At 40.4% G+C, this 1153433-nt stretch overlaps 4 protein-coding genes, 1 non-coding gene and 2 pseudogenes across 10 annotated transcripts; 2 read left to right on the forward strand and 5 right to left on the reverse strand.

Moving 5' to 3' along the window:
• The first annotated feature begins 22792 nt into the window (after positions 1-22792).
• On the forward strand, positions 22793-26708 carry LOC122675242. Its single transcript, XM_043873666.1, is given in 5 exon segments — positions 22793-25187; positions 25190-25333; positions 25336-25425; positions 25428-25975; positions 25977-26708. Coding segments are annotated over 5 exon segments (3909 nt in total).
• Positions 26709-88780: 62072 nt separating this feature from the next.
• MRPL3 (mitochondrial ribosomal protein L3) lies at positions 88781-138933 on the reverse strand. The gene is made up of 10 exons (XM_043874309.1): positions 138672-138933; positions 137470-137654; positions 136369-136460; positions 134408-134506; positions 121554-121653; positions 119902-119962; positions 105657-105765; positions 103579-103656; positions 101333-101410; positions 88781-90449 (listed from the first exon to the last, which is right to left on the reverse strand). Exons 1-10 carry the CDS (start codon positions 138761-138763, stop codon positions 90297-90299), a joined length of 1047 nt encoding a protein of 348 aa, XP_043730244.1. The 5' UTR covers positions 138764-138933; the 3' UTR covers positions 88781-90296.
• Positions 114151-114680, forward strand: LOC122675832 (annotated as a pseudogene).
• Positions 138934-170846: 31913 nt separating the features above from the next.
• On the reverse strand, positions 170847-827398 carry CPNE4 (copine 4). 6 transcript variants are annotated; one of them, XM_043875006.1, is made up of 16 exons: positions 827278-827398; positions 670415-670595; positions 395832-396011; positions 349229-349300; positions 346447-346521; positions 326894-326977; positions 323896-323985; positions 223745-223843; positions 212086-212172; positions 208220-208279; positions 194632-194765; positions 187497-187551; positions 184451-184502; positions 181918-182051; positions 176239-176475; positions 170847-171456 (listed from the first exon to the last, which is right to left on the reverse strand). In XM_043875006.1, the coding sequence occupies exons 1-16, from the start codon at positions 827328-827330 to the stop codon at positions 171322-171324; spliced, it is 1728 nt and encodes a 575-aa protein (XP_043730941.1). In that variant the 5' UTR covers positions 827331-827398; the 3' UTR covers positions 170847-171321. The 6 variants fall into 6 exon arrangements, with proteins under 6 accessions (XP_043730941.1, XP_043730943.1, XP_043730942.1 ...); XM_043875008.1 differs by lacking the exon at positions 827278-827398 and adding an exon at positions 824464-824808; XM_043875007.1 differs by lacking the exon at positions 827278-827398 and adding an exon at positions 806191-806431.
• Positions 444207-444924, reverse strand: LOC122675858 (60S ribosomal protein L14-like). Its single transcript, XM_043875012.1, has one exon. It carries the CDS (start codon positions 444754-444756, stop codon positions 444262-444264), a length of 495 nt encoding a protein of 164 aa, XP_043730947.1. The 5' UTR covers positions 444757-444924; the 3' UTR covers positions 444207-444261.
• LOC122675833 lies at positions 617874-630326 on the reverse strand (annotated as a pseudogene).
• A 271972-nt stretch (positions 827399-1099370) lies between the features above and the next one.
• TRNAC-GCA lies at positions 1099371-1099442 on the reverse strand. The gene has a single exon. It is a non-coding gene; the product is annotated as a tRNA-Cys (tRNA).
• Between the last annotated feature and the right edge of the window lie 53991 nt (positions 1099443-1153433).

Below are 1153433 nucleotides of genomic sequence, written 5' to 3' on the forward strand. Positions count from 1 at the left end.
TGTTATTCCAGGTGTTTCTTGACTTCCTACTTTTGCATTCCAGTCCCCTATAATGAAAAGGATGTCTTTTTTGGGTGTTAGTTCTAAAAGGTCTTGTAGGTCTTCATAGACCCGTTCAACTTCAGCTTCTTCAGCATTACTGGTTGGGGTATAGGCTTGAATTACCGTGATATTGAATGGTTTGCCTTGGAAACGAGTCCAAGGGATGCTCAAGAGTCTCCTCCAACACCACAGTTCAAAAGCATCAATTCTTTGGTGCTCAGCTTTCTTTATAGTCCAACTCTCACATCCATACATGACTACCCTACCCTGAGTACAGTCAACTATTTCTATAAATTGCCCACATGTTATCTCTAACATTTTGTTATAAAAAGTTTCAAGCATAAATAAAAATTTAAAGAATTGTACAGAAGGTAGCCAAATACCCACTATTTAGATTTTACTACTGAGATTTTCCTTTATTTGTTCTATGACATTTGCAGTCATCTATCCTTCCCTTTATCTAGCCATCATTTCATCATATTTTGTGATATAATTAGAAGTAATGTGCAGATGCCAGCATGCTCTACCCTAAATGGTTCAGAACACATAGTAGTAGCAGGTAACGGTTCAATATTCTTTTTTTTTTTTAAGAGAAGCTTATGTACTATGAAATGTGTCAGTCTTTTCTTTTTCTTTTTTTTAAACCAGTTTTTAAAAAAAACTGAAGTAAACTTACAATGTTGTGTTGGTTTCAGGTATACCCTTTAAGAGTGCTGTCTCTATTCAACCCAGGCCTTTGGGGCTGCTGAAGTTAAACCTGGGAGATGGTGAAGGACAGGGAGACCCGGTGTGCTGCAGTCCATGGAGTTGCAAAGAGTTGGACATGACTGAGCAAATGAACAACTGGGGGCTGGTCTTCCTGCTGCAGAACCCCTGGGCTGGGGACAGCTCAGAACTTTCCTTCCTCTGGAACAACCTACTCACTATATTGATTCTCGCTTGTGGATCCCGCACCTGGGGGTACAGGACTTGATGGTATCTTGAGTGTACCCCCTTCCCTATCTTGTCGTGGTTCCTTTCTTGTGTTTTACTGTAGAAAATCTTCCCTGGTAAGTTCTGATCTTTTTCATTGATGTCCTGTGAATAATTGTGATTTTCATATACTCACGAGAAGAGGTAAGCTCAGTTCTTTTTACTCCACCAGTTTGGCTGATCTCTCCTGAATTATGTTTTGAATAATTTGGGAGGTGGCTGAGAATCCATTCTGGTTCCTAGAGTTGAGGTTAGAGGTTTCTCTGGGCTGCCTCATTTCTCCCTTATCTTTGGGTCAGAGAAGTAGTAGAAACTGGTGGCATGTCTATTTCCCAGGGACTGGAACCTGTTCCTTCATCTCCCACATAAAGGTCCCATAGCCCTTTCATCTTCAAATTTCCTTCAGATGGGTGTCTGGAACCATGGTGAAGGAAAGCGTCAGGTAGTGTGTTGGCCTGTGGTCCCCTGTTCACATGTGACAGTGAGGGTTTTTAAGTCGCTGCCGATGCCTGTGGCAACAAGACCCTGACTGAGGAGTGGAGGGAAGGAGAAACAGCGTTTGCACCTAATGAATGGTGTGGGAGCTGGGGTAGGTGATGTGGTGCTGTTCCCCAGAAGGAAGTAATCTCCAACATTTCCAGCTGGATGGTAACTCCTCTTGGAGAAGGCCAGGAAGGAAGACAGGAACTGGGCTTCACTGGGGAAAGGGTAGAGTGCCCTCCAGAGCTCTGCTCTGCCAAGAAGCCTCAGACACCCGCTGCTGCCATGAGGGGAGCCAGCTCTGTCTCCCAGCTGCGATGTGCCACCAACCCCATCCAGGAGGAGATTGAAATGCCTACAAAGTAGGTTTGATCACCCCCATTTTAGAAGTGAAGCGGCAGAGACAAATAATGGTGAAGAGACCAGCACAAGTTTCACTGTTGTAAAAAGTGGAAGAGCTAAGGCTCCAGCCAGGTTTCTGGCCCCAACTCCAGGGCTCTCACATCTGTAATTCAGCTTGGAGGCTTGGAAAGCTCTTCCACTTTAGTATTTGCAGGGCCTTGGACAAGGCGCTTGAGATTATAGTACAGATGATGTGGAAGTGTCTGCCACAGTACTAGCAGTAACAGGAGCTCAATAAATGTGCTAGGTGTGGTGGATGGGAGTGGGGGAGGTTAAAACAAGAATAACACTGGGTCTTGGCCCTGAGGAGGTTTATAGTTATGAGCAGTTAGGCTCATGACCTGGTTTTGAAGCCTGACTTACTATGAAGCTATTTTACTTTGGGAAAGTTGCTATTCTCTCTGTGCCTTGGTTTCCTCATCTGCAAACTGGGCCTAATTGCAGTGTCTTCTTCCATAGGTTATTGTGGAGATTAAATGAGTGAATGTATGTTTGTTCTGCTTTGGTCAGTGCCTGATACACAGAAGGTTTGTGATACAGGGTAGTTGTCAGTACTATTTTATAAATATGTAAATATGTAAACAAAAGATTTAGGTAACAAGTCAACAAAAACAATAGAAGGAAAAGCACAAGAGAAAAACGGGAACTTTTCAAGTATGTTCTAAGGAGAGAATTTGCTACTATGTTTGGAATCATCTGCAGGTGCAATTCATGACCAGATGGGATGGCAAATGATCTTGTTCTTAGCTGATCACAAAGCAGAATCCAGAGGATGATGCCAAATCTTTCTTTAAAAAGAACAAAACAAACAAACAAACAAACAACAACAACAACAAAATGCCCTGTTGTTCTTGGTTCATTCTAAGCATCTTCTGCAAGGTCAAGTCATCTGAACTTTCATGGATCATCTGGAGAAAGTCTTCGGTATAGAGAGCATTGTATTCTTTTATGGTTCATACTGTAACTAATCAGTGTGAAGCTAGTGACTTTAAGCAACACAGATTTACCAACTTATAGTTCCAGAGGTCAGAAGTCTAAAATCAAGGATGCATTCCTTTTGGAGGCTTAAAGGAGACTCTATTTTTTTTTTTTTGCATTTACCAGCTTCTACGGGCTGCCTCCATTCTTTGACTCACAGTCCCTCCTTTCATCTTCAAAGCCAGCACTGTAGCATCTTCCCTCCTCTCTGACCTCCTGCCTACCTCTTATGAAGATTCTGATGATTATACTGGCCCATCAGGATAATCCAGGATAATCTTCCTATCTCAAGGTCCTTATCTTAATCACACCTACCTTATTATATATATATATACAGTAACATATTCACCAGGTTCTGGTGAATCCCCAGGCTCTTGGAATTAACATGGGACATCTTTCAAAGGCCTATCACAAGTGTCTCTAAGCCAAACACATCTTTCTCTTGTTAACATGGGTGACCATGCTTAGAATAACCAGCAGGATCTATTATGTAAATTCTTCAACCCACCCTGTGTAAAGAGAGAAAAAATGCCAATGGTAAAGGGGAAGTAGGAATCCTGTCCTAGTAATTACCAGTATAAAACTTGCTCTGTGAATTCTGGTGAGAGCAGTAAGTAAGGGCAGTCTTTTTTATTGGGAACAAAATTTTTTAAATATCTTGAGAAAGGAGCCAGTCCAATGAAATTTTTATTTACCTGTCAAAACACTTTTATAGAACTTGGTGTATAGCTAGGCACTGCTCTAAGTGCTTCAGATATGACCATGCAATCTGCTAACAACTTCATGATAATCGAAGAACATTCTATTAAAATGACCCTCATTCTATAGATGAGGAAACTGAGACACAGCCAAGGTTTAAGGGTGAGCCCAAGTTCACAGTGCTAGAAGTAGTAGCTCCTCATAAAGTGTTATTGCATGATTGTGAACATCAGAGCCCCTGTTTCCAATGACCTTGAACACTCACCACTCAGGGCTTTATGTGTCCTTGAACCCACATTCTGAGTGTACCATCTGGGTGGCTTTTTGTGTAGATGGTACAGCACAAACATGGTGAGAAGTAGTTTTCACCTACTGGAATATTGTTGTCTCACTTCTGAGAGGGCTTCCCCCAGATAATGCTAGTGGTAAAGAATCCACCTACCAATGCAGGAAACACAAGAGATGTGGGTTCATTCCCTGGTCAGGAAGATCCCTTTGAGGAGGGCTTGGCTACACATTCCAGTATTCTTGCCTAGAGAACCCCATGGACAGAGGAGGGCTGGGCTATTGTCAGGTGGGCTACAGACAGATGGGCTATGGTCCACAAGGTCACAAAGATTCAGACACAACTGAAGCAACTTAGTACGCACCCTTGCACTCCCATCATATAGCCACCTCCCTGACAGAAGCTGAATTAACAAGATAGAGGACTTATTAGTACAGACTCCCTTCAGCCAGGGCTCTGGCCCAGGCTCATGATCTAGGATGTGTCAACCTGATGCAATTGACAGGACTTTTACTCGGGAACCAAAGGTGAAACAGAGCAGGACCCTGTGCTCCTCCCCTCACCCTTCTATGTCCTCTGCCTGCCTTATATCTATGGAAAGACTTCAGCCAAAGAAAAAGTTTAACCAGAGAAGTGAGAACATGCAAAAACAAAGGAAGACAAAATAATAATTAGGCACAATCAAGGACCTTTAATTCTTTCTCAAGGGCTATAGATTATCAGTTCAGTTCAGCTCAGTTGCTCAGTAGTGTCTGACTCTTTGAGATCTCATGGACTGCAGCACACCAGGCTTTCCCATCCATCACCAACTCCCGGAGCTTGCTCAAACTCATGTGCATCAAGTCAGTGATGCCATTCAACCATTTTATCCTCCCTTGTCCCCTTCTCCTCCTGCCTTCAATCTTTCCCAACATCAGAGTCTTTTCCAAGGAGTTAGTTATTCCCATCTCATGGCCAAAGTATTGGAGCTTCAGCATCAGTCCTTCCAATGAATATTTAAGACTGATTTCCTTTAGGATTGACTGGTTTGATTGCCTTGCAGTCCAAGGGACACTCAAGAGTCTTCTCCAACATCACAGTTCAAAAGCATCAGTTCTTTGGCGCTCAGCTTTCTTTATAGTCCAACTCTCACATCCACACATGACTACTGGAAAAACCATAGCTTTGACTATATGGATCTTTTTTGGTAAAGTAATGTCTCTGCTTTTTAATATGCTGTTTAGTTTGGTAATAGTTTTTCTATAGATTTTGAACCATATCCTGTGAGCTGCCTTATAGATACTGAAACTCCCAGGTAGAAGTTAACTATATGATGACCAGACTGTAGCCATGACATAAGCTGCCATTATTATGAGAACTGGCCTTGAGAAAATGGGAACAAACTTACTCTGGAATTTAAGATTAACTGTACCTAAAACAATCAAGGTGATGCTGGTCAGACTGCTGATGACCAATTTCAAGATAACAGTTAGAGCTGACTGTGCTCTTTCTGCCTGTAGCCCCCGCCCTCAGCCTAGAAAAGCTCTTATCCAGTGACTGTCAGGGGCAGAGGAGGGTGGTCAGCCTTTGGAAAGGCACTGTTCCCCCTCCCCCACATTGCCAGCATCCAAATAAAGCAAACTTTCCCTTCCACCAACATTGCTGTTTCAGGGCTTTTTAACAGTGAGCAGCTGAACCCTACTTTTGGTTACAAAGGGGAGCAATGGCCCCAACAGCTTAGGTTGGTATCAGAACAGCAGTGAGGGATCAGTTCCTGGGCTTGACACCTGGTCATCCAGACATCTCAACATTTTTGCAAGCCAACAAGTATCCAATTAGTACATCCTTTAGCCAGAGTCTCCTACCACTTGCAACAAAGCCCTTGGTAATACTGATGTGAAGAACTGACTCATTGGAAAAGGCCCTGATGCTGGGAACGATTGAAGGCAGGAGGAGGAGGAGATGACAGAGGATGAGATTGTTGGATGGCATCACTGACTTGATGCACATGAGTTTGAACAAGCTCTGGGAGTTGGTGGTGGACAGGGAAGCCTGGTGTGCTGTAGTCCATGGGGTTGCAAAGAGTTGGACACAACTGAGTGACTGAACTGGATACTTACATTTGCAAATACTTAACAAATATTATGTACCAGGAGTTGGTCTTAAAACCTCCTCATGTACAGACTGACTTCATGCTCACAGTAATCCCATAAGGTAGGTGCTATGATTATGCCCATTTTACTGGTGAGGAGACTGAGGCATAGTAAAGAAAGTAATTTGAGGCTAAGTCATTTGCCCCAAATGATAAGCAATGAAGTCACAAAGCTAGGATTTGAACCAAGCTGTGTGAATCTAAATCTGAACTCTTAATCACCACACATGCTGCTTCTCTACTGGTTTTTAATTTTATTTATTTATTTATTTATTTATTTTATTGATTACATAATAGTTTCATCATAGAACCATTCATACACTATAGAAGAGTAGAAAAAAGAAAATAGGACTTCCCTGGTGGTCCAATTGTTAAGAATCTGCCTGCCAATGCAGGGGACACAGGTTTGCTGGTCCAGGAAGGTTACACATGCTGTGGGGCAATGAACCTAAATGCCACAACTACTGAAGCCTTTATGCCCTAGAGCCTGTATTCCACAAGAGAAGCCACGACAATCAGAATCCTGCACACTGCAACTGTTGAAAGCCCTCATGCAGTGTCAAGGACCCAGCACAACTGAAAATAACTAAGTTTCTTAAAAAAGCAGCTGTATTGTTGATGGTAAACCACTGTCTATAAATGTATTAACTTCTTAAATTTAATTAAAATTAAATATATTAAAAATCTGGTTCCTTGGTCACACTTACCACATTTCACAGGTTCAGTAGCCATAGACATCTCCTGGCTACTGGTTTGGATGACAGAGCACAAATAGAAAATGTTTTCATCATCACAGAAAGTTCTAATTGGTAGCCCTGAGTAACTTGGCCTTTTTTCCCACAGTTCTCTGGGACAGTGAACATGCAATTTTATATAAAAGGAATGTTTTACATGCTGTTTTTGTTATCCTCTTGTCTATAGCTCATTTTCTAGCTTTGACATCTCCCCTGTCTCACTGGGATAAACCAGGTGTGTAGGAGCCCTTCTTGGCCTTCCTCTGTGCTCTCACCCTCATGGGAAGTTTCATAGCACATGTAGAAAGGTTTGTGGTTGGTAAACACTAGCTTTTTTTCTGTTAATAAAACATTGTGAAAATACTTCTGAGTCAATCAATCCAGATCTAACTTATTCTTGTTTGTGGCCTTGTGGAATTTCACTGTTCAGATGTAAGACAATATTTTGAGGTGCCTTCAGCTTCTTTCCTCGGAGAAGGCAACGGCACCCCACTGCAGTACTCTTGCCTGGAAAATCCCATGGACAGAGGAGCCTGTTAGGCTGCAGTCCGTGGGGTCGCTACAAGTCGGACACGACTGAGCAACTTCACTTTCACTTTTCACTTTCAAGCCTTGGAGGAGGAAATGGCAACCCACTCCAGTGTTCTTGCCTGGAGAATCCCAGGGACGGGGGAGCCTGGTGGGCTGCCGTCTATGGGGTCGCACAGAGTCCGACACGACTGAAGTGACTTAGCAGCAGCAGCAGCAGCAGCTTCTTTCCCAGGGGTAGGGTGATTGGATTGAAAAGCATTTTTATGTTTAATTTTCATAGATATTACCAGATTCCAGCCCAAAGGTGAGACTGATCCCCATTTTCTCCAGTAATGAGTGAGTATATTCTGCCTTCCCCCAGTGTCCCCAGACACTCCACATTCTGATCCAGCATTAGGTGCTATTGATAGCTTATGGTGAACAGATTCAAATTCGTGATCTTCGAAGAAGTTTTAGCTTCGGGACCAGGGTCCAGGATTGCTCACTAAAGAGCTTTTGTATCATTTCAGTTCAGTTCAGTTCACTCGCTCAGTTGTGTCGGACTCTTTGAGACCCCATGAACCGCAGCACGCCAAGCCTCCATGTCCCGGAACCTACCTAAACTCATGTCCATTGAGTCAGTGATGCCATTCAACCATCTCATCCTCTGTCATCCCCTTCTCCTCCTGCCCTCAATCTTTCCCAGCATCAAGGTCTTTTTGAATGAGTCAGCTCTCTGCATCAGGTAGCCAAAATATTGGAGTTTCAGCTTCAACTTCAGTCTTTCCAATGAACACCCAGGCAGGATCTCCTTTAGGATGGACTGGTTAGATCTCCTTGCAGTCCAAGGGACTCTCAAGAGTCTTCTCCAACACCACGGTTCAAAAGCATCAATTCCTTAGCGCTCAGCTTTCTTTATAGTCCAACTCTCACATCCATACATGACTACTGGAAAAACCATAGCCTTGATGAGACAGACCTTTGTTGGCAAAATAATGTCTCTGCTTTTTAATATGCTATCTAGGTTGGTCATAACTTTCCTTCCAAGGAGTAAGCATCTTTTAATTTCATTTCATGGCTGCAATCACCATCTGCAGTGATTTGGGAGCCCCAAAAAATAAAGTCAGCCATGGTTTCCACTGTTTCCCCATCTATTTGCCATGAAGTGATGGGACCGGATGCCATGATCTTAGTTCTCTGAATGTTGAGCTTTAAGCCAACTTTTTCACACTCCTCTTTCAACAAGAGGTTCTTTAGTTCTTCACTTTCTGCCATAATGGTGGTGTCATCTACATATCTGAGGTTTTGATATTTCTCCCAGAAATCTTGATTCCAGCTTGAGCTTCATCCAGCCCAGCGTTTCTCATGAGGTACTCTGCATATAAGTTAAATAAGCAGGGTGACAGTATACAGCCTTCACATACTCCTTTTCCTATTTGGAACCAGTCTGTTGTTTCATGTCCAGTTCTAACTGTTGCTTCCTGACCTGTATACAGATTTCTCAAGAGGCAGGTCAGGTGGTCTGGTATTCCCATCTCTTTCAGAATTTTCCACAGTTTATTGTGATCCATACAGTCAAAGGCTTTGGCATAATCAATAAAGCAGAAATAGATATTTTTCTGGAACTCTCTTGCTTTTTCGATGATCCAGTGGATGTTGGCAATTTGATCTCTGGTTCCTCTGCCTTTTCTAAAACAAGCTTGAACATCTGGAAGTTCACAGTTCACATATTGCTGAAGCCTAGCTTGGAGAATTTTGAGCATTAGTTTACTAGTGTGTGAGATGAGTGCAATTGTGCAGTAGTTTGAGCATTCTTTGGCATTTCCTTTCTTTGGGATTGGAATGAAAACTGACGTTTTCCAGTCCTGTGGCCACTGCTGAGTTTTCCAAATTTTCTGGCATATTGAGTGCACCACTTTCACAGCATCATCTTTTAGGATTTGAAATAGCTCAACTGGGATTCCATTACCTCTACTAGCTTTGTTCATAGTGATGCTTCCTAAGGCCCACTTGACTTCGCATTCCAGGACGTCTGGCTCTAGATGAGTGATCACACCACTGTGATTAACTGGGTCATGAAGATCTTTTTTGTACAGTTCTTCTGTGTTTTCTTGCCACCTCTTCTTAATGTCTTCTGCTTCTGTCAGGTCCATGCCATTTCTGTCCTTTATTGAGCGCATCTTTGCATGAAATGTTCCCTTGGTATCTCTAATTTTCTTGAAGAGATCTCTAGGCTTTCCCATTCTATTGTCTTCCTCTATTTCTTTGCATTGATCGCTGAGGAAGGTTTTCTTATCTCTCCTTACTATTCTTTGGAACTGTTCATTGAAATGGATATATCTTTCCCTTTCTCCTTTGCTTTTGGCTTCTCTTCTTTTCTCAGCTATTTGTGAGGCCTCCTCAGACAGCCATTTTGCTTTTTTGCATATCTTTTTCTTGGCGATGTTGTTGATCCTTGTCTCCTGTACAATGTCACAAACTTCTGTCCACAGTTTCATCAGACACTCTGTCTATCAGATCTAGTCCCTTAAATCTATTTCCTACTTCCACTGTATAATCATAAGGGATTTGATTTGGGTCATACCTAAATCGTTTAGTGGTTTTCCCCACTTTCTTCAATTTAAGTCTGAATTTGGCAATAAGGAGTTCATGATCTGAGCCACAGTCCACTCCCGGTCTTGTTTTTGCTGACTGTATAGAACTTCTTCATCTTTGGCTGCAAAGAATATAATCAATCTGATTTCGGTGTTGGCCATCTGGTGATGTCCATGTGTAGAGTCTTCTCTCGTGTTGTTGGAAGAGGGTGTTTGCTGTGACCAGTGTGTTCCCTTGGCAAAACTCTAGTAGCCTTTGCCCTGTATTCTAAGGCCAAATTTGCCTGTTACTCCAGGTGTTTCTTGACTTCCTACTTTTGCATTCCAGTCCTCTCTAATGAAAAGAACATCTTTTTAGGGTGTTAGTTCTAAAAGGTCTTGTAGGTCTTTGTAAAACTGTTCAACTTCAGCTTCTTCATCATTACTGGTCGGGGCATAGCCTTGGATTACCATGATATTGTATGGTTTGCCTTGACAATGAACAGAGATCATTCTGTCATTTTTGAGATTGCATCCAAGTACTACATTTTGGACTCTTTTGTTGACTATGATGGCTACTCCATTTCTTCTAAGGGATTCCTGCCCACAGTAGTAGACATAATGGTCATCTGACTTAAATTCACCCATTCTGCTTTTGTGTAGCAGAGTTTTATTAAACTGAGAAGGGACAGAAAAAGGTTCTGACCTAGACATCAGAAGGGAGCCGGAGAATTCCCCCCCCACCGCCCCCCGCCCCGTTAGTTTTATCAAGGTGTTTTATGTCTGTTAGAAAGCCATCAATCAGATAAGAGAGATATCTCAACGCTGACGGAGTTTCACCATGCCCCTCTCCCACAATATGCATTTTTGAGACTTGATGGCACAAGGTATTTCATCCTCCCGCCATAAAACAATTAACATGAATACTGGTTTGTTGAGTTATTATTAACCCAAGGTTTGAGAAACGAAAAAACGTTAGGTGGAACCATTTTGAAGAAAGACAAATTCCAAAGCAAATACATGGTTTCATTAACATAGCTTAAGAAAAACATTTCCGTAGAGAAACCTCCTTTTAATTTTGTATGGAGAAGAAAAAAAAAAATCTGACACTTGTAGTTTGTTTCCTCCTGCCAATTAAGGGAGAGATAAAAAATGTCTGATGCTTGCAGCCTATTTCCTCTGTTTGGAGACCCCTGGCCTTCCTGCCTGTTACCCTTTCACTATCGCCCCTCTGGACTTTTTTCAGAATTATGATTAAAAGTGGTTCCTCTCAACAGTGGCAAACTGACTCCTGTGAGAGTTGTTGCCAAGGTACAGGCAATGAAAGATTGAAAACAGGGTCAGTTTGCTGTTAGCAATCACCACATGTAGGCCATTATAACAATGTTAGTGCTAATATACTCCTCTCTCAAAAATCTCTTGTTGCTGTTGATGGGAACATAAACTGGTGCAGCCACCATGCAAAACAGTATGGAGGTTCCTCAAAAAAGTAAAAGTAGAGTTGCAATACACTCCAGCAATCCCGTTCCTGGGCATATATCCAGAAAAAATGATAGCTCAAAAAGATAAATGTACCCCTATGCTCATAGCACTATTCATTATAACCAAGATATGGGAAGAACCTAAGTGTCCACGGACAGATGAATGGATAAAGAAGATGTGGTGCCAGGACTTTCCTGGTAGTCCAGTGGTTGAGACTCTGCCTTCCAATGCAGGGGACCCAGGTTCCATTCCTAGTCAGGTAACTAAGATCCCACATGCCGCAGGGCAACTAAGCCCATGTGACACAACTACTGAGCCCACATGCTCTACAGCCTGCGCTCCACAACTGAAGAAAACCACACACTGCAACAACGACCCAGCACAGCCAAAAAAGAAAAAAGATGTGGTACATATACACAATGGAATAGTACTCAGCCATAAAAAAGATGGATATAATGCCATTTACAGCAAGACGAATGGACCTAGAGATGATCATGCTAAGTGAAGTAAGTCAGAAAGAGGAAGACAAATACCATATCAAATACCATATGATATCACTTATTTGTGAAATGTAAAATATGACACAAATGAATTTATGTACAAAACAGAAACAGACTCTCAGACATAGAGAACAGACTGGTTGCTAAGAGGGAGCTGGTTGGGGAAATGAGGAATTGGGAGTTTGGGATTAGCAGATGCAAACTATTATATATAGAATGAATAAACAACTAAGTTCTACTGTATGGCACAGGGAACTATATTCAATATCCTGTGGTAAATCATACTGGAAAAGAAAATGAAAGAATTTATATGTATAACTGAACCACTTTGCAGTATAGTGGAAATTAACACAGCATTGTAAATCAACACTTCGATAAAATAAATGTTAAAAATATTTTTTTGACCTACATTCTAAACTATTGCTGTGGGTACTGTTGAGTTTTAATAATACACGTAAACATCATATCCCAGCTACACAATTGGCCTCAAATGCACATGAATTCAGCCACACGTATTTGTTTCAAAGGTGAATTGTTCTCAATAATCTTAGTGCAATTCAGTTGTGGCTTGTGCCTTCAGCCCCTGCAGTACCACACATTGAAGAGTTCAGTTCAGTTCAGTTACTCAGTTTTGTCTGACTCTTTGTGACCCCATGAACTGCAGCATGACAGGCTTCCCTATCCATCACCAACTCCAAGAGTTGGACTCATGTGGACTCATGTCCATTGAGTCAGTGATGCCATCCAACCACCTCATCCTCTGTCATCCCCTTCTCTTTCCACTTTCAATCTTTCCCAGCATCAGGGTCTTTTCCAATGAGTCAGTTCTTCACATCAGGTGGCCAACGTATTGGAGTTTCAGCTCCAGCATCAGTCCTTCCAATAAATATTCAGAACTGATTTCCTTTAGGATTGACTCCTTGACTCCTTGCAGTTCAAGGGACTCTCAAGAGTCTGCTCCAACACCACAGTTCAAAAGCATCAATCCTCTGGTGCTCAGCCTTCTTTGGTCCAACTCTCACATCCATACATGATTACTGGAAAAACCATAGCTTTGACTAGACGGACCTTTGTCGACAAAATAATGTCTCTGCTTTTTAATATGCTGTCTAGGTTGGTCATAGCTTTTCTTTCAAGGAGCAAGTGTCTTTTAATTTCATGGTTGCAGTCACCATCTTCAGTGATTTTGGAGCCTAAGAAAATAAAGTCTTTCACTGTTTCCATTGTTTCTCCATCCGTTTGCCATGAAGTGATGGGACTGGGTGCCATGATCTTTGTTTTCTTAATGTTGATTTTTAAGCCAACTTTTTCACTCTCCTCTTTCACTTTCATCAAGAGGTTCTTTAGTTTCTCTTTGCTTTCTGCCTTAAGGGTGGTGTCATCTGCATATCTGAGGTTATTAGTATTTCTCCCAGCAATCTTGATTCCAGCTTGTGCTTCATCTAGCCCAACATTTCACATGATGTGCAGGGTGACAATATACAGCCTTGACGTACTCCTTTCCTGAATTGGAACCAGTCTGTTGTTCCATGTCCAGTTCTAACTGTTGCTTCTTGATCTGCATATAGAGGCAGGTAAGGTGGTCTGGTATTCCCATCTCTTTAAGAATTTTCCACAGTTTGTTGTGATCTACACAGTCAAAAGCTTTGGTGTAGTCAATGAAACAGACGTAGATGTTTTTCTGAAACTCTCTTGCTTTTTCAATGATCCAACGAAAGTTAAAGAGTACACAACAATTTTTTCAAATAGAATGAGGTTTGAATTACATATTCTGAAGCACCAAGCTTTAATATTGTTCTTCAAGGGTCAGGGCACAGAAACTATGCAGAAGGCTAGGGACAATGCAACAACAATGCAAGTAAGGAAATAAACAATCCGTGGAAAATAGAGTCAAATTTTGAAGAAGAATGTCAGGAAACATGACGAAAGTGCTGGTCTTTTGTTGCCAAAAGAAATCAGAAGGACAGTTTTTGAACACCTGGATCATTTTTACCAGCAACAAGACACTCATTCTAAAGAAATGGATCAAATAATGTCAGTGTTTGCTCTTTAGTCATTTTCTCTAAATGCAGTATGAGAGGAAAATCTTCAGAGATCTTACTAAATGTAATAGAATTGTGGGCTTCCCAGGTGGTGCTAGAGGTAAAGAACCTGCCTGACAATGCAGGAGACCTAAGAGATGCAGTTTCAATCCTTGAGTCGGGAAGATCCCTTGGAGGAGGGCATGGCAACTCACTCCAATATTCTTGCCTGGGAAATCCCATGGACAGAGGAGCCTGGCTGGCTACAGTCTATAGGCTCACAAAGAGTTGGACCCGACTGAAGCGATTTAGCACTCATGCACACACACAATAGAAACTTACTGATAGCTTATGGTGAATGCTGTTGGATTCCTGATCTTCAAAGGAGAGAATTTTGCTTTGGGACCAAAGACATAGCTTCAGTCACTCAGAGCTTTGTGGGGCAAAAGTTTTATTACAGTGAAAAAGGGACAGAGAAAGCTTCTAACACAGACATCAGAAGTGGGCAGAGAGTGCCCCCCTCACGAGTTTGGGTGGGGCTTTATATATTTTTCCAATTGTGTGAAAGTTGATCAGTCATATAGGACTGTTTGTGATCCCATGATCTATACAGTCCATGGAATTCTTCACAACAGAACACTGGAGTAGACAGCTGTTCTCTTCTCTAGGGGACCTTCCCAACCCAGGGATTAAACCAGGTCTCCCACATTGCAGGCTGGTTCTTTACTAACTCAGCCGCCAAGGAAGTCCACTTTTTCAGTTGGTTACAAACAACAGATCAAATGAATATCTCAAATTTGTAAAGGTCTTACCAGGCCCACTCCCACAACACACATCTTAAAATAACAGGATTAGTCAGAAGGTTTTTGTTAAGAAGGGGAAACATATCCTTGAGCAAGATACATTGTTGTTGAAAAATTATTAGTACAGAGCTTAAGGAAAAACATACTCTTGAGCAAGATGTGTTGTTTTGTTGTGTTATCATTAAAGTTAAGTCACTCAGCCCTGTCCGACTCTTTGCGACCCCGTGGACTGTAGCCCACCAGGCTCCTCCGTCCATGAGATTCTCCAGGCAAGAATACTGGAGTGGGTTGCCATTTCCTTCTCCAGGGGATCTTCCCGACCCAGGGATCGAACCCAGGTCTCCCACATTGCAGGCAGACGCTTTAACCTCTGAGCCACCACTCTGGGCTTAAAGAAAGTTAGTCTTAGGCAAAATAGATTGTTGCCATAACTCAGAGCTTAAGAAAAAAAGTCTTGGGTGATTAAGATGAAGGAATGTAGAGAAAAAAAAAAAATGTTTGCCCCTTCCTCCTCCTCAAGGGCCCTGGTCTTCTTATCAATCTACCTAAGAATGAGCTCTCTCACTTATGATGAATCTTCTGGTGAAACTCTTTCAAGGGAAATGTTTCAGCTACAGAGACATATGAAAACCACTGAGACAATCCTGAAGAAATAAAGATGTGGAGAATGCTGCAGTTTCTGAAATTCATTGTAAATTAAGGTTTTTATGAGTCAGTCAAATTTATCTTTAAGACTTTTCTTAATGATTTGAATAACTTACTTCAGGTGAAAGAAAACTTTCAGAATTAAAATGAATAAACCTGGGACTTCCCTGGCAGTCCAGTGGTTAAGACTTCACCTCCTAGTGCAGTAAGTGTGGGTTTGATCCTTGGTTGAGCGCTAAGACCTCACATGTGTAGTAGCCAAAAAACCAAAACATAAATAAACCAGAGCAATGTCGTAACAAATTCAAAAAAAGGCTTTACCAAAGGTTCACATAAAAAAATCTTTAAAAAAAATTAATATAAAAAAAATTAATAAAAACTGTCTTCTGTGAACTGTAAATGAAGAGATTGGTACACAAATCTGGATATTCTATTTAACATGAAGATGCAAATTTTGACCAACTCATTGACATTTTCAAAAGTTAGGGTTTAAGCACAAGAACTATAATGTTATTTCACCATTGAGATGGAGAAGGTAATTTTTTCTTTTTCAAAAATTGTACCAATGTATTTTAAAACATGATCTTTTATCTTTTGTAATATAATCCTTCATTAGTTTAAAATGTATTTACTGACATAATTATGCATGTGCAATTCAACAAAATAAACATTTACTGTTAGAAACATTCTGCATTTCCCTTCTGATCATTATCATCATCAGTTTCATTTCATAGTTATCACTGAAAATCCTTTTGCTATAGAGAGGAGGTAGGATGTTACAAAATGAATCAAAAGATAGAAAATATTTTCAAACAGCTAGAATTGGCCTTGAATTATATCCTGATACACTGAGCTTTATAATTGTTCCTTGAAGGCTGGTGCACAGAAAACATGCAGCCAGTGGGCACTTGTTGGTGGGATTAGTTCAAGGGTGGCCACAGATGCCAAGCAGCAGAGGCCAGCCATCAAAGCAGCCATAACTGATTGACTGACCCATTTTGTTATAGCCATGCTTTCTGGGAAAAAACTCACTCAGAAGGACAATGCAGATAGTGGAGTGCAGTTTATTACACCGGTGGGCCCAAGGCAGAGTCTCCTCTTAGCCAAGGACCCCGACCAGCATTTTTGAAAATCTTTTATACCCCATGTGTACTTGTCCAAACCCACCAGCCCAAATCCTTTGAGGCTTACATAAACTAAGGAAGGGTAGATACAATCACAATAACCCCATCATTCACGTGTTATGTGTTCAAACAGTTAATAATCAATAAGCCTGTGGTTACATTCCAACCAGTTAATAATTGATAAGCCTGTGGTTACATTCCGATAGATACTGTCCGGAGGCAGGGGTGATTAGTGTCTGTTTTCTCTTAACCTGGATGTGATCTTCAAGATTCCCCTGCCCAGAGGGGGTCTTATCCTTCCACTGTCATTCCCACAGGCACTAAGCACAGAGTTCAGAGTCCACTGGAGAGGTGGCCGCGCACGACCAGCACGGACAGGCCTGAGATGGAGTCCAGGCCCTATGAATTCCTTCTTCAATTTGCAGCTTTGCTGCACCACCTCAAGTCCTTGAATCCACTTGGCTTATCTTTGAAATAAACCCATTTCACATGCATTTCCCTAACTGCAGTTAAATTGAGCGGTTTTTCATGTTTATTGGACATCTAACAACCTTCTTCTGTAAATTCCTCATCACCTGGGATGGTGATGCTCAAGCTGTTTGGGTCAGGGACCCCTTTGAGAACATGATGAAGCTTTTGCATCCTTTTTTGAGAAAAATACACACACGTTAACTTGGTCAGACCTTCACATTCAACTTCAGGGGGCTCAGAAACCTCCTCTTTCTCATTTTACAGATATAGAAACTCAGGCCCAAGATCTCAGACTAATTGGGAGCAAATTCCATGCCCTGGGAGGCTCAGTTTTCTCCTCTGCAGAATGGGAAAACTCTCACTTACCCTAATAGGACTAATGCTAAGAATGGATTAATGTCTAAACATACTAGTCTAGAAGTTTCAAGATTACTGCAAGGGTACTGCAAGGGTTGACCTCGTTTTTTCTTTTCTTCTCCCCCACCCCCTGCCTTGGAGGGTTTTTTTTTTTTTTTTCTTCCCGTTTAGTATGAATTAGTCCCAATGTTTAAAAATGAGTGTTCTCACACTTAAAATAAATCCATCTTAGAAAACTGTAAACTGTAGCAGTACTGTCATGAGTGAGTGAGGGGCTGGGCTGGAGAAGCAGCATGCCCTTGCTCACAAAGCAATAGCACAGGTTGCGGTTTATCCTTTGCAAGAGGATTGGCATCACTCATTCACTTTACCTACCAGGCTGGGTGGTCCCTTGGACTGGGAACTCTTGCCCTGGGCATGTTCCCCTGCACATACCTTTGGTTAGGTTTCAGTCAAATTAGTCACACAAAGGTGATAAGGCTTGATACAGATTGAGGTGATGCTATCTTTCTCTGGGAAATTGTCATTCTAATGGGATTTAGCAGCAGGACTGTCCTAATCCTACCACTCCTTGGCCATGAAAAATTCCAGTAATGATGTGAGAACTTTCTTGCACTCTTGGCCAGGGACTAAAGCCCCTTCACATTCAGTTTGTTCCTCTCCACCACCACTTTCTGAGATGCTGAAAGCTGGATCAAGAGTTCAGTTTTGGAGAAATGTATTGGAGTTGAAGGGCTTCCCTCATAGCTCGGTCAGTAAAGAATTTGCCTGCAATGCAGGAGACCCGGAATCGATTCCTGGGTCGGAAAGATGCCTTAGAGAAGGAAATGGCAACCCATTCCAGTATTCTTGCTTAGAGAATCCCAGGGACAGGGGAGCCTGGTGGGCTGCCATCTATAGGGTTGCATAGAGTCGGACAGGACTGAAGCGACTTAGCAGCATCAGCCACAGCAAGTTTGAGAACTACTGTTCTTGAGTATCACTGCAAATCTGAAGAAGCCTCAAAGAACACTAGAATCCAGGGAGGTAAGAAGGATGCTTGAAAGGGGGTCAGAGGCAGAGGAAAATGGTGAAGGATGAGCAGCTCCGTGTGTAAATCTGTAAGCAGCTAGGATAGGGGATCCCAAGGAAGGCGAACCAGGCATTACTTTCTTGATGTAACAGAGGCCATTTTGGTATCCAAGAATTTTGGGATCTGAGCCTGACTTCAAAGCTTGCCCCTGAAAGGATTTCAGTAATTAGTGATCTTAAGGGAACAAAAGAACAAAAGAACTGTTATCAGGCAAAAGGGGTAACAAGAGCAAAGGAAATAAATTAGGTGTAAAGTTTCCCAGTTCTGTTTCAAAGATAAAAATTTGTTTGAAGCTTAACCACCCAGATCAACTGGACCTAAGAGATGATGTTGTTGATCTTTCCTGACCCTCCTCACTGTAATCAATTATCGCTTAGATTCTGTTGACCTTTGCCCTAACTTTGTGCTGATTCTCTTCTGCCCAAGCCTCTTCATGAATGTGCGTACACCACCCAAACCCCTTCAGTTCAGTTCAGTTCAGCCGCTGAGTCAAGTCTGACTCTTTGCGACCCCATGAACCGCAGCATGCCAGGCCTCCCTCTCCATCACCAACTCTTAGAGTCCACCCAAACCCATGTCCATCATGTCGGTGATGCCATCCAACCATCTCATCCTCTGTCGTCCCCTTCTCCTCCTGCCCTCAATCTTTCCCAGCATCAGGGTCTTTTCAAATGAGTCAGCTTTCAGCATCAGGTGGCCAAAGTATTAGAGTTTCAGCTTCAACGTCAGTTCCTACAATGAACAACCAGGACTGATCTACTTTAGGATGGACTGGTTGGATCTCCTTGCAATCCAAGGGACTCTCAAGACTCTTCTCCAATACCACAGTTCAAAAGCATCAATTCTGTGGTGCTCAGCTTTCTTTATAGTCCAACTCTCACATCCATACATGATTACTGGAAAAACCATAGTCCTGACGAGACAGAACTTTGTTGGCAAAGTATTGTCTGCATTTTAATATGCTGTCTAGTTTGGTCATAACTTTCCTTCCAAGAAGAAAGCGTCTTTTAATTTCATGGCTGCAATCACCATCCACACTTATTTTGGAGCCCAGAAAAATAAAGTCAGCCACTGTTTCCACTGTTTCCCCATCTATTTGCCATGAAGTGATGGGACTAGGCCATGATCTTAGTTTTCTGAATGTTGAGCTTTAAGCCAACTGTTTCACTCTCCTCTTTCACTTTCAACAAGAGGCTATTTAGTTCTTCATTTTCTGCCATAAGGGTGGTATCATCTGCATATTTGAGGTTATTGATATTCTTCCTGGCAATCTTGATTCCAGCTTGTGCTTCATCCAGCCCAGCGTTCCTCATGATGTATTCTGCATATAAGTTAAATAAGCAAGGCGACAATATACAGCCTTGACATACTCTTTTTCCTATTTGGAACCAGTCTTTTGTTCCATGTCCAGTTCTAACTACTTTTTCCTGGCCTGCATACAGGTTTCTCAAGAGGCAGGTCAGGTGGTCTGGGAGTCCCATCTCTTTCAGAATTTTCCACAGTTTATTGTGATCCACACAGTTGAAGGCTTTGGCATAGTCAATAAAGCAGAAATAGTTATTTTTATGGAACTCTTGCTTTTTCAATGATCCAGCAGATGTTGGCAATTTGATCTCTGGTTCCTCTGCCTTTTCTAAAACCAGCTTGAACATCTGGAAGTTCATGGTTCATGTATTGATGAAGCCTGGCTTGGAGAATTTTGAGCATTAGTTTACTAGTGTGTGAGATGAGTGCAATTGTGCAGTAGTTTGAGCATTCTTTGGCATTGCCTTTCTTTGGGATTGGAATGAAAACTGACGTTTTCCAGTCCTGTGGCCACTGCTGAGTCTTCCAAATTTGCTGGCATATTGGGTGCACCACTTTCACAGCATCATCTTTTAGGATTTGAAAGAGCTCAACTGGAATTCCATCACCTCTTCTAGCTTTGTTCTTAGTGATGCTCCCTAAGGCCCACTTGACTTCACATTCCAGGATGTCTGGCTCTAGGTGTGTGATCACACCATCATGATTATCTGGGTCGTGAAGATCTTTTTTGTACAGTTCTTCTGTGTATTCTTGTCACCTCTTCTTAATGTCTTCTGCTTCTGTCAGGTCCATACCATTTCTATCCTTTATTGAGCCCATCTTTGCATGAAATATTCCTTTGATATCTCTAATTTTCTTGAAGAGATCTCTAGTCTTTCCCATTCTATTGTCCTCCTCTATTTCTTTGCATTGATCGCTGAGGAAGACTTTGTTATCTCTCCTTACTATTCTTTGGAACTCTGCATTCAAATGGGTATATCTCTCCTTTTCTTCTTTGCTTTTCACTTCTTTTCTTTTTACAGCTATTTGTAAGCCCTCCTCAGACAACCATGTTGCTTTTTTGCATTTCTTTTTCTTGGGGGTGGTCTTGATCCCTATTTCCTGTACAATGTCACGAACCTGCGTCCATAGTTCATCAGGCACTCTGTCTATCAGATCTAGTCCCTTAAATCTATTTCTCACTTCCACTGTATAGTCATAAAGGATTTGATTTAGGTCATACCTGAATGGTCTAGTGGTTTTCCCCACTTTCTTCAATTTAAGTCTGAATTTGGCAATAAGGAGTTCATGATCTGAACCACAGTCTGCTCCTGGTCTTGTTTTTACTGACTGTATAGAGCTTCTCCATCTTTGGCTGCAAAGGATATAATTAATCTGATTTTGGTGTTGACCATCTGGTGATGTCCATGTGTAGAGTCTTCTCTTGTGTTGTTGGAAGAGGGTGTTTTCTATGACCAGTGCATTGTCTTGGCAGAACTCTTTAGCCTTTGCAGTGCTTCATTCTGTACTCCAAGGCCAAATTTGCCTGTTACTCCGGGTGTTTCTTGACTTCCTACTTTTGCATTCCAGTCCCCTGTAATGAAAAGGACATCTTTTATGGATAGTAGTTCTGAAGGTCTTGTAGGTCTTCATAGAACCGTTCAGCTTCTTCAGCGTTACTGGTCAGGGCATGGACTTGCATTACCGTGATATTGAATGGTTTGCCTTGGAAACAAACAGAGATCATTCTGTTGTTTTTGAGATTGCATTCAAGTACTGAATTTCAGGCTCTTTTGTTGACTATATGGGCTACTCCATTTCTTCTAAGGGATTCCTGCCTACAGTAGTAGATATAATGGTCATCTGAGTTAAATTCACCTATTCCAATCCATCTTAGTTTGCTGATTCCTAGAATGTCCATGTTCACTCTTGCCATCACTTGTTTCACCAATTCCAATTTGCCTTGATTCATGGACCTGACATTCCAGGTTCCTATGTGTGAAATGTGAAACCCAAACGACTCCATTTTAGTATAGCACCACCATTTTGAGTAAAACCCCCTCCCGAGGAGAGAAAACGAAATTTAAAGGAAAGAAACTCAACGAGCCAATCAGGGGAGGACAGGAAAGTCCCTCACCCCCCTTACTCTAACCCACCAATCAGTAGCCAACAAGACATCCTTAGTTGAAGAATTAACCAATCCCCTTAAGCTTCCCTTCCCGCTTCCCCTGCTATACAGTATAAAAATGATTCGCCGCTTTCACTGGGGGCTCCTTCTCCGTTGTGTGAAGAGAGTCCCTGCTCGAGCTTGTAATAAAGTTCCTCACTGTTTTTGCATCGATCCGCGGCTCCTGTGGTGTTTGGTGGGATTCCACGATCCGGGTACAACATTTTCGGGGCTAGTCCGGGATCCCCCGGACCCTCCAGGACCCACGCTTCGTAGGACGAATGGCCGGTAAGCAGTAGCAGCAGCTGCATCTGTATCTGTAAGGGGCCCCGCTCTGTAGCTGGACTTAAACCTAGGCGGAGGCACCGATACGGTCTCCAGCAGGGAGCAGGAAGAGACGTCTTCCAGCTCCCACTCAGTAGTCCCATATATATATATATATACATCTGATATACATCTGATGTACTCTGTACCGTTTGTTCTCGGAATTGCGCGCTCTGTTACTTGTCTGGTGTGTCGTCTTGTTTGTTCATTGTGTGACTGACTGACGATGGGACAGGCCCAATCTGGATGCTCTCCGCTTACCTTAATAACTGACCATTTCAAAGAAGTTAGAGCTCCAGCTCATAATCTGAGTGTAGAAATTAAAAAATCTCAGATGGTTATCTTTTGCAGTGCCGAATGGCCCAGCTTTAACGTAGGCTGGCCTCCTGAAGGGACTTTCGACTTAAGGACTGTCCAGAGAGCCCGAGAAATCATCCTCAGACCTCGAAGCAGACATCCAGACCATGTCCCATATATCCTGGCTTGGGAAGATTTAATAGTCAACCCAACCCCTTGGATCCAACCCTTTTTACCTCCACAGGCAGCAGCAGCCACGGAGATCCTAGTGGCTGAAGAAAAAAAGCCTCCGGTTGCCCCCTCTGCCCCTGTTTTACAGGAAGATTCGACTTTTCTTGATCTCCTTATCACGCCTCCACCATATTCTCTCCCTCCTCCTATTCAGCCCAAACCCCACTTCCTTGACCTTCTCCAGAAGTGGCTGGGGGAGGACCTGCAATGAACATCCGAAATCGTAGGGCCGCCTCCCCCGGGGGGCCTGCCGACTCTACTTCAGCAGCTATTCTTCCTCTCAGGGCTCTGGGTCCCCCTGATGCCGATGGAAATCAGCCCCTTCAATATTGGCCCTTTTCTACTAGTGATTTATACAACTGGAGGACCCAGAATGCCCCATTTTCAGAGAGACCTAAAGAGCTTATTAATTTGTTAGAAACTGTTCTGTTTACTCATCAACCTACGTGGGACAATTGTCAGCAGCTACTCCAGATATTATTCACCACAGAAGAAAGAGAAAGGATCCAGCTAGAGGCACGGAAACTGGTGCCAGGAGATAATGGGCAACCCACGGCTAACCCTGCGACGATTAACTCTCCCTTCCCTTTGTCTAGGCCACAGTGGGACTATAACACGGCGGAAGGTAAGGAGTGGCTCTGGGTCTACCGCCAGACTCTGTTGGGGGGTCTCAAAGCGGCCGCTCACAGGCCCACTAATTTGGCTAAGGTAGGCAATGTACAGCAAGGGAGAGAAGAGAGTCCTGCGGTGTTCCTGGAGAGACTGATGGACGCATTCCGTCAGTACACTTCCATGGACCCTGAGGCAGAGGATACTACTAGGTCAGCCTTAATGATGCATTTTATTAATCAGCCAGCCCCAGATATAAGGAAGAAGTTACAGAAGATAGATAGATTAGGTGAAAGATCTATTCAAGATCTGATGGCAGTAGCAGAGAAAGTTTATAATGACCAAGAGACACCTGAAGAGAAGCAGACTAGAGCTGCCGACCGGCAGACCCGAAATATGGCTCGCATTCTCCTGGCCGCCACCAGCGCCCAGCCGAATGAATGAGCGAAGAGACTGAGACAACTGGCAGAAAGTAAGCCGAAACCTAACCCCCAGGGAAAACCAAAGTTAGGACGGAACCAGTTTGCATATTGTAAAAAAGAAGGATATTGGGTTAAGGATTGCCCTAAAAAGTTCAAACAAGGAACCTACGTTTTGGCTCTGGGGGACCTGAGCAACTAGGGGAGACGGGGCCCAGAACCCCTCCCCGAGCCCAGGGTAACCTTAAAAGTGGAAGGGACCCCAATTGAGTTTTTAGTGGACACTGGGGCAGAACATTCTGTCCTGCTTGACCCATGGGGAAAACTCTCTTCAAAGACTTCATGGGTGCAGGGGGCCACTGGTATGAAAAAATATTCATGGACTACCCGAAGAAACCTAGATCTGAGCACGGGCCGGGTATCCCACTCTTTCATGGTCATACCAGACTGCCCCTACCCACTGCTTGGCCGAGACTTGCTAACCAAAATAGGAGCCCAGATCCATTTCTCACCTGAGGGGGTGAATGTTACGGACCTGGCCGGTAGGCCGGTACAAGTTCTAACCATGCAAATAGAAGATGAGTACAGATTACACCAAGGCCCCTTCGAAGTAGCCCCTGAGGCTGATATGCAACAGTGACTTAATGAATACCCACAAGCCTGGGCAGAAACCAGAGGTCCAGGCTTAGCCAAACATCGGCCCCCAATCTATATTGAATTAAAACCAGGAGCAGAAGCCGTCAGAGTCAAGCAATATCAGATGCCACAAGAGGCACAAAGGTGTATTCACCCTCACATACGCAGGCTGTTGGCTCGGGGCATCTTACGCCCATGCGAATCCAACTGGAATACCCCCCTTCTCCCAGTCAGAAAGCTGGGGTCCAATGAATACAGGCCAGTGCAGGATTTGAGACAAGTTAACCAACGGGTGATGGACATCCACCCCACAGTACCAAACCCCTATACTCTTTTGAGCTCTTTAAACCCCAATCACCAGTGGTATATGGTACTGGACTTAAAAGATGCTTTTTTTAGCCTCCCCCTGGCACCCAAAAGCCAGAATATTTTCGCCTTCGAATGGTCAGATCAAGAGGAAGGCATTCATGGGCAACTAACTTGGACGAGACTACCACAAGGATTCAAGAACTCGCCCACGATCTTCGATGAAGCATTACATGAGGACCTGGGTGAGTACTGTATCCAACACCCACGGGTTACCTTGCTACAGTATGTGGACGACCTTTTGTTGGCTACAGAATCCCAACAAACCTGTCTGGAAGCAACCAGAGACTTGTTGTATACTTTAGGTGAGCTGGGATATCGGGCCTCCGCAAAGAAAGCACAAATTGGCAGACAAGAGGTTCATTACCTGGGATACATATTAAAAGAAGGACAGCGGTGGCTGTCCAAAGCTAGAAAAGAGACTGTGTTAAAGATCCCTAAGGCCCAGAGTCAACGCGGAATTAGAGAATTTCTGGGGTCCGCTGGATTCTGTAGATTATGGATCCCAGGTTTTGCTGAAATGGCAAAACCACTATACCAGGCAACAAAAGAGACTATACCATTTGCCTGGACAGAGAAATGGATAAAGCCTTCCAGGACATTAAGGCAGCCCTCCTGTCAGCCCCTGCCCTAGGTCTACCTGACGTCACTAAGCCCTTCCTTCTCTATGTAGATGAGAACAGAGAGGTAGCCAAAGGGGTGTTACTCCAGAAACTGGGACAAGACCAGTGGCATATCTTTCAAAAAAACTGGACCCAGTGGCTAGTGGATGGTCCCCCTGCTTGCGTATGGTGGCTGCTGTGGCCTTGTTAGAAAAGACGCTGGCAAATTAACCCTGGGACAAGAACTGCAAATAACAACCCCACATGCCATAGAGGGTATATTGAGACAACCTCCAGATAGATGGATCAGTAACGCTAGACTGACCCATTACCAGGGACTACTACTAAACCCTACGAAGATCATTTTTCAGCTGCCGACTACCTTGAACCCAGCCTCACTCCTGCCGGATCCAGACCTGGACGCTCCACTACATGACTGTGCTGACATCCTGATTCAGGGGCGAAAAAAATGCAGGATCTCGTCAGAACTGCAGATTGTCATCAAAGACTACTGGGCGAAAATAGAGAAAATTGCCTCAGACTGTAAGGCTTGCCTGCTAACAAACCCAACAAAGACTTCAGGAGCAACTAAAGGAGCCAGAGAAAGGGGAACACGCCCTGGAGCCTACTGGGAAGTAGACTTTACTGAGGTAAAACAGGGACAATATGGATATAGATACCTGCTAGTCTTCATTGATACTTTTTCTGGATGGGTAGAGGCCTACCCAACAAAACAGAAGACAGCCCAGGTAGTAACAAAAAAAAATCTTAGAAGAGATCCTGCCACGGTTCGGATTCCCTGCACAGGTAGGTTCCGATAACGGTCCCACCTTTGTCTCCAAGGTAAGTCAGGGACTGGCGGCGGTTCTGGGGACAAATTGGAAATTACATTGTACCTATCAACCCCAGAGTTCAGGGCAAGTAGAAAGAATGAACAGAATTTTAAAAGAGACCTTGACCAAATTAACCCTAGAGACTGGCGGGGACTGGGTGGCTCTCCTCCCCTTTGCCTTGTTCCGGGTGCGGAACTCACCTTACATGTTGGGGTTAACCCCCTTTGAAATTATGTTCGGGAGACCTCCCCCTATTGTACCTAGTTTAAAGACTGACTTAATAGCTGACTTACCTGTTGATGCTCTATTTTCCTCCCTTCGACTCCTCCAACGGGTGCACAAGGACATTTGGAAATGGCTAGAAGCCCTATACCTCACCAAGCCACCGCCTGAACCGCATCGTTTTCGGCCAGGAGATTGGGTCTATGTGCGGAGACACCACTCAAGCACCCTCGAACTATGCTGGAAAGGACCCTACTCTGTCATCCTAGTCACACCAACGGCCCTCAAGGTAGATGGTATCTCAACATGGGTCCACTTCTCGCATGTGGGGCCTGCTGATCCTTTCACAGACCTCCACGAGGTTCTGCCACAATGGAGAGTCTCCAAACATCCGGACAATCCACTCGAGCTAAAACTCCGGAAACGCCCCAAATAAGCATCTCCCTCTTAAGGTACTTTTTACTCTGGGCAGCCTTCCAGGGGATTACCTCAGCCAATCCTCATCATCCGGTTAACATGACCTGGATGGTCTACAACCCTGAGACTGGAGAAATACTTAATTTGAGTTCCAGCGTAGCCCCCAAAGGGACATGGTGGCCCGTATTGACCTTTGATTTGTGCGTCCTGGCGGCCGAAAATAACGGCTTCCATGGTCCCAGCCAACTGACCAACTTTTTTGCTCATGGCTCCTACGGCTTATTCACCTGTAACTGTGAGGGTAAGGGCCCACAGTATTTAGAACAAGTGCCTGTCTATGTCTGCCCAGGGGGAGGAAGGGATCGGAACCAAATTGAAAAATGTGAGGGAGTTGACTCTTTTTATTGCGCCGCTTGGGAATGCAAAACCTCAGGAACGATCCCTTGGCCCATCAATCCTGGCAACGACCTTATTCAGATAAAATTACCCCAGAATACCCCAAAATGCAGGTCTCGGGGAATATCGTCTAAACCTGGACAATGTTTTCCATTACAGATTAAGTTCACAGATAAAGGGAAAAAGTTTACCAGGTGGAATGTAGGCCGAGCTTGGGGCCTACGTCTTTATAAGACTGGGTTTGACAATGGAGTCCGATTTGAACTTAAATGAAAGATGGGACCACTCTACTTGACCCCCAAGGTAGCTTTGGGACCAAACCAGGTGATAGCCCCCAAACCTTCCTCCCAGGTGGTAACCCCAAAACCTCCCTCCCAGAACCAAAGTCGGGATACTGGGCCTACTCCACACACTCCTCCCATAGCCGACATGTCTCCACCTACAGACCCCCTTATAAAGATGATCTCTTCAGCATATCTTACCCTTCATGCCTCTCATCCGGACTTAACAAATGGTTGCTGGCTCTGCTATGATATAAGGCCTCCTTAATATGAGGCAGTTGCTTTTTCTTCAGGATTCAATGTGGCTGCCTGTAGCCTGTAGATGGCATCTCAGCCTGTAGATGGCAGCAACAACCTGGTACGGGCCTCCTGACAGTAGGCTCCATTACGGGTATAGGCACCTGCATAGGGGCCATTCCTGAGACTTATCAACACCTATGCAATCACACAGTCCCTATGACCAATCTCATTAATTCCACCCACCAGTGGATCATCCCACCAGAAAATGGATGGTGGGCTTGCTCTGCTGGACTAACCCCATGTGCCCATCAGGAGGCACTAAAAACCTCTCAAGATTTCTGTGTCCTAGTCCATCTAATCCCCGGGCTAAACTATTATTCAGAAGAAGAACTGCAACCAAGGTTAGAGACACCAGATCAGTATAGGGTAAAAAGAGAACCAGTCACTGCCCTAACTTTAGCTGTCCTGTTGGGATTGGGGGCTATAGGAACTGGAAGTGGAATTGCAGCCTTAACACTCCAAAATAAGCAGTATAACCAACTGAGGGCTGCCATAGATGAAGATATTGAACAGCTTGAAAAATCCATTTCCCACCTCCAAGAATCCTTAAGTTCTCTGGCTGAGGTAGTGTTACAAAATAGAAGAGGTTTAGATTTACTATTCTTACAACAAGGAGGACTATGTGCAGCCCTAGGAGAAGAATGCTGTTTTTATATTGACCATTCAGGAGTAGTACAGAAATCTCTACAGAAAGTTAGAGAAGGCCTAAGTAGGTGAAAGCAAGAGAGAGAAAATGAACAATCATGGTTCGAGTCTTGGTTTAATACTTCCCCTTGGTTGACCACCCTGATTTCTTCTCTATTAGGACCCCTCATTCTACTGTTATTAATCTTAGCAGTAGGTCCCTGTATATTAAATAGAATTATGTCCTTTGTAAAAGATAGATTTAATACCATCCACCTAATGTTACTCAGATCTCAATATTCGACTGTCTCCACAGATGATATAGTTGACTCTGTAGAAGACCCATGATTGGGCCTTTCATAGGAACTAGAAGAGGGGGAAATGTGAAATGTGAAACCCAAACGACTCCATTTTAGGATAGCACCACCATTTTGAGTAAAACTCCCTCCCGAGGAGAGAAAACAAAATTTAAAGAGAAAGAAACTCAATGAGCCAATCAGGGGAGGACAGGAAAGTCCCTCCCTTACTCTAACCCACCAATCAGTAGCTAACAAGACATCCTTAGTTGAGGAATTAACCAATCCCTTCCTGCTTCCCCTGCTATACAGTATAAAAATGATTCGCCGCTTTCACTGGGGGCTCCTTTGCCGTTGTGTGAACAGAGTCCCTGCTTGAACTTGTAATAAAGTTCCTCACTGTTTTTGCATCGATCTGCGGCTCCTGTGGTGTTTGGTGGGATTCCGAGATCCGGGTACAACACTACGCAATATTGCTCTTTACAGCATCGAATCATGCTTCTATCACCAGTCCCATCCAGAACTGGGTGTTGTTTTTGCTTTGGCTCCATCCCTTCATTCTTTCTGCAGTTATTTCTCCACTGATCTTTGGTAGTGTATTGGGCACCTACTGACCTGGGGAGTTCATCTTTCAACATCCTATCTTTTTGCCTTTTCATACTGTTCATAGGGTTCTCAAGGCAAGAATACTGAAGTGGTTTGCCATTCCCTTCTCCAGGGAACACATTCTGTCAGACCTCTCAACCATGACCTGTCTGTTTTGGGTGGCCCCACACGGCATGGCTCAGTTTCACTGAGTTAGAGAAAGCTGTGGTCCATGTGATCAGATTGGCTAGTTGTCTGTGATTGTGGTTTCAGTCTGCCTGCCCTCTGATGCCCCCTCTCAGTGCCTACCGTCTTACTTGGGTTTCTCTTACCTTGGACATGGGGTATCTCTTCACGGCCACTCCACCAAAGCACAGCTGCTGCTCCATACCTTGGAAGTGGGGTAGCTCCTCATGGCCGCTGCCCCACCCTTCAAAGCCCTTCATAAATATGCAAATACCTTTAGCTTAAAACTTCCCTAAGTTTGCTGTTCAGGGTGACACTACTTTGGGAAAGATTTCAGGTGATCTCTTTACTTGCTACAAATAATACATCCTTCTTTCTTCTGCTGTTTGGCCTGGCTGTGTCTTTTGGCTCAACACTCACCAAGAGGTGAACTCAGTTTGGGGGTAATAAATCCACAGATTACAGCATTTCTCCAAGTATAACTCCCCAACTGAATGGGGAGTTAGCCTCTTCCAAACACAAGTCCATGTGCCTAATGCTCAGTGAGGCCAAACAAACCAAAACACCAGAGGTTTGAACAGAACAAGGTTTATTGCAGGGCCACACAAGGATGTGTGACTCATGTCCCCCCAAACCCCAAAGTCCTTGAAGGGTTTCAGCAAGGCCTTTTCAAGGCCAAGTGAGAAAGCAGGGTTCTAGGGTATGTGATCAGCTCCTGCATGATTCTTTGATTGGTTGACTTTGAGATAACAGAGCAGTTAACATTATCAATCCATAGGTGCCGGTAGGTCTGGAGCCTCCATTAATATTTATTTTTATTTATTTTATTTGTTTGGCTGTACTAGGTCTAAGTTGTGACATGTGGGATATTTTAGTTGTGGCATGTGAAATCTGGTTCTCTGACCAGGGATCAAAGCCAGATCCCCTGCATTGGGAGCACAGAGTCTTGGCCAATGGACCATCAGGGAAGTCCCCACTAATTTTTTCCTTTTGTTAGGGAAAGCACACTGACTGAAGCCTCCCACCCTGACCAGGTGCCATAGTAATCATTTGTGTGAGTTATTTTATGACAGGAGGTCCTGGTAAGGAACATGGAACTAACAAGCCACCACCAATCGAAGAGTTTGGGAAAGGTCAACAGGAGACGCCATGTGCCCTTCCACCTCCCAGAATCTCTCTCATTGATATCAATCTTGGCCGAGCAATGTGTACACCACCAGGAAGGACCTTGAGTCATAATGACTGGCCAAAGATAACCCAAAAACTAATCCCATCACCATAAAACCCAAGACTTCAAGCCATGCAGCAGAGCAGCCCTCCTGAGTTCCCTTACCCTACTGCTTTCTGCCCAGGAGCCCCTTTCCCAATAAAGGGGTACTTTGTCAGCATGCATGTCTCCTTGGACAATTCATTTCTGAGTGTTAGGTAAGAGCCTACTTTCAGGCCTGGGAAAGAAATCCCCCTTCCTGCAGCACTTTTGGTGGTGGTTTTTAGGATCTGTAAAACTCAGGATATATGCATGAGATACTGTTATCTGGGCACTTTGGAAAAGAGCTATGGCACAGGATGTGGCAAAGGGGTGTGTTCAGGGAAGGCCCTGAAGGGTCCTGCTTGGTTACAAGCCTTGTTCCACCGGTATTGGAGACAATTGTAGTTAAATTTTATCACCACCTGAAATTTCTCATGACTCAATGTGTTCCCAAAACCATGTTTGATCTGGTCCTCTTCCATCCCAGAGATGAACAGTGACCTGTTTGTGATTGGTTTTCAAGTATCTCCTGCATAGAGACATGAGCCTCCCCACCTTCTTTCCTCATTTACATGCAGAGTATCTTTTAATGAAGATGATTCAGGTTTCCAGCATTTGGCCTCCTCCCTCCCCTCCCCTCTGCTTCCCCACACTGTAAGCTGCAATGCTAAATAACACCCAAAGGGAGCACATTAAATGCACAGAGAAGTAATGACATGAAGGCAGCAGAAGTCCCAACCAATCTCATTTTGCTTGTAATTGACACATTATACAATCTTAAAAAACAAAACTGCAGATATCTAACTGCCTTTATAGCCAAACACTGATGAGTCCAGACTCCTGAGACCCTTCAATATATTCCAAAGCCATATCACCTAAATCTAGGACTGCAATAGAACTCAATAGTGCTAGAATATAATCAGAAAAAAATTTGGCTTCTGAAAGAGCAATGTTAAGAGAGAGGAGCCTGTCTTAATCTGTAGGAAATACATTGAATCACTTGGTTCGGAATTTCTGCAGGATTGCAGCCTGGGCTTTTGGTGCCCTAAAGGCTGCTTACTGGGAAGGCTTGTGACTTTGCTTGAGCATTTCTGTCTGGAGGAGGGAGCCATGTGCAGAGCAGCTGCAAGTGTCAGGAGACAACGTCCACAGAAGCAACACTCAACTCAAGTAACAGATGGGGACTCAGTCAATAAATACCCACCACGTTTTCACCTCTTGGTTGGGACAGCTCTGAAGGCAGTCTTCTTCTCTTCCTCAGGATAGCCAGTAGACGCGATCTCCAGTTGTTATGGAATCAGATCCCACAGATTCTCTTGCTCCTCGCTCTTTACAAAATCAATACTTACAGATGATAGTAGAGAGGAAAGTTACCTTTAATCAGAAACCTGGCTATCTGGGGAGATGGTGGACACAGGGTCCACCAAAACCATCTCTGAAGATTCTGCTCAGCCATGAAAGCTTCTAAAGAGAGACTAGGAAGTAATCTCAGTTACTCATTGAGATGGAGGGAGAGACATCACCATCCCCCACTGGTACAGGCTTAATGACTTCTCCTGATCTTTCCTCAGATGTTATTTCACTCACTTTCTTCATGAGAATATTGACAGGGAAGCTGAGGAAGAGATCTTGTCATCTGTTAATTACTTATTCTTTCTACTTTTTTGATCTACAGAAAGAGCCAATAAGTTAGGCAAAGTATTGTGTGATCAAAATATTTGAAAAGTATGCTAGAGCCAGAGTTGAGTAGATGGGGGTGTCTGACTTAAGATTAGCGAAGAGAAAAGGGGCCTCCTACAGAGAACTCTTTCCTATAGAGTTTTTTTTCCTTTTTCTGCCAAAAGTTGCTTACAAATCCCCACTTCTCAGAAAATCATTTTGTTTCTATGGAAAAATGGGTGAAAATCTTTTCTGTAACTTCATGCTGACATAGATTACCATATTCTTAGACTGGAAAATGTCAATGTGAAAGTGAAAGCCGATTCTTTGCCACCCCATGGACTGTAAAGTCCATGAAATTCTCCAGACAAGAGTACTGGGGTGGATAGCCTTTCCCTTTTTCAGGGGATCTTCCCAACCCAGGGATCGAACCCAGGTCTCCTGTACTGCAGACAAATTCTTTACCAGCTGAGCCACCAGGGAAGCCCAAGAATACTGGAATGTGTAGTCTATCTCTTCTCCAGTGGATCTTCCTAATCCAGGAATTGAACCAGGGTTTCCTGCACTGCAGCTGGATTCTTTACCAGCTGAGCTACCGCCTGCAGCATCTCTTTGCTGACAGTTGCCCACTTACATATACAGGCAGAAGAGGCTACATTATTTTGGTGCCCACAAAGATATAGATTATTATGAGTAACAGTGTTAACCCCATTCTCCTAAGGCTAGTTCTTGGAATTGTACTAGCCATGGATTCTGTACTTCTCAAGATGGAGCAGCTTAAGTCATAGCTATAGTCTGGTCATCATGCAGTTAGCTTTTCCCCTCTGGTGGGCAGTTACAGGATCTGTAAGACAACACAGGAATATTCATCAGACCCTTAGTCTGTGACTCTAACGTCCTAATTACTAGCTGGTTGAACCTGCTCTTTTGTGACTTTTTTTATTTTTATTTGTTTTTATTTTACTTTTTTCCATTTACTTTTATTTGTTGGAGGCTAATTACTTTACAATATTGTAGTGGTTTTTGCCATACATTGACATGAATCAGCCATGGATTTACATGTGTTCCCTATCCCGATCCCCCCTCCCGCCTCCCTCTCCATCCATCCCTCTGGGTCTTCCCAGTGCACCAGCCCTGAGTACCCGTCTCATGCATCCAACCTGGGCTGGTGATCTGTTTCACCCTTAATAGTATACTTTTTCAATGCTGTTCTCTCTGAACATCCCACCCTCACCTTCTCCCACAAAGTCTAAAAGTCTGTTCTGTACATCTGTGTCTCTTTTTCTGTCTTGCATATAGGGTTATCATTACCATCTTTCTAAATTCCATATATATGTGTTAGTATACAGTATTGGTCTTTATCTTTCTGGCTTACTTCACTCTGTATAACGGGCTCCAGTTTCATCCATCTCATTAGAACTGATTCAAATGAATTCTTTTTAATGGCTGAGTAATATTCCATTGTGTATATGTACCACAGCTTTCTTATCCATTCATCTGCTGATGGGCATCTAGGTTGCTTCCATATCCTGGCTATTATAAACAGTACTGTGATGAACATTGGGGTTCACGTGTCTCTTTCAGATCTGGTTTCCTCAGTGTGTATGCCCAGGAGTGGGATTGCTGGGTCATATGGCAGTTCTATTTCCAGGTTTTTAAGGAATCTCCACACTGTTCTCCATAGTGGCTGTACTAATTTGCATTCCCACCAACAGTGTAAGAGGGTTCCCTTTTCTCCATACCCTCTCCAGCATTTATTGCTCTTAGACTTTTGGATAGCAGCCTTTCTGACTGGCATGAGATGGTACCTCATTGTGGTTTTGATTTCTCTGATAATGAGTGATGTTGAGCATCTTTTCATGTGTTTGTTAGCCATCTGTATGTCTTCTTTGGAGAAATGTCTGTTTAGATCTTTGGCCCATTTTTTGATTGGGTCATTTATTTTTCTGGAATTGAGCTGCAGGAGTTGCTTGTATATTTTTGAGATTAATCCTTTGTCTGTTGCTTCATTTGTTATTACTTTCTCCCATTCTGAAGGCTGTCTTTTCACCTTGCTTATAGTTTCCTTTGTTGTGCAAAAGCTTTTAAGTTTCATTAGGTCCCATTTGTTTATTTTTGCTTTTATTTCCAATATTCTGGGAGGTGCGTCATAGAGGATCCTGCTGTGATTTATGTCGGAGAGTGTTTTGCCTATGTTCTCCTCTAGGAGTATTATAGTTTCTGGTCTTACATTTAGATCTCTTAACACACAGAAATCCCTTGCATTCCTATACACTAACAATGAGAAAACAGAAAGAGAAATTAAGGAAACAACACCATTCACCATTGCAACAAAAAGAATAAAATACTTTGGAGTGTATCGACCTAAAGAAACAAAAGACCTATACATAGAAAACTATAAAACACTGATGAAAGAAATCAAAGAGGACACAAATAGATGGAGAAATACACCGTGTCCATGGATTGGAAGAATCAATATTGTGAAAATGAGTATACTACCCAAAGCAATCTATAGATTCAATGCAATCCCTATCAAGCTACCAACGGTATTTTTCACAGAACTAGAACAAATAATTTCACAATTTGTATGGAAATACAAAAAACCTCGAATAGCCAAAGTAATCTTGAGAAAGAAGAATGGAACTGGAGGAATCAACCTGCCTGACTTCAGGCTCTACTACAAAGCCACAGTCATCAAGACAGTATGGTACTGCACAAAGACAGAAATATAGATCAATGGAACAAAATAGAAAGCCCAGAGATAAATCCACGAACCTTTGGACACCTTTGACAAAGGAGGCAAGGATATACAATGGAAGACACCCTCTTTAACAAGTGGTGCTGGGAAAACTGGTCAACCACTTGTAAAAGAATGAAACTAGAACACTTTCTAACACCATGCACAAAAATAAACTCAAAATGGATTAAAGATCTAAATGTAAGACCAGAAACTATAAAACTCTTTTGTGACTTAAAGAGGCATGGGAGACTTCAGCTTTTCGAGAAACATGGAGAGGTCTTTGTACTTTGGGGGATGGGGTGTGGGGTTCTGTTTTGGATCCACAGTTATTACCATGGGAACTGGCTTCATGACATACCCTCTGTCACACTGCTGTCTTACTCCTTTGCTGGAGTTTTCTCAGATCATTTCTCAAACTACTGATCCCTGAATCCCTGTCTTGGGCTCTACTCCTGGGGAAAGCCAAATGAGAAATACTTTAGGTGGGATACCCAATAAAGGAAAGGGACAACAGCTTTTACTCTTAACATCAGAAAGTAAGCCATTATATGCAGGTAAATGATATTAATGAATTTAATCACCCATTTGTCACCAAACATTAATTAGGTACCTACTGTCTTCCTGAAGTCAAGGATAGATATAGAGAGGTTGAAATATGATTGTAAGAGGCCTGGGATACCAACCTAATGCATTTGAACCTTCTTGCATCAAGAGGAGGCAACTATTGAAGAGTTTTAAACATGGGGGTCATATAGCCCAAGCTAGACAATGGAAAGCTTAATCTGGCTCCATGGTATGGACTGGAGCTTAAGATTGGGCAAAGGAGACACATTAAAAAACCGCTGGAATATTTTCAATGCATGTGTGATGCAGAAACCTGGCCTCTGTGCAACCAGCATCAAATTGAATCTCAAAGATACAGTTTTGGATGACGTAGAAATGAATAGTTTTATTGTTTTGCCAGGCAAAGGGGGCTGCAGCAGGCTAATGCCCTCAAAACTGTGTGTCCCAACCGGGGGTGGAATAAGCGGATTGTGAGGAGTCTTGTAGTAAGAGGGAGAGGGGCTGATAAGGATCAGGGTGCATGCAGGGCCTTCACTCCTTCAATCTAGAGATCATCTGGCATCAGGTGGTCTTGTGAAGGGTTCAATGGTTCTCAAGGTTATTGAATGGTGACCTTGTCTCTGGAATAAAGAATATTTCACCAAGTAGTTAGCATCTTCCATTTTGGTGAGGGTTTTAGTTCTGCTCAAAGATATTGTTATGTATACCCCTTGAGGAGGAACCAGGACCCTGCCCCAAGCTCACACTATTTTTAAACTTTTCTTACTCCTCCTCCTTTGCTTCTGCATCTGCTCTCTTCCCTGTTTGTAACTCAGGGAAGTTCAAGGAGGCTGAATGAAACCTATTTCCTACAAACAAGAAATGGGACACAGAAAGGATTTGTATCCAGGAGAACCACAGGATCTGCTTCATTTCAACATGAGCTACTATGCTCATTTTAATTGTTTAAAAAGCTCTATTCTCTCTGCCTAGGATTGTGAGTAGATGTGTTTATAGGAAAATTAAATCATAAGTCATATTTTGAGTAGAGAGAATAGAGCTTCCATGTAGAGCTCTGCAGCAGCCCCCAGAACCTGCGCATGTAGGATCTTACAAGTCTTTGCTATTCACACAGACCTAGGAAGGAACAAGAACTCCAGCAAGTTTTAGGACTGGTCCCACATGCTGAATATGCTTCCAGGTGGTAGCTTAAATAGCAGTGAGCAAGGAGTGTTGAAAGGAGAGACTTGGGAACTGGTCATTTGAAGAGACAGGTCAAAGATCCTTAGCCATTTTCCAGCAATTTCACAACCTCTACTGAAGGAAGTCAGTGTATATTTGCAACCTGATCTGTGCTTGGGAAAAAGAAACGAGTGATAAACCGTCAAAGGAATTGTGGTTTGAATTCTCTCTGGATGTACATTTATTTCTTTTATCTGGGATGCATCTGTACACACCTTGTTGTGAAACAGCATAATTAACCACTGGGTTTCAGAGAGAGAGAGGTGATCATCTGCACTTTTTTCCAGCTCATTTTCAGCCCAAATTTTAGCTTGAAAATGCTTTTTCTTCTCCCTTTGGCAGCAGCTTTCAAAAGTGGATTTTGCTGGAAGCTTTCTATTTTCATCACTCTGATTGCTTTATTTATGTTGCAAATCACTGATTTTGTGTTTGAGAAATTGCCATGTTTGGGGCAGCAAAGCTTTTAGTTAATGGATTGATGAGTTTTAAATTTGTTTATAATTTTTTTTTTAAATACAGACTCTTAAAGTTCCACTCATCATGCCTTACATTCAGGATAGTAATAAACAGTAACCTCTTGCCATTGACTTCAACACTTGGTATTGGAACTGTGTAACTCAGGTGGGACTTGAACCTAACCAAAGTCCAGCTTGAAACTTGAAACTCATGCTGTTTTAATTTGATCACTTGCCTGGTGTCTGGATTTGCTGAGGCTCAGGTGCTTTGTGAAAAGAAATAGAGGAAAACAATAGAATGGGAAAGACTAGAGATCTCTTCAAGAAAATTAGAGATACCAAGGGAACATTTCACGCAAAGATGGGCTCAATAAAGGACAGAAATGGTATGGACCTAACAGAAACAGAAGATATTAAGAAGAGGTGGCAAGAATACACAGAAGAGCTATACAAAAAAGATCTTCGTGACCCAGATAATCACAATGGTGTGATCACTCACCTAGAGCTAGACATCCTGGAATGTGAAGTCAAGTGGGCCTTAGGAAGCATCACTACGAACAAAGTTAGTGGAGGTGATGGAATTCCAGTTGAGCTCTTTCAAATCCTAAAAGATGATGCTGTGAAAGTACTGCACTCAATATGCCAGCAAATTTGTAAAACTCAGCAGTGGCCACAGGACTGGAAAAGGTCAGTTTTTATTTCAATCCCAAAGAAGGGCAATGCCAAAGAATGCTCAAACTACTGTACAATTGCACTTATCTCACATGCTAGCAAAATAAGGCTCAAAATTCTCCAAGCCAGGCTTCAGCAATACGTGAACAATGAACTTCCAGATGTTCAAGCTGGTTTTAGAGAAGGCAGAGGAAACAGAGATCAAATTGCCAACATCTGCTGGATCATCGAAAAAGGAAGAGAGTTCCAGAAAAATATCTATTTCTGCTTTATTGACTATGCCAAAGCCGTTGACTGTGTGGATCACAACAAACTATGGAAAATTCTGAAAGAGAGGGGTATACCAGACCGCCTGATCTGCCTCTTGAGAAAGCTGTAAGCAGATCAGAAAGCAACAGTTAGAACTGGACATGGAACAACAGACTGGTTCCAAATAGGAAAAGGATTATGTCAAGGCTGTATGTTGTCACCCTGCTTATTTAACTTATATGCGGAGTACATCATGAGAAACGCTGGGCTGGATGAAGCACAAGCTGGAATCAAGATTTCTGGGAGAAATATCAATAACCTCTGATATGCAGATGACACCACCCTTATGGCAGAAAGTGAAGAAAAATTAAAGAGCCTCTTGTTGAAAGTGAAAGAGGAGAGTGAAAAAGTTGGCTTAAAGCTCAACATTCAGAAAACTAAGATCATGGCATCCAGTCCCATCACTTCATGGCAAATAGAAGGGGATACAGTGGAAACAATGGCAGGCTTTATTTTTTGGGCTCCCAAATCACTTCAGATGGTGACTGCAGCCATGAAATTAAAAGACGCTTACTCCTTGGAAGGAAAGTTATGACCAACCTAGACAGCATATTAAAAAGCAGAGACATTACTTTGGCAACAAAGGTCCATTTAGCCAAGGCTATGGTTTTTCCAGTGGTCATGTATGGATGTGAGAGCTTTACCATAAAGAAAGCTGAGTGTCGAAGAATTGATGCTTTTGAACTGTGGTGTTGGAGAAGACTCTTGAGACTCCCTTGGAATACAAAGAGATCCAACCAGTCCATCTTAAAGGAAATCAGCCCTGAATATTCATTGGAAAGATTGATGTTGAATTTGAAACTTCACCTGATGGGAAGGACTGACTCATTTGCAAAGACCCTGATGCTGGGAAAGATTGAAGGTGGGTGGAGAAGGTGATGACAGAGGATGAGATGGTTGGATGGCATCACTGACTCGATGGACATGGGTTTGAGTAATCTCTGGGAGTTGGTGATGGACAGGGATGCCTGGCATGCTGCAGCCCATGGGGGTCACAAAGAGTCAGACAAAACTGAGCGACTGAACTGAACTGAGGTGCTTTGTTTCTCTTCACAGAAAGAATTCAGTGAGAGATAAAGTGTCAGGTAAAAAGTGGATTTATGCTTCCCTCATAGCTCAGTTGGTAAAGAATCTGCCTGCAATGCAGGAGACCCGGGTTTGATTTCTGGATTGGAAAGATCCCCTGGAGAAGGAAGTGGCAACCCACTCCAGTATGCTTGCCTGGAGAATCCTGTGGACAGAGGAGCCTGGCAGGCTACAGTCCATGTGGTCACAAGAGTTGGACATGACTTAGTGACTAAAGAGAGTGACACTCCACAGACAGATTGTAATCGTACTTAATGGCTTGCCTGAAAGACACTGTAAGAAGACACCTCTGCTTGACTGTAAACTAAAGCGTTTTTAGTTTGTCCCTGCCCACCTGTGAAGAGAAGAAATTAACACACCTCTTCGGAGAAGGAAATGGCATTCCATTCTGGTATTCTTGCCTGGAGAATTCCATGGACAGAGGAGCCTGGCAGGCTACAGTCCATGGGGTCGCAAAGAGTTGGACACGACTGAGTGACTAAGCACATACACCCAACACAGCCCTTCCAAAGGCTTGCTATTCCCTTGCAGATGTTTTGCAAGACTGAAGACCCTTTCACTTTACTTCCCCACTGCTTCTCCCTCTCTATTCTGCTTTTTGACTTTAGTTCCTCACTGCTTCTTTATGATCTATAAAAGAGCGTGGCATCCAGACCTCAATAAGATGGTTATTTTGAGGTGCTAGCCTGCCATCTCCTCGGTCACCTCGCTTTCCGAATAAAGGCATTTCCCTTGCCTCAACACCTCGTTGCTGGGATTCATTGGCCCGTCGTGCAGTGAGCAGAGTGAGCTTGGACTCAGTAAAAAGTGGGATGAGATGGTTGGATGGCATCACTGACTCAATGGACATGAGTTGGAGCAAACTCCGGGAGATGGTGAAGGACAGGAAAACCTAGCATGCTGTAGTCCATGGGGTCCCAAAGAGTGAGACATGACTGAGCGACTGGACAACAACAACAAAAAGTGGGAGGATTATTTCGATTATTTTGGGGTGGAGATTTCCAGGAATTGGGTAACCACCCATTTCTGACCTTTATGCTTGGCCTCAGAACTGTCGTGGCATCTGATGGCGTGTCACTTAGTTTGCTGATGTGCTATGATGAGCGTATATTGAGGTTCAAGGTCTAGTGGAAACTGACTTGTCTCTCTTGGACTCACTTGGTTCTAATGAGCTTATGTGTGTCCTTGAGGTTTGTCATTCTTTTAAAGTTTGTGCCCTGCTCTCTTCCCTCCTGTTTTAAACTGAAGACCAGACTTATCTAATCTTCTCTCATGAACATCTTGGTACCTGTTTTCTCAAGCAGGGTGGATAAATCAGTCTTCTCCCTCAACCAAACTCTGAGTACCTTGTTTCCCAATATCTGATCTTGTTGAATGGGATGGAATAAAGTAGTCATGGAAATCCTATGCTGGTTTGTCTGTGCCTTGACTTGATTATGTCAAACGAAATATTTCCTGCCATATCAGTGGGCAAGAAATGTCACAGTCATCAGTGATTTCTGCCCTCCAAATGTGAATGGGGGCTCCCAAAAGGGAACATAATACTTGTGATCTAGCAGCTGCTGCCACTCCCACGGTGATTGCTGAGGAACACAGGGGGATGCAAGAAGCAGCCATCTGCCACAGCTGCCACCCCTTACAGTGAACAATGACTTTTTTGTTGCTCAGTCATGTCCCACTCTTTGCAACTCCACGGACTTTAGTATGCCAGGCTCCTATGTCCATGGAATTCTTCAGGCAAGAATAGCCATTCCTTTCTCCAGGGGATCTTCCCAACCCAGGGATGAAACCTGGCTCTCCTGCATTGCAGGCAGGTTCTTTACCATCTGAACCACCAGGGAAGCCCATAAACAATCAAGAAACAGGATTTGGCCCCAGATAACTGAGATGCATATGAAAGGAATGAATTTAGTAAGCCCAGAGGCTTGCATCTTCCCATACATCTTTCTCATTCAGTGACTCAGTCTTGTCCTCCTCTTTGTGATCCCATGGACTGTAGCAAGCCAGACTTCCCTGTCCTTCACCATCTCCCAGAACTTGCTTAAACTTATGTCTATTGAGTCAGCGATGCCATCCAAACATCTTGTTCTGTCGTCCCCTTCTCCTCCTGCCTTCAATCTTTCCCAGCATCAAGGACTTTTCTAATGAGTTGGCTTTTTGTATCAGGTGGCCAAAGTGTTGGAGCTTCCACTTCAGCATTAGTCCTTCCAATGAATATTCAGGATTGATTTCTTTTATGATTGACTGGTTTGATCTCCTTGCAGTTCAAGGGACTCTCAAGAGTCTGCTCCAACACCACAGTTAAAAAGCATCAATCCTCTGGTGCTCAGCCTTCTTTATGGTCCAACTCTCACATCCATGCATGACTACTGGAAAAACCATAGCTCTAACTAGATGGACATTTGTCAGTAAAGTAACGTCTCTGATTTTTAATATACTGTCTAGGTTGGTCATAGCTTTTCTTCCAAGGAGCAAGTGTCTTTTAATTTCATGGCTGCAGTCACCATCTGCAGTGATTCTGGAGCCCAAGAAAATAAAGTCTCTCACTGTTTCCATTGTTTCCCCATCGATTTGCCATGAAGTGATGGGACCAGATGCCACAATCTTCTTTTTTTTTTTTTTTCAATCTTCGTTTTTTGAATGTTGAGTTTTAAGCCAGCTTTTTCACTTTCCTCTTGCACTTTCATCAAGAGGCTCTTTAGTTCTTTGCTTTCTGCCATAAGGGTGGTGTCATCTGCATATCTGAGGTTATTGATATTTCTCCCAGCAATGTTGATTCCAGCTTGTGCTTCATCCAGCCCAGCATTTTGCATGATGTACTCTGCATATAAGTTAAATAAGCAGGGTGACAATATACAGCCTTGATGTACTCCTTTCCCAATTTTGAACCAGTCTGTTGTTCCACGTCCAGTTCTAACTGTTGCTCCTTGACCTGCATACAGGTTTTGCAGGAGGCAGGTAAGGTGGTATGGTATTCCTGTCTCTTTAAGTATTTTCCACAGTTTGTTGTGGTCTCCACACAGTCAAAGGCTTTAGTGTAGTCAATGAAGCAAAGGTAGATATTTTTCTGGAATTCTCTTGCCTTTTCTATGATCCAGTGGATGTTGGCAATTTGATCTCAGGTTCCTCTGCCTTTTCTAAATCCAGCTTGAACATCTGGAAGTTCTCAGAGTAATCAGTCACCTAGAGCCAGGTATCCTGGAGTGCAAAGTCAAGTGGACCTTAGGAAGCAGCACTACGAACAACGCTAGAGGAGGTGATGGAATTCCAGCTGAGCTATTTCAAATCCTAAAATATTATGCTGTTAAAGTGCTGCATTCAATATGCCAGGAAATTTGGAAAACTCAGTGGTGGTCACAGGATTGGAAAAAGTCAGTTTTTGTTCTAACCGAAAAGAAAGGAAATGCCAACGAATGTTCAACCTTTCCATACATAGAAGAATACTAAGTTTCTTAGCTTGATATCTGGTTTTCCTTACTACTTAATAATAATCTTTGATGTTCAGATTGCCTGCCCTGTTTGCTGTAAACTTCTGAATAGCCTAATTCCTTATCCTGCCTCCTCGGAGAAGTTTTCTCAGAGCTACTGAGATGCTGCATCCTGGGCTCAGAGTTCTTAAAATTTGCACCAAATAAAATAACCTCTATTTACAGGTTGTGACTAATATTTTTTAGTCAACAGTTATGTCACCATATCTTGATCTTTCTTGGTTCTAATTCTAATTAATGATTTAAGAAATTTGTGTTACATGTAGATGTCTGTTGACAGATGAATGGATAAAGAAGTTGTGGTACAAACACAATGGAATATTACTCAGCCATAAAAGGAAAGCATTTGAGTCAGTTCTAATGAGGTGGATGAACCTAGAGCCTACTATGCAGAGTGACGTAAGCAGAATGAGAAAGATAAATATATACTAATGCATATATATGGAATCTAGAAATATGGTACTGAAAAATTTATTTGCAGGGCAACAATGGAGAAACAGACATAGAGAACAGCCTTCTGGACATGGGGAGAGGGGAGGAGAGGGTGAGATGTATGGAGAGAGTAACATGGAAACTTACGTTATCATATGTAAAATAGATAACCAACAGGAATATGCTGTATGTCTCAGGAAACGCAAACAGGGGCTCTGTGTCAACCTAGAAGGGTGGGATGGGGAAGGAGATGGGAGGGAGGTTCAAGAAGGAGGGGATATATGTATACCTAAGGCTGATTCATGCTGAGGTTTGAGAAAAAACAGCAAAATTCTGTAAAGCAATTATCCTTCAATTAAAAAATAAATTAATTAAAAAAAAGAAAGTTGGGTTACATGAATACTTTGTAAAGTTTCTTTGTTTGGTATTGTTTTCTTTCATGCAACAGAGTTCTTCAAGTGAAATTTTACTTGGAATTTTGATGTATAAAATCATTTATTGGTTTTTTATTACTGCTAAACATATCTCCCCAATACTTTAGCGACCTAAAGCAAGTAATAATTTATGATGCCTCACAGTGTTACAGAACCAAACCAAAACATGGAAATGTTTGAGTTTGGAACAGAGTAATGATTATTGTAGGGTTATGCAAGGAGACAGGTGACTCATGTTCAAAAATCACAAACTCCTAGATAGTTTTTGGGAAAAAGATTTTATAGGCAAATATGTGGTGAGAGTTGCAGAATGTTTGATTGGCTGGTGGTGAGGTAACAGGGTGGTTCTCCAGGAATCTTGTGCTGAGTCTAAAGTTACCATCCTCCACCTGGGTGGGGGCCTTAATTCTGTAGAAGAACTCAAAGATACTATTATGTATATCCCTCAAGGAGGAACCAAGATTTTTGCCCCAAAGCTGCACTATTGTTTCTTGACTGCTCCACCCTAGTTTCTGTATCTCCTCCTTTCCCTGATCAGCAGCTGTTATCAGTTCAGTCAGTTCAGTCACTCAGTGTGACTGACTATTTGCGACCCAATGGACTGCAGCACGCCAGGCCTCCCTGTCCATCACCAACTCCCAGAGCTTACTCAAACTCATGCCCATTGAGTCGGTGATGCCATCCAACCATCTCATCCACTGTTGTCCTCTTCTCCTCCTGCCTTCAATCTTTTCCAGCATCAGGGTTTTTCAAATGAGTCAGTTCTTCACATCAGGTAGCCAAAGTATTGGAGTTTCAGCTTCAACATCAGTGCTTCCACTGAATATTCAGGACTGATTTCCTTTAGGATTGACTGGTTGGATGTCCTTGCAGTCCAAGGGACTCTCAAGAGTCTTCTCCAACACACAGTTCAAAAGCATCAATTCTTCGGTGCTCAGCTTTCTTTATGGTAAAGCTCTTACATCCATACATGACAACTGGAGAAACCATAGCCTTGACTAGATGGACCTTTGTTGGCAGAGTAATGTCTCTGCTTTTTAATATGCTGTCTAGGTTGGTCATAACTTTTCTGTTTTAGCCTGTCTTTTGGAATTCAGGGACGGTCAAGGAGGCTGAATGAACACTATTTTCTACAAACAAGAAATTGATGCTGAGCAGGGCCCTGTGGGACTCCAGGGCTCAGAAGCTTCCCGCCACCGCCCCCCCCCCCACCCCGCCCATTCCTCACAAGCATGGAGGATTCCAGCCTCCATGACCTTCTCTGTGTTCCAAAGGGCAGAACAGTTGCTAATCAAGGGAGAAGCAGCAACGAAACCAACCGAGGCAGAGGCTCATCAACACTAGGGGATAGACTACCTAGGATCCTTGCTGTTGTTCAGTTGCTTGGTCATGTCTGACTCTTTGCGACTCCATGGACTGAAGCGTGCAAGGCGTCCCTGTCCTTCAGTATTTCCCAGAGTCTCTTCAAACTCATGCCCATTAAGTCGGTGATGCCATCCAACCATCTCATCCTCTGTTGTCCCTTTCTCCTCCTGTCTTCAATCTTTCCCAGCACCAGGGGCTTTCCCAATGAGGTAACTGTTCACATCAGGTGACTAAAGTATTGGAACTTCAGTTTCAGTCCTTCCAATGAATATTCAGGGTTGAAACCTAGGATTCTGTGTACACTCTAACTTGTCAGCAACCCCGCCCTTTTGCAACTGCAGAAGAAAGTATAGAGGACTATTCCTGCCTTGATTCTTATCACACACACCTGCCTAACTATATAACCTTCCCCTACTTACCAGGGATGGAGTGACACAGTTCTCAAGGTGCTAGCCTACTGTGTTCCCACTTTGCCTGGCAAAGTAATAAAAACAGTCTTTTTTTCTCCTCCAGAACTCTGTCTTGATATTTCTGTTTGTCACTGATGCACAGAGAGCCAAGATTTTGGCAGTGGAACTGGGTAAACAGAAAGGATTTGTACCAGAGAGGGCCCCACAGGGTCCTGGTTGGTTTTAACTCCCATGGGTGAAGAATTTGGGACCAAATTGGCTGAATGGTTTAGCGTGGTATTTCTTATGAGGTCAAAATCAGTTGTTAACCAAATGCTGCTGGGGCAGCATTTCTAAGGTGTATTACTCATATAGCTGGCAAGGACATGCTGGCTCTTGAGGCCACAGAGGTTGGGGTGGGGGGTGGGGGGGCTGTTGGTGGTGGTGAAAGTGAAAGTGAAAATTGCTCAATCGTGTCTGACTCTTTGTGACTCCATTGACTATTCAATCTATGGAATTCTCCTGGCCAGAATACTGGAGTGGGTAGCCTTTCCCTTCTCTAGGGGATCTTCCCAACCCAGGGATCAAATCCAGGTCTCCCGCATTGCAGGCAGATTCTTTACCAGCTATCAGGGAAGCCCATTGGTGGTGGTGTCAACTTAAAAAAAACGCACAATATGAGAGTTGTGAGTTAAGTTTTATTTGGGGCAAAATGGGTGTACAGTCGTAGCCCAGGGGACAGCACCTAAGATAGCTGTGAGAAACTGCAACATGAGGGAAAGGGGCAGGGCACAACTTTTGAAAAATGACATAGCCGAAGGAGACAACATAAACTGATTAGAATCAAATGGAACCAAGATGGCAGACAAGAGTAGACCTTGATCCTCAATCAGCAAGTGAAATGACATACTCAGAGGTGCATGTTCCATGACAGTTCCAAGGCACTGCTAAAAGACCAAGGAGTGGGCAGTGGCCCAAATTCTGGAAATTTCCACTCCTTCCCCAAAATAGTTGGAATAATTGTCCCACTCACTAGTATATGAAATTATCCAGCCTACAAAAACTAACCACGCTGCATTTTGCGTCTGCACTCGCCCTCTGCAATGGCCCACACTCTGTGGAGTATGCTTCTCTCTGAATCTGAATAAATCTACTTCTTACCTATCACTTTGTCTCTCACTGAATTCTTTCTGTGATGAGACAGCAAGAACTTGAGCTTCCTTAGATCCTGAAACCAGGTACCATGGGTTTTGGCTGAGTTTGAGACCCAGCCATGTGGGTTTGAGTCCCAAGCAGGGTTTCAGCTGGATTTGAGTCCCAAGCAGGGTTTCAGCTGAATTTGAGTCCCAGTCACATGGGTTCAAGTCCCAAGCAGGGTTTTGGCTGAGTCAGAGCCCAAGCCATGTCGGTTCAAGTTTCAAGCAGGGTTTTGGCTGGGTTTGAGTACCAGCACATGGGTTCAATTCCCAATCTGTGGTAAACGGTTTCAAAATTGCACCAAAATGGTAGGGAGGGAAGGTCAATAGATGTGATTGTGGTGAAGGGGAAGTTCTTGCGATCAAGTACTTATCTAACAAAAGTAAGTGAAAGTTGCTCAGTCATGTCTGACTCTTTGCGACCCCATGGTTATAGAGTCCATGGAATTCTCCAGGCCAGAATACTGGAGTGGGTAGCCTTTCCCTTCTCCAGGGGATCTTCACAACCCAGGGATCGAACCCAGGTGTCCTGCATTGCAGGCGGATTCTTTACCAGCTGAGCCACATAAGGAGCTGATGTACCCATAAAGAGATTTAGTGCTTTTCTAGATATGAGGAGATACAAGGCCTGGACTCATAAAATCAGTTCCTGAAAATATTTAACTATCTAAGACTTTTTTTCTTAGGGGAAACACACTGACTGAAAACACCTACCCTGGTTAGGCACCATAGTAACCATTTGCATGAGTTTTGGATGCATATGAGTTACTAGGATGACAAGAGGTCTTAGTAAGGAACAAGGAACTAATAAGCTACCACTAATCAGAAGAGTTCAGAAAAAGTCAAAGAGAGACACCACATGTATGACTACCTCCCAGAATCCTTTTTGATGGCATCCATCTAGGCTGAGCAATGCATGCAACACAAGAAAGGACTCTGGGTCAGAATGATTGGCCAAAGACCACCTGGAAACTAATCCCATTACCATAAAACCCGAGACTGCAAGTCATGTGGCAGAGCAGTTCTCCCAGGTTCCCTTACCCTACTGCTCTCTGCCTGGGTGCCCTTTCCAATAAAATCTCTTGTTTTGTCAGCTCATGTGTCTCCTCAGGCAATTCATTTCTGAGTCCACTCTTGGGCCCTAGAACGGGTCCCCTTTCCTGCAACAGTTCCACCAGTTTTCCTGGAGCACAAAGTGCCTTATTCTTGCTCTCCACATGAACTCCCTTCAGGGTGTGTTGTAGGTCAACAGTCGCATCAGCACAAGATTCGGTCCCTGCAGAGGCAGATGGCAAATGCCCTTGGCAAATGCCAGTTTGCAGTTGACAGGGGAGTAGAGTGGGGAAACGGCTCAGCTTTTCTTCACAAGAGCCTCTCCAGAGGGCTGGTTGAGTGTTTTCACAGAGCAGCAGCTCCCTTCCCCCAAGACAGGTTTCTGCCCTTTAAGCTACAGTAGAATTTTTCTTCCATTCTTCCTGCATATATATGGATCTTTGTGCCCTGGAGGCAGGAAGCTCTGCTGCCCCTCAGCCAGCAGTGTCAGACTTTTGTTTTGTAGGAAACTCTGGTTCAAGGAAGAGACTGGAGCCTTTTACCTGCTCCCACTCCCAGTTATTGTAAGACAATGAGGCCAGTTCAATGAGGCCAGTGATCTGCACCCCATCTCATTCTCTCTTGATTTCCTCCAGAAGGTCAAGAGACTGGGAGCAGAGATGGGCTCTGCTCTAGGCTTCATACATCATCCTGAGCAAACCCTTTGTCGTTTTCAGCTTTTCTCTCTTGGAAAATCAAGGGCCACAGGTTGGGGTTGGGAGTGGGACATGAAGGGGACAGGGCACAACCTCTAAAAGAATAACACAGCCCAAGGAGAGGACATGAACTCAGTTCAGTTCAGTCACTCAGTCATGTCCAACTCTTTGCAACCCCATGGACTGCAGCATGCCAAGCTTCTCTGTCCATCACCAACTCCCAGAGCTTACTCAAACTCATGTCCATTGAGTTGGTGATGTCATCCGACCTTTTCATCCTCTGTTGTCCCCTTCTCCTCCCACTTTCAATCTTTCCCAGAATCAAGGTCTTTTCCAATGAGTCAGTTCTTCTCATTAAGTGGCCAAAGTGTTGGAGTTTCAGCTTCAACATCAGTCCTTCCAATGAATATTCAACACTGATTTCCCCTAGGATTGACTACTTAAATCTCCTTGCAGTCCAAGGGACTCTCAAGAGTCTTCTCCAACGCCACAGTTCAAAAGCACCCATTCTTTGACACTCAGCTTTCTTTATAGTCCAACTCTCACATCCATATATGATTACTGGAAAAACCATAGCTTTGACTAGATGGACCTTTGTTGGCAAAGTAATGCCTCTGCTTTTTAATATGCTGTCTAGGTTGGTCGTAACTTTCCTTCCAAGGAGTAAGCGTCTTTAGTTTCATGGCTGCAGTCACCACGTGCAGTGATTTTAGAGCCCAGAAAAATAAAGTCTCTCACTGTTTCCAGTGTTTCCTCATCTATTTGCCATGAAGTGATGGGACCAGATGCCATGATCTTCAGTTTTTGAATGTTGAGTTTTAAGCCAGCTTTTTCACTCTCCTCTTTCACTTTCATCAAGAGGCTCTTTAGTTTCTTCACTTTCTGCCATAAGGGTGGTGTCATCTGGATATCTGGGGTTATTGATATTTCTCCCGGAAATCTTGATTCCTGCTTGTGTTTCATCCAGCCCGGCATTTCACATGATGTACTCTGCATATAAGTTAAATAAGCAAGGTGACAAAATACAGCTTTGACATACTCCTTTCCTGATTTGGAACCAGTCTGTTGTTTCATGTCCAGTTCTAACTGTTGCTTCCTGACCTGCATACAGGTTTCTCAGGAGGCAGATCAGGTGGTCTGGTATTCCCATCTCTTTCAGAATTTTCCGCAGTTTATTGTGATCCACACAGTCAAAGGCTTTGGCATAGTCAATAAAGCAGAAATAGATGTTATTCTGGAACTCTCCTGCTTTTTTGATGATCCAACAGATGTTGGCAATTTGATCCCTGGTTCCTCTGCCTTTTCTAAAACCAGCTTGAACATCTGGAATTTCACAGTTCACATACTGTTGAAGCCTGGAGTGAAGAATTTTGAGCATTACTTTGCTAGAATGTGAGATGAGTGCAATTGTGTAGTAGTTTGAGCATTCTTTGGCATTGCCTTTCCTTGGGATTGGAATGCAAACTGACCTTTTCCAGTCCTGTGGCCACTGCTGAGTTTTACAAATTTGCTGGCATATTGAGTGCAGTACTTTCACAGCATCATCTTTTAGGACTTGAAATAGCTCAACTGGAATTCCATCACCTCCACTAGATTTGTGGATGCTAAGCTCCACTAGCATGTCGTGATGCTTCCTAAGGCCCACTTGACTTTGCATTCCAGGATGTCTGGCTCTAGGTGAGTGATCACACCATTGTGGTTATCTGGGTCATGAAGATCTTTTTTGTATAGTTCTTCTGTGTATTCTTGCCACCTCTTCTTAATATCTTCTGCTTCTGTTAGGTCCATACAGTTTCTGTCTTTCATTGTGCCCATCTTTGCATGAAATGTTCCCTTGGTATCTCTAATTTTCTTGAAGAGATCTCTAGTCTTTCCCATTCTATTATTTTCCTCTATTTCTTTGCATTGATCACCGAGGAAGGCTTCCTTATCTCTCCTTGCTATTCTTTGGAACTCTGCATTCAAATTGGTATATCTTTCCTTTTCTCCCATTTTGCCTTTTTGCATTTCTTTTTCTTGGGGATGGTCTTGATCACTGCCTCTTGTACAATAGCATGAACCTCCATCCATAGTTCTTCAGGCACTCTGTCTATCAGATCTAACCCCTTGAATCTCTTCGTCACCTCTACGGTATAATCATAAGGGATTTGATTTAGGTCATACCTGAATGGTCTAGTGGTTTTGCCTACTTTCTTCAATTGAAGTCTGAATTTGGCAATAAGGGGTTTATGATCTGAGCCACAGTCAGCTCCCAGTCTTGCTTTTGTTGACTGTATAGAGCTTCTCCATCTTTGGCTGCAAAGAATATAATCAATCTGATTTCGGTGTTGGCCATCTGGTGATGTCCATGTGTACAGTCTTCTCTTGTGTCGTTGGAAGAGGGTTTAAACCTCTGGTTTAAGATGGACATAAACTGATTATAATCAAATAAGTCCAAGATGATGGATGAATCAACTTCCCCTTGACCCTGAGCCTCAGCACATACTTGTTGTAACACATCAGCACTCTAAATAACACACCTATAGATGCCATGACTATAAAGGTAAAACTGGGTGGTGGCCCAATTCCTGGAAATCTCCACCCCCTCCTCAAAATAGCTGGAATAATCTACCCACTCTTTAATGTATAAAATTATCTACCCCTATAAAAACTGACAAGCCCATACCTTAGAGCCTCTTACCTTCTAAGATGGCCCACACTTTATGAAGTGTGTATCGCCCTGAATACATCTTTCACTTTACTGTGGCTCCTTCTCAAATTCTTTCCTGCAAAAAGCCAAAAACCCACACTTGGTGGCCTGTCCCAGGGACTTGGACATACTTTCTTCCCTGCAACAGGAGGATGGGCTTCTTGATCCCATCCCACACACTGTTTTGTTAGGAAGCTGTTTTGTTAGTAAGGTTCACAGCCTGTACTTAAAGCTCAACATTCATAAACTAAGATCATGGCATCCAGTCCCATTACTTCATGGCAAATAGATGGGAAAAAATGGAAACAGTGACAGATTTTATTTTCTTAGGCTCCAAAATCACTGCAAATGGTGACTGCAGCCATGAAATTAACAGACGCTTGCTCCTTGGAAGAAAAGCTATGATAAACCTAGACAGTATATCAACAAGCAGAGACATTACTTTACCAACAAAGGTCTGTCTAGTCAAAACTATGGTTTTTCCAGTAGTCATGTATGGATGTGAGAGTTGGACCACAAAGAAGGCTGAGGGCCGAAGCATAGATGCTTTTGAATTGTGGTGTTAGAGAAGACTCTTGGACTGCAAGGAGATCAAACCAGTCAATCCTAAAAGAAATCAATCCTGAATATTCATTGGAAGGGCTAATGCTGAAATGGAAGCTCCAATACTTTGGCCACCTGATGCGAAGAGCCAACTCATTAGAAAAGTCCTTGATGCTGGGAAAGATTGAAAGCAGGAGGAAAAGGGGACAACAGGATGAGATCGTTGGATGGCATCACCGAGTCAATGGATATGAGTTTGAGCAAACTCTGGGAAATAGTGAAGGACAGGGAAGCCTGGCAAGCTGCAGTCTATGGGGTTGTAAAGAATCGGACATGACTGAGTGACTGAACAGCAGCCTGTGCAATTCATGGTGTATGCTTGCAAACACTGACTTTCCTTCATGTCAAATGGTGACCCTCTATTGCCTTTTCAAGTTGACTTGGGGGAAAGAGTAAGTGGCGGGGAAGACTTTGGGTTTTCCATAGAAAATATAAACTGCTATCTGCTGAGCACCAGCTCTGCTCCAGGCATGTCAGGTTCACAATCTTATCCTTAGAGCCCCACTGTGAGCACAGGATTGAGTGGGAGGCAAACTTCCCTTCTTCCTTTCTAGATCATTTGGCTGGTCTAACAATTAAATTGACATAAGTCAGACTGAGAGTGGGGGGAAAGAAATTTAGTTTACTATGTGTAGAAGTTCCATAAAAATATGAGGCTCAAAGAAGTGACCAAAGCAGGAGGCTTTTGTACATTTTAGACAAAGAAATAATATATTGGTGAAGAATTGACAAGACAAGGGGTTTGGGCTTGGGGCAGTGAACTGGTGAAGAAGTAACAGGTTTGTTCATACAGACTACAGGGCCCTGTATTCCCTACTTGTGGTGATGAGGGTGCCTTCTGCCTTCCTGGCACTGGGAGGGTACATTTGACGTGGAAGATTCAGAGTGTCTTTTACTGGCTGCCTCTCAAATGTCTTTAATTCAGAATTATCAATATGCCCAAATGGCATGTTTTGAGGTGAGATATTCTGAACTCCCACAGCCACTATTTCTATTGGCGAGGAAACAGGCATCAAGAGTTGCTGCTTTCACAATGCCTCCCATCTCACAGGCGCTGGGCCAGGTATGCACCCCAGGCTGTCCAGTCTTCCTGCTCCAGGCTGCTGCCTCCTAGCCTGGGAAGGCCGAATCCAGGCGGGATTAGCTTTGTGCGTGCTGTGGAAGTGGCATGGGCCCTGCCACAGCTGCTTTTCCTTCTTGCCTCTCCGGGTCACTGTATACGTTGGGGGAAGAGGCAGGTAGAACAGGGGTGTCCGGTTTGATGAAGGGGATGGCCAGGAGAGGGTCAGGTCTTTGTCCCCTTACCCACCTGCTTTCTGCCGCACAGAAGAACTTAGCAGGCTCTCTTCTGGGTGGTGTGTGAGGGCTTCCCACAGGGCCTTTGAGGGAAGTGGTCTGGCAGGTGGATAGCTGATAAGTCCCCGTGTATTTCTCCCTCCAGGTGGCTCCTCTGCAGAGGTGTTCATTGGCAGGCAAGGCCTAGTCCTATTAATGGCAGGAGCATTTACTTTTACAGTGGCTGGAGAAGGGAAAATGTTAGGTCCTGGCAGGGCCCACTCATATGCATGATTCCCTTAAGCCCTCAGCAGCCCTCTTTCTGCAGTTCCCCCTCCTCAGCTCTTGAACGTTTAGCCCAAGGGGAGGGGAAGGCAGGGTCAACTCCAGTTCCAGAGAATCCTCCTTGCCCCTACACGCACATACACATAACACACACGCACACACACACATGTGGAATCACACTTGCACTCTCTTTCTCTCAGGTAACTTGGGATGGGGCACCATCTCTCTTTCCAATTAGGATTCTTGAAGGGACCTGTTCAGAGGACATCTCGGCTCTGCCGTTGCAGAAGCAGCAGACGCTGAGCTGGAGGCATCCAGCCAGTTTCCAATCAGTCTGACCTAGCATCCCCTGGATGTGTCAAGTCCAAGATCTTGGTCTCCTTAGCATCTGGGAGAGACTCTTGGAAGCATGTGTTTCTCCTACTTATCACTTATTCTGATTTCCTGTTTTTGCTCACTTCTGGATCCCACTCTGTCTCTTGTGGCCATTCCTACTTTTGGATGTGCTCAACCCCCCAAACACCAGCACCTGCCTCCTTTCCCTGCTGCCTCCCAAACCACCCACACCACCATGAAATCTCTGCCACCAACAGTTTGCAGATCACTGTGGGGCTGGGCACCTGGGTCAGACCAGCAGGTCAGTCAACACCAGATACCAGGGATCTCTGTTCTTAGAAGTCCCCCAGCACAGCGGCTGCCTGGGATCTGCCCCTCACTGTCCCTTCTGGCTCCCACTGTCCTGTCCAGTTTGACCTGCACTCTGTCCCTCCTCCCCCTTCTCTGTATTTCCAGCCCCTTCACTCCCTCCCTCTGGGGTACCCAGGGGAGCTTCGCTTGAGAGCAGTTGCACTCTTCAGTCATGCCCTAGTTTGACCCAGGGCATGTGTTGAGGATTATCTTCTCCAAGCCAAAATCAATAAATATAAATAATAGAAGCAGATACCAATCTGTATCTGCATCCTCCCTGAGGCTTTCCCTGCCTAGTATTAAACTAACGATCATCATTTCAGTCCCTGCTACTTTGGGAAGGGTTTGATATGGGGTCAGAGCCAGGGGCATGGGGGCTGTGCAGCAAAGTCGTCAGCCTCTGAGGCTTGTCCAGGATGTGCACACGCTGAGCTTCTTGCTCCTCACACAGAACACTTTGCTTCTGACACTTCTGGTCCCCAAGTGTCTGGGCATTTTTCCTTCACCAAGTAATTCTCTGCAACCTGCTGAGTGTTCCACAATTCAGTTCAAGCCTGACACTAACTGGAGTTAGCACAGACCCCGCAGGTTAGGGGCTAAGTTCCACATGACTGTCCCCTGAATGTTAGATGCCAGTCACAAGCAGTAGGTCCCCAGGTGACACACAACTTCTATCCAACTTGCTTACAAATTGGATGCTTGCACAGTCCCTTCCCTGGATTCCGTAATTGGCTAGAACAGCTCACAGAACCAATTAAGCACCCAAACCTAACTTTGTCTTGTCAATTCCTTTCAAATTTACTGTTTCTTTGTCTAAAAAGTATAAAAGCTGTCTGCTTTGGCCATTTTGTAGGTACCATTTCTATGAGACCTTCCTGTTCACCATTTAAACTGTTTCTTTTCCTCCTGTTAATCTGTCCTGTGTTAATTTCATTATTAGTCCAGCTGCAAGAACCCATGAGAGGTAGGGTGGGGGGAAGTTCTTCCTCCCTGACAGGTGTGCAAATAGCCCAGTACCTGGATGTGTTTGCTAACCCAGAAGCTCCCCATATGTACTATTCAGATTTTTTTTTTTTAAATTTTTTTATTAGTTGGAGGCTAATTACTTCACAACATTTCAGTGGGTTTTGTCATACATTGATATGAATCAGCCATAGATTTACACTTATTCCCCATCCCGATCCCCCCTCCCATCTCCCTCTCCACCCGACTCCTCTGGGTCTTCCCAGTGCACCAGGCCGGAGCACCTGTCTCATGCATCCCACCTGGGCTGGTGATCTGTTTCACCATAGATAGTATACATGCTGTTCTTTTGAAACATCCCACCCTCACCTTCTCCCACAGAGTTCAAAAGTCTGCTCTGTATTTCTGTGTCTCTTTTTCTGTTTTGCATATAGGGCTATCGTTACCATCTTTCTAAATTCTATATATATGTGTTAGTATGCTGTAATGTTCTTTATCTTTCTGGCTTACTTCACTCTGTATAAGGGGCTCCAGTTTCATCCATCTCATTAGGACTGGTTCAAATGAATTCTTTTTGACGGCTGAGTAAAATTCCATGGTGTATATGTACCACAGCTTCCTTATCCATTCATCTGCTGATGGGCATCTAGGTTGCTTCCATGTCCTGGCTATTATAAACAGTGCTGCGATGAACATTGGGGTGCATGTGTCTCTTTCAGATCTGGTTTCCTCAGTGTGTATGCCCAGAAGTGGTATTACAAGCAATAAATGCTGGAGAGGCTGTGGAGAAAAGGGAACCCTCTTACACTATTCAGATTTTTATGAAACCTCATCACATAGTAAAGTAATGCTCAAAATTCTCCAAGCCAGGCTTCAATAATGCATGAACTGTGAACTTCCAGATGTTCAAGCTGGTTTTCAAAAAGGCAGAAGAACCAGAGATCAAATTGCCAACATCTGTTGGATCATCAAAAAAGCAGGAGAGTTCCAGAAAAACATCTATTTCTGCTTTATTGACTATGCCAAAGCCTTTGACTGTGTGGATCACAATGAACTGTGGAAAATTCTGAAAAAGATGGGAATACCAGACCACCCGATCTGCCTCTTGAGAAATCTGTATGCAGGTCAGGAAGCAACATTTAGAACTGGACGTGGAACAACAGACTGATTTCAAATAGGAAAAGGAGTATGTCAAGACTGTATTTTGCCACCTGCTTATTTAACTTATATGTGGAGTACATCATGAGAAATGCTGGGCTGGATGAAGCACAAGCTGGAATCAAGATTTCTGGGAGAAATATCAATAACCTCAGGTATGCAGATGACACCACCCTTATGGCAGAAAGTGAAGAAGAACTAAAGAGCCTCTTGATGAAAGTGAAACAGGAGAGTGAAAAAGTTGGCTTAAAGCTCAACATTCAGAAAACTAAGACCATGGCATCTGGTCCCATCACTTCATGGTAAATAGATGGGAAAACAGTGGAAATAGTCACAGACTTTATTTTGGGGGCTCCCAAATCACTGCAGATGGTGACTGCACCCATGAAATTAAAAGACCCTTGCTCCTTGCAAGAAAAAATTATGACCAACCTAGACAGCATATTAAAATGCAGAGACATTAGTTTGGCAACAAAGGTCCATCTAGTCAAGGCTATGGTTTTTCCAATAGTCATGTATGGATGTGAGAGTTGGACTATAAAGAAAGCTGAACGTCGAAGAATTGATGCTTTTGAACTGTGGTGTTGGAGAAGACTCCTGAGACTCCTTTGGACTGCAAGGAGATCCAACCAGTCCATCCTAAAGGAAATCAGTCCTGAATATTCATTGGAAGCACTGATGTTGACGCTGAAACTCCAATGCTTTGGTCACCTGATGCGAAGAATTGACTCATCTGAAAAGACCCTGATTCTGGGAAAGATTGAGGGTGGGAGAAGGGGATGACAGAGGATAAGATGGTTGGATGGCATCACCGACTCAATGGACATGAGTGTGCGTAAGCTCCGGGAGTTGGTGATGGACAGGGATGCCTGGCGTGCTGCAGTCCATGAGGTCGCAAAGAGTCAGACATGACTGAGCAACTGAACTGAACTGAACATCACATAGCCATGATCAATTAGGAATTCTGATTTCAGCTCCTCATCACTCTTTGGAGAATGAAGAGCGGGGCTGAAAGTTCCAAGCCTCTAGTCATGTTTTGGTCTTCCCTGTGATCAGCCCTCATCCAAGAGCCCACACAGAGTCACCTGATTTAAACAGAAGATGTTCTTTCCTCACAGGAGATTCCAGGGGATTTAGAAACTCAGTATCAGGAACAAGGGTCAAAAAGACTAAATATTAGAACTAAAGATTCTCCCAGCCACCCTATCTACAAGGATTTTAGGAACTCTGTGTTAGAATCTTGAAGCAGAGACCAGTACATGTATTTCTTATTATTTTGCACTCTGGACACAGAGAGACCCAGATTTGAATCTCGGCTGCATGACTTATGGGCTTTGGGACCTTGGGCAAGTTACTCAGTCTCTCTGAACCTCAAGTTTTGCATCTGTAAAATGGAGATATTAATGGCAACCAGCTTGTAAGTTTCCCAGGAAGGTTAAATGGGAAAATACACATAAATCCTAGTGTTTGTTGTTTCATGTGCCCTTGTTAAGGAGCTCTTTTATGGGAATCACTGTGTGAAGTTGAAAGGACAGGAGGCTTTTGCCAAAGGAAGAGTTATAATAATGTTATTACCCTATGCCCTTCTTTTTGCCAGGCACTGCACATGCATTTGCTTAGTTAATCCACACAATAACCATCTAAAAACCACAAAATGCAAGTGGTGTGTTGCAGGGTCATGCAAGAAGAAGGTAGCTCACGATCCCCAAACCCAGAACTCCCTGTAGGGTTTCAACAAAGTATTTCTTAAGGCAAGGAAAGGGAGGGACCTGATCAGTTGTTACTAACTTCTTGGTACTGGAATCCTTTGTTCTTATATCATGTAGGTCAGGTCATGATGTTCCTGTAAACCTCCAACAAATGTTATTCTTTTTTCTGCAACTCTTACTTCTGACTCTTAAAGGTCACAGCTCTGAGAATAGGCTCTCCTCTATATTTCAGGCTATAGACAACATTCTTTTACAAAAGGTGCAGAGCAGTGTGACTAAGCACAGGCAACACAGCACAAAGTTTAAAGTAACAGGAATGCATCTAAATCTCACTCCTGGGCATACACCCAGACAAAACCATAATTCAAAAGATACATGCATCCTGATGTTCATAGCAGCACTATTCACAATAGCCAAGATGTGGAAAGAAGCTAAATGTTCATCAACAGATGAATGGATAAAGAAGATGTGAGATTTTATATATATAAAATGGAATACTACTCAGCCATAAAAAGAATGAAATAATGCCATTTGTAGCAACATGGATGGATCTAGAGATTATCCTGCTAAGTGAAGTATGTCAGAAAGACAAAGACGAATATCATGATATCATTTATTTGTGGAACATAAAAGAATCACAAATGTCCACTGATTTGTGGATGCCAAGGGGAGGGGTGGAGGGGGAGGGAAGGATTAGGAATTCAGGGTTAGCAGATGCAAACCAGTGTTTCTGATCCAACAAATGTTACCCCAGGATGGAGGTCAGTACTAAAGGAGGTGTGTCAGGACCAGTTTTGGCTAGTATCAGAGATCACTCTAACCTCACAAGACAAATGAGGGACTGGATTTTTCTCTCACACGAAGGATACCTGGCTATCACCATCTCTATAGTACACTTCATGATGTGACCAGGGAAACTCCTCTTTGTTTTTAGTGCCTAGTCCCCATTCTCAAAGTGCCTTTAATTCTAAGACAGTTGCTGAAGCTCCAGTCATTACATCCACATTCAGAGAGAAAGTAAAGGAAGCAGGGAGAAGTAAAAAATTCACCCCCTGATAGAGGTGACTTTGAAGGACTATCTTAAAAGCATCACTAGCAGGTTTGTAAAAAAAAAGTAAACATAGAATTGCCAAATGATCAAGTAATTCCACTTCTCGGTATAGATCCAGAATAATGGAAAGAGGGATCTGAACACATATTTGTACACTAATATTCATAATAGAATTGTTCACAATAACTAAAAGGTAGAAACAATCCAAATATATATCAACAGACGAATCAATGAAAAAAAATGTGGTATATACACATGCTATGTGTAACCTTCCTTTATGGATCTCAATCTTGTCACAGAGAAGGGGCTTGTGTAACTCAATGAAGCTGTGCAGGGTCACCTAAGATGGACAGGTCATAGTGAAGAGCTCTGACAAATTGTGGTCCCTTGGAAATGGAAATGGCAACCCCCTCCAGTATTCTTGTTGTAAGAACTCCATGAACAGTATGAAAAGGCAAAAAGATATGACACCAGAAGATGAGCGCCACCCCCCGCCCCAGCTTTGCAGCCAAGATGGAGAAGCTTTATACCATCAACAAAAATAAGACCTGGAGCTGACTGTGGCTCAGATCATGAGCTCCTTATTAAAAAAATTGGAGTTTAAATTGAAGAAAGTAGGGAAAACCACTAGGTCATTCAGATACAACCTAAATCAAATCCCTCATGATGTTACTGTGGAGGTGATGAATAGATTCAAGGGATTAGATCTGGTAGACAGAGTGCCTAAAAATCTATGGACAGAAGTTTGTAACACTGTACAAGAGGCAATGACCAAAACCAAATCCAAAGGAAGGGAAGTGCAAGAAGGCAAAGTGGTTGTCTGAGAAGGCTTTACAAATAACTGAGGAAAGGAGAGAAGTGAAAGGCAAGGGAGAAAGGGAAAGATATATCCAACCAAATGCAGATCTCCAGAGAATAGCAAGGAGAGATAAGGAGACCTTCATAAATTAATAATGCAAAGAAATAGAGGAAATCAACAGACCAGGAAAGACTACAGATCTTTCAAGAAAATTGGAGATATCAAGGGAATATTTCATGCAAGGATGGGCATGATAAAAGAAATAGTAAGGACCTAACAGAAGCAGAAGATATTAAGAAGAGGTGACAAGAATACACAGAAGAACTATACAAGAAAGATCTTAATGACCTGGATAATCATGATGGTGTGGTCACTCACCTAGAGCCAGTCATGCTGGAGTGTGAAGTCAAGTAGACCTTAGGAAGAATTACAATGAACAAAGCTAGTGGAGGTGATGGAATTCCAGCTGAACAATTTCAAATCATAAAAGATGATGCTGTGAAAGTGCTGCACACATATGTCAGCAAATTTGGAAAACTCAGCAGTGATCACAGGACTGGAAAAGGTCAGTTTTCATTCCAATCCCAAAGAAAGGCAATGACAACAAATGTTCCAACTACCACACAATTGTGTTCATTTCATATGCTAAAAATGTTTTGCTCAGAATCCTTCAAGCTAGGCCTCAGCAGTATGTGAATTGAGAAATTCCAAATGTACAAGCTGGATTTTGAAGAGGCAGAGAAACCAGAGGTCAAAAGGCCAACATTCATTGGATCATAGAGAAAGTAGGGAATTCTAGAAAAACATCTGCTTCTGCTTCATTGACTACACTGAAGCCTTTGACTGTGTGGATCACAAAAAATCTGTGGAAAATTCTTTTTTGTTTTTCCATTTATTTTTATTAGTAGTTGGAGGCTAATTACTTTACAATATTGTAGTGGTTTTTGCCATACATTGACATGAATCAGCCATGGATTTACATGTGGGAAAATTCTTAAATAGATGGAAATACCAGATCACCTTACCTGCCTCCTGAGAAACCTGTATGCAAGACAAGAAGCAACAGTTAGAACTGGACATGAAACAACAGACTGGTTCAAAATCAGGAAAGAAGTACATCAAGGCTGTATATTGCCACCTTCCTTATTGAACATATTCAGAGTACATCCTATCACTTCATGGCAAATAGATGGGGAAACAATGGGAACAGTCACAGACTTTATTTTTGGGGGCTCCAAAATCACTGTAGATGGTGACCACAGCCATGAAATTAAAAGACACTTGCTCTTTGGAAGAAAAGCTATGACAAACCTAGACAGCATATTAAAAAGCAGAGACATTACTTTACTGACAAAGTTGTCCATCTAGTCAAAGCTATGGTTTTTCCAGTAGTCATGTATGGATGTGGGAGTTGGACCATAAAGAAAGCTGAGTGCCAAAAAATTGATGCTTTTGAACTGTGGTGTTGGAGAAGACTCTTGAGAGTCCTTTGGACTGCAAGGAGATCGAACCAGTCACTCCTAGGGGAAATCAGTCCTGAATATTCATTTCAATGACTGATAGTGAAGCTGAAACTCCAATACTTTGGCCAACTGATGTGAAGAACTGACTCATTGGGAAAGACTCTGATGCTGGGAAAGATTGAAAGCAGGAGGAGAAGGGCATGACAGAGGATGAGATTGTTGGATGACATCACCAACTCGATGGACATAAGTTTGAGCAAGCTCTGGGAATTGGTGAAGGACAGGGTAACCTGGCATGCTGAAGTCCATGAGGCTGCAAAGAGTAGGACACGACTGAGCAACTGAACAGAACTGAGAGTACATCATGTGAAATGCTTGGCTGGATGAACAAGCAGGATTCAAGATTGCCAGGAGATATATCAAAAACCTCAGATATGCAGATGATACCACCCTAATGGCAGAAAGTGAAGAGGAACTAAAGAGCCTCTTGATGAAGGTGGAAGAGGAGAGTGAAAAAGCTGGCTTAAAATTCAGTGTTTAAGAAACTAAGATCATGGCATTCAGTCCCATTATTTCATGGCAAATAGAAGGGGAAAATGTGGAAACAGTAAGAGACTTTATTTTCTTGGGCTCCAAAATCATTGCTGCCATGAAATTAAAAGATGCTTGCTCTTTGCAAGGAAAGCTGTTGCAAACCTAGACAGCATATTCAAAAGCAGGGACATCATTTTGTTAACAATGGTCCATTTAGTCAAAGCTATGGTTTTTCCAGTTGTCATGTACAGATGTGAGAGTTGGACCATAAGGAAGGCTGAGCCCACAGAATTGGTGCTTTTGAACTGTGGTGCTGGAGAAGACTTGAGAGTTCCTTGGACTGCAAAGAGATCAAACCAGTCAATGCTAAGGGAAATCAACCCCGAATATTCATTGGAAGGACTGATGCTGAAGCTGAAGCTCCAGCACTTCAGCCACCTGATGTGAAGAGCCATCTCACTGGAAAGACCATGATGCTGAGAAAGACTGAAGTCAGGAGGAGAAGGGAGAATGAGGATGGCATCACCAACTCAATGGACGTGGGTTTGAGCAAACTTCGGAAGATGGTGAAGGATAGGGAAGTCTGGTGTGCTATAGTCCACGAGGTTTCAAAGTGTCAGACATGACTTAGAGGCTGAACAACAACATTGCATATAGTTCCCTGTATGTACAACTTCCCTGGTGGCTCAGATGGTAAAGAGTTCATCTGCAATGCAGGAGACCTGAGTTCGATCCCTGGGTCAGGAAGATTACCTGGAGAAGGAAATGGCAACCCACTCCAGTATTCTTGCCTGGGCAATCCCATGGACAAAGGAGTCTGGAAGGCTACAGCCCATGGGGTTGCAAAGAGTCTGACATGACTGAGTGACTAACACATTCATTCACATGTACAACAGGTACTTGCTGTTTATCCATTCTATATATAGTAGTTTGCATCTGCTACCTCCAAACTTTCAAGCTCTCCAGCCCCCATCCTGGTCTATTTTCCCTGTCTGTGACTTCATTTCATAAATAAGTTCATTTGTGTCATATTTTAGATTCTACATATGAGTGATATCATATGGTTATTTGTCTTTGTCTGACCTACTTCACTTAGTATCATAATCCCTAGGTCCCTCCATGCTGCTGCAAATAGCATTATTTCATTTTTTATGGCTGAATAATATTCCATTGTATATATGTACCATACCTTCTTTGTCCATTCATCTGTCAATGGACATTTAGGCAGTTTCTATGTCCTGGCTATTGTAATAGTGCTGTTATGAACATATGGGTATATGTATCTTTTCAAATTAGAATTTTCACCAGATATATGCCCAGGAGTGGGACTGCAGGATCATATGCCAACTCTATTTTTAGTTTTTTTTTTTTTAACGGAAAGAATTTTTTAAAAGGTGTCTAATTGAATCTTGTTATTCATGGTCATGATGTTCTATAAAGCTGCGAGGACACTGGATTCATGAACCTTGAACCACCCCCCACCCTCCACCCACCGCTGGTAGAAATACAGGATTAGAGTTCTGGTCTTCTGATCATAGTGTTTTTGTCAACCGATTGATACATACTTTGTTTACTGTGTGTTTCTGTTTAAAGACACCTTTTAATATATTTGGTTGATTCATAAGGGTTGAACTCATGGCCAACAGCACTAGAACTTACGCTGGCATGAAGCTTACCTAACACATTCATTTTCTCTGTAAGCTTCATTACAGCCTTCTGCATTTGGGATCCTAGACAGCACTTTAGCACTAGGCTCAGAAAACAGCAAAATCACCAACACATAGTGCAAACATGTACAAATATAGCACTAAATAGAACTCAAAAAGACCCTTGTTTACAGGAGGACCTGAAGCAAGGAGGTAGTTTCACTTTGTGCGACCTCAGCTGGGAATGTGTAGCAGAGTCTCAAGGTTTTCACTCCTTCCTGGGTGTCTGTAAATGACCCCAGGCCCATGAGTATTGACTGTCAGGTTACAGAGGAAGTTTGGTGTGTAGGTGAATTCACAAATCCAAGAACAACGAGAATCAACTGTATAAAGTCAGTGTTTTCACTTTTGCCACTTGCATTTAACATTACTAACGAATACCATTTATCCAAATTGAGCTTAATTTTACTTTGGCAGTCTATACCAACTTTCAGTCCCCTTCTCCTTGTCCCTTCTCCCTACAATGTCTGTGACTGGACTGCAGGCGAGTATTGCAAAAGATGATGTGGGCTACAAGGAACATAAAAATAGGGAGAAGTGACAGGTAACTGTCTCAGAGTGGGTGGCCAGGTGCAAGCCCTCAGAATTTGAGAATCTAGTCCTCTCTGATTGTAGTTTTCTAAAATCAAAGAACAATGCTCTGGAAGAGGGAAATACTCTGAAATCCCATCAGTGTATAGGTGCATTAGAGAGATGGGTGTGTGATTTTTTCCCCTTCTGGTCCCTATTTTACAAATTTTCTGTAAGATGCTTATATATTTTAATTTTGAAAAGTAACTATTAAGAGAAAGAAGCATCGGTTTAAGAGATCCCAGATTCTTTTGGGCACAGCATAGCTCACAGTCCCCCAAAGTGATTATTTTTTGCCATTCACACTAGCCTGGGAAGGAGTAGGTCTGAAAAGCTAGAAACATTTTTATTCATGGAAAGTTTTTAGTTCCTCAGTTCCTACTGGACAACACTGCGTTTAGGTGAACTAAAGAAAGGAAGCAGTTTTCTGCCCACAGTTTCAGCCGCTGGTGCTTCCAGCCCCTTTTAAGCCAACAGCCCTCATTAGCATCAGCTTATCCTGTGCCTTCCTCTCCTGCCACAGAGCTCTTCATTTTCCAAACTGAGCACTGGGAGTTTGCACAGGCCATGACATTTCAAGAAAGGTCACCTCCCTGAAGGCATTCCCTTAAACTTTTTCTATTCCAAAAAAAATTTTTTTTTCTCCCCCAAAAGAAGCTGACTTGTAGCTGAGGACTTCTGGTTCATCTGAAGTAATGGACTTTCTGCCTCTTGTTGGGTAGAAACCTTCATTGCCTAGGGACAGGTTAAGAACAGAAACAAACACTTCAGCTGGAAACCCTTTGCTGCTCCGCACACATTTCTTTGTCTTTTTGTGTCTGATGCCCATTCTCGGCTCCAGGCAGGCTGCTCCCCAGCTTGCTGACAGAGTTGGGGCTGCCTCTAGAGGAAGCCACAGCTGAGGTAGGAGATGGGGAGGTGGGACCTCCCTGCACTGGTTTCCTAGGGTGGCCGTGACAAACTATCACAATCTCGGTGGCTCAGAGAGAAATATATTCTCTCCAGTTTAGGGGGCAGAGGTTTATATTAAGGTGTCAGCCTGTTGGGCTTCCTCTGGGGTCTCCAGGTGTGAATCCATTCCTGCCTCTTCCAGCCTCTGGGGGCTGTGGGTCTTCCTTGTTGTGTGACTGCACTCCTGTAACCCCCTCCTCCATCCTCACTCTGCTTCTCTTCTGCCTGTCTTCTCTCTGCCTCCTTCCTGGGAGGATACATGTGATTGCATTTAGGCTTCACTCCCATTATCCAGAACAATCTCCCCATCTCGAAATCCTGAACTTCATCACTTCTTAAAGTTCTGCTTTGCCAGATAAGGTTTAACTTTCACAGCTTCCAGGGATTAGAACAGTATATCTTTGGGGGCCTGTTTTCAGTCTACCATGCTCTGTAAGAAAGAATGCCTTCCTACTGCCATATATGGGCATAGCCACTAGATGCTTTGTGACTGTGGTTTGAGAAGAATTTTTTTTTTTTTTATTAACACTGGGGTGTCTTTGGGAAAGAGGCAGGTGACTGGGGAATTTGAAAGGAGAAGCCTCTAGAGTGGCCCAAATTAAGAGAAGAGATATTCTAAGTCCCAGATTAGCTGGGAGTAGAGGATGGCACATGGGATGAGGCAGAGGGCTTGTGGACTGAGGGGGGCGATTCCAGGCTGGCTAGTGCTATGGGGGTAGCAACAACAGTGGGCTCTCCAGAGACCAGATGCTATGAGACTCTCTACCCCTGTGAACAACAGCAGCACTAAGCAAGTTGCTAGTGCTTTTTTTTTTTTTTTAATTAAATGAACTTCTTTCTAAAATATAAAGGGTTTATGTAAAAGGGCTTATGAATGGGATGGTTAGGATTTTGGAGGATGAGGGGTAAAAGGTCACACTTCCAAAAGGAATTTTTTCTTTCTATGAAAGTGTTATTTTCTTCCACTGGAAGCCAGTGTTTCTGAAAATGGCCCCTCACTCCTGATCCCCTTTCCTCCCTGTATTCTCCCTTGGAAACTTTCTCTTCTATCTCAAACCCCTCTTCCCTTCCCTCGAGGTTGAACAACTCAAATCACTCTGGGGAAATTGCCTGCCTGGTATGTCCCACAGCCTGAAAGCTCATGGAAGTATCAGTAGTCATCCTGCCAGTGAGCCTAAGGTGAGGCAACTCAATTGATGCTGTGAGCTTCTCCAGTCTCCCAGTGGCAGAGGCCAGGCCTGGGGAAGGTGAAAAACCTGGCTTTGCATCTGTAAGATCCACGCATCTGAGGTCAGGCCAGAAGAGTGGGAAGTGGTGGTCCAAGAAGAGGATATGAGGAATCAGATATTAGGACATTCATTCCACAATTAGATCCTGAGTGGCTGGGAGATGTATGTGCTAGGAGAATTCTGTGATTGTATACCCAAGTAATCTCACCTAGAGGTGGGGAGGAAAAGCCCAAGGCTGATGTTTGGAAAGCCAGGATAGGGAACATCGGTCACCTTATGATTTGGACGATGATCACAATTTGTCTGTGTTCAGACATGATTGTAGGGTGGTCTTGTTTTCCTCTCTATTCATCAACGTCACAGAATGGCCTCGTCTGATGTTGATGGTCTGTGTAAGTATTAAGCTCCACTAGAGGACCACAGCCCAGCAGAGAGCACCAAGCCAGCTCCCAGATGTCAAGGACAACTTTTCTTTTTTTCACCTTACACAACTGACCAGGCATGAAGGGCAAGAAAACCCCATCTTTCATTAAATTGGCTCTGTTGGTATAACATCCAGGAGAAACAAAAAAGGCAGGGTTATCAAGTTCCCCATCTTCCAGCAGCAGACACACAATGTTTTTTGAAGACTAATTAAAATTTCATGTCAAAATCATTAAATGCAAGAGCAGTAAACATAGTTGAATTTCAGTTAGGTACAGTCTAGAAACACATAGCCCAGAGTTTGACCTACTTTAAAAGTATGATAATCTTTGGGGGAATTCTTTCATGGACGCTAAATAATTTACATTGAAATTCCATTACATTTGCTGTGATGTTTTAAAAATGACAACATTTTCGTTTTTCATGACCTTGAATATATTGTATTTTCTTTTCCCCATGTTATACTTGTCTTAGTAAAAAAAAAAAGAAAGCCTCTGGAATAAATATATGCTTCCCAAATTCATACTATTCAGGAGAAAATCAAATAATAAAATATTGATGCTGCAAGGAAGCTACCAGGGCCTGACCATCACAAGGGTGCAAGTTAGAGGGGAAGAGCAGAGGCTGACTGTGGGTCAGGCAGATGACAAGACCCTGCCCCTCAGTCCTGAGAAAGTCAGCTCTGGGGGGGCAGAAACATCTTCTATCTGGTTTCCTGCTGGATTCCCCAGAGCCAAGCATGATGTTGATGAATCATAGATGCTCAATAAATAAACAAAGGTACTTTTCTGAATGAATAGAGATACAAAACATATTTCTGGAAAGTCAGTGCTTTGGAGGTGTTCAGTTCAGTCGCTCAGTCATGTCTGATCCTTTGCGACCCCATGGACTGTAGCACGCCAGGCCTCCCTGTCCATCACCAACTTCTGGAGTTTACTCAAACTCATGTCCATTGAGTTGGTGATGACATCCAACCATCTCATCCTCTGTCATTCCTTTCTTCCACCTTCAGTCTTTCCTAACATCAGGGTCTTTTCAAATGAGTCAGCTCTTCGCATCAGGTGGCCAAAGTATTGGAGTTTCAGCTTCAGCATCAGTCCTTCCAATGAATATTCAGGACTGAGTTCCTTTAGGATGGACTGGTTGGATTTCTTTCTGTTCAAGGGACTCTCAAGAGTCTTCCCCAACACCACAGTTGAAAAGCATCAATTTTCGGTGCTCAGTTTTCTTTATAGTCCAACTCTAACATTCATACATGACTACTGGAAAAACCATAGCTCTAACTAGATGGACCTTTTTTGGCAAAGTAATGTCTCTGCTTTTTAATAAGCTATCTACGTTGGTCATAGCTTTTCTGCCAAGGAGCAAGCGTCTTTTAATTTCATGGCTGCAGTCACCATCTGCAGTGATTCTGGAGCCCAAGAAAATAAAGTCTGCCACTGTTTCCATTGTTTCCCCATCTATTTGCCATGAAGTGATGGGACTGGATGCCTTGATCTTCGTTTTCTGAATGTTGAGTTTTAAGCCAGCTTTTTCACTCTCCTCTTTCACTTTCATCAAGAGGCTCTTTAGTTCTTCGCTTTCTGCCATAAGAGTGGTGTCATCTGCATATCTGAGGTTACTGATATTTCTCCCAGCAATCTTGATTCCAACTTGCGCTTCGTCCAGTCTGGCATTTCACATGATGTACTCTGCATATAAATTAAATAAACAGGGTGACAATACACAGCCTTGATGTACTCCTTTCCCTATTTGCATTCAGTCCACTGTTCCATGTCTAGTTCTAACTGTTGCTTCCTGGACTGCATACAGATTTCTCAGGAGGCAGGTCAGGTGCTCCAGTATTCCCATCTTTTGAAGAATTTTCCACAGTTTGTTGTGATACACACAGTCAAAGGCTTTAGTGTAGTCAATGAAGCAGATGTTTTTCTGGAATTCTCTGGCTTTTTATATGATCCAACTGGTGCTGGCAATTTGATCTCTGGTTCCTCTGCCTTTTCTAAAACCAGCTAGAACATCTGGAAGTTCATGGTTCATGTACTGTTGAAGCCTGGCTTGTAGAATTTTGAGCATTACTTTGCTGGCATGTGAAGTGAGTGCAATTGTGCAGTAGTTTGAGCATTTTTTGGCATTGCCTTTCTTTGGGATTGAAATGAAAACTGACATTTTCCAGTCCTGTGGCCACTGCTGAGTTTTCAAAATTACTGGCATGTTAAGTGCAGTACTTTAACAGTACTTTAACATCATTTATGATTTGAAATAGTTCAGCTGGAATTCCATCACCTCCTCTAGCGTTGTTCGTAGTGCTGCTTCCTAAGGCCCACTTGACTTTGCTCTCCACGATATGTGGCTCTAGGTGAATGATCACACCATTGTTATCTGGGTCATGAAGATCTTTTTTGAACAGTTCTTCTGTGTATTCTTGCCACCTTCTCTTAATATCTTCTGCTTCTGTTAGGTCCATATCGTTTCTGTCATTTATTGTGCCCATCTTTGCATGTAATGTTCCCTTGGTATCTCTAATTTTCCTGAAGAGTTCTCTAATCTTTCCCATTCTGTTATTTTCCTCTATTTCTTCACAATGATCACTTAGGAAGGCTTTCTTATCTCTCTTTGCTATTCTTTGGAACTCTGCTTTCAAATGGATATATCTTTCCTATTCTCCTTTGCCTTTAACCTCTCTTCTTTTCTCAGCTATTTGTAAGGTCTCCTCAGACAACTATTTTGCCATTTTGCATTTCTTTTTCTTGGAGATGGTTTTGATCACTGCCTTCTGTACAGTGTTAACCTCCGAACCACCATAATTCTTCAGGCACTCTCTATCAGATCTAATCCCTTAATCTATTTGTCACTTCCACTGTATAATCATAGGTGATTTGGGAGAGAGTGTAAAGGCTTCCCAATGGTAACGAATCTGCCTGTCAATACAAGAGATACAAGAGACTCAGGTTGGATTCTTGGGTCAGAAAGATCCCCTGGAGAAGAGAATGGCTACCCACTCCAGGATTCTTGCCTGAAGAATTCCATGGACAGAGGACCTGGTGGGCTAAAGTCCATGGGGTCACAAAGAGTGGCAAATGACTTAGCAGCTAAACAGCAGCAAAAGCATAGGGGGAAAGAATCTAGAAAAGAATATACAAATACATAAATACATAGGTGTGTATAATCGTATAATTGGCTGTACACCTGAAATTAGCATTGTAAATCAACTATACTAAAATAAAACAAAAAATAAAGCCCATGTTCCAGTTTTACCAATTGCCCCAGGAATGTTCTCCCTTGAACCCTTCCCACCTCTGCCTCCTCCTATATAGGATCTAGTTCAGGATCAGGTATTATATTTGGTTGTCATGTCTCTAATATCTTTTAACCTAGTATCTACACCCAGTCTTTTTTTTGTTTTAATGCACTTGACATTTTTTGAAAGCATTCAGTCTCTTTTTCCTTTGGGAGGAATTGCCTGACATTCCTAAATGATTAAATTCAAATTATACATTCCAGCTGGGATATGGCAGAAGTGACATTTTGTCTCAATGTATTATACCTGGTTTCACAATATTCATTTGGCCCTCAGTGGTGCTATTAATTTTGATCACCTGGTAATTACTGTATAGTTAGCACTTTCCCCTTTTAATTAATAAGCAATCCATGGGGGGGCACTTTGTTTTTCTCAATTAAATGTAAAAAAAATAAACAACAAAGTTGGATTTACAGTAGGACCTTGTTATTTATCCATTCTACACATAACAGTTTCCATCTGTTAACTCCTAACTCCCAATTCCTTCCCCGCCACCCTAACAACCACAAGTCTGTTCTGTATGTCTGTGAGTCTGTTTTTGTTTTGAAGTTCATTTGTGTCAAATTTTGGATTCCACATATAAGTGATATCCTATGGTATTTGTCTTACTCTGTTTGACTTGAAAAGTGAAAATCGCTCAGTCGTGTCCAACTCTTTGCAACCCCACTGACTGCATATACAATCCATGGAATTCTCCAGGCCAGAATACTGGAATGGGTATCCTTTCCCTTCTCCAGGGGATCTTCCCAACCCAGAGATTGAACCCAGGTCTCTCACATTGCAGGTGGATTCTTTACCAGCTGAGCCACAAGCGAAGCCCAAGAACACTGGAGTGGGTAGCCTATCCCTTCTTCAGCGGATCTTCCCAACTGAGGAATTGAGCCGAGATCTCCTGCATTGCAGGCAGATTCTTTACTAATTGAGCTATCAGGGAAGCTTATTTCACTTAATATGATAATCTCCAGGCCCATCCATGTTGTTGCCTGGGGGACCAGTTACTCTTGTGTTCCATAGAGGAGATTTTGAGCACATGTAACTTGGTACAGTCTTCCTATTCTACATCTTTGATTCAGTCATTTCCCTGTCAGTAATTTACTTAAGAACAATTAATGATGTCCACAAAGGTTTAGCTATAAGGATGCCCATCATAGGCCTGTTTCCAACTGAAAAAACAAAAGCCCTCAAACTTTAAGACACTGAAAGATGAATTATCTACTGATAAAATACTATGAAACAGCTTTCACAGCATAATCTTATATATTACACAAATGTACACATACATAGGCACAGAAGTTCTAGAAGATGTTAACAGTCTTAGTAACACTACAAGGTGGGATCATGAAGTGTTTTTCTCTTTAAAAAAATTTTTTTTGTAATAAAATATTTTATACTACAGTCTATTTTTAAGTTTTAAATATAGTTACTCCTTTTCTTTTGTGTGCTCTTATGCGGTCAAACAGGAGATGGCAAGAGTGAACATCAACATCTTAGGAATCAGTGAACTAAGATGGATGGGAATAGGTGAATTTAATTCAGATGACCATTATGTATACTATTGTGGGCAAGAATTCCTTGAAGAAATGGAATAGCCCTCATAGTCAACAAAAGAGTCCAAAATGCAGTAGTTGGATGTAACCTCAAAAATGACAGAATGATCTCGGTTTCTTTCCAAGGCAAATCATTCAATATCACAGTAATCCAAGTCTATGCCCCAACAACTGATGCTGAAGAAACTGAAGTTGACTGGATCTATGAAGACCTGCAACACCTTCTAGAACTAACACCAAAAAAAAGATGTTCTTTTCATCATAGTGGATTGGAATGCAAAAGTACGAAGTCAAGAGATAACAGGCAAGTTTGGCCTTGGAGTACAAAATAAAGCAGGGCAAAGTCTAACAAACAGTTTTGTCAAATGAACATGCTGGTCATAACAAACATCCTTTTCCGACAACCCAAGAGACGACTCTACACATGAACATCACAAGATGGTCAATGCCAAAATCAGATTAATTATGTTCTTTGCATCCAAAGATGGAGAAGCTCTACATTGTCAGTTAAAACAATTTGAAACTGATTGTGAGCAACTTGTTGAAAAATTCAGGCTTAAATTGAAGACAGTGGGGAAAACCACTAGGCTATTCAGTTATGACTAAATCAAATCACTTATGATTATACAGTGGAGGTGATGAACAGATTCAAGGTATTGGATTTGGTAGACAGAGTGCCTGAAAAACTATGGACAGAGGTTCATAACACTGTACATGAGTCAGTGACCAAAATCATCCCAAAGAAAAAGAAATGCAAAATGGCAAAGTGGTTGTATGAGGAGGCTTTCCAAATAGCTGAGGAAAGAAGAGAAGCAAAAGGCAAGGGAGAAAAGGAAAGATATATCCATCTGAATGCAGAGTTCCAGAGAATAGCAAGGAGAGATAAGCAAGTCTTCTGAAGTGAACAATGCAAAGAAATAGAGGAAAACAACAGGATGGGAAAGACTAATGATCTCGTCAAGAAAACTGGAGATATCAAGGGAGTATTTCCTGAAAGGATGGGCACAATAAAGGAAAGAAATGGTAAAGACTTAGCAGAAGCAGAAGAAATTAAGAAGAGGTGGCAAGAATACACAGAAGAACTATATAAAAAGATCTTCATGACCCAGATAACCACGATGATGTGATCACTCACCTAGAACCAGACATCCTGAAATGTGAAGTCAAATGGACCTTAGTAAGCATTACTATGAACAAAGCTAATGGAAGTGATAGAATCATAGCTGAGCTATTTAAAATCCTAAAAGGTGATGCTGTTAAAGTGCTGCACTCAATAGGTCAGCAAATTTGGAAATGTCAGCAGTGGCCACTGGAAAAGGTTAGTTTTCATTCCAATCCCAAAGAAGGGCAATGTCAACGAATGTTCCAACTACTGTACCATTGTGTTCTTTTCACATGCTAGCAAGGTTATGTTCAGAATCTTTCAAGCTAGGCTTCAGTAGTATGTGAACCAAGAACTTCTTATGTACAAGCTTGATTTAAAAGGCAGAGGAACCAGAGATCAAATTGCCAACATTCTTTGGGTCACAGAGAAAGCGAGGGAATTCCAGAAAAACATCTACTTCTGCTTCATGGACTATCTGAACACTTTGATGGTGTGGATCACAACAAACTGTGAAAAAATTTTTTCTTAAAGAGATGGAAATACCAGATCACCTTACCTATCTCCTAAGAAACCTATATGCAGATCAAGAAGCAACAATTAGAACTGGACATGGAACAATTGACTGGTTCAAAGTTGGGAAAGGAGTATGACAAGACTGGATATTGTCACCCTGCTTATTACACTTCTATGCAGAGTACATCATGTGAAGTGCTGGACTGAATGAATCACAAGCTGGAATCAAGATTGTCAGGAAAAATATCAATAACCTCAGATATGTAGATGATACCACTCTAATGGCAGAAAGTGAAAAGGAACTAAGGAGCCTCTTGATAAAGATGAAAAAGGAAAGTGAGAAATCCGGCTTAAAACTCAAAATTAAAAAAAAAAACAACAAAAAAAAACACACCTAAGATCATGGCATCCAGTCCCATTACTTCATGGCAAATAGAAGGAGAAAAAGTGGAAGCAGTGACAAATTTTATTTTCTTGGGCTCCAAAATCACTGTGGACTGTGACTGCCACCATGAAATTAAAAGACACTTGTTCTTTGGAAGGAAAGCTATGACAGACCTAGACAATGTATTAAAAAGCAACAGCACTACTTTGGTGACAAAGGTCTGTGTAGTCAAAGGTATGGTTTTTCCCATAGTCATGTATGGATGTGAGAGCTGGACCATAAAGAAGGCTGAGCACTGAAAAATTGATGCTTTTGAATTGTGGTGCTGGAGAAGACTCTTGAGAGTCCCTTGGAATGTAAGGAGATCCAATAAATCAATCTTAAAGGAAATCATCCTTGAATATTCATTGGAAGGACTGATGTTGAAACTAAAGCGCCAATACTTTGGCCACCAAAAGGGAAGAGCTGACTCATTAGAAAAGATCCTGATGCTGGGAAAAATTGAGGGCAAGAGGAGAAGGAAGCAACAGAAGATGTGACGGTTGGATGACATCACTGACTCAAAGGACATGAGTTGGAGCCAACTCCTGGAGATAGTTAAGGACAGGGAAGCCTGACATGCTGCAGTCCATGAGGTCACAAAGAGTCAGACAGGACTGAGTGACTGAATAACAACAACAAAATCCAACTGGATGATTGACCTATATTGATTTTTTCCCCTAATTTTTATTTATACAGTCAGTGGGTTCTCTCAACTTCTCTATAATTTCAATAAGAATAAGAAATACCCGTATCTCAAGGTAGAATCAACACACCAAGAGCTTAGGAGGTAACAAAGAAGAACCACTCCCCTCACCATTGTCAGACAAATACACACAGAGACAAGCAAATAAGAAATGATGGAGCTTCCCTGGTGGTCCAGTGGCTAAGAGTCTGCCTGCCAATGCAGAAGACATGAGTTCTATCCCTGTTCTGGGAGGATCCATATGCTGAGGGGCAGCTGAGCCCATGCACCACAACTCCTGAAACCCACTCACTCTAGAACCTGTGCTCTGCAATGAGAGAAGCCACCACAAAGAGAAATCCTCGTACCCCAACTAGAGAGTAACTGCCGTTCCCTGTAACTAGGGAAAGCCCACTTGCAACAATTAAGCCTCAGGGCACCCATAAATAAATATTTTGTAAAAAAGGAAATGGTGGGGGGTCTTCCCTGGTGGCCCAGTGGTTAACAATAAACCTTCAATATAAGGGACATGGGTTCCATTCCTGGTTGGGGAACTATGATCCCACATGTCTCAGGACAACTAAGTATGAGCACTGCAACTAAGACGTGAAGCAGTCAAAAATAAAATAAAGAAAGAAATGTTAAAAAAAAAAAAAAGTAGGATCCATGCCTGGGAGCATCACAGTCCTTTTAGGACACTTTTCTGATTGATAGTGAAATAGAAGGGTCACTAGATGATTCCTCAAATTTGGTCTGATTTTGACCTTCTGTGCCTCATAAGTAGGTCAACCTAACTTATTCAACATTCAGAAAACTAAGATCATGGCATCTGTTCCCATCACTTCATGCCAAATAGATGGGGAAACAGTGGAAACAGTGCCAGAACTTTATTTTGGGGGGTTCCAAAATCACTGCAGATGGTGACTGCAGCCATGAAATTAGAAGATGCTTACTCCTTGGAAGGAAAGTTATGACCAACCTAGATAGCATATTAAAAAGCAGAGACATTACTTTGGCAACAAAGGTCCATCTAGTCAAGGCTATAGTTTTTCCAGTGGTCATGTACGGATGTGAGAGTTGGACTGTGAAGAAAGCTGAGTGCTGAAAAATTGATGTTTTTGAACTGTGGTGTTGGAGAAGACTCTTGAGAGTCCCTTGGACTGCAAGGAGATCCAACCAGTCCATCCTAAAGGAGATCAGTCCTGGGTGTTCATTGGAAGGACTGATGCTGAAGCTGAAACTCCAATACTTTGGCCACCTGATGCGAAGACTTGACTCATTTGAAAAGACCCTGATGCTGGGAGGGATTGGGGGCAGGAGGAGAAGGGGACGACAGAGGATGAGATGGCTGGATGGCGTCACTGACTCAATAGACATGAGTTTGAGTCAACTCTGGGAGTTGGTGATGGACAGGGAGGCCTGGCGTGCTGTGATTCATGGGGTCACAAAGAGTCAGACACGACTGAGCGACTGAACTGAACTTAACTGAACTTATTCCATAAACAGGTTTGACTAATCCATACATTCTTCATAGGCCACCCAGACATGAAAAGGCAGAGGCCAAGGGCACCTATCTGTCCTGTCCAGTGTCCTACCCCCCTCATTAGATGGAGATAAAATTGGGACGACACCCTTAAAAAGCTGCAAGTGTTCTCTATTCAATGACATTTTGAATCAATGCTCATTTTTAAAGAAGTTGGTTCAGCAGTTTTAGCTGGTATGACCGCTGGTATTCTGGAACTTCAGGGTTTTATAAAGTTTTACTACCTGAAGCTATTCTGCAGGTCTAATCAATATCTGTTAGCCAGGCTGAAGACCTTTGCTCAGGTGAAAACAGTAATTTTGGAGTTGATCAAGAGGGTACTGTAACTATTTTGACTTATGACATGGAGTGTTACATTACCACGTATTCACCACCATCTGCATCTGACCCCTCAGATGCATATTCAGCCCTCTTGCTCTTTGATGGGAAGCTCAGGTAGCCCTGCCATGAGATCTCAGTTGTAAATATGAGTGGTGTCAACCAGAGCTCCAGTCTAGCGGTAGGTGATCCCACACACAAGGCCTTCTTACACTCACTCCCACACAGGTCTCATCAGGCCTGGCTCTTGCGAACCAGTCTTCTTTCCACTCTCTTCCCATCTCAGGTGATGGGAGAAGAGGTGAGAAGTGGCGAATTTAAGAGACATGACACCTACCTTTTCTTCTGCACACTTGGGAGAAATTGCCTTCCAGAAAAGTTGTCTAAACTGTGTCAACAGGTATGGCCAGGGGAAAGGAACTCCCTCTCTCCACGGCTGCAGAGAAGGCTTTTCCATCAGAATGATTACAAAGCCAGGGACCTGCCCAGAATGCAGAGCCAGGAATCCACAGGGGAGTGGCCTTCAGCTCTCGGCCCAGCTTGGCCATTCACTGGATATTTGATTTGGAGATAGCACGTAGTCTCTGAGTCACAAATCCTCATCTATAAGTAGAGGTGGTAACAACAGACTCGCAGGGTGGTTGAGGATTAAATGAGAGGCTGTGTGAAAAACAGCTGATTGGTGAGTTCAGTAACTGCCATGTGGTTATTATCTTCGAGTCCTGAGGGAGAGAAAGCCTGATGAGGCCTGAGAGAGGGACTCACTGATCAGTCAGTCAGCTTCATCCCCACCCAAAACCTTCCACTTCCACATCTATTCCAATTTGCATCCAAAGAAACTAACTTCATAAAGTTCTCTCTGTTTCCATTTTTCCTCTCAGTAGTTTTTCCTAAACCTCTGATACTTGCTGCAAGTTCAGGACAAGTGAAACAAACACAATTGCAAATATTACAAAAACAGTAACAAAACTTTGAAAACTTCAGATGAGCTAAAATTGAGCTTGTTTCACTCATGACCTTACCATGGAGACACTGAAGCAACATATTTCTAAGGCAACTTAGAGCAATTTTTAATACATGTTTGCATATGAGGCTAGGTCACAGCTCATAATAGAGGAAACCAAATGTGTCAGTCTTTTAGGGAGATCTTCTGACTAAAAGAGTCAGGAGTCAGGAGATAATCCTGACTTTCAGGTTGTCACAGGAAAGTCAGGGGCCTGATTCTGGTACAAGGTCTGCCATCACTTGATTGCTGAGACCCTGACCTCGCCCCAGGCCCATCATTCCTTAGTGATCAAACAGGCTGATTACATCTTATTTTTTGGCTGCGAGGCATGTGAGAGCTTAGTTCCCTGACCAGCGACTGACCCCTTGTTTCCTGCAGTGGAAGCAGAGTCTTAACCACTGGACCCCTGGGGAAGTCCCATACTGACTACACCTAATATGTGTATAGTTTTAAGCATATTCCTGGGGGGCACTCTCACAAGGACGTAAAAACACTTTATAATATAAAGTAGTACTGTGTACATATACACGTCACTATTACTACATTTTTGTGGCATGCTGGATCTTCAGTTGCAGTATGTGGGCTCTGGTTCTCTGACCAGGGATTAAACCCAGTTCCCCTGCATTGGGAGAATGGAATCTTAGCCACTGGACCACCAGGAAAGTCCCTATTATTACATTTTAATAAAATTTTCTCCACCGTGACTTGCTCTAGGGAGCTTCCCCAATAACTGGCAGAGGTGTCCTACATGACTTGCCTGTCTGTGCATTGTGCCAGGGGTTCTGAATCTCCACTGTGCATTGTATTACCCAAGACTTAAGAAACACTGGCATCTGGCGACCAGCCCCAGAGATTCTGAGGACACTGGGTTTTAGAAGCTCCCTGTGTGGTTCTAAGGTGCAGCCAACATTGACAAGCAATGTGTCAGGTGAAGGTAAAACTTGCCTTTGTAAACCATAGTAAGCATTTCTTTTGTTTGACATTGTTTGGATGAGCCTCATCATAAAAACACATCTTGATGGTTCCTGGGGAACAGATTCTTGAACCTCTCTTTTTATGAGAAATGGCATTAAAAACTATGTATTTATTTGGCTGCATAGGGTTTCATTGCATCACATGGGCTCTCTAGTTGTGGTTCAGGGGCTTAGCTGCCCCATAACAAGTGGGATCTTAGTTCCCCCATCAGGGATCAAACCCGTGTCCTCGGCACTGGAAGGTGGATTCTTAACCACTGAATGACCAGGGAAGTCCTAGGAAGTGGCATTTAACAAAGAACTTTGGTTCATTAACTCACAATATTATTCCCATGGTAAGGGCATCCTCACGGTTACGGACTAGAGAAAAGGAACCATGTACATGGGGAGGAGATGCTGCTTGTTCTAATTTTACAGTCAGAAAAGGTCTACAGTTTTTATAGATCTTTTCCTTATTTACTTCCTTTTCATCAGTTCTTTGTCCTTTGCCTACTTCCTCTGCTTTGACTCATGTTTTCCTAAATATCCACATCCTCTGTGCATACTATAACTCATTTCTTCCTTAAGATGACATTTTAGCATCAGGCTGGCTGTTATTGGCAGCTGGTAAAACTCTCTGTTGGAGGAGGGGAAGGGCCCCCTCCTCACAATCCCCAGTACTCCTTTATAAGGTGAAACATCACATTCAATGTTTTTTGCAGTTAACAGATAAAAATGGACAATCAACAGTTCTGATGTCATCTTTGCTTCATCATCTCAACACACCATTTTAGATAAGGACCTCTTTGTTGGATACCCAAGAAAATCATTTATTATTACTCATTCTGATGAGTGGATTAATACAGACATCCATGTATTTTTGTCGGGACTTTTGTGATGCAGTGTTTAGTTCCTTCTCAAATAAAGCAGACTCAATGCAGTGGCAGAATTTGATGGACATCTTATCCTTTTTCTTTAAAAATAACAACAAACTTTCTAAATGTCTTGACACATACTTGATGTTCATAAAAAATCTGTTTTAGGAGAAGCAAGATCACAACTGTCACTTTCACTCTTTCTGTCAAATGTCAAGAAAGAACAATTAGGCAACTCCCATGCTAGGCAAGTGGAGTTAAAGTCATTTATTTACTTTTAGGGTGTTGTGAGTTGCATTCATTGAGATTAATTTGGCTCATCTAACTTGAGCAGGCTACCTCATTAATCTAAAAACAATGAAAAACAATGCATGACAGGGACTGCTGTAAGTTCTTTGAAAGCAAAATTTAAAAGCAGGAAAGCAAATGATGGGGTGGAGGCTGGCAATCATGCACAACTAGGACTTTGGCTGTTTTCCAAAAGGAATGATGACACTTCTGTTGGGTCCCCTCACTTCAGGGGAGCCTGGGCAGTTGCTAGAGGCAGAATGTGTATAGTGGCTGTCTTGTACCATATGCTTTGAGGGATCACTGTTGTTTTGGGGGACTAGTTCCTATTAGTCCTCAGGAGTTATGACTGAAAACTGGCAGATGTGGCTCTATAGCAGATACAGCAGTAACACTGGAAGCTGAAAGGGAAAGGTCTCACATTACAGAAGAGTCAACTTGATAGAAAATCTCTGAAAGCAGGGGAAACTTCATTCATCATCAGTCAAGTAAACTTTTCTGTGAAGAACTAGTTCCTGTACAGAAGACAGGAAGCCAACAAGTGACATGTGATTACAAAGCTCCCAACTAAAGATGTCTGCCTAAGGGGGCTTCACAGCACAAGACTCACTTCTGTCTGACTGTGTTTACCTGCTTTAGAGATAGCACTTCAGCAACACCAGTATCAGTAATGTTCCCCCCCTCATCACAAAAGTGCTTCATTATGAAACAAATTATAGAAACCAGATTACCACAAGCCCATTCTCCTGCCATACCTCCTGCAAGAGTGTGGGGACGGGACTTCCAAAGCAGTGACTTTCAGCCAAAACTCACACTTATGGGCATTAAAAAAATTTTTTTTTATTGAAATATAGCTGATTTACAATGTTCTGTTAATTTCTTCAGTACAGGAACATAATTCACGTATATATACTCTTCTCCACTATGGTTTATCACAGGATATTGTTCCTTGTGCTATATAGGACCTTGTTGTCTACGTATTCTATATACAATAGTTTGCATCTGATAATCCCAAACTCCCAATCCATCCCTCCCCTGCCTCTCCTCCCCCTTGGCAACCACAGGTCTGTTTTCTATGTCTCTTCCTGTTTTGTAAATAAGTTTGTGTCACATTTTAGATTCCACACATAAGTGATATTGTATGGTCTTTGTCTTTCTCTTTCTGACTTATTTTGCTTGGTATTATAATCTCTAGTTGCATCCAGTTCAGTTCAGTCACTCAGTCGTGTCCGACTCTTTGTAACCTCATGCACTGCAGCACGCCAGGCTACCCTGTCTTTCACTATCTCCCAGAGCTTGCTCAAACTCATGTCCATTGAGTTGGTGATGCCATCCAACCATCTCATCCTCTGTCATCCCCTTCTCGTCCTGCCTTCAATCTTTCCCAGCATCAGTGTTTTGTCCAATGAGTCAATTCTTCAAATCAGGTGGGGAGCTTCAGTTTCAGCATCAGTCCTTTCGATGAATATTCAGGATTGATTTCCTTTGGGATTGGCTGGTTTGATCTCCTTGCAATCCAGGGGACTCTCAAGAGTCTTCTCCAACACCACAGTTCAAAAGCATCAATTCTTCGGTGCTCAGCTTTCTTTATGGTCCAACTCTCAAATCCATACATAACTACTAGAAAACCATAGCTTTGACTACACAGACCTTTGTTGGTAAAGTAATGTCTCTGCTTTTTAATATGCTATCTAGGTTTGTCATAGCTTTTCTTCCAAGGAGCGAGCGTCTTTTAATTTCATGGCTGCAGTTGCATCCATGTTGCTGCAAATGGCATTATTTCATTCTTTTTTATGGCTGAACAGTATTCTCTCTGTGTGTGTGTGTATCTTCTTTATCCATTCCTCTGTCAATGGACATTTAGGTTTTCTTATCTTAGCTATTGTGAATAATGCTAAAGTAGGTTGTGTTTTGACCAACTGGCCTTCCTGAGCCTTTCAGAATTTATAGAAGGTCCAGTATTTACCAATTTTATAACTAATAGCTAGTACCAACTAAGGAAGAAATGTCTGATCTGAAAGAAGTTTGGTTACAGAAAGTTCCCTCATTTCAAGACAAAATCTAAAACAGTAGATCAAGTCCAAGCCCACTTGAACTCCATGTCTTCCCACCTACCCAGCAGCCAACACAGCTCATGAGCTGGTCACTGTTACTGCATGGGCTCCAAACAGAAAGGCAAGTGAATGGCCTGCGTGGTCTGTGTCCAGACCATGTACTGCTTATCTATAGCAGGCAGAGTTCTGCTTTCCTCAAGTTGAATATTGGATGAAAAAAGCTGGAGCTGGAAACGGTGACCCAAGTTTCTTAGCAGATTATATCTGTTTTCCTTAGTGTCTGTTGGACCAGGCAGACATGGGCTTTTGTATTCCATAAGGGTAGAGAAGGCATCCTCCTCTACCACCTGGCTCAGTAGAACTCATGTCACTTCTAGGCAACTGAAATATTCTGCAGGAATGGGGCCTGATCTTCTTCAAAGATAGGTACCTGTACAAGGTGCTGGTGGTGGAGAGTGGGGTGGAGTGGATGCTCTGCTCTCTGTTTGGCTGTAAGTGGCAGGGCTCACATTTGTGATCCTAAGAGGTGATCAGAAAATTTCTCCTTCAAACTCAAATGCTGACATACAGTCCATCTGCAGTTGTAGTGGGGAAGAACCTTTGTATTTGACTATGAGTTAATCACCAAAGGCATGTTGCCTATAGTTTATATTTTACATAACGGCCCCTCTTTGGGAACCCTGACTCCCAGGAAATGAGCATTAAGGTAAAACACCTTTGTTTGGAGTACACTTTTGGAGGGACAAAGAGTTGTTAGACTTCTTCGCGATTTGTGAACTGGTTTATATGTTTCTTTGAATGCTAGTATTTGTATATGTCATTTGTGTTTTGTCTTGAATTTCTGTCTTAAAAAAGAGGAATATTTCAACTATTACTTAGAGAAAGTCCTCTCAGGTGGATTTTGGATAAGTGATCTTAATTTCTGATTACGTAAATTAACCCATGAATGAGAAGATGATATTTTATTGTAAAAATATGTGGCCAGAGTACCTGTTAGGAGCTCCACGATGGGTTTAGGTAGGGTTATCTTGGAATCCTGTGCACCATGCTCTGCTAACCTTGCTGGGTTAATTACATCATTTATGGTCTCCAATGTCATTGTACATGTAAAACCCCAAGACCAAACTTGAGGGTTGTCTATCTTCTGGGTTCTTTGTTTCATTTTGTTTGCTAAAGTTTCTCCATTTACAGCTGAGTCAATTTTGTGATGTTTAAAAATTGTACTGATGTCAAATGAAAGAAAGAAACAGAAGATTCCACTTCATTCCTATAATCACCAAAAGCCTCAACTCAGAATCAGCCCTGTTGGTGGAGGCCAAGGCAAAAAGGCATCCTGTTAAAGGTTAGCGGTGATCAATAGATATTTATGGTTTTATGGTGGCTATTCCGTGAAGAAGCAGATAAGACTGATGATCACATCCTGGGCCATAAATCTAGCCTTAGTAAATTTTAAAAAACTGAAATCATTTCAAGAATCTTTTCTGATCACAATACAGTAAGATTAGATGTAAACTACAGGAAAAAAAAAAAACAAACTATTAAAAACATGAACATATGGAGACTAAACAACACACTTCTGAATAATCAACAGATCATGGAAGAAATCAAAAGGAAATGGAAATATGCATAAAAACAAATGAAAATGGAAACACAACAATCTGAAACCAATGGAATTCAGTAAAAGCAATACTAAGAGCAATACAAAGTTCATAGCAATAGAAGCCTACCTCAAGAAACAAGAGAAACATCAAATAAACAACCTAACTCTACACCTAACGCAACTAGAAAAAGAAGAAAAGAAAAATCCCAAAGTTAGTAGAAGGAATGAAATCATAAAAATGAGAGTAGAAATAAATGAAAAGACATGAAAGAGACTATAGCAAAAATCAACAAAACTAAAAGCTGGTTCTTTGAGAAGATAAATAAAATAGACAAACCATTAGCCAGACTCATCAAAAAAAGGTGGGGGGGAGAAGAATCAAATCAATAAAATTAGAAATGAAAATGAAGAAATCACAACAGACAACACAGAAATACAAAAGATCATAAGAGACCACTATGAGCAATTATATGCCCCCAAAATGGACAATTTGGAAGAAATGGACAAAGTTCACTTCTAGAACTGAACCAGGAAAAGTAGAAAATCTTAACAGACTCATCTCAAGGATGGAAATCGAAACTGAATAAAAAATCTTCCAACAAACAAAAGCCCAGGACCAGAAGGCTTCACAGGTGAAATCTACCAAAAATTTAGAGAAGCGCTGACACATATCCTACTCAAACTCTTCCAGGAAACTGCAGAGGAAGGTAAACTTCCAAACTCATTCTATGAGGCCACCGTCACCCTGATATCAAAGCCAGACAAAGATGCCACAAAAAAGAGAAACCTACAGGCCAATATCACTGATGAACATATGTGCAAAAATCCTCAACAAAATTCTAGCAAACACAACCCAACAACACATTAAAAAGATCATACATACATCATGACCAAGTGGGCTTTATCCGAGATGCAAGGATTCTTCAATATCCTCAATTCAATCAATGTGATACACCATATTAACAAATTGAAGGATAAAAACCATATGATTATCTCAATAGATGCAGAGAAAGCCTTTGACAAAATTCAACACTGATTTACGATAAAAACTTTCCAGAAAGCAGGCAAAGAAGGAACATACCACAACATAATAGAAGCCATATACGACAAACCCATAGCAAACATTATCCTCAGTGGCGAAAAATTGAAAGCATTTCCCCTAAAATTAGGAATAAGACAAGGGTGCCCACTTTCACCATACTATCCAACATAGTTTTGGAAGTCCTAGCCACAGCAATCAGAGAAGAAAACGAAATAAAAGGAATCCAGATTGGAAAAGAAGTAAACTCTCACTGTTTGCAGATGACCTGATCCTCTACATAGAAAACCCTAAAGACTCTACCAGAAAATTACTAGAGCTAATCAATGAAAATAGTAAAGTTGCAGGATATAAAATTAATACACAGAACTCCCTTGCATTTCTATATACTAACAATGAAAAAACAGAAAGAAATTAAGGAAACAATGCCATTCACCATTGCAATGTAAAGAATAAAATACTTAGGAAAAAATTTACCTAAAGAAATGAAAGACCTACATGTAGAAAACTATAAAACACTGATGAAAGAAATCAAAGATGACACAAATAGATGGAGACATATACCATGTTCATGGATTGGAAGAATCAATATAGTGAAAATGAGTTTACTACTCAAAGCAATCTATAGATTCAATGCAATCCCTACAGAGTCACCAATGGCATTTTTCACAGAACTTGAACAAATAATTTCACAATTTGTATGGAAACACAAAAAAACTTTCGATAGCAAAATCAATCTTGAGAAAGAAGAATGGAACTGGAGGAATCAACCTTCCTGACTTCAGACTATACCACAAAGCTACAGTTATCAAGATGGTATGGTACAGGCACAAAGACAGAAATATTTATCAATGGAACATAGAAAGCTCAGAGATATATCCACGCACCTATGGACGCCTTATCTTTGACAAAGGAGGCAAAAATATACAATGGAGAAAAGGCAATCTCTTTAACAAGTGGTGCTGGGAAAACTGGTCAACCACCTGTAAAACAATGAAACTAGAACACTTTCTAACATACATAAAAATAAACTCAAAATGGTCTAAAGATTTAAATGTAAGACCAGAAACTATAAACCTCTTACAGGAAAACAGGCAGAACATTCTCCGACATAAATCACAGCAAGATCCTCTATGACCCACTTTCCAGAGTAATGGAAATAAAAACAAAAACAAACAAGCGGGACCTAATTAAACTTTTTTGCACAACAAAGTAAACTGTAATTAAGGTGAAAGGCAGCCTTCAGAATGGGAGAACATAATAGCAAATGAAACAACTGACAAAGAATTAATATCCAAAATATACAAACAGCTCATGCAGCTCAATACCAGAAAAATAAACTAATCAATCAAAAAGTGGGCCAAAAAACTAAACAGACATTTCTCCAAAGAGATATACAGATGGCTAACAAACAATGAGAAGATGCTCAACATCACTCATTATCAGAGAAATGCAAATCAAAACCACAATGAGGTACCATCTCATGCCAGTCAGAATGGCTGCTATCAAAAAGTAAACAAACAATAACTGCTGGAAAGGGTGTGGAGAAAAGGAAACCCTCTTACACTGTTGGTGGGAATGCAAACTAGTACAGCCACTATGGAGAACAGTGCGGAGATTCCTTAAAAAACTGGAAATAGAACTGCCATAAGACCCAGCAATCCCACTGCTGGGCATACACACCAAGGAAACCAGAATTGAAATAGACAGATGTACCCCAACGTTCATTGCAGCACTGTTTACAATAGCTAGGACGTGGAAGCAACCTAGATGCCCATCAGCACACGAATGGATAAGGAAGTAGTGGCACATAAACACAATGGAATATTATTCAGCTATAAAAAAGAACACATTTGAGTCAGTTCTAATAAGGTGGATAAAACTGGAGCCTATTACATAGAGTGAAGTATATCAGAAACAGAAACACCAATACAGCATATTATACATATATATGGAATTTAGAAAGATGGTGATGACCCTATATGCAAGACAGCAAGAGACATAGATGGAAAGAATAGACTTTTGGACTCTGTGGGAGAAGAGGAGGGTGGGATGATTTGCGAATAGCACTGAGACATGTATATTACCATATATAAAATAGATGACCAGTGCAAACTGTTGCATGAATAGGGCACTCAAAGCTGGTGCTCTGGGACAACCCAGAGTGATGGGGTAGAGACGGAGGTAGGAAGGGGGCTCAGGAATGGGGGGACACATGTACACCCATGGCTGATTCATGTTGATGAATGGCAAAAAAAATCACAATATTGTAAAGCAATTAGCCTCCAATTAAAGTAAATTAAACAAAAAAACAAACAAACAATAAAACTAGGATCACAGCATCTGTTCCTATCACTTCCTGGCAAATAGAAGGGAAAAAGTAGAAGTAGTGATAGATTTTACTTTTTGGGGCTCCCAAATCACTGCAGACGTTGATTGCAGCCATGATATTCAGACACTTGTTCCTTGGAAAGATCGCTATAGAAACCTAGATTAAATATTAAAAAGCAGAGACATCACTTTGCTGACAAAGTTACATATAGTTAATGCTATGGTATTCCCAGTAATCATGTACAGATGCGAGAATTTGTCCATAAAGAAGGCTGAGTGCTGAAGAATTTATGCTTTTGAATTGTGGTGCTCGAGAAAACTCTTGAGAGTTCCTTGCACTACAAAGAGATCAAACCAGTCAATCCTAAAGGACATCAACCCTGAATATTCATTGGAAGGACTGTTGCTAAAGGTGAAGTTCCCAAACTTTGGTCACCTGATGTGAAGAGCTAACTCATTAGAAAAGACCTTGATGCTGCAAAAGATTAAGGGCAGGAGAAGACAGGGACGACAGAGGAAACGATGTTTAGATAGCATCACTGACTCAATGGCTATGAATTTGGGAGAATGAATGAATCTGGGAGACAGTGGAGGACAGATGTACCTGGCATGCTGCAGTCCATGGGGTCACAAAGAGTCAGACATGACTTAGCAACTGAACAATGACAACAAGGCTTGCTGCGGATCAGTTGCCTCAGAAACAGGATTAAATTAAGTCCCTTTGAAATACTGTATGGTGGTTTTTTCTAAGCATCTACCTGGATGGGATAAATCTATAAATGAAAGACCTAGAAGTTGACAATTATATTAAAACTTTGCACATTATACTAAACATTCCTCATGAATTTGCCTCCAACAGGTCTGCCTACTCAACTGAAGTAAATGGTATTTTCATTATGGCTGGAAAGGAGTCAATGTACTTGTTTTATTTTATAGCATAGGCATTTAGTATATATGTATTGAGAACTGGAACCCAAGTCCATCCCTATGTACAACCCTATGTTCAATTACAAATTAGAAGCAAAGAGCTAAGAGTTTCCATCAGGTCTAAATAGTTGTAGATAATAAAGGAAAGATGATTTTACTACTAAAGATTCTAAAGAATATTCATTGCCCCTGTTCAGCAGGAAGTAGACACAACTGTCTTTATCCCTTTTCTCATGGGAATGGATGCTGATTAGGGAATTTTAATGGGTAAGAAACTGTATTCTGTTACAAGTTAATCACTAACTAACTAATGCTGCCTATAAGGTTAAATTATACATAATGGCCCATCTCTTGGAACCCTGCCTTGCAGTAAGCTAAAATACCTCTGTTTAGCTCAGAGGAAACACTGTAACCAGGCCCACCTGTGAATGACTGAAGGAAGGAAGAAATTAAAACATCCTCTCAAGAGTCTGACCAGAACCTGGGGGTTTTTGACTTTACTCCCTATCCTTTTAGTATAGAAGAAACTTGAATTCTAATTCAGGCAACACTGCTTTTTTGGGACATGAGCCCAGCATCTTCTTGGTCTGCTGGCTTTCCTTGCCCCAACAACTCATCTCCTGATTTGCTGGCCTGTTGTGGGGTGAGCAGTACAAGGTTGGACTGGGTAACACAGACTCTGGTGAAAGATGATGATGGGTCTGGGGGCAGGTTCTCTGATATAGAGGATTTCCTGACTTCTTCAAAAGGCCACATATTCTGCCCTTCTTCTGTCATCTGGCTGCTTTCAGATGATATGATTCGTTTCCTGCACTGTGTAAAGTATCCTTTCTGAGTAGTGATTTCCTCCATCAATGGCTTCTGGGAAATTAAACAGTTTTTCATTCAGAAGAGCCTGGGGACTCCTGATACAAACCTCAGCAAATACCTTATTCAGAAACAAGATTTTATGTTCTCCAGCAATAACAGTTCATTTGTCTTGTAGGTTAACAACTACTTCCCATCATTTCATCAGCAACCTTGATACATCTATAAGTTTACTAAAATCTTTCCATCAAATGCAGTTAAAGGAGTGAACTGATGTACACAATATTCTGAGTTTCAAAATTAAATAGATATAAATAATCCCTGAACAAACAATGGGGCAAACCTAATGAATGGGTACCATTTTAAGTTTTGGTTATTCTTGAATTTATGCATTCATTCCAATTTTACAATCAGTTTGAACAGTTCTATGGTAAGTCATATTGAAATTTAAAAAACACGATTAAGCTAAATTCTTTACAATATTACTTCTTCCCGTTCATAACTTAAGTAATAGAGAGGACCATCACAGTTTTCTTTCATGTTCTTCAATTACATTTTCAGTTCTCCAGTAAGACCTTAGAATACGTTAGGCTTCTTTCCTCAGTAACTTTTAAAAAAATTGCTGCTGTGGATGGTATTCACTTCCATACCATAGAATTTCCTAATATTGCTATTATATGTTTGTATACAGTGTGTTAGTCACTCAGTTATTTATACTTTGTGACCCATGGACTACAGCCCATTAGGCTCCTCTGTTCATGTATGTTGATGCTATATTTAGTCACCAGAACTGTCTTCATTGGTTCTGACAGCTTATCAGTTGACTGTCCTAAATCTTCTAGGTAGATCATATTTCTTACAAATGAGATTTATTCCCATTTCCCTGTATCTGTATCACTACTCTTTCTTGTTTTACTGCATTGGCTAAGAACTCCAAAACCATTGTTGTCTAGAAGTAGTAAAGGATAGCCTTATTTGATCTCTGACAAGAATGTGTCTAATATTTTACCCTGGAATATGTTTATTTTTAACAAGTTCAGAAATTTCTAGTTTGATAAATTATTTTTAATAAAAAATAATGTGCTAAACAAGATTTACTGCAGTTTAAAATGACTCCTCTTGAGGACCTCGTAATTAAAGAGAAACATGAAACGAATCAATGTTATTTGTTTTCAGCCTGCTCAACTGTATTATATTGGCACCATTCCTTCTCAACCCCCCACCTATACTAATTTATATCATCCTACATGTTTTCCCCTTACTTTACTATTTTAATGCATGGCTCTGTCAACTACCACAAATCTTTAATAAAAAAAAGATGAAGTATAAATGAAAACTTTAAGAGAGATGTGACTTCAGCTGGATTTAAAATTAAGAATAAGAAACGCAATGTGGACCTGAAAATACTGGTAGGTCTTTGTGTGATTTCCTGATAACTAATGAATTTATTATTAAAAGGTGTAACACTGTGGTTAGTAAGTCTCTTGGGTGGCTATGTGCATCAAGTCTTAGAAGACACCTGAAGTTTAAAAAGTTAAAATTCTGTGTATCCTCAGGAATCTAGTCCAGAGGAAATCCAGTAGTTAAGTAAGGCCTGCTTCTAGTTACATTGGCCTAGAGCACGGCTCAGAGGTAAAGAATCTGCTTGCCAATTCAAGAGATGCAAGAGACTCGGGTTTGATCTCTGGGTTGGGAATATCCCCTGGAACAGGAAATGGTAACCCACTCCAGTATCCTTGCCTGGAAAATTCCATAGACAGAGGAGCCTGGCAGGCTACGTCCATGAAGTTGCAAAGAGTCAGACATGACTGAACAACTGAACATGAGCATGATACTAACATTGTTAGGCTTAATTATCTGTCATAAGTAGCCATTAGTAAATATTTTCATTTCATACAATGAAGAGAAACCTAGGAGCTATTAACATTTTGAGTAACAGGTGGTTAATAAGTTTGTTGAATGCACACCCAGGTTGTTTCAAATTCCTTTTGGAAGGCATCAAGGAAAAATGATTACAAGACTTCCCTGGTGATTGAGTGCAGAACCTTAACCACTGTATGCTGTGAGACACAGCCAAAAAAAAAGTTATAGTTGAGTGATCAAGCTAAAAAATAACTATACCTCCCAACACAATTGTAATATATAAGACCCATAATTTGTGATTTTATTATGTGTCAGGCCTTTAACTATGATATAAATATTTCTATAGTTTAGATAAAGGTCTGAATTCCCCTGCTTTTGAGGCTCAAGAAATGGTTTTCTTTTTTCTTTAATCTAGGTTAAGTTATCTAGTCTCCGTATGACTTGACACCATTCGACAACCACCCTTTCACAGAGACAGACAAATCTTTAGTAGAAGTTAAATTTATAAACATTTAAGATAATTTGAGAAATACACAGCTTAAAAGATAACCAGTGTGGTATGTTGTAACTAAGGAAAAAAACCCCATAATTCCTGGTTATATTACTGTTCTGGCTCATCAGAATTCACAGCATCTGTGGGGTTCTCTCATGGTGAATGAGGTCAAGAAAACGTAATAGAAGGTGCTCCAGGCTGACACACTTCTTCATCATACAAATCTTCTGGTAGCTCCTTTTCGTCCTCATCAGGGAAATATGTTGGAAATGGTAGATTTTTACAGAAATCCTTATATGCAGGCAGTATAGAATCTTTGATCTGGGGGGTGGGGGAAGCAAAGATCTTATTAATAAGTTATTTAAAGATGGTCTGGTTTACTTATTCATAATCCTAGAATATCTGTTCTCTCATTTTGTTTTTCTTTGTTTTTTGTTTCTACATTTTCTAATGTGAATAATATAGCTGTTATACACTGAGTTCCTCTTACTTTATATATATGTATATGTATATTTATTCCAATAAACTTAACTAATCCAATGACACAGAAACATAGACTTCCTCAAGTTAATCAACTACTTCATGAGAATCCCATGGATAGAGGAGGCTGGTGGGCTACAATCCATAGAATTGCAGAGTCGGACACAACTGAAGTGACTGAGCACAAATGCACACAAGTGCTGAGAACCATCTTATGGGAGAAAAATGAACTGAACCAACTTTTTGCCAACCAACATTATTATTATTCTATATTCTACCATAGAATTTTTTGAGCTCAGATTAAAGAAAATAAAATTTATCCAGTACTTTTGTTAGTCTTAATTCTAAAAAATAACCCCAAAGTCTAACACATAATCCCAAATAACAAGTTTTATTAAGGAAATTAGCATATATTTAACAAGTAGTGTTCTCTCTGAGTAGCTAAGGATAGAGTAGTATTTAACAAAAACAATAATAAACCCATAGTCTCTAAATTAGCTCTATTAACTAATCTTTATATTCTAAAAATATTCTAGTTACATTTGTGAATTCACAAACTGAGGAATAGTACAGATATTGATATGATCTAAAATGTGGTTACATTTTTGGAAAATATTATTGGATTCTTTAAAGCTTCTGACTCATTCCACAACCTCCATTCAGAGATAAATAAAAATTACATGTTAATTATACACACAGATTAAAATAAGACATTTTGGCAATAAGAAATGAATAATTTGGTTGACGTTAGTACACAGCTGCTAGGAATAGCAAAGTACAGGGAAACATCTATATTCATTTCTCTTATTAAAATTGTTAGAAATTATCAGTCAGTTGCCCAAAAGGAAACACTTGTTTTAATTTTTTTTCCAATTCACCAGTCCTGGGTTCAACTTTAACTTGGAAAAAAAAAGTTATTCTTACCAGTTAAACTGTCTCAGAATTTATAAAAGAAAACCAAGCAAATACACAATAAAGCGAACAACAAAACTTTCTGTGGCAACTTACTGCAAGATATTGAGTATACTTCCTTTTGCCATACAGTAGGTCCTTGTTGGTTATCTGTTTTGATATTTAGTAGTCTACATCTGCTAGCTCCAAACTACTAATTTATCCCTCTCCTACTCGTTTCCCCTTTGGTAACCACAAGTTTGTGTTCTATGTTTGTGAGTCTATTTCTGTTTTTGTAAATAAGTTCATTTATATAATATTTTTAGATGCCACATATAAGTGACATATGATATTTCTCTTTGTTTGACTTAGTATGGTAATCTCTAGGTTCATCCATGTTGCTGCAAATGGCATTTTCTTTTTTAATAGCTGAGTAATATTCCACTGTGGGCTTCCCAGGTGGTACAGTGGTAAAGAATTCTCCTGTCAATGCAGGAGACACAGATTTGATCCCAGGACTGGGAAGATCCCCTGGAGTAGGAAATGGCAACCCACTCCAGTATTCTTGCCTGGAAAACGCCATGGACAGAGGAGCCTGGTGGGTTATAGTCCACGGGGTTGCAAAGAGTTGGACATGACCGAGTAACTGAGTGCATGCACACACACACACAAATTTTCCACTGTATAAATGTACCACGGATTCTTTATATCTTTTTCTATGTACATTTAGGTTGTTTCCATGTCTTGGCTACTGTAAATAGGGTTGTGATGAACAATGGCAAGCATGTACCTCTTTGAATTATCATTTTCTCTGGTTATACATCCAGCAGTCAGACTGCTGGGCTATATGGTAACTCAAATTTTTAGTTTAAGGAATTTCCATACTGTTTCCTATAGTAGCTGCACCAATTTACATTCCCACCAACAGTGTAGGAGGGTTCCCTTATCTCCATACCAACTCCAGCATTTATTACTGACAGACATTTTAATGGTGGTCATTCTGACTGGTATGAGGTGATTTTCTTACTGTAGTTTTGATTTGCATTTCCCTACTAATTAACAATGTTGAGCTTTTTTTTTTTTCATATGCCTTTTAGCTAACTGTATGTCTTCTTTGGAGAAATGCCTACTTAGATCTTTTGCCTGTTATTTGATTGGGCTGTTCGTTTTTTTGAAGTTGAGCTGTATGAACTGTTTATATATTTTGGAAATTATTCTCTGTTGGTAGCATCATTTGCTAATATTTTCTTCCATTCTCCAGGTTGTTTTTTCACTTTGTTTATGGCTTCCTTTGTTGTGAAAAGCTTTTAAGTTTCATTAGGTTCCATTTGTTTATTTTTGTATCTCCATTACTCTATGAGATGGATCAAAAAAGATATTGCTGTGATTTATGTCAGAGAGTTTTGCCTCTTTTCCTCTAAAAGTTTATAGCATCCCATATTATTTTTAGATCTTTAATCCAATTCATTTCTGTAAATGGTGTTAGAGAATGCTCTAATCTTATTCATGCAATTGTCCAGTTCTACCAGCACTACTTATTGAAAAGACTATCTTTCTCCATTGTATATTATTGTCTCTTTTATGTAGGTTAGCTGACCATAGGTGTGTGCCTTTATTTTGGGGCTTTCTGTCCTACTCTGTTGATCTATACGTGTCTTTGTGCCAGTACCAAACTGTTTGGATTACTGTAACTTTGTAGTATAAAGTCAGGTAACCTGATTCCCTCAGCTCTGTACTTTTTTCTTAAGATTGAATTTGCCTATACTGGATTTTGTGTTTCCATACAAAATTTAAAATTTCTTTTCTAGTTCTGTGAAAAATGTCATTGTAGATTTCATAGGAATACACTGAGTCTATAGATTGCCTTGGACAGTATGATCATTTTAATAATGTTGATACCTCCAATCCAAGAACACGGTGTATCTTTTCATCTGTTTGTGTCTTCTTCAATTTTCTTCATCAGCATCTCAATTTTCTGAGTATAGGTATTTTGCCTCCTTAAGTAGGTTTGTTCCTAAGTATTTTATTCTTTTTGATGTGATGATAAATGGGATTATTTCTATAATTTTATCATTTGATTTTTGTTATTAGTGTGAAGAAGTACAACAGACTTCTGTGTATTAATTTTGTATCTTGCAATTTTACTAAATTCATTGACGAGATCTAGTAGTTTTCTGATAGCATCTTCAGGATTTTCTATGTACAGTCTCATTTCATCTGCAAACAGTGACAATTTTATTACATCTTTTGCAATCTGGATTCTTTTTCTTCTGATTGCTGTGGCCAGAAGTTCCAAAACTATGTTGAATAGAAGTGGCAAGACTGGGTACTTGTCTTCTGCCTGATCTTAGAGGAAATGCTTTCAGCTTTTTGCTGTTGATTATGATGCTAGCTGTGGGTTTGTCATATGTGGCCTTTATTATGTTGAGGCAGGTTCCCTCAATGGCTGCTTTCTGGAGAGTTTTTACCATAAATGGATGTTGAATTTTATCAAAAGCTTTTTCTGCATGTATTGAGATGACCATATTGTTTTTATTCTTCAACTTGTTAATGTGCTGTATGATACTAATTGATTTGCAGATACTGAAAAATCATTGCGATAAATCCCACTTGATTGTGGTGTATGATCCTTTTAATGTATTTTTGGATTCAGCTGGCTAGATTTTTTTTTTTTTTAATTTTATGTGGGAGCTTTACACCTATGATCATCAGTGATATTGGCCTGTAATTTTCTTTTTTTGTAATTATCTTTGACTTTGGTATCAGGGTGATGGTGCATGTGTGCTAAGTTGTTTCACTCATCTCAGACTCTGTATGACCCTATGGACTTGTAGCCTGCCAGGCTCCTCTGTCTATGGAATTCTCCAGTCAAGAGTACTGGAGTGGGTTGCCATGTCCTTCTCCAGGGGATCTTCCCAACCCAGGGACTGAACCTGCGTCTCATGTCTCCTGCACTGGCAGGTTGGTTCTTTACCACTAGCACCACCTGGGAAGCCCAGGGTGATGGTAGCTTCAAAGAATGAGTTCAGAAGTGCTCCTTCCTCTGCAATTTTCTGAAACTCCTTCAGAAGGATAGGTGTTAACTCTTCTTTAAATGTTTGATAGAATTTTTCTGTGAAGTTATCTGGTTCTGGACTTCTGTCTGTTCAGTTTTAAAATTACTGCTTCAATTTCAATACTGGTAATTGGTCTGTTCATATTTTCTGTTTCTTCCTTGCTTAGTCTTGGGAGACTGCACCTTCTTAAGAATTTGTCCATTTCTTCCAGGTTCTCCATTTTATGGTTACATACTTGCTTGTGGTGGTGGTGGTTTAGTCACTAATTCGTGTCCAACTCTTGCGACCCCATGGACGCACACCAGGCTCCCTGTCCATGGGATTCTGCAGGCCAGAATACTCCAGTGGGTTGCCATTTACTTCTGTAATACTTGCTTGTAGCAGCCTCTTATGATCTTTTGTATTTCTGTGGTATAGGCTTTAACTTTTGCTTTTTCATTTCTGAGTTGGGTCCTTCTCCATTTTTTTTTTCCATAGTGAATCTAGCTAAAAGTTTATCAATTTTATCTTTTTAAGAATCAGCTTTTAGTTTCATTGATCTTTTCTACCTTTTTTGTTTTTAGTGTCTATTTCATTTATCTCTGCTCTGACCGTCATGATTTCTTACTTTCTACTAACTTTGGATTTCAATTTTTTTTCTTTCTCTAGTTGCTTTAGGTGTAAAGCTATGTCGATATTTTTCCTATTTCCTACAGCAAGTTTGTACCGCTACAGATTTCCTTCTTAGAACTGCTTTTGTTCAATAGGTTTTCAATTATTGTGATTTCATTTTCATTTTTCTCTAGGTATTTTTTTATTTCTTCAGTGACCCATTGGTCGTTTAGTAGCGTACTATTTAGCTTTCACGTGTTTCTGTTTTTTTATTTTTTTCTTGTGGTTGTTTTCTTTTTCATTGTCTGTACCAAACAGCTTGTGGGATATTAGTTCCATGGCCAAGGAATGAATCCACATCCTCAGCAGAGAAAGTACTGAGTCCTATCCACTGGGTCACTAGGGAATTCCCTGGTTGCTTTCTAATCTCATAGCATTGTGATCAGAAAAGATGCTTGATGCAATTTCTTAAAGTTTTCTTAACTTTACCAAGGCTTGCTTTGTGACCCAACACATGACCAAGCCTGAAGAATGTTACATGTGCCCTTGACACGTATATTTCCACCTGGTCTAGTATGTCATTTAAGGCCTGTGTTTCCTTAGTGATTTTTCTGTCTGGATGATCTGTCCATTGATGTAAGTGGGGCATTAAAGTTCCCCACTAGTATTACTGTAAATTTCCACTTTTATGTCTATTAATATCTGTCTTACTTGTTGCGGTGATCCTATGTTGGGAGTGTATATACTCGTGATTGTTACATGTTCTTTGTTTGACGATTATGTAATGTCCTTCTTGTCTCTTTCAACATTTATTTTTAAAAGTGGTCTTATATGAATATTGCTACTCCAGCTTTCTTTTAATTTCCATTTACATGGATTGACTTTTTCCATCCTACTGCTTTCAGTTTGTATGTCTCTAGAACTGAAGTGGGTCTCCTCTAGACAACACATTTACATGTCTAGTTTCTGTATCCATTTAGCCAGTCTACGCCTTCTGATTAGAGCAATTAACCCCCTTCAGTTCAGTTCAGTCGCTCAGTTGTGTCTGACTCTTTGTGACCTCATGGACTGCAGCACACCAGGCATCACTGTCCATCACCAACTCCTGGAGCTTACACAAACTCATGTCCATTGAGTCGGTGATGTCAACAACAATCTCATCCTCTGTCATCCCCTTCCCCTCCTGTCTTCAATCTTTCCCAGCATCAGGGTCTTTTCGCATCAGGTGGCCAAAGTATTGGAGTTTCAGCTTCAATGTCAGTCCTTCCAATGAATATTCAGGACTGATTTTTTTTAGAATGGACTGGTTGGATCTCCTTGCAGTTCAAGGGACTCTCAAGAGTCTTCTCCAACACCACAGTTCAAAAGCATCAATTTTTCGGTGCTCAGCTTTCTTTATGGTCCAACTCTCATATCCACATGTGACTACTGGAAAAACCATAGCTTTGACTAGACCTTTGTTGGCAAAGTAATGTCTCTGCTTTTTAATATGCTGTCTAGGTTGGTCATAGCTTTTCTTCCAAGAAGCAAGTATCTTTTAATTTCATGGCTGCAGTCACCATCTGCAGTGATTTGGGAGCCCCCAAAATAAAGTCTCTCACTGTTTCCCTTGGTTCCCCATCTATTTGCCATGAAGTAATGGGACCAGATGCCATGATCTTAGTTTTCTGAATGTTGAGCTTTAAGCCAACTTTTTCACTCTCTTCTTTTACTTTCATCAAGAGGCTCTTTAGTTCTTCACTTTCTGCTATAAGTGTGGTGTCATCTGCATATCTGAGGTTATTGATATTTCTCCCAGCAATCCTGATTAGAGAACTTCCTTTAGGATTTGCTATAAAGCTGGTTTGATGCTGAAATGAAATCTGTATCTTTTGCTTGTTGGTAAAACTTCTGAGTTCTCCATTAAATTTGAATGAGAGTCTTGCTGGCTATTCTTGGTTGTAGATTTTTTCATCACTTTAACTATATCATGCCATTCTTTTCTGGCCTGCAGAATTTCTGTTCAAAAATTAGCAGACAGTCTTATGGGAGTTCCCTTGTATGTTATAGTGTTTCCCTTGTAGCTGTTAATATTTTATCTATCTTTAATTATTGTCAATTTGATTCTTATGTGTCCTGGTGTGTCCCCTCTTTTGGTTAATCCTATATGAGACTTTCTTCACCTCCTGGACTTGGGTGATTGTTTCCTTTCCCAGGTTATAGAAAATTTCAGCTATTATCTCTTCAAATATTTTCTCATGCCCTTTCACTCTTCTATGATCCCTATAATAAGAATGTTAGTGTGCCTGATGTTGGATCAAAGGTCTCTTCAATTGTCCTCATTATTCACCTCTGTTTGCTGGTTTTCTATTTTCTGATTCTGTTAAAAACTTTTAACTTCTTGCTCTGCATATCCATTCTTTTTCTAAGTTCTTGGATCATCTTTTAATCATTACTTTGAACTCCTTGAACACAATGCCTAAACTTCACTTCACTTAGTTGTTCTTCAGGGGTTTTATCTTGTTCCTCCATCTGAAACATACTCCTCTGTTGCCTCATTTGTCTAAATTTCTACTTGTATTTTTATGTGTGTGGTAGGTTAGTTAGGTTTCTCAGTCTTGGAGAAGTGACCCTCTATATGCGATGCCCTGTGTATACCAGCAGTACACTCCTAGCTTTATCATCGAAGGCTCAGGGACCAGTTGGTCCCAGCGGGTGGTCTGATTTGTTTGCAGACTCAGTTCCATAGGCTGTGTGATTTAGTTTTCTTGTTACTGGTATCTGTCCCCTGCCGAATGGGGCTGCTCTATAAACTTGTGCAGGCTTCTTGGAGGGAGAGGGGTTGGTGTCTGCTCACTGATGGGTAGAGCTGGTTCTTGGCCCTCTGGTAGGTAGGTCTGTGTCAAGAGGTGTGTCCAAGGGTGGCTATGGGCTCAGGAAGTCTTTAGACAGCCTGTTTGTTGATGGATGCAGCTATGTCTTTGCCCACTTGGTTGCTTGGCCCCCAGGTGTCCTGGCATTGGAGCCTACAGGCTGTTGGGTGGGGCCAGGTCTTTGTACTAAAGACCCAAGCAAGACATCAGCCTCCAATGAGAGTTCATGATGAATATTCCCTAATAATCTGCCACTGGTTTTCACATCCCCAGGTTGAACCACAGCTGCCTGACAACTTCCAGGAAATCCTCCAAGACCACCACGTAGGTCTGACCCAGGCTCCTATGAAATCACTGCTTTTGCCATGGTTCCAGGTGCATATAAGATTTTGCATGTTCCCTTTAAGAATAAGGTCTCTGCTTCCCCCAGTTCTGTGGAGCTCCTGCTATCAAGCTCTGCTGGCCTTCAAAGCCAAATGCTCTCTCTGGGAGCTTCTCTTTCTGAAGGCCTGACAGGGGAGGCCTGACATTAGGTTCAGAACTCACTCCTGTGGGAGAACTTCTGTGATATACTCATTCTCCAGTTTGTGGGTAGCCAGGTGGTAAGGATTTGATTATATCACAAGTGCACTCTCTACCATCTCATTGTGGTTTCTTCTTTATATCATCAGATGTAGAGTATCTTTTTTGGGAGGTTCCAGCCTTTTTTTTTTTAACTGATGGTTGGTCAGCAGTTAGCTGTGATTTTGGTATGCTCATAAGAGGTGAACTCAAGGTCCCTCTACTCCACTATCTTTTGCCAAAGTTGCTGGTACATGTTTTTGTGTACTGAATCTTACCACTGGCTTTATTATTTCCCTGCCTTCAGGACTCTCTCTTCCATTCTTTTATATTTATGTATAATGGCAAACCAGTTCAAATCCTTTTTAGGAAAGCTGGAGATAGAATACACACACGAAACAGGCAAAAATAAACAGGAAAATAAACTCACATTATAAATCAGGATATAGGGACAAGCACACATGCATAGTAAGTATATTATATTGTAAAAAACTGTTCTTTAGGCTCTCTTAATACATTTAGTGAATTCCAACAACAAAAAGCTTACATTAATTAAACAGGTTTCATTATCCCTAAGATACTTACTAACTTTAGAATGAAAAAAAAAAAAGTTACTGGCAGCCTAGTACTCTGTATTCTGATGGAGCCAAAAGCTCCAGTGGAGTGAGTGGATTAATGAGGCTGCCAGTCCAGCAAGAAGAGCCTCAACCCCCAAGGACAAGGGGCTTATTCACCTGCTATGGAATCATTGGGAAGAATGGACAAAGTGGGGTGAATATTTTCAGAAGATTTACCAAACTTTTGACCTTTAAAGCACAAGCCCACAAAACACTCCCCTAAACCCACACTTTAACATTTGGGATGGACATTTAAGGTTATAAAAGACAGTTAAAGGATAGTATATTTCAAAGACTTTTTTCAAGATCAGTTCTGTTATCAAAATCTGTTTGTTGGAAATATATTCACTCATGTGTCAATACTTCAAAGTGGCCAGACATTTCTCTGATGGTACAGTTTCTCAAAATGTATTTGGATTCCTGTTTTGGAATTGCCTTCAGTGTACTTTCTGAACATCTTTAGAGGTAGCAAGCCACCAGTCATTAAGTGGATTGAGTTTTTGGAGGCAATCTTTGTTGAAGTGGATGGAAAATCTAAGTAGTAAGTGTTGTTGATTCCAAATTGTTTATAACAACCAGATCTGGACCCTGCACATATGGTATTTCAAGGTAGTTGACCTATTCATCCTTGTTGGTGTCAAGGACAATACTGAGGTAAACCTGACCAGCTCTTAGCTGGAAGCTAGCCTAGAACTGTATGCAGCAAATGGAGAGAAAAGGAGGATTTGGTAATGTTTAAAATTTCATCTGCTATCCAGTATAATTTATTATGAAAAATGATCATTTTCCTTTTTTCTCTTTTATTAGGTTGTGATATTTAAAATGATGTACTAAAATCTGGAGATAGAAATGCATTGAATTCTGAGGCCAAAATGTTAGGAGAAGCACAATGACAATCTGCTGGCTTCCAGTACCAGTATGACTTGGGTGACCTGGAGCTTGGAAGCACTTAAACCTAAAAACCTGAAAACCAAAAAAAAAAAAAAAACAACAAAAAAAAAACCCAAACAAACAAAAAGCAAAAACCCGCCCAAATCTTGCAATAATCAATCAAATGCATTTTTTTTTCCTTAAAAAAAAAAAATGAGAATTCAATCAAAGAAGTGAAGAGTTCCAGAAAAGTGAAAGTGTTAGTCACTTAGTCGTGCCCAGCTCTTTGTGACCTTATGGACTGCAGCCTGCCAGGCTCCTCCGTCCACGGGATTCTCTAGGCAAGAATACTGGAGTGGGTTGCCATGCCCTCCTCCAGGGATCTTTCCAACCCAGGGATTGAACACAAGGTGCCTGCATTGCAGGTGGATTCTTTACCATCTGAGCCGCCTGAGAAGCCAGAAAGTGAATTTTAATTACTGTAAGACTGAAACAAATTTGGTACCTTATGCTAGTAATGCAACCTACTTGACCTGACTGGAAAAATCTGGGATTTAAGTTTCAGCCTATTTTGTTGTTCTTGTTAGAAAATTAATGAAGAGCCTATTTCTGGGAACTACAGATACACTTCTACTACAAGTTGATTTTTCAGAATGGATGATTCAAAATTCAAAAGTGATCTCTCATTTTGTATTATGTTGACTTAAATTTCAGGTTGAATATTTATTTTGTTTTTATTTGATGGAAAAAAAAAGTCTCTAAGAGCTTAAGAACTTTTTTCAAGTCTATCTAGTATGATATGTTTTCTTCTCTTCATGTTTGAACACAAAAATGCGTTTTCAAGGAAAAGACAGAGCAATGCTAGTGATAATAATAAATCTCTCAAAATGTCCACTTCAAACCATCTTTTTTGTTGACTATCATTTAACTTTCACCTCACATAATTCCAGTTCCCATGTCAAAGTACTCTTAAAAAATGAAAAAGTTTTTGGAAGGACAGAGATACATTGGTATTTTTTATAAGTAGTTTTGCTAATAACCTTTTTGTATTTCTAAAGAGCCTCTTAATAGACCTACCCTTTGTGTGGGTCTATGGTTTTAGAGACATAACCTATAGGTTATTTTATGCAATTTTCTCACTCAGGTGCTACTACTTAAGTAGAAAAATTAGCAAAGAACACGTGGGGCAACAGCTACTTATTTTCAAGTCACACATGGGTAAGAAGAGAACTTATGGCACACATCCACATCTCTGAACAAGAGAAAATAAGGACAGTTATACATACCTTTACTAAGCAGTTTCTGTGTCCAGGTACAGAACCATTGACATAGATTATATTGTGCTTTGTGTTTATTCGCCACACCTAAAGTAGAAATAAAATCAAACTTTAAGAGTTGAAAGTATGAGAATATACTTGCATTAATACAAACAAAAGCTGAGGCTATAAGTAGCCTGGAGTCAGAATCATGTTAGCAACTCAAAATATTCAATAAGAATAAAAATTTCAAATCCTATGGATGACTTGTGTTATAATACCACAACACATGTCTCATATAAGTGGTAGAAAACTCTCATTTTAAATATAAATGTGACTGAGCAATCAAGACTACTAGGATATCTCAATATTCTGCTGGCACCATTAAGAGTAACAAGTGGAAATTCAAGTTTATTTTTAGTTAATATGAGTTTGCAACTAGAAACTGGGGAGACATCATCTCTCTGGGTCTAATTTTTTAAAAAAGTGTGCTGAGCCGATGGCCTTCAAACAGATCTTTACACAGGGAAAACATTTACACAAGTGAGAATAGTCAAGAAATAGTACTGAGAAAGGGGTTGGGGGAAAATCCAGTTTGACCCACACCTCATGGGTAAATGTTAAATACTAGGGAAACTGAAATCTCTCCTGTCCCACACATGCATACACAAAAAGAAAATACACACAGTAGATACAAATAGATGTCTGTGTAAAAAGAAGAGTGAAAAAGTTGACTTAAAACTCAACACTAAGAAAATGAAGATCAAGGCATCCGGTCCCATCACTTCATGGCAAATACATGAGGAAACAATGGAAATAGTGAGAGACTATTTTCTTGGGCTCCAAAATTACTGCAGATGGTGACTGCAGCCATGAAATTAAAAGATGCTAGCTCCTTGGAAGAAAAGCTATGACCAACCTACACAGCATATTAAAAAGCAGATTTGTTGACAAAGGTCGATCTAGTCCAAGATATGGTTTTTCTAATAGTATGTATGGATGTGAGAGTTGGACTATAAAGAAAGCTGAGCACTGAAGAATTGATGCTTTTGACCTGTGGTGTTGGAGAAGACTTTTCAGAGTCTCTTGGACTGCAAGGAGATCTAACCAGTCCATCCTAAAGGAAATCAGTCCTGAATATTCATTGGAAGGACTGATGCTGAAGCTGAAACTCCAATATTTTGGCCACCTGATGTGAAGAACTGACTCACTGGAAAAGACCTTGATGCTGGGAAAGAGTGAAGGTGGGAAGAGAAGGGGACAACAGAGGATGAGATGGTTGGATGGCATCACCAACTTGATAGACATAAGTTTGAGTAAGCTCTGGGAGCTGGTGATAGACAGGGAAGCCTGGCATGCTGCAGTTCATGGGGTCACAAAGAGTTGGACACGACTGAGAGACTGAACTGAACTGGCACATATAAAAGTACCAGAAGAAGAAAAATAATCTTATATTTAATTATATGAAATTTAAAAAACTTCTGCTGGTTAAAGTTTATAAATAACATATATGTAGAAGAAGAATGAAAGAATGTGCACCAAAATGTTACCAATGATTATCTTCGGAGGTGTTTCTTTTGAATGGCTTATTTTCTTCTTTGTACTTTCTATGTGTTTCATACATATACACAGATTAGTTGTTTTAACAAAAATATAATTATATGGCACCTATTATCTACAAATCATTTTCACTTAGATATTACATATATTCCTCAAGTTCAAAGAGAGTGAATTTAACTCCCCCCTTTTAAATATATAATTACTTTACAACAATGGATGCAGAGCACAATGCTTTTTTAGTACTTTTTCCCCTAACTTGATTGTCTCTATTGTCTCCCTCTCTTTTCCTCACCCATATCCACCCACACATTTGACATTTAATCAAAAATAATCTGGTATATAACCATCTACTCTGTGTTTACATGGCATGGCAACATATATGTAGGGAGCTTATGTTTATTATAAGAGTATTACATATAATGTTCTGAATATTTATTTTTTCACATAACACCTTGTGGAAATCTTCCAGGTCAAATAATAGATAATTAACTTTTTTTTTTTAATGAGTGCATTTTCCATGGCTTGGATGTTAAATGAATATATTTGATAGCAACTCCAACGCATGCACACACACACACACGCACACACACAGCTCATGTAGCCCCACCCCTCGATAACTGTAAAACCATACACTGACACATGTTAAAATACATATACTGTTACATTTGCATTTAGGCATTAATTTATTCCTAAAAATAGTCACTCCAGAAACTTACTTTTAGTCCAAATGCTGTCCTATCCACATTCCCCAATTGTCCAGGCATTTTAGTTCCAGGCCAGACTCTGGCAACATCCTAAAGAAGAGAACCCAAATTAGCACTTTCCAAGTAGTGCCTCTCAATTTCAAACAGTACCAATCAAACCAAAATGCAAATAAGAAATAAGTCATAAAAATATTCCACGCCCTCTCCCCCATTTTGCTAGGTCCCAGTAAAAAAACTAAACATGGATTTAGTCACATTTACCCCTAGAAAATTCCCTTTCTAAATTAGATTAGAACAATAAAAACAGAGACTGAGAACATCTTTAGGAGAAAACTTCAGTAACAAGACAGCAGCAAACAAGGTGTTAAGAAGGACATACAAACACATCTCACTATCATTCAAAGAAAAAATGTGGACTGCCTGGCCTGTTTTCATGAATCTTCTGTAACTGACTTGAACTCCATCCATCCACTGCAGCTGGAATGGTCCTACTCTCCCAGCCCTGCTTTTGATGTTACTATCTTTCTGCAGAGTGACTGAAGGACAGACTCAGTCATCTCCAACAGTGAGAAACTTGGCTTCCATCATCAATATATTTATTCATCTGGTCAATCCTATAGTTCACAGAAAATTATCTCAGAATGGCTAATTAACACTACTTCAAAAAACATAATTAGAACTCAATACTTGCACAAAGAACATTTTAAATTTAGTTTCTGGGTATACAGCCAACAACTGTGTTCACAAGTTACTTGAGTTAGTCCACTCCAGTCCTCCACTTTAGTGAGAGTCTGTTACTCATCTGAAATGGGTTCATTTTCTAATTATATTCCATTATGGATCCCTCCACCCCTGTTTTTATTTTACTTTGAATATGTAAAACATTAACATGGTTCCAAAGTAAAAAGTGTAATAAAAAAATACATCTTCAGCGTCACTCCTGCCACTACTGAGTTCTTCAACACTGTTCTAACTCATAATTAGTAGATAATCAATCCCATTAGTTTCTGGTTTATCTTTTCTGTCCTTCTTTTTGCAAAAATAAGCAGGTAACGTGTGCATTTGTTATATCCTGGAAATCATGTCATTGTTTCACAATGACCTTGCTGTTTGTTTTTCAGCAGCATAGTATTCCACTATACCTGGGAGTTCAGATGAGTTCATCCAAACTCCCAGGTATGGACATTTATGCTTATAAATTAAAAATAATGTTACAGTGACTAATTTTGTACAACTGCATCTTTATATTTTTGGGAGAATATCTTCAGGGTAAATTCTGAGAAGTAGGATTGCTGTGTCAAAAGCAAATACATGGGTAGTTTGTTAGATATCACCACATTTCCCCCCATAAAGAATACACTCTTTTATATTTCCATCAGCAATGGATGAGAGAACATCCTTGTCAAGAGAGTGGAAAAAATTAAACAGCTTGACAGCACAATCTGCTAGGTGAGAAATTAACTCAAGAGTGTTTTTAAACTGCATCTCTCTTATAAGAAGTAGAATACATTGCATCCTTATAAGAAGTAGAATTGACCTTGCATCCTCTGATGCTCCAAAGAGTAACATTCCTGCAGGTTCTTTAGGCTATACCTTTGGGAGGTGTTCACTAGGGCTGAATTAGTAGTAGGAAACTCCTTCTCTCCTTCCTATGCCCCTATTGTCTATTTCTCATTTCTTTCTCTACTACTTTCCCCTTTATCATTATATTGTCCTTGACAACTTTTACCAATGGTCTCTTTTAAGGCAGAAACAAACCTGTTAAGGAACCAGTGAGGCCAGATGGAAGAGCACTGATTCCTGATCACTTTAGCAGACTTCAGAGTATAGCATGGGAGGCAGAGATGGGAAAGAAAGTAGGCAGACAGTACTGAAAACATTGGCTGTAAGTACATAGGATATAACCAGATAATTCACATCTGGCTTTGGAAAATAATAAAGGCCAGAACCCATGGAAGTGTGACTTTTACTAGGACCCACCTGAAATAATATTCAAATTATGTGACTTGATCCCAAAGACAGACCAAAGCACCATATACACAAAAGCTGAATGTTCACCACTAAAAAGAGGATCACTAAGTTATACTTACACCAGTTGAAATAGCTCCAGGCCTCCTGTGGGTTTTTGTTTGACCATGAGTAGCCGGCTGGCCTTTAAATCCCCATCTTTTCATGACACCTTGAAAACCTTTACCAATACTGAGCAAGATAAATGGGTTACAATTTACATAATGAAGAGAGGTAAAATATCCCCAACCGCATACTTTGACAGTATTTTAGAGTTTCAGCAAAGTTCCTTATCTAAATAACTAGAAAAAGCCATATAAGCAAAATTGCAAAAGAACATGCCTTTATCTTTCTCCTGATTGCACCACTTCCTGGAGTCTCATTCTATATAAAGACTGTAAGACAACAGCAAGTTAAGCAGAAGTTCTATCATCCTAATCCTATGTAACAACACAGTAAAAGTGGGACATTTTAGAAGTTCATTGCAAGAGATGCAGCAGGCAACCATTAGGATCCCCACCTCCTATAAAGCAACTGTACTCCAATAAAAATTAAAAAAGCAAAACAAAACAAAAAAATCCTCGACCTCCCAGTATGCATGCCCCTGTATGATCAATCACCTCCCCTTGAGTCTGTGTAGACCAGCAACTCACCTCTGAGCAATAAACTATGGCAGAAGTGATAAACATCACTTCTGACTCTACATTACAAAGAGACTGGCTTCATCTCTGTGCTCTCGGCTCTGAAAGAAGCCAGGTGCCATAACATAAGCTATCCTATTGAGAGTCATGCAGCACAGATTTCTGTAGCCAACAACTGTGGGCCTGATGCTCACCAGTGGCCACATTAATGAGCTTGTAGGCAATTCTCCCCAAGCTGAACTTGGAGATGACTGCAGTCTTGAGTGAGAGACCCTGAGCCAGAGACACCCAGCTAAGCTGTACTGGGAGTCATGATCACAGAAACTGTGAGGTAATAAATGCTTATTGTTTCAGGCAATTGTGTTTTAAAACTCCAGGCAGGAATATACAATAGAACATGAAAGAAAATATTAATAATGCCCTAAATGCTCAGCAAGATGAGAAGTTGGATCTTGGCTTCAAGGTCTGAATCAGAAGCCAATGGAGAAATAAAATCAGACACTAACAATTTCTTAAAAGTCTAATATTTCAATTTTTAAACAAAACCATTCTATTTTCAAATTCTGCTAACTAGAGAAACATCATGCAATGTAGACAGAAACAATATTAAGTTTCAAAAAGTATTAAAGTTTGTCTCTGATTGTCAAATATATCAGGACGAATGATACAAAGAAATGCCTAGAATGAGCTGTAAGACTCTATCAGGTATATTTTATAGACCCTTAAGATAAAAACAATTTCTCTACCTTTCATTAGATATTAATAATATGTCAACCTTTTTAAATGTTATGTTCCCTTAATTTAACAAAGCTATCACTAAATAAATAATCATCACAGAGTAACAAATTGAAGTAAATAAGCTCACCTGACTAAGACGACTTGTTTTAGACAAATGAAGATGATATCAACATAAAAACAATACAAATATGTATAGGATATAACAGCTGAATATTATCAAATCACAGGTCAAAGCTATTTGTATATGAATAATTTAAATGTAGCTTTTTTACACATTAATCAACTAACACATCACTTATGGTATACACTGACCAGCATACTTTGTTTTATTGGGCTCCACAGATACTGTGGATTTTACAATTTGAAAGGCTTGTGGCAACCTTGTGTGATGGTTTCTTTTTAAAAAGCCATGAAGTATTTTTAAATTAAGGTACATACATTGTTTTTATAGACATAATGCTATTGCACACTTAACAGACTATAATACAGTGTAAACATAACTTCTACATGCACTAAGAAACGAAAAAATCTGTTTGACTTGCTTTACCACAGTGGTCTGGAACTGAACTGTAATATATCCAAGGCGTGCCTGTACATAATTCTTTTTGGCCTCAAGAACTCAAAATAATGCTTACCACTGATCCAAGAGGTAAAGTAGAAATTTAATAAATTTTAATATTCACTGAAAGTCACCATAAACTTTGGAAGATTAGCATCTAGAAAGTAAATAAGATATTTTACTGCAGTTTTGCTTCAGAAACTTAACACTGAATTTTAGAATGTATTTGAAAAATAAATGCTTTGCAATTTAAAAATAGAAAAGTACCTAAAAAGCCACTTGAACTTATGATACTGTTCAGCAAATAACACTTTAAAGAAAAAAAGGGAAGGGAGTGGCAATGCCAAATCTACAGTGAGCACGGTTTCAAAACACTAACAGTGGTCATTCTTGGTAGAAAGTTTGTTGGTATCTTCTGAGTTCTCAAACTGATTCAGCCCCTGCTTACAGAGAGAGCATGCAAGTGTGCACTGGTTAAAAAAAAAAAAAAAAAAAAACATTCTGGGTAAATTTCAGAAGATAATTTAGCTCATTTTACCAGCAGATGATTACAAAATCAAAGTGGTATCCTGAAAGTGTTAATTACTGTCAGCTAATTACAGACTGTTTTTCAATCTAGTTCTAGAACACATCATGTTGTTATACTGTGTACAATGGGAGCCTCTTCAATAAATAACCTTTAAACAAAAGGATAAGACACACATGATGTGACAGATCACTGGCTGAATTGAGACCGTAGAGAACAAAAGGCACCTGTTGCTCCAGGGTGGGGGGTGGGGGTGCAGAACAGGTGTCTATTCCTTTGTTTCTCTCAGTTGTCACCCAACTGGAGAACAAAAACAAAACAAAAGCAGGAAATGAAGGAATATACACTTAGTATACCCATGCACAGTTCCAACATAGGATTTTCACAGGTCGCATAAAATAAAACCTTCATCTCACTAAAAGGGATACAAAATACATAATATGCTTTCATCTCACCCACCCCTTTTTTGCTGCCATTTTTAATGACAGCGGAATAAATGAAATAAAGGAAAATTCAAATCAGCTAAGAACACAACGTTAAGGTCCAAATCTAGTGAAACAGATATGAAAATTAGGAAAACAAAAAGTGTACTTATTTCAGCATTCATACTTGCGAAAACAAAATGTAAAAAAATCTCAGAGATACGATTTAAATTTAGACTTTATTGTCCTTGTTTCTTGGTGTTTTTCCTCACTATACTTTAAGTTCATGAAGTACAGGGATTGTGCAGCATCTAAAAGTAGTGCCCTACCTACCAGAACTCAGAGTAACTCTGTTACTGGCTTTAACTGTGTCTGGAAGAAATAATTATTTCCTTGATTTGGTTCTATAGTTTTCAAATGCTGTATATAACAGGCTTTTCAATAAAAGTTTAAGAAGACTGTATTAAGAAAAGGGGAGGAAGGGCGTGAAGGTATGACTATTAAGAACTTTGCAGAAGACAATGCATAATTTAGTGTTTCTAACTGTATTTCATAAATCTCCAGAGATTACTAACTATGAATTTCATTTCCCTGTCACACTCTGACAAACATCTAAATGTCTACCAGCAGATATAAAGATTTAATACACATCTATGAAATATTTCCCTACTTAGTGGGTTCAGTTCAGTTCAGTTCAGTCACTCAGTTGTGTCTGACTCTTTGCGACCCCATGAATTGCAGCACGCCAGGCCTCCCTGTCCATCACCAACTCCCGAAGTCTACCCAAACCCATGTCCATCGAGTCAGTGATGCCATCCAGCCATCTCATCCTCTATCATCCCCTTCTCCTCCTGCCCCCAATCCTTCCCAGCATTAGGGTCTTTTCCAATGAGTCAACTCTTTGCATGTGGTGGCCAAAGTACTGGAGTTTCAGCTTCAACATCAGTCCTTCCAATGAACACCCAGGACTGATCTCCTTTAGGATGGACTGGTTGGATCTCCTTGCAGTCCAAGGGACTCTCAAGAGTCTTCTCCAACACCACAGTTCAAAAGCATCAATTCTTCGGTGCTCAGCTTTCTTCACTGTCCAACTCTCACATCCATACATGACCACTGGAAAAACCATAGCCTTGACTAGATGGACCTTTGGTAACTACCTTTGATTGCATGGTTCTGGATACACTTGTATATGAGGATAAAATAAAAGATCTATAGGTGAGGAGTACTCTCAAGTCCATCCATTCTGCGTCCTCTGAGGAATTTTGAAGGAATTTCACCAAGTCTTGCCCTGGCCACTGAAGACCCATGTAAATGTCTGAAGTCAGTTTCCGCAGCATTCTTGTCTAATCCTATTCAATCAGAGATGTAAAACAGCTCCTGAGCACACAGGTGTCATCATGGAATGTTTCAGGTGCTCTGTGTTTCATCACACACAAGGTAAAAGCTAGCATGGAAGATCTGTTTGGCTGTTACTCTCCAGGATGATTTTGAGACAGCATGACCTGAACAGGAGGTATTCTGTTTCTGTCGAAAAACTATAAAGCTCCCATCAATATCTGGGAATATTTTTATCAACAACTGACTGCTAAGTGTGCCCTGCTTACAGCTTTCTGACATTAAATCTAGATCATTCATTAGTTGTTGTTTAAGTTGCTAAGTTCCAACTCATTGGCAACCCTATGGATTGTATCCTGCCAGGCTCCTCTGTCCATGGGATCCTCCAGGCAAGAATACTAGAGTGGGTTGCCACTCATTCTCCAGGGGATCTTCCCGACATAAGGATCGAACCTGCGTCTCCTGCATTGCAGGCAGAGTCTTTACCATTTGAGCCACCAGGGAAGTCCCTCATTCAGTAGGACAAAGAGCCAAATGTGCAGTGATTCTTTTCAGCCCTTTTATAGAAGGGAACATTTTCTGGCTGTCCTAATTAAACCCAGACACCATGTTTGCTGTCCTAAGTTCAGTCTGTTCTTCTCCAAACAGAAAACTCAAATAATTCAAGTAACATCATGAAAAGACAAAACAGTTTTCTGAGTATTACTTCTTCATTAATATAGAAAACAGTGAATTATGCCACTTGGGAAATTGAGGGATTATTTTTTGGAAACAGATTTATATAACTGAAAGGAACTTAGAAATATGTAGAATCTAAAAATAAAAACCCTGATACAAATGAACTTATTTAAAAAACAGAAATAGACTAACAGATACAGAACACAAACTTATGGTTACTAAAAGGGAAAAGGGTAGGAGAGGGATATATTGGGAGTTTGAGATTAGCAGACACAAACTACTATGTATACAACAGATAATCAACAAAGTCCCATCATACAGCACTGGGAACTATATTCAGTATCTTGTGATAAAACCATAATGAAAAAGAATATGAAAAAGGATGTATATACATAATGCAATCACTTTGCTGTACACCTAAAACTAACATAATATTGTCAATTGACTGTACTTTAAAAAAAAGCTAAATAAAAAATTAAAAAAAAAAAAAAAACCAAACCCACATTTAAAAAAAAAAAGAAGAAACTTAGAAACCATTTAATCCTAAACCTTTATGTTAAAGATAATGAAATGTATCCAGAGAAGTTAAGTCACTTGCCCAGGGTTAAATCCCTGGTAAATGAAAGCATCTGGTTATGCTTTCAACCCAGGTCACACTGCCTCCTGATAAACAGAGTAAAGCAAAAATAAAGCAGCATATCAGAGAAGCATGGAGCTATTTCAAGGGCATCCTCATTACACTGTAAATTCTAAATGTGGCAGGTATTATGTATTCTTAAAATTACCTAGAGTGCTTTGTAAGGTTACTACTTGGCTATACAAAACAGTTTAAGAGGCAATAACTTGATGTATCAGAAAACACCACAATTGAATTCTAAATAACTTAATGTAGTTAATTCATTTTAAAAGATATTTCCTACTGAGGAAAACATAGATTTTTCCTTTAGAATTTTGAAACCAAAACAAAATATTTGAAACAAATGAAAAAACAGTAACAGTGACAGCAGCCAATACTTTCGAGCATTTACTACATCCCAGATCTTGAGCTAAGAGCCTTATGTGCATTATTTCATTCAATCTTAACACTAGGAGGCTATGAGGCAGGTGGTATGATTAGTCTCATGTTAAAGATGAGGCTCTTGATGAAAGTCAAAGAGGTGAGTGAAAAAGCTGGCTTAAAACTCAACATTCAAAAAAACAGATCATGGCATCCAGTCCCATCACTTCACGGCAAACACGACAGGGAAAAAATGCAAACAGTGAGAGACTTTATTTTCTTGGGCTCCAAAATCACTGCAGATGGTGATTGCAGTCATGAAATTAAAAGATGCTTGCTGCTTGGAAGGAAAGCTATGACCAATCTAGACAGCATATGAAAACAGGAGAATTATCACGTTGCCAATAAAGGTCCATATAGTCAAAGCTATGGTTTCTCCAGCAGTCATGTATGGATGTGAGAGTTGGACCATAAAGAAGGCTGAGTGCTGAAGAATTGATGCTTTCTAACTGTGATGCTAGAGAAGACTCTTGAGAGTCCTGTGGACAGCAAGGAGATCAAATCAGTCAATCCTAAATGAAATCAATCCTGAATATTCATTGGAAGGACTGATGCTGAAGCTCCAATACTTTGGCCACCTGATGCGAAGAGCCAACTCATTGGAAAGGACCCTGATGCTGGGAAAGACTGAAGGCAAGAGAAGGGGGAGACAGAGGATGAGATGGTTGGATGGCATCACTGATTCAATGGACATGAGTTTGAGCAAACTCCAGGAGACAATGAAGGACAGGGAAGCCTGGTGTGCTGCAGTCCGTGGGGTGGCAAAGAGTCGGACATAACTAAGCAACTGAACAACAACAAAGATGAGGTGACAGAGAGGTTAAGAAAGCTGTCTAGGTCACAGAGCTGCTGAGAAGCAGAGCCATGCTTTGACCACGCTCCCTAGACCACCTCACTTTGACTGAGAAAATAGTTTTTTCACAGAGACTATTTCCCTCTATAGTTTATTCATTTAGAAATTTTTCACTAGTATGCTTAAAATTTTACTGCTTTGAATAACCAGTAGGTAAAGTAACTTATTAAAATGTGCAGGGCTGGAGAACAATTGTTCCCTGAAGGCAGCATGTATCTTGTTTTCCCTTGAGTTTCTGAAGGGTGTGGAAGCACCCTTCTCTGAACAGTATGTAGGACTGAGCACACAGCTCAAAAGAGTCTCCATTTTGTTAGAACCTACCTAGCTTTTCAATCACCTGAAGGCTCTGCTGAACAATATTTCTGTATATATTTTGATGTTTTAATGAAAGAACCCAAATTAACTCTTCCTTACTCCTTTCATTTTTACTACCAGTGACAACATTATCAAAGTAAGTACCCTATCTGTTTCTCCTGGCAGCTGCTTCTCTTTGGGCTTCCCAGGTGGCTCAGTGGTAAAGAATCTGCCTGCCAATGCAGGAGACACAAGAGATGTGGGTTCGATCCCTGGGTCAGGAAGATCCCTTGGAGAAGGAAATGGCAACCCATTCCAGTATTCTTGCCTGGGAAATCCCATGGACAGAGGAGCCTGGTGGGCTACAGTCCACTGCGTCACAAAGAATCAAACATGACTGAGCATACATACATATTTTTCTACTTTGAGCCAAAGGGTAGTGAGGATTTAAAGGACACTGATAACTTCAAAAATTCTAAGACTATGTCAGAAATTGCTATTTACATAATAAGATTATGCCTGAAAACATATGGGCTGTTTTCATTAGCCCAGACTCATAGACAGATTTTTAGGTGATCTTAACATACAGAAAGAAAAAAATATTTTAAGTAACTGAATGACCTGTTTTCTAATTTCAATCTGAGATTTGAGAAATTATTTCAGGCATGCCACTGTCATGAATTCAAAGTTCAGTAAGACACCTGACAGGAAAGTGTCCCATGCCCACCAGTATGGGCTCATCACTATCACCAGTGTCTTCCAAGTTCTTTAAGAGAGAGCTAACATTTTTCTCCTAAACAATGCAGAATGTGTATTTACAGTTTTCTTTTTGTTTTTCTTACTTTCATTCTTTCCTGAGTTTTCTCCTTTAAAAAAAAAAAAAGAAAAACTCAAAAGTTAAAATAAGCACTGCTAGAATTCAACAGAAAACAATGGACTAAACATCGTATGTTAAGGGTAGAATCAACAGTCATATTTTATCTTAGTGACTCTTTCTACATTATCTAGAGATGTTTCCTCCTCAAAATTGAGAGAGAAAGAAAAGGGAAAACATTGAGCCTCCAAACCCATCATCTGTTAGAACTTACAGTGGAATACAATCGCCATTACAGAACAAGAATATAGTCTTTAAAAGGGTCCTAGTACACCAGGTAGTACCACTACCTAGTGGCAGTCATAGTAGTGTGGGGAATGCATCATTATATATGTTAGACTTTAATTAGAATAAATTACATAAAACTGATACTTATTGTCTATTTATAGAATAATGAAAACTGAAAAATTATTCTGATAGAATAGTTTTACATATTAGGTGTTAAGGATCTTTCCCACATAATCTAAATAGAATTTGTATTCTCAGACTCTAGATAAAAAACTATTTCTGGTTTAAAAATACAGCACAGGTAAACACAATGTTTTTTTTCAACGTAAGCAGATTTTCCAACATAATCATTAAGAGAGGAACATTTTAAAAATGCAGGGAAGCCTGTTGTGGACTGTGGGCCCCGGGTCAATAAAGGTCCTCAAGATAGCTGGATGGCAACTTGTTCTAAAAGCCATTGACTGGGTAGCTTTCAGGGAGATTATCTCCCAAAGGCCACTGCTAATTCCTTGAAATTCTGGAATGAGACCCTCACCTCCAGGTTGGCTAACCTGCCTGAGAAACCACCTGCCATTGACTGGGCTTATAAGGCCAATGTGGCAAAGGCTGGCTTGAAAGATGACTTTGAGAAGAAGTTAATGCCCCGAAGGTTCCTTTGCCAGAGGATAAATACACTGCCCAGGTAGACAATGAAGAAAAAGATCTGAAAAGCTGTGCTGAGTTTCTGTCTCTCTCAAAGACCAGAATTGAGGACTATGAGAAAGAGCTGGAGAAGATGAGGAACATAATAACACTTGATCAGATGACCACTGAGGACATTCTTCAATGAAGTTTTCCCAGAAACCATATTAGACAAGAAAAAGTACTCCTATTAGCCTCACAAGCCAAATGAGAATTTATAAATTTCAGTCTGGGAGAAAGCTCTGGCCCCTGAATTATAAACTCTGGACCTTAAAGATAATTACATAGTGAAAAGACAATTTACGGAAGTCTTCAAGAAGAGACTCCTAGCCATAAAAAGGAATCCATTTGAGCCAGTTCTAATAAGGCAGATGAACCTAGAGCCTATTATGCAGAATGAAGTAAGTCAGAAAGAGAAAAACAAATATCGCATATTAAGGCATATATATGGAATGTAGAAAGATGGTACTGATGAACCTATTTGCAGAGCAGCAATGGAGATGCAGACATAGAGAACAGACTTGGGGACAAAGTGGGCGAAGGAGATGGTGGGACAAATGGAGAGAGTAGCATGAAAACATATACATTTACCATATGTAAAACAGATAGCCAGTGGAAATTTGCTATATGATGCATGGAACTTGAGCTGGGGCTTTGTGACAACCTAGAGGGGTGAGACAGAGGTTCAAAAGGGAAGGGACATATGTATGCCTATGGCTGATTCACGTTGATGCATGGCAGAAACCAACGCAATACTGTGAAGCAATTATCTTCCAATTAAAAATAAATAATTTTTTTTTAAATGTAAAAAAAGAGGGGGTTGCTAGCGTTGGTTACTGGTCACTTAAAAGACAATGTCTGTGGACAATTTTGTTCTTCAAGTAGATAGATTCTATTAACACTATATTTTCTTAAATTACTATTTTTCTATTTTAAATTTTTCTTAAGTTATTTCTAACATATATTTAATCCAGTAATTAAAACTGAAAATATATGGTAAAAAATTTGAAATACTCAAAATATAAGTATAGACTTAACAATTAAATGTAATTATTACAACATGAGAAAAGTAAATTTCAATTAGAAACAAGTCTCAAATTAATCTCTAATGGAAAGGAGATGATAAGCCAGTTACTAAAGAAACCAGTTTTCAGTTTCATGCTAACTAAAATGTAGGTGATACACAGGCTTACTATTACTGCAATGTTATTTGAAATCAGATTGATTAGACCTGCGTACTTTAAAACAGATGTCCATATGTTATCATTTGAGTTCAGTTCAGTTCAGTTGCTCAGTTGTGTCCGACCCCATGGAATGCAGCACACCAGGCTTCCCTGTCCATCACCCTGGAGCTTGCTCAAACACATGTCCATAGAGTTGGTGATGCCATCCAACCATCTCATCCTCTGTCACCCCCTCCTTCTGCCTTCAATCTTTCCCAGCATCAGCGTCTTTCCCAATGGGTCAGCTCTTCACATCAGGTAGCCAAAGTACTGGAACTTCAGCTTCAGCATCAGTCCTTCCACTGAATATTCAGGACTGATTTCCTTTAGGACGGATTGGTTGGATCTCCTTGCAGTCCAAGGGACCCTCAAGAATCTTCTCCAACACCACATTTCAAAAATCAATTCTTTCATGCTCAGCTTTCTTTATGATCCAACTCTCACACCCATACATGACTACTGGAAAAACCACAGCTTTGACTAGATGGACCTTTGTGGGCAAAGAAATGTTCCTGCTTTTTAATATGTTGTCTAGGTTGGTCATAGCTTTTATTCCAACGAGCAAGCATCTTTTAATTTCATGGCTGCAGTCACCATCTGCAGTGATTTTGGAGCCCAAAAAAATAAAGTCTGCCACTGTTTCCATTGTTTCCCCATCTAATCGCCATGTAGTGATGGGACTGGATGCCATGATCTTTGTTTTTTGAATGCTGAGTTTTAAGCCAACTTGTTTACTCTCCTCTTTCACTTTCATCAAGAGGTTCTTTAGTTCTTCTTCACTTTCTACCATAAGGATGGTGTCATCTGCATATCTGAGGTTATTGGTATTTCTCCTGGCAATCCTGATTCCAGCTTGTGCTTCATCCAGCTCAGCATTTCACACGATTTACTCTGCATATAATTTAAATAAGCAGGGTGACAATATTCAGCCTTGACATACTCCTTTCCCAACTTGGAACCAGTCTGTTGTTCCATGTCTGGTTCTAGCTGCTGCTTCTTGACCTGCATACAGATTTCTCAGGACTAATTTGAGTAGAGCTGAGAAAAGGCAGGCGCTGGGACTCCGTGCTGGGTAAAGGAGCACAGAAAAGCAAGTTCACTGATGAGTTCCTGTTCTCCAGTCCGGTGGTTCTCAGTGTGGCCCCGGGACTAGCAGCATCCACACAACCTGGGAACTTGCTGGAAATGCAAATTCTCAGGTACTTCCCCAGATCTAATGAATCTGAAGACTGGCAGGAGACAGAAGATTGTGTAACAAGCCTTCTTGGAGATGCTGAAGCCCACTCAAGCGTGGAAACTGCTGCTCCAGGCTATGAACCCTTGTCCCTCATCTGACCCAGCTATGTCAGTGCAACACTTTTTCTCCAGTGTGTACATCTGTAACATCATTAATAATCAAGATGATGGAACCCAGAAGTTTCAAAATATTAAAACAGGGGCTGCAAAAGGAGGACAAAGTACAAAAAAGGAAGACAAAGTTGACTGCCACAACTTGGAGCCTATGTCCAAAAGATAATGGTTCCGTTTACAGTCAACAAGGAAAAAACATTCTCACTGGCTGTAAAGGACTAAAACTCCAAGCTGGGGGAACTGTTCAAAAAGAGAGAAGCATCATGGAAGCAGATAGAAGAATTCAAAGAGGAGAAAGAAAAGCAAGCAGATTCATGTGTGCGTGCATGTACACAGGTACACACACATATGGGGAAAGTCAATGGCAGTGACAGCTGCCACCAGGACTGTGTGTAGCTTAGATGCAAGCCTGCTCAGGAGAGATCCAAAACACCTTCACATGAGGAGGACACAGTTCTGTAAATCTGAAAGCACTTACAAGCACCCTGAGGCCATAATAACATGCCAGCTATGAAAACTACAGCTATCAGCAGCATTTAGTGAAAGATCAGTCTGTTTCATTTTGATATCAGGTAACACCCCCAAAAGGTACACACTCTAGAGTACCGTGCACACATTACACAGTCAGACAGAAGGCAGTACAACAGCCACACAACAAACGTAGGTCCCCCTTCTCCACAGTTTAAAGCCCCAGGCTAGTTCCTCTCTCAGTTCTCATCAGCTGTTTAGTCCTGAGGCTGAAACGCACATGGCTGTACACACTCTTGTCTTCTAGATACATGCTCTTAAAACAAAAAACCAACACACTCTCACAAGAAGGCTGAAGTTTTAAAAACAGCTTCTGAGAAGCTAAGGAATGGGGGGAGGGGAGGGAGGCTCGAGACGGGAGTGATATATGTGTAACTCTGGCTGATTTGCACTGTTGTACGGGAGAAACCAACACGACACGGTAAAGCAATTTTCCTTCAATTAAAAAATTAAAAAAAAAAAAAGAAGTCAAAGAAACCCAACACCACCATATGAAATAAAAGCATCTACTGAACACAGACACTAAAAAGGCCGGGCTCCAATCCAAGCTAGTCACAAACACTGCCATAAGGCATCTGCTAACAAAGGAAACTGATTTTGTGGGGCTTCCTGAATATCTCATTTATCCTACAAAATATGTAGTGGAAAGCATACATTATTAACTGTAAGTTAACAAATTACCATGAAGTATTTTATTATATGTAATAATTTAGTAATTTAAAAAGTAAAACCATATGATTCATAACACATGTCTCCCTATCTACCCAAACCAAAGATTTATAGTTCCAATATTTTGACTTCTTCACAAGGGTACGCAGGACAAACGTTACCGTGAGACCAGTAATTTCAGAGGCCCCAACAAGTAGGAATGAGTTCACAACAATCAGGAAGAAGGGAGAAGAGGACGGTTCACAGTCTCTTTAAAGCGTTACTCTCCTCTCCAGGCCAAACCCCCTCCATTTCTAAATAGCTAATCAAAACCTAAGGTCCCTAGGACCTGTGTGCCATGGCCCATATTTGAAAGTAGGCAATAATAATGAGGAAGTGAAGAAGTATCTGACTGCATTTAGGAAACTGACACTAGATTTATCTGGTTTCCGTGGACACAAGCAGCAGCTCTGGCTCAGTCACTACGATCTAAGATTATCCCAGAGCACCTCGAGGCTATTTTCATTTTCAAACGGTTCTCAGTCAGCATATCCCTGGAACACAGGCTGCATACCTTATGAAATGACAAAAGGAAAACCAAGACACATAAAGCAGTGAAACTGTCGTCAATGTTTAATAGAACAAGAAATAAGAGTGAATGAGAGCTTGGGAATTCCCTGGCAGTCTAGTAGTTAGGACTACACGCTTTCACTACCATGGATTGGGGGTTCAATCCCTGTAGGGGAACTTAAGATCTCCCAAGCCTTACGGCATGGCCAAACAAAAGAATGGACGAGAGCTGATATCTGGAGTTAAGCTTAGCCTAGATCATGTGGATTGTAAGAAATGATACTGAAAAGGGCCTGGTGACTTTATTCCATAGTGAGTTAACATCAACTCCTTTTTTTAAATGTTTAACTGGACAATAACTGCTTTACAATGTTGTAAAGCATTCACATTCACACAATGTGAACTAGCCGAAGTACAGATATATCCCTTCCACTTGAGCCTCCCCTGTCCTTCCCATTCCACTCCTCTAGGTTGTCACAACTGATTTTTAAAAAACTACTTCTATAAATTCTAAAGTTTCCTGGAGATTATGTAGCCAGTGCTGAACTTAAAGTATGATACAAAGTCAGCATTTCTTATTAGAGTGACAAATAAGTGTTCATTTCTACCAAATCTGAACTCTTCTTTATGTATGACAAAATATTTTGTCCCTTCTAGTGCCAAAAGATGATGTCATGCTACTGAAGAGGCCTAAGGTGTGATTCTGTTTTCTTCTCCCAGTTTCTATTGGGATTTTAACACAGTTCCAAAAATGCTCTACAGTACAAGATGTTTGTAATTTAACTACTTCCTGTATCTTTTACCAACATAATATATGCAGCATTTTGTCTTCAAATAGATGTGGGCCCAGCCCACAAGGAACTTGAATAATGTAACCTTTCTCTTAGTCCCATCTCAAGAAGCACACATCTCAATTTAAAATGTAAACTCTTCAGGCACAACTAATTCAGTGCAATTTAAAAACTGGTACCATCAGTTACATTAAAGATTAGAATTATGAATGAGAATAATGATTACTTATCTTTTATTCACTGACTTTGAAAGACTGCACTTCTTTCACTCACTCTGCTGTTTTTTAATGTACAAGGAAAACAAAACGAAAAAACCTGTTATGTGGACCTACGTTTTGGCTGTGACATCCACATATTGTCCTGGGCGAAAGTGAGCAGCATAAAGAGGAGTGCCTTTATGAAAAGAAAACAAAAAATCAATATGAAATTTGTCAGCTCAGAAACAACTTCATTAAACAAACTAGACAGGAAGCTTTCTAGCTACCAGATTTCAAAATGTCAGGATAGTCTCTTCTGCAATTTTAATGATTAGAAACATCAACAATAAAATAATAAAATTGCTCAATAAATGCATTCTAATGGACAGTACGGAGGCGGAAGCATGGGGCACATGGTGCTCGAGTGGTCAGCAAGCCACAGCCACTGATGTGCTCGTGCATTCAGAGGCCACCACGATACTGGGTGAAGCAGGCAACTCCTGTGACAGTATTGTTCCTGCTGGTAAATACATGAGGTTCTTTGTTTTTTTCTTGTGAGTAACAATATATTAAGATATATTTCCCGTTTCTAATAAGAAAAATAAAAATAAGAGAATGACTAAAAAAACGTAGGATATCAAAGGCTTTTCTTTTTTTCCTATTGGAGGTAAGTTATCCAAAAATAGGAATCAACATTAACATCACTCAGTAAGACTTCAAAAAAAAAAAAAAAACTGCAACCAATGTAGTAGACAATATAATCAAAAGCTAATTTGTGTTTGTTTTAAAACAAGGAGTAAAGTGCTGCAGGGTTTCAGAGGATAGGGTCCTTTAAGTAGGACCCAACGTGGATTTATATGGGCAGAGAAAAACCTTGAATTAAGAAAAAATAGAGAGATTGAAAATGATCAAATTTCTATGAGGCTGAATCACCTAAATTGATATTTGGCCATTTTTCATCCACAGAAAAACCCAGTATCATACAGTTTGAGCTATAGCAAAAGTTAACGCAGACTTCATGTTTATACTAGTTAACTCCATTTACTTTACCTCAAAGATGAAAAATTTGCACTTAAAAAAACAATCTTCAATTCTAGCTTTATCAAGGTTGACTCTATCACCCCAATTAACAAGGCCTACTGCAACTGTATTCTACCTCAAGAAATTCAGTTTAGGTAGTAAAATATCAAATCTTAAAACATCCTTCCACAGTCCACTTCTCAAGAACCCAAGTTCAAGATATTAGGAAGCTTTTCTAAAGTTCAAAGACATCAAAATGCCGTTAACTAATATAATCATATTGCCAAATGTGACTTTTTGATATTCCATGGAGTAGGTAAAATACTTTGGAATTTTTAAGTAAGAATCTTTACATCAAGGTGCCATGGTCAGTCACTTTTCTGTTTCTGGCTATATTTTCTTATTCTATCGCAGTGAGAATCTATTCCTCACTTAATAAAATACCAGCCTACAAACAGTGAACTTCACATTTTAAAAGTTCACTTACTTACTTGGAGAGGCTTTTCCAAATGTGAAACACTCTGTACATTAAAAACAAAAGCGTTCCTCCTCCTTTCATGGAAAACAAAGAGTTCTCTACAGTTCCTTCCACTTAAAAAAGAAAAAGACCTGTTTGTCCCTAGTGATTAAATCAGACACGGTTTTATATTTAAAAATAAATGTTTGGGACTTTGTATTGTGAACTCAGCTTTATTAAAAGGGCTGACATTAAACAAATCACATATTTGGGTATTTTTACCTCCCTCCTCTCCCCGATCTCAGATTACCTGGCTTAATAACAGCATTATCTGTTACATTAAACATTTTAACTTTCTGCTTTGGTGGCAATCCAAGTTCCTGGTAAAATTCCAATATAGATGTAGATTTCTAGAGGAAAAACAGCACATATAAACAACACATTAAATATGTGGAATTTAATGCATAGAAAATTTAATAAAAAGGTGGAATTTAATGCACAGAAATCTAAATTAAGTTACTAACAGCCCAGAAAACAAATCAGAGTGCACTCTGCTTCGCTAATGAACAAAGAGTACCACATTCCCCTTATTTAAGGGAGGTGAGAGTTTCATCCATTGCACTCTTCCCTTCTCCTCCCCGCTTTGAGCTTATAATGTTGCTTCTCACTTCACTGAAAAAAGAAAACTGAGAGACCTTCCGCAAGCTTTTCTCACCAAGCTGATCAAACTGCCTGCATCAACCTTACACATTGTCATCCTCCCACCCCTCTCCAGGTGCCAAGAGGCACAAAGGGAGCTCTCAGAGAACACCAATGCCAGGGCCTTAGCTTGGAGCCTGTAACTTCACTGGTCTGGGGGGCAGCCAGGCAGCAGTGTGTTTTCAGCATTCCCTATGTTTCTGATGTGAATCTGGGGCTGGGAACCACAATGACAGATGAACTGTCAATGCTCTCATAAAGCCAAATCCTCCACTGTGGACTAATTCTTAAGCCCTCTCACCATCAGTGGCTTTACTCCTGAAATCATTCCCATCACCTTCTGAATCAATAATTTCCTCCTTTCCACTGGAACTTTCCTATCAGCATACAAAGAATCACAATAACTCATATTAAAACAAAAACTTTTCTTCAGCCACAAACACTCCTCCCTTTCTCAGACCCACTTTCACCAAGGGCTTCTAGCCCCTGTGAAACATGCTGGTTAAAATCACCAGACACTGGTAAACGTGAGGAAAAATGGGCACAGGCAGTCACTCTCTCCTTGGAAGGCCTCCACTTGACTTCCAGCTACTACCCTCTGGTTTTTGGACAAGTTAATGACCCACTTCTCCAATATCCATCCCAAATTCTATTCTGAACTACAGATTCTTCTGCCCTACTGCCAAGGCAACATTTCACTTTGATATCATAGAACAACTCAAGTTCAACACATCTTAAACTTGAACTCAACATGTGCCCTACCCTATGAGGTCTGCTTACTTCTTCTGAGTCTCAACAGCAGCTCTGTACTTCTCTTTAGACCAAAAATTCTGTGGTCACCTACAACTCCTCTCTTTTGCACATCTCATGTCCATCAAACAGCCATTCCTGTAGCTTCTATTTAAACACACAGGCCACATCAGCCACTTCTCACCCCCATCCCAGCCAGTTGTATATTGTCTGGATTATTTCAGTAGTCTCCTATTAATTCTCCAACTTCCATAATCCTGACTGACTCCCTGGTCTATTTTCCATTCACAGACTGGCACAATCCTAAATTCAAGCTACATCAATCTCCCCAATGGTGTGCATCTTATGCAGAATCAAGTCCTAAGTCCTCACCATGGTTTACAAGGTTCTAACACCACCTGCTCTCCCAACCTGCCCTGCCTCAGGGACAATGTGCTCCTTACCAGTCTAAGAACTCACTAAACAGCCACCTCAGGTCCTCCACACCTACTGGCCCTCTGCCTACAAGGCCATTCTGCCAGATTTGTTTTCCCCTTTCCTTTTCTTCTTCAAAGTCTTAAACTGCCTATCCTATTTACAGCTGTGGAAAATGTCTGCCTCACTATTTTAAAAAAGGGCAAGAAGGAAACATTTTCTATGCTTTTCCAGGATTTCAGTCTTCTCCCCCAGTAGGCTATGGATTCTATATGAATTCTATATGTTATGCAAATTTAACATGCCTGTTCTTTTAAGTTTGTACCACTTCTATCCACTGTAGACGGGAGATTTACTTTTTTTTAATTTAGGAGTACACTTTTGTTAAGGAAAATTTCAAACATATGCATGAATGCTGACATTCAGAGTCAATAATTATCAAAATTTGGCCCATTTGTTTCTATTTTTTCTTCCAGTTTTATTGAGACATAACTGACATACCATACTGTGTAAGTTTAAGGTGTACAGAATAATGATTTGACTTACATACATCACAGAATGATTATCACAATGAGTTTAGTGACCATCCATCACCTCATGTAGATAAAAAATTAAAGGAAAACAAATTTTTTCTTTTTGATGAAAACTGTTAGAAGATTAGCTTACACATGTAATGCACCATAGCGTTAATTATATTTATCATATTGTACATTTTAACCCTGGTATTTATTTACCTTATAACTGAAAACTTGTATCTTTTGACCGACTTCATCCAATTCCCCTTCCCACTATCACCTGCCTCTGGTAACCACAAATCTGAAAACTTTTTCTATGAATTTGTTTGTTAAAGTATAATTGAGCTATAACACTACTAGTTCCTGGTATAAAACAAAGTGATGCAATATTCCTATACATTACATAAGGATCAGTATGATAAGCCTAGTTACCATCTGTCACATACAAAGATATTACATAATTACTGACTGTCTTCCCCACACTGTACATTTCATACCCATGACTCATTTATTTTGCAACTGGAAGTCTGTACCTCTTAACCTCCCTCACTTTATGTCTCTCCTCATGCCTCTGCCAGATTTTGGTATGATATGCTCCCCCATTTTATTCAGGTCTCCACCCAAATATCAATCTACCTTTCCTAATTATTTTACCTAAAATAGATGGCACCATTTTCTGTCTCTTGCAATACCCTGAACTCACTTTATTAATCTTCAAAGCACTTCCCTCCATCTGTCATAATATATATTTCTGAGTTGTTTATTTTCTGTACAATAGCTTCTGACTCACACCCAACTGCACCAACATGTACGCTTCCAGAGAGCAGACACTAATGGCTGTTCCATCCCAGCTCCTGGTAGGTCCTGCTGTCTGCTCTTCCCTCCACTCTCACTTTTTTGTGTGTGCTATTGTGAATACTCTTGAATAGAAGATTTTATGGACAACTTATTTCCTTAACATAATGTCCTATCTTTTTAAATTAACACGCTTGACATAGATTGCTGTAAGACTTACCCAAAAAGTTGTACCACTTTACACTTCCTGATGTGAAGAGCCTCTTTCATGAGAATATAATCAACAGTATTTATCTTCCTGCTGTTCCCTCTCCCTCAGCTTCACCTCTGATCCTACACAAAGCACTTGCAAGGCCCTGATGAGCCACAGTACTCTATATATGCTTAGCTGTGCCTGCCTGTCCCAGTCTCTTGGTCCATAATCTCCTCCCACTATGTACTACTTTCTGTTAAATACATGCCCAGAAAAGCTTACTGCAAGTCTGTTAAATACATGTCCAGTCCCAGCTCCAGTGATAAGTCACTCTTATCTGAAAAACATGTATTTGAATATGCAGCAAACTTAAGGTACTTGCTAATTTCAGTTTGAAATATGAACTGTGCCCCTTTATAACTCACCGTGTCACTGCCCTTAGGTGACATGAAATCGGGGGGCACTGGCCTGAGGGCAGAGAACTGTGGTTTCGGATCAGTCCCCACGCCACCCCCCTCCCCAGCCTGAGAATCCCCCTGGAGCCCCACAGTGACACCATGTAACAAATACTGAGCAGTTCTGCTCTGGATGTCCACAGAAGACTGTTTTCTACCTCACAGGCCCCTCAGAAGCTGTCCTTTCTTCCAACAGTGATAATATACATTCATTCCTGTTACTCTCTATGGTTTCACTTCCCATATGCTGAAATCTAAGACTGATATTCAACATCACCAAGGACCATGCTTTCCATCTTCAATCATACTCAATTCTTCTATGAAAGCAAACATCAAAGTTTTCATTTAAAAATATAGCTCCTTGAAAGAGAAATAAAAGGAATCCAGACAGGAAAGGAAGAAGTAAAACTATCACTGTTGGCAGATGACATAATACTATATATGGAAAATTTTTTTAAAACTTTTAGAAAAAATGAATTCAGTAAAGAGGCAGCAAACAAAATTAATATATAGAAATCTGTTGTTTTTCTATATACTAACAATGAACAGAAAGAGAAATTAAGAAAACAAATTCCATATGCAATTGTACCCAAAAAAACACAAAAAACTAGGAATAAATATATACTTGGACAACTAAAAGACACTGATGAAAGAAACTGAAGATGACACAAAGAAATGGAAAGATATACTATGCTAATGGACTGAAAGAATACTGTTAAGATAATCATACTACCCCAGGAGCAGTGGCGCGCTGTGCAGTGCCAGAGCAGCCAAGAGGAGATACCCCACATCCGAGGTCAGGAGAGCCGGCCCAGAGGAGATACCCCACGTCCAAGGTAAGGAGCAAGGGCGGCACTTTGCTGGAGCAGCCATGAAGAGATACTCCACATCCAAGGTAAGAGAAACCCCAGTAAGACAGTAGGTGCTGAGAGAGGGCGTCAGAGGGCAGACAGACTGAAACCACAATCACAGAAAACTGGCCAATCTGATCACATGGACCACAGCCTTGTCTAACTCAATGAAACGAAGCCACTCCATGTAGGGCCATCCAAGATGGATGGGTCACAGCGGAGAATTCTGACAAAATGTGGTCCACTGGAGAAGGGAATGGCAAACCACTTCAGTATTCTTGCCTTGAGAATCCCATGAGCAGTATGAAAAGGCAAAAAGATAGGACACTGAAAGATGAACTCCCCAGGTCAGTAGGTGCCCAATATGCTACGGTGATCAGTGGAGAAAGAACTCCAGAAAGAATGAAGGGATGGAGCCAAAGCAAAAAGAACACCCAGTTGTGGATGGGACTGGTGATAGAAGCAAGGTCCAATGATGTAAAGAGCAATATTGTATAGGAACCTGGAATGTTAGGTCCATGAATTAGGGCAAATTGGAAGTGGTCAAACAGGAGATGGCAAGAGTGAAAGTCAACATTCTAGGAATCAGCAAACTAAAATGGACTGGAATAGGAGAATTTAACTCAGATGACCATTATATCCACTACCATGGGCAGGAATCCCTGAGAAGAAATGAAGTAGCCATCATAGTCAACAAGAGTCCGAAATGCAGTAGTTGGATGCAATCTCAAAACGACAGAATGATCTCTGTTCGTTTCCAAGGCAAACCATTCAATATCATGGTAATCCAAGTCTATGCCCAACCAGCAATGATGAAGAAGCTGAAGTTGAAAGGTTCTATGAGGACCTACAAGACCTTTTAGAACTAACACCCTAAAAAGATGTCCTTTTCATTATAGGGGACTGGAATGCAAAAGTAGGAAGTCAAGAAACACCTGGAGTAACAGGCAAATTTGGCCTTGGAGTACAGAATGAAGCAGGGCAAAGGCTAACAGAGTTTTGCCAAGAGAACACACTGGTCATAGCAAACACCCTCTTGCAACAACATAACAAAAGACTCTACACATGAACATCACCAGATGGCCAACACTGAAATTAGAGTCATTATATTCTTTCAGCCAAAGATGGAAAAGCTCTATACAGTCAGCAAAAACAAGATCGGGAGCTGACTGTGGCTCAGATCATGAGCTCCTTATTGCCAAATTCAGACTTAAATTGAAGAAAGTGGGGAAAAGCTCTAGACCATTCAGGTTATGACCTAAATCAAATCCCTTATGACTCTAGAGTGGAAGTGAGAAATAGATTTAAGGGACTAGATCTGACAGAGTGCCTGATGAACTATGGACGGAGGTCCATGACATTGTACAGGAGACAGGAAGCAAGACCATCCCCAAGAAAAGGAACTGAAGAAAAGCAAAATGGCTGTCTGAGGAGGCCTTACAAATAGCTGTGACAAGAAGAGGAAGCGAAAAGCAAAGGAGAAAAGGAAAGATATATGCATTTGAATACAGAGTTCCAAAGAACAGCCAGGAGAGATAAGAAAGCCTTCCTCAGAGATCAGTGCAAAGAAATATAGGAAAACAATAGAATGGGAAAGACTAGAGATCTCTTCAAGAAAATTAGAGATACCAAGGGATCATTTCATGCAAAGATGGGCTCAATAAAAGACAGAAATGGTAGGGACCTAACAGAAGCAGAAGGTATTAAGAAGAAGTGACAAGAATACACAGAAGAACTGTACAAAAAAGATCTCCACTACCTGGATAATCATGATGGTGTGATCATTCACCTAGAGCTAGACATCCTGGAATGTGAAGTCAAATGGGCCATAGGAAGCATCACTACAAACAAAGCTAGAGGAGGTGATGGAATTCCAGTTGAGCTATTTCAAATCCTAAAATATGATGCTGTGAAAGTGCTGTACTCAATATGCCAGCAAATTTGGAAAACTCAGCAGTGGCCACCAGACTGGAAAAGGTCAGTTTTCATTCCAATCCCAAAGAAAGACAATGCCAAAGAATGCTCAAACTATCGCACAATTGCACTCATCTCACACACTAGCAAAGTAATGCTCAAAATTCTCCAAGCCAGGCTTCAGCAATACGTGAACCATGAACTTCCAGATGTTCAAGCTGGTTTTAGAAAAGGCAGAGGAACCAGAGATCAAATTGCCAACATCCACTGGATCATTGAAAAAGCAAGAGAGTTCCAGAAAAACACCTATTTCTGCTTTATTGACTATGCCAAAGCTTTTGACTGTATGGATCACAATAAACTGTGGAAAATTCTGAAAGAGATGGGAACACCAGACCATCTGACCTGCCTCTTGAGAAATCTGTATGCAGGTCAGGAAGCAACAGGTAGAACTGGACATGGAACAACAGACTGGTTCCAAATAGGAAAAGGAGTACGTCAAGGCTGTATATTGTCACCCTGCTTATTTAACTTATACGCAGAGTGCATCATGAGAAACGCTCAGCTGGAGGAAGCACAAGCTGGAATCAAGATTTCTGGGAGAAATATCAATAACCTCAGATATGCAGATGACACCACCCTTATGGCAGAAAGTGAAGAACTAAAGAGCCTCCTGATGAAAGTGAAAGAGGAGAGTGAAAAAGTTGGCTTAAAGCTCAACATTCAGAAAACTAAGATCAAGGCATCTGGTCCCATCATTTCATGGGAAATAGATGGGGAAACAATGGAAAAGTGAGAGAGTTTATTTTTGGGGGCTCCAAAATCACTGCAGATGGTGACTGCAGCCATGAAAATAAAAGATGCTTACTCCTTGGAAGGAAAGTTATGACCAACCTAGACAGCATATTAAAATGCAGAGACATTACTTTGCCAATAAAGGTCCGTCTAGTCAAAGCTATGGTTTTTCCAGTGGTCATGCACGGATGTGAGAGTTGCACTGTGAAGAAACCTGAGTGCCAAAGAATTGATGCTTTTCAACTGTGGTGTTGGAGAAGACTCTTAGGTGTCCCTTGAACTGCAAGGAGATCCAACCAGTCCATCCTAAAGGAGATCAGTCCTGGGTGTTCATGGAAGGACTGATGCTGAAGCTGAAACTCCAATACTTTGGCCACCTCATACGAGGAGTTGACTCATTGGAAAAGACCCTGATGCTGGGAGGGATTACGGGCAGGAGGAGAAGGGGACGACAGAGGATGAGATGGCTGGATGGCATTACCGACTCGATGGGCATGAGTTTGAGTAAACTCCGGGAGTTGGTGATGGACAGGGAGGCCTGGCGTGCTGCAATTCATGGGGTTGCAAAGAGTAGGACACGAGTGAGCCACTGAACTGAACTGCACACACACACACACACACACACACACAGACAGACAAAATGGAATATTACTCAGCCATGAAAAAAAGAAAATCTTGCCATTTGCAACAACATGTATGGGTCTAGAGGATATTATGTGAAGTGAAGTAAGTCAGATGGAGAAAGACAAATACCATATGATTTCACTTATATGCAGAATCTAAAAAACAAATGAATGGAAGATAACAAAACAGAAACAGACTAATAGATACAGAGAACAAACAGGTGGTTGCCAGATGGGAGGGGTTGGGGGGATGAATGAAATAGTGAGGGCAATTAAGAGGTAAACTTCCAGTTACAAAATAAATGAGTGTTGAGGATGAAATGTATAGCACAGAGGATATAGTCAACAATATTGTAATAACTTTGAATGGCAACAGATGGTAACTATACTGATCATGGGAATCATTTTGTAATGCACAGAAATTCTGAATCAGTATGTTGCAGATCTGTAACTATAAGTGTTTTAGATCAATTTAACTTCAGTAAAACATCTAAAAATGTGGATACTTAAAATTATTTCTGTGATGTATCAGATTCAGATTTATTAAATTTTAGAACAGAATTTCAATTTTATATTTGACCTTCACATATTCTACTTGGCAATTTAAAAAACATATTTTATTAATATCAGTTTTTAAGTATTCCAGGAGGCTAATGAGAAAAATCTTGTTTTTTAGTAATACAAAATGGACAAGACAAACATCCTGACTAAGTAACTCTAGACTGAGACATAAGGAGGAGAAAGGTAATACATACTTCCTGATTATCTTCCAATTTCACTAAAGTTAAATCATTTTTTCTTTTAAATAAAAATATCATAAAACTAATCAGGCATCTGTCCTGAGAAAAACCAAATGTTCAAGCTGAGCTGAAGTCAACAGTAGTGTTACAGAGGGCTTTTTCCCTAACTTCCAAATACATGATTTCAAAAGGCAATTTAAAGACTGAGAGCAGTGTCACACTTGGATAATCCCATCCACATGGCTGCACTTTTTTCTCCCTCTTCAATTATCCTTCTCACAATGAAAATGCTTCTCTGCCCCAAATATGAATTGATTTAATCAACCTGTAAGGCCACTTAAACTTCTTTATTCAAAAACATTATGTACCACATCAGTTTTTATTTATAATATGGTACACAAATAGCAAAAGCCAAGTAGCCTAATTTCTTGGAGGCATAAATTCTTTACAGATTAAGAAAAATAACATTCTAGCCTTAGTAGAAATAAAACTGATTTAATCAACTCATTTTAAAATGCTAAACTATTTAATATTCATAGATCTCTCTCTCTCTCTCAGATCCTCTAAAATCAATGTACTTGCAGTTTCACTGAGGGTTACAATGTGCAAATGAAAGTCTGAAGTTTGTATACATTGATTTTCAAAAATCTGTCTTTCTGAACCAAAATGCTTTACTTCTAAAGAATTCTAGAACTTCATTTTCACATCCTATTCTGACAAAAGGTCATTCAAAGACAAACTTGTTTCTTAATATTGCAATACATGACCTCTAGACCTAGAAAATTAATATCTTGAAGAATAAATGGGCCTCTGAAGAACTTCCTATACCACAGTAGTGAATAGTTTAAAAAATTCATGTCAGTTATGTGTTTAAAATTCACTACAGTATAAGAATCGGCATCCAAATCAGCATCCTGCTGTGCTATACATTCCCTGGTGAGATAAAATTTAAGGTATGAAGACCAGTCTCTAGTACAAAAGCAGAAATAAAAGTATTAACATTTCTCTGATAGTTTAGTTATTAAGATTTTATCAACAAGACTGTCTTCATCATTAAGGAAAATAAATAAATTGAGCTGGCAAGTAGGAGGGGAACTTTTGTTTTTTGTTAAAAACTAAAGTATTTGAGAATCAGTGTGAAACTTCTAGAACTGGGAAGGAATTCAGAGACCATCAAGTCCAATTGCTTGTTTTGGTGGGTAAGAAAATGGATGTTCTCAAAGGTGGCATGAAAGAGCTAATAGCAGCCACAGAAACAGAACTCAGCTCTTCTGATGCCATGCCCACTCATTTCCCACTATCTCACAGTCCTGAGGAGGTAATGTTCACAAATCTGCTACTACAGAATGGATTACCCCAACATGACACCTGATTTACAAATATGGAGGCTACAGAGCCAGAAACTTACAAAATTGGTAATGAAATAAAGATGACAGTGTTAGCCTTAACAAAAACACAGAAATATAATCAATTAGAAAACAGTGGTATCTAGCAAACTAAAGAATTGTTCATATGATTCACAGGAGGTCTGGCAAATATTTACACTTAAAAATTCAAACATTTGACATTTTTTTAAAAAGTTTCCAAAAATATCATATTGTACTTTTAACTACATTATCTGAACCCCATAATTATTAGTCAATAAACTGTCAAGAGTAGCAGATATTACTATGAAGTCTTAATGAAAAATAAGCTAACCATACTACCATAATATGCAAAAATAAGTCCTCTAATACTTATGAGATAGGCCTATTAAACCATAGGACTTCAACCATTGCCAATTTACTGATCAGTATATCTCATGTGGTGCTAGTGGTAAAGTATCCGCCTGCCAATGCAAGAGACCTAAGAGATTCTATCCCTGGGTCCGGGAGATCTCATGGAGGAGTCATGACAACCCACGCCCAGTATTCTTGCCTGAGAATCTCCATGGACAGAGGACCCTGACGGGCTGTAGTCCATGGGGTCACAAACAGTCGAACACGACTGAAGTGACTTAGCACACATACCCCACTACGTATAGGACAGTTCCACCTGCTTTTTCTGTAAACTCTTTATATCTTTCCTCCAAAGCAATCCGTTCCTTGTCTCTGTCCCAGGTCACAGCATCAGCACTGACCTGCCGGGTCCTGTCCCACCAGCTCATCCTAACCTGGTTTTATAATGCTTGCCTCTCCCAAGTCCAAAGCAACTGCTCCAGGGCAAAAGACTTTTATGAACTCTCCTAGAGGGCTCACCCCTTAAATGTCCTCCCAGCACAGGGGATTTTCTAATTTAGTTAACCATGATAACAATATGACTACAGTTCAGTTCAGTCGCTCAGTCGTGTCCAACTCTTTGCAACCCCGTGGACTGCAGCACACCAGGCCTCCCTGTCCATCACCAACTCCTGAAGTTTACTCAAAGTCATGTTCATTGAGTTGGGATGCCATCCAACCACCTTATCTTCTGTCATCCCCTTCCCCTCCTGTCTTCAATCTTTCCCAGCATCAGAGTCTTTTCCAATGAGTTGGCTCTTTGCATCAGGTGGCCATATACTGTTGCTTCAGCTTTAGCATCAGTCCTTCCAATGAGTATTCAGGGTTGATTTCCCTTAAGATTGACTGGTTTGATCTCCTTGCTGTCCAAGGGACTCTCAGGAGTCTTCTCCAGACCACAGTTTGAAGGCATCAATTCTTTGGTGCTCTGTCTTCTTTACGGTCCAGCTCTCACAACCGCACGTGACCATTGAAAAGACTATAGCCTTTATATACTAATCTTTGTCAGCACAGTAATGTTTTGGCTTTTCAGCACACTGCCTAGATTTGTCATAGCTCTCCCGCCAAGAAGCAAACATCTTCTGATTTGGCTGTAGTCACCATCCACAGTGATTTTAGAGCCCAGGAAGAGGAAATCTGTCACTACTTCCACTTTTTCCCCTTTTATTTACCATGAAGTAATGGGGCTGATGCCAAGATCTTAGTGTGTTTTTTCCCTAATGTTTAGTTTAAGCCTGCTCTTTCACTCTCCTCCTTCACCCTCATCAAGAGGCTCTTTAGTTCCTTTTCACTTTCTGCAATTAGAGTGGTACCATCTGCGTATCTGAGGTTGTTGATGTTTCTCCTGCCTGTCTTGATTCCAGCTTGTAACTCATCCAGTCCAGCATTTCTCATGCTGTGCTCAGTGTATGAGTTAAATAAACAAGATGACAGCAGACAGCCCTGTCGCACTCCTTTCTCAATCCTGAGCCAATCAGTTGTTCCATACAGGATTCTAACTGTTGCTCCTGACCCGCATACAGGTTTCTCAGGAGATAGGTAAGATGGTCTAGTATTCCCATCTCTTTAAGAGCTTTCCACAGTTTGTTATGATCCACAGTCAAAGGCTTTAGCGAAGTTAATGAAACAGAGATGTTTTTCTGGAATTCCCTTGCTTTCTCTATGATCCAGCAAATGTTAGCAATTTGATCTCTGGTTCCCCTGCCTTTTCTAAACCCAGCCTGGACATCTGGAAGTTCTTGGTTCGCATAATGCTAAAGCCTGGCATGCAAGATTTTAAGCATGACCTTACTAGCATGAGAGATGAGTGGAACTGTCAGATGGTTAGAACATTCTTTTTTACTTTAGTACTAAAGTACTAAACATGCTTTAGTCCCATCCCTTCTTGGGAATTGGGGTGAGGACTGACCTTTTCCAGTCCTGTGGCCACTGCTAGGTCTTCCAGATTTGCTGACATATTCAGTGCAACACTCTGATGGCATCATCCTTTAGGGTTTTGAATAGCTCTACTGTAATTCCATTGCATCCACTAGCTTTATTCACAGCAGTGCTTCCTAAGGCCCACTTGACTTCACACTCCAGAATGCCTAGCTCTGGGTAACATGAACTAGTTATTCAGTTCTTAAGATCTTTTTTGTACAGTCCTTTTTTGTACAGTCTTTCTGTGTGTTCTTTCCATCTCTTCTTGATCTCTTCAGCATCTACTAGATCTCTACCACTTCTGTCCTTTATTGTGCCCATCTTTGGGTGAAATGTTCCCTTGGTATTTCCAATTTTCCAGAAGAGATCTCGTCTTTCTCCTTCTGTTGTTTTCCTCTATTTTTATACACTGTTCATTGAAGTAGGCCTTCTTGTCTCTCCTTGGCTTCTCTGTCTATGGAATTCTCCAGGCAAGAATATTGGAGTGGGTTGCCATTCCCTTCTCCAGGGGATCTTCCCAATCCAGGGACTGAATCCAGGTCTCCCGGATCGCAGGCAGATTCTTTACCGTCTGAGCCATCAAGGAAGCCCCTCTATCAGACTGTCTTCCCCCAAATCCACAGTTTACCTACAGGACAAGTTTATGACTATGGGATAGCCTCAAAACTTAATTCAGAATTTCAAAGAATTCAGATCTAAAGCTAATGAAATGCAGTATTCTAGAAATGAAAATGCATCCTTACATGGAAACGTGACACAGTTTTTCCTCCTACAGTCAGGGCTGCCATTTTTCCATTATGATTTTCCTTTGGAGTATATTTAAGGACATGACAGTCTTGTACCTAGAAAACAAAAACACACACACAAAATCAATGTGCTGGAATACATGTTAATATTACATACCAGCCACATTGAGTCCCCAGGACAGTTAGGAATTCTCTAAAGTTTCTGATCTCATCATCTCTCTAAAACCAATCAAAATCTAAAAAAACTATTAACCACAGTACACAACATGCATGAAACACAAATATAAAACAAAATGGAGTATTTACAAAGAAATTATGTGTATAACCACTACCCATATCAAAAATCCCCCAAACCTCTGTGTCTCTTCCCAATCCCCACCTCACACCCATTCCTCCCTGTCCTTTTTACCCCTTGGGCAGTGGTTCTTAAAGTGTGGTCCCTAGACAAGCAGCATCAGCATTACCTGGGAACTCAGGCCCCTGTGAGAACCCACTACAACAGAACCTGTGTTTTCTGAGCCTCCCAGGTGATTCTGAGGTACAGAAAAGTTTGAGATGCACTGCCCCTCAAATAAATAACCATCCCTCTTGACACTGTGATAATAATTCATTTAACTTTTCATTATAATTACTGCCTTTGAAAGCACTGCTTAATCCTATAGTTTAGGGCTATCTGTTGAAACTTCATGTAAGTCAGACCACATAGACTTCTCCAGATTTTCCTGCTTTTGCTCAAGATTCTATTGGTAAGGTTCACCCACACTGCTTTTTGAAGCTCCATTCTGTACATTTTCACTGCCACCCAGCACTTTATCATGTAAATATACCATGATTTCTTTATCCATCCTACCACGATGGAAACATGAGTTATTTCTATTTTCGGAGTATTAAGAGTAATGCTGCTATATCTCATCTGTTTGAGTTTTCTAGTAACACTCAGGAGTGAAACTGGAAGACCATAGGTTCACCTACCTCAACTTTCCCTAATGCTAAGCTATTTCCTGAAGTAGTTGTTCCAATTTACAATCCTACCCATCATTCCTTAAAGTTCCCAAAGTTCTGTAGAGTTCTAGAAACTATTGATATAATTCTTTCCTTGATCATTCGGAGTCAGTAAAAACTTATTAAGGGCTTGCAGGCCACCTATGCCGGACAGTACTGGAAGCACTTCCATGTATGGGCTCTCACTTTAATCTCCATCACTTGCCTAATCACTTGTCCAAGGCTTAACTCCAAAGATGAAGTGAGCAGTTCAAAGTGATCTGGAGAATGATGGTCTCAACTTACCAGTGATTTTTGTAATAATGATAAAGACAGCAACAGCTAATGCTGGATGGACATTGAACATTGTTTTTAAGTGCCTGACATTTATCATCTTGTGCAAGCCTCACAGTAACCCTTTGGGGGAGGTCATTGTGATTTCTCTTGAAGAATAAAATCCTATCTTTTACAGATGAGACAGTGCTTCAAAAAACACAGCTAGGAAATGGCATAACCAAGATATGAGATATTCAGGTTCCAGGGACTACATTCTTAACCATTAACCTTATTTCAGACAACAAAATGCTGCTTCTCCAGGTAAGTGTTACACTCTGAGGTAGTAAAGAGATGAAAATTACAACTTGGAATTGAAAGAACTGCATAAATGAAAATAAGACGGGACTGAGACTTTTTTCTGACTGTGAGTTAAACTAGTAGATCTGTAAGAAGTTAGGTTACACATTTTTTTTTTTATTGCTCCAGTTATCCCAACACCAGTATCAAGAAAGCCACCACTCAGGCATGAGTGAGAACATTCACTGACATCCTCAGAAGTAAACCTCTTTCACAGAATTTATGCTCCATTCTACCTCTTCTTCACATGTTTCAGGACACAAATATTGTTTATTGTGCAACAGGTTTGCACAAAAAGATAGCACACACAACAGATTTGTTATTATCTTCTATTTCTTTCTCACCTGAAGTAATGTGACCACATGCTTCTTACCATCTTTGGTCCATAAAGGCATCATGCCTAACTTCAGTGCAATAAGGCCCACTCTAGAGGAACCTGGCAATTAAAGACAAATCAGTATTCACACAGTTTTTTCCAACATTTGTCAACTTGATACTACAGGATTTCCTAAATTTTGGTTTCATATAACAAGTAGGCAGATAACAAACATGCTGATATATCCATAGAGTAAAATATAACTGTTCCTTTCAGATATAAGTGCCTTCAACCATGCCTGACATAGTATTACTCAATAAACCTCTGTAAAATAAAAAATATAAGACAACTATACAAAATAAAGAAAACAGTTAAAGTGATATATTCTAGTATTTAGAATAGTGGTAATTAATAGAGGGCATGATGAATCCACCTTTATGCTTTGCTTTCCTAGTATCAATTCATATCCAACCTCATTAATCAGGAAATATCTACTACTCAAACTCTAAGAAGTTAGCTGGAGTTACAGAGATGACATAAGTGGTTTTGTGGCTAAAAAATGTTAGCATCAACCATGACACTCAGTCTGTTGTATAAATTGATGAAGTTGCTCCACTAAGATGTCTAGTCATTAAACAATTTGACAGCCACAATAACCCCCAATCAAAGACAACACCCTCAACAGGAAAGGTCTTATGCTTTTTGGTCTGGCCACAGATGGATATAGCACTCTGTCTGGCACTAAGAGCTGATTCTGGGGTTATGCTTGGCAGGCATTGAGTGCTAGAACACCTCAAATGCAAATCTCTGAGTGATACATTTTAGTTCACCACACTCTTCCAGCTTTTCTTTTCTATTTTTTATCTGAAGAAAATAAGAAAACATTTGCAGAATGATTCTCTTTTCACCTACTATGCAATTTCTTGAGGAAGTTTTGATGATCATCAGATATTCACTAACAATAGACTGGATGCTGGAAATATACTTGCAAACCAAACCACAATGAAACAGACTCAGTTATGTCATGAAAAACAGAAATGATAAATTTATCCAGAAGTCCCTATGACTTTAAATGTGCCAGTCAGACAGTAATCAGGCAATGAGAACACAACATACACAAAATAACCACCTGGTTCCCAAGGATGTATAGGCCACGGCTCATCTTTCAGAGGACAGAGTTTACTTGCTAATTGGGCTTTATTTTCATCAGAGACCAATCGCTTAACAAAGGAAACATTCTCTTCAGAAAGATGCTCATCCCACCAAGTACCACTCTTGCCATGGAGACTTCTAACCAAAATCCAGATGTCTGTTCTGTAAAAATAAAATTAGAGAACAAAGCACAATTCAAAAGTTTCCCCATTTAATGTACAGGAGGTTATATGAGCTGGAAAGTATAGTCAGGGCCTTAGGAAAAGGTTTGCATCCTGTTCCAGTTTTTTTTCACTGACATTCCTCATGAAAATACTAGGGCTCATATTTTAACTGTTAATACATATCCTGGAGGAAAAGTTCTCCCTTTCTCCTCTGGGATAAACAGATTTCCAACAGGGTAGTCCTATGTAGACAAAAGAAGTCACAGGCCCATTTGAACATGTACCTTAACAGTTTACATCCAGTGGCGGTGACAGAATGTGGGCTTACTGATATTTTTCTGATAAACTCACCTCTTATCTGTAATGACATGGCCTAGGCTCAGAATGGTGAAAAAATGGAGTGTGCAAATTCTAAAAATCCTTAAAAGACCTGAACTCTACTAGTTGAACACCCCAAGAAAGACTTGAGGGGACGGAGGTCAGGAAAGAGGTGTATAATTCTCGAGAGGAGGGTCAGAAAAGAAGTAAAGCTTTTTGAGGTCTATCTCTTTTGTAGACAGGAAGATGTATCCAGGCTAGAGTCTCAATTCTGCACTTATTAGTTAAGTGACCTTGGGCAAAGCGCTTGTCTCTAAGACTCTTCATCTGTAAAACTGAATAATGATAGGACGGAATAATGGTGGTATCTGTAAAACGGATGGTAACAGCTCTCATGAGGCTACATGAGCCAAAGCGCCTAATGTTTCTAACAGAACATTTATTATAGAGTAAACGCTCACTAACTGGAAGATAGTATCATTGCTGTTGGTACTGCTTGCTGCCAGTCGCTGGCTCATCAGCATTAAAAATAAAAAACCTACCCCTTCAACCCTTCAAAGGGCACGTCCTTTGAGTAGTGATTCTTAACTCTTCAGGCCTGGACGGAGCTCCCTCCTACCCTGGGCCGGGCCAGGCTACAGTCCGTGACCGCGAGTGCAATGATAATCCCCCACGCTCGTCTCTCCCCAGCACCCACCTGTTTCCCGAGCCCAGGGCAGTGCCCAGGCCACCCGTGCCGCGGTCCAGCACCCGGGCGCCGGCCCAAGCCAGCAGCCTCCAACTGGGCATGGTGAGGCCGGGAGAACGCAGCCCCTTCACCCTCGGGCGCCCTGCCGCTCAGCTTGGCTTTCACGGCGCCCCAGCGACCGTGTTCCAGTCCTGTGAACTGGGACAGTTCCCAGTCCAGAGCTGTCCCGCAGCTTCTCACACTGCCTTCCCGGACGAAAAAGAACTGCCGGAGCCATTTCCGGTCCGCTCGCAAAGCGCGCCGGTGCCGGGATCGGCTCCAAGAACTAGAGTTCCGCCTCCGAAATAGTCCTAACTTTGGCTCTGAGTTGGGGGGAGGGTGGGATCTGGCTCTCCATGGGGTGGAAAAAAAACTGAATTTAAACTTTAGGAGAATGAGGCAAACTAGGGACAGGCTTCTTAAGGAAGCGAAGTCACTTCTAAGTAGTGCCCCTTGTGGGGCGGCTCATTGTACTAAGCAGCTCTTGATATTCTTATATTGGGTTATGTTCAAAACATCCCTGAACGAAGGTCGTTACTTTTATATTACAAATGAAGGAATACAGACAGTGTTGGTCCAAAACAGATGGAAGAATTGGTACTGAAACAGGACTGACATGTGCTAGTAGAATATGGCCAAGTTGATATGGTATCACTTCCAGGGGTGGATCATAAAATGTATTTGCTAGTGTGTCTTGGGCTCTTGGACGGCTCTCTATGAGGGAAGCCAGCAGTCTTGTCCTGCAGGCACTCAACCATCCCTATGGAGGGGCCCATGTGAAAAGGAACCATCTTGCCAACTAGGAATTAACCACTTAGGAAGGGATTCCTCTGGTTCCAGGCAACATTTCCAATGACTGCAGTCATGAAAGACCGGGTCTGAACCACTCAGCCAAGAAACTCCTGGGTTCCTGACCAGGAGAAACTCCTGGAGAGAGTAAATGATTACCAAATTATTTTGCACAAGCATTTATTCCTAATATACTTTCAGTACAAATAAACCCTTGTCCTGGGTTCCAGAGTCAGCCTAATCACCATATGTGATCTTGAGTATTCATTCTATTACTTTGTTTCCTTCTTTATCAGATGAGTGCTTGTAGAAATTCAGAAATAAAAAGATGTAAGCTATTTCAAGACCCTCTTTTATCTGAAATATGACTATGCTGGCTTAAAAAGTCCAGGCCATGGTCAATTCCTGATAACTACTTGAACTGTTCTGTAAAGATAAAAGAAAACAAAGAATGGTCTCAAAATCTTTGTTTGCTTATGCTAGCCTGGCTTCCCAGTTATTTGAGAATAGCCCTTTACTGAACAAGCATGTCTTGAGGTATGCTGTATGCAAGAAGCTGGGAATAAAAAGACTTGCCTACAACTGCCAATGGCTAGCATTTCTTGAGCATATAATATGGGGTGAGTATTGTGGAAGCCCTGGAAATCTCAGTCAGAGACTACCAGGAACACACTTGATTTCATGAGTTTAAGTCACTAGCTTCCTGCAGCGAGAGAGAGCATACACCTACAAATGGGTTGTAATATTTGGACTTACACTGGGTGGCATGAAGGAAACAGACTTCTTTTGAAATGGATACTATTCAGCAAAAGTTCAGCATTTGGGCATCACAGTAATTTTGTTGGAGGTAGGAAGGACAACGTGAAACTAGGGATAATGATGGTGAGGGAGCAGATCTGTTTTGAGGATAAGATGTTTTAGAGGAAAGAACTGTTTTGTAACTGGAGTGTGGCCTTGGGTGTGGTCTGTTAGAAGTATTTTGTTGACATTCCATTATAAATTAAACACAAGTCTGATTCCTAACAGAATTCATGTTCACTCTTCAGTGTATTTCCTCATTTGATCTTTATAATAACCCCATATGATAATACTATAATTATCTCCATTTTACAGTTTAGAAGATAAACACAGAGAGACTACATGACTTAAGTTTATTTGACTAGTTAGGGCCAAGATTTAAATCTCAGCAGTGTGATCACAGAGCCTGTGTTCCTAGCCATTCTGTTTCCTTGATTCTCTAAGACAAGTATGTTATTACCCTTGCATTGGAATTCCTATATTGCTGAGAGGAAAATTGGTAAGTAATCATATCACACATGGCAGTCTGTGAGGCCTGAGGAGGCAGCCAGTCAGTCTAACCTTTGCTTCTAGTGCCAAAACTCTCCTAGCCCATGATGGCAACCTTGAGCGAAGAAATCCTTAGCAGACAACATTGCTAAGCCAAATCAAAGCAAAGCATGCTCTGTCTGCTGTCACATATTTCCTGATTGATAGCTGGGTCTGGCAAGTATTAATTTCATCACTGCAGTATACTGCTAATTGACAAGAACCAATCTAGTTCTTGAGGGACCTAGCCAGGGCTTCTCCAGGGCACTGATCTCCAGCTTCCCAGCATTTCTGACATCATCCTTCAGAGAGTACCATGGGCCCTTGGACCCTGATATCATTTTGCCTCTCTGGGACTTCAGTTTCTCACTGGGAAAAAAGATAACCCTGTTATCTTCTTTTAGCGCTTTGCTGTCATTGTTCAGTCACTAAGTCATGTCTGACTCCTAGTGACTTAAGGCCAGACTCCTCTGTCCTCCACTATCTCCCAGAGTTTGCTTCAAGTCTATTGAGTTGGTGATGCTATCTAACCATCTTATCCTCTGCCACCCCTTCTCCTTTTGTCTTCAATCTTTCCCGACATTAGGGTCTTTTCCAATGAGTCGGCTCTACCATTAGGTGGCCAAAGTATTGGAGCTTCAGCTTCAACATCAGTCCTTCCAGTCAATATACAGGGTTGATTTCCTTTAGGATTGACTGGTTTGATCCCCTTGTATTTTAAGGGACTCTCAGGAGTCTTCTCCAGCACTACAGTTCAGAAGCATTGGTTCTTTAGTGCTTACTCTTCCTTATGGTCCAACTCCCACATCTGTACATGACTACTGGAAAAACCATAGCTTTGACTATCCCAACCTTTGTTGGCAAAGTGATGTTTCTGTTTTTTTAATACACTGTTTGGGTTTGTCAAGCTTTCTTTCCAAGGAACAAGCATCTTTTAATTTCATGGCTACAGTCACTGTCTGCAGTTATTTTGGAGCCCAAGAAAAGAAAATCTGTCACTGCTTCCACTTTTTCCTTTTCTATTTGCCATGAAGTGGTGGGACCATGTGCCATAAACTTAGTTTTTCTATTATTTTTTTTCATGTATAATTTTATTTTTTATTTTATAATAAATTTATTCATTTTAATTGGAGTCTAATTACTTTACAATATTATAGTAGTTTTGCCATACATTGACATGGATCAGCCACGGGTGTACATGTATTCCCCATCCTGAAGCCCCCCTCCCACCTCCCTCCCCATCTCATCCCTCTGGGTCATCCCAGTGCACCAGCCCCCAGCACCCTGTCTTATGCATCAAACCTGGACTGGCGATCCATTTCACATATGATAATATGCATGTTTCAATGCCATTCTCCCAAATCATCTCACCCTCACCCTCTCCCACAGAGTCCAAAAGACTGTTCTATACCTCTGTGTCTCTTTTGCTGTCTCGCCTATAGGGTTATGGTTATCTAATTTCTAGTTTTATTAATTTTGAGTTTTAAACCAGCTTTTTCACTCTCCTCTTTCACCCTCATCAAGAGGCTCTTTAGTTCCTCTTCACTTTCTGCATTACAGAGGTATCATCTGTGTATCTGAGGTTGTTGATGTTTCTCCTGGCAATCTTAATTCTTGCTTGTGATTCATCCAGTCCAGCATTTCACATAGAAGTGAAATAATCAGCCTTCTCATATATGTTTCCCAATTTTGAACCATTCTGTTGTCCCACATCCAGTTCTAACCATTGTTTCTTGACCTGCATACAGTTTCTCAGGAGACGAGTAAGGGATCTGGTACTCCCATCTCTTTAAGAACTTTCCACAGTTTGTTGTGATCCACACAGTCAAAGGCTTTAGCATAGTCAGTGAAGTAAGTGTTTTTCTGAAATTCCCTTGCTTTCTCTGTGATCCAACTGATGTTGGCATTTGATCTTTGGTTCCTCTACTGCTTCGAAACCCAGCTTGTACATCTGGAAGTTCTTGGTTCATGTAATGCTGAAGGCTAGCTTGAAGGATTTTGAGCCTAACCTTGTTAGCATGTGAATTCAGTGCAAGTGTGTGATGGTTTGAACATTCTTTGGCATTACCTTTCTTTGGAGTTGGAATGAAAACTGGTATTTTCCAGTCCTGTGGCCCCTGCTGAGTTTTCCAAATTTGCTGCCATATTGAGTGCAGCACTTCCACAGCATGATCTTTCAGAATTTTAAATAGCTCATCTGGAATTCTGTTACTTCCACTGGCTTTGAGTGTAGTAATAATTCCTAAGGTCCACTGGACTTCACACTCCAGGATTTCTGGCTCTAGGTGAATGAGCACACCATCACGGTTATCCAGATCATAAAGGCTTTTGGGGTATACTTCTGTGTATTCTTGCAACCTCTTCTTAATCTCTTCTTCTGGTTTAGGTCTTTACCATGTCTGTCCTTTATCGAGCCCATCTTTGCATGAAGTGTTCCCTTTTATCTCCAATTTTCTTGAAGAGATCTCTAGTCTTTCCCATTCTGTTGTTTTTCTCTATTTATTAGCATTGTTCATTGAAAAAGGCCTTCTCATCTCTCCTTACTATTCTCTGGAGCTCTGCATTCAGTTCAGCTATGTCTTTCTCTTTCTCTAAATCATCACAAACTTTTTGGCATAGAACAATTTCTCTTACTTTTTGCATGCTTTCTGTTGGTCAGGAATTCAGAAAGGGCATAGTGAGGACAACTTTTTTCTGCTTCATTATGTTTGGGAGCTCTGCTGAGATGATGGAAGACTGGGGGTAATGTCAGCTATGCGGCTGAAGTACTTTGAAGGTTTCTTCACTTCACGTCTGGTGTTTGATGCTACGTGTCAGTCAGGACCTCTACTAGGCTGTTCTCTGGAACATCTGTAGGTGGTCCTGTCATGTGGCTGCTTGGGGTTCCTCATAACATGAGCATTGGATCCCAAGAACAATCATCCCAAGAGAACCAGATGTAATCTGTGTTACCTTTTATGACCTAACCTTAGAAATCACGTCACTACTTCACTTCAGACACATACTGGCCCAGATTTGAAGAAGATAGATCCATGCCTCAATGTGAGCATTGAGTTGAATTGTTGAAGAGCACAAGAGATGGAAGACATGGTTACTGCCATCTTTAGAAAGCACTGTTGCTCACAAACACTATGTGCATCCACGTGAAAGGATAGAATGGCACCTAGGCAATTGCAGGGATTGATCAATTGCTGGTCAGTTGTTGATTGACCAATACCATGACAGGTGTCCTCTGTGAAAAAGCTTCAAATTATGTCTGACTACACATAATCTGGCTGGAAAGAGAATAAGATTCATTCAAGATTTTCTCCTGCTTCCTAGGGCAACTTCTTGGTAAATATCTAGTGTTTCCTCTATTTGGGGAGAAGGCAATGGCACCCCACTCCAGTACTCTTGCCTGGAAAATCCCTTGGACGGAGGAGCCTGGTAGGCTGCAGTCCATGGGGTCATGAAGAGTCGGATATGACTGAGTGACTTCACTTTCACTTTTCACTTTCATGCATTGGAGAAGGAAATGGCAACCCACTCCAGTGTCCTTGCCTGGAGAATCCCAGGGACAGGGGAGCCTGGTGGGCTGCTGTCTATGGGGTCGCACAGAGTCAGACACAACTGAAGCGACTTAGCAGCAGCAGCAGCAGCCTCTATTTGGAGAGACAAAGGCCAGGCTTGACGGACTATGAGCATTCAGGAAGACTTGAATATGACTCAGCATGAACAGCACATTCTGGGATGCAAGAGGAGACTGACCATTGAACAGGTTGAGCTACTGACCCTTGAATGCCCACAGCCATGCCTGTGCCTCCTAGTGGCAAGGACTGTGCAGCAGAGATGGATCCAGGAGGAGTGACTGGCTGCAGGGGTGGGGAGGACACTGCCAAGGGGCTCAGGGGTCAGGCAGTGACAGCATTTCCTACCTCTGTGGTATTTAGACTCCAACCAGGCCTAGCAGGATTGTCATGGCAACTCGCCTGTCTGCACCGCTGAGCTGAGACAGGATTCTCTTAGTAACTGAGGAGCCCAGGAGATGATGCTTAAAATAATCTTTTATGCCCAGGCAGAAATGCCTTTGCAGTTTTGTTAACCATGAAGCATCGTGGGGCATGACTTTCACTCCCACTTTATTTCAAAATGGAACAAAATGGCTTTTTAAAGCAGGAATTTCCACTAAGAGCCAAATGCTGTCTTTGCTCTGCAAAACATACATCCTGCTGAAACCAACGAGCATCACACCCTAGTTTCTGAGAGGAGCTGCTGGTCACTATTATATAAATTACCTTCAAATAGGCCAGGCCATCTCTGGCTGATGTCAATGGTCTTCATCTCATCTCTTTTCTATTTCCTATTGCAGTCCCAGCTAGTCTCTCAGTAGGGCAAATAGTTAGCTTGGCAAGAGTTTAACACTTTGGCTGTTTAGCCTGACAGTTTCTTGCATCTGATGCCCTCCTGCTCACACCACTTCTCCATTTTTCCTCATCTCCAAAGACTGCCTCCCCACTGAAGACTCCCTTATCATCACTAGCCCTGCCTGTTAATTCTTCTCTCTTAGCATTTTATGTATTACATTCTTATACAATATTGTTCTCTTTTATTACAAGTAGTGAGTAGCCTTAAATTTACAACCCATTGCAAACTCTTTCAAGGCAGGGTAATATATTTCCTCAGTTCTCCCAGAAATCTTACATTTATAATAAGAGCTCCAGGGGAGTTCCCTGGCAGTTCAGTCATTAAGACTCCATACTTTCACTGCCAAGGGTGCAGGTTCCATTCCTGGTTGGTGAACTAAGATCCTGCAAGCCACGTGGCACCTTGCCATATCATTAAAAAAGGAAAAAAAATATATAATAAGAGCTCCAGAAACACTTGAAAATTTTAGTGGTGATGGTGGCACAACTTTGTGAATATACAAAAAACCACTGAGGTATACAGTTTGAAAGGGAGGATTTGAAGTATGTGAGTTATGCCTCAGTAACAAATACTTGAATCTGATGTGAAAAATCAAAAGTAGTCAGAACCAGCACCCCAACAGAAGTAGACACAACTCCAGAACAATAGCTTGGGTGAAAGGGCCTGAACTTGGGTGACCAAATGACCAACAAAAGGAAAAGAGTCAGTCTTGCTCACCAACATGCTTCTTTTGTCTCCTCCACCAACATCAGGGACAAAGGATTTGGTCTACTCATATAATACCTAAGAGCAGACTTGTTTTTACAAATGGGAAAGTCTGGGTTCAGATCCTGTGTCTCTACTATTTCCATGCACCTGGAGGAATCGCTTAGTTTCTTTGAGTTTCCTCATCTATAAAATCAGGAGAAAAAAAAAAAAAACGCTCTCTAGGCAACAATACAGGGGAAATGATGCATGCAAAATGCTTAACACAGTAGTGGGCATATAGTAATAAACAAAAGAAAAAAGTCAACTACTCTTACTATTAATAATATTTACATTTACTTTCTGTTAGATACTGCAATAATAATGAAAAGTCTTGCCTTATCCTTTTCAAACTTTCTCATTAATATTTTCTTCATGAACAAATTCATCTTGATCCAATCAGACAAGATTCCTAACAGATGTTAGATCTCTTTGTCCTTGATTTGCATGTAGTGTCCTTTATCGCCATGTTTGCTGATCTCCTTCCAATACTACAGAAATACAACATATGAAAGGATAGTGTTTTCATTGTTTAAAAACATCACCATTATCATAGTCATCATCATTTTATTATTATCAGCAGCAGCAGCACCACCACCATTATCAGCCTTATCACCATCATCACCACCTTCTTTATCATCTTTGTTATAATCACCACCATCTTCAACATCATCTTTATCATCATCATCACACTACCATCAAGGAGCCTGGGCTCCTTTTTGGACAAGGTGTAGTATGCTAAGCCTATTCCTCTCTCTTTCTTCCATTTCTTTATTTACTCTTGGAATCCACAATCTCTAGTCTAGGAGCAGTGCAGAGAATGCCAGATGTGGGTTGGCAAACCTTGCCTTAAAGTTTCCTTCAAATGCATCAGTCACTATGGGAGCAGTAATTTGTACGACAGAATATGAGTTTTCTGGAAAACAAACCACTTATATGGTAGCAATACTAATGGTAGTAATGAAAAGGCTCATAGTAATTTTTTGAATCACTTATATAGTGTTGGGTGTAATGTTAAATGTTTTGCAAATATTATTTCATTTAATTCCTGCAATAATCTATGGAGAAAGTACTGTGACTGTAGAGGTTAGATAAATTGTCCAAGATGGACAACAGGACAAACATGGACAAACATCCATAGGAAAGCCATGTACCTAGCCCAGTCAGCTTTAAAACCAGGTGTCCTAACTCCTGTTCTATTTCACCAGTTTATATGTTGCTGTGCCCTTGGGTTTGCTGTTTTAGGTGACTGAAAACAGAAGTTATGCCAGTAGAAAAGCGGGGAGGGATGATCTTTAAAATGAAATATCAGCTAGATTGGAACTAATGTAAAATGTCATTCTGAGTAGGCAAGGTTTCTGCAAAAGGGAGTTTGAGATTTGGTCACAAACAAAATAAAATATATCAGAAATTGATTCTTGGGGAAATTGACTTTGCCACCAAAACTTGGCTCTTCCTTCCATGAACAGAGGGGAGCATTCTGTCACTGGAAAGTTGGCGGTCTCAGGTAGCAGAAAGATGCCAGTCCTGATGGATGCTTTCTTGGACTTCAAAAGAGTGGCTTTTCTTGAGAAGGAAAAAGAGGCTAGGCCATGGACAAGGAGCCATTCTCCCTGAAACTTCTCCCAGTTTCCCCCCTTGAACTTCTAACAAATTTAGAATGTCCTTCCTGCTTTCAAGGATGTGAGAAAGATTTTAAACTCTTCATTGTTTCTGAATTATCTTATTCCATATCCTGAAATGAGAAGTGTAATGGGCCATCATATAATAAACACCAAGAGAAATAGTAAGAGGTGGTAGATATAGAATGTTAAGAAGGAACATGGTGGGCTCCTGTAGGCAGAGGACAGGAAGACTTTCCTTTTGTTCTTTCCCTGCAGTGACAACTTGCATGATTTGATCCATTCCAGAAACAAGTTGTATATCCTCTGTTTCTTTTCTGTCTCACACAAGGACGAGGTCTTAAAATTTAGATACTTCTCATCCTTGCAAGGGTTCAGCAGCCAGAAAGAAGTGAAGGGAATGGGTTCCCTTCATGGCTAGTGAGAGAAGGAATAGCCATGTAGCACCATCTCCCTCCCCTGCTTCCCTGCCGGCTTTACTCTCTGCCCAAAGCTGAGTTCCATCTCTGGTTGTGAGCAACAGAAGTCCGACTTCAACTAGACTAGGTGAAAGGATAACTAAGGGCTTTGGTCGTTGAGAATTCAATTCCAGGGGCAAGGTTGGATCCAGAGCCTGGCTGAAGTCATTCCTTTCCCCTTTTCACCTCTTCCTTCTGCACTGGACTGGTTCCCATGAGGCAGTGAGGATGCTTCCACACCTGCAGGATCATGTCCTTACAGAGCAGCAACATCAAGGCACAGTTACTCTCTCCTGGGAGCTCCAGCCAAAGTCCTGGGTTTGGAATTTTTGGCCTGGCTCAGGTTGCATGTTTATCCTTGAGTCAGTCACTGTGAGAAGGACCATCAAATGCTATAGTTTTGTGCTTACTTGAATAAGTTTTTAGCCACCTTTTTGTCTTTCAGGCTACACATCTGGCCCATTATGCTATAAATACTTACTTAAGATACTGCTTATTAGATGCCATGTATCAAGATCAATATTTTAAAGATATTATTTCCTTGAGTCTTCACAATGACTCTTAGAGACAGTATCATTTCCACTTTGGAGATGAGAAATCTGAGGATCAGAGAATATAACTAAATTTATATTCTCCACAAAACATATTTGGGCCTGACACCAAAACTCTTGCTCATAACCATCAGAAGTCAGCCTTCTTCAAAAGGATTGGACCAGCTTCTTAACTCCTCTCTCTAGAATGACGCATATTCTAGAATAAATTGAGACCTGAAGGATGGCACCTTAGTTCAGTTTGGTCGCTCAGTCATGTCCAGTTCTTTGCGACCCCATGAACCGCAGCATGCCAGGCCTCTCTGTCCATCACCAACTCCCGGAGCCTACCCAAACCCATGTCCATCGAGTCAGTGATGCCATCCAACCACCTCATCCTCTGTCATCCCCTTCTCCTCCTGCCCTCAATCTTCCCCAGCATCAGGATCTTTTCAAATGAATTAACTCTTTGCATCAGGTGGCCAAAGGATTGGAGTTTCAGCTTCAACATCAGTCCTTCCAATGAACACCCAGGACTGATCTCCTTTAGGATGGACTGGTTGGATCTCCTTGCAGTCCAAGAGACTCTCAAGAGTCTTCCCCAACACTACAGTTCAAAAGCATCAATTCTTCTGCACTCAGCTTTCTTTATAGTCCAACTCTCACATCCACACATGAGATACATACATACACATCCATACATACTCTGCTTTTTAATATGCTGTCTAGGTCGGTCATAACTTTCCTTCCAAGAAGTAAGCGTCTTTTAATTTCATGGCTGCAATCACCATCTGCAGTGATTTTGGAGACCAGAAAAATAAAGTCAGCCACTGTTTCCACTGTTTTCCTATCTATTTGCCATGAAGTGATGGGACGGGATGCCATGATCTTAGTTTTCTGAGTGTTGAGCTTTAAGCCAACTTTTTCACTCTCCTCTTTCACTTTCATCAAGAGGCTCTTTAGTTCTTCTTCACTTTTTGCCATAAGTTCATTCTGATCCTGAAGTTACTAAATAAAGTGTTGGGGGAGTGTGTAATTTCCTTGGCTCTATCTTGCCACAGCAAAAATTTGAAACAGCGGACCAGTGTTACAGTTTGCTTACAGCTCAGTTTTATTTGGCAAGCAAAGGAAAATGCATCTTCGAGGCATGAGGGCAGGCTGACTCAAAAGAGCAGAAGGGCTCAATTTTGGCTCCTCTTATATGTCTCTTCTCCTCCCCCTGAGCCTTCCCTATGTAGATTAGACTAGCCAGGAGGGCTGTTTGTTTCACCTGAGGTTCTTACTCCAGTCCTTGGACCTTCCTTTATTCCATTTTTATGGGCTTCTCTTTTCTTTGTCTTTTATCCACCACCATTTTGGACTCTTTTTCCTATTCTAACTATCTAACATTCCCCTCTCAAGAGATGGAAGGCCCAATTCTTTGGGAGTAGGGGCATTAAGGTTTCTCTGGCTACTTCCTGCTGAGCTGAGATGGTGAGGGGAATTTGGCCTCCCCTTCTTGCTAGTCTCAAGCCTCAGAGTCTTTATAGTGGTGTCCATCTAAGGGTGAATGATATTTTCTGTGGTTGGGTGTAGTTTCATATATCCTTGTTGAACTGGCATTACATGTTGTAGCTTGTTGACCTAGGCAGAGACAAAACGGGTTAGACAATTGATAATATATGGAGTAATCATAAGCAGCATCAATATGGTGATAACAGGGATTAGTAGGGGCATTAGCCAACTCCAAATTCCCCCCTTGCTAGGAGAAGGAGCCCCCAAAGAAAGATTGTAGCCATCCTGAGAACTCTCCAGCTCATTCTTTGAGATCCTGTAGGATCTGAATGCTTTTCTTGAGGACTGTGAGGCTTTCTTTAACTTAGCTGGAGGTATTTATCCAGAAACAACATGTCTCACTCAAGATGCCCCAAGTCCCTCCTTGTTCAGGGGTCGGGAGATCTATCTCCTGTCTATTTTGGAGTACAACCCCTACCAAGCTATGTTGGCTTTTTAGAGCTATTCTGAGAAATCTTATCCCCAGAAAGTTAATTTTGGGGGTGTTCATTAGAATGGTGCTCATTTGTAGTCCTGAATAGGTATCTGAGATCTCCCAGGGGCTCACAGATGTATTGAATGTCCTCTTCTGCTTTCTTCCACAGCTTGACTCATGAGTAGGGAATCCAGGAGTCATGTTCTGGTACCTTGGCTGTTGTGGAGATAGAAAGTATTACAGGGTAGGAGCCCTTCCATGTGAGCTGGGATTGAGCCTTTCGGGACCCATCTTTCCAGACTTTAATTAAGACTTGAGTCCCTGGAGCATATAGTGGTAGCTCTTTAGAAACTTTGGGTCCTGGTTGACACCCCACAAGTGTATATCCTTTTGGAATTGCCCAATGGCCATGGTATAAGACTTGGGGGGGGGGGGGGGGGGTTCTGAGCCTCTGGGTCTAAGAAGAGGTCATTGACATAAACAAAAGGTCTCCCATATAGCATTTCATAAGGACTAAAGCCAACCTGTTTCTTAGGGGCAATATGGGTGCAGAGGAGAGCTATTGGTAAAGCCTCCTTTCATCCCAGGGAGGTCTCCTGGGTTATCTTTGGCTTTATCTACTTTTCTTGAAGACTGAGGCCTCCAGGCACAATGGAGGTAATAAGTAATGCCCAATGCTTTAGAGACCCCTTGGGTGACCCTAGAAGTAAATAATGTCCCATTGTCATTTTGTAATGACCTGGGTAGACCAAATGTCAGAATGAATTCATGGAGCTGTTTTTTTACCACTCTCTCAGCCTTCTCAGTCTGGATGGGAAAGCCTTCAACCCATCCTGTGAATGTATTTGTCATAACTAGTAGGTCTTTATACCCTTGAGAAACTGGCATCTGGGTGAAGTCCATCTGCCAAACCTCTCCTGAGTAGATCCCACACTGTTGGACACGCTGGACAAGCTGGAGTCTTCAAGTTCCTTAGGGGTTGTTTAATTGGCAAGTGGGACAGGAGGAGACCACTTGCCTTATATTCTTTTGGAGGCCTGTTCCTCTGAAAGTCCTTTCCGGTAATCTTTGGAGGGTCTTCTCCCCTAAATGAGTGGTGGCATGTAAGGAGTTAACCAACTTCCACTGGAGGTTCCCAGGCAGAAAAAGGAGTCCCTCCTTTTGGAACCACCCCATATGATCCTCTTGAAAGTCCTCACTCTTAGCTTTAAGAGTCTCACCTTCAGTATATGAAGCAGTTTCTGGCGAATTAGTCTGTGGAACTAAGGTAGCAACCCCTATTAGGTCATGGTCCTGTAATGTTTCTCTCTTAGTTGCCTGATCAGCTGCGTGGTTCCCTCATGCCACTTCCGAGCTCCCTTTTTGGTGTCCTTTACAATGGGAGACTGAAACCTCAGTGGGCAGATGGACTGCCTCCAAGAGCCTAAGAATTTGATCACCATTTTTGATCGGGGACCCTCGGGTGGTCAAGTGTCCTCTTTCTTTCCAAATAGCTGCATGTGCATGTAGCACCAGAAAGGCATATTTGGATTCAGTGTAAATGGCTGCTCTTTTTCCTTTTCCCATCTCTAAAGCTTAAGTCAGGGTTAGGAGCTCAGCCAACTGGGCTGAAGTGCCTGGTGTCAAAGGCTTAGCCTCTATGGTCCTGAAATTGGAGACTACTGCATATCTGGCTCTTCTTTTTCCATCTAAGACAAAGCTGCTTCCATCAGAGTACCAAATTTCCTTAGAATTGGTCAGAGGATCTTCTGACAACTCCTCTTGGGGTTTTGTCCAATGGTCCAAAGTTTCTTGGCAAGAGTGAAAGGGGAGAGAGCCCTTGGGTAGGTAGGAGGGTAGCTGGGTTAAGAATCTCACAAGGGGATATAGTCAGGCCTGGATTTTTCATCAGCACTACTTGATATCTGAGGATCCTTTGATCAGACTTCCATAAATGGCTTCTCGCATTCAAGAGTCGTTTCACTTGGTGGCTGGCAAAAATAGTTAGTTTGCCCCCAAAAGAGAGTTTTAAAGCATCTTCTATCAGGACTGCAGTAGCTGCAAGATTTCAAAGGCAGGGGAAAATCTCTTCCCAATAAGGGAGCAGGAACTCAGGGACCACCAGAAACTGGTGAGAAAATATTTGTCCATCCGAGCAACAAAGTGCTCAGGTGAATCTTTTTCTAATTATTTTTCCTGTAGCAACCAAAATGATACAGGTTTGGGAGGAGAAGGCTCTGGAGCAGGAGGTCAGGACAGAGTAGGTAGCCCTTATGTCAAACAAGAAATTCTCAGACCTACCTGCCACATTCAGTTGCACCCTTGGCTCCAGTCCCATGATGGCTATCCAGGCGGGCTAGCTGGAGTGGGCCACTTCAGTTCTGTTGAACCATCATGAGTGAAGGCTTGGAGCTTGACCTTGAGGCTCTTGAGTCCTGAGGGCAGAGTGCCTTCCAATGTTCCAATTGATGGCATTTGTAGCAAGCCATTTTAGGAGAGTTACCATGGTTTTGACACTCCTTGGCCCAATGTCCCACCTGTCTAGATTAGGCATTTTCCTCAAGCCTTGTCCTCCAAGGAAGCCATAGGGCTTCCTTGGAAGGTGGCCAGCATCTGGGCATGCCTTGTCTCTTTGCTTTTCTCCTTTTCCTGGGCATTGGCCTCCCTCTATTATTCTGTTATAAAAGGTATTGGTGGCTGTCTGGACCATCTCATCTTAAGAGGCAGCAGGATCCTGTTGCTGTAGCTATTGTAACTTTATCCTGAAGTCTGGGGTACATTGGGATAGGAATTTGTCCTTTAAAATCACCTGTCCCTCGTAAGAGTCTAAGTCCAGTTTAGTAAACTTATGGAGGTCCTCTTTTAGACTTTCCAGAAAGGCAGTGGGGTTCTCATTGGACTCCTGAGTTATTGCTAAGAACAGTCACAGTCCCACAACTAATAGGCTTCCTTCTATTTCCATGGGTGGACTTTCTTAAGGGTGAGTCTTTCTGAAGCTTATCCTTCCCAGTACTGTTGCAACCTGAGAGCCGGGTGTCCCCAGGTCAGGGTGCAGATCCCCAGGCAGGCTGAGGCATTACAGCCTCCTGGAGATTGAATCCCCTGGCAGGTCAAGGCATGTCGGCCTCCTGAGAATTGGGTCCCTGGGTAGGTCAAGGCATGACAACCTCCTGGGACCCCTGTACTGGTGGATCCCCAAGCAGGTTTAGGCATGACAACCTCCCAAGGACCCGATCCTAGGCAGGTCGAAGCAAGTTGAGTTCCTGGGATCCCGGGCTGGTGGATCCCTGAGCAGGCTGAGGTGTGACAATCTTCCAGGAACCAGATCCCTAGCCAGGTTGAGGCAGATTGACCTCCTAGGACCCCAGACTGGAGCTGGGCATCCCCAGGCTCTCCAGCATGACTAGTGCTGGGTAGGATTAAGGCATTGTAATCTTACATCATTGCTGGCTTGTCCACCGTGGATGGGAATAGATACCATGATGTAAAGCAATGCAAGCCTGTGTCCTGAGACTGGGAACCTGGCTAAACAGCCATAAACCTTATTATTTTAAGGCTCTGAAGGAATGCAAGTCACTGATTTCTTCCCCTAGTCCTCCACAAAAGCAGTTTAGGGTGTTTCCAATGGTAAACATTTCATTGTCATGGACTCCCTTTAAGTAATAACAGAAGTAATGACAAAGGAGTGGGATATCTGATCCTGTTTGGGGCATTAAGAGTATTTTAATAATAAGTGGGGTGGAGTGAAGTTGCCTACAAGGAGGCAGGGTCCTAGTTGTAGGAGTTAGTAAGTGGCTTGAGGACAAATTGATAAGAGGCAACAGACCAGATGTTCCATAAAAGTGGAGTGGAGATTTGATCCAGGGGTATGTGTGTAACTTTAGGAGAAGAATGGTAAGGGTTTGGGCCCAAATGGCTTGCAAGGCTAACTCCCAAGGTGGCAGACACTATCCCCAGAAGCCCAATTGCCCCTGAGGGGATGCCACCAACAGATGGACTTCTAGCAGGGATGGTCTGCCTGTCACCTGCTGTAGCAGGTTCACTGAGAGATGCTGTTGTTGCACATGTTGTAGGAAACATGGAAGATGAAGGCCTGAACACCTAGAGAGATTGGATATTATACAGTATTTCCCTCCCAAGGGCCAGATATTTTCTGGTTGTCCCTCCAAAAGATTGTAGAGGCAGCACTGTGGGCCTCCACGGGGCTCAGGAAAGGAGCATAAAACAGGAACAAAGGGGTCAGGGCACAGCTTTTGAAAGAATGAGATAGCCCAAGGGCATAACATAAACTGATTAAAATCAAATGGGTCCAAAATGACAGACAAGTCAAATTCAACTAAACCTTGCTTCTCAATCTGCAAGCTAAATGACACACCCAGAAGCACCATGATAGTTCCAAGGCACTATCAAAAGACCAAGGAGTGGGTGGTTCCCCAATTGTTGGAATGATCTTCCCACTCATTAGCATATGAAATCACCCAGCTCAGGAAAACACCACATTTCATGGCCACCGAATACACCCTCTGTGATGGCATATACTCTGTGGACTGTGCTTCTCTGTGAATCCGAACAAATCTACCTCTTACCTATCGCTGTTCCTCTCACTGAATTTTTTTTGCAATGAGACATCAAAAACCTGAACTTCATTAGGTCCTGAAACTAGGCACTGTGGGTTTAGGCCAGGCTCAAGTCCCAGTTGAATATGACTAAATGACTAAGCATAGCAGAGTCACTGCCACGTGGGTTTGAGTCCCAATCCTAGGTAAACAATTTCAAACACAACTTTCAGAAATGGGAAGATTATGAGCTGCCCAATACTTTGGAAGCAGTGGAATAGATGGAGAGAGGAGCCGAAGGACAAGAGGAAAAAGCAGTGGGAAAAACATGTTGAGGAATCCCCTTCATAACCTGTTGGAAAATCTGCTTAATGCCTGACCTGTGCCCAGAATTTTCATTCACCTGATCCTTGGCACAAAGGAGGTTAAAGACAGAAGAACCCTCACCCACTTGGGCAACAGCTACTAGGTCATAGCAGATAGTGGAGCCTTCAGGACACACTGGGGTGTAGCCCCTGCCAGAGTTCTTCAATTGCACACACTGCTGCTCACCTGTTCACAGGGGGTTCAAGGAAATAAGAAACAAGAGATTGTAAAGGAATTAAGATTTTGTTAGCCATATGTCCTTCCAGCCATAGGAGCAAGGACCTCCTACCTTAACCAGAGGTCTTCTGGAATCAGAGACTGAACTGCATGAGCCCTCTGCTGAGTTTGTTTTGGCTGGCCCTGTTTCCAGCATGCTGGGCTTCTTGTCATTTCCACTGCATTGCATTTTTTTGCATTCAGCTTCTACTTCATCAGCTTTCACTGAGTTGGGCTTCTGCTGTGCTTGGCCTCCGCCTTATGGGGGCCAACCGGAGGTTGTTTCAGTCAGGTGAAATCCAAGAAACGGCACCAGATATATCGGCGGAGTATGTAATTTTCTTGGTTCTGTCTCACCGCAATAAAAATTTGAAACGGTGAACCAGTGTTACAGCTCTGTTACAGCTCAGTTTTATTTGGCAAGCAAAGGAAAATACATCCTTGAAGTCTGAGGGTGGGCCAATCCAAAAGAAGAGAGGGGCTCAGTTTTGGCTCCTCTTTTAATGTTTTTTCTCCTCTCCCTGAACCTGCCCTATGTAAACTGGGCCAGCCAGCATGGCTGTTTGTTTCACCTGAGGTTCTCACTCTAGTCCTCAGACCTTCCTTTGTTCCACTTTTTGTGTGCCTCTCCCTTCTTTGTCTTTTATCCACCTCCATTTTGGACTCCTTTTTTCCTATTCTAACTACCTAACAAAAAAAACTTAAACTGAACATGATGTTAATTTTTGGACTGTGGCTATATTTGATGACATTTTTAATCACTTCCAATTCATCTGATTTGTATTCAACTTTAAATTAATTAGTTTAGATTATGAAATTATTTTCTCAGGCTAATTCAGTCCCTGTGGGTGTACATATTTTTCATATCCTGCACTCCAGTCCACCTGAGTTTGACTTTGGTGGCTTTCTGTAATGCAGGAATTGCAGTCTCAGTGGGTCCCAGTTGCCAAAGATTTACCTGTGGATTGTTAATGTATGCAGAAGGTCCTCTTTAGCATTTTATGTCACTTAGAAAAATCATTCAATATGCAAGAGGGAAGAAAAGATCTTTCTTTTGAAGTATGCCATGCCTTTTAATCATCTGTGAAAGAAATTCCTTTCTTAGAAGTCTCATGTGGCCATCAGGATGGGGTGATAATGGGGGAAGTCCTGTCTGTTTGTATTAGAGGGAACTCAGCCAACCTTCAGCTCTGCTTTAAATTTTACAAAGTGAAAGCTAATGACTACATGTGCATATGTGTACGTAGATGTATAAAAGAAAAAAGCACTCCATATACTATAAGAAAACAATGTATGCTTGAATCTGTTTTATTTTTCTTTCAGAAATTTTTGGGCAAGACTAAAGAAATTGTTCATGCCATCTGAACTTGAAGCTGTGTTTACGTTCTGGGGAAAGGTTTTTCATTCCATCAACACAACTGCAACTTTAGGACCCTTTTATGTTCTCAGGAGTCACAGAAACAGGCAGGAATGAAATGGCAGACTGGTATTCCTTTGTGAATCCACCCTGGGCTATTAAAATTAGAAATCACTAATTTTAATTTTAACTTTTAATTTTAATTTTAACTAAAGTTTCACCAAAATGGAACCACGTTTGAAACAGCAGTGTTCTTGGGTAAACTGCAGAATTATATTATCTGCCCTGAAGACCTCAAAAGATCAAGGTCCCAAGCAGTTACAAATCTCAATATTTATTCCTGATGTTCTGCTTACATGTAGGGCTTCCCAAGTGGCACTAGTGGTAAAGAATCTGCCTCCCAATGCAGGAGACTCAAGAAATGTGGGTTCGATCCCTGTGTTGGGAGGAGACCCAGGAGTAGGAAATGGCAACCCACTTCAGTATGCTTGCCTGGAAAATTTCAGCCACAGAAGATATTGGCAAACTACAGTCCATGGGGCCTAAGAGAATCAGACAAGACTAAGCAACTAAACAGTAGCTTACTTGTAAGTAGCAGAAGCACATCACAATGTGAAGAAGGCTTAGATGCATTTTGACTATGAAGAAGAAAGAAGAATGGGATTGTGGGGATGAATGTGTGCTATTATGGGCAAATGTGAAATTCTTGTAAATATTTTATGGTGTTTCTTTTTCTCTTCAGAGTTATTGGATGAATGATTTATCTTGTAATCCATGAGTTCTAAGAGCAAACAGTGCATTCCCCTTAAAAATGTATCTCCATCATATTAAAAATGTTCTTTGTTCAGTACAAACATTGAGGAAAGCTTTGCTGAGTGCTGTTCTCTTCTTGGCTATATTTTGGAAAATTAAGCATGACTGTGTCCATGGTGGTGATGGTGGTGGTTATTGCACCAGAATCTGATATGGGCTTGGCAGTTGTGTTTCTCAAAAGACTGTGGGGAGGTCTGTCACTGACCAGAAGGGCACCTCCTCTTACTGGTTTAGCCCTGCACACTCTGATATTGTATCTGTGCTGACATTAGGACCCAAGGGCTCTGCTCTCTGGGAGAAACTCAGGTCCTAGTTGGAGAGAGTTTTGACAGAGGTATGCCCAGATGAAAAGGGAACTGGTAGGAAGAATACTTAGCTACGACTTGGTTTGGGAGGGCTTCTGAGAGGAGTTGTCACCTTAGCTGAGAACTGAAAGATAAGCAGAAGCCAACTGAGTGAAGAGAAGAGTGGGGGAAGCTTCAACAAATGGCGTGTGAAGAGGTGATTAGGTAGCAGAGAGATGGTTGAGGTAGGTGGGGAAAGTGGATCAGATGGAAATGTCAGGTACATATTATGTTCAAGGTCACTTTAAAGTGAGCTATTTTATTCTGAAGTTGGTGGGGAGCAACTGGAGGTTTTAAGCAGGGTGGTGAGAGGCTTAGATTATAATCATCACTCTGGAAGGGTATGGAGGACAGGTCTGAGGGAGACAATGTAAATGAGGAAAAGCAGTTAAGAGGCTCTTTTATATTCCAGACAAGACATGATGAAGACTCAAACTGAGTCAGGGCAGTGACTATGAAAAGAAGGATTAAAATGATGCTGACAATTAAAATAGCAAGTGTTACAATATGGTACATACTTGCCATAGGCCAGGTGTCATGGGTGTTGTGCTGTGCAACTCAGATTTCCCCTTCAAGGTTGAAGGATTTGACTCCAAACCACCTCTCATCTTGAGGCAGCTCACGTCACTGTCTGGTCTATAAGGGAGTATAAAGACCTGGCCGTCTTGCCCCAACTCGAGGTAACTTGGAAAGACTATCCCAGCTTCAAATCCACCTGTTGCAACCCAACATTTCCTCTGCCCAGGATCACTTACTTTTCTCTCCTTCCACAGGTCTTACTTCCAAGGATTTTCTCTTAACAGCACTCAATAACCTACCTGCACACTAATCTTATTCTTTGAGTTCACTTCTTGGGAAACATGCAATAGGATTCTAAGTGCTTACACACAGTATCTCACACCCTACGGAAACGTGTCAAGGTAGAAATTATTCTCCCCATTCCACAGATGGGAAAGTTGAGGCTCAGAGATATCAACCAACTCTCCAGTACCATGGAACAAAGCACTGTATCCAAATTGGGGAAGGAGTACATCAAGGCTGTATATTGTCACCCTACTATTTAACTTATATGTAGAGTACATCATGAGAAACGCTGGGCTGGATGATACACAAGCTGGAATCAAGATTGCCAGGAGAAATATCAATAACTTCAGATACACAGATGATACCACCCTTATGGCAGAAAGGGAAGAGGAACTAAAGAGCCTCTTGATGAGGGTGAAAGAGGAGAACGAAAAAGCTGTCATAAAACTCAACATTCAGAAAACGAAGATCATGGCGTCTGGTCCCATCATTTCACGGCAAATAGATGGGGAAACAATGGAAACAGTGACAGACTTTATTTTCTTGTGCTCCAAAATCATTGTGAATGGTGACTGCAACCATGAAATTAAAAGAGGCTTGCTCCTTGGAAGAAAAGTTATGGCAAACTTGGACAGCATATTAAAAACTGGAGAGATTACTTTGTAGACCAAGGTCCATATAGTCAAAGCTATGGTTCTTCCACTAGTCACATATGGATGTGACAGTTGGACCATAAAACAGGCTGAGTACCAAAGAATGGATGCTTTTGAACTGTGGTGTTGGAGAAGACTCTTGGACTGCAAGGAAATCAAACCAGTCAGTTCTAAAGGATACTCATAGGAAGGACTGATGCTGAAGCTGAAACTCCAATATTTTGGCCACCTGATGCAAAGATTGCATCAGAAGCACGGCGGCTGTGATGGCGCAGAAGCGCTGCCGAGAGGAGCTAACCCATGTCCAAGGTCGGGGGCAGTGGCCGAGAGGAGCTACCCCACGCCCAAGGTAAGGAGCAGCGGCTGTGCTTTGTTGGAGCAGCCATGAAGAGATACCCCACGTCCAAGGTAAGAGAAACACAAGTAAGATGGTAGGCACTGAGAGAGGGCATCAGAGGGCAGACAGATTGAAACCACAATCACAAACAACTAGCCAATCTAATCACACAGGCCACAGCCTTGTTTAACTCAATGAAACAGCCATGCCGTGTGGGGCAACCCAAGACAGACACCACATGGTGGAGAGGTCTGACAGAATATGGTCCACTGGAGGAGGGAATGGTAAACCACTTCAGTATTCTTGCCTTGAGAACTGGATGAACAGTATGAAAAGGCAAAAGGATAGGACACTGAAAGATGAACTCCCCAGGTCGGTAGGTGCCCAATATGCTACTGGAGATCAGTGGAGAAATAAATCCAGAAAGAATGAAGGGATGCAGCCAAAGCAAAAACAACACCCAGTTGTGGATGGGACTGGTGATAGAAGCGAGGTCCAATGCTGTAAAGAGCAATATTGTATAGGAACCTGGAATGTTAGGTCCATGAATCAAGGCAAATTGGAAGTGGTCAAACAGGAGATGGCAAGAGTGAATGTGGCCATTCTAGGAATCAGCTAACTAATATGGACTGGAATGGGTGAATTTAACTCAGATGACCATTATATCTACTACTGTGGGCAGGAATCCCTTAGAAGAAATGGAGTAGCCATCATAGTCATCAAAAGAGTCGAAAATGCAGTACTTGTATGCAATCTCAAAAACGAGAGAATGATCTCTGTTCGTTTCCAAGGCAAACCATTCAATATCATGGTAATCCAAGTCTATGCCCTGACCCGTGATGCTGAAGAAGCTGAAGTTGAACAGTTCTATGAAGACATACAGATGTCCTTTTCATTATAGGGGACTGGAATGCAAAAGTAAGAAGTCAAGAAACACCTGGAGTAACAGGCAAATTTGGCCTTGGAGTACAGAATGAAGCAGGGCAAAGGCTAACAGAGTTCTTCCAAGAGAATGCACTGGTCATAGCAAACACCCTCTTCCAAAAACACAAGAGAAGATTCTACACATGGACATCACCAGATGGTTGACTCCAAAATCAGATTCATTATATTGCTTGGAACCAAAGATGGAGAATCTCTAATCTGTCAGCAAAAACAAGACCGGGAGCTGACTGTGGCTCAGATCGTGAACTCTTTATTGCCAAATTCAGACTGAAATTGAAGAAAGTGGAGAAAACCACTAGACCATTCAGGTATGACCTAAGTCAAATCCCTTATGACTCTAGAGTGGAAGTGAGAAATAGATTTAAGGGACTAGATCTGATAGACAGAGTGCCTGATGAGCTATGGACAGAGGTTTGTGACATTGTACAGGAGACAGGAATCAAGACAACCCCAAGAAAAAGAACTGCAAAAAAGCAAAATGGCTGTCTGAGGAGGCCTTACAAATAACTGTGAAAAGGAGAAAAGGAAAGATATACCCAGTATATCTTGAATGAACAGTATCAAAGAATATCAAGGAGAGATAAGAAAGTCTTCCTCAGTGATCAATGCAAAGAAATAGAGGAAAACAATAGAATGGGAAAGACTAGAGATCTCTTCAAGAAAATTAGAGATACCAAGGGAATATTTAATGCAAAGATGGGCTCAATAAAGGACAGAATGGTAGGGACCTAAGAGAAGCAGAAGATATTAAGAAGAGGTGGCAATAATACACAGAAGAACTGTACAAAAAAGATCTTCACGACCCAGATAATCACGATGGTGTGATCACTCACCTAGAGCCAGACACCTTGGGATGTGAAGTCAAGTGGGCCTTAGGAAGCATCACTATGAAGAGGTGATGGAATTCCTAGTAGAGGTGATGGAATTCCAGTTAAGCTATTTAAAGTCCTGAAAGATGATGCTGTTAAAGGGCTGTACTCAATATGCCAGCAAATTTGGAAAACTCAGCAGTGGCCACAGGACTGGAAAAGGTCAGTTTTCATTCCAATCCCAAAGAAAGGCAATGCCAAAGAATGCTCAAACTACCACACAATTGTACTCATCTACCATGCTAGTAAAGTAATGCTCAAAATTCTCCAAGCCAGGCTTCAGCAATACATGAACTGTGAACTTCCAGATGTTCAGGCTGGTTTTAGAAAAGGCAGAGGAACCAGAGATCAAATTGCCAACAACCACTGGATCATTGAAAAAGCAAGAGAGTTCCAGAAAAACATCTATTTCTGCTTTATTGACTATGCCAAAGCTTTTGACTGTATGGATCACAATAAACTGTGGAAAATTCTGAAAGAGATGGGAATCCCAGACCACCTGACTTGCCTCTTGAGAAACCTGTATGTAGGCCAGGAAGCTACAATTAGAACTGGACATGGAACAACAGACTGATTCCAAATAGGAAAAGGAGAACGTCAAGGCTGTATATTGTCACCCTGCTTATTTAACTTATATGCAGAGTACATCATGAGAAATGCTGGGCTGGATGAAGCACAAGCTGGAATCAAGATTTCTGGGAGAAATATCAATAACCTCAGATATGCAGATGACACCACCCTTATGACAGAAAGTGAAGAAGAACTAAAGAGCCTGTTGGTGAAAGTGAAAGAGGAGAGTGAAAATGTTGGGTTAAAGCTCAATGTTCAGAAAACTAAGATCTTGGCATCTGGTCCCATCACTTCATGACAAATAGATGGGGAAATAGTGGAAACAGTGGCTGACTTTATTTTTTTGGGCTCCAAAATCACTGCAGATGGTGATTGCAGCCATGAAATTAAAAGATGCTTGCTCCTTGGAAGGAAAGTTATGACCAACCTAGACAGCATATTAAAAAGAAGAGACATTACTTTGTCAACAAAGGTCTGTCTAGTCAAGGCTATGGTTTTTCCAGTGGTCATGTGTGGGTGTTGGAGTTGGACTAGAAAGAAAGCTGAGCACTGAAGAATTGATATTTTTGAACTGTGGTGTTGGAGAAGACTCTTGAGGGTTCCTTGGACTGCAAGGAGATCCAACTAGTCCATCCTAAAGGAGATCAATCCTGGGTGTTCATTGGAAGGACTGATGTTGAAGATGAAACTCCAATACTTTGGCCACCTGATGCGAAGAGTTGACTCATTGGAAAAGACCCTGATGCTGGGAAAGATTGAGGGCAGGAGGAGAAGGGGACGACAGAGGATGAGATGGTTGGATGGTATCACCAATCTTTGGACTTGGGTTTGGGTGGACCGTGGGAGTTGGTTATGGACAAGGAGGCCTGGCGTGTTGAGGTTCATGGGATTGCAAAGAATCGGACATGACTGAGCGACTGAACTGAACTGAACTGATGCAAAGAGATGACTCATTGGAAAAGACCCTGATGCTGGGAAAGATTGAAGGCAGGAGGAAAAGGGGACGACAGAGGATGAGATGGTTGGATGGCATCACTGACTCAATGGACATGAGTTTGATCAAACTCTAGGAGATAGTGAAGGACAGGGAGGCCTGGTGTGCTCCAGTCCACGGAGTCACAAAGAGTCGGACACTACTGAGCAACTGAAGAAGAATAAGACACTCTCAATATATGTGAAATAAGCAAGGTGGCAACATACAGTCTTGTCATTCTCCTTTCCTAATTTTGAACCAGTCACCTGTTCCATGTCTGGTTCTAACTGTTGCTTCTTTACCTGCATATAGGTTTCTCAGGAGACAAGTATGGTGATCTGGTATTCTCATCTCTTTAGAAATATTCCAGTTTGTTTTGATTGACACAGTCAAAGGGTTTATTGTAGTCAATGAGGCAGAAGTAGGTGTTTTTCTGGAATTTCCTTGTTTTCTCTATGATCCAATGAACATTGACAATTTGATCTCTGTTTCCTCTCCCACTTCGACACCTAGCTTGTACATCTGGATGTTCCCCGGTTCACATATTGCTGACGCCTAGCTTGAAAGATTTTGAGCCTAACATTGCTAGTGTGTTGTATGGTAGTTTGAACATTCTTTAGTATTATCCTTCTTTAGGACTGGGGTGAAAACTGGCCTTTTCCAGTCCTGTGGCCACTGTTGAGTTTTCCAAATTTGCTGGCATACTGAATGCAGCACTTTAACAGCATGATCTTTTACATCTTTAAATAGCTCAGCTGGAATCCCATCATCTCCACTAGCTTTGTTCCTAGTAGGGCTTCCTAATGCTCACTTGATAGCACATTCCAGGATGTCTGGCTCTAGGTAAGTGACCACACCATCGTGGTTATCCGAGTCATTAAGACCTGTTTTGTAGAATTCTTCTGTGTATTCTTGCCACCTCTTCTTAACCTCTTCTGCTTCTGTTAGGTCTTTACTATATCTGTCCTTTGTTGTGCTCATCTTTCTATGAAAATTAGAATTTTTTTTCAGAACTGATTTGAAGGTCTGTCTCATGCTGGGGGCAGGGAGGAGGAGGATCATGAGAATGGTTGGTCAGCCTCATGTTTCCTCTCACACGTGTCCCCACCTATCTCCTTCCACTACTCTTCTCCTTTTAATATTTGAGAGGATCTTCATGAGAAAGTCCTTAAATCTTGTGTGTTTTAATGTTAAGTCATGTACGGTATGTCTAGCAGGATCCAAAGCCCTAGAATAAGCAGTTCTGGGTTGGGAGCTCCTCTGGACACAGAGATCATGTATTTCTTCTGCTTCCTTTATTCCTAACTGCTCCCTTCTACATGCCCATCCCCACCCCCAAACTTAGTACAGTTTTGTATTTAACAAGTGATGGAAAGCCTGAAGCAAGATGTTTAAACAGACTCAGAGGAAGCTCTCCTGGGCAGCAATGTGGAATCAATGTATATTTTTACCATCACTCCTTGTCCTTGTCTGGATTCTCTTTCTTTTTCCTGGGAGCCTTTTTACAGTTCTTGAAAACCCAACGTTTCCTTATAGAATCATCTGGCAATATCCTGCGCTCCCTCTGGGATAGGCAGAATGGCCCCCCAAAGATGTCCAGGCCTTACTCTTTAGAAGCTTTAAACATGTTGTATCCATGACATCAGGGACTTTGCAGGTGTTATTAAGGTTATAGATTTTCGGATAGTGAATCCTGTATTATCTGGTGGTTCAATGTGATCACATGAACCTTAAAGGCAGAGAAATTTCTTTTACTGGAGTCAGAGGGATGCTGCAGAACAAGTGAGGGAGTGTCAATGTTTCAGAGGAGTTTGACACACCAATGCAAGGCTGGAGGGCCACATGGGAACAGATAAGGGGGATCAGGGGCCTTTAGGAGTAAAGACCACTCCCCCCCCGCCCCCACCTCCCAGCTGACAGCTAGTGAGGAAATGGGACTTCAACCTGAATGAGCCAGGAAGCAGATTTTTTTCTCTGGGCATTCAGTGAGGAATGCAGTCCCGCTGACATCTTGATTTCAGCCTTAGAAGGCTGAGAGAACCCAGCCGATTCTGCCTGGACTATTTTTCTTTTCTTTAATTTTTTATTTTATATGAGAATATAACTAATTAACAATGTTGTTTCATGTGGACAGCAAAGGGACTCAGCCATACATAGACATGTGTTCATTCTCCTTCAAACTCCCTTCCCATCCAGGCTGCCATATAACATTGAACAGTTTCCTGGCTACACTGTATAGCCAAGTCCTGTTGGTTCTGTTGGTTATCCATTTAAAATATAACAGTGTACGCATGTCCATCCCTGACTCCCTAACTATCCCTTTCCCTATCCTTCCCCCTGGCAACCATATGGTTATTCTCTAAGTCTGTGAATCTATTTCTGTTTTGTAAATAAGTTCATTTGTATCATCACTTTTTAGATTCTGCATGTAAGCGATGTCCTATTTTTCCCTCTCTGAGTTACTTTACTCAGTAAGGCAATCTCTAGGTCCATCCATGTAGCTCCAAATGACATGATTTCTTTCTCTTTAATGGCTGAGTACTATTCTAGTGTGCATATGTACCACATCTTTATTCATTCCTCTAGAGCAAGCACTTCTTAAAGTGTGATTCCTGAAGGTCCCTTAGACTCTCTCAGAAAGTCTGTGAAGGGAAGATGATTTTCACAGTAACACTAAGATGGTATTTGCCTTTTTCACGTTGTTGACATTTGCACCAGTAGTGCAAAAGCATCGATGGGGAAAACCACTGGTGTCTTGGATCATGTCAAGGTAGCATCACTTTACCAGTGGTCATTCTGGTTTTGCCAGCACAACCTTGAAGGAAAGAACATGAAGTTTCACATAAGGATGCTCTTAAGGAGCAGAAAAATTCTTAGTGTTATTAAATGGATATAAGTTTGAGCAAACTCTGAGAGACAGTGAAGGATAGGGAAGCCTGGCATGCTGCAGTCAATGGGGTCGCAGAGTCAGACATAACTGAGCTACTGAACAAAACAAAACAAATTAAATCTTGACCCTTAAATCCATGTCTTCTCCATATGCTGGGTGATGAAAGCACCAGAAAGTGCCTTGAAGAAAGGCACTTGTGCCTTTTCTTTCATGGAACATCATTTTTATTTAACAAAAGACTGATACAGAAATGAGAGTTACTCAGACATGGGTATTCAGGAGATATTTTCTTGAAAATGAATCAAGTGAGCCTGCCACTTCAAGAAAAACAACTGACAGTATTTAGTTTCTGATGACAGTATTTGAGCTTTCAAGCAAAGAATAGAATTTTGGAAAACCTGAGTCTGCTGCTGGAATTTGACTGATCCTCAATACTCAGACTGTCTGATGAGATCAACTGTGATATTACACAGCAAAAGAGTGTGATTTTTTTTTTTTAGACTGTAAAATAAAGTGTGTAAGGATTTACAGCACGTGAATAACAGTAGGTCATTATTTTCCAAATGACCAATGTTACAGAATCATGCATGGGTAAAGGAACCATGGAAAATGCCAGAAGTGTTTATTGATATGCTTCCATATTCCAAATTGCAACTAACCTTTAAGAAACTTGTTGAGTTTTGTTGTGGTAAAAAGAAGAATAGCACAATTATCTTAAAAATATTCCTCCCCTTACCAACTACAAAGCCACATGAGGCTAGATTTGCTTCATTGTACTTTAGCCAAGACCTCATTTCACAACAGGTTGAATGCAGAGGCAGAAATAAGAATCCAGCGGTCTTTTGTTAAGCAAGAGACACAATGCATCTTGTCTCACTGACCATTTTTTGGTTTTGAAAATATAGATTTTTTTCTAAAAATATTTTATGTTAATATATAATGGGTTCATTATTGATATAAATGAATTAATCAATTAATTATAATTTCTGTTTCAACTTCAAATAGTGCAAATATTAATAGACATAAACCACAGAAATAAAATCTTTTTGGAGTCCTCAGAAATTTTAGAGTGGACAGTATCTACTGAGGCTTGTTGGAGGACAGGCCACACATGGATGTAACTCAATAGTTCCAAATTTGCACTCCAGAGCCAATGTAAAACCAGAGTACTTTTCATTTGATTTTAGCCCTTTTACTATGTAAGACAATTGTTGAATTTTGAATGAGTTTTCTCTATTTACAAATTGGCAGTTTTTATGTGAAATATTACATTTTTCAGTTGTCTTGAAAAACTGAATGGCCTGGCTTTACTGGGTCCACATCCTGCCTAGCCCCTGCAGTTGGGTGGAGTAGCCTTCCTCTGCATGCATGCCTTCAGTGTCCCTTCATTCATACCACATCCCAGTCTTTACATTCCTCCCTTTAAACCCGCTCCTCCTCAGCTGTCCACATGGTTTCTCAGCTCCTAGAAACATCTGTGTTTGAAATATCTCATTTACGTGGTATCCTCAGTAGCAAGAAGCTGGGAAGAGCTGGGTGTGTCTCGAGACTCTTCCACTGCTCCTTGGGGAATGTTATATATCACAAGATGCCAAGAGCCCATGAAAAGAAGATAAGATCACCAGATGAGACAGGGATTTTTGAAATGGAGGCAAAAGTCATATTTTAAGATTCATTTTCTCAAATATCTTTATAACCTGCTGCTGAATATGGCAAGTGGAAGGGTAAGGTATCAGGAGAGTAGCTGAAATGGGGGTTTAAAAATGAGTTTGTGCTCAAGAGCCAGAGTGTTTGTGTTCAAATCCTGGTTATAAACCTTTTGATAGTTGTGTGACCTTGGATGAGTTATCCAAACTCTGTGTGTTTAGTTTCAATAAATAAATAAATGAAATAAATGAAATAAATGAAAAACGAGACTCATTATCTATCTCATTGGGTTGTTGGAAGAATTAAATGAGGCAGTATGTGACAGGCACTTAGAATAGTGGCTGGCACAAAAGAGGCTTTCAATGATTGTTAGCTGTTATTTTCATTATTCTTTTGAGCTGGGCTCGAGCCCGGCTATGAAAGGGAAAGTTGGCTGCCTTAGGTTCTGCCAGAAAACCTGGACTTTGTCCTTTCCACCCTATCTCCCAGATCCCAGGTATGCTGACATGAATGCAGTGGATCCCAAGAGATATTTGAGAATGACATGGTGACTCATCTTGATTGACAGGCACACTCAATTTATACCTGTTAAATCTACAGTGGATTTGGCAGAAGTACCTAAATAGACATTTCTCCAAAGAAGACATACAGATGGCCAACAGGTACATGAAAAGACATTCAACATCACTAATTATTAAAGAAATGCAAATCAAAATTACAATGAGCTGTCACTTCAACCAGTCAAAATGGACATCAGCAAAATAATCCACAAACAGTAAGTGCTAGAGAGGGTAAGGAGAAAAGGGAACCCTCCTGCACTGTTGGTAGAAATGTAAATTGGTGCAGCCACTATGGAGAACAGTATGGAGGTTCCTCAAAAAATTAAAAATAGAGCTACCATTTATCAGTTGCCTTATGTTTAGTCGCTCAGTCATGTCTGACTCTTTGCGACCCATTGGACTGTAGCCCTTCAGGGTCCTCTGTTCATGAAATTCTCCAGACAAGAATACTGGAGTTGTTGTCATTTCCTTCTCCAGGGGATCTTCCCGACCCAGAGACTGAACCTGCATCTCCTGTGTCTCCTGCATTGCAGGCAGATTCTTTACCTGCTGAATATGATTCAGCAATCCAACTCCTGGGCATGTATCCAGAGAAACCATAAATCAAAAAGATATATACACCACAATTTCACTGCAGGACTATTTACAATAGCCAAGTCATGGAAACAGCCTAACTGTCCATCGACGGCTGAATGGATAAAGAAGACATGGCACATCCACATGCAACGAAATAATGCCATTTGCAGCAACATGGATGAACCTAGAGATTATCATACCAAGTGAAGTAAGCCAGACAGAGAGAACTACCACATGATACTGCTTATATGTGGAATATAAAAAATGATACAAATGAGCTTATTTACAAGACAGAAACAGACTCACAGACATGGAAAGCAAACTTATGATTACCAAAGGAGAAAAGGAGGAATGGAGAGATAAATTAGGAGTTTGGGACTAGAATATGCACACTCCTATATAGAAAATAGATAGTAAGCAAGGACCTACTCTATGGCACAGAGGAACTATACTCAATATCTTGTAATAATATATAATGGGAAAAAATCTAAAAAGGCATATATATATATATATAAAGCTAAATAACTTTGCTGTATGCCTGAAACTAACACAATACTGTAAATCAACTATACTTCAATAAAATTTAAAACAATTAAAAAAATCTATAGTGGATTTGATGTTGCTCATGAGGCATATTAATAAGTCCATTCATTTGTTCTTTCATGCATTTACCCAGTTGGTTAGTATTCTATTTATTCTTTAAGCATCAATCTATTGAATTTATTTTTTTTTTTATTCATTAAACATATTGCTTACTATGTTCCTGGCACATAGACATGGAAGCTCATGTCCTTGTTTTGGGTTAGAAACAACCACCAGCTATTTCTGGTGAACAGGGTCTAAGTATTTTAATTCCTTGTCTGTTACAAACAACGATCCACATGTTTCTGTGGGACTGTTGAAAGATTTATTCCTAACCTGAGACCAAGTAACATACTTGAAATAAATCACTGTTCAGAAAAGGCCTTGAAAAGATAAACAAGACTATAACTCTTAGAAAAAATTCTGTAAGTACCCAATTTATTCATAAAATAATACACTTTCAATATTTATGATTTTTTTCAGTCATATATTTACCATCATTCCCAAATATGCTTTTGGCCGACATATATTTGTAAGGTTAAGATCTATATTTATAATACTGGAGATCATACAAGGCATTTGATTTGCACGTTAAATACTGCCCCCCTTAACAAACAACAAACAGATCTATTGTGCTTTGTCATTTACCTTCCTGTATCTTTGAACAAAAGTAGGCTTCACCTAGGGCATTTTATACTTGCAAAAAGCTTGCCAATTTCTCTATAAGACGATTATACAAGTGAAACATTCATTCTTAGGTTCAAGGGTGGCCAGGTTATATCAAAACAAAACACCTATACCCAAAAGAGTCCCAAGCATTTGTGTTGATGATTCAATTTGCTCTCAGGAGTGATTAGAAGGACAAAGAAGCCCAAGACTAAGCTTAAAGATCAGTCTGGTGGGCCACCTCTCTGAGGAGCCACACCACATGGCCATTTTCTGTGGACAAGTCTCCACTGTCACGGGTCTATTGAAGACTCTTTGAGGTCACACCTAAGGATTGACATAAACACGGGGCCTGCATTGGCATCACTTGGGATTCTGTTACAGCTGCTTGGACCTTGGGCTCACACAGACCTATTGCATTACAGTCTAAATTTTCACAAGATCCTCTGGTGAACTGTATACACAAGGAAGTCTAAGAAGTGCTGGACTGGGTGCCCCAGCCCCACTTTAAGAAGATCACCTCTAGCTGGATAAACCTCTTCTTCAGGGGAGACACCATTCCCAGCAGGGAGGAATTATAGATGACAACTGCAAAAACAGTATGGGTTTTTTTTTTTTTTTTATTTTAAACATGCAAAATACAGTCCATGCATCTGCCATTTTAAAAAGTCTCTCATCCTGTAGCAGATAAAACCAAATATGTTTTGGCTATCAACATTCAAGAAATGTTTCAAAATGCTTTACAGTGTAAAGATAATAAGAAATTTAGCAAAATTTCAACAAACCTGTATAAAAAACAGATACAGATAACTTTTTATTTCAAGGCAACATGCTGTAATGTAAAGAGTAAGTTATAATTATCTGTGTTTCTTTGTAAAAAGTCTTTAACAATACAAGGGATTAACAGATCCAGGCCTCAGGGCTACACATGCAAAAAAAATTGTCAGTTAGTTAAAAATCACCAAACGTGCTATTTTTAAATGTGTATTTGTGTGTCTTTTTAAGTACAGGAGTAATAGAAGTATTAAATATTAGCAGGAATAGTATCTGAGAACTCAGTAAAAGTGTGTACAGTTCATGGAGCCAGTGTCCGGGAAGATTCATACATTTCTGATGAACATTTTGGCTTAATCCCTTTGCCATTGTAATAGTCCACGACTTGGTTTGGGACTTCAGCCAACACGCTCTTTGCCAGGGCAGCTGGAGATGCCTGCAGGGAAGAAGAAATCAGCATGACTCTGGCACCTGGTTGAACTAATCTGACCCAAATCAGCCTAAAACACTTGAATCCTGCTCTGAACAGCAGGTTTCATTCACTCATTCATTTATTCATCATTCATTCTATACTTGTCAGCATCTACTCCAAGCAAGAGTTGTCAGATTGTTGGAAAGTGAGCTTTTAATTTCATAACTGTGATTTTTTCATATCTGTCTCAAAATAAGGAACTATTCACATCTGAGGATGGGTGAACATTGGATGGTAGGAAGAACAGCCTTGCAGTTTTGTGTTTGAATTACATTCAAATCCAGACACCTATTTATGTTCCAGGCACTCTGGGAGTGTTCATAGTGTCTGTGGTTCTTGCCATTAGGGAAGTTGCAGTCGTGTGAAGGATTTCCTTGGTGGCTTGCTGCTGCTGCTAAGTCGCAGCAGTTGTGTCCAACTTTGTGCGACCCCATAGACGGCAGCCCACCAGGCTCCTCCATCCCTGGGATTCTCCAGGCAAGAACACTGGAGTGGGTTGCCATTGCCTTCTCCCTCCTTGGTGGCTTAGACGTTAAAGAATCTGATAGCGATGTAGGAGATGCAGGTTTTATCCCTGAGTTCGGGAAGATCCTCTGGGGGAGGAAATAGCAACCCACTCCAGTATTCTTGCTTGGAGAATCCCATGGACAGAGGAGTCTGGTAGGTTACAGTCCATGGGGTAACAAAGAGACACAACTGAGTGACTAACACACATGTGCACACACACACACACACACACACACGAGTCATGTGAGGGGAGCCTGGTGGGGCCAAAATGAACCCTCCCATGAGGCAGAACACAATCCATGCCACAGAGCAGCAGATCACATCACATGTGAACTTATTAGAAATTAAGATCCTTAAACTCATCCCAGAGCTAATGAATCAGAATCTGAGTTTTAACTCAATGCCTAGGTGACTCCTATGCATATTGAAATTTGAGAAGCACTGCCCTAGGGAGTCACAAACACTGTGTGACCAGAGCACAGAAAATCAGGAGAGTAAGTCATCTAAGAGATCACAGCAGGCTTCCAAGAGGAGATAGCATTTAAGTTGGGTATGTTTTGAAACAGGGAGAAGGAGAGGACTGGCGTTTGATCATTCTAGGGACAGTGAGTCATCTGATGGGGCTCTGAAGGAAGTGTGTATTAGGGATGCAGGATTGGCTGTGCTTTCGGCTGGAAAATGAGCTCGTGTCTGAGTGATGGAATGTCTTGAATACTGCGCTAGTTTATGTAGCCTTTCTTCTATCAACATTATAGACTTTAAGCCTTGGGGCAGAGGAAGGTGGAGGCTGACATTCTGCATGGACTCTGGACTCATGCAGAGCTGGGCCTGACCTCTGACCCTGGCACTCATTATTAACTGCCCAGCCCCTGGGCAAGTAAGATTGCCTGAATCTCCTCGTTAGCAGTTACTGCAGAGGTTGAGAACTTGAGGCAGAGTGAAACGTTTGAAGTCCCTCAGGAAAAATCCTGAAGGAAAGAGGGCTGGCCTAAATGCCAGGTGACGAGGTTTCTAGCTCTTGCCTTCCTTGTCACTCAGCCTTTCAACTTTGCTAAGCCCTGATGTTTTGAGACAAGAAAGGAAAGAATAGGAATTCATTCTACCTCAAATATTCTAGGTGGCTCAAAATGCAAGAGATCTTAAAAATTTCAAAAACAATCTGAAAATACTGTGCTTCTAAAGTGACTGCTCACATTTTGAAGATATCAGTATGCTGGCCATTGGCATCCATTAATACTCTTTTATTTTATAAATAACTGCTCAGGTGTTAGTTAGATCATGGCCAACTTGTACACTGGGGAAAACACAAGAGTCATTTCCTCCCTTTTCTCTCTGGTTGTTGCTCACACAAAGGTTAGAAAGATAAAGACTTGATTTCCCAGTCTTCCTGGCATGTAGGGATGCCACGTGACCCAATTTCACTATTTGAGACCCAAGTGAAGTTTCCTGGGGGCTGTTTCTTGGAAAGCTCTTCAATAGACATCATCAGTTCTATAACTCTTTCCCCTTCCTTTTTACCTTGAACTAGAATGTGATTTCTAGAGCTTTGGCAACCATTTTATCATTATGAGGGAATAGCAAAAAGAATCTCTAAGTGGTACTGACACTACTGAATAACTGAAAAAACTAGCCAGTAGCCACTAGCCCCTAATATTTAGTTACATGAGAAAAGTATATTTGTACTTACATAATCAATTTTGGCACTATTTCTATTTTGCTATACTAGATATGTTTGATTATTTTTCATGTGGGGACTATTCCTCTGGAAGAGGACTATTCCTCTTAAAAGCATAGGATGCTTACAAGCCTCTCTGGCCTCTGCCTGTTGGATGCAAGTAGCTGTCAAAAATGTCTCTAGCCATTGCCAAGTTTTTCTGGGGAGAAAAATCATCCTTGGTTAAGAACAACTCATGTGATCCACTGTGATATGGGTTTGCTGTTATTTTAAGACAAAAATATTCCTGACCAGTGTGTCAAATAGAACTTGCTTGGGTGATAAAAGTATTCTGTATCTATGCTGTCCAATGTGGTAGTCACCAGACACATGGTGTCTCTGAGCCCCTGCGATATGGCTAGTATGACTGAAAAACCAATTTTTAAATTTTAATGAATTTAAATTTAAATAACCACATGTGGCCCTTTGCTACCGTGTTGGATGGCACAGCTCCCAGTGATTCTCCTGCCCTTTGCACATCTGTGCTGGTGGTTCTGGTGAGCAAAAACTGCTTAGAGGTCCTTAGGTTGGGAAAAGGAAGAAAATATGAAAGTATATCTGGCAACAACAGTAATAACAGCTGCATTTATTAACCTCCTACATGCACCAGGCACTGTGCTGAGCTTTAAACAGGCCCTTCCTCTAGTCTTCCAAAGTGTGTGTCATTTACCCCATTTTACAAATGAAAGTCTGCGACACAGAGAGGTTAAGTAAATTGCCTTGAGTCACAACAGCCCACAGCCTCTGCCTGTCTGAAGGTCTGAGTTACTTTGCAGAGCAGAAAAAGAGGCAATTCATGGGTTCCTGGCTATATGAAATGATATCAGCACCTCATCTTGTGCTTTATTTATGGTTTATTGAATTCAGAGTAGGTTAGTTGGATAATGAAATGGTTCTCAGAATCTAATTTGAAATTCAGGAAGATAAGGTGGGTGTTGAGCTCCTGGTGCTCTGCTCTGCCGTCCACAGGAAGCTAGGGCCCTGGGGCAGAGGGACGGCCAGCACACCCCCTTCCTGGCCCCATGAGGCACTTCCTTATTGCAGGTGTCCCTCTTCCCCTCCCGCCACCCCACCAAGGTCTGCCTCCTTCATGTCCCAACTCCACCAAGGTCTGCCTCCTTCCTGTCCCAACTCCACCAAGGTCTGCCTCCTCATGTCCCAACTCCGGCCACGTCTCTGAAGTTTTGTAGTGACAGGGTAGCCCTCCTCAACCACCCACGGATCACTTAGGTGGACACCTGTGTTCCAACTGGGCAATTCTCCAGTCAGTTCCTGGAGGAGGTTGGGCCCATGGCTCCTTATCTCCCTGTGGTCCCAGTGCAAGCGCGCAGCAGGCAGTCTGTAAGTGTGTGAGGGAGAGCAGGGGCTGGAGCAAAGGCTGCAGCCCTACATGGCAATGAGGCATGTTTGTGTGTGCGTGTGTGTGTGTGTGTGTGTGAGTGTGTGTCTGCAGCGGGTAGGCAGAGAGTGGTTTGGGGAAACTCCTGAACCCCTCATCATTCAGGCAATATTGCGGGTGGTGGTCACTCCTGTGGTACTTCTGTCAGCTGACAAGATGGGGCAGGACACTATGGTCTGGAAAAACACTTTCTCCCACCTTGGCATCACCCTAGCAACTAGCTTCATTGATGGACACAACTGTAGGGGCTTCAGCTCCAGCACACCCCGACTTGACAGAGATGCCCCTCCTTGCTTTCCTGTGCAGACACTTTGGGGGCTTGAAACCTCCCCTTGGGCAAGTTGAAGATAGGCTATGGTAGCAAAGGGACCCTTCCCCCAGGCTTACTGCCCACATTTGTGGCAGCTTTCACAAGGGGCGTGGAATGAAAGAACACAGGGGACTCTATAACCCAGCAGGGCTCTTCAGGGCCACCACCAACCCAGAGGGAAACTTCGTGTGAGTCAGAAAAAAAACATTTCTTTTTAAACCCATTAGTCATGAGCCAGTTTTGAGTCTACCTTGGCAAACCAATTCCAGCATTTTCCCCGACTGATCACAATCAACTGTTTAATATTATCCTTTAAACTAACTTTGTCATCTTGCTGGTTCTTTCACTACTGAATTAAATAAATCTTTGATTCTGCTTACTATATATTTATAGAGGATTTAGGATTCTATCATTTTGAAAACATACTTTGCCAAGGCAAACACAGGTCTCTGCCAGGGCACATGGCTTGACAGGGAGAACTGAGGCTGCATTTCAGCTCCTCTTTACTACTTCATCCGGGTACCCTTGAGCAGGAAACAACCTGTCCAACTGTATATGCCAGCCTTGGGAACACTGAAGACCTTAAATTATGTAGACGAGGCCAGGTTCCAATGAAAGTTTGGCTACATAGTTAGCATGACTCCTCATCCATATAACTCACGGCATACATCCTTCTCCAATGAGTCAAGCTTTACGTGTTCTAGCTGGGAGTTGGCCTGGCCCAGGCAGGTACGGCTGGCATTGCTTCACTACCAACACTGGTAGAAAAATGGGGTGTTTCTGCTCTCCCAAGGGAAGCCCCCAAAATATGCGTACGTGTTTGAAGTTCCTGAAGGGCACGAACTGGACGATGTCACGGAGGACAGGCTCTCCCTTGGGGGATCTCAGAATCCCATCATCACCGTCCAGCATCTGCATGTCGCTGAAGTCTGCGTTGCCTACTCCCACGATGATGACTGACATGGGGAGGTGGGAGGCATGGACGATGGCCTCCCGCGTGTCGGCCATGTCTGTGATGACCCCATCAGTCAGGATCAGCAGGATGAAGTATTGCTGCCATAAGTCGGACATCAGGAGACAATAGGGACAGAGAGGCGGGGGAGACAAGGACAAAGCCAGTTACACACTCAGGTGGCTCCAGTGCACACTGACCGCAGCAAAAGTGATGACTAACTTTTCCTGAATGCCTGAGTTTACAGCCCTAAACACCAACGACTTAGGATGAATGGAGCTTAAAGGCCAGCTCAGTAATTGCAAGTAAATCCAAATAATCACCTTAGTGATGTTTATAAAGCACAGCATATAGACAGAATAGTAGAGGAGTCAGGGGGCTGGTTTCAAAGCCTCGTTCTCTGAAATGGTGGGAATTTTCTCCTGAATCCTCTGGGTCTCACCCTTTTCATCTCTCAAGTGAGTGGTGGAGCTGGATCATTCATAGGGTCCTCTTCAGCTTGGAGATTTGCAAGTCTAAAGTGGAGCTGCCTAATTTAGCCAACAGCTCCTTGTGACTACTGAGGGCTTGAAATGCCATGAAAGCAATGGAGAAACAGAATTTTAAATTTTATCTCATTCAAATAAATTTAAATTTAACTTAAAAAAATGGATACCTGATTGATTTACTGGAAATCTTTTTAAGTATATTTGCACAACTATAAATATGTGAATCTAGGGGACATATGTATACCTATGTCTGATTCTTGTTGATGTTTGACAGAAAACAACAAAATTCTGTAAAGCAATTATCCTTGGATTAAAAAATAAATTTAAAAATATGTGAATCTACTTTTTCAATTATCAATTTATTGAATCTATATAAGGATCAAGTATTTTTGATGACAATTTAGCATCCAAATTGAGATGATATAAGGATAAAATACACACTAGATTTTGAAGACTTAGTACAAAAAATAACTTAAAATACTTTATTAATAATTTTTATATGGAGTACCTCTTAAGATGATGGTTTTAGTTATGCTGGGTTAAATAAAATATGTTACTAAAATGAATTCCCCTGTTTCTGTTCAGCTTTAAACTGTGACTACTGGAGAATTAAAAATTTCTGCACACCTCCCACTCTATTTCTAGAGGGTGGCACCGCACTAAAGCCCTAGGAGAGGTGAGGATTGTGGGCTCTCCTTCTTTAGGTCGTGTGCCCTGGACTGGTGAGTGGTCTGCGGGTGGCTGCCCTTCCCCGAGGATGGGGGCGGAAGGCTCTTACTGCTCTGTTATGGCTGAACAGGCTTGTGGGAGTCTCATCTGAGACAGAGACGGGGCAGGAGGCTCCATACTCATCAGCACACGGAGGGCTAGGGAAGGGCAATGGGGTCTGAAGAGGGAAAGTTCAGGAAGGACCTCACTGTCCTTAGTTGTTAGAGGCATCATGACAGCCTCTCGGATGAGAGGGGATTCAGAAATGAGGTTACTGAGATGCTGCTCACACCAAACTCTAAAGAACTTTTAATGCAACCTTCACAATATGCTCATCTACAGGGAATAAGTGTGGGATGGTGAAATCACTTCAAGTTGCCACATTTCAAAGGAGAAAGACTAGATAGAAAATCACATGTTGAACACATCTGGTTTTGAGAATCACACTTAAAAGGTTGCATATAGGGCTGGCAGTGCTAGAGAGTTCCCATTTTTCTCTGTGAGTCTGAAAAAAATATTTTTAAACAAAACAACCCAGTCAAAATACAACTGGAGAGAAGAGAAATTCATACTATGATGAAGACAGACATGTGTCCTTAATGCTTTTCATATAGTTTAATATAGAGGCAAATTCTGTTCCATGTCTGCTAATTACCCACCCCTAGTTCTAACTGAACAATTTTTAAATTCATTTGAGTTATCAATTTTCATCCATACTGATGCTTTTGGAGTCTTATACATTCACAGAGAAAGTGGCCTGGGAGTTTGGAGGAAGGTTTTAATCAGGGAAAGTGATGGAGGAGCTAGGGAGGTGCAGGGAGAAGGGGCCAAAGGAGGCAACTTGGTGGCTTAGGGATGGACGGATATGATGTAGGAAATACCAGACCATAAATGACTCTTTGCAGGGTGCGCCTTGGAGGCTATAACAGGCACCAAATCTGGCTGGAGACTCCTCCTGATCCCTGAGCAGGTGGCCTTGTGAGTGAATCACACTTCTGCACCCCCACCATTCACTCCTCACCCTCCCCTAACTCCTGTCTGATCTGATCTTCATGGTTCAGGGCATGGATCTCCCCTACCTGTCCCCACAACACCTCCAGGAGCAAACAACCTGACAACCACACCACCATATCGAGGCATTTAGAGTTGTCACTGTCTAGATCGGGCGTTGGGAAAATATTTTCTGTAAACGGGCTATAATAAATACTTTAGGCTATGTGGGCCATAATCATGTCCATGGTAATGACCTAACTCTGCCAGTTAGAATGAAAATAGCCATAGATATTACTTAACAGGAATGTGCATGGCTGTGTTCCAATAAAACTTTACTGAGGGACACAAGTTTGGATGTCATATAACTTTTGCATGCCATGAAATATGATTCTCCTTTTGATTTTTTTTCAACCATTTAAAACTGTAGAAGCCATTCTAGCTAACTGAAAAACAGATTGCAGAATGTTGCTGGCTTTTCATTTAGAGCAGGGATTCCTTTTTTTCCCCCTAGTATTATTTATTCATTCTTTATTTCTCTCTCATTTGCCTTGATTTCATTTTTAAAAATTTTTTTTTAACTGAAGGATAATTGCTATACAGGTTTTTTTTTGTTTGTTTGTTTCTGCCAAACATCAGGATGAAGCAGCCATAGGTATACATATGTAACAACCTAGAGAGGTGGGATGGTGAGGGAGATGGGAGGGAGGTTTAAGAGGTAGAGCAGGGATTCTTAACTTGGGCTGGCAGACTGTTGAATTGAAATAATTTCAGGCCATCTGCATAGTTGGGGTAAATTAAAGTTCTATTTTCACTTACCTTTAACTAAAAATGCATCATTTTTCAATTCTGAGTATAATCAGCAAATAAAATTGGTTTTAACTGTACTTATGACTGAGTCACCAATAGAAATCACAAAATATGTTCCTGTTATAATAGAGTGTATCATTTACATTCAATATTACTTAGAAATAACAGAATTATTAGGCCAGCCACTAATTCTCATAATTTAAATTTATTGCTATACTTATGATGCTTCTATGTCACATTTAAAAATATTTAGTTAACTGCATTTCAACATAATTGGTTTATTTTATAACATATAAAGTAATGTCCATTTAAAGGCCGTTCTGAGGAGGGAGTCCATGGGCTTCACCAGCTGCTAATGGTGTCCATGGATCAAAAAGGGTTAAGAAGCTCTGGTCTGAAGAGACTGTCAAGATTCTAGACCTGATCCTTCCAGGTTTAATCTAGCTAAAGGTAATAGGCTGCAGACTGCTGGATCGAAACCCTGATGGAAATTCCCAGTAAAGCTTGCAGTAACAGTTGCTTCCAAAGTCAGGCTAGGAAAATGCTCATGGGTGAAACATTATAGTCTGAATGTACTTGAGGTCCTGTTTAAATAAGGAGGGGATTTTTTTCCTTTCTAGAAGAGTTTCATAAAACTGGGGAGAAAATCCTATAGCCACAGACTTCCTGACACCACTTGCCTACAAGGTTCAAGGTTAGGACACTTAGCAATCAGTGATAACAAGGGGCCCTGGACCACACTCTGTTAATAAGATAACAGAAACTCTGGGGGAAAGCATCAGTGTTCCTGGAATACAGGAATGAGTTATTTGAGAAGATGTGGATTAGATCCTTCCAGTACTGTTTTCTGATCTGTCCTTTCAGAGCAGATCCACCTGATCCTGGAGGAGTAAGTGAAGCCAAAAACCTCATTCTGGTTTCTATTAATCCAGAATGCGCACTTATGTCAGATTCTCTTTACTCCTGTGAGTGTTGGTACCCTAGAGAGGCTGAGATAACTCAGTTCTCAAACTGGGCTCCATGGAGCCCTAGGGATGCCTTGGATCCTCTTAAGAAAAAAGCAGCTAAGGAGAATAGACAAGTGTGGACCCCACCCCTTAGCCCAGATTCAGTCAGAACAGTCTGTTTTCTTAAAATCTATATGTTTGGTTTCTAAACAAGATATTATTTGAAGAACTTGAGGTTCTGGTGATTTAAAAGGGGCTAAAATAAAAGAAATACTGATCGTGTCCAGCCCTATCCCTAAACCTTGCGTCTGTGAGGATTCAAAATTTCTCCAAGGCCTCTTGGGTTTGGTAAGACGGAGTTGCTATTGACTTTGACAAGTGTGGTCTTCAGAGTGATGTCAGGAGCAAAGTTTGGATGGTATGGGTAGAGGCACCAGTGGAAAGAGAGATGAAGATGGTGAGTATGGGCAGTTCTTTCAATGAATTTTGCTCAAAAAGAGTAAAATAAGGGACAGTAACTGAAGGGTAGAGTGGTGTCAAGGGAGAGCTTTGAACTTAAGAGATATTACAACATGTTTTATTTGCTAATAGGAGTGAGTCTTCAGTAGAAAGAGAAATAGATGATAAGGAGAGATGTTCCTTATGCAAATCCAGTGGTGTGGAACCCAGGATAAAATCATAAAGAAAATTTCAGACATCATTAATATTCTGCTAAATCTGAAAAAGACTTCATAAAACCATAAAAAGGGACATAATGATGGTAATGAAAAAAGATACATAGAAAAATTATTATATTATGGTAATATATGTAACTCTAATGTAATTGGGTGGCACTTCCCAGGTGGTGCTAGTATTAAAGAACCTGCCTGCCCGTGCAGGAGATGTAAGAGACACAAGTTTGATCCCTGGGTTGGGAAGATCCCTTGGAGAAGGGCATGGCAATCCATTCCAATATTCTTGTTTGGAGAATCCCATGGACAGACAGTCTGGCAGGCTACAGTCCATGAGGTCACAAAGAGTCGGACACAACTGAAGTGACTTAGCATGCACACCACGTATTAGGAAAAAAACCAAACTCTGGCCTTTCAGCTTTGGTTTGCATTTTTCTTAAGAAAACCACCAATAGGACCTCAAACAAATCTTCCCCATGATGTTGTGTGTTACTTCACTTGACTACTAGGTGGAAAAATAACCCATCATTTTATTTCACTTCCATCTGTAGTCTGGATATCCTGGAAGGTAAGCTTAGTTTTGGACAGTTTTTTTTTCTTTCCCAGGAACCGAAGGTGAGTTGAGCATTGTGACGTAGACCTACACTCCAGAGAGTACAGAGGCTTCCCTTGTTCGGTGCCTCCTGCGTTCAGGTAATGTTGAAGACATTTGAGTTGTGTCATCCCTAAACCTCATGTTAATCCAGCAGAGACGAGCATGATTATCCCCATTTTTCAGATGAGGAGACTGAGGACTGGGTTAAATCATTTATTCAAACTTATGCAGGTAAAAGCGCAAATTCATTGTCAGAGTGGGGTGGGTGCCATGGCCAGTATCCAGGGGAGGAAGGGTAGGTACCCACTAGCGGGTAGACCACCCGTCTCCTTACCGATGCCTCCTTGGTATTGGTCTCCTCTGATGCTGACTTGGCCACCTTCTGGATGATGGGAGCGATGTTGGTGGGCCCGTAGAGCTGGAGTTTGGGAAGGCAACTCTGATAGGCTTCCACAACTCCTTGAATCCCTGAGGTAAAATCGGCAAAGATCAATAGCTAAATAGTCTTCTAAATATATTTAAATTCAAACACACACACACACACACACACACACACACTCACACACGAAGCATTAACTTCCCTCAAAGAGTCCTTATCAATAGCACATTTATGTCCTTAAGATAAAAAAGAAAACATCACAACTGGGCTGGTGTTACTGCCTCCATTCCACTAAAATCATTCTCTTTATGCATTTTAGTTATTTTTTGAAATTGGTTTGGGAAGAATTTATTAATGAATGATTGTGTTTCCTACAGAATATGACCAAGTTTTTTTAATGACAAAAAGAATATTCTAGACCCAGTTAAAAAATGTCAGTTACAAACCTATGTATTCCCAAAACTTTTCTACACTTTCAAAAATAAGGGGTTCATGCTGGGGATATTTTGCAACCCTACGACTTAAAACTCAGAGAGAAATTTTTCAGTCAGAACTCATCCTCTTAAAAGGTTCACATCAAAAGCGATCATTTTTACAGGTGAAGAAACTGAGGCTCAGAGAGGTTTGTTGCAGACTCAGGATTCACACCAGGTGTGTCTGGCTCTAAGGGCCATGCTCAAGGCTTTAACATTTCTCCAGTTTTTGGAGCACCCTGTTGACTGTAGTACACCCACCCCAGGCCACCTATGTGAGTAACGTGTACATGCAGCCGTTTCTCCAGAGGCTAAAGTCTTTGTGGGCAGGAATTGCACCTTCCTCTCTCATAAGCTCAAGGCATGTCAGGCACATAGTAGCTGCTCCCTAAATGTGTGATGGATGAGGAAAATGACTGTTACTGTTATCTGTTGGGGACTGTAATACAGACAAGTGACACTCATCACCATAGGCACCCCTCATTTAAGGGGGCTTCCACCCAAACATCATGACAGGTAGGCTTTGTTTGTGGAGCTTCTCCCAGCCTGAGTCTTGACTGCACAGTGAAGGTTCTAATCACGATCCCACAGTGACACAGTCCCGTTACCAGTGATTTTTGTTCAAAGGGTCCTGTCCATACCTGTGCCTCTGTTCCCTCTTCCTTCCCCTGTTTCATCTCATCCTCCTAAAGCCCTCTGTACCCTAAAACAGCACACTGGTCTAGTTTCAGGCCAGAGAGACTCACAAAGTCCCTCCTGTGATTGTTTTCTGTCCATATCTTTCTAACCAGCTTTTGGGCATCTTGGATGTAGCTGTATTCTGTTTTACCTTTATACACACGCATGTAACAAATGTGTATGAAAATGACTGAAAGTGTTCCATTCTCTTTAGTCTGCCATTCTAAAGACAGATACCAAATCAATATACACAGCCTGGTTTTGAAGTTAAGTGATACTGAATAGAAGTTCTTTATCTTTTTTGGCCCTTGAGTTTTTGCTTAAGATAAGCAAGTTTGAATTCTCTTTCAAAGGTAGCAGGCAGATAAATTCTAACATGTGAAACAGGTTAACATGGGATATGTCCTTCACTCTGCTTTGATGAAAAATCACTCTTACAGTTGAAGAGCAGGGATGGTTCCAGATGAAGGAAGCTTAAATTGTAATAAACTTGGCATGAAGGATGGTGAAAGGGAATAAGAGCCAAATGGAGATCTGGTCTCAGAGGTTGTTCTGTGCAGATCTGGGGATACTGATGTCATGTTCTTGGACAGTTAGTGCCAGATTTGTGAAAGAAACTGCAGAAAGCTCGACATCCCCCACAGGATCTGAATTAACTCTGTTCTGGGTTCCTCCTTGACAGGAAGGAGGAGAGACATGAACATTTCCACCAGCCCACTGTAAAAATGTCTTACCATTTTCATAGCAACAGGTGTGCTTGGCTCTATTTATCATTTAGAAACCAGGAAAAATGATTCTAGGATACAATTTATCATCATAGTCATCATCATTATTTTGTGGAATGTGTTGGAGACTCTCCAGCTGGAAATAACAGAATAGGGATCAAAGCCTTTGAGGAGCTCTTTCTGGCACAAAACCATTGAAACGACTCCATTACCAATATGGTAAGATTGTCATATGATGCCCATACTTCCCCCTGTTCTTATTACTACAGAGGAAGCTGTGAAAAATAAATACTTGATGACAACTTGGAAAGCAGAAAGGGGGTTACCTCATCACTGCCCATCAGGTGACCCTTCCCTCAAGTTTTTTTTTTTTTTTTTTGGCCCGAGGAATCCAGAATTGGGATTGATATTCTTGCTCTAAGCTCAAGACCTCTTCTGCATTCTGTCTTTTCCAGCTCTTATACGTCTGCTCTGTTGTTATTTGGGTCCAGGGAGCCTAATTCTCTGCTGTGGGCAATCATCACTGACATACTGCATCAGGAGAAACTAAGATGGGAAAAGGGGGAAGGGAAGGGCTGTGGGACCCTGGCTTCGTTTCACATCATGATTTACCTGCACATTCCGGGTTGTCTTCATTAAAGTTGATGGCAAAGTCATGAGAGACCTGGACACCAATTAAAATTTACAAAAGGAAGACAGGAGAATGACAACATTAATCCAGTCAGGAGGCACTGGGGTTAGAGTCTGCAAACAGACGCTCATTACATTCATTTTGTGTCAAGCAGCAGGAACCACTTTAAGCCTTTACAGAATCTCTCTGAGATGGAGGGTGGATTCTAAGCTCCCTGTGGAGCTGAGGTGACAGGGAGATTTTCTAGAACCAGATAAATGCTGGCAGGGGAGGGACAATAAGGTATATGAAAAAAAAAAAAATACAAGGAAAGATTTCAGAAAAATGTTAACTCCAAATAGCTTCAAGAGAGAAGTGGCCTCAGAACAGAGGCTAGATTTGGCTGAATTCTATTTGGACCAAATGATTAAAAAATGATAACTCAATAACCCAAGCTGTCTGCTGGAGATGGCTATGCTTACAAAGGCTCCAGCTAAGCTGTTGACATTTACGACTCATTCTAACATAATATATAGAACTGCTGGGCCAGAGGATTTTCACATACATACAGGTAAAAATAGACTCTAGCTTTTGGAAAAGTAATAAAGTAACATAATTTGGAAACTTCCAACACAGATTCCTCTACCTGGTGGGACCTACGTACAATACAAGGTCAAATAATACGTGGCTTATTTTTTTCTTTCTAAAACTTGAGGTGTGCCCTGGCATCTAGACATTTTTATTGGGTCACATGGAATTTTACTGAGGTTTCCATTTCAAAGGCTATTTCCCAAAGCACTGACTCTCTGGGGCCTAGAAAATAGGTCATTGTGGTAAAAATCCCTTTTTTCCCAGTGCGGGTCAGCGCTGATGCTATTGGTGCCTTACCCACATTCCCTTGCCCTTGGCTCTTCCAGGTAACTCAATCAACTGTCAGTCATCTTACCTGGTTTATTTACCTTAAGTTTTTCTTGGACTTCCAGAGCTGGCATGGCTTACCCAAGTGACAGGCAAAAAGTGATGGGGAATTAATGTCCCCTAAGAGTAATGTCCCTAGAGAGTAGCTCTTCATCATGGGCTGACAGGAGGCTGTGAATCAGTATCCCAGTCCTCTAATCCCTTGGGGTCTGTGTGTACTCAGCACTGTCTCCCAGGATTTGGCTTTGTCTGTCCATGCTGGTAATGACTTGTTAGTAAACCCTGTATTGACTTCTTCCCATTTCCCCTCTGTCTACTGAGGCTCTCTACACCTCTCAAGTAAACTGCTTGGATCCTAATCCTTGCTGCAAGGTCCCTGGAGAGTGCAAACTAAGACAGAGGTGATTGTGACTCAGTTTCAATGCAAACTGAGATTTTATCCTGAAGAAGTGAGTCATGGTAACCTTATATAAATTCTCTGGGGGCACCTGAGTTGCTGAGACCATCAGGGCCTGTCTGGGGCAGATGGGAGATGAGGCATGGAGATGAGGCATGGAAAAGGGGTATCTGAATGGCTTTCAGGGAATAGAGTGAGGATGCATGAGGGATGCCTGGTAGGGTAGCAGGAAGAAGAAGTTAGCTGTCACGCAAAGTGGATCAGGATGGGGATCAGGACTTTAGCTAACAGCTAGAAGAAGAAGTTGCTTTAGGAGGGGGACCAGGAGGATGTCAGAGATGAGGACAGGAAGGCCTGGAGCCAGGTATGCTGCGCATCTCTATCCTCAGCCCCACTGGGTCAAGGCTACCTAGGGGGATTGGGGAGTATGCTTATGCATCTCAGGGCAGCTGGACTGGTGGTTGTCCAGGTTCAATTCCAGGCTAGAGGCTTAGCAGTTCTGTAAGGAAGGTGGGCACCCACCTGCCCACATCCTGGAACTGATACCCCATCTGAAGGGGACTGCATCTCCTGGGCTCTGGTTAATTCTTTTATGTATGATCTTTTAATTTTAGTATTGCCAGGCCTTTCAGTTTTTCCAGAGAAGCCGGAAATCTGACATTTTCATGAAATTGTCTAATTCTTTAAAAAAACACCAAAACTATGTGTCAGAATATATTTGTGGCCTGATTAACATCTATAAGCCAACAGTTGACAACACTTGATCTATATTCTTCCCCAACCATGTGCTCCATTTCCAACAAATGCTTCCAGAACTCTGTAGCATGGCCAGCAGGGAGAACAGTGTGGGCCATAGGCAAACAAGAAGGAGGACAGGTCATGGAGACAGGCTGTTCCACCACTGCTCACTCCAGCAGGAAAAGGAAGGTGGACTCCTTTTTTCATGAAAGGCCTTCGGTCTGACTGCTATGGGGTGGGAGCAAAAGTTGGCATCTGCATCTTGATGTGCAGCTCAGATTAGGTCAGTAAAAGAGAAATTGATGACTGGACAGTATTGCTTGCATTTATCTGGGACCTCAGAGGCCTCCTAAGGAACAGAAGGCCCTTCTCCTTCCCAAGATTCTCCCACGCGGGCCATCTGGTATACTATGGGAGAGTGCCTCAGCCCCACTGCAGCACAAATCTCTCCATATACAGTCTTTACCTTCTTTGTGTCATGAGAAATCGGCATCAAGGTCCAATAGGATTCCAGTGTTTTTACAGTAGCCTTTCAGCTCCAAATTCTTTGAACCCAAGTAGCTCTTTCCTCAGGATTTCTATGTTTCTCCCACACAAGACTGGTACTTATGAACTTGGGGTGAGGGAGTCTATAGACTTCACTGTCATGGACTTTCACTGTCAGAATGGTCAATAGGGTCTTTCTCCAGGGGAAAGCTGAATAGATGGGCTCTGAGCCATTGAAGATCAACTTCCAAGTGTTTCCACAGTCTCTGACTTGTCTGTATGAAGCTAAACCATGGAAGTTTTCATTTGGAATTGACTCTGAGACAGCCCATCAAGACCCCCAGGTGCAGGGGTAACATCTACACATCAGCTCAAGGAGGTAACCTCACTGGTTGTGAAGATCATTTCTGACTATGGGCCTTTACATAATTATGCTAAAGGTTGAAACTGTGAGACTCCTGTGAGGGAAACCCATGCCATCCTTTGTTTATAGTAAAACACCCACTCACCGTGTACTCTGGGGGTATCCTGGCACCGAACCCAAAGGCTGGGAACATCTTGTCACTGAAATTAAAAAAAGAAGTTGCTGCATTTTTTCATCTAATGAGAAAGAAAAACATAACCCTGCATTGCCTCCCTGGAACAGGTCACTATGCCAAATGCTAACTCATGCTTTTTGATAGCCTGCAGTAACAGGGCACAGCAATAGAGTGGAAAACTGAAATAAAGAAATAATCCCCAAAGCTCATCACTTTACTGCTTTTCTATATTATAAGTGAGAAGTGAGTAGGAGAAGAACGAACAATGATTGGCACTACAATACACCAGATATGATGTTAGGCCATGTCTATACTTAGTTAATTTTCATACAACATTTGAAGGTACACCTACTTTTTATTCCTATTTTATTGATGAATAAACTGAGTCTCAGAAAGTCTAACAAAGTGAACTAAGGTGTTTACTAGCAAGCACTGTCTAATTCCAAAGCCTATGAATTTTCTATTATACCATCAAAACTTAACGAATATGTACAGCATTAAATGTGGTTTCCTCTTGTGCTTTCTGTAACTGGGCCCCTGATCAGACCACAAACAAAACACTTCTTAAGTGAATTTTGTGCTGTCAGGGGACTGTTGCAGTGGAGCTCAGGAATATTGCTCTTTGAAGAGGGCATGTCCTTCTCAGGACACCTACTTTTTATTTTCTCTCCCATTAAAGGCTCATTTGAGATTTGTTCTTGGAACAATTCCTCCATTTCTCAATTCTTGCAGAGTCAGTCAGGGAGAAGAAGAAATTCAGATAAGGGCTCACTGTCCCTGGAATGTCTCTGGAAGCAAAAGGGGAGCCCCAGGCTGAGAAGTCAAAGGATCAAAGTCAGACTGTCACTCATCACCATCTACTGATTTAGATAGAGGTCACTGGTAGCCAAAGATGGCTTTGATAGAACTTCACCAAAATACATTCAATTTGACCAAATTTGGAGCAGGTGTTGGGAGATTCAGGGAAATCAGAATTCTTTGAAATAAGAGGCTAAGTTTGTCAGAAAATTACCAGTTCCTCCTTTCCCTTTCTGTTATATAGATATGGACTTTGCATACATCTAGAAGGTATCTAGGGCTTCCCTGGAGGCTCAGATGGTAAAGCGTCTGCCCGCAGTGTGGGAGACCTGGGTTCAATCCCTGGATTGGGAAGGTCCCTTGAAGAAGGAAATGGCAACCCACTCCAGTACTCTTGCCTGGAAAATTCCTTGGACCGAGGAGCCTGGTAGGCTATAGTCCATGGTGTCGCAAAGAGTCGGACACGACTGAGCGACTTCACTTTCACTTTCAGAAGGTATTAGGGTATTAATGATGATAAACAGAAAATCATAGAAAGCTTATAAACGATTAGACACAGGTCTGAAAGACTTCTGGGCCGTGGAAATATTGAAATGCTTTGTTTCAGAGATTCCTTCTTAGCTATGATAAGGGTGATGAATGTGAGGGAGTTTTTAGAGGTACTTTCTAGTTAGGTCTGGAAGAAAGCTGTTCTGGGTGGAGGATGGGTCCAGCTTCTTCCAACTCAGATGGCTCAGAAGTCAAAGCAGAGAAAGTTAGGAAGCTCCACACCTTTTATTTTCTTTGATGAGTTTAAGAGAGGTGAGATCTAGTATTCTGTTTCTAATCAGCAAACCAGTGTTTCAGATTTTATACCTTCAAGCCACCCTTGGGGATTTGAAGTTTACTGAGCATGAGGCACTGTTACACAATTGAGTTTCAACAGCAGGAAGGTAGGGAAAATGTCTCACCTACAAGGGGAATAATTAATGAGTCATGAGGGTGTCCATTCTCTGAAGTTAACCACCACACAGACTCTAATAAGCATACTAAAGAAATAAAAAAATCAAGCCTAAGGACAATAGATTTAAGCATTCACTTTCCCTGATTAAAAATAAAACTAAACAGAGAAAGGGAAGGCAAGGTGAGCACACAGGCAGTAAAGGCTTGCCAACACATCAGAGAACTTAAAACGAGACCTACCAGCACTTATAAAGGGGCCGTTTAGAAACTACTGAGATGACTGGTGGAACCTCCCAACCTGGAAACTTCAAGGCAGATTGAATTTTCTGAAGGTAGTATTTCTTACTATTGGAATAAAATAGTATAAAATACGATCAAAGAGCCCAGGATTTTCAGTGGCAATGAGCTTGCGGTCTTGAACTTAGGGAAAGACCTTGGTCAGATGATCTGCCAATGGGAGATGCATTTTTATCTTCCCAGGTAAGGAAGAGGGGGCTAAAGCAAGAGATGATTCAAAGGAAAGACTGTGTCCATAAGGAAATGGAGATGAACTCAGTAAAACTGCATTTTAGAACAGCTAGACATTAAATAAAGGCTGTTCTCTAAAGCGGTGGTCTTCAAGTTGGGGTATGTGGAGGTGCAAAGCCCTTCTATAGAAATAAGAGCATGGCTGCTTTTAAAGGAAATCAATATTCAGCTCCTTTACCTCTCCATGTATTCTTTGCTGAAATTGATCTTCTGGGAACGTCTGTGATTGAAATACCTGCTCTTCATCCACACCTCCCCTTTCCCAGTTGCCCTCTGCTCACCCACTCAGAATCTCAGGCACTGTGTGCACTGCTCCCCTTTGTAGAAGCTCCACAGCAGAATACAAAGGGACATTTCCTGATGAGAATGACTTGCTAGCAAACAAATCCTTTTGTGTGTCAGGTAGTTGCCAGTTTTTACTTAAAAGAATTGTTGGAAGAGCTGGTAGACCATTAAAAACATCTTTTAATGATAGATATGTAATTTTTTATATAAAACTTTGAATTGAAAGAAATGCATAACACTGCTAGGCAAACTCTTTTCATTACCATGGACTTATAAAAACAACTTTCTTGGTATTTACACTGATAAAACAAAAAATCGAATTAGAATTGATGCTGGACTTTTCCATTCTGGTCAGAGGGGGCAGTTACCCACAGATATGTAAACTAACTGGGGAAAAAACCTAGTATCTGTTTCATTAAGATTTAAAAAAAGTTTTTATAGGCAATAATCAGTTATTGAAATTTCCCAAATATTTATGATCAATTAGGCAACAATAATGATTATAATAAAAACTAAACCAGAAGATATTTTTAAATGCTTCAAATCTTTTCATTACAGTAAATTTTAGAAATTAGAAATTTAAAAATTTATATTCAAATTTTAATTAAAGAAATAATACAGTGATCAATTAAGGACTTTCAAAGCAAATTTTAAAGATACATTGGGATGAAATCCTATGGGAGAAGGGAATGAAAATATGACCTCATGAAAAAGAAGAAACAGAATTCTCAACTCAAACTGATGAACTTGTTCATGCAGTTTTTAAATGGATGATGGTGGGTATCAAGCGGTGTTTAGTTCTGCTGTATGCATTCAACAGAGTTACGTAAGAGTTTTATTTTTAAATGTCCATATTTACATTATATTAGAATTTTCATTCTTTGTCACTATTTAAACTCATGATGGAAAATGTTAGATTTCAATGTAATAGGGTGTGAAGATTATATATTTAAACATTTTTTTTAGGGGTATGTGAGCCAAAAATTTTAAAGGTCATTGGTCCAAAACGACTTTTAGGTCTGACACTATTGTTCTTTTCCCTTTGTGTCAGTTGCTGTTTTAAGTAAAGAGTATAAGCCTCTATCACTTAATAAGCCTCTATTATTTATTAAGAATGTACAAAAGGCAGAACTTTTATATCTAATTCTTACAACTACTCTGCAGGGGAAGTTAGCTGAATCTTTCATTTGCTGTCAGGGAAACAAGGCCCAAGGAGTTACCTCAGGATGTGCACCAGACTAATTAAACCTGGGGATAGGGCCCAGGCACCAGCCTGCCTTAAGGCTTCCCTAGTGGTTCCAAAGCGGAGCCAAGAGAACAATGGATTGGTGTCTGCAGAGTGAAAAAGGCAGCACTGTGATGTGACTTCCGACTTCTAACCCAATCCTCTGCATTCCAGCCTGTTTCAGTTCTAACTGTCCCTCGCAGCACCCTACCCAGCACTCTTTGGAAGAGACGCTTGTCAGAGACTCACATCTCTGCCGAGCCCTAGGAATCGATGCCTCCCTGGCCTTGAGCAGCCTAAAGAGACCACGTTGCTTGTAGGAGCTGGGGGGAGGGCTACAACCGACTGGGAACAGGTGAGCTTGTTTGTGAGACACACACTTGGGGAGCTGGAGGAGACAGAAGGCAGGGGTCTCTCTCTCAGAAGCACAGAGAAAATGGGCTCGCAGAGCTGCCTTCCAGGCTTAGGACCTGAGCCTCCCCTCAAGACTGCCCTGAGAACACTGAGCTTCACGCGTCTCTCAAGCTGTTCAGCTTCATGGATCAGCTCGCCATGACCCATGAGCAGTGAATGCACAAGGCAGGAAGAAAACTCTTGGCTGTCAGAGGCTGAGAGGAATTTCAAGGTTCCTGGGGATTAAATGCCTCTGTGTCGCTGCAGGTGGGCAAATGCAGCCTTCTGTCAGTTTTTACTCAACTGTTTCTTTTTGAGCAGCAACCTCTCTGACTTTGATGCAAGAATAAATTAATTCCAAAGCCCCTACTTGCAATGTCCTGACTGTCTGTCTATTGTCTTTCCACCCACACAGAGAAGCGAGGGAAACTTGTCAGTTTTCATGAAGTGATTAGTGTGCTGATTTCAATGCTGAGGTGCTTTCTTTACATGAAAAATAAAAATGCTTCACTGAGTTGAAGAAATCTGATTTTCTTGGCCAGTTGGGACCAACAACTTTGGTATTTTCCTTTAAAATTTTTTAAAAAATTAATTTATTTGAATTGGAGAATAATTACAATATTTTGATGGTTTTTGCCACATATAACATGAATTAGTTTTTTCAAAGAATCATCTAAGATGATTCTTTATGTAACCCGAAAGTGTCATCTCTTACTTTTATCTGTACTTTTGAGGAAATACAAAAATCCTCCCCAGGTTTGTCTGGCTCATATTATAAAGGGATAATAGCTCCAAAAGATGTGTGGGCCCCTCTGACTATCTTATCTGCATTTGGAGTTTGAGGTAATCAGGAAACAGAAGCTCTGTAGCCTGTCCAATAAGTCTGCTGCAGAACCACAGCAAGGGCTCTGGGTGTTGGCATCTTAATTTCTGGCCAAGCCACCAATTTGCTCTTTGGAATTCACTACTAGGCTGCCTTGTGTCTGCAGAGTCAGTCAAGGTCAACCTTACTGACTCAACTAAGTGTCTGTTGTGTTGTATTAAGTGCTTTTACCTACTTTACTTTATGAGCATTTTAATATTTAAAAGTTGTTAAGAATCCCAAAGAAGTTCTAACTATCCTTCTCTTAAATGGACACATTATGACACTAGATAACATTTTGTGTATTTGGGGGATGGGGAGGGTAGAGAGAAAGATAAAGAAAGAAAGGAGGGAATTACTGTGGTGGTATTTTGGGGGCTATTTGGAGGAGTTTCCAACAGTGGGAATTGCAATCTGTCTGTTTTTTTCCCTCTTGGTAAAAATCTCCATATGACTTGAGCCTTTCTAAGAATCCTTCCTGAATTGGGGCCTGAAGAAATCAGAGCTGAAATTCAAGTTGCCCTCACAGACAATACTTCAAGGTTAAGTACAAGTATCATTTCAACAGGGTAATTTAAAATGCTATTACTGCTCTCTGTTCCAAACGTGGAGGGGAAGTGTTGGCAAGGGCCTCAGGTTTAGCACTATCTGATATGACTGCATCTGTTAGTTCATCCCCAGCTAGCTTCGTACACATCTGAGTTACTGGTGACGACCAATCCGAATCCAGAGACTCTCCAGTGGGAAGGACACTCATGCACCTTCTGGTCACTAGGTTGTGTCACTCCCTAAGTGCCTGGGTACCAGGTTTTTAATATGGTTATCACCAATTATGAGACTAGAAAGAATAGAAATCAGGCTATTTCATGAAATCTCTCTGAAAGTGGAGGACAGAGTCACTTTTTTTATTTTCCTGGTCAATTAGTTACAGCTTGGGCTTCCCTGGTGGCTCAGCTGGTAAAGAATCTGCCTGCAATGCAGGAGACCTGGGTTCAATTCCTGGGTTGGGAAGATCCCTGGAGAAGGGAAAGGCTACCCACTCCAGTATTCTGGCCTGGAGAATTCCATGGACGGTATAGTCCATGGGGTCGCAAAGAGTTGGACATGACTGAGCAACTTTTACGTCACTTAGTTGCTGCTTATTACTAACTAGTCCTGTTTTACAATCACATCAGGCTGCCAACTGAGATTTACCCATAATATATTTACACTGGTTCTGTTTCAAAGAGCCGTCTTAATCAAACATGTGAACAACTTCACCTCAATCTAGAAATACTGGAAAGGCAAAATAAATTCAGTTCAATGTAGTTTATGTAAATCACTTCTTACAAGGAATTCTCTTGGTGGGCAAGGTCAATGTTTGCCATCAAGCAAAAATAAATATAATACTGATCTGAACTCAAAATTGTGTTTTCTATACAGGCATACAAACACATATAAACACTGTCGTGGGCACACACACACCCTCTGCTAAAGTTACCAATAGCTCCTGAGGTCAGTGAAATCCCATGATTCCGAGCTTATGCTGTGGAAGGAGCTGGCTCTGGGTTTAAATCCTGCCCTTGGCTGTAGGTCAGGGTACACACCACTTCCCCTCCCTGCACAGTTTTCCTCTTCTGTTAAACAACACCCATGATAGAAGGGTTAGTATGAGGACCATAAAGAATAGTGCCCAATAAACCGGTGCTTCTCAAATCCCAAATTGCACACAAATCATCTGGGAATCATGTTACAGTGCAAGTGCTGACTTAGATGTTCAAGTGGAGCTTGATGTTCTGCAACATTATGTTGCTAGTCAATTTACCCAACTTTGCAAGTTTATGTATATAGTAAGGCACATAATGAAACTTCGCAAAAGAGAAACCAAAATCTCTATCCAGTGGTCCTGCCAGTAAGAGAAGAAAGGATTTTTTGGTGGCCAATGTGAGCTTGGCATGAACTCAGTTCCTCCAGAGGTGAAGAGCCAGGCTTTATTTTGTCCCCTCATGAGCCTCAGCATAACTTCATTTCCATTATTCTGCCCAGGATCAGCTAGGGGCCACAAGAACCCCCAGAGATGGGAAGTCTCATACCTGTCATAGTCTTGGCAAATCTCTCCCACTGCCACCAAGGCCTTCAGGTACTCATTGGGCTGGTAGGGGTGGATGTAGTGCAGGGAACAGCTGTTCCTGGGGTCCCCATTTGAGGCCGTGAAATCTATAGCTACCTGGAAGAGAAGATAGGAGAGTGGGTGGATTTAAAGTGAACATATTTCATTTAACCTTGACAGTGATGCAGCCTGAGGGAGGGGGAAAGTGGTATGTTACACATCCTGCTGACAAGCAGAGTTAGAGAAGAAATTCATTAGCTTTAAAAACTAGTTGTTCAAATGTTGGAGAGGATGTGGAGAGAAGGGCACCCTCCTATACTCTTGGTGGGAATGTAAATTGGTGCGGCCACTATGGAAAACAGTATAGAGGTTCTTATGGAGGTTCCTCAGGATACTAAAAATAGAGTTACCATATGATCTAGCAATCCCACTCCTGAGCGTATCTCCAGACAAAACTCTATTTCAAAAAGATACATGCACCCTCTATGTTCATAGCAGTGGTATTCACAATAGCCATGACAGAGAATCAACCTAAACGTCCATCCACAGATAAAAGGATAAAGAAGATATGGTACATATATACAGCAGAATACTAATTGACCATAAAAAGAATGAAATAATGCATTTGTAGCAACATGGATGCAACTAGAGATTCTCATACTAAGCAAAAAGTAAGTCAGAAAGAGAAAGACAAATATGATATCACTTACATGTAGAATCTAAAATATGACATAGATGAGCTTGTATACAAACAGAAACATACTCAGAGGCATGGGGAACAGACTTGTGGTTACCAAGGGGGAGAGGGTGTGGGGGAGGATGGAGTGGGAGTTTGGGGTTAGCAGCTGTAAACTAAAGGGAGTCAACCCTGAATGTTCACTGGAAGGACGGATGCTGAAGCTGAAGCTCCAACACTGATGTGAAGAGCCAACTCATTGGAAAAGACACTGATGATGGGAAAGATTGAGTGCAGCAGAAGGGGGCAACAGGATGAGACAGTTGGATGGCATCACTGACTCAATGGACATGAGTTTGAACAACCTCCAGGAGATAGTGAAGGACAGAGAAGTCTGGTGTGCTAGAGTCCATGGGGTCGTAAAGATGACTTTATGACTCAACAACAACAAACTGTAAACTATTATATATAGACTGGATAAACAGCAAGGTCCTACTGTATATTGCAGATGACTGTATTCAGTATCCTATGATAAACTGTAATGGAAAATAATATTTTAAAAAAGTGTATATATATGCATAACTGAATTACTTTACTATAGAGCAGAAATTAAAACAGCATTGTAAATCAACTATACTTCAATAAAAACATTAAAATAAAATAATTTTTAAAAAGAAAAGAAAAAACAGTGGGATAATAGGTGACTGAGGATGATTGGGAGTGACCTAAAAGGACCAGTGAAATCCAATATCTTCTGAGATAGACTTCATCCTGAAGGTGAAAGCCAAGCCAGTGAAAAGAGAGAGGAAGACAACATGAACTGTGGTGAAAAGTTACTTGGGGGTGGGGAGTCTACGTGCATTTTGCAATCAAAGGGCATTCTAGGTCACACCTATGGGGCACCAACCAGACAAAGGTCCAGATACATTCAGACAATCCCTGGAAAACTTCTCCAAGGAAGACACTCGAAAGGTACCCAAGAGACAGGGTTTGGAGAAATCAAGCATCTCAGGCCTCCTGGATTTGCTAAGCTTCAACACACACCTACCACTCTTGACTTCTGTCCTGACAAGACACACTTAAGAGATAATGGCACCTCACAGGTGCACATAGTGTTTAAAAAGTAAAAATAGTGCTGGGAAGGCTAGAAGTAAAGCATCTTTTTCTTTCCTACTGTGGAAAGCACTTTAGAACTGTAGAAAATTCTAGAGACTGCAAGGATGTTGCAGAGATAAACTTGATTCTCAGATAGCGCTAGTGGTAAAGAACCTGCCTGCCAATGCAGGAAACATAAGAGATGTGGGTTCGATCCCTGGGTCAGGAAGATCATCTGGAGAAGGAAATGGCAACTCACTCCAGTATTCCTGTCTGGAATATCCCATGGACAGAGGAGCCTGGTGGGCTATAGTCCATAGGGTCACAGAGCCAGACATGACTGAAGTGACAACACACACACACACAAACTTGATTCTGCTCTGATTTATCAGCATCACTGCAAATATTGCAAATCACTGACATTCCAATCTACCTGTGTTTTTAAATACTGCAGTTGTCCCATGTGTGTTGACTACCTGATTGTCAAGGGTGTCTCATGATGACAAAAACATGCTGGTATCCTGATGTAAAATCAGAGAATGAAATCAGATAAATCAGATAATATAAAGAATAGAGGGGAAAACCTCCATAAAGAAAAATGGCAATTCAAGAAACATAATTGAACATCTAATCCTCCTAAGCACGGGCGAGATGCTCCAAGCATGTAGGCACCAAGAGGCAGCATTTGAGCCCAGGTGTATCACCTGGATGAGTCCCTGTGGTGTGGGAAGAAGTGTGTGTAATATCTGGATGAGCGTTAAAAATTTTGGCAACAACTATATTAAATTTTGAAAAAAATCATAGGGCTGGGATTAGGGTAAGACAAGAGAGGTGACTAGGGCATAAACTCAGGAAGGCACTCATCTGAGCTGATCCTACACTTGCCCAAACTGAGTGATGCCTGCTTAAATTTTGCATCCTAGGTGGCTTCCTCTCTTTCTTCACTCTGGTCCCAGTGCTCTACATCTTTTCATTTCTATCAACTCTTCATCCTTAGGTTTGGAATAATTCCCTTATGCTTAATAAACTAGGGGGAGGCAGAGATGGTGGTGAGAAGAGGATTGTGATGGAATATATTAAGCATGGAATAGAAATAGGATATTCATTGATTCTGAAGTTGGATGGCAGTTAGGGAAGGGAGTGGTCAGATCTCCTTAGGGATGAAGGAGATTATGAAGTGGGGTAACTTGAAGTTCAAGGTTAGTAGGCAGTATTGAGTTGCCTGTTCCTGGTGGTGCTGTAGAGAAAAACATGCCCAATGGAAATTGCTTTTTATTTTTATGCAGGCCTCTGGGGTTTGCATTCTTTCTGTGGGGATGGCCCCCTTATTTATGACAACCACAGAGGCTATTCAAGCTCAGGAGATGCTGATGAAACTTTGGGGAAGTGTATTAACCTAAAAATTATCTGACAAAAAAAAGAAATAAAATAATGATCCCTATTACATGCTGCTTTCTATAGTTCCCTCTGCTCATAAAAATATTTTATCATTTGTCGTTGTTGTTCAGTCACTCAGTTGTGTCCAATTCTTTGCAACCCCATGAACTCCAGTATGGCAGGCTTCCCTGTCCTTTATCAACTCCTAGAGCTTGCTCAAACTCATGTCCATGAGTCAGTGATGCCATCCAACCATCTCATCCTTTGTCGTCCCCTTCTCTTCCTGCCTTCAATCTTTCCCAGCATCAGGGTCTTTTCTAATGAGTCAGCTCTTCACATCAGGTGACCAAAATATTGGAGTTTCAGCTTCAGCATCAGTCCTTCCGATGAATATTCAGGGTTGATTTCCTTTAGGATTGACTGGTTGATCTCCTTGCAGTCCAAGGGACTCTCAGGAGTTTTCTCCAGCACCACAGTTCAAAAGCATCAGTTCTTCGGTGCTCAGCTTTCTTTATAGACCAACTCTCACATCCAAACATGACTACTGGAAAAACCATAGCTTTGACTAGACAGACCTTTGTCGGCAAAGTCATGTCTCTGCTTTTTAACATGCTATCTAGGTTGGTCATAGCTTTTCTTCCAAGGAGCAAGCATCTTTTAATTTCATGGCTGTAGTCAACACCTGCAGTGATTTTGAAGTCCCCAAAAATACAGACTTTCACTGTTTCCATTTTTTTCCCTATTTGCCATGAAGTGATGGGGCCGGATGCCATGATATTAGTTTTTTGAATGTTGAGTTTTAAGCCAGCTTTTTCACTCTCCTCTTTCACCTTCATCATGAGGCTCTTTAGTTCCTCTTTGCTTTCTGCCATGAGGGTGGTGTCATCTGCATATCTGAGGTTATTGATATTTCTCCTAGGAATCTTGATTCCAGCTTGTGCTTCTTCCAGCCCAGCATTTTGCATGATGTACTCTGCATGGAAGTTAAATAAGCCAGGTGACAATATACAGCCCTGATGTACTCTTTTCCTAACTTGGAACCAGTTTTTGGTTTCCTAATTTGCAATCTGTTTTTCCATGTCCGGTTCTAACAGCTGCTTCTTGACCTTCATACAAGTTTCTCAGGAGGCAGGTAAGGTGGCCTGGTATTCCCATCTCCCGAAGAATTTTCCACAGTTTGTTGTGATCCATACAGTCAGTGGTTTAGTCAATGAAGCAGAAGTAGATATTTTTCTGGAATTCTCTTGCTTTTTCAATGGTCCAGCAGATGTTGGCAATTTGATCTCTGGTTCCTCTGCCTTTTCTAAATCCAGCTTGAACATCTGGAAGTTCTCAGTTCACATACTCTTGAAGCCTAGCTTGGAGAATTTTGAGCATTACTTTACTAGTGTGTGAGATGAGTGCAATTGTGTAATAGTTTTTGGCATTACCTTTCTCTGGGATTGGAATGAAAACTGACCTTTTCCAGTCCTGTGGCCACTGCTGAGTTTTCCAAATTTGCTGGTATAATGAGCGCAGCACTATCACAGCATCATCTTTTAGGATTTGAAATAGCTCAACTGGAATTCCATCGCCTCCACTAGCTTTGTTTGTAGTGATGCTTCCTAAGGCCCACTTGACTTCACACTTCCTCCAAGATGTCTGGCTCTAGATGAGTGATCACACCATCATGGTTATCTGGGTCATTAAGATCTTTTTGTATAGTTCTCGGCTACCTCGTGTCACTTTATCATTTGACTTGACAGTAAATAGACAGTCTCAGGTACAACACAGCTCAAAGATTTTTTTCTTCCCCCCGCCTGGCAAGTGATGGTTCCTAAAGTTGCCCTGATGAGGCTGGAGATAAGAATTTTGTCTTCAGGAGGTGGTCTTCTACCACGAATTCTCTGTGCTCTTTAAGTTAGCATGAGTGCAAAGAGAACAGCGAGAAAGGTTAGATTTATTTTAAAAAGCAACAGGGAGGCTGTGAAAGATGGGACTAAGTTGAGAAATAAAAGCAAGAAAATGACTGAAAAATGCCAGTTTGTGGAGGAGGCTCTTGATTCCTGGCTTCCTGAATGTGGCAGGCTTGCAGAGCTACTGTTTTCATCTTCTACTGTGAAGCATTTAGGGAAGCCTGCGGTTTTGGTGTGCACGCCTATCTTCCCAGTGGGCAGCCCCAGAGCAGGCCTCCTTTGTCTCCCCTTCTGTCCAGGAGGCCTCGCTGTTCATTAAGCAGAGCCATGGAGCAGTTTTGCAAAATCTTGTAAAGTATGAGAGCAAAGTGCTTACTTTCTCTATGCTGCCAAGTCCCCAGTGTGAGGAACTGCTTCCGAAAAAGGCTGGATGCTAACGATGTTATCCTTCCTTGGATATTTTTAGCTTCTTACCTGAATTGAGCCCATGCCTCAGATCCCTTCCCTGCTTCTGACAATTGGGCCATTTGAGACCCACCTGGATGTTTTTTTGGGGAAAGCTGCTCTGAACCCATCTCTGGTTAGTTGTCTTATCTCTCTGAAACCTTTGTTATATCATCTGCTATAGGGCAGCTGTTCGTTTTTCTTTTTAAGTCTGTATATAGTTTGGGCCTATACAATGAACCTTATAGGTGGTGATACTGTTCAGTTTGGGCCATTTCTTAAATAACACATATAATTCTTGTGCTTTTCTGCTTCCTCAAAACTCCATAGCAGAAAAGAAATAGGAACCAAGACAAGATGAGAAAGAACCTGGATATTGTCTGGTTCACTTCCTGGAATGTGCAAAACATTCTCCTCTTCAACCCAGGACTCAGTCTCACGTCTCAGAGGTCTTCACAAGAGTCTCTCACTATTTAGCTTGGCATTTAAAATCAGGATTTAAAACTAAACTGAGACACAGTGTGGGCATAGGATATACTAAGTGTATTAAGGTCAGAAAAGATGACATGAGAGGACCTTTAACAGGTGATCTTTTCTTAGGTTTGAAGGCTAATCTTCAAGCTTAGCCACATTTAGCTTATTATATCATATTATTAAAAAATAGATAATGAAATCAGAGATAATGAAAAGTGATACTTGCCCCTTTTAAGATTTTTTTTGATGTGGGCCATTTTTAAAGCCTTTATTGAATTTGTAACAATATTGTTTCTGTTTTATGCTTTGGTTCCCTGGCCGCAGGGCATGTGGCATCTAAGCTTCCTGACCAGGGATTGAACCCCTACCCCCTGCATTGGAAGGCAAAGTCCCAACCACTGGACCACCAGGGAAGTCCTAGCAATACCCCTTTTAATTTAAAAATATTACAAATAATAAAAAGGATCATCTGAATATAATAAGAGAAAAATGACCACTCAGGATTCTACTAGTTCAGTAAGTCATATTTTTCCTTTTTAGTCTTACAATATACATAAATACAAAATATTTTAAAATTTTATATGTAAAAAATATATATAATACATAAAGACATTTAACATAGTTGTAATCATAGGGTGGCTTTGCTTTATATTCTTTTTTTCTTCACTTAATATTATGACATTAACATATCCCCATGTGATTACAAATCATTATAATTATCACTTAAAATGGCTTTATCATAGTCCACCTAAATGAGCTACTATGATTTATATAGCCGTTACATCATTGTTGGATGTTGGTGTTGCTTACAACCTGATTCAGTGAAAATCCATTTTACAGTGAACGTTTTTTGCTTCTGGAAAGGCAGTAACTTCAACATTTAACTCTTCTACCATTGTCTTCCCAGATATCTTACGGAGCCTGGGCTCATCTGTGCTGTTTACAGCTGTGGACTGTAGGTGAAATTCTAGTGTCTGGTTTCCTTTTGGCTGCTGTGCTTTGTGCCGAATGCGGGGAACCCAGTCTCTCTCCCTCAATCTCTGCTCTACCTCTGCCCGGCTCTTCCAAGGCCACGACATGACTGTTGCTCCAGAGTCCTTATGACTCAAGAATTCACACAAGGAACAAAGGTTCCTCATGGGTGCCCTTGACATCCTGTAGCTGTGTGTGGGATGGAGTGTGTGCACTTTCCAGTGAGAGGATATAGACCTTGTGTCAGATTTCAAGTGGTCCATGGGACTGAAAAAGAGGAAGAATCATTGACGGGGGCTCTTTTTAGCATCCTTTATCTGCTTCCCTCCCTGGGATCTTTTCTGCTTATTTCATTACTTGAAATTCCCCTCTTCTCATCCTCAGGTTGGCACCTACTTTCCGCCTCTTGTCTTTCCTTCACCATCGGCTGTCTTGAACGAGTAGCTATACCCACTGTGTTCAGGTCCTCACTGTCTGTTACACCCCAACACCTGGGCCTCCTATTTCATTCTGCTGAAGTTGCTCTTCTGAAGATGACTTGTGCTTACTCATCACATGGCCCAGTCACTGATTTTCATTCTTCACCTTATCTTTTCTTTAGCATATGCAATTATTGTCCTTGATCCTATAAGGCTTTCTCCTGATCATCTGAGTTATCGCCTTCTCTGGGACCTTTTCCTCTGGTGTATCTTATCTTACTGTTGGCTCCTCTTTCCCCTGTTGCTGAATGCAATTTTCCATAACATTCTGTTACGAGGCCCCCTATCTTTCTGTCTTCTTCTCTTTAGCTGTCTCCTCCAGACCTATATATGTGCAGCTTCCACCTTTCTCCTGAAACCAACACCCATATTTATAAATGCCATCTCACTGGGATGCCTGAAAACACCCCCACCACATCTGCGGGGAAGTTCATTCTGCTGTCTGGCAGCTAATCTTGATTTCCATATTTCTGTGAATGGGGCTGACATGCTTTGTCTTCAGGCACAAAACATTTGAGTCATGCTGGACTCACTTCCTCTGTTCTGCCCATCTCCACACAAGGAAGGCCTCTTCTCATTTCTTATTCCTCTGCAATGTTCCTTTCATTTTGCCAGATGGCTTCAATGAAGTGACTGGGCAGATAATAAATACTTAGAGACCAAATTAAGTAAGGCAGGTCAATTGTTATTAATAGTTTGCATTACAGTTGATCATTTACATTAGCTGGCAATGCTTGAGTAATAAGAAATTATTGACTTAATTTTAGAGAAAATGACAATGAGGTGGTTCTTATGCTTTCTTTAACAGAAACCTCAAAATAGAACACCTAGCACCTTCTCCTGCATCCCTGGCCTGGAGCCCTCCAGGCAGAAGGGCTTTGTTTTAGGCACTGCTTATGGTCTGGCCCCTTCTCCTTGGCATTTATCTGCACCTGCTGTCCCTCTTCAGAGGTCTTGCTCCTCACTCACTGCAGACTTCCTGCAGGTCCCTCTGTGGACCCTCGAGGGCTGGGAAGTGGAGGCTGGGGAAGTGGTGGTGATAACCGCTGAGGTGGTCCCTCCAAGTTGGGGAAGGTCAGCAAAAGTGAGAAGGATGGGGCATCTGGTGATCCAGTGGTTTAGTATCTGCCTGCCAAGGCAGGGGATGCAGGTTTGATCCCTGCTCCAGGAAGATTCCGCATGCAACTAAGCCTGTTCTCCAGAGCCTGCTAGCCACAACTACTGAAGCCACAACAATGAGAAATCTGTGCACTGCAATGAAGAGTAACCCCTAGAGTTGCCACAACTAGAGAAAGCCCACATGTAGCAACAAAGACCCAGTGCAGCCAAAATAAATAGAGTTAAAAAATAAAAAGTTAATTGGCAAGTAACTAGTTTTAAAAAACAGGTTTCTTATTACTCAAGCACTTTTTTTAAAAGTGAGAAGGATGGGAGAGCAACGACAGAAGGATAATCCCTTGGGTCAGGGGGACCACACGACCTCCCCTCTCCTCTGTGAGCCAGGGTGTAGAGCTGGAAACCCTCTGGGCTCAAACTTCCAGTTTTCACTGGGGCTGATTCTTTGCAGCCCAACTCCAAGGGCAAAGCAAGTCCCTGAAGGTTGACTAAAGAGTTGTTCAAAAGCATGGGATCTATAGAACCTAAAACAGACCCAAATCAATAGAGCTTTCACTTGAAAATCTATAAATAGTTTCCTGAAACCAGCCCTTTGCCTAAGGTCATGGGACACTGTCTCCTCTGTGACATTGCTGGCTTCTCCACCTCCAAGAGCCCAGGACAGACATGGGTCTGGGTGTTTGCCCACAATGTACATGGTTGCTACCTTCTAAACATGCCAGTGTATATGGGGGTAGGATGCTCCATGGGTGTGCCTTTAGAGAACCTTAAATTTTAAAGAAATGACCATAATCTATAATTAACTCCTATAAGTATTCAGTGGCAAATGAACAATGGCCTGAGTTTAGGCAGGACATAGGTAGACCCCTCTGAGGTTACAGCAAACGCCCAGCCTCTGTCTAGGGAGAGGCCTTATCTCGTTCCATTGGAGAACCTCCCTCTAATCCTTTGGGTTCCACTACCTCTAGTCTTTAGTGCGGGGCAGTCCAAGATGGACTGGTCATGGTGGAGAGGTCTGACAGAATGCATTCCACTGGAGAAGGGAATGGCAAATCATTTCAGTATTCTTGCATTGAGAGCCCCATGAACAGTATGAAAGGGCAAAAAGATAGGACACTGAAAGATGAACTCCCCAGGTCAGTAGGTGCCCAATATGCTACTGGAGATCATTGGAGAAATAACTTAAAGAATGAAGGGATGGAGCCAAGGCAAAAACAACACCTGGTTGTGGATGGGACTGGTGATAGAAGTACGATTCGATGCTGTAAGGAGCAATATTGCATAGGAACCTGGAATGTTAGGTCCATGAATCAAGGCAAATTGGAAGTGGTCAAACAGGAGATGGCAAGACTGAATGTGGAAGTTCTAGGAATCAGTGAACTAAGATGGACTGGAATGGGTGACTTTAACTCAGATGACCATTATATCTACTACTGAGGACAGGAATCCCTTAGAAGAAATGGAGTAGCCATCATAGTCAACAAAAGAGTCCAAAATGCAGTACTTGATTGCAACCTCAAAAATGACAGAATGATCTCTGTTCGTTTCCAAGGCAAACCATTCAATATCACGGTAATCCAAGTCTATGCCCCAACCAGTAATGTTGAAGAAGCTGAAGTTGAATGGTTCTATGAAGACCTACAAGACCTTTTAGAACTAACACCCTAAAAAGATATCTTTTTCATTATAGGGGACTGGAATACAGAAGTAGGAAGTCAGAAAACACCTGAAGTAACAGGCAAATTTGGCCTTGGAGTACAGAATGAAGCAGGGCAAAGGCTAACAGAGTTTTGCCAAGAGAACACACTGGTCATAGCAAACACCCTCTTCCAACAACATAAGAGAAGATTCTACACATGGACATCACCAGATGGTCAACACCGAAATCAGATTGATTATATTCTTTGCAGCCAAAGATGGAGAAGCTCTACACAGTCAGCAAAAACAAGACCAGGAGCAGACTGTGGCTCAGATCATGAACTCCTTATTGCCAAATTCAGACTGAAATTGAAGAAAGTAGGGAAAACCACTAGACCATTCAGGTATGATGTAAATCAAATCCTTTATGATTATACAGTGGAAGTGAGAAATAGATTTAAGGGGCTAGATCTGATAGACAGAGTGCCTGATGAACTATGGATGGAGATTCATGATATTGTACAGGAGGCAGGGATCAAGACCATCCCCAGGAAAAAGAAACACAAAAAAGCAAAATGGCTGTCTGAGGAGGCCTTACAAATAGCTGTGAAAAGAAGAGAAGTGAAAAGCAAAGGAGAAAAGGAAAGATACCCATTTGAATGCAAAGTTCCAAAGAATAGCAAGGAGAGATAAGAAAGCCTTCTTCAGTGATGAATGCAAAGAAATAGAGGAAAACAATAGAATGGGAAAGACTAGAGATCTCTTTAAGAAGATTAGAGATACCAAGAGAACATTTCATACAAAGATGGGCTCCATAAAGGACAGAAATGGTATGGACCTGACAGAAGCAGAAGATATTAAGAAGAGGTGGCAAGAATACACAGAAGAACTGTACAAAAAAGATCTTCATGACCCAGTTAATCACAGTGGTGTGATCACTCACCTAGAGCCAGACATCCTGGAATGTGAAGTCAGGTGGGTCTTAGGAAGCATCACTATGAACAAAGCTAGTGGAGGTGATGGAATTCCAGTTGAGCTGTTTCAAATCCTAAAATATGATGCTGTGAAAGTGCTGAACTCAATATGCCAGCAAATTTGGAAAACTCAGTAGGGGCCACAGGATTGGAAAAGGTCAATTTTAATTCCATTCCCAAAGAAAGGCAAAGCCAAAGAATGCTCAAACTACCATGCAATTGTACTCATCTCACACGCTAGTAAAGTAATGCCCAAAGTTCTCCAAGCTAGGCTTCAGCAATACATGAACCATGAACTTCCAGATGTTCAAGCTGGTTTTAGAAAAGGCAGAGGAACCAGAGATCAAATTGCCAACATCCGTTGGATCTTCAAAAAAGCAAGAGAGTTCCATAAAAACATGTATTTCTGCTTTATTGATTATGCCAAAGCCTTTGACTGTATGGATCACCATATACTGTGAAAATTCTGAAAGAGATGGGAATACCAGACCATCTGACCTGCCTCATAAAAAAACTGTGTGCAGGTCAGGAAGCAACAGTAAGAACTGGACATGGAACAACAGACTGGTTCCAAATAGGAAACGGAGTACATCAAGGCTGTATATTGTCACCCTGCTTATTTAACTTATATGCAGAGTACATCATGAGAAAAGCTGGGCTGGAAGAAGCACAAGCTAGAATCAAGATTTCTGGGAGAAATATCAATAACCTCAGATATGCAGATGACACCACCCTTATGGCAGAAAGTGAAGAAGAACTAAAGAGCCTCTTGATGAAAGTGAAAGAGGAGAGTACAAATGTTGGCTTAAAGCTCAACATTCAGAAAACTAAGATCTTGGCATCTGGTCCCATCACTTCATGGCAAATAGATGAGGAAACACTGGAAACAGAGAGAGATTGTATTTTTTGGGGTACCAAAATCACTGCAGATTGTGATTGCAGCCATGAAATTAAAAGACACTTGCTCCTTGGAAGGAAAGTTATGACCAACCTAGACAGCATATTAAAAAGCAGAGACCTTACTTTGCCGACAATGGTCCATCTAGTCAAGGCTATGGTTTTTCCAGTAGTCATGTATGGATGTGAAAGTTGGACTATAAAGAAAGCTGAGGGCCGAAGAATTGATGCTTTTGAACTGTGGTGTTGGAGAAGACTCTTGGCCTGCAAGGAGATCCAACCAGTCCATCCTAAAGGGGATCAGTCCTGGGTGTTCATTGGAAGGTTTGATGTTGAAGCTGAAACTCCAATACTATGGCCACCTGATGCGAAGAGCTGACTTATTGGAAAAGACCCTGATGCTGGGAAAGTTTGAGGGCAGGAGGAGAAGGGGACGACAGAGGATGAGATGGTTGGATGGCATCTCCGACTCAATGGACATGAGTCTGGGTGGGCTCCGGGAGTTGGTGTTGGATAGGGAGGCCTGCGTGCTGCAGATTATGGAGTCGCAAAGAGTCGGACACGACTGAGAGACTGAACTGAACTGACCTTTAGTCTCAGGAGCACATTGGTCCAGTTGACTCTCTTGGGCTCAAACCATTCTCTTTTTCTTCCTCACATGATTGAGCCCATCTAGGGAGCTAAATAGGGCTGAATTTCACAAGTAAACTTCTGTAAGATGGGGCACAGATACTGCACAACTTGTTTATATCCACGTGACCTTCCCACAGGTGTTAACAGATCTATTTCTTGTCATCTGGGTATTCTCTCTTTGCAGGTCATGTCTGCTGGAAACTAGGAGGATTTTGAATACGTAGCCACTGAGAGCAAATTGTGCCAGGGCAGGTGGACTTACAATCTTGGCCCACCCAGACACTTAACAAAGACCCAGCCCACCACCAAATACATTATTAGGAGTATACAAATCCCATGGGCTCACAGAGAAGATCCTTAGTCCAGTCATTAATTCTATTTCTCAACATTGACAGACTGGTTCTCCAGTCTTTTGGAATTCATTTTTTCATTGCCCAGTGAATCATCTGGATGGCTTACTCTTGGCACTGACCATTGGGCTTGACATGTAAGCTTTTGTTCTGTCTACATGAACACAACCAAGATGTCAGCCATGGTTCAGTGGGACGTTTTAGCACGGTTCACTCCGCCCCCAATCCTTTTCACCCAGTGATGGAATCTGGCAACCCACCCACTGCCTCCTGCCTCCTGCAGTTACTGAAAGAATGGAAAGCATAATAGACTGGTTCCCCAAACCCCCTGAGGTTAAATGGCATGCATTTCCTGATAGGATGCTAAAAAAATAGTCATGGGGAAAACAGAAGTGTGACCTCATTGCAAAGACATGTTACTGTATGATATTTCAGCGGTGAGACCTGAGCAAAGCCAGCCCAGGGTCTTAACAGACTGTGGGTCCTTGTGCCCCACACCCAGCACTGACCCCCAACCTCGCTCCCTGAGTAAGAACAAACAGACAACTCACTGTAAACTGGATTTGGCAGCCACCCATGATGTAGTCCAAGAAAGAATGCATCTTGTGGATCTGCACGGGAGGAGAGGAAGCTCTATTAGAACAGTGTGATCCAAGTACTTACACATTAGAGGCCTAAACAGGGGGTTTGCTGACCTAGAGGGAAGAGCAGAGAAAGGCCTGCGGGAAAAGATGAGTCAGCTGATTATCTTTCATGAGAGGAGAGAAAGAAAACAGATGGGCCTGTGAGGGCTGCAACCATCCATCCTCTTTCTCACTCTTCTTGTGTTTACATGATTTTAATCAGCCTCTGCCTCTGGGGTGCGACTGGTACTGTGTTTTCATGGGTCACCACTGGTTTGAAATACATGAAGTCTCATGCTTAGCTTCAGTCTTGCTGCCCGTGTCTAAGTCCCAGTTCTGGTAACTTTCCTAACACCACAGTGAAAAAGACAAACAGCTTCAAGGTCACAATTGTCCAAGAAGCTCTCCACTGTAAGCTTCCAGTGAGTGAGATTCCTCCCTTGCCATGAAGAACAAGGATTTATATTTACTGAGCACTAAGTGTATGCCAAGCTCTTAACATACATGATCTCATTTAATTCTTAGAACGAGCCTGTGAAGGTGATTCTGTGATTATTATTGTGTCCATTTTATCCACGAGGAAACTGAGGCTAAGATCACCTATCTAGATGGTGGAGGTGGGATGCAAATGCATCCTTTTAACCTCTGGGCTGGAAGTCCATAGTCTTCCTGCTTCCTGCCCCACCCCTAGCTTCTGTGTTCTCACACACTTTACTGATTTCTAGTCTTCATTTCTGCTAAATTATGATTCTGCTGCTTGAGTCTTGGTGACATTTATCTACGCAGTTATTTGACAAGGATTTATTGAGCCTCCACCGTGCCCTGGATGCTAAGGATACAGGGAGAAGAGAAACAGGCACAGTACCTGCAGTTATAGAGCTCACGATCTGGATTGTTTTACTGGTGCAACCAGTAATCAGCTGATTTTTGAACCTCACTTTCACTTCTCATATTCCATCTGAGGCTCAGGGCAGCTTCTCAAAGACTGACCCACAAAACCCCGTGGTGGCATTTCCAGGAACCACCTCCAGGTGGCACACATCTATCAGCAGACTTGTCTCAGGGCTGATGTTTCCTGGGCCCTCAGAGCAGTGCCTGCTCCCGGCTTCCTTATGGGGATGCTTTGCCTGATAGTTGAGATGCTGTGTTGTACTTAGTCACTCAGTCGTGTCTGACTTTTTGCGACCCCATGGACTGTAGCCTGCCAGGCTCCTCTGTCCATGGGGATTCTCCAGGCAAGAATACTGGAGTGGGTTGCCATGCCCTCCTGCAGGGGATCTTCCCAACCCAGGGATCAAACCCAGATCTCCCCCAATGCAGGCAGATTCTTTACTGTCTGAGCCACCACGGAAGCCCAAGAATACTGGAGTGGGTGGCCCTACTACTATATCCCTACCAGTACCATGTCCTCTGAGTGCCAGACTCTTAGATAGAAACAGTTATATGCACAGTCACCTTACAGACAGGAACAGTTGAACTGACTCATCTGGATCGTCTTTTCTCCTGCTTCTATGGGCACAGGAGTGTTCTGAATGCACCAAGATTTGGTCTGTATAGGTAGGTAGGTAAGATGACCAGAGACAACTGCCTTTGAAAGAAGAGTTTATTATTCACAGCTCCCCAAAGGACTGAAGGCATGTCCTGCCACACAAGGCGGCCACATGGGATAGCACTGGGTTAGTCAGGAGGCAGGAGGCGTGCAGGGGAAGCACAGACCAAAGTCATTATGGTGGTTTTTGTCGGGAGGAATGAGTGAGGCAAGGTAAGCAGTTAAGCAGGTTTAGGACTGAATAATGAGTGATTCTGGAGGCTCTGGGCAATGGGGATGGTCTCTAATTGGCTGAAGCTGGCTCTGGGGTGACACAGGGCAGGGGCAATATTGGCTTGGTGTGTGAGAGCTCAGGAAAGGGGGTGGCTAGGGATACAAGCTCTGGATTGCTCTGTCTGCATGTCAAAGATGGGCTCATAGGCACGCTGATTGCTATCTAGAGGAATTAGCTAAACCTAAGAGGGGCAGTTCCTCTCAGTATGCAAGTCCCCAAGATATCAAAGCATCATAAAATACAGGAAACATTATCAAAACAATGACCCCAGACGGCTAATCGTAAGCATTTTTATCGTCTAGTTCCAGTGATTAGTTCACAAGGTAGGCCTCTGACTTAAGCTACACCCATCAGTCTTTTCCCCGACTCTTCCGTTATGTGAGAATGGGCTTCTACAGCTCCTGGCAGCCAGGAATGCCAACTCTGAGAAAAGGAACCTGATATATTTAGAGACAGACTGGATGGCATGGAAGTCTTGCATCATGGAGTCAGACAGACAGAGATTAAAATCTCAGCTCTTGCCATGTGTGTGACAACGAACTAGTTACCATCACATTCGAAGGTAGAAATCTCAGAGTTGTGGTAAGAATAACAGAAGGTATTGTAGTTATTTTTACCATAGGAAGTACTCAACTGGTGGCAAAATTATTCTCAGAGGGGATTTTCCGCAAAGTTAGAGCCCCTCTGGGAGAAATTTTTAGGTGCTTTACTCATCCCCCATGTCTTGTTTTCATGGTATTGCTTCAGCATGGAGGAGGTGCCACATACAAAGCATTGAGTGGTAAGTACTAGCGATTATCACTTTGTGTGATAAGCACAGAGTAGGTGATTTAGAATGTGTCCAAAAGTGACACTTTAGAAAGTGTCAGCAGAAAGGAAAGTGTCTTCCAGAGACAGAGGTGGCACGCAGAATATGCATAAGGAAGATAAATCTTTAAGTCTGAGTATGCCTGTGGTTACGGAAGAGGAAATGGAGAGCGAAAGTTTTAGTGAAACAGAGTTCACAGCACCCAAGAGGAGAAGAAAACACAGAACAAAAAAGCCTGGTGTAGAGTACTTAATATTGAGCTCTCTGACAAGAAAAGATTTATATTGGTGTGTTTTGAACAGGAAGACTGCCAGTATTAAAACTAGTTCTTCTGGGAAGCTGTAGATGTTTGTTTGAAATGGCAATACTTTAATGTAGTTATGGAATAAAAGTACAAAAAAAAATAAGTGTAAAAATTTACTCTAAAACTTAATATTAGTGTTTTCTTTTGTGAAATATGCATAGTGAAGATAAAATTTGAATTTAGAATGTAATAGAAATAATCCTGTTATTGGCAGATTATTGCTATTTTCCATAACTTTTTATGGTATTACATTGTCTTGGTACAGTTCTGGTAATATTAACTATTCTATTTAAAATCTTTTTTTGTTAAAAACTTAGTGCTCATTACTTGTAAATGGGGGCTTCCATTTAGCAGCTGGTAAAGAATCTGCCTGCAATGCAGGAGGACCCTGGTTCGATTCCTGGGTTGGAACGATCCTCTGAAGAAGGGGACAGCTACCCACTCCAGTATTCTGGCCTGGAGAATTCCATGGACTGTATAGTCCATGGGATTGCAAAGAGTTGGACTCAACTGAACGACTTTCACTCACTCACTCAGGTGCTTTAGAAATGTTGGTTGCCCCCATCTGGGGACCTCCCTCTGGTGCTGTCCTGGGCAGAGAAGAACCTGACTTGTGACCAGGACTCTGTTATTTTTGGGCAGGACTGTCTCTGTTGAGGTGATGGAGGCATTGGCCTACCAGAGCTCCAAAGCCACCCAAACGTATACTGCATGCCCACTAATACCTTGAATTTCTGATTTTTTTATTTTAAAAAGATCATATCTTCTTGACACTCTCTCTTTCTGTGCAGACCACCTGGGCCTTCCTCCCAGACAGCCTTAGTTTCATACTCCTGGAAGACAGGGGCTATGTTTATACCTTGCACTGATTCAAAATCACAATGCCCGAGTTCTTATAATTCTTCTTCTTGGCTTTGTACTTGGGGTTGATACACTCCCACTGCACCTGCAATAAGAAAGGTTATTCTATGATTGCCAGCTCAGGAAGAAGGAGAGTCATTAATGAGGAGGCCCCTGGCTGCTGTTGCAGGTGGTCTGAGGGCTGACACCTGCTCTTTAGCTGATCCCCTTGCATCTGGAGGGGAAGAAAGGAGAAGTGGTGAGAGGAAGACTCTGATATCGTCTGCCTGGTTTGAAACCCAGCTCCTCACTTTCCAGCTGTGTGACCTTTGACAAATGACTCAATTCCCTCACGCCTTGCATATTGCCTCTGTAAAATGGAGCCCATAATTATAGCTATCTCACAGGGTTACTGTGAGGATTGAATGAGTAGCCCCTATAATACATTTAGAACAGTGCCTGACACTTATAAATGCTTGCTGTGAATGGGGTCAAATCAAAAAGCAGAGGGAAGGAGAGTTCTTGGGACACATAGCTGAGTAACGCAAATGCTGAGTCTTAGTGTCTGGGAATAGACTTAAGAGGCAGGAAAACTGAGGAACGTTGAATACTGGTTATAGGAAGCTGATGGGGATAATAAGTTTGCTTAACTTTGCAGAGGACTAAAATGATGGATTGATACATGTCACAATGGTGGCACTTTCTCCAGAGGGGCTTCTGTGAGGGATAGAATCAGAACTGAGGAGGCAGTTGGGAGTTAATGGGTGAACAGAGCTCAACCTTTCTACATAAGACTTCACGGGACAAAGCTAACTGCATTTTGACCACTGACAAAGTCAAACATCCAAGAGTCACCAAATTGCTCCTGCCCACTGTCCTACAGGAGTCATCCTTGGATTTCCACTCAGAAGACAAATTTTCACCCCCTGACAATTGGAAGTGTCTGAAAACAAAGACATTTCTGAGGCAGATGTTAGTGGATAGGCTAATACAGCACTGTCCACAATGACCCATTCTTCCCAGCGCACAATGACTCTGAACTTCGTCAGGTGACTTGTTCTGACTGATGGGACATTAACAAAAGTGATACGAGCAAAGGTTTCACAAGTGCCTATGCACTGGGGCTTGCCCGCTCCTGCTGATTGGATGTTTTCACCACCATGTGAAATTAGCCTAGGCTGGTGTCCCAGAGGACGAAAGGGCACGTTGAGAAACATCTCAGCTACCCCAGCTGCAGAGGCACAAATGCAGAAGTGAGCCCCCTTGGCATTGTTTGGAGCCGAGAGGCGCTTCCCAGAGGAACTCAGCCCAGATTGCTGACCTCTTGTCCTGCCTATAGCTGTGGCTTCCTGAAATATCTCCCTGCCTCACTCTCATCTCATTATAACTGATTCTCTATACAATAGCCAGAGTAATCTTGAAAAAAATTAATGTCATTCTCCAGTCTTTTCATTCTCCAGCCTAGACTCCTTCATAGCATTGCCCAATAAAACTTTCTACAATAATGAGAAGATTCCACATCTGTACCAACCAATGTGAAAGACACTAGCCACATGAGCACTTGATATGTGTGTGTATGTGTGTGTGTGAGTGAGAGAGAGAGAATTGAAATTTAACTGAATTTAACTTAAAACTTATTAAAACCGAGATAGGTGTATATAGGTAGTGGCTGCTAAATTGGAGAGTCTTCAGTGTGCTCTCAACACATTTATAGGAAAATAAAAACTCTTTTCTCCAAGCTATCAGAACCTTCTTTTCTTGGCCTCTGCCTCTGTCCTTGATCACATCTCATGCATGGCTCCCTCACCCTCTCTGTTACAGATAAACTGGTCTCTTTACAGATCCTTAAACACACCAAACTCTTTTCTGACTCAGTAATTTGCAAAGTCCCCTCTACCTGAAATGCTATTTCTTTGCTTTTTACATGGTTGACATTTCATTTTTAAGGGCCCTCATGTTCAGTTTCATTTTTTTTCAGGTGATCTCTTTTACGTTACATCTTTATAACTAAAATGGCTCAGTTTTTTAATAACATTTGTCACAATGTATAATTACAGTTTTTGTTTTGTTGTTGTTCAGTCATTAAGTCATGTTTGACACTTTACAACTCCATGGACTGTAGTACTCTGGGCTCCTCTGTCCTCCACTACGTCCTGGAGTTTGCATAGACTCCCGTCCGTTGAGTTGTTGATGTTATCTAACTACCTCATCCTCTGCTACCCCTTCTCTTTTGCCTTCAATGTTTCCCAGCATCAGGGTATTTTCCAATGAGTCTGCTCTTTGCATCAGGTGGCCAAAGTATTGGAGCTTCAGCTTCAGCATCAGTCTTTCCAATGAATATTCAGGGTTGATTTCCTTTTTCAGGATTGACTGGTTTGATCTTGTAGTGCAAGAAACTCTCAAGGGTCTTTTCAGCACCAAAATTCCAAACTATCAATTCTTCCAGACTCAGACACTTCTTTACTGTTCAAGTCTCAGATCCACACATGACTACTGACAAAACCAAAGCATTACCTATATTGACCTTTGTCAGCAAAGTGATACCTCTGCCTTTTAATATGCTACGTTTGTCACAGCTTTCCTTACAAGGAGCAAGGGTCTTTTAATTCCATGGCTGCAATAACCTCCACAGTGACTTTTGGAAGCCAAGGAAAGAAAATCTGCCACTGCTTCCACTTTCCCCCCTTCTATTTGCCATGAAGTGATGGAACTGCATGCCATGATATTAGTTTTTGAAATGTTGCATTTCAAGCCAGCTTTTTCATTCTCCTCTTTCACCTTCATCAAGAGGCTCTTTAATTCCTCTTCACTTTCTGCCACTAGAATGGTATCATCTGCATACTGAGGTTGTTGATATTTCTCTCGGCAATCTTGATTACAGTTTGTGATTCATCTAGTCCAGCATTCACATAATGTACTCTGCATATATTAATAAACGAAAGAAGTAGGGTAACAATATACAGCCTTGAAGTACTCCGTTCCCATTTTTGAACCAGTCAATTGTTCCATGTCCAGTTCAAACTGTTGCTTCTTGACCCACACACAGGTTTCTCAGGAGACAGCTAAGGTGGTCTGGTACTTCCATCTCTTTAAGAATTTACTACATTTTGTTGTGATTTGCACAGTCAAAGGATTTAGTGTAGTCAATGAAGCAGAAGTAGGTGTTTTTCTGGAACACCCTTGCCTTCCCTATGATCTAATGAATGGCCTCAATTTGATCTCCGGTATCTCTGCCTCTTGGAAACCCAAATCATACATCTGGAAGATCTTGGTTGACATACTGCTGAAGCCTAGCTTGAAGGATTTTGAGCATAACCTTGTTAGCACATGAAGTGAATGCAATATACAGTAGTGTGAACATTCTTTGGCATTGCCCTTTGGGATTGGAATGAAAACTGACCTTTCCCAGTCCCGTGGCCACTGCTGTGCAGTGTTGCTGTGCGTAGCCTCTCAGTCGTGTCTACTCTTTACCACCCCAGTAGCCTGCCAGGCTCCTTTGTCCATGTGGATTCTCCAGGCAAGAGTACTGGAGTGGGTTGCCATGCCCTTCTCCAGGGGATCTTCCAACCCTGGGATCAAACCCAGGTCTCCCGCATTGCAGGTAGATTCTTTACCAGCTGAGCCACAAGGAAGTCTGAGAATACTGGAGAGGGTAGCCTATCCCTTCTCCAGGGCAATTTTCCGATCCAGGAAACAAACTGGGGTCTCCTGCACTGCAGGCAGATTCTTTACCGGTGGCCACTGCTGAGTTTTCCAAATTTGCTGACATATTGAGTGCAGCACTTTAACAGCATCATCTTTTAGGATTTTAAATAGCTCAGATGGAATTTCATCACCTCCACTAGCTTTGTTTGTAGTAATGTCTTCTTGACTTCATACTCTAGGATGTCCAGCTCAGGAAGAGGGAGCACACCATCATTGTTTTCTGGGTCATTAAGACCTTAATTGTACAGTTTTTCTGTTTATTCTTGCCACCTCTTCTTAATCTCTCCTGTGTCTTTAGGTCCTTGCTGTTTCTGTCCTTTATTATACCCATCCCTGCATGAAAATTTCCCTTGATATCTCCACTTTTCTTGAAGAGGTTTTTAGTCTTTCCCATTCTATTGTTTCCCCCTATTTCTTTTATTGTTCATTTAAGAAGCCCTTCTTATCTTTCCTTGCTATTCTCTGCAACTCTGCATTCAGTTTGGTATATCTATTCCTCTCTCCCTTGCTTTTTGCTTTTCTTCTTTCCTCAGGTATTTGTAAAGCCTCCTCAGACAACCACTTTGCCCTTGTGCATTTCTTTTTCTTTGGGATGGTTTTGGTCACTGACTCCTGTACAGTGTTACAAACTTCTGTCCCCAGTTCTTCAAGCACTCTGCCTACCAGATCTAATCCCTTGAATCTATTTGTCACCTCCATTGTAAAATCATAAGGGATTTGAGTTAGGTCATATCTGAATGGCCTAGTGGTTTTCCCTACTTTCTTCAATTTAAGCCTGAATTTTACAATAAGCATTTTATGATCTGAGCCACAGTTAGCACCAAGATCTTGTTTTTACTGACTGTATAGAGATTCTCCACCTTTGGCTGCAAAGAACATAGTCAATCTGATTTTGATTTTGACCATCTGATGATGTCCATTTGTAGAGACATCTCTAGTGTTGTTGGCAAAGGGTATATGCTATGATCAGCCTGTTCCCTTGACAAAACTGTTAGCCTTTGCCCTGCTTTATTTTGTACCCTAAGGCCAAACCTGCATGTTAATCTGGGTATCTCTTGACTTCCTACTTTTGCATTCCAATCCCTTATGATGAAAAGGACACCTTTTTTGAGTGTTAGTTCTAGAAGTTGTTGTAGGTCTTCATAGAACTGGTCAACTTCAGCTCGGCATCAGTTGTTGGGGTATAGATATGGATTACTGTGATGTTGAATGGTTTGCTTGAAAAAAAACCAAGATCATTCTGTTGTTTTTGAGATTGCACCCAAGTACTGCATTTTAGACTCTCTTATTGGGCTTCCATGGTAGCTCAGTTGGTAAAGAATCTGCCTGCAGTGCAGGAGACCCTGACTTGAATCCTGGGTTGGGAAGGTTGCCTGGAGAAGGGATAGGCTACCCACTCCAGTATTCTTCAGCTTCCCTGGTAGCTCAGACGGTAAAGAATCCTCCTGCAATGTGGGAGATCTGGGTTCGATCCCTGGGTTGGGAAGATCCCCTGGAGGAGGTCATGACAACCCACTCCCGTATTCTTGTCTGGAGAATCCCCATGGACAGAGGAGCCTGGCAGGCTGCAGTCCCTGGGGTCACAAAAATTCAGACATGACTGAGCAACTAAGCACACAGTACATTGACTGTGAGGGCTACTCTTTCTTCTAAAGGATTGTTGCCCACAGTAGGTGATATAATGGTCATGTGAATTAAACTCACCCATTCCCATCCATTTTAGTTCATTTAGTTCTGAGATGTCAGTGTTCAATCTTGCTGTCTCCTGCTTGACCACATCCAGTTCATGGACCTAACATTTCAGGTGCCTATGCAGCATTATTCTTTACTGCATTGGATTTTACTTTGACCTAGTGGTGACACACCCACAAATGAGTGTTGTTTCTGCTTTGGCCCAGCCTCTTCATTCTTTCTGGAGCTATTTCTCCACTCTTCCCCATAGCATACCTACTGACCTGGGCGGGGCGGGGGGGAGGGGGGTCAGGGTGGGGCTCATCTTCACGTGTAATATATTTTTGCCTTTTCATACTATTCATGGGTTTCTCAAAGCAAGAACACTAACGTGATTTGCCATTCCCTTCTCCAGTGAACCACATTTTGTCAGAATTCTCCACTATGACCTGTCCATCTTGGGTGGCTCTGGATGGCCTGGCTCATAGCTTCACTGAGTTACACAAGGCTGTGATCCATGTGATCGTTTTGGTTAGCTTTCTGTGATTTTTGCTTTCATTCCAAAGGCAGTGGTATTGTAGTTCTTGCTTATTCTGTCTGCCTTCTGATGGATGAGGATAAAAGGCAAGCTTCCTGATGGGAGAGATTGACTGTGGGGAAAACTGGGTCTTACTCTGGTAGAAGAGACAAATAGATTCAAGGGGCTAGATATGGGAGACAGAGTGCCTAAAGAACTATGGATAGTGTTTCATAACATTGTAGAGGAGGTGGTGACCAAAACCATCTCAAAGAAAAAGAAATGCCAAGAAGGCAAAATGGTTGTCTGAGGAGGCCTTATAAATAGCTGAGAAAAGAAGAGAAACACAAGGCAAAGGAGAAAGGGAAAGATATACCCAACTGAATGCATAGTTCTAGAGAATAGCAAGGAGGCATTAGAAAACTTCTTAAGTGAATAATGCAAAGAAACAGAGGAAAATAATAGAATGGGAAAGACTAGTGATCTCTTCAAGCAAATTGGAGATACCAAGGGAACATTTCTTGTAAGGATGGGGCACAATAAAGGACAGAAATGGCAAGGAATTAACAGAAGCAGAAGAGATTAAAAGAGATTCTGGCAAGAATACACAGAAGAACTACACACACACACAAAAAAAAGCCTTAATGACCTGAATAACCACGGTGGTGTGGAAACTCACCTGGACCAGGCATCTTGGAGTGTGAAGTCAAGTAGGCCTTAGGAAGCATTACTACAAACAAAGCTAGTGAAGGTGATGGAATTCCAGTTGAGTTATTTAAAATCCTAAAAAATGATGCTGTTAAAGTACTGCACTCATTATGAAAGCAAATTTAGAAAACTCAGCAATGGCCACAGGGCTGGAAAAATTCAGTTTTCATTCCAATCTTAAAGAAAGCAATGCCAAAAAATGTTCAAACTACTGTATAATTGCACTTATCTCACATCCTCAAGATAATGCTCAAAATCCTTCAAATTAGGCTTCAACACTACGTGAAGTGAGAACTTCCAGATATACAAGCTGGAATAGAAAAGGCAGAGGAACCAGAGATCAAATTGCCAAAATCCATTGGATCACAGAAAAAGAATTACAGAAAAAATCTACTTCTGCTTCATTGACTAGGTGAAAGCTTTTGTGTGGATCACAACAAACTGTGGAAAATTCTTCAAGAAATGGAAATACTATACCACCTTTACCTGTCTCCTGAGAAACTGGAAGTTAAGAATGTCAAGAAGTCACAGTTCAAACTAGACATCAAACAATGTACTGGGGTCCAGATTGGGAAAGGAGTATATCAAGGCTGTATATTGTCACCCTGCTTATTTAACTTATATATAGAGTACATCATGCAAAAATGCTGGGCTAGATGAAGCACAAGCTGGAATGAAGATTCCCAGGAGAAATATCAACAACCTCAGATATGCAGATGATACCACTCTAATGGCATAAAGCAAAGAGGAATTAAAGGGCCTCTTGATGAGGGTGAAAGAGGAGAGTGAAAAGCTGGCTCAAAACTCAATATTGAAAAGACTAATTCATGGCATCCAGTCATCACTTCATGGGTAATAGAAGGGGAAAAGTGTAGAACCACTGGCAGATTTCCTTTTCCTAGGCTCCAAAATCAGTGCATACCATGACTGCGGCCATGAAATTAAATGATGCTTGCTCCTTTGAAGAAAAGATATGACAAACCTAGTTCAGTTCAGTTCAGTTGATCAGTAATGTCTGACTCTTTGCGACCCCACGGACTGCAGCACGCCAAGCTTCCCTATCCATTACCAACTCCTGGAGCTTGCTCAAACTCATGTCCATTGAGTCGGTGATGCCATCCAACCATCTCATCCTATGTCGTCCCCTTCTCCTCCCGTCTTCAGTCTTTTCCAGCATCAGGGTCTTTTCCAATGAGTCAGTTCTTCACATCAGGTGGCCAAAGTATTGGAGATTCATCTTCAGCATCAGTCCTTACAATGAATATTCAGAACTGATTTTCTTTAGGATGGACTGGTTGGATCTCACTGCAGTCAAAGGGACTCTCAAGAGTCTTCTCCAATACCACAGTTCAAACCTAGACAGCGTATTAAAAAAGGAGAGACATCACTTTGCCAACAAGGGTCCGCATAGTCAAAGCTATGGTTTTTCCAGTAGTCACGTACAGATTCACATCTCATGAGTTGGACCGTAGAGAAGGGGCTGAGTGCTGAAAAATTGATGCTTTCAAATTGTGGTGTTGGAAAAGATTTCTGAAAGTCCCTTGGGCAGCAAGGAGATCAAACCAGTCAATCCTGAGGGAAATCAACCCTGAATATTCATTTGAAGGACTGATACTGAAGCTGAATCTCCAGTACATTAGCCACCTGATGCAAAGAGTCAACTCATTGGAAAACACTCTGATACTGGGAAAGATTGAGGTCAGGAGGAAAAGGGAATGACAGAAGATGATATGGTTTGATGGCATCACTGACTAAGTGGACATGAGCTTGAGCAAACTCAGGGAGATAGTGAAAGACTGGGAAGCCTGGCATGCTGCAGTCCTTGGGGCTGCAGAGATTTGGACACATCTTAATGCCTGAACAAGAACATATGATCCATTTCCTTCATGTCAATGTATGACAAAACCCACTGCAATGTTGTGAAGTAATTAGCCTTCAACTAATAAAAATAAATGAAAAAAAAAAAAAAAAAGAACATATGATCCATTTCCTCAGAGGCACTTAAAGACTCTTTCTTGTTTGTTTTAAAGCATCAGACTTCAGTATGCTTCAATTTTGATGTATGCTACAATCTTACTTTTAATATGTTCCCAGCATTCTAAAGATGTAATATTTCCCATGTTTATTGGTTTGTTTATTTCTCTTTGGAAAGGAGAACAAGGCAAACCTTGGTATAACTCTTTAAAACTCCAGAGGGTGATGTGGATAACTGTCATTAATTTATTAACTCAAAGGGGCCTTGTCTTGTGTATTCAAAGAACCAACAACATCTCTGGATAAATTCCTAGTTATTTGGGGAGTCACTTTATTTATAGTTTACTGTTGATTTTAATTATAGTCCTGAAACTGAGAAAGTCTGCTCATGGGTGAAGGCCTCTGTGCATCTGAAAAATTTCTTGCAATGCTGGGTGTACAATAGTATATAGAGTGGGTTGTGGAAGCTATGTGGAAAACTGCCCTTGATGTCTCAGGCCAATGAAAGGTATTCAACAAATGGTCTGATTCTGATTAAGACTCTGATCCTAAAGGATATTAATTTATGTCCATCCAGGCTGGCTATATCTTGACTTAATATCTAAAAGGAGAGACTTGAACAATGAGTTGGGACATTTTCCCTGAGCAGTAATTCTAAGCAGACCAGGCACAGAGTCTTATCTCTTACAGAAAAAGTCTTTCTTTGCTATCATTCTTTTCTGGTCTATGGGTCTCATGGTCCCAGAGTAAGGATGGCAGGTATCTTGGTTTGAGTTCTTCCAGAAGCTAATGCTGAAGCAAAGATTTAAGTTCAAGTAGCTGAGCTATTTAAAATCCTAAAAGATGATGCTGTTAAAGTGTTGTACTCAATATGCCAGCAAATTTGGAAAAACTCAGCAGTGGCTACAGGACTGGAAAAGGTCAGCTTTCATTCCAATCCCAAAGAAGGTCAATGTCAAAGAATGTTCAAACTACCATAAAATTGTGCTGATTTGACATGCTAACAAAGTTATGCTCAAAATTCTTCAAGCTAGGCTTCAGCAGTATGTAAACTGATAATTTCCAGATATACAATCTAGGTTTTGAAGAAGTAGAGGAACCAGAGATCAAATTGCCAACATTCATTGGATCATGGGGAAAGCAAAGGAGTTCCCAAAAAACAGTTACTTCTGTTTCATTGACTGTGCTAAAACCTTTGTGTGAATCACAACAAACTATGGAAGTTCTTAAAGAGATAGGAGAACCAGACCACCTTACCTGTCTCCTGAGAAACCTGTGTGTGGGTCAAGAAGCACAGTTCGAACTGGACATGGAACAATGGGCTGGTTCAGAACTGGGAAGGGAGTATGACAAGGCTGTATATTGTCACCCTGCTTATTTCACTTACATGCAGAGTACATCATGTGAAATGCTGGGCTAGATGAATTACAAGCTGTAATCAAGATTGCCAGGAGAAATATCAACAACCTAAGATATGCAGATGATACCACTCTAGTGACCAAAAGTGAAGAGGAACTAAAGAGCCTCTTGATGAAGGTGAAAGAGGAGAGTGAAAAAGCTGGTTTAGAACTCAACGTTCAAAAATGAAGATCATGGCATCTGGTCTCATCACTTCATGGCAAATAGAAGGGGGAAAAGTAGAGACAGTGACAGATTTTATTTTCTTGGTCTCCAAAATCACTGTGGATGGTGACTGTACCCATGAAATTAAAAGATGCTTGCTCCTTGTAAGGAAAGTTATGACAAACCTAGACTGTGTATTAGAAAGCAGAAACATCACTTTGCCAACAAAGGTCAATATAGTTAAAACTATGGTTTATCCACGGAGAAGGCAATGGCACCCCACTCCAGTATTCTTGCCTGGAAAATCCCCTGGACGGAGGAGCCTGGTAGGCTGCAGTCCATGGGGTCGCTAAGAGTCACATATGACTTAGCAACTGCACAACAACAACAAGAACAACAATTCATCTAGTCCGTATTTCCAGGAAACAATAGTACAAGAGTGGGGAACTGGGAGAGGGAAGCAGTCAAAAAGGAGTGTGTGATCAAGTCAGGGATGCCAATGTCAGCCAGGGCCACTCCCTGCTGGTGAGCTGTGGGCAGCTGCTCAGAGCACACCTCAGAGTTCTGCTGCCTGAAGGGCAATAGAGATGGGGTGTTATATCCTGCTTACCACTAGCTATTTTTTGAGGGCAGCTGTCTGAAATATGTACATCTTCCCCAACACAGTCAGCATGCTGTTGGCAGGTGCAGAGCAGGATTCAGCAGCCAGAAAAAGCTCTCAAGCAAAGAGACTCAGGTTCTGTGGCTGAAGTTGGGCAGGTGAACCCTGAACAGGTCACAGCAGAAGTTACATGGTCAGGGTCCGGACGACAGCAACCAAATAATAGATGCGTGTATGTATCTATCAAAGTACAGGTGCCTGAAAGATACACAGAAAAGGGGCAGGCTTCTGCATGATGCAGTGAAATCCCTATGTGCCCCTGTGGTATGTGGTAGTGTTCAGATTTATGTCTTGGTATCAAGAGCGTAAGAATGAAATGGTGAGACGAGATAAAAATCTGGTGCCCAAAATTCAAACTTGAAGGAATCAGTTTGTCCAAAGCATTAAATGTGTAATTAACGCTATCAGGTTATGGAAATGTAGAGCTGGAAAGAGTACTGCTACTAGATAATAACAATAGTGCGTATTTTGTAAGTGCCAGACACACTGCCAAGTGCGAATCATGAATTATCTCATTTAGTCTTCACAGGTAGGTACCATTATCACCTTAATTTTTTTAAGTGAGAAAGCTGAGGCACAGAGAGACTAAGTCACTTGTCCAGGGCTACACAGCTAAAGAAAATTTGAACCATCCTCATTCGACTTCTCCACTTTGCCAGTGGAGGAATGGTATCACACTGGCAGGGTCCTGTCCAAAGTCACACTAATTGCTGCAGGCTGGGCTGGCACTAGAACCTGGGTTTTGGATCCCTCCATGCTCCCTCCTGGCCTCATTTAATTATACACTAATATTTCACCTCTAGCTGCTCTGTCTGGGTGCTAACGAGGCATCGTGACAGGCGAGTCTTGGAGAAATACCACAGGGTGCTCACCACGTACCTGTTTGCCTTCCATTGCTCCTCTCATTTCCTTGAAGGTTGAAGTGAATTCTCCAATGAAGTCATGTTTGCCATTGGAGTCCCAGTCCCACACTATGCACTGCAATAGAAAAGAAGTATTTTTTTTTTTTTTAAACTTAAGAATGTGTCCACAGCAGCTGAAGACAATGAAAACTTTCTGGGTCAAAAGTCTAAGATTGCAGCCTGTGGGATGATGTATGCCTTTGGTTTCCACTGGCTTTACTTAGCATTTTTGCCATGATCTCCAGAAGCCCTGTTCTGCAACAGTGACTAATAATTTGCCCATTTTTCAGATAAGGCCAGTAAGACCAAAAGGAGATAAGTGACTTGCCAAAGGTACCACGCAGTGAATGAAAAGTCTGGGATTTGAAAGTAGGTATCCTGACTCCAACTCTAATGCTTTTCCCACAGCAGACCCTCTGTGGTTTGCAGATGGAACCAGGTTGCCTGAGTTCATGCCTGTAGCTTCCACAGTGACAGCAATGATTTGATCATATGAATCACATTTTCTTTTTCTTTTTTTTTTCTGCAGGCAAAAGAGCAATGCTAACAAAAATGAGTAAGAGAGCCAAAAAGTGAAATCATTAATTATACCCAAGCAAAAAATGGGTGAAAAACAAAGAGGTGAGTTACATTGGTTAAAAAGCAGGCATCCACCACAGTTAAGACACGACCTTCCAACAGGAGGGCTCCATCTAATAGTGCTAATGCTACCTTCTGGGCTCCCAAGTAACACTTTGCAGAGTAATGCAGGTTAAATCAGTAGCCACCCCTTTGCTTGGTCACATGCTCTTAGATAAAGAGGGAGTCCCCATATTTTCTAGTGTGGAGGTTGGACTAGGGTCTCAAGCACTTCAAATATCACTTCTACATCTTAAACCAGGGATTTGCAATCAGGAACCCCAGACCTCAGATAAGCTCAAGGGAGTAAATGAGACATTTACCTCAGAGGTTTTCCCTGGAATATTGGGGTACATGGGGCATCCTGGCTTTTTCATGGGATGAAGAACATGCTGGTCAGTCCTTCCTGGCAAACTTGATGTGTAAATCTATTTTCTGATTCTGTGGGATACTGCACAGACCTAAAATGAAATACTGCCCCAAACAAAACATAATCTCCCCCTAAACTTATTCCTGGGCTTCCCTTGTGGCTCAGCTGGTAAAGAATCTGCGTGTAACGCAGGAGACCTGGATTCAACCCCTGGGTCGGGAAGATCTCCTGGAGAAGGGAAAGGCTACCCACTCCAGTATTCTGGCCTGGAGAATTCCATGGACTGTATAGACCTTGAGGTCGCAAAGAGTCAGACACCACTGAGCAGCTTTCACTTTCTTTCTTTTCTTTCAAATTTATTCCTACTCATTTATTTTCTGTCACAGTGGATTTATCAACTTCCATCCAGTGGGTAACATCACTCAGGAAGCACTCTGTGAACAGCACACTGTCAAACACTTGTCCACTGATCTCAGCTACTCACCACAGGGGTTTTTTTTCTCTCTCTGTCAGCTCCTGCCCACTGACCCTGGCACTCACACAGTCATTGCCTGGAGCCAGAAGCAAAGGAAAGCTTGTCCAGCTTGGACACAGAAAGAGAAGGAAGTGTGTTCCTGGGGCTCTTTCTTTTAGGCTCTTAACTTTGCCCAGGAGTGAACTCAGCCCTGGGACACCTGAGTCTGATGGTCAGATACCCAGTCTTCTGTCTTGGGGAGAAGCAGATAAAAATGCAAAGGGGTCAAAACCAGTAAGTGAAGAGAAGAGAAAGCAGACTATTCTACACTCCCTTGTGTCTTACTGTGTTTCTTTTTAACTCTTCCCTAGGATATAGGAAAAGCAGGAGAGTAGGATTGACATATGTAAACACTACCATGTGTAAAATAGCTAGCTAGTGGGAAGCTGCTGTGTATATAGCACAGGGACCTCAGCTTTGTGTTCTGTGATGACCTAGGTGGGTGGGATAGGGAGGGCAGAGGTCCAAGAGGATGGAGATATATGTATACTTATGGCTGATTTCACTTTGTTGTATAGCAGAAACTGACACGTCATTGTAAAGCAATTATCTGAGAGAATAGCTTTGAAACATGTATATTATCAAGTGTGAAACAGATCGCCAGTCCAGGTTGGATGCATGAGACAAGTGCTCAGGGCAGGTGCACTGGGATGACCCAGAGGGATGGGATGGGGAGGGAGGTGGGAGGGGGGTTCAGGATGGGGAACACATGTAAATCCATGGCTGATTCATATCAATGTATGGCAAAAACCACTACAATATTGTAAAGTAATTAGCCTCCAACAAATATAAATAAATGAAACAAAAACAAACAAACAAAGAAGAATATAGGCAAAGCAGGAGAGAATGTATATAATACTTTGGTTTGTCACTGAACCTGAAGCAGAACTATCACTTCTTCTCTGCCCTGTCTTAGGTTTCCAATCATGCTTCTGTTAGTTACTGCCCTTCTTCCATCTGCTGCCATGACGTTCAAGACGTTTGCTCTCTTTAGGGGCAGAACCCCCCTGGGGTGGAGGATGAGTCAGGCCCAGCAGGGCTCCAGGCCCCGCCTCATTGGGTGGGCACGACTGCTTACATAGGCTCTGCTTCTTCAATCAGTGTCATTTCTCATCAGGGCAGTTGCAGAATTCTGTTTTGACCTTTTTCAGAAGGGATCCCAGAGGAAGGAAGACACAGTGAGGCATAAACATAAAAACACTATTTTCCTCTCTCTCCCTGCCATGAAGCTGGCTTATATGACAGCTCTGATGCAACTGACAGAAGAATGCATCTTGGTGAAGAGTAAACAGATCAACTGCTCTGCAGAAAAGTTGAGACAGAGGCAGGGTTCTTGGTATAAATCAATAAGGAAGCCTTGACAGACTGGTGAGAGAGTAGCAGCTCAAAACTATCTACAAGCCAGGAGGCCTTCTCGAGTTCTTAAGCTCACAGTGGAGTTTATCATCTTAAAATGTCTAAGCTTGATAGATGGTCTTATCAACGCCCTTGTTTACAGAGACGGAAATTAATGAAAGAGAAGGGAAGTGACTCCTACAAGTTCATCCAGTACAGGATGGAGATGAAGTCCAGGTTTCCTACCTACCTAATTTCCACCCAGCCACAAAACATCAAATTATAATAATTACAACACATACAGTGCTTACTATGTGCCAGAAACTGTTCTGAATACTTTACCCAGATTCACGTATTACCCAGAACAATTTTCATTATGCCCATTTTACAGATGAGGAAACCAAGGCACAGATAGGTGAAGCAAGTTTTCTAAACTACATATCTAACAATAGGTAATCTTTGAATGAACAGAAGTTAAACTTTAGAGTTTGCTCTAGCTGATCATTTCATATGAACCCAAGTAATTCGCTTTTTTTTTTTTTTTAATTTTTTTATTAGTTGGAGGCTAATTACTTCACAACATTTCAGTGGGTTTTGTCATACATTGATATGAATCAGCCATAGATTTACACTTATTCCCCATCCCGATCCCCCCTCCCACCTCCCTCTTCACCCGACTCCTCTGGGTCTTCCCAGTGCACCAGGCCCGAGCACTTGTCTCATGCATCCCACCTGGGCTGGTGATCTGTTTCACCATAGATAGTATACATGCTGTTCTTTTGAAACATCCCACCCTCACATTCTCCCACAGAGTTCAAAAGTCTGTTCTGTATTTCTGTGTCTCTTTTTCTGTTTTGCATATAGGGTTATCATTACCATCTTTCTAAATTCCATATATATGTGTTAGTATGCTGTAATGTTCTTTATCTTTCTGGCTTACTTCACTCTGTATAATGGGCTCCAGTTTCATCCATCTCATTAGGACTGATTCAAATGAATTCTTTTTGACAGCTGAGTAATATTCCATGGTGTATATGTACCACAGCTTCCTTATCCATTCATCTGCTGATGGGCATCTAGGTTGCTTCCATGTCCTGGCTATTATAAACAGTGCTGCAATGAACATTGGGGTGCACGTGTCTCTTTCAGATCTGGTTTCCTCAGTGTGTATGCCCAAAAGTGGGATTGCTGGGTCATATGGCAGTTCTATTTCCAGTTTTTTAAGGAATCTCCACACTGTTTTCCATAGTGGCTGTACTAGTTTGCATTCCCACCAACAGTGTAAGAGGGTTCCCTTTTCTCCACACCCTCTCCAGCATTTATTGCTTGTAGTCTTTTGGATAGCAGCCATCCTGACTGGCGTGTAATGGTACCTCATTGTGGTTTTGATTTGCATTTCTCTAATAATGAGTGATGTTGAGCACCTTTTCATGTGTTTGTTAGCCATCTGTATGTCTTCTTTGGAGAAATGTCTGTTTAGTTCTTTGGCCCATTTTTTGATTGGGTCATTTATTTTTCTGGAATTGAGCTTCAGGAGTTGCTTGTATATTTTTGAGATTAATCCTTTGTCTGTTTCTTCATTTGCTATTATTTTCTCCCAATCTGAGGGCTGTCTTTTCACCTTACTTATAGTTTCCTTTGTAGTGCAAAAGCTTTTAAGTTTCATTAGATCCCATTTGTTTAGTTTTGCTTTTATTTCCAATATTCTGGGAGGTGGGTCATAGAGGATCTTGCTGTGATTTATGTCAGAGAGTGTTTTGCCTATGTTCTCCTCTAGGAGTTTTATAGTTTCTGGTCTTACATTTAGATCTTTAATCCATTTTGAGTTTATTTTTGTGTATGGTGTTAGAAAGTGTTCTAGTTTCATTCTTTTACAAGTGGTTGACCAGTTTTCCCAGCACCACTTGTTAAAGAGGTTGTCTTTTTTCCATTGTATATCCTTGCCTCCTTTGTCAAAGATAAGGTGTCCATAGGTTCGTGGATTTATCTCTGGGCTAAGTAATTCGCTTTTATGGTCTCTAATCCTGTACATTAATCTTGAAGTGACAATATTATTGTTATCATTTACAGATATCAGTCACAGGGTTCAGTTCAGTTCACTTCAGTCACTCAGTCATGTCTGATTCTTGTGACCCCATGGACTGAGCAGGTCAGGCTTCCCTGTCCGTCACTAACTCCCGAAGCTTGCTCAAACTCACATGCATCAAGTTGGTGATGCCATCCAACCATCTCATCCTCTGTTGTCCCCTTCTCCTCCTGCCTTCAATCTTTCCCAGCATCAGGGTCTTTTCAAGGAGTCAGTTCTTTGCATCAATGGCCAAAGGATTGGAGTTTCAGCTTCAGCATCAGTCCTTCCAAAGAATATTCAGGACTGATTTCCTTTAGGATGGACTATTTGGATCTCTTTGCAGTCCAAGGGACTCTCAAGAGTTTTCTTCAACACCACAGTTCAAAAGCATCAATTCTTCAGTGCTCAGCTTTCTTTATAGCCCAACTCTCACATCCATACAGGACCATTGGAAAAACCATAGCTTTAACTAGATGGACCTTTGTCGGCAAAGTAATGTTTCCACTTTTTAACATGTTGACTAGGTTGGTCATAGCTTTTTTTTCAAGGAGCAAGCCCCTTTTAATTTTACGGCTGCAGTCACCATCTGCAGTCATTTTGGAGCCTTCAAAAATAAAATCTCTCACTGTTTCCACTGTTTCCCCATCTATTTGCCATGAAGTAATGGGACCAGATGCCATGATTTTAGTTTTTTGAATGCTGAGTCTTAAGCCAACTTTTCCACTGTTCTCTTTCACTTTCATCAAGAGGCTTTTTAGGTCCTCTTCACTTTATGCCATAAGGGTGATGTCATGTGCGTATCTGAGGTTATTGGTATTTCTCCCCAAAATCTTGATTCCAGTTTGTGCTTCACCAAGTCTGACATTTCACATGATGTACTCTGCATATAAGCTAAATAAGCAGGGTGACAATATACAGCCTTGATGTACTCCTTTCCCAATTTGGAACCAGTCTGTTATTCCATGTCTGGTTCTAACTGTTCCTTCTTGACATACATACAGATTCCTCAGAAGGCCTGTAAGGTGGTCTGGTATTTCCATCTCTTGAAGAATTTTCCACAGTTTTTTTTGTGATCTACACAGTCAAAGGCTTTGGCGTAATCAATAAAACAAAAGGTTTTGTTTTTTTGTATTCTCTTGCTTTTTTGATGGTCCAACGAATGTTGGCAATTTGACCTCTGATTCCTCTGTCTTTTCTAAATCCACGTTTAACATCTGGAAGTTCACAGTTCATCTTGTGTTGAAGCCTAGCTTGGAGAATTTTGAGCATTACTTTGCCAGCCTGTGAGATAAGTGCAATTGTGCAGTAGTTTGAACATTCTTCAGCATTGCCTTTCTTGGGATTGGAATGAAAACTGACCTTTTCCAGTCCTGTGGCCACTGCTGAGTTTTCCAGATTTGCTGACATATTAAGTGCAGCACTTTACCAGCATCATCTTTTAGGATTTGAAATAACTCAACTGGAATTCCATCACATCCACTAGCTTTTTTTGTAGTGATGCTTCCTAAAGTCCACTTGACTTTGCATTCCAGGATGTCTGGCTCTAGGTGAGTGATCACACCATCGCGGTTATCTGGGTCATGATCTTTTTTGTATAGTTCTTCTGTGTATTCTTGGCACCTTTTCTTAATATCTTTTGCTTCTGCTAGGTCCATACCATTTCTGTCCTTTATTGTACCAATCTTTGCATGAAGTATTCCTTTTGTATCTCTAATTTTCTTGAAGAGATCTCTAGTCTTTCCCAGTCTATTGTTTTCCTCTATTTCTTCGCATTGATCACTTACGAAGGCTTTCTTAACTATCCTTGCTATTCTTTGGAACTCTGCATTCAAATGGGTATATCTTTCCTTTTTTCCTTTGCCTTTAGCTTCTCTTCTTTTCTCAGCTATTTGTAAGGCCTCCTCAGACAACCATTTTGGCTTTTTCCATCTTTTTCCATTTCTTTTTTCTTGGGGATGGTCTTGATTACTACCTCCTATACAATGTCATCAACCTCCATCCATAGTTCTTCAGGCACTGTCTATCAGATATAATTCCTTGAATCTATTTGTCACTTCCACTGTATAATTATAAGGGATTTGATTTACATCATATCTGAATGATTTAGTGGTTTTCCCTACTTCCTTCAAGTTAAGTCTGAATTTTACAATAAAGAGTTCATGATCTCAGCCACAGTCAGCTCCTGGTCTTTTTTTTTTGCTGACTGTATAGAGCTTCTCCATCTTTGGCTGCAAAGAATATAATCAAACTGATTTCAGTATTGACCATCTGGTGAGGTCCTTGTGTAGAGTCTTCTCTTGTAATGTTGGAAGAGGGTGTTTGCTATGACCAGTGTGTTCTCTTGGTAAAACTCGGTTAGGCTTTGCCCTGCTTCATTTTTTATCCCAAGGCCAAATTTGCCTTTTACTCCAGGTATCTCTTGACTTCCTATTTTTGCATTCCAGCCCTTTATGATGAAAAGGACATCTTTTGGGGGTGTTAATTCTAAAAGGTCTTGTAGGTCTTCATAAAACTGTCAGCATTACTGATGGGCATAGACTTGGATTACTGCAATATTGAATGACTTGCCTTGGAAATGAACAGAGATCATTCTGTTCCTGTTGGGAGAGCTTCCCTTTGGGAGAGACTGACTGTAGGGGATAGAGTCTTGTTCTGATGGGCAGGGCCATGCTCAGTAAATCTTTAATCCAATTTTCTGTTGATGGGTGGGACTGTGTTCCCTCCCTGTTGTTTGACCTGAGACAAAACTATGGTGGAAGTTACTATGATAATGGTGACCTCCTTCAAAAGGTTCCATGCATGCGCTGCCACACTCAGTGCCCCACCCTGCAGCAGACCACCACCTACCCACGCCAGAGACTCCTGGACCCTCACAGGCAAGTCTGGCTCAATCTCTTGTAGGGTCACTGCTCCTTCCTCCTGGGTCCTGGTGTGCACAAGGTTTTGTTTGTGCCCTCCAAGAGTCTGTTTCCCCAGTCCTGTATAAGTTCTGTAATCAAATCCCACTGACCTCTAAAGTCAAATTCGCTAGGGGTTCTCAGTCCCTTTGCCAGATCCCTGGGTTGGGAAATCTGTTGTGAGTCTTAGAACTTTCTTAACAGTGAGAGAATTTCTTTCATATAATTGTTCTGCAGTTTGTGGGACATCTGCTTGGTGGCTCTGTGGTGGGGTTAATGGTGACTTCCTCCAAGAGGGCTTATGCCACAGGGTGTGTGACCAGGTCTCCTGCACCCAGAGCCCTTGCCGCTGTGTTAAGCCACTGCTGACCTGTAGTTCCACAGGAGACACTCAAACACATTTCTGGCTCAGTCTTTGTGGGGTCTCTGGGTCCTGGTCACACAAGGTTTTGTTTGAGCCCTCTGAGCATCTCTGGTGCATATGGGGTTTGATTTTCAATGTGATTTCACCCCTCCTTCCATCTTGCTGGCACTTCTCCTTTGCCCTTGGATGTGGGGTATCTTTTTTTGGTGGGATCCAACAGTCTCCTGTTGATGGTTGTTCAGCAGTGAGTTTTAATTTTGGAGTTCTCACAGGAGAAGATGAGTGCATGTCCTACTCCGCCATCTTAGACTCCACATTGGTCACAGGTTTAGAGAGATTAAAGACTTGACTAGACATATAGAAAGTGAAAAGATGGATTTTATTTCTTGTTCTTGTCCAGTTGCTCTGACATGGACTTTCAGCATTATGTTGAAACGAAGGGGCAAGAGCAAGCATTCTTGTCTCATTTCTAATCTTGGAGAAAAAGCTTTAACATTTTCACAGTTGAGTAAGATATTAGCTGTGGGCTTGTCATATGCAGCCTTTATTATGTTGAAGTAATCTCTAATTTTTTGAGCATTTTTACCATGAAAAGTTGTTGAATTTTGTTGACACAGAATTCCTAAAGCAGTCTTGAGAGAAAGAATGAGGCTGAAGATGTCACTTTCTGATTTCAAAATATATTACAAAGCCATAGGAATTAAAACATCATGGTACTCCCATAAAGACAGATCTGTAGGCCAATGGAACAGAATAGATAGCCCAGAAATAGCCATGCATGTATGGTCAGCTGATATTTGATAAGGTGTCATAAATACACAGTGGGGAAAATGTAGTCCCTTTAACAGGTGATTTTTTGAAAATTGAATATCCCCATACCAAAAAAATGAAATTGAATCCCTACCTTACATCATACATAAAAATCAACTCAAAATGGATTGAAGGCTTAATCATGAGACTTGAAACTGTAAAACTCCTAGGGAAAAAAAAAAAAAAAAAAACAGGGGAAAATATTCTTGACGTTTGCCTAGGCAATGATTTCTTGGCTATGATACCAAAAGCACATGCAACAAAAGCAAAAATAGACAAGTGGGACTACATCAAACTCCTACAGGAACTATAAAAATCTTCTGCATAGCAAAGGAAACCATCAATAAAGTGAAAAGTCATCCTACAGAATGGGAGAAGATATTTTCAAACTGTATATCTAATAAGGGATTAATTTCCAAAATATATAAGGAAATCCTACAACTCATTACCAAAAAATTCCCCAATAACCTGATTTAAAAATTGTCAAAGAACTTGAATATGTTTCTCCAAAGAAGATACACATATGGCCAACAGGTAGATGAAAATATGCTCATAGTCATTAACTATTAGGAAATGCAAATCAAAATGACAATGAGATACAACCTCATATTTATTAGGATAACAGTTATGCAAAAGATAACAATTGTTGACAAAGATATGGAAAAATTCAAGCCATTGTAACTGTTGGTGGGAATATAAAACAATGCAGCATCGAAGGAAAAGAGTACAGTGGTAGTTCCTTAAAAAATCAAAAATAGAACCACTATGTGATCCAACAATCTCATTTTTGTGTATATATTCAAAGAACTGAAGTCAAGATCTCAAAGAGATACCTTCGTTCCCATGCTACCTTCAGCAGCATTATTCATGACAGCTAAGATAGGAAAACAACCCATGTATGGCTAAAGAAAATGTGGTATACCTGTACAATAGAATATTATTTAGCCTTAGAGATTGACTCAAGATGGCAGAATAGAAGGATGTGCACTCATCTTCTCCTGTGAAAGCACCAAAATTGCAACTTTTGAACAACTATTGACAGAAGGATGCTGGAATCCACCAGAAAAGATACCCCTTGTCCAAAGACAAAGGAGAAACTGCAGTGAGATGGTAGGAGGGGGTGCAATCATGGTAAAATCAAATCCCAAGCATGCTGAGTAGGTGACCTACAAACTGTAAAACAATAATACCAAAAAAGTTCTCCCACTGTTGTGAGGGTTCTGAGCCCCACCTCAGGCTTCCCAGCCTAGAGATCTGGCAAAGGGATTAGGAGTCCCCAGAGAATCTGACTTTGAAGGCCAGTGGGATTTGATTACAGACCTTTCAAAGGACCAAGGGAAACAGAGATTCCACTTTTGGGGGGCAAAAACAAAATCTTATGTGCACCAGGTCCCAGGGGAAAGGAGTAGTGAACCCACAGGAGACTAAACCAGACCTACTTTCTAGGGTTGTAGAGTCTCCTGTGGAGGCATGCATCAGTGGTGGCTCACTGTGGGGATGGGGGCACTGGCAGCAGCAGCAGCTCTGGGAGGTGCCCCTTGGCATAAACCCACTTAGAGGTCACCATTAACTCTACCATAGAGCCTGTAGACCTCAGGGTTGGGTCACCTCAGGCAAAACAACTAACAGGGAAGGAGTACAGCCCCACCCATCAGCAGACAGTCAGATTGAATTTTACTGAGCATGGCCCTACCCACCAGAGCAAGACCCAATTTTCCCACCACTAGTTCCTCCCATCAGGAAGCTTACACAAGGCCCTAAGCCTCATCCACCAAAGGACAGATAGAAGAAGCAAGAATTATAATTTTCCTTTTACCAGAAGAAAGCCACATCACAGAAATTTAATCAAAATGAAAAAGCAACAGATTATTTCCAAGATGAAGGGATAAGATAAAGCATCAGAAAAACAACTAAATGAAGTAAAGATAGGCAACCTTCCAGAAAAGAAAATCAGAAAAATGATAGTGAAGATGATCCAGAATCTTGGAAAAAGAATAGAGAAGATGCAAGGAGTGTTTATCAAAGACCTAGAAGAACCAAAGAACAAACAGACAGATGAACAATACACTGGAAGGAATCAGTAGCAAAATAATTGAGGCAGAAGAATGAATATGTTACTTGGAAGACAGAATGGTAGAAATCACTGCCACAAAACAGAATATAGAAAAAGGAATGAAAGAAAAAAGACTGTAGACAGTCTAAGAGACCTCTGGGACAACATTAAATACACCAATATCTGCATTATAGGGGTCCCAGGAGGAGAAGAGAGGGAGAAAAGACCTGAGAAAATATTTGAAGAGATAATAGTTGAAAACTTCCCTAACATGGGAGAGGAAATAGTCAACAAATCCCAGGAAATGCAGAGTGTCCCAGGCAGGATAAACCCAAGGAGGAATATACCAAGACACATTGTAATCAAATTGCCAAAATTAAAGACAGAGATAAAATATTAAAAACAAGGCAAAATGACAAAATAACATACAAGGGAACTCCCACAAGGTTATCAGCTGATTTCTCAGTAGAAACTCTACAAGCCAGAAGGGAATAGCATGATATACTTAAAGGGATGAAAGGGAAGAACCTACAACCAAGAATACTTTACCCAGCAAGACTCTTATTCTGATTTGACAAGAGAAATCAAAGGCTTTACAGACAAGCCAAAGTTAAGAGAATTTGGCAACACCAAACCAGCTTTATCACCAATTGTGATAGAACTTCTCTAGGAAGGAAACACAAGAGAAGGAAATGATCTACAAAAGTAAACCCTGAACAGTTAAGAAAATAGTAGTAGGACCTTACATATTGATAATTACCTTAAATGTAAATGGATTAAATGCACCAACCAAAATACCTAGACTGGCCAAGTGGAAGAAAACATGAACATGTATGCATTTCTACTTATCATATCACTCTACTTAACCCCATAAATTGTATGTAATTATTTTATATTGTTGGAGAAGGAAATGCAACCCATTCCAGTGTCCTTGCCTGGAAAATCCCATGGACAGAGTAGCCTGGAAGGCTGCAGTCCAGGGGGTCACAAGAGTTAGACACGACTTAGCAACTAAACATTGCCACCATTTTATACTGTTAGGTTAATCATGCTTCCATTATGGCTTGGAATTGTAATTATCTTTTATTTTTTGTCATATTATTGATTGTGATAACTGATAAGCATCTTTTAATACTGTGATTTTGTAACTATCATGATTGGTCAACAGAAAATAATAGACTTCTATATCAATAAAACTATCATTTAATAGAAAAACCTGTAATCACTTTTAAAAATCCAGATGCACATTAGAATTATCTTGGAATTTTTTGAAAAATGCAAGTGCCCAGGTATTTTTTTTTTCTCCAAAGCTCCAGATGTGATTCTAATGAGCATGGTGTTTTTTTTTTCTAATATTGATATTAGCTTCTCATTTATATGCTTTCTTCTCTGCAATCACCCTCTGTGTCTTTTTAGTCTTTTAAATTTATTGAGGCTTTCAATAGCTAAGTCAAGATCTTTCTTGGTAAATGTCACATTGCACTTGAAAATATGTGGGTTATTCTCAAGTATCTTATGATATTGATTTCTAACATAATTCCACAGTAATAGAACAGATTCTGTATAATTTCAATACCTTTAAACCATGAAATTTTTGCACCTTGTTTTATGTCCCTGGATGTGTTCCTGTGTCTCCTGGTTTATAGTCTATAAGAACTTGAGTAGAATTTGTATCCTGTTGTTGTGTGAAAATTATATAACTCTTATGTTCAACTGGTTCTTAGTGCTTTTCAGATCTACTATATCCTTCTATTTTTCTGTATTGAGTCTATTAATTTTTGAGAGTTTGATATTGAAACTTCAGCTAAAAATCTTAATTTTATCTACTTAAAAATAATTATATAGTGGAGCTATATGTAACTTTCTTCTATATTTTCCAAGTCTCTTGTAAATGTGTTACCATAGTTTTGTAATTAAAAAAAAATTTTAAAGAGTATTATTCAGCCTTAAAGAAGAAAATCTTGCCATTTGTAACGTGGATGGGCATTATGTTAACTGAAATAGCCAGTTACTGATGGATGATAGTGTCTGATTCCACTTTTATGAGGCATATATAACAGTCAAACTCATAGAAGCAGATAATACAGTAGAGGCTGCTGAGGGGTGGGCGAAATTGGGTGCTGTTGTAGTGTGTACAAAGTTTTAGTCACTCAAGTTAATTAGCCCTAGAGACCTGCTGTACAGCACTGTGCCTATAGCTTATAACATTAGTGCTGTGCACTTCAAAACTTGTTAAGAGTGTAGATCTCATGTCACATGTTTATATCACAAAACAAGCCAAAAAGACATAAAGAAACATTGGGATGTGTAGGATCTGTCTGTTACCTTGATTCTGGTGATGGTTTCACAGGTCCAAATTCATAAAATCATATGCATTAAATATGTATAATTCTTTATATGTCAATTAAATAAAGCTGTCAAAGAATCTCAAATAGAGATTTTCCTCAACAATCTGGGTGGGTCTGATATAATCAGTTGAAAGCCTAAAGAGCAGAATGAGGCTTCCCTGAGGGAGGAGAAATTTTGCCTTGGGATCATAATTTAACTTTAGTTCCACTGGAGGGTTCCAGTCTGACCTTCCTGAGGGGCTGCTCTAGGGATTTCAGACTTGTGCAGCTAGCCCCCCACAACAGCATAAGCCAGTTCCTTGCAATAAATCTATTAATGTCTATCATCCACTGGTTCTGTTTCTCTGGTTAATCTGACCTACGCACTTCCCCTCACCTTCTGCCTTGACATTCATAACTTCATGTGAGTTTTCAGTGACAATTGGTCTTCTTGCACTGATATGCCAATATCTATTGAACCCTTAACTTTGTCCTGGGCATTGTTCTAAGCTCTGATACTTAATCTTCACAGTAACACCATTAGTGGGACACTATTATTGTCATCTCCACTTTACAGATAGGAAGCTTAGACACACAGAGAGAAATGATCTACTGTTATGGAATATTTTGGTGTTTAAACTAAAACTGGCTTTGAGATCAAAGCTCTTGGGATCTAAATATGATTCATTTCCTGGAAGGCCAGGACAAGCTAGCTACCCAAACTGTGTTTATGAAACTACATAACAGCAGCTCATCACTGCAGAGTCCTTATAGTAAAATAGAATCTATTCTTCTTCCCTTGCTTTTTAAATTTTTACATATGTTTAACATTGTAACCCGTCATTTGTCCAGGTAAAGTAGGGTTCACTGTTGACTTTCTCTAGGCTCCTTGGTTATATCATCCCCAAAGCTTCCAGTGCAATCTGTTTATATCTGCTTTGACATGTCTCTGGCTACATGGTCACCACTGGTCTATATCCACGACTTGAAGGAAACTTCTGAGTACTGAGCTTTCTATCAGAGTTTAGTTAAGTTCTTGGTCACAAGCAAGAACTCAGACAAATCTGTGATGAGTTCATGAAAAAGGTCTTTCTCCTTAAGTTAAGTGGATGGCAGTTCTCAAATCGGTCCAGTTGCCACACTGCAAAGGGAAGGTATCAAAATCAACTGGTTAATTTTTATTAAAAGAGATGATTAAACTAGGTAATATGTTTTGAAATAGTTATTTATTTTGGCTATGCTGAGCCTTTGCTGTTATGTGCAGTCTTTAGTTATGGTGAGTGGGGGCTACTCTCTAGTTGTGGTGGGCAGACTTATTGTGGTGGCTTTGGTAGTTGTGGCATGTGGGCTGTAGAGGGTGGGCTCAGTAGTTGTGGCACAGGTTTAGTTGCCCTGAGGCAAGTGGGATCTTCCCAGACCAGAGATCAAACTTGTGTTCCCTGCATTGCCAGGAGGATTCTTAACCACTGGACCAGCAGGGAAGTCCTTTATTCCTTTCACAATTTTCTGTTCCCAAGTCTGAGATGATCATATTAAAGTTATAAAATTATTAATTATCTGATTAATGTAACACTACAGCCTTTATTGTATTTGCAAGGTATCTTTACACCCCTTGAACAACTAAAATGCAATTATTAATCTTCTCATGGTGATCCTCACAAGAGCATCATGAGATGGCAGGTTCATTTTCACAGGTGATGTTGCTAAAATGCAATAAGGCAACTAAAAGTGGCTTATTCCCAAGAATTGAATTAGCCTGTGGACCTGGGTTTATTTCTCCATACCCAGAGTCCTTTTCATTACACTACAAAGCTTCATAATATACTCATGCCAGGTGCCTTTTCAATGGCAGGCTTTTCTTCTTCCTTTTTTCTTTCTTTCTTTTTAAATTTTTTAAAATTTATTTTAATTGGAGACTAATTACTTTACAATATTGTAGTGGTTTTTGCCATACATTGACATGAATCAGCCATGGGTGTACATGTGTTCCCCATCTTGAAACCCCCTCCCACCTCCCTCCCCATCCTATCCCTCTGGGTCATCCCAGTGCACCAGCCCTGAGCATCCTGTCTCACGGATCGAACCTGGACTGATGATCTGTTTCACATATGATAATATACATGTTTCAATGCTATTCTCTCAGATCATCCTACCCTCGCCTTCTCCCACAGAGTCCAAAAGACTGTTCTATACATCTGTGTCTCTTTTGCTGTCTCACATATAGGGTTATCGGTACTATGTTTCCAAATTCCATATATATGTGTTAGTATCCTGTGTTGGTATTTTTCTTTCTGACTTACTTTGCTCTGTATAACAGGCTCCACTTTCACCACCTTGTTAGAACTGACTCAGATGTGTTCTTTTTAATGGCTGAGTAATATTCCATTGTACATATGTACTATAGCTTTCTTATCCATTCGTCTGCTAAGACATCTAGGTTGCTTCCATGTCCTGGATATTATAAACAGTGCTGTGATAAACATTGGAGTAAACGTGTCTCTTTTAATTCTGGTTTCCTCGGTGTGTATGCCCAGCAGTGGGATTGCCGGATCATATGGCAGTTCTATTTCCAGGTTTTTAAGAAATCTCCACACTGTTCTCCATAGTGGCTGTACTAGTTTGCATTCCCATCAACAGTGTAAGAGGGTTCCCTTTTCTCCACACCCTCTCCAGCATTTATTGCTTGTAGATTTTTTGGATAGCAGCCATTCTGACTGGCGTGAGTTGGTATCTCATTGTGGTTTTGATTTGCATTTCTCTGATAATGAGTGATGTTGAGCATCTTTTCATGTGTTTTTTAGCCATCTGTATGTCTTTGGAGAAATGTCTGTTTAGTTCTTTGGCCCATTTTTTGGATTGGGTTGTTTATTTTTCTGGAATTGAGCTGCAGGAGTTGCTTGTATATTTTTGAGATTAATTCTTTGTCAGTTGCTTCATTTGCTATTATTTTCTCCCATTCTGAAGGCTGTCTTTTCACCTTGCTTATAGTTTCCTTCGTTGTGCAAAAGCTTCTAAGTTTAATTAGGTCCCATTTGTTTATTTTTGCTTTCATTCCCATTACTCTGGGAGGTGGGTCATAGAGGATCTTGCTGTGATATATGTCGGAGAGTGTTTTGCCTATGTTTTCCTCTAGGAGTTTTATAGTTTCTGGTCTTATGTTTAGATCTTTAATCCATTTTGAGATTATTTTTGCGTATGATGTTAGAAAGAGTTCTAGTTTCATTCTTTTACAAGTCGTTGACCAGTTTTCCCAGCACCACTTGTTAAAGAGATTATCTTTTCTCCATCACATATTCTTGCCTTCTTTGTCGAAAATAAAGTGTCCATAGGTGCATGGATTCATCTCTGGGCTTTCTATTTTGTTCCATTGATCTATATTTCTGTCTTTGTGCCAGTACCATACTGTCTTGATGACTGTGGATTTGTAGTAGAGCCTGAAGTCAGGCAGGTTGATTCCTCCAGTTCCATTCTTCTTTCTCAAGATTACTTTGGCTATTCGAGGTTTTTTGTATTTCCATACAAATTGTGAAATTATTTGTTCTAGTTCTGTGAAAAATACCGTTGGTAGCTTGATAAGGAGTGCGCCGAATCTATAGATTGCTTTGGGTAATACACTTGTTTTCACTATATTGATTCTTCCAATCCATGAACACGGTATATTCCTCCATCTATTTGTGTCCTCTTTGATTTCTTTCATCAGTGTTTTATAGTTTTCTATATCTAGGTCTTTCGTTTCTTTAGGTAGATATACTCCTAAGTATTTTATTCTTTTTGTTGCAATGGTGAATGGTATTGTTTCCTTAATTTCTCTTTCTGTTTTCTCATTGTTAGTGTATAGGAATGCAAGGGATTTCTGTGTGTTAATTTTATATCCCACAACTTTACTATATTCATTGATTAGCTCTAGTAATTTTCTGGTGGAGTCTTTAGGGTTTTCTATGTAGAAGATCATGTCATCTGCAAACAGTGAGAGTTTTACTTCTTCTTTTCCTATCTGGATTCCTTTTATTTCTTTTTCTGCTCTGATTGCTGTGGCCAACACTTCCAAAACTATGTTGAATAGTAGTGGTGAGAGTGGGCACCCTTGTCTTGTACCTGACTTTAAGGGAAATGTTTTCAATTTTTCACCATTGAGGATAATGTTTGCTGTGGGTTTGTCATATATAGCTTTTATTATGTTGAGGTATTTTCCTTCTATTTCAGCTTTCTGGAGAGTTTTTATCATAAATGGATGCTGAATTTTGTCAAAGGCTTTCTCTGCATCTATTGAGATAATCATATGGTTTTTATCTTTCAATTTGTTAATGTGGTGTATTACTTTGATTGATTTGTGGATATTAAAGAATTCTTGCATTCCTGGGATAAAGCCCACTTGGTCATGGTGTATGATTTTTTTAATATGTTGTTGGATTCTGTTTGCTAGAATTTTGTTAAGGATTTTTGCATCTATGTTCCTCAGTGATATTGGCCTGTAGTTTTCTTTTTTTGTGGCATCTTTGTCTGGTTTTGGAGTTAGGGTGATGGTGGCCTCATAGAATGAGTTTGGAAGTTGGCCTTCTGCAATTTTCTGGAAGAGTTTGAGTAAGATAGGTGTTAGCTTGTCTCTAAATTTTTGGTAGAATTCAGCTGTGAAGCCATCTGGTGTTGGGCTTTTGTTTACTGGTTAACCACTTGTAAAAGAATGAAACTAGAACACTTTCTAACACCATACACAAAAATAAACTCAAAATGGATTAAAGATCTAAATGTAAGACCAGAAACTATAAAACTCCTAGAGGAGAACATAGACAAAACATTCTCCAACATGAATCACAGCAGGATCCTCTATGACCCACCTCCCAAAATATTGGAAATAAAAGCAAAAATAAACAAATGGGACCTAATGAAACTTAAAAGATTTTGCACAACAAAGGAACCTATAAGCAAGGTGAAAAGACAGCCCTCAGATTGGGAGAAAGTAATAGCAAATGAAGCAATGGACAAAGGATTAGTGTAAAAAATATACAAGCAACTCCTGCAATTCAATTCCAGAAAAAAAAACTAATGACCCAATCAAAAAACGGGCCAAAGATCTAAACAGACATATCTCCAAAGAAGACATACAGATGGCTAACAAACACGTGAAAAGATGCTCAACATCACTCATTATCAGAGAAATGCAAATCAAAACCACAATGAGGTACCATTACACGTCAGTCAGGATGGCTGCTATCCAAAAGTCTACAAGCAGTAAATGCTGGAGAGGGTGTGGAGAAAAGGGAACCCTCTTACACTGTTGGTGGGAATGCAAACGTACAGCCATTATGGAGAATAATGTGGAGATTCCTTAAAAAAACTGGAAATAGAACTGCTGTATGACCCAGCAATCCCACTCCTGAGCATATACACTGAGGAAACCAGATCTGAAAGAGACATGTGCACCCCAATGTTCATCACAGGACTGTTTACAATTGCCAGGACATGGAAGCAACCTAGATGCCCATTAGCAGACGAATGGATAAGGAAGCTATGGTGCATATACACCATGGAATATTATTCAGCCATTAAAAAGAATTCATTTGAATCAGTTTAATGAGATGGATGAAACTGGAGCCCATTATACAGAGTGAAGTAAGCCAGAAAGATAAATACCAATACAGTATACTAACACATATATGTGGGTTTTAAAAAGATGGTAACGATAACCCTATATGCAAAACAGAAAAAGAGACACAGATGTACAGAACAGACTTTGGAACTCTGTGGGAGAAGGTGAGGGTGGGATGTTCTGAGAGAATAGCATTGAACCAAGTATATTATCAAGGGTGAAGCAGACCACCAGCCCAGGTTGGATGCATGAGACAAGTGCTCAGGGCAGGTGCACTGGGAAGACCCAGAGGAATCAGGTGGAGAGGGAGGTGGGAGGGGGGATCGGGATGGGGAACACATGTAAATCCATGGCTGATTCATGTCAATATATGGCAAAAACCTCTACAATATTGTAAAGTAATTAGCCTCTAACTAATAAAAATAAATGAAAATAAATAAATAAATAGAGACCATCAAAATTAAATGCTAACAGAATCAGTAATATAGGAATCAGACTGTGTTTTCATATTACTTAGTCCAGACCAGTCTCCTAACTGCAACTTTTTGGAAATCAGCCAATGCTCTGTCATTTTAAGAAGTTTTAGGCAAATATACACAACCGTATTTCAGGATAGTATGACTAAGGGTTTGGGAGAATTTCAATCATCGTTTAGTACTTGGAATGTCTTCTTTTTTGTTAAAATTCAATGACAACCCTTAACACAAAAGTGGTTTAATGATTTACACAGGACTGTAAACATCTATGAAAAAGAGTATTAAATGTCTGTTTATTTGGTGGTTGTGACATGGACACAGACAGACATAGGTGAGGTGTGTCCATGAGAAGAGGGTCCACACTCCTTTGATTATTTTATTATTACTTGATTGTTTTTACTCACTGCAGACTTGGCAGTAACTTTCTAACATCAACTCAGTTACTAGGATGGGAGTTAAAGTAGTTTCTCCATTTGTAATGTGAACACTCTGATTTGGATCTCTGAGTTTGGCTGGACAGGCTGCATAGGGAGTTAAGAAAGAAATCTTACCAATAGAGCAGGAATGAAGCCTAACCCTGGGAGATGGGCACATGCAGCATCTGGATGGAGGAAAGAGTCTCTCAAATGAACATAATGTAGGGAAAGCCACAGGAATGCGGCAGGGCTGGGGACTCAGCCATCTGCATCTCTGGGAGTCACCTTTGCTGGGTTGGTGGGCAGGACTAGTGGACGTCTGTCTATCTGAGAGCCTGAGTATCTTCTGGGGACTCAACCTAAGGGGAAGAGACAGTAGGACAACAAGATGGGCCCAGGAACAAAGAACTGTTTTTTCAAGGAGTGGGCAAGGCTGCACAGAATCTGGTGACCATCGCTCAGAATTTTCCATAAGTTTAACCCCAAAGATTCATGTCTGAGTTCTAGGGAGGGAGTTGTAAGTAGAAAGGTAGCCTGAGCAGTTTTCACAAAATAGCAGGGTCATATGTAGGTCAGGAGAAGAGAGGGAGTTAGATGCAGAAAGAGGCCCAGATTTGAGCATGCTGAGGGCTCAGTGTATCTACATGCAGGGGATGTGCTGCTGGGGGCTGAGGGCAGGGGGATGGCAGGGCAGCCACTGCAGGGTGGTCTGGCAGCTTAGAGAGCACAGTCTGGGTCTCCACACACTCAGGCACCTAGGTACCAAGGCAGGAGCAGTAGCAGTGGAGAGAAAATGTTGCTGAAATCTTAGGTATCCATGGAAGATGATACCCTTTGGTCTGGGGGCTAATACTTCCCATGAGCTTCTGACACAGTGAGAGTGGAGAAGGGCCCTCAGTGGGCTTCAGGGGAGGCAGAAGCAGGAGGTGACACACAGGAAGAGGCATGGCCCAAGCCAGAGGTAGCAGAAATGACATGTGGGTGAATATGTGCAAGAACCAGCTTGAGAAATTCAAGAAATAGTTGAAGGGTGGCCTTCAAAGGGAAGGGGAGGTCAGAGATCCTGCTTTAGTTGATGGAGCAAGACAAAGAAAAATGTAGTCTCTACCACCAGTCTTTATTTTCAAATCCATACTAAATATTGGATACATCAACTTGTCTTAACTCAGATGCAGACCCTTACATGAGTCTGTGCACAGTCATCCACTACCTGTTTTCCCTGCCCAGCCTGCCCTCACTTGCTGACTCCACCTCAAGAGGAAATACAGAGTGTCTGGGACATGCAGTCCAGCAGCAGTGGGGAGTTGCGCTGTGTCCATCCTGGGGGTACACCACCTTCCCTGTCAGCGCCCTGTATCCAGACTGATGGGGATCCCTCTAATCCTGAAAATGAACTCAGGTATTCAGTTGGAGAAGCAGTCCAAAGCACAAGTTTCCCTGCAGACTTGAGTCAGAGCCATGTACCTCAACCTGCTCCTTACGTCTTGATCTTCAGGTTCCAGACTCCACTGCTGTAGACTTCATTGCTTTTTCTTCTAAATATGCTCTTGATTTATATTTTGCATTTGCCTCACCACCTTTCCAAAATGGGGCACAGTTTCCTTTTCTAAATTATAGAGTTGTTGGTTAAAAACGTACATGCCTCCAAGGGAGGAAATACCTTGATCTTGGGAGGAATCTTCTAGTGGAATCATTCAGAATTTGATTCAAATCTCCTCTCTTTCCCTAGACAACTGTGTAATCATCCCCAGGTCATGCAGTCTCCCTCCCCCTGCCATCAGTTTACTCATCTCTAAGGTAGGGATGAGAACTCCTCTCCACTTGCTAGGTTGTCATGAGGGCTTATTAGACATTTACATGTTATTTATTTATCACCTATCATAGACATTTACATGTTATTTATTTATCACCTACCATGGATCTTCACAACCCAGATAATCACAATGGTGTGATAACTCACCTAGGGCCAGACATCCTAGAATGTCAAGTCAAGTGGGCTTTAGGAAGCATCACTACGAGCAAAGCTAGTGAGGTGATGGAATTCCAGTTGAGCTATTTCAAGTCCTGAAAGATGATGCTGTGAAAGTGCTGCAGTCAGTATGCCAGCAAATATGGAAATCTCAGCAGCAGCCACAGGACTGGAAAAGGTCAGTTTTCATTCCAATCCCAAAGAAAGACAATGCCAAAGAATGTTCAAACTACCACACAATTGCACTCATCTCACACGCTAGTAAAGTAATGCTGAAAATTCTCCAAGCCAGCCTTCAGCAATATGTGAACCATGAACTTCCAGATGTTCAAGCTGGATTTAGAAAAGGCAGAGGAATCAGAGATCAAATTGCCAACATCTGCTGGACCATCGAAAAAGCAAGAGAGTTTCAGAAAAACATCTATTTCTGCTTTATTGACTATGCCAAAGCCTTTAACTATGTGGATCACAATAAATTGTGGAAAATTCTGAAAGAGATAGGCATATCAGACCACCTGACCTGCCTCTTGAGAAACCTGTATGCAGGTCAGGAAGCAACAGTTAGAACTGGACATGGAACAACAGACTGGTTCCAAATAGGAAAAGGAGTACGTCAAGGCTGTATATAGTCACCCTGCTTACTTAACTTATATGCAGAGTACTTTATGAGAAATGCTGGGCTGGTGGAATCACAAGCTGGAATCAAGATTGCTGGGAGAAATATCAATAACTTCAGATATGCAGATGACACCACCTTAATGGTAGAAAGTGAAGAAGAACTAAAGAGCCTCTTGATGCAAGTGAAAGAGGAGAGTGGAAAAGTTGGCTTAAAGGTCAACATTCAGAAAACTGAGATCAAGGCATCCAGTCCCATCACTTCATGGCAGATAGATGGGGAAACAGTGGAAACAGTGGCTGACTTTATTTTCCTGGGCTCCAAAATTACTGCAGATGGTGATTGCAGCCATGAAATTAAAAGATGCTTGCTCCTTGGAAGGAAAGTTATGACCAACCTAGAGAGCATATTAAAAAGCAGAGACATTACTTTGCCAACAAAGGTCCATCTAGTCAAAGCTATGGTTTTTCCAGTGGTCATGTATGGATGTGAGAGTTGGACTGGAAAGAAAGCTTAGCAACAAAGAATTGATGCTTTGAACTGTGGTGCTGGGGAAGACTCTTGAGAGTCCCTTGGACTGCAAGGAGATCCAACCAGTTCATCCTAAAGGAGATCAGTCCTGGGTGTTCATTGGAAGGACTGATGTTGATGCTGAAACTCCAATACTTTGGCTACCTGATGCGAGGAGCTGACTCATTGGAAAAGACCCTGATACTGGGAAAGATTGAGAGCATGAGGAGAAGGGGACGACAGAGGATGAGATGGTTGGATGGCATCATAGACTCAATGGACATGGGTTTGGGTGGACTCCGGGAGTTGGTGATGGACAGGGAGACCTGGTGTGCTGTGATTCATGGGGTCTCAAAGAGTCGGACACGACTGAGCGACTGAACTGAACTGAACCATGGACTAGTAATCACGCTGGCAATGGGGAAAAGAAATGAGGGACTTAGCTCCTGTTCTTAAGATGCTGATGATGTTGTGCAGGAGATGGATGTGCAAATAGAGCAGAAATGGCTAAACTGGAGGGTTGCACCAAGTCTGGGAGTCTTCACTGAGGACAGGCAAGTCAGAGAACAAATCAGAAAAAGCCCCCAGAGAACAGCATATGGAAGCATGAGGGGTCTTGATCTCATCCACTCAGAAAGACAAATAACTAAAATCAGACGTTTCCGTGAGGCAGGGACAGATACAGCAGGGGAGCATCTGCTTGATGGGACCACTGGAGGATGCAGAGGTACTTTCTTCTTCCTCTTGTTCACACTCAAGCCTGCATGCAACAGGAATGTAACCTAATTGAGTCTCTCCCCTCCCCTCAAATTACATGTCCCAGCAAAAGGACAAGCCTATCAGAATGCATCTCTGCAGGTCCTTGTACTATGCTATGATGAATGTCCCAAGATGTGGGTCCTGTTATGGCCTGTGATGCTAATATCTGTGAGATATTGGGCAGATCATTCCATCTTCCTGGGTTTCAGTTCTCATTGTTGGAATGACTATCTTGTATTGGAGGAAGAGTGATATAATTTTTATGCCTATGGTTTTAATATGTCTCAGTCAGTTCAGTTCAGTTGCTCAGTTGTGACCCCATGGACTGCAGTATGCCAGGCTTCCCTGTCCATCACTAACTCCCAGAGTTTACTCAAACTCATGTCCATCGAGTTGGTGATGCCATCCAACTATCTCATCCTCTGTTATCCTCTTCTCCTCCTGCCTTCAATCTTTCCCAGCATCAGGGTCTTTTCAAGGAGTCAGTTCTTCGCATCAGGTGGCCAAAGTATTGGAATTTCAGCTTCAGCATGAATCCTTCCAATGAATATTCAGGACTGATTTCCTTTCAGATGGACAGGTTGGATCTCCTTGCTGTTCAAGGGACTCTCAAGAGTCTTCTCCAACACCACATTTCAAAAGCATCAATTCTTCGGCACTCAGCTTTCTTTCTAGTCCAACTCTCACATCCATAAATGACTACTGGAAAAACCATAGCTTTGACTAAATGGACCTTTGTTGGCAAAGTAACATCTCTGCTTTTTAATATGCTGTCTAGGCTGGTCATAGCTTTTCTTCCAAGGAGCAAGAGTCTTTTAAGTTCATGGCTGCAGTCATTATCTGCAGTGATTTTGGAGCTCAAGAAAATAAAGTGTCTCACTGTTTCCATTGTTTCCCCATCTATTTGCCATGAAGAGATGGGACCGGATACCATGATCTTAGTTTTCTGAACATTGAGCTTTAAGCCAGCTTCTTCACTCTCCTCTTTCACTTTCATCAAGAGGCTCTTTAGTTCTTTTTAGCTTTCTGCCATAAAGGTAATGTCATCTGCATATCTGAGGTTATTGATACTTCTCCTGGCAATCTTGATTCCAGCCTGTGCTCCACCCAGCCTGGCATTTTGCATGATGTACTCTGCATATAATTTAAATAAGCAGGGTGACAATACACAACCTTGACGTACTGCTTTCCCGATTTGAAACCAGTCTGTTGTTTCATGTACAGCTCTAACTTGCTTCCTGACCTGCAACAGTCAAGAGTCAACTCTTTAATATGTCTAAGGAGAGCTTATTAATTTTCAGATTTCTGGGATTTACCTTCAGAGATTCTGATTCAGTTTTCTGGAGGAGGGCCCAAAGAACCTGATTTAGAAGCAAGCAATTTGTCAGTTTGGATGTATGTAGTCTCTGGACACATTGAGAAAACACTGGACAGAAAATTCAGGAGTCCATGGCTTGTGACAATGGTGGCAATAATTACAATTATATCTTTATAAAAGACCCTGATACTGGGAAAGGTTGAAGGCAGAAGGATAAGAGGATGACAGAGGATAAGATGGTTGGATGGTATCACGGATTTAATGGACATGAACTTGGGCAAACTCCAGGAGATGGTGAGGGACAGGGAAGCCTGGCATGCTACAGTCCATGGGGTCGCAAAAAGTCAGACACAACTTGTTGACTGAACAACAACATTCTGGCTTACACTCTGTGTTCTTCAAATCAGTAAGAAACCTGATCACAGATGGAAAGCAATATTCAAGGGCCATCCTCATTCCTTAAGGGTCATTCAATGCATCACCACTCTAAATAGGCAGCGAAAAACCCTGAAATGTTACACTCACGAGAGCTGGACTGAGAAATGCCCAGGAGGAAGGGTCATGCACCTGTCTGTTTATCTTGCTAGTGCATACATCTCTTCTCTTCTGGACTGCAGCCAAGCCTGGAGACATTCCACAGTGAGGTGTGCCACCCTTGGAAGCTTTCATTGGAAATGTATCACTTTGGGAGATTTGATTAGTTCAGATAAGCTTCAGGGGCCTCCAAATGCTTGTCCAAACCATTTTAACTTCACACCTCACAAGTCTTTAGGAAGATTGAAAGCCCTAGAGTTGTGTGGGTGGAGTGAAGAGGCCAGCTCTGATAGCGACTTGTGTCCCAAGCTTTTGTCAGGAGCTCCAACTCCATGATTGGTTACTTTGTGTTGGCTCAACCTGTTCTATACTTCTACCAAATTTACAGGTGTTAGATCTTTCTGAGAAGCTGATAGTCAATCAGAGGACTGATGAGTAGTTGAACTCAGGAAACTTCCTTGGGTGAACTGCAAATGTGAATATAATCCCTACTCAAAAAACAGATATTTGATAATACCAGACAGTCCAGTGGGCTGTTGCAGTAGGATGCATACTCTTCTGAACATCTGATGAAGCACTTCTGTCCTCAAGGAATTCTGAAATTGCAAGTGTCTCTCCTTTCTCTCTTTGGTCCCTCTGCCTCTTATATCCATATCTCCATCCTCTATGTATTTCCTGAGACCTATGTTGGATGAATTTGATGTATTCTATAATAGGAGGCAGAAAAGTGAAAAAATAGGTTTTATTTTTCCTACCTGATGGTTTCCTTTCATTCATTATCAAACCTTTATTGACTACTTCCAATGTGTCAGGAAATGAACTAGATGTAGTCCATGGAGCAACACATGGGACAGATAGATGAACTGGTCTCTTCCTATATAAAGTTCACAGTCTAGCATGGAAGGAACCATGCGAAATGTCCATCAACAGATGAATGGATAAAAAAAGTGTGGTACATTTTTCAATGGAATATTACTCAGCCATAAAAAGGAAAAAAATTGGGTTATTTGTAGTGATGTGGATGAATCTAGAGTCTGTTGTACAGAGTGAAGTAAGACAGAAAGAGAAAAACAAATATCATATATATGAAGAGAAATGGCACAGATAAACCTATTTGCAGGACAGGAATAGAGACGCAGATATAGAGAACAGATGAGTGAACACAGGGCTGGATGGAGAGGGTGGGACAAATCAAGAGAGTAACATTGACATATATACACTATCATGTGATAGTGTATAGAGAGCCAGTGGGAATCTTCTATATAGACAAGGAGCTCAGCTCAGTGTTCTGTAGTGATCTAGAGGAATGGGATGAAGGGAGTGGGAGGAAGAGTGAAGAGGGAGGGGATATATGTATACATACAGCAGATTCACTTCATTGTATAGTAGCAACCAACACTATATTGTAAAAAAAAAATTATACTCCAATTAAAAAAAAAATCTCACAGTCCAGTGGTACAAGCAGACATTAATCACAGATAGAAAAAAATGTAAAATTAAAGTGGGTATATCATTGGGTCTCAGTAAGAGTTGGTTAGATAAATGAATGTGTAATGACACCAACATGCAAAGGAGATCTTTTATTTAAGGACCTTGGAGAACTTCACAAATGCTAAGCCATAATTCCCTCCAAATATTTTGGAGGATCAGTGGGATCTGGTACAAAATCACTTTCATTTAGAATTCAGATTAGGTACATAACCCATAGCCTCAACCTGAACCTCAGAGTTTTAAGACAGGAAAGCCATCCTAGGACTCCAAGTTCAGATATAGCATCCACAATATGTGCTGTGTTAGATTCTATAGCCCTGTTCAAAAAGCCCAGACTGTAGTTGCATAATGAGCCTTGAGTAAGTGCTCTCTGTGCAATGTAGGTTTTAAGTCCTGTAGGTCAGAGGTCACAACTCCCCCATTTCCTTGTAAAGTACCAGCTATAGGTGATGCCTAATGGATACATGCTTATTGCCCTGTTAGTTAATCTGTTTTTTTTTTTTTTTTAAATACAATTGGTGTTTGAGTTATTTCTAAGTACCAGGCACTCACTGGCCAAGTCCTCTAAGTAGATCTATCTAATGCTCATAACAAACCTGTTAGGCAAGAGTTGATAACAACATTTGAAGAAAACTGAAGCCCAGTGACATAAGGTAATTTTCCAGAGGTCACTCAGCTAGAAAGTGATAAAAGTTGAGGTTTGAACCCTGATCTCTTGGGAAAGAGCTCATGCTTTTTCATATACCACACTGCATTTTTACTCATCATTAAATGGATATTTATTATCTGTTGTGTTTTCTGTAACTTTCTGGGGACATTACAGTTGAGACAGGATGCCATTTCACTATTTTTATGAAGTCTATCCACTCCAGCATTTATCAAGTCCCAGAAAATCCTATAGAATTCCTTAGCTGCAGGCAAGTCTGAGATGTAAACTACTCTTAAAAAAATTTTTTTTTCATTTATTTATATTAGTTGGAGACTAATTACTTTACAATATTGTAGTGGTTTTTGCCATACATTGATATGAATCAGCCATGGATTTACATGTGTTCCCCATCCTGAAACCCCCTCCCACCTTCCTCCTCATCCCATCCCTCTGGGTCATCCTAGTGCACCAGCCCTGAGCACTTGTCTCATGCATCAAACCTGGACTATCTGATGTAAACTATTCTAAACAGGGGAATGACATAATCAGATTAGCAGTGCAGAGAGATTATTGTGACTGCCAAGTGGAGTAAGAATAAAAGGAGTGGGGGCTAGAAGTCCAGAGATGGCCTGCAGTAAATGTATGGCGTGGGAGCAGAGGTATTATAGAAGTGGCAGCTATGGGTCTCAGTCTCTAAGTAGAGGTTGGGGTTGAGCAAGAAGAAAAAGAAGAAATTGATATTACATGCAAGCTGCTGGTCTGAGTGATCCAATGTACCATTCACCTGAGTGCCAGTCACTGGCAGGCCCAAGGGGTGGTTTAGTATTTGGCTATGTAGAATGTAGACTCCCACGTTCCTGACCTCTAATAAACACCATGAATCTCTGTACTCAAGACAGGTAATCATTGTTTCTTCTAGAAAAATGCCTGTGTCTCTATTTCTAAATGAGCCATGCTGCTTATGGTTTATTGATTGCTCTAATTTAATGCCTGGAGGCAACCTCCTATTGGTCCCTGAGGAGGAAAAGGCACTTGAAGACCAGAAAAGAACAGATGACTCCATTCATATGGCTTAATCAGTCTGGAAACCACAAGCTGGCAGCATGGGGCTCACTGACAGCCAGGAGCGAGTCTTGGCTCAGCCAGGCAACTTCATTACTGTTTGCTTCCCACATAAGCTCATTTACTCACTTCTCTTGTTTAATTATTGCCCTTGGAACCATCACAGTGAAGTGAAAGTCACTCAGTCGTGTCTGACTGTTTGCGACTCCATGAACTATAGAATCCATGGGATTCTCCAGGCCAGAATACTGGAGTGGGTAGCCCTTCCTTTCTCCAGGGGATCTTCCCAGCCAAGGAATCAAACTCAGGGCTCCCACATTGCAGACGAATTCTTTACCAGCTGAGCCTCGAGGGAAACCCTTGGGACCATCATAGATGTTCAAGATTTGGAGGTTTTAAAACAAGGGGACATCCCACCCTAGCCTTCTCCCACAGAGTCCAAAACCTGTTCTGTACATCTGTGTCTCTTTTTCTGTTTTGCATATAGGGTTATATTATCAAGGGTGAAACAGATCACCAGCCCAGGTTGGATGCATGAGACAAGTGCTCCAGGCTGGTGCACTGGGAAGACCCAGAGGGATGGGGTGGGGAGGCAGGCGGGAGGGGGGATTGGGATGGGGAACACATGTAAATCCATGGCTGATTCATGTCAATGTATGGCAAAAACAACTACAATATTGTAAAGTAATTAGCCTCCAACTAATAAAAATAAGTGAAAAAGAAAATAAAACAAGGGGACAAAATTTAGACCGTAAAATCATGGAGAAGGGAGCCGTTCCTAACCAATCCCAAGAAATGATTTATGGAAAACAGTTTTGTGGCTGCCACATCCAAGCCAATTCTGGGAGTTTGAATTCAACTGAAAATGGAAACAGTGGCAAATTTTATATTCTTGGGCTCCAAAATCACTGTGGACAGTGACTGCAGTCATGAAATAAAAAGTTGCTTTCTCCTTGGAAGGAAAGTTATGATAAAAATAGTGTATTAAAAAGCAGAGACATCACTTTGCTGACAAAGGTACATATAGTCAAAGCTATGGTTTCTCCAGTAGTCACACATGGATGTTAGAATTGGACCATAAAGGCTGAGTGCTGAAGAACTGACGCTTTTGAACTGTGGTGCTGGAGAAGACTCTTGAGAGTCCCTTGGATAGCAAGGAGATCCAACCAGTCAATCCTAAAGGAAATCAACCCTGAACATTCATTGGAAGGACTGGTACTGAAGCTGAAGCTCCAATTCTTTGGCCACCTGATGCGAAAAGCCAAATCATTGTAAAAGACCCTGATGCTGGGAAAGACTGAGGGCAGGAGGAGAAGGGGGCAACAGAGGATGAGATGGTTGGATGGCATCACTGACTCAATGGACATGAAATTAAGCAAACTTTGGGAAATGGTGAAGGACAGGGAAGACTGGTGTGCTGCAGTCTAGGGGTTTTCAAAGAGTTAGACATGATTTAGTGAATGAACAACACCAATCTATCCATGCTGCTGCTGCTGCTAAGTCGCTTCAGTCGTGTCCAACTCTGTGCAACCCCATAGACGGCAGCCCAGCAGGCTCCACTGTCCCTGGGATTCTCCAGGCAAGAACACTGGAGTGGGTTGCCATTTCCTTCTCCAATGCATGAAAGTGAAAAGTGAAAGTGAAGTCACTCAGTCGTGTCTGACTCTTCATGACCCCATGGACTGCAGCCTACCAGGCTCCTCCGTACATGGGATTTTCCAGGCAAGAGTACTGGAATGGGTTGCCATTGCCTTCTCTATAGACAGTATAAAATATCTCAGGCATCCCAGTCAGATTCACAAATATTGGTCCAGATTCTCCTGCCTTATCACTACCACAGACTGGCCCGTGCTATGTCCCTGTGTTTATAATGTTTCTTTGGCTTCTCTGGGCATCCTAATTTATCCTTTGGGCCCCCATGCATGCTCATCTCTTCAGATTCTGGCTCCACCTTGGGACACTCTCACCCAGGTCTCTTGTGGGCAGACATCACATCTGACCTTGGTGTGGCTCCTGAGTACTCATCCAGGAATTGACTTTTGACTGAAGTCTTGTTAAGATTTACTCCAACACCTTTGAAACCAAGCTTCAGTTCAGTTCAGTTCAGTCGCTCAGTCATGTCTGACTCTTTGCGACCCCATGAATCACAGCACACCAGGCCTCCCTGTCCATCACCAACTCCCGGAGTTTACTCAAACTCATGCCCATCGAGTCAGTGATGCCATCCAGCCATCTCATCCTCTGTCATCCCCTTCTCCTCCTGCCCCCAATCCCTCCCAGCATCAGGGTCTTTTCCAATGAGTCAAGTCTTCACATGAGGTGGCCAAAGTATTGGAGTTTCAGCTTCAGCATCAAACCTTCCAATGAACACCCAGGACTGATCTCCTTTAGGATGAACTGGTTGGCTCTCCTTGCAGTCCAAGGGACTCTCAAGAGTCTTCTCCAACACCATAGTTCAAAACCATCAATTTTTCGGCACTCAGCTTTCCTCACAGTCCAACTCTCACATCCATATATGACCACTGGAAAAACCATAGCCTTGACCAGATGGACCTTTGTTGGCAAAGTAATGTCTCTGCTTTTTACTATGCTGTCTAGGTTGGTCATAACTTTCCTTTCAAGGAGTAAGCATCTTTTAATTTCATGGCTGCAATCACCATCTGCAGTGATTTTGAAGCCCCCCAAAATAAAGTTTGACACTGTTTCCACTGTCTCCCCATCTACTTCCCATGAAGTGATGGGACCAGATGCCATGATCTTAGTTTTCTGAATGTTGAACTTTAAGCCAACTTTTTCACTCTTCTCTTTCATTTTCATCAAGAGGCTCTTTAGTTCATCTTCACTTTCTGCCATAAGGGTGGTGTCATCTGCATATCTGAGGTTATTGATATTTCTCCCGGCAATCTTGATTCCAGCTTATGCTTCTTCCAGCCCAGGGTTTCTCATGAGAAACCAAGCTTAGGGAAATTAAAAACTTTTGCTTTTAGTTTCATTTAGTTCCTTGTGAAGAGGTTCCTCTGTCAGTCAGCCTTTCTACATAGTACCAACTGTTCCTGGTCAATCTGTGCCTCTCTGAGCAATGCTGCCTAGTAAGTGAGTGTAAGGAGAAGATTATGGAGTTTCAGGATGAAACAAGAAAACCAAACAATGGTACTAAGTAGCTAGCTTACAGTGGCTACTGGTGAAACTCTCCTGGTCAGAGAGAATCATTTTTCCTCTTCTAAGCAGTAATTATTATAGACATACTTTTGAGTTGAACACTTCCCTGAGAGATAGGAGGGCTTGATTCTGAGTTATCCAGGAAGAAACCCTATTTTTTCATCTGGATGAAGTCAGAAACACATTTGGAAGATGGACAAGCAGAAAGCTGAGATTTTGACAGTGTTAAGCAGGGCCACTGACCTATCTTATCAAGCTTATTTCCCAAGTAACTGAACCTTTTTTCTTCTCATTCCATTTCTATCACCAAACAGACCAATAGTTTTATTTGTCTCTGGGGAGGTGACACAGAATTTCTTCATCTGGAAGTGTAAATTTGTCCATTCACTGATGGGAAGGCCCTCCTAGTAACAGGGTCATCAATAACTACTTTAAAAGCCAGGAAAAGTAGTGGAAACCAGTTAGATTTCTTTCTGGCTTTCATAATAGCGCATTTTCAATGGTGGTATTTGATAAATGGACCCAAGTTTCCATCTAAATTCCATTCTCCACATCAAGGTTATTATTTTAAAGAGCAGAAATCAAAATCTATATGGTAGCAAAGCATTTTAAAAGTTCATTTCATAGAGGACCTATTTTATGGGAGGTTAATAAGGTATCAACGAAAAAGGGATGAATCCTCAAATAATCTCCGGTTATCCAAGTTAAACAGTTTTCCCTGTTTTGCAGACTTTGAAATGCGAGCATGAGGCCAACCAGTCAACAAGGGCACAAAATTTAAGGAAGCACTTGTTCTTAGGGCACCACAAACACAGGGTTGTCACTTGCATGAAGCTGAGAGTGAGTTCTTCCTTAAATTTTGCATCAATACTCCTTTTGCCTTCTCTTACTCCACATCCTACTAATTTGTATTGTGAATAACTTCCAAGATTAGGGCATATACGCAGTATATAATACACAACTTACTTGGTCAAGGAACTTGGATATGTATTTGTGGAATAGGTAGAAAAGAAGGATGTCCTTGGCAGGTGGACAGCACATTCTGGAGAAGCTGTGCTTCTTTGGGTGCAAATTCTTTCTCCTGAATCCATCTTATTTTTACTGTTTTGGCAATTTTATGGTGAGCTCACATTTTCTGTAACCTCTGTGTCAGCGATGCAAAAATCCCTGTTTCCTCATGAGCAGCATTTATCAGGGTTCTTCTTATTATTTTTTTTAATGTATTTGTTTCTTCTTTGTTGATGGATTTATTGCCTGTATCAGTGTAAATGATGCCTTGGCAAAAATGGGAGCAGGACAGCCCATTAGACACAGGAATACAAATTATCCTTGATAGAGAAAATCCCTGTTCATCAATACTGATGCTGCGTCATCAATTTAATAGCTGAATGAGAAGGACCATTAAATCTAGCTGTGTTTGCCATATCATTATTTATAATAGTGCCCAAGAGTAACATGTACTTAACTCCATGACTGATTGACATAACAAACTGCGTGGTGATCAGTCATATTTTATAAACACTTGTTACCAGGCTACACATGGAACGTAAAGGTTGACTTGTGGTATTTCAGTGCTTCCCTGTCTAGACTGTTGCTCCAAGCTGGTGTGGGGCCACCACTGAAGGGAACTTTATTCTTAGATCCAGAGTCAAAGTTGGTAGTTCTACTTTGATATTCAGAATCATCTTGCATTCTAGCTTAATCTTTGGGAGGGGGCTGGTATGGAGAATTTGCCAGTTCCCCCTTATTTAGAATGCCTCCTCTTTTTAGGTCCCCACCAAGTCATGAGTTTTTCCTTTGCCCATGAATCTCTGCTTTTACTGTTTTCCTTTTGCCATTTGCCTTTAAAGTAATCAATTTCCACTCTTCTCCAAGTTTCCCCTCACTGCAGCTATTTTGTGTTTCCCTTCACTAGAGCTATTTTTTAACTTGTCCTCCTCTTTAAGCTGATCAGGAACAACTTCACCATGAGCAAGTATAGAGGAGACTGTGTCAGAGTTTCCCTCCAAGCAGGAACTGTTTTGTAAAGTTTAGTCACCCTGCGGGGTTAGCCCTCTGCCTATGACAGTTACTTGTAACTTAGAAACTCCATATCCTGTGGGGCCAGAAGAAAGACTGAGATAGTTATTGAGAGTCAATCCAGAGAGAAAAACGTCTGATGGAAAGATATGCCTCTCCATCAGAATGAGGTTTTTTTTTTTTTTTTCCTGTGTGAATACTGAGGCTGATATGCAAGAATCTGACAAGGCTGCCTATAGAAACTGGACCCTGTGCTTAGGTGGAGTCTTCCCTAAAATGCAGAGGCATTATTTCAAATATCAATAATAGAAGAAGAGACAGAGGATTATAATAGAAGATTATAAAAGAGGATTATAATAGAAGAGTGGAGAGACAGAGGATTCTATACCTCCGTTTTGGCATTTCTTTCTTAGGTCTTGGTCAGGATGGCAAATACCTGGCACAGACATAGCATTCCCCTACTACTCCTTGTCCATTCTCTTATCCTCACCCATTGCAGACATCACCAATCAATCGTTATATTTTCCTCACTCAGACTCTTCCTCAATCCAGCATCCCAGGCAGTCCTGGTCTAAAGATTAAAACCTGTTTCCTGTTGTCAGTTTCAAGTTTGATGAGTCAGGATGCATGTTTGTAGGGTGGTTTCTAGGAGGAAAGGAACTACCTGAATGTCATTGTCTTACCCATTGAAGCAGGGATAGAAGCCCTGAAGAGTGAGCCATATCTTGTAAACCACATCATTTTCACTTAACTGTACTCACTGGGTTTATTTTCTTTGTTCCTACCTGCCTTTTAGCAACATATGGTTTGAATAATTTGACTTTGTCATAGCTGGACCACATAACACCCAGAGGAGAAGCGTATAGCCATGCTTGGGTCAGAGTTAAGTGGGAAGCTGGTTACCTTGAGACTACTAATTAATAAACACTCATAGGAAATGTAGGTCCTATAGTTCAGCTGCTTTTTCTTGCTCTGTGATTCTTCCTCCTACTGACAACTTTAGCGATCCATAGTGTTCTATTTTATTAAAGAAAGTAACTGTTATTTTTGCCACCTTGACAAGACTCAAGAATCATAATGAGGCAGCAAAAAATATTTCATTCACAGAAATTACCATCCTATCCATCTTCTTCCCACCTCTCATTTTCACAAAGTCATGTGTTTTCCATGACAAGTCCTTCTAATTTTAGGTCAGGTACCAAATCTCAGAGCTCCCTAATGACTCAAGCCCCAACATCCAATGGATATAGTATTGATGGTGATGATTTCCCTGGCATGAGTTTCTAAGAGAACCACAGGAAACTTGTCTTCTTCTCCTGTTCTACTCAAAAGGTTAGCTTTTAAGATGCTCTCTGGAGCTTTGATCTATGAAGAGGTGAACAAATTGGCAAATGTAGAGTTTTTAATATCTTATTATTCATATTCACAAACAATTACCTTGGCAAGCAAGTATGTGCTCTATAAACCTAAGTACTGATTTGACATGTGAATCAAAAGAGAATTTGTAAGCTACCTGCAGGCAGGTACTCTTGGAAGATTCAGCTTGGCATGTAATCTAGGTCTCTTAAAAGATTTGGACACATAATAACTACTAAATGGACCATCATTCTCCTCTGTGTCTCTCTGGTTTTATACAAATCATTCATTTGGTAGGTTCTTTGTAATTCCACTAACTAAGGGCAAATTATTGGCCTTTTTGGCCCTGAGTCAGGATTCTACAAAATTTTTCTTCAAAGCCCAAACATCATCACAACCAAAAGCACAGGGTGGAATTAAGATACAGATTTAAGATACATTTTTTAAACTTTTCATTGGCATTTGACCTGATGTCTGACTTGGCACTTCTTGGGATTCCCCTCCCCTCTGCAGCCCAGAACTGAGAAACATGAATCCACTTTCATTCAAGCGAGTTGTCTTTGGGATTTTATTGGTTTCATACCCTAGGTAAGTAGGTAAGAGTCAATCAAAAGGCTGATAAAGAAAAGACAGAGAGATTCACTATGAAGGTACTAAGTCCATTCTGTGCACATCTATACTATTGTTTCAACCATTACCTCATTCATTCAACTCAATAACATCCCCTAACACATTCCTCCACAGTCTGCCAAGAAACACAAAATGTACAAAATGAGTTTAAAACTGTGTCACTGCCCTCAAGGAGCTTGCTATTTAGTAGGGAAGCTGAAACATATATTGGAAGTAACCTAAAACCAGAGTGAAGTTGTCTGGCAGTTTATTAGGAACTGTGGAGAAAGGTCGGAGTGAAAGCAACAGAAGCATGTTGTGTTGTGGGTTCTCACTGCACATGAGAACAGGGACAAAGTCTTTTCTTTGAAACGTGTGCCAGGAAAAAAAGTAAGTGTATTTAATAAATACTTGATGAATGCAACTGAGAGGAAACATGGAAGATTCTTGGAGGAGATCTTTTTTGAAGCAGAACTTGAAGGAAATATGGAGGCTGGGTCAACAAAGAGGAAGGAGGAGGAAATTCTATGTAGGAAACTGAAGGCACTTAGAAATAGTGAGGGGATAACCTGCTGGAGCTGAAGGGAAGGACAGAGAATACAGAAAGAGAAACAGCGTACATTGGTGACATTGATCTTTGGTTTGGACTTCTCCCCAAATCTGACCCCAGTCAGAAGTACTTAGAGAAACAATACATGCTCTTGTTCCTAACCACATGATGAGGATGTTGTGCTGTCCTCCTGTCTTCCTGGGGGTCTTTTGGAGCTCACAGAAGTCTTAGCATTCTCAAACGTTAGTATACACAAGAATCTTTTGGAAGGATTGTTAAAACATAGATTTCTGGGTCCCATCAACAAAATTTCTGATTCAGCACATTTGGGGTAAGGCATGAGGATTTGTACTTCTAACACATCCTCTGGTGATGCTGATCTGCTAGATCTGGGACCACAGTTTGAAAACCACTGTTTTAGATAAATACACAGTTATCTTTCCCTCATATTTACACCATTCCCCAAGACATAGAATCAAATGCCGTAAGATATCTGTGATGAGCAGACCTTTTAAAAATGTTTGCTGAAGGCAGTTATTTCAAAGTTGTTCAGATGGTGTAAGATTTCTGGAATAAAACTGCATTGATTTTCAGTGTATAAATGGTTGTAACTCAGAAGTTCCTGCTGTTAATTGGATGCTGAGAACTCAGAACAACAAAGTTAAATAGTATTTAGGTCTCCAGGTCACCATAAAAGCCCAGGTCACCTGAAATATAGCTAATGCACTCAGTTCTTCATGGAAAATCACAAAAAATAACATCATGGCCAAACCACCAGTTAAATCAAACACAACCTTGAACATGTGTGCTTCACTCTGTCTGACAGAATGATACTAAGAAGTTACATACCACTAAGTTTAGATAAATTTATTTCAGTACATTGGGAACTTAACTAATTGAATGATCTTTAACCAAAGAATAATAGAGTACCATGGCATAAAAATAATGAAATTGTGCATAAAGGAGTTCTTAAAGTCTTTGTGCCTTTTAAGTTGGATTTATACTGAAGGCTGGGCTTCAAAACATCTGCTTCTTGTATATACCTCTTCTGAGGCCTTCTGTCCACACAAGTTGCCACAATGGTAGAGCATGAGAATAGGTATTTGTGAACCCCTGTTGCTTAGGAGGTTGACCAAATGACTCAGTCACTTTTGCCACTCTGAATTCTGAATGATTTATTGAGTCTTGAACTATTTAGTAAGTTCTGTGAGACCTGGTAGTTTAGCAGTTCCTAGAATCCTGAGACTGTAGCAAAACCCTTAATATCTTCTTCCTTTTATTCAGGTGAATTCCTACCTAACTCACCCAAACTAAAGGCCATCGAAATTCCTTTTAATAAAGGTTGCCTAAATGACATAAACTCCATTGGAAATCCCCCAGTGACAGATTTGGCACATAGTTGCAGATTTGGGATAGTATTTCTCTCTTCTCCCCGCTGATCACTGCAACTGATGGATGGGGACATTAAAATCCTCAGAGCTTTGAATTCATCAGAACTGAAGGCACATCAAAATGCAAGGAATTAAGGCACAGAAAGTACATAAAAGAGAAAGGAAGAATGGGAGTCAGGAGATCAGCCCTCAACACAAAAGAAGGTGCAAAGCGTTGATGAGTTGCATCAGAAATAATTAGCTCTGCCAGCCACTGTGAGGTTTTAGACAGTTGGTCCAGGCCCACTAGGGATAATGAGGGCTAGGACTGCTGCCAACAAGCTCAGCTATAACATGAGCCAGAGGACAGTGTGTTCCAGATACTTACTCTGCACTCATGTAATGTAGATTTATAGGGTCTGCACACTGTTCTGAGGAGTTCTGATATTCTTAGATTCATTGAATGGGGACTTGCTCACCATGCCTGTCTCAAGTGTCACCAGAATTTTAGTAATTCAATAGTAATTTGGGGATCATTGCATTAGGACTCTCTAATTTTAAGGATAAGAAAATGAGAGCAAACATCACTAAATTTATTCATGATAGTATTGTTTTAAAGTCTTGTTCTACTTATTCTTAGCTCAGAGGAAGTAAAAACTTTATCTTAACAATCTATTCAGTCACTTAATTTCTGGGGCCATTTATAATATCTCCCCACACTCACTCTTCCACACCAGCAGCTACACTTGTAAGTTTTTAAATAGCTGTCATATATCTTATCTCATTTGCTCCTTTCAACCACTTTTTGAGATGGGCAGAGGTATCATTTCCATTTTACAACTGAAGAGGATAAAGCTGAGAAAGGCTAGGCCACTTTTCCAAAACCTAGATTTTCTGATGTGCAGTCCAGATGCCTTTCCAACGGAGAACATATTTGAAAACAATTTGTAAACTAAAATTTGAAATAGAAATGCTAGTCTTTATTACAGCCCTCACCTTAAGCCCCATGTCATATTCTCTGGACTACTGCAAGGGTCCATCCTTAAAGACAGTGTCTTCTTTGCATCTTCAGTTCTCTGCACACTTTGAAATTACAGGGATTTTCCACAAATTAAGTCAGAATCTCCAGTGGATTATAAATAAGATCCTTTGGAATGTTGGTGACTTTAAAAATTTCTCCCCAAACCATTCTGAGCCTTGGTTAAATCACTGTGACCATTTTCTTCAGAGACTTCTTTTTGACACCAGCATTAACCTACCACCACCAAAACCATTTGTTTATTCATTCATTCATCATTTTGTAGGCAACTACTATGTGCCAGACACTGTGTTAAAGGCTGAAGATAAAAAGATGACAAGGCAGAATACCTCTTTTCCCAGGAGGTTATAATTTAGTGTAATTTAGGGAGGTGAGGTGCTAAGTGGAGGAGGGGGGAAAAGGTGAGACAGGAAACTACACCAACAATGAAAATATCTTTGCTATAGTAAAGGTGAGGACAGGATACTGTGAAAACACAGAAGAAGGTTCTAAATCAGAAAGAGGGGTCAGAGAAGGCATTTTGGAGGAGATAACACTCTTCCTGGGAACAAGCCCTCTGTAAGGATCACCTGCCTTTCTGAATCTGCAGGAGAGCTCTTGGTGCAAGTCAAGATGGCTACAGATGGCAGGGAATGCTTCTTTATAGCTCTATATTCTGCCATATGAGGGAAACTTCTATGGCAAAAGGGGAAGGATCAAGGAGGAATAATAATGAAGTCTTGCTGATATCTCAGCCTAAAGTTATATTAAGTTATATAATTTTTCTTAAAAGTGTTTTGTCCAAGGATTCATTTTACAGATAAGCAGACACTCATTGAAATTAAGTGAGTATCCCAAAGACAGGCAGTCATTGACTGGGATAACTCAAGCCCAAGTCTCAGGCTTCCCTGATGGCTCAGATGGTAAAGACTCTGCCTGCAATGTGGAGAGACCTGGTTCGATTCCTGGGTTGGGAAGATCCCCTGTAGGAGGGCATGGCAACCCACCCCAATATTCTTGCCTTGAGAATTCCATGGACAGAGGAGCCTGGTGGACTACACTTCAGTTCAGTTCAGTCACTCAGTTGTGTCTGACTCTTTGCGACCCCATGGACTGCAGCTCATCAGGCCTCCCTGTCCATCACCAGAGCTTGCTCAAACTCATGTCCATCGAGTTGGTGAGGCTATCCAACCATCTTATCTTCTGTCATCCCCTTCTCCTCCTGCCTTCAATCTTTCCCAGAATCAGGGTTTTTTCCAATGAGTCACTTCTTCTTTGGACTGTGTGAAGCCCAAACTTATTTCCTTTGGCCTGTCAGTGTGCACAGAAAACAAAGACAAAAAAGCCTATTTCTAATTTAAAGAGAAACACATTTGGGGAGGGGGCAGCAGTGCTCAGGATACTTAGTGATAGTGTTGGTTTCTCAGTCGTGTCTGACTTGTTGTGACCCTATGAAGTGTCTCTTGAGAAATCTGTATGCAGGTCAAGAAGCAACAGCTAGAACCGGACATGGAACAACAGACAAAGTATAGGAGTTTCAGCTTCAGCATCAATCCTTCCAATGAATATTCAGGACTGATTTCCTTTAGGATTGACTGGCTGGATCTCCTTGCAATCCAAGGGACTCTCAAGGGTCTTCTCAAACACCACAGTTGAAAAGCATCAATTCTTTGGTGCTCAGCTTTCTTTATAGTACTACTCTCACATCCATACATGACTACTGGAAAAAACCATAGCTTTGATTAGATGGACCTATATTGGCAAAGCAATGTCTGTGCTTTTTAATATGCTGTCTAGGTTGGTCATAGATTTTATTTCAAGGAGCAAGCGTCTTTTAATTTCACGGCTTCAATTACCATCTGCAGTGATTTTGGAGCCCCTCAAAATAAAGTTTCTCATGGTTTCCACTATTTCCCCAACTATTTGCCATGAAGTGATGGGACTGGATGCAATGATCTTTGTTTTTTGAATGTTGAGTTTAAAGCCAGCTTCTTCACTCTCCTCTTTCACTTTCATCAAGAGGCTCTTTAGTTCTTCTTCGCTTTCTGTCATAAAGGTGGTGTCAACTGCATATCTGAGGTTATTGATATTTCTCCCGGCAACCTTGATTCCAGCTTGTGCTTCATCCAGCCTGGCACTTCTCATGATGTACTCTGCATATAATTTAAATAAGCAGGGTGACAATATATAGCCTTGATGTATTTCTTTCCCAATTTGGAATGAGTCTGTTGTTCCACGTCCGGTTTTAACTGTTGCTTCTTGACCTGCATACAGATTTCTTAGGAGACACTTCATGGGGTCACAAAGACTCAAACACGACTGAGAGACTAATGCTATCACTATCACTAAGTATCCTGAGCACTGCTTCTCTCTTCCCAAATATGTTTCTCTTTAAATTAGAAATAGGCTCTTTTATCTTTGTTTTCTGTGTGCACTGACAGACCAAAAGGAATAAAGTTGAGCTTCATACAGTCCTGAGCTATTTAACTGCACAGTAATTTGGGAGAATAAGCTTCCCTTGGTCTTATGGTCTTACATAAATACAGAAAAGACCTGTCTGATAGGTTCAAAGGGGCACTCCCCAAAGATCCCTCTGCTTCTAAAATATTTTTCTCTTAGGAGCCAGAGTGTCCACCATAAGTGGGGCAAAGTTTTATGGCAGAGACTTCTGATAAGAAAGCACAATCTATTGTCACAACCTTAGAGTTCATTATTTTATCAATTATGAGCAGCTTTGCCACCACCGAAAACTGTAAGAGAACTGAGACATCAGCTTGGAGTTGGGTTAAAAAAAAAAGGTAAAAAATAAATCCTGGATCTACAGGGAATTTCTGAAGGGGTTCATAATGGGAGACTTTGAGTAACTATGAGGGGTTTGGGGGTGAGTACACAGATGATTTGGGAGGACAGAGCCAATGCTAAAAGTGTAGCAAGGGATGACACTCTAGATATCTCTGCTCTTACTGTCCTATGTGCTTCTGAGAACTATATTGGTCCTTTGGTTTTCCACCTGTATGTACTGTAGTAACTGGGACTTCTTGGAGCACTTCAAGGATATTTTTGGAGAAAGTGCAATTACAGCAGAATATTTTTTCTTCCTTTGTTCTAAACTTCCAGGAACCTGTTCTATATTCTATTGTTGTAGTTCATTCACTCAGTCATGTCCGACTCTTTGTGACCCCATGGACTGCAGCACACCAGACTTCCCTGTCCTTCACTGTCTCCTGGAGTTTGCTCAGACTCATGTCCATAGAGTTGATGATGCCATCCAACTGTCTCATCCTCTGTCACCACCTTATCCTCCTACCCTCAATCTTTCCCAGCATTAGGATCCTTTCAGTGAGCTGGCTCTTTGCATCACGTAGCCAAAGTATTGGAACTTCAGTTCAGTATGATCCTTTCAAGGGGTATTTGGGTTGATTTCATTTAGGATTGACTGGTTTGATCTCTTCACAGTCCAAGAGACTCTCATCTTCTCCAGCACCACAGTTCAAAGGCATCAATTTTTGGAACTCAGCCTTCTTTATGGTCCAATTCCTAGGTGTCTGAGTATGTCTACATTAGAAAAGACATTTCCCAAATACTTGAGTACCCTTCAAAACCCTATATATTCATGGGATATCCATTACTGGGGCAAGGGAAGAAGAGTCCCCTGTCTCCAAGGAGGGAGACATCATTGGCCTATGACCACTGGCTGAGTGAGCAATAAACAGTCGTTCACATCCAAGGGCTTGTGTGTAACCCAGGATTAGGTACCATTGACTTTACCTTAGGGAGGCTGGGGAAGGTTTTATGGCAAACAGTAAAGTTTGAACTTGAAGAACAAGCAGTGTGGCCAGTGAAAGGATAGGAAGCATTGCAGATGAGCTTGTGAAGTGGCTGCCCACATAATGGGGTGGGGGGGGGGGGGGAATAATCTTTCTGAGCAAAGAGAGCTTGGAAGAAAGGAATTGTTGGGCAAGGGAGTTGCAACTATAGGTAAAATATGGAGAGTATAAGGAAGGCTGGGCTTAAAAGACCCAGAAAGGACTTCCTAACAGGGCTGGAAAAAGTCCCAAGTTCCACAATGGTGTACAGAACTTTACACAAGGCATCCCTCCAGAAATTCCCTAGTGACATCTTCTACCACCTCTGCCCTTGCTCATTCTGCTCCACATATGGTTCCTCCTATCCCCCCCAAAGCTGTTTGGAACATGCTTGTCTCATGGACTTGGTGCTTGCGTTCGCTCGTCCTAACACATTTTCCTCACAGATTGCGTGTGGCCTGCTCCCTTCCCTCCTGGTTTGTGCTAACATGTCACCTCCCCTGAGACCTTCTCTGACCATCCTAGTGACAACTGTCCTCCTCTCTGCTCCTCTTATTTGTCTTGCCTGTTTAATTTGTCTCTGTAAGACTTGTTGCCATCTGACATGCCACATATTCGGCTTAATTATTTGTTTTCTGTCTTCCTTACTAGAATTCAAGGACCATGAAGGCAGAATTTTTTTTGGTGTTTTATTAATGCTGTACTCTGAGCTTATAAAAATGCCTGGACTTAATATGTACCCAACAAAAATTTATTGCTGAAAGAAAGTAAAGAAGGAGGAGAGAAAGAAGGAAAGAAAAGGAAGAAAGGCATGTTTACTTTCATGTGGTAGAGAGATTGATGAGGAAGACCCACAGCACATTTTTAAAAATTCTTATTTATTTGTTTATTTTTGGATTTTTGGCTGCACTGGGTCTTCATTACTGTGCAGGCTTTCTCTAGTTGTGATGCATAGGCTTAGTTGCCCCACAGCATGTGGAATCTTCCTGGACCAGGAATTGAACCCATGTTCCCTGCATTGGCAGGTGGATTCTTAGCCACTGGATCACCAGGGAAGTCCCCCATAGCACATTATATGGAGCAATTGGTTTCCACCTGTCCTCTCTTCAAGACTCCTCAGTATAAAGGAGCTCAGTCTGTTGATTCTCACCACCCCACCCCCATTTCCTTGATTCATTTGTGGTAATCATGTTAATGATGAGCAGAAAGTCTACAAGTGTGATGGAGAGTCAAGAAAAGGAGAAACAGAGGGAGAGCAAAGGGAAAGAACATGGGTCTTGTGAGAAGAGTATATTCATGGTTTCAGGAAGCATCTCTACCATCACTCACTGTGAGACTTTACACAATTCACTTCCTTTCCCTGGGCCTCAGTTTCCTCCCCTAAAATCCTGGGCTATGGGTAGTCTACATTGGTAAAGCTTATGTAGGGCACTTTGCTGCCACTTTCCCTTATAACCTCAATAGTACCCATCAGTAACTGCCAGATTTACTAACTGAACTTGGACATGACCTCAGAATACCACTGGCAGTCTAAGTAGCTTACTATCAGTGGCTCAGAACTCACAACTGAGACACCCCTGCCACATTTGGCTTAGATTATCTCTCAGGTGATTTCCAGGTTAGCTTTTTGTGCCTTAAAGTTTGGGGAGGTGGGTATGGAGAATGAGATAGTGGCCCATGTACATGGGGTGGGAGAAAAGGGAATTAAAATGAGATCAGTTGGAATGGTGGGGAGGATACCTAAGCATTCTGTGGAGATGTTGGTGGCATTCCAAGCTACTAAAAACAAGATATACTGTAAAGGGGCTTTCAGGAGATGGCTGATAGACAGGAAATGGCTACAGGCGGACGAACCTCAAACTAGAGAGCATATGAATCACCTAAGGATTTTCTAAAAATTTATTTTAGTTGGAGAACAATTACTTTACAATATTGTGGTGGTTTTTGTCACACATCGACATGAATTGGCCACAGGTATACATATGTCTCCCCATCCTGACACCTAGGGCTTTTAAAGTGCAGATCTTTGAACCTCATTCTCAGAATTTCTGACTCAGCAGATCTGGGGTATAGCCCAAATTTGCATTTCTAACAAGTGCTCAGGTAATGCTGCTGGCCTAGAGGCTACAGTTTGACACTCTGCTATAGTGTCAGGAGTGGGAAATACAGAGACAAAGAGATATTAGTGATTTGGGGAAGAATTTCTCAAAAAACTAAAAATAGAACTACCATATGGTCAAGCAATTCCACTCCCGACTATATAATGGGAAAAAAACAAAAACACTAATTTGAAAATGTTCATAGAAGCATTATTTACAATAGCCAAGGTATGAAGGCAGCCTAAGTGTCCATCAACAGATGGGATGAATGGATAAAGAAGATACGATACATATATACAATGGAATCCTACATACATATGTGCATACATAGTCGTGTTTGACACTTTGCAACCCTATAGATTGTAGCGCACAAGGCTCCTCTGTCCATGGGACTTCCCAGGCAAGAATACTGGAATGAGTTGCCATTTCCTCCTCCAAGTAATCTTCCTGACCTAGGGACTGAATCTACATCTCCTGAGTCTCCTGCATTGCAGGCAAATTCTTTACCACTGTACCACCTGGGAAGCACTGATAGAATCTTACTCAGCTATAAAAAAGAATTAAATTTTGCCATTTACAACAACACGCATGGATTTGTAGGGTATTATGCTAAATGAAATAAATCAGACAGAGAAAGAGAAATACTGTATGGTATCACTTATATGTGGAATATAAAAAATACAACAAACTAGTGAATATAACAAAAAAAGGAGCAGATTCATAGGTACAGAGAACAAACCAGTGGTTATGAGTGGGGAGAGGGTGAGGGGCAATATAGGGGTGGGGGTTAAGAGATACAAACTACTATAAGAGTGTGATCATCACTCTGTACCCATTGCTATAACTTTAAGAATAAAAAGAAAATTGAGATAAGTGGTTAAAAAAAAAAAAGGATAAAATAGAGCACCAGTCATCATATACTCCCAAGATTCTTTGGAGCCACTAAAAAATAAAATTGCTCCCTCATTCATACCAAGCCTAAAATTGCCAAAAATAAAATGGGAATGGTACTTAAAAACTGAGCTGATTCTACAGCATATGCTAAATGTATATATCACAGCAGCATGTGGCCTGTGGCTTGTGACATACATTCTTGATGCAGGGAGACATGAGACTTTGGGAATGGTAAAGAAACTCTCCAGCCAACAGGTGCTCCTGTCTAGGGTCCAATCCTAGTCTCAGCCTGCTGAGGAGTAAAACTGTAATGATTCTTTCTCTTGAAGAATAAAAGTCAAGCACTTCCTGGAGACAATTCCTAGAACTATGAAGCTGGTTGACTATGAATGACACAGCTATGGGGGAAGATTAGCTTTCTTTGGGTACTGTGAAGAAAGGGGAATCTTTGTGGACATTTTCTTGTAGACTAGAGGAAGCTTTATGGCAGGGAAACCTCTGAAAGCCCATGTAATTATACCATAATGTTGATAACTGGATAGGGTAGGGAGGTTCCTGGCAAAAAGATTAACCAAGTGTTGCTCATTGTCATTTTTGACATTTGCAGAGTCAGTCAACATCTCCCAGCTTTGAAAATCACAATATGGCAGGCACTGAGGGGGAGAAGCATGAAGGGCAGGGAAAGAAGATAATTCACAATTATTAAACTCTGGGCTCTGTGTTCAGTGAAATGTGCACATGATCCTATCAAATTCTCCAAATAACCTGTGAACTCTTCACTGTACAGGTTCTGGGAAGCTTAAATAACTTGCCCAAGTTCACCAGTTTGAGGAACATTAAAAAAAAATGTGCCTGATTTCTTGGCTCAGGGTGGAAATGCGTCTTGCCCATTCTTGCCAGATAATAAGAATTGCTTGCATATTCCAAGCCCCTTGCAAGAGTTAGAATCAGATTTTCTAAGTGGAGTGTCTGGGATGTTTTATACACATTCCAGGCATTTTGTAAGATCAGGTCATTTGGGAGAAGTCTTACAATGTATCACATTGCCTTGACAAGTGGCATGAGGTTGGAGAGGAAGCGTGATGGCATAGAGAGAGATTGTGCTGTGCTGTACTTAGCTGTTCAGTCACATCCAACTCTTTGTGACCTCATGGACTATAGCCTGCCAGACTCCTCTGTTCATGGGGATTCTCCAGGCAAGGATACTGGAGTGGGTTGCCATGCCCTCCTCCAGGAGACCTTCCCAACCCAGGGATCGAACCTAGGTGTCCCGCATTGCAGGCGGATTCTTTACCGTCTGAGCCAAGCAGGGAAGCTCAAGAATCCTGGAGTGGGTAGCTTATCCTTTCTCCAGGGAATCTTCCTGACCAGGAATCGAACTTAGATCTCCTGCCTTGCAGGTGGATTCTTTGCCAGGTGAGCTACCAGAGAAGCCCAGAAAGAGATTAAGAAGGTAGAACTGTCTGATTGGACTGTGACTGTAAGAAAGCAAAGTCTCCAATAGCTCATCAACACGTTCTGTGGGCTCTAAGTCCCTGCCTCTCACCCACATCCTTCTCTGAGCAGGACAAAAGCAGAGAATGGCCCTGCCACATTCCCCTGAGTGTGAGCCCTCAAGAGAGCTTCAGCCAAGCATAGTAGCATGCAGGTGTACACATCTGGAGACGATATTCATCATACTCATAGGTGGAAAGCAATGTAAAAGGGTTTTGGGAGAGTAGCCAACTATCATGCCCATGTTTTCAGAACACAAAAATTACTGTAATTGTTTGGTTGATTTAGAAGCTAACGATGATGATGTATTGCAATGAGATGATTTGAAGAGAGAGTTTCTTGGAGCAAGAAATTATGTAAGTTTTAAAAGGTTTTAAATGGACCAAACTGTACCAGGGGAAATCCTTTTCCTTTTAGCACAGCAGGTTGTTTTCCCTGAGCCCTTGGGCCCAGAGTTACCAGCTACTTGAAGATCAGATTATATTTGCTAATTTTTGGGGGGCTTCAGTGAAGATATCACCATCTTCAGTGAAGGTATCTTCAGTGAAGACAGGCAAAGTAATGGTTCCTCAAAATACCTACATCCTAACCCCTGGAACCTGTGAATATGTTACTTTATAAGACAATAGGGAATTTGCAGATGTGATGAAGTTAAAAATATTGAGATGGGAAGATCCCTCTAGATTATCCTGGTAAGGCCAATGTAACCTAAAGGGTCCTTAAAAGAGGGAGGCAAGAAGGTCAGAATCAGCGAAGAAGATGTGATGATGGAAGCAGAGGTCAGAGTGATGTGAGTGCTGGAAAGAGGCCATGAACCAAGGGGTACAGGCATCCTCCAGAAGCTGAAAAAGGCAACGAAACACATCCTCCCCTTGAGACTTCATAAGAGATGCAGCTCTGATGGCACCTAGTTTAGCCTAGAGAGAGACTCATTTTGGATTTCAGATCTCCAGAACTGTAAAATAATAGATTTGTGTTGTGTTAAGCCACCAAGTTTGTAGTACTTTGTTACAGAAGAAATAGGAAATCAATACACCATCAGGCTTTTGTTCATTATTTCCATGTTGACTAGGAAGGCTCTTGAGGCCAAGTGGGATCCTTAGGAGAAGCCAACATGGGGGTCAAATTAAGCCTCAAGTTCAAAGTCCATGGCATTGACTCTGACTTAGAACCACTATTGGGCAAAAAGCCCCAATTTCCTCCCTCAACTACAAGATCCATGGGGTTTTTAGTCTTTTAAAAAAATTTATTATTATTATTATTTTGGATGTGCTGGGTCTTTGCTGCTGCATGCAGGGTTTCTCTAGTTGCAGTGCATGGGCTTCTCATTTTGGTGGTCTCTCTTGCTGTGGAGCATGGGCTCTGAGACATGCAGGGCTCAGTAGCTATGGCACATGGGCTTAGTTTGCTCTGAGGCATGTGGAATCTTCCTGGGCTGGGGATCAATGTTCTCTGCATTAGCAAGTGGATTTTTAACCACTAAACAACCAGGAAAGTCCCAGTGCTTTTATTCTGTATGACTACTAGTAACAGTGTCCCATCTCAAGACTTTCCTTATGGCCATCTACTCTTACTTCTCCGGATGCTGCCACTTCAGGTGTCCCCTAGGCCATTATCTCTTTGAAACTGTAGTGCTCATGGCCAGCTTCAGAAAATCTTTCCCATTGACCATTTCAGTCTGCAAATCTCATTCTGAGGAAATTAAATGTTTGCTAGAAACAAGGCCGTTTGTGTCTAGGTGTCTCATTCTAATGTGTCCTTTCCTAATTATAATCAACAGCTCCCTTAGCTGAGACCTATGCCTCATGACTCTCTGTAACTCAGAGAGTTTCTTATATGTAGTCATCAGCACTAATTTTGGTTTTTGTCTTCTGCCTGGTTTCACCACTCTCAGGAACCTTTTTTAACTTCACTTTCTTACTCCAATTTTGGTCTTAGTGGGGTGCATGCAGTTAATCCCCTGCTCTAACGGGGATTTCACTATACTATGCTATACTATACTAAGAAGAGTGGCAGCTTGATTTTGCTCAGTTTGTAAATGGATTAGAATATCTAAGCACCCACACACGACCTAAAAATTGTTGTGCTGTGAAACATGTCATTGATTGTCACAAAGTGTGCCTCAAGTAAAAGTCTTGAAGACCATCTCCTACTCCAACATACATGAGCAGATGTCATCTTACAGCTAATAGCTGAGACACCAAAGCAGAGTAGACAATCAGTATTAAACAGTCTATGAGCTAGTGATGCATCCTGGAAAACTTGTTTGACATATGAATGCCTAATTCCTGGAATTAAAATGGCAAAGTCTGCCCATGGGAAAAGGAGTACGTTGTCTTGTATGCATAAGCATAGCAGGGAACAGTCATATAAAGAATGGGAACATGATTGGCAGGGAAGGTGTGAATTTGATAGGGCAGGTCAGAAGTGACTGTCCTCTGCACAGTGGCAAGAAGGTCAAGATGCTCTGAAAGCCTCATACTGAAATCAGAGTTGTATGGTCACCGGGATTTGCCTCTGTCCCTGGTGCTGAAGTTGCTGATCACAGAACACGGAATTTCATCGCAGTCAATTTGGGGTTGATTCTGCACCACTGCTTGGAATTGTTGCTTTGTAGCCACACCTAGGGTCATCTATTAGAGACGAAGGTATTCTCCAAGTTCTCTTTAAACCCAGATTGCATGCTATAGTTCACAGAAGACAATAGGTATGAGGTAAAGGAGGGACCAGTAAATGGGAGATTAGAGAGTTCATGTGACAATTCTCTGTCTGCAGTGTCTACAGCTTCCCATTTCTACCCTTTTGCTACACACACAACTCTATATCAGCTTTCTTTGTCACTTAGTAAACTCCACCGTAGTGATATACTCAAACTAAAGAAAATAAACCTGAGGTTTTACTTTTATGCAGTAAGATAGGTGGGGCATGCTGAAATGAACTCCATCATTGGGTAATGACTTCTGTCAGGTTCTGAAAAATTGTAATGGCTACAGTGGATAAGCCATTTTACAAATTTTGCACTCCTCCAAATCTACATGTATCAATATAATTCTGGACCACCATGGTATCCTCTTTCTGGGCACAAGGCTGTTGGCAGCCACTGTCCCAGGAAAGTTCCCCAAATCATTCTATTCAGAAATTGTTATTCTTGTCCAAACTTGACTTCCTTACTCCTGGACAATACTTTCCTTCTTTCCACTTGCAGTCTTTCTTGCAATAGATTTCTGTCTTAACAAAAAGCTAATACAAGTTGCTGAGTTGAGTCAAGGCCCTTAATATTCAAATTATGGGGTGAATCAGTGTATCTGTGGATCAGGAGCATTATGGTCACAGGCGCAGTCACACTTAGGCCCCACCCCAGACTTACCCCAGGCACCCTGGAAGATCCCTGAGTGATATGTGTGCACATTAAAGTTTGAGAAACTTTAGGCTTCTCAATTTAGGCTATTAGTTGGTTGAATTAGAAAAGTCAGTTTTCAGTATCCTGTTTCTGGGTTTATGCATTCATTTAGTAGTGGGTCTCTACTCTATATTAGGCACTTCCCTAGGTTCTATGGATAAAAGGTAGGGAGGGTACAGTTCTTTTGCTTTCTATTTGCTATGACACTTGTTCACTACCTTGCCCTGTCATTTGGCTCTGATTTGCCTTCCCCTTTCTTCCCATTCTCTTTAATTTTGGGTATCTGACCTGGCTTTATTCTCTGCTACGTGTTTTTCTAAAATTTTCCTGATAATTTGACTGTTTTTCTCTTTTGTGCTGTCATGAATCCATCTGAATTTTCTGATTATAATTTGTGACATCTTTCTGATCATCATGTTCTGCCTTGAGGCTCTCTTCTCTGTGCCCATGTGCCCTTGTTATATCTGGCCTTGGAACATAACTTTCTCATTAAAAAAAATCATTTACTTGTTTATTTTGACTGCACTGGGTCTTCATTGCCACGCACAGGCATTCCTCTAGTTGTGGCGAGCAGACTCTACTCTCTAGCTGTGGTGGGTGGGCTTCTCACTGTGTGGCTTCTCTTGTGGAGCACAGGTTCAAGGGCACAGGCTCAGTAGTTGTGGCACATGGGCCTCGTTGCCCCATGGCATGTGGGGTCTTCCTGGACCAGGGATTGAAGCCGTGTCCCTTGCATTGGCAAGGAGATTCTTAACAAGTGGACCACCAGAGAAGACCAACTTTCTCACTTTTAACTGTGAGACATATACTATCCTAGTTGCTACTGAGATCTGTGTCCAGGTTCTAGGAATTGTGGCTGTCCCTAGAGACTTAGCAACATACCTTTGGGAGAAGTAACCTGCCCTTGACAGGGAAACAAAAGGCTTTATTTTCCAACCACACAAAGTAGATCCTTTTTCCAGAGCTTCTTTTGGTCCCTTCTCAAATTTAAGTGTTTCTTTCCAATAATAGAGTAATGAGCCACAACTGGAATAGCAAATAGGTCTAGTTTTTAGACAGCCTGTTAACTTTCCACATCCTTTTCATTCTCTTTTATCACTGACAGAACTTACTGCATATTCAATTCAACCCCAAATACATGTAGATTCAATAAGTTGAGAGAGTTGGACTCACAACTACAGATTTTAATTTGGAGTAATTTTTCAGGTGAGCATCATTTGTGCTTTTTACTCTCTTTAATGGAATAACATTTCACCATAGATGACAGAAGCCATAAAATTAAAAGATACTTGCTCCTTGGAAGAAAATCTACCACAAACCTAGACAGTGCATTAAAAAGTAGAGACATCATTTTGCTGACAAAGTCCATATAGTCAAAGCTATGTTTTTTCCAGTAGTCAAGTATGGATGTAAGAGTTGAACCATAAAGAAGGCTGAGAGCCCAAGAATTGATGCTTTTGAACTATGGTGTGGGAGAAGATTCTTGAGAGTTCCTTGGACAGTGAGGAGATTAAACCAGTCAATCCGAAAGGAAATCAACCCTGAATATACATTGAAAGGAATGATGCTGAAGCTGAAGCTCTAGTACTTTGGCTACCTGATGCAAAGAGTTGACTCATTGGAAAAGACCCTGATGCTGGGAAAGATTGAAGATGGAAGGAGAAAGGGGCAACAGAGGATGAGATGGTCAGATGGCATCAATGACTTAATGGAAATGAGTTTGAGCAACCTCCAAGAGATGGTGAAGGACAGGGAAGCCTGGTGTGTCTCAATCCATGGGGTTGAAATGAGTTGGACACAACCTAGCAACTGAGCAACAACATAGAGGGGCTCTGTTTAAAACATACTCTTTCACTCATACATTCATATAGGACTTTACTGAATTTCTATTGTCTCATTTGATGACATTACAGAAGCTGTGAAGTCTTATAGGAGTGTATCATATCCTATTTTCAGATGAGGATCTCAGAGTTGGAAAGTTAAGTGAATTCACTGTACCTTTGACAGAATTGACTCAAATCCAAGTCTTAACCCAAAACTGGTGCTATCTGTCTATAATGCCTGATATGCCCTAGTGGAGACAAAGGATTGTTACTTCGATGCCCAACAATCCAGATGCCAAAAATGGACTCTGCAAAAATTCTGGTCTTATGTCTTGGGCCCACAGGCTTACAACTTTCCAGTAATCCTCAAATGGGTTTCCCAGGTTTTGCATCTGCTGGATAAAATCTGAATGAATCAGACAAAAAGGGACATACACATTTTCCTCCACAATTTCAGTTTCAGCCTTGGGAATAGCTAACTACACTTTTCCCTTTATTTTCCTTCTCTCATGATATGAATATCCCAGTTCTCATCCTCTCCTCAACTGAAGTGAGATTACATAAATATTATGAACTAAAATCTTTCTGGGTCTTCCCAGGTGGCTCAGTGGTAAAGAATCTGCCTGCAATGCAGGAGCTGTGGGTTTGGTCCCTAGGTCAAGAAGATACCCTGGAGAGGAAAATGGCAACCCACTCCAGTATTCTTGCCTGGGAAAATCCATGGGCAGAGGAGACTTGCAGACTACAGTACATGGGGCTGCAAAGAGTCAGACGCGACAGTGACTAAACAACAACAACAGAAAAATCTTTCTGTCAATGAGTACATGTGTTCAAGCATAAATGATGGTAATTTGCAGAGTTACATAGTCACCCTCATACCCCAAGTATCTTAGAGAGTCTTCAGTTACATACAGAAGTCAACCTGTCCAGCCACATCCCCATGGGGCATGGTCATGTTTCTTCCTATCTTGTTCAGCCTCCTCCTTAGTCACTTTGGGTTGCCTTGTGATTACAGCTGTCATTGGCATCCAGAATGATGCCTCCATGAAGGAAAAGTGAAAGTGTTAGTCATTCAGTCTTGTCTGACTCTTTGCGACCCCATGGACTGTAGCCCACCAGGTTCTTCTGTCCATAGAACTCTCCAGGCAAGAATACTGGAGTGGATTGCCATGTCCTTCTCCAGGGGATTGTCCTGGCCCAGAGACTGAACCTGGGTCTCCCATACTGCAGGCAGATTCTTTACCATCTAAGCCACCAGGGAAACGTCCATCAAGGAAAGTGGCCCTCAAAGTTCTCTAAGCTCCAAGACATGGCAGGTCAGCACCCAGAGGGATGGATTTTGCATAAGTAAAGAGGAACCCCTGCTTGCACCCTGCACTTTTGAGTCCCAAATTTGTGCTTCTTACATACAGAAGCTCATAAAGATGCTCATGAAACAGTGTCTTTAGCTTCCAGTCTCCCCCTGTGCAAACAGAGCTCCAGCTCAGTTCAAGAAACCAGGCCAGGGTGATGCTGTCTCATCTCCCTGTTGTGTACCAACTCTTTGTTGCTTGGACTCTGACTGATACTCTAAGTATTAAGTTTTCTCTATCCTGTACCCCATAAGAAAGAAAGAAAAGAAGGTGAAGTCGTTCAGTCATGTCCAACTCTTTGTGACCCCATGGACTGTAGCCTACCAGGCTCCTCAGTCCATGGAATTTTCCAGGCAAGAGTACTGGAGTGGTCCATTTCCTTCTCCAGGGGATCTTCCTGACCCAGGGATTGAACCTAGGTCTCCTGCATTGCAGGCAGACACTTTACCATCTGATCCACCAGGGAAGCCTTGTACCCTATAAGGATTATATATACATACTCTCTCTCCAATTTCTCTCTTCTTTTATTAAAACAGAAGTTAACAGTGCATTTAACACCTCCCTTCTTTAAAATAACTAGGTGGTCACAGAACCATCACTTTTAGAAACAAATTCTGTGACCAAATATGGTCTTCCCTTGCTCCTCTCTCTCTCTCTCTCTCTCTCTCACACACACACACACACACATCCCAAGACTTATTTATTTTAGAACTGGAAAATCACACTTCTGGATTCCCTTCATCCATTTTACTTACCTCCAATCCCACTGCTGGCAAACACCAATCTGTTCTCTGTATCTTTAAGCTTGTTTTTGTCTGTTTTTGTTTTGTTTCTATATTCCACTTATAAATGAGATCATATGGTATTTTCTTTCTCTGTCCAACTTATTTCATTTAGCATAATGCTGAGAGAGTTAACTTAGGCAGGTTGATAGGGAGTCCAAGGTCCCTTTAAGGAGGAGGTGAACATTCTTTCTTTTTCACATTCTTTTGCTTTAGTCACATAGGCCTTGTAAGCAATATCTCTTCCTCAAGGACATGCTTTTTTTAAGCTCAAGATGTATGTTATGGGAAAAGACATTTGATGAAACTTTCACAACTTGGAGATTTTTTTTAATCTATTCTCAGCAGCCAGTTGAAAAGTAGATAATGTTCTGCTGAAACTAGTGAGGCAGGTACTCTTTCTATCCTTTTCTGATGTCTATGTCAGAAGTTTTTTCTATCACTTTCACTTTAATAAAATCTACACAAAGCTCTGAGTGACTAAGATTGTGTCTTTGGCCCAAGAGTGAAATTTTCTCCTTCAGAGACCACAAATCTAGCACCATTCACCAAACACTGTATCACTATCAATGCCCTCAAGGTCCATCCATCTTGTCACAAATGACAAGATTTCTTTCTTTATTATGGCTGAATAGTATTCCATGTGTATCTATTTCATGTCTTCTTTACCCATTCATACACCAGTGGACATTTAGGTTTTTCCCATAGCTTGGCTATTGTAAATGGGGATGCGTACATGTTTTTGAATTAATGTTTTCATTTTCTTTGGATATGTACCCCTAAGTGGGATTGCTAGATCATATGGTAGTTCTTTTCTCAATTTTTTGAGGAACTGCCATACTATTTTCCATAGTGGCTACAGCAATTTACATTCTTACTAAAGGTGCACAAGTATTCCCTTTTCTCTACATCCTCAACAAGATTTGTTATTTCTTGTCTTTTTGATAATAGCCATTCTAACAGGTGTGAAGTAACATCACATCATTGTTTTGATTTCCATTTCCTTGATGATTAGTAATGCTGAACATCTTTTCATGTGCCTATTGGCCATATGTGTATCTTTGGGAAAATGTCTGTTCAGATTCTCTGACCATTTAAAAATGAGATTTTTTGATATTGAGTTGTATAAGTTCTTTATACATTTTGGATATTAACCCCTGCTCAGATATATGATTTGCAAATATTATCTCTTACTTAATAGGTTGCTTTTTATTTTGTTACTGATTTCCTTTGCTGTATGCCTTTTCTCTTTCAATCTCTATTAAGCTTCTACTATCCATCAGAAATTATATTATTATATTTCATTTGTTCTTAGTTATTACTGGTTGAAAGAAGCATCATTGTTTTTGGTTTCAATATGAAACTAAAAAACATCCATGATATTTTTTAATAGTAAATTATTTCTGCATTTTGGAACTCAAGGGCCACTCTCTGAGGGTAAGAGCAAATGAGTACAAAAATAAGCCCACCATGCAGGAAGGGATGGCAGGAAAATTTACATATGTCAATACTGGCACTGGTTAAATGGAGGAAAAGAAAAATCCCCTCTGAGAATTTGAGCCAAACCTGGTATTTACTCAGGGCCATGATCTGAAATTGTACCACCAGAGTAGTGCAAAAAAGCCTCAAGCAGATAATTAAATTTAAAAGACTCTCAAGCTCATCATTCCTCCAGTGTGTAGAAGAAACAAATGTAAATACTCCTTAGAAGAATTCAACTTGACTTGTGTTGTCCAATATGGTGGCCACTAGCCCCATGTGGCTATTTAAATTCAAAACAATGAAAATTAAATAAAATTTAAAATTCACTTATTCAATTGCACCAGCTACATTTCAAGTGTTCAAAAGCTATGAGTGACTAATGGTGTCCATATTAGATAGAACAAACCAGCAGCGTTTGAATAATTCCAACATAGAAAGTGTTCTTTTGGACAGGACAGACCAACAGCAACAGTAAAAAGCCATTGATTGTATGAAATAGTCTGATTTCTGAGACAAGAATTTGAGACAAGTGTGCTCCTTGAGACTCAGTGGAATACAGTAGGTGCAGAAGTAGAGAGATGATTGAAAGCTTTGCTTTGAGGAATTGGCAGATATGAGAATCAGGTTGCCTGAGAATCACTTGGAAGTGAGTCCAGGTATCTAGAACTTCCAAATCATGGAGAATTCCTCTTCAGTTTTCTGAGCTTCTAGAGCAGTCAGGAGCCACTTGGGCTGAGACCTATTGTTTGTATTGGGCTGGGAGTTAGCACAAAGTCTCATTACTTGGATGACCTTCCAGGGACCTTAGTTCTGTGAAAATTAGAATTGAATATAGAATGATATCTTTTTGGATAGTTTTTTCCACAGTATAGCTACCTTTGACCTCTTGAAATTCAATTCATTTTTGTAAAGTTATTATGCAGTCATTAGAGTGATATAATTAGTTTCCGAGTCCCAAGAGAAAAAAATATCAGTGGGAGTTTCTAGAGTAAAAGGTTTTAAAGAGTGAATATCCACCTTTCTAGATTTCCCCCAATCTCCATCCTTTGACATCTCTCTGAGGGTTTTTTATTTTGACTGTGAGTTGGAAATATAAGAGTTTTATGTGAGGAAAATGTGTGAAGCTATAAGTAGACTTAGAAAATGGGGTTACTGTTTCAGGCTTGCACAGTTCCAAAACCTGAGACTTCATACATAATGCAACTTAACAAGAGAAAGCTTAAATTCATGAGAAATTACTTTGTGATTACCTATATTTTCAAACTGCTGCCTGGTTCTCTCAGTACACTTTATCACCTTATACAGAAAACCTGAAGTTATTAACACATTTCTTTTTCTTTGATTCATGATAGATAATTGAAATATAGTTCCTATCTTAAAGTGTCTCAATGCAAGAACTACCTATTATAATACTATAGTGTGTGATAAAACACTGAAGCAGTGGATTTGTACGTGAGTGTAGAGGTGCAGGAGGATAGAAGTTGGAAATGATGCAAAAATTGTGGAAGAAGATCTTACGTTTCCTGAGTACCTACTTGGTGCCAGTTCTGGGCTGGTGCTTTACATACCTTGTTTACATCATCTCACGCAACTCTGTGATATAGGCAATTATTTTCATCTTATGACTGAGGAAACTAAAACTTAGGCTAAATAGGTTGCCCAAGGTCACTCAATGAACTTTTGCTAACACCACTCTGGTAAACTACTCTTGTCAATGTGCGGGTCTTGTTAATGACGCTATGATGAAAAATTCAATGGCTGATTTTCAGTCCTCATCTTTCTTGACTTATCTTAAGCATTTGATATAGCTGATCACTTTCTACTCTGTAATAGGCTTTCTAGATATGGTTTCTAGTGTATGGACATAAACCCTCCCATTCCTTTGACTGTTTCTCATCTTCTTGAATGCCTAGGAAGGAGTGCCCCAGAGCTGGGTCTCTAAGTAGCTCCTCTTCTCCAGCTATGCTCATGTTCTCATTTCCCAGGGTCGTGTTTTATCAACCTTGGGAGTACTGACATCTGGGCCAGATAATTCCTCTTTTTAAAAATTAATAACTCGATTTTATTTGTTTTTTAAAATTAAAAATATTTTTAATTGAAAAATAATTGCTTTACAATATTGCATTAGTTTCTGCCATGCATCAGTATGAATCAGCCATAGGTATACATATGCCTCCTCCCTCTTGAACCTTCCTCCCACCTCTCACCTCATCTCACTCTTCTAGGTTGTCACAGAGCCACAGTTTGAGCTCCCTAAGTCATAGAGCAAATTCCCACTATCTATTTTACATATGATGATGTATATGTTTTCATGCTACTTTCTCCATTTGTCCCACCCTCTCATTCCCCACTCTGTGTCCAAGGTCTGTTCTCTATGTCTGTGCCTACATTGCTGCCGTGCAAATAGGTTCATCAGTACCATCTTTCTAGACTTCATATACATGCATTAATATACAATGTTTGTTTTTCTCTTTCCAACCTAATTCAATTTGTATGATAGGTTCTAGGTTCACCTACCTCATTAGAACTGACTCAAATGCATTCCTTTTTATAGCTGAGTGATCCTGTGGACAGAGGACCCTAGTGGGCTACAGTCCATCAGGTCGCAAAGAGTCGGACATGACTGAAGTGACTGAGCATGAGCATGAATATTCCATTGTGTATATGCACCACAGCTTCTTTATCCATTCATCTGTCAATGGACATCTAGGTTGTTTCCATGATCTAGCTATTGTAAATAGTGCTGCAATGAACATTGGGGTACATGTGCTTTTTACAATTTTGGTTTCCTGAGAGTATATGACCAGTAGTAGTATTTCTGGATCAAATGGTAATTTTGGTCCTAGTTTTTTTTAAGGAATCTCCATACTCTTCTCCATATTGGCTGTATCAATTTGCATTCCCACCAACTGTGAAAGAGGGTTGTTTTTTCTCCACACCTTCTCCAGCATTTATTATTTGTAGACTTTTTGGTGATCGCCATTCTGACTGGTGTGAGATGGTATCTACTTGTAGTTTTGATTTCTCTAATAATAAGCAACGTTGAGCATATTTTCATATGTTTATTAGCCATATGTATGTCTTCTTTGGAGAAATGTCTATTTAGGTCTTCTGGGCCAGATACTTCCTTGTTACGATGGGACAATCCAGTGTTTTGACAGGATGTTTAGCAGCATGCATGCTTGCAAGGTAAGTCGCTTCAGTTGCATCCAACTTTTTGAGACCCTAGGGACTGTAGCCTGCCAGGCTCCTCTGTCCACAGGATTCTTCAGGCAAGAATTCTGGAATGTGTTGCCACGCCCTCCTCCAGGGGATCTGCTTGACCCAGGGATCGAACCTGCATCTCTTATGACTCCTGCATTGGCAAGTGGGTTCTTTACCACTAGCCCCATTTGGGACACCCTGTTTAGCAGCATCCCATCCCTTGTGGAATCATTACATTTCAGTAGCAACCACCTCAGTCACTCCCAGTTGAAAACCATTGTCCTAGGTATTCTTAGCTAATTTTTTGGCTTTAAAAACCACCAGCAAGTGCAAAATACCCAAGCTTATATTCCAAGTTTGTATCTTCAGTTCAGACCTCTCCTCTGCCTCCTCGACCTCTCAATCTGGGTGTGTACTATGAACTCTCCTTGAGTCTTTGACCCTAAATCGGTTCCACCTATGGTCCAATCCATTTCAGTTGCTCAGGCAAGACTTTTCTCTCCCACATTCAGTCCTTTAGGAAATTCTGCTTGGTTTTACTTTGAAAATACATCCATAATCCAATTGCATCTCATCACTTCCACTACTCACTTCCTGGTCCAAGCCACAATTTTTAAATCATAATAGCCTCCTAACTTGTCTATTTCCTTCCATGCTTTCCCCTTTCTAATTCTATCACCTTCCCGCAATCATTCCCACTCTACCATAGGAATACCTTCCATGTTGAGGAATCATACTCTTTTCAAGTGCACATGAAATATTTATGAAAATTGACCTCTGGCTCAAAAAGTCAAAGAATCAGTACAAGACAGATTTTGTTCTGTCTTATTACTTATCTGTATTATACTTATGTCTTTTCTTGTGGCTTTAAAACATTTACTTTTTTTTTTTTTTTACTTTTTCATAATACATATATTTATATTTTATTGAAGTATAGTTGACTTAATATTTCAGGTACATATTCAGTTATACATATACACATGTATTATTTTTCAGATTATTTTCCATTACAGGTTATTAAAAGATATTGACTATAGCTCCCTGTGTTATACAGTAAATCTTTGTTGCTTGTTGTATATCTATTTTTTAAATTAGAAATCTAGCATTCAACTCGTACTAAGTCAAACAAGTAGAGTCAAAGTGTCATAAATTTTTTAGTTAGGCAAAAATTCAGAAATTTTCTTAAGATAAGTTATATATATATATATATATATATATATATATACATAAATATATATACATATATACACACACACACACACACAATCTTTTATACTATGCTTGATAAAGGTTTGAGAAAGAACATCAGAAAATAAGGAGAAGAGATGGAAAATTGGAAAACATAAACTAAATGAAATGAAAGCAGTGAATATATAATAGAAAACATGAAACAAACTAGAGAAAAGTATAAGATCATCATATAATCCAGTTGTTTTTAAATATGACTGCTCATTAGAAACATATTTGGAGCTGTGGAGGAAAAAAACAGTATCTGGGCATTTGTATTTTTCAAAAAATTCCGATACTTCTGATATGTACCTGGATTTTAAAAAGTGATTACAGGTTTTTCTATTAAATGGTAGTTTTGGTGATATAAGAATCTATTATTTTTCTGTTGACCCATCATGATACAATGGTATTAAGTGAGTAACAGTTACAAAATCACAACAGTAAAAGATGTTTATCAATTTTCACCATCAATAGCCAGATAAAAAATAATAGATAATTACAGTTGCAAGCCATAATGGGAACATGATTAATCTAACAATAGAAAATAATTACATACAGTTTGGGTGTCAAGCAGAGTGATGTGGTAAGTAGAAGTGCATACATGCACATGTTTTCATCTACCCAGCCAGTCTATGTCTTTTGGTTGGTGCATTTAATCCATTTACATTTAAGGTAATTATCAATATGTATGATCCTACTCCCATTTTCTTAATTGTTTGGGGTTTATTTTCTGTAGGGCTTTTCCTTCGTGTTTCCTGTCTAGAGAAATTCCTTTAGCATTTGTTGCAAAGCTGGTTTGGTGGTGCTTAATTCTCTTAACTTTTGCTTGTCTGGAAAGCTTTTGATCTCTCCATCAGATCTGAAGGAGAGTCTTACTGGGTATAATGTTCTTGGTTGTAGGTTCTTGCCTTTCATCACTTAAAATGTATCATGCCATTCCTTTCGGGTTTGTAGAGTTTCTGTTGAGAAATCAGTTGATAGGAGTTCCCTTGTATGTTATTTGTCATTTTTCCCTTGTTTCTTTTAATATTTTATCTCTGTCTTTAATTTTTGTAAGTTTGATTACTATGTGTCTTAGTGTGTTCCTCCTTGGGTTTATCCTGCCTGAGACTCTCTGTACTTCTTGGACTTAGTTGACTATTTCTTTTCCCATACTCAGGAAGTTTTCAGCTATTATCTCTTCAAATATTTTCTCAGATCCTTTCTCTCTTCCTTCTCCTTCCAGGACTCCTATAATGCAAATGTTGGTGCATTTAATGTTGTCCCAGAGGTCTCTTAGGCTGCCTTCATTTCTTTTCATTCTTTTTTCTATTTTCTGTTCTGTGGCAGTGATTTCCACTATTCTGTTCTCCACGTCATTCATCCATTCTTCTGCCTCAGTTATTCTGCTATTGATTCCTTCTGGTATATTATTTATCTGTGTTTGTTCTCTAGTTCTTGTAGGCCTTTGCTAAACATTTATTGCATCTTCTCCATTGTTTTCCTGAGATCATGAATCATCTTCACTATCATTATTCTCAATTCTTTTTCTGAAAAATTGCCTATCTCCACTTCATTTAGTTGTTTTTCTGGGGGGATTTTAAAGAAAAAGAAGAAGCCACAGCAAGATGGTAGGAGGGGCACAATCATGATAAAATCAAATCCCATACCCACTGGGTGGGTGGCCCACAAACTGCAGAACAATAATAATAAAAAAGTTCTCTCACTTTTGTAAAGGGGAGAAATGGTCCTTTCATCTGGGGTATAACTTTCTGCTTTTTCATCCTGATTAATGTTCTGTAATGTGGCTTTGTTCTAGCTGTGGGATTGTGGTTCTTCCTGCTTCTTCTGTCTGACTTCTCATGGAGGAGGCTAAGAAGCTTGTATAAGCTTCTTGATGGGATGGACTGGCAGTGGGAAAAAACTGGGTCTTGCTCTGGTGGGCAAGACCTTGCTCAGTGAAGTTTTAATCCAATTATCTGTTGATGGGTGGGGTTGTGCTTCCTCCCTGTTAGTTGTTTGGCCTGAGGTGACCCAGCCCTGGGATCTACAGGCTCTATGGCAGGGTTAATGGTGACCTCCAAAAGGGCTTATGCCAAGTGAGACCTTCCAGGACTGCTGCTGCCAGTGCCCGCATCCCTGTGGTGAGACCCCCTGACCCACACCTCCACAGGACACCCTCCAACACTAGCAGATAGTTTTGGATCAGTTTCCTGTGGACTCACTGCTCCTTCCCTCTGGGTCTTTTCAAGATTTTGTTTGTGCCCTCCAAGACTGGAGTCTTTCTTTCCCCTGGTCCTATGAAGTCCTATAATCAAATCCTGCTGGTCTTCAAGGTCAGATAACCTGTACTGGGATTCCCAGTCCCTTTGTGAAATCCACAGGCTGGGAAGCCTGACATTTCAGAGCCTTTACCACAGTGGGAGAATTTTTTAGTATTATTATTCTGCAGTTTGTGGGTCATCCACCCTGTGGGTATGGAATTTGATTTTATCATGATTGTGCCCCTCCTACCATCTTGCTGTGGCTTCTTTATTTTCTTTGAATGTAGGGTCAGTTTTTCTGGTGGGTTATAGCATCCTCCTGTTGATAGCTGTTCAACAGCTAATTGCAACTTTGGTGCTTTCACAGGAGGAGATGAGCGCACATCCTTCTACTCTGCCATCTTGAACCAGAAGCCTCTGTCTGATACTTATGTCTTACTTATTACTACTAAGTTAAAACTTGATTTTAAAACACAACTACATCTTCATATTCTAATTTAAAATAAATTTTATTAATCAAAATAATTCATGAAAAAAGAAGTAATAATGATAGCTGAAAATAACTCAGAACTAGATAACAATGAAGATACTAAATATCAGAATTTGTATAATGTGGTTAAAGTGAACCTTCAGTGATAATTTAAAGCCTTAAATATTTATATTACCGATGAAGAGGACTTCCTTGGTGGCTTCTGCTTCCATAAGTCTTGGGTGGAGCCTGAGATTCTGAATTTCTAACAAGTTCCTCAGTGGTGCTGATGCTACTGGTTAGAGGATCACACTTTGAGAAATACTAGCTTCTTGCTAATGCTTGCTAATCATTATTTTTAACTTAGGCCATTTCCCATGTCCAGTTTGGAGTTCTGAGTCACATTAATGTTTATGGAAGAAAGGATCATCCATATAGAAAGTAAAATGATTCTAGAATGATGAATTAGGAGTTCTTGCTTCTTGTTTCAGCCTGTGGATTGAATCTGTGATTTCAAGTAAGCCATACAATCCTCTTGGCCATAGGAGGTTTAAGGTCTAAGGATGATATGAACTCTAGATAAAATTAGCATGAATGGAAGAGAGGCAAAATCAAAAAAAGTCAAGAATAGTTGGGAACAATTTAAAGTTTAAAAGACTTTCTGGTAATGGACAAAAAAAAGAAACAGCAAACAAATTATTACAGCTTTACATAATCCAACCACAGCTCAATAAAAAACAGTTTTCAGATAATAAGGGAAGAGAGAGAGAGTGATACTGAACTAATGATTTGCCTCTGATGAACCAGGCCTGGGAATCTATTGCCAAGAGAGATGCTTGAGGCACCAAACCGTCATTGCCTGGAAGAGGAAACAGGAAAAAGTTGGAAGGCTGAAATCACCTTGGGAAGTCCTCCAACTTAAAGGACATAGATGACTTAAATCACATTTCTGTGTTGTTAGCCATCCAATATTGCATAGGCACCTGGAATGTTAGGTTCTTGAATCAAGGCAAATTGGAAATAGTCAAACAGGAGATGGTAAGAGTGAATGTCAACATTTTAGGAATCAGAGAACTAAAATGGACTGGAATGGGTGAATTTAATTCAGATGACCATTATATCTACTACTGTGGGCAAGAATCCCTTAGAAGAAATGGAGTAGCCATCATAGTAAACAAAAGAGTCTGAAATGCAGTACTTGAATGCAATCTCAAAAATGACAGATGATCTCTGTTTGTTTCCAAGGCAAATCATTCAATAGCACGGTAATCCAAGTCTATACCCTGACTAGTAATGCTGAAGAAGCTGAAGTTGAATGGTTCTATGAAGATCTACAAGACCTTTTAGAATTAACACCCAAAAAATATGTACTTTTCATTATAGGGGACTGGAATGCAAAAGTAGGAAGTCAAGAAACACCTGGAATAACAGGCAAATTTGGCCTTGGAGTACAGTATGAAGCAGGGCAAAGGCTAATAGAGTTCTGCCAAGAGAACACACTGGTCATAGCAAACACCCTCTTCCAACAACACAAGAGAAGACTCTACACATGGACATCACCAGATGGCCAACACCGAAATCAGATTGATTATATTCCTTGCAGCCAAAGATGGAGAAGCTCTATTCAGTCAGCAAAAACAAGACCGGGAGCTGACTGTGGCTCAGATCATGAACTCCTTATTGCCAAATTCAGACTGAAATTGAAGAAAGTGGAGAAAACCACTAGACCATTCAGGGATGATCTAAACAAAATCCCTTACGATTATACAGTGGAAGTGAGAAATAGATTTAAGGGACTAGATCTGATAGATAGAGTGCCTGATGAACTATGGATGGAGGTTCATGACATTGTACAGGAGACAGGGATCAAGACTATCCCCAAGAAAAAGAAATGCAAAAAAGCAAAATGGCTGTCTGAGGAGGCCTTACAAATAACCATGAAAAGAAGAGAAGTGAAAAGCAAAGGAGAAAAGGAAAGATATACCCATTTGAATGCACAGTTCCAAAGAATAGCAAGAAGAGATAAGAAAGCCTTCTTCAGTGATGAATGCAAAGAAATAGAGGAAAACAATAGAATGGGAAAGACTAGAGACCTCTTCAAGAAAATTTGGGATACCAAAAGAATATTTCATATAAAGATGGGCTCAATAAAGGACAGAAATGGTATGGATCTAACAGAAGCAGAAGATATTAAGAAGAGGTGGCAAGAATACACAGAACTGTACAAGAAAGATCTTCACGATCCATATAATCAGGATGGTGTGATCACTCACCTAGAGCCAGACATCCTGGAATGTGAAGTCAGGTGGAAGCATCACTATAAACAAAGCTATTGGAGGTGATGGAATTCCAGTTGAGCTATTTCAAATCCTGAAAGATGATGCTGTGAAAGTGCTGCACTCAACATGCCAGCAAATTTGGAAAACTCAGCAGAGGCCGCAGGACTGGGAAAGGTCAGTTTTCATTCCAATCCCAAAGAAAGGCAATGCCAAAGAATGCTCCAAGTACCGCACAATTGCACTCATCTCACACCCTAGTAAAGTAATGCTCAAAATTCTCCAAGCCAGGCTTCAACAGTTTGTGGCCTGAGAACTTCCAGATGTTCAAGCTGGATTTAGAAAAGGCAGAGGAACCAGAGATCAAATTGCCAACATCTGTTGGATCACTGAAAAAGCAAGAGAGTTCCAAAAAAACATTTACTTCTGCTTTATCAACTATGCCAAAGCCTTTGACTGCGTATATCACAGTAACCTGTGGAAAATTCTGAAAGAGATGGGAATACCAGACCACCTGACCTGCCTCTTGAGAAATCTGTATGCAGGTCAGGAAGCAACAGAACTGGAAATGGAACAACAGGCTGGTTCCAAATAGGGAAAGGAGTACGTCAAGGCTGTATATTGTCACCCTGCTTATTTAACTTATATGCAGAGTACATCATGAGAAATGCTGGGCTGGGTGAAGCACAGCTGGAATCAAGAATGCCAGGAGAAATATGAATCTCAGATATGCAGATGACACCACCCTTATGGAAGAAAGTGAAGAAGAACTAAAGAGCCTCTTGATGAAAGTGAAAGAGGAGAGTGAAAAAGCTGGCTTAAAGCTCAACATTCAGAAAACTAAGATCATGGCATCTGATCTCATCACTTCACGGCAAATAGATGGGGAAACTGTGGAAGCAGTGGCTAACTTTATTTTTGGGGGCTCCCAAATCACTGCAGATAATGACTGCAGCCATGAAATTAGAAGACACTTACTCCTTGGAAGGAAAGTTATGACCAACCTAGAGAGCATATTAAAAAGCAGAGACATTACTTTGCCAACAAAGTTCCATCTAGTCAAGGCTATGGTTTTTCCAGTAGTCATGTTTGGATGTAAGAGTTGGACTATAAAGAAAGCTGAGCACCAAAGATTTGATGCTTTTGAACTGTGGTGTTGGAGAAGACTCTTGAGAGTTCCTTTGACTGCAAGGAGATTCAACCAGTCCATCCTAAAGGAGATCATTCTTGAGTGTTCATTGGAAGGGCTGATGTTGAAGCTGAAACGCTAATACTTTGGCCACCTAATGTGAAGAGCTGACTCATATGAAAAGACCCTGATGCTGGGAAAGATTGAAGGCAGGAGGAGAAGGGGACAACTGAGGATGAGATGGTTGGATGGTATCACCAACTCAACGGACATGAATTTCGATAAACTCCAGGAGTTGGTGATGGACAGGGAGGCCTGACATGCTGTGGTCCATGGGGCTGCGAAGGGTCGGACATGACTGAGCAACTGAACTGACTGACTGACTGATCCATCCACTGTCCATCTGTAACGTTCAAACTAACACTGCATATACCTTGAGAGGAGATGAGGTCTTCACCACTAAGAGCTGGAGTTATCTACACAGATGCCTTCTTGGTTACCAGTTACAGATAGTATTGCCACATCTTTCAGGATTAGCCATATTTTTTCTTGGAAATCCTGACACTGTTTGTGGCAGTGGCTGGTGGTACCTCAGAGAACATAGGTACATTTGATTTTATTTGGCCCCTGGCCAATAAAACATCTTACTGAGTGATCTATCATAACATATAATACAGGTAATGTAGCCTATGTTTCCTGAGCACTTATATGCTGCGTGAGTTGTCTGCATTTCTTCCTTTAATCTGACAACATCTCTATAAAGCAGGTACTATTTTATGCCAATGATGAAAGTTGAGAGAAGTATCTTGCCTGGTTATAAATTAAATAAGTCCAAACTTTCAAGTATAGAGTTTGGATAAAGTGATCTATGAGCTAGGTTTTCATTATTTGAAGTCTCAGCATTTGAGCCTTTGTGGCATCTGTCTGACTGTCCCAGCTGCTAATAAAGCATTTCTAAAATAGGTCCCATAGAGCAATCCAAGTGCTTTCAGACTTTCTCATTGACTGAAAAAAATTGGAACGGGGTGGGGGGCAGACATTATCATCTTTCTTTTGTAGACGATGCAATTTAAGCACAAGAAAGCTATTAATCCAAAGTCAGTAAGGAGAGTTTCAGAATTGTGAGTGGAAATCAGACCTTGATTTGGAGAGGACTCAGGAAACTGCCCATAAAAGACCTCTTTTCAACTGCTGCAGAATATCCAGTTTCTAACATAGGAGGTTACTGTGCCCAGAAAGAAGTCAGAATGACTCTTTGTGACTGACTAAGAACACAAACTCTGCTGCGAGAAGGGTGACAAACCACATACAAATAGAAGGAAAATAAAAGAAAGCCTTTTGGTGCATATCAGGCTAAAATGCTGAAGAGTTCTGGTTACACTTCTCTTAAAACATACAGTGCCCCAAGAATTAAGAATGAGGCCAAAGGATTTCCCCCCCATCCATAGCAATGTATTTCTTATTATAAAATGGAATGAAATTATCTAAATGTTTTAGATAATTGTATTGATGACTTTCATTGAAACCACCTACTCTGTGAAACAAGGAAAATTCCTCTCCTACTATGACAGCAGAAGAGTTCACAAGTTAGAATTCTGTCCTCAGGAAATTTCCTCAAAAACCCTCTCCCAGGTCTCCAAAGGCTCAACAAATGCCACAGGCTAAATTCAGAGAGTGAGTCCTGCCAAGGACACCTACAGTGTGTCCAGTATTAGAAACCCATCTCAAATCTGGGCTATTAGCATTATTTGATATTTTCATTGGCACTTTGGAGCAGTAGTAAATAGACAAGTTGAAGAAGAGAAATGAGACACATCGGGATGAGGAAAAGGGCTGAGCAGCCAGTGAGCTCTGTTACTGCTAGGTAACATCTTTGCTACCTTGAAAATTATTGATGATGCAGAACTTCAGTCCACGGATGACACCATCCTGTCATTTGAACCATTAGCCCCCAGTCTTTGGGAGCAGAGCATCATGGAAAAGATGGAGAAAGAAAGCCTTTCCACTCTGCCCCCAGAAATTTTAAAAGTGCTGTGCAGATCCAGAGGAAACTCTGAAGGCTAAAATGGCTCCCACCCACTTGTCAAGATACTGCTTTGGCCAGAAAGAAAATTCTGCCTTGCACGTGACAACTAGAGTGAGGATGGAGCCTAAGAATGCTGGTAAGCAAACAGCAAACGAGAGTTTCTTGATTCTCATCTCTTAAGCCATTCCCTTTGGTGCACATTAGATATCCCCAAACCTGGTGATGCTGTGAGAAACCCCATCAAATCGACTGTCAGGGGACACTGCAGAGACTGACTGTGTTGATTCCTATAGAGAGGACCAGGTTATCAGGAGGGCCCTGAGCTCCAACAATCATGCACCTGCTGGTAGAGAAGAGAGGTGGGGAAGGGATTCAGATGATGGGAGGGAGATAAGACTGGTTAGTAGGCCCACACGTCTCCTTCCCTCTATCATCTCCAATCCTGCCATACCTTTTCTTTTCCCTTGTCTCATCTAATGGTCCAGGGAGCAGACTTCTGAATCTAAGAAGAGGGTTTCATGGAAAGACTGATAAGATCCTGGAGGGGGATGGGTTTGTAGTACAAAAGCATGGGCTTTGGAATCAGGCTGTGGGTATGAATCTTGGCTCTGACCTTACTAGCTACTTGATCTTGAGGATCTGAGTAAAATGCTAATAAGAATATCTCTGGAGCCCCTTATACAGAGTGAAGTAAGCCAGAAAGATAAAGAACATTACAGCATACTAACACATATATATGGAATCTAGAAAGATGGTAACGATAACCCTGTATGCAAAACAGAAAAAGAGACACAGAAGTACAGAACAGACTTTTGAACTCTGTGGGAGAAGGTGAGGGTGGGATATTTCAAAAGAACAGCATGTATACTATCTATGGTGAAGCAGATGACCAGCCCAGGTGGGATGCATGAGACAAGTGCTCGGGCCTGGTGCACTGGGAAGACCCAGAGGAATCGGGTGGAGAGGGAGGTGGGAGGGGGGATCGGGATGGGGAATACATGTAACTCTATGGCTGATTCATATCAATGTATGAAAAAACACACTGAAATGTTGTGAAGTAATTAGCCTCCAACTAATTAAAAAAAAAAAGAGAAAAAAAAAGAGAGAAAAAAAAAAAAAAAAGAATATCTACCCTGTAGGGCTGATGAGGGGAATTAATAAGATTACTCAAGCAAGAAATCAGAGAGGAATACTAGTCCCCCTTCCCTTTCTCTTCTTCCCCATGTGATATCAAGGCCCTCATAGTTTACTGTAAAACATACTATCTAGTCTCCAAAAGACTACTTTGCTCTCTTACACTCAACATCGCTGCACTGCAGGACCTCTATCTCTTGCCTGGACCACAGAAACACAATGGCTTTTTTTTCTTGTTCAAGTTCAGGGAGTCAGATTAACTATCAGAAATGTGAATCTGACTACAGCTTCCATGTCTCATAGCCCAGGATGGGTGTCCTATAGATTTTTCTTTTTCTGGTATTTCTGCACTTTAAAGATATATCTGTCTGCTTATATGCTGTGATCAAGTTTCCTCATCACACTTTGAATTCCCTTATGGTAGAGACATTGAACTCTCTACCTCCAGAAACTGGCATGGTGCTTCACAGAGAGGAGGTCTCTCTCTTTCTCTCTCTCTCTCTTTTTTTTTTTGATTTGCAATGTTGTGTTAGTTTCAGGTATATAGCAAAGTCATTTGTGTGTGTGTGTGTGTATGTGTGTGTGTGTATTAGTTGTTCAGTCCTGTTCGACTTTTTGTGACCTCATGGACTGTAGCCTACTAGGCTCCTCTGTCCATGTGATTGTCCAGGCAGGAATACTGGAGTGGGTAAGGAAATGGCAACCCAGGGATTGAACCCATGTCTCTTGCATCTTCTGCACTGCAGGCCAATTCTTTATAGCTGGGCCACCAGAGAAGCTCTATATATACATATATACATATATGTGTGTGTGTGTGTATATGTATGTATATATATATATACAAATATACCTTTTCAGATTATTTTCCCTTATAGGTTATTACAAAATATTGAGTATATTCCCTAGTGCTATACAGATCCTTGCTGGTTATCTATTTTATATATAGTAGTGTGTTTATGTTATGCCAAACTCCTAATTTATCCCTGCATCCCCATTTCCCCTTTGATAACCTTAAGCTTCTTTTCTATGTCTGTGGGTCTATTTCTGTTTTGTATATAAGTTCATTTGTATTATTTTTTAGATTCTACTTATAAGTAATATCTGTCTTTCTATATCTGATTTACTTTACTTGTTACGACAATCTCTAGGTCCATCCATGTTGCTGCAAATGATATTAGTTCATTCTTTCTCATATTTATGAGTAATTTGATTATGATTATAATTTGATTATATTTGAGTAATTTGAGTAATTATGATTATATTTGTGAGTAATATTCCACTGTGTGTGTACGTATATGTATATATCAAATCTTCTTTATAGGGCTTGAATGGAAACATATATAATTAAATAAATGATCACATATTTAATGTATTAAGAAGCTGGCACTTAAAGCTATTCAGCAAATGATTATCACTTTCAAGGACTAAATGGTTTGAATACTTAAAATTGAGATGGTTCTGAAAATGCTGGTTTTGCTCCTTTTTAAAAAAATAATTTATTTATTTATTTGTTTATTTTTGGCAACGCTGGATCTTTGAGATTGTGCAGGCCTGTCTCTAGTTGCGGTGAGCAGGGGCTACTCCCTATTGTGGTGCCTGGGCTTCTCATTGTGGTGCCTTCTCTTGTTGCAGAGCATGGGCTATAGCAGTTTCTAGTAGTGCAGGCTCCAGTAGTTTCTGCCTGTGGGCTCATTAGTAGTTGCAGCTCCCAGGCTCCAGAGCACAGACTCAATAGTTGCAGTGCATGGGCTTAATTGCTCTATGGCACATGGGATCTTCCTGGACCAGGGATCAAATATGTACTTCCCGCACTGGCAGGCAGATTCTTCGGCACTGAGGCACCAGGGAAGCACTGGTTTTGCTACTTGATGACATTTTTTTTTTTTTTCACGTGAATTGTTAAGACTGTCTAGGGGATCCAAGATTTGTTGAATGAATGAATGAATCCTCTGGAATAAGGGAAAGGACTATTATCTCCATTTGACTGAGGAAGAGAGTAAGGCTTAGCTTAGATAAGTTGCTGCTAAGCTTTGGGACATGCCCAAGGAGGCCCATCACGTGGAAGTAGGTGGCAGGGCCTGAACTAAGTGCTGGTGGCTGGCCTGCCACTATGTTCTGCAAAAGTCCTTCCTCACCAGAACACAATGTAACCAGCTGGGCAAGTATGGAAATGAAGAATTTTCCTCAGTTCTTTTCAGCCACTCAGTCATGTCTGACTCTTTGTGACCCCATGGACTGCAGCAGGCCAGGCTTCCCTGTCCATCACCAACCCCCAGAGCTTGCTCAAACTCATGTCCATTGAGTCAGTGATGGCCTCCAACCATCTCATCCTCTGTCATCCCCTTCTCCTCCTGCCTTCAATCTTTCCCAGCGTCAGGGTCTTTTCCAAGGAGTCAGTTCTTCACATCAGGTGGCCCAAGTATTGGAGTTTCAGCTTCAGCATCAGTCCTTCAAAAGAATATTCAGGACTGATTTCCTTAGGATTGACTGGTTTGAACTCCTTGCACTTCAAGGGACTCTCAAGAGTCTTCTCCAACATCACAGTTCAAAAGCAGCAATTCTTCAGCACTCAGCTTTCTATTTATTTATTTATTTTTTGGGGTTTTGTCATACATTGATATGAATCAGCCATAGAGTTACACGTATTCCCCATCCCGATCCCCCCTCCCACCTCCCTCTCCACCCGATTCCTCTGGGTCTTCCCAGTGCACCAGGCCCGAGCACTTGTCTCATGCATCCCACCTGGGCTGGTCATCTGTTTCACCATAGAGAATATACATGCTGTTCTTTCGAAACATCCCACCCTCACCTTCTCCCACAGAGTTCAAAAGTCTGTTCTGTACTTCTGTGTCTCTTTTTCTGTTTTGCATACAGGGTTATCGTTACCATCTTTCTAGATTCCATATATATGTGTTAGTATGCTGTAATGTTCTTTATCTTTCTGGCTTACTTCACTCTGTATAATGGGCTCCAGTTTCATCCATCTCATTAGAACTGATTCAAATGAATTCTTTTTAACGGCTGAGTAATATTCCATGGTGTATATGTACCACAGCTTCCTTATCCATTCATCTGCTGATGGGCATCTAGGCTGCTTCCATGTCCTGGCTATTATAAACAAGCACTCAACTTCCTTTATAGTCCAACTCTCACATCCATACATGATTACTGGGAAAACCATAGCTTTGACTAGATGGACCTTTGTTAGCAAAGTAATGTCTCTGCTTTTTCATATGCTGTCTAGGTTGGTCACAGCTTTTCTTCCAAGGAGCAAATGTCTTTTAAAGTCAAGGCTGCAGTCACCATCTGCAGTGATTTTGGAGCTCAGGAAAGTAAAGGCTGTCACTGTTTTCATTGTTTCCCCCATCGATTTGCCATGAAGGGATGGGACTTGATGCCATGATCTTCATTTTTTGAATGTTGAATTTTAAGCCAGCTTTAAGGTAGAATACCAGACCACCTTACCTGCCTCCTGAGAAATCTTTATGCAGGTCAAGAAGCAACAGTTTGAACTGGACATGGAACAACAGACTGCTTCCAAGTTGGGAAAGGACTGCCATATGACCCAGCAATCCCACTGCTGGGCATACACACAGAAGAAACCAGAATTGAAAGAGACACATGTACCCCAGTGTTCATCACAGCACTGTTTACAGTAGCCGGGGCATGGAAGCAACCTAGATGTACATTGGCAGATGAATGGATAAGAAAGCTGTGATACATACACAGAATGGAATATTACCCAGCCATTAAAAAGAATACATTTGAATCAGTTCTAATGAGGTGGATGAAACTGAAGCCTATTATACAGAGTGAAGTAAGAAAGAAAAACACCAATGCAGTATACTAATGCATATATATGGAATTTAGAAAGATGGTAACGATAACCCTATATGCAAGACAGCAAAAGAGACACAGATGTAAAGAACAGACTTTTGGACTCTGTGGGAGAAGGGGAGGGTGGGATGATTTGAGAGAATAGCATTGAAACATGTGTATTATCATATGTGAAACAGATCACCAGTCAAGGTTCAATGCATGAGACAGGGTGTTCAGGGTTGGTGCACTGGGATGACCCTGAGGGATGGGATGGGATGGTGAGGGAGGTGGGAGGGGGTTCAGGATGGGGAATACATGTACACCCATGGCTGATTCATGTCAATGTATGGCAAAAACCACTATAATATTGTAATTAGCCTCCAATTAAATAAATTAAAAAAAACAAATTGGGAAAGGAGTACGTCAAGGCTGTATGTTGTCACCCTGCTTATTTAATTTATATACAGAGTATATCATGTGAAATGCTGGGCTGGATGAGCACAAGCTGGAATCAAGATTGCTGGGGGAAACATCAATAATCTCAAATATGCAGATGACACTGCCCTTATGGCAGAAAGTGAAGAGGACCTAAAGAGCCTCTTGATGAATGTGAAACAATTTTCCTACTTTGCTCTATTTTCTTGGTGTTGATTAGTGATAGATTTGCAAGGTTTGGAACATGGCAATGCAGAAACAGCAGCTGCTACGATAGCTGTTGACAGGTGAAAAGCTGATTTGCAGTAAGCAGCAGTTTGGGGCATACTGTTCTATTTTATCAACACATCACAATAGAATGAAAGGGAGGTCATATCAAATTGCTTCCAAGAGCTCCAAGCTCCACTGATACTCAATCATTCAACTGTTTGAACTTCCCACCTCAATATATTTTTTGGCCCTGACAGATGGTTCTCACACAGACCCATTCTCATGAGTAACTACTACATACAGAACCAGTTGTTGCGAGTGAAGCATTTTGGACACACAATGCATCAGTGCTACAATAAATTTATTCAGGACAGTGTGAATAGCATGAATGGAAATCCAGTAGAAAGGCTAGTGAAAGGCTGACTCCCTTCCTATAACAGGAAGCACCATCAGGAGAGGGGAGTATCAGGGCATCTACTTCTGCTCCCTCCCTGCCACGCTGAGGTTGTGGAACACCTGTGTTCCTTTGTTGCTACAGCTCCTGGGTGTGGGGAAAGGAGATGAGTTCTACAGCTTCACTCTCTCGTAACATAATCCCCTGTCCTTGTTCCTTTAGACCTGGGATGGTAAAAGCTTCCTGCCATTGTATTCCTGGACACTTAACCACCTCTCATTTTACATCTGTAGAGTAGTCCTTCATTAAATGCCCTGTCAGCATCCTGAAAGGTACAGGGGAGAAAATAATTTTGAGCTCTCTCCTTAAGAGAACAAGCTGCTAGCTCTGCTTTAGAAAAATGTGGAAAGAAAACACACTGCCAGAGACTTAGTATTAAAACATGTTTGTGAGACTCACAGACTTAGAGAATGAACTTATGGTTGCTAGGGAGAAGGACAGCGGGAAGGGATAGCTGGGAGTTTGGGGTCAACACATACACACTGCTATGTTTAAAATGGATAAACAACAAGGACCTACCGCATGGCACAGAGAACTCTGCTCAATGTAATGTGGCAGCCTGGATGGGAGAAGAGTTTGGGAGAGAATGGATACATGTATATGTATAGCTGAGTCCCTTTGCAGTCCACCTGAAACTCATATTGTTAATCAGCTATATTGCAATATAAAATAGAAACTTTAAAAGCAAAAAAAAAAAAAGATGGTTGAGGACTAGATCCTTTAAGTGATAAACATTTTGTTGTTATTCTTTTAGCAAAATTGTGGGCAAAAATGGGTGATCTGACGTGTAAATTTTCATATTTAGAGTAGTTGTACATAATCAGCATTTCATGAGTAGATAAAGCTGTGGGAAATAAGTTTACCATTGTTGTCTTCTGTAATGTCATCTGGATGCAACAGAAGGGGGGAGGAGAGTAACTGGTTTTATTCTCAGCTCCAAGCTGAGGGTCATGACCCTTGACTTTCATTTCTGACTGTGGAGCCTGGGGAAGACTGCTTAATCCTACTGATTTCGGATTTAACACTCCCAACTAGGTACAAAAATACTAACTCCTTAAGGTAGGGAGGATTAAATGACATCTTACAGGTAAAGTGCTGAGCAGAATGCCTAGAGCTCGGTGCTCATATTTTTTACTAGAAAATAAATTCTACAAAAACAAGTGGGTACAGAGATCACCCTCTGGTGTATTCATTTGATGTCATTGTGTAACAAATTACTACAACACAGTGACTTAGAACACACACTTGCTATCTCACAATATCTGTATATCAGGAGTCCAGACACATCTTAGCTGCGTCCTTGCTAAGGCTCTCACAGGCTGAGGTCTAGGTGTGGGCTGGGCTGCATTATCATCTGGATGCTTGACTAGGGAGAATTTGAGGCTGTAGAATTTTGTAGCAGTTTGTTTCTTGAAAGACAGAAACAGAGATATGGGGTATCCGCTACTTGAAGTCTCTGATTTCAGGGAATGCACAAGGCCTCTTTTAAAGGGCTTATAATTAGATCAGGTTCACCAGGATAATCTACCTTCTGAGCAATTAATGTCAACTGATTAGGGATCTTAATGACATTTTTCACCTTTGCCATATAATGTAACACAACCACAAGAATAATGTTCCACCACCTTTGATATATTTACTGGCTAGAAGGTCACAGGTCCTGCCCACACTCAAGGGGAGGCAAATACACAAAGACACGGATACTGGAGGGTGGCAATCACCATATCCTGGTTGTTCACAACTGGAGTCAATGGGGAAAACATTAGCACTTGCATTTGTATTCATTTTTATCATAGCCTTGAAAATTCTATTATTGTATACAATTTAAAGTGTGCATACTGTATTAGTATAAGAGTAAAGGTGTATAATTAATAAACTATGTATATATTAAAAGTGCTTTTATAGATAGAAATGCATAATAAAAAATTATAAATGATTTCAAGCAACAGATCTTTCCCCTACTTTCTCTTCTCACTTTTGCTAATTATCTGTGATATCCTATGCAAATTACTTAATCTACGACTCAGCTTCTTCATGTGCAGAAATGGGAATAATAATTCTGGCCCTGTCTACCTCCCTGATGAGGTCTTGAAGAGAAAATTTTGGGAAACATTTGGAAATAGACACAATACATACAAAGTAGGCAGAAAAGCAGAAAACCTAAAAGTAGGTTATCATCTCTAAATTTACACTAAGGAAAGCAAGAAAGAACTGTTCAAGGTGCATCTCCTTTCTGTCTATACTTGATTTCTCCAACACATATACAGGGTCCCCCCCAGGAGACTGAAAATACCATAGGGCTCTCCGGGATTTTACAACAAGCTTACAAAATCCCTTTAGGTTCCTGTTTCCTGGCTGTTTGCTGCAAGGGCACTTCACCTGAAATGTGATGGGTGATATTAAGTTGCAGGAAAGTTTTTGGCATTTCTCCTCTTCCCTCGTCCTTTAATCATCGACAATGATGGGAAAATAAATCTCCTATTTTGTTTTTTCTCCTTCCTTGAAGACAGCAGTTGAACCCATTCTTCCATTTCTCCCAGGCATCAGAATCAGTTCAGTTCAGTTCAGTTCAGTTGCTCAGTCATGTCCGACTCTTTGCAACCCCAGGGACTGCAGCGTGCCAGGCTTCCCTGTCCATCATCAACTCCCAGAGCTTACTCAAACTCATGTCCATTGAGTCGGTGATGCCATCCAACCATGTCATCCTCTATTGTCCCCTTCTCCTTCTGCCTTTGATTTTCAGAATAGGAAATATAAAAGAAGGACCTCTGGAAACCTTCAGGAAGTATCAGATAGACTTTGGAATCAACCAGATCTGGGCTCGGGTCTTAAGAGATTTGTGAATTTTGAGGGGCTTGTTCAACTCTCTGAGCTTTAGTTTCCCTCTTTGTTAGCCTTGAGATTTTGTTGTGTGGATTAGAGGGAATGGAAAACGGGAAAGTACCTGGCATGGTTCCTGGCATACAGGAGGCACACAGTAGTGGCTTAATGCTCTTTTCTCTTCTGTTAAATCCAGGTTCAAGTCATGATTTGGCTTCTAATGAGCCATGTGGTCCAGGGCCAGTACTTTCTCCTCCCTGGGGCTCCATTCCATAATTCTAAGGAGCTCCAGGTTCAAACAGCACTGCTGCATGAGATCCCACAAGATCCGGGACAAGTCATGGCAGTGTCCTCCATGTCATCCTCCTCATTTCAGTGTCATCATTCCCAGCCCACTGATTTTAAAGAGCAATTGATGAAATCTGTGGCCACACAGTTTGTACAGAAGTTAGATGCTGAAGCTACAGTTTCAAATGCATACTCAGCCCTCAGAATAGGTTGTGGTCAAGACTGAAGAATGCAGAAATGGGGTAAAGACAAACCCATTTCAGAAAACTAACACAAGTATAGAGGGACAGTACTTTTCTTGTGTGAGTCTGTGTCACCAGATAATCACTCTATATTGCCAGATTTCTCTAAGCCTAAGTAGACAATGGAATTTAAGAGAAGATAAGCTACATTGATTTATAGTCTATTTCCTAATTTTGTATAAGGTATGCAAAATTATACAAAGATAAGGCATAAATACAGAAATAAATTTTGTATACAAAAATAAGGTATGTTTGCCTATCACTAGGAAAACCCTCAGGGATTTTTAAAAATAATTACTTCAAATTTTACTTTTTTAATAGGAAGTAAAAAGGACTAAGCAAATAGACAGTGTTGGCATGGATACTAAAAATTGTGTGTGTATTTTAAACTGATCTTGTCTTTTTCCTTGTTGCAATTCTTAAGGTAGAATATTTTTTTAATTCTTAAAAATTGCTTTACTTATTCAGTCACTGAGTAATATGGACTGTTAACATCATTTTGGTGTGTTTCCTTCTAATCATATGCACATGTGTACTTCACACATGCTCTCTCTCTCTCTCTCTCACACACACACACACACCCCCCATCTATGCATTAACAACTCTTGTATTCAGCCAGCTTTCTCTTCTGAGAGTCAAACTCACCTAGATATCTGCCAGGTCCAACTGTCCTGGTTTGCCTAAGACCAGGGATGAAACCAGACAGGGATGATAAGACTTGGTACCAGATTGGCTGTTGGATGGAGAAACAGGAAGAAGAAGTCTTCAAGCATCAGCCTCTAACTCTTGGCTTAGTCACATGGATGGTAAATGGTACCAGTGCATAGAAACTCCAGTGCCTCCCATTGCTCTCGGGATAACAATACGAAAGTAGTTTCCTGGGATGCAGGACTTTCTGTGCTAAAACTGGGACAACCTTGGGCCAACTGTCACTGGATGACCCATACATACCTCAAGCTTATCAGGTACAAAACAGAGCTCATCATTCCCACCTTAAAACTCCTGCTCCTTTGATGGTCAGATCTCAAGGAATGAGACCATTTTCCATCCACTGGACCATGCCAGGAGTTAGAGACTGATGCTTGAGGCCTTCTTCTTCCTGTCTCTCCATCCAACAGCCAATCTGGTACCAAGTCTCATCATCCCTGTCTGGTAAGTAACTCTTATCTCGATGGCTGCTGTGACTTCCAACTAGATGTTCTGCTTCAAGCCTTCCTCCTTCAATCCAAATTCCACAAATAGGCAGAGTACTGATCCCAAGAATTCAAATATGATCATGTTACTCTCCTGCATAGACACTCCAGTGCCTCTCAGTGCTTTCAGGATAAAAATCCAAATTCCTTAACATGACCCATAGGGTTCTGTTTGCCCACCTCTAATCCTCCCCTGGGCCCTCTTCCTCAACACAGTAAAATATTGAAGCATTGGGCCTATTAACAATGAACTTCTGTGTTTTTTAATACATCTTCAAGGTCCTGACTTAGATGCTCTACTCTCACATGAAGCCTGCTTTGAAGCCTGTAAATATTTTATGCTCCTTATAATAAATTTAAGTTACATGGCAGCAGAAGTTTGAAGACTAGCTGACTAAAAAAGACTTACAAAACTTCCTGGGAGATCTTATATCAGACTGTTCTCCCTTCATTACCTTTAAGATATAACCAACCAGGGACTCTGGTTAAAGCAGTGGTCCTCCACCTTGGGTGGACATTAGAATCACTTTGGCAGCTTTTCAAAATTTCTGATGCTTTGGGCTCATACCTAGAAATTACTTAATTAGTCTGAAGTGGGATCAATACTTTTTAAAGGTCCCCAGGTGATTTCAGTATGTATCCATGAAAAAGAATGAAATAATGCCATGTGCAGCAACATGGATGAAACTAGAGATTATCATACTAAGTGAAGTACGTCAGAAAGAGAAAGAGAAATACCATATGAACTTTTCTATGGAAACAGACTCAGAGACACAGAGAACAAACTTGGTTTGTGGTTGCCAAGGGGGAGGGGACTAGCGGAGGGATGGATTGTGAGTTTGGGATTAGTAGATGCAAACTGTTATATGTAGAATGGATAAACAGCAAGGTCCTACTGATAGCACAGAGAACTATATTCAATATCCTGTGATAAACCATAATGGTAAAGAATATTAAAAAGAACACATCTACATGTGTAACTGAATCACTTTGCTCCATAGAAGAAATTAACACAACATTGTAAATCAGCTTTACTTTAAATAAATTTAAAAAATACTTGTATCGATGACTAGCCATGAAAGAGTCTTTGAGTATTATGAGAAACTAGAGTGAATGAATGAATAAGCTAGTTTTGGCAAGAAGGAAACAATGGATGTAGATATTTAGAAAGTTTAAGGTGGAGATGGATGAATTGAAGGAAACGTTGTTGAGGTTGTCTCTGAACTGCTGCTTCAATGTCAGTGATTCTCTGAATGTGAACTCTGGACCAGCAGCACCAGCATACCATGGTAAATGTGAGAAATAGAAATTCTCTGCCTCTACCCTGGATGGACTAAGTCAGAAACTCTGGGGTTAGAACCCAGATATGCGTGTTTTTTTTTTTTTTTTTTTCATTTATTTTTATTAGTTGGAGGCTAATTACTTCAAAACATTTCAGTGGGTTTTGTCATACACTGACATGAATCAGCCATGGAGTTACATGTATTCCCCACCCCGATCCCCCCTCCCACCTCCCTCTCCACCCGATTCCTCTGGGTCTTCCCAGTGCACCAGGCCCGAGCACTTGTCTCATGCATCCCACCTGGGCTGGTGATCTGTTTCACTATAGATAATATACATGCTGTTCTTTCAAAACATCCCACCCTCACCTTCTCCCAGATATGCGTGTTTTAACAAGCCCTCCAGGAGATTCTGATGCATGCCCAAGTTTGACAACACTGTTCTAGATCATATCAGTTCAGTTCAGTCGCTCAGTTGTGTCTGACTCTTTGCCACCCCATGGACTGCAGATCATATGTTGACCTGTAAAAAGGTCTGTTGTGGTTTGGCCTCCAAGAGTTGGTTTCATTATAGGGAGCAGCAGGGGTTAGTGAATTGTAAGAGAGCGTATGAAGAGGACCAGCTGGTCTGCAGGGGAGATGAGCTGGAGGTAATGCTTCCTGACAAGTCCATTTAGTGATTTTACTCTTTCGTGGGATAGCTGTCATAACGTATTTTAAATGAGTGCAGCCAGGCATCTGGGTGGTCAACAGCAATAAAATTTGGATAGATGTTTAATTGCCAAGGGAAATACAAGTAAAAAAAAAAAAGAAAATGAAATTATAGAAAAAGTTCTGAGGATCAGAATATAGAAGATGGTCCTTTCTTTTCTCACCTACTCTGGGGGACTTAATTGAATCCTGCTTGTTTCATTCACCCTACCTCTGTCTCCTGACTTTTTCCATTGAAAATCTTACAGCTTACAGATGAACTAGAATTTTTCATTCCCAGTCTTAGATTTGGTCCCTGCTATTTGAGAGATTGTCTGAGACTTAGCATTTGGAAAATTCACAAGGCTACTTTCCTTCTCTTTCTTTTCTGAGAGGAATTTTGGCCCCACTGGCCTCCAAGAGCTATGCTGTGAGAGCTAGCTGAGGCCAAGATCTAGTTTATCCTCTTTGTGGCTTTCATTCTAGCTCTTTTTCCTGAGGGAGTGTCTTTTCCTATTGGTTTCCCCCTCATTCAGACTTCCCTCTTCCTTTCTTTCCTTCTTGCAATCCTACATGCCTGGTAGAAGGAAAGACGTGCTTAAGTTTAAGGGAGAAACTATCAACAGAGGGACATGATGGTAAATGGGCTGTAGTGGGGTGTTCTCCAAGACACTGGCAATGAGGAAGGAATGTTTTTGTAATGCACTTAGACTTGCCTTACATAAAAGGAAGTGTTCCAAGTCAAAGTGATGGATGCCAATAAGACGTTAATCGTGTCAATATATGTGAGAGCAAGAATAAGTAAGTGGATGAGAGGAGTGTTTTTCTTGGAACCCTTAAAAGGGTAGGCCAAAGAGCAAAAATTTGCAGAATGCTTCCAAAAGATCTTGATAGTGTAACTGTGGGCATGCATATACACCATCTATCCATGCATTAATTCATGCATGCCTGCATCCATCCATTAGGCAAATATTTATCAAGCATCAACTATAATGCTCAGTACTGCTTTAGGAGCTAAAGATATAAAGGTGATTTAGATAGGCCAATTCCTTTCTCTTGGACTTTGGTACATGCACTTCAGGATAGGAGACAGACAATAAACATGTAAACAAGTAAACATGAGGATGACAGATGATGATAAGTGCCATCAGAGAGATTAATAGGGTGGTGAGACAGACAGTACTTGAACAAATATATGTATGAACCCCTTAGACATTTCAGAGTGGCTGGGTTTTGAGCTGACATCTGAAAGTTAAGAATGTTACAGCCATTCGGAGATGGAGAGGGAGCGAAGGAGGACAGACAGAAATTTCAAGCATATATCAAATTCCAGAAATGTGAACTAGGGGGCCAATGAATTAAAAAAAAATTATCCATAACCTGGAAACACATCAAGAGTGACTCTGCAAGTCCTTTCAAAGGTATACTGAAGCTTTGTTTAACAGGTCCAAGGATGATTGATTTTTCTACAAGAATGTACCATCGCAAGATTTTGCTATTTATTACTTATTAATTGAGAGCTCAGACTCTGCAAAGTTATATATGTTAAACTTACATATGATGCAGTGATTTCTACATAATAGCAAAGATAACCTTGAAATTTATGATTTGTTGCTGTGAGGAACACTGACAAATTTTGCATTTAGAAATCTTAGTCTAGTCATGTTTAAATAAAAAGACTGTGCAAACCCTATTCCTCTTAGAAAATAGTGTATCATCATATTGGTTTCCTCAACAATGAATGAGTTGATTAAAATTTTTGATATGTGATCACTGATAGTCAAATGAGTCATGCTTTTAACTTTTGGAAAATTATATTTTGACAAGACTCTCCATAGCTCAGCCCAGGGCTCTGGGCCAGAGATCAGCCTTAATGAGTATGTGTAGCCCTGAAATTGTCTGCATTTTAAAAGGCAAATATTCTATTACTCAGACTCTCCAAGGGGGTTTTTCTGTCCACCGCTAACCACAGTAGTATCTCTCAAGATTCCTCATATGCCCTGGCCTTGATTTTTCAAGCAATGTTCTGATGGCTAACTCTGCTTCTTAAAGTTTTAGATATCAGGAAATGAGTACCTTGTGTGGAGAATGGAGATTATAGTTGTTTTTTTTTTTTTTTACCCTTGTGTCGAGGGCTGACTTTCAATAGATCGCAGCGAGGGAGCTGCTCTGCTACGTACGAACCCCCGACCCAGAAGCAGGTCGTCTACAAATGGTTTAGCACCAGGTTCCCCACGAACGAGATTATAGTTTTGTTCAATTATTGAACATTTTATAAATTCATATATTGGTCTCCTGATGTATGCATCTAATTCTAACAGGGGTCACTTCTTCCAGGACCCATCAAGTCTGAGTGGCTGAATAATAAAAGAAGCTAGAGACAGACCACAGCAGGTGGACAGGGGCCCGGCAGGAGTTGTTTAGCTGAGCGGCCAACCTAGGCAACACGAAAAGCATCTCACTTGTTTCTAACTTGTTGGGTAGAGGTGGGGTGATGATCATTCTAGCTTTATTTTCCTCATTGGGATGGACATCTGCAACCTCTGTCATGAGTGTAAGGTCACAGGAAGGAAGGAACTCACATGCTCCCAGGGGACAAATATTTTATTTCTTATGATGTCAGTCTGCTCTCCCCTGACAATTGTTTCATGTACTCCCCACAGACAAAATCTTAGCCTTCTCCAATCCTTTTTTAGAAGCCTGAGCACCTTTTAGCAGCAGGGGTTTCATGAGCACAGTGGCCATGAAGAGATGTTGATACCTCCTCCAGCTCCTGAGAAGGAAGGCCTGTGGACCCCCAGCACCTGTGAAAAGGTCATTTATCTAGGCCTCAATAACTCTCTATAAAAGTTATCCTTCCTCATAAAAGAGGGCTCTGTTAATGTTTTATTTGAAATTCTATTGAAAAGACTTTTCACAAGAAATGCACAGGATGGCTACAGATTGCAATCCTTATTTATTTAAACCTACATTCCTCTTTAATGTTTAAAATGTTGGAGAGTAGCTGAATGCCCTACAGAAATGGACTCAATACAATGGCCTCTCGGGATGTCAACCCAGTTTATGAAAACTTTCCTATTGACAAGGCTACATTTAAAAACATTTTCGAAAGTACAAACATGAAAATTGAGATCTTGAGGCAACTTAACTTTTTCAGCTTCAATGCTAACACAGTGGTACAATAAGCGATGAACAGTGACCTAAATAAATACAAACACATAAGCAAACAAGAGCAACCAGCATAAGGGAAATGCCCATGTCACCCGCACACAGCATCATTCATTGGAACAGGGAGCCCCGTCGGGTTGAATTGTGCCTGAAGGCTGTACAGAGCATCCTCACAGTGCATTCCTTCCTTGCCTTCATTCAGCAACTTGGTCCAGAGTGAGTTAGCTATCTTAATTTTCAGTGAAGAGGCAGGAATTGATGGGTTAAATAATGTGAGGAAATTGCTTCTCATCAGAGCAATAAATTACAATTTATTGAAATAGATGTTCTCTTTAGTGGGAAATGTCCACTGTGGATGGCAAGAGGGCTCCCTCTTTACATGAGAGATCTCACCAGGGCACTGATTAGTGTTTATTTGGTTTTCTTAGTTCAGAACTTCAAAGTATTTTCCAAAGGTAATTTCCTCAAAAATCTTTTTTGAGTTAATTGGAGCATAACCATTGACAATTATCCCCACAAAACAGTTGGGCTAGATCGTGCCAACTCTTCTACCGTTTTCACTCATAATGTGGCAAGGAAGGACCTCCCCTACACCCCACAATGGTTTCTAAGAGGGAAAGGGGGGAGTCTGGGGGTCTGAGGAGTTGCCACACCCTCATCCCAGGTTACTGTGCTAGCAAGAGCCATCCTAGGTGCAGTGTCCCCCGTGTGGGCAGCACTCAAATGCTCTTTAGTAGAGTAATGCCAAGCAGGTGTTTCACAAGCAGCAAGTTCTAAGTCACCAGGAAGAAGATTCTTCTTTTTTTTTTTTTTAAGAAGATTCTTTTTTTGCACACATTTTTTTTCCATTGTAGAAAAAGATAAATAACACAAAATCTACTTTTAACCATTTTAAGTGCATAGCTCTGTGGCATTAAATATATTCACACTGCTGTGTACCCATCACCACCATCCATCTTCAGACTTTTTCATCTTCCCCACTGAAAATGTATACCCATTAAGTATTAAGCACTAACTTGCAAGGTTCCTTTTTTATAGAAGACCAGATGGTATAGCTTCCTAGGGGAGGAACACAGCACTTTGAAAAGGTGTTCTCTTTTCTTAGATATTGAGGAAATCAGACTTGATTCCCCACAATGAAAAAATTATCTTTGCATTGAAGTACCTACTTTTGACCTGATTTTTAGGACACCCACTCCTCCCCATTTGGAATCAATGGGGAGACTGGGCAGAGAATGTCTCCCATGAACAGTGAGTACTCAACACATGAAGAGGGAGAAATTTTCTCCTGGGATGGTGTTTTTTGGAGAAGAAGGAATGGGTTCCCAGGATGGGATGAGTGGATATAGGAAGGCTCCTTGAAGAGAAAGAGAGGATTGCTCTGGCCACATATGGGCAGTGGCTACTTTCTTGATCATCACAGATACAAAATATTCCATCACAGAGAGTTTTATTGGACAGAGGCAGACAGACACGATTCTGGTTATGTCTCTTCCAAGTTCTGTGAATTGAGTCAAATGATTTCCCTTTTCCAAGCCTCAGTTTTCTCATCTGCAAAATGGGGATATTAAGAGAGTCACCCTGTGGAAAAGCCAGCTCACTAGCCATCAAAAAACCACCTAAAATCCAACTAGACCACATTTCTCAGCCTCTACTGCAGTTCAGTGTGGCCATTTGACTGAGCTCTAATCATTGGAATATAGGCAGCAGTGCCAAGTGCTGTTTTCAGCTAAAACTTCTACAGACTGCACTCTCCCCATTTTTTACCTTTCTTCCTGTCAATGCAAGTAACACTGAGGCCCTAGAGTCTGGAGGAGGCACAAGATAGAAGCAACTTGGGTTCTGAATCACTGCACAGAGGAGAGGCTTTCTAATCAGACACTGATTAGAAAGTTCTAGTTCTAATTGTTATGTGAGCAAGACATAAGCTTATATTGCATGGAGGCTCTTTGTTACTGCAGCATTATTTAACCTAAGATAATTATAGGCTTAAATGAGATAATTTAAGCAGTGTCCAACATAGCACCTGGGAGCTGGTGGGTGCATGCTCAGTGAATGTTAACTGTCCTTTAACAGTGAAGAACCACAATGATACAGCATGTGAGACCTGGTTTTAAACTAAGGCTGTACTTAGTTTGCTAAGTAATCTTAAGCAATTTCCTCAAACAGACTTTTAAATTACTGATCTGTAAAAAGGGAAATAATATTAATGAAAAGGAAAAATATTATTAAAATTAAGAGAATGTGTAGTTTTTCTCTCATTCAGAAACCTCTCTTCCTGCATGATTGAACATTCTTTAAGCTAGCTGTTGCTTTTTCTTGCTGCAGTACTGTATTGATTACGGATCTCAGGAGGGGCAAGCCTGCTGGGCTCAGGTGCCATTTACTTAAAGTAGCGTTGAGAATTCTTGAGCCAGGGCTGATCCAATACAGAGACACCTTGGTGAGTGCAGTCTTCTGGTAATTGCAGGGCATCTAGGTTAAGCAGGCTATCGACAGGCACAAAACCAGCAGCCCTAGAGTCCAAAGGCCATCAAGAAAGCACTTACATTTTAACAGATATTGAGAAAGCTTCACAGGACCCTGAGCCACCCCCCAATTTTTCCCTTTCTATTATCAGGTAGGCAGAGAAGGAAGCGAACTTGCTTCCCAACTGCCTGGGAATGTCAGGTTCTTTACTGGGGGGTTTCCAGCAACACTGAACATAGTGATGAACCTCTCAATTCCAACTTGCTCTGTTTTTTACCAAAAATCAGGAAATGCTGGTGTAAGCCATGGGTTTTCTAATGATTAAAGCCCCTTCTATGAGTTTGGGGCAACTATGGGGCTGAATTGGGGCCACTGCCAAGGATTAAGATCCTGGGGTTGGAGCAGGGGTGGGGTTTCTTCCTTTCCAAGCAGTAAGAAGTGGGGTTTGTTAAGGATGAAAAAAATATGGCAACTAAATCCAAAGGTTCAGCAACACTTAGGGTCTGGGAGTAAGGAGTCACATGGGTGTTGGGAATAAAGGGGGAATGTTCTGGGCAAACTCCAGGAGTCCAATCCATTAAGCAGTTGTGTGACACTCTGGCTCAGAGAGTCCAAAGCAAAGACATGGATTTTGCGGAAAAGATGGCCTAGTCACACGTGAGAAGAGAGTACAGGAACAGCTGGATAGAAGACAAGGACAAATGCTAAGATTGCCTATAGAGGAGGAGCAAACGTTAGCTTTGCAGTGAAGTGGCAGGAAAAACACTGAGCTACCTAATAGAAGTGCCAGGAAGCCAGCTTAGTTTGGAGATTCAGTAAGAAGACTGTTTATCCATGTATGCTTGGCAAATGGCCTGCACCAGCACTGCTTAGGAAAACCTTTACACTGAAACTTCTGGGACCACTGGGATTCTGATTCCACAGAGCACTTTGCTGACTGACCAGGAATCTGACTTTGAGGTGTTAGGAGGGAGCTTGTAAACATGCTGCTTTAAATCACCCAGGCATGGCTGCAGAAGAGGGAGGGCACGAAGAAGGAGCAAGATGAGCAGTGGGCGAAGATACCATTGTATGCCAAGATGCCATTGCTTTAGATGTGTGTCCAGGCCTCCTCTCAACCCTCATGGTTTCCTGAGATTCTCGCCTCTGCTTTGACTTTGGGGACCTGCTTCTCTTTCTTTTCTACTACTTATTTCTCCTGGTTCTGTCTAGCTTGTGCCCACCCCACCATGACCTCAGTTAATAACCTGGGCCTCTCTGCTGAATAAGGCTGGGTGGCAAGTTCATACAGAAACAACTGGTCTTCATCATCCTAGACTCCTCTTCAAAACAACTAGCTTCTATCAGTTATCCTCAGAGGATGCCTGATAAACTCACTAGGGGAAAATCTACAAGTTACCTGTACAGTTTGAGCACCAGAGAATAGGACAGAAAATGGCCTCAGGGTGTTTACACGGTATTTGGGTTGTTCTGCATGGTCTTTCCCCCAGTGTTAGGGTGTTAATAATACTTGCTGGGGGTCCCCTTTCCCTCTCTTCCTCTTTAAGATTCCCTTCTGGAAGAATCTATTCTAAATACCAGCAGTGTCTCCTAACAAATATATACTAGGTATTAATAATGTGTTGATAAAATCAAAGGAAATGATTCATATCATATTTCACAGGATCAAAGAGACACATATTAATTTTCTTAACCCACAAATTGGTAGGAAAGCACTGTGTTATAGCTTCACTGAGAGTGTTTTTTCTCCCTTTAGTGGTATAGTGAATAGTTGATGGCTTCTCAGATTTTATGAAATATGTTACATAGAGACAAGTCCTTCTATTAAATATTTGAATGATGATAACCATTTTGGTTGGGTGAGATTAATGGGATATGGATATAATGATATTATAAAGTAAGGATGACTTATTTTATAAGAAATACAACAAAATAGAGGCAGTACAATTCAACAAAAAGCATGAAATCTGGCATTTGAATGCACGGGATTTTGAGCCTTAGTTTTTTTCATCTGTAAAAGGAACACATGGACTCTACCTCATAATTTGGTTAGAAGTAAATGAAGTTGTGATTTTGATGGTTTTTCCAGTAGTCATATATGGATGTGAGAGTTGGACTGTGAAGAAAGCTGAGCACCGAAGATTTGATGCTTTGGAACTGTGGTGTTGGAAAAGACTCTTGAGAGTCCCTTGGACTGCAAGGAGATCCGAGCAGTCCATCCTAAAGGAAATCAGTCCAGAATATTCATTGGAAGGACTGATGCTGAAGCTGAAACTCCAATAGTTTGGCCAGCTGATGCGAAGAAATGACTCATTGGAAAAGACCCTGATGCTGGGAAAGATTGAAGGTGGGAGGAGAAGGGAATGACAGAGGATGAGATGGTTGGATGGCATCACCAACTCGATGGACATGAGTCTGAGTAATCTCTGGGAGTTGGTGATGGACAGGGAGGCCTGGCATGCTACAGTCCATGGGGTTTCAAAAAGCTAGACATGACTGAGTTACTGAACTGAACTGAACCAATATGCCATTGAAATCATGGATAATTTCATTCAATTGCTAATGTTAAATATATTTCACTGAATAGCTAATATAAAATATGAATTTCATTAAATAACTAATATCAATTATTAAACATATTTCATTAAATAGGTAGTATTAGATATTAAATACATCAGTTCAGTTTTAGGGCTTCACTCCAGGCTTCCCTGTCCATCACTGACTCCTGGACTTTGCTCAAACTTATGTCAATCAAGTCAGTGATCCCATCCAACCATCTCAACCTCTGTTGTCCCCTTCTTCTGCTGCCTTCGATCTTTCCCAGCATCAGAGTCTTTTCCAAGGAGTCAGTTCTTTGTATCAGGTGGCCAAAGCTTCAGTTTCAGCATCAGTCCTTCCAATGAATATTCTGGACTGATTTCCTTTAGGATGGACTGGTTGGATCTCCTTGCAGTTCAAGGGACTCTCAAGAGTCTTCTCCAACACCACAGTTCAAAAGCATCAATTCTTTGGTGCTCAGCTTTCTGTGTGGTCCAACTCTCACATCTATACATGACTACTAGAATACTTTGTTAAATAGATAACATTAAGTGTAACCCTAAATCAACTCAGGAAGTGGTGCAAAGTCTTTTACATACTTCAGAAGACATTTCAGCTGGTTGCAGCATCGTCTCTTGAGTTACCAAGAAAGAATCCTCTATGAATCCTACCACAGGTATTTAAGGCTCAGTAGACATGGTTGAGAAAATTCTCTGACATGGTTGAGAAAATTCTCTGACACCTTCACAATTACTTTAGAAAATTAACCTCTCAGAATTAATAGGGAAACACCAGAGGTTTTTTCATTATAGTGATGGATAAGGCTAACGAGGATGCCCTCCATTCTCTACTACTATTTAACACTGTGTTGGGAGCTCTGGTCCACACACATAAAGAAATAAGGAGAATCACTAGGTAAGTAAGTAGGGGCAAAACTATCACTATTTCCAGATGAAATATATTTTTAAAACTCTAAAAAATTACAGAAAATTACTATAAACAACAACAAAACAGTAAAATAGTAATTTGAGGAAACAATTCAATAGCTTTTATGTTTACAAACAATAGTCTGAAGGAGTAATGGAAGAGAAAGAAAGACACACAGAAATAAACTAGGCATAAATTTAAAGATTCTAAACGTCTAAGAGGAACACTAGTGCTCTTGCAAACACAAAAGGAGACTTGAATGAACTGGAAGAAAAGTCATGTTCTGGGCTGGGAGCACAGCATTAGAAGAGATTTCCTTTGCAATTTCAATAAAAACACTATCAGTTTTTGCCTTCTGGTACTAGTTGCTTATATCAGCAAATTTGGAAAACCCAGCAGTGGTGTCCACAGGACTGGAAAAAGTCTATCCTTATTCCAACTTTCAAGAAGGGCAGTGCTGTACTAAAGAATGTTCAAATCACTGGACAATTGCACTCATCTCCCATGCTAGTAAGTTTATGCTTGATATCCTGCAGGCTAGGCTTCAGCATTAAATGAACCAAAACTTACAGATGTCCAAGATGGGTTTCAAAAAGACAGGGGAAACAGAGATCAAATTGCCAACATTTGCTGGATCATAGAGAAAGCAAGGGAAATCCAGAAAAAACATCTACCTTTGTTTCATTGACTATGCTAAAGCCGATGGAAAACTCTTAAAGAGATGGGAATTCCAGACCATCTTACCTGTCTCCTGAGAAACCTGTATGCAGGTCAAGAAGCAACTGTTAGAACCCTGTATGGAACAACTGACTGGTTCAGGATTGAGAAAGGAGTATGACAAATCTGCTTATTGTCACCATGTTTATTTAACTTATACACAGAGCACATGATGAGAAATGCCAGGCTGGATGAATTATAAGCTGGACTCAAGATTGCTGGGAGAAATATCAACAACCTCAGTGATATGCAGATGATACCACTCTAATGGCAGAAAGTGAAGAGGAACTAAAGAACTTCTTGATGAGGGTAAAGGAGGAGGTGATAAAGCCAGCTTAAAACTAAATATTAAAAAAATAAGATCATGGCATCTGGTCCCATCACTTCATGGCAAATAGAAGGGGAAGGTGGCAGCAGTGACAGATTTCCTCTTCTTGGGCTCTAAAATCACTGTGGATGGTGACTGCAGTTATTAAATTAGAATATGGTTGCTTCTCAGCAGGAATATTATGCAAAGCTAGACAGCGTGTCACTCTTCTGACAAAGGTACATATAGGCAAGGCTGTGGTCTTTCCAGTAGTCATGTGTGGATGTGAGAACTGGACCACAAAGAAAGCAGAGCACCAAAGAATTGATGCTTTCTAACTGTGGTGCTGGAGAAAACTCTTGAGAGTCCACTCGACAGCAAGGAGATCAAACCAGTCAAACTTAAAGGAAATCAACACTGAATACTCATTGAGAGGACTGATGCTGAAGCTGAAGCTCTAATACTTTGGCCACCTGATGTGAAGAGCTGACTCACTGGAAAAGACCTTGTTGCTGGGAAAGATTGAAGGCAGATGGAGAAGAGGGTGACAGAGGATGCGATGGTCAGATGGCATCACCAGTTCACTGGGACATGAACTTGGGCAAACTCTGGGAGATGGTGATGGACAGAGAGGCCTGGCATGCTGCAGTCTCTGGGGTCACGAAGAGTCAGACATGGCTAGGTGATTGAACAATTAGTTGCTTATAAATTCAATGAAAGAACTGACTGAAAGAGTAACAAGAAAATATTCAAGAAAATCCTTAAAAGACAAAGAATACAGAAGTGAGAAAAGCTGGTTCTATCAGGTATTAAAATGTGCTACATAACAATTACTTATACAGGAAGAGAGTAAAAACTAGAAGAAACAGAATAGGAGCTAAGTTTGTCTGAATATATTTTGTTTTGTAGTTTTGACTTTAGAATCATGTAAGCATTTTATATAATTATAAAACTAATTTCGTTGAAAATTAAATTCTAAAAGCTGAAAGCAAAATGAAACAAAGAAACCCAACAGTTCCATGGGTTAGAGCTTCAACCATGGAGAGGAATTATCTCTAGACTTTAAAGTATGATTGAGCATCCGTAAGGAGATACATATCTTACAGAAAAAAATTCAAACTCTTGAACTTAAAAAATTGATACCAGAAAGCAAGGAAACTATTTTTTAAAATATATTTAATTGGAGGATAATTGCTTACAATGTTGTGTTGGTTTCTATCATACATCAACATGAATCAGCCATAGGTATACATATGTCCCGTCCCTCTTGAACCTCCTTTCCACCCCCTACCCTATTCAAACTACTAAGCTTACATCAAAAGAACTCAAGAGACAATTTAAAGAGGTTTTAACCGATGAAACATGGAATGATATAAGATTTCAAAGGAATAATATTAACTGAAATAGATTGAAACACTAGAATACATTAAAAAATCATGAATTTTTGATAATATGAGGGATCCCATTAGTCACCAATGAAGGATGCTAGAGTAGAAACGTATTATTCTGAAAATTATTTTTAAAAAAGAAAGAATAAAGCATTTTCCTGTCTTTCTTATACAAATCACACCTCAGGGAACCAAATAGGTGTTGAACTGTTAACCAAACAGTTTTTCTGTAAAGAACTCTAAATAATAAAGAAGAAATAACAGAATTAGAAAACTACCATTTTGGAAATTCTAATGAAATAATGTATCTAGGCAATATGCCTCAGTGACTGTTAAGATCATAAAAGAGCACCATCCCTTGTAAAACATTCTTGCTACAAAACAATCCCTGAATCTGATCAAATCCAGCTAGCTATTTACAGGGTACACAGAGAAAAAAACAGTCTGGTTTCTTCAGTAAGTTGCAAGAATAAAAAAGAGGGAGAGAGACTGAACGAGATTGGAGACATTTCAGTCAAATGCAATGCTTGGACCCTGTTCACATATTAATTTGAAAAAATACCCCACAAACCCCAAATTTAGCATTCTTGCCTTGAGAACCCCATGGACAGTATGAAAAGGCAAAAAGATATGACACTGCAAGATGAGCCCCTCAGGTTGGTAGGTGACCAATATGCTACTGGGGAAGAGCAGAAAAATAACTCCAGAAAGAATGAAGAAGCTGAGTCAAAGTGGAAACAACAATACCCAGTTAAGGATGTGTCTAATGGTGAAAGTAAATTCCAAAGCTGTAAAGAACAACATTGCATAGGAACCTGGAATGTTAGGTCCATGAATCGAGGTAAATTGAACTTGGTCAAACAGGAGATGGCAAGAGTGAACATCAACAATTTAGGAGTGAATTAAAATGGACAGGAATGGGTGAATTTAATTCACATGACCATTATGTCTGCTACTGTGGGTAAGAATCCTTTGGAAGAAATGGAGTAGCCCTCATAGTCAACAAAAGAGTCCAAAATGCACTAATTTGGTGCAATCTCAAAAGCAACAGAATGATACTGGATTATTTCCAAGCAAAACATTCAACATTACAGTAATCCAAGTCTATGCCCCAACCACTAGTGCCAAAGAAGCTGAAGCTGAGTGGTTCTATGATGACCTGAAAGACTTTCTAGAACTAACACCAATAGAAGATGTCCTTTTCATCCTAGGGGACTGGAATGCAAAAGTAGGAAGTCAAGAGACACCTGGAGTAATGGGAAAGTTTGGCCTTGGAGTACAGAATGAAGAGGGTCAAAGACTAACAGAGTTTTGCCAATAGAATGCATTGGTCATAGCAAAGACCCTTTTCCAACAAGAGACAACTCTACACAGGAACGTCACTAGATGGTTAATACCAAAATCAGATTGATTATATTCTTTGTAGCTGAAGATGGAGAAGCTCTATACAGTCTGCAAAAACAAGACCTGGAGTTGACTGTGGCTCAGATCATGAGCTCCTTATTGCAAAATTCAGACATAACTTGAAGAAAGTAGGGAAAACCACTAAGCCATTCTGGTGTGACCTAAACCAAATGCCTTATGATTATACAGTAAAAGTGACAAATAGATTCAAGGGATTAGATCTGATACATAGAGTGCCTGAAGAACTATGGACAGAGGTTTGTACAGGAGACAGTGACCAAAACCATCCCCAAGAAAAAGAAATGCAAAAAGGTAAAATGGTTGTCTGAGGAGGCCTTCCAAATAGCTGAGAAAAGAAGAGAAGCAAAAGGCAAAGGAAAAAAGGAAAGATATACCCAACTGAATGCAGAGTTCCAGAAAATAGCAAGGAGAGATCAGAAGGCCTTCTTAAGTGAACAGTACGAAGAAATAGAGAAAACGATAGAATGGGAAAGACTATAGATCTCTTCAAGAAAATTGGAGATACCAAGGGGACATTTCATGCAAAGATGGGCACAATAAAGGACAGAAATGGTAAGGACCTAACAGAAGCAGAAGAGACTAAGAAGAGGTGGCAAGAATACACAGACGAACTGTACAAGAAAAGTCTTAATGACCCAGATAACTATGATGGTTTGGCCACTCACCCAGAACCAGACATCCTGTAGTGTGAAGTCAAGTCGTCTTAGGAACCATTACTACGAACAAAGCTAGAGGAGGTGATGGAACTCCAACTGAGTTATTTCAAATATCAAAAGATGATGCTGTTAAAGTGCTGCACTCAATGGAAAACTCAGCAGTGGCCACAGGACTGGAGAAAGTCAGTTTTCATTCCAGTCCCAAAGAAGGGCAATGCCAAAGGATGTTCAAACTACTGCCCAATTGCACTCATTTCACATGCTAGCAAGGTAATGCTCAAAATCCTTCAAGCTAGACTTCAACAGTACATGAACTGAGAACTTCCAGTTGCACAAGCTGGATTTAGAAAAGGCAGAGGAACCAGAGATCAAATTGCCAACATTTGTTCAATCATGTATAAAGGAAGAGAATTCCAGAAAAAAGGTACTTCTGCTTCATTGACTATGCTAATGCCTTTGATTATGTGGATTACAACAAACTGGAAAATTCTTAAAGATAGGAATGCCCGACCACCTGTCTCCTGAGAAACCTGTATGTAGGATAAGAAGCAACAATTAGAACTGGACATGGAACAACAGACTGGTTCAAAATTGGGAAAGGAATATGTCAAAGCTGTTGTCACCCTGCTTATTTAACTTCTATATAGAGTACATCATGTGAAATGCTGGGCTGAATGAGTCATAAGCTGGAATCAACATTGCCAGGAGAAATATCAATAACCTCAGATACACAGATGACACAACCCTTATGACAGAAAGTGAAGAGGAAATAAAGAGCCTCTTGATGAAAGTGAAAGAGAAAAAGAACTGGCTTAAAACTCAACACTCAAAAAACTAAGATCATGGTATTCAGCCCCATCACTTCATGGCAAATAGAGAAACAATGGAAACAGTGACAGACTTTATTATCTTGGGCTCCAAAATCACTGCAGATGGTGATTAAAGTAATGAAATTAAAGACACTTGCACCTTGGAAGAAAAGCTATGACATACTTAGACAGTGTATTAAAAAGCAGAAACATCACTCTGTGCCAAAGTTCTGTATAGTCAGAGCTAATGCTTTTCTAGTAGTCATGCATGGATGTGAGAGTTGGACAATAAAAGGCTGAGCACCAAAGAATTGATGCCTTGAAACTGTGGTGCTGGGGAAGTCTCTTGAGAGTCTCTTGAACTGCAAGGAAATCAAACCAGTCAATCCTAAAGGAAATCAACACTGAATATTCATTGGAAAGATTGATGCTGAAGCTCCAATACTTTGGCCACCTGATGTGAAGAACCATCTTATTGGAAAGACCGTGATGCTGGGAAAGATTGAGGGTGAGAGGAATATAGTTGAGTAACAATGTTGTAATAGTTTCAGTGGACAGCAAAGGGACTTAGCTATAGGTATACATGTATCCAATCTCTCTCAAAATTCCCTCTTATCCAGCCTGCCACATAACATTGATCAGAATTCCTTGTGCTATACAGTAGGTCATTGTTGGTTATCTATTTTAAACATAATAGTGTGTACATGTCCATGTACACGTCCATTCCAAACTCCCTATCTCTATCCCCTATTCTTCCTACCTGGCAACCATAAATTCATTTTCTAAGTCTATAAGTCTTTCTGCTTTGTAAATAAGTTCATTTGTATCATTTCTTTTTAGATTCTGCATAAAAGAGGTGTCATACAATATTTCTCCTTCTCTGTCTCACTTACTTCACTCAGCATGGTAATCCCCAGGCATTTCCATGTTGCTACAAATGGCATTATTTCATTATTTTTTAGGTTGAGTAGTATTCCATTATATATATGCACCACATCTTTTTTATCCATTCCTCTGTTGATGGACATTAAGTTTGCATCCATGTCTTGGCTATTGTAAACAGAAGTCACTACTTTTATGTATGTTTAAAAATTTTCATAATAAATCAAAACATTAATTTCTGAAAAATACTTATTTGCTTAAATTTTTTTTCCCCCACAAAGGAGGAATAGGAAAAGTAGAACAAAAGAAAACCCTGGCTTTACTTCAACTTGGTGTTACTGTGACCCTGAATAAATGAGAGCTAAAGATATCAAGTCTCATTTGGGACCAAGATCTCATTGTTAGAGTTTTGCTAAGACTGAGAATATAAGTGGACAGAGGGCTTAAAACTTTTTTTAATTTAAAAGTTCACTTTCTTTTTTTTAAATTTTGTTGTGGCAAGGAGGTGCTGCCTTCCAATATGTCATATGGCACCATTTTATATTAGGCAAAGCTAAAGGGGAACAACACTATCAGAATTTCACAATGGCATTTGTGATAAAATAATGAATACAAATAAAGAATAATGTAGGAAGTCTCTCCTGCCTCTCAAAAAAGCTGCAGGTGAGTGACGATATTGGGTTTGTCACCTAGGGAGCTCAGCACACCTGGGTATTCCCTCTCGCCCAATGAGGTGCTGTCAACCTTTTAGCACCTCCCTGTTCTCCATCCATTCCCTCTAGAAACAGCTTCTGTGTATACCCTATGCCAAGCACTGGGCTGGATGCATGGATACGCGTGGAAAGAAACATGATTCTCATGCTGCAGGAGCAATCCAGGAACAAGTCACCCGCTCAGGAAAGAGATGGAAACAGAAAGGTTCTAAACAAGTGGAGAGGTGTCTCCCTGAGGTGGGGGCAGAGAACTGGAGGGCACCCTTAGAAGCTAAAGACATCAGGGAAGGTTTCTGGAAGTGGAGGGATATTGAAGAGACCCGAAGGAAAGTAGCGATGATGATAATAGAAGAAAAGTAGGAGAGTGAGGAAAGCATCCCAGGCAGGGAGAGGCATGTGCCCAGTCCTGAAGGCCTGGGGAGGACAAGGTGGGCATGAGTGCTGGGCAGAGAAAAGATTGTGGAGGGGAGACTGGGTGGTGGAAAGTGGTGGTGGGCACTAAGCTGAGGAAGGGCTATAATGAAGGAGCAAATGTCTGTACCGGGGGTCTCAGTGTGGTCTGGGGCCAGCAACATTAGCATCACCCAAGAAGTTATAGAATGCAAATTTTCAGGCTCAACCCAGACCTGCTTAATCAGAAACCCTGTGGGTAATGCCCAAGAATCTGCTTTAACTAGCCTTCTAGGTGATTCTCCAAATGATTTTACCCTCCATGGGACATTTAGTAGTGTCTGAATACACCTTGGTCTGTATGATTGACAGGGCTAAAGTACTACTACTAGTGTTTAGTAGCCTGGGATGATGCTAAACATCCTACAGTGAGTGCACAGGACAACCTCCCCCCACCCCGCCCTGCCCCTGCCAAAAAAATCCAAATGTCAATGGTGCGGCTGTTGAGAAATCCCGATCCTCCCTTTCTCTGTCTGTGTCTTCCTTCCTTCTTGTCTCTTTTTTATTCCCACTTGTCCTTTACAGACAGACAGCAGAGCACTCAAAAAACCACCAAATGCTCCTTCTCCACATTTTTGTTATTTACTCAGTTACAGATAACCATCTCCTTTTATTGAATTAGCAATTCCCCATGACTAAGTTGACCTGTGGTTAACATAGGCATTATCTTATTTTTGCCCCAAAGGGTCCATTTCTCTTCCTGGGCGTGGGATGGGCTGGCTCAGAGTATAGGTGACAGGCCCCGCCTCAGACCTGAAGCTGTAGGTCTTGGCCACCCTGCACATAAGCTTACACCTGAGGCCCAAACAACCAGGAGTCTTGATTTTGGCATGAAAGACAGTTGCAGTGAAATTGGAGGCTTCCACAAGAGATATCAGGGATAACTCTGAACTCTTCCTCAAGACCACAGAAGTAAGCACGTCCACAGATAGTACAAAGTCCATACAGAATGCTTTTAAGCAAAGATGTAAAGTCACATGAAGGGTCTGGGAGTAACCGACAGATTGGATTCTGATCTGAAGGATAACATTGACAAATCCAATAATTATATCCACTAGAAAAAGGTTTACAGGGCAAAATGAGTAAGGAAAGTGTAAAGTTACAAATATAGGCATTGGCAGTGCCCATCCAACACTTTCCAGGGAAGCTGGTGCCTCCAATATGAATGTTTCATCTGCTTATTATTATTCCACCGCGGTAGTAGGTGACCCAGGCTTTTAAAGTCTGAAGCCATTAAACATTTCCATTGTCCAGCTTCCTCGGCTCTGTTTTCAGGCTCTCACACCACCCCCTAATAACTGTCCTCCTCGTAGTTATCCCACATGGAGAAAATGACCTGGTAAAGCTGATACGAATGTTGAGTCTGCTTGAGGGTTTTTCACTAAACATGAACCAACTGGTCTTTTGGTTTATAGCTCTGGCCTCTGTTGAATCTACTTAGTCATCCTGATAGATAGAATAACCTCTGGGACCCTGACAACATGGAGTTCTGGACTTCCAAGGTAGAGTGAGAGCCAGACCAAGAACCAAAAGGAACGCCTCTGGGCATCTGCTTCTGGCACTTTTTTTTTTTTTATTGTCCTCTTTGGTCATCCTGATTGTCATAACACATCTTTTCTCCCAACTTCTACATTCCCACGATACTCAAAAAACATGTGTGGCAGATTGAAAAAAGTGGCCACCATACTCTGCAGCTCCTTCCACCAAGAAGTGGAGTCCATGTCCTATTTCCTCATCCCTGAATCTCAGATGGCCATGTGACTGGCCAGTAGAACACAGAGGAAGTGACCTAATATGAATCTGAGACTGGGCCTCAAGACATGTGCATCTTCTGTCCTGGATCCTTTGGACCTTAAAGTTGCTTAGTGTATCAGTCCAAGCTAACCTGCTGAATGATGAGAAACAAATGTCCCCACCACCTTGATCATTCCAGAGGATAGCCAGACAAACCCCAGGAAGAGAGGCATTCTGCTTGGTATAGCTGACTGCATATACATGAGGAAGTCTACCCGAGACCAAGAGAAGATCCTCTTGTGGCATGGTGTGCATGTGCTCAGTCATGTCCAGCTTTTTGTGACCCCATAGACTATAGCCCACCAGACTCCTCTGTCCATGAGAGTTTCTAGGCAAGAAATAGTGGAGTGGGTTGCCATTGCCTTTCTCCAGAAGAGCCTCTTAGATGAACTCAGCTTGCCAATGCACAGAACCATAAGCTAAATAAATGGCTATAGTTTTAAATATTAAATTTTGGAGTAGTATTTTATGCAGCAGTAGATAACTGACAACAACAGTATTTGTGTTTATAATAACTCCTAATTAGTCCTTGAACTTATTGCCACATTTCTCTCTGAGAAGCCATGGGATTTGCCTCTCAACCTAACACCACTGGGATTTATCTCTTATTATCTCAGGAGCCTCATAGGCTCTAGCAGAAGGAAACCCCTTGTTTTTTTCCATCAAGATGCTAAGAGATCTAGGTAAAAGCTACAGAAAATTTTGAGTCTGCCCACATTCACTTGAGGAGAAACAGGAGGATTAAATATGTAAAACTGCATTTCTTAGACATAGACAGATTTCTGACCTTCAGCCGGCGGTCGGGATCTCCACTGCATAGAGAGTTTACAGATACTTTGAATGATTTCCAGGCTGGGCTTAAGTTATTCATCACAACCTGAGGAAAAAAGAAAGGAGTGGTGGGTAGGAGAGGAAATGCTTGACAATTTCACTTTCAACATAAAAACTACTTGAGAAGCATTGAAAGCTTGAGAAGCTTATGAAACGGACAATTGTCTGCAACAGGTGCCTTAATGAAAACTTGAGGTAGTAAACCTTTGACAGGTGCTCACTAAGTGAACATTATGGGCAGAACTCCTGTGATCACTAGCCTCGATGCTGTTTTATGAATAATAACAATAATATTGTACAGTATGTGGGTGTTGGAGATGACCCCTTCTGTATCAAAAGAGGGTGGGATTAAGGAGATGGGCTGCCTCTGCCTCTGCCTCTGGTAAAGGATCCCCTGTTCTGTAGCTCAGTGCTATGGCATAAATTCCCTTCTACTGAGGTCAGCATACATAAAGCCTATAGGTGGGAAATTCTATTGCTGAAGTTGAGTGATCTTTGGTGACCCATGACCTTGGTTAGATCAGATTGCAAGTCAGAAGAAAAATCCTAGGAGTATGCTTGGAAGGCATGAAGATAGATCTTCAGAATTTCAGGATCACAAACTAAGACTATAATGGAGTGTAATCCTTTTAAAAGCAGTTTACTGATCATGAACTTGGTTAAATCCTGCCTGAGGGTCCATTTGAGTCAAGTCTTATTCTGCCATCAAATGATTCAAATAATTCATTTTGGTTTAGAATGTGTGGGTATTTGTTCTGTATCTAGGGTTGTACTGTATGCTCTGGGGGTGGGCCCCAAAGTGTGATTCTTGGAACTTCAGGAACTTGTTAAATACAAATTCCTAGATTTCAACCAGATATACTGACAGAAACTCCCTAGGTGGGTCATTAGGCGATCCTGATGCATGATATTTGAGAACCACTGTTCCAGGGGACATACAAATGAAGTTAAATGGAATTCTGTCATATTGATTTCTCTTCATAAGAAGTTTTTAGTTAGCAGAAATCTTAGTATTGTAAAAAAAAATTAATTCTCTATCCAACATAATTATTTTATAAGTGATTCCCTCTTCTTCTGAATTCCTTAATATAATGATGAATTATTGAGTATACTGCAGGCTCATTATTAAATTTCCTGTAGTGCATTAAAGAGTAGAAAAATAATGTTCCTGTGTGACTTTGCTTTTTGTTCTCATTCCTTGAATGATCAAAGTGATAGTGAGAAGAAAAGTTAGATAAAATTATTTTGGTTAAATCTCTCACCTTTATAGAAATATTAAGAGTGAAGATTTTTCATTGCAACAGTTATGTAAAACTCAATAGAAAATAAAAATTTCTACTAGAAATTTCCTCTGAAATTAAAATCTGTATGTGTGTGTGTACACATGTGCTTACCCAGGGAGAATAGTATTGCCTGGTTATTTTCTATCTATTGAGTAACAAAGAGGAAAAAGCAATGTTATGTTGATTGATTCATCAGAAACTTTACAATCACATTTCTGTGAGACTCCAGGAGCCCCTCACAATGGGGTATGGGGAAGTGTTAGAGGCTCTGGGAACAGGGGAACTTACCAGAACTAAAACTGAGAGGACGGCCACTGTCAGGAGAGAAGAAGTCTAATATGATGCCACCCCTCTTCCTTCTCCCCGTACATTCAAGTCCCCGTGCACTGGCTGGGCAAAGGCATGAATGGCTACTACTTCTGATTCTCTCCAACATTTAGTTACTTCTTCTGAAAGAACTTTGTTCCATCAAAGGAACCTTTATGTGGGGAAAAAGTTCTACTTGGTGGTGGTGATGAGGTGCCCCTCAGGGTAACCATCCAAGTTGCATTTGAAACTATTCCCTAGGGAATAGTTTGTGACTGTCCAAAGAGTCACACTGTACTATTACAGGCACTGGACATACTATCTATATTCAACTCTATTCATGTATTCATTCTTTTATTAAATGCTAACCATGTACCAAATGACATTCACAGACTAGCCTGTCCAAGATTATTCGGTTTTTGCTTACCTTATATATGACATGAAATGTCCCCCTAATGCTACGTGCAACTCTACCACTTCAGGAAAAAGGAACTGGATTTCCGGTGTGAGGTGTGGGAACACAGCGCCCGCTATAACCCTGTCGCAGACACGACAGTCCCTTCCTGCTCTGCCCTTCCCTGCAAGCACACCAGTTCTCTCAGCTCCACGCCATCTCTCCTTGCCAAGGCGCGTCTCACCCCAACAGGTCTCTCTCTTGAACTAGCTTATACGTAAAATACAACACAAAGTGGAGTCTAGGGTTGGTTGTGAAGTGGGTGTGTGGTCACGGGCAGTGGTGGGTGGGACACTGAAGGGTGAGGTTCACAGACATGTGGAGAGAAGGTGGGAGTATGCGAGGGAGATGCAGCCAGATCAAGTGCCTGCTGACACAGGGCAGCTCTTCACATGCAGACCTGACATCAGTACTGGGTGTGGACTTCCCCGGGGAGGCTGACTGGCTTCTCAAATTACAGCAAAGCTCAGGGTCAAACACACATAATTCAAACCTTAGCTCTGCCTCTTGCTCACTGTGAGAACTGGAAGGTGAATTAACCTCCTCAAAGTTCAGCTTCTTCATCGGTAATATGGGGTAATAATAACCATGTCAGGGCATAGTTGTGAGATGTAAATAAAATGATGTATACAAAATCACTTGGCAGATTGCTTGGCACCTAGTCACGCTCCTTAAATGTTAACTAGGATTCATATTTTTATTATTAATAAGTTGCTGGCTTTCTGTATTAAAGGTCAGTAGTGGAGAATATGGGTGAGAAAGGGTCTCCTCTTATAACACCCACATTCAGAAGAAAGAGAGGACTGGGAAGACTGCAGGTCTTGGGGGAGAGCTACAGACATTAAGAAAGGTAAGGTCAGTGTATCATCTTAAGGAAATGAGATGGCAAAACTGAAGATGGCACTTCTCACCTCAGTTCGGTGCACAAGCTGCTGAGTTGCATCATCATTCATTCGAAAAATTTCCAGAAATGGGTCAGATTTACTGAAGAAATCCTAAAACAGATAAGCAAAAATGAGTTCTTTTCTCTCCCCCTTGCACAAACACATTCGATAGAGTCCTGGATAAAATACCCCTGAATTTGACCCTTCCTTGCTTTTGTCTTCATTATCTTTGGCTAGAAGGAGCTGAATGTGAACCCCCAAGTTCTTTCAGAAGAAAGGACTTGGTTGATTGAAGTCCCAAGCAGTCTTCAAAGATCAGCTCAAATGCCAGTTCTCTAAGAAGCAGTGTATCTGCTGTCTTAAACAGGTTCGTCCTAGTTATTGTAAAGCCTGTGTCTGATGTGTGAAACAGAGCATTTCTTGCCATAGTAAACAAGGATGTCACAGTCATCAGCTATTCTGAGCCTTCAAATTTAATTTCTAGGCCCGGAGGGCACCGAGGAAGAGCAATGCCTCCAATCTGGCAGCCATTAAGCTGCTGCCACAAGCTGCCCCCACTCCCTATGGTGAATGAGGAACTAAGGATGTGAAAAATCAAGTTGCAGGATGCTGGCCCCAATAGCTGAGATGCATATTAAAGAAATGATTGCATTAAGTACAGACTCTTGCATCTTCCTATACATAGAAAAGCACTAAATTTCTTAACTCAAAAGATCTAAAGAAATATTTCCTTAATAAATTATAAGGAAATAATTTTCCTTAATTAACAATAATCTTCTTTGTTCAGACTACCTGCCCCTTGTGGCAAATTTCTTTATAACCTGACTCCCCATCCCGCCTGCCTCCATGAAACAGATGGAGAGACCCTCCATCTCTCAGGGTCATGTGAGATGCTGTCTCCCAGGCTTGAAATCCTAAAAATTCCCACAAAATAAAACATAACTCTCAAATTTAAGGTTTTGGCTATTTTTTAAGTTGACAATGACTACAGACACTGTGGGTCTGTTATTATCTGTTTCTCTGTTCTGCCTCTTGTTATGCCTGTTAATTTTTATTAAATACTAGACAGTTCAGTTCAGCCACTCAGTCATGTCTGACTCTTTCTGATTCCATGGACTGTGGCACACCAGGCTTCCCTTCCCATCACCAACTCCCAGAGATTACTAAAACTTATGTCCATCAAGTCGGTGATGTCATCCAACCATCTCATCCTCTTTCGTTCCCTTCTCCTGCCTTCAACCTTTCCCAGCATCAGGGTCTTTTCCAAGGAATCAGTTCTTTTCATCAGGTGGCCAAATGATTGGAGATTCAGCTTCAAGACCAGTCCTTCCAATGCATATTCAGGGCTGATTTCCTTTAGGATTGACTAGTTCGATCTCCTTGCAGTCCAAGGGACTCTCAAGAGTCTTCTCCAAAACCACAGTTCAAAAGCATCAGTTCTTCAGTGCTCAACTTTCTTTATAGTCCAACTCTCACATCCATACATGACTACTGGAAAAACCATAGCTTTGACTATATGGACATTTGTTGGCAAAGTAATGCCTCTGCTTTTTAATATGCTGTCTAGGTTGGTCAGCTTTTCTTCCAAGGAGCAAGTATGTTTTAATCTCATGGCTGCAGTCACCATCTGCAGTGATTTTGGAGCCCCCAAAAATAAAGTCTCTCACTTTTCCATTGTTTCCCCATCTATTTGCATGAAGTGATGGGACCAGATGCAGTGATCTTAGTTTTCTGAATGTTAGGCTTTAAGCCAGCTTTTTTACCCTCCTCTTTCACTTTCATCAAGAGGCTCTTTAGTTCTTTGCTTTCTGCCATAAGGGTGGTATCATCTGCATATCTGAGATTATTGATATTTCTCCCAGCAATCTTCATTCCAGCTTGTGCTTCATCCATCCTAGTGTTTCTCATGATGTACTCTGCATATAAGTTAAATAAGCAGGGTGACAATATACAGCCTTGACGTACTCCTTTCCCTATTTGGAACCAGCCTGTTGTTCCATGTCCAGTTCTAACTATTGCTTCCTGATCTGCACACAGATTTCTCAAGAGGCAGGTCAGGTGGTCTGGTATTCCCATCTCTTTCAGAATTTTCCAGTTTATTGTGATCCATATAGTCATAGGCTTTGGCATAGTCAAAAGCAGAAATAGATGTTTTTCTGGAACTCTCTCGCTTTTTCGATGATCCAGTGGATGTTGGCAATTTGACCTCTGGTTCTGCCTTTTCTAAAACCAGCTTGAACATCTGGAAGTTCATGGTTCGTGTATTGTTGAAGCCTGGCTTGGAGAATTTTGAGCATTACTTTACTAGCGTGTGAGATGAGTGCAACTGTGCGGTAGCTTGAACATTCTTTGGCATTGCCTTTCTTTGGGGTTGGAATGAAAACTGACCTTTTCCAGTCTGGCCACTGCTGAGTTTTCCAAATTTGCTGGCATACTGAGTGTGGCACTTTCACAGCATCATCTTTTAGGATTTGAAATAGCTCAGCTGGAATTCTATCACCTCCAGTAGCTTTGTTCATAGTGATGCTTCCTGAGGCCCACTTGACTTCACATTCCAGGATGTCTGGTTCTAGGTGAGTGATCACAGCATCATGGTTATCTGAGTCATGTAGATCTTTTTTGCATTGTTCTTCTGTGTATTCTTGCCACCTCTTCTAAATATCTTCTGCTTCTGTTAGGTAGACATCGTGTAATACTAGATACCATATAAAACACTTATAAAGGTTTAGAGTTTAGCTCTAATAAGCAGTTAGAATGGGGGCAGTCACCTGATTCCAATTAGGATTGAGTTCTTTAGAGGTTGGTTTTTTCGAAAGTCTTTAGAAGTCTGATGTAGTTCTGATTTCTTTATTCCTTAGGTATAGTCCTTTAAGACTGTCATTCAAAAACTCACTGTTTATGAGGGATGTTTCTCCTTGAAAAACCATCAATACTCATTTTTGTTTGTGAGACTCTCTGAAAGACTGTTTATTTCTGTTATTTCTTTTTTTCTCTTTTACTTAAAAAAATTCTTAAATTGGAGGATAATTGCTTTACAATGTTGTACTGATTTCTGCCATAAAACAATGTGAATCAGCCATAAGTATATATATGTATATGTACATGAGTATATGTATATGTATATAAGTATATATATGTATATATATATATATACACACACACATATATATTCCCCTCCCTCTTGAGCCTTCCTTCTACCCCTCCTCCATCCCACCCCTCTAGGTCATCACAAAGCACCAGGCTGGGCTCCCTGTGTTATAAAGAGGTTTCCCACTAGCTGTTTTATACATGGTAGTGTATATGTCAATGATACTCTCTCAATTCACCCTACCCTATCCTTCCCCACACTGTGTCCACAAGTCTGTCTGTTTTCTATGTCTGTGTTTCTATTCCTTCCCTGCAAATAGGTTCATCTGTACCATTTTTCTAGATTTCATGTACATGTGTTATTTGTTTTTCTATTTTTTAAAAAACATGATATTCGTTTTTCTCTTTCTGATGTACTTCACTCTGTATAACAGGCTCTAGGCCATAATCTCTTGGCTCCACAGTTCTTGGTTCAGTTTCTCTCTAAGTTGCTATTTGCTAATTAGTGAATGCCCTGAGAGAGTAAGTCACTCCAACTGTTGGGCTGCTTCCCTCCTCTGAAGCCTCTACAAATAACCCAAGCTGTCCCTGTAACCCTGAGTTCCAGCTTTGCTTCCCCAACCCCATGAGACTATCAAAACCACAGCTCAGTTTCTTATTTCTTAGTAATTGTTTTCTGCTAGGCTTCCCAGGTTCTCCATCCCTAGGTTTTATGACTCAGTCTTATGGAATTGCCTTGAGTGGAAAATCTGCACAGACTATCTGAATCATCTCAATGGATTTCTCTTCTTCCCAGCTTCTCCACTCCTAAATCTTGACTGCCTTTAAAGACTCCCAAAGAGACATCCCTTGTATCTTGTTCAGTGTTTATAGTTGTTTTCAGTGGCAGAATAACATAAAACAAACAGGCATTTTAATACTGGAAGTAGCATACCTTTCTTTTAAGTTTGCTTTTTACCCTAATAGATTATAAACTCTTCAGAGAAGAGGAATTATGTCTTATTTTCCTTTATATTTCTACATTTTCCTTAGCATCTTCTATAGCATCTAGTTTTTAGTGGCAGACATATTTACTGGATATATGAATGAATACCTAGGTGAATGAATGAGTGACATGAACACTGTGTATATAACAGGAGGTTATCTGAGACGCAGCTTTAGTCATCACATTCTTACTATGTATTTCACCAGGTTATTCCCTGTCCCAGAAATCCAGGTGGCAGCAAAGTAGAATAAAGCCTACAGCCATCTTAGTCATTAGGTCAAAAAAATACTCTCATATACTGATCATGGAAACTTGTGCTTGATATTAAGATTCAAGGAAGGGTAAAAACTTTTCTCAGCCCTCCAACGTGTTATCTAGTTTGGTGCTGAGTATACACATAAACATCACCAAGGGTTAAGTATGAATGAATGAATGAACAGCAGAGAAGAGGGCAAGTTGACGGACTGTGACTATAAAATATGGTTTTGAGAAAAGGAAAACAAAGGATGTCACAGTCATCAGCAATTGCAGCCACCAGGGGTGGTGAGCTGGTGAACCCTGAGGGGACTCAGGAAGGTAAGAATACCAGCCATCTCGTAGCCATCAGACCGTAGCCACTCTCTGCAGTGAACCCTGAGGAAACTCAGGATGAGAAAACAGAGGATACTGGTCCCAGATAGCTGAGGTGCATATCAAAGAGATTATTTCAGTGAGCCCAGACTCCTTCATCTTCCCATACATAGAAAAGTATTTAGTTCCTTAACTTCAGATATCTGTTTTCTTTAATTAACAATAATCTTTTGATGTTAAGACTACCTGGACTTTGTAGAAAACTTCTATATACCTGGGCTTGAAGTCCTAAAAATTTTCACCAAATAAAACATAACTCTCAACTTTTAGGTTATGAATATTACGTACACAGTTGTGAGGAGGATGTTTCTAGGGAGGGAATAGACTGACCGAAGGTGTAAAAGAGAAAAGACACACCAAATAGCTAAATTATGCTGCAGCCTAAGGTTGTGCAGGGGAAGAGTTGGAGGCAATACTGGTGGAGCAGCTCCATGAGGTGGAGGACCTTACAGGTGCATCCCAACTGTTTGCATTAACCTGAGAGGCGGTGGGGAGCCACTGGAGGATTTTGAGCAGGGAAGTAATGTGATTGGCTCTATAGTGAAAACTTTGTAGGATACTTTAGAAAGAGGAGGGAGGTGGGGTTATCGGCCTTCCAACCCAACCAGGACCAAATGCCCAGAGTCTGGAAAATACCCTTCCTCTCTATTTTTGAAGGTGCCTGATTGACACTTGCTTTCATCAGTAAGTCTGCCCTGCAAACCATGTCTCTCCACAGAAACAGCTCCTGCCTCCTCCCAGACACATTTTTCTCTGATGGCTACCTCTTTGTGTAACTGAGCAGGATCCCATGGGGCCTTTCTGAGACAAACCCTTCCACCACATCCTCTGCTTTAGCTCTTCTCTGAAGTACCCAGATAACAGTATTGGATGCACATGTCCTGAGTTGTTCCACAGATGTGAAAACCTCCCACCCAACAGAAGACGTGAACTACAGAATGACCTTCAGCACGTAGCACCCAGGCCTCCTGGAACCCAAGGATTGATCATGTTAACCCCTATGACACCTTCCTGTTATCTCACCACCATCAACCAATCCGAGAATTCTGCATGAGCTGATTGCATACCTGGGACCCTCTTCCTTCACCTGGCATTTTAAAAATGCTTTGCTGAGGAAATTCCCTGGTGGTGCAGTGTGTGCAGTGGTTAGGGCTCCGGGTTTTCACTGTCAATGGTACGAGTTCAATTCCTGGTCAGGGGACTAAGATTCTACAAGCTAAGTGGTGTAGCCAAAAAAAAAAAAAAAAAAGGTTTTGTCAAACTTTAGAGCATAAGCCACCCATCTCTCCTTGTTTGGTCCTGAAAGAAATCTTTCTCTGCTCCAAACTCCAATGTTTTGCTTTGTCTGGCCTCACTGTGCAGGGACACACAAACATGCATCTGCTCAAGACATTCACCCCTCTAGTCTATTTGTGTTTCATCCCTTATGTTAAAGAACTGGAGCCCCCTCCCCACTTCCTAATATGGACACACTAGCATGTTCTGCATGCCCTTGGGGCCCTCCTCCAGGGGGGATAGACTGTTGGTCCCTAATATATTAGAGGAACTCTTATCAGTTATTTTGATTTTTCCTTTTATTGATCATTTTAAACTTTTTGCTATCACTATTTTAAAAAATAGAAAATATATATAAAAATAGAAACATATACCCAATGGGATATTACTCAGCCATTAAAAAGAATTCATTTGAATCAGTTCTAATGAGATGGATGAAACTGGAGCCCATTATACAGAGTGAAGTAAGCCAGAAAGATACCAATACAGTATACTAACTCATATATATGGAATTTAAAAAGATGGTAATGATAACCTTATATGCAAAACAGAAAAAGAGACACAGATGTACAGAACAGACTTTGGGACTCTGTGGGAGAAGGCGAGGGTGGGATGTTCTGAGAGAATAGCATTGAAACAAGTATACTATCAAGGGTGAAACAGATCACCAGCCCAGGTTGGATGCATGAGACAAGTGCTCAGGGCTGGTGCACTGGGAAGACCCAGAGGGATGGGACGGGGAGGGAGGTGGGAGGGGGGATCGGGATGGGGAACTCATGTAAATCCATGGCTGATTCATGTCAATGTATGGCAAAAACCACTACAATATTGTAAAGTAATTAGCCTCCAACTAATAAAAATAAATGAAAAGAAAAAAAAAAATAGAAATATGAAAAAAATAGAAGAAAAAAAGGTCCATAATCTCATCCATAATACCACAACTATCAATAACAGTTTGATAATTTTTTCTAGAATCTACATATAATTTTCTTTATTTTCTTATTAAAAAATACTTGTAACTGTACTCTATATACACTTTAGTATCTTATTTTTCCTAATGGAAGTATGTAGTAATTTTTTTAAACTTCATTTCACGTTCTTTTAAGATACTATTTAGGATTGGCATGGAATTGTCAGAAGGAGGTACTATAAATCAAGAAAAGAAAGATCAGATGCAATCTTCACCTTCAAGCAACTAAAAATCTAACGTGTAGTGCACTGTCTTTCAAATCCTGATTCCACCATATACAACTGGGATGATTTAGGACAGGATATTTAATTTTTTCACATCTCAGTTTTCTTATCCATTAATTGGAGAGGATAGCAGCCTTTCCTCGTAGCAATGCGGAAGCATTAGAGGACGTGATGCACATAAAGTTTTGAGTCCAGTGCCTGGCACATGATCAGCACTCAGAAAGCATTACTGCTATTTATTATTACCAATAAAAGATAGAATACATGAGGACACTTAGAAAAGCACTATACAAATATCAGGGATAATTACTATTAAGAATTTAGCAGTACTTCCATCTGATTTCTGGAAATAAAACTACTTATACGCAGCTCAAAAGCATCTCAAATGTACACTCAGAGATTCATAGTTAAAAACAACAAACCTGCATCTAATTGTATAGTTACTTGACCACAATCTGGAATTTTCAGCTTTCTTGTTTTGACTATCAGTATTAAGAAGGCCTTTAGGGCAGTTCAGTACAATGAAAATTAATGATAGAGGCATTTTACTAAAGTTTTGCTATAGTGAAATGTTCATAGTGAAATAACTTGGAGGCTATATGCCCTTCCTCTTTCAGTCCAATATGAAAGAAATTTAGTTAAGGGAGATGTCAGTCGAGGTTTGAAAGAGAAAAGTAAGCAGTGCACAGCCATGATGGTGATCATGAAAATAGAATATTGGAACTGGAAAAGACTGAATGATCTGGGGTCATATTCAGACACTGTGACTTCTCCACTTTGTGACTTCGGGAAAATGGTTTGGCCTCACTGTGCTTCATCTGTAGACTGGAAATAATAAGACCCTTTGTTTAGAATGTGGTTATGTTTTGGGAGTGATGCAGGCTGACGCCTGACACCTGGTATATGTAGATGCTCATGAATGAAAATTTGTATCACTAATGTAGGTGGATTAGTGTTCAGGCAGGCATATTTGAACATAGTTAAATCACAGCACAGCGTGACAGTTACCATTGCTATAGAACAGGGGTCAGCAAACTATGGCATATGGCTCAAATTCAGCCCACCGTTGTTTTGTAAATAAAGTTTTATTGGAACATTGTCATGCTCATTCACTCATGTATCGTCATGACTGAGCAATGAAGCACGGCACAGCACATGGCTGTTTTCATGCCGCAAAAGCAAAGACGCGTTGTTGGGACAGAGACCATACAATCTGCAAAGTCTAAACTATTCACCATCTGGTCCTCTACGGGAAAAGTTTGCCAAACTCTACTTTAGAGACATTTAGCTGCTTATATAGCACTCCATCAAACTAGCATCATGGCAACATTAAAAAATACAACATATAATGATCATGATTACAGATGTGAAGAGCACCAGTGCAAGAATCAGTTCTCACATACCAACAAGAATACTTTCTCAGGAAAGAGAGGGGAAAGAACACTTTGTCAGCTTGAATGCTCCAAAGTAATTCAATTCATATCGCTACTTGTTATATTAATCACCAACTAACTGCTAATGTAATGAGGAGTTTTAGGAGTTAAAAAGTCCATCTCTCCACTAAGTGAATTACATTAACATTATACTAAAACCATTATTTCCTGCAAACCTCACCTATTTTATGTGTGAATCTCATGAAGCCTACTGGATTTCTGTCTTGAGTAGATAGCTGCTGGTCTGGACAGCATTGGAAAGGACTTATCAGGCACTAGTGAGGGATCTCTGGCAGATAGCCTGCCGGGAAGAGCCCCAGAGGGGACCAGGTACCAGGAAGTGGGGAGTGAGGGAAGGTCCAGGCCAGAGGACCAGAGACAGAGGGGCTGCTGGGGGTGGGGGAGCAGTTGGGGCTCGGGGAACATTTGGGTGCCAGGAGCTGCTTAGGTGCCTTTGGGTGCCTGGAGCAGTGTGCCTGCTTGGCTGGGAGAGGGAGGGACACACTTCTCTTTCACTCACCCCAAGGACAGAGGCGGTGCTGGGGGAGGGGAAGCAGTTTGGGTGCAGGAGCCATTCAGGCACATTGGGAGCGGTTTGGGCGCCCTTGGGTGCCAAGAGCAGCATGCCTGCTCGGCCGGGATGGGGAGGGATCCTCAAGGGTTGGAGGAAGCCCATGGGGTTTCCCTTTCATTCCAACAGAAGGAGTGCAGGGCTGCTGGGGGATGGGAAGAGGTTTGGGCGCCAAGCTGGGAACGGTTTGGGTGCCTTTGGGCATCCAGAGCAGCGTGCCTGCTCGACTGGAGGAGGAGGGACCCCTGAGAGGGCTGGAGGATCCAGCGGGGAACCCTCCTGGGGTTCCCATTGCACTTGACCCCAGGGAGTCTTCTGGGGCCAGGGGTTGGGGTATCTGCCTTCTGGGGGCTCCTCTGCCCTCCGTGGCCCTCTCTACTCTCCCACTGAGCCATCTTCCCTTTGTTCTCTGGGGTGCCTTGCTTTTCAGGGATTCCCCACCCCCACTGCTTACCCCCAACACCTGTGGGTCATCTGCACGTGAGGAGTGGGGAGGCTCCTGTGGGGTTCCAGGAATAGGGAACTGCCTGGCAGACCCCTGCCCATGGGCCCTGGGAAGCTTCCTAAGGCCCCCAGGCTGACCTCTCTCTGCCCTTTGGGACCACTTCTGCCCTCCAGGGCCCATGTCATCTTCCAAGGACTTCTCCAGGCCTCCCTCTGCTCTCCACCTTCCAGTTTCCTACCCGCTCTGGGAAACCCCTGGGGTTCCCCTCTACCCTTGAAGGCCCTCCCCCGTCTCTCAGGCACCGTCATCTCTCCAGGCTGAGCCCTCAGCCATACAGGACACCCCACACCACCCTCCAAAGTCCTTCTCTGTTCTCCATGTTCTTCCTCCCTCCAGGGTTCCTGTCCTCTGTGGGTCTCTCACCCCTCCAAGGGCCCTGACTGCCCTCTGGACCTGGCTCTCCACCATCCGGGACCCCCTTAAACCCTCTGGTTCCCTCCTCCTTCCAGGGGGCACCCCCTCCATCCTCCAGGGCCCCTCTCCCTCTGACCTCCCCTCTGCTTTCCAGGCTGAGCCCTCTGCCCTCTGGGGATCCATCTCCACTCTCTGGGGCCCCCTCTGTCCTTCAGGGCCACCGTCAAGGGCACACACTGCCCACATAGGGCCTGCAGGTGCAGGAGGGAGGGAAGACAGAATAGGGCCAGCAGGGAAGGGGTCCCTACAGGTGTGGAGGAAAGGGGAATTCATCTGATGTTCCGCCACCCACTCAGCCCTGGGAGCCTCCTGGGACCTGGACGTTATCTTCTACTCCTCAAAGCCAAAGGCAATGCAGATGCCACCTCAGTTGCGAGGAGCCTGGGCCTCCCTCCACCCCCATCCAGGGCCTTTTCTGGAGGCTTGGGTCCTGAGTCAGGACCTTACCCTCATGTGACTCCCACCTCCACCTAAAAACTGCCACCCCTTAAGCCATTCCCCACCTAAGCCCCGCCCTTTACAGCCAAGGTTTTTTCTGCCTTTTGGTTTTCATTATCTTTACTATTTACCAGTGGAGCTTGGTTTTACTCTCCAGTAGTTGTTTCATATATATACTTATTTTTTCTACTATTTCTGTTTTCTAAACTTATTTTAGTACTTTTTAGTCTTTGTTATTATTCTGCCCCCTCTTATTTATACATACATACATACATATATATATATATATATATTCCCCCCCCCCTTTTTTTCTTCTCTTTCTTTACTAATGAAATACATTTTTACCTTTGGGAGTTGCTATATTTTGTTATTTTCTGCCCCGCCCCCACCTTTTTTGTAAAATTTTTTCCCTACAGCTCATGGCTGTGGGATCCCAGTTCATTGGCCAGAGATTAGGCCTGAGCCCCTGAGGTGGGAGCACTGAGTCTGAACTGCTGAAACAATAGAGAGTGTCAGGTCCCAGAGAATATTCATCAGAGTGAGGGATATCAGAGGCCTACATCTCAACACCAAGACCCAGATCTACCCAACTGCTTGCAAATTCCACTTCTGGAAACCTCAGGTCAAACAATTAGTGAGACAGGAACACAGTTCCACTCATCAAAAAGGAAAAATGAAATGACCAAAAAAAAAATATGTTACAGATGAACGAGTAAGGGAAAAAACTACAAGACCAAATAAATGAAGAGGAAATAGACAAGCTATCTGAAAAAGAATTTAGAGTAATGATAGTAAGGAATTTTCAAAATACTGAAAATAAAATGGAGAAAATGCAAGAGACATTTAAAACATTTAACAGAGACCTAGAAGAAATAAAGAATAAACAGTGATGAAGAACACATTCATTGAAATTAAAAATGCTCTATTGATAGCAGAGTAACTGAGGCAGAACGGAGAAGTGAGCTGGAAGGTAGAATGACAGAAATAGCTGCCAAGGAGCAGCGTAAAGGAAAAAGAATGAAAAGAACTGAGGACAGTCTTAGAGACCTCTGGGACAATATTAAATGTACCAACACTCAAATTATAGGGGTCCCAGAAGAAGAGAAAAAGAAAGGGTATGAGAAAATATTTGAGGAGATTATTGTTGAAAACTTCCTTAACATGGAAAAGGAAATAGCCACCCAGATCCAGGAAGCCCAGAGAGTCCCATAAGGGATAAATCCAAAGAGAAGTACACCAAGACAATATTAATAAAACTAACAAAAAATAAACATAAGAAGCTACAAGTGAAAAGCAAAAAATAACATACAAAGGAATCCCTATAAGGCTAATAGTGAATTTTTCAACAGAAAATGTGCAGTCCAGAAGTGAGTGGCAGAATATATTTAAGCTCATTCTATGAGGCCAATATCACCATGATACCAAAACCAGACAAATATACCACACAAATATATATATGCCAATATCACTGATGAACATTGATGCAAAAATCTTCAACAAAATCCCAGCAAACAGAATCCAATAATGCATAAAAGGATTGTACACCATGGTTAAGTGGGATTTATCCAGAGATGCAAGAATTCTTCAATATGCATAAATCAATCAGTGTGATATATCATATCAACAAACTGAAAGATAAAAGTCATATGATCTTGATACATACAGGTAAATCTTTTGATAAAATTTAATGCCCATGTATGATAAAAAGCTCTCCAGAAAGTGGGCATAGAAGGAACCTACCTTAACATAATCAAGGCCATATACAACAAACCCAGAGCAAACACTATTCTCAATAATGAAAAACTGAAAGCATTTCCTCTAAGATCAGAAATAACACAGGGGTGTCCAGTCTCACCACTATCATTCAATATAGTTTTGGAATTCCTAGCCACAGAAATCAGAGAAGAAATAAAAGGAATCAGAACTGGAAAAGAAGAAGTAAAACACACACAGTTTGCTGATGACATGATTTCCTACATAGAAAACCCTAAAGATTCTGCCAGAAAATTACTAGAGTCAATCAGTGAATATAGTAAAGTTTCAGGATATAAGTGTAAATCTATGGCTGATTCATATCAATGTATGACAAAACCCACTGAAATGTTGTGAAGTAATTAGCCTCCAACTAATAAAAAAATTAAAAAAAAAAATTAATACACAGAAATCCCTTGTATTCCTTTACACTAACAATGAAAATTCAGAAATACACATTAAGGAAATGTGTATTATCATTGAGAATAAAATACTGAGGAATAAATCCACCTAAAGAGAAAAAAGTCCTGTATGCAAAAAACTATAAGACACTGATAAAAGAAATCAAAGATGATACAAACAGATGGAGAGATATACCATATTCTTGGATTGGAAGAATCAATATTGTGATAATAACTATACTACCCAAAGCAATCTACAGATTCAGTGCAATCCATATCAAACTACCAATTATATATATATATTTTACAGAACTAGAACAAAAAAATTCACAATTTGTATGGAAACACAAAAGGCCCCAAATAGCCAAAGCAATCTTGAGAAAGAAGAATACAACTGGAGAACTCAACCTTCCTGACTTCAGACTATCCTACAAAGCTACAGTCATCAAGACAGTATGATACTGGCACAGAAACAGAAATATAGACCAATGGAACAAAATGGAAAGCTCAAACATAAACCCACACACCTATGGGCAGCTTATCTTTGACAAAGGATGCAAGAATATACAATGGAGAAAAGACAGCCTCTTCAATAAGTGGTTCTGGGAAAACTGGACAGCTACATGCAAAAGAATGAAACTAGAACACTTCCTAACACCCTATACAAAATAAACTCAAAATAAGTTAAAGACTTAAATTTAAATGAGGCCAGAAACATAAAGCTCTTAGTGTAAAACATGGGCAGTACACTCTTCAACATACATCAATCACAGCAATGACCCGCCTCATTGGGTCATTGTAATGGAAATAAAAACAAAAATAAACAAATGGGACCTAATTAAACTTCAAAGCTCTTACACAATGAAGGAAACTATAAGCAAGGTGAAAAGACAACCCTCAGAATGGGAGGAAATAATTACAAGTTGAAATAACTGACAAATGATTAATCTCCAGAATATACAAGCAGATCATGCAGCTGAATACCAGAAAAACAAACAACCCAATCAAAAAAAAAAAATGTGGCAGATCTAAACAGACATTTCTCTAAAGAAGAGATACAGATGACCAACAAACACATGAAAAGATGCTCTTCATCACTCATTATTACAGAAATGCAAATCAAAACTACAATGAAGTATCACCTCACACCTGTCAAAAAGGCCATCATTAAAAAATCTACAAAGAATAAATGTTGGAGAAGGTGTGGATAAAAGAGAATCCTCTTGCACCGTTGGTAAGAATGTAAAATGATACAGCCACTTTGGAGAACAGTATGGCAATTCCTTAAAAATTAGGAATAGAACTACCATATGACACAACAATCCCGCTACTGTTCATATACCCTGAGGAAACCATAATTGAAAAAGACACATGTACTCTAATGTTCACTACAGTACTATTTACAATAGATATGACATGGAAGCAAGTAGATGTCTATCAACAGATAAATGGATAAAAAAATTGTGGTACATATATACAATGGAGTATTTCTCAGCCATAACAAGGAAAACATTTGATTCAATTCTAACAAGGTGGAAAAACTTATAGCCTGTTATACAGAGTGAAGTAAGTCTGTAAGTGAAGTAAGAAAGAGAAAGAGAAATATTGCATATTAACACATATATAGCTACATTCCATGGGGTTGCAAAGAGTTGGACATGACTAAGCACACACACACACACATAGAATCTAGAAAGATGCTACTGATGAAACTATTTGCAGGGCAACAATAGAGACACAGACATACAGAACAGATATGTGGACGTGGAGGGTAGGATTAATTCAGGGAGTAGCATTGAAACATATACATTACTGTATATAAAATTAGATAGCCAGTGGAAATGTTTTGTATGACCCATGGAACTCAAATCTGGTGCTCTGTGACAACCTAGTGGGATGGGATGGGGTGGGAGGTGGGAGGAAGGGTCAGGAAGGAGGGGACATGTGTGTACCTATGGCTGATACATGTTGATGTATGGAAAAAACCAACACAATATTGTAAAGCCATTACAAGCTCTGAAAAAATGAATGATTCTCATCTGCGATTTTTTTTTTGAACTACTTCTATCAAAAGAAAAGAGACGTTTACTTGTCTTTGTGCTTTGCAAAAGTAATATACTCAAACTTTTTGGTCTTAGGACCATTTTATACACTTAAATTATTGAGGACACCAAGGAGCTTTTGTTTATGTGGATTATATCTAACAACATTTTACCATATTATAAGCTAAAGCTGAGAAATTTTAAAAATATTCATTTGTTATATCATTTTGAAATAATAAAGATAAATCCATCATATCATAATAAAATAGCATTTTAATGGAATATAATTATATTTTCCAAATGTATAAAATTTTCAGAAGAATGCCATTATGTTACATCTTTGTAAATTAATTTAATGACTGGATCAGCAGAAGGCAGTGGGATTCTCATATCTGCTGCTGCATTCAATCTCTTGTGATACTAGGCATCAAGTAGTTTCTGGAAAATCACTGTACACATGTGACATAATGAGAATGAAGATAGAAAATGATGTCCTAGCATTGCTATGAAAATGGTTTTGACCTTATATATTCTTCTGAAAGGGTCTTGGGACCTGGGACCACACCTTGAGGACTGCTGCCTAATAACATACATACCCTCATCTTCCTCTTCCCTGGATCCCCTCTTCCCTGAAATACATTGGAATATAACCAAGTTCTCCATAGCCCAAGACCAATCTAACCTGTGTTCATTAAGTCTCTGCCCCGAAAAAAAGATTTTCAGGCAAAGTGATTGGGTCCCTCTCTGTCATTGATTGTGCATGTGGGTTTGAGCATCTGTGACCTTGGGTAAGTCATTTCACATCCCTAAACTTTGACATTTTCATATGTAAAAGAAGGCTATTTTCATTAGGCCAGAGTTTTCTACCAGAGGTATGTGAATAACTGGAGAATTACTTCAAGGAGACTGGGGGCCCAGATGTCCATAACTATTCTGAATTGGATATAGCATATTCATACTGCAACTTTTCAAATGTAGGTAGAAATTAGTTGCTCTCATGATGTTAATTAGCAAAATGTTTTAAATTAAGAGATCTGTTTACCTCAGTGGCTTTTAGTCATGGTCTGTTTTCTCAATTAATAGACATAAGTTTAACTGTTAACATGAAGGGGGCGACAATCTCATTTGGCACTAAGGCTAGAAGGAGGTCTTCCTTGAGAACCGCTGGGAACTATTTTACTAGCTGTGACATGAAATAATTGTCCTCTCTTATTCTGATTCTGTCACAAAAATACTGTGGTAGGTTGCATTTTCCACTACAACGTCCACACGCTTTTTTACGCATTATGATTTTGCCAGACCCCGACCAAGACATGGAGTCATTTTCCTCCCCTTGACTCTGGGCAGCCTTATGACTCACTTGTAACCAACAGAAGCAGCAGAAGGGCTAATGAATGACTTTCAAGGCTAGGTCAGAAAAGGCCATACATATGACAGTGTTTTTATGTCAGTGCAACTTTCTCAGTCCGTCCTACCACCTCCTTCCCCTGCTGTGTACAGCAGAAACTAACTTGACACTGTAAAACAATTATCCTCGAAATAAAAAATTAAAAAAAGGAAAGACCACACAGCTTTCAGTGGCTTCTCTTGGAATGATATCTCAAGCTAGCCACCGTATAGAAAATGTGATAAACCTAAGACCACCATGAAGGCACTCCGACTGACCAACCTGGTGGAGCCCAGCCTTCCAGCAATCCTACGTGCCAAGCATGCAAGTAAAGCTCTTCCACCAGCTAAATATAACTGAGTGACCTCTTTTTAATTTTATTATTTATTTTTGACTGTGCTAGGTCTTCGTTGCTGGGCACATGCTTCCTCTAGTTACAGCAAGCAGGGGCTACTCTCTAGTTACGGTGGGCAGACTTCTCATGGCAGTAGCTTATCATGTTGTGGAGCACGGGCTCTAGGGTGCATGGGTTTCAGTAGCTGTGGTTCACAGGCTCTAGAGTTCAGGCTCCATAATTGTGGTGCATGGGCTTAGTTGCCCCACAGAATGTGGAATCTTCTTAGACAGGGATTGAACCCACATCCCCTGCATTGGCAGATGAATTGGGAACAATTGGGAACAATTCAACAAGGGAAGTCCCTAACTGAGTGACTTCTGTCAATGTCATAAGGAACATAAGAATTGCCCAGTTGAACCCTGCCTGAATTTCTGACCCTCAAAATGATGACATATAAAAAAGTAGCTGTTAATCAAAGCCACCAGGTTTTGAGGTAGTTTGTGACACAGTAATAAATAACCAGACAGCAGTGTCTTGGTGCAAATCATCAGGCCTTGCTGAGCCTCTGTTTGCTGAAGAGGTTGTGTGAGCTGATCATCATGGTATCATCTTGCTCCTCATCTCTACAATCTCTATCCATCTGAGACCATTCACCTCCTAGTCCACACTGGAGCAATGGCTTCTACTTTGTTATGAACAGGGCCCACTCTTCTCTGGGTGACTGAGTCTGGGAAAGACCCCACCTCATTATAGAGGACCTGTGGTCTGTGGCTCCAGGGTATTGGGGTCTCAGTAATGAGCAATCTACACAGTCCAAGGTGGGCACAGCCATCGAGAACCATGGCAGGTGTGGATGGGGATCTTTCAGTTCTGTGAGCAAGTGCTCATTTGGACGAAGGGAAACTGCTTATATACCTTAGACCTGATGGGCCCACTGACAAACCCCCATGTCCTCTTGCTCTGTAACATAAATCAGTTGGGGTGCATGACTAAGTGGAAAGAAGTCATGAGAAGCCATGAAGTGAGTAGTTTAAAACTGCTACACATTGACCCAATGGCCTATAATGTCCCCAGGCAAGATACTACAAAGGAGTCTGGTGAATTATTCTGAAACTTGAAGATGATAGAGAGAAAGAGCCTGATAAGCACAGGAAGTGAGTGGTAAGATCTTACACTCCATTGACACCATTGCACTCTATAGTTCCCAGTACCTCATTCAGCTAATGTCAAAAGGTGACAGTGTGTGAAAGTGTCACACAGTCCACTCAGGATAACAAGAAAATCCAACTATAATTTCTTCTTAAGAACAAAGTCTTTCCTATTATTCCAAGGCAGAATGGATTACCCTTTTCAGGACACTGATTTTGTATCATCCTCTTATAGCTTTAGTATCATTATGTCATTTGTCGTTTAAATTGATGTGTCACTTGGATGGTGAATTACAGGTTTTGGATATAAGCATGGTTCAAGGGATTCCCATTTCCCACCAACAGATGCATGACAAGCACACAACAAAGGTTTGGTAAATGAATGATGAAGGAGTGAATAAATGAACAGATAAGAGAGTGAATTAATGAACACATAATTAGGCTGAGTACTCTTTGTGTATGAAAATGAACTATGCCAGGATATGAGCTGCTGCTTAATACTATGGGGAGCTGTGAAAACAGTTTTTCCTTTTTCTAACTCCTACAAGCAATTGTTTGAAAAAGTAGCACCACATCCCCAAATCACCTCTTTAGTTGTATGCTAGGAAAATGGAGTCCTCTGTGAATACACTGGTGGATATGATGTTATGGTTGTGAGTGAGTGAAGTCACTCAGTCGTGTCTGACTCTTTGTGACCCCATGGACTGTAGCCTATCAGGCTCCTACATCCATGGGATTTTCCAGGTAAGAGTACTGGAGTGGGTTGCCATTTCCTTCTCCAGGGGATCTTCCCAAACCAGGGATGGAACCCAGGTCTTCTGCATTGCAGGTGGATGCTTTTACTCTCTGAGCCACCAGGGATGCTGATGTTATGGTTGGAGAGGAAACATTTTTTTAAAGGGGTGGAGTCTATAGGATTTTTTCTGTATATACAAGACTAACATGGCCTGTGACTGCATGGAAGCTTCGAGATATAATCAGAAGAGTACAGATGGAAGTCAGGCTGACTGGGGACTGAGTCCTCAGAGTTACCACCAACTAGCACTTTGGCACGTGCTTTGCAGACCTCCCACTTAGGGAATGTAACTGAGTGCTTCTGTACTCTGAAATCCAGTCCTGCCCTCATTCCAAGTCCAGGCTGCACATGGCTGCTCCTAGCCATTGCTGCACGTGTAGGGGCTATAAAGGCACTCATGGGAGACACACAGGACTCCTTGCTGGCTTTGTAGAACCTTCCTTAGACTACGTGGTGTTGCAGAAACTGCCACCTCTTTCCCTCCCTTCTTTACTTGTATTCAGACTTGCATTGTGGTCAGTCAGCTCTCCTAGATTTCCTTCTTGTGTTTCCTACACAGGCATTTCTCCTAATAAAATCCTTCTGGCATCATTAACTCTTTCTTGGTGTCTATTTCTTGGATTATTTGGACTAACACATGGAGTGACTTTAGACAATTACTTCATCTTTCAATCTGTTACTTCACCTGTAAAACAGAGTTAATATACCTGTTACAAGGGTGCCATAAGAATGATTAACTATGATCATGCTTGAAAGGCTCTTAACCCCATGCCTGCAAATACGATGCTTAAAAAATGCCATTTTTCTTCCCTTTCCCATCTTCTTTTTTCCTTTGAAAAGTTCCTAGCAATGGGTTTAAATCACATTCACCTATGCCATGTGACCTGTAGCATTTGGGAACAAATGAAGTCTTAGTGTAATAAAATTGTCTTAATTATAAATTAAATTAATTATAATTATTAATTATAAACTTAATTATAAAATTGTTTTAATTATAGTCCTTCCTTCTTCTCATTAACTGCCTCTCAATTGGGAGGAAGTCTTACTTTCCATCCTCTCTGAAATCATTGATCTGTTTAATAATGTGAGTTGCAAGGGGAAAAATAGCTGTGAGGGGAAATCTTATTAAGCTTTGTGTGCTAGCCTTATTACTTTCTTCAATAAGGCTGATGCCAAACACTTTACCTTATCATCCAGTTTCCGTGCATTGAAGGCAAGTTCCACATAGTCATCATTACCAGATAATTCCTCAGCAATCACCTAAAGGAAGAAAAGCATTCATCAGGTGCAGTGGCAGTTGGACCACTCAACCCAGGGATTCATGAACAATTTAGCTCATGTTTGATCCAAAAATCAACAAAGACTGACACCTGGCATGGAGTTTCCCATAATCCAGTGAATGTGGCGCAGCATCTCCAGGTGTACAAGGGAACTCCCTAGAACAGACCACAGAAGATAAGTAGACCTCGCTGGTGTTGAGCATGAGAACATGAAATATGGGGTGTAAGCTGGAGGAAGAAGTTTTAGAGGAGTAATTAGGAAGAGCTTCTCCTTCAAACGCCACACAGCACTGAACAGCATGTCCATAAATAATTATATATATTTTCTTCTTTGGGAAGTGGCCAAAAAATGAGGAGCAGGCAACAATATTCCTCCACTGTTTTCAACCAGACCCACAAAGGATTGTGAAATAAACTGGTCTGTATGGCCCTTCCAGACCAAAGGTTATAAGGTTATCAAAGAAAGTTCTAATTGCAATGCTTCAAAAAAGACTGTCCCTGGGCTTTTTGAGATGGAGAGGGAAAGAGGAGGGGGGAGAGGGAAGAAAGAGAACAAGGATCTAAACCCTTAACTCCAAAGAACAGAATTCTTTTCTTTTTTTTTTTTTTCCAAAGAACAGAATTCTTGACAACAACTTTGACATAAGCAAAGAGATAATAGTATCTAAAAGCCTGTTTCATAAAAAGATCACTTCCTAACATTGAATAATGACTCTTAAAGCAGAATAATGACCCTTAAAGCAGAAACTGATGGGAAAAGAAGGAGAAGAACAATGACAACAACCAAATATGGGACCAATGTGGTTGCATACAGGTTAAACTGCTTCTAAGTCATGTTAAGACTTCACTATGCATTCAGAGGCCATAGTGCCTCTGACCTTGTGGACACCCTTATCAAAGTTATTATGTGAAGACATTGAGTTTTAATTCAATTTTATCTCCATTCTATCTGAGCTAAACTGTTTCATTATGAGTTGCATTCATCTGTTCTGAGTACACATTGGTAGCCTCTGGAAATTTTTATTTTATGCATAAAATTAAAGCTAAAAGAGCTATCTTAAGAGGGAAGGACCCCTCCAAAGGTGTAAGCACTTGAGGAGTAGAGAACATGGGTCCAGACAAAACTCAAAAACTCAAGTTTTACAGCAAAAACTCAAGAACGACTTGATAAACCAGGAATGACAATATTTAGGTTGTTCATTTGATTCTCTTTTGTCCTTTAATGCCTCTTACACTCCACTTGAGCTATGGTTTTCAACTATCCTGTGTTACAGACACCTTTGTAAAGATGATGAAAGTTGTGACTTTCATCTGCAAAGCCTAGAAAAATTTGCACTTATTTTCAAGTGTTTTCCAGAAGCTATGGAAGTTGTTCTGACCCAAGGATCCAAAATCAAGAGGAGTTTTTAAATATTTAAAATTAGGAAGGAGATTGAGTTTTTATGGGCTGTGTAGAGAAAGGAAATTCCCAATACTTCTTAGAGAAAAGGTGGGCAGATGAGCTTTTGTTTTCCTGGGAAGGAACTGTGGCAGATCTCATAACTGGGTTCACCATCCCAAGTCTTTTCTAGGACCGTGGGCTTTGGGTGTGAGATTTTAGAGCACTAGTGGCATCGTCAAAGACCATTTGAACCACTTGTTCATGATTGAAAATGGTAGTCAAGAAATAGATCTGATATGACTGCTCATTTAAAATATCCAAACCAACAAACTCAGCTAAGTTCTTGTGAGAACAGTCCTAACTTTCACCAGTAGAAATAAAATATTTTAAAATTCTTCCTTAAAAAATGGCTTAATTTTTTTTTAATGAATCAGTCACTTTTGAGTTAAAAAGGAATGTTCAAAGAACTTAGGTTTTCCTCCTAAGGCAATTTGCCTTGCGAGCAACTCAAATTCTTCTGGCACTTTTTTAACCTGTTATTATTTTTTGCCCACACAACTAAATGGTTAGACTACTTTATCTTTCTCAAGAACTTCGATACAAGATGCCAAAGTTTTAAATCTTGGAGTTCTTCTTGAACATTGCATGTTTTATTTAGAAATACTTCCAGTTTTCCACAAGAGAACATTCTGTAATGACAGAAATGTTCTGTAATCTGCATTGTCCAGAATATGGATCTACTGAGCACTTGATATGTGGCCAGTTTAAGGAATGACTATCTGCTTTTATTTAATTTTAAATAATTTTAAGTTGAAAAATCACATGGCTACCAAATAGAATAGCGCAGCTCCAAACTATCATATTAAAAAGAAGAGTTAAATGCTGGGCTCTCTGATCATTAGGCAACAGACCAAACCTTGGACTAAAATGCTATTAGATGTTTTTTCTCAAGAAACTGAGAAGCTGGGATAGGTAGTTTTGATAATTTGAAAATGCCAGACAATTCCATATTCTTACTATGATCAATAACTTCTTTCTTTGTTCCCTGCTAAAACCTATATTTAAATATAGAAGTGCTTAGTTGAAGTGAATGGCCTCACTTTCAAATCCTTTTTCCTACAGTGAAAAGGTCAAAATTGTATTATTAGGAAGGAGAAAGATTGAAAAAAAAAAGAGGCTACTGCTATAGCTGAGCAGTTAGGGGATCAACCCCTAATATCCAGGGGGTCAGCTTCCCATGAGGCTGGGTTAGACCAGCAGGCTCCATCTGGGCACCTGAGCTGGTGGCTGCTGAGGGAGGGCTCACCGTGATGGAAGATTTCCCTGCCGTGTTCCCGTGCTTCAATAAGGATTTGGACAGCTTTCTCTGGGAAACAATCTGTATGAAGGAAACACAAGGTGGAGATAATAGTCATATACTTGCAGGTATGCACTTCAGTATTTTTCTTACAGAATTTTACATTTACAGTTCTCCTTTAAATTAAGACATCAATGTCCACTTATTTTCCAAGGTTCTTCCACAAACCTTTGCTAAATACAGGTCATTCTCTCCTTTCCTCTTACAGCCTGAGCTGTGTGAGTGAAGGATTATGGATAATTTAGTCACTTAGGAGGTGGTTTAATCATTGCTGAGACATTTATATTAAAATTAGACAAAACATGTTGGGTATGTAAATTAAGATAAAGAAGATGAAATTTCAGAATGATCTCAAATTAGCACTAAAACCTCTGTGCAGAGTGGGGGATGGGGTGAGGGGAGGAAAGAAACTCAAGGTCTAAATCTATATCTATAACCTCTAGAGTTCTATTTTTAATATATTCATTATGAAGCTATAAAGTAAGTCATCAGGAGACTGATGTTCAGACAAGCCAAAAGGAATAATTGGGGTCCTCTCCACAATTCGGTGTCAACTAAAAGTATCAGTCCACTGGCAGTTATTCTCATTAGAACCCACCCCATCTTGTTTTCTTGAACAAGAAAACAAGAATAGAACCCACCCTCTTGTTTTCTTTTCTGGAAGGGAAAGATGGTAAGGCATTGAGGCCCAGATGTACCCAGTGATTCCTAAAGGAAACAAGGCTTAAAAGACTTGAGCGAAAGCCATGCTCTCAGGAGGGAGAAGTCCCCAGTTGCTGGTGGTGCTTTCTATCTGCAATGGCCCCAGTGATCCTTGCTTCCTGGAATTCTTGTCTTTGTGTAATTCCCTCTCCCGAGTGTTGGGTGGATCCAGTGATTTGCTTCTAGTGAACAGAATACCACAAAAGTGATGGGATATCACTTCAAAGATTAGTTTCTGAAATCACCGTGACTTCTTTCTTGCTCACCATCTCTCTTTCTCTGTCTTAGAGTCTTTGCTCTGGGGAATGCAGGCTGCTAGGTTGTGAAGAGCCCTCTAAGAGCAGCCCACATGACCTGGAATTTATGTCCCTACTCAATAGCCAGTGAGAACCAGAAGCTGATCTGCAGCCACATAGGTAAGCAAGGAGTAGGTCCTCCCCACAGATGAGCTTTGAGATAACTGTACCTTGACAATAGCCTCTGAGAGACACTGGTCCAGAGGACCATTGCTGCAACTCCTGACACACAAAAACTGTGAGATAATAAATGTTTGTTTTTAAGCTTTCAAGTTTTGGGGTAATCTTTGATGCAGGAATTGGTAAAAGTGCACATAAGATAGGGAAGGAGATCACTGTGGAAAGTGGGGGCATAACCTTATTCTCTGAAATCCTTATTTTGTCTCTGTGTTAGAGCAATATCAAGAGTGTGCTAATATCCAATGCAAAAAAGTTCAGAGAACTTCCCTAGGCCAAGCAGATTGAAATATCCTAATGTTCAGTTTGCTATCCTCTGAAGAGGAAGGAGTGTTTCTGTAAAAAATCACCACTGATGATGATGATGATGACATCAAGGAAAACAATGGGAGCTCCCATGTAAGAACACAGATTATGTGGCAGATGCCTTATTCATTCCAAAAATAATTATCTAGCCCCTATTGTATGACAAACTTGGTGCTACGCCCTAAGAATAGAGTGGTAAGCAAAGTCAGATACAATCTCTGACCTCATGGAGCTTACATTTTTAGTAGAGGAGATAGCAATAAACCAGGGCTTCCCAGGTGATGCTAGTGGTAAATAAGCTGCCAATGCAGGAGGCGTAAGAGATGAGGGTTTGATCCCTGGGTCGGGAAGATCCCCTGGAAGAGGAAACAGCAACCCTCTCTAGTATTCTTGCCTAGAGAATCCCATGGACAGAGGAACCTGGCAGACTACTGTCCAAGGGGTCACAAAGAGTCGGACATGACTGAAGCGACTCAGCACAAGCACAAGTTACAAACCAAATGGTCAAACAAATGTAACTTGTCACAAAGGAGAGATGTCCTGGCCATGGTGGGGATGGTGAATGGGATAACTGAAGGTGAACCATTTATAAATCTCTGGCAACAGGCCAGGTGAGAGGTAACAGTGACTGTGGAGATGGAGGGAAAAGACTGGACCTATGAGATAAATGTAAAATAGTCAAAATTTGGAAATGGATTGACTATGGAGAGAGTGGAAGGCATCCTAAAGGCATCATTGAATCAGACAGAAATGCCCTTCATTGAGTTGAGTCAACGAAGAGGATATTAAGTTGGAAGGCAAAGAACAAAGTTTGAGGCAGAAAACACACTGGAGTAAGTTGATGAAGAGAAAAAGAGGAAGGGAATGAATAAGAAGACAATTCTTTCAATAAGTTTTGCTATAAAGTGGAGAAAAGAGAGAATAGACCCTGAGGGGAAGGAGAAATTCACTAAGGTTTTGTCTTAGTGGTCACTTTGTTGCTAAGTTTACAGCCCTACAAATTTGGTATTATTAGTTTCTTTTGCTAGAGGAGCAAAGTTGGACACAGAGAATTTAAGTAACTCTCCTAAGGTTATAGAGATAAGAGGGAATGTAGCTGGGATTTGAACCTGGGTCTGACTCCAGACACTGATCTCCAGTTACATTATGACTGGTAAGGAAACTCCTAAAAGAGATTCAGAAAATGTTCACAGTGGGGTTTGTACTACATGTGTTTGTTTTTAAGCCCTAAATCTCATGTTAGTGCTTAAGTCTCAATGTGTAAGCATGGAGAAGATGGTAATGAAATAATTAAGTTAAACTTTAAGAATGAAGTAATCTAAAGGCACTGGCTTTGGTTAAGCTCACTGTGGCATAATGACTAAGAACATAGGTCTTCCATTGTAAAAATGTAACACACTTTCTTTATCTACTCATCTGTTGATGGATATATATGTATATATATATTATATATATATATTTAATATATATAATGGAATATTACTCAGCCATAAAAAGGAATTAAATTGGGTCATTTGTAGTGATCTAGATGGACCTAGAATCTGTCATATGGAGTGAAGTAAGTCAGAAAGAGTAAAAACAAATATTAACACACATATATAGAACCTAGAATAATGATTCAGACGAAACCATTTGCAGCTTAGGAGTAGAGACACAGATGTAGAGATTGGACATGTGTACACAGGGTGGGAAGGAGAGATGGAATGAACTGAGAGAGTAGCACTGACATATATATACTATCACGTGCAAAATAGATAGCTAGTGGGAAGCTGCTATATAATACAGAGAGCTCAGCTCAGTGCTCTGTGATGACCTAGAGGGGTGGGATGTGGGGATAGGGTGGGAGGGAGGCTCAAGAGGGAGGGAATATTTGTGTACATATAGCTGATTCACTTTATTATACAGCACAAACTAATAAAACATTGTAAAACAATTATATTCCAAAAAAAAGAACATAGAATTTTTATATAGCTATCAATAAAATGACATGAAAAATTAAGATGATAAAGAAATTGGCTTTCCTTCCCAAAGTTAATTTTGAACCCAAACTCCTCACCTTTCCCACCCTATCATTAGAATGTTTCAATGTTTTTAGTCTTATTGGCAAAATCATTATCCCCCTTACCTCATTCCCAGATTATCACTCATTGTAGAAAAACTACCATTTCCTAGAATAATGTAGACATTATTTTTTAAACTTGAAATAAACCAAAGCACAGAACACAAACAGTAAAACAACATTAGGAAGACTTTCTCTCCAGGGGCTTTTAAGTAGGGGGGTAGAGGGGAAGACACACAAATAGACGACAAAACAAGAGTCATTGATAAGAAGTAGCCAGGTCAATATCTGTCTAAAGAAAGGCAATATTATTCCCTGTTCCCAAATAAATCTGGTCTCAGGAATACTTTGGTCAGGACTTTCCTGTAGTCCAATGGTTAAAAATCCACCTTGCAAAGCAGGGGATGCAGTTCAATTCCTGGTTGGGGAAATAAGATCTCACATATCACGGAGCAACTAAGTTCAGATGCTGCAACTACTAAGCCCATGCACTCCAGAGGCCATGCACCACAACTAGAGAATCTGTGTGCATCAATGAAAGAACACACATGAAGCAACAAAGAACCCATGTGATGCAACTAAGATACGACTTGATAAAATAAATTTCAAAAAATACTTTGGTCCAGTGTTATTGTGTTCCATCTGCATTTATTACCCATTCCAATAGCTCCAAATGATCCCAACAATCCTCTCAGCACTGAGATGATCCATGCATTGGATTACCACATGTTGGTAGATTGCCTTTACAGATTGTGTCTTCCAAGATCCACAATTGCTTTTTTTTTTTATTATTATTATTTTTTTCCAGTGGGTTTTGTCATACATTGATATGAATCAGCCATGGATTTACATGTATTCCCAATCCCGATCCCCCCTCCCACCTCCCTCTCCACCCGATTCCTCTGGGTCTTCCCAGTGCACCAGGCCGGAGCACTTGTCTCATGCATCCCACCTGGGCTGGTGATCTGTTTCACCATAGATAGTATGATCAACTATGGTCTTAGGTCTCTCTTCTCACTCTTACTTAGCCAGTAAGTCAGTTCAGTAACTCAGTTGTGTCCGACTCTTTGCTACCCTTTGGACTGCAGCACACCAGGCTTCCCTGTCCATCACCAACTCCCACAGCTTACTCACCCTCATGTCCATCAAGTCAGTGATACCTTGCAACCATCTCATCCTCTGTCATCCCCTTATCCTTCTGCCTTCCATCTTTCCCAGCATTAGAGTCAGTTCCAATGAGTCACTTCTTCACATCAGGTGGACAAAGTATTGGAATTTCAGCTTCAGTATCAGTCCTTCCAGTGAATATTCAGGACTGATTTCCTTTAGGATTTACTGGTTGGATCTGCTTGCAGAAGACTCTCAAGAGTCTTCTCCAAAACCTCAGTTCAAAAGCAACAATTCTTTGGCACTCAGCTTTCTTTATAGTCCAACTCTCACATCCATACATGACCACTGGAAAAACCATAGCTTTGACTAGATGGACCTTTGTTGGCAAAGTAATGTCTCTGCTTTTTAATATGCTGCCTAAGTTGGTCATAGCTTTTCTTCCAAGGAGCAAGCATTTTTTAACTTCATGGCTGCAGTCACCATCTGCAGTGATTTTGGAGCCCAAGAAAATAAAGTCTGTCACTGTTTCCACTGTTTCCCCATCTATTTGCCATGAAGCGATGGGACCGGATGTCATGATCTTAGTTTTCTGAATGCTGAGTTTTAAGCCAACATTTTCACTCTCCTCTTTCACTTTCATCAAGAGGCTCTTTAGTTCTTCAATTTCTGCCATAAGGGTGGTGTCATCTGCATATCTGAGGTTATTGATATTTCTCCCGGCAATCTTGATTCCATCTTGTGTTTCATCCAGCCCAGTATTTCCCATGTATATCCTATGTATAGGTTAAATAAACAGGGTGACATTATACAGCCTTGACATACTCCTTTCCCAATTTGAAACCAGCCTGTTGTTCCATGTCCAGTTCTAACTGTTGCTTCCTGACCTGCATACATATTTCTCAGGAGGCAGGTCGGATGGTCTGGTATTCCCATCTCTTTCAGAATTTTCCACAGTTTGTTGTGATCCACACAGTCAAAGGCTTTGGCATATTTAATAAAGCAGAAGTAGATGTTTTTCTGGAACTCTCTTGCTTTTTCAATGATACAACGGATGTTGGCAATTTGATCTCTGGTTCCTCAACCTTTTCTAAATCTAGCTTGAACATTTGGAAGTTCACAGTTCATGTACAGTTGAAACCTGGCTTGGAGAATTTTGAGCATTACTTTGCTAGCCTGTGAGATAAATGCAACTGTGTAGTAGTTTGAACATTCTTTGGCATTGCCTTTCCTTGGGACTGGAATGAAAACTGATCTTTTCCAGTCCTGTGGTCACTGCTGAGTTTTCCAAATTTGCTGGCATATTGAGTGCAGAACTTTTACAGCATCATCTTTTAGGATTTGAAAGAGCTCAACTGGAATTCCATCACCTCCACTAGCTTCATTCGTAGTGATGCTTCCTAAGGTCCACTAGACTTTGCATTCCAGGATGTCTGGCTCTAGGTGAGTGATCACACCATCATGGTTATCTGGGTTATGAAGATCTTTTTTGGGTCTGGGTCAGAAGTTCTTCTGTGTATTCTTGCCACCTCTTCTTACTACCTTCTGCTTCTGTTAGGTCCATACCATTTCTGTTCTTTATTGTGCCTATCGTTGTATGAAATGTTCCCTTGGTGTCTCTAATTTTCTTGAAGAGATCTCTAGTCTTTCCCATTCTATTGTTTTCCTCTATTTCTTTGCAGTGATCACTGAGGAAGACTTTCTTATCTCTCCTTGCTATTCTTTGGAACTCTGCATTCAAATGGGTATATCTTTCCTTTTCTCCTTTGCCTTTAACTTCTCTTCTTTTCTCATCTATTTGTAAGGCCTCCTCAGACAATCATTTTGCCTTTCTTTTTCTTAGAGATGGTCTTGATCATTGCCTACCATACACTGTCATGAACCTCCATCCATAGTCTTCAAGTACTCTGTCAGATCTAATCCCTTGAATCTATTTGTCCTTTCCACTGTATAGTCATAAGTCATTTGATTTAGGTCATACCTGAATATTCCAGTGGTTTTCCCTACTTCCTTCAATTTAAGTCTGAATTTGGCAATAAGGAGTTCATGATCTGAGTCACAGTCAGCTCCCAGTCTTGTTTTTGCTGACTGTATAGAGCTTCTAAACCTTTGGCTGCAAATAATATAATCAGTCTGATTTCGGTGTTGACCATCTGGTGATGTCCATGTGTGGAGCCTTCTCTTGTGTTGTTGGAAGAGGGTGTTTGCTAGGACCAGTGTGTTCTCTTGGCAAAATGCTGTTAGCCTTTCCCCTGCTTCATTTTTTACTTCAAGGCCAAATTTGCCTGTTACTCCAGGTATCTCTTGACTTCCTACTTTTGCATTCCAGTTCCCTATAATGAAATGGATATCTTTTTTTGGTGTTAGTTCTAGAAGGTCTTGTAGGCCTTCACAGAATCATTCAACTTCAGTGTCTTCGGCATTACTGGTTGGGGAATAGACTTGGATTATTGTGCTGTTGAATGATTTGCCTTGGAAATGAACAGAGATCATTATATCGTTTTTGAGATTGCATCCAAGTACTGAATTTTGGACTCTTTTGTTGACTCTGACTATGAAGGCTACTCCATTTCTTTGAAGGGATTCTTGCCCATCGTAGTATATCTAATGGTCATCTGAGTTAAATTCACTGATTCCAGTCCATTTTAGTTCACTGATTCCTAAAATGTCGATATTCACTCTTGCTATGTCCTGTTTGACCACTTACAATTTGCCTTGATTCATGGACTTAACAATCCAGGTTCCTATGGGTATTGCTCTTTACAGCATCGGACTTTACTTCCATCACCAGTCACATCCACAACTGGGTGTTGTTTTTGCTTTGGCTCTGTCTCTTCATTCTTTCTGGAGTTATTTCTCCACTGATCTCCAGTAGTGTATTGGGCACCTACCGACATGGGGAGTTCATCTTCCAATGTCCTATCTTTTTTGCCATTTCATGCTGTTCATGGGGTTCTCAAGGCAATAATACTGAAGTGGTTTGCCATTCTCTTCTCCAGTGGACCACGTTTTGTCAAAACTGTCCACCATGACCCGTCCATCTTGGGTGGCCCTATGTGGCATGGCTCATAGTTTCATTGAGTTAGACAAGGCTGTGGTCCATGTGATCAGTTTGGTTAGTTTTCTGTGATTGTGGTTTTCATTCTATCTACCCTCTGATGCATAAGGATAAGAGGCTTATGGAAGCTTCCTGATGGGAGAGACTGACTGAGGGGGAAACTGGGTCTTGTTCTGATGGCCAGGCTATGCTCAGTAAATCTTTAATCCAATTTTCTGTTGATGGGCTGGGATGTGTTCCCTCCCTGTTGTTTGACCTGAGGCCAAACTATGATGGAGGTACCTCCTTAAAAATGTCCCATGTATGCACCGCTGAACTCAGTGCCCCCGACCCTGCAGCAGGACACCGTTGACCCACGCCTCTGCCAGAGACTCCTGGACACTCATGGGCAAGTCTGGGTCTGTCTCTTGTGGGGTCACTGCTCCTTTCTCCTGGGTCCTGATGCACACAAGGTTCTGTTTGTGCCCCTTAAGAGTCTGTTTCCCCAGTCTGCGGCATTCTTTTCAGGCCCTACCAATGGAAATGTTAGCATTTCTAAATAAGTTCTTCTTCTTCTCCTGCGAGAACTCCAAAACAACAGCTCGCTGCTGAACAACCGTCTGCTAGAGATCTGCGGCTCAATGGTGGGATTAATGGCGATGTCCTCCAAGAGGGCTTATGTCATACCCAAGTCTGCTGCACCTAGAGCGCCTGCCCTTGCGGCAGGCCACTGCTGACCCGCACCCTCACAGGAAACACTCAAACACAGTTCTGGCTCAGTCTCTGTGGGGTCTCTGGTTCCTGGTACACACAAGTTTGGTTTGAACCCTCTGAGCGTCTCTGGTGGGTATGGGGTTTGTTTGATTCTAAATACGATTTCACCCTTCCTACCATCATGCTGGGGGTTCTCCTTTGCCCTTGGACATGCGGTATCTTTTTTTGGTGGGATCCAACATTCTCTAGTAGACGGTTGTTCAGCAGTGAGTTGTTGTTTCGGAGTTCTCACAGGAGAAGAAGAAGAACTTATTTCAAAATGCTAACATTTCCATTGGTAGGGCCTGAAGAGAATGCTACCATGTACCACCTCCTGCCTTTTATGAATGCTAGGAAGACAAGCAATATCCCAGAAAATATTCCTTCTTAAGAGATGGGCCTTTGAGTACATAAGTGGCTAATCAAGCAGGTATTCAAACAAACATATTTTACAGTTCCAGGCCTCCATCTTAGCTCCAAAAAATGAGTAACAATTAAAGTCTCAAATCTCTCATTGTAATAATGATTGACAATGAGTTCCCATTGGCACTGCTGTTTTTGGGCATTTGGGCAAGAACAGTAGGCTACCCAGCTGGAGCAGTGATCTTTGAAGAAAAGCCTATTCGTGCCAATCCCCATCTCACACAGGCTTTGTTGAAACTGAAGCAACTGCATCAGACTGAAGAAAAACCTTTTCTCTTGTCAGAGGATGAGGGGATTTGAATGACAAGGACTCACCCTCGTCTCAGCTGACATTGATGCCAATAAATAGGCAGTATTTAGCACTGGGCTGAAGGGGATACACTTGTCAGAAGTCCTCTCATTTGATTCTTCTCACCCTAGAGTGGGGTCACAGCTGCAGTCCTGAGAAAGGTGAAGTATAGGGGGAGCAAACACTCTTATTAGCAAAGTCAGATGAGAGGGACACTACCACCGTTAAGTCTCTGATCTGCATTCACACATGAATCTATAGAGGAAATGCTTCTCTCCTTCTGAAGTGAACAGTATTCTAAGAGCAGGTATCCTCATTTTTTAGGCAAGTCCACTGTTTCACTTAGATAAATGGAAAAAAATCCAGGTGAATAAAAAACATTTTGGTCAATATTTTAACATGTATATTCAGCTGGATTTGCATACAAAGGCTTTCAAAGCAGTCATTTTTGGGACTAGACAGTTGCTTTTCATGAGCTCCTTTTACTGAAAATATCTCCAGATCATTTCTGGAAATTTCTTTAGGAATTTATTGCAAAACAAACATTTATTGAACATCTTTTCTGTGCTGGATGCTGCTGAGACAACAGAGGTGGACAGATGAGAACATATTTACAATACAGGACAATCACACTTCTGTTAGCCAGAGCTGAGAATGCCCAAAGCATGCGTTGGCTTCCCCAATGGCTTTATTACTCCCAGGTAAAAAAAGAATCTTCCTGCCAACACTGGATGCATGGGTTCAATCCCTGGATCAGGAAGATCCCCTAGAGAAGGAAATGGCAACCGACTCCAGTATTCTTAACTGGAAAATCCCATGGACAGAGGAGCCTGGCAGGCTACAGTTCATGGGGTTGCAAAAGATTCAGACACAACTTAGTGACTAAACAATAACAACAGCAAAGCATGTGTCAGAGAACTTTCATCCCTTAAAAAGTAAGTAAATATTGTATGAGAAAGTCTTTGTGTAGATAAGTCTGGAAATCATAGGATTAGTACAAAGCTTGACATCTTAACCGAAGGACATCAACAGAGCTCTAGTTTTGAATCACCCTGAGCACAGCCATGGTGGAGTATTCTTTATACTTTTTTGGCCCCAGAACCTTTTGTCAAGGAGCATCCCTGATGCTCTGTAAAGTAGCAGTTACTACTCCCATCACTACAGTGTATAACCAAGCATTCCTGATGGCTCCTATAGCAACAGAAGGGGACAGTCCCAGGTCCCCTCAGGCTGGATTCTTGCAGGGCTGGCTGGGCTCCCAACATCCCAACAGCATCCCAACAGATGCTGACATCGGCATCTCTTTGCCTGCAGGTTCCCCTGGAGTCTGTGTCCACTGTCCACTGGCTCAGAAAGCTGCAAATGGAGGGGATTAACACCCTTGGGAGCGGACAGAAATGCCCCAGCTCCTTTCGCCCAGGTATGGGGGTAACTCTGTGGTGTTTGCTCTGCACAGAAGCTGAGTTTCCCCCATGGATGGAGCTCCAGTTACTCCCAGTGGTGATTCCTTAGACATCACAGCCTTTGCTTTATTGACTCCTCCTCCTTTCCTGCCACTTCTCCACTCCCTTTCTAGTGTTTCTTTTACTTTCCAAATAATCTTTTCTCAATGCTTGTCTGCTTCTGGGAGACATTACTGACATTCTACTCTGTCAGATAATGTACTGAGTGTTTCATACACATGATATCATTTACTGTCATTTAATGAGCAAAATATTAAATCCGCTTGCAATGCAGGAAACCCCAGTTCTATTCCTGGGTTGGGAAGATCCCCTGGAGGAGGACATGGCAACCCATTCCAGTCTTCTTGCCTGGAGAATCCCTGTTGACAAAGGAGCCTGGCAGGTTATAGTCTATGGGGTTGCAAAGAGTTGGACACGACTGAGCAACTCAGCACAATGAGCAAAACTCTATCTTGCCTAGACAAACAGGGATGAAAGAAGCAAGACTTTGAGAAATTAGGGTATTTATCTAAGTTCACAGAGCATTATGGACTGAACTGTGTCCCTTCCCACAATGTATTTGAAGACAGGGCTTATAATGGAGATAACTGAGGTTAAATGAGGTCATAAGTGTGGGGCCCTAATCCAATAGGACTAGTGTCCTTATAAAAGAGAACGATATATTAGAAGTCCTTCTTTCTCTGTCTCTCTCTATGTATATGCACAGAGGAAAAGGTTTATGAGGAGACCATGAGAAGGCAGGAGAGGCCTCACCATGAATTCACCCTGCTGTCACCTCGATCTTGGAATTCCAGCCTCCAGAAATATGATAAATAAATTGCAGTTGTTGAAGTCACTAGTGTGTGATATTTTGTTATGGCAGTTCTAACAGACTAATACACAAAGCTGTAATATTTGAGGCCAAGGTTTGCTCCTTCACTGAGCATCCTATTTATTGAGTATCTATCATGTGCTGGATATTGAGAATAACATGATGACACAAGGCAGGCACACACTGCCCTCTAGAGATAGCAACACAAAACACATGTCAAATTCCGACTTTGCAAGGAGAAGCAATGACGTGCCATGAGAGGAGGCTCACCTGATCCAGAAGGTCAGGTGAGGCACTTCTGAAGAAATTGCTCCTGACCTGAAGGCTCATGGATGACAATTGAGGAGTCAAAGAGGAGAGGGAATGGTAGCTACCAAGGCCATGTATGAATATGAGGATCAGGGTGAATATACAAGGCAGAAAAGAAGACTTTTCCTTTATTTCTACAGACCAGGTTCCTGGCAGTGTTGTCTTCTGACTGACACTAGGTACTTTAGCAATGTTGGCTGGGGTAGGTTAAAAATGACCCCTTAAAGATATCCATGGGGTTCTCAAGTGGCTCAGTAGTAAAGAATCTGCCTGCCAGTGCAGGAGATGTGGATTCGATCCCTAAGTCTGGAATATCCCCTGGAAGAGGAAATGGCAACCTACTCTAGTATTCTTGCCTGGAAAATCCCAAGGACAGAGGAGCCTGGTGCTCTGGTCCAGGGTGTCACAAAGAGTCAGACACGACTAAACACAAAGATATCCATACCCTAAATTACTGAAACCTGTGTGTATCACTTAATATGGCAAAAAAGTCATTATAGATGTAATTAAGTTAAGGATCTTAAAATGTGGAGATAATCCTGGATTATCTGGGTGGACTTTAAATGTAATCTAAGGAATCAGAAGGAGATATGATAACATACACTTAGAAAGGACGGAAATATGAAGACAGAGGAGAGAAATATTTGAAGATGATGGACAAGGCAAGGAATGGATTCTCCCCTAAAGCCTTCAGAAGGAGCATGGCCCTGCTCACACCCTGATTTTGGACTTCTTCCCCCAGAATTGTGAGAGAATAAATTTGTTGTTTTAAGCCACCAAGCTTGTGATCATTTGTAATAGTAAACACAGGGAACTAATACTGACCTAGCCCATGACCAGGTTCAAAGTCCCAGGAAAAGATGTGATGATGGCTTTGATGATGACTGATTTTAGGGAAATCCCTACCTTCTCATTTCCCTCCCAAGACTGCTGGGCAATAGAACTTCACCTAGTAGACATCAGACTTGCTAAGATAAATATGCCTGAAGGCCCTAGCCTTGACACTCTCCCTCCCTTTTCTGGTCATCTGGCTTCCACAACTGACCCAGAGGAGCCACAATCCTATCTGAGCACAGAATAATGCCTGAGAAGCTTGGCATCTTGTATGCACTACCAGTAAAGGGAAACTTTACCATTGTTTTAAAGATCATTTTAAAATAGCCTTTGAAGAGCTATGCTTTTTCTTATGCTGTTCCCTCTCCCCTCAATTGGCAAATTTTATTCATTTTTATGATCTTCATTGGGAACTTGGAGTGGTTGCTGTGATAGGAGGGATGCGGAGTCACCCGTAGGAGAGAGAATTATTCCTTCTCCCCTCACTTGTCCTCCCCTCCTCATCCTAGCTGGCTACTATCCAGCTGCAGCGGCACAGCCTGCATGGCTAGAAAGGCAGACTCTCAGGGCCCACTGCAGACCTGCTGAGCCAGAATCTTCATTTTGATGAGGTCGCCAGGTGACCTGCATGTACGTTAAAAGTGGTAAGCACTGAGCTAGAAGTGAGAATTACATGTCGACATTTCATGTCAAATTTCAGTACAGTATGATCAGATTTAAAGGATTTTTAGAAAAGTGTTTTAAAATGAATCCATTCTGCTGATTTAGACTTTGATTAAGAGTAAAGTTGTAGTAGCTTAGAAGCTTTCTCAGATATTCAGGAGAGAGAATGGCAACACATGTGTGCACGCACATTTTACATAAACTCAGTCTGGTCCCCAGCTCCCCAGTGGAGACCTACGTGGACCAGCCCAGCAAGAATGGTTTCAAGTCACAGGCATGATGGGTAATCTGCTCACTTGGGCATCCTGTCTCCGGCTTTCTATTAAGCAGTGTTCTAATTACTTCCAGTGTAATTACAGGCTTTTACCCTTTCTCTGACTTCATTAGTAAGGGATGGAGAGATGTTTAGAAAAGGATTTAAGGACTGCCTGTGTATTCTGCACCTTTGCCTCCTCATCACCAATGATCTGGCCCAGAAGCCATCTGCCCACCCCAAGCTGAGGAATACCACATGGCGATCAGGAGAAAGAGGAAGAGCTTCATCTCTAAGCAGCCGCTGCCCAGGGGAGGGCCTTGTGTCAGGTCAAGGGCACAAAGCAGCTTTTCAACCATCCTCACCTTTGGCAGGGCGCGACTCATTGTCACTGAAGTTGGCAAGTAGGTACTAGTAGTCTACAGGAAGAGAAGGATGGGAGAAATCCCTGGACTACTTTTAAGTGAAGGATGCAAATTCCAACTTTCAGGTTATTAGATCAAGTATTTTTATTATCAGTTAACAGGTGAAGAGACCGGAAGCTCAGAGATAATTAAGTCACACAACTGTCAAAGTGTAATAATCCTACTGCAGGAAGAGCACTTAATGTGTGCCAGCCACTGCTCTGTAGTGACTTCAGTGTATTGATTAATTTAATTCTCATAACAGCCCTATAAAGTAAGTATTATGCCCATTTGCAGATAAGAAAACAAAGTATAAAGAGTGTATTGGTTTGCTAGGGCTGCTATAACAAATTACCATAAATTGACATAAAAAACCAGAACCATCTTCTCTCATGTTTTTTCTTTTTTTATTTATTTTTATTTATTTATTTATTTTTTATTAGTTGGAGGCTAATTACTTCACAACATTTCAGTGGGTTTTGTCATACATTGGTTTTAAGGGCAGAGTTTGAAATCAAGGTGTCTGTGGGGGCCATGCTCCCTCCAGGGGCTCTGAAGGCGGTTTCTATTTCTTGTCCCTGTTCCAGAGTCCGGTGCCTGCTGCTGTCCCCTGGCCTGTGTCTGCATCACTCCACCTCCTTCCTGTGGCCTTCTCCTGTCTGTGGGCCTCCTCTGTGGTTCCTTTGTATGGACACTTGTTATTGGAATTATCCCACATGGATAACCCAGGTGGTTACCTCTGCATCTTGCTAACCCTTACTTAACTAGATCTGCAGAGACTCTATGTCCAAATAAGGTCACATTCACAGACCGCAGGGTTGAGGATGCAGACATGTTTTGGGGGTGGCCACCATTCAGCCCACCATAGAGAGGCTAGGTGACTTGCTCAAGGTTCCACAGCCAGAGATTTGAATACAGTCAGTCCAGCCAGAGTCCATCCCTTCTCTGCTGCCTCCTGTAAATGACAGAGGCTAGACTTGATCCTGCACTACTGCCAGATGTTTGCAGTAATTCATACCCACTCCTCACCCTGGAGAAGCCAACCTCAGAGGGGTGTTCCCTCTCCCTCAGACCACTGCAGAGCCACTTAACTTGTGCCCTAGCTTCATGCTTCACTCTTGCTATATAATGTTGAGTAAGAAACATGGAGGGGCCTAGAGATTATCTTACTAAGTGAAGTCAGACAGAGAGAGACAAATAATATATGATGCCACTTATATGTGGAATCTAACAAAAATGACACAAATAAACTTATTTATAAAACAGGAATAGATTTACAGACATAAAAACAAACTTATGGTTACCAAAGAGGAAAGGGGAGAGGGACAAATTGGGAGTTTGAGATTAACATGTAGACACTACTACATATAAAATAGATAACCAATAAGGTCCTATTGTATAGCACACGGAACTATATTCAATATCTTATAATAATCTATAAGGGAAAAATCTGAAAAAAAGGATATATAATGAATCACTTTGCTATACACTTGAAGTTAACACACTATTCTAAATCAACTATATTTCAATTAAAAATGAAGATACATTAATCTTAAAAAGAATCACACATGAGGCTCCAAATGCTGAACCTGGTATAGGGCAAGCAGGGTAACCTCCTCAAGCCTCAGTTTTCTTTTCTGTGAAATGGTGACAATACTATCCACTCCATTGGTTTATTATCATGTGCATAATGAGTACCAATAAAAAATTCCAGCATCAGGTACATGAGATGCTAAGGAAATGCTCTTTCCTCTTCTTTTCTCTCCCATCTAATCAATTCCCACAAAGAGATGATTATAGTCATTGACTGGCTTGGACTGCGGTCCTGGAGGTAGACTGGAAAAAGATGTAGAGAGTAAAGATATTTGAGACACTGAGTTGATCTCAGTGTGGATTACAATGGGCATTGGGAAAGCAGAATGGGTGGGCTGTGAGGCAGAGGGAGTGAGTGGCACAAGGGAAGGCTCCCAGTGTGTTGTTCTTCCTAATCCATCTACTACGGGCTTGGCCCCAGATCAAAGATTCCTGCTTGCCTGTGGCTTGATTGGTGAACCTGGGACATGGAGAGTTAAACTTTCCATCTTTATGGGCCTTGGGGGTCCTTAACTTATCCATTATTAGTGCTCCAAGCCCACCAGGGTCTCTTCTATAATCAAAAATATGTAACAAAGGTCAGAACCAGATGCAGAATAAGATGGATGATGCAGGCTTTACAGAGGTTGCTTCCTGGTCAACCTCTAAATCTTGTGTTGAAAGCCTGGTGGGTGTCACCCACAGGCAAAGGCACAGAAGTGCCCAGGAGCTGCAGTGGAGACATCATCTGGGTGTCAGGAGGCCTGGGTTTATCTTCACCCACTTGAAAACGACTTGCATTTAAGCAAGTCACTTCAAGGTTTGGGTGTTTAGCAGAAAATGTGAAAATATGGCACTTTCCCCTCAGGGGTTCTGTTAGAATGAAATGAGATGGTTGGTTGGCACAGTTTTTAGCATAGGGCAGTATGTATGGGTGGTCACTGTGCTCTCTGCCTGGACTGCTTTCCTACAATTCTCTGCATGGATTACGCCCATACTTTATTCTGATCTCAGCTCAGAAAGGGCCTCCCAGAACCCTTATTTAAATTAGCACCCATCCCTTCCCATCACTCTTTATTCCTTACCCTGTCAAGATTTTTTCCTTCATAGGACTATCACTGTTATTATTTTATGTAGCAACAGGTAAACTCCATGATAACAGGGCTTTGTCCCCTTTATTCACAGCTGGTGCTCCAGAGTCTAGAGGAGTGTCTGGCATATAGTAAGGGCTCAATAAATTAATGAATAGATACATATTTATTTGAATGAGTGAATAAATATATATTAGCTTATTATTATTATTGTTTGCATTGAATGTGTTATTCACTGAATGGATGAATAAATGAATATATATCAGCTATTTTTATCTGATTGTTATCCATAAATTGTACATGAACAAAGGTCTGTGCCCAGGAAAGGGTGAGGCCTGAATACTGTAAGTGGCTCAGATTCTGTGGTCCAGGAGTATTGAAGATGAACACTTACAGATGGATGTCATAGGTTTTCCTGAGCTGGGAAAAAGATGCAGAAGTCAATTTATTAACATACGGAAAGGGTCGCTTTCTTCCTGATCTCACTGAGCAGTTACTGCAGTTTACATTTAGGGAGAATTATTCTCCAGTTTTTCCAATCTGCAAAGAGTTGTAGAAACTGAATGCAATGGGATAGGAAAATGGTATACTGGGAAGGCAAGTAGCGATATCAGGCCTACTTGGGTTTGAATTTTAGTTCCACAACTTGCTGTCAACATGAGTGCAGATGAATTAGTTGAGCTCTCAGAGCCCAGTTCTTGATTTATCAGGTAACAGAGCACCTGAGATACGCAAGGCCCTCAGATATCATTCAGTCTCCTCCCTCAACTGAGCACTTAAGAGAAAGTCAGTGGTGGGGACATCTGGAGAGAGATATGGATGTTTTTCTTTAGGTATACAAAACAGAAGTTCAGAGGTAGTGAAGTTTAGAGATAAGAGAGGAAGAACTTAGGGCTCTGACTCTGAATCCAGAAGCCAGCTATTACATCTTGACTCTGACTCAGGAGGTGTGGATCTTGGTCTGGTGATGATGATGATGATCTGTGATGAACTATGATGATGGTGTTGACAGCACCAAGCTCATGAATCAACACTTGATAAATATCAGCTATGAAAACAATTTATTGTAATGAAGGGACTGTAAAATATATTGTCCTAATTTGGACACTTGAAAATGAAAGAGAACAATGTTAATAATTAAACCATAATATAGTAAAGTCACAGGATATAAAATTAACACACAGAAATCCCTTGCATTCCTATACACTAACAATGAGAAAACAGAAAGAGAAATTAAGGAAACAATACCATTCACCATTGCAACAAAAAGAATAAAATACTTAGGAGTATATCTACCTAAAGAAACAAAAGACCTATACATAGAAAACTATAAAACACTGATGAAAGAAATCAAAGAGGACACAAACAGATGGAGAAACATACCGTGTTCATGGATTGGAAGAATCAATATTGTCAAAATGGCTATACTACCCAAAGCAGTCTATAGATTCAATGAAAATCCCTATCAAGCTACCAATGGTATTTTTCACAGAACTAGAACAAATAATTTCACAATTTGTATGGAAATACAAAAAACCTTGAATAGCCAAAGTAATCTTGAGAAAGAAGAATGGAACTGGAGGAATCAACCTGCCTGATTTCAGACTCTACTACAAAGCCACAGTCATCAAGACAGTAATGGTACTGGCACAAAGACAGAAATATAGATCAATGGAACAGAATAGAAAGCCCAGAGATAAATCCACGAACCTATGGACACCTTATCTTTGACAAAGGAGGCAAGGATATACAATGGAAAAAAGACAACCTCTTTAACAAGTGGTGCTGGGAAAACTGGTCAACCACTTGTAAAAGAATGAAACTAGAACACTTTCTAACACCATACACAAGAATAAACTCAAAATGGATTAAAGATCTAAATGTAAGACCAGAAACTATAAAACTCCTAGAGGAGGACATAGGCAAAACACTCTCTGACATGAATCACAGCAGGATCCTCTATGACCCACCTCCCAGAATATTGGAAATAAAAGCAAAACTAAACAAATGGGACCTAATGAAACTTAAAAGCTTTTGCACTACAAAGGAAACTATAAGTAAGGTGAAAAGACAGCCCTCAGATTGGGAGAAAATAATAGCAAATGAAGAAACAGACAAAGGATTAATCTCAAAAATATACAAGCAACTCCTGCAGCTCAATTCCAGAAAAATAAATGACCCAATCAAAAAATGGGCCAAAGAACTAAACAGACATTTCTCCAAGGAAGACATACAGATGGCTAACAAACACATGAAAAGATGCTCCACATCACTCATTATCAGAGAAATGCAAATCAAAACCACAATGAGGTACCATTACACGTCAGTCAGGATGGCTGCTATCCAAAAGTCTACAAGCAATAAATGCTGGAGAGGGTGTGGAGAAAAGGGAACCCTCTTACACTGTTGGTGGGAATGCAAACTAGTACAGCCTCTATGGAGAACAGTGTGGAGATTTCTTAAAAAACTGGAAATAGACCTGCCATATGACCCAGCAATCCCACTTCTGGGCATACACACGGAGGAAACCAGATCTGAAAGAGACATGTGCACCCCAATGTTCATCGCAGCACTGTTTATAATAGCCAGGACATGGAAGCAGCCTAGATGCCCATCAGCAGATGAATGGATAAGGAAGCTGTGGTACATATACACCATGGAATATTACTCAGCCGTTAAAAAGAATTCATTTGAATCAGTTCTAATGAGATGGATGAAACTGGAGCCCATTATACTGGGTGAAGTAAGCCAGAAAGATAAAGAACATTACCACATACTAACACATATATATGGAATTTAGAAAGATGGTAATGATAACCCTATATGCAAAACAGAAAAAGAGAAACAGATGTACAGAACAGACTTTCGGACTCTGTGGGAGAAGGCGAGGGTGAGATGTTTTGAGAGAACAGCATGTATATTATCTAAAGGGAAACAGATCACCAGCCCAGATGGGATGCATGAGACAAGTGCTTGGGCCTGGTGCACTGGGGAGACCCAGAGGAATCGGGTGGAGAGGGAGGTGGGAGGGGGGATCGGGATGGGGAATACATGTAACTCCATTGCTGATTCATGTCAATGTATGACAAAACCCACTGCAATGTTGTGAAGTAATTAGCCTCCAAATAATAAAAATAAATGAAAAAAAAAATAATAATTCAACCATGACAATAGGTGTGAACCAAGATGGCCTAGGGAAAATGGAGTCTAGGTTACCATATCCTTATGGGATACCTTACAGTAAGGATGAATTCCCCTCCTTGGAAGTACTTAAGCTGAAGCCAGGAACATGAGGGCTGACACCTGCATAATGCTGGCTGAACCCAAGCTGGACTTTGGTCTTCCTCCCAATTTCAAGCTTTTCTGATTCCACTGGAACTATGTCTGCAAGTTCACCATAGTGTTAGTTTTCCTGGTTCAAGTCTCATTGTGGGGAGACAGGTCTGAATGATTTCCATTCATTTGTTGCTGAAAACTGGCTTGGGAGTATGTGATGCCCGCAGTCTCCTGGTGGGTAGATGCCAGGAAAGAGTGGTGAGCACTATAATCAGTTCACTTGAGGCCTCACCTGACCTGCCCAGGAGGACAGAGGAACCTCAAAAGCTCACATTCCATCCAAAACAAAGTTAATGAATTCATACTTGGCCTCATTTTGCCCTTGAATCTGAACCCAAGACTCTTGGGAATGATTTTGTAACCCAAGCAGTTATTGTTTTTCCTCCCTTTAAACTTTATTAGTTTAATTCAAAATAAAATATTCTCTTTTTCAAATTAGGCTTGAACTGGAGTTTGGGGGAATGTCAGAACCTCTTTGCGATTCTAATGAAGCTTGCTTAACTTATTCATTATTAGTGCTCCAAGTCCTCTTGGGTCTCTTCTGTAATCAAAAGCAATACTATGAAAGATCAGAAACAGATTACCCAAGGAAAACCTCCTCCCTGTGGGCAGTGGCATGGGAATCAAGGCTTTACCTGCAGCACCTGCAAAATTCTTTCTCAAAAAGCTAACAAAAAGGACAGCCTCATCATAAAAAAGTACACAAGTAATAAATCCTGAAGTGGGCTGTGCAGAAAAAGGAACCCTCCTACACTGTTGGTGAAGATGTATTTTGGTGCAGCCACTATGGAGAACAATATAGAGGTTCCTTAAAAAACTAAAAATAGAGTTACCATACATTCCTGCAATCACACTCCTGGGTGTATATCTGGATAAAACTCTAATTTAAAAAGATTCATGAATGCCAATGTTCAAACACAGAAAACTAACCATCTAATCACATGGATCACTGCCTTGTCTAACTCAATGAAACTATGAGCCATGTTGTGTAGGGCCACCCAGGACGGACGGGTAATGGTAGAGAGTTCTGACAAATGTAGTCCACTGGAGAAGGTAATGGAAAACCACTTCAGTATTCTTGCCTTGAGAATCCATGAACAGCATGAAAAGGCAAAAAGTTAGGACAGTGAAAGATGAAATCCCCAGGTCAGTAAGGTGCCCTATGCTATGGGAGATTGGTGGAGGAATAACTCCAGAAAGAATGAAGAGACAGAGCCAAAGCAAAAACACCCAGTTGTGGATGTGATGGGTGATGGAAGCAAGGTCCGATGCTGTGAAGAGCAATATTGCATAGGAACCTGGAATGTTAGGTCTAGGAGATGACAAGAGTGAACATTGACATTCTAGGAATCAGCGAACTAAGATGGACTGGAATGGGTGAATTTAACTCAGATGACCATTATATCTACTACTGGGGGCAAGAATCCCTTAGAAAAAAATGGAGTTTCCGTCATAAGTCAATAAAATAATGCGAAATGCAGTACTTGGATGCAATCTCAAAAATGACAGAATGATCTCTGTTCATTTCCAAGGCAAACCATTCAATATCACAGTAATCCAAGTCTATGCCCTGACCAGTAATGCTGAAGCTGAAGTCGAACGCTTCTATGAAGACCTACAAGACCTTCTAGGATTAACACCCAAAAAGGATGTCCTTTTCATTATAGGGGACTGGAATGCAAAAGTAGGAAGTCAAGAGATACCTGGAGTAACAGGCAAATTTGGCCTTGGAGTACAGAATGAAGCAGGGCAAAGGCTATTAGAGTTTTGCCAAAAGAATGCACTGATCATAGCAAACACCCTCTTCAAATGACACAGGAGAAGACTCTACACATGGACATCACCAGATGGTCAACACTGAAATCAGACTGACTATATTATTTGCAGCCAAAGTTGTAGAAGCTCTATACAGTCAGCAAAAACAAGACTAGGAGCTGACTGTGGCTCAGATCATGAACTCCTTACTGCCAAATTCAGACTTAAATTGAAGAAAGTAGGGAAAACCACTAGACCATTCATGTATAACCTAAATCATATCCCTTACGATTAAACAGTGGAAGTGAGAAGTAAATTTAAGGGACTTGATCTGATACACAGAGTGCCTGATGAACTATGGAGGGAGGTTCATGACATTGTACAGGAGACAGTGATCAAGACCAGCCCAAGCAAACTGGCTGTCTGAGGAGGCCTTACAAATAACCATGAAAAGAAGAGAAGTGAAAAGCAAAAAAGAAAAGGAAAGATATACCCATTGGAATGCAGAGTTCCAAAGAATAGCAAGGAGAGATAAAAAAGCCTTCCTCAGTGATCAGTGCAAAGAAATAGAGGAAAACAATAGAATGGGAAAGACTAGAGATCTCTTCAAGAAAATTAGAGATACCAAGGGAACATTTCATGCAAAGATGGGCACAATAAAGGACAGAAATGGTATGGATCTAACAGAAAAAGAAGATACTAAGGAGAGGTGGCAAGAATACACAGAACTGTACAAAAATGATCTTCATGACTCAGATAATCACGATGGTGTGATCACTCACCTAGAACCAAACATCCTGGAATGCGAAGTCAAGTGGGCCTTAGGAAGCATCACTATGAACAAAGCTAATGGAGGTGATGGAATTCCAGTTGAGCTATTTCAAATCCTAAAAGACAATGCTGTGAAAGTGCTGCAGTCCATGTACCAGCAAATTTGGAAAACTCAGCAGTGGTCACAGGACTGGAAAAGGTCAGTTTCATTCCAACCCCAAAGAAAGGCAATGCCAAAGAATGCTCAAACTACTGCACAATTGCACTCATCTCACACTCTAGTAAAGTAATGCTCAAAATTCTCCAAGCCAGGCTTCAGCAATACGTGAACCATGAACTTCCAGATGTTCAAGCTGGTTTTAGAAAAGGCAGAGAAACAAGATGTCAGATTGCCAACATCTGCTGGATCATCAAAAAAGCAAGAGAGTTCCAGAAAAACATCTATTTCTGCATTATTGACTATGCCAAAGCCTTTGACTGTGTGGATCACCATAAAGTGTGGAAAATTCTGAAGGAGATGGGTATACCAGACCACCTGACCTGTCTCTTGAGAAATCTGTGTGCAGGTCAGGAAGCAACAGTTGGAATTGGACATGGAACAACAGACTGGTTCCAAATAGGAAAAGGAGAATGTCAAGGCTGTATATTGTCGCCCTGCTTATTTAACTTACATGCAGAGTACATCATGAGTAACACTGGGCTGGATGAAGCACAGCTGGAATCAAGATTGCCAGGAGAAATATTAATAACCTCAGATATGCAGATAACACCACCCTTATGGCAGAAAGTGGAGAAGAACTAAAGAGCCTCTTGATGAAAGTGAAAGAGGTGAGTGAAAAACCTGATTTAAACTCAACATTCAAAAAACACAGATCATGGCATACAGTCCCATCATTTCATGGCAAATAGTTGGGAAACAGTGGAAACAGTGGCTGACTTTATTTTTCTGGGCTCCAAAATCACTGCAGATGGTGACTGCAGCCATGTGATTAAAAGATGCTTACTCCTTGGAAGGAAAGTTATGACCAACCTAGGCAGCATGTTAAAAAGCAGAGACATTTCTTTGCCAAGAAAGGTCTGTCTAGTCTAGGCTACAGTTTTTCCAGTGATCATGTATGGATGTGAGAGTTGAACTATAAAGAAAGCTGAGCACCAAAGAATTGATGCTTTTGAACTGTGGTGTTGGAGAAGACTCCTGAGAGTCCCTTGGACTGCAAGAAGATCTAACCTGTCCATCCTAAACGACATCAGTCCTGAATATTCATTGGAAGGACTGATGTTGAAGCTGAAACTCCAATACTTTGGCCACCTGATTCGAAGAGGTGACTCATCTGAAAAGACCCTGATGCTGGGAAAGACTGAAGGTGGGTGGAGAATGGGAAGACAGAGGATGAGATGGTTGGATGGCATCACCGACCCAATGGACATGAATTTGAGTAAACTCCGGGAGTTTGGTGATGGACAGGGAGGCCTGGTGTGCTGCAGTTCATGCGGTTGCAAAGAGTTGGACATGACTGAACAACTGAACTGAACTGAATATTCATAGCAAGCACTGTTTAAAATATCTATGACATGGAAGCAACCTAAATGTCCATCAGCAGAGGAATGGATAAAGATGTGAGATATATATAACAAATGGAACATGGATGGACTGAGAGTTTACTATACTAAGTAAAGTAAGCCAGAAAGAGAAAGATAAGTACCATATTATATGACTTACATGTGGAATTAAAAAAAAAGATACAAATAAACTTATTTACAAAACAGACCACAGACTTAGAAAACAAATTTATGGCGAGGAAAATAAATTAGGAGGTTGAGATCAACATATACATACTACTATATATAAAATAGGGTTTTCTTGGTGGCTTGGTGGTAGAGAATCCCCCTCCAATGCAGGAGATTAAGGTTTGACCTGTGGGTTGGGAATATCCCCTGCAATCCCCCAGAGAAGGAAATAGTAACCCACTCAAGTATTCTTGCCTGGGAAACCCTGTGGACAGAAGAGCCTGGCAGGCTACAGTCTGTGGTGTTGCAAGAGTGTGACATGACTTTGCAACCAAACAACAACATATACAAAATTGATAACCAACAAGAATCTACAAACAGCTTGGGGAACTATGCTTGATATTTTGTAATAACTTATAAGGGAAAAGAATCTGAAAAAGAATATATATCTATAGATAGCTATCTCAGTCACTGTGGCATATATACCTAAAGTAAGACAACATTGTAAATCAACCATACTTCAACAAAAATGTACATAAACATAAGGCACAAACTCAGCAGATACCTCACTCAAAAGCATTTCTGACCAATTCCCTAAATTAAGCACCTTTACACATTTTAAATTCTTCAAAAGTTTGAAATGTATACAATACTAGGTGTCACATTTTCTGTGTGAATATGAATTCTTCCGAGGCATCATGCAGGCCTGGCTTTTTAAAAAAAAAATTACTATGTTTTACTAATATTCATTGTAATTTTTTCCTGATTATAAAGGTGATATATATTCTTTTTAGAAAATATAAAAAATTATGGAGGTGATACTAAAAATCACTCATAACCCTACACTCCACATTTTCATTCTTGTCATTTAAAATTGACAAGTCCTAGTCCTTTGGCCTATGAAGAAATTAGGACTTTAAGAGCTAGTAACATCCCCATCCCCGCTGCCCCATACACACATTTGAGAGAGAAGACCAAGAAGAGTTCCTCTTCTGATGGCTACATTTAATGTTCAGGGGAGTTTATGGTAACTGATAACTAAATTTCATAAGCAGCCAAGCTAAAAAAAAATCAGTATTCTTCTTAAGTTTTAAAATAATGTCAATAAAACACAAACATATTAAAAACTATTTTTGCTAAATAAAAATATTTGGTAGAGAATTAATTTGGGGGCTCCTATATTATTTGGTGGATTGACTTTCTGGTTATTTGACTTCAGCAAATTGGCCATTTGGCATATTGAGGATTTGGTTCATAGTGTTGTAGTGTCTCAGCCTTAAGAGTTGAGACAAGTCTAGGACACTTTTGTTTAAGGTGTTCAGAATGCTGATAATTGAGAAGGTGCAACCAGACATTGCTGAGAATATAGGCCAGGACCACATAGTGAAGCAAGCCTGTGTGAATACCGAAAAGACAGGGTCAGGGTGGGTTTTTACAGTCAGTAGCTGTGTTGGGTGGAAGACTGATTGGAATGAAGGCTAGCTGGCAATAAGCAGAAGTGGTAGGTCTGGTCCCAGTAGCTGCCTTCAAACCCAGCTGGTACTTGTGGCTCCCCGTACGCATACACAGGCCCAGGGCACCCTGACCAGGTAGGCTGAAGGTTGAGTGCCTGCACTGGCCTATTTCAACGTGTTGAGACCAGGTCAAACATGTGGAGCTGCTTTTCAGCAGTAATATGTCAGATCTTGCAATTCTCACTCAGTTTCAGGTCACTTGCCCTCCTCTCTTTTACTTATATTGAGATAGGAGAGGTATCATATTCCTGTGAATGTATGTGGGAGAGGGCCTGTATACACAGACTCAGTTTAATTGTCACTAAATATATCTTTTGAAAGTTATCTTTGAAATTAAGTAGACACGAGGAGCTGCTTCCCAGGGGGCACTCATGTGGGAGAGACAATATGTGGCTGAATGACGTCTGTGATTGGCAGGGTCAGTCCTGGATGAGAAGAGAAGCGTTGGGGTGGGGAGTTGAGGGAAGGTGAGCAGAGAGCACCCTGCAAAGGGATGAGGGGGCAGGGAGGGATGCTTTACTTTCAGAAACAAGGGGGAGATAAGAGATGAGTGAGAATCACTTACTAGTAGAACTGGAAGGAACTTGGAGATTAATCAATACAAAACCTTCCCTCTACAGATGAGGTCTAGTCAATGCTATGGCTTTTCCAGTAGTCATGTATGGATGTGAGAGTTGGACCATAAAGAACACTCACCACTGAGGAACTGTGCTGTTGGAGAAGACTCTTGAAAGCCCCTTGCACAGCCAGGAGATCAAACCAGTCAATCCTAAAGGAAATCAGTCCTGAATATTCACTGGAAAGACTGATGCTGAAGCTGAAACTCCAATACTTTGACCACCTGCTGGGAAGAACTGACTCATTGGAAAAGATTGAATGCTGGGAAAGATTGAAGGCAGGAAGAGAATGGAACGACAGAGGATGAGATGGTTGGATGGCATCATCAGTTCAATGAATATGAGTTTGAGTAAACTCGGAGATAGTGAAGAACAGGGAAGCCTGGTGTGATGCAGTCCATGGGATGGCAAAGAGTTGGACATGACTGAGCAACTTAACAACAACAACAACAACAGATGAGGTCACTACATCACTAAGATCCCACAGGGGCTTGGTGGCAGATCCAGGCCTGGGCTTATGATGCCAGTCTAGGAGACCATAGAGGAGATTTAAAGGTACAAAAGGAGACTCTAGAGAAAGCAGAGGGGTTTCCCTAGTAGTCAAATGTAAGAAGACTACTTGCTGGGCAAAGATAGCAAAGAAAAAGGCAAGAATTAGTTTTCTTCTTCTTGGAGAGCTGAGGTGTGCTCACTCACAATTCCACTATGTGAATCCCACAGTCAGCATGGAAGCAGCACTGCTTCCCAAGATTTCTCAACTGGTCCATGGGAGCCAAGATAGTGACATTTATTGATGACATCATCACTCATGTGGCTTCTGCTTGCAGCAATTCTGCAAAATTAGAGAAAGCTTTCTATGTGAGCAGCAGAAGGAAAATGAGCTGCCTACCTTAAAGTGTAAATTTGACTTCCCGGGGCCATCAGTTTTATGTCATGAGGATACTGCATGTTATGTAGCAAAAAATCAACCTTGGGAATCTCACTTTGGACTTTACATTGAGTTTGCATAGCACCCTCTGTACCATTAAACCTCCACAGTGCCCACTGATTGAGCCCATCCCAGCCTGAAACCAAATGCATGTAGATCGTTGACAGCTTGTGGTCTAAAATCCTTTCAGGAGTCACTGTGGCTTATCTAAGCCTAGCATTCACTTGTGTCAGGAGAGGAACCAATAGTCTAGATAACAGGTCCATTCAACTACATTGAGTGGTTAGGAGAAACAAACTTTGGAAATCAAGATTCACCCAAAGCCAAATGCATGCTTTTTTGGGTGACTGAACACTTCATGAAGTAATTTTTTTCCTGCTCTCCAGATGTTTTCTTTATTCTCCTTAATTTCTGTAGATAATTGCCCCCAAACATTAGTTCTTTTGCTATTATAAGATGGACTGTCCAAGATTAGCATTTCTTCAAGTTAGCATTCTTCCCCCAAGACTCTGGGGCAGTGATTCTCAAAGTGTGACCAGCAGCATCTCCATCACCTGGGAACTCAGAAAGGCAAATCACTTGTGTGCTCGCTAAAGCTTCTGAATCAGAAACTCTGAGAGTGGGTCCCATACTCCACGTTTTAATAAGCCTCCAGGTGACTCTGGTAAGTTCAAGCTTGAGAACCCCTGTTTTGTGGGAAGATGGCACATGATTCTTCTTTCATGAGTAAGAGTCAGAGTCCCCAGAGAGTCTCAGACTCCTCTGAGGGGTTAAATATTTCCTGCTCACTTATGATGACAGGAAGTTCTTGGTGTTAACATATATTCTCTGACATTTAGAGGAGAAATACCAAAAGAACAGCCACAGGACAATGAGGAGAGGACTCCACACAGAGTAACTGTCCTCCCAGCCATGACCTGCATACAGATTTCTCAGGAGGCAGGTAAGGACTGGAAAAAGGTCAGTTTTCATTCCAATCCCAAAGAAAGGCAATGCCAAAGAATGTTCAAACTACTGCACAATTGCACTCCTCTCACATGCTAAGAAAGTAATGCTCAGAATTCTCCAAGCTAGTCTTCAATGTATGTGACCCGAGAACTTCCAGATGTTCATGCTGGATTTAGAAAAGGCAGAGGAACCAGAGATCAAATTGCCAACATCCATTGGATCATTGAAAAAGCAAGAGTTCCAGAAAAACGTCTACTTCTGCTTTATTGACTATGCTGAAGACTTTGACTGTGTGGATCACATCAAACTGTGGAAAATTCTTAAAGAGATGGGAATACCAGACCACCTTACCTGCCTCCTGAGAAATATGTATGCAGGTCAAGAAGCACCTGTTAGAACTGGATATGGAATGACAGACTGGTTCCATATTGGGAAAGGAGTATGTCAAGTACTGTCACCCTGCTTATTTAACTTATATGCAGAGCACATTATGAAAAACTTAAGAAGTCATGTAATATTTAAAGTGAATTCAATGTGCAAATCTTGAGGAGAGATAACCAAAGCTATTTTTCATCCCAAGAGGATTCCTGTATTGCCTCTATCAATTTTGCACAAGACAAACAAACTAAAAAAAAAAAAAAAAGAAAAACAAAACAAAACAAAAAAAACAACCCAGCAAGGTAAACTCCAATATGGATTTGCATTAATAGCCACTACATCATAATTTATAGTAGTTAGTGATAAGCTATTAGGGTAAATGTAAAAGACCCTGGGGGCCGTAGGAGCCCAAAGAGATCTGTATTCAGATTCCAGCTAGACCCCTCAGCAGCTACATGACTTTGAAGAACCTACCAAGCTTTACTGTATCAGCTTCCTCAAATGGAAGTAGACATAATGGTAGTGTCTACCTTGCAGGGATGCTGTGCTGATCAATGAGTTGAAGTCTAGTGAGTACCCAGGCCAGTGGCTGGTAAATAAAAATGCTTCCCAGGTGGCGCTTGTGGTAAAGAACCTACCCACCAATGCAGGTAACATAAGAGATGCCTGCTCGATCCCTGGGTCCTGGGTCAGGGAGATCCCCTGGAGAAGGGCATGGCAATCCACTCCAGTATTCTTGCCTGGAGAATCCCCTGGACAGAGGAGCCTTGCAGGCTACAATTCATGGGGTTGCAAGAGTCAGACATAACTTAGTGACTAAACCACCACAGAGAAAGTTGGCTGCTATGTTTATTATTTTTATTATTTCTGACTTACTGTCCACTGTATAGGTGCATGACAGAGTGGAGAAATATGGGGATGAATGAATAAGTTTATAAGCAGTGACAGAAAATGAAAGCATCACATTAAAGGTCAGCTTGGATAATTGAGAACAAGATGGCAGAGGAGTAGGTAGACATGGAGTACATCTCTCTGCAAGGATATATCAGGAATATACTTTCAGACATAGAAGATCTTGAAGAATGCCAGTTGAGAGTGGGCAGGAATACCCGACCACTGGAAAAGAATATATAGACTGATGCAAAAACTCAGTAGGATAAAGGAAGGAAGGGAAAAAAGAAGAGGAGGGTGAGCAGGACAGGATCTGCACCTGGGGCGGGAGTGGGATGGGAGAACTGAAGTAGGGGTCAGTCCCCATATCAGGGCAATTATTTGGGACAGAGGAGAAGCATTTGAGGCTGTTGGAGAGTGAAGCAACTGATCTGTGACTGTTTGAATGGAATGAGAATCACACAGATAATCCTTGCCACAGCCTTACATACCCTGGACAGGTATGCAAGTCCCCTAAAAAGTGCAGTTCCTGGGACCTGGAGTGTAGGGATTGAAGAGCAATCCTAGGGCAAGGGCTGCTGTTGACTACCAGGAGATGGCACGAGGGGATGTGAGGGAGGAGACTGTGGTGCGAAATGCCTGTGGAGGAAAACCAGGCAGCCACAGAGGCAAAGTGATACTATGGAGTCATGTTCAGGGGGTGGAGCCATCACAATAGCCACACCAGCACTGGCAGCTGAACAATAAAGAAGACCCCACAGAGGGTGGTCCTTTAACTGCCTAACTCGTGGAGCAATAGTGGAGGACCACAGGAGACCTGGGTTCGATCCCTGGGTTGGGAAGATCCCCTGGAGTAAGGCATGGCTACCCATTCCAGTAATATTGCCTGAAGAATTCCATGGACAGAAGAGCCTGGGGTCCACGGGGTCACAAAGAGTCAAACACAACTGAATGACTAACAGTTTCACTTTTGGGCTTCCCTCACAGCTCAGTTGCTAAAGAATCTGCCTGCAATACAGGAGAACTGGGTTGGAGTCCTGGGTCAAGAAGATTCCCTGGAGAAGGAAATGGCAACGCACTCCAGTATTCTTGCCTGGAGAATGGCATGGACAGAGCAGCCTGACAGGCTACAGTCCATGGGATTGCAAGAGTTGGACACAACTTAGAGACTAAACTACCACCAGTCAGCTGGCCATTTAAGTGCCTGAAGTGCCAAGCAATAGCGAAGGACCCCAGCCAGGGTAGCCATTTAAATGCCTTATGTGCCAAGCAACAGAGAAGGACCAGCTAAAGAGGCCCTCTGATTGCCAGCTACCAGAGGCTATAAAAAGACTCTATAAGGCCATAGCTCCTATGGCTGAGGCAGTCAGTGTCTCTGGACACTTGGCACCACCAGGGTCCCCATGAACCAAGCAGCTGTGCCACCTCCACACTCAATATTCACTAGGGCAGAGCTGTCAGAGGCCAGGAAAAAACCCTAATAGCACCATATCTTCTGTGATAATAGAGGCCCTCGCCCCTGTGTACCAGGCATTGCCAGGGTCCCTGTGACCCAAGCAATCACACCACCTTCACAGTGGATTCCCACTGGGACAGAGCTGCCAGAGACTAGGGAAAAAAAAAAAAACAAAACAAAACCATAAGAGCACCACATTTTCTGCTGCCCTAGCTGCCAGCTCCCCTACATACCTAGTGCTGTCATGGCCCCTATGATCTAAGTAGCTGTGTCACTTCCACACCTGGTCCTCACTGGGGCATGCCCAAGTCCTCCAGGGCAACCTCAGGAGCAAATCCCTGTGGATGACTCATATACAGAGGTGGGGATAAAAACACAATTGAAACTCAGGGGCAGTGTGGCTAAGGAAGAGGACCCAAAACCTTCCCACCAGCTATATAAGCTGCAGATTAAATCAACATGATCAACTAGGCAGAGTGTCTATGGAATATGTAAAAGGACAATGAGAGTTCACACACAAGAAAACTCACTAGCTCTGGCAGCTGTGGACACTGGAGGCAAGAACATGCAGAAATAAGACCAGATTAGAGATTGAGCTGCCCCCACAGCAGGTCTGAGGCCAGTGCAGTACTGGATGGCATCCTAGGGAGGTGAGGTAGAATGTGACTCAAAGCAAGGGAAAGGCTCTGACAGCTGAGATCCAAGAAAAACATTTTATTATTATTCTTATGTTTTGACTTGTTCTGTAGCTGCTCCTGGATTTTCTTCTTTTTCTTTCTCTCCCCCCGCCCCCAACCCTGTGACTGTATTTGTTGATTTTATGAGTACTAATAAATCTATTTAAGCTTTTGAAATTTTTTTTTTTAATTACATTTTTTATTTCCTTTATTTGCTTCTGCCTCTACGTTGGCTTTTTGTGGTTCTGTGGGGTTTTTTTCTTAAAAAAATTTTTTTTAATTTATTATTTTTTATATTTATTCTTTTGTTTACTTTTCTTTTTGCTCTTTACTGCTGCAGTTATTCTTTAATATATATAAACCTTTTTTTATCTACCTCTATTTAATCTTGATTTTCTATTCTTTCTTTTCTTTCTTTTTCTCAGTATGTTTATTAGTTTGTTTTGTTTTTGCTGCTTTATCCTCCAGTTGGTACCTTGCTTTGGTTTTGCTTTCCTGTGTGTTTTAGTTAGTTTTGTTTTTAACTGGTTGATATAATTTTTAGTTTCTTTTGCTTGCTGGGTCAATCTCTTGTCCTTTATTCTTTTGGGATGTTTTGGTTTTGTTTATGTGTGTATATGTGTGTGTATATTCCATTATTTTTGTTATTATTTGCTTGATTTTGTATTTGCCATTTGTCTAGGGTTCATTTTTTGTTTCTTGTTTTGTTTTTTTGTTTTTCTCTGTGTGTTTTAATCCCCTTTAATGCCATAACAAACCACTTGTGGAATCTCAGTTCCCCAGCCAGAGATTAGGCCCTGAGCCCTTGGAGTAGGCATTTTGATGCAAAACCCTAAGCTGACAGAGAACTTCTAAACACAGGGAGTTTTAATAAGAGAGAACTCCCCAAAAGGCCTCCACCTGTATGCAAGACCAGGACCACCCAACTGTCTGATGCAGGATGCCTCACCTAAACAACAAACAAGGAAAAAACACAAACCAATCATCAGCAGGCAGGGTTACAACCTCACACAGCCCTGCACATCAGAGGGGGAGAAAATACCCACCACCTCCTCCCACAAGCGCAAGCCACACCCAACACATAGCCTACACAAACCACTGAGCCAAACCTACCCACTGAGAGCAGAAACCAAAAGGAAGAAGGAATTTGACCTTGAACCCTGGGAAAAGGAGACCTCAAACACAGTAAGATAAAAAAAGAAAAGAAAAGGCAGAAAAATATTGTGCAAATGAAGGGACAAGCTAGAAAAACACAAGACCAAATAAACAAAGAGGAAATAGGCAAACTACCTGAAAAAGAATTCAGAATAATGATAGTAAAGATGATCCAAAACCTCAAAAATAGAATGGAGAAAATGCAAGAATCAATTAACACATTTAACAAGGACTCAGAAGAAATAAAATATAAACAGAGATGAACAACACTATTACTGAAATTAAAAATACTCTAGAAGGAATCGATAGCAGAATATACAAGGCAGAAGAATCCATAAGTGGGCCAGAAGACAGAATGGTGGAAAAAACTGCTGAAGAGCAGAATAAAGGAAAAAGAATGAAAAGGACTGAGGATAGCCCTAGAGACCCCTGGGACAACATTAAATGCACCAACATTCAAATTACATGGGTCCCAGAAGAAGAAGAGAAAAAGAAAGGGTCTGAGAAAAATTTTGAAGAGAGTATAATTGAAAATTTTCCCAACATGGGAAAGGAAACGATTAACCAAGTCCAAGAAGTGCAGAGAGTCCCATACAGGATAAATTCAAGTAGAAACACGCCAAGATACATACTAATCAAACTAACAAAGATTAAACACAAAGAATGACTATTAAAAGCAGCAAGGGAAAAGCAACAAGTGACATACAAAGGAAACCCCATATGATTAACAAAGTGTCTTTCAGCAGAAACTCTGCAAGCCAGAGGGAATGACAGGATATACTTAAAGTACTGAAAGGGAAAAATCTACAACCAAGATTACTCTACCCAGCAAGGATCTCATTCAAAATTGATGGAAAAATCAAAAACTTTATAGGCAAGCAAAAGTGAATATAGTACCACCAAACTGCTTGACAATAGATATTAAAGAGATTTATATGGACAGGAAACAAAAGAGAAGGAAAATACTTACAAAAACAAACCCTAAACAACTAAGAAAATGGCAACAGGAATATAAATATCAATAATTACTTTAAATGTAAACGGTTTAAATGCTCCAACCAAAAGACGCAGACTGCCTGAATGGGTACAAAAATAAGACCCATATATACGCTATCTATGAGATCCACTTCAGACCTAGAGACAGGTACAGACTGAAAGTGAGAGGATGGAAGAAAACATTTCATGCAAATGGAAATCAAAAGAAAGTCAGAGTAACCATCCTCTTATCAGACAAAATAGGCCTTAAAATAAAGAGTATTACAAGAGATGGGAAGGACACTGCCTAATGATCAAGGGATCAATCCAAGAGGAAGACATAACAACTGTAATTATCTATGCACCCAACATAGGAGCACCTCAATGCATAAGATAAACATGAACAGAATAAAAGAAGAAATTTACAGTAACACAATAAAGATAGTGGACCTTAACACCCCACTTACACCAATGGACAAATCACCAAAACAGAAAATTAGTAAGGAAAGACTAGTCTTAAATGACACATTATATCAAAAGGATCTAGTTGATATCTTCAGGACATTCCATCCAAATACAAAAGAATATGCTTTCTTCTCAAGTGCACAGGGAACATTCTCCAGGATAGACCATATCACATATCAAACCTCAGTAAATCTAAGAAAATTAATCATATGAAGCATCTTTTCTGACCACAATGCTACGACACTAGATATAAATTACAGGGGGAAAAAAGTGTAAAAAACACAAACGAACAGAGATTAAATAATATATTTCTAAATAACAAACAGGTTACTAAAGAAGTCAAAAGGGAAATAAAAAAATTCCTAGAAACAAACGACAATAAAAGCATGACAACTCAAAACCTATGGGATGCAGCAAAAGCAGTTCTAAGAGGAAAGTTTATAGTGATACAACCATATTGCAAGAAACAAGAAAAACATCAAACATATAAACTAATTTTACACCTAAAACAAGTGGAAGAAGAAGAACAAGAACCCCTAAAGTTAGTAGAAGAAAAAAAAATCATAAAGCTCAGAGTGGAAATAAATGAAAAAGAAATGAAGAAAGCAATAGTAAAGATTAATAAAACTAAAAGCTGGTTCTTTGAGAAGATAAACAAAATTGACAAACCATTAGCCAGACTCATCAAGAAAAAAGGGAGAAGAATCAAATCAACAAAATTATAAACAAAAAGGGAGAGGTTACAACAGACAATGCAGAAATACAAAGGATCATTAGAGACTATTACAAACAACTACATGCTAATAAAATGGACAACCTGGAAGAAATAGACAGATACTTAGAAAACTTCAAGCTTCCAAGACTGACCCAGGAAGAAAGAGAAATTATGAACAAGCCAACTACAAGCGCTGAAACTGAAACTGTGATTAAAAAAAAAAAAAAATTCCCAAAAAACAAAAACCCAGGGCCAGATGGCTTCAAAGGTGAATTCTGCCATACATTTAGAGAAAAGCTGATTTCTATTCTTCCAAAACTCTTGCAAAAAATTTCAGAGGAAGAAACACTTCTAAACTCATTCTGTGAGGCCACTATCACCCTGATACAAACACCAGAGAGAGACAATGCACAAAAAAGAAAATTATAGGCCAAAATAACTGATGAAAATAGATGAAAAAATCCTCAACAAAATCCTAGCAAACAGAATTCAACAACACATTGAAAAGATCATACACCATGATCAATTTGAGTTTATCCCAGGGATGCAAGCGTTCTTCAATATATGCAAATCAATCAATATGATACGCCATATTAACGAGTTGGAAGATAAAAACCATATGATCATTTCAATAGATGCAGAAAAGGCGTTTGACAAAATTCAGTACCAATTTATGATAAAAACTCTTATAAAATGGGCATAGAAGTAACCTCCCTTAACTAATACAGGCCATATGTGATAAAACCACATCAAACATTATTCTCAATGTTGAAAAACTTAAGGCATTCCCTGTAACATCAGGAACAAGAAAAGTGCATCCGCTGTCACCACTATTACTCAACAAAGTTTTGGAAATCCTAGCCACCACAATTAGAGAAGAAAAAGAAATAAAAGGAAATCAGATTGGAAACGAAGAAATAAAACTCTCACTGTTTGCAGATACATGATAATATACATAGAAAACCCTAAATATATTATCAGAAAATAACTAGAGCTAATCAGTAAATTCAGCACAGTTGAGGGTGCAAAATCAATACATAGAAATCACTTGCATTCCTATGCACTAACAATGAAAAATCAGAAAGAGAAACTAAGGAATCAATCTCATTTACCATTGCAACAAAAAGAATAAAATACCTAGGAATAAACCTACCTAAGGAGACAAAAGAGCTGTATACAGAAAATTATAAAACACTGATAAAAAAATCAAAGACAACATAACCAAATGGAGAGATATCCCATGTTCCTGGGTTGGAAGAATCAATGTTGTGAAAATGACTATACTACCTAATGCAATATACAGATTCAGTGTGATCTCTATCAAATTACCCATGACATTTCCCAAAGAACTAGAACAAAAACTTTCACATTTCATAAGGAAGCATGTAAGACCCTAAAGAGCCAAAGTAATCTTGAGAAAGAAGAATGGAGCTGGAGGAATCAACCTTCCTGACTTCAGACTATACTACAAATATACAGTCTTGAAGACAGTAAGTTAATGGCACAAAAACAGAAACATAGACCAGTGGAATAAGCTAGAAAGACCAGAGATAAACCCACACACTTACAGGTACCTCAGTTTTGACAAAGTGGGGCAAAGATATCTAGTCTCCTCAAAAAGTGCTGCTGGGAAAACTGGAAAGCTACATATAAAAGAATGAAATCAGAACACTTCCTAACACCATATACAAAGATAATCTCAAAATGGATTAAAGGCCTAAATGTAAGACCAGAAACTATAAAACTAGGAAAACATTGTTAGTGCATAGGAATGCAAGTTATTTCTGTGTAGGAAAACATAGGCAGAATACTCTATGACATAAATCACAGCAAGACCCTCTATGACTCACCTCTTAGAGCAATGGAAATAAAAATAAAAATAAACAAGTGGGACCTAATTACACTTAAAAGCTTTTGCACAGCAAAGGAAACTATTAACAAGGTAAAAAGACAGTCCTTAGAATGTGAGAAAATGATAGCAAATGAAAAAACTGACAAAGGTTTAATTTCCAAAATATACAAGCAGTTCATACAACTCAATACCAGAAAAACAAACAAACAATCAAAAAGCAGGCAAAAGACCTAAGCAGACATTTCTCCAAGAAAGACATACAGATGGCTAACAAACACATGAAAAGATGCTCAATTTTGCTTATTATTAGAGAAATGCAAATCAAAACTACACTGGATATCACCTCACACCAGTTAGAACGGCCATCATCAAAAGTCTCCAAACATTAAATGCTGGAGAGGGTGTGGAGAAAAGGAAACCCTCTGTACTGTTGGTGGGAATATGAACTGATACAGCCACTATGAAAGACAGATGGAGATTCCTTAAAAAGTGAGGAATAAAACCAGCATATGACCCAGTAATCTCACTACTAGGTTTATACCCTGGGGAAACCAAAATTGTAAAAGGCACATGTACCCCAATGTTCATTGCAGCACAATTTACAATGGTAGAACACGGAGGTAGCCTAGATGTCCATCAGCAGATGAATGGATAAAGAAGCTGTGGTGTATATATAACACACACACACACATATATATAATGGAATATTTCCCAGCCATAAAATGGAACACATTCGAGTCAGTTCTAATGAGGTGGATGAACCTAGAGCCTCTTATACAGAATGAAGTAAGTAAAAAAGAGAAAAATATTGTATGTTAACACATATGTGTGGAATCTAGAAAGATGGTATTAATGAACCTATTTGTATGGTAGAAATGGAGGCACAGACATATGGACAGGGTTGGGAGGAGGAAAGAGTGGGTGGGATAATGGCGTGAGTAACATGGAAACATATACATTACCATATGTAAAATAGATAGCCAATGGGAATTTGCTGAATGACTCAGGGAATTCAAACCTGTGCTCTGTAACAACCTAGAGGGGTGGGATAGGGAGTGAAGTGAAAGGCAGGTTCAGAAGGAGGGGGCATAGGTATACTTATGGCTAATTCATCTTGACGTTTGGCAGAAACCAACACAATGTTGAAAGCCATTATATTTCAATTAAGAATAAATACATTTATATAAAATAATAAAGAAATAAAGTTAAATAAAAAAGAAGGTTGGCTTGCTGCTCGAGATGGTGAGGGGTCGAGTCTCTCCCTAGCTTGCCCTCTGATGGGTGCAGCAGGAGCAGTGCTTAGTTTCTGGTCTTCTTTCAGCCAACAGCAACCCAAGAAAGGTCTCCACACTGACACAGAAGGCATACACAGCTTTCTGAACACCCTGAATCTATGATTCGCCCTCTTCGTCCATCTGCTGAGAACACACAGTTCTGCCTTGAGTGCTTTTAGAGGACATGAAGCTTCATCTGGTACCACCACTCACTGGGTACTTGCACTGCCGGTACCCAGTGTTATGGCCAATGCCAGTTTCTAGCATGCTGAGGGCTGCTATTTTCCCTTCCCAAATACCATGAGCCCTGCTGATTCACATGGCAGAATGGAAATGTGACAAATTCAGACAGAGTAGGTACTTGAGAGGCTCTGAATGTGTGACTTTCTGAATGGGTTCTTGGAAGTCATTTTATCTTTTGTCTTGGGCTTCAGTTGTGGAAGACAGGATCAGGAACATATGTCCCAAATTATTTCAGAGAAACCATTTTTTACTAAAAGTAGCCTGATAAGAGTAAATATTACACACACTGAATCTTTAACTATATAAATTATGCAACAATTTTAATGCAAAATTATAAGTTCAGTTTTACTAATTGCCCAGGACATGGGTTCTATCATAACGTTTTCACTTTTTTTTTCCTTCCACATTTACTCCTGAAACAATTTTGGTCATTACAAATGTCCATAGTGGTATCTCCTTAATAACAGGTTTCAGATGCTGAATGCCAGGGACGCTGCTTAGCACCTTATATGTATTTTTTTCACTTGATCCTCACACTATTTCTTGAGGTCAGAACTATTATAATCACTGTGCAAATGAAGAGACTGAGGTTTAAATGGCTGCAGGAGTTTGCCTCTGGACATACAACTGAGCATGGCTGAGCTGGGATCTGACACTAGTCCACTCAGCTTTGTGTTGCAGCATCATGAAACAGCACCTTGGGCCCCCACCACACCGTTCCTACAGCTCCCATGTCCACCATTCCCTGCCCAACTAAGCAGTGCAAGGAAAAGGAATCTTCTCTCACTGCTGAAGTTACAAAGAAGGAAAATGTTGATTTTTTTTTTTTTTTTTTTGCTTGATCACATTAGAGAGAATAATTTGGAAAAAGCGAGAAAATTCCCATTCTCACCAAGGGGTAACAAACTGTCAAATTGTGAAGAGTGAAGGAGGTCTGCCTACCCTTTGCAGAGCTCTCATGACAAATGCATTTGTCTGTTGTGTTAGTTGCTAAGTCGTGTCTGACTCTTGTGACCCCATGGACTGTAGCCTTCCAGGCTCTTCTGTCCATGGGATTCTCCAGGCAAGAATACTGGAGTGGGTTGCTATTTCCTTCTCCAGGGGATCTTCCTGAACCATGAATCTAACCCAGGTCTCCTGCATCGCAGGCAAATTCTTTACCTACTGAGCTATGAGGGAAGCCCCCTTTATGTAGTATAGCAATATCAAATCTTGTTTTAATCACATGACTGTTTTACTTATCCAATTCTAAATAACCATCCAAAGAACTCTACATATAGAAAAGGATTTTGATTTTCTGCTACCAACTACCATCTGTAGGGAGTCAGCTTCCAAATCTGTGTCATCATCAGATCCATGTGGTAAAGCCACCAAGTGGCAACTTCCTCTGGACTTTTCACAGACATCCTGAGCTTAAGGTGTTGGCACCACATCCTACTCCCCATCTCATTCCTCAATCTGATTCCCCTCAATGACAGCAAGTCGCTCCTCCAGTAACCTTTGTCAGATGCCAGAAGACCCTGCATCCCTCACCCAGGTTCGAAAACTTGTTGGTTGTGCTCTCAGACACATTCCCCTCTGTACCTCCTCTTCTCAACTTTCATCATGACTTTCCTCCCCAATTCTTCTTTATTGTTTTAACAGCCTTCTAACTTGCTTATCTGCCTCCACATCAGTCCTCTCCCATCCACCATTTATAGGAATACCAAAGTGATCTTTCCAGTACACACATTCAGTCCTGGCCCTCCCCTTGTTAAAGCCCCTCACGGCCTTTTGTGCATCCAGTCCAAGCTCTCCAAACTTTAATGAAAAGCTCGTAAAAGCATGTGGTCAGCTCAGCTCACCCTCTCCTGTCTGGCCTCCTTTATCCCTTTCCCAACTCACTTGCCCATCCCACCAAGCTGGTTCACTCAGAGTTCTCTGACATTCTCATACTGCTGTGCATTGATGTATACCAGTCATTTTGCCCAGAGAGTCCTTATTTCTTTTCTCTGCTGGTGAATCCCTACTCACTCTTTGAGACTCAGGTCTAGAGTGAGACAATTTTCTTGTAAGACCTCCTCGATTGCCTTTAGGCAGAGGTAAGTCTTTCCCTCAGAGCCCTTGAAACACAACTCATTATGTAGCATTTAGCAATATGCATTTTGATGATTTCTTTATTAGTCTGTATCTCCTAGCTAATTATAAGCTCTTCTGGAGCAGGGCCCCTGTCTTTTTCATCTTTGTGCCTGTAGCACCTAGCATGGTATTTTTTTATGCCTGGGGTCCTTCCTAAATATTTGCTGAAAAAAATGAATACATAAAAGAATTAAATTTATCATGTCAAAGTATGGGTTCATACTGATCTGAAATTTTCAAAATTAACTGATCAATAAATTTGACTTGAGCACATGATATATAAAGCATGATATTGCTTTAGACCCAAAGAAGTGCTGAATGTGGCCTGTGGCCTCCGGCTCTAAAAACTTGTAATCTGGGGACAGACCAGGTAACTATAACAATAAGTGCTAATTAAGAGAGAAATTATTTTGATGAACTGATAAAAAGGAACTTCTCAGTGCAATGTAGAATGATTTACATGAATGAAATAAAGTTGGGTTATAGGAGTTTGGAGTTTATAGAGATCACTATGGTCTGGGAAAGGGGTTCTGTGGAATATAATTCAATATGTTAGACATCACTTTGCAAGCGGCAAAATGAATTAGCCTATAGTAGTTCAAACAGCAAAGAGAAGATAATGGTTGAAATTTTGAGGACAGGCTGGCTTCAGCTAGACTCTATCTAGGGTGCAAAGAACACCATTCAGTTTCTCTCTTTTTCTCCAATAGCACCCACGTTTTTCTTTTGCAGGGTCCATTTCTACCTCACAGCCCTACCTTTTCTTTCCTATAAGGCTCCAGCCAATATATATTTACATCTCATTATGCCTGATGAGTTACATAGCTTCCCTGAGTCAATCACTGTTGCCACAAAATTGAGACATTCTGATTGATTTAAGTCAGTGGCATCCCAAAGTGTGGGCCAGGTCAATAGCACCAATCACTTGGCTGATATTATGAGAGGGTGGTTGTTTAAAAATATACAGGATACCCAGTCAGGCCAGCAAATCACCAGGGGGGTGCAGTAGTATGGCTTGAGAAGCATGGCTGACTTGCTGCTCATGTCTTTTTTTCCTCCTAAGCCACCATGTCAACAAAATTTCTCACAACATGCAGCCTCCCTGCATTATCCTTTTCCTAAATCATGGCAGAAGAAAGAGCTCTGAATTAAAGATAAAGAGCTCTTGACTTCTGGTCTTGGCTCTGTCAAGGCATGGAATCTTTCTGATTCTTGGTTTTCTCAACTCAGAGGCAAACTAGCATATATAAGATGGATAAAGAACAAGGTCCTATTGTATGTCACAGGGAACTATATTCAACACCTTGTGATAAACCAGAATGGAAAAGAATATGAAAAAGAATGTATATACATGTACATCTGAGTCACTTTGCCGTACAGCAGAAATTAACACAACATTGTAACTCAACTATACTTCTAAAAGAAAGAAATTTTTAAAAAGCCAAGAGAAAGGATCAGTTTGAAAGCCCTTTCAAAAGCATCAAAGTATACTTAGGAAGGACTATTGGTAATTCACTTTAAGTGCTCAGGTCTACATATGTCTCATCTCGACAGATTAAGAAGATTGCGTGAATGAATCCCTCAGTTTCTCTGTTTCTCCCACTCTAGGCCCTCTGGCCATTTCTCCATATCAACCCTGATGCTTTTCACTTGAGTAATGGGAAACCTCACCCCAAAGGGCTTTGACAGCAGGACACCTTATTCCCTCCTGAGGAGAAGTCCACAAGAAGGTGGGTTCCGGGGATATTCTCCATCATATATTATATAATCATCATTGTATATCTCTCTCGTTACTTTTGGAAAGAGTCAAGAGCACGTAGTTCTTGATAGGTACAGTGCACTATAAGTAGGCAATGAATGAATGAATGAATAGTGGGTCTGAGGTGGAATTCTGTAATGTATAAATAAACTTCAGTTCAGTTCAGTTCAGTTCAGTCGCTCAGTCGTGTCTGACTCTTTGCGACCCCATGAACCGCAGCATGCCAGGCCTCCTCGTCCATCACCAACTCCCGGAACCCACCCAAACCCATGTCCATTGAGTCAGTGATGCCAACCAACCATCTCATCCTCTGTCGTCCCCTTCTCTTCCTACCCTCAGTCTTTCCCAGCACCAGAGTCTTTTCCAATGAGTCAGCTCTTCTCATCAGGTGGCCAAAGTATTGGAGTTTCAGCTTCAGCATCAGTCCTTCCAACTTAAGTAAACTTAAATAAATAATAAATAAACTTAAAAGGTGATTAAAATGGCATTTTGCAGATATAAAGGAACCATTTTAAGATTCTCACTTAGCAATGAGCATCCTACCTATGCATAAAAGTTATATGCTGTCCCAAGAAGTAAATGTAGATCCACTAAGTCATGTGAATAAAAGATCGTTCATCCAAAGCTTTCACAATTTTGTCTGTGTGAATGATCCTCAAAATTACCTCTTTTGTAAGGCTTATCTTCCCATGTCCAACCAGTTCTTGACCCTCTACCTCATGCCAGGCAGTGTGCCAGGGGCCAGTGACATTGTCTTTGCCTTCAAACAGCTCACAACTAGTTGGGGATAAAGATGTAAAACAAATAATTACACAAATAAATCACAGCCATTCTTAGGGAGAAGCACAGAAGAGGAAGCAAACATTGACAGGATGGTATCAAGCAGACAAGAGCTCAGAGAAGGCTTCCAGAAAGAAGTGACATTTCCACGGAATTTGGGAAGGGAACATGAGTGTGCGCAGGGAAAGGAAGCACATTCTGAGCAGATGGGAACACTGCATACAGTCTGGATTCAGGAAGGAGTTTGGCATATGCTGCAGAGTATCTTTGCTTGGATTTACCAAAAACCTGACTCTGAGACTGAAAGTCAAAGAAGGTGAAGGAAGCACCACAGTGGAGTAGAGAAGTGAGGCAGGAAGAGGAGTGCAGCTTTATAGTCCAACCCTCACATCCATACATAACCACTGGAAAAACCATAGCTTCGACTAGATGGACCTTTGTTGGCATAGTAATATCTCTGCTTTTTAATATGCTGTCTAGGTTGGTCATAACTTTTCTTCCAAGGAGCAAGTGTCTTTTTTATATTTTTTTTAAATTTTTTTATTTTTTTAAAATTTTTTTATTAGTTGGAGGCTAATTACTTCACAACATTTCAGTGGGTTTTGTCATACATTGATATGAATCAGCCATAGATTTACACGTATTCCCCATCCCGATCCCCCCTCCCACCTCCCTCTCCACCCGATTCCTCTGGGTCTTCCCAGTGCACCAGGCCCGAGCACTTGTCTCATGCATCCCACCTGGGCTGGTGATCTGTTTCACCATAGATAGTATACATGCTGTTCTTTTGAAATATCCCACCCTCACATTCTCCCACAGAGTTCAAAAGTCTGTTCTGTATTTCTGTGTCTCTTTTTCTGTTTTGCATATAGGGTTATCATTACCATCTTTCTAAATTCCATATATATGTGTTAGTATGTGGTAATGTTCTTTATCTTTCTGGCTTACTTCACCCAGTATAATGGGCTCCAGTTTCATCCATCTCATTAGAACTGGTTCAAATGAATTCTTTTTAACAGCTGAGTAATATTCCATGGTGTATATGTACCACAGCTTCCTTATCCATTCGTCTGCTGATGGGCATCTAGGTTGCTTCCATGTTCTGGCTATTATAAACAGTGCTGCGATGAACATTGGGGTGCACGTGTCTCTTTCAGATCTGGTTTCCTCAGTGTGTATGCCCAGAAGTGGGATTGCTGGGTCATATGGCAGGTCTATTTCCAGTTTTTTAAGAAATCTCCACACTGTTTTCCATAGAGGCTGTACTAGTTTGCATTCCCACCAACAGTGTAAGAGGGTTTCCTTTTCTCCACACCCTCTCCAGCATTTATTGCTTGTAGACTTTTGGATAGCAGCCATCCTGACTGGCGTGTAATGGTACCTCATTGTGGTTTTGATTTGCATTTCTCTGATAATGAGTGATGTTGAGCATCTTTTCATGTGTTTGTTAGCCATCTGTATGTCTTCCTTGGAGAAATGTCTGTTTAGTTCTTTGGCCCATTTTTTGATTGGGTCATTTATTTTTCTGGAATTGAGCTGCAGGAGTTGCTTGTACATTTTTGAGATTAATCCTTTGTCTGTTTCTTCATTTGCTATTATTTTCTCCCAATCTGAGGGCTGTCTTTTCACCTTACTTATAGTTTCCTTTGTAGTGCAAAAGCTTTTAAGTTTCATTAGGTCCCATCTGTTTAGTTTTGCTTTTATTTCCAATATTCTGGGAGGTGGGTCATAGAGGATCTTGCTGTGATTTATGTCGGAGAGTGTTTTGCCTATGTTCTCCTCTAGGAGTTTTATAGTTTCTGGTCTTACATTTAGATCTTTAATCCATTTTGAGTTTATTCTTGTGTATGGTGTTAGAAAGTGTTCTAGTTTCATTCTTTTACAAGTGGTTGACCAGTTTTCCCAGCACCACTTGTTAAAGAGGTTGTCTTTTTTCCATTGTATATCCTTGCCTCCTTTGTCAAAGATAAGGTGTCCATAGGTTCGTGGATTTATTTCTGGGCTTTCTATTCTGTTCCGTTGATCTATAGTTCTGTCTTTGTGCCAGTACCATACTGTCTTGATGACTGTGGCTTTGTAGTAGAGTCTGAAGTCAGGCAGGTTGATTCCTCCAGTTCCATTCTTCTTTCTCAAGATTACTTTGGCTATTCGAGGTTTTTTGTATTTCCATACAAATTGTGAAATTATTTGTTCTAGTTCTGTGAAAAATACCATTGGTAGCTTGATAGGGATTGCATTGAATCTATAGATTGCCAAGGAGCAAGTGTCTTTTAATCTCATGGCTGCAGTAACCATCTGCAGTGATACTGGAGCCCCCCCCCCCCAAATAAAATCTGTCATTGTTTCCATTGTTTCCCCATCTATTTGCCATGAAGTGATGGGACTGGATGCCATGATCTTAAGTTTTCTGAATGTTGAGTTTTAAGACAACTTAAACTCTTTCTTACTAATCCCTAAACAAGATCCTTACCTCTACATGGGATTAATGCAGGTTTTGTGAGGTTTGAGGCTTATATAATTTGGAATCTTTCTTTGTGGAAAAAGTACAACACTACAAATAAAAACATGATACAGAACTTTGGAAGTGTCTACATAAGTGAAGTTCTCTGAATTTTAAGCTGCACTAGTTTCCCAGTAAATCAGCCTCCGACCTTGATTAAGGGTGGCTGGTCCTCTCAACCCTTAGCTCTGCATGGTTGCTATGACCTCTATGCCTTGTTTGCATTGCCTTTTTACCTGAAGACATCCCTCCTCCTTCTTCAACCCCTGGACCATATTTTTTCAAAGTTTGGTTCCACAGTGCCTTTCGTCATTCTCCCCAGCAGAAAGCTCTCCCTTCCCTGCAGGCCCATAACCATGTATAGCTCCCAGGATGAGTTGTCTCATGAGAGCTTAGAGGACATCATGAGTGTCTCTGTTTGAGGGGCACACACTGAGGCTTCTCCAATTAGTCTTGAGCACAGGGACTATTTCCACTTAGATCACACCTCAGCACTTATTCAAGTTCTGGGTACAGCAGGAAGGAAGGGAAAAAGGAAAGGTGTTCCAAAGGCAAGATCATGGGGTTTGGGGTAAGGCCCACTTGGGTGTAACTCTGCCCTGGTTAGTGTGGGGTCTCTGGCAAATCAATTACTTCTGAGTCTCTCTGAGAAATGAATGTTTATTCCCCAACATTGCTGTGAGGATTAAGTAAAGCATTTATTCATTTACCATGTATCTATTTAGCCCTCTCTTGGGCTGCTTTTGGCACCAGAGGCTTGGGATAGCTGTGACCGAGCGATACTCCGTGTGTAATGGTTCTCATAGTTGAGTTGGGAGATGGAAGATTATGATGTATCAGGATAAGGCAATAGCAGACATACAACTGGAGCAGAGCAGGTGCTCCATAAATAGTTGTTAAATAAATGATTGACAGAATGAAGGAATTCAGAAACAAAAATGATTAGCTTTGCAAAATAAGTGACACCTGACATATCTGCACCATCATCCACATGAAAGTGTAACACTGACTATAATGGACATGGCAGTGCATGTCACACAATGCTACCTGTTAAAGGAAATAAATCAACAGGAGAAAGAAAGCAAAGACTGAATGAGGGAAGAGGGGAAAAAAGGAGGGAGAAAGGCCCTCAGAAGGCTAAAGGGGAGGGAGGGTGTCATGGACCCACCTGGCCAAGCGTGCACTCCATGCTGCCCAGAAAGTCGGCCTCCTTCAGCCCATTGTGGGTGCTGCTGATGTCATGGACCTCAAACCGCAGGCGCTGCACCTCCTCGAAGTAAAAGTCCACTGTGAACAGTTTTGAATAGACTGGGTTGATGCAGGTGCGAATCACCTCTGTTCTGTCAACCTGCGGGACAGAGGAAGAGAAAACCCATCAGGGGATCAAGGCCTTGTATTGTTATCCTTCAGGAAGCTTCATTTTATGGTGCTCTGTCTCCTTCCAAACTGTCAGTGCCCTCCACCAAGTCACCAGGGTGAGCAGTCTGGACATCTTCAAGGATACACCTTCTGCGAATGAGTCATGGTTCAAGGAGGAAAATCACAGAATAATCTGAGCTTTATGTCTAAGGGGTTTAGAGCACCTTGTATTGTTAAGTAATAGGGCAAGAAGACGGATTGATTATTAGGGGCCACCTGGAGCCTCAGGAAAAAGTCTGAGGGCATGTTTTGGTTCAGGAGGAAAAAAATCCGCATTCAATTCCTGATGTCTTTGGGGTACAGTTGGGCAAATAACCTCATAGATGTCCCTTTTAGCCAACCCTATTCTAGTGTTATAGTCATATGAATCCCAGGGTCATATGGATCCCTGTGGTCTCAAGTGTGCCTCTTATTTGGGTTTACACACGTTGACTCAGTAGTTCAATCCCTCTGTCTCAGTCCCCTCATCAACCAGTGAGGGCTAGAGGATTAGAGCAGTAGTCCCCACTCTGTCACCAGGGACCGGTTTCCTGGAAGACAATTTTTCCACAGACCAGGGTAAGGGGGAGGGGGTTTGGGGATGATTCAAATACATTACATTTACTGTGCATTCTACTTCTATTATTATTATATTGTGATATATGATGAAATAAACATACAGCTCACTATAATGCAGAATCAGTGGGAGCCCTGAGCTTCTTTTCCTGCAATTAGACAGTCCCATCTAGGGGGATATGAGCAATGGAGAGTGGTGGTAAGTATAGCTGAAACTTTGCTCACTTACCTGCCATTCACCTCCTGCTGTGTGGCTTAGTTCTTTACATGCCATGGACTGGTACCAGTTCATGGCCTGGGGATTGGGGACCTCTATATTAGAGGTTGAAAAACCCCTAGTCTCTAATGTTCCAGGAGTGAAGACTTCCCCAGCCTTCTGAGATAATAACTCTCATTTCTCCCTCACTCTCTGCCCCACTCTGTGCCCTAGGAGACTGACTGGCCTCTATGGGTTCCTGGGTTCCCTGGACCTCTGGATGTCAGAGGAGGGAGGAAGCCTGAGGAGGGACTTGGCAGGAGATCAGAAGGACATGGGCAGTGTCTCTGCACCTCTCTACACAGTCTGCTAGCAACTCCATTCCATAGAGGGAGCTGCCACCAGGATCTGGTGACACGGACCTGACCTTCAGATCAAGGGATGGTGATGATTTTCTGCAGCTGCCACAGTATCCTTGGTTGACTCCCTTATCCCATGCCTATGCAAAGAGCTTCTGTGTGAAGAGTTCAGCCTTTTGAGGGAAACTCTGGGAATGCCAATAGGGTACTCTGCTCTCTGCTAGTACCCCAACCACTAAAGTTCATCTCTTCCACATCTGTCCCAAATGAGAATACCCAACACCACTTATATTCTGTAAAGTCTTATAAGACCAAGTTACAGATAACTCAAGATCCTACGGTAGTTTTCAACTGGAGATATCCATCACTCACATTTTATAGGTCAATTGGACCTTACAAGTACTCTCGGATTTCAAACAGAAACATCATTTTGTGAATGAAAAATATTGCCTGTCATATCAGCAAACAAAGGATGTTGCAGCCACCAAGCCATCACAATACAGTCACCCTGATGGTGAGCCCTGAGGGAACTCAGAATGGAGAAAAATGGACTGCCAGCTGCCAAGCCTTCAGCCACTGTAGCAGCCCCATGGGGTACCCTGAGGGGACTCAGGATGGAGAGAAGCAGGTTTCTGGCCCCAGGTAGCTGAAGTGCATATCAAAGGAGTGGTTTCAGTGAGCCCAGACTGTTGCTTCTTCCCATACATAGGAAAGTGCTAAATTTCATTAGCTTGAGATAGCTGTTTTTCTTTAATTAATAGTTATCTTTTGATGTTCCCACTACCTGGTCTTTGTTGCAAAAACTCCTGTATATACTGGCTCCTCACCTTGCTTCTTGGGAGCAGTTTCTCAGAGTTATTTGAGATGTTATTTCTCAGGCTTGAAGTGCTCAGAATGTCCTCTGAATAAAACATAATTCTCAACTTTTATGTTGTGCAATTTTTTTCAGTCGACAGTTTATTGGATACTTCCCAAGAGTCATTCATAAGCACCAACTGTGAAAAACACTTCCCCACTTTCATTACAGTACAAAGAGTTTCTCAATAAAATGAGGGAAGCCATTTTTTACCATATCATGCATGTACATGTTATCCAGCAAAGAAAAAATCTGATACACTCTTGATCTCGGGGTTTGATCCCTGGCCCCATCTCTTCCTATGCAGGGCCCTGTCTGAGATAGGGCTACCCTGTAAGGAGTACCTTCTGCTATTTCTGGTGGGATGGATGATCCTGGTTGTGAGGAGGAGAATATGGTTCTTTTACATCCTGCTGCAAGAGACAGAAAACCAAACCTCAATCCACGGCCAATTAGGATTCGACAACAAGCTACTGTTCAGACCAATGGTTATTTGACTCTTTCCATGAAGAGTCAGCTATTTGAGCTTAAATTATATTCTTTAAAATGTTCATTCTGGGAGGCAGGATTGTATATGTTATTGACTGATTATGTGGGTACAAGGTTTATTATATTGGTATACTTTTGTTATTATTGTTGTTAAGAGATTATACTTTTGAATAATGGCAAAAATCAGAGGCCTATAAGTTCACAGTGACCTGGAGACATTTCACTCATTCCACTTAAAAGTAGTTTTCAGCCTCTCCTTTGGCGTCAGCCTGCCCTTGTGCCCTGCTGCTGCTGCTCAGTCACTTCAGTCGTGTCTGACTCTGTGCGAACCCATAAACGGCAGCCCACCATGCTCCCCAGTCCCTGGGATCTCCTTCTCCAGTGCATGAAAGTGAAAAGTGAAAGAGAAGTCACTCAGTCATGTCCGACCCTCATTGACCTCATGGACCACAGCTTTTCAGGCTCCTCTGACTATGAGGTTTTCCAGGCAAGAGTACTGGAGTGGGGTGCCATTGCCTTCCCCGCTTGTGCCTTGAGTTTTTCCTAATAAAACTGAGCCATAAGTCAGCTGTAAAACTGGTCTGCCATTTCAAATCTTTGCTGTGGCGAGACAGAATCAAGGAAATTACCCACTCCTCCAACATATATGGTGCCATTTCTCAGATTTAATCTGTCTGAAACAACCTTGGCTCAGCCTCTGTGAAGCAGAGGCCAAGCACAGCAGAAGCCAAACTTGGTGAAATCTCACACAGTGGAAGCTGAACACAAAGAAAACCTAGTCCAGTGGAAATAACAAGAAGCCCAGAAGGCTGGAAACCGGGACAGCAAAAACAAACTGGGCAGAAAGCTCACACGACTCAGTCTCAGATTCCAGAAGACCTGCAGTTAAGAAACTTTGGACCACTGGACAAAACCCAGAGAGGGATTGTCAGAAGATCCTTTGACCAATCCTGAGGAAATCTGGTACACTGATGGAAGCAGCTTTGTCTTAGATGGAAAAAGAAGAGTTGGATATGCAGTAGTCTCCAATTTCGAGATCATAGAGGCCAAACTTTTGCCACCAGGTACTTCAGCCCAATTGGCTGAGCTCATAGCTCTGACTCGCTTTAGAGCTGGGAAAAGGAAAAGGAATAGCCATTTACACTGAATCCAAGTATGCCTTTCTGGTGCTACATGCACATGCTGCTATTTGGAAAGAAAGGGGCCACTTGACCACCCAAGGGTCCACAATCAAATATGATGATCAAATCCTTAGGCTCTTGGAGGTAGCCCATCTGCCTGCTGAGGTTTCAGTCTCTCATTGAAAAGGACACCAAAACGGGAGCACAGAAGCGGCACGAGGGAACCAAGCAGCCAATCAGGCAGCTAAGAGAGCAGCATTACAGAACCATGACCTAATAGGGGTTGCCACCTTAGTTTCACAGACTAATTTGCCAGAAACTCCTTCATATACGGAAGGTGATACTCTTAAAGCTAAGAGTGAGGGCTTTTAAGAAGATCATACAGGGTGGTTCCAAAAGGAGGGACTCCTTTTTCTGTGTGGGAACCTTCAGTGGAAGTTGGTTATCTCCTTACATGCCACCACTCATTTAGGGGAGAAGGCTCTCCAAAGATTACTAGAAAGGTCCTTCAGAGGAACAGGCCTGCAAACAACTATAAGGCAAATGGTTTCCTCTTGTCCCACTTGCCAATTAAACAACCCCCAAGGAGCTTGAAGGCCCCAGCTGGCCCAGCCCATCCAATGGGGTAGGACCTACTCAGGAGAGGACTGGCAGATGGACTTCACCCAGATGTCAGTTTCTCAAGGGTATAAATACCTATTAGTTATGATAGATACATTCACAGGATGGATTGAAGGCTTTCCCACCCAGACTGAGAAGGCTGAGGAGGTGGTAAAAAACAAAACAAAACAAAACAAAACACAACTGCTCCATGAAATAATTCCGAGATTTGGTCTGTGCAGGTCATTACAAAGTGACAACGGGGCACCATTTTCTTCTAAGGTCACCCAAGGGGTCTCTAAAGCATTGGGCATTACTTATTACCTCCATTGTGCCAGGAGGCCTCAGCCTTTAGGAAAAGTAGAAAGAGGCAACCAATTCTTAAAATCAACGATAAAAAAGATAACCCAGGAGACCTCCCTGGGATAGGAGGCTTTACCAATAGCTCTCCTTTGCATCCATATTGCCCCCAAGGAACAGGTTGGTCTTAGTCCTTATGAAATGGTATATAGGAGACCTTTTGTTTATGCCAATGACCTCCTCCTAGATCCAGAGGCTCAGACCCTCCAGTCTTATACTATGGCCATTGGGCAACTCCAACGAGATATACACTTACAGGTGTCAACCAGGACCCAAAAGATTCTAAAGAGCTACCACTATATGCTCCAGGGACTCAAGTCCTAATTAAAGTCTGGAAAGATGGGTCCACAAAGGCTCAACTCCAGCCCACATGGAAGGGCCCCTACCTGTAATACTTTCTACCCCACAGCAGTCAAGGTACCAGGACACAACTCCTGGATTCACTACTCATGACTCAATCTGTGGAAGAAAACAGAAGAGGACACTCAATATACCTGTGAGCCCCTGGGAGATCTCAGATACCTATTCAGAACTACAAATGAGCGCCATTCTAATGAAAACTCCCAAAATTAAGTTTTTGGAGATAAGATCTCTCAGGATAGCTCTAAAGAGCCAAAACAGCTTGGCAGGGGTTGTACTCCAAAATAGGCAAGAGATAGATCTCCTGATCCCTGAAAATGGAGGGACTTGAACCACCTTGAATGAGACATATTGTTTTTGGGTAAATACCTCCAGTTAAGTTGAAGAAGGTCTTACAGACCTCAAGAAAAATATTCAGATCCTACAGGATCGCCAAGAATCAGCTGGAGAGTTCTTGGGGTGGCTACAACCTCTCTTTGGGGGATCTTTCTCCTGGCAAAGGGGAATTTGGAGTTGGCTAATGTGCCTACTAATCCCTGTTATTACCACATTGATGCTGCTTATGATTGCTCCATGTATTATCATATGTCTAACCCATTTTGTCTCTGCCCAGGTCAACAAGCTACAACACACAATGCCAGTTCAACAAGGATTTATAAAACTACACCTGACCACAGAAAATATCACTCATTCTTAGATGGACATTGTTATAAGGACTCTGAGGCTTGAGACTAGAAAGAGGGGGAGGCCCAATGCCCCTCGCTGTCCCAGCTCAGCAGGAAGTAGCCAGAGAGACCATGGCACTCCATTGCCAAAGAATTGGGCCTCCCATCTCTTGACGGGGGAAAGTTAGGTAGTTAAAATAGGAAAAGGGAGTCTAAAATGGCAGTGGCTAAAAGACAAAGAAAGGAAAAAGTCCGCGAAAGTGGAACAGAAGGAAATCCGTGGACGGGAGTGAGAACTTCAGGTGAAATAAACACTCCCCCTTCTTGGCTAGCCCAGTTTGCATAGGGCAGGCTCTGGGGGGAGGAGTATAAAAGGAAGAAGCCTAGAAGGATCGAGTCCTCTCCTTTAGGGTCAGCCCGCCCTCACTCCTCGTGGGTGTACTATCCTTTGTTTTTCCCAATAAAACTGAGCTGTAACCCAAAAAAAAAAGAAAAAGTAGTTTTCCCTTAATTTGCCAACAGAACAGAAGTACTATTTCTATTGCCCTACCTTTGGGGGATAAAAAAACAGATTATCTGGCAACCTGGGGCTGGATTTGTACATGGAAACCAATTGGGGGCTGCCCCATTCAGATGGGCATTCTTTCTCCATTTTCCAAGCTCTTAATCTTCAATGAATTCTCCCATCTGACTCCTAGAGGCATTGTTGCAACACTCGGTCAAACTTCATAGAATCATGAACCATATGATAAGAGATTTAACTGCATTCATGTAGTGCCTTTCGATAGAGGGTTTTGAAACAACAATCCCCAAGAAGTAACTTATAGGTGGATTCTCAAGACACAGAAAAGATTCTTTTCTTGTGGCTGAAGGAATAGAGTCCCGGACAGGTTTAGCTTATCAGAGATAGGAGATGGAAACTCAGGTCTTTATCGCTCTGCTTTAACCACCCCAAAGGGCAGAAATGACTGATGTGCATCAGTCCTGCTGGTTTTCTTCTCACTTCTTGATTTTCAAATGCTGATTCCACACAAACATCACACCACACCTCAGATGGACCATCCAAGGCAATACTGAATGACTTCATCTTGTGAGGGAAAGGACTGATTTGGAAAGAAGTTAAGTAATACACATTTGCATTACCAACACAGATAATTACAAGGGTAATCTCAGGACCAGTGAGACTCCTGAGTATGGATGCTCATGGTTAGAAGGAGAATGGTGATGGGGAAATGCTTGTAACACTTGTTGATGTTTTAAAACATCTGGCAGTTTTAGTCATTATGGAAGATACAATTATCTTTTCTGGAGACTGAAGTCAGGTTTAACCTGAGCAACAGAGCCTAGGATGGCTGTTGTTTCTCATTGAGAGGCCTCAAGGTCAAGGCAGTTGTTTCCAAAGGACCACCCTTTGCCTGGTGCTGCCAGCTGCATCAGAATCACTGGGGCAGGTTTCCTTACACTCGATTCATGATCCCTACACTTGGGGTTCTGATTCAATAAGAGTAGGGGATCCTAGAAACGTGTATTTTAAAGGTGTCCTAGGCAATCTGAACGCGAGAATATCAGAGTAAAAGAATTGAAGAGATGGAGGGTCTAGCTCTTGCTCTTATGTGGGGTTTTGTTTTGTTTTGTTTTTTTGGTCAAGGTTTTAAAAATTTTGCTTTCTTTCTGTTACCGAGTCGGCAAAACTGTCAACACTTCTCTCTGCTTCTTTCCTCTGCAGTTGTAATGACTGATATCCTAGTGTTGCTTATGGTTTGCAGAACATATTCACACCCATTTTTGTTTGATTCTTAGAACAACCGTATGCTGTAGATTTATATTATTTTATATAAGAGTAAAATCAAGGTCAGACATCAGGACAAAGTACTGGATGATAGAATGGGCTATGAGCTCAGGCCTTTTGATGCAAAGTCTGGACTATTTTCTTAATTCATCTTTATTCATAAGCATCCCTAGAAGGAAAGAAACAATGTAGCTGTGTTACGATATCATGATGATACAATTAATCATTGAATATTGCTTTTGATGAGATACTCTTTTAAAGACTTTCATCTAAAACATTTTTCAGTATACCAGTAAAGTTTATGATAGCTAATGCTTATGGAAGGCCTGGTGTGTCACAGGCACTCACTTTTTAAAAAGGCATTATTGAGGTATAATTTACATAAAATAAACCACATCTATTTAAAGTACACAATTCAGTAAGGTTTGATATGTGAAACCATCCCCACAAGCAAGTGAAGGCACCATGACCCCCTCCAGTGTCTTCATGTCCCCTAAAAACCTTCCTCTCACCCCTCCCTGCCTTTGTTCCCAAGCAACTACCAATCTGTTCTGTTACCATAATCAGTTTGTATCCTCTATAATGGCATATAAATGAACTGCACATTGTGTAGTCTTTTTGCCTTTATTCTATCATTCAGGGTAATTATTTTGAAATTTATTCATTGTGCATCAGTGGTTCATCTTTTTTATTTCCGAGTAATATTTCATTGATGAACTGTTTCCAGTTTGGCCGTTACACATAAAACTGCCACGAATATTCATGTAAAAAATTTGTATGGACTTTATATTTCTTCTTTCTAGGAGTGAAATAGGTATATGTTTCACTTCTAAAATTCTAACTGGTGTGTAGGGGTATCACATTGTGGTTTTAATTTGTGTTTTCCTAATAACTCATGAGGGCTGTAATAGCATCTTTTCAAGTGCTTATTTGCTATCTGTCTCTTTTGGTGAAGTGTATGTTCAAATCTTCTGACTCTCTTTTCATCCTTATGACAACATTGTGATGTAGGTACTATTATCATCCCCTTTCCTGAGAGGTAGACAGACCCTCATACCTTTCCCAATTTCATACAGCTTATGAGAGGTAGGATTTTTCATCTTTATGCTAAATAGTCATGCAAATTTGAAGCTTTTTCACCTAAATCCTCTCGTACAAAATAAACAACAGACATGGATATGGAACTAATGGGGAAAGTTAGCAAATGAGGCTGTAGTTGTGTCTCTAGTTTGTCCACTGGCATATTGGAGATACAGTGGGAGCCCCACACACTGCCCAGGGAATTGTTTATGAGACAAGCTCAGTCTATCATCAAAAATAATTCAACACAGATAATGGCCATCTGCTCCCTGAGGCCCCCAAGGGCTGGGACTGACAGAGGCAAAGGAGGTGAGGGGACTGAGAGGTGAGCACTAATCAATGTGATGCTATTAATGGGGAAAAACTAAAGCCAGGAGCCAAAACTGATGTCTCACTGAACGGTCTAAGGTTTCCTGGAGAAGTACAAGTCTTTATCCCAAGGATAACAGGGCTGGAGAAGAGTGATATCATGTGCCAGAGAGAGACATAACCTAACCCCTAGGTAGGGCAGGCTTATAGTTAGATATTATTTAAAACTTATATTCTTTAAATATTTTCTCAATATTTATTTAGTGAGGGTGAGGAGAAACTAATTTTCTCTGAATAAAGAAAGGATAATGTTAGGATCAAAAATAAAGGATTGATTACAGACAATTTTTCAAACCATGTAACTGCCAAAGGGACATATTAAGCCACATAGAATTTAGATATTAAGATAAGTCACTGAGTCACAGGAATTAGCATTATTCAGCTTCAGATGCTTTCAAGTGCTGGCTGTGGGGTTGGTGGGCTTGCCCTACAGCTGCAGGAAACAAGTCACTGGTCTTGAAAATCATTCAACAGGGGGAGATAGGTTGGTGCTGGTGAGATATGGCTTTTATTTTCATTGTAGTGGGTTTTCTACTTGAACAGGACTAACACTCTTTAACATTTTGCTGGTTACATAAGAAGTCACACGTGGGAACCTGAGTTTCCTGACACCATTTTTGCGCTACGTCTTTGTGCTTGCATCATTCTGGTGGCTTGCCACATGGATGGTTCCTGTTCACTAGGAATGAAAATATGCCTGAGTATTTGTCAACCTTTGCTTCTCCCTCACTTATAATATCCTGGGCTAAAGCTGACCTTGCACCTGGACATATATGGTCCTCAGTGGAGGCAATACTCACTTTCCTAGGGAGCATATGTAAATGCATAGAGGTGTCTTGGGTTGTCACAATGATGGGGTAACATCACTGGATGCCAAATATCCTACAATGTGGAGATTAGTTCTAGTCAACCCAGAACTAAACACTCTCCAAAGCTAGTGGTATCTTCTATTTGTCCAACCCACTTTCAACTCCAACTAAACAAATAAACTTATCCAAGGGTGTTTGGGCCTCAGAACCAAGCATATGAGTGGACTTACTAGCCAAGAGAGGAATAAAGATATATAATTATATAATTATAAAATAATTACAATTTTATTAAATAAATTATGTTTTATTTATATATTATATAATTATATATAATATATATTATAAATAATATATAATTATAAAATAATTATAATTTTATTATATAAATTATATTTTATTTATATATAATTATATATAATTATACTATTTTATTTATTATAAAATTATATAAATTATATTTATTTATTATAAAATTGTAATATAAGTTATATTATTTATATTATTTACAATTATATATAAATAATAATAATTATACACTTATTATTTAACCAATAAATCTATTAAAGCATCATCCTTATTTTGCAGGTGACAAAATAAAACTGAATCAGAAAAGCATTGGTAAAGGAAAGGATCAAACTCAGTCTGTCCAACTAAAAAAATATATGCCTTTCTACCTTAAGATTTATTATGGGTTGAATTATGTCCCTCAAAGTTCATATGTTGAATACATCAGAATGTGATCTTATTTGAAGATACAGTTGTTACTGAAGTTAGAAGTTAGGGTGAAGTCATACTAGAATAGGGAGGAGCCCTGATCTTATATGACTGGTGTCCTATAAATAGGGATATTCAGATATACAGATATGAATACAGGGAGATGCCATTTGGACATGAAGGAAGAGACTGGAGTGATGCACTTACAACCCATGAAGCAACAATGATGGCCAGCAAACTACTGGAAGCCAGAAGAGACATATAGAGCAGATTCTCCCTAATGCCCTCAGAAGGGTCAAAACCTGGTTATGCCTTGATCCTGGACTTCTAGCCTCCAGAAATGTGAGACAAATTTCTGTCTTCTAAGCCACCCAGTCTATGGTAGTTTCTTACTACAGTCCTGTTAAAATAGACGTCATTCTACCTATCTCAAGAAATGTAAATTGATATAGCAACTGTGGAGAACAGTATGGAGAGCCTTTTAAAAGTAAACATAGAACAACCATATGATCCAGAAAACCATAATTCAAAAGGATACATGTACTCCAATGTTCAGTGCAGTAACATTTACAATAGCCAGGGCATGTATATTTACAATATTATATTTACAATATTATAATACCAGAACATGGCCATGGATCTCAACCCCATGAACAGTATGAAAAGGCAAAATGATATGACACCAGAAGGTGTCATATTGCTGTAACCCCCTAGGTCAGTAGGTGTCCAGTATGTTATGGGGAAGAGGGAAGAAATAGCTCCAGGAAGAATGAAGAGGATGAGCCAAAGCTGAAACAATGCTCAGTGGTGGATGTGTCTGGTGGTGAAAGTATAAACTGATGTTGTAAAGAATAATACTGCATAGGCACCTCGAGTATTTGGTCCATGAATCAAGGTAAATTGGATGTGATCAAGGAGGAGATGGTAAGATTAAACATCAACATCTTAGGAATCAATGAACTAAAATGGATGGGAATGGTGAGTTTAACTCACATGACCATTTTACCTAATACTGTGGGCAAAAAGCCCTAGAAGAAATGAAGCAGCCTTCATAGTCAATAAGGGAGTTTACAATGCAGTACTTGGGTGCAGTCTCAAAAATGACAGTAATCTCAGTTCATTTCCAAGGCAAACCATTCAACATCACATAATCCAAGTCTATGCCCCAACCATTAATGCCAAAGAAGGTGAGGTTGAATGGTTCTATGAAGACCTACAACAGCTTCTAGAACTAACACCAAAAAAAGATGTTTTTCATCATAGAGGATTGGAATGCAAAAGTAGGAAGTCAACAGATACCTGGAGTAACAGGCAGGTATGGCCTTGGAGTACACAATGAAGCAGGGCAAAGGCTAACAGAGTTTAGTCAAGAGAATGTACTGGTCATAGCAAACACCCTCTTCCATGTGATGTCCACACATGGACATCACCAGATGGTCAATACTGAAATCAGATTGATTATATTCTTTGCAGCCAAAGATGGAGAAGATCTATACAGTCAGCAAAAATAAGACTTGGAATAGCTATGGCTCAGATCATGAGCTCCTTATTGAAAAATCCAGGATTAAAATGAAGAAAGCAGGGAAAACCACTAGGCCATTCTGGTATGACTTAAATCAAATCCCTCATGATTATACAGTGGAGGTGAGGAATAGATTCAAGGGATTAGATCTGGTAGATGGAATATTGTACAGGAGGCAGGGACCAAAACTAACCCAAAGAAGAAGAAATGCAAGAAGGCAAAGTGTCTCAGGAGGCCTTACAAATAGATGAGAAAAGGAAAGAAGTGAAAGGCACAGGAGAAAAGAGAAGATATATCCATCTGAATGCAGAGTTCCAAAGAAGAGTGAGATAAGAAAGCCTTCTTAGGTGAACAGTGCAAAGAAATAGAGGAAAACAATAGAGTGGTAAAGACTAGAGATCTCTTCAAGGAAACTGGAGATACCATGGGAACATTTCATGCAAGAATGAACATGATAAAGAATAGAAATGGCAAGGACCTAACAGAAGCAGAAGATATTATGAAGAGGTGGCAAGAATACACAGAAGAACTGTACAAAAAAGATATTCATGACCCAGATAACCATGATAGTGTGGTCACTCACCTAGAGACAGATATCCTGGAGTGTGAAGTCAAGTAGGCTTCAGGAAGCATTACTTTGAACAAAGCTAGTGGAGGTGATGAAATTCTATCTGAGCTATTTAAAATCCTAAAAAATGATACTGTTAAAGTGTTGCATTCAATATGCCAGCAAATTTGGAAGACTTGGCAGTGGCCATAGGACTGGAAAAGGTCAGTTTTCATTTCAGTCCCAAAGAAGGGAAATGCCAAAGAATGTTCAAACTACCATACAATTGTACTCATTTCACATGCTAGCAAAGTAATGCTCAAAAAAATACTTCAAGCTAGATTTCACCAGTATGTGAAATGAGAAATTCCAGATGTACAAGCTGGATTTAGAAAAGGCCAATGAACCAGAGATTAAATTGCCAATATCCTTTGGATAATAGAGAAAGTATGGGAATTCCAGAAATATATCTACTTCTGCTTCACTGACTATGCTAAAGCCTTTGACTGTGTGGATCACAACCAATTGTGGAAAATTCTTAAAGAGATGGGAATCCCACACCACCTTACCTGTCTTCTGAGAAACCTGTATGCAGGTCAAGAAATAACAACTAGAACCGGGCATGGAGGAATGGGCTGGTTCAAAATTGGGAAAGGAGTACATCAAGGCTGTATATGGTCACCTTGCTTATTTAACTTATATGCAGAGTATACTGTGTGAAGGCCAAGCTGGATGACTCACAAGCTGGAATCAAGGTTGCCAGGAGAAATATCAACAACCTCAGATATGCAGATGATATCACTGATGGCAGAAAGCTAAGAGGAACGAAAGAGCCTTTTGATGAGGGTGAAAGAGGAGAGTGAAAAAGTTGGCTTAAAATTCAACATTCAAAAAAATGAAAATCATGGCAACTGGTCCCATCACTTCATCACAAATAGAAGGAGAAAAGGGAACAGTGGCAGACTTTATTGTCTTGGGCTCCAAACTCACTGTGGATGGTGACTGTAGCCATGAAATTAAAAGACGTTTGCTCCTTGGAAGGAGAGCAATGGCAAATCTAGAAAGCATATTAAAAAGCAGTGGCATCACTTGGCTGAAAAAGTTCTTTATAGTCAAAGCTATGGTTTTTCCAGTAGTCATGAACAGATATGAGAGCTGGACGATAAAGAAGCTGAGTGCCAAAGAATTGATGCTTTTGAGCTGTGGTGTTGGAGAAGACTCTTGTGAGTCCCTTGGACAGTAAGGAGATCAAACCAGTTAACCCTAAAGGAAATCAACTCTGAATTATCATTATAAGAACTGATGCTGAAGCTGAGCACCAATACTTTGGCCACCTGATGTGAAGAGCCAAATCATTGGAAAAAATCCTGGTGCTAGGAAATATTAAGGGCAGTAAAAGAAGGGGGTGACAGAGGATAAGATGCTTGGATGGCATTAATGACTCAATGGACTTGAGTTAGAGAAAACTACAGGAGATAGTGAAGAACAGAAAAGCCTGGCATGGTGCAGTCCCTAGGGTCACAAAGAATTGGACACAACTTAGGGACTGAACAACATCAAGAGAACGGGAACAATCTAAATGTCCAATAAAAGATGAGTGGATAAAGATGATGTGATACATATATACAGGCTTCCAAGATGGTGCTAATGGTAAAGAACCCACATGCCAATGCAGGAGATATAAGAGATGCGGGTTCAGTCTCTGGGTTGGGAAGATCCCCTGGAGGAGAGCATGGCAACCCACTCCAGTACTGTTGCCTGGAGAGAATCCCATGGACAGAGGAGCCTCACCAGCCACAGTCCACAGGGTCACAAAGAGTCAGACATGACTGAAGTGACTTAGCGTGTGTGCACGCAGTACCTATATACAATGGAATATTAGTCACTAAAAGGAATGACATTGAATCATTTGGAGTGACATGAAAGAACATAGAGTCTGTTAGACAGACTGAAGTAAGTCAGAAAGAGAAAAACAAATATATATTAACACATACACATGGAATCTCTATAACTTGTACAGATAAACCTATTTGCAGAGCAGGAATAGAGATACAGACATAGAGAACTGACTTGTAGACATGGGAGGGGGGGAAAGCAGGAGGGACAAATTGGGAGTGTGGCACTGACATATACACTACTACGTGTGAAATAGTTAGCAGGAAGCTTCTGTACCACACAGGGAGCTCAGCTCGGTGCTCTGTGGTGATGGGGGTGAGGTGGAGGGAGACTCAAGAGGAAGGGGATATCTGTATACACATACCTGATTCACAATGCTATCCAGGAGAAACTAACACAACATTGTAAAGCAATTTTAGTCCAATTAAAAAAAGATTCATCTCTGAAAAGGCATTCCTCACCCACCCCACAGAAAAATCTTCAAATGTTCTAGATTAAATTGAATGAATTTAATCTAGAATTACCAAAGTCAATCCATTGCCAATCCCCACCCCACCCCACCCCCAACACACACAAATCATTTATCTTTCTGCTCTGCACTTCATCTTCCTCTCAAGGAACAAAGTTCCTTGTGTAAGCTGGGTTCTCTTTATGCAGCCCGTGGGATTAGCCTGCTGGAGGACCTGGTGTGAGGCAGTCCTTTAACCACTAGTCTCAGCTGGGTTTGTACTGCTCAGAGTAAACAGTGGAGTCACATCACCTAATTGAAGAGTGTAGCTCAGAAATGAATGAAATGAGCATCACCTAGAAGCACCTTCAGAGAGGTGCCACAGGCAGGGTTCCTGGGTCTTCCTCTTCCTTTGTGGCCTCCTCAGGCCCTATTGGCAGGGGTCTCAAGTATCCACCTCTGCATCCTCATCAGGTGTTCCTCTCCCCAATATGAGTGCCCAGTGTGTGTGGCTTAGTTTCCATGGTCAAAAATTCCTATTTAAAACAGAAGCCCCAGTGTGATGTTATTAGGAAATGGGGCTTTGTGGAGGTAATTAAGTCATCAGGGTGGAATGCTCACAAATGGGATTAGTGCCCTTAAAAAAAGAGCCCTCAAAGAGCTCCCTTGGCCCATCTGCAACATGAAGACGTGGCAAGAAGACACCTCAGTGTTTAGTAGCCAAGAAGCAGGCTCTCACCAGACACCAAATCTGCTGATGCCTTGATTTGGACTTCCAGCCTCCAGAACTGTAAGAAACAAATTTCTTTTGTTTACAAGTTGTCCAGTCTATGGTATTCTGTTATAGCAGCCCTAACAGACTAAGACACAAGGTGATCTTTAAACTTTTTATGTAATTAAAATTATGTAATTATGTAATTTAGAAATCTTAACCAATGCACAGTTAAGTTTGAGAACTAGTAATATTATATTGCCAGGTGCTATGGCTCAGCTCCAAGATCATGGTGACCAGAAGGTATCACGTGATCTACTCTGAGCACCCCCACCTCCTGGTCAATTGTGTGTTGGCACATTTCTGCTTTCTTGGGAGCTGCCATCTTGACTGCTGCTCATTGTGCTACAGGATATGAAGACTAAAGGAAATAACTAAACTGTGAGCTGACTCAGTTGAAGGTTTATCCATCCAAGCACTCCATTAACTGGAACACTCTCAGTTTGTGAGATGACTTAGTGAATGTGGTGATTAGCCTCCTTTGCATTCACAGATTTTCTGCTCTACTCTGTGCCCCCAGCAGACTGGCTGCATGAATTGCTTTGTTAGGATTTCTGTGCCAGCTTGCCTCCTTCAGCCAATGGGATGCATCAGTAGGAGATTAGAAAGGGGGAGGAAAGAGAGGTCAGTGTGTTTTTCTTGTCCCTCTCCCTGTCCCCCACTGCAACTGTACAGTGACTGTGTCTTCCCATCCCACAGTCCTCTGCTAGTAGCCGGCCTGCAAGGTTCTAGCTCTCACTGGGTTCTAGTAACACTGCCATCTCCACCTGCCCATCAAGCCTAGTGGCACCTTCCCACTATTGCTATTCCCAGAGCATCTCAGCATCTCTTGCTGATCCCTTTAACTCTGCACACACATCCCTATCTGTGTCATAACATGTCTTCTGGAAGAACTTTCAGAATCCAAAGGGCAGGCAAAATTGAGTCCAGTCTGGTGGCTCACAATGAATGCATTATATGCTCTTTTAAGAGTCTGAAAACTGGTGATCAATATATGATTCATGTGGTAACTTCCTCTTAGCCTCAATGTCTATTCCTCAACCAGGTTCTATAATGGATCACAAGGAACATTGCTGAACACTTAATATGCCACAGGCATTTTTCTAACCAATTCACAAGTATTATCCCATTAGTCCTCCCAACAACCATATAGTACCACTATCACTATTTCGCACATGAGAAAACATAGGGTCAAGGGGTTAACCTGCCACAGTCACTCAGGTGTAAGTGATTGAGCCATGTGGAATTTCCTTTAAAGCTCTTCCCTGGGACATGACCATCTTTCTTGAAGAGGACACATCTCTTCAGGTACCTTCTGAACATAATGGTTTCAAGCAGAGTCCATCCCAACACTCAAGACTCTAAATATTCTTTGGAAAGAAAACAATCTCTACCGTCTTAAGCTGGGTGACAGACCCAGAAAAGTTTTCTCGATGTGACTGTGGGGGTGTCCAGCATGCCTCTCCCTGTCTTCAAACCTTCTCTTCCCCCTCCTTTATATTTTGTTCTTCCACTTAGCTCATTTCCCTTGAGGATGGCTCAGGAGAAATCTGGATGCTTTAAGTGGATAGGACTTAAGAAGAGTCTATAACATAAAAGATGTTTTCAATCCTAAACTAACTGCCTTCTATCGGACTCCAGCTATAAGCTGGCACATGAAATATCAAACAATCAGAAACTCCCTTACAAAACTCATACCTGTCTTCTAAAGTGAGTTAGACCCTGCTGAGACAGGAATGGGAAGGGGCTGGATTGCAGGCCACTCTGAGTTTGCAGCTCCTGTCAGATCCTCCTCACAAGGGAGCTTGAAGGTTAAGCCCACATAAGTGGAAAGAAATTTGCTGGTTATAAACAGAATGGTCCCATCATCTCATCTCTCTATCACAGTTCTAGAGACCTTGGGAAAGGTCATCCAAGGCTGGAGAGCATTAGCTTTCTTATTGACTGATGTGAAATAGTGAAAAGAAACTCATCTGCAGGATGCTGCATATGCGTGCCAAGTCCCACATTTGCACCAACTAGCCAACTATGCAGGTGGGCTCTAGAGGCTGCCTCCCCGTCCTTACAACAGGTGCCCACATGCAGGAATGAAGCAGTGGGGGTGGTCCTGTGGCTTGGGGTCAATCTTCTAGGCTCCAGCTCCTCCTCCCCTGACTCCTTTAGAATAATCAACATCCACTCTGCTTATAAGTCAGCTCTTGACTGCCCAGATTGTGAAATGATCCAAATGGATCTTCTCTGAATGCCATTGACGAGGGAGGAGCAGATCATCCTATGCCTGAGGTTCTTCCCCACAGTGCTCCCCCATTCACTGGGGGCACTCACCTCTCCTTGGCTTTTCTCAGAAAGTAGATGTTGTTGATAGTGATAATCTCAGATCCTAGCATTCATCCAGTCCAAGGATGGCAGCAGCTAATGAGAGAGAGGTGGCTCAGATGGTAAAGCGTCTGCCTACAACGTGGGAGACCTGGGTTCGATCCCTGGGTCGGGAAGATCCTCTGGAGAAGGAAATGGCAATCCACTCCAGTAGTCTTGCCTGGAAAATACCATGGACAGAGGAGCATGGTAGGCTACAGTCCATGGGGTTGCAAAGAGTCTGTCACGAGTGAGGGACTTCACTTTCACTTTTCATCCTTCCTCTTGGTTCTGAGTGGTTGGTGGGTGTACTGCAAAAGTGCCTGAGGCCATCTCTGTGTTTACAAGGAAGATGGTTGCTTAGCAACGTCGGCCCTAGGTGTGGGAGGGGTAGGATGGCTCAGGTGTCAAATATGTGTCATTTTTCTTCTACTCTGGTGATTCAACTTGTAACAGAGGAAAACTGAGGCCCACAAATAGTGAAACAATATTTGCAAACTCCTAAAGCTATAGACTGATAGGTAGGCATGTGGATAAACCAGGTTCCCTGCCTGCTGGTTCACCACTTGGTCTCCCCACGCCAAACTGCTTATTTCACAACTGCCTACACAGCTACACAGATGCTTATGGGTCCCAGGCCCCAGCATATCGACTTCAAAGTTCAAAACAAACACTGACATATTCAATTATTTTTTTGTGGTTTTGGTTAATGAGGGCTAATCCCACAACATCTGAAACAACCTTCTAAAAGCCAGGTTCCCTAAAGGGGACAACACTATGGAACCAGGCCATGCCAGGGAATGCAATCTTAGGAAATGAGCTAAACCATTCCAGATGCCTCTCAACCCAAGCATCATTCAGAGGTGACCATGCAGCCAGATAGATTAGGATGTTTGGTTAACAGAGCAGTGCCCAGTCAGGCATCCTGCCTACCCCAAATGGGATGATCAGTGCTTTATTATTATTATTTAACTTATTCTTTTGTTGCACTGCACAGCATCAGTTCAGTTCAGTCGCTCATTGTATCTGACTCTTTCTAACCCCATGGACTGCAGCATGTCAGGCTACCCTACAAACAACAACTCTTGAAGCTTGCTCAAACTCATGTCCATTGAGTTGGTGATGCCATCCAAAAATCTCATCCTCTTTTGTCCCCTTCTCCTCCCGCCTTCAATCTTTCCCAGCATCAGGGTCTTATCCAAGGAGTCAGTTCTTTGCATCAGGTAGCCAAAGTATAGGAGTTTCAGCTTCAGGATCAGTCCTTCCAATGAATATTCAGGACTGACTTACTTTAGGATTGACTGGCTTGATCTCCTTGCAGTCCAATGGGCTCTCAAGAGTCTTCCCCAACACCACAGTTCAAAAACATCAATAAACACTTTGGCACTCAGCTTTCTTTATAGTCCAACTCTCACATTCATTCGTGATTACTTGAAAAACCATAGCTTTGACTAGATAGACCTTTGTTGGCAAAGTGATGCCTCTGCTTTTTAATATACTGTCTAGGTTGGTCATAGGTTTTCTTCCAAGGATAAAGTGAAGTGAAGTGAAGGTCACTCAGTCGTGTCCGACTCTTTGCAACTCCATGGACTATACAGTCCATGGAATTTTCCAGGCCAGAATACTGGAGCGGGTAGCCATTCCCTTCTCCAAGGGATCTTCCCAATCCAGGGATCGAACCCAGGTCTCCCACATTGCAGGTGAATTCTTTACCAGCTGAGCCACAGGGAAGCCCTCCAAGGATAAAGTGTCTTTTAATTTCATGGCTGCAGTCAACATCTTCAGTGATTTTGGAGCACAAGAAAATAAAGTCTGTCACTGCTTCCATTGTTTCTCCATCTATTTGCCATGAAATGATGGGACTGTATGCCATGATCTTTGTTTTTTGAATGTTGAGTTTTAAATCAGGTTTTTCACTATCCTCTTTCATCAAGAGGTTCTTTAGTTCTTCTTCACTTTCTGCCATAAGGGTGGTGTCATCTGCATATCTGAGGTTATTGGTATTTCTCCCAGCAATTTTGATTTCAGCTTGTGCTTCATCCAGCCCAGAATTTTGCATGATATAATCTGCATATAAGTTAAATAAGCAAGGTGACAATATATAGCCTTGACATACTCCTTTCCCTATTTGGAACCAGTCTGCTGTTCTGTGTTCAGTTCTAACTGTTGCTTCTGGACCTGCATACAGATTTTTCAGGGGGCAGGTAAGGTGGTCAGGTATTCTCATCTCTTGAAAAATTTTCCACTGTTTGTTGTGATCCACACAGTCAAAGGCATTGGCATATCAATAAGGTGGAAGTAGATGTTTTTCTGGAACTCTCTTGCTTTTGTGATGATCCAATGGATGTTGGCAATTTGATGTCTGGTTCCTCTACCTTTTCTAAATTCGGATTGGACATCTGGAAGTTCATTGTTCATGTACTGTTGAAGCCTGGCTTGGAGAATTTTGAGCATTACTTTGCTAGCATGTGAGATGAGTGCAATCGTGAACATTCTGCATGGACTTTCTTTGGGATTAGAATGCAAGTCGATCTTTTCCAGTCCTGTGGCCACTGCTGAGTTTTCCAAATTGGCTGGCATATTGAGTGCAGCACTCTCACAGCATCCTCTTTTAGGATTTGAAATAGCTCAACTTGAATTCTGTCACCTCCACTAGCTTTGCTCATAGTGATGCTTCCTAAGGTCCACTTGACTTCCCATTCCAGGACGTCTGGCTCTAGATGAGTGAGCACACCATCGTGGTTATCTGGGTCATGAAGATTTTTTTTGCATAGTTCTTCTGTGTATTCTTGCCACCTCTTCTTAATATCCTCTGCTTCTGTTAGGTTCATACTGTTTCTGTCCTTTATTGAGCCCATCTTTGGATGAAATGTTCCCTTGGTATCTCTAATTTTCTTGAAGAGATCTCTAGTCTTTCCCATTCTATTGTTTCCCTCTATTTCTTTGCATTGATGACTGAGGAAGGCTTTCTTATCTCTCCTTGCTATTCTTTGGAACTCTGCATTCAAATGGGTATATCTTTCCTTTTCTCCTTTGCCTTTAGCTTCTCTTCTTTTCTCATCTATTTGTAAGGCCTCCTCAGTCAACCATTTTGCCTGTTTGCATTTCTTTTTTTGGGGGATGGTCTTGATCACTGCCTCCTGTACAATGTCACAAACCTCTGTCCATAGTTCTTCATGCACTCTGTCTGTCAGATCTAATTCCTTGAATCTGTTTATTACTTTCACTGTATAATCATAAGGGATGTGATTTAGGTCCTAAGTGAATGGTCTCATGGTTTTCCATACTTTCTTCAATCTAAGTCTGAATTTTGCAACAGGGAATTCATGATCTGAGCCACAGTCATCTCCTGGTCTTGTTTTTTCTGACTGTATCTTTGGCTGCAAAGAATATAATCAATGTGATTTCTGTATTGACCATCTGGTGATGTCCATGTATAGAGTCTTCTCTTGTGTTGTTGGAAGAGGGTGTTTGCTATGCCCAGTATGTTCTCTTGGTAAAACTGTTAGCCTTTGTCCTACTTTGTTTTGTACTCCTCGGCCAAATTTTCCTGTTACCAGGTATCTTTTGACTTCCTACTTTTGCACTCCAATCCCCTATAATGAAAATGGCATCTTTTTTTGTTGTTAGTTCTAGAAGGTCTTGTAGGTCTTCATAGAACCATTCAACTTCTGCTTCTTGAGTTTACTGGTTGGGGCATAGACTTGGATTACTGTGATATTAAATGGTTTGCCTTGGAAACAAACAGAGGTCATTCTGTCATTTTTGAGATTGCACCCAAGTACTGCATTTTGGACTCTTGTTCACTATGGCTGTTCCATTTCTTCAAAGGGTTTCTTACCCACAGTAGTAGATATAATGGTCTTCTGAATTAAATTCACTGATTCCAGTCCATTTTAGTTCACTGACTCCTAAAATGTTGATGTCCACTCTTGCCATCTCCCATTTGACTACTTTCAATTTACTTTGACTAATGGACCTAACATTCCAAGTTCTTATGCAATATTGTTCTTTACAGCATCAGACTTTACTTCCATCACCAGTCACATCCACAACTTGGTGTTGTTTTCCCTTTGGATCCATCTCTTCATTCTTTCTGGTGTTATTTCTCCACTGATCTCCAGTAGCATATTGGGCACCTACCGACCAGGGAGTTCATCTTTCAGTGTCATATCTTTCCATCTTTTCATACTGTTTTTGGGGTTCTCAAGGCAAGAATACTGAAGTGGTTTGCCATTCCCTTCTCCAGTGGACCACATTTTGTCAGAACTCTCCACCATGATCCGTTCATCTTGTGTGGCCCTACACAGCATGGCTTATAGTTTCATGAGTTAGACAAGGCTGTGGTCCATGTGATCAGTTTTACTAGTTTTCTGTGATTGTAGTTTTCATTCTGTTTGCCTTCTGAGGTATAAGGATAATAGCATCCTAACCCTGCACAGCACATGAGATCATAACTCCCCAACCAGGGAAATAACCCATGTCTCCTCAGTGGAAGCACACAGTCTTAACCACTAGACAACCAGGGAAGTCCCTGATCAGTGCTTTACAGCAGAATCCACACAGAAGCGTGCTATACAACACTGAGTTAAACAAGTACCTCCTAGACATAAGGCTTCTGCAGTCAAAATAATTTTGGAAGTCTTGTCCACTGTTTTAGTCGCTCAGTCATGTCTGACTCCTTGTGACAGCATGGACTGTAGTCCACCAGACTCCTCTACCCATGAAATTCTCTGGGCAAGAATAGTGGTGGCTCAGATGGTAAAGAATCTACCTGCAGTGCAGGGGACACAGGTTCAATCCCTGCATTGGGAAGATTCCCTGGAGAAGGGAATGGCAACCCACTCCAGTATTCCTGCCTGAAGAATTCCATGGACAGAGGAGCCTGTAAATCTGCAGTTCATGGGGTTGCAAAGAGTCAGACATGACTGAGTGACTAACACTTTCACTTTACACTTCACTGTCCACTGCACCCTTTTCTTAGAAAGTTGTCATGCATAGTGTAGTATGTTACAGGCTCCTGAAGGATTCTGCAGTAATTAATGTGTTAACTTGCCTAAAATTTTCCAAATGTACTTAACCCTCCTTTCCCCTTCTCCCTATATATATATATATATATATATAAATATCCAACAAAACACACTTGAAGGAGTTTGCACTGAAGTATTAAGAAAATAGATATCTTTTACTTTCTCTAAGGGCAAAGAAGTTACAACACAAGTAGGATGTGTTGACTTACATGCTCCACACAGACACAGTGCAAAACACAAACTGTTTGCTCAGTATTTATTAAATTAATGATACATAATAAACCACTGAGTGTGTTCAATGTTTTGCAGTTTCTGTGGTCCTTGCCTCTCATTTTGCCTGATGTTTCTCTTGATCAGCTTCTCTCTCCGAGCTCCTCTTTAAAGTGTTGAGCTTCTACCTGAAGCAAAACCCAAGTTACCATAAGTTGTTATCATCATGAAACTCTAGCTCAGTTACTAAAAGACAGTAGGAGAGCTGAGTTTCTTCTCAGCCTAGGGTGGATCCTGACATGCGTCACAGCTCCCTGCCTTCTCGCCACACTCAATTCAGATCAAACAGCTTTGTTTAGACACAGGCCACACCTGGTGACAAGTCTGGGGGATGTCTGTCAGTCCAGCCATTCAACCAGGTTCTCCTTCCACTGAGACTCAACAATCAGCACCCCCTCACCCCCGCCGCCTTCTTTTTGTCCCATTTCCACATATTTTACTTTTCATTTTACCAGTCCCTGAAAGAATACTGGAATGTTCAAGGCCAATGTGGATGGTGACTGCTCTGGCATCACCCCAGAAGATTCAAGCCACTCCACATACCACAAAGCTCTTTAATTGTATATATATATTTCCCCCATTCCTATATTTCCTTGTAAACAACAGAGAGAGCTTCTGATAAATGGAAAGGACTGGTAATCCTAAAATTAATCTCAATGGATTTTTCAATTTACTGCCAACCACTTGGGCAGACTGATTCTTTTTTTTTTTTTCCAATAAAAATATTTTTCAATGAGGACCATTTTAAAATTTTGTCTATTTATTTATTTTTGGCTGTGCTGGGTCTTTGCTGCTGCACAGGCTTTTCTCTAGTTGTGACAAGTGGGGGCTACTCTTCATTACAGCACTCAGGCTTCTCACTGTGGTGGCTTCTCTTGTGGCAGAGCATGGGCTCTAGGGCCTGTGGGGTTTAGTAGTTGCAGTGCATGGACTCAGTAATTGTGGTTCCCAGGCTCTAGAGAATAGGCTCAACAGCTGAGGCACACAGGTTTAGTTGCTCATGTATGATCTTCCTGGACCAGGGATTGAATCTATGTTTCTTGCCTTGGCAGGCAAATTCTTTACCACAGAGACACCAGGGAAGCCCCCAGACTGATTCTTTATGATCACTTTATGACCACAGTTATTCTAAGACTGTCACAAGATAACATCAGAAGAGGTAAAAATATTCAATCTCTTTCTTTTTATCTTTCACATTCTCAAACATCTACTTCCTCTAACTTTAAATAAACATATATATACAGCATACAAGGCTTCTTTACAAAGCACAAGTCTCTTTTAGAGGCATCTCCTAGAGATGCTGTGACACTGCTCTTATTTGTCATTAATTATGTTGACACTGAAAAGCTTACATTGCTGGGTCCTTCACTAGGTACAAGCACTATCAGGAGTGGAGTCACACTCTCATCACCATCAGCATCATTCAAATGATCATCCATGACTAATATTTATTGCATGCCTACATTTTATAAGCATGGGGGTTAGATACTCTTATGATTACAGCTGGCCCTTGAACAATACGGGTTTGAACTGCAAGGGTATCAGGGCATGTTTAACAGTAGGATTCCTGTGTGCTGTTTCCTATCTATCTTGAGCCCTCTGTTCCTTATCAGTCCCTAGCAGGGGCGAGAGGAGCTGGCAAGCCACTCCCAGGACTGAGATCATAGAGATGGGATGCTTGCATAGCATTTCCTTCATTAGCTTTTCCATTTGGTGATAGGGATTATTTACAACCCTCTTTTGATATGGATTGCCTTTTGGCCTTATGGCCTCTATTGCTCCTTGTTTCCTTGGTAACTTGTAAAGTCAGGTCTTTTGATCTTTATCTGAAGAAGCTACCTTGTAATAAGGTATATTTACTTTTAGAGAATTCAATAAAGCACCCTTGCTCCACCAGAGACTTGGGTCCCTGTGTCCTTCTCTCTCTCTCTCTCTCTCTCTCTCTCTCTTTATTTTTGGCTGATTCCCTGGAGCATGAAGGCTGGCTGTGTAACCAGGGAATATTAGCCTCTTTCCTTCTTTCACTTTCTTATCGTTAACTCCAGACCACCAGGTTCCGGTCCATTAAAGAACCCCAACACAAGGGTCCACTTATATGTGGATTTTTTTCCAATAAATATATTGGAAAATATTTTGAAGATCTGTGACAATTTGGAAAACTCACATACTGCAACGACCTAGAAATATTGGAAAAAATAAGGAAAAGTTAGATATGTAATTAATGCATAAAATATATGTAGATACTAGTATATTTCATCATTTCCCACCATAAAACATATACAAATCTAGTCTAAAAAGTTAAAATTTATCAAAATTTACATACACAAACACTTACAGACCATCATGCTGCCATTCTCAGTTGAGAGAAATGTAAACAAATGTAAAGATGGAGTATTCAGTCATATCTGCAGAAAGTGAGCTGTAGTACATAATGTGCTACTGTAATAATTTGTAGTCTTCTGTTGCTATTGTGATGAGCTCAAGTGTTTTCAAGTATCTGCTTAAGATGCCATGTTATGCTAGTCATCTCCATGTGAATAGTTGTCTCTAGTAAATTGCACATGGCAGTAGAAAGTGACCCCTTGCAGTTGTTGAGTATTTTTCATCATGTTTATTAGTTCAATGCCGTGAATCTTAGCACCTATGGGGCCCACAAAAAGTGCCACTGGTGATGCTGGCGGTGCTCCCAAGTAGCAGAGAAAGTCATGGCATTACAAGGAAAAGTTCAGTTGCTTGATATGTACCCTAGATTGAGGCCTGCAACTGTGATTACCACCTCTCAAGATGAATGAATCCAGTGTAAAGTGCAAGTTGCTCAGTCTTGTCTGACTCTTTGCAACCCCATGGATAAGTCCATGGAATTCTCCAGGCCAGAATACTGGAGTGGGTAGACATTTCCTTCTCCAGGGGATCTTCCCAACCCAGGAATCAAACCCAGGTCTCCTACATTACAGGTGGATTCTTTACCAGCTGAGCCACAAGGGAAGCCCAAATCCAGTGTAAGGACCACTGTAAAGAAAGAAAAGGAAATTTGTGAAGCGATTGCTTCTGCTACACCAGCAGCTGTGAAAATCTTGCACTTTTTGTGAAATAGCATTTAATTTTTTGAGAAAAGGCAGCATATGGATGCATATATAGAGAATCTGGAAAAACAGTACTGATGAATCTATTTGCGGGGCAGGAATAGAGACGCAGATTAGAGAATGGACTTATGGACACAGGGCGGGAAGGAGAGAGTGGGTTGAATTGGGAGAGTAGCACTGACATATATACACGACCATGTATAAAACAGATAGCTAGTGGGAAGCTACTGCATAGCACAGGGAGCTCAGCTCGGGGCTCTGTGATCATCTAGATGCTTGGGATGGGGGAGGTGGGAGGGAGGTCCAAAAGGGAGGCATATACGTATACATGTAGCTTATTAACTTCATTGTACAGCAGACACTGGCACAACATTGTAAAACAAATATTCTCCAATCAAAATATAAAAATAAAAGAGAAGCCACTGTAATGAGAAGGCTGCAAATCACAACTAGAGAGTAGCCCCCATGTGCCACAGAGAAAGCCCATGTGCAGCAATGAAGACCCAGCAGAGACAAATTAATTAATTAATTAATTAATTAATTAAAGAGGTAAAAATTTTAAAAGAGAGGTACACCTAAGACTTCAATATGATTTGAGAAAACACAAAATCATTACATGACAACTTAAAATAAATGGAAGATGAAGAATTTAAAACTGGAGAATTTAATGCCAATAAAGGATGGATTGAAAATTTTAGAAAGAGGCTTGGTTTTAAAAATGTCGACATAACAGTAGAAGCAAATTCTGCCAACCAAGAGACCACAGGTAAGTGTCCAGTGACCATGAAAAAAATCACTGAGGGACTTCCCTGGTTGTCCACTGATTAAGAATCCACCTGACGGGAAGATTTCACATATCATGGGATAACTAAGTCCCTGCACCCCAACTACTGAGCCTGTGTTCTAAAGGAGGTGGTGATCAAAACCATCCCCAAGAAAATTAAATGCAAGAAAGGAAAAATGGTTGTGTGAGGAGACCTTACAAATAGCTGAGAAGAAAAGAAGCAAAAGGCAAAGGAGAAAAGAAAAAATATCTGAATGCAGAGTTCCAAAGAATAGCAAGGACATATAAGAAAGCCCTCCTCAGTGACAATGCAAAGAAATAGAGGAAAACAATAGAATGGGAAAGACTAGAGATCTCTTCAAGATAATTAGAGATACCAAGGGAACATTTCATGCAATGATGGGCTCAATAAAGGACAGAGACAGTATGGACCTAACAGAAGCAGAAGATATTAAGAAGAGGTGGCAAGAATACACAGAAGAACTATACAAAAAAGATCTTCATGAACCAGATAACCACAATGGTGTGATCACTCACGTAGAGTCAGACACCCTGGAGTGTTAAGTCAAGTGAGCCTTAGGAAGGATCACTACAAGCAAAGCTAGTGGAGGTGGTGAAATTCCAGTTGAGCTATTTCAAATCCTAAAAGATGATGCTGTGAAAGTGCTGCACTGGATATGCCAGCCAATTTGGAAAATTCAACAGTGGCCACAGGACTGGAAAGGTCAGTTTTCATTTCAATCCCAAAGGAAGTCCATGTCAAAGAATGTTCAAACTACTGCACAATTGCGCTCATCTCACATGCTAGCAAAGTAATGCTCAAAATTCTCCAAGCTATGTTTCAACAGAATGTGAATTGAGAATGCACAGATGTTCAATCTGGATTTAGAAAAGGCAAACGAACCAGAGATCCAATTGCCAACATCTGTTGGATCATCAAAAGAGCAAAAGAGTTCCAGAAAAACATTTACTTCTGCTTCATTGACTATGATAAAGCCTTTGACTGTGTGGATCACAACAAACTGTGGAAAATTCTGAAAGAGATGGGAATACCTGACTACCTTACTGCCTCCTGAGAAATCTGATGCGGGTCAAAAAGCAACAGCTAGAAACTAGGAAAGGAGTTTGTCAAGGCTGTATGTTGTCACCTTGCTTATTTAATTTATATACAGCATACATCATGCAAAATGCCAGCCTGCATAAAGTACAAGGTGGAATCAAGGTTGCTGGGAGAAATATCAATGATCTGAAATACACAGAGGACACCACCCTTATGGCAGAAAGTGGAGAGGAACTAGAAAGCTTCTTGATGAAAGAGAAAGAGGAGAGTGAAAAAGTTGACTTAAAGCTCAACTTTCAAAAAACAAAGATCATGGCATCTGGTCCCATCACTTCATGGCTAATAGATGGGGAACAAGGGAAACAGTGACAGACTTTACTCTTGGGCTCCAAAATCACTGCAGATGGTGACTGCAGCCGTGAAATTAAAGGATGCTTGCTCCTTGGAAGAAAATCTATGACCAACCTAGATAGCATATTAAAAAGCAGAGACATGACTTTGCCAACAAAGGTCCACCTAGTAAAAGCTATGGATTTTCCAGTAGTTGTGTATGGATGTGAGAGTTGGACTATAAAGAAAGCTGAGCACAGAAGAATTGATGCTTTTGAACTGTTGGAGAAGACCCTTGAGAGTCCCTTGGAGTGCAAGGAGATCCAACCAGTCCATCCTAAATGAAATCAGTCCTGAATATTCATCGGAAGGACTCATGCTGAGGCTGAAACTCCAATACTTTGGCCACCTGATGCAAAGAACTGACTCCTTGGGAAAGGCCATGATGCTGGGAAAGACTGACGGCAGGAGGAGAAGGGGATGATAGAGGATGAGATGGTTGGATGGCATCACCAACTCGATGGACACGAGTTTAAGCAAGCTCCAGGAGTTGGTGATGGACAGGGAAGCCTGGAATGTTGCAGTCCATGGGGTCACAACGAGTTGGATGTGACTGAGTGACAGAACTGAACTGAACTGAAAAAAGTCAGAAACTATGATGTATTTCTATATGATCTGTAATATACATATAAACTATGATGTATAAGTTTACACTCAGTGTGGCTGCCCCCTGTCTGCACTTCCACCGCCTTCACCTCTGCCACCCAAGCAAGACAGCAAGACCAATGCCTTCTCCTTCCACTCAGCTCACTCAGTGTGCAGACATGAGATAAAGATGATCCACTTTCACAAAATGAATAGTAAATAATTATCATGTCATACAGTTGATAAACTTACCTGCCAGGAGTACATATACATTTTGGTGTGAACTCTAATAACTATTCAGCAAGAATGGTGTAGGCATTTTTGTATTATCTTGTCACCATCTCCTAAGTGTTCATCATGTAGAACATTGTGTATAAGACTTGTATTGAAGTGGATAACCTATCATTACATAAGCACTAGGTGAGTAGTATGGAATATAAAGTTAATAATATGCTAGTTTTTTTTTTTTTTTACTGTTTTATAACTTTTCTTTCAAAGAATTATGTTACTGTACAGTATGCCTCTTTCTCTGTCTCATAGTTGGAGAAACTGCATATCAGCCTATCATCATAGGTAGTTTTTTTTTTTAATGCACTAATATGTTTCCAATACTGTATTATGAATATGATTGTAATACTGTATGCCACAAACATTTTATAACAATTCATTCTTAGGTGACCATGAAGAAATATTTCTACTGCTTCTCTATTATCGATGAATGATTCGTTATACCTGTATCTAAATATAAACTGCTTTTTCAAATCATCTTTTCACTTTTGATGCCTAGTGGTAGTAATACATATAACAGCTACAGTCTTTTATATTGTATAAGACAATATTGATATAGGTACTAACAGATGATTCATTTTGCAAACAGATGATTTAGTTTACAGTTTAATACAGTACTGTAAATGTATTTTTCTCTTCTTTATAATTTTTAACATTTTCTTTTCTCTAGCTTACTTCATTTTAATAATACAGTAGATAATACATATAACATACAAAATATGTGTCAATTGACTGTTTATGTTATTGGTAATGCTTCCAGTCAACAGCAGGCCATTAGTAGTTCAGTTTTAGTCAAAAGATATATGTTAATTTTTGGTTGCATGAGGGGGTTGGCACCCCAAACCCCCAAGCTGTTCAAGAGTCCACTGTATGCTACTGCTAAGTCACTTCAGTCGTGTCCGACTCTGTGCGACCCCATCCCTGGGATTCTCCAGGCAAGAACACTGGAGTGGGTTGCCATTTCCTTCTCCAATGCATAAAAGTGAAAAGTGAAAGTGAAGTCGCTCATCATGTCTGACTCTTCGCAACCGCATGGACTGCAGCCTACCAGGCTCCTCCGTCCATGGGATTTTCCAGGCAAGAGTACTGGAGTGGGGTGCCATTGCCTTCTCTGAGCACCCCAAACCCCCAAGTTGTTCCAGAGTCCACTGTATACAGAAGTAGCAAATCAACAATATCTGGAGTCCTTTGACTATTCATCATGGGTTCTGTGCAAAGTTCCTAATGCTCATTCTTTCTTTAAAGCTAGACAACAATCTTCTATGTCGGCCTTCGCTCAACAGGTGAGAAAACCTAATAAAATTAGATAGCCAGTGGAAATTTGTTGTATTATGCAGGGAGCTCAAATCTGGTATTCTGTGACAGCCTAGAGGGGTGAGATGAGGTGGGAGGGAGGTTCAAGAAGGAGGAAAGCATAGCCATACACCTATGTCTGATTCATATTGATATATGGCAGAAACCAACACAATATTGCAAAGCAATTATCCTCCAACTAAAAATAAATACATTTAAATTTAAAAAGAAAATATTGCCTTCTTGGAGCAACACCAGTGATTTCAGTGCCTAACTTCAGTTCCCTAGAGGACTGCTTTTTCCTTCTATTAGCAACCCAAAGCTTCTTTTCTTGCTTTCCTTGTTTGCAATGCTTTCGATTAGCACTTCATATTCATTTCCATGTATCCTCTCATTCACTCGATGAAGATGTTTTTAGCTGCATTGAGCATGTGGGATCTTAGCTCCCCCACCAGGGTTCAAACCCATGCCCCCTGCAATGGAAGCACAACTTGATGAAGATTTAATGAGTACCTGTGATTTTTCCAGCACTTAGCTAGACCTTAGGGATTCAGCATTAAACTATATACCATACCTCTCAAAGTCAAGACTTTAATTTATAATACAGGTGTCCTACTCAATGTCCCATCTGTTCTGCAGGAAGGAAACTTTATGTAGCGGTGGCTATTGGCAACACCCTGGGGTTCCCTACAGTGGACATTTTCCTGCCCCACTCAGAGAAAGAAAATATAAGTGTCTTTTTCAGTTCCACAAGCTCACTACACATAGTTTGATCTGGCAGTTATTCAGGGGGCTGGGCTGAGTGTTTTTTTGTGTTTGTACAGAAAGTCACCAGGCTTTTAGGAATTAACAGGCCAAGGACAAATCAAAGCAAATCTTGGCTCCATAAAGAGAGGAATTTTACTTACAATCAGAAAAACCTGAAGGAGGTTTTTCAGGTTTTTTTCATGCCACCTTAGCAGAAATGGGGGCTTCCCTGGTGGCTCAGATGGTAAAGTTTCTACCTGTAATGCAGGAGACCCGGGTTTGATCCCTGAGTTGGGAAGATCCTCTGGAGAAGGAAATGGCAAGCCACTCCAGTACTCTTGCCTGGAAAATCCCATGGATGGAGGAGCCTTGTAGGCTACAGTCCATGATGTCTCAGAGTCAGAAATGACTGAGTGACTTCACTTTCACTTTTGCAGAAATAAGGAAGAGATTAAACAACAGATGTGGATATGGGGGAGGAACAGATTAATTCTTAAGTTTTATTCTAGCTCTGCAGTTCTAATCTTATCCCTAAATCTAAATATGGACTTTTTTAAAAACTGGCTTTGATATCCAGAGAATGGATAGTTTTAATTACCTCAAGAATAATTTAGTGTTATGGATTCTCCCTGATTTTGCTTGCTCCAACATAAGACCTATTTTTCTTGGTCCAGCAAATATGCACAAACATAAATGAAATAGAATGTGTGTATTAACCATGACATCTTTTTTCTACATTTTTATGCTTTGACATCTTGGTCCTCGCTGACCCTGGAGGGACTGTCCTTGTCAGGACTGGCCAATTCTGAGAGAGTAAGAAACCTGGTTGGCACACTTTCACATGCAAACCAACCAACCCAGAGCCTCCCCCCACCCCCATCACCTCCTTTTTCACTCTCCACCATGACTCCCCTGCCCTGATCACTCCAGAGCCATGATTCAGACAACTAGGAATAGCCCCTATTGGCTGGCATTCATTTGACATTTTTCAAACTAGCCAATTCTAAACCTAACTCCTCTTTGTCCATTCTTTCCTATGAAAACCACAATAAATGCTCCTCCTGCCTCCGTTTGCCTCGGGCTCCCTCTGCCTTCTGACTGAACCCAGTGCCGTTCCATGTGCCCCGTGTGCCAGGCCGTTCCTCCTGTTTCTAGTGAAATGTGAGTACAGACTTCCTCCTTTATAAAAATCATTTTGTGTCTTCATGTTTTACTATGCATGCTTGAAGTAATTCCTTAAAGTACCCTTCAGTTACCCTTAAAAACAATGTAGCTATAGGACGGTAGACAGCTTGATAAAGAAAGAATAACATTCAGAAATTCAGAGGTTACTTTGTGGATTTAAGTAGCTTTTCTGTGGCCTCTGAAGTCAGTAAAGGAAACAAGGCGACATTTATTAAGCACCTACTGCATGTTACTGCACTTCCATTACATTACTTAGGTCTCAGAATGTGATAGCATTGCAAGGTAGAGACGATAAATATTGGGGAAACTGACCCCTGAGGAAGTTAAGTAACTTGCCCCTGGTGGTGTCACCCTTAGTTCCTGGCCATGATGAGTCCAGGTTTTAATTATTTATTTTTGTCATATTCCAGTTACCTTTTTCTAAACCAAATATGAATGTCATAGCAGCCTGCCTTGATTTTTTTCAAGGTCACAAACACAGAATGGGAAAGGATTCTGTTCATCTACTACAAGTAGAGTCAGTTGTATTCTTGAGACAATAGCATAAACTAGACTTGGTGAATGGAAAGCATGTTTATAACCAAGTAGTATGGGTACAGGATGAGGCACAAAAGGTATGGAACTCAGTCTGTGCCCTGTGGCTTGAGATGGAGCTGGCCCATGGCTACTGAACCAAGTGTTTCCTGGCCCTGGTCTCAGGCAGGAAACCCTTCATCTATTCATAGCTAAATGCCTTAGCCTAGCCCTACAAGAGGGCATGATCCAAGACTTAATGCTTCAATTTCTCTTATTTCCCTCTACACAGCTAATCTAACCTCATGGTTTTAAATAAAATTGACAAACTGATGACTTCCTTCCCTACTGATATCTCAAAGCTAGATGAACTTCTTCCCTGAAGCTCAGATGTTGAAACGTGAACCCAGCCCACCTTGGTACAACAGCACAGAGGTTCTGCCCAAGTGGGGAGGAACCTTAAGGAAGAGAGCTCTGATGGAGGGAGCTGATTTTACTTGCAACAAAGCCTGGAAAAGTTCTGTTTAGACGCCTTGATGTTAAATATCATGGGGATCTTGGTGGAGAGCAATTAAGAAAGGGTTAGTAATCATGATACTAGTAGCAACAGGCTACCTGGCAGAACAACAAGAAATTTAACACTGAGAACCAGGGAAAAAGACAGACAAGAAAAGCCCTTCTGGGGGTCAGGAAGGCTGTGGACGTTCACTGGGCTGCACCTATTCAGAAACATTCAGAGCAGAAAATGGAATAGACTCAAATGCATGTTCCTAGTCACACTTGATTCATCAGCAAATACAGGGGCCTTATGAGCTCAAGGGGATTAAGAACAAATTCAGACAAACCCTAGATGAATATTAAGCTATGCTGACCCAGAGATGACTCCGAGGAAGCCAGGCTTTCAAAATAAAATCACATCTACCCCTAATGGTCTGAGAAACTGGGCATACTCAAGGATGAGCCCTCTCAGGACACCCTGGAGATATGGCCTCAGAGCTACTGCCTTGCAGTTGAAAAGGAGGCAAAACGGAAACTTCCTGAACTCTATAGGCAGTCTCCAAGCCCCTGCCCTGCTTAATATTTTGCAGGCATTTCAAACTTCGCATTCCTAAACAGAGTTCCTGATAACCACTCCTGATTTTTCTAAGAAAAATAAGGAAACAATTTTACCAAATTGATGAAGAAAAATGAGTAGCAGCTTTATCATATGAGTAAAAACAAAGAAAATAAACAAGAAGAAATAAAAACGTAAAATAATAAATCAAGACCAAATAAAAAAATAAAGCATAAAAATCAATGAATAAATTTAAACAGATTTATTCCCCCAATTAAAATACAAAGACCATATTACTGCTTAAAAAGAAAACAGTTTGAATGCAGTTTACAAGAAACACAAAGAAAATAATAAAGATTAAACATAGAGAAGGAATTCAGTAAAATAAAAACCTAAAGAAAGCAGGATTGCTGGTATTGATAGCAAATAAGATGGACAGAGTAAACAGGTGCTGTGTAGTTATGTTGCACAATTTGTGAAAAAGATATGTGCTATAAACCTGAATGCACACACACATAAAGATCACCCATATATTAAAACAAAACCTATGCAAGAGAATGCTGCAAAAATGGAATTACTATTGGATTCTTCAATACACATGTCTCAGAAAGAGCTGATTTATTAGATAATAAGTAAAGCCACAGAGGTACTTGTTATATATACAAAGAATAATTGTATATATATATATATATATATATATATATATATATATATGCACACACATACACACATGTATGCATGTATATTTGTGAATATATACACATGCATACACATACAGACATACATGTTTTTATATATATGTAGGCCTTATCCTTATTGAATAGAAGGTTATTTTTCTTTACGTCTATGGAACATTTATGCAAATTGGCTTTATAATTATCCACCAACTGAAACTTATTAAGAAGAAATGGTACATTTATACAATGGAACATTACTCAGCCATAAAAATGAACAAAACTGGGTTATTTGCAAAACTACAATGAGGTACCATCTCACGTCAGTCAGAATGGCTGCCATCAAAGTCTACAAACAATAAATGCTGGAGAGGATGTGCAGAAAAGGGAACCTTCCTACACTGTCGGTGGGAATGCAAACATGTACAGCAACTATGGAGAACAGTGTGGAGATTCCTTAAAAACCTGGAAATAGAACTGCCATATGACCCAGCAATCACACTGCTGGGCATACACACTGAGGAAACCAGAATTGAAAGAGACACATATATCCCAAAGTACACTGTAGCACTGTTCACAATAGCTAGGACATGAAAACAACCTAGAGGTCCTTTTGCAGACAAATGGATAATGAAGTTGTGGTACATATACACAATGGAATATTACTCAGCTAAAACAAAAAATGCATTTGAGTCAGTTCTAATGAGGTGGATGAAACTGGAGCCTATTATACAGAGTGAAGTAAACCAGAAAGAAAAACACCAATACAGTATATTACTGCATATATATGGAATTTAGAAAGACAGTAACGATGACCCTATATGCAAGTCAGCAAATGAGATACAGATGTAAAGAACAGACTTTTGGACTCTGTGGGAGAAGGAGAGGGTGGGACAATATGAGAGAATAGCACTGAAATACGTATATTACCATATGTGAAATAGATCAACAGTACAAATTCAATGCATGAAGCGGGGCACCCAAAGTCGGTACACTGGAACAATGTAGAGGGATGGGGTGGGGAGGGAGGTGGGAGGGGGTTTCAGGATGGTGAGACACATGTACATCTGTGACTGATTCATGTTGATACATGGCAAAGACCACCACAATATCATAAAGCAATTAGCCTCCAGTTAAATAAATAAATTTTAAAAATTGGGTCATTGGTAGAGACATGGATAAACCTAGAGACTGTCATACAGAGTGAAGTCAGAAAGATAAAAACAAATTAATTAATATTAACACATATATGTGGAATACAGAAAAATGATACAGATGATCTTATTTGCAAAGCAGAAATAGAGACTCAGATGTAGAGAACAAGCGTATGGACACCAAGGTGGGAAGGGGAGGTGGAATGGATTGGAAAATTGGGATTGACATGTACACTATTGATACTAAGTATGAAACAGATAGTTATTGAGAATCTACCATATAGCTCAGGAACCCTATTCAGTGCTCTATGGTGACTTAGATGGGAAGGAAATAAAAAAAGAGGGGATATATGTGTACTTATAGCTGATCCACTTTGTTCTACAACAGAAACTAACACAATGTTATAAGCAAATATACTCCAATAAAAATTAATTCAGAAAATGTAAACAGTAAAGATTCTATAGACACATTCTCTGAGCCAAATCCAACAAAAATAAAAGTAAAAAATGAAAATGTGACCAAAAATCTTATTTACTTTGAAAGTTAGAAACAAAAAAAAAAAGAAAGTTAGAAACAAAATTCATAGACATGTTTATGTTAAGAGGAAATAAATAGAAATTTCAAACATTCTAGAAAGCAACTAAATGAATAACCAAAACTTATGGGACTCTGAAAATTTTACTCTTTGGAAAAAATTTAGTCTTAAATGCTTTTACCACTAAAGAATAAAAAAATTTCTTAGAAACTTGGTACTACTCATCTTAAGAAACTAGAAGAATAAAATAAATCAGAAGAAACTAGGAGAAGGAACTAATGAAAATGGGAGCTTATATCAACAAAATAGAAAATAAGGCAATACAAATATTAGAAAGGATAAACAAATTTGGGAGACAGCTCTTTGGAAAACAATGTAAAGTAAAAGAGACCAACACCTAGCAGCCTAATTAGAGAAAGAACAATCACAGACACAAGAGGATTAAAAGAATATTAAGAAGACTAAAATAATACTTAATATTAAATATTTCAAAGAGGAAATTATTTTATAGCAAAATATAAATTACTCAAACTTATCTAAGAAGAAATGGAAAACCTGAATAAACTAGCAAATATAGACAAGCTTGTGAAGGTGGTTAGAGATCTAACATTGAGGAGGGCACTGGGACCAGATGGGATCACAGCTGAGATTGAGCTAAACTTTATAGAATAATTATAATGCTACATTAACTCTTCCAGGCTATAGAAAAAAGTAGACAGCTCCCTAGTTAATTTTATGGAACAAGCACAAATGTCATATTAAAATCTGAGAAGGAATAGTAGAAAAATAGAAAAGTATACGCTAACTTCATTTGGAATATTGTGAAAATTATAAATCAAATATTGGCAAAAGAATCCAGCATGTACACAAAAATACATTATGACCACATAGTTTATTCCTGTGATACAAATGAAGCATTAAGACATTTATTAATGTAATTAATTATATCAAAACATCAAATGGAGGAAACCATGTGATCAGATCTATAGAAGCTGAAAACAATGTTACTAAGTGAAAGAGGAATGGCTGAAAACTACTTTAAAAAGCAGAAACAAATCAAATCTAAATAGAATAAATAAAAATAAAAGCCATGTAACAACATCCATTTTTAAAAAATTAATGTGAATATGCCCTTCAGCACAGCAATTCTACACCTAAGAATGTAACCCTTAGAAATAAAACCACTGAGTATGTGAGAAAACATGAACAAAACTGTGGACTGTAGAGCTGTTTTGGGGCTGGATAAACTGAAAACATGGTGAAGGCTCATTAACAAGAGCATGGCTGGATACACCGTCATCCACACCATGGGATATTATGCAGCCATTTGAAAAAATAAATTAACATATCAACCAACCTGGTACTTTGCATTTAAAAATGCAAGACACAAGAGACAGTGTATATATAAATGCACATAACATAAAACTTACCCTGTTAGTAATTTTCAGGTGTATAATTTAGAAATATTAAGTACAGTCACTTTGTTGGGCAACCATCACCAATCCAACTCTATAACTCTTCTAAACTTGTGACACTGAAATTCTCTGCCCATTAAACAATAATCTACAAAGTACTTTCTCACATGTTATTTTATATTCCAGGCTCTTCTCTATAGCCTTGCAAGTCTGAGGGAAGGTGTTATTTTTTTCTTTGGACTTTTTGTCGTGTATTGAAGTGTAGCTGACTGACACTGTTGTGATGGTTTTGGGTGGGCAGTGAGGGGACTCAATCATGCGTATACATGTATCCATTCTCCCCCAAGAATATTAAAAAACAAACAGAAATATATATCCATCATGTAAATCAATGATTAGTGTCCATATCACTGTGTTTATCAACACAGTGTTTAAGGTTACATGAAAAAAAGAGAAAAATCTAAAAGCTTATAATCTAAGTTGTTTATATCAGAGTAAGAATACACATTGAAAGACTGAAGAAGATGATGGTAAAATCAAGCAAAAAAGTACAAGAAAAAGAGAGATTGTTCTTATAAGGTAAAGATAGGCTCTCACTTGTATATTTATATAAAACTATATATACATTTGTGTGTATAAGTATCGTGTAATTTTTTTAAGTTTAAAAATTTAAAAAATACCCAAATTACCCATAAAATATAGACATAACCTTTTGGTATATCCAAAACAATTAACTTTTCTGCCCATGTTGGAATAGACTCTGATTCTTTGTGTGAGGTAAGTTGAATTAGTTGATTTACATTTGTAGACCATGCTGTATTAAAAATATGCAACTGTGAAAAAAAAATATGTAACTCTGAACACAGGAATAGCTTTTAGCAGCAAGGGAGGGTACAGTAGTCCCCTCTTATGTGTGGCTTTGCTTTCTACAGTTTCAGTTACCTACTATCAACTGTAGTCCAAAAATATTAAATGGAAACTCCCAGAAATAAACAATCAGTTTTAATTTGCTTTATGTGGTTCTGAGCAGAGTGATGAAATCTCATGCCATACTGTTCTGTCCCACCTGGGATCCCCCACCATTGACATCATCTACTCCTGACATCCAACCGTTAACTCACGGCTCCATAAAGCAGGATCACCCAAGCAGGTGATGCTCCTTGGGACACACTGGCAGAATTTCAGTAGCAGCCTAAAGCTATTTCATAATGCCCATGTCATTCACCTGACTTCAGCTCATAAAGTAGGCATTTTATCATCTCACATCATCACAAGAGGAAGGCTGAGAATATAGTACAATAAGATATTTTGAGAAAGAGACCACATTCACGTAACTGATTACAGTATTATAACTTCTATTTTATTATCAGTTACTGCTGTTATCTCTATAAATCTCTAACTTAATTTTTTTCCATTTATTTTTATTAGTTGGAGGCTAATGACTTTACAATATTGTAGTGGTGTTTGTATACAACGGACCAGCTAGACCTAATTGATATCTATAAGACATTTCACCCCAAAACAATCAACTTCACCTTTTTCTCAAGTGCACATGGAACCTTCTCCAGAATAGATCACATCCTGGGCCATAAATCTAGCCTTGGTAAATTCAAAAAAATTGAAATCATTCCAGTCATCTTTTCTGACCACAGTGCAGTAAGATTAGATCTCAATTACAGGAAAAAAAATTATTAAAAATTCAAACATATGGAGGCTAACAAATAATCATAGAAGAAATCAAAAAAGAAATCAAAATATGCATAGAAATGAATGAAAATGAAAACACAACAACCCAAAAACCTATGGGACACTGTAAAAGCAGTGCTAAGGGGAAGGTTCATAGCAATACAGGCTTACCTCAAGAAACAAGAAAAAAGTCAAATAAAATCTCTATAAATCTCTAATTTATAAAATAAACTTTACCATAGACATGTATGCTTCCTGGTGGCTCAGATGATAAAGTGTCTGCGTGCAATGAAGGAGACCTAGGTTCGATCCCTGGGTGGGGAAGATCCCCTGGAGAAGGAAATGGGGAGGGGGGGCAATCCACTCAAGTACTCTTGCCTGGAAAATTCCATGGACAGAGAAGCCTGGTGGGCTACAGTCCGTGGGGTTGCAAAGAATTTGACACGACTGAGCGACTTCACTTCACTTTAGATATGTATGCATGGGAAAAAACAGTATATATTGGGTTCAGTACTGTCTGTGGTTTCAGACTTCCCTTGTAGCTCAGTCAGAAAAGAATCTGCCTGCAATGAAGAAGACCTAGGTTCGATTTCTAGGTCGGGAAGATCCTCTGTAGAAGGAAATGGCAACCCACTCCAGTATTCTTGCCTGAAAAATCCCATGGGCAGAGGAGTCTGGAGGGCTACAGTTCATGGGGTCACAAGAGTCGGACATGACTCAGCGACTAAACCACCACCTGAGGGTCTTAGAACATATGACCCATAGATATGTAGTTGAATTTATATAAGTAAAGTGCTCCCGAGACACGAATCTATGCGTTATGGCTCCAAACTCTGTACATCATGGCACCCAGGGTATTAGAGGAGCTCACAGCAACATATATTTTCAAGAGAAGTACAGGGACATTTGATATCTGATATCTGATGGATATCTTGCAAACTTTAAGTAGTTTACATTTTCAACATTAGATCCACTTTACTACATTTCTTTCAAAGTCATGATATCCTTGTGAAACTAGGTGTTTTGGCAGTTGCCAAAATGTGAAACAGGAAAAAAGAGTGGTGTGGTCTGATAGCATTTCAAGGTCTGAAAATGTGTGCCCAAAAGTCACATACATTCTGCTATCAAGTATCTATGATTACTAAAGAATACAGTTTTGAATATTTTTTCTTTCAATTTATGTGTATTACTTTTTCAAATGCCTTTTTTAGTTGCTTGGACCTAATTACTTAATAGATGGAACTGGTATTTCTTTCAGCCTAGATACATTGTAAGAAATTTATTTTTAGTCGCTAAGTTGTTTTGGACTCTTTGTAACCTGTAGACTGTAGTCTGCTGGGCTCCTTTGTCCATGGGATTTCCCAGGTAAGAATACTGGAGTGGGTTGCCATTTCCTTCTCCAGGGCATCTCCCCAACCCTCAGATTGAACTGTGTCTCCTGCATTTGCAGGTGGATTCTTTACCACTGAACCACCAGAGAAGCTCATAAGAAAATTACTGAGCCGCTAAAAAGTCTGTGAGAGCATCCCCTGCTACAAGATGACAGAGATGAAGCTAAGCAACTCAAACCCCCACAAGGAAGGAGGCCAACGGTTGCAACTGCTATGAAAACCATTAATGGGCCTGGGACGGATGATCACTACTAAAATACAATAAAGTCTTCCCTCTATAAATCTGTTAAAAGAATTCTTTTAATGCTAAATGTGCTGACACTGACTTTACTCATATTAACCCCAAAAAGTCAACTGCTATTCCATTTACTGTCTCCATTACAACCTGTAGGGAGAAAAGAATACAAACAATTACAAATTGATTACTTTTACATTGGGTCTTCAGGCATCATAAATCTGAGCACTGCCTTGCTAGGAGACACAGTAAGTTTGACAGGTTTCTCAATATTCAGAAACCAGGTGTCAGATCTCTTCAGAGTTTGCACATTCTAGTGTTTGATTACTTCCTCTGTGTGTTTTGTAATGGGATTTTTTAAAATATAAAGGTTGCATGCCCACCTTATTATATCATTATTAAATAAATCATATTAGAATCATCTGCCCCCTTATATTAGGCACTCTTATCCTGGAGACTGTCAGGGTTGCTAGTATTGTGAAGCATTTTCTGAGAGATTCTGCAAACCAATTTCCAAAAGCAAAACCAATTTCTAAAAGCCCTGGCATGGCCCAAAGAAATCTTGACAGTGTGCTTCCATAAATTCTCTATTTCACCCTGAAAGAAGGTGAGTAAGCTCATCTAAGTCCTCCTGATCCAATAATCATCCTAACACCAAGAACAAGTGTGTGCCAAGGGTCATGCTAGGGCTTTATGGGTGGCCAGAAAGAGACAGTGGGTAAAAAATGCCAAGAAGATTTGGTGTCCAAAACACTTTGATATCTCTTTGGCCAAACATAAGAAGCATTGATACATATTGGTAATTAGACCCACAAATACTCATTAGTGCTAAAGTAAAAATGATTTCATAAAATTGACAACTGCATATTTACCCTGTTCAGTACTCTTTTGTAAGATGCTGGAAAAAAAAACAACTAGGTTTTTCTCAAGGGTATTTATTCTTAGCTCAAGTTTCAATTTTCACTTCATAAATACTAAACGTTCAGCGTCCACCAGACCCACACTGGAACCCACCAGACTCTGGCACTATCTCTAACCAGGGCCAAATTTGAAGTACCATTAGAGAGCAGAGCTTATGCTACTGTGCCGATACCCTCTTATCCCAAAATGCCTTCTCCTAGAAAGTTAAATTCCATTATCATCCATCCATGATGTCCTTGGGATGAAAAGAAGGAGCAGAGGGTGGCAGCTGGTAGCTCACCTTTGACCAAGAGATGGCAGGAGAGAGTATCTCATGGAGAAGGCAGATCCTTTTGGGGTCCCTTGTGGGACTGGGCCATTAGTTATAGTTTTGGGGGATTTAGCAACTCAATAGCAAAGACTTGAGTTGAAGGCCTGGAATTGAGGGCTGAAAAGGGTCTAACTCAAAGAGAAAACCAAGCAGGTTAGGACACCAGTGGGATTCTAGTCAGATAATAGGGACAGCAGAAAGTGGACGGAGTCAAGCAAAAAGGAAAGAACAAGTCAGGAAACAGAGACCGTGTAAGTCACTGGGCAGCAAGGAACAGCTCAATCAGCACCATCCCTCCTATAAACGGGAATAAATCTATAAGGCACATTGCTGGTTGTTCTAAAGACTGCACTCTAATATAGATTAGGTGCTGTGGTTTGCAGCTAGTTGTCAATATTATGGCTTTGCCAAGTGTCCATTTTATAGGAATGACTTTAAGCAGCTTTGCACTTCTGAAACAGTACATCCTCTATTATAAAGAAAATGCCTTGGTCACTATGATACCCAAGAATGAAATGACTGACAATGAAGTCCATATAAATTATAACTGTAAGATTTTTTTTCTGACTTAAGGGAGGAAATTATGAGCCAGGCATTTTTTTCTGACCTTCTTGTGTGTTTATAGAACTTAATCCTCATAGCATCCCTGTAAAGTGGGCGTCCTCCTTACTATTGTACAAATGAGAGAAAAGAGGCTCAGGGAGGGTTTATAACTGGCTCAAGGATGCCTACCTGTTAAGTTGCAGATTTGAATCTGACCCTTTTCTTAAAGTTAACTGCTAAAACACACACACACACACACACACACACACACATACACACACACACAAATGTTGTCTGTTCCTTTTCACTAATCAAACCCAGGTTCCCATGTGACATGTTTCTAAATTTCACTGTGAAAGTGAAAGTCGCTTGGTTGTATCTGATTTTTTGGGATCCCATGGACTGTAGCCTGCCAGGTTCATCTGTCCATGGAATTCTCCAGGCCAGAATACTGGAGTGGATAGCCTATCCCTTCTCCAGAGGATCTTCCCAACCCAGGAATCAAACCAGGGTCTCCTGCATTGCAGGTAAATTCTTTACCAGCTGAGCTACCCACTTTAGAGAGCTTAAATCTTAGCCCCAAATGTAGCAGAAAGCCTGCACTTTTCTCCATTTCCATCTCCTGAAACACTGTGTCACCCTCGAGGTGCAGGGTACATGCCTATTTGCATATTTCATGGGATGGGATAAATCCTTTTGCTCCTGAGGATGATTTGCTAAGCAAAGCCTTAGAAGTTCACATATATATTCCCAATGTCAAGATCAAGGTCAGGGTCCCGTTCATTCTCATGTTTTTGGGTGGTGACTGGGCCAACAGGACAACAAATTATATGGAGTTATGAACTTGGTTCAGGCAAGAAAAGGAGATTCAGGTGATGATTTCATTTTCTTGGCAGTTAATCCAAGAAGATAAATGCCTTCCATGGGAAGATATATGCCTTCCTTGTTGAGTAGGTGACCAAATACGTCCATTTTGGGATAGAATCTGAACCTTCAGGGCCAGAATGAGGATAAAATTGTTTAGCCTGAGACTTGGGGTAGCATTTGTTTTTTTTTCCTCCAAAGAGGGAGAAGCCAGTAAGGGAGAGAGAGACAGGGAAAAGAGTAGAGCAGAAAAACTGAGGAAAGGGCTCTTTGATTATGAAGTAATTCCACATCATTTCCCAGCCTCCTTCCTAATCAGATTACCAAAGAAAGTCACAAAACACTTGATAAAAAGGAATACTAAATCACGAAAAGCCTGGACACATTGTCTGGAGTGACAGATTCGTACTACAGGAGAAAACTGGTGGTTATGGAGGCAGAGTTCAAAGGAAGTAAGGAAGTAAGCTTCTGAGAACGTCTATCCACTGGCGGGGGACAGGGTGTGGCTCCCACAGCCATGAAAAGCTTGGGCCAAGTTCACCCAGATTCTCAGGGAAGCCTTCAGCTGCACTGGTAGCTTTACAACTCTGTATTCTTGATTTCTCATTCTCTTTGCCTCTCTGAGAACACTGGGACTCTCACCACCACCCCACAATGAAATCTTGAGTGAACTTTGGTCAACTGAAAGACGAAGAAGAAGCAAAAACTGATGTAGAAATGGAGGCAGGTAGAATTCTGGACATTTCTCAAAAACAAATAAACAAAAAATAGACCTACCAAACCATGATTCTCTAGCAGAGAGGAGATGAAACTCTGCATTAGCACTGCTTTAAGGCTCTCATGAGCAAATTAGTAGGCTTTTTTCTGAGTGGAAATAAATGATTGAAATACTATTTATAGTCAATCAATTAGGGAGCAGATGATAGCATTCAAATGAGGTTTCCCTCCTCAGTGAAATACATACAGTGACTCATCCACATGTCCATTTTATTAAGGATCTTTCTAGCAACTTTGTTGTTCACTTCAAAAGGAACTCTGTTTTTAAAATAAGTCGCTCCTATCCCTTTCATTAAATCCTTGCTCTCCCTTTGTTGCTGTTGTTCAGTCACTCAATCATGTCCAACTCTTGGTGACTTCATGGACTGCAGCACGCCAGTCTTCCCTGTCCTTCACTATCTCCCGGAGCTTCCTCAAACTCATGTCCATTGAATCAGTGATGCTACCCAGCCTTCTCATTCTCTGTTGTCTCCTTCTCCACCTGCCCTCAATCTTTCCCAACCTCAGGATCTTTCCCAATGAGTCAGCCCTTCGCATTAGGTGGCCAAAGTATTGGAGCTTCAGCTTCAGCATCAGTCCTCCAATGAAAATTCAGGGTTGATTTCCTTTAGGATTGACTGATTTGATCTTGCAGTCCAAGGGACTCTCAAGAGTCTTCTCCAGCACCACAGTTCAAAAGCATCAATTCTTTGGTGCTCAGCCCTCTTTATGGTCCAACTCTCACATCCATACATGACTACTGGAAAAACCATAACTTTGACTATTCATAACTTTATAGGCAAAGTGATGCCTCTCCTTTTTAATATGCAGTATACATTTGTCATAGCTTTTCTTCCAAGGAGCAAGTGTCTTTTAATTTCATGATTTACCCCAGGTTTATTCTCCTCCCTCTTCCAACCTCATCCTTTCCTTCTTTCTTCTTTCCTTCCTTCCTTTCTATAACTATTTATAGAGTTCTTACTATGTGTCACACACTATACTAGTTGATGAAGATTGTAACAGTGAACACAATAGAAAAAAATCCCTGGACACATGGAATTCATAAACAAGTGGGAGTTACAGACAATAAACTAAACATGAAAGATATAAAATATATGAAATGATTATGTCATCATAGAGAAAAATACAGCAATAATAGGTGATTAAATGCATTAGGGGGGTTGCAGTTTTAAGTAAGATAGACTGAGAAGACCTTATTGAAGTAAGTAGTAGGTTACATAGGGCAAGATTCTTTGCTGTTCCTCTTATTAAAAGCAGGGTGCTATTGACAACCTTCTTCTAGAATCTGGGATGTTCAGTGTCTATGTAATTGTTACCAAATGTAGCAGTATTTGGTAGAAGTTATGCTGTGCCTAGTTGCTGGAGCAGCTTCAAGATGAAGCCTCCACTTTGGTCTCGTTTTTCTCTGAGCTGCTATGCAAGAACTACTTTAGGGGTGCCGTGCTAAAAGGAAACCCAGGCTATGCACAGCAAGAAATGTGGAGGGAGAGAGAGAGCCATCCCCAAGCTGTTCCTATCTTCATCTATGTAAGTCATCCCAGCCGAGGCCCCAGAATTTGGGGTTCAGAAACAAATTTCCTCTGTTCTGCCTTATTTTCTGCAGAATCAATCACTTCTAACAGTAATTAATCATTGTTATTTACACCACTAATTTTGGGGGCTCTTTCCTACATAGTGATTGATAACCAGAAGGAAGGTGACTTTTGGGTAATGGCACAAACAGGGTTAGAGAGCAAGTTGTTTTAGAAAGAGCATTTTAGGCAAAGGGAACAGACTTTCAGAGGCCCTGAGCAGACCTGGAGGGATCAAGGAATGATGAGGCCACTGTGGCTGCAGCAGACTCGATGAAGGGGAGAGCAAAAGTGCATCAAGTTAGAGAGATGTGTGACTCTGCAGGCCAGTCACAGTAAACACTTTTAAAAATAAATTCAATACATTTTAAAGTCTTTATTGAATTTTATTACAACATTGGTTCTGGTTTTTGGCCACGGGGCATGTGGGATCTTAGCTCTCTGACCAGGGATCAAACCCACACCCCCTGCATTGGAAGGACTAAGTTATTTTTGTCTGTTTTGTTTTCTCTTTGATATTTTTATGTATTCAATTTATTTTAACCAATATTTAACATTGTAGATGAAAGAGAATTTCATAAGAGGACCTGTAAGTTTAGTTCAACATTCAAAATCCTTAATTTCCATCAACTGTGTGTATGTGTGGGTGTGTGCTCCATCTCAGTCATGTCCAACTCTTTGCGACCCCATGGACTGTAGCCTGCCAGGCTCCTCTCTCTGTGGGATTTTCCTGGCGAGAATACTGGAGTGCATTGCCATTTACTTCTCCACTGTAAGCACTTTGGCTCAATGAGATGTGCAAGGCCATTGGAGGGTTGGAATGGGGGGAAAATATATGGACGCTTCCATAAGTATTACGGAAAAACCCAAATGATCTTTTTGGTTAATCCAATATATAATGTATAATATGTCATATTTTATTGTTCCTAGGTGGCTCAGTGGTAAAGAATCTGCCTGCAAATTCAGGACACGCAGGTTGGATTCCTGGGTTAGGAAGACCCCCTGGAGAGGGAAATGGTAGTTTGCTCTAGTATTCTTGCCTGGAAAATTCCATGGACAAAGGAGCCTGGCAGGTTCCAGTCCATGGGGTTACAAAAAATTGGACATGACTGAGCACATATGAAATATATCATATGTGTATGCTTAACTATTATTCCTTAATGGTCTGTAAGCCAAAAGTGGATATATGCTATTGAGCAAAACCATCTTAGACACGGCCCTCATTAACTTAAAAAGCTCATCAGTCAAGTGACAGAGCCAGGTATGATCAGGGCTTCATGTCTCCACCAAAGGCTGTGTCTTTCATCTCTGTGGAATGTCTGGTCACATCAGTGACTGATAAGCTTCTCTACCACATCTCATCCTCATCTAAGGTTCAGTATCTTACAATCTTTTGCTTAGGACAAACAAGGAATGACTTGATTTTTTAACTGAAGTTGAGAATTAATATTGAGTAATATTAAAATGTAGGAAAAAAAGAAACCAGAGGAGAAACTATCAGCTAGAGTTCAAGTTTTGGCCACTGTGTGAGGATTATTGTTAAAGCACTGCTATAACAGCTTAAGATTTATATTGGTGGGACTAAGTGCCAATTCTACCTCAAAATCTCTGTGTGGTTGAGAAAGTTGCTTAGCCACTCTGGGTCTCTCATATCTCACCAGTACAGTGAAGAGTATTTTCCAAATGTGCTTTATGGAACATTAACTGAAAATGTATTATTTTTTTAAAATTACGCCTGTTTGAGGGTTATATATATATGTGTGTATATATACACACACACACACATATATATATATATATATATATACACACATGTGTGTGTGTATGTGTAGGGGGGGAAGGTATGCAAGACAGCTGGAAAATTCTGAATATTATGTCCCCTTCTTTTTTTTTTTTTTTTTTGTTTGCCAGCACGTCAAAAAGAACCTTTATTCTGATTTGAATAGCCCCTTACAGACTCATGCTTTCTTGCCAGATGCCTTTGGAGCAGGTGCTTTCTGGGATGGAGCTTTCTGACCCTTCTGAGATTTAGCAGGAGGTGCAGCCTTCTGGCCTGCGGCCTTCTGGGCAGGAACCTTCTGGGCTGGAGCCTTCTTACCCCCGGTGGTGATCTTTTTCGCTGGAACCTTGGCAGCGGCAGCAGCTGCTGCAGCTGCCCCCTTAGCAGCAAGGGCTTTCTTGGGAGAGGCTTTTAGGAGAGCTGCCTTTTGAAGTTTCTTAACTTCAATTTTGATTAGTCTGTTCCTCATTTTCCTTGCCTTCATGACTTTGTAACGATCAAAATCTGTCATCTTGGCTTTCTTTTCTCTGGCTTCAATCTTCTTGGCCCACCTTGTGGCTGCCCACTTTGCATTGATATCTGCCTTCTCCCAGGCTTTCCGGACATACTTCTGGCGGGCACTGTGCGGGAACTTGAGGATGAAGTCAGTGAGCTGCATGCATTTGAAAGGCATAGCTTGTCTCCTTACTTGAGTGCAAGGTCCATCCACCAAAGCCCTGTTCTGATCAATAACATCTACAATCGCGACCAGCTTCCCGGCATGAGGCCCAAAGGAGACGTAGGCCACCCGGCCAACCTCTACGAAGCGCCTGAACACCTAAGATCCACTGAGCGCCGCTGCTCGCCTCCGGCCCCCAGCCCAGGCAAAGCTGCTCGGAGCGGTATAGGGGTCAGACATCTGTCCCCTTCTTAAAGATACACAATACTAACCAGCAAGTTGAAGAATCTGATAAGTTCTGCAATATACCTGGAGACCAACTACAATTAACTAAAACACCTGTGGCCTTTATGGACCTGGATGATGCATTTCACATCTGCCAGGCCAGGATATGTTCCTACCTTATCTCACTGCTGTGGGCTGAGGTTAAGTCATTTGCCACATATTAGCAAGTCTAGTCTGTAATTGATGTTCAACATATGTTGGTTAGAGTCTTGTCTCATCTTTTTCTGATCTTAGTCAAAACACACAACTTTCTAGACCTTTGTTTCCTGAATAACAGAGTGAGTCATACATGCTCTGAATACTGTAAATGACAGTCACTCATAAGCAATCACTATCTGCATGGTTTGAGGGAAGAAATGTGTCAGGGATGGAGATTATTCAGCCACCTCATGCACCCCAAGAGCTTCAACCTCCTCTGCAAACTTCTCTCCAGAGCAGCTTAAGAAGGACAATATGGGAACTTCCCTGGTGGTCCAGTAGTTGAGAATCTGCCTTCCAATGTAGGGATCATGGGTTTGATCCCTGGTCAGGGAACTAACATCCTACATGCCACAGGCAACTAAGCCTGCGCAATGCAACCATGACTCAGCACAGACAAAAAAGACAGTGTGATGACATACATATTCTAGCTTTTTTCTCATTGATTAACAAGTTAATAATCAGGCACGTGACCCAAAGAGGATAACCAGAAATGAAGGGAGCTGATTTCCAAACAAGAGTAAACAAGAACTAGATAGCCACTCCTTGGAATACAAAGATATGATAAACACAGTTTAATTCCTTTTGGTGGGAAAACTCAGGTAATAAAATAAAAAAATCAACTGTTTCCCCCTTACTTTAGTTATACATTTTTTTTTCCTTGACCAAGTTACAGTGGGCGAAAGCTCATGATCTTTTCAATATTACAAATAAACTTGTACCTGTCAAGGCAGGAAAAAAAGCCACATACACAGAAGTGACTAGAAACCCCACTGAAATTCTGATGCTGAAGGAGATAAGGCAAGAAAGAATGTATATATCACAAAAATTTTTTTTCCAGAAAATAAAACTACCTTTTCAACCCAGGACATGACCATCTAGAATCTCCTTCAAATTCAATAATGTATATTCCTCAAAGAAATTCTGTTGTACATGCATACTTAATTATGATAAGGAAGCTGGTGTTTGATTCTCTTTGCAATTCGTTTTTCCTCTTTAATCTGGACAAGTAATAAGGATTCATGATAAATGTGATTTACCAACTGACTTAATACCTGAGACAACACGAACCACACCTGCCACGTCAAGCAGGCTTTGTCAGATGAGGCTGGTCTGAAGCCCACGCTCTGAAGTCCCGACTGTGGGTGAGCCTGTCCACCCAGCGCTCTCTGTGGGCATATGGAGCTGTAATAGATTACATTGTTATTCCTTCAAGTCTTCCACTTGCTTCTGGAGTTGTCTCCTTGTAATTTAGTTCAAGCTAATGATAACCCTAACTGCAATATTACCAGTTATTATTTCTCACTTTAAAAGGTGCCTATAGGGTGAATGTTCCCCGCTTTAGGTAGAGTCTAGGTCAGCTAAAGAGGAGATCATAATGGGCAGAATAGAGAGGCCACAGGAAATTGCACTCCTGGCTCTTGAGTCAGCTCATGTTTACCTTCCAGACTTTGCCTTTCTCAGGTAGGCAAAGAATATAAAGGACACTTGTTGCTAACATCAGGGAAGAAATTGCACTCTCCTATATATACTACTCATATAGGAGAGAGATATCAACAACCTCAGATATGCAGATGATACCACTTTAATGGCAGAAAGTGAAGAAGAACTAGAGAGACTTTTGAAGATGAAAGAGGAGTGTGAAGAATCTGGCTTAAAACTCAGCATTCAAAAAACAAAGATCATGGCATCTGGTCCCATCACTTCATGGCAAATAGATGGGGAAAAAATGGAAACAGTGACAGATTTTATTTTCTTGGACTCTAAAATCAATGCAGACAGTAACTGCAGCCATGAAGTTAAAAGACGCATGTTCCTTGGAAGGAAAGCTATGACCAACCTAGAAAACATTTTAAAAAGCAAGTCCATGCAAAGGTCCATATAGTCAAAGCTATGGCTTTTCCAGTAGTCAGGTACAGATGTGAGAATTGGACCATAAAGAAGGTTGAGCACTGAAGAATTGATGCTTTCAAACTGTGGTGCTGGAGAAGACTCTTGAGAGTCCCTTGGACTGCAAGGAGATCAAACCAGTCAATACTAAAGGAAATCAACCCTGAATATTTATTAGAAGGACTGATGCTGAAGCTGAAGCTTCAACTCTTTGGCCACCTGATGCAAAGAGTCGATTCTTAGGAAAAGGCCCTGATGCTGAGAAAGAAAGATGGCAAGAGGAGAAGGGGGTAACAGAAGATGAGATGGTTGAATAGCATCACTGACTCAATGGACATGAGTTTGAGAAAACTTAGGGAGAGACTGAAGGACAGGGAAGCCTGGCATGCTGTAATGCATGCGGTCACAAAGACTCAGACATGACTTAGCAACTGGACAATAACAATACTATTTATGAGATATACTTTTTGAAGGAAAGTTAGCAATATGTAATAAAAGCCTTAAATAGGCATGTATTCTTTGACCAAGTAATTTAATATTCAGGAATTCATTACAGCATTTTCTGTAACAGAAGAAAAAAGAAAACAGCTGAAATGTCCAATAATATAGTTTGGTGAATTATTTATTTCATACCCAATGTTGTTTCCAGGAAACAAGCACATAGTGTTTCAGACTGAGTATTGCATGTTTTGACTTATTTAATTTCCAAAACAACCCTATGAAGCAATACTATCATGATCCCTATTTCACAAGTGAGTAAACTGAGTCACAAGGATATAAATAGCCTAGTCATGGTTACACAGCTTCCACATCGCTAACCTGGCACTTGAATCCAGCAGCTGGGCACTACCTTTTAGTACTAATATCCCCAAAAGATGTCCTTTTCATCATAGGGGACTGGAATGAAAAGTAGGAAGTCAAGAGATACCTGGAGCAACAGGCAAGTTTGGCCTTGGAGTACAAAATGGAGCAGGACAAAGCCTAACAGAGTTTTGCCAAGAGAATGCACTGTTCATAGCAAACAGCTGCTTCCAACAACACAAGAGAAGACTCTACACAAGGACATTACCAGATAGTCAATACTGATTTAAGGTTGATTGTATTATTTGCAGCCAAAGATGGAGAAGCTCTAGCAAGAAGAAGACTGGGAGTGGACTGTGGCTCAGTTCATGAACTCTTTATTGCAAAATTCAGACTTAAATTGAGGAAAGTATGGAAAACAACTAAACCATTCTGGTATGACCCAAATCAAATGCCTGACAATTATACAGTGGAAGTGACAAATAGATTCAAGGGATTAGATTTGATAGAGTGCCTGAAGAACTACGGACAGAGGTTTGTGACATCGTACAGGAGGCAATGGCCAAGACCATCCCCAAGAAAAAGAAATACAAAAAGGCAAAATGGTTGTCTGCAGAGGTCTTACAAATAGCTGTGAAAAGAAGAGAAGCGAAAGGCAAAGGAGAAAAGGAAAAATATTCATTTGAATGCAGAGTTCCAAAGAGTAGCAAGGAGAGATAAGAAAGCCTTCCTCAGTTATCAGTGCAAAGAAACAGAGGAAAGCAATAGAATGGGAAATACTAGACATCTCTTCAAGAATATTAGAGATACCAAGGGAACATTTCATGCAAAGATGGGCACAATAAAGAACAGAAATGGTATGGACCTAACAGAAGCAGAAGATACTAAGAAGAGGTGGCAAAATACACAGAACTATACAAAAAAGATCTTTATAACCCAGGTAAACACGATGGTGTGATCACTCACCTAGAGGCAGACATCCTGGAATGAGAACTCAAGCGGGCCTTAGGAAGCATCACTATGAACAAAGCTAGTGGAGGTGATGGAATTCCAGTTGAGCTATTTCAAATCCTAAAAGATGATGCTATGAAACTGCTGCACTCATTATGCCATCAAATTTGGAAAATACAGCAGTGGGCATAGGACTGGAAAAGATCAGTTTTCATTCCAATTCCAAAAAAAGGCAATGCCAAAGAACGCTCAATCTACCCCACAATTGCACTCATCTCACACGCTAACAAAGTAATGCTTAACATTCTCCAAGCCAGGCTTCAACAGTACATGAACCATGAACTCCCAGATTTTCAAGCTGAATTTAGAAAACACAGAGGAATCAGAGATCAAATTTCCAACATCCGTTGGAACATCGAAAAAGCAAGAGAGTACAAGTAAAACAGCTACTTCTGCTTTATTGATACGTCAAAACATTTGACTGTGTGGACCACAACAAACTGTGGGAAATTCTTTAAGCAATGAGAATACCAGACCATCTTCCCTGCTTCATGGAAAATCTGTATTCAGGTCAAGAAGCAACAGTTAGAACTGGACCTGGAAAAATGGACTGGTTCCAAATTGGGAAAGGAGTATGTCAAGGCTGTATACTGTCACCCTGCCTATTTAACTTATATGCAGAGTACATCATGCGAAATGCCAGACTGGATGAAGCACAAGCTGGAATCAAGATTGCCGGGAGAAATATCAATAACCTCAGATATGCAGATGACACCACCCTTATGGCAGAAAGTGAGGCAGAACTAAAGAGCCTTTTGATGAAAGTGAAGGAGGAGAGAGAAAAAGCTAGCTTTAAACTCAACATTCAAAAAACTAAGATTATGGCATCCATTTCCATGCACCTCATGATGGGGAAACAATGGAAACAGTGACAGACTTTATTTTTGGGGACTCCAAAATGACTGCAGATCGTGACTGCAGCCATTAAATTTAAATACTACTTGGAAAGAATTTCCATGAAATTAAAAGGCTCCTTGGAAGAAAAGCTATGACCAACCTAGACAACATATTAAAAGCAGAGACATTATTTTACTGACAAAGGCCCATCTAGTCAAAGCTATGATTTTTCCAGTAGTCAAGTATGGATGTGAGAGTTGGACTATAATGAAAGCTGAGTGCCAAAGAATTGATGCTTTTGAACTGTGGTGTTGGAGAAGACTCTTGAGAATCTCTTGGACTGCAAGGCAATCCAACCAGTCCATCCTAAAGGAGATCAATCCTGGGTGTTCATTGGAAGGACTGATGTTGAAGCTGAAACTCCAATACTTTGGCCACCTGATGCGAAGAGCTGACTCACTGGAAAAGACCCTGATGCTGGGAACGATTGAAGGCAGGAGGAGAAGGGGACGACAGAGGATGAGATGGTTGGATGGCGTCACCGACTGATGGACACAAATTTGAGCAAGCTCTGGGAGTTGGTGACGGATAGGGAAGCCCGGCATGCTTTAGTCCGTGGGGTCGCAAAGAGTCAGAAACGACTGAGTGCCTGAATTGAACTGGGCACTATGGTCCGTATTCTTAATCATCACTTAACACTGCCTCACAACAATGAGACAATGTTCCATTGGCAGTGTTGGTGTTAGGGCAACGTGCCATTTCATGAAAAAGTGTTAGAATATGGAGGTTAGTAAAAAAAAAAAAAACAAAAAAAAAACAGGTTGTAAAATAGGTTGAACAGTGTGACCCTGTTTTCACAGAAAAAAGAAGAGAGTATTTGTAGAAAGAAATAAACCCAAAGATCTTTTATAACCAACTGTATGACAGTGGTTTCTTTGGGGCAGCATGTTTAGATACTTCTGAAATTTTCTCTTTGCTTCTCTCTTAGTTCTAATCATTGTTACAAAGACTATGTGTTTAAATGTTAAGCACCTTAGAAGTCAAACACATTGAAATTTAAGTACAAGAAATAATAGTATAATTATAGTATATATGTTTTGAACCATAAAATGTAATGTCAACCATATTGTGGTGAAAAGAATTCAATCATGCACTGCTGCTCACAGTATAAATTGTTACGAACCTCTATAGAAAGTAAGCTGGCAATGAAAATCATTCATGAAAATGTTCATTTCCTGTTAACCCCGTGGTCCCACTTGTGGACATTATCTTATGATCACAACTCAGAAGAAGAAAACTGCTTTATGCACATAGTAAGAAATATAAAACTGAAATATTTAATTTGTGTGTCTGCTAGGAGAACCCCGAGAGGCTGGCAGGCTACTAGGCCCCTCTTTGCACAGCTTTCCAATGGGTGTATGAGGGAAGACACTGGCCAGACATATGGAAGGAAACTGCGTGGTCGACCAAAACCTCCTACCAAAGTTCTGGTGTCCTAAAGGCCAGGAAACCCACCTGGAAAAAGTGCAGACTAGACTTAACTCCAGGAATGCCAGTGGCTTGTAGGAGAGATGGCCTTCAGAGATCCTGTCACCTGTCTGGGCTTCATGGACATGATCAGGCTTCTACCAACCCACTGGGATCACAAAGTGCAGATGCAGAAAGGGCCTGTTTCTCCTGAGAACTAAAATATCACTTTTATCTCTCTGATAAACAATACTGGGAGCAAATGTATTTCCCTTTTCTGTGCTAAACACAGTGTTGGGAACTCACACAAGCAACTTGCTTAATTTCTCTGGGAAGTGCTTGCAGTGAAAAGATGACAACATGAACCACAGGAGAGCTTATTGATGAGGATTAGTGGCTGGCTGCAGATCAGGAGTGGTTTTAGGTGATCCCTGACTGTGCCCACAAACCAAAAGCCTGTAAAGTCTCCCCAACCCTGACTAGTTCCTTGCCTCCAAAGACCTACCTTGAATCATGGAGCCCAGACCCTGAAGCCTTTGAACATCCTCTCATTTCCCTGAGAATCTCCTAAGACTGTCCAGGTGGCCTTGTCCTTCACTGAAGCAAATTTAACAAACTCTGCTTTCCTGACCAGCAGGATTTCAGGGTCTTTTGCATACTCCTCTCAAGTCCTCTCAAGCCAAGGAACAGAAGGAGAAACTGGAAGTGAGAGGAATGGGTGAGGTGGTGGCAGTGATGTTGCTGAAGTGGAAGAAAACCCTAGAGCCCTGAGAAGGATGAGCCACAGTATCTGGAAGGCAGGGAAAGAAGAAGACCTGTGAGAAAAAGCATCAGAAACCCTGAGAACGGAGAAAATGAATCAGTTCACAGAGTGCCGGAACCAGATGGTGCAAGGAAGACAGAAGAGAACAAGCAGATCTGGCCCCAGCAGCTTCAGGGCAGCCAAGGACAGCGTGAACCCTTGTGTGAGCTTGTGACGGGGTAGGGGAGGGAGCTGGCAGGCTTGGGCTTCAGAGAGTCTGTTTGTTGGGGACCAGAGTCAGACGTTCAGGAATCCTTTTGACCTCACTGTGAATTAGGAGGGTGACCTCTGGCTTCAGACTGCCTGCACTCTGTCCCTGCCACTCACTAGTGTTGTAATGCTAGGTAAGCTGCTTGACTGTTATTTAAACAGTTCTAAAAGCCTCAATCTTCTCATTTGTAAAGTGAATTTACAAATAATTCCTAATTTGATGTAGGATATTAGAAGATGGATAAATAAGGTAGCTGACATGGTATCTGGTTTAGTAAGCACTCAGGAAAAGTTAGTGTTTACTTATTACTACTAAATTATCATTATCCCCTGAGCACAATTATTCCAGATGTAGAATAAGAAAAAATTGGGATGCTTAGTCAATCATTATGGTATTACATATAATAGGGAAAGTTTTAGAAATGAGTAGTGGAGTGCTAGTAAACTGGTCATATCTGCCAACTTTCATGGTGTAGAAGTTCCTATCATGGCAATTCGAAGACACCAACCTGAAGTCTCTGAAGCTGGGGTAGAGATGAGACATGAATGAGGGACCCCTTGAGCTGGCACAAGCACTGCTCACCACTGTGGGGAGGCTTAAATATCTGTGGAAGAATAGTCCCTTGATAACATATGTTATGGAAATTAGAATTATAAAGACTAGATACAGCCCTACAAAAAGCTTACCATAATAAAAAGTCTAGATTCAAAACGATATCTGTAATGAAATGGTAACCCACAGGATTCCTTGATTCTTATTGATTTATTTTTGGCTGCTCTGGGTCTTTGTTGTTGCAGGCAGGTTTTCTCTAGCTGTGGTGAGCAGGGGCTACTGTCTTGTGGTACACAGGCTCTAAAGCCCATGGACTTCAGTAGCTGTGACGCATGGGCTTAGTTGCGCTGTGGCATATGGGATTCTAGTTCCCGGACGAGGGATCAAACTCCTGTCCCCTGCATTGGAAGATAGATTCTTGACTGCTGGGCCATGAGAGGAGTCCCTTCCTCGATTCTAAGATGCATGGTTTTCAGAGTTCTGCTGATTTTCTGTGGTCACTGTGCATCTTAAATCTCCACTTAACATTGTTCCATGTATTTGTTGTTTTTCTGAAAAGCAGTTATTTCTTCAATGGTGCCCCACATAAGCTATGCTTCTCTAGAATCAACAGTAAAGGACAGATAAATTGATGCCACCATTGGGATGGGGACAGGAAAAGAATAAAGTGAACACCGTTTGATTTGTTGTTGAAGTAATCCCATAACGGAATTCTTCCATTCATTTGGATGCCTGTTCGTGTTGTACAAACAATAAATCACTGAAACTTTAAAACAGACTATTAACCTGGACATAAAAGCATGTGTGCAAGAAAGGGGAAAAGCCTATCCTCCCTCCCACCTTCCTTCCTTCCTTTGTCTTTGGTCTGTAACTTTATCTAAGACATCTGATTATGGGGTAATAAAAGCACAAAGTGTGGAAAGTGTTAGATGTGTGCATGTGTGTGTGGTGTGCATGTGTATTGTATTCAGATATTTAGTAAACACACACACACACACACACACAAAACCTACATCACTTGTCAGCATAGTTTAACCTCTAACCCAAAGTGAGAAACCCACTCCTGGGCATACATCTGGAGAAAAACATGATCCAAAAGGATATACACACCCCAGTGTTGATTTCAGCACTGTTTACAATAGCCAAGACATGGAATCAACCTAAATGTCCATCAACAGAGGAATGGATAAAGAAGATGTGGTACATATATACAATGGAATATTACTTAGCCATGAAAAATAATGAAATAATGCCATTTGAAGCAACATGGATGGACCTAGACAGGTTCATATTGAGTGAAGTAAGTAAGACAGAAAAGGAGAAATATTGTATGACATCCCTTATACATGGGACCTAAAAAGAAATGATACAAACGAACTTACTTACAAAACAGAAAAAGACTCACAGACTTAGAAAATGTATGGTTGCTAGGGGGAAGGGATAGTTAAGGACCTTGAGAAGGTCATGTACACACTACTGAACTTAAAATGGATAGCCAACAAGGACATGGAACTCTGCTCAATATTATGTGCCAGCCTGGATAGAAGGAGAGGTTGGGAGAAAATGGATACATGTATATACATGGCTGAGTCCCTTGACTGTTCACCTGAAACTAACACAACATTGTTAGTCGGCTATACCCCAATACAAAAGAAAAAGTTTGGGGGAAAAAACAACAACAAAGTGATAAACCAGACTGAGACATATATTTAGAGCTGGCCCTTAAAAGAAAAGTTGAAGGAAACCAGTTTGGATTGTTAAAAAAAAATCAGGACTCAATAATGAAGGGCTGGACCCATTGGGATCCAGTGAGCGGCTTTTTTTTTTTTTTAAACAAAGAGCCAAGTTGGCTCCCTTCAGCTTGACTGGGGCACTGATGGGGACTGGGTGTAGCCGTGACCCCTATCTCCTTTAGGCAAGGAAAGAGTGCTGCTCATACTTTGTCAGACTTGAGAGGGAAAAAAAAAATCATAGTTGTAATTTCCCCTCTGCCACCTCAGTGAGTATTTCTTCAAAACAAGAGCTTCAGATCCAATCTGCCTACCAAGGAGTGAACTTTCTAGAAGGATTTTTTTCAGTTCCCCAAATCCCCTCCCCAAACACCCACATTCAGATTTCACAGGTATTAGGAGAAATATGTTTTGAGTGCTTGTATCCAGAAAGTAAAAAACCAAGTCGATATCCTTATCAAACTGAACCTGCATCCTATTATTTTATTTGGAAACCAGTTTGTGGACTTTTGGGGTTTTAGGCTTTTCTGTTACCTTGCTTTATTTGTCCTCCCAGGTCTGGTTAAGGAGAAGACAGGGAAAGAAAGACCATTCCCTGTAGCTATTGGCCAGGATATCTGGAATTCTAAAGCTTGGTGGAAGAGGAGGCTACAACTTGTGATTGTTATCAAGCTGAAGTCAGTTTGCATTTATTGGAAGTTTCAATGTTTCTGCGGAAAACCACAGGCTGGTCTTGAGGATGTTTCTACTCACTTATTCTATTAGAACCCAGGGCTTTCCTGGTGGCTCAGTGGTAAAGAATTCACTTGGCAATACAGGAGACACAGGAGATGAGGGTTCAACCCCTCGGTCAGGAAGATCTCCTGGAGATGGAAATGGCAACCCACTCCAGTGTTCTTGCCTGGAAAATTCCATGGAGAAGCCTGTCAGGCTATGGTCTATGGGATCACTTAAGAGTTGGACATGACTTAGCAACTAAACAACAACAATAACAAGTTCTAGAACCCAACTCTGACTTCCAGTGGCTTGTACAGTCACTAAGGATGCCCAGTAAGAGAGATTCCATCAGAAGTTTCAATTCCTAGTTTTGCAAGGAAAGGTGGAAATGAAGACAGACCACTAGGAAGGCTAAACTGGGTTCAGGAGAGACTTGAAAAAATCCTACTGCAAATGTAATATCCTGAGCCCAGAATGAGTCCATCCATTGGGATAGAAATTGAATCAGAAACTCTCCTTTGTGTAAATGTCCTTCATGGTGATCTATTCTTTCCTCTCAGTGCTGTGGTGGTATCAGATAGGAGCTCTCAATTTTGAGAAATTGCAGCACTTCAGGACCTTGAACTGGCTGAGATTTAGCTAACACTATCTGCAAAACCCACTTTAATCAGAGGGAAGTCTGCTGAACAACTTCATCTTAAGCAGGATGGGGACTGGCTCCCACTGATCAGCTGTTGAAAGGCCTGGGACAGACAGAATTGCTTCTGCTGTTGAAGATGATTTTGCCTTGTTTTCTATTATCCATGAATTTAATGCCAGACTTCCCTGCAGTACAACCAGACTGGACATGAATACTGAATGAATCTCCTGGAAGTAAACTCGAGCCCCCAAACTGGACCAGCTAGAAAGAAAGGCTGCTTGTACCCCACTCAAAGCAATTTGCTTACTCAGGGAAAATTCTAGTTTTTTTATAGCTTGACTATGCTTCAAAAAGGCATTCCAAACATTTCTTAGCCCTGAGGACTGCCAGGGCACATAGTTATTATATTTAGGTATATGCTGGTGTAAGTATGTGGATTTCCATCAACTATCTACAAAGCTTGACCTCACCCAACCAGTGTTCACCCATTGGTGCTGGTAAACATTCCCACGTTCTGTTGCCCATGGAATTTTCCAGTGCTGTGTTGTGCTTAGTCTCTTACTAGTGTCCAACTCTTTGCGACCCCATGGACTGTAGCCCGCCAGGCTCCTCTGTCCATGGGATTTTTCAGGCAAGAATACTGGAGAGGGTTGCCATGCCCTCCTCCAGGGGATCTTCCCAACCTAGGGATTGAACCCAGGTCTCCTGCATTGCAGACAGATTCTTTAACACCTGAGCCACCAAAAAAGTCCAGTGCTAATGGAATCCATAGAGTTAGATGAGGTGATGTTGGCTCAGTGACCCTCTTCTGGAATTAGTTTCATCATGCAAGCTCAGGGACAGGTTTTCGGTACTTTAAAGTCAAGTTACTGAACAGTGAAAACAGAGAAACACAACTGGTGGGGGTATCTCTCAGGGTTGTGGCAAGATGTAAAGAAAACTTAAGTGCCAAGGTTCCCTTTTACTTCTTCTTTTCTAAAAAAAGGGCAACACATTTTTAAGTCTTTATTTAATTTATTACAATGTCGCTTCTGTTTTATGTTTTGGATTTTTGTCCCCAAAGTGTATGGATGGGATCTTAGCTTTCCAACCAGGGATTGAACCCACACCCCCTGCACTGGAAGGAGAAGTCTTAACTATTGGACCACCAAGGAAGCCCCATAGGACTTGGCTGTCTGTAAATGAGGATGCACACTTGTGTGAAGAATATGTACATATTAAATCTAACATTTACTTTTGTAGATGATATAGCTGACAGTAGTTGATTGGTCTGTGCTGAAAAAGAAACAATCAAGCTTTTCCTTATGATAAATTAGTAAGAAGTTGAGATGTGAATTATGTCCAGAAAGGAATGGTAACCTGAGATTCCCCTAGCCACAGTGGCGATGACTACTGTTTGGGGAGTCAACAAGACTGTTTAAGAAGCTTCTTTCTTCCTTCGTATCTGCTCTCTTCCTCCTGCTGCTCCTTCCTGAATGACCAATTTGACTGGTCCTAGGATTTAGAGGGCAATGGGGGCCATCCTTTGGCCACTACTGATGGGAGGGAGTTCTCTCCTTTCTCTAGTAACTGGACTATGAATAATGGTTTCTGTGCCTTATCTCTTAAACAGACTTCTGTAAAAGTCAAATAATTAAAACTGCATTATGATATGAACATTGTTTATTTTCATACTGTTCATGGGGTTTTCAAGGCAGGAATACTGAAGTGGGTTGCCATTCCCTTCTCGAGTGGACTATGTGTTGTGTGTTGCAAAGAGTCAGACACAACTGAGTGACTGAATGGAACTAACCGACTGTTTATTTCCCCTTACCTATATATTTTTTGCCAAATAGGGCCAAAGATAATCTTTGACTTATTCTCTGAGCTAAATTACTCTTGATCTAGGCCCCAAAACACTTAATCAGTTCATGATGCATTTAAAAAGCATGAATCTTGAGCTTTTGAATGATTTTAAGATACTCCATTTCTAAATGTATGTGAGGATTTTTTGTTTGTTTATTTTCATAGCACAAAATGTGTTCTGAGCACTGACCCAGCTATCATGTGGATTCACAAGATGTTGTTTGGCTTTAGGTTTGTGTTGGTGTGTTACACATGTGAAGGAACTTTAAATGGAGCTTCTCCTATTACCCTGGAATTACCTCCAGCTGAGAACACAAACATCAGTTACTTCATACTTTAAAGAGTGGGATAAATTGGGAGCCAAACACCTCTCTGACATGACCAAACCCATAACCATCAGTGCCTCCAATTTAAGCTTATGATTAAGGAAGGAAGGTAGGGCCAAGAAGGGCTGGATTTCTTCTTATGGGCTGATGGCCAGTGTGGGGACTGCCATCTCCTCCCTCAAGGTAGGTAAACCTTCACTCTGCAAAGTTAGGGGAGCAGAGTTCCTGCAGGAGAACTCTCCTCAGAAACTGAGAGGGCTAGCAGGAAGGGGATCCTTGGTTGGCCACCTGCTTATGCAGTGGTTTGCTAATATTTCCTTGGCACAAATCTGAGCAGTGAAAGAAGAGAGTTGGCAAGTTGGCTAATGAACCTACCATTTGGTGTGACAAAGATGGGTGTTATTTCTGTTGGTCACATGATATCCAGGAAGTCAGGCATCACTGAACTGCCTTGGATGAATCCTACTATTGAGGGTCAACTGAGGCTCCAGAAGTTCCAGGAAATCATGGGATAATCCTCTAAAGGCAAGAGTGAAGAAGGCTGGGAGCCTCTGCCCAGTGCTGTGACCACCTGCTAGCATTTAATCCTAGAGCAATTTATAAAGCTGATATCCTGAGATTTCTGCCACCCTGGAACCAGTTTAAGCTGGGCCCTGCCACCAAAAGTTCTTATCTTGGAAAACTTCACTGACTTACTTATCTGAGTTATAGGTCATGGATGGACCCCTGAATCTAAATTGCTGAAGCCTTCCACCCATCACAAGACATTTACTAGACTTGTCTGGTTGCAAATATGGAGAGATCACATGGTTTTTTTTTTTTTTTTTTCATAAATTGGATGTTTCATTTTATTGGTCAAATCAGAACACATGAAAATCTGCTTATGAAAGTAATGACTAGCTCACATACCTATGGTCAATTACTCCTCAACAAAGGAAGCAAGAATATAAAATGATGGAAAGACAATCTCTTCAGCAAGTGCTGCTGGGAAAGTTGGACACCTGTATGTAAATCAATGAAGTTAGAATATACCCTCACACCATACACAAAAATAAACTCAAAGTGTCTTAAAGATTTAAACATAAGACATGACACTTAAAACTTTTAGAAGAGAGTACAGGAAAAACATTCTCTTACAAAAATCATACCAATATTTTCTTAGGTCAGTCTACTGAGGAAATGGAAATAAAACAAAAAATAAACAAATGAGATATAATCAAGGTTAAAAGCTTTTGCACCACGAAGGAAATAAAAAAAAGAATCTATAGAATGGGAGAAGATACTTGCACATGATGTGAGAGACAGGGGCTTAATCTCCAAAATATACAAACAGCTCATACAACTCAACAACAACAAAAGCCAAACAACCCAATTGAAAGAGCAGCAGAATATCTTAATAGATATTTCTCCAAAGAACACATACAGATGGCTACTACATGAAAAGATGCTCAACATTACTAACTATTCAGTTCAAGTCAGTCGCTCGGTCATGTCTGACTCTGAAACCCCATGAACCGCAGCATGCCAGGCCTCCCTGTCCATCACCAACTCCCAGAGTTTACCCAAATTCATGGTCATTGAGTCGGTGATGCCATCCAACCATCTCATCCTCTGTCGTCCCCTTCACCGCCTGCCTTCAATCGTTCCCAGCATCAGGGTTTTTTCCAATGAGTCAGCTCCTCGCATCAGGTGGCCAAAGTATTGGAGTTTCAGGTTCAGCATCAGTCCTTCCAATGAACACCCAGGATTGATCTCCTTTAGGATGGACTGGTTGGATCCCCTTGCAGTCCAAGAGACTCTCAAGAGTCTTCTCCAACACCACAATTCAAAAGCATCAATTCTTTGGTGCTCAGCTTTCTTTATAGTCCAACTCTCACATCCATACATGATTACTGGAAAAACCATAGCCTTGACTAGACGGACCTTTGTTGGCAAAGTAATGTCTCTGCTTTTTAATATGCTATCTAGGTTGGTCATAACTTTCCTTTCAAGGAGTAAGTGTCTTTTAATTTCATGGCTGCAATCACTATCTTCAGTGATTCTGGAGCCAAAAAATAAAGTCAGCCACTGTTTCCACTGTTTCCCCATCTATTTCCCATGAAGTGATGGGACCGGATGCCATGATCTTAGTTTTCTGAATGTTGAGCTTTAAGTCAACTTTTTCACTCTCCTCTTTCACTTTCATCAAGAGGCTCTTTGGTTCCTCCTCACTTTATGCCATAAGGGTGGTGGCATCTGCATATCTGAGGTTATTGATATTTCTCCTGGCAATCTTGATTCCACCTTGTGCTTCCTCCAGCCCAGCATTTCTCATGATATACTCTGCATATAAGTTAAATAAGCAGGGTGACAATATACAGCCTTGACATACTCCTTTTCCTATTTGGAACCAGTCTGTTGTTTCATGTCCAGTTCTAACTGTATTCTTCCTGACCTGCATACAGGTTTCTCAAGAGGCAGGTCAGGTGGTCTGGTATGCCCATCTCTTTCAGAATTTTCCACAGTTTATTGTGATCCACACAATAAAGCAGAAATAGATGTTTTTCTGGAACTCTTGCTTTTTCGATGATCCAGCAGATGTTGGCAATTTGATCTCTGGTTCCTCTGCCTTTTCTAAAACCAACTTGAACATCTGGAAGTTCATAGTTCATGTATCGCTGAAGCCTGGCTTGGAGAATTTTGAGCATTACCTTACTAGCATGTGAGATGAGTGCAATTGTGGGGTAGATTGAGCGTTCTTTGGCATTGCCTTTCTTTGGGATTAGAATGAGAACTGACCTTTTGCAGTCCTGTGGCCACTGCTGAGTTTTCAAATTTTCTGGCATATTGAGTGCAGCACTTTCACAACAGGACCTTTTAGGATTTGAAATAGTTCAACTGGAATTCCATCACCTCCACTAGCTTTGTTCATAGTGATGCTTCCTAAGGCCCTCTTGACTTCACATTCCAAGATGTCTGGCTCTAGGTAAGTCATCACATTATCGTGATTATCTGGGTCATGAAGATATTTTTTGTACAGTTCTTCTGTGTATTCTTGCCATCTCTTCTTAATATCTTCTGCTTCTGTTAGGTCCATACCATTTCTGTCCTTTATTGAGGTCATATTTGCATGAAATGGTCCCTTGGTATCTCTAATTTTCTTGAAGAGATCTCTAGTCTTTCCCATACTATTGCTTTCCTCTATTTCTTTGCATTGATCACTGAGGAAGGCTTTCTTATCTGTCTTTGCTGTTCTTTGGAAGTCTGCATTCAAATGGGTATATCTTTCTTTTTCTCCTTTGCTTTTCACTTCTCTTCTTTTCACAGCTAGTTTTTCAAGGCCTCCTCAGACAGCCATTTTGCTTTTTTGCATTTCTTTTTCTTTGGGATGGTCTTGATCCCTGTCTCCTGTACAATGTTATGAACCTCCATCCATAGTTCATCAGGCACCCTGTCTATCAGATCTAGTCCCTTAAATCTATTGCTCACTTATACTGTGTAATCATAAGGGATTTGATTTAGGTCATACCTGAATGGCCTAGTGGTTTTCCCCACTTTCTTCAATTTAAGTCTGAATTTGGCAATAAGGAGTTCATGATCTGGGTCACAGTCAGCTCCTGGTCATGTTTTTGCTGACTGTATTGAGCTTCTCCATCTTTGGCTGCATAGATAAATGCAAATCAAAACTACAATGAGGTACCACCTCATACTGGTGAGAATGGCCATCATTAAAAAGTCTACAAAAATAATAATAAAAAGTCTACAAATAGAAATTTTGGAGAGGGTGTGGAGAAAAGGAAACCCTCCTACAGTGTTGGGGGGAATGTAAATTGGTGCATCCACTATGGAAAATATGGAGATACCTTAGAAAAACAAAAATTGTATTACCATATGATACAGTAATCCCACTCTTGGGTACATATCCAGGCAGCACTATAATTAAAAAAGATACATGCACCCCTAAGTTCATGGCTGCATTGTTCAAAATAGCCAAAACGTAGAAAAAACCATCAGCAGATGAATGGATGAAGAAGATGCCATAGATATACACAATGGAATACTACTTGGCCATAAAGAGGAATTAAATAATGTCATTTATAGCAACATGAATCCAACTAGAGATTATCATACTAAGTAGTTAAGAAAGAGACAAATATATGATATTACTCCCATGTAGAAGCTAAAATATGGCACACATGGATCTATCTACAAAACAAAAAGATTCACTGACATAGAGAACAGAGTTTTGGTTGCTAAGGGGGAGTGGGGGAGAAAGAGGGATGGACTGGGAGTTTGGGGTTGGTAGATTCAAACTATTATATACAGGATGGATAAATAACAAGGTCCTAATGTATAGCACAGGGAACTAAACACAATATCCTGTGATAAATGATAATGAAAAAGAATATGTGTGTGTGTGTGTGACTGAAGTTCTTTGTTGTGCAGTAGAGATTGTACAACACTGTAAATCTACTATACTTAATAAAAAGGTGAAAGTAATGGCTAAATGTAATGTCTGATAAACATTACACTCTTCATCTTGATTGTAATTCCTTATTTCTGTATGTCTGTTTGTTAAAGTTTTGCCCCCACCAAGTTGTAAGCCCCATGAAAATGGGAAGCACTTCTAATCCTTTGATGCTGTCACCCTGAGTGTCTATGGCAAAATATGCCACATAATAGATGCTTAACAAATACTTGAAGAAACAATAAATGAACTTTATAATGCCACAAACAGACATATCCTAGCTATAAGGAATTTATTTATTTATACCAGACATAAAGAAATTGGGTCTGGAATCCATATTGAATTTTCAAAATCCCCATTCTGAAGAAGTCAATACTATCTGAAAATGGTTCCATGTTCTCCTGACTCTTTCTCAGATGCCTGAGGCACAGTTTGGGGTTAGCATTAGGTTTGATTTTTTTTTTTCCAACACACACATTTTCAGATACAATCATTCCTGCCTCTGAGTCTACATGAAGGTCAACTAGTTAACATGAACAATCGCTAGCATCCCTCACAATCAGCAAGCAAATGACCAAAAAACAGAAGAGAGAGGCCACAGGAATCTCCTGAAAGGAATCTCCACATGGTGTCACAGGAATTGACCATGTTTATTGTCCCAAAGCAGGCTCCTCATTCTACCACAGGAGTTGGGCCACAAGGGGCGGCAACATCACAGGTTTGAGGGAACTATCTTCATTGAGACAGAGAGGAAGGGATTGATAGAGCAAACAAAGCTAAGTGGCATGTACATACCTCACACTAAGAACAGTGCCCAGTGTGGAGCAGGTGGCCAACAAAGGTATGTTACATGAAGGAACAGATGTGCTACATGTTAATATAAATGCTCATTGGCATTAGGAAGGAACTACAGAGTGAGACTTCAAGAGCTTTGCCACCCTTCCGCTCCTGGGAATATATCTGGACAAAACTCTAATTAGAAAATATACATGCACCCCTACGTTCATAGCAGCACTGTGTACAAGAGCCAAGACATGTAAACAACCTAAGTATCCACTGACAGATGAATGGATAAAGAAGATCTGGTACATATACAAAATGGACCACCACTCAGTCATAAGGGAGAACGAGATAATGCAGCAATATGGGTCAACTAGAGATGACCATATTAAGTAATTCAGGAAGAGAAACACAAATGTCAAATTATATCAGTTATATGTAGAATCTAAAATATGACACAAATGAACTTATTTACAAAACAGAAACAGCTTCACAGACCTAGAGAATAAACTTATGATTATCATAGGGGATAGGGGAGGAGGAATAAATTAGGAGTTTGGGATTAGCAGATATGAATTATTATAGCCAGAATGGTTAAACGAAAAAGTCCTATTGTATAGTGCAGGGAACTATATTCAGTATAGCTCCCTGCACTATATAATAATCTATAATGGAAATAATAGGCTACTGTAATAATCTATAATGTAAAAGAATCTAAAAACTATATATTTGTATGACTTCCCACGTGGCACCAGTGGTAAAGAACCTGGCTGCCAATGCAGGAGACGTAAGGGATGCGGGTTCAATCCCTGGGTTGGAAAGATCCCCTGGAGGAGAGCATGGCAACCCACTCCAGTATTCTTGCCTGGAGAATCCCATGGACAGAGGAGCCTGGCGGGCTACAGTCCATAGAGTTGCAAAGAGTCAGGCACGACTGAAATGACAGCACACACATATAGCACTGAATCACTTTTCTGTGCAGCAGAAACTGTACACGATGCTGTAACACAACATTGTAAGCCAACTATACTTCAGTTAAAACAAAACCTCTTTAAAAAAGAGTCTTGCTGCCAAAGTATGGTTATGGAAGCTCTGTTGAGAGTGTCCATGGGGGCACGTGAGCTACGAGGCAGCATCACCATGTTAGATATGTGCAAGGGAATTCCCTCAAAGCATCAGAATCACTACATGCATCTCTTCCCCCACAGACTTACCAGGCTGCTGCAGGCACAGAAGTCATAATTTTTCCTTTGGAACTTAAATTATTAATGTGAAGTCCCTGGTCTTTCTACTAAGATTTGTGAAACGCAGATCGCTTTGTAACATCCTGTCAACAGAAAGGAACGAGAGCAGTGGAGAGGGATGCGGAGGCACCCTAGACCTTACTGCATGTGAGTCAATGTCAGCACGGTCCTTCCATTCTGTTCCTGTTGGAATTTTGCTCTTTTTTGAGAACATGGTATTTGTAGGCTCATTGTGAATGTGTTTGGGGGCACCCATGAGCTCCATCCACTGATGGCTGGCTACCCCTGGCCTGTGCTGCCTTATCTACCACTAACAGATCCACAGGGGAGATGGGCCCTCACCCTGAGTTGGAGCATGACTGGTCAAAACTCAAAATGGTAACCTCATTCTCTTTGATCAGTGATTCATCTAGAGATGAGCCTCTATCTAGTCCAGCCAAAAATATAGCAGGAACGTCTGTTGAAGACCTCTGCTACATGTTTTCTACCCGTAAAAAAAGGAGAGAGGCAGAGCAAAAGAACCTCTTTTCTTCCCGTGGACATAGCAGAGTGAGAGCATAATGTCTGAGCTATGGACCCCAACTTACAGTCCTGCAGAAACAGCCTGAATGTGATGCCAACATGCTCTGGATGGAGGAGAGAATAGGAGGAAAGGTCCTGGGTTTGTAGGACATTAATTATTAATAATAGTTAACAAATAACTGAGTATTCTTCTACTTGTAATCAAGAGCATTCTAGCTGGAAGAGTGACAGAAATGAGATTTTTAAAACACAGGCCTGACTGAGTACAAAGCTCAAACCTTGTGCCTCAGAAGTGCTGGCAAGAACGAGGGAGGAGCTACACTGGAGAGACCCCCTCCCCTGCCCCCTCCTCCACTTCACTGTTTAACATGTAGAAGTTCAGAGTTAGATACTGTTCTTAGAAAGTTTTTCCCGATTAAAAATAATGGCGAACCATTTCATCACTCTATGAAGCCTCTTTGAAGACAGATTTTTTTTTTTTTTCTTCGAGCTAATTCTGAACAGATGGTTTTCTTCTGCTTAAGAAGACTTTACCCTTAAAATCATGGTCTAAATTTTGCTTCAGTGATTTTTGCTGATAAGGTATGGGGCAGAAAGGAAGGAAAGATGAAATCCAAAGGCAATTCAGAAATCATTCCTTAACTGAGTTGATCTAACGTCTTCTTTCTTATCTAGATCTCTCTTCCTCTGAGCTATTAAATAGTTAAAATCACTTTGTTTTGTGTTCTAAGCACCCTCTTCTTTTCCCTTGTACTTTTCACCTGTTAGGGAAGGTACTGAAGAGGAGTGAAATGACCACAGTTCCTGTAGAAAAGAGAGAGTTCATGAGGCAGTAGCATCTGACTCTACTGTGGAAACAACCAGAGCATATGTTCTTTAAAATTTTAGATTCTTCCTGAGACAGATTTCGGTGACTATTTTCTTTTGTTCCAGAGGAATTAACCACCTTTGGGGGCATGGAATTTTGGTTCATACACAATATATGTCTAAAGGACACTAGAGAAAGAGACAGGTTGTGGGAAGGGGCAGAGTGAGGCAGAGTGTTCCAATAACCTCTCCGATCAGTTTAAATGCCATTTTGGAGGGACTTCCCTGATGGTCCAGTGGTTAAGAATCTGACTGCCAATGCATGGGTTCAATCCCTGGTCTGGGAAGTTTCCACATGCTGCGGAGCAACTAAGCTCATGCTCCACAACAAGAAAGAAGCCAGTACACTGCAACTAGAGAAAGCCCTCACACAGCAACAAAGACCCAGCACAGTCAAAAATAAATAAAGGTAGAAATTTAAAAGTACTCTTAAAGATGCCATTGGAGCCATCCCACTTCTTTGGGAGGCTGGAACCTGAATTGTCCAGGTTTTCAAGTGAGAGATGGACATGATGTCTGAAAGCCCTGATTCTTCAGATTTTGTTTTCTCTAGACTAGGGTTCCCGATGGCAACTTGCACAGGGTCAGAGAGCAAATTGCGGGGGAAAAAAAAAAAAAATCAAAAAATATTCCAGCTGGAAAACAAGGAAATTTCAGGGCTCTCCTTTTTCTTTTTCTTCTTTATTTACCTCAATCCGAAATCTCAGACTTCAGAATTAAAAGGTGAGAGAAACAGTGCAGATGTCGTGTCTTCACTGTGTTTGGGAGAATGTCAGGATATGCAGATAGGAGAGGCCTTTGTGGGCCAGCATGAAAGTAAGTGCAAAATAAATGCACCAGCCCAGACAGGCTGACCTGTCCTCCCTCAGCCTCCGTGCGCAGTGTGATCCAGGAGAAGGTAAATGTGTGTGCACGCTCAGTTGTGTTTCAGTCTGATTCTTTGTGACCCCATGGACTGTAGCCCGCCAGGCTCCTCTGTCCATGGGATTATGCTGGCAAGAATACTGGAGTGGGTTGTCATCTTCTATGCCAGGGCATGTTTCTGACCCAGGGATAGACCCTACATCTCCTATAACTCCTGTAGGAGAAGAGGCAAGCAGATTCTTTACCACTGCACCACTTGGGAGGTCCAAGTAAGTCCAAACCCAACTTCTCACTAGCTTTCCAATAAGCTTCCCAAACCAACCAAGCATCTTAGATGATCAGATGTCGGCCTCTTCGTGTATTTGTCATGTAGGTGACTACATGATATCAATGTAGGTGATTCCAATCTCCTCCAATAAAACTGTTTCCCTTCTCATAAGTCAGGAAGCCAAGGATCAGAAATTTTGACATTTTCTGATTTTCACTTATAGCAAGTGGGAGGCCAGGATTCCAACTGGGTGACTCTTTTCACTAGCTGAGGACATTTCAAAGTCCTAGTCAGAGGATTCCAGAAATTGAAGCCTGAACAGGAGAGAGAGGAGGCTGTTAGCATCATGGCTGGACGTTTTTCACCTCAGCACCCTGCTACCACCCACCAGAGACGAGGAGAGAGTGGAATGATGGGAACTTTACAAACCCATTCCAGTCAGCTTCAAACTGAGATACTGAAGCCAAGCGAGAGAGATAACCCCAGAGATAAAGGAAATGCCAATTTAGGGAAAGCGCTGGACAAAAGCACTCAGACGAGAAGCAATCAGTATCTTTAAAAGCCAACCCAGCTTACACAAAACACTGAGGACGAGGCCACCTTGCCTAACACACTGCTTTGTCACATCTTGCTGGACGATGGCCTTTTATTTATCAGAAGCTGACAGCTGATTAAGGACCTATCTTTAGGGAGAAAGCAACTTCCTTCCTCATCTTCTACCTGGTACACACAGATTTAGGGCGAACTGTTCAACATTAAGAAGTACATTGAAGCAAGTGTACAGATTGAATTAAAGAGTGATAGGGTAATTCATCAAGCTTTATATCAGTTAAAGATACACCTGTCCCCTGGTACACAGGAAAGCTGGTCAGAAGCTGCTGAGTTTTTACACTTTCCAGCTGGAGAGGCCATGCTCCTCCATCCTCAGAGCACAGCCATTGGACCACACCTCACCTGCAGACTTGCCTGGTCCAAGATGTATTCTAAATACACACATTAATCTTCCCCAAAGAGGGGCTCTTCTTACAGTAAATATATCTTTCATGTGGAAGTGCTTCTTTTTTTCCCTTGGGAGGTTGTGGGGTGAGGTGTCATTATTAGAGTAACCGTGCTCATCTTTCCCTTGTAAGATAAGAACTTGAACCTGACCTATCCCAGCACTCACAAAGCAGGAGGAGCATTCAACATACCCTGCTCTCAGGTACATCTGAAATGGTAGAAATGAAGACAGAAAAATATGTGAGGTGTGCTTACCTTTGAGTTTTTAAGTAAAAGTTTGGACCAGAGATGACAGCATTTCCAGATTTTTTTTTTTTTTTTAGTTTCAAGAGCCCAGAAATTTCAAATAACAAAAGCAAGCCTTTTTATAAATAATTGGGAGAAACAACGGGAGAGCAGGAAGGCCTCCCCAGAGGGCAGATGAGAGCTGTTTCACTGGATTATGGATCACACTGGGGACCCAGGCTGAGAGGGACCCAGGAGGAGACTCCTGGCTCACTGCTCATCAGAAGGCACAGAGGCTGTCCTCCCTGGGGAGGGTGTCTTATTGACAGCAGCCGCTGGGACTCAGTATGCACCCCAGGACTTCATGCAATCCCAGGCGGTCCCACCCTTAGTGGGCAGCTCTTATCCACATTCCAGGGGAACCTTAAAACCCCCTCCCCCAAGACCAAGGGTGGTGGTTTGGCACCTGAAAGAAGCTAGGGAGTGGAATAGAAAGCATTTGACACCTATCCTTGGGCAAAGTTGAAGGAAACATGCAAAGACCTTCTCCTGAGCAGGTCTGGAGGTAAAACACACCCCTTTATTGAGGTTGCTACTTAGTGATGATGTGTTGGGGGAGTTTCATAGCTGTCTTCAGGAAAGGGCTTCATACTGGTTCTGTAAGACTCTGGCCCAACTGTCAAATCCAGTTCTCCCAGCAGGACTGGCTTTTGCTCTCCGGTGACTGCACTCCTCATGCAAAGGGTCCTGCCTTGTCCTCTGGATTAGAGTGTGGCTGACCTCAAGCATCAGGCTTATCCCTGGGGGCCAAAGACAGATCTCACAAGGCTCGCTCTACCCCTACATTCTTCCTTTAGGGATGATGCACTGCCTTGGGGCCAGCTGCTTGCCCGATATACTTCCTAAACACCCACTGCCCCCACTCTCCATCAGGCACTCCTTCCAGAAGCGCCTGTCTAGTTCAATCTGGTGAGATGCAGCCTGTTCTGTACAGAGTATGGGTTTGGAGTAAGGCTCAAATCCTGTCACTTGCAAATGATATGACATGGGACAAGTCATATAACCTTCTTGAAACTCAGTTTCATTTCCTGAAAAGTGGGGATTATAATCACTGCCACACAGGAAGTACATGTAAAGTGCAGTTTGCATGCAGAATAGAGAGTACAGAATAGAGGATGGCAGATCCTCAATAAATGGCAGGTATATCTGCTCCCTCCACAGTTGGCCTCTCAAATTCCAAGGGTTCAAATTGCAAGGGTGATTGATTAGAAACAGCACCCATGACACAGCATGCTGAGAAAATCCCCAACATGACCAGACAGTGGAGAGCAAGTAATGCTCTCCCACACCCATCTTATCTCCCCTCTTTGGAGCTGGGGAGGTTGGACTGGACGGCTTATTGAGCTAGAGGGTAATACAAAATCAAGGGAGGAATACCCAGGAGCAAATGAGAAAAGATACGCCTGCCATCAGGTCCAGGAGGGTGTATGTGAACCTGGACTGATGTCAAACAGATGAATGGAGGTTGGGAGGCTGCAAAAGGACAGGCCATGGTCTTGGCTGTGGTGAGAATCAGTTTTCTCAGGGACTCCCTGACAATTGCATGAGTGAAACCAACTCAATGTTTCTCTGAAGTAGGGGACAGAAGGAGACAAAATTCCCTCTGAATAAATACGTCCCTGCCATTGGTAAACTGAGGTGATGATAAAATGAAATTTGGTCTAACTTTGACTCCATTTTTACCAAGAAGTCGAGCAAAATTTTTAGGAACACAGCAAAGATAAGGAATATTTCACTGAGTTCTTATACTAGTTGCCTGAATAAGGCTAGAGGCAGACAATTTTCATGAACAAATATGTTAAAAGAGCAGAAAACTTGGAAGTCTAGCCTGCCTTTTATAAAGATGCCTGCCTTTCAGTCATGTCCGACTCTTTGTGACCCTATAGCCTGTACCCTGCCAGGCTCCGCTGTTCATGGGATTCTCCAGGCAAAAATACTGGAGTGGGTTGCCATGCCCTCCTCCAGGGGACCTTTCTGACCCAGGGATCAAACTTGCGACTCTTGCTTTGAGGTGGATTCTTTACTGCTGAGCCACCAGGGGCTCCTCCATAAGGATGAGGACATCATCGAACTGGACCCCATCTTGTGTTTATCCGAGTTAAAGCTTCCAGCTGTATCCTAGTCATTTGAATATCTAAGATGAAGAAAGCAATGCACAATAAATATGCAGAGGCCATTCAGAATCTTCATGGCACAGAAGAGTACAGTTCAGTTCAGTCGCTCAGTCATCTTCAACTCTTTGCGACCCCATGAAGCACAGCACTCCTGTTCAACACCAACTCCCAGAGTTTACTCAAACTCATGTCCATTGAATCAGTGATGCCATCCAGCCATCTCATCCTCTGTCATCCCCTTCTCCTCTTGCCCCCAATCCCTCCCAGCATCAGTATCTTTTCCAAAGAGTCAACTCTTTGCATGAGGTGGCCAAAGTATTGGAGTTTCAGCTTCAGCATCAGTCCTTCCAAAGAACACCCAGGATTGATCTCCTTTAGGATGAACTGGTTGGATCTCCTTGCAGTCCAAGAGACTCTCAAGAGTCTTCTCCAACACCACAGTTCAAAAGCATCAATTTTTCAGCGCTCAGCTTTCTTCACAGTCCAACTCTCACATCCATACATGACCACTGGAAAAACCATAGCCTTGACTAGATGGACCTTTGTTGGCAAAGTTATGTCTCTGCTTTTTAATATGCTATCTAGGTTGGTCATAACTTTCCTTCCAAGGAGTAAGCGTCTTTTAATTTCATGGCTGCAATCACCATCTGCAGTGATTTTGGAGCACCCCAAAATAAAGTCTGATACTGCTTCCACTGTTTCCCCATCTATTTGCCATGAAGTGATGGGACCAGATGCCATGATCTTAGTTTTCTGAATGTTGAGTGTTAAGTCAACTTTTTCACTCTCCTCTTTCACTTTCATCAAGAGGCTTTTTAGTTCCTCTTCACTGTCTGCCGTAAGGGTGGTGCCACCTGCATATCTGAGGTTATTGATATTTCTCCTGGCAATATTGATTCCAGCTTGTGCTTCTTCCAGCCCAGCATTTCTCATGATATACTCCGCATATAAGCAAAATAAGCAGGGTGACCATATACAGCCTTGACGTACTCCTTTTCCTATCTGGATCTAGTCTGTTGTTCCATGTCCAGTTCTAACTGTTGCTTCCTGACCTGCATATAGGTTTCTCGAGAGGTGGGTCAGGTGGTCTGGTATTCCCATCTCTTTCAGAATTTTCCACAGTTTATTGTGATCCACACAATCAAAGTACAGTAAAAAGTACAAAGCAGAGTACAGGGTCCTTCTAAATAACATATTGAAAAATTAAATTTAAAATGTACGTAGCTAAGATATGCAGAGGAGTGCAAAGTCAAGTGAAGTAAAAAAAAAAAAAAAAAAAAAACACTCCCTGAAGTGAGGATATGTAAGTGGAAATTCTCACATATTCTGTTCTCCTACTATTTTCCCACTGGGTCAGACCTGGCTCAGGAATCAACATTCTAGGTCTAAATGCCAAGTGAAACTGTTATTAAATGTACCATCTTAAAAAAAAAAAAGCTTCCTGCTTAAGCTGGAGACATGATTAAAATTTTAGCCCTTTCAAATACTAACAACCTGTTCTCTTGGGTAAATGGTTTCATCTGTTTAGTCTCATCCCCTCATCACACAGGACCTCACCATGCATGCCAGAACCCTGCTACCAGAGTTTCTTGAAGTAGAGATAGGTTTTTTGAATCTTTACCTCCAAGTGCCTGCCACTGATTCTGGCACATAGAGGGTTCAGTAGTTACTGTCTGTTAAAATCACTGAGTAGATGAGGATAAGAGCTAAATAATATGGAAATACTTTGAAATGGTTAAATGACTTAAAAATAAACTATTTATGCCATTCTTCATTTCTCCCTTTCAATAATCAGATCTCTCCCAAATATTTATTATGCTCTTAAGTATCCTCAAAATTAAAAGCAGATGAGTGCATCAAACCAAGGAGATCAAACTTAGTAATATCAATTTGGTCAACTCTGAAAATAACAGTTTCTAAAATTCATAATAAAATAGAATATCTTAGTGAAAAGAGACCTCCAACACAAAAGATTTTCATATACTACTACTGTCTCATCTCTTCAAACAGATTTAATGGTCCCTAACACGTCTTGTTATAGGCCTCAGTGGTACGTGAACCAAGAACTTCCAGATATACAAGCTGGATTTAGAAAAGAGCCAGAGATCAACAATATCCTTTGGATCATAGAAAAACCAAGGGAATTCCAGAAAAACCTCTAATTCTGTTTCATTAACTACGCTAATGCCTTTGACTGTATGGATCACAATAAACTGGAAAATTCTTAAAGAGATGGGAGTACCAGACCATCTTACCTGTCTCCTGAGAAACTTGTGTGAGGGTCAAGAAGCAACAGTTAGAACCAGACATGGAACAACAGACTGGTTCAAAATTAGGAAAGGAATATGACAAGGCTGTATGTTGTCACCCTGCTTATTTCACTTATATGCAGAGGACATCATACTAAATACCTGGCTGGAAGAAGCACAAACTGGAATCAAGACTGCCAGGAAAAACATCAACACCCTCAGATATGCATATGGTACCACCCTACTGGCAGAAAGTGAAGAGGAACTAAAGAGCCTCTTGATGAGAGTAAAAGAGGGGAGTGGAAAAGCTGACTTAAAACTCAACATTCAAAAAACTAAGATCAGGCCATTTGGTCCCATAACTTCATGGCAAATAGAACGGGAAAAAAATGGAAGCAGTGACAGATTTTATTTTCTTGGGTTCTAAAAATCACTGCAGACAGTGACTGCAGCCAGGAAATTAAAAGGCACTTGCTCTTTGGAAGAAAAGCTACAGCAAACCTAGACAGCATATTAAAAAACAGAGATATTACTTTGCCGACAAATGTCTACATAGTCAAAGCTATGGTTTTTCCAGTAGTCAGTTAGATGTGAGAGTTGGACTATAAAGAAGGCTGACTGCCAAAGAATTGATGCTTTCTAATTGTGGTGCTGGAGAGGACTATTGAGACTCCCTTGGACAGTAAAGAGATCAAATCAGTCAATCCTAAAGGAAATCAACCCTAAATATTCATTGGAAGGACTGATGCTTAAGCTGCAATACTTTGGCCACCTGATGCAAAAAGTCGACTCATTGGAATAGACCCTGACGCTGAGAAAGATTGAAGGCAAAAGGAGACATGAACAATAGAGGATGAGATGGTTGGATGGGATCACCAACTGAATGAATATGAATCTGAGCAAACTCCAGGAGATAGTGAAGGACAGGGGAGCCTGGCATATTGCGATCCATGGTGTGGTAAAGTCAGACGTGACTTAGCAACTGAACAACAATAACAACAAACATGTCATATCTTATAAATAACTTATAACTATATTGAAATTATTACTAATTTAATCTATATCCTTCCACTATTTGATGCACTTTGAATATATCTGAATAATTTCAGTTTGGTTTATCTCATTTAAGTACAATATACACATACATGCAAACACATAGTTCATTTGTTCCTAGTTATTTTGAAAAGATTAATTTTATTCTAAAAAGGCCATACATGGGTTTTCAAATTAGGCAACTAGATTTAAAATATTTTTTAAAAGAATGTGATATATTGTGAAAGAGCTAGAAGCTGGGGGCTGGGATCAGAGATTCTAGGTCCCTTTGGTAGGGAACAATGGGTGAAAATGTAGATCTCTTAAGTATTTCATTCATTGCTGCTATTTTCTCTGGAAAGAAAGAGCAAAGGATCTGGACTTTATCTGAAGCTGTGGGAGCCCATCTGGAGGCGGCCTAGATGTGTGGTGAGTACCACTCCCCTGAGTGACCTTAACCAGCCTCCCACACTTTGGAGAGACAGCTCTGAGATGCATGCTACACAATTCCTCAGAAAGTCCTTAGTATAAGGGGGCCCCAGCTGCCCATCCTAGAAGAGCCTTTACTGTCTTTTTCTCTTTCCTGTCTCCTTCTCCAAATTCCTTCATGCCTACTTCTTGGCATCTCCTCCCAAATAAAGATGTGGTACATATATACAATGAAATGTTAGTCAGTCATAAAAAAGAAGGAACCTGGGTCATTTGTAGAGATGTGGATGACCCTAGAATCTGTCATACAGAGTGAAGTAAGTCAGAAAGAGAAAAGCAAATATTGCATATATGTGAAATCTAAAAACATGGTACTAATGAACCTATTTGCAAGGCAGGAATAAAGCTGCACATGTAGAGAAAATTTGTGTACACAGTGGTGGAAGGAGAGGGTGGGACAAATTGAGAGTGCAGCATTGACATATATACACTATCATGTGTAAAACAGATAGCCGGTAGGAAGCTGCCATATAGCACAGGGAACTCATTGATGACCTAGAGTGGTGGGACTGGAGTGGCATGGGAGGGAGACTTAAGAGGGAGGGGATACATGTACATATATAGCCGTATGTTTACATATATGTATGTATGTATACATATAGCTGATTCACTTTGTGGTACAGTAGAAACTAACACAACATTGTAAAGCAATTATATTACAATTCTTTTAAAAAATTAAAAATTAAATAAATTAAAAAAAACTACATTCAAATCTCAGGGTCCTGTGCTAAGTACACCTCTTACAATATGCATGACTTTGGCCAGGTACTTATACCTTCTAAGGAAACTGAGGGTGATGATAATGCTCAGTGTGAAGATTAGAAAGTGCCTAGTTCAGAGGCCTGAAGTGGGCTCTATCCTCTCAGGTTGCAAGTTACCTGCTCTGGAGGCTCTTCTAGCAGAATTTATCCATGCAAACTCTCTGTAGCTGCTGAAAAGGAGACTGAGGCACAGAAAAAGGAAGTGATTGTCCAATGTTATGAGAGAGACCAAGCCCTGAGCCTTTGGAGGGGGAGCACTGATGCCAAGACCCCAGACTACCAGAGAACTAACCCTAAGGGGTATCAAATAGTGAGAACTCACACAAAGGAAACCACTGTAATACAAGATCCCACATCACCCAACCACCAATAGCACCCTATGCAGGATGCCTCATCTAAACAACAAACAAAACAAAAATACAAACTTAGTCATCAGGAGACAGGATTACCACCTCACTCAGCCTTGCCCATCAGAGGAAAAGCAAACAAATGAAAACTCAGCATAAACCTTACCCTATAAGAAGCTTACACAAACCACTGGACCAAACTTAGAGGGCAGAAACCAAAAGGAAGTAAGAATTCAACCTTGAAGCCTGGGAAAAGGAGACCTCAAGCACAATAAGTAAAAAAAATAAAAGAAAACAAAAGGCAGAGAAATACTACACAAATGAAGGGACAGACTAGAAACACAGAACTCCAAATAGATAAAGAGGAAACAGGCACATTTACCTGAAAAAGAATTAAGAATAATGATAGTAAAGATGATCGAAAACCTTGAAAGCAAAATGGAGAAAATGCAATAATCAATTAACAAAGACCTAGAAGAATTAAAGAATAAACATGCAGAGACAAACACAATTACTGAAATGAAAAATACTCTAGAAGGAATCAATAGCAGAATATCTGAAGCAGAAGAACGAATCAGTGAGCTGGAAGATAAAATGGTGGAAATAACTCCTGAAGAGCAGAGTAAAGTAAAAAGAATGAAAAGAACTGAGTATAGTCTCAGAGACCTCTGAGACAATATCAAACACACCAACATTCGAATTATAGGGGTCCCAGAAGAAGACGAGAAAAAGAAAGGGTATTAGAAATTTTTTGAAAAGATTATAGATGAAAATTTCCCCCAAATGGAAAAGGAAATAGTCAATCAAGGCCAAGAAGCACAAAGAGTCCCATACAGGATAAACCCAAAGAGAAACACGCCAAGACACATACTAATCAAACTAACAAAGACTAAACACAAAGAAAGAATATTAAAAAGCAGCAAGGGAGAAGCAACAAGTAGCATATAAGGGAAACCCAATACGCTTAACAGCTGGTCTTTCAGAAGGAACTCTGCAGGCCAGAAGGGAATGGCAGGATATATTTAAAGTACTGAAAGGAAAAAAATCTACAACCAAGATTACTCTACCTGGCAAGGATCTCATTCAAAATTGATGGAGAAATAAAAAGCTTTCCAGACAAGCAAAAGTTAAGAGAATTCAGTACCACCAAACCAGCTTCACAACAAATGTTAAACGGACTTATATAGTCAAGAAAAAAAAAAAAAAAAGAAATACAAGAGAAGAAAAAAGAACTACAAAATCAACCCTAAACCATTAAGAAAATGGCAGTAGGAACATATATATATCAATAATCACTTTATTTATTTATTTTTTTTGCTGCTTATGAGTTTTCTTTTTTTTTTATTTTCTTTTTTTTTTTTTTCCAGTGGGTTTTGTCATACATTGATATGAGTCAGCCATGGATTTACATGTATTCCCAATCCCGATCCCCCCTCCCACCTCCCTCTCCACCCGATTCCTCTGGGTCTTCCCAGTGCACCAGGCCGGGGCACTTGTCTCATGCATTCCACCTGGGCTGGTGATCTGTTTCACCATAGATAGTATACATGCTGTTCTTTTGAAATATCCCACCCTCACATTCTCCCACAAAGTTCAAAAGTCTGTTCTGTATTTCTGTGTCTCTTTTTCTGTTTTGCATATAGGGTTATCGTTATCACCTTTCTAAATTCCATATATACGTGTTAGTATGCTGTAATGTTCTTTATCTTTCTGGCTTACTTCACTCTGTATAATGGGCTCCAGCTTCATCCATCTCATTAGGACTGGTTCAAATGAATTCTTTTTAATGGCTGAGTAATATTCCATGGTGTATATGTACCACAGCTTCCTTATCCATTCATCTGCTGATGGGCATCTAGGTTGCTTCCATGTCCTGGCTATTATAAACACTTTAAATGTAAATGGATTAAATGCTCCAACCAAAAGACACATACTGGCTGAATGTATACAAAAACAAGACCCATATATATGCTGTCTACAAGAAACCCACTTCAGATCTAAACACACATATAGACTGAAAGTGAGAGGATGGGAAAATATATTCCATGCAAATGGGAAGCAAAAGAAAGCTGGAGTAGCAATTCTCATATCAGACAAAATAGACCTTAAAATAAGGAAGATTACAAGAGAAGGTAGGACACTACATAATGATCAAGGATCAATCCAAGAGGAAGACATAACAGCTGTAAATATATGCACCCAAAATAGAAGCACCTCAGTACATAAGACAGACACTAACAGACATAAAAGGAGGAACGGACAGTAACACAATAATAATAGGAGACTTTAACACCCCACTCACACCAATGGACAGATCCTCAAAAAAGAAAATTAATAAGGAAACACAAGTCTTAAATGATCTATTAGATGAGATGGATCTCCTTGATATCTTCAGGGCATTCCATCCAAATGCAGAAGAATATACCTTCTTCTCAAGTGCACATTCCCAGCATAGACCACATCTTGGGTCACAAATCAACCTCAGTAAATTTCTGAAAATTGAAATCGTATCAAGCATCTTCTCCTACCACATCACTATGAGACTAGATATCAATTAAAAGAAAAAAACTGTAAGAAACACAAACACATGGAGATTAAACAACATGTTTCTAAATAATCAACAGGTTGCTGAAGAAATCAAAAGTGAAATAAAAAAATTTCTAGAAATAAATGACAATGAAAACACAACAACTCAAAACCTATGGGATGCAGCAAAAGCAGTTTTAAGAGGAAGGTTTATAGCAGTACAATCCTACCTCAAGAAACAAGAAAAAAATTGAATAGACAGCCTAACTTTACACCTAAAACAACTGGGAAAAGAACAAAAAACCCCCAAAATTAGTAGAAGAAAAGAAATCATAAAGATCCGAGCAGAAGTAAAGGAAAAAGAAATGAAAGAAGCAATAGTAAAGATGAATAATACTAAAAGCTGATTCTTTGAGAAGATAAACAAAATTGATTAACCTTTAGCCAGACTCATCAAGAAAAAAAAGGAAGAATCAAATCACCAAAATTAGAAATGAAAAAGGAGAGGTTACAAGAGACAATGTAGAAATATAAAGGATTATGTAACTATTATGAACAACTATATGGCAATAAAATGGATAACCTGGAAGAAATGGACAGATTCTTAGAAAGTTCAATTTTCCAAGACTGAACCAGGAAGAAATAGAAATTATGAACAACCCAATTATAAGCACTGAAACTGACGCTATGATAAGAATTTTCCCAAAAAGCAAAAGCCCAGCATCAGATGGCTTCACAGGAGAATTCTATCAAACATTTAGACAAGAGCTAATACCTATCCTTCTAAAACACTTCCAAACCCATTCTATGAGGCCACCATCACCCTGATACCAAACCAGACAAAGACAATACAAAAAAAAAAGAAAAGAAAAGAAAACTACAGGCCAATATCACTGATGAACATAGATGCAAAAACCCTCAACAAAATTTTAGCAACCAGAATTCAGCAACACACCAAAAAGCTCATACACCATGATCAAGTTGGGTTTATTCCAGGAATGCAAGGATTCTTCAATACACTCAAATCAATCAATGTGATACACCATATTAACAAATTGAAAGATTAAAAACTATATGATCATCTCAATAGATGCAGAAATAACCTTTGACAGAATTCAGCATTCATTTATGATGAAAACTCTTTAAACAATGGGCACAGAAGGAACCTACCTCAACATAGTAAAGGCCATATATGATAAGCCTACAGCAAACATTATTCACAATGTTGAGAAACTGAAAGCATTCCCCCTAAGATCAGGAACAAGACAAGGGTGTCCACTTTTGCCACGATTATTCAACATAGTCCTGGAAGTCCTAGCTACAGCAATCAGAGAAGAAAAAGAAATAAAAGGAATCCAGATCAGAAAAGAATAAGCTCTCACTGTTTGCAGATGACATGATACTGTACACAGAAAACCCTAAAGTATATTCAGAAAATTACTAGAGCTAATCAGTGAATTTAGCAAAGTTACAAAATCAGTACACAGAAATCACTTGCATTTCTATATACTAACAATGGAACATCAGAAAGAGAAATTAAGGAATCAATCCCATTCACCATTGCAACAAAAAGAATTAAATATCTAGGAGTAAACTTACCTAAGGAGACAAAAGAAGTGCACACAGAAAATTATAACACACTGACAAAAGAAATCAAAGATGACATACAAAGATGCAGAGATATTCCATGTTCCTGGGTAGGAAGAATCAATATTGTGAAAATGACTATACTACCAAATGCAATCTACAGATTCAATGCAATCCCTATCAAATTATCAATGGCATTTTTCACAGAACTAGAACAAAAAATTTCACAATTCGTATGGAAGCACAAAAGACCCCAAATAGCCAAAGCAGTCTTGAGAAAGAAGAATGGAGCTGGAGGAATTAACCTTCCTGACTTCAGATTATATTACAAAGCTACAGTCATCAAGACAGTGTGGTACTGGCACAAAAGCAGAAATATAGACCAATGTAATAAGATAGAAAGCCCAGAAAAAAACCCATGCACCTACAGGTGCCTTATTTTTGACAAAGGAGGCAAGAATATACAAAGGGACAAAGACAGCCTCTTCAATAAATGGTGCTGGGAAAACTGGACAGTTACATGTAAAAGACTGAAATTAGAACACTTCCTAACACCATACACAAAGATAAACTGAAAATGCATTAAAGACCTAAATGTAAGACCAGAAACTATAAAACTCTTAAAGGAAAACATAGGCAGAACAGTCGATGAGATAAATCAAAGTAAGATCCTCTATGACCCACCACCTAGAGTAATGGAAATAAAAAGAAAACTAAACAAGTGAGACCTGAATGAACTTAAAAGCTTTTGCACAGCAAAGGAAACTAAAAACAAGGTGAAAAGACAACCTTCAGAATGGGAGAAAATAATAGCAAATGAAACAATGGACAAAGGATTAATTTCCAAAATATACAAGCAGCTTGGACAACTCAAAACCAGGAAAACAAACAACCCAATCAAAAAGTGGGAAAAAGAGCTAAACAGATATTTCTCCAAAGAAGACATACAGATGGCTAACAAACACATGAAAAGATGCTCAACATTGCTCATTATTAGAGAAATGCAAATCAAAATCATAATGAGATATCACCTCACACTGGTCAGAATGCCACCATCAAAAAGTCTATGAACCACAAATGCTTGAGAGGGTGTGGTGAAAAGGGAACACTCTTGCACTGTTGGTGGGAATGTCAATTGACGCAGCCACTACAGAAGATGATATGGGGATTCCTTAAAACACTAGGAATAAAACCACCATATGACCCAGCAATCCCACTCCTAGGCACGTACCCTGAGGAAACCAGGGTTGGAAAACACACATGTATCCCATTGTTCACTGCAGCACTGTTTATAATAGCTAGAACATGGAAGCAACCTAGATGTCCATCAACAGATGAATGGGTAAAGAAGTTGTGGTACATATACACAATGGAATATTACTCAGCCATAAAAAGGAACACATTTGAATCAGTTCTGATGAGGTGGATGAACCTATTATAAAGAATGACGTGAAAAAAAAAAAAAGAATGACATGAGTCAGAAAGAGAAAGATAAATATTGTATTCTAAAGCACATATACGGAATCTAGAAAAATGGGTCTGAAGAATTTATTTACAGTGCAGCAATGTAGAAACAGACATAGAGACTAGACTTATGGACAAGGGGAGAGGGGAGGAGAGGGTGAGATGTATGGAAAGAGTAACATGGAAACTTACATTACCCTATGTAAAATAGATAGCCAACAGGAATTTGCTGTATGGCTCAGGAAACTCATACAGGGGCTCTGTATCAACCTAGAGGGGTGGGATGGGGAGGGAGATTGAAAAGAGGGGATATATGTACACCTATGGCTGATTCATGTTGAGTTTTGACAGAAAACAACAACATTCTGTAAATCAATTATCCTTCAGCACTGGGATGACCCAGAGGGATGGGATGGGGAGGCAGGTGGGAGGGGGGATCAGGATGGGGAACACATGTAAATCCATGGCTGATTCATGTCAATGTATGGCAAAAACCACTACAATATTGTAAAGTAATTAGCCTCCAACTAATAAAAATAAATGAAAAAAAAAAAAAAGTGCCTATTTCAGTGCCTGTACATGGTGTACTCTGTAAATGTTACTGCTATCACACAGCACCCATTTAGAAATCATGCTTGTATTGTGTAGGGAAAGTGAATATCCTCTCTGTGAATATGAGTCAATGAGTCTATGCTTCTTTCATCAGATCCTAAAAAGTTAGCACCAGCACATGTTTCTGACTGCCAGGTGGTTGCCTGTACACCTTCTGGGAACATATCAGTTATTACCAGCTTGAACTTCTGTTTCTCTTTTGTATCTTCACACATTTTAAGTTCATAGTGCTTGCTAATTGATGCTGATGCACTCATTTCCTGGCACATTGAAGTCATTTGTAAGGTTTCCCCTTGATATCCAGAATTAAGTTTCTATGGATGCCTTGGAAGGTTTGATTAGCCCCCTTTAGTCCAGGGTGATGCTCAGGAGGAGGGAGAATCTATAGTTAGGGAGTCGAGAAGCAGATGTTGAAGTTGGTTTATCAAGGATTAACTCCTATGAGAGGAAGCAGGGGAAAGGCAGATTTGGCAGAGGAAGAAGATGAATGGCAATGCAGAGATGATAAAGTGTTGGCCAATTCGTGGGGAGCTCTGGAGCAAATACTGCCTGTCAGGATCACCCTACATCAAGTCCAGACAGCTTGGTATTTACAACCGGCCTCACCTAGGCACCAGATGCTTTGGAAAGGGCATGTTCTTGGGTGAGCATTCTTCTGCACCCAGGCAACCCTGAAGGCTATGACAGTTTAAGGTTCTCTGATGACTGTCCCTCCCCACTGCTGAGTATCAAGCTTCCTTGAAGGAGGTCGGGGTGGTGAATCTCTACAACTTCTGCATGGATGTTGAAATCAGACCTGAGATTTCATCAATGTTATAAAGAAAACCTGGAGGCCTTGACCAAAATGATCACTCTTCTTCCTTCTCTCTTGTGCAGGAGTTAATTCAATAGCTTGACCTTCCCCATGGTGTTACACATTCCTAGAGGACAGAAGCTAGGGATTATTCATCTGAGGATCCCACAACACATAGGATCCCGTCTTTATATAACGAGGAAGATGTAGATGTCGTTAAGTACAAAACTGGGGGAGAATTCTACCAAGGGCCATGGGATAAAGGACTGCTCAGTAGATCATTATTGATGTTGTTGTTGTTCAGTCGCCCAGTCATGTGCAACTCTTTGTGATCGCATGGACTGCAGCACACCAGGCCTCCCTGCCCCTCACCATTTCCTGGAGTTTGCCAAAGTTCATGTTCATTGCATCAGTGGTACCATCCAGCCATCTCATCCTCTGATGCCCTCGTCTCCTTCTGCCCTCAAGTTTTCCCAGCATCAGGGACTTTTCCAATGAGTCGTTTATGTGCATCAAATGACCAAAATACTGGCGCTTCAGCTTTAGCATCAGTCCTTCCATGAATATTCAGGGTTGATCCCCCGTAAGATTGACTGGTTTGATCCCCTTGCTGTCCAAGGGACTCCCAGGAGTCTTTTCCAGCATCACAGTTTGAAGGCATCAATTCTTTGGCATTCTGCCTTCTTTAAAGTCCAGCTCTCACAACCGTATGTGACAACTAGGAAGACTGCAGCTTTGACTACATGGATATTTGTCAGCAAATAATTATTGAACAATTGTTTAATTGTGAAAAAGAAAAGATTAATTGGCACTTATATCATATTATGTACCAAAATGAATGGCAAATGTATCAAAGTATACTATAAAAATAAATCCTAAAAGATAATCCTGTGAAAGTGCTGCACTCGATATGCCAGCAAATCTGGAAAACTCAGCAGTGGCCACAGGACTGGAAAATATCAGTTTTCATTCCAATGTCAAAGAAAGGAATGCCAAACAAACGTTCAAACTACCACACAGTTGTACTCATCTCACACACTAGCAAAGCAATGCTCAAAATTCTCCAAGCCAGGTTTCAACAGTACATGAACCAAGAACTTCCAGATGTTCAAACCAGTTTGAACCAGTTTAGAAAAGGCAGAGGAACAAAAGGTCAAATTGCCAACATCCATTAGATCATCAAAAAAGCAAGAGAGTTCCAGAAAAACATCTACTGCTGGTATATTGACTATGCCAAAGTCTTTGTGTGGATCACAACAAACTGAAAAATTCTTCAAGAGATGGGGATACCAGAGATGGGAATAGGTGTTACCTGCCTCCTGAGAAATCTATATGCAGGTAAAGAAGCAACAGTTAGAACTGGACATGGAACAACAGACTCGTTCCAAATAGCGAAAGGACTGTGTCAAAGCCATATATTGTCACCCTGCTTATTTAACTTATATGCAGAGTACCTTATGTGAAATGCTGGGCTGGATGAAGCACAAGCTGGAATCAAGGTTGCCGGGAGAAATACCAATAACCTCAGATATGCAGATGACACTACCCTTACGGCAGAAAGTGAAGAAGAATTAAAGAGCATCTTGATGAAAGTAAGAGAGGAGAGTGAAAAAGTTGGCTTAAAACTCAACATTTATAAAACTAAGATCATATAGCATCTGGTCCCATTAATTCATGACAAATAGATGGGGAAACAATGGAAACAGTAAGAGACTTTATTTTGGGGGGTTCCAAAATCAGTGCAGATGTGACTGCAGCCATGAAATTAAAAGATGCTTACTCCTTGGAAGAAAAGTTATGACCAACCTAAACAGCATATTAACAAGCAGAGACATTGCTTTACTGCAAAGGTCCATCTGGTCAAAGCTATGGTTTTTCCACTAGTCATGTATGGATGTGAGAATTGGACTATAAAGAAAGTTGAGCATTGAAGAATTGGTGCTTTTGAACTGTGGTATTAGAGAAGACTCTTGAGAGTCCCTTGGACAGCAAGGAGATCAAACTAGTCAATCCTAAAGGAAATTGGTCCTGAATATTCATTGGAAGAACTGATGCTGAAGCTGAAACTCCAATACTTTGGCCACTGATGGGAAGAACCGACTCACTGGAAAAGACCCTAATGCTGGGAAAGATTGAAGGTGGTAGGAGAAGGGGATGACAGAGGATGAGATGGTTGGATGGCATCACCGACTCAATGGATATGAGTTTGAGCATGACATGGACTCATGGACATGAGTTTTAATATGCTGTCTGGTTATGGACAGGGAAGCCTGGCATGCTACAGTCCATGGGGTTTCTAAGAGTTGGACATGACTGAGTGACTGAATTGAATGGGTAAAAACTGAAACCACAGTGTAAGAAAACAGGTATATCTGAAAAGTCACTGTATGACACAGTAATACCACATCTAGGCATAAACTCTGAGGAAATCAAAACTGAAAAAGACACATATACCCCAGTGTTCATTGCAGCACCATTTACAATAGCTAGGACATGAAAGCAACCTAGCTGTCCATCGACAGATGAATGGATACAGAAACTGTGGTACATATATATAATGGAATATTATCCAGCTATAAAAAGAAATGCATTTGAGTCATTTATAAAGAGGTGAATAAACCGAGAGCCTATTATACAGAGTGAATAAGTCAGAAAGAGGAAAACAAATACCATATATTAATACATATATATATGGAATCTAGAAAGATGCTGCTGATGAAATTATTTGCATGTCAGCAATGAAGACACAGACATAGAGAGCAGACTTAAGGAAAAGGGTGGGGGAGAGGAAGGAGAGGGTAAGATGAACAGAGAGAGTATCAAGGAAGCATATAAACTAACACATGTAGAACAGAGAGCCAGTGGAGATTTTCTATATGACTCAGAGAACTCAGACGGGCTTTGTAACAACCTGATGGGGTGGGAGAGGGTGGGAGGTGGAAGGAGGGTTCAAGAGAGAGGGGACATATGTACACCTATGGCTAATTCATGTTGATGTATGACAGAAATGAAACCAATATTGTCACACAATCATCAGTCAATTAAAAATAAATAAATATAATAATAAAGAAAGCAGGGACATAAGATTTTGATATTTTCAAATTTTAGAAGCAAAGAAAGAAATCCCAAAGCAAATTCAGAGTTTGCTTTCATAATGTTTAAACTTCCATATGCAAAAAGCAAGAAAAAAATTAAAGCAAATAATTTGGAAAATATTCGTAACAGATAAAGTCTTCCTTTTAATAAGAGTTCAGAAAAGGTAATTAGGATAATAAAAATATACTAATGGAAAAAAAATGGTATGCAAGGACTTTTCCAAAAAGAAGAAATACAATGACCAAGAAATATACAGAAAACATCTAACCACTTTATAATAATCAAATGGCTGCAATTTTAAAACTGAAGAAAAAGTTTTTTAATCTATCCAACTACAAATTTTGAAAAGATAATACTGTAGACAAAGATTGGGGAGATGAGATTTACATATAGATTGGGAGGAAAAATAAATTTATACCATCTTTGTTAAGGATATTTTCTGTGTGCATAAAAAGTCTGTGATCCAACTATTCTAACTTTAAAATTTTTCTGTAAAATTACCTGAGATGTAAACACTGATAAACGTCCACCAATAGAGGAATTAGGATTAAATAATGATTTATCCACTTACTGTGAAGCTATTAAAAAGCACCTAATTGAAGAATAATTAATGAAATTAGAAAGTGCTTAGGTTATAATGTTAAGTTGTAAAAAGTCACAGAAAACATTGTAAGCCTAAATTCACTTATAAATAGATTTATTTACACACATACATATACATACTTGGAGAAGGAAATGGCAACCCACTCAAGTATTCTTGCCCAGAGAATCCCAGAGACAGAGGAGCCTGGTGGGCTGCCGTCTATGGGGTTGCACAGAGTTGGACAAGACTGAAGCGACTTAGCAGCAGCAGCAGCATATACATACTACATGCATAGAAGTTAGTAGTGATTATGTCAGGAGGATGGAATGGTAATGATGGCTTTTTTTATTCATTTCTTTCTGTTTTCAAAACTTTTACACTTTGTGCATTTCAGATAACTCAACACACACACTTTTAAATAGGAAGCTAATAACAGAGGAAGTTAAGTCTGCTCCTGCTCTTTCACCAGCCACCCATCTTCAGCTACTCACTCTAGATTCTTGAAGAAATGACAGCTTCACCTTCTCAGCATCTTTAGTCAAAACACTTGAGATGACTGTCCAGAGCTGAGAGTGTGCAGATTGCTGTGGAGTGTAAGAGACACAACTTTGGAATTGCACAAGTTTGAATGTGAACCTCAGGCTAGGCAATTACAAGCTGTGTCTCTTGGGCAGCTCTCTTATATGTGAGACTTACTTTCCTTCTTCATAAAGCAAGGTTACATGGTTATAAATATCTACCCAACATTAAGGTGACAAGAACAGGATGGGAATAACTGTTCAACTGGTTCAAAGCACAAACTCAGGAATCAGGCTGCCTCAGTTCAAATCCCAGCTTGGTTACCTGCTAACTGTGGGACCAGGCCAAGTTATTTAACCTTTATGAGATGTGGTGGCTGCCTATTTAATGGGAGATAATAAGAGTGTCCGCTTTACAGGGTTTTAGGAGAAGCATATGGGTTAAGAAACACTTAGATCCATCCTGGTATATGGTGCACACTAAGCCCATGCTTTCCACAATAATTCAATGAGGCATCAGGTGCAAAACATGATTAAAGAGATGCAATTCAGTTAATCCAGAATCTGAATATCTACTATGTGCCAAGTCCTTCTAAGGAATCCACAATAGCAGAATATATAACCTCTGCTTTCGGGAAAGTCATGATTTTGAGAAGGAGGCACACATAGAAAGAAAAAAAAAGTTCCCGAATAGAATAAAGTAAATCAGGTTGGAGTCTGTACAGGGCACTCTAGGGGCACAAAAAGGGGCTTTTCATCCATCTAGTCTAAGAGTTCAGAGAAGGAAGTAATACTGATTATGATGCACACAGTAGGTATCTCACACACACGTCCATTTCTTCCTCTATTCCACTCTGCTAATTATCTCTTCTTGTCAATCCTATGGGGAGACTAGGTAATAAGAAACAGGAGAGGGAATGAGGAACAGACATGCTTGCTTTTCTTCCAGTTCACTTTCCCACGCCCACTGTAGGTAAGTGGTAGTTCACTACAAATTTGCACTCATTTTTGACATGTATTTGCCATTTCCAGGCTGTTTCTCCTGCTCTTGCCAGATATGGGAGTTCTGTACTTCCCCTCCGTGGGTTGGGTTGACCTTTAGAGAAAGGCTATGCTAACCCTTCTGCTCACAAAGCAGTAAATACCCATGTCTTGCTGTCACAGAGTTTTAGGAACACAGGACGTCTGAAAATTAACTAAGCCGCTTAGTCAATATCCAACATCCCCAGGGGTACTTCTTTGTTCTTCAGGCCAAACAGGACCTGTCTGGATACTCCCTACCCCAAAACAGCTGATTTTGTTTTCCAGTCACTCCATGCCTGCCTCTAACTGGTACCTTTCTTAGGAGTCTAATTTAGAAGTTCAAATCTCTCCAGTGCACGTCAAGAATGGGCCAAGCCTAGGGACAGCTCTTTGGAAAGGCCAGCTGCTCCCTCTGGCTAGAAATCCTGTCCTTCTTCTCTCCACCATGCTGATTCCTTATGTCTGCTGAATCTCAACTATGGCATCACCCCTTCTGAAACCCATTCTCTGACTCTGCTTCCTGGCTCAGTTAGGTACCATCAGCAACAGCACCAATCCCACCAGTAACATTTAGAATTCTCTTTCCTACTTTAAACCATGAATTTTTGTAAGTGTGGTTCTTATATCTTTTACCTGTAACCCAGTGCCAGCATGGTGGTGACATGGCATATAACAGGTGTCCAATTAGTATTTGATGAGTGAATAATAAATGAGTGAATGAAAAAGTGAACTTTTCATACAAATCAGGTATACAACTTAATGTAAGATCATAGAGCAAATCCTGGGCAGAAATGCGTCCTACAGACTCCTGCTAGGACTCTCAGGGCTTCACAGAGGACCACCTTAGTCACGTAAAGCTGAACATATAGCTTATTACCCTCAATAAAAGGCCTTCAAACTCTCTCTTGTTTTATATTTTACCACATAAGGAATACATGATTGTTACAGGCTCTTTTTAATGCAGAAAAATAAAACAAAGAGCCCAGCCACTGATAATACTTTTAAAATGAAATTCTTTCCAAGACCTCAATGCTAGGAGGTATCTCACATTGAACTTAAATGGCAGTACAGAGCAAACAAAATTCTCAGTCAGAACTATACAGAAACTAAGGTGCAAATTCTTATTTGCTGAATTCTCTCTCAGAAAACACCAATAGAATACAACTCAATGATGGTAAAGATTTGAGGTGCTAAATATTTTTTAAAATACATGTTTTCATAGTGGTGAAGGACACACAACAGTGTGAATGTACTTAATATCACAGAATTGTGCATTTGAAGATAGTTAAAATGGTAAACTTTATGTTATGTATATTGTCTGTCTGTCTATATCCCCCCAGTGGTCACTTTGAAATTGTCCTGAACTAAGACTGCAACACCAAGGCTCAATGACCTGAGAGTGGCCATTTAAAATGAGGATTTGTAGGGAGAAAGGGGTAGTTAGGGAGTATAAAATGGACATGTACACACTGCTATATTTAAAATGGATAACCAACAAGGGCATACTGTGTAGCACAGAGAACTCTGCTCAATGTCATGTGGCAGCCTTGATGGGAAGGGAGTTGGGGGAGAATGGATACATGTATATGTATGGCTAAGTCCTCCGTTGCTGTCCAACTGAAATTACCACAGCGTTGTTAACTAGCTATACTCCAATAAAATAAAAAGTTAAAAAAAAAATTGAATGAAGATTTGTGTCCCTGGCATCAGAGGAACCTAAACAACCAGTGTGAAGATCTATCACATGCTCTGAGAGTCATCTTCTACCTTTGTGCTTAGTTTAGTTCAGTTCAGTCGCTCAGTCCTGTCCGATTCTTTGTGAACCCATGAATCGCAGAACACCAGGCATCCCTGTCCATCACCAACTCCCAGAGTTTACTCAGACTCAAATCCATCGAGTCGGTGATGCCATCCAGCCATCTCAGCCTCTAGATTCCCCCTTAAAAGAAGTTTGAAAAGCCATGAATCCACTAAAACACTTGTAAGCTGGCACCTGAAATATTTCATCACCAGCTTTCATAATATATAGCATTCAGAGTATTTTGATACACTGCCATCTTAAAATGGCTTGAACTCTCAAGAGTAGAAATTTGATGCCATGGTGACTTAATGTTACTATCCATTGAAAAATACATGGATAAGCTCTTCATTAACAAATTTTACAAAGTTCCTTGGGCCCCTTCAAATTTATTTTCCCTTTTATTTTCCTCATAGAATTTTATCTCATGAAATACAATTTTATGTGTTAAATTGTTTTACTCATTGGTCTATAATATTTTTTGTGGCAAAAATATGTCTATAAATGTAAACTTTTTAAAAAGTTTTTGGTAACCCTAAGTGTTAAAGATTTTAATTTAGATTGAGTTATCATTACAATTATGAGTATCAGTACAGCCACTCAGTCATGTCCAAATCTTTGCAACCCCACGGACTGTAGCACGCCAGGTTTCCATGTCGATCACCAACTCCCAAAGCTTGCTCAAACTCATGTTCATCGATTCAGTGATGCCATCCAACCATCTCATCCTCTGTCTTCTGTTTCTCCTCCTGCCCTCAATCTTTCCCAGCATCAGGGTCTTTTCAAATGAGCCAGCTCTTCGCATTAGGTGGCCAAAGTACTGGAGTTTCCACTTCAGCATCAGTCCTTCCAGTGAATATTCAGGGTTGATTTTCTTTAGGATTGACTGATTTGATCTCCTTGTACTCCAAGGGACTCTCAAGGGTCTTCTCCAACACCACACTTCAAAAGCATCAATTCTTCAGCGCTCAACTTTCTTTATAGTCCAACTCTCACATCCATATATGATTACTGGAAAAACCATAGCTTTGACTAGATGGATCATTTTGTTGACAAAGTAATGTCTCTGCTTTTTAATATGCTGTCTAGGTTGGTCATAGCTTTCCTCCAAGGAGGAAGCGTCTTTTAATTTCATGGCTGCAGTCACCATCTGCAATGATTCTGGAGCCCCCCCAAAATAAAGTCTTTCACTGTTTCCATTGTTTCCCCATCTATTTGCCATGAAATGATGGGCAGATGTCATGACCACAGTTAGCTGAGTGTTGAGTTTTAAGTCAACATTTTCACTCTCCTCTTTCACTTTCATCAAGAGGCTCTTTAGTTCTTCTTCACTTTCTGCCATAAGGGTAGTGTCATCTGCATATCTGAGGTTATTGATATTTCTTCCAGCGATCTTGATTCCAGCTTGTGCTTCATCCAGTCTAGCAATTCTCATGATGCACTATGCATATAAATTAAATAAGCAGGGTGACAATATACAGCCTTGATGTACTCCTTTAGCTATTTGGAATGAGTCTGTTGTTCCATGTCCAATTCTAACGGTTGCCTCTTGACCTGCATGTGCGTCCCTGGTGGTTCAGATGTTAAAGCATCTGTCTGCAATGCAGGAGTCCTGGGTTCGATCCCTGGGTTGGGAAGATTCCCTGGAGAAGGAAATGGCAACCCACTCTAGTACTCTTGCCTGGAAAATCCCATGGACGGAGGAGCCTGGTAAGCTACAGCCCATGGGGTCACAAAGAGTTAGACATGACTGAGTGACTTCATTTTTTTTTCTTTACCTGCAAACAGATTCCTCAGGAGGCAGGTCAGGTGGTCTGGCATTCCCATCTCTTTCAGAATTTTCCACTGTGTATTGTGATCCACACAGTCAAAGGCTTTGGAATAGTCAAAAAAGCAGAAGGAGATGTTTTTATGGAACTCTCTTGCTTTTTTAATGATCCAACGGATGTTGGCAGTTTGATCTCTGGTTCCTCTGCCTTTTCTAAATCCAGTTTGAACATCTGGAAGTTCACGTACTGTTGAAGCCTGGCTTGGAGAACTTTAAGCATTACTTTGCTAGTGTGTGAGATGAGTGCAACTGTGTGGTAGTTTGAACATTCTTTGACATTACCTTTCTTTCGGATGAGAATGAAAACTTACTTTTTCCAGTCCTGTGGCCACTGGTGAGTTTTCCAAATTTGCTGACATATTGAGTGCAGCACTTTCATAGCATCATCTTTTAGGACTTGAAATAGTTCAACTGGAATTCCATCACCTCCACTAGCTTTGTTTGTAGTGATGCTTCCTAAGGCCCACTTTATTTTGCATTCCAGGATGATTGGCTATAGGTGAGTGATCACACTATTGTAGTTATCTGGGTCATAAAGATCATTTTTGCACAGTTTTTCTGTGTATTCTTGCCACCTCTTCTTATATCTTCTGCTTCTGTTATGTCCATACCATTTCTGTCCTTTATTGTGTACATCTTTGCATGAAATGTTCCCTTGGTATCTCTAATTTTCTTGACAAGTCCTCTAGTCTTTCCCATTCTATTGTTTCCCTCTATTTCTTTGGATTGATCACTTAGGAAGGCTTTCTTATTACTCCTTGCTATTCTTTGGAACTGTGCATTCAAATGGGTATATCCTTTCTTCTCTCCTTTGCCTTTAGCTTCTCTTCTTTTCTCAGCTATTTGTAAGGCTTCCTGAGACAACCATTTTGCCTTTTGCATTTCTTTTTCTTGGGGATGGTCTTGATCACAGCCCCCTGTACAATGTCACAAACTTCTGTTCATAGTTCTTTGGGCACGTGGTCTATCAGATCTAATCCCTTGAATCTACTTGTCACTTCTGTATAATCATAAGGGATTTGATTTAGGTCACAACTGAATGGTCTAGAAGTTTTCCATACTTTCTTCAACTTAAGTCTGAATTTTGCAAAAAGGTGCTCATGATCTGAGCCACAGTCAGCTCTCAATATTGTTTTTACTGACTGTATAGAGCTTCTCCATCACTGGCTGCAAAGAATATCACCAATATGATTTTGGTCAAAGATGGGCTCAATAAAGGACAGAAATGGTATGGGCCTAACAGAAGGAGAAGATATTAAGAAGAGGTGGCAAGAATACACAGAATTGTACAAAAAAGATCTTCAGAATTCAGATAATCATGATGGTGTGATCACTCACCTAGAGCCAGACATCCTGGAATGTGAAGTCAAGTGGGCCTTAGGAAGCATCACTACAAACAAAGCTTGTGGAGGTGATGGAATTCCAGTTGAGCTATTTCAAGTCCTAAAAGATGATGCTGTGAAAGTGCTGCACTGAATATTCCAGCAAATTTGGAAAACTCACCAGTGGCCACAGGACTGGAAAACATTAGTTTTCATTCCAACCTCAAAGAAAGGCAATGCCAAAGAATGCTTAAACTACCCCACAATTGCACTCATCTCACATGCTAGTAAAGGAATGCTTAAAATTCTCCAAGCCAGGTTCAGTAATATGTGAACCATGAACTCCCAAATGTTCAAGCTGGTTTTAGAAAAGGCAGAGGAACCAGAGATCAAATTGCCAACATCTGCTGTATCATTGAAAAAGCAAGAGAGTTCCAGAAAAACATCTATTTCTGCTTTATTGACTATGCCAAAGCCTTTGACTCTGTGGATCACAATAAACTGTGGAAAATTCTGAAAGAGATGGGAATACCAGACCACCTGACCTGCCTCCTGAGGAATCTGTATGCAGGTCAAGAGGCAACAGTTAGAACTGGAAAGGGAACAGCATGGACATGAACTGTTCCTATTTGAAACAGACTGGTTCCAAATAGGAAAAGTAGTACGTCAAGGCTGTATATTGTCACCCTGTTTATTTAACTGATATGCAGAATACATCATGAGAAACCCTGGACTGGATGAAGCACAAGCTGGAATCAAGATTGCTGGGAGAGATATCAATAACCTCAGATATGCAGATGACACCACCCTTATGTCAGAAAGCAAAGAGGAACGAAAGAGCCTCTTGATGAAAGTGAAAGAGGAGAGTGAAAAAGTTGGCTTAAAGGTCAACATTCAGAAAACTAAGATCATGGCATCTGGTCCCATCACTTCATGGCAAGTAGATGGGGAAACAGTGGAAATAGTGGCAGACTTTATTTTGGGGGGCTCCAAAATCACTGCAGATGGTGACTGCAGTCATGAAATTAAAAGACACTTGCTCCTTGGAAGGCAAGTTATGACCAACCTAGACAGCATATTCAAAAGCATTACTTTGCTAACAAAGGTCCGTCTAGTCAAGGCTATGGTTTTTCCAGTAGTCATGTATGGATGTGAGAGTTGGACTGTGAAGAAAGTTGCTTGCCGAAGAATTTATGGTTTTGAATTGTGGTGTTGGAGAAGACTCTGAGTGTTCCTTGGACTGCAAGGAGATCTAACCTGTCCATCATAAACAAGATCAGTTCTGAGTGTTCATTGGAAGGACTGATGTTGAAGCTGAAACTGTAATACTTTGGCCATGATGCGAAGAGCTGACTCATTTGAAAAGACCCTGATGCTGGGAAATATTGAAGGCAGGAAGAGAAGGGGATGACAGGGGATGAGATGGCTGGATGGTATCACCAACTCAATGGACATGAGTTTGGGTAAACTCTGGGAGTTGATGATGGACAGGGAGGCCTGGCATGCTGCAGTCCATGGGGTCACAAGAGTCAGACAAAAAAGGACAACCTTTTTTGATGTTAGTTCCAGAATATCTTGTAGGTCTTCATAGACCTGTTCAATTTCAGCTTATTCAGCATTACTGGTTGGGCTACTGACTTGGATTACTGTGATATTGAATGGTATTCCTTGGAAACAAACAGAGATCATTCTGTCGTTTTTGAGATTGAACCCAAGTACCGCATTTTGGACTCTTTTTTTGACTATAAGGGCTGCTCCATCTTCGAAGGGATTCTTGCCTATAGTAGTAGATTTAATGGTCATCTGAGTCAAATTCACTGTTTCCAGTCCGTTTTAGTTCACTGATTCCTGAAATGTTGATGTTCACTCTTGCCATCTCCCATCTGACCACTTCCAATTTACCTTGATTCATGAACCTAACGTTTCAGATTCCTATGCAATATTGTTCTTAATAGCATTGGACTTACTTCTATCACTAGTCACATCCACAACTTGGTGTTCTTTTTCCTTTGGCTCTGTCTCTTCATTCTTTCTGGTGTTATTTCTCCACTCTTCTCCCATGGCATTTTGGGCACCTACTGACTGGGGGAGTTCATCTTTCAGTTCATCATATCTTTTTGCCTTTTCATACTCTTCATGAGGTTCTCAAGGCAAGAATACTGTAGTTGTTTGCCATCCCCTTCTCCAGTGGACCACATTTTATCAGAACTATCCACTATGACCCATTCATCTTGTGTGGCCCTACATGGCATGGTTCATGGTTTCATTGAGTTAGACAAGGCTGTGGCCCATGTGATCAGTTTGATTAATTTTCTGTGATCGTGATTTTCCTTCTGTCTGCCCTCTGACAGATAAGGATAAGAGAATTATGAATATAGCATTGATCAAAACAATGAAATATATTCTAAATTTTGGTTAATAATTATTAGTTAAAATTATAATTCAAAATGCATTTTTTTAGTGAGATGAATGATAATTACTTCATATATAAATTAATAAATATAACCAATCTCTAGCATAAATCAGATTCCATCTCCATTGCATTCCTTTTATTTTTATAAATGTTTAGAACTGAGCATATACCAACATACACTGTATCATAGAAAAAGCAAGAAAATTGCAAAAAAAAAAAAAAAAAAAAACAAAACTACTTCTGTTTCATTGACTATGCTAAAGCCTTTGACTGTGGATCACAAAAAAACTGTGGGATATTCTTTGTGAGATGAGAATACCAGACCACAATACCTGCCTCCTGAGAAACCTGTATGCAGGACAAGAAGCAACAAGGACATTGAACAATGGACTGGTTCAAAATTGGAAAGGACTACTTTAAAGCTATATATTGTCACTCTGCTGATTTAACTTATATGCACAGTGCATCATGCAAAATGCTGGGCTTGATGAATCACAAGCTGGAATCAAGATTGCCAGTAGAAATAGCAACAATCTCAGACATGCATATGATTCCACTTTAATGGCAGAAAGTAAAGAGGAACTAAAAAACATCTTATTGAAGGTGAAAGAGGAGAGTGAAAAAGCTGGCTTAAAACTCAATATTCAAGAAATAAAGATCACGGTATCTGCTCCTATCACTTCATGGCAAAGAAACGGGGAAAATGTGAAAACAGTGTCAGATTTTATTTCCCTGGGCTCCAAAATCAATGTGGATGGTGGCTGTAACTATGACCTTAAAAGACATTTGCTCCTTGGAAGAATAGCTATGACAAACCTAAACAGCATATTAAAAAGCAGAGACATCACCTTGCCAACAAAAGTCCATGTAGTCAAAGCTATGGTTTTTCCAGTAGTCATGTATGGATTTTGAGAATTAGATTATAAAGAAGGCTAAGCACTGAAGAATTGATGCTTTCAAACTGTGGTGTTGGAGAAGACTCTTGAGAGTGCCTTGGACTGCAAGGAGATCAAACCAGTCAGTCCTAAAGGAAATCAACCCTGGATATTCATTGGAAGGACTGATGCTGAAGTTGAAGCTCCAATAATTTGATCACCTGATGCAAAGAGCTGGTTACTGGAAAAGACTCTGATGGTGGAAAGACTGAGGGCAAGAGGAGAAGGGGGCAGCAGAGGATGAGATGGTTGGATGGCTTCACTGACTCAATGGAAGTGAGTTTGAGCAAACTCCAGGATATAGTGAAGAACAGGGAAGTTTGACATGTTGAAGTTCATGGAATCGCAAAGAATTAGATACAACTTAGTGACTGAACAACAACTAGAACTGAAAGACTTTTTCTTGTAAATAAACAGACATGAATGAGTTTTGTAATAGAAGTGCCATTTAATTTTTGTATGCCTTTCAAGTTGTATGTCAAAATCACAAAGTGATTTATTATCAAAATTATTTTTAATGATCTAGCAGCTGACAAGTCAATTAGTCCATCTTCGATTTTGTAAAATCAAAGACTTGGAAAACCTGACTTGCAGAAAGATTTGTCAGGACTGTCCTCCATTTTCTCAGTATCTACACTAACATTCCAACATCCCCTTGTTTAGCATTTAGGAAGCTTTTGTAAACCACTGGGCAATGCACCACTAGAAGCAGTGCAGATGGAACTGGAAGGTCTGTAATTATGCCCTTGTACTCTGGAAAATCTTCATGTTTCCTTAGAGCATGTGCCTCTAGGGTCTGAAGAATATTGCTCCAAGTCAACTAATCAACAGATCATACAAGATTGGGAAAGGAGGAAAAGTACTGATGTGCTTGTGGAATGGAGAAATTCACTGTGTGGGGGAAGGTACCACCCCCCACCCACCCTGCGGCCACAGCCACTGGGTGCTCTGGAGCCATGCTAGAGGCAGGTTTCACCTCTCCAGGGCTGCCTGCCATCACCAAGCCATGGCTCCTCAGTGATTTTGGTTGTTTTCTTTAAGAAAAGGACTTATTTTTACCATTAGGTGAACCAATTCGCTGGTATTAAGGTTGCCTGAAGACACTGTCAAGATACTGGACTATAGTCACAAAACTGGCAGTTGATGCAGAATTAAAGGGAACTTGTACTCTTGCCTGGGAAATCCCATGGATGGAGGAGCCTGGTAGGCTACAGTCCATGGGGTCACTAAGAGTCAGACACGACTGAGCGACTTCACTTTCACTTTTCACTTTCAAGCACTGGAGAAGGAAATGGCAACCCATTCCAGTATTCTTGCCTGGAGAATCCCAGGGACGGGGGCCTGGTGGGCTGCTGTCTATGGGGTCGCACAGAGTCAGACACAACTGACGTGACTTAGCAGCAGTAGCATCAGAATCTGAAAGTACCCCTCACTTGGCAGGAGAATCAGCCTGGGGTGAGGGGCAGAAAAGTGCTTTATTCCCAGATTTTCATATTGGCTGGTTCTGGGTCACCTTTCAGTTCTCTGTTCAAATATCACCTCTTCAAAGAAGAGAGTCACAGAGAACTGGGCAACAGACTTGTAAACCTGCATGTCTGTGTACATGAGATCAAAGTCCTTTATGAGGATTTACTAGTGTGCGTGCCCCAGTGATGGCTGTATCGTGTGTCCTGTTTCTATGAGCTCATTGCCATGGGCTGCCCTCCTGTTTCCTTGCCTATGGTGCACAGACTTCCTGAGATGCAATCAGGATTATCACTAGGAAGCTACTTTTTCAGAGATGCAGTTGACTGGGGTATAAAGCTCTCAGGAGTAGAATGAGCTTCAACTTAGATGCCCAAGCACAATTTGGCTATAAAAGGGCATACCTGTAATACACCACTTTCAGTATCTTAAAGGGACTCACACTGATTAAGAGCATAACATCTTTCAAAGAAATCATATAGATGTTTTTTCTGACGGAATCATGAAAACCTCAGAGGAGGCCTGGTACCAAATTTTCTGCATCCAAATATGTACTGTCCAAGATTACTGAATCAAAGCCATTTTGTGAGACAACTTCTGCCACATTTTGGATGAAGTCAGGTGTCCCAACCCTGACTATTCAGACACATTAATCTATTCTGGACCTGCTCTCTCAGGTCAAGAACAAGAACTACCCCATAGCTTTCTGCTGAAAGACAAGTTTCCCAAGCTTTGTCCCTGAAGTCTTGGAGGAAGGCTGGAAAGCAACTATTCTCTAAGTCAGTTCATTGCCACACATCCATCTGCCCCTTCCTCTCCTGCTCCTCACCTTTATCCCCAGGCCCTCCATCAGTACATGGATTTAACCTTATCTGCTGCTCTCTAGGAAGAATGCACTCACCCACAAGTTTCCCAAGGTGCTTCCGTTTCTGGCACAAAAAGCTGAAAATATCAAATGAACAGAAACCTCCCACTCAAAGAACATCAGTGGCATTGCAGTTCACAGAGGTAGACCACAAGAGTCTTCCTCTTCAAGCCACTGCTTTGTTGTAAGAATAATGCATATATATTCTTTTCCTCTAATGATGTTGGACAAGTTTAACTTTCTTTGCAAAAGTAACAGCTCTGTGCCTCCAACCAGTATACTGATCTTTCTTTGGAGAGGGGTCTGAGTGGTTTCTATTAACTCCAGATGGCACTGGTCAGTGCCAGCCTCTGACAGGAGTTTACTTAGGTTTCATTCATTCCACACTGTATGATTACTCTCTGCAGGTCACAATGGCTCTGGTTTTACTAAGCTACGGAAATCTGAATTCTGGATTGAAATGCTGGCCACATCAACAGCATCTTCTTGTCATTCTCATTTGTCAAGGACAGTTCAGCTGAAAGTAGGATACTTCAGACCCCTCATCATTTGCAATGACCTGCTTTCTTGGATTTAGTATTTCCAAAGCAAGTATCCCCAAACTGGCAAAGGAAGGGAGCTGAGGAGGGTAACACAGGACACATTCAACTCACTGTGTATCTGCTCATGATATCTCAAGCATGAATGGACCATGATGTAGCTAACTTCATGCCAGTGGCTAATCAAGACTGATTGGTTTATCCTATCACAGGGATTCCTCCCAAAGTGTAGGAAAGTTTAGATTTCACTACAAATTTTCCAAATGAACACACTAGAGGGGTCCAACTATCAGGACACTTATTATTTGTTTTTGTTTTATTCTGTAGGAAACAGGAACATGGAAGCAAAGGGGCTCTATTACATATTTTACAATACTTTACAGTCTATAGATAGTGGGGTAAGTATTTTACTTATATTAGGAATGGCAGTATTTGTGTCAGTGATGTTCTGAGATAGACTAACTTTCTGGTTCAGATACAACACATCAATGCTTCTTACAAACAAAACTTCCTGAATGAGTCATGTCAAGTAGCAAAACTTCCCACTGAGTAGACATGAGAACTCTGATGCTCTGCCACTGAACCAATGATAAAATTATGAGAAGAGTGCTCCTCAAAGCCTCAATCACAGGCTTCTACCAACTAAGATTAGTCTATGGACATGTACAATAATTCACTGAATCACCATCAAGTACCTACACTGTACCATGACTTGTGCAAGACAATAATAAGCAGGGCACAGCTTCCACCCTCAGGAATACCACAATATAAGAGAGACACATAAACAGATACTAATAAATATAATAAACAGATACAGATTAAATAGTCTAAGTGTGATGTTTAAAGTGTCTTCCTTGGTGGTTCAGTTATAAAGAATCTGCCTGCCAATGCAGGAGACACAAGAGATGCAGGTTCTATTCCTGGATCAGTAGGATCTGCTGGAAATGGCAAACCACTCTAGTAATCTCGTCTGGAAAATTCCATGGACAGAGCAGCCTGGAAGGCTAGAGTTCCTGGGGTCACAAAGAACCAGACAATGACTGAGCATACACCCAGCACAGTGCCTTTTTAAATGTCCTAATTCAGCTGTAAAAATTATTTGATCAAGCTGAGAAAGAGACTAAGAGGTAACTGCTTTCTTTCTTCCAAACACATACCTTGCTGTTGTTCAGTCACTCAGTCATGTCTGACTCTTTGCAATCCCATGAACTACACCATGCCAGACTTCCCTGTCCTTCACCATCTCCCAGAGTTTGCTCAAACTCATATCCATTGTGTCAGAGATGCCATCATCTGTTATCCTCTTCTCCTCCTGCCTTCAATCTTTCCCAGTATCATGGACTGTTCTACTGAGTCAACACTTTCCATTAGGTTGCCAAAATATTGGAGTGTCAGCTTCAGCATCAGTCCTCCTGATGAATTTTCAGGACTGCTTTCCTTTAGGATTGACTGGTTTGATCTCCTTGCAGTCCAACGGACTCTCAAGAGTCTTCTCCAACACCACAGTTCAAAAGCATCAATTCTTTGGCATTCAGCCTTCTTTATGGTCCAACTCTCATAACCATACATGACTACTGGAAAAACCATAGTTTTGCTATATGGACCTTCGTCAGCAAACTGATGTCTCTACTTTTTAATATGCTGTCATATTAAAGTTTAGTCATAGCTTTTCTTGCAAGGAGCAAGTACCTTTTAATTTCATAGCTGCAGTTACCATCTGCAGTGATTCTGGAGCTCAAGAAACTAGACGCTGTCACTGTTTCCATTGTTTCCCCATCTATTTACCGTGAAGTAATGGGACCAGATATCATGATCTTAGCTTTTTGAATGTTGAGTTTTAAGCCAACTTTTTCACTCTCCTCTTTCACTTTCATCAAGAGGCTCTTTAGTTCCTCTTTGCTTTCTGACATAAGGGTGGTGTCATCTGCATATCTGAGGTTATTGATATTGACAATCTTGATTCCAGTTTGTGCTTCATCCAGCACAGTATTTTGCATGATGCACTCTGAATATAAGTTAAGTAAGCAGGGTGACAATATACAGCCTTGACGTATTCCTTTCCTGATTTGGAACCAGTCTGTGTTCCATGTCCAGTTCTAACTGTTGCTTCTTGACCTGCATACAGACTTCTCAAGAGGCAGGTAAGGTGGTCTGGTATTCCCATCTCTTTCAGAATTTTCCACAGTTTGTTGTGATCCACACAGTCTCAGTTGGTAAAGAATCTGCCTGCAGTGCAGGAGACCCCAGTTTGATTCCTGGGTCAGGAAGATCCGCTGGAGAAGGGATAGGCTACCCACTCCAGTATTCTTGGGCTTCCCTTGTGGCTCAGCTAGAAAAGAATCTGCCTGCAGTGTGGGAGACCTGGGTTTGATCTCTGGGTTGGGAAGATCCCCTGGAGAAGGGAAAGGCTACCCACTCCAGTATTCTGGCCAGGAAAATTCCATGGACTATACAGTCCATGGGGTCACAAAGAATCAGACATGACTGAGCAACTTTCACTACTACTACTACACAGTCAAAGGCTTTAGAGTAGTCAATGAAGCAGAAGTATATGTTTTTCTGGAACTCTCTTGCTTTTTCCATGATCCAATGGATATTGACAATTCAATCTCTGGTTCCTCTGCCTTTTCTAAATCCAGTTTGAACATCTGGAAGTTCTCATACTGTTGAAGCCTGGCTTGGAGAATTTTGAGCATTACTTTGCTAGTATGTGAAATGAGTGCAGTTGTGCAGTAGTTTGAACATTCTTTGGCACTGCACTTCTCTGGGATTGGAAAGGGCTTCCCATGTAGCCAAGTTGGCAAAGAATCTGCCTGCAATGCTGGAGACCTATGTTCGATTCCTGGGGTGGGAGGATCCCCTGGAGAAGGAAATGGCAGCCCACTCTAGTATTTTTGCCTGGAGACCCCCATGGACTGCCCACTCCAGTATTCTTGCCTGGAGACTCCCTTGGACAGAGGAGACTGGCAGGCTACCATCCATAGGGTCGCAAGAGTTGGACACGGATTAGAATGAAAACTCACCTTTTCCAGTCCTGTGGCCACTGCTGAGTTATCTATATTTGCAGGAATATTGAGTGCAGCACTTTCACAGCATCATCTTTTAGGATTTGAAATAGATTAGTTGGAATTCCATCCTCTCCACTAGCTTTGTTCATAATGATGCTTCCTAAGGCCCACTTGATTTTGGACTTGAGGATGTCTGGCTTTAGCTGAGTGATCACACCATCATGGTTATCTGGGTCATGAAAACCTTTATTGTATAGTTCTTCTGTGTATTCTTGCTACCTCATCTTAATATCTTCTGCTTCTGTTAGGTCCATACTGTTTCTATCCTTTATTGTGCCCATCTTCACATGAAATATTCCTTTGGTATCTCTAATTTTTTTGAAGAGATCTCTAGTCTTGCCCATTCTATTATTTTCCTCTATTTCTTTGCATTGTTCACTTTAGTTCGGTTCCGTTCAGTTGTGCAGTCGTGTCTGACTCTTTGTGACCCCATTAACTGTAGCATGCCAGGCTTCCCTATCCATCACCAACTCCTGGAGTTCACCCAAACCCATGACCATTGAGTCGGTGATGCCATCCAACCATCTCATCCTCTGTCATCCCCTTCTCCTACTGCCCTCAATCTTTCCCAGCATCAGGGTCTTTTCCAATGAGTCAGTTCTTCACATCATGTGGCCAAAGGATTGGAGTTTCAGCTTCATACATCAGTCCTTCCAATGAACACCCAGGACTGTTCTCCTTTAGGATGGACTGGTTGGATCACCTTGCAGTCCAAGGGACTCTCAAGAGTCTTCTCCAACACCGTAGTTCAAAAGCATCAATTCTTCAGCGATTGTTCCCTTAGGAAGACTTTCTTATCCCTCCTTGCTATTCTTTGGAACTCTGTATTCAGATGGTTATATCTTTCCTTTTCTCCTTTGCCTTTAGCTTCTCTGGTTTTCTCAGCTATTTATAAGGCCTCCTGAGACACCATTTTGCCTTTTTACATTTCTTTTTCTTGAGGATGGTTTTGACCACCACCTCCTGTACAATGTCACGAACCTCTATTCACAGTTCTTCAGGTACTCTATCAGATCTAATCTCTTGAATCTATTTGTCATTTCTACTGTATAATCATAAGGGATTTGATTTAGGTCAAACCTTTATGGCTTGGGCTTTCCTGGTGGCTCAAATGGAAAGAATCTGACTGCTATGCAGGATACCCAGGTTCAATCCCTTGGTCAGGATGATCCCCTGGAGAAGGGAAAAGCAACCCACTCCAGTATTCTTGCCTGGAGAATTCCACGAACAGAGGAGCCTGGTGGTCTACAGTCCATGGGGTCCCAAAAAGTTGGACACAACTGGGTAACTAACTTTCTTTCTTTAATGGCCTAGTGGTTCTCCCTACTTTCTTCAATTGAAGTGAATGTTGCATAGGAACCTGGATGTTAGGTTCATGAATCAAGGTAAATTAGAAGTGGTCAAACGGGAGATGGCAAGAGTGAGCATCGACATTTTAAGAATCAGTGTCCTAAAATGGACTGAAATTGGTGAATTTAATTCAGATGACCATTATATCTACTACTGTGGGCAAGAATCCCTTAGAAGAAATGGAGTAGCCCTCATAGTAAACAAAAAAGGCTGAAATGCAGTACTTCGGTGCAATCTCAAAAATGACAGAATGATCTCTGTTTGTTTCCAAGGCAAACCATTCAATATCATAGTAATCCAAGTCTATGCCCCAACCAGTAATGCTGAATAAGCTGAAGTTTAACAGGTCTATGAAGACCTACAAGACCTTCTGGAACTAACAGCAAAAAAGGTTGTCCTTTTTATCACTGAGAACTGGGATGTAATAGCAGGAAGTCAAGAGATACTTCTACTAACAGAAGAAGTTTGGTCTAGGAGTACAAAATGAAGCAGCTCAAAGGCTAACAGTTTTGCCAAGAGAATGCACCGGTCATAGCAAACACCCTCTTCCAACAACATAAGAGAAGACTGCACATGGACAGTACCAGATGGTCAATACTGAAATCAGATTCATTATATGCTTTGCAGCCACAGATGGAGAAGCTCTATACAGTCAGTAAAAACAATATTGGGAGCTGACTGTGGCTCAGATAATAAACTCCTTATTGCAAACTTCAGACTTAAACACATACCTAGTTGAAAGAAAATTGGAAGGTTGAAAAACTTCTTCCTCAGACTCCCAACGATCTCAGAAAACTCTTATCTCTCACTCAGCTCAACCTCCTACCACCCTTCACAGGTCAGGTTAGATGATGCTACTACATGTGATTTTTTATATCACTCTATGCATGGACAGAAGCTACAGTTCATGGGGTCACAGAGTCAGATGTGACTGAGTGACTAACACTTTCATTATATTAACATTTACACTAACACTTCACATGCAGTTCTTTTTTTTATTTTTTTATTTTTTTTATTTTTTTAATTTTTTTATTAGTTGGAGGCTAATTACTTTACAACATTTCAGTGGGTTTTTTCATACATTGTTGCTTAGTCACTAAGTCATGTCTAACCCTTTTGCAATCCAATGGACTGTGTAGCCTGCCAGGCCACTCTGTCCATGGAATTTCCAGACAGCAATACTGGAGTGGGTTGCCATTTCCTTCTCCAGTGGATCTTACTAATCCAGGCATAGAACCCACATCTCCTGCATTGGCAGGCGGATTCTGGACCACTGAGCCACCAGGGAAGTCACTTTAAACATCACACTTAAGACTATTTAATCTGTATCTGTTTAAAATATTTACTAAGTATCTGTTTATGTCTCTCTCTTATATAGTGATATTCCTGCTTATCTTCCTATTATCTTGCATAAGCCATGGTACAAAATAGGTCCTTGATGGTGATTCAATGAATTATTGTGTACATGTCCATAGACCGATCTTAATTGGCAGAAGCCTGTGACTGAAGCTTTTGAGGAGCGTTCATCTCATAATTATATTATTGGTTCAGTGGCAGAGCATCTGAGGTCTCATGTCCACTCAGTGGGCAGTTTTTCTGCTCAACTGGTCACTTCGGGCAAGCCTTGACATGACTCATTCAGGGAATTTTGTTGTAAGAGGCATTGATGTGCTGTGTCTGGACACCGCAGTCTGTCTATTTCAGAACATCGCTGACACAAATACTGTCATTCTTAATGTAAGTAAAGTACTTAACCCACTTTCTATAGCTATTGACTGAAGTATTGACAAGGTGGTAGAAAACTGGCAATGTTTTGTTAATATGGCATTAATACTACTAACATCATAGCTTGAATTTCACACACACAAAATAATTGCTTGGATGTTTTTATTTCTTCTACTTTTTAATCTAAAAACATAGAAGAAAATAAGATAAAATTGTGCAAGATTTAATTCCATTGCACCTTGGAATTTAAACTGAACTTGTTATGCCCCACAGTCAACTAAAGTCACTTTTCTCTAAACTCTTCTGACATTTCCAAAGAGCTTAAGATGTATTTGCTCACCACAAGGTTTTGAAAACTGGCTCTGAAAGAAAAAAAAATGTTATGATCACTACTGTGGATACATTTTTAACTTTTAGAGTTATCTCATGAGAGACTGGGCATAATTGATTTAGAAAAGACACAGACAGCTGGACCAGGACTTGCTCCTGTGGTAAAAATAAACTTATTAAAGGTTTAAACTCTATGCAGTGTCTTTAAGACCAATGCATGAAGTGAAGCTACAATACTGAATGGGGCCATCATCATAATCTTATCCAAGGTGCTGAACTCAGCTCAGAATTCTCCCATGAGAGCCTTCAGGGGTGTATTCAGTCCCATCTCACTGAGTCCTTACTACAAGCAAGAATGAGTCATAGAATAGTTACATACGATAATAAGAGATCATTATTTTCTACCTGCTCTTGGGTTTTGTTTCATTTTCTTTTCTTTTCTAATATTTTGCTGTTACTCCTCAGTCTCCAAATTGAGTTATGAAAAGAACTGGAATAATTTTCTTCCATGATCTCCTCTCTTTCTCCCACCTTTCGGCTCCCACAAGTGATGCTCCAGCACTGACACAAGAGTCAAATATAATCATCATTTTCAGTGATAGCCTAGATTCCCTCCCCCTAGTATGACTACTGGTGAAACATACCTGGAATGATAATTCAGTGGCCTGCAGGTCATCCTAGGGTTAGTGAAGCAATGGCCAGTGCCAGCAGCTAGAGTTATTGCCTTCTCTATATTGTTGTGGAAAAAAAGTGAAGTTTAAAGCTGGAGTGGGCTTTGGTATCCAAGAGCCCTAGACACCAGGTCTTAGGCTTCAAATGGACTGTTCATTGTATATGTGTGTATTTCATATGTCTCCTTCCAGAAGCCTTCCCTAACCTCCCCAGGAGTTTGTGCTCCCTCTGTAACCATAAAGAGTGTTTTAGCAGCTCTCATAACACCTAATAATATAGCTCTGCTTACAGGTCTCCATCACTATCACATGGTTAGATGCTTGAAGACAGGGTCCATTTATCTTAAGGATCTATATCTTCTACTGATCTATATCAACTACTGAGCATATAGTAGTTGTTCTATGGTAGATAAGTGGTGGAATGGCTTTGGGGTTGTAGCCTCACAATAAAGTGACAGAAGAAAGAGTTTTTCACAAATCCTGACAGTTTTTTCACATTTAATTAATCTATTACTGGCATAAAAGGAACCAATTTTTAGGATTTTGATCCTAAATGTGCCAATATTTTAATTTTATGGACACTTACAATGTCAGGGTTAGAATGGAGCCAAGACATTACTTGTGTTAATATTTGATGGGTAATAAAAGGAGGGCCTCTTTCAGTCCTGCTGCAGCCCTTCCACCGTGTGCTTCTCACTAGTGTTGCCCAAGAGTGGCATGGGAAGGTCTGGGTGAAGATGACACAGAAAAGAAATACAGGGGCTACAACTGGGAGGCTTTCAATGTTAGCTGAAGTGTGCGGCCTTAATTTCAGGATGAAGTTCTGAACAAAAGAGAGGTATTATTGGATGAATGCTTGGGATAAGTGACAGGATTGATATATATTGTGGAACTACCTCTGGCAGTGACAGGAGAAGGCTGGAGACAAAGGTGGACATGCTTAACTGGCATCTACTCCATCTTTTATGAGAAGTGAAAAAGCTTCCATGAGAGTGTGAGATTGAGAGCTATCATAGGAGTGAACTCACCATATCACCCCAGAAAGAAATCATCTAGAATGACTTCCAAAGGGCTCATTCAAAATGCCAGCAGGGGCTTATATATCAAGTGGAATGAGTATCCAGACGCTGCATCACAGGCATGGACATGTATTTCCTCAGTGGCGCCTCTAGGCAGCCTCTATCATTTGTCTTGGGGACTGGGAGGAGTGACCTGCTTCTATCAGCAATGCCCACAGCAGGCCAATCAGTCACTATGCAGGTGATGCCTGGAATTGTCTAAAAAGCTCACGCTGCTTTTCTGACTGAAATGGGGTCAGGTTTATTTTTGTACTTAACTGTATTTTACAATAACTTCCTGTCCAACCACTCCAAACCATTTAGATCACTGTAGAAGAGATAAATCTATACAATACAGGGCAAAAAAAAAAAAAAGTTGCCTTGAGTCTTTAAACAGGCATCAAACAATATCTGGAATCCAATCCAGATGTTCCATTGGCTCAGCTCTCTGCCAGAGTTTAGTGTCAACAGGGGAGAAACAAGGGGGACTCTGGGCCATGACTTCTTACCAAACACAGGACTCGACCACTGGTGCACTCTTCAAATACAGGGCATCACTGTGTAAAAAGTTCTGGGATATAAAATGTAGTGTAATTCATGAGTGTTTTCTTAGACTTGGGAGGGCTGATAGGTACTTAGTAAATGCTCAGTGTCACGACCTAGTCTGGGTACACTGACTAGTGACCCTGAGCTCAAAAGAAACTAAGCCAGAAGCCAACAGGACTGGAGAGAAAGTGAGAGTCTCATTGCTAGAATCCCCAGAGGAGATGGCAAGAGTCAAATGGGCAGTCAAGACAGAATATTCAGCGTTATAGACACTGAAAAAGATGCTGCTTTGCTCCTGATGACTTGCAGAGACTAGGTTATAATAACACAGAGCCACAGCAGAATAGGTCAGCACTCACAGTGAAAATCATCCCTGAATGAGTACTTCAAGTCTTGGCATCCTGGCCTTAGTCTGAAAACGTTGATGAACACAGGACTGGAATTAGAAGTTTCCAAGGTTGACTTCAAACATTTTCTACCTTATAATTCCAAATTGGTTTCCAGAGGAGTAGTGAATGGTAAAATTAAAAAATACTTTGAAATCAGACAAATGTGAATTCAAATGTGGCTCTGCTGTTAGCTTGCTGGATGGCCTTGGAATTGGACAAGTTGCACAATCTCCTGGAGGTTTGGATATGGGCATGACTTCACCCACATCTTGGTTGTCATGAAGATGATGATGATGCAGCACCATGCTTCGCACAGTGCCGGGCATGTGACAGGTGAAAGGAAACCTGAGGTCTCTCCCCATTCTTTGTCCACTCAGCTCTATGTAAATTTAGCCCCCACCCGCCAAACGCAAAAGTACTGAGGACGTTTTGCTGATAATTGCTTCTATAAAGTTCTTCAATGACAGAAAAACTGAGTATGTGATTTGTTCTGGTCCTTAAAGGTAATATTTGGATAAGAACACTTTGAAGATATAGACATCTGGTAATCTTTTCCAAATAAAGAATTTAAAATGTGAGGAAAGATATTTTAAAAATATTGTTAGTCACCTACTCTGTGCCAGGCACTGTTCTAGGCACTAGAGATATAAAGATGAACAATTCTCAGATCTCCTGACACTTACACACAAGTTGGGGAGAACATAACTCTGCTCAGAAATGTTTATTGCAACATTATTTATAATAATGACAAACCAGACACAATATAAATACTTAACAACAGGGAGATGTACTTCTAATTGCTGGAGCATTATGCAGTGATCACATGATGGTTGTGAAAAGAATGGACAACTATAAATAAGAACCATCTTCTTCCTGAATAAGAAATTCAGGTTCTTATTAAGGTGTGACTCCATCCCTGAGGATCTGTAAGATAGACTTCTTGACACAGCACACTTCAGCTCTTTTTTCCTCACCTTGTTTTATCATTTGCAGTACCTTGAGTCAAACTCTGTCTTTCTGTATCTCTGTTTCTGTCTGTCTGTCTCTCTCTCTCACGCACACAGCCATGCACGCGTATGCATGCTCAGTCACTTCAGTCATGTCTGACTCTTTGCGACCCCATGAACTGTAGTCCACCAGACTCTTCTATCTATGGAATTCTCCAGGCAAGAATACTGGAGTGGGTTGCCATGCTCTCCTTCAGGGGATCTTGGAGCCATAGAAATCAAAAGGATTGAAGCCACATCTTGACTCAGGGATTGAAGCCACATCTTGACTCAGGGATTGAAGCCACATCTCTTGTGTCTCCTACTTTGGCAGGTGGGTTCTTTACCACTAGCACCACCTGGGAAGCCCCTCACACACACATACACACACACTCGTATATTAATTAATCTACCCCAACAGAGTTGAAGTGGAAATTTCCTCTGAGCACTGACAGTTTGATATTCTTTGATTCAACCATCATGTACAAATTCTGAGAGTTGTTACTATTTCTGCCTTCCCTACCCATTCACATTTTATCATCATCAGTATTTACACCTCTGTGGAACCCAGTTGCTGGCCCTAAGAAGAATTCACATGATTTAGCCAAATGCAGTTGGGGAAATGTTAATGTCAAGGAGTGGGCAAGTATTACCAAAACACAAATTGTAAATATCTACTGAATATGTGATTTGAAAATGCCTTTCAAACAGGAAGGTATATCTCTCTTGAGTATGACCACAGCCTTAAGAATCAATGGTAAGCAGCTGGCTCTTTTTCATTCTTAGACTGCCCTCCTTAGCCTTATCCATAGAACTAGCACAAAGATTTTTACTACTGGTCAATCAAGGCCAGGACTAAGTGATTGCAAAATGAATATATACACATACATACATACATATATACATATATATATACACACACACATATATATATACACATATATACACACATACATATATACACATATATACATACATATATATATATGTATATATATATATATATAAAAAACCATTCCCCATGGCCCACATCTTTACAATGTGACTCTTCAACTCATCTCAACAACATGTACAGTGAGTGGATTTCCCCACCTTCTGCTTCTGGGCTAGCCTTGTGACTTGCTTTAGCCAGTGGGATGTGGCAGAAGTATTGTTGACAATTCTAAGCCTAGCTGTAAGACACTTGCTGGCTTCTGCTCTTTCTCTTGGAGCTAAACCACTGCCATGTGACTGATCCCAGGGTATACTGCAGTAAAGTAAGGGAACATGTGGCCCGATCACTCCCATTATCTTTTCCATTAGCCAAGCCTTAATGCGGTTTAAGACACACAGATGAGGAAGTTCATCTGAGACCAGAATGCTCAGCTAAGCACAGCACACACTGCTGCCCACATACTGAATTAAATAAATGGTGGTTGTTTTAAGCCACTATATTTTGGATGGTTTATTACTTAAGGGAAACAGAAGCAAACTAGATTCCAAAATGAGCAGAATTCTGGGCACTTCCCAGATTCATCTACCATGAGTCCAGCCAGAATTCTAGTTTCCCATTTGTGACTTTTCTTTCCTCATTCCTCTTTCTCAATCCATAAATGAATCACACAGTAAAACCTAGAGAGATGCATTGTCTTACTTGCCTTGTGCCTTGGGGAGATACATTATTCTGGATACCTGATCTGAAGAATAATTTTATAGAGATGTATATGACAGGGAGCACCCATGCTTTACAAGTATTTATGGCAAGATAAACAGGTGAACGGAAGAAGATTAACATCTAGAGCTACAGTGAGACCACAAGCAGATGATTCCACCAACTTTGACACCTTTAGTTCAGGGCGCTTTTGTCCCTGGGCCAACGTGCTATTCTAGTTTCTTGTAACTGTCTGGAAAAAAAATCCTAATTGTAATAGTATAGGGAAAAAAATCATCATGCATTATTATTCTCTTTTACAGTTCTGGGCTCAACTATGTGATTCTCAACTGGGATCTCTCATGAAGCTGCAGCCCAATTAGAAGTGGCAATGAAGTCACCTTGAACATTCTTCACTCACCTGGCTGGTGGCTCATGCCACCTGGACAATCTACAAGTGGGCTCTTTACGTGGTTTGGGGTTCTTCACAGCAGGGTAACTGGGTACCAAGAATAAGTGCTCTGAGAGACAGCTAGGGAGAAGTTGCAACTCCTTTAATGCCTCAGGAGTCACACAGTATCGCTTCTACTGTGAGACTGACACTATGATCTGTTGAAGGGTACTCAGTCAAAAAGGTATGCCTAGGTGCAAGAAAAAGGGACATAGATTCTACCTCTAGGACTCATGGATCTGGAAAGGTCACATTTAAAGAAAAACATGTAGGGTGGGAGATGTTATTACAGCCTTCAATGGAAAATAAAACTTTCCAGATATGAAGATAAATAATAGGAAATCAGGAAATTTCTGAGTCAGTTTTCCTTGCTCTAAGCCAGACATTTTATTAACAGGCAGTTAGAATCCTACTAATGATTTAGACATTAAATACTGTACAGCCATATTCAGCCAGGCCTTGACTAGAACTTGAAACTTGCCTGATCTGAGTCTGACTAAAAGCATCTTAAAAGTTGATGAAAACCTTTCTGTTGGCTGGATACCATCCTTCCACACACAACTAAATGATATTTAATTTAAAAATATGAACTTTGCTGTAAAGTATTAACTTCAGAACACAGTAATTATACTGTTGTCAGCCTCTGCCTGGATTTAAAAAAAAAAAGTCAAACCACAGCCAACTTGGTCAACTAAATTAAATCCCAGGTGCAGGGAAAAGGTTCAACAACAACATCAAAAGACTCTTAGACACTTTATGAAGCCACAAACTACAGCAAAGTTATTGTTGCATTTCCTTACTTTGATTTGTCATAGGTGGTCTACTCCAGTTCCCCTGCCTCTGAAGGATGTGGTGGGGGTAAGGGTGAGTGAATTACTTGTAAGTCTCCCTGGATGTGCTTTCAAAAACCTAACATCTATCCAGGGGAATGGATGAGAAAGGAGTAAGCTTGTAGTTATCACAAAAATTCTCAAATGAATCAGGAGGTGAAAAGATTCTGCTTATAACCAGAGATTTCCCAAGGTTAGAAGGAAGAGAGAAGAGAAAAAAGGCTTGCATAACAGGAGAGCAAGGGAACATGCATTCCTGGCAAGGCCATGAAAATTCAGAGAGATGTGGGAGAGCTTAGAGATCAGTAACTGGTGATCTAAGCTGAGAGTGATTTAAGGTGCTAGAGAGAAGGGGGGCACACAAATCCATGAGGAGCAATGGTTATGGTGGGTATGGTGGGGGAGGTGCCATGTTGAACAAAAGTACCCTTGCTCCAACCAGACACAGAAACCTCATACAGTCACAAGACCTCAAGGCCATGTAGCAAAGGACATGTCAGGGACCTTTCTGGGTCACATGGTCCATGTTTCTTGCCCAACTCTGACACCATATAGATAGAACAAGATGGGTTCAGGGAGTCACAGAAAAAACAGATGCTGAAGCTTCCTATTAGCTTAGTGAGACTATGGTCATAAATATTAAATTGTATTAATATTTAACATTAATGAAAATGAAGCAAGTTATATTTCTCACTCATCAGTTTGTAGACTAAACTTCATAACCACTGCATTGTTATTTGAAAAATAAATATTTTTGTAGTTACCATTTTCTTAATTTTAAGAAAATTAATTTTACATTAGTGGACAGAAAATTAGAGAAGGAGGAAGTATCTTTCATCCCAGTTTAGTAGAAAGAATACCTGGAGACAGGTAGTTTTGGGTTCAAATCCTGATGATCCTACTGACTGGGTGTGTATTATGAGCATTTCATTTAATCTCAATTTTGTTATCCATGATATGAAACAAAGCAAATTTCTGTACAGGACTCTTGAACAGTTTAATTATGACAAATGTGCAAAGGTCACTGTGAAGTAGCATCCAGATATGTTAGTCTTCACCTCATATCTATGCATATTATAGGCAATCATGAAAGACTGGGCAATTTGAATATAATTAAGTTGAAGGCCAACAAAGGTCCATCTAGTCAAAGCTACGGTTTTTCCAGTAGTCATGTACAGATGTGAGAGTTGGACTATAAAGAAGGTTGGGCACCAAAGAATTTATGCTTTTGAACTGTGGTGTTGGAGAAGACTCTTGAGAGTCCCTTGGACAGCAAGGAGATAAAACCAATCAATCCTAAAGGAAATCAACCTTGAATATTCATTGAAATGACTGATGCTGAAGCTGAAGCCCCAATACTTTGGCTACCTGATGCAAAGAGCTAACTCATTGGAAAAGACCCTGATGCTGGGAAAGATTGAGGGCAAGAGGAGAAGGGGGCGACAGAGGATAAGATTGTTGGGTGGAATCACCAACTCAGTGGAAGAGTTTGAGCAAACTCCAGAAGTCAGTGAAGGAGAGGGAAGCCTGGTATGCTGCAGTCCATGGGGTCCCAAGGAGCTGGATGTGGCTTAGCAACTGAACAACAACAACTTGAAGGAAAAATCATGGGAAAAAATTCCATTCTTATTTACTGATGTATCATAAAATGTGATGGAATTGGAAATCACTTTCCTTGTCTGCTCTAGTCTATCCACCACTTCCTTCAGATATGTGGCTTAAAAAGTTGGAAAATAATTCTGTGATAGTCAATATCCAAGATAGTTTCCAGTGATTCCCATTTCCTATGTAGCTCCCTCTCACACTGAATGGGGCCAGCCTGCACAATCAATAGAGGTGTGGCTCCTGAGGCCAGGTGAGTGTTCACCTTGCTCCCTCTCGGGTCACTTGCTCTAGGGGAAACAACTAATAAACATGAGGGCAACCAGATATTCCTATGGGAAGGTCCCTGTGGTGAGAAGCTGAGGCCGCCTGCCTGAGCCAGCACTGACTCATCATCCACATAAATGGACCATCTTAGAAGCGATTGCTTCAAACCTGGCCAAGCTTCCAGGATACTGCAGCCATGGCCACTATCTGACTGTAATCTCATGAGAGACCTTCAGCCAGAACCAACCAGCAACACTGCTCTCAGTTTCCTGACCTACAGAAACAGGAAGAGACCAAAAACCCTTATTGTTTATGCCATTAAGTTTTGGGATAAGCTGCTAAAATAAAGCTCCATGAAAGCATTTGTCTACTTCACAGCCCATATTTTATTTTTCTCAGTCAGTTCTCTTTAGCCATAACACTTCCTGTTAGAACTTAAGTTGTACTCATGTATCAAGTTTCAGGGGTACATTTGCTAACTTGATTATTAAGCTTAAAAATGCAAGTCCAAGATTGCTTTCACTTTTGTTTTTTAACAAAGTGTTTCTGTATAATTTCAGAATTAGAAAAGACTTTCAAGTTATGTGGTACAATTATCTGTCTATTCAATTAAGGAATTCATGAGGACATCCAGTTTCTAAACAAATATCTGAATAGTGGATTTATGAGGAACTCCTCCTCCTCTCCCCAGCATTATTAAAATTTATCTGATATGTCCCTAAGCAGTTATTTCAACTATTCATCATTCAACATCATTTACAAAGTCTGGGTTTTCTAAAAAGTATCAGATTACATATATCATTTCATACCTTTTAAAAATATTAGGAATACATATAAATCCATGGCTGATTCATGTCAATGTATGACAAAAACAACGAGAATATTGTAAAGTAATTAGCCTCCAACTAATAAAAATAAATGAAAAAAAAAATATTAGGCCACTACCTATAGACCCACCCTATTGTATCTGCACATTATTTCATAATCTGGACACAAAATAGAATACATTCTCCTATTGACAGATATTTTCTTCCCCAATTTTTCCCTAAAATAATATGGCAGTGAATGTCCTTGTGATAATCTCTTTGTGAACAAGTTCATGTATCTCTAGAGAAAATAAAGAAATTCCTGGGTCATAGGGAATGCATTTTTTAAGGTATATAATTTTAGTCTTGACTAATTATCTTCTAAAGTGAGTGTAGTAATTAGTATCTTAATCTGCAAAATATGAGATAACTTGTTTCTCCACATTTTCATATATATACATAAAACCAATATTTAAAAATTTATGATGAATTTCAAGAGCAAAGGAAATATTAGAAAATGTCCAAATGTATCCTCCAAGAAAGCAAGAAAATTTCCTGTCTTTAATTTTATATACATATAAATTAGAACTCTTCCTGGTACATAATAGAAGATATTTAATTAGGATTACTTGATGAATGATTGAATAAATGAACTAACCATAACAAGAAAATGGAAGAAGAAGTTAATCTTTCTCAAATCTTTTTGAAGTGAGGATTTCTGCCTACAATGTTCATAGCTGGGAAGAGCACTGCTTCTACTCTAACAGTCAGAAAAAGCCAACTAATCTAAATATTCACAACTTTTCTTAAACCAAACAGAGGTCACAGGGTACAAAGCAGCCTGAAGTCTAAAGGAAAGTGTCTGCAAGGGGAGATGGAGTACAGAGCATGACAGGAAGACAAGGCCGCCACAAGTGTAGGTAGGAAGAACTCAATTAGTATGGTTTGAGTGTAAAAACAGAACAAAAGCAGAATCAAGAAGCCAGATATAAACTGATGTATATATGGTCAAGTGGTTTACAACAAAGGAGCCAAGAACCTACAATAAGTAAAGGACTGATTTTCTAGTAAATGGTTTTGGAAAATTGGGCAGCCAAATACAAGAGAATGCAATTAAACCACTATATTAATGCAAATACATAAAATTAACTCAGAATGAATTAAAGACTTGAATGTGAGACCTGAAACCATAAAATTCTTAGAAGAAAACAATGATAAGCTCCTTGACACCAGTCTTGGCAATAACTTTTTGGATCTAACTCCAAAAGCAAAGGCAATAAAAGCAAAAATGAACAAACAAGACTAAATCAAACAAAAAGCTTCTGCACAGCTAAGGAAATCATCAACCAAATGAAAAGGCAACCTACAACATGGAAGAAAATATTTTCCAATCATATCCCTGAAAAGGGCCAATATCAAAAATATACAAAGAACCCATACAATGAATAGCAAAAAACCAAACAGGCCAGTTAAAAATTGGGAGACTTTTTTATTCTTGTTTTTATTCTTTTTTCCCTCTCTTTTCTCTCTTCTTTTCTCTTTGTAACTGTATGAGTTTCTTTGGGTGTTTCTGTCTGTTGAGTGTTGCTTTCCCATTTTCTTGGGGTTTTGTCTTCTGTGCTGTGTGGCTTGTGGAGCCTTGGTGTTACAGTAAGGAATTGGGCCTAAACCTCAGAAGTGGGAGATCCAAATCCAGAGCTTTGGACTGCCAGGGAACTCCCAATGCCATGGATCATTAAGAGAGCTCTCCCTAAGGCCTCAACACTGAGACCAGGTCCCCATCAAAGACCAGTAAGCTCCAGTGCCAAATGCCTTACGCCAACCTTCAGCAAAATAGGAACATAAACCTGTACAATAGCAGACAGGCTGCCCAAAGTCATACCAAACCCATAGATACTCCAAAACACACACTAATGAACATGGCACTGCCCTTCAGAGAGACAAAATCCAGCTCCATCCACTAGAACACAGGCACAAGTCTCCCCAACCAGGAAACCATCAAAAGGCACTGGTCCAACCCCACCCATGGGGAAAGACTCTCCATAAATAAGAACATATATCTGCAATTACCTTAAATATAAATGGATTAAATGCTTCAACCAAAAGACACAGACGGACTGAACGGATACAAAAATAAGATGCATATATATTCTGTCTACAAGAGGTCCACTTCAGACCTATGGACATACGCAGACTGAAAGTGAGGGAATGGGAAAAGATATTCCATGAAAATGGAAATCAAAAGAAAGCAGGAGAAGCAACATTCATACCAGACAAAATAGACTTTAAAATAAAGACTGTTACAAGAGACAGAAAAGGACAGCACATAATGATCAATGGGTCAGTTCAAGAAGAAGACATAAGAATGATATATATGTACCCAAATATAGGAGCATCTCAATACATAAAGCAAATACTAACAACTATTAAAGGGCAGATTGACAGTAACAGAATAATAATTTGGGACTTTAACACCCCACTCACACCAATGGACAGGTCATCCAAACAGAAAATTAATAAGGAAATGCAAGCTTTAAACTATACATGAGACCTTTGGACTTAATTGATATCTACAGAGCATTTCATCCAAAAACAGTAGATTTCACTTTTTTTCTCAAGTGCGCATGGAATATTCTCTAAAATAGATCACATCTTTGGTCACAAATCAAGCCTTGGTAAATTTTTAAAAATTGAAATTATTTCAAACATATTTTCTGACCACAACACTAAGAGATTAGATATCAACTACAGGGAAAAAATGGTAAAAAACACAAACACATGGAAGCTAAGCACTATGTTCCTGAATACTCAAGAAGTCACTGAAGAAATCAAAGAGAGAATAAAAAAAACACCTATAAACACATGATGATGAAAACACAACTCAAAACTGATGCAGTAAAAGCAGTGCTAAGAGAGAAGTTTAAAGCAATACAAGCCTACCTCAAGAAACAAGAGAGACAACAAATAAAAAACCTAACCTTACACTTAGAGCAACTAGAAAAAGAAGAACAAAAAAACCCCAAAGTTAGTACAAGGAAAGAAATCATAAAGGTCAGAGAAAAAATAAATGAAAAAACTGAAGGAGACAAAAGAAAAGATCAATACAACTGAAACATGGTTCTCTGAGAAGATAAACAAAATTGACAACCCATTAGCCAGATCCATCAAGGAAAAAAAAGGAGAAGACTCAATCAATAAAATTAGAAATGAAAAAGAAGTTAGAACAGACAACACAGATATATAAAAGATCATAAAAGACTACTATGAGGAACTATATACCAATAAAATGGACAACCTGGAAGAAATGGGCAAATTCTTAAAAAGAATAACCTTCCAAGACTGAATCAGGAAGAAATAGACAATACGAAGAGACCAATAACAAGCAAAGGAATCAAAACTCTAATCAAAATCTTCCAGAAAACAAAGCACAGGACTAGATGGCTTCACAGATGAATCCTACCAAAAGTTTAGAGAAGAGCTAACACTTATCAAACTCAAAATCTTCCAGAAAATTGCAGAGGAAGGAAAACTCCCAAACTCATTCTACAAGCCACCAGCATCCTGACACCAAAACTGGACAAAGATACTACACACACACACACACACACACACACACAAAAAGAAAGAAAAAAAATTACAGGCCAACATCACTGCTGAACATAGAAGCAAAAATCCTCAACAAAATTCTAGCAAAGAGAAGCCAATAACACATTAAAGGGATCATACATCATGATCAAGTGGGCTTCATCCCAGGGATGAAAGCCTGGGATATATTCTTCAATATATAAAAATCAATCAATTTGATATTAAGAAACTGAAAGATAAAAATGATATGATCATCTCAATAGATGCATAGAAAACTTCTGACAAAATTCAACACCCATTTATGATAAAAACTCTCCAGAAAGTAGGCATAGGATGAACATACCTCAACATAATAAAGGCTATACATGACAAACCCACAGAAAACATTATTATCAATGTTGAAAAACAAAGCATTTCCTCTACAATCAGGAACAAGACTAGGGTGCTCACTCTTGCCATTATTACTCAGTATAGTTTTGGAAGTCCTAGCCACAGTAATCAGAGAAGAATAATAAACAAAAGGAATCCAGATTGGAAAAAAAAGAAGTAAAACTCTGTTTGCAGATGACATGCTATTATACATAAAAAACCCTAAAGAAAATCAGAAAATTACTAGAGCGAGTCAGTGAATACAGTAAAGTTGCAGGATATAAAATTAATACACAGAAATCTCTTGTACTCCTATACATTAGTAATGAAAAATCAGAAGAGAAGTTAAGGAAACAACTCCATTCACCATTGCAACAAAAAGAATAAAATACCTAGGAATAAACCTACCTAAAGAGACACAAGATCTATATGCAGAAAACCATAAGACACTGATGAAAGAAATCAAAGAAGACACAAACATAAGGAGAGATAAACCATGTTCTTGGAAGAATTAATATTGTGAAAATGACTATATTAATAAAAGATTTAATGCAATCCCTATCAAACTATTAATACCAATGGTATTTTTCACAGAACTAGAACAAAAATTTCACAATTTGTATGGAAACACAAAAGACCCTGAATAGCCAAAGAAATCATGAAAAAGGAAAACAGCTGGAGTAATTAGCCTTCCTGACTTCAGACTATACTACAAAGTTACTGTCATGAAGATAGTATGGTACTAACACAAAAACAGAAATATAAACCAATGGAACAAGAGAGAAAGTCTAGAGATAAACCCATACACATATGAGTACCTTATTTTTGATGAGGAAGGAAAAGAACATTCAGTGGAGAAAAGACACCCTCTTTAATAAGTGGTCCTGGGAAAATGGGAGAGTAAACATGTAAAAGAATGAAACTAGAACATTACCTAACACCACACACAAAAATAAACAAAATATGAATTAAAGACTTAAATGTAAGGTCAGAAACTATAAAGCTCTTAGACAAAAACATAGGCAGTACACTCCTTGACATAAATCACAGCAAGATCCTCTTTGATCCACCTCCTAGAGTAAGGAAAACAAAAACAAAAATAAACAAATGGTATCTTATTAAACTTAAAAGCTTTTGCACGGCAAAGAAAACAATAAAGAAGATTAAAAGACAATCCTCAGAATAGGAGAAAATAATTGCAAATGAAGCAACTGACAAAAGGATTAATCTCCAAAATATATATGCTGCACACACAGCTCAATACCACAAAAATGAACAGCTCAATCAAAAAATTGGCAGAAGTTGTAAACAGACATTTCTCCAAAGAAGACTCACAGGTGGTCAATAAACACAAGAAAAGATCCTCAACGTCAATAATTATTAGAGAATGCAAATCAAAACTACAATGAGGTATCACCTCACACCAGTCAGAAAATCTACAAACATGGAAGAACGTATGGAGAAAAGGGAACCCCTTTACACTGTTGGTGGGAATGTAAACAGACACAGCCATTATGGAGAACATTATGGAGATTCCTTAAAAAATCTAGGAATAAGTTTGCTACCATGTTCACTGCTTAGTCACTAAGTTATGTCCAATTCTTTGGGACCCCCACAGACTGAAGCATGCCAGGCTTCACCGTTCTTCACTATCTCCAGGATTTGCTCAAACTCATGTCCATTGTGTCGGTGATGCCATCCAACCATCTCACTCTCTGTCGCCCCTTCTCCTCCTGCCTTCAACCTTTCCCAGCATCAGGGTCTTTTCAAATGAGTCAGCTCTTCACATCAGTGGCCAAAGTATTGGAGTTTCAGCTTCAGCATCAGTCCTTTCAATGAATATTCAGGACTGATTTTCCTTTAGGATGGACTGGTTTGATCTCTTGCTGTCCAAGGGACTCTCAAGAGTCTTCTCCAACACCACAGTTCAAAAGCATCAATTCTTCAGTGCTCAGCTTTCTTTATAGTTCAAATCTCACATCCATAGATGACTACTGGAAAAATCATAGCTTTGACTAGATGGACCTTTGTTGGCAAAGTAATGTCTCTGCTTTTTAATATGCTGTCTAGGTTAGTCATAGCTTTTCTTCTAAGGAACAAGCATCCTTTAATTTCATGGCTGCAGTCACCATCTGCAGTGATTTTGGATAAAGTCTGTCACTGTTTACACTGTTTCCCCGTCTATTTGCCATGAAGTGATGGGACCAGATGCCATGATCTTCGTTTTCTGAATGTTGAGTTTTAAGTCAACGTTTTCACTTTTCTCTTTCACCCTCATCAAGAAGCTTTTCAGTTCCTCTTCACTTTCTGCCATTACAGTGGTATCATCTGAATATCTGAGGTTGCTGATATTTCTCCCGGCAATCTTTATTCCAGCTTGTGAATCATACCACCTGGCATATCATGTGATGTACTCTGCATTTATTAATAAATTGAATAAACAGGTGACAACATATAGCTTTGACATACTTCATTAATTTTGAACCAGTCAGTTGTTTCATGCCCAGTTCTAACTGTTGCTTCTTTACCTGCATACAGGTTTCTCAGGAGGCAGGTAGGGTAGTTTGGGATTCCCGTCTCTTTAAGAGTGTTCCAGAGTTTGTTGTGATCCACACAGGCAAAGGATTTAGTGTAGTCAATGAAGCAGAAGTAGATGTTTTTCTGGAATTCCCTTGATTTTTCCAAGATCCAAAGATTGCTGTTTATCTCTGCTTCCTCTCTGTCTTTTTTAAATCCAGCTTGTACATCTGGATGTTCTTGGTTGATATACTGTTGAAGCCTAGTTTGATGGATTTTGAGCATTACCTTGCTAGCATATGAAACAAGTGCAATTGTATGGTAGTTTGAACATTCTTCGGCACTGGTTTTCTTTGGTAGTGGAATGAAAACTGACCTTTTCCAGTCCTGTGACCACTGTTGAGTTTTCCAAATTTGCTGTCATATTGAGTGCAGCACTTTCACAGCATCATCTTTTAGGATTTGAAATAGCTCAGCTGGAATTTCATTACCTCCACTAGCTTTGTTTGTATCGCTTCCTATAGCCCAGTTGACTTCACACTCTAGCATGTCTGGCTCTAGGTAAGTGATCACACCATCATGGTTATCCAAGTCATTAAAACCTTTTTTGTACAGTTCTTCTGTGTATTCTTGTAGGTCCTTGCCGTTTCTGTCCTTTATTGAACTCATCTTTGTATGAAATGCTCCCTTGGTATTCCTAATTTCCTTGAAGAAATCTCTAGTCTTTCCCATTCTATTGTTTTCCTCTATTTTTTTGCATTGTTCACTTAAGAAGACTTTCTTATCTCTCCTTGCTATTCTCTGGAAGTCTGCATACAGTTGGCTATATCTTTCCTTTTCTCCTTTGACTTTTGCTTCTCTTCTTATCTCAGGTATTTTGTAAGACCTCCTCAGATAATCATTTTGCCTTTTGCCTTTCTTTTTCTTTGGGATGGTTTTGGTCACCATACAACCCAGGAATCCTGCTACTGGCAATATACCCTGATAAAATGAAAATCCTAAAAGACACATGTACCCCAATGTTCATTCTAGCACTATTTATAATAGCCAGGACATGGAAATATCCTAGATGTCCATCTATAGATGAGTGGATAAAGAAGAGGTGGTACATGTATACAATTGAGTATTACTTAACCATAAAAAAAAGAATGAATTTGAGTCAGTTCTAGTGAGGTGGATGAACCTGGAACTTGTTAGAGTGAAGTTAGAAAGAGAAAAACAAATAGTGAAGTTAGAAAGAGAAAAACAAATATTATATATTAATACATATATATGGAATCTAGAATAATAACCCTATTTCCATGGAAGTAGAGGAGACACAGATGTAGAGAATGGACTTGTGGACACAATGGGGGAAGGATAGATTGGGAAAGATGGAGCAAACAGCACTGACATATATATATTATCATGTGTAATACAGATAGCTGATGAGAAGTTGCTATATAACAAAGGGAGCTCAGCCTCCAGCCTTGTGCTCTGTCATGACCTAGATGGGTCAGATGGGGGCAGGGGAGGGAGGTTTTAGAGGGAGGGGATATGTGTACAATTATGGCTTATTTGCATTGTAGTACAGCAGAAACCAATACAAAATTGTAAAACTACTTGTCTCCAACTAAAAAATACGTTAAAAATTGGCAGAAAATCTGAATAGACAGTTTTCCAAAACAGAAAACACATATGGGCAACAGATACATGAAAAGATGCTCAACATCACTGACTATCAGGAAAATTCAAATTAAAACAATGTGATATCACCTCATAGCCATTAAAATGGCAATTATCAAAATAAAAACAAAAAAATTACAAGTGTTAGAGAGGACATCAAGATAAAAATAGGCAGATTATCTTGGATTATTCAGGTGGGTCCAATGTAACCACAAGTGTCTTTAAAAGTAGAATAGGAAGGACTTCCCCAGTGATCCAGAGGTTAAGAATCTGCCTGCTAATGCAGGAACACAGGTTCAATTCCTGGTCCAGGAAGAGATCGCACGCTGTGAAATAACTAAGCCCATGCACCACAACTACTGAAGCCCGAGTGCTCTATGGCCCAAGCCCCTCCACACGAGAAGCCACCAACATGAGTAGCCCGCATGCTGCAATGAAGACTCAGCACAGTAAAAAAAATAAAAAATAATAAAAGTTTTAAGTAGAAGAGGGAGGTCAAACAGTAGGTCAGAGTACTCTAAACTGTGAAAAATTCAACCAATCATTACTGGTTTGAAAGGAAGGGTCATGAAAAGTAGGTGTCCTCTAGAAGCTAAAGAAGAAAGGAAATTGATTCTCTTTTCAAGGCTTCCAGAAGAGAGCACAGCTCTGCCCTCATTCTGGTTTTAGTCATTAAGACTCATGTCAGATTTGTAGAGACTGTGAGCTAAATGTGTGTTGTTTCAAGTCATTAAGTTTGTGGTAATTTGTTACAATAGCAAATGAATATGCATTCTCCATTCATCCACAGAGCTTCAATAAATACCTAGGAACTGTGTGGTGATAAAACTTGGATGAGATTGACAATATGTGCATCAGGTTAGTGAGAAATTAGGGGAACGTGGGCAAACAAGTAGCCAAATATGTACAAACACCCATAAGCCACAATGTTCATGTATAAGGGTGGACAGATAATAATTATCTGATATATTATTGCAGAAATTTGCAAATTTAATATAAAGAAGGAGTAAATAACTTCAAAGTCAAGTGGGCCTTAGGAAGCATCACTATGAACAAAGCTAGTGGAGGTGATGAAATTCCAGTTGAGCTATTTCAAATCCTAAAAGATGATGCAGTTAAAGTGCTGCCCTCAATATGCTAGCAAATTTGGAAAATTCAGCAGAGGTCACAGGACTGGAACAGGTGAGTTTTCATTTCAGTTCCAAAAAAAGGCAATGCCAAAGAATGTTTAAACAACTGCATAATTGTACTCATCTCACACAAAGTAATGCTCAAAATTCTCCAAGCCAGGGTTCAACATGAATCATGAACTTCCAAGATATTCAAGCTGGATTTAGAAAAGGCAGAGGAACCAGAGATCAAATTGCCAACATCCATTGGATCATTGAAAAAGCAAGAGAGTTACAGAAAAACATCTACTTTTGCTTTATTGACTATGCCAAATTCTTTGACTGTATAGACCACAAAAAATTCAAGACCACAAAAAATTCCCACCACTTCAAGAGGTGGGAATACCAGACCATCTTACCTGCCTCCTGAGAAATCTGTATGCATGTCAAGAAGCAGCAGTTAGAACTGAACTCTAATATGCTGTCTAGATTGGTCATAACTTTTTTTCCAAGGAGCAAGCATCTTTTAACTTCATGGCTGCAGTCACCATCTGCAGTGATTTTGGAGTCCAAAAAAATAAAGTCTGTCACTGTTTCCACTGTTTCCCCATCTATTTGCCATGAGGTGATGGGACTGGATGCCATGATCTTAGTTTTAGAAAATGTTGAGTTTTAAGCCAACAAAGGTCCATTTGGTCAAAGCTATGATTTTTCCAGTAGTCATGCATGGATGTGAGAGTTGGACTATAAAGAAAGCTGAGTGCTGAAGAATTGATGCTTTTGAACTGTGGTGTTGGAGAAGACTCTTGAGAGTCCCTTGGACAGCAAGGAGATCCAACCAGTCCACCCTAAAGGAAATCAGTCCTGAATATTCATTGGAAGGACTCATGCTGAGGCTGAAACTCCAATACTTTGGCCACCTGATGCAAAGAACTGACTCATTTGAAAAGACCCTGATGCTGGGAAAGGTTGATGGAGGTAGGGGAAGGGGATGACAGAGGATGAGATCGTTAGATGGCATCATCAACTCAGTGGACATGAGTTTGAGTAAACTCTGGGAGTTAGTGATGGACAGGGAGGCCTGGCATGCTACAGTCCATGGGGTCGCAAAGAGTTGGACACGACTGAGCAATTGAACTGAACTGAATTAAGTTCAAATAGGTTAAAAGACAAACAGTGCTTCCTCAGTCATTGAATATCTTTGATTTATTTAAATAAGGAGATTACATCCCTACATGGGGATACATGAGGGAAAAAATTGAAAATGAGTCAAAGGAAGAGGAGACTAAGGGGAAGGAGGAAAAGAAAGAAGTAGAAGAGACATAAAAGTATAAAGATGTTGATCTTGGAAATAACCTAAATATGACAGGTTGGAACTGGGACCTGGAGAGAGGACTGATGGGAAGACAGTTAGGTCACTGGCTTCAATTCAGGAGGACAGCTGTCTGGTATCAACTGGCATTTCTGCTGTGCATTCAAAGCTCTCTCATGAGATTCTACCTCTCTGTGGTTCTCTTCTGCCTCAATCTTGTCTCTAATTCTTTCTCTGAGAATGTTATTCAAATTAGTCTTTATATAAAAGTTCTTAATTTTCTAAGTGTCCCAGAGGAAGGGCACCATGTAGACTTTCTCAAATTAACAGTTAGTATAGTGAACCAAAAGGAACATGGTCCCAAATGAAGAGGACATCAATACTGATAAAGAACTGATGTCATGTTAGGCACCATGTTAGAAGTTTAGCTATTAAATCCATCACCTCATTTAACCCCCTCATCTTTATGTGGTAGTTTATAACTATCCTGATCAGGAAACTGGATCTTTCCAAAGGTCACATGGGTAACAGTCAGCAAAGGGGGAAACATAGCTTTTCAGAAAGGCAGAAGGATACTGCTTGATATTGCAGTAAAAGAGAGTGAACTGTCCATGTGCAAGGGCATGGAAATCAATAGTCCTTGCTAGAAATCCCAGTATGCCCCCTGCTTGAGTGTCTTTGGGTATAAAGAATAAATTAGGCAATTTTATTCCTGTACCCTAACTGATGCTCAAATCATTGAGGACTATAATTAGAATTCAGTGTTTGTACTTCCCAAGAGGAAATAGTCAGTCTGAAAGGGAATCAGTCCTGAATATTCATTGGAAGGACTGATGCTGAAGCTGAAGCCCCAACACTTTGGTCAGCTGATGCAAAGAACTGACTCATTAGAAAACACCCTGATGCTGGGAAAGATTGAAGGCAGGAGGAGAAGGGGATGACAGAGGATGAGATATCCGGATAACATCATCGACTTGATGGACATGAGTTTGAGCAAGCTCCGGGAGTTGGTGATAGACAAGGAAGCCTGGCATGTTGCAATTCATGGAGTCTCAAAGAGATGGACATGACTGAGAGAGTGGACTGAACTGAAGGGAAAATAAAGAAAATAGAAATTAAGTTGGCCAAATTGGGAGGGAAAAGCCCACAAAGTCTGAACCACAATTCTATTCAAAAAATCAATAAAGTTAGGGACAGAAAGATGAAAGTAAAGCACACATATTTAGTACAGTCTGATGGAAAGCCAGTTGAAGGTCAAGTCAAGGTAGCAATCAGGGTTTAGGGACAAAAACAAAGATACCGGAGGTTGCTATTTTATCAGTCAGCCCAAAACCCACTTCACCCTTACTCAAATAAAACTGAAAGAATCTGAGTTTCCCTGAGTTCTGCCTTAGATCAACAGCCTTGGCAATAAATATTGAACTCACATGGAAATGTTAGGTACCCGGGAGTGTGCTCAGCATTTGGTTTGTTCCATTCCACAAGTGTACATTGAGCACTAACTGTACCCCAAGCACTGTTGACAACATTAGTGGCCTATAGGACAGTAAGATGCAGCACAGAAGCTAGAGGCCAAGAAGACAGACTGGCAGACTAAACATTTCAAGATCTACAGAATAGATAGTGCTTCAGAATAGGCACAATACTGCTGGGGGAGTCAAGAACACTGGACCCCTTCACAAACAGGGAGCAATTTGAGTTGGATCTCAAAATATACATAGGAACTCGTCAGCGAAAAAAAAAAGAAAAATAAACATCTTATTCAGTAAGACAATATCTGGGAATAAATGCCAAGAAAACAGATTTTAAATAAATGTATGAAAATATTGGGGCTTCCCTGGTGGCTCAGATAGTAAAGAATCTACCTGCAATGCAGGAGACCTGGGTTCGATCCCTGGGTTGAGAAGACTTCCTGGAGAAGGGAATGGCTACCCACTCCAGTATTCTTGCCTGGAGAATCCCAATGGACAGAGGAACCTGGAGGGCTACAGTCCATGGGTTTGCAAAGAGTCAGACATGACTAAGCAACTAAGCACAGCACATGAAGATACTGAAACCAGATTTACTCTGAAATTCAAACATGGAAACAATCAACATGCTCAACCACCGAAGAATAGTTTCACATTATTTAACCCAATGAAATTTCAGCCTAACAGTAGTTATTCCAATGAAAATGGCAGAAAATCTGTGAAGACTATGTAGAAACAGAAAAAAGAATTCATAAAATGACAGGTAAAATACAAATAACAGATATTCCACATATAACATAAATTCAAGAATGTAAAATGTTTCTGTGTTGACAATGATGAAAAAGAAAACTGAAATGAGAACCCATTCATATTAATTTATACATATGTGTATATAATATAGGCATCTATGCATACACATAAGTATGTACAGATTTAAATTTTGGTGAACCAAAGTGATAGCATATTCATCAGAATCCTTTAAAAGTGGTTTAGTCGCTTTTCTAAAATATTCCATTTAGTCTAAGTCTGAAAGAAACACATTAACCTATTTCGCCCCCCCCCCCCCAGGGAAACAAGAAGTTCACTGTTTCCATTCTTAAATCAAGAAGTTCCATTGTTCAACAGAAATATCGAACAGCAGTCAACTGAAGTGGGAGTGATTCCCATGTTATGAAGCTGCAGGTTTTGGGAAGAGAAGTTCCAGAAAACTTACTTATTCCTGCTGCTGTCACAGTATCTGGATCTGAGATGTGATGTGCTTAATTACACCCAAGATGGCTTTGCAATAAGATATGGGGGGTACCTAAGTTTTTTGTATCTTGAGTCTTTGGCAAGATGTTCCATTTGTGTCATTGCTTTGGACCTGATTTCTCTATGACTGATAAATGGCAAGGGTCTAAGTGAAGCCTTCAACTGAATATTAACTGCATCCAATAGAGATTTGCTATATCCACAAACAAAACTGCACTGTAACAGGTTGCTAGGCATGACACAGACCTCTCTACATATGGAGCAACTCAGGGCATCTATTAGAGTTGTATCAGTCAGCAGAGGTTAGGTTATTCTGCAGTGACAAACAGCCCTCCCACCTCAGAGGCTTAAAACAATGAAAGTATATTCTTTGTTCTTGTTGCATGGATAGCATAGGTTGGCAGGGTGGGGTTGGGTGTCTCAACTCACTTCAGTAACTCAAGGAATCAGGCTATCAAAGCAGCCACTGTCTTCTTTATTAAAGTATAGTTGATTTACGATCCAACTACTAAAAATAAAGTAAAAAAATAAAGTATAGTTGATTTACGATGTTGTATTAATTTCTGCTTTACAGCAAAATTATTCATCTATACACATAAATATATTCTCTTTCACATCCTTTACCATCATGGTTTATCACAGGTTATTGAATATACTTCCCTGTGCTATACAGTAGGACCTGTTATTTATCCATTCTATATGCAATGGTTTATATTGAGCAATCACTACCCTGAACACTGGCAGACACTTTTCCTGAGAGAAGACAGTACTCAAGGGTCTTGCTGGCCTGGAAGTGTTTCATTACCCATAATTCAGTTCCCAAAATTGGTCACAAGTTTCTACCAATGACAAGGGCCCAGGAAGTGAAATCCTACTGAATGTTCAGAAGGCAAAGAACTGGATAAATATTGTTAATGGCTGCCATAAAAATCTTCCTTTCTCCACTGTTTACTATTATTATTTTTTAGAGAAGGATTTATCACTAGCAGCAAGTAAGGAGAACAGTTGCTTCCCCAAAGCAGTGTCTCCACTGTTTATTTTTAACAGAGTCAGGCTTCACTGAGATGTGCCTTCTAACACCATCTCCGAAAGACAGTCTACAGGGTCACAGGGCAGCAAAAATCAGGAGGAGGTCTCAAAAAGTACAAAACAATTTTAAGAGACTGGTGGGTCTGGTGGATAAAGGAAGATTAGAAGAATTAAATATGTATAGTTTGGCTGAGCCTACTCAGTGGGGAGCAACAGTGGGTGGTGGAGGTGGATGGGTAGCAATCTAAAAATATCCACCAGATGTAAAGGACCAGAGGGAGAATTATTGAGCATGAAAATCAGAAAGTATAACTAGGCATTCTAGAGAGATATATAAGGAAATAGGCTCTGGGATCATGAAATTGGACAATGCTAATGATATAAATAAAGTGAAAAAGACAGAAGCACTTTGAATACTTTTTCCTTGTGAAGACAGGAAAAAAAAATCCAATGGATAAGAACTGAAGAGGGTTGGAGCCATCCAGGATGAAAACGGAGGGCCCCAAATTCATGTAAGAAGTTCCTGACTGCTAGTCAGATTTTAACTTGAAGGGGTGGGAAGGAAGCTTATACCACCCTCTTGATAACACTACTGAGAGTTTAGAGCAACTGAGGCTTTTTAAAAAAAACTTATACAGAGATTTACTAAAATTGATTTTTTTCTTTTTAAAAAATAATTTATTCTAATTGAAGAATAATTACTTTATGACATTGTGGCGGTTTTTGCCATACATCCACTGCTGGGCATACACACTGAGGAAGCCAGAATTGAAAGAGACACATGTACCCCAATGTTCACTGCAGCACTGTTTACAATAGCTAGTGCATAGAAACAACCTAGTTGTCCATAGACAGATGAATGGATAAGACTGATTTTTAATGAGATTAAGGGTAAGCGATTACACTACACTATGGGCTCCCCAGATTCTGATCACTTGCTTACTCTTTATTATTACCTGCATAGCTCTTAACTGTTTTGCAAAGTGCTATTGTAGCTGTTATTTATTTAGATCTTCATAAGAACCCTGCACATTAAGATGCTGTTACTTCAATTTTGGTGCACTTTGTAAAGAACCCTCCCTCTACTCCACTATGGGAAGATTCCAGAACCTGCCTATATACCAGGGGTCCCAGGCGGTGCTAGTGGTAAAGAACCTACCTGCCAATGCAAGAGACATAAGAGACACAGGTCCAATCCCTGGGTTGGGAAGATCCCCTGGAGGAGGGCATGGCAACCCACTCCAGTGTTCTTGCCTGGAGAATCCCCATGGACAGAGGAGCCTGGAGAGCTACAGCCCATAGGGTCGCAAAAAGTCAGACACGACTGAAGTGACTTAGCACGCACATTCACCTCAAACTCTGAGATTTAATGCCTGATGATCTGAGGTAGAGCTGATATAATAATAATAGACATAAAGTACACAATATATGTAATGTGCTTGAATCAGTCTGAAATCATTCCCCACCCCCTGTCAAGAAAAAATTGTCTTCCATGAAACTGGTCCCTGGCACCAAAAAGGCTGGGGGCTGCTGCTATACTTAATACTTGCAGAATGTTTGGGAGAAAGTCCTAGTATCTACATTAATTAGAGTTACTTAAGATGTCTATTTCAAATCCTGAAGATGATGCTGTGAAAGTGCTGCACTCAATGTGTCAGCAAATTTGGAAAACTCAACAGTAGCCACAGGACTGGAAAAGGTCAGTTTTCATTCCAATCCCAAAGAAAGGCAATGCCAAAGAATGCTCAAACTACCACACAATTTCACTCATCTCACACGCTAGTAAAGTAATGCTCAAAATTCTCCAAGCCAGCCTTCAGCAATACGTGAACTGTGAACTTCCAGATGTTCAAGCTGGTTTTAGAAAAGGCAGAGGAACCAGAGATCAAATTGCCAACATCCACTGGATCATCGAAAAAGCAAGAGAGTTCCAGAAAAACATCTATTTCTGCTTTAGTGACTATGACAAAGACTTTGACTGTGGATCGCAATAAACTGTGGACAATTCTGAAAGAGATGGGAATACAAGACCGCCTGAGCTGCCTCTTGAGAAACCTGTATGCAGGTCAGGAAGAATACAGTTAGAACTGGACATGGAACAACAGACTGGTTCCAAATAGGAAAAAGAGTATATCAAGGCTGTATATTGTCACCCTGCTTATTTAACTTATATGCAGAGTACATCATGAGAAATGCTGGGCTGGATGAAGCACAAGCTGGAATCAAGATTGCTGGGAGAAATATCAATAACCTCAGATATGCAGATGACACCACCCTTATTGCAGAAAGTGAAGAAGAACTAAAAAGCCTCTTGATGAAAGTGAAAGAGGAGAGGGAAAAAGTTGGCTTAAAGCTCAACATTCAGAAAACTAAGATCATGGCATCTGGTTCCATCACTTCATGGCAAATAGATGGGGAAACAGTGGAAACAGTGGCTGACTTTATTTTTCTGGGCTACAAAATCACTGCAGATGGTGACTGCAGCCATGAAATTAAAAGACGCTTGCTCCTTGGAAGGGAAGTTGCGACCAACCTAGACAACATATTAAAAAGAAGAGACATTACTTTGTCAACAAAGGTCCATCTAGTCAAAGCTATGGTTTTTCCAGTGGTCATGTATAGATGTGAGAGTTGGACTATAAAGAAAACTGAGCGCCGAAGAATTGATGCTTTTGAACTGTGGTGTTGGAGAAGACTCTTGAGAGTCCCTTGGATTGCAAGGAGATCCAACCAGTCCATCCTAAAGGAGATCAGCCCTGGGTGTTCATTGGAAGGACTGATGTTGAAGCTGAAACTCCAATACTTTGGCCACCTGATGGGAAGAGCTGACTCATTTGAAAAGACCCTGATGCTGGGAAAGATTGAGGGCAGGAGGAGAAGAGGAAGACAGAGGATGAGATGGTTGGATCGCATCACTGACTCAATGGACATGGGTTTGGGTGAACTCCGGGAGTTGGTGATGGACAGGGAGGCCTGGCGTGCTGCTGTTCATGGGGTTGCAAAAATTGGACACGACTGAGCGACTGAACTGAACTGAACTGAAGATGTTTCTATGGACTTACCTCTATGGCTCAGAGGGTAAAGAACCTGCCTGCAATGCAGGAGGCCTGAGTTTGATACCTGGGTTGGGAAGGCCCTCTGGAGAAGGAAATGGCAACCCATTCCAGTATTCTTGCCTGGAGAATTTCATGGATAGAGGAGCCTGGTGGGTTATAGTCCATGTAGTTGCAAAGAGTCTAACATGACTGAGTGACTAACACTGACTGACTGATAAAGATACTTCTGTAAGCATTTTAATTCTTTTTCAAGTCTAGAACCAAAGGTTTTAATATGTCCAGGACTAATATCAATACTCAGGTACTGACAGTGTTTTTCAAACCTTCCATGCTGTCATGGCAGCTGTTTCAGAGATGGTAGAATTTAGACTTATATCTTTCCTTTACTTCCTTGCATCCTCATAACAAAGATTTGTCTGACTCATTTTGAAACGTTGAAAACTGAAATTGGGCTGAGCAGGGAGAATGGTCATCTTTAGATACCTGAGTGTGTACATCTGGGGAGTTTGCTAGCTGTTCTCCTGTTGGTTGTTTCCTGTATTACAACAAGAAAGTTCAATCATTTACCTTTTCCCAGCTTGTTTTTCAACCAAGAAAGATAAGAGGTTTTGTTTGTTTCTGTTTTTGTTTATCCAAGAGAAAACTATATGTTTTCAGAGTGAAGAGTTCTAATCCACACCATCTTTATAGGAATGCAACAGGGATCAATTCACTTTAGAAAATAATAATACTAAACTGACCTGAAAATTTCTAATCTTTGGGTTTCTGAGAGTCACTCTGCAAATAAAGAAGAGTCAGCAGGGACAATGCAGATCTATAAACACCAAATATTTGCTCTTATCATTCAAAGCCAGAGGGAGTGATTCACATGATATACATTTGTATTGACTTCTTTGTCCACACTATTTTTGAGGAAGAAACTTACCTTCCAAAATGCCAACAACTACATCTACCCTATAATATCAGCCCACCTCACACCTAACCCAAACAGTTACATCCTCTTTTTTAAAAATCAACTTCATTAAAGTAGCTGGATAAGTTTTGACAAATGTGTACACCTGTGTAGCTACCACCAAAATCGAGACACACAAAAGCCTGAACTTTTCTTGAGGAAAAATTATTTCTGCTGTTTCTGAAGACAGATTCACCCTCTGTGGGGGGAAAGGAATTTTCAAACCAAATCAATAATGTTGAGAGAGGGAGAGGGAGTGAGGAGTGTTTTCTACTGGAATTGCAGTTTACTGCACAGGAACAGAAGGTTATAGCCCTATGGAAAAAAAGAAAAAGGAAAGAGGGTAACCGGATCAGGAATGGTGGAGTGGGGATGGCCTTAATTTGCAGTTTGTAATTTAAAGGAGTAAATCAGGCAAGCCTTCACTGAGAAGGTATGCCTTGAAGGAGGGGAGAGAGTTAACTCAGGCGAAAGAGTTCCAGGTAAAGGGGGCAGCTATGGCAACAATCCAGCACTGATGCTGGAATATACCTCACACAGTCAGGGAGCACCAAGGAGGCCAGGACTGGAGCGTGAGAAGTGAGTGAATAGGAGGATTGCAGGCAAGAGAGATCATGGTGGAATTAAACCAAGCTGGCTGCAGATGGCCACTGGAGGACTCTGGTTATTACTGTTATTTTACCATGTGGTATGGTCGTGTGGTTAGGTCAGCAGGGGTCAGCAGAGTCATCAGCTAAGGGGAAGGTGGCAGGTATGTTTTGGTCCTGGTCCAAGGATGGATCAGATGTATTCCTTTCTGACCTTTCCTGCTCCATCCTGGATCAAAAGGATAGAGCAGCAAGGGATACAAGCGTCAAAAGGGCAGGCCAGAAAGACACAGAAGTTCTAGGAAAGAAGTCAGGAAGCCCAGGAGGTGGGAAACTATGACGATGTCCATGGCAGACATTAAATAGAGATGTATTTCCTTGAGCCACTGACAAAGGAAGATGGAAAAGTCCTTTCCTCACCCTTTCAAAGAAGAAGCAATTTACCATCTCCCCTAAATGAAGTGTATAAATAAAAGAAATACCACCTACCCACATCTGAAAGGTTGCCAACTCCTGTTTTGTAAGAATCCCTGGATCTTTTCAGCAAGAGGCTGCCTTCTAATCTTAAAAAACTCAATGCTGTGTTGCACAACCTCAACCACTTAGGTCCCCCAAGCCTTTGAGTCACAGTCGCGTTTCAAGTGAACACCATGAGTTCAATTTAAAAAACAACAAACTAGTCACCTGATGGGCCAATTGAAAGAAAATTTCTCAACAGCTTACTGTCAAGAAAGTGGTTTCTCTTCAGCAAAATACAAAATTGCTTTATTAGCTGAGCAGATAGAAACACCACAGAATTTATGTTCTTTCCTCCACATGTCTGGGTGACTCCCATTAGTAGCAGAAGGAGTTGCCACAGCCCACATAAGGGAAAAACAGAATCTTTACAAGGGAAGGCCACTCACGGCAGAGACACCCCGTGGCATCCTCTTGGTGACAGTCTGCTTGCCCATGCCTCTGTTTCTCCATCTGGCTGGTGGGTGTGAATTTTGTGCTCTTCTGTCCAAAAGGTATCGGGTAACAAATTAAGAGTTTGTACTAATAGCTACAAACGCACTTACCTCATTCTCTGTGTCCAGCGTCATGTACATTCTTAGTACTCACAGTGTGAGCCATAGGCCCGCAGCAGCAGCATCAGATGGGAGCCAGTTAGACATTGACTTTGGACCCCAAACCTAACCAGCTGAATCAGAATCTGCCATTTAACAAGAGCTCCATCTTACACATTAAAGTTTGAGAAGCATGGTGCTGAATTTACTTAAACTATAATTTAATCTTTGCAACAGCTCCAAGTGGTAGATAAAATCATTCCCATTTCATCAATTAAGGAGTTGAAATTCAGTCCTGACCTGATTTGGCTCCAAATCAATTAAGTTACAAAACCAGAAGTCAGACTCAGGAATATCTGATTCTAACAGATAATATGCTGTCTCCAGCTCCTAAAACATGTGTCCAAGAGGAGAAGGCTAGGGGATGAAATGAGAGGACAGCTTCATGCTTTCCTCACCAAGATGTTTAAAATAAAAGAAAAAGGCTGCCATTTGCATGAACGAAAATTCACTCAGGTGTGTAAGAGAGAAGTATGATCTCAATATAGGTCAGATCTAGTTAGGAAAAACTGCAATTAAGAAGGAAAGAGAAGTCTTTTTCTAGAAGACTACAAACCAAGACCCTTCCCCCATGTATCTTATATAGTAAAAGGACACACACACACCACACCACACTTTCTGTAAGAAAATCAAATCCTGCTTGGCATGAATACGTATAATTAGATGTTCCCTGCAAGCGAGGAGTAGTAATTAATTCAGTGTTAAACATCACAATCTATTACTTGAACTCCATAGCAACTGTGGTTGCCAACAGAGAGAAAACAAAATTTCAGCGCCTATTTTTAAATGATTACGTTGACATTTTTGAAAATGTGTAGAAACTGACACTTGCTATTTTTAAGCTAAACAATAGACATTAACTCAGGGAACAAAAGAAGGATGCAAACTAATAAAAGCAAAAGGAAAGGGAATCTCATCTGAAACAACCTAGACAGTTATGTGGACAGAATGATTCTGACCAAGCACTGAGCCCAGCTGCTCACTCCAGGAGAGAAAACTGTTTTTTCAGGCCAAGAAAAGATATATTAATAATTTCTTGAAACACAGTCCTTATAGCCAAACTGAACTAGATTTGGATGCCAGCTTGGTCACGTAATGTGTTTCCTGAGACAAGCTGCTGACTTCACTGAGCTTCAATTCCTTCATCTGTTACAGTGGGGAAATAAGAGATGTTTCACAAGGTTTCTTGCAAGAATTCAGTGTAAAATAAATGCCCAACCGAGGGTGTTGTAGATTAAGTTCCTTCTGAAGCAGGTTCTGAGTTTACCTTTCAGTAGACGTGTTAGGGAATGCCCTTGGGGCCAAAACATCTGTGGAAGGAAAGGAAAAGGAGCAGAAGGGACAGAAGGAGATGCTGCAATGAGCCCCAACAATGGACTTGGCTGACCTCATAACTCCAGAGCTTACATGGCCTGACACAACTGTCTGGCAGTGGGTTGAAACAGCCAGATAGTTATCCCACACCCATCAGTCAGTCAATAGAGATGGGCAGCTCAGGGAAGAACATGACCTCGGGTGAGGAGGTTCTCTGCAGCCAAGTCAATCCCTGAAGGGGCAGACAGCACTCTCGGCAGCAAGGTGACAAACCCCTTAACAGAGGATTTGGGTGCTTTGTCCCTTCATCCAACACATTACTCTGCAAGTCATGTTTATTTCCTATCCTTTGCTTACACAATCTTTAAAAACTTCTTTTACCAATAGAGATTCTGGTGTCCAGAAAGATGCTATTATGATTAACATCTTATCAATTTTGGTTCTCTGTTCTTAAAAATAGCTTTTAGTCCTTTGTTAGATCCTGGGCCCCGGGCTTTTGAAACCCATACTGATGTCATTTAAACTTCTCAATAACTCCATGAGATAAAGTTCATTTATATCTTACAGTTGAAGACACAAGTGCAGACAGTAAGTAGAACTAGTTCTGATGAGTGGTTGAGAGTGAAAGGACAGGATATTGGACAGGTTTTTAATAGCACTTCTTGCTACACCATTGATGTGCCTGTCCAACCTCAGCTCAACCCATCAACAGTTGAACAACAAAGGTTCAAGGGAACTGTGTTCCCTTTCTTCCTGTTTGTTGAGAAAGGTGACACATATATCTTGCCAACTCACTTAATGTTTATGTCACAATGTCCCCTTTATGTTACAATGATTACATTGTAAAGTATAATCAACCCATGCCCCATCTCCCCACTGCCCCCAAGAACTGCAGAAGGTGATTGGATTACAGCACCACTAGAACCCCTTTTGACTTGAGAATTCTCCACTGATAATCCAGCATATTAATAGGTGGAGTGTAATATACTTTGAGACAAGCTTAGAACACAGGTCTAGGTCAGTTACGGTTGCATGCTATAAAAACTAGCTTTGGCTAAGTTATGCAAAAGAATACTCTGGAGAATGCTAAGAGTTTAGGGAGTCAGTGGAACTGGCAGAACGATGCAGTCCCTGGGGACTGGCAATCAGGAAGCCAGCTGTCTGCTCATTGCAAGAAGCCTGGACAGGTGCTATCCATGGTGTTAGTGTAGCCACAGAAAAATGACTCCCAAGTACTCCTTCCACCCTTTATCACTCACCCAGAATGGGAAGTCTGAAGAGAAATCATCTGCTAAGCTGCCCCATAATATACCAGGTGAGGACAGAGAGGCCACAAGCCCTTTCGTTTCCACTGTAGGTGAGGACACATGGAATTTTTCTCCCACCAAAGCATCACAAATTTGGGGAGATTTTACTTCACAAAAGGAAACCAGGGTATATTTGGAAAGGGGAATGTGACTGGGCATTGCAATACAAATGTCCACACTTAGTGCAAGGCTGCTTCCTCAGACTTATGTCCAGGAAGCAAATCAACTTCTTCTTTGTATTCTGAAGCTGTCCAAATCATCTCAGGACTCTGCTTCCCAGGCCCTAGGTCTCTCCGGGGGTTCTTATGCTTTCCATTTATATCTGATAACTCCCTTGGAAAATAGGAAAACTGGACAAATCAACCCTGAGTAGTTCTTCAAGGGACTGCTTATTCCCTTATTACCAAGAGAAGTGTAATGTTATTTCCAGGTATAAGAAGAACTTGGTAAATATTCCAACTATCTGGGGAAATTGTTATTTTATATATACTCCTGATAACTGAGGAAGAAGAAGCCACTTAATTCCCAAATTCTAGAAATTCAGTGAAACTGTATTTTCAAGACAAAGGCAATGGCGCTGACGAACCAGCTGATTATGTGAAATAGAACTCTTTTTCAGGTTGCAAGTAAACTACTTAAAATTTTAACCTCTAGTCAGGCTACAACAAAATGTATTTGGTTATGCCTTTGTAGGAAGATGTGGAATTTGATTCTTTGTCCTGAAATCCCAAACAGGGATTTTTATATGCTAAATACACCGACTTCTCTGATACTTAGACCAGCACAGACCAGTGATTGTAATTCCAGCCTTAGCACAAGTGGGTAATATTCCAAAGGAATGAACGAACAAGGGTTAGAAAATAATTGATATATTCTTTTCTCCTTAAATATCCACCCTACTCCTAAATCCCCATGTAATTCCAGATGCACTAATTTAACATGTGGAGAGAATTTGGCAGAGTTTGTTATTCAGCCATCCAAGTTAATGTTCTTGTCTGCCTTGGGGAGTGAACTTGCTTTTTTACCTACACAGGGAACCAAATGCTTGTCTAGACATAGTTTTACGGAGTCAGGAAGTATGTTGTTCACATAAAGGTAACACCTATCAAGGTCACTACTGCAACCCCAGAAAAACCCATCCACTTATGATCATTTGGGAAGTATTCCTGTTTCATATGCTTCAACTTGTTATTTGTGTCCAGTATGAGACCTCGAAAATAATTTCCCCACTTCTCAGGAAGGAGACAGAAATAAATGGCAACTCACACATCATCTCAATTTTTTTTTTTAATGCAAGAGAAGTGGGGAGAAATCTATCATTTATTGAAAGCTTTCTATGTGCCAGGCATTGCTAGATGCCTTGTGTATCATTCTGTCCTCATCATAACCCTGCAGGATGCTGGGTTATATTCACTGAATGGACATTTGGAAATGTTAGCAACTTGCTCGAGATTCCACAGTTTATAACTGGCAAGTCTGCATTTGACTGTAACAACAGCACTTGTGAGCTTTCCACTATGACACTGCCAGCAAGACGTAAGTGTGATGGTGCCATAGTTCAGAAATCACCTCGTCACATCACTACAGACACCACCATGGTGAGCTGAAGTGTATCATCTGTTGATATGTTGGAACTGAAGTGTATCACCTGCTCAGATGAGAGGGTCAAGACTTTCATTTTCACTGAGTGCATGACAAATACCTTCCTGAAAGCAAATGATGGAGGGTGAACGTTGAAGCACCACTGAAGCACTTTCTAATAAATGCAAAAATTTACCAGAGTTGCAAAATCATTTTGCAATCACACCCTCCTTAAAGGTTAGGCATGAAGACCAAGTTACTTTCATCAGCCATACTGCATATTTATGTAAAGACAAGAACATGTTGTGGGATTTAAATAAGACGATACATCAAATCTATATTTTGTTTTCAGTCTGATATCAAGGGTAGCAAGCCAGATATTTCTTCTTAATAATTTAAATGAAAAAAGAAAGAAAGAAAGAAAGAAACAGAGGCACTGGCATGCATACCGGAACTTAGAACAAGAATGTAAGACTGTTTCATGAGACTGTGAAGAACTGTTTCATGATTCTTCGGAGCCGTTTTATCACCTAGCACAGAAAAGATCTATAACAAAGCCGTGTTGAATGAATAAATGAATGAGAGTCTGATTCCTTATTCTCAAGACTAAGAACTTTAATACGTTGAACTTTCAGAGAATTAAAAACACTAGTATGGATGATAGAAAACCTGATTCCTACAGCTGATTAGTTGGGTAAAGTCATTTAAATTTTCTTTAGTAGTTTGCTGGAGCCTATTTACAGAATGAAGTAAGTCAGAAAGAGAGAGACAAATGCTGCATATTAATGCATATATATGAAATTTAGAAAGACAATACCAATGATCCTACATGCAGGGCAGCAAAGGAGACACAGATGTAAATAGACTTTTAGACTCAGTGTGAGAAGGAGAGGGTGGGGTGATTTGAGAGAATAGCATTGAAACACGTACATTACCATATGGTAAAATAGATTTACCATATGTAAAATGACCAGTGCAAGTTCAACGCATGAGGCAGGGCACCCAAAGCCATTGCTTTGGGACAACCCAGAGGGATAGGGTGGGGAGGGAGGTGGGAGTCACATGTATACCTGTGGCCTATTCGTGTTGATGTATGGCAAAAACCATCACAATATTTTAACTATCCTTCAATTAAAATTATTAATTAAAAAAAGATGTGGTAGATATACACAATGGAATATTCCTCAGCCATTAAAATGAATGAAATAATGACATTTGGGGCAACAAGGATGGACCTAGAGAGTGTCATACTAAGTGAAGTAAGTCAGACAGAGAGGAAGAAATACCGTATGACATCCCTTACAAGTGGAATCTAAAAAGAAACAATACAAATGAGCTTACTTACAAAACAGAAAGAGACTCACAGAAAACAAAATTATGGTTATTGGGTAGGGGGAAGGGATAGTTAGGGACTTTGGGAAGGTCATATACACAATGTTATTAATATTTTTAAATGGAAAACCAACAAGGACCTACTGTATAACACATGGAACTTGCTCAATGTTATGTGCCAGCCTGGATGGGAAGGGGGTTTAGGGGATTTGGGGGGAGAATGAATACATGTATATGTATGATTGAGTCCCTTCGCTGTTTGCCTAGAATGTTTACAACATTGTTAATAGGCTATACACCAATACAAAATAAAAAGTTTAAAGTTTAAAAAAAAAAAGAAAGGCTCCAGCTAACAATATGACTCTGATTCTATAAATCAAAACCCAGTTATTCAGCTCACACATACTCTCTGTTAACTTTCTGGCTACCCAATAACATAGGAATTTAACATAAACGTGGCTTAGAAAGAAATGTAGAAATCAGAGTTTAAAAAGAACTGCTTTTTAGGAGGAAGCTTACTTTAAGAGTTCTCAAGCATGTTGTCCAAAGATACTGGATGATGATGACTTTTGCAAATGTGACAGGACCTAGTCTAATGTGTGACAAGACCAGTCTAATTCTTTAGTTGGGATGATGGGGGGAAAGGCAGAACTGTTGAAGCTAATAATACCAGTCAGGGGTCTGCTCAGGTTTTTTAATGTCTCTGGGTTTCAGTTTTATCAGTATTTAAACAGGTAAGCCTGTGTAAACTTCTCCCACTGGGAAGAACAACAGGTTGTTTGAGTGAAAGCAGATTAAGCATAGGAACCTCCTCAGAAGGAGAATGTTCCCCATTTTTTTTTTGGTGTGTCTGTTCCCTTCTCCTCCTGAGTAGAACAAGAGAAGGGATAACTAGAGAATGGAGGCAACATTTCCTTGCTCTCATTTCTAGGGCACCTTGGATTTGCAGAGCAACTCTGGTAAAGGTCCTGGATAGGAGAGCATATTAGGGAGTAGGAAGTAAGACAGGCTGATATTCTTGAAAATTCTCCACAGCAGCACAGAATTTTGAAGCCTTGAAGGGACCATACAAGCGACCATATAACTGGACGTTCAGTCTTCTTTTCATGGAATGTGACCTGAACTTCCACCATCAATGGAATAATTGACACAAGACCCAGTGAGGAACCCAGGAGTTTCAGGAACCATAGGGATCTGTCCAAATTACTGCAAATGTAATTAATACTGTGAAATAGGAACCATGTGAATGGTTCTTATAGCATATGCTTAAGAGTAATCTTCAGAAATGACAGCTAAAACTTGGCAAAACAATTTTCACTGTTGGAGGCCCAATCAACAAATAAAACCATAGTAACTTTTGTGAGTAGTCATTTCTAAGGTAGAACTTCATCCTAAGAAGAATATCAGAATGAAGAAACACACTCATTCCCAACCAGTGTCAGCTGCTTCTTGGTCACGTCCTAACAGGTCCTGAATATAATAAATTGAGTGCACAAAGTTCAAGGCAAGTAAGAATATATCTGGCTTTCCAGGTGGCGCCAGTGGTAAACAACTTGCCTGCCAGTGAAGGACACTCAAGAGACACAGGTTCAATCCCCGGGTCCTGGAGATCCCCTGGAGGGGGCACAGCAACCCACTCCAGTATTCTTGCCTGAAGAATCCCATGGACAGAGAAGCCTGGCAGGCTACAATCTATGGGGTCACCAGAGTCGGACACGACTGAAGAGACTTAGCACAACACAAGAATACACCTACTTTGTGCGGGTTTAGATTGAAAGTGGTCATAAAATCCTTCCCCAGGCTGACGACTATGATTCAGGCCACCAGAAAGAGGCCCAACCGAGGTCCCTGGGCTTCATAAAGGCTACAACACATGATGAACTCTTGGTCATCTCATTCAATACTGCTGCCTCCAAAGCAGACTGACAGCACAGGCCATCTGTTTCTAGCACAGAGGGTGATAAGCAAAGCCCAGAGCCTATGCCCCAGGTCTTGGATCAGCATTGTGTGAAGGCAGAAATGGACAAAACAAAAGAGAAAGGGCTCCATAAAAGCTTGTGATAAAAACAGAGAACTCTACAAAAGTTTTGGTGGACTATTTTCACTTCTGAAGGAAAGAAAATGCCTGAATTAATATTTTGTAGACACTAGGGACACCCCAAATCCCAGCACAGAGACAAGTACATAGTAAGTGTTTGATACAAATTCTGGTCACATGAATAAATAAGTGAAATTAGTATTTCAGGAGCTGAAGCAAAATAAGAAGGGAGATTATGAGCCCTGGAGTCTAGTTCTGACTTACATAAGCTAAATATTGGGTAAATCATTTAATTGCTGTACACCTCTATCCCCTCAACCCAAATATAGGATAAATAATGCCTATTTAATGTGATTGTGGGTGAGGATAAGGTAAAATTGCCTGTGTGTGTGTGTGTGTTTGTATGTGTACATGTGTATGCACGCACATGGGCCTACAGTAAGTAAGTAATCAAAAAGTTTGTTTAGGCTTTTCACGATCTAAAGGTATTCCAGTGTATCTGGGGATCTTCTGGGTAAGAGTAAGGCAAATGGTTAAAGAATGCAAATTAAACCACCTGAGGACAGTTGGGTGGCTTGGAAAGAAAAGGTTTGAGGTAATTTCATACCTGAGAAAGGTTTTAGCAAGAGTCACAGAAAGTCACAGTGGACTGGAAGGAAACTTAGAGAACCCTTATTTTTCCTATTACAAAAAGGGCTTGAATACAAAGATGTATTTGCCTAAGACAATGTGGGACTGAACACAGTTCTTGTGACTCTGTTCTGTGACTTTTAACACTAAGCAGGTTTCCCACTGCAGGGCTTTATGAAGGCCACTCTTCATCCATTCCTTTACAACATAAAGGTCAGAACAAAAGGAAAACAGTAAGATGGACCTGGGAAGAGAAAAATAATTTCTCAGGGAAGATTCCCATCCAGCTTTTGGGTTCAGTGTATCTTGGTTCTTCCAGCTCCCATGTGAGATGGGCTCCCTTGTACCAGGTCACTCAGACCTAGGGAGACGAAGTAAATTAAAAAATTTAGGGTCATTTATTCTTTAAGCTAACATCCTTCCCTAAATCTCATCCTTAAACATTGTTTTTATGCCACAGGCCATCCACTGAGGTCTTCACAGCCGCTCCTACCTTGTGAATGTAAATACACAGATGTACTATATACACTCTATCACAAAAACTGTCTTTTTCTTAGTTACCAAAATCCAATGAGCTTTTTGTCTCCATAGGCATCCTGAGTTTTTCTTTCTTACTGTTCTATTTTTTTAAAAATATTTTAATTAGTAAAGTCATCTATAGTTATCATAGGTTATTTTGATGATGTACTTGTTAAATCTTTACTTTTTCATATTTTTAATTGGAGGATAATTGCTTTACAATATTGTGTTGGTTTCTGCCATACATCAACATGAATAAGTCACAGGTATACATATGTCCCCTCCCTCTTGAACCTGCCTCCCACCTCATCTCGCCCCCATTAATCTTCCCTTTTTTATGAAGATTGTTCCATGTGATTTGAAGTTACAAAATACATCATACCTCACTTTCAAAGTGGGAGAATTTGAATTATCTTGAGGAATTTTTATGGGATTAAAAAAAGATGCATCTAAAATTTTAGTGTCAAAGATATATATTTGGGAGGAAAAAGGAAAATGTGTCAGGATGATATATGAAAAAAAATACCATAAAACCTCGTCAACTCAGTTCCCAATTGTTTCTATGTCCAACCACAGATACTAAATTACCTAAAATGTGTTCTAGGAAGAAATCAGACTTTGCATTATGAAAATGACCTATTTATTTTAAGGTTTCTTGGCTTTGCCAGTAACGGAAATCTGCCTCACTATACATGACTTGAATGTGCATATACTCAAGGGTGAGGCAAGACACAGTAATCTGTGGGCTCATCACAGCAGTAGCCTCTGGCTTTATTATATTTGTAGAAAACAGCAGCAATGGACAAATAGGATACAACTGACAGCATAGCAAAATATAAAGCATTTTATGATTTAAACAACATAGCCATAAATTAAAAACTGCAACATAAAGAAGAGTAAGTCAAATCCACTCGTGAATTCTCACATTTTTGCCACAATAACTGTCATGTCTTAGAGTACCTCATTTTAGTCTTTACCCTTATTTCATTATATCAAAAGGAAAAGTGTTGAGTTGGGGCTGAAGTATAGGAAAGGGATAGCTCTTCAGGTTGAATTTGTAGCAGAAACAAACAGGAAGTTAATAAGATAAAACGATAGGAATAAACATGGGGCTGATCTGGATCAAGCAAGGCACAAGCACAAACCTTGGTATCTTGTATGGTTTTCTTCAGCTGAGGCCATGAAATTCCAAGAAAATACTTTGTGACATGCATTATGCTCTCCATTACAATAAATCAGAGACTAATGAGTTCATATTTCAATGAAGGAGAAAGAATTAGGAGCCATAGTTAAAACAGTAATTCATTAATATGGTAATGGTAACCCTGTCAGTCTAGGACAAGCCAGTATAACACTGTATTACTTGAATCCTAAATTTGCTTGATATAATCTTCTAATTGTTTCATCCTCAAATTTTATCCATCATCTCTAGTCTTTCTTTACTGAGGAATAATTTACCAGCATTGAAATGCATAGATTTCAAGAGCACAGTTCAATGCATTAGTGCAACCAGTACCACAATCAAAATGGTACATTTCCATAACACAAGCAAGTTCTTTCCTATACTGATTTCTACCATCCTAGCTTTTATTTGCTAATTTTTGGTTCATATACATAGAATCATATGGTATGTACTCTTCTACATTTGAAAATGTCAGTCTCTCAGTCGTGTTCAACTCTTTGTGACCCCATGGACTGTAGCCTGCCATGCTCCTCTGTCCATGGGATTCTCCAGGCAAGAATACTGGAGTGGGTTGCCATTTCCTTCTCCAGGGGATCTTCCCGACCCAGGGCTGGAACTGGGATCTCCTGCACTGGCAGGCAGATTCTTTGCCATCTGAGCCACCAGGGAAGATCTTTTACATTTGCTTTCCTTCAATTAAAAAAAATTTATGAGATTTATCCGTTATTACATGCATTGTATTTTTCTTTTTATTGCTGTGTAGTGTTCCATTGTATGAATATATTACAATTTATTTATTCATTCTCAAATTGAAGAAATTTAGATTGCCTCCAGTAAGGGCTATTATAAATAAAGCTGTAATGAACATTCTTACATGTCTTTATATGTATATATCTTTCTTCTTGGATGAATACAAATAGGGGGATAATTGACTTCACACATTTTATTCTCAGACTCTTGTTTTGATTAATCTTTTGGTAATCAGGGTCACATATTAGAATGCTGGAAAGTTTGGTAAGCATTATGTATCTTAAAAAATGGTGTGTTTCTTGAAAACTCCTGTAAAATATCTTTTTTTTATATATACATGGATGACACACTTTTCAAATCCATCTCCTCTCTCATCAACTATCAATGTCATTGCTTTAAACTAGGTCTTACCATCATTCACCTGGAATACTCCACCTTGATGTAGGGATGGTATGTATCTTTTCATCATTATGATCCCAGTGCCTGGCACACGGCCAGAAGTTAGTATTTTTCTTTTTTATTTTTTTTCATTATTTTTATTAGTTGGAGGCTAATTACTTTACAATATTGTAGTGGTTTTTGTCATACATTGACATGTATCAGCCATGGATTTACAAGTATTCCCCATCCTGATCCCCCCTCCCACCTCCTGCTCCACCCGATTCCTCTGGGTCTTCCCAAGTGCACCAGGCCCGAGCTCTTGTCTCATGCATCCAGCCTGGGTTGGTGATCTGTTTCACCCTAGATAATACACATGTTTTGATGCTGTTCTCTCCAAACATGCCACCCTCGCCTTCTCCCACAGAGTCCAAAAGTCTGTTCTGTACATCTGTGTCTCTTTTTCTGTTTTGCATATAGGGTTATTGTTACCATCTTTCTAAATTTCATATATATGCATTAGTATACTGTATTGGTCTTTATCTTTCTGGCTTACTTCACTCTGTATAATGGGCTCCAGTTTCATCTATCTCATTAGAACTGATTCAAATGAATTCTTTTTAATGGCTGAGTAATATTCCATGGTGTATATGTACCACAGCTTCCTTATCCATTCATCTGCTGATGGGCATCTAGGCTGCTTCCATATCCTGGCTATTATAAACAGTGCTGCGATGAACATTGGGGTGCACACGTCTCTTTCAGATCTGGTTTCCTCAGTGTGTATGCCCAGAAGTGGGATTGCTGGGTCATATGGCAGTTCTAATTCCAGTTTTATAAGAAATCTCCACACTGTTCTCCATAGTGGCTGTACTAGTTTTCATTCCCACCAACAGTGTAAGAGGGTTCCCTTTTCTCCACACCCTCTCCAGCATTTATTGCTTGTAGACTTTTGGATAGCAGCCATCCTGACTGGAGTGTAATTTTTCAAATAAAATGTGTGCTTCTTCTGAGTCGCTCAAATTTAACTTCATTGGTGCAGTTTAGTTATTCCCTCTTATCCACAAACCAACTTCATCAGTGCAAGGTGAAAAGTTACAAGAACAAGAAATTAACATTCAAATCCTATATAGAGCTGATGAGGTAGTAAAGACAAAAAGGATACCCAGAACATTAACCAGATGATTCTATAAAATGATACTATAACTACACTAAAAAAAGTGCACTGGGAAGACCCAGAGGAATCGGGTGGAGAGGGAGGTGGGAGGGGGGATCGGGATTGGGAATACATGTAAATCCATGGCTGATTCATATCAATGTATGACAAAACCCACTGGAAAAAAAAAATAAATTAAAAAAAAAAAAAAAGCAATAAACCAAGGAGTAACAAGTCCAAATGGGACATTACTTGACAAGTGTTGAAGATGTTAAATTTGAATAAATCAAAAGCAACACCCCTTCACAAAAGGACACCGAGAAATTCGTCGGATTTATATATGTCATTGACTGTTGAAATAACTTTATACGCATCACTGTCACCAGGACTATTCACCAGTAGAATGTGGTACTGCATTTCAATCAAGCCATTAGGTGATAGTTTTTAGGTGGAAACTGGAAAGACCCTACGTGCATGCAAACACACCTCCAAAAGTTAACACTGGAAGATTCTTGCAAGAAGTGGTGATCATCATTTAGACGTACACAGCTCTACAGGCAAAAATCAAGCATTTTATGGGTCTCGTCTCTTAAATTCACTCTTTGGAGCTTATAAAATTTCATCACAATGTGGCTGCTCAAGGACCGTATTCTCCTCTGAATTTATGCCTTTGCTGCTGTCTCTCCCAGATATACCATTCTGTGCTGCCCTCTTGTTGACAAGTTCTTTCTTTCTTTTTTATATTTATTTATTTTTTAAATTAATTAATTAATTAATTTTACTTTACAACATTGTATTGGTTTTGCCATACATTGACTTGAATCTGCCATGGGTGTACATGTGTTCCCCATCCTGAACCCCCCTCCCACCTCCCTCTCCATCCCATCCCTCTGGATCATCCAGTGCACCAGCCCCAAGCATCCTGTATCGTGCATTGAACCTGGACTGGCAATTCATTTCACATATAATTTACATGTTTCAATGCCATTCTCCTATATCATCCCGCCCTCACCCTCTCCAACAGAGTGCAAAAGACTGTTCAATACATCTGTGTCTCTCTTGCTGTCTCGCATACAGGGTTATCGTTATCATCTTTCTAAATTCTGTATATATGCGTTAGTATACTGTATTGGTGTTTTTCTTTCTGACTTACTTCACTCTATATAATAGGCTCCAGTTTCATCCACCTTATTAGAACTGATTCAAATGTACTCTTTTTAATGGCTGAGTAATATTCCATTGTGTATATGTACCACAGCTTTCTTATCCATTCATTTGCTGATGTACAAGTTCTTTCACACTCTATATCCAACTCATTGAGAAATCCATTGACATTCAGCATACATCCAGAAAATGACTAGTTTTCTGCACCTCTTCCCTAGTCCAAGTCATCATAAGGTCTCATCTATATGGCTACAATACCATTCTACCTGGGTTCCTGGTTTCATTCTTGTTCTTCAACAGCTCATCAGTTTATTCCCAAGCTGACAGCATGAGTCTTATAAGAGATAAGATAGATCATTGTTACTCTGTTTTCTTCCAAATTCTTCACCTCCTTTCATTCCACTTCTTTACATTCCACACTATTGTGACTCAGGCTTCCTTAATATTCCTAAAACATTCCTGGATATACTTATTCTCTACAACTGCAATGGTATTTCCTCCTCCTTACTTCTTTTTTACCACCTTCAAGTCTTCGTTCAAATATTCCCTTTCAGTAAAGCCTGCTCAGACCCCCTAATGAAATTCCAATCCCTGCTCCTTTCCCAATCCTCACACCATAGTCTTTACCACATTTTTAGACTCACCTATTATATATGTTATCTATTGTCTATTTTCCCTAACTATCTTCACAAAGGCGGGATCTACAAATTCTTATATATTTTGTTCACTGATATATCCCAAGTGTATGCTTAGCATACAATGTGTACTCAAAAAACATTTGTTGAACAAATGAAAAATTTGCATTTCATGCTTCTGTTAATGAAGGCCTTCCCTGAAGTTGACTTCACTATGGAAAATTTAGAAAATATATTGAGAGATAGTGTTAGATTTATTGTTGAAGGCCAATTTTTATATTACATGTAGAATCTCGGGTAAAAGTTATTGTACCCAGAAGTGGAGGAGGGCTTTTAAAGGAAAAAAAAATGCAATTAATCTAGTATTATAATATTGTTAGGAATGTCTCAAAATGGAGAACAATACATTTTTCTTTATCCTGCAAGAAAAATGCTATTGTGTTCTGGTACTGATATTTCTCATATCCAGTGGTCCATGGCATATTTGGATGAATGTGGGCCCTAGAGTAAGGGAGCATACATCATATTGTTCAAGCTCTGAAATTATCCTAAGAATTTATAGTATCATATCTAAAACAAAATATGTGTTTTCCACATATTAGTCTTTCATATATTACTCATACTTGCATTTAAATACTACTTTCCTTTAAATTGACATGTTAAAAAATTAAGTATATTGATCCAAACAAGTGAAGCTTTACATCACTACCATACATGGAAAATTTTCAATAATTTAAATTTTAAATATAAAATAAAATTTTAAATAAATATTCAAAATAAAATTTAAATAAAATAATAGATAAATAAATACAGACAAAAATAAAAGAGAACAATAAAAAATATATAATGAAAGCAAATAAATAAATTCTAGCCAGATACTTTTGTTGGCCCAATACTTTGGGTCTGAGATCTTTGCTTTCTTTATTGAAAATGGAGGACATAAAATATTAAAAAGATATGAAAATGTACAACACCAAAACAAAACTTTTTGGACAGCACCAGAAGAAAAGAAAGAGAATTTAGAAGGCTAACTGTTTCACTATGTGCTTCAGGATTACTTAATTCTGCATCCAGATTTCCCCTAAAATCATCTCTGTGTCCCTAGAACCTTAGAGTAGTTTAGTGTTGGCTCTGAAGTCCAAAACACAGATTTAAATGCCAACTCCATCACTTAACAACTCTGAAAACTTGAGCTGGAGCCATAATCTCTCCAAGTTTTATTTTCCCTCACCTGTGAATTGGAGCCAATAGTGACTATTTTGAAGACTTATGTGACAGAAAGTAGAATATGAGAAACTGCTGAGCAAAGGCTCTTAAATACTGGTACTCTTCTGGTCCCACTGTAGGAACAGCTGAGCAGACAACCCACAAACTGGAGAACAATTATACCAAAGAAGTTCTTGCACTGTGCAAAGTCAAGTGGGACTTAAGATGCATTAGCATAAATAAAGCTAGTGGAGGTGATGGAATTCCAGCTGAGCTATTTCAAATCTTAAAAGATGATGATACTAAAGTGTTGCACTTAATATGCCAACAAATTTGGAAGACTCAGCAGTGGTCACAGGACTGAAAAGGTCAGTTTTCATTCCAATCCTGAAGAAGCATAATGCCAAAGAATGTTCAAACTACCACATAATTGCACTCTTTATCACATGCTAGCAAAGTAATGCTCAAAATTCTCCAAGGTAGGCTTCAACAGTACATGAACCAAGAAGTCCCAGATATTGAAGCTGGATTTAGAAAAGGCAGAAGAACCAGAGATCAAACTGCCAACATCCATTGGATCATAGAAAAAGCAAAGAAATTCCAGAAAAACATATACTTCTGCTATATTGACTATGCTAAAGCCTTTGACTGGGTGGAACAGAATACAATGTGGAAAATTCTTCAAGAGATGGGAATACAAGACCACCTGACCTGCCTCCTGAGAAATTTGTATGCAGGTCAAGAAGCAACAGGTAGAACTGGACATGGGACAACGGACTGGTTCCAAATTGGGAAAGGAGTACGTCAAGGCTGTATATTGTCACCTTGCTTATTTAACTTATATGCAGAGTACATCATGTGAAATGCTGGGCTGGATGAAGCACAGGCAGGAATCAAGATTGCCAGGAGAAATCTCTAACCTCAGATATGCAGATGACACCATCCTTATGGCAGAAAGAGAAGACGAACTAAAGAGTTTCTTGATGAGAGTGAAAGAGGAATGAAGAAGCTGATTTAAAACTCAACATTTAAAAAATGAAGATGATGGCATCCAGTCCCATCACTTCATGGCAAATAAATGGGGAAACAAAGGAAACAGGAACAGACTTTATTGTCTTGGGCTCCAAAATCACTCTGGGTGGTGACTGCAGTCATGAAATTAAAGATGCTTGCTCATTGGAGGAAAATCTATGACCAATCTAGATAGTATATTAAAAAGAAGAGACATTACTTTACCAACAAAGGTCTGTCTATCAAAGCTATGATTTTTCCAGTAGTCATGTATGGATGTGAGAGTTGGACTAAAAAGAAATCTGAGCATTGAAGAATTGATGCTTTTGAACTGTGGTGTTGAAGAAGACTCTTGAGAGTCCCTTGGACAGCAAGGAGATCCAACCAGTCCATCCTAAAGGAAATCAGTCCTGAATATTTATTGGAAGGACTCATGCTGACGCTGAAATTCCAATATGTTGGCCACCTGATGCAAAGAACTGACTCCTTGGAAAAGACCCTGATGCTGGGAAAGATTGAAGGAAGGAGGAGAAGGGGATGACAGAGGATGAGATGGTTGGATGGCATCACCGATTCGATAGACATGGGTTTGAGTGAGCTCCGGGTGTTGGTGATTGACAGAGAAGCATGGCATGCTGCAATCCATTGGGTTGCAAAGAGATGGAAATAACTGAGCAACTGAAGTGAACTGAACTGAAATGCTGGAGAGAGTGTGGAGAAAAGGGAATCTTCCTCTACTATTGGTGGGAATGTAAATTGGTATAGCCATTATGGAGAATAGGTGGTTGGATGGCATCATCGACTTGATGGACCTAAGTTTGAGCAAGTTCCGGAAGACAGTAAAGGACAGGGAAGCCTGGTGTTCTGCAGTCCATGGGGTTGTAAAGACCAAACACTACTGACTGAATAAGAAGAACTCTTCTGATCAAAAAAGAGTCTTGGACATTAATATCAACGACTAAAACCCTGTTCAGGCCATGCTTGTGTCCTCACTGTCAAGGGCTCAAAGTTCTATTTGATGGGCTTATGGCTTATATTGTATAATTGACATTTATGTCAATATGTCATCATAGTCTGGTGGTTTGAGTGGAGTATGACAGGAAATGCTAGGTCAAGTGAGTCTGTTTGGGGAACAAAGATGATTATCTCAGCCTTTATTGTTAAAAATGTTATCTCTGCCAGAAGAGGGCTGGCTCAGAGTATTCAAGATAGAAAACTTGGCTTGGCTGGCTTGCTCAAGAATAATTCATTGAACTGAGGTAATTTGCAAAGGTCACCACTGATTCATCAAGAACATTCACCGTTTCCTCTTCTTTACCATACATTTCACCGTGATTCCTTCCTTTACCGAGTAATATGCATCCCAGCAAGAGGAAACTTGCATTTTGGGTATATTTTCCCCATCTGAATAAAAGCAGGGGCAATTGAGGGCTGTGATATACCTCTAAATTCATATAACTATTAAAATGGCCAATTAAAATTATTTGAATAACTCAAAAAATTAAACAGGAAAAGCAGAAATGTCTACAAACTAAAATACAATAGTTTTACTTCTCTATGAAACACCAATTTTAATTCCACATTTTGAAAAGATGGCAATAAATGTTCATGTTTTTCATTTTTAAAAAGGCAGTAGCTAGGAGGAAAACGCAGATTACAGTGAAAGCCTATGGTTTAAATTCTCTTTTTAGATTTTATAATAATCTTTATCTTTCTGTATTTTCTTCCTTTATTAATATCACAGGAAAGCCAGATTTAATTATCTTCGTTTAAATTCCTCTTACTTCTTTGTTTGGCTCATTTACTTGTTTATCTCTTTAATGTGGACTGGACTGGTATGTGGGGAGTAGAAAAGAGAAGACAAGGAGATTCTTTCTATGTCAGCTTTTATGAGAGAAGTTAGATTATATTTTATTATTTTGATTCAAAAAGAGAGTTTATTGGGCTTGAAAGTGTGGGTGGCAAAGAAATTTTTCTTTGAAGGAAAAAGGGTTTATTCATTCAATAATTGCATCTGTTAGTAGAGAAAAAGGATCACTAAATAAAGAAAGATGCTGAGACAATTATTTGGAAGAAAGATCAAGTTACATCACTTCTCACAAAAGACTAAAAATAAATTTGTTGGTGATCAAGATGGAGAAGTAGCAGAACGTAAAGCTCACTTCCTCCCACAAATATATAAAAAATACATCTACACATGGAATGATTCACAAAGTATGTCTACTGAAGACTGGGAGAAGACCTTAGACTTCTGAAAAGGCAAGAAAGCCTCCATGTGACTTGGTAGGAGAAAAGAAAAAGAAAATAAGAAAATAATCTGGATGGAAGCTGTGCCCCTGGGGAGGAGCTGTAAAAGAGGAAACGTTCCCACACACTGGGACGTCCTCTCACCATCAGGGAGATCAGCAAGGACAGACTTGGAGCTTCAGAGCCTCAGAGGAGAACACAGCAACTGCTTTGCGGCAGCCAGAATGAAGAGAGACCTGCACAGATGGTCAGTGCCGCCACCCTACACTCTCCAGCCTGAGACACACATCTGCTGTTTCAGGTGGGGGCTGGGTGCTGAAGCACAGACTTCAGAGATCAAACCTAGGGGAGAACATCGGGGTTGGTTGCACAAAACAGCCTGAAGAAGCTGGAGTCTGGTATGACTGCAACTGAGGGCATATGTGGAGGAAGCCTGGACTGCCCTAGAAGCCAGGTACCACTGTTAGGGGGTGCATATGGGGAGGGCTGGGACCCACCACTGCAGCCTTTCCCCCTGTGAATGCTGTCAGGTGGCAGGGCATGACCTATACAAGATCTAGGAGTGGCTATGAGCTGCTGCTGCCATGTCCTGAGCTTCAGGAGCGGCCACAAGCTACTTCCTCCGTAACTGTATGCTCTGGGAGGCATGTGAGCCACCGCTGCTGCTGAGAACTCCAGGACCAGACACCAACGACCACATCTGTACACTTCCTACCAAGGAGATAATGACCAGCACACACTGAGGGAAGAGGGAACAGGCATCCATATTAAACATAAAACGCTTCCACAAAAAAATATAAAACCACACGAGCTACACAGAGATATTCCTACATAAACAGCCCTCCAAGAACACAGTAGATAACCGCTTCTCCAAAACTCTCAAAGTAAGGAAAAGAAAATTAAAATGAAGAAGTAGAGGAACTACTCCCAGTTAAAGGACCAAGAGAGGGAGTTCCCTGGTGGTCCAGTGGCTAAGACTCCACATTCCCAATGCAGGGAGCCCAGGTTCGATTCCTGGTCAAGGAACTAGATCCCACATTCCACAACTATGAGTCTGCATGCTGCAACTAAAAGGTCCCTCATGCTGCAACAAAGATTGAAGATCCCTCATGCTGCAGCTAAGACCTGGCATAACCAAATTAAAAAAAAAACAAACAAACAAAAAAAAAAAACCAAGAGAATTCCCCTGAGAAAACACAATGAAACAGATCTTTTGAGTCAAATGACATGGATTTCTAAAAGTAGATAATGAAAATAATGAAAGGCTATATAAACAGAAATGAAGATTACTGTAAAAAGGGACTAGAAATTATAAAGGGGAACCAGGAAAATTAGAAAACTCACTTGCTGGACTTCCTTGGTGGCTGTGATGGTAAAGCATCTGCCTACAATGCGGGAGACTGGGGTTCAATCCCTGGGTTAGAAAGATCTCCTGGAGAAGGAAATGGCAACCCACTCCAGTATTCTTGCCTTGAAAATCCCATGGACGGAGAAGCCTGGTAGGCTACAGTCCATGGGGTTGCAAAGAGTCAGACATGACTGAGTGACTTCACTTTCACTTTTTACTTGCTGAGACAAAAGCTGAGCTAAAGGCAATAAATAGCAGAATGAACAATGCAGAAGAATGAATAAGTGACCTGGTAGATAGAATAATAGAAACTACCCAATCAGTACAGCAGACAGAAAGTCAAATGAAAAAAAAAAAAAAAAGCAATACAAGTCCTACGGAATAACATAAAAGTGTGCCAATCTATGCATAATAGGGATTCCAGAAGGGGAAAAAAGAGAAAAGGGAATGGAAAATATATTTGAAGAAATTATGGCTGAAAACTTCCCAAACCTAAAGAAGGAAACAGATATCCAGGTACAGGAAGCACAGAGGGTCCCAAACAAAATAAAACCAAACAGACATACACCAAGACACACTACGATTAAAGATAGAGGATTCTAAAGGCAACAAGAGAAAAACAAAAGAGTTAATTACAAGGGGACCCCCCCATAAGGCTACAAGCTGATTTCTCTACAGAAACACTGCAGGCCAGAGGAGAGCAGCAAGATATATTCAAAGTCTTGAAAGTGAAAATTTTGCAACCTGGGATACTCTAACCAGCAAGGTTATCATTTAGAACAGAAGGAGAGAGAAAGAATTTCCCAGACAAGCAAAAACTAAAGAAAAAAAAAAAAAATAGAGCTATACTAAACCTATCCTAAAGGAAATATTGAAAATTCTTCTCTAAATAGAAAAGAAGTAAGAATCTATAGGAAAAAGGAAAATCACAATTGGAAAGTATTAATGTTTTCCTGGTAACTCAGTTGGTAAAGAATCTGCTTGCAATGCAGGAGACCCCGGTTTGATACCTGGGTCAGGAAGATCCCCTGGAAAAGGAATAGGCTACCCACTCCAGTATTCTTGGGCTTCCCTTGTGGCTTAGCTGGTAAAGAATCTGCCTGCAACTCAGGAGACTTGGGTTCGATCCCTGGGTTGCGAAGATCCCCTGGAGAAGGGAAAGGCTACCCACTACAGTATTCTGGCCTGGAGAATTCCATGGACTGTATAGTCCATGGGGTCTCAAATAGTTGGACATGACTGAACAACTTTCACTTCATACAGATTAAAAAAAAATTAAAGAATTTTTTTAATGAACAGCAAAGAATGAAAAGCAAAAGAATGAACATGAAAATGTAAAAGAGGATATCAAAATTATAAAATGTAGGGGAGTAAGCATAATGTCAAAGAAAATCATCAAATAACAAAAGAGGGGAAAAAGGGGATAAAGAAAAAATATAAAATCAATGGGAAAACTAGGCTTAAAATGACAATAAGTACATATCTATCAATAATTACCCTTACATGGCAAGGACTAAATATTCCAATCAAAAGAAACAGAGTGGGAGATTGGATTAAACAAACAAACAAAAAGAGGCCTACAATATGCTGTCTATAAGAGACCCACAGTAGGGCAAAGGACACACATAGACTGAAAGTGAGGGAATGGAGACATATATTTCATATGAATGGAAATGACACAAAAGTGGGAGTCACAATACTGATGTCAGACAAAATAGATTTCAAAACAAAGACCATAAAGGAAGATAAAGGATACTATATAATGATAAAAGGATCAACACAAGAAGAGGCTATTGCACTCGTTAAAATATATACACCTAATACAGGATCACTCAGATACATAAAACAAATACAAACAAAACAGATTAGTACTTGTTAGTATTTAAAGGGAGAAACTGACAAGAATACAATAATAGTAGGAGATTTTAACACCTCACTCACATTAATGAACAAATCTTTGAGACAGAAAATCAGTAAGGCAACAGAAATCCTACATGACACAACAGAACAGTTAGACTTAATTGATATTTTCAAGACTTTACAGTAAGTCCTATATGCAAACCTTCAAGTCGAGAACTTTCAAAGATGTGAACATGTGTTTGCATGTGCAATAATGTTAGTCCATGTGTCTGGTGTACCTCGTCACGTGCCTGCACCCTTTACAAGTGGTCATGCTTTTGTGTTTTACTGTACAGTACTGTATAGAGGTAGTAGTACAGTATCTTAAGCTCACCATTAGTTCAGTTCAGTTGCTCAGTCGTGTCTGACTCTTTGCGATCCCATGGTCCGCAGCATGCCAGGCCTCCGTATCCATCACCAACTCCTGGAGTTGACTCAAACTCATGCCCATTGAGTCAGTGATGCCATCCCACCTTCTCATCTTCCGTCATACCCTTCTCCTCCCGCCTTCAATCTTTCCCAGCATCAGGGTCTTTTCCAATGAGTCAGTTCTTAGCATAGGTAGACAAAGTATTGCAGGTTCAGCTTCAACATCAGTCCTTCCAATGAATATTCAGGACTGATTTCCTTTAGGATGGACTGGTTGGATCTCCTTGCAGCCCAAGGGACTCTCAAAAGTCTTCTCCAACACTGTAGTTCAAAAGCATTAATTCTTTGGTGCTCGGCCTTCTTTACATTCCAACTCTCACATCCATACATGACTACTGGAAAAACCATAGCCTTTACTAGACGGACCTTTGTTGGCAAAGTAATGTCTCTGCTTTTTAATATGCTGTCTAGGTTGGTCACAACTTTCCTTCCAAGGAGTAAGTGTGTTTTAATTTCATGGCTGCTGTCACCATCTGCAGTGATTTTGCAGCCCAGAAAAAATAAACTCAGCCACTCTTTCCATTGTTTCCCCATCTATTTGCCATGAAGTGATGGGACCAGATGCCATGATCTTAGTTTCCTGAATGTTGAGCTTTAAGCCAACTTTTTAACTCTCCTCTTTCACTTCCATCAACAGGCTTATTAGTTCCTCTTCACTTTCTGCCATAAGGGCGGTGTCATCTGCATATCTTAGGTTATTGATATTTCTCCCAGCAATTTTAATTCCATTTTGTGCTTCTTCTAGCCCAGCATTTCTCATGATATACTCTGCATATAAGTTAAATAAGCAGGATGACAATATACAGCCTTGACATACTCCTTCCCCAATTTGGAACCAGTCTGTTGTTCCATGTACAGTTCTAATTGTTGCTTCCTGAACTGCATATAGGTTTCTCAAGAGGCAGGTCAGGTGGTCTGGTATTCCCATCTCTTTCAGAATTTTCCACAGTTTATTGTGATCCACCCAGTCAAAGGCTTTGGCATAGTCAATAAAGCAGAAATAGATATTTTTCTGGAACTCTCTTGCTTTTTTGATGATCCAGCAGATGTTGGCAATTTGATCTCTGGTTCCTCTGCCTTTTCTAAAACCAGCTTGAACATCTGGAAGTTCATGGTTCACGTATTGCTGAAGCCTGGCTTGGAGAATTTTGAGCATTACTTTACTAGCGTGTGAGTGAGTGCAATTATGCAGTAGTTTGAGCATTCTTTGGCATTGCCTTTCTTTGGGATTGGAGTGAAAACTGACCCTTTCAGTCCTGTGGCCACTAAATAACCTTAGTGCAATTATAAATACCAGCAGTTTGACACTGGTATAACAATATTACCTGAGTGACAAGTATAATGTGGATTTCATCAGTGTTTTTTTCCATACTCTTTCCCTTTGTTATTTTGCAGTGGGGGCATATATTCTATTACTTTTATTACATGTGTAAATTTGTGTCACCAGTCTCATAGTTACAGAGTTGTTCCATCACCTCTCACAAACATTGAGCTGTCTGTTCCAGTCAATCCCTCCCTATCATAACCCCAGTGGCAATCACTAATTTATTCACCATCACTAAGATCTTGTCACAGTGTATTTAATTTTATGTAAAGTGAAATCACACCATACAGCCATTTGAGATTGGCCTTTTTCCCTCAGGGTAATGCTCTTGAAGCCATGTCCGTTGTTGTGTGTATCTGGAGTGTGGCCTTCTTTAGGGCTGCAGTTAGTGTTCCACGGTACAGACATCCAACAGTTTGTTTATCTATTCACCTCGTGCAGGACGTTGAGGTTGTTTCCAGTTTTAGGCTATGAACATTTATGTACAAGTGTTTGTGTAAATGTAAATCTTTGTTCTATATGGTAAACGCTCAGAAAACTACCGGACGTTTCCTAGGATGGCGGCACCCTTTTACATTCTGACCAGCAGTGTATGAGAGATCTAGATGCTCTGTTCTCTTGTGAACACCTCCTATTTCAAGTCTTTTGTTACTTTAGCCATTCTAATAGATGTGTAGTGGTATCTCATTGTGGCTTTAATTTACATATTCCTAAGGTCTAGTGATGTTGAAATCTTTTCATTTGCTTGTTTTCCATCAGCATATCTGTGGTGAAGCTTATATTCAAATATATTATTCATTTTTAAACTGGATTACTTAATTTTTACTGTTGAATTCAGAGAATTCTTTATGTAGTCTGGATACAAATCCTTTGTTAGACATGTGATTTATAATGTTTTCTCCCAGTCTGTAGCATATCTTTTCATTCTCTTAACATTGCCTTTAGCCTAGCAAGAGTGGTTTTGTTTTGATAAAGTCTACTTGATCAGCTCTATTATGAATTATGTTTTTGATGGTATATCTAAGTATTCTTTGCCTCACCCCTGGTCGTGAATGGAAATTTTATTTTTTCTTTTCCAAACTCCTTTTTTTTTTTTTTTTTGCTTGCTTTATTGCACAGAGTGGAACACCCTTATGTTGAATAAGACTGGTGAAAGTAGACACACTTGTCTTAGACTTCTGAAGAAACATTCAGTCTGCTACATCGAATACAATGTGAGCTACTGTTGTTTTGTAGATATTTTTTATCATGTTGAAGTTTCTATTTCTACTTTGCTGGGAGGTTTTAGCATGAGTGGGTGTTAAATTTTCTCAAAAGACATTTATGCCTCAATCAATATGATCATGTGGGTTTTTTCCTTTAGAGTTTGCATGGCAGTTTGCATTAATTCATTTCTGAAACAACTTTGACCCGTTTGGTCATAATGTTTTGTTCCTTTACATATTTACAAATATTTGTTAAAACTTTTTGAATCTATAACCAGGAGATCTGTGGTTCAAATGCCAATTATATTTTAAAACCTTTGCAATTCCAATTCTGGTCCTATGTAGAGGCCAACCTAAAACCTGGGTAATGTTTTATGTTATAATTCAGTTCTCAAAGCATTCACTGTGTTCATTCATGGTCAGTTTTATGCATAGGCCACTTCAGGCTGAGCCTGGGACTACAGACACAGATGCAAAGGGTCTCTTTCTCTTGCTTGTCTTCTCAGTGATCTCCCCAGTCCCTAGTTAGGGGAAGCACAGAGAGACAAGATGCTGCCTCTCCTGCATTTGCTTGGTGAAGGGGATGGAACTCTACCACTGTATATGCAGCAGTAATGCCAGATTAGGGTGTGAGGATGGGGAGAGGGTACCACTTCCTTGCCGTCATTTGTTCAGTAAAAAGGAGTGCTTTGATGGGGGCTACACTCCAAGACTCTTTCAGTATAAGCAAAAAAAGGGACTCTGCCCAGAGCTGCCTCTTCTGAGGTACTAGAGGGCAAAGCGGGGTTAAAAGGATGTCATTAAAGAGCTTTCTCCTCTCAGTCTTCTGGATGGAGGGAGCAGGCTTCTCCTGGGAATAACTGATTTTTTTTTATTGTGTCCTGTGGTGATTCTGAGTTCCAGGACATTCTAGCACCCAGACAAGGATGTAAATGAGAAATAAATAAATAAAGCTCAGGGAGTTCACCATAAATCTTTCTTCTTCCTTGGCTTTCTTAGTTTCACCTTTTAAAATCTTCTGATAATTGCTTTCTGTGGGTCCAGGGTTTTAGTTATAATTAACAGAAGTAGGATAAAATGTATTTATTCCATCTTGATGAGATAGAGAAACTCCTATCATTTTATTTTCATTACTAGTGAGATTGACTTTGTTTTTGATATTTGTTAATTTTTATTTCTTCTTCTTTGAATAACATTCATATCCTTTGCTCAATCTCAAATGATATTTAAATGTTTTTCTAATTATTTAATATGAATGCTTTATATATATGAATTGCTTACAATAATTTAATTTACTATAAAACTTCTCCATAATTTTTGCTTTTTATATGTTTTTGACATACAGTTTTTACAAAACTATAGTTTTTTCCTTATTGAAAAATTCAGGCTTAAATTGAAGAAAGTAGGGAAAACCACTAGCTCATTCAGGTACGACCTAAATAAAATGCCATATGATTGTACAATGAAAGTAACAAATAGATTCAAGGAATTAGATCTGATAGACAGAGTGCCTGAAGAACTATGGACAGAGGTTCCTACTATTGTACAGGATAGGGTGATCAAAACCATCCCCAAGAAAACAGAAATGCAAAAAGGCAAAATGGTTATCTGAGGAGGCCTTACAAATAGCTGAGGAAAAGAAGAGAAGTGAAAGGCAAAGGAGAAAAGGAAAGATATACCCATTTGAATGCAGAGTTCCAAAGAACAGCAAGGAGAGACAAGAAAGCCTTCCTTACCCTGATCAATGCAAAGAAATAGAGGGAAACAATAGAGTGAGAAAGACTAGAGATCTCATCAAGAAAATTGAAGATACCAAGGGAACATTTCATGCAAGGATGAGCACAATAAAGGATAGAAACAGCAAAGACCTAACAGAAGCAGAAGATATTAAGAAGAAGTGGCAAGAATACACAGAAAAACTGCACAAAAAGTTCTTAATGACTCGGATAACCCTGATGGTGTAATCACTCACCTAGAGCCAGACATCCTGGAGTGTGAAGTCAATTGGGCCTTAGGAAACATTAGTATGAACAAAGCTAGTGGAGGTGATGGAATTCCAGTTGAGCTATTTCAAATCTGAAAAGATAATGCTGTGAAAGCGCTGCACTCATTACATCAGCAAATTTGGAAAATTCAGCAGTGGCCACAGGACTGGAAAAGGTCAGTTTTCATTCCAATCCCAAATAAAGACAATGCCAAAGAATGTTCAAACTACTGCATAATTGCATTCACTGCACATACTAGCAAGGTAATGCTCAAAATCCTAAGCTAGGCTTCAACAGTACATGAACTGAGAACTTCCAGCTGTTTAAGTTGGATTTAGAAAAGGCAGAAGAACCAGAGATCAACTTGCCAACATCTTCCGGATCATAAAAAAAGAAAGGGAATTCCAGAAAAACATCTACTTCCTTGACTATGCTAAAATCTTTGACTGTGTGGATCCCAACAAACTGAGGAAAATTCTTAAAGAGATAGGAATACCAGATCACCTTCTGTATCTACTGAGAAAACGTTATGCAGGTCAAGAAGCAAGAGTTAGAACCAGACATAAATGACCCAACCAAAAAATGGGCCAAAGAACTAAACATACATTTCTCCAAAGAAGACATACAGATGGCTAACAAACACATGCAAAGATGCTCAACATCACTCATTATTAGAGAAATGCAAATCAAAACCACAATGAGGTACCATTACACGCCAGTCAGGATGGCTGCTATCCAAAAGTCTACAAGCAATAAATGCTGGAGAGGGTGTGGAGAAAAGGGAACCCTCTTACACTGTTGGTGGGAATGCAAACTAGTACAGCCGCTATGGAAAACAGTGTGGAGATTTCTTAAAAAACTGGAAATAGAACTGCCATATGACCCAGCAATCCCACTTCTGGGCATACACACTGAGGAAACCAGATCTGAAAGAGACACGTGCACCCCAATGTTCATCACAGCACTGTTTATAATAGCCAGGACATGGACGCAACCTAGATGCCCATCAGCAGATGAATGGATAAGGAAGCTGTGGTACATATACACCATGGAATATTACTCAGCCGTTAAAAAGAATTCATTTGAACCGGTCCTAATGAGATGGATGAAACTGGAGCCCCTTATACAGAGTGAAGTAAGCCAGAAAGATAAAGAACATTACAGCATACTAACACATATATATGGAATTTAGAAAGATGGTAACGATAACCCTATACGCAAAACAGAAAAAGAGACACAGAAATACAGAACAGACTTTTGAACTCTGTGGGAGAATGTGAGGGTGGGATATTTCAAAAGAACAGCATGTATACTATCTATGGTGAAACAGATCACCAGCCCAGGTGGGATGCATGAGAGAAGTGCTTGGGCCTGGTGCACTGGGAAGACCCAGAGGAATCGGGTGGGGAGGGAGGTGGGAGGGGGGATCGGGATGGGGAATACGTGTGAATCTATGGCTGATTCATATCAATGTATGACAAAACCCACTGAAATGTTGTGAAGTAATTAGCCTCCAACTAATAAAAAAAAAAAAAAAAAGAAAAGAAAAAGAAAGAACCAGACATAGAATAATGGACTGGTTCAAAATTCAGAAAGTAGTATTTTAAGGCTATTTATTGTCATCCTGCTATTGAACTTATATGCAGAGTATATCATGCGACATGCTGGGCTGGAAGGCTCACAAGCTGGAATCAAGATTGCCAGAAGAAATATCAACAACCTGAGATGTGCAGATGATACCACTCTAATGACAGAAAGTGAAGGGGAACTAAAGAGCTTCTTGATGAGGGTGAAAGAGGAGCGAGAAAAAGCTGGCTTAAAACTCAACATGTTAAAAAACTAAGATCATGGCACCTAGTCTCATCACTTCACGGCAAATAGATGGGGGAAAAATGGACACACCTACAGATTTTCCTTTCAGGGGGACTCCAAAATCACTGTGGACAGTGACTGCAGCATGAAATTAAAAGAGGCTCATTCCTTGAAAGAAGAGCTATGACAAACCTAGACAGCATATTAAAAAGCAGACACATCATTTTGCCAACAAATGTCCATCTAGCCAATATCCATTCATCTGTCTGTCAATGATTGGATTCATCTGTCAATGAACGATTCATCTGTCAATGATGAATGTCTAGGTTGCTTCCATGTCCTAACTACTGAGAATAGAGCCACAATGAACATTGGGATACATGTGTCTTTTTCAGTTTTGCTTTCCGCAGGGTATATGGCTAGGAGTGGGTCATATGGTGGTTTTATTCCCAGGTTTTAAAGGAATCTTCATACTGGTCTCCATAGTGGCTGTATCAATTGACATTCCCACCAACAGTGCAAGAAGGTTCCCTTATCTCTACACCCTCTCCAGCATTTAGATTTTTTATATATTTTTTCATGAGGGCCATTCTGACTGGTGTGAGGTGATATCTCATTATAGTTTTGATTTGCATTTCTCTAATAATGAGTGATGTTGAGCATCTTTTCATGTGTTTATTAGCATTTGTATGTCTTCTTTGGAGAAATGTCTGTTTAGCTCTTTTTCCCTGTTTTTGAATGGGTTGTTTGGTTTTTTGGTATTTACTTATATGAGTTGCTTGTATGTTTTTCATATTAATCCTTTGTCAGTTGTTTCATTTGTTATTATTTTCTCCCATTCTGAGGGTTGTCTTCTCACCTTGTTTATAGTTTCCTTTTCTGTGCAAAAGATTTTATGTTTAATTAGGTCCCACTTGTTTATTTTTGTTTTTATTTCCATTACTGTAAGAGGTGGGTCATATAGGATCTTGCTTTATGTCATCAAGTGTTCTGGCTATGTTTTCCTCTAAGAGTTTTATAGTTTCTGGTCTTACATTTAGGTCTTTAATTCATTTTCAGCTTATCTTTGTGTATGGTGTTAGGAAGTGTTTTAATTTCATTCTTTTACATGTAGCTGTGCAGTTTTCCCAGCACCACTTATTGAAGAGGCTGTCTTTGTCCCATTGTCCCATTGTCCCATTGTCCTTTCTCAAAAGTAAGGTATCCATAGGTGTGTGGGTTTATCTTTATTTCTGGGCTTTCTATCTTGTTCCATTGATCTATATTTCTGTTTTTTTGTGTCAGTACCGTTTTGTCTTGATGACTATAGCTTTGTAGTATACTATGAAGTCTGATGGCCAACTAGTGTGCTGCTCATCTTCAAGGATCTCATCTCCTTTGCAAACTTCTTTAACCACCACTGCATTGTATGCTCATTAGCCGTCCCTGGGCCAAATGCTTTCCTGATGTTGCAAATTGTCTCTACTGCTTTACAACCCATTTGAACTCAAATAAAAAAAAAAAATTACTCAAATGTGCTAATATCATTTCTATAGTCTACAATAAATACAAAATAAATAGCAATTACTCCTTATTGCAAAATTCAGACATAAATTGAACAAAGTAGGGGGAAGGCAATGGCGGCCCACTCCAGTACTCTTGCCTGGAAAATCCCATGGATGCAGGGGCCTGGTGGGCTGTGGTCCATGGGGTTGCTGGGAGTTGGACACGACTGAGCAACTTCACTTTCATGCATTGGAGAAGGAAATGGCAACCCACCTCAGTGTTCTTGCCTGGAGAATCCCAGGCACAGGGGAGCCTGGTGGGCTGCCGTCTATTGGGTCACACAGAGTCGGACACAACTGAAGCAACTTAGCAGCAGCAGCAGTAGGGAAAAAACTAGACCATTGAGGTACGACATAAATCAAATCCCTTATGATTATACAATGGATCTGACAAATAGATTCAAGGGATTAGATCTGATAGACACAGTGCCTGAAGAACTATGGACAGAGGTTCACGACATCGTACAGGAGGCAGTGATCAAGACTATCCCCAAGAAAGACAAATGTAAAAATACAAAATGATTGTCTGAGGAGGCCTTACAAATAGCTGAGAAAAGAAGAGAAGCTAAAAGCAAAGGAGAAAAGGAAAGATATACCCGACTGAATGCAGAGTTCCAAAGAACAGCAATCAAAGATAAGAAAGCCTTCCTCAGTGATCACTGCAAAGAAAAGAGGAAAACAATAGAATGGTAAAGACTAGAGATCTCTTCAAGAAAATTAGAGATACCAAGGGAACATTTCATGCAAAGATGGGCACAGTAAAGGACAGAAATAGTACGGACCTAACAGAAGCAGAAGATACTAAGAAGAGGTGGTAAAAATACACAGAAGAACTATACAAAAAAGATCTTCATGACCCAGAAAACCATGATGGTGTGATCACTCACCTTGAGCCAGACATCCTGGAATGCAAAGTAAAGTGGGCCTTAGGAAGCATCAATACGAACAATGCTAGTGGGGGGTGATGGAATTCCAGCTAAGCTATTTCAAATACTAAAAGATGATGCTGTGAAAGTTCTGCACTCAATATGCCAGCAAATTTGGAAAACTCAGCAGTAGCCACAAGACTGGAAAAGATCAGTTTTCATTTCAATCTCAAAGAAAGGCAATGCCAAAAAATGTTCAAACTACTGCACAACTGTACTCATCTCACATGCAGCAAAGTAATGCTCAAAATTCTCCAAGCCAGGCATCAACAGTATGTGAACTGTGAACTTCCAGATGTTCAAGCTGGATTTAGAAAAGGCAGAGGAACCAGAGATCAAATTGCCAACATCTGCTGAATCATTGAAAAAGTACCTGATGCAAAGAACTCACTCCTTGGAAAAGACCCTGAGCACTGGGAAAAATTGAGGGCAGGAGGAGAAGGGGAAGACAGAGGATGAGATGGTTGGATGGCATCACCGACTCGATGAACATGAGTTTGAGCAAGAGAAAAAGCAAGAGAGTTCCAGAAAAAACATCTACTTCTGCTTTATGGATATGCCAAAGCCTTTGACTATGAAGATCACAACAAACCATGGAAAATTCTTTAAGAGATGGGAATACCAGACCACCTAACCTGCCTCATGAGAAATCTGTATGCAGGTCAAAAAGCAACATGTAACAATGGACTGGTTTCAAATTGGGAAAGGAGTACATCAAGGCAGTATATTGTCACCCTGCTTATTTAACTTATATGCAGAGTACATCATGCAAAATGTAGGGCTGGATGATGCACAGGTTGGAATCAAGATTGCTGGGAGAAATATCAATAACCTCAGATACCCAGATGACACCATCCTTATGGCGGAAAGCAAAGACAAACTAAAAAGCCTCTTGATGTATGTGAAACAGGAGAGTGAAAAAGCTAGCTTAAAACTCAACATTCAAAAACTGAAGATCATGACATCCAGTCCCATCACTTCATGGAAAATAGATGGGGAAACAATGGAAACAGTGACTGACTTTATTTTCTTGAGCTCCAAAATAACTGCAGATGGTGTCTGCAGCCACGAAATTAAAAGACACTTGTTCCTTGGGAGAAAAGCTATGACCAACTAGACAGCATATTAAAAAGCAGATATTACTTTGCCAACAAAGGTCTGTCGAGTCAAAGCTATGGTTTTTCCAATAGTCATGTATGGATATTAGTGTTGGACCATAAAGAAAGCTGAGCACTCAAGAATTGATGTTTTTGTCAGTGGCATTGGAGAAGACTTCCGAGAGTCCCTTGGACTGCAAGGAAATCAAACCAGTCCATCCTAAAGGAAATCAATACTGAATATTCATTGGAAGGACTGATGCTGAAGCTGAAGCTCCATACTTTGTCCACCTGATGCCAAGAACTGACTCATTGGAAAAGACTCTGATGCTGGGAAAGAGTGAAGGCAGGAGAAGGGGATGACAAAGGATGAGATGGTTGGATGGCATCACCAACTCCATGGACATAAGCTTGAGCAAGCTTTGGGAGTTGGTGATGCACAGTGAAGCCAGGCGTGCTGTCCATGGAGTTGCAAAGAGTTGGACAGGAGTGAGTGGCTGACCTGAATAATTAGAAAAAAAAAAAAAAAAACCACAAAGCTAGAAGTTTGCATTAAAATGATGTATAACATGATCACATTTAAGAATGTAATTCAATATCATACAGCAAAGTTCAACAATGCAAAACTGCAATTACTTTTGGACCAACCTTACAAAACGTCCCTGTCCTCTTAAAGGAGGAGTGAGTTATGTCATCTCGGAGTTCCTGTTAGCTCTATTATTTTACAGTTCAATTACCTAGAATATGTGAGGCACTACAGAAGGCAAATGAGATGGTTGGATGGTATCACCAACTTGATAGACATGAGTTTGAGCAAGCCCCAGGAGTTGGTGATAGACAAGGAAGCCTGGCATGCTGCAGTCCATGGGGTCGCAGAGTCAGACGTGACTGAGCAACTGAAGTGAACTGATACAAGGCCATGCAAGATGCAAAATGTGAACTGAACCTCAAACACATTACTATCTAGTTAGGGGAAACAATCATGTACATGTCTAAATCCAATGTTCATGAGGGAGAATTTACTGGGAGTCATGATGTTTGCAGAGGAGAAGACACATCTCGTAGGTTGAGCAGAAACATTTTCATGAAGGATTTTGCAAAATCAATTGATGTTCCCCTCTATAATTTTCTCAATTGGCTTCCAATTTTATTCCATTAGTTTTTTGAATCTTTATCAGTTTTTATTTCAATTTCCTCTGCAGTGAATCCTGTCAGAAGTGTAAGAGTGACACAGAACCACAAAGATGTTGGCTAAATGCCAGGCTCACTATGAAACAGTCAGCCAAAATATTTATCAAGAAGATTTTAATTCTACAGTTTGATTTAAATTTCTGCTCAGCTAAGTATGTGGTATATCTAGCTGGTAAGATTTCTAATCAAAGGACTTTCAAAGCAGCAAGACAAATATTTGTGTGAGTGTTTTGTTGCCAACTTCAGATGGCAATGCTCTTGAACACAGACACCAATCTGAGTCCTTAGCAACCTTTCACAGAGTCCTTTAGGGAGTTTATTATATGACATTTTACATCATACCAGTTGAATGTACCCGCATCCCCAAAGTGGGCTTGTAGAACACAGATTCTGGCCTGTTGATGACCTAACCTTCGTAGGAAATGAACCTGGAGTAGTCTGTCCAGTAGTAATTTACAAACAGGCATTCACACTATGGGGTGGGGGGCGGGGAGCTTGGATGTGATCATTCATCTGAATGGGGCTACCTGCTGTTTCATTCCTTTGGGGGAACTTCACAAGGAGTGAGGTAGCTTCCTTTCAACCTTTCTGCTGTCTCCCTCCTGCCTTGCACTCATACTCCCTTCTAAAAAGAGTTCTTCCTCAAACCATCACCACCTCCAAAGGAGGATAAATGCTGTCTTTCCAGTTCCTGAAACAACTCATCACAGTAAGCCTTGTTCAGTTGCTCAGTCATATCCAACTCTTCACACCCCATGGACTGCAGCACACCAGGCTTCCCTATCCTTCACCATCTCCCAGAGTTTGCTCAAATTCATGTCCACTGAGCCAGTAATGCCACCTAACCATCTTATCCTCTGTCGTCGCCTTCTCCTCCTGCCTTCAATCTTTTCCAGCATCAGGGTCTTTTCCAATGAGTCGGCTCTTCACATCAGGTGGCCAAAGTATTGCAGCTTCAGCTTCAGCATCAGTCCTTCCAATGAATATTCAGGAGTGATTTCCTTTACGATTGACTGGTTTGATCTCCTTGGTCTCCAAGGGATTCTTAAGGGTCTTCTCCAGCGCCACAGCTCAAAAGCATCAATTCTTTGGCACTTGCCCTTCTTTATGGTCCAATTCTCACATCCATATATGACTACCAGAAAAATTACAGTTGGAAAAACCACAGTAAGCCTGGAGTGGCTAAAAAGGAACCATTGAGCTTCTTTAGCAACAGGGGGAATTAAATAATGTTACATAGGGAAGTACAAGGGGAGAAGAGAGTACAGAAAATCAATTTTTGGTTCATATTCCCGTTAGAAAGTGACTAGGCCTCCCAAAGGAGCATACACTGGCCTCCTCCTTTCAATGCAATGAGGCAAAGATTTTCCTGCATGAGAAAATAACTTAAGGTATTCAGATGAGCACAGAAAGAAAGACAGCAGTAATTACATCACTTAGCAGAGAAGCCAACATCACTGTGATGCAATTGGAAATGCACCACCCAGATCCTCCATGGAATGAGTTGCTGCCCCAACCTCAGTACCAGCTTCCTCAGAGATCACCTCAGTTGTGCAGCCAGCTATCAACCAGGAGTACCAGACATCAGGATATAAACTTGAAGGTGTTTCCTGCTGCACTGTGAGGAAATAAAAACTGCTTGTGTTAGAGAAACCTAGAGTGAGACTTAGAGAGACAGAGATATGAGTAGTAAGCAGTGAAGATTGAGAGGGTGCATGGGGAGAACTTATATAAATAACCGTGGTGCATTTTCTCTAGCCACAAACTTGCTTTTAAAAGTTCTTCATAATGGCTTCCACATGACACTAACACATATTCAGGATACCGTTCAAGTCACCACACTTGGAAAAGTGGTTACTATGAGCTATAAGTTTCATTGAATCTGCTACTCCCAGTTTATACCTTTGTTACTTAGGAAAGTCACTTTCGTTATTAGTTCTTTCATACTACATTTCAACATTAGGTGAGATAAAAAGATGGTTTGGGGTAATAGCTAAAAAACAAACAAACAAACAAACAAAAAAACCAAAGAGACTCAGTCAATGTTTTGATTTCATTTATGTATTTTTACTGTGTTTAAGACTTGCTGCCTATTTACAATAGCCAAAGCAGGGAAGCAACCTAAGCGTCCATTGATTAAGGAATGGATAAAGAAGATGTAGTATATATATACAATGGAATATCACTCAGCCACAAAAAATAGTGAAATAATGCCATTTGCGGCAACATAGATGGACCCAGAAATTATAATACAAAGCAAAGTAAGTCAGAAAAGAAAAACAAATATCATTTGATACCACTTGTATGTGGAATTTAAAAACTGAAACATACTTATGTACAAAACAGAAATAGACTCACAGACATAGAAAGCAAGCTTATCATTTCCAAATTGGAAAAGGGGGGAGAGATAAATTAGCAGTTTGAGATTAACAGATACACACTACTATATGTAAGATAGATAACCAACAAGAACCTCCTGTATAACACAGGGAAATATATTCAGTATCCTGTAATTACCTATAGGGAGAAAGAATCTGAAAATGAATATATATATATATATTCATCTCTATATTCATATATATATATGAATTCATATGAATCACTTTGCTGTATAACTAAAATTAACATAACATTGTAAATCAACTACACTTCAATAAAAAAAAAAACTCAAAAAACACTTGCTGAAAAGCTTTAGTAGACTGATTTAAATACTGACTCTTCACCGTATACAAATAGGCCATCATTATAACCATCAACACCATCGACTTATGTTGAATATTAATTCTATACCAGGTACCAGGTTCAACCATTCAAATATATTACCCCACTTAATTTTCACAACTCTATGATATATTAACTCCAATTGACAATGAGGAAAATAAGGTTTAAAAGAGATAATTATTTTACTTGAGGTCACATTCGAGTAGCATTCAAACTCAGCATTCTCTGGCATAAAATATTTTGCTCTTAACCATGCAATATGCCTTCCAAGGTTATACTGCTCACCCACCTAACTGTAGTCAAATCTCCTGAAAGCTAAAGTTAACTGTAACACAATTCCATTAAGCTACTTAACTTTGTCATGAGAAACATGCCGTACCTTTAAGAATCCAGGAAGACAAGAGGTTCAAAGATGGAACATAGGTCCAATGAAGTTAAAATATGTCTAAGAATATTTTTCTACTACTTTCATGTACTCCCTTTACAATAATAGATGCTTAATATGTATGCTTATTGAATGAATGATCAATGAAGTAATAATTAGGCATCCATAAACTTGTCGGTCCATACCTTTCCTGTTCAAAGACTATGTAGATGCTGTTTGGTTTCTCTTCTGGTATTTAATGAAGCAGGAATTGGAAAATAGCTTGATTTAGATTCCCTTTAGGATATGTTTACAATTCCTGGATGTTCATATGCTTTGCATTTTTGCTTAGTGAGCAAAATTTAGTTACACTGAGTTGACTGTTTTGTTTAAATTTTTATCTTATATTGTACTATATTTAACTTACAATGTTGTGTTAGTTTCAGATGTACAGCAAAGTGACTCAGTTATACATATACCTTTTTTTTTTTTCCAAATTATTTTCCCATTTAGGTTACTATAGAATATTCCCTGTAGGAACTTCCCTGGTGGTTCAGACAGTAAAGAATCTGCCGCAATGTGGGGGACCTGGGTTTGATGCCACCTGGAGGATGGCATGGTAACCCACTCCAGTATTCTTGCCTGGAGAATCCCGAATAGACAGAGGAGCCTGGAGGGCTACACTCCGTAGGGTCGCAAAGAGTCAGACATGACTGAGTGACTAAGTACAACACAGCACACAGAATATTGAGCAGAGGACTGAGTCTTCCTTCCATTATTTTTATTGAAATGGGACAAAACCTTTAAATTTGCATCCTTGATTCCATTCTCAGTTCTGGAAAGTTAAATGGAATTAAATCAAGCATTTGAAGTCTGATAGAACAGAGGTCAACAGCACTGGGATTAGAGCCAGATTGCCTGAATTTTCACTTTCACAAACCATACAATTTTGGACAAGGCATTTAACCTTTTTGTGCCTATTTTCCTATATGTAAAACAGAGGAAATAATGCACTTAATTAATGGAGTTATTATGAGTTAATACATGTACATTATTTAGAAGTGCTTGGCACTAAATATATATTTTTCAAGAACATCTAGTATAATTTCTAGGGTCCAAGGAGGAGATCAGTCCTGGGTGTTCATTGGAAGGACTGATGTTGAAGTTGAAACTCCAATACTTTGGCCACCTGATGCGAAGAGCTGACTCATTTGAAAAGACCCTGATGCTGGGAAGGATTGAGGGCAGGAGGAGAAGGGGACGACAGAGGATAAGATGGTTGGATGGCATCACCTACTCGATGGACATGGGTTTGAGTAAACTCCGGGAGTTGGTGATGGACAGGGAGGCCTGGAGTGCTGCAGTTCATGGGGTCGCAAAGAGTCAGACATGACTGAATGACTGAACTGAACTGAACTGAAAGAGGCATTTGTTTAGCACAGATCCTCCAGAATGAGCTGATATCTTCTCTCCTTACTGACTATAGCAAGGGTCCCCAACATCCAAGATCTAATGCCTGATGATCTGAGGTGGAGTTATATAATAATAATAGAAATAAAGTGCACGATAAATGTAATGCATTTGAGTCATTCCAAAACTATCCCCCAACCTGGTCTTTGGTCTGTGGAAAAATTATTTTCCTCCCAACCAGTTTTTGGTTCCAAAGAGGGTGGGGCCACTAGAAACTACCAACTCTCTTGATGAAATAAACTAACAAAAATCTACCCCTCATGTCCAGCTACCTGAGTTCTTTTTTTGTCTTTTAGTTCCTATGCTTTATTGTCAGAAGTCTACCTCTAAAAGTCCTCTGCTTCACCCTAAAGCTTCCCTAGAACAACCCACTTCCTGTTACCCTCCATTTTTTGTTGACAGGGAAAACGTGTCTCAGAATAGATGCATCAATAGTAAGAGAGGTCTAAGGGCTTGGCCTTATTCAGGAGGGGGGTAAAGGTAATGAATCAGATTAGAATTTACTAGGAACACATATAGCAGGTGCGGCAAGGAGAGAATAAGTGGCTGTTTCCTGAGATCACCCACACAGTAAAAAGCTGTTCAGTTTTCTGCCTGGTTCAGACCCTAGTAAGGAAGTAAGAAAGTATTTCCTGCTTCTTTCACAGTGAGGAATGGCTTCAGATGGCAGGCTGCTTATTGAGGTTCCCAATTCAGCTCTGTGAGATTTGAAGCATGTGAAAACCCCAACAGTGATAGTCTTTCTTCATATTTGGAGGTGCTGTAGATTTTCTTCTGTGTTTTTGTGATAATGCAGCATAGAGTTACTACAAGCTAAATGTCATTTTTATTTTAGATAATTTTGTTTTTACCCTTCTTTAGCCACATGATTCTAGCCTGTGGGGTCCAGCCTTAATTCTGCACCAAATTCCCAGATTGTGACTCATTTCATTTATGTTTACATCTTCCTATTCCAGTTAGTATCCTCTGTAACAAACATCCCAAACACAGTGGTGTAGAGCAACCATTTCAACATGCTCATGGATTGTGTGAGCTCCTCACACCATGACTGCTGGGTTTCAAGAGCAAGTGTTGCCCCAAACCAGGCAGAAGCTGTATTTACTCCCATAATCCAGCCTTAGAGGTGCACAAAATTCACTACAGTCACAAGTCGACCCAGATCTCACACCTTGAAAGGAGGGATGTCAAAGTCCTATTACAGGAAGAGCATGAAGAAGGGTCCAATTTTCGTAGCCATCTTTGGAAGACACAATCTGCTAAATACCTGCTTCCCCGACTCCAGCTCTCATGCATGGTGTCATCTCATTACTGGCTCTTCACAAGTGTCTGCCTGCCATTCTTCTTGTGGACACTGGTACCCTGAAACTTCCATCTCATCTTCCCCTCATGGCTGTGCCCTGGGCCCTGGTGCCCAACTGGACTTGGTTTTGTTCACCACCACTATTTCCACTCAGGGTCAGTTTTGCCTAATATGAGTTTTACATACATATCCTTTGCCTCTCTGTTTCTCTTTCAACAGAGAAGCAAATTCCATTTAGTTCATTGTTAGTCATACCTAGTATTGAAAGTGAAAAAGTATTAGTCACTCAGTCACATCCGACTCTTTGTGACCCCATGGACAGTAGCCTGTCAGGCTCCTCCGACCCTGGAATTCTCCAGACAAGATACTAGAGTGAGTTGCCATTCCCTTCTCCAAGAGATCTTTCCAACTCAGGGATCAAACCCAGGTCTCCAGCATTGCAGGCAGATTCTTTACCATCTGAATCACCAGGAAAGCCCTATATCTAGTATTACTAGTTCCACAACCAATGTTCTTAATGACTAATTTCCTCACAATCCTGAGCATATAGAAATAAGTACAATTGAATGCATTGCTGACACTGTATATTCAGAGAATAAATCTAGATATTTTCTGACTTGGGACGGAGCTGGAATAGAATCATAGATCAGTAGAGATTGAATTCAAGGCCACTTTAATTGTGTTAAAAGGCCAGACCAATGGGGTTTCATTCAAATCCCACATACCGGGATTTGTCCAAGGGGTTGCAATGAGTGTTAGGAGCCAGCACAGAAATATAAAAATTACACATCCACTTTAGGGACCCAAATGTTTAAAACATCCACTATTTCAAATAGTATATCAAAAATTCAAATGGAGAAACAGATGCTAATTGTAGCAGATGGGCTACTAGATAAGTGGTAAGGGAGAAAATGATAACCATGGATTTAAAATTTTTACTTGATTATTGAAGACTATTTGGAATATACCAACACGAATAAAGAAAAAATAAAATCTCTTATTTGCTCACAGCTCAGATAAACGTATGCACCTTTGGTGAATTTTTTCCTGATAATTTTGTATATATTATAACATATATTCTTTCATAATTTTGACAGATATGGGATCATATTACCCTTACACCCTTCTTTTTAAAGTGCTATTTAATTATCTATATTATTAAATATTGCTTCAAAATTTCACTGTTAATAGCTGACCACTATTGAACTGTATGAATATAATTTATGTAATCACTTTCCTATTGTTGTACATATAAGCTGTTTTCATATTTCCACTATTATAACCACCACTGTGAGGAGCAACCTTCTCTATACATAAGATTCACATATTAATTAGATCCTATTTTCATCAGCAAAAATAAAAAGTTTAGAATATCTCCCCCTTGTACTCTCAAAAACACTTTTTATCATTTTTAAAACTTAAAGGATTACAATAATTGAAAAATTGTATCTTATTTTATATTCCTATTTATTTGATTATTAATAGAATAGAATATTTTTATGTGTTTATTAGCCATTTAAGAGTCTGCTTTGGGAATTCTGCTCATAGTTTGTGCACATGTATCTGTTGGCATGTGATGATAATATCTGAAGCAGGAATTTATGTATAAGTCAGGGCTTTTAACTGCAAGGAATAAAGAGAGAAAGAAAGAAGAAGGAAGGAAATAAAGAAGGAAGAAACACGGTTATTTTAAAAAAGATTTGAGGTAGTTCCCAGTGTCTTTGGGAAGGCTTGAAAACTAACCTTGAGGCTAAGCAGCCAGGAAATATGACTAACATCTCCCTTTTCAATTGATTCTGGTCAAGAAACTACTGCTCCTATACAACAGCCACCAGAGAGAGAGAGAGAAACTCCTGGTTCTTTGTGTCTCATTTCACTTGATTTTGAGTCAAAGTCTGGAACCAGCATGGCCAATTAACTAAGCCTTAGACTCCACAGGAAGGAGGAGGCTTGCATGCACAACCCAAACTCTTGAGATGGAGATTTCCCATTACAGCAAGAGGTGGCAGGTGAGCAGCTGAAACAAAAGTGAAGCACCTGTTACACTTTATAGTGGGGGGCCTCTTCTCTCTTTGTCATTGGCCTGACCTGCAGCGTTAGGATGAAGCAGAAATCAGTGATGACCTGGGCACACCCGGGGATCACGTCTCAATGACACCTGCAAGTAAGATGTCAATTATGCCTCCTTATAGCTCATTAACTGATGAGACGCTCCTTGCAGGCAGCCTTCCCTACCTGAATTCCCCATATTATCTAGGATGGTGCCTTCCAGAAGACTCCCAGATACAAAGACATAATGTCTTGAACACCTCCTAGAAAGGGCATTGACTTTCTTGGCTGTGAAGCCAGCAGGCCGGCTAAATGAGTCAGGAGGGGGCCAAATGTATAAGGCTGGGAGCATCCAGTGAGGCAGAAGACCCACTAGAAACACACACAAAAAAAGCTGACAGTGTGATCAATCAACCTCATGGTTATCTTGCAGTCTCCTTCCCTCACAGTCGCCTCTACCACACAGAAGCCTTTCTGCTACAATGCTGATGGGTTTTCCAGGATTTAATCACTGTAAATTAAGCTTTTCACAACTCTGATATTAACTTAACTTGCATTTCCTGGACACCTACTATGTATATATCTGCTTGAGCTACATACGCCAAGGTTTTCCAAATCCAGGTTATTGCTGAACATGCTATGTTCTACCCAGAATTTATGTCACTTAGACAGTCCCCTCCTGATCTACTCTCTACCCTTCTCCACCCTGCTATGTGCTCCAATAGCTAACCTTGCCTTCTGGCTTCTGGTTGGGTTTGGGCAATGGGAGCACCAGCAGGAGACTGAAGGGAGAGAGGCAGGTGAAGCTGGTGTCTAGTCTTCCAGACTCCTACCTGCACTTTCTCTGTGAGGCAGCTGCCTCCATACAGTTCTGTACCTAGTTCTAGTGAGTGCCCTCTTTAGCTGCCCCTCTAGGTCCCAGGGTTGCATTGGTGCCCCAATGCTTTGGGGTGGCACCGTTTCCATCTTTGTGAACAGTCTTCAGTAGTACATACCATCTCTTTCCTTCCATGAATCTCAGCTATGTCAACTAATAATACTAATGCTATTACACTACTCAGAGATTAAAGCAATTTTTTTTCATGTTAAAAATCCTAATACAATGTCTGCACTTTACTTTGGAATTCATTTTAAAAAGATGGAGTGATGGAGAGAAGTGTGATAAAGCAAACATGGTAAAATGTTAGTGGTAGAATCTTGGTAGTGAGTGTATGGGTGCTCATTATAAAATCTTTCCAACATTCTGAATGCTTGAAGTTTCACAATACAATGTTAGTGAAATCTTATTACCACAGACATGGAGAAGACTTAAGAAACTCAAAAGGAATGTGACAAGTTTTATGGAGTGGACTATTGGTGAGAAATATTAAGTACCAAGATTGACACAAGAAAAAAAAATTGAATTGTCTAATAACCATTAAAGAAATTGGAAAGTTCATGAAGTAGTTCCCCCTAAAGCATGCTAAGTCATTATGGTTTTACAGATAAATTCTATAAAGTATTCAAGGACTTAGTAAATCCCATATTATCTAATCAGTGCAGTTTCATCTATATCTTTCATTACTCCTTTAGGAAAGATTCCCCAAAATGGAATAATCGAGTTCAAAAAATATGAAAATGTTTGTGCATCTTGGCTCCCTTCAGTGATTTATACTGAGGATAACTAGCACTGCATTTTCATTTGCACAGCTCACCCCTGTCTTTCAGCCAATCTGTTTCTATGTCCTGCATAGCCTCTGTGTTTTTAGGCAGTGTCATGTCATCCCCTCTTTTGCAAAGCAAGACATTGACATATATTTTGACATCTCTTGTGATATAAATTGCTAATCTGAGAGAAACATGGATAGTAAATAAGGGTAACTCATGAAGAATCAGAATACAGGTAGTAGTGTGACCCTATAAAACAGTGGTACAAGATTGCTTTGTAGTGCTCACTTAGTCATATCTCACTCTTTGAGGCCCCATGGACTGTAGCCTGCCAGATTCCTCTGTCCATGGAATTTTCCAGCAAGAATATGGGAGCAGGTTGCCATTTCCTACTCCAGGGAACCTTCCTGGCCTAGGGATTGAACCCACATCTCTTACATCAGCAGGCAAGTTCTTTACCACTAGCGCCACCTGGAAAGCCCCTACTTTGTAGACCAGCTTCCTAAAATAAAGACATTATGAGAGAAACAAAAACAGAGCTATCTCTTGATTTGTCTGTTCTTTAAAACTTCTGATTTTACAGCCTGAATAAGCAGCGTTCTCAAATTATCCCAGGTCTCATCACTCTAGGGAGGCTTGATAATAACTACATACAATATTTCACTCAATCACTGAATCCTTAGATATTAATTCTATGTGAGATTCTGGGGAACAGAAGTGGGACAAAGGAAGGTATGTTCAGGGAATAAGTGAGCCAGTGAGAGAGGAAGGAGGAAGTTTTACAGCTCTCATGTAATAGCAGAACCTGCCAGTCCACTGCGTCATAAAGCACAGCGACAACAGTCCAGGAGGCATTCAGAGTTCCCAGCACTTAGAGAGAACACAACCAACCAAAGTCAATGTCAGCCAACACAAGGGTGGCTCCCTGGCTGAGGCACCCTGGCCATTTTCTAGAAGGTAAATGAGAGGCCACAGTACCAGGAACCATGACAGATGCTCGGCCACACTTGTGTCTCCAGGGAGACCTGCATGGACACTGGGTTACACGTGTCTCTTCTTCATGTATGAGGACCACTGAAAAAGGTCCAGTTAGGACACAGGACTCAGCCCAGGGGAGTGCATGTGAGAGCAGATGCTAAAGCTTGTGCTAATGCCCAGAGACAAACAGTCATCCTGCAACTACAAATGGAGCAAGCAAAGGGAGAAAAAATAGAAATGCAGAACCTAGAAGGAGGAAGGAACAGGAGAGGCTCTTATGCTGCAAGCATACATTTAGGAGAGTATTAAATATAGACTGTGAGATATAAACAAACTCTGGAGTTAAATCTGGGTTGGAGTCCCAATGTGGTCACTTATTGGCCAGATCACATTGGGCAAGTTACTTGTAAACCAGCCATTCTGAGCCTCTGGTTTCCCATCTGTAAACTGGAATACCACCACCTCTTAATAAATCAGACTTTTCTGTAAAAGGTATTTTAAATAATGTATTAAGTATCAGCACAAAAGATACTCAAGTACTTGACATCTACTGTCACTTGGATATCATTTGGGGTCTCAGAGCCCATGAAGACTGAAAGCTCCAACTTCCTATACTGTGGAACAATTAAAGATGTCCTTTGTATCTTTTTAAAAAATTCTGAGAAATGTGCATGCTGCATGAGTGTGTGTATGTGTGCTTGTGTGTCTATGTTTCAGGGAAGCTGGACAGCAAGATTTAACTCAACATGTCAGATTGCAAAAAAATGTAGTTTCCTCTATCTTCTATTAATTCATCTCATCATTTTTTTATTCAATTTTGGAAGAAAATATGCACATACCAATTAAAAGTCACACTCTTCACATTAAAAATATTGTTTTTGTTGAGTCGCTCAGTCATCTCTGACTCTTTGTGACCCTATGGACTGTAGCATGCCAGGCTTCCTTGTCCTTCACCAACTCCCAGAGCTTGCTCAAACTCATGGCCATTGAGTCGGTGATGACACCCAACCATCTTGTCCTCTGTTGTCCCCTTCTTCTCCTGTCTTCACTCTTTCCCAGCATCAGGGCCTTTTCTAATGAATCAGCTCATCACATCAGGTGGCCAAAGTATTGAGCTTCAGCATCAGTCCTTCCAGTGAATATTCAGGGTAGATTTCCTTTAGGATTAACTGGTTTGATCTCCTTGCAGTCCAGGAGTCTTCTCCCATACCATGGTTCAAAAGCATCAGTTCTTCGACACTCAGTCTTCTTTATTGCCCAACTCTCCCATCAGATGGACCTTTGTTGGCAAAGTAATATCTCTGCTTTTTAATATGCTGTCTAGGTTTGTCACAGTTTTTCTTCCAAGGAGCAAGTATCCTTTAATTTCATGGCTACAGTCACCATCTATGGTGATTTTGGAGCCCCAGAAGATAAAGTCTGTCTCTATTTCCTTTGTTTCCCCATCCATTTGCCAAAAAGTGATGGGACTGGATGCCATGATATTTGTTTTCTCAATGTTGAGTTTTAAGCCAGCTTCTTCACTTTGCTTTCTCACCTTTATCAAGAGGCCCTTTAGTTCCTCTTTGCTTTCTGCCATAATGGTGGTATCATCTACATATCTGAGTTTAATTGATATTTCTTCTGGCAATCTTGATTCCAGCTTGTGCTTCACCCAGACAGGTATTTTGCATGATGTACTCTGCATATAAGTTAAATAAACAAGGTGACAATATACAGCCTTTATTGACTCCTTTCCCAATTTTGAACCAGCCCATTGTTCTATGTCTGGTTCTAAGTTGTCGCTTCTTGACCTGCATACAGATTTCTCAGGAGGCAGGTAAGGTGGACTGGTATTCCCATCTCTTCAAGAATTTTCCACAGTTTGTTGTGATCCACACAGTCAAAAGGCTTTAGTATAGTCAATTGAGCAGAAGTAGATGTTTTTCTGGAATGCTTTTGCTTTTATATGATCCAACAGATGTCAGCAATTCAATCTTTGGTTCCTCTGTCTTTTCTTAATAGAGCTTAAACATCCGGAAGCAATTGCCTCACAGACTTTTGAAGCCTAGCATGGAGAATTTTGAGCATTACTTTGCTAGCATGTTAAATGAGTGCAATTGTGCAGTAGTGTGAACTGCCTTTCTTTGGGATTGGAATAAAAACTAATGTTTTACAGTCCTGTGGCCATTACGAAGTTTTCAAAATTTGCTGGCATATTGAGTGCAGCATTTTAACAGCATCATTTTTTAGGATTTTAAATAGCTCAGCTGGAATTCCATCACCTCCACTAGCTTTGTTCATAGTGATGCTTCCTAAGGCCCACTTGATTTCACACTCCAAGATGTCTAGCTCTAGGAGAGTGATCACAGTATTGCAGTCATGAAGATCTTTTTTTGTATAATTCTTCTGTTTATTCTTGCCACCTCTTCTTAACATCTTCTGCTTCTGTTAGGTCCATGCTGTTTCTGTCCTTTATTGTGCCCATCTTTGCATGAAATGTTTCCTTGGCATCTCTAATTTTAAAAGTATACATTAGAATTAACTTTCTAGTTATTTCAACTTCTTTGGGCAAGTACTTTGTCAATTTAAGTGTAAAATACCCATCATCAATGGTATTTCTCTGTTTTCTTAAAGGATCTCCCCACCACGATCACCACCACCACCCCATCTTTCTATAAGCCTATCTGGGAGTAAGGTGAAGCTCATATCTTGCTGGCAGCAGGGGAAGGGGTGTCGGGTCCTACAGTGTCCTTCCTCATGGTCCTTGATAAGCTCAAGGCTGAGGACAGCTCACCTCACCAAGGATTTAGGCAGTGACCCCTATCCTCAGTGTAAGCACTGCTCTCTAGAGTTCAGGTCTCCTGTGGTTGAGGCCTGGGTTCTCCTCCCAATCTCAGCAGCTCACACAGACTTAGCAAATCTTCTGAGGTCTGACCATGACTCCAATTTAACTGCCAGCTTAGCCTGCCCTACTTCAAGCCCTTGGCCACAGTCACTTCGGCCAGAACTTGCCAGAGTGTTCTTCAGTTATATACCATATTTTCACTGAGCATAGAAGTACAGCCTGGTCCTTTCCTTTTTACCACAAGTCTTAAGAACAGTGTGGTGGATGTGAGGGAGAAATCACGTCAAGTTTTCACTCCACATTGAACAATGCCACATCAATCCTACTGTGGTCACCATATATCACCCTGAGGCATCGCAGCCACATCTCTTCCCAGAGTCATAAGAAGAAAGCAGATAGAAGCCCTTTCACTGTTGACTTCTTCAACCTAACTGAGATTTCTTACTTCTAAGCTCCCCTGAGTAAATCCAATTCAGTGGAGAAACTGGATTCCTGGATTAGGAATCCATTTCTTGTCACATGGTCCCTTCTTCAAGATTATAGTCTGGATCTTCTCTACACCAGAGTTTACAATAAAATGTTATGATTACAGCCAGATAAGTCAGAGTCTTGATATGTAATGGGAAGCATCTATAATTTAGGAAATTCTTGGAATTGTCAAGACACCTGGAATTTGCATACTGACCATCTCTGATTGCCCTGTGGCTTTAATAATACCAATACTCCTTGAGGCAAAGGTTTCTTTTAGTTGATGTGGAGGTCACAAGCACATGCTAAAGGGGAAAAGATTAAGTTCTAAAACACCCTCATTGTATCAACATCACCTTGGTGGTCTCTTATCCCAGACTCCCAATTCCAACAGGTTCCCTCAGGTACTGAGTCTCCCTGCCTTGTTGCATTGCTGGTTCTAGTCTTTCCCACCTAGACTCAGGTGTAAAATCAAATAGTCCTGTTCTAAGGTAGTTCACCTTCAATACGAAACATCTGGGGATCTTGGTGCAATGTAGCTTATGATCCAAAGGGCTGTTTGGGTCCAAGATTCTCCATTTCTGACAAGTTTGTGGTTGTAGCCCATGCTGGTTCCAAGACAATACTCTGTGGAAGGCTTTGGGAAATTTCGTAATTTTGTTTCACACAGATCAGTTCTGCTCTTCCAGGCTCTTAATGCCGAGTTACATTCCCACACTCACTTTTTGCCTTTCTAAACCCAATGTATTGCACAAAAAATTGAACTAGTATTTGGTACAATCCACCTTCTTTGACTTCCCTGGTGGCTCAGACAGTAAAGTATCTGCCTACAATGCGGGACACCTGGGTTCAACCTCTGGGTCAGGAAGATCTCCTGGAGAAGGAAATGGCAACCCACTCCAGTACCCTTGCCTGGAAAATCCCATGGATGGAGGAGCCTGGTAGGCTACAGTCCATAGGGTCGCAAAGAGTTGGACACGACTGAGTGACTTCACTTTCTTTTCTTTCACCCTCTTTGGAAGATAGCTTCATTTAAAAAACTTCAGATGTTGCTGTTTCCTTTGCATCATGTCCATTTATCACTAGGTTATTTGTCTATTGCTAAGCAAATATTACCAGTGGCTAATCTTGCTTGTGGCTTCCACCCCATTCATGCCCCCACTCTTCTTTTCCCACTTCATCTCACTCCACCAGTCCCCATCCCAAAATAATCTCATTTAAGAGAGCAATACTTTTAAGCTGACTTTCTTTAAGCCTACATCATGTGGACAAAAATGACAAACACAGAGACAGGCAAGGACTCCTTGTTGATAAAAATAAAAAGGGAAAGGGGAAAAAATACTAAGCCAATGAAGTAGAATTTGCCAGGAGGGCTTCTAAATTTGTTCTGCTGTGAATTCAAACTGGAACACTGGGAGCTTCATATCTTAGCCACTTTATTAGGTGATTAGTAATTTTAAATGTCTCAAAAAAAAAAAAAAAGCACTGAAGAAAATTTGCATCCAACCCGTATTTGGCTCATCTCAACACAGAAGCACTTGAGAAATATAAAATTCTATAATCACTCCAAATTGCTCAAGTACAAACCAGGCCAAGAGCGTCAATTGCTTCTAAAATAAGATACAGGTGTTCTGAAAAATCTAAAGCAGTCTGTTCATTTTAAATTACTCTTCATTCCATGTGACCACAGGGGAGGGAGAATTGAAGAAGGCATTTTCCATTACTAGTAGAATGACAGTGGGTGATTCAAAAAAAAAAAAAAATAGATAAGACACAGATGAGATACAGCCACTTCTTTCTGTCTTAGCTGCTCAACCAAGGCTGGAAGAGCAAATACATAGCAACAAAGGGAATGTGACTAATCTTCAACGTAAATTGCATCACTGGTCTCCATTTTTCACCCTGCCCAAATCCATGCACTTTTACAAGTGATTTTGAAGTCCTCCCTGTAAAGGTAATGAGTATGTTTCTCCACACATTGACTTTGCTTTGTCCATGTTACTTTCTTTGGCCATTGAATGAAGTGGCAGGAGCAGTATGCTAGCTCTGAGTCCAGCTTTAAGAGGGCTTGTATGATGCATGGGCCTCTTTGGGACTTGTTGCTCTTTGGGACGTTTGCCATCACCACAATAGAACATACCCCTTTTAGCCCTCTGGTCCCAGGAGGAGGATGAAAAATTCATGGAACAGAGCTGCTTCAACCAAAAAGAATGTGAAGGAGCCCAGCTCAAACCATCTGGCTCTCAGTCAACCCACAGACACACCTAACTCATCTCTGTGCCACTGAGCTTCTGTGGTTATTTGTTCCACAGAATGATCATAGCTACAGCAGACTCTCACAGTACTATCCAGTAGCTCTGAGAGCTAAGGGTACCCTATCCTTGGTTTGGTGCTATAAGTCTGCCTTTCATTGTGAGTACAGTATTCATGACCAGCATCTCCTCAATACTGAGAGTACCCTTTTGGGTTGCAGCAGTCTGCACAATTCATCAAGTCCATTTTCCTACATTTTAAAACAATTTTTAGCTTTTTGGCTAAGATTTAGAACTCCTCTCAACTGCTTAATGTTAACTATATCTTCAAATGGGGCTTGGTCTTGAAAAAAATGCTCTCTAAGAGTTCTTGGTGTAGGGTTATGACACCTCTAGAAAAAGCATATCTTCCCCCAATGGGACTGTGCCTATAGAAACTGAAGGCATCCTGCTGTTTGTTCTGGAAGGATATTCATTAGATCAGAAAGTAGACAATGCTGAATTTGAATCAAAATCATTAGCTGCATGGCCTCGAACAAGTTACTTAACCTCTCTGAGGCTCAATTATTTAATTGATAAAATGAGATCTCATGGGGGCATTAAATGAGGTAAGAAATGTAGAATACCCAGCCTGATACTTGACATATGCAAGTAACAGAATAAGTATTTGTTTCTTTTTTATTCTGACTCTCTTCCTATCTTATTCAAGGAGCTACTATGACTACGTGAAAAAAAAAAACAAAACAAAACATTTTGGGGCTGAATTACAATTAATAGGATCTCTGAATTTCTAATATGTGCTAAATATAGTGCTTTACTGAGGATACAACATGAGTAAGACATGATTCACAGCTTTAGTGAACTAAAGGGTAGCAGACAACACTCTGGAGTGGGTACTATTTTATCATCTCATTTAATCCCCTTAACAATCTTGTGAGATCTTATCCCCATTTTGCAGAGCAGCCTCCGAGTTGCATAGTTAGGAAGCAGCAGAGCAGAGATTCAAACCTAGGTAGTCTGGATCCAGGGCCCACGCTCTTACTCTTCTGCTATGATGGTATTTATTAAAGTAAATATGCACAAGCTTCATGACACAGAAATCCTGCTTCCTGCTGGCTCTGCCTGCTCCCGTGTGCAAGACAATGTGTCTAAGAACTTGGTTCACTGTAGAACTGTTTACAATACTGATAAACTGAAACAATACAATGAGGAAAGGTAATGAAAAATGAGCATTGCCAGATGCCATTTGTGTTATGATTTCAGACTTTTTTAGGTACATATACGTATATGTGTAAATATATGAGAAAAGTTACCACACCGATAATCTCTTGAGAAGTGACCAGGAAACAAGGGGCTGGCTTTTATTTATTTTTTTTTTTTTTGGGGGGGCTGGCTTTTAAAATTAGGCTGCATTTATATATTCCTCATTAAACTAAAAATTAATATTTTTAATCCCTTCCTAACAAAAAATTCAGTGAGAAACTCCAAAGGCTGACTGGAAGAATATTCTATGAGCTTAGCATGAGCTGCATAACAGTTTGACGGAGGAAATTTGTCAAGCTGAAAAATTAGAGCCAGAAAATCATAAAACATAGATAGGACCATCACTCCCCAGACGAATCATACATACAGAAATGCTGAAAGACACTGAAGGATTAACAGGGCAGTAAGAAAGGGAGTGAGTAATTTAAATATCTTATAATTTTATTAGTCAAGTATACCTCAATTAAGCTAAAAATAACAGTTTGACTACTACCCTCATATTAATAGTGAATGGGCATAAAAAAACGTTTACACAGTCACTTCCTGGGAATTGGCGATGGAAGAGGGAAAAGTAAACATCCCCTGAACTGAAAAATTTTAGTATAAGTCTTCAAACAGCCAGCATGAAACAGTGAGCATTAAAAGAGGAAGACAGAGCGTTGCAGTGGAGGAGACAGCGGCTCAGCCCGAGGAGACCTGGATCTGTTTTTGGTCTTCCTATAATTCACTGCCACCTTCAGACACGGAATATCTGACACTCAAAGAAGGTCTTAGAGACCCAAGGCCTTTCTCACGTCACAGATGAGGAAATGAAGACAAGGGCAGGAGGTAGATTGCTCAAATCCTCCTGGTAGCAGTTCTCCCGGAGCCCAGGCTGAGACACCAGCAGAACCCTCCTTGATCACCATACACTCAGGGCTGAGTCCTCATTCATGGATGAAAACGGAGCCACTGGGATGACGTGCACACCACAGACAGCTACAGTGTTCACATCCGTATAAGGCACTCAGACCTGTCCAAAGGGGAAGGCGCTGAGTGTGAGCTTTCTTATTTCCTTCCCATTTTATTGATCCCATGTTATTGAGATATAATTGATGTAAAGCACTGTGTAAGTGTAAGGTGTACAGCATGATGACTGGACTGACAAACATCATGAAAATATGTCCACAATACATACAGTGAACATCCACATCTCACATACATAGAACATGAAAGAAAGAGAAAAAAGTTTTCTTCCCTGTGATGAGAACTCTTAGGACTTACTCTCATATACAATGGTATTAATTATATTTATCATGTGCTACAGTACAAGGATGTTATATATCCCAAGTTTTTTATTAAGTAAAGCCTACTCTTGGAAGAGACATGTGAGAACAAAGGCCTATATACTTATTTATTTATGAATTCATTTATTCCTAAAATAAAACATTTTATATGCACTTGTTGGTCATTAAGAGTATGATACAGTAATGGAAACTTTCACAGATTAGAAATAAATTCCCTTCTCAAGAACTATATCTAATAGGAGAGTATGATGATTTTGTGCCACTGACAATATTAGCAATATATAAGCAATATATAAAATCCAGCAATATACAAGAAGGGTAATAGATCATGTGGGATTCATGATCACATTAACATTGAAAATGAATCATTATAATTCACCACATTAACAGAACAAAAGAGAAAAAACATCATAACAAGAAATGCAGAAAAGTCTATTGATATTAAAACCTCTCAGGAAACTGGAAATAGATGGGAGTTTCCTGAGTGTGATAAAGGGCACCTATGAAAAACCTAGAGCTAACATATTTAATGTTGAATTACCAGCCATTTTTACCCAAGATTAGGAAAAATGTAGAGATTTCCACTTTCCTTACATGTATTCACAAGTGTACTAGAAGTTCTACACAGTTTTAGACAAAAAGAAAAAGGATTAAAAGGAGAATGATCATTACTTTAGACAATATTATTGTGTACTCAGAAATTCCTATGGAATCTAAAAAATAAACTAATAAAACAAATTATGAAATTCACAGGATACAAAGTCATGTACAAAAATCAATTGCATTTTCATTTACTAATAATAAATAATTAGAAAATAAGATATAATTTAAAATAGCATAAAAATACATAGAAATAAAATGAACAAAACATGCATAGACCTGTATAGTAAAAATTATTTAAAATTTCTGGGAGGAATTAAAAAAAAATTAAAGAATGACAGCTCATGTTAAGATATACATGTTAAATGTCAATTATTCCCTGACTGATGTAAAATTTAAAGCAATCTCAACAAAATACAAGCCAAAATTTTTGAAGACATTGTTAAGCTGATCTTAAATTTTTGTGAAAATGCACATGATCTAGAATAGCCAAAACAATCTTGAAAAATAAAAATGTTTGAGGACCCTCAGTATACAAATTTAAAACATACTATAAAGATACACTAACCAAGAAAGTCTGATACTGTTTTAAAGACAGAAAAGTAATCAACAGAGCAGAGGAAAGTCTGGAAATGAACCGACACAAACACTTTCAAATGATTTTCAACAAAGGCAATTCAGAAAATTTATTACTCTATATTTCCTACAGTTTGCTCAAATTCATATCCATTGAGTCAGTGATGCTATCTAGTCATCTCATCCTCTAGCCTCCTTCTCCTTTTAACTTCACTCTTTCCCATCATCAGAGTCCTTTCCAATGAGTTGGAGTAAGATCTGAATAAGTACTGCTGAATCAGTACTACTGAATATATATATATATTCAGTATATGTATATATATTCACAGCTGAATATAAATAAATTCCATATATATGTATTAATATACTATACTGGTATTTTCCTTTCTGACTTATTTTACTCTGTATAATATGCTCCAGTTTCACCCACCTCATTAGAACTGACTCAAATGCATTCTTTTTTTTATAGCTGAGTAATATTCCATTATGTATATATACCACAACTTTCTTATCCATTCACCTGCCGATGGACATCTAGGTTGCTTCCATGTCCTAGCTACTGTAAACAGTGCTGCATTGAACATTGGGGTACACATGTTTCTTTCAGTTCTGGTTTCCTCTGTGTGTATGCCCAGCAGTAGGATTGTTGGGTCGTATGGGAGTTCCATTTCCAATTTTTTAAGGAATCTCCACACTGTTCTCCATAGTGGCTGTATTAGTTTGCATTCCCACCAACAGCATAAGAAGGTTCTGTTTTCTCCACACTCTCTCCAGCATTTACTGTTTGTAGACATTTTGATGGCAGCCACTCTGACTGGCGTGAGATGATACCTCATTGTGTTTTGACTTGCATTTCTCTGATAATGAGTGATGTTGAGCATCTTTTCATGTGTTTATTAGCCATGTTTATGTCTTCCTTGAAGAAATGTCTGTTTAGTTCTTTGGCCCATTTTTTTTATTGGATTGTTTATTTTTCTGGTACTGAGCTGCATGTATATTTTGGAGATTCTTTTTTTTTTTTTCATTTATTTTTATTAGTTGGAGGCTAATTACTTCACATATTTTTGAGATTCTTTGTCAGTTGTTCTGTTTGCTATTATTTTCTCCCACTCTGAAGCCTGACTTTTCACTTGCTTATAGTTTCCTTCATTGTGCAAAAACTTAAAAGTTTTTGTCCCATTTGTTTATTTTTGCTTTCATTTCCATTACTCTGGGAGGTGGGTCATAGAGGATCTTGCTGTGATTTATGTCAGAGAGCGTTCCACCTATGTTTTCCTCTAGGAGTTTTATAGTTTCTGGTCTTGCATTTAGATCTTTAATCCATTTTGAGTTTATTTTTGTTAGAAAGTGTTCTAGTTTCATTCTGTTACAGGTGGTTGACCAGTTTTCCCAGCACCACTTGTTAAAGAGGTTGCCTTTTCTCCATTGTATATTTTTGCCTCCTGTGTCTAAGATAAGATGTCCCTAGGTGCGTGGATTTATCTCTGGTTTTCTACTTTGTTCCACTGATCTATATTTTTGTCTTTGTGCCAGTACCATACCGTCTTGATGACTAGCTTTGTAGTATAATTTGAAGTCAGGCGGGTTGATTCCTCCAGTTCCATTCTTCTTCCTCTCCCATACTGCTGCTGCTGCTGCGTTGCTTCAGTCGTGTCTGACTCTGTGCGACCCCAGAGACGGCAGCCCACCAGGCTCCTACGCCCATGGGATTTTCCAGGCAAGAGTACTGAAGTGGGTTGCCATTTCCTTCTCCGCTGAGCTACCAGAGAAGCCCTATATGCAGAGTACATCATGTGAAATGCTGGGCTGGATGAAGCACAAGCTGGAATCAAGATTGTTGGGAGAAATATCAATAACCTCAGACATGTAGATGACACTACCCTTATGGCAGAAAGTGAAGAAGAACAAAAAAGCCTCTTGATGATAGTGAAAGAGGAGAGTGAAAAAGCTGGCTTAAATCAACATTCAAAAAACAAAGATCATGGCATCTGGTCCCATCACTTCATGGCAAATAGATGGGGAAAAAATGGAAACAGTGACAGACTTTATTTTCTTGGGCTACAAAATCACTGCAGATGGTGACTGCAGCCATGAAACTAAAAGATGCTTGCTCCTTAGAAAAAAAGCTATGACAAACCAGGACAGCATATTAATAAGCAGAGATGTTACTTGGCACAAAGGTCATACAGTCAAAGCTGTGGTTTTTCCAGTAGTCATTTATGGACATGAGAGTTGGACTAGAAAGAAAGCTGACTGCCAAAGAATCAATGGTTTTGAACTCTTGAGGGTGTTGCAAAAGACTCTTGAGGGTCTCTTCAGCTGCAAGGAGATCAAACCAGTCAATCCTAAAGGAAATCCTAAAGGAAAGTCCTGAATATTCACTAGATGGACTACTGCTGAAGCTGAAGCTCCAATACTTTGACCACCTGATGCAAAGAACTGACTCACTGGAAAAGACCCTGATGCTGGGAAAGGCTGAAGGCAGGAGAAGGGGATGACAGAGGATGAGATGTTTGGATGGCATCACTGACTCAATGGACGTGAGTTTTAGCAAACTTTGTGAGATGGTGAAGGATAGGGAAGCCTGGTGTGCTACAGTCAATGGGGTTGCAAAGATCTGGACACGATTAAGCAACAGAATAACAACAACAAAGCCACATCCCAGGTATATAAAACTAGAATCTCTGAGGGTTAAACATAAGGCATCAGTATTTTTTTTAAGATGAGTGTATAGCCACAATAGAGACCCAGTACAGTCCGGGCAATTACAAAAAGGAGATAATGTTGTTATCCATTGAACTCTGTCCAATTCATAATACTCTCAGTGAGTCCACTGATGTCCAAACTCTTCTATTTCTCAAGAACCTTACAACAAAATGCAAAACTTGTGTCCAATGGGAAAAGATGCACAGAAAAACAATGGTACTGCTAAAAGAAATAACAATGATTTTGATCCACCACAACCTAGGGCATAAACTAACACAGAAAACATCAATGCAAATCCATCCACAGAATGACCTAGTTATCCTATACTTTCTCACTCAGGAATTATTTCCTCATCCCTTTCCTTTATTTCAAACAAATCACCTTCTGGGTTCCATCTCTCGTGTGCACATAATTATATCAAACCCAAGTCATTATTTAGACAAGCTGGGGCACTTGAGCCTTTAACTGTTTGTTATCAGTCAGTTCTTTCGTGTCTATAAAGTGATGCTGGCACATCACCCAACAAAGCATGACAACGAATGCCTCAGAAGTTATTCTGAAGAGACAAAGATGGCCATAATAAAGACTCAATCCACCAGAGTTAGATGTTTCTAAGGCTATAGCCTTACAAAATAAAAGAGTTACTAAGTTACAATAATAACATTTGGAAGCAGATTAGATATTAACTGAGGATTACTTGTGCAAAACATAAGGATAAGAGGGCTAAGATACAAAAAAGTCAAAGACAGACTCATTTAAATGACTGTTATAAACCTCTAAAAGAAATGGCAGGATCTGCAATGGGAAACAGTTGAGACAACGTCTGCATATCCCCCAGCAGTTCCTGATCCTGGCATGGATGATAAACTAAGATAATAAAGAAATCTGAAAATAGTATTTACTTCCCTTTACTTAGGTTATGCATATATTTTTAATGAAGGATTTAATGGAAACAGTGTGCACATGTTTTAAAGTGTATAGGACTTTGAGTCAATTTGACCTCAGTGTGAATAAGAGATCTAGATCGTGGTGACTAAGTCAGTCAAGTACAAAGAGTCTTTGTTTCCTCATTTGTTAATGGAGGTTATATTGCTTATGTCACAGAAGATCCTGAAAGAATAAAATAATTTGTATCTTCCCTGTGCTAAGCAATGCAAAACAACAAAATAAACCACAGTACTTAGCACACAGAATACTCAAAAGTGAAAGGTGAATCTGTCTTTGAATGAATAACACCTGTTTAATGAGTATGTCTTTAATAACTGATGAAAAAGAACATTGTATGATTTTGCACTAGTATAGCTTTTGAACTGTGGTATTGGAGAAGACTCTTGAGAGTCCCTTGGGCTGCAAGGAGATCTAACCAGTCCATCCTAAAGGAGATCAGTCCTGGGTGTTCATTGGAAGGACTGATGCTGAAGCTGAAACTCCAGTACTTTGGCCACCTCATGCAAAGAGTTGACTCATTGGAAAAGACCCTGATGCTGGGAGGGATTGGGGGCAGGAGGAGAAGGGGGAGACAGAGGATGAGATGGCTAGATGGCATCACCAACTCGATGGGCATGAGTTTGAGTAAACTCCGGGAGTTTGTGATGGACAGGGAGACATGGCGTGCTGTGATTCATGGGCTCGCAAAGAGTTGGACACAACTGAGTGACTGAACTGAACTGAACTGAACTGATGCATTAGTGTGCATGCTCAATCACTCAGTCATGTTCAGTTCGTAGTCTGCCAGGCTCCTCTGTCCATGGGATTTTCCAGGCAAGAATGCTGGAGTAGGTTACCATTACCTACTACAGGGTGTCTTCCTGACCCGGGGATAAAACCTGCATTTCCTACATCTACAGCATTGGCAGGCAGATTCTTCACCACTGAGCCACCTGGGAAGCGCCAGAGATTTCTGGACATCAGTGCAAATGCTAATTTCCTAAGCAGTTAGTTTCAGTATATGAATCACATCTCCATTATGCCCTGCTGCCTTTGTTATCACTGACTTAGTGAATTTCTATTTACCTGCTATGAGATCATTGACTGTCCTCCACCCCAAATTCTTATATTGAAACCAATCCCCAATATGCGAAATTTGCATTCCAATATGGAATGCAAAAGTAGGAAGTCAAGAGATAACTGGATTAACAGGCAAATTTGGCCTTCCAGTGCAAACTGAAGCAGGGCAAAGGCTAACAGAGTTTTGTCAAGAAAACACACTGGTCATAGCAAACAATCCTCTTCTAACAAGACAAGAGAAGACTCTACACATGGACATCACCAGATGGTGAATACCGAAATCAGATTGATTATATTCTTTGCAGGCAAACATGGAGAAGCTCTATACAGTCAGCAAAAACAAGATCAAAAGCTGACTGTGACTTGGATCATGAATTCTTTATTGCCAAATTCAGACTTCATTGAAGAAAGTACAGAAAACCACTAGATTACTCATGTATGACCTAAATCAAACCCCTTATGACTATACAGTGGAAGAGATAAATACAAGGGATTAGGTTTGATAGACAGAGAGCCTGAAGAACTGTGGAAGGAGGTTTGTGACACTGTACAGGAGGCAGGGATCAATGCCATCCCCAAGACAAAGAAATGCAAAAAGGCAAAGTGGTTGTCTGAGGAGGCCTTACAAATAGCTGAGAAAAGAAGAGAAGCTAAAGGGAAAGGAGAAGAGGAAAGATATACCCAAAGAATAGCAAGGAGAGATAAGAAAGCCTTCCTTGTGATCACTGCAAAGAAATAGAGGAAAACAATAGAATGGGAAAGACTAGAGATCTCTTCAAGAAAATTAGAGATATCAAGGGACTATTTCATGCAAAGATGGGCAAAATAAAGAACAGAAATGGTATGAAAATAACAGAAGCAGAAGATATTAAGAAGAGGTGGCAAGAATACACAGAAGAACTATACAAAGAAGATCTTCACTGCCCAGATAACCACGATGGTATGATCACTCACCTAGAGCCAGACGTCCTGGAATGTGAAGTCAAGTGGGCCTTAGGAAGCATCACTACAAACATAGCTAATGGAGGGGATGGAATTCCTGTTGAGCTATATCAAATCCTAAAAGATGATGCTGTGTAAGTGCTGTACTCAATATGCCAGCTAATTTGGAAAACTCAGCCATGCCCACAGGACTAGAAAGGGTCAGTTTTCATTCCAATCCCAACGAAAGGCAATGCCAAAGAATGTTCAAACTACTACACAGTTGCACTCATATCACACACTAGAAAAGTAATGCTCAAAATTCTCAAAGCCAGGCTTCAAGAGCCTGTGAACCATGAAATCCCAGATGGTCAAACTGGATTTAGAAAAGGCAGAGGAACCAGAGATAAAATTGTCAACATATGTTGGATCATCAAAAAAGCAAGAGAATTCCAGATAAACATCTACTCTGCTTTATTGACTACATCAAAGCCTTTGACAGTGTGGATCACAGAAAACTGTGGAAAATTCTTTAAGACACTGGAATACCAGACCACCTTACCTGCCTCTTGAGAAAGCTGTACGCAGGTCAAGAAGCAACAGTTAGAACTGGACATAGAACAACAGACTGGTTCCAAATAGGAAAAGGAGTATGTCAAGGCTGTATATTGCACCCTGCTTATTTAACTTGTATGCAGAGTTCATCATGCAAAATGCCAGGCTGGATGAAGTAAAAGTAGGAATCAAGATTGCTGGAAGAAACATCAATAACCTCAGACACACAGATGGCACCACCCTTATGGAAGAAAGCAAAGAAGAACTAAAGAGCCTCTTGATGAAAGTGAAAGAGGAGAGTGAAAAAGTTGGCTTAAAACTCAACATTAATGGAGAAGAGGGAACCCCCTTACACTGTTGGTGGGGATGCAAACTAGTACAGCCACTATGGAGAACAGTGTGGAGATTTGTTAAAAAACTGGAATTAGAACTGCCATATGACCCAGCAATCCCACTTCTGGGCATACACACGGAGGAAACCAGATCTGAAAGAGACACGTGCACCCCAATGTTCATCGCAGCACTGTTTATAATAGCCAGGACATGGAAGCAACCTAGATGCCCATTAGCAGACAAATGGATAAGGAAGCTGTGGTACATATACACCATGGAATATTACTCAGCCATTAAAAAGAATTATTTGAATCAGTTCTAATGAGATGGATGAAACTGGAGCCCATTATACAGAGTGAAGTAAGCCAGAAAGATAAAGACCAATACAGTATACTAATGCATATATATGGAATTTAGAAAGATGGTAACAATAACCCTATATGCAAAACAGAAAAAGAGACACAGATGTACAGAACAGACTTTTGGACTCTGTGGGAGAAGGCGAGGGTGGGATGTTTGGAGAGAACAGCATTGAACCATGTATATTATCTAGGGTGAAACAGATCACCAGCCCAGGTTGGATGCATGAGACAAGTGATCGGGCCTGGTGCACTGGGAAGACCCAGAGGAATCAGGTGGAGAGGGAGGTGGGAGAGGGGATCGGGATGGGGAATACATGTAAATTCATGGCTGATTCATGTCAATGTATGACAAAAACCACTACAATATTGTAAAGTAATTAGCCTCCAACTAATACAAATAAATGGAAAAAAAAAAAGACAAGATTTAAAAAAAAACTCAACATTAAGAAATCTAAGATCTGTACATCTGTGTCTCTTTTTCTGTTTTGCATATAGGGTTATCATTACCATCTTTCTAAATTCCATATATATGTGTTAGTATCCTGTAATGGTCTTTATCTTTCTGGCTTACTTCACTCTGTATAATGGGCTCCAGTTTCATCCACCAACTAATAAAAATAAATGAAAAAAAAAAAAAGAAATCTAAGATCATGGCATCCAGTCCCATCACTTTATCGTAAATGGATGGGGAATCAAAGGAAATAGAGACAGACTTTATATTTTTGGACTCCAAAATCACTGCAGATGGTGACTGCAGTCATGAAATTAAAAGACGCTTTATCCTTGGAAGAAAACCTATGACAAACCTAGAAAACATAATAAAAGCAGATATATTACTCTGCCAACAAAAGTCCTTCTAGTCAAAGCTATGGTTTTTCCAGTAGTCATGTGTCGACGTGAGAATTGGAGTATAAAGAAAGCTGAGAGCCAAAGAATTGATGCTTTTGAACTGTGATGTTGGAGAAGACTCTTGACAGTCCCTTGGACTGCAAGGGGATCCAATAAGTCAATCCTAAAGGAAATCAGTCCTGAATATTCATTGGAAGGACTAATACTGAAGCTGAAACTCCAATACTTTGGCCACCTGATACAAAGAACTGACTCACTGGAAAAGACCCTGATGCTGGGAAAGATTGAAGGTGGGAGAAGAAGGGGACGACAGAGGATGAGATGGTTGGGTTGCATCACTGACTCAATGGACATGAGTTTGAGGAAGTTCTGGGAGCTGGTGATGGACAGGGAAGCCTAGTGTGCTGCAGTCTATGGGGTTGCAAAGAGTTGGACACAACTCAGTGATGGAACTGAACTGAAGAGGTGAGGCCTTTCAGAAGTGATTATGGCCTTTCAGAAGGTCATGAGGGTGGAGGTTTCATGAATGGGATTAGTGCCTTTATCAAGGAACCCCCAAAGAACTATCCTGTCTCTTCTGCAAAGTAGGGATACAAGAGAGAAGACAGCTGTTTATGAGCCAGAAGTGAATCCTCACCAGACACCAAGTCTGTTGGTGTTTTAATCTTGGATTTCCTAGCCTCCAGGACTGTGAGAAATACATTTTTTGTCATTTTCAAGCCACCCAGTCTATGATATTCTGTTATAGCAGCCTGAAAAGACTCAGGTATAATTTCATATAAAAATTTCCAGGTGTCATTACTGAGTACAAACATAAACATATTGACATTGATGTGGCCTAGATGGCAGAGCAGAAAAACCCTGAGCTTACCTCCTCCCACAGATACACCAAAATTATACCAATTTGCAGAGCTAATATCTTTGGGAAGACCTGGAGACCAGCAGAAGATATTTTGTACAACTGAAGATATAAAGAAGGAGCCACAACAAGATGATTAGGAGGGATGGAGATGCAGCATAATCAGAACTCACAATTCTGGGTGGGTAACTCAAAACAAAAGGATGATCACAGAGGTTCTTCTGAAGCAGTGAGGGGTCCAAGCCCCATATCAGGTTCTGCAAGCCAAGGGTCATTTACCAGGTATAAGAGTGCCCAGAACATTTAGCTTTAAATTTAAAACTAAATTTAAAAGGAAGCAGGGCACCCCTATGGGAGAGTCACAGGGGTGAAGGAAACAGTGACTCTGCTCTCAAAGGATATATGCAAAATCTGGCATAATCCAGTCCTAGCACAAAGGCAGTATTTGTAAAGGACCCTGCGTCAGACATACCTGCTGATCTTGGAGAGCCTCCCAGAAAGGCAACAGGCAACTGGGACTGCTCCTGGGGACACAGAGTAGCAGACATTTGGGCGAGTTCATTCTACCATGGCATTATGCTGACACACGTCATTTTGGAGTGCTTCCTCCGAGCCCATTAAAGCCAGAGGCTTACCTGCCCACCAGTTGGCAAGCATCAGCACCAGCCCACAGGGCTGCATAGCCAGCAGTGTAGTGATGCAGCCCCACTAGTGCACCAGTGGACTGGCCCCAACCTGGGACTCCAGAGACAAGCAGCCAGCCCTGCAGAGACCCAGCAATGAATGACCCAAAGCAGGCTGACAACTGACACATGAGGCAGCTCCTGGGAGCCGACTAGGCCAGATGCCAGCTCTGCTGACCAACACACCCACAGTAATCAGTTATGTCACAACAGAAGGGCCTGTGCAGTGCACATGGGCACGCAGCTCATGTGATCAGAGGGGAGTGTTGCTGGGCCCCAGAGGATTTCTCCTACATAAGGCCACTTCTCTGAGCTTGGGAAACATAACAGACCTATTTATACATAGGGGGTAAAAAACACAGATAAATTAGGTAAAATGAGGATACAGAGGAATATGTTCTAAACCAGGAAGCAGGCAAAACTCCAGAAGAAGAACTTAGTGAAGAGAAGATAAGCAATCTTCCCATAAACATTTCAAGGAAATGGTCATAGAAGTTCAATAAACTCAGGAGAAGAAATAATAAACACAGTGAGAAGTTTAAGAAAGACTTAAGAAAATATAAAGAAACAACCAGTATTGAAGAATACAATAATGGAAAGAAAAACTAGAGTGAGATGGATGGAAAGCTCAGTTCAGTTCAGTTCAGTCGCTCAGTCGTGTCTGACTCTTTGCGACCGCATGGATCGCAGCATGCCAGGCCTCCCTGTCCATCACCAACTCCTGGAGTCTACCCAAACCCATGCCCATCGAGTTGATGATGCCATCCAGCTATCTCATCTGTCGTCCCCTTCTTCTCCTGCCCCCAGTCTCTCCCAGCATCAGGGTCTTTTCCAATGAGTCAACTCTTCTCATGAGGTGGCCAAAGTATTGGAGTTTCAGCTTCAGCATCAGTCCTTCCAGTGAACACCCAGGACTGATCTCCTTTAGGATGGACTGGTTGGATCTCCTTGCAGTCCAAGGGACTCTCAAGAGTTGGAGAACTATGGTCCTCCAACACCATAGTTCAAAAGCATCGATTTTTCGGTGCTTAGCTTTCTTCACAGTCCAACTCTCATATCTATACATGACCACTGGAAAAACCATAGCCTTGACCAGACAGACCTTTGTTGACAAAGTAATGTCTCTGCTTTTTAATATGCTATCTAGGTTGTTCATAACTTTCCTTCCAAGAGTAAGCATCTTTTAATTTCATGGCTGAAGTCACCATCTGCAGTGATTTGGGGGCCCCCCAAAAATAAAGTCTGACACTGTTTCCACTGTCTCCCCATCTATTTCCCATGAGGTGATGGGACCAGATGCCATGATCTTAGCTTTCTGAGTTATGGAAAGAGTAACATGCAAACTTATATTACTATATGTAAAATAGATAGCCAATGGGAATTTGCTGTATGTCTCAGTAAACTCAAACAGGGACTCTGTATCAACCTAGAGAGGTGGGATGGGCAGGGAGATGTAAGGGAGGTTCAAGAAGGAGGGGACATATGTATACTTATGGCTGATTCATGTTGAGGTTTGACAGAAAACAATAAAATTCTTTAAAGGAATTATCCTTCAATTAAAAATAAATTAATTTTTAAAATTACACTAGAAGGAGTCAATACTAGGTTAGATGTTATGGGAAAATGAATAGTGAAGTGGAAGACAAAGAAGTGGAAATCATCCCAGCTGAACAGAAAAAAGAATTTTTAAAAATGAGGATAGTTTATGAGACCTCTAGAATAATATCAAGCATATTAACATCTGCATTAGAGAGATCCAAGAAGGAGAATAAAGAAAGGCACAGATAATTTATTTAAAGAGACAATAGCTGAAAAGTTCCCTAAACAGGGAAAGAAAACAGACATCTGGGTCCAGGAATCACAAAGAGTCCCAAACAAGATGAACCCAAAGAGGTCCACATCAAGACACACTGAAATTAAAACAGCAAATGTTAGAGATAATTTTAAAAGTGGCAAGAGAAAAGTAACCAGTTATATACAAGAAAACTCCCATAAAGGTATCACATGAATTTTCAGTAGAAACTTCACAGGCCAGAAGGGCATGGCATTTTATATTCAAAATAATGAAAGGAAAAAAGCCTACAACTGAGAATACTCTATCCAGCAAGGTTATTTTTCAGATTTTAAGGAGCTATCAAGAGCTTTACAGACAAGTAAAATAAAAAGGGTTAAGCAACATTAAATAGGCTTTACAATAATTGTTAAAGGAATTTCTCTATGCAGAGAAAGTCACAATTAGAAATACGAAAATTATGAAAAAAAAATCTCACTGGTAAAGGCAAACAAGCAGTAAAGGTGGTGGATCAATCACGTATAAAGCTAGTAGGAAGATTGAAAGGTAAGAGTAGTAAAACATCTATATCCACAGTAAGTAGTTAAGGAATATACAAAACAAAAAGATATGTAATATGACCAAAAACATTACATGTAGGTGACGGGAGTAAATATATAGGGTTGTTAAAATGCACTTGAACTAAAGAGACTATCAATTTCAAGTAATCATGTATATACACACACAATGTTATATATAAACCTCATGGTAACTGCAATCCAAATACCCTTAATAGATACACACACAAAAAAGAGAACGAAATCCAAAGATAGCACTAAAGATAGGCATAAAATCATGGAAAGAGAGGAAAACAAGGAGATAGGAGGAAAAAAAGAAAGAAAAACCCACAAAACAACCAGAAAACAACAAAGCTGGAAATAAGTATATGCTTATCAATAATTAGTCTAAGTGTAAATGTACTGAATGCTCCAATTCATGGAATATTACTCAGCCATTAAAAAGAATTCATTTGAATCAGTTCTAATGAAATGGATGAAACTGGAGCCCATTATACAGAGTGAAGTAAGCCAGAAAGATAAAGACCAATGCAGTATACTTACACATATATATGGAATTTAGAAAGATGGTAACGATAACCCTATATGCAAAACAGAAAAAGAGAAAGTAATTAGCCTCCAACTAATAAAAATAAATGGAAAAAAAGAAAAAAACAGAGATTGGTGAATGGCCTAAAAAAAAAATATACCCATATATATGCCATCAACAACAGACCCACTTCAGATCTAGAGATATAAACAGACTGAAAGTGAGGGAATGGACAAAGATAATTCCATTCAAATGAAAAAAGAAAAACTGGGGTAACAATTCTATATCAGACAGAAAACTGGGGTAGCTGTACTTAGACAAAGCAGACTTTAAAAGAAAGACTAGAACAGACAAAGGACATTACATAATGAGATCAACCTAATAAGACATATAGCAATTGAAAATATAAATATGCATTCTAAATAGGATTGGGTGTATAAAAACAGAAAGAAATTTTAACAAGCATAAAAAGACAAATTGACTGTAACGTAACAAAACTAGATGACTTTAACACTCACATCAATGGACAAATATTCAGACATAAAAAAGAAAACACTAGCCATATAAGATACTTTTTAATTAAGTACAGTTATTAAGATGTACTTAATATTTACAGAACATTCATCTACAAACAGCAGAATATACATTCTTTTCAAGTGCATATGGAATATTCTCCAGGATAGATCACATGTAGGGCACGAAACAAGTCTCAGTAAAATTAAGAAGACTGAAATCACCTCAAATATCTTTTCTGACCTCAACACTAAGATACTGGAAGTAAACTATTAGAAAAAAAAAAAAACAGCACTACTAAATAACCAATGATCACTGATGATATCAAAGAGCAAAGCAAAAAATACATTGAAACAAATGAAAATGGAAATATAATGATCTAAATAAAAATCTATGGAGTTCATAAAACAAGTTCTAAGAGGGAAGTTTATGGTGACACACACCTATGCCAGAAAATAAGAAAAAATCTCAAACAATATGATCTTATACCTAAAGGAACTTGGAAAAAGAAAAACAGACAAAACTCAAAGTAGAAAGTAAAGTGAAAGTGAAAGTCATGCAGTCGTGTCCAACTCTGTGAGATCACATAGACTGTACAGTCCATGGAATTCTCCAGGCCAGAATACTAGAGTGGGTAGCCATTCTATTCTCCAGGGATGGAACCCTGGTCTCCCACATTGTATGAGGATTCTTTACCAGCTGAACCACCTAAGAAATCAGTAAATATTGGAGTAGAAATAAATGAAACAGACCAAAAAAAAAAATAATAATAATAAATAAAAATAAAAAATCAATGAAACTAACATTCTTTTTTGAAAAGATTAAAAAAAAAAATTGATAAACCTTTAACCAGACTCATCAGGAAAAAGAGCCCAAATAAATAGAATCAGAGATGAAAGAGGAGTTACATCTGGCACCACAGAAACACAAACGATCATAAAGATAGTTGTTGCTGTTGTGGTTCAGTCACCCTGTTGTGTCTGACTCTTTGCAACCCCATGGACTGCAGCACACTAGGCCTTCCTGTCCCTCATCATTTCCCAGAGTTTGCCCAAGTTCATGTTCATTGCATCGGTGATGCCATCCAGCCATCTCATTCTCTGACACCCTCTTCTCCTTCTGCCATTAATCTTTCCCAGCATCAGGGACTTATCCAATGAGTCATCTGTGCACATTAGATGACCAAAATACTGGAGTTTAAGCTTCAGCATCAGGCCAACCAGTGAATATTCAGGGTTGATCTCCCTCAAGATTGACTGGTTTGAGCTCCTTGCTGTCCGAGACTTTCAAAAGTCTTCTTCAGCACCACAGTTCATAGGCATCAATTTTTTTGGCACTCTGCCTTCTTTATGGTCCAGCTCTCACATCCATATGTGACCACTAGGAACACCATAGCCTAGACTATATGGACCTCTGTCAGCAGGGTAATGTCTCTGCTTTTCAACACACTGTCTAGGTTTGTCATTGTTTTCCTGCCAAGAAACAACTGTCTTCTGATTTCAAGGCTGCAGTTACCATCTGCAGTGATTCTGGAGCCTGGAAAGAGGAAATCTGTCACTACTTCCACCTTTTTCCCATCTTGAACCAATCAGTTGTTCCATATTGGGTTCTAACTGTTGCTTCTTGACCCAAATACAGGTTTCTCAGGAGACAGATAAGATGGTCTCATATTCCCATCTCTGTAATAGCTTTCCACAGTTTGTCAGGATCCACACAGTCAAAGTCATTAGCATAATTGATGAAACAGAGATAGATGGTTTTCTGAAATCCCCTTGCTTTCTCTAAACCCAGTGAATGTTGGCAATTTGCTCTCTAATTTCTCTTCCTTTTCTCAACCCAGCTCAGGCATCTGAAAGTTCTTGGTTCACAGAATGCTGAAGTCTCTTATGCAAGATTTTAAGCATGACCTTACTAACATGGGAGATGAGTGCAACTGTCTTATTGTTAGCACATTCTTTGGCACTACCCCTCTTGGGAACTGGGATGAGGATTGAACTTTTCCAGTCCTGTGTCCACTGCAGGGTCTTCCTGATTTGCTTTCATAATGAATGCAAAACCTTGATGGCATCTTCCTTTAGGGATTTGAATAGTTCTACAGGAATTTCATCGCATCCACTAGTTTTATTAACAGCAATGTTTTTTAAGGCCCACTTGACTTCATACTCCAGAATGTCTGGCTCTGGGTGACTAACCACACCATCATAGCAATCAGGTTCATTGATTTTTTTTTTTTTTTAATAGTTCATCTAGTTCTTCTGTGTATTCCTTCCATCTCTTCTTGATCTCTTCAGCATCTACTAGGTCTCTACCATCTTTTACCCTATATTATGTCAATCTTTGGGCACAATCCACCCTTGATGTTTCCAATTTTCCTGAAGAGATCTCTAGTCTTTCCCCTTTTATTGTTTTCTTCTATTATTAAGCACTGTTCATTGAAGAAGGTCTTCTTGTCTTATCTAGCTATTTTTTGGAACTCTGCATTTAATTGGATGTACTTATCCCTCTCTCCTTTGCTTTTTGCTTATCTTCATTCTTCTGCTATTTGTAAAGCCTTGTCAGAAAACCACTTTGCCTTCCTGCTATTCTTTTTCTTTGGGATGATTTTGTTCACCACCTACTGTACAATATTACAGACCTCTGTCCATAGTTCTTCAGACAAATGGTTAACTAGATCTAGTCCCTTGAATCTATTCATTATTTCTACTATAAATTCATAAGGATTTAAGCCATACCTGGCCGGCCTATTGTTTTACTGGTTTTCTTTAGGTTATGTCTGAATTTTGCTATGAGAAGCTGATGATCTACGCCACAGTTAGCTCGAGGTCTGGTCTTGTTTTTGCTGATTGTATACAGCTTCTCCATATTTGGCTGCAAAGAATGTCATCAATTTGATTTTGGTATTGACCATTTGGTGATGTCCATGTATCAAGTTGTCTCTTGTGTTGTTGAAAAAGAGTATTTGCTATGACTAGTGCATTCTTTTGGCAGAATTCAGTCAACATTTGCCCTCCTTCATTTTGTTCATTTGTTAAGAGATTACTATAAATAATTATACACTGATGAAACAGATAACCAGAGAAAATGGATAAATTCCTCACTTCAGTTCAGTTGCTCAGTCATGTCCAACTCTTTGTGACCACATGGACTGCAGCATGCCAGGCTTCCCTATTGATCAACAACTTCCAAAGCTTGCTCAAATTCATGCCTATTGGGTTGATGATGCCATCCAACCATATCATCCTCTATTGTCTCCTTCTCCTCCTACCTTCAATCTTTCCCAGCATCAGGGTCTTTTTCAATGAGTCAGTTCTTCACATCAGGTGGCCAGAGTATTGGAGCTTCAGCTTAAACATCAGTCCCTCCAATGAATCTTCAGGACTTATTTCTTTTAGGATGGACGAGTTTGATCTCCTTGCAGTCCAAGGAACTCTCAAGAGTCTTCTCCAACATCACAGTTGAAAAGCATAAATTCTGTGCTTAGCTTTCTTTATAGTCCAACTCTCACATCCATACACGACTACTAGAAAAACCATAGCTTTGACTAGATGGACTTTTGTCACCAAAGTAATGTCTCTGCTTTTTAATATGCTTTCTAGTTTTTTTCATAGCTTTTCTCCCAAGGAACAAGTGTCTTTTAATTTCATGGCTGCAATCAACATCCACAGTGATTTTGGAGTCCAAGAAAATAAAGTCTGTCACTGTTTCCATTATTTCCCCATCTATTTGCCATGAAGTAATGGGACTGGATGCCATGATCTTTGTCTTCTGAATATTGAGTTTTAAGCCAGCTTTTTCACTCTCTTCTTTCTCTTTCATCAAGAGGCTCTTTAGTTCCTCTTCGCTTTCTGCCATAAGGGTGGTGTCATCTGCATATCTGAGGTTATTGATATTTCTCCCAGCAATCTTGATTCCAGCTTGTGCTTCATCCAGCCCAGTATTTCGCATGATATACCCTGCATATAAGTTAAATGAGCAAGGTGACAATATACAGCCTTGATGTACTCCTTTCCTGATTTGCAACCAGTCTGTTGCTTCTTGACCTGCATACACGTTTCTCAGGAGGCAGGTAAGGTGGTCTGGGATCCCCATCTCTTTAAGAATTTTCCACAGTTTGTTGTGATCCACACAGTCAAAGGCTTTTTCGTAGTCAATTAAGCGGAAGTATATGCTTTTCTGGACTTCTCTTGCTTTTTCTATTATCCAACATATGTTGGCAATTTGATCTCTGGTTTCTCTGCCCTTTCTAAATTCAGCTTGAACATCTGGAAGTTCTCGGTTCATGTACTCTTGAAGCTTAGCTTGGAGAATTTTGAGTATTTGCTAGTATGTGAGATGAGTGCAATTTCTAGGATAAATTCCTAGAAATACACAATATCCCCAGACTGTCTCAGAAAGAAATAGAATATATGAACAGACTGATTACCAGTATGAAATTGAATAAGTAATTTAAGAAAAAACAACTTTACCAAACAAAATTCCAGGACCAGACAGCTTCACAGGTAAATCCTATCAAAAATTAAGGAATAATTAACACCTGTATTTCTCAAACTATTCCAAAAATTTTAAGAGAAAGGGGTGCTTCTGAACTCACTCTATAAGGCTAGCATCACCTTGACACCACATTGCCAAAGGCACCATAAGAAAAGAAAATTATAGTCAATATTACTCATGCCCATAGATACAAAAATCCTCAACAAATATTAGCAAACCAAATTCAACAATACATTAAAAGGATAATACACCATGATAAAGTGGGATTTATCCCAGGAATGCAAGAATGGTTCAATATCAAAAAATCAATCAGTGTTATAGGCCACATAATAAACTGAAGAATCAAAATTATATAATCATTTCAGTGATTCACAAAAAGCTTTTGACAAAATTCAACATCCATTTATGATAAAACCTCTTCAGAAGGTGGGTATAGAAGAAACATAACTCAACATAGTAAAGACTATATATGACAAACATAGAGCCAACAACCGTGAATAACTGAAAGCATTTCTTTTACAATCAGAAACAAGACATGGATGCTCACTCTTACCACTTTTATTTATTATAGTATTAGAGGTCCTAACCACAGCAATCAAACAAGAAAAAAAAAAAAGAGAGAGAGATTCAAATTATAAAGGAAGATGTAAAATTGTCATTGTTTCCCAGATGACATCCTAAAGACAATACCAAAAAATTAGTGGAACTAATAAATGAACTCAGTAAGTTACAGAACACAAACTTAACATACAAAAATCTGTTGTGTTTCTATACACTAAAAAAACAAACAAACCAAAAAAACTATCAGAAAAGAAATTTAAAAAAAAACCATTTACATCTGTATCTAAAAGAATAAAACACTTAGGAATAAGTATAATTAAGGAGGCAAAAGTCCTTTCCTAATAAAATTATGAGACATTGATGAATGCAATGGAAGACAATACAAACAAATGGAAAGACACACCATGCTCATGGATTACAAGAATTAATGTTAAAATAACAGTATTCCCCAAGGAAATCTATGGATTCAGTGCAATCCCTATGAAATTACCAGTGGCATTTTGCACAGAACTAGGACAGATAAATCAAAATTTGTATAAAAACACAAAAGACAGCAAATAGCCAAAACAAACATTACAGAGAATAACAAAGAGGGAAGTATCATTCACCCTGATTTCAAAATATACTACAGTATCAAAAGCTACAGTAATCAAATCAGCTTGGTTCTAACACAAAAAAAGACACACAAATCAATGAATCAAAATAGTCAAGAAGCAAACACATGTTTATATGGTCAATTAATCTATGACAAGAATGCAAGAACATACAATGTGGAAAAGTGTTGGGAAATAACTCTTCAATAAACAGTGTTGGGAAAACTGGACAGCCATACACAAAATAATCAAACTGGACTACTTTCTCAGACCATATACAAAAATGAACTCCAAATATTCTAAAGACTTAAATCTAAGAACTGAAACCATTAAAAAAAAAAAAAAAAACTAGAAGAAAATATAAGATAGTATGCTCTTTGACATCAATCTTAGCAAATTTATTTTATTTTTAAGGTTGATTTATTTTAATTGGAGGATAATTACTTTACAACATTGTGATGGATTTCGCCTTACATCAGTATGAATCAGCCACAGCCATACAGATGTACCCTCCCTCCTGAACTCCACTCCCCACCTCCCTCCCCACCCTATCCCTCCAGGTTGTTACAGAGCACCAGTTTTGGGTGCCTTGCATCATAAATCAAACTTTCACTGGCTGTTTATATATGATAATGTATATGTTTCAATGCTATCCTCTCAAATCATCCCACCCTCTACTTTCACTGAGTCCAAAAGTCTGTTCTTTATGTCTGTGTCTTATGTCTGTGTCTCCTTTGCTGCCCTGCACATAGGTCATCAGTACCATCTTTCTAGAATCCATATATATGTGTTAATATATAATATCTTTCATTCTCTTTCTGACTTACTTCAGTCTGTATAATAGGCTCTAGGTTCATGCACCTCATTAGAACTGACTCAAATGCATTCCTTTTTATAGCTGGATAATATTCCATTGTATATATGAACCAGAACTTCCGTATCTATTCATCTGCTGATGGACATCTAGGTTGCTTCGATGTCACAGTTATTGCTTCTATAGCAAATTTATTTTGGATATCTCCTTGGGCAGAAGAAACAAAAGCAAAAACAAACTTGTAGTACTACACCAAACTTGAAAGCTTTTGCACAGCAAAGGAAACTTTCAACAAAATGAAAAAGCAGCCTACTGAATGAGAGAATATATTTGTAAATGACATCTGATAAGGGGTTACTAGACAAAATATACAACGAACTCATACAAATCAGTATAAAAGACCAATTACAACATAGACAGGGAATCTGAATAGACATTTTTACAAAGAAGACATACAGACGGGTAACAGACACATGAAAAGATGCTTAAAATCACTAATCATCAGGGAAATGCAAATCAAAGACACAGTGAGACATTACCTCAGACCTGTCAGAATGCCTATTGTCAAAAACACACAAAATAACAAGTGTTGATGAAGACGTAAAGAAAAGATAACTACCAAGCACTACTGTTGGAAATGCAAATTGGTGTAGCTACTATGGAAAATAGTATGAAGGTTCTAGCCAAAATTAAAGATAGAATTACTATAGGATACAGAAATTCTACTTCTAGGTATTTTTCCAAAGAAAACAAAAACACTAATTTGGAAAGGTTATGTACCCTTACATTCTTTGCAGCATTATTCACAGTAGTTGAGATATGGAAGTAACCTAATTATCAAGAGATTAATGGCTAAATTATATATATATATATACACATATATATATATATTTGTTGTTTAGTCATTGTCATGTCTCTTTTGCAATCCCATGAATTGTAGCCCGCCAGGTTCCTCTGTCCATGGGATTTCCCAGGGAAGAATACTGGAGTGGGTGGCCATTCCTTCTCCAGGGATCTTCCTGCCCCAGGGATTGAACCTGCATCTATTTCATTGGCAGGTGGATTTTTTTTACCACTGAGCCACCAGAGGAGCCTATGTATATATGTATGTATATATATATATATATTCTGTTATAAATATATATAACAATATACGTTTCTGTTATAAATATGTATATGCTTCCTAGGTGGCACTAGTGGTAAAGAACCTGCCTACCAATGCAGGAGACATTGGTACCTAGGTTGGGAAGATTCCCTGGAGGAGAGCATGGCAACCCACTATAGTATTCTCGCCTGGAGAATCCCATGGACAGAAGATCCTGGCAGGCTCCAGTCCATAGGGTCACAAAGAGTCCGACATAACTGAAGCAACTTAGCATGCATGCAAGCACCCATGTGCGTGTGTATGTGTATAAAACAGAACATTATTCAACCATAAAAGAGTGAAACCTTGTCATCTGTGACAACATAGATGAACCTCGAGGTATTATGCTAAGAGAAATAAGTTAGAGCAAGACAAATGTCATATGATTTCACTTATTAATAAATGTGATCTCTAAAAGGCAAAAGAAATGAACAAACATAACAAAACATAAAGACTCATAAGAAGATACAAAGAAAAACTGGTGGTTACCAGAGGCAAGGTGGGGAGGGGTATATGTATAAAAAGGTAAGGGAGATTAAGAGGTACAAAATTCCAGTTATAAAACAAGTAATTCTTGAGGATGTAATGTATGGCAAAGAGAACACAGTCTATAATAGTGAAATAATTTTGTATGCTGATGGGCGATAACTAGACTCATCACACTGATCACTTTATACATTTATTTCTACTTAAGTCTTTCTGAAACTGGACATATATTTCCATATCTGCAGAAAATGTTTCATTTGGAGTCAGATAATAACTGCAAAACATCACTTACTGGAAAGATTCTAAAAGGTTTCACTCAGTTTCATTTGACTCAAATGTTTAGCCATCATCACTCTGCTCAGGATTCAGCATTACTTATTCAGGTCTTGTTACAACTCATTGGAAACGATTCTGATAATGGGAAAGATTGAAGGGCAAAGGAGAAGGGGGCTAGGGGATGAGATGACTAGATAGCATCACTGACTCAATGGACACAAATTTGAGCAAACTCTAGGAAATAGTAAAGGACAGAAGAGCCTGCCATGCTGCCGTCCATGGGGTGCAAAGAGTCAGATATGACTTATGACTGAACAACAAAGGCACAGTGACGTTTCCCTGGGGTTCTGTCCTTTGCCATTTTTTCTTCTATTCTACATCTTCTTTTTGAACAACATCTCTCAAATATAGGGCTTCAAGTAACACACATACTTCAGTGCATTAGAAACCTACATTTGCTGTTCAGGGATGGTTCTGTGTGTTAGAAATCTATTTCAAGTTGTTTTTCTAGATATCTTCAAGACCTTAAATCTCTTTTAATCCCTCTTTTGGCTTTTGAGACTACCATAACCACATCTTATAAGCCAAAATTCTCACTCATCTTTGACTTTCTTACTATCTACATCAATATAGATTACAAGCCCTCTTGATTCCTCTACTCAAATTTCCGAAATCCATCACACCCTCTCTGTACTTACAGTCCTTATCTTAGTTTAGACTCCCATCACTTACTGCCTGGATAAGCTAACAAAGAGCACTTGCTGATTTGCCTAACCCTGATTCTTCCTACATGACCAACAGTCTTTCACATGACCTACAGTTGGTCTTTCATCAGTTCTCAAATTATCATAAAACCTTGACTCTTACAAAGACCGATGAATTGTCAAAGACTTATATAATGTCTTCCACTATCAGGCTTCAAATCACCTGTCTCCCCACCTGCCAGAAAATCAATTGTCTTTTTTAATCATGCCATGCCCTTTCAAGCCATGTGCCTTTTAATGGATACTCTTCCCTTTTTGATGCCCTTTACCTCCTACTTTATATGGTAGGAGGTCTATGTGTGTAGGGTCACTTCGGTCATGTCGGGACTCTGCGACCGTGTAGACTGTGGCCTGCCAAGCTTCTCATTCAGGGATGGGGGTTCTCCAGGCAAGAATACTGGAGTGTATTGGCCAACATTGGCTGCCATACCCTTCTAGAGCACTGTATTTCCTGCTGTCCTAGCCGCCAACTCTGCTGAGTACCTGGTGCTGCCAGAATCCCTGAGACCCAAGCACCTGCACCACCTCCACACCTGGCCCTCACAGGAGCAGACTCAAGTCCTCCAGGGCAGCCTCAGGAGCAATCCCCAGTGGACGACCCACCTGCAGAGGTGGAAATAAAATCCCAATTGAAATCCAGGGGCAGCGTGGCTAACAAAAAAGACCAAAAACCTTCCCACCAGCTATACAAGATGCAGATTAAATCCACATGATCAACTAGGCAGACTCTGTGTCTATGAAATATATAAAGGGACACTGAGAGCTCCCACAAAAGAAAACACACTAGTTCTGATAGCTGTGGACATTGGAGGCAAGAACATACAGGAGTAGAAACATATGAGAGTCTGAGTTGCCCCCACAGCAGGTCCAGAGACCAGTGCAGTATTGGAAAGCACCCTAGAGGGGTGAGGTGGACTCTGAGTTCCAGTGAGGGTAAGGGCTCTGACAGCAGTGACTCAAGAAAAACATTTATTATTCTTATGTTTTGACTTGTTCTGCAGATTCTTTTGGATTTTTTAATTTCTTTTCTTTTTCCCACCTCTGTTGTAGTTGTTGATTTTATTGGCACTGCTGCTGCTGCTGAGCTTTTCTTGTTTTCTTATTGCACAGAAATAAGAAAATTGACTTATTTCTTATTTAAGTCACATTCTTATTGCTGTTACAAACTCCCACCTCTACATTGGGTTTTTGCAATTCTGTGGAGTTTTCCTTTTTTTCTCTCTCTTTTTTTAAATTTTAACTTTTATATTTTAAACCTGTTATTATTTTTTATACATTTATTCCTTTGTTTGCTTTTCCTGCTGTTCTTTTCCCCTTGTAGTTAATCTTGATTGTATATAAATCTTCTTTATGTATCTCTATTTAACTTTGCATATCTATTCTTTCTTTCTTCACTTTCTCTACTTTCCTCTCAACATATTTGTTAGTTTATTTTCTTTGCTTTAATCCCCAATTGCCACCTTGCTTTAGTTTTGTTTTCCAGTTTGTGCTTTAGTTAGGTTTGTTCTGATAGATATAATTTTTGGTTTCCTTTGTTCACCAGGTCAATCTATAGTACTTTATTTTTGTTGGACTGTTTTGATTTTGCTTATGGGTGTATATTTATATCTATATATTTTTGTCTTAATTTTTATTGTTCTTATAAACTTCTGTCTCTACAGTGGGCTTTTGCAGTTCTGTGGAGTTTTCCTTTTAATAAGACTAAAAGCTAAAAGCTCTTAATAAAACAAAAACTAAAACTTGGTTCTTTGAGAAGATAAACAAATTTGACAAACCTCTAGCGAGATTCATCAAGAAAAAAGAAGAATCAAATCAACAAAATTAGAAATTAAAAACAAGAGGTTACAAGCGACAATGAAGGAATACAAAGCATTATAAGAGACTATTATGAACAACTATATGACAATAAAATGGATAACTGGGAAGAAATAGACAGATTCTTAGAAAAGTTCAATTTTCCAAGACTGAACCAGGAAGAAATAGAAGTTATGAACAACCCAATTACAAGCACTGAAATTGAAGCTGTGATAAAAAATCTCCCAAAAAGAAAAGACCAGAACCAGATGGCTTCACTGGAGAATTCTATCAAACATTTAGACAACAGCTAATGCCTATTCTTCTAAAACTCTTTCAAAAAATTGCAGAAGAAGGAACACTTCCAAACTAATTCTATGAGGCCACTATCAGCCTGATACCAAAACCAGACAAAGACAATACGAAAAAAGAAAACTACAGGCCAATATCACTGATGAACATGGATGCAAATATCTGCAACCAGAATTCAGCAACACATCAAAAAGCTCATACACCATGATCAAGTTGGGTTTATTCCAGGGATGCAAGGATTCTTCAATATATGCAAATCAATCAATGTGATACACCATATTCACAAACACAAAGATAAAAACTATATGATCATCTCAATAGATGCAGAAAAAGCCTTTGAAAAAATTCAGCAGCCATTTATGATGAAAGCTCTTCAAAAAATGGGCATACAAGGAATCTACCTCAACATAGTAAAGGCCATATATGAAAAGATTACAGCAAACATTATGCTCAATGGTGAAAAAATGAAAGTATCCCCCCTAAGATGAGGAACAAGACAAGGGTGTCCACTTACACCACTATTATTCAGCATAGTTTTAAAAGTCCTAGCTACAGTAATCAGAGATTAAAAAGAAATAAAAGAAATTCAGATCAGAAAAGAAGAAGTAAAGCTCTCACTGTTTGCAGATGACATGATACTGTATATAAGAAACCCTAAAGATAGTAGCAGAAAATTACTAGAGCTAATCAGTGAATTTAGCAAAGTTGCAGGATACAAAATCAATGCACAGTAATCACTTGCATTTCTATATACTAACAATGAAAAATCAGAATGAGAAATTAAGGAATCAATTCCATCACCATTCAAAAAAAAAAAAAAAAAAGAAATATCTAGGAGACAAATGTCTCCTTTATTTTGTCTCCTTACCTAAGGAGACAAAAGAGCTGTACACAGAAAATTATGACACTAATAAAAGAAATCAAAGATGACATAAACAGATGGAGAGATATTCCATGTTCCTGGGTAGGAAGAATCAATATTGTGAAAATGACTATACTACCAAATGCAATCTACAGATTCAATGCAATCCCTATCAAATTACCAATGGCATTTTTCACAGAACTAGAACAAAAAATTTCACAATTCATATGGAAACACAAAAGACCCCGAATAGCCAAAGCAGTCTTGAGAAAGAAAAATGGAGCTGGAGGAATCAACCTTCCTGACTTCAGATTATACTACAAAGCTACAGTCATGAACATAGTATGGTGCTGGCACAAAAACAGAAATATAGACCAATGGAACAAGATAGAAAGTCCAGAAATAAAGCCATGCACCTATGGGTAACTTATTTTTGACAAAGGAGGCAAGAATATACAATGGGGAAAAGACAGCCTCTTCAATAAATGGTGCTGGGAAAACTGGACAGCTACATTAAAAGAATGAAATTAGAACACTTCCTAACACTATATACAAAGATAAACTCAAAATGAATTAAAGACCTAAATGTAAGAGCAGAAACTATAAAACCTTTAGAGGAAATCATAGGCAGAATACTCAATAAGATAAATCAAAGCAAGATCCTGTATGACCCACCTCCTAGATTAATGGAAATAAAAACAAAAGTAAACAAGTGGGACTTGATTAAACTTAAAAGCTTTTGCACAGCAAAGGAAACTTCAAACAAGGTGAAAAGACAACCCTCAGAATGGGAGAAAATAATAGCAAATGAAACAACGGACAAAGGATTAATTTCCAAAATATACAAGCAGCTCATACAACTCAATACCAGAAAAACAAAGAACCCAATAAAAAAGTGGAGAAAAGACCTAAACAGACATTTCTTCAAAGAAGTCATACAGATGACTAACAAACATATGAAAAGATGCTCAACATCGCTCATTATTCAAGAAATGCAAATGAAAACCACAATGATATATCACCTCACACTGGTCAGAATGGCCAGCATCAAAAAGTCTACAAACAATAAATGCTGGAGAGGGTGTGGAGAAAAGGGAACACTCTTGCACTGTTGGTGAAAATGTAAATTGATACAGCCCGTATGGCAGACTGTATGGAGATTCCTTAAAAAACTAGAAATAAAACCACCATATGACCCAGCAATCCCACTCCTAGGCATATACACCCCGAGGAAACCAAAATTGAAAGACACATGTATTCCATTGTTCATTGCAGCACTATTTACAATAGTGCTGAACATACAATAGCTAGAACATGGAAGCAACCCAGATGTCCATCGACAGATGAATGGATAAAGAAGTTGTGGTACATATACACAATGGAATATTACTCAGCCATAAAAAGGAACAAATTTGAGTCAGTTCTAATGAGGTGGATGAAACTAGAACCTATTATACATAGTGAACTAAGTCAGAAAGAGAAAGATAAATATCATATTCTAACACATATATATGGAATCTAGGAAAATGGTACTGAAGAATTTATTCATAGGGCAGCAGTGGAGAAACAGACATAGAGAATAGACTTATGGACATGGGGAGAGGGGAGGAGAGGCTGAGATGTATGGAAAGAGTAACATGGAAACTTACATTACCATATGTAAAATAGATAGCCAACGGGAATTTGCTGTATGGCTCAGAAAACTCAAACAGGGGTTCTGTATCAACCTAAAGAGGTGAGATGGGGAGGGAGATGGAAGAGAGGCTCAAAGGGGAGGGGATATATGTATACCTATGGCTGGTTCATGTTGTGTTTTGACAGAAAACAACAAAATTCTGTAAAGCAATTATCCTTTGATAAAAATATTAATTAATTTAAAAAATACACATTTAAAGGAGAAACAAGTGACATGTAATAAGATTAGATAACATGGAGACAGGGTAGATTCATAAGGTAATTGTTGTTTTGTAAAGTGACCGTTCCCCACTTAGCAAAACACAATTATATGAATTAATTAAGCTTGCCAAAGGAGATTAGGGGAAGAGTTGCACCCAGCTCCTGACACAGCAGAAAACAAATTTCTGCGATAAAGAATCAAAGTCATCTTCAATGAGAGAGAGCAAAGAAAAGAATACAAAGAAAAGGGCAAAATGAGAAAAAGATACCACTAAACATTAAAACAAAACAGCAAGCATAAAACATGAAGCACCGATACCTCAGCAACTAGTCAGCAACATTCAGAATTTCAGGTGACAATTGAGAGAGGCAGCTGGTGCTACTGGGACAGAGGGAAGAGTCTGCTGCCTATGTTCATACAAGAAGCTATAACTCACACTCTGAGATAGAAATAGGTTTTCCTGATGCTAGGAAAGAGATGGGAAAAGGGCTGTGACACTCAGGAAGAACTGACACCCCCACAGCCCTTGGGGAATGGCTGCTGGTGGAGTGGGTAAGAAAAGCTGTAAGGACAAAGAGCACCGGGAGCTGATAGGTTGAGAATCCTTGAATTCAGAATGTACTCGTCCTCAACCAAAGGACAAGTAAAACATCAAATTTCAAGAAGTGAAAAAGAATGGACCCCCACAGTGTAGTCATGGGGGGCCAAAATCAACTCTGCCACTAAGAAACAAAAGGACAAGGAGACAATGTTAAATGAGCCACTCATTATTTTAACTCCAGTCCCAAGAAAAACCTGGAGCTGAGGTGACCTGAAGAGGTCCCCTTAGCCAGTCTCAGAAAATTCTAGCAACTTTCCTTGACAGTTTAATCAACCTTCGTTTTACAACTGATTGTCATTTTGGGAAGGTAGGGGTGTACATTGGATAAGATATTTAATATTCTTCAAGAGATCTTGAATTTTAATTTTGGCTCTACCACTAACTAGCTCTATAACCTTGGAAAAATAGCATCCCCTCTCTAGATTTCATTTCTTCATCTGTAAAATGAAACCGATACACCATTCATCTCCCAGTCCCCTCCATCCTTTATGTAGATAGGCAGTGAACAATAGGTCTTCCTCAGGGGCTCAGCGGTAAAACCTGCAATGCAGGAGATGCAGAAGGTGTGGGTTCGATCCCTGGGTCAGGAAGATCCCCTTGAGGAGGGCATGGTAACCCACTCCAGTATTCTTGCCTGAAGAATCCCACAGTCAGGGGAGCCTGTCAGACTACAGTCTGTAGGGTCACAAAGAGTCGGACACAACTGAAGCAACTGAGCAGCATGCAATGAACAGTATGTATTTTCCTTATAAAAATGCTTGGAAGGAAAGTTATGACCAACCTAGACAGGATATTAAAAAGCAGAGACATTACTTTGTCAACAAAGGTCTGTCTAGTCAAGGCTATGATTTTTCCAATAGTCATGTATGGATGTGAGAGTTGGACTATAAAGAAAGCTGAGGGCCAGAGAATTAATGCTTTTGAACTGTGGTGTTGGAGAAGACTCTTGAGAGTCCCTTGGACTGCAAGGAGATCCAACCAGTTCATCCTAAAGGAAATCAGTCCTGGGTGTTCATTAGAAGGACTGATGTTGATGCTGAAACTCCAATATTTTGGCCACCTGATGTGAAGAACTGACTCATTTGAAAAAACCCCGATGTTGGGAAGGATTGAAGGCAGGAAGAGAAGGGGACGACAGAGGATGAGATGACTGAATGGCATCACCGACTTAATGGACATGAGTTTGGGTAAACTCTGGGAGTTGGTGATGGACACGGAAGCCTGGCGTGCTGCAGTTCATGGGGTCGTAAAGAGTCAGACACGACTGAGCGACTGAACTGAACTGAACTGAATGCTTCAAAAACAAATCGCAACAATCATTCTTCAGAATCAGATTTTATCTAGCAATTGTCCTTTTAAGAAGGCAATTCTTTTAACTTCTATTTAGTTTTCTGAATTCCCACCCATGAGAATAGTGCTACTAGTATCTTATTTTTTTATTTTATTTTTTAAAATTTTTTAATATTTTTTTATTAGTATCTTAAAAACAAAATCTGTCAAGGATACAGGATTTAAGTTTATGAAATGCATTTGTATCACTTAATCTCTACAATATTAAGGTGAGGAGTGGTGGAAAAGGCTTTTAATTGTCTCCCTGTATCCATTCTTTTTGTCCTCAGAGGAATCAGCTCCTGGTTTTTGTTGTAACCTATAACCACACCTGAAATGACAAATGCCTTTCCCAACCTCCTCACACAGCTAGGTGTGATACTCTCTAACTTCTGGCAGAAGCAGTGATATAATTTCCAGAAAACATCCTTTAAAATAGGTGGCCATGCAGTTCTTTCCTCCATCTCCTTCCTGTTGGCTGAGATGCAGACCAGTTGGTAGAAGTCAAGCAACATCTTGGACCAAAGTAGAAACTCCAGGTGAAATACGGCAAAGCAACAGGATAAAATGCCTTGATTCCAAATGACCCCAGAATTTGCTTTAGCTGACCCTGGATAATATGTGAGCAAAATAAACTTATGTTTTGTATAAATAACTAATACTTTTATTTCCCTTGCAGCCCAAATAATTCCTAAATGATACAAATATAGGAATTAACAGCTTTATTTTACAAATTTAATAAGTTGCTGAAAGTTTAGAGAGCTAACATATAAATACAGGACAATTTTTTTAAAGCACAATACAGCAATCTATTTAGATGCTTAAAATGAATACAAAGGGAAATAAAGATCACAAAATTATACATACTACAACAGTGTGTCATATATTAGATGGTATAAATGAATACACCAGGGTGGTGTTTAACAAAAATAAAACCAAATATCCAAAAAGCAGCACTCATTGGTTTGCTGCTTCAATACAACACATTTCCACACAGATCTAAAAGGTGTCAAAATTAGTAGCTGCAAAGTCAATACTGCATGTGACATTTAGCTTCAAAGATTTTAGAAAACATCTGCAATACCAGTTTTTGTTTTTGTCAGCTGTAATGTCAAGCGTACTCAGAACAAGAAAAATTCTATAATACAAGAGAGTCCAGATATATGTCTTATGTGGCTGGTCTCTGTCACAAGATTGTACAAGGTTATGTGCAAAAACTAAGTCTGTCCCTAAGTCCACACTAGTATAGTTTCAGGCTTTTGGTAGGTCAACCAGATACAATGCTTATTACAGAGCAAGGGCAACACTAAAAAAAGACATGAATCTATGATGAGTATACCATAACAATATCATAAGCATCACTTGAATAGGTCTTAAAAGACTGTACAAATATACATTTCAACTATTTAGAATGAATACATGAAAAAAAAATTGATTTCCCCAAAGTCTACTGTACACATTGGACTGGTAGCTTGTGTGTTGGCTCTACACTGCCATTTTAATCAGGAGAACATCTCTCAAGGACATCCAACCAAACATTGTTTTACAGAGGGAAAAAAAATGTGGAGAAGGCAGATATAACAAACCTATGCTTTTTCTCGTGTGCATTCATGAGCCACAAGCTTATTGGTTTTTCACATTTAGTTACTGTGTCTGTCACAGAATGTTCTCAAGCAAGATGAGTCAATCATGTGTCACAGACTTAGAAATAACCATTGGGATTGGAGTGGCCACATGTCCCCACAGCCTGATGACCCAGCACTCAAAAGGCAGTACCAGTTAGAACATAGCTTTGCAGTCATAGCTGTAAGGAGAACAGAGTTCCAGGCTGCAGCATTTGTCACCAATGCCAGAGAACCTGGCCCTTAAGCCTGTTGGCTGCTCAGTTTAACTCCCGTCAAGCTGCCATGCATCAGCTCAGTTATTCCATCAGTCATGTTGTCAAACTGCTCCCCATCCTCACTGTCAATTGTGCTATTCTGCCACTCAATCTGTGGGGTGGATAAGTGCTCATCATTTTCAGTTGCATTCTTCCACCATGACTGGTCCTTGGACCAAAACCCTTCAACTTCTCCATAGGAACTATTCTTCCATTTCATCAGCTCTCTGTCATCCTGCACAGTAGCCCTTTTTTTTTTTTTTTTTTTTTTTGGCAGCTGGCTTACTGCTCCTTGCATCTTCACTTTGAGAAGACTCAATGGACCAAGTTCCTATTTTCATCTCACATGTGTTGTCCTCAAAGTCTGACACTTGTAGGGAACCAGGGCCACTCTCAGATGGAGAAGCACCATCTTTCCACTCAACAATATCATCTTGGCCAACCTCACTATCAGAGGCATCATGCATTAGTTTGGTTGGTTACTCAGTAAAATGAATAGCTTCATATTTTGAACCATCCTCCTCCTTTTGGTCTAGCTTCTCAGATCCTAAAGCATCTTCAGAAATTACCTTCAGTATGTGTTCATCTGGGTTATCATCAGGGATTTTAGACTCGACTTTAAAAACAGGGTTAAAAGGACAATCACTTCCATTGGATTCTTCTTCCAAATTTTCAAAGCTATCTGAGGAACTGTCATCTTCTTTCCCAAGATTGAGCTTTTTGTCTGCTGTTTTACTAGCATTGACTCTGGAATCCTTCTCATCATGGTTTTCAAATAGCCACTCAGCATCAAAATCCATCTATGCTTAACTTCTTAAAAATTATTTCATGTTGAAGCCCAGTAACACACCAGGCTTGTACTTTTCACAGTCTCAGACACACTTCTTCCTCTTGTTTACTAAAATGGAAAGCAATGTCACTCTTCCACAACCATAGGCTGGCTGCCAGCTTCTCAACTTCACTCCTGGTGGGATAGGGTTGTTTGTTGAAATATTTTGTTAGGAAGCTTTTCCTGGCTTCATAGGAATCATCTTCATGACCCTTAGGGTCTAAAGCTAAAGCAACAGGCTCCTCAGGCTCTCTTCAGAGAAGCCAGGTGGATCGCTATCTTCATCTAACTTTCACTTCTTCAGCAAAGGAAATTCCATTTGCTCATAAGTGCGCGTCACAGGTGCCAGGTCTGGTGACTGGTTAAGCATTTGTCTTGTCTTGGCCATTTTGGGTCTTCCCAGCACCCTTGCAGTGAAGCAGACGCAGAGTGACAGTCAAGGCGTCATGTTGCTGGTGTACACACCAAGGCAGTGGATGCACTCGTAGGTGAGCTTTTTCTCCACTGGATGAACCATCTGAATAACTTGGTGCCACTCTCATAAGTGATGTGCAAGTGCATCAGATACGGGTCCTTTTAGGACTGAAAAGCAAAGAGGGCAAAGGGTTTTTCCAACATGTTTTTTATAGGGCACTGCAGCTTGAGGTGAACTTTTAACAGGGATATCTGCCTTTTCCTGCACTTTTGGCTGTGGCTTTGGAGGGATGGGTGGGTTATTTTGGGCATGGTAAGCAACAGATTCAGTGGGAGCATCCCTCAGGTTATACGTGGTTACAAGCAGATAGATGTTAGTATGACTACCCTGCTGCAATGCCAAATCAAAACTCAGAGTAGAATCTGTTTTAGGTCCCATCTCTTCATTAAAGTGAACCAACCCCATGTGTGCCGCCATCTTTTCCATATTACTGAAGGTTGACCAGCAATATGGACATGACAGACCACGAGTTAACATACGGTTGAGCAAAGTGTCTGTGGGCAAATAGTGATTATAGCAGAGGCATTTGCTAGTGAAATTGTGTATTTTCATACTGTAGTTTGCCACTGCTGGGACATTTTCAGCTTTATGTTCTTTTTCAAAGTGCACGCTATACACATTGTCAGGAAAAAGCTCATTACAGAATGTACATATTTTCCACTTCTGAGTTGAGAAAGTATTGGGTGGTGGAGGGCCAGTGGCAGCTGCAGTCAGCTTGGAACTGGACTGACCTAATACTCTGGATGCATGTGACTGGCAGAGGAAAGGAGACTTTAACTGGTCTGAAGAGAAAGATGGGCATTTGGAGACTGCTGTGAGTATGTTGCTGGTACCTGGGTCCTCTGTTCCGACCCAAGACAGTAAGATCTTCCATTTCCACTTGGAACTGTTTCACAGACTGAGACTATTGAGGGATGGAAACAGGTGCCTTGCCATCTAGCCCCAGTCTCATTGACTGACCAACACATAGCCCTGGCCTACAGATTTGACTCCATAGTTGTTCTGCTGCAGGTGAACATTGGACATCATGTTGACATCTGTTGAATTTAAGTTAGGCTCTGGTATTGAGTCAATTCACCATCTGCTGTGATCGCAAAGACCTGACTTTTCCAGAAGCGAGGGAACCAATTCTTGATTGGAGTCCCATGACCTTCTTCTCTTGAGGTTTGAGAGCAATTAGCATCAAGGGTTTGGATCTGGGAACCACCACACTTGTGTGGCTAATCATGGCAGTGATCTGATAGCCTGTGTGTTCGTGGTCTTCAACGACATGTTGTACCAAAGCTCTGTAGGACTTTGGCATAAAAAGGCATCCTTGCAGTGAATACTACTTTCTTCCCTGGCATTTGCGTCTAAAGGGACTGCAGCACTGAATGATTTTTTTCCTGCCCTTGCTATGTAAAGTGCTACCACATGCTGAAAATGTTCCCTATAAATGTGCTTCCTAACTATTTCTTAAAGAGGATCTCGGTACAGCTTGCTCTATACTGACAACCTGCTTAGGTTTAAGGCCATCACTTTTGCTTTTATCTTTGAATGTGCTGAGGCTACCTGGTGCGCTGGCGTTTGGAGCATGAAATATTTTAATGTGTTTCCAAAGTCTTTTTGTCTGCATTGAACGTACAGTAAGGACAATTAAGGAGAATCCTATTTTCAAAGCCTTCACTATAGACATTCCGGAAATGACTTTTGTAGGCAGAGAAAAACTTTAAAGAAAATGGGCAAGCACTGCAGCAAAAAGGTTTTGTCCAACAGTCCTGCTTTTTTGTAAGCAAAGGATCTCATAGCCTTACATCCTCCCATGTAGTGTTTTTCAAATAAAAGTCTTTAGGCTCAAACTGTTTAAAGTCTTCTATGTGTTCTTCACAGATCAGTTCAGTTCAGTTCAGTCGCTCAGTCATGTCCAACTCTTTGCCACCCCATGAATCACAGCACGCCAGGCCTCCCTGTCCATCACAAACTCCCAAAGTCTACCCAAACCCATGCCCATCTAATCGGTGAAGCCATTCAGCCATCTCATCCTTTGTCGTCCCCTTCTCCTCCTGCCCCCAATCCCTCCCAGCATCAGGGTCTTTTCCAATGAGTCAACTCTTCACATGAGGTGGCCAAAGTACTGGAGTTTCAGCTTCAGCATCAGTCCTTCAGATGAACACCTAGGACTACTCTCCTTTAGGATGGACTGGTTGGATATCCTTGCAGTCCAAGGGACTCTCAAGAGTCTTCTCCAACACCATAGTTCAAAAGCATCAATTTTTTGGCGCTCAGCTTTCTTCACAGTCCAACTCTCACATCCATACATGACCACTGGAAAAACCATAGCCTTGACCAGATGGACCTTTGTTGGCAAAGTAATGTCTCTGCTTTTTAATATGCTATCTAGGTTTGTCATAACTTTCCTTCCAAGGAGTAAGCGTGTTTTGATTTCATGGCTGCAATCACCATCTGCACTGATTTTGGAGCCCAAAAAGACAAAGTCTGACATTGTTTCCACTGTCTCCCCATCTATTTCCCATGAAGTGATGGGACCAGATGCCAAGATGTTAGTTTTCTGAATGTTAAGCTTTAAGCTAACCTTTTCAGTCTCCTCTTTCACTTTCATCAAGAGACTTTTTAGTTCTTCTTCACTTTCTGCCATAAGGGTGGTGTCATCTGCATATCTGAGGTTATTGATATTTCTCCTGGCAATCTTGATTCCAGCTTGTGCTTCATCCAGCCCAGTGTTTCTCATGATGTACTCTGCAGATAAGTTAAATAAGCAGGGTGACAATATACAGCCTTGATGTACTCCTTTTCCTATTTGGAACCAGTCTGTTGTTCCATGTCCAGTTCTAACTGTTGCTTCCTGACCTGCATACAGGTTTCTGAAGAAGCAGGTCAGGTGGTCTGGTATTCCCATCTCTTTCAGAATTTTCCACAGTTTATTGTGATCCACACAGTCGAAGGCTTTGGCATAGTCAATAATGCAGAAATAGATGTTTCTCTGGAACTCTCTTGCTTTTTCGATGATCCAGCAGATACTGGCAATTTGATCTCTGGTTCCTCTGCCTTTTCTAAAACCAGCTTGAACATCTGAAAGTTCACAGTTCATGTATTGCTGAAGGCTGGCTTGGAGAATTTTGAGCATTACTTTACTGGCGTGTGAGATGAGTGCAGTTATAGAGAAAACCATTAGGCCATCCAGGTATGACCTAAATCAAATCCCATATGGTTATACAGTGGAAGTGACAAATCAGTTCAGTTCAGTTCAGTTGCTCAGTTGTGTCCAACTCTTTGTGACCCCATGGACCACAGCACGCCAGGCCTCCCTGTCTATTACCAACTCCCAGAGTTTACCCAAACTCATGTCCATTGAGTTGGTGATGCCATCCAACCATCTCATCCTCTGCTGTCCCCTTTTTCTCCTGCCCTCAATCTTTCCCAGCATCAGGGTCTTTTCAAATGAGTAAGCTCTTCGCATCACATGGTCCAAGTATTGGAGTTTCAGCATCCACATCAGTCCTTCCAATGAACACTCAGGACTGATCCTCTTTAGGATGAACTGGTTAGATCTCCTTGCTGCCCAAAGGACTCTCAAGACCTAAATTAAATCCCATATGATTATACAGTGGGAATGACAAATAGATTCAAGGAATGAGATCTGATAGAGTACCTGAAGAACTACTGATGTAAGTTCCTAACACTGTACAGGAGGCAGGGATCAAGACCATCCCCAAGAAAAAGAAATACAAAAAGGCAAAACGGTTGTCTGAGGAGACCTTACCAATAGATGAGAAAAGAGAAGCAAAAGGCAAAGGAGAAAAGGAATGATATACCCATTTGAATGCAGAGTTCCAAAGAATAGTGAGGAGAGATAAGAAAGCCTTTTTGACTGAACAATGCAAAGAAATAGAGGAAAACAGTAGAGTGAGAATGACTACAGATCTCTTCAAGAAAATTAGAGATGCCAAGGGAACACTTCATGCAAAGATAGGCACAGTAAAGGACAGAAATGGTATGGACCTACCAGAAGCAGAAGATATTAAAAAGAGGTAGCAAGAACACACAGGAGAACTATATAAAAAAGATCTTAATGACCCAGGCAACCACGATGGTGTCATCATTCACCTAGAGCCAGACATCCTGGAATGTGAAGTCAAGTGGGCCTTAGGAAGAATCACTAAGAACAAAGCTAGTGGAGGTGATAGAATTCCAGATGAGGTATTTCAAATCCTAAAAGATGATGCTGTGAAAGTGCTGCACTCAATGTGCCAGCAAATTTGGAAAACTCAGCAGAGGCCACAGGACTGGAAAATGTCAGTTTTCATTTCAGTCCCAGAGAAGGGCAATGCCAAAGAATGCTCAAACTGCCGTGCAGTTGCACTCATTTCACATGCTAGCAGGGTGTTGCTCAGAGTCCTTCAGGCTGGTCTTCAGCAGTATGTGAACTGAAAACTTCCAGATATACAAGCTGGATTTAGAAAGGGCAGAGGAATCAGAGATCAAATTGCCAACATCCATTGCATTATAGAAAAAGCTGCAGAATTCCAGAAAAACATCTACTTCTGCTTCTTTGACTATATTAAAGCTTTTGATTGTGTGGATCACAACAAAATGTGGAAATTTCTTAGAGAAAGGGAATACCAGACCATCTTACCTGCCTCCTGTAAAGCCTGTGCAGTTCAGGAAGAAGCAGTTGGAGCAAGACATGGAACAATGGACTGGTTCAGAATTTCGAGCAGCGTGTGTGAGGGCTGAGTATTGTCACCCTGGTTATTTGACTTATACGCAGAATACATCATGTGAAATGCCAGGCTGGATGAATCACAAGCTGAAATCAAGACTGCCAGGAGAAATGTCAGTAACCTCAGATGTGCACATGAGACCACCCTTATGGCAGAAAGCGAAGAGGAAATAGTCTCTTGATGAGGGTGAAGGAGCTGGCTTAAAACTCAACATCTAAAAATGTGAGATCACAGCATCAGACCCCATCACTTCATGGCAAATAGATGAGAAAACAATGAAAACAGTGACAGACTTTTTATTTTCTCGGGCTCCAAAGTCACTGTGGATGGTGACTACAGCCATGAAATTAAAAGATGCTTGCTCCTTGGAAGAACAGCAATGACAAACCTAGATAGTGTATTAAAAAGCACAGACATGACTTTGCTGACAAGGGTCCAAATAGTCAAAGCTATCGTCTTTCCAGTAGTCCTGTATGAATGTGAGAGCTGGACAGTAAAAAAAAAAAAAAAGCTGAGTGACAAAGATTGATGCCTTTGAACTGTGGTGCTGGAGAAGACTCCTGAGAGTTCCTTGGACAGCAGGGAGATCAAACTAGTCAATCCTGAAGAAAATCAATCCTCAGTGTTCACTGGAGGGACTGATGCTAAAGTTGAAGCTCCATTACTTTGGCCTCCAGTGCAAAGAGCCGACTTACAGAGCCTAGAGGGACACATAAGAAATGGTCGCTATCCTTTAGGAGAAACAAACTTCGTCAACAGAGGCAGTCTGGGCTTAAATTGATGGTTTGAGAGTTGCAGCTGTTAATAATCAATCAAGCATGAACAGGACACAATGTGATCTTTAAAAGACAAGTAGTCTTAATTCTGAGGTTTCCCAGGTGACTCAGTGGTAAAGAATCTGCCTGCCAATGCAAGAGATGCAGGAGAAGCTGGTTTGATCCCTGGGTTGGAAGATCCCCTGGAGGAGCAAATGGCAACCCATTCCAGTATTCTTTCCTGGAAAATCCCATGGACAGAGGAGGCTGGAGTTGCTAAGAGTCGGACATGACTGAGTATGATCACAGTCGTAATTCTAAAGAGAGAGGACAAGAAGGCAGTAGGTAAGAGGGTCAAGGGATAGCAAGGAGAAGTCAAAAAGAGGTATGTCTGGTAAACTCTGCCTGAGCAGTTAACCAACAAAGTCTGCACGCACTTATTTATTTTATTTAATGTTGCTAACTTTCATGTTTCATTAGTTTTGTGTGGGAGCACATTATTCGTCCAACTAATTTCGCTTAAATGTTCTGATGAATGAATGCTAGTTAATGATGGTGCCAGAAACTGGAAGGTTTCTATCTAGAAGTCATTTAGCTCAGCAGCAGACATCACATTGAGCCATGTTTAGAGACATACAGGGTGCAGGGGGGTACCTTTGGGAATATCCAGCTTGGGAGTAATTCAATAAATGCCTCCTAGGAAAAATCAACCAAGTTGAATGGCCTCTGCAAAGAGGTCTTAGTGATGCTAAGTATGGTTGAGAGTGGGAAAAGACAAAGGGTTGGGTGACCAATTATTAAACCACCTTAAAAATCTAAGAAGAAAATTCTAAAAGTCTAGAGTGAGGGCAAAGGAGATATAAAAGAATGAAAGAAGAAAAAAATACTGCAGAGTTTGACTGGATAAAGTAGAGAGAATAAGGGAGAAAGAACTAGCAAGAAGAAGATATTTATAAGGGGTACTTAGAAGCTGATGGTAGCTAAGGGCTATATAACTTTGCTGAGTTAAGACAGAACAGGATGACATGTTCCCAGGAGGTGATCTCAGTTAGAAAATAAGGATCAATTGGTATTTTTCCTAATCAGAAGAGTTGAGGGGATTGCAATAAGATATAGCAATAAAAGATTGAAGAGATCTTTAGAAGAAGACTGTATTTTTGGTGTCAGCATCAAGAATTTTTCTGGATTCTTCAGAATGATGCAGAGAGCCAGGTGAGCAGATTTAGAGTAGGGTTGCTGATATGAGGCATTTCCTTCCCCAGCATTTCACACCTGGGCCCTGTGATACAGTCCTGTGGCAACAGGAAACTGACTATCCAGAGCATCTCAACACTTTTTGTGTGTCCAGACAGAGGAGAAGGGAGGACGAGTGTGGGCGGACTACCCTCAGAATGCCAGACTCTATTCCTCCCATCATCAGCCTGACTTTCTTCCAAAAGAGAAAGACTTGGCAAACAGAGACTCTACCATTCAAATAAAATTAAACACAATGAACTATAGGCACTTTTCTAGACATAAATCTACCTTAAGTAAGTCCCCTTAACGGGACTTTTTTTTTTTTAATCTGAAATAACCTTCCTCTCTTTTTCATTGATGAAATCCTTCCAGGTCTTCAGAATCCATTAGGAATGCCATTCCCTCTAAGAATATTTTCTGACTACCTTTTACCCTAACCATGGATTGAGTTAGATACTGTGGCAGATGACATTTTCCAAAGATGCCTGCACTGATATATATCCCACTGCACACGCCCTTCCTTATATCATGACACTAACATTTCTCCATAGAAAGGTGGGAAATTGGTTCCCCTACACTGACCTAAGTAGATCTTTGTCATGTCTCAGAAACATTGTGATGGAAGTACATGGCAGGTGAAACTAGGTCGTAAAAGGCAATGTGGCTTCTGCCTGGCTCTCTCTTGGCATAATTGCCTTAGGAACCCAGATGCCATGTTCTGAAGAAGCTCAGACTGTATGAAGAGACCATATGTTCTGAGCAAGAGCCCCAGCTCGGCCCCCAGCCAACATATCCCACATGTGAGTGAATGAACCTTCAAGTGATTTCAGCCCTTAGCATTCAAATTTTCTGCTAAAGGCTTCAGACATTGTAGAGAGGAGACAAACTCTCCCTGAGGTGCCCTGCCTTAATCCTTTACCAACAGAAAAGATGAGAGATAATAAATAATTTTTGTTGCCTTAAGCCATCTTTCATGACTCTACAGTACTCATTTTAATGAAATCATTGGTCTTATCACACTATATTATAACTTGATCACTTTATCAATCACAAGATTGGGAAATCTCAAATGGCTGGAATCATGTCATTTTACTTGTATGTCTCCAAGACCTAGAACAGGGCAATAAATATTTGTTGGGCAGATGAATTTTCAGAGAACCCATCTTATTTTGCTCTATCCACCCCTGAAACCTACCTAGGACCACTGATAGTACGAGGATGAAACTTGATTAAGTATTAGCTGTGGCCAGGATAGGAGCTTAGCTGTCTTGCGGAATAATTAAAGACACTCATACTCTGTGACTGACAGCTTGGGGAAGCTAGGTGGGTTTGCCAATTATTAAACTTGTCTCTCAGTTTCACTCACCTTTCTATATTTCTTTGTGAGGTCAAAGCTGAGAACTCTGAAAACCACTGTCTGTTTTGGCAACCAGACCCCTGTCAGTGCCAAGCAGGGTCCCTTAGAGGTGTGGGAAGAATGGAGAAGTGGAGGGGGCTGGCTCCCACACCCCAGGAGCATCAGCAGTCTTCCCTCACCAACACTTCTCACTCCAACAAAGGCACTTCCCTGGGCAGCTGTTGAATCTACTTTAAGTTTCTCTAACATTCACAGAACCAGCCTATCACACCCTTCATGGACATGGCACCATCTCCTCCTCAGAGGCCTGGGTTTTAGCCCATTTTTCTCCCTTGTTCCTCCAGCTCTAAGGGCTAAGCCTGCCTCCTTCAGATGCTATCATTTGGATACCATAGTGTCTCCTATTTACTCTTTCACGTATTCAATTCCTACTAACCCTACTTAGGAAAAATTTAACCAGGGAGCTGAAAGATCTATAAATTAAAAACTATAAAACAGAGCAGAGGTCCTTGGCTAAGAGGAGACTCTGCCTTGGGCCCGCCGGTGTAATAAACTGCACTCCACTATCTGCATTGTCCTTCTGAGTGAGTCTGTTTCCCGGAAAGCGTGGCTATAACATTTGGTGCATTGGCCGGGAAACTCCTCACTTTGAGGAGACAGGTCTCATTTGAGGCCACCCCGAGGCTTTGTAGCTTGAATCTCCTAGAGGAGGGAAGGCGCCTCGCCCCTCTGGAAGGATTTTGCTTCTCAACGCCCGGACCTTTCACGTCAGCAGGTAGTGGACGGCAGCAGGGGAACTGAGCGCTCAGGTGAGGAGGAACCCACCCAGCAGGGTGGAAGAGGGGGCCTGATCACCCCCCTGGGAGGGACTAGAAGGAGCGGGGACCCACAGGAGCCTGGAATAGGCAGGCGGCGATTGCTTGGTACACAGGTCGACGAGCATGCTAGGGTTTAGGAAGGAAATTTGTGAAGGTCATTTAGGAGGTGTGTCCACGCCGTCTCAAGGAAAATTATTACCAAGCGATCGCCAGGGATTCTTAGGATAGGAAACTGGTCCTTGTATGCTCGTATTCTGCCCTCCCCTAGGAGGTGTCCCGTCTGCTGTGAGATTCTTGACCCCCTCGGAATTGTTGGGCTAGAAGGAGGGGGAAACAGAAGTGAGTATGAATTGGCTTTTCCGGAGATGGCCTGGGACATGAGATATTTAACCCATCTGTGTTTTCATCCGCACCTGATCAAGCCCACCAAGGCAGAATGGACTTTAAGGGAGAAACAGTCTCGGACCATGTGATGTTCTGGTTCAGCTGTGCTGACTGGCAGGTGAAGACACGCTGATCCCCCTTCTCCCTCTGGGATCTGGCAGGTAAGGCTCTTCTCACCCCAGTTAAGAAGGAGGCAAAATGGCAATTTAAGTGTCACTGAGTGGAAATATCAGAAGTACATAGGGTACTGAGAACTTCGTAGACAGAACGAAAAGGAAAAGTAGAAGAAGGTCCGAGAAGGTAAGCAAGATGGGGGAAAGTGAATCTAAGGCAACTGTATTGGAGTGCATGATTAAAAATTTAAAGAAGGGATTAGGAGGAGACTATGGGGTGAAGATGAAGCCTAACTGCCTCCACATACTCTGTGAGGTCGAATGGACCCCTATGGGAGCAGGATGGCCACCAGAGAACACCGTGAACTTAAAAATAGTGGAAGCAATCTATACAGTAGTCACAGGAGAGCCAGGACACCTGGATCAATATCCATCTATTGACTCATGGCTAGGGTTAGCTTGAGACCCTCCTACTTGGACAGGGTTCTGTATCCAGAAGGGAAAGGGGAAAATATTAATGGCACAAAAATTGACTGATGATAAAAAAGGAAATTCTACAGGATTTGGACGGGGATGACCTGACCCCTCCCCCATGCTGGATAATGACACGCCTGCCTCCCAGTGCTTCACCAGGACTGGAGGCTGCCTTAATGCCCGATCCAGGGCCAGGTGAAGTTTCTGCAACAGCCACTGCTCCTCTGCCAGCTTTCCTGGAGTTCATAGAGCCGCCTTTTGGGCAGGCTCCGATCCCGGTGACAGAAGCCTCTGGCCAACACTTCCAGAATCCGGCTCCACCCGAATCGCCCAAGCTATACCTGCCTCTCCCGGTGAGTACTGACTAGAGGGGGAGGGAGACGTTGGAATTAAGCAGAGACCGCGCCCTGCCAGAGAGCTGGAGGGAATGAAAGAGAACAAACAAGAGACTTACAGTGCAAGCTGCTGCTCTGGGAAAGTCTATCTCGGGCCCTCCAGAAAACCTCATCTGCCTCAGGGACAGGACAGTCCTTCAGCCGGTCCCAAGGGAGGCCCTGGGCCCGTTACAGCCAAACCAGTGTGCCCGGTGCCGAGCTTTTGGCCACTGGAAGAAGAAGCTCCCGCAGTTGTGGGGCTTGCTGACCTGGAAATTAACTAGGGCTGCCAGGGCTCAGAGATATCAGGTCCCTGAGAGCCCATGGTAACCGTAAAAGTGGGGGACCAAAACACTGACTTCGTGGTGGATACAGGAGAACTGTCGGTAGTAACAAAACCTGTGGCACCTTTGTCCACAAGACTACCGCTGTAACTGGGGTATCGGGAGAAGAGATGATTAAATCGTTTTGCCAGCCCAGAAAATGTCAGATGGATGGGGGGGTGCACCAAGTGATTCATTCCTCTACATTCCTCTACATTCCTGAGTGCCCAGTACCCCTGTTGGGAAGAGACTTGCTCTCCAAACTAGGAGCACAAGTGACTTTCTCCCCTGAGGAGAGGCCCACCTTCTGGACGGACTCTATGACTTATTTGCCCTCTCTCTCAATACCAACCCAAGATGAGTGGAGGTTGCATGAGCCTCTGAAGGCAGAACCGGGTGGGCCAGAAGAACATGAGGGAGCTAACTCAATTATTCCCTGAGGTCTGGGTGGAAGACAACCCCCCCCCCCCCACCCCAGGCTGGCTAAACATCATGCCCCAGTGATAATGGAACTCAAACCAGGCACCATCCCGGTTAGAGGGTGCCAGTACCCGCTACGGATGGAGGCCTGAACCGGCATATTGCCCCACATCAATAGATTGAAACAAACAGGCATTCTGGTAGAGTGCCAGTCGGCTTGGAATACGCCAATCCTGCCAGTCAACAGGGAAGGAGGACAGGACTATAGGCCTGTACAAGATCTCAGGCTAGTCAACCAGGCTACTGTGACTTTACATCCCACTGTTCCAAACCCCTATACCTTACTTAGCCTCCTCCCACCGAGGACTAAAGTTTACACTTGCCTAGATCTCAAGGATGCCTTCTTCTGCATATGCCTCGCCCCAGCGTCACAGCCCATCTTTGCCTTTGAATGGGAAGATCCAGTGGGGAGCACCAAACAACAGCTCATCTGGACTCCCCCACAAGGGTTTAAAAACTTCCCAGCCATCTTTGGGGAAGCCTTGGCTTCTGATCTGGACTCATTCCATCCGGAAGAGTATGGATGTCAGCTCCTACAATAGGGGGATGACCTGCTGCTGGCTGCCTGAGGCCAAGCAAAAATGCTGGAAAGGGACAAATGCACTGCTCCAGCTGTTGATGGAAGGTTACCGGGTGTCGAAGAAGAAGGCACAGATCTACAAAGAGGAGGTAAGGTATCTGGGGTTTGTTTTAAAGAAGGACTCAAGGTTCCAGACCCTAACTGGGTCCTATATACTGATAGCACCAGCCTGATAAAACAGGGCCAACAGCTCTCAGGTATTCCAAAGCGGAAGGGGCCATCAAGACTGAAAAGAGAGGGTGGGAATTGCCAAGTGGCAAATTATTGGTACCGGAGGAGCTGGCACACACTCTGGTAAGCCAAACACACCAAGCGACCCACCTAGGCTATGCTGCCTGCTCACAGGTTAATGCTGCCTCTTGGGTATTCAGACAAAATCCTCTGGGTATTCAGCTGAAAGGCACACTGCCCCTTGAACACCTGGGAGTGGACTTCACTGAAATGAAACCTCACCAACACTACCATTACCTGCTGGTCATGATATGTGCATTCTTGAGATGGGTAAAAGCTTTTCCTACCTGGACTGAAAGAGAATCAGAAGTATCCCGGTGCCTGATTAGGGAAATGGTTCCTAGATTTGGATTTCCTACCAGCATTGGATCAGGCAATGGCCCGGCTTTTGTAGCTGATTTAGTATAACAAGTAAGCAAAACTTTAAACTGCACACTGCATATAGGCCCAGAGTTCTGAGATGGTGGAATGAACCAACCGGACACTTAAAGAGACTCTCCAAGTGGATCAGAGAGACTGACTGCTCCTGAGTGGACTTGCTTCCGATGGCTCTGCTCAGACTCAGGATGACCCCACAGTCCCAAGGCTATTCTCCATACGAAATTGTGTATGGGAGGCCTCCTCCCATAATAAAACAGGTATCAACAAATTTGCCTCAGGTAAGGGGGGAATAGGATTTCACAGCAGATGGAACTGGGTAAGGTAATAAACCGGGTAACTAAGTTTGTACAAGAAAGGGTGCCGTTCCCCCTTGGGGAACAGATTCATGAGTTTACACTTGGTGACCAAGTATGGGTCAAAGACTAGAAACATGATTTGCTAGCCCTTTGGTGAAAGGGCCCTTATGTTATTCTAACTACCCCTACTGCAGTTAAAGTTGCAGGTATTGTCCCTTGATCCATCACACCAGAGCAAAGAAGGCATACCACGCTGACCCGGAGGACGCCGAGTGGACCACCCAGAAGGACCCCACCGACCCACGGGAAACCAAGATCATTCTGAGGAGGAAGAAGAAAACTAGGTCCCAGACGAGCCCTCTACAGGATGGAGCTGGGTAAACGACTCCTGCTGCTCGGCCTCACCAATGCAATTCTGAACTTGGGTATGTGGGGCTATGCCCCTGTCAGTAACAGACAGACTCCCCTGGTGGGTATCGTCACTCCGTTATGGGGACTTTAACAACAGAAAGGAACTTTCCTCTCTCCCACCAACCATAACCTTTCTTTGCCCTCTGGTGTTAGAAGAAGCCATCAATGGACCAGGGACATAGGGTTACATTTAACATGAACACCAGCCTTATGGAGATAACAAAGGCTTATACCTCATATATGAGAATTAAGGAGGAAAAGGGCTCCCTTACAAAAGGGGGACAGGCCTCCCGGTGCCTTGAGCAATACTACCAGGTCTGGGATGAATATTTCTGGATGACTCCTGAGAAAGGACAGTTGATTGCCCCTGCTACTATTTGCTGGGAACAAAAAGAACAGAAAGTTGGATTTGGAGACCATCCCCTAGACCCAAAAGAATTGTTATTTGTGCCCTGAACAATGTAAACAAATCTTGGAAGTTACCTATCACCCCAATCAGTCTGCTCAGTGGCCCGGTTCCGACTGGAAATATAATCCTGGAATCCGCTGGGTAGCCCCCAATGGGACCCACTGGCTCTGTGGGCTTAACTTATGGCCATGGTTACCAGTTGGCTGGGTGCGGCGTTGCACATTAGGATTTGCTTTCGCCCATGGCAGAATTAAGCCTAGCCTACACCAGCCTCCAGTAAACCTGCCTTATCTGCATGCAAGATGGACACGATCTGTGTTCCAATGGTATGACTATGTTGCTGCCTTGTTTATCATACTGCTTTGTGGGTCCTGCTTCCTACAATGCCTCGTGAATTTTGTAACCCAGAGGTTGATAGCATTCTCTCATGTGGGTGGCAGGAGGGCTAAGGTACAATATATCTCAATAAATGATGCTCGTTATGGAAACTAAGAGCATCAAGAGGGGGGAATGAAGAAGGAATTCGTGGGGGCCTGGACTCCATCTCAGGCCTGTCTGTGCTGATCGTGCACGGCCACCTCTCCAGTGGACTCTGAACTCTGTGCTTAGTGCCTGTGGGAATGACAATGGAAGGATAAGACCCCCCTCTGGGCAGGGGAATGTTGAAGAAGAGAAAACAGACACTAATCACCCCTGCCTCCGGACACTATCTATCAGAATGTAAGCACAGGCTTATCGGTTATTAACTATTTGGAATGTAACTGTGGGCTTATTGATTATTGACTGTTTGAACACATAACATGTGAATGATGGGGTTATTGTAGTTGTATTTACCCTTCCTTTGTTTATGTAAGTCTCAAGGGAATTGGGGTAGTGGGTTTGGACGCGTACACATGGGGTATAAAAGATTTTCACAAATGTTGGTCGGGGTCCTTGGCTAAGAGGAGACTCTGCCTTGGGCCCGCCGGTGTAATAAACTGCACTCCACTATCAAAAAAAAAAAAAAAACAACAGAACAGATGGCAGAGGGGTAAGTGAATGTGGGTTACATCTCTCTCTACAGATACATGAGGAATACACCTTTAGACACAGTATTGCTTGCAGAACACAGCTGAAAGTGGACAGGAGTACCTGACCAGCAGAAAAGAATTAATGAAGAAACATACAGAGACAAACAATACAATTGCTGAAATGAAAAACAGTCTAGAAGGAATTAATAGCAGGATGTCTGAAGCAGAAGAATGGATCAGTGAGCTGGAAGATAAAATGGTGGAAATAACTTCTGAAGAGCAGAATAAAGTAAAAAGAATGAAAACTATTGAGGATAGTCTCAGAGTCCTCTGGGACATTATCAAACGCACCAACGTTCGAATTATAGGGGTCCCAGAAGAAGAAGAGAAAAAAAAAAAGGTATGAGAAAATCTTTGAAGAGATTGTAGCTGAAAATTTCCCCAACATGGAAAAGGAAATAGTCAATCAAATCCAACAGGTGCAAAGAGTCCCGTACAGGATAAACCCAAGGAGAAACACGCCAAGACACATAATAATCAAACTTACAAAGGCTAAACACAAAGAAAGAATATTAAAAGCAGCAAGGGAAAAGCAACAAGCAACAAGGGAAACTCCATATGCTTAACAGCTGATCTTTCAGCGGAAACTCTGCAGGCCAGAAGGGAATGGCAGGATATCTTTAAAGTACTGAATGAGAAAAATTCACAACCAAGATTACTGTACCTGGCAAGGATCTCATTCAAAATTAATGGGGGAAAAAAAGCTTTTCAGACAAGCAAAGGATAAAAGAATTTAGTACCACCAAACCAGCTTTACAACAAATGTTAAAGGGACTTAGGAAATATAAGAGAAGAAAAAGATCTACAAAAACAAACCCGAAACAATTAAGAAAATAGCAATAGTAAATATATATCACTAATTACTTTAAATGTAAATGTATTCAATGCTCCAACCGAAAGACAGACTGGCTAAATGGATAAAAAACAAGACATGCTGTCTACAAGAAATGCATTTCAGACCTAAAGACACATACACAATGAAAGTGAGAGGATGGAAAACTATATTCCATGCAAATGAAAATCAAAAGAAGGCTGGAGTAGCAATCCTCATATCAGACAAACTAGACCTTAAAATAAGGAAGATTCCAAGAGATAAGGAAGGACACAACATAATGATCAAGGATCGATCCAAGAGGAAGACATAATAATTGTAAAGATCTATGCACCCAACATAGGAGAAACTCAATACATCAGACAAATACTAACAGACATGAAAGGAAAAATTGACAATAACACAATAATAATAGGAGACTTTAACACCCCAATTACACCAGTGGACAGATCATCAAAACAGAAAATTAATAAGGAAACACAAGTCATAAATGATACATTAGATGAGATGGATCTCATTGATATCTTCAGGACATTCCATCCAAATGCAGAAGAACACACCTTCTTCTCAAGTGCACAAGGAACATTCTTCAGGATAGACCATATCTTGGGTCACAAATAAAACCTCAGTAAATTTAAGAGAATTGAACTCGTATCAAGCATCTTTTCCAACCACGATGGTATGAGACTAGATATCAACTACAAGAAAAAAAACTATAAAAAACACAAACACATGGAGATAAAACAATACAGTTTTAAATAACAAACAGGTTACTGAAGAAATCAAAAGGGAAATCAAAAAATTCCTAGAAACAAATCACAATGAAAACATGACAAGTCAAAACCTATGGGATGCAGCAAAAGCAGTTCTAAGAGGGATGTTTATAGCAATACAATCCTACCTCAAAAAAAAAAAGAAGAAAAACATCTAGTAGTAACCTAATTTTGTACCTAAAATAGCTAGAAAAAGAACCAAATACCCCAATGCCGGGAGCCAACACATGAGACCCTACCCCTAAAAAGGCCATAGAGGAGAAAACCTGACAGGCAAGGCGGATCAGGTTTTCAGGGGTTTCAAAAAAGTCACCTCATGAGACCCTGCCCCTAACAAGGCCGTAAGGGAGAAAACCTGATGGGCAAGGCGGATCAGGTTTTCAGGGGTTTTCGAAAAGGCCAGCTCACGAGATCCCACCCATGACAAGGTCATGAGGAGAAAGCCTGGCAGGCAAGGCAGATCAGGTTTTCAGGGATTTCGAAAAGCTGCCCCCGGCTCTCACCCTAAAGATGATATCTGTCTTTCTGATGCCTGCCTCAATGGACTACTCCCTAATTTCTCTGACACAGGCAGGAAGGCCTTCCCCGATCTCTTCCCAAATAAGAATCAATTTAGAACTTTAATCAATAAGTTTCCCAGGTGGTGGTATTTTATGAGGTTATTCAGGGTGAAAGGAGTGTTTTAATTCAAACTCCTTTGCTGGTAGTTTTGTTAGCCAAATGCATTTATGCCCTTGGTACTAATATACATGATTGCTTATAATATCCTAATCATAAAATAGCATAAAGAACCTGATTATATAAAAGCCTAATAGACATAGAGCCTTTTTAAGGGGTAAAAGAGTCCTATTAGAAAACATAAGAAAAATTATTCTATAGGTGGTTATTGGGTTAAGACTTGCTATGTTTTGCTTGTTGTGTTTTTGCTTTTAATGTGCTAAGGTTGTGTTATAGAAACCATTGTTAATATAGTTAAAGATCTAGAGAAATAAGGACTTAGCCCTAGTGTGGTAACAATGAGATGGTTGTTAATTGTCAGTCAGGAGTGCTAGGCAGAAGCTGCCTCATCAAAGTCGCAGAGTCAGTATGGGGTAAACTTCTTAGATAAATGCAACTGACAACTTTTGCAGAAAGATTAATTTTTGTATTAACAAGAATATAATTCTACTGTGTACTATTTCCCTATGACACTGTTACCTTTCAGTTAAGGTCACCATAAAAACAGAAAATAGGTTTACATTCACCTGACCTGCAAAAATGTTAATAGGCCCCAAGGCCAGAAGATAATGTACAAGACCCTCATAAACAAAGAAGTATGCAGAAAACACCCTGGTTTCGTGAAGGACAAGCTGACGTAATGTTAAACTATCTTCCCCTTAGAAATGTACTAACTTAGGGTATAAAAGCTATAGTAAAAAATAAAGCAGAGACTCTGCCAGACTCTCTGCACCCCCGTCTGGTCATTCACACACACTCTCTCTCTCTCTCTCCCTCGCAGACTGGGCCCTATCAAGGCTGGTCTCACGTGTCTTCTATCTCTCGCTGACGCCGTTCATCCTGAGGGTACCCCCTGGATCCTGCTGGGGCTGGACCCTGGCACCCCAAAAATTAGCAGAAGGAAAGACATCATAAAGATCAGAACAGAAATAAATGAAAAAGAAATGAAAGAATAGTAAAAATTAATAAAACTAAAAGCTGGTTCTTTGAGAAGATGAACAAAATTGACAAACCTTTAGCCAGACTCGTCAAGGAAAAAAAGAGAAAAGAATCAAATCAACAAAATTAGAAATGAAAAAGGAAAGGTTACAACAGATAATGCAGAAATGCAAAGGAGTATGAGAGACCACTAGGAATTACTATATAGCAATAAAATGGATAACCTGGAAGAAATGGAAAGATTGTTAGAAAAGCTCAATCCTTCCAGACTGAATCAGGAAGAAATAGAAATGATAAACAATCCAATTACAAGCATGGATTTCAAAGCAGTGATCAAAAATTTCCTAAAAAACCAAAGTCCAAGACCAGATGGCTTCACTGGAGAATTCTATCAAACACTCAGACAAGAGCTAATGCCTATCCTTCTAAAACTCTTTCAAAAAATTGCAGAGGAAGGAACACTTCCAAACTCATTCTACAAGGCCACCATCACCCTGATACCAAACCAAATACAACACACAAAAAAGAAAACTACAAGGCAATATCACTGATTAACATAGATGGAAATATCCTCAACAAAATTTTAGCAAACAGTATTCAACAACACATTAAAATCCTCATACACCATGATCAAGTTGGGTTTATTCCAGGGATGCAAGGATTCTTCAATATATGGAAGTCAATCAATGTGAATACACTATATTAACAAATTGAAGGATAAAAACCATATGATAATCACAACAGATGCAGAAAAACCTTTGAAAAAAATTCAGCACCGATTTATGATTAAAACCCTTCAAAAAATGGGCATTAAAGGAACTTACCCCATCATAGTAAGGACCATATATGATAAGCCTACAGCAAACATTACTCTCAATGGTGAAAAAATGAAAGCATTCCCCCTACAATTAGAAACAAGATAAGGGTGTCCACTTTCACCACTATTATTCAACATAGTTTTAAAAGTCCTAGCTACAGTAATCAGAGATTAAAAAGAAATAAAAGAAATTCAGATCAGAAAAGAAGTAGTAAAGCTGTCACTGTTTGCAGATGACATGATACTATTCATAGAAAACCCTAAAGATAGTAGCAGAAAATTACTAGAGCTAATCAGTAAGTTTAGCAAAGTCATAGGATATAAAATCCCTATACAGAAATCACTTGCATTCCTATATACTAACAATGAAAAAATCCCATTCACCATTGCAACAAAAAGAATAAAATATTTAGGAATAAACTTACCTAAGGAGACAAAAGAACAGTATACAGAAAATTATAAGACCCTGATGAAAGAAATCAAAGAGGACATAAACAGATGGAGAGATATCCCATGTTCCTGTGTAGGAAGGAGCAATATTGTGAAAATGACTATACTACCAAATGCAATCTACAGATTCAGTGTGATCCCTATCAAATTATCAATGGCATTTTTCACAGAACTAGAACAAAAAATTTCACAATTCATAAGGAAACACAAAAGACCCCGAATAGCCAAAGCAGTCTTGAGAAAGAAGAATGGAGCTGGAAGAATCAACCTTCCTGACTTCAGATTATACTACAAAGTTGCAGTCATCAAGACAGCATGGCACTGGCCAAAAACAGAAATAGAGATCAATATAACAAGATAGAAAGCCCAGAAATAAACCCTTGCACCTACGGGTACCTTATTTTTGACAAAGGAGGCAAGAATATACAATGGGGCAAAGACAACATCTTCAGTAAGTGTTGCTGGGAAAACTGGACTGCTACATTGAAAAGAATGAAATTAGAACACTTTCTAACATCATACACAAAGTAAACTCAAAATTGATTAAAGACCTAAATATAAGACCAGAAACTATAAAACTCTTAAGAGAAAAACATAGGCAGAACACTCAATGACATTAAACCAAAGCAAGATCCTTTATGACCTACCTCCTAGAGTAATGGCAATAAAAACAAAAGTAAACAAATGGGACCTGATTAAACTTTAAAGCTTTTGCACAGCAAAAGAAACTACAAACAAGGTGAGAAGACAACCCTCAGAATAGGAGAAAATAATAGCCAATGAAACAATGGACAAAGGATTAATTTCCAAAATATACAAGCTCATACAACTCAACACCAGAAAAACAAAGAACCCAATCAAAAAGTGGGGAAAAGATCTAGACAGACATTTCTCCAAAGAAGACATACAGATGGCTAACAAACACATGAAAAGATGCTCAACATCACTCATTATTTGAGAAATGAAAATCAAAACTACACTGAGATATCACCTCACACCAGTCAGAATGGCCATCATCAAAAAGTCTACAAATGGTAAATGCTGGAGAGGTTGTGGAGAAAAGGGAACACTCTTACACGGTTGGTGGGAATGTAAATTGATACAGCAGCCACTATCAAAGACAGTATGGAGATTCTTTAAAAAAAAAACAAAACAAAAACAAAACTAGGAATAAATCCACCACATGACCCAGCAATCCCACTCCTCAGCACATACCCTGAGGAAACCAAACTTGAAAGAGACACATGTATCCCATTGTTCATTTAAGCACTATTTACTATAACTGGAACATGGAAGCAACCTAGTTGCTCATTGATAGATGAATGGTAAAGAAGTCCTGGTACATATACACAATGGGATATTACTCAGCCATAAAAAGGAACACATTTGAGTCACTTCTAATGAAGTGGATGAACCTAGAGCCTATTATACAGAGTGAAATAAGTCAGAAAAAGAAAGATAAATATTGTATACTAAGGCATATATCCAGAATCTAGAAAGACGGTATTGAAGAATTTATTTGCAGGGCAGCAATGAAGAATCAGACACACACAACAGACTTATGAAAATGAGGAGAGGGAAGACGAGGGTGATATATATGGAGAGAGTAACACAGAAACTTACATTACCATATGTTAAATAGATAGCCAATGGGAATTTGCTTTATGCCTCAGGAAAGTCAAACAGGGGTTCTGTATCAACCTAGAGAGGTAGGATGGGGAGGGAGATAGGAGGGAGTTTCAAGAGGGAGGGGATTTATGCATACCTATGGCTGACTCATGTTGAGTTTTGACAGAAAACAAGAAAGTTCTGTAAAGCAATTATCCTTCAATTAAAAAATAAATAAATTTTAAAAAACAAAGAAAAATATTGTAAAGTAATTAGCCTCCACTAATAAAAATAAATGGAAAAAAAATGAAAAGGTCAAAACAAACAAACAAAAAAAACTATAAGACATTTAAGAAAGAAATTGAGGAAGATATAAATAAATAGAAAAAGATCTCATGTTCATGTATTGGAAGAATTAATATTGTTAAAATGCCCAAAATATCCAAAACAATCCACATATTCAATGCAATGCCTATCAAAATCCCTATGGCATTTCTCTCTCACACACACAAAACTCCTAAATCTTATGTGGAACCACAGAAAACATTAAATAGCTAAAGTAATCTTGTGGAAGAATAACAAAGCTGGAGACATTACACTTCCTGACTTCAAACTCTGATACAAAACTATAATAGTGAAAACATCCTGGTACTGTCATAAAGAGAGATTCATAGCCCAAAGAACAGAATAGAGAGCACCAATTTAAAAACAAAACAAAAACACATGTATAAGGTTAACTATTTTTTTGACAAGGATGTCAAGAATACATAATGGAAAAAGGATAGTCTCTTTAATAAGTGAAGATGACAAAACTGTATTCCCAGGTGGAAGAAAATGATACTGTACTCTTGTCTCCCACCATACACAAAAATTAACTTGGATTGGATTGGTTAAAGACTTAAATATAAGACTTGAAGTCGTAAAGCTTCTAAAAGAAAACATAGGGGGCAAGCATCTTGACTTTGGTCTTGATAATGATTTTTTTTAGATTTGACATGAAAGGTGTAGGCAAAAATAAATAAATAAAAATAAACAAGTGAGACTATATAAAACTAAAAAGCTATACAAAACAAAGAAATTATTCCACAAAATAAAAATCAACCTATGGAATTGGATAAAACATTTGCAAACCATATATTGGATAATAGGTTAACATCCAAAATGCTTATATTAAGGAATTCATACAACTCAATAGCAAACAAAACAAATAACCTGATTTTTTAAAATGAGCAAAGGACCTGAACAGATATTTTTCAAAGACAACAGGTCTATAAAAATGTTCTCAATGTAATCATCAGGAAAATGCAGATCTAAATCCACAATGAGATATCACCTCACACCTGTTAGAATGACTACTATCAAAAACACAGAAAATAGTAAGTGTTGGCAAGGATGTGGAGAAAAAGGAACCCTCATGCACTATTGTTGGGAATGTAAATTGGTACAGCCATTATGGAAAGCGGTATGGCAGTTTCTCAAAAAATTAAAAATAGAACTACTATATACAGTCATGCAAGCCCACTTCTGGTATATATCCAGAAGAAATGAAGTCAGCAAGAAATATCTGCAGTCCTATGTTCACTGTAGCATTATTTACACTATACAAGACATGGTAGCAACTTAAGTATCTATAAATGAATGAATGGATAAAGAAGATTGATAATACACATATGTATACACATAGACACACACACACAGACACACACACACACACACACACATAATGGGCTTCTGTGGTGGCTCAGATCATAAAGAATTTGCCTGCAGGAGACTTTGGTTCAATCCCTGGATCAGGAAAATCCCCTGGAGAAGGGAATGGCTACGCACTTCAGTATTCTTGCCTGGAGAATTTCATGGACAAAGGAAGTGGTGGGCTACAGTCCATGGGATCAGAAAGAGTCAGATATGACTGAGCAACTAACAATACACATATGTATGTGGATTCACACACACAATGGATTTATCAAGTCATAGAAAAGAAGGAAATCCTGCTATTATGACAATATGGATAAGCCTGGCAGATATTATGCTAAGTGAAATAAGTCAGACACAGAAAAATAAATGCTGTATGTTCTCACTTATATGTAGAATTTAAAAAAGTCAAACTCATAGAACCAGTAGAATAGTAGAGGATAGGAAATATGGACATGTTGGTCAACGGGTGCAAACTTTCAGTTATAAGATGAATAATTTCTGGGGATCTAATGTACAGCATGGTGATCATAGTTAATAATACTTCACTGTATACTTGAAATTTGCTAAAAGAGCATGTTTTAAAATACATTTTAAGTGTTCTCATCAAACACACACATTAAGGTCTACATGAGGTAATGGATGTGTTAGTTAATTTGATTGTGGTGATCATTTCACAATATACATATATTAGATCATCATATTGCACAGCTTAAAATTACCTTGTACAACATAAATAAAGATAACTTTTATTTGTCAACCATACCTCAATAAGGCTAGAAAAGAATTTTATGAATTGAAACCATTTTGCCTCTTACCATAAAAAAATTTCACTGAGTTTTTAAAATCTTTAAAACAGGCTGTTGGATTTTTCTGGTTGGTATTTTCATTTTATTTTCTCACTAGTGCAGTTTAAAAAATAAATAATCCACTTTTCCACAGACAAACAAGGTCCCATATTTACCTATAAAAGACAAAAGCAAATAATATTTATCTAGTGTACACAAAACTCCAACGACAACCAAATGGAAGGCAAGGCTTTCATTTTTTTTTTTTTTTTTGTGAGAGCTGTTTATTGTTATGAGATGTTCTTTCCCCCTTTTCAGAGAGACTGTGTGTCTGTGTGTGTTTCATCATCAGTTTTACTAAAGGTTAATCTGTGTGGTAGGTGACAGAAGGTGACAGAGCCTAATGAACCATGTGTGGCATCACTAATCAGGAGGAACAGCTAGGGACAACCTGGCAAGTACTCCCTAAATCAAACTCTGAGCACCAGGTATAAAGTACACAAGCACCAGCAAAGGACATCATCTATCTTTTTAAAAGCCATTCCCGAGCTATATTTTTCAAGGCTAAAGAGGAGTTGATCGTATCATGCTGTTTGTGCCTTCTTTTTTCTAATAAGAGACAGTAGATTGTGTATTTTGTTTCCTTGACACCAAAACCACACCCCTCTCTCTTGAATTCTGCTTTCAGGGCTACAAAGTAAACCACTAATCTCAATCTCCCAGCTTGCCTTGCATCTAGTAGTAACAAGTGACATCGTTACCATCAAGTGATCCCTAATATGCAACCAGATCAGAGTTCTAGAAACAAAACTATGCCCACCAGAAAAGGGTTTTAAACTGGCACAGCCTTCTGCCTACACCATTTTTCCTGAATGGTAGGAATGTTGGCCATCATATTTGGCAATTCAACAACCGACTTGTGTCTAAGAGGCAACAGCTATAGGGAAGAAAATGCATAATTTAACTAAAAGTAGCACAAAGAAAATGCAGAAAAAATCTCAACTTCTGACAGTGATGTGGAGTAACTGACTCAACACAAATAACTTCTTCTTTTATGAGAAAAATGAACCCCCTATTTCTTCAAAACCCTCTAGCCTCCTTTTATCAAAACAGAAAGTATTTTTAGCTGGTACAGAGATGTAATGTGGTTTACTATAAAGTCTAATGATGTAATATGGATGATGATAACAATTATGAGTCAAGAATAGCACCTTATTTTTTTTTTTAGGAATAGCATTTTAAACAGAAGGATATATCAATACTATAAATAGTAATCAATAATATAAACAATTTTAAGTGTGAAGTTCCACAATGAGAGTGATGGCAAAAATGACTGTGATAGCTAAGAATTACCCTGTTTATAACAATAATAACTACAATAATAACTATGGTGGGAGTGAATTAAAATAGGTTGAAAAGAGAGTGACTGTTGGGGTTGGAAACATACATGCCCAAGAGAGATACAATTAAAAAAAAAAAACAAAAAACTTTGCCTAACAAATAAATGAAAGAGATTATCTTTTTATTCACCAGGAGCATGCAGATTAAAATCCCAATGGGCTAGGACTACATACTACCTAAATAGCTACGCTTAAAAAGACAGGCAATAATATCAAAGATTGAAGATGTGAAGCAATTAGAACTCCCAACACTACTCATGGGGATGACTTTTATATAACCATTCTGAAAGACTGTTTGGAAATATCTACTAAAGCTCATTCTTTGCTCACCTTAAGACCCAGCAATCACACTCCTAGGTATTTGTCCAAGACCAACACATCAATATACTCATTAAAAATCATCCCAAAGAATGTTCATAGCATAATTACTCATAAAAGCCCTAAACTGGAAACAACTCAAATGTCCATTAACAGCTGAATGGATTTATCAACTGGGGCATATCCATACAACAGAATGGTATACAGCAATAAGAATGAACCAGACTACATGCAGTATCAAGAATCTCATAAATATAATGCTCAATGGAAGAAGGCCAACATTACAGAGTACAAACTGCATGCTCAATTTGTATAAAAGTCAAAGATCGGCAAAAGCTATCGATGCTGTTAGATGTCAGCACAGTGTTTATTCCTGACACAGGTGGAGAGGTAGTAAACAGAAGACACAAGAGGGGCTCTGTGGTTGTGCTGATGTTCTGATTATTAATCTAGGTGTTGTTTCTACAATTGGATTCGTTTCCTGAAAATACCTTGAGTTGAACACTTGCAACTTGTAAAATTAAGTTTACCTAAAATAATTATTGGAGTATGTTTCCACAAAGGCAAACTGACACAATTTCACATCAGCTATGTGATTAAAATAACAAAAGTGCATATACTCAACTCATATGCTATCATATGTTCTATTAAGAACAAACATGCTGGGCTTCCAGTTCAAGATGGCGGAGTGGAAGGACATGTGCTCATATCCTCCTGTGAAAGCACCAAAATCACAACTGGCTGTTGAACAACCATTGACAGGAGGACACTGGAATCCACCAAAAAAAGATAGCCCACATCCAAAGACAAAGAAGAAGCCACAGTGAGATGGTAGGAGGGGTATAATCATGATCAAACCGAATCCCATAACCGCCAGGTGTGTGAGCCACAGACTTGAGAACAATAATACCAAAGAAGTTCTCACACTGTTGTGAAGGTTCTGAATCCCAAGTCAGGCTTCCCAGCCTGGGGATCTGACAAAGGGACTGGAAATCCCCAGGGAATCTGGCCTTTAGAGCCATCAGATTTGATTAATGGCCTTCCAGAGGACTGAGGGAAACAGAGACTTCAGTCTTAGAGGGCACAACCAAAATTTTGTGTACACCAAGACCCAGAGGAGAGGACAGTGACCTCACAGGAGACTGAACCAAAACTGCCTGCTAGTGTTAGAGGGCCTCCAGTGAAGGTGTGGGTTGGTACGGCTCACCACAGGGATGGGGGCCCCTGGTGTTATCTTGGAGTTCACCATTATCCTTACCCTCATCTCACACGCTAGTAAAGTAATGCTCAAAATTCTCCAAGCCAGGCTTCAGCAATACGTGAACCGAGAACTTCCAGATGTTCAAGCTGGTTTTAGAAAAGGCAGAGGAACCAGAGATCAAATTGCCAATATCTGCTGGATCATCGAAAAAGCAAGAGAGTTCCAGAGAAACATCTATTTCTGCTTTATTGACTACGCCAAAGCCTTCGACTGTGTGGATCACAATAAACTGTGGAAAATTCTGAAAGAGATGGGAATATCAGACCACCTGACCTGCCTCTTGAAAAACCTGTATGCAGGTCAGGAAGCAACAGTTAGAACTGGACATGGAACAACAGACTGGTTCCAAATAGGAAAAGGAGTACGTCAAGGCTGTATATTCTCACACTGCTTATTTAACTTATACGCAGAGTACATCATGAGAAACGCTGGGCTGGAGGAAGCACAAGCTGGAATCAAGATTGCCGGGAGAAATATCAGTAACCTCAGATATGCAGATGACACCATCCTTATGGCAGAAAGTGAAGATGAACTAAAAAGCCTCTTGATGAAAGTGAAAGAGGAGAGTGAAAAAGTTGGCTTAAAGCTCAACATTCAGAAAACTAAGATCTTGGCATCTGGTCCCATCACTTCATGGGAAATAGATGGGGAGACAGTGGAAACAGTGTCAGACTTTATTTTTTTGGGCTCCAAAATCACTGCAGATGGTGACTTCAGCCATGAAATTAAAAGACGTTTACTCCTTGGAAGGAAAGTTATGACCAATCTAGACAGCATATTAAAAAACAGAGACATTACTTTGCCAACAAAGGTCCATCTGGTCAAGGTTATGGTTTTTCCAGTGGTCATGTATGGATGTGAGAGTTGGACTGTGAAGAAAGCTGAGCACCGAAAAATTGATGCTTTTGAACTATGGTATTGGAGAAGACTGTTGAGAGTCCCTTGGACTGCAGGGAGATCCAACCAGTCCATCCTGAAGGAGATAAGTCCTGGATGTTCACTAGTAGGACTGATGCTGAAGCTGAAACTCCAATACTTTGGCCACCTCACGCGAAGAGTTGACTCATTGGAAAAGACCCTGAACCTGGGAGGGATTGGGGGCAGGAGGAGAAGGGGACGACAGAGGATGAGATGGCTGGATGGCATCACCGACTCGATGGGCATGAGTTTGAGTAAACTCCAGGAGTTTGTGATGGACAGGGAGGCCTGGCATGCTGCGATTCATGGGGTCGCAAAGAGTGGGACACGACTGAGCGACTGAACTGATTATCCCTACCATAGACCTCAGGGTTGAGTTGCCTCAGGGGAGTGCAACACCACCCAACAGCCGATAATTGGATTAAGTTTTACTGAGCAAAGATATGCCAACCAGAGCAAGACCTAGTTTTTCCCATCGCCAGTCCCTGCAATCAAGAAGCTTACACAAGCATCTTAGCCTCATCCATCAGAAGCAACACAGAAGAGCCAAGAAGAAACAATCTCAAAGCAGCTAAAACAAAAACCATATTACCGAAAGTTAATCACGATGAAAAAGCAGAAAGTTATGTTCCAGAAGAAGGGACAAGATAAAACCCCAGAAAAACAACTAAATGAAGTAGAGATAGGCAACCTTCCAGAAAAAGAACTCAGAATAATTATAGAGAAGATGATCCAGGATCTCAGGGAAAGAATGGAGGCAAAGATTGAGAAGATGCAAGAAATGTTTACCATTTACCAAAGACCTAGAACAAACAACTAAAAAACTAAACAACTAAAGAACAAACAAACAGAGGTGAATAATACACTAGAAGGAATCAATAGCAGAATAACTGAGGCAGAAGAATGAATAAACGACCTGGAGGACAGAATGGTGGAAATTACTGCCACAGTACAGAATATAGAAAAAAGAAAAGAAAAGAAGACAGTCTAAGAGACCTCTGGACCAGCATTAAACACACAAACATTCACATTATAGGGCTCCCAGAAGGAGAAGAGAGAAAAAAAGGACCTAAGAAAATATCTGAAGAGATGATAGCTGAAAACCTCCCTAACATGGGAAAGGAAATAATCAACCAGGTCCAAGAAACAGACAGCCCCAAGAAGGATAAACCCAAGGAAGAATACACAAAGCCACATAGTAATCACATTGACAAAAATTAAAGACAGAGGTAAAATATTAAAAGCAATCAGGGAAAAATGACAAATAACATACAAGGGAACTCCCATCAGGCTATCAGCTGATTTCTCAACAGTAACTCTACAAGCCAGAAGAGAATGACATAATGTATTTAAAGTGATGAAAGAGAAGAAACTACAACCAAGAATACTCTACCCAGCAAGACTCTCCTTCAGATTTGATAGAGAAATCAAAAGCTTTCCAACAAAAGTTAAGAGAATTCAGCAACAGCAAACCAGCTTTAAAACAAATGCTAAAGGAACTCCTCTAGGCAGCAAACACAAGAGAAGGAAAAACGCTACAGAAAATAAACCCCCAACAATCAAGAAAATGGTAATAGGATCATACATATTGATAATTGCCTTAAATGTAAATGGAATAAATGCAACAACCAAAAGACATAGACCAAGTGGACGAAAACATATGCATGTATGCACTTCCACTTACCACATCACTCTGCTTGACCCCCTAAAATGTATGTAATTATTTTATATTGTTAAGTTAATCACGTTCACATTATGGTTTGCAATTATAATTATCTTTTATTTTTTGCCTGGCTATTGGTTGTGACAACTGATAAACATCTTTTACTATTGTGATTATATAACTATTACTCACTTAATACCATTGTATCATGATTGGTCAACAGAAAAATAATAGAACTCTATATCACCAAAACTAGAATCTAATAGAAAGACCTGTAATCAATTTTTAAAATCTAGATGCATATCAGAATTATCTCAATTTTTTTTTGAAAAATACAAATGCTCAGGTATTGTTTTTTTTCTCCAGAGCTCTATATGTTTCCAATGAGCAGTCATGTTTAAAAACTACTGGACCATATGTTGATCTTTTTCTTTTATCTAGTTTGTTTCACTTTTTCTACTTTATATTCAGTGCTCCCATTTCATTAGTTTATGTTCTCCAATTTATCCATCTCTTCTTTTTTTTTTTTTTTTGCTGTTTTTCTCAAGCCTTTATCAAGTGCAGTAAAAAAAGCTTTTGTATACATATATGTATGTATAATATATATATGCCAGAAAACATTGATTTTTGCCTAACTAAAAATATTATGATATTTTGATTCAACTTGTTTGACTTAGTATGAATAGAATGCTAGATTACTAATTAAAAATAGATATACAAAAAAAAAAAAAAAACCCCACAAAGGTTTACTGTATAGCATAGGGAACTATAGTCAATATCTTGTAATAACCTATGATGGAAAATAATTTCAAAAATAATATATGTGTATTTGTATAACTGAATCACCTTGCTGTGTACCTGAAACATAGTCAACTATACTTCAATAAAATATACATATATATATATATATATATATATATATATTTTAAAAAGAACAAACATGCTAAAACTAGACGAGGTTCACTGATCTCTACAGAAGAACTTCTAAATGATCAAATTCAGCAATGATGAAACACCAACAATCTCTACAAGGAAGAGAAAACCTCACTCAATTATACATTCAAACATCTGTTTAGTGACTGCTAGGTATCAGACACTATTTTAAGAGCTGGAGATTCAGTGATGAGTAAGATAGATGAAAATCTCACCCTTATGGATCTTACGTTGCCTTCCTCTAAGTTCCAGAACAAAAAACGTCTAAAAAATTCGCTTGTTTATCCTAGGTAATTCCATCAAAAGTATAGCTGAGACTGCCTCCTACGTATAGGCTGTATAGATAGTCAAGACTTCTTGACTCAGTTTCATTTGCTAATAAGGTCACTTAACTCGAGTTAACTATGAATTGGATCTAAATGTGTATAATGGTGTGTGTGTCTTTGTAAAAAGCACAGACAGACTCAGAGGGTTTGAGTTTGTCACTGATCATAAACCACACAGAGCATGTGAGATTGTCCAAGAGACAATTTATAATATGATGAAGTAAAGTGAAGGAAGGGAGCGTGGAACACTCTAGGGAATCCATGAGTAAGGGTACATGTAACCAAGGCTGAAATCTTGTGACTAACAGAAATCTACTTCCATTAATGAGTCTTTCCTTAAACTCCCCTATTGTTCCCCAAGATTTAAAAAAAGTTAGCTGTTTCATCTGACATTACCATATCCTGTCTCCTGTGGTATATTCATGGGAAAACCCTAGCTCATGGCTGCATCAAGGTTATTCTCTATTCAAAGTATTAAACCCTCAAAACTGGCCCTGGATCCCTCTTGGAAAATCCCTTCCTTCCCACACTGAGAGTTGTTAAACACCATCTGTGTTAATAAGGTTCATGACTCAAAGCTGTGGACCTCCCAGGATGACTGTGGACTCCTCAAAAAGTCTTTAAAAATAGGAGAGATATTCTCTTCTTGAAGTATAGCTTATGAAGAGCTCTAGCCAAGAAGATGGTCCTTTCATAAAGTCCTATCAAGAGACATCTATCAAAATTATCCAGGCTTGGTGACTGTAGAGGTTATTTGATGCTCCTGTCAAAGTCAATCTTTTGCACATAGCATAATTTTTCCCTTTTTAAGCAATGTTATTCCTTATTTTATCTACATGGTAGACTCATCACCTAAGATCTAATTAAGTCACATCTTCTTAATAAAACCCTCCCTGGTTCCTCTTCTCAATCTAGATTTGAATATACTTGCCTCTGACTCCTCAAAGCTTTGAAAGAATATTTTGGGTCACACATTTTCTTGTCCTTTGAGAACTATGAGTTTTATGAAGACAGGGACCATAATTGCCAATTTTCATATCCAGTGGCAAGGAGGGTGTATGGCACATGGCAGGTATTCATTAGCCATTTGTTGAATGAATGTCAGTGACCATATGGTGCTTATAAAATGGACCTTCTGGAAAATAACTTCCCCCCAAACATAACTAACTAGAGCTGGCTTAATAAATGTGATAGAAATTAAGCCTTCTATCTCATCTTCAAAAAAAATTATCCTGCCCAGATATCTAGTGAAAATGCATGTCCTATCTGATGGGCTGAGGATACAACTTAAAGAGATTTCTAGAGAAAAGATGAGCAGAAACTTGAATGTTTTCACAAGAGCTACTAGGAATTTTCCCTCTAAACAGGGAGATAGAGAAAAAAAGGGAGGGAGTGATAATCGCTCAGTCCTGTCTAACTCTTTGCGACCTTATGATCTGTAGCCTGTCAGGCTCCTCTGTCCATGGAATTCTTCAGGCAAGAATACCTGAGTGGGTTGCCATTTCCTTCTCCAGGGGATCTTCCTGACCCAGGTTTGAACACAGGTCTCCTACACTGCAGGCAGATTCTTTACCATCTGAGCCACCAGGGAAGCCTATTATTAAGAGACATTTCTAAGTATATAATGGAGACTTAAATATATATACGTATTTATGGGATTTTAAAATCTCACATATATATGAGATTTAAATATATATATTTTTTATGTATATATTTTTAATATTAAATATTTATATGTTTATATATTATTTTAATACATATGGGAGATTTGGGGTTAAATTGAAGTAATATCAACTTACAGAATCTATATATGTTGAATATCATAACTATAATTTTTTGGATAATAAAGACAGTTGAGCAGTAAAAGGTTATTTTATTTGGATTTAAGACTTGTTATGGCTTACATTTTGCTTAGTCAACAAGTTGGTCTATTGTTAAGAATATGACTTTTAAGTAGAACAGCTTAACATTTGAGTTTCACTCTGAACCAGAGGAAAGCATCCCTTGACATCTCAGTGCTATCAACTTGACTTTGGTGTTGCTAGCAGCTGGCCTGGCACTTACAGCTAGGTTTCAGTGTCCTGTGAAACAAAACCCTTTCACAGAATACCAATATATCACAAGGCCATGATGGAGCAAGGCAAAAACTAGACTACTTCACTATCATGCTGGAGCCATACAAAAACACAAACCCTGTCCAAACCACAAAAATGACCAAACATCTCTCATCCTGGTTAAAATGACTAACTGCTGCTTCTTTATCAATTATAGCTTCAGCCTTGGTCTATTCTGCTCTCCTAGATAAAACCTATTATAGTACTCAATTACAGAATTGTCCTGGCTTCTACCCAATCCAGAAAAAAGTTGTCCTTCCTTAAATTCTCCACAAATCACTGAACAATAGCCCAAGTTCTATAAGTCCTTTCTTAAACTCTCTAAGATGCCTCAGAGTTCCCCAAAGACAGTGTTCTTATGGGGCAAAAAGCAACAAGTCCAGCTTGTTCAACTAGAGGTGTCTTTCTGGTGGCTGGAGAGTATTATTCCCATACATTTATCAGTTCACTAATGTACAAACTAAGTTCTCCCAACTGCCAGCATTTACACCAAGACAAAGGTCCCCCAACCACCAGGCCATGGACTGGTGGCCTGTTAGAAACCAGGCCGTATAGCAGGAGGTGAGCAGCGGGCATTTGTGAGTGAAGTTTTACCTGTATTTACAGCCGCTCTCCATCACTCACAATACCACCTGAACTTTGCCTTCTGCCAGGTCACCTGTGGCAGTAGACCCTCACGGAAGCACGAACCCTAAAACCATCCCCTGCTCCCCGGTCCATGGAAAAAAATGTATTCTGTGAAACTGATCCCTGGTGCCAAAAAGACTGTAGATCATTGCACGAAGATATTAAAGTCTCTTGATTAAATTTTACAATTCTATCCTATTATTATCAAAATTTGTTGATATTCTGTCCCACCTCAGGTAAATAAAATATTTTAGAAATCCCCAGAGGAAATGATGCTGGGATAAATTATTTTAAGGAATTAGAATAAGAGAAGGAACAATCAGAGTTTCTATTTTCTTACTCCCTTAGATGAGAGAGGGAAATAGTTTTCTATAAAAGAAAGCTCTCTGGCGTAGTGGTCACACTTTTTCTATGGGAGCAATACATTTTACTAAGATCCTCAGCTCACCACCATAATTTCTACCAGCATTCTTTGTACAAAGATTTCTCCATGGAGCTGTCATAATATTTTTCTTCCCACTGAGAATACCAGAGCACTTTTTCTTCCCAATTTCTTCTTGTGTTGTATAATGTGACAGATTATTAAATCAATTTCTCTCCCTCTCTTTAAATAAAGCACAGCATCTAGAACAGTGATCTTTCAGAATTAGAGATGACAACCTAGAGATATTTGGATTCAGTCTCCAGTCCTAACATGCACACAAAACCCACATCTCTCTCATTCAAGCTCTCAGTCTCACAAACCCACACTGTATGGTAATAAAAAGTAGTAACAATTAGTTATGTTTAATCATATTAGTGTTTTATTATATTAGGCATAGTATATTATTTTAATAGTTAATATGTATTAATATAATGATACTTTTGGAAGGAGAAGGGCAGAAGTGTGATTAGAACCCCTTATGTGAGCTCAAGTCATGTCAAACTAAAGAAAGCCTCCCTCTATGACTGGGGCAGGAGTGGGCAACAGAGGTCTGGGGACCTCTTTAAAAAATATTTTAAAATATTTTTTAAAAATTTTAAACAAAGAATTGCCTACTTTGCATTTCAGAGTTTGCTGTAAGGAACATATGGATATGATCATTCTAGATAGGGAATTGGATAATTTTAAAGGCTTAATATGTGTGTATATCCTTTGATCCAGCACTTACCCTAAGAAAACAATCTAAGTATTAACAGATTTATGTTTATAATGACACTGATGGCTGGCAGTTAAGTGCTAGGTACTACTATGTATTAAGTCTCCCAAACAACCTGACAATATAGGTACTTTTATCGTCTCCACTATCAGTTCATTTCAGTTGCTCAGTCATGTCCAATGCTTTGCGACCCCATGGACTGCAGCACGCCAGCTTTCCCTGTCCATCACCAACTCCTAGAGCTTGCTCAAACTCATGTCCGTTGAGTTGGTGATGCCATTCAGCCATGTCATCCTCTGTTGTCCCCTTTTCCTCCTGCCTTCAATATTTCCCAGAATCAGGGTCTCCACTACATAGGTAAGAAAATGGATCTAACTGATTTGGGTAAGGGCTTCCCTGGTGGCTCAGAGGGTAAAGAAACTGCCTGAAATGTCAGAGACCTGGGTTCAATCCCTGGGTCAGAAAGATCCCTGGGTAAGGTCTTACAGCAGATAAATAACAGAGCTGGGATTCTAATGTAGATGTTCCTGACTCACACTGTAAATGCACCACCCTGACTCTCACTACTAGAAACATGTTCATCATAGGATTATCATCATACTTCCCCTTTCCCCCAGTATTGTCATCAGTGACCTAGGTACTTAGGCCTCTGGAATTGTACTTGATTCCTCTCTTCTTCTCACACTCTACATCCAATCCATCAGCAAACTGTATATTCTATTTTTTAAATAGATATCATTTCCAACCACTTCTCATCTCCACGGTTACCAAACTACAATCTCTCTCCCTTAGACAAATGTAGTCTCTGTACACTGGCACAACAAACAGTGTTATCTCTTAAAATCCCAATCACTTCCCTGCCCAAATTTGGCCTTGGAGTATAAAATGAAGCAGGGCAAAGGCTGACACAGTTTTCCCCAGAGAACACACTGGTCATAGCAAACACCCTCTTCCAGCAACACAAGAGACGACTCTACACAGGGACATGAGCAGATGGTGAATACCAAAATCACATTAATTATATTATTTGCAGCCAAAGATGGAGAAGCTCTATACAGTTAGCAAAAATAAGACTGGGATCTGACTGTGGCTCAGATTGTGAACTCCTTATTGCAAAATTCAAAACTTAAATGGAAGAAAATAGGGAAAACCACTAGACCATTCAGGTATTACCTAAATCAAATTCCTTATGATTATACAGTAGAAGTGACAAATAGGTTCAAGGGATTAGATCTGATAGAGTGCCAGAAAACTATGGACAGAGGTTAGTGACACTGAACAGGAGTAGGTGATCAAAGCCATCCCCAAGAAAAAGAAATGCCAAAAGGAAAAATGGTTGTCTGAGGAGGCCTTACAAATAGCTGAGAAAAGAAGAGATGTGAAAGGCAAAGTACAAAAAGAAGGATATATCCATCTGAATGCACGGTTAAAAAGAATAGCAAGGAGAGATAAAAAAGTCTTCCTAAGTGATCAATGCAAAGAAATAGAGGAAACCAATAGAATGGAAAGACCTAGAGACCTTTTCACAAATATTAGAGATACCAAGGGAACATTTCATGCAAAGATGGGTAAAATAAAGGACAGAAACAGTACAGACCTAACAGAAGCAGAAGCTATTAAGAAGAGGTGGCAAGAATATACAGAAGAACTATACAAAAAAGACCTTAATGACCTGGATAACCATGATGGTGTGATTACTCACCTAGAGCCATTCTGGAATACAAAGTCAAGTAGGCCTTAGAAAGCATCACTGCAAACAAAGCTAGTGGATGTGACAAAATTCCAGCTGATCTATTTCAAATCCTAAAAGATGATGTTGTGAAAGTGTTGCACTCAAATGCCAGCAAATCTGTAAAACTCAGCAGTGGCCACAGCACTGGAAAAGGTAAATTTTCACTCCAATCCCAAAGAAAGGCAATGGCAAAGAATGTTCAAACTACTGCACAACTGCATTCAGCTCACATGCTAGCAAAGTAATACTCAAAATTCTCCAAGCTAGGTTTCAACAGTATGTGAACCAAGAACTTCCAGATGTTCAAGTTGAATTTAAAAAAGGCAGAGGAACCAGAGATCAAACTACCAAACATCCATGGATCACTGAAAAAGCAAGAGTTCCGGAAAAAACATCTACTTCTGCTTCATTGACTATACCAAAGCTTTTGGCTGTGTGGACCACAACACACTGTGGAAAATTCAAAAAGAAACGGGAATACGAAACCACCTTACCTGCCCCCTGAGAAATCTGTATGCAGGTCAAGAAGCAACAGTTAGAACCAGACATGGAACAACGGACTGGTTCCAACTTGGGAAAAAGAGTACAACAAAGCTGCATATGGTTGTCCTGCTTATTTAACTTCTATGCAGAGCACCTCATGGAAAATTCCAGGGTGGATGAAGCACACGCTGGAATCAAAACAGCCGGGAGAAATGTCAATAACCTCAAATATGAAGATGACACCACCCTTATGGCAGAAAGCAAAGAGGTACTAAAGAGCCTCTTGATGGAAGAGAAAGAAGAGAGTTAAAAAGCTTGCTTAAAACTCAACATTCTAAAAACGAACGCCATGGCATCCAGTCGAATCATTTCATGGCAAATATATGGGGAAACAAGGGAAACAGTGACAGACTTTATTTTCTTGGGCTCCAAAATCACTGTGGATGGTGACTGCAGCCATGAAATTTAAAAGACGTTTGCTCCTTGCAACAAAAGCTATGACAAACCTAGACAGCATGTTGAAAAGCAGAGACATTACTTTGCTGACAAAGGTCCATCTAGGCAAAGCTATGGTTTCTCCAGTAGTCATGTATGGATGTGAAAGTTGCACCATAAAGAAAGCTGAGTGCTGAAGAATTGATGTTTTTGAACTGTGGTGTTGGAGAAGACTCTTGAGTGTCCCTTGGACAGCAAAGAGGTCAAGCTAGTCAATCCTAAAGGTCATTAGTCCTGAATACCCATTGGAAGGACTGATGCTTAAGCTGAAGCTCCAATACTCTGACCACCTGATTCGAAGAGCCAACTCACTGGAAAAGCCCCTGATGCTGGGAAAGATTGCAGGCAGGAGGAGAAGGGGACAACAGAGGATGAGATGGTTGGATGGCATCACCGACTTGATGCACATGAGTTTGAGCAAGCTCCAGGAGTTGGTGATGAACAGGCAAGCCTGGCATACTGCAGGCCATGGGGTTGGAAAGAGTCAGAGATGACTGATCGACTGAACTGAACTGAACTCCCTGCCCCAAGCCTTCCATGCTCTCCATGTTGGGATAAAATTCAGGAAACCCCAGGATCCTTACTGTGGCCTGTAAGTCTCTATAGGACCTAGCCCTTCACTGCCTCCCTACAACATTCCTCTCACTTCTGCCTTCCAACACCACTGTTCTCTATCCATCCTGCCTCCCTGCTATTCCTTAGAAAGTCTAGCAAACCTGTGTCACCATGGCCTCTGCCCAACCCTCTGTTAGAATACTGTTTACCCATGCACAATTTAATAGTCAGAGAAGTCTTCCCTAATCATAATTTTTAAGCTGATGCTCTCAGCATTCTTCATCCTCTTCTTTGCTTCATTTTTCTTCCCAGTACTGCCACTACCTGACAGGAGGTTATACATTCATTGTTTACTTTCTATTCTCTTCACTTGCACTAAAGGCTGGGGCTGTGTGTAACTACCTGCTCTTCTTCCAGCTCATGGATGGCACAGTGTCTCGCACATAGTAGAAATTCAATAAGTGTTTGCTAAATGAATAAAAAATGAACCACTTACATGTGTACCATGGTAGGTGAATCATGGCTGACCCATGGGATAAACTGTTCTCTTGCCAGTAAATCAGTGTGGAAAGTATTTACTGGGATTGGAAGATGTAGTTGAGCAAATTTCAAGGCAGCAGGCAGGGAGTGGGCAAGTAAACAATGAAGTGCAAATAGATATAGAGAGTTGTGTTTGGGCTCAAGTGGCTCCCACAGCCATGGGTGTACTGGGTTCTCAGAAAGGGCCAGGATTTGAATGATGAATACTAGTGGGAGAGGATTTATTATGCAACTAAAGGATCCCAAACTTTGAGTCAGAAGATTTTGGAGAGCAGGTACCATATAAATAGACTATATGATCTTGGAAATTTTATTATGGGATCTCTGAATCTCAGATTCTCATCTGTAAACTGGCTGTAAAAATAACAGTACTGACTTTCATAGATTGATATGGGGAATCTATGAAAAAATAGTGGAAGGGCTATGCCTTTATTTCTTCTTTATATTTAGTGCGATAATATTTATGCATTGTTCTTTTTTTCCAGTTTATTTTCACAGTGTTCTGCTAGTTTCTGCTGTATAGCCATATGTTTACACATATCCCCTCCTTTCTGGGATTCCCGCCCATCTAGATCACCATAGACTTCCCTGTGGTATACAACAGGCTCTCACTTGTTACCTATCCCATGCATAGCAATGAATACATGTCAGTCCAAATCTCCCAATTCATCCCACACCTTTTCCTCCTTTGGTGACCATATGTTTGTTCTCTATGTCATCATCTCTATTTCTTATACATTATTCTTAAAACTGGTGTCAGGAAGCAGAAGAGGGACTTCAGCCTTCATCGTCCATACTTTAACCGGATAGGAAGCATGCAACACTTTGCTTATTGCCCTGAGATCACCATACATAGAAGGCAACATGCAGATGCTCCAGTTGGAAGTCCTAGACTGATATGAGAGTGAAGGGCCTTCAGGTGATTTGAACCCTCGCCTCAAGTCCTGCCATCCTCTCTAGTTTTCCCAGTTGAGGCCCTGGACCCTGGGGGTCAGAGATAAGCCAGCACCACTGGGCCCTGTCTGAGGTCACAGAATCCATCATATTTAAAAAATCGTAGTTTCAAGCTGTTAAAATTTAGGGTGGTTGTTGTACAACGGAAGTAATTGGAACAAACTGGAAAAGGAAAGCTTCAAGAAAGGTAGACTTATATTGGTTCTCCTACCACAAATCCCAGTTCCTCAGAAGTTGTTCTGAAAAGGCTAGAATTCCAAGTGAGTATTTAAAAGGTACCAAATTTTCTTGCTTCCAACCTAAATGTCCATTGACAAATGAATGGGTAAAGAAGATATGGTATGTATATACAATGGAATACAACATTATAGAATATTACATATGGAGTATTAGAGGAATACATGTATACCCACAGCTGATTCACGTCGATGTATGACAGAAACCACCACAATATTGTAAAATAATTAGCCTCCAATTAAAATAAATAAATTTTAAAAAAGAAAATATGGTATATATATATATATGCACATATATATACATACATACATATATATATATATATATATAATGGAATATTACTCAGCCATAAAAAATGATGCCATTTTCAGCAACATGGATGGATACAGAGATTATCATACTAGTAAGTCAGATAAAGACAGATCTCATATGATTTCATTTATATTTGGAATCTAGAAAAAAAATGATACAAATGAACTTTGTACAAAACAGAAACAGACTCAGACTTAGAGAATGAACTTGTAGTTGCCAGGCGGAAGGATGGGGGAAAGGGAGTTTGGGATCGACATATTCACTGCTGTATTTAAAATGGATAACCAAAAAGGACCTTCTGTATAGCACAGTGAACTCTGCAGCCTGGATGGGAGGGGACTTTGAGGGCGCATGGATGCATGTTTGTGTATGGAAGTGTTAGTGGCTCAGTTGTGTCTGATTCTTTGTGACCCCATGGACTGCAGCCCACCAGGCTCCTCTGTCCATGGAATTCTCCAAGCAAGAATACTGGAGTGGGTTGTCATTTCCTTCTCCAGGGGATCTTCCTAACCTAGGGATTGAACCCAGGTCTCCTGAATGGTAGGCAGATTCTTCACAGTCTGAGCCACCAAGGAAGCTTGAGTCCCTTTGTTGTCCACCTGAAACTACCACAACATTGTTAATCAGTTATACAGGGCAGCAAAGGAGACACAGACATGAAGAACGGACTTTGGACTCAGTGGGAGAAGAGGGTGGGATGATTTGAGAGAGTAGCATTCAGACATATACATTACCATATGTAAAACAGATAACCAGTGCAAGTTTGATGCATGAAGCAGGGCACCCAAAGCCAGTGCACTGTGACAACCTAGAGGGATAGGGTGGGGAGGGAGGTGGGAGCGGGGTTCAGGATGGAGGGGACACATGTATATCTATGGCTGATTCATACTAATGTATGGCAAAACCCATCACAATATTGTAAAGTAATTATCTTTCAATTTAAATACATAAATAAATTTCTAAAAATAAAATAAAAAGTTAAAAAAATTCTTATTTATATATACAGTTCTCAAACTATAATCTTTTAATAAGAACTAGTCTTCACACTCAAGAAGAAACTAAGACTGAATTCTCAAATTGGAAGAAGGTCTTGAAACATCAAGTATTTGAAAACAGACTAGCCAAGACAGGCAGCTGAACATTTCTGAGCTTGAATAGAGATAAAATATTTAATTAGCCTATAAACTGACCCTGAGAACATCTGGAGATTCCTGAAGGAAGCATTTTCTTGTCACTTCTCTTCTAAGACTGCTGAACAGTGCTAGCTGACATTGGTACAGAAGCAAAGATGGAAAGGCAAGGTTATCAGAACGGCCTCTCTGATTCCCATTCACAGATTAGAGAACGCAGACAAGTAAAATGAAGTTGCTTCAAGACTATTCATCTTCTTCAAGATGCAGGGAGTGAAGGGGAGGAAGAGGCTTAGATAATTCCCTACCAGGAGAGCCAAAACAGATCAATCAAAGTGGTTAGTCAGAGGCTTGGGAGAAACTTAGAGACCTGTCAAAATTTTTGATTGAAAGTTCTCTTATTTTTACACAAAGAATGGAACCAAAAACACTTGGATGAGGCAGCCAGCAAAAACGTGTTGCTGGCGTTAAACACACCTCAGGTAGGTATCACCTGATAACATCTTCTACATATGAATCCTACGTAATATACGAACCACGTTAGTTTTGCACACATTATATTCTTTAAGCAAAGTAACATTTAATGTTTATGTCACAGGGACTCTGTTAAGGATCATTTCATTCTATCCTTACATTAACAGTAAACTCAGGGAGCAGGTTGTATTGTTACCTCCATGTTGTAGATGGAGAGAACACAGGGCCAGGGAAGGTAAGGCTTCTATGTAAGTTTACATATGACCCAAATCGTCTAATTGCAGAGCCTATAGCATCAGCATTACCACTATCCTGCCGGCCAATAAGTTAGGAGGCATTCCAAGGTCACTCTAGCTCCGTGGGCACTGGAGATATGAAGATTTGAATTCAAGTCCCAATACCACTTCTGACTAGCCTTGTGACCTTGGACATGTACCTTTCCTATGTGAGTGTCATTTTTTTTACCTGTAAAATGGGTAATCAGTTCCTGTCTGCTAACTTTGTTGTGAGAACTCTGTGAATATGTGTGTAAAAATATAGCACATGGCACACAGCAGACACCCAATGACTGGGATGCATTATTCTCAGAGATGGGCAGTGAAGGATCCTCGCAGCAGGGTCTGCAGTCAAGCAGTCTGGGTTCAATTTGTCACAGCTTCTCCACTTATAACTTGTGTGACCATTGAGCAAGTTGCTTAAATCTTCTGTGCCTCTCTATAAAATATCTACACTTAATATGACAATTTGTAGGGTTGTTTTGATATTTATATAGGATGACACATGTAAAGTGCTTAAAAAGAGTGCCTTATACATCTCATGATAACTTGCAATATATTTAAGGTATCATCATCAGTAAACCACCATTACAGTTAAGAAAAAGATAAGATTGATTGAAATTACAAAGGAAAGATAATTTTAAGATGATTATCATAGTGACTAGATAAATATTAAAATGAATACCCAGAAAAGGTGTTGAAAAATATCTCCTTTGAAATGTTGCAGGTGGTTTGAGCTACAGTCAGAGAGCTCTAAATCACAGATATCTTCTTTCCCTGCCCAGAATCACATTTTCAAACACTCAACATAGGAAATCAAGACACATTACAAAACCCATGACAACCAATGCTGAGTTTCTATCCAGAGTGTACCTTGCCAGTTGTTTGAGGTAAGGAGGCAGTGAAACCCATATCATGGTGCTTTCCTGTTTGCAGGAGGCCTGATATTATCCTTCCAGCTGATAAATCACCTTCCAGGTCCCCGAGAGAATTAGTAGTAAAAAAAAGTTTCCATTCAAATTGGTTTTTTTCTCATTCGCAACCTCAAATTTCCCATATTGTGTCATTCTGCTCTCAGATATCATAACACTGACAACTTGATTTCAATGATTAAAAAAACTACTTAGTCACATATTACACAATCCAGTAATCTTCCCTTTCATCCAAGAAGCATCATAATTGGAGTGAGCATCACAGCAATGCAGTCCCTGGTCACAGGGATGTAACCACCAGCGGCAGGAAGGAAATATTTTCTGCTTCTAATATTTTGTTTCCTTTCCTATTCAATGCTCAGGGTAAGGTTTCTAATATCACCAAAATTAATTTCTTTTTTTTTTTAAAGAAAAGAAATTATTCTCATTTAAGGATGTGTTGAGGGGGAGGTGGAAAGCAACCTCAAAGGTTTCCCAAATAGCAGTTTGATGTGAAACCACAGTGGAAACTTTGTGAACAACTGCAGGAAACTTGTTTTTTATCATCCATCATGCTAGGTGTTACCTACTCAAATGCTGCGAGTCAGCAAAGTGTGAACAGAAAATCTTTCAAGAAAGGAGCTTATTTGTGATATCCAGAGGGAATGCTTTAATTGACTTAATTTTCGTTTTTCAGCTCTTGTCTGAGTCCACAACTGAGAGGTTAGCTGTTTCAGAGGCCCAGCCCAGCAGTTGCAGGAGTATGGTCTGAACTCAAACACCTCCAGGGGGCCATTCAAGCCATCCCAGTGAGAGAAGAAGGCATCCTCCAAGTGAGCACAAGGACACACTTAGACTCTGGACAGGGGGCAGCTGCTGACCATCACTTCACAAGAATTAATGTTGCCAGTCTTCCTGACAAAAGGAACAAAAGATCTGGAGTTTTATGAAAAATCTCCTGGTCTTTAAATTTTGTAAACCAGTACAAAACTTGCTGAAACACCATGAAGTTCAAACATGTCTGGAGATTAAATAGAGGTCTTTAGCTTTAAATTCTCGACCTCTGGGAAAACAGAGAGAATGTGGGTTTTAGAGTCAACCAGATTCCAGCTTTACCACTGACTAGCTGTGGAACCTGGTGATTTATTAATTCGGCCCAAGCCTCAGTTTTCTCACCTGGCTAATAAAGTCTGCATTGCAGAGCAGTCATGAGGATTAGAAGGAAAACACATAAAATGATGGATACATGGCTGGTATTAACAATTAGAGATGATTACTTTATCTTGTTACACCTAAATGTTCACATTGTCTAACACATTTTCATAAAATTCTAGTACTTCGGAGCAACAGAAAATTGAAAATCTCCAATATACGTGAAACTACTATCTTGGACTATCTCCTGGTTCAATACACAAAAGGATCCTGCCTCACTCTTTACCCAAGCGTGAAAGAAACTTGTTCCACAAGTTCCACTGCTCCATGAGCCCTCCAGTCAAGAAAGAACCTCTGAAAACAGTTCATAGCCTGCTTATCTGGGAGTGGGCAAGCCCACCACCATGGACCCGTATTTCTCCTGGTGCTGCCAGTAGGGATGCTGGGTCATGTGGTATATAGACCCTACATCTGGGTAGGTGGGGAGTGGTGAGAGAAGATGGGAAATAGTGGAGGGATGGAGGAATGATTGATTTTTAGTTCTACCTCAAACAAAGGTAGCCTAGGAGCCCTTGAAATAGACTATCCTCCACACATTCAAGGAAAGGAAGGGGTTTAAGTTAGGACCTTGTTTTGAGCCCCCTTTCTCAAGTTCACATGACCATCTAAGTTTCCAAAGCCTCTGTCCCTGAGATGGGCTTTGTTCTACTGGACCCTGAAGTCATTGAGGACACAAACCACGTCTTTTTCACAGTATTCAGTTCATGCTAGGGTTAATTTCAATGTCTGTGCCACCTTTTTACAGGGCTATTATGAGAAATAAATGAAGTAATATAAGTAGATGGATTTTCTGAATGTAAAGTATTATATGCATACTTTATTATTACAAAAAATAGTAATCTTGCATTAATATCCACTCACAATGTATTGAATATAACCACATTGATTATTAACAATTAGTACCAACAATTTACCAAAGCATGTGATTCATCATAATATGCTTTCATATGGAATTTATCCAAGGGTAATTCATCTTCAGAATTATTTAGAGCTTCCTATGATGGAATTAAATGGAAAATGGAATTAGAGGTGATGGAACAACATTCTAGTAGTGTGGGGAATCATTCGGCTTTTTCCAATGAGGACAAGTACTATGCTATTTACAAGATCTCTGCCAAGGGCCAGGGTACCAGGAGTGTAGCTCTGCTTCATGGAGAACATCCAGTGCGTCCAGGGAAGAGAGGATGTGCTCCTGGAAACTGAATAAAAGTCTCCAGTTCACAAGGGCTCTTGCCTTTCAAATCCCTGAGAAGTGTCAATTTATTCTATTTACATAAGAAGCTTCATTTCCGGGAGTTAGTGAATATCAGCACTCACTAGAAGTCAGAGGGAAATATTTCCATCCTTCATTGGAAGACGAAATGTGTTCTAAATTATCCTCACCACACTGAACTGTACCATTTACTGTCACAATTACATGTTGAGAAGCAGGAGTAATTTTTAAAATGGGTATGAATTAAATTAGGGAAATTAAATGACAGGCCTGAAATTCTCCATTGGGAATATATTTCCAAGCTACAAGTTTTCCTTTCCTTCCTTTTTGAGAGTTACAATCATGGTCATTAAAGATTTACCAGAAGTTTTACCATCTCATGTTTATACTCTGAGAAGAAACAAAAAGCATCCTTTCCAGCTCCTCAGCCCTCAGACATACACTCCAAACCCTGCTGGTCTGCAAAGAGCAACAGTCTGTTCTACGTTTCAGAATAACTGATTCCCAATATTTCAAAGACACAATTTATCTTCAACTCTTTTTTTGAAGTATAATTGATGCACAATATTATATTAGTTTCAGGTTTATAGCAAAGTGATTCAGTAGTTTCATAGATTATACTCTATTTAAAGTTACTACAAAATAATGGCTATAACTCCTTGTACTGTACAATATATCCTTAATGAAGTGTATATATATATACACAATGAAATATTACTCCTCTCCCCCCAAAATTGAAATCCTGCCATTTACAATAACATGGATGGGCCGAGGGAGTACTATGCTTAGCAAAATAAGTCAGAGGAAGACAAATACTGTGTGTTATCACTTACACGTGGAATCTAAAAAATAAAACAAAGGAATGTATATAGCAAAACAGAAACAGACTCACAGATACAGAGAATAAACTAGTGGTTACATGCAGGGAGATGGAAGTGGGGAAGGGTAATATAGAGGAGGGGGTTTAAGAGACACAAACTACTATGTATTCTTATTGACTCAATACCATTAACAGAGGATGAGATGATTAGATAGTATCACTGACTCAATGGACAAAAATTTGAGCAAACTCCAGAAGACAGTGGAGGACAGAGAAGTCTGGCATGCTGCAGTCCATGGGGTCACAAAGTGTTAACACAACCTAGCAACTGAACAACAACAATGGTTAATAACACAGAAGGTCGGATTGTAGGTCCTTTAGAGTCTGACAATCAGGCTTACATTTTTATGATACACTTCAGAGATCAAATGTTCTCTTCAATTGCAAACAGGCTACAGCCAATGAAAGAGCACACCCCCTCACCATATATGAGCAGGGCATCTGAAGGTAGTTATAATTACTGCAGTAGTGCCTGAGCTGTAAATGAGGGCATAACAGGGCCCTTTCTGGATGGAATACTATTACAAAAAGCAAAAGGCCAGCAATCACAAGTAGTAACAAAGGGATGTCAATCTCTAGGTATATCTCCCCCAAAAGAATTTTAGCTATAAAAACAACATCCTGTGAATATAACATGTTAACAAACTCCCTTTCCTCATCTCCCCACATACCTTAATTCTTTACCACCCAAGGAGACTCTGAAATCACACCAGCTACTTATTTACCCTCAAATTCATTAAATTTAAGTAATTAAACTTTTCCGTTCCTCAGTTATACAGCCCACCTTTCAACTGCTCAGGAGCCACCTGTGACCAGCAACTACCTCCTGGCCAGGACACGTGCAGAACATTCCCATCACTGTAGGAAGTTCTGGGGACAGTGCCTATCTCCATGGAGTCTCTTTTGCCAAGCTTCAAAATTCTCTAAAACAGAAGTTCACCCCGTTTTTCTCTCTCTCACCCTGACACCCCCAACAATCTCTTTATTATGCAAAGAAGTTCAGCCTCCCAGGTTTTTTCTTCCTTTCCTCACTTAGTTACCAAATTCTACCTAACAAAGACACCCAGGAACTGGCACAGCCAGCGTGAATTATATTCTGCAAGGCATTCTCTGAATTCTGTAGTTTTTCAGGAAGAACAGAGATGTAAATCCAGTCTTGTTCCAAGGGACAGATACAGAAGAATGTGCATCAGTTATGTCCCAGGGCAATGTCCACATTTGCCAGCTTTCACTAAACATAGAATGTAGGAGGTGTGTGATTTAAATAGATTGTCAGGTGCTTCTCACTTTGAGCACTGGACCACCCACTGAACTGGCACTAAAAGGCATGTGTTAGCACTAAATAAATATGTACTACTTCATGACTGAGTGCGTGATTTTCTCACTTACTGAGAGTTGTCAGAAGGTCTATGTGCTAGTCAGTTCAGTTCAGCTCAGTCACTCAGTCGTGTCCAACTCTTTGCAACCCCATGAACCGCAGCACGCCAGGCCTCCCTGTCCATCACCAACTCCCGGAGTTTACTCAAACTCATGTCCATCAAGTCAGTGATGTCATCCAACCATCTCATCCTCTGTCGTCCCCTTCTCCTCCAGTCCTCAATATTTCCCAGCATCAGAGCCGTTTCAAATGAGTCAGATCTTTGCATCAGGTGGCCAAAGTATTGGAGTTTCAGCTTCAGCATCAGTCCTTCCAATGAACACCCAGGACTGATCTCCTTTAGGATGGACTGGTTGGATCTCCTTGCAGTCCAAGGGACTCTCAAGAGTCTTCTCCAACACCACAGTTCAAAAGCATCAATTCTTCAGCACTCAGCTTTCTTTATAGTCCAACTCTCACATCCATACATAGCCACTGGAAAAACCATAGCCTTGACTAGATGGACATTTGTTGGCAAAATAATGTATCTGATTTTTAATATGCTGTCTAGGTTGGTCATAACTTTCCTTCCAAGGAGTAAGCGTCTTTTAATTTCATGGCTGCAATCACCATCTGCAGTGATTTTGGAGCCTCAAAAAATAAAGTTTGCCTCTGTTTCCACTGTTTTCCCATCTATTTGCCATGAAGTGATGGGACTGGATGCCATGATCTTTGTTTTCTGAATGTTGAGCTTTAAACCAACTTTTTCACTCTCCTCTTTCACTTTCATCAAGAGGCTCTTTAGTTCTTCTTCACTTTCTGCCATAATGGTGGTGTCATCTGCATATCTGAGGTTATAGATATTTTTCCCGGCTAGTCAATTACCTTGGTATTTTCAAATGTGTTCCAGACTCTTCCTGCAACCTTGGTAACAGGTTTCCACCAGGGGTGTGGTCACTGGAAGACACAGATGGGAGACCTGGGATGCCACTCCTTCCTCACATCCTTTTCTGGCAATGTTTCCAGCACTACCTGCATTTCCTCTACCTTTCTGGCTCCCATTACATAGACCCTCCTTCCACAAATCCAGCTTCTGCTGGGTGGTCCAGCTAGTACTAACATTTGTCCCTCTATCCCAGTGGTATGCCAGTAAATGCTCAACAACTGGTTCTCTTGATGGGAAGTAAAGTTCTGATTTGAAATGTTTGCCAATATCTATGGTATAAATACTTACACCCAGGCTTGCAAAATTCCTGAAGATTTAACAACTGACTCATAAACCTCTATGAGCTAGCTTCAGCACATCACTGCTCTACCCTAAATCAACCAGCACCTCCTTATTGTTAATCTCTGGGTTTTCACACAGTGCCTATTTAGTTTCTCAACATTTCCAAAGATTTGTATTAAATCTTTTCTATTAGTTACTTGGTGTGGGCTCTATTTTCCCAACTATACCCTAAATGTACACTCTTAAGACTAAAATTTATTAGAGAAGTGCTTCTCAAAAGTTCCAAAATATAACTCAGTCATGTCACTAAGGATGCTGGAAGTGCAGCTGACACTATTTAAAAAGGAAGAGTTTAGAGATGAAGGAAGCAGTGAATTAGCTTACATTGTGGCACAAGTTTCTGATTTCACTGTGCACTGGTAACAAAATGTCTGCAAGCTGGTAGCTGTGTGCAAACACACTTCAAGTAACTCTGTAGAAGAATGCTTTGGAAAAGCAATTTGGCAAATGCACCAAAGCCCCCCCAGTGTCCTATCCTGTTCCACTAGTTTCACTTTGACAGACTCTCATAGGAACTAATCTAAAAGGAAGGGGAAAGCCTTATGCTCAAAGATGGATACTGCAGCATTATTTAAAATAGGGTAATTTTCAAAACAACTAAAAAGTGAAAAAAAAATAGGAAAATGATCAACTAAATCTACTTGATGGGATATAATGCAGGCTTAAAATTAAAATTATGAATATTACAGCAATATGGAAAAAACATATTCTGCTAGGTAATAAAATCACAAAAGAAAATTTTATGTGCACCATAAATATCATGTAAGAATATGAATGCCAGAAGGAAAAGACTGAAAAGAAATATATACAAATAAACAAATGACGTAAAAGGAGTCTTAGGAGATGAAGTCTTTTCCTCTAATTTTCCATGAGTCTCTTTTTCCTAATGTAGGTATTCCACTTTGTTTTGTTAAACAAAAAATAAAAGACAGGGAAGTCCACCAACAAAGTCAGGGAGAATATTTAGAAGGGGAAAAAGAGACATTACACATTAAGATTCCTGTGAATGATATTTTATATTTACAATATAAGCCCTGGATAAGATGGAGGTTAAAGGAAGATCCCCAATCTGCCATCTGTCATTGATTTCCTTGTGTGTTGTTGCCTTCTCACCGGCATTTCATCTGCTCACCAACTTCTATCAAACTGTCCTTTCAGAGAAGTACATTTTATCACATATGGACAAGTAAGTAAACCTACTACCTATGAGATCTTCTGAACCTTTTTCTTACTGTGGAGTGAAGACCTTGGCCCCGAAAGAAGCACCTGTCAGCTCCATGCAAACAGATAGAAACAGGACTGAAGTCTGTCCTGAGGGATCCAAGCAAGGTATTTGTGTACACTTGCCCTACTCAGCATGGATCCAAAACCCTCATCCAAATTCTGCTGGTCATCTCGTTCCCTTAGAGATGATAATAATTGCTTCCACAGCTGCATCCCCTATTCCTCCCTATCCCAAATTTCACCTGAGACCAGATCTTTTTAAAACATTGCTAACAGTAGCCATGTATGGAAGTGAGAGTTAGACCATAAAGAAAGCTGAGCACCGAAGAATTGATGCTTTTGAACGGTGGTGTTGGAGAAGACTCTTGAGAGTCCCTTGGACTGCAAGGAGATCCAACCAGTCCATCCTAAAGGAAAATCAGTCCTGACTATTCATTAGAAGGACTGATGCTAAAGCTGGAGCTCCAATACTTTGGCCACCTGATGTGAAGAGTTGACTCATTTGAAAAGACCCTGATGCTGGGAAAGATTGAAGACAGGAGGAGAAGGGGGAGAGGAGAGGATGAGATGGTTGAACAGCATCACCGACTCAATAGACATGAATTTGAGCAAGTTCTGGGAGTTGGTGATGGACAGGGAAGCCTGGTGTGCTGCAGTCCAGGGGGTCACAAAGAATAGGACACGACTGAGAGACTAAACTGAACTGAACCAGGTACCGAGAATAAAGAATGGAGAAGGCAGTGGCACCCCATCCAGTACTCTTGGCTGGAAAATCCCATGGACGGAGGAGCCTGGTAGGCTGCAGTCCATGGGGTCGCTAAGAGCCGGATACGACTGGGCGACTTCACTTTCACTTTTCACTTTCATGCATTGGAGAAGGAAATGGCAACCCACTCCAGTGTTCTTGCCTGGAGAATCCCAGGGATGGGGGGAGCCTGGTGGGCTGCTGTCTATGGGGTCGCACAGGGTCAGGAACGACTGAAGCGACTTAGCAGCAGCAGCATAACAAAGAAAACAATAACTACCCCCCCAAACTTAAGAACTAGTCCTTGTTCAATTTGTTTCAATTATAAATAAACCAACAAAACCCAACTGCAGAATTCAACATGCTATATTGCCACACAAAATATCAAAGGCCACACCAATGGGCACTGTAAGTATAAAATAGCAATAAAGAGCTCAGGCCCTGGAGCTTGACTGGGAAATGTTAGCTATTCCACTTATAAACTGGATGATCCTGGGCAAATCCTTAATCTTTCTGTTTCCTCATAGGATTATTGTACAGATGAAATTAGTTGTTTTACACAAAGCACTTAGAACAGTGCCTGATACTTAATAAGCACCCAATAAAGTTTAGCTAATATTAAGTTTATTCCCCCAAAATAAGTGTGTGATGTGGCCCCAGTAAAGCAGTCCCTGCTGCCCATCCCCAGGAGATACTATATCCACAATGAGCACACAAATTAATGGTAAATGTCAAAATATCCACAGTATTAAAGCATCATGATATGGAAGCAACCTAAATGTCCATTGACAGATGAATGGCTAAAGAAGATATGGTACATATACACAGAGGAACACTACTCAGCCATAAGAAGAAACGAATATCACCATTTGTAGAAACATGGATGGACCTAGAGATTATCATACCAAGTGAAAAAATTCAGATACCAAACAACAAATATCATATGATATTGCTTATATGTGGAATCTAAAAAAATTACATAAATGAACTTATTTATAGAATAGAAACAGACTCACAGACTTAGAGAATTAATTTATGGTTAGCAGAGGGGGAAGGATGGAGGGGAGGGGTAGATTGGGAGTTTGTGATTAACATATACACACTGCTATATATAAAACAAATAATCAACAAGGACCTACTGCATAGCACAAGGACCTCTGCTCAATATTTTGTAATAACATAAATGGGAAACTAATTTGAAAAAGAATAGATACATATATACGTATAACTGAATCACTTTGCTCTACACCTGAAACTAATATAACATTGTTAATCAACTATACTCTAATATAAATTTTTTAATTTAAATAAATATATAAATAAATTTAAAAAATCATGATATGAGCAGAAATGTGATCATATTCATTTCTAGAATTTTCTGTCTCACCGAAATAAACCACCTGAAGACAGGACATGCCAAAACATTTTCGAATCTCTCCTCCTGCCATGCTTCTCTCCATTTCACTGGACATGCCTACCTCGAACCACTGCCCGTGGGACTGCATCTTGAGGATGACACAGGGGTCTGGTTTGGAAAGGGCATCTCTGTCGGAAATGCCTTTGCATGCCACACGTAGCTCAACTTTGGTCAGGCAGGGGCTGTTAAAGATTCCCAGTGTATTGGCAGCTGACTCATAAATGTTGCTCATCTTCTTCATTCTGTTTTAGGCAAGAAAAAGAGGAAAACAGACATGCCAATCACTACAGTATTTGTCAAAAGAGAAAGTCTCTCAATCACCCTTCAGGAAAATGTTAAACGCACACTTTTGAGTACTGAATATATTATTTATCTAGTAGGGCCAGAGTTCCAGTGAAACAAACAAACAAAACCAAAGAAATAGGTGCTAATGCACTTGGCTAAGAACACTATTTTCTTATATGACTTGCATACATTTGCATAGCAAAATTTTTAGTCTATGAAATTATATTACTGAATTAGTGCAGCAGACTGCAAACCTTAATCAGCTCTCTAGTAAAAGCATGGCTTGTGTGAAATTTTACATAGTTGTTAATTCATCAATTTTAAGACATTCCAAAATGTTAAGATTTCCCTCAAATCCAGCTTCTGTGTGATGGCACAGAGAAGGACAATTTTCCTTTCTCCAAACTCTGGCCTCCTTTCCCAAGATGTTTCTGATCTCCTGACTCAAACGCATAAGTCCATTTTCATAAGTCCATTTCCCTTCCTTGCTCCTGCTGCCACGTCAGAAATGCGACTGTGACCATTTAGGGAGAGCATAAAGCCTAACCTATGGAAACAGCTGCCACAGTAATAACTGCAGCCCCCCTTCCTGCCTTCACATGGCCACCTTTCACTGACACTTTGCATGACCACAGCTCAGGATTATAGGGAACTCTGAGCCCAACAATACTCTCCTCTTCTGAGAAGGGCTGGGCCTGTACAGATGTTGACAGATCCTCTCCAGGGTGAGATCAATATCCTTCCCATGAAATTCTGCTTCCCTGTAGATTCCTTATGAGAAACAACACTGGAGTCCCACAGTGGAATTTCTTCATCTATAAATGAGGATAATCCATCCTTCTTCCTTCCCTTCCTCAACAAATAGCCAGTGAGTCCCCTTGGTATCTGATACCACAGTAGGCTGGAGTGCACTGTAACCTCCTACACATACATGTACCCACACACCTGCAAACACACACACACACACACACATACACCAGCTGGTTTCTCCAAACTTAGCAGCTAGCTCCATGCCAAAACCAATTTTTCCAAAGTGACAATGCCTCTCCTTCACAGCAGACATCACTGGAATTTTCTCTCCCAGTCCTGCATCATAAGCCTCTCTACTCTCCCTCCCTTGTACATTCCAAGTCTCTGTGCTGTGCTGTGCTTAGCTGCTCAGTCATGTCCAACTCCTTGTGACCCCATGAACTGTACCCGCCAGGCTCCTCTGCCCATGGGGGTTCTCCAGGCAAGGATACTGGAGTGGATAGTCATGCCCTCCTCCAGGGGATCTTTCCAATCCAGGGATCGAACCCAGGTCTCCTACATTGCAGGCAGATTCTTTACCATCTAAGGCATCAGGGAAGCCCAAGAATGCTGGAGTAGGTAGCCTATCCCTTCTCCAGGAGATGTTACTGACCCAGGAATCAAACTGAGGTCTCCTGCATTGTAGGCAGATTCTTTACCAGCTGAGTTACCAGGGAAGCCCTCCAAGTCTCTCATCCCCTATTTTATTTAATTATTGTGAACAGATGGTTTTTCCCATATATGCTGCAGGGAAGTTGAACTGAATCCCAAAAAGTTATGTGCTAGAACAGAAATGGGTAAACTATGGCCTGTGTGCCCAATCTGTCTTGCCACCTGCTTTGATACATAAAGTTTTGTTGGAACACAGGCCTTGTCATGCATTTACATAGTGTATGTGGATATCTTAATAGACAGCAGTTCAGAGTACTTTCAACAGAGCCTGTGTGGCCTGCAAAGCCTGAAATACCTACTCCCTGGCCCTTCCAGTTGGAAATGTTTCCCAATCTCTGCTCTAAAGTATCAGGTAAGGGGAGTCTGCAGTTGGGAAGAGCTGAGATTCTGTTTCAATATGTGCTATGGGATTAGTTTGAGGGTGAGAATTGCTCTATCCTCTATCATACTGAAAATTATAGGGAATTTGGGGCATTTGCTTTTTATACATGAGGAAATCCAAGCTCAGAGGGGACTGGGTACCTTAACTGTGTCACATAGTTATTCTAAGAGCAGAGCTAAGACTGGAATGCCAGTTTTCTATCTCTTAGCCCACACTAGTATTTGTCATATGTGAAATGGTTGACTGAAGAATTGTTTGAGTCTACCAAGCAACAGTGAATATGACAATATCCTTGACTTATTTCAACTTCCATACAGAATCATTCTATTTTTAAATAAACTCTATTCATATGTAGAAAATGCACAAATCATAAATGCACAGCTTAGTAAATGATGATTCCTCTATTTTTACAGACTGTGAGCAGACCAATTATTACAGCAACATAGAAGGCATAGCATATATGAACTCTGATTTATAAAAAGGCACACAGAGGAAAAATAGACAAGTATGAAGAGGCTTTGTATCAGACAATATTGGAAAAAAAAATTAACTATCAACTTTTTGATAAGAACAGATTATCCTTCATGAATTCTGCTTTCCCAAAGCATTAACTGGCTCCTTGGATCCACACTGCTCTGCTGAGTTCTGAGTGGCCTCTTCTATCTCTGGGACACATTGCTTACCTCTTTCTAACTGGCCCTATCCTTATAGACTCATAGCCATGTCCATTCCCTCCATCCCTTCCCCCCCTGATTTTTCTTAAACACTGTTTTTTTTAGAGCTGTTTTAGGTTCATAACAAAATTGAGGGGAAGGTTCAGGGATATCCCATTTGCCACCTTTTTATCTCCATTATGTTGGTGTTGGTGATGGACAGGGAAGCCTGGTGCGCTGCGGTCCATGGGGTCACAAAAAGTCGGACACAACTGAGCGACTGAACTGAACTGATGTTTGTTACAATCAGTGAACCTCCACTGACACATCATAGTCACCCAAAGTCCACAGTTCACATCAGGGTTAATTCTTGGAGTCGCATGTTCCATGAGTTTGGGCAAATGTATAATAATGTGTACACCCATTACTTTCCTAGATAGCATATTAAAAAGCAGAGACATTACTTTGACAACAAAGGTCCATCTAGTCAAGGCTATGGTTTTCCCAGTGGTCATGTATGGATGTGAGAGTTGGACTTTAAAGAAAGCTGAGTGCTGAAAAATTGATGCTTTTAAACTATGGTGTTGGAGAAGACTCTTGAGAGTCCCTTGGACTATAAGGAGATCCAATCAGTCCATCCTAAAGGAGATCAGTCCTGGGTGTTCATTGGAAGGACTGATGCTGAAGCTGAAACTCTACTTTGGCCATCTCATGTGAAGAGTTGACTCATTGGAAGAGACCCTGATGCTGGGAGGGATTGGGGGCAGGAGGAGAAGGGGACAACAGAGGATGAGATGGCTGGATGGCATAACCGACTCGATGGGCATGAGTTTGGGTAAACTCCGGGAGTTGGTGATGTACAGGGAGGCCTGGCGTGCTGCGGTTCATGGGGTCGCAAAGAGTTGGACATGACTGAGCAACTGAACTGAACTAAACTGAACTTGAACACCCATTATAGTACCATACCGAGTAGTTTCACCACCCTAAGAATCCTCTGTGCTCTACTTATTCATACCTCCTAACTCCCGGCAACCACTGATTCTTTTTACTGTCTCCACAGTTTTGCCTTTTCCAGAATGTCACAAAGATGAGAACCTTTTCAGTCTGGCTCCTTTCATCCAGGACTCCTTTCTATATAAAACAAGTGTGGTTATAGAACGGGACGCCTACTCTAATGCTGCGTCTTGGGATGTGATGGAAAAAAGACTGTCAAGACACATAGTTCCTTCCAGGGTCAAATCCTGGTTCCTTCACTTACTATGTAAACTTGAACAGTATTCTTAACCCCTCTTATAGTGATACCTACCTTGAAGCTGATATGAAGGGCAGATGAAATAATACACTTAAAGTGATTAGCACAATGCCAAGCACATAGTGAAAGTGAAAGTCACTCAGTTGTGTCCAACTCTTTGCGACTCCATGGAATGTAGTCCATGGAATTCTTTAGGCCAGAATACTGGAGTGGGTAGCCTTTCCCTTCTCCAGGGGATCTTCCCAACCCCATGGGTCAAACCCAGGTCTCTCGCACTGCAGACAGATTCTTTGCCAGCTGAGCCACAGGGAAGCCCAAGAATACTGGGGTGGATAGCTTATCCCTTCTCCAGCGAATCTTCCTGACCCAGGAATCAAACAGGGGTCTCCTGCATCACGGGCAGATTCTTTACCAACTGAGCTATCAGGGAAGCCCAAGTATACAGTAGATGCTCCAAAAGTGGAGCTATTGTTATTGTAAGTTGACTGCTCTCAAGGTTAAACACTCATTCTCCCACTGCCAAATGGAACTCTCTCAGATTTTCTGCTATTACTCTAGGCTCAAGCTTCTATTTGACCCCTTAAATTCATTCTGTCTTTTTAGTCCACAGTCTGGGCATAACACTTTCCACCTAAGAGCACAGAGCTGCCTCTCAAATCAGTAGTTTGTCTGAGGATTCATATACATTGATTAGCTGATAACTCTCACATATTTTGAAGGTAGATAGTAAAACATGTGACAATCTGATCACATAGGCCAAAAGCTGCCTAAAATAATTTAAAACTAGTAGGAAAGCTTCTTTTATGCCATAACCATGAATGACATCCTAAGATATAAGTGTATGTAGTATTCTGAGCTATTCTGAGTATTCTAAGTTGATAGTAAATTTAAATTGTCGGTAAGTGAATAAAAAAAATGAATAGGAGGCACATGTTTAGAGACTTTCTTTTAACCAATTGGGTATATGATCCAAAAACTTTTTAATGAATCATTCTTTTAGGCGATGGTGAAGATTTGGAGGATTGAGAGCTTGGAAAATAGATGATGAAATAATCATTCAAGAAAAATCAATCTAGTGCCAATACAATGGTTGAACTAGAGGAGAAAAAAAACTTATGACTGTCTAAGGCTGTATAAGGTCATTATTTATTTCTCCTTTTCTCATTGATTTCCCCCTTCTTCTTTTGTTCAGGGACCTAAGAGACTGATCTCTGCTGAATAACAGACCACTGTTGGCTAGCTTCCTGTTGCTATGGTCTGAATGTGCCCCACCCCCAAGGTTGAAATCCTAATCCCTGAAGGTGGTGAGATTAGAAGGTGGAGCCTCAAGAGGGTGGAACCCTCATGAATGACATTAGTGCTCTTGTAAAAGAAACCCACAGAACTCTCCACGCCATTCTGCCATGTGAAAACACAGTAGGAAAAGAGCCCTCATCCAACCACGATGGCACTCTGATCATGGGATATCTAGCCACCTGAAATGTGAGCCAAACCCCAACATGACCCAGTCTTGTAGGGCGACTCCATTTCCATGGCTCTCACAACGCTTTGGGAATACAGGTTCTTTCTTTGGCTCCTTCAGGCTTACAGTTATGCTAGAGTTGGGGAACCATAACCCCTCAGATTTGGTCCCAGTCGCCCATGAGCTGAGAGCAATTGGTCAAGTCTCCAGAAAAAGGGCAGCTGTGAGCCATTAGCAGCCAGCACTCACATGTATTGGGCACTGGAGGATAGATGCACTACCTTGATAAAGGGAAACTGGGCGGAGTATCAGCAGGGTCTATTTTACCACAGTTGTTAGTCTACTTTAGGTTAGGGACTACTTCTTATACTTTATTGTATCCCTAATAGTGTTCACCTTGATAATATTTATATACTGATGATGAAACCACTATAGACCCTTACTTTCAGGGGATGGGATATAGGACATACCTATGCACAAGTGAAAGCCATACCTAGATGGACATATTGGAGATCATGAATTCCTCTGGCTGCCCAGATGTAGCAGGAGTCCTGACCTTGACTTTGGAGGTGGTATACAGGCCAGTGAAATCAGACTGTTTGGCCTTGGCCCAGCTGAAGCTCATGGTTGAAAGGTGATCACAAAATACAGCTCTGTCAACCAGTGATCAGCTACCTCCAGCCCCAGATAAGTGGAGTAAACAAGTAATTTCACACTCTGTTAGAGGACAGGATTAATATGGCCAGATTATCAATACATTTTCCATGGCCTATGTAAATCCGTTTTTTTGCCTTCCTTACAATACTCTGGTTTTACAGAGACTAATGTCTGCTGAGAATTATTTTGATGAAAGCTGACTTTTGGCTAATTTTAGCAGCAAATTATAATTGTCCTTTCACTTGGAAAACTTAAGTTATTTAAAAAAAAAAAAAAAAAAACACCACCTCTTCAGCATATATACACTCTTTTAACAGGACAAACTGATCCTGAAACTTAATTAGTTTCTGAATGAGTTGCACACAGCACCAAGACAATAGAGAGCCCAAGAGAGAAGAGAATCACCTCCAGTTCACAGGGGAACCAGCTGAGCAGAGCTTGTCTTAAAGCTGCATTAAGATTAAGTGCATAATCTCTGTTCTGCTTGCCTTGGCATTATCTAGCCTTTTTAAACGCTGCAGCAGAATGCTACTATGCTGGATGTCTCTATCACACAACATTTTCATCTCAGTGCAAGAAATATGATGGGGAATCTACTATGAGCCTGTTGCTGCAGTGGGTCCAGAGGCCACAGGCATCATTCACTCAGTTGATGAGAAAGCAGGTATTATTCCCTCAACTTGTGAATTTATTTCCTATTCAACCTATTTGTAGATTAACAGTAAATCTACTCATAGGCGGCAAGCATGATGATGGATACTAATAAGACAGCCCATCTCCCACATATTCATATCCTGGAGCAGTTTCTCAGGCTATGCATGATCGTGGGTCACGTGGAAAGCTTGTTAAGACATAGTTCCTGTTTCAAGAGTCTGGAGTGGGGGGCCTGAGACTGTTCCCAGATGTCACTGATCCCACTGCCTATGGACCACACTTGAGTGGCAAGATTGCTGACTACAAACCAACCATTTATAAAACAAGGCAAACTGCCATTGAGGTTGTTCATCTTACGTATGAGATGCCAATAGTCCCCAACCTTTTTGGTACCAGGGACTGGTTTCATGAAAGACAATTTTTCCACATACCTGGTGGGGATGATTTCAGGATAATTCAAGTACACTAGAATTTATGTTCCTATGAGAATCTAATGGCACCACTGATCTGACAGGAGGCAGAACCCAGGCAGTAATGTGAGTGATGGGGAGCAGCTGTAAATATAGATGAAGCTTCACTCTCTGAAGAGCTACTCACCTCTTGCTACATGGCCTGATTCCTAACAGACCACAGACTGTTACTGGGTACTGGTCCACGGCCTGGGAATTGGGTAACTCTGGTATAGAGGACGAGAGGATGGACCCAGCATTAGAATGTTTGATGCTAACACAAGCCCTGCTACTCCCTCTGTATGACTTTGGCCAAGTTAACTGACTCCTCTGTACCTCAGTTTTAACATCTGTGGAATGAAAATAATCATAGCTCCTGCCTTGTAGAGCTGTACTAAATTAAATGAATTAATCCTTATAATGTCTTCAGAACCGGACATAGAACAACGGACTGGTTCCAAATTGGGAAAGCAGTACGTCAAGGCTACATGCTGCTACCCAGCTTATTTAACTTATATGCAGAGTACATCATGTGAAATGCTGGGCCGGATGCAGCACAAGCTGGAATCAAGACTGGGAGAAACATCAATAACTTCAAATATGCAGATGACACCACCTTTACGGCAGAAAGTAAAGAGGAACTAAGGAGCCTCTTGATGAAAGAGGAGAGTGAAAAAGCTGGCTTAAAACTCAATATTCAAAAAACCCAAATCATGGCATCCAGTCCCATCACTTCATGGCAAATAGACGGGGAAGCAGTGGAAACAGTGACAGACTTTATTTTCTTGGGCTTCAAAATCACTGCAGATGGTGAGTGTAGCCATGAAATTAAAAGATGCTTGCTCCTTGGAAGAAAAGCTATGACGAACCTAGACAGCATATTAAAAAGCAGAGACATCATTTGGCCAACAAACTCCGTGTGTCAAAGCTATGATTTTTTCAGTAGTCATGTATGAACGTGAGAGTTGGACCATAAAGAAGGCTGTGTTTCAAAGAATTGATGCTTTTGAACTGTGGTGTTGGAGAAGACTCTTGAGAATCCCTTGGACAGCAAGGAGATCAAACCAGTCAATCCTAAAGGAAATAAATCCTGAATATTAATTGGAGGGACTGAGGCTGAGGCTGAGGCTCCAATACTTTGGCCACCTGATGTGAACAGCCAACTCACTGGAAAAGATCCTGATCCTGGTAAGACTGAAGGCAGGAAGAGGAAGGGATGACAGAGGATGAGATGGTTAGACGGCCATCACCAACTCAATGGACATGAGTTTGAGCAAGCTCCAGGAGATGGTGAAGGACAGGGAAGCCTGGTGTGCTGCAATCCATGGGGCTGCAAAAAGTTGGAAACAACTGAGTGACTGAACAACAACTACCACATTGTTGGTGGGAATGTGGTGTAGCCACATTGGTGTAGCCACTATGCAGAACAGTATGAAGGTTTTCCATAAAACTAAAAATAGACCTGCCATATGATCCAGCAATCCCACTCCTGTTTATGGACAAAGCAATAACTCAAAAAATACATACATCCTTATGTTCATAGCAGCACCATTAACAATAGCCAAGATGTGGAAATCCAGCAGCAGACGAATGGATGGAGAAGATGTGACACACACACACACATGCACACACAATAATGGAATACTACTCAACCATAAAAAGAATGAGTAAATGCCATTTTCAGCAACATGGATGGACCTAGAGGTTATCATACTAAATTAAGTCAGACAGAGAAAGAAAAATACTACATGTATCAATTGTATGTGAACTCTAAAATATGACACAAATTAACTTATATGCAAAACAGAAACAGACTCAGAGATAGAGAACTGGACTTGTAGTTGCCAAGGGGGCACTGGGGGAGGGATGGATTGGAGTTTGGGATTAGCACATGCCAAGTATTACATATAGAATGGATAAACAACAAGGTTCTACTGCATAGCACAAAGAACTCTATTCAATATTCTGTGATAAACCATAATGGAAAAAATATGAAAAAGAATGTATATATGTATAACTGAATCACTCTATAGTAGAAATTAAGACAATATTATAAATCAACTATACTTCAATTAAAAAAAAGTGTTTTTTTTTTAAAGAAGACTCTCAATAAAAGTGGCAACTGGGGAATTACGCTGCACAACACTTCCTCAGATGTTCCTGACTTATCTGGTTTTCCTAAGTGTCACACTGCTATGCTTCTCCCTCTTTCTGGCTATCCCCTCAACTTCTAGGACCATTCTCTCTCAGTCCTCAAAACTTTTAGATTCCTTATTATTTTTCCTTCATATAGAGCTCTTTACTTTACAAATTAATCTGCCCTCTAGGTTCCTTTCCTCTCACAACTATAATCATGCTCAGGCCCCCTTGATTCCTGCTTTCAGTGCATAAACACTGAATCTTCCCATGAGAACTGAAAAGAGAGAAAAGCTGGAAACATTTATACTTTTTGTTTTCATGAAGCCTATAATGTTCTATAAATCTCTTTTAAAAATAGCTTGTTTTCCTAACCACTAATACTAACACTAATAACAAACTGCACAGTGTTTCACATAGTTCTTGAGAAAATCTCTTGAGGTAAGTATTGTCAGCCTCACTTTGTAGATGTAAAAATAAGGCTCATGATGGTGAAGTCACAGCTGCTAAGTGACAGAGTTAGGAATTAAGCCTGGGTCTAATGGACTCCACAATCTGCGTTTCTGATCATTTCTTATAAAATGATTTATACTCTTAGTTAGCTTAACAATTATTTTCCTTCTAGATTATGCAAAGGAAAACTTCAAATTTGTTCCAATTTTAATAAATCTCCAAGGTGTACTGTGAACATTAATGACCTTTTGCTCCAGCAGCCTTGAAAAATTCACTTTTCTTTTCTCCCCTTACTCTGAAGGCAGCCCAAGTCATTTTGGAACTCTTTAACAATAGCATCATCAAGAGGTTAAGGGGTCTGGGAACTCAGGGACCTCATGATTTCATCAATGGGTTACAGATGGTGGGGCTACAACACCAGCAAACCTGGAAATAAAACCACATGAACCTCAAAAGGCCATGGTGCTAACAAATAAGATTCAAAATTGACAACGCGTGGATTTGAATGTTTTTCTTGAAATATACCATGCCAAATCACACAAGTGCAGTAAATTATTATTTCAGAAATTTCCTGACTTTCTAATTTAAGACAACCAAGAAACCAAAAGAAAAAAATCCAGCAGAGATCCTATTTCCTGAAAAAGAGCTTTTTTTGGTTAAATGTACATGAGGAATCAGATATATCAATGTTCTAGGAACTTCCGGGCTCACAGTTGTGTCTCTGACAATGAATCATAAGGATGAGATTTTTCTAGAAAGCAATTATGTCCATTGCATCACATTCATATTAATTTTATAGCACTCAAATGCCACCCAGTTTTAGGAGAACTGGATAGACAAATTTAACTGGATGATTATAAAGGCTGACAGAAAGTTTTAAAAGGGAAACATGAACAAAATGTTAAAGGAAATTGTATGAATGGCTGTCTCTTCCTTTTAACAGCCCTTCCTTCTCCTACCACACCAAAGGCAACTATAGCTCCTGAATAAAAGAGAAAAAGCAAATTTAGATGATGTTTTATTATTTTGGTACTGAAATAATTTCCTCCTGTTTCTCAGGCAACTAAATTTAGCCAATAGGAAAATCAAATCCCAGTCTTCTTTTGTTCAGTTATTTTCCTTTCTCATATAATCACAGGGTGAATTCTTCTACTAATGTCATGTTAACAGGAAGCTGAAGACTCACAAAATGGACTGTGTGTTTCCAGTCTCATATATGTGGCTAAATTTAAAAGCAAAAAGGAACAACATTATTTTTATGTTCACCAGGAGACAGTATGGATAGTATAAGAAGCCAGAAGCAAATTTCCTTGAAAAAGCATCATAACAGATCTACTGATCGGTCTTGTTCTGCTCCTACACCTCGTTTAAGACTTGCTTCTGCTTTGAATGACATCCTAGCATTAACAGGCTTTTGCTTAGTTAGCACAGGGCAGTCTCGTGTGTTTTGGGAAGGAAGAAGGGGGTTAGTAGATTACAAAGTATAAAAAGAACTATCTTGTAGGGTACAAAACACAACCTCTAGTTCTGCACTGCCCCATAGAAATATGTGATGATGGATATTTTCTTTATCTACACTGTCCAATATAGCAGCCATGAGTACTTGAACTGGGGTCAGTGCAACTGAGGAAATGAATATTTAATTTTATTTCATTTGAAAATTAAATAGCTACCTATGGCTGGTGGCTACCATAACTGACATGTCCTTGACATACTGTATTAAACCACTGTTCATAGCTTTCTTTTTTTCCCTTTGTTTCTACTGAAGACTAAACCTGAATACTGCTGCTCAAAAGAATCTTCCAGCATGAATGTGATGTCAAGGACCTCACCTCAAAGTAAGTCATGGAAACAGGATTCTTTTTTAAAGAAATTGACTTCCCACTCTTTAGTGAGACTGGACACAGAGGTACTATAAGGACCTGGTGGGTCCCGGTTTGGTCCATAGGTTTTTCCTCCTTTTCCAGGGCCAGATGATCAGTGGTGAATGCACAGAGACAGACTGCAGGAGAAAGAGTGTGGTTAATTAAGAATGGCTGCCATCCACACCGAAGAAGGCAGTGGCACCCCACTCCAGTACTCTCGCCTGGAAAATCCCATGGACGGAGGAGCCTGGTAGGCTGCAGTCCACGGGGTTGCGAAGAGTCGGACACGACTGAGCGACTTCACTTTCACTTTTCACTTTCATGCATTGGAGAAGGAAATGGCAACCCACTCCAGTGTTCTTGGAGAATCCCAGGGGCGGCAGAGCCTGGTGGGCTGCCGTCTATAGGGTCACACAGAGTCGGAAATAACTGAAGTGATTTAGCAGCAGCAGCAGCCATCCACACAGTTTGGGGATGTAGCAGCTTATGGAAGATACTGGAGTGTGCTTCTCCTTAGAACTTCTTTTTTAAACTTGTTATATTATATTGGAGTTGATGAATAATGTTACTTTCAAGTATACAGCAGAGTGATTCACTTATACACATACATGTATCTTTTTTTTTTTTTTAATTCTTTTCTCATTTAGGTTGTTTCAGAATACTGAGCAGAGTTACCTGTGCTATACAATAGGTCCTTGTTGGTTATCCATTTTAAACACAGAAGTGTGTACCTGTTGATCCCAAACTCCCTAGTTATCCCTTTCTCCCAACCTTCCCCCGTTAACCACAAGTTCATTCTCTAAGTCTGTGAGTCTGTTTCTGTTTTGTAAAACAGTCATTTGTTTCATTTTTTTAAGATCCCACCTAAAAGTGATATAATATGATATTTCTCTTTCTGTCTGACTTACTTTATTCAGTATGACAATCTCTAGATCCATCTGTATTTCTGCAAATGGCATTATTTAATTCTTTTTAATGGCTGTGTAATATTCCATTGTATTTATGTATCACATCTTCTTTATCCATTCTTCTGTTGATAGACATTTAGGTTGCTTCCATGTCTTGGCTATTGTAAATACTTCTGCTATGAACACAGGGGCACATGTATCCTTTTGGACAATTTTTTTCTCTAGGTATATGCTCAGGAGTGGGATTTCAGGATCATATGGATTAGTTTCCAAATTTATAAACAGCACACATGTTAATATCATCAAAACAAACAACCCAATAAAAAAAATTGAACAGAAGAAGACATAAATAGACATTTCTCCAAAGAAGGCATATATGTGGTCAAGAGACATATGAAAAGATGCTCAATGTAACTAGTTACTAGAGAAATGCAAATAAAAACTACAATGAGGTATCACCTCACATTGGTCAGAATGGCCATCATCAAAAAATTCACAAACAATAAATGCTGGAGAGGGTGTGGAGAGAAGGGAATCCTCCTATACTGTTGGTAGGAATGTAAACTAATGCAGCCACTATGAAAAACACTATGGAGTTTCCTTAAGAAATTAGAATTTTTTTTTTTTAATGTGGCATTACACTTCATGGCAGATAGATGAGGAAACAGTGGAAACAGTGGGTGACTTATTTTTCTGGGCTCCAAAATCACTGTAGATGGTGACTGCAGCAATGAAATTAAAAGACACTTACTCCTTGGAAGGAAAGTTATGACCAACCTAGACAGCATATTAAAAAACAGAACATTACTTTGCCAACAAATGTCCATCTAGTCAAGGCTATGGTTTTCCAGTGGTCATGTATGGATTTGAGAGTTGGACTATAAAGAAAGCTGAGTGCTGAAAAATTTATGCTTTTGAACTGTGGTGTTGGAGAAGACTCTTGAGAGTCCGTTGGACTGCAAGGAGATCCAACCAGTCCATCCTAAAGGAGATCAGTCCTGGATGTTCATTGGAAGGACTGATGTTGAAGCTGAAACTCCAATACTTTGGCCACCTGATGAGAAGAGCTGACTCGTTGGAAAAGACTCTGATGCTGGGAAAGATTTGAGGGCAGGAGGAGAAGGGGACAACAGAGGATGAGATGGTTGGATGGCATCATTGACTCTATGGACATGGGTTTGGGTGGACTCTGGGAGCTGATGACGGACAGGGAGGCCTGGCGTGCTGCAGTTCATGGGGTCGCAAAGAGTCGGACATGACTGAGCGACTGAACTGAACTGAACTGAACCGAACTAAACTGAACCTTTATGCTTGATGTGTAATGACGTTTCTATAGAAAGTTTCAAAATGGCAAGACATAAGCTTATGGCCTTGCTAGAATAGCAATGGATGAAAACAAATAAGAGATGAGAACTAAGGTAGGAGTACTATGTAGAGAGGGTGAGATCTGGGAGTGGAGAGAGGACTGCTGGAAAGGCAAGCTGTTCTGGAGGTTAGCATCATTACTTGTCTCAGATATCTGTTGTAAGTACAAATCATGATGCTTCGAAAGCCGATAGCAGATGCAGAAGGTATGGTATCTGCATGTCAGTATTCACATGCGGACACATGCACACATTAATTCTCTCCCTCTCTCTCCCAGTGAATTTCCAGAGTACAAAGTGGGGCTGCTTTTGTGTAACAACGTGAAAAATTTACATTTAGTGGAGGAGTCTGAAAAGGAAAAGTACCATTTCCTCATGAGCACTGAGAAACTTCAGGCATCTGCTGGGAGGAGGAAGAGATACTGACTGAATGGATCAAGTTTAAGCACCTGGACAAGGCATGTGCAAGACGTGATGAGATGGCAAAGAAACCTGACTGAAGCCATGTGTGTAGGGGCTGGAAGTTCCACAGATTTCCATCCTCACTGACTTCAAGGAGAATTATGAACACAGGAAGGCCTACAGATTCCAGGGTAGGCAGAGACACAGCATAGAAACAAACAAGTGACACAAGGACAACCACAATAGTACCGATGAAACCAGCCACAATTGTTCTTGGATATTTGCGTGACCAGCACTGTTCTCAGTGCTGCCAGTTACACCAGTACATTCAGTCCTTTCAATCGCTATGAAGGGTAACTCAGTATTATTTCAGTTCTACAGATGAGAAAGTTCTACAGATGAGAGTCAGAAAATCTAAGTAAATTCCTAGATCACAGGATTCAATCAGATTCTTTTAACTCCAAAGTTACAGGATTCAGCCTGTAATGTTATTTGGCCTCCCCTGTAAACTTTAATATCCCAGTTCAGTTTCTAATTCTATATGAGTCCCTTAAGACTGACAGTCCCAGAGAGTTATAGCTCATTCATTCATTCATAAAATATTTATTTAACATTTCAAATATGTGCTGGGAACCATGCTGGGTACTGGCAGATACAAAGAGGAAAGGATAGGGTCACTAATCCAAGAAAATTGCAGGCAAATGGGAAATATCAGCTAAGTTATTATTATTATTATTATTATTTGCAGTATAGTTGATTTACAATGTTATTTGGTTTTTGCTTTACAGCAAAGTGAATCAGTTATACATATATATATCCATTATTTTTTAGATTATTTTCTCATATATGTTATTACAAAGATTTGAGCAGAGCCACCCATGCTATATGGGGGTCCTTATTAGTTATCATCTATTTTATATACAGTAGTATGTATATGTCAATACTAAACTTCCAACTTATCCCTTCCCCCTGTTCCCTGTTGGTAACCATAATTTATTTTCTAAATCTGTGACTGTATTTTTGTTTTGTAAATAAGTTCATTTCTAAAAATTTTCCAGATTTCACATATGAGTGATATCATATAATATTTATCTTTCTCTTGAGAGTCCCTTGGACTGCAAGGAGATGCAACCAGTTATCCTAAAAGAAATCAGTCTTGAATATTCATTGGAAGGACTGATGCTGAAGCTGAAACTCCAATACTTTGGCCACCTGATGCAAAGAGCTGATTCTTGAAAAGACCCTGATGCTGGGAAAGATTGAAGGCAGGAGGAGAAGGGGACAACAGAGGATGAGATAGTTGGATGGCATCACCAACTCAATGGGCATGAGTTTGAGTAAACTCCGGGAGTTGGTGATGGACAGGGAGGCCTGGCGTGCTGCAGTCCATGGGGTCACAAAGAGTTGGACATGACTGAGTGACTGAACTGAACTGAACCGACTTACTTAACTCCATATAACAATCTCTGGGTCCATCCATGTTGTTGCAAATGGTATTATTTTACTTTTTATGGCTCAGTAATATTCCATTATAGATATATACCACATCAACTTTATCCATTCCTCTGTCATGGACATTTAGACTGATTCCATGCCCTGGCTATTGCAAACAGTGCTGCCATGAATGTTAGGGTGCATATATCTTTTCAAATTAAAGATTTCTCTGGATACATGCCCAGGAGTGAGACTGTTAGATCATATGGTAGCTCTACTTTTAGTTTTTTATGGAACCTCCACACTCTTTTCCACAGTGCCTATACCAAGTTACATTCCCATTAGCACTATAGGAGGGTTACCTTTTCTCCATCCCCCTCCAGCATTTATCGGTCTGTAGATTTTTTTTGATGATGGCCATTCTGACTGGTGTTGAGGTGATTTACCTCACTGTAGTTTTGATTTGCATTTCTCTAATAATTAGTAAGCACCAGGGCTTCCTTGGTAGCTCAGCTAGTAAAGAACCTGCCTGCAATGCAGGAAACCCCAGTTCAATTCCTGGGTGAAGAAGGGAAAGGCTACCCACTCCACTATTCTTGGGCTACCCTCGTGGATCAGCTGGTAAAGAATCTGCCTGCAATGCAGGAGACCTGGGTTCGATCCCTGGGTTAGGGAGATGCCCTGGAGACAGGAATGGCTGCCTACTCCAGTATTCTGGTCTGGATAATTCCATGGTCATTCCATGACCATGTATAGTTCATGGGGTCATAAAGAGCCAGACACAACTGAGCAACTTTCAAAAAATAATTAGTAAAGCCGAGGATTTTTTCATGTACTTTTTGGTCATCTCTATGTCTTCTTTGAGAAATGCCTATTTAGATCATCCACCAATTTTTCAATTGAGTTGTTTGGTTTTTCGATATTGAACTATTAAAGAGGCTATCTTTTCTCCATTTATAGTTTGCCTCCTTTGTCAAAGACAAAGTGCCCATTTGTTGTTCTGTCACTAATTTGTGCCCAACTACTTGTGACCCCATGGACTGCAGCATGCCAGGCCTCCCTGCCTCTCACCATCAACCAGAGTTCTCCAAGTTCATGTCCATTGAATCAGTGATGCCATGATACATTGAGCACTAACTTTGTAACAGTTGATGGGGAAAACTGCAAGTGGCCATCCACTTCTTAAAGTGCCCATAAATGCATGGTTTTATCTCTGGGTTTGCTATCTTGCTCCATTTATCTATATTTTTGCTTTTGTGCCAGTACCCTGTTGTCTTGATTACTGTAGCTTTGTAGTGTAGTCTAATTTCATCGAGCCTAATTCCTCCAGATCCATTTTTCTTTCTCAAAATTGTTTTGGCTATTTAGGTTCTTTTGTATTTCTATACAAATTGTAGAATTTTTTATTCTAGTTCTGTGAAAAATATTATTGGTAATTTTAGAGAAATTGCACTGACTCTGTAGATTGCTTTGGGTAGTATAGTCATTTTTACAATATTGATTCTTCCAAACCAAGAACATAGTATGTCTCTCCATCTGTTTGTGTCATCTTTAATTTCTTTCATCAGTATCTAAGAGTTTTCTGAGTAAAACTCTCTTGTCTCTTTAGGTAGGTTTATTTCTAAGTATTTTATTCTTTTTGATGTGATGGTAAAGAAGACTGTTTCTTGAATGTCTCTTTCTGATCACTCATTAGAATGTAAGAGATTTTTGTGTAATAATTTTGGCATGCTGCAGTCCATGGGGTCACAAAGAGTCAGATATGACTGAGCAACTGAACTGAACTGAATATTACCAAATTCACTGATGAGCTCTAGTGGCTTTCTAGTGGCATCTTTAGGATATCTATGTACAGTATCATGTCATCTGGAAACAGTGACAGTTTTCTTCTTTTCCAATTTGGATTTCTTTTCTTTTTCTTTTCTAATTGCCATGGCTAAGACTTCCAAGACTATGTTAAGTTTAGGTGGTAAGAGTGGACATCCATGTCTTGTTCCTGATCTCAAAGGAAAACCTTTCCATTTTTCACCACTGAGAATAAAATTTAGTGCAGGTTTGTCATCCATGGCCTTTATTATGTTGAGGTATGTTCCCTCTAGGCCCACTTTCTGGGAAGTCTTTTTTTTTTTTTTTTTTTCATAAATGTGTGAATTTTGTCAAAACCTTTTTCTGCATCTACTAAGATGATACTATGGTTTTTATTCTTCATTTGTTAATGTACTATATCCCAGTGATTGATTTATGTACACTGAAGAATACTTTCATCCCTGGGATAAATTCCACTTGATCATGGTGTGCATGCATGCATGCATGCTTAGTCACTCAGTCATGACTGACTTTTTGCAACACTATGGACTTGAGCCCACCAGGCTCTTCTGTCTACGGGATTCTCCAGGCAAGAATACTGGAATGGGGTCCCATGCTCTCCTCCAGAGGGTCATCCTGCCCAGGGATGGAGCCCACATCTCTTATATTTCCTGCATTGGCAGGTGTTTTTTTTTTTTCCCCCCACCAATAGTACTACCTGGGAAGCCCCTGATCATGATGCATAATCCTTTAATGTGTTGTCAAATTGGTTTGCTAGAATCTTGAGGATTTTTGCTTCTATGGTCAAGATATTGGACTTTAATTTTCTTTTTTTGTGATATCTTTGTCTAGTTTTGGTATCAGGGTGATAGTGGCCTCAGAATGAGCTTGGGAGAGTTCCTCCCTCTGCAACTTTTTGGAAGACTTTGAGAAGGATAGGTCTTCTCTAAATGTTTGACAGAATTCACCTGTGAAGTCATCTAATCCTGGACTTCTTTTACTAGAAGATTTTTTAAAAATCAGTTTCAATTTCATTACTTGTGATTGGTCTGTTCATGCTTCTTAACTCTTCCTGATTCAGTCTTGGAAAGCTGTACTTTTCTAATTTGTCCATTTCTTCTAGGTTGCCCATTTTATTGACAAACAGTTGCTTGTAGTAAGTCTCTTATGATTCTTCATATTTCTGCAGTGCCAGCTGTAACTTCATTTTTATTTCTAATTTTGATTGAGTCCTCTCCCTCTTTTTTCTTGATGAATCTCACTAAAGGCTTGGCAATTTTGTTTATCTTTTCAAAAAACCAGCTTTTAGTTTCATTGATCTTAGCTCTTGTTTTCTACATTCCATTTCATTTATTTCTGCTCTGATCTTTATTACTTCTTTCCTTCTACTAATTTTGTTGTTGTTGTTCTTCTTCTTCTTCTTCTTCTTCTTCTTTCTCTAGTAGCTTTAGATGTAAGGTTAGGTTGTTTATTTGAGATTTTTCTTGTTTCCTGAGGTAAGACTGTACTGCCATAAACTTTCCTCTTAGAACTGCTTTCTTTGAATCTCATCAGTTTTGGATCATTGTGCCTTTGTTTTCACAGTCACTAGGTATTTTTTTATTTCTTTTCTTGGCGTCTTCAGTAATCCATTTGCATTTAGTAGCATATTGTTTCGGAGAAGGCAATGGCAACCCACTCCAGTACTCTTGCCTGGAAAATCTCATGGACAGAGGAGCCTTGTAGGCTTCAGTCCATGGGGTTGCTGAGTCAGACACGACTGAGCGACTTCACTTTCACTTTTCACTTTCATGCATTGGAGAAGGAAATGGCAACTCACTCCAGTGTTCTTGCCTGGAGAATTCCAGAGACGGGGGAGCCTGGTGGGCTGCCGTCTATGGGGTCGCACAGAGTCGGACACGGCTGACGTGACTTAGCCACAGCGGCAGCATATTGTTTAGCCTCCACATGTTTGGGTTTGTTTACAGCTTTTTTTCCCCCCCTTGTAGCTGATTTCTAATCTAATGCTTGTAGTTGATTTCTAATCTAATCTTGTAGTTGATTTCTAATCTAGTGCTGTTTCCAACAGTATTGTGGTGCTGGATATGACTGATATGATGCTTGTTATGATTTCAATTTTCTTAATTTTACTGAGGGTTGCTTAGTGGCCCAGAATGTGGTCAATTCTGGAGAATGTTCCATGTGCACTTGAGAAGAATGTTCATTGTGTGGCTTTTGAATGGTATGCTCCATAAATGCCAATTAATTCCATCTGGTCTAATGTGTCATTTAAGGCCTGTGTTTCCTTATTTTCTGCCTGAATGATATCTCCACTGATGAAAATAGAGTGTTAAAAGTCCCCCATTATTATGTTTTACTATTGATTTCTTCTTTTATGACTGTTAGTATTTGCCTTATATATTAAAGTGCTCCTATGCTGAGTGCATATATATGTGTTATTGTTGTTCAGTAGCTAAGTCGTGTCCAACTCTTTGCAACTCCATGGACTGCAGTATGCCAGGCTTCCCTGTCCTTCCCTATGTCCCGAAGTCTGCTCAAACTCGTGTTTACTGAGTTGGTGATGCAATCCAACCACCTCATCCTCTGTCATTCCCTTCTCCTCCTGCCTTCAATCTTTCCCAGCATCAGAGTCCTTTCCACTGAGTTGGCTCTTCATCAGGTGGCCAAAGTATTGGAGCTTCAAAGTATTGGAAGTATTGGAGGATATATATTTACAACTATTATATATTCTTGGATTGATCCCTTGATCATTATGTAGTGTTCTTCTTTGTCTCCTGCAACAGTGTATTTTAAAGTCTGTTTTGTCTGATATGGATATTGCTACTGCAGCTTCTTTTTGATTCCTATTTGCCTGGAATAACTTTTTCCATCCCCTCATGTTCAGTCTATATGTATCCCTAGATCTGAAATGGGTCTTCTGTAGACAGCATATATGATGGTCTTGTTTTTGTATCTATTCAGCCAGTCTGTGTCCTTTGGTTTCAGCATTTAATCTGTTTACATTTAAAGTAATTATCAATCATGTGTTCAGTCACACACACACACACACACACACACACACACACACACACACAATATTAAAGTTAGTCATCAATTGACATGAAAAGAGAACAAAAGAGGAAGGGAAGGAAAAAGACATACAAAAACAAAGTGAACACATTTAACAAAATGGCAATTAAAACATACATATAATTATGGGCCCAGGCGTCTCAGTGGTAAAGAATCCACCTGCCAATACAGGAGATACTGGCTCAATCTCTGGATCAGGAAGATCCACTGGAGGAGGGCATGACAACCCATTCCAGTATTCTCGCCTGAAGAATCCCATGGACAGAGGAACCTGGTGGGCTACAGTCCATAAGGTTGCAAAGAGTCAGACACGACTGAGTGACTGAGCCTTTTCTTTTCCACCTAGAGAAGTTCCTTTAGCATTTGCTGTGACACTGGTCTGGTGGCACTGAATTCTCTTAGATTTTGCTTGTCTATAAAGCTTTTTATTCCTCCATTGAATTTGAATGAGAGACTTGCTGGGTTCAGTATTCTTGGTTGTAGGCTCTTCCTTTCCATCACTTCAAATGTATCATGCCACTTTTTCCTGGTCTGCAGAGTTTCTGCTGAGAAAACAGCTAATATCCTTAAGGGAGTTCTCTTGCGCATTAGATGGATATTGCTTTTCCTTTGTAGTTTTAATATCTTTTCTCACCTTTAATTTTTGTCAATTTGATTACTAATTATCTCAGTGTGTTCCTCCTTGAGTTATCCTACCTGAAACTCTATACTTCCTGGAGTTTGGTGACTATTTCCTTTCCCATGTTAGTATAATTTTCAGTTATTATCTCTTCAATTATTTTCCCAGATCCTCTCTCTGTTCTCTTTCAAGGGCCCCTATAACGTGAACGTTGGTGTGTTTAAGACTGTCCCAAGGGGATCTCAGACTGTTTTCATTTAATTTCAATTTGTTTTCTTTATTCTGCTCCGTGGTAGCAATTTCCACCATTGTCTCTTCCAGGTGACTTCTCTATTCTTCAGCCTCAGTTTTCCTGCTGTTGATCCCTTTTAGTGTATTTTTCATTTCAGTTATTGCCTAGTTCAATGATATTTCTTTATTCTTTAGTTCTTCTAGGTCTTTGTACTAGAATCATTTCTTGTACTTCTTGATCTGTGCCTCTGTTCTTTTTCCAAGATCTTGGGTCATCCTTACTATCAATTCTCTGAATTCTTTTCAGGTAGAATGTATATTTCCTAAGTATCCATTTCTTTTAGTTGTTTTTCTTTGCCTCTAGCTTGTTCCTTCATCTGGGACACATTCCTCTGCTCTCTCATTCTGTCTAACTTTCTGTGATTTGCTGTTTCTGTTCCACAGATTGCTGAGTTACAGTTCTTGCTTCTGGTCTCTGTCCTCTGGTTAAAGAAGCTGTTAAGAGGCTTCACAGGCTTCCCAGTGGGAGGGATTGGTGCCTGCCTATGGGGAGTGGAGGTGTATCTTGTCCATCTAGTGGGCAGAACCATGTCAGAGTGTGTTTGTTAACTAATTGTGTGCTGAGAGAGACTTTAAGGAGCCTGTGTTCTGATAGGTGAGGCTGTGTTCCTACTCTGTTGTTTTTTTGACTGAAGTGTCCAAGCACTGGAGACTTTAGGTTGTTGCGGGGGGGGGGGGGGGAGGGTGGCAGGTCGTGATGAGGAAACAGTGGCCTCCAGGAGGGCTAACGCTGAGGTCACCACCACTGTCCTTGTCCCCACAGTGAGCCACAACTGTCCCCTGTCTCCACAGAGACCATCCAATACCAGCAAGTAAGTCTTACAATGCTCAAAATTCCCCAGGCCAGGATTCAACAGTATGTGAATCATGAAATTCCAAATGTTCAAGCAGATCTATGGCTGATTCATGTCGATGTGTGACAAAACCCACTGAAATGTTGTGAAGTAATTAGCCTCCAACTAAAAAAAAAAAAAAAAGTATTTTAAAAAGGCAGAGGAAACAGAGATCAAATTGCCAACATCCACTGGATCACTGAAAAAGCAAGAGAATTCCAGAAAAACATCTACTTCTGCTTTATTGTCTATGCCAAAGACTTTGACTGTGTGGACCACAACCACCTGGAAAATTCTCAAAGAGATAGGAATATCAGACCACTTACCTGCCTCCTAAGAAATCTGTATGCAGGTCAAAAGGCAACAGTTAGAACTGGACTTGGAACAACAGACTGGTTCCAAATCGGGAAAGGAGTATGTTAAGGCTGTATATTGTCACCCTGCTTATTTAACTTACATACAGAGTACATCATGAAAAATGCCGGCCCAGATGAAGCACAAGCTGGAACCAAGACTGCCAGGAGAAATATCAGCAACCTCAGATACACAGAAGACACCACTCTTATGGCAGAAAGTGAAGAAGGACTAAAGAGCCTCTTGATGAAAGTGAAAGAGTAGGGTGAAAAAGTTGGCTTAAAACTCAACATTTGGAAAACTAAGATCATGGCATCTGGCCCCATACTTCATGGCAAATAGATGGGGAAACAGTGGAAACAGTGGCTGACTTTATTTTGGGGGGCTCCAAAATCACTGCAGATGGTGACTGCAGCCATGAAATTAAAAGACACTTGCTCCTTGGAAGAAAAGCTATGACAAACCTAGACAGCATATTAAAAAGCAGAGACATTACTTTGCCAACAAAGGTCTATCTAGTCAAAGGTATGGTTTTTCCAGTAGTCATGTATGGATGTGAGAGTTGGCCTATAAAGAAAGCTGAGTACCAAAGAATTGACGCTTTTGAACTTTGGTGTTGAAGAAGACTCTTGAAGAGTCCCTTGGACAGTAAGGAGATCAAACCAGTCAATCCTAAAGGAAATCAGTACTGAATATTCATTGGAAGGCCTGATGCTGAAGCTGAAACTCCAATACTTTGGCCACCTGATGCGAAGAACTGACTCCTTGGATAAGACACTGATATTGCAAAGAATGAAGGCAGAAATAGAAGGCACAACAGAGGATGAGATGGTTGGGCAGCCTCACCAACTCGATGGACATGAGTTTGAGGAAGCTCCTGGAACTGGTGATGGACAGAGAAGCCTGGCATGCCAAAATCCATGGGGTTGCAAAGAGTCAGACATGACTGAGTGACTGAACTGAACTGAAGTCTTACAAGGTCACCACTTTTTACCCTGTGACCCAGTGTACGTGAGTTCCTGTGTGTACCCTACAAGAGTAGAGTTTCTGCTTCTCCCAGCCCTGTGGAATTCTTGCAATTAAACCCCACTGGCCTTCAAAGCCTGATTCTCTGGGGTCTCCTCCCAATCCCAGGCCCCCAGGCTGGGAAGCCTATGGTGGGCCTCAAGACTTTCACACCAGTGAGATGACATCTGTGGCATAATTATTTTCCAGTTTGTGGGTCTCCCACTTGGAGTGTATGGAATTCATTTTGATCATGATTGCATCCCTTTACTATCTGGTTGCAGCTTCTTTGTCTTTGAATGTAGGCTAGCTCTTTTGGTAGGTTCCAGCGTTTTTTCTTTTGTTTTGTTTTGTTTTTTGTCATTGGTTGTTTAGCAGTTAGCTGTGATTTTGGTACTTCCATAAGAAAAGGTGAGCTTATATTCTTCTGCTCCACCATATTGTCTTCTCTCTCACAACAAGCTTACAGGCAGTTACTGTTCCCATTTTACAGAAGACCAGACTGAGGTTTGGAGAATCATGTTTGTTGATTTGCTTGGGTTTCAGTAGTTTTGTTTGCTTTTCAGAGGATTATAGATCTATGTAATATCAAAATCCTGTTTGTTTCCAGTAGGCATCATGTGCACATGCTCAACTGGTTCTGACTCTTTGCAACCCCATGGACTGTAGCCCACCAGGTTCCTCTGTCCATGGGATTTTCCCGACAATAATACTGGAGTAGGTTGCCATTTCTTCTTCTAGGGGATCTTCCTGACCCAGAGATTGAACCTATGTCTCCTGTGTCTCCTGCACTGGCAGGCGGATTCTTTACCACTGAGCCACCCAGGGACCCAACAGTGCTAGCCAAAAATACCAAAGTGATCATTTAACTCTCCTCTTTACAATCATTCTGTGGGCTCCATGTGCTTTAAGGATTAAGAACAAACTACCTAGTATCACGTTAACACAGAACCCTTCTCCTGCCCCATCTCCTCAAGTACCTCTCCCCATCCACCACAAATGGCTTGTATTTTCTACACATTCATAACTCAAAGACATCTCATTGTCACTGCTGAATTATTCATCTTGCCCTCTTAAAGGTCAAGGCTGGGTCCTATTTGTATTTTTATCCTATTGCCAAGTACAATACATGGTTCAAAACGAGGGCTCAAGCAATGTTTGCTGAATGGATGAATGAGTCAATCAATCACATCATCTTTGGTTACTATATAAAACAGTCCTCCAAATACATTCTGTATGATATTTGACCCTCTGTTTTGGATAGTAACCAGAGTTTCAATTTTCTCTGCCAGTCCCCACATTCCACCTCCCCACCATGATTTTCTGCTTTTGTCTTTGTAGCAGGAAGTACAGGTGGCTGGGTTATGTCCGGAAGACCATTCATTCAAAGATAATCTTGCCAAAAGGTAAGAAAAGCAATTCTATTTTCTTTTGCCTACATTCTTGATACAAGTTTTATATGTAAAAATCATTCAAAAACATACTAGATGCATGCACTGCATAAAAACACAGAAGAAAATACACTACAATGCTAATCTTAATATATTTCAGAGTAATAGGCTTATAGATGATTTTAATTTTCAGTGTTTCACATTTTGATATTTCTAAATTGTAGATAATATACATGCATACATTACTTTTATAACAAAAATACAATAAGTATTACATTTTAAGCATTAAACAAACTCTATAGATGAGCTCTTACATTATATCAATGTTCAAAATCTAGAATAAGCATGTAGTAATTATACATACCATATCAGTGAATTAAAGTAGAGATAAGTCAAAATTTATAACAGTCTGCTTTTTAAAAAAATATATAGTTTGCACATAAAATTGGGATTGTATTTAACACAAAAGCTTTATAACTCATGCTTTAAATCTACTCGACTATGAAATCCTAAGGGAATTTTATAATCAAAGCAGCTGAAAGGAAAAAAGCCTTTCAAGCTGGTGGCCCCCACTATTCTCCTCTGCCATTCAGCAACAAGAGGCGCCTATCTGTTATAGACAGAGGTACAAGAGGACAACAGAACCCTGCAGTGACTGCTTACAGCCTGTGTCCCGAAGCCAACCTCGAGACTTGGGGCTGTGTCCAACTGGGAGTGCCTGAAGTGTGACCACCACAAGGAAACAGGGCCCGTGTCCTTCCGTAACTGCACCTGACAATGCTTGCTAAGGCACCATCCATGAGGGACTACCTGCTGTCCACATTTTCTCTAGGCCTGATTAGAAGAGGTGGAAGAATACTGAACCTCTCAGGCCTAAACCAGGGAAAGCTGTCATGGGAGAAGTCATGTTTCTTGACACAGTCGTCAAGATACAGAAAAACTGAAGTAAAAAGCAGCAGCTGGCTGATCCAGCATCAAAGCCCAGCTTCTGTTATAAACAGTGAGTAAGGAAGCGCTGGACTGTATCCAGCAGAGAAGGCTTGTCCCAGGACCAGCTGAGGGGAAGCAGAGCTGAGCATTTTCCAAACAATGGCTGCAATGAAACTCACTCAGATTTCTAATGCTCATCAAGCCAGAGGAGATGCCTCTGAATCATTAAGATTTTTCAGTTCAGCCTGATTCGTATGTCACACATTCTGACATTCATCTTTCTTCAACAATCACCAGTCCCCAACTTGTGTCCACAAAGAAAGACATGCTGTATTTGGATGATACCATTGAGTTGAAGAGCTGCACTTACTCCCTGCACATTCATTTGTGCCAGAAAAGAAACCCACACATCACCTTATTAAAAACACCAAGCCCATAGGGACCAGAGACTCCTAGGAAAGACTGAGATTCAAAAGACTTTTGGTATTATCTGGATCTCTGAGTTTCTCAGACTACTGACTGAGAAGAGAGTAACAGAGGTAAATTCTCTGACCTCATGGAGTTTTAAAGCATCTCATTTGATGGCTTCCAGGGAGGTGTGTTCAATAAACACTTATTGAATTAATCAGTAAAGTAACTTTGACCATGGGAATACTGCTTAATGCACAGATACAGGAAGACCTCAGAGATACAGCAGGTTTGGTTCCAGACACTGCAAAAAAGTGAATATCATAATACAGAGAGTCACAGGAAGTTTTTGGTTTCCTGCACACATAAAAGTTATGTTTATACTAGACTGTAGTTTATTAAGTGTGTAATAGCATTATGCATAAAAATCAATGTGCCTATTTTAACTTAAGAATATTTTATTGTTAAAGAAGGCTAACAATTATCTGAGCCTTCAGCAAATGATAATATCTTTGCTGGTGGAGAGTCTGAACTTGATTTGATGGCTGCTGATTGATCAGGGTGGTGGTTGAGGTGGTTGTGGCAATTTTTAAAGCTAAGACAATGAAGGATGCCACATCAATTTCAGGACTGATTTCTCTGTAGCATGAAATGCTGTTTGGTGGCATTTTACCCACAGCATAACTTCCTTCAAAAGTATAATCAATCCTCTCAAATCCTGTCACTGCTTTATCAATTAAGTTTAATATTCTAAACCCTTTGTCATTCCAACAATTTTCACAGCATCTTCACCAGAAAAGAGAAACCACTTTCTCTGTTTTATTGATAAGCAGCAACTCTCATCCATTTAAGTTTTATCCTGAAAGTATAGTAACCAAGTCCCATCTTCAGGCTCCACTTTTAATTCTAGTTCTCTTGCTATTTCTACCACATCTGCAGTTACTTCCTCCATTGAAGTCTTGAACCCCATAAAGTCAGCCAGGAGGATGGAATAAATTTCTTCCAAATTTCTGATAATGTTGATAGTTTGACCTCTTCTCATGAATCACACTTGTGAATACTTCCCAGAAGGTTTTTAATTTATTTTTCCAATATTCATCAGAAGAATAATTATCTATGACAGTTATGGTTTTTTGAAATGTATTTCTTAAATAAGAAGACTTGAAAGTGAAAACAATTCCTGGATCCATTGCCTGAGAATAGATGTTGTGTTAGTGGGCAAGAAAACAACAATAATCTTATTGTACATTTCCACCAGAGCTCTTGAGTAACCAGGTGTCTTGTCAATGAGCAGTCATATTTCAAAAGGAATTCTGTTTTCTAGCAATAGGTCTCAGCAGTGGGCTTAAAATATTCAGAAAATCATGTTGTAAGCAGATAGGCCATCACTTAGGCTTTGTTGTTCTATTTATAGAACACAAGCAGAAGACATTTAGAGTAATTCTTAGGGGCCCTAGGATTTTAGGAATGATAAATGAGCACTGACTTTATCTCAGTTACCAGCTGCATCAGCCTCTAACAACAGTGAGCCTGTCCTTTGAAGCTTGGAAGGCAGGCATTGACTTCTCCTCTCTAGTTATGGAAGTCCTAGATGGCATCTACTTTCAGTAGAAGCCTGTCTCATCCTCACTGAAAAGTTGTTGTTTAATGTAGCCACCTTTAATAATCTTAGCTCAATCTTCTGGATAACCGCTACAGCTTCTTCATTAGCACTCACTGCTCTACCTTGCCTTTTGAAGTCATAGAGATGGCATCTTTCCTTAAACCTCATGAAGTAACCTCTGCTAGCTTCAAACTTCTTTTCTGCAGCTTCCTCACTTTTCTCAGCCTTCATAGACTTAAAGAGAGTTAGGGACTTTCTCCAGATCAGGCTTTGGTTTAAGGGAATGTGCTGGCTGGTTATATCCCCTATCCAGACCACTCAGACTTTCTCCATGTCCATAGTAAGGTTCTTTCGCTTTCTTATCATTGGTGTGTTCACAGCAGCAGTACTTTTAATTTCCTTCAAGAACTTTTCCTTTGCATTTATTTACAGCTTGGCTAACTGTTTAGAGCAAGAGTCCTAGCTTTCAGCCTGTTTGGGCTTTCAACATTGCTCACTAAGCTTAATCATTTCTACATTTTGATTTAAAGACACGAACTCTTCCTTTCACCTAAACACTTGGACGTCATTTTAGAATTGTTAATTGGTCTAATTTCAGTATTGTTGCATCTCAGGGAAGAAGCAGGCCCGGGGATAGGAAGAAAGAACATTCAGAACACACAGAACATTTATTAATTTCATCATTCTATACGGGCACAGTTTGTGATGCCCCCAAATAATTAAGATATTAATATAAAAAATACCCCTGATAGCAGATTACCATAACAAGTACAATAATAATAAAAAAGTTATAAATATTGCAAGAATTATCAAAATATGGCACAGAGAAATCAAGTAAGCAAATGCTGTTGGAAAAATGATGCCAATAGATTTGCTTGCCATGGAGTTGCCATAAACTTTCAATTTGTTTAAAAAAAAAAAAAAACACCATCTGCAAAGTGTAATAAAGTAAAGGCTAATAAAACAAGGTATATCTGTATCAGTCTTCTTCAGCTAAGGGGTTAGTCAGTATCAGTGGGAAGCCAACCTGGACATTGTTCCAAGCCAACTTAAATTCCCACCCCCTTCTCCTGTCCTCCTTCTCCATATACACTTAACATGCTCCACCCCTAATACAGCACGTGCCCTCCTGTATGTAATAATCTGTTCTCCAAGCTCTCCTTCACTCTTGAGTTACATGAGAGACTATAAACATTCCCCATCACAAAGCCAACCCCTCATATGTTTAGCATGCTGCAGACATTCAAGAAATATTTCTTGAATGGGTGAATAAATAACAAAAGGGATCCACAAGGTGGTTCTGAGTTACACAACCAGGACTAGTTCCAGCCAAACTCAAGTGGGGAAAGTTTTTCCGGCAACCTCTCGCCAACTGTTAATAGTACTTCCTTCCCTTTCTGCGTTAACAGCAACAATAATTATGATGGCTAGCACAGCGTGAGCTCTTAATGTGGGCCAGGAATTGCGCTAAGCACTTAATTTCTTTAACTCTCACAGCAAACCTGGGAGGTGCACAGTCGTAAGAGCCGCAGCAGTAGCAGTGGGCGTACTCGCAGCAGCAGTTGCAGTAACAGTAGTAGCGATACCAGAATCTGCTATCAGAGCTTGAGCTTAGCCACTGCTTTCCTTCCATGGTCCTTCCACCCGCTGTATATCACCTCTATCTTTCCATTCCACCCACTTTCTCCTTATGGCTACAGAGGATGAGACAGAGGTGGCACTTATATAGGCTCCATGGTTTCTTGGTAGCCCCTACCCATAACCCTGCACCTAATTCAAAGGATAAACAACTAAAGAAAGAAGGCATCCTCTCAGAAAGTGTGCCAACCTCTCCTGCTCTTGGGATCTCTTTCATGGAGATGCCCTCTAGCCTACTGACTCACTCATGATAATCTGTCTGCCTTGAACTCCACTTCTGCTGAAAATTAAGTAGGAAATCAGAGTGACTTTCATCATGAGGTGAAAAGATTAAACTCTAAGCCAGGACGATGACTGGCCAGAGATCTATAATGATATCATTCAGGGCAAAAAAAAAGAACCTCTAAGGGAGGTGGAGATTCCACTTTGTTCCACATCTGTTTTCTAGAACTCCTATGTCTTCCTGCCCACTCCATCAGGTGTGCCCTTGGCCCCCCAGCCCCCCTCACCATCCCGTACACCTGCACAGACCTGCTATCAACACAGAGTTGTTCTGCATATTCTCTCCCCCTTATCACAGTCAATCCTTTCTGCATTCCATTCTCTCCACCTAGCTAACTTGTTGGAAAGCACACCAAGAAATTAGCCATTCTGTCACAAGTGTGTACTCTCTCCCCTGACAGAGCTTTTTAAGTCTTTAACTGAACACTCCTAGATGCAAACCTTAGAGCTGTGGAATGCATCTGCATTAATACCACTGGCTGCCTGACAAGATGCTGGGAGCAGGGGAGCCTTTCCACAGGAAGGACTATTGTAATGTGTCTTATTAGGAAATCACTTGAGAATCATGTATGACATGCATATAGACAGCAGGTCTTTTTAGCCACAAGTGCTACTGTAAATGAGCTGTGAAGATTTGCAAGTAAGCAACTAACATGTACCACCCTGGAGGTCCTTGCCAGAGACTCCACTTAACAGACATTCACGTGAAAGTACTAGCCCTTTTCAAGGTATTATCAAGAGACAGAAGTAAGGTAGAAATTGCTAGGCAGTCAGTATAAGACTCTGAGACCTCGGTCTTTTTTTTTTTTTTTTTTCTTTCTTTCTTTCTTTCAATAAGCCTATTATTCCATTACTCCATTAACCTAAAGCCATACCCTTTGTTCCAGTTTCCTGACTTTCAGAGGAATGCTTCTTTGGCCTGTTAGATCATAAAACAACCAGATCCAGCACAGGACAACCATTAACTCCTGGTCCTCTTATTAAAAGAAAAACAATAGGCAGACAATCAACTTTTGGCCGATACCTGGTCCTTTGTGAAGTGGTCAAGGGTCATAAGACAGGGTCACAGGATGGCGACTCAATGTTTGAGGAGACTTAGAAATTGGGGATCAAAAAAGCCATAAAGATGTCAAGTTAAGCACTGTAAACTCATTGGTGAGAAATGACATACGTTAAGGCTAAGCATCAACCAAAAATGTATAGATCAATACGAATAAGGATATAAACTGCTGTAAGTTCTGCCTTTTCAGGGCACTTCACCCCCTTTCAGTGTCTATGCTGAGAGCTTTGTGCTTTTCTTTAGAATAAATTCTGCCTGTTTGCTACTCTGAGTGTTTGCATGTTCATGAAGTTCATTCTTCAGCTCAATGAACAAGAACTCAGTTCCTGTTTCGTCTATGGTAAGGATATTAACTTTCCAGTGAGACAGACTTCATCTTGATATCTAGCTTGTATTAGTTAGGGTCTTTACAAGGAAAAAAACGGCACACTCAAATTAGGGTAAGTGTGATACAGGGAAAATTCAAGGGATAATACAATAAACAGACAACAGGAGGAGCTAGAATGCAGGGAAAGAGAGTTATATAGGAAAAATGCAATAACCTCAGATATGCAGATGACACCACCCTTAATCAGAAAGCAAAGAGGAACTAAAAAGCCTCTTGATGAAAGTGAAAGAGAAGAGTGAAAAAGCAGGCTTAAAACTCAACATTCAAAAAATGAAGATTATGGCATCCAGTCTTATCACTTCATGGCAAATAGATGGGGAAATAATGGAAACAGTGACAGATTTTATTTTCCTGGACTCCAAAATCACTGTGGATGGTGACTGCATCCATGAAATTAAAACATGCTTGCTCTTTGGAAGAAAAGCTATGACAAACCAAGACAGCATATTAAAAAGCAGAGACATTACTTTGCTGACAAAGGTCCAAATAGTCAAAGTTATGGTTTTTCCAGTAGTCATGTATGGATGTGAGAGTTGCACCATAAAGAGAGCTGAGCACTGAAGAACTGATGCTTTTGAACTATGGTGTTGCAGAAGACTGTTGAGAGTCCCTTGAACTGCAAGGAGATTCAATCAGTCCATCCTAAAGGAGTTTAGTCCTGAATACTCATTGGAAGGACTGATGCTAAAACTGAAGCTCCAATACTTCTGCCACCTGATGGGAAGATCTGTCTCATTAGAAAAAACCCTGATTCTGGGAATGATTGTGGGCAGGAGGAGAAGGGGATGACAGAGGATGAGACGGTTGGATGGCATCACCAACTCGATGGACATAAGTTTGAGCAAACTCTGGGAATCATTGATGGACAGCGAAGCCAGGCATGCTGCAGTCCGTGGGGTTACAAGAGTCGGACACAACCAAGTGACTGAACTGACTGACTGAGCTTCATACCGCTGGGTTTATAGGATCTGCCACAGTACTTTGGCTTAATGACTTGTGAGATCTCCTTCAACACTGAGAGATGCAGAACTCGAGCCTTTCCCTCTGATCACAATGATGTTTAAGTTCCCATACCCATTTCATCCCCATCTTCATTCTGCTCTACTTTTTTTTTTTTTTTTTTTTTCTGCTCTACTTTTTTACAACTCAAAAAACATTCCAAAGGAAACTCATCTAAATCTGGCATGCACATGAAGTGAACAGTGTGGACAAAGGGGTCTCATAACCATGTGACCTTGGTGAAACCACTTTACTTCTCTAGCCTTCAAATGACTGATTCACACTGTTGTAAATAACACAGCATTGCAAAGCAATTATCCTCTAATTTAAAAAATGCCTGTCCAAAAACAAAGAATCTACTGGATGACATGGGAATGCTACTCAATACTCTATAATGACATATGGGAATAGAATCTAAAAATGAGTGGATTTATATATGTTTGTGTTTATGTATGACTGACTCACTTTGATGTACAGCAGAAATTAACATAACACTTGTAAATCAACTATACTCCAATAAAATTAATTTAAAAAAGAAAAATGCCGTTTGATGCACATTGTGGGAAAGGTGTCTAGAGATATAAGGAGCATGGAGGAGGTGCAATATTAGTTTAACGATGAAGAAAAACCTCAATAAGAAAACATAAACAAGCTATTTTGGCATTATTGACAGCCCAGTTGAAGGATGGTGGTCATGGATTTACAAATCACCACTTTTTACCAATGTGTGATATTCTCAAGAGAACCTGACCTAGCTCTTGGGTGTGGACACATAAGTGGTTTAGCTGAGCTGAGATCAAGCAGCCATAATGATAAAGAGAAGGTCAAAGAACATGAGAGTATTTGCAAAAGAGACATTAAATTGAAGGCCAGGTGGCAGGGAACAAGATGGCAGGGGAGTAGGTGAATTTAGAGTACATCTCTCTCCACGGATACATCAGGACTACACCCTCAGACACAGAAATGCATGCAGAACACCAGCTGAGAGTGGACAGGAGTACCTGACCAGCAGAAAAGAATATATAGAACCATGCAAAACTTGGTAGGATGAAGGAACTAGGGGGAAAAACAAGAGGGTTGGTAGTACTGGACCTGCCCTCGGTGGGTGGGGGAACTGAAGCAAGGGTCCAAGACCCAGATCAGGGCAACTGTCTTGAGTTAGAGGAGAAACATTTAAGACTGAGAGTGAAACAGCTGATCTGTGGCAGCCTAAGTGGAATGAGAATCAGATAGTCCTTGCCACAGCCGTACATACCCCGGACAGGGATGCAGGTCCCCTAGAAGGCACAGCGGCTGGGAGCTGGAGTTTAAGGAATTGGGGAGCTATCCCAGGGTGAGAATGCTGTTGACTGCAGAGAGATGGATCGAGGGGATGTGAAGGAGGAGATTGTGGTGGGAAATGCCTGTGAAGGAAACCCAGGCAGCCACAGAAGCAAGGCAATACTGCTGAGTCACGCATAGTGGGTGGAGCCATCACCATAGCCTCTCTCCCCACACGCCAGGATCCGCAGCTGAACAATAGAGAGGCTGGCCCATCAAATGCCTGATGCACTGAACTACAGAGTAGGATCCCTCCCAGGTGCTCCTTTAAGTGACTGACACACTGAACTACAGAGTAGGACCCCACCCAAGATGCCCCTTTAAGTGCCTGATGCACCCAACAGCAGAGAAGGAACCCAGGCAAGGAAGCCCTCTAAATGCCTAAATAGGCGGAGCTATGGAGAAAGACTGGCCAAAGAGGCCTTCTGATTGCCAGCTACCAGAGGCTTGAAAAAACACTGTGGCAGGCCTGTAACTCCTGCAGCTGAGGCAGTCCGTGTCCCAGCACACCTAGCACAGCCAGGCTCCCCATGACCCGAGCAGCTGCGCCACCTTCACGCTCAACCCTCACTGGGGCAGAGCTACAACAGGCAAACAGTCTTGCATCGATGCACATGGGATCGCTTCGGTCATGTCCAACTCTTTGTGAACCTGAGGACTGCGGCCTGCCAGGCTTCTCTGTCAGTGGGGTTCTCCAGGCAAGAATACTGGAATGTAGTGGCCAATACTGGTGGCCATACCCTTCTAAAGCGCTATATTTCCTGCTGCCCTAGTCACCAACCCCCCTGAATATCTGCTGCCAGAAACCCTGTAACCCAAGCCCTCACTGGGGCAGACCCAAGCTCTCCAGGGCAGCCTCAGGAGCAAATCCCAGTGGATGACCCACATGCAGAGGTGGAAATAAAACCACAATTGAAATCCAGGGGCAATGTGGCTAAGGAAGAAGACCCAAGACCTTCCCACCACCTGTACAATCTGCAGATTAAATCCACATGATCAACTAGGCAAACTCTGTGACTATGGGATATATAACAGGGCATTGAGAGCTCCCACAAAAGAAAACACACAGGTTCTGATAGCTGTGGACACTGGAGGCAAGAACACACAGGAGTAGAACCAGATTAAAATCTGAGCTGCTCCCCACAGCAGATCCAGAGACCAGCACAGTTTTGGAGGGAGGAGGTGAGGTGACTGTGACTCGCAGCAAGGGAAAGGACCCTGACAGCAATGACTCAGGAAAAATATTTAATATTATTATGTTTTGATTGTTATGTAGTATGTTTTGGATTTTTTGTCTTTTTTTTTTCCGTTTCTTTTCCCTTTTGTTTCCCCCTCTGTCATAGTTGTTGATTTTGTTGGTACTATGAAATCTAATTAAGCTTTGAGCCATTTACTTTTTTTCAATCAAATATTTTATTATTGTTATAAACCTCTGCCTCATGGGCTTTTGCAGTTCTGTGGAGTTTTCCTTTCTTCTTTCCTTCTTTTTTTTCCTATCTCCTTTTTTAATATGAATTTTTAATTTTTTTTAAACATGTCGTTATTTCTTCTGCATTTATTACTTTGTTGGTTTTTCCAACTGTTCTTTTCCCCTTGAAGTTACTCTTTAATGGATATAAATCTTTATTTACCTCTATTTCACTTTGCATATCTATTCTTTCTTTCTTTCCTTTCCCCTCACCATATTTGCTAGTTTTGTTTTCATTGCTTTATTCCTGACTTAGCACCTTACTTTACTTGTTCTTCCCAGTTTGGACTTATCTAGTCTTGTTCTTAACTGGTAGATATAATTTTTGGATTCCTTTGTTCACCAGGTCAATCTATTGTACTTTATTTGTGTTGGACTGTTTTTATTTTGCTTATGGGTGTGTGTGTGTGTGTGTGTATATGTGTGTGTATGTGTTTGTATTCTATTCTTTAAATTATTATTTGCCTGATTTTGTAACTGGCATTTGTCTGGGGTTCATCTCTGGTTTCTTATTTTTGGGTATTAGTTTAATCACACTTAATGCCATAACGAACCACTTGTGGAATCTTCGTTCCTGACTAGAGATCAGCCCTGAGCTGCTGGAGCTAGAGCACTGACTCCAAGAATCTAGACTACCAGAGAACTAACCCTAGGGAGTATCAAATAGTGAGAACTTCCACAAGGGAAACCACTTGAATACAAGACCTGGTATCACCCAACCACCAGTAGAACCCTGAGAAGGACACATCATCCAAACAATAAACAAAATAAAAATAGAAACTCAATCATCAGCAGACAGGATTACCACCTCACTCAGTCTTGCCCATCGGGGGGGGGGGGGGGGGGAAACTCAGAAAAAATCTCACTCTATAGGAAGCTTACAAAAACCACTGGACCAACTTTAGGAGGGCAGAAACTAAAAGGAAGAAATAATTAAACCTTGAAACCTGGGAAAAGGAGACCTCAAACACAATAAGTTTAAAATGAGAAACTAATGAAAAGACAGAGAAATAATGCACAAAAGAAGAAACAAACTAAAAACACAGAAGTCCAAATAAATGAAGAGTAAAGAGGCAAACTACCTGGAAAAGAATTCAGAATAATGATAGTTAAGATGATCAGAAACCTTGAAAAGAGAATGGAGAAAATACAAGAATCAATTAACAAATACCTACAAGAATTAAAGAAGAAACATACAGAGGCAAACAACACAATTGTTGAAATGAAAAATACGCTAAAAGGAATCAATAGCAGAATATCTGAAGCAGAAGAACAAATCAGTGAACTGGAAGATAAAATAGTGGAAATAACTCCTGAAGAGCAGAATAAAGCAAAAAAGAATGAAAAGAACTGAGCACAGTTTCAGAGATATCTGGGGACAATATCAAAGGCACCAACATTCGATTTATACTGTCCCAGAAACAGAAGAGAAAAAGAAAGGGTATGAGAAAATTTTTGAAGAGATCATAGTTGAAAATTTCCTCAACATGGAAAAGGAAATAGTCAATCAAGTCCAACAGGTGCAAAGAGTTCCACACATGATAAACTCAAGGAGAAACACACCAAGACACATACTAATCAAACTAATAAAGACTAAACACAAAGAAAGAATATTAAAAGCAGCAAGGGAGAAGCAATAAGTAACATACAAGGGAAACCCAATACGATTAATAGCTGATCTTTCAGCAGAAACTCTGCAGGCCAGAAGGGAATGGCAGGATATACTTAAAGCACTGAAAGGGAAAAATTTGCAGCCAAGATTACTGTACCCAGCAAGGATCTCATTCTAAATTGATGGAGAAATTAAAAGTTTTTCAGACAAGCAAACGTTAAGAGAATTCAGTACCACCAAATCAGCTTTACAATAAATGTTAAAGGGGCTTATATAGTCAGGAAATACAAGAGAAGAAAAAACTACTAAATCAAATCCCAAACAATTAAGAAAATGGCAATAGGAACATATATATCACTAATTAATTTAAATGTAAATGGATTAAATGCTCCAACCAAAAGACACAGGCTGGCTGAATGGCTAAAAAGACCCATATATATGCTATCTACAAGAAACGCAGTTCAGACCTAAAGACACATATATACTGAAAGTGAGAGGATGGAAAAATATATCCCATGCAGATGGAAAGCAAAAGAAAGTTGGAGTAGCAATCCTCATGTCAGACAAAACAGACCTTAAAGAAAATTACAAGAGATAAGGAAGGACACTATATAATGATCAAGGGATCAACTCAAGAGGAAAACATAACAATTGTAAATATCTATGCACCCAACACAGGAGCACCTCAATACATAAGACAAACACTAACAGACATAAAAGGAGAAATGGACAGTAACACAATAATAGTAGGAAATTTTAACACCCCACACATACCAACTGACAGATCATCAAAACGGAAAATCAATAAGGAAACACAAGGCTTAAATGATACATTAGATGAGATGGATCTCCTTGATATCTTCAGGACATTCCATCCAAATACAGAAGAATACACCTGCTCAAGTTCACATGGAACATTCTTCAGGATAGACCACATCTTGAGTCACAAATCAAACCTCAGTAAATTTAAGAAAATTAAAATCGTATCAAGTATCTTTTCTGACCACATATTATGACACTAGATATCAATTACAAGGGAAAAAAAACTGTTAAAAACACAAACACATTAAGATCAAACAATATGTTTCTAAATAATGAACAGGCTACTGAAGAAATAAAAAATGAAAGTGAAAGTCATTCAGTCATGTCTGATTCTTTGCAACCCCATGGACTATACAGTCCATGGAATTCTTCAGGCCATAATACAGGAGGGGGTAGCCTTTTTCTTCTCCAGGTGATCTTCCCAACCCAGGAATCGAACCCAGGTCTCCCACATTTCAGGCAATCCTTTACAGGCTGAGCCACAAGGGAAGACCAAAGAAAGAAATCCAAAGAAATCTTTGGTCTTCTTTGGAAGACCAAAGAAAGACCAAAAGAGAAATAAACAAATTTCTAGAAACAAATGACAATGAAAACATGACAACTCAAAACCTATGGGATGCAGCAAAAGTAGTTCTAAGAGGGAAGTTTATAGCAATACAATCTTGCCTCAAGAAACAAGAGAGACATCGAATAGACAACCTAAGTATACACCTAAAACAACTGGAAAAAGAAAAACAAAAGAATGCCAAAATTAGCAGAAGGAAAGAAATCATAAAGTTCAGAGCAGAAATAAATGAAAAAGAAATGAAATAAACAACAGTAAAAATTAATAAAACTAGCTGGTTCATTGAGAAAATAAATAAAATTGACAAACCTTTAGCTAGCTTCATCAAGAAAAAAAGAGAGAAGAATCAAGTCAACAAAATTAGAAATGAGAAAGGAGAGGTTACAACAGACAGTGCAGAAATACAAAGGATTATGAGAGACTATTATGAACAACGATATAGCAATAAAATGGATAACCTGGAAGAAATAGACAGATTTTAGAAAGGTTCAATATCCAAGACTCAACCAGTAAGAAATAGAAATTATAAATAACCCAATTACAAGCACTGATTGAAGCTGTGATCAAAAGTCTCCCAAAAAACAAAAGTCCAGGACCAGATGGCTTCACAGAAGAATTCTATCAAACATTTAGACAAGAGTTAATGCCTATCCTTCTAACACTCTTTCAAAAACTGCAGAGGAAGGAACACTTCCAAACTCATTTTACAAGGCCACCATCACCCTGATACCAAAACAAGACAAAGACAACACACAAAAAAGAAAACTACAGGCCAATATCACTGATGAATATAGATGCAAATATCCTCAACAAAATTTTACCAAACAGAATTCAATAATACATTAAAAGGCTCATACATCATGATCAAGTTGGGTTTATTCCAGGGATGCAAGGATTCTTCAATATATGCAAATGAAACAATGTGATATAGCATATTAACAAATTGAAGGATAAAAACCATATGATAATCTCAATAGATGCAGAAAAAGCCTTTGAAGAAATTTAGCACCCATTTATGATGAAAACTCTTCAAAAAATGGGCAGAGAAGGAACTTACCTCAACATAGTAAAGGTCATATATGATAAGCCCACAGCAAACATTACTCTCAATGGTAAAAACCTGGAAGCATTCCCACTAAGATCAAGAACAAGACAAGGGTGTCCACTTTCACCTCTGTAACTCAACGTAGTTTTGGAAGTCCTAGCTACAATGATCAGAGAAGAAAAAGAAAGAAAAGAAATCCAGATCAGAAAAGAAATAAAGCTCTCACTGTTTGCAGATGACATGATACTGTACATAGAAAACCCTAAATATACTATCAGAAAATTACTACAGCTAATCAGTGAATTTAGCAAAGTTGCAGGATGCAAAATCAATACACAGAAATCACTTGCAATTCTATATGCTAACAATGGAAAATCAGAAAGAAAAGTAAGGAATCAACCCTATTCATTACTGCAACAAAAAGAATTAAGTATGTAGGAATAAACTTACCTAAGGAGACAAAAGAAATGTACACAGAAAATTATGATACTAATGGAAGAAATCAAAGATGATATAAACAGATGGAGAGATATTCCATATTTCTGGGTAGGAAGAATCAATATTGTGAAAATGACTATATGACTAAATGCAATCTACAGATTCAATGTGATCCCTATCAAATTAACAATGTTTTTCAGACTAGAACAAAAAATTTCACAATTCATATGGAAACACAAAAGACCCTGAACAGCCACAGCAGTCTTGAGAAAGAAGAATGAAGCTCTAGGAATCAACTTCCTGACTTCAGATTATACCATAAAGCTACAGTCATGAAGACAGTATAGTACTGGCCAAAAACAGAAATATAGATCAACAGAACAAGATAGAAAGCCCAGAAATAAACTCATGCACCTATGAATACCTTGTTTTTGACAAAGGAGGCAAGAATAAACAATGGGGCAAAGATAGCCTCTACAACAAATGGTGCTTGAAAAAATGGACAGCTACATTAAAAGAATGAAATTAGAACACTTCTTAATACCATACACAAAGATAAAATGAAAATGGATTAAAGACCTAAATGTAAGACTGGAAACTATAAATTTCTTAGAGGAAAATATAGGCAGAACACTTGATGACATAAATTAAAGCAAGATCATGTATGATCCACCTCCAAGATTAATGGAAATAAAAACAAAAGTAAACAAGTGGGACTTGATTAAACTTAGCTTTTGCACAGCAAAAGAAACTACAAATGTGGTGAAAAGACAATCCTCAGAATGGGAGAAAATAACAGCAAATGAAACAACAGACAAAGGATTAACTTCCAAAATATACAAGCAGCCATACAACTCAACACCAGAAAAACAATCAACCTAATCAAAAAGTGGGGATAAGACATAAACAGACATTTCTCCAAAGAAGACATACAGAAGGCTAACAAACACATAAAAACATGCTCAACATTACTCATTATTCAGTTCAGTTCAGTTCAGTTCAGTCACTGAGTTGTGTCCGACTCTTTGCAACCCCATGAATCGCAGCACACCAGGCCTCCCTGTCTATCACCAACTCCCAGAGTTTACTCAAACTCATGCCCATCAAGTCAGTGATGCCATCCAGCCATCTCATCCTCTATCATCCCCTTCTCCTCCTGCCCCCAATCCCTCCCAGCATGTCTTTTCCAATGAGTCAACTCTTCGCATGAGGAGTCAATACTTCGCCAAAGTATTGGAGTTTCAGCTTCAGCATCGGTCCTCTCAATGAACATCTAGGACTGATCTCCTTCAGGATGGACTGGTTGGATCTCCTTGCAGTCCAAGGGACTCTCAAGAGTCTTCTCCAACACCATAGTTCAAAAGCATCAATTTTTAGGCACTCAGCTTTCTTCACAGTCCAACACTCACATCCATAATACTCATTAATAGAGAAATGAAAATCAAAACTACAATGAGATATCACCTCATACCAGTCAGAATGGCCATCACCAAAAAGTTTACAAACAATTAATGCTGGAGAGGGTGTGAAGAAAAGGGAACACTGTTTCACTGTTGGTGGGAATGTCAACTGATACAGCCACTATGGAAGATGGTATAGATTCCTTAAAAAACCTAGGAATATGAACAGCAAGATCCTCTATGACCCACCTCCCAGAATATTGGAAATTAAAGCAAAACTAAACAAATGGGACCTAATGAAACTTAAAATCTTTTGCACTACAAAGGAAACTATAAGTAAGGTGAAAAGACAGCCCTCAGATTGGGAGAAAATAATAGCAAATGAAGAAACAGACAAAGGATTAATCTCAAAAATATACAAGCAACTCCTGCAGCTCAATTCCAGAAAAATAAATGACCCAATCAAAAAATGGGCCAAAGAACTAAACAGACATTTCTCCAAAGAAGACTTACAGATGGCTAACAAACACATGAAAAGATGCTCAACATCACTCATTATTAGAGAAATGCAAATCAAAACCACAATGAGGTACCATTACACGCCAGTCAGGATGGCTGCTATCCAAAAGTCTACAAGCAATAAATGCTGGAGAGGCTGTGGAGAAAAGGGAACCCTCTTACACTGTTGGTGGGAATGCAAACTAGTACAGCCACTATGGAAAACAGTGTGGAGATTTCTTAAAAAACTGGAAATAGAACTGCCATATGACCTAGCAATCCCACTTCTGGGCATACACACTGAGGAAACCAGATCTGAAAGAGACACGTGCACCCCAATGTTCATCGCAGCACTGTTTATAATAGCCAGGACATGGAAGCAACCTAGATGCCCATCAGCAGATAAATGGATAAGGAAGCTGTGGTACATATACACCATGGAATATTACTCAGCCATTAAAAAGAATTCATTTGAATCAGTCCTAATGAGATGGATGAAACTGGAGCCCATTATACAGAGTGAAGTAAGCCAGAAAGATAAAGAACATTACAGCATACTAACACATATATATGGAATTTAGAAAGATGGTAACGACAACCCTATATGCAAAACAGAAAAAGAGACATAGAAATACAGAACAGACTTTTGAACTCTGTGGGAGAAGGTGAGGGTGGGATGTTTCAAAAGAACAGCATGTATATTATCTATGGTGAAACAGATCACCAGCCCAGGTGGGATGCATGAGACAAGTGCTCGGGCCTGGTGCACTGGGAAGACCCAGAGGAATCGGGTGGAGAGGGAGGTGGGAGGGGGGATCGGGATGGGGAATACGTGTAAATCTATGGCTGATTCATATCAATGTATGACAAAACCCACTGAAATGTTGTGAAGTAATTAGCCTCCAACTAATAAAAAAAAAATTAAATTAAAAAAAAAAAAAAAACAACTAGGAATAAAACCACCATATGACCCAGCAATCCCACTCCTAGGTATATACCCTGAGGAAACCAAAATTGAAAAAGACACATGTATCTGATTGTTCACTGAAGCACTATTTACAACAGCTAGATCATGGAAGCAACCTAGATGTCCATCGACAGAAGAATGGATAAAGAAGTTGTGGTGCATATACACAATGGAATATCACTCAGACATAAAAAAATGAACAAATTTGAGTCAGTTCTGATGAGTTGGATGAACCTAGAGCCTACTATACAGAGTGAAGTAAGTCAGAAAGAGAAAGATAAATATTGTATATTAACACATATATACAGAATCTAGAAAAATGGTACTGAAGAATTTATTTATAGGACAGCAATGGAGAAACAGACATAGAGAATAGACTTATGGACATGGGGAGAAGGGAAGCGACAGTGAAATGGAAACTTACATTACCAAATGTAAAATAGATAGCCAACGAGAATTTGCTCTATGTCTCAGGAAACTCAAACAGGAGCTCTGTATCTACCTAGAGGAGCAGGATGGGGAAGAAGATGGGAGGGAGGTTCAAAAGGGAGGGGCTATATGTGTACCTATGGCTGATTCATGTTGAAGTTTGATAGAAAACAGCAAAATTCTGTAGAGCAATTATCCTTCAATTAAAATAAAATTAATTAAATATAAATATACATATATAAAAAATAAATTCAAAAAATCAAGGCCAATAAAATATGATCTGGATAGGATGGAAATAAAACAGGAAGAAGTCAAGAGAGAAATTGGAGATACCAATAGACTGGACATCTTCATGTGGTCACACAATCATTGTGGAGAGATAATTGAGCAAATAAGCTGGACAGTGGGTTGAATGAATTAGCAATACTGGAGGTGGGGTACTTTGAATTAATCACCAAAGTCAACAACATAAATAACAGATGAGATCAACAAAGTTGAAGACAACAAAGGGTCACTGGGGACAGAAAAAATTAAAATAAGAAAATGAGAGGTCTGAGCCCTTTGGAGGATGTTCAAGCAGATGTCAATTTTCAAGGATGATAGCTGAAAGCAAGGAACTGAGGAAGATTGAGTGAAGCCTTCAGTAATAGAAGGGGTGTAATAAGGAGACTGGGCATGACAGCATGGCTTTGATAAATAGACTCTGCTTGAGAAGGACACAGGAAAAGTGCTGTCTTAGGGATTCAAACATATATTAACCTAGGCAAATTAGAGGATGGAAATTTTCCATTAGAAGTATAAAAGTTAAAGAAGTTCATTATTTGAAGAATTCTAAGAAGCACCAACTAGAAGCAGGTTTTGGAGAGGAGGGGTAGTGTTTAGTGCACTACAGAAAGAAGTATGTAAAGAAGATGTGTGGATTAGTGAAGGGGTATAAATTTCCTTTTAAAGATTAAAGGCAGGGAAATCCAATGTAAATTCCATAATTAGGGGCCTCCTACTGCATTTTATGTTGTTTTTGGCAGAAATATTATTCAGGACTTCCAGTATGATAATAGCTATGTAAGTCCATGTTACTGTTTTCCTCATGAAAATAATTAAAAAAAGCAATAAAGAAAATAAAAATAAAATCTTCAAACTCTATTTTTGTGAGAAAAGAGACAGATTTAATCCACAGAGAGTCAAAACACGTTAAAGCATCTGAGAAGAAGCCTTCTAGGGGGTGAAAGGTGAATAAACAGATAAGGGAACTCAGCATTGAAGGGATAAGCAGCAATTCACTTAAAGGTGAGGGCTTCACCTGAAGAGAGCAAGGTATGACTTGGCTCTGCAAGTAATCAGTGTGGACTGGGTGAGTAGGGCTGCTAGCAGAAGACCTGTTCTACTAAGCCTGGTTCAGACAAGATAAGAGGGGATTACACAAGACACACTAGAATGGGTCTGTGTGGCAGCAGGAAAGGAGAGAATATTTGGACTGGGATGCTTGTAAGTTTACCTTGGACCCACACCACCTCAAAGAGAAACTTTCTACATATAACTAGCTCAGAAAAATCCAACTTTCTTACTTAAGAGTAATAAAAGGTTAATTGTGCCAAAGGAATCTTGAGACAAAAGGAAAAAAGCTGGCGGTATCATGTTCCCTGACTTCAGATTATACTACAAACTTACAATAACCAAAACAGCATGGCACTGGCACAAAGGCAGACACACAGATCAATGGAACAGAAGAGACAGCCAAGAAACAAACCCACACACTTATGGTCAATTAATCTATGACAAAGGAGGCAAGAACATACAAATGACGAAAAGGCTGGACAGTGGTGCTGGGAAAATTCGACAGCTACATGTAAAAAGAATGAAATTAGAACAGCTCCTCACACCATATACAAAAATAAACTCAAAATGGATTTAGGACTTAATGTAAGACTAGAAACCATAAAATTCCTAGAAGAGAACATAGGCAGAACACATTTGACAAAAATCATAACTATATTTTCTGATCTGAAAAAAAGAAAAAATAAACAAGTGGGACCTAATTAAATTTAAAATCTTTTACACAGCAAAGGAAACCATAAACAAAACAAAAGACCACCTAAAGAATGGGAAAAAATATTTGCAAATATGATTGACAAGGGGTTAATATCCACAATATATAAATAGCTCACATAATTCAGTATCAGAAAAGCAAACAAACCAATTTTAAAAATGAACATAAGACCTAAATAGACAGTGAAAGGGTAACAGGCAGGAAGGCCAGGGGTCTCAAAATGAAGGAAATAGGCTGCAAGTGTCAGACATTTTTATCTCTCTTAAGCAGCAGGAGGAAACAAACTAGCGATATTTTTTTCCTTCTCTATACAAATTTAAAAGGAGATTTCTCTTAAAATACTGTGTTGCCATGACATCTGGTTTCACCTGAAGCTAACTATTCTCACACCTTGAGTTAACCAATACATTTTTCTTACGGAAATGTTTGTCCTAAGCTATGTTAATGTGCTATGCATTTACCCCAGACTCTGTCTTCAAGTCGGTTTTGCCTAATGGCTCAAGAACCTACTTGACAAACCAGTATGTTATACTCAGATATTGTTCCCCTAATCTATGTAAACAAAATTATTTGTATGGCAATCTGCCCTTCTACAAGATTCAAGTCAATCATTTTATGGCCTGGGATGAATCAGCTGGTGCCAAGATTATCCCAAAATGCATGTTATGGACAAGGGGCCTGGTGCCATTCTGAGTTTTAAGACATTCCTTTCTTTTCATTAACAGACTGCTAGTGACTATATAACATCCAGCTGAAGACTAGCAGGGGGGTACTCTTTCTGCCCCTTCTGATGCCTATGTCAGAAGCTTTCTCTATCTCCTTTATACTTTAATAAAACTTTATTACACAAAAGCTCTGAGTGATCCAGCCTCGTCTCTGGCCCCGGATTGAATTGTCTCCTCTGGAGGCCAAGAATCCCAGTGTCTTATCGTTCAGTAACAACCTTTCAATATTTTCCAAAAAGATATACACATAGCCAACAGACATATGAAAAAATTACTTAACATCATTAATTATCAGAGAAAAAAAAAACTACAATAAGGTATCACCTCACACCAGTAAGAATGGCCATCATTAAAAAGTCTACTAACAATAAATGCTGGAAAGGATGTGAAGAAAAGGAAACCCTCCCACAACTGCTGGTGGAAATGTAAGTGTAAACTGGCGCAGCCACTATAGAGAACAGTATGGAGGGTCCACAAAAAAATTAAAAACAGAATTACTATTGTTGTTGTTTCGTTTAGTCACTAAGTCATGTCCAACTCTTTTGTGATCCCATGTACTGTAGTCCACCAGTTTCCTCTGTCCTTAGAGGATTTCCTAGGCAAGAAATTGGGAGTAGGTTGCCATTTCCCTCTCCAGGGATCTTCCCAACCCAAGGATCAAATCTACATCTCCTTCACTGACAGGCCAATTTTTTACCACTGAGCCAAGAGGGAAGTTCACAGAACTACTATATGATAGAATAATTTCACTTGAGGTATATATCTAAAGAAAATGCAAATGCAAATTCAAAATGACTACATGCATTGCAATTTTCATGGACACCTATTTACAATAGCCAACAAAGTGAAGCAACTTGTGTCCATCAACGGACAAATGGAAAAAGATTGCATAAATGTACAATGGAATATTACTCAGCCATAAAAAGAATGAAATTTTGTCATTTTCAACAACATGGATTAACTGAGAGAACTTAATGAAATAAGTCACACAGAAAAAGACAAATACTGTATGTTATCACTTATAGGTGAAATCTAAAAATTAAAACAAAAGAATGTATATAGCAAAACAGAAACAGATTCCACAGATATAGAGAATAAACTGGGAGTTACCAGGGGGGAAAAGTAAGGGGGGAGGGGGAAGATGGGGTGGAGGATTAAGAGACATAAACTACTGTGTATAAAGTAAATAAGCAATGAGAATATATTGTAAGCTTAGGGAAATGTCATTATCTTGCAATACCCTTAAATAGAGTATAGTCTATAAAAATACTGAATTACCATGTTGTATATCTGAAACAAAGAGAACACTGTAAGCCAACTATACTTCAATGATTTGAAAGTGAATTGGCACAGACAGGATGCACAGAAAATGTGGAAAAGGGGAGAAAAAACTTGCTAAGACAAAAAATAGACATCAGAAAGTGTCATAGGCATATCAAAACTGTGATTAAAATATTTTACAACAAATCATAATAATTTTAATAAAATAATCTTAGAAAAAAGATGGAAAAAACAAGAAAAAATTAGCTGGCAGAACCTAGGAAATAAGCAGAGGAAAAAATAATCACAGATGTAAAGATGCAATTTGAAAGAACATGAGAAAAGGAGACATCACAGCTAGCACAGGAATGGAACAGACACCAGATATTTAAAAGAAAAAAAAAACCAACAAACAAGAATCAAAACTGAAAAAAGCCACAAAAACGAATTAGGGATTAGACAGACAATAAAAATTATGTGAAAAGAAAAAAAAAAAGTCAACTTGCGAATGTTCAGTTCCCCACTTATAAAAGTGGATGAAAACTAAACAAAGACACAGGAAAACTAATTTAAATATGATTAAGAAAAGTTACCTGAAATAAAATGTTTCAATATATTTATCAAAAGTATAGTACTTGCCCTAGGAAATTTATACAAAAAGAGACAATAAAAATAAATATTTGGGGGGGGTGGGCTCCAAAATCATTGTGCAGCCATGGAATTAAAAGACACTTGCTCCTTGGAAGAAAAGCTGTGACAAACCTAGAGAGCATATTAAAAAGTGGAGACATTACTTTGCCTACAAAAAATCTGTATAGTCAAAACCATGACAAAATTTCATTATTTTTATGGTTGAGTAATATTCCACTGTATATTAATGCAATCTTTATCTATCTGTCTATTGTCACAGACAATAAAAAAGGCTGAGAGCCAAAGAATTGAGGCCTTCAAACTGTGGTGCTGGAGAAAACTCTTCAGAGTCCCTTGGACATAGGAGATCAAACAAGTCAATCCTAAAGAAAATCAACCCTGAATATTCACTGGAAGGACTGATGCTGAAGCTGAAGTTCCAATGCTTTGGCCACCTGATATGAAGAGCCAATTCATTGGAAAAGACCTTGATGCTGGGAAAGATTGAAGATAGGAGGAGAAGGGGACAATACAGGATGAGATGGTTGGATGGCATCACTGACTCAATGAACATGACTTTGAGTAAGCTCTGGAACATGCTGAAGGACAGGGAGGCCTGGCATGCTGCAGATCACAGGGTTGCAGAGTCAGACACAACTGAGCAACTAAAGAACAACAACAAAGACATATCCCAGTGAAGTTATCACACTTTAAGTAACTATTTGAACAACTATGTAGGATAACTATGGAGGATAAATCAGACTGGCATTAGATTTCTCTACAGAGAAATTCTACAGTGAACATAATGTAGTAGCACTTACAAGGTTCTGAAAGAATCAAATGATAAGCCAAGGATTTCAAGTATAGCCAAACTATACTTTAGGTTTCACGAAGGTGTGATCAATTCCACTCACCTAGAGCCGGACATCCTGGAATGTGAAGTCAGGTGGGCCTTAGGAAGCATCACTATGAACAAAGCTAGTGGAGGAGACGGAATTCCAGTTGAGCTATTTCAAATCCTAAAAGATGATGCTGTGAAAGTGCTGCACTCAATATGTCAGCAAATTTGGAAAACTCAGCAGTGGCCACAGGACTGGAAAAGGTCAGTTTTCATTCCAGTCCCAAAAAAGGTAATGCCAAAGAATGCTCAAACTACTGCATAATTGCACTCATCTCACACACTGGTAAAGTAATGCTCAAAATTCTCCAAGCCAGGCTTCAGCAATACATGAACTGTGAACTTCCAGATGTTCAAGCTGGTTTTAGAAAACACAGAGGAACCAGAGATCAAATTTCCAACATCATCGAATGGATCATCGAAAAAGCAAGAGAGTTCCAGAAAAACATCTATTTCTGCTTTATTGACTATGCCAAAGCCTTTGACTGTGTGGATCACAATAAACTGTGGAAAACTCTGAAAGAGATGGGAATACCAGACCACCTGACCTGCCTCTTGAGAAATCTGTATGCAGGTCAGGAAGCAACAGTTAGAACTGGACATGGAACAACAGACTGGTTCCAAATAGGGAAAGGAGTACATCAAGGCTATATATTGTCACCCTGCTTATTTAACTTCTATGCAGAGTACATCATGAGAAATGCTGGGCTGGAGGAAGCACAAGCTGGAATCAAGATTGCCAGGAGAAATATCAATAACCTCAGATATGCAGATGACACCACCCTTATGGCAGAAAGTGAAGAAGAACTAAAGAGACTCTTGATGAAAGGGAAAGAAGAGAGTGAAAAAGTTGGCTTAAAGCTCAAGATTCAGAAAACTAAGATCATGGCATCCGGTCCCATCGCTTCATGCCAAATAGATGGGGAAACAATGGAAACAGTGGCTGACTTTATTTTTTGGGGTTCCAAATCACTGCTGATGTTGATTGCAGCCATGAAATTTAAAGATGCCTGCTCCTTGGAAGGAAAGTTATGACCAACCTAGACAGAATATTAAAAAGCAGAGACATTACTTTGCCAACAAATGTCCATCTAGTCAAGGCTATGGTTTTTCCAGTAATCATGTATGGATGTGAGCATTGGACTATAAAGAAAACTGAGCCCAGAAGAATTGATGCTTTTGAACTGTGGTGTTGGAGAAGACTCTTGAGAGTCCCTTGGACTGCAAGGATATCCAACCAGTCCATCCTAAAGGAGATCAGTCCTGGGTGTTCATTGGAAGGACTGATGTTGAAGCAGAAACTCCAATACTTTGGCCACCTGATGCGGAGAGCTGACTCATTTGAAAAGACCCTGAAGTTGGGAAAGATTGAGGTCAGGAGGAGAAGGGGACGACAAAGGATAAGATGGTTGGATGGCATCACTAACACAACAGACATGGGTTTGGGTGAACTCCAGGAGTTGGTGATCAACAGGGAGGCCTGGTATGCTGCAATTCATGGGGTCACAAAGAGTCGGACATGACTGAGCGACTGAACTGAACTGAACTGAACTGATACCTTAGGTTAAAAGGTCATTGACTAGCACTTTGCAACTTCTAGGTATGTTGTACTACTGAGATTTTCTTGAGGAAATACTAGAAGACAAACCAATTACAAAATGACTGAAGAACTATGGCAAAGGAACATTGAAGGTATTTAACTCTCCAATTAAGAGAAAAACTAAGTGAGAATTAAGATGCCAAAACAAAATGTATCTATCAACATCTTGATCAGATAAATTAGGTAAATAACAGAAATATGACGGAGCAAAGAGGAAAGAAATTGGGAGATAAAGAAAATATGGTATCTAGGACTATCCTGGTGGTCCAGTGGTTAAGAATCCACCAGGGGTCACAGGCTTGATCCTTGGTCTGGGAAGATTCCACATGCTGTGGCACAACAAAGCCTACATGCTGCAAGTAGAGAGAAGCCCCCACCCCCATCCACAACTAGAGAAAGCCAGCATGCTGCAGTGAAGGCCCAGACCTAGTTCAGCCAAAATTAAGTAAATAAATAAGTAAAAGTTAGCCGCCTTTAAAAAAAAAAAAAAAAAAGTGTTGTCTGCTCTATTGAGCATCTGACAGAAAAAAAACATGCCACGTGTCATTTAAAACTGATATATCGCAGAGAAAGCCTTTGACAAAATTCAACACTCATTTATGATTAAAACTCTCCAAAAAGCAGGAATAGAAGGAACATACCTCAACATTATAAAAGCCATATATGACAAACCCACAGCAAGCATCACCCTCAATGGTGAAAAATTGAAAGCATTCCCCCTGAAATCAGGAACAAGACAAGGGTGCCCACTGTCACCACTACTGTTCAACATAGTGTTGGAAGTTCTGGCCACAGCAATCAGAGCAGAAAAAGAAGTAAAAGGAATCCAGATAGGAAAAGAAGAAGTGAAACTCTCACTGTTTGCAGATGACATGATCCTCTACATAGAAAACCCTAAAGACTCTACCAGAAAATTACTAGAACTAATCAATGAATATAGTAAAGTTGCAGGATATAAAATTAACACACAGAAATCCCTTGCATTCCTATATACTAACAATGAAAAAACAGAAAGAGAAATTAAAGAAACAATACCATTCACCATTGCAACAAAAAGAATAAAATACTTAGGAGTATATCTACCTAAAGAAACAAAAGACCTATACATAGAAAACTATAAAACACTGATGAAAGAAATCAAAGAGGACACAAACAGATGGAGAAACATACCGTGTTCATGGATTGGAAGAATCAATATTGTCAAAATGGCTATTCTACCCAAAGCAATCTATAGATTCAATGCAATCCCTATCAAGCTACCAACGGTATTTTTCACAGAACTAGACCAAAGAATTTCACAATTTGTATGGAAATACAAAAAACCTCGAATAGCCAAAGTAATCTTGAGAAAGAAGAATGGAACTGGAGGAATCAACCTGCCTGACTTCAGACTCTACTACAAAGCCACAGTCATCAAGACAGTATGGTACTGGCACAAAGACAGAAATATAGATCAATGGAACACAATAGAAAACCCAGAGATAAATCCACGAACCTATGGACACCTTATCTTTGACAAAGGAGGCAAGGATATACAATGGAAAAAAGACAACCTCTTTAACAAGTGGTTCTGGGAAAACTGGTCAACCACTTGTAAAAGAATGAAACTAGAACACTTTCTAACACCATACACAAAAATAAACTCAAAATGGATTAAAGATCTAAATGTAAGACCAGAAACTATAAAACTCCTAGAGGAGAACATAGGCAAAACACTCTCTGACATAAATCACAGCAAGATCCTCTATGACCCACCTCCCAGAATATTGGAAATAAAAGCAAAACTAAACAAATGGGATCTAATGAAACTTAAAAGCTTTTGCACTACAAAGGAAACTATAAGTAAGGTGAAAAGACAGCCGTCAGATTGGGAGAAAATAATAGCAAATGAAGAAACAGACAAAGGATTAATCTCAAAAATATACAAGCAACTCCTGAAGCTCAATTCCAGAAAAATAAATGACCCAATCAAAAAATGGGCCAAAGAACTAAACAGACATTTCTCCAAAGAAGACATACAGATGGCTAACAAACACATGAAAAGGTGCTCAACATCACTCATTATTAGAGAAATGCAAATCAAAACCACAATGAGGTACCATTACACGCCAGTCAGGATGGCTGCTATCCAAAAGTCTACAAGCAATAAATGCTGGAGAGGGTGTGGAGAAAAGGGAACCCTCTTACACTGTTGGTGGGAATGCAAACTAGTACAGCCACTATGGAAAACAGTGTGGAGATTCCTTAAAAAACTGGAAATAGAACTGCCATATGACCCAGCAATCCCACTTTTGGGCATACACACTGAGGAAACCAGATCTGAAAGAGACACGTGCACCCCAATGTTCATTGCAGCACTGTTTATAATAGCCAGGACATGGAAGCAACCTAGATGCCCATCAGCAGATGAATGGATAAGGAAGCTGTGGTACATATACACCATGGAATATTACTCAGCTGTCAAAAAGAATTCATTTGAATCAGTCCTAATGAGATGGATGAAACTGGAGCCCATTATACAGAGTGAAGTAAGCCAGAAAGATAAAGAACATTACAGCATACTAACACATATATATGGAATTTAGAAAGATGGTAATGATAACCCTATATGCAAAACAGAAAAAGAGACACAGAAATACAGAACAGACTTTTGAACTCTGTGGGAGAATGTGAGGGTGGGATGTTTCAAAAGAACAGCATGTATACTATCTATGGTGAAACAGATCACCAGCCCAGGTGGGATGCATGAGACAAGTGCTCGGGCCTGGTGCACTGGGAAGACCCAGAGGAGTCGGGTGAAGAGGGAGGTGGGAGGGGGGATCGGGATGGGGAATAAGTGTAAATCTATGGCTGATTCATATCAATGTATGACAAAACCCACTGAAATGTTGTGAAGTAATTAGCCTCCAACTAATAAAAAAATTTAAAAAAAAAAAAAAACTGATATATCAATTAAGAAAAATAAAGGCATATTTAATAGGACAAAGTTAATAAGATAATATTAATGATTCAAATAGTGATAAAAGAGAAAAAAGCCAGAAAGAAGGGAAAGAATCAGTATATTTACTGGTCACTATTAAATGCTTCTGGTGATGGCAATGAAGGACTGACCAAGATGATGATCTAGGAGGCTCCTGACTTAGCCTCCTCCTACAGATGCACTAAATATACAGCTATACACGTATCACTTCCCTCTGAGGAAAATCCAAAAAGAAGTTGAGTGACTCCTGGGCATCAGGCAACTGAGAAAATGCCCACATTGAAATGCATAGGAAAGACTGAAACACGTTCTCACCATGATCTCTGCCCTAAGCACAATACCATACAGTTGAGAAGGAAGCCAACAGCTTCTCTATGAGAAGCAAAGGGTTTGGGCCACACATGGAGTGTACCAACTTTTAAAGCCGTCACTTGAGGGATGGACAACATAATCACCCAGCTCTGACAGCAAGTGAGGTTTGAATTTCAAAGTCCCACAGGACTGTAGCAAACAAAGAACAGAAGAACTCCTTTTGGACATCCCCTCCAGGTTCAGTGTACACGGAACAAACAAAAACGCCCAACTCCCAGTTTTTTCTTGAAAGAGATTTGATTACAATACTCTCCTAGCTGCTGTCTGAAGGTTTAGCTTCTAATCAGCCTGAATTTTAGGGCTGACTTGGATTCTCCTGGGAGTCTGAAAGGACACTTTCTCCACCTAGTTTCAACAGCAAAACCAAGGGTCCAAGGAGATTGTCCATACTTTTGAAGCTGCCAAACAAGACATGGACCCTCAAATCATCTGGTTCTGATAGCCAATGAGCTCAGCGTTCATGAGTCCCACAGAAACATAATAAACAAAGGGGAAAAAACCCACCCAGTTTTCAAACAGCTGCATAAGCACTTCCTGAAGCTACCCTCTCCAGATTTACTGAAGAAGGAGAAGGCAAAAATACCCATCTCCCAGTCTCTCCATGGATTGGATTTATTGCGTGCTTTCCCAGCTGCTGCCAGAGGCTCTGGCTTCTAATCAGCCTGAATGTGGAAAGAGACTGGGATCCTCCCATGAGCCTGAAACAGCTCATGGGCACATCCCCCACTACCTCTCCTGGTTCACTGCAAGTCAAATCGAGTTTTGAGCTTCTCCCTGGAAGGAGCCTGTCCACACCTAGCACCCCAACTGTTACAGCTGTCTCTGAGGGACTGGATTACAAACTACCCAGCTCTGGGAGCTATAGGCCTCAGAATTCATGAATCACCCACCACATAAAACAAAGAATCATATGATCATCTCACATTTGATGAAATCTGACATCCTTTTATAAAAAATTCTCAACAATATAAACAGAAGAAACATACCTCAACATAATAAAGGCCACATATAAGAAGTCCATAGCTATCACCATACACAACAATGAAAAGCTGGAAGCTTTTCCTCTAGGACCAGGAATAAGACAAAGATGTCCATTCTCAGAACTTCTATTCCATGTGTAACAGAATTCCTAGCCAGCACAATTAGTCCATAAAAACAAATGAAGAGCATCTAAACAAGAAAGGAACAGAAAAACTCTCTTTAAAGATGACATAAGATGCTTGGCTCTTTTCTGTGGTGTGCCAATGGAAAGGAAGACATGAGGAAATAAAGTAAAAGTATGTATTGCACACCCAGAGCTGACAGATGTGTCTCCACAGACAGCTTTACTGAAAGTTCATGTAGATTCCCGTTCCAGGTACTGGGATAAAAATTTTGTATAACTATACTATTAAATAGAACATGTGTAGGACATGAAGTCAAGCTGGGTTTTAATCATGCATCTGCTACTCACGAGGTTTGCAACCTTCAGGAAGGTCAGTTTTCTCTCAGCCACAGTTTGCTCACGTGTTTGATGGGAAAAGGAAGAACTGCCAATCACTTATATTCATTCCAAATACCTCACCAGTACTTTTACTTATATAATTTTGTCTTCACATAAACCTGTGATGGAAATGACATGAACTCCATTTTGCAAATAAGGTTCAGAGCAATTACAAGACTTTCCCAATATCATGCTATTGGTGGTGGTGGACGTGTTGTACTCAGATCTTTCAAGAAAACCTGCTGCAAGAAGGTTGGTTGGTGGACATTCTCCAGGTGCCTTACACTCAAATATTCAGCAGCATCCATCCCTGAGACCACTCCCTCCCAGAGCTGCTCCTGGCCAATGCAAGGGAATAATTCAGGTACAAGAGATGGGCCATTCTATCCTGAGAATTCCTCTGATGGGCAATCTACTCTGGGGATCTTATTGCCTAGATGAGCATTTCTCAGGGCTGCATTGAAGTCTGAGGCTTTTCCTCCTCAAGCCCTCTTCCTTTTGGTTCCCCTTTCACAGGTATCAGATTTGCATCACACTCTGAAAGCCTTTTCCACCAAATCTGTTTTCTTCCTCCTTTATTCTTTGCAGTTATTTCCCACAAATAAATCTCTCCAATGTCTAATTCCATCTTGGCAACTTCTTATTGGAGGACCAAAACTGACACACACATAGCGAATATAACCCACAGAGTCAGGTCCTAGGAGAGTTAAATGAGAACAGGAATGAGATAAGGAGATAATGTTGTGAAAGATCCCAGGACACTGGTGGCATGGAGGCCAAAAGTTCACAATCTTTGATATATATCTGAACCACTAGTGCTATGTTTACAAAACAGAGTTGATACCCATCTCAGACCTACTGGAATCTCTGAGATTGGTCATGACTTTAAAAAGTAATTTATTGGGGTGAAAATCACATTCAATGAAATCAACCATTTTAAAGAGAATAATTCAGTGTCATTTAGTATCTTCAAAGTTTTCTTAAAATCATCTTCTCTATCTAGTTCTAAGACATTTCCATCACTTACAAAACCTCTTATTCATTAAATGGTTTCTCCCTACTCCTAACTTTCCCCAGCCCTTGGTGACCACCAATCTGTAATCTCTCTCTATGAAATTCTCAATTCTAAAGATATCATATTAATGGAATCATACAATATTTGTCATTTTGTGTCTGGCCTCTTGTACTTAACTTGAGGTTTTGGAGGTTCATCTGTTTTGCAGCACATATCAGTATTTAATCCCTTTTTATGACTAAATAATATTCCATTGCATGAATACACCATAATTTGGTATGAAATCATATCTGAACTCTCAATTCTATTCCACTGGACCATAAGTTTATCTTTGTACCAGTACCACAATTTTAACTATTGAAGCTTTGTAGTAAATTTTGAAATCAAGAAGCTGTTTGTCTTTTTCAAGATTTTTTGGGCTGTTTGAGGGATATTACAATTCCAAATTAATCTGAAGATCAGCTTCTACATTTCTGCCAAAAATGAAATTTTGATAGGGATTACACTGAATCTATAGTTTACTGTGAATCATACTGATATCTGAATAAGTCTTCTAATCCATAAACATAGATGTCTTCCCATTTATATAAGTTTTCTTTCATTTCTTTCAGCAATGTTTTATACCACACAGGTCTTTAGCATCTTTGGCTAAGTTCATTCCTGGGTATTGTACTCTTTTTGGGGATAGTAAATGAAACTGATTCCTTAATTTCCTTTTCAGATTGTTCATGGCTGGAGTTTAAAAACACAACTGGTTTTTGTGTGTTGATCTTGCATGCTGCAACTCTGCTAAATTTATTAGCTCTAACAGTTTTTTTGTAGATTCTTTGAGATATACAGGATCATGTCACATGCAGATTGAGATAATTTTACTTTTTCCATTTCAATTTCATTGCCTTTTAATTTCCTAAAAAATTTCTCTAACTACAACTTCCAGTACAATGTTGGATATCAGTGGTAAAAGTGGGAATCCTTGTCTGTTCCCCACCTTAAGGGGAAAACTTTAAATCTCCCACCACTGAGCATGATGTTAGCTGTGGGTTTTTTATAAATGCCTTTTATCATGTTGAGAAGGTCATATTTTTTATAAAGTATTGAAAATAATCAATGTAGGAACTCTAAGTATTTATTAAATTGAAAACAAGAAGTGATTTTTCCCTATATGCTGATATGCTTTGGCATGGCAATGCTGAGTATAAGATGCCAACGGAGGAAAAAGCAAACAAAAATACACAGACAGTTCTGAACACTCTGATATGTTTCTAGGAACCAGCACCATTATGTGAAGGAAACAGCAGGTTTTGGTGTTAGACCAACTAGGTTGGAATATCCAGCTCTGCTATGATTCGGGTTGTATCACATTGAGAAATTTGTATAACCTCTTTGAAAATATGTCCTTTTCTGTAGAAATAATATCAGCCTTGCAGGGTTTTGTTATGATTACATGTGAAGGATTGCACTCTGTACTTAGAATATACTTGCAGCTGACAAATACTAGTTCCCTTGGCTAAGCCCACCCCTACCATCTGCAGAGCTCATGGCAAAAGGAGAAAAAGAGGCTTAGTTAATAAATATATGATTGTTTAAAAAGTACAAATCAAGATAAACATTGTATTCCCTTCCCCCTCTCAGTTTCTTCATTAGTTCAATTAAAAAACATTTATTGAGTGTTAATTCATGTCAGGCCCAATGCTTTACTTACATTAAAATGTCAGTCAAGGAACTCCAGCTCAGAATGGAGGAAAGCCAGGAAAACCTACATTTCTCCCAACTGAAATAATAAAACATGCAAAAAATATGCAAAATTCCTAGAGCACTGAAATGTGGATGTATTGGACATTAACCAAAATCATATTTAGGTGAAACATCAGAGACATTCATTATGTAAACATTCATTCATCCCCTATTATTTGCTAGATTCTGAGCCAGGAGTAAAAAAATGTGCTATCACTAATCATTATTTAATAAATTCTAGAAGTTCTATCTTATGAAATAAGAGAATATCAAATATTAATTACTTTACATCTTTGCAGGAAGGCATTCCTTGGCCACATTATTTAAAATTTCAAAGCAGGACTTGAAATTTTTCTCTACTTAATTTTCCTCCACAGCATGCACTATCTTTTAACAAATTATATACTTTACATAGTTATTTTGTTTATTGTATGTCTCTCCACCAAAATGCTAGCACCATGAGAGTGTTTCATTGCAAGGATATACCATAATGCATTCATCCACTCGCTGCATGAAAGACATCAGCGTCATATCTACATTTTCACCATTACAAATAATGAATGTTCTTTATGTCTTTTTATTCACATATGAGAGTTTCTCTGTGATTTACAGTTGATTCTTATTATTTGCAGTAGTTGTGTCTTATAAACTACTGCAAACACTGAATTACCAGATATTGAAGACTCTTGAGAGTCCCTTGGACTGCAAGGAGATCTAACCAGTCCATCCTAAAGGAGATCATTCCTGGGTGTTCATTGGAAGGACTGATGCTGAGGCTGAAACTCCAATACTTTGACCACCTCATGCGAAGAGTTGACTCATTAGAAAAGACCCTGATGCTGGGAGGGACTGGGGGCAGAAGAAGAAGGGGATGACAGAGGATGAGATGGCTGGATGGCATCACCAACTCGATGGACATGAGTTTGAGTAAACTCTGGGAGTTGGTGATGCACAGGGAGGCCTGGTGTGCTGTGATTCATGGGGTTGCAAAGAGTCGGACACAACTGAGTGACTGAACTGAACCGAACTGAACTGTACTTACTGCTCCTAGAGGAAACACAGGGTTAGATCCCTGAAAACCTCTGGTCACAATATTTTTGTCAATCAATTCTTGTTTTATGTGTATTTCTGTTTCAAGTCACCTTATATATGTGCTACTGAATTCACTGACGTTGAATTCACAGTCAAAAGCACTGTGATTCATGGCTAAACAAAGTATATTTAACACAAGCAGCCTTCCTGAATTTAGGAACACGAGACAGCACTTCAGCATATATTGGGGGGAGGGGGGAGCATTTTATAAGTGAAATCACCAACAAAATTCACACACACAAAAAAAAGACCATGACTGGAAGGACACTCATTTGCAAACAAAACAAGAAGGCTGTGGACTTCAAAAATATTCACAACCTAAAAGCTGAGTTATGTTTTACTCAGTGGAGACTTTTAGGACTTCAAGTCCAGGAGACAACAACTCAAGTGACCCCGAGAGAACTGCTCTGAGGAGGCAAGGAGAAGGAGCCAGGTTAAACAGAAATTTTACAACAAAGGGCAGGTAGTCTGAACATCAAAATATTACTGTTAATTAAAGAAAATCAGATATCCCAAGTTAAGGAATTCAGTGCTTTTCTCTGTATGGAAAGATCTAAGAGTCTGTGCTCACTGAAATCATTCTTTGATACGTACCTCAGCTAACTGGGGAAATAATCCTGTGTTTTCACAGCATCCTGAGTTCCCACAGGGCTCACCAGCTCACTATCCAAAGTAGCTGTAATTGCTGATGACTGTGACATCAATTGTTTACTGATATAGAAGGAAATATTCCATTTCTCAAGGCAGAGTGTCACCTTGTTGTGGCCTCAGCTGGGACTGTGCACATGAACGGATGCAAACTCCTGCTGCTGTTCATCTACAAGTGACTGTGAAAGCACTATAGGCCCTGATTTGAGAATTACAAATGCATTTTAGCAAGTGGGCAAATTTGCAAATCTGGCTAGATATTAACCTATCTTCCAGATTTATTAGGTGTTGGCACATTGTTGCTCAAAATGGTTGTACCTCTTTCACTTCCATCACAAGTTGCACCCCATCTAATGTCCCCACATCATTTCCAACCTTTAGTATTGTTACTGTTTTTAACTTCTGTCAATCCAGGGCACTTAAAATGTCAATTTTTGGTTGGTTGCTTAAAGGTGGATTTATCAGATTACTAATTAGATTGAGAACCCCTTTATAAATTTTGTCCTTTATGAATTGCCCAGATGCTCATTTCCCATTTTCCTATTGTTTGCTGATTGGTTTGTTTTGGTTGCCGTTAGATATATACCTCAACATACAAATTTTAGAACAGGTTTGCCCACTTTAAAAAAAAATTCTGTTGGAAAATTTATTAGAATTGCATTGATTTTATAGGTCAGTTTGAGGAGAAATAACATTGTTAAAAGATCTATTACTATCTTCTTTTATGTATTTCAGAGATGTTTTGTGATTTTTCTCTGGAAAAATATTGTACATTTGGGAATTAAATTTATTTCTAGCACTGCATAGTTTTTGTTATAATTTATATATCCCCATAGCATTTTCTAATTGATTACTATTGCTATAGGGCTCATTACTAAAAATTTTCTTACTGAGATATAATTGACATAAACATTGCATTCATTTAAAGCATATAACACATTGATTTGATATACATATATATTGCCAAATGATCATGTCAATAAGTTTAGTTAATATTCATCACCTCACATAGTTATATATTTCTCTTGTGATGAGAACCTTTAAGATCTGCTTTCTTAGCAGCTTAGCACCCGATTCTGACCCCCCTCACCTCTGGTAATGACCAGTCTGCTCTCTGTTTCTACAAGTTTGTTTTTTTAAGATTTCACATATAACTGAGATTAACTTAGGTTTACAGTATTTGTCTTTATTTGTTCACTTGGCATAATGAATTCAAGGTACATCTAGATTATTTTATATGGCAGGATTTCCTTCTTTTTTATGGCTGAATCCGTTCAGTTCAGTCACTCAGTCATGTCCAACTTTTTGCGGACCCATGAATTGCAGTAGGCCAGGCCTCCCTGTCCATCACCAACTCCCAGAGTCCACCCAAACCCATGTCCATCGAGTCAGTGATGTCATCCAACCATCTCATCCTCTGTCGTCCCCTTCTCCTGCCCTCAATCTTTCCCAGCATCAGGGTCTTTTCAAATGAGGCAGCTCTTCGTATCAGGGGGCCAAAGTATTGGAGTTTCTGCTTCAACATCAGTCCTACCAGTGAACACCCAGGACTGATCTCCTTTAGGATGGACTGGTTGGATCTTCTTGCAGTCCAAGGGACTTTCAAGAGTCTTCTCCAACACTACAGTTCAAAAGCATCAATTCTTCCACTCTCAGTTTTCTTTATAGTTCAACTCTCACATCCATACATGACTACTGGAAAAACCATAGCCTTGACTAGATGGACCTTTGTTGACAAAGTAATGTCTCTGCTTTTCAATATGCTGTCTAGGTTGGTCATAACTTTCCTTCCAAGGAGTAAGCGTCTTTTAATTTCATGGCTGGAATCACCATCTGCAGCACCATTTTTGGAGCCCAGAAAAATAGTCAGCCACCGTTCCCACTGTTTCCCCATCTATCTGCCATGAAATGATGGGACTGGATGTCATGATCTTAGTTTTCTGAATGTTGAGCTTTAAGCCAACTTTCTCACTCTTCTCTTTTACTTTCATCAAGAGGCTCTTTAGTTCTTCTTCACTTTGTTATGGCTGAATAATAGTTCATTTTTATATATACATATGTGTGTGTGTGTGTGTATACTGCTGCTGTTGTTCAGTCAATAAGCCATGTCCAACTCTTTGTGACCCCATGGGCCATCCATGGAATTCTCCAGGCCAGAATACTGGAGTGGGTAGCCTTTCCCTCCTCCAAGGTATCTTCCCAACTTAGGGATCAAACCCAGGTCTCCCGCAATGCAGGTGGTTTCTTTACCAGCAAGCCACAAGGGAAGCCCAAAAATACTGGAGTGGGTAGCCTATCCCTTCTCCAGCAGATCTTCCTGACCCAGGAATTGAAACAGCATCTCCTGCCTTGCAGGTGGATTCTTTACCACCTGAGATACCAGGGAAGTCCATGTGTATATGTGTGTGTGTGTGTATGTGTATATATACATACATATATATATATATACATATATATATATATATATACACGCATATATATATATATAGAGAGAGAGAGAGACAGAGAGAGAGTTGCTATTGTTCAGTCAGTAAGTCGTGCCTGACTCTTTGCAGCCCCATGGACTGCAACATGGTAGGCTTTCCAGTCCTCCACGGTCTCTGGAGTTTGCTCAAACTCATGCCCATTGAGTCTGTGATGGCATCTAACCATCTCATCCTCTGGCCACCCCCTTCCACTCCTGCCCTCAATCTTTTCCAGAGTCAGCTCTTTGTATCACGTGGCTAAAGTATTGGAGCTTCAGCATCAGTCTTTTCGATGAATATTCAGGGTTGATTTTCTTTAGGATTGACTGGTTTGATCTCCTTGCTGTTCAAGGAACTCTCAAGAATCTTCTCCAGCACCAGAATTCGAAAACATCAGTTCTTTGGCACTCAGTCTTCTTCATGGTCCAACTCTCACATCCATATATAACTACTGGAAAAACGATAGCGTTGACTATCCAAACTTTTATTGGCAAAGTGATGTCTCTGCTTTTTAATACACTATCTAGGTTTCTCATTGCTTTTTTCCCAAGGAACCAATGTTTTAATTTCATGACTGTGGTCACCATCTGCAGTGATTTTGGAACCCACGACAATAAAATCTGTCATGGTTTCCCCTTCTATTTGCTATGCAGTAACAGGATCAAATGCCATGATTTTAGTTTTTGAACGCTGTTTTAAGCTAGCTTTTTCACTCTCATCTGCCACCTTCACTAAGAGCCTCTTTATTTCTGCTTTGCTTTCTGCCATTAGTGTTATCATCTGCATATGTGAGGTTGTTGATATCTCTCCCGGCAATCCTGATTCCAACTTGTGAGTTATCCAGCCTGGCATTTCACCCAATGTACTCTACATAGAAGTTAAATAAGTAGGGTGACAATATACAGCCTTGTGACGATATACTCCTTTCCTAATTTTGAACAAGTCCATTGTTTTATGTCTGGTTCTAACTGTTGCCTCTTGACCTGCATACAGGTTTCTTAGGAAGCAGGTAAAGTGGCCTGGTATTCCCACCTATTAAAGAATTTTCTACAGTTTGTTGTGATCCACACAGTCAAAGACTTCAGCATAGTCAATGAAGCAGAAATAGAAGTTTATCTGGAATTCCTTTGTTTTTCCTAAGATCCAATGGATGTCATCAATTACATTTTATTTATCCATTCATCTGCTGATGGACACAGACCATGGTGTGTTTCCATGTCTTGGTTACTGTAAATAATTATACAATGAACATGGGGGTAGCAGAAATATCTCAAGACAGTATTTTTGTTTTCTTTGGATATGTAATGTACCCAGAATTAGAATTGCTGGATTCTTCTGGACTCTAAAATCACTGTGGATAGTGACTACAGGCATGAAATTAAAATAGACAGCATATTAAAAAGCAGAGACATTACTTTGCTGACAAAGGTCCGTATAGTCAAAGCTATGGTTTTTCCAATAGTCATGTGCCAATGTGAGGGCCAGACAATTGAAAATGCTGAGTGCCAAAGAGCTGATGCCTTCAAACTGTGGTGCTGGAGAATATTCTTGAAAGTCCCTTGGACTGCAAGGAGATCAAACCAGTCAATCATAAAGGGAATCAACCCTGAATATTCATTGGAAGGACTGATGCTGAAGCTGAAGCTCTAATACTTTGGCCACCTGATGTGAACAGCTGATTCATCAGAAAAGACCCTGATGCTGGGAAAGGTTGAAGGCAGGAGGAGAAGTGGGGTACAGAGGATGGGATGGTTGGATAGCATCACTGACTCAATGGACGTGAGTTTGAGCAAGCTCCAGTAGATGGCAAAGGACAGGAAAGCCTGTTGTGCTGCAGTCCATGGTGTTGCAAAGAGACACGGCTGAGTGACTGGACAACAACAACAAATGGTAGCTTTAACTGTAATTTATTGAGGAACCTTCACACTGTTTTTCATAATGACTGTACTAATTTACATTCTCATACTACTAAAGTTTTTGTTAATGTTTTATCTGGAACCACTGAGCTCTATTATTTTTGATTATTGTTTGTAGATACTATTGGTACTTTTCCCACATAGATGGGGCAGAAAGTGCTAATTATGGTCCCAGCACCCACTCACCATATTTTCATTTTGGTAAAAGGCCTTCCCCCCAATACACACACCTGTTTTAGCTAAGTACATGGCCACCAGCTAAACATAACATATTTTAGGCTCCCTTGTAATCATGTGATTAAGCTATTGGTTTTCTGTTTTTATTTTTTAAAATATTTAATTTATTTGGCTGTGCTGTGTCTTAGTTGCAGTGCCCAAGATATCTAGCTGTGGCATACAAACTCTTCGTTACATGTGGGATCTACTTCCCTGATCAGAAATCAGACCCGCACCCCCTGAATTGGGAGGGTAGAGTCTTAGCCACTGGACCACCAGGGAAGCCCTCTGTTTTTGTTTTTACTTCAGTTTTTTAAGTGGTAAGGCTATAAAGGGAAAGGGAAAGTTGCTCAGTGGTGTCCAACTCTTTGCAACCCCATGGACTATACAGTCCACAGAATTCTCCAGGCCAGGATACAAGGAGTGGGTAGCCTTTCCCTTCTCCAAGGGATCTTCCCAACCCAGGGACTGAACCCAGGTATCCCACATTGCAGGCAGATTCTTTACCAGCTGAGCCACAAGGGTAAGGCTAGAATCTTCAGTTAAAGATGGAATAGTAGCAGAAAAGTGGGCATCCTTGTCTTATATCTGACTTAATGGAACTATCTCTAAGCTTTTAAAACCTGAAATTTACAAGAGCTTTTTGATAGATATATTGACCATGTTAATGATGAAATTTTCCTTTGGTTTTACTTATTTTTATCATAAGTGTTACATCACATCCAGTGTTTCAAGTTGCACTGCATCTAAAATTTTTGTGTATCACCTGTTTCCCTCAGCTGCCTCCTCCTTTGCTCTCTTTGTTGGTCCTCCAACCAGCTGAATCTGCCCTCTGCTCTGGACTTGGATGAAATATCACACAATGGGGCTTATTTAGTTGTCCCCATCTTACCAGGTATAAAAAAGCATCAGGTCTCTGTGGAATAGACCATGACTAATGGGAAACAAAGTCAAGAGGAAGTCAGTCAGATAAATTTACCCTCCCTTTGCTCCTCTATGGATCTGCTCAATGGGGGCACTTCCTTCTTGCAAACCTTTTGTGTAAATTCCCATAAGCTGAAGTCACAAGACTGAATGTCTGTGATCTACTTGGCAGTTGTGGCTAATATGGCAACAGTACAACTACTTCACAACTTTCCTTGCCAGATGTCACCTATTTTCTCATTCTTCCTGCTGAAATCTGTACCCCCTCAAAGTGTCAACTTTGTAATCTGCACCCCAGGCTCTGCTTTCTAGCAGATCCAGCCTAGCGTACTCAGACTAAAACCTAGCACATCTACTAAGACAGTGGTAACATTTTTCTCTTTTAATCTCTGACATTGATATGCTGATATATACTGATATAAAGACTGATGTCAACCGATCCTTCACCCTCAGTATAAATTCTCCTTGGACATGATATATTTTAAAAATAGTGGATTTCATGCACTAGCATTTCATTTAGGAATTATTCGTTTATGATCCTAAGTGAAATTAGTCTATAGTAGCCTTTTCTTTAAATTCTGAGTATTGGTTGTAGTATCAAGATAATATAGCTTAAAAAAATCTATAATTTTCTTTCTTTTTGTGTTCTCTAAAATATGTATAAGATAGAGACTACCGGTTGATGTTTGATGAAACCTGGGTTCAACTTTTAGTGGCCTGATGTAGTTCTTATTCTTTAGAGGTATAGAATTGATGGAGGCATATTTTTAACTACAAAGACTATTTCTTTAATGGATATTGCTCACTGTGGTTTTCTATGTCACCTTCAGTCAATAAAATCTTAAGTATTAAAATGGCTTGCATAAAAAATGTAGTTTGAGATCTATGGAACAGCACAGCACATTCAAGCCCTGTGATACAGTAAAATTCTACTTTAGTTTACTGACTGAAATTATCAAAAAGATACACAAAATTTATACATAGGGATGGAAGTTCAATACAGTACTTATTATAACACCAATAATTTTGGAAACAATATAAATATTAAAAATTGAGATTGTTTTCAGCAAAGTATCATATCCACTCAATTAAATGCCATAGAGCCAACAAAAGCTATATTCTTGAATAATATTTAGAGAGTGTGAGAGAATATTACAGTTGAAAGGTGAAAAAAATTATATATTCTATTACTTTTGTCTGCAAATAAGAGAGAGGGAGGGAGGAGGGAAGGGGAGAGACAGAAAGAGAAAGGGAGGACGAGACAGAGGGAAAGGAAAAGAGGAGAGAGAATAAAAGACTCATAGTACATATCCCAAAGTTTTAACCTTGCTATATTTTTCATTAAATTGTTACATATATATTTTATCATGAACACAAATGATATTTCTACCATCAGGAAGAAAACATATTATAACAGATTTTAAAAATTCATTCTTGTTTTTAAAGCCACGCTAATCCAGGATGGGGTGTTAGCTCCACTAATGCAATGCTATGTCCTACTTACTGAGCAGGGATACAAAATAACCCAACACTGCAACTTGAGAAACTGCTGATACCTAAAACTGGTATCAGAACACGTCCCCATTAGAACTTTAGGCCTGTCAGAATACATCTAGGGCAACTTCTAACCATGGAATTTTACTCAGCAGTCAAAAAGAATTCATTTGAACCAGTCCTAATGAGATGGATGAAACTGGAGCCCCTTATACAGAGTGAAGTAAGCCAGAAAGATAAAGAACATTACAGCATACTAACACATATATATGGAATTTAGAAAGATGGTAACGATAACCCTATATGCAAAACAGAAAAAGAGACACAGAAATACAGAACAGACTTTTGAACTCTGTGGGAGAAGGTGAGGGTGGGATGTTTCAAAAGAACAGCATGTATACTATCTATGGTGAAACAGATCACCAGCCCAGGTGGGATGCATGAGACAAGTGCTCCGGCCTGGTGCACTGGGAAGACCCAGAGGAATCGGGTGGAGAGGGAGATGGGAGGGGGGATCGGGATGGGGAATAAGTGTAAATCTATGGCTGATTCATATCAATGTATGACAAAACCCACTGAAATGTTGTGAAGTAATTAGCCTCCAACTAATAAAAAAATTAAAAAAAAAAAAAAAAAAGAATACATCTAGGGCAACTTCTAAACTGAAATAAAGCAAATCTTACTGAAGGAGAATGCTGTCCCCATGCCTGTCAGCCTGATCCTGGGACAAATATAATAGCTTCTTGAATTGAATCATGGGGATTTTGAAAAAGAAAAGTCACCAGAATGGTCACTAGCAAGTCCTGCCTTTTGTTCAGCACCAGATATGCAAGGAGACTTATAGTAAAATAAGAAAAGAGGAGCAAGCATAGAGCCTTTGGTTACCCGCATTATCATCAAACTACTGAATAGGAAATAATTTGACCTGAGGTGTGTACAGATGTAATAGAAAAGGCATGCATTTGTATTTTTTTAAAATTCAAATTCAAGCCTTTCATTGAGGAAACCAAAACCCACAATGGTAAAATAATCCACCCTAGGTAGCAAGGCTCTTTCTGACCTCATGCCTTCCAGTTCCTTCACTTAGTTATTCGCTCACCAGATATGTGTTAGGGTCCTACTAACAGTGAGAGGCATTGCAGAGGATCAAGGATTTGTTGCACACCACACCTGTCTTCCAGGAGCTTATTCTAGAAGAAAAGTTCTGAAGTCAAATGATTCTACTGCATCTTCTGTGTCAGAAGGTAGCAGAAAACAGTTGGAGATAAAGTTGACATTGGGAGTTTTATGCTACCCATGTGGTTGCAGAAGCTTCTCAACATTGTACTTTGGATCGGAAGTGAGCCAAGAGAAGTCTGACAGAAAACAACATGAGTGCATTAAGCAAATCATAGGACTTCAAGAATAGAAAATGTGATGTCTCAGAGCATGAGAAAGACTTGCAGAGTTCTGGCAGAGATATTCACTAAGAGTGGTAACAATATGAAACTTCACATATCTCAGGCACTCTGTGAACCATTTGGAATGCTTTATTTCATGTCATTCTTACTATAACTCTCTGAAGCAGGTCTAGAGGAGCAATGAGTATTTCAGAGACCAAGTGATGTTCTACTGCACTTTCCCTTAATTAGTAATGGAATCTGTATTTAAATCCAGATAGACTGACTCTAGAAATCCTTTCTTTGTACATTTTTGTTTCCAGTGTCAAACTGGCTGTTTGGTCATCACACAGGGTCATACTAGAAATGCAAATTTCCAGGTCCTGTCCCTAACAAGCTGATTAAGAAACTGAGGCTAGGGTCCAGGACACTATTTTTAGCAGGCCCTTCAGGGTTCTGACCCACATGATGCCTGAGAACCATTGCTCTATCCCAGACTCTTAAATCAGTTATCTGGAATGAAATTCTAGCTCTCCTATGTGCCAGCTGTGTGACCTGTGACAATCTATATACCTTCCTAAGCTTCAATTCTTCTGCATTAAAAAATGGAGTTAGTAATAAGTAACCCTGTATTCCCCAATCCTAGTGGGTTTTATACTGAATATAATGAGACACATGCAAGAACCTAGAGCAGTGAAGGCTCCATAAATGATATCTGGATGTAAACTGGCCATAGGCTGTGAATTAAGTAACAATTCTCTGACCAAGATGAACAAGTTAGCAAAAAAAAAAAGGTTGGAGGGATTGGGATTAACATGTGCAGAGATCCACAGGAGCCAGGCATCCCTGGGCACCAAAGTTCAAAAACATCAAACAGTAGGGAAATGAGTGTAATATTTCAATATCTAGGCAGCAGGGGGACAAGAAGGGTAAGAAAGAAAAGGCAGGCTGCTTCTAATAAAAACCCATAGAAGAGAAAAATCACAAACTCAAACACTGCCCTTTCAGAACAGAAGACCAATCACCAAGGCACAGCCACCAGCTTCCTAAACATTGCTAACCACAAACTGGCACTTGCCATCTCCCTCTACAAGGAATACATCATGAGCTGCTGCAGGCTGTGTTCAGGCGCTCTGTGCTCCGGGAAAACTGGCAGAACAGGCCTTGAGACAATTCTTTCATCTCCTCATATCTAGAAAAGCACTAAAATCATTAACAGAGACATCTGCTCCTTGTGACTAGCAGCAAGTCTTTGCCAAAATGTGTGACTACACGTATCCTCCCTCACTAAAATCATATATAACACTGACCTTCCTCTCCATCTCTTTGGAGCAGTTTATCAGTTTATCAGAATTACCTGAAATTCTGTCTTCCAGGCTGTATATCATTTTGCCCCAGATAAAACCTAAGTCAAACTCTCACGTTGTGCATTTCTTTTTTCTTTCAGTTGACAACATTCTCATGAGAGGACCACTATGAAAGGGGGAAGCTCCCCTGACGGCTCCGCAGTAAAGACTCAGCCTGCAGTGCAGGAGACACAAGAGACACGACTTTGATCCCTGGGTCGGAAAGAGCCCCGGGAGTAGGAAATGGCAACCCACCTCAGCATTCTTGTCCGAAAAATTCCATGGACAGAGAAGCCTGGCAGACTTCTGTCCATGGGACCGTAAGGGAGAAAGTGCAATTCCCAATTAAAAAGTCTCTCCTCCCCTCAGTCTAACCTGCCGGTGTAACTGCCTGTAACACCAAAGCATGATGGCACCTTTGCAAAACAATGGAAGGTCTAAAGAATGTTTTCCACTCTCAGATGCAATTAAGGCAAAATCCTTTTGCTCCCCTTTACCACCCCTTCCCACCCACTCTCATATAAAGCCACCTAAATTAAATGTCATACAGTGCCCTGAATTACAATAACAGCGAGCTATGGATATGAATGTCTAAAAGAACTATCTTTGACTGATTAATCCCTTATTTTAAGAAATATATCTTCTGAATACCAAAACCCATAACAAATCAAGTAATATGTCATACTATGCGGTGCTTCTAAAGAGTCAGGTCATTTAAATGACTCAGCCTTGAAAAGAAAAGAATTGTGAGTCTGGCAATATGCTGTGTGAGGGAAGACAGCGAGTGAGCCCTGTTGTTGGAGGAAGCACTGACTGAACCTGCCCGCTGTGGCCAGGCAAGACAGTAGCCACTTGTACAAATTATCTTACAATAGGAGGCCCTGGTAAGGAGCTTGGAATTGTAAAGCTACCACCAACTGGAAGAATTTGGGAAAAGTCAAAAGGAGAGAGGAGATGCCAGTCCACATGTCCTACCAACCTCCCAGAGTCCTCCTCCCTGGAATTCATCTCGGTGCAGCCATGAGCACCACCAGGAAGGAGCCTGAGTCAGAATGATTGGGCAGAGACAACCCAGAAACTAGCCCCATTACCATAAAACCCAAGACTGCAAGCTACGTGGCAGAACAGTTCTCCTGGGTCCCTTTACCCTGCTGCTCTCTGCCAGGGCAACCTTCCCAATAAAGTCTTTTGCTTTGTTAGCACAAGTGTCTCCTTAGACAATTCATTTCTGAGTGTGAGACAAAAGCCCACTCTCAGGCCCTAGAAAGGGTCCCCCTTCCTGCAACAAATGGTGACTCTGGCAGGACCTCTCTTTCGCCACAACTAACATCCTGATCACTCTTGGGGACCAGCTGACCCACCAATGGACCAGACCCAGCAGCCACAACTGAAACCTTTTGTCCCTGGTCTCTTGATGCAAAGTACTCTGATGGGGTAAGAAATAAGAGGCTTTATCGACCTCTTTCCCCCTTCTTCTTCCTTTCCTCTTTTCAACCTCTCCTATCCTACCCTTCTTCTCTCGCCAGGTCCTGGATTCAACAGTCCAGTTGAAGGACTGTTGCCCGATCTGAGGGTTAGGGCCTGATCACCTTCAGTGGGCAGAGAACTCAAATTCTGGTCTGGTCTTGTATCGGTTTCTGAGGGCTTCTCTGGTGGCTCAATGGTAAAGAATTGACCTGCCAGTGCAGGAGACATGGATTTAGTCCCCAGGTCGGGAAGATCCCCTGGAGAAGGAAATGGCAACCCACTCCAGTACTCTTGCCTGGGAAATCCCATGGACAGAGAAGTCTAGCTGGCTACAGTCCATTGGGTTGCAAAAGAGTCAGACATGACTTAACGACTAAACAACAATCTGGTTTCTGGTAGGGCCGAGTTCCAATCCTCCTTGGAAGCCCAAGGAAAAGTCCTATAATGCCTGGGCACCTGCAGGTGGCAGGAGACAGCCATAAGGCCACTTTTGTCCCCTCCCCTTCCCTTCTTTCAATCTGGCCTCCTTTCCTCCCTTTGAAATCTTTGAAGATTCAAGATATTTCCATTTCCTCTTTGTCAGTTCTTAGCTATGTTTCTGTGTGAGATTTTTTTTTTTTTTTTTGAGAGACTGAAATCTTGTACTGAAGGGAATGTCCAATTAGGACAGCCATGCCTGTGTGTTTTACACTTTGGGTTCTGTGTGGTGTCTTGCGATGGTCATTCTGCATGTCAAATGGGAAATTCTGGTTCTGTTCCACTGTGGAGCCTTCTTGAACGAATTCTGTGTGACTGGGAAGATTCTAGGTATGACCCCATGTCTAAGAAAGAGGTAGTATTTTATTATGACAGTGAGTGGCCATCATATTCTTTAGACTTTGGAAAAAACTGGTGTAGGAAAAAGTCTTGAAAATTCCAAAACTGTTTCTTTTGGCATATATAGTTGCCTGTACCTTTGAGATACAATATCTTACCTGGTCTACTCAGGAACCCTTATCTCTACCATCTTTTTAAAATGCAAATTTTGCAAAAGGAGGTAAATTATTTGAACTGACTTGCAAGGAGTAGTAGAAACCCTAAGTGTCTTTTCTGTAAATATTAGTAAAAAGGGGTTTAGCCATCTAGACAAATGACCTTGATTTGTTCCATCTGCCAGAAGCCCAATATGAACCCAAACCATTGTAACTGATGGATTTTATGTTGTTGTATCTGACTCAGGGCTGAAATTTTGAAATGAGGACTATGAGGTCTCTCTATGTGTGTGTATGTATGTATCTATGTATGTCGTAGATGTACGGTATAACCAAAAATATAACCAAATTAGGCTCTACTTAATTGGCTTAAAACAAAGCACTTGTATAATCAGAAGTATAAAAATGGCCAGAATAAATTTCAAGTTAAATGAGATCTAGGAAATACTCAACAGAAGTTAAAGGTATCAATTACTAAACAGAGAAACCAAGAGTATTTGGGACTATTAGTGAATATGGTCGGTGCTACCCTGAGAAGTTCTCTATTTTAAAAAATGCTTTTAGAAATTATCATTGGTATTTATGTTTACCAATTTACACAGCACTAATGTAAAAGACAGTTCATAATTGCTTACTTCTTAATCTTCACAAGAAATTAAGTTTTTAAGAGCTGAGGAGTCTAACTTAAATATGTAATACTAGAAATAATAAAGGAAACATTTCAGTATACAGCAGGAAAGTAGGATGTGTGTTTTAAATAAAGAAGATGTGAGGAATGGAATTGTACTTTATTAAGGGAAAGGAAAGTAAGTAACTACTTTTTTTTTTCTAGATGGAGAAGAGAATGGGGGACAGACTAATTGGATACAGGAAGTGATGGAATGTTTGTGGATGATCAGTGCTGGCCACCTTTAGATTGAAGTTAACTGAGTAAATAATTATAAAAGTAAGCTGGTGACAACTCTACAACAAATTCTGAAGGAACTTCTCTAGGCAGGAAACACAAGAGAAGGAAAAGACCTACAAAAAATAAACACAAAACAAATAAGAAAACTGTAATAGGATCACACATATTGACAATTACCTTAAATGGAAATAGATTAAATGCACTAAGCATGGCATAGACTGGCTGGGTAGATGAAAATATGTGCATATATGCACTTCCACTTACCATATCACTCTCCTTGACCTTCCCCCAAATTGTATGTAATTATTTTATATCGTTAGGTTAATCAAGTTTCCATTATGGCTTGCAATTATAATTATCTTTTATTTTTTGTCTAGCTATTGATTGCGAAAACTGATAAACATCTTTTACTATTGAGATTATGTAACTATTATTTGTTTTACTATCACTGTATCATGATTGAGCAATAGAAAATAATAAAATTCTATACAGCTTTAAGAATTGAGGATTCTAAAACTAACACTTAATAGAAAAATCTGTAATCACTTTTTAAAATCCAGATGCACATTAGAATTATCTTGGAATTTTTTGAAAAATACAAATGCCCAAGAATTGTTTTTTTCTCCAAAGCTCCAGATGTGATTCTAATGAGCAGTCATGTTTAAAAATAACTGGACTATATGATGATCTTTTATCTAGTTTGTTTCACCTTTTCTACTTCATATTCAGTGCTCCCATTTCATTTAGTTTATGTTTCCCAATTTCTCTGTCTCTTTTTGTTATTCTTTCTCAGTTCAGCAGTCGCTCAGTCATGTCCAACTCTGTGACCCCATGGACTACAGCACACCAGGCTTCCCTGTCTATCTCCAACTCCCAGAGCTTGCTCAAACTCATGTCCATAGTTTCTTTTTTTTTTTTTCATTTATTTTTATTAGTTGGAGGCTAATTACTTTACAATATTGTAGTGGTTTTTGCCATACATTGACATGAATCAGCCATGGATTTACATGTCCATAGTTTTGAGAGAATGAAGCCATCCCGCCATCTCATCCTCTATTATCTCCTTCTCCTCCTGCCTGCTATATTTCCCAGCATCAGGGTCTTTTCCAATGAGTCAGTTCTTCACATCAGGTGGCCAAAATATTGGAGCTTCAGCTTCAGTATCAGTCCTTCCAATGAATATTCAATACAGGACTGATTTCCTTTAGGATTGACTGCTTGGATCTCCCTGCAGTCCAAGGGACACTCAAGAGTCTTTCCAAGCCTTTATCAAATGTAGTGGAAAAACTTCTGATACATATATATGTGTGTGTATGTATATATATACATATATATAATATGTAATACATATGCTTTAGAAAACTTATAAAATTTTGCTTAGCTAAAAAATTTATGACATTTTGGTTCCACCTGTTTGACTAAGTATAAATAGAATGCTAGACTTTTACATTCACTCAAAACTTTGATATAGTTCCATTTATTCTGGCATCTAGTATTACTGCTAAAAGTCTAGAAAGCTTATTATTTTAGTGATTTTTTTTTTCAAAAAATTGAATGAGGCTTGAAACATCTAATCCAATTCTGAGACTATAAAGAAATACTATGTTGCAAAAAAAAAAAAAAACAAAAAAAACAAAAAAACTGGAAATTAACATGTGATACAGTACTATTAAGTACGTATTTTATTCAAATCTCACAAAATTTTGTTAATGTCCATTATTTATTTCCATACCTTATTTAAGATTTCACATTGTATTTGTTTTCATTGAGCAGCTTCAGCAGTATGCAACAAATTCTGATAAATACTTTTTTCATTTTTATTCCATTACAAATATTTTCTAATTTTCCTTGTTATGACTTCTTAGATATACCATCATTTAAAAGTGGACATTTAATATCCAAATACAAGGTATTTTTAAAGCACCTTTGATACTAATTTCTCATTTAGATGCTTTCTTCTTTGCAATCACCCTCTGTGTTTCTTCACCCTTTTAATTTTATTGAGGCTTTCAGTGGTTAAATAAAAGATCTCTCTTGGTAAATGTCACATTGCACTTAAAAATATGTGGGTTATTTTCAAGTATCTTTTGATATTGATTTCTAATACACAATTCCACATTGATAAGAGAACAAATTCTGAATGATTTCAATACCTTTAGACCATGAAATTTCTGCACTATGTTTTATGTCCCTGGGAACTTGAACAGAATTTGAAACCTGCTGTTGTGTGAAAATTGCATTAAATCTTAATTATGTTGAACTGGTTCATACCGCTTTTCAGATCTACTATATTCTTCTACTTTTCTATTCATTATATTAATTTTTGAGAGTTGGATATTTTAAATACTAATGTAAAAATTATTTTTTCTGAAAAAAAAAAAAAAGTAAGCTGGTACAAAACCTGAATGTGGCCTTTCTCTCTGTTAAAAGAACAAGTTTTCTTAAAATGTTAAACTGCTTTTGACAACAGATTTTAAGCTTCTTGACTTTTTAAGTGATCTGTTCTATATTTGCCTTTGAAATGTTTTATTGTCATTCGCTAAGTGAATAACTATTGTCTCGCAGTGACCTATGGTTCTATCTGACTAAGAGTTCTAAATCCTTTTGATATTTTTTGACAAAAAATTTCCCACATCAAATTCTAATGAAATCCTTTTGACCTTTAGCTAACTTCAAAGGGCCCCTAAAACATCCCAAAGAGAGATATTAAGCTAATTAGGTTCATTAGGTATGTTAAATTATATGGGAAATATTTTCAAATGAGTAATAAATCTTAAGTTATACTGTATGACAAATGTTACTAATATAGGTATTCTAGAAATTATATGGAGTTCCTAAAAATCTCATATGTCCTGGTAAAATGTTATCCATCATAATTCTACTTTTATCTGATAGTTGTATGTCATAGTGGTAACCAAGTTACTTTGTCAACTGCATTGTAATCAGATTTAAATGTGCACTCTTAAGTGTTTTACATTATAGACAGTTATGGTTTCACTGTGATGTCTCTGCAAAAATGCTTCCTCTTCAAGAAGATTTATAGAAAGGTTATTGTTGTTCAGTTGCCCAGTCGTGTCTGACTCTTTGAGACCACATGGACTGTAGCACACCAGGCCTCCCTGTTCCTCACCATCTCCCAGCTTTTGCCCAAGTTCATGTTCACTGCACTGGTGTTGCTGTCCAGCCATCTCATTCTCTGATGCCCTCTTCTCCTTATGTCATCAATCTTTCCCAGCATCAAAGACTTTTCCAACGAGTCATCTGTGCGCATCAGATGACCAAAATACTGGAGCTTCAGCTTCAGCATCAGTCCATCCAGTGAATATTCAGGCTTGATTTCCCTTAAGATTGACTGGTTTGAGCTCCTTGCTGCCCAAAGGACTTTCAGGAGTCTTCTCCAGCACCACAGTTCAAAGGCATCAATTCTATGGCGCTCTGCCTTCTTTATGGTCCAGCTCTCACAACCATGCGTGACCAATGGGAAGACCAAAGCCTTGACTATATGGACCTGTGTCGGCAGAGTAATGTCTCTGCTTTCCAACACACCATCTAGGTTTCTCATCACTTTCCTGTCAAGAAGCAAATGTCTTTTAATTTCATGGTTGCAGTCACCAAAATCCAGTGATTTTGGAGCCCAAGAAGAGGAATTCTGTCACTACGTCTACCTTTTCCCCTTCTATTTGCCATGCAGTAATGGGGCTGGATGCCATGATCTTAGTTTTTATATTTAGTCTTAGGTTGGCTCTTTCACTCTCCTTCACCCTCATCAAGAGGTTCTTTGGTTCCTCTTTGCTTTCTGCCATCAGAATGGTATCATCCGAATATCTGAGGTTCTTGATATTTCTCCCAACTATCTTGATTCCATCGTGTCACTCATCCAGCCCAGCATTTCTCATGATGTGCTCAGGCTATAGGTTAAACAAACAGGATGAGAGCAGAAAGCCCAGTCGTGCTCCTGTCTCGATCTTGAAACAATCAGTTGTTCTATATAAGGTTCTAACCGTTGCTTCTTGACCCGCATACAGGTTTCTCAGGAGACAGGTAAGATGGTCTGGTATTCCCATCTCTTTAAGAGCTTTCCACAGTTTTTCATGATCCACACAGTCAAAGGCTTTAGTGTAGTCAATGAAACAGAGATAGATGTTTTTCTGAAATTCCCTTGACTTTTGCATAAATACGAAATCTAACTTTCAGACCATAATGCTGAATTCCATAAGAAATTATTGACTCTTAAAGAAAAACCTGATAGCTTCATAAAAAGTTGATTAAAGTATTAGTTACGGAGTGAACTAGTGAATATGTTTATAATTTTTATGAGTTTTACCTACTCTTGGGTGAAAGATCTGCCCCAGGGCAGCCAGTAGCAGCAGTGATGCCAAGGGCCCATCCACTCCTGGGTGTCCTCCAACCTTGTCTCCAGCCTTTCCCCCATCCCCTTCCCATTGACTCCAGCAGGAGCTTTGCCCCGGCCCCTGGGCAGCATGTTAACTGACACCCAGTGGTCAGTGAAGGTTTACACAGTCCATGAGGACCAGCAGTGGGACAACCAGGGTGCCAGGCATGTCATCCGGCTACATGGAGCAGCTGAAGGACATGTCTCTGCTAGTCAGGGCCTGACAAAATGTGGTCCACTCAAGAAGGGAATGCAAACCACATCAGTACTCTTGCCTTGAGAACCCCATGAATACAATGAAAAGGCAAAAAGACATGACACCAGAAGATGAGCCCCCGAGGTCAGTAGGTGTCCAAAATGGTACTGGCAAAGAGCAAAGAAACAGCTCCACTAAGAATGAAGAGGCTGGGATAAAGCAGAAACGTCACTCGGTTGTGGATGTGTCTGGTGGTGAAGAAAAGTCCAATATTGGAAAGAACAATTTTGTATGGGAACCTGGAATGTTAGATGCATGAATCAAGATGAATTGAATTGGACGTGGTCAAGCAGGAGACGGCAAGACTAAACATCGACATTTTAGGAATCAGTGAACTAAAATGGATGGAAATGGGCACATTTAACTCAGATAAGCATTGTATCTATTACTGCAGGCCAGAATCCTCTAAAAAGAAATGCAGTAGCCCTCACAGTTAACAAAAGACTCCAAAATGCAGTACTTGGATGAGATCTCAAAAATGACAGGATGATCTCAGTTCCTTTCCAAGGCAAACCATTCAATATCACACTTACCCAAGTCTATACTCCAATCACTAATGCCAAGGAAGCTGACACTGAATGAAGACATTCTAGAACTAACAACAAAAAAAGATGTTCTTTTCATAATAGGGGATTGGAAGGAAAAAGTAGGAAGTCAAGAGATACCTGGAGGAACAGGCAAGTTTGGCCTAGGACTACAAAATAGGCAGGTAAATGGTTAACAGAGTTTTGCCAAGAGAATGCACTTATCATAGCAAACACCCTCTTCCAACAACACAAGAGAAGACTCTACATAGGGAAATCACCAGAAAGTCAATATCAAAATCAGATTCATTATATTCTTTGCAGTTGAAGATGGATAGGCTCTATACAGTCAGCAAAAACAAGACCAGGAGCTAACTGTGGCTCAGATGATGAGCTTCTCATTGCAAAATTCAAGCTTAAATTGAAGAAAGTAGGGAAAACCACTAAGCCATTCAGGTATGACCAAAATCAAATCCCTTATGATTATACAGTGGAGGTGAAAAATAGATTCAAGGGATTAGATCTGGTAGACAGAGTGCATGAAGAATTAGGACAGAGGCTCATAACATAGTATAAGAGGTGGAGAGCAAAGCCATCCCCAAGAAAAGGAAATCCAAGAAGGCAAAGTAATTGTCTGAGAAGGCCTTACAAATAGCTGAGAATAGAAGAGAAGCAAAAGGCAAAGGAAAAAGGGAAAAATATATCCAACTGAATGCAGAGTACCAGAGAATAGCAAGGAGAAAATAAGAAAGCCTTCTTAAGTGAACAATGTAAAGAAACAGGAAAACAACTGAATGGAAAGATTAGAGATCTCTTCAAGAAAGTTGGAGATACAAAAGGAACATTTCACGCAAAGTTGGGCACAATAAAGGTCAGAAATAAAGGCAAGCACAAGAATACACAGAAGAACTATACAAAAAAGGTCTTAATGACCCAGATAACCACAATGGTTTGGTCACTCAGCTAGAGCCAGACATCCTGTAGTGTAAAGTCAAGTAGGCCTTAGGAAGCATTACTACAAACAAAGTTGGCAGAGGTGATGGAATTCCAGCAGAGCCAGCTCAAATCCTAAAAGATGATGCTGTTAAAGTGCTGCGCCCAATACACCAGCCAATTTGGTAAACGTGGCAGTGGCCACAGGACTGGAAAATGTCAGTTTTCACTCCAATTCAAAGACAGGCAATGCCAAAGAATGTTCAAATTACCATACAACTGCACTCATTTCACCTGCTAGCAAGTTTATGCTCAAAATTCTTCAAGGTAGACTTCAACAGTACATGAACCGAGAACTTCCAGATGTACAAGCTGGATTCTGAAAAGTCACAAGAACCAAAGATCAAATTGTCAACATACAACTGGATCATAGAAAAAGCTAGGGGATTCATGAAAAACATCTACCTCTGCTCATTGACTACTTTAAAGCCTTTTACTGTGTGGATCACAACAAACTGTAGAAAGGTCTTAAAGAGATAGGAATACCAGACTACCTTACCTGTCTCCTGAGAAACTGGTATGCAGATCAAGAAGCAACAGCTAGATCCAGACATGGAATAATGGACTGGTTCAAAATTGGGAAAAGAGTATGTCAAGGCTGTATAATTTCACCCTGCTTATTTAAATCCTATACTGAGCACATCATGTGAAATGCCAGGCTGGATGTCTCACAAGCTGGAATCAAGATTGCTAGGAGAAATATCAACCTGTTACATGCAGATGATACCACTGTAATGAAAGAAAGCAAAGAGGAACTAAAGATCTTCTTGATGAAAGTGAAAGAGGAAAGTGAAAAAGCTGGCTTAAAACTCAACATTCAAAAACTTAAGATCAAGCATAGGGAGGTGGAAAGGATAATGTAATAAGCATTCATGTACCTATGAACTAGTTTTGATATTTGTTAAGTCTTTGTCAAATTTAATACTTTAGTTTTTAAAAAATGCTTTAAATTCTTTAGTTTTAAAATATGTGTTAAAATTTCATTTGAAGCCCACTGTGTATACCTCCCCAATACTCTCTTCTCTCCTCCTCTCTATAAGTAGAACTACTGTCCTATGTTTCAAATTTATGATTCCTATGAACATTGTCATAACTGTATTCTATATGAATAGTTCTATAAGCCAAATATAGTAATTTTTGAACAATGAAAAAAAGTAAAAAAAATAAAATAGATAACCAAAAAAAAAAAAAAAAAACTTAAGATCATGGCATCCAGTCCCATAACTTTATGGCAAATAGATTGGGAAACAATGGAAACAGTGACAGGCTTTATTTTCTTGGGCTCCAAAATCACTCTGGATGGTGATTGCAACCATGAAATTAAAAGATGCTTGCTCCTTGTAAGACAAACTACAAGAAATCTAGACAGCGTCTTAAAAACTAAAGACATCATTTGGCCAACAAAAGTCCATGTGTCAAAGCTATAGTTTTTCCAGTAGTCAGGGATGGATGTGAGAGTTCAACCATAAAGAAGGTTGAGTGCCGAAGAACTGATGCTTTTGAATTGTGCTCTGGAAAAGACTCTTGAGATTCCCTTGGACAGCGAGGAGATCAAACTAGTCAATCCTAAAGGAAATCAACCCTAAATATTCATTGGAAGGACTGATGCTGCAGGTCCAAGACTTTGGCCACCTGATGTGAAGAGCCTACTCATTGAAAAAGACCCTGATACTGGGAAAGATTGAGGGCAAGAGGAGAAGGGGATGACAGAGAATGAAATGGTTAGATAGCATCACTGACTCAATGCACATGGGTCTGAGCAAACTCCAGGAGATAGTGAAGGACAGGGAAGCCTGGAATGCTTCAGTGCATGTGGTTGCAAAGTGTCAAACACAACTTAGCAAGTGAAAAACAGCATCTACTTTTCAAATATAACTAATATAACTCCTCTCAAACTAATTATTACTTACAGCAATTTGGTAAATTATACCTTTGTAAGCAGAGTTGAAACAGTTCTGTTTTCTCTTTACCTAATCCTTCCTAAATTCTTAGGTTTCTAGCAATTAAGATAAGTCAGGAATGCCACCTCCTAACAGGCGGGGGAAGCTAAGGGTATTCTGTAGACCTCAAAAAGGGAGGACTTTACCTAAATCTGTGACAAGCCTTTGGTGAGGCTTTCCTGGCCAAGGCAGGCCTTTTGTCAATTAATTAAAATTAATTTGTGGAAAAGTTAATGTTAATTTGACTATATTTGATAAAAATGAGAGCAATTTTAGAGAGAAAGAGATGTTTCGATGGACACCAAAATGTAATTCTGTTTACTGAGGTCTGTATTCACTAAGACTCACTTCTCAGATAGTTCCTTGCTGTTATGTTACATTGTTGTAAGGTTTAATTGGGACTATAAAGAAAGCTGAGCGCCAAAGAATTGATGCTTTTGAACTGTTATGTTGGAGAAGACTCTTGAGAGTCCCTTGGACTGCAAGGAGACGCAACTAGTCCATCCTAAAGAAAATCAGTCCTGAATATTCACTGGAAAGACTGATGTTGAAGCTGAAACTCCAATACTTTGGCCACCTGATATGAAGAACTGACTCACTGGAAAAGACCCTGATGCTGGGAAAGATTGAGGGTGGGAGGAGAAGGGGATGAGAGAGGATGAGATGGTTAGATGGCATCACCGACTCAATGGACATGAGTTTGAGTAAACTCCAGGAGTTGGTAATGGACAGGGAGGCCTGGCGTGCTGCAGTCCATGGGGTCACAGAGAGTCAGACATGACTAAGCGACTGAACTGAACTGCAGGTTTAATTGAATTATTAAAAGGACACTTTAAGTTTGTTTCTGAAGTTTAACTCAGTAATCTATCTTTGGTTGAAGATCAGATGCTCCATGATCTACAACCAGGAGGTTAACACCAGACTATGGCTATTTAAATTTGAAGGCTGCCTTATGTTGGAGACAATTAAACCATACTAGGGATAACTAGCCTAGTAACACTAGGAAACTGAACTGGGAAACTTTTGGACAACGTAAATATATAATTTTCCTTAAACATAGGATTGATAGGGAGCAGACAAAGCCAGACGATCTAGGATATACTGGACCGCACCTAATGGAAGTTCTTAAATTCTTACCTATGACCTTATAAATACTGCTAGCTATATTATTTTTTATTTTGCCCATTTTACAAAATTATTTCTTCCATTACCAATGTGAGCCTCCAAAAAAATGATGATATATAGCTTCATATGACATCAATAGTTGTATTAGTATAACCCTAAATATGGGAAGAGGCAACAAGAGGGAATATTTTCCTGGACCGTAAGAGACTAGTAAAACAGGTGGTCCAGAGTCTTCTGGCACTGATAATAAGGCCTAGTCCAATAATAGCACATTGGGTGGCCTATCAGTGAAATCTTTGCCATACCTGGGAATAAGCATTCTGAGCACCATGGGACAAAATGGTAATGAAATACCACCCACAGTATCATGGTCAAGTATATGACCCTGAAGGGGCCCTGCCAACTGAAAATTGGCACCTGCCATCTGCCTCTGCAGGAACTAAGTCAGTGGCCACTGCAGCCACTGAACTTCAATACCTTGTGAGAGAATTTAGGGTGGAGATCAGGAACGAGATACTCCGTGCTCTGCGAAAACTTTGCAGAATAAGGCCTTAAAAAAAGTTATTTTCCAAAGATTTTATGAGCCCAAGTTCTTGTATCTTCTCATATCTATCTCCAGGAAGAGAGTGTCAGAACTGAATTGAATTATCAGACACCAGCAGGATGTCCTTGTTGGCATGAGGAAGGACCCTGTCAAACACACACACACACGGGAACTGGATCCAGGAACACCATTTACTCCAAGTCGCTCAAGTCCCTGCCGCTGTTCTCACAATGCATTGTAGGCAGTGGTTCCCTTCAGTTTTATCCATTAGACTACGGGCCTCTCAAGATCATAATTTTCCCTTTAATTTCTATTTCCTAAGTGCCCATCCAACAAGTGCTTGGTGCTTAGTGGATGCTCAGTCAAGGGTAGATGATGAAATATCTTCTTCCCACAGAATTTGTTACATGTTTCAGCAACAACCCTAACAGCAACTACTCTGACAGTTAAAAATCAATCCATTGCTTTATTCTCCATTCAGTCATTGATCTTCTCTCAGTTCCATGGGGCCCAATTCTCATGCTATGAACATGAACAACAACAACAAAAATGTTCTAAGATGCCCCAGAGAAAATACAGACCATACTTCTGAGTGACATCCATATAAGGATGAGCATATATTAGAACTACATCTAAATATTCCTTCCTTCTCTTCCCAGTCATTCACTTTGATGTACACCCAAAACATTGTAGATCAACTGTACAGTTGATTTAAAATATATATTATATATATATATATATTTCATATATATATATATATAGAGAGAAAGAGACAGAGAGCACCTGATATGGGGTAGGTACAGCTTTAGGAACTTAAAAATGTATCAGTTCACTTCAGTCGCTCAGTCATCTCCGACTCTTTGCGACCCCATGGACTGCAGCATGCCAGGCCTCCCTATCCATCACCAACTCCCGGAGTTTACTCAAACACACATCCATTGAGTCAGTGATGTCATCCAACCATCTCATCCTCTATCATCCCCTTCTCCTGCCTTCAATCTTTCCCAGCATCAGGGTCTTTTCAAATCAGTCAGCTCTTCACATCAGGTGGCCAAAGTACTGGAGTTTCAGCTTCAACATCAGTCCTTCCAATGAATAACTAACTAAATCATGGAGTCTTGAGCAAATGGATGAGCTTCTAGAGGAAAATGCATTTATGGAGACCTAGAAACTGTGAAAAATGTTAAAGTATGCAAATTTACTTTTATAGGAAAGAGAATAGCTTTCAGCACATTAAAAAAAATTAAGAACCACTGTTCTAAAATCTGCTTGGAACAACATATATTTATATCTGAGCAAGTTCCACACATATTTGTATATAAAAGGAATCCTTATTCTTTTAAAGTGTGTCTCCTTTCACTAGAGTATAATAAACTTTACAAGGATATTGTGTTCTGATTTCTTTCTTTTGCTCAGACCAAGAACAGTGCCCTGAAAACAGTGAGGCCTCTGTAACTTACCAAGCATCTCAATGTATCTCACAGCATAGGTCAAAGGAGAAGCAAAGTGCCTTATTAAGATGAAAGTTGCTGCAAAATACAAATAATTATCAAAATTCTCCTCACTTCCTCTTGTCTGTTCTTGTTCCTCAGTAATATGAATATGCTTGGTTAAGTATCATGTCAAAAAGAGTCTTCCCTTTGAAATCTGATCCAAGGACCCCAGTCTCAGGCCCTCCTTATAAATATCAGCTGTGACCATGAACAGCTTGCTTCACTCCATAGGCCTCTTTTCTACCTATAAAATGGAATTTTGTTAGAATTCAGTGAGACATGCCTGGTAGAGTGCCTGTCCCATAACACACTCTCGTTGTCATAACCAGTGCTCCTCACCAAGGGTTACCCATTCTACTGTCTCCCAGGAGAAGTCCCTGCCCTTTTTAAGCTGGGTGGCACTAGTGGGAAAGAACCCTCCTGCCAGTGAAAGAGGTTTAAGAGATGTGGTTTAAATCCCTAGGTCAGGAAGATCCCCTGGAAGAGGACATGGCAATCCACTCCAGTACTCTTGCCTGGAGAATCCCATGAACAACAGGAGCCTGGGGGGCTACAGTCCAGAAGGTCACAAAGAGTCAGACATGACTAAAGCAATTCAGCTTGCACCACCCCCCTCCACCAATAACTTGCTTTGGCCAGTGAAGTGTGAATGGAAGGTCTCTCTTTTAGTCCAAATTAAGCTTAAAGGACCATATGTGAGCTGCCATTTACCTTTCCTGAAGCTCAGGACACGGTGGAAGCATAAACTGTGTGAAGCTGAGTTATTCTGTGTCTCTGAGTAACTTCAATAAATGGAGACAACCCCCCCTCCCCCACACACACACACCAACCTGAGTTGGACCTATGGAAGAGAAGGAGAAAAGCTTTACCTGTATAAAGTCACTGAGATCTGGAGTTTGCTACAGTGGCATAGTCCAGTATATTCTGACCAGTACTTTGTTTACTAATATTCATTCCTTTTCTGATTAGGTCTCACTGCACTGTCCCCAGGGTTCTGTGGTGGCTCAGCTGGTGAAGAATCTGCCTGCAATGTGGGAGACCTGGGTTCGATCCCTGGGCTGGAGAAGAGAACAGCTATGCACTCCAGTATTCTGGCCTGGAGAATTCCATGGACTGATAGACCATGGAGTTGCAAAGAGTCAGACACATCTGAGCACTGTCCCCAGACTGCACAGGTTAACTGGTGGTGCTGCTCTTTACTGATTTCTCCATTCCCCAAATTCAAAATTCATCCAGAATCAACAGCTTCACATTAGACTCAATTACCTGCCTAGATTGCTGAGAACAGAATTGCAAAATTAAAGTGGTATGTGTTAGTATCTCTGTGTATAGGGGTTGGTGGAGGGTCATTGCCAGCCCCTGTTAACAGTGTGGACATAAATGGTAAGGGCATTTCCCAAATATTTATTCCTGCTTAATTAGTTGCCTCAAAACTTAGTGTGTTAAAACAACAATCATGTCATTGTATACCACTGGTTCTGTGAGTGGGAAATTTGGGAAGGGCTCTGCTCAGTAGCATAGATGAGGCCATCTACTGGTGCTTCTCTGGCGAAGAGGCTGGTCTAGCAAGTCTAAGATGTCTTCCCTTACATGTCTGGAACTGTAGCAGGGATGGCTGGAAGACAGGGATTCATCTGATTATGTTAAATCCAGGACCTAGTCCAACATGGTCATCCCAGGAAACTGGATTTCTTAAGATTGTTACAAGGTAGAATCTGCAAGGCTTCTTAGGATCTAGCTTTAAAAGTCACAGAACTTCACTTCTGCTGAGATTTACTGGTGAAAAAAAGGCTGTCTAGTTGATAGGAAGGGGAATTAAATTCTGCAACTCAGTGCCAGGGCAAACAAAGCATCTGTAATTACACATATTATACCATGAAAGAGCACCCTCTTGACTGCTTCTCTGATTCCCTAAGATATCATTAGATTTAAAAAAAAAAAAAAAAACCCAGTAATAACATTAAGCTTTAATGAGCAAATAGTAATTCCCTACGAGTTTAAATGCTTTCCTTTTGGCCCAAGAGGGTCAGCTGGATTCATTTACAAAAGTCCTACTATGCTAGAGTTGTGCTTGCCCCTGCAGGTCCATCTCCATGTTTTACCTGCAGAATGTAGAAGCGAATATTCCCAGTGGACTCATCCCAGCTCTGTCATTATGAGATCACAGTTCCTAAGAAACCATTGCACAATGAGTTCTACTCTCAATCTTTCCCTGAACTCAGCCTTCTTATATACTGTAAAAAAAAAAAAAAAAGGGAATTAGAAAGTAACAAAGGCCCATAACAACTTCAGTTTGATCCCATCTTCTCCCCCTCACATGTACAAATACTCCCTGACTCATCTCCTGGCTCAAAAAACTCCAACTGGTTGTAGTAGCAGAGTGTGACTGAGTATAGAATCTCAGTGCCTCCAGTGGCTTGGAGAAAAAACACTTCTATAACTGATTAGTGGAAAGATGGCTACTTCAAAACTTCAAAAGCTACCAAAATCTGAGTTTAAGAGAAGAAAGAAAGGCTGGAGGTTCTCAGATGTGTTCAAGAAGATTTTCAGGTTATCTCAAAGAATTCCTGAGATTTCAAGCTTCCACTCAGACTCCACTCTAGGAACTTTATTGTCTTTCTTCTCCCTGAGTTCATCCAAGTGTAGGATGGAGAAAAAAAGTCAAGTCTTCCCAATAAAAATTAAATATGATAATAATAACAGAAATATGATGGTGATGGTGATATCTGACATTTATGTAGCCTGTAGTATGGATCAGACATAATTCTAACTGCTTTCTGTATATCAATTAATTTTTCTTCAATACAACCCCAAATGGTAGAGACTATCATCATTCCCAATAGCAGGTAAGAAAGCTGAGGACCCAAAAGTTTAATTTTCTCAAGGCCTCCCAGCCAGTAAGTGGCAGAGCTGGGATTCAAACCCAGGTAATTGGACATGAGTCAGTGCTTCCACAACATCTTCCCACATGGGAATCTTGTTCAGAGAAACTCAGAAGGAAGGTTTTGAATAGTTATCATCACCATGGAGGAATGAGTGTGACTGTTTATCTCTAAGGTCAATTTAATCTGCAGATCAATTACCTGGGAAAAGCAGACATGTCTCAAGCACTTGTCAAAAGAAACTGGTTCACACAGCATACCATTGGCATATATATTTTTTTAACCCTAAGAATTCAGCACAGATTAGCAGGATGCCAGGTCACAAATGTGCATTCTCTGGGCTCCTTATTTACCCTGCCTATTCAAAATATATTATCCTAAACTACAGGCCCAGATCAGTTGCTTCAAATTACCATGGCAACCAGTGTCAGTGGAGATGCCCCCATGTAAACAAATAGAAGAAGGGCTGTCATTAAAATTGTGCTTGTGATAGAAAGTGGGTATTTGGAGATAATCTGTCCTGTGGGAGATCTTTCACTTTAGGAAGACAAACATCCTTGCTTTTGTCAGAACTTTCTGTTCTCAAATCTTATTAATACAGGTGGTTTTATTTTTCTTTCTTACATGGAAGAGGGTTGAGTGGGTCCTTATCTTCTTCTTCCCTTCACAGCCATACACTGTAAAATCAATGTGTGTGCATAGACAGGCCATGTGTATATGCCCCATTTGTACACACATATACATGTACATGGCATGCATATATATATATATATATATATAGAAAATTCATGTCTGTATATATTTACAACATGCACATTCAAATGACGATGGATATTTCCTGACTTCCCATCTTCCTTTCACCACAGTACTCTCAGCTCATGATTCTGAAAGATGCCTGTCCAGCTGGAGGCTGAGTTCAGCTGAGAAAGGATACCAAGCAGCATCTTCTCTTCTCTGAGCTCCATGAGAGAAGGGCCCACACAGATGTGATCTGGTTCATTAAGGTCACCACTGCTTCTTCCCCTCCCCCATACTATATCAATAGGGCCAGGCCTGGCTGCCCACTATTCCCCCATCACCGAAGCATCTTCAAACGGGATGCAAAAGAGGGAAAGACAGAGAACCATCATTTTTCCCCCAAAGTTATATTTTAAGATTATATATAGAGATACATATTTTATTGGAATATCACTGCTTTACAAGGCTGTATTCATTTATGCTGTACAATGAAGTAAATTAGCTACATGTATACATATATCCCTTCCCTCTGGGACCTCCCTCCTACCCTGCTCATCCTACCCCTCGAGCTCATCACAGAGCACAAAGTTGAGCTCCCTGTGCTTTATAGCAGGTTCCCACTAGCAATCTGCTTTACACACAGTAGTTTTACACACACATTGTATATGTCAATCTTAATCTCCCAATTTGTCTCACTCTCCCCTTCCCCTCCTCCAAAGTTATATCACTTTTATTTTTTAGCAATGATTTTGAAATTATTATTATTAAACTGAGATGGGGGCCTTAGAGAAGTTGGCAAAACTCTCTCCTGCAAGACAAAACTGCCTGTCAAATTTTAACTATGTTCTAGAAGTTGAGTGGGATGGTGTTTAAATATCCCTTCAATTGGGTCAAAAGAACCCAGTCAAGGTCACAAGGAGAAATAATAAACAACAGGAGAGTCAACAAACAAGAAATAGACAACACATGGAGTTTTCCATGGGTAGTAGAAAAAGCCCTGAGTAGAGAACTGGGAGGCTCTGCCCCTCACTGGATAAGTGACTCTGGCATGAGAATGACCCTGCCTGGATGTCCAGTTCCTCCACTCAGAGAATGAGGGCTTGAGTTCCACTACCCCATTGTCTCTCCCATGACCAAGAGCCCAGTCTTCTGAACTACAACAAGCATGCCTGCCACTGGCTCCAACCTCCTCAGCCCATTCGTTTCATATCCAGGGGGCATCTACTCATGCTACTTCTACAGGACTGAACATCTTCACTGTAGAAACACCACCCTGACATCCACATCTATGGAGGGAAAGGCAAGAAAACCTGAAGAATGAGATGGCTCTGTACCTGCTGCCATCCTAAGATATTTTGTAAAGTGAAGAAATTAGGGTGGTGCAGAACTGCATTCTTAATGCTTCTGCTTGAGTATACATGCAGTTATACCATATTTGCATATGAAGACATTTATATGTAGCATGCACAGAATTTTATTTGACAAGTATACACAAGGTATAAGGTGTATCAATAAGGGCAATCACTACAGCATGACTTTAACAGTCAAAATGAATGAATGAATGAAATAATTGAAATGTCCACTGATAAAGAATAGCCAAAATAGATGATAACTTATCCATACTATGCAGTTGTGATGAAGCATAAAGTAGACTTATGGATGTTGATATAGAAAGACCTCTAAAATATATAATTGATTAAAAAAAAAATCTAGGCTGTCACTATTAATCTTTTTAAAAAAGGGAATGCTATCTCTTCCTTTCATTCTCTCCTATCCCCTTTCCCATGTAACATTCAATCCTTGAAGTAGCTCTAGGATCACAAGTAATCCTAACTTAGTGGGGGGAAGGCTCTTTAAAGTTCAAAATATGTAGTAAAGTCTTGCAACTCCAAAGTCTTCTACCTAAGTATTTACCCGGGGACAAGCTGTTCAGTAACTGAAAGCCAATATCTTGTATGCATATACAACTTAATTCAGAGGTGATGGATATGTTGAAGGCAAAGAAGCTTCTGTCCAAATCCAACATGATCATTCCTGGGATTTGAGAACAAGGAAGAATAAAGTTACATAAGTATTTGTCCCTGATTTTTCTCTTTAATGTCTGAGAAGCCAAGGAAATATTCCAGGATGTCAGACTGATATCAATACTGCCTTCCAGGAGGAAACTGACAAAGCCATTGCAGCCACACTTTCCACTGAAGCCAAGAGACTCATAGACTCTGTAGAACCAGTGGATTTACGTAAGTGTGTCTTCCTGTCTCTGGAGAGTCACCACCGTGTCTTCAGGCACAAATCACTGAATTTGGAAAGTCACTGATTTGGGGAAAGATAAATCCAATGAGGTAGTTAAAGATGCTACAAAATAACTGCCTCATCTTTCTCTCCTGTAAGAAGGCCTTATTTGTTGAAATCAGCATATCTATCACTTCAACAGAAGCATCGGGGGTCAGGAGTCTGAGTTGGGACAGAAATACACTGCTATGGGGTTTATTTTTTTCATACTACGACTATGGTTTACTTTTCCAATTAAAAAATGGTTCACATAAAAACAGGCAAACAATAAAAACCCAACACTAACAACAAAAACTTTCAAAGTTTACCTAAGCTATTTTTTCTTTAAGATATCAGCCTATTTGTGGCAGTTGCAGCCTGAGACACTAAGAAAAAGTGTTTTGGTTCTTTGTTTTCTGGCTTTGGTTTTATTTATTTGAGAATGAAGGAGGAGAGCACAAAAAGAAATAAGAAATCTGTCCCCCTAAGTAGTCTTCTGAAATGATTGTCAGAATTTTATCTAGCATCCCAGGCTGCACAGTATCTAAAAGGAAGAGTAAATAAGGGGAGCTCAGGAGGGAATATTGCATAAATGATCAAGGAAATTATTTCCAAGTTGGCGCCAAAGGAAATGACCTGGTTGTGTAATGGCTGGTGAAGGATTTGGCAACTGGCTTCTAAATATCTGAAAGGAACAAACATCCAATACTGAAAAATTAATGGGTAATAAAGAAAAAAACACTATCACTTCTGATAAAGCTATTTTAGGTGAAATTTATTTTGTTCTTTTCCTCAACACTCTTTGTAAAGATGAAAATCACATATGAACTAATTCTATCCAGTATTCAAGGAAGCTGGACTTGAAGCAAAGGAACCAAAGTGACAGAGGAATGTAGAGACCACAGTTTCCTGTTACTTTACAAGAGCATGATGGCAGCAGACACCGGATGATAAACACCACTCTCCGCAAAACTGCAGGTCAACCATTTAATAAGTTGCTAAGTCCCAGGAAGGAATCTTCACCACATGGACTGATGATTAAATCAAGCAAGATACCATTTTGTTGTGACAGTAATAACAAGATAGAGTAATAATTAGCCACCAGGAAACCTTCTCCTTTCAGGGCTGTGAAAAGTAGCATAAGAATAGAATCTCACACCTCAGTGAGGACCTGTGATTAAGGTGACATCCTGTGCTGAATATCCAGTCAATCCATATTTGACAATAAATCACCCAAGGAGGAAAATACTTCCTCACTGATCCACCACATAGAAACCACTGCAAAGCTATTTAGCTTCAGGCATCTCCTGTAAATGGGTCTTTAAAATGTCCATTGTTTGATCACTGAAAGCTCTAAAAATTTCTAACTATATATCCCTAAGTTTCATTTACCAGTGGAACCTATGAGGTAAATTCTCTTATCACTAAGCCTTATCTGTTCAGATCTCTTAACAGATTAGTCATTTTAAACAACCAGAAAGTCTTACATAAATAACATGACTTAATAAAAACACTCCAAAAATTTGATGCATTAGGAACGGCACCCAAAGCCAGAGGGATAGAGTGGGGAGTGATGTGGGAGTGGGGTTCAGGATGGAGGGGACAGATGTATACACCTATGGCTGGTTTATGTGAATGTATGGCAAAAACCATCATAATACTGTAAAGTAATTATCGTCCAATTAGAATATATTAATTAATTTTAAAAAAACACAAAGATACAAATAAAGTGTCATAGAGATAAGTTAGTGAACATAGTAGAATTCAAAAGGGTCCAATCAGAAAAGGAAACTTCCTACACTGTTGGGGGAAATATAAATTGGGGCAACCACTGGAAAACAGTATGGAGGTTCCTTAAAACACTAAAAATTAGAGTTGCCTTATGATCCAACAATCGTGCTTCTGGGCATAGAACTGGAGAAAACTTGAATTTGAAAAGATACATGCATTCCAACGTATACACCCAATAGTGTAGCAGCACTATATGGAAGCAACCTAAATGCACCCATTTAGGTTGGAAGATATACATATGTACAATGGAACACAGCGTGCATGCTCTGTCGTGGTCGACTCTTTATGACCCCATGGACTGTGGCCTGCCAAGCTCCGCTGTCCGTGAAATTTTCCAGGCAAGAATACTGGATTGTGTTGCCATTCCCTTTCCCAGAGGATCTCCCCAGCCCAGGAGCGAATCCACGTCTCCTGCACCTCTTGCACCGGCAGGCAGATTCCTTACCACTGAGGCACCTGGGAAGCCCACAATGGAATATTACTCAGCCATAGAAAGAATGAAATAATGCCATTTGCAGCCACATGGATGGGCCCAAAGATTATCGTACTAAGTGAAGTCAGGGAAAGACAAATGTATTATAACTGGAATCTTGTGATTCCAGCTACAAATGATACAAATGGACTTACTTACAAAACAGAAATGGATTGATAGACACAGAAAACAAATTTAAAATTACCAAAAAGGGAAGCAGAGAGAGGGATAAATGAGGATTTGGGCATTAGCAAATATAAGCTACTATACATAAAATAGACAACAACAGGGTCCTACTATATAGCAAAGGGATCTATATTCAATATCATATAATAACTTATAATGGAAAAGAATCTGAAAAAGAATATATATATATATATATATATATATATATCTCCAAGTCACTTTGCTATACACCAGACACTAACATAACATTGTAAATCAACTATACTTCAATTTTTAAAATTACTAAAAAAGTCAAAAGAGTCCAATCAATTTGCAGTTATTTAGTGTACAATTTCTATACATTGGATGCAATATGCAGGTCCTTCCACTAACAAAATTGAAGTGTTAGATTTAGAAAGTGAGGTCACATAAAAGGAATAATCAGTTTAGCAAATATAATTATTAAATACTGAATTATTAAAAACAATGTTGTTTTATCCCCTTTGCCATGATTAGAATTTATGGTTAAAGGAAAATCATAACTTCCACTTTATTTGTATACTTCATTGTGGGATCATTGGTGGCCTATTATTAGTATTTGCTCATAAGAGCTGTTCTTTTGCTCATGTATAAAAAATTCCATTGATAGAAAAAGAGCCATATTTATTTTAATTTATATGTGCAATATTCAACAAACTTCTAATTGGCTCATAATAAAGCTATTATACATGTTCTATATAAGAAACTATCTAGAAATATTCTGCACACATTATCTTTATGGATACTCTGAAATGTATGCTTCTGCTGAAGTTATAGATAATGCTGATTTAAACAAGTAAAACCAACTTAAAAAAGGATGAAATAATTATTTCCTATGATCTTTAATTTGTGTCATCATTTTTACTTTCTAAAACTCACTAATTTTTTTTTTTTAGAAAATGAAACTAAAAATATTGTAACTACCTTAATACTGAATAATAGTTTTGGTAAGCATTAGACATTCCAATTAAAAACTACTAACTTATAAATATCTAAATTTTCAAGTACTTAAGTTTAGGGACTTGAGAATCAACTCTAGTTAATTCTAGCTTGCTCTATATTTGTCTACATTTATTTTTTTAAAAATAGTGTTTTTTTCCTAACAGTAGGTCCATCATTAAAATGTATATAGTTTTTCACTGCAATTTAAAACATAGAATTTGATGAGATTAATTTACATTTACATTATATTGAGATCCTTTAATTGTTAAAATGCTACATTGCATCTTTAAAGTAAATACATAATAAAAGTTTCTTGCTCCCACATGGAGCTGCAAGAAAAACTTATGTTGGACAACCTAATTTATAGAAAAGGACCTTTTTAAAGTTCAAAACATGGAACAAAGTCTTACAATTCCAAAGTTTTCCATCTAAATATTTTGTTGTTCAGTTGCTCAGCCATGTCCAACTCTTTGCAACCCCATGGACTACAGCATTCCAGGCTTTCCTGTCTTTCACTATCTCCCAGAGTTTGCTCAAACTCATGTCCATTGAGTCGATTATGTCATTCAACCATCTCATCCTCCGTCGTTCCCTTCTCCTCCTGCCTTCAATCTTTCCCAACATCAGGGTCATTTCCAATGAGGCAGTTCTTCGCATCAAGTGGCCAAAGTCTTGGAGATTCAATTTCAGCATCAGTTCTTCCAATGAATATTCAGGGTTGATTTCCTTTAGGATTGACTGGTTTGATCCCGTTGCAGTCCAAGGGATTCTCAAGATTCTTCTCCAGCACTACAGTTTAAAAGCATCAGTTCTTTGGCACTCAGCCTTCTTTATGGTCCAATTCTCACATCTATACATGACAACTGGAAAAACCAAAGCTTTGACTATTTGGACCTTTGTTGGCAAAGTGATGTCTCTGCTTTTTAATACACTGTCTAGATTTGTCATTTCCAGACATTTTATATAAGTGTTATGCTTAGTAACTCAGTCATGTCTGACTCTTTGCAACCCTGTGGACTGTAGCCCACCAGGCTCCTCTGTCCATGGGGTTTTCCAGGCAAGAATACTGACGTGGCTTGCCATTTCCTTCTCCAGGGGATCTTCCTGACCCAGAGATCAAACCAGCATCTCTTGTGTCTCCTCTACTGCAGGCAGATTCTTTACTTGCTGAACCAATAGGGAAGCTTTAAGATTTGTCATAGCTTTTCTCCCAATGAGGAAGCGTTTTTTAATTTCATGGCTGCAGTCAACATGCATAGCAATTTTGGAGCCCAAGAAAATAAAGCCTGTCACTGTTTCCATTGCTTCCCCATCTATTTGCCATGAAGTGATGGAACCAGATGTCATGATCTTCATTTTCTGCATGTTGAGTTTTAAGCCAGTTTTGTTGCTATCTTCTTTTACCCTCATCAAGAGGCTCTAACCCTAAGTTCTTCTTCACTTTCTGTCACTAGAGTGGTATCATCTGCGTACCTGAGGTTACTGATATTTCTCCCTGCAATTTTGACTCCAGCTTGAGCTTCAACCAGCCTGGCATGTCACATGAGGTACTCTACATAGAAGTTAAATAAACAGGGTGACAATATACAGCCTTGACATACTCCTTTCCCAATCTGGAACCAGTCAGTTGTTCCAAGTCCAGTTCTACCTGTTGCTTCTTGACCTGCATACAGGTTTCTCAGGAGACAGGTAAGGTGCTCTGGTATTCCCAACTCTTTAAGAATTTTCCACAGTTTGTTGTGATCCACACAGTCAAAGGCTTTAGAACAGTTAATGAAACAGAAATATATGTTTTTCTGGAATTCCCTTGCTTTTTCTATGATCCAGCAGATGTTGGCAATTTGATCTATGGTTCCTCTGCCATTTCAAAATCCAGCTTGGACATCTGGAGGAAATTCTCAGTTCACATACTACTGAAGCCTAGCTTGAAGGATTTTGAGCATAATCTTGCTATCATGTGAAATAAGCGCAATTATGCGGTAGCTTGAACATTCTTTGGTCCTGTCCTTCTTTGGAATTGGAATGAAAACTGACCCTTTCCAGTCCTGTAGCCATTGCTGAGTTTTCCAAATTTGCCAGCATATTGAGTGCAGCACTTTAACAGCATCATCTTTTAGGATTTGAAATACCTCAGTTGGAATTCCTTCATCTCCACTAGCTTTGTTCATAGTAATGCTTCCTACGTTCCACCTGACTTCACATTCCATGATGTCTGGCTATAGGTGAGTGATCACACCATCATGGTTATCTGAGTCATTAAGACCTTTTTTGTACAGTTCTATATATTCTTACCACATTTTCTTAATATCTTCTGGTTCTTTTAGGTTCATATCATTTCTGTCCTTTATTGTGCCCATCCTTGCATGAAATGTTCCCTTGGTACCTTGGTATCTCTAAGTTTCTTGAAGAGATCTCAAGTCTTTCCCATTCTAATGTCTCCTGCATCAGTTGGCATATTCTTTACCACTGAGCAACCTGTTCAATTCAGTTCAGTCGTTCAGTCATGTCTGACTCTTTGCAACCCCATGAACCATAGCACGCCAGGCCTCCTTGTCCATCACCAACTCCTGGAGTCCACCCAAACCCATGCCCATTGAGTCGGTGATGCCATCCAACCATCTCATCCTCTGTCTTCCCCTTCTCCTCCTGCCCTCAATCTTTCCCAGCATCAGGGCCTTCTCAAATGAGTCAGCACTTCGCATCAGGTGACCAAAGTATTGGAGTTTCAGCTTCAACATCAGTCCTTCCAATGAACACTCAGGACTGATCTCCTTTAGGATGGACTGGTTTGATCTCCTGGCAGTCCAAGGAACTCTTAAGAGTCTTCTCCAACACCACATTTCAAAAGCATCAATTCTTCAGCACTCAGCTTCATTTATAGTCCAACTCTCACATCCATACATGACCACTGGAAAAACCATAGCCTTGACTAGATGGAAATTTGCTGGCAAAGTAATATCTCTGCTTTTCAACATGCTGTCTAGGTTAGTTATAACTTTCCTTCCAAGGAGTAAGCGTCTTTTAACTTCATGGCTGGAATCACCATCTGCAGTGATTTTGGAGCCCAGAAAAATAAAGTCAGCCACTGTTTCCCCATCTATTTGCACCCATGAAGTGATGGGACTGGATGTCATGATTTTAGTTTTCTGAATGTTGAACTTTAAGACAACTTTTTCACTCTCCTCTTTCACTTTCATCAAGAGGCTCTTTAGTTCCTCTTCACTTTCTGCCATAAGGGTGCTGTCATCTGCATATCTGAGGTTATTGATATTTCTCCTGGCAATCTTGATTCCAGGTTGTGTTTCATCCAGCCCAGCGTTTCTCATGATGTACTCTGCATAGAAGTTCAATAAGCAGGGTGACAATATACAGCCTTGACATACTCCTTTTCCTATTTGGAACCAGTCTGTTGTTCCATTTCCAGTTCTAACTGTTGCTTCCTGACCGCATACAGGTTTCTCAAGAGGCAGGTCAAGTGCTCTGGTATTCCCACCTCTTTCAGAATTTTCCACAGTTTATTGTGATCCACACAGTTGAAGGCTTTGGCATAGTCAATAAAGCAACCTGGGCGCCCTCTAAATATTTACACAGTGACAATCAGTTCAGTAATTAAAGACCTTATATGCATACAGAACTTAATTCATAAAGTGATGGACATGTTGAGGGCAATGAAGCTTCTGTCCAAGTCCAACATGATCATTCCTGGGATTTGAGAACAAGGAAGAATAAAGCTGTGTAAGTATTTGTCCTTCTTCTCCTTCATGTCCGAGGAGCCAAGGAAATATTCCAGGATGTCAGACTGATATCAACACTGTTTTCTAGGAGAAACTAAAGAAAGTTGTTGCAGCCACACCCTCCACTGAAGCCAAGAGACTCACAGAATCCTTGGAACCAGCAGATTTACATCAGGGTGTCTTAGGGTCTCCCAAGTGTCACCATGTCTTTAGGCTACAAATTTATTGCAATACTGTGGATACAGGAGAATAACAAGGTAACTCCCAAGCCCTACAGGAATTCAAGAATCCTGCCAAAAGCAACCAGAAACACCTTGCTCTGATGACTGATGGAGACTTGGCTCCTTTAATATACACCACAGCATATAAGACAACCCCTTTTTAAAGCACTATCCTTGTTCTTCTCACCACAAAGAATTAACTTGGCAGGTAAATTCTTCCCCTTCAGCAGTTTCATGGAAATTTTGCTCCTTTTAAGGACTACAAAAATAGTAAGTGACTGAGTCAAGATTCCACAAATGCCTCCTAACTCCTCATCCTGTGGTATTACAATGGAGCCACACTGCCTCTAGACAAATCTATGCTTCAGTATATTACAGCTGAATAGCTACTGTTTCCTATCACTACACTAAGAAAAGTAAAACTGTACAAGGGTTTTCTACATGTGTGAGTGTATGTGTGAATGTGATTTTAATCCAATACCAGCAATAATGTTTGCGAATACAAAATGAAATTAAGCCAAGAGACTATTTGTGAATAACAGAGCTAGAACAAACCTTAGGAGATGAACTAATGTTTCTCTGGCTACACTATCCTGCCTTTATCAGAGTAATGGATCAGAAAAACAAACTTCTGGTATGGGAAACTTTCCCATACACAGCTATTACTATTGGGTTGATGGATTAATACCACCACTTCCTCTACCTTCTAATGGGACAAACCTGACTTCTGTCTTCTATATCAGGGGTTCTCAACCTCCAGAATCTAATGCCTAATGATCTGAGGTGGGGCTGATATAATAGTAATAGAGATAAAGTACAGAATAAATGTAATGTGTTTGAATAATCATGAAACCATCTCCCCCACTCTAGTCCATGCAAAAATTGTCTTCCACAAAACAGATCTCTGGTGACAAAAAGGTTGGGGACCACTGTTTTACATTGTTCCTCAGAGTTTCCCAGTAGGATTAAGTTCCAATTGCTAACAGTGTAAAGTGGCTTGACAACGGCACCTTTTATTAGTTTCCAGCTCTTGCTTGTCTCGCTTTTCTACCCTTTACCCACCTATATTTCCTGAGATCACATCTCAAACTACTTCCACCCAAGCCCTTGTCTTGGGGTCTATTCCTTGGGACCCAACCTAAGACAATGAATAAACTTTGACTATGTGGCAGGTTTGAATCCTAGTGCATTGCCTATTTTACCTTAATTAATCTTCATAACAATTCCACAGTGGATTTTTACATTCATTTTACAGATGAGGAATGAGAAACTTAGAGATGTTATAACAGACCCACCATCGTCCGTTAGGAGTACATGAGTCACAATTAACACACAAATCTATCTGACTTAAAAGTCTTGTTTTTAACTACTAAGAACCATAAATCTTTTATCAGTGTTGACCAACAGATATACTTACAAAATGTCTGCAACATATCCTGAATCACTTTGTAATCAGTTGTATCCAATGGTCAATAGAAATCAGATAAGTCAAATGCTGAACAACTCCAAGAGAATACTAGATGCAATGAAAAATCTTAAGTGAGGTACCGTAATGAATGTTCTCACTGACTTCTGCTTCATTATTCACATACTGATGGCCTAAATAAGGCCAGACAGTAGTGACCCTGGAAGCATACATCTAGGGATTTCCAACTAAGCTGGATGGAAGAAACATGATAATCATGCCCATCTTCTTATATTCCCAAAGCAGTGGATGCACTGCCAATATTACTGAAACATACAATGAAATGCCAAGTGGTAAGTTAAGGGTTGGCAGAAGTGAAAGAATGAGTGGACACTGGGAACCACTTGAAAAGTACTTTGCCTATATTAAGGGAATATGTGATGCAAACCAACTCTCCAGGAAGAGACAGGGGAAGAAACAGAACCTGAATGGTCATGTTTGCCCGTTTCTGTGGTGTAAATAAACTCCCACCATGGCCAATTTTGAGCTGCCAACATGTGGTCCTTTAACGCACACTTGGAAAGAGAAGCACAAAGTCTGCCTTCACAAGCCTGTATGAGCCAGCTCTGGCACACCACTACTCCCATGGAGTGATGAAAACACAAGTCAAAGGCTTAAGTGTATCTTCTCTAGGTCCTAGGGAAGATGGGAGGTGAGAAAAGCAGTAAACTGAGAAAGCTGACAAATCTGCCCTGGGTGGTATCTGTTTCACTCAGAGAGGTAATGACTGTTCTTTCCCAGCATGGACTAGAGAGGCAGCGAGCACTGGCTGACATAGGACACAGAGAGCAGTCTTCAATTTTGCTGCAAATTAGAATTCCTTCAGGGTTAAAAAAAAAAAAAAAAAATTTACTGCCTAGGGCTCACCCAAGACCAATTAAATCAGCATCAGTGAGGGCAGTACCTGGGCACCAATTGACATCAATATGCCGCCAGGGGTAAGAACTAAAGCTCTCTAGAAATACTTCTCAAACTTGAACCTGAATGCAACTCACTTAGGTTTTTTGTGAAAATGCAGATTCTGAAAATGTTAAGTAAAAAAGTGCACCCTGTAAATTCAAGAACATGAAAAGCTAATAAGCTAATTAATAAAGAGAGAAGTAAGACGAGTGACTACTTCTGAGAGAGTACTGACTGAAAATAAGAGTTAGGGAAATTAAATGGAAGTAGCCTTGCTCAGGCTTCAGAGACAAAACAGCAGAGCAGCCCTCTGACCTTGTTTCTGACCTACCCAGACAGTGCCCAGACTACTGCTGTGGGTGTCTGCCACCCCTGCAGTGAGTGTCACAAGAGAAACAACAGAGAGACAGGGAGTGGATCTTGGAATTTGCTAAGGCACTGGAGAGGGTCTGGCCAATCAAGCCCTGGGCTTAACAACATTCCAAGTTTTACATAACAAAACAAACAACATGAACATGAAACCAGAACTGCAATTTGCTCACAGATTGATATAAGTTTGCATCCCGTGATTATAAATTCAGTTCAGTTCAGTTCAGGCCCTCAGTCACGTCCAACTCTTTGCTACCCCACCGACTGCACCATGCCAGGCTTCCCTGTCCATCACCAACTCCCAGAGTTTACTCAAATTCATGTCCCTTGAGTCGGTGATGCCATCCAACCATCTCATCCTCTGTCTTCCCCTTCTCCTCCCACCTTCAATCATTCCTAGCATCAGCGGCTTTTCAAATGAGTCAGTTCTTCTCATCAGGTGGCCGAAGTGTCGGAGTTTCAGCTTCAACATCAGTCCTTCCAATGAACACTCAGGACTGATCTACTTTAGGATGGACTGGTTGGATCTCCTTGCAGTCCAAGGGACTCTCAAGAGTCTTCTCCAACACCACAGTTCAAAAGCATCAATTCTTCGGCGCTTAGCCTTCTTTATAGTCCTACTCTCACATTTATACATAACAACTGGAAAAACCATAGCCTTGATAAACGGACCTTTGTTGGCAAAGTAATGTCTCTGCTTTTTAATATGCTGTCTAGGATGGTTATAACTTTCCTTCCAAAGAGTAAGTTTCTTTTTATTTCATGGCTGCAGTCACCATCTGCAGTGATTTTGGAGCCCCCATAAATAAAGTCTGTCACTGTTTTCACTGTTTCCCCATCTATTTGCCATGGAGTGATGGAACCGGATGCCATGATCTTAGTTTTCTGAATCTTGAGCTTTAAGCCAACTTTTTCACTCTCCTCTTTCACTTTCATCAAGAGGCCCTTTAGTTCTTCACTTTCTGGCATAAGGGTGCTGTCATCTGCATATCTGAGGTTATTGATATTTCTCCCAGAAATCTTGATTCCAGCTTGTGCTTCCTCCAGTCCAGCATTTCTCATGATGCATTCTGCATAGAAGTTAAATAAGCAGAGTGACAATATACAGCCTTGATGTACTCCTTTTCCTATTTGGAACCAGTCTGTTGTTCCATGTCCAGTTCTAACTGTTGCTTCCTGACCTGCATAGAGATTTCTCAGGAGGCAGGTCAGGTGGTATGGTATTCCCATCTCTTTCAGAATTTTCCACAGTTTATTGTGATCCACACAGTCAAAGGCTTTGGCATAGTCAATAAAGCAGAAATAGATGTTTCCCTGGAACTCTCTTCCATTTTCAATGATCCAGCGAACATTGGCAATTTGATCTCTGGTTCCTCTGCCTTTTCTAAAACCTGCTTGAACATCTGGAAGTTCATAGTTCACATATTGTTGAAGCCTGGCTTGGAGACTTTTGAGCATTACTTTGCTGGCTTGTGAGATGAGTACAATTGTGCAGTAGTTTGAACATTCTTTGGCATTGCCTTTCTTAAGGATTGGAATAAAAACTGACCTTTTCTAGTCCTGTGGCCACTGCTGAGTTTTCCAAATTTGCTGGCATATCGAGTGCAGAACTTTCACAGCATCATCTTTTAGGATTTGAAATAGCTCTACTGGAAATCCATCACCTCCATTTGCTTTGTTCGTAGTGATGCTTCCTAAGGCCCACTTGACTTCACATTCCAGGATGTCTGGCTCTAGATGAGTGATCACACCATCGTGATTATCTGGGTCGTGAAGATCTTTTTTGTACAGTTCTTCTGTGTATTCTTGCCACCTCTTCTTAATATCTTCTGCTTGTTAGGTCCATACCATTTCTGTCCTTTATTGAGCCCATCTTTCGGAGTATAAGTGGAACCCCAATTGCAATCTTTGAAGTCTCACCCACAGAGCAGAGATGCTGCCTGGGACCCTTTCCCAACTGGGACTCGACTCCAGATGTGCCGTGATATGGTACTTCCCTTGGCTGATTAAGGTCAGATGTTGGTCAAAATCCAATTTGGTGATGTATCTTCCGTTCTTTTTTACTTTTAATGTTAGTATATTGAAAGTAAGCTAGATAATTCTCTAATAAATACTGGTATTATTTATTTGTATACAACGAATGGCTTATTTTGTTAACAAATCCTTTGAACCTGAGATGAAAGTGAAAACTTTTGGCAAAACAACAGAAAGAAAGAAATCCTCTTGGGTGCTGGGAATGTTCTACCTCTGATCTGAGAAGTGGTAACACATTAAGTCATGCACTGAAGTTTAGTACAATTTACATACTTTATATATGCTACACTTCAACAATTAAACAGTGGGTCTAGGGGGTAAATCAGAACCTGCTTTGGTAAGGCTGGAGAGAATCTGGATCTAATAAGCTCCCAAGCAATGCTGATGATGCTTGTCTGAATCTTAAGGCTCTCAGCTAGAGTCTTTGTGACTTAAAGTAAATGTGCTACAAATGCTTACCCAGTGCCCCTGTGTGCCAGCTGCAGGGCTGGGCCCAGCTGGTATGAACAACAGGCCCTGGACATGTCTCCAGCATACACTATCCTTGAAGAAGTCACAGTCCAGCACTTTTCATACAAGAAATTCACTCACTGAAGAAAGTCAGACAGAGAAGGAGAAATATCATATGACATCTCTTATGTGAGTAATCTAAAAAGACATAATACAAATGAATTTATTTATAAAACAGAAACAGACACACAGACTTAGAGAACAAATGTATGTTGTCAGGGAAAAGGATGGGAAGTGAAAGGGAGTTTGGGATTGACATGTACACACTGCTATATTTTAAATGGATAAACAAGGTACTACTATATAGCCAGGGAACTTTGTTCACTGTTATGTGGCAGCCTGGATGGGAAGACAGTTTAGGGAAGAATGGATACATGTATATGTATGTACGGCCAAGTCCTTTTGCTTTCCACCTGAAACTATCACAACGATATTAATCAGCTATACTCCACTGTAAAATAAAAAAATATATAATAAAATAAAATAAAAAGTTTTAAAAAAACTCACTAACTGAAAAAAAAAATCTCAGTGAGTCTCTGCCATTTGCTATGAGCAGGTGCCTGTTTCCCCTCCCCAGAGTTATTAGACCATAAAATGCTCATCCTAAATATTCACTCATCCAAACTGGCAGAAGTGATATAAGACCACCGTAAAACTGAGTTTGCAGAAATAAGTCCAATGTGGCTGGAAAGTCAGGAGTGATGGTCAGCAGTTAAGCAATGGGTTCACTGATGCAAGCAGCGGCCAGAGTTTGAGAGCCACAGTAAGGATTCTAGTCGTTATCTGAGGAGCAATGGGAAGCCTTTGAAAGGTTTTAAGCTGAGGGATGGCATAATCAGATTTGCATTTTTAAAAAGATCACTCTAACTCCAGTGTGGAGAACCCTTAGAGGGGGGCAGGAGAGAAGCCTAATCTAGTAGACCAGAGGAGAGGTGACTTTACCTTGGACAAGGGTGACAGCTATAGAGACAGTGATGGTTTAAGTGTACTTATCTAGGAACACGAGCAGGTCTTCATGAAAGACTGACAACGAGGCTGTCAAAGATGAGTCTGAGTCTTTTCATTTGCACAACTATAATAAAACTGGGGGTGTCATTTGCAAAGGTGAAGAACATTATGCTTATTATTTCCATATTTTTAAGGCTTTCCAGGGTACTCCCAATTTCATACAAATTTATTATTTTCCAGTAAACACAGCTTATCAATATAAGACTTTTCCTAGAAATAAACACACGAAATTAAAAAACAGCTTGACAACAATGGCATCTCTTTTCCAATGGTCAGCACAGCTCTTTCCCTATGTATGTATAGCTCTTTCCACATAACCATGGATCACTGTAATGCCAAGTCCTCTTACACTTCACTGTGAATATAAAGCCCCCAAAACTCAAAAACTGGATCCAAATAATCCTTCTCTTTGTGCATCCCTTCCTTCTTCCCTTTAGCTCTCATAAATCAGTAGTTGACTACTGTATATGAAGACACACATTTAGGAAATTGCTCATAATTGTGTGTTCTTCTGACTTGCAATGTGCTGAATTTACTTTCCAGAGTAATGTATTTTTTAACATGTAAAACTGTGAAGTTTTTTCTCCAGCTTCATTAAGGTATACTTGACAAATAAAAGCTATACATTTTTAAAGTATACAGCATGCATTTTTAGTATATGTGCTGCCGAAGCGAGCATAACAGCATGCATTTTTAATGTACATTCAGAGCCCACTTCCTGGATGACAGCAGGTACCTAGCAAAGATGATGATGAACATGACCTCTAGGAGACAAGCCACAGTCCTGGGTTCATTATAGTGCATCCACTTTTGGTGGCTACTGAGATCACATGCAACATAAAAATACAGGAGTTTAGAGCTGCCTGGGGTGTCTAAAGATAAGTCAACTAAATGCCCCTAGAAGCACACAGGCTTGTTTCAGGCACAAAATGCTCCTCTGGAATCTGGAACATAAACGCTGAATTTCCATCAACCATTTTGGGTGTATCACAAGAGGCTTTGGCTACAAATACACATACTTTTTTTAAAAAAAAAACTACATTTCACCAGTGATTCTTAGGCACATTCATCTTTTAGAACCATTAATTTCTAGCAGTGGTTCTCAACCCTACATGTACATCTGAATCACATAGAACTATAAACATACCCATGCCAATTAGACCAGTGGTTCTCAACCATGGCTGTACTTCAGCATCACCTTGAGGGTTTTCATCAGAATCTCTGGAGTGAGACCCAGGAATCCATGGTTTTTAAAGTTCCCCAGGTGGATCCAGACTGCAGTGAAGACTGAGAACTGCTGTTCCATATATTGTGGTTTAATTCACTTGGAGAGAGTCTCAGGCATTAATAACTTCCTGTGGCAATAGTTTTGTTATATACATACATCAATGTATGTACCCCAGGTAATGTGTACCCCAGATAATTTTTTAAATAAAATACACTTGTTTTAAGAATACTTCTTGAGCACCAACAATGGCCAAAACCCAGTGCAAATTTGGGGACACATAAACCAAGAGTCCTATCCTCATGGAAATGTAATTTTCCAGGAGACAGACATGGTAAGAAGGAAGATAACCCAAACAGAATGAAATTAGTGCTACAAAGAGAGAGAAGGAATTTTGGCAAGCTGCAGTTCATGGGGTCATAAAGAGTCAGACATGACTTAGCAACTGAACAACAATACCAAAGATTTAAAATTGCACATCTTCATTTATCATTTTCTGCTTATCATACAAGCCTCTAGAAACTTACATGACTATATCTCCAAAAGGGAAAAATAATAATCTAATTTCAGGTTTCTTAAAGAAAAGAGAGAGTCGATAGGTTTTATTTTGTAAAAAGAATTTCAGTATCTAAATTGTGATTTTTACATGCCATAGAAAGGTTCTTATTTCCCTAAACACTTCTTGGTTTGAGGGCTGAGGTGAGTTTGGAGTTTTACCCAATTTTGTAGCAACTAAGTCCAAATGGCCATTATTGAATAGAGAGAGGATAAATACTATACTGTTCATGGGGTTCTCAAGGCAAGAATACTGAAGTAGTTTGCCATTCCCTTCTCCAAGGGACCAAGTTTTGTCAGAACTCTCCAGCAAGACCTGCCTGTCATAGGTGGACCTACATGGCATGCTCATAGTTTCACTGAGTTAGACAAGGCTGTGGTCCACGTGATCAGTTTGATTAGTTTTCTGTGATTGTGGTTTTCATTCTGTCTGCCCTCTGACGATAAGGATAAGAAGCTGATGGAAGCTTCCTGATGGGAGAGACTGATGGTGGGGGAAACTGGGTCTTGTTCTGATGGGCAGGGCCATGCTCAGTAAATCTTTAATCCACTTTTCTATTGATGGGTGGGGCTGTGTTCCCTCTCCCTTGTTTGATCTGAGACCAAACTATGGTGGAGGTAATGAAGATAACGGCGATCTCCTTCAAAACGTCCCATGCACCCATTGCCACACTCAGTGCCCCGACCCTGCAGCAGGCCACCACCGGCCCACTGCCGGAGACTCCTGGACACTCACAGTCAAGTCTGAGTCAGTCTCTTCTGGGGTCACTGCTCCTTTCTCCTGGGTCCTGGTGTGCACAATGTTTTACTTGTGCCCTCCAGGAGTCTGTTTCCCCAGTCCTGTATCCCACTGGCCTCCAAAGTCAAATTCCCTGGGGGTTCTCAGTCCTTTTGCCAGATCCCCAGGTTGGAAAATCTGTTGTGGGTCCTAGAACCTTCTTAACAGTGCAAAAATTTATTTGGTAAAATTGTTCTGCAGTTTTTGGGTCGTCTGCTCAGTGGCTCTACAGTGGAGGTAATGGCGACCTCCTCCAAGAGGGCTTATGCCACACGCTGTGTGACCCAGGTCTGCTGCACCCAGAGTCCCTGCCCCTGCAGCAGGCCACTGCTGACCTGTTACTCCACGGGAGACACTCAAACACTCAGAGGCAGGTCTGGCTCAGTCTCTGTGGGGTCTCTGGGTCCTGGTGCACACAAGGTATTGTTTGAGCCCTCCAAGCCTCTCTGGTGGGTATGGGGTTTAATTCTACACGTGATTTTGCCCCTCCTACTGTCTTGCTGGGGCTTCTCCTTTGCCTTTGGATGTGGGGTATCTTATTTTGGCAGGATCCAACATTCTCCCGTGAATGGCTGCTCAGCAGTGAGTTGTAATTTTGGGGTTCTCACAGGAGATGATGAGCCCACATCCTTCTACTCCACCATCTTGCGTCACCAACTCCATGGACATGAGTTTGAGCAAGCTCTAGGAGTTGGTGATGGACGGGGAAGCCTGGTGTGCTGCAGTCCACAGGACTGCAAAGAGTCAGAGATGACTGAGTGACTGAACTGACTGAAATGTTATACATGTGGAATAAATGTTGTCTTAAGTTCCTTTTCCCTTTAAAATCCTCCAGCAAATACAATAACAATTGTAGGAAACTTTTCAAGGACATATTCAATGAAAAATGCAACAGAAATGTTCCTTGACTTTACAACATGATGCCAGTACAAAGTGAAAATGTGAAAAAAGTTGGCCTTCTTATCTTCCTTGATCTCTTATAATAAATATCTGATTTGGAGATTTATAGTTCAAAAATAGATTCAAAAAATCACTAGCGCCCCTTTGCTCCCAGTGCAATTTCTTTGTCCAGGATATTCATTGATAAAGATATTACTAGAAAAGGAGTACAGAGAGGCTGAAAAGCTAATGAAGCATAAAGCACAGGGCAGGGCTGGAGGAAGTTCCCAGTGATGGCTCTGCAGAACCATAAGGGACTGCATCACTGTGATTTAGGAGGTGGTGGGTCCACACAAAACTGTCTGCTCTCTTCTACCTCACTGATGTGAAGGCATCACAGACGATTTTCCAGTTCTGAAGTGAGTACATTATTTGCTGTGTCCTTTGCTATGGAAGCTAAGTAGACTGACACGTGCTACCTGGGTTCAGGCCCTTTTTAAAATTAGAGCACGGGAAACTTGCGATTTTTATTTCACATTCAGCAACCTTTTGAGAAGGCAGAAAACAATCAGAAAAAGTGCTGTCAGTTAGAGCTATTCAAGTGTGGAATGCCTTGGCAGAAGAGGACACCCCCCTTTTGTGGCAGGAATGGTAAGAGACAGCACAGCTCAGAGACTGAGCACCAGAGGTCCAGCCATCACCAGCGTGACTTTGTGAAGTGAGGGTGTCCGAGCAAACACTGACATCTCAAGTATAGCAGAAGCAAGAACAAAACTCGGGAAGAGGATGAGCCCTAGAAGGTTTCTAACCCTCTAACAGAGAAGAGTGTCTTTTTGCAGTAACTGAAAAAAAATCGCCTGAAGATATATTAATAGGCAACAACCCTCAATTTAAGATACCACTCTTAGATCTGCTTTCAGGTCAGTTAAGTCACTCAGTCGTGTCTGACTCTTTGCGACCCCATGGACTGCAGTACGCTAGACTTCCCTGTCCATCACCAACTCCCAGAGCTTACTCAAATTCATGTCCATTGAGTCAGTGATGCCATCCAACCATCTCATCCTCTGTCATCCCTTCTCCTCTGCTTTAATTATTGCTTAAAATAAAAATAATAGATCTGCTTTAATTATTGCTTAAAATAATATTCCTAGCTTTAAAAAAACTAGTAAGACACTCCTATTCAACATCATATTAGTGATCTTTGCTGGTGTAAAAATGCCAGAAACGAGAAATGGCAAGGCATACAGATTGCATGCTATGTGCTAAGTGCTAAGTCGCTTCAGCAAGAAAGAAATAATGCTGTCTCTGTCCTTGGACAAAATGACTATCTATGTAAGAAATCCCAAAAGTCTACAAAAAAACTATTAGTACTAACAGTGAACTTATTAGCAAATTGCCGATCCAAAGACAACATACAAGAAACAACAGCATGTCCATATAATAGCCATGAAATGGAAGAGTAACATTTTTTAAAAATTACTATTAACAGTGGCACCAAAAACATGAAATTTAAATCTAGATGAATTTTAAATTTAGATAAAGATCTAAATATAGCAAGATTCTCCCAAGGTTATATGGTGAAAAGCACAAAACATTAACAAGAAAAATCAAAGAAGACCTAAATAAATGGAAATATATCAGAAGACTTGATATTGTTGTACACACTCAGTTCATAGCTCAGTTGGTAAAGAATCTGCCTGCACGGCAGGGGACCCAGTTTCTATTCCTGGGTCGGGAAGATCCCCTGGAGGAGGAAATGGCAACCCACTCCAGTATTCTTGCTTGGAGAATCCCACAGACAGAGGAGCCTGGCAGGCTATAGTCCATGGGGTCGCAAGAGTTGGACATGACTTAGCGACTAAAGAGAGAGAGAGACTCAATTCAACACCCATCAAAGTATCAGGAAGGTGAGTTTTGTGGTTATGTATTATAAAAAATAAACTTAGCTAAGAAAAAGTAAAGATAATTGTAAGCTGCAATGGAATCACAGTTTGAAATGCCAGCTCCTTGTCCTCAAAGTGTGGTTCAGAACCAGCAGCAGTGGCACCGTCTAGTAGCCCTGCCCAACCAGAACCTGCATTGTTAACAAGATGCCCTGGCAGTTCAATCCGTGTGCACACTCAGGTTTAAGAAGCACTGTGCTCCTGACTTCCACCTTCAGCCCTTCCCCAAACAACTTACCCTCATCCAAAATCTTTCCCCTTATTCAGCAGCAAAGTGTATATAAAAGAAACAAATTATTTCAAAGACATGTTTGTTTCTTTGGGAGAGCCCTGTGCACTGGGCCCTAAAGCCATCTCTAAGGTCTGAATAAACTGAAGGAAATAATTAGCTTAATTAACACCTACTCCTCCAAAGGACCTAAACTTTGAAAGTGTAGCATATGAGCAAGGGGAGATAAACAAATGAAAACATGTTTTTCTATAATGAAACTCGTTTGTAGAGAAAAGCAGCTAATCACTGTTCAAAGAGAAGAAGGGATTTAACAAAAGCACATGCTGCCAAATGATTTTTTTAATAAAAATATAAGTCTACTGCTCTCCTTGCTGCTCAGTTTTTAAGATGTCACTCTTCCTTCCCTCCTACCTCACTGAGTAATTTCCTCTAAGGCAGTTTTTATTTTATCTGTTCTCAAAGCAGAATTCACACACACACCCTGTTCTTTTGAGAGTTCCAACACATGGCTATTTCCTGGGTTGAGCCAGGTCTGAGATATTTCTGTAAAATTACCAATATTTTCTTTAGGGTTGTGTGTGTATTTTACTTCTGAATCCAGTACCCAGGCCTTTTCTCTTCATGGGTCTCTGAATGATACCTCACCCTTCAAGGTTCTACAGAGCCCCTGGCCTCCCATAAAAGGCTCTGTAGACTTCATCCAGGTTGAAAGACTTTCCTTCAGAAAGTCTCTTTACAAAGCAGCAGAACAGGAGCCTGGCATAATGGATCCTGATGCCTGTGCTTTTTTTGACAACATCAGCAAGATGTCTCGGGGTAAGACAAGACACCATAAAATGAGACCATTCTGGAAGGAACATAGGCAGTTTCTTGAAAGCTGAAGAACTTATACCATAAGGGGAGCCAGTGAGAACCATTCAGCCTGGCAACCACCAGCCTCCTTTGTGGACCCACTCCTGAGACATCCCTAAGCTTTCTGAGCACTGACTATTAAAAAGTCCCATAAGCCATCATCTCAACAACATCTCTAAGAGAATCTTAACTCTCCAGTTCACCAAACAGAGCATTGGCTAACAAACGAACTGTTGATGAGGTATGTTTAATAAGAAAGAACTCATATCTGTGATATTTGATAATGTAAATGAAACATTGTAGAGAAACATTCTACAAATCACTGGTCAGTAAACTCTATCACTTTCACATGTGTTACAGCTGGGACTCCAGGGCTCATGCTGCTGAATGTGGGAGGAGCATTGTTCCCATCCAACATCTGACATTCATGAGCATGCTCCATTTTTTTAATTACGCTGTTGACCAAATCAAACCGCAGCTTTCTCTCACTCTGGAAGTAATTGGCTATGACTCATCTATTTGCACAGGACACCACAAAATGCTTTCTGTGTTTTGAAGGAATTAAGTGCCTGATTTAATCCACGTGTCTTCCTTTGGAGTTTTAATTATTCATTTCTCCATGAGAGCAAAAGGTTGGATGCCTTGGGTTATTTATAGCTTAGGGACTGTGGAAGAACACAGAGAGTAGGAGGAGAGAGAAGAGAACCAGAGGAGAAATTCCATTAAAAATAAAATGAACTCAGGCTGGAAGGCAGGAGGACTTGAGATGAAAAAGTCAACAAGTAGGAGGGAAAGGAATCAGCGCACCTGGCGAAGGCAGAAGGAGAAGCCCAATGACAGTGTGAAATGGGGAGGGTAATAAGGAGGGGAGGGGAGTAAGCCCCAAGACAAGTATACAAGCAAACCTCACATGGTCAGGGAGAGTGTTTAACGCCCCTTGCACTTTAATCATTATCTCTCAGCTCACCTTGCACCTGTCTGCAGAGCCCAGGCGTGAACTGTTCAGATCTGTCAGGTGGGTTATGTATGAGAGCAGACCTCATCAGTTGATACTGACTGTGGCATCCCCAACCTCCTGGGAGTGCGATGTCACAGACATACAAGGCACAATCTGGTCTCTGAGTTAGGAGGTGGGATAATGAAGCAATGGCCACACCTTTTTGAAAAGTGTTTCTGTCCAGAAATGGAACAGCCTGAATTTCAGGAAACCTGGAGGGTTTGCACTAGCATTCTTGAAATTAGAGAATTTCAAGAAATTCTAAATGTGTAAAACACTTGCCTCAAGAAGGATGAAGACCTACATGTTGGTGATGAGAATGACTGGGTAATACCAAAAACTCGTACACATAAATAATAATACAGGGAGACCTATGGGGTGAGGGGGGCACATAATCCGTGTAGACACTGGCGTTATGACCAGAAATGCTTTCAACTCAGTATGGTTAAGAGTCCCTCCCTCCACCGTGGTTTCAATGGAACCCAGTTTCACATCAAAGTCTCTGGATTCTAGCATGCTTTCCAACTTCCTAATTTGCCTCCCTGAAAAAATATTTCCCAACATATTAAAAGTCTGTTTTTAACCATCAGTGGAAAGGGCAGGTCACTCAGAAATAAATTTCCAACAGCTGCTGTTATACTAAAGACTGAAACAAACTTTACAGATCGGACTCTGCCCAAATCGTTCCCCTCACCCACTCTATCCCCAGTGTACTGACCGATCTTCACAGCTGAATATGCTTAAGGCTACAAGCAGCAGCAGGCAGGGGACTCCTGAGAAACAGTCCTCCTGAGAATGTAGCATCTCACATTCATTTAGCTTTCTTCTATTTGGAAGCAACATGACCTTGATCGAGTCCTTAAAATTCTCTGTCTTATTTTTCTATTATATGAATAAAAATGAAAGGTCTGGCCTAGAACAGAAAATGTGCATATTTTATAGATAAAAATAACTGAAGCTTCAAGGACCCATAGCCAGGATTAGTGGAACTAATCTTTGATTTTAAGCACAAAGCCAGAGCTTTTTTTTTTTAATTGACAGCAACTATATGTCAATTTTGCCGACAAAGATCCATCTTGTCAAAGCTATGGTTTTTCCAGTAGTCATGTAAGGATGTGAGAGTTGGACCATAAAGAAATTGATGCTTTTGAACTGTGATGTTGGAGAAGACTCTTGAGAGTCCGCTGGACTGCAAGGAGATCCAACCAGTCAATCCTAAAGGAGATCAGTCCTGAATATTCATTGGAAGGACTGATGCTGAAGCTGAAGCTCCAATACTTTGGCCACCTGATGTGAAGAACTGAATTCACTAGAAAAGACCCTGATGCTGGGAAAGATTGAAGGCGGGAGGAGAAGGGGACGACAGAGGATGAGATGGATGGCATCACCAACTCAACAGACATGAGTTTGAGCAAGCTCCAGGAGCTGATGATGGACAGGGAAGACTGGTATGCTGCAGTCCATGGGGTTGCAAAGAGTTGGACATGACTGAGCTGAACTGATAGTTGCTGTACAATACTAGCTAGATCTTTTTTTACATGCAATATGCAAAAAAAGTCTCAGGTAGGGAAATTCACTTTAGATTGGAATGTCCAGTATGTTCACAGATATGGTCATAGATTAATGACAATAAAATGATGAGATTTGATAGGAACTTGACTGCTAAGCCAAGGTGTTAACATACAAGATCTTGCAAGCAGCAAAGAAAGGCAGAGGTTTCTGAGGAAGAGAATGACAGTGAAAATGTTTCATGAAAAGTGATCCGAATTTCTAGAGTAAGTGATATAAGTGACATAAGCAGGAACATGAAGAAAACACTGATTTTGGAAATGACATTGTGAGTCTGACTTGATGCCTGCTGAATCTGAAAAAATGAGTAAGTCCTGCAGAGAGAGACTTCTTTTAGGAAATTTGAGATATTGAAAGCAGAGGAAAAGGTCATGCCTAGAAATACCAAGTTAGTAATCATATGATTATATGCTACTATTGAAACTGAGAGAACAGATAGACTTGTGAAACAGATAGGATGTGAAATTGATCACAGAAGTAAAGGACTTCCTCTCCTCAACTAAACTGGAAGGCTGATTAGAATGGAAACTAGATCCATGTTCTTATCCTGACTTGTATAATCATTCCTTATGAAACCTTTGTTAACTTATTTGATATTTTTAGTTTCCTAGTCTCTGTAAGGTAGTAGTAGAACCAGATAATACAGAAGAGCCATTTGCAGTCTGGAATTCTCAAATAATTCTATTTTCAAGAACTGTCTTCAGTGATACTGGGAAGAAATTTCCCAGGAAGGAATGGTAAGTCTTGCCAGAAAATGCAATCAAAAGACTTTTTCTGTAGTGACAGTATCAGTAGGAGTGCCCACTAGTCTTCCAAGTTCTAACTCAATAAAACAGTTAACATTTCTATATCAATGTAGTCTCAAGCCAGTAATCATCTCTTCTCAGAGAGTTCAACATCAGATATAAAAAAACAGATTTTCCATAGATGTTATTTCTACCACACTCTAGATTCTAGAGCTGCAGAAGACAGGTCTGATGCTAGTCTGAGCTTATCAGTCATTTCTTGATGTTTGGAAGCTTTTGATAGTTACATCCATATTTTTGAAATCCAGATGTATATCTTTATAATTAATCCTTTCCAGAACTCAGTGAGGACCTTCAGTTTATAGACAAGTTTTTCTTCAAAGTAAGGAATTTTTTTTCATCATTTTAAAAAATAACTGTCTCTCTACCACTTGTTCTTTTACAGACCTTCTGAAATGCCTAGTGAGGATCTCAGACTGTCCTCTGGGTCTTTTGGCATCCCTCCTTACTTTCATATTTTTATCTCCTTAGTCTATACTTTGAAATATTTTTTCTCATCCACCTTCCAAGCCACTTTTTTTTTAATAGCAATTATTCTCTTTCAGTTGAACTACTGCATTTTTAATTTAAAAATAATTTTTAAATCCCAATAACTTTTTTACCTGGTAAGAAAATTTTCCTAAATATCCTTACTAGTCTCATTGTCATTGGTCAGCTTGTATATCCAGCGGCTCAATTTCATTAGGCAACATTTGTTGCCCTCCTCTCTCCAGCTGCACTACTGTTTCCTCTGACTAATCACGACTTAGAATCTTCCCACACTTCTCCCACCTTCCAGCAATCAAGTAAGCATTACCCAAGATAGCAGGAAACTTGCAGCAGTCACTGGGGGCTGGTGAAGCACTGGTCAGCAGCCGTCCATTTTCTATTCCTTCTTCCCGAGGACGCCTCCACATGCAGACCACCTGAGCTACAAGAGTTGGTTGTCTCCTAGACTTGAGGATTTGAGGATTTCATCCCATCCAATTATCTCCCAGGCAGCTACTCAGGGTCCAGGAAGATCCATCAGGCCCGCCATCGAAGACTCTACTTGGACTCCCTCCTTATGGAGGTCCTTTCATCTCTCCTATGCCCATCTCTAACCACTCTTTGCCCCTGGCCTCTCAGTCTCTGTATTTCCTAGAACCTATTTTCTTGGGCTCCAAAATCACTGCAGATGGTGACTGCAGTCATGAATTAAAAGACTCTTGCTTCTTTTTAGGAAAGCTATGAAAAACCTAGACAGCGTATTAAGAAGCAGACACATCACTTTGCTAACAAAGGTCTGGACAGTCAAAGTCATAGTTTTCCCAGTAGTCATCTACAGATGTGAGAGGTGGACCATAAAGAAGGCTGAGTGCCAAAGAATTGATGCTTCTGAATTGTGATGCTGGAGAAGACTATGAAACCAGTCAATCTTAAAGGAAATCAACCCTGAATACTCACTGGAAGGACAGATGCTGAAACTGAAGCTCCAATACTTTGGCCACCTGATGTGAAAAGCAGACTCACTGGAAAAGACTCTGATGCTAGAAAGATTAAAAGTAAAAGAAGGGTGGCCTCCAACTAATAAATAAAAAATTAAAAAAAAAAAAAAGAAGGGGGTGGCAGAAGATGAGATGGTTAGATGGCATCACAGACGCAATGGACATGAATTTGAGCAAACTCCAGGACATGGTGGAGGACAGAGGAGCCTGGTGTGCTACAGTCCATGGGGTTGCAAAGAGTCAGACATGACTTAGCAACTAAACAACATCTGGCCCAAAGGTAATAAAGTCCTAAGCTTGCTCCCTTATCCAGAAATCCCAGGAAAAGTGGTCTCAATAATACCTCCAGTGTCAATCCCATCTGCTACTTGGCCCATGAGATACAGATAATTTGGAATCAAGAGGGACTGACACGAAGGATACACCTTCAAGCTGCATCTTCCCAGAGTCCCTTACCACAAATTGTCCCCTGAACTCAAACATTATTCAAATACAGCTAAAAAGATGAAAGTCCAAGGTTCTAAAGGATATAATGTAGGATGGTTACTCATATTACAGAAAAACTCTGTTTTGCAAAATGTTACATTAAGAGTAGCTGGCACCTCCTTAGAATTACCATAGCCTGGTATTTAAAAAACAAACAAAGAGAACCTTGTGAGTGCTTGGCTATTTCATGGTTATGCCTAGTGCAGAAAGAGAAGCCCACGTAAGATTCCCCTCCTCCCTCATCAAGCTGCCCTAGAGTGTCTTGATTGTCCTTTCCCTCACTTTCCTTTCCCTCAAATGGAGGAATTTAACAGATATGGTTTGGTTCAACTTGGACACTAAGCAAGGCCTTAATATCTGGATCCAGTTCTTCCTGAGAGAGGGATAAATAGTGAAAGACACAGTGGAAGGTGGTTGCTTGAGTCTGATCTCCACATAAGCAGATTCTTTTATGGCCACTGTGGTAGGGCCAGGGATAAGGGGGTAGCACTGTTTTGGGGGCTATTCACTTCAACCATAACTTCTGCCTTGCCTTTTTTCATACCTCTGCCTATAATAATGCTCAGGACACATGCACAACAGTGGCCAAGGTAGAAGGAAGCTGATACTGGGAAGATTTTCCTCCACTGTCCCCACTGGTTTTCCACTTCTTTGGTGGAGTATTGGAAGATACAAGGACTCTTTCTCAATTTGCAGGATGGGCATGTCCAGCTCTTTGCTCCCAGATAGTACAAGGTCAGCCGAACTGAAAAAGGAAGAACCTAGAGGCAGATGTCACCAGGAAGTCTTTCTTTCTTGTCTCTCTCCACCACCTCAGGACTCTATAAGCATAAAATGCTGACTTTTCCTTCCCTCGGACTTCAAAGATCTCCTATTGCTATGGCTGTGGGCATGCTGGATGACAATGCCTGAGCAAGACAAGAAACCCAAGTCCAGTCGCCAACCCCACCCTTTGTACTAACTGCCCTATAGGCACATAAGTCCTTTCTCCTTCATTCCTACTCCCTGAATCAGGGTAACTATTAGTAACTAAATTTAGAGAAACATATTTTAACACCATTAAAAACCAGGTTAGTGAGCCAATATGTTAAAGGCAGCTTATAAATGTGTTTTCCACTTTGCCACCAGAAACATCCTGCTGGATATCAAGACAGACGACAGATACCTCGTATCTCCAGCTGTGAGATATTTTTACCCAGGTTTTGAACATGTTTAAGGAATTGAGTTAACTCCCTTCATGTGACAAGGCATGAAAGAAGATATTTTTCCAGAGTGGCATTTTAGGAGTTTATGATCTACCAAGGAATAGAACTACCCGCAAATAGATGGGGTACACTTGCTACATGCTGGGTACTGAGGATTAAACAATGAACAAGGTGGATGGGGTCCAGCAACTCAGAATTGTGTATTCATCCCTGTATTCACTTCTTCATGAAATGTTTTTTGAGTGCCTACTACAGCTTGCTAGGTGGTGCAGTGGTAAAGAATATACCTGCAAATGTAGGAGATGCAAGAGATGGGGTTTCAATCCCTGGGTCGGGAAGATCCCTTGGAGAAGGAAATGGCGACCCACTCCAGTATTCTGGCCTGGAGAACTTCATGGACAGAGGAGCCTGGGGGTTACATGGTTCCACGGGGTCCCTGGGGTCACAAAGTCCATGGGGTCACAAAGAGTCAGACACAACTGAGTGACTGAACAAAGAACAACGTAAGCTAGGGAAAGGGCCTGTCAGCTTTACTTTTCTCATTCTATAACCTAAAGTGCTCAACGACAGTTTAGGCTTTAATAGTTTTAGATTACTCTGTGGTCAAATTGGCATAGTACGTAGTGTGTGCATGCTCAGTCGTGCTGTGTGCGACCCAGTGGACTGCAGCACTCCAGGCTCCTCTATCCTCCACCATCTCCAGCGGAGTTTGCTCAGATTCATGTCCATTGAATGCTGATGCTATCTATCCATCCCATCTTTAACATCTCATGCCTTACATTAGGGGAAAACAAAATTATCACAGGATGAGAAATACTATGCAGATAATTATAAAAGCATCACATGCTAAAGAGAGACTACATGATTACTTTAGAATGTCTGTCAGGGGAGCCTATGATCTAAGTGATACAACAGAGTCATGTTACATGAGAATAAGGAGCAAAAGTATTTCATACACAGAACAGCATTCCAAACACAGGAAAGAGTGAATGCCCAAGGTGTTAAGGTAGGGAAAAGCTCGGTATGTCTGAGGACAAACAAGAAAGAGTGTGCTCTATGACCCAGAAATCTCATCTGAGGTGTTTGAAATCCAAGGCGTAGAAGATGGCTTTGCACACAAACATACATGGATAGCACCCAAATAGGTCACAACATGCAGCAGCTAGGGCAAGACAAAGTATGGAACTCAGTAGTGGAAAGGAAGGAGCTTATAAGAACATGGATAAATCTTAGGAACACTGTGTTTAGTGAGCAAGCCTCATGCAACAAGATAGTACATGACGAATTTCCATTTATATGGTCAACTCCATTTCAATATATGCTGAGCAATTAGGCAGAAATGTACTGATGTCATCAGTTTACTTGCCCACTGCCTCCCCCATTTTCCCGCTAGCTGCTTGTGGGATCTTAGTTCCCTGAGCCCTCAGCAGTGAAACCACGAGTTCTAACAACTGGACTGCCAGGGAATTTCCTATCAATATTTTATTTATTTATTTACTTATCTATGTAGCCATGCTATTTAGGCAGGGATGCCGATCTTAGTTCCCCTACCAGGGATCAAACCTGTGCCCACTGAAGGGGACGCACAGTGGAGTCCTGACCACTGGACTGCCAGGGAAGTTCCTTCATTTTACTTTGAAATGCACCAAAATATATGTTTGATTAATAGGCAGAAGAATGTGATAATGCAACTAGACTAATTTTTTAAATTTTTTATTGTTTTTAATTGGTGGAAAATTGCTTTACAATTCTGTGTTGGTTTCTACTGTACAACAACATGAGTCAGTCATAACCACATATATGTCCCTTCCCTCCTAAACCTCCCTCCCTTCCCCCAATCCCATCCCTCTAGGTCATTACAGAATGCCAGGCTGGGCTCCCTGTGTGTGTGTGTGGTTTTATTTTTTTTGAGTGACAAAGCAGTTTATCTATGATAGGCTTCTTTTCCCTGCATAGTAACATTTGCTATTAAAATGTTCCCTAAAGACCCCCTGTGTTTTATAGCAACTTCCCACTAACTATTTTACACATAACATAAACTAAAATTTTTAATAGTAGAATCTAATTGGTGGGTACTTAGGTATTTACTGTAAAATTCTTTCAACTTTTCTGATATTTAAAATTTTTTACAATGACAGCTTGGGAAAGACAAGAAGATGGCCAGTGCAGCTAGAGTACCCTAATGTGATGGAGACAAGTATTGATCAAATCACTCACACAAGTAAACATTTCACCAATGTGATTTTTGGTTGAATACTTCTTTCCCTTCATTCAACTGGTGTCATGGTTTCTAGTTAGTAAACAGTAAATTCTGTAGTCACACATCATTTCCTCAATGCAGACTGATACAGAAACAATATTCAGTGACTACTCACTATGCCTTGGGCACTATGCTGAAGCAAATAGGGCAGAAGTATGAGCTATTTATTCCCCACGAGAAACCTGTAGATACAGCTGACACAACTGGACCAACTCATATGAAATAATCAGAGAACAAGTTAGGGAAGATAAACAGATAATGCTATCATAAAAACTGGGATTTGGGGACTTCCTGCTTTCTAGTGTGGGTGTGGGTTTGATCCCTTGAGAGGGAACTAAGACCCCACGTGCCTGGTGGCCAAAAAAAAAAGAACCAAAACATAAAATAGACATAATATTGTAACAAATTCAATAGAGAGTTTTTAAATGGTCTACATAAAAAAATTCTTTAAAAACTCTTATTAAAAATTAAAAATAAAAAAAGGAATTTAAAGAAAGCAGCTGGCAAGAGGAGGGCATCTGAGTGGACCCAGAAAGAAAGGTGATGAAACTGGATTCAGCTGTGGAGCACAGACAATCAGCAGAAAGAAGGCGGCCACCATGTGATGTTTATTAAGCAGCCTCTGTGCCTGAAGCATAGTGTGCACGCTGTGCTAAGCTGCCTCAACTGTGAATGACTCTTTACAACCCCACGGACTGCAGCCCACCAGGCTCCTCTGTCCATGGGGATTCTCCAGGCAAGAATACTGGAGTGGGTGCCATGCACTCCTCCAGGGAATCTTCCAAATCCAGGAGTCAAACATGCATATCTTATGTCTCCTGCATTGGCAGGCAAGTTCTTTACTGCTAGCACCACCTGGAAAGTCCAAGGCATTGGATCCCTGGGTCCATTGGGTCACAAAGAGTCAGACACAACCGTATCAACTTAGCATGTACACTATCCATATTTACTTTATCCTCAAGTGCTACAAGTAAAACAGGGTGGTTTGGAGAGAGGGAGTGACAGTCAATAAATAAGATAAATAAACAAAATGCCCAGCTTAATAGTAGTGATAAGATCTAAGACAAAGAATTAACAGAGAAAGAGGATGTGAATTATTGGGCAGGTGACATTGTAGATAAGGCAAACTCATTGAGAAGGGAATTCTTTCTTTAATACTTTATTTATTTATTTATTTATTTGTCTTCTTCAGGTTTTAGTTGCAGCATGCAGAATCTTTTGTTTTCACGCTTGGGCTTCTCTCTAGTTGCGGTTCGCGGGCTCAGTAGTTACGGCACATGGGCTTAGTTGCCACACAGCATGTGGGATCCTAATTCCCCAACCAGGGATTGAACCCACATCTCCTGCAATGAAAGGCAGATTCTTAACTACTGGACTATCAAGGAAGTCTGAGAAGGGAATTCTTGAGTAAAAACATAAAAGAGTTAACTGGTGATTAGAGCTTGGGAAGGGAGAACATTCTAGGCAGACAGAACAAATGTTGGAAAAGTGGGGAAGACATTATAATCTCACTTAATTCCACAGTCATAAACTCTATGAGCTATAATAATCCACATTTGACAGGTGAGTAAAATAAAGCACAGAAATGTTAAGATACACTCATATCCACTCAAAACAAACCCTCAGTAGAATTAGTTGTGATCATGTACCATGCTCTAATGTACAATTAAAGTCTCTGTTCTTTGCTTTGGAGATGCAAGTGTTGCACGGAGAAAAAAGTCTAAGGTTCCAAATATTATAACCTGATCAAGAAAGCAAAGTGAAGCAAATTCAATGAAATTCTGATATCAAATGATTTACTTTGCTGGCTTGAGAGCAAGACAGTTAACTAAATCAACCAAAAGATTTAATGGATGAAGATGTTGATTCGTCTTGATTCACAAGAACCAGAATAAGACACTTTCATGAAGGGGAAGAGAGGGGAATCTTATCAAAGTATGGTGAGTAGATACTGTCACCAATGTGGTTGTTTTAATCAACAGACCACAGACAACAAATATGACCTAATCAGAAACTCCAAGCCCACTAGCCCAGACCATAGGAAATACCTGTAGTTCTCAGCATTTAGAAAAACTTCCATCCATGCTTTGAATACAGATGCAAAGCAACAATTCTGAAAAACTTGGATGCAAAGTAACAAGTCCAAAAATACTTTATGCCTGGGTAAAGTAAATGGAAGACAGGCTCAACCCTTCTTCCCTCTGCGCACTCCACAAATGAGGATGACATCCAGAGATGTGGGGGCTACATCAAGGCTAAAACCCACAGCCTTGGGTCACATCACTGAGTCCCCCAAGTCATGGAGGTTATTTAACTCTTGCTCAGTGCAAGAAATCACTGGATGTTAACTATGGTGACCCACGTGCAACTGAGTTCATTTTTCTACTCTCTGCTGCTGAATAGAATGTTTTCCCATGTGTGATTCTTTCCAAACATTTTTATTTTTCTTAACCAGGTTATGTTGTTCCCAGTGAGTCTTGAGCTCCTTTCTGAAGGGATGAGATCACTGCAGACACAACTGATACTAGATAATAAAACCCATTAGGCTGCCAATCTCATCATCAGTTCTGGCGCCCATGCCCCATGGCAACAGCCTCCCAGAGCTACTTGTTTGACTTCCTTTATCTGCCCCAATTGTCATCTCACCAGTATACCATGGCATTCAGAACACAGTCTGAGATGGCCAAAAACTAATTGCTATAGAGATGGCGGGGGGGGGGGGGGGTATTAAATTAAACCTATGCCTCATCAGAAAGCCTCAGAGGGAGCCAGAAAGAAACAGTGAGTGAGAGGGACAAAGTTCTCATTAATGTGTCGCCAACTTGCCACTTTCATGGGAGTCTTGTAAGGAGCTGAAGTCTGATTTAAGAGGAAGATAAGGCCTGACATTCCAGAGACACTGCTTCAATTTTTCTTGTCATATTTAACTCAAACGCCTACATTTTTTTATTCTTTTTATTTTTTGCCCAGATAGATCACATCAAAATGTGTACACAGATTATGATAAGAAAGTGTTTATTAAGCACCAGTTTGCACAAGTATTGGCCCTTGTTTTCCAGAAGCTTACAACTTAGGGAATTAGGGTTGCAGTATTTAGATGAGGTAATGTGTTCCTCCTCTTGCAGAAAATGAGACCACAGTGCCCATCTAGGCACTTCCATTTCCAACTAAACAAACAACCAGAAAGAAACTCAACCATGAATCAATCCCTTTAAGATCTATTTTTATATCAGAGTGAACTGGTCGCTCAGTCATGTCTGACTCTTTGCAACCCCAAGGACTGTATCCCACCAGATTCCTCTGTCCACGGGATTTCCTGGGCAAGAATACCGGAGTGAGCCGCCATTCCCTATCAAAGGCTACATTAAAACAATCATCCTTTGCAATAGATAAAAATGTATTTATATGTGATTATTTATGTGATTGATTTATCTGACTGCCGTGGATCTTAGTTGTGGCATGTAGGGTCTTCGCTGTGTAACACAGGCTCTCTGTGTAACATTGGCATGAAGGCTTAGCTGCTCTGTGGCATGTGGGATCTTATTTCCCTGATCAGGGATCAAACCCACGTGCCCTGCATTTCAAAGCGGATTCTAACTACTGGACCACCAGGAAAGTCCCAGATAAAATTCAAATAGAAGAATGTATCAAGAAGTCAAGCTTTGCCAGTATCCTAATAGTCTGATGGCCAGTGAAGACAACTCAAAAGAGAGGTCCTGCAATCTGCAGTCTCAATATCACCTGAAAACCTGCTGCAATGCAGACTCTCAGGCTCCACTTCAGGCCTACTGAGACAGAATCTGCATTTTTCAAGATCCCCAGATGATCTGTCTGCACTTTGAGGCTCAAGAGCCTTGAGTTCCCTCCCTGAGTGAGTTCTCAGGTTTTGAATGGAACTCATCACTGCCAGCACACCCTGCTGGTCAGCCCAGTGCTGGCCACACTGTAAGGCCACCCAGCCACACAGGTCAAGCAGATGACAACACAGATGCTGTTTGAGGGACTCCATGCAGTTAAGGTGACAAGTAAGGGAAGATGGAGGAGAGGAGGCATCTGTCACAGACCACAACTTCTCAGTCTATTTGTGATGACTCTGAGCTGTCAGTCTGATCAGCCTCTTCAGAAAGCCCTCATCAATCAGCTCATCCTCCACTGATCCCAGCAAGCACCTTGCCTCAGTCATTTGTTCCCAGGGAGCAAGCATGTGGAGGCCATATCCCCTTCCACTCACAACTCAGACAGCAAGGATTAGGATGACCTTAACAGCCATGGGCTGCCTTTCTCTCCTTCTTTCAAGGAAAGCCATCCTCACTTTCTGCTCCCAGGTGGCAGGCCTGCTGGTCACCCTCAGTGCTCTGTACCAGGCTGACAAGTCAGTAGGAATCAGGCCCCAGCAGATGCCTTATCTTGGCCTTGTACAAACCATCCTAATGCCATCTTTTTAGCATGTTTCCCAACAGGCAAGTGACTAAACTAAAATTCAACTAGTGTCCCTCTTCTCCATCCAAATTCATTAGAATCTGAGGAAGTACAAAGTTACTTGAATAAACAGAGCCATATAGGTCCTAATTGAAAAGACAAGGCTGCTGACACCTAGGAGCCATAGCAGGTGAGATGTTGAAAGTCGCCAGCACCAGCATGCTAACTGCAAGATGACATTCATCAGAAGATACCAGTAATTATCCAGGAAGAAGAGAAGAGGAGAGTGATGTGGGGACTGGCTGACCCTAATTAAACTGGATTTCATGATGCAAATGATATTCCCTTCATCTCTGAATGGCATCTCTCCTTTCCTGTTCTCAACACTGCCTCCAAGTTCTAAATGACTTGAAAAAGGAAACAAGGAATAATCTATGGTGAGCAACCATTGAATTCTGTTCTGTGAGACAGAATAACAAGAAATACATAATCATTCTATATTTATATAAACATATAAAATGCATTTTTCTGGTTATAATATATCTGAGAAAATTATGTTAATTTTTAAAAAGATATTTTGGTATAAAGTTTTTTTTTAATTCCAAAAAGATTGGAAAATATAATAAAAGTAATCATTAGGCTCAGATACTATAGCTTTCAATATTTTGATATACTGATTTACAATATGGATATGTGTGTGTGTGTGTGTGTGTGTATAGAAGACAGAGTGACACAGACAACAATGATCAGAGAGACAGAGAAATTTGGAATCATACTATATATAATTTAATATTTTGTTAGGTTCACTTAGCATTTTGTGAAGGATTTTAACAATCTGTTGGAAAATATTTTTACATTGATGTTTAAAGAAGTTGAGAACTCCAGTTAAGGCATAATTTGAGATATTATCAAGAAAATAGAACAATTTCCTGAGCTAAAACATTTTTGACAGTTTAGAAGAAGCATCTTATCCTTTAAAAAAATTGCAGTTACTGGTATAGCCAACATACAAAAATTTAAAATAGCCAGAGTCGGACATGAGTCACTGTGGTTAAACATATGGAATTGAAATTAGTATCATTTGCCAAATGGAACTGCAAATCCATGAAAGTATTCTGAAGAGATATCATAGTATTATAACTGCTACCTTTAACTTTTTCTATACTCAGTAGAGGAAATAAAACAAAGCATCAGTACCAATGGACTAGAGTCTTCAAGATCAATTACATCTAACTTTCCTCTTCTGTGCAGAGGGCAGAATTCCTCCTCTCCACTTTCTTTGCTGTCTAGGGGCATACAGCTAATTTCAGCTTGATAGGATGTGACCAGTATGATGTATTTCTCTTCAATGACCAGGGCAGGACAGTCCCAGCACCCAGCTGTCCCACTGGGGTGACTATGAAAGGGCTTTGTGTGGAAATGCAGAGCCAAAGGTCAAGGCACATCTTACACCACTGATGATGGGGGACAGGGGCCCTAGAAAGCTGCTCCAAGATACCAATCTGCTGTGGTTATTTGTCAAGTTAGCACAACCTGTTATTATCCTGACTAACACAGTCACACAAACACAAAAAAAGAATATTCCATTCCTGTCATACATACATATGAGCTGTAAGCCACTATGCTTCAGAGAAGGAAGGAAGGTACAAAGAGTACATGAGTATAAAGACAGAGTGCTTCTAACACCTGTACCACTCTAGGGAATCATCTGCCCCTGAGCTTCAGCTCCATTACTTGTCAAATACGGAAAAACAGTGCCTTCCTCATCAGGAAAATACAACACCTAGCATAGCGTCTAACATAGCAACTACTCATTAAATACCCATTATTGTTGTTTTTATTTACCTAGAGTAGATATTAGTTAAAACAGAAATGTTCCTCCTTCTATTTAAGAAAACTCCCTCCCTGAGTGCAAAAATAAACATTACTACAGAAAGGGCATGAGCAATCCAGAGACAAAAAGCTTGAACACACACCCTGGGCCCTGGGACTTCTGAGGACCTCAGTTTCATCAACAGTAAAATTGGGACAATAATATCTCATTGTCAGGACCCTTGAAAGAAATCAAGGAAATCAAGTGCATAACTCAGAAATATAATTCTCTTTCTCTCCGCTCCCCTTCTTTCTCTAAGATAACCAAACTAAAGAGGTAAAGCCTGTCTACAACTGTAAGTAGATTATCTCTAAGAATCCTACAGGTTCTGGAATTTGAAGAACAGTATAAGAAGCAGGATGTTTCCAAAGCAGGCAGACTACATTCCCCTTCAAAAGCCATGCAACTTCTAACCCTCCATTTCCTGAAATTTTAAAATTGCATTCACTGTCATCTACAACTCTACTTAATCTGCCATAAAGTTTTCTTTCACCTAAGAACTACAATTCTCTAGACTGAACGGATACATCATGAATCTGATGAGAAATAAACTGCGTTTTAAGAGCAACTAGCAATCAGGTGCAGTCAGTCGACCCCCTACTCCTGCCAATTTCCAGGATCACAGAGGAGCATGAGGTGCTGAGACTTCAGGGGGCAGTGCGGGGAAGGTCCTGTGAGCTCACAGTCCTGACAGGACACCAACATGGCAGTGCATGGTCTAGCTTGTTGCTGAGTCAGGAATGGAGACAGGCTAAACTTTTTTACAAAAGAAACAGCACATCTGAGCTGGACGTCATCTCCTGGCCAAGGGGCTGAGTGTCCACTACAATAACAGTGGACATGATAATACTCATCTGGTCCAGTGCTGTTATCTTTTTTATTATTAATTTTGTTAATAATACATATGGTGCATTTACCACCTCTACTAGATGGGTTTTTATGGGGTCTTGGATCCATGCTTCCCTTAAGGAGAGGATGGAGTGCTTAGAGTGTGATGTGATCACGGTGGAGAAAACAGGGCAAGGGTCTCATTAAGCTTGTGACCTGGAGCCTGAAGCCTGGAAAAGCAACCATTTCAGTGTCTCTACTTCTTCTTTTGACCTCAGAGACCCAAGCATTTTGTTCTAAAAGACAAGACCCAAACCATTAAGTTTCCTTTTAAGCTACTCTTTTCTCCTTTTCTCCAAGCAGGAACTCTGGAGTTAAAGGGTCTGGCACACAGTACACATTTCATAAAGGTTCACAGTAATGAACACAAAACAGGAGCCTTTGGAGGCGTTAAGTGAAAAGTCAAGTTCCTGAAAGATCATGTTATTATTATTGAATGAGAGAGTATTTTGAAATTGAATATATTCACGTCCAGTCCCAAGAGTGAAATGAAGGAAGTACGAGATATAGTAACCTAATTATTGAAGAGATCCAACCAGTCCATCCTAAAGGAGATCAGTCCTGGGTGTTCATTGGAAGGACTGATGTTGAAGCTGAAACCCCAATACTTTGGCCACCTCATGCAAAGAATTGACTCATTGGAAAAGACCCTGATGCTGGGAGGGATTGGGGGCAGGAGGAGAAGGGGACGACAGGATGAGATGGCTGGATGGCATCATCGACTCGACGGACATGGGTTTGGGTGGACTCCGGGAGTTGGTGATGGACAGGGAGGCCTGGCGTGCTGTGGTTCATGGGGTCGCAGAAAGTCGGACAAGGCTGAGCGACTGAACTGACTGAACTGAAGCTAAGAAATTCAGTTCTACCTTAGACTTGGTATCTTTTCCCTAACAATTCACAACAGGATATTGTGATAGAAACAACAACATCATTTATTGAGTGTCTTCTACGCTTTGTTAACTTCAAACACGTAATTGGTAACCTTCACAACAGTGCCATGGATGTCAGTACAATTATTCCTATTTTAAGGATAAGGAAACAGGCTCAGAGATCATAAGTAACTCGTCCATGGGTATATGCAGCAACTGACTTGACCTGGAATGTGAAACAGGCTCATCTGGCCTTAAGCCCCTCATCCTTCACATGGAGACAAGCGCATGTGTGCACATGGACATAAAGGTTCGGGCACGTGTACACCCACCTACAGCCAGGGTTCAGGACATGTATTTAATCCCTGTGGACTAAGCTTTCAAAGATTTCTCCTGATAATTCTATTTAGCTCCAAAGATTTATGTTCTGAAAAAAGAAAAAAAGACTATTTTAAAACTCATTTTCAGATCCCATGATGACATCCCCAGGAAGCATGTTGGTGAAAATTCACAGCCATCACTTTCTGGCACATTAAACCCCTGACCTCGCTAAACTTTTACAGCTGGGACTATTAAACTGGGCGGCTGAGCAGCTCAGACACCCTGCTCTGAGACCAATGCCCCAGGCTGTTTATTGGCCTAGAAGTCTCCAAGTGACACCCCACCGTCAGAAGGCTGTGCAGACAGAAGGCAGTGGGTTCCTACTGGTGTGCCCTGACCCTTCCCTTAACAGAGGCCTGCCTGGAGCCAAGGTGAGGGCTAGCACTGAGCTACAAGGCTGCTCTGCTCTAGGCCTTCCTCTGTGGCAGATGTCAAGGGCTGCAGGGAGTTTAATTAAGGAGCAAAATGCAATGGCTTCAAGGCCTGCAAAGCCTTGGCCTGTGTGGAGTCAAGATCTCTGAGGAATCCCAACCCAGCTGCTCCTGGGGAGAGGGGAGTCCCTTCCAAAAGCTTCCAGAGCTCACACAGCCTGTCTCCTTTCCTCCATGCATGTTAGATGCCCAGCATGGTTTTCAGAGGCTGAGTTGATGCCATATGTTCACACCACTGAAGCGTTTTACTGCCAGAGCCGAGGCACTTAGCACAAGGAAGAACACACTGTTTTCATAGCTTGTTGTCTCTTAATACTTCCCCTAGGAGGCTCCAGGCTCAAAGAGAGAGTGTCTGGACAAGATGCCAGCAAGGTAAAGTGTTCCCAGTGACACAGTTCAGGATGTCAGCCAAGCAGGAAGAAGGGCTCAAGCCCTGAAGGGTAGAATTTTGGTGTAAAAGGAGAAAAAAGGTAGACAATAAAAGAATTACATATGAGAGATTTTTTTTTCATTATTGACGAATTAACATGTCAGTGATTCTCACTGGACCAAGATCAGCTTTGTCTCCCAGGGAATACTGAACAAAGTCTGGAGACATCCTGGGTTGTCACAAGTGGGTGGAGACGAGGATGCTACTGGTACCTAGTGGGTGGAGAGTAGGGATGCTGCTAAATTTCCCACAGTGTACCGCAAAGTCCCCCCTCCCAAAGAATCCTCTGCCCCAGTGTCAGAGGTGCTGTTAAGGACCCCTGAGTTCTGTTAACTCTGCACAGGTAAGAAAGCTCCCCCTGCTCCTGCAACCTCATTGCACTAGCAATTCCATTAGTCACATTCAAGCCGATGTGGACAGGCATCGGGACACAGCATTTAAAAGCAGTATCATCCAGGTGGAAGGTCTGGGTTAGAATTTCAGCTGCAGAACTTTCTAGCCCTATGGCTTTGGGCAGATGATCTAATTCCAGTGAGCCATGGTTGTCTCTTCTGCCAAATGTAGAGAGAACTGGCCACAGCTAACCGTGTGAGGTTTAAATTACATGAGATAATAGGAAATCATTTAGCAACAGGTCCACATCCGTCATTATCAACACCCAACAAAGTAGGGACAACACAGAAGAAAACAAGGTTTTTAAGAAAAATACATTCATCCACTGATGGACATCTAGGTTGCTTCCATGTCCTGGCTATTATAAATAGTGCCGCGATGAACATTGGGGTACACGTGTCTCTTTCAATTCTGGTTTCCTCAGTGTTTATGCCCAGCAGTGGGATTGCTGGGTCATATGGCAGTTCTATATTTGAATCAGTTCTAATGAGGTGGATGAAACTGGAGCCTATTATACCGAGTGAAGTAAGCCAGAAAGAAAAATACCAATACAGTATACTAACCCATATATATGGAATTTAGAAAGATGGTAATGATAACCCTATATGTGAGACAGCAAAAGAGACACAGATGTATTGAACAGTCTTTTGGACTCTGTGGGAGAGGGCAAGGGTGGGATGATGTGGGAGAATGGCAGTAAAACATGTACATTATCATATGTGAAATGAACCTCCAGTCCAGGTTCAATGCATGAGACAGGGTGCTCAGGGCTGGTGCACTGGGATGACCCAGAGGGATGGGATGGGGAGGGAAGTGGGAGGGGGGTTCAGGATGGGGAACACATGTACACCCGTGGCGGATTCAAGTCAATGTATGGCAAAACCAATACAATATTGTAAAGTAAAATAAATAAACAAATAATTTTTTTAAAAAAGAAAAATACACCAAACACTTTAGTAACCTAAGAGAACTAAAGTGTGGGTTTGACAAGATCTCAGGAAGCTCAGAGGTGCCTCTTCCCTAGAGGGTCTGAGGCCTCAGTGAGCCTCACCTCTGCGTATTCACACCCACAGGGTGCCTTGTTCTGCTCCCTATGACTGTCCCTTCGCTCAGCCCAGGCATCTTGTCACTCTGGCGTCCAGATCTCTGCTGTCAGACTCCAGCCATGGTCTGGTCAGGGAGAGAAGATGCTTGGGCACATGCTGCTGTTCTCCCTGCACATGGAGCCAGAGGGGCTCCAGCTTTTCTCCTGCTCTGATGTTGAGAAGAGCAGTCCAGGCTTAGCCATATCTGCCTTTGGTTTGACACTCGAAGCCAGTATTTGCCTTGACCCTGTCACGTCCAGTCTCCAGAGCAACCCAACAGCCCTTCTTTTCTCAAGCCCTTGGATTTCCTGGCGCACAGCTTTTCCTGCTGGTTTCAAAGGCACTCCAGGCAGGGAAGCACCACAGAGCATGAAGGGAACTTCGCCAGCCACACAGACTCCTCAAAAGGACTACAAATCAAAGAGTTAAGAGATGCCTTGGAAGCCATCTAGCTCAGTTTCCCCAAGCAGGCAACACCGAAGCTCAGAGAGGGGAAGGAACAGGACCCAGGACTGCTGCCAGTCCACAGGATGCCTTGTGTAAGTTGGAAATGGTGGCCATCAGGATGGAGGCAGTCCTGGGCCACAGTGAACAGCCAGCAACCAGCAGAGATCCCAGGCCAGCAGAGAGTCCTGTGAAGAAGCTCTGGGAAGGGGTTGTCACAGAGCTGAGATCAGACTGACAAGCTCTTAGTAGAGATGGAGTCAGTAATATACGGAAAATGAGTGGCTCCTAAGCCGCTGCTCTCCTTGCAAAGCAAGATTCGTGGGTCAACAGGACTGGATTTCATACTCTGTCTTCTTGTGACCCTTTCAATGACAGAAAGGGGAAAGGCAGACACTTGGAGTGGTGTGGCTTCCTCGGGGATACTTCACAAAGCACTTTCAAAGGAGTGAGGGGGCTCTGGTAGCTGGAAATACAGGAATCTGATTATCCAGTTCTGAGTCAACACAGAAATGTAAGGTCAAATCTCAAAGGGCAGTTTTGTTTGCAGACTGTAACCGGCCATCACAGCAGAGCTGCAGGGAGACAGGGAATCATGTCACAGACCCAGTACACTTCCCTTCACTGGAGGATTTCATGTGACTCCTGTGATGAGAAAAACACATGATCGGGGCAACTTCCAGCCTGTATCCAAACAGTTCAGCTTCTACTTCATCTCCTTGATTCTACAGGCAACTTTCTTACTCTCCTCTTATACTTTCTTGTCCTGAATTTCCCTACAGTTGAGCAGTTGTGATCTCTGCCTCCCCATGTGGCCTTGGGAGGACTCCCCCTCTCTCTACATCTAATCTTTAGGTCGAGGATCAGCAGGTTGGACAGGACTTTTTCTAGGTATTGTGGACCATATGGCCTCTCCCAAGTACTACTTAATGCTGCATTTGTAGCACAAAAGCAGTCATAGGTAATATGTGAATTCATGGCTGTGGCTGCGTCTCAATAAAGCTTTACGTATAAAGACTGATGGCAGACTAGATTGGGCTCCTCGGTTAGTTTGCTGACCTCTGCTTGAGGCAGTGCTGAGCATAAAGTGGGCAGAACCTGAGCCCCAGTTCACTGACAGGAGCCATGAAAGCCACCAAGAATTGACGCTACCAGCCAAACAGAAGTTAGTATCCAAAATGTCAATGGTGTGAAATCCTTCCCTGAAAAGACTGGCATCACACAACAAGAGGAGGGACTTACTAGAGCATGGAGGCTTCATTCTAAGAGATGCATCTTCTAGGCATTATGAGATTGATAAATTCATACAAGATTCCACAAAACAGACTGGTCTTCCCTCTGCATTTTCCCAGGATACCAAAGGGGCACAATCAAAAAGATGACCTTGAAAACAGTAGCATATTTAAGAATTCACGTGTATTCTATTTCTTTGGCCAGTTACACGTAGTTATTCCTATGTAACCACGTGCTTTTTATTTTTTTTCCTAAAGAGTGAATGAAACCCAGATAGGATTTCTCAGAAGCTAAGATCTGGAAAAAGTAACATGATTAGAGGGCTTAGCTCTTTTGGAAAATAAGGACCCTCTGCTCCATCCATGCTAGATCGCACAGGCAAGGCCAGCAATTCACCCTCAGACATAAAAGTGATCCTTTGCTAGACACACAAGGTCATAAGACCAACTTCCAACACATCAGCATTTGAATTTTAGAGGTCTCAGAAGAAGAAGAAAAAGAGAAAGGGTCTGAGAAAATATATGAAGAGATTACAGTCGAAAACTTCCCAACCATGGGAAAGGAAACTGTCACCCAAGTCACGGAAGGACAGGGAGCCCCAGGCAGGATAGATGCAAGGAGAAACACACCAAGACACACAGTAATCAAACGAACAAAAATTAAATACAAAGAAAAAATATTAAAAGCAACAAGGGAAAAGCAACAAATAACATACAAAGGAAACCCCATAAGATTATCTGCTGATTTTTCAGCAGAAACTGTAGGTCAGAAGGGAGTGGCAAGATATATTTAAAGCGATGAAAGGGAAAAACCTATAACCAAGATCACTCTACCCAGCAAGGCTCTCATTCAAATTTGACAGAGAAATCAAAAGCTTTACAGACAAGTGAAAACTAAGAGAATTCAGCTCCACTAGACCAGCTTTATAAGACCAACTTCCTTCTCCATGACTGAAAAATGTCCAGTTTCCCAGATTACAGCATAATCCATCCAGGGCAGGGATGGTATTTATATCCTTTCCCAGCATCCATACAGGTTAGAGTAATAATCATCACTAATATCTGAGGAGCCGCTATCCATGCCAGGCACGATCACAGTGCTTTTCCCTTCTCATTTAAGAACCTCACAACCCATGTCTTGGGATTTATTATCATTATTATTCCAGGGCTTCCCTGGTGACTCAGTGGTAAAGAACCTGCCTGCCAATGCAGGAGAGCCAGATTTGATCCCTGGGTCGGGAAGATCTTCTGGCATAGGAAATGGCAACCCATTCCAGTATTCTTGCCTGGCGAATCCCATGGACAGAGGAGCCTGGCAGGCTAAGTCGTTAGGGTTGCAAAGAATCAGATACAACTGAGTGACTAAGCACTCACACATCATTATTATTCCATATTCACAGATAATGAAACTGAGGCCCAGAGAAATTGCATAACTTGCCCCAAACCATGCGCTACTAAGTGTGGAGTGCAGATATGGGCCCAGGTATTGCAGCTCCAGAGCCAGTGCCCTTCTGCTCTATTTATACCATAGCTTCCGAACAATGCAACAACACAGGTGATCAGCACATGTTTGGGGTAGATGACAGTAGTGACTCTGAGAGAAGGAAAGCAAAGGAAGAGATCTGGATTGAAGCTAAACCAAACTGTGCCATGAGCTCACTCTGCACACTCTCCTGGGTGGGGAACCCAGGACTATCTTGAGGGCTCTGCACCCAAACTCAGCTCTAAGAGGGTGCCTGCTACTGAGGGAGCTGAAAGAAGGCCTGTCTGCAGCTCATAAAGAAGATCTTTCTTCAGCCACCTCCCAGGCCCTGGATATGTGTCTACAACTGCAAACAGTGCTCTCTCTCTGACCCTCCGAGAGCCTTCCCTGAGGCAACAGAGCACAGAAAATGGCCCAGGGTAGTCCCTGCCTCCTCTCCACACCTCCCCAAGATCCTAGTGGAGTACAGGGGCCAGGCATTTCTCAGAGACTGGGGTGAGAATGAGGGGCAGCTGAGAAGGAGAGGTGGGAGGAGGCACCATCAAGCTGGGCTACAAATGATAGCTTTGTTCATTAGACCATTTGCTTTCTCCTTCCTCAATACCCAAATGATTTTGATTTTTCTTTCCTTTTTCTTTCTTTTTTACTTAAAATATTTTTGATTCAGAAACTATTTTAATCTCTTCTTTTGTCTAACACTGGCTTCGGGAACAGGAAATATAGTCTAATTACAGTTTTGACTGCATCCCATGGTATATGAGAAGACTGCACTTCTAGTATCTTTTAATATATTGTGTACTTGGCTTCTTTCACAAAAACAGTTATTTAATAGTTTTCAAGCAACTGAATAGCTTTTGATTAGCTTAGCACTCTACACCTCCAAAGTCATTATATGGTGTTATGAGAATGTCATGGGCAAGAAGTCTGATTGCTTTTTTTAACCGATAATATTTTTCAAACAGACCCTAAATATCCTAGCAAAAGATCTTTGTATTCTTGAGAAATATTTATCCTCCAATTTAAATTTTTTTCTGAAACATGTTGTTAAATCACTCCTAATTAAATGTGGCACAAAGCTGTTTCCTTTATTCTGCTGAAAACTATTTACCATTGCTTTCTTTGTCCTACATATTTTGATAACAGGCTGCACAGATTCTGTACATGTAATTATTTCTAACAGTCAGAGAACCTATACTCAGATCCTGGTTTGTCTTTAAATCTGTTGCATCATATTGGCAGAAATCACTTCACATTTCTGGACCTAGGTTTTCCCTTTTGCATAACATGGGGAGCTGAGTTAAAACTTTCAAAACTGTCCTCTGACAATAGCATTCTAGGACAGCTTTCAGTTAGGCTTACATTTACCACCAGGGTCATCATCTCCCTTCCCTTCTGCTCCAAAGTAACCTTTTAAACCAGATTATGAAAGAAGAGAAGATCAACTAGATCTTGAGAATCACCACACTATTCTTGAAAGGAAAAAGAATTTTCTTCACGCACACACACACACAACACATGACATATACGATGCCTGAATGTGAACTTTTCAATAATTAAATGTAATGGACCAATGAGAAAATTTCAATTCTGGACAACTAGCAAGTATTCGGTAAAGGAATTATTTCTTTTACTTAGGGGCAAATATCAAAAGCTCATATGCCTAGGAGGATCCCGGCAACCCTCTATCTCCCTAGCAATGTTGCCAAAGAGGCTAAGCCTTGGAAAGGACCCAATGGAACAATCAAAGAGAAATTCGAGACTCAGAGGGATTAAACCTAGAATCTTCACCTTTCACAGCCCAGGTGTTACCACAGTATATTAGTCAGATTTGACTCAAGTCACTGCTAGGAAAGACCCAGACACCAGGCTAGGTACAAAGCTCATCAGGCATCTTAAAAATCAACTATTTCTTCAAGGACTCAAGATGCTGGAACAAGATACTATGGATTGGCTTCAGCTTATAATACCTATCTACTATGAAAACTTACAAGAACAATAGCTAAATGTACATAAAATGTGCAAGAAAAATGGGAGTGTTTCCTGGATTGGACTCAATCACACTGGACAAGTCACATAAAGAATGCCAATCCAAAGCCTTGACTTCAGGTGCTCTGAGACCTCCAGCATGTTAAATCATGAGTGCTAAAAGCAGTACTCCGGTTCCCAAGGGCTGATAAAAAAAAAAAAAATTACTGTTGGAATTTCAACCACTAAGCTGGGAAAGATGGTTCAACACCCTCTCTTCAGTTTAAATATCCCCCCCAAGTAGCTCCTTACATTTAGCAGAAAATGACCAGTCTGCTGATCAGGGCAGGAGCTGAGACACACCAGGTGCTTCCCCTGAGCACATCAACAGCTGAATTTAAGATGTGGGAAAAGATACAGAACTGGAGACAAGATAGCCATGACCAGGAGAGAAAGAGAGGTTCCCTGGACTAGAACTTTCCCTTGGGAAATGTAGGAGACCAAAGAAAGAGACCAACACCACTAAGATTTTACCCACGTCATTCCCCTTTCCTGGACTGAAATTCTCTTTCTTTTCCAAATACGAAAACCCTATTTGGAACCCCAGTTTACACTCCTTCTCTCTAAAACTTTCCCAAACCCACCTATTCCACAAAAACTACTCAATTCTCCTAACTCAAATATGTTTCATTTCACTCATCTAAGAATAATGCTCATTCTGTCCTCTGGCATGTCACCTTCTTGTTTGAAGACATCATGTCATTATCCCACTATTATTTAGCTTTTCATATACTTGTACCTCAATTCCTAAATTTGATTTTAATCTTCCTTCCTGAAAGTGAAGTCCATAATCATTTTAGCTTTTTTTCCTCTAAAGGCAGCTGTTCAATATATTGATGAAGGAAGGAGCAGGAGAAGGCAACACAGTACAAAAATGCTCCCTGGTAGGAAGAGCTGGACCCAGAAAGGGCACCAAAATTCCACTCCAGCTGAGAACCAACAGACCCAGGCAGATGCCCGAACACATCTTTTGAAAGGAGGGACGGAAAAGAAGAAAAGACTGAAAGAAAGAGTATTGGGAAGAAAGTGAGGAGGGGAAAGAAAAATAGAGAAAGAAGGAGAAAGAGAGGGAAGGAGGAGAGAAGGATGAAAGAAAGAAAGGAAAGAAAATGGACAGAACGATGGAGGAAGGAGCAGGAGGAAGGAAGAGGGAGTGTGAAAAGGGGGGAGATAAAGGGATGGAGGACACATCTTACCCTTGAGCTTCCAGGTCCTCCATGTTCATTCTCCTTCCCTCTCTATTTCCAAAGTATCTCTTGGGACCTTACAAGGCACCCAGCACCTAGTTCCAGGCTGGCTGATGTACCTGCATAAAGATGTGTGGGAATCACATCCAAGGCCAATTAGCTTCACTGGTAAGCAGCCACTATCTCCTGTGAGCACAGCAGCCCTGGTCTAGGGAAGCAGGTCCCAGAAACGCTGTGTCTCATGACCCAGGGCTTGGAGCTCTGGAGGCTATCTGGGCAAAAGCCTGGGCGCTGCTGGCCCTCCACCAGGAATGCGGCAGGAGGCCTTCTCCTCTTATTTGTGGCAAGGCATCACATGATGCATTCAACTCACTAGCTTCCTGGGCAGCCCGTCAGGGATCAGGGCTCCTGGACTTCACAGAGTGGGGGCAGGGAGCGCCCCTGAGGACAATGACTGGCACGCAGCCGTGCCTCCCTCACTGCCAACCCCCAAGGCACGGCCCTCACCCCTCCTGCACCTGCTTCCTCCAAGCATCCCCAGGAGCTGAGGAGCCAGATGCTCTATGCAGACTGTGCCCCAGACAACACAATGCACAGCTATTTATGGCAATAACATGTCCCCAGTTCTACTGCTCCCTTTCCTCTAAAAGAAACGCTGCCATGTCACAGGTTTAATGTAGGTATTTTTTCAAAGAAATTTACCATGAAGAACACATCCACTGGAAAAACAACGAAGGGGTTCTTGATGGGAAAAGAAAAAGGTCTCAGCCTCAGGGAGGTCTGTAAACTCCTGAAACTGGATGCAGACTTTTGTGTACAAGTAAGTGTCTTCAGTTTTTAGGTGAGAGAATCTATGGCTTTCAGGAGATTCTCAAAGGAAACTGTGACCCAAACAAGAGGAAAACTACCGACATATACAAGGAGCTTATCAGTGAAGGGGAAAGGGTTTGGTTATTTGCCAAAAACAATAGAATTTCATGGAGATGCATGTCCTAGAACTAACCAATTTTGCTAAGATGACAACTGAATTTAATCCTAGTTTTTTAAGGAGTCTCCATACTGTCTTCTATAGTGGCTGAAGACATACTGATGGCTAATAAACACATGAAAAGATGCTCAACCTCACTCATTATTAGACAAAGGCAAGACAACTGAATTTTAAAATAAGAGCTTTCTTCCCCTTCCATCCCTCACTCAGAGGTCTTTGGGCCTGTTTGTCTGTCCCCATGAGGCCTGCAGCAGATCTGCTGAGGATGGCAAGGGAAGGCCATGGAAATGTGTGCATGTGCTTGATTAAGTGCATGACTACTGGTTCATCACTGCTCTGGATGAAATTCCAAATGAGCAAACCTTGAAAATACTTTGCCTTCTGTCCATCCAATTGCACTCTCCAGAAATAAAAAGTGGCGGTTATGGTTTTAACATACCACATCATTGTCTTGAAACTTAAAATATACTAGAAGAATAACCATGGAGTTATGTGAAATAGTTAAGTAAGCTCTAACACAGCACTGCTGGGGTATGAAAAAGAATCAGGGCAATGTACTTGAGCAAGCACTGAAACACTAAATAATAGGAAAATCTGCTTTATCATTTTATTTTTAAAAAAGCCATTAGCAGACACGACAGCTATTAATCACTTCTCACATATGGCAAGGCTGTCACCTTTATGATTCATGTTTTTATCTTGAAAAGATAGTCCTTTATTACCTTTCCTTTTGCACATTCCTTAGGAGTTGTAAAATAAGAAAATAGGAGCTCTGAGATTCTGAGTGCCAGGATCAACATTTAAAAATAAAGCAAGCAAGAAAGTATGCAGTTTTAAATTATGTACAATTTTGTGAAGCTGAGTATTAGCATCTTCATTTCCAAGCTTTAGAAAGCATGCCATCCCTTCTACTGTAGGACTTTGCCTCAACTGCACATGAAATCTTCTAAGCCCTAAGTAGTAAGTATCAGAAATACTCAGATAGCTGTTATTTCAGATGAAAGACTTAAATAACTGGTTCAAAGTAGTGGGCATGGTATTGCGTCAGTATGTAATACAATATATCTGAAAAATAAATTTGATAAATAAAGGTAAATATACATTCATGGGAAACATGAAGATACACATATAAAGGAAGAAGGAAAGTTTGCAATTAGATACTTACTTTTAAAGACAACAGAAGCAACCAATATAAAACTAATGAGAATGTGCTTTAATTTTCTCACTTGACCTAATCATGCAATTTCCTGAACTGCAAATTTAGCCACACTTCAGCAGATCAATCCCTCTACCTCCAGTCCTAAGATTAGAAAAATTTCAGAAGTTCTAAGAACTACGAGCTCTCAGAAACTAAAAATCTAGGATAAACAAATTCTGCTCCTCCAGCAGGACTAGGCAGTCTGTCGCTGCAACATGCCTCCTAGCCATGGAGCTTAAAGGTATGAGAGTCAGAACACAGCACAAACTATACAGTGCTCCATGCTGGTCCTGTCCTTTCTGCCCTTCTCTTCCCAAAGGGTCCTGCACATGAAAGCCAAGAGCCAGTGAGCAGGCCTCCCCTTCCGCAGCGCTGGGCTGCTCACATCCTGCCTGACCTTAGCCTTCAGACCTGCCACAGTGTGGGATGGGGGAAGGCAGGGCCACTCAGCTGAACCCCAGGGCTCTGAGGGCTGCAGCTCCTGAAAGGAAAACCCAGGCGCAGCCTGGATACAGATGCAAAGGCTGGGGCCTGCTTACATATCAGCAGAGGCAGCCTGTCACCCTCCCAAACGAATGAATGAATAAATGATGACCCCACAGTCAACCCTGTGGAGCTAAGCAGATGGAAACTCTGGCTATCTCCTTGGGAAAGGGGACCATAGGAACTCCAGGTCCTAAAGGAAGGAACAGCATAAACTTTGAATCAGTAGTCTGCTGCCAGATCACACGATGGAGCATGAGCCTTTCTCCCCCACAGCACAGCTCACGTTCCTCCCTGAGTGGAAGACTAATGCCATCACCTCTCCTTCCCTCCATCCCCCACCACGTCATCCATCTACCACTCACCAGCCTTCTGTGATTTGGGACATCTGGCACATACCCAAGGTCACACCACGAGCTGCAGAACACAAACAATGCTCCACAAAGCAACTCCAAACAGCCATTAAGCATAATTTGGATGCTCTCAACTCTTAACCCTCCTTGTTTCTCTCCATATAAGACACTCGATACACAGTAGCAGCAGATGGTCATGCTTTGTGACATTGCCTAATAATTCTGTCGCCCTGCTTATTTAACTTATATGCAGAGCACATCATGAGAAATGCTGGGCTGGATGAAGCACAAGCTGGAATCAAGATTGCCGGGAGAAATATCAATAACCTCAGATATGCAGATGACACCACCCTTATGGCAGAAAGTGAAGAAGAACTAAAGAGCCTCTTGATGAAAGTGAAAGAGGAGAGTGAAAAAGTTGGCTTAAACAGACACAAAGGGATAAATATTATATGATTCTATTTACATGAAATACCTAAAATAGACAAATTCTTAAGGGCAGAAAGTAGATTAGAGAGGTTAACCAGGAAAGGGGGTGGGAATCTTTGCTTAACAGGTACAGAGTTTCTGTTTGGGGTGATGAAAACTCGGGTGGGAAGTTGATAGCTGTAATGTCTGCACAACATTGTGAACACAGTTAATGCCACTGAATTGTACATTTCAATATAGGTGACAGATGAATGGATAAAGATGTGGTATATATACCCAATGAATATTACTTAGCCATTAAAAAGAACAAAATTGGGTCATCCGTGGAGACATGGATGGACACGGATGTCTTACAGAGTGAAGTCAGTCAGAAAGAGAAAAACAAAGAGCATGTGTTAACGCATATATGTGGAAATCTGGGAAAATGGTCCAGATGAACCTATTTGCAGGGCAAGAAAAGAGACACAGACATAGGGAAGAAATGGGTGGACGTGGTGGGGAGGAAGCGGGAGGTGGGATGAATTGGGAGATTGGGACTGACATATATACAGTACCATGTAGTAAAATAGCTAGCTATGGGGGGGTGGGGACAGAGGGAGAGAGGTCCAGATGGAAGGGTTATATATATACTTATAGCCAATTCACTCTGTTTTACAGCAGAAAACAACACAATATTGTAAAGCAACTATATCCCAATCAATAATAAATAAATAAATGCATGTAGTACTTATTACCTTTTGTCTTCTAAAAAAAAAAGTTGGCTTAAAGCTTAACATTCAGAAAACTAAGATCATGGCATCTGGTCCCATCACCTCATGGGAAATAGATGGGGAGACAGTGGAAACAGTGTCAGACCTTATTTTTTTGGGCTCCAAAATCAGTGCAGATGGTGACTGCAGCCATGAAATTAAAAGACGCTTACTCCTTGGAAGGAAAGTCATGACCAACAGAAGCAACCAATATAAAACTAATGATAGCATATTAAAAAGCTAGATAGCATATTAAAAAGCAGAGACATTCCTTTGCCAACAAAGGTCCGTCTGGTCAAGGCTATGGCTTTTCCAGTGGTCATGTATGTATGTGAGAGTTGGACTATAAAGAAAGCTGAGCACTGAAAAATTGATGCTTTTGAACTGTGGTATTGGAGAAGATGCTTGAGAGTCCCTTGGACTGCAAGGAGATCCAACCAGTCCATCCTAAAGGAGATCAGTCCTGGGTGATCATTGGAAGGACTGATGCTGAAGCTGAAACTCCAGTACTTTGGCCACCTGATGAGAAGAGTTGACTCATTGGAAAAGACCCTGATGCTGGGAGGGATTGGGGGCAGGAAGAGAAGGGGACGACAGAGCATGAGATGGCTGAATGGCATCACCGACTCGATGGGCATGAGTTTGAGTGAACTCCGAGAGTTGGTGATGGACAGGGAGGCCTGGAGTGCAGCGATTCATGGGGTCACAAAGAGTCGGATACAACTGAGCGACTGAACTGAACTGAATAACTCTGGTTCATGCTGAATGAACATGACTGATGAGGATTCAAGAGCTGTAGTTGTCACTTTGCAGACTAGGGTGCAAAGCATAAATATTCACCTCCTCTAATATTTTAAGTTTCCTCCTAAGTAACCACATTGCATGCTATGTGCTCAGTCACTTCAGTCATGTCTCTTCACAACCCTATGGACTGTAGCCCACCAGGGCTCCTCTGTCCATGGCATTCTCCCAACAAGAATACTGGAGTGAGGTGCCATTTCCTACTCCACGGGATCTTCTTGACCCAGGGATCAAACCCAAGTCTCCTAAGTCTCCTGCATTGGTAGGCAGGTTCTTCACCACTAGTGTCACCTGGGAAACCTAAGTAACCACACTGCACCTCCCTAAATAAATGCTGTGTCTTCTCCCCAACTTAGGGAAGACAATGTTCCCATGATGTCAGGTGGATTTCCATTATTCCATCCCCATAGATAATAACCCAATCCCTTCCTGCAAGTGTTCGCCGGGCAGAAACTGAGGCTGACTGTTGGCGAGGTAGACACACAACAGACATGGAGGGTCAGTGAGCAGGTCTGGTTTCCCCTGAGCCCCATCCCTGGACAAGGAGGGCTGGTGAGGAGCAGAGGCCCAGCTACCTTTCATAGTTGTGCTTGCTTTATTTTTATCTTTTTATTTTTTGGCCACATGGCTTACAGGATCTTAGCTCCCCAACCAGGGATTAAACTCATGCCCTTGGTAGTCCTAATCATTGGACAGACAGGCAATTCCTTGTGCTTGCTTTAGAAAATAGGGGTTCTAGAAAATGGACCTAACAATCTGCAAAGCCAACAGGGTTCATCACTGAGAGCTGCTCACATGAGCCCATGGACTCAGAAACAGAATTCTGGGCAAGAAGCTCATGATTTACAAACAGCAAAAGAAACTTAGCTAAAAGGATTCCCAGGAGATGGCCCCTCAGGGGTTGTAACATAGTCTCCCGTTTGATGTGACAGTAAAAAGGAGATTCAACTTGCCTCATGTCTTGGATCTTCCTACAATTGCCTCTTTCCAGGAAAATATTTCCTCTAAAATGTTACAGTCACCAGGCAAAACAGGCCCTCTGCAGAAATGCCATGTGAAGGACTCCATGTTACCTCAGGTTGACCAACAGAGATGCTTGGTGTCAAAATTCAGCCTTTAAGGAAGATGATAAATGATTATCCAGCCATCACCCATTTTTCTCATTTACTTTGATTTATCTGTGGAATGTGCATGTGTGACACAAAATACCTGGATAAACATTTTAAAAGTTTGCCCATGAACCAGTGATCCATATGTTTGGTGTCAAGAAGACCACACAGTCAGATGACTGGAGGTTTCTCTTTCTGCTTCTCATCCTAGGGTCTGCTACATTTAAATAACTGCACAGGTCTTGCTGGAGAAGCCCCCCTCCCCTGCTGCTGGTTCATTGGTTTCTATAAAAATAAAAGGAGATCTGATCTCATTGGTCATCCACCAAGAATTGCATTGAGTTATGGCAGCCCTGATTTGGTGGTTTTACTCAGTAAAACTTAACAAGGCCATAAAACATTCAGAGTCAGGCAGAGCACTGGTATCTGAACAACCACAGACTGTTACACACGGAGGGTGAGTATCTACTAGGCCATCTCATGCTCATTAGACAATGAATCCAAATGATGGGAAAGGCAGTATTTTAGTCATTAACCCACAATTAAACATGATTCAGCTGCCAACATTACATACAAACTGCCAGACTTGAGTCCAGTCCTCCATCTATTTCTCTCACTGTAACGAGACAGCAAGAGTGATCCCACAGTGCTTCTCTGGCCATGGCATTTGCCCCAAGGAACACTGAAGGCAATGCATGTCAGTAACTCGTGTGAACTGTAACTTTTTAAATAACACTGGCTGGGATAGGGACCCTTCGGTGAACAATAAAGCCACCACATCTTGTTTTTTTCTGCAACTGGTCATTTAACTGTTGCTTTTCCTTATCATAAACACACATACATTTATTTAATATTTATTCATTTGGCTGTATCAGGTCTTAGTTTTGGCACTCAGAATCTTTAGTTGGGGGCATGTGAGATCCAGTTCCCTGACCAGGGATAGAACCTCAACCTCCTGCATTGGGAATGCAGAGTCTTAGACCCTAGAGCACCAGGGAAGTCCCACACACACACATTTGTGATTCCAAAGCAGGTCAGCCCTGTCTTTAGGAAGGCATCAGCACTAGAAGTAAAGACTGAGGCCCTTGTGCTTTAAAAAAAAAAAAAGTTTAGGAGAAGTTTCTTATCTTTGATGGCTTACAGAAGTCATTAAAACAAGTCAGGGTTTAGAGCATAAGAAAATGGTACTATTCACAGCCTGGTTTAGTGTAACAGTTCTCAAAGTAGGAACCACATTGTTTTATATTATAATACTGTAAATGTTGATAGATTTAACCTAAATAAGCAAAAAAAAAAAAAAATCTTTGATGTCTTTAATAATTTATGAGAGCATAAAGGTGACCTGAGACCAAAAATCTAAGAACCTCCGCTTTGGTGGAGGGATTGTACATTTTTGAGTAAAATGTTTTTGAAGTTTGTCTCCTTTGTTTCCCACCAGCTGTGTCACCTGAGCCCAGTTACTTAACTCTCCAATCTTCCATTTTCTATGGATCAGACTAATCACCCTCATAATTACCTGCTCATTACCTGATTATGTCTGTGGTGTTGATTCCACACCCCCAGCACCTAGCACTGCACATGATACACGACAGGGTCTCAATAAACAACTGTGAATTGGTTGGTGGGGCGGTTGTGAGGCTTAAATAGGATAATATGTGTAAAGTGCTACTGAGGTCCCTGGAACATGGCAAATGTCACAGGTGCTCAGCAAATGTCAGATCCCTTCCTCATCATCAATGCTATTCTCAGTCACACCCCAGAGGAGAGAAAATGCACAGATTGTCCAAATAAAGTGAATATCTAAGGCGCTGGTCCTCAAAGTGTGGTTCCCAAACCAGCAGCATCAGCATCACCCGGGATATTGTCAGAGATACAAATTATTTGACTCTTAACACTATACCCTCCAAATCAGAAACTCTGATGGTGGGGCCCATAGATCGGTGTTATAACAAAAGGCCTGCAGGAGTTTCTTGATTCCTTCTCCAGTGTGAGAACCATGGCTTTACAATATGAATGGAGTCTTCCTAAAAAAAGAATATCTTGTTCTAGCAGAATTGTGGATTTGACAGTACAGTGTACCCAATATGCTATCTGTTGCTGGCTGCCCAGAATCTTTTGGGTAAAGATAGAGGAGATATATCCCTGGAGAAGAAAATGGCAACCCATTTCGGTATTCTTGCCTGGAAAATCCCATGGACAGATGAGTCCATGGGATCATAAAGAATCAGACATGACTGAGCATGCACACACACACACACACAGGAGATGTATAAATACAATAAATGTCTAATGTGAAGTCTTGTAGGGCAGAGTGATTCATTGTGTATTCTGGCTGTGTATCTGGGGGCCAGTGCTAAACATACTTTGCATTTGAAGTAAATCTGGAATCAGCAGGCGGTTTTACCTTGGAGAAACCCTAGCATAGTCCTTGAGTCATCTCTGTGGCTAGTGTGTGGAAACAGAGGTGAGGGGGAACGGAAGGACGGTGAATGATTGTGCTAGAAGCTGTAAGAGCACATATTTTTTGCTAGTTTTTACTGTACTATCACATACTTCTTCTAGTATTCACAACTCCCTCACAACACAGCAAACCACTGCCTTTAGGGTAATTGCTCCTAAACACGAACCTTAAAGGGATGCCATCAGCCAACAACAACGGTTGTCACTGAGGAATTTCCATGTGCCCACAATATGATCAGATCTTGGGATGCACACATCTTCCAAGGCTCACAACAACTCCAGGGCACAGGCTCTCACATTATTCTCATTTTATATCTGTAGAAACTGAGCTTCAAGAGATTAAGCAGAGCTGGAATTCAAACTCAGGAACACTAATGAGTCTACCTACCCACACAGAACACAATATAATAGAGCACACTTTAGGGAAGGGCTATGATTCAAAGTCAAAATGATTTTTGAAAAAACTCCCATAAATTGTTCACCAAGTACCTTACATGACACTATGACAGCATACAGTAATATATCTGTACGTCACACATTAGATTATATAATAGAAAATCAAAACGCAATGTGAGTATTTTTAACAAGTAATCGAGGGTGTGGAGTTTATTTTGAGGAAACTAAATGCACACTGCAGTCACTAATAAACCTGACTCAGATGCAGGATGTACAATAAGGAAACAGGCACAGAAGGAGCACCCTTGTACCAGAAGGTTCTAAGCACTCTGGTCACAGCAAGCAGCACACAATACAGCCACTACCTGGCAACGCCCATGGTACATGGGGGTGGCAGGCACACGCGTGCACACCAGTGTCACACAACTGGGGCTAGAGAGCAGCCATTCAGGAGGACGTGAAAAGGGAGGATTCGAGCCTTCTTGAGAGACTCAGACACAGAAGGATAGATGAGATACAAAGACCATATGAAACATGGATTTTAAAAAAACACCCTGGTTGAACCCTCCTACACTGTTGGTGGAAATGTAAATTGGTGCAGCCACTATGGAGAGCAGTATAGAGCTAACTAAAAATAAAGCTGCCATATGATCCAGCAGTTCCACTCCTGGGTACACATCTGGGAAAAATAAAAAACATAATTTGAAAAAGTACATGCACCTCAATGTTTACTGCAGCACTGTTTACAATAGCCAGGACGCAGAAGTAACCTAAATGTCCAACAACAGATGAACTGACAAAGAAGATGTGGTACATACATACACAATGAAATATTACTCAGCCGTAAAAAGAGATTGAAATGCCATTTGCAGCAACATGGATGGATCTGGAGATGATCAGGCCAAGTGTAAAAAGTCAGCCAAAGAAAGGCAAATATTATATGATATCACTTATATGTGGAGTCCAAAACATGATAGAAATGAACTCATCTATCAAATAGAAACAGACTCACAGACATATAGAACAGACTTGTGGTTGCCAAGGGAGAGGGAGTCAGGGAGATGGATTTGGGGTATGGGGTTAGCAGAGGCAAACTATTATACAGAATGGATAAAAAACAAGGCCCTACTGTTTAGCATAGGGAACTATAGTCAACATCCTATGGAAATGAAGATGGAAAAAAAAAAAAAAAAGAAAAACAATTCTCTGGTCTTGAAAATGGGATGGGGGGCATCCTAGGTTTGAGTCTTCTTCCTCCTGTTTCTAGCGCTTTGGCATTAGTCCAATTATTTATAAAATGGAACTAATATCTAACCCACAGAATATGTATTTGTAGTGATTTCAGGCATTTATATTTCTATAGTGGAATAATCTTTTCTGCAAATGTGTATTATCTGAAAGAAATTAAAACTCCTTTTAAAAAAGCATTATATCCCCCTTTAATCTTCTCTGGGAAGAACACAGCAGGAATAGAAGGCTCAGAAAGACCAACACTCAGTCCAGGTCCTCTGCTGCCTTACACAGTTTTATCCTCATTTTTACAAATGAGCAAATACAACTTGAGAGATTTAGTAATCTTCCCGAAACCAAACAGCTGTTGAGTGGCAGAACCAGGATCTGAAGCAAGTCTGTTTACCATCTAAACCTAAGCCCTTATCTTAAAAAAACTCAATAAATATCTATCTTTATCAATTATATTACAGCCTAGTGATCCAGAATAAGGGTGAAAGAAAAAGAAATAGCATTATTAATGTAACTGATCAAACTTCCTGGAGCAGCAGCCAGATACCTGGCCCTGTTTGGGGTTCAGCAGTGAACAAGACAGGAGGAGTTCTGCCTCCTGGGAAGCACGTAGTTGGGAGGAGAAATGGGTGCAGGTTGAGTAATGAATTTCATCTTGCTGGGCCTCTGTTTCCTCAGCTGGAAAATGGGAAGAAGTGTTCCTAATTTTATGAGATTCTTCAGCCCTCACATTCTCTGATTCCGTAAGAAGTGTTTGTGTTCCTCTCTCTTTAAAATTCAGTCAGGCTATGAAATGTGATGAATGTTGTTAGCTGCTCCCCAAATCAACTGTTTCCACCCTTTTTCTCTGAGCAGGCCTTCCTGCCAACATAATTCACAATCAGTCAAGTCACAGAACCTACAGGGCACCCAGCAGAAGAATGACCACCCTGGTTTTTCCAGAGTGCTGCTATCTACCTGGCCAAGTAAACTTAACTCACCTGGCCCAGGTGGCCATCCCTGGTTTCACATCGACACCATCTCAGACTTCCCTGGTGGTTCAATAGTTAAGCATGCACCTGCCAATACACTGGATTCGATTCCAAGTGCTGCAGAACAGTTAAGCCCATGCACCACAACTACTGAGCCTGCACTCTATAGAGCCCAAGACCTGCAACTACTGAAGCCTGCGCACCTAAAGTCGGTGCTCCCCAAGAGGTGCTCCACTACAGAAGACTGCACAGCCCAGAGAGAGTGGCTCTCACTTGCCACAACTAGAGAAAGCCCTCGTGCTGCAACGGAAGGCCAAGCACAGCCAAAAATAAACAAAATTAAATTAAAAAAACCCCACCACCTCAGGCACAAACCTTGTTTTCCCATTTTGTCTTCAAGTTACTCATTGAAATAACTGCAGAAATATAACAAAGACATCAAATCAGGCATCCTCTGTCCCCAGTGCCTACTAATAAACAGTTTTCCCCAGTGCTTACTAATAAACAGTTTTCTGTCACTTTAATGATAAAGTATTTCTTTCAACCATTCTGCTGCCCTCATTATTTTTCATTTTTGTCATTTTTGTCATTTTGACCACATCTGCAATACTTTAAAAACAGAACCCTGATTTAGGTTGTTCCAGACCCAACCTTTAGAAGTAAGGATTTTGCTGTTATATTTCTGTTTCCTTTAAAAATCATTTTCCTAAAAAAAAATAAAAATCATTTTCCTGCTTAAATGAAATTAAGTCAATTATATAGGCATTTATGTTAATAATACTGATGAAAACAACACATAGAGGGCAGTAGTACAGTTGGTTGGACTTAAGAACCTCTATTAGCACAGTTAAATATACATATAAACCAAAGCACATGCTGAGATTTCATCCCCTTTTCCCTCCCTCAGAACTACCCTCTATACACCAGATTCCTTAAAATGCAGGGAGATGAAAAAAAACATGAGTGTAAAGAACTTGAGAGACCATTTCCCGGGGTCTCTGAGACAAAGCAAATGACTCAGTCTCTCTCAACCCACAGGGTTTGTTCATCTCTCCCTCATGATCATCATCTGCCCCTCAAGCCACAACTCCAAGCCAGGGGAACTCCATATTGACTGATTCCAGTACCTAACTCAGCCTAGAGCATAGAGGCTGAGTTCAGCGATTGTTCAACAGACGGATACATGAGACGCTTCTGCTGAAGGGAGGGGTATGGGGACAGGAGGGAAAGGCTCAGATGGAAAGAGAAGAAGGCAGTTTAGGGAGAACTCTCAAGAGAAAGGTCACAGGGATGAGGACAGCCTGCTCACTAAAACACCACTTCCACACACTCCACATTCACTACCACAAGCTTCATTTTCCACAGGCCAACATCCACGCAGGCCTGCAGCTTGCAAACCTGCAAGCCCGAGATTCGAGTCAGGCATTTCTGGGTCTGGAGTCCTGCCTCCAGAGAAACAAAGGGCTGTGAGACTGTAGACAGCATGTCAGGTGTCCAGACGCTAGGACCTGACCAGGCTGGAGTGCCCCATCCGATACCGAAGGCAGATCTCTGTCTCCTCTGTGGAGCAAGGTGGTTTGAGCCAGAGAGTCAGAGGTGCCCCGTAACCAACCCCTCCTCTCTGGGCATCTCCTTGGGGTTCTGTCACCCCGATCTCCAACCCCACGCCCCAGCCAGGAGGTCGGGGCTGGGAGCCGCAGGAGGGCTCCGCTGGTGCTCCGGCGCCCTCTCGCGGCAGTCCGCTCTAACGCCATCTCTCAGCCCTTCCTCCTCCCTCTCCAGTTCTGGGGGATGCACTCGGCTTGGGCACTAGCCAGCCTGATTTTGTTCCTCTTCTCCAAGTGCGATGAAGTGCCCTACAGAGGTTAGCATCTCTTGAATAAGGAAGCTCTTTTAGTCAATACACCTTAAACCTGAGAAGGTTGCTTCTAGAATTAACCTTAAGTACTACATTTTTCTCCTGATGTTTGAAGCTGCAGCTCTAGTTTTCTAAGTCAGAAGAAAGTCAGCAATATGATGTTCTGAGCAAGAGATGGAAAAGCAACATTTTAGAAAGTTTGTTCTTTTTGAATGGATCTTTCATTTAAGACAGAATAAAGGATTCCCCTGTGGACTTTCTTAAACTGGATACACATAAAATCTCTATTTACTTTATTGACTCAATTGTGACATTTAAAATAGAAAGTTAGGACTGAGCATGAGCAATTCTTCATAAAACATGAACATTAACAGGGATGGCTGCAGACAATGACTTTGTACAAATTGAATCACATCTATTGAGTAAATACTGCACTGGCTCCAAGAGACAGCAAAATATTAAGACTCAAGACACCCAGTGAAGGTAGGAGAACCCCTCCCCCACCATCATCCCCGACTTGGACTTGGTCAAGATCATCAGTACCCATGGCCACCACCACAGTAATTATCTCTAGGGAATGTGAGTCTCTTCTCAGAATCAAGAGACTTCCTTAGTAATCAAGAGGGTTGCTTAGTGAGTTCCCTGATCTTGAGCATGTCATCTCTCTGAGGCTCAGTTCCCACATCTGTCAAATTAAACAGCTGGAGTCAATAGATGATCCCCAAGCTCTCTTCTGGTTCTGACAGTCAAAGATTCAAAGTGATAAAATTGTTGTTCACAGTTCAGAGATAAGCCCACCATAGCCCAGCTTAGAGGGGCTACCCGACCCATACAAGGGCACCAAAATCATAGGACAAGGATAAACCTTCCCAAATAAGTCATCCTTATCACGTTCCACTCTTCAAGACTTGCCTTCAGGCCTTCTATGTTTACTCCGTTAAAAAGCTAGTGGTTCTCAAGATGCTTTCCCAAGACTACACCACCAAAGAAAAGACTTCCCAGCATTTGCTAACTTAGGGAAAACATATACTATATGTCATATATATTTAGTAGTTCATAGCGGAAAGCTCCCACATAAATGTGATTTCTAGTACAGAAAAGACTAAAAGTATATGTAGGCATTACTATGTTTTTACTCTGCAGTCACAAGTTTTAGCAGATTGGTTGAATTTAATGCTAACTGAGGTTCTACTATATATTCCATTTCAAATAACACAGAAAATATAACATTTTGCCTGACCCATTGATTGGGCTTGATTTTGGACTTACCAACCTCCACAAGAACTTCTCACTCAAAGAAAGGATATGTTACTCCAGCCCCCTTAATTTTGATAACATACTTCCCTCAAAAGAAAGACCATTCCAGAATTTTTAGATCATGCTAAAAAGAATCAAAGTTCTATAATCTGTCTTTACTATCTGCATTCAATCAGAAGAAAGGCAAAGTTAAAGGCAACTCTATTATCATATGCTGGCAGGTCAGTTTTAATGCACTATAGGATGGTCTTGAACTATGTGACATTTTATTTTAAGTGCATTGAAACTTTTCTGACTTGATAGATATTTTGTGACTCTAATACACTGGCTACTGTTGCCAAGGAAATATGACTTTGGGTTACTGCAGGGATCCAAAGAGGCTTTTGTTTTTGTTGTTGTTGTTGCTTTTTATTAAATATTAACATGACAAAAATGGGAAAAGTAAATATAGAGAATAAATTCAGCCCCTTTCCTTTTCAAAATGCATGAAATACAGACCCTCTGGTCACATCTCTGATTTAAAAATACAAAGATTTGTGAAGTGACTTTCCAAACTGGTTTAGAGACTTTCTCTCAACCAGTGAGGCTGGTACCACCAGAGTTCTCTTATTTTTTTGTTCTGGATTGAGGCCCCTGTGAAAGTATGTTACACTGATTATACACCATATTGGCTACTAACCGCCAATGTGTTTTATCTCCAAATGGGAAAATCCTTTCTTTATGAGAATAAAGGTGGTTAAAGGTCCAGCGTATTATATTTCAGAAAACTTGCAAAGAGAAGACAGAGAAATGCATGGTGCAAAGTCTATAAATACCTTCAGCTGAGTTTCAAAAGATTCCAATATAGATGAGAATAAAGATTTCACCACTGACCCATTTTTTTTTCCCTCTGTGATTCCTTCTAGCTAGTAGAATCTAAAGTTTTTCAGTCATGAAAGTGGACTCAATCACTGGATAATGAGAAGGATACAGCCTCTATTTCCTGGAATACTCCATGAAACTACTTTGGAAACAGATAACAACTTTGCTTCCCACTAACTAAAGTATAATATCTTAAAATCAGATGCCCACATGCAGATCAAAAACCTGTCAAACAAGGCATTTTTTAATCAAAACCTCCAGAAGCAGGGTCTCCTTAAGACAAACCAAGGATTCAAGCAAAATGCCATGCTACTACCTGAGACCTGAAGATAAACAGGAAGTCTGTAACAACCTAGAGGGGTGGGATGGGAAGGGAGATGGGAGAGAGGTTCAACAGAGTGGGGACATATGGCTGATTCATGTTGATGTTTGGCAGAAACCAACAAAATTCTGTAAAGTAATTATCCTTCAATTTTAAAATAAATAAATAAAAAGAAACACACAAATCTCAGAGCAACTATTTTTAAAGAGATATTCAGCAACTGTAGGAAACTGCTTGTCTTATGCTGGGAAGATCAATGCTCCCAATAAATTATGCCAGGATGAGCACTCACAGGAATGGTATAGGTTTGACATCCGTGAACCTTTTCACAGGGCAACACATTAGCAGACCTTTGGTTCCATTACAGGAAAGCTCTTCTGATTGATGGTTTCCCTGATGGCTTGGTAGTAAAGAAGCCACCTACCAATGCAGGCGACTTAAGGGACGAGGGTTCGAACCCCAGGTTGGGAAGATCCCCTAAAGAAGGAAATGGTAACCCACTCCAGTATTCTTGCCTGGGAAATCCCATGGACAGAGGAGCCTGGTAGGCTAAGTCCATGGGGCTGCAAAAGAGTCAGACACAACTTAGTGACTCAACAACTTCTCACTGAACCATTAAAACCAGCCCAGGATTCAACAGCCACTCCCACTATGGAGGGATACTTCTTTTTATGTGAGGCTTAGGGGAAATCACCTAGTTTTCATGTGGTTTGAGTTTGGTCCTATGAAACCCTCAGAAGTTCCCTCCAGAGAAAAATGAGGAGATCCTGGCCTTTATTAATATGCACAATGAACACAGGTGTCCTAGCTGTACTTCCCAAACCTATTTTTATCCACCTCCCTACATGTAGGTACCTTTCATCTGCTCTGAACTCAGACCTATCTATTAGAGTGACTTTGTAGGTCTTTCTTTAAAAATGGACTGATAATAAAATGAATTTAACCTAGAAGCAGCAGTTTAGTAAGGGAAATGAAAACATCAGAAGTTATCTAATCACAACCACAGCCATCCAGAGCTCTGTCTTATCTGCTGGGTAATAAAATGGAACCTTCCTAAGCTTGAAGAACATCAAATGAAGTAAGCAACATTGTTTGCCTCTGGCTTTTGCGGGATCTTATGAAGCTTAACCAGTCAGTCAGTTCAGTTGCTCAGTCGTGTCCGACTCTTCGTGACCCCACGAACGGCAGCACGCCAGGCATCCCTGTCCACACCGACTCCCGGAGCCTACTCAAACTCATGTCCATTGAGTTGGTGATGCCATCCAACCATCTCATCCTCTGTCGTCCCCTTTTCCTCCCGCCTTCAATCTTTCCCAGCATCAGGGTCTTTTCAACCAGTGTACATGAAGTACAAAACATTGGCATGGATTTGAAACATCTGTGTTCTAGGAAAGTTTTTTTGTTGTTGTTGTTTTTTTCAGGGGTGGGGGTGGGGGAGTGGGAGAGTGCAGGGTCTGGGGGAGGTTGTTTTAACATAAAGCAAAAAAGTGAAACACAAAACCGGTCCTTGAGAACAGAGATTGTTAAGAGGGCAGTAGAGAGAAGGAATGGGGAGAAAAGAACATCTCCTCTGAAGTGAAGGTAGCTTTTCCAAAAGAATAGGGTTTAGTATCAGCTTCAGGAGAACACTTTAAAAGACCTTGGACAGCTCAAAACCCCTGGTAAGGGAACCAAAACCCAAGTGAGCCACAGCAGTGCTTCAAAACTCCTGGCAAAGCAGCAAGAGGATGAGGAGCTGGTTTTGCATAATTTTGAATACAGGAGGAAAGAAGCAGAAGCATCAGCTCTGGCATCAATGGGTCAGTTGCAGGGGGCGTGGGCGGAGGGTATTTCTCTCTTCAAGTCTCCCAGGACACTCATCTCTCCCTACACCACCTCACTACCATTCACCCTTCCTCCCTCCACCTCCGGTACCCCGGGGGGCAGGCAGCACTTTTTAAGCTCGAGCCCCTAGGGACCATCTCTGCAGCCTGGATTCTTCCCGGAGCCTGGCAAGTTCGGAGGCTGGAAGTCAGGCTTCCAAGGCCGCTGGAGGCGCGGTGGGACCTGGAGGAAGGGTGGGGGATCTGAAACCTTTAAAGCCCACCCTAGTCCTTCAAGGCGAGGAAGGAACGGATCTTCCTAACAGCACTTTTCAGAGGTCACCTCCTCCCCAAACGACGGTGATCAATACACACTTGACCCCGCAGGTACCAACTCCTGTCTCCTTCATTTCACCCTAAGGGTCCTTGGGCTTCTGTGACAGCTTTGGTCCCGACCTCTTCACTGGGCTGCGGCCAGCGCTTCAGAGGTCCCTCAGTCCCAACCCCGTTCCCTCCCCGGGGTACTTTAACTAATAGAGGAAGGAGCGCAGAGGGATGTGGCTCAATCAAGGAACCTGAGAACCATGGATGAGTTTTAAGCCAGAGAGCCCGAAATACAATTAAGTATTATCGCACCCTATCCTAGGGGGGTTAGGGAGGAGGAGGGGAGGTTAGGAGGCTGAGAGGCTGAGTCTCACCGCGGCGGTCCAGCCCCGGGACCCCGCACAACCCCCACCCCCATCTTCCTCGCTTTCCCGCCGTCAGGAGGATAGATGCTGCGCCTCCAGGTCCCGATTGCCTCCGGACTGGCAGATCCACCCCCTCCCGAACCCCCACCAGCCGAGCCCGCCGGGCGGAGGAGAGGGGCGAGGGGAGGGACCGAAGTTCCCCTGGACCAAGAGGCGGCGCGCGGCTCTTCCTAGACAGCAGCGCCGGCTCGGAGCGAAGCCCCGCACCTCAAAAGTTGGTCTTGGTACGCGGTGCAGGGTCCCGACCAACTTACCTGGCGCGGGCCCCGAAGGCGGACTGGGCTTCGGCGGGCGACCTGGACGCAGCTGCGGTGCGGCCGGGGGCGGGGACGCGGTCGGGCTCGGGGGTCGTGCCGCCCTCCCCTCGGGCTCTTAGGCAGCTCAGCAACCGCCGAACGAAGAGGCGCCGAGCTGGGAGTTCGGGCGGCGCGGGGACCCGGGCTCCATGCCGGGGGCGGGGGCGGAGCCGCTCGGCCCTCGGTCACTCCCGGGGAGAGGTGGGGGCGCTGGAGAGGGGGGCGGAGCGGGAGCGGGGAAGCAGGGCGCGACCCCGCGGCGGGGAACTACGGCTCGGCAGAGAGGTTCCACCTTCTGACGAAACCCGCGCGCCCCGCCGCCCGCGCGCAGCCGGCTCTGAGACCTGGGAGCGAGCGCCCCCTGGGGGCCTCGGAGGAGGGCGCGGCCGGGAGCCGAGGGCGCTGCCCCGCCCTGCGGGAGCGGATCCTGAGCCGCTGTTGAGCCCTGGATAGCGGTCACGCTGGTGGCAGCTGCAGCCCTAGCTCCCCTCGAGGCCCAGTCGCTCACCCCGGAGTCCTGGGCTCAAGTCACCCTAGAGACCTCCTCTTCATTTCAGAAGAAATCGGAAATATCTGGAAAGAGGTAGCAGTGATGCTACTTTTTGCACACATTCCTAGAAACTTCTTGGATGGATGCTCATCTGCCACCAAAAGCGGTGACGAGATCGCTCATCTCTGAATCCTCTATGTCTACAAGAGTGCTTGGCGTATGGTAGGAGCCTGGTAGTTATTTTTTAGTAAATAAATGCATGAATAAATGAATGGATATTGAGGCTCTTTTTCATCTCATAATATCTTCCGGAATACATCCGCTTTACAAATAATGTAAGATAAAGAACTGCTTGGGGAATACCACTGCTTAAAAATAAGTATAAACATGCCGTCTTATGTTAAGAGGTTAACCATGACCGCATGTTATGAAGCACTTTAGAAAGAAAGTGTGACTTTTCTGCTCCAAACTTAGGTCGAATTCAGGCAAGTGAGTGGTTCAGATGTATACTGTGCACTGCTCTTGATTGTTCCAAAAATAGTAGATAAACTAGACAGTTACGTTCTCTCAGCATGGAGAGTATTGTCAGAACCACACATTGGACTTCAGAATCCATAAGGTTCAGAAAAATCTGTCTCTGTCCGACATTGGAATGACATGGAGGATATTGCACACGATGTAGACCGGGAGACAGGGACATAGCCGGGTCTTCCTCCCCATCTTCCTAAGGCACGTCTAACAAGACCTCTCTTCATTTAAAGAGGTTATCAGCCAAGGACTTTTACCAACCACAGTGCTCTAAATTTCAAAGGCCAGAAGAGAAATAATTGGATGAGGAACAGGAACCTCACTCATGGTTCTGTAGAGCCAATTAGGAAGATCTTTGAGAAGCAGAGGAAGATAATATTTCTCTTCCCCCAGGTTACCTCTCAAGTATGCCATTTTGAAGGTCTTGAGACCTTCAGCCACAAAATATCGACCCTAGAAAGACACTTAGGGAGCTTGTCTGTATAGTAAGTGCCTTTGATTCACTTTGATTGGAGAAACTTGGGTCAGGTGGTTAAGCACAAGTCAATCATTGTGGCCTCACAGGATTCCCTTGATGCTACAGGCCTTCCACAGAGCTAGGGAGCATTCACTGTGCTCTGCTGCACTTCTGGAGCCGACGTGGAGCTCTGCCTGATCCACAGCAGCTGAGCATGAGACACAGGATGGTCCCCCAAAGGAAATTCATTGTCGTATTACAAGAAAACGAGGGATAGATGCTGTGCAGGCAAACTCAGCATATGTTTACTGAATATGGAAATACTAAGTAAGAAAATATTCCTTTCCAGTTTAATAAAGAAGTAGCCTTGGAGATAAAGTTGAGCTGGATTGAATTTGCAAAAATGAGGGAAAGAAAAAGGAAAGTGATTATGTATTTCCTTGCATGTTGATTGTGTCGTCTGAAATCTAAGTCCCATGAAGGCAGGTGATGGTCTGTTTTGTTGTCTTGTGATCACAACCCTGATGCCATTGCAATGTCTGTCACTTAGCAGATAGTCAATAAACATTTGTTAAATTTACAAAAATGCCTTAGAGTTTATTGAACACAAGCGTCTTATGGGAAAAGGAATTAAGGTGAGAGAAAAGGCATTAAGGTATGTTGATCATGTACTATTTCCAGGCAATCTGTAAGCTACTCTATGGATCACCACCAATTGCCCACATAGATTTTATTATCTTTACAAAAAGCCCAGGGTTTGGGTGGTCAGAATGCACAGACCAGAGAACGTAGTGTTGGTGGAAGCAGACTCTGAAAGCACAACTAAAAATGACATACCCAGGAACCACAGGGCAAATCAGACAGAACCACAGGGAGAGTCCAGTATAACCATTGTTAGTCCCTGTGCTAAAGGCACAAACACACAAGCTGAACACAGCACCACTACTTGTGACAAATACGGTTTCCTCTGCCAGCAGGCTTCAGATCCCTAATTAGAAACAGTTGCCTGCAAACCAGTGTGCAGAACACACGTGCAACTCTATGCCAGAAATTTGGATTTTTTTTTTTTTCTCAAGGAAAAAATTTACACTGAAGGTAAATTCAAAGAGGCTCTCTGCCAGGCACAGAAAGCAAAATTCTCTCCCACCTCACCCATGAAACTAACAGTCCAGCCCATCTCTACAAATTAAGATCTATAACCAGCTCATGAACTCAGGTCGCAGTCACTGCAAGTTGCTCATTCCCTGGAGTCCCTTCAACTACTGTTACCACAAAACCCCCGATCGGTATCACTCACCTCCTTCCAACTCTCCTCTTCGTGGATTCTGAGCTGCTGGGCTCTACAGACATAGTTAAAATGATCTAAAGAAAGCCGCAGGGTCACGGCACCACTGGCATTCCCAAGCCGCAAAAGGAGCCTCCAGTTCTGTGCAGATCCTCTCACTGGGTCTCTGTTTGATAACATAAGGGGAGGCATTTGCTTACTGTCCTATGCCAATATGAAAGGCACCCCTCCCATCAGTGTGACAAGTGCAGTACTGGAATGAAGCCAGGAAATGAAAACGGAAAAAATGTGGATTCTTACCAATTCAATTGATCCCATTTTTTTAAGGGTGACAGATGATGAAGGGGAAAAACAGGCAGAGAATCAGTGCCCTGTATTGAAAACCTTAGATTCTTCCCTGAATGATTTTGTTTTGAAATTGAATTCCTATTTTCTTTTTTTCTTTCTTTCTTTTTTGCATCCTCAACCAGTCAAAGAGACTGCTATAAATAACAGGACTTATTTTGGAGACTTTGGATCAGAAAAGAATCTTGCATTCCTCCCCCCCAGGGTTATTTATATGTATAAAATGTGTTCTTTTTTCTATTTATGTGATTTTGAGAATTGACTGATATGTCTTCCTCTGGTGTTTCTATATATGCCTGAAATGGGTTATGTTACTGGAAAGCAGAGAGGAATGCTCTAAGAAAGTCCTTCTAAGATGCTGAGAGTCAGTGGAGAACTGATATGCACATTCCAAGCTTGTGTCGAGATGATATCTTCTACTTCTGTCATTCTTTTATGTGAAGACCTCAGGCACCTATCCACCAGTCACAATCTCCCAGTCATGAAGGGGTGCCCTATTCTTTTGTCTACCAATAGGTGGCATCAGAATCCCTTTAGCTCTTCATTGCTTTTTAAAAATCATTGGCAGAGAGCGTTTTCTTTCTGAGATTTTATATTTTACCATGGGTGATGCTTTAAAAACATTAAATTATCTTTCTATTATTTCAGAGCAGATTACCCCATTTATCTCTTTTTTATTTTCTTTTTTCATTTATTTTTATTAGTTGGAGGCTAATTACATTACAATATTGTAGTGGCTTTTGCCATACATTGACATGAATCAGCCATGGATTTACATGTGTTCCCCATCCCGATCCCCCCTCCCACCTCCCTCCCCATCCCATCCCTCTGGGTCTTCCTAGTGCACCAGCCCTGAGCGCTTGTCTTATGCATCCAACCTGGGCTGGTAATCTGTTTCATCCTTGATAGTATACTTGTTTCAATGCTATTCTCTCAGAACATCCCACCCTCGCCTTCTCCCATAGAGTCCCAAAGTCTCTTCTGTACATCTGTGTCTCTTTTTCTGTTTTGCATATAGGGTTATTGTTACCATCTTTTTAAATTCCATATATATGTGTTAGTATACTGTATTGGTGTTTATCTTTCTGGCTTACTTCACTCTGTATAATGGGCTCCAGTTTCATCCATCTCATTAGAACTGATTCAAACATTATCCTCAATGGTGAAAAATTGAAAGCATTTCCCTTAAAGTCAGGAACAAGACAAGGGTGCCCACTCTCACCACTACTATTCAACATAGTTTTGGAAGTTTTGGCCATAGCAATCAGAGCAGAAAAAGAAATAAAAGGAATCCAGATAGGAAAAGAAGAAGTAAAACTCTCACTGTTTGCAGACAACATGATCCTTAACATAGAAAACCCTAAAGACTCTACCAGAAAATTATTAGAGCTAATCAATGAATACAGTAATGTTGCAGGATATAAAATTAACACACAAATCCCTTGCATTCCTATACACTAACAATGAGAAAACAGAAAGAGAAATTAAGGAAACAATACCATTCACCATTGCAACAAAAAGAATAAAATACTTAGGAGTATATCTACCTAAAGAAACAAAAGACTTATATATAGAAAACTATAAAAACACTGATAAAAGAAATCAAAGAGGACACAAATAGATGGAGAAACATACCGTATTCATGGATTGGAAGAATCTATATTGTGAAAATGACTATATTACCCAAAGCAATCTATAAATTCAATGCAATCCCTATCAAGTTACCAATGGTATTTTTCACAGAACTAGATCAAAGAATTTCACAATTTGTATGGAAATTATTCCAGGGAAAAAACCTCGAATAGCCAAAGCAATCTTGAGAAAGAAGAATGGAACTGGAGGAATCAACCTGCCTGACTTCAGACTCTACTACAAAGCCACAGTCATCAAGACAGTATGGTCCTGGCACAAAGACAGAAATATAGATCAATGGAACAGAATAGAAAGCCCAGAGATAAATCCACGTACCTATGGACACCTTATCTTCGACAAAGGAGGCAAGGATATACAATGGAAAAAAGACAACCCTTTAACAAGTGGTGCTGGGAAAACTGGTCAACCACTTGTAAAAGAATGAAACTAGAACACTTTCTAACACCATACACAAAAATAAACTCAAAATGGATTAAAGATCTAAATGTAAGGCCGAAAACTATAAAACTTCTAGAGGAGAACATAGGCAAAACACTCTCCGACATAAATCACAGCAGGATCCTCTATAACCCACCTCCCAAAATATTGGAAATAAAAGCAAAAATAAACAAATGGAACCTAATTAAACTTAAAAGCTTTTGCACAACAAAGGAAACTATTCATCTCTTTTTAAAAATTTATTTTATTGAAGTTTAGTTGATTTACAGAGTTCTGTTAGTTTCTATTGTACAGCACAGTGATTCACCTATATTTTTTCATATACTTTTCCATTATGGTTTATCATAGGATACTGACTACATACTATATTTCCTGTTTGCTATAGTAGGACCTTGTTATTTATCCATCCTATATATAAAATAGTTTGAGTTTGCATTTAATTAGGGCTCTTGGCCAGCTCTCAGTTTCCTCGTTGTAAAAGGAAGATATTTGAATTGATCTTCAGTTCTGGGATTCTGCTTTTCAGCAACATCATGTCTGCTCTGCTACACCACTCCAGAGTGGTAAATACATGAAAACTCCATTCCTTTGGGTTTAAGGAGTGTCATTACGCAACTATCACTATGTTGTAGAGACAGCTACTTGCCTATAATGTAATGGGAAAACTGGTGAAATACAGTCTAGAGTCTACCTAATAGTAATGCACCAGTGTTGATTTCTTAGTTATGACAAATGTCCTATGGTAGTATACATGATCTGTTAGCACTAGGGTAAAATGGGTGATAACTGTATGGAAATTCTCTGTATTGTTCTTTATAACTTTTCCATAAATCTAAAATTATCCCCAATTAAAACTCTATTTTTAAAAAACATACAACCTTTCCACTTGTCTCCTTAAGATAAAGTTAGACTAGCTGAAGTTAAGCCTTTGCAAAATTTTCATGCTCTGAATAAATTTTGTGAAATTAATGGTTATTTATCTTAAGGCATCATTTTTGCCTACTTTGTCAGCAAAAACCTTACTTTATCTGCTCGGCATCTTCAAGTCAAATGTCTCCTTGGCAAATTCCACAGGAAAACATTTCCCAGTTTTCTCCACTGAACTCAGAGAGAATATTGATGAGAATGGCCAAAGATTTAAGAACCAGCCCAAGTTTCCTAGCCTGGTTGGTTCCCATAGGGCAAAGGAATTAAGAAGAAGTGACCAGAAAAAAAAAACAAACAAAAAACACCTACGAAACAAGGACAGAAAGTCAGAGGATGTCATTTGTACATAGTCATTTTTCTGATTGCAACTCTGCTTTCTGCATTTTCCCAGCAGCACTGCCTTTAAAGTGAATCACTGGTGATCAAAGGCAGACCAAAATAACACATTGTTCCTCCAGAGAAGAGAAGGTGAAATCCTATCATTCTGAGGGTGTTCTTGGAGGAAAAGAAAAGATGAGCCAGAGAAAGACCACACTGCCTCTTTCTTCTAAAAGTGAGGCCTGTAATTTTGCTCTTTTGAAAATCTTTTTTAAAAACACTTGCCTATTGGGAGAGGCATAAGTAATGCTGAGGCCTATATTAAAAAGTTCATCTGTTTTGTTTCTATCACCTCCTCTGGCAGCAGCATGCAGCAGGGTGATCTCCATTGTGTCTGATCTTGCTGTTGGTATTTATGAGAAGAGAGACATTAGCAGGTCCTAAGCATCTGAAAACCAGGCACTGTACTAGGCCTCTTCAGATGTGTTCTCATTGATTTTTCCCAACAGTGCAGGGTAACAGAGTGGGATATTCCAAAAAATGATCACTATTCTTCACCTTCATACATATATGCAAATAAATATGTGGATATATGTGGATGTATCCCTTGCCAGGTGGCTTTACAACTCCTCCAGTTGAGTAGGGTGGGGTGGGGGGGTTAAATGTTTTAAATCTAAGCTGACCTTGTGTTCAAGAGAAAGCTGCAGAAGTTTGGTGCCAGCCCTGAGCCTAGACTTCTAAAAGGACTGGCATATTTCCACTCAGTCACCAGAAAAAGTCTGGTCCATCCTGTTGGAGGGTGATTAACAGATGAGTGGAGATGAGCTACTGCAATTGAAGCCCAGTCATGTGAGACAACCCAGGCAAGATCAGCAAACTGGCTCTCAGACAGTCCTTGATTGGCCGTAGACACATGAATCAGCCATGCCATAAACAACTGAGTCTGGGCAAAAGATTGAGCTCATAAATGCTTCATATTTTAAGACACTGAGTTTTGAAAGTGGTTCGTTATTTATCAAAAGTACAAGAAGATAGTCAACTTTCTTTTTAATTTAAAAGAAAACTGAGGCAGAGAAAGATTGAATAAGGTCTCCAAAGCCACACAGTTAATAAGTGGGGAAAGTCAGGAGTCAACCCAAGGACTAAATAAATCCAAGGCCTCTACTGAACCCCTGTCCATGGAATGAAAACAAGAATAAAAACCAATACAACCAAGTGTCACAGTTACTTGAATGTAATAAAACTAGAGTTCCTTCCCTAGCTTTCTGCCATTAGTGAACAGCATGGGTGCATGTATGTACCTTTGTTAAGAATGATGCATTCAATGGAGAGAAGGGTGAGAGACAGCTATTTTTTAACTTCAATAACATAGTCTGAAACAAATGCATTAACCTTGGTGTAAAAATGTGATCACCTCACAATGAGAAATGATTTGCTTTTAGCAAACTGGCCTGTTACTCCTTAAAAGCAAGGCCAATTACCCTCAGCACTCCTTTCCCCTCTCCCTGTGGGGCTCTTCTATTCATCCCTCCTTTGTGCCTTGTCTCTTTTTCCATACCTTTCTCCTTTTGTGTCCTGTGCATGTCCTTTCACTTTCTATCTGTCACAACACAAATAAAAGTAGTTTAATTAATGCCTAATAGCCCCATTCCCCTAACTCCTATGGGCCAAGCATGTACTCTGAGAAACATGGAGCATAACCTGGGAAGCATTCTTCAGGAACCAGATTCTGGGTCGGAGACATTTCCTCCAAGCCCTGGCCCCAAGACTCCACCTTTACCCCTGATATGGCCCCACCCATGCCCTCAGACTTGGGGCAGCCCAGGAAGTTGCCCCTGACAGGTAATGATAAGAAATACCCCCTGATGAAGCAGTGTGGGTTCTACTCTAACATCCTCAGCCCCGGAAGTTTGAATAAGCTTGGATAAACTTGGGAAAGTGTTGGGGCTCCTGCACGAATCTGAACCTCCTGTGGCAGGCCAACCTTAACAAGTTCAACACAAAAGTAAGAACTTTTGACATTTCTGTAGCCCTCAAAGAGAGCCTGGAGCATAAGCTCATTGGGTCCACTGCCAAGCTGCTCACCAGACTACTTAACTGCTGCAGGCCTATGTCTCAGGATGAAAGTGCCCTATGTGGTGCTGTAGGTCCAGGGTCCCTGCAAGACTGAGATTGAGAGGAGGAAGCAGCTATACCTGAGCTGGATATCAAGCAACTGCTGGTCAGTGACAGAGTTTGATAACTTCATTGTCCAGCCTTGATTTTGTCATTCTTCTAGTTCATTACTTCTTTCTTTGGCTCCAAAAGACAATGAATTAGATCATGACATTCCTCTGGTTAAAACCCTTCAGCCCTTTTCTATTGTTCTCGGGAGTCTGAACTCCTTAACTCGGCAAAGTAGTTCCTACATGACCCAGTTTTTCCTACTTTTCTGACTTTTCTCATACTATGACCTCATACAGCTCCTGACATACACACTTTAGCTAGATTGGACTTATTTCAGGTCCTTTAGCTCCTATTTCTGAGCCTTCCTTCTTGACATATGCTATTGTCTCAAGTGGGAAGTCCTTTGAAGTATGTGAGCACACATACACACATAGACACACACACACATATTTTTTTTAAGTCTTAGAAGAAATTTCCCTTCTGCTAAGAATCTTGCCCTGAATGTCTTAAACAAGATAACACGGTCTCATTATGTTCCCACGAGTAGCCTGTACTACCCTATGATAGCATTTATCACTCAGTACTGTATTTGCTGGTTTAACTACTCATATCCCTTAACATACTGTCTGTTTTATTTGCCATTGTATACCTAGGGCTGTCACAGAGTTTTGCATGTAGTAGACTCTCAGTAAATATTCATTGAATATATGAATCATATGTCATTATTCTTCCTTATGTGTGATTTAACTTCAAGAGAGTTTTCATGGTTTTTAAGACTCAGCATACAAGAAAGCAAAGTTAGAATACTTTTTGGCAATGAGTAATAGAAAAAAGAACACAAGCTAGCATAAAAAGCCAGGAATTGATTGGCTTAGGTATTTGAAAGACAGAATAGGCAGGATAATAATCAGATGATTTTTAGCCAGAAACTCTGGCTGTCTTATGGCTCTAACGGAAAGTGAAGTGAAAGTGAAAGTCACTCAGTCATATCCGACTCTTTGCGACCCCATGGACTTCACAGTCCATGGAATTATCCACCTTAGAATACTGGAGTGGATAGCCATTCCCTTCTCCAGGGGATCTTCCCAACCCAGAGATCAAACCCAGGTCTCCCGCATTGCAGGCAGATTCTTTACCAGCTGAGCCACAAGGGAAGCCCAAGAATACTGGAGTGGGTAGCCATTCCCTTTTCCAGAGGATCTTCCTGACCCAGGAATTGAACTGGGATTTCCTGCATTGCAGGTAGATTCTTTACCAACTGAGCTATCATGTAACTGCTCAGGTTACACATTCACAGATTCAGAGGATGTAAGGAACCACTTTTGTCCAGAAACCCTAAGCAAAACTTTCTAGGTCTATTCTGATTGGATCACTTAGGCCATATAACCATCAAAGGGTCAATGCTGGGAGCAAGATAATGTGAAATGCTGATGGCTTAATCTTCCCACTCCAAAAATAAGTGGGTTGTGTGGGGAAGTAGTGGCCAACATTGAGAAAAGAGTTCATGTGCTCACAGACATAGAGAACAGACTTGTGGTTACCAAGGGCAGGGGGTGGTTACAGTAAGGGATTGATGGATTCAGAATTTGGGATTTGCAGATACAAATTATTATATAGAGATGGATAAGCAACAAGGTCTTACTTTAGAGCATGGAGAATTATATTCAATATCCTGTGATAACCCATAATAGAAAAGAATATGAAATATATATATATATATATATACACGTACAAAAGACTGTACATACAATGTACAAAAAAAGATCTTCATGACCCAGATAATCACGATGGTGTGATCACTCACCTAGAGCCAGACATCCTGGAATGTGAAGTCAAGTGGGCCTTAGGAAGCATCACTACGAACAAAGCTAGTGGAGGTGGTGGAATTCCAGTTAAGCTATTTCAAATCCTAAACGATGATGCTGTGAAAGTGCTGCACTCAATATGTGAGCAAATTTGGATTGAGGGCAGGAAGAGAAAGGGACGACGGAGGATGAGATGGTTGGATGGCATCACTGACTCAATGGACATGATTTTGGGTAAACTCCGGGAGTTGGTGATGGACAGGGAGGCCTGGCGTGCCTCCCTGGTGATATCTCATGTTCATGGGTTCCCAAAGAGTCAAACATGACTGAGCGACTGAACTGAACTGAACATGTACAACTGGATAATTTTCTATACAGCAGAAATAAAACCACATTGTAAATCAACTGTACTTCAATAAAATATATTTGAAAAAGAAAATCTTTCCTCATAACAAGTATTAAAAAAAAAAAAAAAGTCATGTGTATCAGCTCTAACTAACAATGACTCTGCATTTGTCACATTGTTTTCCATGACTGAATTCATGATGATTCACAGGACATACGTTCTGTGTGTGACCTGCTCTCAATGTGTCTCACATTATACAAATTCTGCTGAGCTCCATTGCAACATCATTCTGTGATGGAACAGTGCTCAAAGTAGGGCTCCTTTATTATGATTGGCAGAAACTCTACAGCCTCTTGATGGATAATCACTCAAAGTTAACATTTTAAATGCAGAGGCTTCATCAACTATTTCTAAAAAGCAGTTCTTCAAATCTGCTCTACCAGCTCCAGCTGCTGGTTGTTCCTGGCTTTGGGAATGACTTTTCTCTTTTGGGTCTTATTTTTCATTTCTGTATTTTTTTTTAATTAATTAATTTTTAAATTCAAGGATAATTGCTTGACAAGATTTTGCTATTTTCTGTCAAACATCAACAATAACTATCCATAGGTACACCCATGTCCCCTCCCTCCCAAGTCTCCCTCCCATACCTCCCCATCCCACCCTTATAGGTTGTTACAGAGCCTCTGTTTGAGTTCCCTGATTCACACAGCAAATTCCCATTGGCTATCTATTTTACATATGGTTTTGTAAGTTTCCATGTTACTCTTTCCATACCTCTCACCCTCTTCCTCCTGTCCTCCCCACCATGTCCATAAATCTGTTCTCTATGCCTGTTTCTCCATTGCTACCCTGCAAGTAAATTCGTCAGTATCATCTTTCTAGATTTCATATAATATGCATTAGTGTGTGATATTTATCTTTCTCTTTGTGACTTACTTCACTCAGTATTGGAGTAGGAAATGGCAACCCACTACAGTAGGCTTGCCTGAGAAATCCCACGGACAGAGGAGCCTGGCAGACTACAGTCCAAGGAGTCACAAGAGTTAGACATGACTTAGCAACTAAACAACAACATGAAAACCCCAGAGTCCCCAAATATTAACTTTTATATTCAGCATCTGCATAGACTTACTTAACATACTTGATTGACTTATGACCATCAGAATTCTTTCATGCCCACCTGTCTTTAGTTTGCTTTCTTATGTTTGTGGCTTGCCTCAGCAATTCACAACTTACTGTGACATTAGAACATTATTTAAGTGGACTAATTCTACTTTGTTAAAATTTAATGGGTGTTAATACATTATTGGGCTTCCCTTGTTGCTCATCTAGTAAAGAATCCGCCTGCAATGCAGGAGACCTGGGTTTGACCCCTGGGTTGGGAAGATCCCCTGGAGAACGGAAAGGCTACCCACTCCAGTAATCTGGCCTGGAGAATTCCATGGACTCTATAACCATGGGGCCGCAAAGAGTCAGACATGACTGAGTGACTTTCACTCACTGTGTATAACAGGCTCTATTTTCTTCCACCTCATTAGAACTGACTCAAATGTGCTCTTTTTATGGGAGAATAATATTCTGTTGTACATATGTATCACAGCTTCTTTATCCATTCATCTGTTGATGGACATCTAGGTTGCTTCTGTGTTCTAGCTATTGTAAATAGTGCTGCAATGAACATTGGGGTACATGTGTCTTTTTCAATTTGGTTTCCTAAGTGCATATGCCTAGGAGTGGATTTGCTGGGTCATATGGTGGTTTTGTCCCTAGTTTTTTTTTAAGGAAACTCCATACTGTCTTCCATAATGGCTGTATCAATTTACATTTCATACACCAGTAGTGCAAGAGTGTTCCCTTTTCTCCATACCTTCTTCAGCGTTTATTGTTTGTAGACTTTTTGATGGTGACCATTCTGACTGGTGTGAGGTGATATCTCATTGTAGTTTTGATTTGCATTTCTCTAATAATTATTGATGTTGAGCATCTTTTCATATATTTGTTAGAATTCTGTATGTCTTCTTTGGACAAATGTCTGTTTAGATCTTTTTTCCACATATTGATTGGGTTGTTGGTTTTTATGGTATTGAGTTGTATGACTGCTTGTATATTTGGGAAATTAATCCTTTTCAGTTGCTTCCTTTGCTATTATTTTCTCCCATTCTGAGGGTTGTCTTTTCAACTTGTTTGTGGTTTCCTTTGCTGCACAAAAGCTTTTAAGTTTAATTAGTTTCCATTTGTTTATTTTTGTTTTTATTTCCATTACTCTAGGAGGTGGGTCATACAGGATCTTGCTTTGATTTATGTCATTGAGTGTTCTGCCTATGCTTTCCTCTAAGAGTTTTATAGTTTCCAGTCTCACATTTAGGTCTCTAATCCATTTCAAGTTTATCTTTGTGTATGGCATTAGGACATGTTCTAATTTCATTCTTTTACACATAGCTGTTCAGTTTACCCAGCACCACTGACTGAAGAGGCTGTCTTTGCCCAATTGTATATTATTGCCTCCTTTGTCAAAAATAAGGTACCCATATGTGTGTGGGTTTATCTCTGGGCTCTCCATCTTATTCCATTGTTCTATATTTCTGTTTTTGTCCCAGTACCATAAACTGTCTTGATGACTATAGCTTTGTAGCATAGTCTGAAGTCAGGAAGGTTGATTCCTCCAGTTCCACTCTTCTTTCTCAAGATTGCGTTGACTATTCAGGGTCTTTTGTGTTTCCATATGAATTGTGAAATTTTTTGTTCTAGTTCTGTGAAAAATGCCATTAGTAATTTGATAGGGATCACATTGAATCTGGGGGCTTCCATGGTAGCTCAGCTGGTAAAGAATCTGCCTGCAATGCAGGAGACCCTGGTTTGATTCCTGGGTTGGAAAATCTGCTGGAGAAGGGATAGGCTACCCACTAGAGTATTCTTGGGTTTCCCTTGTGGCTCAGCTGGTAAAGAATCTGCCTGCAATGCAGGAGACCTGGGTCAATCCCTGGGTTGGAAAGATCCTCTGGAGAAGGAAATGGCTACCCACTCCAGTATTCTTGCCTGGAGAATTCCATAGTCCATGGGGTCACAAAGAGTTGGACGTGACTGAGTGACTTTTACTTGCATTGAATCTGTAGATTGCATTTGGAAGTATAGTCATTTTCACAATATTGATTCTTCCTACCAGGAACATGGAATATCTCTACATCTGTTTATGTCATCTTTGATTTCTTTCATCAGTGTCTTACAATTTTCTATATACAGTTCTTTTTGGTCTCATATTCCTAGATGTTTTATTCTTTTTGTTGCAATGGTGAATGGGATTGATTCCCTAATTGCTCTTTCTGATTTTTCATTGCTATTATATTTTAGGAATCTAAGTGTTTTCTGTGTATTGACCTTGTACCCTGAAACTTTGTTAAATTCACTGATTAGCTCTAGTAATTTTCTGATAGTTTCTTTTGGGTTTTCTATGTATAGTATCATGCCATCTGCAAATAGTGAGAGTTTTACTTATTTTCTGATCTGGATTCCTCTTCTTTCTTTTTCTTCTCTAATTGCCATAGCTAAGACTTCCAAAACTACGTTGAATAATAGTGGTGAGAGAGGACACCCTTTTATTGTCCCTGATCTTAGAGGGACTGCTTTTAGTTTTTCACCACTGAGAATAATGTTTGCTGTGGACTTATCATAAACTGCCTTTACTATGTTGAGGTAGGTTCTTTCTACGCCATTCTTTTTGAAGTGTCTTTTTTTTTTTTAATCATAAATGAATGATGAATTTTGTCAAAGGCTTTTTCTGCATCTATTGAAATGATCATATGGTTTTTACCATTAAATTTGTTAATATGGTGTATCATATTGATATATTTGTGTATACTGAAGAACACTTGCGTCCCTGAAATAAACTCAACTTGATTGTGGTGTATGAACTTCTTCATGTGTTGTTGAATTCTGATTGCTAGAATTTTGTTGAGGATTTTTGCATCTATGTTCACCAGTGATATTGGCCTGTAATTTTCTTTTTTTGTGCTGTCTTTGCCTGGCTTTGGTATCAGGGTGATTATGGCCTCGTAGAATGAGTTTGAAAATGTTACTTCCTCTACAATTTCTTTTGGCAGAGTTTCAGAAAAATAGATATTAGCTCTTCTCTAAATGTTTGATAGAATTCCCCTATGAAGCTGTCGTGGCCCTGGCCTGGACTTTTGCTTTTTAGGAGAGTTTTTTTTTGTTTTGTTTTGTTTTTTTTAATCACAGTTTCAATTTCAGTGTTTGTAATTGGCTTGTTCATGATTTTTGTTTCTTCCTGGTTCAGTCTTGTGAGGTTGAACTTTTCTAAGAATCTGTCCATTTCCTCTAGGTTGTCAATTTAATTGGCATATAGTTGCTCATAATATTCTCTTATGATCCTTTGTATTTCTGTGCTGTCATAGCCTCTCCTTATTCATTTCTAATTTTGATTTTATTTTTCTCCCTCTTTTTTTTTTTTTTTTTTTGTTGAGTCTGACTAGTGGTTTGTCAATTTGGTTTGTCTTCTCAAAAAAACAGCTTTTAGTTTTATTAATCTTTCAATTTATCCCTTCTTTTCTTTTTCATTTATTTCTGCTCTGGTCTTTATGATTATTATTATTTTTTTTTTCCTGCTGCTGATTTTGGGTTGTTTTGTTGTTGCTGCTGTTCTTCTTCTTCTTTCTCCAGCTTGCTTTGGATGTAGATATAGGTTGTCAGTTGATGCTTTTCTTGCTTTTTGAGGTAGGATTATATTGCTATAAACTTCCCTCCTAGAACTACTTTTGCTAAATCCCATAGGTTTGGGTCGTCTTGCTTTTGTTGTCATTTGTTTCCAGGAATCTTTTGATTTCTCTTCTTATTTCTTCAGTAACTTCTTCAGTATTTAGTAATGTTTTGTTTAATCTCCATGAGTTTGTGCTTTTGCATTTTTTTTTTCCTGTAGGTGTTGTCTAATCTCATAGCACTGTGGTCAGACAAAATACTTGGTATGATTTCAATTTTCTTAAATTTACTGAGGCTTGATTTGTGATCCAAGATGTAGTCTATCCGGGAGAATGTTCCATGTGCACTTGAGAAGAAGGTGTATTCTTCTGCATTTGGATGTCAAGTCCTCAAGATATGAATTAGGTCCATTTGGTCTAATGTTTCATTTAAGGTTTGTGTTTCCTTATTGATTCTCTGTTTTAATGATCTGCCCATTGGTGTAAGCAGAGTGTTAAAGTCTTCTACTATTATTGTGTTACTGTTGATTTCCCCCCCTTATCCCTGTTAGTGTTTGCCTTATGTATTGAGGTGCTCCTATGTTGGGAGAATAAATATTTACAATTGTCATGTCTTCTTCTTTTATTGATCCCTTGATCTTTATGTAGTGTCCTTCTTTGTGTTTTATAATGTTCTTTATTTTAAAGTCTATTTTGTCTGAAATAAGGATTGCCACTGCAACTTTCTTTTGGTTTCCATTTGCATGGAATATCTTTTTCCATCCTTTTACTTTCAGTCTGTATGTGTCACACCTAGTGTGAAGTGGGTCTCTTGTAGGCAGCATATATATGGATCTTGTTTTTATATCCATCAGTCTGTATCTTTTGGTTGGTGCATTTAATCTGTTTACATTTAAGTAATTAATGATATATATGTTCCTATTGGCATTTTCTTAATTCTTTTGAGTTTGTTTTTGTAGGTCGTTCATTTCTCTTGTGTTTGTTGTACGGCTGGTTCAGTGGTGCTAAATTCTCTTAACTTTTGCTTGTCTGTGAAACTTCTGATTTCTCCAACAACTTTGAATGAAATATTTTCTGGGTAAAGTAATCTTGGTTGTAGATTTTTTTTTTTTTCCTCTTTTGTACTTTAAACAAATCCTGCCATTCCCTGCTGGCCTACAGAGTTCTGGTCTGCAGTGTTTCTGCTGAAAGATCTGCTGTTAATCTTATCAGTTTTCCCCTAAATGTTATTTGTTGCCTTTCCTTTGCAGCTTGTAATATTTTTTCTTTGTGTTTAATCTCTGTCAGCTTGATTACCATGTGTCTCCATGTGTTTCTCCTTGGGTTTATCCTGTAAGGGATTCTCTGTGCTTCTTGGACTTGATGATTTCCTTTCCAATGTTGGGGAAATTTTCAACTATAATTTCTTCAAAAATTTTCACAGTGCCTTTCTTTTTTCTTCTTCTTCTGGGACCACTATAACTTGAATCTTCATGCATTTAATATTGTCCAAATTGACCCAGAGGTTACTGAGGCTGTCCTCAATTCTTTTCATTCTTTTTCCCTTATTCTGCTCTTCAGCAGTTATTTACACCATTCTCTCTTCCAGCTCATCTATCCATTCTTCTGCCTCAGTTATTTCTGTTACTGGTTCCTTCTCGGTTCAGTTCAGTTCAGTCACTCGGTCATGTCCAACTCTTTGCAACCCCATGGACTGCAGCAGGCCAGGCTTCCCTGTCCATCACCAACTCCCGGAGTTTACTCAAAATCATGTCAATTGAGTCAATGATGCCATCAAACCATCTCATCCTCTGTTGTCCCTTTTTCCACCTGCCTTCAATCTTTCCCAGCATCAGGGTCTTTTCCAATGAGTCAGTTCTTCACATCAGGTGGCCAAAGTATTGGAGCTTCAGCTTTAGCATCAGTCCTTCCAATGAACACCCAGGACTGATCTCCTTTAGGATGGACAGGTTGGATCTCCTTGCTGTCCAAGGGACTCCCAAGAGTCTTCTCCAACACCACATTTCAAAAGCATCAATTCTTTGGTGCTCAGCTTTCTTTATAGTCCAACTCTCACATCCATACATGACTACTGGGAAAACCATAGCCTTGACTAGATAGACCTTTGTTGGCAAAGTAATGTCTCTGCTTTTTATATGTTTTCTAGGTTGGTCATAACTTTTCTTCCAAGGAGCATCTTTTAAAATTTCATTTCTGCAGTCACCATCTGCAATGATTTTGAAGCCCCCCCCCCCCCCCGCAAAAAAAAAGCCTCTCGCTGTTTCCAATGTTTCCTCATCTATTTGCCATGAAGAGATGGGGCCAGATGTCATGATATTAGTTTTCTGAATGTTGAGTTTTAAGACAACTTTTTCACTCTCCTCTTTCACTTTCATCAAGAGGCTCTTTAGTTCTTCTTCACTTTCTGCCATAAGGGTGGTGTCATCTGCATATCTGAGGTTATTGATATTTTCCCCAGCAATCTTGATTCCAACTTGTGCTTCATCCAGTCCAGCATTTCTCATGATGCATTCTGCATATAAGTTAAATAAGCAGGGTGACAATATACAGTCTTGATGTACTCCTTTTCTTATTTGGAACCAGTCTGTTGTTCCATGGCCAGTTCTAACAGTTGCTTTTTGACCTGCATACAGATTTCTCAGGAGGCAGGTCAGGTGGTCTGGTATTCCCATCTCTTTCAGAATTTTCCACAGTTTGTTGTGGTCCACACAGTCAAACACTTTGGTATAGTCAATAAGGCAGAATTATATGTTTTTCTGGAACTGTCTTGCTTTTTCGATGATCCAACAGATGTTGGCAATTTGGTCTCTGGTTCCTCTGCTTTTTCTAAATCCAGCTTGAACATCTGGAAATTCACAGTTCATGTACTGTTGAAGCCTGGCTTGGTTCCTTCTAGAGTAGTTTTAATTTCAGTAATTGTGTTATTCATCTCTGTTTGCTTATTCTTTATTTTGTCTATGTCCTTGGTGATTATAATAACTGTGTTAATCTTTTCTTGAATCTTCTCCATTCTATTTTCAAGTCCTCAGAGCAGTTTTACTATCATTATTCTGAATTCTTTTTCATGTAGATTGCTTATTTCCTCTATATTTATTTGTCTTGTGAGTTTCTTGCTTGTTCTTTCATTTGTGCTGTATTTCTCTTTATTTTCATAATCTTTTCTCTAACTTATTCCACTTGAGGTTTCCTTTTCCCAAGTTTTAGGGTTGTATTCCATCTTCCTTTTGGTTTTTTCCCTTGGAGGGAAAGGGAAAGGTTGGTTACGTGGTTTACACTGACTTCTTGTTAGGGGTGACTTGTACCTGTGTTCTACTGGGAGAAGATCAAGTAGATCAAGCAGGTAGTTGCAAAAATAATGGGGCATGTAAACACACTTCCACACATACAGTTATAACCAAAGTATTCTAAGGAAAAGAGTACAGGAGATTGACTTGGTGAACAAGGGAAACCAAAAGTGATATTGACGAATTAAAAGCAGAGTCAACTAACACTCAGTCTGGAAATCTGAGCCTGAGCAAATTGCCAACTGGGGAATATAGCAAAGTGAGCACAACAACATAACCTACATGGTGAAAAAATAAAGAGTGAAGGAAAAAAGAGGAGAAAGGAGAGAAAAGAGAAGAGGAAGGGGTGGAAGATGGTTTTTAAAAAAAGAGAGGGAAAAGGAAAAATAGAAAATCAAAGATAGACATATGTGAAAGAGATTTATGTACACTCAGGGATAGCCATAGCCAGTAAAAAAAAAAAAAAAAAAAAAACTATAAGAAAGGCAGTCAAATGTATCAAAAACAAAATCAGAAACACCACAAAAAAGGGAGGGGGGGTGGCATGAAAAAAAAAAAACTTGAAAATAATTTTTTAACAGGAAAAGCAAAGAAGAAAACTCCACAGCACTGCAAAAGGCTAAAGTGAACATAGAAATATGTAAGGGGAATAAACAGTGCAATTTATAAGAAAATAAAAATTCTTCATGTCATAGTTCTTTTTCGTTGTGGAGTCTGCTCTTGTGGATGGGGTTGGATTAGTGTCCTGTGATGTTTTCCTTGTTGGTGGAGCTTGTGCTTGTATGTTGATGGAGCTGGATCTCATGTCTCTGAAGAGCAGTGCAGTGGCCAGTAAGTAGGTTTCGGGCTGTCTATGGGTTCAATACATCTCTGGGGAGTCCTTCTGGCTTTGGCCATGTTAGACACATCTATATCTGCAGCCTCATCAAAGTGGCCCTCTCAGCGTAACTTCACTGCCGCCAGCCTCATACTGTCCCTGGAATCTTCGCTGGTGCTTCTGTTCCCTGGTCCTGCCATGCACTGCAAGCCAAAGCTTGCTAGGCAGGGGCTTGTGTGGCAGCTCCCCAGTCCTGCCCTGTGTGTCGTGGAGACTTGGGTGGGCTTCCCTCAGGCCCCTGAGCTCACCCACCATATTGCAGGGCTTGTGTGCACTTATCTCAGTTCCCTGGGCCTGCCCTTTATGTCTTGGATATTGAGTGTTCTTCTTCAAGCTACCTGGGCCTACCCTCTGCTCCTCGAGGGTCATGTGCACTTGAGAGGTTTGTGTACCATGCCTCTCTCATCTCCCCTCCTCCCCAGGCCCGACCTCTGCATGAGGCTGCTGTGGTCTTCTCTTGGTTCCCTGAGCCTGCCGTCTGGTCGGAGCCACAGTCCACGAGCTGTTCATAGGCTGAGAAGTGCAATTTTCTCTGTTTTGTGCCCTCTAAGTCTCTGCTTTGCCCAGCTTTCTGAGATTCCACAGCTCCCCTTTGGGCCCCCTGTGAGGGAGCTTCCCAGTGCACCAGAACTCTTCCTGCTTCATGACTCCATCCAGAATTTCTCCCTCTTTTCCTTTTTTATGTCACCATCCTCTCTCATACCTCACCAGGGAGCTTAGTCTGTCCCGCTGGAGACCTGAGGTCTTCTGCCGTCTCCTAAAGTTTCTCTGTAGTAGTTATTCTGTATCTTGATGAATTTTTGATGTATTTGTGTGTAGGCTGCTGATCTCCCTATCTTACTCCTCTGCCATCTTCTTCTGCCTCTTTATTTCTGTATGATTCTTATAGGAAGTCTCTGTATTTCACTTTATCTGCAACAGTGGAAAAGGATTTGACATTCTGCTCTTTGGGGACAGAAAAAGTAGCTTTCAGTTTGGTTCAGTTCAGTCGCTCAGTCATGTCCGACTCTTTGTGACCCCATGAACCTCAGCACGCCAGGCTTCCCTGTCCATCACCAACTCTCGGAGTCCATCCAAACCCATGTCCACTGGGTCGGTAATGCCATCCAAACATCTCATCCTCTTGGCCCCTTCTCCTCCTGCCCTTAATCTTTCCCAGCATCAGGGTCTTTTCCAATGAGTCAGTTCTTCACATCAGGTGGCCAAAGTATTGAAGTTTCAGCTTCAACATCAGTCCTTCCAATAAACACCCAAGACTGATCTCCTTTAGGATGGACTGGTTGGATCTCTTTGCAGTCCGGTGAGGCTCAAACTAAAACCAAGTCCCCCAGGAGACACAGGAAACGTACATTCGATTCCCAGGTCAGGAAGATCTCCTGGAGGAGGAAATGGCAATCCACTCCAGTATTCTTGCCTGGACCATCCCATGGACAGAGGAGCCTGGCTACAGTCCATAAAATCACAAGGAGTTGGACATGACTGAACAACTAGCACACATGCAGGATAAAGAAAGATGTTGGTCAGGTCATTTAATGGTGTGATTCAGGCCATCAGATTTGTAGAAAGTAATCCAACACCTCAAAATAGCTCTGCTTTTTATAGTCTTCAAAATGACCTTTACTTTGTAAATATTTTTCCATCTATCAGAAATGAGAACAAGGATGGAACAGACACTATGTTTTCACAGCCTCTTATTAGAGTTGCCACAAGAGCATGGCAATTTATTCATGATTCATTTCTTCTTGAATTCAGGGAATAGAGAAGCACAGAATCAAAGGCAAGTGTTAATCATTATTCATTCATTTAGTATTGATGGGCACTTTCTATATGCCAGGTCCTCTTCCTGTCACTGGAGAGATGGGAAAAATAAAATAGACTTGTATGGAGTGATGGTCATAGTCAGATTGATCTAATAAAGCATGGTGAGATTATGATAGAGAATCTTCAGGGCTGCAAGGAAGCATCAGGGTTATGAGAAGTTAACATGATCTAAAGAAACAGAAATGGAAAGATTTCCTTAAGAGGTAAGATTGAGACTTAGACTTGAAGGGTTAGCATAAGTTGGTCAGGAAAATGGTATTGAGGGAGGAGGAAAAGGCAGAGAAAGGGTTGTATGTGGAGATAAAATTGGCTGGGGAGAGAGTTGGAAGAAAGAGGCACGTTGGCAAGTTAAGGGAGGGGTTGCAGATTGGAAAAAGAGATGGCAAAATGTTCAATGATAATCAAGAGGGGGAAAGGACAGACAATGGGAGATCTTACAAGGCCATTCAAGAGCAGACTTTAAGGAATCATTGAAAAATTTTAAAGGGGGATTAGCATGATTCTCTTCCATCAGGAAGCTTCCATAAGCCTCTTATCCTTTTCCATCAGAGGGCAGACAGAATGAAAAACAGAATAACAAAAAACTAACCAATCGAATCACATGGACCACAGGCTTTGTATAACTCAATGAAACTATGAGCCATGGTGTGTTAAGCCCACCCAAGATGGATGGGTCATGATGGAGCTCTGACAAAATGTGGCCCACTGGAGAAGGGAATGGCAAACCACTTCAGTATTCTTGCCTTGAGAACCCCATGAACAGTACGTAAAGGCAAAACGATAGGACATTGAAAGATGAACCCCCTAGGTCGGTAGGTGCCCAATATGCTACTGGAGATCAGTGGAGAAATAACTCCAGAAAAAATGAAGAGATGGAGCCAATGCAAAAACAACACCCAGTTGTGGATGTGACTAGTGATGGAAGTAAAGTCCAATGCTGTAAAGAGCAATATTACATAGGAACCTGGAATGTTAGGTCTATGAATCAAGGAAAATTGGAAGTGGTCAAACAGGAGATGGCAAGAATGAACATCGGCATTTTAGGGAGCAGTGAACTAAAATGCACTGGAATAGGTGAATTTAACTCAGATGACCATTATATTTACTACTGTGGGCAAGAATCCCTTAGAAGAAATGGAGTAACCATCATAGTCAACAAAAGAGTCCAAAATGCTGTACTTGGATGCAATCTCAAAAGCAACAGAATGATCTCTGTTCATTACCAATGCAAACCATTCAATATTACAGTAATCCAAGTTTATGCCCCAACCAGTAATGCTGAAGAAGCAGAAGTTCATGGTTCTATGCAGACCTACAAGACTTTTTGGATCTAACACACCAAAAAGATGTCCTTTCCATTATATAGGGCAGGAATGCAAAAGTAGAAAGTCAAGGAACACCTGGAGTAACAGACAAATTTGGCCTTGGAGTACAAAATGAAGCAGGGAAAAGGCTAACAGAGTTCTGCCAATAGAATGCACTGGTCATAGCAAACACCCTCTTCCAACAACACAAGAGAAGACTCTACACATGGACATCACCAGATGGTCAATACTGAAATCACATTAATTATATTCTTTGCAGCCAAAGATGGAGAAGCTCTATACAGTCAGCAAAAACAAGACCAGGATCTGACTGTGGCTCAGGTCATGAACTCCTTATTTACAAATTTAGATTTAAATTGAAGAAAGTAGGGAAAACCACCAGACCATACAGGTATGACCTAAATCAAATCCCTTACAACTGTACAGTGGAAGTGACAAATAGATTCAAGCGATTATATCTGAAGAACTATGGATGGAGGTTCGTGACATTGTAGAGACGACAGGAATCAAGACCACCCCCAAGAAAAAGAAATACAAAAAGGCAAAATGGTTATCTGAAGAGGCCTTAAAAACAGCTATGAAAAGAAGAGAAGTGAAAGACAAAGGAGGAAAGAAAAGATACACCCATTTGAATGCAGAGTTCCAACGAATAGCAAGGAGAGATAAGAAAGCCTTCCTCAGTGATCAGTGCAAAAAAAATAAAAGAAAACAATAGAATGGCAAAGACTAGAGATCTCTTCAAGAAAATTAGAGATACCAAGGAAACTTTTCATGCAAAGATGGGCACAATAAAGGAGAGAAATGGTATGGACCTGACAGAAGCAGAAGATATTAAGAAGAGGTGGCAAGAATACACAGAAGAACTCTATAAAAAAGATCTTCATGACCTAGATAATCACAATGGTGTGACTCATCTAGAGCTAGACATCCTGGAATGCGAAGTCAAGTGGGCCTTAGGAAGCATCACTACGAACAAAGCTAGTTGAGTTGATGGAATTACAGTTGAGCTATTTCAAGTCCTAAAAGATGATGCTGTGAAAGTGCTGCACTCAATATGCCAGCAAATTTGAAAAACTCAGCAGTGGCCACAGGACTGGAAAAGATCAGTTTTCATTCCAATCCCAAAGAAAGGTAATGCCAAAGAATGCTCAAACTACCACACAATTGCACTCATCTCACACACTAGCAAAGTAATGCTCAAAATTCTCCAACCAGGCTTCAACAGTATGTGAACTGTGAACTTCCCGATGTTCAAGCTGGATTTAGAAAAGGTAGAGAAACCAGAGATTGAATTGCCAACATCTGTTGGATCATCAAAAAAGCAAGACAGTTCCAGAAAAACATCTAATTCTGCCTCATTGACTATGCCAAAGCCTTTGACTGTGTGGATCACAACAAACTGTGGAAAATTCTGAAAGAGATGGGAATACCAGACCACCTGACCTGCCTCCTGAGAAATTTGTATACAGGTCAAAAAGCAACAGTTAGAACTGGACATGGAACAACAGACTGGTTCCAAATAGGGAAAGAAATATGTCAAGGTTGTAAACTGTCACCCTGCTTATTTAGCTTATAAACAGTGTACATCATGAGAAACGCTGGACTGGATGAAGCACAAGCTAGAGTCAAGATGACCAGGAGAAATATCAATAACCTCAGATATGCAGATGACACCACTCTTATGGCAGAAAGTGAAGAAGAATTAAAGAGCCTCTTGATTAAAGCGAAAGAGGAGAGTGAAAAAGTTTGTTTAAAACTCGACATTCAGAAAACTAAGATCATGACATCTGATCCCATCATTTCATGGCAAATAGATGAGGAAACATTGGAAACAGTGAGAGACTTTATTTTTGGGGGTTCCAAAATGACTGCAGATGGTGACTGCAGACATGAAATTTAAAAAGACATTTGCTCCTTGGAAGGAAAGTTATGACCAAACTAGATAGCATATTAAAAAGCAGAGACATTGCTTTGCCAACAAAGGTCCATCCAGTCAAAGCTATGGTTTTTCCAGTAGTCATGTATGGATGTGAGAGTTGGACTATAAAGAAAGCTGAGCACCAAAGAATTGATGCTTTTGAAATGTGGTGTTGGAGAAGACTCTTGGGAGTCCCTTGGACAGCAAGGAGATCCAACCAGTCCATTCTAAAGGAAATCAATCCTGAGTGTTCATTGGAAGGACTGATGCTAAAGCTGAAGCTCCAGTACTTTGGCCACCTGATGGGAAGAACTGACTCATTTGGAAAGGCCCTAATGATGGGAAAGATTGAAGGTGGGAGGAGAAGGGGACAACAGAGGATGAAATGGTTTGATGGCATCACCGGCTCAATGGACATGAGTTTGAGTAAACTCCGGGAGTTGGTGATGGACAGGGAAGCCTGGCGTGCTGCAGTCCGTGGGGTCACAAAGAGTCGCACATGACTGAGCGGCCTAACTGAATTGAGCATGATTTTATTTCTATGTTAGAAAGCTCCTTCTACCAGTTGGGCGGAGAACTGATTTAAGGTCAAGAGACTGCTTACTTAAGATGGTGACAGTGATCTGGGGAAAGGATGATGTTGGTGAGAGTGAAGTGAGAAGACTGAGTAATTCCAGAGATATTCATAAGACAAAAACTGGCTTGGGGCCATTTAATGTGGATCCACAATACCTCTGCCCACATCTGAGATTACCTGCAGACAATTCATACACACAGAGTTCTCTGCATTTGTGTCTAGGGGTATTCTGACTACTGGCTGTAAATCAGTGCCTCAAGAGTGACCCTGTACCAAAGAGGAATGGAAGTTTGTAGATAAACACCCTAGTTTACTTGTCTTTGTGTGAGATGACTCTTGGCATCTTCTCCATAGTCTTTTAGGGCCCCTCACTGAAACCAAGCCCCAGTGAGCCACATTGGTGACCCCTTCATAAATGCATCTTCATCAGCTTTTTTACCCTCTAAGTCACTGCCTTATCCCCTCACTTCTGCTTCCTGGGGTTACCTCCAAAATAAACCACTTGTGCCAAAATCCTTGTCTCAGGGTTAGCTTTTGGGGAAACTCAAATTAAGCATTACACTGTCATCAAATTTATTAACTGAAAGAGACTTTGTACTCATATATACTCATGTATACTCCTTTGTCTCTTTCAAATCATTCTTCTCACTCAACAGAGGCAAATGGCCAGATCCCACTCAGGACCATTCTTCTGGAGGGCAGATGAGTAGAATATTAGGTTCTAATCAAGTCATGTTCCTGCCTTCCTTGCCAGGGCCTCTATCTTCACCAGTGACTGGGGGCAAGCAGAGGGAGTTATGCCCATTGCAAATCATCTAAAAATTAAACAGCTATGCTATATTAATGTGTTAATCTTTGCTGGGAGAACAAGTAGTTTAGTGTATTTTAGTACTTTATATGCCTTTTTGGACTTTACGCAAATTGAAGTTTAAAGGAAAACACACCCACTATCTAGGGATAGGTCAAAAAGCAAAATACTTCCCCACCTGCCCACGACTTGATTTCACCTCATACTCCATGTTAGATGAGATAATACAAGGCAAGAAAAGCATCAGTGACACATAATATGTGTGTGTCGTGATACTAGTCATCCCTCCTCATTTCCTGATGGTTGTGTCTGCAGATCAGAAAGGATAGAGGAGGGCATTGGTGGGGGAGGGGGGAAAGGAACCACATTTCCCAGCAACAGAGTCGTGTCAGATGTAGACCCAGTGCTTTGAATGTGCCATCCCATTGAATCCTCTCCATTAATCTACACAAGGGACATTCTTCTCATTCACAGGTGAAGAATCTGAAGTTATGGTGGTTAAATGTCACATAAGTGTGTATGATAAAGCTTGGACATAACTTAGGCCTGTTTGGCTTCAAAGTTCACATTTCTTCACTACACCATTTGATTTCAAGCCATTTTTACTGTTTCGTGTGAATATTCCCCAAAGGCAGAGAAAGCTTTTCCTGGTGGAACTTTCAGTAAGATCATTTCCTAGTATCTGGACAATGTCACATGGGACTATTTCAAGGATACTAGTGTTAACCACCACACTCCCCCCCCCCAATGTTCTCCAACTTCAAATTTATACAACATATCAATAAACAATCACTGTTGCTCTAATCAGCCATTTTGGGGCACCTCTAAGTTTAATAAAGAATCTAATAATATAATATATATTAATATAAAATAAATTTAAATTTAAAAAGGTCTTCTTGAGATTCGGGTCCTTCTTCAGTTTTGAACAGAGAAGGGAGTCTTCATCCAGGCCTCTCAGAGCACCCTCTCTGTACCCTAGGAGCACATTTTTTGTCTTGTTCTGCTCTCTCTGTTATTGTTGGAAATGGTTAGATCTGGGTAGTTCTAATCATTGTCCTTTTTCTTCTTCTAACTGTGGGAAAGAAAAAGCTATTGAGAAAAGAAGGTTAGTGGGAATGGAGTTATGACAATTACTCTGATTAAGTAAGGTCAACACTGACTTGGAGAAAAGACTAGTGTCAAAGAAAGATGCCATCCTTGTCCTCACTCACCTGCACATGAATAGAAACCAGTCAACCAAGTGCAGTGAGATTTGACAAAGGACAATTACAAAGCTTTGGAAGGAAGAGAAGTCTCAGATCCTATGAAAGTTGCACATGACCCAAGCTTTTCTCTCCAAGATCCCGCCCACCGCTCCAGGCTATTTTTGAAAATGAGGGGAATTCACAAGCTGCTACACTTCAAAGTAGCTCAGAAGAGAAAGACAAACAAGTCACAGATAGCGCAAGAAAAGGGTCAAGGAAAATATGTCCACATTGTTAGAACCAATAGAAACTCTAGGTAGGGTTGTCCCCATCAGGCACTGAAGATGCAAATAAAAGTGTGACCTTAAAAGAAGGCACAGCAGAAGTGAAAGTGAGGGGAGCAAGGAGGGGAGAAGCAGTTCAGAATATGCCAAAACTCTTCCTAAAGCTAATGTGGAAGAAATTCTCTGGCAATGTTTCATGCTATAATTTTTCTATGGGCCTCTATGGAAAATGAAATCTATAAAATAAGACCACAAACCAAAGATAGTAAAACAAAAGGATGAGATGAAAATTGAGATTGTAATGACAGGCAAAGAAGCCAAAGACCAAAACAACCCATTATGGAACAAGGAATGTAATAGACACAGCTAAAAACATTTACTAACATGTAAGGAAGAAGTCACAAGGAATTCGGGGGGGAGCGGGGAACTCCAAGAATAAAACAGCACCAAAAACAAAACAAAACCCAAGAACCTAAATCAATAAGATTAAAAGGTAATAAATGCAGAAAACAGAAAGAAGGGGGGAAAAAGCCAATTGCCCTCAAAAGGCATATTATTGTTCCAGAAATAGAAAATTCAAATAAATGGGACAAAAATGCATTTAAAAGTTACTGAAGAGATTTTTCTTGAAATTAGGAAAATAATCTACAGACTGAAAGGATATAAAATGTTCCAGGAAAGATTAATGATTGTGAGAGAGTTAATGAAATAATCGTTAAGTTATTGGGCTCTAAGGCTAAAATAAAATTCTTCAGGTATTTAGTAGACAAAAAAGCAAGTCATTAGGAGAAAAAATAGAGTATGTCATCAGAATCTCCACAGCAAAATTTAATGACAGAAGCCAATTATCAATGGCTACAAATTTCTGAGTTCAAGAAATTCTGACCTGACTATCTTGCAAAATCAAGATGTCTTTCTTTTTTATTTATTTATTTATTTATTTATTTTTATTAGTTGGAGGCTAATCACTTCACAACATTTCAGTGGGTTTTGTCATACATTTATATGAATCAGCCATAGAGTTACACGTATTCCCCATCCCGATCCCCCCTCCCACCTCCCTCTCCACCCGATTCCTCTGGGTCTTTCCAGTGCACCAGGCTGAAGCACTTGTCTCATGCATCCCACCTGGGCTGGTGATCTGTTTCACCATAGATAATATACATGCTGTTCTTTCAAAACATTCCACCCTCACCTTCTCCCACAGAGTTCAAAAGTCTGTTCTGTACTTCTGTGTCTCTTTTTCTGTTTTGCATATAGGGTTATCATTACCATCTTTCTAGATTCCATATATATGTGTTAGTATGCTGTAATGTTCTTTATCTTTCTGGCTTACTTCACTCTGTGTAATGGGCTCCAGTTTCATCCATCTCATTAGAACTGATTCAAATGTATTCTTTTTAATTGCTGAGTAATATTCCATGGTGTATATGTACCCCAGCTTCCTTATCCATTCATCTGCTGATTGGCATCTAGGTTGCTTCCATGTCCTGGCTATTATAAACAGTGCTGCGATGAACATTGGGGTGCATGTGTATCTTTCAGATCTGGTTTCCTCAGTGTGTATGCCCAGAAGTGGGATTGCTAGGTCATATGGCAGTTCTATTTCCAGTTTTTTAAGAAATCTCCACACTGTTTTCCATAGTGGTTGTACTAGTTTGCATTCCCACCAACAGTGTAAGAGGGTTCCCTTTTCTCCACACCCTCTCCAGCATTTATTGCTTGTAGACTTTTGGATAGCAGCCATCCTGACAGGCGTGTAATGGTACCTCATTGTGGTTTTGATTTGCATTTCTCTGATAATGAGTGATGTGGAGCATCTTTTCATGTGTTTGTTAGCCATCTGTATGTCTTCTTTGGAGAAATGTCTGTTTAGTTCTTTGGCCCATTTTTTGATTGGGTCATTTATTTTTCTGGAATTGAGCTTCAGGAGTTGCTTGTATATTTTTGAGATTAATCCTTTGTCTGTTTCTTCATTTGCTATTATTTTCTCCCAATCTGAGGGCTGTCTTTTCACCTTGCTTATAGTTTCCTTTGTTGTGCAAAAGCTTTTAAGTTTCATTAGGTCCCATTTGTTTAGTTTTGCTTTTATTTCCAATATTCTGGGAGGTGGGTCATAGGGATCTTGCTGTGATTTATGTCGGAGAGTGTTTTGCCTATGTTCTCCTCTAGGAGTTTTATAGTTTCCGGTCTTACATTTGGATCTTTAATCCATTTTGAGTTTATTTTTGTGTATGGTGTTAGAAAGTGTTCTAGGATAGAAAGCCCAGAGATAAATCCACGAACCTATGGACACCTTATCTTTGACAAAGGAGGCAGGGATATACAATGGAAAAACGACAACCTCTTTAACAAGTGGTGCTGGGAAAACTGGTCAACCACTTGTAAAAGAATGAAACAAGATGTCTTTCAAACATCGAAGAAACAAAAAATTGCTTTTACCATGAAGGAGTTAAGGGATTATAATGCCTGAGAAACCTTGAGAAAAAAAAAAAAAAAAACCCACAGGTGGTCAAAACAAACCAACGGAGAGTTAAAATAAAATACAAAATACAAAAATATAGAAACTGAAGTAAAAGGGACTAATTTCTTTCCATAAATTAGGATTAAACAATTATGGGAACTGTAAAAAATAGAAGTAAATGTTGTAGATCTTGACAACTTAAACACAACATATAGCTAAAGGAAATTAGGACATAAGGTAAAGGAAAATAGGGGAAAATATAAATGTGCAAGTTTTTTCATTTTTCATAATAGAGAAGTAATCAGCATCGACAAACATGGAACACAGTTGAAAACCATGTAGGACTTGTATCTGTCAAAATTTCTACCAACTATTTTCTTATTAGTAGAACAGTGGGTCTCAAATCTTATGTGTGTGTTTAGTCACTTAGTTGTATCTGACTCTTTGCAATCCCATGGATTGTAACCCACCAGGTTCCTTGGCCCACGGAATTTTCCAGGCAAGAATACTAGAGTGCATTGCCATTTCCTACTCCAGGGGATCTTCCCAATTCAGGGATCCAACCCATGTCTCTTGCATCTCCTACACTAACAGGGAGATTCTTTACCACTTCACCACCTTGGAAGCCCAGGTCTGAAATCTTACTATGCACAAAGTTATCTGGAAGATTTGTTACAATATAGCTTGCTGGGCTCACATGATTTTCCACTTCAGCAGGTTTGAGTTGATGCCCAAGAACTTGCATTTCTAGCAAGTTCTCAGGAATTGTTGATGCTGCTGATCCAGAGACAATTGTCTTAGAGCCTTTAGGAGCTAGATTCTCTTGGGAAATGATTATTTTAGTTTACATTTAAGGGGATTTAATAATTTTATGTAAAATGACATATGTATAGTATGATCTCTTAATGTAATCATCATTTCCACCTAAACCACCCACTTTTCTTTTTTGTATATATATGGAGAAAGAAAGAGGGAAGAGGAGAGAGAGAGATGTTTTATAATAAAGTTCACTTGATGTTGATGATAGTTACTTGTACTTTTTATATTCTTTGAATCTCTTAGGTTGAGTCTATGAAACATTTTTATAAAATAGTGAGGTCATTAACAACAATAAACTTCCAGTTCAGAAACACAATTTATTTGATTTAGAATTCCATTTCTCAGAAGAACCCCAAGAAATGTGTTTTGAAGGTCATGATGGTCTCCAATGACATCAGCCATATGAGGTCAGCAATTCAGTTCAAACAACCCTCATTTCTACTAACAACTTTGAATGGAGTTTTCACCCATGGATATATCTATATCCTTGCAGAGAAACAGCATTTTCAACTCTGCTACCTTCTGTTACAAATCTTATAAGTTTGCTGTCTCCTGCGTGGAATCATGTTTCTCTTTAGTGATTCCAGAACTGGTTCTCCCAATTTCTTAGGGGTTTTGTTGAACAAACTCATATTAAGACTTTTCATAACCTTTGAGATTTTACAACCTCCAATCTCATCCTGATCCAATGTCACAAAAGTCACTTCATTGTTTTTCTCACCCCTTGTTCTGAGACCCCAAATTTCCCCTGAACCACTTTAATTCCCACTCTCTAGGTATGTTTTGCAAATGTCTAACATAATGTTGGGTACATTTAGCTGTTAAATAAAGAAAATCCTTCTCCCACGTGGCTGATGAGTACATTTTTATTCATGGTTCCAGAGTTGAAAATGAGAAAGAAGCAAAAATATAGCATTTCCAATTCAGTTCAGTTCAGTCGTTCAGTCATGTCCAACTCTTTGTGACCCCATGAACTTCAGCACACCAGGCTTTCCTGTCCATTACCAACTTCCGGAGCTTGCTCAAACTCTATGAGTTGCCAAATTATATCTCAACTTCAGGATAACTTTCCATCAGTGAATGAAACACAGATGATATAACCACCACTGAAGTGAGAGTAAAGCAAAGCACCCAGTGCAGTGTGTCCAGCCTCATCCGTTGACCCTTCCTCCTATTCTTGTTTGATTGTAGAAGTTTCACCATGACTTTTCCTAACTGATCTGTTTTTCTAACACTTGGGTCAAGTTCTGGTCTACTGAGCTGAACTGAGCTGAAGTTGCTCAGTCGTGTCCGACTCTTTGCGACCACACAGACTGTAGCCCCCAGGCTCCTCGGTCCATGGGATTTTCTGGGCATGAATACTGGAGTGGGTTGCCATTTCCTTCTCCAGGGGATCTTCCTGACCCAGGGATTGAACCCGGGTCTCCTGCATTGTAGGCAGACGCTTTACCATCTGAGCTACCAGGGAAGCCCTTCAGACAAATTACAAACGGAAGCCTGCGTAAATGCAGCCTATAATCCCAAACTATCTTCTTTGAAATCTTGAGAATGTCACTATTTCATAGCTTTTCCCTTCTAAGTTCATTTTCTATCAAGTCTGCCAAACTTGATGAATCAAAGGATGTATAGCATTTCTATATGGTATACCCAGATGTTCCCAGTCAAAATATGAAGGTACATACTGGGTTTGGAATTGGAAGACCTGGATCCCAGAACTGTTTTCCACCTCTAACTAGTTGTATAACCTTAGACATATAGGTACAGCCTGGTTATATCCTGAGCTGAGCACTAGGCTTTCTGTCTTAAATCTAGGTTGACCAGGCATCATTCAAATGGGTAAACACTAACAGCAATATTCAATGGCCATCCAAATGAGCATCTGATGAGTTATCTAAAATGTAGGCAACCCAGGAGCTCCCACATAAACTTCAAATGCATAAGATGGAAAGCCATAGAAAGTTCTAAAGGATGTTAGCTTACCTAAGGAATGACATGGAGGGGGAGAAGCAAGAATGAGAGTTCACTCAGGCTGATTCCATATAGCTCAGGGCTATGCTTGGGGGTGTCAAGAATCACATCCTGGGGAAACAAAAGCGAAGAGTTATTGCATGGATGATAAAGTGAACACTCAGAGGAAGATGAACAAAACTCACAGGATTCTAAAATAAAAACAGTGTTATGAGTGCAAACACAGTTGAATTCTCAAACGTTAAGTATAGAAGAGATGTAAAAAAAAGCATCCATGTTGTCCAATTCTGCATTTTATAGATGAAAAAGCAAAATCTACATTTGAAGTGGTTCTTCAATTTAACTCTTTAACTACTTTCTTCAATTTAACTCTGAATTTGGCAGTAAGAAGTTCGTGATCTGAGTCACAGTCAGCTCACGGTCTTATTTTTGCTGACTGTATAGAGCTTCTCCATCTTTGACTGCAAAGAATATAATTAATCTGACTTCGATGTTGGTCATCTGGTGATGTCCATGTGTAGAGTCTTCTCTTGTGTTGTTGGAAGAGGATGTTTGCTATGACCAGTGTGTTCTCTTGGCAAAACTTTTTAGCCTTTGCCCTGCTTCATTCTGTACTCCAAGGCCAAATTTGTCTGTTACTCCAGGTTTTTCTTGACTTCGTACTTTTGCTTTCCAGTCCCCTATAATGAAAAGGACGTCTTTTTGGGTGTTAGTTCTAAAAGGTCTTGTAGGTCTTCATAGAATCATTCAACTTCAGCTTCTTCAGCATTACTGGTCGAGACATAGACTTAGATTACCGTGATATTGAATGGTTTGCCTTGGAAACGAACGGAGATCATTCTGTCATTTTTGAGATTGCATCCAAGTACTGCATTTCAGACTCCTTTGTTGACTATGAGGGCAACTCCACTTCTTCTAAGGGATTCTTGCCCACAGTAGTAGATATAAAGGTCATCTGAGTTAAATTCACCCATTCCAGTCCATTTCAGTTCACAGATTCTCAAAATGTCAATGTTCACTCTTGCCATCTCCTGTTTGACCACTTCCAATTTCCCTTGATTCATGGACCTAACATTCCAGGTTCCTATGCAATATTGCTCTTTACAGCATTGGACCTTGCTTCTATCACCAGTCATATCCACAACTGGGTGTTGTTCTTGCTTTGGCTCCATCTCTTCATTCTTTCTGGAGTTATTTCTCCACTGATCTCCAGTAGCATATTGGGCACCTACTGACCTGGGGAGTTCATCTTTCAATGTCTTATTTTTTTGCCTTTACATGCTGTTCATGGGGTTCTCAAGGCAAGAATACTGAAGTGATTTGCCATTCCCTTCTCCAGTGGACCACATTTTGTCAGAATTCTCCACCATAACTGGTCCATCATGGGTGGTCCTACATGGCATGACTTAGTTTCATTGACTTAGACAAGGCTGTGGTCCATGTGATTAGATTTGTTAGTTTTCTGGGAATGTGGTTTCAGTCTGTCTGCCCTCTGATGCCCTCTCTCAGTACCTACCATCTTACTGGGGTCTCTTTTACCTTGAACGTGGGATAAATTCAGACTTAAATTGAAGAAAGTAGGGAAAACCACTAGACAATTCAGGAATGACCTAAATCAAATCCCTTATGATTATACAGTGGAAGTGATAAATAGATTTAAGGGACTAGATCTGATAGACAGAGTGCCTGATGAACTACGGATGGAGGTTCATGACATTGTACAGGAGACAGGAATCAAGATCCTCCCCAAGAAAATAAAATGCAAAAAAGCAAAACGGCTGTCTGAGGAGACCTTACAAATAACTGTGAAAAAAAGAGAAGTGAAAAGCAAAGGAGAAAAGGAAAATACACCCATTTGATGGCAGAGTTCCAAAGAATAGCAAGGAGATTTAAGAAAGCCTTCCTCAGTGATCAGTGCAAAGACATAGAGGAAAACAATAGAATGGGAAAGACTAGAGAACTCTTCAAGAAAATTAGAGATACCAAGGGAACACTTCATGCAAAGATGGGCTAGATAAAGGACAGAAATGGTAGAGACCTAACAGAAGCAGAAGATATTAAGAAGAGGTAGCAAGAATACACAGAACTGTACAAAAAAAGATCTTCATGACCCAGATAATCATGATCGTGTGATCACTCACCTAGAGCCAGACATCCTGGAATGTGAAGTCAAGTGGGCCTTAGGAAGCATCACTACAAACAAACCTAGTGGAGTTGATGGAATTCCAGTTGAGCTATTTCAAATCTTGAAAGATGATGCTGTGAAAGTGCTGCACTCAATATGCCAGCAAATTTGGAAAATTCAGCAGTGGCCAGAGGCTTTTAAAAGGCCAGTTTTCATCCCAATCCCAAAGAATCCTTAAGTTACCACACAATTGCACTCATCTCACATGGTAGCAAAGTAATGCTCAAAATTCGCCAAACCAGGCTTCAGCAATATGTGAACCGTGAACTTCCAGATGTTCAAGCTGGTTTTAGAATACGCAGAGGAACCAGACATCAAATTGCCAACATCTGCTGGATCATTGAAAAAGCAATAGAGTTCCAGAAAAACATCTATTTCTGTTTCACTGACTATGCCAAAGCCTTTGACTGTGTGGATCACAATAAACTGTGGAAAATTCTGAAAGAGATGGGAATACCAGACCACCTGACCTTCCTCCTGAGAAATCTGTATGCCGGTCAGGAAGCAACAGTTAGAACTGGGCATGGAATAACAGACTGGTTCCAAATAGGAAAAGGAGTACATCAAGGCTGTATATTGTCACCCTGCTTATTTAACTTATGTGCAGAATACATCATAGAAACTCTGGGCTGGATGAAGCACAAACTGGAATCAAGATGGCCAGGAGAAATATCAGTAACCTCAGATATGCAGATGGCACCACCCTTATGGCAGAAAGCGAAGAACTAAAGAAACTCTTGATAAAATTGAAAGAGGTGAGTGAAAAAGGTGGCTTAAAACTCAACGATCAGAAAACTAAGATCATGGTATCTGATCCCACCCCTTCAAGGCAAATAGATGGGGATACAGTGGAAATAGTGAGAGACTTTAGTTTTTTGGGGCTCCAAAATCACTGCAGAAGGTGACAGCAACCATGAAATTGAAGGATGCTTACCTCTTGGAAGGAAAGTTGTGACCAACCTAGATAGCATATTAAAAAAGCAGAGACATTACTTTGCCAACAAAGGACCATCTAGTCAAGGCTATGGTTTTTCCAGTAGTCATGTATGGATGTGAGAGTTGGACTATAAAGAAAGCTGAGTGCCGAAGAATTAATGCTTTTGAAATGTGGTGTTGGAGAAGACTCTTGAGAGTTCCTTGGACTGCAAGGAGATCTAACCAGTCCATTGTAAAGGAGATGAGTCCTGAGTGTTCATTGGAAGGACTGATGTTGAAGCTGAAACTCCAATACTTTGGCCACCTGATGCAAAGAATTGACTCCTTTGAAAAGACCCTGATGCTGGGAAAGATTGAAGGCAGGAGGAGAAGTGGATGACAGAGGATGAGATGGTTGGATGACATCACCGATTCAATGGATATGAGTTTGGGTAAACCCCGGGAGTTGGTGATGGACAGGAAGGCCTGGAGTGCTGCAATCCATGGAGTCACAAAGAGTTGGACACAAGTGAGCAACTGAACTGAACGGAACTGAACATTTGAAGTGACCTACCTAATAAAGGTAATGATGTGAGAGGGCATCAGAGGGCAGACAGACTGAAACCATAATCACAGAAAACTAGCCAATCTGATCACATGAACCACAGTCTTGTCTATCTCAATGAAGCTAAGCCATGCCATGTGGGGCCACCCAAGACAGACGGGTCATGGTGGAGAGGTCTGACAGAATGTGGTCCATTGGAGAAGGGAATGGCAAACCCCTTCAGCATTCTTGCCTTGAGAACCCCATGAACAGTGTGAAAAGGCAAAATAATAGGATACTGAAAGAGGAACTCCCCAGGTTGGTAGGTGCCCAATATGCTACTGGAGATCAGTGGAGAAATAACTCCAGAAAGAACGAAGGGATGGAGCCAAAGTGAAAACAATACCCAGTTGTGAATGGGACTGGTGATGGAAGCATTCTTGCCTGGAGAATCCCCATGGACAGAGGAGCCTGTGAGGCTACAGTCCATGGGGTCACAAAGAGTTGGACATGACTGAGTGACTAAGCATTCAGTCACACTTCATTCTCTAGCAGATGTGTGGTTAAAACCAGATAAAAATTTTTTCACCATTTTGCACAGTAACAGTAGTCAAGATCCAGCTTCATCTGATCCAAATTCCTGTCAAAGGACAGGATGACATAACTTCTGATGGACAAATATTCCTCCACTGGCATACTACAATTACATGTTGCCATGAAAATGATCTTTCATTAGATCTTTTCTTTTGTGTACATATGGAACTTTGATTAATTAAAATAATAGAAACTCTCCTCCATTAGCGTAATGGCACTAGTGCACATCAGTTTTCTCAAGGCAATGGGAAAATAGCTCTTAGAAGCAGCAATGAAGAAGAAATATTGACAACCTAATATATTCCTACTGCTTTGAGTTAGGAGAGTAACTTAAGGGTTCTCGGTTTGATGGACACCAGTGAGTCAGAAAAGTAGGGCTGAAGGCACTCTGAGCACTGGAAGAGGAGGCAGAAGAATTACAGACAGAGACTGTGTACTCCTGAAGACGAGCAGGGAGGAGAGACAGGACCACAGTCAACTACAGAACAAAGCAAGACTAGTGGGTGAAGAAACAGTGTGGTACAATGTGGAGAAAGTTAGGTAGGCTTCTAAGCTGAATATTCATTCATTCTTTCTTTCTTTCATCAGACATTTTGAGTTCATTGCTGTGAGCTGGGGAAAGTCATGGGGAAAAGACAATCAAAACCCCAAATTCTTAAAGCTGTCTCATTAGAAGTCATGTTAAAGTGATTGGAAATGGAGGGGATGTATATATTTAGAGCATTCACAACAGATTTATGAAATGTGTTTGAAGACCCTGAGGCACGGATGTTTAAGAAACAGCCAGGAGAGCATGTTACTGAGATGGAGCAGGAAGAGCAATGAGAGACAAGAAGGGAACGGGTCCCAGTGCCATTTAGAACTTTCTGTGATGATAGAAGTGTTCCATGCCTGTGTTGTCCAAGATAGCCATCAGCCATGTGTGGCTGCTAAGCATTTGAGATGGGGCTAGTGTGACTGAAAAACTCAATCATTAATTTTATTTAATTTTCATATGTTTAAAGAACTCCATGGGGCCACCATATTGGGCAGTGAAGGTGAGCCCTTATCAAGATTTTGGTTCTTACTCTGAATAAGAGGGGAATAAACTGGATCAGAGCATATGAGTGACCTGGGTTAAATGATCACTGTAGATAATACAGTGACAACAGCTGTAGGCTCAAGAGTAGGCTTGGAGAAAGTGAGAAAGCTGATGCAATTCAAGTAAGAGGTGACAGTGGATTCTGCATGAAACTTCAGATAGGGGTTGCCGCATCCAGGGCATGAAGATGATGAGAAGTGGTCAAATTCTAGATACAAAATTTGAAAGTGGAGTCCATAGGATTTGCTGCTGGTTTGGCTATGGAATGTTATGAATGCCTTACAGGTGGTCAGAGGGTTTACAGGAAAAGATTCTGAGCACTGCTGGTCAGGAAGTCTCGTTTCTTTCGTCCTTGGTAGCCAGGAAAATTCCAAGTTCATTGGCGATTATGCATGTGTCTTGATGTCATCTGAGATTAAATGAGATCACATATGTGAAGTGTGTAGCATGAGGCTCAGCACATAGTAAGTCCTAGTACATTCATTTTCTTTTCCAAGAAGCCAGCTCACAGACCCTTCTGACAATAAGCACACCATTGATTAGGAGGCGTCAGCACTTTTCCTGTAAACAGCCAGATACATAGTAAATATTTTTGGCTTTGCAGGCCATACGGTCTATGTCATGACTACTCAACACTGTTGTAGCAAAAGAAACTAGAGACACAAAACATAAATACATAGGCATTGCAAATTTCCAATAAAACTTTATTTGCAAAACCAGATGGCTGGTTGTTTTTGGCCTGTGGGTCATAGTTTGCTAACCCTTGGATTAGAAGAAATGTTAATTTACCCTACAGAGTCACTTCAAGGAGATATGTAGGGTGATCCATATGTCTTGTTTATCAGCAGCAGTCCCAGTAAATGTGCTTAGTAACTCAGTCATGTCTGACTCTTTGTGACCCCGTGGACTGTAGCCTGGTGGGCACTTCTGTCCATGGGGATTCTCCAAGCAAGAATACTGGAGCAGGTTGCCATGCCCTCCTTCAGGGGATCTTCCCAACCTAGGGATCGAACCCCGGTCTCCCACATTGCAGGCAGATTCTTTACCATCTGAGCCACCCAGAGGAATCCCAAATATCCTCTGTCCCAGCAAATAGTTAATACTAGCTATTTCACTACAAGAGTGTACAAGTTTGACAGATTCACAGACATAGAGAACAGACCTGTCATTGCCAAGGGGCAAGGGTGTGGGGAAGGGATGGAGTGGGAGTTTGGGATTAGTAGATACAAGCTATTATGTATAGGATTAAATAGCAAGGTCCTACTGTGTAGCACAGGGAACTATATGCAATATCTGTGATAAGCCATGATAGAAAAGAATTTTTGAAAAATTTGAACAATAAACCATGTGGTTGCAGGTATACACTTTATTGTCCTATACAGACAGAAGTTGGGTAATGTGAAAATTCCAGCATTCGTTTGGTAGCAATTTATTTTGTCTTAATTTATGAAACAAAGCAAAGTTTTGTTGAGTACCTATTCTGTTCAATACTATAAACAGGACCTAGAGCAGGACCACATAATAGTACATGGCATATACCCTACTCTTTCATATCTACAGCAGGCACCACTAATGGCCTGCGGCCATCCAGTCCTGAGTCAGCTTGAATATAGCCCTATCATCTTTACAACACATTGCTCAGGGCAGTTACTACCAATCATACCAAAATGTAATCTTGTTATCCTAGCCTTAGAGTGCGAGCTTGGCCCCTTTCCATTTAGATTTGTACTCCGGCTGGTATGGTCAAGTTGCAATATATGAAATTCTAAAGTCATTCTAAAGAATATGATAGACCATGCAAACCATAGATATGATGAGTTCTTATTGAAAACTTTTGTTTTCCAAGTCTCCTATGAAATAATTGCTTTATTTTCCTTAAGAAAAGCATAAGAACTTGCCAAGTGGATACTTTGTATAGTATTTCAAGGTCTCTCTTTTTTTCTTTTTAGAACTTGAGAAAATTGAAGCATGTCACCTCAGAGAAGACAAAATGATTGAGTTTAAAAGTTTGGCCCATCAATAAGAATATTCTGAAGGTACATTGCACAAAGCACCATTGAACTAAGAATTACAAAAAGACACAAAAGAAGTAAAATAAAAAGAGTGATGACAATGAGATAATGCCTTTTACTTTCAAGGCTCTGGGGCCCACTAGCTAACAGACAATTTCTCAAGATGAGTGAAGGCTGGTGTTAACTCTCCACTCCCACCTAGGCCAGGTACACAAAAAATACCTGTCTACACAGTAGCACCACCTGCCAAGGAAGTTATAGCACAGTTGCAGGATAAAACAACACAATCTTAACTGGTTATCACAACCTAACTGAAGCATAATCTAATTGATCCTCTTTTATAAAAGGATCTTAAGTTTGTCTACAAAATGAATTTACCTCTGATCTGACCTATTTGTGTGTGGCAGCTAGATTACCTCCAATATGCCAGTGTGGAATAGTTTACTGTCAAGAACCAGAACCACATAACAAGGCTTTCAGGCTCTGTTTTCAGCCTTATGATTTACACAAAATAGTTCTCTCAAGTACAAATGATGTCTATAAAAGGTATCAGCATTTGTTAATTGCCTTACCTAAGGATTTCCCCACAACCACTACATACACACAAATCAGCTGTCTCTGGGGGACCTGCATTGTCAAGCTTTCAGGGACTCATTTGTCCTTTAATTTTCCAACAGAATCTAAAGTGCTTCTCCTAATTTCTTTAGAAAATCCAACAGTTACACTCTTCCCTTCTCACTGCCCCCACCCTTGTGATATTTCTGAGGATTCACAAAGGGCTTAATCTGTCCTTTGGTCATCTTATCCTACAGCCAGTGTCCTGCCTCTGCATCCCTCCTCCTGCAACTGCTCGGTCTTCTTGTACATGAGTAAAATCATGCATCTTACTCCAAAATACATCCTTCCCTCTCACAATCTCTTGCTGGCTGCGTTTGTTCCTTTAGTCTTCCTGCCAATGTAGGGACCACTGGCTGCCTGAACCCTCATTTGGCTATCTCCCCTCTCCTGTCTGGAAAATTCCATGTACAGAGGAGCCTGGGATTGTTCACGGGATGGTTCATGGGATCGCAAGGAATCAGATACAACTGAGCATGCACACATGCACACACATCTCCTAGTTTCCTTGCATCTTTACATATCTTAGCTCTTCCTGGGTGGCCCTTAGAAATCCAAAATCCCCCACTCCAGATTTATTAGGCTTATTGTGCAGAGCAATCCTGCTATCCACCCATCTTACTGCTTCTCCCTTAAGTTGATGTCTTATGATGAAGAGCCTTCAGATTCCACCTACAAAGAAACAATCAAGATTGATTCTTAATTCTCTGTCTTAATTCTCCACCTCTTTTGATGTAAAATAAAACTCTCCCCAGCCTGAAAAACTGGCTGCTTTCATTTTTCTGCTGTTTAAAATGGTAATTTTTCTTTTTGTTTCCTGATTAATATGACATCTTCCATTCTTTGCATACTGATATTTAGGGAAGCAGTTTTTTATTCTGTTGTCCAATGGACCAGTTCTATACATACCTAAAAATAGCTGCATGTTTCTGATGCCACAAATATTCATTTCCAGGTAGGAATCTTTTACCTTTCTTGATCAGTGTTATTACATATTCTGTTCTCTTGAAATTAGAAAAAATGAGTCCCAATAATATCAGTATCAAAAGAAAGCAGAGCTTCTGAGGAATTGGCATCCAGAAGTTATAATTTGGAATCAGGTGCCATCCCTAGGTTGCTGAAGGTGTGTTGAGGGTGGTGGATTTGACTTTGCATTATGATCTGAAGTTAGAACCAGAAAATGATAAAATTAAAGTGCGTCTTCCTTTGTAAAAGGTAGGGTTTCCAGACCCTGACATCTCACCCTCACAATATGAGCCCACTGAAACACAAAAAGCCCAGCACAGAATTATCTGGAGCATTTCATTGTCTACTCTTTGGGAATGGTAGAAGCGTCTTGCCTTCTCGACAATTCAAATTGCAATAAGCCAAACAATGAAGGTGTGCAGGGTAAACAGAACAGAGACAAGGCTCTAGTTGACTTGAAATGTTTCTGTAGTGTCAGGTCACTCAGAATAGGTACACTATTTTAAAGACTTCCTGATTCAAATAGGATTACTGACTTACGGAGATGGCGCCAAGGGAACAATTAGAGATGGGGTTGATGGGTGACTCAAGGACTGTCTTTTCTTCCCTTATCAGAAGGATGATACATTTTGCTAGCCTGCATCCACCTCCTACTTGCCAAGCTCAGTACTGCTTTATTTGTAAAATAAATATACATCATTCATCCTTTACAGTGGACCCATGTGATAGGCCCTCTGAGGTTCTTTTTTATCTCCATTACCTTGAAAACAATTGGACAAATAACCAAATGAGTTTGAAATAATCTGAATCTAAAGAGCAGTTATGGGTGGAGGGAGTTTTCCTGGAGAGACCTGAAGAAGAAATGGGGCCTGGAAAAGAACTAACATTTAGTGAGTATCTACTCCAAAACTGGCAACAATTGTGTGATTTTGTCAACATTATTATCCACATTTTACAAATAAAGAAATTGCCTGCAGAGAGCATAGCCATCTTGCCCGTAGCCTTAGAACTAGTTAGTGGGATTTGAACTCAAATCTGTTTAGTTCCATTGTACCAAATATCTAGGAACAGCATTGAAGGGAAACCATAATTCAATAACTAGTTTTTCTAAGTCCTATTTTTGACAAAGAATGAAGATTTGCCCAATGAAAAATGAAAGAATTATATAGCTACTCTGAGATGCGCAAACCTGGTTTGAACCACAAAGATCTAGGATAATGAAAAATATCCTGGGCATGACTTTGTACTCATGAGTAACCTGATTCCAATGTCCTCTATCCCCCCTCTATCATGCCAAGCCTGTCCTGCTCTCTGACTCCATCCCAGAAGCTCACTGGAGCTCCCCACTCTCTTCCAGACCATCCCCAGGAGATAACAGCAGGAGGCCTCAGAGATGGGGATGGAGGTAAGGAATAAGTCCCCAGAAAGTCTATGCCAGGATGAAAATTGAGCTTTGCAATCTTGAGTTCTCACCCTGGTTTCTGATCCCAAGGTGACCCTTTCTGTGGGAGCGTCCTGTTTCTCCCCCACTTCGGACCTCACAGTCATGCCTCCGGCATGGAGGCACCACCTCAAAAGGCACGAATGTTGCTTTCCAGCTGGCATTATAAATTGCTGTGGGAGAAACAATCTGATTTTATTTTCATTACATAACTTGAAGAAATGGTAGCTCTGAATTTTTTTGGTGGGGGGCTTTCTAGGTGGTGCTAGTGGTAAAGAGCCCACCTGCCAATGTTGGAGACTTAAGAGATGTAGTTCCATCCATAGGTTGGGAAAATGCCCTAGAGGAGGGCATGGCAACCCTCTCCAGTATTCTTGCCTGAGAATCCCATGGACAGAGGATCCTGGCAGGCTATAGTCCATTGGGTTGCAAAGAATCAGACATGACTGAGCAGCTTAGTACACACACATGAGATTTGAGGGGAAGGGTGTGTGTGTTGTGTGTGTGTGCCTGTGTGAGCGTGTGTATGTACACAATCATCTATGTGTACTTTGGTTCACTGAATTTCTGCCCTCTTTTAGACAGATTCATTTAGCAGATGGTCTGCCATGAGCCTGATAGAGCATACTACACTCCCATGTTAAATGTTTATGGAACCTCTGATCAGGGTGGGAGCAGGGGTAATAAAGATAGCTTAGAAAGCCCCAGAAACAATCAAGACCTTTTATTTAAAATACCAAATCAGACATTTCTTTGTAGCACTTTGTAGTTTACAAAATGCTTTCATATTCACCGTCACATTTGACCTTCCCAACCATCCATCAATGTATATGTTTATTTCAATTTTATACATAAGGCAAGTGTGACTCAGAGAGGAAAAAGGATGGGCCCAAGGCCACACAGTGACTAAATGGAAGGAGGTTCTCTTCACTTCACAACCTGGTGGCTTAAAGTTTCCTTTCCTTCCATCCTTTTACTATCTCACAACACTACCTAGCTCCTCCCTCCAAGAGGCACAAGAAGAATGATGAAAAGGACACAGAGTCATCCCAGATAGGACTCCAAAGCTTTCAATACACACTTTAAAAAATTAGAATCAGATGTTGTTCTTCCCATGTAGCAACATCTTTCCCCTCTCAAACTGATTTTTAAATACCAAGGACATCTCTAATAGAACAAATCCACAAGGGCAGAATAATATAGAAGAACAGGTTCATTTATCAAAGATTTTAGGAAGGCCATCTCTCCCAATCAGGGTAGAGCAGGAAGTTAACTATTTGTCTGTGAGAAGCTTTAAAGCAATTCCTTACCAATATGTGAATCTTTATTCTGATGATTGCATGTGAAGATTAGGGAACAGTGTGGCTATGCAAAGTGTATTATTGAGTCTATAACTGTCTCTGTGTGAACTTCAGCTGTATAGTTCTCAACCCATGTAATGAAAGTTGGGGGGGGACAGGAACCTCTGAGTTCCTGTGACCACTGAGTGGCCAATCCAAAAAGAGAATGAAGAATCTACACAAGGGTCACATATTCCAGCCATCCCCAACCTTTTTGGCATTAGGGACTGGTTTCATGGAAGAATTTTTCCATGGGCCAGGGATGGGGGATGGTTTCAAGATGATTCAAGCACAGTACGTTTATTGTGTACTTTATTTCTATTATAATTACATTGTGAGAGATAATGAAATAAGTATAGAGCTCACCATAACACAGAATAAGTGGGAGCCCTGAACTTGTTTTCCTGCAATTAGATGTTCTCATCTGAGGGTTATGGGAGACAGTGACACTCAAAGTATGTTGCTTAGGTCCAGTCTACTCTATAACCTCATTTTTCTTGTTGTCACTGCAGAAAACCCTGCTTCACAAAGATAGGATGTTGGAAGTGGAAGCAGACTTTTCAGTGCATTTGTGGCAATCTCAGGATATTCTGCCTTGACTTTAATCCAGAATTTAGGGAGATTTGAAGTTGTCTCAAACATACTTTTAGGGCCACTGTCATTTGCAATTTTAGGCAGTAGGTGGCCATAGTGGTAAAGAATCTGCTTGCCAATACAGGAGACATAGGAGACGTGGGTTTCATCCCTGGGTTGGGAAGGTCCCCTGGAGGAGGGCATGGCAACCCACTCAGTATGCTTGCCTGGAGAACCTCATGAACAAAGGCACCTTGCAGGCTACAGTCCACAGTGTCTCAAAGAGTTGGACTCAACTGAAGTAACACAGCACAGAGCACAATGCAAGTAATGGGGAGGAGCTATAGATACACATGAAGCTTCTCTCACTTGTCACTGCTCAGCTCCTACTGTGTGGCTTGGTTCCTAACAGGCCACAATGGTTATGGCTTAGGGATTGCGGACCCCTGGCATATTCAATAGACACAGATGGACATTCAAAGTTGATTGATTAGATAACATCTCAAGTCTCTCTCAAGACAGCTGCAGGACTCTACTAATTTAAATGCTAATGAGGCCCAATGAGTGCTAAATAGCTTCAGTCATGTCTGACTCTGTGACACTATGGACTGTGGCCTGTGAGGTTCCTCTCTCCATGGAATTCTCCAGGCAAAAATACTAAAGAGGGTTGTCATGGGAGGACTGCCATGTCCTCCTCCAGAGGATCTTCCCAACCCAGGGATTGATCTGCATCTCTTATGTCTCCTGCATTGGTAGGTGGGTTCTTTACCACTAGCACCACCTGGGAAGCTGAGGTCCAATGAAGAAATAGTAAACTGAGGCAGATCAGGACATGATGAACAGGGTTCTAGGAGGGAGATGTCAGGGAGGAAGCAAAGGTAGAGAAAGACAGAGGGAAAAAGGAATCAGTATGACCAAATTTCATTCTGATCCCAAAGAAAGGCAATGCCAAAGAATGCTCAAACTACCGCACAGTTGCACTCATCTCACACGCTAGCAAAGTAATTCTCAAAATTCTCCAAGCAAGGATTCAACAGTACGTGAACCATGAACTTCCAGGTGTTCAAGCTGGATTTAGAAAAGGCAGAGGAACCAGAGGTCAAATTGCCAACATCCGTTGGATCATAAAAAAAAAACAAAAGAGTTCCCAGAAAAACGTCTAATTCTGCTTTATTGACTATGCCAAAGTCTTTGACTGTGTGGACCACAACAAACTGTGGAAAATTCTTGGAGATGAGAATACCAGACCACCTGACCTGCCTCCTGAGAAATCTGTATGCAGGACAAGAAGCAACAGTTATAACTGGACATGGAACAACAGACTGGTTCTAAATCAGGAAAGGAGTACATCAAGGCTGTATATTGTCACCCTGCTTACTTAACTTCTATGCAGAGTACATCATGAGAAACGCTGGGCTGGATGAAGCACAAACTGGAATCAAGATTGCCAGGAGAAATATCAATAACCTCAGATATGCAGATGACACCACCCTTATGGCAGAAAGTGAAGAACTAAAGAGCTTCTTGATAAAAGTGAATGAGGATAGTGAAAAAGTTGGCTTAAAGTTCAACATTCAGAAAACTAAGATCATGACATCCGGTCCCATCATTTCATGGCAAATAGATGGGGAAACAGTGGAAACAGTGAGACACTTTATTTTTTGGGGGGCTCCAAAATCACTGCAGATGGTGACTGCAGCCACAAAATAAAAAGACACTTGCTTCTTGGAAGAAAAGCTATTACCAACCTAGACAGCATATTACAAAGCAGAGACATTACTTTGCCAACAAAGGTCCATCTAGTCAAAACTTTGGTTTTTCCAGTAGTCATGTATGGATGTGCGAGCTGGACTATAAAGAAAGCTGAGTGCCAAAGAATCGATGCTTTTGAACTATGGTGTTGGAGAAGACTCGAGAGCCCTTGGACAGCAAGGAGATCCATCCAGTCTATCCTAAAGGAAATCAGTCCTGAATATTCATTGGAAGGACTGATGCTGAAGCTGAAACTCCAATACTTTGGCCACCTCATGAGAAGAACTGACTCATTTGAAAAGATCCTGATGGTGGGAAAGATTGAAGGTGGGAGGAGAAGGGGACGACAGAGGATGAGATGGTTGGATGGCATCACCACTAAGTGGACATGAGTTTGAGTAAGCACTGGGAGTTGGTGATGGACAGGGAAGACTGGCGTGCTGTAGTCCATGGGGTCACGAAGAGTCATATACAACTGAGCAACTGAACTGAACTGACTGAACTGATGACCAAACTGATCAATATTGCTTTTGTTTGACACAAAATTTGCTACTGGATCACTGAGTCGTGAACAAGCTACACCTATTTTTGTTGTTGTTGTTCCGTTGCTCAATCATGTCTGCCTCTTTGTGACCCTGTGGACTGCAGCATGCCAGGCTTCCCTGTCCTTAACCATCTCCCAGAGATTGCTCAAACTCATGTCCATTGAGTTGGTAATGCCATCCAACCATCTCGTCCTCTGTCATCCCCTTTTCCTCCTGCCTTCAATCTTTCCCAGCATCAGCATCTTTTCCAGTGAGTCTGCTGTTCGTATTAGGTGGCCAAAACATTGGAGCTCTAGCTTCATCATCATTCCTTTCAATGAATGTTCAGGGTTTATTTCCTTTAGTATTGACTGGGAAAGAGTCAATCCCCAAATGATTGACCCCTTGCCAATCCACGGGATTCTCAAGAGTCTTCTCCAACACTTCAAAAACATCAATTCTTCCATGCTCAGCCTTCTTTACAGTCCAACTCTCATAGCCATACTTGACTACTGGAAAAACCATAGCTTTGACTATATGGACCTTTGTTGGCAAGGTAATATCTCTGCTTTTTAATATTCTGTCTAGGTTGGTCATAGCTTTTCTTCGAAGGAGTGAGCGTCTTTTAATTTTGTGGCTGCAGTCACCATCTGTGGTGATTTTGGAACCCAAGAAAATAAAGTCTCTCACTGTTTCCATTGTTTCCCCATCTATTTGCCATGAAGTGATGGGACCAGATGCCATTATCTTAGTTTTTTGATTGTTTAGTTTTAAGCCAGGTTTTCCCCTCTCCTTTTTCACTTTTGTCAAGAGGTTCTTTAGTTCCTCTTTGCTTTCTGCTGTAAGGGTGGTGTCATCTGCATATCTGAGGGTAATGATATTTCTCCCGGCAATCTTGCTTCCAGCTTGTGCTTCATCCAGCCCGACATTTCACATGATATATTCTGCATATAAGTTAAATATGCAGAGTGACAATATACAGCCTTGACACACTCCTTTCCCAATTTGGAACCAGTCCATTATTCCATGTCTGGTTGTAACTGTTGCTTCTTGACCTGCCTACAGGTCTCTCAGGAAGCAGGTAAGGTGTTCCAGTATTTCCATCTCTTTAAGAATTTTCCACAGTTTGTTGTGATCCACACAGTCAAAGGCTTTAACATAGTCATTGAAGTCGAGGCAGATGTTTCTCTGGAATTTGCTTGCTTTTTCGATGATCCAACGGATGATTGCAATTTGATCTCTGGTTCCTCTGCCTTTTCGAAATGCAGCTTATACATCTGGAATTTCTTGGTTGATGTACTGCTGAAGCGTATCTTGGAGAATTTTGAGCATTACCTTGATGAAAACTGACCTGTTTCCAAATTTGCTGTCATGTTGAGTGCAACACTTACACAGCATCATCTTTTAGGATTTGAAATAGCTCAACTGAATTCCATCCTCTCCACTAGCTTTGTTTGTAGTGATGCTTCCTAAGGCCCAGTTGACTTTGCACTCCACAGTGTCTGGCTCTAGATGAGTGATAAAACCATCATGGTTATCTGGGTCACTAAGATCTTTTTTGTATAGTTCTTCTGTGTATTCTTGCCACCTCTTCCTAATATCTTCTGCTTCTATTAGGCCCATATTGTTTCGGTCCTTTATTGTGCTCACATTTGCATGAAATGTTCCCTTGGTATTCTAATTTTCCTGAAGAGATCTCTAGTCTCTCCCATTCTATTTTGTCCTTCTGTTTCTTTGCATTGTTCACTTAGGAAAGCTTTTGTTTGTTTGTTTTATTTTTATATGTTTCATCTTTTTTTTCATTTATTTTTATTAGTTGGTGGCTAATAACTTTACAATATGGGATCGGGATGGGGAATACAGGAAGGCTTTCTTTTCTCTCTTTTCTATTCTTTAGAACTCTCCATTTAGTTGGGTTTATCTTTCCTTTCTCCTTTGCCTTTCACTTCTCTTCATTTCCCAGCTATTTGTAAGGCTTCTTCAGACAGCCATTTTGTCTTTTAAAATTTCTTTATCCCGGGGATTGTTTTGATCACTGCCTCATGTCCAATGTTAGGAACCTCATCCATAGTTCTTCAGGGACTCTGTCTATCAGATCTAATCCCTTGAATCTATTCATACTTCCATGGTATAATCGTATATGTTTTGATTTAGGTCGTACCTGAATGGCGTATCTTAGTGCCCATGAGAACAAGCACTCTAGAGAATAACAGGTCATTCCTGTTACAGAGCTTCAGCTCATTTTTAAGGAAGGTATTTGAGATTACATGAAAATCAGATTGTCAAAACATACCAACATGTAACCGAAATTGTACCCAGTTATCAAACTTTTCTAATAATTTCAAAGATGTAGGTAACTACAAGACCCAGACAAAGCAAAGGGAGGCCTGGAGACTTCAGACACTGACTTCTGATCCATCTCACTTCAGGCCCAGACTAACCTATGAGTCTCTGAGCAATGTGCACAATTCATATCACTTACACAGAACTGTGCAGAATTCAGCTTACCTCCCATTTCCTAAGGATCTGTGACCTATTAATCTATTAATCCCTAGATACAGGTTTAGGATAAGGTCCTATATCTTTTCCTAAGGTTTAGATTTAGGATAAAATCCTTGAAACCCTCCAAAAGCATCCTATAGACAAGGACTGAACATATTTTCTAGGAAATCTGTCATTAGCTTCTTTACTAGGAAATTTGATTGTATCTCTTGCTTTCTTTCTTTCCCTGGAGTATTACCCCCAATAAAAAGAGAGTGGATAGAAGGTCTCCTGCTGGTTCTTCCCTTCCTGGCACAGGACTGTGTGTGAAATGGCCCTGTGTGGTCCTGCAGGCTGACCTTAGCTCTGCTGATCTGGGACCTGAGAGCACTGCCCTACTTATCTCCAAGTTCTGACCAGGGTTAAAGTGGGAGGTGGAAAGTCAACTTGAAGGACAGATGACTCATTATTTTATTTGTTCTTTTCACTTAGTAGCTGTCATTTTTATGTAGCACTTTTCACTATGCAGAGCATTTCTACCTGCATTATTCCAACTGAAATGCAAAACAATCCTAGAAGACAGCAAAGAAGAGAAAGGTTTATAATTGAGGAAACTGGGAATCAGTTTCAGGTAAAAAGTGGTGATTTAAGGTCTATTTGACCCACAAATTCATGCTGTATCCCCTGCATGACACTGCAGATGCTTTGAAACATAGACAGATGATTTGATCAAGGTGAGGAGAAAAATAACAGTATCTATGTTCCTCTTAAATTCAGAGCATTTTCCCCCAAATTCTACTTGCACAAAACTTTTCTAACTTTGCACAGTCATGGTAAGGGCTAAGTGTCCTATGATGGAGGGCTGCTCTGGTCCCATGAATCACTTTTTTAAGAACAGTTGAGTGGGAAAAGATGGATGTGCTATCCCTGCAGCCCTCATCTACCTTCTGACAAGTGTGACATTGGTGAGGTGTATTTGATGCACTTTCTTCTCAGGCCTCTCTTTTTTCCTCTTCAACAGAGTGCTAATGATTGACTTCTGGCAGATAAATGAGAAAAGGGAAGATAAGAGGGATGGATGTAACACTGTCTTCATAATCCATCCATACATTCAAAAGATAAGATATTGTGCTGAGGCCAAACAGGGACATTTAGCATGAAATGCATTATCCATGCCATCTTCCTAGTTTAGAGTCAAGCCTGCTTGGCTCTTAATCCCAGCTCAATTGCTTCACCCTGGAAACAGGGTCCCCAGAGGCATCCATTATCAGCCTGTACTAGGACCAAGTCAATTCCAGGCAGGCATATTATCATAAGCTCTTGCCCAATGCCACCATCCAGCTTTGCATCTGGGTTGTGAAGCAGTTCTGTACTTAAACTTGAAGTCCTCTTTTCTAAATAAGTTGACAATCTTATGCAGTAGTCTGGTTACCTGCCCTTCTGCCTAGGATCCCAATCTTTGCAGGTCCTTCAGCCATGTTACTCTTCCAGGAAGATAGGAACTAGGGTTCAGTCCTATATTCATAGTCTGGACACAAACAAACTTCTGAAAGCCCTGATAGAAATGCTGACCACATTGGCTGGATCACAACAGCCATCTACTTTCACACTGTGTTGCACCCGCCACTTGGGATGTTCCCATTATTTCCTGTTGAAACCCACTTTGTGTATCACCAATTGCCATATTATCTAGTATTTGTTACCATATTATTTAGGTACTATTTTATACACAGAGGCTACATTTTTTTCCAACTTCCACAGTTAGCTCTCTCCCCTAAACTGCCATCTGATCCCAAAAAGCAGATAATCCTAGCTCTGGTCTCATCCCAGTCAACTTTACCTCACTATTCTCAGAAAAAGCAAACATGCAAACAAACAAGACTCCACATCCCTAGCTGTGTAAAAATATCCACACAGAGGAAAATTCTTGACTGTTAGGGAACTGTTTGCCAATCTTCAGGGAGCTGAGAAACCCCACTTAATTTGTTTGGTTCTATCATACTTTTCTTCCTAAAAAGTTTTTTTTAAGCTAATTTTCAAGGTAAATATATTAAATTACTTTTGGAAAGAAAAGATTTTGTGGCGATTTTGTGGCAATTTTGGTTAAAAATGAAAATATCCCTCGGTATTACAAAACCAAAATAAGACTGCGTTCTTGAAGTAAAATTTTAAGGCAGGGTCAAAATGCTAAGGTCTTAATAACCTTTCCTTTCCCAGTCCCAATCAGCAGCTTCAAATTATATCTTACCCCAAGAACATTCTGACTTCTTTATCAGCCAGAATGAGAGGAGAGAAATCATCATATCACTGAGACAAGTGTTCTGAGTGGGGAGAGGTGAAGAGGAACAGGAATCATTTACAACATTTCTTGGCAGCAAGATGAAGGCACATGACAGAAAACAAAAAGTTATGATGACATTGTAGATACCTGCTCAATCGCTTCCTCTTTCCCAGGGAAAGAGTCAGAAAAGGATAATAAACCCTCAAATGCAACAAGTAACTCTTTTTGGCCTCCAACCAATAATGCAACAACTAATTCAATCATAGAAGAATTTTTTAAATGATACACAATATTGGAGACAGTGTGGTTTTTCAATCATCTTTATACTTTGCTGTTGGGATGCATATGGGGACTTTCGGTCTGAAAAATCTTACTTTTTGTAGTAGGCCTCAAAAATATTAGAAGTTAAAATTCCTAAACTCAGTACTTCTAAGAATCTACCTACAAAAGTAGTTAGGGATGCAGGCAAAGAACATTCATAAAAGCACCATTTATGATAAAAAAAATCAATAATATTGTTAAATAAATTAAGACACATTCAAATAATGAAATGTATGTAGCCATTAAAATTATGTGTGTATGTGTGTGTTAGTCGCTTAGTTGTGTCTGACTGTAGCCCACCAGGCTCCTCTGCCATGAAATTCTCCAGGCAAGAATATCAGAGTAGGTTGCCATTTCCTTCTCCAGGGGATCTTCCTGGAGACCCTTCAATGCAGGGATTGAACCTGGGTCAATCCTGCACTGCAGGCAAATTCTTTACCATCTCAGCTACACAGTGGCAGTGTTCATAGAGAATGGTTTGAAGGTTCCTTAAAAAACTAAAAATAAAATTATCATATGGTCCTATAAACCAACTCCTGGTTATAAATCTGGAGAAAACCATAATTTGAAAAGATATGTGCATCCCAGTGTTAGAACTGTTTAATAGCCAAAACATGAAAGCAATATAAGTGCCCATTGACAGAGGAATGGATAAAGATGTGGTATATATATACCATGGACTATTACTCAGACACAAAAAGAATGAAATAATGCCATTTGCAGCAACATGAGTGGACCTAGAAATGATCATATCAAGTGAAGTAAGTCAGGCAGAGAAAGACCAATACCATATGATATCACTCATATGTAGGATCTAAAATAGGACACAGGACTTTCCTGGTGGGCCAGTGGTGAAGAATCTGCCTGCCGGTGCAGGGAACATAGGTGAGATCCTTGGTCTGGGAGGATTCCACATGCCATAGGGCAACTAAAGCCCAGGGGCTACAACTACTGAGCCCGGCATGCTGTAACTACTGAAGCCGGTGTGCATAAAGCCTGCACTCTGCAAGGAGAGAAGCGTGTGCAGCACAGCTGGAGATTGGTTCTGCTCACCGCAACTAGAGAGACTCCTTGCACAGCAATGAAGACCTTAAGCCAAAATAAAGTGAAGCCAAAAATAAAATAAATAATTTTATACCAAATGTATAAGACAGAAATTCACATAAGTAAAAGAAAACAGATAAAAAAATAAAATAGGACACAAATCAACCTACCTACAAAACAGAAACAGACTTGTGGTTTCTAAGGGGGAGGGTCCTGGGGAGCGATGGATTGAGAATCTGAGATTAGCAGATACAAACTATCATATAAAGAATGGATAAACAATGAGGTCCTACTTCACAGGACAGGGAACTATATTCATTATCAATAAGCTATAATGAAAAATAATATGAAGAAGAATGTATATAAAAATATGTATAGCTGAATCACTTTGCTGTAGAGTAGACGTTAACACAATGTTGTAAATCAACAATAAGTATGTGCTCAGTTGCTCAGTCATGTTGGACTCTGCAGTTCCATGGTTGCAGCCTGTCAGGTTCCTCTGTCCATGGAATTTTCCAGGCAAGAATACTGGAGGAGGTTTCCGTATCCTACTCTGGGGTTCTTCCCAATCCAGGGATTGAACTCTTTGCTTGTGTCTCCTGCATTAACAAATTCTTTAACACCTGGGAAACCCTGGGTGGCACTAGTGGTAAAGAATCTGCCGGCCAATGCAATACTTCAATGAAATAAAATTTTAAAAATATATATCCTAGAAATATTTAATGAAGTGGGAAAGTTTTCAGGACATAATGGGAAGCACTTAATACAAATAGCATACATATATCTTGTAACCTTATTTGTACACAAAATTGTGTCAGAAGGTTAAGGTCATAGAAAATATAAAATTCTTCTCTAAACTTTTGTACATTTTCTATATGCAGAGAACAGCTCACTCACTGACTAAGTCCAGATTAGAGTCCCTATTCTAACTGTCCCATTCAAGCAAGGCACTTCTTCCACACAGACTCTATAGCAAAGCCCTTTTGCTTCCTTCACTAGAGCTCAGATTGCACCATGCAGCTGGCTATTGGGAAAAGAGAGCAAACATAATTGTCCTGGTAAATTCTTAGCCACAGCACAGTTTGAAAATGGAGACTTCCTGTTCTCACCTTCGTCTAACACATGGTCAAGATTACAATGCTTATTTTTGGAAATCCAGTAGTTGAAGCATTGCATGAAAGCAGAAAAGATGTGTTTTTAAACTGGGTTCCAGGCACATGGTAGATACTTAATAAATGTGTGATGAACAAGAGAATGAATAGCCAAAAGTAGCCATCAATCAGCTTATCAACAACGCTGGATTCTTGTCATACACTTGAGTTATTCAGGGCACCAGGATAAACCTCTAACCTGCCAGATTCCTCTCTTTAACAGATTTAACAGATTCCTGTTAAAGTCTCCAATGAAAGATAAAAATTCACCAGCTCTTCACCTCAAGTTTCTGATTTCATTTCAATTCTGTTCCCTGCCTTTCATCCCAGCCCTTTCAGACATGGACTCATATACAGGCTACTCTACTGGGTTACTAAATCCTACCAGTGCAGATGTTGAAAAATTTACTTTGTGAGAGTGCCTGCATGCCCCTCGTCATCTTACAAGGGACTATGGATGGTACAACTGCTAGTCAGGGTACTTTAGCCAGTATGATGAACAATCATATTACAATAAATTCTGAATGGGAAAGGCTATCAAGGTTTAAACACTAGACAACCCTGCTACAGAACCTTGGATATGAGAACTGGACCATAAAGAAGGCTGAGCACCTAAAAACTGATGCATTCAATATGGTGCTAAAGACTCTTGAGAGTCCCTTGGACAGCAAGGAGATCAAACCTGTCAATCCTAAAGGAAATCAACCCTGAATATTCATTGAAAAGACTGATGCTGAAGTTCCAATACTTTGGCCACCTGATATGAAGCGCCAACTCATTGGAAAAGACCCTGATGCTGGGAAAGATTGAGGTCAAGAGGAGAAGGGGGTGACAGAGGATGAGATGGTTGGATGGCATCACTGACTCAATGGACATGATTTGAGCAAACTCTGGGAGATAGTAAAGGACAGGGGAGTCTGCCACGCTGCAGTTCATGGAGTCCCAGAGTTGGACACAGCTTAGCAACTGAACAACACAACAGAACTGTAGATCTGAAGACCAGAAGTGAGGACAAGTTCATGGTTGGAGATGAACTGGGAAATCAGAGGGTGAGTATCAAAGGCTAGAGAAAACCAGGAACAATCAAACGATCAGGAGCAGAGGTGGGGATAAGTTCCAGGTGGTGGCTACAAGCACACACAGTTGTTTTATTTGGCTTTTTTAAGTATTTGGGAAAACTGGCCTGGCAGAAAGGGCAAGAGGCAGAGAAGACCATACACAATGTGAGAAGAGGAGTTGATCAGGTCCTAATAACTCCCTACTGTGGTGCTGGATACAGTGTGTAGCTCCATGAGATTAAGAACCCCATTCAAAAGAAAAACCCTTTTTCTGTTTTGCATATAGGGTTATCATTACCATCTTTCTAAATGCCATATATATGTGTTAGTATGCTGTAATGTTCTTTATCTTTCTGGCTTACTTCACTCTGTATAATGGGCTCCAGTTTCATCCATCTCATTAGAAATGATCCAAATGAATTCTTTTTAATGGCTGAGTAATATTCCATGGTGTATATGTACCACAGCTTCATGCATGAGACAAGTGCTCGGGCCTGGTGCACTGGGAAGACCCAGAGGGAGCGGGTAGAGAGGGAGGTGGGAGGGGGGATCGGGATGGGGAATACATGTAAAACCATGGCTGATTCATGTCAATGTATGACAAAACCCACTACAATATTGTAAAGTAATTAGCCTCCAACTAATAAAAAGAAATGAAAAAAAGAAAAAAAAAAAGAAAAAAAAAGAAAAACCCATTCATTCATTCATTCTCATTGGTCAGGCAAGGCCAGAAGTTAGGAGCCAGCTGTGAAGAAGTGAGAAAATATGCAGAGAAACCCTGAGGAAAGACCCAAGTATATCTCTGTGGCCATGATAGCTACATTTGTCTGTTTGTGCACACTGCCTTGCTCACAAGCAACACTCAGGAGAGGCTTGTTTGGGATTGTGTATGTGTTTATGATATTACAATGTTAACTAGGATCTCGGAGAACAGCCCAAATGATTTTATCTTTGAATACATACAGGAGGTTCGGGATTAGGCGAGGATACATTTGACTTGGAACTGAAGGATTTGACAGCACCTTGGCAGCCATGTAGACTGGGCACCTGTCTTCCAGTTCCTGAGCTGTATTCTTCCTCTCCTTCTTTCTCCACCTCTCTCCCTTCTCTTCTCTCCCTCCTTCTTCCCCTCTCATTTTCTCTCCTTCTCTCCCTTTCTCTCTGTTTCCTGATTTCCAAGAAACAGGGCCTGATGGGTCCAGTTCATCTTTGAAGTCAAGGCCATATTATATACAGGTCTCTGGCAAGCCTATGGTTCAACTGAAAAAGGAACAAACTAATATTCACTTTGTAGGACTATTGTAAAAATTTAAACAAGGTGAAAATGAGTAAATGTACCTAGCATATATGATGGGCATATAGACATTCACAAAGATGCTTTATATTCTCTTTTCCTCTCTCTACAGTCACCCAAATTAAATCTTAAGTCTTTAACTTTTCTTCAGAACATAATTCCTAGTCCCTAGTTACTAAGAGATGTTTTTAATTCCCTGGCTCTCCCACACCACTTCTTAAAATTGTCCATCTAAAAGCCCATGACACCTCCTTCCCCATTCTCATAGCTGTTCAAAATATCTGTTCCTTTTACTGATGAGGAAATTTAGACATAGAGAGTTTAAATGAATGTTCCCATGCAGTCAGTAAATGGCAGAATTGGGATCCAACAAAGCCAAAATCTTTGTTATTTTAATTGTACCATGAAAAATTGCTTCAAACTGTGGTGAAATGATAATAGTAGAGAAAGAGAACATTCCTCTATCCTGACACAAAAGAGTCAAACCAAAATAATCAGAATCCCTTGTTATTTGATGTTTATCTAAACTTTGTATCCAGGGATAGCTTCTGACAGGAAGGCTGCAGATCTAGGGGCAACCTCCATGAGAAAGTTGTTGTCTTACGCACACAGGGAAAAACACAAAACCACAGGTGTGATATCAGAATCTGGTCCAAACTGAGAGTGTGGCTTGTTGAATCATACCTAGTCCAGCTTGTGGAATTCCTAAGCTGATAAAGCATTACTTTTATCAGGGAGAGTGGTTTAAAGAAGGGATGAAATAACTTATAAGAAAAGGATTTCACTTAACAAGTTTCAAATGTATTATTTTACTTATTATGAAGGCATATAAAAAAACTTTACAGAACACCCAAATTAATCACTGCCTGCCTCAGAATTGTTCCACCAAATAAATATAGATAAATATTGATTCAGCTTCTTTCTTCCCTTTTTTATCTTAATATATATTTTATTGAAGTATGGTTGACACAGTGTTTCAGGCGCACAGCAAAGTGATTCAGTTATACATATACACATATATTGTTTTTGAGATTATTTTCCATTATAGGTCATTACAAGATATTGACTATAGTTTCCTGTGCTATACAGTAAACCTTTGTGGCATGTTGCATACCTATTTTATTTTAAATTAGAAATCTAGCCTTCAATTTATATTAAGTCAAACAAGTGGAATCAAAATATCATAATTTTTTTAGTTAGGCAAAAATTCATGATTTCTAAAATATTTATATGTTATACATACTATATGCATACAAAAACTTTTCTGCTACACTTGATAAAGGCTTGAGAAAAACAGCAACAAAAAAAAAGAAAAGATGGAGAAATTGGAAAACAAACTAAATGAAATAGAAGCACTGAATGTGAAATAGAAAAAGTGAAACAAACTAGATAAAAGATCATCGTATAGTCCAGTTGTTTTTAAACATGGCTGTTCATTAGAAACATATCTGGAGCTTTGGAGAAAAAGAGAAATACCTGGGCATTTGTATTTTTCAAAAACTCCAAGATAATTCTGATATGCATCTGGATTTTAAAAAGTGATTACAGGTTTTCTATGAAGTGGTAGTTTGATGATATAGAATTCTATTACTCTTCTGTTGACCAATCATGATACAATGGTATTAAGTGAGTAATAGTTACCTAATCACAATAGTAAAAGATGTTTATCAGCTTTTACAATCAATAGCCAGACAAAAAAAGAAAAGATAATTAAAATTGCAAACCATAATGGGAACATGATTAACCTAACAATATAAAATAATTACATACAGTTGAGGGGTTCAAGCAAAGTGACGTGATGAGTGGAAATGCATACATGCACATGTTTTAATCTGCCCAGCCAGTCTATGTCTTTTGGTTGGTGCATTTAGTCCATTTACATTTAAGGTAATTATTGATTTATATGATCCTATTACCAAATTCTTAATTATTTTGGGTTTATTTCCGTAAGTCTTTTCCTTCTCTTGTGTTTCCTGCCTAGAGAAGTTCCGTTGGCATTTGTTGTAAAGCTGGTTTGGTGGTACTGAATTCTCTTAACTTTTGCTTGTTTGGAAAGCTTTTGATTTCTCCATCAAATCCGAAGGAGACTTACTCTTACAGGGTAGAGTATTCTTGATTGTAGGTTCTTCACTTTCATTATTTTAAATATATTGTGGCTTTCCCTTCTGGTTTGTAGAATTTCTGTTGAGAAATCAGCTGATAACCTGATGGGAGTTCCCATCTATGTTATTGGTTGTTTTTCCCTTGTTGCTTTTAATATTTTCTCTTTGTCTTTAATTTTTGTCAGTTTGATTACTATGTGTCTCAGTGTGTTCCTCCTTGGGTTTATCTTGCCTGAGACTCTGCTTTCTGGACTTGGTTGACTATTTTCTTTCCCATGTTAGGGAATTTTTCAGCTATCATCTTTTCAAATACTTTATCAGGAACTTTCTCTTTCTTCTCCTTCTGGGACCCCTATTATGTGAATGTTTGTTTTAATGTTGTCCCAGAGGTCTCTTAGGTTGTCTTCATTTCTTTTATTCTTTTTTCTATATTCTGTTCTGTGGCAGTGACTTTCACCATTGTGTCCTCCAGGTCATTTATTCATTCTTCTGCCTCAATTATCTTGCTATTGATTCCTTCTAGTGTTTTATTCATCTCTATTTGTTTGTTCATTAGTTCTTCTAGGTCTTTGGAAAACATTTTCTGCATCTTCTCAATCTTTGCCTCCATTTTTTCCCCCAAGATCCTGGATCATCTTGACTATCATTATTTTTAATTCTTTTTCTGGAAGGTTGCCTATATCCATTTCATTTAGTTGTTTTTCTAGGGTTTTATCTTGTCTCTTCATCTGGGACATAACTTTCTGCTTTTTCATCCTGATTAACTTTCTGTAATGTGATTTTTGTTATAGTTGTGAGACTGTGGTTCTTCTTGCTTCTTCTATCTGCCCTCTGATGGAGGAAGCTAAAAGGCTTGTATAAGCTTCCTGATGGGAGGGACTGGCATGGGAAAAGCTGGGTCTTACTCTGATGGGCTTCCCTGGTGGCTCAGAGGTTAAAGTGTCTGCCTCCAATGTGGGAGACCTGGGTTCGATCCCTGGGTCGGGAAGATCCCCTGGAGAAGGAAATAGCAACCCACTCCAGTATTCTTGCCTGGAGAATCCCATGGACTGGGGAGCCTGGTAGGCTACAATCCATGGGGTCGCAAAGAGTCGGACACGACTGAGCAACTTCACTTCTTCACTTTACTCTGATGGGCAGACCCTTGCTCAGATTATCTGGATTAAAATGGGTGGGTGGGGTTGCACTCTCTCCCTGTTAGTTGTTTGGCCTGGGGCAACCCAGCCCTGGGGTCTATGGACTCTATGCTAGGATTTATGGTGCATTCCAAGAGGGCTTATGCCAAGGAGGACTTTCTAGGAGTGCTGCTGCCAGCGCCCCCATCCATCTGGTAAACCCCTGCCAACCCATGCCTCCACAGGAGACCCCCTCCCATCGCTAGCAGGTAGTTTTGTTCCGTCTCCTGTGGGGTCACTGCTCCTTTCCTCTGACTCTTGGTGCATGCAATATTTTGTTTGTGCCCTCCAAGACTGGAGTCTCTATTTTCCCCAGTCCTGTGGAAATCCTATAATCAAATCCCACTGGCCTTCAAGGTCAGGTTCCCTGGGGATTCCCAGTCTCTTTTTCAGATCCCCAGGCTGGGAAGCCTGACACGGGGTTCAGAACCTTCACAACAATGGGAGAACTTCTTTGGTATTATTGTTCTCCAACTTGTAGGTCATCCACCTGGGGAGTATGGGATTTGATTATATCATGACTGCACCACTCCTACCATCTCATTGCAGTGTTTTCTTTGTCTTTGGACTGGAGTATATTTTTGGTGGGTTCTGCTGTTCTCCTGTCTATGATTGTTCAACAATTTTGCTGCACTCTCAGGAGGAGATTGGTGCATGTCCTTCTACTCTGCCATCTTGAACCAGAAGCTTCTCTTGCTTCCATTTTTGAGGTTATTCCTATACCACTGCCACACTAATTTTGGATTATCTGTAATCTTCTCTAAGTGAGTTTTTAAAAATTATTATAATTTGTGATTATCTTGATCTAATAAACTGACCATTATGACTTGGAAAAGTCAGTTACTGTAACCCAACAGATCTTTAGTTATGTCCAGAGAAGAAACATTAGATGTGCCAATGCCCCTTGAGTTGTACCCACTGGTCTAAATCTCTGGTGCTTAAGTAAAGATTATGCAAGTGACATCCATGAACCCTTTGCCACTACTGCCTGAGGAGCCAGGCCTGCAATGATGCATACTGAATTTACAGGAAAAAGCCTTCAACAAAACAAAGGATGACCATTGTTTATTCAGAAGAAAAGACAGATGCAGCATATACCTAGTAAATCTGATAACTCTCTGGAGAGCCCAGTTAATTGTTAGCAAATAAAACATTATCCCACCTAAGTGATTTAAGAGAAAATCATGTCCATTTCATTATTCTCATCTATTTAGAGTTTATCCAGTATTTGACCTTGAAGGAATCAGAAGCCCTGAATTATTATCATATTGAAGCAGTGATGTAATTGATAAGAAGGCTATAAACAGATATAAGTAAAGAATATAATTTGTGGTGGGGGCGGTGATCACCATTAATTAAGGTCTTCTGGGCATTACATATGATATGAGAGGCTTTACAACAGAGTTTCTCAACCTCAGCATAATTTATTGACATTTTGGTTCAAATAATTCTTAGCTATCGGGGGCTGTCCTGTACACTGTACCATGTTAACGGGATCTCTGGTCTCAACCCAATAGATTCAGTAACACCATTCTTCTTCTCAGCTGAAACAACCAAAAATATCTCTCAGTTTAGATCAGTTCAGTTCAGTAGCTCAGTCGTGTCCTACTCTTTGCGATCCCATGAATTGCAGCATGCCAGGCCTCCCTGTCCGTCACCAACTCCTGGAGTTTACCTAAACTCATCTCCGTGGAGTTGGTGATGCTCTAGAAATTGCCAAAAGTCCCCAGGGTGGTGAAATTTCCACTAGTTGAAAACTGCTGCTTTAACAGTACACTAACAGCAAACATTTCCTGAAGGTGTACTACAGATTAACCGTTGGTTTAAACTATCTTTTAAAATGCCTTTTATTTCTCAAGTGCACACGGAACCTTCTCCAGAATAGATCACATCCTGGGCCATAAATCTAGTCTTGGAAAGTTCAAAAAAATTTGAAATCATCCCAGTCATCTTTTCTGACCACAGTGCAGTAAGATTAGATCTCAATTACAGGAAAAAAATTGTTAAAAATTCAAACTTATGGAGGCTAAATAACACGCTTCTGAATAACCAACAAATCATAGAAGAAATCAAAAAAGAAATCAAAATATGCATAGAAATGAAAGAAAATGAAAACACAACAACCCAAAACCTATGGGACACTGTAAAAGCAGTGCTAAGGGGAAGGTTCATAGCATTACAGGCTCACATCAAGAAACAAGAAAAAAGCCAAATAAATAAACCTAACTCTACACCTAAAGCAACTAGAGAAGGAAGAAATGAAGAACCCCAGGGTTAGCAGAAGGAAAGAAATCTTAAAAATTAAGGCAGAAATAAATGCAAAAGAAACTAAAGAGACCATAGCAAAAATCAACAAAGCTAAAAGCTGGTTTTTTGAAAAAATAAACAAAATTGACAAGCCATTAGCAAGACTCATTAAGAAACAAAGAGAGAAGAACCAAATTAACAAAATTAGAAATGAAAATTGAGAGATCACAACAGACAACACTGAAATACAAAGGATCATAAGAGACTACTACCAGCAGCTCTATGCCAATAAAATGGACAACTTGGATGAAATGGACAAATTCTTAGAAAAGTATAACTTTCCAAAACCGAACCAGGAAGAAATAGAAGATCTTAACAGAGCCATCACAAGCAAGGAAACCGAAACTGTAATCAGAAATCTTCCAGCAAACTAAAGCCCAGACCAGATGGCTTCACAGCTGAATTCTACCAAAAATTCAGAGAAGAGCTAACACCTATCTTACTCAAACTCTTTCAGAAAATTGCAGAAGAAGATAAACTTCCAAACTCATTCTATGAGGCCACCATCACCCTAATTCCAAAACCAGACAAAGATGCCACAAAAAAAGAAAACTACAGGCAATATCACTGATGAACATAGATGCAAAAATCCTTAACAAAATTCTAGCAAACAGAGTCCAACAACATATTAAAAAAATCATACATCATGACCAAGTGGGCTTTATCCCAGGAATGCAAGGATTCTTTAATATCCGCAAATCAATCAATGTAATACACCACATTAACAAATTGAAAGATAAAAACCATATGATTATCTCAATAGATGCAGAGAAAGCCTTTGACAAAATTCAACACTCATTTATGATTAAAACTCTCCAGAAAGCAGGAATAGAAGGAACATACCTCAACATAATAAAAGCTATATATGACAAACCCACAGCAAGCATCACCCTCAATGGTGAAAAATTGAAAGCATTTCCCCTGAAATCAGGAACAAGACAAGGGTGCCCACTCTCACCACTACTATTCAACATAGTGTTGGAAGTTTTGGCCACAGCAATCAGAGCAGAAAAAGAAGTAAAAGGAATCCAGATAGGAAAAGAAGAAGTGAAACTCTCACTGTTTGCAGATGACATGATCCTCTACATAGAAAACCCTAAAGACTCTTCCAGAAAATTACTAGAGCTAATCAATGAATATAGTAAAGTTGCAGGATATAAAATTAACACACAGAAATCCCTTGCATTCCTATACACTAACAATGAGAAAACAGAAAGAGAAATTAAAGAAACAATACCATTCACCATTGCAACAAAAAGAATAAAATACTTAGGAGTACATCTACCTAAAGAAACAAAAGACCTATACATAGAAAACTATAAAACACTGATAAAAGAAATCAAAGAGGACACAAATAGATGGAGAAACATACCGTGTTCATGGATTGGAAGAATCAATATTGTCAAAATGGCTATTCTACCCAAAGCAATCTATAGATTCAATGCAATCCCTATCAAGCTACCAAAGGTATTTTTCACAGAACTAGAACAAATAATTTCACAATTTGTATGGAAATACAAAAAACCTCGAATAGCCAAAGTAATCTTGAGAAAGAAGAATGGAACTGGAGGAATCAACCTGCCTGACTTCAGGCTCTACTACAAAGCCACAGTCATCAAGACAGTGTGGTCCTGAGACAAAGACAGAAATATAGATCAATGGAACAGAATAGAAAGCCCAGAGATAAATCCACGAACCTATGGACAACTTATCTTTGACAAAGGAGATAAGGATATACAATGGAAAAAAGACAACCTCTTTAACAAGTGGTGCTGGGGAAACTGGTCAACCACTTGTAAAAGAATGAAACTAGAACACTTTCTAACACCATACACAAAAATAAACTCAAAATGGATTAAAAATCTAAATGTAAGACCACAAACTATAAAACTCCTAGAGAAGAACATAGGCAAAACACTCTCTGACATGAATCACAGCAGGATCCTCTATGACCCACCTCCCAGAATATTGGAAATAAAAGCAAAAATAAACAAATGGGACCTAATTAAACTTAAAAGCTTTTGCACAACAAAGGAAACTACAAGCAAGGTAAAAAGACAGCCCTTAGATTGGGAGAAAATAATAGCAAATGAAGCAACAGACAAAGGATTAATCTCAAAAATATACAAGCAACTCCTGAAGCTCAATTCCAGAAAAATAAATGACCCAATCAAAAAATGGGCCAAATATCTAAACAGACATTTCTCCAAAGAAGACATACAGATGGCTAACAAACACATGAAAAGATGCTCAACATCACTCATTATTAGAGAAATGCAAATCAAAACCACAATGAGGTACCATTACACGCCAGTCAGGATGGCTGCTATCCAAAAGTCTACAAGCAATAAATGCTGGAGAGGGTGTGGAGAAAAGGGAACCCTCTTACACTGTTGGTGGGAATGCAAACTAGTACAGCGCTATGGAAAACAGTGTGGAGATTTCTTAAAAAACTGGAAATAGAACTGCCATATGACCCAGCAATCCCACTTCTGGGCATACACACTGAGGAAACCAGATCTGAAAGAGACACGTGCACCCCAATGTTCATCACAGCACTGTTTATAATAGCCAGAACATGGAAGCAACCTAGATGCCCATCAGCAGATGAATGGATAAGGAAGCTGTGGTACATATAAACCATGGAATATTACTCAGCTGTTAAAAAGAATTCACTTGAATCAGTCCTAATGAGATGGATGAAACTGGAGCCCCTTATACAGAGTGAAGTAAGCCAGAAAGATAAAGATCATTACAGCATACTAACGCATATATATGGATTTAGAAAGATGGTAATGATAACCCTATATGCAAAACAGAAAAAGACACACAGATGTACAGAACAGACTTTTGAACTCTGTGGGAGAAGGCGAGGGTGGGATGTTTTGAGAGAACAGCATGTATATTATCTATAGTGAAACAGATCACCAGCCCAGGTGGGATGCATGAGACAAGTGCTCGGGCCTGGTACATTGGGAAGACCCAGAGGAATCGGGTGGAGAGGGAGGTGGGAAGGAGGAATACATGTAACTCCATGGCTGATTCATGTCAATGTATGACAAAACCCACTGAAATGTTGTGAAGTAATTAGCTTCCAAGTAATAAAAATAAATGAAAAAAAAATTCCTAAAAATAAAATAAAATAAAATGCCTTTTATGGTCAAATATGTGGCTTCCCAGGTGTCACGGTGATAAAGAATCTGCCTGCCAATGCAGAAGATGCAATAGACTCAGGTTTGATCCCTGGTTTTGGAAGATCCCCTGGAGGAGGAAATGGCAACCCACTCCAGTATTCTTGCCTGAAAAATTCCATGGACAGAGGATCCTAGTGGGCTATAGTCCATGGGGTCGCAAACAGTCAGACGTGACCTAGTGACTGAGCACACACAATACACACACATGGTCAAATATCTTATCCATACAGAGTGGCAGACAAAACAAAAATGCATAGTTCAATAGCTTAGTGGGGGAACATCCACCATCTGGGTTTGGAAAAAAGAAGAACATTACCATATTTAGAAACTGTCATTGGACCTCCCCAATCTCTACCACTGCTTTCCCCTCTAGGTAACCATTATCCTAAATTTTTTTTTTTCTACTTTATAGATTTACTACCCAAACATGTATCTCTAAAATTATAGTTGACTTTTTAATGCAACATTTCTTGGTATTTTCTGATGGATATGTGTTATTTAAAAGAAAAATAAACCAGAATGAAAAAGGCTTGGGTTCAGGAAACAGGGAAAAATAACACCAGAATCCCCAAGCAGTTGCTACCCAGGAAAGAAAGCAATCCATCCATACTGGGGCAAGTAAGACAGCTTGAGAATAATTTTCTTCAAGAAAATGAAATTGTATTAATGCTGATGTATATGAATATATATTGAGAGGTGAATTGGATAGCCTATGAAAATTTGGACTGAATTTAGGGAAAGGTACATAGAAAGCAAGGAAACAAGAGACAATTTCACTGCTGAAAACAAAAAGCAGTGCAAAATAGTTATTCTAGAGCATTACGTGGCTCAGTTGTAAACTCCTTACATTCACATAGTGTAAACTCTGAGTGTTGCTCTAACTTATAAATATAGTATGACAGGAGAATGGGAAGTGTGAGTGTTAGGGTTACAGGGATTGAGAGAGAGAGTTAAATTCTCTTGTTCAGAAGTCAATAGATAATGCCTAATGGGAAAATGTTATTTTAAAATAAGGCAGTAAATATCAAAAGAATTCACGAATGCTTCTCCCTCTTAAAAGAAAGAAATCTGGGTAGAGGAGCAGTGCTACTCTTTTTTGTACCAAACTTTATATCACAGTGTGACTTGTTAAATCATCGGCATGTAAATCTTTGATGAAAATGAATACTTTAAAAACTGACTTAAAATGATTTACTTATGATGGAGGTAAATCCGTAAGTAATGCTTGAAGCAAAATGAATAGGAAATAGATTTCCATGTTCATAAACCCAGAGTGAATACAACTTTACTTGAATGACCATTTGCAAATAAATAATGAAATGGTTTGAGATGCTCCAGGGATGAAATGAAATGGCAATCAATGCATGCCATTCCACTCAGGTAAAGATTTTAAGGGGATGTGTCTTCAAGATGCAGAGCATTGAAGTATAGGAAATTGAAGTGCTCAGAAAGAAAGTTTTCCTTCTGAGTGAGATATTCATTCATATTTTGTATTTTAATATATCCTTTGTTTTCTAGGTCAGACCAGTCAAGAACTGGGTAACTATTTCAATTATCTCAACCCTGAGAATCCCTGACACTCCAAACCTGGAAATCCTTAATTTATTCCAGGAGGGATCTGACATTCCCCAGCAGTCATTGAAAGTTTCCTAGGAAGGACACAAGATACAGAGGAATGATCACAGACTTTTGGATCAGATCAACTTTGGTTCAAATACCAGTTCTGTTCTTAATAGATATGTGTTATTGGTAAAATTACTTAATCTTTCTTGATCAGAGCTCTGACCTCTAAAATATAACGATAATAATATGCCTATCTTACTTGATGGTTTTTGAGATTATAGAGATTTATTTTTCTAAACTCCTTAGCACATACAGCAGCACATGGTTCTCTAGTAAATTTAGCTAATGTATAATTGTTGTGACTGTTATATTAGTAATTATAACAATAGTAGCCATTATTATTGTTTTTACTGTTACCAATGGAGTTATATCCAACCCAATGCACAGTGGCTTTATACAACAGCTGTTGCTTCCTTCGGCTCCTTCTCCATGGACTCCGACCTTGCTGGGGCCACTGGTGTTATGCATGCCATTTCTGCCAGCTGGGGTCAGGGGCTGTAGCCACAGTCACCAGCAGCTTTATAAAGCTTATTGTGAAGTCACAGGCTTCTTAGTTTTCTTAGTCCCTTTTCTTCATGAACTTGGAACTGTCCTTGAGGGTTGGGTCAGATGGAATTTAAATGACTCTATTCTTTTATACAATAAACATTTATTGAGCAGCTACTATGAATTCAACATAGTTCTCCAGGCAAAACATTCAAAAACAGATAAGCTATGGTCTCTGATGTTGAGGCTCAACTCTGGCGGAAGTTATTCATGAACTACACCAGCATTTTCATTCTGCCCCCCCTCTGAAGGATAAGGATAAGAGGCTTCTGGAGGCTACCTGATGGGAGAGACTGTGGAGGAAACTGGGTCTTGTTCTGATGGGCAGGGCTAAGCTTCAGGTCAGTTCAGTTCATTTAAGTTCAGTCACTCAGTCATGTCCGACTCTTTGTGACCCCATGAATCGCAGCACACCAGGCCTCCCTGTCCATCACAAACTCCCAGAGTTTACTCAAACTCATGCCCATCGAGTCGGTGATGTCATCCAGCCATCTCATCCTCTGTCGTCCCCTTCTCCTCCTGCCCCCAATCCCTCCCAGCATTGGGGTCTTTTCCAATGAGTCAACTCTTCACATAAGGTGGCCAAAGTACTGGAGTTTCAGCTTCAGCACCAGTCCTTCCAATGAACACCCAGGACTTATCTCCTTCAGGATGGACTGGTTGGATCTCCTTGCAGTACAAGGGACTCTCCAAGGGCCAAGCTTAATAAATCTTGAATCCAATTTTTTTTTGATGAGTGAGGCTCTGTTCCCTCCCTGATTAGAAAACTAATCAAACTCATCAAATGGACCACAGCCTTGTCTAACTCAACGAAACTATGAGCCATGCGCTGTAGAGTTACACAATATGGATGGGTCATGGTGGAGAGTTCTGACAAAACATGGTCCACTGGAGAAGGCAATGGTAAACCACTTCAGCATTCTTGCCTTGAGAACCCGTGAACAGTATGACAAGGCAAAAAGATAGGACATTGAAAGACGAACTCCCTAGTCAGTAGGTGCCCAATATGCTACTGTAGAAGAGTGGAGAAATAACTTCAGGAAGAATGAAGAGACAGAGTCAAAGAGAAAGCAAAACCCAGTTGTGAATGTGACTGGTGATGGAAGTAAAGTCTGATGCTGTAAAGAACAACATTGCATAGGAACCTGGAATGTTAGGTCCATGAATCAAGGTAAACAAAAAATGGTTAAATAGGAGATGGCAAAAGTGAACATCAGTATTTTAGGAATCAATGAATTAAAATGGTCTCGATCGGGCGAATTTAATTCAGATGACCATTATATCTACTACTGTGGGCAAGAATCCCTTAGAGGAAATGGAGTAGCCCTCATAGTCAACAAGAAACTGAAATGCAGTACTTGGGTGCAATCTCAAAAATGACAGAATGATCTCTGTTCATTTCCAAGGCAAACCATTCAATATTACAGTAATCCAAGTCTATGTCCCAACCAGTAATGCTGAAGAAGCTGAAGTTGAATGGCTCTATGAAGACTTACAAGACCTTTTAGAACTAGCACCCCAAAAAGATGTCCTTTTCATTATAGGGAACTGGAATGCAAAAGTAGGAAGTCAAGAGATACCTGGAGTAACAGGCAAATTTGGCCTTGGAGTACACAATGAAGCAGGTGAAAGGCTAACAGAATTTGCCAAGAGAATGCACTGATCAGGGCAAACACCTTTTTTCCAAAACACAAGAGAAGATTCTACACATGGACATCACAAGATGGTCAATACCAAAATCATGTTGATTTTATTCTTTGCAGTCGAAGATGGAGAAGCTCTATACAATTAGCAAAAACAATACCAGGAGCTGTCTGTGGCTCAGATCATGAACTCCATATTGCCAATTTTGCTTAAATGGAAGAAAGTAGGGAAAACCATTAGACCATTCAGGTATGACCTAATCAAATCCCTTACAATTAATCAGTGGAAGTAACAAATAGATTCAAATGATTAGATCTGATAGACAGAGCACCTGAAGAACTATGGATGGGGGTTCATGACATTGTACAAAAGGCAGTGATCAAGACCATCACAAGAAAAAAAAGTGCAAAAAGATTGTCTCAGGAGGCCTTACAAACAGCCGTGAAAAGAAGAGAAGTGAAAGGCAAAGGAGAAAGGGAAAGATATACCCACATGAATGTAGAGTTCCAGAGAATAGCAAAGGGAGATAAGAAAGCCTTCCTCAGTGATCAATGCAAAGAAATAGAGGAAAACAATAGAATTGAAAAGACTAGAGATCTCTTCAAGAAAATTAGAGATACCAAAGGAATTTTTCATGCAAAGATGGGCACAATAAAGGACAGAAATGGTATGGACCTAACAGAAACAGAAGATACTAAGAGTAGGTGGCAAGAATACACAGAAAAACTGTACAAAAAAATCTGCATGGACCAGAAAACCACCACAGTGTCATCACTCACTAGAGCCAGACACCCTGGAATGTGAAGTCAAGTGGGCCTTAGGAAGCATCACTACGAACAAAGCTAGTGGAGGTGACAGAATTCCAGTTGAGCTATTTCAAATCCTAAAAGATGATGCTATTAAAGTGCTGCACTCAATATGCTAGTAATTTTGGAAAACTCAGCAGTGGCCACAGGACTGGAACAGGTCAGTGTTCATTCCAATCCCAAAGAAAGGCAATGCCAAAGAATGTTCACACTACTGCACAGTTGCATTCATCTCACATGCTAGCAAAGTAATGCTCAAAATTCTCCAACCAGGCTTCAACAGTACATGAACTAAGAACTTCCAGATGTTCAAGCTGGATTTAGAAAAGACAGAGGAATCAGAGATCAAATTGCTAACATCCATTGTATCATAAAAAAGCAAGAGAATTCCAGTAAAACATCTATTTCTGCTTTATTGTTTATGCCAAAGCCTTTGACTGTATAGATCACAACAAACTGTGGAAAATTCTTCAAGCGATGGGAATACCAGACCATCCTACCTGCCTTCTGAGAAATCTGCATGCACATCAAGAAGCAACAGAACTGGACATGGAACAACAGACTGGTTCCAAATAGGGAAAGGAGTACATCAAGGCTGTATATTGTCACCCTGCTTATTTAACTTATATGCAGAGTACATCATGTGAAATGCCAGACTGGATGAAGCACAAGCTGGAATCAAGATTTCTGGGAGAAATATCAGTAACCTCAGATATGCAGATGACACCTCTCTTATGGCAGAAAGTGAAGAGGAACTGAGGAGCCTCTTGATGAACATGAAAGAGGAGAGGGAAAAAGCTGGCTTAAATCAACATTCAAAAAACTAACTAAATCATAAAAACCATCAGTTCAGTTCAGTTCAGTTCAATCGCTCAGTCGTGTCTGATTCTTTGCGACCCCATTAACTGCAGCACGGCAGGCCTCCCTGTCCATCAACAACTCCCGGAGTTTACCCAATCTCATGTCCATTGAGTTGGTGATGCCATCTAACCATCTCACCCTCTGTCATCCCCTTCTCCTCCTGCCTTCAATCTTTCCCAACATCAGGGTCTTTTCAAATGAGTCAGCTCTCCGCATTAGGTGGCCAAAATATTGCACTTTCAGCTTCAACGTCAGTCCTTCCAATGAACACCCGGGACTTATTTCCTTTTGGATGGAGTGGTTGGATCTCCTTGCAGTCCAAAGGACTCTCAAGAGTCTTCAACACCATAGTCCAAAAGCATCAATTCTTCTGTGCTCAGCTTTCTTTATAGCCCAACTCTCACATCCATACATGACTACTGGAAAAACCATAGCCTTGACTAGACGGACCCTTGTTGACAAAGTAATGTCTCTGTTTTTTAATATGCTATCTAGGTTGGTCATAACTTTCCTTCCAAGGAGTAAGCGTCTTTTAATTTCATGGCTGCAATCACCATCTACAGTGATTTTGGAGCCCCCCGCCCCCCCCCCCCCCCGCCCGCCAAAAAAAAAGTCAGTCGGTCCCATCACTTCATGGGAAATGGATGGGGAAACAATGGAAACAGTGAAAAACTTTATTTTCTTGGGCTCCAAAATCACTGTAGATGGTAACTGTAGCCACAAAGTTAAAAGACACTTGCTCTTTGAAAGATAAGCTGTGACCAACCCTAGAATGGCATGAAATTTCCCTAAAGCCCATTGAGAAATGGGCGGTAGTTCTTCTCCCTGAACCCACTATTACAATCATTGATCATATATCAAGCTATACATCTATACATTTGATCAACTGCTTCAAGCCTAGTAATCATTATTTTCATTGGAGGCTCAGTCATACACTTGGTAATACAAGAAATGATAATCTTATTTAATAATAAAAAGGAAGAACCTTTCTATCAGGTACTCCTAACTAGCTCATGCCCAGTGAAATTAAAGGGAAACTGACTCTTGTGTTAACTCCCACTTCCAAAGGCCCCTAAGCTGGACTGGTCTATAGAGAGGCCTACTAACCTCAAACTCACCTTAAAACAATGCTCAAACAGAGGAAACTACACTAGGATGAGAAGAAGATGACATCAGAAGTAGACAGCGTGCCCAAGATGCTGGACTTGTAGGATCATTTATAATGTTGTTGATTCCTTGGACCTATGCCTATCAATCAAATGTTTTCTATCATGGACATGATTCTATGCTAGTTTAAAATTCAATCCAATTGTTTGGTTGTGGCCAATTACCTGAGTCTAGTATTTCTGGGTTACCTTGGTGGATTTCTGTTCTCTAGGGCTCTGATTGGATACCCTCTAAGGAATTATTTTAGATGAGTGTTCCATCCTGTTCTATCTTCATGATATTACTAGATGGGATCCTCTCACCTGGCCAGTTAATAATACCTGCTCTGATGCTGGCCATAGAGTTAAGTTCTCTCTTAGGGTCATTAAAACTCAATCAGAGTGAGGAGCTAAGTCTCAAAAAAAAAAAAAAACCTCTCATCTATTAAAAGGAAAATTCCCACAAACATGGTAACACCAGGCTATGGTCATTTACGTTTAAAATCTCCCCTATGTTGGGAAGGGTTAAATCATAATGAAAATGATCAATCTGGTAATTATGAGACAAGGCTGGGTGCTTTATGAACTATGCCTATTATTACCTTTAGAGAGAGTGATTGGCGTGGAACTCAGTGGATGTGTGGTACTAATTTATGGCTTTCACATCTACAGGGATGGATATGAAGGTGTAGCCTGGGATTCCCATGAATTTAAGGTCACATATGTTAACAAATCAGAGGTAATCCCAACCAATCTACTATTGGTATGATCCCAGTGGGTCAAAGATCTGTATTCTACTGGCATGCCTATTTAGCAGCTGTTTTTGGTGTCTGTGTGTTTTCATTGTGTTTAGAGGATGTAATTGGCCATATCAAAGCCTTAATAACTTTCATAAGCTTTAAATGATAGCAACTGGGCTCTTAGCTTATTGAATTCTGAGATCTCTATGACGAGAAAGGCAGTGTTACACAACTGCAAGGCCCTTGACACCTTATAGCATCTCAGGGAGATATCTGTGCTATAATTCAAAGTGAATGCTATGTTTTCATACCTGATAAATCCTTTGATGTAACACATTTGATGAACCACATGAAAAATCAGATTTCTGCTTTAAGTGACCCATTCCCTAGTCTTGATGGTCTTTAAAAAAAAAACTGGTTTGGTGTGGGAGGCTCATGGCTAAAGTATTTACTTTTAATTCCACCAGTGTTATTAACTATACCATTTGTATTTCGCATGTTTCACAGGATATTATTTTATTTTTGTATCTGAATTTTTACCTCCTCTCCCATTTCCACTTCAAGAAAGTAGACAAGCTCTTTTTAATTCCTTGAAATTTGCAGAGAGTGATTACTGAGCAGAAAGCTGAAGTTTCTAGTGATGCATATGATGAAACATATTTCTGTCACGGTGAAAGCCCAAACTCCTTTAAGTTATATTATATGTCTCAGTGGGGAATGAAGAAAGAAGAGAAGAATTCCCCTGAAGGCCCTCAAAGAAAGGGGTTGCTCAACAGAGAAGGGGATGGAGGTTGTCAAGACCTCAAAATGTGGGACTCTAGGACTATTTGAGGAAGATCTTGAAGAAAGATGGTTCCATGGTAGACCTAGTGGTTCACTGAATAGGTCAAGAATCTGAAACCTAACCATATAAGAAATGAGGTTTCCAACAAGTTGGACAGAAAGTCACAGACCTGAGGTTGGAAAAAAAAAAGGGATCAATTGTGCCAGGGAGAGGCAAGCACCTGACAGCGTAGGGCTAGTAACCAGAGGGGTCTTTGCCTGACAACCTTTAGAAAGGTCTGATTCTCCTGTTTTTCCCTTGAAAATTGCCAAAAGTTAAATTTAATCTACAGTGTAACATTTCCTCTCTGAAAAGAGAAGCTTCCTACACTGTTGGTAGGAATGTAAACTGGTACAGCCACTATGGAAAATAGTATGAAAGTTCCTTAAAAAAATAAAAATAGAGCTACCATATGCTCTTGCAATCCCACTCCTGGGCATATATCTAAGAAAACTCTAATTTAAAAACATATATGTACCCCCAATGTTTAGTGTTTATAGCAGGACTATTCACCATAACCAAGACAGAAGCAAGGTAAATACCCATCAACAGATGAATGAAGAAGATGTGATACATATATACAATGGAATATAACTCAGCCATAAAAAAAGAATGCATTGATGCCATTTAGATATTATCATACTAAATGAAATAAACCAGACAAATACCATATGATATCACTTATATGTGGAATTTAAAATATGACACAAATGAACATATCTACAAAACATAAACAGACTCACAGACATAGAGATTTGTGTTTGTCAAGGGAGTGCGGAGTAGGGGAAAGAATGGGAGTTTGGGATTAGTATATGCAAACTATTGTGTATAGCATGGGTCCTATTGTATAGCACAGGGAACTACATTCAATATCCTGTGATAAGACATAATGGAAAAAATATGAAAAATACATAATTAAAACCAAATGAATTTGCTGTACAGCAGAAATTAACACAACATTGTAAATCAACTCAACTTCAATAAAATACAGTTTTAAAAACTCTCTCTCTGAACTCTTCAATAAAGAGCAGCAATCCCATGCCACTTGGAGAGGTATATGTTGAGGACAGTGTAATTGGGGGTGGGCAGGAAGGAATGTTATCTGTTCCACATCCAGCCTTTGGATGAACCCACAATGAGGGAGTCATGTCCCTCCAAGGGGGCTGTCCCAGGGAGTTCCATAAGTGACCAATAACAAAGCAAGAGAGGACCCACATCAATTAATCAAGATATCATGTCAGAGGGTGGAGGAACCTAGACTTGAACTCAGGACAGATTCAACAGTGAACACAAACACAAGTCACTCCGTGATTTACTGGCAAGTGGGACAATGATGCCATGGCACCATCTGTATTGTAATATGACCTTAGCTCATTACAATAAAAAATTAAGTCCCCTAGAAACACAAGCACTTCCTAGACAACATGGAAAAAATTATGGCGGTTCCTTAAAAAACTAAAAATAGAGCTACCAGATGATGCTGCAATACCACTCCTGGGCACACATGCAGAGAAAACTCTAATTAAAGAAGATGCTGCTGCTGCTATATCGCTTCAGTCGTGTTCGACTCTGTGTGACCCCATAGACGGCAGCCCACCAGGCTCTCCCATCCCTGGGATTCTCCAGGCAAGAATAGCGGAGTGGGTTACCATTTCCTTCTCCAGTGCATGAAAGTGAAAAGTGAAAGTGAAGTCGCTCAGTCGTCTCCGACTCTTAGCGACCCCATGGACTGAAGCCTACCAGGCTCCTCCATCCATGGGATTTTCCAGGCAAGGGTACTGGAGTGGACTGCAATTGCCTTCTCCGATTAAAGAAGGTACATGAACCTTAAAGTTCATAGCACTGTCACAATAGCCAAGACATGAAAGCAACCTAAATATCCCGTAACAGATGAATGAATAAAGAAGATATAGTTCAGTTCAGTTCAGTTCAGTTGCTCAGTAGTGTCCAACTCTTTGTGACTCTATGAATCGCAGCATGCCAGGCCTCCCTGTCCATCACCAGCTCCCGGAGTTTACTCAAACTTATACCCATTGAGTCAGAGATGCCATCCAGCCATCTCATCCTCTGTCGTCCCCTTCTCCTCCTGCCCTCAATCCTTCCCAGCATCAGGGTCTTTTCCAATGAGTCAATTCTTCGTATGAGGTGGCCAAAGTACTGGAGTTTCAGCTTCAGCATCAGTCCTTCCAATGAACACCCAGGACTGATCTCCTTTAGGATGGACTGGTTGGATGTCCTTGCAGTCCAAGGGACTCTCAAGAGTCTTCTCCAACACCACAGTTCAAAAGCATCAATGTTTTGGCACTCAGCTTTCTTCACAATCCAACTCTCACATCCATACATGACCACTGGAAAAACCATAGCCTTGATTAGATGGACCTTTGTTGGCAAAGTAATGTCTTTGCTTTTTAACATGCTATCTAGGTTGGTCATCACTTTCCTTCCAAGGAGTAAGCGTCTTTTAATTTCATGGCTGCAGTCACCATCTGCACTGATTTTGGAGCCCAGAAAAATAAAATCTGACTCTGTTTCCACTGTCTCCCCATCTATTTCCCATGAGGTGATGGGACCAGATGCCATGATCTTAGTTTTCTGAATGTTAAGCTTTAAGTCAATGTTTTCACTCTCCTCTTTCACTTTCATCAAGAGGCTTTTTAGTTTCTCTTCACTTTCTGCCATAAGAGAGGTGTCATCTGCATATCTGAGGTTATTGATATTTCTCCCAGCAATCTTGATTCCAGCTTGTGCTTCCTCCAGCCCAGCATTTCTCATGATGTACTCTACATATAAGTTAAATAAGCAGGGTGACAATATACAGCCTTGACATACTCCTTTTCCTATTTGGAACCAGTCTGTTGTTCCATTTCCAGTTCTAACTGTTGCTTCCTGACCTGCATACAGGTTTCTCAATAGTCAGGTCAGGTGATCTGGTATTCCCATCTCTTTCAGAATTTTCCACAGTTCATTGTGATTCACACAGTGGAAGGCTTTGTTGTAGTCAATAAAGCAGAAATAGATGTTTTTCTGGAACTCTCTTGCTTTTTTGATGATCCAGCGGATATTTGGCAATTTGATCTCTGGTTCCTCTGCCATTTCTAAAACCAGCTTGAACATCTGGAAGTTCATGGTTCACGTATTGCTGAAGCCTAGCTTGGAGAATTTTGAGCATTACTTTACTATTGTGTGAGATGAGTGCAATTGTGAAGTAGTTTGAGCGTTCTCTGGGATTGCCTTTCTTAGGGATTGGAATGAAAACTGACCTTTTCCAGGCAAATATATACAATTGAATATTACTCAGTCTTTAAAAAGAATGAAATAATGCCACTTGCAGCAAAATAGATGGATCTGAAGAGATGATACCCTGATGCTGGGAAAGATTGAAGGCAGGAGGAGAAGGAGATGACAGAGGATGAGATGGTTGGATGACATCACTGACTCAATGAACATGAGTTTGAGTAAACTCCAGGAGTTGGTGATGGACAGGGAGGCCTGGTGTTCTGCAGTCCATGGGGTCATAAAGAGTCAGACACGACTGAGAGACTGAACTGAACTGAAAAGAGATGATAATACTAAGTGAGCCATACAAAGATATAGATAGATAGATAGATAGATAGATAGATAGACAGATAGATAGATAGATAGATAGATAACTTACATGTAGAATCTAAAAAAAAAATTATACAAATGAACTTATAATCAAAACAGGAATAGACCTGCAGACATAGAAAACAAACTTGTGGTTACCATAGGGGAAAGGGAGGGAGAGATAAATTAGGAGTTTGGGATTAACATATGCACACCACTATATATAAGATAGACAATCAACAAGGACCTATTGTATAACACAGGGAACTATACTCAATGTTCTGTAATAATACATAAGGGAAAAGAATCTGGAAAAAAATATGTATATATATATCACTTTTCTGTACACCTAAAACTAACACAACATTGTAAATCAACTATACTTCAATTGAAAAATACATTGTAATTGAAATGTGGAAAAAGTTAATGCAATCACTTTCTAATCAAACCTCTAAAATGCATTTCTAGTAAGAACCATGGATCTGGATTCACTCAACTATCTTGACCACCTTTACGCCACTCAACTATCAGAAGTACATTAACACCTTAACGTAAGAGGTGACAGAGGGGCCAACATAATGAAACTGTGAGTCAAAATGGTGTGCCTGGAAAGATTAAAAGCAACCAAACTCATATTGTTGTTTAACCCTCAGAATTTTAAGAAAGGAGAGAAGCTATTTAGAACAAGGTACCTAGCCATTCTGTTTTCCAGTGAAGGTTTTAACTTCCCACCTGAGATTCACTCTATAAATGCTATATTGTTCTGTCTTGGGTCCCTATGAATACAGACAATGTCCAACCCCTATTGGACCCTGATGCTGGGAAAGATTAAAGGCAGGAGAAGAAAGGGATAACAAAGGACAAGGTGGTTGGATGGCATCACCGACTCAATGGACTTGAGTTTGAGAAAGCTTTGGGATATGGTAAAGGACAGGGAAGCCTGGCATGCTGGAATCCATGGGGTCGCAAAGAGTTGGACATGAACAACAAGAACTAATCCCTATTACAGGCTCCACGCACTCAGAAGGTGTTGAAAATCCTGATGGTATTTGAGGAAGATATATTGACCAACAATCTTTAGCTGATTCATTTGATGGATTTCCTTGGCTTGGATACAGTCTGAAAATGCTACATTATAAAAAAGTATTTTTCATCTAGCTCTGAGAAATAATCCAAATTAAATTTCTAGTCAACTAGACTAATGAGAACAGCCTCCCTTGAAAATGAAATTTGAAACCTATGTGTGGGAGGGAGGCAAACTCAGCTTCACTGCTGGAGTTTGGATTTCTACTCTCCTGTAAAACTCAGCTGTTATTTTTACTGCTCATTTTTAACCATCCTTTGTTGCTTGCTAGCAACAGCTTTGAAGACTTTGGATTGGGCCTGACACCTGATTATTTAATTTATGATACCAACTTGGAACAGGCTCCCTCTTCCTCTAGAATTCACTGAGAAAAATGTTTGTGCCTCTGTTTACATATATCCAGGGCTTGGTGTGTTAGAGACACACAAGAGGAAGCTGGATTAAAGGAAGGGAAGATGGGAGGGATTGAGGGAGGAAAGTAGGAAGAGAAGTGGGGGGAAGAGAGAGAGATCATACTCTACTTTTTCAGTCCATTCACTTCCTACCCTTTGAAAGGACTCTCTCACACCTTCTCTCCTCAAACTCTCAAGAAACCTCCCACATTCTTATTTTTAGCCAATTCTCACTTGCTTCTTCCTGGAGAAGTTTGGAAGTATAGAAGTTAGGCAAACCCTACCACTGGTTCTACCTATCTACCATCTCCAAGGCCACATTTCCTATCTGTTCATCTGCTAACATGTGAATTAACCACACTCCTGTCTAAAAACCCTCCCTCTATACTTGGTCACATCCCACCTGGTATTGAAAGATGTTTTCCTAGCAATACTCTCCTAACAATTAGTTGCTTTCTCCTGCATGCTTGTGTGCTAAGTGGCTTCAGTCATGTCTGACTCTCTGCAATCCTATGGACTGTAGCCTGCCAGGTTTCTCTGTCCATGGAATTCTCCAGGCAAGAATACTGAAGTGGGTTGCCATGCCCTTCTTCAGGGGATCTTCCCCACCCAGAGATCGAACCCACATCTCATATGTCTCCTGCATTGGCAGGCACGTTCTTCATCATTAGTGCCACCTGGGAAGCCCCATTCTCTCCCGACATCAGCAAATTTTCACCCTCTTTGAAATTACCTTCATCAGTTTACAAACACTTTATATCTTCCATCTTACAAAAAGCTCTCTAGATGGGCCTAGAGATTATCATAAGTGAAGTAAGTCCAAAAGAGAAAGACAAATACCATATGATGACATTTATATATGGAATCTAAAATAGGACACAAATGAACTTATCTATAAAACAGAAACAGACTCACACATAGAGAACAAAATTGTGGTTGCCAAGGTTGGGGGTTGGGGGGAGGGATGGACTGGGAGTTTGGGATTAGCAGATGCAAACTATTATATATAGAATAAATAAAAAACAAGGTCCTACTGTACAACACAGGGAACTATATTCAATATCTTGTGATAAACCATGATGGAAAATATTATATATATATATATATATATATATATATATATATATATATATATATATATGACAGAAATATAACTGAATCACTTTTCTATACAGCAGAAATTAACAAAACATTATAAATTAGCTATATACTTCAATGAAAAACATCTTGTCCACTAGCTCCCACTTTACCTCTAGCTACCTTTCCTTGCAGCAAAACCCTTTGAAAGTGTTGGTCATACAAACTAACTAAAATTCTTTTTTCACCTAAATGCACTCCTCCAACTTCACTTTTTCCATGGCTGCTCCACCAGGACTGCTCATATGAAGGTGTCCTCTGTGGTCTAGTCCTACAGTCAGTGTCCAGTCCTCATCTTTCTCAATCCATCAGCAGCATTTAATGGTTCCTCGCTCCCTCCTTCTTAATTACACTTTGTTTACTTGGATCTCAGGACACCACATGCTCCTGCTTCTATCCCCCTAGCAGCACCTTCTTAGTCTCCTGATTTCTCTTATATCTGACCTCTTAATGTTGAGGTTCCTCGGAGCTGAGTCCTTGGTCAGCTCTTCTTCTCTGTTTATGCACTCTATCAGACAGTTTAACCTAGTTTCATGGGTTTAATAACACATAAACAATAGCTACTTCTAAATGTGCATCTTGAGTTCAGAGCTTTCTCCTAGATCCTAATGTCTAGCCGCTTGGATTCCAATAGGCATCTGAAATTCAATGTGTCTAATACTCCTGATTTTCCCTCTCAAACTTACTCAAACTTGCTCCATTTCAATTGATGGCAACTGCATCTTTCTCATCATTCAGTTAAAAACTCTGGAGTTAATCATGACTCTTACTTTCCCTCACTACACTTCAATTCAACAACCTGGCTTTACCTGAAAACTATACCCAGAATACCCAGAATATCTCATCTGTTTGTCTGAACAAAGAACACTAACTGGGCTCCCCAGCTAACCTGGCTTCCAAATCTCAATAAGATGGTTACTCTGAGACATTAGTTTGCCATCTTCTTGGTCAGTGGGCTTTCCAAATAAAGTCATATTCTTTGCCTCAACACTTCATCTCTCGGATTCATTAGGCTGTCATGTGGTGAGCAGAGTGAGCTTAGACTCGGTAACAATTTCATGGATATTATTGCTTAGGATAAGGCTAAACTTATTTTTAAGTTTAAAAAATCAGTTGATTAGCAATGATTCCGGGGAATGCTTTTCACAAGAGCACTGGAAGCTGAGCATAAAGTGCAGAGCAAAAGCATGTGGGCACTACTAGCTCATGTGTGTGAAGTGAGGTGACACCAGGTGAGCTGGTGGGAGCTACTGGTAAAGGCTGTTAGCACACTACTGGGCTTTACCACTGAGCCCCCATTTCTGGGCCAGCATTGGGTCTGAGAAAAGAGCAGTGTCCCCACAAAAGACTGAGCCAGACTTGCCTGGGTGTGTCCGGGAGTCTCCAGTGGAGGCGTGGGTCAACAGTTGCTTGCTGGGGGGTCAGGGACACTGAATGCAAGAGTGTGGACAGAAGTCGTTTTGAAGGAGGTCGTTATTACCACCATTACAGCTACCATAGTTTGGCCTCAGGGCAAACAACAGTGAGGAAACCCAGCCCTGCCCATCAACAGAAAACTGGACTAAAGATTTACTGAACATGGCCCTGTGCTTTGCTGGAGCAGCCGTGAAGAGAGACCCCACATCCAAGGTAAGAGAAACCCAAGTAAGGGCGTAGGCACTGAGAGAGGAGATCAGAGGGCAGACAGACTGAAACTACAACCACAGACAACCAGCCAATCAGATCACATGAAACAAAGCCTTGTCTAAGCCAATGAAACTAAGCCATTCCCGGTGGGGCCACCCAAGACGGCTGGGTAGCAGTGGAGAGGTCTGACAGAATGTGGTCCACTGGAGAAGGGAATGGCAAACCACTTCAGCATTCTTGCCTTGAGAACCCCATGAACAGTCTGAAAAGGCAAAAATATAGAACACTGAAAGATGAACTCCCCAGGTCAGTAGGTGCCCAATATACTACTGGAGGTCAATGGAGAAATAACTCCAGAAAGAATGAAGGGATGGAGCCAAAGCAAAAACAACACCCAGTTTTGAATGGGACTGGTGATGGAAGCAGGCTTTGATGCTGTAAAGAGCAATATTGCATAGGAACCTGGAATGTTAGGTCCATGAATCAAGGCAAATTGGAAGTGGTCAAACAGGAGATGACAAGACTGAACATCAACATTCTAGGAATCAGTGAACTAAGATGGTCTGGAATGGGTGAATTTAACTCAGATGACCATTACATCTACTACTGTGGGCAGGAATCCCTTAGAAGAAATGCAGTAGCTATCATAGTCAACAAAAGAGTCCGAAATGCAGTACTTGGATGCAATCTCAAAAGCGACAGAATGATCTCTGTTTGTTTCCAAGGCAAACCATTCAATATCACGGTATTCCAAGTCTATGCCCCGACCAGTAACACTGAAGAATCTGAAGTTGAGCAGTTCTGTGAAGACCTACAAGATCTTCTAGAACTAACACCCAACAAATATGTCCTTTTCATTATAGGGGACTGGAATGCAAAAATAGGAAGTCAAGAAACACCAGGAGTAACAGGCAAATTTGGCCTTGGAGTACAGAATGAAGCAGGGCAAAGGCTAATAGAGTTCTGCCAAGAACACACTGGTCATAGCAAACACCCTCTTCCAACAACACAAGAGAAGACTCTACACATGGACATCACCAGATGGTCGACACTGAAATCAGATTGGTTATATTCTTTGCAGTCAAAGATGGAAAAGCTCTATACAGTCAGCAAAAACAAGACCGGGAGCTTACGATGGCTCAGATCATGAATCCCTTATTGCCAATTTCAGACTGAAATTGAAGAAAGTTGGTGGAGAAAACTACTAGACCATTTAGGTATGACCTAAATCAAATCCCTTATGACTACAGTGGAAGTGAGAAATAGATTTAAGGGACTAGATTTGATAGAGAGAGTGCCTGATGAACTATGGATGGAGGTATGTGACACTGTAGAGGAGACAGGAATCAGGACCATCCCCAAGAAAAAGAAATGCAAAAAGGCAAAATGGTTTTCTGAGGAGGCATTACAAATAGCTGTGAAAAGAAGGGAAGCGAAAAGCAAAGGAGAAAAGGAAAGATACACCCATTTGAATGCAGAGTCCCAAAGAATAGCAACGAGAGATAAGAAAGACTTCCTCAGCAATCAATGCAAAGAAATAGAGGTAAACAATAGAATGGGAAAGACTAGAGATCTCTTCAAGAAAATTAGAGATACCAAGGGAACATTTCATGCAAAGATGGGATCAATAAAGGGCAGAAATGGTAGGGACCTAACAGAAGCAGAAGATATTAAGAAGAGGTGGCAAGAATACACAGAAGAACTATACAAAGAAGATCTACACGACCCAGATAATCACGATGGTGTGATCACTCACATAGAGCCAGACATCCTGGAATGTGAAGTCAAGTGGGCCTTAGGAAACACCACTATGAACAAACCTAGTGGAGGTTATATGGAATTTCAGTTGAGCTACTTCAAATCCTGAAAGATGACAATGTGAAAATGCTGCACTCAATATACCAGGAAATTTGGAAAACTCAGCAGTGGCCACAGGACTGGAAAAGGTCAGTTTTCATTCCAATCCCAAAGAAAAACAACGCCAAAAAATGATCAAACTACCACACAGTTGCACTCATCTCACATGCTAGTAAAGTAATGCTTAAAATTCTCCAAGCCAGGCTTCAGCAATACGTGAACTGTGAACTTCCAGATGTTCAAGCAGGTTTTAGAAAAGGCAGAGGAACCAGACATCAAATTGCCAACATCTGCTGGATCATCGAAAAAGCAAGAGAGCTCCAGAAAAACATCTATTTCTGCTTTATTGACTATGCCAAAGCCTTCAACTGTGTGGATCACAATAAACGGTGGAAAATTCTTCAAGAGATGGGAATACCAGACCACCTGACCTCCCTCTTGAGAAATCTGTATGCAGGCCAGGAAGCAACAGGTAGAACCGGACATGGAACAACAGACTGGTTCCAAATAGGAAAAGGAGTACGTCAAGGCTGTATATTGTCACTCTGCTTATTTAACTTATATGTAGAGTACATCATGAAAAACGCTGGGCTGGAGGAAGCACAAGCTGGAATCAAGATTGCCAGGAGAAATATCAATAACCTCAGATATGCAGATGACACCACCCTTATAGCAGAAAGTGAAGAAAAGCTAAAGAGCCTGTTGGTGAAAGTGAAGGAGGAGAGTGAAAAAGTTGGCTTAAACGTCAACATTCAGAAAACTGAGAACATGGCATCTGGCCCCATCACTTCATGGCAAATAGATGGGGAAACAGTGAAAACAATAGCTGACTTTACTTTTGGGGACTCCAACATCACTGCAGATGGTGATTGCAGCAATGAAATTAAAAGACACTTACTCCTTGGAAGGAAAGTTATGATCAACCTAGACAGCATATTAAAAAGCAGAGACGTTACTTTGCCAACAAAGGTCCGTCTAATCAAGGTATGGTTTTTCCAGTGACCATGTATGGATGTGAGAGTTGGACTATAAAGAAAGCTGAGTGTTGAAGAATTGATGCTTTTGAACTGTGGTGTTGGAGAAGACTCTTAAGAGTCCTTTGGACTGCAAAGAGACCCAACCATTCCATCCTGAAGGAGATCAGTCCTGGGTGTTCATTGGAAGGACTGATGTTGAAGCTGAAACTCCAATACATTGGCACGTGATGCAAAAAGCTGACTCATTGGAAAAGACCCTGATGCTGGGAAAGATTGAGGGCAGGAGGAGAAGGGGACGACAGAGGATGAGATGTTTGGACAGCATCACTGACTCTATGGACATGGGTTTGAGTAGACTCTGGGAGTTGGTGATGGACAAGGAGGCCTGGTGTGCTTCAGTTCTTGGGGTCGCAAAGAGTCGGACACGACTGAGCAACTGAACTGAACTGAACATAGCCCTGCTCATCAGAACAAGACCCAGCTTCCCCCACAATCAGTCTCTCCCATCAGGAAGTTTCCACAAGCCTCTTATCCTTATCCATCAGAGGGAAGACAGAATGAAAAACACAATCACAGAAAACCTACCAAACTAATCATGTGTATCACAGTCTGGTCTAAATCAATGAAACTATCAGCCATGCCATATAGGGCCACCCAAGACAGACAGGTCATGGTGGAGAGTTCTGACAAAACATGGTCCACTGGAGAGGGGAATGGCAAACCGCTTCAGCATTCTTGCCTCGAGAACCCAATGAACAGTATAACAAGGCAAAAAGATATGACACTGGAAGATTAATTCCCCAGGTAGGTAGGTGCCCAATATACTACTGGAGATCATCGGAAAAATAACTCCAGGAAGAAGCCGAAGTGAAAACAATGTCCACTGTGGATGTGACTGGTGGTGGAGGTAAAGTCTGATGTTGTAAGAACAGTACTGCATAGGAACCTGGAAGGTTAGGTCCATGAATCAAGGCAAATTGGAAGTGACAAACAGGAGATGGCAAAAGTGAACACTGACATTTTAGGAATCAGTGAACTAAAATGGGCTGGAACAGGCGACTTTAATTCAGATGACCATTATATCTACTACTGTGGGCAAGAATCCCTTAGAATAAATGGAATAGCCCTCATAGTCAACAAAGGAGTCCGAAATGCAGTCAGTCAGTCAGTTCAGTTGCTAAATCGTGACCAACTCTTTGCGAACATATGTATTACAGCATGCCAGGCTTCCCTGTCCATCACCAACTCCCAGAGATTCTCAAATTCATGTCTGTCAAGTTGGTGATCCCATCCAACCATTTCATCCCCTATCGTCCCCTTCTCCTCCTGCCTTCACTATCTCCCAGCATCAGGGTCTTTTCAAATGTGTTAGTTCTTCACACCAGGTGGCCAAAGATTGGAGTTTCAGATTCACCATCAGTCCTTCCAATGAATATTCAGGACTGATATCCTTTAGGATTGATTGGTTGGATCACCTCACAGTCCAAGGAACTCTCAAGACTCTCAACACCACAGTTCAAAAGCATCAATTCTTCAGTGCTCAGTTTTCTTTATGGCCAAACTCTCACATCCATACATGACTACTGGAAAAATCACAGTTTTGACCAGATGGACCTTTGTTAGCAAAGTAATGTCTGCTCTTTTTAATATGGTGTCTAGGTTTGTCATAACTTCTCTTCTGAAATGAGTACTTGGGTACAATCTCAAAAATGACAGAATGATCTCTGTTCAATTCCAAGGCAAACCATTCAATATCACAACATTCCAAGTCTATGCCCCAAAGACTAATGCTGAAAAAGTTGAGGTTGAACAGTTCTATGATGACTTAAAAGACCTTCTAGAACTAACACTAAAAAAAGATTTGCTTTTCATCATAGGGGACTAGAATGAAAAAGTAGGAATCAAGAGATACCTGGAGTAACAGGCAACTTTGGCCTTGGAGTACAAAATGAAGCAGGGCAAAGTCTAAGAGAGTTTTGCCAAGAGAATGCACAGGTCATAGCAAACACCCTCTTCCAACAACACAATAGAAAACTCTACACATGGATATCACCAGATAGTCAAGACCAAAATCAGATTGATTATATTCTTTTTAGCCAAAGATGGAGAAGCTCTATACAGTCAGCAAAAACAATACTGGGAGCTGGCTGTGGCTCAGATCATGAACTTCTTATTGTAAAGTTCAGACTTAAATTGAAGAAAACAGGGAAAACCACTAGACCATTCAGGTATGACCTAGATCAAATCCCTTACAATTAACCAGTGGAAGTGACAAATAGATTCAAGGGATTAGATTTGATAGACAGAGTGCCTGAAGAACTATGTAGGTTCATGACATTGTACTAGAGGTGATGAGCAAGACCATCCCCAAGAAAAAGTAATCAAGAAGGCAAAATGGTTGTATCAGGAGGCCTTACAAATAGCTGAGAAAAGAAGAGAAGCTGAAAGCAAAGGAGAAAAGGAAAGATATGCCTATCTGAAGGCAGAGTTCCAAAGAATAGCAAAGATAGATAAGAAAGCCTTCCTCGGGGATCAATGCAAAGAAATAGGAAAAAAAAAAAAAAATAGAATGGGAAAGACTAGAGATCTCTCAAGAAAATTAGAGATACTAAAGGGAACATTTCATGCAAAGATGGACTCAATAAAGGACAGAAATGGTATGGACCTAACAGAAGCAGAAGATATTAAGAAGAGGTGGCAAGAATACACAGAAGAACTATACAAAAAAGATCTTCATGACTCAGATAACCACGATGGTGTGATCACTGAATGCAAAGTAAGTGGGCCTTGACTTGATGTAGGAAGCATCACTACGAACAAATCTAGTGGAGGGGATGGAGTTCCAGTTGAGCTATTTCAAATCCTTAAAGATGATGCTGTTAAGGTGTTGCACTCAGTATGCCAGCAAATTTGGGAAACTTAGCAGTGGTCACAGAACCAGACCAGGTCCGTTTTCATTCCAATCCCAAAGAAAGATAATGCCCAAGAATATTCAAGCTACCACACAATTGTGTTCATCTACATGCTAGCAAATTAATGTTTAAAATTTTCCAAGCAATGTTTCAATATTACATGAACCAAGAACTTCCAGATGTTCAAGCTGGATTTAGAAATGGCAGAGGAATAAGAAATCAAATTGCCAACATCTATTGGATCATAAAAAAAAAAAAAAGAATCAAGAGAGTTCCCAGAAAAACATCTACTTCTGATTTATTGACTGTGGCAAAGACTTTGACTATCTGGATCACAAAAAACTATGGAAAATTCTTCAAGAGATGGGAATACCAGACCACCTTACCTGCCTCCTGAGAAATCTATATGCACATCAAGAAGTAAGTTAGAACCAGACATGGAACAACAGCCTGTTTCCAAATTGGGATAGGAGTGAATCAAGGCTGTATATTGTCACCCTACTTACTCTACTTATATGCAGAGTACATCATGAGAAATGCCAGGCTGGATGAAGCAAAAGCTGGAGTCAAGATAGCTGGGAGAAATATCAGTAACCTCAGATATGCAGATGACACCACCTTTATGGCAGAAAACAAAGAGAAACTAAAGAGCCTATTGATGAAAGTGAAAGAGGAGAGTGAAAAAGCTGGCTTAAAAGTCAACATTCAGAAAACTAAGATCATGGCATCTGGTCTCATCACTCCATGGCGATTAGATGGGGGAAACAATGGAAACAGTGGCTGACTTTATTTTCTTGGGCTCCAAAATCACTGCAGATGGTGACTACAGTCATGAAATTAAAAGTCACTTGCTCCTTGGAAGAAAAGCTATGACAAACCTACACAGCATATTAAAAAGTGAAGACATTACTTTCCTGACAAAAGTCCATCTACTCAAAGCCATGGTTTTTCCAGTAGTCATGTATGGATGTGAGAGTTGGACTATAAACAAAGCTGAGCACTGAAGAATTGATGGTTTTGAACTGTGGTGTTGAAGGAGACTCTTGAGAGTCCCTTGGACTGAAAGGAGATCAAACCAGTTAATCCTAATGGAAACCAGTGCTGAATATTCATTGGAAGGACTGATGCTGAATCTGAAACTCCAATATTTTGGCCACCTGATGCAAAGAACTGACTCATTGAAAATGAACCTGATGCTGGTAAATATTGAAGGCAGGAGGAGAAGGGGTCGACAGACGAGAAGGGGTTGGCAGAGGATGAGATGGCTGGATGGCATCACCGACTTAATGGACATGAGTTTGAGCAAGCTCTGGGAGTTGGTGATATACAGGGAAGCCTGGAGTGCTGTAGTCCATGGGGTCGCAAATTCAGACACAACTGAACAACTGAACTGAGCTGAGCTGGGTCTAAATGTTGCACCCTGCTATCTCAGGTGTTAAGGGAGAGGTCTTCACGTAGGTCATTATCACTAGTGAATTCTAATTCTGTGAAGAAGCATGCTCCACCCTTCCCCCCGACCCTGGTGCCCCATCCCTTTCTTCCATTCCTAGGCTAAATGAAGATACTTATTCTCTGCCCCTCCTCATTTATACCAAAAAAATTGAAGGCGAAGCTTCTCCCCCACCTACCACCCCATGTAAAATGCTCAAGAAGAATCTTTCATGAGGTAGGGCCATGTATACCATTTATACATACCTGCACTTCCAGGGCCCCAGTGCCCAGCATACCAAACACAGTAGGGACAAGGAGATGGAAGACATGTCATTTGCTGATTGCGGTGTTACTCCTGACCCTGACCCAGCTCCCCTTCTCGAATTCCCCAACTGAATTTTATTATTAATTAGATAGTAAGGAGGTCATGGGTTCATTTCTTTTCACATGACAGATATCTGCTCTGGGTGTGTAGCAGCTGTGTCTAAAGGCAGGGCCTGAGGTTTTAGTTACTCACCATCTGTCCCCTGCCTTTTCATCTTCTTTATCCTAAGACTGAGCAACAGTTTGCATTTATCACCACACATGTATTGCCTTTTTTAGCTCAGCTGGTAAAGAATCTGCCTGTAATGCAAGAGACCCCGGTTCAATTCATGGGTCTAGAAGATCCCTAGAAGAAGGGATAGGCTACTGAGAGGGTAACAGGTAGGAAGGCCAGAGGCCCCCAAGAGGCAGGAGGAAATAAACTGCAAGTGGCAGATGCTTTTTTTCCTTCTCTACACAAAATTAAAAAGAGACTTCTTTTAATTTTGTGTTGACAACACCTGGTTCTGCCTTGAGCTAACCAATACCTCTTTCTTAAGCTATGTTAATAAAACTATGTATTTGCTTTGGAATTTACCTTTCTTCAAAATGGTTCCACCTGAGAATAACTTTTTTTCTTTTCTCAAACCTAGGGCTGATAATGGCTTAACACACCAGTATTCCTGTCAGTTGTTTTATGCCATCCTATCTAAAAAATGTATATTATGGGAGAGGGGCCTGGTGAAACTCCCTCAGCCTTGAGGTGTCTCTTTTATTTGATTAATAGCTTTTTTCCTTTCTTTCTTTCTTTCTTTTTTTAGTTTTGACCATATAATTTATCTATTTATTTTTTCCATTTATTTTTATTAGTTGGAGGCTAATTACATTACAATATTGTAGTGGGTTTTGCCATACATTGACATGAATCAGCCATGGATTTACATGTGTTCCCCATCCTGATCTCCCCTCCTGCCTCCCTCTCCATCCCATCCCTCTGGGTCTTCCCAGTGCACCAGCCCTGAGCACTTGTCTCATGCATCCAACCTGGGCTGGTGATCTGTTTCACCCTTGTTTCAATGCTATTCTCTCAGAATATCCCACCCTCGCCTTCTCCCACAGAGTCCAAAAGTCTGTTCTGTACATCTGTGCCTCTTTTTCTGTTTTGCATATTGGGTTATCATTACCATCTTTCTAAATTCCATATATATGCATTAGTATACTGTATTGGTCTTTATCCTTCTGGCTTACTACACTCTGTTTAATGGGTTCCAGTGTGGAGATTCCTTAAAAAACTGGAAATAGAACTGCCATATGACCCAGCAATCCCACTCCTGGGCATACACACCAAGGAAACCAGATCTGAAAGAGACACATGTACCCCAATGTTCATCGCAGCACTGTTTATAATAGCCAGGACATGGAAGCAACCTAGATGCTATCAGCAGATGAATGGATAAGGAAGCTATGGTACATATACACTATGGAATATTACTCAGCCATTAAAAATAATTCATTTGAATCAGTTCTAGTCAGATGGATGAAACTGATTAATAGCTTTCTAACAGACATAAAGTGAAGTCGCTCAGTTGTGTCCCCATGAACTGTAGCCCACCAGACTCCTCTGTCCATGGAATTTTCCAGCAAGAGTACTGGAGTGGGTTGCCATTTCCTTATCCAGGGGATCTTCTGGACCCAGAGATCAAACCCAGGTCTCCCGCTTTGCAGGCAGATGCTTTACCATCTGAGCCACCAGGGAAGCCTAAATAGACATAAAACAGCTTGTTAAAAACTAGCAAGGGAGCACTCTTTCTGTCCCCTTCTGAGGTCTATGTTAGAAGCTTTCGCTATCTCTGTTATACTTTTAATAAAACTTTGCTACACAAAAAGCTCCAAGTAGTCAAACCTCACCTCTGACCCCAGATGGAAATCCTCTCCTTTGGAGGTCACGAATCTCAGCATAACACACGGCTTCCAGCAGCAACCTGTCACTACCCACTCCAGTATTCTTGGGCTTCCCTTGTGGCTCAGTGGTAAAGAATCCACCTGAAATATGGGAGACCTGGGTTTGATTCCTAGAGTGGGATGACCCCCTGGAGAAGGGAATGGCTACCAGCTCCAGTATTCTGGCTTAAAGAATTCCATGGACTGTATAGACCATGGGGTAGCAAAGAGTCAGAAAGTACCGAGCAACTTTCATTTTCACTTTTATTAAATAAGTTAAATGTAATATCAAGTTCTTTTTCATATCTCTAAAATAAGTTGGAAGAGGGACTAACCTGCCAGTCCAGTGGTTAAGATTTTGCCTTCCAGTGCAGGGGGTGTGGGTTCAATCCCTGCTCAAGGAGATAAGCTCACACATGCCTTGAGACCAAAAGAAACCAAACCATAACACAGAAGTGACAGTGTAACAAATTCTATAAAGACTTTAAAAATGGTCCACATAAAAAAATCTTAAAAAGTTAAATAGAATAAGCTGGAAGAAAAGAAAACAGAAAAAAAAAATCTGGACATGCATTTTAAGTGAATGAGAGAAAACGTATCTCCATGTTAGAGTCAATTTTCTTTTTCTAGGTTCAAGATTTTAAAAATAATAAAAGTGAATCTGAGTTAAATAAATGTAAGTTAAGTTGATCTAATGAATCAAATGATAACAAGGATGCATATCTGAACAAGTCAGATAATTGATTTTCTGACTCTGGATTAAAGAAATATTGGAAAACTTCCTCCTAGTAATAATATCTGTGTGGGCATGCTAAGTCACTTCAGTAGTGTCCAACTCTGTGGGATCCTATGGATTGTAGCCTGCCAGGCTCATCTGTCCATGGGATTCTCCAGGCAAGAATACTGGAGTAGGTTGCTGTGCCCTTCTCCAAGGGATCTTTCTGACCCAGGGATGGAACCCATGTCTCTTACATCTCCTACATTGGCAAGTGGGTTCTTTTAACACTAGCACCACCTGGGAAGCCCCCAGTGTATCTGAACACTTTTCAATTCTCTTTATTAAGGACTTCTGTATTTCCTGAATTCAGAAAACCCTGCTGATTCCTACTATGATTCATTGTAAGAGTGAAATAAAAGAACAGAAATTTCTTGTTGTTCAGTCTCTCAGTCATGGCTGACTTTTTGCAACCCTATGGACTACAGCAGGCCAAGCTTCCCTGTCCTTCACAATCTCCTGGAGTGTGCTCAAGTTCAAGTCCATTGAGTTGGGGATGTTATCTAACTATCCCATCCTCTGCCACCCTCTTCACCTTTTGTCTTCAATCTGTCCCAGTATCAGGGTCTTTTCCAATGAGTCAGTTCTTTGCATCAGGTGGCCTAGGTATTGGAGCTTCAGGTAGCAACAGCCCTTCCGATGAATAGTCAGGGTTGATTTCCTTTAGGATTGACTGATTTGATCTCCTTGCAGTCCAAGGGACTCTCAGGAGTCTTCTCCAGCACCACAGTTTGAAAGCAACAATTCTTCGGTGTTCAGCCTTCTTTATGGCCCTACTCTCACATCCCTACATGACTACTGGAAAAACCATAGCTTTGACTGCATGAGCCTTTGTCATCTAAGTGAAGTCTTTGCTTTTTAATATGCTGTCTAGGTTTGTCATAGCTTTTCTTCCAAGAAGCAAGTGTCTTCTATTTCATGACTGTAGTCACCATCTGCAGTGATCTTGGATTCCAAGAAAATAAACTCTGTCACTGCTTCCACTTTTCCCACTTATATGAAGTGATGGGACCAGATGCCATGATCTTAGGTTTCTGAATGTTGAGTTTTAAGCCAACTTTTTCACTCTCCTTTTTTCCCTCATCAAGAGGCTCTTTACTTCCTCTTGCTTTCTGCCATTAGAATGGTATCATCTGCATATTTGAGGTTATTGATATATCTCCCAGAAATCTTGATTTCAGCTTGTGCTTCATCCAGCCTGGCATTTTACATGATGTATTCTGCATTTAAGTTAAATAAGCAGGGTGACTATATACAGTCTTATCATACTCCTTTCCCAATTTTGAACCAGTCAGTTGTTCCATGTAAGGTTCTAACTGTTGCTTCTTGATCTGCATAGGTTTCTCAGGAGGCAGGAAAGGTGGTCTGATATTCCCATCTCTTTAAGAATTTCCCACAGTTTGTTATGATCCACACAGGAAAGACTTTCTCATAGCCAATGAAGCAGAGGTAGAATTTTTGAATTCTTTTGCTTTATCTATGATCTAACAAATGTTGGCAATTCTATCTCTGGTTCCTCTGCCTTTTCTAAATCCAGCTTTCACATCTGGAAGTTCTCAGTAAATGAACAGAGAAGTTTAACTTGAAGGATTTTGAGCATAACCTTACGAGCATGGGAAATGAGCACAATTTTCCAGTGGTCTGTATGTTTTTTGACACTGCCCTTCTTTGAGATTGGAATGAACACTGACCTTTACCAGTCCTGTGGCCACTGCTGAGTTTTCCAAATTTGCTGGCATATCGAGTGCAGCACTTTTACAGCACCATCTTTTAGGATTTGAAATAGCTCAACAGGAATTCCATCACCTCCACTAGCTTTGTTCATAGTAATGCTTCCTAAGGCCCACTTGACTTTGCACTCCAGGATGTCTTTCTCTAGGTGAGTGACCACTCCATCAAGATTATCTGGGTCATTAAGACATTTTTTTGTATATTCTTGCCACCTCTTCTTAATCTCTTCTGCCTCCATTAGGTCCATACCATTTCTATTCTTTATTGTGCCCATCCTTGCATGAAATGTTCCCTGAATATCTCCAATTTTCTTGAAGAGATCTCTAGTCTCTCCCATTATATAGTTTTCCTCTATTACTTTGCACTGATAATTGAAGAAGTCCTTCTTATCTCTCCTTGCTATTCTGTGGAACTCTGAATTCTGTGGAATTCTGAATTGGGTATATCTTTTCCTTTTTCCTTTGCCTTTCACTTCCCTTTTTTCCTCAGCTATTTGTAAAACCTCCTCAGACAACCAATTTGTTTTCTTGTATTCTTTTCCTTTGGGATAGTTTTGGTCACTGCCTCCTGTACAATGTTATGAGCCCCTGTCTATAGTTCTTCCTTCTCTCTGTGCCAGATCTAATTCCTTGAATCTATTCATCACTTCCACTGCATAATCTTAAGGCATTTGATTTAAGTCATACTTAAATGGCCTACCAACCTGGGGAGTTCATCTTTTAGTGTCATATCTCTTTGCCTTTTCATACTGTTAATGGGGTTCTCAAGGCAACATTACTGAACAGATTTGCCATTCCCTTCTCCAGTAGACTACATTTTGTTCAGAACTCTCCACCAGTTGTGAATGTGACTAGTGATGGAAGTGAAGTCTGATGCTGTATAGAACAATATATTGCATAGGAACCTGGAATGCTGGGTCCACAAATCAAGGCAAATTGGAAGTGGTCAAACAGGAGATGGCAAGAATAAACATTAGCATTTTAGGAATCAGTGAACTAAAATGTCCAGAATGGGTGAATTTAATTCAGATGACCATTGTATCTACTAATGTGAGAAAGAATCTGTTAGAAGAAATGGAATAGTCTTCATAGTCAACAAAAGAGTCCAAAATGAAGTACATGGGTACAATCTCAAAAATGTCAGAATGATCTCTGTTCGGTTCCAAAGCAAGCCATCAAAGTAATCCAATTCTATGCCCCAACCACTAATGCCGAAGAAGCTGAAGTTGAACAGTTCTATGATGACTTAAAAGACTTTCTAGAACTAACACCAAAAAAAAAAAAAAAAAAAAAAAAGAAAAAGAAAAAGTCCTCTTCATCATAAGGGACTGGAATGAAAAAGTAGGAAGTCAAGAGATATCTGCAGTAACAGGCAAGTTTGGTCTTGGAGTACAAAATGGAGCAGGGCAAAGACTAACAGAGTTTGCCAAGAGAGCATACTGGTCAGAGAAAACACCCTCTTCCAAAACACAAAAGATACTCTACACATGGACATCACTAGATGGTCAATACCAAAATCAGATTGGTTTTATTCTTTGTAGCTGAAGATGGAGGGCTCTATACAGTCAGCAAAAACAAGAGCAGCAGCTAACTGTGGCTCAGATCATGAACTCCTTATTGCAAAAATCGGGCTTAAAATGAAAAAAAAAAAAAAGTAGGTAAAACCACTGCACCATTTAGGTATGACCTAAATCAAATCCCTTTCAATTAATCAGTGGAAGTGACAAATAGATTCAAGGGGCTTAGATCTGATAGACAGAGTGTGTGAAGAACTATGGAGGTTCATGACATTGTACCAGAGGAGATGAGCAAGACCATTCCCAAGAAAAAGTAATGAAAAAGGCAAAACGGTTGTCTGAAGAGGCCTTACAAATAGCTGAGAAAAGAAGAGAAGCTGAAAACAAAGGAAAAAGGAAAGATATACCTGTATGAAGGCAGAGTTCCAAAAAATAACAAGGAGAGATGACAAAGTCTACCTCAGGGATCAGTGCAAAGAAATAGAGGAAAACAATAGGATGGGAAACACTAGAGATCTCTTCAAGAAAATTAGAGATACCAAGGGAACATCTCATGCAAAGATGGGCACAATAAAGGACATAAAAGGTATGGACCTAACAGAAGCAAAAGATATTAAGAAGAGGTGGCAAGAATACACAGAAGAACTATGCAAAAAAGATCTTCATGACCCAGATAACCACAATGGTGTGATCACTCATCTAGAACCAGACATCCTGGAGTGCAAAGTCAAGTGGGCCTTAGGAAGCATCACTACAAACAAGCTAGTGGAGGTGATGCAATTCCAGCTGAGCTATTTCAAATGCTAAAGATGAGGCTTTGAAAGTGCTGCACTCAACATGTCAGCAAATTTGGAAAACTCAACAGTGGCCACAGGACTGGAACAGGTCAGTGTTCATTCCAATCCCAAAGAAAGGCAATGTCAAAGAGTGTTCAAACTACTGCATAATTGCACTCATCTCACATGCTAGCAAAGTAATGCTCAAAATTCTCCAACCAGGCTTCAGCAGTATGTGAACTGAGAACTTCCAAATGTTCAAGCTGGATTTAGAAAAGGCAGAAGAACCAGAGGAAAAATTGCCAACATCTGTTGGGTCATAGAAAAGGCAAGAGTTCCCAGAAAAACATCTACTTATGATTTATTGACTATGACAAAGTCTTTGACTATATAGATCACAACAAACTGTGGAAATTTTTTAAGTTATGTGAATACCAGTCCACTGACTCCTGAGAAATCTGTATGCACATCAAGAAGAAACAGCTAGAACTGGACATGGAACAACAAACTGGTTCCAAATTTAGATAGGACCATGTCAAGGCTGTACATAGTCACCCTGCTTACTTAACTTATATGCAGAGTACATCATGCAAAATGCCAGGCTGGATGAAGTGCAAGCTGGAACCAAGATGCCGGGAGAAATATCAATAACTTCAGATGTGCAGATGACACCACCCTTATGGCAGAAATCGAAGAAGAACTAAAGAGACTCTTGATGAAAGTGAAAGAGGAGAGTGGAAAAAGTTGGCTTAAAACTCAGCATTCAGAAAACTAAGATCATGGCACCTGGTCCCATCACTTCATGACAAATAGGTGGGGAAACAATGAAAACAGTGACAGACTTTTGGGGGGAGGGGTCTCCAAAATCAATGCAGATGGTGACTGCAGCCATGAAATTAAAAGACTCTTGCTCCTTGGAAGAGAAGCTATGGCAAACCTAGACAGCATATTAAAAAGCAGAGATATTACTTTGCCTACAAAAGTCAAAGCTATGGCTTTTCTAGTAGTTACGTATGGATGTGAGAGTTAGACCACAGGAAGGCTGAGCTCTGAAGAATTGATGCTTTTGAACTGTGGTGTTGGAACAGACTCTTGAGAGTCCCTTGGACTGCAAGGAAATCCAACCACTCAATCCTAATGGAAACTGGTCCTGAATAATCATTGGAAGGTCTGATGCTGAAGCTGAAATTCCAATACTTTAGCCTGATGCGATGAACTAACTCATTGGAAAAGACCCTGCTGCTGGGAAAGATTGAAGGCAGGAGAAGAAGGGGATAACAGAGGACAGACAGTTGGATGGCATCACTGATTCAATGGACATAAGTTTGAGCAAACTCTGGGAGTTGATGATGGATAGGGAAGCCTGGCGTGCTGCAGTCCATGGGGTTGCAAAAAGTCAGAAACGACTGAGTGACTGAACAGAACTGAACTGAATGGGCTCATGGTTTTCCCTAAATTCTTCAACTTAAGCCTGAATTTTGCAGAAAGCAAGTGATGATCTGAGCCAAAGTGAGATCCAGGTTTTTTCGTTGTTGTTGTTGACTGTATAGATCCATCTTTGACTGCAAAGAATATAATCAATCTGATTTTGGTATTGACCATTTGATAATGTCCATGTGTAGAGTCTTCTCTGTGTGGTTGCAAAAGGGTGTTTGATATGACTAGTGTATTCTCTTGGCAAAATTCTGTTATCTTTTGCCCTGCTCATTTTAAATTCCAAGGCCCCTAGATAATATACATGTTTCAATGCTGATCTCTCGACAGATCCCACCCTCACCTTCTCCCACAGAGTCCAAAAGTCTGTTCTGTACATCTGTGTCTCTTTTTCTGTTTTGCATATAGGGTTATTATTACCATATTTCTAAATTCCATATATATGTGTTAGTATGCTGTAATGGTCTTTATCTTTCTGGCTTACTTCACTCTGTATAATGGACTCCAGTTTCATCCATCTCATTAGAACTGATTCAAATGAATTCTTTTTAATGGCTGAGTAATATTCCATGGTGTATATGTACCACAGCTTCCTTATCCATTCGTCTGCAGATGGGCATCTAGGTTGCTTCCATGTCCTGACTATTATAAACAGTGCTGTGATGAATACTAGGGTGCACATGTCTCTTTCAGATCTGGTTTCCTCATGTATATTATCTAGGGAGGAACAGATCACCAGCCCAGGTTGGATGCATGAGACAAGTGCTCGGGCCTGGTACACTGGGAAAACCCAGAAGGATCGGGTAGAGAGGGAAGTGGGAGAGGGGATTGGGATGGGGAATACATGTAAATCCATGGCTGATTCATGTCAATGTATGACAAAAAACACTACAATAATGTAAAGTAATTAGCCTCCAACTAATAAAAATAAATGAAAAAAAAAAAAAAAACTCCAAGGCCAAACTAGCTGGTTATTCCAGATATCTCTTGACTTCTTACTTCTGCTTTCCAATTCCCTATAATGAAAAGGATATCTTTTATTGGTGTTAGTTCTAGAACTTCTTCATAGAATTGGTCAACTTCAGCTTCTTCAGCATCAGTGTTTGGGCATAGACTTGGATTACTGTGTTGTTGAATGATTTGTCTTTGAAACCAATCAATATCATTCTGTTCTGTCATTTTTGAGCTTGCATACAAGTACTGCTGGACATGGAACAACACACTGGTTCCAAATAGAGAAAGGAGTACTTCAAGGCTGTATATTGTCCCCTGCTTATTTAACTTATATGCAGAGTACATCATGAGTCATGTATGGATGTATGGATGTTAGAGTTGGACTATAAAGAAAGCTGAGCACAGAAAAATTGATGCTTTTGAACTGTGGTGTTAGGGAAGACTCTTGAGAGTCCCTTGGACTGCAAGGAGATCCAACCAGTCCATCCTAAAGGTGATCAGTCCTGGGTGTTCATTGGAAGGACTGATGTTGAAGCTGAAACTCCAATACTTTGGCCACCTGATGCAAAGAGCTGACTCACTTGAAAAGACCCTGATGCTGGGAAAGATTGAGGGTGGGAGGAGAAGGGGACAACAGAGGATGAGATGGTTGGATGGCATCACCGACTCAATGAAGATGAGTTTGAGCAGACTCTGGGAGTTGGTGATGGATAGGAAGGCCTGGCGTGCTGCGGTTCATGGAGTCGCCAAGAGTTAGATGCGACTGAGCGACTGAAGTGAACTGAACTGAACCGCATTTTGGAATCTTTTGTTGACTATAAGGGCTACTCCATTTCTTCTAAGTGATTCTTGTCCACAGTAGTAGATAAAATGGTCAACTGAAATAAATTCACCCATTCTTGTCCATTTTAGTTCACTGATTCCTAAGATGTCTATGTTCACTCTTGCTATCTCCTGCTTGACCACATCCAGTTTATCTGATTCATGGACCTAACATTCCAGATTTCTGTTCAATACTGTTCTTTCAGCATTGGACATTATTTTCACCGCCAGACACGCCCATCACTGAGCACTGTTTCTGCTTTGGCCCAGTGGCTTCATTGTCTCTGGAGCTATTAGTAATTGCTTTCAACTCTTCCCAAGTAGTGTGTTGGACACCTTGAGACCTATGGGACTCATCTTTCAGTGTCATATATTTTTGGCTTTTTGTACTGTTTATGTGGTTCTCATAGCAAGAATACTGGAGTGGTTTGTCATTCCCTCCTCCAGTGGACTACATTTTGTGACTCTCCACTATGACCCGCTGGTCTTGGGTGGCCCTGCAGGGCATGTCTTATAGCTTTATTGAGTTACACAAGCCCCTTCACCACAACAAGACTGTGATCCATGAAGGAGTCATTCATTGTGATTCACCCGTGATTCTTTGTATGACTAGGCTAAGAGAACATGTAATTTATCTAGTAGATACCAAAATTCTTAGTCATCCACTCAGATACATAAGTCCTACATGTTTAAGTTAAGAGAAAGTAAATGATAATTACCAATTTCTTCAAGATTTTGTGCTTCATTTTAGTTCTGGCCTGATTTATAGGACTCTGAATGAGTAATAAAGGCTAAAGTGTTGGCCATATATGCTATAACTGACAAATATTTAAGAGTTTCAGATGGGAAGACTCCTATTAAAGATTTTCTTGAGTGTTCAAGAAGGCTTTTATCAAGCACACTAAAATTATAACCTTTAGGAAGAATCTTAGAATAGAGGCTTGTTTCCTTTCATTCTGCTTGTGAAATTATGGTCACTGTCTGCAACAATGATCCATGATTTGATTATTTTCCTGGAAGATTTAAAGTGGAGGAGAAAAAGAATAAGGGAATAGGAAATGAATTTTGTAAAACTACCAGACACTAATACATGGCAACTGTTTAATATTACAGTGACCTAAAAAATATTTTTTCTCCTTTTGTGAGGAAACCAAAGCTTAGATGAATGAAATAACTTGCCCAAAGTCACACAAACAGTAAATGACAGAGTCAACATTTGAACTATCTGTTTGGAAGATCTCTGCTCACTCCAGCATCAAGTTCTGAAAGTGTGAGCCCCACTCTGTCAGTATCAGCATTACCTGGGAATTTGTCACAAATAAAAATTTGGAGGTCTTGCCCCCAGACTTCTAAATAATAGCTCTGGGAGGGGGACACACAACTTATATTTTATTAGGTTTCTGAGCAACTCTCATGTACACGCAAATTTGAGAACCCCTGCCTTGTGCCAGACTGATTCACAATAAGAGAGGACATAGGCCTATTGTGTAAAATGAAAAAGGTGCTGATGGTAGCAGACTCTTCATTAAAAAAGCATAGACCCTGGACATCTAGCTCAGACCCTGGCTCCTACTTCTAATACATTTTGAGCATGAAACATAGAGAATGGTAAGCAGGAATAGCTGATGCCCTAAAGGGAGATTTCCCTAGTGGCTTAGATGGTAAAGAATCTGCCTGCAATGCAGGAGACCTGGGTTCAATCCCTGGGCTGGGAAGATCCCATGGAGTAGGAAATGGCAACCTACTCTAGTGTTCTTGCCTGAAGAATTCCATGGACAGAGGAGCCGGATGAGCCAAAGTCCATGGGGTTGCAAAGAGTTGGACATGACTGAGCTACTAACATTGAAGGGAAATGAACACATTGAGTTCTTCCTTTTTCAGCATTTTAAAGCTGGAAACAGACTAGTCCAATCATAAGACTCAGAAAGGTTTACTTATTTGCTCCAATCACAAAACTAGTTGGTTAGCACAAAGTCTGCAATAGAACAGGTTCCCCAGTATCTAGTCGTGCTTATTCTTTCGGTCTCCTATTCTTTTGCTGCACTTCACAAGAACCATCAGATATAGAACTGCTGCTTTTTCCTCTTTGGAGACACTGTAAGTTTGAGATGATTTTAATTTCCATATTCTGAAGAGAATTTTAATTTTTAATTCAGCCTTTCTACTTCCTGGGCTTCCCTGGTAACTCAGCTGGTAAAGAATCTGCCTGCAATGCAGGAGATCCCAGTTCAATTCCTAGATCAGGAAGATCCCATGGAGAAAGGATAGGCTACCCACTCCAGTATTCTTGGGCTTCCCTGGTGACTCAGATGGTAAAGAATCTGCCTGCAAGGCAAGAAATCTGGGTTTAATCCCTGGATTGGGAAGATCCCCTGGAGGAGGGCATGGCAACCCACTCCAGTATTCTTATCTGGAGAATCCCCATGGAGAGAAGAGCCTGGCAGGCTATAGTCCATGGGGTTGCAAAGAGTCAGACACAACTGAGAGAATTTTAATTTTTAACTCAGCCTTTCTACTTCCTGGCTCTGGGCCAAGGAAGCCATCAGTTCTTTTTTTTTTTTTTTTTGGCTGTACTAAGTCTTCACTGTTGCATATGGTCTTTCTCTAGTTGCGGTGTGTTGGCTTCACATTGTGGCAGCCTCTCTTAATCCAGAGCACAGGTCCTAGGGCACATAGACTTCAGTAGTTGCAGTTAGTGTGCTCAGTAGTTGTGGCTCATGGGCTCTAGGGCACAGGCTTGGCAGTTGTGGTACACAGTTCAGTTGCTCTATGGCATGTGGAGTCTTCCCGGACCAGGGATTGAATCTGCATTCCCTACATTGGCAGGCATCTCCTTAACCACTGGCCCACCAGAGAAGTCCCTGGCAACCAGTTTTTCATCCATTTTTATCAGGTGGAAAAAAACTGAGAGAGACATGCTAACAGTAACCTCCTCCGGAAATGTGGCATAGGGCCCCTGACTAAGGAAGCTGCAGTCAGCAAGGAAATTGTGTATAGCTGGCAGGCAGAAATATGATCAAGAATGAAGACAACAAATGCCTGCTGTCATTTGGAAATTTTTTTCCTTCCTAGGTCTCCCACCACACTGTAAGACCTCTCTGTTGAAAGATGCATGATGGAGAAATTGAAAATTAGATATTAAGCACCAGGAACATTGTTGCCAGGGACAAGAAAACAGAGGGCAGAAAATAGGTACAAGGTGGCAAGAAAGAATTTACTAAAACCATGGTTGGGTAGGCTCCTGACAGAGGAGGATGGGTGAGCAGAATTCAAATCGCTACACAGATTTTCCACATAAGAAAGAGATAGAGAACAGGGAACAGAATCCATGAAAATCCTGAGAACTACTGGGTGAATATTAAAAGGGGAGAAAACTGGGCCACTGCCAAGCAAAAGCAAGAGAATGAATCAGACTTCCAAATAAACTGAATGTAAAATGCAAAGCTAGTCTGAAAAGCTTGTGTTTGTTATTGATCATTAAAAGATTGAAGGGTGGTATTATTCTGGTTATGGTTTTATTCCAAACAACTGCACTGTGACTTGTAAGATGGTATAAAGATGAGGAGGCAAGTTGGTACAAAGGTCCCTGCATGGTATGCCCCTTAGTAAGAGCCCAAGGAGGCCCGGGATCACAAGGAGTAAGGGCATATCAAACTGTGTTGGAACCCAGGTTCAAGATCAAGAAGAGAATTAAAAATAATCCCAAATATTTTCAAGTTAGAAAGATGTACAGAGTTAAAAATAGAGATTTAGGAAGAAAAGAAAACACAGGAGATGAGCATCAAATCATCAAAAATGTCAGCTAGTGTTTGTGGCTTTTTAAATTAAGTGACAGCTGGTTCCATAAAAAAGTTCCTGGTTCAGTGGGGTGAGGATCAGAAGTTGGGCAAGTACCAGTTCAGTGGATTTAACAAAGTTCCTCTCTTACAGCCTCAGTCTGCCTATCTACAAAGAGAATGAATTGAGATTTTTTCCTAGGGCTGTACCCGAACTCCCACCACACGATTGTTTAAAAAAAGTGATACTTGTAGAAAAGGCTATGAAATGCAAAGGACTTTAAATGCAAGGTGATATTATGGTATCATCATTTCTCTCATGTGACACGGACTTCTTGGTTCAGTGAGAGGGTTGGTCTGTTTGTGAGCTGGTTGGTTGCAAGGGAGAAAAACTCAAGAATGATATGCTTGAGACAGAAGCTAAGTCCAAGCAAAGAACACAGTGGAAGTCCCTTTATCTGGAAGGGATTGCTACTAAAAATATCAAAGCCCTCCAACTGTTAGACTAGTGATTCTCTTTATTGATTTCCACTGCAACAACAGAGGGGTTGATATTTCACTTGCCACATGTAGCGTGTACCCCAATTACTGTCTGAAATTTACTGCAAAATGAGTGACTATCTCACACTCAAATTATTCTTTAAGATGGACAAAAGTGAAACAGAAAGTCTAGCTTACCTCCAGAATCTTCTGCTGAAGCTGTCTACTGGGTTATAAATTCTGCCTTACTCATTCTGTATGAGCATAAATCAGGGCAGTCTTCTGGGTTTGTGTGAGCAGAAGAGAAAACCCATTGCTAAAACCATGTGATTGGTAAATTCTTGGCATAGACATTGCTAATTATCTATTCAATGGCTATACCCCCCTAATATCACCCACTTCTTCCATCTTCCCCCTTAGCTCACACTTGCTTCTTCCTTGCTAACCTGATTTGTTCAGCGCAGTAATGTAACCATCTACAATTTACTCCCTTGTAGATAGAGGTAGTCCTATTGTACATGCCTGACTGATTAAATATAGGCTAACACCCATGGATAAAAGAGCTAAGCCTTGCTAAAAAGATACCCCACCACCATTCACATTACTTTCTGCAATTGTGAGGCCTAGAGACATAACCACTTCACCATCTTCAACCAGTAGGTGACCAGCAGGGGGATGAAGGCTGACCCAGCCAGGATGGAGACAGAGCCTGAGTCCCCAGGGCCATCTCTGGGACTGGTAGCTGCAACACTTCCTTGCTGTTTTTTATTGAGAAAAATCCTTTGTTTCAACTTCTCTCAGCTGATATTTTATTTTCAGATGAACATATTCCTAATTAACAAGAGGAACATTCTAAGGAATATTGAAGCTATGTAGCCCATCAGTTTATTTGAGCCATTTACTGGGAAGATAATGAAGGCAAGAAAGGATGATAAGGAAATTCTGGAAAGGTGGCACACAGTGACTGGTGTTGACTGATATATCATCATTTTTACATAAGTAGAAAAGGCTATGACATTTTAAAGGCAAACTGTGGGCATGACTTGCAGGGTTACTCAATTTACTAATCTATAAATATTTACGGAGCCCTGTTCTGCACCCAGCATCTTCTTCACTTAATCCAATCAACCCATGCTCCCCTCTATCCTTGTTTCAAAGTTACTGACACACCAAAGTACTATGACCCAGAGACAAGGACAAGGCAAGGACTCTTAAACAAGCAAGATTTCCTAGCCATTGGACTGTAAATATGAAAGCATCGTCTCTGTAGTGTTATGTGTCCAGAACTCTTCTAAGTGTTTTACATACATTTGCTCATTTAATTTCCACAAAACTACCCTGTGAGGCAGTTTTTTAAAAATATATTATATGTTTTTACAATAAATGCAAAAACAGCATGCTATTATTATAGTCACCTTTAAGGGGAGGAGTGGAAGTGAGGGGAAGAGAAGTTAAGCACATTAGGATATAGTACATGATAGTATAGGATAAGAACATTACAACATAGGATGAGGATGCTATAGTATAGGATAAGGACATTATAGTACAGAATATAGTACATTATAGTATAGAACAAGGACATCATAGTATACATTACAGTATAGAGTAAGGACATTATAATATAGGATACAGTATGTGATAGTATAAGATAAGGGCATCACAGTATAGGATATAGTACATTATAGTACAGGACAAGGACATTATTGTATAGGACAAGTATGTTATAGCATAGGATGTATATCCTATACATTATAGTATAGGATAAGGATGTGATAGAACAAGTATGTTTTAGTACAAGATGAGTGATAGATGCATGGTTTGAACCTTGGCAATCTGGCTCTAGAATCTGGGTTCCTAAGTGTGTTGCTCTCCACTCTCTCTCCCAGGACACTGTAGGAACCCTGATGGACCTCAGGTTGAGGCATTCACTGGTTATCCTCTATCTCCCCTCAACTTAGCAGTTTGCACCCTTCTCTGCCTTCCTTCTGTGTCCCACAGACTGAACGCTGCCTGCGTCACCCAGGTTCCCTTGACCTCAGGATTCTGGCTAGACATTGCAATGGGCTGACACGAGATGAGAGGGAGAAAAGAGGATAATTATTCCCAATTTCCTGCCCTTAATCCTTTGTCCTCCTTACAGTGCCAGCCAAGGTTACTTCCTCATCTGTTCCTGCTGTGATGCAACTCTCCAGACGTGATCACAATGTCTCCTCCCTCCGCTCTCGAAGCCTGGGCAGTTCACAGCCCTTCTATGTTGCCAATCTCTGGGTGTTTACCCATCCTTCAGGGTTTGCTTTATCTCAATCCACATTCATTAACTTCTCTCCACCTAAAACTTTCAATTGTGTCATCCATTTCCCTCCATGACCATGACCTGACCTATACAAAGGTTCCCCTCTCTGGTCAGGGTGGTCTCAGGAAGGGACATACTAGTGTGACACTTGGCTCTGTATCCCTGGGATCATCTCAGATCAAAATAGGTTAATAGGCTAAAGGGGATTTTTAGGATAATAAAGGTGTCAAAGTCAGGAAGATACAACAATTATAAATGCTACACATCTAATAAAAATTCAAAATGTATGAAACAAAAATTGATGAAACTAAAGAAAGAGACAAAAAAACCACTCTAGCCAAAAACGTTAACACAACTCTCTCAAAAATAGTAGAATAACTAGATAACATCAATAAGTATACTGAACAATTGACCCTGTCTTCATACCATTACCAATCATGTCTGTATCAGGGGACACATCTTCTATAGGTATTTAGAAATAAAATAATTTTAAATACTACCACATTGCTGATACTGTATACCAAGCTAAGTGTCAATGAACTATAGAATCCTTTAACAAGAAGGATGTGAAAGCTAAAGACTCCTGAAACTTGACAAGGGAGAACTTATGAAAATCCATGTAAAGGAGAAACTGGAGGCTCACAAGATAGAAGCTGGCTATGATATGATCCATTCATATAAAGTCCTAAATTTCATCAATAATGCTAGAAGTCTAGACAGTGGCTACACTTAGGATATATCAACTGGAAGATGGTATAAAGTAGACTTCCAGGATACTGATTAGATTTTGTTAATTCATCTACATGCTTGTTACACTGCTGTGCTCAATTAGTATTAATAAGAACTCTTTAAGCTATGGGTGAATTTAACTCAGATGACCATTATATCTACTACTGTGGGCAGGAATCCCTTAGAAGAGATGGAGTAGAGATCATGGTCAATAAAAGAGTCCAAAATGCAGTAGTTGGATGCAATCTCAAAAATGACAGAATGATCTCTGTTCGTTTCCAAGGCAAACCATTCAATATCACGGTAATCCAAGCCTATGCCCCAACCAGTAATGCAGAAGAAGCTGAAGTTGAACGGTTCTATGAAGACCTACTAGGCCTTTTAGAACTAACATTCAAAAAAGATATCCTTTTCATTACAGGGGACTGGAATGCAAAAGTACGAAGTCAAGAAACACCTGGAGTAACAGGCAAATTTCACCTTGGAGTACGGAATGAAGCAGGGCAAAGGCTAATAGAGTTCTGCCAAGAGAACACACTGGTCATAGCAAACACCCTCTTCCAAAAACACAAGAGAAGACTCTGCACATGGACATCACCAGATGGTCAACACTGAAATCAGACTGATTATATTCTTTGCAGCCAAAGATGAAGAAACTCTATACAGTCAGCAAAAACAAGACTGGGAGCTGACTGTGGCTCTGATCATGAACTCCCTATTGCCAAATTCAGACTTAATCTGAAGAAAGTAGGGAAAACCACTAGACCATTCAGATATGACCTAAATCAAATCCCTTATGATTATACAGTGAAAGTGAGAAATAGATTTAAGGGTCTAGATCTGATAGACAGAGTGCCTGATGAACTATGGACGGAGGTTTGTGACATTGTACAGGAGACATGGATCAAGACCATCCCCATGGAAAAGAAATGCAAAACGGCAAAATGGTTTTCTGAGGAGGCCTTACAAATAGCTGTGAAAAGAAGAGAAGGGAAAAGCAAACGAGAAAAGGAAAGATATTCCCATTTAAATGCAGAGTTCCAAAGAATAGCAAGGAGAGATAAGAAAGCCTTCCTCAGCAACCAGTGCAAAGAAATAGAGGAAAAAAACAGAATGGGAAAGACTAGAGATCTCTTCAAGAAAACTAGAGATACCAAGGGAACATTTCATGTAAAGATGGGTTCGATAAAGGACAGAAATGGTATGGACCTAAGAGAAGCAGAAGATACTAAGAAGAAGTGGCAAGAATACACAGAAGAACTGTACAAAAAAGATCTTCATGACCCAGATAATCACTGTGGTGTGATCACTCACCTAGAGTCAGAAATCCTGGAATGTGAAGTCAAGTGGGCCTTAGAAAATGTCACTACGATCAAAGCTAGTGGAGGCGATGGAATTCCAGTTGAGCTATTTCAAATCCTGAAAGATGATGCTGTGAAAGTGCTGCACTCAATATGCCAGCAAATTTGGAAAACTCACCAGTGGTCACAGGACTGGAAAAGGTCAGTTTTCATTCCAATCCCTAAGAAAGTTAATCCCAAAGAACGCTCAAACTACTGCACAATTGCACTCATCTCACACGCTAGTAAAGTAATGCTCAAAATTCTCCAAGCCAGACTTCAGTAATACGTGAACCATGACTTCCAGATGTTTAAACTGGTTTTAGAAAACACAGAGGAACCAGACATCAAACTGCCAACATCTGCTGGATCATCGAAAAAGCAAGAGTTCCAGAAAAACATCTGTTTCTGCTTTATTGACCATGCCAAAGCCTTCAACTGTGTGGATCACAATAAACTGTGGAAAGTTCTTCAAAATGTGGGAATACCAGACCACCTGACCTGCCTCTTGAGAAACCTGTATGCAGGTCAAGAAGCAACAGTTAGAACTGGACATGGAACAACAGACTGGTTCCAAATAGGAAAAGGAGTATGCCAAGGCTGTATATTGTCACCCTACTTGTTTAACTTATATGCAGAGTACATCATGAGAAATGCTGGGCTGGAAGAAGAACAAGCTGGAATCAAGATTGCTGGGAGAAATATCAATAACCTCAGATATGCAGATTACACCACCCTTATGGCAGAAAGTGAAGAAGAACTAAAAAACCTCTTTATAAAAGTGAAAGAGGAAAGAAAGCAGGAGTCGCAATACTCATATCAGATAAAATAGACTTTCAAATAAAGGATGTGAAAAGAGACAAAGAAGGACACTATATAATGATCAAAGGATCAATCCAAGAAGAAGATATAACAATTATAAATATATATGCACCCAACATAGGAGCACTGCAATATGTACGGCAAACGCTAACGAGTATGAAAGAGGAAATTAATAGTAACACAATAATAGTGGGAGACTTTAATACCCCACTCACAACTATGGATAGATCAACTAAACAGAAAATTAACAAGGAAACACAAACCTTAAATGACACAATGGACCAGCTAGACCTAATTGATATCTATAGGACATTTCACCCCAAAACAATCAACTTCACCTTTTTCTCAAGTGCACACGGAACCTTCTCCAGAATAGATCACATCCTGGGCCATAAATCTGGTCTTGGAAAATTCAAAAAAATTGAAATCATTCCAGTCATCTTTTCTGACCACAGTGCAGTAAGATTAGATCTCAATTACAGGAAAAAAATTGTTAAAAATTCAAACTTATGGAGGCTAAATAACACGCTTCTGAATAACCAACAAATCATAGAAGAAATCAAAAAAGAAATCAAAATATGCATAGAAATGAAAGAAAATGAAAACACAACAACCCAAAACCTATGGGACACTGTAAAAGCAGTGCTAAGGGGAAGGTTCATAGCATTACAAGCTTACATCAAGAAACAAGAAAAAAACCAAATAAATAACCTAACTCTACACCTAAAGCAACTAGAGAAGGAAGAAATGAAGAACCCCAGGGTTAGCAGAAGGAAAGAAATCTTAAAAATTAAGGCAGAAATAAATGCAATAGAAACTAAAGAGACCATAACAAAAATCAACAAAGCTAAAAGCTGGTTTTTTGAAAAAATAAACAAAATTGACAAACCATTAGCAAGACTCATTAAGAAACAAAGGGAGAAGAACCAAATTAACAAAATTAGAAATGAAAATTGAGAGATCACAACAGACAACACTGAAATACAAAGGATCATAAGAGACTACTACCAGCAGCTCTATGCCAATAAAATGGACAACTTGGATGAAATGGACAAATTCTTAGAAAAGTATAACTTTCCAAAACTGAACCAGGAAGAAATAGAAGATCTTAACAGAGCCATCACAGGCAAGGAAATCGAAACTGTAATCAAAAATCTTCCAGCAAACAAAAGCCCAGAACCTGATGGCTTCACAGCTGAATTCTACCAAAAATTTAGAGAAGAGCTAACACCTATCTTACTCAAACTCTTCCAGAAAATTGCAGATGAAGGTAAGCTTCCAAACTCATTCTATGAGGCCACCATCACCCTAATTCCAAAACCAGACAAAGATGCCACAAAAAAAGAAAACTACAGGCCAATATCACTGATGAACATAGATGCAAAAATCCTTAACAAAATTCTAGCAAACAGAATCCAACAACATATTAAAAAAATCATACATCATGACCAAGTGGGCTTTATCCCAGGAATGCAAGGATTCTTTAATATCCGCAAATCAATCAATGTAATACACCACATTAACAAATTGAAAGATAAAAACCATATTATTATCTCAATAGATGCAGAGAAAGCCTTTGACAAAATTCAACACTCATTTATGATTAAAACTCTCCAGAAAGCAGGAATAGAAGGAACATACCTCAACATAATAAAAGCTATATATGACAAACCCACAGCAAGCATCACCCTCAATGGTGAAAAATTGAAAGCATTTCCCCTGAAATCAGGAACAAGACAAGGGTGCCCACTCTCACCACTACTATTCAACATAGTGTTGGAAGTTTTGGCCACAGCAATCAGAGCAGAAAAAGAAGTAAAAGGAATCCAGATAGGAAAAGAAGAAATGAAACTCTCACTGTTTGCAGATGACATGATCCTCTACATAGAAAACCCTAAAGACTCTACCAGAAAATTACTAGAGCTAATCAACGAATATAGTAAAGTTGCAGGATATAAAATTAACACACAGAAATCCCTTGCATTCCTATATACTAACAATGAAAAAACAGAAAGAGAAATTAAAGAAACAATACCATTCACCATTGCAACAAAAAAGAATAAAATACTTAGGAGTATATCTACCTAAAGAAACAAAAGACCTATACATAGAAAACTATAAAACACTGATGAAAGAAATCAAAGAGGACACAAACAGATGGAGAAACATACCGTGTTCATGGATTGGAAGAATCAATATTGTCAAAATGGCTATTCTACCTAAAGCAATCTATAGATTCAATGCAATCCCTATGAAGTTACCAACAGTATTTTTCATAGAACTAGACCAAAGAATTTCACAATTTATATGGAAATACAAAAAACCTCTAATAACCAAAGTAATCTTGAGAAAGAAGAATGGAACTGGAGGAATCAACCTGCCTGACTTCAGACTCTACTACAAAGCCACAGTCATCAAGACAGTATGGTACTGGCACAAAGACAGAACTATAGATCAATGGAACAGAATAGAAAGCCCAGAGATAAATCCACGTACCTATGGACACCTTATCTTTGACAAAGGAGATAAGGATATACAATGGAAAAAAGACAACCTCTTTAACAAGTGGTGCTGGGGAAACTGGTCAACCACTTGTAAAAGAATGAAACTAGAACACTTTCTAACACCATACACAAAAATAAACTCAAAATGGATTGAAGATCTAAATGTAAGACCAGAAACTATAAAACTCCTAGAGGAGAACATAGGCAAAACACTCTCTGACATAAACCACAGCAAGATCCTCTATGACCCACCTCCCAGAATATTGGAAATAAAAGCAAAACTAAACAAATGGGACCTAATGAAACTTAAAAACTTTTGCACTACAAAGGAAACTATAAGTAAGGTGAAAAGACAGCCCTCAGATTGGGAGAAAATAATAGCAAATGAAGAAACAGACAAAGGATTAATCTCAAAAATATACAAGCAACTCCTGAAGCTCAATTCCAGAAAAATAAATGACCCAATCAAAAAATGGGCCAAAGAACTAAACAGACATTTCTCCAAAGAAGACATACAGATGGCTAACAAACACATGAAAAGATGCTCCACATCACTCATTATCAGAGAAATGCAAATCAAAACCACAATGAGGTACCATTACACGCCAGTCAGGATGGCTGCTATCCAAAAGTCTACAAGCAATAAATGCTGGAGAGGGTGTGGAGAAAAGGGAACCCTCTTACACTGTTGGTGGGAATGCAAACTAGTACAGCCACTATGGAGAACAGTGTGGAGATTTCTTAAAAAACTGGAAATAGAACTGCCATATGACCCAGCAATCCCACTTCTGGGCATACACACTGAGGAAACCAGATCTGAAAGAGACACGTGCACCCCAATGTTCATCGCAGCACTGTTTATAATAGCCAGGACATGGAAGCAACCTAGATGCCCATCAGCAGATGAATGGATAAGGAAGCTGTGGTACATTTACACCATGGAATATTACTCAGCTGTTAAAAAGAATTCATTTGAATCAGTCCTAATGAGATGGATGAAACTGGAGCCCCTTATACAGAGTGAAGTAAGCCAGAAAGATAAAGAACATTACAGCATACTAACACATATATATGGAATTTCGAAAGATGGTAATAATAACCCTATATGCAAAGCAGAAAAAGAGACACAGAAATACAGAAGAGACTTTTGAACTCTGTGGGAGAATGTGAGGGTGGGATATTTCAAAAGAACAGCATGTATACTATCTATGGTGAAACAGATCACCAGCCCAGGTGGGATGCATGAGACAAGTGCTCGGGCCTGGTGCACTGGGAAGACCCAGAGGAATCGGGTGGAGAGGGAGGTGGGAGGGGGGATCTGGATGGGGAATAAGTGTAAATCTATGGCTGATTCATATCAATGTATGACAAAAAAAAAAAAAAATAGTGAAAGAGGAGATTGAAAAAGTTGTCTTAAAGCTCAGCATTCAAAGACCTAAGATCAAGGCATCTGGTCCCATCACTTCAATGGGAAGTAGATGGGGAGACAGTGTAACCAGTGTCATACTTTATTTTGGGGGGTTCCAAAATCACTGCATATGGTGATTGCAGCCATGAAATTAAAAGATGCTTACTTCTTGGAAGGAATGTTATGACCAACCTCAGTTCAGTTCAGTTCAGTCACTCAGTCGTGTCCGACTCTTTGCAACCCCATGAATTGCAGCATGTCAGGCCTCCATGTCCATCACCAACTCCCGGAGTTTACCCAAACTCATGTCCATCGAATCGGTGAAGCCATCCAGCCATCTCTGTCATCCCCTTCTCCTCCTGCCCCCAACCCCTCCCAGCATCAGGGTCTTTCCAATGAGTCAACTCTTCACATGAAGTGGCCAAAGTACTGGAGTTTCAGCTTCAGCATCAGTCCTTCCAATGAACACTCAGGAATGATCTACTTTAGGATGGGCTGGTTGGATCTCCTTGCAGTCCAAGGGACTCTCAAGTGTCTTCTCCAACACCACAGTTCAAAAGCATCAATTTTTTGGCGCTCAGCTGTCTTTATAGTCCAACTCTCACATCCATACATGACCACTGGAAAAACCATAGCCTTGACCAAACAGACCTTCGTTGGAAAGTAATGTCTCTGCTTTTTAATATGCTATCTAGGTTGGTCATAACTTTCCTTCCAAAGAGTAAATGTCTTTTAATTTCATGGCTGCAATAAAATGCAGAGACATTACTTTGCCAACAAAGGTCCGTCTAGTCAAGGCTATGGTTTTTCCAGTGGTCATGTATGGATGTGAGAGTTGGACTGTGAAGAAAACTGAGCACCAAAAAAATCGATGCTTTTGAACTGTGGTGTTGGAGAAGACACTTGAGAGTCCCTTGGACTGCAAGGAGATCCAACCAGTCTATCCTAAAGATCAGTCCTGGGTGTTCATTGGATGCTAAAACTCCAGTACTTTGGCCACCTCATTCGAAGAGTTGACTCATTGGAAAAGACCCTGATGCTGGGAGGGATTGGGGGCAGGAGGAGAAGGGGATGACAGAAGATGAGATGGCTGGATGGCATCACCGACTTGATGGACATAAGTTTGAGTAAACCCCGGGAGTTGGTGATGGACATGGAGCCCTGGCGTGCTGCGATCCATGGGGTTACAAAGAGTCAGACAGGACTGAATGACTGAACTGAACTGAACTAAAGCTATTAAGTCATGTATAAGTGCGAGCGTTAGACCATAATGAAGTCTGAGTGCCAAGGAATTAATGCTTTTGAACTATGGTATTGGAGACTTTTGAGAGTCCCTTGGACTGCAAGATCAAACCAGTCAATCCTATAGAAAATCAACCTGGAATGTTCATTGGAAGCACTGGTGCTGAAGCTGAAGCTCTAATACTTTGGCCACCTGATGCAAAGAACTGGCTCATCTAAAAAGACCCTGATGCTGGGAAAGATTGAGGGCAGGAGGAGAAGCGGAACACAGAAGATGAGATGATTGGATGGCATTATAGACTCAACAAACATGAATTTGAATAAACTCAAGGATATAGTGAAGGACAGGGAAGCCTGGCATGCTGCAGTACATGGGGCTGCAAAGAACTGGACATGACAGCGACTGAACAACAACTTCAAGCTATGCCCTCATGATGTGTACACTATGTGGAATTTTGGAATGTATATTAATCATGAGCAACAAATTAATCATTAATCATGAGCAACATTTTTAAAAGAAAACTCTAGGAACTTCACTTAATTTCAGTTATGGTTTACCTTCATGAATATTAGTTGGAATGGAAAAATAGCACATATATCTCATATCCCACTCTGGCTGGCATGTGTGTGCTTGAGGGAAACATTAGCCCTCAATGCAGTACTACAAATCACAAAGTAATCTGCTAAGTAAATAAATATAAATTACATTTAATAAAATAGATGGCAAATAGATGGGGAAACAGTGGAAACAGTGACTGACTTTATTTTTCTGGGCTACAAAATCACTGCAGATGGTGATTGCAGCCATGAAATTAAAAGATGCTTGCTCCTTGGAAGGAAAGTTATGACCAACCTAGACAGCATATTAAAAAGCAGAGACATTACTTTGCCAACAAAGGTCCATCTAGTCAAGGGTATGGTTTTTCCAGTAGTCATGTATGGATGTGAGAGTTGGAATATAAATAAAGCTGAGCGCTGAGGAATTGATGCTTTTGAACTGTGGTTTTGAAGAAGACTCTTGAGAGTCCCTTGAGCTGCAAGGAGATATAACCAGTCCATCCTAAAGGAGATCAGTCCTGGGTGTTCATTGGAAGGACTGATGTCGAAGCTGAAACTCCAATACTTTGGCCACCTGATGCAGAGAGCTGACACATTTGAAAAGACCCTGATGCTGGGAAAGATTGAGGGCAGGAGGAGAAGGGGACGATAGAGGATGAGATGGCTGGATGGCATCACTGACTCAATGGAGATGAGTTTGAGCAGACTAAGGGAGTTGGTGGTGGACAGGGAGGAGAGGCATGCTGCGGTTCATGGGGTCGCAAGGAGTCAGACACGACTGAGAGACTGAACTGAACTGAAAACAGAAAGTCTTCCTGTTAATTCCTGGTAGGAATTGCTGGCCCCAATTCTTCACTCTTCCATATATTCAAGTCCTATGCTATGAGTTTTCAAAAAAAGAAATTTCCTCCTGCCTCCATTGATGGCACACAGTTCTCTAACCTTTGCCTTTGGACTTGATTTTGTTACTTTCTTTATCCAATTATACACAGGCAGGAGTGCCAGTTTCAAGGCTCAACCTTCAGAGGCCACATGTATTTTTATTTTCTGTTTTGTGTCTCTGCCATTGCCTTAAGAAGTAGCTGTTCCTGATCCTAACCTTAGAACAAGGCATATGCAGCAGTTGGAACCTCAACTTAAAGCAATGACACCCTGACAAACCGGAAGACATGTAAGCTAACACTTATCCTTAACAACTGAGATTTTTTATAGTTGTTTGTTAAACAGCAATAGCTAACCACTACACTAGCCAAAAGCCAGAAATACGTCATTGAAGCCAGTTATAAAATTCTGCCTGATCCCTTCAAGCTGTAAGACCTACTCATATACAATGTAACCTGTACCAGATCTTAAAATATTACCATTATTGCTACTGTTGTTGCAATGATAATAATGATGATGTCTAGCTTCTGACATTTGTGCATGAGAGGAGCCAAGGGCAAGCCCAGGTCAAAGCTAGAGAAAAGCATTGGATGCCAGCTAAGAGATGCAAAGACAACTTATAAATAGTATAGAGTTCCTGTCTTTCTTTGTTTCTAGTTTTGTGGTCTGTTCACAAATGTCTACCTTCTGCAGTCGTGAGTAAAGACCTCTACTACTTAGTGAAGCCTTATGGATCTTATTCCTTGAAATGGGCTTCACTTTCCTCCTCTTCACCATGCAGTCACACCGTTGTCGTGGATCCTAGGGCTTGGCAAATGGATCCCTGGCACATTGAGCAGAAAGACCCTCCCTATAAGTAAAGGAGGCCACTGTTCCCCATCACACCTAATGAGAGTTAGCACCTTTCTCTTCTCCCTCAAAACTATGTGCTCTGAGCCCATGGTATTGGAACCCCAGCTCAGGTCATGAGTACTTCCCTGAGCCTCTCACCGGTGCATCCTTATGTCTAACCATGCCTCTCAGGCTACAGTGAGAAAGCTTGGGTCCTGCCTTGGCAAGCCCTTGAAGTTCATTGGTTTTTGAAATTTTAAAAGGTGCTCTGAGAGCTCAGAGCAGTGATGGCAAAAGAGAGCACACTGATAGTCTTTGGCAGAAGTGCTACTTCCTGACATTCAGCAGCTGTTGGAGAGGCTTCATTTCTATACTCAGCAGGTCTCAGAATGGTCTTTGTAAATCCAGAATCCAGCCTCTGTCAAAACAAGAATGGAGGTTAGAGCACCTGGCAGGCATCTGAGAAAGAGGCCCAATTTGGAATAAGGCATGAGGTGCCGGGGCACACTGGCTTTCCACTTACAGAACAGCCTACTTTTTCTGTGGCTAAGTGAATCAGAAAGCAAGTAAAATTTCCTAAAGACCTACAGTAGGCCTGCCAAAGTGCTTAGGATTTTCATGCATTAATTTATTTAATCCTTATGGTGGCCCTGCGAGATCTCTTTTTTACTTTTGTAAATTTAAAAAATGGGGCTGAAATAGATTAGACTCATTCAAGGTCATGTGGCTGGTTAAAATGAGGATGCAAGTTGGAAGATGGACCTACTCCATTGTGTTCTTAGAACCCAAATGATAAATGTGACAACAGGAGAACTTCTATAAGACAACTACCAATGGCAAACATTTTCCAAAAGTCTAAAGCTGCTTCATCTGAATGACAGGGTAGAAATCTGCCCCTAGAATCCAAGCTGGGCTTTTAGTTTCCATCAACCATTGTTAGAGAATGCTGTATTAGGTGAACCCACTTCAGATAGAAACAGAGAGCCCTCTCTCTGGTAGGTTTCTGAATATACTCTGTTTAACTACCCAAACTTAGAACTATTGCTACCCCATAGCAGATGGCACTGTCAGGATGTAAACAGGATGGACCTGCTTCCACAAAAAGGATGGCAAATATGGCATCTCACCAACATACAAGTGAATACCAAAACAAAACTTTGAGATATTCACCTACATTCTGCCTCAGTACATTTCAGAACTTAGACAAAGGCTACTCTAGGAAGCTCACTATGATTTTGACACAAATTTGGATTCCAATATACGAAATATTTGTAAACATTAATTCTGTACCCATCGCTGTGCTAGGACTTTCCCCATGAGTTATCTTGTTTATCTTCCTCACCAGCCCTGTGAGTGAGGGATCTCTGTTGCCCTAGAAAAGTGAAATCTGTACACATTACATACACACCATGCACAGAACCTCACAACTAAGAATGATAAAGCTGCATGTTAACTCGGCTTTCTTGAAGAGTAGTTCAGAATTCCCAGCTACAAACAGTGGTGGCTGCATGTAATCACTTGGATTTTTCAATAACTATAAAACAGTAAGAATACCACTATTGGGAAAAAGTGAGAGTTGGACCATAAAGAAAGCTGTTGGACCAAGTGAGAGTTGGACCATAAAGAAAGCTGAGCACCAAAGAATTGATACTTTTGAACTGTGGTGTTGGAGAAGACTCTTGAGAATCTCTTGGACTGCAAGGAGATCAAACCAGTCAATCCTAAAGGAAATCAGTCCATTAGGAAGACTAATGCTGAAAATGAATCTCCAATATTTTGGCTACCTGATGTGAAGAACTGACTCATTGGAAAGGACCCTGATGCTGGGAAAGATTGAAGGCAGGAGGAGAAGGGGATGACAGAGGATGAGATGGTTGGATGGCATCACCGACTCGATGGACATGAGTTTGAGCAAGCTCCCAGACTTGGTGATGGACAGAGAAGCTTGGCATGCTGCAGTCCATGGGGTTGCAAAGAGTTGGATACAGATGAATGACTGAACTGAACTGAAGAATACCACAATATTTTGAACAATATAGCATCATTGGATAAAAGATGCTACCTCCAAAGGTGGAAATTTGAATGATAACTAAATTGTACATGAGGGAAGAACTCATATCTGATTCTTCTTAATAAATATTCTTAAACAAATGCTTCTTGAAGGAAAGCCAAACCAGGACTTACATATCTAATTTTAACAGCATCACTTACTTTATAGGCACCCAGTGTATCTTTATAATGACCTTCCTTTATGGAGCAATAACATTTCATTGATTAGTCAAGTGGTCAGCCCTAAAGATGCTAAATCCAGGAAAAAAGTACTCCTCTAGGTTTTAGGAAGATTTTAATTCCTTTTAGGGAGTTAAATCCATGATTACCAGATGGGTTTCTAGGAGTTCTTAGAGGTGTGTCATCAGTGTTCTACCCACAAGCATTTGAAAAAGCTAGTGGAAATTCTCTGTTTATATTAGCATACAACCTTATGAATCAATGGATAAATAAGTCTTATTTTAGCTGGAATTATATCAATTCATTGATTAGAAAGACTGATAGGAAGCCATGGTCAGTAGATGGAAAGATAGGCAGAGCTCTAGGTATAGTGAAATAGGAAAATGATTCATTATTACTCATTTATACCCAACAAAATGCAGTTTGCAATAAAAGATGAAAATACTAATAAAAATAAATGACCAGAAAGATATGAATAGGTAGTTCAAAAAAGTGAAACCCCCAAGCTAACATTACTAATAATCAGAGAAATACAAATCAAAATAAGATGCTACTTCTTGTTCATCACATTAGTAAAAGTAAAAAAAGAAAAAAATTATGTGATACCAAGTATTGGCAAGAACATGCAGAAATGGGAAACTTGATACACGGCTACTGGAATTATGACCCAGTATAGCCGTTTTGGAAATAAATCTGGTTGTAGATAGTAAAGATAAGTGTGTGCATCCTTGAAATCACAGCATCACCAATCCAAGGCATATTCCCTAAAGAAATCCTTTTCTTGGTCCAAAAGGAGTCAAGGATGTTTGAATCCTTTTTGTGGAAGTAGAAAATTGGAGGCAGTGTGGTTTATTCATTAGGCGAATGAAGAAATCAAATGTAGACCCAAACTGTAGAGTATTTCATTGGAATTAGAAACAATGAACTAGATGTTCAACATGATAAAACAACATAACCACAACTACAATATTATAAAGTAATTAACTTCCAATTAAAATAAATTAATTAATTAGAAAAAATAACTAAATCTCAGAAAGTTAGTGTCAAGTGATAAAAGTAAAAATCATAATGAAGGCTACAGGTGGTCCAGTGGCTAAGACTCTCCTCTGCCAATGCAGGGGGTTTGGGTTTGATCCCTGGTCAGGGAACTGGATCCCACATGCTGAAACTAAGAGTTTGCATGCCACATCTAAAAAAATCTCACACGCTGCACCTAAATATATCCAGCATGCCACAACAAAGATCAAAGCTCCCACATGCCATGACTAAGACCTTGAGCAGTCAAAAATAAATAAATAAATACAAATTTTAAAAAATAATAATAATAAAGGCTACAATATAAAACCACCCCAAAGAACACACACATTATGTTTTCTAAGATGATATGAAATATTTCCTACTATACCTGTAAAGAAGAATGTCACAGCCGTCAGGTATTCCAGCCTTTCTAATGTAAGTTTCTGAGCCCAGGAAAACAATACTGCACTATCAGGCAGCCATTAGCCACTTCCCCTTTAGTGCTGAGAAGTTAGGGGTGGGAGGAGTGATGTGAGAAAGTGCAAGAGGCAGCCATTTGCTATATGATAAAAGGCGAATGAGGAATTAAGGGTGTGAATAAGCAAGAAGCAGAGTTCAGTTCAGTTCAGTCACTCAGTCGTGTCCGACTCTTTGCCGCCCCATGAATCTCAGCACGCCAGGCCTCCCTGTCCATCACCAACTCCCAGAGTTTACTCAAACTCATGTCCATCGAGTCAGTGATGCCATCCAGCCATCTCGTCCTCTGTCGTCCCCTTCTCCTCCTGCCCCCAATCCCTCCCAGCATCAGGGTCTTTTCCAATGAGTCAACTCTTCGCATGAGGTGGCCAAAGTATTGGAGTTTCAGCTTCAACATCAGTCCTTCCAATGAACACCCAGGACTGATCGCCTTTAGGATGGGCTGGTTGGATCTCCTTCCAGCCCAAGGGACTCTCAAGAGTCTTCTCCAACACCATAGTTCAAAAGCATCCATTTTTCGGCGCTCAGCTTTCTTCACAGTCCAACTCTCACATCCATACATGACCACTGGAAAAACCATAGCCTTGACTAGACGGACCTTTGTTGGCAAAGTAATGTCTCTGCTTTTTAAGCAGAATTTGACCTCAAATAGCTGAAATGCATTTGGTGGTGGTGGTTTAGTTACTAAGTCCTGTCTGACTTTTGACATCCCATGAAAGGAATGAATTCAGTGAGCCCAAATGTTTGCATTTTCCATAAATAGAAGAGTGCTAAGTCCCTTAACAAAAGATATCTGGTTTATTTAATTAATAATAATCTACAAATTCAGATTACCAGGCTCCTTCCATATAGCCTGGTTCCTCCCCACCCACTTCCTTGAAAACAAGGTCACCTGAGATGTTGTCTCCTGGGCTTGCAGTCCTCAGAATTCCTGACTTTCAGGTTGTGATTACCATTTTAGACACTAAGAATCCACACAAACTTAAAGATATGCATCTGACACATTAAACAGACTACCTAGTGAGCAACACACTATAGATAAAGAGTGGGAAGAGAGGCTAAGGCATAAAAGAGAAAATAAAAATATAACAAGAGCAGGAAAGATAGCTGGTGGGAAGCTGCTGCATAACATAGGGAGCTCAGCATGGTACTCTGTGATGACCTAGGTGGGTGGGATGGGGGGATAGGAGGGAGGTTCAAGAGGGAGGGGATATATATACATACATATAGCTGACTCACATTGTTGAACAGCAGAAACGAACACAACGTTGTAAAGCAATTATCTTACAGTTAAAACAATATATACTATGATAAACCATAATGGAAAAGAATATTTAAAACAGACTGTATATATATATATATATACACATATGTATAAAATCAAATCACTTTGCTGTATAACAGCATTGTTGCTGTTGTTGTTTACTCACTAAGTCATGTCCAACTCTTTTGTGACCCCATGGACTGTAGCCCACCAGGCTTCTCTGTCAATGGGATTTTGCAGGCAAGAATACTGGAATGGGCTGCATTTCCTCCTCTATGGGATCTTCCCAACCCAAGGATTGAAACTGAGTCTCCTTCATTAGCAGGTGGACTCTTTACCACTGAGTCATATACTAAAAAAAAAATTTTTTTAGTTAAAAAAAAAAGAGTTGGAACTCTAGTGATAGTGCACCATGAACTGAAAAGAATGCTGATCTTAACTCCATGCATCTGAGGTCCAAACATATACATTATGTACTGCATAGCAAACAGGGTAATGGGAAAACACTGAGCTTGATAATAATCTTTAGGCTCTTTCAGTCAAGATTCTGCCATTATCATTGGATGAAACCCCCTGAATTCCAGGGAAGGTTGGCAGTTTCTATCATTCAGTTCCAATTCTTCCTCTGTGATTCTGAAGATCTCTAAGCCACATGAGCTGTTCAGTAAAAGCCCAGTTCCATCTTTAGCTTCCAGGAGAAAAGATCAGTACAAATAATGGTTGTGATTACATCTGAACCAGCTTAGTGTAAAAATAAATGACTGCCACAGACAGAGAGGAAAAAGGTAGATAGTAACTTGGGGGGGAAACACAATGCTAACCCATCCTTCTACCTTTGCAACCAAAGTTGAAACCTTTTTAGCAATGACTTTGCTGTGGCTTCCCAGTTATCCCTCAATTAGGTAAAGAAATTCCAGGAAATAGCCAAATCAGGAAAAGATAATTGGTTGTTCTAAGAAAGATAATTGGAGACAGTTAACCTCCTAAATTACCATCCAGACTGAAGACTCCCTAGTTCTTAATAAACAAGCAAATAAGAAAGCAAATAAAGAAATCAGAAGCAGTTACATTTGCTGCCAATGAGCAATAAGAAAGAAAAAATAGCTTCAACAAGTAAAAAATATTTTCTAGAGCATAACAAAAGGCACAAGAAAACTGGGAGGAATTCTGTTGAGATGTGCAAACAGTTGTTTAAATATGAATCAGCAGAAGAGTCAGTCATATAGAGTACAGAGTGTACAAGGAAGTAAAAAGTACAACCAACCTAGACAGCATATTTAAAAGCAGAGACATTACTTTGCCAACAAAGGTCTGTCTAGTCAAGGCTATGGTTTTTCCAGTAATCATGTATGGATGTGAGAGTTGGACTATAAAGAAAGTTGAGTGCTAAAGAATTGATGCTTTTGAACTGTGGTGTTGGAGAAGACTCTTGAGAGTCCCTTGGACTGCAAAGAGATCCAACCAGTCCATCCTAAAGGAGATCAGTCCTGGGTGTTCATTGGAAGGACTGATGTTGAAGCTGAAACTCCAATACTTTGGCCACCTCATGCGAAGAGTTGACTCATTGGAAAAGACCCTGATGCTGGGAAAGATTGAGGGCAGGAGGAGAAGGGGACAACAGAGGATGAGATGGTTGGATGGCATCACCGACTCAATGAAGATGAGTTTGAGCAGACTCCGGGAGTTGGTGATGGACAGGGAGGCCTGGCGTGCTGTGGTCCATGAGGTCACAAAGAGTTGGACATGACTGAGTGAATGAACTGAACTGAACATTGCAACAAGAACTTCACATATTGAATAATTACTATTATCCAATTTCATGTTTAAGATAAAATCCCAGACATTCATTTAGCATATAGTCATATGATAGACAAAAGAAAATCATATTGCTGTGGTAGAACATTTTCAAACATCACTTGAAAAGTCATTTTTCAGGCAATATATTGTACAGTATTAAATACTTTTAAAAAGTGAGGACTATAGTTACACAAAATTGAATCAAATGAAAATTCAAGAGCTTTGCCTAAAGTTACTGTCAAATGTTAACTCTAGGAAAATTTCAAGATTTCTAGTATAAAGGAGATGGTAAGATAAATAATTTCTAAATAATCTGGAGGTTTTGAGGATTCTATATTCCATATGTGAATTTATGAAACACATTTTTTTTTTAATAACTGGAAATTTTCTTGTGCCTCAGTCACTCAGTCATGTCCAAATCTTTGTGTCTATGGTCCACTGGGCTTCTCTGTCCACGGATTTTTCCAGGCATGAACACTGGAATAGTCTGTCATTTCCTCCTCCAGGGGATCTTCCTGACCCAGGGATCAATCAAACTCCAATCTCTTGCATCTCCTGCACTGGCAAGTGGATTCTTTCCACTGAACTGCGTGGGAAGGCCTGGGAATTTTCTTAAACAACTCCCATCCCCAAACTGTTATATAGTCTTATTTAATGACATTGAAAATTTAGGAATATTTCATATTCTTTTCCAATGGGCTTTCATCTCCTTTAGATGACAATGGCCCCAATGCTGTTTTGTTGTTGTTGTTGTAGTTGTTGTTTGCTTGTTTGTTTGTTTGTTTCACTGCAGGGCTTGCCAGATCTTATTTCTCAACCAGGGACTGAACCCACACCCTTGGCAGTGAAAACACTATGGATTTAAAAAATATTCAAAACCTAAAAATTGAAAGTTATGTTTTATTCAGTGGGAATTTTTAGGACTTCACACCCAGAAGACAGCATTTCAAGTAACCCTGAGAGAACTGTTCTGATAAAGTGAGGGGAGGAGCCAGTTTATAAAGAAGTTTTGCAACAAAAGGTAAGTAGTCTGAACATCAAATGATTATTGTTTATTAAAGAAAACCAGATATCTCAAGTCAAGAAATTTAGCACTTTTCTATGTATGAGAAGATGCAAGAGCCATTCTATACAGTGAGTTTCCTCAGGGCTCACTGCAGGGACTGACTGAAGTCTGATGGCTGCTAGATGGCAGGTATTCTTTCCTTCCTGAGTTCCCTCAGGGCTCACCAGCTCACCATCTGTGGCGGCTGCAATTGCTGATGACTGTGACATCCTTTGTTTACTGATATGGCAGGAAATACTCAATTTCTGTGTTAAGTCTTAATCACTGGACCACCAGAGAATTCTGCCCTAATACTTTTCAGTCTTTTCTAGACCCTGAGAAATGGAGTACTTCCTGCCATATCAGTAAATAAGGATGTCACAGTTATCAGAAATTCCAGCCCTTCAAATGTGAATTCCTGATTCCTAAGTGCACTTAAATCCACTCCAGTATTCTTGCTTGGAAAATCCCATGGATGGAGGAGCCTGGTAGGCTACAGTCCATGGGGTCACAAAGAGTCGGACACGACTGAGCGACTTTAATTCAATCCATAAAGTGCACTTAGAAAGGAGAAGAATACCTGCGATCTGGCAGCCATCAGGCTGTAACCACTCCCTATGGTAAGCCCTGAGGAACTCAGGATGTGAAAAACAGAGGATACTGACTCCCAGGTAGCTGCAATGAATACAAAAGGAATAATTTCAGTAAGCCCAGACTCTTGCATATTCCCAGACATAGAAATTGCTAAATTCTTTAACTTGGGATATCTGATTTTCTTTAATTCCCCAAAATACTTTTGATGTTCAGACTACCTACCCTTTTTTGCCAGTCTCTTTATAACCTGACTCCTCCCCCGACATCCTCAAAGCAGTTACTTGAGATGCTATCTCCTGGGCTTGAAGTCCTAAAAATTCCTGTTGGGTAAAACATAACTCTCAACTTTTAGGTTGTGACTATTTTAAGTTGACACCCCCTTCTAAAAAAATTTAAAGGAATATGTGATCCTTATAGCTTTTCAATTCTCTAAGTGAGCTAGAATCAAATGAAATCTAAGTGAATTTTTTACCCCTGAATGTAGAAAAAAATCATTCCTATGCCTTAAAGTGTCTTAGTGTCTAATGGGGAACGAATAAATGTAGAGGGATACAAGCATAGAGTATGATAATATGGTAGCAATAATCACAGGATTTTATAGGGAAATACAAACCATACTTAGGAAGAAGAGAAAGAAGGTCAGAACTACATGCCCAGAGGAAGTAATGACCAAGCAAGTACCAGCAAAGTAGATCATAGGGGAAAGGAAAAAACAGTACAGACTGAGTCATGATCATTTCAGCTTTTTACATCCACATACTTTAATATCCTAGAATGTTTAAGATTAACATGAAATATAAATAGAACTTTATAACAACAGGCCAGTAATTTAAAGTGTTAATGTTGTGTGTCTATTTAACTAATACTAGGAGAGTATTAGTTTGCACTACAGAGTTTATTTTGTAGTGATGTCATATGGGGCATCATTGATTTTTAGTTATCTTTCTGGAAATTTCACCCAGCTTTGGTTTGTTCTAAGAAACTGTCATGACTCTCTGTACCCTGGGTCAACATCATATTTTCTAGAATCTAGAAACAATAATATAGGCAATCAATAGAAATTACAGTATTTTTATCTACCTATATCTTCAGTCATAACCTTATTGCATAAAAAGAAGTACACCTGGATAGAAATCTTAAAAAAACTGGCTTGTGATGATAGTTACACAATTTCATAAATTTACTAAAACCATTCTAAATGGTTATTTTTTAACCATAAATGGTGATTTATAAATGGTGATTCCCACCCCCCCCCCCCAGTGGATGATCATCAAGGTATGTAAACTACAACTAAATAAAGCACACCTGAATGTTTAACTTTTAAAACTTACATATTATTTCTTTCAATGCATTTTTATGCATTTCCATATACATTACATATGTTATACTGGCATCAGCCTTACTTCTGCATCCTTGTTCCCACTCACATCAGCTCTGTGAATTCAGCATGCAGCAAACCTCTCTGAAACTCTATTTTCTCACATTAAAGATGAATTTTATTATTATTTACACACCTGTTTCATAGAACAAGTTGGGATATGAATGAGAAAGTATAAGATCAGTGCCAATCAGGGTCCTATTAATTAATAGATGCTTGATAAATATTCATTTTCTTCCTTCCTTCTCTTTCTTGTAGTATAACATTTGGTAACTAATTTGCACATTGCAACTCTAACACTTCTACCAGGTGACAGTATTCCACAGCAGTGATTTTTCCCCTGCTGTCTTGGCAGAATGCATGCCTCCACCTCTCTGGTCTATAACTGAAAAGAGCAAGACTCTATGGTCCTTGACCCTCATGCCCTCTGCCTGTCTTTTGTCTGTGGAGAAACTTTAGCCAAAGAATAAGTTTAATCAGAGAAGTGAGAAAATTCAGAAGCAAGGGAAAACAGTCAAAGGAGACCAAAGAACAATAGTTTAGTCTTTAAGCATAATCAAGGACTTCCAGTTCCTTCTCAAGGGTTATAGATAACATTCTGAGCCATATTCTGTGAGCTGTCTTATAGACACTGAAATCCCCACCAGATGGAAGAAGTAAACTGCATGATGACCAGACTGTAGGCATGAGATTCGTGTATGTGTGGTCAGCCCCTCAGTCATGTCTGACTCTTTGCAACCCCATGGACTGTAGCCCTCCAGTCTCCTCTGCCCATGGAATTATCCAGGCAAGAATACTGGAGTGGATGGCCACTTCCTCCTCCAAGGTATCTTCCCAACACAGGGAACAGACCCGCATCATTTGCATCTCCTGCATTGGCAGACAAATTCTTTATCAATGTGTCACCAGGGAAGTCCAGCCATGACATGCTGTGCTTAGTCGTTCAGTTGTGTCCTACTTTTTGCAACCCCATGGACTGTAGTCTGCCAAGCTTCTCTGTCCATGCAGATTCTCCAAACAAGAATACTGGAGCGGCTTGCCATGCCCTCTGGGGGATCTTCCAAACCCAGGAATCAAACCCAGGTCTCCCACATTGCAGACGTGTTCTTTACTGTCTGAGCCATGAGGGAAGTCATGACATAAGCTGCCACAATTCTGAGAATTGGCCTTAAAGAAATGGAAACAACTGACCATGGAGCTGAAGATTAACTATACCTAAAACAATCAAGATGACAGTTGTCAGACCACAAATGACTAATTTCAAGATGACTGTCAGAGCTGACTATTCTGCTTTTACATGTAGCCCCCTCCCTCAACCCATAAAAGCTCCTTTCCACTGATTGTTCAGACAGAAGGGAGTCAGCTTTCGGACAAATGTCTCTCTCCCACCCCAAGGTTCCTGGAATCCAAAATAAAGCAAACTTTCCACCAACCTGTCCTCTTGAATGGCTTTGAGTGATGAATAACCAAACCTGGGTTTGATAACATAACCTGCCTGCACTTTGGCTTACAGCTCCAGGGAAGTGACAAGTCCTGCTAGCTTCTCCACTTGCTGGTGCCCTTCTGAAAGTGATATCATCTTGGTTTCCACCTTTCATTTAAGATACTATAGATTATACTAAGCAACATCAGACTTTCTGGTCTCCGCAGCCTCTTGTGCACCGCAACCTCCTCTCTTCGCCCGCGCTGCAACATCAGACTTTCAAAGAGCCTCCAGGATTCTTAATAGTGAGGTCATGAGACAGAGAGAGAGAGAATGAGAATTGCCAACCAGAAAAGAATTAGTTAATGTTCTCTGCTGACACCTAGAGTTCACAGGCTTCCCTTGGCTGTGTAGTTAATGCCTCACCAGGGGACAAGGGGGAATTAAGATGTCTTGAATGAGGAGCAGCTGAGAATGGGAAGCTTTGGCCTTAACACCAATTGCAGCTTAAGATCTGACTGCCAATGTGTATTTCCCTTCTCCCATGTCTCATTTTGGGCAAATGCTAATAAATACCAATCACTCTCCCCATCTCAACAGCCTTAGGTGAGGGCCTGGGATCCTTGCTGCAGTCCTCAGCTCTGTGAGCAGCTCAAAGCAATGCTCCTTCAGGGTGGCGGTGCATGTGTGAAAGTCACTCAGTCGTGTCTGACTCTTTGCAACCCCATAGACTATACAGTCCATGGAATTCTCCAGGCCAGAACACTGGAGTAGGTAGCCATTCCCTTCTCCAGAGGATCTTCCCAACCCAGGGATCAATCCCAGGCCTCCTTCATTGCAGGAGGATTCTTTACCAGCTTAGCTACCAGGGAAGCCCAAGAATACTGGAGTGGGTGGCCTATCCCTTCTCCAAGGAATCTTCCCAACTCAGGAATCGAACAAGGGTCTCCTGCATTGCAGGCCAGTTCCTTACCAGCTGAGCTACCAGGTTGGGGTGGGGGGATTAAATTAAAGCAAGGTCACTACTTTCAGGATAAATCTTGGATTTCTTCTCTTTGACCTTCTAATTCTTCAGCCCCTTTGCCCTCTTGGTCTGCTAGACTTTCTCCAGAGACCTTCTGAACACCTGAACCAACCTCATGTGGAAGAGAAAGAATGAGGTGCTTTTCAGGAAAACTCATGTCTCACATTACTTCCCCCCTCACCCCCACCCACCAGCTGCCCAACACCTGGAATTCTACTAAAAATTGTCATTCCTGTAGTCAAGGCTTTCATTCTCAAAACATAATTGTCCAGGTTCAATAATACATGTTAACAGTATTTCAAATGTTTATATCCTCCAATTTATCAACAGCAGTATAACCATTTAGTCTAACAAAACAGAGACAGGAAGTGTTTACCACAGCATTGCTTGTCACAGTCAGCTCTCTGTATCTGCATTCAGGATTCAACCAACAGCAGATCAAAAATATGTGGAAAAAATCCAGAAAGTTCCAAAAAGTGAAACTTGAATCTGGCAGGCTTGCAACAATTTACACAACATTCACATTGTATTAGGTAGTATAAGTTATCTAGAGATGATTTAAAGTAATATTAGGATGTATGTGCAAATGCTATATTGTTTTCTATAAGGGACTTGAACATCTGCATATTTTGGGGGGCTGGTCCTAGAGTCAACCCTCCATGGATACTGAAGGACAACCATGTATTTTAAAAAATGAAACTGATGCAAATGCCCCCAAATTAAAATATGAAACAAATTTGGCATGGCCATATGATGGAGTATCAAGTCAACATTGAAAATCTTGATTACAACTTATTTTCTAAGTTAATAAAAAGAACAGGACAAAAATTATAGAGTGATTCTGATCAAAACAATACATCTCACACAATATTATATATAGAGAAAATTCTGATACAAAAGGCTCAAAAATATTGACAGTGTTTTTCTTCAGGTGGTGAGATTCTCAGTGACTCTGAATTTCCACAGTTCTCTTTATTCCTAATTTAGTGAGCATATGGTACTTTTCTGATGAAAATAAAGACTTCTTAAAATAAACTGGTGAAAATTTCACAATCCTCTAGAGAAGATAGGACTTTGGTATTTTGTTTTCGCCTAGGGTCTCTGGGAATGTCATCAATTATTACAACTCAAGGAGTTTTCAGTTTCATATCTTCTGGAGAAGCAAGTGTTTGTTTGTTTTTTTTTTAAGATTTTTTGATGTGGACCATGTTAAAGTCTTTATTTAATTTGTGACAATATTGTTCTATTTTACATTTTGGTTTTTTGGCCCCAAGTCATGCGGAATCTTAGCTCCCTGATCAGAGATCCAACCTGCACCCCTTGCAGGTGAAGTCTCAACCACTGGGCCACCAGGGAAGTCCCGGGATCAAGTTTGGACTGGGAGGAGGCAAGACTTACATGGCTGAGTGTTGAGTAAAGGGAGAAAAGGAAAAGGCATATTGTTGGCCTGCAGTGAGGTGGGAGGATCATAACACACCACTCCCAACCCCATTCACATTGCCCTTTCTGAGACATCTGTAAACCTGGACACAGTATTAAGAAAATTGCTTATAAGCAGGTAGTGTGGCATAGTGAAATCACTGAATTAGAAGTACCAAGACTTTCATAAAGAAAAAGAGCAGCTACTGACAGCTGCCACAAACTAGCTAGTCAGCACTCACAGGAAAAGCCTGGTATTTTCTAGTTAACTATTTTACAGGACATTAGCATCTAACAAAATGATTTTTTGTCAAAGACAAAACAAAACCTCTCTAGAAGTGCGCAAGTCACAAAGATATCCTATTGCAGTGGCTAAAATGAGTGGCTGCTGCCTTTCTATCCCTACACCACTTCTCCCACTTCCTGAATAAAAGTTTTTAGGACACTCAACTGCAGTTATCTAAAATTTCCTCCTACCAGCCCTCAATCCATAATAAAACCATGCTTCCTTGAAGCCTACTCCAATGCTCCTAATCCAAACTCAATCCCATAGCAAGCTTCTCATGCAGAAAGGTCCCTTGTTCCCAGTGGTGTATGCCCTACCTTGTTGAAACAAGTGTCAGTAAAGCCAATTTGTTCCATCACAGGTTTGTTCCTTCTGGTTTTTGGCTGGTAAACATCAACATTGCGTTTCCTTTTTTATTCTGCCACTTACTGGACATATGCCCTGCAACAGATCAATTGGCTTTACTGCACACTTTTTTCCTCATGTTTAAAACAGTTACAGGACTTCCTTGGCAGTCCAATTGTTAAGACTTCATCTTCCAGTGGAGGGGTTGTGGGTTTGATTCCTGGTCATGGAGTTAAGATCCCATATGCTTTGTGGCCAAAAATACCAAAACCTAAGCAATACTGTAACAAATTCAATAATGGCCTTAAAAAAAAATGGTCCACATTAAAAAATAAAAAAAAAAAAACAATAAAAACAAAATTGTTTCAATAAACCCTATACCTATTATCTCTCAGGGCATTTGCATTTTAGTTCTAATAAAGCAACTGATAAAACAAAAAGGCGAAGTCTTGGTTGAAAGTAAATTCTAAAGCAATGAATACTGTGATGTAGTTTGGAAAGAGCTATTGATAATTCAATGCAACTGAAGCAGCATTCTGGTTTTTCTATGTGCTTACTATGTGATATTTGGCAAATCGACCAAACTCTCTGAGTGCTAACTATGGGAAAATGATGATCATAATAATATACCCATTTCAGAAAGTCCTTGTGAAGCATAAATGAGAGAATTATGGAAGAGACAGTTCACAGTTTACTAGCTGTGCATAGTAAATACAATAAATACAGCAAGAAAGATGTATAGAGGCTAGGTCTAAAGTTTATTCATCTTGGTTTTCCAGTGCTTGACACTTAGTAGATATCTGAAAAATATTTTAAATGAGTAAATATGAGTGAATTACATTTGGAATTATTTTATCCATTGAACAAAGTTTTGTGAGCACTTTCTACATGGCATGCCATATTTTATAATCTGAGAGTTCAGTGATAAATCAACTAGTATCTTTTCCAGTATAGTGAAGGAGATAGATATTAAGTAAACATGCAAATAAACTATATTTATAAGTAGTGATAATTGGTAGATCAGGGTTTCCCAGTATTGGCACCATTGACATTTATAATGGTGACATTCTTTGGGGAATAAGCCTGTGCCTTGGAGGATGTTTAGCAGCATCTCTCCTTCAAAATTTACAAAACAACCAATGTGAAAGATAAAAGATAAAAAAGATAGATAAAGATAAAAACCTTATGATTATTTCAACAGAGGCAGAGAAAGCCTGTGACAAAATTCAACACCCATTTATGATAAAAACTCTCGAGAATGTAGGTATAGAAGGAACCTACCTCAACATAATAAAAGCCAAATATGACAAACCCACAGCAAACATTATCCTCATTAGCAAAAAATTGAAAGCATTTCCTCTAAAATCAGGAACAAGACAAGGGTGCCCATTCTTACCACTACTATTCAAAATAGTTCTGGAAGCCCTAGCCATAGCAATCAGAGAAGAGAAAGAAACAAAAAGGATCCAAATTGGAAAAAAGAAGTAAAACTCACTGTTTGCAGATGACACGATGGTCTACATAGAAAACCCTAAAGATGCCATCAGAAAATTACTAGAGCTAATCAATAAATATAGTAAAGTCACAGGATATAAAGTTAATACACAGAAGTCCCTTGAAACCCTATATGCTAACAATGAAATATCAGAAGAGAAATTAAGGAAACAATCCCATTCACCATCACAATGAAAAGAATAAAATACTTAGGAATAAATTTACCTAAAGAGACAAAAGACTTGTATTCAGAAAAGTATAAAACACTGATGAAAGAAACAAAAGATGACACAAATAGATGGAGAAATATACCACTATCTTGGATTGAAAGAATCAATACAGTGAAAATGAGTATACTACCCAAAACAATCTATGGATTCAATGCAATCTCTATCAAACTACCAATGGTATTTTTCACAGAACTAGAACAAATTATTTCACAATTTGTACGGAAACACAAAGACCCCAAATAGCCAACACAATCTTGAGAAAGAAGAATGGAACTGGAATAATCAACCTCCCTGACTTCAGACCATACTTCAAAACTACAGTCATCAAGACATTATGGTACTGGCACAAAGACAGAAATATAGATCAATGGAACAAAACAGAAAGTCCATAGATAAATCCACATACCTATGGATACTTTATCTTTGACAAAGGAGGCAAAAATATACAATGGAGAAAAGATAGTCTTTTCAACAAGTGGTGCTGGGAAAACTGGTCAACCACATGTAAAAGAATGAAATTAGAACATTTTCTAACATGATACACAAAAATAAACTCAAAATGGATTAAGGATCTAAATGTAAGGCCAGAACTATCAAACTCTTAGAGGGAAACATAGGCAGACACTCTATAACATTAATCACAACAAGATCCTCTATGGCCCACCTCCCAGAGTAATGGAATAAAACCAAAAATCAACAAATGGGGCCTAGTAAAACTTAAAAGCTTTGGAACTATGAAGGAAACTATAAGCAAGATGAAAATACAGCCCTCACGGAGAAAATAATAGCAAATGAAACAACTAAGAAAGGATTAATCTCTAAAATATACAAGCAACTCATGTAGCTCAATACCAGAGAAACTAACAACCCAATCAAAAACTGGGCAAAAGAACTAAATAGACATTTCTCCAAAGAAGACATAAAAATGGCTAATAAATACATGAAAAGATGCTAAATATCCCTCATTATTAAAGAAAAGCAACTCAAAATCACAATGAGGTATCATCTCACACTAGTCAGAATGCCCATCATCAGAAAGTCTACAAACAATAAATGCTGGAGAGGGTGTGAAGCAAAGGGAGCCCTCTTATACTGTTGGTGGGAATGCAAACTGGTGCAACCACTATGGAGAACAGTGTGGAGATTCCTTAAATAACTGAGAATAGAACTCCCATATGACCCAGCAATCCCACTGCTGGGCATATACCCTGAGGAAACCAGAACCAAAAGAGACACATGTACCCCAATGTTCATTGCAGCACAATTTACAATAGCTAGGACATGGAAGTAACCAAGATGTTCATTGATAGATGAATGGATAAGGAATTTGTGGCACAGACACACAGTGGAATATTACTTAGCTATAGAAAGGAGTGCATTTGAGTCAGTTCTAATGAGGTGGATGAACCTAAAGCCTACTACACAGAGTGAAGTCAGAAAGAGAAAGCTAAGTACTGTATGTTAATACACATATATGGAATCCATACATATATATGGAATCTAGAATGATGGTTCCAACAATCCTATGTACGGGCAGCAAAGGACACACATAAAGAACAGACTTTTGGACTCAGTGGAAGAAGGAGAGGGTGGGATGATTTGAGAGAACAGCATCAAAACATATACATTACCATATGTAAAACAGACGGCCAGTGTGAGTTTGAAGCATGATCCAGAGCACCCAAAGTCAGAGCTCTGGGACAACCTAGAGGGATACGTGGGGAGGGAGGTGGAAGGGTTGTTCAGGATGAGGGGGGACACATGTATACTTATGATCAATTCATGTTGATGTATAGCAAAAACTTTCACAATATTGTAAAGTAATTATCCTCCAACTAAAATAAATATTTTAAAAAAGGTAACAACCATCACCAACAACAAATGAATGAGTAAACAAATTGTGATATATCCTGACAAAAGACTATTACTCTGCAACAAAGAGAAACTATTGATACACAAAATATGGATGAAACTCACAGACTCTATAATAAATGAAAGACAGTACATATTATATAATTCTGTTTATATAAAATTCTATATAAATCTGCTCTTACTGACAAAAAAAAATACCAGCGGTTCCTGGGATCTAAGAGAAGACTAACCATCAAAGGGCACAAGGGAATTTCAGGAGATGATGGAAATATTCCATATCTTCATTATGGTGATGGTTAAATGGATGTCTACATTTGTAAAAATTCATGGAATTGTACGTTTTAAATGAATAAGTTAATTTTGGCTCCATTAATGGGTAGAGACCCTTTGAAAACCACACTTTATCACTCAGACTCTTTAGATTCAGATAATACCAAAAGACTTTCTGGAATCCAAGTGATTGATATATTATTCCAAGAGGCTTGTCATGTAATTCATGATTAGATTAAACATGGTGTACAATTAACCATGAGACCTGATACCCAGTAATTCTAATTGGTACAGGCCTTTAGAAGTCTGTTTTCATCCTTACTTATACTACAAATAATAGAGTACTTTGGTGGGACTTTTCTGGTGGTTAAGACTCCAAGCTTCCACTGCTGAGGTCATAGGTTCAATCTCTGATCAGGGAACCAAAATCCAACATGCCATATGGCACAACCAAAAATTAAATAAATGTTAATAAATAAAGTACTTCATAGTAAAAATAACTTTACTCTTTGAAGAGAATTTTCACTTATATGTTATCTGGGAAATAGTTCAATAAGGCATATGTTTTTATTCTTCATTCACAGCTGTGGAACTAAGGTTTAGAATCACAGAGCTAGTAAATGGACTAACATCCACTTGTATCTGAATCTATTGTTTTCCCATTACATCACAGATGGCTTTAAGAGTACTGATTAATGGGCTCTTTACTTTAGGTTTTAATTTCTTTAGCAAGCACCAGGAGACATATTTGGTACATCTTATTTGCTCTCAAAAAATAGAGTTTAGTTCTGTTGCTATCATTCTAACCCACAGATCTATACTTTATGTGTTCTATACTATCAAATGGAAGTCACCTTTTAGGAACATAAAAAAAAAAAAGAAAGAAAGATGTCCTTTACCTAAATATCTCCATTTTTCTTCCTCCAAAGAAGTGAATGCTCTTTCCTCAACAGATTTGGCTAGCTAATCAAAAAGAAGATATCAAAGACAGGAGTCTACGACCTCTTTGTCAAGGGAAATCAGATTATTCAATGCCAAAAAAGGCTATTTTTATGTCCATCTGATGGTCTGCAGGATTTTTAAAGGTCAGCACCATGGAAGTAAAAGGAGAAATTCAGAAGAGCTCTCACAAATCTCTTTCCTCATAATAGCCTCAAGCCTGATCTTGTCTTATCACTTGCCTTGATAGTTAGAGTGTGGTAACATAAAGAGGACAGGGACTAGTTCTATCCCCGAGGAGGCCACCTAAACCACTGTTGACATCAGTAGTTGCAATAAAGTCCAGAAAGGTGGGATCTCCCTTAACTCCTGCTGCTACTGGAAACACACATCTGTAGCACCTTTTGAGTAGATAAAGGAAGGAAAGGCATTGATTGTTCACTTAGTTCTTGGAGCACATGAGAGCTGGGTTTCAAGAGATAAGAAGATTGGGACACATTTAGTTCACATAACACAATCCCTTCAAACTGCAGCAAAAAATACCTTGCAAAAGCCACTAATTAACTATATGATCCTGGGCAAATCATTCTGTTTCTCTGAGCTTCTTCTTCGTCTAGAAAATGAAAACAATCATTCCCTACCTCACCAAGTTGTGGTGAAGTTTAGATGGGATAAATGTGAAAGACCTGTGGAGACTGGAAAAAGCAGTATAAACATTCAGTCATTCTCTCCTATCTATGTACTTTTTGTTAGAGAAAATTATTTTTGGCTCAATATTTTTGTTGATTCATTTAATAAAGGTTTGCTGAGAGCCTGCTATGTGCCAGACAATGGGTTCTGTGTGGAAAATACAGAAGAAATAAAGGAGATCTTGACTCTCAAAAACTATCTAGTCTGTGAGGTGGGGTGGGAAGCATGAGGGGAGTGAAGGCAATAGGAAAAGGAGATTAAGCATAATAGATGCTGTGATGTGGCAGCCAAATCCCCCTTTGGTGTCAAAAGACTTATTTCCCTGGTAGTCCAGTGCTTAAGAATCCACCTGACAATGCAGGTGACTTGGGTTCGATTACCTGCCAGGAACTAAGATCCCACATGCCCATCCTAAGAGCAACTAAGCCCGTGCACCACAACTGCTAAAGCCTGCATGCCCTAGAGCCCATGCTCTGCAACAAGAGAAGCCATTGCAATGAGAAGCCCATGCACTGCAGTTAGAGAGTAGACCCCACTTGCTGCAACTAGAGAAAGCTGCTAAGCACAACAAAGTGCCAGTGCCACTAAAAATAAAACAAATAATTAAATTTAAAAGAAAAAGACTTATTCCCCCAGCTGCTGCAATTACAGACAGTCCCTTAGAGGTAATGCCTGGATCAAAGAGAACGCCCTTGCCCAAGGTCATGCCCACTTCCTGAGAATTCATAGCCAACATGATCAACTTGAGCATCTAAAGGAACAGTCCCCTTGCTCCAAACTGTGTCTCTTCTGAAAGATTGTTCCTCTTTGGAGTTTCCCATAGGTTGGCTGATGCTGGTACTGTATCACAGTTCACCTCCTTCCTCTGACCTCTCCTGCTTCCTCCTCTTCCTTTCCACAATATTGATCCTAGAGAATTCCTTAATAGAACCTCTGCCCACTGATTGATACCCTCTCAGACTCTACTTCCATGACGATTGATTGTCTGTGTCAACTTGACTAGGATATGGCACCCAGGTCTTGCTCAAACATAGATGAAATGTTCCTATAAAGGTATTTTTCAGATGTGCTTAACAACTTAAATCAGTAGACTTTCAGTATTCCATAATATGGGTGGGCCTCATTCAACCTGTTGAAGGCCTTAAGACTGACATCTCCCAAGGAAGAAGGAATTCTGCTTCTAGACTGCCTTAAGACTCAACTTGCAACATCAACTCTTCCCTGGGTTCCCAGCAGACAGACAGACAGATAAGCATGTAGATAGATAGATGGGTCTCTCTGTAGAATCCTAATGTGACTTCCTGGAATTCTACAATATCAAGCATTTATGATACAATAATTAATGATCATTAGCACTAGAGCTGGCTTCACAGGTGGATTACCTATGCAGCCACAGAGGGACTTACACTCAGAAGGACTAATTTATATGCTCTACTATCATGATCTTGAAAATCTTGGTAACTTTATCTTTAAATCTGTATTTTGTAAATGAAATTTTATGGAATGTAGAGCATGTATGAGCAGAGGGAGATACATGTAATATGCACGTTCACTATTCTTTGCTGCTTCATCCATGTACAGCACCTTGATACTCTGAACCATGAATCCCAGTGGACTCACAATGCATGGGAACTCAGTGAGACTCAGAGTGAGTGCAGGATAAAGCTGTTTTGTCTCCAACTGAGGAAGTAGATGGGAAAGGACAGCTGACATCTCTGAGAAGCCACACTTAAAGTTCTAACCAAAAGTCTCATCAAACAACAGAAAAGAAGACAGTGGCATTCTAACAAATACATATGGCCAAAAATCACTATTATATTCTAGTTTATTCATATTACCTCTGTGTATCAGTCAATTACTTATCTTTAGTCCTTTCTTAATCACCAGTAGTTGAAGGTAGAGAGTTCTGGGAAATGTGTATTTATCAAAAAACAAAACTTAGTGTTGAAATCAGTTCAGTTCAGTTCAATTGCTCAGTTGTGTCTGACTCTTTGCAACCCCATTTCCTTTTCATACTGTTCATGGGGTTCTCAAGGAAAGAATACTGAAGTGGCTTGCCATTCTCTTCTCCAGTGGACCACATTTTGTCAGAACTCTCCACCATGACCTGTCCATCCTGGGTGGCCCTACACAGCATGGCTCATAGTTTCATTGAATTAGACAAGGCTGTGGTCCATTTGATTAGATTGGTTAGTTTTCTGTGATTGTGGTTTTCAGCCTGTCTGCCCTCTGATGGAAAAGGATAAGAGGCTTATGGAAGCTTCCTGATGGGGGAGAATTACTAAGGGGGAAACTGGGTCTTGTTCTAATGGGTCATGCTCAATAAATCTTTAATCCAATTTTCTGTTGATGGGTGGAGCTGTGTTCCCTCCCTGCTTTTTACCAGGGGCCAAACTATGGTGGAAGTAATGTTGAGATACTTTGGTGCATATTTTTCACTGCTTGATAGGAACAAAATATATATGTATGTACAAGCTGTGAAACATCCATTCTGCGAGTTTGATGATCCTACATATGAGGGAAATGTTCTTATATAAAACTGGCAATGCACACTATAGAGATGAATGATAAAATTCATGCTAACACCACAGAATTTAAACTTTCTTTACTTAGAATGACACTAAATAGCACATAAATAGCAAATAGCAAACATTAAACAAAAGGCTATGAAAGAAAAGAAAACTCTTTTTATTGTAGTACTATTAATGGCACTTTTACTCCTACTGTTTAAACAAGAGACTCCACATTTTTGTTTTCCACTAGGCTCTGCCAGTCACATAACCAACACTGTTAGCAACAAAACTTAGAGGTGGATAAAGTTTGGATTTGAACAAAATTCAAAAGCTAAGTTCTCAGAGGCTGTTGGAAATAGTTGGGGAAAGTGAGTCAAGGGAAAAGGAGGGAGAGGTTCCAGGCAGAGTGAACAGGATGGACTAAGTCTGATAGTCTAGAGAGAACATGGCTTCTGCAGAAATCTGGAAATCATTTATCTGAATATTAAGTTGGGAGACAAGGGTTGAGGGGTCTGACAAGAGATATATCAGGCCAGATCATTAGGGTGCTTGTGTGTAGGTGATTGGAGTCCAATGGGAGGATTTTATAATAAAACAGTGTCACATGAGGAGATGCATTTAGAAAGATCTTTAGGACCAGGTTTAATTCCAAGGGTCTGATGCGCAGATAGCTCTGTGCTACTGTTGCCCTGTGAGTTCCACACTGTCTACCTCCTAACTCAGAATTTTCTTTCACCCAAACATTACAGTCTTTGTTGTCAAGCAGGGTCCCATGCACTAGTTATCAATCCCAAGGGAGCATAATGCCATGCACGGGTTACCAATCCCAAGAAAGGACTCTAAACCCTCTACCCACAGCAATTTGGTATCAGAGTTGCCAAAGAAAACACAACACGCAGTCAAGAACTGGATGGAGCAACAACTTCCTTAGATAAATAAGAGACAAAACTAGATCAGTCTCAATAAACAGTATCAGTCCTTCATGGCCAATAGGACTCTCCTAGCAGCCAGTACGGGACAGTCTGCCTATGTGCACCTTTCTTGTGCTACAGTGGAAGAAAACCTAACTTTCCTCTTAGAGGACAGATGTAACAGTAGGCTGGCCAGGTGTCACATGACACTCACTTTAGGCAGAGAAAAGACTATTCATTGCACCTAAAACCAAGAAAGATATCCTCAGACAAGGGGATAAGCCCAGCACAGGCTCTCTGGGCTCTTTTAGCTCTTGCTAAGACCTAAACCTCATTCTTATGTGACTAAGTGGGAGTTGAAAGAACAGCCTTCCTCAGAACTATATATTCTTCAAAATCCAGAACAAATGTCATCTCCTCCCCTACTCTTCTAGGATCATTTTAACAAGTGCAGGGGCAATTGACTGGAGAAATGATAGTTTTGCCAGCAAATAGTACCACAATTATTGGCTATGTGAAGAAAATAAACTCTGATCCAATCGTGCATCTTAAATAAAAACATATGCATGCTTAGCTGATTGACACTGTTGTAGGGCAGAAACCAACACAACATTGTAAAGCAATTATCTTCCAATGAAAAATAAATTTAAAAAATGATTTAAATGGATCACAGACAAATACAAAACTTATAACTAAAAATTTTAAAAGAAGAAGTAGGAAAAAAAACCTTTGTTATCATGAATTAGGCAAAGATGTCTTAAATAAGATATCAAAAGTGTGATCCATGAAAGAAACAATTGATAAATTAGCATTTACTAAAATTAAAAATGCTTGCTCTTCTAAAACTCTTAGGGGAAGCACACTGATTGAAACCGCCCACCCTGACCAACCACCATAGTAACCATCTGTGTGGGTTATTTTATAACATGAGGTCCTGGTAAGGAACACAGAATTTATAAGCCACCACCAACCGGAAGCTTCCTGATGGGAGAGACTGACTGAGGGGGAAACTGGGTCTTGCACAGTAAATCTTTAATCCAATTTTCTGTTGATGGGTGGAGCTGTGTTCCCTCCCTGCTATTTACCTGGGGCCAAACTATGGTGGAGGTAATGAAGATAATCAGGACCTCTTTCAAAAGATCCCATACATGTACTGCAACATTCACTGCCCCCAAACCTGCAGCGGGCCACCACAAACCTACGCCTCTACTGGAGACTCCTGGACACTCCCAGGCAAGTCTGGGTCAGTCTCTTGTGGGGTCACTGCTCCTTTCTCCTGGGTCCTGGTGCATACAAGGTTCTGTTTGTGCCCTCCAAGTGTCTATTTCCCAGTCCTGTGTAAGTTCTGGCAGCTCTATGGTGGATTTATGGTGACCTCCTCCAAGAGGGCTTATGCCATATCCAAGTCTGCTGCACCCAGAGCCCATGCCCCTGTGGCAGTCCACTGCTGACCCGTACCTCTATAAGAGACACTAACACAGTTCTGTCTCAGTCTCTGTGTGGTCTCTGGGTCCTGGTGCACACAAGGTTTGTTTGAGACCTCAGAGTGTCTCTGGTGGAAATGGGGTTTGACTCTAAACGCAAATTCACCCCTCCTACCATCTTGCTGGGTTTCTGTGACCTTGGATGTGGGGTATCTCCTCATGGCCACTCCAGCGTCATTCAGCTGCAGCCCCTAAATCAAATCCCTTACGATTATACAGAGGAAGTGGCAAATAGATGCAAGGGATTAGACCTGATAGACAAAGTGCCTGATGAACTATGGATGGAGGTTTGTGACACTGTACAGGAGCCAGGGATAAAGACCATCTCCAAGAAAAAGAAATGCAAAAAAGCAAAATGGTTGTCTGAGGAGGCCTTAAAAATAGCTGTGAAAAGAAGAGAAGCAAAAAGCAAAAAGAAAAGGAATAATATACCCATTTGAATGCAGAGTTCCAGAGAATAGCAAGGAGAGATAAGAAAGCCTTCCTCGGTGATCAGTGCAAAGAAATAGAGGAAAACAATAGAATGAGAAAGACTAGAGATTTCTTCAAGAAAATTAGAGATAACAAGGGAACATTTCATGCAATGATGGGCCCAATAAAGGACAGAAATGGTATGGACTTAACAGAAGCAGAAGATATTAAGAAGAGGTGGCAAGAATACACAGAAGAAGTATACAAAAAAGATCTTCACGACCCAGATAATCACAGTGGTTTGATCACTCACCTAGAACCAGACATCCTGGAGTGCAAAGTCAAATGGCCCTTAGGAAGCATCACTACAAACAAAGCTAGTGGAGGTGATGGAATTCCAGTTGAGCTATTTCAAATCCTAAAAGATGATGCTGTTAAAGTGCTGCACTCAACATGCCAGCAAATTTGGAAGACTCAGCAGTGGCCACAGGCCTGGAAAAGGTCAGTTTTCATTCCAATCCCTGAGAAAGGCAATCCCAAAGAATGCTCAAACTACCACACCAAACTGCACTCATCTCACACACTAGTAAAGTAATGCCTGAAATTCTCCAAGCCAGACTTCAACCATACGTGAACCGTGAACTTCCAGATGTTCAAGCTGGTTTTAGAAATGGCAGAGGAACAAGAGATTGTGTTGTCAACATCCGTTGGATTATTGAAAAAGCAAGAGAAACATCTACTTCTGCTTTATTGACTATGCCAAAGCCTTTGACTGTGTGAATCACAATAAACTGTGGAAAATTCTTCAAGCGATGGGAATACCAGACCACCCTACCTGCCTACTGAGAAATCTGTATGCAGGTCAGGAACCAACAGCTGGAACTGGACATGGAACAACAGACTAGTTCCAAATAGGGAAAGGAGTACCTCAAAGCTGTATATTGTTCCCCTGCTTATTTAACTTATCTGCAGAGTACATCATGAGAAATGCTGGACTGGATGAAGCACAAGCTGGAATCAAGATTGCTGGGAGAAATATCAATAACCTCAGATATGCAGATGACACCACCCTTATGGCAGAAAGTGAAAAAGAACTAAAGAGCCTCTTGATGAAAGTGAAAGAGGAGAGGGAAAAAGTTGGCTTAAAGCTCAACATTCAGAAAACTAAGATCATGGCATCTGATCCCATCACTTCATGGCAAATAGATGGGGAAACAGTGGAAACAGTGGCTGACTTTATTTTCCTGGGCTCCAAAATCACTGCAGATGGTGATTGCAGCCATGAAATTAAAAGACGCTTACTCCTTGGAAGAAAAGTTATGACCAACCTAGACAGCATATTAAAAAGCAGAGACATTACTGTGCCAACAAATTTCCATCTAGTCAAGGCTATGGTTTTTCCAGTAATCATACACGGATGTGAGAGTTGGACTATAAAGAAAGTTGAGTGCTAAAGAATTGATGCTTTTGAACTGTGGTGTTGGAGAAGACTCTTGAGAGTCCCTTGGACAGCAAGGAGATCCATCCAGTCCATCCTAAAGGAGATTAGCCTCCAACTAATAAACAAAATAAAATAAAATAAATAAAAAATAAAAAGAACCTGATGCCGGGAAAGATTGAGAGCAGGTGGAGAAGGTGCCGACAGAGGATGAGATGGTTGGATGGCATCACCAACTCAATGGACATGAGTTTGAGTAAACTCTGGGTGTTGGTGATGGACAGGGAGGCCTGGTGTGCTGCAGTCCATGGGGCCGCAAAGAGTCGAACACAACTGAGCAACCGAACTGAAGTGAACCAACTGGAAGAGTTCAGGAAAAGTCAAAAGGAGACACCCTGAAACTGACCACATCCCAGAATCCTTCTCGCTGACATCCACCTTGGCTGAGCAATGCATGCACCACCAGGAAGAACCCTGAATCAGAATGATCAGCCAAAGACAACACAGAAACTAATCCCATTACCATAAAACCCAAGACTGTGAGTCACGTGGTAGAGCAGTTCTTCTGGGTTCCCTTACCCTACTATTCTCCTCCTGGATGCCCTTCCCAATAAAATCTTTTGCTTTGCCAGCATGTGTCTCCTAGGACAATCGATTTCTGAGTGTTGGACAAGAGCCTACTCTCGGGCCCTAGAAGGGGTCCTCCTTCCTACAACAAAACCACCATTAAGAGAATGAAAAGACAAGCCACAGATTGGGAGAAATATTTGTCAAATATATATATGTGATAAAGAACATAAACCCAAGTATTAAAAGAACTTTTTTATGGTCTTTTTATAGTTATTTAACTTTTATTTAAATTCTAAGAAAACAAACCACCCAATTTTTAAAAAATCAGGAAAAGGCCTGAATCAACAATTCATCAATGAAGAAACGTGGATGTCAAATAAGCACATTAAAACGATGCTCAACGTAATTATAATTTCAATTATAAAGTTGAAAGTAAAATCTCAGATGCCACTGATGTCTATTAGAGTGGCTAAAACTTTTAAAACTGACCATAGCAAATGTCGGAGAGGATATGGAGGAACAGGAACAGTCCTGTAGTGTTGGTGGAAATGCAAAATGCTAAAAGTATTTTGGAAGATGGTTTAGCAATTTCTTAAAAGGTTAAACATGCACCTAAGATATGATATAATATCCATTGCATTAACCACAAAAAAATCTTTGTTGTCTGGAGATCCAGTTCACTATTTTGTGCCCTTTTGTATATGTCTAAGATAATTCAGAATAAAAATTTTAAAAGAAGTACCTTCGTCTTTTTGGTACAACATAATGAGAGTCATGGAACAAGAAGTGGCTTAAGACGATGACATATCAATGTCCCTCCCCCACTGGGAGGTAAGCAAGTGTATATAATGCTTAGCCATATTATAGCCTCAATTGTGTCACTAGAGTTTTCAAAAGACATGCCGGACTTGCACAAATTTAATTTGACCCCTTTATGAGCCTCATTTATTCTCCTCTACCCTTACTGCCCTGCATCAAGGCAATAACCAAAATCTGTCATTGTGAGCAGTAAAGATTCTCCTGGGAGTAGCCTGACTCCCAGGAGAACAGAGGAGCAGAGAAAAATGATGCAGAACTGTTTGATTGCTCAATCATTTGCTATCTCTCTTCTAGGTAGATCTGGCTGATTTAAAGTCAGACAGGTGCGGAAATAACAATCAGATATGCATTTCATGCCAGCTCCACTGATAATAATCCACAGCCTTGGGCAAGTCCCTTCACTCTCTGCACTTGCTTCCCTGCGATGTGAGAGACTTGGTCTCAACTATCTCCAAAGTCTGTTCCAGGACAGATACCTACAAATGTTCTCCTTCTCTGTTCTATATCCTCACTTAATAATAAACTGCAGGGTGATACTCACCCTAGATTTTATAATATGGGCCCCGGCTATGAATGGTGAGAGCTGGGCAGGAGTGTCTGAAATGGACAGGTCTCATCTGGGTTATACTGTCAAGTTCATTACACTGAAGTCTGAATATGCGTCTTGTTCAGGCAGGGTTTTTTCAAAAGAATAGAATGATTTAATGTTCTTCTCAAGCAAATGGGTGATTTCCTAGAAACTATAGTCGTTTTCACTGTACAACTAAAGAAGATACAGCGATTTCTTAGAACTAAAGTAGACAAAGCAATTAGATCTAACAAGAGACTTAAACCAGGGACCATAAAACCACAGTCAGTGTTACCCACCCAGCTTGCCCTCCCCAACTCCTTCCTCTTACTCTGCCTTCACAAAGGCCTTACTCCTGTCTTTCTGCAAAGCAATATTCTGTGTTTCAGTGGCCTATGGTGGGAAATGTCTAATGGTTCCACATGACTTCTTATCTCAATGTCCAGGACCACCTACTTTGTCTTAGGAATTCCAACCCAGAATTCCAGATTCCCAAGAGGGTAATCCCAATGGAGCCAGCTTACAGTCGTGGATCCAGGGTATAGATGGCCAAACTGGTGAGGGGCAGGGAGGTGGGCCATATCTCTGGGGCTAGGGTAAGGGGAGGTCTGAGAATCCAACTTAATGCCCAGGGAACAAGTTTCTTTCCCCTAATAAGAACAGAGTTCTTAATTCCTTAGATCTCTCACACTTTACAGATGAGGGGCTGAGGTCCAAATAGTTGTGGCAGAGTTGGATCTGGAATTCTGGCCACTTGATTTCCAACCCAGGATGTTCTTTTAGGATGAGTTCTGCCAGAAGCTTTCCTCGTGTCCAGGGTGGTACTAATGTATTAAGAGTCTAGTACCAGGAATCATACCAGTTATGACAAGCACTGTCATTAAATCATCCAAAGGGAATGTGCATTTATGAAGGATTGTGTTTTCCAAAAATGACCACAACATTCTCCCTTATGCTTCATGCCCTTCCTACACTGTGCCTCGATACTTCTCAAGGGAGTGATGAAGCCTGTGTTCCCTCTCTTAAACTTTGGCAGATCTTAGTGGCTTCTTCAAAAAATAGGGCAGGATGAATGATGCATCTTCTGAGGCTACATCATGAAAATGCCATTCTCATCTACCATGCTCTCTTGGGACACTTCTCTTGGAATCTAGGTACCTTATTTAAAGAAGCTCAAGATAAACCACATACAGAGAGGCCACCTGTAACTGTTAAGGTGAGAGCCCAGTTGAGGTCCCAGCCAACAGCCAGAACTGACTGTCAATCATGTGAGTGAAGGCACCTCCACCTCCAGGTAATTCCAGCCCCCCAAGATATTGAAAGACCCCAGTGTTTGAATCTGAGGACCCAGACCTGAAGGAGCATCAGAGAATGCTGTGCCCTGTCTGGACTCCTGACCCACAAAATCTGTAAATATGAGAAGACAGTTACTTTATGCCATTGAGTCTTGGTCTTGTTTGTTATCACAGTAACTGGAATCACACTGGTAAATCATCTACTAGCAAAACTTTGGATGTTACAATTTTTCCAGGGTATTTTTATGCTTTCCATTATTTTTAGAAGTCTTCAATTGTATAACTACTAGCTGCTTAATTTAAAAATAAGACATATGGATTAAACCCATGTCTGGAGTCTGTGGACACTTGTTCCATATCTGCTGCAGTAACTGGTTAGTGCACAGTGCCTGTCAGTATATGATAAGGCAGGATTATCTCATGACCCACAGAAGCAGTCTGAAGTTTGTCTCAACTCCCTGTACTCCATTCCATTCTTAGAATCTTCTCTTTTCCATTATTACTATTTCCCCCTCAACTGTGGCAAAGCTAAAGATCCAAGTGTTTCCTTCAGTTGTGCCATGAGAGAAGCTTTGGTACTGGCTCTAGCAAATCCAGGAGGCTCTGATATCTCATTCTGTTGGGTGCAGAAAGCTAGACTCTAGTAGCTTCTCTCTTCACCCTTGTTTGGTCCCATCCCACATCTGGTTTTCATCTCTATTTTCCCTGGCTCTGGCTTTCATCTCTATTTTCCCGTGACCTCCACTATGCCTCAAATTCATGTCTATTCCCCAGCACTTCAACTGTGCTCTGACCACTACACATCAATGGAGCCCCTGTTATTATCTGCAGAATAATAGACAGTTATGCCTACAGGAGGGCTTCCACTGTGGCTCAGCTGGTAAAGAATCTGCCTGCAATGTGAGAGACCTGGGTTCGACCCCTGGGTTGGGAAGATCCCCTGAGAAGGGAAAGACTACCCACTCCAGTTTCTGTCCTGTAGAATTCCATGGACTGTATAGTCCATGGGGTTGCAAAGAAACAGACACGACTGAGAGACTTTCACTTCACTTGAATGCCTCCAGGAACTGTGCTGAGCAGTGGGATATGAAGGTGAAGGTGATACAGGTCAGGTCCTCAAGAAGCTCACAATCATTACCACAGAACTTGGCAACTTCTCCCCCATCAGCACCTGCAAAACTCTGTTGCAGAGTTCCATGCAATTCCTCACCCTCCAATAAATAAATAGCAGCAGAGTTACCACTAACTGTGAGATTTGGGACATATTTCTTAATATTCCTAAGTGTCCATTTCTTCACCTGTACAATAAGGTTGCTACTACCTGGTTACATAGATTGTGGGAAAGGTAAAATACATCAGCAGATGCAGAGTTCTAAGTCTAGCAGATCTGAGGAACTCAATAAATGCTGTTTTTCTCTTTTGCTCTCTATAACTCTAGGTTACTATTTCCCACATCTATTTTGTTTTATGACATGAGTGACTTTTAGACTCCATTCCTCTGACTACCCTTTTCTCTTATTTGGGTGAAATTTCTGTGAAAAAAGGAAATAGTAGAGTGAATCAATATGGGCCATTCTGACAGCATGTAAAGAATGATCCAGCCATACCTTCTCATTTTGCAGAGGTAACTTCATGTCCTTTTCCCTTTCATTGATTTATCTAACAGTCCTCCTCCCACACACAGTAAATCCAGCCTCTGTGGGGTTTTTTTGTGTGCCAAGTGGAGAATTTCTCTCTTTTGAATTCTCTTCAACTTCTGAGGCCTTCTCACCTGTGATGTACAGGTAAATGATGTATCAAGGGAAAGAAGGTAGTAGGAGGTGAAGCAGTTATAAGTAAAGGGAGGATGCAGGTAAAGTGTAATTGTTATTTTATAATAAAAGATCATATTTTGGGGAAAATGTACATTATATTTTAATTCCTGTCATAGTCTTTCTTTTTGCAGAATTGTCCATAATTCTTCACATTTCTCTGTATCTGCCTGCATCTTTGCATCATGGCTTTGCAGCTCCTTTCATCAAGAAGTGGAGTTTAGACAATCCAAGGAGGCCTGTCCATGTGGCAGGGAATACTGAACTTCCACTGAGTCAAAGATCTCCATTATGTTCTTGTGCACTAGCTTTTGGAACTCAAGTAAAGACCCTTTCGTTTCAGGTGAAATTCCTCTTCATAGTCTTTGAAGAGAGATCAAGCCCTGAACCTTTGCAGTGGGAGCACTGACTCCAAAACCGAGACAACCAGAGAACGAACCCTAGGGAGCATCATATAATGAGACTCACACAAGGGAAACCATTTGAACACAAGACCCGGCATCACCCAACCACAAGTAGCACCTTGTGCAGAACGCCTTCTAAACAACAAACAAAACAAAAATACAAACCCAATCATCAGCAGACAGGATTACCATCTCACTAAGTCTTGCCCATCAGAGGAAAAACAGGCAAAAATTCAGCACAAATCTCACCCTATACTAAGCTTACACAAACCACAGGAGCAACCTTAGGAGGGAAGAAACCAAAAGAAAGAATTCAACCTTGAAGCCTGGGAAAAGGAGACCTCAAACACAAGCTAAAAAAAAAAATAATGAAAAGGCAGAGAAATACTACACAAACGAAAGGACAAACTAGAAACACAGAAGTCCAAATAAATGAAGATGAAATAGGCAAACTACCTGAGAAAAAATTCAGAATAATGATAGTAAAGACAATCAAAAACCTTGAAAACAAAATGGAGAAACATAAGAATCAATTAACAAAGACCTAGAAGAATTAAAGAAATAAACATACAAAAACAAACAATGCAATTACTGAAATGAAAAAATACTCTAGAAGGAATCAATAACAGAATATCTTAATCAGAAGAATGGATCAGTGAGATGAAAGATAAAATGGTGGAAATAACTTCTGAAAAGCAGAATAAAATAAAAAGGATGAAAAGTACTGATGATAGTCTCAGAGACCTCTGAGACAATATCAAATGCACCAACATTCGAATTATTGGGGTCCCAGAAGAAGAAGAGGGAAAAAAAGGGGGTATGAGAAAATTTTTTAAGAGATTATTGTTGAAAATTTCCCCAACATGGGAAAGAAAATAGTCAATCAAGTCCAAGAGGCACAAAGAGTCCCATACAGGGTAAACCCAAGGAGAAACACACCACAACATATACTAATCAAACTAACAAAGACTAAACCCAAAGAAAGAATATTAAAAGCAGCAAGGGAGATGTAACAAGTAACATACAAGGGAAACTCCATTGCTTAACAGCTGATCTTTCAGCAGAAACTCCACAGTCCAAAAGGGGAAACAGGATATACTTAAAGTATTGAAAGGGAAAAATATACAACCAAGATTACAGTACCCACCAATTCAAAATTGATGGAGAAATAAAATGCTTTTCAGACAAACAAAAGTTAAGAGAATTCATTACCGCCAAACCAGCTTTACAACAAATGTTAAACGGGCTTATAAAGTCAAAAAATACAAGAGAAGAAAAAAGACCTACAAAATCAACGCCAAACAGTTAAGAAAATGGCAATAGGAACATATGTATCAATAATTACTTTAAATGTAAATGGCTTAAATGCTCCAACCAAAAGACACAGACTGGCTGAATGGATATGAAAACAAGATCCACATATATGCTGTCTACAAGAACCCACTTCAGACATAAACACACATATAGACTGAAAGTGAGAGGATGGAAATGGGAAGCAAAGTAAAGCTGGAGTAGTAATTCTCATATCAGACAAAATAGACCTTAAAATAAAGAAGATTACAAGAGATAAGGAAGGACACTACATAATGATCAAGGGATCAATCCAAGAGGAAGACATAACAATTGTAAATATCTATGCACCCAATATGGGAGCACCTCAATACATAAGACAAACACTAACAGACATAAAAGGAGAAATTGAAAGTAACACAATAACAGAAGGAGACTTTAACAACCCGTTCACACTAACAGACAGATCATCAAAACAGAAAATTAATAGGGAAACACAAGTCTTAAATGATACATTAGATGAGATGGATCTCATTGATATCTTCAGGACATCCATCCAAATGCAGAAGAATACACCTTTTCAAATGCACATGGAACATTATCCAGGATAAACCACATCTTGGGCCACAAATCAAGCCTCAGGTTTAAGAAACCTGAAATTGTATCAAGCATCTTCTCTGACCACAACACTGTGAGACTAGATATCAATTACAAGAAAAAAACTGCTAGCAACAAAAACACATGGTGACTAAGCAACACATTTCTTAATAACCAACAGGTTACTGAAGAAATCAAAAGGGAAATAAAAAAATTTCTAGAAACAAATGACAATGAAAACACGACAACTCAAAACCTATGGGATGCAGCAAAAGCAGTTCTAAGAGGGAAGTTTATAGCAATACAATCCTACCCCAAGAAAGAAGAAAAATATCGAATATACAAGTTAACTTTACACCTAAAACAAATGAAAAAAGGAACAAAAACACCCCAAAACTAGTATAAGGAAAGAAATTATAAATATCTAAGCAGAAAAAAATGAAAAAGAAATGAAAGAAACAATAGTAAAGATTAATAAAACTAAAAACTGGTTCTTTGAGAAAATAAACAAAATTGACAAGCCTTTAGCCAGACTCATCAAGAAAAAAAGAGAGAAGAATCAAATCAACAAAATTTGGAAAAGGAGAGGTTACAACAATGCATAAATAAAAAGGATTGTAAGAGACTATTATGAACAACCATATGGCAATAAAATGGATAACCTGAAGAAATGGACAGATTCTTAGAAAGGTTCAATCTTCCAAGACTGAACCAGGAAGAAATAGAAATCATGAACAACCCAATTACAAGCACTGAAAATGAAGCTGTGATTTTAAAAAATCTCCCAAAAAACAAAAGCCCAGGACCAGATGGCTTCACAGGAGAATTCTATCAAACATTTAGAGAAGAGCTAATGCCTATCATAAAACTCTTTCCAAAAAGTGCAGAGGAAGGAACACATCAAAACTCATTCTACAAGGCCACCATCACCCTGATACCAAAACCAGACAAAGACAACACAAGAAAGAAAGCTACAGGCCAACATCACTGATACAAAAATCCTCAACAAAATTTAGCAAACAAAATTCAGCAACACACCAAAAAGCTCATACGCCATGATCAAGTTGGGTTTATTCCAGGAATGAAAGGATTTTTCAATATATGCAAATCAATCAATGTGATACACTATATTAACAAACTGAAAGATAAAAACCATATGATAATCTCAATAGATGCAGGAAAAGTCTTTGACAAAATTCAGCAACCATTTATGATTAAAACTCTTCAGAAAATGGGCACAGAGGAACCTAACTCAACATAGTAAAGGCCATATATGATAAGCCTACAGCAAAAATTATTCTCAATGGTGAAAAACTGAAAGCATTCCCCCTAATATCAGGAATAAGGGTGTCCACTTTCACCACTATTATTCAACATTGTTCTGGAAGTCTTTTCTACAGCAACCAGAGAAGAAAAAGAAATAAAAGAAATCCAGATGGGAAACGGAGAAGGCAATGGCACCCCACCCCAGTGCTCTTGCCTGGAAAATCCCATGGACAGAGGACCCTGGTAGGCTGCAGTCCATGGGGACACTAAGAGTCGGACACGACTGAGTGACTTCCCTTTCACTTTTCACTTTCATGCATTGGAGAAGGAAATGGCAACCCATTCCAGGATTCTTGCCTGGAGAATCCCAGATATGGGAGAGCCTGGTGGGCTTCCATCTATGGGGTCACACAGAGTTGGACATGACTGAAGCGACTTAGTAGCAGCAGCATCAGATGAGAAAAGAAGTAAAGCTTTCACTGTTTGGAGATGACATGATACTGTACACAGAAAACCCTAAAGATTAATTCAGTTCAGTTCATTTCAGTCACTCAGTGGTGTCCGACCCTTTGCGACTCCTTGGACTGCAGCATGCCAGGCTTCCCCTTCCATTACCAACTCCTGGAACTTACTCAAACTTATGGCCATAGAGTCAGTGATGCCATCCAACAATCTCATCCTCTGTCATCCACTTTATCAGAAAATTACTAGAGCTAATCAGTGAATTTAGCAAAGTTGCAGGATACAAAATCAATACACAGAAATCACCTGCATTTCAATATGCTAACAATGAAAAATCAGAAAGAGAAATTAAGGAATCAATCCCATTCACCATTGCAACAAAAAGAATTAAATACCTAGGGGTAAACTTACCTAAGGAGGAAAAAGAACTGCACACAGAAGCTTATAAGACACTAATGGAGGAAATCAAAGATGACATAAACAGATGGAGAGATATTCCATGTTCCTGGGTAGGAAGAATCAATATTCTGAAAATGACTATACTACCAAATGCAATCTACAGATTCAATGCAACCCCTATCAAATTACCAATGGCATTTTTTTACAGAAGTAGAACAAAAAACTTTGCAATTCATATGGAAACACAAAAGATCCCGAATAGCCAAAGCAGTCTTGAGAAAGAAGAATGGAGCTGGAGGAATCAACCTTCCTGACTTCAGATTACACTACAAAGCTACAGTCATCAAGACAGTATGGTACTGGCACAAAAACAGAAATATAGCCCAATAGGACAAGATAGAAAGCCCAGAAATAAGCCCACGCACCTATAGGTACCTTATTTTTAACAAATGAGGCAAGAATATACAATGGGGCAAAGACAGTCTCTTCAATAAATGGTGCTGAGAAAACTGGACTGCTACATGTAAAAGAATGAAATTAGTACACTTCCTAACAACATACACAAAGATAAACTCAAAATAGATTAAAGAGTTAAATGTAAGGCCAGAAACTATAAAACTATTAGAGGAAAACATAGGCAGAACACTCAATGACATAAATCAAAGCAAGATCCTCTATGAGCCACCTTCTAGAGTAACAAAAACAAAAGTCAACAAGCGGGACCTGATTAAACTTAAAAGCTTTTGTGTAGCAAAGGAAACTATAAGCAAGGTGGAGAGGGTGTGGAGGGAAATGAGAGAAAAGGGAATGCTTTTGCACTGTTGGTGGGAGTGTAAATTGATACAGCCACAATGGAAGATGATATGGAGATTCCTTAAAAAACTAGGAATAAACCCACCATATGACCCAGCAATACCACTCCTAGGAATATACCCTGAGGAAACCAAAATTGAAAGAGACACATGTATCCCATTGTTCGTTGCAGCACAATTTACAATAGCTAGAACATGGAATCAACCTAGATATCCATTGACAGATGAATGGATAAAGAAGTTGTGGTACATATACACAATGGATTATTACTCATCCATAAAAAGGAACACATTTGAGTCAATTCTGATGAGGTGAATGAACCTAGAATCTATTATACAGAATGAAGTGAGCCAGAAAGAAAGAGAAACATTGTATTCTAGTGCCTGTATAGGGGATCTAGAAAAATGGTACTGAAGAATTCATTTTCAGAGCAACAATGGAGAGATAGACATTGAGAATAGACTTATGGACATGGGGAGAGGGGTGGAGAGGGTGAGATGTATGGAAAGAGTAACATGGAAACTTACATTAGCATATGTAAAATAGATAGCCAACAGGAATTTGCTGTATGGCTCAGGAAACTCAAACAGGGGCTCTGTATCAATCTAGAAGGGTGGGATGGGGTGGGAGAGGGGAGGGAGGTTCAAAAGGGAGGGAATATATGTATAGCTATGGCTAATTCATGTTGAGATTTGACAGAAAACAACAAAATTCTGTAAAGCAATTATCCTTCAATAGAGAAAAAAAAAAGTGGAGTTTATTTTCTCACCCCTTGGATCTGGCCTGTTTTGATGTTTTTCAAGTTCCAAGTCCAGGTCAAGAGGCTTTGCACACTTCTTTTCATTCTCTTAGAATGCTGTCACCATCATATGAATGAGCTGGACTAGCCTGCTGAAGGACAAGAGTCCACCCAGAGGAGTCCACCTCAGCTCTCCCAGATGAGGACATCCTAGATCAGCCCCAAATCAGCCAATAGCCAGATAGGTGAGCACCCGCCCCATAGCTGAGGACAGATGCTTGCCTGAGCCCTGCTGAAACACCAACCAGCCCATAGATCTGTGAGCCAAAAAAAAACCTCTGTTGCTTGAAGTGACCGAAATTTACTGTTTGTTTTGCTACAAACTGATACTCTTATTTGGTTACCCCTGATACAAAAAAATGATAGATAAATAAAACTGAACAAATCTTCTTAGCTGTGGAGTTTCTTGAAGCAGTGGATGAGGTAAGAGTGTCTGCATCTCTGCTGGTTGAAAGAATGAGATCTTGATGTTCTTTATGTTCTTTCCAGGGGCTTCCCTAGTGGCCCAGACAGTAAAGAATCTCTCTATAATGCAGAGGATCTGGATTCAATTCCTGGGTTGGGAAGATCCCCTAGAGAAAGAAATGGCACCCCATTCCGGTATTATTGTCTGGAGAATTCCATGGACAGAGGATTCTGGCAGGTAATGCAAGGGACATGGGTTCCATCTCTGGTTAAGGAACTAAGATCCCACATGCTGCAGAGAGATCCTACATGCCACAACTAAGACCCAACACAGCCAAACTAATTAATTAAAAAATAAAATTCACCATGTTAAATAAATAAATAAATTGGAGTTGCCAGCTTTCTACCTTGTCTCTTTGGCATCACTGGTCAATCCATAACTGGACACACAATCCCAGCAGGCCCTGGGAGAGCTAACACTCTGATGCTGAATTGGCAAAATGTCTGCTATCCCAATGGGGAGTTTGGGGTGTGGTGGAAATTGTCCACTGGAGGAGTCCTACACTGGTTGAAAATGCCTAATTCTTGAACCACATGTCTTGCTTAGTTATTAGCTAGGGACTGCTTTCAGGATAGCAAGACTCCCACTATCATGTCTTCGGTCAGTCATTGACTGGGGCTGTTCCCAGAATGGTATGTCCTAGGCTTGAAAGTGTAGGCAGTTTGTGAAAGTGCTTACAGCTGGAAGCTGTTAGTCAAATATTATCCTGCCTGTTTGGCAGTGAGTTCTCTCTTAAAGGAGGCTCTGAGTGGTGCTTCCCACCCCTCCCAACACAACCCCTTCATCTGCCTTACCTTCTACCCTGTCTCTGGAGTAGGAGATTAATTAATGAGCCATCACTCTGAATGACGAAGGTCTTGCACACGTCTGAATCATTTATTTTGAATGCTTCCCATCATATCTAATCTTGAAGCTCCCAAGCACATCATACATACCTGGAAATGAACCTGAACCTGCACCTTCATTTTATTTTCTACTGGTATGTTTAGATAGTGTGAGAGGGTAAAGAAAAAAATTACATCTTGTTCACACCTTGAATTACAGAGTCACTGGTCAAATGACTGACCTTCAAGCTGAGATAATTCCTAGCAAAATTTATACCTCTCTAACTTGATCAGCACAAACCACATTTACTTCTTAACCAAGAAACCAACCCTTTAAACTCCACTAGCTTATTGGAAGTTTTGAAAACAGGATTTCTTCAACTTGGTTCAAATTCAAAGATACAAATATTGCTTTGATAGTACAATTCCTGTGTAAATAGTCACTAAAGAGAGCCACCAACAATTTCTGAGTTCTTTTGCTCTTGAACCTAGGCTGACCCATGGGTGCTTTGACCAATGTGAGGGAAATGGTGCTTGGAACTTCAGAGCCCAGGCCTTAAGAGAACTGGAAGCTTCTGCTTCCTTTCCAGAAATCCAGCTGCTTTTCCATTAATATCAGATGCCTAAGCCACATGGAGAAGATACAAGAATGAATCTTCTCAGATATTCCAGGGCAGCTGAGTCCTCAGAAAACTGCAGCCTCTGCCTATGACATAATCAGCAGGAGAACTGCCCAATGGAATCCAGTAAAGCTAGAGTCATGAGAAATAATAAAAATGCCTATTGTTTCTACTAAGTTTGAGGGTGGTTTGTTATGCAGTAACAGATAAACAATGATTTTTAGATATTCTTACTTAAGAAGTAAGAGGAATGTGTGGGGAATTTGAACACTCTCACATACTGCTAATGGGCCTAAAATTCAGTTTATACAAAATGCAAAAGCAAAAAAAAGTATACAAATGCTTTATATAAAAACAGTTAATTTGGAGAGCAATTTGGCAGTATTTATTAACATTTATTAACACAGGCACTGTAACTCAGGATCTATTCTAAAAAATCATCCACATGTACACCAAGGAACAAATATAGTTATTTCAGTATCAAATTAAAAGAGTGAAAAATAGAATATCCATCAGTGTAGGAAAGGCTACACATCTAATATGAATATTTTGTATCTGCTGAAAGAATAAGGTATAGCTATATTAAACAACTTAAAACATGTCTCCAGTATATTATTGAGTGAAAATAATAAGTTGCATTACAGTATATACAGTAAAGGAACATTTATGGCAAAAAAATCACTCCTTCAGACTTTCAGTGCATTCTGATATATAGGCAATTACAAATACATACTATTGGCCTTGTGATTTTTTGCCATAAGAGCACAGTTAAGATAAGATGGGCTATTCTATAATAATAAATAACTCCCAAGATCAAGGTGGTCTTTCTGTGTGGTTTTCCTCCAAATGGTGACTTGAAAATCAGGGCTGCTTCTACCATGTAGTTAGATAATCTTGTATGTGTGGCCTTTGGGGTGTCTGCACTGGGGAAGAGAAGGACCAGGAAGGTACAAAGGCTCTTAACTGCCATGGTCTACAACTGACAACTAGTTCCATTAGCCTAGTTCTAAGGTCTTAACCTTACTGCAGTTCCACTTTTGAAATATTTGTATTTATATTTTCATCATTATGGCTAGATAACATTGTTTTTCATGTGGATGTGATAAGCTGAAATTTTCTTTCCATTTAGACTTCATTTTACAGTTTCAAACACATTTCACATCCATTATCTCATTCTAAGCTACATGAAAATTCCATATAATAAGAAAGTGGGGTACAACACTTCTCATTTTGCAATAGAATTGAGGCCTTGAGAATTTTGCCCAAGATCTTGTAGCTGTAAAAGAGCTGAGACTCACAAAGAGCTCTGTGAGTTCATTCTTTCATTAGAAACATGGCTATCAGCATCTTCCCTACATTATATCTTTCAAGATGGCCTCAGAATGGATGAATAAAAGAGACTTAGCCAGAGACTAGATAGGGATTTTAAAGAAATGAAAGAAATAGCTGTCCAGGAATCTGGGTCAGACTGATTTTGAAAAATGTTTGTTTGCACATTTGTCTCCTTGACTAGGGATTGGGCCACATCCACCTCTGCAATGCCAATATCTGGCACAAGTCTTGATGCATGATGAGCAGCAAATAAATATGTATTGAGTGAATGAATGGTGCCAAAGACACACCTTCTATATCCCCTACCATAAAATCATAGCATTTCAACCTTGAAGAAGCCTAGATCCTGACTCTTCAAATGCAATCCCTGAAGCAGCAATATCAGAATCCTGGGAACTGTTAGAAATGAGGAATCTGAGACCCCACTCCATATATCCTGAATCAGAACTTCATTGTAACAAGGTCTTGAGGTGAATCATAAACATTTTAAAGTTTGAGTTAAACCTTTGGTTGCCACTGGGGACAGCTGGTGAGGGAGGGAAGGATTAGGAGATTGGGATTAGCAAATGTAAACTGTTATACAGGATGGATAGACAAGATCCTTCTATATACAGGGACCTATATTCAGTATCCTTTGATAAACCAGTATAGAAAAATATGAAAAATTATATACACACATATATGTATAACTGAGTCACATTTCTATATAGCAGAAATTAACACAACATTGTAAATCAACTCTACTTCAATCAATTGAAAAAAATTAAGTTTGAGTTAACTCAGATGCACTGGCTTTGAGTAAGTACTGATGTTGCAGGGAGGAAGCCAATTCTGACTCCATGCTGGAAACTGCTTCTTTGTCTTGCTTTTCATTGCTTTTATTATAAGCATACTTAATGGCTGTTGTGGTAGCTCAGATGGTAAAGAATCTGCCTGCAATGCAGGAGAACTGTGTTCAATCCCTGAATCAGGAAGATCACCTGGAGAAGTGAATGGCAACCCAGTTCAGTATTCTTGTCTGGGAAATCCCATGGATAGAGGAGTCTGATGGGCTACCGTCCGTGAGTTTGCAAAGAGTCGTACACAACTGAGCAACTGACACTTTCTTTCTCCAGTGACTTGCCTGAAGTACCCTGCCCCTCTGCTTGACTGAAGAAAAGTGCCTTTGTTCAGCTCATGGAAAGGTAGTTTGTCCCTGCCCACCCGTGAATAGAAGAGATTAACACACCCCTTCAGAAGACTGGCCATTCCCTTGGAAATGTTTTGCAAAACTGAAGACCCTTTCACTTTACTTCCCCAACTGCCTCTCACACTCTATTCTGTCTTTGATTTTAGTTCTTCATTGCCTCTTTCTTTCTGGTATATAAAAGAACCTGGCATCCAGACCCAAATAAGATGGTTATTTTGAGGCGCTAGCCTGCCGTCTTCTCAGTCTGCCGGCTCCCGGATTAAAGTCTCTTCCTTGCCTCAACACTTCACTCTCTCAGATTCATTGGCCTGTTGTGCAGCAAGCAGAGTGAGCTTGGACTTGGTAACACTTCTAGTGTTTAGATAGAGAAGTTCTGTAAGTGCCCAAGTCTTAGGCATAAGCCAGGCTGGAAACATAGTCTCACCCTTTTGACCTCAATGATTTGAAATAAATGCATGATAAACAGTTTGCTTAAATTCAATACATTTAATGCCTATGTGGGGTTGGGGGACGTAAGGTGATTTTAATAATATAATTCTAGCACCAGTCCTGACGTGGATTTTTTTTTCCTCACACCAACCAATTCTAAGACCAGTGTGGTGTCCTACAATTCAACTCAATTCTGGCACCATCTACCCAGAGATAGCATCAGCTGTCATAGGTAAGGGCTCAGTCCCACAAGACTGCCCCCACTTCAGATGCCAATCTCAAATCCCGGTCGTTATCTGTACTTCTGACAAGCTGGTTACAAATCAGAGGTCCCCATGACCCACTCTTTGTGTTTGATTAGTTAAGAAATTAGTTTACTCATTAGATTACACAGGATATTAAAAGACATGAAACAATGACAAAACCCACTGGAAAAAAAATAAAAAAAAAAAAAAGAACATAAAAAAAAAAATAAAAAAATAAAAGACATGAAACAGCCAGATACACATTGCAAGATCCTGGACAAAGGGGGCTTCTGTGTCCAAGGAATTTAAGGCCCAGCACAACAGCACATAGATGAGTTTAGGTTCACTGAACTGGGAGCTGTCCAAAGCCCTCCCTTTTGGGTTTTTACAGGTGCCTCATTCCATAGGGGTGATTGTTCAAAGCACTGGTCGTTGGTGATTGAACTCAATCTCCAGCCTTTCTCTTTCCAAAGGTTGGGGAGGGACAGGGACTAAAAGTTCCAACCCTCTAATAAAGAGTTGGTTCCCAAGGCAATAGTCCCCTTCCTTAGAGGCTTTCTAAATATAACTTCATTAACATAACAAAAGGCACCTTTATTGCCCTCCTCACAGGAAATTACAAGGGTTTTAGGAGCTCTGTGCTTGGGACAGAACCCAAATGCAAATTCATTATAAATCACAATATTACAAATGATACAACCACAGTTAAACTTTGAACAACACAGGTTTGAACTCCACGGATTCACTTATACAAGAATTCCTTTCAATAAATACAGTACTACAATCCTCTGATGGTTGAATTTGTGGGTGTGAAACCGCAATTACTAAGGGCTGACTATAAAGTTATATGCAGACTTTCAACTGTTTGGGGATTTGCACCCCAAACCCTGTGTTGTTCAAGGTTAAATGTAGTACATTGTACTTGTAGAAAAGTTAGAAAATGGAGGAGATTAAGTGGAATTCACGAAGCAGTGTCCCAGTGTTTCCAGTGAAACTTTCTTTTTCCCAGCTCTAATGTCTCCTTTCATTTTCCAAGACATCTAACCCAAGCCTGGTCCTAGTTCTGATGTCTCACCATCACTGCATGAAGTCACTAGGGTAGAACATGTTAAGAACAGCCTGAGACAGGAGGAAGATGCCACCTGCTCTCCCATGCTGGTAAAGCAATTGGAGATTCATTCCCTATTGAGGAAAATTCCAAGAAGAGAATAGAAAGACAATTAAGAAAGGAACCTGGGCCCTGCCCAGACCACATATTTCTCCTTCTCAAAGTCAGGAGACCTCCCTGACCACACATGCACAGAAAGACTCCTTGAAGGCTGACGGGGAGTTATGTTAAGGGAAGTTCTACCCAGACACCTTTTCGATAAAATTCACCTTGGCTGAGATGTGTGCACACACATGGGAGATCTTGAGTCATACCAAATATGGTATATTTGAGTGCAGAGAAAAAAAGAGTGAGTTGGGCAGTCAGGCAAAAAGGGAAATTTATTAGAGGGAAATGAGAGGGTGACTGGCCCTTAAGGAGAACTAGTGTCCTCCCTTTCTGACAGGGTCTCTCTTATACTCCACCAATGAAAAATTATCTGAAGGGATGGTTAATTTTCAGACTGTAGTTGAGTCCTGTGGTCACATAGCTGGAGGTCTGGTATTTCAGAATCCATTTTCAATCATGGTAAAGAATCTCAGAAGTAGACAGTTGTCTCCAGATAGAAAACAAGCTCTATTGGGTCTAAACACCCCAAAGTCAAAGAAAATCTCCATTACTTTCTGGGCATGGTAGGATTATTTAGAATTTGGATTCCAGGATTCAGGCTAACGGCTAAGTCCCTATATGGAGCCACTAAAGGCCCAGATACCAAACAGTTGCTCTGGAATGGGGAACAGGAAAAGCTTTTAACAATATCAAACAGACCCTCACCAGGGCCCCTGCTCAGGGTCTCCCCAATTTATAAAAGCCATTCTTCATGTTCCTGAGCCTATAGGATACTTGTCCTGGAGGAGGGCATGGCAATCCACTCCAGTGTTCTCACCTGGAGAATCCCCAAGGACAGAGGAGCCTGGTGGGCTACAGTCCATGGGGTTGCAAAGAGTCAGACATAACTGAGTGACTAAGCACAGCATATTTTTCTTGTACATGGCTGGAAAGCAGGGGACAGCCTTGAGGGTTCTTATACAGAAGTTAGGGGAAGTTCCTGAGCCTGTAGGAGACTTTCCCAAGCAACTAGACTCCATCCCACGAGGCTGGCCTGGTTGCTTCTAGGCAGTAGCTGCTGGCCTTTATTGGTGGATTAAAAGTTAACAAGCTTACTTGAAGTCCAGACCCCTTATCAGGTACAAGGGATTCTAGAGATAAAAGGTTAACTGGAGGCCACCTTATCAAGTACTAGGTTTTGCCCCTTGACTTCCCAGAGTTAACCCTCAAAACCTGCCACAGTCTTAACCCCACTACTTTAATGCCCACTGAAAGCCCAGAGCTAACACATTCTTGCCTGCAGGTCTGACCTAACAGACCAGGTCATAGAAAACTCTGAGGAAGAATGGTTTACTGATGGCAGTAGTTTCTCTAAAGATGGAGCCAGGAGGGCAGGATATGCTATTTTGAATGGTCACAGCATTACAGAAGCAAAATCTTTGCCCACCTAACACCTTGGCCCAAAAGGCTGAACTGATAGCTCTAACCCGAGCCATAATCTGGGGAAGGAAAGGTTGTAAATATATACACAGACTCAAAATATGCCTCTCTTGTCTTACATGCCCATGCAGTTATCTTGAAAGAGAACGAACTGCTAAATGCAAGAAACTCCCCTATAAAGTAGGCAGCTGAGATTTTACATCTCACAGAAGTGGTCCAGAAACCAGAACAGGTAGCAGTCATCCACTGCTACCAAAAGGGAAATTCTCAAATTTCCTGAGGAAAAGACAGGGAAGTTTGGGAAGCAAGAAAGCAGCCCTGATGCCTATAACAAAATGGCTCTAATCCCAATCTTTTAATCCTCCTAAACTTATATCCAGGTACTCAATTTATGAAGAAAACTGGGCACGAGACAGGGGGAAACTAAGGGAACAGATGGTTGGTGGCACATGTTGTCCTTTCACTCAGTTGTGTCTAACTCTTTGCGACCCCATGGACTGCCGCATGGCAGGCTTCCCTGTCCTTCACCATCTCCTGGAACTTGTTCAAACTCACATCCATTGTGTCAGTGATGCCACCAAACCATCTCATCCTCTGTCATCCCCTTCTCCACCCACCTTCAATCTTTCCCAGCATCAGGGTCTTTTCAAATGAGTCAGCTCTTCCCATCAGGTGGTCAAAATTATGGAGCTTCAGCATCAGTCCTTCCAGTGAATACTCAGGACTGATTTCCTTTAGAATTGACTGGTTTGATCTCTCTGCAGTCTAAGAGACTCTCAAGAGTCTTCTCCAACACCACAGTTCAAAAACTTCAATTCTTTGAAACAGCCTTCTTTATGGTCCAACGCTCACATCCACACATGACTACTGGAAAAACCATAGCTTTGACTAGACGGACTTTGTCGGCAAAGTAATGTCTCTGCTTTTTAATATGTTGTCTAGGTTGGTCGTAGCTTTTCTTCCAAGGAGCAAGCATCTTTTAATTGCATGGCTGCAGTCACCATCTGCAGCGATTTTGGAGCCCAGAAAAATAAAGTCTGTCACTGTTTCCATTGTTTCCCCATCTATTTGCCATGAAGTGATGGGACCGGATGCCATGACCTTAGTTTTCTGAATGTTGAGCTTTAAGCCAACTTTTTCACTCTCCTTTTTCTCTTTCATCAAGAGGCTCTTTAGTTTCTCTTCACTTTCTGCCATAAGGGTGGTGTCATCTGCATATCTCAGGTTATTGACATTTCTCCCAGAAATCTTGATTCTAGCTTGTGCTTCATCCAGTCTGGCATTTCACATGATGTACTTTGCATGTAAGTTAAATAAGCAGGGTGACAATATATAGCCTTGATGTACTCCTTTCTCAATTTTGAACCAGTCCGTTGTTCTATGTCCAGTTCTAACTGTTGCTTATTGACCTGCATACAGGTTTCATGGGAGACAGATAAGGCAGTCTGGTATTTCCATCTCTTGAGGAATTTTCCACAGTTTGTTGTGATCCACACAGGCAAAGGGTTTAGCATTGTCAATGAAGCAGAAATTTCAGAATTTCTTTTGATTTTCTCTTGCTTTTTCTATGATTCAGTGGATGTTGGCAATTTGATCTCTGGTTTCTCTGTCTTTTCTAATTCCAGCTTGAACATCTGAAAGTTCTCAGTTCACATAATGTTCAAGCCTGGCTTGGAGAATTTTGAGCATTACTTTGCTAGTGTGTAGATGAGTGCAGTTGTGCAGTACCTTGGACATTCTTTGGCATTGCCTTTCTTTGGGATTGGAATGAAAACTGACTTTTTCCAGTCCTGTGGCCACTGCTGAGTTTTCCAAATTTTCTGGAAAATTGAGTGCAACACTTTTGCAGCATCATCGTTTAAGATTTTAAATAGCTCAAATGGAATTCCATCACCTCCACTAGCTTTGTTTGTAGTGACGCTTCCTAAGGCCCACTTGACTTCACACTCCACAATGTCTGTCTTTGGGTGAGTGATCACACCATTGTGGTTATCTGGGTAGTGAAGATCTTTTTTGTATAGTTCTTCTGTGTCTTTTTGCCCCCTCTTCTTAATATCTTCTGCTTCTGTTAGATTCATACCATTTCTGTCCTTTATTGTGGCACATAGATCAGAAATTGCTCATACCTCTTTCTAACTAATTGAAAATTATTAAAGGGCTACATGATTCTCTTCACCTGGGGAAAGATGCAGTATCTATAATAGTTTTCTGAACTTTTATAAGGAAAAGACTCCTGGAGACAGTTAAAAGAATAACTTGAGCCTGTGCCCTTTGTACCACCTGTAATCCAGGAGGTTATGTCAAGCCTCCCTTTCTTGTTAGCCCAGTCCAGGTATGGAGTTACCATGGAGAGGACTGGCAAATAGATTTCACTCAGATGCCTTCCTTCCAGGGCTTCAAATACTTATTAATCTTTGCAGATACTTTTACTGGATGGATAGAAGCCTTCCCTTCTAGAATAGAGAAGGCAACTGAAGTGCCTAAGACACTCCTAAAGAAAATTCTTCCTCAATTCAGATTGCCCCATCACCTTCAGAGTGACAATGGACTTTTGTTTGTAGCAAAGGTCAAGCAACAGCTTTCACAGGTGTTAGTCTTTCAGTCATGGTCAACTCTTTGCAACCCCTTGGACTCTAGCCTTCCAGGCTCCTCTGTCCATGGAATTCTTCAGGTAAGAATACTGGAGAGGGTTGCCAGTTCCTTCTCCAGGGGATCTTCCAGATCCTGGGATCTGGCAGATCCTCCAGCAATGTGAGATACCCACGTTTGATCCCTGGCTTGGGAAGATACATTTCCCATTCTGTGAGAATATCTGTAATGTTCATACCTAATTGGTGGCTGTTTCTTTTCTATCAAGATTATTTCCTTAAGAAATCTCTTTCATTACTGTGGTTATGGAAACCATCCATATGCCACTACCCTAAAATTCTCATTTCCAATTCTGACACCATTCCAATTTTGATAGTACATCAAAAATATACATCCAATAACTTATCTGATGTCTCCACTTATATATCAAATAGGCACCTTAATCTTCCCAAAACTCTTCATTATATCTGTATCCAAATTTATTCTACCTTCTTAAGTTAGACAGTATATCACCTTTTCCTTGGTTATTCCATCCAAACACTTAAGTTGCCTTGAATCCTCATTTTCTCTCATATCCATGTTTTGTATACCTTTTCTTTTTGTGTTCCTTGTCTAGAGAAGTTCCTTTAGCATTTGTTGTAGAGCTGGTTTTGTGGTGCTGAATTCTCTTAATTTTTTCTTATCTATAAACCTTTTGATTTCTCCTTGGAATCTGAATGATATCCTCTCTGTGCAGAGTATTCTTGGTTGTAGGCTTTCCCCTCTCATCATTTTAAATATATCCTGCCATTCCCTTCTGGCCTGCAGAGCTTCTCCTGGAAGATCAACTGTTAGCCTTGTTGTAATCCCCTTATATGTTATTTGTTGCTTTTCCCTTGCTGTTTTTAATATTCACTCTTCCTGTTTAATTTTTGTTAGTTTGGTTAATATGTGTCTTGGCATGCCTCTCCTTGGGTTTATCCTGTATAGGATACACTGGGCTTCCTGGATTGGGTGGCTATTTCCTTTCTCATTTTAGGGAAGTTTTCAACTATAATCCTCTCAAATATTTTCTCATTACCTTTCCTTTTGTGTTCTTTTACTGGGACCCCTATGATTTGAATGTTGTTATTCTCAATGTTGTCCCAGATGTCTCTTGAGAGTCTCTTCATTACTTTTTATTCTTTTTTCTTTATTGTATTCTGCTTCAATTCTCTATCAATTTTATCTTCCAGCTCATTTCTCTCTTCTTCTGCCTCAGTTATTCTAATGTTTGTTCCCTCTTGTGTATTTCTAATCTCAGTTATTGTGTTGATTGTTTTTTCTTAACTCTTCTAGGTCCTTGTTAAACATTTCTTGCATTTTCTCAACCCATGCCTCCAGTCTATTTATCCATGCCTCCTTTTTAATTTCAACATTTTGGATCATCTTTACTATCATCACTCTGGATTATTTTTCAGGTAGACTGTCCATTTCCTCTTCATTTGTTTGGTCTTGTGGGTTTTTATCATGTCCCTTCATCTGCTGTATGTTTCTGTCTTTTCATTTTGCTTAATTTACTATGTTTGTCGTCTCCTTTCTGCAGGCTGGAGGTTGTAGTTTCTCTTAATCTTGGAGTTTGCCCACCATGGGTGGGGTTGGATCTTGTGAAGGTTTCATAGTATGGGGAGTTTGTGCCTGTGTTCTGGTGGGTGGAGCTGTATCTTGTCTCCAGGGCAGTGCAATATCCAGTGTGTGTTTTGGGTTGTCTATGGGTTTGGTGCGACTTTGGGCAATCTGCTAATGTGCAGGATTTTGCTCCTGTTTTGTTGAAGGGTTGGCATGGGGCTTCCAACACTGAAGCTTGTTGACCTTTGGGCGAGGTTTGGTCTTAATATTGAGATGGAGGCCTTTGGGAGGGCTCTTGTCAATTAATGTTTCCTGGGATTGGGAGTTCTATGATAGTTCAAAGTCCTGGACTCCTGTCTCCCACCTCAGGGATTCAAGACCAAACCCTAACTGTAGCACTAAGATCTCACAAGCCACAGAGCACAGAAGACAAAACTCTAAGACTGTTGGTGAAGGCAACACTCAACAGCCCAGAACACCCAGATAGACTCACACCAAAGTCCTCCAATATTTACAGGAAGGTCTCTGGACCTGTTGCTTGGTCAGTGTATGGGGTCAGCTCAGTCTCAGATCTGGGCTTACTCCAGGTTGTATCTGTTCCTAAAGTTCACAGTTGACCCTAGAGTCCACAGTCTGTTCCCTGCCCAAGCATGAGGGAGTGACGGTTGAGGCCTATTAGGGCTCACTTGCTCCCCTGGGCTAGGGTGAGGGGAGGATAAGGCACCCCCAAGTGGGATGTATCAGGGAGTGCCTGTAGTGATAGAGACCTGCCAGATGTTGTTACAGTCTGAGGCAAGTCATGTGCTCTCCCAGAGGAATCAGTCCCAGGTTGTGGGTCCCTAGGAAGAGCCAAGATGCTTAAACTACCAGCAAGGTGTAGAATGTAGCCTCTGCCTGCTCACAGTCTGGTGGTAGCTGCCAACTGTGGGATCAGGATTGCATCAGTAGCATTTTGCCTGCTGCCTCAAGCACTTTCCCCAGCTTTGGCAGTGGCAGTCATGTCTAAGTCCATGGCTGGTGCTCTGAATGGTTTTGCTGGTTTTTGCAGCTGCAGGTGGGCACTCAGCCACTGTCTATTAGTATAAAGTTAGTGTCCTAGTGACAATGGCTTCTTGCTACTCTGGGACACCCAGTCTTTTCTCTGAGCAAAGTCTAGTCTGGTCCCGTCTCTTATCCACTTTGTTGAAGTAGCCCTCTCAGAGTATCCTCATGGCTGCCAACCCTGGTCATCTCCCTGGGATCTGACACCCATGCCTGAGCCCCAGCACCCTGCCCCCATCCTCTGCTGTTGGCAGAGGTGTGCACGTTGCTTCTTGGCTGGGAAGTGCTGTTTGGCTGTGATTTGGGTTGAATTTTTTCTCCTTTGCCTTCTGAGCCCCTGCTGTTGCACCCCCCTCTGAGCTTCTAAAACTCCCCCCTTGCCCTACTTGTGTGGCTTTTCCTAGTATGTAGAAAATTTTCTTCCTTCATGACTCCCTCCCCAGGGCCCAAGTCCTCATCCTGAAATCCTTTGTCTCTTTTGTTTTTGTCTTTATCTTTTGCTTGACCTCATTCTAAGGAGATTGGCTTGCCTTTTTGAAAGTTTGGGGTCTTTTGCTAGCATTTAGAAGGTGTTCCATAGGAGTTGTTCCATATTCAGATGAACTTTTGGGGAGAAAGGTGATCTCCCTGTCTTACTCCCCTGCCATCTTTCTTTTATCTGGTAGTGTGTATATGTTAATCCCAAATTTCAAATTCTTTCCTTACCCTTTGGTAAGCATAAGTTTGTTTTCTATGTCTGTGTGCCTATTTCTGTTTTGCATATACTCATTTATATCTCTTTCTTTTTTTCTGTTTTAGATTCCACGTGTAAGCCATACCATGTGGTATTTGTCTTTCTCTGCCTGATTTACTTCACTTATTATGATAATCTCTAGGTCCATTCATGTTGCTGCAGATGGAATTATTTCATTATTTTCTTATGACTGGGTAATATTCCATTGTACATAGGTACCACACCATCTTCATCCATTCATCTATCAAAAGGACAGTTGGGTTACTTCCATATCCTGGCTACTGCAATCAGTGTTGCAATCAACAGTGTGGTGTATGTTTCATTTTGAATTCTAGCTTTGTTTAATTATGCCCAGGAATGGGATTGTTGGATCATACAACAACTCCCTTTCATTTTTTGAGGAGCCTCCACACTGTTTGGACTTCCCTGGTAGTTCAGTTGGTAAAGAATCCACCTGTAATGCAGGAGACCCTGGTTCGATTTCTGGGTCAGGAAGATCTGCTGGAGAAGAGATTGGCTACCTACTCCAGTATTCTTGGGCTTCCCTGGTGGCTTAGGTGGTAAAGAATCTGCCTACAATGAGGGAGACCTGGGTTCAATCCCCGAGTTGGGAAGATCCCCTGGAAAAGGGAAAGGCTACCCACTTCAGTATTCTGGTCTGGAGAATTCCATGGACTGTATAGTCCATGGGGTCACAAAGAGTCAGACACGAATGAGTGACTTTCACTTTTCACACTGTTTGCCAGAGTGGCTGCCAATTTACATTCTGACCAATAGTGAGGGTTCCTTTTTCTCCACACACTCTCTCTAGTATTTATTATCTTTAGACTTTTTGATTATGGCCATTCTGACCAGAGTGAGGCTGCATTTCACTAATAATTAGTGATGTTGAGCATACAATAGCATATTATTAACAGAGCCTTATTGTCTCTTATGTACTTAACACTAAAATTTAACATTTCTGCCCCTGTGAGAATTAGCAAAGAGCTGAGAACGTACTTTGTGTTAAAATCAGATTGATCAACTGGATCCTAAAATCTTGGGAAACATTTGAGACCTAACCTATGGACCCCATCTCTTCTTAGACCAGATAGGGCCTGACTGTAGAAAGAAATGGTGTCCCATTAGCAATGATAAAGGTGACCCACAGTTTCTAAAAGATTTTTAGTGAATTACTCAGCATCAAAGTTTTCCTTTGATTCTGCTACACCCTGAACTACATTTTTAGCATTTTCTACTTCAAATGTTCCCCTCAGCTATCCTTTATAAAGGATTACTTGATTGTGGGGCAGCACCTGCCAAAGATAAAACTGTGGCTACTGAAAACTATTGAAGACTTGATTTTGAGGGAAAAGCATCATTTGGTAGAATAATAATGTATTCCCACAGCCCTAGATGGGGAGAAAGTTCAGGTTTACCTCTGAAAGTGGAACTATCAGTCTTTGTCCATTAAAAAATAACAAAACAATATAAGTGCTCCTGAGATCCTTATGTATAATCCAAGATAAGAAATCACTAAATTACTGGTGCCAGAAGAACTGTTTCAGCCACTGGGTCTCCACTAGGTAAAATATTTCAGAATCCATTTTCAAAAACAATGGGGTAAACACTGCCTAGATTTTACTGAAATCATACTGAGACTCTGACCGCTAGGCACAAGAAGGGTTGAGCAGGCATTTTTAAAAATCTCACAGCTAATATTTAAAACACCTGTTTCAAGAAGGGGACTTTGAGTTGTAAGCAAATGATCTCCAAATAGAAACCTCCAGAGGGAGTTCCCTTGTGGCCAACTGATTAGCGCTCGGTACTTTCACTCCAGTGGCTGTAGGTTTAGTCCCTGGCTGGGGATTAAGCCAAAATAAAACAAACCTCTGGGATGGACTTTGAGATTATCATACTAAATGGAATCGGGAATAGAAAGACAAATAACATATAACATGTGAAATCTAAAATAGGACACAAACAAACTTATCTACAAAACAGAAATAGATTCATAGACATAGAGAACAGACTTTTGGTTGCCAAGGAGGAGGGATGGGAGAGGGATTAGGAGTTTAGGATTAACAGATGCAAACTAGGATGGATAAATTCAGTTCAGTCGCTCAGTCCTGTCTGACTCTTAGCAGCCTCGTGGACTGCAGCATGCCAGGCTTCCCTGTCCATCACCAACTCCTGGAGCTTACTCAAACTCAAGTCCTTCGAGTCAGTGATACCATTCAACCATCACATCTTCTGTCTCCCGCCTTCAGTCTTTCCCAGCATCAGAGTCTTTTCAAATGAGTCCGTTCTTCACATCAGGTGGGCAAAGTATTGGAGTTTTGGCTTCAGCATCCGTCCTTCCAATGAATATTCAGGACTGATTTCCTTTAGGATGGACTGGTTGGATCTCCTTGCTGTCCAAAGGACTCTCCAACACCACAGTTCAAAAGGATCAATTCTTTGGCACTCAGCTTTCTTTATAGTCCAACTCTCACAGCCATACTAGACTACTGGAAAAACCATGCGAAGTCAAGTGGGCCATTATATAAGTTATATAACTATAATTGCATAGTTAAAACACTAGCCATACAGCAGAAATTAATACAACATTGTAAATCAACTATACTTCAATAAAATAAGTTTAAAAAAAAAAACAAAAAACACCAAATTTCTGTTCAGGGAGGGGGAGGGGAACAGTCATCCCCTAAGTGGGAATGAAAATAAAATGGGTATAGATGGAGAAGAATCATTCTCTAGTTGTTTTTATGTTTTTTTTTCTCTCTGAGCCGTGGGAAATGTTAAAGTTAACAAAATTTTTATAAACTAAAGAAAGCAACTTTATAAACTAAGTGCTACATTCCCTACTGTCCTTTGAATTCCAATTTCTGAAAGAATGGACTGTGAACCAGGAAATGAGAGGAAATGTATTTTACAAAGCTCTAGTTTTCCAAAAGATTTGAAACTTAAATATAACCTTTTTGCAGTACTTTTGTAAAAAGTTCTAAGTATAGGTTTGCCAGAAAGTTGCTGATGAGCACCTTCTAGTGGGAATTATACAAACTGTTGTGGAAAATTTTAATGCACTTTCAGGACTCATTTTGCAAAAGCCCTCATGGTTTATAACAGAAAACTCCTAGAAACCTAGGTGGCCTTCTGGGTTTACTTGAAATTCTTGTCTTGGACCTTTGCATAGCCTCTGGAATAGAATTATAGGTTCATTCTCAGCGGGAAAGATGCAAATTTAGCATCTTAGGAAATAAGGAAGGTCCCAGAATATGTCTATAAGGGGGCTTTGTCTTAGTTCTACAATCTAACAAGGAGGGGAAAGTGTCCAAGAAACCCTCTGCCCTCTTTTCACTGCCTTCACATGACTAGAAAGAAAGGTTCAATTCTTTGAATATCACATTGTTCTAGAAATTCTTTTGTATTCTGTTGTCAGCATAGGATCACAGTATATCCAGTCTGAATTAGGTCCTCCACTTGACAATGACATCACCAAATGTTCAATACCAAAATCAGATTGATTATATTCTTTGCAGTTAAAGATGCAGAAACTCTATAGAGCCAGCAAAAACAAGACCTGGAGCTGACTGTGGCTCAGATCATCAGCTCCTTATAGCAAAATACAGGTTCAAATTGAAAAAAAAAAAAAGTAGGGAAAACCACAAGACCATTCAGGTGTGACCTAAATCAAATCCTTCCTGATTATACAGTGGAGGTGATGACTAGATTCAAGGGATTAAATCTGGTAGACAGAGGACCTGAAAAACAGAGTGCCTGAAGACAGAGATTCATAACATTGTACAGGAAGGCAGTGACCAAAACGATCCCAAAGGAAAAGAAATGCAAGAAGGCAAAGTGGTTGTCTGAGGAGGCTTTACAAATACTGAGGGAAGAAGAGAAGTGAAAGGCAAGGGAGAAAGGGAAAGATATACTCAACTGAATGTAAAGTTCCAGAAAAGAGCAAGGAGAGATAAGAAGATATCCTTCAATAAAAATTTAACGTAAAGCTTGAAGGCAGGAGGAGAAGGTGGTGACAAAGATGAGATGGTTGGATGGCATCACCAACACAATGGACATGAATTTGAACAAACTCCAGGAGATGGTGAAGGACAGGGAAGCCTGGCATGCCTAGTCCACAGGGTCGCAAAGAGTCAAACATGACTTGGTGAATGAACAGCAAAAGTAGAGGAAAACAATAGAATGGGGAAGACTAGAGATCTCGTCAAGAAAATTGGAAATATCAAGGGAATATTTCATGCAAGGATGGGCCCCATAAAGGACAGAAACGTAAGGACCTAACAGAGGCAAAAGAGATTAAGAAGAGGTGGCAAGAATATACAGAAGAACTATACAAAAAAGGCCTTAATGACTGGGATAACCACAATGGTGTGGTCACTCACCAAGAGCCAGACATCCTGGGGTGTGAAGTCAAGTAGGCCTTAGGAAGAATGACTACAAACAAACCTAGTGGAGGTGATAGAATTCCAGCTGAGTTATTTAAAATAGTAAAAGATGATGCTGTTAAAGTGATGCACTTAATATACCAGCAAATTTGGAAAATTCAGCAGTGGCCACAGGACTGGTAAAAGTTGGATTTCATTCCAATCACATAAAAGAGCAATGCAAAAGAATATCCAAACTACTGAACAATTGCGCTCATTTCACATGAGTAAGGTTATACTCAAAATCTTTCAAGCTCACTGTCAGCAGTACATGAACCAAGAAATTCTAGATGTTCAAGCTGGGCTTAGAAAAGGCAGAGGAACCAGAGATCAAATTGGCAAGTTTTGTTGGATCATAGAGAAAACAAGGGAATTCTGGGAAAGCATCTATTTCTGCTTCATTGACTACAAGAAAGCCTTTGACTGTGTTGATCACAACAAACTGCAGAAAATTCTTAAAAGAGATGGGAGTACTAGGCCACCTTGCCTGTCTCCTGAGAAATCTGTATGCAAGTCAAGAAGCAACAGTTAGAACCTTATGGAACAACAGACTAGTTGAAACTTGGGAAAGAAGTACGACAAGGCTGTATACTATCACTCTGCTTATTTAACTTATATGCAGAGTACACCATGTGAAATGCAGGCTGGATGGCTCACAAGCTGCAATCAAGATTGCAAGGAGAAATATCAACAACCTCAGATATGCACATAATTCCACTCTAGTGGTGGAAAGCAAAGAAGAACTAAAGAACCTCTTAATGAGGGTGAGAAAGGAGAGTGAAAAAGTTGACTTAAAACTCAACATTCAGAAGATCATGGCATCCAGTCCCATCACTTTATGGCACATGGATGAGGAAACAATAGAAACATTGACAGACCTTATTTCTTGGGCTCCAAAAATCACTGTGGAAAAAAAAAAATCACTGTGTACAGTGACTGCAGCCATGAAATTCAAGGAGGCTTGCATCTTGGAAGGAAAGTTACGTCTAAACCTGTACAATGTATTAAAAATCAGAGCCATCACTTTGCCAATGAAGATCCAAGTCAAAGCTATGTTTTTTTACAATAGTCATGTATGGATATGAGAGTTGAACCATAAAGAAGGCTGAATTTTTAAGAATTGATGCTTTGGAATTGTGGTGCTGGAGAAGACTCTTGGAGAGTCCCTTGGACAGCAAGGAGATCAAACCAGTCAATCCTAAAAGAAATCAACCCTGATGCTAAAGCTGAAATTCCAATACTTTGGCCACCTATCATGAAAGGCTGACTCACTGGAAAAGGCCCTGATGCTGGGAAAGATTGAGGGCAGAAGGAGAAGGGAGAGGTACATGATGAAATGGTTAGATAGCATCACTGACTCAATGGACATTAATTTGAGCAAACTCAGGGAGATAGTGGAGAATGGGGGAGCCTGATGTGCTGCAGTCCATGGAGTCACAAAAGTGGGACACCAGTTAGCAAATGTGCAATAACAACAATTGGACAATGTATGACTAATAGAGTAACATACATGTGTGTATGGGAAACCATAATAGCTGACTTCTCAAATCCTTGATAAATTACATTTTGGTTGAATCTGCTGAGCAAGCATGCCAAATTCCTGTGAGGTAAACAAAATTCTATTTCTGGATTTCCAGAATGAGAGCCTTTTCTGTCTGTGTAATATGGAAGACTTTGCACTATCATTTCTGTTTTCCTCATAAAACCTTTATAATGTGATTGATCCCTGGGATGTTCTTCTGTAGTAAGTGGGAAATTTGGCTCCCACAAAAGAGTTTTCATGTAAAAAGGCAGCAGTAGAAACATCCTAGCAAGGGCAGTAGATGGTGGAGGATGAGAGTAAATATGATGGGACAGTGATACAGTAGAAGGAACATGGATTTGAATTTCCTGCTTACCAGCTGGATCAGTTCAGTTGCTCAGTCATGTCTGACTCTTTGCAACCCCATGAGCTGTAGCACCCAGGCTTCCCTGTCCATTACCAACTCCCAGAGCTTGCTGAAACTCATGTTCAAGTTGGGGATGTCATCCAACCATCTCATCCTCTGTTGTCCCCTTCTCCTCCTGCCTTCAGTCTTTCCCAGCATCAGGGTCCTTTCCAATAGGTCAGTTCTTCACATCAGGTGGCCAAAGTATTAGAACTTCAGCTTCAGCATCAGTCCTTTCAATGCATAGTCAGGACTGATTTTCTTTAGGATTGATTGGCTTGATCTCTTTGCAGTCCAAGGGACTCTCAAGAGTCTTCTCCAACACCACAGTTCAAAAGCTTCAATTCTTCAAAATTCAGCCTTCTATAAGGTCCAACTCTCACATTCATACATGACTACTGGAAAAACCATACCTTTGGTTGTATGGACCTTTGTCGGTAATGTCTCTGTTTTTTAATATGCTGTCTAGGTTTGTCATAGCTTTTCTTCGAAGGAGCAAGCATCTTTTAATTTCATGGCTGCAGTCACCATCTTAAGTGATTTTGGAGCCCAAGAAAATAAAGTCTCTCACTGTTTGCATTGTTTCCTCATCTATTTGCCATGAGGTGATGGGACCAAATGCCATGATCTTAGTTTTTTTAATGTTGAGTTTTAAACCAGCTTTTTCACTCTCCTCTTTCACTTTCAAGAGGCTCTTTAGTTCCTCTTTACTTTATGCCATAAGGGTGGTGTCATCTGCATATCTGGGGTTATTTATATTTCTCCCTGCAATCTTGATTCCAGCTTGTGCTTCATCCAGTCCAGCATTTTGCAAGATATACTCTGCTTGTAAGCAAGGTGATAATATACAGCCTTGATGTACTCCTTACCCAATTTTGAACCAGTCCATTGTTCCATGTCCAGTTCTAACTGTTGCTTCTTGACCTGTATACTGATTTCTCAGGAGGCAGGTAAGGTGGTCTGGTATTCCCATCTCTTGAAGAATTTTCCACAGTTTGTTGTGATGCACACAGTCAAAGGTTTTAGTGTAGTCAATGAAGCAGAAGTAGACACCAGGTGGATAACTTGGATTAAATATTAACCTCAAGCTCAGCTTCTCACTCTGTAAAATGGGGGCAATATTGACTCATAAAGTTGCAATGAGAGCTAAAAGAAGATCACATTTTTTATGTCACCTGACATATATTGCATATCAGATGGTTTTATTTCTCATTTTCCTTTTTATAGGGCCTTTGTAGATCACAGATGTGAGAGCTTTTCCCAGGATGTCTCATCAGAATTCAGAGCAGCTACCTTTCCTTTTCATTCTAAGAATATCTGCAGCAGATTCTTGCAGAGTTAACTCATAAAGTATGCATGAATTCTCTCCAAAATGGATGTTTTTAACCAAGAAATAAGCTGCTTCATGATAGGTGCCTGTAAATTAAATGGGAAGGTTTCATGCACATTTTTGCATGTGCCAAAGGTAAACATCTGCATTTCTCTAGGGAAATGCTGAATAAATATTTAGAGAAAAACTCACCTGGGCAGTTAAATCAAAAATCCTTAAATGCCACTCTAACTAAATCAATTTATATGAAACTGGTAAAAGTTTAAAAAGAAAAATTTTCCCTCTACCACACATTTCTTTTCTTAATTCATGAATTGCAGCCCCAAAGAACTTTATCTCAGACCAGCAAACAAAAAAAATGCTGTTATATAGATTGGTAGTTTGCTTAGATAAACACTTGCAAATAATGTTAGCTTTTAATATCAAAATGTTGAAATTTCAATAGCAATGAAATATTTTCCATTGTCCATTCTCTTACTAATTTATAACATAAGCCAGGCAATGTTCCAGTTTCTGAGGATGAAACATAAAGTTATATAAAATTCTCATATTTCTTTGTTATTTTTCTCCCACCAAACACAAAACTCATGTTTGGTAGGTGTCCTACAAATGCCTGTGTAAGTTCATAAGGCCGATTATCTTGACCCAGCTTTGTGGTTTTCATGGTGCTAGAAGGAGTAACAAAAATAATATTGGAATGGGTGAAACAAAGATAGTGAATAGAAAAACTATAAATGGACTTGAAATCATTTATTTATGGGTTCAAATCTTACACTAACAGCTGAAAGATATTGGGCAAAATGCTTAACTTTTCTGAATCTTGATTTTATTATTTGTAAACTAGGAATTCTATCCACCTCACTAGAGAGACATGAGATGTTTGGATGATAATATCCAAATTCATCAAAAAACCAAGTGAAGTACTTGTTCATTAGCCTTGACAAACAAAGAATCTTATGCTCTTCTCTCCAATCTTATTATTCCAGGAACTAAAGTGCCAGAAATATTATCTTATCTTCATTATATCTTTAATATCTTTAAAAGCGACTGACATCACAGGGAAAACTTGAGAACTAGACTTACTGGTATCAAATATATGCATTTCTCTGTTTTATGTTGTAGTTGTTTTTTTCACAACTACAAAATCACTGCAGATGGTGACTGCAGCCATGAAATAAAAAGATGCTTTCTCCTTGGAAGAAAAGCTATGACCAACATATACAGCATATTAAAAAGAAGAGACATTACTTTGCAACAAAGTAGTCATGTATGGATGTGAGAGTTGGGCTATAAAGAAAGCTGAGCACTGAAGAATTGAAGCTTTTGAACCGTGGTGTTGGAAAAGACTCTTGAGAGTCCCTGGGACTGCAAGGAGATCCAACCAGTCCATCCTAAAGGAGATCAGTCCTGAATACTCATTGGAAGGACTGATGTTGAAGCTGAAACTCCAATACTTTGGCCACCTGGTACAAAGAACTGACTCATTTGAAAAGACCCTGATATTGAGAAAGATTGAAGGCAGAAGGAGAAGGGGACAACAGAGGATGAGATGGTTGGATGGCATCACCGACTCAATGGACATGAGTTTGGATAAACTCTGGGAGTTGGTGATGGACAGGGAGGCCTGGTGTGCTGCAGTCCATGGGGTCGCAAAGAATCTGACATGACTGAGCAACTGAACTGAACTGAACTGAATGTTAAAACCCTTTATTTCTAAAATTATCTTTGAGAACTTTAGTGAATGAACGTAGAGCTGATTATACAGAGTGAAGTAAGTCAGAAAGAGAAAAATAAATACAGCATATTAATGCATAAATATGGAATCTAGGGCTTCCCAGGTGACACTAATGGTAAAGAACACACATGCCAATGCAGGAGAGGTAAGAGATGAGGGTTCAGTCTCCGGGTCTGGAAGATGCCCTGGAGGAGGACATGGCAAACCACCCCAGTACTCTTGCCTGCAGAATCCCATGGACAGAGGAGCCTGACAGGCTAGAGTCCACAGAGTTTCAAAGAGCTGGACGTGACTAAAATGACTTAGCACACAAGCACACTAAAAAAATTAAAATAACTCCAGCAGGAAATGCCTCTGACACAAGAGAATTACAACTACTGTAAGAGGCTTTGGCTGAAAAAGAAACACATGCGTCTTTTCCAAAGGTGTATCTTTCAGGGAAATGGTTTTTCAATGAAGGCTCTGAAATGAGCATAGACTATTGCTTAAAAGGTCAGATGCTTCATCCCAACAGAATATTTCCCCATGCTTTTTAGTTAAGGTCAGTTACTTTCAGATATGTCAACAAAACTGCCCCTTCCCTCATGCGTGAATGCTATGTTACTTCAGTTGTGTCTGACTCTTTGCAACCCTAGACTTTTCTGTCCATGATCCCTTTCCTAAGATCCAGTCAAAATGAAGAATCTTCTTAGCCTCATTTACCCTGTGCCTTTGGAGTAGGAAATGGCAACCCACTCCAGTATTCTTGCCTGGGAAATCTCATGGGCAGAGGAGCCTGGTGGGTTACAGTCCATGGGGTCACAGAGTCAGACACAACTGAAGAGACTTAGCATGTATGTACTCAGTGCATGGTTTTGTTATTTGCAATCATTATCCTAATGTTTTGAGGACTCTGAATGCTGAGAAAATACAGCAAAGACCTAAGAACCAGGTGATGGTGACACAGGGTGTAGTTTCAGAGAACTTGTGGAAGCCACAGATTATAACACATTGAAGAAATTGAATTACCTGTACCAAAGGCAGATGCTAAGCCCTCCAGATTACATGTTTTTCCTAGACACACATATCTATGGAGTAGGCAAAGAAGCAAGTGTTGCTTACCCTTAACATTGGCCTCCTTTGTATCATCTCTGCTCTTCTTGGCCAAGTGCACCTGTAATTACCTCTGTAAACTGAACCTACAACTCCACCACCCTCCATATACCCCTGCCATGGAAAATTGTATTGGCAATTAATTTGTCGGGAAAATGCTAGGGCATGTGAATGCTGGTAATTTTATACCATAGATATTCAAATTAAACTTCAAGCATGAGTGTTTTCAGTGTCAGATTGAAGAATAGTTGCAGAGGAAGAGAAAAACACAAACTTCCCTCTGCTGTTTCCTGATGAGGGGTAGAAAAGGATGTTCCAAGTGGATATAATAACCTTGGCTCCTTGTAGGCTTGACTTGGGAACATTAAGACAGAAACACACTAATTATGGGTGATGCTTTTTGTGTTCCTCTCCAAGTGAAAGAAGATGAGGTAGTTGTTCTGTATCATTCCTTGAGTGCTGAGAATCTTTTTAATTAGGAAGATAGTGTTAGAAATGGGTAACCCACTTGAGAGAAGCACAGACCAATAAAAAGAGCATCAATATAGCACCAAGTGGAAAGTCCCTTAAACTGTCTTCTGTAGAGAAGGACAGCTTCAGGGTTATTAAAGCTGAATCTAAGCAGAAAGCACAAAGCTACAGATTATCCAGTGTCTATGTCCTAAGGAGTGCATTCATTATTTCTTATGGAGGCAAAAAGAAAACCAGTGTTAATTGTCTGCCTCAAGCCAAGAACTGTACATGTAATTCAGTCTTTACATCAAACCCATTAGGAATATGTTAACCAACATCATTTTACATGTGAGAAAACTAAAGCTTATGAGTTAAGTCTCTACATAACTCAGTCATTGTGTATCCTTTGTGGACTTCCCACTCAAATCATCTGGTCATTTCCATATCCCAAATGACCAAGCTTCTGTGCCAAGGACCGTTAGAAAGGTTTGGTGACATATGGATTAGCTGATGGAATTCTTTCACAGAATCTCCTAATCTGTAACATATATATTTTTAAAGTTTTTATTTGGAAGGAAATTGCTTTACAATGTTGTGTTGGTTTCTGCCATACAACAACATGAATTAGTCATAACTATATATATGATAAGTGTATATATACCCCTTTCCTCTTATGTTATATATAAATTAAATAAACAGTATCTTTATGCATCCCAATGTTCATAGCAGCACTATTCACAGTAGCTAAGACATAGAGGCCACATAAATGTTCACTGACTGATGAATGGATGGGTGAAGATGTGAAATACACACACATGCACATGCACACACACATATGCACACACCGGAATATTACTCAGCCATAAAAAGGAAAGGATTAATGCCATTTGCAGCAACACGGACCTAGAGGTGATCATACTAAGTGTAGTAGGCAAACCACTGCAACATTTTTGCCTTGAGAATCCCTTGAACAGCATAAAAAGGAAAAAGTCATGACACTGAAAGAAGAACCGCCCAGGTAGGTAGGTGTTGAATATGCTAATGAAGAAGAACGGAGAAATAGCTCCAGAAAGAATGAAGAGAATGGACCAAAGCAGAAACAATGCCCAACTGTGGATGTGTCTGGTGGTGAAAATAAAATCTGATGCTGTAAAGAACAATATTTTGTAGGAGCCTGGAATGTTAGATCCATGTATCCAGGTAAATTGGAAGTGATCAAACAGGAGATGACAAAGTAAACATTGAAATTTTAGGAATCAGTGAACTAAAATGAACCAGAATGGGTGAATTTAATTGAGAAGACCATTGTGTCTACTACTCTGGGCAAGAATCTCTTAGAAGAAATGGAGTAGCCCTCATAGTCAACAAAAGAGTCTGAAATGCAGTACTTGGTTGCAATCTCAAAAATGACAGAATGATCTCTGTTCATTTCCAAGGCAAAGGCAAACCATTCAATATCACAATGATCCAAGTCTATGCCCCAACCACTAATGCCAAAGAAGCTGAAGTTGAATGGTTCTATGATGACATACAAGACCTTCTAGAACTGACACCAAAAAAAGATGTCCTTTTCACCATAGGAGACTGGAATGCAAAAGTAGGAAATCAAGAGATACCTGCAGTAACAGGCAAGTTTAGCCTTGGAGTACAAAATGAAGCAGGGCAAAGGCTAACAGAGTTTTGCCAAGAGAACGTGCTGGTCATAGAAAACACCCTCTTCCAACAACACAAGAGACAATTCTACCTATGGACATCACCAGATGGTTAAGATTAAAGTCAGATTGATTATAATCTTTATAACTGAAGATGGAGAAGCTCTATACAGTCAGCAAAAACAAGACCAGGAGCTGACTGTGACTCAGATCATGAAGTTCTTATTGAACAATTCAAACTTAAATTGAAGAAAGTAGGGAAAACCACTAGACCATTCAGGTATGACCTAAATCAAATCCCTTATGATTGGTTATAGAGTGGAAGTGACAAATAGATTCAAGGAATTAGATCTGATAGACAGAGTGCCTGAAGAACTGTTGACAGAGTTTCATAACATTGTACAGGAGGTGGTGATCAAAACCATGCCCAAGATAAAGAAATGCAAAAAGGCAAAATGGTTGTCTGAGGAGGCCTTACAAATAGCTGAGAAAAGACGAGAAGCAAAAGGCAAAGGAGAAAAGGAAAGATAGATCCATCTTAAAGCAGAGTTCCAGAGACTAGCAAGGAGAGGTTAGAAAGCCTTTTTAAGTGAACAATGCAAAGAAATAGAGGAAAACAGTAAAATGGGAAAGACTAGAGGTCTCTTCATGAAAATTAGAGATACCAAGGGAATATTTCATGCAAAGATGGGCACAATAAAGAACCTAATAGGTCCTTTATACAGTCCTGTTAGGTTCTGTATGGACCTAACAGAAGCAGAAACTATTTAAAAGAGATGGCAAGAATACACAGAAGAACTATACAAAAATGATCTTAATGACCCAGATAACCATGATGGTGTGATCACTCACCTAGAGCCAGACATCTTGGAATGTGAAGTCAAGTGCGCCTTAGGAAGCATCACTGTGAATAAAGCTAGTGGAAGGGATGGAATTTCAGCTGACCTTTTCCAAAATCCTAAAAGATGATGCTGTTAAGGTGACCCACTCAATATACCAGCAAATTTAGAAAATTCAGCAGTGGCCACAGGACCGGAAAAGATCAGTTTTTATTCCAATCCCAAAGAAGTGCAACACCCCAAAAATGTTCAAGCTACTGTGCAATTGCACTCATTTCACATGCTTGCAAAGTAACACTCAAAATCCTTCAAGCTAGGCTTCAACAGTATGTGAATCAAAAAACTTCCAGATGTACAAGCTGGACTTAATAAAGGCAGAGGAACCAGAGATCAAATTGCCAACATCGCTTGAATCACAGTAAAAGCAAGAGAATTCCAAAAACATTTACTTCTGTTTAATTGACTACAATAAAACCTTTGACTGTGTAGATCACAACAAATTGTGGAAAATTCTTAAAGAGATAGATAGGAATACTAGACTACTTTACCTGTTTTCTGGGAAACCTGTTTACAGGTCAAGAAGAAACAGTTAGAACTGGACATGGAACAATAAACTAGTTCCAAATTGGGAAAGGAGTATGTCAAGGCTGAATATTGTCACCCTGCTTATTTAACTTCTATGCAGAATAAGTCATTTGAAATGCTGGACTGAGAAACAAGCTGGAATCAAGATTTCTCAGAGAAATATCAATAACCTCAGATATGCAGATAACACCACCCTTATGGCAGAAAGAGAAGAGGAATTAAAGAACCTCTTGATGAAGATAAAAGAGGAAAGTGAAAATGCTGGTTTAAAACTCAACATTCAGAAACCTAACATCATGGCATCCAGTCTCATCACTTTATGGAAAATAGATGGGGAAACAATGGAAACAGAGATAGACTTTATTTTCTTGGACTCCAAAATCACTCTGGATGGTGACTGCAGCCATGAAATTAAAAGATGCTTGCTCCTTGGTAGAAAAGCAATGCCAAACCTAGACAGCCTACAGAAGGTCTGTTAAGTCAAAGCTACGGTTTTTCCAGCAGTCATATATGGATGTGAGTGCTGCACAATTAAAAAGGATGAGCACTGAAGAATTGATACCTTCGAACTAAGCAACAGATGTAGTAAGTCAAATACTTGAGAAAGACAAATACTGTATGATATCAGTGATATATGGAACCTAAAGTATGACACAAAGGAACTTATCTACAAAACAGATTATTTTATGACCTACAAAATAGAAACAGGCTTAAAGACATAGCTATAGTCCATGGGGTCACAAAGAGTCAGACATGACTGAGCCACTCACTATCACTCACACTGAGCCCTCTTATGGTCCAACTTTTCCATGGCTACTGGAAAAACCATAGCTTTGACTATATGGACCTCTATCAACAAAGCATGTCTGTGCTTTTGAATATACTGTCTAGATTTGCCTTCCAAGGAGCAAGCATTTTTTAATTTCATGGCTGCAGTCACCATCCTTGGTGATTTTGGAGCTCAAGAAAATAAAATTTGTCACTGTTTCCACTTTTCCCCCATCTATTTGCCATGGAGTAATGGGACCCAATGCCATGATCTTAGTTTTTTAAAGTTGCATTTTAAGCCAACTTTTCCATTCTCCTCTTGCACCCTCATCAATAGGCTCTTTAGTTCCTCTTCAGTTTCTGCCAGTAGAATGGTATCATCTACATATCTGAGATTGTTGATATTTCTCCCAGAAATCTTGATTATAGCTTGTGGTTCATCCAGCCCAGCATTTCACATAATATACTCTGACTCTTTGCAACCCCATCAACTTCAGCACCCCAGGCTGCAGTCTTCATGTAAGTTAAATAAATAGGGTGACAGTATACAGCCTTGTCATACTCCTTTCCCAATTTTGAACCAATCTGCTGTTCCATGTAAGGTTCTAACTGTTGCTTCTTGACCTGCATGCAGGTTTCTTAGGAGATGGGTAAAGTGGTTTGGTATTCCCATTTCTTTAAGAATTTTTCATAATTTGACATGATTCTCATCATCAAAGGTTTTTGCATAGTCAATGAAGCAGAAGTAGAAATTTTCTGCAATTTCCTTGCTTTTTCTATGATCCAATGGATGTTGGCAATTTGATCTCTGGTTCCTCTGCCTTTTCTTAAACCTAGCTTATACATCTGGAACTCTTGGTTCACATACTGTTGAAGCCTAGCTTGAAGAATTTTGAGCATTACCTTGTTGGCATGTGAAATGAGTACAATTTTATGATAGTTTAAGCATTCTTTGGCATTGCCTTTCTTGAGATTGGAATGAAAACTGACTTTTTCCAGTCCTTTGGCCACTGCCGAGTTTTCCAAATTTGCTGGCATATTGAGTGCATCACTTTAACAGAATCATCTTTTAGGATTTAAATAGCTCATCTGGAATTCTATCACTTCCACTAGCTTTGTTTGTAGTAATGCTTCTTAAGGCCCACTTGACTATGCACTCCAGGATGTCTGGTTCTAGGTGAGTGGCCACACATCATGTTATCTGGGTCATTAAGAGCTTTTTTATATTTTCCTTCTGTGTGTTTTTGCCACCTCTTCTTAATCTGTTCTGCTTCTGTTAGGGTCTTGCTGTTTCTGTCCTTTATAGTGCCCATCTTTGCATGAAATATTCGCTTGATATCTCCAGTTTTCTTGAAGAGATCTCTAGTCTTTCCCATTCTATTGTCTTCTTTTATTTCTTTGCATTGTTCACTTATCTCTCCTTACTATTCTCTGGAACTCTGCATTCAGTTGAGTGTATCTTTCCCTTTCTCCCTTGCCTTTTGCTTCTCTTCTTTTCTCAGCTATTTGTAAGGCCTCCTCAGACAACCACTTTGCCTTCTTGTATTTCTTTTTCTTTGGGATGTTTTTGGTCACCACCTCCTGTACAATGTTATGAACTGTACAATATTGCATCTAAATAAAATGCAAAGGATTCATATTAAAGAATAGAGGATGTAAGATCTTGGATATAGTGGTTCTTGTTCCTGGAGAGTGTACATAGCAGACTCTACTGTGCATCAATTTATACTAAGACAAAGAAATCAAATCAGCAACACAGAATTGTTAATATATCATCAGTTAAAGAGTTTTTCCCTTTATTTGGAGATGTGAGGTTACTTTGCCAAACTAGATTTTAGATCTTTTTTAAAATTCTCTATTTCTCCTACTTAATAGAGCACAAATCCAATGTTATTCATTTATACTGATATATGTAGCCTCTGTCTTTATTGTTGTTCATTTCATTTGTTTTCACATTCAGGCATTCTTTCCTTGATATATGCCCAAACTGGAAATGGGAGTTTATGCTAATGAGTCTGTTGAGACTACTCTTGTCATGAACAACTAACCATCTTTAGGAGCTTTAAGGGAAATGGAAATTCCAGCATGATGAGAGAGGCAGAACATTGAACTCACAGTCTGGGATGGCTATCTTGAAAGCCAACTTCAGTTAATTGGTAGTGGAAAGAGTAGTGTAATTTTTTTTTTTTTTTTTTGGCTGCACTAGGTCTTTGCTATGGTTCATGGGCTCTTCATTATTGCACACAGGCATTGTCTGGTTGCAGTGAGCAGGAGCTACTCTCTAGTTGTGGTGCATGGACTTCTCATTTTGGTGGGTTCTCTTGTTGTAGAGCATGGGCTATAGGTCCTGTGGGCTCAGCAGTTGTGGTGCACAAGCTTGGTTGCCTTGTAGCGTGTAGGATCTTCCTGGACCAGGGATCAAACCCATGTGCCCTGCGTTGGCAGGTGGATTCTTAACCACCAGACCGCTAGGGACGTCTAGGGTAGTGTGATTGATTTTGGGCAACGTAGCCGCAACATTCCAGGCACTTGCCATTCTTGCTCGTAATAATTCAGTATTTCTACTGGAAAAGGCTGCTGGTTTATAGTACCCAAATCAGATAATTCTGGAAACTTTCTCTCTTTCAAATTTACATTTAATGTACAAGAAGTAGCATTCAGAAAGGATAAATTTCCCAAAGCTAAGTAACTGCTTGAAAGGTAGGACCAAAAGCCAGACCTCAGTTTTCTTTTCTGCCCATCTAATTCTCTTTATTATCCTCAGCAATGTTTCACAACAATGAGAGAAGTTCCCTTTAATCTTGTCCATATCTGTTACACAGCCTTTGGAAAGAAAACTGAGAAAATCTCCACTATGCCAGGTCAGTGGGGAGTTCTCCCAAGCAATGGGTGATGGTCTTTTGTCACCAATACCAAACTGACCCACAAACCACTAAGAAATAACCCAGAGCCATCCAACCCTGGAAGAACCAAACAAGGTTCTGCTCTCCTAAGCAGGACTACATTCCCAGGGGAGTTGGGGATAAGGAGATTCATGAGTATGAAGTTGTCTCCTGAAACAGGATAGAAGTGACCACATGCTTCATATTGTGATGTGCTCTTCTCTCTGGAGCATGCTGAGTGGAGGGATGGAGTCTAGCCCTGCAGGGGTTAAATTCTCCTTCCCAAATGCACTCTAAACTGCACCATGAGAGCTAGTAACTGGAGGGTTCTGTTCCTCCTATGGACTTACACACAGAGATGCTCACAGCTTTACAGATCTTTCACAGTTAGATATGACTCCACAGTCCAGAGGATTGGGCCTAAAAGGAAAATTAGCATCACAAACATTTGGGAACCTTCCTTCTCTTGGAACCACTAACTAGTTCCCTTTCATTTCTTTGTTCTTTCTTTTTGATGGCTTTATTTACTTATTTTTAAAATTGATACATAATTGATTTATAATGCTGTGTTAGTTTTGGGTATACAGCAAAGTTGTTCAGATACATATGTTCTTTTTTGGATTTGTTCCACTATAGGTTACTATGAAGTATTGAGTAGAGTTTCCTGTGATGTACAGTAGATCTTTGTTTATCCATTTTGTATATAGTAGTGTGTATATATTAATCCCAAACTCCTAATTTATCCCTCCCCCTTTCTCCTTTGGTAACCATAAGTTTGCTTTCTATGTCTGTAGGTCTAATTCTGCTTGACATATAAGTTCACCTGTACCATTTTTTAAATTCCACATAAAAGTGATATCTTACAACATTTCTCTCTCTGGTTTACTTCAGTTAGTATGTTAATCTTTAGGTTCACCCATATTGCTGCAAATGGTATTCTTTCCTATTGATAGTTTTTAAAAAGTTTTCTTTTAAAAAAAAGTCTGCATAACCCACCTCCCAGAATATTGGAAATAAAAGCAAAAATAAACAAATGGGACCTAATTAAACTTAAAAGCTTTTGCACAACAAAGGAAACTATAAGTAAGGTGAAAAGACAGCCCTCAGATTGGGAGAAAATAATAGCAAATGAAGAAACAGACAAAGGATTAATCTCAAAAATATACAAGCAACTCCTGCAGCTCAATTCCAGAAAAATAAATGACCCAATCAAAAAATGGGCCAAAGAACTAAACAGACATTTCTCCAAAGAAGACATACAGATGGCTAACAAACACATGAAAAGATGCTCAACATCACTCATTATTAGAGAAATGCAAATCAAAACCACAATGAGGTACCATTACACGCCAGTCAGAAAGGCTGCTATCCAAAAGTCTACAAGCAATAAATGCTGGAGAGGGTGTGGAGAAAAGGAAACCCTCCTACACTGTTGGTGGGAATGCAAACTAGTACAGCCGCTATGGAGAACAGTGTGGAGATTTCTTAAAAAACTGGAAATAGAACTGCCATATGACCCAGCAATCCCACTTCTGAGCATACACACTGAGGAAACCAGATCTGAAAGAGACACGTGCACCCCAATGTTCATCGCAGCACTGTTTATAATAGCCAGGACATGGAAGCAACCTAGATGCCCATCAGCAGATGAATGGATAAGGAAGCTGGGGTACATATACACCATGGAATATTACTCAGCTGTTAAAAAGAATTCATTTGAATCAGTTCTAATGAGATGGATGAAACTGGAGCCCATTATACAGAGTGAAGTAAGCCAGAAAGATAAAGAACATTACAGCATACTAACACATATATATGGAATTTAGAAAGATGGTAATGATAACCCTATATGCAAAACAGAAAAAGAGACACAGAAGTACAGAACAGACTTTTGAACTCTGTGGGAGAAGGTGAGGGTGGGATGTTTCGAAAGAACAGCATGTATATTATCTATGGTGAAACAGATCACCAGCCCAGGTGGGATGCATGAGACAAGTGCTCGGGCCTGGTGCACTGGGAAGACCCAGAGGAATCGGGTGGAGAGGGAGGTGGGAGGGGGGATCGGGATGGGGAATACGTGTAACTCTATGAATGATTCATATCAATGTATGACAAAACCCACTGAAATATTGTGAAGTAATTAGCTTCCAACTAATAAAATAAAAAATAAATAAAAAAGAATATTCTGACATCTCCAGGGCCATCGTGTTCCATGCAAAGAGCTTTAATCAGACTTATGACAGAACACAAGTGTTGTCTACAGATGAATTATAGGAAGTGAGAGAATGAGATCAGAGTGCCAGAATCAGGGCAGGGCTGGGGAGGGTCCGTGTTGTGCTACCCTGCGATGCTTGGTAATAGGAAATTGTCCTAAAGAAATATGTCTCATTCTTCAAGCTTAAGGTTTTCCTATTTATAACATCTTCAGTATACCTGGCCAAGTACAATTAATTGCCAGGATAAGGGGAAAAGGAGACAGACAAGAAACCACAACTAGAAGCTCCTGCTAGACTTGCAGGCAGAACCCACTGGTAGCCCAGATCCTGGCTTGTCTGCAGACATTGTGCAAACTAGAAAAAAAACAAGTTTTGCTTAAAACACTTTACTGCCATCTACTGGAATGCTGTCAAAATAATGATTTATATCTAGGGTAAATGAATGTTCCCCCTGGAGGTGCGTTCTGTCATTGCAAAACCCAAACAACTATAAGTTAGGTCAACTTCTGAGGAAATCTAGCCTGGTAGTGTACATGCAACCATGGTTATGGGCCAGAAATCAGTCTACATCAGGACACCATAGCCTGTAAATCAAAGGAAGGCATAATCCAAGATGAAGCACTCCGAAGGGAGACTGGACTCAAAAAGCCAGGGGGCCATTGCCTTTGGTCATAAAGAGGATGATGGAGGCAGAGGGAGCTTGACAAGTCCAAGACGACCCTCAGCACCAGACAGAGGATACAAGGCAGACTCCAGCTCAGAGGGTCAGACACAAGTCTACATAAGGTGATTCAAAGTCTCAAACCCTGAGGAAGAAGCTGAGGCTGCAGTCAGTCATAGCTGTGAAGATAGAAGGGCTGGATAGCCTGGAGTTTTGACAGGGTTCAATAGTCATTCAACAAACATTTACTGAGTGCATACTATGTGCTAAGCTTTATGCTAGGTAAAGAGACTACAGAGATAAATAAATCATGATCTCTCCCTCAAGAAATCCTTATTCTGATAAAAATTCCCCAAACAACTTATTTTGGTGAATTTAATAATTCATCAAAAAACCAATAAATATTTAATGAGTGTCATTGATATGCCTGGCCCCATACTAAGCACAGAGCATGTAATTGAAAACTAGAAACAGTTCTTATCTAGCATATGTGGAGAAAAGGGAACCTTCCTACACTGTTGGTGGGAACATAAATTGGTGCATCCATTATAAAGACTAGTGTAAAGGTTCCTCAAAAAACTATTTTGTGTTGTCATATAATCCAGCAATCCCACTCCTGGGCATACATCTGGATGAAACCATAATTCAGAAAAATACTTGCATCCTTATGTTCATAGTAGCACTATTCACACTAGCCAAGACACAGAAACAATGTAGATGTCCACCAACAAATGAATGGATAAGGTAGATGTGGTACATATTTACAATGAAATATTACTCAGCCTTAAAATGAATGAAATAATGCCATTTGCCACATGGATGGACCTCGAGATGATCATACTAAGTGAAGTAAGTCAGAAAGATAAAGACACATACCATATGATATCACTTTTATGTAGAATCTAAAATAGGACTCAAATGAACTTATCTACAAAACAGGAACAGATTCAGACATGGAGAACAGACTTATGGTTGTCAAGGGGAGGGATGATTTGAGAGTTTGAGATTAGCAGATGCAAACTAGTATATACAAAATGGATTAACAACTAGATTCTCTTGTATAGCACAGGATATTTAAAATCCTGTAATAAGCCATGATGAAAAATAATTTTTTAAAAAAGAGTCTTGCACGTCAAAAGAAAAAGAAGAAAGAAGGAGAAAGAAAGGAAGAGTCTTTGCTGTAAGGAGCCTCCAGACAGGTAAATAAGTAATTGCAATGCGGGAGGTAAGCACTGCCTGACAAGTTAGTGCAGAGGGCTGTGGGAGCACATAAGAGGAGCACTTAACCCAGTCTTGAGGGACCTGGGAAGTATTCTAGGGAACAAACCAAGGGGAAACCTGCATGGAACACAGTTTCTGCTCTCAAGAGGCTTAAAGCTATCCAATAGAGTTTTCACATACAGCTATTTGAGTGTTTGAAATATGGCCAATACAACAAACTAATATTAACTAATATCAATTTTTAAACTGAAGCAATACAAAAATATTTTTCTGTTTAGCACACTTTATTATTTTGGTAAGAGTACATTTCACTCTAACTATTGCATTTCCTAAGATATTATTGTACTGTAATCTATATGTATTGTCTCCTTTTAGGACATTTTAAATTACACATGGGGCTCTTGTTATATTTCTATTGGGTAGCACTGACCTAGATGAAAGAGATAGTTATGCAATCAGAAAAGTAGAACAAAGCATTCATTATATTTGCTGGGATAGGTTCATCTGCTGTTGCCTGGAAATATTAAAACAAAATGCAAAGACAATCCTAGATGACGGAGTATAGAATACAGATCAAATGAAGATTAATGCAAGCTGAATTTATAAAGATATGGGTGGCACATACTTAGCCAGAGGGAATAAAGCAATAAACTTTAGCAATATATTTCATATTTAATATGAAGGGTTTGTTTCATATTCAGTTCAGTCACTCAGTCTTGTCCAACTCTTTGTGACCCCATGAACCACAGCACGCCAGGCATCCCAGTCCATCACCAACTCCCGGAGTCCACCCAAACACATGTTCGTTGAGTCGGTGATGCCATCCAACCATCTCATCCTCTGTTGTCTCCTTCTCCTCCTGCCCTCAATCTTTCCCAGCATCAGGGCCTTTTCAAATGAGTCAGCTCTTCACATCAGGTGGCCAAAGCACTGGAGTGTCAGCTTCAGCATCAGTCCTTCCAATGAACACCCAGGACTGATCTCCTTTAGAGTGGACTGGTTGGATCTCCTTGTAGTCCAAGGGACTCTCAAGAATCTTCTCCAACACCACAGTTCAAAAGCATCAATTCTTCATTGCTCAGCTTTCTTTATAGTCCAACTCTCACATCCATACATGACCAATTGAAAAACCGTAGATGGTTTGATGGACATTGATGGCATCTATTGACTAGATGGACGTTTATTGGCAAAGTAATGTTCTGCTTTTTAATATGCTGTCTAGGTTGGTCATAACTTTCCTGCCAAGGAGGAAGTGTCTTTTAATTTTATGGCTGCAATCACCACCTGCAGTGATTTTGGAGCCCAAGAAAATAAAGTCAGCCACTGTTTCCACTGTTTCCCCATCTATTTGCCATGAAGTGATGGGGCCGGATGTCATGATCTTAGTTTTCTGAATGTTGAGCTTTAAGTCAACTTTTTCACTCTCTTCTTTCACTTTCATCAAGAGGCTCTTTAGTTCTTCTTCACTTTCTGCCATAAGGGTGGTATCATCTGCATATCTGAGGTTACTGGTATTTCTATCAGAAGAGTCTAAAACATGGTCAAGGGGCAGTACCAAGATGGTAGAGGAATAGGATGGGGAGACTACCTTCTCCCCCACAAATTCATCAAAACATCATATGAATGTGTAGCAACCTCCACAAAACAACTTATAAACACTGGTGGAGGACACCAGATACCCAGAAAAACAAACCAGTCTCTTTGAAAGGAGATAGGACAAAATACAAAAGATGAAAAGAGAGACAAAGGATTTAGGGAAGGAGACCTATCCTGGGGAGGGAGTCGTGAAGGAGGACAATCTTCCACACAATAGGAAACCCTCTCACAGGTGGGGTAAGTAGAGAGTTTTGGAATCTCAGAGGACAACATAACTGGAAAAAAAAAAAAAAAGCCAACACCCCAGAATGCAGGCAAAACTGCAGTTACCAGCAGAGAAATGATTCAGATGCTCACATCCATCCACCAGCAGCAAGTGGAGGCTGGGCGCAGAGGCTCAGGCTGCATCATTGGTCCTTAAGGTAAGGACTGGGCTTAAATGCCCTGAGGACAATCTGAAGGGGATAATGTGACATAGCAACTCATACTGTGGGAATGCCAGAGAGACAAAAAAAAAAAAAAGACTTTCCTGAGAGAAGGCCCTAATGCTACTGGTAGGTGACCCCTGGTATGCTCATGGAACAAAAGATTGCGCCCTAGCAAATACCAAATGAGAGCAAGCCTGCTGCCATTTACAACCCTCCCTACCCGGGAACCAAGAGGCAGATGTGCAACAGCCAAAGGCAGAAGGCAAAGGGCTGCTGCAATCTCAGCCCCAGAGAACACACCTCCCACCAAACGGTGAGCAGGCTGCCAGTTGCCAACCGTGTCCTCCTGGGATCATGGACGGTTCACGTTGGCCAGGAGAGTCACAGCCTGAGATCAGCTCCCCAGAGGAGACATATGGCACACCTGAAGCTGTGCCCTCATAGCGCACTACCCCTGGGGAACTGAGCAACTGGGACCTGGGAGGTGCATAAGCGCACCTGGGACAGTGCACTTGCCGAGCACCCGGATGCCTGGAAGGCTTGGACCTGGGAAGGATGCAAAATGCACAGCCCATCTGGGTATGTGCCTGTGTGGAGCACCCGAGAGGCTAAGCAGCTTAGATCTGGGAAGTTCACAAATCACAGGACCCAGTTGGGACAGTGCCCTTGTGGAGCACCCAGTCACCTGAGTGGCTTGGACTTGGGAAGGGAGCAAAACACACAGCCCATCTCGGGTGCTCCAAGCAGAGCACCTGAGAGCCTGAGCGGCTTAGATCTGGAAAGTGCACAAAACTCAGGGCCCTCTTGCGACAGTGTGCTCACGGAGCACTCGGTAGCCTGAGCAGTGTGGACCTGGGAAGCACCCTCCACCTTGGGTTGTGGCATCCCCAGTGTGGTCCATCCACTGCGAGCACACCCCATATACGCTAGCGGTATTTGCAGTGTCCCTCTCTTCACAGTACAACTGAGCAAGTGAGCTTGAATAAGTAGCCACCTTCACCCCCTGGTGCAGGGCAGAGATTAGACACTGAAGAGACTTCCAAACAGAGAAAGACAAAATAAGCAAAGAAGGGGGAACCATCCCATAAGTGACAGGTGCAATAGATTCAAACCCTGCAGTTAAGCTGAGACTGTGCATTTGAGGAGCAACTATAGAGTTTGAGAACAAGTACAAGCCAGGACAAGGGACTATCTGACACTGAAATGACCCCACACTGCCCACAATGCTCCAGAGAGATTCCTAGATATATTTTTATGATTATCACCTTTTAATTTTTTTAAATTTTAGTTCCTTATTACTCCTCTAACTTTAATTTGTATAGCCTACCTTAAAAAAAAAAAAAACTGTTTTTTCAAACAAATCCCATATACATATATTTCTTTTAGTTTTTCTGATCGATTTTGTTTTGTATTTTTTATATTGCATTTTTGAGAGTCTAATCTCTATACTAGATTTTTGATCTTTGCTTTTTGATATTTGGTTTCAATTTTGTACCTTTAAGAATCTAATCTTTACTATGCATTTTCATTTAGGGATTGGATTACTGGCTTGATTGCTCTCTCCCTTTTTGACTTTTCCTTTCCTCTTCCTGGACATCTCTATCTCCCTTGTCCCTCTTCTCTTCTCTATATAACCCTGTGAATCTCTCTGGGTTTTTCTGGTTGTGGAGAGTTGTTTCACCACTAACTAGGGGTTTTCTCTTCTGTGCTGTGTGGATGGAGAAGTCTTGAGGCTACTGTAAGAGGGAGACCAAAACCCAGAGGCAGTAGGCTCAACTCCAGAACTTGAGATCATCATAGAACTTCTGACCCCAGGGAACATTAGTAGACAAGAGCCCACCCAAAAGACAAGGGTGCCCAATCTCACCTCTATTATTCAACATAGCTTTGAAAGTCCTAACCACAGCAATCAGAGAAGAAAAAATAAATAAATAAAAGAAATCCAGATCAGAAAAGAAGAAGCAAAACTCTCACAGTTTGTAGATGATGTGATCATCTACATAGAAAACCCTAAGGATGCCACCAGAAAATGACTAGAGCTAATCAATGAATATAGTAAATTCGCAGGATATAGGATTAAAACACAGATATCCCTTGCATTTCTATACACAAACAATGAAAAATCAGAAAGAGAAATTAAGGAAACAACCACCCACTATTGTAAGGAAAATAAAAATATACTTAGGAAAAAATTTACCTAAAGAAACAAAAGACTTGTATATAAAAAACTATAAAGCACTGATGAAAGAAATCAAAGATGATACATATAGATGGAGAAATATACCATGTTCTTGGATAGGAAGAATCAATATAGTGAAATGAGTATACTGCCCAAAGCAATCTATAGATTCAATGCAATCCCTATAAAACTACCAAGGTAGAAATTATTAGTAAGCCAGTGTAGAACTCTGAGACCTTGGTCTTGTTTTCAGTAAACATCCTGCTCCATTGTCCTAAATTCCTGGAATGTGTCTTTAGTCTAATAAATTATCAGCACTCAGATCTAGGGAAGGACAGTAATTAAATTCTGTCCCATATGTTTTAGGGAAAAACAACTGGTGATCATTAATCTTAAGCCCATACATCTGGTCAATGATAAAATGGCCATAGGGCATGAAAAGGGGTGGTGGTGAGTTAATACAAGGATCAAGAGAAGCCATAAAGATGTTAAGTATCTTGACCTTTAAATTGATTGGCTAGAAATAACCAGATGTTCAAGCTGGATTTAGAAAAGGCAGAGGAACCAGAGATCAAATTGCCAACATCTGCTGGATCATTGAAAAAGCAAGAGAGTTCCAGAAAAACATCTACTTCTGCTTTATTGACTATGCCAAAGCCTTTGACTATGTGGATCACAACAAACTGTGGGAAATTCTGAAAGAGATTGGGAATACCAGACCACCTTAAGTGCCTCCTGAGAAATCTGTATGCAGGTCAAGAAGCAACAGTTAGAACTGGACATGGAACAAAAGGCTGATTCCAAATAGGAAAAGGAGTACGTCAAGGCTGTATATTGTCACCCTGCTTATTTAATTTCCATGCAGAGTACATCATTCCAAATGCCAGGTTGAATGAAATGAGCTGGGATCAAGATTGCTGGGAGAAATATGAATAGCCTCAGATATGCAGATAACACCACCTTTATGGCAGAAACCAAAGGAAAATTAAAGAGCCTCTTGATGAAAGTGAAAGAGGAGAGTGGAAAAGCTCCTTAAAACTCAACGTTCAGAAAACTAAGATCATGGCATCCAGTCCCATCACTTCATGGCAAATAGATGAGGAAACAATGGAAACAGTGACATATTTTAATTTGGGGGCTCCAAAATCACTACAGATGGTGACTGCAGCCATGAAATTAAAAGACACTTGCTCCTTGGAAGAAAAGCTATGACAAACCTAGACAGCATATTAAAAAGCAGAGACATTACTTTGCTGACAAAGGTCTGTCTAGTCAAGGCTATGGTTTTTCCAGTAGTCATGTATGGATGTGAGAGTTGGAATATAAAGAAAACTGAGAGCTGAAGAATTGATGCTTTTAAACTGTGGTGTTGGAGAAGACTCTTGAGAGTCCCTTGGACTGCAAGCAGATCCAACCAGTCCATTCTAAAGGAAATCAGTCCTGAGTATTCTTTGGAAGGACTGATGCTAAAGCTGAAACTCCAACACTTTGGCCACCTGATGTGAAGAACTGACTCCTTGGAAAAGACCCTGATGCTGGGAAAGATTGAAGGCAGGAGGAGAAGGGGATGACAGAGGATGAGATGGTTGGATGGCATCACTGACATGATGGACATGAGTTTGAGTAACCTCCAGGAGTTGGTGATGGACATGAAGCCTGGTGTGCTGCAGTCCATGAGGTCATAAAGAGTCAGACACGATTGAGCAACTGGACTGAACTGAACTGAAAATTAGTGCTATTTAAGGAAGGATATAAAAACTACTGTAAGTTCCACTTTGGGGAGGCCTCTACCCTCTCTGCTGAGAGCTTTGCGCTTTCTTCCTCTTTAATAAATCCTATTTGCTTGCTACTGTGATTGTTTGCATGTTTGTGGATTCCACTCTTCAGCTCTGCAGACAAGAATTTGGGTTACTGTCTCATTACCAGTGGCATTTTTCACAGAAATAGGACAAATAATTTCACAATCTATATGAAAACACAAAAACTCTCAAATAGCCAAAGCAATCTTGAGAAAGAAGAATAAAACTGGAGGAATCAACCTACTTGATTTCAGACTATTCTACAAAGCTACAGTCATCAAGACAGTATGGTACTGGCACAAAGACAGAAATATAGATCAATGGAACAGAAAAGAAAGTCCAGAGATAAATCCATGCACCTATGGACACCTTATCTTTGACAAAGAAGGTGAAAATATACAATGGTGAAAAGACGGTCTCTTCAACAAGTGGTGCTGGGAAAACTGGTCAACCATATCTAAGAGAATGAAATTAAAACACTTTCTAACACAGTACACAAAAATAAACTCAAAACGGATTAAAGATATAAATGTAATACCAGAAACTATAAAACTTTTAGAAGAAAACATAGGCAGAACACTCTCTGACATAAATCACAGCAAGATCCTCTATGACCCACTTCCTAGATTAATGTAAATAAAAACAAAAATGAACAAATGGAACCCAATTAAACTTAAAAGCTTTTCTACAATGAGAGAAACTATAAGCAAGGTGAAAAGACAGCCCTTATGATAGCTTACAGTGAATGATTCCTGATCTCCAAAGAAGATTTAGCTTTGGAATCAGGGGCCAGGCTCAATCACTCAAGAGTTTTTTGTATGAGTTTTATTAAAGTACGAAAAGGGACAGAGAAAGCTTCTGACATCAGAAGGGGGATGGAGAGTGCCCCCCTCACTAGTCATAGCAAGGGGGATATATACTTTTTCAATTGGTTATTGAAATCTAAAGTAAATCTAAAGTAAATCTAAAGAATGTCTCAGTGCTGTAAAGGTCTTAACAGACCCACTCCCACAACATCCATTTTAAGATAATGGGATTAGAGTTACCAATAGAAAGATTTTACCAGACCCAATCCCACAGTTTACATTTTAAGGTGAGAGGATTGGTCAGAAGGTTCTTATTAAGAAACATGTCCTCAAGCAGGATACATTGTTGTTATATAATCCTTGGTACAGAGTTTAAGGAAAAACATATCCTTGGGCAAGATGATTTGTTTTGTTCTGTAATCATTAGCTCTGGGCTTAAAGATAAAAGCATTTTAGGCGACTAAGACAAGGAATGTAGACCAAAAAAAGTTTGTCTTTTCTCCTCTTTGAGAATCCCAGACCCCTTTCTCCTCCTTGAGGACCCTGGACTTCTTATCAACCTACCTAAGAATTGACTCTCTCATCCAGAATGGGAGAAAATAATAGACCAAACAACTGACAAAGAATTAATCTCCAAAATATATGGGCAACTCATGCAGCTCAATACCAGATAAACGAACAACCAATCAAAAGGTAGGCAAAAGAACTAAGCAGACATTTCTCCAAAGAAGACATACAGATGACTAATATGTTAGTTCCTCAGTGGTGTCCAACACTTTGTGACTCCATGGACTGTAACCCATGAGGCTCCTCTGTCCTTGGAATTCTCCAGGAAAGAATACTGGAGTGGGTTGCCATTTCCTTCATACAGATGGCTAATAAACACATGAAAAGATGATCAACATCACTCATTATTAGAGAAATGCAAATCAAAACCACAATAAGGTATCATCTCATGCCAGTCAAAACGGCCATCATCAAAAAGTCTACAAACAATAAATTCTGGATAGGGTGTGGAGAAAAGGAAACCCTCTTTACACTGTTGGTGGGAATGAAAACTGGTACAGCCAGTATGGAGATTCCTTTTTAAAAACGGAAATATAACTGCCATAAGACCCAGCAATCCCATTGCTGGGCATACACCCTGAGGAAACCAGAATTGAAGGAGATACAGGTACCCCAATGGGGATAGGGTGAAGAGGGTGGTGGGAGGGGGCCTCAGGTTGGGGGGACGCATGTATACCCATGGCTGATTCATGTCAATGTATGGCAAAAGCCATCAGAATATTGCAATTATCCTTCAATTAAAATAAATAAAATAATTTTAAAAAAATAAAACATGGTCAAGAGAACACAGTTTGTGGTTTGCTCATGGATATTACATGAAGCAGAGTTCCATGAACAACCGTGTTTTAGAAAAAGTCAGAGGGATTTCTCAGCAGGACTTTGCAGCCCCTTTATATTAATAATGCTTATTGGAAGTGTCCAAGAAGAATATACAGTTCTGCTGTTATTTTTAGTCACTAAGTAATTAAGTATATTGTTTAGTTGCTAAGTCAAGTCCAACTCTTGCAATCCCATGGACTGTAGCCCACTAGGCTCCTCTGTTCATGGGATTTCCCAGGCAAGAATACTGGAGTGGGTTGCCATTTTCTGCTCCAGGGGATCTTCCCAATTCAGGATTGAACCTGTGTCGCCTGCATTGCAGGTGAATTCTTTACCACTGAGCCACCTGGGAAGCCCCCATATGGTTCATAGCGTTCGGCAAACTGGTTGATGAAACCCACCTTTTTAGAACACTTCAGCAAAACATACTTTTGGAAGCATGAATATAGTGACAAAAATCAATTAAATTTGCCTTTTACTTAGAAACTGTATAGCACCAGAGTAAGGTTATAAAAGAAAATCTTAAGTATAACAAATTATATTGTCATCCACTTAACTGCTATACTCATTTCATCTTTTGTGATTTTCTTTTCTTTTTTCAAAATCTATAAGGGCTAACTTTTAAAAAATTTATCTATTTTTTAACTGAAAGATAATTGTTTTACAGAATTTTGCTGTTTTCTGTCAAACCTCAAGATGAATCAGCCATAGGTATACACATATCCTCTCCCTTTTGAACCTCCCTCCCATCTCCCTCCCCATCCCACTCCTCTAGGTTGATACAGAGTCCTTGTTTGAGTTTCCTGAGACATACAGCAAATTCCTGTTGGCTATCTATTTTATATATGGTAATGTAAGTTTCCATGTTGTTTTCTCCATACATCTCACCCTCTCTTCCCCTAGGGCTATCATTTTAATTTGATTAAATAGCTTTCTCTTTTACATTTCCTTATACTGAAATTCCCATATCAGAAACATTTATTTCCCTTGACAATGTTAGTGATTATTATATACCTGTGTTTCTCAAACCTTAATGTTAGCCAGAGGGAAAAAAGCAATATATTTTAGAGGAGCACCATAATCCAGGAAGAGATGGGTCCTTGCAAGCAGGTAGGGTCCCTGACTGCTATGGATGCGGAAATTAGACTACTAGTAATGAAAAGTCTCATAGTGGCTTAAACTTTCCATACATTTGTCGTTTACCTAACATGCCCAGAGGTGAGGAGCCCATGGCTGGTTCAGAAACTCAGAAGTGTCCTCAAGGATCCAGCAATGTCTATGCTTTCTTCCATCCTTCTAAGGATTTGGTTCTTTAAGCTTATGCTTGTCACCTCAAGATCCCAAGGCAAGAAGTGATAGGGATGCAAGCAGTCTACTTAGAAAACCTTCCCATTAACTCACTGACACAATTCTACCTCTAGGCCAGGGAGGCAGAGAAAGGAGAACCATAAAGCCATGATACACTGCACTAATCACAAGTATTCTGTCAAGGCTGGACATACTGCTGCTGGAAAATAAACCGAGGTTCTGTTAACCCTCCTATACTGTTGATGGGAATATAAGTTGGCGCCACCACTATGAAGAATAGTATGGCAGTTCCTCATAAACTAAAAATAGAGCTATCATGTGACCCAGCAACCCACTCACAGACATAGAGAACAAACTTGTGGTTGCCAAAGGGGACAGGATTGGGGGAGGGATGGATTCTGAGTTTAGGATTATAGTTGAAATATAATTATTTATAGTTAAATAATTATATAATTATATATAGTTAAAATATAGCATATTTTAGGATGCAAAGTATTACAAAGAATGGATAAGCAACAGGTACTACTGTATAACACAGGGAACTATATTCAGTATCCTGTGATAAACCATAATGAAAAAGAATGTATATATTAAAAAAACTGGAGTTCTTTTAGCCAGGACTAAGGGAAAGTAACTCACAGTGTCTCCCACATATACCAACACAGATACTTTTTGCATATGTAAGTACCCTATAGTCTAATTCTTAGCATATAATTTTTTAAAAAGACACTCCTTTAGTTAAAAACACAGGAAATTTTTACCACCATATATGAAGGAATAGAACTATGAAAGCTCTAGGCAAAACAAAGCTGTCAAAACCTAATGGTAATGCCTACAATCTCTTCTTTCCATTTAGGAAAATTAGTGTCATCTTAGGCCATTACGTTCACTGACAAGGACAAGTGTGGGATTCAGTGACTGAGAAATTGTGTTTGCTGAGAAAATAAATTATTTTTTAGCACTGCTCTAAAGAGATGAGAAAGCTTCAAAGTGTCCAGCCTTCTTGAGCCTAGAACAAGTTGTTTCTCAAACTTCTCTGAGTAATAAGGGTTATAAATTGGACCTGTACACAGTAATTGTTAAGAAAAATTTTATAGAAAAGTAAGCTAATGGGAGCTATAAAGACTAAAGAGTAGAAATTAATAATAAATACCAATAAACTTTGCCACTGCGGGAAAAAAAAGGACTCTCATTCTGGAACCCACATGAAAATTAAAATGTACCTCATGAGCTACTTGAACACTGGTCAGTTGGAAGTCCTCACCATCAAGAAAGGCCAAACATCATCTGCAAGGATATGTCAGTTCATGGGAAGGAGTGACACGTTCATAAACCAAATGGAATTGAATTGCATTTAACCATTAGAAGTACATGTGGGCCCAGAAACAAAAAATAGACTTGTGGTTGCCAAGGGGGAGGAATGGATTGGAAGGTTGGAGTTAGCAGAAGCAAACTATTATATAGAGAAGGAATAAACAATAAGGTCTTACTGTATAGCACAGAGAACTATATTCAATATCCTGCCATAATGGAAAAGAAAATTTAAAAATATATATGTGTGAATCACCTTTCTGTACAGAAGTTAACTCAACATTATAAATCAACTATACTTCAATAAAATAAATTTTAAAATTAAAAAAGAATACACATGGGCCTATCATTTCAAAAGTTGTTTATTATATTTCTACCCAGTTTTAGACACTGAGGTAAGTCCTGGCAATACAGAAACAAAGAGAAGCAAGCCCTACCCTCAATAATTGATAGCCTAGTGGAGAGACAAATGGGAAAAGTGATAAAAGCCATTCCTTAGAATGACAGGTCTTTTTCAGCCAAGCAGAGATGTTCAAGGAATCTCTCATGGAGAAGGGTGATGCTTTATCTAGTTCTAAAGATGAGTAGACACTTTCATTTGAAAAGACCCTGATGCTGGGAAAGATTGAAGGCAGGAGGAGAAGGGGACAACAGAGGATGAGATGGTTGGATGGCATCACCGACTCAATGGGCATGAGTTTGAGTAAACTCCTGGAGTTGATGATGGATAGGGAGGCCTGGCGTGTTGCAGTCCATGGGGTCGCAAAGAGTCGGACACGACTGAGTGACTGAATTGAACTGACTGAGACACTTTCCAGCAGGGGCAGAAGTTAAACAAGATTCCTGAAGAAGAAAAACAGGCAGCAATTAGAGAAGAAGAATGATGTTCAGAGACCAGGCACACAGTTTCCCATGAATGTAACAGCACAGATTAGGATGGCTCCAGGAGCAGCAAGGAAAAAAGCTGGAAAGACACACAAGAGGTTGTGCTCCATGCAGTGGGGTAGGAGGCATAGAGTCTTGAGGTTGAAAAGACCTTTCTTTTGTTCCATCCCCTTCACTACCAGTTTCCTGATTTGAATAGGATGTTTCCACTTTCTGAGGCTCATTCTCTGCCTCATCTGTAAACTGGGATCATAAATACATCCCAGGAGTCATATGTGGAGGAAATATAATGATTATACTAAGCACTTGGTGAGCTGCAAAGCAGTACCCTGACATCCATGATTATTTTATCATTATGCATGCATTATTGCTAAGCTGGATATAAATGCAGAGCAACCTGCATTTATAAATATATGCCAACCAGGAAAGAAAAATGGTGTTACTGTTTTCAAGTGAATGAGTGGAGGCAAAAGGAGCAGTAAACTAACTTAAGTTGTGAAAACTCACCTGACAGCCAGAAAAAATGCTATTTCATTTAACTGCACAGTGATGATATGGCTGAGAGCTGTTAAACAGAACACCGAACACTTCTTAGAGGGCTGATCAATATAATTCAGTGGTGATCTTACAGGAAACTTTATGAAGCTGCTTCATTTCTGTTGGAAACCTGTTTGCTGTTGGACATGCCCTAGTCCTCTCCCCAGGAACTGTGAGGCAATCTTTTTATTGGAAGTGATGGGGAAATATACTGGCTATAATTTCACCACCATCACCATCTTAATTGTGTCTGGTTACCATGGAACCTGGTTACCAGGACAACTATTCACCCATCCTCCTTAAAGACCTTTCTAAGGGACTCCGGTAGGATATAGGTGGTAACCAAAGCCAGGGCTAGCCCAGATACATAAATCTGAGCTCTGGCCTTAGCTAAGTCATTAAATATTCAATACTCCTAAATATTGAGAAGTGACCTCAGTTTTTCAGGCTCTGATTGCTCTGCACACAGGGAAAGAAGGCTAGTGTGCTCTATTCTACCTTTGTAAGGCTACATGAGTTCACTTATTGAAATGAACACTTGCTGAAAGCCTACTGCAATCAGAGACTTTACTAAATGCTCTCCCAGGAGTCCACAGGGCTGTGAGTTTGTTCACCAGGTGTTTATAATGGTTTCCTTCAGTCTCTTGTCTTTCTTTCCAACCATCCAAGAAAGTTTCTCAACTAAAGTTAAGGCTTTCTAGAAAAATGCAATTAATCTCTTGAAACTTGCTTCTTTAAAAATAAATGGCAATGCCTTTGCAATTATTTCTGTCAAAATAATCTCAGACTTTCCAAGGAACTCTAGTACAGGAACTCATGAAACCAAGCCCCAGGGCTAATGTGCCAATAAGTATAAACATCATGTATTAGTATATTTAAGTGGGGAAAAGATGGACTTTGCATGGGATGGTCTAGACTCAAAATTTTAATTGTTTCATTCATCACATGTATAACTTTGAATAAGTCACTTAATTTCTTGTCTGCAATCATTGCAATAACTAAAAACATCAAGACTACTTCTCAAGGTTATTGTGAAACTCAGATGAGTATATATAAATATTCTTTTTAAGAGCTATAAGTTATTTTCTCATATACCCTTCTTCTAATTCTAAAATGGAAGTATGACCAACTCCCAGTGAAGGTGTGAGTGATAGGATTGGTCTAACAGTTCATGCTGCTTGGACAGGGGAAATGGGATGATAGCAGCATACCCACTCAACATACTGGATGAGGAAAAGCAGAAGAAAATAAAATTGATCAGTCTGAAATAAATTAATTAGGCAAAGGAGGAAGGTACTGCTTTCTTCAAACTCTTTAAAGATGACCCCGTGAAAGCAGGGGAAGACTTGTGAAGGAAGGCAGGAGAGAATGTGAACTTCAGAATGCAGAATTAACTGATTACAAAACATCATAGCAACATGACTAGTAATTTAGACTTTGGAATCAGACTTAACTTGTGTCAAATTCCCATTCTGTCATTCTTTCTGAATGAGCTTTGGTAGGTTATTTAATTTTGTCAGGGCTTAGTTCTTTTATCAGTATAAATGGAATTAATAATACTACTTGAACAACAAGGTCATACTGAATAGCACAGGGAATGACATTCAATATCTTGTGATGAACCATAATGGAAAATAATATTTTAAAAATTATATATATATATATATACACACATATATATAACTGAATCACTTTGCTGTACAGCAGAAATTAACACAACATAGTGAATCAATAATACTTCCGTTTAAAAAATACTGCCTGTCTCATAGGGCAATTATGAGAATTAAAGCTAAAAAGATTCCCCCTGGATAATATCTCCAGCAATGGAGAGGGTAAACTGATACCACCTCAGTTCCCCTGTCTAAGCAGCATAAACTCTGGATGGTGCTCCAAGCCAGTGATCTTTACCAGAAAAATCATGTGAGGGTGAAACTGAGTCTTTTCCTTGTTTGAGAACCTGGATGTGTGATGCTGAGGGAGCAACTAAGGAAGCAGTGGCACCTTGAATTCATTCAAAATCCCAGATGATATGCAAAAAGATCACCAAGCTACCCATAGCTGGTTAAAGAGGAAGGATCCCAGAAACAGGCCAACAATGACCAACAGGAAAGAGGAAGAGAGTTAAAATGTGGAGCCACTCTCATCCATGAGGCAGCGGCTGGGATTCTGTGGATGCATGTGCCCAAGACTATGCAGTGGGGATCCTTGGAGCAAATAAAGGCCCTGCCAGGGATAGATGCCCTCTTAAGGCATTAGTTTGCAGTCACCAAACATTTTTCTGCAAATTCAAGTGCCCTTCACCAGGAATCCTAAGATGATCTGTCCCTACCGAAGAACTGGGTCTATGTATATTACTTCTCACCCCTTTAGTGCTAATTGTTGTGCAGGTCTATGGATGATAAGATCCCACTCAATCATCCCCTATAGAGTTATTCTTTTTGCTTATCTTCTAGGCATTTGGTCAACATGCATTTATCAAGCACCTGCTGTATAGCAGACTTCACTATTTACCAAGGAATATGGCTCCTGTTCTCAAGGAGCCTACAGTTCAGAAATGCTGCCCATCCTACATATAATGTGAATGATGAATGCCCTCTAACACTTTCTAGTCATCAGAGTAACAAATGCAAAAAATAAAGGGTGAAATTCATGCTTCACACACACAGTAATGTGTGTGTGAAGATTCATATACTGCTGATAACTCATAATGTTGTTGTTGTTGTTCAGTCATTAAGTCATATCCAATTCTTTGTGACACCATAGACTGCAGTACACCAGGCTCTTTGGTCCTCTGCTATCTCCCAGAGTTTGATCAATGTCATGTCCATCGCGTCAACAATATCCAACCATCTCATCCTCTGCCGCTGTCTTCTCCTTTTGCCTTCAATCTTTCCCAGCATCAGGCTCTTTTCCAATCAGTCAGCTCTTCGCATCAGGTAGCCAAAGTATTGGAGTTTCAGTTTCAGGATCAGTTCTTCTAGTGAATATTTGGGGTTGATTTTCTTTAGGATTGACTGGTTTGATCTCCTTGCTATCCACGGGACTCTCAAGAGTCTCCTCCATCATCACAATTCAAAAGCATCAATTCTTTGGCACTTAGCTTTTTTTATGATCCAATTCTCACATCCATATACGACTAGAAAAACCATAACTTTGACTGTATGGACTTTTGCTGGCAAAGTAATTTCTCTGGCTTTTAACATGCTGTCTATGTTTGTCATAGCTCTATTACCAAGGAGCAAGCATCTTTGAATTTCATGGTTGCAGTCACCATCCATAGTGATTTTGGAGTGCAAGAAAATAAAATCTGTTACTGATTCCACTTCTACTCCTTCTATTTGCCATGAAGTGATGGGACCAGTTGTCATGATCTTAGTTTTCTGAATGTTGAGTTTTAAACCAACTTTTTCAATCTCCTGTATTCCCCCCAGAAGCTATTTAGTTCCTCTTCACGTTCTGCCATAAAGTTGGTGTCATCTGCTTATCTGTGGTTACTTATATTTCTCCTGGAAATCTTGAGTCCAGCTTGTGATTCATCCAGCCTGGCATTTCACATGATATACTCTGCATATAAGTTAAATAGGCAGTATGACAATATACAGCCTTGTTGTACTCCTTTCCCAATTTTGAACCAGTCAGTTGTCCCATGACTGGTTCTGACTGTTGCATCCTGACCCACATACAGGTTTCTCAAGAGACAGGAAAGATGATCTGGCATTCTCATCTTTTGAAGAATTTTCCACAGTTTGCAATGATCCACACAGTTAAAGACTTTCTTATTGTCAATGAAGCAGAAATAGATGTTTTTCTGCAATCCCCTTGCTTTTTCTATGATCCAATGAATGATGGCAATTTGATCTCTGGTTTCTTGTCTTTTCTAAACCAGATTTGCCCATCTGCAAGAGCAGAGGGCAATTAATGATAGCTCCAGAAAGAATGAAGAGGTAGGCCAAAGTGGAAATGACACTCAGTGGAGGACTTGGCTGGCAGTGAAAGTAAAGTCTGAATAGGTAAAGAATAATATTTCACAGGACTGTTAGGCTTATGAATCAAGGTAAATTGGTTATGGTCAAGCAGGAGATTCTTGCACTCCAAAATCACTGTGGATTGTGACTGTATCAGTAAGATAAAATAAGTGGGAATAGGCAAATTTAATATCTACTACTGTGGGCAAGAATCCCTTAGAAGAAATTCTGTAGCCCTCATGGTCAACAAAAGAGCTCAAAATGCAGTACTTGGGTGCAACCTCAAAAATGACAGAAAGATCTGGGTTCATTTGCAAGGAAAACTATTCAACATCACAGTAATCCAAGTCTATTCCCCAACCACTGATGCCAAAAGCTGAAGTTATCTGCTTCTAGGAAGACCTACAACACCTTTTAGAACTAACACCAAAGAAAATGTCCTTTTCATCATAGGGGACTAGAATACAAAAGTTGGAAGTCAAGAGATATCTGGAATAGTAGGCAAGCTTGACCATGGGGTACAAGGTGAAGCAGGGCAAAGACTAACGGAGTTTTGTCAACAGAACTCATTGGTCATAACAAACACCCTTCTACAACAATGTAAGAGATGCCTCTACACATGAACATCACCAAATGGTCAATATCAAAATCAGATTGATTACACTTCTTGCAACTGAAGATGGAGAAGTTCTATACAGTCATCAAAAACAAGCCCTGGAGCTGACCATGGCTCAGATTATGAGCTTCTCATTGCAAAATTCAGGCTTAAATTTAAGAAAGCTGGGAAAACCATTAGGCTATTCAGGTATGACCTAAATCAAATCCCTTATGGTTATACAATGGAGGTGACCAATAGATTCAAGTGATTAGATCTGGTAGTGTCTGAAGATTAGATCTTCAGAGTGCCTGAAGAACTATAAACTGAAGTTCATGACATTGTACAGGAAGCAGTGATCAAAACCATCCCAAAGAAAAATAAATGCAAGAAGGCAAAGTGATTTCCTGAGGGGGCTTTACAAATAGCTGGGGAAAAAAGAGAAGCAAAAGGCAAAGGAGAAAGGGAAAGATATATCCAACTGAATGCAGAGTTCCAGAGAATAGCAAGGAGAGAAAAGAAGACCTTCTTAAAAGAACAATGTTAATAAATAGAGGAAAACAATAGAATGGAAAAGACTAGAGATCTCTTGAAGAAAATTGGAGATATCAAGGGAAAATTTCATGCAAAGATGGGCAAATATATAAAGGATAGAAATGATAAGGACCTAATAGAAACAGAAGAGATTAAGAATAGGTGGCAAGAATGCACAGAAGAATGATATAAAAAAGGTTTTATGATCATGGATAACTATGAAGGTGTGGTCACTCACCTAGGGCCAGACACCCAGGAGTTTGAAGTCAAGTGGGCCTTAGGAAGCATTACTAGGAGCAAAGTTACTGGAGGTGATGGAATTCCAGCTGAGCTATTTCAAATCCCAAAAGATGAGGCTGTGAAAGTGCTGCACTTAATATGTCAGCAAATTTGGAAGACGTAGAAGTAGCCACAGGACAGGAAAAGATCAGTTTTCATTCCAGTCCCCAAGTAGGACAATGCCAAAGAATGTTCAAAGTGAAAGTGAAAGTGTTAGTTGCTCAGTCATGTCCGACTCTTTGCAGTCCCATGGACTACAACCTGCCAGGCTTCTCTTTCCATGGAATTCTCCAGGCAAGAATACTGGAGTGGGTTGCCATTCCCTTCTGCAGTGGATCTTACTGACCCAGGGATCAAACCCAGGTGCCCAGCATTGCAGGAGGATTATTTACTGTCTGAACCACCAGGGAAACCCTGGTTCAAGAATAGTCAAACTACCATACAATGCATTGTATTAAACCAAACATATCCAAGATATTATCATTTCAACATGTAGTCAATAGTTTGATTAATGAGATAGATTTTTCCTACTAAGTCTTGAACTTTTGGTGTATATTTTACACTCACAGAACATCTCAGCCCAAACCAGCCACATTTCAAAAGCTCAGAAAACACACATGCCTAGTGTTTCCATTCCAAACCGTGCAGGTACAGTAAGGAAAATTTATTTTAGAAAATAATGACCATATAAATTGATAGAGAAGTCCTGTCCTGTAGGGTTAACAGTGGCATACTGGTAATTGTTTAACTCATTACAGAGGGGTAAACAATTTGTACAATTTTCTGAGTTCCATGGTGCCTTAATTGAAATTTGGGGCCAAATGGGAATTATACCTTCTTCTGGAACCATGAAATTGTCTTCAAGTGCTAGTGAAGTAACTTGCCTCTCCTAGAAGGTGACCGCAGAAGGAAGTCAGATACGTAGGGCAGAAATAGAGATGCAGACATAGAGAATCACTTGTGGACACAGTGGGGAAGGAGATGGGGGCATGAGTTGAGAGAGTCGCATTGACACATATACACTATCATGTGTAATATAGATAGCAGAAAGCTGTTGTACAACACAGGCAGCTTGGCTCAGTGCTCTGTAATGACCTAGAGATGTGGGGATGAGTACGAGGGAGGCTCAGGAGGGAAGGGATGTATGTACACACATGGCTGATTCCTGTTTTCATACAGCAGAAACCAACATAATATTGTGAATCAATTACACTCTAATTAAAAATAAATTTAAAAATTTTTTTTTAATTTAAAAAAGAAGTAAGATATAATGTGTTCTTGTCAGTGGTCAGGTGATCTGGATTCTAATCCTGGAAATTTAACTACTGTAGGGAAGCACTAGCACTTGTTCTTCTGTGAAATGGAGATTTTAGTAATTGCTATGAAGGAACAAGGGCTTCCCTTGGTAGCTCATATGGTAAAGAATCCACCCGCAATGTGGAATACCTAGGTTCCTTCATGCATTTTTTTTCTCTTTGTTCCTTCATGCTGTGCTGTGCTTAGTCGCTCAGTTGTGTCTGACTCTTTGCAACCCCAGGACTGTCGGGCTCCTCTGTCAATGGGGATTCTCCAGGCAAGGATACTGGAACAAAGGGGGAAAAAAATGCATGAAGGAATCCTGCAAGAATTTCTACAAATGTCTGGTTTTATTACTGACTTTTGCAAACTTCAGTCAACGAGTTTCTATTAATAATTCCAGCTTCCCCACTAAGTCAGGAGAGACTAAGGGAAGGAAGGTAGGTGGCCTCTTAAGAAGCCCTAAGGAAGCTCCAGACTACTGTGTTCATTCTGAAAAAATGCAGAGCAGCTGCCATACTGAGTTTACCCAGTCCCCAAACACTCCAGCTGCCTGGGAAAAGGAGTTTCCTGGAGAGATCATTAATATATCATTGAAATTTCTACATGTCCATGTGACTATTAATGTAAAGAAGGGGAGAAGCATAGTTTACTCATGATTTCATAATTATCACAAAGCAATGCAGCTTCTCAAATGCATTGTTGTTCTTTAATCTCTAATCATGTCTGACTCTTTTGTGACCCCGTGGACGGTAGCCCATCAGGCTCCTCTGTTAATGGGATTTTCCAGATAAGAATACTGAAGTAGGTTGCCATTTCCTTCCCCAGAGGATCTTCCTGACCCAGGGATAAAACCTGCATCTTCTGTGTTGCAGGTGGATTCTTTACCACGGAGTCAACAGGGAAGCCTTCTCAAATATATATTATCAAGTAATTGCCACCAATCCTACTCCCCAAAGCCCCAGCTGTGATGGACAGGAATATCCGTCAAGATTCCTCACACAGTGGAGCTAGAGCAGATGATGCCAAGTGATCAGCAGATCCACCCTGATATGGATCACAATAATTGCCATCATTTACCAAGTGTTTTGGGGTCTAGCTTCAGCCACAAAGGCACATATATTCTGAGCTGCATATTTAAGGACAATGGATTAGGATAATTCTCAAGGTCTGAGCCAGGCAGAAGCCTTGCAGCCAGCATCTCCTCACTGATTAAACAGAGCAGCCTTGATATATGAGCTCTGTAATTCAGGGTAACTGCTGATCTTCTAACACAGACAGACAAACTCATTACCAAAATGTCTGGTAAAATGTCTAGAGCAGAAAGCTGGATGGTGCCAGGATCTCAAGAGAAGGGATAGAAGGTTTTATAATTGGATTTATGATTGCCAAACAAAATACAAGATGCTCATGCAATATTTGGTCACTACTCATATTAACAAATTATTAGTTGCTTTTCTGAAATATAAACTTCACTTAGTGTCCTTTATTTTTCTTTGCTACCTCTGGCAACCCTAAGTGTACCTCCTAAGAGAGGAAAGTGGCAACAATTGGCTTATTTGTCCCACCTCAACTAGTGTTATCCCTGTTCCCATCCTTTGCACAAGGAAAATAGATTTCTTGTCATAAATATTAATATTCTTATTATTGAATGTTATTTTCAGGTCATACACTTTGAGGCAGGCCTGAGATACCTTCTTTTCTGTCTTTCCTTTGAATTCACAAAAATATTAAAACCCCCTTGAGATGGGTTGAAGATGGTGGAGGAATAAGATGTGGAGATCATCTTCCTCCCCACAAATACATCAAAAATAAATCTACATGTGGAACAACTCCTACGTAACACCTACTAAACACTGGCAGAAGACCTCAGACTTCCAAAAAGGCAAGCTAAACTCCACATAAAGTGGTAGGGAAAAAAGCAATAAGACAAAAAAAGAGACAAAATAGTACAGGCCCTGAACCTCTGGGAGGGAGTTGTGAAGGAGGAAAAGTTTCATCACACTTGGAAACCTCTCAGAGGCAGGGATGGCAAGGAGCTTCAGAACCTCAGAAGGGAGCACAGCAACAAGTGCATGGAAGACAAGGCAGTCAGCACAGAGACCAGTGCTGACCAGTACCTCCCAGCTGAGAAGCTGTTTGCACACCTGCCATGACAAGTGGGCACTAGGTACCAAGGCTCAGGCTTCGGGGGTTGGACCCCATGGAGAGGCCTGGTGTTAACTGCATTGATGATACTCTGATGAGGCTAGTACAACACAGCTGAGGGAATCCAGGGGAAAGCCTGGATCAGCCAGAGAGGTAAGAGACCATTGTCATGGGGACTCTAACTCTGTACATGCAAACAACAGGACGCAGCTTCTTGAGTGCCCTAGGTGGAACAGCTGGCTGCAATCTGCAATCCCAGAGGTGGGCATGCTTGTGGACCTGCTGCTGCCAAGGCTGGCACAAGTGCCAGAGGGAGGGGGCGAGATGGGGCTGTGGTCTGAGACCCCAGAGATGGGCATGATGACCACTGCAGTGGCCACCAAGCTGTGAACAGGTGCAAGTCACTGCCAAAAGCTTCCTGGGAGTCTATGAATCTTGACTCTTCGGAGGGACCCTCAACCTGGGGCCAATTCCCCTGGGAAAGTGCATGACTCGCCTCAGAATGCAGCAACTACCTACAGGTCCCTACCACCACAGGCACTCCCCACATACCCCAATTGTGGCTGCTATACCCCTCCCTCTCCCCAGCCCAACTGAGCAAGTGAGCCCTAACAAGCCTCAGCCCTCACCACCTCTTATCTGTGCAAGGAACAAACACTGGAAGGCAGCCTAGAAGCAGAGGTGGGGCCAAAACAAAAACTGAGCACCAGGGGCCGTGTGAACAAAGAAGAGGAAGGGAATTCACTCCTGCAGCCACAGATGCAGTGAATTAAATCCCTGAAAATTAGCTTGAGACTGTGGACTTTGGGAGCAATTGTGGACTTTGGAAGCAAGAACAAGCTGGAGTAAGGTCAGTAGGAGCTGACCCCACAGTGCCCACACCAGGCCCAGAGACATTCCTAAAAATATTAGAGGACTTTCTGAGTAGGCAGATTGGCTGTAGCTCATGTGGTGAGGACATGTGGTGAGGACAACTGTCTTCACAGGATAATATTCTTCTTACTTTGTTGTTTAGTTACTAAGTCATTTATGACTCTTTTCCAACCTCATGATCTGACCATACTCCTCTGTTCATGGAATTTTTCAAGCAAGAATACTAGCGTGGGTTGCCATTTCCTTCTCCAAGATATATTCCTAACTCAGGGATTGAACCCAAATCTCCTGCATTGGCAGGTGAATTATTTACCATTGAGCCACCAGGGAATGCTTCTTACTACCACTGTTTCTCTCTCTCTGCTAGAGAGAGAAATACATACATAGGCTAGAATACATACATACATAATATGTGTGTGTGTATGTATATATATATATATATATATATTTGGTTTTTTCCTTTATCATGTTGTTCTATTGTTATTCCTTTTTGTTAATCCTCTAATTTTTATTTTTACTTACTTTTTCCTTTTTTAATGCTTTTATTTTTGAATAAATTCATTTTATTTTTTCCTATTTCTACAACAAATTTTTGTTGTATTGCAATTTTTTCCATGTTTTTGGCTTTGTATTTTTGCTACTCTAGTTTTTAGCATTTGTTTCATTTATGGGTTTGTTTATTGGTTTGATTTCTCTCTTCTTTTTTTTTTTTTTGGATCTTCTCTTCATTCTTTCCTTTTTTATTCTTTTTGTGAGTGTGAGTTTTGAGTGTCTTTGTTCCTATCTGATTAGTGTTGCTTTCACCATTTGTCTTGGGGTTTTGTCTGTCTGTTTCTTTGTTTTTATGTTGGTTTGATTCCCCATTTCTTTCCCTCTTTTTCTCTTCTGTGCAGCTTATGGCATCTTGGTGCTCCAGCAAGGGGTCAAGCTTCAACATCCAAGATGGGAGATCAGAGTCCAGGATGTTGGACCACTAGAGAAGTCCTGACCCCATGGAATACTAATCAGCTAGAGCTTTCCCAAAGGCCTCCATTTCAACACTAGATCTAGCCCCACCCAGAGGACAGCAAGCTCTAGTGCTGAATGCCCCATTCCAAACAACTAGCAAAATAGGAACATAATCCTACACATTAGCAGATAAGCTGCCCAAAGTCATACTAAGCTCACAAACATGTCATAACACACCACTAGGTACAGCACTGCCCTTTAGAGATAAAAGATCCAACTTTACCCACCAAAACACAAGAACTAATCCCCCTTCACCAAGAAATCTTCACAAGGTGCTGTCCAATCCCACACACTGGGGGTAGACTTCACAAGTAAGAAGAACTACAACCTTGTAGCCTCGGAAAAGGAGGCTGCAAAAAAAAACACAATAAGTGAAAAAAACTGAAAAGACAGAGAAACATTCAGCAGATGAAGGAGCATGATAAAAACCCACCAGACTGAACAAATGAAGAGGAAATAGGCAGTCTACCTGAAAGAGAATTCAGAGTAATGATAGTAAAGTTGATTCAAAACCTCGGAAATAAATAGTGATGCAGATAAATAGAATGCAGGCCCTGATTGAGAAGATACAAGAAACATTTAACAAGGATCTAGAATAAATAAAGAACAGACAATCAATGAACAACAATGAACAACATAATAACTAAAATAAAAAAGACACTGCTGCTGCTGCTAAGTCACTCCAGTTGTGCAAGGTGACTCTGTGCGACCCCATAGATGCAGCCCACCAGGCTCCCCCGTCCCTGGGATTTTCCAGGCAAGAGTATTGGAGTGGGTTGCCATTGCCTTCTCAAAAAAAAAAAAAAAAACTAGAGGTGATCAATAGGTGAATAACTGAGGCAGAAGAATGGATAAGTGAGCTGGAAGATAGAATAGTTGAAAATAACTGAAGCAGAGAAGCATAGAGAAAAAAGAGAAAAATGAAATAAGGACAGTTTCAGAGACCTCTGGGACAACATTAAGTGCATGAACATTCAAATTATAGGAGTGATGGAAGAAGAAGAAGAGAAAAAGAAAGTATATGAGAAAATATTTGAGGAGATTATATATGAAAAATTCCCTAACTTGGGAAAGGAAATAACCATGAATGTCAAAAAAGCCCAGAGTCCCACACAGGATAAACCCAAAGAGAAATACACTGAGACTCATATTAATCAAGCTAACAAAAATTAAACGCAAAGTGAAATTATTAAAAGCAGCAAGGGAAAAGCAACAAGTAACATATAAGGGAATCCCCATGATGTTAACAGATGATATTTCAGCAGAAACTCTGCAGGCTAGAAGGGAATGACAGGATATACTTACAGTGATAAAAGGGAAGAACCTACAACCAAGATTACTCTACTCAGCAAGGATATCATTTGGATTTGATGGAGAAATCAGAAGCTCTACAGATAAGCTAAAGTTAAGAGAATCCAGCACCACCAAACCAGCTCTACAATAAATGTTAAAAGAACTTCCCTAGTCGGGAAACACAAGAGAAAGAAAAGACAAAACAAACTCCAAACATTAAAGTAAGTGCACACATCAATAATTACCTTAATATGTAAATGGATCAAATGTCCCAACCAAAAAGATACAGACTGGCTGAATAGATAGAAAATCAAGACCTTCTATATATGCTATATATAAGAAATCCACTTCAGACCTAGAGACATATACAGACAGAAAGTGAGGGACTGGAAAAAGATATCCCATGCAAATTGAAATCAAAAGAAAGCAGGACAATCAATAATAATATCAGATGAAATAGACTTTAAGATAAAGATCATTACAAGAGACAAGGAATGCACAATGATTCAGGGATCAACCAAGAAGATAAAACCATTAAAAATATGTAAATCCATGACTGATTCATGTCAATGTATGGCAAAAACCACTACAATATTGTAAAGTAATTAGCCTCCAACTAATAAAAATAAATGAAAAAAAAATCCCACAATTGGATATAAAACATGAAGCTCAAACAAAAACATAAATAAATAAATAAATAAAAATAAAAATATATATGCCCCCAACATAGGAGCAGTTCAATACATGAGGCAAATGATAACAACTATAAAAGGAGAAATCAACAGTAACACAATAAGAGTGGAGGTAGTTAACAACCCACTCATACCAATGGATAGTTCATGCAGCCAAAAAACTAATAAAAAAAACCTAAAATGGCACATTGAACAAGACTTACCTAATTAATATCTATAGAACATCACATCCAAAAATGGCAGAATACACTTTTTTTTCAAGTGCACATGGAACATTCTCCAGTATAGATCACATCTTTGGTCACAAATCAAGTGTTGGTAAATATAAAAATATTGAAACTGTATTAAGCATGATTTTTTACCAGAATGCTCTAAGATTAGATATCAATTACTTGGGGGGGGGGGGGGGGGACTGTAAAAAAACACAAACATACAAAGGTTAAACCACATACTTCTAAATACTCAAGAAGTCACTGAAGAAATCAAAGAGGAAATTTAAAAATGTCTAGAAAAACTGACCATGAAAACACATCAAAATCTATGGGATGCAGTAAAGTTGTGCCAAGAGGGAAGTTTGTACCAATACAATCTTACCTCAAGAAATGAGAAAAACATAAAATAAACAACCTTACCTTAAACCTAAAGTAACTAGAAAAAGGACAAAACCCCCAAAGTCAGTAGAAGGAAAGAAATCACATAGATCAGAGCAGTAATAAGTGAAAAACAAATGAAAGTAACAGTAGCAAATATAAAGAAACTGAAAGCTGGTTCTATGAGAGTAAACAAAACAGGCAAGCCATTAGGCAGACTCACCAAGAAAAAAGGGGAGAAGAGTAAAATCAATAAAATTAGAAATGAAAAAGGAGAAATTACAATAGGGACACAGAGATACAAAAGATCATAAGAGATTAGTACGAGCAGCCATATGCCAAATAAGTAGATAACCTGGAAGAAATGGAAAAATTCTTAGGAAAGTACAACCTTCCAGGACTGAATCAGGAAGAAGTAGAAAATGTGAACAAATCAGTCACAAGTACTGAAATTCAAACTGTGATCAAAAATCTTCCAACCAACAAAAGTCAAAGGACAGATTCTAGGTGAATTTTATTCAAAATTCAGGCAAGTTCTATTCAAAATTTAGAGAAGAGCTAACACCAATCCCACTCAAACTGTTCCAAAATATTGTAGAGGGAGAAAAATTCCCAATCTCATTCTCCAAGGCCACCATCACTATGATACCAAAACAGATAAAAATATCACAAAAAAGAAAATTATAGGCCAATGACACCGAGGATATAGGTGCAAAAATCTTCAACAAAGTTCTACCAAGCAGAATCCAACAGCACAGTTAAAGAATTATATACCATAATCAAGTGGGATTTAGCCTAGGGATCCAAAGATTCTTCAACATATGCAAATCAATATATGTGATACACCATATTAGCAAATTGAAAGATAAAAACCATATGATCATCTCAATAGATGCAGAGAAAGCTTTTGACAAAATTCAACACTCATTTATGATTTAAAAAAAAAAAAAAAAAACCTCCCAGAAAATCAGCATAGAAGGAACCTACCTCAACATAATAAAGGCTATATGTGACAAACCCAAAACAAACATTCTCAACAATGAAAAACTGAAGACATTTATTCTAAGATCAGGAACAAGACAAAGGTGCCCACTCTCACAGCTAGACTATTTTGCAATCCTAGCCATGGCAATCAGAGAAGAAAAAGAAATAAAAGTAATCCAGATTGGAAAAGAAATAACACTTTCACTGTTTGCAGATGACATGATTCTCTACATAGAAAACTCTTAAAATGCCACCAAAAACCTATTAGAACTAATGAATGAATGAATTTAGTAAAATCACAATATATAAAATTAATACACTGATATCCCTTGCAGTCCTATACACTAATAATGAGAAATTAGGGGGAAAAATTAAGGAAACAATCCCATTGAAATAAAAAGAATAAAATATGTAGACTAAAACTAACTAAAGAGACAAAAACCTGTATATGCAGAAAACCATAAGACACTGATGAAAGACATCAAAGATGACACAAACAGATGGGGAGATGTACCATGTTCCTGGAGTATAAGAATGAATATTGTTGAAATGACTATACTACCCAAAGCACTCTACAGATTCAATGCCTATCAAATTACCAAAGGCATTTTTCACAGAGCTAGAACAAAAATCTCACAATTTTTATGCAAACATAAAAGACCTCAACTAGCCAAAGCAATCTTAAGAAAGAATGGAGCTGGAAGAATCAACCATCCTGACTTCCAATTATACTATAAAGCTACAATCATTAAAACAATATGATACTGGCACAAAAACAGAAATATGGGTCAATGGGACAAGATAGAAAGTACAGAGATAAACCCACACACCTATGGACACCTTATCTTTGATAAAGGAGGCAAGAATATGCAATGGAGAAAAGACAGTCTGTTCAATAAGTGGTGCTGGGAAAACTCAGCAACTATGTGTAAAAGAATGAAATTAGAACATTCCTAACACCATACACAAAAATAAACTCAAAATGGATTAAGGGATTAAATGTAAGGCCAAAAACTATAAAGCTCTTATAGGAAAATATAAGCAGAACACTCTATGACATAAATCACAGCAAGTTCTTCTACGACCCACCTCCTAGAGTAATGGAAATAAAAACAAAAGTAAACAAATGGGACCTAATTAAACTTAAAAGCTTTTGCACAGCAAAGGAAACTATAAACAAAGTGAAAGGACACCCTCAAAATGGGAGAAAATAATAGCAAAGGAAACCACTGACAAAGGATTAACTTCCAAAACATACAAGCAGCTCATACAAGTCAATACCAGAAAAACAAACAACTTAGTCAAAAAGTGGGGAAAAGACCTAAACAGACATTTCTCCAAAGAAGACATACAGATGGCTAACAAACACATGAAAAGATGCTCAACATTGCTCATTATTAGAGAAATGCAGATCAAAACTACAATGAGATATCACCTCACACCTGTCAAAATGGCCATCATCAAAAAGTCTACAAACAATAAATGCTGGAGAGGGTGTGGAGAAAAGGGGATTCTCTTGCACTGTTGATAGGAATGTTCAGCCACTGTGGATAACAGTGTGGAGATTCCTTTAAAAACTAGGAATAAAGCCACCATATGACCTAACAATCCCACTGCTGGGCATATACCCTGAGAGGAAACCAAAACTAAAAAAGACACATGTACCCCAGTGTTCATTGCAGTGCTATTTACAACAGCTAGGACATGGCAGCAACCTAGATGTCCATCGACAGATGAATAGGTAAAGAAGCTGTGGTACATACATACAATGGAATATTACTCAGCTATAAAAAGGAGTGCATTTGAGTCAGTTCTAATGAGGTAGACGAACCTAGATTCTATTATATAGAGTGAGGTAAGTCAGAAAGAAAAACAAATATCATATACTAATTCATATGTATAGAATCTAGAAAGATGGTACTAATGAAATTATTTGCAAGATAGCAATGGAGACAACAGGCATAGAGAAGAGATTTATGGACACAGTGAGGTGGAAGGAGAGGGTGGGACATACGGACAGAGTAACATCAAATATACACTACCATATGTAAAATAGATAGCCAGTGAGAATTTGCTGTATGATTCAGGGAAATCAAACTGGAGTTTGTAACAACCTAGGGGGGTGGGATGGGGAGGGAGGTGTGAGAGGGAGGGGACATATGAACACTTATGGCTGATTCATGTTGATGCTTGGTGGAAACCAACACAGTACTGTAAAGTAATTAGCTTTCAATTAAAAATAAATGAATTTGTTTAAATGAGCAGAAGACCTTAACAGACATTTCTCCAAAGAATACATATGGATGGCAAATAGATACATGAAAAGATGCTCAATATCACTCATTATCAGAGAAATGCAAGTCAAAACTACAACGAGGTATCACTTCACACCAATCAGAATGTCCATCGTTTAAAAAAATCTACAAATAAATGCTGGAGAGCATGTGGAGAAAAGGGAACCCTTCTACCCTGTTGGTAGGAATGTAAACTGATCAGTCATTATGTACTGAGACAGTCCATACAGTATGGAGATTCTGTTTTGCTGAAAGTTTTCACTTTCATCTCAGGTTCAAAGAATTTGTTAACAAAATAAGCCACTCATTATATATAAATAAATAACACAGATATTTATCAGAGAATTATCTATCTTACTTTCAACATGCTAACATTAAAGAAAAGAGAAATATAAAGAGCAGAGAATACATCACCAAATTGGGTTTTGACCAACATCCAGACTTAATCAGCGCTAGGAAGTCCTGTGTCACAGCACACCTGGAGTCCCAGTTGGGAAAAGGTCCCAGGCAGCACCTCTGCTCTGTGGGTGAGACTTCAAAGATTGCAATTTGGGATTCCATTTATAATCCCAGGGTGCAAACTGATATCATCATTACTCTGTGGCCAAATCGCAAGCCTGGTTTCATGCTAATGCTGTTTGCTCTGTCTTGTGAAACTTGGAATGGTGCTAAGCCTGGGGCTTGGCTGGCCAGTCCCCCTTCAGGGGTTCAACAATCTCAAGATTCCTCCCCCATCTTATCTAAGTTGCTGCAAGTCTTGCACTCACAGTAGGCAGTCATGCACAGTCATTCCCAGTCGGGGCAGTGTCCAGGCAGGTTAGAAGCAAGGTCAGAGACCTGCTCTGCTTTGTCTCTGAAGCCTAAACAAGAGTACTTTTTAAAAATTTCCCTAACAGTTTCTTTTAAAACTTAGGAAGAAATCTACTGTATGATCCATCAATCCCTCTGCTGGGCATATACTCTGAGAAAACCACAATTCTGAAATACACATGTACCCCAATGTTCATTGTATCACTGTTAACAATAACCAGGACATGGAAGCAACTTAGATGTCCATCAGTAGATCAATGGATTGAGAAATTGTGGTATATTTATACAATGGAATATTACCCACCCATAGAAAGGAATAAATTTGAATTAGTTGTAGTAAGGTGAATGAATCTAGAGCCTGTTAAACGGAATAAAGTAAGTCAGAAAGAGAAAAACAAATATTGTGTATTAATGCAAATATATGGAATCTAGAAAAATGGTACTGATGAACCTAGTAGAAAATGGACTTGTGGACAAAGTTAGGGAAAGTGAGGGTGGGATGAACTGAGAAAGTAGAATTGACATATATACACTATCATGTGTAAAATAGTTGGTAGGAAGTTGCTAAATAACACAAGGAGCCCAGCCTGGTGCTCTGTGGTGACCTAGAGGCATGGGTATGGGGAGGGGAGGGAGGCTCAGGAGGGAAGGAATTTATATATAATTATAACTGGTTTGCATTGTTGTATGGAAGAAATCAACACAAATTTGTAAAGCAATTTCCCACCAATTAAAGCAGAAGAAGAAAAAAGAAGAGACCAACTGAGCACATTTTAGAAAAAAAAGATAATTATACTTCACTTAAAATTTAATAAAAATTAATCTAAAAAATTATACCTATATAGCTACATGTGTGTGCATGCTAAGTTGCTTCAGTAGTGTCTGACTCTGTGGGACACTATGGACTGTAGCCCGCCAGGCTCCTCTGTCCATGGGATTCTCCAGGCAAGAATACTGGAGTGGGTTGCCATTCCCTCCTCCAGGGGATCTTCCTGACTCAGGGATCGAACCCATGTCTCTTTTATCTCCTGCATTGGCAGACAGAATCTTTACCACTAGCACCACCTGGGAAGCCCATAAATCTATATCTATATTTTAAAATAATACCAGGAAAGGGACATTTCCCTAGGGTAGAAGGAATACCCATGATTGCAGAAATCAAACCTTCAGACTCAGAATTGCAATTCTTTGATCAAACTGTAGAGGTTGAACTTCCTACTTCTATATATACCTTGAAGGCTTTACATTAAGTACTTGGCTTATTAAACTTTTAGGCTATCTAATGTCTATTGAATTTTCTGTGTAGATTTCTTTCTTTCAGAAAAATATTTATCAATCCCCATGTACCTAATGGGACAAGAAGGATTTTAAGGAATAGATTCTTATCAGATAAAATATAGCATGATAAATAATTTTTACTTTGCTTTAGTAAAATAATAGTCAGGTGTTGTTTTACTGCTATAGAAAAATACAGTTGGCAATTAAGTTCAGTAGTATAATTGTATCTTAGAAGAAAATCTACCACACTTTTTTTACTTATGTGACTAACAATCTTTTGTATATCATGACCTTTACTTCTCTTCCTGAAAATAAAGACTTTAGCAAAAAAAAAAAAAAAAAAAAAGCCAAAATAATCTTTGTCTTCTTTCAAGTTATTTCAAGACCTAAGGGCCATGACAACTGTAGGTTGGACTTGATAAAATAATGTTCACTAATGGGCCACTTTCTCTGTTAAACACCCAATACCAACTTGTACTCACAATCAGATCATAAACACTAATAAATATTGGAGACGGTAAGGAGAAAAAGGAATTCTCCTACAACTATGGGTGAGAATGTAAATTTGAGAAGGTACTCTGAAAAACAGTATGGAATTTCCATCGTGAAGATCTTTTCTGTACCATTCTTCTGTGTATTCTTGCCACCTCTTCTTAGTATCATCTGCTTCTGTTAGGTCCATACCATTTCTGTCCTTTATTGAGCCCATTTTTGCATAAAATGTTCCCTTGGTATCTCTAATTTTCTTGAAGAGATCTCTAGTCTTTCCCATTCTATTGTTTTCCTCTATGTCTTTGCATTGATCACTGAGGAAGGCTTTCTTATCTCTCCTTGCTATTCTTTGGAACTCTGCATTCAAATGGGTATGTCTTTTATTTTCTCCTTTGCTTTTTGCTTCTCTTCTTGTTACAGCTATTTTGTAAGGCCTCCTCAGACATTCATGTTGCTTTTTTGCATTTCTTTTTCTTGGGGATGGTCTTAATTCCTGTCTCCTGTACAATGTCATGAACCTCCATCCATAGTTCATTAGGCACTCTGTCTATCAGATCTAGTCCCTTAAATCTATTTCTCACTTCCACTGTATAATCAAAAGGGATGTGATAGGTCATACCCGAATGGTCTCCTGGTTTTCCCTACTTTCTTCAATTCAAGTCTGAATTTGGCAGTAAGGAGTTCACGATTTGAGCCATAGTCAGCTCTCAGTATTGTTTTTGTTGACTGTATAGAGTTTTTCCATATTTGGCTGCAAAGAATATAATCAATCTGATTTCAGTGTTGACCATCTGGTGATGTCCATGTGTAGAGTCTTTTGTTGTGTTGTTGGAAGAGGGTCTTTGCTATGAGCAGTGCATTCTCTTGGCAAAACTCTGTTAGCCTTTGCACTGCTTCATTCTGTATTCCATAGCCAAATTTTCCTGTTACTCCAGGTATCTCTTGACTTCCTACTTTTGCATTCCAGTTCCCTATAATGAAAAGGACATTTTTAGGGGGTGTTAGTTCTAAAAGGTCTTGTAGGTCTTCTTAGAACCATTCAACTTCAAGTTCTTCATCATTACTGGTCAGGACAAAGACTTGGATTACCATTATATTGAATGATTTGCCTTGGAAATGAACAGAGATCATTCTGTCATTTTTGAGATTGCATCCAAGTACTGCATTTTGGACTCTCTTGTTGACTATGATGGCTACTCCATTTCTCCTAAGGGATTCTTGCCCACAGTGGTAGATATAACGGTCATCTGAATTAAATTCCAGAGAAGGCAATGGCACCCCACTCCAGTACTCTTGCCTGGAAAATCCCATGGATGGGGGAGCCTGGTGGGCTGCCGTCTATGGGGTAGCACAGAGCCAGACACGACCGAAGCGACTTAGCAGCAGCAGCTGCAGCAGAGTTAAATTCACCCATTCCTACACCATGGAATATTACTCAGTCACCCATTCCAGTACATTTTAGTTTGCTGATTCCTTAAATGTTGATGTTAACTCTTACCATCTCCTGTTTGACCACTTCCAATTTGCCTTGATTCATGGACTTAACATTCCAGGTTCCTATGCAATATTGCTATTTACTGCATCAGACCTTGCTTCTCTCACCAGTCACATCCACAGACGGGTGTTGTTTTTGCTTCGGCTCTGTCTCTTCATTCTTTCTGGAGTTATTTCTCCACTGATCTCCAGTAGGATATTGGGCACCTACCGACCTGGCGAGTTCCTCTTTCATCTTTTTGCCTTTTCATATTGTTCATGGGGTTTCAAGGCAAGAATACTGAAGATTATACAGTGGAGGAGACCAACAGATCAAGGCATTAGATCTGGTGGACAGAGTGCCTGAAGAACTATAAACTGAAGTTCGTAACATTGTATAGGATGTAATGACCAAAACCATCCCAAAGGAAAAAGAAATGCAAGAAGGCAAAGTGGTTGTCTGAGGAGGCTTTACAAATAGCTGAAAAAGAAGAGAAGAAAGGGCAAGGAAGAAAGGGACTTTCTTCCAACTGAATGCAGAATTCCAGAGAATAGCAGGAGAGATATGAAGGACTTTTTAAATGAACAATGCAAAGAAGTAGGGAAAAACAACAGATTGGGAAAGACTAGGAGTCTCTTCAAAAAAATCGGAGATATCAAGGAAATATTTCATGTAAAGATGTGCACAATAAAGGAGAAAAATGGTAAGGACCTAATAGAAGCAGAAAAGATTAAGAAGACATGGCAAGAATACACAGTAAAACTATAGCAAAAAAAAAAAAAAAATGACTCAGATAACCATGATGGTATGTTCACTCACCTAGAGACAGAAATCTTGGAATTTGAAGTCAAGTGAGACTTAGGAAGCATTACTAGGAGCAAAGTTAGTGGAGGTGATGGAATTCCAGCTAAGCTGTTTCAAATCCCAAAAGATGATGCTGTTAAAGCCTGCACTCAATGTGCCAGCAAATTTGGAAAACTCAGCCATGGCCACTGGACTGGAAAAGGTCAGTTTTCATTCCAATTCTGAAGAGGAGCAATGCCAAAGACTGTTCAAAGTGATGTACAGTTGCACTCATTTTACATGTTAGCAAGTTTTTTGTGCTCAAAATCCTTCAGGCTAGGCTTTAGCAGTATGTGAACCAAGAACTTCCAGATATACAAGCTGGGTTTAGAAAAGGCAGATGAACCAGAAGTCAAATTGCTAACATTTGTTGGATCATGGATAAAGCAAGGGAGTTCCAGCAAAGCATCTACTTCTGCTTTGTTGACTACAGTAAAGCCTTTGACTGTTGGATCACAACAAACTGTGGAAAATTCTGGTAAAGGGATGGAAACACCAGACCACTTTACCTGTTTGCTGAGAGGCTTGTATGCAGGTCAAGAAGCAACAGTTAGAATTGGACATGGAACAACTGACTGCTTCAAAATGGGAAAGGAGTATGACAAGGCTATATATTGTCATCCTGAATATTTAACATCATGTGAAATGCTGGGCTAAATAAATTGCAAGCTGGAATCAAGATTGCCAGGAGAAATACCAACTACCTCAGATAGGCAAATAATACTAGTCTAATAGCACAAAGGAAAAGGAACTAAAGAGCCCTTTGAAGAGGGTGAAAGAGAAGAATGAAAAAATTGGATTAAAACACAACATTCAAAAAAGGAAGATCAAGATACCTGGTCCCATTACTTCATTACAAATAGATGAAGGAAAAGTAGAAGAAGTGACATTTTATTTTCTTGGGCTCCAGAATCACTGCAGATGGTGACTGCAGCTATGAAATTTAAAAATGCTTGCTACTTGGAAGGAAAGCTATGACAAATCAAACAGCATATTCAAAAGCAGAGGCACCACTTTACCAAAAACAGCCTGTATAGTCAAAACTATGGTTTTTCCATTTGTCATGTATGGATGTGAGAGTTGGACCATAAAGAAAAGTGAGCACTGATGAATTGATACTTTTGAATTGTGGTGCTGGAGAAGATTCTAGAGAGTCCCTTGGATGGCATCAGTCCTATAAGAAATCAACCCTAAATAATCTGGAAAGACTGATGCTGAAGCTCCAATACTTTGGCCACCTGATGCGAAGAGTCGATTCATTGGAAAAGATCCTAAAGCTGGCAGAAAAGACCCTAACTGAAGGAAAAAGAGAAGGGCCATCAGAGCATAATGTGGTTAGATAGTATCTTCAACTCAGTGGACTTGAATTTGAGCAAACTCCAGGAGACAGAGAAAGATAGAGAAAGCCTGGAGTGTTGCAGTTCATGGAGTCACAAACAGTGGGACATGACTCAGCAACTGAACAATAACATGTTTATATGTAAACTGAATCACTTTGCTGTACACCTAAAGCTAATACAACATTGTAAATCAATTAATTATACTTCAATTTTTAAAAAATGGAAATTGACTTTTAAAGGAAGTTATTTTTATTCTTATTTTTAAAGATGAATAAATCAACTTTCATAGAACTTAAGAACCTTGCCCAGGTTATATAACTAATTAAATGGCAGAGATAAGATTCAAATACAGAGTGACTTCAGGACTCATGTCTGGTGTAACACCTATCCATGGGGCTGTTTGGAAATCTTTGTTAACAAATTGTGAGGGATCTTCTGGAAATAAGAACTATGACACCTTCTTTTTAAGGTGCTTACCTCTTCAAAGAAAATGATCTGTTTGATTTTAAAACTTAATTACCAGTTGTACATCATTAGTGGCAACCGGTGTCTGAGACTTGCCCCAAGCTGTGTTTGCTGTGGCATTTGGGCTACTGGGACATCTGAAGTGTGCTATGACAAAGGGGAGGGAGGCAAGGAAGAGGGGCAGCGGGGTTCAAGGGCAGAACCCAGGCTGTGAGGGGTGGAGGCGCTCTGTTCTGCTCATGAGAAGAGCAGGTCATTCCCAAGTTTGTTCCAGAACTTCTGTAGGCTCATGTCTGATTCATGGAAAGGGAAGGTTGAATAAACTAGTGAGCAAGTACAGACTTTTTTTGCCTATGATCTCCTTGGACCATAAAGACGACATGAGTAGCGGTAGTTTCTATGGTTACAGGACACCCCGGGTAAGTGTTGGTGGTTTTGGATAGGAATTGGCACCACTGAGGTAGCAATAGCTCCTGGGGAGAAGGACAGGGCTTGGAGGAAGCCAACACACCAAACTGGAGCATGAGAGGAAAAAGCTAAAGGCGGATTTATTTGGGGGGGAGGGGGTGGGGACTGAGTGGACTGAGACCTGAGCCAGGGATTTCAAGAACACTTGTGAGGAAACCAAGATCCCACCAGACAGGTGGGGAGCAGAGGTGAGAGAGAACAAACTGATTTGGAGGTATTTTTATAAAATGTTCTTTATCTTTGGCTGACTTTGACTTTGCCTGGAGTATTTAGGTTACATTAAAAAACAATGGGGACTTCCGTTGCGGCTCAGCTGGTAAATAATCTGCCCGCAATGCAGGAGACCTGGATTCAATCCCTGGATTGGGAAGATCCCCGGGTGGGATCTTGGTTTCCTCACAAGTGTTCTTGATCCCTGGTTCAGGTCTCAGTCCTCTCAGTACCCCCCGCCCCCTCACACGACCAAATCTGCCTTTAGTGTTTTCCTCTCATGCTCCAGTGTGGTCAAATCCTTTATGACTATACAGTGGAAGTGAGAAATAGATTTAAGGGACTAGATCTGATAGACAGAGTGCCTGAAGAACTATAGACGGAGGTTCATGACATTGTACAGGAGACAGGAATTAAGACCATCCCCAAGAAAAAGAAATGCAAAAAATCAAGGTGGCTGTCTGAGAAGGCCTTACAAATAGCTGAGAAAAGAAGAGACACTAAAGGCAAAGGAGAAAAGGAAAGATATACCCATTTGAATGCAGAGTTCCAAAGAATAGCAAGGAGAGATAAGAAAGCCTTCCTCAGTAATCAATGCAAAGACATAGAGGAAAACAATAGAATGGGAAAGACTAGAGATCTCTTCAAGAAAATTAGAGATACCAAGGGAACATTTTATGCAAAAATGGGCTCAATAAAGGACAGAAATGGTATGAACCAAATAGAAGTAGACGATACTAAGAAGAGGTGGCAAGAATACACAGAACTGTACAAAAGAGATCTTCACGACCCAGATAATCACGGTGGTGTGATCACTCACCTAGAGCCAGACATCCTGGAATGTGAAGTCAAGTGGGCCTTAGGAAGCATCACTACGAACAAAGCTAGTGGAGGTGATGGCATTCCAGTTGAACTGTTTCAAATCCTGAAAGATGGTGCTGTGAAAGTGGTGCACTCAATATGCCAGCAAATTTGGAAAACTCAGCAATGGCCGCAGGACTGGAAAAGGTCAGTTTTCACCCCAATCCCAAAGAAAGGCAATGCCAAAGAGTGCTCAAACTACTGGACAATTGCGCTCATCTCACATGCTAGTTAAGTAATACTTAAAATTCTCCAAGCCAGGCTTCAGCAATATGTGAACCATGAACTTCCAGATGTTCAAGCTGGTTTTAGAGAAGGCAGAGGAACCAGAGATCAAATTGCCAACATCCACTGGATCATCAAAAAAGCAAGAGAGTTCCAGAAAAATATCTATTTCTGCTTTACTGATTATGCCAAAGCCTTTGACTGTGTGAATCACAATAAACTGTGGAAAATTATGAAAGAGAAGGGAATGACAGACCACCTGACCTGCCTCTTGAGAAATCTATGTGCAGGTCAGGAAGCAACAGTTAGAACTGGACATGGAACAACAGACTGGTTCCAAATAGGTAAAGGAGAACGTCAAGGCTCTATATTGTCACCCTACTTATTTAGCTCATATGCAGAGTACACCACGAGAAACGCTAGGCTGGATGAAACACAAGCTGGAATCAGGATTGCTAGGAGAAATTTCAATAATCTCAGATATGCAGATGACACCACCCTTATGGCAGAAAGTGAAGAAGAACTAAAGAGCCTCTTGATAAAAGTGAAAGAGGAGAGTGAAAAAGTTGGCTTAAAGTTCAACATTCAGTAACTGAGATCATGGCATCCGGTTCCATCACTTCATGGAAAATAGATGGGGAAACAGTGGCTGATGTTATATTTTTGGGCTCCAAAATCACTGCAGATGGTGATTGCAGCCATGAAATTAAAAGACGCTTACTCCTTGGAAGGAAAGTCATGCCCAACCTAGACAGCATATTAAAAAGCAGAGATATTACTTTGCCAACAAAGGTCCGTCTAGTCAAGGCTATGGTTTTTCCAGTGGTCATGTATGGATGTGAGAGTTGGACTACAAAGAAAGCTGAGCACAGAGGTACTGATGCTTTTGAACTATGGTGTTGGAGGAGACTCTTGAGAGTCCCTTGGACTGCAAGGAGATCCAACCAGTCCATCCTGAAGGAAATCAGTCCTGGGTGTTCATTGGAAGGACCAATGTTGAAGCTGAAACTCCAATACTTTGGCCACATGATGCAAAGAGCTGACTCATTTGAGGAGACCCTGATGCTGGGAAAGATTGAAGGTGGGTGAAGAAGGGGCCGACAGAGGATGAGATGGTTGGATGGCATCACCAACTCCATGAACATGGGTTTGGGTGGACTCCAGGAGTTGGTGATGGACAGGGAGGCCTGGCATGCTGCAGTTCATGGGGTCGCAAAGAGTCGGACATGACTGAGCAACTGAACTGACTGACTGAAAAACAATAGGAGTCTCATTCTTTTTACATAGATTTCAAGTTCACAAACAGTCTTCTCAAGTCTAACAAGATAATGAGAAAGAAACTGTAAGGAATAATGAGTGTGAATTGTCTCAAACTACATATCCTAGAATGCCTATCAACGTATGATAAATCTGTGCTTATATAAAAATTGTGGGCCTCTCAGTTGGTGCAATGGTAAAGAACCCAAGAAGTGGGTTCCATCCTTAGGTCGGGAAGATACCCTGGAGTGGGAAATAGCAACCTACTTCAGTGTTCTTGCCTGGAAAATTTCATGGACAGAGGAGCCTGGCAAACTACAGTCCATGACACAGAGTCAAACATGACTGAATGACTAAGCATGCGTGTGTGCACACACACACACACACACACACACACACACACACACACCTTATGTTTTCCTTGTCATTAAGAATCTTTAATTCCACAGCAGGGCTAAGATCAGGTACCACTAAAGGGATTGTGTTGTCTAACTTTTTGTAAAAATCAGTTAGTCAAAATACTTTAATGCATGTCTATGCTATTTTTTCTCATAATTCTTTGAAAATCATGCATGCAGCTATTTCCATGAATTTTTCCCCTTGCATTCATTTCATGCCTTTCAGATTACTAAAAGCCCACAGAATTATTTTCTTTTTGATTTCATATAAATTCTACGGGATATGAAGGGTAGCATGAATTATTGTTAGTGATAAATTATCATTGACTGAGTCTCTATTAAGGGCCAGGCATCATAAAAGCAATGAACAACAATGGTTAATATTTACTGAGGGTTTTTACATCCCAGACATTGTTATAAGCCCTTCCTATGATTTTATTTACTCCAAGAAGCTTCTGATATAGACCATAAAGCCAGACGCAGCCACTGAAATGCCCTGCTTGTTGAGGTCAAGAACCTCTTGAAGATGGGTCAATTTCCTGGAAAAGGCTAAATCTAGACAGGTGTTCACACACCCTTGTGGTGCCCCATCCCTCGATCTGGTGCTACCAGACAGATTCTGGATGGAAATTGACAGAGAATCAGTTGTCACATGTTCTGAGGGAGTCTGTACCCCTGTTGATTGGACTAAACACAATCAGAGGCATGACAGAGTAGAGTCTCTGTGTTTCTTGGCTGGTTAAATCATTTCTTATCCAGTGGAAGTGATAAAGAGAGATAGCATTTAAGCTCAACCAGGTCTGTTCTGTGAGGTCCAAGACCAGAAAAGGCAGGAATATCTTTAGGGTTTGGGGCTTCACCTCATTAGATTTCTCCACTGGCAGTTCACAGTTAAAGATTTCAAGGAAAAACTGAAGTGGTGTTAGAAAGCCCAGGTGCAAGAGATGCATCATAAACCAGGGATGGAAGAGTAGGCCTGGGAACTGAAAAAGCAGGTTGTATTAATCTATATGTTCCTCTTTTATTTCTTGGAAGAATTTGCACACACATGAAAAAAAAAAAAACAGTATTAATTATTCTATAAATGTTCAGTAGAATTCACCAGTGAAAGTCATTTTTCTCTTTGTATTTTTTTAAACTACTAATTCAATCTCTTTACTTATTATAGGCCTATTCAGACATTCTGCTTCTTAACTTAATTTTGGTAATTTGTTTCTTTCTATAGATTGCAGTTTCTCTAAGTTATCTAACTTATTGGGATACAGCTGTTCACAGTATTCCTTTACCATTTTTTTTTTTTTTTAATTTATGAAAGGTGTTTAAAGCTGAATGTTGTGTCCCAGCAAAATTTACATTGGAATCGAATCCTTGACGTGATGATACTTGGAAGTATGGCTTTAGGTAATTAGATGAATAAGGCAACACCCTCATGAGTGGGATTAGTGCCCTTATAAGAAAGGCCAGAGAGCTAGCACACTCTCTTTCCACCATGTGAGGATGTAAGAAGTCAGCCATCTGCAGCCCACTGAAGCACTCTCACCAAAACCTGGTCACACAGGTCCCTGGCCTCAGACTTCCCAGCCTTTAGAACTGTGAGAAATAAATGTTGACATTTGATATGCCACCCAGTACATGATAATTTATTATTATAGCAGCCTGAACTAAGATAGTCAGTAATAATGTGTCCTCTTTAATTTCTGATATTAGTAATTTGAGTCTTCCTTTTTTTTTCCTGGTCAATATAGCTAAATTTTGCCTATTTTGTTGATATTTTTAAAAATAATTTCTGGTTTTGTTGATTTTTCTTTACTGTTTTTCATGTTTTCATTTCATTCATTTCCACTCTAATCATCATTCCCTGGGGCCTCAGACGGTAAAGCGTCTGCCTACAATGCGGGAGACCCGTGTTCAATCCCTGGGTCGGGAAGATCTCCTGGAGAAGGAAATGGCAACCCACTCCAGTATTCTTGCCTGAAAAATCCCATGGACGGAGGAGCCTGCTAGGCTACAGTTCATGGGGTCGCAAAGAGTTGGACACGACTGAACGACTTCACTTTCACTTTCCACTCTAATCATTATTATTCCCTTTCTTTTTCTTGTTTAGGTTTAGTTTGTTCTTTTCTTTTTCCCAGTGCCTTAAAGATTAAGTTATTGATTTTAAATCTTTATTCTTTCCTAATACAGGCATTTTACAACTGTGAATTTCCCTCTAAGTATTACTTAAGCTGCGTCTCAATGTTCGGTATGTTGCATCTTCATTTTCATTCATCTCAAACTAGTCTTAATTTCCCCTGTGATTTCTTCTTTGATTCATTGTCTACTTCAGAATATTGGTCAATTTCCACATGCTTGTGAGTTTCCCAAACTTCTTTCTGTGATTGATTTCCAATTTAATTCCGTTTTAAACAATGACATACTTTTTACAAAATTAATTTTTAAATTTAAAAAAATGTTCTACAAAACTTGACTGTTTTCCTATATATCAACAATGAGCAACTGGAATTTCAAATTAAAAACACAATATCATTTACATTAACACCTTCCAAAATAAAGTAGGAATAAATTCAACAAAACTATGTACAAGATCTGTATGAAGAAAACTACAAAGCTTTGATGAACAGAATCAAAGAAAAACTATAAGTGGGGTCATGTTCCATGTTCATGAGTAGAAAGATTACATTATCAGGTCCTGATCAAAATCCCTACAAGTCATTTTATGGTAATTAAACTGATTCCTAAGTTTATATAGAGAGACATAGACTCAGAATAACCAACACAATATTGAAAGACAAGAATAAATTTGGATGACTGACACTACCCACCTTAAAGACTTAACTATAAAACTACAACAATCAAGACAGCATGGTATTGGCAAAAGAATAGACAAATGAACAGTTTAAAGAGCCCAGAAATAGATTCCCATAAATATAGTCAACTGATCTTTGACAATGGGGCAAAGGCAATACAATAAAGATAGTCTCTTCAATAAATGGTGATGAAACAACTGGATGCCTACATGCAAATAACTGAATCTAGAGAGGTGGGGTGGGCGGTGGGAGGGAGGTTCAAGAGGGAGGGGATATATTTATACTTATGGCTGATTCACACTGTTGTACAGCGGAAACCAACACAACATTGTAAAGCAATTATCCTTCAATTAAAAATAAATTTAATACAATAGTTGCAATGAATATTAATGAAGTATTTCACTTATATCTAAAAAAAAGCTCAAAATGGATCTCAGACCTAAATGTAAGAAACAAAAACATAAAATTCCTAGGAGATAGCACAGGAGAAAACCTAGATGTTCTTGGGTATGGCAAAACCTTTTTTAAGATACAACAACAAAGAGACAATCCATGAAAGAAATCACTTTCAAGTTGGACATCATTAAAATTAAAAACTTCTGCTCTGTAAAAGGCAATATCAAGAAAATTGGGATGTAAATCACAGACATGGAGAAAATATTTACAAAAGACATATTTGATAAAAGACTGTTATTTAAAATGTACAAAGAGCACTTAAAATTCAACAATAAGAAAACAAACAACCCAATTAAAAAGGGAGTCAAAGATCACAATAAACACCTCACAATAGAGGACATAAAGATGGCAAATAAACATATGAAAATATATGCAAGTGCTAACTCGCTTCAGTTGTGTCAGGCCCTGTGTGGCCCTACGGATGATAGCCTGCCAGGCTTCTCTATCCATGGGATTCTCCAGGCAAGAATACTGGAGTGGGTTGCCATGCCCTCCTCCAGGGGTTCTTCCAAACCCAGGGGTATGAAAATATGCTCCACATCAAAAGGCACCAGGGAAATGCAAGTCAAATTGACAATGAGATATCACTACATACTTATTAGAATGATCAAAATCCAGATGACTAGTCAAGCCTCAGAGAATTTTTAGGCCAGTGAAAATACTCTGCATGATGTTAAAAAGATACATGTCCAAACTTATAGAATGTACAGCACCAAGAATGAATCCTAGTGTAAACTATGGGCTTTGGGTGATTACAATGTGTCAGTGAAGGTCTTCTTTGGTAAATTAGGTAGATGATAGATATTAATAGATGGTGATGATCGATAGATGATAGATAGATAGATAGATAGATACTGATTCATGCTAATATTTAGTCTTTGACCCCAGTTCCTAACATAGAACTCCTGAATTTCTTGTAATTTTCTGGCTGGTAGAAACATCTCTTGTCCTAATAAGGCAACTCTAGATGGTTGCCTGGATGGGGGCTGGACATCAGAAAGACCAAGTCATAACTAGCAGCTTGGAACTTTCAGCCCTACCTGCTATTTTCCTGGAAGAGGAGAAGAACTGGAAATTGAGTTTATAATCAGTTGTGCCTGTATGACAAAGCCTTTGTAAAAATCTCTAGACTAGAGCTTCCCTGGTGGTCCAGTGGTTAAGAATCTGCCTTGCAATGCAAGGGACACTGGCTCAATCCCTGGTCCAGGAAGATCCTACATGCTGTGTGCAACTAATCACATTCACCACAACTACTGAGTCCCTGTCCTAGAGTCTGTGAGTTCTAGGGCCTGTGCTCTGCAACAAGAGAAGCCACCACAATACAGCTGGAGAATATCCCCTGCTCAATGCAACTAGAGAAAGCACACAATGAAAACCCAGGCCAGGCAAAAATAAATAAATAAATATTCTTTAAAAAATAACTAGACTATAAGATTTGGAGAACTCTTGGTTGGAGACCACCTTCGCATGCCAGGAGGGTAACCCACCCCAGTGCCACAGAAGTGTTTGTGCTCAGGACCCTTCCAGACCTTCACTTGTGTATCTCTTCATCAAGCTGTTGATCCATATCCTTTATCAAATCATTTACCATATAATAAACCAGGATACATAAGTAAGTGTTTCCCTGAGTCCTGAAAACTGTTTTAGCAAGGGATCAGGGGATTTATGCTGCTTGGTCAGAAGAACAGGTGAAAACTTGGGACTTGTGATTTGCATCTGAAGTAGGGGCCAACTTGCAGGACTGTGCTTTTGTTATAGCCACGCTTTCCGGGAAACAGACTCACTCAGAAGGACAATGCAGATAGTGGAGTGCAGTTTATTACGCCGGCGGGCCCAAGGCAGAGTCTCCTCTTAGCCAAGGACCCCGTCCAGCATTTGTGAAAATCTTTTATACCCCATGTGTACGTGTCTAAACCCACCACCTGCCCCATGTGTACGTGTCTTAACCCACCACCTGCCCCATGTGTACGTGTCTTAAACAGTCAATAGTCAATAAGCCCGCAGTTACATTCCAACCAGTTAATAATCGATAAGCCTGTGATTACATCTTGACAGATACGAAAAAAAGTTTATGACCTGTCTGGAGACAGGTGTGATTACGGTATGCTTCCTCTTAGGCAATGAGTAGCCTGGATGTGATCTTCAGGATTCCTCTGTCTGGAGGGGGTCTTATCCTTCCATTGTGTCCTCACAGGCACTAAGCAGAGAGTTCAGAGTCCACTGGAGAGGCAGTCGAGCACAGCCAGCACGGACAGGCCTGAGATGGAGTTCAGGCCCTATGAATTCCTTCTTCACTTTTAAGTCCAAGAAGAGTGTCAGAACTAAGTTGAATTGCAGGACACTCAGAGGTTTGGTTTGTGTGGCAAAACCCCATACATCTGGTTTCAGAAATGCTGTGAGTGTGGGTAGAAAAATAACAGAATGGTTTTTCCTTTTCCATATATGTAATTACTTTGAAGCATCCTCATGCTCACACTTTCTGAGCCACTTTAAGGGGAACTCATGTTATAACAAGATTCAACTCCACAATCAAATCTTGACATTCATACAGTGTTACATCTACATCCTTCAGTGGATGAATTTGCCTATTTACTTTGTGCTGCAATGATTATTCTCACTTTAATCTCACCAGATGGTCACCAGATATCACAAAAACAGTGTTTTTATTAATATATCAGACACAGGGGAATTCCAGGGATGAAATTGGTACCCCAAGGTATACCTCTACAGAACTTTTAAAGCTGACTCCTCATCCCTACAACATCCCATAATGTTATAGGAGGAAGTAGATGGAATCTAGAATCATGCTGGACCCTGGTCAAAGATCTCAATCATCCTTTAATTGTTAGACATTCGTAGACTCTGAAATAGGCCTTAACTACAGACTTTGAACCACGTTACTACAAAATGGAGATTAAAAACATCTTCATTAAAAGTTTATTGTGAGCACTGAATGAATTATGGGTACAACAAGTTTCAATAACTATAAAATTATGCATTTACATTAATAGTTGTTGTCTTATGCTTCACAGATATCCTACCTTGGCCTCAGCCAGTGAGAAAAGGCTGCACTCCACTTAAGAACTAAACAATAATTCATAACAGATGAAAAGAAAAGTTTCCAATCAAGATGTGAAGAACAGACTTTTGGACTCAATGGGAGATGGCAAGGGTGGGATGATTTGAGAGAATAGCACTGAAACATGTACATTACCATATGTGAAAGATATGACCAGTGCAAGTTCAATGCATGAAGCAGGGCACCCAAAGTCAGTGCTCTGTGACAACCAGAGGGATAGGGTCGGGAGGGAGGGGGATGTTCAGGATGGGGAGGACACATGTATACCTGTGGCTGATTAATGTTGATGTATGGCAGAAACAATATTGTAAAGTAATTATACTCCAATTAAAATAAATAAATAAATTAAACAAACAAATAAAAAAGTCTACTTCTACGGGGAAAAATTTGGAAAGATTCCCTGGAGAAGGGAATGGCAACCCCCTCCAGTATTCTTGCCTGGAGAATCCCATGGACAGGGGAGCCTGGTGGGCTGTGGTCCATGGGGTCGCAGAGAGTCAGATGTGACTGAAGTGACTGAGCACTGAGCACATCACTTATATGTGGAATTTAATAAAAGCAAAACAAAAAAGATTCAGATAAATGTATTTACAAAATAGGAATAGACCCACAGACACAGAAAACAAACTTTTGGTTGCCAAAGAGGAAAGGGGAGGAGGGAGATAAATTAGGAGTTTAGGATTAACAATTACACATTACTCTATATACAATAGATAACCAGCTACTGTATAGCAAGGGAACTGTAGTCAATACTTTGTAACAACCTTGTAAGGGAAAAGAATTTGAAAAAGAATAAAAGATTCACAGTACTGTCACCTGAAAATAATACAGCATAAATCAACTATATTTTGGTTAAAAAGCACATATTTCTTGAGAATAAAGACACTCATAATACATAATTTAGATGACAGCAGAGTTAGAAAGGTCCAACTTGGGAAGAGGTTCCAAACTCAAACAGAAATACTGGACAGGCATAAAAGTTAAAGCCATGATAGAACTGGAAGCAATGTAACAGGGATGCTAGGGACTGTGGCACAGGCCCTCACAGTTATGAAATAGGAAAGCATTGTTGCCAGATCATCTAATTTTCCTAGGACTAGTCTAGAACTGCATAATTCTGACATAAATCCTACAGGTTTTTAAATATTGCCTTATAATTACTGTTTCTTAAGTCTGTAAATTTAGTTAGGCCCTCAGAACCTCAGTACTAGCCGGTCTTCTGAGCAAATAGGCTAATTGCTTTATTTCTTTGGGCTTCCCTGGTGGCTCAGATAGTAAAGAATCCACTTGCAATGCGGGAGACCTGGATTCAATCCCTGGGTTGGGAAGATCCTCTGAAAGAGGGCATGGCAACCCATTCCAGTATTCTTGCCTGGAGAATCTCCATGGACAGAGGAGCCTGGTGGACTATAGTCCATGGGGTCACAAAGAGTCAGACATGACTGAGAAACTAAGCATAGCACAGTTTTTATTTCTTAAAAAAGTTTTTATTTGCTTTTTATTTCCTAAAAAGAAATATTCCAGTCATCCCAAGGAACATAGTCAGAGGAGTTCCAGGGGCCATCAGAGGGGGAAAACACCATAAATCCATAGATGTCCTTTAATGAGGCAGAAGGGATCAGAAGTTGAGTTTATAGGATAAATAGAGTTCAGGCCACATTTAAAGTCCCAGAGAGAGAGAGAGTTCAGTGAGGAGTAGACAGAAAGGGCGACCAGAGATATGACTTAGAATTAACCCTGAGGAGAAGTCTCCCTGAACAGGGACTGACTCCAGGAAAAACAGGATGTGGCTCTGTCCCTAGATCCCAGAGGTTGGGCCGATTAGAACTCATGAAGGAGTTGGGGTCAAAGTCAAGTTGTCTGATGCTAATGGGCAAGACGGAATCACTTACCAAGTAACAGCTGCTGCTGCCGCTGCTACGTCACTTCAGTCGTGTCCGACTCTGTGCGACCCCATAGACGGCAGCCCACCAGGCTCCCCCGTCCCTGGGATTCTCCAGGCAAGAACATTGGAGTGGGTTGCCATTTCCTTCTCCAATGCAAGAAAGTGAAAACTGAAAGTGAAGTTGCTCAGTCGTGTCTGACTCAAGCGACCCCATGGACTGCAGCCTACCAGGCTCCTCCATCCATGGGGTTTTCCAGGCAAAAGAGTACTGGAGTGGGGTTCCCTTAACAGAGGCCAGGTTTATCCCAGGCCCATCACACAGCCACAGAGGATGTTATAGTTTCAACTCAGATTGATAAGCCAAGGGCTTGTTATGATGACTTATTTTTGTTTGTTTATATGTCTTTTGTTTGTGTGTTTTCATTTTTATTTATTTGTTTTTGGCTGTACTGGGTCTTCATTGCTCCACAGGCTTTTCTCTAGTTGTGGCAAGTGTGACAACTCTTCGTTGTGGTGTGCAAGCTTCTTACTGTGGTGGCTTCTCTTGTTGCAGAGCATGAGCTCAAGGGCATGAAGGTTTCAGCAGTTGTGGCATATGGGCTCAGTAGTCGAGGTTCCCAGGCTCTAGAGCATAGGCTCAGTAGTTGTTGCCTACTGACTTTGAAGAAGGAATTCATACGGCCTGGACTCCATCTCAGGCCTCTCCGTGCTGATCGTGCGCGGCCACCTCTCCAGTGGACTCTGAACTCTCTGCTTAGTGCCTGTGGGAATGACAATGGAAGGATAAGACCCCCCTCTGGGTAGGGGAATCTTGAAGAAGAGAAAACAGACACTAATCACCCCTGCCTCCGGACAGTATCTAAGGAAATGTAATCACAGGCTTATCCGTTATTAACTGGTTGGAATGTAACCACCGGCTTATTGATTATTAACTGTTTGAACATGTGAATGATGGGGTTATTGTGATTGTATTTACCCTTCCTTTGTAAGCCTCAAGGGATTTGGGGTGGTGGGTTTGGACATGTACACATGGGGTATAAAAGATTTTCACAAATGCTGGTCGGGGCCCTTGGCTAAGAGGAGACTCTGCCTTGGGCCTACCGGTGTAATAAACTGCACTCCACTATCTGCATTGTCCTTCTGAGTGGGTTTGTTTCCCGGAAAGCGTGACTATAACAGCTAATTGCTCCACTATGTGGGATCCTCCCCGATCAGAAATGGAACCCATATCTTCTGGCAAGTGGACTGTTTCACCACTGAGCCACCAGAGAAGCCCCGGTTTATATGTTTAAGTTGAAAAGCCAGTTGTAATTTTATTTTAAAATATATAAATTAAAAACTGACAGCAGAACTGGCACATTTGAATGAGAATAAATTCAAAAGATTAAGTGACTTTCTTGAATGTGTCTTATCTCCTGTTGATGGATCTAGTTATTAATTTAAAGGTAGGAAAGGAAAAATACCCGGAGGCTAGATATGCTTCTACCACCAGCATGGTGCCAAGTCAGTGCCCCACCTTTATGCCTTCTAGAAATAAAGTGTGGAGAGCATCATCCTTTAGTCCCTTTCAGCATGAATAATGGCCATTTAGACCTGAATATTTAGGCCTTACTGGCTTACAAGTAACAGAAAACAACCCAAAGTGGCTCAAGCAAGAAAGGATTGGTTATCTTACATAATTAAAATATTCATAGGAAAATCAGGTGTGAATTGATCCAACGATGTTCCCAGAAATCTTTCTTCCTCTTTAGTTCTTGGATCTGCTGTCTAGATGTTGAACCCATGCTTTGTATTCACAGGAGGGCAACATGGTTACAACAACCCGTAAGACTGCATTGTTTTTTGTTTAAATTCTAATCCAGTGGAAAGAACATTTGCCCCTATCTCATATGCCTCAGCAATCATCTAAAGATATCTCATGGGTGAACCTCTGACCCAGATAAAACTCATCTTCGTTGCCAGAAGGCATGCAGTAATTTGACTGACTTAGGTAACATGAATTTGGGTAACTCTGGAATTGAAGAGTGGAATTTTACAAACAAAAAGGGGAAGATGAACTCCCCCGCCCAAGTAGTTGGTGGTAAATCTGAGACTGACAGACAAACGATGTAAAAACAAAGGCAAGGGCAGTATGACCTTGTGACTTTATTGTATGTTCATATACCTTACTCAGACTGTCTTTTCAAATGCATCTCTTCTAATAGGTTCATTAGGTCACACTAATAAAAATGCAAAAGAAGAAGCAATTTTAATAATCTAATTTGCATTGCCATTTGGGTCAATTCCAAGGCTTTTACCACACTGGACTGATTACTTCTTGGGTTTTTTGGATTTTTAAAAATTGCTGTTGTTTATATAGTTGATTTTCAGAAGGTATTGTTGTCTTAGAGGCTGAAAGCAAGAACTAATCCAAAGCAAATGTAACCCAGGCTACTGCTTTTGGTTCTTTTAGAAGAAAGTTACACCCCTTCTCCTCACTGGGACTGTTACCTGTGATTTTTCACCCTGGAGATGGCTTTGCAGACCTCAAGAAGACCAGCTGATAAGCATGAGCCCAATACTACTCATTAGGCATCAAAATGAGATGACAAGGCACATAAGGTTTGGGGACAATATCAGATGGAAAATTATCTAATTAGATTTTATAGGAGAGTCAATAGAATAGAATTAAAGATAGAGATTTTTTTAATTAGCCCATAGAATTCTCTGTTTGCATTCTCCATACTCCCAGAGTATCTAAAGACACTTCTCTCTATGTGAAAGTTTGCGGTTGCAAGTCATGTGCCTCACCAGGATTTGTGGCCTCCAGAGGGGAGAAATTCGATCTGGGGCCAGAGACAAGGCTTGAGTGCTCAGAGCTTTTGTACAGTTTTGTACAAACTTTTATTAAAGTGTAGTAGAGATGGGGAAAGAGTCTGACATAGACATCAGAAGAGGACAGAAAGAATGCCTGCTTGCTAGTTTTTAGCAAGGTGCTTTAAGTCTGTTAGCGAGCTGCTAATCAGATAAAAGAGACACCTCAAGACTGAGGGAGTTTCACCAGTCTACTCTCCCACAATATACATTTTTGAGACAGAATGGCACAAGATGTGTCGTCTCTGGCCATAAAATATTTGACCTGAATGCTGGTTTGTTGAGTCATCATCAGCCCAAAGTTTGAGAAAAGGAAAAAAGTTAGTCTTAGGCAGAATCCGATTTGAAGAAAGCCCGATTCCAAAGCAAATACATAGCTTCATTAGCAAAGCTTAAGGAAAACATTTCCATAAGAAAAACACATTGGTTAGCTCAAGGTTTGAGAAAAGTTCAGGCGGAACCAGGTGTAGTCAGTAGAAAGGGAAAAAATTCTGCACTTGCAGTTTATTTCCTCCTGCTGCTTGGGGACCTCTGGCCTCCCTACCGAGGCTGTTAACACTCTCATATGGAACTGCGGGAAATAAGACCCATTTACCTTTGCAGCCTGAAGATGAATTCATTGGTCCCCAAAGGCAGGAATATGCCATCACATGCTGGCAACCATTAAATCTCTCTCCTTGATTAGAATCTCTCCGTTTCTTTGGAAAAATTTTGGGGTGACTTCATGGGTGATCTAGAAAAGCTGGTAATTAAGTGGATCATGAACAGCAGGAATGACTGCTTGTGGAACTCTACTGCAGCTTGCTTAAATGAACTATCTGCAGGTGTCCTGTAAGACAAAGTGATGGCACAAAACTTAGGCAATTCATAAAATGGAAGAAATCAGGGCAGTGTTTTGAGGCAGTGTTATTAAATTTTCAAGTGCACAGAAATGCAGGAAGGTTTCCATGCAGACGATGTGGGTCTCATTAGTATGGAGTTGAAATCATAGTTACCCTGCTGACCTTCCACAAGGGTAAATGTGCTGACTACCCTTCTAACTCACAAGAAATGCACAAGAGCTTTAAGTCTCCTGATAGCTGTCTTGCAAATTTCACTTGCCTCTTTGTAATTAATCAAGTTGTAATGTTTAATTTGCTGCAAATTATTTTGCTTTTGAATTTTCTCCCAGCCTAAGCTTTCTCAAGGCAGGAAGTTCCTCTCCCTGAAACCCCAGTTCCAATCAGCCCTCACAAGAGAAAAGGATGCACTAGAAAAACTTGGGAAGCAAACATACTCCTAGTGAGCTAGTAAGTGTGGTAGCTAGTTGAATTCTTTCATTGTCACACTTCATAGTTCCCTTCTTAAGTCCTCATAGAATTCCTTCATATTTCCCTTCTTAGCTTCTCATAGACTTTCTTCATATTTCCCTTCTTAATTCTTCATGAGTATCTCTACTCCCTCAGACACTTTTCATATTCTATTTTGTATCCATCTCTCAAAGCATAAATATTTGCTATAGATATATTAGCAGCAGTATACCCAAAGGTAAGGCATGGAGCAATCTCAAAGATTTCTCCTTTGCCCTCTGCATACCCAAAACTGTTGTACCTAAATCCTGACCCAATAACTATGTATCTGTTACCCATCATATTAGGGACCCTTCTTAGGGGACCAGACTTCTTTGTGTGTGTTGCACTAGGGGGTAGAGAAGGGGAGGTTTAATTACCCTTCCTCTAGAGGACAGTTCTGGTCTCTACCTATCTTGGTATCATAAATTGCTATGAAAAATAAAGATGCAGTGGGAAATGCCACTCATTCTATGACCATCTTGCTATGCATAAAGATGATTAGGGTCTTTGAGAAAATGCAATTGAGAAATCTTTTTAACTTTGTTTAATCCGGGTTATCAGGAAGCTATTGCCACAATAGTGCTGCATAACAAATAACCCCCAAAACTCTGTCTTACAGAAAGCAGTTATTCTGATACTCAGAAGTCTGCAGGTTGACAATAACTTGGTCAGTAAATCTGGGCTTTGGTTTGGTCTGCAGGTTGACAAGAACCTTGGTCAGTAAAAGACTGGCCTCATTTGGGCACCTCTGCTTCAGGCTGAAGATTGACTGATGTGGCTCTGGGCTCAGGCCACCTCTGGAACACCCATACTGTTAGGGGAAGCACACTGATTGAAACCGCCCACCCTGGCCAGGCACCATAGTAACCATTTGCATGAGTTGTTTTATGGCAGGAGATCCTGATAAGGAATACGGAACTAATAGGCCACCACCAGCCGGAAGAGTTCGGGAAAGATTGAGAGGAGACACTACCTGTCCGTCCACTTCCCAGAATCCCTTTTGCTAGCATCCATCTTGGCTGAGCGATGCATGTGCCACCAGGAAAGACTGTGAATTAGAATGATTGGCCAAAGACCACCCGGAAACTAATCCCATCACCATAAAACCCAAGACTTCGAGGCACGCGGCAGAGCAGTTCTCCTGGGTTCCCTTACCTACTGCTCTCCACCCGGGTGCCCTTTCCCAATAAAATCTCTTGCTTTGTCAGCATGTGTCTCCTCGGACAATTCATTTCCGAGTGTTAGACAAGAGCCCAGTTTCGGGCCCTGGAAGGGGTCCCCCTTCCTGCAACAATACTGGAACCCAGACCAAAGGAGCAGCAGCTGCCCAGGGGACACTCTTGCACAAGCTTACTTCAAGCTTCTGTTCACATTAGATCAGCTAACATCCTATTGGCCAAAGCAAGACACATGGCAAGCCCTAGTCAAGGGGCACGAACTATGAGGCTACAGCTTGAGCATGGGTGTCTAATTCTACTACTTCCAACACTCCATTAGCTTTTTGGAGTCCCTTCCATCCCACTCTCACCCCATCAGCATTTCAAGTATCATCCCAGAAGTTTCCAACTTTGTTTTGTGCACAGGACTCTTTTCTGACTTTTATCTCCCAAAATTAGTTCCATGGAAGACAACTTCATGCTAGTCTATGTGCAGTTGATTAGATGCATGACACAGAACTTGGCCTGATATTCAAACACATTGTACAAGAGAAAAAGAGGAGAGGTTCTCAGAGACCCTGTGGTTTCTAAATACACATATCCTGTATCTATGCAACATTATCAAGAATCTGAAACTGCAAGACTATCCTCACACAGAATTTGAAAGTTGGTCAAAATTTTTCAAAGAAATGACACAGAAACTCTTTGCAGATTATGTATCCTCCTTTTGGGTTTGCAAAGCCAATTCTTTTACTCTTGTGTCTATGGTCAAGTGATCAGTGCTGACTCTTTGGAGTAGGTTTACTTCAGTAATTGTCTAGCTCTCCTCCTCAGCAGCAAAAGTCTCAAGAATCTGGCCCAGAGTCTGAACTGGGCTGTGAGAAGGCAATGTCAGCTTCTTTATCATCTGCTTCGTTTTTGGTTTCAGGAAGATCTAAGGGGTATAGCATCTGAGGAAAAACTGAATTGAGGAGCAAGTAGACAATACACAATATCAACTGAATTAGAAAGGCAGAAAATAAGGACTGAATACAAAAAGAGGTATCTGGAGCATAGTAGTTGGGTTTAGGGCAGAGGGCATAGAGGCACTGCAGAGAGAGTCCTGTAGACTCTGGTCCTTGACCTTGCTGGTGAGTAAAAGAGTATCTGGCTCAGTTTGGACCTTCTATGGTGCACCAGGTGGAACTTGGGGACACTGCAAATTAGATTTATCAACCATTTCTTATTTAATATGAAGGGTTTGTTTTAGATTAGAAAAGTCTAAACCATGGTCACGAGAACGCAGTTTTTTGGCTTGCTCATGGATATTACATGAAACAGAGTTCCATGGACAAACCGTGTTTTAGAAATCCATTAGATAAGGTCGGAGGGATTTCTCAACAGGACTATAGTCATAATGCTTATTGGAAGTCTCCAAGAAGAATATGTCATTCATGTTGTTAGTCGCTAAGTAATTAAGTATAGTCCCTAAGTTTTATTGAATTTATTTAATTAATTAATTTTATTTATTTATTTAATTTATTTTAATTGTTTAGTCCCTAAGTTTTATCTGACTCTTGCAACCCCATGGACTGTAGCCTGCCAGGCTGCTCTGTCCATGGGACATCCCAGGCAAGAATACTGGAGTCGGTTGCCATTTACTTCTCCAGGGGATCTTCCCGATTCAAGATTGAACCTGTGTTTCCTGCATTGCAGGTGAATTCTTTACCAGTGAGCCACCTGGGAAGCCCCCATATGGTTCATAGCATTTGGCAAACTGGTTGATGAAACCCACCTTTTTAGAGCACTTTGGCAAAACTCACTTTAGGAAGCATGAATATAGTGACAAAAATCAATTAAATTTGCTTTTTACTTACAAACTGTATAGCACCAGAGTAAGGTTATAAAAGAAAAACTCAAGTATAAAAATTATATTGTCATCCACTTAACTGCTTTACTCATTTCATCTTTTGTGATTTTCTTTTCCTTTTTAAAAATCTATAAGAGCTAAGATTTTAATTTGATTAAATAGCTTTCTCTTCTGCATTTCCTTATACTGAACTCTCCATATCAGAAACATTCATTTCCCTTGAGAAGTTTAGTGATTATTACATACCTGTGCTTCTCAAACCTTAATGTGCACGTAAGTTACCTGAGAATCTTCTTAAAAATGCAGAATCTTAGCTATTAGGTCTGAGTTGGGTGTGCATTTTAATAAGCTTCCAGTGATGCTTCTGCAGGTCCATCAGTTCAGTCACTCAGTCATGTCTAACTCTTTGCAACACCGTGGACTGCAGCATGCCAGGCTTCTCTGTCCATCACCAACTCCCAGAGCAGGTCCATGGGCCACAGCATTCTCTCCACCACAAGGAGACAACTCTGCAGGTCCGATGGCTCATCACAAGGCTTGCTGCCCTTAGGTGGAAAGAAGATAAAGCACAGAGGAAGCAGGAAGCCCAAAGTTCTCCCTTTCCAATCTCAAGCATAATGGAAATGAGGCAAGAGATCAGATGGGTCCCAAGCTGAGCAGCCGGAGTTTGTGCCCTGTGGACAGATACTCCAGTATGAAGACAATAGCAAGCGGGAGGAGAAGCTGAGCCCTGCCCAGATAGGAGACCATGTATTTCTAATTCTCGAGGTCAAGGAGACTCTTCCAACATGTAGATGCATAGAAAAGCTCCTTAGAGGTCAAAAAGGAAGAAAGGGAGTGAAGTCAAATTACCCATAGTCCCTTTAGCTAGAATCCACTGTGGTTAAGAGATGCATATGCACATATGGGAGGACCCCAGAATAAATCAAACACAGACTCAGAACCAGGCAAAGCAAGATGATTGACCAAAGGAAACCCAGAAAATATGCCTTAGGTAAGTGATTTAAACCACCAGGAGGGTGCAACTTTTTCTTTGAATTTGCCTGTGTGTATCTATTCACACATACTCTTTTTCCTCCTAATAAACACTTTACTTTCTTCACTACTTTCTGTTTCTTTGTGGAAATTCATTTCCACAAAGCTGATGATCCAGGGCCTTGTCACTGGCCACCGGTCCCTGGCAGGCTAGTGGCTAGGATTCCATATGCTCACTGCTGTGACCCGATATCAGTCTCTGGTCAGGAACTGAAATCTTGCTTCAAGCCACGGCAGGTTAAAGCCACCTGAGATCAGAAGGAACAGAGGAGACAGTGGAAGATAAGCTGTACCTCAGCCTATCCTAGTTGGACCTGAGTCCCAGAGAACAGAGGTATAAGGAGGAAGTTAAGGTTTCCAACGCTAGCATGAAAATATCCTAATGTAGGCCCCTGGACTCAAGCAAAATTTCATGATAAGAAATTATTCAACAGAGGAAAAGTTCTCAGTTAACTTTCCAATGCTGCCTTCTGGTCCCATAGGTGGTACCCAAAGTTCCCCAAAGCCCCTGAGAGTCAGTCTGGGGAGTTTCATGGAGGCAATCACAATAGGGAGTCTCGGTCAGACTTTTAGGGTACCCACAGCACAGTAAGAACCAGGCCAAGGGCTAAGTTTGCAGGTAAAATGAGAAGGGCCAGACCATTGGGCCACAGTGGGCCACAGCTAGAACCAATTCTAAGTCCTGGATCAGGCCGCAGAGAGGAATCCCAGTTCAAGATAGTCTCTCTCCAAGATGGCACTAGAGTCAAGCTGATACCCACACTGGGCTGTTGGGTGTGTTGATCAGCTTAGGAGGGTTAGCTTTAGGGTTGGGCTTAAGTTCATTTCCTCCAGCCCTACCTTGGTCTCTTGGGAGCTGTCCAAGGCCTAGTCCCCAGAGAAGTTTATAACTCCGCATGAATCCAGGCTTGTGACTCCCGCATAGCAGGTTACTCATTCCATAGAGCATGACCTGGAATATTGTGGAAGTACAGATTTTATATGTAAAATGGCTTCCAATTTGCCCTGAACTGAGAAACTAGAGGTGGGAAAGAGTGAGAAATATGTGGCTGGGGCTATGTAGCTCAGCTGGTAAAGAATTTGCCTGCAATGCAGGATACCTCAGTTCAACTCCTGGGTCAGGAAGTTCCCCTGGAGAAGGGATAGGATACCCACTCCAGTATTCTTGGGCTTCCCTGGTGGCCCAGGTGGTAAAGAATCCACCTGCAATGCGGGAGACCTGAGTTCAAACCCTGGAGGAGGGCACAGCAACCCACTCTAGTATTCTTGCATGGAGAATCCCCATGGACAGGGGGGCTGGTGGGCTATCATCCATAGGGTCACAAAGAGTTGAACATGCCTGAGTGACTAAGAACACAGCACAGACCATTGGGTTTCACAGCAGATATCAACTGAATGCCCCCCTGATGATGCCGTTTGGTACTGGAGTTTTCTGAGGTCAGGAGCAGCCCAGATCAGCCTCTACCACAGAAAGCAGAACAGGGCCAGAAAATAAGAATCCCATGCCTTACATCCAGGCAAAACTCTAATTCAAAAGATACATGTATACTTATGTTCATTGCAGAACTATTAACAATAGCCCAGACATGAAAACAACCTAAATGTCCATTAACATATGAATGGTTAAAGGAATTGTGGTGTATATATATACAATGGAATGCTATTTGGCCGTAAAAAAAGAATGGAATAATGCCATTTGTAGCAACAACCTAGAGATTATCATACTGAGTGAAGTAACCCATACAGAAAAAAAAAAAAAAAAATCATATGATATTGCTCATACGTGGAATCTTTAAAAAAAAAAAAGTACAAATGAACTTATATGCAAAACTGAAATAAACCCACAGGCATAGAAAACAAACTTATGGCTGCCGAAAGGGAAAGAGGAGGAGGGATAAATTAGGAGTTTGGGACTAACATAAACACACTATTATATATAAAATAGATAACTAACAAGGACCTACTGTATAGCACAGGAAACTCTACTCAATATTCTATAATAGACTATAAGGGAAGAGAATAAAAAAAAAAAAGCATCCTTCCTGTTATGTGGAACTTCCAACAAATGACCCTGACTTTAGCTCTTTTCTTCAAATAATCTTTTGTTAATGTCTTGACACCCTAAGGGATACCCTAAAGGGAAATGCTTTCTTGAAAGAACGCTTATCCTGACATTGGACATTAAATAATTAAATAATCCTGTCTCTGAACTCCTTTTAAACTTATACTGTGAGAAGAAATGCAGAACTTTTGTCTAAGAGCCATCCCAGAATCCTTGGTGCTGCCCAATGAGGACTTGCTTTCCCTTGGATCCTGAAAAGGGGTGATTTGAGCCACCAAAGGGATTCACTAAAAAGGACTTATATGTCCCTCCCAAACCAACAGCAGATGGAGAACACTGATTACTGCAAAATACCTACACACACACACAGACAGAGTCCCACAGTGTCCCAATCCTGAAACTAAAACAATGCTCCTTAGCCCTACATGGTTTGGAGAGGAGGATTTCCCAGGATCTCTGTGATGTTTTCCCTCTATTATAGTGACTTGTCCTTTCCCACTTCACTCCCAACTCCATCTCCATTCCCTTTAGAATCTACCCAAGGGAGCTACGATCGCTGATGGGGCAGTGTTTTATCTTGTAAGCTTCTCAGAAGAACAGATAAGTAAGAAGTTGCAAAACAATGTTCTACATCAAGGAAACAAGAGTTGCTGTGTCAGCCATTTAAATATAGGCTAGTCCTTTCTAGAATGTGTTGAAGAGAAATGAAGTCCCCTATAAAAATTAATTGAAAAGGAGAGAGTGTTTTAAATAAGTGTATATGCAAAAATATAAAGACCTATAATAATAAAAAACAAGTCATTAACATCCCAGTAGAGAGGGGACATACAAAGAAATTTTACCCAACTACTCACATGCTAGTAAAGTAATGCTCAAAATTCTCCAAGCCAGGCTTCAGCAATATATGAACCATGAATTTCCAGATGTTCAAGCTGGTTTTAGAAAAGGCAAAGGAACCAGAGATCAAATTGCCAACATCCGCTGGATCATCAAAAAAGCAAGAGAATTCAAGAAAAATATCTATTTCTGCTTTATTGACTATGCCAAAGCCTTTGACTGTGTGAATCACAATAAACTGTGGAAAATTCTGAAAGAGATGGGAATACCAGACCACCTGACCTGCCTCTTGAGAAATCTGTATGCAGGTTAGGAAGCAACAGTTAGAACTGAACATGGAACAACAGACTGGTTCCAAATAGGAAAACGAGTGTGTCAAGGCTGTATATTGTCACCCGGCTTATTTAACTTATATGCAGGGTACATCATGAGAAACGCTAAGCTGGAGGAAGCACAAGCTGGAATCAAGATTTCTGGGAGAAATATCAATAACCTCAGATATGCAGATGACACCACCCTTATGGCAGAAAGTGAAGAACTAAAGAGCCTCTTGATAAAAGTGAAGGAGGAGAGTGAAAAAGCTGACTTAAAGCTCAACATTCAGTAACTGAGATCATGGCATCCAGTCCCATCACTTCATGGCAAATAGATGCGGAAATAGTGCAAACAGTGGCTGACTTTATTTTTTTGGGCTCCAAAATCAGTGCAGATGGTGACTGCAGCCATGAAATTAAAAGACACTTTCTCCTTGGAAGGAAAGTTATGACCAACCTAGACAGCATATTAAAAAGCAGAGATATTACTTTGCCAACAAAGGTCCATCTAGTCAAGGCTATGGTTTCTCCAGTAGTCATGTATGGATGTGAGAGTTGGACTGTAAAGAAAGCTGAGCGCCGAAGAATTGATGCTTTTGAACTGTGGTGTTGAAGAAGACTCTTGAGAGTCCCTTGGACTGCAAGGAGAACCAATCAGTCCATCCTGAAGAAGATCAGTCCTAGAAGGACTGATGCTGAAGCTGAAACTCCAATACTTTGGCCACCTCATGTGAAGAGTTTACTTATCGGAAAAAACCCTGATGCTGGGAGGGATTGGGGGGCAGGAGGAGAAGGGGACAACAGAGGATGAGATGGCTGGATGGCATCACCAACTCAATGGACATGAGTTTGAGTAACTCCGGGAGTTGGTGATGGACAGGAAGGCCTGGTGTACTGCAGTTCATGCGGTTGCAAACAGTCAGACACGACTGAGCGGCTGAACTGAACTGGACGTTGTAATTACTCTGTAGAGTGCAGTTGTAAGGGGGGAAATTGCCAGCCTGTTAGTGGATGAAAGATGGACCTCTGCGTCCTTTAATGTGTAAGTGTATAGTTAACTATGCCTGGTTCTCAGCACAGAATATGAAATTATCAATGAAACCCTTTTTCCCCAACCAGGAATGGAACTCATGTCCTTCACACTGCAAGGCAGATTCTTAACCACTGGACCACAAGGCAAGTTCAATAAAACCTTTTATCATGTTTATAAAATTCTTGGCATAATCTTCTATATCTAGACATGAACTGAGGAGATCCTACTTATTTGTAGAGTCGTGGTTGTAGTGCCTCAACTGGGAAAATCAGGAACACATCCTCCTGAGCAAACTCTCATTGTGAGCTCCCTGTTTCAGATATATGTGACTTTAATGCTTACTTCCTCTTAATGAATGATGCACTCCCACTGCTTAAAGAAGCTGGATCCTGTTCCTTCAGAACATAATGGAGACCATCAAATAAAAAAGTTTGACAAAGATCAAACAGGTATTTTTATGCTCCAGCTCACTGCAAGCTCCAGGCACTCTGATACACAAATGGTCTCCCCCAGGCCTGCAAACAGACTGAAATTGTCTCCCTTGGCTCACTTTCTGAACTAATGTGTCCATTATGGCTCAGATCAACTTTCACTTCCTTAAAGAAGCCTTCCTTGGCTACTCAAACCTTCCTGGATATCCCCCTTCATTGAAGTTTCTTTAGAAAGAATTGATTGTATTGCAGTATTTAATCATGTACTGTCCTGTATTCCTTATTATTATTATTATTTTTCATCTAGGTCATCTTCAAAAAAAAAAAAAAAAAATGAAGATCTCACTACCAAATGGGTTCTGGAAGAAGCGATCAGGTTCCAGGTTTTTCTTAATCATCTAGTTAGGAGATGGTCTCCACCAGGAGTCCTTTTGTTTCCTGATCTTATCAGGGCAGTGGCTCCTAAAATGCTGGGAATCAGGATAATTACCTGAGGAGAATCTGAGGCTTCCTGACCATTCTACTGTGACACACCCACCTCTCACCCCACTCCTGATTGCTTGCCTTTCTGACTTCATCTTCTTTCCTCCACACACTAGTCTGGCCTTTGCCTCCTTTCATGGGAAGTAACTGCTTTGCTCAGACTCACTAAGCTGCAGTCTGTCCAGATTAGTTGTGTCCTCGGCAGACTGGGGAAGGAGCCAGTTTGGACTGCTGTCCCAACATCTTCAACCTTGGCCTCTAAACGCCTCAATCTTCGCCTCTAAAAGCCGTTTGGCAGCTCTCTGCTGCCCTCTTCTGGCAGTTTGAGCATATCAGGTCTCTCAAGGAACTCAGCCAGGTGCCTTAATTCTCAATTCTAGTAAAATTTATAGATATGCAACAAGCAACAAAGATTTGCTGTATAGTACAGGGAACTATAGTTAAGATCTTTTTTAATATCCTATAATGAAAAATAATCTGAAAAATAATACGTGTTTACGAATAACTGAATCACCTTGCTGTATACCTAAAACGTAAGTTAATAATACTTTAATGAAATACGTATTATGAAATTAAAAATGAAAAATAAATTCTAGTAAAATTCTGTGTTTGGTGACAAATTTCCAACATCACAAGAGAGAGATTCTTAAGTTTAACTGCTTAAACACTTGGTACTTACTTGCCTACCTCATATGCAGACACTCAAAATCAGCTAGCCCAGCCTTTATTAGATTCTATGGATATAGAAGGCTCTCCTGAAAAGTAGACTATCTGTATTAGGCTTTTCTTTATCTATTAATATAATCACATCTTTCATTATATATACATAATCATCTATATATACATGGAAATGAAAACTTACTATACACAGGGCACTGAAGTTTTAGGCACATAATTATATTGCTCTCTTTTTCTGATTCCCTATCCATATGATAATAGGGTCAGTCCGACCATCAGTAATAGTAATTCTAAACTATTAGTTTATGTAAGAACTGCCTGGTGAGCTTGTTACAAATTAAAATTTCTGAATATCACCCCTAGAGACTCTAATTTTCCAGGTAGGACTCAAAGACCCATACGTTTAACCAGTACCAAATAACTTTAATGCAAATGTTCATGAGAAATGCTAGGATATGAGTCATCTTCTATTTGTTGTACTCCTGATTTAACCAAAACTATATACCCCGGGGCTTAGAAATAGAGCAGCATCCCACAAGGACCTAGGGTAAAGACAGTCTTCTGTGAATAAGCATCTTTGTATAAGTACAAGAATCAGGATTCTCTCTCCTTGTTGTGTGACAATTGAAGTGCCCAAAATATACCTAATACCAGCATCTGATATAAGAGACAGTGTTGCAGTTTAATAACTCTATGATAATCACCCTGGACCTGCAGAACTCAGAGATGATAAAAAATGGTCAGCAAATATTTTAGTCCCCAGGAGGCAAATAACTGCTGTTTAGAGTACACTGTGGCATCCTTCTTTAGGTTTGGAGACATGAACTTGAGAGATTTTTTTAAAAAAAAAAATTGTTATTTGCTTACTCAAATTGATGCTTACTCATCAGACTAACTGGGCTGCCTCATACTGTGAAAACAAACACGAAAGAGAAGGATATCTCCACCAGCTCCCACAGCAGCTGAAAATATAGTTTCATTGCATTTTAAGTGCCTTGCTTGTTAGTTTCTCATGAACCTTACAGTGCATTGGAATCACTTAGGCTCCTACTAAAATGCGGATTCTGATTCAGCAAGTCTAGGGTTGAGCTTGAGAGTCTGCATTTTTTAAGTCCCTTGGTGATTCTGATGTTACTGGTTCTCAGACCATACAGTGTAGCAAGGCTTTCATTAGGGTTCTGTTTGGGAGGCAGGCTGTGCTATGCTTAGTTACTCAGTCATGTCCGACTCTTTGCGACCCCATGGACTGTAGCCCGCCTAGTAATCCTAGTATTGTTGTTTAGTCACTAAGTTGTGTCCAACTCTTTTTCAACCCCACGGACTGTAGCCCATCAGACTTTTCTGTCCGTGGGATTTCTCAGGCAAGAAGACTGGAGTGGGTTGCCATTTCCTTCTCCAGGGGATCTTCCCAACCCATGGATTGAACCCTAGTCTCCTGCATCAGCAGGTGGATTCTTTACCACTGACCCACCATGGAAGCCCAATCCTGGTATTACCACGCAGTAACTGTGAGATTCTGGGCAAGCTGAACTAGGAGCCTAGTCTTATTTACATGTAAAACAGGACAAAGGGTTGGTATGAATTAAAGTGAGAATGCTTGTTAACACCTGACACGTGGAAACCTTCCAATAAATGTTCATCATCGTTACCGTGGGACCATGCAACACTCATGGCAGGTTGTAATCACAGCTTTCAGACTTTGTTCACATTTTTCCAGGGTTGTTCTTCACCCTGTGAGTTTCACCAACTCACGGTATATTCAGTTGATACACCAGGAGAAGGAAGTGATATGTCAGAAGCAAAAGGTTTGAAAACACTATACTGCTGGCTTTGAAACTGGAGGAAGGGGCCATGAACCAAGAAAAGCAGGTCTAGAAGTTAGAAATTCCAAAGAGGCAAATCCTTCCCTAGAGCCTTCGGTGAAAGCACAACCCTGCAGACAATTTATCTTTAGCACAGTGAAACCAAACCTGGACTTCTGGTCTCCAGAACTGTAAGAGAATAATATTCAATAAAAGTTTTTATTGGGCTGACTCATCACTGTATTTTTCCTATTTCATTAGGGCCCCACCAAGATTTTTCTCTTTTCACTCATCCCACTAGAATACAAATTTCCTGAGGGCATGATCTTGTCTAACTGCTGTTATCTCTAGCAGCTGAAACAGAGCTTTTCATAGAGTGGGTGCTCAGTAAATACTGGATTGGCCAAACCATTCACTTTTTTCCCTAAGATGGCTCACGTAGCACTTAGTTGTCTTTAACTTCATTCAAAACAATTTTGTTGGGTTGTATTGTGACAGTTGTGACAGCACACATTTAAAAAAACAAACGAAAAAAAAGGTTAATTTGGGGGCAGTCATTTTAATATTGAAGATAAAAGAAAAAAAATCAACATTTTGGTATACTATACATAATTATTTCAAGAAAGGTAGACACACACACACAAAAGAAAGATTTCTACAGTGTATGGAGAAAATGCTATGACTGAATGAATGTGTCAAAAGTGGTTTGTGAGGTTTTGTGCTTGAGATTTGTAGCTGGATGATGCTCCAGAATTGGGTAGACCAATTGAAGTTGATAGCAATCAGATTAGATATTAATTGAGAGCAATCAATGTTATACTTCATGCAAGACAGTCTACATACTCAAGATATCCAAATCAAGCCCTGAAAATCACTTGCACCAGCTTGGTTGCTTGGGTTCCACGTAAGTTAACTGAAAAAAAATCTTCTTGACTATATTTCTGCATGAGATTCTCTACCTAAATGTAATGAAAATGTTTCATTTTAAAAGCAAATTGTAGAGAAATAGGATGGAGGAAAAAGATGGTGGAGGAGTAGGTGGAAGTGGAGGACATCTCTCTCCACAGATACATAAGGAATACACCTCAGACACAGAAGTGCTTGCAGAATACCAGCTGACAGAGGGCAGGAGTACCTGACCACTGGAAAAGAATATACAGAACCATGCAAAACTCAGTAGGACAAAGGAAGTGGGGGGGGGGGTGGATTAAGAGAGTTAGTAGGACTGGACCTGAACTTGGTGGGTGGGGGAACTGAAGCAGAGGTCGAATCCCCACATTGGGGCAATTATTTGGGCCAGAGGAGAAACATTTGAGGCTGAGAGGGAAGCAGCTGATTGGCGATAGCCTACATGGATTGAAAATCACACAGACAGTCCTTGCTGCAGCCATACATACCCCAGACAGGGATGCAGGTCACCTAGAAGGCACAGTGGCTAGAAGCTGGAGGGTAGGGATTGTGGAGCAAACCCAGGGCTAGGTCTGATGTTGATTGTGGGGAGACAGCCAGAAGGGACGTGAGGGAAGAGACTGTGGTGAGAAATGCCTGTGGAGGAAAACCAGGCAGCCATGAAGGAAAGACAATACTGCTGAGTCAGGTGTAGGGGCTGGAGCCATCACCATAGCCTCTCCCACCCCACAGGCCAGCACAGGCAACTGAACAATAGAGAGGCTGGCCCTTCAGGTGCCTGATGCATCAAGCAACAGAGAAGGACCCCAGACAGGGTAGCACTTTAGTGCCTTATGCACCAAACACCAGAGAAGGACCCCAGACAGGGGAGCCCTCTAAGTGCCTGATGTGCCAACAGAGAAGGACCCCAGCCAGGGGAGCACTTTAATGCCCAATGCACCAAACACCAGAGTAGGACGCCAGCCAGAGTGGCCCCTTTATGTGCCTGACATGCTGAGCAACAGAGAAGGACCCCAGACAGGGGAGCCCTCTAAGTACCTGAATGAGCAGAGCAATGGAGGGCTAGCTAAAGAGGCCTTCTGATCGCCAGCTGCCAGAGGCTAGGAAAAGACTCTGAGAGGCCCTGGCTCCTGCAGCTGAGGCAGTCCATGTTGCTGCACATTTGGTGCTGCCAGGGTCCTGGTAACCCAAGCAGCTGTGCCACCTTCACAGTCAATCCTCACAGGGGCAGAGCTGCCACAGGCTAGGAAAAGCCCTAGTAGCACCATATCTCCTATGACAATAGCCACCAGTGCTCCCGCATAGCTGGCATTGCCAGGGTCCCCATGATCCAAGCAACTGCACAACCTATATGCATGATCCCCACTGGGAGAGAGCTGCCAGAGGCTAGAAGAGGTTTTGCATTTGTGCACACAGGGTCACTTTGGTCATATCAAACTCTTTGCAACCCTGTGGACTGTGGCCTGCCAGGTTTCTCTGTCAGGCAGGAATGCTGGAGTGGGTTGCCATAACCTTCTTGAGCATAATATTTCCTGCTGCCCTAGCCACTGGCTCCCGTAAGTACCTGATGCTGCCAGGGCCTCTGCAACCCAAGCAGCCGTGCCACCTCCACACCTGGCCCTCCCTGGGGCAGACCCTCCAGGGCAGCCTCAGTAGCAAACACCTGTGAGTGACTCACATGCAGAGGTGGAGATAAAACCACAAATAAAAATCCAGGGGCAGTGCGGCTAAGGAAGAGGACCCAAAACCTTCCCACTAGCTCTACAAGCTGCAGATTAAATACACACAATCAACTAGGCAGACTCTGTATCTATGGAAAAGACAATGAGAGCTCTCACAAAAGAAAACACACTAATTCTGACACCTGTGGATATTGGAGGCAGGAACATCAGGAGTAAGACCAGATCAGGGTTTGAGCTGCCCCCCGCAGCAGGTCCAGGGATGAGCACAGTGTTGGAGGGCACCCTAGGGAGGCAAGGTGGGCTGAGACATCCAGTGAGAGAAAGGATGCTGACAGTAGAGCTTCAAGAAAAACATTTATTATTTTGACTTGTTCTGTAGCTGTTTCTGGATTTTTTTTTCCTTTCTTTTTTTCCCTCTCCCGCTTTCTTCCCTCTGTTGTAGTTGTCAATTTTATTAGTACTCTTAAATCCATTTAAGCTTTTGAGAATTTTTTAATCACACTTTTTATTTCTTATAAAAGAAGTATATAAAAGAAGTAGTATACTTTTGCCTCTATGTTGGGCTTTTTGCAGTTCTGTGGGGTTTAACTGTTTTTCCCATTCTTTTTTCTTTTTTTCTCTCCCTTTTGTTTTTCTTAATTTTAACTTTAAAATTTTTTCACTGTATTATTATTTTTTCTGCATTTGTTCCTTTGTTTGCTTTTCCTACTGTTCTTTTCCAATTGCAGTTAATCTTTAATATATACATATATATCTACCTTCTTTATCTATCTCTATTTAACTTTACATTTAGAGTCTGTCTTTTCTTTCTTTTTCTCACCATACTTGCTAGTTAGTTTGTTTTTGTTGTTCTATTCTCCAGTTAGCACCTTGTTTTAGCTTTGTTTTCCAGTTCATGCTTTAGTTAGCTTTGTTCTTAACTGGTGGATACAATTTTCAGTTTCCTTTGTTCACTGGGTCAATCTATTTTACTTTATTTATGTATTGCACTGTTTTGGTTTTGTTTATGGGTGTATATGTATGTGTGTATATTCCATTATTTTAGTTATTATTTGCCTGATTTTGTAATTATCATTTGTTTTTGTGTATCTGTTTTAATCCCATTTAATGCCATAACAAATTGTGGAAACTCTGTTCCTGACAAGAGGTCATGCCCTGAGCCTTTGGAGTGGGAACACTGACACCAAGATACAAGACTACCAGAGAACTCCTAACCCTGGGGAGTATCAAATAGTGAGAACTCACACAAAGGCAACCATGTACACAAGACCCAACATCACCCACCTGCCAGTAGCACCCTGTGCAGAATGCCTCATCCAAACAGCAAACCAGACAAAAATACAAACCCAGCATCATCAGATGAGGTTACCACTTCACTCAGCCCTGCCAATCAGAGGAACAATAAAAACCCACCTCCTACCAGAACACAATCACAAGTCATACCCTACACTAAGCTTGCACAAACCACTGGGCCAAACTTAGAAGGGCAGAAACCAAAAGGAAGAAAGAATTCAACCTTGTAGCCTGGGAAAAGGAGACCTCAAACACAATAAGTTTAAAAAAAAAAAAATAACAAAAGTCAGATAAACATTGCACAAATGAAGGAACAACCTAGAAACACTCAAGTCCAAATGAATGAAGAGGAAACAGGCGAACTACCTGAAAAAGAATTCAGAATAACGATGGTAATGGTGATCCAAAATCTCAAAAATAGAATGGAGAAAATGCAATAATCAATTAACAAAAACCTAGAGGAAATAAAGTAAACATAGACAAACACAGTTATAGACAAACAACACAGTTATTGAAATTAAAAATACTCTAGAAGGAATCAACAGCAGACTATCTGAGGCAGAAGAATGGATAAGTGAACCTGAAGATAGAATGGTGGAAATAACTGCTAAACAGCAGAATAAAGTAAAAGAATGAAAAGAGCAGAGGATAATCTAAGAGACCTCCGGGCAATGTTAAAGGCACCAACATTAGAATTACAGGGGTCCCAGAGAAGAAGAGAAAAAGAAAGGGTGTGAGAAAATCTTCGAGGAGATTATAGTCAAAAATTTCCCCAACATGGGAAATTGGGGAAATCAATCAAGCCCAAGAAGCACAAAGAGTCCCATACAGGATAAGCCCAAGGAGACACACACCAGAACATATACTAATCAAACTAACAAAGGTTAAACACAAAGAAAGAATATTAAAAGCAGCAAGGGAAAAGCAACAAGCAACATACAAGGGAAAGCCCTCATGCTTAATGGCTGATCATTCAGCAGAAACTGCAGGCCAGATGTATCTCATTCAAAACTGATGGAGAAATCAAAAGCTTTAGAGACAAGTAAAAGTTAAGAGAATTTAGTACCACCAAACAAGCTCTACAACAAATGTTAAAGGGATTGATACAGTCAGGAAATACAAGAGAAGAAAAATATCTATAAAAACAATAAACAATTTAGAAAATGCAGTAGGAATATATATATCAATAATTACTTTAAATGTAAATGGATTAAATGTTCCAACCAAAAGATGCAGACTGGCTGAATGGATACAAAAACAAGATCCATATATATGCTATCTACAAGAAACCCAAGTCATACCTAAAGACACTTATAGACTGAAAGTGAGAGGATGGAAAAATATATTTCATGCAAACGGAAATCAAAAGAAAGATGGAGTAACAATCATCATATCAGATAGAATAGACCTTAAAATAAAGAATATTACAAGAGACAAGGAAGGACACTACATAATGATCAAGGGATCAATTCAAGAGGAAGACATAACAATTGTAAATATCTTTGCACCTAGCATAGGAACACCTCAATACATAAGACAAAACACCAAGAGACATAAAAGGAGAAATTGACAGTAATACAGTAATAGTCAGAGATATTAACACCCCACTTACACCAATGAACAGATCACAAAACATAAAACTAATAAGGAAACACAAGCCTTAAATGACACATGAGACCAAGGGATCTCAATGATATCTTCAGGACATTCCATCCAAATGCAGAAGAATACATGTTCTTCTCAAGTGCACAGGAACGTTCTCCAGGATAGACCACATCTTGGGTCACAAATCAAATCTCAGTAAATGTAAGAAAATTGAAATCATATCAAGCATCTTTTCTGACCACAACACTATGAGACTAGATATCAATTACAAGAAAAAAAAAGCTGTAAAAAAACAAACACTTGGAGATTGAATAATATGCTTGTAAATAATGAACAGGTTACTGAAGAAATCAAAAGGGAAATTTTAAAAAACCCTAGAAACAAATGACAATGAAAACACAACAACTCAAAGCCTGTAGGATGCAGCAAAAGCAGTTCTAAGAGATAAATTTATGGCAATACAATTCTACCTCAAGAAACAAGAGAAACATTGAATAAACAACCTAATTTTATACCTAAAACAAATGGGAAAAGAAAAGCAAAAAAAACCCCAAAAATTAGCAGGAAGAAAGAAATCACAAAGATCAGACCATACATAAATGAAAAAGAAATGAAGGAAACAATAGTAAAGATTAATAAAACTAAAAGCTGGTTTCTTGAGAAAATGAACAAAATTGACAAACCTTTAGCCAGACTCATCAAGAAAAAAGAGAAGAATCAAATCAACCAAATCAGAAATGAAAAAGGAGAGGTTACAACAGACAATGCAGAAATACAAAGGATTATAAGGGACTTTTATGAGCAACTATAAGGCAATAAAATGGACAACCTGGAAGAAAAGGATAGATTCTTAGATAAGTTCAATCTTCCAAGACTGAACCAGGAAGAAATAGAAATTGTAACACTGAAATCAAAACTGTAATAAAAAAATCTAACTCCCCCCACCAAAAAAAAAAAAAAAAACCCCACACACCTGGGGTCAGATGGCTACACAGGGGAATTCTATCAAACATTTAGAGAAGAGCTAATGTCTGTCCTTCTGAAACTCTTTCAAAAAATTTCAGAAGAAGGAACACTTCCAAACTCCCTCTATGAGACCAACATCACCCTGATATCAAAACCAGACAAAGACAACACAGAAAAAGAAAACTACAGGCCAGTATCACTGATGAACATAGATGCAAAAATCCTCAACAAAATTGTAGTAATCAGAATTGAACAGCACATTAAAAAGCTCATACACTGTGATCAAGTTGGGTTTATTCCAGGGATGCAAGGATTCTTCAATATATGCAAATCAATCAATGTGATACACTGTATAAACAAATTGAAACATTAAAAACTATATGATCATCTCAATAGATGCAGAAAAAGCTTTTGACAAAACTCTGCACCCATTTGTGATAAAATGCTTCAAAAAATGGGCATGGAAGGAACCTACCTCAACATGGTAAAGGCCATATATGATAAGCCAACAGCAAATATTATTCTCAATGGTGAAAAATTTAAAGCATTCCCTGTAACACCAGGAACAAGACAAGTGTGTTCACTCTCACCACTATTATTCAACGTAGTTTTAGAAGTCCTAGCTGTAGCAATTAGAGAAGAGAAAGAAATAAAAGTAATCCAGATCAGAAAAGAAATAAAGCTCTCACTGCTTGCAGATGACATGATAATATACATAGAAAACTCAAAAGAAACTATCAGAAAATTACTAGAGCTAATCAGTAAATTTAGTAAAGTCATGGGATACAAGGTCAATACACAGAAATCACTTGCATTCCTATATACTAACAATGAAAAATCAGAGAGAGAAATTAAGGAATCAGTCCTATTCACCATTGCAACAAAAAGAGTAAAATCTAGGAATAAACCTACCTAAGGACACAAAGAACCCCCTGAAGGCTCAGAGGTTAAAGGGTCTGCCTGAAATGCAGGAGACCTGGGTTCAACCCCTGGATCAGGGGGATCCCCTGGAGAAGGAAATGGCAACCCACTCCAGTATTCTTGCCTGGAGAATCCCATGGATGGAGGAGCCTGGTGGGCTACAGTCCACGGGGTTGCAAAAAGTCGGACACGACTGAGCCACTTCACTCACTCAAGGATACGAAAGAACTGTATAAAGAAAATTATAAGACACTGATGAAAGGAATCAAAGATGACATAAACAGATGGAGAGATATTCCATGTTCCTGGGTTGAAAGAATCAATATTGTGAAAATGACTATACTATCAAATGCAATCTACAGATTCAATGTGATCCCTATCAAATTACCAATGGCATATATCACAGAACTAGAACAAAAAGTTTCACAGTTCATATGGAAACACAGAAGACTCCGAATAGCCAAAGCAGTCTTGAGAAAGAAAACTGGAGCTAGAGGAATCAACTTTCCTGACTTCAGACTATACTACAAAGCTACAGCAATCAAGACAGTATGGGACTGGCACAAAAACAGAAATACAAACAAATGGAACAAGATAGAGGGCCTAGAGATAAAGTCATGAACCCACGGGTACCTTATTTTTGGCAAAGGAGGCAAGAATATACAATGGGGAAAATATAGCCTCTTCAATAAATGGTGCTGGGAAAACTCAACTGCTACGTATAAAGAAATGAAATTAGGACACTTCTTAACACCATACACAAAAACAAACTCAAAATGGATTAAAGACCTGAATATAAGACCAAAAACTACAAAACTCTTAGAGGAAAACATAGGCAGAACACTCAATGACATAAATCATAGCAAGATCCTCTATGACCAATCTCCTAGAGTAATGGAAATTAAAAAAAAGTAAACAAGTGGGACTTAATTAAACTTAAAAGCTTTTGCACTGCAAAGGAAACTACAAACACGGTGAAAAGACAACCCTCGGAATGGGAGAAAATAATAGCAAAGGAAACAACTGACAAAGGATTAATTTTTAAAACATACAAGCAGCTCATACAACTCCATACCAGAAAAATAATAAACCTAATCAAAAAGTGGGCAAAAGACCTAAACAGACATTTCTCCAAAGAGACATACAGATGGCTAACAAACACATGAAAAGATGCTCAACATCACTCATTATTCAGTCCAGTTCAGTTGCTCAGTCATGTCCGACTCTTTGCGGCCCCATGAATCGCAGCACGCCAGGCCTCCCTGTCCATCACCAACTCCCAGAGATTACCCAAACACATGCCCATCGAGTCGGTGATGCCATCCAGTCATCTCATCCTCTGTCGTCCCCTTCTCCTCCTGACCCCAATCTTTCCCAGCATCAGGGTCTTTTCCAGTGAGTCAGCTCTTCGCATGAGGTAGCCAAAGTATTGGAGTTTCAGCTTCAACATCAGTCCTTTCAGTGAACATCCAGGACTGATCTCCTTTAGGATGGACTGGTTGGATCTCCTTGCAGTCCAAGGGACTCTCAAGAGTCTTCTCCAACACCATAGTTCAAAACCATCAGTTGAACCAGAGGAATCGGGTGGAGAGGGAGGTGAGAGGGGGGATCGGGATGGGGAATACGTGTAACTCTATGGGTGATTCATATCAATGTATGATAAAAACCCACTGAAATGTGAAGTAATTAGCCTCCAACTAATAAAAAATAATAATAATAATAATAATAAAACCATCAGTTCTTCAGCACTCAGCTTTCTTCACAGTCCAGCTCTCACATCCATACGTGACCACTGGAAAAACCATAGCCTTGACTAGATGGACCTTTGTTAACAAAGTAATGTCTCTGCTTTTTAATATGCTGTCTAGGTTGGTCATAACTTTCCTTCCAAGGAGGAAGAGTCTTTTAATTTCATGGCTGCAATCATCATCTGCAATGATTTTGGAGCCCCAAAAAAAAAAGTCTGACACTGTTTCCACTGTTTCCCCATCTATTTCCCATGAAGTGATGGAACTGGATGCCACGATCTTAGTTTTCTGAATGTTGAGCTTTTAGCCAACTTTTCCACTCTCCTCTTTCACTTTCATCAAGAGGCTTTTTAGTTTCTCTTCACTTTCTGCCATAACGGTGGTGTCATCTGCATATCTGAGGTTATTGATATTTCTCCCGGAAATCTTGATTCCAGCTTGTGCTTCTTCCAGCCCAGCGTTTCTCATGATGTACTCTGCATATAAGTTAAATAAGCAGGGTGACAATATACAGCCTTGACACACTCGTTTTCCTATTTGGAACCAGTCTGTTGTTCCATGTCCAGTTCTAACTGTTGCTTCCTGACCGGCATACAGATTTCTCAAGAGGCAGGTCAGGTGGTCTGGTATTCCCATCTCTTTCAGAATTTTCCACAGTTTATTGTGATTCACACAGTCAAAGGCTTTGGCATAGTCAATAAAGCAGAAATAGATGTTTTTCTGGAACTCTCTTGCTTTTTCACTAATCCAGTGGATGTTGGCAATTTGATCTTTGGTTCCTCTGCCTTTTCTAAAACCAGCTTGAACATCTGGAAGTTCTCAGTTCACGTATTGCTGAAGCCTGGCTTGAAGAATTTTAAGAATTACTTTACTAGCGTGTGAGATGAGCGCAATTGTGTAGTAGTTTGAGCAGTTTTTGGGATTGCCTTTCTTTGAGATTGGAATGAAAACTGACCTTTTCCAGTCCTGTGGCCACTGCTGAGTTTTCCAAATTTGCTGGCATATTGAGTGCAGCACTTTCACAGCATCATCTTTCAGGATTTGAAATAGCTCAACTGGAATTCCATCACCTCCACTAGCTTTGTTCATAGTGATGCTTTCTAAGGCCCACTTGACTTCACATTCCAGGAAGTCTGGCTCTAGGTGAGTGATCACACCATCGTGATTATCTGGGTCATGAAGATCTTTTTTGTACACTTCTTCTGTGTATTCTTGCCACCTCTTCTTAAAGTCTTCTGCTTCTGTTAGAGAAAGGCAAATCAAAACTAGAATGAGATATCACCTCACACTGATCAGAATGGCCACCATCAAAATGTCTACAAACAATAAATGCTGGAGAGGGTGTGGAGAAAAGGGAACCCTCTTGCATTGCTGGTGGGAATGTAAACTGATACAGTCACTAGGGAAGATGGTATGGAGATCCCTTTAAAAACTAGGAATAAAACCACTGCTTGACCCAGCAACCCCACCCCTAGGCATATACACCTAGGAAACCAAAACTGAAAAAGACTCATGTACCCCAATATTCATTGCAGCACTATTTACAATAGCTAGAACATGGAGGCAACCTAGATGTCCATTGACAGATGAACGGATAATGAAGCGGTGGTACATATATTCAATGGAATATTACTGAGCCATAAAAAGAACACATTTGAGTCAGTATTAATGAGGTGGATGAAAATAGAGCCTATTATGCAGAGTGAAGTAAGTCTGAAAGAGAAAGATAAACATTGTATACTAATGCATATATATGGAATCTAGAATGATGGTACTGATTAACTTATTTTCAGGGCAGCAATGGAGAAATGGACATAGAGAACAGACTTATGGACACGGGGGCTAGGGGAGGTAGGAGAGTGTGAGATGTATGGAGGGAGTAACATGGAAATTTATGTTACCATGTGTAAAATAGATAGTCATTGGGAATTTGCTATATTACTCAGGGAACACAAACAGGGGCTCTGTAACAATCTAGAGGGGTAGGATGGGGAGGGAAAGGGGAAGGAGGTTCAAGAGGGTGGGGATATATGTATACCTATGACTGATTCATGTGGTATTTGGCAGAAAACAACAAAATTCTGTGAAGCAATGATCGTTCAATTAAAGTAAATAAATTTAAAAAACAAATTGTAATAGGTGGTAAAATGTAGAAATTGTACAGTAATGTGGAACAGAAGAGATCATGGGCCAAGTGAAATACCTCCAATCACACGAAAGGCCAGTCGTCATGCAAAGAATGTGATGTGTATGTGATAGGATTGGAAGGGAACCTTCTATTATGAACTCCTTCCAGAAAACCAAAAGAGTAATTCCAACAAGTACTGCATCCACTTAAACGGACTGAAAGCAGCACTGAAATGAAAATCATCAGGAATTAGTCAACAGAAAGTACATAATCCTCCATCAGATAACAGAAAATGCATGTTTTTGGATGACGAGGTAAAAACAGTTACATCTTGGTTGGGAAGTTCTGATTCATCTGCTGTATTCACCAAATATTGCACCTCCAGATGTCCATTTCTTTTGGTATTTACAAAATTCTCTTAATGGATAAAATTTCCATTCCTTGGACAACTATATAAGTTACATGGAACAGTTGTTTCCTCAAGAAGATAAAAAGTTTTGGGAAGATGGAATTATGAAGTTGCTTGGAAAATGGCAGAAGGTAGTGGAACAAAATGTTGAACATACTGTTTATGAAAGTTCTTAGTGAAAATGAAAAAATGTGTAGTTTACTACATGTCTCAGTGTGTTCCTTCTTGGGTTTACCCCGCCTGGGATTCAACCTGCTTCCTGGACTTGTTTGACTATTTCCTTTCCCATGTTAGAGAAGTTTTCAGCTACTACCTCTTCAGATATTTCCTCAGGTCCTTTCTCTCTCTCATCTTCTGGGACCCCTATAATGCAAATGTTGGTGCATTTAATGTTGTCCCAGAGGTCTTTTAGACTGTCTTCATTTTTTTTTTTCATTCTTTTATCTATATTCTGTTCTACAGCAGTGATTTCCACCATTCTGTCCTCCAGGCCAGTTATTTGTTCTTCTGCCTCAGTTATTCTGCTATTGACTTCTTCTAGCATATTATTCATCTATGATTGTTTGATCTGTAGTTCTTCTGGGTCTTTGGTAAACATTTCTTGCATCTTCTCAATCTTTGCCTCCATTCTTTTTCTGACATTCTAAATCATCTTCACTATCATTATTCTGATTTTTTTTTTTCTGGAAGGTTGCCTATCTCTGCTTCATTTAGTTGTTTTCTGGAATTTTATCTTGTCCCTTCATCTGTGACATAACTTTCTGCTTTTTCATGCTGTTTAATTTTCTGTAATGTGGTTTTGTTTTAGTCACTGTGGGACTGTTGTTCTTTCTTCTGTCTGCCCTCTGTTGGAGGGCTTGTTTAAGCTCCCTGATGGGAAGGACTCGTGGTGGGAAAAACTGGATCTTGCTCTGATGGGCAGGGCCTTGCTCAGTAATTAATTCCAGTAATTTAATCCAATTATCTACTCATGGGTGGAGTTTCAGTCTTTCCCTGGTAGTGTTTCGGCCTGAGGCGACCCAGGGCTTTGGTTGGGTTAATGGCAACCTCCAAGGGAGTTAACACCTTCCCAGATTGCTGCTGCCAGTGCCCCAATCCCTGTGGTGAACCCCTGCTGACCTGCACCTCCACAGGAGATCCTCCAAAACTAGCAGGTAGTTTTGGTTCAGTCTCCTACGAGGGTAACTGCTCCTTTCCTCTGAGTCTTGGTGCAAATAATGTTTTGTTTGTGCCCTCCAAGACTGGAGTCTCCATTTCCCCCAGTCCTGTGGAAGTCTTGTAATCAAATCCTGCTGAACTTCTAGGTCAGATTCCCTGGATTTTTCCCAGTCCCTTTGTCACATCCCCAGGCTGGGAAATCTGACATGAGATTCAGAATCTTCACAATAGTGGGAGAACTTCTTTGGTATTATTGTCCTCCAGTTTGTGGGTCACCCATCCAAGGGGGTATGGGATTTGATTTTATTGTGATTGTGCCCCTCCTACCATCTAACTGTGGCTTCTTCTTTGTCTTTGGATATGCGGTATCTTTTTTGTTAGGTTCCAGTATCATCCTGTCAATGGTTGTTCAACAGTTAGTTGTGATTTTTGTGCTCTCCCAGGAGGAGATTTAGTGCATGTCCTGCTACTCCACCATCCTAAACTGGAAGTGATTGATGTGATTTTTATCCCTCAATTTGTTAAGATGGTGTATCGCATTGATTGATTTATGTATATTGCATAAATTTATTACATGTATTTATGTACATTGCATCCCTGAGATAAACTTCACTTGATCGTGGTATGTGATCTTTTAAATGTTGTGTTAGATTCTGTTTGCTAGAACTTTGTTGAGGATTTTTGCACCTAAGTTCATCAGTGATATTAACCTGTAATTTTCTTTTTTGATGACATCTTTGTCTAGTTTTGGTGTCATGGTGATGGTGGATAAGGTTGGGAGTTTCTCCCTCTGCAAATTTTTGAAAGAATTTGAAAAGGATAGGTGTTAGTTCTCTAAACATTTAATAGTATTCACCTGTGAAGCCATCTAACCCTGGGCTTTTACTTGGAAGTTTTTTTTTAATCACAGTTTTGATTTCTATGTTTGTGGTTTGTCTATTCATATTTCCTGTTCCTTCCTGCTTCAGTTTTGGAAGGTTGTACTTTTTGAAGAATTTGGTCATTTCTTCTAGGTTGTCCATTTTATTGGCATATAGTTGGTTATAGTAGTCCTTTATGATCCTTTGCATTTCTGTGCTACCTGTTGTAAATTCTCCCCCCCCCCACCGCCCCCCGCGATTTTATTGATGTGAGTCTTTCCCCCTTTTTATGATAACTCTGGCTATTAGTTTGTCAGTTTTGTTTATCTTCTCAAAGAAATAAGTTTCAGTGTTTCTTGATCTTTGCTATTGTTTTTTTCATTTCTTTATCATTTATTTCAGCTCTGAAATTTATGATTTCTTTCCTTCTACTAACTTTGGGGTTTTTTGTTCCTCTTTTTCTAGTTGCTTTAGGGATATGGTTAGGTTATTTATTTGATATTTTTCTCACTTCTTGAGGCAAGCTTGTATTGCTAAAAGCTTTTCTCTAAGCACTGCTTTTGGTGCATCCCATAGGTTCTGGGTTTTCATTCTCATGTGTTTCTGTTTTTGTTTTTGGTTTTTTGTTTTTTTTTTTTAATTTCCTCTGATTTCTTCAGTTACCTCTTGGTTATTTAGAAGCATATTGTTTAGCCTCTGTGTTTTTGCATTTCTTTTCAGCTTTTCCCTGTAATTGATATCTAAACCCATAGTGTTGAGATCATTAAAATGCTTGATATGATTTCAGTGTTTTTACATTTACCAAGGCTTGATTTGTGATCCAAGATGTGATTTATTCTGGAGAATGTTCCATGTATTATGAGAAAAAAAATTGTATTCTGCTACTTTTGGATTCAATGTCCTGTAGCTTTCAATTAGGTCCATATGGTATAATGTGTCATTGAAGACTTGCATTTCCCTTTAGTTTTTTGTATGGATGATATGCTTATTTTTCTGAATGGGATGTTAAAGTCCCCCACTATTATTATGTTATTGTTGACATCCACTTTATAGCTGTTAGCATTTGCCTTATGTATTCAGGTGCTCCTAAGCTGGGTGCATGGGCTTCCCAGGTAGCTCAGTGGAAAAAAAAAAAGCTGCCTGCCAATGCAGGAGCTGTGGGTTCAATCACTGGACCTAGAAGATATCTTGGAGGAGAAAATGCCAGCTCACTCCAGTATTCTTACCAGGACAATACCATGGACGAAAGAGCCAGGTGGACCAAAGATCATAGAGTTGCAGAGTCAGACTTGACTGAGTGGCTGAGCATGCACGTATGTTTGGTACATATATATTTATAGTTGTTATATATTCTTCTTGGATCTATCCCTTCATCATCATGTAGTGTCCTTCCTTGTCTCTTGTAACAGTCTGTGTTTGAAAGTCTATTTTATCTGATATGAGTATTGTTACTCTAGCTTTCTTTTGATTTCCATTTGCATGAAATATCTTTTTCCAGCCCCACATTTTCAGCCCTAGGTCTGAAGTGGGTCTCTTTTAGACAGTTTATATATGGGTATTGTTTTTGTGCCATTTTAGCCAGTCTCTGTCTTTTGGTTGCAGCATTTGATCTACTTACATTTAAGGTCATCACATTTAAGGATCATACATATCTTATTACCATTTTCTTCGTTGTTTTGGGTTTGTTTTGCAGGTCTTTTTTCTTTTCTTTTGTTCTTCCCACCTAGAGAAGTTCGTTTAGCATTTGTTGTAAAACTGGTTTGGTGGTGCTGGATTCTCTTAAATTTTCTTATCTGTAAAGCTTTATATTTCTCTGTCAAATCTGAATGAGATCCTTGCTCAGTAGAGTAATCTTGGTTGTAGGCTTTATCCTTTCATTACTTTAATTATATCCTGCCACTTCCTTCTGGTCTACAGAGTTTCTGCTAAAAGATCATAAACTGTTAAACTTATGGGGACTCCTTTATATATTACTTGTTGCCTTTCCCTTGCTGCTTTTAATAATTTTTCTTTGAGTTTAATTTTGGTTAGATTGATTAACATGTGTCTTGGCATGTTTGTTTCTCTCTGAGTTTAATCTGTATGGGACTCTGGTCTTTTTGGACTTGGGTGGAATATTTCCTTTGCCATGTTAGGGAAGTTTTCAACTATAATCTCCTCAAATATTTTCTCTTAACCTTTCTTTTTCTCCTCTTCTTCTAGGACCCTTATAATTTGAATGTTGGAGGGCTTAATTTTGTCCCAGAGGTCTCTTGAGACTGCCCTCATTTATTTTCATTCTTTTTTCCTTTATTGTGCTCTGCTTCAATTTTGTTCACCATTTTATCTTCCAGCTCATTTTTCCATTATTCTCCCTCACTCATTCTGCTATTGGTTCCCTCTCATGTATCCTTTATTTCACATGTTGTTTTGTTCATCACTGATTTTCTGTTCCTTATGTCTTCTAGATGTTTGTTAAACATTTCTTGTATCTTCTCAATCTGTGCCTGCATTTGATTTATCTGTGCCTCCACTGTACTTCTGAGGTTTTGGATCATCTTTATTTTCACTATTTTGAATTGTTTTTCAGGTGGACTGCCTATTTCCTCTTCATTTGTTTGGTCTTGTGACTTTTTATCTTGTTCCTTCATCTGTTGCATGCTTCTCTGTTTTGTCATTTTGCTTAACTTACTGTGTTTGCATTCTCCTTTCTATAGGCAGGAGTCTGCCCCCAATAGGTTGGATTGGCCCAGTACCTTTTGAAGGCTTCCTGGTGGGGGGACTGGGGCCTGTGTTCTTGTGGGTAGAGCTGGATCTTGTTCCTCTGATGGGCATTGCCACATCCAGTGGTATATTTGGGAGTGTTTTTGAGCTTAGTATGTCTTTAGGCAGTCTGTGTGCTAATGGGTGGAGTTGTGTTCCTGCGTTGTTTGGTGCAAAGTGTCCAGTTGACTGTTGGGAACTTTCTGGCCAATTGGGTGGAATCTGGGCTTAGTGCTGAGACGGAAACCTTTGGGAGAGCTCTTGCCAGTTAATATTCCATAGGGTCACTCATTCTCTAGTGGTCCAACATCCTGGACGCAGGCCTCACGACACAGAAGTTCAGAGACCTGATCCCTGGTTGGAGCACCAGGCATCTGTAAACTACATAGTACAGAACAGAAATAATAAGAAAAAACAATCAAACAAACTTTTAAGAAAAGGAATGGACAGAGAAAAACCCAAGACAAATGGTAAAAGCAAAACTAAACAGACAAAAACATACAAAGAAATTCACATATTCACACTCACAAAAAGAGAAAAAAGATGCAACGAGAAAGAAGAAAGTGATCAAACTGACAAATAAATCCATAAATGAAAAAGAACAGTACAAACTAGCAAAACAAAACCAAGATTAAATCAAATGCAGAAAGCAAACTAAAAAAAGGGCAAAGAAAAGAAACACATCAATACGGTCAAAATGGGGGGCGGGGGAAGATGTAAAAACGAGATGAAAACAAAAGGAAAAAATATTAAATATCAAAGAAGTAAAGGGAGAGAAATATAAAATATAGCAAAGCAAAACATGGAAAATGCAATATAAAGAAAAAGTATAATAGTGTAGAAATAGGAAAAAATAAATTTATTTAAAAATCATAAAAAGAAAAAGCAAATAAAAATCAAAGGGATAATTTTTCAAACAATAGAACAAAATAGGGAAGAAAAAAGAATAATACAGACAGAAAAGTAGTAAGAACATTTTTCTGTGGCTCAGCTTTCTGTATCCTTGCCCTCACAGTGAGATCCTGCCATTTGGCCTGTTTAAGAAGCCCTCCAATATATCTGAGAATGTCTATGGACCCGCTGTGTGCACTGTGGGGCCAGCTCAGACCCTGGTCTGGACTTAGTCCAACTTGTTCTTGCTTCCAAAATTCACAATTGCCCCCAGAGTCCACAGCCTCAAATGTGGGAACATTCATTGTTTATTCAGATATTCCACAGAAGCAACATTTACCAAGTCAACTGTGGGGATTTTATCTGCTACTTCTGTGGCTGCACAAGGGAATTCCCTTCCTCTCCTTTGGTCACAGAGCCCCTAGTGCTCAGCTTTGGTTTTGCCCCTGCCTCTGTTTATGTGCAGCCCTCCAGTGTCTGTTCCCCACCTGGACAAGAGAGGGTGAAAGTAGCAGCTGATTAGGGCTCACTTGCTCACTAGGGCCAGGGAGAAAGAAGAATACAGCAGACACAGTTGGGATGTGCAGTGAGTGCCTGCAGTGGCAGAGGCCTGCAGGAAGTTGCCATAGCTTGAGGTCAGTCATGTGCTCTCCCAGGGGAACTGGCCCTAATGTTGTGGGTCCCTCAGCAGTGCCAACTCTACAGCCTGCAGGGAAAATGTAGGCAGTGACCTGCACCTGCTCACAGCTTGGTAACAGTTTCAGCAGTATCATGCCCACTTCTGGGGTTGGAGACAGCATCTGCTGCCTGCCCCACCTCTGGCCCTTTGGAGTCAGTCCCCTGCCATCTGTGAGCACACTGAGTTAGATAGTTCCAGGCTGGCCAACTCTTCTCGAGTACCCCACGACAAGGATTTCTTGTCTCTCTTGCAAGCCCAGGAATTTTCCTAGACCCCTTCAGCTGTGTTGTAGTAGTCCCCTCAGACTGTCTTCATGGTAGACAGTTCCAATCCTCTCTCTGGGGTCTGACCTCCGAAGCCTGAGCCTCAGTACCCAGTCCCCACCTATCCCAGCAGGTGTGCAGACAAGTGTGATACAGGCTGGGTGACGCTAGTTGGCACTGATCTTTGTGCAGAATTCTCTCCAATTTTCCCTCCACACACCTGTTGTTACACTTTCCTGAGGTTCCAAACCTCACCCTTTTTGCCACCAATGAGAGCGTTCCTGAACATGTGAAAAAAATTTTCCTCCCTCACAGCTCCCTCCCAAAGGTGAAGGTCCCATCCTGATTCTTTCGTCTCTCTTTCTTCTTATTTCTTTTGCCCTACCTCCATTATGTGGAGAACAGCTTGCCTTTTTGGAGACCTGAGGTCTTCTGCCAGCATTAAGTGTTCTGTAGGAGTTGTTCCACATGCAGACGTATTTTTGATATATTTGTGGGGAGTAAAGTGATCTCCATATCTTACTCTTCTGCCATCTTGAAGGTCCCTCCTGGCACTTCTAGCTTGCCATGAACAGATGCAAAGTAGCTCTGGGTTAAAACCAACAACAACAACAAGAACAACAAAAAACCTCTCAGGAGAAGAGATGCAGATTCTGGCAGTAGGAATCAGGCCAGGGTGAATTGTTGTGGTAAAGGCTGAGGGGAAAATTGGTAAAGTGTCCAGGGTGTCTGCTGTACTTGGGTACTCCGGAACCCAGTACTTGAGCAAAAGTTTATGTGCTGTTATTTTTTCAGAAAGTGACTTCCAAGGGAGCAGGAGTGAGGGGAAAGTGTGGAGGCAGAGCTAGAAAGTTCAATCAAGTCAACGGTGAATTTCACAAGTGCACTGATTGCTTGATCTCATAAAGCTATCTATTGAGAGGATGTGTGAATGACGGCAACCCCAGATAATCTGTCCTAAGGAATGAGGGGACTTTAGCCTTGGGAATCTAAACTCATTGGTGAAAGGTTTCTCCATAATTCATGAACTTCCCACCACCTCCAGACCCTGCATGTGTGGTCACCAAGTGGGTCTTCTGACCTCTCACACCTCAATAGTAAGAAGGAAGCCAAGAGAGGGAGGTGGGTGCCATCCAGCATGGACAGGAGGGAAGACTGCAGGGCTTGCCTAGGTGGGGTTGACATGTCCTTACATACTTGGTTGCCCCATGGCAGCCAGCACAGAAAAGGTGGTCAGGGGCCTCTGAAATGGTCAAGGCCAAAAGGATCTGAGATGTTGCCTAAGATATATCTGATGCATTTTAAAAAATAAATATTAATGTATCTTCACACATAAAACATCTGCTTATATGTACAAACAAAATCACATGGAAAAAAGGTAAGGTTTTTAAAAAGACATTGGTGAAAAGCCAACCAAATTTTATCCCTCCTATACTATTTTATATATGTTTAAAGTTTTATATAATAAAGATGTTTTGATTTTACAATGGCTGAAGGTCATGTGGACAGTTTTAGAAAGGAAAGTAGCATAGTAAATATTTATTTCTCAGCATAAAACAAACTGGTAATAATTATTTTTCTTCATGATGGGAACAGACAATATTGTCCTTTTCAATAAAAGGTTTAATCTTTTAAGAAATTGTTTAGAAAAGCAGGAATAAGTAATTTGGTTTTTTTTATTATTATTTTAAATTTATTTATTTTAATTGGAGGCTAATTGCTTTACAATATTGTAGTGGTTTTTGCTAAACATTGACACGAATCAGCCATGGGTGTACATGTGTTCCCCATCCTGAACCCCCCTCCCACCTCCCTCCCCATCCCATCCCTCAGGATCATCCCAGTGTGCCCGCCCTGAGCACCCTGTCTCATGCATCGAACCTGGACTGATGATCTATTTCACATATGGTAATATACATGTTTCAATGATATTCTTTCAAATTATCCCACCCATGCCTTCTCCCACCAAGTCCAAAAGTCTGTTCTTTACATCTGTGTCTCTTTTGCTGTCTCACTTATAGGGTCATCGTTACCATCTTTCTAAAGGGAATAAGTAGTTTTTAATGTGAAAGGTATAACTCTTGTCTTATAATAAAAATAGTTTCCAAATGATTTACAAGTATACTTTCTTTATGTTAATATATCTTGCTTCATTTATTTTTAAATCCACTAAATTCACCAAATAATCTCTGTTATTCACCAAATACTTTCTGAGCCCCTCCTGTGGGCAAGGGCCTTGCACGTCACTTGACAAGACGAATCAGAAAAAGTGATCACCAACTAAGTGCCCATAGGGGCTTCTCCAATGGCTCAGTAGTAAAGAATCCTCCTACAACACAGTAGACACAGGAGACATAGGTTCGATCCGTGGGTCATGAAGATCCCCTGAAGGAGGAAATGGCAACCCACTCCAATATTTTTGTCTGAAAAATCCCAATGACAAAGGAGCCTACTGGGTTATAGTCCAGCGGTTCGCAAAGAGTTGGACACAGCTGAGCACAGCACATACTATATAAATTTACATATTGGAAGAGATAAGATGGGTTATGGCAAAAAAAAAAAAAATGCAAACTCACCTAGTTCCCAAATGCTTTCTTACCTTTCCCAACTTCCAGTGCAACAAAGTTTGGGACCACATGACTAGTTCTGTCTGGTGAACTGTGAGCAGAAGTGATGCATGTCATTCCTGGGCTAAGGCAGCTATGAACTAGTGTGGTGATGCTAGGGACCATGTTTTGCTAGATGACATAGTTACAAGAGGTTCAGAGGCCACCAGACTTGCATCAGGCCTTTCAGGAAAAAGACACAAATCTTTACCGCTCATCACAGCTGAGTGCAGACTCTTTTCTTGCCTTGGGATCTACAAAAACAAACAAACAAACAAACAAAAACCCTGACAATCTTATGGGTTGTCCTTTTCTAACAAATATACCAGAGAAACAAACTCAAATGTGCTGCCACCAAAACCCAAAGGGGTTCACCAAGTAATGAGCCTTGTTCTGTTTAGTGTCTCTCACTAGCAGTAAATTCCTGCAGCGTTTTTCTTCTGGCCCTAGTAAGATGTGACTAAAAGGACACAACATCTCTGTGATCTTCCTTCATAAAGCACATAACCCCAGTCTAATGATGAGAAAACATCAGACAAACCCAAAGTGAGAGGTGTTCTACAAAATATCTGGCCAGGAATTTTAAAAAGTTTTAGGTATACAAAAAACCCACAAAGAGAGAAAAGGGAACCTTCCTACACTGTTGGTGAGAATGTAAACTGGTGTAGCCACCATGGAGAACAGTATAGAGGGTTCTCAAAAAGCTAAGAATAGAGCTACCATATGACCCCAGGCATATATCTGGACAAAATGCTAATTTAAAAAGGTACATGCACCCCTATGTTCACAGTCAAGGAGGAAAGGGGTTAGGGGAGGGATGGACTGGGAGTTTGGGGTTAACAAATGCAAACTATTATATAGAATATATATATTTTATATACTATATAGAATATATATATATATAGAGAGAGAGAGAGAGAATGGATAAACAGCAAGATCCTACTTTATACACAGGAAACTATATTCAGTGTCTTCTGATAAACCATAATGAAAGAGAATATGAATGAGGATATATATATATACATGTATCTTATATTCATATATATAAATGAATCATTTTGCCATACATCAGAAATTAACACAACACTGTAAATCAACTATACTTCAACTTAAAAAAAAAACACAAGGAAAGGCTGATCAACTCTTGGAGGTTGATAGAGACTAAGAAGACATTACAACTAAACGCAATGTGGAATCCTAGATTGAATGCTTGAACAGAAAAAAGACACTGATGGAAAAATGAGTGAAGTCTATGGTTTGGTTAATAGTGCTGCATTGATGTTTATTTTGTAATTTTGAGAAATGTACCATGGTTATGTAAGCCATCAACATTAAGGGATGTTGAGTAAAGGGTATGAGGAGCCTCTCTATACTATCTTTTCAACTCTTCTATAAATCTATAAGTACTCAAAGATAAGCAGTTTGTAGGAAGAAAGAAAGGAAGTTCTGGTTAATCAAACTTGAATATATAGGACAGGGAGAAATGTATAGGACAATTGTGGACAAGTGTGAACAATATATAGGACACTGTAAGCAATGTATGCAGTGTGTGCTTTAGTCTTTTGGGGGGGTGTGTGTGTGCATGTGTAGCTGGGGAGACATAGGGTGTGGGAGTGTGTATGAATGTGTCTCTGAGTGTGCCTGTGTGTCTCTGGTGCAGACCAGATGAGTTTATATGAACACATAGTTCTACTGTGAGGAAATTAATAAGCCAAGGTGCCTCCATGAACCTGAGAGTTACTGCCTTATGAAATTTTGAGCCCTAGGCACATTGCTTCCCTCACCCTAGATCCAACCTTTTAATAAAGCTGCCAGGAAGAGCAAAAGAAAGAAATAGGGGGCACCTGGATTTGAACCAGGGACCTCTTGATCTGCAGTCAAATGCTCTTCCACTGAGCTATACCCCCTGGTGATAATGTGACTCCTACAAATACTTATTCAACTTTTATGAGTTACATCATACTCCTAAATGCCTTTATGGCTGACATTCCTGGGTTTAACTTTATTCCTCATTCCCTTCAAGCCACACCACTTCCTTCTTTTCCCAGCGTGAAAAGTGCTGTATTCTCAATCTAATAGCCAGTATTTAAATATGTGTGCTACTGCCCATAAATCTCTGGGCACATTGATGAGTATTCTAAGTATCGTGGACATGGAGGGGATCTTAACTGGGTATCCACAACTGGACTTCAGAGGCTTGTGTTAAACACTGCATTACAGGCAAATACTGTGTATTATGTATGTATTGTATATGGTGCATGATTTCATCCGATTTTCAAGGGAATCTCATCCAAGTGAACTGTCCCATTTTACAGCTGGGAAAAACAATTAAAAAGTCAAAACTTCACTACTGATTCCTAGTTCTTTGAGTTTCAGTCTGAGAATCTTAAATCTTATGTGTCTCCAAAGAAAGGTCAAGGGAATCTCTGACAATGCAGCAAATTCTCCCTGATGAGACTGCTCTGAAGCTAAGGAGCTCACAGTTCCCAGAGCTCCAGCTCACAGCTCTCTCAGGGCTGCAGATGAACTTCCCAGCCTCTCGACTCTGTGGTTTTACAGAAACCTCATGTTGCAAACCCTGTATGCCCCAAACTAAACTTATCTTTCTGCCCAAATCTGCATCTCCTCTTATTTTGCTTTGTTATAACAATAACAGTCCATATTTACTAAACACTTGCCATGTACCAAGAAAGGTACTAAAAGTTCTAGCCATAACTTCCACTTGAATCATCACTTTAAAATCCCACAAAACAAGTATTATTGTTAGCATACAGAATTTGCAATTGAGAAAACTGGGGCACAGAGTGACCACACAGCTGGGAGGTGATGGGGCCAGGATTTCAGTGTGGGCTCAGAGCTGGGTGCTGGGCCTGCTTATTTAACCATCTGATCAGCCTCTGCCCTGTCTTGGTGGGTGACACCTCTGTGTACTCAGTCATTCAGCCAAAATATCTAAAAGAATTCTGGGCTTCTTTCAACCTCTCCTCCTCAGTTCCAGTTAATCACTGGGTACTCTTAATTTATCTTTGACATCACTTACGTCCATCCTCACCCCTGAACACAGTGCCACCACCTCTTAAATGGCCTCACAGCCTCCACTCCTCAAATCCATCCCCTATGGCTCCCAAGGAAGTTGTTTGAAACCCAGGTGTATCTAGGTCACTCCTGTTTAAAGGCCTTTGTGATAAATTTCAAACCTCTTAGCACAACACAAATTTCCTACATTTTTATCCCTGTCTGCTTGCACAGTTTAAGCCTCCTCTTCTGACACTCCCCATGCCACATGTTGGATCCAGTTGCCTCCAACTGCATCCATCTGGCTCTAGCCTCTGCCACTCCCCATGCTCTTGCCTCTACTCCACCCTCCCTCTGATAAGATACTGTTCTTCTCTGAGATGCTGCCTTACCAACAGCTCCTCTGGGAAGCCTCCTGTAACCTCTTTCCTCTGGACAAAGGTAGTTACTCTGTGTTACTGAAGCCGGCTCAGCTCAGTACAGCTCACAGCTATCTTGTTTCACAGGCTTGCCTCCTAGCTGAGGGCACACTGAGTCCAGAGGCTGTGTCTCTGGCTGTGTCACTTCTGGGCTACATCTTGCACAATTTTGGCACATAGTAGGTTCTTAGTGTGTGTCATTCAAACTGATTTTACTATGCAGCAGTTCCTGTGCTGTAGGCAGGAGTTAAACCTGTACTGAAGCATAACCTCTGACCCCAGCCTAGGTCTGGAATGCAGGCACCCATGGTGGGTGCTTGCTGCAAGAAATGAACTTGGGGTGGAAAGGTAGTAGAAAATCCGCAAGCTTTAGAGCAAGAAAAGAGTGCCACTTCCTAAACTTTAGGCCAGTTCATGTTTATCCTCAGCAGTGTTTTGTGAGAAAGGACAATATTGCCTGACTGTCCCCAGGACATTGCAAAGTGTGGGTACCACCACTAAGTTATTAGGTTTGCCCTGCAGCCAAAATGTTCTAAAAGTCTATGGACAGTCCTAGCATCTTGGGAGCATCGCTAGGTGGGATTTTGTGGCAAAGAATTTAACAGAAAGAAAACAGTATGAAGAGTAGAATAAAGTCTTTGAGAACTATGTTCTGAGTTCAAATCCTGAACCTGTGCTTTGTAGTATCTCCAAGTCTCAGACTCCTCATGCAAAATTGACATAATACGCCTTCTAAAATTTTGGTAAGAGATGGAAGAAGTTAATGTAAAGAACCTAGTCTGCCATCTGGCATACACACAAGGGACATTATTCAGCAAGTCATGAACTACAGAAGATAAAAGTCAAAATCAATCCATACTTTTCTAAATCAAGAAGAATATTCAGGGGGAACCTGGATTTGAACCAGGGACCTCTTGCTCTGCAGTCAAATGCTCTATCTCTGAGCTATAGCAACTCTATCCCTGAGTTATAACCCCAGTGAAATGGACTTGTTTTTATAATCAATTTTTCTCTTTCAACATTGTCTTTCTAAAACCTGCAAGGACTCAGGGGAGCTATTAATATAATTAGAGAGAATGCTGCCTGGAAAGAGTCTGGGCACCACAAGTCTTAGAATTTCATTATAAACAATGACATGAGTCCTGAGAATTAGGTTCTCTGAGCCTAGAAACTCTTTTAGACTTTCCATACCCCAAGCCTGTCTCCCATATCCCATAAAAAGTGAACCTCAGCTCCAGGTAAAAATCATCAGATTTGCCACAAGTGACATCATCAGTATTATGTGCTAATTGGATTCCTATCGTGCATCCACAGTCATGGTTCCCAGCAACTGAGATCCTCATTCCTTTTCTGACTTCATAGAACCGAGCTCATAGCTGGTATTCAATAAATGTTTGTTGCATTAAATTGATTCTGGAAAAAATATGTGTAAACAGGATTTGAGTGAGATAACTTTTCTAAGACATAAGTGTAAGATGATTTTACTCAAACAAAAACCAATGGTCAAGGAGATACACTGTTGTGTAACATAACATGCCAGAAACTTGGAATACTGCCAATTATAAAAGATCATTTGTTGAAGAGAAATAAGGCTCCAAATTAGTTCAAGATAATGGAGTAAGAAGATGTGTCCTCTGCCCTTCCTGCAAGACCACTGAAATCACAACTGACTGTTGAGTAACCATTGACAGGAAGATCCTGGAACCCACCCAAAAAAAAGATATCTCATGCCCAAAGACAAAGAATAAGCTCCTATGAGACAGTTGGAGGGGTGAAATCATGATAAAATCAGATACCTGCCAAGTGAGTGACCTACAAATTAGAGAGCAACTATAACTGCAGATAATCTCTCACTGTTGTGAAGGTTCTGAGCCATCTGTCTTCCCAGCCTAGTAAGCCAGCGGAGAGTCTAGGAATCCTGTTAAAGGCCAGCAGGATTTGATTTGCAATCAGGACTGGGGGAACAGACGTTCCACTCTTGGAGGGCACACACAAAATCTTATGTGTACCAGGACCCAGGGGAAAGGAGTAGTGGCCCCACAGAATACTGAACCAGACCTACCTGCCATTGTTGCAGGGTCTCCTGCAGATGTGTGGGGTGGTAGTGGTTCAGTGCAGGGACAAGGCCACTGGCAGCAGCAGTTCTTGGAAGCACCCATTGGAGTAAACCTTGCTGGAGGTCATTGCCATTAATCCTACCAGGGAGCCTGTAGATGCCAGGGCTAGGTCACCACAGGCCAGACAACTAATAGGGAGGGAACACAGCCCCATGCACCAGCAGGCAAACAGATTAAAGTTTTACTGAGCATGTCCCTGCCCACCAGAGCAAGAACCACCAGTTCTACCCACCATCAGTCACTCCCATCAGGAAGCTTACACAAGTCTTTTAGATAGCTTCATCCAACAGAGAACAGATAGCAGATGCAAGAAGAATACAATCCTGCAGCCTCCATAACTAAAACCACAATCACAGAAAGTTAAAAAAAATGAAAATGCAGAAGATTATGTCCCAGATAAAGGAAAAAGATAAAACCCTGGAAAAACAACTAAATGGAGTATAAATAGGCAAGCTTTCAGGAAAAGAATTCAGAATAAAGATAGTGAAAATGATCAAGGATCTTGGGAAAAGAATGTAAGTAAACATTGAGAAGATACAGAAAATGTTTAACAAAGACCAAAAACTAAAGAACAAAGAAACAGAGATGAACAATACAATAACTGAAATGAACAATACACTAGAAGGAATTAATAACAGAGGCACAAGAATCAATAAGTGACCTGGAAGACAGAATGGTGGAAATCACTGTCACAGAGAAGAATATAGTAAAAAAAAAATGAAAAAAAAATGAAGATAGCCTATGAGACCTCTGGTACAATAGTAAACACATCAACATTTGGATTATAGGGATCCCAGAAGGAGAAGAGAGAAAGGACTTGAGAAAATATTGGAAGGTATAATAGCTGAAACCTTCCCTAATATAGGAAAGGAAATAGCCAACCAAGTCCAGGAAGTTCAGAAAGTTCCAGACAGGATAAACCCAAGGAGGAACATGCTGAAACACATAGTAATCAAACAGACAGAAATTAAAAACAAATGTAAAATATTAAGAGCAACAGGGAAAAATGACAAATAACATACAAGGGAATGCCCATACGGTTGTCAGTGGGTTTCTCAACAGAAATTCTGAAAGCCAGAAAGGAGTGGCATGATATATTTAAAGTGATGAAAGGGAAGAATCTACAACCAAGAATACTCTACCTGGTGCGACTGTCATTCAGATTTGATGGAGAAATCAAAAGCTTTACAGACAAGAAAATTTTAAGAAAATTCAGCACTACCAAAGCAAATTTAGAAACAAATGCTAAAGGAAAAGACCCTGATGCTGGGAAAGATTGAAGGTAGGAGGAGAAGGGGGTGACAAAGGATGAGATGGTTGGATGACATCAGCAACTCTATGGACATGAATTTGAGTAAGCGCCAGGAGTTGGTGATGGATAGGGAAGCTGGTGGGCTGCAGTCCATGGGGTCACAAAGAGTTGGACACAACTGAGTGACTGATCTGAACTGAAAGGAATTTGTCTAGTCAGGAAACAAAAGAGAAGGAAAAGACCTGCAAAATCAAACCCAAACAGCTAAGAAAATGGTAACAGACGCATACATGTCAATAACTACCTTAAGTGTAAATGGATTAAATGCACCAACCAAAAGATGTAGACTGGCTCAATGGATACAAATGTATATATACATGTTTTATTATGTGTGTGTGTGTGTGTGTGTGTGTGTATAAAGGTCCATATATATGCTGTCTACAAGAAACCCACCTCAGATCTAGGGATAAATACAGACTGAAAGTGAGAGGATGGAAAAGTTATTCCACACAAAAGAAAATCAAATGAAAGCTGTAGTAGCAACACTCATATCAGACAAAAAGACTTTTTTTAAAAATGGAAGAGACAAAGAGTGACACTGCATAATGATCAAGGAATCAATGTAAGAACATATGACAACTGTAAATATGTATGCATCCAACATAGGAGCATTTCAGTATGTAAGGCAAACAGTAACAACCATAAAGGGAGAAATTGACACTAACACAATAATAGTGGGGGACTTTAACATCTCACTTTCATCAATGGACTGATCATCCAGATAGAAGATTAATAAGGAAATACAGGCCCAAGACACATTTGATCAAATCGACTTAAGGACTGTTGCTGAAGCTGAAAATCCAATACTTTGGTCACCTGATGTGAAGAACTGACTCATTTGAAAAGACCCTGATGCTGGGAAAGATTGAAGGTGGGAGGAGAAGGGGACAATGGAGGATGAGATGGTTGGATGGCATCACCTACTCAATGGACATGAGTTTGAGTAAACTCCAGCAGTTGGTAATGGACAGGGAGGCCTGGCGTGCTGCAGTGCATGGGGTCACAAAGAGTGGGACACGACTGAGTGACTGAACCGAACTGAACTGATATTTATAGAGCATTCCATCTGAAAGCAGCAGACGGAATTCTTCTCAAGTACACACAAAACATTCTCCCAGATAGCCCACATGCTGAACCACAAGGTGAGCCTTGGTAAATTTAAGAAAATTGGAATCATATCAAGCATCTTTTTTCATCACAACACTATGAGATTAGAAATAACTTAATGAAAAAAAAAACTATTAAAACAGAAACATGTAGAGGGTAAACAATATGCTATTAAACAACCAAAAGATCACTGAAGAAATCAAAGAGGAAATTTAAAAAAAAAATACCTAGAGACAAATGATAATGAAAGAACAGTGATCCAAAACCTATGGGATGCAACAAAAGCAGTTCTAAGAGGGACATTTACAGCAATAGAATCTTACATCAATAACAACAAAAAATTTCAACCAACCTAAACGTACACCTAAAACACCTAGAGAAAGAAGTACAAAACCTAACGTTAGAAAGAAATACATCATAAAGATCAGAGCAGAAATAAATATAATAGAGATAAAGAAAGCAATATCAAAGATCAATGAAACTAAAAGCTGGTTCTTTCAAAAGATAAAATTGATAAACCTTTAGCCAGACCCATCAAGAAAACAAGGGAGAGGACACAAATCAGTAAAATTAGAAATGAAAAAGGAGAAACTACAATTGACACTGCAGAAATACTAAGGATCATAAGAAAGTACTACAAGCAACTATATGTCAATAAAAAGAATAATCTGGGGAAAACGGACAAATTATTAGAAAGGTATAGCTTTTAGCCTCCCAAGACTGAACCAGGAAGAAATAGAAAATATAAACAGCAATCACAAGCACTGAAATTAAATCTGTGATTTAAAAACTCCCAACAAATAGAAGTCCAGGACCACAAGGCTTGATAGGTGAACTCTATCAAATATTTAGAGAAAAGCTAACACCTATCCTCCTGAAATGGTTCCAAAAAAGTTGCAGAAATTCCCAAACTCTTTCTATGAGGTCACCACCATCCTAATGCCAAAACCAGACAAATATACCACCCAAAAAAGAAAATTACAGGCCAGTATCACTGATGAACATAGATGTGAAAATCCTCAAAAAATACTGGCAATCTGAATCCAACAATACATTAAAAGGACCATACACCATAATCAAGTAGGATTTATCCCAAGGATGTAAGGATTTTTTAATATTGGTAAATCATCAGTGTGATATACCACATCAATAAAATGAAGAGAAAATCCATAATGTCATTTCATTAGATGCAGAAAAAGCTTTTTACAAAATTCAACACCCATTTATAACACAAACTCTCTAGAAAGTGAGCATAGGGGAACATATCCCAATATAATAAAGGCTATATATGAAAACCTATAACTAACATTATACTCAATGGTGAAAAACTAAAAGTGTATTTTTCTAAGATCAAGAACAAGACAAGGGTGTCCAGTCTCACCACTTTTACCCAATATAGTTTTGGAAGTCCTCACTATTGTAATCAGAGAATAAAAGTAAAAGGAATCCAGCTGGAAAAGAAATTAAACTATCACTGTTTGCAGATAACATGATACTATACATTAAAAGTCCTAAAGATGCTACCAGAAAACTATTAGAGCTCATCAATGAATTTGGTAAAGTTTCAGGCTATAATATTAATACACAGAAATCTGTTGCATTTCTATACACTAACAATGAAAAATCAGAAAGGAAAATCCAAGAAACAATTCCATTTACCATCACATCAAAAAGAGTAAAATACCTAGGAATAAACCTATGTAAGGAGACAAAAGACCTGTACTCTGAAAACCATAAGATACTGACGAAAGAAATCAACAAAGACACAAAGAGATGGAAAGATATGCCATGTTCTCAGATTGGAAAAATCAGTACTGTCAAAAGGAGTATACTACAGAAAGCAATATACAAATTCAATACAAATGTCCTGGTTTCCTGGGGATTCTTCTGGATTTAGTACTGAAAGTCCTGCATCCCAGGAAACCTCTCAGAAAGCCAGGCTGGAGTTGGTTGGTCTCCACAGATACGACTTTTTTTTTTTTTTTTCATTCACAGTATTTACAAAACCTAATCATGCACTTCTCACTGTCTCATATTTTTTACCATTTTCCTGTAACTTCTATATTCAGTTGAGTTCATTTCAGTCGCTCAATCGTGTCCAACTCTTTGTGACCCCATGAATCGCAAAGCACGCCAGGACTCCCTGTCTATCACCAACTCCTGGAGATTACTCAAACTCATGTCCATCGAGTCGGTGATACCATCCAGCCATCTCATCCTCTGTCATGCCCTTCTCCTGCCTCCAATCCCTCCCAACATCAGGGTCCTTTCCAATGAGTCAACTCTTCGCATGAGGCGGCCAAAGTATTGGAGTTTCAGCTTCAGCATCAGTCCTTCCAATGAACACCCAGGACTCATCTCCTTTAGGATGGACTGGTTGGATCTCCTTGCAGTCCAAGGGAATCTCAAGAGTCTTCTCCAACACCACAGTTCAAAAGCATCAATATTTCGGCGCTCAGCTTTCTTCACAGTCCTACTCTCACATCCATACATGACCACTGGGAAAACCATAGCCTTGACTAGACAGACCTTTGTTGGCAAAGTAATGTCTCTGCTTTTTAATATGCTATCTAGGTTGGCCATAACCTTCCTTCCAAGGAGTAAGCGTCTTTTAATTTCATGGCTGCAATCACCATCTGCAGTGATTTGGAGCCCCAAAAAAATAAAGTCTGACACTGTTTTCATTGTTTCCCCATCTATTTGCCATGAAGTGATGGGACCAGATGCCAAGATTTTAGTTTTCTGAATGTTGAGCTGTAAGCCAACTTTTTCACTCTCCTCTTTCACTTTCATCAAGAGGCTTTTTAGTTCCTCTTCATTTTCTGCCATAAGGGTGGTGTCATCTGCATATCTGAGGTTATTGATATTTCTCCCAGCAATATCCCCCCCTATATCCTCAACCTATCTATATCCACCCAGCAGGCCTGTTCTCCATTCCTCTCCATCAGGTGAAGACTCACTCTTAGAACTCTCTCCAAGAAATCCTGTCTACCAAGGTCCCTTTTGCCCTTCCTCCCAATAAGGAACAAACTCTTTTCATTTAAGAACTTAATAACTAAGTTAAATAGAGTTATAAGGGATGTCCAAAATCAAATAAAAAGAAGCCAGAGATTCAAAATGCCTTCAACATGCTCTCACAACTTTTGTTCCTGTTCTGTTCCAAGTAGCCCAGATCCCCTCACTGCTCTTTTAATTCCCAGGGATGCAGAACACCAAACTACAGCAGCCATGCCATGCACTTCTCTTCTCCAGAGGATTCACTCTTCAGTGAAAATCACCTGAGACAGAGTCCTTCATTTTGGTCAGAAAGGAAGTTTAGGGCAGATCAATAATGGTAAACTATGGTGGCATTGAGCTGTCTCCTTATATCAAATGAGAACATTCTTCAGGGACACTTGAAAGGGGTCATTGACAGCCGTGGAGAGCAGTGTACTGGTTATGAAAGAGACCTTGATTTCCATTCAGTCTCTACTGGCATTTTGTTCAAAACTGTGGCAAAACAAGACCTACCCATGTGCTGAATTATAGAGCTAAACAAATTATTGCTAATAAGTGTGTGCAGCAAACTAAAAAATATTTTAAAGTACAAGGAATTATTTTCCTCTCAGCCACTATTCTTCATAAAGTCAGCCCATTTCCACATGTAATGTCTAATTCTGGAATCCATTTGACATTTGATTTAGATGCAAATGTCTCTGGATAAAAAATATCAAAACTAATATTAAATGTGTTTATCCTTTTTCTTCTTTTAAAAGGGAATCTATGATCTGACCTCTTCATTCTCAATTTCAATGTTTTCATAAAGCAGTACATATTTCTCAAAATGTGGTCAATAGGATGACCTGTATCGAAGTAACTGGGATGCTCATCAAAAATGCAAATTCTTGGACTCATGCCAAACTTTTGGGGTGGAGAAGGGACTGCCAAGGAAATCTTTACTTCTAATAAGCTCCTTAGAAGATTCTTCTACTCACTGAATTATGGGATCCACCACAATAGGTACAGTTTATATTTATCTTGCAAATATTTGTGTAAAACATACTGCTTGGAACTCCTTGTTAGGAGGTCATCTGAGCAGGCATTTTAACATAACCACATTAGTTAGTTACAGGTAGAGTATTTACTAGTCCCAGAACTCTCTGCTCAAACAAGTGTTCACAATGAAGGGTCCACTTTGTCCTGTTTGAGTCTTGAAACTGTTCAGAAGCATGCTGTGGGTGAATCTTAAAATCCAAGCCTCTTGGCTATAGCTGTATTTTTGGCCTTGGCAAGTTAGTTGCAGACTGAAAGGTAGTTGAAAAACACTGGGGTTGCTCTTTCTTTATTCAGTTCCACAACTTCTTAGTCTAACCCTGAAGTTTTCTTAAAGAAACAGTCTGCTTGGAAGTCCTTGTTAGAAGGCCATCTTCTACCTAACCAGTTTGGTTTGTTATAGGTAGAACACTAACTAGTCCCAGAACTCTCTGCTCAAACCAATGTTAACAAAAAAGGATCCAGTGTTTCCTGTTTGATTATCCTCACTGTTCAGAATCATGGGGTGTGTGAATCTGGAAATATGATTCTCTGGCTAAAGCTGTACTTTCTACTATGGAAAGTTAGTTAGTTGTAGACTGAAAGTTAGTTGAAATACACTTTGGTTTTTCTCGATTTGTTCAGTTCCACATCTTCCTGAATCTACCTCTCAAGGTTTTCTGAAAGAAACAGGCTATTTGGAACTTCTTGTCATGAAGTTTGAGTACATTTTTACCTAACAAGGTTAGTTAGTTATAGGTAGAATTATAACTAGTCCCACAATTCTCTGTTCAAAGCAGTGTTCAAAAAGAAGGATCCAGTGAGCCCTGCATGCCAACACTGTTCAAAAATGTGATATATGTGAATCTTGAAATCCAAGTCTTTTGACTAAAGTTGTATTTTCTGCCTTGAAAAGATAATTAGTTGAGATTGAAAGTTGAAAACCACCCCGGATGCTCTTGTTTATTCAGTTCCACAAATTTTTAGACCAAACCCAGAGTTTTCTAGAAAAAAAAAAAAAAAACAGGTTGCTTGGAGTTCCTTCTTAGGAGGTCATCTCAGAGGACATTTTCACCTAAGTAGGTTAGATGGATGTAGGTAAAGTACTAACTAGTCCCAGAACTCTCTGCTCAAACCAGTATTCACAAAGAAGGATACAATAGTTCCTATTTTTGTTTGGACACTGTTCTGAAACTTGTTGTGTGTGAATCTCGGAGGTCATGTCAGAGTACATTTTCACCTAACCAGGTGAATTATTTATAGGCAGAGTACTAACTAGTCAATTAGCAACCCACTCCAGTGTTCTTGCCTGGAGAATCCCATGGACTGAGGAGCTTGGTGGGCTACAGTCCATGGGGTCTCAAACAGTCGGACACAACTGAGTGACTAACACACACACTAGCTAGTCACAGACTGTCTACTCAAACCAACATTCCTGAAGAAGTATCCAGGGTGTTCTCTTTGCATCTGGACAGTGTTGAAAGACATGCCCTGTGTGAACTTTGAAATTTGAGTCTCTTGGCTATGTACTTTCAGCCCTGGAAAACTAGTTACTTGTAGACTGCAAGTTAGTGGAATAAAGCATTGTTTTCTCTAGTTTTATTCATTTCCACATGTCCTTACTCTAAGACTGAAATTTCCTGAAAGAAACAATTAGCTTGGAATTTGGCTTAGGAAGTGTTTTCAGAGGACATCTTCAGCCAACCATGTTAGTAAGTTTAGGTGGAATAGTCACTATTTGAAGTACTCTTTGCTCAAATCTGGGTTCACAAGGCAGAGTACTGGTAGGTACTCTGAGTTTTGACACTTCAGAAACATGCTTTGTGTGACTCTTGCATTCCAAGGATCTTGGCTAAAACTTTATTTTCTGTTTTGGAATTTTAGTTCGTTGTTGGCTGAAATCTAGCTGAAAACTGCTTTGGTGGCTCTTGTTTTATCCAGTTCCACAACTTTGTCTTAACCTAGAGTTTTCTGCAAGAAAGAGCTGCTTGAAACTTGTTAGCATGTCATCTCAGAGTACATTTTCACCTAACCACTTGGGTTATTTATAGGCAGAGTACTAGTTAGTCACAGTCTACTCAAACCAGCATTGCCACAGAATCCAGTGTGTTATGTTTGAGTCTTGACACTGTTCAGAGACATGCAGTGTGAATTTTGAAAGCAGAGTCTCATGGCTGAAGCTTTACTTTCCGCCTCAGAAATCTAGTTAGTTGTAGACTGCTTGTTACTTCAATAGCACATTGATTGCACCAGTTTTATTCTGCTCCACTTCCTTAGTCTAACACTGGAGTTTCCTGAAAGAAGCAGGTTGCTTGGAATTCAGGTTAAAAGGTCATCTCTGAGGACTCTCTCAACCAATGAGGTAAGTTACTTATAGGTGGAATACTAACTAGTCTCAGAACTCTCCACTCAAACCATGTTCGCAAAGCAGGATCTGGTGTGTACTCTGAGTACTCTTCAGAAACATGCAGCATGTGACTCTTAAAATCTGAGCCTATTGGCTAAAGCTTTATTTTCTGCCTCTGAAAACTTGTTAGTTCTAGACCGAAAGTTAGCTGAAAACCACTTTTGTTTCATTCAGTTGCTCTTGTATTATTCAGTTCCACACTTCCTTAATGTAATCCTGAAGTTTTCTGAAAGAGCTTCATGGAACTCCTTGTTAGCGGCTCATGTCAGAGGACATTTTTACCTAACCGGGTAAGTTAGATATAGGTAGAGTACTCATTACTCCCTGAACTCAACACTCAAACTGGTATTCTTAAAGAAGGATTCAATGTGTATGAGTCTTGATACTGTTCAGGAACATGTGTGTATGAATCATGAAAACTGAAACTCTAGGCCAAAGCTGAATTTTCTGCCTCAGAGAGCTAGTTAGCTGTAGACTGAAAATTAGCTGAAAATGGCTTTGCTGGCTCTTGTTGTGTTCAGTTTCATCACTTCCTTAGTTTCACCCAGGAGTTTTCTAAAAGAAACAGGCTGCTTGGAAGTTCTTGTTAGCAGGCCATCTCAGAGTACATTTTCACCTAACCAGGTGAGTTACTTATAGGTAGAGTACTAGGTAGTCACAAACTGTCTACTCAGACCAGCAACCAAAGAAGAATCCAGTGTGTCTTGAGTCCCGACACGACACTGTTCAGAGACAGGCTGTGTGTCAATTTTGAAATCCCAGCATTGTGGCTAAAGCTGCACTTTTGGCCTTGGAAAACTAGTTAGTTTTGACTGCAAGTTAGTTGAATAATGTACTGTTTGCTTTAGCTTTATTCATTTCCACACATCCTGACTCTAAGATTGGAGTTTCCTAAAGAAGCAGACTGCTTGACCTTCTGGTAAGAAGTCTGAGTACATTTTCAGCCAACCAGGACTCACTATCCCAGACATCTCTGCTCAAACTGGGGTTCACAAAGCAGGATCAGGTGTGTACTCTGAGTTTTGACAATGTTCAGAAACATGCTGTGTGCAACTCTTGGAAACCAAGTCTCTTGGCTAAACCTTTATTTTCTGCCCCAGAAAGCTAGTTAGTTATAGACTGAAATTTAGATGAAAATTGCTTTGATGGCTCTTAATTTATTCAGTCCCACAACTTCCATAGTCTAACCCTGAGGTTTTCTGAAAGAAGCAACTTGCTTAAAACTCCTTTTTAACAGGTCATCTCAGAACTACGTAACATCTAACTGGGAAGTTAGATATAGGTAGAGTACTCACTAGCCCCAGAAATCAATTCTCAACAGGTATTCCCAAAGAAGGATAGAGGGTATCCTGTGTGAGTCTCGATAAGATTCAGAAACTTGTGTGTGTGAATCATGAAATCCGAGCCTCCAGATTAGAGCTGAATTTACTGCCTCAGAAAGCTAATTACTTGTTCCATGAAAGTTATCTGAAAACCACTTTGGATGCTCTTGTTTTATTCAGGTCCACAACTTCTATAGCCTAACCCTGAAGTTTTCAGAAAGAAAGAGCCTCCTTGAAGCTACTTCTTAGCATGTCATCTCATAGGGCATTTTTACCTAACCAGGTTAGTTAGATGTAAGTAGAGTACTTCCTAGTCCCAGAACTCATTTCTCAATCCGGTGTTCCCAAAGAAGCATTCCGTTTGTCCTGTTTGAGTCTTGACACTGTTCCAGAACATGTGAGTGTGAATCAGGAAATGCGAGCCTCTAGGGTAAAGCAGAATTTTCTGCCTTGGAAAGCTACTTAGTAATAGATTGAAAGTTAGCTGAAAATCGGTTTGAATGCTCTTGTTTTATTCAGTGCCACCACTTCCATAGCCTCACCCTGCACTTTTCTGAAAGAAACCAGATTGCTTGGAAAGTCATATTAGCAGCTCATCTCAATGTACTTTCCCACGTTAAAAAAGTCAGCCATTTACACACAGATTATTAGTTTTTCAATTCCCAATGAAGAAACCAGTGTGGTCTGGTGGAGTCTCGAGAGTCTTCAGATACATGCTGGGTGTGGATTTTAAAATCTGAGACTCTTGGCTAAAGCTGTACTTTAGACCTTGGAAAACTAGTTGATTGTATTATGGAAATAATGAAATAACATGCTATTGCTATAGCATTACTCATTTCAACACTTCTTTACTGTAAGACTGGAGTTTCCAGAAAGAACCAGCTACTTATAATGACATGTTAGCACATCATCTAAGTATACATTTCCACATAGCCAGGTGAGTTATTTATAGGCAGAAGATTAGCTCTTCAAAAATGGTCTACTCAAACCAGGATTTCCAAACGAGAACCCAGTGTGTTCTGTTTGAGTCTCGACACTGTTCAGAGACATGCTGTATGTGAATTTTGAAATCACAGTCTTTTGGCGAAAGCTGTATTTTCAGTCCAGAAAAAACGAATTAGTTGAAGTCTGCAAGTGAGTAGAATAACATGCTGTTGGCTGTCGCTTTATTCATTGCTACACTTCCATACTCTGAGATTGCAGTTTCCCAAGAGAAACAGCCTGCTTGGAATTCTCTGTTAGCAGGTCTTCTCAGAGGACATTTTTACCTAACCAGGGTATTATCTAACTGTTATCTAATGTGTGTTCACTCTAGTCCCCGAACTCAATTCTCAAACCAGTGTTCATAAAGGATTCAGTGTACCCTGCTTGCATTTCCATATTGTTTAGGAACATGTGTGTGTGAATTATGAAATCTGAGCCTCTAGGATAAAGCTGAATTTTCTGCCTTGGAAAGCTACTTAGTTATAGATTGAAAGTAAGATGAAAACTACTTTGGTTCCTCTTGTTTTATTCAGTCTCAAAACTTCCACAGTTTCACCCTGGAGTTTTCTGAAGGAACAAACTGCTTGGAATGTCATATTAACAATTCATCTCAGTGTACATTTCCATATAACCAATTCAGTTATTTATATTAGCTCTTCAAAACTATTTACTCAAAACAGCATTCCCAATGAAAAAACCAGTGTGTTCTGATGGAGTCTTGACACTGTTCAGAAACATGTTGGGTATGAATTTTGAAATCCAAGCCTCTTGGCTAAAGTTGTACCTTTGACCATGGAGAACTAGTGGATTGTATTATGCAAATTGGTGAAATAACGTGTTGTTTACTCTGAAATGATGTGAATGCCGCTCAGTCGTGTCCGACTCTTTACGATTCCATGGACTGTACACTCCATGGTATTCTCTGGGCCAGAACACTGGAGTGGGTAGCCTTTCCCTTCTCCAGGGGATCTATCCAATCCAGGGATCAAACCAAGGTCTCCCACACTGTAGGCTGATTCTTTACTAGCTGAGCCGCAAGGGAAGCCAAAAAATAATGGTGTGTAGCCTATCCCTTCTCTACTGGATCTTCCCAACCCAGGAATCGAATCAGGGTCTTCTGTATTGCAGGTGGATGCTTTAGCAACTTAGCTATCAGGGAAGCCACTCTAGCTTTACTCATTTCAACACTTCTAAGTATACTGTAACACTGGAGTTTCTAGAAAGCCGCAGACTGCTAGCAACATCAAATTTGAAATCCCAGCCTCCTGGCTAAAGCTGTACTTTTGGTCCAGAAAAACGAGTTAGTTGCAGACTACAAGTGGGCGGGATAACTCTCTGCTCTCACTTTATTCAATTCTACACTTCCATACTCTTAAAACTGCAGTTTCCTGAAAGAAACAGCCTGCTTATAATTCTTTGTCACTAGGTCTTCTCAGAGGCCCTTTTTACCTAAACAGGGTGTTAGATATATGTGGAGTTCACTCTAGTCCCAGAACTCAATTCTCAAACCAGTGTTCATAAAGAAGGATTCAGGGTATCCTGTTTAAGTTTCCGTATTTATTAGGGACATGTGTATATGAACCATGAAGTCCAAGTCTCTAAGGTAAAGCTGAATTCTCTGCCTTGGAAAGCTACTTAGTTACAGATTGAAGGTTAGCTGAAAACTGTTTTGGTTGCTCTTGTATTATACAGTCTCAAAACTTCCAGAGTTTCATCCTGGAGTTTTCTGAAGAACAGGCTCCTTGGAACAACATGTTAGCAGTTTATCTAAGTATACATTTCTGCAAAACCAAATGAGTTATATGTAGGCAGAGGATTAGCTCTTCAAAAACAGTCTACTCAAACCAGGATTCTCAAACAGGAATCCTGTGTGGTCTGCTGGAGTCTCAACACCATTCAGAGACATTCTGGGTGTGAATTTTGAAATCTGAACTTCTTGGCTAAAGTTGTACCTCAGTGTAGAAAAACTGGTAGTTGCAGACTGCAAGTTAATGAAAAGCACACCGTTTGTTCTCGCTTTAATTCATTTCTACATTTTCTTACTCTAAGACTGGAGTTTTCTGAAAGAAACAGCCTGCTTGGAATTATTTTCAGCAGGTCTTCTTAGAGGACATTATTGCCTACCAGGTTGTTAGATATATGTGGAGTTCACACTAGTGCCAGAACTCAATTCTCAAAACAGTCCTCATAAAAAAGGATTCAGGATGTTCTGTTTAATGAGTTTCCATACCGTTCAGGGACTTGTGTGTATGAACCATGAAATGGAAAGCTCCAGGGTAAACCTCATTTTCTGCCTCAGAAAGCTACTTAGTTATACATTGAAAGAGAGCTGAAAACCACTTTAGTTGCTCTTGTTTTATTCAGTCCCACAAGTGCCATAGTCTTACCCTGGAGTTTTCTGAAAGAAACCTACAGCTTGCAAGGTCGTATTAGCAGCTCCTCTCAGTGTCTTTTCCACACAACCAAGTGAGTTATTTACAGGCAGATTATTAGCTCTTCACACCTATCACCACAGAAAGTATTTTTAATGAAGAAAGCAGTGTGGTCTCTTGGAGTCTCGACACTGTTTAGAAACATGCCGGGTGTGAATTTTGAAACCCAAGACTCTTGGCTAAAGCTGTAATTCATACCTTGGAGAACTGGGGGATTGTGCTATGCAAGTCAGTGGAATAACAGGTTGCTTACTCTGAGTGAAGTGAAAGTCATTCAGTCATGTCCGAGTCTTTGTGATCCCATGGAAGGTATAATCCAGGATATTCTCTGGGCCAGAAAACTTCAGTTTGCATGAGTATCTAGGTCTATCCACATCTCTTCAAATGACGCTATTTGGTTCCTTTTTGTGGTTGAGTAATATTCCATTGTATATGAGTATCACATCTTCTTTATCCATTCCTCTGTGGATGGACATTTAGGTTGCTTAAATAACTTGACTATTGTAAATAGTTTTGCAATGAGCATTGGGGTGCATTCATCTTTTTGAAGAAATGTTGGTGTTTTTAAAACACCAACAATTGCATACTGCTAGAGACCATTTAGATGAAATATATTAAAACATAAACCTTCAAAATATTAAAGGACCAAAAAAGGTGCTTTTGTATAACTTAGATACAATCACTGAAAGTAAATTTTCTGCTACTAAAATACAAAATCTGAAGATTTCATCTAATTTTATATATCATCATTCAAAAGGTGAAATTAGGATGTCTATAATCTCATTTTTTTATCATAAGCCCCTTTCCCAAAGAACTGGTATTTTTAGCTGTAGATTCTATCCTACCCATTTTGTTGCTTTTCTTTTTTATTTGCTATATCAGAAATTTTGTTACTATGACTTGACAAAGCTTTATATACCTCTAACAAATTTAGAAGTTACTTTCCCACAACCTGTAGACAAGAGGGGAGGTCTTTAAATAAGCATGCATTTACATGAAGTCAGAATTTCATTGAAGAGCTTTCTCAACAATTTTCACTTGGTTTACAATATCCTCCATCATAACTACATATATTATTGTATTCTATTTGCATCAATATGTTTCTGACTTCAACATGGTTAATTTCCTGATATGATTTGTATTAAATATTAACATAGTAATATATTTGACTTTATGCTATATATTATATACTAAAGTATGTTTAAATTTATTTTCAATTGGAAGATAATTGCTTTACAATATTGCATTGGTTTCTGCATATATTACTATTAATCAGCTATTAGTCCCCTTCCTCATGAAGCTCCCTCCCTCCTCCCAGCCCATCCCACCCCTCTAGGTTGTCACAGAGCACTGGATTTGAGCCCTCGGACACCTATAGCAAATGTCCACTGGCTATCAAATTTTATATATGGTATGCTTCTTATAGATGTGTACCCATTTATTAGTATTTGTCAATGTCATTAATTTCCATGTGTCAGTGACTGATTACATTTGAATTTAGTGACCACTGGGTATTCTTATGAGTATGTAAACTATTTTTTAGAAGAGACATGAAATCATTCTATCTACTCATAGAATTCACCCAACATTTCATTGTACCATATTTTAAAGGTTTTTCCTATAGAAACAGAAATATTGTCCATTTATATTATGAACAGAACAAGGCCTACATTTGGCATGACCATATTCAATGGAGGAATAATGACTTCTACCTCTTTGCCCAACTGCCTGAGTCGTTCTTATATATTTGTGATCATGAGCATTTTCATGTCAACATTCTTTTTCTAATTCACTAACAATTACCTAAAGTGCATTATATCCAGTTTTTCTTTCAATACAATCAGTCAGTCTTTCTTCTGTGTTGATGACAGTGTTCTTAATACGAATGTACCTTGCCAGCTGACAACTGTTCACAATAGACTATTTCTCAGAAGGCAAGGAAAAGTGCCTTATATTTTCTCAACTGTATTTCAGATCTAACCTGACATTTTCAGAGAATTATCTCTTTATTTTTAGTTGTTTTAAACACATAGAAACAGATCATTTTTTATCCTTACCTACATCATTAACTATATGGACATTATAATAACATGTAAGTTCAATGAAACTGGGAAGCATTCCAGGGTTGAGCTTCAAATAATTTCATGTGATCAAGGGGTAACTTATTTCTGGCAGAAAATATAGTGACATCTAAAAACATTTGCAAGATAGTTTGCCATTTTTGGTTCTCTAAATTTGCTACTTTCTGCTGTCACCTAAGAACCAATTGAGTTTGAATATTTCTAAAGCACTTCTGACCTCCTGATTAGATAGCATCATGATAAACACAGTAGGTGATGAATAGGTATTTGCTGAATGAATGAGTTATAGTCACTTCCTCATCACTGTCTCTCTTCAGGAACCTGGATACAATCCCCTGAACTCATCTTGTTGTTTATCCACAGCTCTACCCTGGAGATGCGAAAAGCTGCATCCAGTTTTCCACTGACAAAACAGCATGAAAGAAAGGTGAGCTCTTGCTTTAAAAAAAAAAAACAGCAAGTTGCTGTTGAAAAAAGAGAAGGCAGGAACGTGTGTTGACCGCAGATAAGGAAACTAAATCTGAGAGGTTAAGCAAGGGCACAGGGAAAGGATTCTTCTTCAGGTTTTTATAACCAACCTTTATATATAACTTTAGGTTTTACTGTACCAGTGGTTCTCATGTGTGCTCCCTGGGCTACCAACAATTCATCACCTGGGAACTTACAGAAATAGACATTTTCAGGCCTTACCCCAGGGCTACTGAAACAGAAACTCAGGATCTGTGCTTCAACAAGTCCTCCAGGGGAATCTGTGCACATTCAAGTTTGAGTACCATTGTGTGCTAACATGCTGCTCTCAGTATCTTCAAATGCATTCCTAGGAATATTAAAAGCAAAACAAGAAACCTACTTCTGGGAGTATTTAAATGTTAATTCAGAGGACCCAAGAGTTACCCTAAAAAGTATAGACTTGCATGATGCATAAAGCTAGGAATAAAGAGAGAAAGAATTAGTATTTCTCTTAGGAACGAAGTTTGAGAGAAAGCCAAAAAATGGTAATCTCAATTTCATCCTCATTCCCACCCCTACCCCTCCTCCCACCTACCACAGCCCATGGTCCCCTCAGTACAGTGTGGAACAGATTTCTTGGGTCCTAAACAGGCTACAGAGTTAGGGGAAAGTCATGAACTACAGGGGTGCTCTGAGGGAGAAAACAAAGGAATAATATCTTATAAAGGGAGAGAGACATTATTTTATATTTACTATTTTATATGAAGGGAGACAGAAGTGAAAAGTGGGATCTTGGCCATATTAAGCCAATTAGATATACTTGCTTATTTAAATTACATGCAGATATATATTATCTATGGTGAAACAGGTCACCAGCCCAGGTAGGATGCATGAGACAAGTGCTCGAGCCTGGTGCACTGGGAAGACCCAGAGGAATCGGGTGGAGAGGGAGGTGGAAGGGGGGATCGGGATGGGGAATACGTGTAAATCTATTGCTGGTTCGTGTCAATGTATGACAAAACCCACTGAAAAAATAAATTAATTAATTAATTAAAAAAAAAAAAAGAAACCACCCTAAAAAAAAAAAAAAGAAGAAGAAGACTTTATTGAGAAGAGACTGGCATTAATAAAGGAACTTAATATTTATAGGAAAAAAAATAAATTACATGCAGAGTATATCATGAGAAAAGCTGGGCTGGAGGAAGCACAAGCTAGAATCAAGATTGCTGGGAGAAATATCAACAACCTCAGATATGCAGATGACACCACCTTTATGGCAGAAAGTGAAGAACTAAAGAGCCTCTTGATGAAAGTGAAAAAGGAGAGTGAAAAAGTTGGCTTAAAGCTCAACATTCAGAAAACTAAGATCATGGCATCTGGGCCCATCACTTCATGGCAGATAGATGGGGAAACAGTGGAAACAGTGGCTGACTTTATTTGTGGGGGCTCCAAAATCACTGCAGATGGTGATTGCAGCCATGAAATTAAAAGACGCTTACTCCTTGGAAGGAAAGTTATGACTAACCTAGACAGCATATTAAAAAACAGAGACATTACTTTGCCAGCAAAGGTCCGTCTAGTCAAGGCTATGGTTTTTCCAGTGGTCATGTACGGATGTGAGAGTTGGACTATAAAGAAGGCTGAGCACTGAAGAATTGATGCTTTTGAACTGTGGAGTTGGAGAAGACTCTTGAGAGTCCCTTGGACTGCAAGGAGATCCAACCAGTCCATCCTAAAGGAGATGAGTCCTGGGTGTTCATTGGAAGGACTGATGCTGAAGCTGAAACTCCAATACTTTGGCCACCTCATGTGAAGAGTTGACTCATTGGAAAAGACCCTGATGCTGGGAGGGATTGGGGGAGGGAGGGATTGGGGGCTGTAGGAGAAAGGGATGACGTAGGATGAGATGTCTTGATGGCATCACCAACTCAATGGACATGGGTTTGGGTGGACTCCAGGAGCTAGTGATGGACAGGGAGGCCTGGCATGCTGCTATTCATGGGGTCGCAAAGAGTCAGACATGACTGAGCAACTGAACTGAACTGAAGGACAGGAGAGGGAACATAATATTTTAAGAGAAACATAGTCTCTAAGGGTGACAAGAACTTTGAGAATTTTTTTTTTAATGCTCAAGCAAAATAAAAGGAGTGGAGAAAAAATGAATTAAGGTTGGCAAAACATTGACAATTCTTTAAACAGGGAAATGAAAGGTCATGAAAATTCTCTCCACTTTTGTGTGTATTTGAGAGTGTTCCAAAATAAAAAAAAAGTGTTTAAAAAGAAATACAGTCTTAGTGCTCAGATGAGACGTAAGAAAGAATATTTCAGCCTGCTGAAGACATCTGTGGAAGCAAGGAAGAGGTCAGAAGTTCCAGAAACTTGTAATACAACTACTCCATGGTATGATCTCAAGCTATGAGCTAGTCAGTATCACCTATAGTCTCCTGAATGTCCTTAGAAAAGAAAAGTCCCCATACTCTTCATTTAGGCATGGCCATGCAATATTTAAATGGGAAATACTTATACTAAAATATTTCTTATTTATCTAAAATCCAACTGGGTATCCTGTATTTATATTTGCTAAATCTGGAAACTCTACCAATATTCTATTGTTTAACCAAAATTTGACACCATAATCAGAGGTTGATCCAAGTGTATTTTCTACCTTAATTCATGTTCTTTTCCTCCTGTTTCTGCTTATCCTGTCTTCCTCCTTCCCATTACATTTCAGCCATGTTTTCTTTCCCAGTGTCTGTATCATATGGTTAATTTCCTTCATAACGAATCTGTTTTACTCACACAAGTCAAGGGAAAATGAGACCAATTGTTGATAAACCTAGATTCAAAACAAGGTCAAGTTAATGCCTTGCTGCTTTTGGTATAAACTGCATTTCTTTCCAGTATTGGAAACCCAAAAGTCAAGAATTTAGGAAGGTTGAGGAAGAAAAGTGAGAACATAGGAGAGTGAAATCCAGTCTGGCCCTGAATCCCCCCACTTCTTAACAGAGAGAAGGATATTTTTATAGTTTAAGAGGTTAATCTAGATAATTGGTCATTTTTTTAAAAGAAATTTTACACTGCAGAAGAGTTGTTTGAAAAAAGAGGGGTGTCAAAAGGGAGGGGATTTATGTATATCTGTGGCTGATTCACATTGAAGTTTGACAGAAAACAACAAAATTCTGTAAAGCAATTATCCTTCAACAAAAAGTATATAAATTTAAAAATAATAATAATAAAAAGTAAAGTGATAACAGCTACATTAAAAACAATTCAAAATCATTTGTTAAAGCATACAAATAAGTTTCAATTTATTTATTTATTTTATTTATTATTATTTTTTTTAATTTTATTTATTTTTTTTTCCAGTGGGTTTTGTCATACATTGATATGAATCAGCCATGGATTTACATGTATTCCCAATCCCGATCCCCCCTCCCACCTCCCTCTCCACCCGATTCCTCTGGGTCTTCCCAGTGCACCAGGCCGGAGCACTTGTCTCATGCATCCCACCTGGGCTGGTGATCTGTTTCACCATAGATAGTATACATGCTGTTCTTTTGAAATATCCCACCCTCACATTCTCCCACAAAGTTCAAAAGTCTGTTCTGTATTTCTGTGTCTCTTTTTCTGTTTTGCATATAGGGTTATCGTTACCATCTTTCTAAATTCCATATATATGTGTTAGTATGCTGTAATGTTCTTTATCTTTCTGGCTTACTTCACTCTGTATAATGGGCTCCAGCTTCATCCATCTCATTAGGACTGGTTCAAATGAATTCTTTTTAATGGCTGAATAATATTCCATGGTGTATATGTACCACAGCTTCCTTATCCATTCATCTGCTGATGGGCATCTAGGTTGCTTCCATGTCCTGGCTATTATAAACAGTGCTGCGATGAACATTGGGGTGCACGTGTCTCTTTCAGATCTGGTTTCCTCAGTGTGTATGCCCAGAAGTGGGATTGCTGGGTCATATGGCAGTTCTATTTCCAGTTTTTTAAGAAATCTCCACACTGTTTTCCATAGCGGCTGTACTAGTTTGCATTCCCACCAACAGTGTAAGAGGGTTCCCTTTTCTCCACACCCTCTCCAGCATTTATTGCTTGTAGACTTTTGGATAGCAGCCATCCTGACTGGCGTGTAATGGTACCTCATTGTGGTTTTGATTTGCATTTCTCTAATAATGAGTGGTGTTGAGCATCTTTTCATGTGTTTGTTAGCCATCTGTATGTCTTCTTTGGAGAAATGTCTGTTTAGTTCTTTGGCCCATTTTTTGATTGGGTCATTTATTTTTCTGGAATTGAGCTGCAGGAGTTGCTTGTATATTTTTGAGATTAATCCTTTGTCTGTTGCTTCATTTGCTATTATTTTCTCCCAATCTGAGGGCTGTCTTTTCACCTTACTTATAGTTTCTTTTGTAGTGCAAAAGCTTTTAAGTTTCATTAGGTCCCATTTGTTTAGTTTTGCTTTTATTTCCAATATTCTGGGAGGTGGGTCATAGAGGATCTTGCTGTGATTTATGTCAGAGAGTGTTTTGCCTATGTTCTCCTCTAGGAGTTTTATAGTTTCTGGTCTTACATTTAGATCTTTAATCCATTTTGAGTTTATTTTTGTGTATGGTGTTAGAAAGTGTTCTAGTTTCATTCTTTTACAAGTGGTTGACCAGTTTTCCCAGCACCACTTGTTAAAGAGGTTGTCTTTTTTCCATTGTATATCCTTGCCTCCTTTGTCAAAGATAAGGTGTCCATATTTATTATTAGAAGTTTTCAATATCACCACCCCCAAAAAGGGGGGTGAAGGAGAATCAAGAGTAAGAGATATTAAAAGAGTGAGCGCTGAACTCCTTTACTAACAATTTGTAAAAACAATTTCACAAGCTTTCTAGTTCTCAACCCCCATAAGTGTTGGGTGGCTTGGCATTATTATAGATTCACAAAGAGAGAAATGAATTCTGTGAGGTGGAGGGAGTAAATGAAATTCTGATGTTAAGCTTTAGTGTGCCATAGTAGTGTGGTATCAAGATGCAACTGCTAGGAATCTTTTGCTTGCAGGGGACAGAATTACAACAAAAAGGAAATTTACTGGGTCTCATGACTAAAAAGTCCAGAAATTGTCTAGTTTCTAGCATGACTTGCTTCAGGGGTTGAAATCATGTCACTAGTAACATCCTCAGAACAGACTACCCATTATGGTTTTTAGTTGGCACAAAAAGCTCTAGCTTTGCATACTTCCAGGATCAAGGCCCACAGGAAGTAAACAAAAAAGGAACCGTTTCCCAAAAGAATCAGAAAAAGTCCCTTTAGGAAAAAATTGGCTCTGCTTGGGTTGTGGCTCCACTCCTAAACCAGTTACTTTAGAGAGAGAAATGCAATCATCTGAAGGGCTTAGGGTCCCAAACTAAGAATGGGCTACCCCGAACATATAGCCTGAAATGGGATAAACTCCTTAAGTGACCCAAACTAAGAATGGGCCAGCCCAAACATATAGCCTGAAATAGGGTAAACTCCTTAAGTGAATGTTTCCTAACCTTTCAATCAAATCTTTGGGAGATGTGGCACAATCAACAGGCATTTCTTGGCCACAAGAGCTCTGAGCACCCTCCTGGTCCTTTCTCAGATGGCTCAAACTGCCATCTTATGGCTCAAACTGCCTTCTTATGCCTAAGAAGGATGCTCTCTGGGCTCTCTTCAGAAGCATCTGTACCTGTGAATATCAGCTCCTGCTCCTTGGAATCTAAGGTCAAAACTGAGGCAGCATTAGAGTGAGAAAGGAAAAGGCTAGTGACATCAAGGAACCCTGACCAAGAACTGGATGGGAAATGAAATGAGAGAAATGCAGAGGCTGTGTGAGAAAGTCAGTTATACTGCTGACACTGAGAGGCCTCGCTGAGCTGTGTGATCAGCTGTTCAGTTTCCTGAGAAGGAGTTGCATGGGACCTGTGTCTGCCGGAGGATAATGAGCAAAACCCAAGCTTTATCTTTATCACCTTCTCACCCTCCTGCTGCTGCTCCAACCTGTGATGACACTTTGGTGAGTGGATGCAGCAGCAATGCATTCTTCTGAGTCCACTTTCTCTTTTCTGCTAAAGGCAACCAAATTTTCTTTAGGTAAAAACTCACTCACTCCCAATCCTAGTGTGGTCTGAATGGGGCAGAACAAACTCCCTAGCTCCAGAAATGGGCAAAGAATGAAGACCCAGTCAAGTCACAGAATTCTACAGCCATTGTTACACGGCTGGCTGCAGTCATGACTTTCTACCCTACTACCTGAAACAGGCCAGGCTTAATCATAGGACTTATGCTAGAAATAACTAGAAGGCAAACTTCCTTTTGTCCTAATCCTAGCCTGAACCCTAACTGGTGGCAAAGAGGGAAGGAGGTCAGTTTGGTCAACTGGCCACTACTTAGAGAGACTCTTCCTGAGAATAATGTAAACACAGAGAAAAGCAGATCCAAGGAAAGGACAGAAACAGATTCCTGGTAACATGAACATGGATCCAGTGATATTTAAAGTAAAATATAAAACCTTAATTTTCCACATAAATTCCTATTTTGCTAGCAACAGTTTAAGTTTCTGTGCAACAAAAAGAAATCTAACCACAGTCACTCTTCGTTTATATACACCTTTATGAGAATAAGGGGGAAAAATACCCATACTGGGTGGGCATAGCCTTGAGAGTTTAATGCTCAGCAAATCAATGGCATATTAATGCCATGAGAAAGAGTTCTTTCTCACTAGAGATGTGCAGTTCAGACTAGCTCAGCTACTGAAGTGTGGACTGGATTTCAGCTACTATTCCTCCTATCAGCTGAGCAGCTTCGTTCTAACTGCATGTGTTTATGTAACAGTCCTGAGCCCAGTTAACATAACAAACTTATTAACCCAAATTGATTTCCTGTTGACAAAGGCTTTGTTTGTGTTAGAAGATGCCTGACTCAGTTAGAAATAGGCAATAATAAACCACTAATCAATTCACATAATGGGTATTCCATGTTGACTGATTTTTATCATCATAGAGAGATGACTTTTTGGCTATCAATACCAACCTAGACTGAATACTGAAAATGGATAAAAAGAGCTATCTGTCTGGTGGGTGATGCAGTATTCCTGGCCCAAAACAAAACCCAGTGTCTAGAATCTGCCAAGAGATGGGCAAGCAGAACAGAGCATCTTAAAAATTGGATGATACAATCTTGAGAAAGAATGGAACTGGAGGAATCATGCTCCCTGACTTCATACTATACTACAAAGATAAAATAATCAAAACATTACGGTACTGGCATAAAAACTGACATACAGATCAATGGAACAGAGATAGAAGCCCAGAAATAAACCCACACACTTATGATCAATTAATCTATGGCAAAGTAGGCAAGAATATGCAATGAGGAAAAGACTGTCTCTTCAGTAAGTAGTGGAAAAGCATACAGCTACATGTAAAATAATTAAATTAGAACACTTTTAAACAGCATATACATGTCCTGGCTATTATAAACAGTGTTGTGATGAACATTGGGATGGATAAGGAAGCTATGGTACATATACACAATGGAATATTACTCAGCTATTAAAAAGAATTCATTTGAATCAGTTCTAATGAGATGGATGAAACTGGAGCCCGTTATACAGAGTGAAGTAAGCCAAAAGGATAAACACCAATACAGTATACTAATGCATATATATGGAATTTTAAAAGATGGTAACAATAACCCTATATGCAAAACAGAAAAAGAGACACAGATGTATAGAACAGACTTTTGGACTCCGTGGGAGAAGGCAAGGGTGGGATGTTCTGAGAGAATAGTATTGAAACAAGTATACTATCAAGTGTGAAACAGATCGCCAGCCCAGGTTGGATGCATGAGACAAATGCTCAGGGCTGGTGCACTGGGAAGACCCAGAGGGATTGGATGGGGAGGGAGCTGGGAGGGGGGATCAGGATGGGGAACACATGTAAATCCATGGCTGATTCATGTCAATGTATGGCAAAAACCACTACAATATTGTGAAGTAATTAGCCTCCAACTAATAAAAATAAATGAAAAAATAAATAAATAAACAGCATATACAAAAATAAACTCAAAATTGGTTAAAGACCTAAATATAAGACCAGATACTCTAAAATTCTTAGAGGCAGAATACTCACAGCAATATTTTTTTTGTATCTATTTCCTAGAGTAATGGGGGAAAAAAAATGAACAAATGGGACCTAAGCAAGCTTATAAGTTTTTGCATAGCAAAGAAAACCATAAACAAAATGAAAAGACAACCCACAGAATGGGAGAAAATATTTATAAACAATGCAACTGACAAGGGATTAATTTCCAAAATATACAAACAGCTCAAATAGCTCAATATCAAAAAAAACAAAGAACTCAGTCAAAAAATGGTCAAAAATTAGTCAAGAAGGCCTAAGCAGACATTTCTCCAAAGAAGACACATGTGTATGTGTGTGTTAGTTGCTCAGTGGTGTCCATCTCTTTGTTACCCCATAGACTATAGCCCACCAGGCTCCTCTGTCCATGGAATTCTCCACGCAAGAGAGTGGAGTGGGTTGCCATTCCCTTCTCCAAGGGATCTTTCCAACTCAGAGACTGAGCCCTGGTCTCCTGCACTGCAGGCAGATTCTTTACCATCTGAGCTACCAGGGAAACCCATAGAAGACATACAGATGGTGAAAAAGCACAGGAAAAGATGCTTAATATCACTAATTATTAGAGAAATGCAAATCAAAACTACAATGAGACATCACCTCACATCAGTCAGAAAAGCCAAAAAAATCTACAAACAATAAATGCTGGGGAGAGTGTGGAGAAAATGGAGCCCTCTGACATTGTTGGTGGGAATGCAAATTGGTGCAGCCACTATGGAAAACAGTCTGGAGGTTCCTCAGCCACAGTGGAAAACAATATGGAGGTTTCTTGGCTGATTTCATGTTGATGCTTGACAGAAAACAACAAAATTTTGTAAAGCAATTATCCTTCAGTTAAGAAATAAATTAATTAAAAGAAAAGAAAAACAAAAAATAGAGTTACCATATGAACCAGAACTCCCACTCCTGGGTATATATCTGGAGAAAACTCTAATTCAAAATGATACTGTACCTCAATGTTTATAGCAGCTCTATTTGCAGTAGCCAAGATGTAGAAGCATCTAAATTCCATTGACAGATGAATGGATAAAGAAGATGTTGTGTTTATATACATAAATATGGTAGAATATTAGTCAGAAATAAAAAAGAATAAAATAATGCCATTTTTGACAACATGAATGGACCTAGAGATCATCATATTGTCAGTCAGACAAGACAAATATATATTACTTATATGTGGAATCCAAAAATTGCTACAAATGAACTTATTTACAAAATAGAAACAGTTTCACAGACATAGAAAAGAAAGATTACCAAAGGAGATAGCAAGGTGGGGGAGGGATAAATTAGGAGTTTGAGATTAACACAAACTACTATATATAAAATAGATAAACTGCAAGGACCTACTATATAGAACAAGGAGCTATATTTAGTATCAACCTACAATGGAAAAGAATCTGAAAGAAGATATAATATATAAATATATCAGTTCAGTTCAGTTCAGTCACTCAGTTGTGTCCGACTCTTTGTGACCCCATGGACTGCAACACGCCAGGCCTCCCTGTCCATCACCAACTCCCGGAGTTTACTCAAACTCATGTCCACTGAGTCAATGATGCCATCCAGCCATTTCATCCTCTGTTGTCCCCTTATATAAATTAGGTAGTATGTGGCAGGAAGCTTTTCCCCAAGATTGGTGGTCTTAAAATAAGCCCACAAATTGACTGATATTCCTCCCTTTAGAAGGCACAGATTAATTTCCATTTTCAAAGTGTGGACTACCTTTAATGACTTGCTTCTAACAAAAAAGAAAATGATGGTTTATATAGGGGATGTAGCTGCCACATCATGAGGATATTCAGGCATTCATGCAGAGGAGTCTGGATACAAAGAGCTGAGGCCTCTTTTCAACAGCCAGTATTAGTTTGCCAACTGTATGATTGAGCCTCTTGAAAGTGGCATGGCCACTGGCAGTCAAGCTTTCCTCCATCAGTAGCTTGATGGCAACCTCATGAGAGATCCCAAGCCACAGCCACCTAGCAAACTGCTCCTGAGTTATTGCCTCTTAGAAATTGTGTAAGATAATAAGAAACTGTATAAGATAACAAATGTTCATCACTGTTTTAAGTCAATACGTGTTGGGGTAAATTTTTAGGCAGCACTAGGTAACTAATATACTGAGAACAATAAGACTCCAGTCACTAAGACTGAGAGTCAAGCAGAGCTCCAGCCCAAGAGGAAAGGGGGCACTGAATTGTGAACAAAAACAGGAACTCAGGGATGGAAATTGGGGCAGTCAAAGCAAGAGGAACCACATGCTTGTCTGAGTCCTGGAGACAGAGCTATGAACCCAGGTGTTCTTTTATATCCCTGACATGGAGTCCCATTGCTGCAGAGCCTGGGGCAGGACTGAGCCTGGAAGTTGGGCTAGTAACAGGCCAATCCTCTCACAGGGGCCAAAACCTGGTAGAAATGCTGGCTTCCTGCTCTGGCTCTAGGAAGACTGAGGTCCTAGCAGCTAGACTGTCCCAGGATGAGGAGTTTGGAACCACCAGATATAAGAACCAAGGGATGAGTTGAAATTACATGAGTAGAAATCCCTTGGCAGACTGAAGTTCTTTGTACAACACAAAAGTTGAGTCAAAATCAGAGCTAGAAAGGTGTATATAATTGAGACAGAGCAAAAAGTAACATCTTAGGATGAAGGCTATGAGAGAGGGATCCTGAATCAGGCAGGACCCCCAGGGCAGGCCAGGTACAAAGACTCAAGTTAGATCAGTAGTTTTCAAACCTTAAAGTGCATCAGTAGCTTTTTTTTTTTTTTTAAGAAATATCGCTCGGTCCCGCCCCCAAGGGATTCTGAGCCTAAAATCCAAGGGAGCCCTGGTGATCTGCATTTCTAATCAGTTCCCACGTGTTGCTGATGCTCCTGGGGTGTTTTGAGAAGCACTGCAGGCCTGTGTCCCAGGTCTGTCACAGCAGGAAGGAGAGGAGATTGTTTTGAGCAGAGAAGTGTTCATGTTCCCTGAATCTAATTAAACATTCGTATGTCCTATCCTTATGTTCCTTGTTTCTTCATATTTCTTAAGCCCCACCCTCTACTCTATGCTATTAGCTTCACCACTGAAAATGAAGTAACTGTAAAATGTGCTGTGCTGTGTTTAGTTGCTCAGTCATGTCCAACTCTGCAACCCCATGGACTGTAGCCCGCCAGGCTCCTCTGTCCATTGGATTCTCCAGGCAGGAACCCTGGAGTGTGTTAACATGCCCTCCTCCAGGGGATCTTCCCAACCCAGGGATTGAAAACATGTCTCCTGCATAGCAGGCAGATTCTTCACCATCTGAGCTACCAGGGAAGCCTCAGCTGTAAAATAATTGCCTTAATTTACCGAGCCATTACTATGTACTCTATTTATATTATACAATTTGGCACCAAACTTAGTAAGGGGAATACTATTATTATCGCCAATGTACAAATAAAAAGAACCCAGAGCTTACAGTGATTAGTTAAGTGACCCCAAACATTCAGGAAATTAGAACAAACCTTCAGAAGTTACCCTAGCTATGTAACAGTGACAAAGTTATATCTCTTTGAAAGCAGGAAGGCAGAGTTTTCCCACAAAGAAACAAAATCCACTGGGTAGCTCACATGATGAGCTTTAGCTGTCATTTTTTTTCAGAGAAACAGACAGAGATACTTCATTTAATGAAAGCTTGGATGCAACTCATTTCCATTTAAAGTAGAATATAATTGAGATTCCTTTGATTTTTCTGTAAAGAACTCCTGTTAAATGGCAACCTTCAAAAAACATCAAAGAGAAGTCAGGGGAAATCTCTACATTGATTATTTCTTTCCCACCATGAACATACATGACCTGTGTGTGGCTTGTATATTTACGACACTGCCCTAATGACAAAGCCTGTCCAGTTCCATTTGCACTGGTTAATTACAGTTGGATAGGAAATTTGGAAACAACTGAAATGTCCAACATAATATTTGTATAAGCCATATGGTAAACATTATGCAGCACTTAAAACTCATATATTGTAGAAAAGTTTTAGAATATTCATCAGGTATAGGATACGTTATTAAATGAAAGAAAAATCAGTTCATATCAACTTAAAAAATTATCTTGGGCTGCTTTCTTAGTTTGGTCTCTCATCAGCAGACTATAAGTCACTATCATGTATAAAATAGATAGCATAGGAAGCTCAGGTCAGTGCTCTGTGTTGACCTAGAGCGGTGGGATCATGAGAGGAGGGAGGCTTCAGAGGGAGGAGATATATGTATACTTATAGCTGATTCATGTTGTTGTACAGAAGGAACCAACACAACATTGTAAAGCAATTATCCTTCAATTTAAAAAATTCAAATTCAAGAACTTATTAATATTTTGGAGGTGACCACAGGGAACACTGTGAGGAAAGGGGAAGTGGGACAGGGAAGAAAATGCCAATAAAGGTTGCACAGTCACGCAAGCTACCACCATGGACAACCCAACTCAGTTTCACTGAGAATTCTGGAACCCAGGCAGACAGCATCATGGCTCAGCGTGATCCTGCAGAAGGGGTAAAGCACTGGGTATTTAAATAGCACCTTCTGTCAGTCACTGAAGATTGTTCCCAAGACCATTAGTTCTCTGGCACTTCCAGCTTGCCATGAACAGATGTAGAGTAGGCTCTGGGTGAGGAAAAAATAAAAAACCTCAGGGGAACAGATGCAGATGCTGGCAGTTAGAATCAGGTCAGGGTGAACTGTGTGGTAAAGGCTGAAGGGAAAAACTGGCAGTGTCCAGAGTATCTGCTGTAACCAGGTATCCAGAACCTCGATCTGGAGCAAAAGCTTATGTGCTATGAGTTTTTCCAAAAGTGCCTTCCCAGGGAGCAGGAGTGAGGGGAAAAAGATGGGAGGCAGAGAAAGAAGGTTCAATCCGTTCAAGGGTGAATTTCCAAGCTGGCCCTCACATGGTAACAAGTGCACTGATGGCTTGATCTCATAAAGCTGTCTCGAGAGGACGTGTGAACTACTGCATCCCCAGACAATCTGTCTTAAGGAATGAGATGATTTTAGCCTCAGCTTCTGCACCTCATTGGTGAAAATTTTCCCATGGTACATGGATTCTCCAACACCTCCAGACCCTGCATGCAGGCTCACCAACTGGGCCCATGACCTTTCACACCTCAAAAGTATAGGGGAAGCTGAGAGAGGGAGGCGGGGACATCCAGCATGGACAGGAGGGAAGACTGCAGGGCACGCCTGGGTGGAGACAACATGTCCTTACATGCTCTGTTACCCTCGTGGCACCCCGCACAGAAAAGGTGATCAAGGGCCTCAGAAATGGTCAAGGCCGAGAGGATCTGAGATGCTGCCTAAGACATACCTGATACATATTTGTTTAATAAATATTTACATACATTCATTCATGCAACACAAACTCACATGTACAAACACAATCACACATAAAAATAGACAACAGGATAAGAAGAAAGACAGTGATGAAGAGCAACCAAATTTTATTCCCTCCTTTATTCTTTGATATCTATTTAAAATTTTACATAATAAAGGTGTTTTGACTTTACAGTGGCTGAAGGTGATGTGGACAGTTTTAGAAAGGGAGGCAGAGTAGGAAACATCTATTTTTCAAAGTAAAGCAAACCAGTAAAAACAATTATTATTCTGTGTTTTACTTGATGGGCACAGACAACATTGTCTTCTTTAATAAAGTTTCAGTCTTTTAAGAGATTGCTTAGAAAAGTATCAATGTATCAAAGTATTAATATAAGAAGTATAATTTACCTTATAAAAAAAAGAGTTAATAAGTCATTTAAAAGTATACTTCTTTTTAAAAAATAATTGTTTATTTATTTACTTTTGGCTGTGCTGGGTCTTCACTGCTGCACAGGCTTTTCCCTAACTGTGGCAAGAGGGAGCTATTCTCCAGTTGTGGTGCGTGGGTTTCTCATTGCAGTGGCTTCTCCTGTTGTGGATGGAGCACTGGCTCTTGGGCACAAGGGCTTCAGTAGTTGCGACTCCTGGGCTCTAGAACACAGGCTCAGTAGTTGTGGCACATGGGCTTTAGCTGCTCCGCAGCATGTAGGCTTTTCCTGGACCAGGGATTGAACCTGTGTCTCCTGCATTGGCAGGCGTATTCTTTACCACCGAGCCACCAGGGAAGCCAAAAATATTCTTTCTTTACATATCTAGCTTCAATGTTTATTCATTCCCTAAAGTACCCAAAAGCTGTTATTCACCAAATGCTTTTCTGAGCTCCGATTATGGGCCAGGTCCTTGCCAGTCACTGGTCATAACAAGAAGAATCAGAAAGAATTGCCACCAACTAGGAGCCCATAGTGGAATGTGCAGATAGGTTATGGCAAAGAAAATTCAAACTCACCAAGTGCCCAAATGGTTTATTACTTTCCTTAACCTCCGATGCAGTGAAGTTAGGGCCACATAACTAGTTCTGTCCAATAAACTGTGAGCGCAAATGATGTACGTCACTCCTGAGCTAAGGCAGCTGTGAACTGATGTTCTCTACCCCTGGAGCAAGGATGTAGGGGCCACATTTTGCTAGACGACATAGCTACAAGAGGGACGAGGACCACCAGACCCATATAAGACAGTGCATGAATAGGATACAAATCTTTTTGTTCAACATAGCCTGAAGACAGACAATTTTCTTGCTTTGGGATCCACTGAAAACTTGATAATCTTATGGATTATTGTTGCCTAGTAAACATACCAGAGAAACACACCCAAATACATTGCCACCAAAACTCGAAGAGGCTCACCAAGTGATACACCTTATCTTGTGTGGTGTCTCTTACTTAAGAAGGCATAACCAGATGTGTCTCACCCTTGGATCTCTAAAAATTTTACCAATGTAGCAGACTCAGAGATTGGTGGAGACTGAATTGAATCCTGGAACAGGAAAAAAAAAAAAAACACTGGTGGAAAAATTGGTGAAATCTGAATGAAGTCTATGGTTTGGCTAATAGTGCTGCCCTGATGTTTATTTCATTGCTTTGAGAAATATGCCATGGTTTTGAAAGCTTGTCAACATTAGGGAAAGCTGAGTGAAATTTCTAGGGGACCTCTCTGCACTACCATTCCAACTCTTCTGTAACTCTCAAATTACTAAAAGATTAAAAGTTTGCAGAAAGGAAGCTGGAAAGTTCTGACTGATAAGACTTGAATATATAGGTCAGGAGAAATAAAGGCACATGTGAGAAAGTGCACGCGTATGTGTATTTTTCTCTATTGATGTATCTGTGTGTGACTGTGTGTGTATTGGTGTATGTGTGTGGTTGGGGGCCATCTGGTGTGGCAGTGTTTCTGTGTGTCTAGTGTAGGAAGCATGAGTTTATATGAGCACATAGCTCTACTGTGAGGAGATTAATAAGCCAAGGTGCCTCCATGAACCTGAGAGTTAGCGCCTCCTTGAATTTTGAGTCCTAAGCACCTTGCTTAAGTCACCCTAATCTACTTTTTTAATGAAGCTGCTAAAAGGAGCAAAAGAAAAAAACAGGGGGCATTTGGATTTGAACCAGGGACCTCTTGATATGCAGTCAAATGTTCTACCACCTAGCTATACCCCCTGATTCTAAAGTACTTATCCCACTTTTATAAGTTTCATCATACTTCATAAATATCTGTGTGGCTAAGACTCCTCCCAGATTTAATTTCATCCCTGAAGCCCTTCTAGCCACACAACCTCCTATTTTCCCAGAACACATGTGTTCATTCTCTTCTCAGAACCTAAAGCTCAGTGCTATGTTCTCAGTCTAAGTCTCCAGTGTTTAAAATATACCACCAACTGCCCATAAATATCTCGGCATATCAGTGAATGCTGTAAATATCACAAGCTGCAATCAAGTATTGGAAATGGAGAGGATCTTAACTGGGTATCCACAACTGGACTGCAGAGGCTCATGTTAAACTCTGAATCACGGGCAAATATTTTATGTGTGCTTGTATTGTATATTGTACATGATTTCATCAGATTTTCAAGGGGATCTCATCCAGGTGAGCTCTCTCTCATTTTACAGTTGGGAAAAAAAGTTTAAAAGCCCCAAATTCACCGCTTATTCCTAGTCCTTTGAGCTTCAATCCAAGAACCTTTTATCTTATGTGTCTCCAAGATTGAGAAGAAAGGGCAAGGGAATTTGTCATTGCAGTAAATTCTCCCTGATGAGAATCAGCTGCTGTGAAGCTAAGGAGCTCACAGCTCTCTGAGGGCCGCAGACAACCCCTCCCAGCCTCTCTACTCTGAGGTTTTACAGAAACCTCAGACTGCAAAGCTAGTATGCCCCAAACTATCTTCCTCCCAAACCTGCATCTCCTCCTATTTTGCTTTGATGTAATAATAATAGTCCATGTTTACGAAATACTTGTTACGTGCCAAGCATGGTACTAAAAGTGCCAGCCATAACTTCCTCTTAAATCATCACCAAAGGGTCCCACAAAACAGGTATTATTGTTAGCACACTGATTTTTCAAGTAAGGAAACTGAGGCACAGAGTGGCCACACAGCTCATGGGTGGTATAGTCAGGATTTCAGTGCGGGCTGAGAGCTGGGTGCTGGACCTGCCTATTTTACCATCTGATCAGCCTCCTTCCTGTCTAGATTGGTGACTGCGTACTCAGTCATTTGCGTTACAAAACATGTAACACAACTCTGGGCTTCTTTCAACCTCTCCTCCCCAGTTCTAGTTAATCACTGGGTACTGTTGATTTTATCTTTGACATCACTTAAGTCCATCCCCACCCCTGCATGCAGTGCCACTGCCTCTTAACTGGCCTTCTGGCCTCCAATCTTCAAATCCATCCCCTACTACTCCCAGGGCAGTTGCTTTAAAACCAGATGCATCTAGGTGACTTCTGTTCAGAGGCCTCCATGACAAACTCCAAGCCTCTTAGCGCATCACAGATTTCCTGTATTTTGATCCCTGCCTGCCTGCACAGTTTAAGCCTCGTCTTATGACACACCCATGTCACATGTTGTGCCCCAGTTGCTTTCAATTGTATCCATCTGGCTCTAGCATCTGTCCATACAGTTTTCTTTGCCTGGGACTCAACCATCATTCCGTGCATCCCTGCCTCTACTCCACCCTCCCTCTGGTGAGATAGTGTCCTTATCTGAGACCCTGACTTACCATCAGCTCTTCTTGGAAACTACCTATAACCTCACTCCTCTGGACAGAGGTAGTAGTTGCCTGAAGCTGGCCCAGCTTGTACAACTCACAGACGTCTGACTTATTTCACAGGCTTGCTTCCTGGCTGAGAACACACTGAGGCCAGGGGTTGTGTCTTACTCACTTCTTGGTTCACACTTGGCATAATTTTGGCACATAGTAGATACTTAGTATATGTCATTCCAATTGATTTAAAGATACAGAAGTGCCTGTGTTGTAGGCAAGTTAAACCTAGACTAAAGCCTGACTTCTGGCCCAAGCCTAGGTCTGGAATGCAGGCACCCAAGGTGGTGTGCTGGCTGCAGGAAATGAACTAGGGGTTGATAGGTAGAATGAAATCCAAAATACAAAATATAACAAAACAGACTTACAGATACAGAGAACAAAGCAGTGGTTACCAGAGGGCAAGGGAGTAAAATATAGAAAAATATGGGAAGGTAATGAAAAGGTACATACTTTCAGTCATAAAATAAATAAGCCATGGGAATGTAATGTACAGCATAGAGAATATAGTTAATTTTGTAATAACTTTGTAGGGTGACAAATGGTATCTCACAATATATAAAAATATCAAATCACTATGTTGTACACCTGAACGTAATATAATATAGTAAGCGTACTGCTGATCCTGCTCACAGCAGCAATTGTCTCGCTGTGTCTCACTGTGCGCACTGTTCACTGAACCCATGGTAGGCAAGGTGTAAGTTAAGAAGCTAGAAGAAAATGCAAAGAGTTGTAGGACCTGCAGATGCATTTATTCTCTCCTGGCTGGCAAAGCAGCCATAGTAGCAGACACACCATATTTTCTCCTCTCATGGCTGACCCAACAGACACACCTGTGATGCAGCAATAATGTTGCCGCTTTTTTGGGTGTGGTTTATATAATGAAAGTAGCCATGTCCAAGCGAGTACCTTGTGGCACACATATGTCAGTGCTGTAAATGATCTCAGCTGTTACACAGTCATTATTTACAAAACATGGGGCGAGACAGCCTGATCGTGCCATCTTGGCTAATTCACTTTCTCCCCACTCTTCAGGGTCTCTCGCCTCACATTCTATGTGCAGTCCATCTTCTGCGATATTCCCTTGGTGAGTAACACTGACCCCTGGATTTGTATCTTGCATCAGCAGTAGCTACAACAACAGTTACATCCCCAATACATAGCAAAACCAATGCCAGGTATCATGTTGCAGTCCTTGCCTTCACGGGGCTGGAAGAGCCACCCACTGCATGTGGTGTGCCTTTATCTTCCATGACCAAGTCCAGTCCACCTTCTGTCCTTGGGAAATTGCAGGAAAGCCTCCACAAGGGCAACTCCACCCTTCAGGGTTTTTTATTAAGGACCAACAAACTCTCCCCAGGGGCACCAGACCCACCCCTTCAAGGAGGGGATTTTTTTTTTTTTTTTGCAGCATTCACAGCACACCTACATGATTCTAAATGCTTTCTTCACACTGTTCTAAGTCCGCAGGACAATCAGAGGTTAGTATCACATTACAGGACACAGTCTTTATACACTGTTCCACTAAATCTACATCACAGGACACAGCATAAATCTACATCATACATCATAGGACACAGCCTTTATAGTCTAAATCTACATCATTTGGCTGCCATAGCCATCACTGTATGCACCAGGACCAGGAAACTGCCCTGACTTGCCTACATTCAGCACCACAGTCTGCCAAGGCCATTACTCTTTCTGTACCTTAGCTGCTGCTGCTGCTGCTAAGTTGCTTCAGTCGTGTCCAACTCTGTGCGACCCCATAGACGGCAGCCCACCAGGATCCACCGTCCCTGGGATTCTCTAGGCAAGAACACCGGAGTGGGTTGCCATTTCCTTCTCCAATGTGTGAAAGTGAAAAGTGAAAGTGAAGTCGCTCAGTCATGTCCAACTCTTCGAGACCCCATGGACTGCAGCCTACCAGGCTCCTCCATCCATGGGTACCTTAGCTAGTGACCAGAAAATTGCAAGTTCTCTATATGGGACCTCAGGTCCCTGCTTGGGCTCTTCAGGAGGGCACCTTGGTCTGAGTCCTGTTCAAAGCGGAAAAGGACGTAATCAAAAGGAACATCCTTGGGCACCATGAAATCTTCTAACTGAACTGCCCATATCTCTCACTGTAGGTGCTTTCCAAAATTGGTTAACTGCTGCCCTAGTCTCAATAGCCTCCATAGCTCTAGGAGCAGAGTATTGGGCCGTCTATCCATTTTATTTCTGTCAACTCCCACTGCCAGCAAATCAGCCCACATTTGCATTCTCGTCACCTGGATGGGGTCTTTACCAGCTCTTCCCACTTCGGGGTCTTCAGGCTTTCAAAATGGCATCTCTCATGCTGTTAAGAGAAGCAGAGACTTCTCTTAAGGACCCGCAAAACCCCCACCAGCACTGGGGCCACCCCTGTGTCCCAGAGTTGCAAAGGCCAAGCTGCCAAGGTTTCCTCTTGCTTTTGCCAAAACTGCTCACCCAAGTCGACCAACACTGCCTGAATATGTGGTCGATACGTCGGGAACTTGTATGGTCACACTGGGGACCCCTAGAGGATGTCCCCCATGGGTCCCCGGCTGCTCATGCTTCCCTTTCCGCTGCACAGTGGGCCTCACTGCCAGGCGGGGACCCGCAGTCCCATAAGGTTCATCATTACCGTCACTTACTGCCTTGCCATCAGAAGTGCTCGGTTCTTTAGTTCTTGCTCTAATGCCAATATTTGTTGCTCTAGTTCTTCCAAGCATCTCTGCACACTGCATACCAGCAGACTCACAGACAGCACGATCCATATTCGCTTCAGGGCAGTCAGACAAATCCACCCCACAGTACCAGCGGCAGTCTGTGCTGCCTTGTTCAGCAAATGGAAACAACGCCTCTAAGGCCTTTTCAATGCTATCCGGTGAATCCACTGTCTCCCAGTCTTCCACCAGAGCCCAAGCCAAGAGGATTGCAGCCACATGGCACCACATGCTATCTGGTGGCCACTGGCTTCCTCCCTCCGGTGGAGCCTCAGGCTCCTCTACCCTCTGAATATCTTGCTGACTACACCAATTGTATTGCTGATCCTGCTCACAGCGCCAGTTGTCTCACTGTTTTGCACTGTGCCCACAGTTCACTGAACCCATGGTGGGCAAGGCAGGAGCTAAGAGGCTGGAAGAAAATGCGAGGAGCTGTAGGAACCACAGAAGCAGTTATTCTCTCCTGGCTGGAGCAGCAGCCATAGCAGCAGATCCGCTGTATTCTCTCCTCTCGTGGCTGAACCCAACAGACACAGCCACGAAGCAGCAGTAACGCCACTGCTTTTTTGAGTGGAGTTTATATAACAAAAGTAGCCCATGTCCAAGTGAGTACCACGTGACACACATGGGCAGTGCTATAAATGAGCTTAGTTGTTGCATAGTCATTACTTACAAAGTATGGGGTGAGAGAACCTGAATGTGCCATCTTGGCTAATTTGCTCTCTCCCCACAGAAAGTCAATTATACTTCAAAAAAACTAAAAAGGAAAATACTGATACCTACCTCCCAATACCTGCCTCCCAAATTTGCCATAAAAATTAAATGGATGTATGTGAAAGAAGAAATATAAAATATTGTTATACTCAGTTTTTATAGTTTTTCATGTGGGATTTGGGAAAGGAAGACAGGTAAACAGGAATGCTCTGTCACCCATCTTAAACAGGAAGTTTTATTCTTAGTATTAATGTTGAAAGGTAAGAAAATTTTTTTATACCAAGAAGATGTCAAGTGAGATGGGAGCTACCCATCTGGGGTTCCCTTAAGGTATAAACTACTATTGGAAGTCAACAGACTTTTGACTTCCTTGACTTTCAAAGAAGTCAAAAGTCTTAATTCACTACTGCTGGTCAGTTCAAAGTGAGCCTTCAAACCTTAGTAAGGAACTGAAATGAAATGAAATGTGAGTCACTCAGTCGTGTCTGACTCTTTGTGATCCCAGGCTCCCAGAGGAGCCTGCCAGATTCCTCTGTCCATGGGATTCTCAAAACAAGAATGCTGGAGTGTGTTGCCATTCCCTTTTCCAGGGGATTTTCCTGACCCAGGGATTGAACCTGAGTCTCCCATATTGCAAGCAGATTCTTTACCATCTGAGCCACCAGGGAAGCCCTAGTAAGGAACTAACTACAGACATTTTCCTGGAGGAATAGATCAAAGGAAGAAGGAATGATGGGACAAGAAAATGAAGGGAGACGGAGACTGGTGGAAAGCTTATCTGGAGGATGAAAGTAGAAAATAGGAAGACTCAGAGCTCCTGAAGTGGCAGCTAAGAAAAGTAACCTGGACAACAAAGAAGGAAAATCAGGACAAGAGTTTATTATGGCCCCAACTCTACTATTTGTGTTAGCCCATACCTGTTTCCCTACAGAAATAAGTAGTAAAAAACTTCATTTATACAATTGAATTTAAAAATTGTAAGCTAAGAATCCTTAATTTAACACTAAAAATAAAACAACAACAAAATCTTTGTTGTTCTCAAAGACAAAGAGAGTAAGTGACCTGGGAGGCTGATGACCAGCTCATCAAGAAGAGGTCAGAGACAGGAAAAGTGCTTATTTCCATGAAGAAAGGGGTAAATAGGACACTGGCAATATGGGAGAGAGAAGAGTGTACAAATAATCTAGATTCAAATCTAGACTATGCTATTTTTGTATTATGAAGTTTTGACAGAATATAAAAATTCTCCAATTCTTGACTTCATCACTGGCAAAAATGGAGTAATAATTATAATAACAACAACACTGTTATAAACTGAATTGTATTCTCCACAAAAATTTTTTTTTTTAATTTTTTTATTAGTTGGAGGCTAATTACTTCACAACATTTCAGTGGGTTTTGTCATACATCGATATGAATCAGCCATAGATTTACACTTATTCCCCATCCCGATCCCCTCTCCCATCTCCCTCTCCACCCGATTCCTCTGGGTCTTCCCAGTGCACCAGGCCGGAGCACTTGTCTCATGCATCCCACCTGGGCTGGTGATCTGTTTCACCATAGATAGTATACATGCTGTTCTTTTGAAACATCCCACCCTCACCTTCTCCCACAGAGTTCAAAAGTCTGTTCTGTATTTCTGTGTCTCTTTTTCTGTTTTGCATATAGGGTTGTCGTTACCATCTTTCTAAATTCCATATATATGTGTTAGTATGCTGTAATGTTCTTTATCTTTCTGGCTTACTTCACTCTGTATAAGGGGCTCCAGTTTCATCCATCTCATTAGGACTGGTTCAAATGAATTCTTTTTGACGGCTGAGTAAAATTCCATGGTGTATATGTACCACAGCTTTCTTATCCATTCATCTGCTGATGGGCATCTAGGTTGCTTCCATGTCCTGGCTATTATAAACAGTGCTGCGATGAACATTGGGGTGCACGTGTCTCTTTCAGATCTGGTTTCCTCAGTGTGTATGCCCAGAAGTGGGATTGCTGGGTCATATGGCAGTTCTATTTCCAGTTTTTTAAGGAATCTCCACACTGTTTTCCATAGTGGCTGTACTAGTTTGCATTCCCACCAACAGTGTAAGAGGGTTCCCTTTTCTCCACAGCCTCTCCAGCATTTATTGCTTGTAGACTTTTGGATAGCAGCCATCCTGACTGGTGTGTAATGGTACCTCATTGTGGTTTTGATTTGCATTTCTCTAATAATGAGTGATGTTGAGCACCTTTTCATGTGTTTGTTAGCCATCTGTATGTCTTCTTTGGAGAAATGTCTGTTTAGTTCTCTGGCCCATTTTTTGATTGGGTCATTTATTTTTCTGGAATTGAGCTTCAGGAGTTGCTTGTATATTTTTGAGATTAATCCTTTGTCTGTTTCTTCATTTGCTATTATTTTCTCCCAATCTGACGGCTGTCTTTTCACCTTACTTATAGTTTCTTTTGTAGTGCAAAAGCTTTTAAGTTTCATTAGATCCCATTTGTTTAGTTTTGCTTTTATTTCCAATATTCTGGGAGGTGGGTCATAGAGGATCTTGCTGTGATTTATGTCGGAGAGTGTTTTGCCTATGTTCTCCTCTAGGAGTTTTATAGTTTCTGGTCTTACATTTAGATCTTTAATCCATTTTGAGTTTATTTTTGTGTATGGTGTTAGAAAGTGTTCTAGTTTCATTCTTTTGCAAGTGGTTGACCAGTTTTCCCAGCACCACTTGTTAAAGAGGTTGTCTTTTTTCCATTGTATATCCTTGCCTCCTTTGTCAAAGATAAGGTGTCCATAGGTTTGTGGATTTATCTCTGGGCTTTCTATTCTTCCACAAAAATTTATATGTTGAAGTCCTAACCCTCAGTTGCTCGCAAGGTGACTATATTTGGAGACAGGGTCTTTAAAGTGATAATTAAGGTTAACTGAGGTCAGTGGAGTGGGCCTTAATCCAATAGAACTGGGATCCTTATAAGAAGAGGAAGAGGCACCACCAGAGGTGCACCCAAGGCCATGTGAGGACACAGCAAGAAGGCAGCCATCTCCAACCAAAAGAGAGAGGTCTCAGAAGAAACTTAACTCTGCAGACAACTAATGTTGGGCTTGTAGGCTCAACATAGTTGGGCTTGTAGCCCAACTAATGTTGGGCTTCTAGGCTCTAGGGCTATGAGAAAATAGATTCCTCTTGTTTAAGCCACCCAGTCTGGGGTATTTGTTCTGGAGCTCTAGCAAATAAATACAAGTACCAACATGACATTGTGTTTGTGAGGATCAAATAAGAAAAGGCAAAGAGGCAGGGGAAAATGGATACCTAAATTCTTGTCTTCCAATGTCTTTTCTCAGTAAAAATGATGTTTAATCTGTAAGTAGGATATTTGGGCAGAAGTGAGTCAATTCAGTGAAAGGAACATAGTATACACAATGACCCTGAGCCTCTGAACTCCAAAATAACTACTGCTGTTACAGATTATGAATAACCTAAGAAAGATTACCTAAGAAACATCTACTTCTGCTTTATTGACTACGCCAAAGCCTTTGAATGTCTGGATCACAACAAACTGAAGCTGAAACTGCTGGGCCTGCCGGCTAGATGAACAGGTCGAGGACGCAATCACCAGAGCACCTGAGAAATAAAAGACTAGGAAAGATGGGGTTGAGAGGGACGGAGTCAGCTTGTGACTGATTCCGACGACTTTATTGAGGGGTAACATACATATATATACTAACAGGATTCACCAAATTTTAGATCAAAGACTTGCATACGTGCAGAACTGCAGATACTAGTTTTAGGAGTTTTATCTTAACTCCAGCAGAGCATGGCACCAGCGTCTTACAATCAGGTAAAGACTACCTAGACATAAGCCATTCACAGGAGCCCGATAATCTTATCAGAGTCAGGAAAATGGGCAAATGGTGGCTGCAGCGATTTCCTTGAGGGAGGTGAGAAAGGCCAATTTGCACTTTAACAAATCAGGGGTGGCGGGACAGAGAGGGACCTTTTGATCTCTCTCAGGGCCGAGAAGGGGCCTGAGCAGTCAGGCCGGCTCCCCGCATGAAACTCCAATACTTTGGCCACCTGATGTGAAGATATGACTTATTGGAAAAAACCCTGATGCTGGGAAAGATTGAAGGCGGGAGGAGAAGGGATGACAGAGGATGAGATGGTTGGATGGCATCACCGGCTCGATGGACATGAGTTTGAGCAAGCTCCGGGAGTTGATGATGGACAGGGCGGCCTGGCGTGCTGCAGTCCATGGGATTGCAAAGAGTCAGACACGACTGAGCGACTGAACTGAACTGAACTGAAGAAAAAATTAAGAAAGAGTAGTGCAGACATGATTTCAGAAAAGTTATTTTCTAACATTAAAAGTTATTTATAGTAGAATTTGTGTGACCCTCCAAACTGTTGAGTTGCTAAAATCTACCCAGAAAGAGAAAGGAAGGAAGGAAGGGAGCAAGGGAGGAAAGAAAAGAAGAAGTACAAGTATGCCATTTGTTTATAAAGATGAAGAAATCATAACGTTTAGTTAGCTTCAGTGTCTGAATCAACACTTTGAACGCTCATACCATGAATTTTGCAATATGACCCATTCCTGCAAAATCTGCTTTATTGTCTGAGGGAATCACTCATTTATTTATTTATTCATGAGCAATTAGTGAGTACTAAAAGCAGACCAGATCTCATGTTAAGCTCTGTGCCTGTGACTTAGACAGGAAAAGTTTATATTCATACTATTTCCAACCCTCTGACTACAAAATTAGGAGCAGACCCATCAACTGCCGACTGCTTAATCCTCTGGAGTAGCTTAGTACACAAGCATTTCATTTCTTAGTCACTCTGCAGCCTGGTTTAGCCTTTCTGGTTTTCCTCCCCTAAGGGACAGTTCCCATAGATCACCCATAGATGGCACTAGCTGGTTATGATGAAATAGAATTTCCTAAAATTTAAACCCAAGTCTCCCTCATTGAAGGCAGATTCTTTGCCTTCTGAGCCATCAGAGAATCTCAAAATTTTAAAACTTCTTACCATGGAAACTTTTAAACACACACAGAAATAGAGATATCATAATGAATCCTTAGGTATCCATCACCCAATGTCAACAATGATCAACAAGTGGCCAACCTTGTTTACCTACCCCATTCATCTGCCCCACCCTCTGGATGATTCAGAATGAAATCTCAGACATAATCATTTCACATATAAATATTACAGTATATATCAATAAAAGGAAAAGGTGAGATGAGCACCTTCACCAGGCTGCAGTCTATCAGGATTTTTATTTTTTTGGTTTTGTCTTTTAAACCTCTAAAGTTTAATTTACAAAGAGTTTCTTAAATGCTCTATTGCTCCTTTTCAAAGGGTTTTTAGCTCTTTGCTTTCTCTTCCTCACTGCACACTCTTCCTGCTCCCCCTCTGCTATTTCTCTTGCCTCTATATTTGTATCTACTCTCTGGCTTCACAAGTGACCATAAAGCGAAAACTGATTCTGTTCAGGCAACTTTCAGTTTTGTTAGACTTATCTTGCATCAGGTTTGTTTGCTATCAAATGATGAGCATTAAAAAGCAGGTCAGTGAGATAATTGTATTCCAAACTAAAACTATACATTTTGCTTATGGGAAGTATCAGATGTTTTAAAACAACAAAAATAACAACTTTCTATTCTAAGGGCTTTAAAACGTACTCTTAGCAATTATTTGGGTTCTGACTCAACTTCACACTCATCTCAAACTCTGCCCATGCCTTCAGGGGTCAGAAAACAGCATATTTCCAAGAGCAGCATGGCAGTGGGGAGAAACTGGCCTGGAGACTATCAAGATCTCAGCCTTGATTCCATCACTTGCTGCTATAGAACTTTGAGTGAATCACTCAAACTCTCTGTGCCTCAGTTTCTTCCTCTGCAACAGGGGAGTAACTGTAGCTTATATCAGTTGGCCCTGCCTCACATAATCATAGCAGAGATGGGGAAGTTGAACATAAAAATGCCATTACTGTTCACAAAATGCTGTGCACCCACATGAAGTTAGGCATGATGATTCAGAGCAAGGGTCCAGGTGTCAGAAATTAGTGCAAATCCTAGTTATATGTGACTTTGGGCAGGTGGCTTTACTCTTCCGATCCTCATTTTCGACATCTACAAAATACAGATACTCACAAAACCGACATCATAAGATTAAGTTTAAAAGTCACAGTGCATGTAAACAAAGCACTTGTCAGGGTGCTTGACACATAGTCAATCTATGGCAGCTGTTACTACTCTTAGCCCTTCATTTCTAAGCTGAAGGACCCTGAGTATTGTTTAGTTGCTAAGTCATGTCCAGCTCTTTGAGATTCCGTGGACTGTATCCTAGCAGGCTCATCTGTCCATGGGATTTTTCAGGCAAGAATAATGAAATGGGTTGCCATTTCCTTCTCCAGGGGATCTTCCTAACTCAGGGAGTGAACCCACAATCCTGCACTGTCAGGCAGATTCTTTACTGCTGAACCACCAGGGAAGCCCTAGAAATACAAATCCAGGGGGACTCTAGAGAATGTTAGAGGTTCTAGAGATTCTAAGGAATATTTCCTAAGAGAATCCTTTGGGTCTTATTGTACAAGTTCACATCTGTTTCCTGGATCAAATTCATTCCAGAGTGAATTCACCTCTAAATTTCTCAGCTTGATGCTTGGATCCTGGCTTTCCCAGGATCCTTTAGACCAGCTCTCTTCTTCTTGGAGGGTTATAGTTGTTCGAACTGTAATTTTGGACCTTAAAAAGGAAAACTTAGCTCCCTAGGTGAAAGCCAGGAAATTCCCATTTTCCCCCCCCTTTTTATTGGGATACATGGATCAAGCAGTCTTGTCCAAGTATTGCTTAAAGAGAGTGACTATTTCTGGTCTGTCACAGGTGGTAATGAGTTGATGTCACTATGCAGTGATTCACTTGATCCCTAATTACACTCACCAAAATGTTGATCTTTCATCTCCAGGAAGACTGTGGCTGCTTGACTTGGGGTTTCCCCAAGCAATTTGCCTCTTTACTCTTAAGTGGGAGGAATGTAGGAAGGGCCAGTTGCTTTAAAATAAGTCCACTCTCAATTCTCACAAAAACCTGTGAGAGTCATACAGAAATTAGCATCGATCAAATTTTATTCTCCCATCTGTCATTTTAAAATCAATTTCCCACTCAAGGATGAAATTTTATACTATTGATTCTCTTAAAATTGGGATCTAACCAAGAAAAACCTGGACTACTGTTCACATCATCACTGAGCTCTTAGAGACCCAGAAAAGATCTTGTATGTTGAACTCACAGAGTTTCTAAGAGTAGTAGAATAAAGGAGGGTTTCATTACAAATTTCTTGTAAAACTTTTTGTAAACAAACTTATACCAATGAACAAAACTACCTTCTCCTCTGTGGTAGCAGCCAAAAATATTAACCACAGCCAGGGTGATTGCCATTCATACAAAACCTAAACGTGGCAGGTCTAAGTGTTGATGAAACGTAAATGGGAAGAGAGAATTAATAGTCCTATTATTAATTAGAGCAACCATATGATCCAGCAATCCCACTCCTGGGCATATTTCTGGAGAAAACCATAATTCAAAAAGATACATGCCCACCGATGTTCATTGCAGCACTATTTGCAATAGCCAGGATATGGAAGCAACTAAATATCCATCAACAGAGGAATGGTGTGTATATACAATGGAATATTACTCAGCCATAAAAATGAAATAATGTCACTTGCAGCAATATGGATGGACTTAGAAATTGTCATACTTAATGAAGTAAGTCAGACAGAAAGATAAATATGATATCGCTTATATGTGGGATTTTTTAAAAGGGTACAAATGACCTTATTTACAAAACAGAAAGAGTTACAAGTATAGAAAACAAACTTATGACTAACAGGAGGTAAGCAGAGAGACATAAAGCGGGAAGTGGGAATTGACATATTCACACTACTATATATAAAATAGATAACTAATAAAGATCCACTGTATACCTTATTTTATGATTTATGAGAGGCAGCTCAAACAGGACTTAGAGGAAACTATATGCCCTTAAATAAACAAATTGGTGAGGGTGCAGAGGGACTTAAATGAATTAAATCTCTGCTGATTACTTTCTGTATGCCTTCTAGATCCATTGGTTGACTTTTTCTTATTCTGTGCCTCCAAGGGCCTTGTCCCTGAGGACTACATCATCCCAGCTATGTTTCAGCTGACTTCTAGTTGAGTTTACGCAGAGAGTGACAGGTTACTTATTCTCTGCTCCCTTCTTACTAGTTTTGGCAGAGGCTACATTGCTCTGCCTAAGGCCATAGCTCTCCTTGGACAGCACCTCTCCCAAGGCTACAGGTTTCATCAGCGAGTCTGAAAACACAGCCCCTTCCCCTCATAATTTCAGGCTGAGGAATAATACTGGATTCCTACTGCCATGAACTTCGACTGCTTCATCTCTTGTTGGTTTCCTTAACCATGTCATATCTGTGTATTCTCTTCATTGAAATCTCTTCAGTTAATCCTTTCTTTGAGTATGCCTTCTATTTCCTCCCAGTACTCTGGCTAATAGAGCATCCAATAAAACCCAAGTAACCCAATAAATTCAAAGAAAGTAGATGAGAGGTGAAGGCTTCCCTGGTGACTCAATGGTGAAGAATCCTCCTGCCAATGCAGAAGACACAGGTTCAATCCCTGGGCTGGGTAGATCCCACATGCCGTGGGGAAACTAAGCCCATGTGCCACAAGTATAGAGCCTGTGCTCTAGAGCCTGGAAGTTGCAACTACTGAGCTCTCACACTGCAACTATTGAAGCCCACACGCCCTAGAGTCTTTTCTCAGCTACAAGAGAAGCCACCAAAATGAGGAGCCCATGCACTGCAACTAGAGAGAAGCTCCTACTCATGACAACTAGAGAAAATCCCACACAGTATTGAAGCCCCAGCACAGCCAATAAGTGAAAAAGGAATAAACAATTTAATTTAATAATTAAATAATTTTGCAAAAAAGATTTTTTAAAAGTAGATGAAAGAAAAAATAAAGTAGAAATAATCCAGTACAAAACAATCCAATACAAAAAGTATATACTAAAGACAAAAGCTGACAAACTATTAACATGATTGGTCAAGAAAAAAACCCTCCCAACATAATAATAAGAATGAAAAAAAAGACAGAGTTAAATGTGATGTAGAGATTTAAAAGACACCAAGAGAATATTATGAACACTTTTATGTCAATAAATTTTACTATAGATTAAATGGACAAATTTATAGAAGAAAAATAATGCAATTCCAGTGAAAACTCCCAGAAGATGTAACCCTATATGAGTGGCCTGGAGTCACCTCACTTTGAAATTAAGAAGCCAATTATTAAGTATTAAGGAGTTTTGTGAGGTGATTGTTAGCTGTTGTCAATTACAAATTGGCACTTAACATTGGCACCTGCCATCTACCTCTAAAAGGATTAAATCAACCTAGATGTCCATCAGCAGATGAATGGATAAGGAAGCTGTGGTACATATACACCATGGAATATTACTCAGCCATTAAAAAGAATTCATTTGAATCAGTTCTAATGAGATGGATGAAACTGGAGCCCATTATACAGAGTGAAGTAAGCCAGAAGGATAAACACCAATGCAGTATACTAATGCATACATATGGAATTTAGAAAGATGGTAACAATAACCCTATATGCAAAACAGAAAAAGAGACACAGATGTACAGAACAGACTTTCGGACTCTGTGGGAGAAGGCGAGGGTGGGATGTTTCGAGAGAACAGCATCAAAACATGTATACTATCTATGGTGAAACAGATCACCAGCCCAGGTTGGATGCATGAGACAAGTGCTCGGGGCTGGTGCACTGGGAAGACCCAGAGGGATCGGGTGGAGAGGGAGGTGGGAGGGGGGATCAGGATGGGGAATACATGTAAATCCATGGCTGATTCATGTCAATGTATGGCAAAAACCACTACAATATTATAAAGTAATTAGCCTCCAGTTAATAAAAATAAATGGAAAAAACAAAACAAACAAACAAAATATTAAAAATAAAAGGAATAAATCATGAGCAGATGTAGCTACTGACTTCCAACAACCTCTGAAAGGAACTCAGTGTAGAAAGCAGAAATGAGGCACTCTGTGCTTGGTGGGAGGCAGGGCCACCTGGCAAAACAAGTCTTCAGATAGTTAAATATATATTTTCAGGAGCCAATTTTATGAGCCCAGTTCTTGAGCCTCATATCTAGAAAAGCACTAAAATCCTTCAGTTCAGTTCAGTTCAGTCACTCAGTCGTGTCGGACTCTTTGCGACCCCATGAACCGCAGCACACCAGGCCTCCCTGTCCATCACCAACACCCAGAGTACCCTCAAACCCATGTCCATTGTGTCAGTGATGCCATCCCACCACCTAATCCTCTGTCAATCCCTTCTCCTCCTGCCCTCAATCTTTCCTGGCATCAAGGTCATTTCCAATGAGTCAGCTCTCCACATCAGGTGGCCAAAGTATTGGAGTTTCAGCTTCAACATCAGTCCCTCCAATGAATACCCAGGACTAATCTCCTTTATGATGGACTAGTTGGATCTCCTCGCAGTCCAAGGGACTCTCAAGAGCCTTCTCCAACACCACAGTTCAAAAGCATCAATTCTTTGGTGCTCAACTTTCTTTATAGTCCAACTCTCACATCCATACATGACTACTGGAAAAACCATAGCCTTGACTAGACGGACCTTTGTTGGCAAAGTAATGTCTCTGCTTTTTAATATGCTGTCTAGGTTGGTCATAACTTTCCTTCCAAGGAGCAAGCGTCTTTTAATTTCATGGCTGCAGTCACCATCCGCAGTGATTTTGGAGCCCCAAAAAATAAAGTCAGGCACTGTTTCCACTGTTTGCCCATCTATCTGCCATGAAGTGATGGGACCGGATGCCATGATCTTTCAAGGTGATGACTATTCCTTGTGACTAGCAAAAGCTTCATGAGATTCATAAAAGCCTTTTGGAAAAATATGTGCTTGACTGCATGTATTTCCCCCTTCACTAAAATCACATATGTTATACTGACTTTCCCCTCTACCTCTTTGGAGCAATTTCTCAGAACTATCAGAGGTGCTGTCTCCTGAGCTGCAGTCCTCATTTTGCCCCAAATAAAACTTAACTCGAAACTCTCATGCTGTGCATTCTTTTAAAGTTGACACTATTGTTAGCTTGATGTTCATCAAAGTTGGAGAATTTACACTGCTAAAACCAGTGAACAACCACAACATTATAGAATTTAGGTCATTATGGAACTCAATCTGTTGCTATTGACAACCTAGTGGGACAGGATCAGGTTGGGATGGGGAGGCTCAAGAAGCAGGGGATACATGCATGTGTTGTGCTTGGTCGCTCAGTTGTATCCGACTCTTTGGAACCCATGGGCTGGAGCCCACCAGGGTTCTCTGTCCATGGGGATTCTCTAGGCAAGAATACTGGGGTGGATTGAACTGTCCTCCTCCAGAGGATCTTCCCAACCCAGGGATTGAACCCAGATCTCCCGCATTGCAGGCAGATTCTTTACTGCCTGAGCACCAGGGAAGCCCAAGAATGCTGGAGTGGATAGCCTAGCCCTTCTCCAGGGGATCTTCCCAACCCAGGAATTGAACCAGGGTCTCCTTCATTACAGGTGGATTCTTTACCAGCTGAGTACCTGGGAAGCCCAGACACATGTATACATATGAGTGACTCACTTTGTTGTATGGCAGAAGCCAACACAATATTGTAAAGCAACTATACTCCAATTAAAATTTTTAAAAATCTGCCATAAACAAAAGTAAAACAAAAAACCCAGGCTCCAATAGCTTAACCATCAAGCTTATCAAACATTCAAGTAAGGAATATTTACCGTCTTATATAAATTCTTTCAAGGAGTAGGTAAAGATAAAGTGATTTAATGAGGTTAGCAAAACCTTGATGTCCAAATGTACAGAGTATGAATGAGAAGAACCACAGGACAATCTCATTCATTGCTATTTACAAATGCTATTTTTTGCAAAACTGGTAAATAAAAGATAACAAACAAAATGGATTTTTTCCAGGAATGCAAGGATAGTTTAACATTAGATAATCCTTTAATGTAATTCTCCACCTTAATAAACATAAAGAGAAAAGTGTGCCAGCATCTCAAAAGATAAAAAGAAATTTTGATGAACATCAGTAATATTCCAGTTTTCTAGAAAAGAAGAAAAATTTCTAACTCTATCAAAAATAGAAGGAGTTTTTTTAAACTATTAAAGACTAGCTCCCTTCCCTCCAGAAATAAGAATGAATGTGTAACACATTAAAATCACTTCTTATAAAGTCAGGAACAACTCAAGGGAGATCAATCACTTTCATTAGTTCTGTGCAAAACTGTACTGGGGGTCCATGTTAAGGCATGGGAAAGAAATAACATATATGAAATAACAAAGCTTGTTGCAATACAGAAGAGCATGGGAGTAGACAGCTGGTACTGCTCTTAAGCGAGAAGTTTAAAGTCAATATCTATCACTCACTATGGAGGCAGGGAGAGAAGAGCTAAAAGGAAAACCCAAGAAGCTAGGAAAATAGTTTCCCCACTTGCTCTTATGTAATGATTTAGCTGACAGGTTAAACCACCACTACCAGGCAATTATTAGGGATCCCTGGGATTTCCCCCACCCTCCCAAGGGCCACAGTTTCAGGAACACAATGAGCAGGGAAGTCCCATTCCATTTCTGCCCACTCCAACCTCCAGCAGCCAGCACAAATCCAGGGTGAAGTAATTACTCCTTCCCTCCCAGGACACTGAATCTCCATTCACTATCCATCCTGCATGACTGGTGGTTCCAGATTCCAGTATCCTCTAGTAAAATATTAAAAATAAAACAACCAAACGAAGACACCTGAACCTTCACCTTGGACACATTTAAAATGCTCATTGCCATGCCACACCTTACATATATTTAGTCAGAATCTCATAGGTCGCACCAGACATCAGTTTTTGTTTTTATAAATCCAGGTGATTCCCGTGTGCAAGCAAGTTGGAATTTTTCTCCTCAAAGTGTGTCTATGGACTGGCAGTGGCAGAAGCTTGGATCCCACTCAGATTCAGAACTACTCAGATTCTGATTCAGGACTACTGAATCAGAATTTGTGATCCAATGAGATTTGTATGCCCAGTCAAGTCTGAAAAGGTAAAATTTTTAGAGAAACGGACCACAGGTAGGCATCCTTGTGGATTCCCCAGAGCACTGAGATCTCTCAGGAGGGGAAGGGGGAGCTGGGTATTAGTCACCAGTACTAATGGCAGCACAAAGTCTCGCTCCTCCCATCTACCTTGCCCACTGATGCCAGAATGATCTTTCCTAAATTCAGATCTTGTACTGCTTTTCTATACCTACAGTGAAAAGTCCAAAACCCTGATCATGGGGTCTAATCACTACCCCTCCACATCCCCAATTTACTGCCCCCTCGTTGTCTGCCAAAACTCCTACACACCTCCTCTGTCTATACACACACTCTGGACACACTCCTGCCTCTGCCAATTC

This window comes from Cervus elaphus, chromosome 19 (assembly GCF_910594005.1).
Source record: "Cervus elaphus chromosome 19, mCerEla1.1, whole genome shotgun sequence".
Classification (NCBI taxonomy): Eukaryota; Metazoa; Chordata; class Mammalia; order Artiodactyla; family Cervidae; genus Cervus; species Cervus elaphus.

Excerpts from the sequence above, each read along its gene's own strand:
- MRPL3 (XM_043874309.1), bottom strand. The coding sequence starts at position 138,763 with ATGCCCAGTTGGAGGCTGCTGGCTTGGGCCGGCGCCCGGGTGCTGGAC. Across the intron at positions 137,655-138,671 it reads GCCCTGGGCTCGGGAAACAG|AACAGACATCTGGATTTTGG; the intron begins GTGGGTGCTGGG and ends TTATTTTTACAG. Across the intron at positions 105,766-119,901 it reads GTGGATGTCACAGCCAAAAC|TATTGGTAAAGGTTTTCAAG; the intron begins GTAGGTCCACAT and ends TATCTTGCTCAG.
- LOC122675858 (XM_043875012.1), bottom strand. The coding sequence starts at position 444,756 with ATGCCTTTCAAATGCATGCAGCTCACTGACTTCATCCTCAAGTTCCCG.
- CPNE4 (XM_043875006.1), bottom strand. The coding sequence starts at position 827,330 with ATGTCTGTAGAGCCCAGCAGCTCAGAATCCACGAAGAGGAGAGTTGGA. Across the intron at positions 349,301-395,831 it reads TGGAGTGCACGCTTGGCCAG|ATTGTTTCCCAGAGAAAGCT; the intron begins GTGGGTCCATGA and ends TCCTTCATACAG. Across the intron at positions 212,173-223,744 it reads GAGCAATGGAAGGCAAACAG|GTGCAGTGGGAGTGTATCAA; the intron begins GTACGTGGTGAG and ends TTCTTATTGCAG.